This window comes from Camelus ferus, chromosome 1 (assembly GCF_009834535.1).
Source record: "Camelus ferus isolate YT-003-E chromosome 1, BCGSAC_Cfer_1.0, whole genome shotgun sequence".
Taxonomy (NCBI): Eukaryota; Metazoa; Chordata; class Mammalia; order Artiodactyla; family Camelidae; genus Camelus; species Camelus ferus.
The window spans coordinates 38,014,789-38,940,944 of NC_045696.1; the positions used below are offsets into that span (position 1 = coordinate 38,014,789).

General features: G+C 34.2%; 2 protein-coding genes and 3 long non-coding RNA genes across 9 annotated transcripts; 4 read left to right on the top strand and 1 right to left on the bottom strand.

Moving 5' to 3' along the window:
- Positions 1–175,646: 175,646 nt before the first annotated feature.
- On the top strand, positions 175,647–906,412 carry EPHA6 (EPH receptor A6). 5 transcript variants are annotated; one of them, XM_032489806.1, is made up of 21 exons: positions 176,102–176,126; positions 239,019–239,083; positions 286,331–286,450; positions 320,143–320,806; positions 491,415–491,570; positions 506,061–506,396; positions 618,276–618,400; positions 653,261–653,308; positions 653,714–653,876; positions 682,452–682,560; positions 686,263–686,333; positions 690,678–690,803; positions 717,886–718,071; positions 772,733–772,858; positions 787,636–787,697; positions 805,447–805,656; positions 877,979–878,128; positions 892,906–893,099; positions 895,308–895,379; positions 903,922–904,071; positions 905,113–906,412. In XM_032489806.1, exons 3-21 carry the CDS (start codon positions 286,421–286,423, stop codon positions 905,225–905,227), a joined length of 3,093 nt encoding a protein of 1,030 aa, XP_032345697.1. In that variant the 5' UTR covers positions 176,102–176,126; positions 239,019–239,083; positions 286,331–286,420; the 3' UTR covers positions 905,228–906,412. The 5 variants fall into 5 exon arrangements, with proteins under 5 accessions (XP_032345713.1, XP_032345705.1, XP_032345683.1 ...); XM_032489792.1 differs by lacking the exon at positions 286,331–286,450 and having other exon boundaries at positions 175,653–176,126; XM_032489798.1 differs by lacking the exons at positions 286,331–286,450; positions 653,261–653,308 and having other exon boundaries at positions 175,654–176,126.
- Positions 184,585–192,211, bottom strand: LOC116666584. The gene is made up of 3 exons (XR_004323533.1): positions 192,150–192,211; positions 192,037–192,041; positions 184,585–184,598 (listed from the first exon to the last, which is right to left on the bottom strand). It is a non-coding gene; the product is annotated as an uncharacterized LOC116666584 (long non-coding RNA).
- On the top strand, positions 190,432–200,252 carry LOC116666579. Its single transcript, XR_004323530.1, has 3 exons — positions 190,432–190,537; positions 199,260–199,263; positions 200,243–200,252. It is a non-coding gene; the product is annotated as an uncharacterized LOC116666579 (long non-coding RNA).
- On the top strand, positions 737,763–747,059 carry LOC116666586. Its single transcript, XR_004323534.1, has 3 exons — positions 737,763–737,986; positions 744,097–744,100; positions 747,049–747,059. It is a non-coding gene; the product is annotated as an uncharacterized LOC116666586 (long non-coding RNA).
- A 12,441-nt stretch (positions 906,413–918,853) lies between the features above and the next one.
- On the top strand, positions 918,854–923,394 carry LOC102522268. Its single transcript, XM_032490339.1, has 2 exons — positions 918,854–920,117; positions 923,225–923,394. Exon 1 carries the CDS (start codon positions 919,425–919,427, stop codon positions 919,812–919,814), a length of 390 nt encoding a protein of 129 aa, XP_032346230.1. The 5' UTR covers positions 918,854–919,424; the 3' UTR covers positions 919,815–920,117; positions 923,225–923,394.
- The last annotated feature ends 2,762 nt before the right edge of the window (positions 923,395–926,156 follow it).

The window sequence follows — 926,156 nt, forward strand, 5'->3', positions numbered from 1 at the left end:
AGATCCATTTAATACTATAATAGGAGTGATATAAAGTCCCATTTAATATCATATTTCTCTGCCAATTAACTTTCATTCCTTGTTAAAAAAATGTTTAACTTGAGATATTTTGGATAAATGTCTAGTTATACTAATAGAAAGTCGGAAGAAATTGATGTATGCTTCTACAGATTCCAATGATTTTCTCCTTTTACTTTATTTATTTCCTATCACCTATATAGATGCACAGGATCCAGTGAAGGCTTTGAGGAGTCATTAGGTGGAAAGAGCCAGGATTATTTAGCCACTATTGGGTGAAGACAACCCAGGAGAATTCATGCAATTAACTCTGCATGAATGTAAAACTTTTATTATTCTAACCCACTAAGATTTGGCTTAATGTTGTAAACAATATATTAACCTACACTGACTCATATGAAAGTTGACTGTATCAGAGTAAATTGATATCTAAGGCTAAAAATATGGAAATACATAACTGGAAGTGGCAACATAACCAACAAAATTTCCCAAGGAAGAAAGAAATTTGCAGTTCAATATCACTCATGACCACAGTTGCAAAAATGTTAATGAAAGATTCTGTATAAAATCCAACATATAAAAAGACATGGAAACAGCCTAAATGCCCATCAATGGATGACTGGATAAAGAAGATGTGGTATATTTATACAATGGAATACTATTCAGCTATAAAAACCGACAACATAACGCCATTTGCAGCAACATGGATGCTCCTAGAAAATGTCATTCTAAGTGAAGTAAGCCAGAAAGAGAAAGAAAAATACCATATGAGATCACTCATATGTGGAATCTAAAAAACAAAAACAAAAAAAACAAAGCATAAATACAAAACAGAAGTAGACTCATAGACATAGAACACAAACTTGTGGTTGCCAAGGGGGTGGAGGGTGGGAAGGGATAGACAGGATTTTAAAATTGTAGAACAGATAAACAAGATTATACTGTAAAGCACAGGGAAATATATACAAGATCTTATGGTAGCTCACAGAGAAAAAAATGTGACAATGAATATATATATGTTCATGTATAACTGAAAAATTGTGCTCTACAATGGAATTTGACACAACATTGTAAAATGATTATAAATCAATAAAAAATGTTAAAAAAATTAAAAAATAAAAAGGCTAATACATTTCAAGAAGTTAAAATCTGTCAGAATACTAGGGAAAGAAGGAAATTACTCAACTTCATAAAACACAAATACAAAAACCTACCAGTAACAATGTACTTGATTGTGAAATACTGAATGAATGCCTTTTCCCTAAGGTCAGAACTGAAGAAATAGTGTGACCTTTTATGAAGTCTATTCAACATTGTTTTCAGACCCCATCCAGTGTAATTAAGCAAGAAAAAAAGAAATATAAGGCATATAGAATTAGAAATAAAAAAGGTAATTCTACCTTTATTCACAGATGACTTCTATGTTTGTGTCCAGAAAAAAATCCTAAGGGCTGGAAACTTCCAGAATGGTGATGGGAGGAGCTTGACAGCCCATCTTCTGAGAGAAATATTCATTCAACTGCTGAAAATTATAAATGACAAAAATTTTAAAGGAAATACAGCACATGAAAAATATTTAATCAAGAAACTCAAATAAATCTCAGGATAATGATAGTCAGTGGTATTTGAGCTATACAATATACTCCTATATACTACCCCCCGCCATGACACACACATCTTTGCAGCCTAATATGATAAAAGCTTTAGTCCAGGTGAAGCCAAGAAGACAGTATTTCCAAGCTCTCAAGAATGTGTTATGGAGAGGAAAGATGCCAACATTTCTGACATCCTTCCCATCTCTGTATTGTAGAATCTCTGTTACAATCATATGTGACCAAACGGACTGGGGTTCTTTCCTCCACCGAGTGTCCATTCATAGAACATAAGCTTTACCCTAACAACAACAGAATGAGTACTGGGCCCCAGTCAACCCCACTTCAGCCCCCTGTAGAACAGAGATTCCTTTCCAAAAGGGACAAGCAGAGACCAGGGGCTAAGGTCCACACCTCACATGAAGATTATGGTTATCAACTGAAGGAATCAACACAAAGATTCTGCCAGTAGGAAAGGAAAATTTAAGAAAACAGAGTTCCACAACTCTAAGAGTTCTAAACTAATTCAGAGCTTGGTGAAATTCATGCTCTAAGGGTATTGTTGAAAAACAATGTAAATCACAGAGGTAAGAAATTAGGTGAAGATTGGTAGTGCCAACGTATTAATAGCAATAAGAGAAGTGATAGATCAGCTAGAAGGCTTTTTGCTGTAAAAGGCAGCTAAAAAGAACCTTCTTGAAGCCCGAGAAAACCTGAAACTGGCAGCACTCTGTCTTCGAAAAGAGGTCTAACTTAATTAGATCAGGTTATGGAATGTGATATTTTTATTTATTATAACATATAAATAAATTTGATTTTTGTCCCCTTTTTTGGCACAGAGCTCCTAAAACCTTTGTAATTTCCTAAGTAATGAAAGTGATAAAACTATCTCTTGTTATGTTAATGAGGTGACTATTGGAATAGGTGCTGGTTGCCAGTGGAGTCAAACATGTATTTGGAGGCTTGGAATTTCAATACCACCCTCCTGATTCTGGGAGGAGGGAAGAGAGGTTGGAAATTGAGTTCAATCACCACTGACCATCAATCATGCACTTGTAATGAGGCCTCTAAAAAACCCAAAAGGATAGGGTTTGGAGAGCTTCTTCGTTGCTGAAAGTGGAGATTGGAGGAGAGTGATGCACACAGAAAGAGTGTGGAAGCCTTTTCCCCATTCCTTGTCCTATGCATGTCTTCCATCTGGCTATTCCTGAGTTACTTTCTTTTATAATAAACCAGTTATCTAGTAAGTAAAAAGTTTCTCTGAGTTCTGTGAGCCACTATAACAAATTAATTGAACCTGAGGAAAGAGTAGTTGGAACCTTCAATCTATAGCAGGTAGGTCAGAAGCAGAGGTGACAACCTAGGGTCCAAGTATGTTTTGTGGCTAGAGGCAGACATTATTGCAGGACTGCACTCAACCTGTGAGATCTGATCTATCTATCTCTTGGTAAATAATGTCAAAATTTAGTTGAATGAAGTGTAGGACACCTAGCTGGTGTCAGAACATTGCTTAATGGATGAGTGGGAACCCCTACCTCCTACCTGCAAACACACACACACATATTGGAATTGTGTGATCAGGACCGTCAGGAGCAACTAATGCCCAGGGAAAACATAGATCAGTTAGATATCTATCAGTAGATGCTAACAGCTAGGAGGCAGATCAGCCAGAAAATTAATGGAAAGATCAGGGAAAAAGAAAGTCAAGACAGCCTGGCCAAAACCATACTGATCCTGAAAGTAAAGAAAACTATGCACATGCCTAATGCTGTACATTCTAAGGCATGATGTCAGAGGCTGCACTATGTGATGAAAATTAACTTTATTCAAGTAGTTCAGCCAAATAATTTTAAAAAAATAAACAACAAACAACAACAATAACAAGCCCCAGTTTGGGAGGAGATGTTGTGAGTATATATTGCTACAATATATTATCTAAAATGTCTGGTTGAAAAAAAAAAACTCATGAGATATACAGAAAAAAAGAAATTATGATCCATTCATAGAAAAATAAGCAAACAATAGAAACTGCTTTTAAAGGAACTGAAATATTGGACTTAACAGAGAAAGACTTCAAAACATCTATTATAAATATGTTCAGAGAAGTAAAAGAAACTATGTTTAATGAATTAAAGAAAAGTATGATGACAAGGTCTAATCAAGCAGAGAATGTCAATAAAGTAATAAGAAATAGAGAGAGAGAATTTAAAGGGAATTCTGGAGTTGCAAATATAATCATCAACATTTACAAAGTAAGGACAACCACAAGGAAACTAAAGCAAAAGGAGAAATGCCATTAAAATACTAGGTTTAGAAAACTTTGGCCTACAGCTTTGAGTGCAATAGGTTGACGTATGTTTCAAATGGGATGAACATATATGAGTTACACAGGGCAGATGCTTAGCTATCTAGGGCCTTTTCTGGGTGTACAGGAAATACGATAGTTTTTGTTTATTTGTTTGTCCATACATAAAGGCATATATGCATTTGTTTCTTGTGTACGCATGAAAAAGAGAGAAACAGAAATTAGCAAAGTGGAAAAAAATGAATTAGAATGGATTTTCAGACCACACTATAATTGTATAGGTCTAAATTTACTGAAGAAATGGAATTGATATGAATGACCTTCTAAAAAAGTAAGCTCCAGGCTCAGATTGTTTCATTGATGAACTCTACCAAATATTTAAGAAAGGAATGATACCAGTTCTCCACAACCTCTTCCTGAAAATGGAAGCAGAGGGAACATTTCCAACTCATTCTATGAGGGCAGCATTACCCTAATACCAAATCAGATAAAGACACTGCAAGGAAGGAAAACTAAAGCCCCATATTCCATGTGAACACAGATGTGAAACTCCGCAACAATATATTAATTAATAAATCACCTCCAACAATGTATAAAAAGAATTATATGCCACAAAAAGTAAAATTTATTCAATATACGAAAGGTTGGTTCAACGTTCAAAAGTCAACTAATATAATTTCCCACATCAACACACTAAAGAAGAAAAATCATATGGTTATATCCCTTGATGCAGGAAAATTAGTGGAGGTTATATAATGACCATTCATGATTAAACTCAGAAAACTAAGAATAGAGGGGAACTCAAGAACTTTATTTAAAAAAAAAAAGTATAATAAATCTAAGGCTAACTTCATATTTAATAGTGAGTACTGGACAATTTCCCCTTAAGATATGGTCAAGACAAGGATTTCCTTTCTCATCACTCTTATTCACCATCATATGAGAAGTCCTAGCTACCATGATACAACAAGAAAAGGATATAAAAGTATACAAATTTGGAAGGAGGTAATAACTATTTTTGTTCTGAGACTACATTACCTGCATAGAAAACCCCAAAGAATCAATGACAAAACTATTAGAATTAGTAAGTGATTATAGCAAGGTTGCATTACACAAGGGTAATGTACACATGTTAATTGTGTACCTATATGTCAACAATAAAAACTGGATTTTGAAATTAAAAAAAATACGATTTACAACAACTGCCTGCAAAATGAAATTCTTACAGAAATGAACAAAATAAGTACAGGATCTATATGTAAAGAATTGTAAGACTTTGATTAAAAAATTCAAAGAAGAGCTAAATAAATGTGGAGAAATGCCATGAATATGGAATGGAACATGATACTGTTAAGACTATCATTCTTGACAATTTGATCAATAGATTAATGCACTATTAATCAAAATCCAATAACAGCATTTTATAAATATTGAAATACTAATTCTAAAATTTATATGCAAAGGGAAAAGACCTAGAATACACAACACAATTATTAAAAAAAAAAAAAAGTCAGATGACTGATTCTATATGACTTCAATATAATCAACACAACATAGTGTATTGGTGAAAGGAAGCCACAGATCAATGGAACAAAAAAGAGAACCCAGAAGTAGAACGTAGAATGAAAAGAAAGCAAAAAAGAGAGAGAAGGAAGGAAGAGAAAAAAGGAATCTAAACACAGACTTATGCACCTTTTACAAAAATTAACCCAAAATGGATCAAAGACCTAAATGCAAAATGCAAAATATATTATTCTATAACATTGGAGAAAAATAAATGACTTTGGTTTTGGCAATGAGTTTTTAGATGCAATATCAAAAGCCAAATTTTTAGAAAATGGTAAGTTGGGAGTTTATTAAAGGTAAAAACTTCTGCTCTGCCAAGACAGTGTTAAGAGAATAAAAAGACAAGTCAGTAACTGGAAGAAAATACTTGTAGAACATGTCTCCCATAAATCACTTGTATTCAAAATATGAAAAGAACTCTTGAAATGTAACAGTAAGAAAACAATTCAATTTTTGAATGGGCAAAATATCTGAACAGATGCTTCAAAAAACTATATACTTCATGGCAAGTAAGTATATGAAAACACTTTTAACATTATTCAGCAATATGGAATAGCAAATTAAAACAATTTGATACTACTACGCACCTATTAAATGGCTAAAATCCAACAAATAATGAAAAAAAAAAAAAAAAACCTGACACCACCAAATGTTTATGAGGATGTGGAACCACAGGACTCTCATTCATCACTGATAAAAATTCAGAATGGTACAGCCAATTTGGAAGACATTTTCTCAGTTTTCTTACAAATCTAAACATAGTATTACTCAACGATCCAGCAATAATCTTTCTAGCTATTTAATCAATTGAATTGAAAACTTATGACCACAACAAATCTAAATAGGAATGTTTTCAACAATATTATTCATAACTGCCTAAGGACAATCAAGTTGTCTTTAAATAGGTGAATGGATAAATAAATTATTATACATCCATATAATTGAATTTTATTCAGTAATAAAAAAGAAATGAGCTATCAACCCATGAGAAACATGAATGAATCTTAAATGCACATTGCTAACTGGAAAGAGTCAGCCAGAATAAACAACATACTATATGATTCCAATTATGTTAATTTCTGCAAAAGGCAAAACTATAGTTTTTAAAAATCAGTGTTTGCCTAGGAACTTGGGAGTGGGAATGGGGGAGAGTTAAATAGGTGAAATGCAGGGGATCTGGGATACTGCAGCGGTGAATGCATGACATTATGCACTTGTCAAAACCCATAGAACTTTACAGCACAAAGAATGAAGCTAAATGTGTACAATTATTTAGGAAGTCCAAGGATCCAGAATGGAATGCAGAACGTGAGAGAACAATCTGAATACTGCTATGTATGAAACAACCTCACTGTAGGGATGGGGGGTAGACCGGGGAGGATGTGCTGACGTAAGTAACTCTGGAAATAAGTAGAGAGTCTAAGACTTAAAGAAAAGGAACTTTAAATAAGCATTTGACTCTAGCTGACAAAGTTTTTTCCTACAGGGGTGCAGTTCTTACACTGCTATACATGTATACTGGAACTGAAAGAATAGTCAAATGTATGGTAGATGGAGGAAGATAGGTTCTCACTGTTGAAATGGCAGTTTATAGATGAGCAAAAAGAGACTGGAATGATCCATATAGTAATGGACTTTGGTTGCAGCCATCAGCATGAACTCCTGTTCAGCTTAATATAGATGCAGATGGGTATAAAAATAAGTATTTCTAGGTATGTGTATATACCCATGTTAGTATACACACATACATTTCTTTGTTCTTATTCTATTCAGCTGAGTGGGCCTAGAAGTAGTCACCCCAGTAGCAAAGAGTACACTTGGTACCAATATCTTTGTTTCAAACATCATTCTTCAAGAAAAGAAACCAGGTTCCTAGCAGAAATGGCTGATTCTAGGACATGAGCAGAAAATATATATAATTAGACTGGAGCTTCTTGTTTAGTCAGATCAAAAAATAAATAAACAAAACCTACATTGATAGGATAAAGATACAGGACCCAGAAGAAACATCTCCCAGTTGCAAAAAATGGAACATCTCAGCAACAAAATAAAGCAGCATTGAGCTACTACCCAAAGTAAAAAATATCCACAAGTCCCTACTGGAGTGATATACATACATACATACATACATATAAATAAATGAGATGAAAAAGGAAAATCTCTTATACAGAAGAATTCCAAATAATTTGTGAAAACTAGTTGTAATGTGGTATCCTAAATGGGATTCTGAAACAGAGAAACAGGTATTAGGTAAAAGCTAAAGGAAACTGACTAAAGTTATCAAATATAGTTAATGACAGTATATCAAAATTGGTTTGTTCAATTTATTTTAGACAGTTACATTTATGAATACAGCTCAAGAAATCAGAAACATGAGGACATTATAATTTTTGTTTCATGCTCTCTGTTAACTGGAATTTCTTTCATATATATACTACCCTGAAATCAAATTACCTCCATAACATGTTTCTACATTACACTGAAATTCCAAAGGTTAGATTTCATGATGAAATGTCCACTTCCCCATGTATTCTCTCTTTTATGGTCTTTTAAATTTGCTAAGAATAACGCTTGAGGCTTACTCATTCAGAGAAAATAAAAGATGAAATATCTAGAATTTGGAGCAAAATGGCTATTACATATGAAAGATTAAAAAATAAGTTTCCCATTTGCAACAAAATTTTTCTTGTACTGGAAACTCAAAACAGGGAATTATCTGAATAATAGAAGCCATGGAAAACTATAACAAAGTCAATTTAAAAAAAAACCCTTTTTAACATAATAACATATAAAATTATCAAATTAGAAATCTCACATTAAATATCATTGTACTAAAGGCTATTTCTACTGCAAGTCAAGAGATAATTTAAATCAGTAAATTATGTCCTTGCATTTCCTCATGATTTTTAACATTATTATACATTTCCTTTCATAAATTACTGGAAAATATTTTAATATCATTTTGTACAATGATTAATAGTTTTTAAAATGTCTTTATTCCATAAGAGATGATTCCACATTTCTACTTCAATAAAGAGAGGTAAAAACAAAATAACTTGTCTGTAATTTACTAGATTTAATATTTCCTTCAATATGGTGAATATGTTTTTGAAAATCTGTTTCATTATGGTCAAGCTTAAATTAATATAAACTGTATAGTCTCATTCATTTTATTAAAAATATTATTGCTTCATTAATCATTGATATTTAATCAACATAAATTAGAGGTTCCTTAAAGAATGGATGTCCTTTTTATATTAACTTTCAGTTTATTCCCTTGGATACTTAGGAGATAACATACATGGGGATGAGAATTAGGCTGATGTATAAAATTTATGTTAATCACAGTCTTTAGAAATACATCATATTTTATATTTGTGTTTCTGAAATTTCTTTTTAAATTTCTATTACATCTTTAGAAACACAGACTACTTAAAATGACATACATAAAAATACTTTTAAAAAAACAAATTAAAAATTTATAAGAAACTCTTGATCTCCAGCCCTACCTCTACCATCGCCAATATTTCTTTCCCTTCATATGACAGTTACAGAGGGCAAGAAAGTAAATATGAAATTATGAGAACCTAATTTATTTGCAGAAATATTTAAAAAATCAGTGAGAGGAACAAGAGTTCTGCTGTATCCCTGTCTTTAAATTCACAAAACTGGCATGATCCCAATTATCTACAACTTATATCCATTCCCATTTGATCTTTTTTATCCTTTTTCCAATAAAAAAGCAATGATACACTTCACCCATTCCAACCCTGCCCAATGTAGGGTCAGCCACCACTGATTCCTGTTTAATTTCTTTGAGTAATAAGCAGTTTTGTTCAATATGATGTATTAACATGAGGAGGGAACTCATGACAGAGTCTTTTTCAGTTGAACCCTCCACTCTATGTTGCACGATACAACAGTATTGTTAAGTCCTTTCACCCAGGAGCTCTCAGCTGTGTAAACACACTAAAGCCTCCCATTCTCTTACTCTCACATACATTCATCAGTCCTCCTATGAATCCCAGTTTTCCTAAATTCAGTAATTTAATAAATAAAATTTATTTTATTTATAATAACAGTATATGAAAACAGTAAGAATAAAATATACTAGAAATATAAATACCTATATGGAGAGATATCATAAAAATCCACTGGGAAATGTTAAGAAGACTAAAATAAGTATATAAAACTCATTCTATGGAAACACAAATTTCTAACAAATCAACATAGAAATCCATTGTGATCTTTATCAAAATCCTGTTTGTTTATTTCCTTATTTTGCTTAGTTTACTTACCTTTTGTTATTGCTTTTCTAGAATTTGGAAATGTAACAAATGCTTATGAATTTTACCTAGTAAAATAAACATTTGTAAATAGCCAGGAAATTGTTTTTTTAAAGGTTTTAAAGGGGTCATAATATATCAGATACTAAGTATTATAAAATTATAGTAGTTAAAATTGAGTGGCAATGGTTCACAATTAGACAGATTCAACTGAAATAATCAGTAATTAATCTCAAGTACACATGAGTATTCATTACATACTAAATACTGTATTAGCGGATTCTTTTTCAGTTCCAAACAACAGGTACAAAATGACCTAAGTCAAATGTTAAGAACAGCTTAAGACAGGATTTAAAAAGTGTTCAAATTATATGTCATGCCACCAGGAATAGATTTTCTCTCTCTCATCTCCTGTTTTCTCCCAAATTTTCAAAATTCAGCCAGTTTTCCATTCACTGCTTTCAAGATAGATATTGTATTGCAGTGCTCTGTATCCTTTCTCATTTAAGTTCAGCTGGAAAATCACAAGAATTTCGTTCCCAGAATATTTAGCAAAAATCCTAGTATGTCTTTTTGATCAAATGGCAATACTGAAACTAATCAATGTGTTCATTTACTGTAGCCTGGTTCATTTGCTCCATAGATGCAGTCTGGAGGCGAGGCCTCACTCTAACTCATAAAAATTAAGTATTCCCCATATATTTGATACCTAAAATAATTTCTATCTCTATGAATGATACGTGTCTAGCTTTCAAATTCACACATTCTAATTTTCAAGTTTAGCTCTATTATATAATTGTTAAAATAATTTTTAAAAGACTGAATTTCTTTCATAGATAGAATCTCATAGAACTATATGATGTAATGCAGGAAGAAACTGCATCCAAAATAAAAGTGGATATATTTGTTTTAGCTAAAGGAAAGGGACATTTTTTTCCTACTGAAAGTAGAGCAAATACAGTAAATATAAAGAAAAGTTGATGACTGAATGAAGAAAGAATATTTGCCTAATGACATAATCAGGAAGAAAGATTTTATGATGAAAGTAAAGAGAAAATAATCAGATTAAAACACTCAAAGAAAAAAATAAAAGGTACTGAGAATCTAGGTCAGTAGAGGGTAGTCCTCATGAAATTAAAATATTTTTAGTTGAATTTAGGCACACACTTATTACTCTATACAAAAAAAAAATTAAAATTACTACCTTGGAGTGGACATGCATATTTGCTTGAGGTTTGCAGAACACCTGCAACAACAGGATAGAAAGGGCAACAGAATCAAGTATAACAAGAGCAAGAGACTGATGTCATTGGTGATGGGATCTGTGCTGGATCGAAAAGAAAAATGTTCAAACTGAAAGAACACAAAAAGGAATTGGAGATCTTGATGAAACTGCAAAGACAGCTATTGATGTTGAGAGACTAATAGAGCAGCAAAAATAGGAGACTATGTTCAAAGAACGCAATATTGATTTCAGGAAATAAATTCTGTGAGGTTGTTAAAGTGAGGCCACTACAGTGACATGTTAGTAAAAATTATTCAAGCTTCAACTGGAATTCGTAACAGCTTTAATGTATCTTCTCCAGGCTTGTCCAAGTTTAACCAATGTTATAATGAAACGGTTCTATGAGTGGCGGTCAGTAAGAGTTTGAGCTAGCCCTAGATTCCCCAAGCTGTTTTAGAGTAATAGATTTACTCTAAATGTAGAAGTGATTGTTGATGACATAAGGATCCCTAAATAGTGTTCCAAGTTTCATTCATGCATGTGATAACTCACCCACTCATTTTTTTTAAAAATGTATTAAGGACCTCCATTTGTCAGGCATTGTTATATACATGAGGGATAGAAAGAATAATATGACATAATCTCCGTTCCAAAACCCAAAATATATTTATGGGTACTATTATGTAAGAAGACATGAGATACAGTAGGAGAAAGACGGGAGAGTCAAAACTAGGAAAGGGATAACAGATGAGAGCTCCATTCTCTAAAGTAACCAGAAGGAAAGAATGAAAGGAAATATAGATGCTTTACTCCAGAGAAATCTTTTAAGATGAGTTTCAAAATTACCAATCAAGATTAAACCCATAATCCTCTTCATCAAAGAGAAAAGAAAATGCTTTGACTATCTGAAATTTATCTTAATCAGAAAATTACTGGAACTGCTCTGATTAATGTCAAATTCAAATGATTATTAACAAGGAGCAATGTGATGCTCTTAACACAAAAAAAATTTAAATACTAAATATTACGTTCAATGTACTCTCATATTCTCACAAATGAAAAAGGAAAATTATAAGATTTAAATCTGGGAACATAAATTTAACTCAAACTTAAATGCTAACCATATACAATAAAAACTACTGGTAAAATAGTCCATATAATTCTAGGACACATATGTCAATCTTTATTTGCAGTATTTTCCATTACGGTCTTATTCACCGAATGAAAGAAAAATGTTTTTCAAGTTATCTCAACCAAAAAATCATGAATACTTTAACATGCAATGTCTAATTTCACAAGTGTTAAGAAGACCTTAGAGACCTAGCTATTATGCAATTTATTCAAACTTTTCATTTACCAGTGTTCATGTCTGTCAATCTGCTTCTCTTTATGACGCAAAGATATATTGTGCCCAGACCCTGTTTGCTACTAAGATCCAGGCATTTATGGACATGCCTGATTAATCTCTTAAGAAAGTTCTATTTATACAGAGAGGTCTTCGGGTAGGAGACGACAGACATGACAAACTTGACCCAATGTCAAGCCTTAGCCTTCTGAGTTAAAGAGAAATTTTGCAGAAAATACAATAACTATCACAGATTTAATACTTAGCTTAGCCCTCAATGGATTTACCTCTCAGTCCTACTGCAGGCAAAGAACAGGAATGAAAAGCTGAAAAAGATTATGTACTGAACTCTTTAAAACCTTTGGGTATACACAGAACTTTTTTGAGGTCTTTCCAATAATATTACTAAAAAAGGAAAAAGAATGCTTCCCCATATGCCTTTCAAGATAAGCTAGGCTGTGCTGTGTAACAGATAAACACAGAAATCTGTCTGATGTGGTTGGAAAGTCTTTCTCCAATTTACAGCTAGAATATTTGGATCACATGATCTCCTGGGTTGTAATGTTGGGGAGAAGAAGAAGAAGCCTCAGGAAGGCATTCTAGTTCTTAACTGCTTTGGCCCAGAAGTGCCTTACGTCACTTCCACTTGTAATTCCATCACTGTGTCTCAATTAATAACAGGGGAAGCTGGAAATCAAGGATTCCCATGAGCCCAGAATAAAAAAAAAGAAAGAGAATTTGGTGAAGCCTAGCCCCACATCAACCTGTCACTTTGATGCAGATTAATGTCTACTTTCAGCTTTAAGTGTTGAGGGTGTGAGCAATGTTTCCCAGAGGGCTGTGAGTACCAGGTAAGCAGGTGATTCTGAGGCGCTGTGGGAGAGGTCAATACAGTGTTGAGTAACACTGAAGTAACAGCTAAGCTTCACAGGTGCAGCCATATTTACAGGCAGAAGGGAGACTTCCCTATCCAAGAGAACCAAGGTGGTTCACAGGAGAAAAATCTCTGATGCCTGGACTCTGATCCATGCTAAGCAGCAGCAAGAAGACTCAATGAAAATATGCCAGTGAGGAATGGAGAAACTAAGGCTACAGGTGTTTATTTTATGTTGGTCTTATTTCAACTTTTGTTTGTTCAATTTATAAATATATATATATATTCTCTTTGTGTGTGTGTGTGTGTGTGTGTATCTTCTCGTTAAGTTTCCATCCTAGCAATTCTCATAAATTTAAACACAAACTTTGTAGGAATTAACAAATCAATTCCTGATCTCTCTCAAATCCCAGATTATAATTTCCAACTTCCTGTTGAACACATCTAACATCATCTTTCTCCCTCCTTCTGACTGTTACTGGCACCACTGCTTTTCAAGTCAAACTGACTTAAAACCAGTTTGGCATTGTTAACTTTTCATCATTTATCATGTCAATTGAAATTCACTTTCCTGTTTACACTCTACCTTATCCTAGTCCGGCATTATCTCCCTGCTGTATCTACTGTAATGTTATCTCTCTCTGTACTCTGTAGCTCCCCTCTTAATCCCCTACTTTTGATGCATCCTACATCACAGCTTTCAGTCACCAATTCAGCCTTTCAACGCCCTATCCTAATTTAGATACCACCCCAGGAAACTGTTCCTAATCCTCTTAACCAAATGGAATGTTAAATTAGTCAGAATCTGTTTGGTTTATAACCCCTTATTCTACCCAGTATTCCAGTGTTTTGCTTGCTTGCTTCGTTATTAGTCCCACCACATATTTATCTGCTTGAAGGAAGGAAATGTGATTGACAATACCTTGTGCTTATTAGGTACTTAATACACACTTTGAGCCAAAATGAATTCTCTAAACTGTACCACTTGAAATTTTGAAAGAGAAAATGTCAAGCCAGCAGCAAGAAATACCAAAATATAGTTTAGTCTCTTTAGTATTCTATAGTGTATAATTCAAATAATAGAGAACTGATTGTATTAGCAGTGCAGCTTAAATTTTAAAATATTTCTCATTGATACTTCTTTATAATAATATAATTTACTAGAATAATGATAGACTTAGTTTCTAGAAAAAATTTTCTACTTAGATCCAATAGTTTCTTCTGCCCCGCCCCACAAAATATAGAAGTTTTAGAAAAAGTATTCCTATTTACCACTTTGTAACAAAGAAAGGTTGTAACATTTATTAACTCTAAAACAGCTTGCCAAGTCCCACCAGACCTTGCGAGAAAAGGTCAAAATTATTTATACATTATTTTATGCTCCAATATTAGTAATACGTTAAGGGGAAGCAATTATTTAAGAAAAAAATTAGACCTTTTAAAGATCTTGAGTGGAAGTACTGCCAAGGAAAAAAATTATGGGATCATAGAACTCTAGTAAAAATGTCAACTTGCCTGTTTCAGTGTTTTATACGTTGGTGAGTAGTTGTGCCAGAATGTCTTTTCACAATGGAAAAGAATAAATTATGCCACATTATATGAAATATATGTGCCCCCACAGAGAATGCTTTACTTTATAGATCCTGGTGTACTGTGGCCTCACTCAGCTCATAAAACATGGACCTGTCAAAACATCTTATGATTAGTAGAGAAGTAAGTATATTTTGAGTATTTTAGGGGGAGTACTTGGTTTATTATTCAGAATACAGATTATATTTCAAGGAAAAATGTATAATACTGGAAACAATAAAATTATGATCGTATGATGTTATATATTGTCTTTTGAACAGAAAATAGGTTCATTCATTAAAGTAAGAGATTTTATTCTCTCTAAACATATTTAAAATTTTATGAGATTATTATAGCAATATAAAACTTAAAGGCTAAATCACCAAAGTTTTAGTTTATAAACAAAATAAAATCTGGAAAAACTCTTTTTTCCTGGGTCTATGATCTTAATCACTTTAAGACACTATAATTAAATAATGTTATTGGTAGTTCATATAGCCATAACAATCACTACTCAGTCATTCTTACATAGTCATTACAGGTAAAATGGTGAGACAGATCTGATAGGAAATGACTAGTATTTGAAGGTGAGATAAATTATGGAAGATAATTGTATTTTCCCTTATAGAAAAAGATTATATATGAAGCCAAAAGTCAGGAACACATAGAAACTGGCAGGGACTCTATTAAAAGTAATGGACAGGATCCCAGAATGAAGAACTGCCATCAAGGAGATCTACATGGGTCTCATTCATTCCTAAATATATTAATACTTATTGAGGACCTACTGAGTGCATTTCACTAATCAAGGTAGTAGGGAAAGAACAGTAAATAAAACAAATAAAAAATACGTTCTTATGTGGCTTGTGTGACACTGAAGAGAAAATAAGCATAAATATAGGGTTATTCCTCCATCTTTATTCTTTTTCTTCAGTATTACATTGGCAATTCTGGATCTTTTGTGATTCTATATAAACTTTTAGGATTATTTGTTCTAGTTCTATGAAAAATGTCCTGGGTAATTTGATAGGGATCACATTAAATCTGTAGATTGATTTGGGCAGTATGTCCATTTTAACAATATTCATTCTTCTAATCCAAGACCATGGTCTATCTTTTCATTTCTTTAAATCATCTTTAATTTTCTTAATCAATATTTTATACCTCTCTGCATGTAAGTTTTTCACCTCATTGATAAGGTTTATTCTTAAGTATTTTATTTTTTATATACAATTTTAAAAGGGATTTCCTTTTTACTTTCCTTTTTTGATATTTCATTGTTAGTATAAAGAAATGCAGCAGATTTCTATATGTTAATCTTGTATTCTGCTACCTTGCTGAATTCATCTATCAACTCTAATAGTTTTTGTGTGGAGTCTTTAGAGTTTGTTATACATAGTATCATATCATCTGTAGATGTGGAATGTATGTACAATGGAATACTACTCAGCCATAAAAAAGAGTAAAATGCCATTTGCAGCAACATGGATGGACCTGGAAATTGTCATCCTAAGTGAAATAAGTGAGAAAGAGAAAGAAAAATACTATACGCTATCACTTATATGTGGTATCTAAAAAAAATGAGACAAATGAACTTATTTACAAAACAAAAACAGACTGATAGATATAGAAGAGAAATTTTTTTCTATGGGTTACCAAGGGGAAGAGGGTGGAGGGATAAACTGGTAGTTCAAGATTTGCAGATACTAACTACTGTATATAAAATAGATAAACAGCAAGGTCCTACTGTATAGCACAGGGAACTATGTTAAGTACCCTATAATAGCCAATAATGAAAAAGAATATTAAAAGGGATATATATGTATAACTGAATCACTATATTGTACACCAGAAATTAACACAACACTGTAAAGCGACTATACTTCAAAAAAAAAAGTAACAGATATTAGAATAAAATTTCAGACCAATAGTCTTCGTGAATGTTGTTGCAAAACTACTTTACAAGATGTTACCAAAAACAAAAAAATCCAGTTAAAAAACAAAAAAGGATAAGAAACTTAAAATTTGAAAATCTGTGCTTGTGAGGAATACTATTAAAAGTGTACAGGGGAAATTTCATATGGTCATTGGAATTTGTCAAAAAGTAGTATCTACCCATATATAAACAGACTTTAAGGTCTAGATAAAAGCTTCCTTCAATTAATAAAGGACCCTGCATGTAAAACTTACAGTCAACTTTGTCATTAAAAGTTAACTGTTGAATAATTCTCCTCCCTTCCCAAGATGAAGAACAAAGCAAAGATGTCTATTCTCACCACTTTTATTCAACATTGTACTGAAGTTCTTGGGCATTACAATTAAACAAGAAAAATAAGTAAAAGGTATGAAAAAGAAAGAACAGACACATGTTACTATATATAATAGATAAAAAACAAGGATCTACTATATCACACAGGGAACTATATTCAATTTCTTGTGATAACATATGATGGAAAAGAATCTGAAAAAAAGTATATATACGTATGTATATGTATAACTGAATTATTTTGCTGTATACCTGAAACTAACACAGTAAATCAACTACACTCCAATAAAAAAAATTTTTTGGAAACAAACAAATAAAGAAAGAAAACAGATTGCCCCTTTTTGCAGACAGCAATTGTGTATGACGTAAATCTGAAGAAATTAACAAAACTATCAGTAGAACTAATAAGTGAATTTAACATGCTCTTAAGGTATATAGTTCATATAAAAATTAAAAAGTATATATTTACTTTCATTATCTAATAATGGTAAAATAAATTAGTTTTAAATTTTCATTTACAGTAGTATTCAACAGACATAAAATATATAATGAATAAATTTAGGCAAACATATTTGAGATCTCTAAAGTGAAAAATACAAGACATTCCTAAGAGAAATTAACAGACAAACAAATGGAGAGGTATGCCATGTTTGAAAATTAATATATATAATATACTTAAGATATAAATTCCATATTGATCTAATAGATGCAGCAGAATGCTAATCATAATCTCAATAGATTTTTTTTTTCCCCAAGAACTCGGCAAACCAATTCTGAAATTTGCATGGATAAAAAGCAATCTTAAAGCAACACTAAAAAATAAGGATAAAGTTGGAGGACTTATACTGCCTGGCTTCAAGGCTTATTATAAGCTACAGTAATCAAAACAGTGTGGTACCAGCATAAGAATTGACAAACAGATCAATAGAACACAATTGAGAGACCAGAACTATATCCACATTTTTCCAGTCATTTGGATTTTTGTCCAGTTTTATTGAGATATAATTGACGTGTAACATTGTGTAAGATGAAGGTATACAATGGGTTGATTCGATACACATATACTACAAAATGATTAATACTACAGTATTAGCCAACACCTTCATTACCTCAGATAATTATCATATTTTCCTGTGGTGAAAACACTTAAGGTCTACTCTCTTCTCAGGTATATAATTCAATGTTATTAATTATAATCTCCAGGCTGTACATTAGATATCCAGAACTTATTCATTTTATAGCTGGAAGTTTATACCTCTTTGTTCATCTCCCCATTTCGTCAGTTATTTGTTTTATAACAAAGATACCAAAACAATGCAATAGTTAAAGGAAAGAATTTACAGTAGTGCTGAAAGTATTGACTGTCTGTAAAATAAAAGTGAACCTTGACTCCCAACGAAGATCATAAGCAACAATTAATTTGAAATGGATCATAGACTGGAAAATTAAATCTGTAAAGCTTTTAGAGGAAAGTGCATGATAATGTCATAATTACTGTGTATAGACAAAGGTCTATGAGAGAGAGCTCAAAGTGATAATATCAAAAGATGACATTTAAAAAAAAAAGGAAAGATAATCCAAAGACTTGGAAAAGTATTCACAGAACATATAGCTGACAAAAGGTTGGCATCCAGGATATATACGGAAGTATAAAAACCTCAATTTTTTTTTGAAAAGGAAAAATTTTTTAAAGATACTTCAACAAGGAGGACATACAAACTGTTATAAACATCTGAAAAATGCTCAGCATTATTTCTGAGCATGAGATATGAGAGAAATGAAAAAATAAATCCACAGTGACATCTCACTCCACAGTCATCACAAAAGAAAAAAAAATAGCCTAGTATTATCAAATATTGGCAAAGTTGTAGAGCAATCAGAACTTTCACATATTGTTGGTTAAATTGTAAAATGGCAAACCAAGTTTGGAAAATGTCTGGCAATTTATTTTAAAATGTTTTTTAAAAAACTCTAAATTAAAACAAACAAAAATTATTATTTCATATCACAATAATTCCACTCCTAGGTATTTACTCAAATAATTTGAAATAGATATCCTCAGAAAGATTTCTACAATAATGTTCCTAGTAACTTTATTCAAAGTAACCAAACTTGAACATTCTAGGTGTCCATCAATGGGAAAATGGCTAAACATTCATGATATATTCATACAATGGAATATTTTTGGGAATAAAAAAAGACAAACTATTGATAGATGCCACAAACTATTGATAGATGCCACAAACTGGATCAATATCAAAAATATTATGTTGAGTGATTATTAACTAAAACTGTGTGGTACTGGCTCATGAATAGAAAAACAGATCATTGGACTAGAATAAAAGTCCAGAAATAGATACAAGTACATACTGGAAGTTTATATTATATGATAAAGGTGGCATTTCAAATTAATAAGGCAAAGAAGGACATTTTAATATGTGTTGCAGGACAATTGGTTAGCCATCTGAGAAAATATAAAATTACATCTGTACTTCACCACCATATTCAAAAACTTAATTCAAAATGGACCATCAATTTAATTTTTTTTTAAAATGGAGCCATACAAGTACTAGGAAAAACTGTATGAATTTCTCTGTAATTTTGATGTCAGAGAAAGACTTTCTAACTATAATTCAAAACCAAGAGACAATAAGCTACTAACTATTCTTAAAAATGGCAGTAAATTTCTCAGCAAAAAAAAAAAAAAAAATACCATAGATGAAGTCAAAAGACAACTGACCAATATGAAATTATATACTGCAAGCTTGAGATATATACAACAAGTAAAAGGTTAATGTTTTTAGTAGGTAAAGAACTCTTAAAAATTAGGGATTACAGGCAAAAAAAACCCAATAGAAAATTAGGGAAAAAGCACACAAAAAATTCACATTAAAGGTATAAAAATAGCCCTTAAATGTGTGTAAAGATATTCATCCTCACTCTTAATTTAAAAATATAAATTAAAACCTCATTAATATTTCTCATTTAACAGCTTGGTGAAAATGAAAAAGAATGACATTCCCATTCTTTTGGCAAGACTATAGGAAACCTGACATTCTTATATTTGTTGCTGGAAAGGCAAATGCTGGAAACTTTCTGGAAGGAAATATCCAATAAACTAATATAATTACTTATCTTTTGATCCAGGATTACTATTTTTAGGGATTTACTCTGATTATACACACCCCCAAGACAAAAATGCATATGTAGCAGGCTATTCATAGCCTCATTATTTTTAATTGCAAAGTTTTAGAAACAATTCAAATGCCCATACCTAAAAGAATAGTTGAATAAATTATGGAACCAACACAATGGAGTACTATGCATCTGTGAAAAATGAAGAGATCTCTATGTACAAATATGGAGTGACATCCAGGATATATTGTTAAGTGAAAAGCAAAGTACAAATTCATATGTATGATACACTAGTTTTACATAAGAAAGAAGGGAGAAAAAAATACATATCTGCTCAATGGTGTGGAAAAAAATGGCATGAAGTAATTAAATTGATTACTTATAGGGTGTGAGTGGAAATCAAGTAGAAAGACTGGGGAATGCAAACAGGATTAGGCTATCTTTCCCCCACTTAAGCATAGTATTAATAATCACAGTTTCTATACAAAAGATAAGAGCATACTAATTAGTAACTAAAGGTGCTTTCTCTTTTCATCTGCTAATATGATAACACATATTCCAAACAGTGCACAGAATTTTTCTTTCTTATTTATCTTCCCTGCCTTAAATAAATTCTTAAATGTCCGTATGACTACTGAGACATCTTAGACCTTTTTTCTTTTGGAAGCCTCAATTCATTCAAGGTTATGGCTTTCTTGACAAAATACTTCCCTAGTCTGTCCATCTTTGATAAAATATGTGTTTAAAAATATCAAACACTTTGGAGTCAGAGTCCTGAGAGTGAACCCTGACTATTACTTAAGAATTTGTTTTATTTTTCACGTGGTATTTTGAAGAAAAGTTAAATAATATGTAAACTATCTTACTCGGGAATGTATGCAGTAAAGGGTTTTCCTGTCCTTCCAAAATTTCTTACATATCTTAAAGAGTTAAATGTATGATTCTAAACAGACTTGCTCACTAAATAATTGCATAGATTATTCAGGTGAAATTAATTTTTTTTTAAATTCCAGTTACTTGGCCTAACAAATGATTTAATTGAAAATGTGGCAATTGAGTATATTCTTAAACATTAAAAACAGTATCTATTGTGTTTAACCAATGTTTTAAAAAGAACATGGGACTATATGTTCAATAAAGGTAACTTTCAAAGATGTGTAAATTTTATTTCTAGTTGGTCAAGTTTTAAATAATCATTTTTTAGTGAGAAACATTCAACTCTAAGAGATTATAATTTGTATGCATATTCATTTCCTAAATTCTCTCATTTTCAGGTCAGCAATGAAAGCTACCTGTGAAAGAATATATCCACTCTTAGTAAATCACCTGACTTTAATATGCAGCTTTAAGAACATGTACTTAAGTGCTTCTTCAGATACTGCTCCTTTAGTAGGTGAGCAGTCATTTGACAACTAAGATTATTTTTATGGGCATTTCGTTTCAAATGAAGCCTTACCCATCTGTTCTACCCAAAAATTACAATTTCAAAGTGATCATAATTCAGAATTTGACCATAAAAAAGTATGATTAAGTGATTTAAATGCATCAGTATGATCTTTGTTCAATGCAGGAAAAATTTATAAGGCTTCTTCAGGTTTAAGGTGTAAATTATGACATATATTCTCTTTATTTGTAAATTAGATTGACCAAAAAAGGATTCTATGATTATTACAAATTTATGACCTCCCAGACATGAATGTAAGATTATATTTAACATCAAATTTATTAAAAGTCAACTATTTCAAGATGCAAGAAAATGAACCATTCCAAAATTTATCTTTCTCTTTTCTGTAACATAATAAAAGAGGCTAATTCACATAACCAAAGGGAAAAAAATACCAATGATAATAATACTTTAGCCAATAAGACTACAGTCTTCAATGACACACCAGTTGAATTACAGTAAAATTTAATTTGTAATGTAATGATTGCTGAGATACAAGTACTTCATTTAAGCTATGTTAATTGACCAGGATTTTGCCAGCAACCAAATGAATGAACAATTAAGAGTTTAATATATATCATATATATTTTTATAAAGCTGCTTCTACAAACTTCTAAAGGTATATATTTCCTGGAAGGAGTTTAATCAAATATTGTAGGATAAACCACTTCAATAACATGAATATTTTCTTCACTATTTAGTCTTCACCTGTAACAGCCATCTGTTCAATTAGAATTCCACTCACACATGCACTAGATGTTTTTCTCACAAGTATAAGATTAGCAACACACCACTATATATTTTCAGTTAATACAACAAAACATGGAGCATATTAAAATCATAAAAACATGTTTCATACCTAAAAGTAATACATGACTTATGATCAGGAGCTCAACTGCATTTTACGTATCAGGCAGACTTACCTAAATAATTGTGTGTGCCTGTCTGTCTGTGTCTGTGTGTCTGTAATGTATGTGTGTGTTTTGACAAGTATTTCCAAAATGCTTTGAAATTTAAATTCTATGGTTCATTTTTATGATAAATGGACTTTACAGAATTTACCCTGCTAGTCATTTCCCTAAAATGGAAAAGTCACTCACATGTGAGCTTAGGAATATAGGAATAGAAGCATGATAAAATTATTTCTGAGACATAGATGTTACCTCTGAAACTAAATTTAATTCCCATTTCAATGTTTCCATCCACTCTAGAATATCTCCAACAACTGTTTAACCAGCCCCCTTATAAACCTACATGATAAGGAACCTTATCTTTCTAGCCAGTCAGAGCATGATTGTTCAAAATTGAAGTTTTTAAAGCACTGATAAAGAATTATGACAAATTCTAGTCATAATATGTAAATGCATATTGAATAGAGTGAATTTTTCTTTATTATAGAATTGGTGAATATATGTAATACCATGGTCATTATTCAGAATCCAAGTAAATCTGACAGGTATATATGCCTGTAAAAACAAGATACAGTACACTCCCAGCTACAAAATATCAAGCAATTAATTCTGACAATAGATATTAATGAGTCATTTTTAAGTTTACCTAAAGAATGTAACTCTGAGCTAGAAATAGATATTGTTATAGATTGAATTATTTCTCTCTCAAAATTAGCATGCTTAAGCCTTAACACCCAGTACCTAAGAATGTGATTGCATTTGAAGATAGGGCCTTTAAAGAGGTAGTTAAGTTAAAAAGAGACCCTCAGGGTGGCCCTTAATCCAATCTAATTAGCAGCCTTTTAAGAAAAGGAAATTTGTACACAGAGAGACACCTGGGGTACCTGCACACAGAGAAAAGGCCATGTGAGGACACGAGAAGGTGGCCATCTGTAAGTCAAGGCAAGAGGCCTCAGAAGAAATGAAACCTGCTAACACCTTGATCTTTTGTTTACATTATCCAGTTGGTTGTATTTTGGTATGGCAAAATATAGATGGCCCACACTAATATAGATATGTAAAAATAGAGGAAATAATTGAAGTGATTTTAAATATCTGTGCTATGTACAAAAGTAAAGCTAGTTGATCACTTAGCAATGTACTTTGACTTAAATTTCAAGCACCGAGTTAGAAAACTCAGTTGCATAATAGTGTTAACTCATAACAACACTGTGTATTATGTATTCTCATAAAATCTATAATTTGTACATTCATCATTCTGCACATAATTACTGAGAACATATTTCTAGGCCTTGAATATACAGCGGTGACTAAAACAGGAAGTTAGGCTTTTAAGGAAAAGGAATAAGAACCTCTCTACCCACCAGCCTAGGTAAGTGCTAAGGAGAGAAATACGGCAAGAAAGGAAGGGAGGGAGGGAGGGAGGGAGGAAGGAAGGAAAAGAGGGAGGGAGGGAAGGAGGGAGAAAAAAAGACCTCAGAGAAGTGAGAAATCTGTGACCTTCCAAGTATCAGAATCATGATAGAAGAAATTAATACAATAACAGAACTGGAGCCAGGAAACCTCAGAGGCCCTAAATGAAACAAAAGCAAAATCAAACTTTAGGGTAACTTATAAACAGGAGTACTGAAGTATTTTGGAAAAAAAATAAAAATAACAATTCTTACAGTAGGAAATATTTAAGAAGAAGGATATTATACCTAGAAGGAAAGAAAAACATCTAAAGGTAAGATTAGCAGAAAATTTGTACACATGCTTTTAAATAAAATAAGAAATGACTATATATTTAAACAAAGAGCTAGTGTTGGAATTTTAAAATAAGGTGAAAACCAAACAGTAGGCCCTTTAAGATGTAAGATGGTAAGAACATGAGAAAAATTTCATGTTTTCTAAGGTGTTTGTATTGGCTGAAGAGAGATCATGAAACTGATTTATTTTAGAATTTTTAAGTAAACATATTAAAAGTATAAGCATATACAGTAAAATTACATAAATAGAATATAAACGCTACCAAATCCAAGTTAGGAGAGAGAAATGAATAAAAAATGTAACTATTATAATTGGAAGCAAAAAAAGAGAAAGTAACCAAATATGTATGTGTATGTGTATATGTGTGTATATATATATATATACAAAACTTGAAAACACAAAATAAGCACATAATAAGATGATGGGCAATAGTCTATATATATATATTTTTTTTTTTTTAATTACTAGACTGTCAGTTTATCCTAAAAGGATATAACTCAGGAACAGCCTATGCATCTCTTCTGAAGGATGGAGTGTGAGGGAAAGTTGTGGAGCTTCCATGCTCTCAAGTCAGCCACACTTATCTCCCAGCACCACCTCCATGTGTTCACCTCCCCAGAATCCCACTTAAAATATTAGTCAAAATGTTTTCTTAAATTCATAATAATCATTTTGAAAAAACAGACCCTTAAATTGTATTGAAAGAAAAACAAATCTAGCTATTTTCTATTTAACTCATAAACATGATAAAAAAAGAAATTTTGAAAGCAAATGGAGAAAAATGTAGAACACACAAATACTAACCAAAAGAAAAGTGGTATAGCATTATCAATATTAGACAGAAGAGAATTTACGCAAAGTAAAGTAAAGATAAACAGCTAATGAGTTGATAGTAAAAGAAAATTTTTTTCAGAATAACAAAATAAAATAAAACATGCTTTTTCCTAACAACATAACCTTTATATAAATGAAAAGTATTTACTGAGAAAATTCCAGGGAGAAATTGATAAGCCCACAAGCATTGTGGCAGATTTTAAAATACAACTCTCAAAAAGATATGTAAAATAGGTGGGAAAAATAAGTACATAGAAGATTCATAAAACACAATAACAAAATAAACTGCATCTCACAGATGCATGAAGAACCCTGTATAATAATAAAATAGTGTTCTTTTAAGAATCGTATGTGTAACAATTATAAAATTTGAACTCTATTACACTACAAAACAAGTCTTAACAAGTACCAAATTATTTAAATCATACAGAACATGTGTTCTGGAGGAAAAGAAAATACAAAAACACCATAAAGAAGTGGAGACTGCTATCTAGTCTTCCACTTAAGTTTTCTTCCCCTTCTTTGGCCACCCAACTGAACTACAATCCCTAGCCTCCCTTGCAGTTAAACATAGCCAGGCATCTAACTAGTGTGCAATAAAATGTGAGCATAAGTAGCAAATGCCATTTCCAGGTCTAGCCATGAACACTTCTCCATGCTCCTATTGCTTCTGCTGACTGAATGCAGATTAGGATCAGGCCCTAAAGGACTGCCTAGGCAGAAGATGGAAGGGGAAGAATTTCTCAGGTGATCCCCATATAGAGGAGAGTTCCCTGACCCCTCTTGAGCAAAGTGTGGAAACAGTAATTTTCAACTTCTCTGTTACATCCATTTAGTCTTCCCTCATAGAAATAACAGGAAAAGAGCCTTATGGTTTGCAATTTAAAACTGCACTTCTAAATAATTCAGAAGTCACAGAAAGAGCATAATGTAAACCATTAAATATTCAGATCTGAATGAAAAAGAAAAGCAATAAAATCTTGAGAAATGCAGCATGAGATATTTAGAGAGTGTAAAAAATTAATACAGAAACCTCGATTAAATAGAGTTGGGAGACCAAAAGACCCTACAACAGTAGCTGAACCCAACAGGAAGAAGACTCTTCTTCTTTTCCGGAAAGGACTCAGCCAATGAAGAGCCTTGGACTCTATTTCACTATAGCCATCAAAAATCTCTCTTCCTCCCTATAAAAGCATTCTCCTTCTCTTGCTGTTTGGGGATCCACATGTGGCTCTCCTTGGTTGCAGACCAGGAACTGCAATTCTCTGATGATCCAGAATAAACCTATCTTTTCTGGAGAAATATCTGGCAATCTATTTGTTCCAGGTCAAGTATAATAGCTTTAGTATTTAGATTAGGAAAATAAGAAAGATGTAAAATTAATAAACTAAGTATTCAATTTAGGAACAGCACAGGAAATCAAACAGAAGAGAGAAATAATAATGACAAAAGCAGAAACTGAAAAAACGGAAAGCAAAGAAATAACAGATACTATCAACAAAATCAAATGCTAGTTCTTTGAGAAGGCCAACAAATTAACTGGTTCTTAGTCAAAAAAGAAAACTTGAAAAAACCAAAAACTTACAGAAGATGGAACATTACTAAAAATGTACTCACAAAGATAATACCATGACTACATAATATATTTTTTATTTTCATATATTTATTCAACCAAGATATTCATTAGAAGTTCTATGCAAGCCAATAAAAGTAGAAAAAGGAGTGAAACATATAGAAATTGAAAAAGAAACATTTTAAGCACTGTAATAATTTTAGGCAATGTTTGTCCATACAGAAAGCTCAACAGAATCTACAGGCAAAATAATAAAATAAGAAAGCAAAATTAAAATATATAAAATCAATATAAAAACCAATACTTTTATGCTTAGCAAAACTCATTTTGAAATGAAACTTCTAAAAATTTAATTCACAGAAATAGTAACCCATATGGTGTATAGGAATAAATCTAACTAAATATGTTAAAGATCTTTACAAATAAAATTATGTTTTAGAAAATAACATGTGCAAAAAAAGACCTCAGTAAATGGTGATAAATTATGTTTATATATATTGTAAGACTCAGTATTTTATAGATAATAATATGTTAGCTGAAAAAAGAAATGCACAACTTTAGAGCTGCGGGTTTATTTTTATTTATATCCAGGGTCTAACGGGAGACTATTGCCCAGGAGACTGCCTCTGAGACAGGTCTGAGGAACTGTTCTGAAGCGGCGGTGTGGGGTGTGGGGTGGGCAGGGGGTGGTGGGGGTGGGAGGGAGGATAGCCAGTACATATATGATTTGAGCTAGGGAATACATGCAGTCAAGCATACACATCTATAAAAGGTTACTGTTGGTCAGGAGGAACAGATATCTCCATTAATGGTTTTCGTGGGTTTTTTTCCTACGTAAGTCGAATATGTAAGAATTTTTGTTCATTAAAATTCTTCCTGAGATACCTAAGGGCCTTTTTCCCAACTTGTTTTTCGTTCTGAATTCCTTTCAGGGTATACAGTCAGACGGTGACTTCAGTGGCCAATAACTTAATCCCTGGGAAACCAGATGGTGGGTAAATGTATCTTCAAAATGAGTCTTCAACATCTGTTACCATTACTAATATCTTTGTAAAATTTGAAATTTTGATTCTAAAATTATTGGAAAAGAAAAAAGGAAACTAGGATTTTTTTAGAAATGTGTCACATTAATTCTTAGCACTCAAAAAAGGTATTCCATGCTGCCCTTATTTTCCAATGTTCTCTTTATTTCTGTGAGTCTCTGATATTCTTATAATATATTGTTCATTTATGATTAAATGGTTTGAGCTGTTACCATTGATATAACACAGGGAATTTTAATTAATATATTTGTTGGAGTTCTTGCTATTCATTTAAATATCTATGACTTCATTACCTCACGTATAAAAAGTTTTTACTGAATATTTTCCAAGTTTCCCTCAAGCACATAGAATCTTTTTCTTCATTATCTGCATTATATATACATGTAAAGGGCACTGTATATTCTTTATCTTAAACCAGAAACAATCTCTGTTAAGAGAATTAGAGGAATTCAACTACTTGCCAATCTCATTCCATTAGCCTAGATATATTAGTCAGTCTTCTGGATACAACTACTTTGAATTCAAGTTACTTGCCTTTCATAAGAGTGACATGTATGGTTAGGGCCTTTCTAAGACTACATAGCAAAACATTTGCTGGAGAGTGACAGTGCTTATGATGATAGTAAAATCACCACAGCAACACAGTCCTGATCTGGCCCTAAAGAATCCTTCAAATCATGCATTGTTCCTAAGATGAGCAGTCAAAACTATCCATTTGTATCAGGAGAAAAATTTTAGGAGAATAAAAAAGAAATTAAATGGATTTTTTTTCACACTTCTTTGAAAAAAATTGTAAATCTGATTTCATGCAGTGGACAAGTAATCTGAAATTTTTAGTTGGAGGTCAAAATGAATATTTGTCTTCTTTCTTGAATAACAAGTGTTTATTCATTTACAAATTATAACTTTCGTTAGTACTAAAATAACTCATGATAAGTTTTAAAACCTGAAAAATAGAAATAAACACAAGAAGAAAACAAATGATACACAGTCATCTTCATGACACCATTTGTTTGTTTGTTTGTTTATCTTTTTTGAGAAAATGGCATAACCTTTTGAAAAGACTAGGTTAAGGTTTGTTGCACCAGAATTATTTATTTACATGTGGAGGATTTCTGGAATTATTCAAAAGTTTTAAAATTGTATCTGATATTTAATTACTTAAATGTGACTCTGTAGCTTCATTTAAATTTCTCTGGCAAGGATGTGTCTCTTTCAAAGCTAAATATTCACTTAGAAAAATGTAGTGAAAGCAATAAAAAAAAAAAGCTGCAGAACATTAATAAACTGGCATATCTTTAGTGATAAATAGTAGCCAAACATATACATTTAGTATAGAGTAATATCTTCATTATTTGCTTATTAGCCTATCCAATGTAAATTTATTTTTATCTTTAATTTACTTTATAAAGAGTCTATATATGTTGATTCCTAGGATTATATAAAATTTCTGCTTTAATGCCTTATTAGCTACTCAAGATATTTTTAAGCTTCTATTTCTCTTGCTAAGACTATATAGCACCAATTAAGAGTTGTGAAAGTAATTCACACTTCCTTATCAGCATTCACATATGGATACTACTTATTGAATACACTGCCTGGAAGCTAATGCTTCTAAAGGGCTTTCTTTTGTCAAGAACATTGCTGACTCATTGTGTAAACACTTTGATTGAAAATATCTAACAAATATCATCAAAGTGAAACTTTGATGCTTCTGGTTTTATGTTCTGTTTCCAAAAGAGTAGGAAAAAAAAAAAAAACATAAAGCATTGCATTACAATTTAGTGTGTCTTTTCAAAATTATTACTGCTGAGTATTTCATATCAAGTTATGATGCAAAGATTTTTAAGTTATCTGGCTTTTTGATCAAGAAGGAGTCCATTACAGCTCTACAAATTGACATAGCAAATCTGAATCATCAAGTATCCTGCAAGAAATATAATTACATTGTGCTGTAATGATTCTCAACTTAATAAATAACATCCCTATATCCATGGGTGAAATAAATGTCTTAAAAGACTTTAGAACCCAGCTTCTTTTAACCTATGCAAATGCTATTTCCAAGATGTCTTTGAATGATATACCTTATTAATGACTGAGGATAAATTATTTTTAAACAAGCAAATGTAAGACTAGGATAGAATCATTGGTAACTCAGAATTATTCCTCTCAATGAAATTTTGTCACTATTTGACCCAAAAGTTTATCTAGGTGTTCCACTTTTTTGTGAATGCATAGTTTCCTATTTTAACATTGAGCAAAAATCTTAAAGTTCTATTATAACAATGATTTCTGTTCAGGGAGCATGTATAGTCGACCCTTGAACAACAGGGGTTTGAACTGTGCAGATCCACTTAGGAGCAGATTTATGTTTTCAATAAATACAATCTGCCCTCTATATCTGCAGTTCCACATCCGCCTTTGAATTGGTGAATGTGGGAATCTTGACATATGAAGAGCCCACTATGGGACTTGACCATTGGTTTTGAATACCCTGTGTACTGGAACCAGTTCCTTGCAGATACCGATAGACAATAGTATTTGTAATGAAGGCTAGATGGCAGGAGGGTGCCATTTAACCATTAATATATTTATTCATAAATATTAATAGAATTCTTCTGTATGCCAGCACACCATTTGATAGACACATGGGTTCTATGGAGAGATGAAAAAGAGAAAGAAACAGGATTTCTCCTTTGAAGTAAATGATATATTAGATGTATTTAAATAAGTTTCTCAGTGACATTTACATAGAGCTTTACATAGACATTTACCATCATTGAAAAGCAAAATCTAAAAGTTTAATTAATATAGATATTTTCTATTATTATCATTGAAAGACAGAGTAGAGTTTGCAGGGCTCATTACATATGAAATATTCTTAAATTTTAATATTTTTTTATTTTCAGTATTTCCAATTTATAGCAACAACTAAAATTGCTATTTCTCTCTTATACCAGTACAGTTCACTCATTGCCACATTGCTACAGATCCAAGCCCTCAATCTTCTCTCTTGGTATACATACCTGAAACCTGACAAATACTACCTGTCATATAAAGCTCTCTGGAAAGTATGGTTTTCCTTCCACTCTACTAATTTTCTTGGGAGAAAAAGACACCTCTACTATCATACTATCCCCATTACATACAAGGTCTTAAAAATAGAATTATCCATATAACAAAAAATTACTTGGTGACATTTGATGGAGCAGTTAGCATATGGAATGCTGACATGCTCTAAACAGCAAACATGAGCTCCTGTGGCCTCCTATGTATGTGACTGGACTCTGCTCCTTTATTGGCATTAATAGAGTCAACTCCACAATTCTATGTGTGCTTAGGTGAAGAAGAAAATAGTCCTGACTCTGACTCCAATATTCCCATAAGCAAGAGGAAAGGCAGAGACCCAGGACTCCACTCACTATGAGTAAGACTGACATTACCTGGCTTCATTTTCTCAGAAGCAAAAGTGAAGAGGGACATTAGAGGTCTGCCTTTACCCGGCAACCTCTTTCCTTCCCTCCTCCACAACAACCACTATTACAGCCTCATATTCACCACTCATTTTGTATTTATGGGAAGTTTTTCTCCTTATGCCTGTTAGTCATTAGCCCTGAAAGGACCTTGTCCATACAGCTCTGACTCTCCATGTTGCCTCTCCCAAACGTCTTCCTCTTGTCTCTCTTCCTGCTGTGACTCCACAATACTTCATCATTAGAATCACTCCATACTCAACTTCTTTGATATCTTCACTCTCCTTCTTCCTTTTAACAAGAACTGGCTATCTTGTAAACCCTACGGATGTAAATTATCTTGAAATAATGGTCATCCTTGTACCATATTACTGTGTCCAAATCATTCTTTCTCCCTCTCCCCCAAAATTCCAATTTCAAATTATATGTCAAACTGCTTACCTCAGTCAAAATATATAGTGATATCAAATTTCTCCATACATGACTCTTCCAATACTCTGGCAGTCCTCCAAGAATATTTAATACTCATAAAAACTCTATGAGGTAAATATTATTAATACCCTATTACAGCAAGACTCCCTGAAAGCACTATATATTCCAAGTTTCCAATTACTCTCCTTTACTTCTCTGTTAAATCAATCCCAAGACTGATTTTCCTCTTCTCTACAACACAATGTTGACAAACATTTATCTACAACTAGAACCTTCGCTCTTGAATTTAATGAATATTTAATGAACACCTGATTCTCTAGCATTCTTGTGGATATCTCAGATTCACCATAATTAAAATTCTTATTCCATCCTGCTTTTCATGTGACTGTCACATCTCAATAAAGGGCAAACTTATACTTTCAGTTGCTCAGGGCAAAAATTCAGATGCTATTTTTGACCCTTTTCTTTCTCTCATAGCCTTTACTCAAGCCATCGTCCTATCCTTTTCCTATCATCTTCCAAACACACACAGATTGTGACTGGTTCTCATCACCTCCAACACTACCACACTATTCTATATAAGGTCACCAAAAAGTTATTGTCCCAAATGTTAGACTTTCAGGAATGAGACACTAGGACTAACTCACCAAAAAAAAAAAAAAAAAAAAAAAAAAAAACAGATATAAACTGATTCTTCTACCAAAGGAGGCCACAAATCAAGGGTTGTCACTCTATGTCAAAGCCACCATTAAATTTTATCCTATATAGTGGCAATAGTTCCTGATTTTTCTGTTGCCCCTACATTTTAGCAACCAGCACATAAAATGTCAGACAGGTCACATCTCTCCTCTGCTCAATACCATCCAATTGTTTCCCACCTCCATCAGAATTAAATTCAAAATTCTCATATTTTGAATGATGATCTAGGTACCACCACCCTTCTACTACCTCTTTGGCCACATTTTCTTTCCTTATTTTATACTGTTGTAGTCATATTTTCACCTAACAGATGATAGAACATGCTGGTCATTGTATGTGCTGTTCCCTCCACTTGAAATGCTTTCGCCGATACTTTTATACATTCTCAGCACAAATGTTACCTCAACACACACTATTCACCTCACACCTGTCAGAATGGCTATCATCAAAAACACAACAAATAACAAGTGTTGGCAAGAATGTTGAGAAAACAAACTCTTGTGCACTGTTGGTGTGAATGTAAACTGGTACAGCATCTATGGAAAACAGTATAGAGTTTCCTCAAAATTTAAAAATAGAACTACCATATAATCAAGCAACTTCACTTCTGGGTATTTACCTAAAGAAACAAAAACACTAATTCAAAAAGATATATGCATGGAGAAGGAAAGGTATAGCTCAGTGGTAGAATGCATGCCTAACATGCATGAGACCCTGGGTTCAATCCCCAATGCCTCCATTAAAAAATAAATCAATAAACTGTATTACCCCCCTCAAAAAAAGAAATTAGCAAAAAGTCATGTGTACCCCTATGTTCACTGCAGAATTATTTACAATAACCAAGATGTGGAAGCAAGCTAAATATCCACGATAAATGGATAAAGAAGAGATAGAGAGAGAGAGAGAGAGAGAGAGAGAGAGAGAGTGTGTGTGTGTGTGTGTGTGTGTGTGTGTGTGTGTGTTTACAATGGAGTACAACTTAGCCATTAAAAATACTGAAATCTTGCCATTTCAGGGCTGCACCTAGAGGGTATTATGCTAAGTAAAATGAGTCAGACAGAGAGACAAATACCATATTATCTCACTTATATGTAGAATATAAAAAGCAAGACAAATGAACAAATAAAACAAAACAATAATACGTTTATAGATACAGAGAACAAACTGGGGTTGACAGAGAGGTTGGGTTGGGTAGTTGGGCAAAACAGGTAAAGGGGATTAAGAGATAAAAACTTCTAATTATAAAATAAATAATTCACAGGGATATAATATATGGCATAAAGAGAACAGTCAATAATACTGCAATAATTTTGTTGATAACAAATGGTTACTGGACTTGTCATGGTGATCATTTTATAATGTATTTGGTTACTGAATCAATATGGTGTACACCTGAGACTAGCATAATATTATATGTTAACTATACTTCAAAAAATTATTGGGCAGAAATATTTTTAATGGGAATATAAACAACAACCCAAAATTCACTACCTCTGATCTCTGATTTATGTTTTCCATAACACTTAACACCATCAGATATATTACATTATACTTAATTATTTATTGTCTGTAACTCCCACTCTTATGTTAATTCAGTGAGAGTGGGCATTACTGTCTTTTATTTAAATAACATATTTCCAAAACCTTAAGAGTGTGTAGTGAATATTAGGGACTCAATAAACATTTATTTGTTCAAATAATTTAATAAATTAATTAATCTCAGAAATTTGATCCAAGAAAAATGGAAGTGGTTTCCACAAATGTTCCAATATCCAATGTGCTTGTTATTCATGAAGTCAGCTGTCTCCCTTATAAATGCCCAGGATCAGGTAGACAAATTCTTCTCAAGAAAGCATTTAGCCAGTAAAAATCAAAGTTGATGTTTTTCCTTTCATTTGTTAAAGTTTAAATCATTACAATAGTCCACATAAATGTCTATCTAAAAGGATTACAAATTTATTATGTAGATACTCTGTTCTCAAGAAGGTAGAGCATAACTTCTCACTCCTTAAGTCAGCTGTGCATAGAAACGTTCTTCCGAAGAGCACAGTATGAAAAGGGAGGGGGGAGCAACCTTACAGTGGAGAAACTTGACACACACTACCTCAGCCAGGTGATCAAGATTAACAGCAAAAATATTAGACAATGTAATAGAATGTAATGAAAGTGTCATTTAATGTCTGTGGTCTTCCTTTCAAAAGCCCATTACACTAGTCTAATCATGAGGAAAACATTAGACAAATGCCAATGAGGAACATTCTACAAAATACCTGACAGTACACCTCAAAATTTTCAAGGTCAACAAAAACCAGGAAGATTTGAGAAACTATCATAGTCAAGAAGTACCAGGGAAGCATGAAGACTAAATGGAATGTGGGATCCTGAATGGAATCTGAGGACAGAAAAAAAAAATACTAGGTAAAACAAAGGAAACCTGAGAAAAGAATAAACTCTGGTCCATTATTCAATATTATTAAATAATAATGTATCAATATAGTGCACTGATTGTGAGAAATGTACCAGATTAATGAATGATATTAATAATACAAGAAATTGAGTATGGGGTACATGGGAGTTCTCTGTACTCTTTTTGCAACTTTTCTATAAATCTAATTATTCTAAAATTAAAAGTGTATTAACATTTTATAATAAATTTTAATTTTATTCTATAACATTGCTATTCTTTCAAAAAATTATCTACTCCAGACTTGAAACTGCATCCAAAATTCACATAACAATGATTTAGAGTAGTTCTTTCTGATAGAACCTTCTGAGATGTTAGAAATCTCCTAACTGTGTACTATCCAATATGGTAGCCAGTAGCCAGATGTGACTATTAAGCATTTGAAAGATGGCTAATATGAATGAAAAATATAATTTTTAATTGTTTCATTTTTATTACTATTAAAGTAAATATAACTATTACATTTTGAATGGTACAGATATAATCAATTATACATTGGCCACAGAGGTTTTATAGTATGATTTATTCTGGTGTGACTTTTTTTGTTGTTTTGATTCTTCTACAACTTACAGCAATAAGGGCTTATTTTCCTTAAAAAAATATTAAAAAAATCACAGGAGTACATTTACCTTAAAACATTAGCTCTTATGCAAAAAAAAAAAAAAAAAAAAAGCCTAACAGTAATTGATATCACTTACTTCTGAAATATTGTAAAAATGATGATGAAAACTGTGAAAATGATTCTATATTCTACAGTGTTACATACTGAATCAATATAAAGTTGACAAGAGAAAAGAAAAATCAGATAAATATCAAATTGTGCTTTCAGATATCAAGAGGAAAAGACAAGGATCAAACTTATTAAATATATGTAGGGAGGTCATTTAATATCTCCAGCTCTCAATAGGTGCATCCCAGAATTCAAAAAGATAGGAATAAGTAGAATGAATGCTTGCTGAAAAGAGTTTCAAATTATAACAAAGACATACCTAAAGTAAGAGAGCCCATATCTTTATTAGAGGATAGAAAGAAGCAGAAACAAAATGAGACAAAATTCTAAAATATATAACCCTGGAATATATTCTAAAATAAATAAATACTACAAGAACAAAATACTAGGATGACAAAATAAAATTACCTCACAACTAGAACACAGGCAGTGTTTCAAATAGCCATGATTTTTATGCAGAACTAATTTACTGTGATTTGTTAAAAATTTAGCAGCATTTCCCTAGATATAATAAATTTTATAAGAGTTATTCTTATTTTTATCTCCCTTCCAGTGCATACTTAAAATTTTTAGTAGCCCATACTGGAAAACAGATAAAATCCAATAGTGCATTCTATGGTTGTATCTACATTGAGCAAAAGTTACTATTACAGTCAAACAAAAGTCAAGTCATCTCTTCTTTTTCTATGCAATTGGAATAAATGGGCCCTGAAGTGAATTTTATTAAAGATTAGTTTTCTAGTGATTTTTTTTTTTTATTGCAAGATGTCTTTAGTGTTTGCTCTTCTGACATCTCTCCCTGGCTCAAATTTGAAGAAAATCTAATATATTCTCAGTTGAGAATATCATAAGTTTCTAACCATCTCCAGTGGTTAAAACATATTATTCACTTAAGGTCAGTATTATGAACATAATTGAAAATATGAGACCCGGCAGCAATGATGTGAACCAACTATAAAAACACATCAAAAGTAAGAATAGACAGATTCATCTCCTAGAAAAGTCAGTTTTTATTAAAGATCATCTGCAGAGATACTGGTATATTTTTCTTTCTTTAAGAAATCAGTATTTTTCATTATTATTTTTTTTTCATTATTACTTGTATGCATTATTTGTGTATGTCTTACCACATAGAAGAAGCAATTGTTAGGTAGTTTTGCCTTGGAATAAAGCTAGTTTCAGTGAATTAATGTTTTTGTCATTAGTTTCAACCAAATGTTTAAATATTTAATATTTAAAATTAAATTTAAAATACTTATATAAGAATCACACTTACTATGAAGTTACAATGAACCTCTTAGAAGTTGCCAGGTATTTTACAATAACTAAAGCATAAACACAATTTAAGTACACATTTTGCATGTTATTATTGGTAACTTTTCAATCAGAATCTAGTATAGGTCAATTTCAATAGCTCAATGTGCAATGATTAATCCAAAAAGGTTAAACTTTATGTACACAATACGTTTGCTCTTATGCAAATTATAGCATTCCAGGGTGACAGAGCAAAAATGAGGCTAAATACATAAATATAATTATGTTTTCTTCTCTACTAATTTGAATTGACATTTAATGTGACTAATCATATGTCAATAATAGGAACATTAAAATTAACGGAAACAAGCAAATTATTGCATTCAAAAATAAAAATTAAATCTATTACATTTTTTATACCAATCTTGCTATCACTTATGAACTCAAAATAATGCTGTTCTGTGGCAGAGAAATTGACTCAAAATTGGTCAAATTATATTTATTTCATAGTTCATAGATTCCAACTTTCATCCCTCCAAATTGGGATCACTTAAAGAAGTTTCCTAGAATTATCTCTACAGATTTCCCAGGACACTGAATTCTGGAGATAATGAAAGTATTTTAAAACAAGCATAGGTACTGACCAAACAAATTGAGACAAGCTGTAGAGATAGAACAAGGTCATAGAGGTGCCTGGCATTAATACCTTCATTGCTGGATAAGAAGATAGTTCCATGAGAGGGCCACGTGACTTCCAGTCAATACTGAAATGCCCCACTATTTTAACAGTCATTATGGCAAGTGTAAGCCTCCCAAACATAAGTTCGGTCTCCAACACAACTCTGACTTGAGGATGTGCCCACTCCAAAACCCGAGTCTATCAGATGTTGCCCTCACAGTGGTCTGCCACAGATGCAGAAGTGTTGACAACTGAAATCTTCTAGGTTGTGTGTCTCTCAGGCTCTATGTCAAGGTTCTATGGACATGGTAAAAGCTTTTTTTTTTTTTTTTTAACTGAAGTAGAGTCAGTTGCAATGTGTCAATTTCTGTTGTATAGAACAATGTCCCAGTCATATATATACATACATATATTCATCTTCACACTCCTCATTACCACCACAAGATATTAAATACAGTTCCTGTGCTATACAGAAGAAAATATTTTAATCTATTTTTATACATAGTGGCTAACATTTGCAAATTTATTGCTTCTCACTCCTTTTCACCCAGTAACCATAAGATTGTTTAACTGTGTTTCTATTTTGTAGATGAAGGGCTTTTTGAATTATTCTTTTAAAATTTCATTTAGGGCAGTGGCTTGTACTGCCTCCTTAAATTACTGTAATTTCTACAATGCTTTAAATACAAATGCTCCTAAGTTCAAATACTTCAATTAAGTATTGAGCTGAGTTTATCTGCTGTTGTAGCAATTTAACTGCCTCAGTGTTTCAGGTGCATCTATACCACAAGACTCTCTGGACTTTCAATGATTTATCTTGACTTTTACTTTTTTTCCCCCCTTAGGGCTTCTTTTCCACTCCTATTCCCTTCTAAGAGTTTGATGATATCCATCCTTTCTCCTGTCAGGAAATACTGTTAAAGTGGCAAGAGAATAAAAGCTTCCAAAGCTCTCAGTACTATATTATGTATCCTTGCCTTATGTAACTGGAAGTCAAAGCTGTATACCTCAAAGGTTTATCAGGATGAGAAATATGTTTCAAAGACTAGAATTCAAATGTAATGTTTAGAGTAGTGGAAAGTTAGTTCACCTTTTAAAGCCAACAACCTGACTATTCCTGCTATGTCTCTGAATATCTCCAGGCATTGGTCCAGCATCTTAGTACCAAAAGGAGACCCTCAGGTTGTTGGAGAACACAGGCCAAAGTGCAAACTCAGAAATCTTAGTCAATACTAGTTTCAAAGAGATTAAAGAAAAAATAGAATACATAAAGTAATTGAGCAGTATTTCAGAAAGCAAAATATTTAAAATAAAATGTGTAACTTGCACATTTAAAAAGACAAAGTTAAAGAGAGAATTACAAAATAGTACTTAATCATGAGGAAAAAAATTTAAGATATGAAGAGATGAAAAACAGATGAGAAGAAACTCTGGAAGACAGACATCTGTATAACTAACAGAATTTTCAGAAGGAAATAATAGAAGAAAAGAAAAGAAATGATTGAAGAAATAATAACAGAATTTTCCAAAATTGAAAATATATGATTCTTATATATAAAGCACTGATGTTCAAAATAGAATTGAAAGATTCCACTTTAGTCTAAAAGTTGTATATGGCTTTTTTAAAAAAAACAGATTTTTTAAATAGAAAAAAATAAGAACGTTTTCAAACTCAGCCATTAGTGGTCAAATTATTCATAGTATTATTAAATACTACATAAAAACAATAATTAGATTCAGTTAGTCTTTCAGGGAGGCCACTATATAAATGGTTTAAGGTCTCTGTTTCTCTTGTGAGCAGAATAGATTCACATCCCTGCTCTAGCATTTACCAACTAAGTAGACATGACAATATCATTTAAACTCTCACAGCTTCCATTGTATCAGCTGCAAAATGGGGATGCCCATAACATCTGCATAATAATGCTATTATGCAGATAAAGTTATATGACATTACAAACAGTATCATGAGCAATAAAGGTTCATAAGGAGTATTAACAGCTCATTTTAAAAGATATTGAATTCTATTTATGAAAAATAGTTTCTCCTTTACTAACTTCCAGTAAGTCATAAATTATATGTAGTGTATAATATTTATACTTTCTTAAAATTTTTGCTTTTTTATAATTAGGGTAGCTACTTATCATCTGTAATAAGTGTATAATTTATTCAAATTAGGACCGTCTGAGAGTAAAGGGAGGATTTATTAATGATTTTACCAGCACTATCATGGTATAATTCTGCACTGTCTAAAGTAAAGCAAGCTGTATGATCACTCTATCTATAATAAAATTGATTTTCAACCATGAATTTTCACAATTAAATTAAATCATGCAATCACATAGAAATTGGTACCTCTGAAACAGATGAGCATGCCTCAATGATGCCATGTCTAAATCTGCCACTAAAGTGAATCCAGTGAAGAGATAACAACGTATATTCTTTTTTACATTCCAGTCCTGCTAAAATTATAGAATTCCTTAATTCAGTGAGAACACTTTTCACAAATTCATATTATATTCTTGATATCTTAAGAATCATTCTATTATTTCTAACTCATTCCTTGTTTGGTGCTAATTTGGAAGCAATATCAGATGCAACATAGGGTGAATTTAAAACTTCCTGAAAAACAAAAGTTATCGTCTAACTAAAATGGAACTACTTAAATCATTTTCAATAGATCTAATCATTGAGAATATGCTTTTTTTATGTTGTTCTAACTCTCCAAACTTGAAATGCTAAATAAAAGTGATCTTTCAAGTTGATGGATTTTTAAGGGAATTTTGGACAGTAAATTAACTTTTGTATAGATTCCAATTTTCCAGAATAGAGATACATTATTTATTTTTGCAAAAAAAATTCTAAGCAAAATAAAATTGAACAACATATCTTGCTCCTTAAACAATGCAAATGAAGATTTGTGAATCTTGGCAGGCACAAATCAATGAAGACAATTTAACTGGATTAGCCATACCGAAATACAAGTTTGGTCCTAGGTAAAACTTGACTTTTATAATGATCAAGTTAATTAGACTAACACTGTTACTTTTCCCTTTCTTTATAATTAGCAAAGCACAGTGTTAGTGGATGATTTTTTTAAATTATGCTAATATTCATAAGTGCTAAAATATAGAAAAGTTGAAACAGAAAATTTATTCAACAAGTACATATTTATAGTCTTCTAAAACTAAACTGCAATATGATGTATGCCTCTCTCCTATATTAAATGAGTGTATAACAAATATATGTGAAGTGGGCATCTTTAGAGAAAAGGTTATCAACCTGAAAGTACCCAGAACTGCAAATAAAGTCTCTTTATGTCCATTTAATAATTAAGGAGCAGAACTGAAGAGTATACAGAAGTCTCTTGCAGATTCTTCAAATAATTTTGGGCCATATATAATAGCCTGAGATGAAAATTAACCTCTAATTTGCAATACTTTTATTGCTTTGTTTGTGACAGCCAGCTGACAGTCTTGCTTGCTCTTTGTAATGGAATGTTCTGTCTTGCCATTAAATGTTAGAGTCTGAGTAAAAGATTGATTAGATCAACCATAGCTAGGGTCCTGTTTGAAATCTTCATACCTAATGAGAGAATTTAAGAATTAAAGAGTTAGATAGAAGAAACAAAAGTTTCAGAAGGAAAATCTTGATGTGGCAGGGACTGAGCACATGCTTATCAAATTCATTTTTGATTGTATTTGCCACCTTGTTCTGAAATTAAATGTCTTAAGTTTAAGTTGTAATCAATGGAGTATGATGAGTAGAAGTGGTAAACACCACTTCCAAGTAAGGCCATGTAAACCTCTCATACACAATATCCCACCCTCTTTACATTTCCAAAAGGTTTATACAGTATAAGCAGTGATACTGGATCCAAGTGCTAAAAATGGTAAGATGAAAAGTGCCGAGTCCCTGTTTCATGACTTGGAGGAAAGTCACACCCCAAAGAAGAACTCTCAGTAATGGTTTTACAAGAATGACTAATTAAGTCCTATGAAACTTTAGCTATTGTGTTATGTTCAGGTTTGTTTACTACTGCAGCAATGGTCACCTCCCTAGCACAAAAGTTGTTTGTGGAAGTGGATTGCTTCATTTGATTTTACTTAGCCCTCTTCTTTGAAAGTAGGCTATTGGATTTGACCATCAGGTAATCACAGGTGAACTTCAAGAAAACAGTTTTAGTGAAAAAGCAAGGATGAGTCATAAAAGGGAGTCCAGGAATCAAAGATTGACTTTGGGTGGAGGGAGGCTTTTTTCAAAAATTTTCTATAGTCTAGAAATATAACAAAAAATTTAAGCAGACAGAAAGTCACAAATAATGAAAAATATAGCTTTATCTTCATTTTTAGAGTGACAGTGGTTGGAAAGCATTCACAGACCATGGAAATACACAAATACAGAGTAGAAAGTAATAGCATATGATAAAGAAGGATAAAACTGGTGAAGTAATGTGCTGGACAATGCAAAATTGGTAGATTTGAGATAACAGGAGAAATGTTAGATGCAGAAAAAACAAAGAGTAAGGATGAGCAGAATACACACATAAATACATACAAATATTTATACACATGTACTCACATACATGTGATTTACGAAGTGAAGATATAGCTGAGAGTTACATTCTTGGAGGTATATGAGGTTTGAGGAATAGCAATAGCAGCATAAAATGAGCAGAACAGAAAAAGCTCAACATATTTGATGGCCCAAACAAAACTGCAAGCATAACTTCGCAATGGATATTTTCAAGTAAAAGAAACATATACTTAATAACTTATCAAGGTTTTGTTTTTAAGAGAAATTTATACTCTAGGATATATTATTAGCCTCCTGTCAAATACTATATAAACTGTATCATCAGAGGAGCAAAATAATCAAAAATGGCAGACTACGTTAGTATAGATTCTATATCAAATATATCTTACTGTATTCAAATTCTTTGAAAGTTCATAATGTATGTATGGATTATACTGTAATTCTCAGTTAACCAAACCAATTCCAATTTACCATTCCATGTGAGCAAAATTTTACTGTGTATTAAAATTCATAACTAATCTGATTCAATGGTCTATGAAAATGTCAATTATTTTCAGAATTAAATTCAGGAATTTAGAATTGCCTCAAGGATTTTATAATTGCAGACATATCTGGGAAATGTACTTGTAAATTCCTAGTTTAAAATTGTTCATGTTTTTAAGAGTCAGACTAATTCACCTAGAGAGTAAAAACGAATGGAGAGTTTTCAAGAATTAGATCAAAACTCTTAGTGCTTGCAATATACCCCAAAGGCAAATATTTTCATCATAATGCTCACAGACTCACAACAAATTGTTATTTCATGTCTATCATTTCCTTTCTCACAGCGTTTTTATAAGATTTTTCTTATACATAAACTCTATTATCATGTCATTATTTTGAGAGCCATTTTATACATATGTATATATATCACTGTATATGCCTTTAGTAAAATATTTTTAAATTATCCAATAAATCTTTTCTAGAATATTGTATTGACTTTCCAAACCTCTCAAAATAATCTAGATAATTGCCTCATTACAGTGTACAATATATATATATATATGCAACAGCATACAGACTTTGTCAAATAGATTACTTTTTAATTATACATGTTCTTATTCTAGAACTAAGAAACTGCCATTCCTTTCCAGTTATCTTTGCCTAACTTTCAGGGAAATTGAAAATTTCCCCTTGGTTATCTCTAAGGCATAGAGAATACTATTATTCTAAAAATTCTATTATTCTAAAAAATGAAGTCATAAATATATTGAATTATAATCCCAGTTTCTTAAATATGGGTAAGATTTTTGGTATTGGGATTTTTCTCTGGCTGTGGCTACTTACTGGAAAATGTTTTAAAGGGTAACACATAGTAAGAGTGCATTTGAATCTGAAAAGTAGTACCTCAGAAATGGAATATGTCCCCCTAAAGAAATATGTTAGGAACATAATTCTTCCAAACTGTTCTCTTTGATTATATGGAGCATAGTTTTCTCCACCAAGATAATGCCTTTATTTAATCTAAAAAATCAGAATGGTCCATCTTTTCCCTCAGATGAATGTCAAAGATGCTTGAAAAGAAAATGTTATCAGAAGGTGACTCAGGAAAATGCTTCAGCAATGGTCCTAAGCAAACATTCCAAGCAAAGTCCCATAACACTCTATTAATTGCAGTAAAAATAGTTGCCCTCTCTTTATTACAAATAGTGAAGAGACTATTGGGAGACAGCCAAAAGTTTGAACAGAAAAACCTTCTTTACTATTACAGCAGAGGACAGAAACTAGGAATTTTTAATAGTGTAACACAACTCTGCCTCAATATGGTTACAACATTCTCCTCTTTAGCATAAACAAAGCTGGATGGGAAAACTTTCTTACAGAATCTTATATCACTGTGTGTACATTTTATATACATTTTTTAAATCATGTAAGTTTAACCTGGAAACTATATATTATCATACTATAGGCAAAATACTATATTATAAACAGTTATTAGGTACTAGAATTAGCATATATAAATTGTCTCTGATTTTTGATAATAGTGTAACTTATCTTCAGTTTCCTTATTAGTAATTGAAATATTCACATAAAATACAATATAAATGAATGTTTAATTTGATAAAATATGGTAGCTGGAGATACTACAGCAGGGTTTACGTATTAGCCAGTTTACATATTCCAATTGTTTAATTTGACGGAAGTTAAATATGAAACATTTATAACAATATGCAAATGTATTTATTTGAATTATCAGAACCCTTAAAATGGTAAGGACTTTCTCCTGTACTGTAACTTAATTTGCTGTAACAGTAATTTGTACTCTTATAGGGGCTAAACAGATGGCTAGAAAATGTATGTGTCTGTGTATGTTAAAACATTTTATTTTACTGAAGTCATTCTACTTATTTTTACTTAATGATTTAAAGGCAGAATTTTTAGTGCTTTTTAAGACTTCTAACACATTTCATATGCATGTTCTAAAACATCACATTTGGTAGACTCAGTAATTGAACTGATTGTTCCTTCTTCTCATTTACTCAAGGTCTACTCCTAAAAGGGAAGGGAAACATAAAGGTATTTATCTGGATAATTTAGTCCCAGAAGAATTTAACAGCAATATTCGATAATGTGTCCTATTTTTTTCCCCATCATCTCTGTTCTCCCTGATCCTCTTAGCAGTGTCCACACGTAACACAACCTTGTAGATGCAGCCATATCCAGTCTCAGGAAAATTCTTTTTAAGTAGGATAGCAAAGGCAAAGGCTGCAAAGGCAGCCTCCTACACACCAACCTGTGGTTTATAATTTAAGTACACACCCTGAAACTAAGAGCCAGTAAGTTAGCTGTGACTCTTAAGGCTACCGTGTGGCTGTCACAATTGACCTCACACCACCCTGTGGATTTGGCTCCAGACATTTCCAATATATGCTTTATTTAGTGAGCTCTGTCCCTAATTCAGGGTCCCAGTTGCAGCCCCCCAAACTCCCTTTATCGCATCCTTCATTCTTATGAATTAAAATTTTATACTGCTTCCCCACCCTGTTGAAAATCTGGTTATTCTGCTCAGTAATCCAATGACTCTCCAGAAATAGAGCTAATGTACTCCAGCTACTTCCCACTATCCTTCCTCTCTCAGTGCCTCGGTTTTTGTCTCTTGATCTTTTTTTAACAAATGAATCTCTCAGAAATCACTTCCCATCCACATGTTGCTCCCAATGATAATCAATTAGATTTGCCTCTGCTGTGCCCTGACTCATTTCATGTTATCATCCCAGTTCCAGGGATGGCTCTTCTCTGTGCCTTAGACTGTCTGCTCCATCTCCTTATGCCTGTCTTACTTTTGCAGCCTTTCCCCCTTTCCATAATCTGCTGTTGATAATGACCCACCAAAGCTCTGCCACCTTCTTCTGCTTTAGTGTCAAGAGACAATCTTTCTAATTTGTGATTTATATTTGTATTTATTTTGATTTGCACAGATACCTCAATTGAGTCTTTACTTTATATTTTTAATTACTTTCCTTAAGAACATATTTCCTTAGAATAAAACACCTACCCTAGAAATGTAATGTAACCAAATCTCAAACACTTCTGTAAAAGGTAATACTATCTTTAACACAGCTGGATTCATGGACATGTAACCTGGCCAGTCATACAGAGTCCCAGGATAAGAAGGATTCCATGCTTGGTTTAATACTTTGCTGTAATCATCTTGAAATTCTTAATAATTTCATCTTTGAACTTGTGTTTTGAAGTGAATTCCAATGGACAATGGAGCATGAGCATGAATGAAGAAGTTATCTGCATGATGTGTCCACTGTTCTGGGTCACCCTATTCCTATATAGTATGTGGTATCCCTATAGCACAGAATTCCACTGCATCCATAATGCGTGGGAGTTCGGTGAGACTTAACCTCAGAGAAGCTTGTTTTGTCTATAACTTAAGTAAGCAGAGGCTTTGACAACCCACAGAAGCCACACAGGGTCCATTAGACTGAAAATTTGCTTCAAATATAGAAAAGCAATAGCACGGTAAGAAACATGAATGACAAAGGAAACTAACATATACTTTCCTTACTTATTTGTGTTAGTTCTCTGTATTAGCCAACCATGTACACTGAAAATGAGCACACAGAAGGAAAGGGCGACCCCTTTTCCTTTCCGATTTTCCTCATGTTTCAGAAAGCTGACAGTAGAGAGTTTTAATAAAACCTGCATATATTGAGAAGTGAAATGACAACAGTTCAGTTACTTTTGTGCATCATTTCCACTGTTCTGGTAGGAATAAAACACACAGGCCTATACAAGTATGAAATACAAATCGTGTGATTTCAGTAACTGTGCATATGAGTTCAATGGTCTAACACATACATTAAGAATAGAATTATACACTATAGAGACTAGTGGTAAAAATCCATGTTAATTATTTATATATATTTTTATTTAAAAATTAAATAAAAGTACTAACACAGGTCAAAAGCAAAACTGTGAAAAAATGTAAAAGCTTTGTATTTTAGTACCTTTAGTGGCACTTTTAACTACTTTTTTAACAAATGGCTCTTTGTTTTCACTTTGCACTAGATCTCTCTAGTTGTGTAGCCGGCCCTGATCCCTAACAACATTTCTGAATGTGTTATGTAATCTGTAGCTGATTAATTGTCTTGCATTTTTAGTGGTCACAATGTATTGATTACAAGAATAAGTTTACTTCTTAAGAAGTTTCTATACTCTTATTTTTTTAATTAATTCTTTTTTTTTTTTTTTTTTTGAAGTATAGTCAGTTACAATGTGTCAGTTTATGTCCTGGGTTCAATCCCCAGTACCTCCATTAAAATAAAAAGATAAATAAACCTAATTATCTGCCCCCCAAAAAATAAACCAAAAATACATCTATACTCTCTTTTATATTTATCTCCCCCTCCCCAGTAAAACACTATAAAAAACTTAGCAGTGTTTCTTCTTGATCAATGAAGTGTCTCCCTTTTCCAACAGCATTTCCTGTAGAGACTCTGTACCCCCAGAGACTTAAAACACACTGAAGTTTATTCTATTTTTCTTCATTTAGCTCCTCATTGCTAGAGAGCACAAGAGGATAAATAGGTTGTTTATCCAGGTGTGGTAGCACTGTTGTTAAACATACAACAGGCAAACTCTCAGTACCCTTCTTATACTCAGTGGGATAAAGCAAAAAATATCTTAATATATATATTTTCTGCTGTTATCCCCAGGTGTTTATTGCTGTCTTTTCCTCTAACTACATGAATAACATAACAAATACCTCTACGTTTAGAGGAAAAAGTAGGTTCTAGAGTGGACTACTTATCTGGTGGCCTGTACTCTGTCTTTCCCATCCCGGGAAAGCCCACACAGTATAAGTCTTGTCCTTGGAATACAACTTTTGAAATAAAATTAATTTTCCCCACTAATCTCCATTTTCAGCATTTGACATACAATTGTTAGATCTTTAGAAAGATTATTTTTAAAGATACATTATCTGCTATCTGCAGGTTATCTGTTTTTGCATTTATATTAGAATGACATTTGAAACATCTGTTTAAAACAGCTTAATATGTTGTACATTGTGCATATATAAATTTAGAAGAAAGGAAAAAATATTAAATGGAAACTAAAATTTTCTTAAAGCATTCTACAATGTAGCTTATTATCCAAAGACAAAGTTAGTATATGAAATTTGTACATTTCTTAATTATATTAAATTATAATTTTAATCTAATAAATTGATATTCAATTTGAATTAATATAAACTTACATTAAGTTTGATATTTAATTTATATTAAATTTTAAAATTTAGTAACCTCTAGAGTATCTAGTAGGTAATACAGTTAGCCTTAAAGAAGCAGTGAAATAAACTTCAACAATTTTATAAATTTAAAAAATAGAAAAACTTACTATTGAGTAAAACAAAATAGTATGATTGACATTTCCTTGGAATGTATGGATTTTCTGGCAAGTGATTTTAACAGTCAAATTTTCCGTTCCAACATAAAAGACAACATAGTATGGCAAGGTGTAAGAGCAGGTACTAGATAGCCAGTCCAGCTAGGTTGCCGCCCAAACTCCACCACCTTCAAAGTTATTTGAATTAAGTGAAGTACTCAACTTTCTCAGCAGAAAATGAGGATATTAGAACTAACCTCATAAGTACATTACAGTAATTATCTAAGTTAACATCTGTCAAATGCTTAGAACAACTACAAGCATATAATAATTGCTAGATATGTTTGGGTCCATAAAATTTAAGATTAATATACTTTATGGTATTAATACTACTTATTTTTCATAAACATACAATCATAAATAGGTGGATAGGTACGACTCCAAAAACCAGCGAGCCTACAAGAAAATGGCATTGGTACTGTTTTCTGGTGATAAAATTTTATATTTGTGAACTCATTGCACTGAAAAATGTTCTGTAGAATTTTAGCTACTGTCTAAATGTAGAATTTAGGTTGCAACACATGTGAATTAAATATACTTTGTTAAAGCACAAAAATTAAATTCAAGTTTAAATCAATTACTGAAATATAGGTAATACAGAGAATCAAAATGGAAAATAGGCCTAGGAAAGTTAGCTGAGCCGTAACAGTCATAAGGCTGATACGTGTTACACACAATAATATTAAAATATAAACCAGTCCGATTTTGACTTATCACTAAATCTTGCCTAATTATGCTAATTCCTAAATAATTTGAGATTTATCATAATCAAGCATTGATCCACTTGATATAATAATCACATACTCATTTCAGCAGCAGAAAATACCACTTTAAGATATTCATTGTAGGGATCTGAGTACCTTTTTATCCATTGTCAAATTAAAAGGGTTGAAATAAACAGTATTTTGTCACCTTTATGCTAAAATCTGAAACTGAGTGGGGTTGAGTCCTTAGAAGGGGAGCAAGGGTAGATGAAATCAAGTTGAAGCTGGTTTTTGTTTGCCTTTCTGAAATCAAGGTAAATGAGAGCCTTCTGCATCCAGCAGAGAGGCTACAGCTCTGTCTAGTAATAGCTAAAGAGAAGCTAATCAATTCTAGAAATTGAGAGCAATGGAATATTGTGAAGTTAATTACCAAAGCCACGTAAATCATGCACCATCTGATTGCTTTGGTGTTGTTTTGTTTTCATTTCTATGGACAAGTTAACTGTCTAAACCTGTAGTCTAAATGAATGGATCCATTTTAGAATGAATAACAGTGTATTACCGAGTAGTATTATTAAGATAAATTAAATATATATAGTCTTACATGTTTAGTAGAGAAATCAAATGGGAAATTGAATGGAATTTCTTCCACTACTAAAGTCCTGGCATGTAGAATCTTACTGTGCACTTTGACCTTCAGCAGCTCTGGACAATTTGTCAAACCTGACACAATTTTATGCCCCCATTTTTTTTATTTAAGTTGTCCCAGAATATCTTCCGTTTGAAATCCAAATTAAACTTAATTCAAATATGGCCTCTTGTTTGAAGTCATGACTGATCAAATTCCCAAATGAATTTTTCTCCAGGTTGTGTTGCCTTTTCGGGCTTTTTCTATAATTTTTAAAAAATTTTGTGCAAGAAGTCCTTTCCTGTCACAGAGGTGAGAATCTATTCTTCAATCTCTAAAATTATAGAAAAAAAAATAAGGGTCCTAAATAAAGCCTAAATTTTTCCTCAACAATGTATACAATTTTTAATGTAAGTTTTAATACTTGTTGAAGTTGAGATCTCATTTTATATTTTTCTAAATCAGTTATGAATTGTCCTAATTTTACTAATTAAATATTCCATTATATCCCTTCATTTGAAAGCCACCTTGACTATATACTAAATATTCATAACTCATGTTTACTTCTTGATTTTCCAGTGTTGCACTTCTTGATTTGTCCTTCAGTTCTGATATAATATTTTCATTACAATATATTTTTTTAAATTTTTCATAGCTGGGAGGACAAGTTCAAGATCTTTCTCTTCCTAGCCCCACATTTTCTTTCTAAAATTTGTCTACCTTGTACTTGCACAATCACACTTCTATCTATGAATTTAAGAATATTCAAGATGTTACTTAATTTCAAAGAAAGAAACTGTTGCAATTGGGATTGGGATAGTAGTAACTTTATACACTAACATGGAATATAATTGCTATCTTTAAAACAGTTTTGTATCCATTAAACTGGTTTATGTTTCTATTTATTTAGGATTATTTTATTCCCTTCAATAATGTTTTATAATTTTTCACCAAAAAGTTCAATGCATTTCTTATTAGGTATACTGCTAGACATTCCATAATTTTTTCTCAATTGTTTTGGAATCTCTTCTATTGCATTTTCTAATTTGTTACTCTTGTTGTGTAGGGACATTATTGATTTTCTTATTTTGATCTTGGTTCTAGCCACCCTGATGGACTATCTTAAATCACATTTTTTTGTTAGTTGATTGTACTCAGTTTTTATGGAAACAAGTACATCATCTGAAGATAATGAAAATTTAACTGTATTTTTCAAACTTTTTAAATCATACTTCTTTTTCTTTCCTTAACGTATCTGTTAGGATGTCCACTATCACCTTGAATGTTAGTAAAACAAACAATATTTTTCTTATTTCTGACTTTAATTAAAATGATTCTATTACTTGACAAATATAATGTTTAATATAAATTTCTGCTACATACATTTTCTCAAAATTGTGAAATTTTATTTGTTATCCTGTGTCTTTCTTCCTGTTATTTCCCCATTCTATTGAGTGTGAAATAGTATGTCATTGTGGCTTTAATTTGCGTTTTCCTGATAGTTAATATTGAACACCATTTCATGTGCTCATTGGCCATTATTATATATACAGTTTCTTGAGATATATAATTGACATTTGCAAATTAATTTCAGGTTGTAACATAATGATTCAATTTATGTACACATTGCAAAATGATCACCACAATTAGTATAGTTAACATTCATTATCATACATATTTTTTTTCCTGTGATGAAAACTTTTAAGATCTGCTCTCTTAGCAACTTTTAAATATACAATTTAGTATTATTGTAAACTATAGTTGCCACGCTGTGTACTACATACTGAAAACCCATTTATTCTATGACTGTAAGTTTGTACCTTTTGATCACCTTCACCCATTTTACGAATTCCCCACCACTGCCTCTGGCAACCACCAATCTGTTCTCTGTTGTTTTGTTTGGTTTTGGTTATTTTTACACTCTACATACGTGTGAGATCATATGTTGTTTGTCTTTCTCTGTCTGATTCATTTTACTTAGCATAATTCCCTCAAGGTTCATCTATGTTGTTGCAAATGGCAGGATTTTCTTCTTTTTTATGGTTGAATAATGTTCCACTATATATACCACATTTTCCTTGTCCATTCATTCATTGATGAACACTTAGATTGTTTCCATGTCTTGGCTATTGTAAACAATGTTGAAATAAACGTGTGGGTATAGATATCTTTCTGAATTAGTATTTTTGTTTCTTTTGGATAAATACCCAGAAGTAGAATTTCTAGATCATATGGTAGTTCTATTTTTAATTTTTTGAGAAACCCTTGTTTCTTAGAGCATTTTCTATCAGTGTGTCTTTAATTGTATTAACTTTCTTGATAAATCCATGGAGTTTATCATATATATTATTATTTTAATTTCTTCTGCAGTGGATTACATTGATAACACTTTCTAATACTGATCAATCTTGCATTTCAGGTTAATGCTTACTTCTTTGGGATACACTCTTCTTTTAAAGCATCTCACATGAAATTTGAGGACATGTTGTTTAGGAATATTGATTAATATACACAAATTAATTTGGCCTTTATTTTAACTTTCTTTTGTTATCTTTGTAGAGTTTTGATTTCAGAGTTATCTTAACTTGAAAAGTAAATTATTAGTTTTTCAGCTTTTACATGCTTTGAAACAATTTTACATTGTGAATTATCATTCCTTAAAAGTAACCTGGAAGTGTAAATCTTTATAATCCCTTAGATTTTTAACAGTATGATTTTTATTATATTTTAAATTTCTTCCATTTATGAGTTTATACCAATTCATCATTTCAGAAAAATCTGGATTGTATATTTTCTCATAAAAATATCATTTTTCCAGCATTTTAATTTAAAATTTTGTACAAATAGGAAATCCTCAGGTAAGTTTTAAATACTCCATATTTGTAGGTAAGTTTTCTTATTTTCCTCAGTTTTAAGGAGATATAATTGACATACAACATTGTATAAGCTTAAGGTGTACAATATGATAATTTGATCACATATATATTGTAAAATGATTACCAAAATAAGGTTAATTAACATATCTACCATATCACATAATCATAGTGTTTTGAGTTTGAAGAGGGGCGGGTGGTTGGGTATGCACGTGTGATGAGAACATTTAAGTTTACTTCCTAAGCAACTTTTAAGTATATAATATTCTCTTGTGAAGTACTGTTACCATGTTGAAAATTAGATCCCCAGAATTCATCTTATAACTGGAAATTTGCTTCCTTTAACCAAGACCTTCCCATTTCTTCCATCCTGACCCTTCAAAAAAGAAACCCTGGCAACAACCCTTGCTCTCTGTATGAGTTTGGATTGGTTTTCTTTAGATTCCACGTGTAAGTGAGATCAACAGTATTTGCCCTTTCTCTGACTTATTTCACTTAGTATAATACCCTCAAGGTCCATCCATGTTGTTGCAGATGACATGATTTCCTTCTTTTTTAACAGCTGAATATTCCATTGTGTGTGTATATCATTTCCTTATATTCCTCCATCAATGGACACATGGGTTGTTTCCATTTCTTTATCTATCATGAATAATTCCTGAATGAACATAAGGGTACAGATACCTCTTTGAGATACTGATTTCATTTCTTTCAGACATAATCTCAGAAATCTCATATGGTAGTTCTATTTTTAACTTTTTGAGGAACTCCACATTGTTTTTCACAGTAACTGTAACAATTTACATTTCCACCAACAGTGTACTAGGCTTACTTTTTCTCCTCATCCTTACCAACACTTGTTATCCCTTTTCTTTTTTATAATAGCCATTCTGTCACATGTGAAGTAATACCTCACTGTGGTTCTGATTTGCATTTCCCTATTAGAGATGTTGAGCATCATTTCAAATACCTGTTGGTTATTTGGATATCTTCTTTGGAAAAAAATATTTATTCAGGTCTTCTATACATCTTTAATTGAATTATTTTGGGGTTTTTTGTTTGTAATTGAGTTTGAAGAATTCCTTATAACATTTATATTTTAACACTTTATCTGTTAAATGGTTTGAAAATATTTTCTCCCATTTCATAGATTGTCTTTTCACTTTGCTTGGGCAAATGCTACACTGATTCTGCTGCCTCTGCTGGAATATTAACAAGGAAACTCAAGGTCTGGGCTGGGACTATAACACTCCAGATAAAACTACTTGGGGGAATTTTCAGGGGTCCTGGAATGTGGATCACATGGTATCACAGATGCTATGTAATGGCACAAGGAGTCAGCAAGCAAGAGAAGAAAGAATATCCAAAGAAGGTAAACCTCTCATGACGTAATACCAAAAAAGGAGATGTTCTTTCACATCTACAAATTCCTCTCAGAAAACATAAATTTTACTACTTTATTTTTGAAGGAGACTTATAGAAATATAAAGTGTACAAAAATATCTCAAATGCATTAAAATGATATGTGTAAGATCCGCACAACAGAGTCTCCTAAGATCATGGTTTACACAGCTGAATTCCTGTACTTCCTCCTCCTCCACCATGGCAAATTGTAAAATTGTCTCATAATTTACCCTTTTATCCTCATTTTTGGACACTCAACTCTTAACACTGTTTCTGGGTTTTGCCATGTGATTGCTTTGGGCAACTGGACTTTAGCAAATATAACATAACTAGAAATTTTAAAGTTCTTATACATTGGGCTTGCCCTGTCTTAAATTTGTTTGAAACTAGCCACCATGTGAAGTGCAGCCATATCAGAAAACCTCACTGAGAAGCCTCATTCAAGAAATCTCATCTGCACCTGGACTTGATTTAGATGGATGAAATTAAGAGATTCAACTTTTGGAGGAGGTTGAGTACATTTTCCCATAAAAGAGATTTAAATTAGTACAACGAGAGAATAAAATGCAACCAACTGCAGATTGTCATCATATTCACCCTTTCTGCATCTAATGCCCTTGGGCCTTTCTTCCCACAGATTCTGAGACTGGCCATGTAACTTGCTTTGGCATATGGGACCATATCAAGTGTGATACAGGGAGAAATTCGACAAGTGTTTGCTCACAGGGCTTGTCCTCTCTTGTGCTTTTGAAATGCAATTACCATGTGAAGTAGCTCAAGGCAATCATGACACATAAGTGAAGTTATCCAGTTAACCTAGCAGCTAAGTACAGCTATGTGAATGAGCTAGGCAAGTCCAGCTGAAGAATGACCAAGCTAAGCTCAGACAAGATTCCCAAAGCAAAGAATCATGAGCTGTTAAACAATTGTTTGAAGCCACTGAATTTTGGGATACTTTGTTATCTGGCAATAGCTAACTGATGTAACCCCAACCCTATACCTCATCTTGGCTAGCCCATTGTATAACCATGATAAAAACTGCAATCAGAAAATAGCCTTCTGTCTTTCTGAGGGAAAAATTATAGATAGCATAGTTTCTATTTTTCAGACTTATTCATATAAAATATTTTAACAAGGAATATTTTACAGATAACTGGGGAAATGTAATTTTCTAATATTCTTTTTTACTGACATTAATTATTAATGCTTTGCATTTTCTTTTCAAATGATGTTAATTGAAAATATTTCATTCAGAAAATGTATCACAATTTACAATGAATAAACAGACCTTTAAAAAAACAGGATGCAGTGCTATTTCTCCAACAGCTGATAAGCAACCACGGCAGGTTTCCACACATCTACTGGATTTTCCAAGAAAATGAGTTACCATAGCAACTCCAAAATCATATGATATACTTTTAGACTATTGCTAGTCACTAATGTTTCTTTAAATACGAATACATGTATACATATACCAATGCATGATTAAACACATTGATTCATGATAAATTAGGGTATAACATTTATAAACACTGCTGCTTTTTAAAATAAAAACAATATCCTGATCCAAACACTTTCAATCATTTCACCTGTAGAAGTAAGTATCTAGAAAGCCAGCTTTGCAATGGATCTCAGAGACCTAATATTATACAAAAACTCTACTGATCCTGCTATCTCCATGTCAGAGACTGAAAGTAGCTCTGGGAGGACCAGGAAAGAACAGCAAATAGAAATCCCTAATAAATACATGAAAACTCCGGACACGAATTCCTACTTAACAGCCATTAGTTAATGGAAAAGAAGAGGCAAGAACAGGTATAAATGTGGGGGGAAAAGCAAACCAGTACTTTAGTCTTACCTTGTTTTACTGCACTTCACTTTACTATGATTTTTGCACTTATTTCATATTTTATAAATTGAAGGTTTGTGGCAACCCTGTATCAAGTAAGTCTAACAGTGCCATTTTTCCAACAACATTTGTTCACTTTGTGTCTCTGTGTCACTTTATGGTAAATCTCTCAATATTTCAAATATTTCATTTTTTTTTTTTTTGGTGATCTCTGATCAGTGATTTTTGATGTTACTACTGCAAAAAAGATTTTGTTTTACAAAAAGCACAGGTGATGATTAGCATTTTTTAACAATAAAGTTTTTTTTTTAATTAAGGTATGTGCATTGTTTTTTTTAAGACATAATGCTATTGCACACTTAATAGACTATAGTTTATTGTAAACATAACTTTTACATGCACTGGGAAACCAAAAAATCATGTGACCCACCTTATTGCATTATTCATTTACTGTGATGGTCTGGAAACAAACCCATACTTTTCCCTACTTTGACTCAATATCTAGTACTTTTCCACTTCAATCCTTTGCCCCTCACATCCCTCATACTCTTCCCCTACCTTGGGGTCCATAAAACTACCAGAGCCTTTGTTGTGGCTCCCTCAACAGTGAGATGACTCACCCCTCATGTCTACCCTGATCCACCTGACCTTTGATTTGTGTACCATACCACAGGGGAAAGTGGAACAGAGAGAGTCCATGTTTTCCCCTGTTTTAGCTTCTTGTTTATATCACTGTGGTAAGTGATGAAGGGCTTAACTCTTTCATTCTTTTCCCAGCTTCTCAGACACCTGACTCCCACCCTCAGCTGAGCTCCAGACACACGGCATTCACACCCTGTCAAAGTTTGCTCCAGTGTATCTTCAGGGAATCTTCTCCCTCAGCAACTTCCCCCATATCTCAGATTCAGCCACACTATACTTGCACTAGTCTTCACATTTATTCTTTCTTATTCCTTGCTCTGTTATGCCACTGTGTAACAGAAAAATAACTGATATTGCTAAAGAACAACGTACAAATCTTCCCATCTCAGTTATATTTACCTTTATGCTGCCCCACCTTGTAAGAGCTTTAACACAGTTTTGTGTAAAATATTAGGTTACACTGCAATTTATATGTCTATGTATTTCTTCTTTTAACAATGATTGAGCTCTTGTAAGCCAAGGGCTGAATCACATTTTTGTCTACATCCCTAGTTCCTAACTCAGGGCTTAGCACAAAATAAGGCACTTAAAAAAAAAACAAAAAACTCTAGATTCCTAAAGAATATTTTTAGATTTCATCATAACAGTGAATTAAATGTTGTGTTTGGTAATGTGTTGAAAAGACAGATGATAGGAATAGGGAGGAATACTTGATCTTGATTGCTTAAAACATTTGTGTGAAGCACAGCTGAACCTGAATTTATTTTTCTCAAAGATTGTTATATAAAATTATAGTTGTAACATTCCTATGAATTGATGTAATTGAAAAGCTACATAATGAAAAACCCTTCCTCTATACTTCAAAGAATTTCTATAATGCATGTGAGTGAGTTTTGAGTTTTATACATTAATTTTATGAATATTGTTGAAATAAAGCATGGTATTCATATAGCTTAGTCTTAGTCTAAAAGTATGGTGCTTTTCTTATTTTGTTGGTAAAATCATTAAAATTATAACTTTTATTCTCAAAAATAAAAAATAATTTTGACAAACTTTTGATTTTATGCAAAGCCTAGAATTATATTAAAAGAAAATGTAATCAACTCTATTTTATATTTTGTTTTTAAATTAAAACTATAAACATGAACTTTATTTTTAAATTCCTCCTCAGATGAACCTCTGTTACTCTTTCCTGATGTCAAATCCTATCCACTTGGTTCTTGGTCTCAAACCCCATACTTTTTTTTTTTCATTTTAAGATTTTCATATATTCTAATTTATTTTAATTTTTTTTCTCTCCTCATTCTCTGTATTTTGCTCTACTTATTCCACTTTTTCTCTCCACTGTTGTGTTCAATATCAAGATAATCAGTCACTTTTTGGAAAATCACACATGCTCATATAAGATGATATTTTTGTGTAAAAATGCTTATGTTTTAGAATGTTTTTTTTTTTAGGCAGTCTGATAATAAATTTTCTGTTACAATCTAAAATAGTTTTAAAGCTCAATCATATGGGAAAATACATTCTCTCTCACATTTGCCATTTCTGGTTTTTGCATGTGATTCTAACATTTGTTCTGTCACTTAGGTAATATTGACTGATCACAAAATGTAAAAACAGGAGTGTTCAAAAAAAAAAAAAAAAACCCTGTTCTCAAAGTTTCAAGTTTAGGAAGTTAAAACTCCATGTCTGCAAGTTTTTTCTATAACCATGATAAGCACAACCTAAAACAAAGGACCTCAGCACCAGAGTTCTCCTGAGGCCTGAGGGATACCTTGAAGCTTAGTCACTCACCACAATCAGACCCCAGACTAGGTGACATCCAGTGGTAAACAAAACAAACATTATCTTAACAGCTTGAGAGTAAAGATTTAGCAGAAGAGATTGGAGATAAGAGAAGAAGGATATCAAGAAAGGGAAAGACATGTTCAGGTTGGCAAGCCATGAGAAAGTATGGTATTTACGGAAACAGAAAGGTCTGTTTTTTTTTCAGGCTCTTTTGTCTCTGTTTCTTTTGGGGTTGTGAGGCCCTTGGTATGTATGACAGGAACACTAAATGCAAGACTGAAAAGCAAATTAGAGAATCATTCAGCAGACTCTTCTCAAAGGGGTTTCTATAGGGTGAAGGGAATAAAAATGTTTTTCTTACCAGCAGTCTGTGATCTGGACTGCTTGTGCAAACTCGATGGTCAGAGTTAAAGAGAGAAGTGATCCCAGGCCAAGATGGGATATTTGTTGTAAGAGCACATCTCACAGCCCCTGTGTACTCCCCTGGACAACCAACCCCAGCAGCAGGGTAACAGCCTAACAGTCAAATAAGAATTAAACAATTAGTCTGACTTTTTTTGCCTGAATGGGTAAAACTAATTTTTTTCAAATTGATTTGAAATATATTGCCTTAGAGTAGGTCAGCTCAATTCTATATTGTGCTTATCTGACAGCTCATTCTTTATTCACCCAGTAAATAATTTTTTAAGCTCTTACTATATGATAGTCTTTGTTTTCAATGCAGAGGCTCCAGTTAGGGATAAAACAAGCATAATTTACAAGGAAGCAAAGTAAATAAACAAAATAAATAAACAATTTTTTTTTTTTTTTTTTTTTTTTTTTTTTTTTTTTTTTGCAGAGATGGAGAGCGAAGGCATTACTAAGGAGTTACTTTAAAACTTGAAGGAAAAGAGGGAGTGAAATGTGTGGATACTGGGGAGAAGTGCATTCCAGGAGATGCAAGAGCCAGGAGCAATGCCCTGAATCATGAATGGGCCTGGCAAGTACAAGGGAACAGTAATAAGGCCAATCAGGATGAGGAGGAGGATAGCAGAGAGGAATACAGTGGAGAAAAGAAGGTAAAATTTTACCCTAAGTGATATTCAAACTCTCTGTGGAGTTTTGAGCAGGAATGGCATCACCTTGCCTTGCTAGGACAGCTTTGGCAAGGGTGTTGCACATAGCCTTAAAAGGGAACTAGGGCGAAAAGGAGGGAAAAGTAGGAGGCTATTAGATGATAATAAAGGCCAAAGATGACAATGGCTTAGAGACTTCAACTAAGGTTAAAGAAATGCAAGGGTTCAGAAAGGGCTATTTACATTATTATAGGTAGCCAACTTGAAGAATAAAGGAAGTTCAAAAGTCCAATTAAGTTACTACCCTGATAAAGTTCAGAAAAATTATCATGAGTCCCTTCCATGAGAAGAATCTAAAAATATGTACTCTACTCCCTTATTTAGAAGTTATTTAGAAGGAGTTAGGCTGCAAGCGTTAAAATGCAGTTGGTAAAATGACAGAAGCTCTTCTCCTCTCCTTGTTTAAATAACCGTCAAATACAAAAATGGGACATGGAGTCATGGAAAGATCAGCCTGTCTTCCAAACTGATAGGTAATGAAGGCATCCAGAATCATAGAAATATTTTCCCTCCACAGGTTCACAGGATGTGAAGTGAAGAAGGAATAAAACAGGGACTCTGAAGCCAGACCAACTGGGCTGCATGACCCCACTAGCTGTGTGACTTGAGAAAGTCATATAACATTTCCTTTTAAATCATAACCCACTGCACAGGGCTGGTTGTGCTTATTAAACAAGTTAATATGGGAAACTATTAGAGCAAGTCCTGCAACATGGAAACAGCCATTTAAACATTAGTCAAAATTTTATCTTTCCTGAGGCTAAAGAGAAAAGCTTCATTGTTTAATTCATTATTTCTTCCAGAATTCAGCCTACTTTAGACCCCAGAAGAATACTATCCCTGAAGCACAGGCTGAGGGAGCAAAAGAGGAATTTAGCATTAGAGGTCAAAAATTCCTTGAAGTTAGAGATCTCACTGGAACAAACTACAGCATAGAGTTGCATAAAAATTTCCAAAATACACAGAACTGAGATTATCATTAAAGGAAAGTGTTTTAGACCAGTACTTTACACATAGTTAACACTCTATAACTGCTTGTTTAATAAATTATATTTTTCAATTTATGTATTTTACTTTACATATGTCTCCTTTAGACATTGATTTCATACAAAAACTCATTCTAGTCTCTTTTAAACACTAAAAAAAAATCTACTATAGTTTTTTTTTTTCCTTAAAATTTATAGAATGGGAGGTGATTTTATCAAATAAACAAAACTACTAATTTGATACATTTTCAAAAAATGTGACAAAAGTAGATCTTGTACTGGTTTTAAAATGAAGTAATTTTTTAAATGTGTTTGATTCTGACAGAAAACTGGAACTTTAATATTAGAGAAGTTGGAAACAAAATCTTTATTAGGAACCACGCATTCATGCCAATCTATCTATAGCTCTATAATGAAAACAAGTTTGGAACTGAAGTAGAAAGCATTTGTTTAAATTTTACATATCATTGTTTCAAAGTATTCCAACAAACAGAATATTTGTATTTTTATCTAAACTGTTATTTTTCTTTCCCATTCCCTGCGTGGTAAAGCAACATGTTGGATTATCTTTCAGAAGACAGTTAGAATGTCAGGTAGTTAAAACATTATTTTATATATATACAGATATATATACATATGTATATATATGCACACAAGACAATAGATTTTTACATCTATTGTCATTTAGAATTTTTTCATTTAAATTGATTTGTCCTACTTTAATCATCATTTTTGTCAAAAACAAATTACAGGATATTTAAATTTCCACAAATAGTTTGAAATTTGCATATTTATATTTATAATCAGAGATTCAAACTTTATACCTTCATATATTTTCTTTTGCACTGACAGCACAGCAACATATCCAAGTTAACAAAATTACATCATTCACACCAGAATTATATGCAAAAGTCTGAAGCATTACAGTAGTTTTTTTTTTAGCCTCTAATCAAATTTCATATACAGTTGAATCCTGAACAACATGGGTTTGAACTGTGCAGGTCCAGTTATTTGTGGATTTTTTTCAGTACATACATACTACAGTACTACATGATCTGAGGTATTCCAATCTGGAATATCCTGGTCAGCACAAATGGGGTAATGTGCCTAAGACCCCCTGCCTTCTCCTAAGGGACCGTAACCTTGCCTGAAATAATAGACTTTTTAGCTTCCTTTTTCCACCTTTTTTCTGCCTACACAAATTTTCCGTTTTTTACGACTCCTTGAAGCGCCCTTCTACTTGCTGGATGGGATGCTGCCTGACTGATGAATATGTGAATAAGAGCAATTAGATCTTCAAATCTACTCAGTTGAATTTTGCTTTTTAACAGAAAAAACTAATTTTCAGAAAAATTATTTTTATACTTTACTCATAACAAAATTGTTTAGAACGTTTATGTTACAGTCTAAAATATAGCTGAAACACATTTATAAAAATAAATTTGTAGCTAGAAAATTGTAAGAAAATCAAATCCTATTGTTCTCTTGAATAGTTTTTAAGACATTTCTCTGAATTTTTGTTGCTTTAATTTATTCAAAAGAGAAGCCTCTTTTGGACATTTATCAGAATAGACTTAATATCTATACAAAAATATATTTTTCCCAAACCTTAATCTGACCTTCAAATAATTTATTCTGGTGACTATACTTCAGTACTGTAGTTAACACACTTAAAGGTTAAAAATTAGCAGAAGCTTAGAGAAAGAAAAAGATATCAAATTTATACATAAAAAACTTGATTTTCACATACATTTTCATTTAAGATAATTTATTTAAACTGGTTTGTCCCACCTGAGTCATCATTCTCAGTCAAAAAAATTACAGGGTATTTAAATTTCCACAAATAGTTTGAAATTTGCATATTTATATTTATAATTGGAGATTCAAACTTTATTTACATTTTCACATATTTTCTTTTGCACTGAAGCATAGAAGTATATCTAAGTTAACAAATTACATCATTCACACCAGAACTATATGCAAAACTCTGACTCATTACAGTGCTTTTTTTAAGCCTCTAATCAAATTAGCAAATCTCATTTCACTTTAGCCCTATCTGCAAATAAATAACCAAATTATTGTTGAGAGGATTAACTTGTGGCAGGACAGTATGAGGAAGGGCTGTTGACCCACTTCTTGGTGAAACCGGTAAAAACTAAAAAATATAACCACTTTGGTCTTTGGCAATGGTCCTAAGGTTGATCAGCACATGAAGAACTATCTATTCAAGAAAATCAACAAAAATTTATTAAGAAAGTCAAGACTGTTTTTGAACCAGGAGCTCTCCCTCTCACTCTCCTCCCAACAGAGCGAGGTAAAGACACCACTCCAGACTGCTGCAGGCGAGAACACAGGACTCACTCTATCCCTGGAATTCAGATGGACTTTTGTCCATGGAGGCGCAGGATATCAGCATTTCTGTTACTGAAGCTAAGTTCTGGGGCCTATCCCAAACTACAGAGCTCTGGCTCATGTATTTTCCCTATGTGGAGAAACAGACTGTGAATGAAAAATACTGCAAACCATATCAGTAAACAAAGAATGCTGAAACCATCAAGTCATCAGTGGCTGCCGACACCCCCACCCCCACCCCTCCCCATGAAGACAAGCCTGCAGCCCAGCCCCTGCAGCTACTCACAATGGTGCTCTCTGAGGGGACTCAGAATAATAAAGGACAAAATAATGGCCCTAGATAGCTAGATGCTTGTCAAAGGAATGAATTCAATGAGCCTAAATATTTGCTCCCTCCCATACATAGAAAAGCACTAAATCTTTAACTTGAGATGCCTGGTTTTCTTTAGATAACAAGTAATCTTTTATTGTTCCAACTACCTGGTCTTTGTTGTAAAGTTCCTAAATATCCTAGCTCCTCCCCTACCTCTTTGGAGCAATCCCTCAGAGCGATCTGAGAGGCTGTCATCCCGGGCTCAAAGGGGTTCTAGTCCTCAGAAATGTCCGCCAAATAAAACATAACTCTCAACTTTTAGGCTGTGCGTTTATTTCAGTCAACAAGACGTTACAATATAAAAGTTCCTAATCTCTTTCCAAAGGAACTGACTTCATTTGCAACAAAGTGTAAAGAAGTTCAAGCCTAAAGGTACTCAGTAACAGTGGAGGTTATGGTGAAAGAAAATCAGTTTTCAGAATATATTTTATGGAATAAAACAGATGGGAGGAGCCCTACTTGGGTCACAACAAAAATCAAACATTGACCTCAGAACCATTCCTTAAAAGAAGCCAGAATTTGACTGAATGGGTATACAGAGCAATTTATGCCCCAGGGCATTGTTGAAAACAATACCGTAACAGCTGGCAATTAGTGGAGTTTAACCCCTGGGTGTGACCAGGGATAAACAGAAAGAGAGTCCTACCAAAGCCAACTCAGGGTAACTGTCGCCTGCAAACCCAAATGCACCGTTCCCTGAGGAACTATGACAGAGGCTAAACAGTGTGTGTGGGTATGGGTGTGATGGAAGTGGGGCTGGAATAGATTTCACTAAATTAATTCAGTCAGTAACTAAACAAATAAACAAGCAAATAAAAATAATAACCCCAGAGAGGGAAGGGGACCAATATCCAGAGTTGCTTTACTATATTGTCTAAAATGTCCAGCTTCCAACAAAAAAATTATGACATACAAAATATACTGAAAAAACAGCAGCCAACAGAAACTGTGAGATACCACATGTCATATTGATCAGAAAAAGATTTTAAACTAACCAATATAAATATGTTTATAGAACTAAAGGAAGCCATGATTAATGGAATAAAGGAATGTGAAGGAAAAGCTGGGCTGGTCTAACAAGATAACTCACAGGTTTAGGAATGTGAAGGAGAGGCTGGGCTGGGCTAACAAGATAACTCACAAATCTAAGTATTGGAATACTGATCTGAGTTCTGCTAGACTAACTTGTAAATCTAAGTTAATTGGGGTTGGTTTGCTGTTTATGTTTTTTGCTAGCCAGCTGGATTTTCAAAGATACATATCTGGCTTTGGAATGTTGGTTTGCTGCCTCCCCACCTCCACTTTTGTGATGATAATGCTGCTAAAACTGTTCCATGCCTATTGGCCAAATACCCCAAGCTTGTACTTTACCCTATAAAACCTCATGCGCACGTCTTGGAGGTGCTCAGAGCTTCAGAGCAGAAGCCCCTCTGAGCCCGCCGGCATAATACATCTGAGTACTCCAACCTTCCGAGTGGTGCTTGTTTCTTGACTGGCCTGTCGTTTCCTTAACAGGAAGGCATGCCGACAATGTTGCATCAAATAGAGAATACCAATAAAGCGATAAGAATGATAAAAAGAAACCACATACAAATTATCTTGTTGAAAAGTTACCGTAACAGAAATTTTAAAATTCACTAGAGAGGCAAAAGAGTATATTTGAACTAAGAAAGAGCAACTATACTTTGAGATAGATTAATAGAAATTAGGCAAGCTGAGGAAAAGAGGAGTCTCAGAAATGCTGGACACCAATGAAGAATACCAACATGCTCATAACAGGACCATCAGAAAGAAGAGAGGTGGGGGAGGGGTTGGAACCCTGAAGAAATAATAGCTGAAAAGTCCCCAAATTTAGTGGAAAATGATAACCCACATACCTAGGAAGCTCAATCAACTCCAAATAAGGTAAGCACAAAGAAACCTACAAAGGGTTATGACACAGGAAAAATGCTGAAAGTCAAAAACAAGAAGAAATCTTTAAAATCTTTATAATTTCTTCACAAAACTCTTTGCCTTCAAAAGATCATGTGTCTGGAGTCAAAAGGTTTGATTCATGTCTGAATTTGCCACTTATGAACAAGATGAGCTTTAGCGATTACTCAGCATCTTTGAGTCCCAATTTCCTCACTTACAAAATAGAGTTAATATTTTAAACAAACTTAAAATTGTTCTTAAGCTCAATGCAGAAATATATATTGAAAGACTTTTGAAAAGAATAAATGTCCTAAGCAAATATAAAATGTTTTTTTTTTTCTTTTGATTTTAAGTGAAAATGTGGGAATTTTTAACTAAGCATCTAGATTATGCCAATTCACCCTCTGGAATTGCTTCACTGTATAAACACAACCTAAAGTAGATAACTGACAGAAATAAAGAGGCCTTTTTCTGCACTATAAAAACAATTATTCTTTTTAAAAAGACACAATTTGTACAGGCAAAGAAAATACATTAGCGATAGTTGAACAAGCACTAGTTCAATAAGCTCTAACTCAAGCACTTAAGGACTTGAGTATTTTACTATTACCAGTGCAATTATAAAATATGCCAGGGGCTTCTAAAAAGTCATGCTTATACTCATGTTGATCAATTTCTTTTAAAGCAAAGCATATCTCTGTCTCTTTTTTTATATAAAACTAGTAAGAAAAAGAAACGGTATTTTGAATAAATAAAATTTATATTGATAATACTTTGATATGAACTTACTATTATCTATATAATATAATAATGACGTGCTGTCACCTGTATTTTATATATATCTGAAAATTTGTGACAGAAGTGACATATGTGAAGAGACATAGATTCATGGAAATTAACTAGGTTATGGTTTTTTAGAAACTGGTGGAAATCAGCATTCTGTTTCAGCAAAGTAGCCAAATGCTTATAGAGATGATTTCAATTTTAAGACACAGTTAGTTTAGTTTCAATTATGATAATTCCTGAGAATAATGTACCAGATAGCAATGCTTGTAAGCAAAGTGAATAAAAGGAGCAGGGATTTAAATAAGGCTGAAGGGGTAAAATTTTTCCTCATATAAAAAAGAAATTTGAAGGTAGGCTGTCCCAAATATTCAAATAAGCCTCTTTAGACATCATCTAGACTCTACATTTTTCTTTCTGTCTTTGTCTCCAGTATTTTTTGTTCCATGGCTGCAGGTTAACTCCAGATCCTAGTATGATGAATGATGAAGACACTCAGAAGCAGGAATGGGGTGGAGTCAAAAGCAAATGGGACTTTTATCTCATTTATCAATGAGAGTAAGAAAAATATTCCAGCTGACTTTCCTTTACAGGTCCACCTAATATGTCAGAACTGGAACCATGGCCAACTTTAGGTGCAACTCAGCAGAAAATATAGTTAGTCTTATATTTTTGCCTTAATATTTAAAGATTAGCCATTGAGAATTATGTGGGAATAGCTAGCTCTTGGATTATCTAACCAATAATGTTCAGCAAAAGTATTGTGACAGAAGAAACTGTTGGGTAATTTCAAAATGTGTGTGTGTGTATAAAATGTATAAATTATATACAGCTTTATTATAGATAGCATAATACTCTTATGTAATTTAAATATGTATGAAAGTTACATACATGTATATATATGTATATATAAAAGATTCATTCATGAGGAATAAGTTTTAAATATTCCAGTGAATGAGAGAACCTTTCAGCGCACTTTTCAGTCCACAACTAATTTATGTATGAAACTTCCTTCTAAGTTATCATTTTTCCAATAACATTAAATAACTGTGCTGCTACAAAAAAATAATAAAGCCTGATTTTGGTATTAATCTACAAAAAATATGTGACTTAACATTCTTTACTATAGTAGAATTGTTTCCAAGCAAAAATTTCAACTACCGTTCTTGACAAAATGTTTCTGCCACCAACTCAAAGACTACATAATAATTTTTGGTCTGTTCATGAATGTCCAGTTCTTTTATCCTAAGAATATTTTCACTTTTTCACTTTTTGAGCCCAAGCATAACTACGTGCCTTCTTTGACCCATCGCCATATGACCTGTACTAGAAGGAGAATTCTTTCCAGGTCCAGTTGAAGTAGGACTTGCCCATGTTAGTTTTCACCAATAGAAAGTGAGTGGAAGTGATAAACTCAGTATCTGATTGGAAGTTGTAAGAGCTGTCACATAAACTACCCTATTTCTCTTTTCATTTCTCTAGATAAATATATGAAATACAAATTCATTTATGTACTTAATGTCAGTAATCTTACGTTCTCAATACTTGTTTCTATATAATTTAAGAGAATGTAGAATTATGGGCTTCTAAATCATTATGAAGGTATTACTTTGTTCCTTGGAGTAAACTTATATACTTCTTGGAAAATTATATTTAATTATTGCTTAGGCAATTGTATTAATTCATTTACTAATATTGATAAATACTGAGATAAAACTACATATGCTATGTTATTAAAAATTATAAACATTTAAAAATAAATCTAAACATTTATAAGAACAATAAAAGGAAGAAGGAAACAAACAAAAGATATAAAGTGAGAGTAACAATAAAACCTTCATTTTTAAATTTTTTTTGATGCATTGATCAGATGCATGTAATATGCTCAAGTGAATTACATATATTTTACACAGATATGCTGTGTAAAATCTTGACTAACTAAAACTAAGTTTTAGCAAGTATAATTAAGTTTATAGCAAGTATAATTTTATAAATTTGAATAAAAATGATCTACCCAAAGTAGCAAGTATCTTTACAAAAATCATATGTATCAGGAAGAAACAGCCAGCATTGTTTTTTTCTTTTTCTATTGCAAGAGCATTTGTCCCTCTCAAGTTGTTCAACCAGAATAAATTTTAAGTAATATATATATAAAACTACATAGTTCCTTTCAAGCAATATCTTTTATTTCATAGGAAAGTAATTGTGAGGTTCAGTAAAACTTCAACGATGTTGAACAATGTAATGGTGTAACTCATCACATAATCCCTTTTGTTTTTCATTTACATTTGAAAGTGCAACATCTTGGATTCTTCTGCCAGTTCTCATTCAATTAGAAAATTTTGCCCAGGGAAGCATGATGATGATCATAAAAGTAATTATTATAGCAAATGTCTAACCTCAGAGTTACATTTAATGAGATGTTTCTGATTTGTATCAATCCTTTATTTGCCTTAGAAAATAGGATTTTTTGGTAGTTATGATGAGTTGCAAATTTCGTTCAGCATTTTACTCTGAAAAGTTCTTTGCTCCACATTTATTCTAAAATTTGTCTAGGGAACAATATGTTGATGATTAAGAATATAATATATGGGTTTGGGGAAGAGAGAATGATTATAACAGGTCTCATTTGTAACAAAAGTAAATAACCTATGAAAGTTCAACTAAATCGACAGCTAATTGTAATATATTCATCTTATAATGAGTAAATGCAATTCTTTGCAATAGTAACTAGTCATCTGTGCACTATTATAAATTAGTTACAACCATAAATCTAGCAACTTTGTGGTTCTTATTGATTTTACCTACTGATAGATTTGTAGCCCGACTGTAATCTACTTAGTCATAGTCACTGCTTCGATATTGCAGTAAAACAACTTATATGATGCAAAATTCTTTTATTTCTTAAAACTTGAAACATGAATATTGTTGCCTTATTAGAAAAAGCTATAGAACAAAAATATAGAAAAATAATAAATACAGTTAAGATACCTCATATACTACTTAATAGCATTACTGCTAATGAGAATCTCTGGAAGCTTGATTATTCTTTTAAATCACTCTTGTTTGAGTGTAGAGTTTTTAAGGTATGAGACTAAATCATGTTTAAAATTAAAAGTTAAAAACCAACGTATGTTTCTATGTAGTATTCTACTTCAGTAGTTTTTGTATTTTGTTGTGTTTTTTTTTCTCCCATGAATCTAACTACTATTTACTTAGTTATAGGCCCAATTGTTTATCTCAGTGATAAATGTAATTGTACCACACATTTCACTTTCACCCTTTTCCCTGGTATCATAGAGATAATCATCTTTTCAAAGGAAGCCTACCTAGATGCAATTCTTTAACAAACATGGAATAAAATTGTTATATGTTATTTATTTCAGAGTTTCTCCTTGATTTTGTTTGATTGTTTTCTGACTTTATTTCAAAGGTAAAATAAAAATTAAAGTAAGAAGAATTGAAATTATGTTACTGAGTAATGAAGATAGGGGCATAGTTTCAACATGAGCTTCAGCAATTTTCTCTCTTCTGTGTTTAACATGTTTTTATGACCAGCATCTTATCCATAACTGAGTAGCCTCCACAGCTATAAAACCTATCTTTTGTATTTGTACAATGTGTCCTCTTCTTACAGATTGGTTCATGGGTTTGAAAATAAGCCTATAGCCACTATATAGTATTAAAAGTCAAACAGCAATACAATACAATACAAGAGCAAAACTTCCTCTCTATTTTTCTTGTTACCTTCTTATCCACCATGATTTTTACACCTCACAGATATGACCAGAGATCTTGTTCATCCAGACAGATGGAGTTAAACTTATTTAATCTTTCAATAGTTTTTGTTGGGTACATTTCATGGTCCCAACAACAAATGGAATATTTATCACCAAACCTAAAGTATCTGCTATAATCTCAGTGGAGGACTCAGGTACATGAATAATAATAGTGTCTCTATGCTTTAATGATTTAATAAAACAGCTGTAGAAGAAGAATGCATAAAATGTGGTAGTGAACAAAGGGGTGCAGGATTTAGTCTTCTTGTTTAAAAAGGGAAAAGCTTCACAGATGATATTTAACTGCATGTTGAATGATGATCAGGAGTTTACCAGATTGCAAAGGTAGTGATGGATGATTATTGAGGCAGAGAGATTAACGCATGCAAAGCTATAAAGGTATAAAATTATATAGCTTTATCTTGCCCAACACTCAGCCTTCCCTGATGAATACAGTACTTGTGGCCTCATCTTAGGCAGCTGGCACTTCTCTAACCCTTGACTCTGCACCTTTTGACCGCTCTGACTAATGAAATATGGGATGAGACAACAGTGCTAATGCTAAGAGGCATCATATGTTTTTAATCATTTTCATATGCTGCCCATGAAAAGACTATACTTTGGCTGCCTGTTAGTTGAAAGAAGAAGCAGACATACAGAGAAAATCCAGACCTGAAAAACTGCAGCCTAGAGTAGAAGTGCCCATGTCAACCCATAAATTCATACATGAGAAATACATGTTTATGGTTGTAAGTTACTGAAGTTGGAGGTATTATTTTATGCAATAAAACCATATTAGTGCAGCACAAGTAAATATAGAAAAGAAGTTCAGAAAAAACACTGAAGTGATGGGTTTTTATATGTAAGGAGATCATACATAGAAGGTAAACTCTCAGTTACCTAAGAATCAAATCAAAAGGCCTTTGAATGGCCATAATGAGGTGTTCAGGCCTCATTTTTCAGGCAATGGGAAGCAACAGGAGACTTTTCAAGCACTGTAGTTAAAATTAACCTAATCTTAAAATATTACACTGACAGAATAGCAGGGATAAATTAAAGGGATAAAGAAGTGCAGAAAGTTTAGTGACGAAGATTGGGAATGACTGCTGTGGAAAGTATTCAGCAAGAGAGTTTGAAATGAGGAACTGAAGCATGATGATGTAGGAGCCAAGTTTAAGAAAACATAGGGAAGGGATTTCACAGGACAAAAAGAATGAATAGATGTGGTGGTATGAGGAAGCAGTGACCTCAGAAATTTTCTTGCTGCATTTTTGGTTCTTGGTCAGCCATCATCTGTGTTTTTGATGTTCCTTTTAGAGTGAGCAGGAATTGAGGTGAAGAGCCAGGTGCCGAACTCCTGAAGGAATTTAAGTAATTTGAGAATTAGTAGCTATTAGAATGTAGAAATATAATAGCATAATGAAAAAATCTGATCCTCAGTTGGAGGGGTTTTTCATAAAAGAGAAATAAAGCTGATTGGAAAGTGTTGTAAAGGGGCAGAAGAATCTTTTTAATAATGTTATCTGCAGGATATGGATGCATAGGGCAGAATCGTCCATTTCTAGAGAGTGGTGAGAATTTCAGATAGGATAAATTGTTGGAGAGTATAAATAATCTAGGAAAAGTTTAAGTATGTTGAGATATTTATTGACAACTGAATATATATGTTAAATATGTAAGTGAGAGAATTAGACACTAATTCAGAAGATGGATGATAGTCTATAGCAGTGGTTCTCAACCAAGTGAGTCTGGCCATCCATGGGACAGTTGGCAATGTCTGGAGGCACTTCTGGTTTTCATAGCCAGGGGCAAAGTACAGGAGGATGTGCTATTGCCATCTGGTGAATAGAAGCCAAGGATCCTGATAAATATTGTACAAAGTACAGGGCATTCTACCTCAAGAAAATAATTATGTGGCCCAAAATATCAATAGTGCTGACAATGAGAAAATATGGAGTCAATGTGGGGGCAGTGAATGAAAGTCCACACAGAAAGAAGTGATCTGAGAGACTGAAGCAAAGAGAGAATAGAATGAAAAGCCTCAAAAGAACTGTTCTTTTTGGCCCTTGCTCACCTTACATTAATTCTAATTTATGTTGTTTTCTGAAGCACATGAGAAAACTTTGTCTGTTGTAAGTTTTTAATAAGTGCTTTAAAAATTATGCTTCCACCCTAAAAGAGAGAGAGCGTAACTCCCCATTCCTTAAGTGTGGGCTGTGCATAGGACTTCCTTCCAAAAAGCACAGTGTAGAAAGGATAACTCTCTAGAGTAACTTCATGTGGACAAACCTGACAACGACCACTCCAACCAGGTGTCCAAGGTCAACATGAACAGAGATAAATCATGTTAATAGTATATACTATTTTTCAAATGTGATGAAAATTGAACTTCATCTTTGTCCTCTTCCTCTAAAAACCTCATAACCCCAGCCTAAGCATGAGAAAAATATCAGACAAATTCCAATAGAAGGGCACCTTACAATACACCTGATTAGCACTCCTCAAAACTATCAAGGTCATCCAAAACCAGGAAAGTTAGAGAAAATGTCACAGACAAGAGGAGCTTAAGAAGACATGACAACAAAATGTTAATCTAGTAACCTGGATGGAAACTTGGAATAAAAAAGGACATTAGATAAAAATTAAGGAATCCCATGTAATCTATAGATTTTAGCTAACAATATTAATATATCAGTATTGGTTCGTTAATTGTAACAAATACACGATACTAAGGTAAGAAGTTAATAATAGAAGAAACCGTGTGTAGAGGGAAGGGGCATATAGGAACTATGTACTATCTTTCTATAAATCAAACTTTCAAAAATGGAGTCTACTAATAAAACCTATTTGAACAAATGAAGAGTATTTAACCAAAAACATGATAATGATAAATGTAGTCTACGCTAAAATTTGATAAACATACTGAAAGCTGAAAAAAGTTCTTTTGAAGTTATTTAGTTTACTTAGAAAGTAACATTCAGTAATGAGATACTTTATTTTTATCCCTTTCCATGTGTTCTTTGGATAAAAACGCCAATGCATAGCAACAGCAAAATGTATTAAATATGTACCTATACAATAGAAATGAAAACTTTTTTTCAAATACTGAAGTATGAATCATTAGTCTACTAGATTCTAGTCAAGAGTAAGTCTGTACCTAACTTAGATGACAGCTTCATTCCCAAAACAAGAAAATGAAAAGGTTATATTCAAAAGATAAATCTTCTTTGATGACAAGAAGATTTTTCTAATGGCTCTTTTCTACTAAGACAGTTATGTGAATATTAATTTTGCCATGTTACAACTTGGAATAGGCAAAATTTTGTACACAATTTTATTTTATTTTTTGCCCAAGCCAATTAAGATTTTAATCACATTTGATAAACAAGCCTACATGTTTTTTTGAATTTTGAACTCTTCTTAATACATAAAACAAACTTAATCTATAGGAGCAAATCTATAATTATATTACCACAGAAATAATGTACACAAAGTAACACAATATAATTTTATCTTAAAGTGCACTTAATATGTTTACCCACATACTTTAAATTATTCATCATTAATAAGTAGTCTATAATCTCTTTTTTCTAGCATTGCTTTTTGTTATTGACATATGATATTGTACAACTTTAAGGTGTGCAGCATAATAGTTTTATACACACACACACACACACATATATATAGCCAAATGATTACTACAATAACATTTAATTTAGATTCCACATAAAGTGAGTCCATATGTATTTGTCTCCCTCTGCCTGACTTCTTTCACTTAACATAATGCCCTCAAGTTTCACCTATGTTGTCAAAAATGACACGATTTCCTTCTTCTTTAAGACTAAAACATATATATGTGTATCTGTTTATATATATGCTATGTTTTCTTTATCCGTTCATATATTGATGAGTACTTAGGTTGTTTCCACGTTTTGGCTATTGTAAATAACACTGCAATGAACATGGGGATGCAGATTTCTCTTCCAGATAATGATTTCATTTCCTTTGTATATATACCCAGAAATGGCATTGCTGGACCATATGGTAGTTCTACTTTTAATTTTTTGAGGAAACCTCCATAATGCTTTCCGTAGTGGCTGCACTAATTTACATTCCCACCAACAGTGCACAAGTATTCCCTTTTACATCACTCTTCACACTTGTTATCCCTTATCTTTTTGAGAATAGCCATTTTCTCAGGTGTGAGGTCATTGTAGTTTTGATTTGCATCTCCCTGATTAGTGATGTGGAACACCTTTTCATGTACCTGTTAGCCAATTGAATATCCTAAATGTAAAATGTAAAGTTCATAAAACTTCAAGGAGAATATGTAGGAGGAAATCTGTGTAAGTCTGTTTGGTTTTTTAGACACAACACAAAAAGCACAATCTGTGAAAGAAAAAATTGATAAGTTCGATTCTAATAAAATTAAAAATGCTTGCTCTGTGTAAGATGTTATTACGAGAATCAGAAGACAAGACACAGCATAGGTGAAATATGTGCAAACCACGTATCTGAAAATATAATTGTATCCAAACCATACAAGGAACTCCTTAAAATCAACAACAAGAAAACAACTCAATTAAAAATTGGGAAATATATTTGAACAGATACTCCATGGAAAAAACTGTGCAAGTGTCAAAAATATGAAAAGATGCTCAACATCATTTGTCATTAGAAAAATTTAAATTAAAACAACAATGGCATACCACTACCATCTATTACAATAGCTAAAACCCCAAATTGGACAAAATCAATTTCAGGTGAGAATTTGAAGCAAAAGGAACTGTCATTCATTTCTGGTGAGAATGTAAATGGTACAGCTACTTTGGAAGACAATTTGGCAGTGCTCATACACCTAAATATAATCTTATCATATGATCCAGCAATTGTACTCCTAGATAATTACTTAACTGATTTGAAAACTTATGTCCACATTTAAACCTATGTGTGAAAACAGTTATTCATAATCACCAAGCAAGCAAGATGTATGTCAACAGTCAACAATTGAAACAAACTTAGTATATCCATGCAACACACTATGATTTAACAATGAAAAGGAATCAGCTATCAATCCATGCAACATCTTTAATGCAACTTAAATTCATATTGCTAAGAGAAAGATCCCAGTCTGAGCTACGTATTGTGTGATTCCTATTATTAGACATTATGGAAGAAAACAAAATTATGGAGCTAATAAAACAATTAGTGGTTGTCAGGGGTGTAAGGTGGGTGTGGTAAATAGGTAAAGCACAGTGGATTTCTTAGGGCCGTGAATCTATTCTGTATGGTACCGTACTAGTGGATAAAGGATACTACATTTGTCAAAACCCACAGGACTCTACAGCACAGAGTAAACCAAAGTTGTAAATATCATGTAGGATGTCAGTAAATTCCCAGGACCACCACAGGAACTTACTTACATTTCATTTTAGTCAATGTCCCCCAGAATAAAAACTGTATTTCCAATGGGTGTCATGTTCTTTCTGTCTGGGGACTTTGCTTAACATTTATTCTTAGGTAGATCTGCCAGTGATGATTCTTTCAGTTTTTATATGTCTTTATTTCACCTTAGCTTAGGAAAGGTATTTTTGCTGACAGTTTTTTTCCCCAGTAATTTAAAAAACTGTCTTTTGAGTTGCATTATTTTTCATAAGAAATCTACCACCATTCTTATTTTTGCTCCCTAGCTACTTTTAACACTTTTCTTTATCACTGCTGTTAAGGAGTTTGATTAGGATGTGCCTTGTGTAAATTCTTTTTTCTTGTGCTTGGGTTCATTGAGCTTCTTACATTTGTAGGTTTATAGTTTTCACCACTTTGGGAACTATTTCAGCATTATTTCTTTAAACATTTTTTTCTGTTCCTCCTTCTCGCTCCTTTTCTCTAACTACAAATATATTTGGTCAGTTTAAGTTGTCCCGTGGTTCACTGATGTTCTTCATTTTACAATATTCTCTTTTTCTCTACGTATTTCTCTCATTGTGCCCTCACATGGCAGAAGGACTGAAAGAGTTCTCTGGGGTCTCTTGTGTAAAGGTACCAATCCTATTTATGAGGCCTTCACTTTCATGACCTAACTGCCTTCCAAAGGCCCCACCTCCTGATACTATTCAGGTGTTAGGATTTCAATATATGAGTTTTGAGAGACAAAAGCATTCAGTCCATAACAGAATCCATCTAGGTCTACATATTATTTTTTTTTTTGCACAGTTTAATTATGGATTGAATTGCATTAAAATATATAAGAATGCTCAGATTTTCTAGGTTTCTCACACATAAATGTTACCCAATTCTGATTTCACAATAAAACGTTCCATAACACACAGAAAGTGTAAGCCACTATGATCAGAAGACAGCGTAAATAGTAAATAGCAGATTTAGTTATTGTGTTAACAGAAAAGACTAAATAGTCAAATCAGCTGCACACAAATCATAGATTTGACCCAACACCTAACTTTACTAAAAACTCAGCATAGACGAACATCAGGTACAGACAAAACTTCTTTTTGAAGGAACCTGAAATTATCAGAAGCAACCTCCAAAAATGTCCCTTTTCTCTTGCATTAGGTTGAATTTCGGCCTTGAATTAACAGATCAGTTTTGAATAATGTATGTGAAAATATTTCTTGAGGGAAGTTATTCTTGTTTGGAGGCTCCTCTGTTCATTCTTCCTCAGTTACACAGATAAGTAATGTGGCCATGCTTAATCCATACTTTTATCAATGTTTATTTTGTTGATAATAAAAATATACAGATTAAATATATCCTGCTAATATAATTTTCTAGTATATTTCATTTACTTGTTTTTAAAGATTTCAGATTGAAATCATTGGCATTTTACAAAGTAGTCTGGTCAGGGCCATTCATTCTCCTACATATGCCCAAATAGGAAAGAAGTGAGTTAGAGGACTGCTATGAGCCCTTTCCTTTGGAGGCAAAGACAGGTTTTAGATTTGGAACACACAATAAATTACATAGAGAATAATTTAACAATAATGTTGCCAGTTTGAAACTTATGTTGTACATTTGAATACATGCTTTACAATCCTACAATTTTACACTACAAACAAGAGAACTCTGACACATGTACACAGGAGATACACACAAGATATTAGAGTAGGATGCTTGTAAATAGCAAAAGTATATATATGAACAAATGAAAAAAGTACAAAATTTAAAAACTTAAACTTTGTTTTATTAAGAGGAGCATTGTTAAATACATTTTTAGCAGTAAAAGCAAATGAACCAGAACTATATGTATAAACATGAACAAATCTCACACACACTGTCTTATGCTAACAGCAAGTTGAAGGAAAATGCATCCAGTATATCCTATTTATATACAAAATATGCAATTTTGCAGAAATTTGGAGATCCATACCTATATAGAAAATTACAAAGAAATGCATATGAATAATAAACACCAAATCTGTAACACTAGCTATCTCTGAGTGGGAGAGAAGAAAATGTGTTCAGGAAGGGGTAGCAAAAAAGCTAAAATATATTTGAAACTTGTATTATTAATAAAAATCATAAGCATATTTTTTCTGGATTATCAATAAGCCATACTTAGGTTTAAAATATAATTATCATATGTTTTATAAAAACTAAAATAATAAAACTTGTCAGTGAGGGGGCATACTTGTTAAAAAGCAAAACTGTGATATTTCCCATTAAATTATTATATATTGTATGGAAAACAAAAATCCTGTAACTTTCTAGTTCAGAATAATACAAGAATTTACAATCCACTGAGGACAGAGGGATAGGAGAATTCACTAAAGTAAATAGATAAATAGAATACAGATAATTACAGTTACAAAAAGAAGTATATTTTTATCTAGTTGGATAGATTAAAGAAATCAAAAGGGACAGTAAAACCTGTGCTGGATACTCATTTGTATGTTGCTGGTTAAACTGCCTAGAGACTATTAAAGATAAAAAACAAAAATTGAGTAGCTAGAACAGAAATAACTTCTTAAGTTATAGTTATCTATGAATTTATTCAATTTTTTGGTGAGGCTTATCTTTAATTTGATTATATTCTTGGTACCTTGCCTCAACATTACATTAACAAAATAGAAAATTATACATTGTTCTCCCTCTACTGTGCAGAACCAATCATTCCCAACATATTTTTTTTTTTATCTTTACAGATTCCCATTTCAAGCAATCTCTTCCCATATTATGTTTAAAAGAGACGTGTAATCCATTTGACAACTGAAGTGAAGGTACTGGTGCCTAGAGTGGTCAGACCAAGTAAACAAGTAAAGCAGCGTTTCTTAAAATGTAATGAATGAGTGCCCATACAGCTGCTAATAATTATTCTTATTTTTTAAAGTGTTTTTGGTGCAATTTGGAAACTTGGGTTAAACTAATCTAGCTAGGCTTCAGGTCTAGCTAAATTCTCAAAGTATTTTATTGGCTAATGTACCTTAGGAATCCCTGGGTGTAGGGTACGTTAGCAAGAGTAATGTGTACTTTCGATAATGGAGACTTTTTATTTCCATTAGCCCCCCTATAAGCATCTAAATTTTATCTTAACAAAGCTCACTTTTAACTGGATGCATAAGCAAGTCAAAAATTTTGAAAGTGTAAGAAATTATAAAATAATTGGCCTTTGTAGCCATTAGGAAGCATGTAAAATGCTGTATTTCAGCTTTCACTCAATCTAACAAAAACAGCTTTCATTCAATCTAACATTTCTAAAGAAATGGTGTATTCTATCTCCTTCAACCAATTGAATATTATCACTATTTCTCTTGCCCAAGTTTAACTTGAACTTATGGAGAAATAAGATAAAGATTGAATCAAGAATGCACAGTGGAGAAAAAGACTGTCTCTTCAACAAATGGTGTTGGGAAATCTGGACAACCACATGTAAATCAATGAAGTTAGAACTCCCTCACACCATACACAAAAAATAAATTCAAAATGGCTTTAAGACTTAAACATAAGACAAGACCACTATAAACCTCCTAGAAGAAAACATAGGCAAAACATTCTCCAACATAAACCTTAGCAATGTTCTCTTATGGCAGTCTACACAGGCAGTGGAAATAAAAGCAAAAATAAATGGGACCTAATTAAACTTATAAGCTTTTGCACAGCAAAGGAAATCATGAACAAAACAAAATGACAACCTATGGAATGGGAGAAAATATTTGTAAATGATATGACTGACAAGGGCTTAATTTCCAGCATATATAAACAGCTCATACAGCTTAATAACAAAAAAACAACTCAATCCAAAAATGGGCAGAAGACCTAAACAAAAAATTATCCAATGAACATATATAAATGGCCAATAGGCACATGAAAAAATGCTCAGTATCACTAATTGTCAGAGAAATGCAAATAAAACTACAGTGAGGTATCACCTCACATCAGTCATAATGGCCATCATTCAAAAGTCCATAAACAATAAATGCTAGACAGGGTGTGAAGAAAAGGGAACCCTCCTACACTACTGATGGAATGTAATTTGGTGCAGCCATTATGGAAAACAGTATGGAGATTTCCTCAAAAGACTAAAAATGGGCTTACCATATGAGCCAGCAATCCCACTCTTGGGCATATATCTGGAGGGAACTCTAATTCGAAAAGATACATGAACCGCAACGTTCACAGCAGCACCATATACAATAGCCAAGACATGGAAACAACATAAATGTCCACTGACAGATGACTGAATAAAGAAGCTGTAGTATATTTATACAATGGAATACTTACTTCTCAGTCATAAAAATGAATAAAATAATGCCATTTGGAGCAACATGGATGGACCTGGAGATCATCATTGTAAGTGAAATAAACCATAAAGAGAAAGAAAAATATCATATGACATCACTCATATGTGGAATTGTAAAAAAAAAGAAAAAAAAAAGGGCATAAATGAACTTATTTACAAATCAGAAACAGACTCACAGACACAGAAAACAAACTATGGTTAACAGTGGGGAAAAGGGATGGGAAGGGATAATTTGTTTGAGAGTTGCAGATACTAACTATTATGTATAAAATAGATAAACAACAAGTTTCTTCTGTATAGGACAGGGAATTATATTCAATATCTTATAATAACCTATAATGAAAAAGAATATGAAAACAAATATATGTATATATACATATTACTGAAATATTATGCTGTACACCAGAAATTGTCACACACTGTAAACTAACTATACTTCAATAAAAAATAAATAAATAAATAAATAAAGATTGAAGAAATTTCCACCAACTAGAACAATGGAATAGACCACACTGAGAAAAAGAGTTCTCTGTCATTGAATCTTTTTTCAAACAGCAGCAGACTGGTACTCTATAATGTATATAAAGAGTATCTTTGCACTAGGTAACCCCTAAAGTAGACTCAATGTCTTGGTGCCCATAGGTGACATGTGGTCATAAAAATAACTGTATACTCACTTCCTTATTAGGTGTCTAACTTAGAAAATTTGGAAGCAATTCAATCAGATGATTATTAAATCTTTTCTCAGTTTAAATGTTTCTGCAAAATTTACTTCATTATTTGCATGATACAGTAAAGAAATAAAACTTATATAGCCATAGGTTTTTAGGTTGCTTTAAATGTATCCAAATCCTAGACACAGCTGTTTTACTGTCACATAGATGAACATCAAACATGACTACATCATTCATTCTGAAGTTGCCTAAGTATAAGAAATGCTTAAGCCTTCATAATAGATTCAGAAGGATTTGTATATAATCTTTGAGAAATGCATTTACATTTCTGAAAAGATAATTGGCTACCTCTATCATAGCAGTATATCTTATTTAGACGAATCAAGCCATAGAGAGTAGCATTGTTTAAAATTACCCTGGAGTGAAAAAGCTCTTGCAATGAAACACAATGCTATTAGCTTTGAAAACTAACCTTGAATATTAGTATAGTCCTGTGGATAAATGAGGCAAAAATGAAAAAGCACAGTTCAGGAAAAGTAAGCAATGTTATAACTAATGATTTATGGTAATCAGTGTGATACTATGAATTTTAGCATTATGAATAAATGAATGAAGTTGAAAATGACAACAGAATTCTTTGGTATTCTTTCATTTATACAACAAATTTCTTTTATAAATAAAGTTAACTACCTAGAGCCAGGCTCTTACATTAATATGTCCTTACACATCCTTTTATATCCTTACCTAGAAGAGGAAAACTTACTAACATATCCATACGTGGGTTTACAGCAGCAAGAAATAGGAAAGATGAAGTGGAACTGGAGCTGTCATTCACACAGATTTAAGCATCATCATTTCCACTCTCTGGAGATGATTACAGAAGTGATTTTCTTTTTCCTTATATCTATTCAGTCTGAGTACAGTGGCCCAGGAACTGCTAGATATCCTGGATTTTCTTTCTGAAGAATGCAGTAATAAATTGTGGATTAAAGAAACAAAGTAATGTGGATAAAAGGGGGAGTGGAGGAAACAAGGTAAGAGAAGCACGCATGGTTCACCCAGGGACTGAGAGGGAAAATACTGGAAAATATCATATGCAGTAAGTGCCTGCTATGGAGAAAAAAGCAATGGACTAGGATCAGGAAAACAGCCCTGGATAATCGCTACCTGTTACTCTATTTAATACTCATTTTTCACAACTTTAAAATTAGAGTGAGAGGGATTGCACAAATAATATTCAAAGTGCTTCTCTGCTTTAAAGTTCTAGATTCTGTGTTCTAATTATAGTGGCTTTTGTGTGTGTGAATCTGTGTGTATGTGTGTTTTCTCTCTTGGTGAAATATTCGAGAAACTAAATACAATCAGGGTACTAAGGGTTCTGCACCCACTTCTAATGTGTGGTTGGGGTTTTCGCTCACACCAAGGAGTTCTCTGACATCAGCAGCTGGATGTCTTACAATTCAACTCAATTGTGACACTATCTATCTGGAGATACTGCAAGATCTCGCAAGTTAAGGACTCAGTCCTGCCAGACTGCTCACTCACACCCACAATTCAGATGCCAAGCCCAAATACGGGTTGTCACCAGTGCTTCTGAGCTACCAGCTATAGATTGGAGGTTCTAAGGACCCTCTCCTCGGTTAGCTAACGTGGCTCCCAGAACTCAGAGAAACATTGTGCTTCCTAAATTACTAGTTTATTATACTCAGGAATAGCCAGAAGTAAGAGATGCATAGGGCAAGATATAAGAAAAGGGCTCAGAGCTTCCACTCTCTCCCAGTGAGCACTCTCCCATCATCTCCAGGTGTTCACAAACCTGGAAGCTCTCCAAAGCCTCTCCTTTTGGGTTTTTATGGAGGCTTCATTACATAGGCACAACTGATTAAATCACAGGCCAATGGTAATTGATACAATCTCCAGTCCCTCTCCCCTCCCCAGAAATAAAGGGGATGGGGCAGCAGGATTGAAATTTCCAACACTCTAATCACGTAGTTGGTTCTCCTGGCAACCAGCTCCCATCCTTAGGTTAAGTTCAAAAGCCACCTCATTCACATAATAAAAGACATCTTTTTCACTTTCATTTAGGAAATTCCAAAGGTTTAGGAGATTTGCACCAGAAAAGGGGACAAAGGTCAAATATACATTTCTTATTACAAATCACAATTTTACAGGTATACTAAATCCATTTTGGAATTAGATAAAGTGTAAATTAATTAAAGTCATTTCAAGCTTTTAAAAAATCCGTGCTACAACTTTCATCTGTGTTAGACGACTTTCCAGGCAATGAGTGACTTATGTACACCTGTTAAAATTTGCACATATTTTTCAACATCATTAAGTCCTTAAACACTTATAACAGAAGGAAGATGTAGTTTTCTGTGGACTTCCCCTCAAAAGTTTTAGAAATGACTTTAAGAACAAAGTCCTTCATCTCTAGTTGGCTCCAGATTTATCTAGTTGAGCATTCTTCTCCCAATGAAGGATGAAGCTAAAATTCCATGGAGATACCTCGTTGGGGTCAATTTCAAGGACTTAGTCTAGGGAACAGTCTTAGTCTTGCATTCTCACTAGATAAATGAATCACCAACAATAAGAATCCAGTATAAGATCAGAGAACTGAATTTTTATGGTGACTTTTATTTCACAGCAATCACTGCCACCCCATTACAGTATGGCTCATTTAACTCTGGTACTCGTCCTCAAATGATGTTGCGTCAGAATCATGGGGATCTGTACTCATTGGATTATCATCCAAAATCCAATCAGAAGAGTGAGGCTCTAATTTATACTTAGCTGTCTTAGCAGGAATATATTTGGGCACATGACATATCTAGACACTTATTTATTGAATTGTGTTGACTGGTCCATTGTTAACTCTGAATTACATATGTTCAGTTAAAATTTGCTGACCAGCTGAAGCCAAAAGTTAGTACAGAAATACTTCTATTTGCAAAGGGAAATAAAAAATGCTCCCAGAATAAAATCCTATATACACTGATACCTAATTCAATTTCCTTTACCCTGACAGAAGTTAAATATTCACCACCTGAATCTATTAAATTTGAAATTTAAGAAATATACTGTGTAACCCTTAGAGAGGAAACTTTTAATCTATTCTATGTCTAGAACTACAATAATTTCAAAGAGTAAACCCAAAAATGTGTGACTCTTTAAAATAATCCCATTTTAATTTCATTGTTAACTTAAGGCAGGTTATTGCTGGAGTAACTGAAAACAACACGCTGCAGCTCAGTCTTTGCTAAAATGTCCACCCTAATTCTCTTTGATACAATTTTTTCTTTCAATACAACCATCTCACCTTCTGAACATTATTACCCAACAAAGTACCATTATCCAGATGGATCTAACACACAATGGGTGAAAGCAGGAACTTTATCAAACAATCTAATGTCAATATTTTACCCTCCTAACTGAATTATTGTGAGAATTAAACCATGTAAAGTGCTGAAAATATTGGCATACTGTAAGTGCTCAGTAAATATTATTCTTGCTGTTTTATTACTTACAAAAAGGACTTTAAAGGACTTTTTAGAGAAAGTGTAGTCTTCCAATAGTTCAGCTCAATATAACAGAGTTTGATATTGCTGCTTGATGTCAAAACAATTCTGAATTTTGGATTCAGAATTTGAATTCCAGTTGATTTCTTAATCATTTCCTTATGCATGCATTTATTTTTCATTGTATGTCTTCTTCCAAGTATAATGTACATTCCACAAAAACAGAGCCTTTTTTATCTTCACTGTGTCCCCAACATCTCTGACAGTTTCTAAACATTCTTAATAAGTATTTCATTAATTATCAAATAATTGTTTTCCTTATGAAACTTGCATGGGTGTTTAGGTGAAGAGGACACTCAAGACACTCCTGGGTGACCACGAGAAAACTTGGGCCCTCCTGCTTTTATCGTAAAACAATCTTAATGTTTCAACTCAAGCTGATTAGGAGATAAATAGATACAGATGTTTGCCAGAATTCAAAGTTTAATATTGGGTGATAGAAGTATGAGTTATATTTATTTATTCTTATAGTTTCTACAACAGGTAAATACTACCTTTTTCAATAAGAATGTGTACTCTAGTAAGTTAAATCACAGGAAACTTATTATTTAATTCTCTAAATACAATCTACAATTTGAAAAAGAAAACAGAGAATACCACAAAAATGTTGCTACATCTTTGTCAATTATCTGGAATTGAGAAAATATTTGGTATCTAGTATACCCAGTACATTCAATTAGTCAACACTTCGACCACTACCAGAGACTCCAGCTGGAAAAGTATATGCCCATATGGCAACATATCAGTTCCTAGTTAATGACATTTTTTCCCAAAGTCACTGGTAATTTTTTTTAGAGTATGTGTGGAACTTCTGCCAAGATTAGACATGACTGAGCATCACCTGTCCTTTCCTTCTAGGCCCATATTCCGAGCTACACAAATGACCAAGTTATATGAACAAAAGGAAAAGTCCGATGAAAGTGAAAGCAAATGAGAAAAAAGAAAGAATCTCTCTCTCTAAACCTAAGCATAAGTAGCCAAATGTACACAATCACTTCTTTCTACATTGGGAGAATCTTGTGAACTGAAAGAAGTCATGACTATTTAAACCCTTCTAACACACAAAGAGGAAAGCATACCTAAATGCTTGAAATTCAAAGAAGAAAGAAAGACTGTGGTACTGATGCGAAAATATCATATCTCCCTTTTCTTTAAGAGGGAAAGAATAGGAACTGGAAGAAATCCAACTCTCCAATTCATTGTCTTTTATATTTCCCTTAAAGCATTGAAATAAACCTGTGTATTTTTGTGTTTACTTTATATTAATGCTTCTCCCACTAAAATATGGGCATCATGAGGGCAGTATATGACCTTGAATATAGATAACGTTCAAAAATCATTTGTTGAATAAATTTAATTAAATTAACAAGAATAGCATTAATTTAATAGTAAGTTTATAGAGTTCCTTATAGAACTGTTTTAGAACTCTAGTTCACTTACATAAATGAATGTGTGTATGTGTGTGCATGTTTTGTGCGTAACACAGGACATTCATAATTCAGTTTCTACCATAGTCTATGGTGATCACAGACTACATGAGTATTTCATTTACTCCCTTGTACTGATACTGAAGCTGTAACTCTACTCGAATTCTGTAATTCATATAATTCATAGACAATATTGCTAAGCTCATAATAGCATATCTATGTGCTGGCTTACTTATTTCATATGATATTCATGGTCATATTATTTTAAGAGGAAGATAAATACATGTATATCTTATCTGCACTGGATATAAATCTCTCTTGCTCATTCTCTCCATCTCCCTCTGCTTTCAACTTAATTGAAACAGGGAGGTACTGCAGATCTCCTTTGCACACTTTTTCTCTTCAACCGATCTATTTGGTAGCGTGTCTTTCATATTATAATAACATAGACTGTTATGCATTATTTTTAAACATTTTGTTACACTAGTCATTCTTTTATTTTGGATTTCATTCAAATGAATATCATAAGCAAAATATTCCCTTTCTTACACTATGCTCACTGTTACGATCTATCTTTACTTTTTTTAACACCTTTATTGTGATATATGATTCCTATACAGTAAACTACATGTATTTCAGATGTATAATTTGACTAATTTTGATAGATGTATATGTTTTAATTTTAAAAAGAAACTTTCAAGACTTTAATGTAGACAATACTGAAATGAATATTATTGTGTATGTTCATGAAAGAAGAATAAAAGAAACTCCATTTCAAGACAGCTTACATAAAAGCAGCAGGAGAATTTCAATGCATTGTAAATGAGAAGCATAAAAATATAAAATTTATACTAGGCTATGCCCACTCTGCTCCATGATGCAACCTAGGCCAGAAAAACATTGTATGGACACATATATCTTACACCAGTAATTAACTCTGAGAAACTAAGTACCTTGGATATATCAATTATACAATGAAAATACATTATTTTCATTGAATTATATGAATTATTTCTCTGATAAAACAATTTTATTATTTGGAAATGTTATCAAACTGTAGATCTTGGATGTTAAAGCTTAAAAAAGTATAATTTCAAAAGACTTCATAAATATTTTAAATTCCACTTATTTCAGTTATTTTTCTACCATGTTTACCAAGGGTACTTTTTAAAATGACCTACATTAACAACATCCTATAATGCTAGAATATTTATAGACATAATGATTCTCAGAGATAACCATATAACCAATAAAATTGAGTTAATGTTTTTATAATAAAAAATTAAGAAAAAATGAGCATTGAGGAGATGCTTTGTTAAAGTATTCTAACTAATTGGATGAATAAGCATAATGATATGATTATACACAGGCATTTGTATAATATTAATAACAAATGAAATTATTTTATGCTATTAACAAATAACTCAATATGTTGACTTCAAAACCCAATTTAATCTATGTTCTTAATCACTTAATTTAAATTAGAAAAAATAAATGAGTTTTGGCAATCTGATATGTTTATTAGCAAAAAACAATCATGTAACACAATTAATGAATGATTCAGTTAAAGTAGGCATCATTACCAATTTTTTAAAGATATTAGATACCAAAGTAAAATTTAGTCTAAAACTGTATGTAAACTTTGGATGGTTTATATAAGTATTTTCTCATAATTGCTTATGAGCAATTTTTGACCAGAGGGTTTTGCAGACTAGGAATTAGATTTACACAGACCTAGCTGCACTTTCATTCTTGGGTCTCTTTGAAGGAAGAATTCTATTTTAGAGTAATAGTAAATTATAAAATCATACTATATGCCTCAGCAGAATATAGATTTTTTTTTTGCAAGAACAAGTAGTATTGACTTCTGGTTTTAGCTCTGACAAATAAAGACTGGAAGTCATCACTCCCCTTGTACAGCAAGCAAACGCTGAACAACTGAAAATCAATGACATTAATTAGACTCATCTGAGAATTGAGGGCACAGGATAGAGTCCAACCCAAAATCTGTAGAGACAGGCGAATACAGAGAAGCACAGCCTATATCAGCTTACCAGAATCATAACTAATTACAGGCATATCTTGGTAGAAATAAGTAAGTTTGATAAATTGCCAGAGGCAGAATGTAGCCTAATGAGAGAATGAGAACCTCCTGAATTTCATAGTCTTGGGAATCCCCCATATTTTAATAGTTTTAATGTCTAGGAATCCAGCCAGGTTCTCATGATGAAGAAGCAAGAAATACTCTCGTGTTTCTGACAAGGATGAGGAAAGAAAACCATTTCAATATATACCAGGAACATTCTTCATAACAAAGTTCTACCCAGCAAGAGAAAAACTTTACCAGAGACTGATATTATATGGAGGAAGGGAAATTCCCCAGCTATAGCCTTTCTCTAGTCCTTCTGTCTCACCTAAGGGAGAAAAAGATAAAGCTGAGAAACACCTGTGAGATCACAGACCAGGGCCACAGACTCACTAAAAGAATGAGACAATCAGAGGGCTACTGAACCCTTCTCCTCCCACTACATCTTGCCATCACATCAATATGGATTCAATATGATAACATTGGATCATAGCTAAAAGAGCCAGCAAAGCTCAGATTCTATTTAAAATGGATGTTTAGGGAAACCTAAAAAAACACAGGGGAATTTAAAAAACAAACGAACAGCAAAGACAATAAAGGAAATTGAAGCCTCTGATGTCTAAAGCTACAGCAAGCATTGAACACAACCCAATTTCAAGCCAAATTAACATAAAACTTCTCACTAAGATCCTATTTATGTCAGTTCCCATTACCTGATATATCATGCTTGGCTTTCACCAAAAAACTCCTAAGGTAAGAAAAAAATACAGTGTAAAGAAACAAAGTCAGAATCAAAACCAGATTCAGGTGTAACAGAGATACTGGATCTATGAAACTGGGAATTAAAAAACTGATTAACAGGCTAAGGGATCTAGTGAAAAAGGAAACAATGGAAAAGAACAAATGGGTAATATAAGCTGAGAAATGGAAATTCAAAGAAAGAGTAATTTTTAAAAACCCTAGAAATAAAAACAACATGACAGAATGGAGAGTTCTTTTGATGAGCTCACTAGGGAAGTGTCAGTGAACCTGAAGACAGGTGGATACAAACCTTCCAAGCTGAAAGGTAAAGAGGAAAAGTAATGGAAAAAAATCCAAGAATTGTGAAACAATTTCAAAATGTGTAATTACACGTTATTGGAATACCAGAAGGAGAAGAAAGACACACTGGAGCTGAAAAAAATATTTGAAGAATATTAGAAGAAAAATTTCCAAAATTAATTGCAAACACCAAACCACAAAACAGGGAGCTAGCTGTTTTGAAAGCACCAAACAGGATAAATACCAAAAAAAAACTAAAACTAAGTGTTTCATATTCAAATTGTAGAAAACCAAAGATAAAGAAAAACCCTAGAAGCAAATAGAGAAATAAACATCTTACCTATAGAGGAACAAGAATAAGAATTACACCAACTTCTTGCTAGAAACCATGCAAGCAAGAAAACACTGAAGTGAAATATTCAAAGTGTTGAAGGAAAAAACCCAGCAACTTGGAAGGAATTCTATATGCAGTGATATTATCAGTCATATGAGGAAAAAATGCTTTCTCAGATAAATAAAACAGAGAATTCATCAGTAGTAGACTTGCCCTGCAAGAAATGCTAAAAATTTTTTCAGGGAGAAAGAAAGTGATACTCAAATTGACATAAAGAAAGGAAGAGATTTAGAGAAGGAATAAAAGAAGGTACAATAAAATATTTTACTTTTCTTATTCTTGATACAATATATGAGTATTTATTCAACAAAATAACAGCAGCAATATAGAGAGTGATTATAGCATACCTATATATGAAATGAATGAAAGCAATGCTGTAGGGGGCAGGAAGGAAAAATTAGTAATACTCTATTATAAGCTGCTTGCACTATTCATAAAGTGGTATGGTATTATTTAAGAGCAGACTTAATTACTTATAAATGCATACTGCAAATTCTAGGGTGACCACTAAAAATAATTTAAAAGTAAGTGTAACTGATATGTTAAAAGATACAAAAAAAAAGGAATTGCATAAAATGCTTCATTAAAAGCAAAAGCACAGAAAAACAGGGAAAAATAAAAATCAAGAACAATACAACAAATAGAAAGTAGTTACATGAGAAATATAAATCAACTATTTCAATAATCACTTTAAGTGTGAATGGTGTAAAAATATCAATTAAAAGAGATCGATAAAATGGATATAATATTTTTTAAAAATCCAACTAAATGTTGTCTACAAGAAACTAACTTTAAATCTAAAGACTCAGATAGGTTAAAAGATGGGATGGAGAAAAATATAATATGCTACCACTAATCTAAAAGAAGTAGGAATAGCTACATTAATTTTTTAAAAAGCAGATTTCAAAACAGGGAAAATTATTAAGGATAAAGAGAGAAATTATATAATGATAAGGAGGTCAATTCTCTAAGAAAACATGACAACGCATATCCACTTAAAAATAGAGTTTCAAAATGTGAGGCTAAAACTTCAAGGAGAAATAAACTAATCCATTCTTATAATTAAAAACTTCAACATTCCTCTTTTGGTAATAGATCAATTAGGCAGAAAATCACTAAGGATATGGTTGATAGAACAGTAGTATCTATCAACTAGATCTAATTAAGTTTTATAGAACACTTCATCCAAAAATAGCAAAATATACATTATTAAGCTTATGTAGAACATTCACTACTATAGACCACATTTAGGGCCATAAAACCATTTGACAAATTTAAAAGAATAAAAATACAAAGTGTGCTCTCAGATTAGAATGAAATTAAACTAGAAATCAATAACAGAAAGATGGCCAGAATTCTCTTGAGTATCTGCAGATTAAACGAAACATTACTTAATTACATATCAATCGAAGTCTCATGAGAAATTTTATAATTACTATTAATTGATTGAAAATGAAAATTTATCATAATTTGTAGGATGCAGTGAAAGCAATGCTTAGAGGGAAATTTACATGTTAGAAATGAATAAAGATATAAATTCAATAGTCTTAGCCTCTGCGTAATAAGAAACTAAAGAAAGAAAAGCAATTTAAGCCTAAAGAAATCACAAAAACATAAGATGAAGAGCAGAAATCAGGGAAATTGAAACCAAGAAAACAACAGAGAAAAACCAACAAAGCCAAAAGCTGGTTCTTCGAAAAGACAAATAAAATTGACAAATCCCTAGGTAGCACAACCAAGAAAAAAAAGAGAGAAGATACAACTTACCAATATTAGACATAAAAATTGGTTGTAACTACTGATTCAGGGACATCAAAATGATATAAAAATATTAAGAACTCTATGCTTGCAGATTTGATAATTTGATTAATTCCTGAAAGAAATATACTACCAAAACTCACAAATGTACAAACAGATAATCTGAATAGGCCTGTTATATATTAAAGAAATCAAATCAATAATTAATGACCTTTTTAAAAGGCTCATATGAATTCACTGGTGAGTATTACCAAAAGTTTAAGCAGCATTCTCTATAATTTCTTCCAGCAAACAGAAGTAGAGAGAACATTTCCTAACTCAATCTATGAGGCCACTCTTAACCCAAATACCAAAACCAGATAGACAATACAAGAGAGAAAAGCTACAGACCAATATCTCTCATGAACATAGATTCTAAACAAAATAATAGCAAATTAAATCCAAAAAGATATAAAAGAAATTACACACCATGAACAAGTGAGATTTATTCTAGTTATGCAAAACTATTTAACATTTGAAAATCAGTTAATATAATTCACAATATCATTTTAATTAGGTCCTATTTGCTTATTTTTGCTTTTATTTCCATTACTCTAGGAGATGAATCCAAAAACATATTGCTGCAATTTATATCAGAGAATGTTCTGCCTATGTTTTCCTCTAGGAGATTTAGAGTATTTGGTCTTCAATTCATTTTGAGTTTATTTTTGTATACAGTGTTACAGAATGTTCTAATTTCAGTCTTTTACTGTCCAGTGTTCCCAGCACCACACTCTCATTTCTCCATTGTATATTCTTATCTCCTTTGTCATAGATCAATTGACCATAAGTGAATGGGTTTATTTCTGGGCTTTCTATCCTGTTCCACTGATCTGTGTGTCTGGTTTTGTGCTAGTAACATATTATTTTTGATCATAACTTTGTAGCTTTGCATTATAGTCTGAAATCAAGGAACGTGATTCCTCCAGTTCCACTCTTCTTTCTCAAGATTGTTTTGGCTATTTAGGATCTTTGGTCTTTATACACAAATTTTAAAATTTTTGTCCTAGTTCTGTGAACAGTGTCACTGGTAATTTGATAGGGATTTACTGAATCTGTATATTGCCTTAGGTAGTATGGCCATTTTAACAATATTGATTCTTCCAATCCAAGAGTACAGTATATATTTCCATCTGTTTGTGTTGTCTTCAATTTCTTTAATTGGTGTCATATAATTTTCAGGGTACAGGTCTTTTGCTTCCTCAGGTAAATTTATTCCTAGGTATTTTATTCTTTTTGATGTGATGGCAAATAGTGTTGTTTCCTTAATTTCTTTTTCTGATATTTTGTTGTTAGTGTACAGAAATGCAACAGATTTTTTTACATTAGTTTTGTTTCCTGAAACTCTACCAAATTCACTGATGAACTCTAGTAGTTTTCTGACAGTGTTTTTAGGATTTTCTATGTATAGTATCTTGTCATCTGCAAACAATGACAGTTCTACTTCTTCTTTTCCAACTTGGATTCCTTTTCTTTCTTTTTCTTTTCTGATTGCTGTGGTTAGGTCTTCCAAAACTTCATTGAAAGTGACAAAATGGGCATCCTTATCTTGTTCCTGATCTTAGACGACTAAAATGAAACTTAAAAGCTTTTTCACAGCAAAGGAACCCTTAAACAAAATGAAAAGACAGCCTATGGGATGCATGAAAATATTTGCAAATGATGTGACCGACAAGGATCAATTTTGAAAATATACAAACAGCTCATACAGCTTAATATTAAAAAAAATTTAAAAAATAGGCAAAAGAATTAAATAGACATTTCTACAAAGGAGACATACTGATGGCCAGCAGGCACATGTGAAATGCTCAATATTGCTAATTACTGAAGAAATGCAAATCAGTACTACAATGAGGTATCACCTCATACCAGTTAGAATGGTCTTCACCAAAAAGTCCACAAATAAATGCTGGAGAGAGTGTAAAGAAAAGGGAACCCTCCTAGACTGTTGCTAGGAATGTAAATTGATGCAGCCACTATGGAAAACAGCATGGAGGTTCTTCAAAGAACTAAAAATAGATATACCATATGATCTTGCAATCTCAGTCCTGGGCATATATCGAGAGAAAACTCTAATTCAAAAATGTACATGCACCCTATTGTCCATAGCAGCACTATTTACAGTAGCCAAGACATGAAAACAACCTAAATGTCCATTGACAAATGAATGGATAAAGATGTGGCAATTTGTGTGTGTGTGTGTGTGTGTGTGTGTGTGTGTGTGTATAATTGAACATTACTCAGCCATAAAAAAGAATGAAATAATGCCACTTGTAGCAACATCGATAAATGTACAGATTACCATATTAAATGAAGTAAGTCTGAGCAAGAAAAATATCATATGACATCACTCATAAGTGGAATTCAAAAAAAGATACAAATGAACTTATTTACAAACCAGAAATAGACTCACAGACATAGAAACAAACTTATGGTTACCAAAGGGGAAAGGAGTGGAGAGATAAATTAGGAGCCTGGGGTTAATATGTACACACTACTATATATAAAATAGATAAACAACAAGGACCTACTGTATAGCACAGAAAACTATATTCAATATCTAGCAATAACTTACAGTGGAGAAGAATCTGAAAAGGAGTGTATGTATAACTGAATCACTTTGCTGTACACCTGAAACTAACATGGCATTGTAAATCAACTATGTTTGAATAAAAATTTAAAAATTAAAAAAAAAGCAAAAAACAAAAAATGCATTACCAGAATTGAAAAAAAATACATAATTCACAACATCAAAGGTAAAAGAAAACTATCATATGATCATATGCAGAAAAAGCACTTGGTAAAATCCAATACCCACACATGATAAAAACTCTCAACAACTAGGATTAGAGGGCAACTTCTTAAACCTGATTAAGGACACATACAAAAACCCTACTGCTAACAGCATACTTAATGATAAAAAACTAGACACTGTTCTTTAAGATTTGGAAGAACAAGACAGAGGATAATGCCTCTCACTATTACTTTTAAACATTGTACTGGAAGCCCTAAGCAGTGCAATAAGACAGAAAAATAGACTATAAGGTATACAAACTGGGAAGGAAGAATAACATTATCTTTTTTCATAGACAACATGCTTGGCTATTTAAAAAAATCCCAAGGAAACAACCAAAGAAACTCCTAGTACTAAGAATCACCTATAGCAATATTGGAGGATATAAGGTTAACACACATAAGTCAGGGTTTTTTTAATACTAGCAATGGAAAATTGGAATTTGAAAGTAATGTGTATACTGGCATACACCAGCACAACATCTCTTAGAGGTCTGCTGAGAGCTCCCTGTAAACAGTATGTCATAGGGACCATGGAAGAGAACTTGGAGGGCTCCCAAAGTGTAACAGACATGGTACGACTACTGTCAACTATCTCTCGATCTGTGGTTCTCAATTAGGGGAGATTTTGCCTCCCAGGGAACATTTGGCAATGTCCAGAGACATTTTTGGCTATCAAAACTGGTTCGGGGCTGCCCTGGTATCTAGGGGTAGAGGATAGCAATGCTGCTAAACATCCTACAATGTATAAGACAGCCCCTGGCCCCTCAGCAAAGAATTATCTGACCCAAAATAAGGTTGGACCGCTCTGCACTACATAAACACAAATGCCCAACCCATGCTTAAATTAGACGGTTTCAATCAAAGTAAGAAAGGAAAGACTTGGGGTTGACTGAGATATCACAGAGTCAATCATACTGCAATAAATGTAAATGATAACTTCTATATATCTAATAGATCCATTTGTGTAATGTTCACCACAGAGAGAATAGGGCATTTTGCTTATTTTTAAAGATATGTAATGAGGAACAACAGAAAAGTAAACAGATAATTATTAGAAAAATTGAACCAATATTGAAATCATGATGCTCACATTTGAATTGAGTAAATGTCAGAGGCAGAGATTCACAAAGTTCATCCCTTGGTGATAGAAACTTGAATGTATCTTTGAAGTGGAAGAGAAAGTGCATTTCTAGGTCTCCCCTTATCATTTATCAAGAGAACTAGTACTATCTTTGCTTATTTTTTTTTAAATTACTGTTCAGGATTCTGATAAGATGCAAAAGCCAGAGAGCTGTTTTCTAAGGAAAATCTGTTTCCAGTTTAAGCTCTTTAATCATGGAGTAGTAGTGCTGCTTACAAACTAAATAAACGTAGAATGTGTTGAGTACTTCACTAGCTACCTTATATCCCTCTCTTATTTTTGTTTCTTTTTTGGGGGAATCCCATAATTAAAGAGGGTTATGCAGCTAACACTCCAGGTATAGAAAGACATTGCATCCAGCTAGGGACTAGCGATCTATAATTTGATAGATCTGTCACTAAATTTCAAAATGGGATTCAAAAAGCAGGAAGAGAGTCAAACTTTGACAGTGATGACCTGTCTAAAGTGAAAATAAGGAAGATGGTGAATTGCTTATTCAAAATGCTGAGAGTAATAGGTCATGACACTGCTTTCAAGAAGCAGAAACTGTGATAATTAAACAAATGAGACATTACAAAAAAACTCATTTGGTTAACGTGTTCTTCAGTGATGAATGTTTCCCTTTACTTTCCAAAATTCAAGAAAGTATTTTGTTTTCATATTCTTTTTCATATAGGTTACTACAAGATTTTGAATATAGTTCCCTGTGCTATACAGTATAAACTTACGTATATGCATGACTGAACTATTATGCTGTACACCAGAAATTGACAGAACATTGTAAACTGACTATACTTCAATTAAAAAAAGAATTTTGGCTGATTTTATTTAAATACAGTCTGATAGACTGTGGTAGCAAAGTTTGTATAAGCCTTGTTTTGAAAATTTAAGAGTATCTGGATGCCACAAGTTTTAGGTCAATTTGTAATTTAAAGTATCTTAAAATTTAAGATACACAATTAGCAGATTATAATTATGTTTAATAGAACACATTACTTAAATCTAATATAATAATCATTAAGTTTTTAAAGATGAAATCAGAATATATATTATAAACTCAATTTTCTTAAACTAAAAAGAATATTCAACTCTGTAAGTATAAATAAAACAATGTCAATTTCACCTTTGTCTGTCTCTCCTCCTCTCCTCCCCACTCCAACCTACTCATTTAATTGAATTTAAGGAGAATGAAAGTTTAGTTACATTATTCACAAGAGTTCAAACCTTGGCCTTTTCTTACTAGCTGTGTGAATTTGATTAATTTACTTAAATCAGCCTTTCTAAGGCTCAAGTTTGTCATCGGTCAAATGGAAATAATAATAGTACCCATATCTTAGGATTGACATAAAGACTAAATAAAGCAGAGTATATAATATAAAGCTCCTTCTACGTAAGTGTGGGTCCTATTAACATTTTGTTAACAGCTTTTCCACTGGAACTCAGCTTGCTTTGCTAATATCCGTGGCCCAAGCTGAAAGTTCACTTAATGATGTGTTCTTTCAAAACATGTCCAGTGCCTGAAGTTGATCCCCACATGACTCAGGTTCAGTCCAGCTCTGGGCCAAGGCTCACTATGGAAACTTTCACAGCCTCTATCACAGAGTCACCTCACTACTTGCCATGTTAGGCCGAAAGGAAGGCCTGTTGATATTTAACTCAGGTTTCTTCCCATGTTCAACCTTACTCCAGAAATCTATTGACATTAAACTCCTTCTCTCCTTCTGCCTACCCATGGTTCAAAGCCAAAATGTTGATGCAGACATCCCTCACGCTGAATTGGGATATTGGTGGGGAAACTCAAAAATGTCGTATTTTCCAAGAGTCCAAAATGTGAATAAAGGCAAAAGACAAGTCATAGTTCTCAAATTACTTAACACATGTGCCTTTTTTTCCTTTTCTGTCACATCTTCCTTCTCTTCATAATCCATTATAAATAAAAGAGGTAAGTTCCCCTCCCTGACTTCAGCTTCATAGCTAAAGCTTAATGGTAGGAAAGCATGAGGAAAAAGAGGAGAACAAGCTTATCCACAAGGGTGCTTAATTTCAGAATTTTTTTTGTCATCCATTACCAGTCATATTATAAATTATTATTCATTTAGTTAAAACATCTATGATTATGATTTTAAACTGGTTTAAGACTCAATAAATAATCTTAGATTCATCTAATAACCTGACTCATCACTATTCCAAGAGACAGCACCAATGAATATTATTTGTAGTATTTCTATGTAAAATACAACAGACACTGCATACATTACATTATTTCAGAAAGAATTGTGAGTTTCTGAATGTGTAGAGTAGAGATAGTTTTATAAATACCAAAAATAATTCTCACTGGTGAATTTACCACAGTGTAAATATTACCATATCCTATGATTAAAGCAATCACCAGAGGAAATCAAAGAATTTGCAGAAAATTTTTCTTGATAATTGCTAATTTGCTGAACTCCTTTCCTGGTTATATCATTAATGGAAATTAAGAGGATGCTTTTGCCTTTACTGCATTCATTTCTTCCTACCAATATATTTCTAGAATATATTTTGTGACTAATATTGAGGGAAATATCAGCTAATTTAGCTTATGCCATCAATTTGTTCCAGTCAAGTCTATTTACCTGCCATTGTATTCTCCCTTGTAAAGAATCCCTGTAGTAAAGAGTAGGGTTTTCAGGATGTGACTTCTTGGAAATGCTACAGTATCCTTTAACTTGACAGAATGACTACAGAGTTCCGGTGGTATTCATTCCATATCCCTGGTATATCTGGGTTGGTTCTGTTCAGAGTGATTTTTCTGTTCCCAACATCAGGGTACATGAGTGCTCAAATGTCCTGAACCAGAGATAAGCTTAGTGAACCCACCCCAACTCTGAGTGTAGACACTCATGGCTCTGATGGTGGTGTTTTTTCAGCAGTTTGACCAGCTGCCTTTGTAGTTTGATTAACAGAAAAAGCATACCTGTGCCCAGTGTTATGAATAGCGTGTGCCACAGGCCAGTTTTCTGGACCAGTATTGGTAATATCAGATGGTAAGAGCACTAGTCCTAGCTTGTTCTTCCTTAATGTAATACAGGGCCTTCCAGTTCCCTCCCTGGAATAGTGATACCCATCACGGCAATCCTGATGACCTAGAAAGAGGCAGTTGGCTACATATCCAACAACTGGACTTGACTCCTCTGCTGGGCATACAAGTGGGCTCACCATAGAAAGGTATTTCCATAAGCTGCTCATCCTGCGACCAGAAATCATAGAAGCAGCAGAAATCAAAGGTCAAAAAGACAGACAGCTAGCAGGAAGACATATGAGAAGATCTTCTCCTATAAGAATAACACTTGTGGCTCAATCCTTAGATGTTAATGTGGCTGTAGCTTTGGGAATCTGACATGGTTGTGCATACCATACATATTAGTCAGGGGAAGCAGCACTGTCAGGCACACAGAGATAGACTTGGGGCAGAATTTCAGACCAGGACACCCACCCTCTCTCCCATCTCAATGATGATGTTGCATTCCAGGCACAGTGCATTTCAACAGGTTCAGCTTGGCAGCAGAACAATGGGATCACAGCAGAGACTGGGTAGTTCCCCTTCACTGAGGGGTTTGAAGTAACTCAGCCATCCTGGTGGGACATCCCATTGCAAATTCCAGTAGAAAATGCCTTTGTGATGGAATTTGGTGTTCTCAGGAACATAGCACAGTGATCCACAGTGAGAGTCAGGGCAACTGCTATCTCCCAAGGCCTCAAGATTCCCCTTATCTTTACAGCATTGGATGTCTTGACAGGGGTTCCCAGTCTGGTATCTGGGATAACAGGCCCTATCTGTTGATCATTCAAATGTATTAAAGCCCGGGGTTTGTACTTTAATCCGCCTGGTCAAGGTGGTTTTTCTCGTTAGTAATTTAAATTGCTGCTTTAATATTCCATTATTCCTTTCTACCAACCTTGCTGCTTGCAGGTTGTGGGGTAGATGGAACCTCCATTCAATGTCATGTTATTTCACCTAGTGTTGCATATAGCGATGTGACCCCTGGTCACTTCTATCTGACAAGAGAATCCATACATGGTATTCAGCTTCTTTAATTCCCTCATGGTGGGAGTCTGTTTTGCATGGCAAGAGGGGAAAGTTTGGGTTAGGCTAAACAAGGTGCTTATGCACATTAAGACATATTTAGAACACTCAATTGGAAGGGTGTAATAAATTTGCCAATTCCTTTACCAGTTGGGAACTCTGGTGGATGGCCCCAGGCTCCTTAGGCAATGTGTGTTTGAGCACACAGAACCTGTTTTTACCGCATCGACCAAGTCACTGTATTTCAAGGGCAATCTGGCTTTCTTTGGCAATATTTCATCCCATCTGGGCACTATGGTGGTGGCTATTCTTACGTACCCAGTCTGTTGTATCAACTGAAGGGACAAATACATCAACAAGCCCAGTGTGCATATATTCTTTCATCATAAATGTTTCCTGAGTTGGGGGTTTCTCCACTGGCTGGGGTTGTTGTTGGTAGTGCTTTTGCTTTTCTTCATATTAGGGTTCTAAGGACATGGGGCACTTCATCTGTTTCTCTCTTAATCACCGTAACATCCTTCTCTTAAGTCTCTTTACTTTCCCAAGGATTTCACCTCTTAGCATCTCAATCAGGCTTTGCCACGAGTGTTCAGACCTTAATTCATGTAGTCTTGCACCTTCTCAGCTTTGTAAAACACACTAAGTTCTCCAATTTATCCTGCTTTCCTACTTTGTCTGCCAGACCTGAAGCTTGCAGAGCAGTCCTTTTCTAACCTCAGCTCTTCTTCCAACTGGAGCTTCAGGCTCTAGTTGGGCATCAGTGGTGAGCCGACCTGCCCCAGGTGGAGTCCAGCCCGCTGCGGCAGCCGTGCATTTCTCTTCTCTGCTACAGCGCCCTATGACAGTTCCACAGACACGTTAAACCTGAGGTGTTCTTGTACTCAGGTGGCGGTCCACAAGCACCCAACATACAGGTCACCCTTCCACACACAGAGGTCAATGGACAACTTGGGATTTCACCTGTGGACCTCCCCTGTGGACCTCTTTCCCAAGAGCTATTTCTCTGGTCCCCTGTGTGGCTTGCCAATTGTTGGGAGTTTTTCAAGTGTAATCTGAAACTGGTCTTCATACAAGGAGTGCAACAAAAGACAGAAGAGGTAGACCATCCCAGATGGGCAAGTGGCAGTTTTAATGAGCAAGGGAACTTACATATGAGGCTTTTCTTTGGTGGCTGCTAGTGACTAGATCTCTGTCTCCACCTGCCATAATCTTAAAACATTATGTAGAGACCGTAACAAAGTTCAATCACATATACCATCCAGATTGTCACACCATTTTACTCTCTCAAGGCTGCATTTGTGGAGTGGCTCCTAGCATGAAAAAGTGCAAGAACGTACATCCCAAGGACAGAAGAGGAGAGAATCACTGATTGTCTGGATCCTGCTCACAGATCAACCAGAGATCACATCCTCTTAATGCACAGAATGTGGTTGTGAAGACTAAGTTAGGGAATGGATACAAAATGGTCAGCACAGTGCCTGGATACAGGAAGCACTCCAGACCATATCATATTGTGAAGTACTTATGGCTCTTTCCCTAACAAGGCCTGTCCACTGATGCCTTCCCAATCCAGGCCACAATATCTATTGTTCTAAATAGGATTTGGCATAGTAGACGAAAGCAAAGTCATCAAATTATCATACTTAACATGAAAAGCTCAGCTGTAAGACAGAAAGTTTTAGAAGAATGCTTACTGTGCCAGTGTTTCTCATCTGAAAGAAAAGACTTACACTGAGATTGGACAGGAGAAGTTGGAGGGCAAAGTGACAGGGATCAGCTAAACTCTTTGGGAATCTGAGATTAAAGGGAACCAATGCCTGCTTCCCATCTGGACCCTAGGGAGGCAACAGTTTCACTATAGTCCTCGGGCCATCACAGGGGCAGTAAAAACTTCTCATGTGCACACTATTTGGAATGTTGAGGCAGCAGCAGGGAGAGGCTGTCCTAGTGAACATCCTAGGAACACAAAGTAGTTTTAGAGGTGTCAAATGTCTCTGATTTTTGGAGGAAAGTATGAATGTAAGTTGAAAGGAATAAAATGCCGACAGCCCTAAAGAATCTCACAATTATGACAAGGAAAAGGGCCAAGAGGGGTTTGGTTCGTCCCAGCCATATATTCAGGGGCTGGTTGAAAACAGAGGCATCTTATTGCATGCTAGCTAGAACTGCAAGCATGGTTAATAATTGAACCTCTCACCAAAGTAAGGCCATGAAGCTATCATACCAATAGATTAAAAACCAATCTGGTTATTGGAAGTAAAGGAAAATATACTAAACTGACACAGCATACATCTGAAACGATCAAGTTTACCTGGAATTGACCAAAATTAGATATTTTCCCTAAAAACATTGTCACATTTTTCTATACCTGAAATATGTGGCCTATGATTTTTGAATCTAGGACACTAAATAATAGTTATCGTTCTTATTTAATACTCATGTCAGAAATTTAACAAAGCTTTTTTTTTTTAAGTGGAGAACAGATTTTAGGATGATGTTACTTAGATATAACAACCTAAATATCAAGAAAATATTTTCCTTCACATTGAAAAATTAGTAATCTCATTAGCCCATCTGCTTCCTATGAACTCTGCATGATAAAAGACTATTGAAAAGCAGTGAACAGGATCCGGCAGCAGGAAAGCAATCTCACACCACATTTAGAACTACGATTAAGTAACAAAGCACTGATTGGTCCCTGGAGTAACATACACCCATAGATTAAGAGTCAGGGTTAAAAAACTGCACTTTAGATCATGTCATGGCAAACCTAAGAAGGCCTATACCACAATTTGGCCACAGTTTCTGATATGCTAAAATTAGTTAACTTGAAAAGGTCTGTGGTTAGAGTTAATTTATTTAAATTATTTTGTGTTTCCCTTCATGTAAGTCATTCAATAGCCAGAAAAAAAAATGAATAAAATAAAGAAAAAAACTAAAATAATCCATAAACTATGAAAACAAATAAAAATCTGTATTTAAGTAGCTCATTTGCCTAAGGATATTTTATAAGATATAAGTACTATATTTTATTTCTATATTAATGATTTGTGAATTAGACAAATTTATTGTCAATAGAAAAGTCTGAAGCAGGAATGTCTTCTAGAGAATATATAGGACCTAACAAACATTTAAAGTGTTGACTCTGTTCAGACCTGGACTCTACTAATGAATAGTGAGGGAAATAACATGCTGATTCAAGGACTAAATAACCAGTACCACATCAAACAGTACCACAAAGACTATTTCCTAGTCACCCCACACAGACTAGACACTCTCTTCTATTAATAATTTACACTAAATAACGTATGTCTGTAGCTAGCTGCCATTTGGCTCTGATTTCATGACCTAGTAGGGAGTTTGGCTTATGTATAGTGGAGATATGAGCCTTCCCCAAAGCTTCCCTGACATTTCCTTATGTCTCTCAATTCCTGGTCAGCTGCTGTGCTGATTGAATTTGCTGTTCACTTCCTCATTTCATGTCAATATCTCATCATAATTAATAATATCAATCACAGGCTATATTTGAACACAAAGTACCACATCTGTGCAGCTAGCATTCCACTTGAGATTTTAGCCAATCCATATTCTACCCAGTACAGACTAATTTTTCCTGTTCTTGGCACATTTTCCACATTGCCCTAAACTATTCAATTCATAAATAGAGATAATTTTATTTTATAATTCATAAAAACTTAGCATTTAGTTGTTTTTATTCATTTTTAAATGCTTTGAAGGAAAAAAAATCAAATGTATTAAAAAATAAAGGTGTTCACTAGTTTTTCTAACTAAAAAGACTAGGTGTAGGTCAGGGTTCAAGTACAGTTTGACCTGAGATCCACCTTAAATTCTCTGTGACAATGCCTATTCTGAACTTAGCATGTGGCAAGGTGAGTGATACTAGCATAAGTGACTTAGATCAACAAGGACCCAACTCTGAAGTTGAGGGTGTGGTTAACTCTACCCAAATCACTTAGTTAATGTATAATGGTAAGGTAAAATTTAGGGGTCTACTCAACATCTATAAACACCTCATAAACCTATCAAGGTATTCATAGGAAGATATATTTGTCTTTAAAAATGCCTAAGCTATAAAACAAATCCATTCCCTCTCCAAAAAAGAAAAACTGAGTTTCAAATACCTATGCCTATCTGTTTTAAGTCCAGAGTCTGCAGGGGTATTCCATTTTCTTAGTCAGGCCTTCTTCAGGAGCCTCTTTATGGCCTACTGGTTACAGGTTAAATGACAATTTATCTTCTTACAACATTTGCCCTAATCCATGGCAATAATTGCTTCACTAATAACTTACCTTTGGAAATGAGAAGGGTTAAATAGAATATACAGTGTCTATTTGCCATAGCACATACTATAACTAGACAATAATGCAAGAACTCTGCCCTGGCAGTGTGGTGAATTACTTGGTCAGTCAGTCTGACAGCTTCTAGTTTTGCTTTCTGGGAGAATAGCTCTTGCTCACTGTCTTCCATGTCAATAGCTGGAATAGGCATAGGCGTGATGTCTTTCTGGGAACTGGATAAATTTTACAGTACTCCTATTAAAAGAATTCCGTAACACAAGGGACTGAATAATCATCCTTTTTCTATCACTCAAGGCTGAACATAGTTCAGCAATATAGTCTGCTATGGTAGTCTAAATTATTTTCCCCTTTCTTTACTCCTTCTTTTATCCATGCCCTTTGTCATGTGACTTTGCAGTTCGCCCAGTCTGACATGAGGTAGCATATATTCCATGCTAATTTGATACAGCCATATGATTTGTTTGGCCAATGGCATGTTCGTGGACACAAATCAAACAGAAGATTGACATGTACATGTCTGTTTCTGCTTGCTTTCTGCTCCTTTGGAAACTGTCATGAGTTCATACCCTAGAAAGTCCATTGGTCACAGAACAACAACTAAGACAGAAACTCATGATTTGGAGACAACCCACCTGATCACAGTTTATATCTGCCTTATCCCAAGGAAACGACAGAGACATGAATGAGAAATAAAGGCTTTTTATTTTATGTTGCTAAGAATGTTGTGTTTTTTTGTTGTTGTTTGTTTTTTAAAAAGCACTATTAAGAATATTGATGGCAGTGACAAAACTGGTATCCAGAAGTGGGGTACTACACATCAAAATTTTAAAATGTGTAGCATTATTTGTGGGGCCTATGGAGGGGGAAGTAATAGTTATAAAAGACTGAAAACTTAGATTAAAAAATTTTAAAAGGGACTGGAAAAATAGAGACGTGTTATGTAATGGCCAAACATTTGTAACAACTATCACCTGGAGTAAACTGGAAAATAGGAAATATGCCTCCTGATCTTGTGGCCTTGGGAAAGAGGGTTACCAGGAAGAACACTGAAAACATAAGCTGGCTCCTATGAGCTGTATTTTTAAATAAATAAATAAATAAATAAATAAATAAATAAATAAAATTTGAAAAATTTGGGGAAAAAACATGCTCGGGGAAAAATAGCCAGTTTACAAACAAAACTGAAAAAGAATATAGAAAGCCTGGAAAATCTGGAACTCAGCAGGCTGGAAAATAAAAGCATTTCCCAATACCAAAAAAATATTTAATTTAATATAAATACTGGGGGCTAAGTAAGTCTAATATATGTAACTGGAAGGATAGCTAAAATCACATGTGGTATGATCATTACTAATCAAAACTACAATGAGGTATCACCTTACACCAGTCACAATGGCCATCATTCAAAATTCCACAAACAATAAATGCTGGAGAGGCTGTGGAGGAAAGGGAACCCTCCTACACTGTTGCTGGGAACATAGTTTGGTGCAGCCATTATGGAAAACTCAAAAGATTCCTCAAAAGACTAAAAATAGACCTACCATATGATCCAGCAATCACACTCCTGGGCATATATCCCGAGGGAAACTTAATTCAAAAGTATACATACACCCTAATGTTCATAGCAGCACTATATACAATAGCCAAGACATGAAAACAACCTAAATGTTACATTGACAGATGACTGGATAAAGAAGTTGTGGTATATTTATACAATGGAATACTACTCAGCCATAAAAAATAATAAAACAATGCCATCTGCAGCAACATGGATGGATCTGGAGATCATCATGCTAAATGAAGTAAGTCAGAAAGAGAAAGAAAAATACCATATGATATCACTTATACGTGGATTCTAAAAAGAAAAAAAAAACCCAACAAACTTATTTGCAAAACAGAAACAGACTCACAGACACAGAAAACAAACTTATGGTTACCAGAGAGGGGAGAGGGTGGGAAGGATAAAACTGTGAGTTCAAGACTTGCAAATATTAACTATTATATATAAAATGCATAAACAACAGGTTTATACTGTATAGCACAGGAAACTATATTCAATATCTTGTAGTAACCTATGGTTTAAAAGAATATGAAAACAAATATATGTATGTTCCTATATGACTGAAGTATTTTACTATACACCAGAAATTGACACAACACTGTAAACTGACTATACTTCAATAAAAATATATTTAAAAAAAAAAAACAAGAATTAAAGTGGTGCTTCCTGATTCTGATTCTCTCAGAAAGGACTAGTCTAGGTTTAAGACACAAGTGTTATCAAGGAAGTACTCCCAGGAGAAACTGGCAAGGATGTGTAGGATAAAGAAATGGACCAAACCAAGCAGCGTGCAATTTTAAGTCTGGGACTCAGCCTGATACCATGTAGAATTCTATGCATAAATCGGCATTCTGAAGTTTGTCTCTCCTCAAGGCAAGGAATTGGCTTATTTTTGTACTCAACAATATAATTTTAAATAAAGTCGGCTAATATATTTACTTCAAAATTTGGTATCAATTACATATTAATTCCATCTCATGATACTTTAACCAAAGCTAAAGCTCATGTTGATTTATTGTCTCTGAATCTACTAGTAACAAATTACAGTGTTAATAATCTTTCCCACAGTCATTTTAACATTTACTGAAAAAATTCAAGGGGAAGTACAATAATTGGGATGGAAACAGGAGATTGTGCTTCCCCTGCCCCAAATCATAAATTCTGTTATCTCTATTGTCTCCATATTTTTGCTTCTATTTATCTTCTTTGAGACAGAGTCTGGCTGGTCCAAACCTACTTAGCTGTAGAGTTCTGAGCTTGCAGCCAGTTGGTGATGACAGTCCTCAGGAGGAAAGTGCTCTTTTAGTGATATTAGAAAATACCACTTTACATGAGGCTAAATATATCTCTTCATTTAGACTTCACTGAAGTCTAAAGTTGCCCTAAATCCTAATATTTTGATTTTTTTCTTAAGGGTCCTGTTTGTTAGAGGATTACATGATCCAATAAAATCCACAGATTATGGAGAAAATAATCCCGTCATAACCATTGTGGATATAGTAATGCATTAAAGTGATCAAAGGAGAGAATATTGAGAGAAGGTCAGATAAATGTGTTTGGGGGGAAAAGTGGGATGGAAAAGGGTTGTTAAATAAATAAAAGACATCTATTTAAATTTTAATTTCAGATAAATGGAAAAAATTGATATTGGTATATCCCAAATATTACACAGAACATGTATATTTATATGTGTATATAAAATACTTGTTTGTCTGAAAATCAAATTTAACTGAAAGTCTGTTTTTATTGTTGTGATTTTGTTTTGTTTTTGCTAAGTTAGCAACCCTGAGGAGGTGTGGCTGTGGCGGGAATTGAGGGCTGAAGAGGGAGAGGGCTATCGTGTAGAGTATTACAGCCATTTCAAGGTCTTAGTCTTTTGCCTTAAGTGAGATTTAAAAAATAATAATTAATGGCTTAAATGTGAAGAAAGATATGATTTATCTTACATTTTTATAGAATGTATAGTTGGCAATAAACTGAAAGGGAGAAACGATGGAAGCGTGGAAACAAGTTAGCACAATTCTCCAGCAATTCAGGCAACAAGTGCTGGTGACATGCAGTAAGACTGTAGGAGTGATCACGGTGCTAAGTAGTATGATTTTGGATTAATTCTGAAGGTAATGCAGATAGGATATACTAAATGATTAATGGTAAAATGGTAAAGTATAAAGGAAAGGAGACAAGAATGGATATGGTAATTTTATTCTGTTTTTTCCCTTGGCAACTGGGAAAAAGAAGTTCCCACATACAGGGGTAATAAAGATTATAGGAGAAACAGTTTTAGTGGATGAAATGAGTAGGTCTATACTGGACATGTTAAGTTTGAGAAATCTGATACACATCCAAGTGAAGATGGTGAGTACACAGTTAGATCTAAGGATAGATGGTCAGGACAAAAAAAAATTGAAAATTATATGCTTATAGGATATTTAAAGTCATGGAACTAAGTATGATAATATAGTTAGTTTTTTGATATTTATTATTTCAGAGGTTAAACCTTGTCCTCCTGGGTCAAAATTTATACTTGTTATCCTGAAGCATGTTGAGATCTGACCCCAGTTACTGGTCAAATTGCCACAAGAAGTTGTTGGTTTTAAGAAAAATATGTGTTTTTGCCAAGACACTGCCCTAGCTGAGGTTACTATAATATCTTCAACAAGAGAGGCTTACTATTCTCAAAATATTGCTATGAAAATTTTCTGATTTAAAAAAATTATAAATTACATCTGAAATGAAAGAAAATCAGTACCTAGGGAAAAGGAGATCTATCAAAACTGAAAGTTCTAAGAGCTCTTTAACATATAATATATTTCATAAACTGGGCTTCAACTGATTTTACCTTAAAATGCATCTATGCTCCGCTTATGAATTCAAAACACACTGTTTTTGGAGTACACAAAATATCAATGATTTATGCTGTTACATTAACATAACTTTCCCCTGTACATTAATGACTTACAGTTTTATACTCTGAGGACTATGATTCCTCTGTAATATTTTCACTTGGTCCAAACACCTCTCACTTTATTATATTTTCATGTATCAAAGGGTTAAAATAAAACTGAAAATTTAATTACATCATTAAGATCCAAAATTATGATTTTAACTGACTTCATGTACTTAAAAAATCAATAATATTCCAATCAATTCATAATGACAATCAACCTCTGGTAACAAATATCTGAACTAAGGGTTCCATAGGTATTGATCATGAAATTCTGAAACAGACTTAAGGTCAAGAAGTGTTGAAAATAAAGAGACAGAATTTTTTTTTTTTTCGCAGCACTTCTCTAACTCTTCAATATGACAATGTTCTTTGTAAATCTGAAAAGTTTTTGAGAGTTATCTGGATATTTTTATAGTACACACTTCAGGAAAGGAAACTTCTCTAGATGCATTCCGTTGATTGTGTTTATTTTGTAAGCAGGTTACTAAGCAAAACCACCAAAATCAATGAATGAAAGGAAGTTTTTTGATATTTATCTATGAATCATACTAATACTCAACTATATTGAGTCAAGATATAGATAAGTAGATAAACATAGAGATAGACATATAGATACAGTGGACTGATTGTTAATACAATGGAGTTTGATCAAAATAGAACATAAGTTATTCTATAGTATACACAAACCTTTACATATAATGACTTATGACAATAGAATTTTAATGTTTGAAAAACTTACAGGTTATATCCCAATCTATCTTGTAATGTGGAAATGATCTTTATAATATCCCTAAAAAGTATATACTTTTTATCATAAAAATATATTTCATTAAGCATATACTAATATGCTCGTGTACTTTTTTTAGTAAGATGATCTGAGATTAAATTTCAAATACATCATGAACTTAGTTACATAAGCATCAAGTTCTTTACTAAATATAAATAATAGTATCTAATTCATACAATGTTTTTGAAGATTAAGTGGCAAAATATACAAGGCACAAAACTTTACACAAGGTCTGACACTAATATTTAATGTTATTATAACTATGATTAACATTTCTAAGAAATTTTAAAGCAGCATATAGAGCAATCTTCCTAAATCCCTGAAATTAAATTAGAAAACCAATTTACAATGAATAATTGACAACTCAAAGCAGATGTAGCTAACATTAATGATTTATAATTTTATGCCCTATTCTAAGGGATTTATGCATATTAACTCATTTAATTATTACATGTTGTACATACTATTGTTATCTTAATTTTATCTATTAGGAAACTGAGGCACAAAGATTTTACCAAACTCCAAACAGCTAGTAAATGGCAAAGCTAGGAACTGAACCAGCAGCAATTAAGCTCCAGGATATCTGCTCTTTACCCTTACTGTATGCTGCCTTTCTAGCTGCAGATAGATCACAGATTAAATAGGTCATTGAAAAATAAATGAGCTAGAGAGTGAGATGAAACAAAAGAAAGAGAGAGCAATTTGATGAAGGAACATGAGTGTGAAACTAGAATGATACCAGACCTAAACAAAGCCTTTATCAGCAGGAGAGTGGTAATAAAGAGGTGGGAGGTAAGAAGGCAGTCAAAGACAAGATTTTATAACTAGTGCTCAAAAGTTACAGTGAGGCAAGTCTCATGGCTTTTGGATTCTACTCCCTATATGTCTCTTCAATGGTAGGTTACCACAGAAGATACCAACAAATATCTGAATAATATAATTCCTTCTCTTAGCTCTGATTCCATTAATTCATTTATTCAATAGTTTAATATTCAGTACCCATACTAACCAGGCACTGTTGTATGTACCTGAAATACACTGATGACCTAGGCAGAGAAGTTGACTCTCTAAAATATTCTCCTGTTCATAGAATGATTGGAAAAAGTCTGTCCCTTTACTCTTGAGTCCACTTGGTAGTCATCAGACAAGGACTCAGAGGCATTCTTCCAGACAGAAAGGACATATTTCTAATCACTTAGAAAATGAATCTGAGGTGGGTGGTGAGCAAGAACATGAAGGAAACGTGTCAGAAATCGGTCCTTTCATGAATAAATGCCTTCAACCATCCTTTCATTTCCAGAAAGGTCCCTAGAATTCCTGAAAGCCCGAGAGACTGAGATTTTACTCATACCCCTTTCAGAAATAAGACATTATAACATAATAAAAAATGATCCTCTCTCCTTGAAGCCTGGTCACAAAGGGCCAATTCACTTTGTGATAGTGAGAGGGGACAAAGAGGGAAGATATAAAAGTCATCCTACATCTCAAATCACTTAAAATGCCCCAAATATTTCTAAGGAAGGTTTTAAACATGCACACATAAAACTCCTCCACATGAAAGAAATAGAATGCATCTTCAGTTAAAACACTACTCAATTCTACATCATTTCCCAAAGATCTGCTATATGAGAGAAAGAAAATTTTTTTAAACCTGCAAAGATTTTATAGCAGAACAAGAGTATAATATTGATGTGGATAAAAATTGAACAGTATCCCTGATTGACACAGAAGTAAATAGAAGAGAAATAACAAATAGCTGTGATTGGCATGAAAATTCCTGGGTGTTTCATTTTACTCACAGGAAAAAGTAGGAGTGGTCACAGCCCTGAACTGAGCTGAGATACCTGAGAACCGGGGAAAAGGAGGTGAATAGTTAGGATGCTGATTATCACTCTTGGTACAAAGCGAAAAACAAATTATTTCCAGCATAATTAACACTGAGCAGGACTGAAACCATGGAGTGAGTCCATAATCAAAGCACCACTGTTGACAGCAGCAACTTGAGAAGCAGTGGTCAGAACAACCATATAACTACCTAGGGCTGGGACTGTGGAAGCATCTGCTGAGTATTAATTATTCTAGTGAGGGACACTTTAGTGACATTCTTATATCATTTATGTAGCTAAGATGCAAGCCATATAATATTTACCTAGTGCAATTTATAAATACATTTTGTATACTTCCAAGCAGTTGAGAAGCTTGGCAGCCAGCAAACTCAATTTGAGAAAGACAGTTTTTCTAAGAAATGCTCTTAATCATTAAAAACATGTACAACTTCATAAATTTAGAATGCTTATCTAAATCATCTGGGCATTTTGCAAGAGTGTATGGTTTTCCTAAATATAAAATATTTTTCACATTACTTCACTTTCTCTTATTACAGTAATGGGAAATGTGTTTTATTTTATATAAGAGCAAGCATATTATCTGTACCAACACCATGTAATAATTTTGAACTGACCCCTGTATTGAGTTTTTAACACATTTTTATTCTGTGTACTTGATAGAAATTTAACAATCATAACCCATGTTTACATTTGATACCCAATAGAATTTGCATAGAAAGAGTTGAGTGTTCACAGTCTTGTTAGCTCTCAGAATCTAGATCACAAATGTTAGTTTCATAGTGAGTTAGTTGCAAATCAACTATACTTCAATTGAAAATAATAAATAAATAAAGTTTGGCAAATCTTATTATAGTTTCTGTAGTAGAAATGTCTTAAATAAGATAAATAGGTTTTATATCTTAAAATACTACAAAATATTTAACAATATAAGAAATATTTCCATAATCTGAAAAGAGTGACCTATTCTGATTTAAGCACAGATATAGTCATTTATTTATCTGTGCATTATAGTTTGCATGCATACATTCATTTAACACATATTTGTTGAGGACATAAAGTAGCAGGTATTTTACTGTGCCCTGAATAAAAAAGGGGAATAATAGACTGTAATTGTTTTTCTGAGCTGAATATGAAAGGCAGAAAAATATAGCAATCTGGATACAATTCTGTGGGCTGTCATTTTATACTAGGTTACAGTCTCTGGAAGAAGAGAAAATGTGTTTAAATTCTGATTCAGCCATTTCCTAAGTGTGTAGTTCTAATTAAGGTTCTTAAACTTTCTAAACTAGAGTTCTTTCTTCTATTAGAAGAGTTTCCTTTGCTTTAAAATTGTTATAATAATATCACTTAAGGATTGTAAGGATTAGATGAAATAACACATGTAAACTACTACAATACTAGTCTAATAATTATGTTTTCAATAACATACAAAATAAGAACCCAGAAGTACAGTGTAGTAATTTAAACACAGAGTTTATTCTCATCATCTATGCCACTAATACCATGGAATAAATGTATGCACATGTATTGCTATTCTGTTGTCTTCAATTCCCATACCACAAAAAAATAAAAGTTTGGTAAACATTCTGAACTAAAATTAAAGTACTAGCGAATTGAAAAATTAACCTCTTTTGTATGTGAAACATTAGACATTATAAAAAAGAAAGCCCTGTTTTCACCCCAGATAGCATGCAGCATCTCTGGCTAGTGTTGATCATCAGTGTTTACAGCTTTGGGATCCTTTCAACTCAGTTTTTCTAATATATGTAGATCTTATGATGTTCTAAACTTAGGTGGTTCCATAACTGAAAGAAAAAATATATATGAAATCACAAAATATTTTCCCCATTTTTTTATAAGAACAGTGTTTAAACTAGTCCCATTTACTTGCCAGTTATTTTATTTCCTTTGAAAAATTTATGCACATAATGTAAATATATTTGGATTTATTTCTATTCTTTTACATGTGTTCACTTATATAAGTAATTTATAGCCTTAGATTGAAAATATATTATATTTGATGCCCTGAAACTTATTATTTGGAAAGTTGAAAATATCTATTATTTCATAATAGTTTTCAATGAAACTTTAGTGTTTATTTCTTAAAAATTTTGTAAGATAGGTAAAACAAAAGACCCTTAAAGTGGGAGTGAAGGGGGACAAAGAAAGAATAGTACCAACCACAACACTTCTCTTTAAGATAAAGAAATACAACAGAGTGTAGACATAGTTGGATCCCTGTTCGGACAACCTTTTCCTCTTAGGAGATACAACCTAAGAATACATAAGAGGTGACTAGCCACTGTTACAGAAAACACGTCATGCAAAGAGCTAGGATATCCTAAGCACCACAAAGCATAGAATTAGGTCTATAAAATACTAATTTTTATTAGGTTATAAGTCACTAAAACTAAGGATTTTAGTGGTAGATGACAGAGGTAGCTAACAAGTCCAAGAAATATTCCACAAATAGTTTCAACATCTGCTTGTTTCAGATACTCTATTCGAAAATTCAGATTACAGGGAAAGAGACTGAAGGAGGTTGTGGCAGGAGTTCTCTGTTGGCTCTTTCTGTTGTAACTTGGGGGTAGGTCACATTATCATAGATGTGACTGCCAGAGGCACTGTGAGTGTTTATCAAGGAAAGAATAGGGGATTGTAAAACAATCAACCAATAAGCTATCCTAAATGTCAGCTACTAGAAGGGTTGGCACTGTACAATCAGCTGATTAAGTTTATCATCATCAGACTAAGAGCAAGATTACAAAGAGATAGTATATACAGAAAAGTAAATTTCTTTATGTACCTCAGATCCCAAGTATGTCCAGCATGTATGCACATAGGTTTTACCCAATGTGAAATTAAGTCATAGTTAGATATTTTGTACATGTGTTAGAATATTGGCTAGGCTGCTTTAAACAAGGTGATATATATATCAACTGAATTGAAGTTTTTTTCTTTATTGTTAGAGTTCAGTAGTAAGTTGACCAGGCATCACTGAGTGGTACCATAATCCTCAATATATCTCTTCTATCTCTGGTCCAAACAAGCTACTCCTCTTTGCACCATCTGCTAGCCAGGGAGAAGAGTGAAAGGAATTGAGAAGAATATGCTTTCTCCTTGTAAGGAAAAGGCATGATGGCTCAAAGACTTCTGTTCATTTCTGCTGATCAGAATTTAGTCAAATGTCCACACCCAAATGCATGGGAAGCTGAAAAACATAGTATTTAAATTGGTCAACTATGTGGCCAGTTATGACAGTTACTACGGAGAAATACTAAAATTGGATATTGATGGACAACAAGCAATCTGTCACAAAGCTTTTAAAAAGCTGAGAAATGTGGTCATCAAAATAAAGAGTGAGAAATTTAACAAGAACATAGCAAGACTAGAAGTGTAAAAACTTGTAATTCTTAAATAACCAAAGTAATATGACATTTTCCATAAACAGAGCCCTCAAGTTAGAATAGAGATTTCAACTATTTGTTGAATTCTAAATTACTAGAATGAACCTAAAAAATGTCTCAAGTTTCTTTTGACTCTGAGGAATTGTAGAAAACGTTTATGATTTTTATCTGGCTGTGATGCTTATGGCAAAAGCAGATGAACATAAAAGTTACAATATAGATCAAGGTTTTTAAAAATATTTATTTTCCTTGAATCTTGGTATTAAGTGACAGTATTTCTGAAAGTTTATTATTAAGTTTTGTTAAGAAAAACAAATATCGATAATAGTTTAAGTTTGTTAGGGAGAACTTAATGCTTGCTACTCGGTCTCTGTGCCCATGTATCTCCTCCCCATTTATTGGCAGCTGCCTGAATTACATAGAGTATCCCTTAGAAAAGCAGTATTTACATCATGCAATATGAAAAATATAATTCTTCTAGAGTTATGTTTATGTATTAGAGAAACTTGGACACGTCTGGAAATACAGGTGGCATGTATATCATTGACTGAATAGCAACAGATAATTCGGTTCAGGTGTTGCCTATATGTGTATATGCATTCAAGTAAACAGTCCATGTTAAGGAAAACACGACTATATATTTCAATCATAGATGAAACATCAAAAATTCCACACCAGATACATATTATTTGTAAGACATCTCCACTAGGCCACACAGATGTGGACAATAATCAACAAAGATTGTACCCTCCTTAAAAAAATAAACTAGAAAAACTATTGGTTAGCTCAGACACCCATTTCATGTATTCATTTGATTATTTGTTGAGATTATTATAAACAAATGTATATTCATTGTATTTTATGAATATACTCACATATATTCACTTTAATTTATGGGGTTAAAATCAAATGCCATCATTATTTCTTTTATTACTCAAATTGTTCTAGCTTTGATAAATGAGCTACTTGTAGTTCATGCCTGTGTCCTATCAACAGGTGCCAGTCTTTTATTGAGCACTTGCATACCTTCTGACCAAGATATTCCAAGCTCATATTATATTGCCCTTGCCCCAGATGAGGAACTAACTAGTTTTTAAAGAATCTGTGGCTCCTTTTATCAGAGAAGGGTGTTTAAAAGCAAAATCTGGGTTCTAGGTGTGCTCATTGTTGCTGGGATGTCATTGCTTCTACACCCTCTCTGTAGACATAGTCAGATGTATGCATATACGGTAACCCATACATAAGCACACATCTATATTTCTTTATCCATCTACCTGCCTATCCATCTGTTTGTGAGAAACATATTTACTAACTAGACTGCAGCACTCATATACAGTTCTTTTTGTATTTAGACTTGTAGTCAAGGTACTATTTTCCAAAGTTGATAAGGATGTTTCTTTTCTTCCCCACCCACTTCAATGTGGTTACATCTTTAATTTTTAATTTAGTTAGGTCTGTGTTTTTAGTGTTCATATTCTGCTTTTGTTCTGCCAACATTTTGATTGGTTCTCATTATTTATTTGGAGAGGTAGGAAGACTTATGAGACACATTACTATGGTGCTAAAAGCCAGAGCTGTACAAAATGATAGGCTCAAAGAAATGTCACTTCCTCTTCATTGCTGCTCCACTCATTCTATGCCCCCTTCCTTTCACCTCCCTTCCATGCAGTTTCTAATAGAATGTACATACAGAAATTATGATTGTATTCATTAGTCTACTACCTAGATTTTTTTAAAGACTACAGATAAATTTAATACGCCTATGTTTTAGGTAAAATATTCCAAGTGTAAATGAAACGTCTTGTGTTCTTGCTTATATCACATTACGGCCAGTGTTTGATATGTGTATTTTGTCTGTATACCTACTTTATCTACTTATTTATTACTGTATAATTCTAGCATGATTTATATTTCCCTTTTAATATATGTGCCTTTTAAAAAAGTAATCCAAAAGCACTTCAAGATGGTGGAGCATAAATAAATAAGCAAATCTTGAGTCTTCCTTACCCTCACTTAGACTGTTTTGAGAATTAGATGGAAACTTCATTGCCGGTGGGACAAAATCTGAGGAAATGTGGAAGCAAAGATAAAGATAAAGGACAAAGACATAATTTTACTAATTTTGTTCTTTTATATGGTTTCAGTGGTCTGTAAGAATTTCACTCTCATTCTCTCATTCTGTGGACATGGTATGATGAAAATCTATTTCAAATCTTCTTGAAAGCAGGTATGGTTAAATAAAGTATTTAAAATTAATTAAAAGTAAGCCTGAGAATAAAGAGATTTTAAGAATTTTAATTTTTTGAAGTAACATGATTCATAGTTTTAGAAGAAGTTGTTAAATATAGTGGAATATTATTTTAAATGTTAATAAAATGTAAAATATCTTGAAGTGTTCATTGCATTGAAGAAAACTTACACTTTTAGCTCTTATTTATATAATGTAATATACTATGCATACACATACACAAACAGAGAGAAAGAGATCTCATACATTTATTTCATGACAATTTTACCACAGCATATATGTTCTTATTTTCAAATTAGCAAGTTGATCAAAATAAGTTGATAATAGAAAGTATGAATCTGTTTTACTGAAATAATTTAAGGCTTGGTGAGAAGAAACCTGAAGCTTTAGTGTAAGTATGTCCTAAATACTTCATGAGACATAGTTATACTTAACATAGTTTGTTGTTTATCTGAAATTCAGATTTAACTAGGTTTCTGTTTTTATGTGATAACCCTAGCTTAGCAGGATAGGGCTGGATCAGACTTAAAAAGTTAGTTAGAAAATAAGGTAACATTTCATGCACACCTAAGAGTATGGAATAAGAGTCAAAGGTCCTACACAAATATGGGGCTTAGTCAAATTCTAATGAACACATGCATGGAGTTCAGTATCTTTTATTGCTATAAATTCATAAATATTTTAAGGTTTCAACATGGCTTCTGTCAAAGCCTACTATCACCCAAGAAATATGGGAAAGCTACCCTGAAAGGCTACTGCTATTGCTCATATGCTTTGTAAGACTGGGTCCAAAGCTCAGGAACAATGACGAAAGGCTGTTCAAAGACTGCTTTGATTGCCTACAGAATCATTACCTTAATTCTAGATGCTCCTGTATTGCCATCATGGAAATCAGGTTTGGAATTAGGGAGAAAGAAAAATACTTTCCAGCACTGATAAACACAGGGTTAAGTTGTTCTCTTAGAGAAATGGGGAATAGTGGAGAATATTTAGGAATCAGAAAGCCCTTGCTTCATTGGCTATCCAAACTGAAATTTAAGAAAAGAATAAACTGAATCCAGGTACATGTTTTTGAAGGGGATTTCCATTGATTTGTTTTTCTTTTTGATATTTTTTTGATGATTGCTTTGGTATTCCTACTATAATCACATGCAGAGAGAGAAGAAAAATAGAGTCTTCTACCATTTCAGGAGAGAGAACAGCTGCAGCAATGATGCAGAAAATGGCAGCATTAGTAAAAGTGATAGAATAGGATAATCTTCAGAGGGCAACAAAAGTTGCTACCTTTTGTAATCATTCTTCAATTATACTTTGCCACTAGAGCTTTTGTTTCAGTACAAATGGAAAAAAATATTATTCAGTGCATGTATTTGTTGCCCTAGTTTATGGAAGATCATCAGTGTTTTCAAATTGTGTGTAAGTAAAAGTAAATCATTTAACCAAATTGTGCTGAGAAAAAGAGAGGCAAAAAAGAACATAATTATGTTTTGTTTAATGTGTTCTCCAAGGTAAAGCACAGTAATTTGTTTCACTACTTGTAATACATAGGGGTATTTCTAATGGGTTTCTTCCACATATTTATATGTCAGTCTCCAACTCATTAATACTAGTTATTAATATTTATTTTGGAAGCAAAAGCCTTAATTTATAATATAGTTTAAACTGGATATTGGCCAATATTTATACATTTTTTAAAGTATTAGTAATCCTTACTGTCTGTAATAGCTCAGCACCATAAAAATGACTGTGCAACGTGAACTGTACAAAGTACTCTTACTAAAAATGGGAAAACTACAATACACAATTAAATGACCTTTAGAAATGTTTGTCAAAACATTAAAAATTTTCTTGCTCTTGGCTATAAATGCATAGGGAAATTTTTCAAAATAGTAAAACTAATATATTGTACACTGTAATTTAAAATATTGGAAACATTCAGAATTAAAGTGTTTTATTTCTTTCTAAAAAACATGTCAAGACTAATTTGAACAGTGCCTTCTCATTATGTAACTTACAATATAGAGCGAGTGTCTTTTCTATGTCTTGGAAAATTGCCATACCTTAGAAGGAATTCTAAGTTTGATCAGCTTCCAGCATTTTGCCCTTTCCAGTTACAATGTCTTAGAATATCTCCAAAGTTCCTTTAACATGGAGTTTTTCTTGCCAGAGTCACTTTCACCAAGACATCTTCATCCTTTTCATCACAACCACTTTGGTCATTTACCTCAGTAAGTTTGCCTCCGTTAAGTTCCTCTAGAGTCTCTCAAGTTATACTAGAATTCCATCTACACAAGATTCTAGTTCTATTTTCAGCATTATCATAACCACTACCATTCTTTGATGCATTTTCATCTTTGTTGGACAATCCCTTCTTTTGATTATAAAACTTTGTAAAATGTTACTTCAGTTTATCAGGGGAAACAGAGAGGCTATAGCTTTTCTCTCTGTGCATGAACTGCTTAACAAACACACAATGACCGATCACTTAGGGACCCTGAAGGAATTGAAATGATCGGTCTACTGATCATAATGTGCATCTATTATTTATATAAAAATTTGTGGACTGAAAAGGTAGCAGTAAAGTATATTCACAGTTAATATCCTGTAGTAACTGAAATTTGAACTGTGTTTTTAGGGAAAGCTAAGGTTAGTTAAATAACCTGAGGTGAATGAAATTTGTTCATATGGAAACCACAAAGTTAGGAATGTATGTATTTACTCCAATCAAAACTAGACTAGATATTAAATTTAGTTGGCAGTGAATGCTTCCTTCATTGATTGATCAGGTGGCTCAGCAGAATTAACAACAAAATGATAACTTACACAGTATTTAGCTTTTTCCATAAGCCTTAACAGAAATCCTTAAACACACACTAGTATCCAAGCAAATATAGAATATACATAAAAAAAGCATGCTTATCATGTAAAAACAGCTTCAGGACCAGTGCCCTAGTTGCCCAAACCATGTGGACATACATACTCTTATACAGAAATTCTGGAGTCACCTCTACTTCTTAGCCTCTATATTGGATGCTGCCATCAGCAAGAGAGCCCAGCAGAGACAAAATAATTTTATAGAACCAGCATTCAACTAGAACTTTGAGCTTATCAGTTTCTTAATAAATATTAGCTAAACAGTTCTTTTGTCTCCTCTTCACAAAATTGTTGGTTTATAAGTTTGTCAGCTCACATCATTATCCATGAATATTGAACTTGGTGCATTATCTAATCCTATCATAGCATATTGCACTTTTGGTCCTATAGAGATTACATTCTTTCATCCAACTCAGAATCTTTTCTTACCTGTCTAATCACCTCATGTTCTGCCACATGGGTTCTCTGTTCTAAAATACTAAAGAATCTCCCAAATTTTATGTGAATATTGCTTTTATATTGTATGCAACCACCGTTTTGTGTATTTCTTCTATCTATTCATTCTCTTTATGTAGAGAAAAAAATAAGTAACTTAAGAAAATGAAAACATGTATATATTTATATAAATTAATTATAAACATACAAATTATAAATATATAAACATAATAAATTTATATAAACATATAATTTTGTGTATATTCTGAGAATTTACAAAGAATTTACAAAGATTGAAAGTTCTTAGCAAAAAAAAAAAGTTTTAATGTTTTAATAGGAGGGAGATAGAAGACTGTTTTCCCCAAAACTATGGATTCTTCAATTTTTTTTCTATAGAAACAAGAAAAGTTTTTGTTTGTCTTTAGGCAGATACTACACCTTTGTGGTTAGGATCTATAGGAACAGTAAGCCCTAAAAAACGTATTCTCAGTAGTCATGAACTAATGTTAAATTCTTTTATCTGACATTACCAGAGTTCAAAGATTGTTGTAAATGTCAGCAATCAAATCTACAAAGGATATCTCTGAGGATGGGATTAGGAAGCAAACACATCCTGAAGTCAGCTATTAACCTCAAATTATCTCTCTATACTCTAGCAAAACATTTAGGAGATTAGAATCAGGGAAAAGCCACACTAATTGATACTTACTAATAAAGGTCAGCCACAAGTAGTAATTAGACCTCTATGAATACTCAGAAGGCCTGATCCTCTGCCTGTGCTGCAGTCTTCAACTAAAAGCTCTTAGGAGACATTGCCTCACTATGGATGAAGGGCACTCACAGGCTATTATAACATGAAAGTGTTGAAGATTAGCAAAGACAAGCATTAGGATATGGAGCTGGGAGAGAGGCAACTAGGACATAGGAAACAAGAATCAGCAGGCCCACCAGAGCACCACTTGAGCTAAGATCATAGTGAGGAGTTGTATCTCAGTGTCACAGTCAGATGCGAACAAATTTTAGAACCAAGTGATTTAACTGGAGTGAAAAATTATCAGTTGGTGTGCTGAGCCGTATAATCATGAGATAAATAAGCAAAACATCTTAACCAAAGCTTGGATATTAAGCAAGAAGACTGAGCTAGTGATCAAAGTCTGAGAACATGTATTTTTCCATGGTAGGTCTCTTCCAAAGACCTGGGATTCATATTTTTTTACCTTCCTTTCTTTTCTCTCAAATTAGAAGCATGTTGCAAAATATAGCATATATAATAAAAGCATGCTATCATCACCAGCTGCTTTGGAAACACTCTGACTTTGGGTTATGTAATATTTGGTTTTTAAGGACAATGTCTCCACAAGTTCAGATGCTTTGAGGTGAACAAAATAATTGTGTTTCCTACTTTTTCTGGCATTAGGAGTTAATAAGGCCTAAACAATTTATTCTATTTAGCCACAGTGAAATTTCTACTTCATTCAAATGATAAAGATCTTTATCTTTCCTTCACTCATCTACTCAAAGATAAATATTGATGACCTACAATGTAGCAAGAGCTTTATTTTCCTATTTATTAGGAAAACAAATACAAATAAGAAAGTGTTTTACCTTTAAGAGCTTAGATTCCAGGGAATCTTGAGATGGAGGGAGACGGCAGTAGAAGATTTCAGGATCAACTTTTGGCTGTATTAAGATATGAACTCAAGCACTTATTGTCTTTCCAGAAAGGTAACTGCAGTAGAAGTTGGTAAATATTCCTACCCTTATACAGGCAAAAACTTTTTGCAAATGATATCAATCAACACAGAAGATCATTAGATATAGGACTATTAGAAGATAGTGTTTGGAATATTTGGATTGTACAAAGTTGTCTATGATATTGATCTTCACAATGGCAATAAATGGTGACAACATTGTGTAGTGTCAAGGGTGGCATCCATCATTGAATTTATATTTATTTTCATTTTGTACTTATTTAGCATCCATATATTTATGTAATTATATTTATAGTTATATTTAGGTATATGTTTTTATCTGATTTATATTTCCTGTAGTCAACTTGTGCAGTGGATATAAATTTTCCAATGTCATATAGAGAGCGGTAATTTTTTCAGTTTTAGTCTTTGGTACATTCCTAATGTTGCAAGAATGCTTAACAACATAACATGTGCACAAGTATTTGTTGACTGCTATGACATGTAACTGCAGGAGTAGAGCTCCATTATCATATTTTTATTACCCTCTACCTGACAATACTATATTGAGAGAAATGCATTTGAAGGGTAACATCAGAATTAATGGTGATTTGATACCAATATTTTGTTAGCCCATGGAAAATTAAAATGTCTCTAAGTAGCCATGTGGGCTACAAGCATGAATGGAAATACACCATCATTTAGAGAGGTTAAAATTTTACAATGTCATTTTTGCTTGATAGTGAGGATTTCCCATTACTAAAGTGTTTTCTGCAATGAAGGATGTGCATAAGATTGACAGGCATTAAACGGAACTGAAATACATACACAGAAGTTCTTCAAGCATCTTTCAGTCTTTTCATTAAATCAAAGATAATGTGAATGTGTTCTCATTATGCCTTTACACCTCACTTATACTAATCTCCTTTAATGAAAGGCAAAGCAGGCTTTGTTATTAGAGCCTTTGTTAGGCAACAATATTTGGCTGGCATTTCAAAAACTTGATTGAAATTTATCTTGCATAGTTATCTTCTATTATAGGAAGTGATAATGCTTTAAAAAAACAATGATATAAAAGTTTTTAAATGATTGAAATTTGGGAAATACCAATTAAAGTCTAAGGATTGATTCATTATTTGTCATGAAGCATAATGGAGAGGTCAAGACTAAAGCTTGGCCTGACCTTAGCATCAAGGTCTTCCACATGACAGTGTATGAAGAAAATATAGAGATTATAAGGGCAATCTAGAAATTCTAAGAAGAATTTCTAATTCCCCTTCCTGGGTCTCTGCAGTTCATACTGCTTGCCCAAATAACAACCTTATTATCCTCACCTTTCTTAAGATTTCCTTATCTTGATTGCCTGCTCAGTCTGACCTGTAAATCTGTGGCTATTTTGATTGTCAACTAGTTTTCATCCTTCAGTTCTGACCCTGGGACAAATACATTCTAAACTTGCTCCTGAATTCTGGCTTTATCATAATTTTTCTATATCTTCATACTACCTTGGATTAATTTTCTTCCAAGGCTAGTGCTGTTCCTTTGTTTCCAAACATACTCCTTTCTTCTGTCAAACAATAATCAGTATGGAGGCTATAAAGAATAAAGAACTTTATTTGGGAATTTTCAATTCAGGAGACACAGATCTGAGTAAAACCAAGCATTCCAGGGAAGAGAATGAGTCAGGGGCTTATAAAGGCAAAAGCCACATGTTTGTTCAAGAATTATGATTGACCCTTGATTCCATGCAAGAATGGAAATATTTGTCTTTAAATAATAGGGGGTGTCATGAGTTGTTTTAGGGTAAGGTATGTCTATGAAGTTGCAACCCAAGGGTACAATTCTAACCTTTGTGTTATATTATTCTACTCAGAAATGGATCTACTCTGACACTAATGAGGTATAAATAACATTGGTAAAGTCATCTTTCAAAGCCCCGTGCCTAATTATTTTTCATAATTTTGTGTTCTTTCTCTATAAGAGAGCTGGCCAAATTATATAAGCGTTGGGCCTCATAAAATGTGGCTGATGACATCTTCAATATAACAGTAAGAATGATGCGGGCATATTTGGAAAATAATGAAACATTTGTAAAGAAATGATGGATACAATCATGGCTTGGACACTGAGGATTGAAACTATCTACTCTTTTACACAATTTAGTTCACTTTCTACCATAATATGATTGTATTATTCCGTTACCTTCATTAGCATAACTTTACTATTCCAGAAGACTCTTATCCAGGCTAATAAATTTATTTTTAATAGAGGAACTTCATGAAAGACCCATGGACTCTTCAATATAAAGCATCAATAGTTTGTATCCTAAGACTCTTTGAACCCTTAACCCCAAAAGCCTTGCTTTGCTATTTCTACCAATCCTAGAGTGTTGTATCCTGATCCATTCCCAATCTTAATCAATCTCTCTCATTGCCCACTTTGAAATGCCCACATTAAATCAAACTGAAACTACTCAGTAAAACTGAATCTTGCCCACCCAAGAGACATTTACAAAGTTCTCTTGACCACTCACAAAGGTCTTCTCGTCTACCATAGTAAGAAATTTACTCAAATCTGTCTTATGAACAGATAGTGTTGGTGATATTTGGGGAGCCAGTTTATAACAACTGACAAGCCCTTTTATGTATCCATATACCTGCAAAGAATCATTTTAGCCATACACATGTCTGAATTATGACCACATGAATGTTTTAGAGGATATAATTTACTAATATATAAACAGATGAGTCCAACCTGGTAACATTCATGGTTACCTTCACTAATTTTATCACTATCCTTTGGAAGATAGAAATCAGAATTTTAACATTTAAACCCTGAATCTGAATTTTTCAACTCCTTTTGGAAATATGTGTGTGGATTTTTATAACATTTCGTTGTTTTCAATGGAAAACAAATGAAACAGTGAATTTTGGGACTTTACTAAATGATTACACATAGGATTTCTTATTCTTTCATAAGATTTCAAGAAAGAGTCTTAAATCCTGAGTTATAATTCCGGTGAAAGGAGAAACAGAAGGACAAGTAAAGAATGCTCTGGTCCCCATTTTCAATGTATTCAATCTAGTTCCTAAATATCGTGATTCCTACTCTTTATTTTCTCTATCAACTGCAACACTAGAGGAAAAAACAGAAGGGGCAATGACTGAAGTCTTCATAAAAGAGAGGAGACAGCATGACAACACTACAAAACTGTCTGCTTGAAAATTTTCACTCTTCTTCATTGCCATAGAGACAAAACAGAAACACTTTACCCCTTTTCCCTTATGCAGCCACAATATCCTCTTTTTTCTTTTTCCATTCCTATCAATCTTAATATTCTTTTGTTTTATTTGTTTGTTTGTTTTCTGGGGGGTGGTAATTAGGTTTATTTATTTATATTATAATTTTTTTAATGGAGGTACTGGAGATTGAACCCAGAACCTTGAGCATGCTAAGCACACAATCCACCACTGAGCTATATCCTCCCACCTTGATTCCTTTAAACCAACTCATTTTTGATACAGTATGTACGGTAATGACATGATGGTGTAAGAAAGAGGATGAATGAAAATCAAAGACCCACAGTCTATAAATAGGGACCCTGAAATCCTCTGTGATGCCTATGATAGTAATAAGCTTGGTCATAGCTCATATTTGTGGTATTTACTTTCAAGATTGGACAGAGAGGTAGGAAGAAAATAAAGATAGAGCATAAGGATTAATTTGTTAGGAGAGAATGAAAGACGTGAATACCTCAGGTCAGGTCAAGAGGTATGTTCTTGAAGCAGCAGCTTCAGCTCCTTATGACTTTTCCTTTTGACTTTTCTTGAAAAAAGAATAGTAATGTTTGTTTAAACAAAGTTCTGATATGAAAAATTTCCAAAAAAACAGAACCAAAAAAACAAAAACAAAAACAAAAACAAAAACAGGCTTGCATAGCAGAAAAAAAAAAAAGAAGAAGAAGAAAGAAAGAAAAAGAAAAATCTGAGGTAAAAAATTATTCTACATTTTTTTTTTAAAGAACTGAGTAGGTATACATCAGGGGATTAAAGTGCCATGTAAGTATGCTAATATTTTAGTAAAAACAGTCAATGTGAAACACCAACTGTATGTGACATAAGCAGAAAATATATTCTTCCAATATGTTAATATTTTTCTACAGTTTGAATTATTTTTACAATTGTTTCCACTGTCTATCCTAGTAGTGTGTTTTAGACTCTAAGTTCTAAGAGGTGAAAATCATTGATTTTGAGTTCTTTGAATACTGCAAGTCAGTTCAGTGTGCACTAGAATTTTGAAAACCTGTAACAAGAACATTAGCTAAGATACTCATTTTCAGTTAGCAATATTCATCCCACAATTGCTCCTGTAGAAGGCTGTGTCCTCCATGTATGCTTCACTCTGAGTTAGGCATTTGAAATGGCAAATTTACTTCTTTACCTCATATTACTGCTAAAATTAAGAGCTTTTTATTAGCATAATTAGCAAATCCCAACATAAGAGGAAAAACTTTTTGAGCATGTGGGTTTCTTGTTGGAATGATCTGTAAGTCATATTTGAAATGCTTAAACTCTTTCCACATAAACAGAGAGCATCACTGCACGGCACTATGACACTCTTTACATTATTAATGAAAAACTGGTTCACAGGTAACAAAAATAACAAAATAACTCTTTTCAAATGTCTCAGCAGAAGATAAAACTCATGAAATAATTGTTTCCTAAGTACATTTTCCCTCGTAGTCGTTACTGATCTCCTAGAATCTCCTGTAGTGTCAATTTTTTCCCTCTTCTCAAAATTCGGGCAACAGATGATTTTACCACTGCTCCCCGTCTTGCTTGCTAACATTTGGAGGAGGAAATATAACTCATTTTGAAAGTCATTTGGGTGGCAGCCTTCCTTTTTTCAAAAAAAAGTATGAGAATCACTAGGACGTGAGACTATGGATTTGGGTTTCAATTCACAATTAGAGAAGCATTAATTCCTTGATTCCACTATAGAGGCCAAATATCAGATCATAGAAAGCTGTGCAGCAATGCTAAAAGAAGGAAGAATACTACACTTCCAGTCTCCAAAGACCAACACAAACGGAGACTGTATATTCACTGATACGCAGTTATTTGTTCTGAAACAAGGTCCTTTCCATTAAAAAATAAAAATTATTTTATTTGACAGATTTGGGATTGTTACTTTGCTTTTAGGAAATCTATAAAAGGGGAAAACTTAGTACCCACGTCCTGGAGCCGAGGCAGTAAGTCAAATAAGATTACTTCTCCAGGGATCACATATGTTTTCATTAACATAAATCAATATCTTTCTATCAAAGTCTCATTTGGAGAGGATCAACTGTAGGAGAACTCTTTTACTAAATGTCAAACAAGTCACTTAGGATGAAAATTTTACCCTGGATTTTCTGTCAAACCTCAGTGCTATTCCAAGAAGGAAGAAACCCCAACATGCTGATTTATCCAGCCAGAGCCCACATGAAATTAGTTCACACATTGGGAAGGGGCCCAAGTTATAAGCCCACAACTGGTACAACAGAGCACCCTGGAAGGACTTCAACACCACCACCTTGGAGCAGATGAATGTTCCCTGAGGGACATGGCTCTGCCAGCAGTAGACTAGATAGATGTCAGCCTTTACTGCTTCCCTCAGCCACATGCCTTTGTGCTATTAACAAACTGCACAACCATATGTGACAGCCTTGGGCCCAACCAGCAGCTGTGTGCATCACCTGGGCTGATGGAATTGTTCTTCTAAGTATTTGATCTGGGCCCATAGTGCCACAGGATTGTGGAATACTTATCCTTATTAATTAGGTACAGAAGAAAGGTCTACATTCCTGATAGGCAAGCTTTAAATATCATGGCAAACTTTACTTATCTTATTCTCCTTATAAAGAATTTCATTAATATAAATTTAGATGTAAATCATCACTACAATAATCACCTCTTACTACAAGTTTCTTTTTTGAATATTTACTTATGATTTAATATTGACTTATAAGATAATTGAGTCCCACAATAGTATTATTAGTTATTAAGGCAAAAATCAATAGGGTCTACAACAATAGAAATATAATAAAATGGTAAATGATGTCAACCAGGTGTATACACTTATGAAATTACATTGATCTAAACTTCAATATAATAAACTATAATTTTTTCTTGTCTCAATATCCTGGTAAGTAATCCATTCACAATGTCAGACCTCATGAAGATAAACACCTGATGTGTGCCACAGACACAGAGGTATTTAGTATCAAGAAGACAATTCAAGACATATATTAAGTAGCATCGTTCAGAACACAATGTCAACTATCTTGGATTATTTCAGTAGCAAAATCCTCTTTTCTGATACATCAGAAATCAAAGGAACCTTTGTCACTTGAGTTCAGTCTCAGCATATGTTTTGGAAAGATCAGATAGTTCTATAAATTTATTTAGTCATATGTTCCTTCTTTCCATTTTATGGCAGCCAGAGCATGACTAGGCACTTAAATAAAGCTCCCAGAAATTTAAATATTTAAGAAATAAAGCATAAGACAAAATTGATAGTCAAAGAATGACTCCATATGGTGGCAGTGGCAGGAATCCAGCTGGAATGGAGTTAAGAGTTAAGCAATATTGACTGCTCAGCCAGTCATCTGAAACACACTGTACCTTGGCTATTTGTGCAAACTAGATTCTCAAATCCTTGTGGTATTCTGAACCTAATTCTCTTGCCTGTCTATTGATTCCTTGAGCTAGTCAATATCCCTTCAATACATTTATTTTTTGCTTAATTCAGTCAGAATTGGTTTCTATTGTTCTCAACTAAGAACTGAGTGATATAAGTATATAGAAAGAAATGTGAGTGTATATAGTGAAAGACTTTTATTCCCTAGGACATTTTTATTCACAGTGCTGCTCTAATAACTATATAGCTTTATAAAAATGTCTTGAATAGTCATAATAAAATTTTCAGCTTGGGAAAATTTGTTAATAGTCAATATTTGCTAAATCCTAAGAGATTTCTCCAAGGTTCTGCCTCTTCAATCTTAGGATCCTACCAACATGTCTATTCTGAATTTACTGATAGATGGCTGCTCCCAAGTATGGCATATTTTAAATTATAACATGTTCCAGTGTATTATTCTGTATACTTTTACTCAAAAATTATTTTTGACTTTCATGAAGGTAATATAATTTATACAAGTCTGATTGGGGCAAATAATCCATTTTCCAACCAACCACTCATCCATATATTGATCTGGAGTAACTAGCCTTCCCCATAGATCTGGATTGAATAATATTCTATCTTACTTAAGAGATTTAATCCCAAATCCTAAGCATTTACTGCAGAACCCATGTCTTTTCTTCTACTCTTCTTGGAATGGGGCAGAGCCTTAGTCTCAAATTCTAACTATCAAGAATACAGCACCACAAAGTGGTTATTAGTTCAAAGTATATACTACATCTTGAAAACATACACCCGAAATTCATAGGGTGTCATGGCCTCCTTGGCATCCTAGCTGCATGTTTAGAAGTATCATTCTAACTTTTAATACAGCTTTCAGATTCTGGATGATGATGATGGGGCACATTGTTTGATTATTTGATCCTACTTTTATGTGTTCTTTGCCATATAATGGTTTCCTTGTTTTGAAGTTACATAGGATCTCATTAGGTAAATTAGACATTTTTATGAACTCTCAGATAATGGTCCTGGCTATGGAAGCAGGCAGGAAAAGGAAACCCACATCAGAAATACATATTAGTTACAGTAAGGATGAAATTCTGCCTCCTTTGAGTATAAGGGGTGTACAGTAGCTTACCATCATATGGCTCATTGATCTCCTTAAAAGTTCGTACCACAGCAAGGAATCCACCTCCGTCTTTGCTGCTTACAATCTAAACATTCCTCCCTGGCAATAGCTACATCATCCTTGGTGAGAGGGATCCCACGTAATTGGACCTATCTATAGCCTTTATCTCTGCCACCATGGCATGGGATTTTTCACAAGTATCAGGCGGCCAAGGAGAGAAACTGGCTGACATGATGTATGACGGATAAGTTATCCTACTTGTCAGTTTGTTCAATTCTTTTCCTTCAGTTGGTGTTTGCTGTTGGCCATTGACTGAACACAGAAGTATTTACACTTTTATACTTTCTACTATAGTTTCAATCATACACTTCCTCTCAATACCTTCTTTCTTTGAGCTTCTAATCATATTCATTCTAGGTCCCCTCCCACCCAGTCAAGCCAATCATTACTGCTCCAAAATTTGAAAACCCTTATCACCAACCATTTCTTCCTTTTTCTGCAAAATTAATGGCCAGATACACTGATCAAAGATCTGCCAGGTGGAAGGATTCCCTCTCACTAATATACTTTAGTACTGACTCCAACAGAAGCTATACTGCAGTGAAAATCCATTTCCATATTTCAGCCAACTTAAGCATAACCCAATCTGAGTTTGCTTGCCTGTTTGTTTTCTCCTGTATCATGTGGTCATAGGAAAGATCCTACAGTGCCTATAGTGTAAATTAAAGACACATTTGTGCAATGGATGTGTGTGACACTGGGTCTAGGCTGTTGTTAACAGCAAAGCCCATTTAACAATTCTGGGAAATAAAAGTAGAATGTGGGGAATAAAATAAAGTCTAACCTTTTTTTCCCCCTCATTGGGCTTCATCAGTCTGTCTCTAAACTACAAAACCATTGTATAACTGGCCTGCTATGCCAGAGACAAAAGAAATGAGATGAAATTCCCTATACCCAATATTTTATGAACTTACATCAGAACAAAGGCCTTCAAAAGGGATATGGGGTCTCCTCCACTGAGGTAATACCAGTCCCTGATTCTCCCCCTGAGGACCATCTTATTCTCCTCCCTAACCCTCTTCCTACTGCTCCCTCCCTAACCTCTTCCTTCTTAGATCCTGACTTGAGCCATAGGCCAGACAGGCCTCCTCCATTACCCTGTCCAGCAAGTACACAAAGCAGGACTAATTATCTGTGAGAGTCCAACAACCCACCAGGAACAGTACTCCCTTTGAAGCAGGTCCCCAGTGGAGAAGGAGGGCTCGCCCAGGTACCCACCCCATTTACCACTCCCAATCTGTATAATTGGAGAAGTCATAGTAAGGGATTGAGGAAAGATCCAGAGGGATTCCTAAATCTGACTAGGAGAATCTTTCAGACCCATGAACCTACCTGGGGAGACATTCAGAGCCTCCTTCAATGTACTCCTAACAGGGGAAGAAAAGGCCATGATCTTTCAAAAGCCAGAGTGGAAACAGACAAAGAGAACAGAAACAATGCAGGCCATGTTATTTTCACACCAGGGAATCAAGCATGCCTGGAAAATGAACCCAACTGGGACCACCAAGACACTGTGTGGAAGACAGAGGCTAACCCATCATAAAAATATGATCCTAAAGCGAATCCAGGCAGCAGGAAAGAAACATGCCATGGGAATAAGATAAAGGAAATCAACCTGGAGCTGGCAGAAAACACTTTGGCATTTCTAGAGCACATCAGGGAATCCTTCTGAATCTATATACTACAACTGACCTTGAGTCATTGGAAGGAACACACTCATGAGGTCCTATTTCATTTCTCAAAGTGCCCTAGACATTAGGAATAAACTTCAGAAACTGAAGTAGAACCAGATACCCCTACCTCTCACCTGGTGGAGGTTACTTACTGGGTGTTTAATAACTGAGAGGAGGAGAAGTCAGAGGATTAAAAAGGTCCAGAGGCAAGCTCACCTGCCGCCCTCCAGTGTCGACTAGTCAGCACAGGAATCTGGACTAACTTCCCACAGAGATTCTCAATTACAGTGAGCGATCCCCTGGCCCCACCAAGGGATAGCAAGCCAAGGAGACTAGGACTGAATCAGTACAGCATATGTTAACAACAGAGACGCTGGAACAGAGAATGCCCTCGCAGCCACCAAAGGGAATGGAATAGCAGATCCTGGCCTCTACCTCCACTTCTGCTGAAAAGATGGAGCTGTTAGCCCTCACCTGAGCCTTAGAGATTGGGACAGGAAAAATCTTAAATGTCTACATAGATTCCCAGTATGCAATGCCATCTTACATGTACATGGGGCTATTTAGAAGGAAAGCTGTATGCTTTGGAGAATAAACAGGTGAAACGTGGCTTTGGCATATTGAAGCTCTTAGAAGCAGTACAGCTTCCAAAAAAGGTGGCACTGATTCATTGTAGAGGTCACCAAAAAAGGAATGCAGCACGTCTCTAAAAGGTTAGAGAAATGTTGGTCACTCAGTAATGGAGTCCAGGCTTTGTGACAAACATATGGAAAGGTAGCTGAGGAGAAGTTCTCCTCCTCCACCTGGGTTATGACAACGCCCCAATCAGCAGGAAGAAGTAGTTACAGAAGGCAAACTTTGGCCCCTCAGCATCCCTCGGGAATGAGAAGCAGGACAGAGGAGAAATTGGTCACCTGCACAGCCCATTAACAATTCCCAGAAAATAAAAATAGAATCTGAGTAATAAGATAAAGTCTAACCTTTTTTCCTTAGTGCTTTGTCTAGTTTCACTTACTTGTAGGTTGTTGTGCACAGACGCCTCACACTCGGCCCTTCAGACCGGAGCTCCTCGCACAAAATGGCTGCACTGACACCTCAGCTCCACAGGCACCTCAGCTCAGCGCAGAGACGCTGCCCCGGACACCTCAGTTCAAGATGGCGGCAGCGTGCTGTGCGTAGAGACGCTGCGCCGAGCACTGCGATCTGGAGCATGAGCAGCACAGCTGCGCGCCCCGCGAGAACTCCGCCCCTCCGCGCCCCGGTGACGGGATCCCTATAGAGCAGCCCTCCTCACGGCCAACAGGGAGAGCGTGTGCTCTAGAGCTCGGGCTCACACTTCTCCATTCTCTGATCAAAGGGTAACGCTTTCCTTTGCTTCTGAAGCTAACTCCATCTCCTTATGTTGGCTTGACGAACTCTGGGCAGGAGGACCCTTGGTGGAGACTGACTCGGGAAGGTAAATAACACTATCTTTTGATGTAGTTTCTTGCGCAGCCTGGACTTATTAATACCCTAACTGAATGTACTATCGTGTAGTGTATTGCTGCTGTTCCACCAAAACGTATGACTTAGTGTAGGTGACAATACTACCAGAACGACTCTGATAACATAGTTACATTTTCTCTCACATTCAAGAACAGTCTCTACTAAGTGTAATGAAACAAAAGCTGCTTTACTGCTGGTGAGTAATTCTCTGCTGCAGATGGCATTTCCTTACTCCAGCGTCTAAGAGGTCTGTACTGATATTCTTCTATTGGAGCTTGCTAGCGATTCCACATAGGATCTTTACCCACATTGACTCTGTCAGGTCATATAACTTACAAACTGCTTAAATCTGCTCTAATTTCTTTCTTCTTGAGCCCCATTCAACTGGTAGTGTTTTGAATCATCTAATAAACAGGTTAGAGCAGCATTCCCAAGTGTGGCATATGCAATTCCCAAATGCACATGGACATATAGAAAATACCATTTTTGTAGTGGAAAACCAAAGATACTTTTTTTCCCCTAAATAGTAGGAGGTATGTGATGCAATAACTTATTTACCTTGGAGGATGTCGTATAATTGTTTTGCAAATTTGTGTTTCCTCCCTTCAACTTGCACTGGAGAAATATAATACCCCTCTGCTCCAATGATTGTGGGCTTTATCCATGTGACTTGCTTTGGTCAGTAGAATGTAGTTGGAAGTGACAGTATGCTATCTCCAAGCCTAGGCTTTAAAATGCATGGATTATTTCTGCTCCCTTCTTTGGGAATTTCCAGCCTCTGCCAAAAAGAGAAAATGCCCCTGTGATACTGTGACTTAATAAGATCTATATATATATATTTAGTTTGGGCTCCATTTCTGGCACAGAGCTTCCAAAACCCTTGGGCTTTCCAAAGTGATGAGAGGGTTAATGTGTCTTTTGTTATTCTAATGAGGTGACTTTGGAAAAATCTCCCTAAGGATGGGAGCTGGTTACTAGAGGAGACAACTGTGTGATTAGAAGGTTGGAAATTTAGGTAATGGTGCCCCTCGCCTCCAGATCCAAGAGGGGAGAGGGGCTGAAGGTTGGATCAGTTGCCAGTGACCAATGATTTAATCAAACAGACATATGTAATGCTGCCTCCTTAAAAACCCAAAAGAAGTGTCAGAGTGTTGGTGAACACCTAGAAGTGCTGGTAGAGTGGCGCTCTCAGGGAGGACATGGAAGCTCTGCACTCTTTCCCCATATCTTGCCCTTTGTATCTCTTCCATATGGCTTTTCTTGAGTTATAATATATCTTTTTATAATAAACCAGTGATCTATTAAGTAAAATGTTTCTCTTGAGTTGTGGGAGCTGCTCTGGCAAATTAATTGACCCCAAAGAGGAGGTATGTGGGAACCTCTGATTTATAGCCAGTTGGTCAGAAATACAGGTAACAACATAGCCTTGCAACTAGCCTCGAAAACAAGGAGGGGTTGTAAGGACCTTCCGTCTAGCTAGTCAGTCAGAAGCACAAGTAATAGTCTGGTCCTACAACTGGCATCTGAAGTGGGATGAGTAGAAGTCTTGTAGGATTGTCCCTTTAACCTGTGGGATCTGATGCTATTTCTGGGTAGATAGTGTTAGAATTGAATTGAATTCTCAGACACAGCTGCTGCCTGAGAATTTCTTGGTGTTGTGTGGAAACTGCTCCCACACAATCATTGGAATTGGGTCCAGGAACCATAAAGAGCCCAAATAGAAGCTGCTTCTTTGTTTTGGACACAGAGAATAAGATGAAAGTAGTAGAATAAAGCCAGTAGCCAAAACCAGCCAAACAGCAGGATGAAACTGAACTTCGCCAACTGACACACATAGAATGTCCTAGAATGCCCTTAAAATTGACCTCTGAAAACTTTACTAATGTGTCAAGCCCTTGGGCTGTTTAGGGTTTATGTCTGCACTCTTGCCATCCAGAGTACTTGCCATTTCCTGCTTTACACATTCGATTAAAATACTGTCATCAATATGGTAGACCTTCATGGTGTTCTTTAGATTGTCAAGATCCGTTCTATCTATATTGTGCCTATTGTGCTAAAGAGCAAGAGATTAGCATAGTCTTAGAGGTATGTGTTGAATGTAAATGTAAACTGCATTGGATCTTCCTTTTTGACTGGGATCAAAAAGAACATATTTTCTAGGTCAATGGGGCAAACCAAGTACCTGAGGCTATGTTGGTGTGTTCTAGTAAACATACCACCTCCTCACAGACACTGTGGTTGTACTACACTTGGTTCAGTGTATGATGGTCCATCAGCAACAGCCATGGTCTTTGTGGTTTTTTCAGGAGTCATAACAATGAATTAAAAATCTTATGAGGACTACCTTTTTTAAATAACTGAGGATAATATCTGAATCCTTTACATTTTTGAGTGTGCTGTGTATTTTTCTTCTTCTACTTAGGTTGCAATATGATTTCTTATTCACTGTCTTCTCCAGTGGTAACAGAGTCAGGTGGTTTCTTTTGGATTTCCTTCTGTAATGCTTCTTACTCTACAAGGAAGAGAACCAATATCAGTAACCTGCCAGCCAATAATTATATCCACCCTGAGTTTGTACTCAGGAACCAGGGAAATGACCATAAAATGAATCTATGACCTATTAGATCCACCATGAGATGAACCAGCACCAGGTTGTCATTTATCATATGGCCTTTGCACACCCTCATGTTAACAGGGTACTGTGATGGTATCTTGCATTCTCTGGTGTCAATGTCAGCTAATACCCAGTATCCAAAGGCCCTGAAAGGATATTTGTATTCTCCTTTCCCCTTTGTGCCATTCTTCTTGTAAATATATTTAGGCCAATTTGGCAAACCATTGGGTGAATGACTGCTGAGTATATTCGTATTGCATTTCAGGCTTCTACATTATGGTCATGGCCTTCCTATCAGTCAATATGCTTTATGTCTGAGAACTGACTCAGGTCTAGAAACTAAGACAGAAATTGCGATTTTATGCTGTGATATCTGACATCAGTCTTCTCTTTGCCTACTCTTGATAACTTTGGGATATATAAGTCAAGTACTGTACTTCTTGACTGCTCATCTGCCTTTGTCCTTAGGAAAGCTATGGTCTATTAGCTACTATCATAGGCCTATTATCTATTGATGAGGGCTTTCTGACCTTAAGGTCCATTATGCAATTATGTTCACCTTGCCATTGAATTAAATGGTGCCACCTGGCATCTGCTAATCTGCATACCTAAAACATACAATGACAATGGAGAGATCGGTTTACAACAGCATTTCCTGTTATCAGCCCTGGCCTAGAGAAAAAAATACACCAGTGAACTATTCAGCAATGTAAGTATCCTCTTTCCATTTACATATTCTTTATCATTTTAGTAAAAGGAGTGTTCCAATAATCAAATGGCATATACTTTGGTCTTATATGACAAATCAATTCTATCAAGTTTACCTCTCTGAACATTTTGGGCCCTTCCTCAATACGATACTAAGGCAGTCCTGGAAATTCTATCTATTTAAGTATTAGCCTTTCTTTTCTAATTTAAATTTCTAATTGTCTCATTTCAATAGCCAGCAGCATATAAATAGACAACATGAACTCTTTGCCTGAGTTATGGAAGAATACTCTCATTTTTTAAGTCTTTCTTATTCTTTTCTCCCTGGTCCAGTATCCATAAGGCATATTCCCAGACATGTCATGTTGATTATTGCCAGTATACTTTAGCCAGATGCAGCAGCTCTTCCTTTAAACAATCACTGTCTCTCAGCAGTAGGGAGTGTACCCCTCTCTTTAGGCTTCAGAAAGATTTAACCTAGTTATTGTACTAGAATTGATGCAGGAAAACATATGTGGCGCAGGAGGAGGGCTGTGTCGTAGGTCTTGGTTGAGCCCCTGGGACGTGCTCCGCCAAGTGTAGGTCCTTGGATTCACGCAGGAAAGAATTCAAGACCAAGCCACAGTTGAGTGAAGGTAGATTTATTCAGAGAGATACATTGAAAGGCAAGAGAAAGGCCACAAGGTTTGGGGGTTGGGTGCTCAGATTAAAAGTAGGTACACACTCCATAGACAGAATGTGGGCAGTCTCTGAGGAGGGAGAGAGAGGGGCGACCGCGAGGCACCATGTTGCTGGTTTTTATGGGCTTGGTGGCTTCGTATGCTAATAAGTGGAAGGACCAGTCTAAGTAGTCTGGGGAAGAGGCTGGGATTCCCAGGAAGTTGGCCATTTCCCACTCTCTGACCTTCTGTGTCTAGCCTTCAGACTGCCATGGTGCCTGTGGGCGTGTTATTCACCATGTTAATATATTGCAATGGGCGTATAATGAAGCTCAAGATCTACTAGAAGTTAAATCTCCCATCATCCTGAGCCTCAAGGCCAACTGGGGGTTGAATCTTTCACCATTTTGATGTTAATTGCTGTGGCATTCCTTGAATGGCTGTGCACTGCCCCATTCCTGTCTCAGAATCAGTGAAGACTAATTCTGAAGACTGTAGGCAACACAAGAGGAATGCAAGCATCATTGTGTAACAGATCCACTTCAAGTGGAGCCTTTGCTTGATCTCCAATCAATGAGCAGCAGATTTTTTCTAATGAGCAAAGATTTTTAATCCTTGCCTTAAGAGGCATTAAGTACTTCGATTCACCTCTCTTGTATATATCCCAGACAGCGTAAGTCCCAGAGGAATCAGATATATATGGAACAGATCTGAACCCAACTCACAGCTTAGAGCTGAGCTAGTCAAGCCTAGATCAGATGAGTTTGACATGAATAAACAATTTTCCCTGCTACCCACTGCCCCCTGCCAAGTTTCCTCTGTAACATAAAACAGCCAGACCAGGAAAGCCAATAAAACAGGAAGGTTTTTAATAATAATAAATTATTTCAAGAGACAGAAAACTCACCATTTTAAGTCTTTAATGAAAATATTGGCATTAACAAAACTGTGTAAGAAATAGAATTCTCATGTATTTCTGGTAGGAGTATGAGTTTTTATAACCATTATGAAAAATTGTCAGCATATACTGAACCCAAATATGTGCCTGTCCTTTGGCCTGGTAATCATATGCCTAGGTATACACCCAGAAGAATGTATACATATGTTCACTGAAAAACAACTTCTGGTATGTTCAGAACATTACTATAAATAATAGCCTCCAATAGAAACTACCCAAATGCTTATCAGCAGAAAAATGGATAAATAAATTGTGGTGTATTCACACAATAAAATCCAGAATATCAATAAAAATAAACTGGAATTATACATGACAATATTAATGAATCTCACAAACAAAGTATTAAGCCAAAGAATCCATACCAAAAAAGAAAAATAATATACATTCAAAAATGACAAAACTAATCTATACTGTTAGACTGCAGGGGAGCAGTTACCCTTGGATGTCACTAATTTAGAAAGCAGAAAAGGAGCTTCTGGGGTAGTGACAATGTTCTGTTTCTTGATCTAGGTTTGAGTTACACAAGCTCATTCAGTGATAATTCATTATTTATGATATTTCAAAAATCACTTTTTAAACTCCTTAGCAAAAGAAGCATTTTCTTTTTCATACAATTGAAAACGTCAGAGGTAACATACGCTTCAGACTTGCTTCTCAGGAACACAAAGTCTGCCCAGTACTCAGCTCTTTTCTGATCTATGTTGCCTTATAAGGCTTTGCATGGTGTGAAGAAGACTTTAAGCTATTCTAGGTCTTTCCTTTCAAATATAAAACTGGTGGAGAAATGAACTTCTCAGTCTATAAATGCCTTGTGCCTCAACAGACTGTTCTCAGCTCTATGGTCATTCTTTGAGCCAGTCGATAGAGCTACTCAGAATAAAATGTGCTGACTACTGTGTTTTCAGTCAAACAAACTCCCCTGAATGTTGGGGTAGGGTCATTTTCTTCTAAGCTACTTGGACTGAAAAATGGGAAAGAAGTTTTTCTATTTATAAAAACAAACAAAAATAAACATGGTTTCTTACCAGGAATAGAATAGATGCTATGCACCAGAGGTCAAGATAACTCTCAACAACACATAGCCTGTTTGGTTTGATCTTGAGAGCTAGATCAAACTCCATTATTTTGAGCATCCTAAGGGGAAAATTACGTCTACCGTACCCTCTTGAGTGAGGTGCTTAAAGAACAGGAGGACCACGAATATAGCTGCCCTGCTAGGCTGAGTTGTTCCCAGTTGCTGTAGTGACTTATGTATGCTAGCAGGGATGATTATTGCCTGTGATGTCACTGTGTTTTAAAGCATGAGCAAGAAGAAAAAAGACCAACAAAATAAAAAACAGAGAAAGAAACACAGAGTCATCTCACAAGAAATGGAACTACTGGAAATGTCAGATGAAATAAAGTAAGTAATAAAATCTGTGAAGCACATCAAATATAATTTGTGGAAAACAACCACAAAACAAAATAGATTTTCAACTTAAATTTTTCAATAGTTAAAAGATACTTATGGATGAAAGTTAAATTGACTAGGAAGATCTACTAAAAGAAATATAAAATATGTAGAGAGAGTATAAATGATGGCAATCACTAATGAAAAGATGAGTTATTGAGGGCATAGACAAGAAAATTTTCATGCATATGAAAGGAGTCTTGAAATATGTTTATAAAGGAAGTTGTACAGGAGAGGTACTACTTAAACAAATCAAGAAATTTTCTTTTATTTGAAGAAAGATTTATGCCTGAAGATTGACAAGGTTCCCTAGGTCCCAAGGAGGATTACTAAAAAGGTCATTTACACGGATATATCCTAATGAAAAATTTTAATCCCAACAGTAATATAAAATCTTATAAGCTTCTCAAAGAGCAAGTAACTTTTAAAGGAAAGAGAATCTGACTAATATCTGACTTATTTATAATATTAAAACTCAGCAGTCAATGAAATATAATCTAATGAGACCAAAGGAGTTAGATTCAAATTATTATTCACCTGTCAGAGAAAAGGAATGACATTTTCAGATATAAATGGACTCAGATTTTATATAATCTGTGTGTTTCTGAGAAAAATTCAATGACCAAGTGACAATTAAATCAGAACTAAAATATTGTAAAAGTGAGGATCATGTTGGACAAAGAGTGATAAGTGATGACTTGTAATTTACATAATTGACTCTAAATGGATTTGTATTTGACTCTAAATGTTACTATAATTGGGAAATCATAGTAGTGCTGTAAAGTAAGTTTTCTTAAAAGAAATGAGACAAATTGCAAGGGAAACCCTAAAACTAGATTTCAACAAAACCCAGGACCTTGAAAGTATAAGGAATGGAAAAACAAAAGCAAAAACAAAAAACATTTTAACCATCACACCTAGAATAATGATTGACATGCAGCAGAAACTGTTAGTAACTATCAGATACCCATTTTATTTCTCTTCCTTGGTAATAGAAATTCAGTTTTACTTATGGCAACAATATATCCAAATAAAACATTACATTTTCTGCCATACCTTGGAGATGGAAGAGCTATGCAACCAAGTGCTAGGCAATAGGTATATGCAGAGGTTTCGATGTGATGGCTGGAAGGCTACTAAATGTTTGCAGACTATGCTGGGATGCATACCTATTTTGCCTTCTCTTTTTCTCCTCATTGATGCCTGGAACATGAATTTAATGGCTAGAAGTCATGAGACAACGTATTAATATAAATGAAAAAGAAGTTAAACCAAAAGTAGGAAGAGAAATTAGTAAAGGTTAATGCTGAAAATAATGAAATGGGAAAAAAAAGAAGGATAAATGAAGTATATTATATGTTTTCAAATTACCAATATAATAAGTAGTTTTCTTTGATACTGATTAGAAGAGAAAAACAGTCAAATTAAAAATACACAAACATGCACACACACATATGTAAGTTTGTGTGTATGTGTGTGTATGTGTGTAGATGAATATTACCAGAATATGAGAGGAGCTTATAAAAATTATGAGAGACTAATACATATTATTCAAGAAAAAAGTAAAATACAGTCTAGGTGATATGGATTAGTTTCATGTAAAGTGTAAAATACCAAAATTGGCCAAGAAGTGGAAAGAAATTATAAAAGTGATTAAATATTTAAAGTTAAAATCAATGTATTGTTTTACAAAGGAGTTCACTGTACAATTTTTAGTAGTTAAAAAAAGGAAAGAAGCATAAATACCCGTTTGCAGAAGAATCATTAAACTATCTCTATTCTATGAAATATTATACAACTATTAAATAAATTTAGATTTCTCTCTATTGATGACATAAGTGACATTATGTGTGAAAAGCAGTTTGTAGTACTGTTTTAGGAAAATATTAATTAATTTTACTTCATTTGTTTAATAATATCAAATAGCAGTACAAAGCTTAATAGCAGTACTGGTTTTCATAAGACACTGAATCCAAAAGATTGACAAAAGATCTAGGGAACAAGCAGAGACACAAAGGAAACATACAAACATACTTAAGAGCTATTGTATTAGTTTCCTATTGCTGCAATGACAAGTTACCACAAAGTTAATTACTTTAAAAAGATGAAATTTTTCTGGAGATTAGAATTTTAAAATCAAGGTATTGTCAGTGTTATATTCCTTCCAGAGCCTTCAGGGAGAATCTGTTTCTTTGTCTTTTCCAGCTTCTAAAGGCCACCTTCATTCTCAGCTCAATGGCTCCATCCTTCATCTTGCAAGTACATCACAACAACCTCTGGTTCAGACATTGTCTCCTTTTTCTGTCTTTGATCCTCCTGTCTCCCTCTTCTAAGTACGCTTGTTATCAGAACCAACCAGATAATCCAGAATGATCTCTACATCTTAAGATCTTTAATCATATTTGCAAATTTCCTTTTGTTCTATGTGTTAGCATATTCAAAGGACCCCAGTATTAGGATGTGGACATCTTTGGAGGGCAACCATTTTGCCTATCACATCTATCAATAACCTCATTAGATTCATACAATATCCATTGGCCTAAAATTATTAATAAACTTAATTTTTTCCTACTAAACTATGGGAAGATCTATATAATATCAATTATATACCCAAGCTACAAATGAAGTGAGTATAGACTTAGAACAATGTTTTCAGCTCTGAAAAAAATAGATCAATTTAATAGCAACATTTAAACTAATATAATATACAAATAATTCAAAAAATGAACAGGCAAAAAAACTAATTCAAAATGTTTTCTGATTAATTGCACGTAATAAAAGAAAAAAAAAAACCTAGAAAACTGACAAATGCAAACTGAGTATAAAATCTCCAGCCTTCATTGAAATTATGCTACAATACAGAAAACCACCTTAATCATGTCAATTACAAGTCTCAGTATATTTTGGTTGAATATACTATACAGCATATAACTTTAAATGCACCTAAGACTATTAATTTTAAGGAAAATAAAAGATAATTTTGCCTAACACATCAAGTGAAATTTGTAATTGTTATTTGTTAGAATTGCATTAAAGTTAAACAAATAAATATTTAAAGCACAAAATTCAAAACCATAATCAAACTGTGATAAAAATCTGAGGTAAATTATATGTTGTTTTGATAAAATGAGAGGGAAATCCTTTTATCAAGCAGTTTACTTGTAATTCTTCTGTTGACATCTTCTATCAGCAAATATAGTACACAGAATATGAGAATTCTGATCTTGGAAAAAGACTGGCAGTTATTTAATAAATGTCTTCCCTTTACAAATGAGCATAATGAAGCACAGAAGAACTTGGTGATTTATTCAAGATCATACTACTAATTACTGTGAGAGAAAATCTCAAATCATAACATAGAACTCATATTAAGCAGACATTTTCTTTTGGCACATATAAAATTCCATTATAACACATTATTTTATTTATGTAACTGAGGAATTAGTTTATAGAATTCTTTTATTCTAGATGGCTTTTTCAACAGATTTTTCTCATATATAATAGTGATTATGTCTTAAAAAATGTTACAATGCAAGCTTATTTAATCAAATTTATCTCTTAGTTCAAAAAGTCTGATTATGTGGTAATTAATGTTAAATTTTACAATGACTATTTATAATTTCATATAAAATTAGTTACACGTAAGTTTAAACAACATACATAACCCCCAAATGGTTCAGTAGTTTAAGCTGTCAATGTAAAGTTAAATATTGCATTTGTCTGGATAATAACCATGGATTTAGAAAGTTATTTTCTATGAACAAATATGTAATCCATGTGTAACAAATCACAAATGCTTTGTTTATTAATTTCCTGTAGTTAATGAAATATCTTATTTGGAGATTAAGTTGTTTCTCAGACTCATAGCTACAGAAAAGAAACTTGTGATTACCAGAGGGGATAGGATAGTGAGGAGGGAGAAATTAGAGGTTTGTGATCAAGAGATCCAAACTACTATATATAAAATAGGTAAGCAACAAGGATATACTGTATAGCACAAGGAAGTATACTCATTATCTTGTATTAACCTTTAATGGAATATAATCTTCAAAAATAATCACTGTGTTGTTCACCTGAAATAACACAATATTGTAAATCAACTGTACTTCAATTTAAAAAAAGAAAAAAATTGTTTCATTACTTTGGTATAAATGTTCACTAAGGCAGAAAAAAATGTAAACTTTTTCAATGAAAGAAATGCTTTTGAAGTAATCCAAAACTAACTGGAGGATAATTGCTGTAAATAAAATATTCTCATGATGGATACCTTTAGCATCATATTAATATTCTTTTAGAGGACATCAAAATATTTATGTTCAATACATATAACTGAAAGGTAAACTCAGTGGTTAATTTTAAATTAAACAATGTAAAATTGGTTATAATACTTTTGTGCAAATAAAAGCATGTGTATTTATTAAAATTTTTTCAATCCCTCATGAATACATTATCCACCAAACCTGATAAATATTTGAATTGATTGTATACATGTATTAATTTTACTGGCTGTGTTGTTTGATATAGTCCGAAAAGCCTGAGACATTAAAAAGATCCTTTCACAGAAGTAAATTCCATTCAAAGGAAATTCCATTATGACTGAATTTTTTAGTTAAATAACTACTTCAGTCTATGTTTTTATAGGATGCAATTAGGAGGAAAAGCAATTTTCTCAATTTTCTCATATGATTCAGAAGTGTTCTAAAAATATATATTATTGCATTAATTTTAATGCTTAAATTTAAATCATTATTCTTGAGCCTATTCCTTTAAGCCTAGATGAATATGATAACTTTCATAATATAGAAGCTTTTACACATTTAAGAAACCAATTTAATCAATTAATTATATGATACCTTACTATTGAATATTGAAGTTGAAGGTAGATACATACTGAGACTCCACCTACACAATATAACAACCAAACAATGCAACTAGTCTCTGAGGAAGAAGAGGAAGAATAAAAAGAGAAGGAGAAAGGTAGGGAGGCTGGAGAGATGGAAAAGGAAGAAAAGGAATAGGTAGCTCATGGTGAAATTCACAAATGGATTGTAGGTTGAGGTAAGTTGATTAACTGATCGTTTTACTCTTCAACTAATGGTATTAGCACTACGTCAAAATGCCAAAATCAGTTTCTATTAGATCTGTACATATACTGCCTTTTAGTAGATCCTAAATTTACTTATTTAAAATATACTATTTGTTCATTTGTAATTCAGTGCAAAATGTTGAAACGTCTCATTCCACAGATGCAATGCATAATAAGTTGAATGAACAATTGACATAGCAACATATAACTGTCAATGACAAATGGCATACACTGCAATGTATTTCTCAAAAGTCTATTTCTGCAATAAACTCAGATGGAATTATTCTTCTTATAAACATTCATGATCTGAGGAGTAGATCTATCCTACCCAGCTTTATGGCCCCTCCCTTTAGTCAATGACTTCTCATTACTGTGACACCAAAAGCTGCAAATTTCCTTATCTCTAAAGTGGAGTTAATAATATTCACTGTTTCATGGGAGTTTTAAAGATCAAACAAATCATAAACATAAAGCACTTAGCATCATATACTATATTAACTACTTAATATATGATAATATATATTTAAAAATTTTTTTCTTTTTAATAACTAAAAATAGATTTAGCTATTTGTGTGTTTCCTGTGGTTACTAGGTATTTGAAATTTCATTAGTCAGTGTAATGATGTGAAAAATATACCCAATTAAAACAATGAATTAACATGTAAACCCATAGATAGGAGATTCATGGACAGATCGAGTTGTGCTTTGTCCAAATGGGCTATGCTGTTTCTTAGAAATGAACTATCAAATGTAGAAATAGCATCAGCAGCACAGCAGCACTGATAAAATATAACCTTTTAAGATTTACAGACAAATATTTATCTTATTTTATTGTACTACTGCAACTTTTTAAGTGAACGATTTTTCATTTCTCTATAATAACATTTTAGAATGAACAAAACATAAATGCATATATAGAAAATCCCTTTTAACTCATTGAGAGCTCACAAATACTATAAAGGAATTATTATATTCAATTTACTTTCCAGCAGAATTCCTTTAAATTCAAGTATATTTCTATAAATCTGTTGTTAGTCTTCTCATAAGAATACCTCCCAAATCAATAGTATTTGAATAATTTTAATCATTGGCATTGATTTCCTTGTGGAAAGGCAGTGTTAAAATGATTTATTTCAATTAGAGTTCTCAGATTTGGGACAATACCATATATTGAAGTTGTACCATCAATTGATCTTGAAGGATTCTAAATCCTAAAAGAGTGAATTCAATCTTCAAAAGCCCTTAACTTAAGGTCAGAGTAAGTGTTGGGAAAAAATTTGTATACTGAATCACAGCTGGACAATATTTTGGTCAATATTTTAAAATAAAATACTTTATTTTAGAACAGTTTTAGATACACAGAAAAATTGAAGACAATACTGATAGTTCACATATACCCCACATCAGTTTTTCCTATTATTAACATGACACATCTATTATAATTTTTAAAATATTGATATATTATCGTTAATTAAAATCTACGCATTTTCTTAGTTTTACCTCACGTCTTCTTTTTTTTAAATTCCAAGATCCTTTCCAGGGCGCCACACTACATTTAGCTGTGTTATTTCTTTAGGTTCCTTTTGGATATGACAGTTCATGTCTAATATTTTAACTCATATTCTAACAGTATAATTTTTTAAAAATTCTACTTTTTAAATTATTCTTTCCTTTTAGTATTAAACCTTATAGTAACAGACATACTTAACTATTCTTGAGAGTGTTGGTGGACCCCATCTATGTTGACCTTGTCTTTAAGATCTACTAATTAAATCTCAAATTTATTTTGTATTAGAGTATTCTTCAAACACCTGTGCCACTGATAATTAATATTCTTTTAATTCAGGCTAGTTTTCGACATTCTGTATGCAAAAAAATTTTTCTCTTGCAACTTTTACTGTCTCTGGTGAAGAAATAATATAAAATTTACTTCTAAATTATCCATGAGACTAGATATAACATCTTGTAATAATACACTGGTACTTGTATGGGAATCTTAGTATGAATAAATACAAAATGGCGTCCTATTGAATCTTTCAGTTCTTACTGCTGAAAACTGAGTGAAAACATTTTATTTTTGTTAAAGGCTATTCAAGAATTTTCATCTTTGTAGAATTTGTTCTATAGGGCAGGAAGAAGGGTTTAAATTTGATTGGTGGCATAAAAAGTCACTATGGAAATATCTTTGCAAACATACACTGATGGAAGAACATGAATCCATTAAAATAGCTTTATACATTACCTTCTAATAAAATGTGTCAGTCTCTAAAAAATCCTCCAGTGGTTGAAAGATTTGAAGAAGTACCTCACAACTGTCTAAACTACTGCCTTAATTAAGACATTGCACTGAAAATTTTAGCCAAAAAATTTGATAAAAAACTATAATAAAAAATTCCTGAGAAATAGCACCATACCCAAGAAGGTCTAACATTGAGAAGAAAATGAAAGATCAGAATATATCTACAACAGAATCAAATTGTTGGAGAGAGAATTTGAACAAAAATGCAATAATAATTCTTGAGAAATTTTAAGTATAACATACACAAAAAATGTTTCCAACGTCTTTTTAAATGAAGATAGTTTTGATCGCTAATATCTCTCTAACCTTCTGTAACAATCCCAATGTTATTTTAAATACTATTTTAACTTTAATTTCAAAACCAAATTAAAATAGTACAAAATTAAAACTGCTTATCTCACTAGTGAATGTACATAAGAGATATTAAGTAAAACATTAAGAAACTGAACACAGCAATTTATCAATAGAATACTGTTCTAAGAAACTTGTAGAGACTTGTCCTATTAATGGCACTTGGCACCTTTGCAACATGTGTCTTCTACTCTAGTAATTTGTCACATTTCACATCCAAAATATCCATTTAGAAAGCAGAACTTACCTACAAGGCTCCCTTGCTTCTACCTATAGGAGTCTTTGCTTCATAAGAAATAATTCATAAGAAAGGTTCAGCATATAGAGTCCATTTTCTGCTTTAACTATTTGTAAGTGACTCTAAGGTATTTAGAGGTAGTATTTGCAATGGAGAATTGTGACTGACACAAGCAGCTTATAAGAGTAATTCAAGCATCTTAAAATTGTAGGCTATCAGTAGATTAATTTCATCAACAAATTAAAAGACAAAATATATGATCACACAAATTGTGCTAAAATGACACTTGATTATACTGAAGATATGTGGGGAAAAAAGACTAAGTAACAGGTAAGTAGACTTTTTACCAAAATTTAATGACAATATAGTCTGGGTGAGACAGGAAGGGGGCAGGGCACAGCCATTCAAGGAATGCTACAGCAATTAACATCAAAATGGTGAAAGATTCAACCCCCAGTAGGCCTTGAGGCTCAAGATGATGGGAGATTTAACTTCTAGTAGATCTTAAGCTTCATTATATGCTTACTTGTACTATGTTAGCATGATGAATAACAAGCCTACAGGTGCCATGACAGTCACAAGGCTAGCCACAAAAGGTCAAAGAGTGGGAAATGGCCAACTTCCTGGGAATCCCAGCCCCTTCCCCAGGCTACTTAGACTGGTCCTTCCACTTATTAGCATATGAAACCACTGAGCCAATAAAAACTGGCAAGATGGTGCCTCGCCTCATGGCTGCCCTCTCTCTCTCCCTTCAGAGACTGCCTGCACTTCTGTCCATGGAGTGTGTACCTACTTTTAATCTGAGCACCCAACCCCCACCACACCTTATGGCCTTTCTCTTACCTTTCAATGTATCTTTCTGAATAAATCTACCTTTACTCAACTGTGGCTCACCCTTGAATTCCTTCCTGTGCAAAGCCAAGGACCCACACCTGGCGGGGCACATCCCAGGGGCTCAACCGAAGCCTCTGACACAGCCCTTCCCCACCTCCCACATCTGTTTTCCTGCATCATGGGCACTGTATCTTGTAGATATAAAACCAGCAGTACCTAAGTGTATGTACACAAAAATATATACTATAAAATTTTCTATAGTGATAAAAAAATTGCAAACAAAGTGAATTTCCCTCAATAAGAGAATGGCTAAGTAAATGATGGTATATCTCAGACATTATGAAGCTATAAAAAGAATGACAGTTCCAGTTTTAAATGAGTCCATCAGGTTTTGTTTTTTGTTTTTGTTTTGTTTTTTAGTATATATATATATATATTTTTTATTGAAGTATAGTCAGTTTACAATGTTGTGTCCATTTCTGGTATACAGCATAATGCTTCAGTCATACATGAACATATATATATTTGTTTTCGTACTCTTTTTCACCATAAGTTACTACAAAATATTGAATATAGTTCCCTGTGCTGTACAGTATGAACTTGTTGTTTATCTATTTTATATATATCAGTTAGGATCTATAAATCTCGTACTCCCAATTTATCCCTTCCCACCGTCCTTCTTCTGCTGGTAACCATAAGTTTGTTTTTTATGTCTGTGAATCTGTTTCTGTTTTGTAAATAAGTTTGTTTGTCTATCTTTTTTCAGATTGCACATATAAGGGATATCATATAGCATTTTTCTTTCTCTTTCTGACTTACTTCACTTAGAATGACGATCTCCAGTAATGCCATTTGCATCAGTTGTTGTTGACTGAAAATGGAAAGATGCAGATTCCTCTCTGGTGAATGGGGCATGGTAGGAGAGGGTGACTAGAGAACTGCTGTTTGTTGTTGTTTGTTTGGATGTGGGAGGATGAGATAGTTGCAGTCTCCCAGCGAATGCAGAAGACCTGTGTTCTAAGTACGTAGTTTGATTTGAACAAAGAGTAGAACGTGGGACAATAATAAGGGAACCAGATTCTTTGCAAATTAAAAAAACAAAAAAACAAAAAAAAACCTTAAGAGAGTTTTTACCTGTGTCAGGGATAAAACAGCTGTTTATGTTTCAACTTCATGCAAACTTTTATAGAGTAACTCCCTTCTCAGAGTACCCTGAATAAGTGGCCCAGGTGGGGACTTACTCCAAAGTCTGTCCATGAACCTGGGGAATAGACAGAAAAGACTTTTATCTAATTTTTAAATTTTTTTTATTTAAAGAATTTTATTTTGGACTTTAATATTAAATATCAGACTCATCAAATTCACAGCAAAACAAGCATAAACATCTAGATCTAACTTTCAAGATCTTTTTAAAATTGAGGTATGTTGTATGCTAACCATATTAGTTTCAGGTGTTCAACTTGATCTGATACTGATATAAATTGCAGATATCACCACAATGTCTAGTTAACACTTATCACTTTACATTGTTACAATTTTTTTTCTTGTGATAAGAACTTTAAAAATTTATTAGCAATTACTATTTGTTTTATTGTTGTTTTAATTGTTAACCTCTAGTACCATTTGACATTTTAAACTAGATACATCTATTACTTTGATCAAATTAATTAATACAAAGTAATGTTTAAAAGGAAAATCAGATGCTCTTTATGTGGGTTTTGTGTCTTTTTTCCATGTAAACAGTAAATGCTGGAGAGGGTGTGGAGAAAAGGGAACCTATCTATACTGTTTCATGTGCCTGTTGGCCATCTGGATGTCTTCTTTGGAGAGATGTCTATTTAAGTCTTCTGCACATTTTTTGATTGGGCTGCTTGTTTTTGGGTTTTTTTTTTTTGATATTAAGATGTATGAGCTGTTTGTATGTATTGAAAATTAGTCCATTGTCAGTCACATCATTTGCAAATATTTTCTCCTATTCTATAGGTTGTCTTTTTGTTTGTTGATGGTATCCTTAGCTGTGCAAAAGCTTACAAGTTTAATTGGGTCTGATTTGTTTATTTTTGCTTTTATTTCCATTACTCAGGAGCTGGTTCAAAAAAATACTGCTGCAATTTATGTCAAAGAGTATTCTACATATGTTTTCCTCTAGGAGTTTTATAGTATCTGGTCTACATTCAGCTCTTTAATCCATTTTGAGTTTATCTTGGTGTATGGTGTTACATGGTTTTGTATTTCCATAGAAATTTAAAAAAATTTTTTTCCAGTTCTGTGAAAAATGTCATTGGAAATTTCATAGGGATTGCATTGAGTTTGTACATTATCTTGGGTAGTACACAGAGTATCTTTCCATCTATTTGTGTCATTTTCAATTGCTTTCATCACTGTCTTATAGTTTTTTGAGTACAGGTCCTTTGCCTCTTTAGATAGGTTTATTCATAGGTATTTTATCCTTTTTGATGCAATGGTAAATGGGATTGTTTCCTTAAAAAATTTCTATGGAGAATCTGTAAAAATACCAAATCACTACGCTATACACCTGAAACTAATACTGTAAATCAAATATACTTCAGTTTAAAGAGTGCATTAAACTTTCATTGCCACACACACAAAAAAATAGTTTTCTAATCAAGCAAACTACACATTTGGAATCACTTCTGTTCAAACTACATTTTTTTTTGCATCACTTCTGTTCATTTTTAACAATTTATACTTTACTATTTGGCTGTCTCATGTGCTATGTCATCTCCTTCCTTCAAGTGTTCCTAGATCTTGTAAATACATAATCATTTGTCTGTAAATTCCCATAGAAACTTACTTACACCTACACTTAGAATTCAACATATTGTTTATTAGGGCAGTTTAGTCTTTACTCTTTAGCTGAATATGTTCTCTTTTTCCTTGTAGATTGATTCTTCACTCTTGTCTACCATGACATCTGCCCTTATAGTCTTTTCCATCAACGAGTTGCATATTGAGGAGCCCTGGCAGATGAGGAGAGACGAGAAGGAGAGGAGAGGCATTTACCCTCCCTCCTAGGCTACATTCTGTGACCTAAGATAACTGCTCCTCTCCAGAGAGTCCCTCCATAGGACTCTCTCTCCTGCAATTGTTTCCTCTCTTCCTCACTGTAGTCCTGGGCTACCCACCCTGAGGTTCCCCTATAATTGGCTGGCAAATTTCTATAAAGTAGCTTTGTAAATTAAAAATCAGTGTATCCTAATTTACATATGACCTCTCTTTCTTCTTGATATCTTGAATGACAAACTTACATAGGAAAGTGTAATTTCTTCTAGTGATAGAGAACATACCTTGTGCTTCTCTTCACCTTTGTATACATCCAGGGCAGAGTTCCTTCAATGTAGTAGATGATGCTTAATAAATATGAAATCAATTATATTGGATATCACCTTGAGATGAACATATTACTGAAAACTCCATGCATTAAATATAATTGTAAGAGAACTACTGATTTTGTCTTAATTTATCCAACTGTGGAAATATGTGAAGAGTTTATTTTGACAATATTGTGTCTGCAAATGTCAAAATAAGGCATAGCTACCTAAAATACTTTAAAGAGTCTCCTTTTAAACAATAAGTCTAACACAACACAAACTATTAAAGGATTGTTTCTTAGTACATTATTTAAAATTACTTAAAATTAAGCATGAGACATAGTAATTCTTAATAGTACACTAAATAGCAATTATTGTGAGACAGTCCATAAAAGCAAAATGAATCAATGCAGAAAAATAATTTTTATTTTTCATAAAATGTTGAAAATCTAAAATTTAGAAATCATTACCTGGCATTTTCACTTTAATACATTTTCCTCTTATATTTTCTACTGATGCTTCTGAAAGACACTTCTGATAATACAAGTCCCTCTAGTGGCATCTGATGTAAAATTTGTAATATAAATAAAAGTTATAATTTTTCTTAGTGTTTAGAGAATAGGTTAAGACATTTAAGAATTATTAATAAAATTGATATTTAGAAATAATGGAACAACCAGTCATTTATTTGCTGCAATAATGTTTCATTCTAATATAGCATATATTTATTCTTTAAATTTATTTCATTATATTAATTTTGTCAAATTAATTTAAAAATTAATAAATAAGAACATTTTCCATTGAAAAGGACAGTTTGATATGGGGCAGGGGGAATTTATTTCTTAAACACCTATTCCATGTTAGATCTTTTATCCATTAATTCATTTAATTTCATCAACAATGAGCTTTTAAAATAGTATAATTTTCACTTTAATGAAAATAAAACTCAGAAAATAATGTCACATGTCTAATTAGTGCCAGAGTAAAGGGTTTATCTAAGGCACTTTTTACTATACATCCCAATTAAATAAAACTTTAAAAATGAAGAGAAAGACTGACATGTACCCAGAAAATTTTGACAGCTAGTTCTAAACTGACAAGTAGAAGGGCAATACTAAGCTATAAGGTGAAAAGGTCAAAAAGAGGTTTTTAAATCTCTGTAATTCTGATATAATTAAATTGACTTTCCCATATTTTTTTAACCAGATAGTGTCTTACTGAAAGGTGAATTAATAAGCAACTTGCTTCATATTTAAATTAAATTTTAAATCTGACCATTTAGCATTTTGTATTTATGACTATTCGGGATCTGACTTCTGCTGAAATTATGTAAGGGCTGTCTTGTACTAAGCAACATTAGGCCATGTCAGAATAAAAAATAAAATATATGAAATTTATGTAATATGACACTTCTTAAGATAATCTTTATTTTTAGTCTGAAAAACCAACAAAAAGAAGCATAGTTGTATGGGAAATGAGAGAAACCCACTTTGGAAATTTTCCCCAATTTCCCTGGAAAGGACTACAAAAAAAGTAAAATTGTTGACAATCTACTTTATTTCTATTTTAATTGAGGTGTAATCTGAGTTATGATCATGCTATTCTTTTAATATTTATGTTTCTGATCTGGTTAATATTTTAATATTATGTGCTTATAAAAGCAAATTTAATATTTGTTCATTATCAGTGTGCCCCCAAATTGTCACTCCTTCCAGGCAATGAAAAAATAATTCTAGTATTTCCACATTACATTATTACCTAACTAAATTCACCTTTGTCGTGCTAGTTCTTTCTCTGTGCTGCGAATGAATTCTCAAACAAGACCCTTAGTTAGCTGCTATTCACAAAATTATTTGCATTTGACTAGAAAGAGCTGATGTAGAGTATCCCTGAATGAGATAAATGTTTAAAGCTGACTTTTCTTAAGCGCATTTTCATGGGCAAAGAGACACCACACTGCTGGGGATGTTTCCTCTAAAGTGTTCTGATGCCATATACATCTTCCCTGGCCATTGGCAGATAATCCCTAACTTCTCATCTGGACTTTCAGCATTATAATTCCAGCGTCTTTGAGCAGCCATCTTCCAGACCATCCAAGTGGCCCTACGGAAAAAAAGTCAGGTTGTTTCTTTCTCCTTGGCCCACATTTGATCTTTGAGAAAAGCTCGCATTTATCCTGCTATCTGTGAGAATGCAGAAGATTTCCAGTCTCGGTGTTTACTCTGCTAACACAGGCTGCTTCAGCATGCCTCTCAATCTTTAGACACCAGACTATTGTTTCCAACAAGATCACCAGATCCCTCTTTTTGAAGTGCACACTCATTTGCTTGAAAGGGAGGGGAAGCATATGCTATATAGAGTAGAGTGATGACAACCTCCTGTCCCTTACTTTTTTCCCCTTACCTTCCCCAAACTGTATGTGTTTAAAGCTACTATTTGTATTGGCTGCTGATGGCCAGAGGCTACATAAACTGGAAAATTAGGACTGCCAGCCTTCAGTTTAAATAAGCCCACATTGAGAGAGAAAGAGTACTTTAATTTGAGATGAATTTCAAAGATTTTGAAAATCATTCTGAGCATTATTATTCACTTATCTATCTTCTGAGAAGAATCTCTTCAAATGGTTATTCACATTTTACTTTTGAATTGTCTTATATGGAATTCTTCGTATATCCTGGTTTGAATTCTGTTGTCATACATATCATTGTAAATATTTTCTTGGTTTGTTGCTTGCCTTTTCATTCATTCCTTAGGGATGGTTTTCAAAGAACAGGAGTCTTTTTTTTCTTTTTAATGACATCCAACTTATCTTTTTTTTTTCCTTTTTATAAGTGCTTGTTGTATCCATTATAAAATTCTTTACCTTTTCAAATCTATTCCTAGACATCAAATCTTTAGGATGTCATCTAAAAGTTTTATAGGTTTAAATTTTACTTTCATGTATATGACATATTAAGAATTGAATTTGTATGTAAAGTCAGAGAAAAGATTTATTTATTTCTGTATAAGTATTTAGTTGTTCCAGCACTATTTTTAAAAAAGAATAAAACCATCTTTTCCCATTGAATTATCTTGGTACCTTTGTCAAAACTCAATTGATCATGAATGTATGGGTCTATTTCTGACTCTATATTTTGCTCCATTGATCTCTGTTTATATTTATATCTATATCACATACTGTTGATTTTTATAGTAGGTCTTGAAATCACTATTTTAGAATGGGCCAATGTCCCTTTCCAAAGCTCCAGAGAGTGGAACAGAGATTTCACCCAATGGGAAAGGCAGACCATAAGAACAGAGTTTAAATCTCTCTCCAAGGGAACTGACTTTATTTGGAATAGAGTATGAGAAAGTCCAAGCCTAAGGTCACTCTAAAAAATCAATGGATATTTCGGTGGTAAGTATTTAAGAGGAGTCTAGTGGGTCCATGAGAGCAACAAGCTAAACAGTAGACCAGCTAGTTTACCAGAAAGAACCAGTGAAAGAAACAATAAAGGGAATCCTTCCTGGTATCAGAATTAACCTCAAAGACTTGCTTCTAGAACTACCCTGGCAAAGCAGTCTATACTTAATTGCATCACACTATAAAATACTGTATACAAATAATAAATAATAAATCAATCAACAACAATTAATATAACCTAACAGCTGGGTATGATACCAACTGAGGAAAATCACTAAACAGAGAGATCAATGAAAGGAACAAAGAGAGCCTCTGATGAATTCACTGTCATCTCAAGGTGACTAGATACATGTCCAAGGATAGGTCCTCTGGGGAGTAACATCAGAAGTTTTAAACTAAAGGAAAAAATAAACATCACCATAATAATCCAACTAAGTTACCAAGAAATAAACAAAGCCCTAAAGTAGGAGAATCAGTAACCAGAATTGCTACAATGTCTAAAATGCCCAGTTGTCAACCAAAAATTATTAGACAGGCAAAGACACAGAAAAATTGGCCCATATACAAAGGAAAAAGCAGGCAACAGAAACTGGCTAGATAAGGGACAAATGTAATTAGGAGACAAAGACTTCAAAGAAGCTACTACAATTATGTTCAGAGAACTAAAGGAAACTATACTTAAAGAAGTAAAGGAGGATATGGTGACACTGTCTCATTAATTAAATGGAAAGAAATAATAAAAATTAGAGCAGATACTAATGAAATAGAGTATAGAAAACAGTAGATAAAAAAGAATAAAACCAAAATTTGCTTCTTTGAAAAGATCAATAAAATTGACAAATCTTTACTTAGACTGACCAGGGGAAAAAAAGATTCAAATTACTAAAAACAGGAATGAAATAGAGAATATTAGTACCAATCTTAAAGAAGATTTTGAGGAAATATGAACTACTATATGCCAATAAATTAAATAACTTAGATGAAGTAAGCAAATTTCTATAGAGTCCCAAATTGGAGAAACTGACTCAAGAATAAACTATTTGAATTAACCTACAACAAGTGAACAGATTGAGTAGGAAACTTAAAAACTTCCCACAAGACAAGCCCAGGTACAAATGGTCTCACTGGTGAATGCTACCACAATTTTAAAGAAGAATTAATAATAATCCTTCCAAGAAATAGAAGAGGGAACACTTCCCAGTTCATACTATGTGGTCAATATTTCTCTAAACCCTAATGCAGACAGAGATATCACAGGAAATGAAGACTACAAGCCAATATCTCTTATAAATATGATGTAAAATTTCTCAACAAAATATTTACAAACCAAGTCTAACAACATGTAAAAAGAATAACACACTATGACTAGTGGGATTTATCCCAAGAATACCAAGTTAGTTTAAAGTCTGAAAATCAACTAATCTAATCTACCATTTTAATAGAGGACAAAACCATATGATCATTTCAATAGACACAGAAAAATCATGTGACAAAATGCAACACCATTTCAGGACAAAACCACTTTGTATAGTAAAAGGTACCTATTCCCCTCTGCCAGGGAGAAAGCCTAGGATTTCAGCCTACGTTGTAGACTGCCCAGGATTTCAGGTTCCACCAGTTCTTTTGGCTGGGAACCTTTGGGAAGTGCAAAAACTATACAAAGCTATAAATCTCTCTGCCTATAGTCTGAGTAGACACCTAAACACATTGGAAAGACTCAACTGAAGCAACAGAGGTATGCTTTACCTGGAACATTCCATGATATGGAATGTTAATTCAGATAGTGTCTTATACATCTCCATAGAGTTTTTCATGTCCCAGGGTGGACCTGCAGTAGCAGAATGAGTCCCATGCATCTAGTTCCATGCATCTATGAACATAATTCAGAAAGTGATTATACCTATGTGACCTTTAGGAAGACAATAAGGAATAGATTAGCTGAAACCAGAATGGACAGACAAATGAGGAAAACACAAGATGAAGAGTGTCTCAGCAGAAGATGGTAGGAGAGACAACACTGAGACTAGAAATCTTCAACCCCAACACTGAGATTTGATGTTCCTAAAGCCACCACATCCAACAATAACAAAATCTTGTTGAAATAGAGGCATAACTCTGGAGAAAGGAATGTGCAGATCCCTGAAATAAATAATGCAATTTTATTTCTGACAAAATGAAAACTTGAAATTAAAATTAAGTTGAATTATGAGAAAATGTTATATTTCTTGTACCTGAGTTTGTGTCATAAACTGTGCATCTACTAACTAGAATAACATATAATAACCACCTTTAATAGCCAGGCCCTGGCAAGAATTTTAGAGCCTCTTGTAAATTACTGTGCTTGATTTTGTGTTTCTACCACCCAACAAAGAAAAGTCTGAAATACTGAGATATCATTAAGCATGATATCTGAGATTATTTTATATAGCTCTGTGAGGATAAACAAGACAGTCTTCGTATTGACTTGAACAAATATGGGGGGGGGGGAGAGTAACTTCATAGATCTTCAGTTTAATCTTGAGCATTTTGAACTTAATGACAACATTTAAACCATCCAGACTTCATAATTTATAGGACCATTCTGTTCAATTTTCACATGATTACCTAGACAATGGCAAATGCTTGCTTCTCTCTCTGAGAGTTAAAGAACAAACATTATTGGCAGTATTCGCTTTCCTAACTCATTGGGGTTTACCTAAAAACCTCCTGTATGGCATCCCACTCTGTTGTTGATGCCCACCTCACCTGATCCCACTCTCACTATTCATAAATTATCCTTTTCTTTATCTCTGTGGCATTCAATTAACCCTTTTTCAAAGGCACTGTGAAGACTCCATATTTTCCTCCACTATAAAAATAAATGCTCTAAGCCATTATCTTGATGTGTTAAGCCCATCCAAACTTGGCAACATTAGAAAGAAATCATCATGAGACCATGCAACCTAAAGATTCAAAAGCAAAATATTGCATTTTACCATCCTGAGGGGCTTATTTATTTATTTATTTTTTACCATACTTGCCAACATGTAAGCTCCTTTCTTGAGATGCAGCAGTGATGAACCTGAAACCAAGCAGGACCCTGCAGGATATTCCCAGAGACAAACTTCCATGTCTCCTGCCTGCCTCTTATTTGTAGTAAAACTTTAGCCCCCTAGGCCTTCCCTGAGTTCCAAAGAGGAAATTTAATCAGAGAAGTGAGAAACTGCAGAAACAAAGGAAAACAGTCAAGCAAGATAAAATAATAAGTGTTTAGCCATAAAACAAAATCAAGAACCTTCTGTCCCACCTCAAGGGTTATAGATAATATCCTGAACCATATACTTGAGTTGTTTTGCAGACACTAAAACCCCAACCAGGTAGAAGAAGTTAATTGCTGACCACCAGCACGTAGACCTTAGATCCACTGAAGCCAGAAAACTGATAATTGAGATTGTCATAACATCACACGGTTACCTCACCATCAGCCAATCAGAAGAATGTACATAAGCTGATCATGCAACTCTCAACCCTCCCTCTCAACTTGTCTTTAAAAACCCTTCCTTGAAATCCATCGGGGAGTTTGGGTCTTCTGAGCATGAGCTGCCCATTCTCTTTGCTTGGCCCTACATCTGGCATCTTGCAATAAATAAGTAACTTTCCTTCACCACAAGCTGATGTCAGTAGATTGGCTTTACTGCACATTAGACGAGTTTGGTTTGGTAACAAGCCAGAGTAAAAAATGTGACATTCTAAACCTCCACTTCTGATTTTTCAACCCCTGTCTACAATAATTAAGGCTTTATAATATGAACTTCTATATGTAAGATTTAATATCTTATTTACATCCAATCTTTGAGCAACCAGGAACAAGGGTAAAGGCAATTATACTAATATCAGTTGTTATGAAAGTCAAATTCTGAAATGTTTGGCTTAAATAACAAGCACATATTCTTCTCAATCCTGAAGAAACTTGCCGACAAGTCTGCTGGATAAATATTCTATACCCTTTATCTATAAGAGGGTTGTTTACTCCACTAACAAGCACAGGGAGCCAGCAGATCTCTAGAACCAAGAAACCATACTCCATATTCCAAAAATCCATTAGCTGAAAATAATTTTCAGAAACTTAAATTTCAGAATTCTGCCAATGCTACTTCCATAGGAAATCTAGAATTGGGAGATCACGTTGCTATATATTTCCCCCTAAAAAGTAGCCAAAAGGATTGGCTAACCACTATCCAAAACATTCACATAGCATCACCAATATTATACTTAAAATCTTAAAGTATTGTCAACATTCTTAAACTTAAATATTGAATAATCTTATCCATGTATCAGCTCTTTCAGTGACTGGAGGTGGGAGAGATGGAGACAGAGGGTTGCAGCTTATATCTTTGAAGGCCTCTGTGTAATTAGATTTTCTATGGAAGGCGCAGTTTAACAAGCTGTGGCCAATTGATGACATTTACTCAACTTTCTGTATATGATCCAAACATATCTCAATCCACTATTTATTTACATGCTTTAAAGTGTTTTAAACTACTGTCTGTGAAAAATTTCTACTTCGAGAACCCTTCTAATCTAATGCCATAAAGAATAGGACAGGCCTCCCTCCACTTGGAAGATTATACATCAGACTCCTAAATTGACATGGTAAGATGTTATCTCTACCACCTAATCTTGTTGGAATCATACTAAGAGTCAATAAAGTAAAATATGGCACACTAATGACTAATGTCAATTATAATATTGGACTGAGTGAAAACTGGTACTTGTCAAACTCCCATGGAATATCGATTATTGGTAAAAATGCTCCTTAAGGAGCACTTTTTCTTTCTTTGTACTGTGCTAGGATCTTTATAAAGATATTGCTGGCTCAACACAAAGCTGCTTACCTGACTGTCTTATTAGAGTTATACAGTCATGCCCTTCTTAATTATAGTTTAATCATATGGCTTTGATATCTTCTATGTGATGATGAAAGAAATATCCTTTTGAAGATCAATTCTGTACCTCTTTATCCTACAAAAACTTATTGAGGGCCAGTTGAATGCCCTCTTCACTGTGTAGGGGCTGGGAATAAAAAAAAATCAAACAAGTCAAGGTCAGATGCTCCTAAGAAATTTCAGTTTAATTAGACAAATGAGCAATAAATTATTAAAACAAATAAATATACAAATTGGTATATGCATGGGTGGCAATATGTGTATGGTGCTATGGGAATACAGAGACAGGTCACTTCATACTCTAACTAAATACAGATTCAATTATGTTATCCAATATCCCTTAAACATGGGAAGCATGTTTATTTCTCCTAGAAGTCAATGACAACAAGTAAGTTTATTTCCATAGAGAGATTTTATGTTCTCTTTTATTGTATTATGAGAACTAGATAGCCTAAAGTAATTTGCTTTTTCATTCTGACTTTAGTTCATTGCAGTAAGTAACTCATACTAAGAGCCTGATTCATTTTTTATCTTTTCAAATTAGCTTTTGATGTTTACCTTGTAATTGCCTTGTTTTACATGTTTTTGAATTATATAATTTTTAGAGTAGATAGGGTTAGAAAGATAATCTATTTTAATCCCCTGAAGTTTCAAAGAGATTAATTTGGTCCTCTAGATTGTAAGTGATCTAACCAAGATTACATAGCTAGTTACTTGCAGAATTTAGATTAGAAACCAAGTCACCTGAATCCTAGTACTTTACTTATGCAAAAAAGTAAAAGATGAAATACAAATAATGGTGACAAATCAGAAAATGAGGAAAGGAGAAAGGAAGAGAAGAAAATGAAAGGGAAGGAGAAAAAAGAATGTAAGAAATTTGAAAGGGTTTAAATTTTAGTTTGGCAAAATTTAGAAATAAAACCTTAAAAAATACAGCAGTCAAAAGTCTCACCATGAAGTGAAAATATTCTGTTGGCATTTTCTCTGGTATAAATAAACATAGTCCCAAACTCAAATAAAATCTTTAAAATGTAGCAGAACATGTATCTTTCTTCAGAGTCATTGACATAGTTGTATTTTAAGTTGTAAGGGTGAGCAATTCTATTTGTCCAGATGCTTTAAAAACAGTGAGAATCGCTCTTACCTCTTTTGCTACATTTTCTAAAATAGGTTGGTGTTTTAAGACCTAAATGCTAACAGCTCTGGCTTCTACACTAGCACTCTGACTAGTATCTAGTTCAGTATATGTTCCTGATTCATGAAGAGAAGCAATTTATTAATTAATAAAGCTTTAATTCCTCCCTAAAGTTTATAAACTGAAAAACATATGTTTGTGTGTTTGTGCCTGTGATTTGTAAAGTTAGGAAAGCAGCATCACCTGACTCCAACTGAATACACACCTACAATGGCCCCTCCATGTGGCCTGGGTTTGTAGTGGCATGGTAGGCTGTGTGTGTCATGTTTGATCAAAAACCTACCTCAATTTTACATCAGTTTGTTAAGTGTTTTGAGAAAAAAATCACATGCCTTAGATACCAAACAATGCTCATCGAGAATTGTTCCAGTTTTCTATTGCTGCATAATAACCTGCCAAAAAATTAGTGATTTAAAACAACAACTTATTATTATGTTTCAACTCACTGAAACAGTTTTATCTATGGTTATTGTTTAATATTATCTATGTTTCTATGGATTGACTGGGATCAGGTGGGCAGTTTTGTCTCAGGGTATCTCAGGAATTCATAGTGTCCTTTTTCTTTCTTTTTCTTCTTTTTTTTTTTTTTTTAGATTCCACATATGAATGATACTATGTGGTATTTTTCTCTCTCTTTCTGGCTTACTTCACTTAGAATGATGATCTCTAGGTCCATGCATGTGGCTGCAGATAACATTATTTCATTATTTTTTATGGCTGCGTAGTATTTCATTGTATAAATATACCACAGCTTCTTTATCGAAGCATTTGTTGATGAACATTTAGGTTGTTTCCATGTCTTGGCTGTTGTATACAGTGCTGCTATGACTATTAGGATGCATGTATCTTTTCAAATTAGAGTTCCCTCTGGATATATACCCAGAAGTAGGATTGCTGGATCATGTGGTAGGTCTATTTTTAGTTTATGAGGAATCTCCATACTGATTTCCATAATGGCTGCACCAAGCTACATTCCCACCAACAGTGTAAACGGATTCCCTTTTCTCCACACCCTCTCCAGTATTTATTGTTTGTGGACTTTTGAATGATGGCCATTCTGACTGGTGTGAGGGAATACCTCATTGTAGTTTTGATTGGCATTTCTCTGACAATTAGTGATATTGAGCATTTTTTCATGTGCCTATTGGCCATTTGTATGTCTTCACTGGAGAATTACTTGTTTAGGTCCTCTGCTCATTTTGGGATTGGGTTGTTTGTTTTTTTGTTGTTGTTGTTAAGTTGTATTAGCTGTTCATATATTCTGGAGATTAAGCGTTTTTAGTGCATCATTTGTAAATATTTTCTCCCATTCCATAGAATGTCATTTTGTTTTGCTTACAGTTTCCTTTGCTGTGCAAAAGCTTGTACATTTAATTAGGTCCCATTTGTTTATTGTTGCTCTTACTTCTTTTGCCTGGGTAAAATGCCCTAGGAGAATATTGCTAAAATTTATGTCAGACAATGTTTTGCCTATGTTTTCTTCTAGGAGATTTATCATGTCTTGTCTTATCATGTCTTCTCTTTAAGCCATTTTGAGTTTATATTTGTGTTTGATGTGAAGGAGTGTTCTAACTTCATTGATTTACATGCTGCTATCCAGTTTTTGCAGGAAGGCTTCTCTATACGACCTAGCCGCCTATGTTTTGAGATGTCATTTTTACTCCATTCTAATAGTTCAAACAAGTTACTACATAGATTCAAGAGGATAGGAAATTAAACCCCACCTTTTGATGTGAGGAAGATCATGGGTATTCCAGGAGGAAGGACTTGATAGCAGTTATCTTTGGATATTATGTACCAAAAGAGGTTCCACCAATATTTTCACATTTATGAAAACTCATCTCATGGGAATGCTTTACAGGATACACATCACAACAAAACATCCTTCGATAAATAATTTTGAATCTTTTCAAGTGTGTAAATTTATGATTTAGATGTACCCCCCACCCACAAGTTTCACTCTGAACAACCCAGTAAATATTAATTTATCCATTATATTTTGAAACTAAGAGATTATATTCTGTTTACTTTCACTTTAAAGAACCCCAATATCACTTTTTTTATACAGTGGAATGAAACAAATTAATCATATTTTTTCTTTGTCATTATATTTTTCTTAATTTGCATCTTCACTATTCACAAATTATTTCCAATTGCAACAAGATTGTCAAGATAATTATTAGTGGACATAAAACTATCATTGAAAAAATATATTAAGCATATATACACATATTAAAAATAGATAGATGAACCCTTTTTTCCACATATGGTTTTTATTTACCATATTTTGCTAGGTTTATCTGAATGCTTTCTCTGGTATAAAGCTGGAAATATACATGAAGTATAATTGTGTTGTATATCCCAGAGAGCTTTTGTTATATCAGTATTTTAAGAGTAACTCTGTCATATTTTACACAACTCCCCAGCAAGCAGTAATACCTTTAGTCATATCAGTACTTCCTTTGCCTATTTATCTTGAAGATCTGCTATCCATATTAATATGTTTATCTTCTAAACTTTGAGAGAAGAATCACATCTTTGGTTCACATTTGAATATAAGGGTTTTATCAGTTATTATTAAGAACAGCATAAGTTTATCTACAAGTAAATGTTTTTTGATAAGTAATCCTATTAGAATTCTCCTTTAGGAGTATATCCAGCATTCTTGCCATCTCACACACCCACAAATGTTCTTACTTAGTCATACTTCCCTTTTATTAAATATCAACAAACTTACCTACCCTTAAAATGTAAATTAACATTTCAAAAACTATTAATTTATGGGACTATTTAATTAGTATTTTAACTTATTTTATTGATGCACTATTAATGGGGTTGTTGTTGTTTTCTATTAAATTCAAAGCATTCCCACAAATGCCAAATGACTCACTTGAGCAGTTGGGAAATTTCATTTTGCAAATCAGCTTTGTGAATCCCCAGAAGTGGTAATTTTTAGACTGCTTTGGATAGTCTCCCAATGCTTCTATTGTTGTCCAGTTACCCCTTGAGGAATACCACTCTACTTCTTCAACAGGATAATATCATACCTGTGCACCTGTAAGTCTGAACAACAGTGTATATATAGCTTGTACAACCTCAGTTGCAGTGTCAAGGGCTTATCAAAGTCCATTTCATATCTCCTAAATCAATTCTGATATAAAGTGATGTCTTGAATACATGTGAGCCAGCTACCCGCCATAATAAGTTACCGTTGTCAGGCAAGGAGTTACCAAATCTAGAAGGATGTAATGTATGAGGTAAAGATTTCAAAAGAAAATTAGTAAGATGAGAGCAGAAATCTAATTTTTGAAAAAGATTTCACAGCAGCTTGAAACAAAATCAGTTGGCAAGTCTGGTGTTCAATATTTTCTACTAATCTGACTGGGTATTTCTTTGGAATTGAGGTTCATCTGAGGATGCATGTTCTGTCCTCACTAGTAGTGAAGAATAAAATGGTGTAATTTCACAGAATTACTTTTACCAGGCCATTAACTTGATAGAAATATGGATTGATTTCTGGAAGACTGAAAGAACAGATCAAATCAAGCCACATGTAACTAGCGTGTTAAACATATGACTCACAGGATATCATCTAATTGAAAATCTAGTCTGATTTCCTCCTGTCCCTTAACATTTTCTCAGTGGGGAAGGAACTCTTCCCCACCCTTGTGTATAAATATGGACATATCCCATGAGTATTCTGTTTTAGGCAATGGATGGTCACTTATCTTCATAATCAAAGACTTAATTTAGAATACAGAATATCTATCAAAATGCTAACTAAACACTAATTCAGGAGTATGAGTTCTTAAAACATTTCTTTCCTCCTCCCACTCTACTTCTATGTTAACCCTAGAGGAGGCTACCTGCTTTCAAGTGCAATGATATAGTTGATCTCTGCTTTCTCTTTATGTTCAAGGCTTTCCACTCTAGCTGTGGTTTGGTCCACCAGGGGAGGGAAAAGATACAAGGCAATATGAAGAATTTTACTTGAATTGTATGGGGCTTCTTTGTTTCTGGTTCTGGCAGGGGTTTAACACTGACTTTCTTTTTCTTCCTCATGAGCTGCTACTGTAAAATTTTCAGATATTTTCATCTGTGGCAATCTTTCTCATGCAGCTCCTTTGAACTGAGAAGATGCATCTCTATTCTATTGGAATACACTTGTGACTCATTCCACATTCTCTACAAACCTAGTGTTTATCTCATTTTTTTTAAAGACTTTATTCTTTAAGAGTAGTTTTAAGTTCACAACAAAATTGAGAGGAAGGTACAGAGATTTCCCATATACATACTACCCTCAAACTTGTATAGCCTCCCCCATTATCAGTGTCCCCCACTACAGTAACATTTGTTACAACTGATGGACCTACATTGATAATCATTATCCCCCAAAGTCCACAGTTTACATTGTGATTCACTCTTGGTATTGTACATTCTATGGGCTTGGATAAATATTTAATGGCATGTATCCATCATTATAGTATCATATGGAGTATTTTCACTGCCCTAAATATCCTCTGAGCCCCCACTATTCATCCCTCCCCACCCCCTAATCCTTGGAAACCACTGATCTTTTTGTTGTCTCCATAGTTTTGCCTTTTCCAGCATGACATATGGTTGGGATTATGCAGCACAGAGCCTTTTCAGATTGGATTCTTTCACTTAGTAATGTGCACTTAAGGTTCATCCATGTTTTTTCATGACTTAACAGCTCTTTATTTTTTAGTACTGAATAATACTCTGAATGTATGGATGTATCACTGTTTCTACACTCATCTACTTAAGGAAATTTTTTTTTTAATTTTTAAATTTTTGTGGGGGTAGATAATTAGATTTATTTATTTATTTTTAGAGGAAATACTGGGGATTGAACCTAGGGCCTTGGGTATGCTAAGTATACATTCTACCACTTGAACTATACCCTCCCCCCAGGAAATCTTGATTGTTTCTCAGTTTTGGCAATTATGAATAAAGCAGCTATAAACATCTGTGTGTGGGGTTTTTGTGTGGATAAAGACTTAATACCTTTGAGTAAAACACCAAGGAGTACTATTTCTAGCTTGTATGGTAAGAGTATGCTTAATTTTGTAGGAAACCACCAAACTGTCTTCCAAAATGTACCATTTTGCATACCCACCAGCAGTCAATGAGAAGTCCTGTTGCTCTACATCCTTACCAGCATTTGGTGATGTTGGTGTTTCGGATTTTGGCCATTCTGATACATGTGTAGTGGTAACTTGTGTTAATTTGCATTTTCCTGATGATGTATCTCCTGTTTTTTACTACAGGAGTTCCTCAGCCTTTTACTGTCCCTATGAAACTGAATTCAAAATGACCTGATGAAATATTCATTCTTGTGTGTCCCACTCATTCGTTGCCCAACAAATTGAGGTTCAGGCTGCTCCCATTGTGGCATCCCTATCTTATTTTTACAGATTAGTTAGCCTTTCTAAAATGGCACAACAAGATCTTCCAGCACACGTGCTCTTCTTACTATGTGATGTTTATATTCTTCTCCCTGAGTTGTAGGGCCTATGTTCTCAGAAGAAGCCTAGAACACATAGGAAGGGTCAATTGTACAAGTTCTGACTGACAGCCCTGGCTGAGGTACCGGCCAGTATCAGTGTGAGGGAAGATGCCTTGAGTCATCCACAGTTGTTGCATCTTCTGAGCTGAGGCCTCAGATATTATGAAACAGAGATGAGTCCTATTCGTGCTGTCCCCTCTCTGAATTCCTACCCCACTGAGTCCTGAGTATAATGAAATGTGTGTTTTTTTGCCACTAAGGTACAAGCTATAAAAAATGGAATATCAGGAATGAATCATGCATCAGCTGTCTATGTCTCCCACATGTAGCATATACATTTTGAGCTTAAATTGGTCTGACGGAACTCTCTCAGCTTGTATCACCCTTTTATTTTTGCAGCAAGACAGCAGATATTTTCACAGAAGTTTCTTTATAATCCTCCTCCTTTAAGCCCCAATCTTTTTTCTAATAGGTGGAGCTAGGGAACATGGAGTGGATTCATGTAAAGTTCCTTTGTAAATGTGCATAATAATCTGGCTTTGCTGTATCTTGGTGTCTGCTCACTGTCAAAACATCAATTTTAATATATGTTACACGCAGTATGAAGCATCCATAGAAGTTTGGAGTAGAGATGAGAGGTGTTCTTCCTGTGGGGCTCCCAAGAAAGACTACCCTGTGCCCAGAGTGACCAAAGACAGTAATACATGACCCAGGACAAACTCAAGAGCCCACCTCTAAAGAAAGAGGGCTGCATTTCTGAAGAGGAAAACGGCTCCTAAAATGAGTTTTGTTTCTCTCAGAGTAAAGAATTAATTATTCTGACAAGGGAATGGACTGAAGTCTAAGTAGCCTGACTGTCCCAGCTGGAAGTATAAACTTTCAGTCAACTTTCCAAGGAGAAAAGAGACTTGATATGCAAAGAACATTATGATATAAAGAGAAGATCCACATTAGCTAATTTTATTAATTAATCATTCTTTCATTTATAAATATAAAGAGAAGAAAAGATAACTAACTTTTTAAGGGAAATAATTCTCTACTTCCCTACTCTGCCCCTAAAAAGAATAGGTTAATTGAACAAAACAGCTGACCTTGGAGAACAGAGATATTTTGAAGTAGTGTTATAGTTATCCTTCTAATAAACTGTTTTTGTCTGACCAGCATCCATTTTTTTCTTCTTCAAGAACCACCCTCTACCGCTTTCAATTTGCATGGATCTCATAATGATTAATCTATCCCCCGATAGTAGGGGTAGACATGTGAACCAGTTACGAATGAGGAGAATTTTGTATCCTTCTGGCAATGGTGATTTGTTAAAATCTGTCCCTTTGACCAAGGTTGAACTAGCAATAGCTAATGAGTGTTATTCTCTTTTCTGATTAAATCAGTGTAAATAGGTTTCTGTTATTTGAAACTGAAGACCCATAGATTACTCATAGATATCAAAAAAAAATATTGCTGCATACAACAAAAACAACTGTTATTAAAACAGAGTAATCAGAATTAGAATAATATTATTAATTTTTTCAAATAGTAAGTTGAGCCAAAAACTTCATCAAAATATGAACAAATAGGAAAAGGAGTAATAGACATGGAAAAGTTAAACCAGGAGGTGTAGATCTATATAAAAATATACCAAGGATAGGAAACAAAAATGAGACTGAATCTAAATAATGGAAGAATATTTCCCAGAGACAAAGATGCCATCTTTAAAAACAGATTTTGTTTTCTAGAGCAGTTTTAGGCTTACAGAAAAATTATACAGAAAGTACAGAGAGTTTCTATTTATCCTCTTCCCCAGAACATAGTTTCTAGTATTACTAACATTTTGCATTACTGTGGTACATTTATTATAATTGATGAACCAATATTGATACAATACTATTACTATAAGAATGGGGGCAAAAATCTAGGTACGATTTAAGAATGCACAAAATGACTTCCCCTTCTGAAAAGACATAGTTCAAAAGTAGAAATATTGCTTCAAAGTCTTCAACAGCTCAATTTATGGTTTGAATAGGCTTTTAAAGTAATGTAAACTTGTTACATGTATAATTGAGCACTTAAGTCATTTCTCACCACCAACAAGATAGTATGAGCCACGACCCAAATCATTAAGAAGTCCTATCCATTTACCTTCAAAATGTATGGAAAATCCATTCACTTATCCCTCCCTGTCACCACCCTAGGACCAACCACTATTGTCTCCCTCCAGAATTACTGCCTAAACCTCCTGTTTCTTCTCTCTGCTTATACTCCTGCCTGCATTACAAAGAACAGATAGAACCTCTTTATAAAAGTAAGAATCATTGCTCTGCGTCTTATTAGTATATATTCTATATGTTTTGGCTTCGTCATTTGTAAAGTGGGTACAATAAGAGTACCTGCCTCATAGGGCTGTGAATATTAAATGACCTGGCATGTATGTTGTATCTAGAACAGTGTGAGACACATGATAAGCATTTTATGTGTGTGAACACTAGAATGTAAGTTCTGTGTAAGCACACTTTAGTCTGTTTTGTTACTCACTCTCATACACTAGTGCCTTGAAAAGATGCTCTGCATGGAATGCGTAACATAATTGCTGAATAAACATGAGCTAGGAGCATTGGGAGAAAGGTACCATTTAAAAGAAAGAGCTAAGTAAAACAAAAGAAAAAGGATGCTACAAGAGTAACAAATGTATAAATGTTGGGCCATTAGAATGGAGAATGAGGTCATTTGGATTTAGTCACAGTTTCGAAGAAGATTCACTGAAAAGATTCCATGACCTAAGCTTAATTTCATAGAATTAGAAAAAATTTACTGGAAAGATACACAGATGTATGCTAACTATATACATGCATGGTTGTGTTTATTTGGGTCAACATTCAGAGATACAAGAGAGGCAGCACAGCAGTGAAAGGCACAGCTTTTGGAGCCAGACCGTGTGGGTTCACATCTCTGCTTTACCACTTACTACATGGGTGACTACGGGCAAGTTCTGTGCTTCCACTTTCTAATCTATAAAATGAGGATAATAATAGCAACTACTGCAGAGTGTTCTTTTGAAGATTAATTGAATTCCCATTCATAATTAGTATTTAAAATTATTTTCTGAAATTAATATTTGTACTTGGAACAGTGTCTAGCACATGGTAAATACTACATAACTGTCGGCTAACTAATATAAAAATTAATGCTTTTTATTTTATCGTACTTCAAGATTTCATTAGAAGATGATGCCATTTTTAACGGATTCTCTTTTTTTTTAGTTTGGTGCTTATGACAAATTAAAGTTACAGGATATTATCAAGTGACAGACTTTAGGACAATATAAATAAAACAATGGTAAACAGATTCGCCAGCTTTCCTGTGAACCCTCATATTTTAAAAAATCTGCTAAAATAAAAACGAGAGCCTGACAATGTTTTTACATGTAAATTGAAGTCAAAAAGAAAACAAACAATAACAACAACAAAAACAGAAACAAATACTAGCATCTAAATGAAAAAATCTTGCTGCTTCTTTGACAAATCTCTGGGTAAGGATATTAGTTTTGGAACCTCCACTACTGTTATGAATCTCTCAGGTCACTGTAATTTTGTGGAACCCAGGGCAGTGTAATAGACATAGTGGGCACAGCAGAGTTGATGGCAGGTCCTGAACAATTTTTAAAATTGTAGCGTCCAAGATCAGGCATATTATGAAAGCAATTCTACTCAGAATTGAAATAATTTTAATAATATTAACATTTTTATCAGAGTGACTACTTTTAATGTCTTCTGACCAAATCAATGTAATATGAAAAAGGCACAACATATCAGGCTAGTTTTAAAGACTGCGTAAACACATGCAGTAGCAAAGTTATTGTTCAGAAAGAGCTTCATTTTTGTTGGTAAACATGACTGTGTGACAGAATTTCTATAGTAAAATCGAGCTGTTCTTGTAGAAAGTTGTACTGTGTCCACTCGATGTTTACATGGTTTTCAAATCCCTTTCTTGTTTCCCCCTATTTTCAACGTGGAAGTGGAAGTACTGAAAATAAAACTAGGATACACACACACACGCCAATCCCACACATGGCTACTTACTTTTATATTTTTAAAATTAACAAAAACTAAAAATTCACTACCCTAGTCACACCAGTCACAAACACTCAGAAGGTACATGTGAATGTGGCAAGTGGCTATTTTACTGAACAGCAAGGATACACAACATTTTTAGTATTGCCATAAGTTCTATTAGGTAGTATTAATATATAGATTTATTTTAGATAATATATAACCTTAATATTTATTTAAAATTGTACATATTCTCTATAAACAAGAACATTTCTTATTTTTTTCCAATGGATAAAAACACTCAAAAATAAGCATGAATATACTTCCCATTTCTTTTATATTTCAAACCATGATCCTAAATAAATTAAGAACAAGCAAAAGAATAGTGACTGACTGTATATTAATGCTAATCTAAGTCAACCTAGTGCTTATGTTTGCTTTTTTCCGATTTAAAAATTTTTTTTCTGAAAAGAGCAAATACAATTGAATTCCAAATGCTATGAACCTCATCATACTTCTATACCATGAACCATAAATGGAATTTAACACTGAAATAATAGAGGAGTCTCACATGGACTCTGTAGTGGAGTTTAGTTCCCCAAATAGCAAAAGACCATTTTCATAACAGTTCAGAATAGGCACAATATGTAATAATAATTATTCATATATCACACTTAAAGTTCTAATGACACAAGTATTTAATAATCTGTAACAAACGGAAAAATGGCTCCTATATACATTTTTACAGTTGAAAAATGTAACTATTAAATTATCTTCTATGAAAAAAAGCTAATAAAAATAAATTTGACCTAAAAGATAAACATCGTTAGTATTTAAACACAAATTATTTAGCAATTTTTTTCGTAGAGATGTAAAGGAAACATGCTCTGCTTTTTAGATTTCTCGAGGTCCTTGGGAAAAGTGGATATGTGTTTCAAAGTCAGGCAGGAATATGAAGAACCATATGCTGATTGTCAAATGATTAGTATAAGTGAGTTATACAGAAATTACAATCATCAAATAATTATAAGGTAATATTGGAAAAATTTTATATTCCGTGTAAACATTTTAACAGCCATGGTAAATAAACACACTATGACTAAAATGATTTAGAATCCCTAACATAAAAGGTAAATATTAGGCATATTAAGTTTTTGTTGTTAAAGCTCACTTGGAAATATAATGTGATGTCACTCAAGGCTTGTTCTTTTATTTTTTAAATCAAGTTTAACATATATTTTAAAAAATAACAGAACTTCAAAGGTGCAGACATGGGACCTGATTTCAAACTAAACTGAAATATTATAGGACACATGTTTATAAAAAGAACTTTACGTACAAAATCCATCTTAAGAGATCATTAAGGAATCATTTCTCTTTATCTGACACTTAATCTATCTCCAATTTGATTGTAGTAAAAGAAGGTTTTGCATTATTTATATCAAAATAAGTGAAATGTTTAAATGAGAATGGCTATTAATATGGATAATACTATTTATAAAATTAACATTTAAATATTTGACATACCAATGTATTTTTATTGCAAAAGCTAGCTTTGCCTTTTCCTGAAGTGAGGAAAAAGTATCTTAATGCAAATTTAATACAAGACAAAATACGAAGTCTGTTTTGATAAGTTAATTTAAATACTTGAATAGACATTAGTGGCAATAGTCCTGTGACACTGATATCTTATTTATTATAATGGATTTTTTTAAAAGATAGTTCACTTCTATTATTAGTTGTTCCCCATTGGATACTTAGAACATGATCTTAAATGATATTTATTATAATTCAATGAAAACAAAGTTGCTTTGATAAAGCTGGGCATTTTGGGGCATGAAAGATAAATGATAATATGTTACTAGTAAAATTAAAATAAATTTAAATATATCATTTAAAAATGTCTCTGCATAATTTAGTTTGTTATTTTTTGTGGATACCTGATGCTACACAGACTATTTAGTACATTTTATTTTAAAAAATGCAAGTTACTTGAATCTAGTAGAATTATTTGGCTGTTGTGCATAACCTTTAGTATTGTATTTGGTATTAGTAAAAGTTCATGCACTAGCTTTCACAGGATGAATCAATCCATACCAAGAGTAAGTTTACCTCAAGCAAAAGTGGTGACTGTAGAGATTCAGACCTTAGAGGGTGAGGGTGTGAGTCCTCTCCTCTTACGTAACTGTAATAATTTGAAACTCCATTATGGGATAACATAGAATGGTTTGTATGTTTTGATTGGAATGATTTGTATGTCTGTGCCCTTCAATACAATATTAACTTTTGATGGTTAGGAACTAAATCCAAATAATCCTTGTACCTTGCCCTTAATGCTCAGCACAAATGCACATGAAAATCTGGCTTGGTAGGTGGTTACTGAATTTAAAAAGCACTAGAGAGAATGTTCTCATTGAATTACAGATACATATACTCACAATACATATTATATGTATAAGACATATATATGGTATATGACATGTTTTTTTCTTTTACTATAAAATCCTATACAACACAAGAACAAAATGCAATATCACAGCAGCAAACCACAGTATGGCTTATGTAGCCTCAAGCTGATTTTTATTTCTGTGAGGTTTTTTTAAGACTTGATAGGCTAACAATAAAGTATCCAGTATTGTTTTGAATATCTTCTTCCAGAAAAATATTACCTACCTTCTAATATCAAAGACATTTTCTGGAGTAAATAATGTGTGTGTTTTCCCCTGATTACATCTTTTCTTAAAGCAAAGGGCCTCAAATTAACTATGTATTTCACTTTGTGAATTTTTTTTCACTTTAGCTTTCTGCATGCTAAAATATACAATTAATATTTTATATTTATATTTATATTTTAAAGTTGATGAAATGACAACAACTCTGCAACATCTGTCTATATTTTATATTAACAAAAAAGACTTAGATAATTGTACCTATTCAAAGTACTACACTAATATTTTAAGACCTGATGTTTTGACATACTTGAAGATCAATATTCTTTATATTTATGCCACTTTTACCTTAACTTTAGAGAACACAAATTACAGATATAAATGGATTAATTTACTCTATCAAAATAAAATACTTTCTCACACCTTGAAACGTGCTCAGTATACATTGAAATATAATTTTTTTTTCTTCAAAGGCATTAATTGCAGGTTAAGTCTCTCCTTTAATCATTTTAAAAAGCAAATAATATTTGTGAACTCCATCATTTCTACTATAAATGAAATCTTAGACTAGTTTTTAGTGTCATATATTCTTTATTTAATAAAAATGTAATCATTCTTACCTTAATCCAGACCACATACATCACAAAGAATAATGGTCTGAGAGAAAACAAAAGAATTTTGAACAATACAGTACTGAAAAATGAGACATGCATGCTTTTCTGAATACAGGTATGATTCAAACAGACAAGTGCAGATAAATCTACATGAATATTGCATCTGGTTCATTGAGTGGCTTACAATTTTGAAACTGTCACATGTCAGCAAATGTATCAGCCCTGCTGGAAAATCAAAACGGAAGAACATTTCTGTTAAGTTCAATTGTTTCTAGTTCACATAAGCTAACCATGACTATATTTTAAATAAAAAGTTACCTTTTAAAAACAAATTATTTTTATTCACACCAGCATTAACTCTTCTCTGAGTGAAGAGAACTGAGCATATAACATGAGCTCAAAAGTATTTTAGAATGAATATGCATATATGCATTTTGTATGAATATATGTGTATATATAAATTTATTTTTATATATTTATTGGATAGCACAAATGGTCAAATGGTTATGGTAATTTTTTTTAAAACCATATTTTGAAATTGATTATGTCAAACCCTTGGAATATAAGTCTAGGCAAAGGTCGTGATAATTACATTTCAATTTATCTTCTTCAAGATGAATTTTTACTTAAGAGGTCTTCTAGACATGCAATAAACAGTGCCTAAACATATAAGCATGTTTTATTTTAATATTTGGAAAAATCTTGTAATTATTTGTTTTCTTAAAAACCAAAATCAGAATATGACTTTCAATTATTTGACCAGGTAATTAATATGTCTTGACTATGACTTATTTAAACAAACAAAATTTGTGACTTTGTAGGTGAATTTGTAGGTAGGGGTAAGGGTAGAAACCCAGTTTAATCAAGCTGTTATTGTTACTCTGAAGCAAATAACAGTGTATGCTTCAGATACTGTGCCACGATTTGGAAATAAGTGAGAATTGTTGAGAAGAATCTTAGCTTTTCTTTTTTACTCTTACGTTTTTCCCTCCTTCCTTCCTTCCTTCTATTAGAGCCATTCCCTTCTAACCTAATTTTTGAAAGAATCTTATTGCTGTTCTATTTACAATATAGTCTCTAAGATGTAATAGTGAAGGACAATATTAGAATTTAGGTTAAAACTTTGATACTAAAATATTTTTATTCTACATTACTTTTTGGAAATAATTTCTTTTTAGTGGTGTTCCATTAAAAAAAGAAACAAAACTCCTTGCAAGTCTAGTTAATTTAAAAACTAGAAGCTTAGAAATAGATTAACATAGCTTACATTTCTAAGTTAACAGATCGTATTATAGATTCCTTCAGTTTATCAGAATATAGTATATTTTAGGCATTTATAAGGAGTGTCTTCTTTGGACAGAATTTTCCCCTTAGTGAGCTGTTAATGAAATCTATCAAACTATTCACTGTAAGTGAATTTAAACATTTAAACATAAGAAATTCAAATTTAATTATAAAAAGGTCATGAAAATATACTGTTTGACAGTAAATAAAAAGATTATCTTGAATCAAAACATAAGGATACTGAATCACCACTTTCAAGGACATTATTTATTTCGAAATAATGATTTATATTGTAATGTAGCTTTTCTAATTTTACAGCTTGTAAATTGTAAACTGAGTTTGTTAAATCATATTACAAATGATATTGAGTGTCAGTATCAGGAAGAGTGATAAAATCAGCAGCAAAATCAGACTTTACTCCTTTAAGTACCAATATATAAAAATCTATATTTGGTTCTCTTCATAAGTGATTTATTTGCATATATTTAAATTGGCGTTGGACACCTTTAAAGAGAGGCAGAGTTTGAATTCATAATGAGAATGAAAGTATAGTCACCAATGGGAAACCTTCCTCACAGTCTCAGAATCACTTGCAATTCACATTTCTGTCCTTGCAGCGGAATTAGACGTGGCGCATCTTTTGCCCTCCTTCTCTTTGCCTCCAATTGACTGTACAACAATTAACTGAAACCACTTCAACTGTACGTGACACAAACACAGCCGCGCGGAAACGCGTTGAGTAGAAGGGTGCTTTCTCTTCCAGAATTCTGTAAGCGTCGACCGCTGACCCTTTGCTCCTTCATCCACTAACTCTCCCAAATTCTGCCACTGTGCCTCCCCCCCCCCCGCCCTCTGAAAGGAAAATATCGTCCATCCTACGTAATTCCACAGCTCTCTCTTCTCAGCTCACTTTCCTCCATTGCCATAAATATTTCTTCAAAACATTCTGATGAGTTTTGAGTTGGGCTTTTGGAAATCACTCGACTGTGATACCCCAAGTCCCTTCAAGAAAGAAAATAATAATGATGATGATGGCGATGATTAACAGTGAATAGAGTATTACAGAACCCCCACACCAGCGATTTGGGCTCCTCGGCGCGCCCTTCACAAACGCATTAAGTTTGGCCTGAGAGCATTCCTCCTTCCTTGTAGTTCCTTGCATGGTAAGCCGCTTCACTTGCAAGCAGTGGAGGCATTTTTGTTGTCGACTAACCCCCTCTAGCGCCGGACTGGTAGCATCCGAGCCGCGGCTGCCAGGCGGGCTGAGCGTCTGGGTGGCGGAGCTTAGCTGCCCTCCGGCTCCGTCCCTGCCCACAATGCCCTCCTCGACCGCGGGGCGAGAGCCTCAGGGCCACGGGCGCCGGGCCCCTCCCTGTTAGTCCCGCGTGTTGCCCCTCCGCCCCGCTCCCGGGCGAGGGCCGCGTGATCCCACCAAGCAGCCGGCGCCGCGGCTTCCCAACCGACCCGAGCGCTGGGAGTGAGTGGGTGCCGCGAGGGGGCGGCTTGCACGGAGAGAGCGGTCCGCTCGCAGGCACTCGGCGCCGCTGTGGATGTGGCCAAGCGCCGCTCAGCCCTTGGGCTGCTCTGAGCGCGGGGTCCGATGCCAGCACACCGCGGGCGCTCCGGACCCCGGGAATCCCAGCGCCCACATCTGCGACAATGCTCGTGACCTCCACTGCGAAGTCGCGGCCGCACGGCGACGAGAAGACCTCAGTGAGCCGTGGTGCCAGGCACCCGCCCTTGTCGGGCCTGATGTGACTCTCCTTTGCTGCTTGCTCCCTTCCTTCGCTTTCTTAGGACTCGAAGCAGCGGAGGCGGCCGCAAAGCTGAGGCTCTCGCCCTACTGGGCAAGTTTAGGCGACCCGCGCTGAGGAGCGGGCAGGCTGGTCTGCCACGGCCAAGCTCACCCAGGACCCGGAGCGCTTGCCCACAGCACTCGCCCCCTCCGGCGGCGGAAATGTGAAGTCGGGGGATAGCCGTGTTGGGTGCTGACTAGCCCTGAAACGCAGGACGCTGCTGCCGCGAAATGGGGAGCAAAGTGCTTGGGGTACTCAGTGCGGCCTCAGAGATGCCGGGAAAGCGGCTGCCGAGGCGCAGCGCAGACGCGGCCGAGTTGGAGGTGTTCGCTCTGCGGGCCGCTGCCGTCGCCACCTAGGAGAGCGGCTGAAGGCGCAGCTCCACATCTCTCCCGGGCCGCTCGCGGCTTCCCGTAGCCGCCTCACTTGCTGGGCTTTCGCCGCACCGGCGGGAGGAAAGTTCCCGCGGCCCTCGCCCCTCGCCTCTCTTCATAGCTGCTGCGCCTCTCCTGCTCCTGGCTCTGCAAGTGCCCACTTCAGTCCAGAGAGGCGCTCGGGCCGCGGGAGCTGCTAGCCGCACCTGGTCGTCCCTCCCCCCTACCCGCCGCGAGCGGCCGCCCCCGCCCCTCGCTCCCCTCCCCCAAACCACAGCCCGAGCTCGCTCCTGCGCGCGCGCTCTCCCGGGCCCAAGTGAATAGTCCTCGCGCGAGCGGGACGCGGTGGTGGATGCAATTCCGCTCGCCTACAGCCGTCAGGAGGTCCCTGGCGCCGCAGGCAGCGTCCTCCTCCGAAGCAGCTGCGCCTGCACCTTGGCAGCCTGGACCTTCGTGCCCTGCCCCCGGGGCCTCGCGCGGGGGGCGCCCCGGGTCACCCCCTGTGGGCCGGGTGGAGGAGGAAGAGGAGGAGGAAGAAGACGTGGACTGGGACCCCTACCCTACGCAGAACACCTGGCTGCGCTGCTGCCACTTCTCTTTAAGGGGGAGGAGAAGAGAGCCGAGGAGAGCCATGGGGGGCTGCGAAGTCCGGGAATTTCTTTTGCAGTTTGGTTTCTTCTTGCCTCTGCTGACAGCTTGGCCGGTCGACTGCAGTCACGTCTCCAACAACCAAGGTAAGGGACGGGGGCAGAGGAGCGGGGGAAGGCGGGAGGAGGCGGGTGCTCTGAGGACCGGTGCCTTGGTAGTCTCCTGAGGTAACTTCGTCCCGGAGTCGGCTTCTCCAGCCTCCCCACACGAGGGGGTCGAGAATGTTCCCTCACCAGATCGCCGTGTCCCCCATCGCCCGGGACCCGCTGTCGCACGAGCTGTGGTCCCTTCTGCTAACAAATGTCTTTAAACGGGTTGGTGAGCATCAGCAGCAGTTGGGTCCCCCCACTGTTGGCGGCGGGACCGCTCCCGGCTGTGCGGTCTCCACAGGAGGTCAGGCTCGGTGGCACAGGCTTAATGGAGACTTCTGGCTCTTTGCGGTCGCTCACAGAACGGTAACGTGTAGGTTCTCCCACATGCTTTCAGGAAAGCGGATCGTTCCCTTGTAGCCGTCCGTAAACTAAGCCGCCCTCGCCTAGCTGCAACCGATTTACCCCATTCGAACCGAGTGTAGACGTCTTGGAAATTATCGTAGACCAGATGCCCGGAGAGGGTGGGGGGATAAGCATTAGGTGTGAATTTGTAAGTTGTGGATATCCTATTCATAAAGTCGAGTCAGTGACAAATTTTTGGGGTGAAGACTTTGTTTCTGTGAAGTGGTAAAGTGAAGATGAATGGCGTGTGAACAGTGAAAGTCACGCTTAGCAAATGGAAAGCACTGAGAATTTTTAAACATTTTCTTTCTTTCTAGTCAACCGTATTTATGAGACATATCTCATTGGATTTCTGCTATGAATATCTGAGAATCTATAAAAAAAATCACCTGCATAATCTAAATCCTCTTAGACTAACCAGTGAACGACCGTAAAAGTTTTCCAGCATGTACCTGGCTGGATGCACTCATTGGCACTGTGATGACCACCAGTATGTCACCTGTTTTGTCACATTTTTACAAACATTTCACATATAAAATTTCAATTATAGTTACCATTCAACATATAAGACCTCAGAATAGTTTACAAATATAAAAATGGAGGTCAAATGATGTGAAATTGTGCACATTCTTTGTGAGGGTGAGAAGGCAAGTAAAACAACACAGCTTTCTTTTTTATTATGAACATATATGACCACTTTATTTTATCGGAAATAGAATTATTCAGAATCAATATTCAGTTGTTTTCATTTATACAACTGGTACTTTTGACATGTTTTCCTAATTTTTTTTGACCTGCTAGATTGCAATCACAAATGCATATGTAAATTTGGAAGTGATACAGAACCATCATGCCTTTGAAGATGTATTATAAGTGCCACCTATAGTGCCATACTCCCCTATGGTGGTGTATACCTTCACACACTTCCCTTATTTATTTTCAAGGACTATTGACATTAAGTATCAAAGGGGTAGTTATTTAATCTACTGCTGAAAATAGGATTGTTAAAAATAACATGTAATTATGTACTTGGCCTTTTTATTGTAAGGAGAAACAATTTTTAATAATTGTAAAGTCGGACATTTATATTGTACTATATGTTTGTATTTAGTGCTACTAAAGAGATGTGTGCTTTGAGAGTCAGGTTTACTAGAAACATCTTAACAGTTATTTCCATGCAATCATTTCCCTAAGTCAATATTTATTTTTTCAATAAGTGTCTACCACCATACACCAGTAACCATCCTAGGCCCTGAGGATACTAACATGAGTAAAACTCAATTCAGAATCTTCACATGACTAAAGTGCCATTCTACCTAAATGTGTCAAGTGTTAAAATATGACCTTTCAGATACGCAAGTTAAATTTAAGGGCATAGAGGAGTTATTTGTTAACCTCTTACAGTAATTTTTATTTGTTTGTCTATTTTAATGGCTTGCCCATACTTTTTAAAGACATTTTACCTAAAATATTTACCAATTATATGTAATTTATGTGTGTTTTTATAAATTAGCATAACTTACTGTTAGTGAATGTGTATTACTCAGTTTATTTTATAGTTGTATAGGATCATTAGACTTAGTCTACTAAAACTCAAATTTGTATTAAAAACACAAGCTATCCTTTACACTTGGCTAATGTAGTACCTAAAGTCTAAGTTGGGTAAAATTTAAAGGAGTTCTTCAACGGAAGACTGTGGAGAAAATATGTTCATATTTTTTCATCAGACACAAATGATTACTTATAAAATGGTTTTTGTAGCCTAAAATCAGTGATTAGAAATTATGATTTATAATACCTTGGGATAATTTTTGACTACTGAAGTCATCCCGATAATAGTTAATAAAATGTGGAACTTCAAAATGTTATTCTTTTGAACATTCAGGGGATTTTTTCTTATTTATAGTTTCATAAATAGGTGACATGCGTCAATGTATCTTACCAATCTTTAAACGTTGAAAACATAAAGCATTAGAGAATTATTGTGGTACATATACAATAAAGAAATATTAACTATAAATCAGATTTCTTATACACATAATAAATATAAGTAATTGGATTAATATTAATTTTAAGGAGATAGTATTCATTTTCCTAGTAACTTCATCCTAAGAGCTAATGGAATTTGTATTTTATTTTAAAAATTTGTTACGGAGGGCAAAATTTCAGTTTTATGTAACTTCCCTTCTAATTAAGGATATTCACAATGTAAACTTTTTAATGTTATTTATTTTTACCAGATTATATAAAATCTTTCGTGGTTGAATGAAGGAATCATCCTTTTCCCCCTTCCTAGTTTTCTATAGGTAGGCAGGGTAAAATGGTGATAATGATAGAAAAATGAACTACCTAAATTTTAACATGGTGCTTAACATGGTGCTAAGAGTAACATGAGTCTAGAAAGCATCTCTTGTCTTGATGTTTATCTAGCTGTGAAGCTCTACACTATAAAGACAAAATAAATCAATGTGACTCTTCCTATTACCCAAACCTCCTTGAATCGATCAGAATGTAGAGTTGCTTCCTAGATCATTTCATCTGATTAAGTAAGTGAAAGCATGATTTGTACTCAGATTTCTCTTATTCCATTAATTTTCCCTCTATTTAAAACCACAGTATTTGGTGTTGGTAATTTTTATTAAAAATAGCAGATTTCTGTACTAGTAGGATACTTAGGTGAGTATAAAATACAATCTTGTTTCATATTTAAGTAACCATGTGTAACCATGTGTATTGATTACAGTGGTTAGTAGCCCCCAAGAATCCATTAATTCAGATTACTCTGCTTTCTCCTAAAAAGAGTTGATGCATCTCTTAGGGTGTGACTCCAAAAATAATCAATCAGATACTCAAATAATTTATTAGATCAAAATATGGTTTGGATGCAAGATTCTAGTGAGTTCATTTTCTACGAAGATTGTGTGAATTGATTCCCCTCTCTCCCACCAGCCTAGGCAGTTCAGTGACAGATGAAGTAAACAAGGGAAACAGTAGTCTGACTCTTTAGTTTTATTGAATTTATTAATTTGAATGAATTGAGTTTAAATGCACTAAGTTGTATGTAAATACAGGTGAACATACCTGAGCAGAAAAAATCTGCTTATTTAAATTCATAGCCTAAAATTAGTTGAACTGCCATAAATATTGTTCACAAACTATAAAACTGAATATTCTTATAGAAAGAGAGTAATTGAAATGTTTTTGAAAAGTTTGAGTGAACTTTACTGAAAATATTAACATTTTTGTTAAATAAGGAAAACTGAATGATTTCCAAAGAATATTGCTAAAGGAACTTTCACTTAGGTAAAATTCATTTTCAGGGATAAACTGTAGTTGTAAAGGTGTAGGAGATTGTAATCACATGCCTTCTTGTTGACCATAATTATAAAAACAAACTAGGATGTAATTTTATTATATATTTACAAATTGAAATGTCATTGTGCAATTAGTTATCATGATTAGTATTTAAAATAGAAATACAAAATGTCATTGATATGCATTGAACATCTAAATGTTTTTTGCTCTGGGTTTGGGTTAAGACTATATCTAAAAACTTTTTCTTACATAAAAATTATACACTCTTCTTTAAGGATCTCTTCTTCAAACTAGAAGTGACATGAATAAAACAGTTTTATTTGGATTTTCCTAAGGGGGAAAATATATATCTAATGGCATAAGACAGAATGGCTAAATTACATCTTCTATTATTTTTTATATTTTCAAATTTTCCTATAAGGAACTTATATTACTTTTATGTTACAAAATGAAATATTAAGAAAATATTAGAGTAGAAATTATTTCTTTTCTTCACCAATCATTGCTAGTAGAAATAAACGAAGTACTAAAGACATCATAGATTTCTTGTATTTCTTTCCACCAATCCTCTTTCCCTATCACAGGCACCATGTATCAATCATCTCTTTCTTCTGTCTTCACGCATACAAGTACTTCTGACTACATACTCCATTTGTCCCAAATGGTGAGAGAATAGATTTTATTTCACACTGTATATCAGTCAACCAAACCCCAAAAGTAATAGAAATTTCTTCATTGTGGTCTTGAGTCAACATTTCTTGGGAGTATAAATATGGTGGAAATCAATAGGTATAGTTAAATAATCAAAATGGGTTAACTTTGTCCACTGTACTTTGTTAGTCATCTAATCAAACTAAACTTGTATGGAAGGATTAAATTGTTTATACTGTACAGCATTTTTTTAAATAAAAATTATGCTGTATATATCATATATATATAAATTGGACAACATAATGTGAGATACTGTATCTTTAAGGTTCTGATCAACTTGAAATTTCATTAGACTAGCATCTTTAAAAAAAGAAATTATATTACCTCTGATTTTGCCTTATTTTATTGAGTATTTTGTTTTAGATTTTAATATTTAGATGATGGAGGAAAAAGGATAAATAAGGCAAACTTTATGCCCTCTTGGAATGTATTTTCTAGTAAGGGAGAGTGGCAAAAGAAAAAAAAAGTAAGTAAGTAAAATGCTATGCTATACAGGAAACAGTAAAGGCACTGAGATAGAGAATAATAGGAAGGGCATGCTATTTTAAATGTGATGGTTGGAAGGGCCTATCTGGGAGGTTACATGTAAGCCACATTCACAGGGAAGAGAAAGAGCTAATTGTACATAATGGGAAGAAGTTCAGTCTAGGTAGAGGGAACTGCCTGGTCACTGACCTTGAAGGGAAATAAACTTGCATATTTGAAGACCTAAGTCCAGTGTGACTGGAGCATACTGTGCAAGGAAGAGGATAGCACAAAGTTAAGATTTGAAAGACTCAGGAACCAGATCCCACAGAGAAGAAAAAGAGCCATGGTAAGGAGTTGTGGTTTCATATTATCCTAGGGAAAATGGGAAGCAATTGAGATATTCTAACCCATTTTCATTTTAAGAGCATTATGGTTAGTGAGGGAAGTGATGATGGGAAGACGGTGAGACTAGAATTAGGAGTCTGTTGCAGTTGTCCAACGAAAGGGGTTAGGTGGCCTGGCCAGAGTGCTGGTAGTGAGGTGAGAGAAGAAGATGGATTTGAGGTATATTTTAGAGGTAGGATTACAGGACCATTTTGTCCTTATAGAGAAATAAATGTAGATACTCAACATTTATATCATTTTTTCCCGTGGGGCCCCAAAATATTTTCCATTACTCTCCATGAAAATGACCTTGATCATTGACAGAAGATAGGAAGGAATGGGGTAAGAAGTCCATTTCCCACTTTACTCATCTCAAGCTGTGATTTAAAATATTTCTTAATAGTGCAGTTTTGCTATTTCAAACCATTGTGTATAACATAGTACACTCATATTGGATCAACAAGTGAAATTTGTTAATGGATTTCTGACATGATAACTTTCCATATATAGTTACTTTTTTGTCAGAGTTGATAATGGCACAAGTGGTTGGGGACATTTTCACAAAGCAATATGGTGATCCAACAGTCTATTAAAATACAGAGCAATATTTGGAAGTTTGAGTTATGGCACCAATTTTATTCATCTCTTTTATGATCAAATTAATGTTAGTAAAAACAAAAATGTAAATGTAGAAGTAAAATAGGTGTGTTTTCAGATATTTTCCATTATTCCCTCTGCATTTTGTTCAAATGAAGAGAAACAAATAAATTTTCAGAAAGCTTGTAAGAAACCCAGAAAATGAGATGTTAGGATATCTGATATTCTTGGGAATGAGGGAAGAAACTGTTAGTCTCCACTAAACAACAGTAAATTGCATGTAATTTGAAAAATTTCCCTGACTAGTTCATTATTCATTTTTTTGAGTTGCCTTTTAATAATAATATAGAATATAATTATTAAATATATAAAAGCATAAATAGGCCTAACTTAAACAATAGTCCTATATACTTTATGTATATTTAGAAAATTCATACTCTGGAGATGCCTCATTGAAACATTTCCAAGTATTCCTAAATATATATTCAGACATAGTAAATCTTATATTTTACTTCAGTGCTTAGAATGTTCTGGAAAATACTACTTTATAGTTATTCCCTTTCATTAAACATTATGCCTTCTTATGAGATATACAATTTTAATTTTCAAAGATAAATATCCTAAAACTGAGTGAAAACAATCATTCTTTAAACAGATACTGTCAGAGACCTACTTCTCGATGGGAGTGTACTTACCATATATAAGGAATTCAAGTAGAACTTTCCCTCCAAGAATATATGGTCCAGTGAAAGAATTTTTAGTCTCTTTCCAGGTCTAGCAGGAAAATTTTCTGTTTTCTTTAAATTACATCCAAAATTAATTTAAAAACTTAAAAAACCCACTTGTTATATGATAATATATTAACAGTATTGATGATCAGCCCTCATAATATAAAATATTTATGTATCATTTGAAAATAATATCTATTATTTCATTACAGTTGCTTTCAAAGAAAAGAAAATAAGTCACTCAACAGTTGTATCTTAAGCATCTCCCTTTGACATCATGCTAGATTCTGAGGCTGCAACTGATTATCATACAGTCTCTGATCTTTAGAAACTGAGTCTTCTCTGTTGATGTTATGTATCCTTCAGTAATTGATATTTACTCTTTGATCACTTGATGGTTTTTATAAGATGAGGAATTTCACAGTAAATAAGATTATGAGGAGTGAAGGAAGAGAGTAAAATAATACTACTTAACATGTGTTTTACTTGTAAAATTGCTTCACAAGAATCTTCTAATGTTAGTTTTATGGATGGGCATATATTCTATTTAATTACATGAAAAATAAACATAAGTATGCGTTAAAAACACATTCACGTATAGAAAATCAAAATATTTCACATCTGTAATGATTTTTCATAGAGTGACAGGTGGAAGGAGCTATTGTTTAGAGGATATTAGACTGCCTTTTTCTGGTGTGTTTATTTAAAGTATGTTAATTATTAAAAACTGTGATTCATGGTAAAGAAACAAGTTTACAGTTTCAAATTGCAGCAAGCATACCTTTAAATTGAACTTTGGATCAAGAATTGGGATGAAAGTGTGTATTTTCAGTCCATGTCCTGAAAAGTACTTTCAGCTACTTTCCTAGGACACCATTGTATCCTCTAGCCATCAACCTGTTTGAGGACCTGAACCTGGTGGATATAAATGAAAAATTACTGCTCTTCCTATTTCATTTCATAACTTCAAGTGTAAAAGCTGTACTTACTTTTTGATCAAGATAGCATCTCCTTAGAAATTGAATGTTCAGAAACAGAATTAGTTATGTATTATTTTACTATTGTAATGTTAGGTGTGTGGCTATCTGAGTTGATAAAAATAAGCACTAATTGTAAATGTATACACAATTTAATTATTTTAACTTAATAGCATAGCGGTAGAATAAGTATGTATTCTTTCAGGTTGACTGCTGTATTATAATTCATTTGTGCTACATGAGCACTGCAAAGACAAACAGGTTCTTGGATAGTACATAGAGTGTAATGTCTAGAATAAGGAAAAGCACTTACCCATGAATTAAAAAAATTGATATATGAAAATTTGCCTACCTATGATGATTATAAATTAGGTGTTTTTTAAGCAAGTTCATAAAGAGAAATATTTTGTATAATAGGAAATAAAAAAAATTACATTAGAATGTATTCCAAATAAGAATTATCTAAAACTAATTGAAATGATTGCCCTCAAATTTGAGTTGAATTTTCTTAATATCACCTTAATTTTTACTTTTAAAGGCAAAATTGTGTTCCTTATGTTGCTATGATACTTTAATATTGCTAAAAATAATTGAAATTAAATGTGTAATTAGAGAATTAAACTATGTAGCAGTGAATAAATAAGTTACAAAAATTGATATCTCAGACAACTGACGGTTATTTTAAAATATAATGCAGTAGCTAAGTAGCTATAAACAGGCCAGAATGAAAGAAAGATAGGGGTAGAAAAACTGAGTTATGGTACTGTTTTAAAAAATGAACTTGTTCTATATATCTAACAATACCCTGGGTTAGATCCTTAATCTCTGCAAACAAAAATGTGTCCATTGAAGACAAATCCTGAAAATTTCCTTCTGCTCTCCCTCTGGACTTAAAGTAGACTTAGATTATATTTAAGTTGTAAATGCAAGTAAAAATAATTAGTGGTTGCCATTATGTATGACAGAAGAAAACTGAACAAACTAATAGGTCGCATTGCACAAAATCGTAAGACTTTTGTCCATTTCTAAAATTAAATGAAATCTATACATTGGTACCTTGTTAACAATTATAATGCTTCAGCAAAAAAAAAGGAATGAAATAGCCAGGAAAATTTTAGAACCCTTGAACATTTAATGAGGAAAGTCCACTGTTACCTTGGCTATTTTATATACTCAGTTTAATGAGGAAGCAGTCAGAAAGTGATCCTAATTTTTATCTGAAGAAGAAAAAAAAATTTCAGAAGTGAATATTGTTCATATAGCATATTTGCTTAGCCTGGTTTAAAATATGTAAAAAATTAACATGCTTCAATTTTATTGTTATTTTTATGATACTACATTAGACCAAAAAAGGTACTTATAATAACTTACTGTCTTAAACTGTTATAGTATAATAACTTTATTTTATAGATTAGAAAACTGTAGTTCACCCAAGTTATTAAAATAACAGTTAGGTAGTTTGTTTGTAAAAATAACATGTGTAAGAACCTTTATGATAGTCACTAGTTTATGATCAAATATCTGTACGTGTGTGCGCGTGCTTTCTTTTAGATTTTTCAAGAGCTCTTGTTACCTAGCAAAGCAGAATTAATATTTAAGAATTTGTTTTAAAGGTTAGCATCCTAGAGTTTTAATATGCTTGTTAAAGCTAACTGAAATTTTTCCCCTAAAATTATCAAGCCTTAAAATCAGATAAAATTATTAACCTCTTTCTATTATAAAGTTCTCAAATATTTTTATTGTAATATAGCTATAGTTACCTTGCAGTTTTTGTTTGTTCATTTTTATTTTTGTTACTTAGGTATCAATTCAGTTCCTAACCTATATGGTTTATTCATATATATTTTCCTAAAATTCTTAAATTAGTTCCAAATTAAATATATATTCATCCAATATTAAATGAAATGTTGATACTTAACTATGTTTTTTCACTGTGCTGGGAACAAGAAATACAAAGGTGGGTCACTTTGTCCTGGGCTTCTTAGAGTTTAAGATTTAACTAATGAGACTATTTATATGTCACTGAATAATTAAAACATTCATTTAGCAAAATAACGTGGATTTAGCTGTCCCACAGATAAGTTCACATCTATGTATTATTGTTTACAGAGATGAAAAGATAAAAGTACTGTTCTCAAGGATCTATGAATTATTATGTGGAATCACTGTGGAATCAATATATTTATTCAGTATATTGATCATGAACATATATTGGCCCTAACTTGGTGTGAGTACTATAAATGAAATAAGATCTGCCCCCTGGCCTGAAGGACAGTGTTGTAAAATTGAAGAGATATATTTGACAGTTAAATACTAGCAATATAGCAAAGATGAAATGAAGGTAAATAATTTAAAAATGTACAAACAAATAAGAATCTTGAGTTACACAAGGGAAATGAAAATGAGTCTCACATTTATCAGGATTCATCATCATGAATATATGTAAATAATAAGAGAATTAAAATGAATGACTCCTCCAGAAACCTGTTTTTAAGTTACTTTGAATTGGTTATTCTGCACTTAAAGATTAAAACTTACTCTGCATATAAATAAAAAAAAAAATCCAGTGAACAATAGTTTAGATTAACATAGAGCTTTTAGGTGGTATGACTTGGCTTTTTCATTAAAAGTTTTATTGTATTCTTTAAGAAGTAGTTTATTTAATGATGTTTGGCTTCTTTAAAAAATATAACACAAAAACTATAACAACAGAAAAATCTCAATTTTAATGGATTATATGTGGTTTTGTCTACTGATTATTTTACCTTTAGATGACGGTAAAATTGTAAAACCTGTATAGGTTACTTTATATGCAATTTAAAGATTAAAAATGTTTCTCTAGTTTCTTGCCATCTCCTGCTATTCTTGTTTTATTGTAATTCTCTCTTCCCTAACTCTATTAAATATTTATTTTTAGCAGTGTTTCATAACTTTGAAATTGCTGGTATTCTTTAACATTTATCTTGAGAAATTGGTAAATTACTGTTTGATAGATCCTGTATTTTATATTTGAGAAATGTGCCTGTACAAGAACATACATATAAAAATTGCTGCCAGAATTTGCTATTTTTAAACAGAGAAAAATCAATAGCAGATTATCCATGATTAGCTGTTGACATTTAGATTTGTACACTTAGAATGTCAAAAAGCACTGAAAACCATCAATTTAGTTTCTAAATTACAATACTATTCTTATTTTCAAATCCAACACTTTATAATTCTCATCCTCCCTCCAATATAGTGTATTTTAAAAATAATTGAAATAATTATTTTTATTGCTGTTTGGATATCAAGATTGGCTTCAACCTCCAAATTTTCCCACTCATCATTTTTTCCTCTCTAATATTTGCTTCTGAAGACATGCACACATTGAACAATAGGCAATTGGGGAATAAAATACTGATTTACCAATCACTTTAATAGTAATTTATATATCAATGATAAGTTCCCTGTCAAAATGTCAGCCATCGAATTACAACCAATGGAACTTTATTCTGAAGTCGGGTTTCTTACCTTCCAGTTTAAATAAAAATCATCCCAAATTCATGTAATATCCACATACATATACAATCTTCTAATACTGTCCAGCTTTGAAAAACTCCTCAGGTGGAACAAGCTAGGAAAACAGTTGAAAGAGGGTTGAGAATTTGAATAAGAACTTAGGCTAAAAGCAAGGAAATTTCCTTCCCCAGTTCTCATTTCTTAGTATTTTAATTAATATTTTTGGAGGAGTTTATAATTTTATGGAAGGATGTCTATTAATCTTTTTCTCTGTTAATTTTTTAGTTTTTTAATGTGTAGAGAATCTTTGGACATCCTGTTTAACTGTGCTTTCTAGATATGTTATGGTTTCAGGTTAATATATCATGCCTCAGAGAATGCTATGAAAACACACATTTCTTTTGAAGATGTAAAGTGTTCTGGAAAGCAATTAAGCAGAATGTTGAAAAATATTCATCGACTTGGATACATTAATTCCACTTTTATGAATTTAAATTCTAGGGGAATGCACAGATAAAGACAGGCTAAGATTTATATACAAGGATTTTCATCTCAGTCTTATTTATAATACTGAAGAATTGCATTTAAAGTAAACGCCCCCAAATAAGAACATCCTCAAGAGATTTAACTTCCTTTATTTGGAAATTTTTCTTCGGTGAGGTCTTGTGTATCAAGAGGTGTCCCAAATTCCTCTGTGTGAGACAGTAGAAAAACTTGTTCTGCTACTGAGAGAGAACATAAGAGAGAAGATGTAGAACAAGGAGAGAAGGCTTTGCAATAGGAGCAGTCTGATGGAAATTCTGGGATTAGTTTAGAGTAGTCAGGAAGACAGTTTAAAAATGATGGTAACTGTTGTTCTATGAAGTTATTTGCATGACTGAGATGTTAATCATTTCTTCCATCTTCACCTCTAAAATTTTGTCAGTCTGTTATACTCCAGAAAAATAAAGAATAGAAAATAGGTTTAAAAATTCTCTGAGGAAAGAAGGCTAGCTACATCACCACCATCCAACAACGACAACAACAACAAAAAAATCTGAAGGTATCAGAGTTCAGTTACTCAGCTAAATAGGGTTCTACCAAAACTTTGCCCATTCAAAACAGCAGCTGGATAGCTGTTTCCCTTCTCATCTGCTCCTAAAATGAGTTCCTGATCCCTTTAGAGGAGGTAACATCATCCATCTATCTAACATGACAGCATTCCCATACAAAATTTACAGAGGGCAAAGATTTTAAAAAGAAAAAGAAAAGGAAAGAAAGCCACCTCTGTGTCCGCTATGTGTACTGTTTCTCTTATCAGGAAACACATGTCAAATATGTGAGAGAAGCATTTTAGAGATACAAAGGGGAAAGTGGTACCTTTAACAATATGGGATCTTGATCATATGCTCTAAACACACTAACTTCATTTTCGTTCTTGTGAATACATAGAATAGCTTGGTCACCTGTGCTTTTGCTCATGGCAGTAAACTCTGAAGTCAGGGATTTAGCCATAGTTTTCCCCAGAGTGAAAATGAGAGAATGTCATAGCAAAAGTGAAGAAGCAGGGCTCTGTCTGCCTCCTTTTCTTTTTTCCTGGATGATAAACACTGCCTCATTCCCCAACACCTCCATAGCTCCATTTGCTGAGCCTTCCAATACATTTTAGAGTGACAGCCACCAATCTTAGACTCTCCTTGCTGCTTCATTCCTAGGCAAAAGCCTAATTTACATCATCCCTGATTTAGAGCAACTAGAGGATTAATTTTGATTATATGCTGTCACTGGCAAATGAATCTCTAGCGAGGATATATTTTGAATGGCAGCATTTTCAGATTTGGAGAAATTATTTTAAAAAATAGTCACTCATCCAAACTGGTTGGGGTCACTAGAGTCAGGAAGTAGATCCCTACATTTTCTCATAAGGAAAACTTCAGGCTCAGATAATATTTATTGGCTCTGTTTTGGAGATTGGAAAGTATCCCAGCCCAGTTATAATGGTTATAAAAGAGGGCATACCATGGCACGCAGACCACTTTATCTTCAGCTAATGAGTGTCATCCATTAATCAAGAATACTTTTGCTTAAGTTATAAAAGTTACTTTTTAAAGAAAATGATAGAAGGGGTGAGATCATTGCTTTCACTTTTGACAAATATATAAAGAGGGGAAATTAAGCCCACATAGTACGAAGAGGAAGGAATACAATTAAATGCAGTCATCTTTCACTTCAGGAAGTTTAGTTCCTATCATAATCTGTGCTTTCAAGCACTGTATGATGCTCCCTTTCCAATAAAATCATACTACAAATACCTAGATTAGACGTCTGTGATTTTTGGAAGTCCTCAAAGGAAAAGAGATGTGTTCATTTGCTTGCTCTCCTGTCCTTGAGAACTACTGATAAGTTTTAAACATTATGAAAACATAAGTTTTAAACAATTAATGTGTATTTCTTCTTAAAACTAAGTATGTGGTAATCCATGGCAGTGTAAGAGCTATCTTCCAATCTCATGGGGAAATAGAGGTAGCATCTGCTTCCTGTCGTCTTGAGCTTTTCACCATTCTGATTTGATGAGTGAAATTCTGCATTAAATGTTTATTATATGACGATCACACATAGGAAATGGAAAATACTTCACATAAATATTGTACGGTAAGCTTGAGTTGTATTTTGTTCAAAAGTTTAAAATAGCTTACTTAATTGTTACTGTAGCTCTTATAATCTTTAGCAGTTATTTGGACTCTGACCTAATACTGTCTATTACACACACACACACACACACACACATACACAGCCTGAAACACTATGATATTTGCTCTATAAACAAGTTATTTTTTACTACTGTGTAGTGGTTCACATAATTTCAAGTATTTCATTTTAGTGCTGTAGTGAAAAGAACTATAAATTTAAAGTGTGTGTACATTTTAATTTTTTCTACTATATTTCAGGCCATATCACATTAAGTATTCTAGATATAACTTGCTTGAGGCTGTGCTTTATAGGAAAATCAGTTCTAATTTAAGTTCAAAATAATGGATAGCATCTTTGTGCTTAAGGAGGATATTTCTCTGAAAAACTCAAGCATGTTTTGCACTCAGCAGTCTCTCCCATTAACACACATAGAGAAATTGATTGTATCTCCAGTTGATGGAGTATTTGACATAGTAGGAAAAATGAAGAAATAGACCAAATGCTTTTCACCTGTGTATTAATTTATTTCTACCACTTTATCTTTTTTATTCCATTTCTCCAAAGTAGGTAAGCGGCATAATTTACTGCACTTATTTTACTAATGGAATTTATATGGGCGATAAGTTACTTGGCAAAGCTGATAAAACAAATAGTAACCACAGAGGAAAAAGAAATCAGGTCATAAGCCTGTTAGATCAGTGTACTTTCTAAATGGAAAGGAGAATTTCAGGCAACTCTTAGAATATTAAAAATGCAAAGATACTGAATTTAAATATTGTTCCTCTACATTAATGTTTTGAAAACTTTTTGAAGCACTGAAACTTTATCACTTATAAATATTGGTAATCTATTTTAAAAGAATAGTGCCTCCTTTTTGCTCCCTCCTCTTCTGAGACAGCCCACACTCTGTCTATGGAGTGTGTACCTTTTACTCTAATCTGAGCACCCAGCCCCCACACCTCGTGACCTTTCTCTTGCCTTCTGAAACAGCCTACACTCTATGCAGTATGTATGTCTCTACATAAATCTACTTTTACTCAACTGTGGCTTGCTCTTTCCTATGGAAAGCCAAGGACCCACACTTGATGGGACATGTCCCAGTGATTCAAAGGAGACCTGGGACACAGCCCTCCTCACGCCCCACACACGTTTTTCCTTCATCATCTCTCTGGTGCCCAACATAGGGTATTTACATAAAGAAATGGGGCTCAAAGGGCATAACCTCGATCAGCCTATTGGGCTTCGGCTCCCCTCTCTTCAGAGGGTAGCAGGGGGTTTCTCCCACACCATGGGATTCAAGTAGCCCTTAGGTGGTGGCTGAAGCTGCCTGCAGGATCTAGCAGAGACCAGCTCTCTATCCGTGAAGGAGCCCACCAAGCCCAAGGCTTTTCTCTCCTTGATCTTTTCTCATTCTTTCCTCTATCGCTCTGTCTCTTCGGACTCGAGAAGATCCACCAAGGCAACCACTCTGACATCCAAATTAAGACCATGTGGCAAGTAATTAACAGCCTGACTGGATGTTTAACCATGACTTTTAAGTCTTTTTGTCATTATAGACTGTTAAACTGCTGTTACAAAGGAGCTTCATCTTTAAGAAGATTCATCAGAAGTCAGTGGAAACAGTGGGTTACAAACAGTCCCGTATCAGATGATGGCTATGCAAGGATTCCAGCCCATACCACCCTTGGACTCAAAAACAAAAGGCTATCCTGCCCCTGGGGCCCCTAGATAGGTATTCTGAGATTTTTACTCCCTGATAGGCAGGGTCAATGCCCCTACTCAGCCTGGAAGTAGTTTCAGAAGACAGACCTTTGCACCTCTGCAACCCCATAAGATTATGGGAATAAAATCTCTGAGGGGAAAGGAGACAGGAAGGAAGGAGACAGGGCATAGCCATTCGAGGAATAACACAACAATTAACACCAGGATGGCAAAAGATTTAACCCCTGGTAGGCCTTAAGACTCAAGATGGTGGGAGATTTGACTTCTAGTAGACCTTGAGCTTCATTGGACACTCATTGTAATATATTAGCATGGTAAATAACATGCCCACAGATGCCATGACAGTCCCAAGGCTAGCCACGGAAAGTCAAAGGGTGGGAAATGGCTGACTTCCTGGTAATCCCAGCCCCTTCCTCAGGGTAGTTAGACTGGTCCTTTCACTTATTAGCATATGTAGCTACCAAGCCCATAAAAACTGGCAACATGGTGCCTCGTGTCCACCTTTTTGCTCCCTTCTCTTTGGAGATGGCCCACACTCTGACTGTGGAGTGTGTACCTACTTTTACTCTAATCTGAGCACCAAACCCCGACACCTCATGGCCTTCTGAAACAGACTACACTCTATGCAGTGTGTCTCTCTCTAAATAAATCTACCTTTACTCAAAAAATAAAATAAATAAAAGAATAGGGAATTATTTGGCAAACATAAGGAAGAATTCCTTTCCCTGTATCATACAGCTTTTTAAATTAGCATTTAATAGTTATGATCTTGAGTAATAGTCATTTTTACTCTTTATTTTGTTTATATGTATTATTTTTAAATTTGTAATGCCCATTTCAGTGTGCTTTTGCCTGTTTATTTTACTAATTTGTCCATATATAGTTAAACTCATTAGGCACTGTATAAGCAGTCTTGATTAATGAGTAATAATGACAACTTCAGTATCTAATGAGAGGCCATATAGTTTGAGTCTTCAGTCCCTGCTTCTCCTCCATGTGGGCTACTTTTTATTTTCCTGCAGTTTGGATCTAGCAGCTATTGAGTCTTAGTGTCTGTAAGAATTGCTGCAGAACTTGTTCAAATGACACATTACTGAGCACCACTTCCAAAGAGTTGGATTTAGTGTGTTCAATATAGTGTTTAGGAGTGTTCATTTTTAACAAGCATTCTACTAAATGTGGATGCAGATGGTTTGAGAAACCCTGATTTAGGGATTCATTCCAGTTCTTTGTTTGCAGCAAATAGGAATTAAAGCTAGTTAAATAAGCAGAAAAGAAATTTTTAAGAAGTAGATGTCCTATAAATAAATACTGAATTTATAATATAACTTTTGGATTTGTAAGACTTTGGATATGATGATTCCACAGAAGCAAAGAGACTCCTAGAGAACCAACTTTAGAAAAGGATAGGAGTCAGAGCAGCATGTGGGATCTAGACGCCAGGAATTAATCATCAGTCTCACTGAACTGAATTGATTTCAACCCTTTTCTTCCTATAATTGTATTACTGAGCTAAAAATATCAATCCTGTAAGAGTGTGTCTGGTTAGCTTGGATTGGGTCATGAGCCTCTGTATCATAGAAAGAGTAGGGCCCCTTGATTGACAAACTTATCATGAATGGACACTATAGGAGACAAGTTAATTCCTTAAAAATGCCACTAAAACAAGTGGAATGGATAATGAGTGGCCAAAACCTCGCATATGTCTAATCACTGGTAATATAATCATCCAAATAACTTCCTTTAGAATTTCAGCCCTTCCACTAAAAACTCAATTATGAAGTGAATATGACTTTGTATAATTAGAGTCTATAGAGTCTTCCAGTTCAGCCTAGGGGAGTTAGTCGTCATTTTGCTACTACCCTCAATAGAGTATTAGCAATTTAGGAGGCATATTATGATAGAATCATGAAGCCAATTTCCCAAAAGGATAGTGTATATTTGCTTTTACCCAAGTACAATTTGAAACACCCCTTGTTATGATAAAATGCTTATCAACTGCAGTATAGAAGATAAGGAAACATATAGGTGGCTTGAACTAACCTTTTCTTTACAAGAAATTGGACTTTTAGCAAGTGGCTTATGCTTATGAGTATGTCCAAAATTTCAGTGCATTCAAAATTAAAATATTATGCAGTATTCTTGTCATTAACCATGTGCCTGGTTAATATGAGAAAATTTGTGACAAAAAATATTGTGCCCAGTATTGATCCAGTTTCCATACACAATTCTTATGCGTTTAAAAATAAACTATAGAATGAATGTGTAATTCCTAAACTATAGAAAGAAAATTGATATGCCTCTAAACCTTATATTTTTGTCTAGTAAATGACATTTTAAGGAGCTTCGATTTTAAGATTGCCAGTGTTTCCTTTTAAGACAATTAACTTTTCTATGGGCCATTTTCCCAGAAATAGCTGCCCAAATGCAGTATAAACTCTTGAGTTTTTGAGTGCTTACTCCTTCCTGGGCCCCATTCTGAGTACTTCAGTGTATTCAATTGTATACTCTTCACAACAACCTATAAAGTTAATATTACTATTTTCATCTCTATTTTATAGGTGAGGAAATCAGGATGCAAAATAGGTTAAGTAACTTGACACAGTGTTAAAGGATAACAGAGTGTTATAGGTTTAATTGTGTGCCCCCCCCCCCAACTCATATGTTTAAGTCCTAATTCCCAGTACCTCAGAATATGGCCTCTTTTGGAAAAGGGGTCATTGCAGATGTAATTAGTTAAGATGAGGTCATACTGGAGTACTGTGGACCCCTAATCCAATATGACTGGTGTCCTAATGAAAAGGGGGAAATTTGGACAGACATGCACACAGGGAGAAGGCTATGTGAAGATTAAAGCAGATATTGGAGTTACACATCTACAAGCCAAGGAACACTGCAGATTGCCAACAGACTGCTGTAAGCTAGGACAGAGGCATGAAACAGATTCTCTCTCATGGTTCTCAGAAGGAACCAGCCCTGCTGACATCTTGATTTTAGACTGGTTCTAGACCCCAGAAGTGTAAAACAATAAATGTCTGCTATTCTGACCCAACTAGTTGTCATACTTTGTTATGGCAGTACTAGGAAATAAACATGCAGGGTAAGGATTTGGATTTAGACATTATACCTCCAAAGCTTACATTCTTAACCAACACACTATATTATTTCCATAAAGGTAAGAGAATTGAATAAATACATAATATTTTAGGATGGGAAAGATACCTACACTAGGAAAGTGAATCCAGACTAAGAAGTAATAACATTTCTTTGAATCTTGAAGTACCTCTTTGTAAGGGCATTGAGAAAGGAGCTTAAAGTAGCATTTTTCTTCAAAACTGACAACAGGAAAAATGAAATAGATTAACTGACTAAATATGTTTGGAAAAAAGTCATGATCTGGGAATTTAACCACAAACTATAAATTTGTATAAATTAAGTTTGTTTAAATGTCAAAAAAATGTTTATTTAAATATTAAAAGATGTCTCCCTTAAGAAATCTCTAGAGAAAGATAAAAAATTTTAAGGAAGATCTCTGCTGTATCTATTTGATGACGTTTACATATATCAGTCACATAGAGCATACCTTTTGCATAAACCCAGGACTTGACTATTAGTGAATTAAACAGGAAAAATGTTGAAAAAAAAATTCTTATTACACAATGACCACAATGGAGAATCTGCATGGTATTCTGCCCATAGCTTTTTCTAATTAAAACAAACAGCTGTGGAATTAAGGAACAGTCATGCATAACCTAGGTTTCTTCTGTTCAAAAATAAATGCAGTGGAAAGCAAAATGAGAAAGAAAAGTTAGAAGTCAGTAGGAAGTACTTGATATCTCGACTCTGAAATATTGAAAACAATAATGAAAAGCTTGAGATGTCAGAGTTGCTCTGAATTGTCAAGAATAGAGAGGTAAAAGCTTGGAAGCCATGATTTTTTTTTTTTCCTTCTAACTCTGAGAATAGATTAAAGATGAATTAAGGGGGATTTTCTGCTTGACTTCAATAGAGGTAGGAAATAATCTGTAAAGCAGAGATATCTTGCAGTTTGGTCAGTAAGATGCTTGATTCTTGTTTCTTTATTTCTCTCTGCTCAGTGCTGCATAGTCAAATAGGTCTGAGACTGAATCTCAGTCCTATGCCTTATTGAGAATGAGTTTCTTAGAAAATGGATTACTGTCTTGGCTTTGCTTTAATTATCTGTAAAATAGCAGAAATAACACCTGTTCGGTTTCATTTTGAGATTTTATAAATGCAGTATATATAGAAGTGCCTGACCACACAACGACAGTCACAATAAAATAATAGTTAACATTAATCTAGTGATTACTATGCTTTAAGGGCTTCAGTGCATTGTGTCATTCATCTGAACTAGGAAGTAGGTCATATTATTCATTCCAATTCAACATTGAAGGCGCTGAGTCATAGAGTTTTGGGGAATTTGCTCAAGGTCATGAACTAGTAAGTTCAGTATAGATTTTGGAATCAAGCTTAGATCATTATCTTTGAAATAACACAATTAAATATATTACCAATGACCCTTATCAAGGATACAAATAAGAGTAAACTTAGTTCTTTATGAATTTATTGTGTAATAGAGAAAGTCAAGTGGGTGGAGACACCTTCTTGCAGGTGTGGTGATAGTAATATGCACAAGTTACTAATGGCTTTGGAGGAAGATATTGTCATATCCATTTTCAGGTATCAAGAAAGACTTTCTATAGGAAGCAGAGCTTGAACTAAGTGATGAAATGTTAGTCACTATTTATCAGGTGACTAGTGATAACAAATCATTCCAGAGAAGGGGAGTAACAAGTGCAATAACATGATGAAAACATAGGATAGCATTTTGTGAGACACTGGTAAATAGGATTAGGTAGAGACTACAAAGAGGAGAGAGGCAGAAGATGAAGGATGGAAAATAGACAGGGGTCAAGCCATGAAGAGCTTTGAATGCTGTGCTAAGTGGTGTGCGTTTTATCATTAAAGACCAGAGATTCTTAACCCTGGCTGTACATCAAAATCATATTGGGGCCTTTTGAAAAAATACCCATACATAAGTTCAACCCACGTCTACCTTTATAAACATACTTTTTTTGTGATGAATTTTGAACATCTTTCTTCCTACTCTTGTTAACTCTATTAAGTGTGTAGTAGGCCCTCAATAAATGTAGGTTGGTTGATCTTAGTAGTTAGCTTCTGTTAGCTAATACAGCCACTTCAGAATTATTTTTAGTTATTTTGGTGAGTTATGTGATAGGATTTTTTTTTTATTAACATAAAAAGTTAACATTTTTATAAGGTACTCTGGAATTAAAAAAAAAACATGAAGTTAATGATAACCCAGAATATCACTGTGATATTCTGACATATTTATTGATGATTTACTAATAAACAGTCAAAGGGTGCATTTTTGGTGAGCAGCACATTTCCATATCCCTCCCCTGTTTGCGCTGTCTTGGTGCAGGCACACTGACTGCATTTTTCCCCGTGATCTTGAAACTGATAGTCTAGTAATTTCCCTATTTCAGCTTCTAATATAGAATATTACCTGTGGGTTTTGTGTGTGTGTGTGTATGTGTGTGTGTATGTGTGTGTGTATGATAATGCTACATGCAGATTTAAAGATTTTTGTTAGTGCTTCAAAGGCAGAAAAGAAGGAAACTAATCTAAAAAAATCTACCTGGGTATAAAAAGAAAAAGACATTTGATTTCACATATAAAGAGCTTATAAATCATCACTCGGTTCTAACAATAAGCAAAAACCTGAAAAGACTGAAAAATCAGCTCTTCTTGGGTCCATAAGATAGGGGAGGACATGGAGCAAAGTGCTTGCTTCCAAGATTAGAGAGACAGACAGGCAAATATAAGGAGTTACTGCTTCCCAGAGTAGAGACTTTTAAGCAGAAACAGCCACAGGAACCAGTGCCTGTTGCATCATGTCCAGCAATCAAGAAAAAAAATTGTAAGGTGTACCAGAAGGCAAAACCCACAATTTTAAGAGACATATCAAACATCAGAACCAGATATGGCAGGGACGCTCGAATTATCAGATTGGGGATTTAAAACAGCTATAATTACTATGCTAAGGTCTCTAATGGATTAATTAGACAGCAAGCAAGAGCAGATGGGCAATGTAAGTAGAGAGATGGAAATCTTGATAATGAAAATAAATGCATATGTATGTATGTGTGTATGCTTGTGTATAATTGTAATGAATGACAGCAATGATACATGAGGTGGGAAGGAAGTAGGATTATTTTGTTACTATAAGGTACAGTACCTACAAAGCTGTATAGCATTATTTGCAAGTAGACATGCATTAGTTGTAAATGTATATTGCAAACTCAAGAGCAACCACTAAAAAAAGGTGAAAAAAGAAGTATAACTGATATACTGGTAAGACAGCGAAAATGGAATGATATAAAAGCTAGCTAAAACCACAAAAGGCAGAAAAAGAAAAAAAGAGAAAAAGAAAAAAATGAGAACAAAGAACAAGGGCAACAAGTAGAAGACAGTAATGAATATTGTACCAGCTATACCATTAATCACTCTCAATGTCAATGATCTAAATGGGTGAAATAAAATGCAGAGATTGTTAGAGTCAATCAAAAAAACAAGGCCCAGTAATATGTTCTCTAAAAGAAACCCACTTTAAATATAAAGAAACATATGGATTAAATGTAAATAGATGGAGAAAAATATACCATCCTAACAGGAATCAAGAAAACACATGAGTAGCTATATTAATTTCAGACAACAGGCTTCACAGCAAGACAAGTTATTAGGGATAAAGAAGGACATTACAAAATGATGAAAGGGTCGGTTTTCCAAGAGACATAGCAGTCTCCCATGTGTATGTGCCTAACAACAGAACATCAAACTTGTTTAGGCAGAGACTGATAGAACTGCCAGGAGTTCCATAGAATAGTTGATACACTACTATATTTGGAGACTTCAACCCCTCTATCAGAAACAGACATATCCAACAGGCAGAAAATCAATAAGCACATAGTTGAACTCAATAAAACTATCAGTCAACTGGATATAATTTTCATCTATAGACTACTTCATCCAAGAATAGCATCCGATACACATTCTTCTCAAGCTCATATGGAACATTCACCAAGATATACATGACTGTTGAGCTTAAAAAAAAAAAAAACCAAAAACTTACCAAATTTAAAGGATAAAAATAATCCATTGTGTCAGCTAAGGACACAATGCAAATCAGTAGTAGAAAGATAACTGGAAAATACCAAAATACATGGATATAACCAACACACTAACTACCAAGACTGAATCATGAAGAAATAGAAACTCTAAACTGACCAGTCCTACTAAGAAGATTAAATCAGTAATCAACATTCCACCACTCCATCCCACAGAAAAGTCCAGGGCCAGATGGCTTCACTTAATGAATTCTACCAAACATTTGAAGAATGATAGTACTAATCCTTCTCAAATCCTTCTGAAAAATAAGAGGAGAGAACACTTCCTAATTCTTTTTATGAGGCCAGCATTACCCTGATACCAAAATTAGACTAGGATACTACAAGAAAAGAAAATTACAGGCCAATATCTTTGATGAGCATAGATGCAAAAATCCTCAACAAAGTATTAGCAAACCAAATTCAGCAGTGTATTAAAAGGATCGTACACCATGATCAAGTGGTCGTTACTCCAGGGGTGTAAGAATGGTTCAACATTTGGAAATCAGTCAGTGTGATACATCACATTAACAGATGAAAGATAAAAATCATATTATTTCAATAGATGCAGAAAAAGTTTTTGACAGAATTCAACCATTCATGATGAAAAGACTGGGGGTAGAGGGAATGTACCTCAGCATAGTAAAGACCATGTTAACAAGCTCATAGCTAACATCATACTCAATGGAGAGAAGCTGAAAGCCTTTCCTCTGAGATCAGAAACAAGACAAGGATGCCCACTCTTGCCGCTTTTACTCAACATAGTACTGAAATTCTAGGCCAGAGCAATTAGCAAGAAAAAGAAAGCAAAGACATCCAAATCAGAATGGGAGAAGTAAAATTATCTTTATTTACAGATAACATGATATTATATATAGAAAACCCTAAAGACCACCAAAAAACTACTAGAACTAATAATTAATTCAGTAAAGTTGCAGGATACAAAATCAATATATAAAAACCAGCTTCATTTCTATGAAATAACATCAAACCATCAGAAACAGAAATTAAGAAAACAATCTAATTTACAATTGCATCAAAAAGAATAAAATACCTAAGAATAAATGTAACCAAGGAGGTTAAAGATCTGTACACTGAACACTGTAAGACACTGATGTATGAAATTGAAGAAGATACAAATAAATGGAAGGATATTCCATGCTTATGGATTTGAAAAATTAATATTGTTAAAATGTCCATACTACCCAAAGCAATCTACAGGTTCTGTGTAATCCCTATGAAAATTCCAATGACATTTTTCGCAGAAATAGAAAAAAAATCCTAAAATTTCTGTGGAACCACAAAAGACCCTGAATAGCCAAAGCAATCTTGAGAAAAAAGACATGTCCAGAGGCATCACACTTCTTGATTTCAAATTATATTAAAATAAGACCTGTAACAAAACTTCTAGACGATAACATAAGGGAAGAGAACCCTGATGTCAGTATTGGCAGTAGTTTGTTTTTGATTTGACACCAAAAGCAAAGGCAACAAAGGCACAAACAAGTAAGACTACATAAAACTAAAAATCTGCCCAGCAAAGGAAACTATCAACCAGATGGAAAGGCAACCTATGGAATGGGAGAAAATATTTGTAAATATATCTAATATGGGTTAATATCAAAAATAGAAAACTCACATAACTCAATAGCAAAAAAACCCAACAAAACACAAAAACTAACTGAAAAACAAGCAGAAGAACTGAATAGACATTTTCTGAAGAAGATGTGGAAATGACCAATAATGAAGAGGTACTCTATATCACTAATTATCAAGGTATTGTAAATCAAAAACGCAATGAACTGTCAGATCATACTTGTTAGAATGGCTATCATCAAAAAGATGAGATAACAAATGTTGACAAGGATGTGGGTAAAAGGGGACTCTTATACACTATTGGTAGGAATGCACATTGGGGCAGCCATAGCCACCAATCACATTCTGGAGATTCCTCAAAAAACTGAAAATAAAACTTTTGTATGATCCATCATTCTCACTTCTTTTCTTTCATCCTGAAAGAAATGCTCCCTGTTCATTTCAGCATTATTTACAATAGCAAGATATGGAAACAATGCTAGTGTCCATCACTGATGAATAGATAAAGAAGATGTGGTGTATATATACATAATGGAATATTATTTAGCCACGAGAAAGAAGGAAATCCTGCCACTTATGACAACATGGATGGATCTTGTGGGCATGATGTTAAGTGAAATAAACCAGACAGAGAAAGACAAATACTTCATGGTATCACTTATATGTGGAATCTAAATAAAAGCCAAACTTGAACAGAGTGAAGAAAAATGGTTGCTGGAGGCGGAAAGGTGGAGGAAATATAAACATTTAGCTATAACATGAATTATGCCTAAGTTTCTGATGTATAACATAGTGACTGTAGTAGATGACAGTGAATTGTGTAATTGAAGTTTGCTAAGAGAGTAGAACTTAGATATCATCACAAAAATATGTGAAGTTGTACATGTACATCAAATCATTATGGCGTACATTTTAAATTACTTATAGTTTCGTCTATTACACCCCAATAAAGCTGAGAGGTAAATAAAACTAAAGAGAAAAAAAAGGAAAGATACTGCAGGCAATGTAATCGACCTGTGTCATAACTGTGTGTTGCCCTTTACATAGACCTAGTGACAAACTACTTTCATTCAGGTATTGTAAATTTTTGTAACTCTGTCTCTATATCCCCAAATATGTGCCGTATTTATATATTATTTCTAGGATGTGTTTTATTGTCTTATATAAAAATACTAAGTGGGAAAAAGTTTGTATTTTTATTACAAAGTTTTTCTTAGTGAAAGTCTTTTTATTTAGTTTTCAATTTTAATACTGAAATGTAATAAAATTTTAATCTATTTACTTCAAAGTGATAATTTTTTAAAATATTGGACTTTTTTGATTAATTATGGGAAGATAGCAATATCTGATGTTTTGATTTCTTAATGTAATTCTGTGCTTTACATTTGTATTGATTTATTTGGACACTTGGGTGTATAAAATAGGAAATCAGAGGTAAATGGAAAGCCAGAGATTGCTAGCAAAATTCTGTAATTTTGATTTGAGTGAAATGAGATTTAAAATATTAAATGAATTGTCCACAGTCACTTACCAGTTTTTGGCAAAATGAATACTAGAAACTCTAAAACACACTGACACTTCCATACAAGATATAAAGTGGATTTTCATTGATTTTTTCCTAACAAGTGTGATTTTCCTATCAATTGGCATGAATATCACTTCTTTTTTTTTATATGTAGGTGCATTCTTTTTTTTTAACATGTTTTATTGAGTTATATTCATTTTACAATGTTGTGTCAAATTCCAGTGTAGAGCACAATTTTTCAGTTATACATGAACATACATATATTCATTGTCACATTTTTTTCACTGTGAGCTACCGCAAGATCTTGTATTTATTTCCCTGTGCTATACAGTATAATCTTGTTTAACTATTCTGCATATGCTTGTCAGTATCTACAAATTTTGAACTCCCAGTCTGTCCCTTCCCACCCCTAGCCCCTTGGCAATCACAAGTTTGTATTCTATGAGTCTGTTTCTGTTTCGTATGTATGTATGTATGTATTATGTATTTATATTCCACATATGAGCAATCTCATATGGTGTTTTTCTTTCTCTTTCTGGCTTACTTCACTTAGAATGACATTCTCCAGGAACATCCATGTTGCTGCAAATGGCATTATGTTGTCAGTTTTTATGGCTGAATAGTATTCCATTGTATAAATGTACTAATTCTTCTTTATCCAGTCATCTGTTGATGGACACTTAGGCTGTTTCCATGTCTTGGCTATTGTAAATCGTGCTGCTCTGAACATTGTAGTTTTGATTTGCATTTCTCTGATAATTAGTGATACTGAGCATTTTTTCATGTACCTATTTATCCTTTGTATTTCTTCCTTGGAGAATTGCTTGTTTAGGTCTTCTGCCCATTTTTGGATTGGATTGTTTGTTTTTTTCTTATTAAGTCGTATGAGCTGCTTATATATTCTAGAGATCAAGCCTTTGTCAGTTTCATCATTTGCAAAAGTTTTCTCCCATTCCATAGGTTGTTGTTTTGTTTTACATATGGTTTCCTTTGCTGTGCAGAAGCTTGTAAGTTTAATTACGTTCCATTTGTTTATTCTTGCTTTTATTTCTATTGCTTGGGTAGACTGCCCTAGGAGAGCATTTTTGAGCTGTATGTGAGAGAATGTTTTGCCTGTATTTTCTTCTAGGAGTTTTTTTGTATCTTGTCTTATGCTTAAGTCTTTGAACATCACTTCTAAATGGAGGTACACAACTTTGGCAATGAAAATTTTATAAAAATATTGCTAAGAATTTCACAGTATTAAGGGGAAATAAGTGTCAATGATGATTATTTCTCACGCTGCTTGCGTAAAATCTATCTCATGTTCTATACAGTGGAGCTAAATTCTATATGAAGAAACTCAAATATAATCTGGAGACTATATAATTAGAAACATTGTACTATGTAAATGATGCATTACCTGAAAGTTGCTTTAATCTCTGACTTTTTCCATAAACAGCATAGTCATATATCTTCTCTCTCATTTTCTCAAAATCCAAAATCACTTTTATTCAGTCATGGTTCTGGTGCATGAATAGCTATCGGGCAAAAACATTTAGGTAATTAATATTTAACCCAAATTTTGCTAATTTTTTGGAAGTCATTGGAAAATGATATGAAGAAGGTTAAGAAAGTTAAAAACACTTTTCCCAGGCACCACACAGACTAACTAGTTGGGCTGACTGACATTGGTCTTTTTGTGGCCTTCGGAAAATACTTCACTCTCACTGAGCCACAGTTTTCTTCTTGGTGAAGTTTTGATAACAGGTTTATTGCAATATAATATTGTTTGTCAAAATGTTCTGAAAATTGTGACATGCTTATGCAACTGCATTATTTCATTACTATTTCTCAGCAATGCTGGAACACCTTTAAACATTGGTATCAAGTCGTTTAATCATTCATTCTAGATTTACTGAACAAACTTTAATTGAATTCCAGAAGCTGTGACTCATGTTGGCATTAAAAAGATGAACCATTCTGCCTCCCTCTCAAGTCAAGAAGGAGAAAAAAGAATGGAAGAGGGAGGTGAGAGAAAAGAAGGGCAGGTGAGCCAGTTGTGTCCAGGTATCACTGTGATTGTGCCTGTGCACACGTAAGCCTAGCTGCAGCATATCACAGTGTGCCTCGGTCTGCCAAGTTAAATAGTCTGATCCTAGGTTATCTAATTGAAATAGAGCAAAAAAGGGAAAGAAGTCTACTATTTTGTATAGAATATACACACTTAATTTCCTAACAGTCCTGGGAGGTCGGTAGTACTATTATGCCCTTTTTTATGAATGAGGAAGCTGAGGTACAGAGAGGTTAAGTAGTTTACCTAGGACCACTCATAAGAAGGCAATGGGTGAGGCATCTAGATTGGGCAGTACAAGGTGAGGCAAAGTGGAGTTCCTTGAGATGAAGATTACGAGATGGTGGTGACTTCACATATCAGCTATTATACAGCAAATAGAGGTGTGCCCAGCATCCTCAAGTTGTATTTCTGAAACAGATGGAAATAACCTCTAATTAAGAAGCTCAGAATTCTTGAGCACAGAATGGAGAAATACTCAACTAGTAATTATATTTCAATGTGGTAAATATCCTCTAGTAGGAATATGCACAGGAGTTATTGGAGGATAAGGAAGGTTGGTGTGACTTACTTATAAAGGAATCAACAAAGGCTTTTCACAGTTGATAATGCTTGTGCAGTCTTTTTTTTTCCATATGAGGTAAAATATGAATAGCATAAAACTTACTATATTAGCCATTTTAAGTGTATCATCCAGTGGTATTAAGTGCATTCATACTGTAGTGCAACTATCACCATCATTTATTTCTAGAACTTTTCATCTTGCAGAACTGAAACTCTTTACCCATTAAAAAATAATTCCCCATGATCCCTTCCCAGCAACCCCTGAAAGCCACTGTAATACTATCTTTCTTTTATCAAATCTCTCCTTTCCCTCCATGCCCCAGCCTTAGGTAACCACTGTTTTACTCTTTTGTTACTATGAATTCAGCTTTTTTCCCGATATATACAAGTGAAATCATACACTATTTGCCTCTCTCTGTATGATTTATTTCACTTAGCATAATGACCTCCAAGTTTATCCATGTTGTTGTAAACTGCAGGATTTCCTTCTTTTTAAAGGCTGAATAATATTCCATTGTGTATGTATATATCAGTATCTTTATCCATTTATCCATCAACTGACATTTAGGCTATTTCCATATCTTGGCCATTGTATATAATGCTGCAGTGAAAAAGGGAAGGTTGATATCTATTAGAGATAGTGGTTTATTTCCTTGGGATGTGTACCCAGAAGTGTGATAGCTGTGTAGTATGATAGTTCTGTTTTCAATTTTTTGAGAAATTTCCATACTATTTTCCGTACTGATTTGCATTCCCACTAACAATTTACAAAGTTTCCCTTTATAAGCATCCTTGTCAATACTTACTATCTTTTGACTTTCTGGTAATAGTCATCCTAATAGGTGTGAAGTGATATTTCATTGGGGTTTTGATGTGCATTTCCTGCTAATGTGATTTTGAGCATCTTTTAATGTCTGCTGGCCATTTATATGTCTTCTCTGGAAAAATATTTATTCATATTCTCTGCCTATTTTTTAATTGTATAATTTGATTTTTTTTGCTTTTGAGTTCTAAGAGTTCCTTATATATTTTAGATATTAACCCCATTGGATATATGACTTGCAAATATTTTCTCCCATTCCATAGGTTGCCATTTCATTTTGTTGGTCTCCTTTGCTTTCTGGAAACCTTTGATATAGTCCCACTTGTTTATTTTTGCTTTTGTTGCCTGTGCTTTGGGTGTCATATCCAAAAAATCATTGCTGAGACCAGTTTTAAGGAGCATTTCACCTATGTTTTCTTCTAGGAATTTTACAATTTCAAGTCTTACTTTTAAGTCTTTCATCTTTGAGTTGACTTTTATCTATGGTTCAAGATAAGGGTCTAATTTTATTCTTCTGCACGTGGATATCCAGTTTTTCTAAGATCATTTACTAAAGAGATTATCCTTTCCCCATTGTGTATTCATAGCGCCTTTGGGAAAAATCAGTTGACTGTACATATGTGGGTTTATATGCAGGCCCTCTGTTTGTTCCATTGATCTACGTGTCTCTATTTACGTGCAGTCTTGAATGACATTGTTTATGATGAAGGAGAGTCAATAGCAAAGGGCTTTTCCACAAGATTGAAGAGGCTATTCCAGATAGAGAATTAAAGAGCTTGGCATTTCTGTGAAAGAATAACTGATTCAGTATAGTTTTCTTTTTTTTGAGGTGGAGGTAGCCAGAAGGGATTGGAAATAGAGGAGAAATCGAAAAATGAGGTGATCCCAAACTGTTTATCAAGTCAGCATGCTTCAATATTTTACTTTTACTTTTATATTTTACTTCTATATCCTTTTTACTATGATATGTCTTTAATACCTTTAAAGCTCATTTAATCATTTTTGGTGTAATATTGCAACTTTGGGTAAAGGCATTTTATTTTATTATATTTTAATGAAAATTAAAGTAAATTTAAATTTAAGTCAAAATATAAGGCAGAATTTTACTTTTTATTTGATTATTAATACATAATTTAACATCAATTATTTAAGGAATAATTATGATTTTTATATAATTCAAAAGTATATTTTAGTATACCAATTAAAGTATGTCTACTTGATATGGTATAAAAATCTCTTAATATCTCGATATTTGAAGTTTATCAAATTTGCACTGAAATGCTCAGTGGTTCAGTTTAATAATGTTAATATTCTAGTGCATCATGATGAAATAAATGAGGTCAAATTGCAGTTTCAAGTACTTATCTGTACATAACACGTTTTACATGATGAAAGCTTCCCCAGAATAAATAGTTAACTACATACAGTCTTTATCATGTTTTATCTTTTTAATGTAACTCTTCATCAATATTTTTCATTGTTTCTACTTTAATTGGTGGTCATTTATGGGTAGATATGGGTAGATATTAAATGCAATGTGACTGAGAATGAGCAGTTTCACACAGCTAATGGAGCTGACTGAGAGAAGGACTTGCTTTATCTCCATAAACTGCCATTAGTTCATATCCCTATGGCTTTTATTTTAAAGGGGAACAATTAGACTATTTTTATCTGTTGATTTTTAAAAAAAACTGCAAAGCCAAAATTAAAAGTTTTCATTTGTACATTTAATGCTTAGTATCAGAAACCCAGGGATTTTAGAAGATACTTGATTAGGAAGCGTAATTGATTAGAAATTATTAATGAGTTTTAAGAAATAAGAAATATATGATGTAATTAATATTTTAGAATGCTCTCTCTGGTAGTGACTAAAACATTGTGAAGACTGGAGTCAGTGGTGTCAGTTAAAAAATAACTGCAGTAGATTAGGAAAGAGAAAACTGGTTTCTAAGAATTTTGTAAGCTTTAGATTTTGGTATCTTGGTCCTAAATGTTGGGTAAGTTGTTGATGTTGTAGGAATTTACTAGGCATTTGTTTGCATAGCAGTGAAACTGTTGGCAGGTGTTAAGGGAGAGGAGCATTAAATAATCCAATTTCTTTAAAAAAATGTTTTTCTGATCCCAGAATGAACAGTGGTTGGAGACAATAAGAGTTGATCATGGGAGTCCAACTAGAACACTATTATCATTATTCATGGAAAAAATTTCTGTGACTTAGACTAGAGCAGTGGCAATGAATGCTGAAAGAGTGAATGCTTTTGAGAGGATCTTAAACCAGCCATTGAGTTCTCCAGGTGAGAAGTAATGTGTGACTTAGCTTATAACTCCTGGGGAGTTAATCACATGTCTGAGACCAACAACAAGGGGACAAGAAGTGCAATCATACCATGTGCCTCGAATTGGGAGCTCCCTGTATATTTTGTCAGGAGCAATAATGCCTTTTCTTATTTCTTATTTCTTATTTTACCTTTCTGGTAACCAAATACCCAAATCATTCTGCCTCATCTTGTTGTCAAAATGCACATTCACCTTGTGGTGGGGGACTCTATTATTCTCTACTCTTGATCCATTCAGGATTATTCATTTTCTCTTGAGCTGTACAAGCAAGGGACTCCACAAACTTGCTGTTATTTTCATCTTTATTAACAAGTGTGTCAGTGGTCTAAATCACTCTTGCAGGTAATTTAAAATGCCTTTTTTTTTAATGGACATTGGGCCCATTGGTGTGAGCAGTAGTGATAGTAACAGTTTCACAGATCTGAGCAGAAGAGGAGACTAGGATTGGTGGTAGAGGAAGGACAAGGGGAATGAATTGCTTGCTGGTTGACTGCTGCTAGAATATGGGATGGCGGTATTCTTTCTCTCTTAACTCAGACTTGACCCATTCTTATGGGTGAAGGTGGAATGCTGGGAAGGGCAGGAAAAGTACTGATTCAAAGCAAAGGAGATACTGATCCCTGGCTACTGAATAGTGGCTTGGGATGGGACAAAAATCATAATTTGTTAAACTTTAATCCTTAGAGTGACTATTTTGAGGAGAAAGGAGATCTATTTCCCTTGGCCTCAATGTGGCAATCAAGTGAGTCAACAAGATTGAATTTTTTAAAAAAATCAATTTTTTGTTTCAAAGTCTGGAGCAAATCTGTCAGAGTTATAAAGGTAAAAAAACAGATGGTAGTAATTAATAATATTCGTACAGTATTTCTAGTTCTCTGTTTTTTTAAGCATGTTAGGAAGATTGTATTTCCTAGCTACCTTTGTGTTAGGTGAGGTCACCTGGATAGTGTGTCTAATGAGTTTGGATCACAACTGATATGCATGTTATATTAAGTGCCTGTGTAACACTTTCAGAGAGAGGCTCATTTTTTTCCTATTGTGAGGTGACATGCATTGATGAGGTTGGTGGCTTCTCATTCAGTGTTTATTTCCAAGTAACCACCATGAGCAGAGCCTACGACCACCATGCAGTCCATTGAGCTTCTGAAATTTTCTTTCTGCAACATACCTGTTTGATATTACTAGCAGCAGTATGTATCGGCAACATTTTGATCTTTCTAATATGTGAGGTAAAAGCATGACTGTATTAATTTGTATTTCTTTATAAGGAAGGTTTAATGTCAAACACTGGCAGCAGCGCCATGAGAACACTAAGTCTGCTGCTTTTGCCACCACCCCCATAATTAATTCTGTCCATGCCTGTTACCATTTCTCACTCAGGTTGAAGGTCCTATTCTGAAACATTCTATTGAATACTCTTACGTTGTGGCACCTGTGATATAGCTGCCACGGAGCCAAATATCTGCCTTCCTTTAGATTCTCTGGTGAGAGGCAGCCTCCCATTTAGCCTGAGATTTCTTTTAAAATGAAGATGCGATTCAGGCAAGGCTACTACTCCAGAGCTGAGGTTGTAGGCAGGAAAATGTCATCTCTGAAAATCTTAAAGCATGAGAGAACCAGAGGTGCCATCAATTTCATACAGGAACGCAGGGAGCCTCATCTCAGGTATCAGCATGAATTAATAAAGTTTACACTAGCAAGAAGTCTGAGATTATGTCTACTAAACCAGGAATAGGTGTTAGCAGCCCCATTTCCTTGTCTTTTATATTCTGGTAATTGGTATGGGAGGACCAGGGTAAGGGAGAAGAAATCCAAGGTGATGTAGCTGCTTTCCACATTGTATGTGAGGTTAGGCTTCCTGCAAAGTATGCTCCTCTCCCTAGCCTCTGTTTTCTTTAGCACTACATTTTAACTCTAATCTTATAAACAGGCTTAGATGATTATCTTATCCCTTTAAAACACATCATAAATTTCAACTTTATGCTACCATTCTCTCGGTTATATATGGTGATGAGTGTTAAGACCTTTAAGGATTTATTGCACCTTAACTGTTTTCTTTTTCTCTTAGGACATCTTTGATTTCCTAATATCTTATCCTCTTTCAGTGTAAGCAGAGAGAATCACAGAACTTAAAACCAGCAGCATCACCTTATCCAGATTAGAATGTTACAGCTCATACATTTTTATCTATTTAAAATCTTGAGTTGAGGTTGGTTCGGTTTGCGTATGATAGCTGTTTACTCTTGATAAATATTTTAGAATATTTATGTCAGCTTTTTTCACAGCTACAGTTTTCAACTCACTGTCTTTAATATTTGATGCAATCAGAAAATTTAGAATTTAGTCTCCATTAGAACCTCAATTAAAAAAAAAGACGAAAGTGCTTTCATCATAGCAGGATTCATACTTAGCTTCCACTAAGCGTCTGTCTATGAGTTGGATTTCCTTTGTGCAAGTTGATACACATCCTCTCATTTTCAGCTTGTTAGAGCAGAGCTGTCTGCTTGTTAGAGCAGCACCTGGGGTTGGCACTGATCTCATATTTTTGTTAATGAAAATGTAGTGTGGAGAGGTTAGACAGAATATTTTTGGTCCAGCTGTTACCATTATTTTACCTATAAACTTTAGGGTTTTAAAAAAAAATCTTTAAGAATAAAGATTCAGAGCTTAGTTTTCATCTATAAATGAGCAATAATGAAAATTGGGGTTTAATAGGTGAGAGAGCATGTAAAGACATGAGTATCTGTATGATGTATGTTATTTGAAACACATGTTCATTTAAATAGTCTTAAATTATAGATGAGAAATATTTATTGAACTCTTTCTTTAACAAAGTCAAGTTTAGTTTAGGTTAGTTGTGAAGAGATGGATGTTTGTCAATTATGTGAGGCAACTCTATCAATGAGGTGGCAGTAAGCAGGTAGAAAGGGTAGTAATGAAGTTGGGTTTTAGCCTGCAGAAATCATGAACTCCTTTTTCTAGCAAGGGAAATTTGAGTGTGAGTGTTCAGAGTAAAGTGATTGTAGTGGAGTGAGGAACAATGGATGCTTATTACCTGGATTGACAGCCAGCCAAAAATAGGCTGTCTTGAGGGCATGTGAATTATCACTTTGAATATATCCTGGAGCAGCCTTTATTTATGTGACATCTTGATAAAAAGGTCTATTCTAACAATACTTAAAATAAAAAGAAATTTTCTTTCTTTTATTGTCCTCTTTAATAATTTATACTTTCCCTTATTTTTAAAGAAGAAACCAGTGTTGCTTAATAGATGTTATTTTATTTGAATATATTTATAGTTATGTAAAATGCACAAAGTATATTGGAACCATATCATTCTTTCCTAATAAATTCTTCTTTGCTCGAGCCTGGACCCATTTGAGTCCCACATGTAGGCATACTTCCCATCCAGGCTGGAGGGTAGCTGTGACTTAATTGAAAAGTTTCAGCATTCTTTAACACTGTACAAAGATTCTCGTGTTGGGTTAATCCTGTATATTCAGTTCTAATCATTGGGCTTCTCTGTTTTTTCCCTAAGACCAAATCTGATTTAGTTTAGTGGTGGAAGCTTTCTGCTTAATTCCTTACATGTATGTACAAACTTGATCCTGAAACAGTGTTTGTAGTCTGCCCTGAATTCCTATAGTTAAACTTAACCTGAGGGACCTGTGACTGGATGGATACAAAAATGAATGTCATACATTACTTCTTTGGCCTTCTCAGTTATTCATACGTAAATTGAGACTAGAATATGGATATATCTACTCTGTCTAATTATGCTCTGACATTCACTGTTTCTACTTCCCAAAGATTTGGTCTTGCTGTTTCTGGTTTATCTTACAGAGATGCCAAATATGATGAAGGATTTATGGGAATGTATAAGCTAAGTGTATTTAAATATAGTTAAAATGTGAATAGAAAAAGATTGAGATATTTGGAAAATAACTTTTACTTAAAGGATTAAAAATTTAAAAAATATGTACTGATTCTGAGTGTTCCTAAAGTATCTTTATATGTGAATCCAGAATTATTTCTATACTAAAAACCATTTTCTGTAATTGATTTGTTTCCTTTTTTAGGTTAAATTTATGTAATATCTGAGTTGTGATTAGCCAGTTCATAATTATGGCACAATTCTTACCAGAGAATAAAATTTTGATGAAATATAAGAGTACCAAATTATACCATGAAAAATGAATGATTTCTGTAAGCAATTGAGGGATACAGTTTACAATAATTCCAACAGAACTTGACCTATGAAAGAGTGAGAGACAAATATTAGATAGTACTTGAAGGGAAGAGGTGAGCATGAGAAACATGAACACGGTGGGTAAGAAAGGGGAACACCAGCTGAAATAAAATTCAGGCAAAATGATGATAGGCATAATTATATTCTAAAGGGTACTGATCTCCAGTTTATCCAGTCCATGTGAGGCCACATAATTAAATGATGTATAAATCATATGGTAATTGAAGCCGTCTTTGAACATGTGTAGAAAAATAAAGTATACTGTACATTCGATGAAGTTGAATTTATTTGTTATATGCTCTACTGTCTCCCCAGAACTTAGCACAGACACTACAAGATAGGACAAATATATTTTTATTTTCTTTTTTTAAAATTGAAGTACAGTTGATTTGCAATATTAGTTTTAGGTGTATAACATAGTGATTTAATATTTTTATAGATTATATTCCACTTAAAGTACCTCTTAATCTTCTTCCTCTGCCTTTCCCTTACCCTGACCCTCTCCCTACTAGTAACCACTAGTTTGTTTTCTGTATCTGTGAGTCTGTTTCTGTTTTGTTATAGTCACTTGTTTTAATTTTTTAGATGGCCCTGTAAGGTATTATGCTTAGGGAGGTAAGTCAGATGAGACAAATACTATTTGTTTTCACTTATATTTGGAATCTGAAACATTAAAACAAATGAATTAATATGACAAATATTTTGAAATAATGAGTGAAATTTTTAAATGAGGAAAGAATGACTTTGAGAAAAGCTTTTATGATCAAAGAAGAAAATTAATTTCCAGATCTTAATGGATTTCTCCTCTTTGGATAGTATAATTAAATGGCAGCATGTAAAAAATGTAAGTTATATTTCTCCAAATAAAATAAGTCGGTAAGAATTCAAGATTGGGTCTTAAAGGTAACTTATTAAGTTGTTGAGCAGTTGTGTTAGGGTTACTCTCAGACTGTGCTCAATTCATTTCCATTCAGCATTGTAGCTCATGTGTTACAATACAAAGACTTAGTATCTAATTGGAAATGAAAATAAACTCTTCATGTAAGTAACTATGATGATGCCTCTGCTGATGTCAGTCCAAATGTCCTGGTGATTGCTCCCAATATATTACTAAAGATATTTTTCCTGCCCTAACTTCCTGACTGCCATCAATGAATTCTAATAGTGAATTTCTAATTTTACCCACAATGGAAGCTAATTTATTAATTATCTCATTTATCTCATCACTTAATCAGGTTTTACTTGGTTTGAGTTACTAGGAAAGGGGAACCCAGCACATTTCTGTATATCCTTAATAGGTCATAGACTAAGGAATTCGTTGGTATAAAGGGCAAGGTTCTGAGGGACACACTGAAATCTTTACTATCTCTTGTGTTCTCCGGATTCAGAACTGGCTCTACTTAGCAGTTCTAGTTCCAAGATATATTATGAATTCCAAGGATGGTTAGCTAAACTTGTCATAAGCAGTGATGATGTATTCACATGTCTGTTTGAAATGTGAGGAATGAATCCACAATGTTTTCTAATATTTGAGGGTAATATTATAGAGTTAGAAAGTTACAGCTCAATGGGTACTTGAAGAAGATAAAATCACAAAGCTTACATTATTAAACAGTGTTTTTTAAACTGTGTGTTGTGACCCAGTAGGTTACTAAATAAAATAAATTTAAAAACAAAAGAGAATAGAAAATATAAAATTATACCAGAGCCAAGGGTTGTTTTATGAAACTTTGCTTTATGTCTGTTTACTGGTTCCTAGTGTAAACTGTGTTTTGACTGTGGGTAGCCAATAAGATTGAAAGTCACTGGCTCATAGCAGAGATTCTCAAATTATAGTGCACAGAATTTTGAGTGAGACTTGTTTAAAAATAAATTTAAAAATAAAAAGAGAGAAAAGTAGGGAAAAATACTAATTGCCTGTTTCTACCCTATAAGATTCTGACCCAGTAGATCTGAGGTGTGGCCCAGGAATATGCTTTATTAAAACATCCCGGATGACTATATACATGGTCTTTATGTCACATTTTGAAAATTGATGCCTTTGTGAAATCTAATAGAGGAAGAGACTGTGAGCCTCTATCTTTTTTCTGTGGAGTTGAAGGAAACTATTCTCTATTCTAATTTTTATACTTGGCCAAAGATAATTGGAAAAAATGAAAATAGTCTTAAGTCATTGAATAATTTTATGCATTTGATATGTGGAATTGATGTACAATAGCTCCTTTAGTAGCTTGAGACATTGTTTAATAATCCAACTAGATTTCCTAGTTGGTTCAACCAAAAGATGAACTTAGAGTAAACTAAGAGAGTACTGTTTTACTGGATGTGACATACCAAGCAAGAAACTAAATTTCTTTAAGCTTGTTTCAGTCACCCATTACCCTATCCCATATCTCAAATTTTTGCAAGGCAGTTATTGTTATTTACCATAGCTGTAGCTGGGAAAGGACACAATCTTAATGACTATTATTAAACTGTGTCCAGACTGTTCCTGAGGCCGTATGTTTGGTGTTTGGCTTGTATTATGGATTGTCTGTGGGAGTGTTGGGTATTATGTTTCACCTGTACTTTAGCAGTCACTCTTCCTTGATTCTGGTGCAGCTCTCTTAGGGTGGACCCTCTTGTCCATCAGAGCATGCTAACTGGTATATCTCAGAATCCTAGTTTACCTCTCATTTTTTTCCAAAATCTCAACTGGTAGAGAGAGGGTCTATTTATTTTTGCCTCAACTATTTTATCTTGTATAAGTTAACAGTAATACTGCCTCTAAATAAAAAAAAAAAAACCATAATTCTAGTTAGGTCCCATTAATGAATAAAACTTATATCTGATTCTTGATAAATTATTAACTAAAATATTCTCAGGAACTAATCCTAAATAGTCAGTAATTTCTTATATTTACTGACCTCTCTTACCCCTACTCCTGAACGGTGATAATTATAAGTTTGGACATTTATCAAAACATAGATTGACACTTCAGTTTTTCTTTTCTAAGATGGTGAGGTGGCAAAAATAAAGCTCTTAGGAATCCTCTAAAATCAAGGCATTATTCTAATTATTTTATTATTTTCATTATAGAGTAATGCTTCTTTTAAGAAGAAAGAAACATGCTTTTTTAGAACTGAGTGAACGTGTCATGCTTAAATAAGTAAATATATGAGTATGAATTATAATCCATGAGATAAAATATTTGACAGGTGATTCTTAAGATTCTTAGGATTATGGTCTTTAAGAAGAGAATTATACAAGAAATAATTTTTGCTAAGTGGATGAGGGGATAAACTGTGTGAAAAATGAAGTATTTATTTATTTTTGGACATCTAGGAACTATATATCAGAGGAGGACAAAATACAGTTTTGCCCCAAAAGATATACAACAGAGTCATTGTAAATAACTCACAATTTGATTTGGTCAGGGGTAATACAGGGTCAAAGAAAAAAAGAGTAAAAAAAATTAGTGAAAAGAGTCATATGTATTCATTCAGTACATGCTATTGATATTAGATAGTAACTCTACCAAATGCCAGTGTTAAGAAAATGGGAAATTTTGTTGAGATATGTTTTGTAATGCTCACAGTTTTCTTGGACTTTGCAAAAAAAAAAGTCATTTGGAGTCTTGTTAGCAGTAGGAAATATATTCATTAATTTCACATGGACTTACAATTTAAAAAACATGTTTCAAGCTGAAAATTCTCGTGTATACGTATATTTCATTAAATGTGTGTTGCAAGTCAGATTTTATGATAAATTTTTAATATGCTCTTTCCCCTAATGAAATTTTGCTAATGTGTATTAAGCTTCTAAACAGATAATAATGATCCTACATTGAGTTTTAAGTTATTTCTAATATTTCTACCTTAATAAAAATTTGGTCAAGTCCAAATCTTTTTTAAGAATACCCAAGAATATGTTAAAATAAAGTTTTGTGAAAACTACTAGTGACTATATTAATCATTAAAAAATATTTAAACCTCCATATTTTAAGTTTTATATGAAAATTTGATTAATACACTTTACCATTCTATATAATACTTAATGGTTTTGAAATACATGTTCAAGAATTTCTTGAGAGGGGATAAACTGGTAATGTTTATATCCTTAAAAAAATAAGATGTATTTTAAGCCAGACTAGATTGCATTTGTTTTCTCTATTCTTAGGTTATCTGAATATCTTTGTGCTTATATTTCTTATAAAAATGTCCAAGGTTAGTAATTCTGTTTAGACACATGAAAACATTGGTGTCCAGACATACTTAAGTGACATAACTGTAATTCTGCTTTCTGGATACACAGCAGACAGTAACTGCTTTTCCCAGAACAATTTGAAAAAAATGGAAATTTCCTGAGGGGAAATATATGCTTATCAAGAGTTAGAGCTGTCTTCTTGATCAGCCTTCAAAGCTGAAGTAAATAAGACATGAAGTTTAGCTTCCAAGCGGGCTTTAATTCAGAAATTGCTGACCAAATACAAATGCCCATAGCCTTCTGTCATGAGATTGTTCATTACCTTGGTCCAGTTGCTCAGATTAGGTGTGAAATATTATAAAATTCAAAGGTAAATGCTTTAAAAAGTGCCAGCTTACATATTTTATTGTTCAATAGAAATGTGGATGACTCCAGCTCAGTATTAATTCATTTCACACTGTGGGAGATTAGGCAGTAAACAAGACTCTTGTAAAATCAATTAAATTTAAAATCAAGTTTTACGATATTTTATTTCTAAAATTCTAAATAAATATTAAGGTAATTATTTTGTTGGTTTTATGTTAGGAAAATTTCCATATAAAATAATGTAAACTTTTATGTCATGCTGTGTTTTTTATAGCTGCTTATTAGAATCCTTTAATCAGAAAACCAATTGAGTACAGGATACCTCTCAAATCTCATGTGTTAAAAATCCTTCCTCCCTTTCACTCTTCTTGTAATACTGGCTGCTCTATTTTTCCTCTCTCTTCAACTGTCCTGGTTTCTCATCCTTCACAAGATCAGAGAGATGTTAGCATAGTGGTGAGGTACTTGGGCTTTAATATAAGACCAACTGGCATCAAATTCAAATGCTTCTGCCTCTTACTAGATTTCTTTCCTGAATTACATTTCTTTACCTCTTCAGGACTTTGCTTTCTTAACTGGTAAAGTGAAGGTAGTAATAAGAACTTTAAAAAAAGTGTGAAATAAATAGCAAGTAAGATACTCCATGTAGAACATGCTTAGCTAAGTGTTTGACTCATAGGATTAATTCAATTAATGTTAGATAAAATTATTATATTACAATATAGGATTTTAAAATGAGACTCATGAATTCAGCTGGAATTTCAAAGCCAAGAACCGTATATAGGTTCATACTAAGGTGAAGTATGGGATAGAGCATCCCCTCTGCAGCTCATAGTTAAAAGTTTTTAAAAACAATCTTTCTAGCATTAAAGATGGCCAATTTCAACTATTATAAGTGATTACATTTGGGAACATTGAAAGGAATTGCAATTCGGGGTGGAGAAGTAATGCTTTAGTGGAGGAAATATTAAAGGGACAACTCAAAGGTTAATATGTGTTAGCTATAATTTTGGGAGCCTAAGAATGGTAGGGGAGTCTATGACGTGGTGGCCAGAGACGGGAGAGCAGAGCAGATACAGGGCTGCACCAGGAGGGAACTCCATAAACTAGGGTGCACGGGTCAAATCTGTGCATTTCTATATCCTAAATGTGGACCATTTAGAAAGGAACTGTCCTGGAATACACATTAGAAAGGTACTGCCTCATATGTTCAAATGGTTTATAATTAACTGGAAGAGACACTGTTTTCTTCAGAGTTAGTTTCCCAGCAGGAAAATTTCCTTAAAATGGTCACATAAGGTAAAGCCATCTTTGACCATCTTCCAGTCTCAGAGAGCCCCAAAGTCAGATCAACTGAACCAGTCGTGAAAAGCTTACCCTTCTCTACTTTGACCCCGGTGAGTCGGAAATAGCAGTCAATGAGTGGTGGCTTGTGAAGAGAATCTAAACACAAACTACTTCCACACTGTACACAGGCCTTAAGCAAAATCAAATTGACGGAGAAGTGCAAAGTCATATGAATTTTGAATTTTGGCTGTTTAATATTAAAAATTTTTGAAATACAACATATTTTGACTAAGAAGGCATAGCAGAATAATATACCTGCCTGAGATTTCATTGGAGGATGGGATAAAAGTAGATGACAGAGATTTTTTTGAACGAGGGTGACAGAAAATAAAAACAAAGTAAAAACTACGTATAATTAATAAAATGAATGTATAAACTAAAATATAAATAAAATTAAATTCTAATTATTTCAATAAAATCATAATATAATCAAATACTTCTTTAACTACTACGTGACCTAGTTACAGGAGATACATGTTTTGCCACCCTCTAGAAGCATGAATGCTAGTTATGGAAATGAAATTTTATGGTATAGCAGGAAAATCAGTATTCTTGGTGAGAGATATGGATTTTAATCTAGTAGTAGCACTAACTACCTGTGTGATATTTAATAAGTCTTATAATATTTCTGGGTCCCATATTCCTCCTCATCTGTAACATGACATTATCTATAAATAACATAAACTGACATATCATAAGTTTCCAGTGAGAAGCAAAAATTAGCTGGACACATACTAAGCATATTTAGGGGAGGGAGAGTTCACTGTGGCCTTGATCAGTTGGGAGAATTTTGTTATGCCAACTCTACCATCATTTCTCATCTGGATACTTCAGTAGCCTTTTGAAGGGTCATGGTGCTAGGTCCTAGGAAAAAGTTGGTGAACAAGGTGACTGAGGTCCATAAACGTAGGAAACCTAGTCTCTTCTGGGAGATAAATGACTGAATAGTTATAGTAAAGTCATGCTTTTTTGGTGTGGTACATGCATTAATCTATGGAGACTCATTAAACATGACATTTCCTTACCATTAGGTAAAAGAAATCAGAAGAGACTTCCAACAAGAGCTATCATGTAAATTGAGACCCAGGAGAGGTAGTCACCAAGATGAGAGAATATTAGTTTGTGAGAAGGCCCAAAGAGTTTGATATCAGAGAGAACACTTGAATTAATTTAGTAAGGCCTGGAGCACTGAATTTGAGGGATGTAGTGCTGAGAAAAAAGGCTTGAGAGGTGAATGTGACAGATTCTGGAGGGACACGGAAGCATAATGTTGGTCACTTGAGAATTGCTGAGAATTTTTAAGACAGCTAATCATTGCTAGTCCAAAAACTTTTTGAAAAAATCCAAATTTGATTTGGTTATAATAGTGATTTAAAAATTGTCTTATTATTGTTTTACTATAAACTGAAGGGTGTGAATATGTAGTGTACAGTACACATGGGGAAAAAGTAAATATTAGTCTAAAATACTTTAAAAGGTTCTGCTTATTGTAGCTACTAGAACACTGACTATGGTTATTTTTTACTATTATCTCAATTCTCAAATTAATCTCTCAGAATATACATTTCTTTTATTTTTTAAGAATCATAAAGATAACACAATTATTAATTGAGACTAAAATCAATTTATGGAATAAAAGCAATGTAATAAATACTTTTTCACTGTGTTCTCATTATACATGAGCCATCATTGAGAATTGAGTCATGTTTTTAGGTTGATTCAACTGTACAAAAGGGAGAATTTTTGTTGAATGTAGGTGATACTAGAGCAAATACCATCTTCAACAGGAATCTAAGTAAAGAAAAGCTTAGTGAGTAAATGCATACCTGCAAGTTGTGTTTTGTTTTTAAATTGACATAATACTTAGCTTAGTTTCATCATTATTTATGGTGTCATGGTAGGACTATTTCATTATAATGTGTGTCATTTTCAAGTTGGCCTGAAGCAACTGGAGTATTAATCTTCTAGAAAAACCAGAACTTCAATTTCTTATCAACACGAGTTCAATTCTGTATCAGGAGGATGCTCATTGAAATTTAATCTTCTGGACAAAATAAATTCAGAGTTCTCTCCTTAAGTCACTCAGTTTCACAAGTTTGGGTCAGATTCCCAAATATTCTCAGCTACCCTATATTTAAGGGATTTATATGGTATAGTATAATACTTAGATTTTGAAGTAATTTGTTTATCTCAGAATATACTTTCTAATGCAAAATGGTTTGCTGTCCATCATCCCATTCCCTTCTGTTCTATATTTACTTGAGTGCCTCACACAGCTCTTGGATTTACTAAGTACTCAATAGATGGTTGACAGAGGTGAGGAGGAGGCAAATGACTGTATCTGTCAGTGTTTCTGACATCAGTAGCTTCCTTATCTGGGATTGGGGCTTTAGCAGAACTATTTAATAGTTGCATTGTGGAATTCCTTTGAGTTAAAATTATTTTAATGTCACCCATTTCTCTGTAAGCAGAATGACCAGGGTATCATTGCCCTTCTAATAGGGGGTATGTGGGATAATTGCCACTGACCCATTGTCAGAGTAACTTACATGTTGCTGGTTACTGTCAGTTTGGGTCCCCTTTCCCCAGTAACAGTATGAAATCTTGATTATTTCAGGGCTTCCATGCTTCCTTATATTCACAATTTGCTTCTCTAAGGCACAAAGGCACGTGATTAAAATTTATAACTATGTCCTCGAGCAATAGTAGGCATGAGGATTTGTTAATACTCTGTTTTATTTTCTGACATTTCAGTATATCTAGTGTCTAATAAAAATAATTCGCTAAAAGTTTAAATTTATATGAAAACCCAACCATGTAGGGACTCTATAAAAGTACCATTCTGGCCACTTCAAGATTAAAGTGTCAGATCGGTAGGGTCCCTACATTTAACTTCAAAGCTGTTGTAGATGCTTCTGTAGCTCTTTTTAAATGCTTTTTAATACCATCTGATGTTCCTTTCCCTAGCCATTCTCCAACATCAGTGGCCATAATACATTGATTCTTTTCTTTGTCCAGAGCACCAGCTGATTTATTTTATTTTGGGTAGATGGTTCTTTCTGTTCATAGGTATGTTTTTTTCCTTATATTTGAGTGTATTCTTTCAGATCATATATATATATATATATATATATATATATATATATATATATATATATTTTCTAATCTGAAAACGCCTAAAACTACTTCAGATATACTTTATCATGTACACACACACACACACACACAGAATCTCTCCTACTAGGGTTTCCATTGAAATTTTTGCTTAAGTAGTGATTTCACTTCAGTAGTTTTTATTTTTTTAATTTTCTTTTCCATATGATCAGGATTGCAGGATTTTTACTATGACTTTTCCACTGCTTTGACTCTGCTCTAGTAATTTCTTTTGATACAATCTGATAGAAAAGCAGAAAGTTCCTTTATTATTTATTGCTTTTGGAACACTGGATTTATAATCACAGACTTTACTCCTTCCCCAGTGTACTTGTCTCAGTAGTTTGCAGCTACTGAAAGGATACTATAATTTTTGTTTGTGTGTTCTAACTTATCCATTTTTATCGAATTTTGAGCCTTTACTAACTGAAGTTATATATATTCTAAATTCCTCATCTGTGTATTTTCATTTTCTTCTTCTATTCCTTTATTCATTTTTAAAAAAATAATCTTGAGGAAGAGTGTGGGGATTAAAATACACAGTTTTGGTCTTCAAGGAATTTAATCTAAGGAAGAACAGTTATACAAAGAAATATACACTTTGTGGTAAAATAAAGTAAGATAATTACTGTTAGTGAAGTATGTGCAAATTTCAATAGGGCATAAGAATAAGAGCATTTCCATCTTATGGGGGTAAATTATGGAAGAAATCAAATTCAGGTTAAGCTTTAAGTGATGACTAGGAGTCTTCTTGTTGGGACCAAAAGAGCAAGAATATTCCAAGCAGAAAGGAATAGCATGAAATGTGGAGAGGTGAAAGGGCAAGGTAAGTTTCAGGATTACCAGTGCATCATAGTAATGTTGGGTGGGGATGAAGTGCTACAGAGGAACAGGAAGAAGTAGGACTGGTAGATGGGATCAAGCCAAGAAGGATCTTGCATGCAGTGTAAAGGAATTCAAAGTAAACTTTGTAAGGCAACAGTTGTCATTCCATGTTGTCTTGAAAAATTTGCCATAGAATGTTAGTACATATTCATTGGGAACGAGGTTTTTAGTGCCCATCTCTAACTTTAGTGAGGAGAATACTGGGTTAAAACTAGTTAAGCAGTTATCTTATGTCTTCTCTGATCATTGTTATGTAATTATATCATGAATCTAAAGGGAATATAGAGAATAGCTCAACTCTGTCTAATCATGTCTTCCTTACTACAGGTTTTATGTGAACCAGAAATCCAAATTAGATTCATAGCACTTATGAAATGCACAGTTATATATTTATTTTATAGTTTATTTTCTCTTTATCACATTATATTATAATCACCCTGAAGACAGAGTTTATGTTTATTTTGATTCACTTTTATACTCAGAACCTGGTCGGATGGTCAGTGTGAAGAAATAAGTGCACATTTAAAGCAATTATTTTGGGAGAATTTTTTTTAAAGTGATAAGGGAACCACTGAGGAATTTTGAATAGAGAATGGAGAAATCAGATTTGAATTTTAGGTAGATCACTGATGCTACATTGTGGAAGTTAAATGAAAGGAACAAGACCAAAGGATACTGTCCAGTTGAAAAAGAAAGTAAGTAAGGAATAGAAAAACTGATAGATTTGAAGATGGTCTAGAAAGCTCAGTATTAGTTCTCTATTGCCGTTGTAACAAATTACCTTAGATTTAGCAGCTTAAACAACACAAATTTATCCTTACAGTTTTGTAGGTTAGGAATCTGATATGATCTCCCTAGGCTAAAATCAAAGTGTCAGTGGGACTGTGTTCCTGTATGGAGGCTCTAGAGGAGAATCTGTTTCCTCACGCTTTCCAGCTTCTGGAGGCTGTTCACATTGTTTGGCTCATGGCTGCCTTCCTCCGTCTTTAAGCCAGCAGTGTTACATCTCCCTGGTCCTTTCTTCTGTAGTCACATATTTCTTTGACTCTCTTCTGCTCTTAGGTACCCTTGTTACTCCAGTGGGCCCACCAGATAATCTAGAATAGGATAGTCCCTTACTTTAATGTCAGATGATCAGCAACCTTAATTCTATCTGCAAACTCAATTTCCTTTTGCCATGTAACAAAGCATACACCCACAGGTTCCTGGGATTAGAGCATGGACAACTTCGGGGGACTCTTATTCTGCTTGTAACATCCAATTTGCAAACGATAGCTGGGGAGTTGGGACAGGTAAATCAAGAATTAGATATGGGTTCTCAATTTTCTTCACTTGTGCAGATCCTGGGTATCTGAAATAGTAGCTGAAATAGGGAAATCAGGAGGTGGTACCTGTTCATGTGAAAATAATGAGCTCAGGTGCAGACATGTTAAGTTTGAGGAGTGTTTGAGGAGGTAATTGAGAAGATGTGAATACTAGTTGACCTGTGATTTGTACTCAGACAATGGGAGGCTCCTTACCCCCTCCCTGTCCTTGGAATGTACAGTTCTGCCCACCATTTCTGCAGTGGGAGCAGATCGAGGGACAGAGTCTTGAGAGAGTAAGGTATTGTAGAGACCATCTGGACGGTATGCAGGACTGAACCCAGTTGAGAACTCTGTATAAAAATTTAAGATTCTGTCCAGTGGGTGTGGAGATTTTTCATCTTACAGCTGCCCAAGACAAACCTTGTATTTTAGTTCCTTTATGTATTAAGTGCTACCACCCACCAGTCTGTAATGGTCTGACTCTTCCTTGGTCTCTCCTCACCCCCTGTGTATAGGCGCCAGTTTGCAAACCAACAAGGGGCCTCTTAATTGTGTCTAAAGCATAAGAGAGAGAGTTATGCTGGAGATACTGTTTTGGAGATTGACACCACTGAAATAATAGTTGAAATCCCCAAATGGATAAGTTTTCTCTGAAAAGTGCAAAGACAGGGAAAACAAGAGAACAGATTCCTGAATAATGTACAACTATGCATTACTCAGAATATGGAGGGTTTTGATTATATAATGAAATAAAGTCATAGAGAAAGGAGAAGACTATTAATATTAAGATAAATTGCTCAGAAACTATTTGCATTAAGAAATCAACTGGCTTTTAGTCTTTTAAACTCTTCATTCTTTGTCAATAAAAATAAGGACCACAGTGTGTTTCCCTTTGTAAAGAGCAATCTAAGACCGAAACAATCTGGCAGCTAATAGCAGATACCATGCCTGAAAGTTTAGATTCTTCCCCACATCATTAGGAAATATTATTCTCTGTCCTTATTTGAAACCGGATACAATCAACTCAGTAATTGGAATTTATTTTACTCACATGTAAAAATCTTTTTTGGAAGAAATACAAACTACTTTGCAATTAAAGAGAGTCTGTAGATAGAACCAATTTTCTTTACAAAAAATAAAAATTAAGCCTTCTAAAATTTAGCCAATATCAGAAAGGCTATAATAGTGGAAACTATAATATGCCTTGTAAATAGTGTTTGAAATGCCAGAGTTGTAGTTGGCAGTACATATGTTTGAAAAACAATTTAAATAGAAACTTTCAATGTTTTTTTCAGCACTATTTAATGTTAAGAGCTTTAAAATGGGTAGATAAAACTCTTAATTCTATAAATAGAAATAAACCTAGAGGATTAAGAAAAAATAAAACAGGGTTACTACTTTCCAGTCATTTAGTACTTTCCAAGAAATCTTTGATAGGTAATTTTGTCTCTTGGTGTGTTTACCTGCAAGAAAGGAGACTCCCTGGGGAGACAAATCATCAGTTAATAAATCATCCTTCTCATTTTAAAGTTAGTCTCCTATATGCCTGATTAGCAAGGTGTAGTCTCCTGAAATACGATCACTCCTTGTTGGAGGAATAAAAATTGAGCTTCTTAACCATGAAAGCTGAGGATGGAATTTGGGTCCTGACAACTTCACCAAAAGAATTTCTCAACATTTTACGTTTCTGATCGTAATTCATGTCTTGGGTAATCAATAAATTAAAACTGATCAAGATCCTATGAAAGCCTGCATCTGCTTTCTTATGCTTAATTATACCTGAGAAGCCCATGTTGGATAAAATATTCTCCATTTGCCTAAATGTTAAAATGCCACTATCATTTCTATTGTATTTACTTTATTGCACAAGATCCTATGGATAAACCCTATGACAATAGCACTTAATGATCTGCATTCCCTACAGGGTAATGGTGATAATTCCTGTTTTTTTTTTTTTAATGCTATTTTCTTTTATTTTTTCTGCCAACAATAAAGCTTCCATCTGTCGTTCTTTTCTGTATACTGAAGCCATGCTGCTCTTGGCATGGGTCACCTTTGTAAATGTTTCATTTATGAAACATTCCTTCTCCTGACTCCTCAGCAGTACAGAAATATGCCACAAAAGATCAGCTGTCTTGCAGTTCATGTGCCGCTAAATCTGGCATCACATTCACTCTGTCATTTCCTCAATAGTTTCCAGTAAGAAGTTGTCCTACATAATTTTCGTGACTTTATTTATCAAATAATTATGCTAAAAAGCTATTTAATGTCTAAATGATATGACATTCTCTCATTATAGACTATTCTGTTCCACAGGCAATATTACTTAGCAAAATCCTCAGTACAATTCAATTTACCGATTCAGAAGATAATACACCTTCTTCAGGCAGTCAAGGATGTTGAAATCGTGGTAAAAGAGTTAAAAAATTACATTTTTATTTAAATTATTATTTTACAGCATATCCCCAGAATGTATATTATTATGTGAACAGATTATCAAGTTTCATGACCTGACAACCATGTTTTATAAGCAGCTGACTGTGAAATATACATGTTCATAAGGAGTTTAGTTAGCTGATGTAGAGAAGAGTCTTCCACATTGGCAATTTAGCTTTACTTTTTTTTAGAGACTAAAGAAACTACAGTATGGATAGTATTTCTGTAGTCAGCTGCAGAGGAGGCGGTTGGGAAATCTAAGGAAAAAAAAATCACTATCTTAGATCTCTGTTGAAGACGCTTTAAGTGGATGAATTAATAAGAGAAATTCAAAGGGCAAAGGGGAGATAACCATGACCCATGAAACAATAAGCAAAGTTTTGTTTTGTTATTATGTACTAAGCCATGCTGTCCTGGTAGAGTGGCTAACAAGATCAGAGTCTGTTGAGAGCTAGATAATATGGCTTAGAGAATTACCTGGTTTAAGGCAGAACAACTCCTAACAATTAGAAGAATAAGAATTTTGAGTTGGCTAAGTTTATATAAGCACACAATACTAGAGTCAAGTACAGAACCCAGGAAGTAGATAGAAGATATTATCTAAACAGAGGGTAATATCTTTGGACATGGTAGGAACTGGAGTTTTAGGTTTTCTCTTTCAATATATTTCTATGAGGAATTACTTCTGTGGTGTGATTTTGGTCATGACATGAAAGACTCTCAAGTCACTATCACCTGAATGGTGCTGTAATCAAATTTAGCTTGAATAAATAAATAAATAGTGTAGAAAGCATAAGGGGAAATGAGTATTCATAAGCACATTTGTGTGCTGCTTTAGTTAAGATGTTTTATTGGTATGATGATTGCTTTTAGTGGGGCAGCAGACACGAGGGGGATGATTTGGACACCACACTCTCAGAGACGGGGATAGACACACAGGGTTTGGACTGAGAGTGAGCAAGCCTGAAGGCACTCTGTGTTAAAAGGGTAGGGCCTTGGATAGAGCAGAGAAGAGTACACCAAAGGGTACAGAAAATGTTTGTCTCTCATAATCCATTCTGTGCTTAACACAAATGCCTACTTTGATTTTATTTTTCCGAAGACCACTTTGTCTCTTAACCACATCTTAGAGCGATCATATGTGATAACCTTTGACCTTCTCCATTACAGACAAAAGCACAATAGCCATTTAAATTTTGTGCAGTGCCTGCCTCCCCTCTAATCCTGCACTGCTTTTTCAATATGTGGTTAAGAATGTTTTTACCCAAGACATGAGTTTCTTGCTCATACTCCCTTCCATTCAGTTCATTCACTTGTTCATTCATTCATTTATTCATTTTATTCAACAAATATATACACATACATACACAGACCCTGCCTTTGAGGAGCTCATATTGCATTGGCAGAACTAATTTGTAAATTAATACTGATGATTGTGTCTTTATCTGGTATAATTTCAGTGGACAAAAATGAGAATATTCTCCTTTCAAAGTTTTTTAATACATGTTTTTCAAAAATTTGACAATTACTATTTTTACCTGATAATTTTTTATTTCTGATGATTAAAACTTAGATTAGAAAAATATCCTTATAACACTTCTTAATTTATCTCCCACTCTAACTAAAACCTATGTCTCTCCTTTAAAATTTAGCAGATATTTCTTGTCTTTGCTATTATTTTAGAGATGAGTATCCTTCAGGTAAAAAATTGTTTCCCTTCCTGTTGTCTACTGCTGACATATTTCTACAATCTATTCATTCCTTGGCACTTTTCTATAGGAACTGAGATAAGTGGTCCAATTACCAACAGTTTTGATGGTGATATTGATGTGCTGTTGGATGTCTGCCCTTTTGGAATAGCAATTTATTTCTACACATTCTACTAAATAGCTACAGCCTTTCCTCTTCTGCATCTTCTGAATAGGGCATTTTAATCTGTTTTGCTATTTACATGTTTAAATAAACTATGTCGGTTGACACAAAAATCCTAACAATAGGAGTGAAAAAATAACACCAGATACTCCTTGAGGGTAGATATTACGTCTTATAAACTTTCTATACCCTGAAATAGTTAATATAGAGACTTAAATATAACAGACTCAGTAAATGCTTGTTGAAATAATGTTGAAATGTCTTCATGTAAAATCAAGTAACATTTTTGTAACTCTGCATATCCTTAAGAAGGAAGTCGAAAAGTACTAAAAGTATTTCCATTACAACCATGTGAGTGTAATGGAGGGAAAAAACAACATTGCAGGAGAACTTCTTTTCTTCCGTTTTCAAGAAAAGAGACAGACTCTTCTTTACTCATATAATTTTTTCTTAGATTCCTAGTAAAAGTAATTTTTTCCTCCTCAATAGAAAGCCACTATTTTTTGTTTTTAAAGTAAGGGTTTTGATACGGTTGTCTTCCATTATATAGAAATGGTTTTGCATTGGGATGCCCATTATATTGTAGATAATTCTTTCAAGTAATTAGTCATAATCTCTTTTACCAATGCTATAAAAAATGATTTAGACACATTTCAGACCTTGATTTTCATTAAAAAGGGCAAGTGTCCAAAGCCCACGGAAGACAAATGAGAAATGTAAGACAAGAAAGAACTAGAAAGGCAAGAAGCATCCTTGATGCTGTTTAAGTGATGGGGAGGAGGTTCAGTGGTTTGGGCTAAGTGGAGTATATGTAATAAATGTTGTAAGTTTCTGTGAGAGATGAGAAAATCACAACATTTGATAAATACAAGACTAACAATCAAAGACTAAAGCGCAATAGTCTTTTCTACCTATTAAAACTGTGTAATTGAAGGAAATGGAAATAGTACTTGTCCTAAATGAAGCTACTTAGCTTCTTTATAGACTGAAGTGCTGAAGATGTCAAAATGGAAGAATTGTGTATTGTCATTAATTTAGAACGTGCCAAATTTACTTTCCTTTCCTTTTTTAACCATAAAGATAACTGAACACTTTGATGGGAAAAGCACGACTTTGAAGTGACTTGTTGATAATCTTAATGGCCTTGTTTGGGAGCCCAGAGTGAGCCTATCATTTAGTGACCTTATGATGGATTAAATCCACACCTGGGTTCTCCTTGGGTATCTGTGGTAAGCCCTCCTGTCTAAAGGCAGGCTTTAGAAATGATCATGAGGCTGAAGCAAATAGAGCTGTGTCAAGCAGGATAACGGTATAGAGTTCTTTTGAGTCAAATAGGAAGGTGTGGAAATGAGGATGAACATTACTAGTTATATTTTTAATCAACTACTAACCATTCATTATTTGGATAAGATTTTCGGTGGCAGTTCTTCCTGAATAGTATAGCTTTTCTTCTAAATAAGCAAGCTAGATTGAATTGTTTACCCATTTTCTCCAGGTAAGGTGATAATCAAGTAAAATAATTTCTGATTATTATAGCTTATTTTTCCATCAGAACAGAAAGAAAGAATGATCTGTTTTCTAGAAGGGACAGAAACACACTTTTGAACATACTTTCTGAAAAAGATTTTTTTCTAGGAGAGTAGAAAGTGAATGTTATGAGTTCAATTGTTCTAGACTTGATTTTATTGTCTACTTTTGAGAAAACTGTTTAACGTCTCTATGTTCCTATTGCCTTATCTTTCAAATAGGAGTTCTAAACTCACATGGGGTAGAAAAAATAATAATAAAAATATCTATATTAAAAACCAATAGGCAACAATGGAAATAAGAAAGCTATGACAAAACAAAATGCTATATGTATACTTAATGAATAAGTATCGATCTCAGTTTCCAGATAAAAGTATTTTTGTTATTTTTAAGAAAGGGTGATTCTCTTTGGAAAATGTTGCCTTAAAAATAATGCCAATACACAGAGGGACATACCAGGGGTTAATGTAATAATCCTATGCTTACCTAAAGCAATCTCTTTTTGATTTTGTTAGGAATTAAATATTGATTCTGACTCTTTGTGAGGTTACAGACTCATAGTATCTGGAAGTTATAATTGTGCTTTTTTTTCAATCAAAAAAATGCAGTTATGTCAAAACATTAGTTACTGTGGTAACCTGGCATTGAAATAGACAGTTGCTGTATAGGTAGGTAGGTAGGTAGGTAGGTAGATAGATAGATAGATAGATAGATAGATAGATAGATAGATAGATAGGTAGATAGTTAGATGTTTGTTTATGTATCTAGATCTATAGCTTGAAGTATTCTGATTACATTTAATCTGACCATGATGTTGGAAGTTATTTTACCTGTTTGTTTAGATCTATGGGAGGTGGTAGGGTGTGTTACAGTCAGTGGAACATGGAAGTAACTATTAAAAACCTCTACTAGGTTGTTACTAAGTGACTTAGTAACTTACTTTACCTTTCTGGATCTTATTTATAAAATAAAAGTTCTAAATGGAATGATTCTAAGAAGAAATGGCTTTCCCTTCTTTGCATGAAAACTATTGGAGAAAATCCCAAGCCTGTATTTACTGCTGTCTGAACTTTTAAAAATATTGGTAAATCTCTGGACTCAGTTCACATGCCATTAACTTGAATTTTTACAGAGAAATTATCCTAAAAGAATAGCTACTTTCTTAGTAGGTTGATTGATCTCTTCCTTGTTTAATTTTTCGAAGTGATATATAAATGAAATCTTACACCTTTTATTGTGCAGTTGGAATAAAGATGATCTATTATACACTGTAAAACCTATATGCTAATTGTTTTAAAACTAATATATCTTAAATTTGCTAAAAGGGTTATAAGGATAAATTATTCAAGGGCAAAAAAGTAACATTGAGCTTTTTAATCTTTGTACTCATTACTCTGACTTTTAATTCAGTGCTATCAACCTTGTCTTTAATATCTAATATCTTCTTTTAGAACACAATAACATTTTCTTATAACTTCCAAAAGAATGAGTAAAGGAAGCACTAATAAATTAAGAGACATTTCCAGAGAAACATATAATATGCTGGAAATTTACTTCTAAAGTTAATAGGAAAATTATATATAGTTTAACATATTCTATGCATTATATTGGTTATTAAGTATTATAAAACTTTGTTTTGATACCACCTGCAATTTATTTTCTGGTTTAACCAATTTCTTATTTATTATGACATGAATAAATATATTTTGATGTGTACTCCTTAGATAAATAAGAGATGTTAATCTTGCTGTGTTTAAAACCTCGCCGTTAAATTAAAAATCTAAAAAATGTTCACATTTTATTGAAGTTAATGTTGACATGTTTTTTTTTCCTCCACTCTGGTAGGGACTAGATAACTTTTACTTAAAGCCAGCAGGAGGAGCTCTCACCTTGCTGGGTTCAATGTAATTAGTGTGCCTGAAAAACCTGATTTTGTGGGGGTTTTGTATATGAAACAGATGATAAAATTTAAACACTTATCACATGTAATGGTATTAAAAATCTAAAAAATCCTCAGTTTTATTTTGATATCAGTGCATCATTCACTTGTCAAGAATGCAAAATTGAAATTTTACTGTCCTTAAGAATTTTTTTCAAAGTATGCTTGTAGTTTAATGAGGAAAATAAAGCAATTATATAAATATTGTTTCTTGAAGCTACTAATAAACAAAAAAAACCCTTTTCCTAAGGGTCTACACTGTTGTTTAAGTATATACACATTTTCCTTTTTTATTTTGAAATGAGTGTATTTCATAGTTTATAAATTATAAATACTAACAACCAAGCAGCCCCAATATGTTTTAGAAAAATATTACATCAATTAATCAATTTATTAATTTGTCAACCTATGAAAAAGAAATCTGTGTCGCTAGGCATCTTTGTATTAGGCATCTTTGAACACTCTACTTCAATAAACCTCTTGATTTAAATAGCATGATTTGTAGGTAGTGCCAGTAAAGTTTCTGTTGAAACCACTGGTGAGAAAACTAGGATAAAAACTTACGAAGGTTTGGAATCAGCAAAAGAAATAGTGATTTTTCTCTGCTTCTACAAAAATAAAATGATAAAACAATGAAGTTTTATATTTAAATTTAAAAAGTAATAAGAAAACACTTAAAAATTGGAAAGGTTTAAAAAAATTTTTTTAATGGACATTCTAGCATCAGTCTCCTTGGTGGGACTCACTTTGTGATCTTAAGGAAAATTATGTAACCTCTCTCAGCCTCAGTTTTCTCTGCTGTAAATTGAGCATTTTAAAAAAGAAACAACTTATAGGACAACATGGAGATTCCTTGAAGAAGAAAATATATAGAATGTCCTTTCTACAGTGACTGTGAATTTGTGTCATTACTTTATCAACTTACTAGGGAAATAATGATATATTCCAAAAATGTAAATGTGCTAAATGAGTAACATTAAACTTTTCAGTACCCCAAAGTAGATATCGGGATTGCATACCTCTGAATTCTTTTCAATAGTATATACACAAAATAAAATAACATTTATTTGACAATAAGATAAACTTATGGTTTTGAATATTTATTACAATGATATCTTCAGCTTTTTTCTCTAATATGTGAGATTATTTTTGTTAAACTGAATGAACCCAAATGTCATCAGGTGTTTATTTTGTGTATTTGCATGTGTGTGTTTTTGTGTGTACATATATATGTTAAGTCTGTATATATATTCATATATAGGTATATAATCCATTTGTTCTTTCTGTTACGTTTAGGTTTGTTAGCATTGTGTGTTAATATGGAGTAAATGAAACTATAAAGAAAGCCTTCTGAAAGGCTCTAGCCTTTTATGTGTCTTTATATCTTTATGTGACATTAGCAACATTGAGAGCCATTACCTAGATATGTTAATTCTTTAAGAGTAGAAAATGATGTAGCCTAATTCAGTCATTTTGTCTTCATTTATTAACTGAAATATTTCAGTAAGAGAAATATCCCATCATTAACTATTTCTTTATTTACGAGTAGTTCTTAGAGAAAAAGCAAAATAAATGTTTTATTCTTTTCAGATTATTTACCAGTTTTTAAAATATGGTTTCCTACTGTACTGCAAGTTATCAGTGGATATATTTTATCATTATGAATGCGTAGACTTAAGCATATTTGAAGGGTTTCAATCCCTTAGAGTCATTAACCTTGTGTATGGTCAAATTATCCATTTTTGGCCATTTGGAAGCCTGTGCCAGTTGGCTCCTGAATCCTTTTGACATGACACTGGTAAACATTGATATCTTCCCTGATTTCTGGTATTAAATTTATAAAACACCACCAATGAAATAATCTTACAAAAAATAAAAATAAGCGGAACCTAGATCTATCTGGTCAAGCCACTGAATATATCTACCAATTTAAAGAAAATACAGGGAATGGAGGAATACGTTCAGTGATATCTCATGGTAAGGAAAATCTAGAATGTGGGATAAAACAACTTTTATGGGACAAATATTTCTTATCAAATTTGATTTCATGTAGTGAAAAAGATGACTGGCTCTTCATTAGGAAACAAATTAAAATAACTATGAGATACTATTGCACACCTGTTACAATGTCTTAAAAAAAAAAAAGCTGGACAGTACCAAGTACTGGTGAGGATGTGGAGCAACTGGAAAGCCGTACATTCTGCTAAAGGAAATGTAAAACTTCATAGCCATTTTGAAATACAGTTTGACTTTTTCTTAAAACATAAGCCTTCTTTGTATAACCCAGTAATCATTATTTACCATGCAGAAATGAAAACATAGGTTCATATAAAAATTTATGAGAGAAGCAAGATGGCGGATTAGAAGGACACTTGTAGCTCACCCTCTCCCACAAATACACCAAAACTCACATCTACGGACCTACTCAACCAACCAGAGCACCTGCCAAACTCCGACAGAACATCGCCCTCTTTGAAAGACAAAGACGCCAAATATCTGGTAGGAGAAAAGGGAAAAAGAAAGAAGAAAAAGCAAAACGGTGCGGGACCGGTCCCTGTGGGGAGAGAGCAGCAGAGGAGGACTGGAGCTCATTCACTGGGTCTCCCCCCTCCAATGGAGAGGCCAGTGGGACAGAGGGGGAGCCTCTGAGGCTCAGATCTGCCCCGAGCACCCCTTGACCGACAGAACTGAGTTAAATGGGCACAAAGGGTCCCCGTGACACCCAGCGCAAGACTCGAGCCAGCAGCTGGGGGCTGGGCCAGGCTGCCTGAGCTAGGCGGAGGACTAGGGGGGCTGTACTGAGGCAGCCCCGGGGGACTGCAAGGTGCTGCACGCCGTGGCTGGGAGGGGATACGGACTGGAACAACCTTGGTCCCCCATAAATTGCAAAAAAAGCAAAGAAACATGGCTGGTGTGCCCTGTGGGGAGGGGTGCCATAGCCTTTGTCTCCTCAGGCCTGCGCCGCCATTACTGGCTCTTCTCCTGAGAAGAGAGGCGGGGCGCAGCCACAGCTGCCATCTCCTCCAGTGCGCAGCGCCCAGGCGGGGGCAGGGCCGAGACCTGAACCCGAACCCTGAGGCTCTGGAACCTCCTAGTCAGGACTGAGACTTGTTTACAGCCTGAGGCAGATAGGATCTTTCTGCCCTGGTACCTCAGAGAACTTGTGCTGCCAAGACAAACAAGGAGCTGAGAGTTGGCATGAAGCAGGGGCGGGGCCGTTCTGTGGTCTTCCCTGAGCCCGCCTTTGGAGCGCTGACTGGAGGCAGAGCAGGCAGCTGCACAGAGCAGCGGAACTACGGGCTCCAGGAGAGGGCGGGTAGACACCCGCCTTGTGGCAGGAACGCAGCACCTGACCACCGTGCTGGGAAGGGGCAGGATCCGCCCACCTGCCTCCCCACCCCCCCAGAGTGCAGCATCTGACTGCAGCAGTAGGAGGGGGAGTGACCCGCCTGCCCACCGGGTAAGAGCTCAGCTCCAGACCCAGTATTAGGAGGGGGCGTGACTTGCTAGCCAATAGCCACTGGGAGCAGCACAGACGAGGGCGCCAACAGAGGGCCTCTGGAAACAGCAAGCTGAGTTCGTGAAACAGGGCAAAGACACAAAGACCTCTCAATAAGAGCGTTAAGGGCACACCATCTCCAGGAGAACTAGATAACTGATAAGCCACAGTGCCAGAGAGATATAAGCAATATGAAGAAGCAGAGGAACCACTCCCAATTAAAAGATCAAGAGAAATCCCCTGAAAGCACAATCAAGGAAATAGACATTGATGGCCTACTAGATCAAGATTTCAAAAGACTGATCAAAGTACTGAAGGAACTAAAAGAGATAATGTTTAGAGATATAAAATATGTCAAAAATGAAATAGAAGCTATAAAGAAGAACCAAGTAAAATTAGTAAACTCATTTGCTGAGATGAGAGCTGACCTAAAAGCTGTGCAGAGCAGACTAGATAATGCAGAGGAACGAATAAGTGACCTAGAAGACAGGACAACAGAGAGCACCCAATCAGAACAACAATGAAAAACAAATGAAAAACAATGAAAACAATGTAAGGGACCTATGGGATAATAAAAAGCATGCCAATCTACACATAATAGGGGTTCCAGAATGAGAAGAAAGAACAAAGGGGATTGAAAAGGTATTGGAAGAAATTATGACTGAAAAGTTCCCAAACCTAAAGAAGGAATCAGATATACAAGTACAGGAGGCTCAGAGGGTCCCAAACAGGAAGAACCCAAACAGACCCACACCAAGACATATCATAATCAAGATGGCCAGAGTCAAGGATAAAGAAATGATCCTAAAGGCAGAAAGGGAAAAACAAAGAGTGAGTTACAAGGGACCCCCCCCCCCCCATAAGGCTCTCAGCTGTTTTCTCTACAAATACTACAGGCCAGAAGGGACTGACAAGATAAATTCAAAGTCCTGAATGAAAAAAAGATGCAGCTTAGGATACTCTATCCAGCAAGGCTATCCTTTAAAATAGAAGGAGAGATAAAGAACTTCACAGATAAGCAAAAAGAATAAGAGTTTAGCAACACTAAACCCATGCTAAAAGAAATATTAACAGGTCTACTCTAAATAGAAAAGAAGCAGGATACTACAAAAATGAGAAACTCATAACTGGAAAGGAGATAACTGTCATGAATTGCAAAAAGAATAAACACAAAATTGTAAAAGAAGACATCTAAATTATTAAGAGTGGGAGAGGGAAGCAAGGAAAGCCACTGTGGAAAACAGTATGGAGATTCCTCAAAAGACTAGGAATAGACTTACCATATGACCCAGGAATGCTACTCCTGGGCATATATCCAGAAGGAACCCTACTTCAAAATGACACCTGCACCCCAATGTTCATAGCAGCACTATTTACCATAGCCAAGACATGGAAGCAGCCTAAGATGTCCATCAACAGCTGACTGGATAAAGAAGATGTGGTATATTTATACAATGGAATACTATTCAGCCACAAAACCCGACAACCTAACACCATTTGCAACAACATGGATGTTCCTGGAGAATGTCATTCTAAGTGAAGTAAGCCAGAAAGAGAAAGAAAAATACCATATGAGATCACTTATATGAGGAATCTAAAAAAAAGCTAAACCAAAACAAAACATAAATACAAAACAGAAACAGACTCATAAACATAGAATACAAACTTGTGGTTGCCAAGGGGGCGGGGAGTGGGAAGGGACAGACTAAGGTTTTAAAATGCAGAATAGATAAACAAGATTATACTATATAGCACAGGGAAATATATACAAGATCTTATGGTAGCTCACAGAGAAAAAAATGTGACAATGAATATATGTATGTTCACGTATAACTGAAAAATTGTACTCTACACTGGAATTTGACACAACATTGTAAAATGACTATAACTCAATAAAAAATGTTAAAAAAATTATATGTGAAAGTTTATCAAGTAGAGAATTCCATGCAATATAACACTTTTCAGCAATAAAAAGGAACTGAGTATTCTGTTGTGTGTATTGATATATACAGTAACATATATGAATCTCAAATGGATTATGCTATGTAAGAGAAACTAGGCTCACAAGACTTCATGTTGTATAATTTCATTCATGTAACATTTGGGGAACGGCAAAACCATAGAGACAGAATTCACATTAGTAGTTGCCAGTTGTTGGGACAGAGAAGGAATTCGCCATAAAGAATCACAAAGGAAATTTTGGTGGTGATAGATGTATTCTGTAGCTTGACTGTAATGGCTGTTACATGGATGTAGGAGCTGACCACAATTCCTAGAAATGTGCATTTAAAAAGGCTGAATTTTAAATTATACCTCAATAAATCTAACTTAAGAAATATAAAAGGGGAACCTATAGATTGAAAAAAATACTTAAAAACAAGACCTCACTATAATGTGTGGGATTTATTTGGATCTTGATTTTCTGTTAAAATAAGTTGAGATCATGGGAATATTAAGCACTGATGGGTATTTGATTACATTAAATAATACATACTATTTATAGTAATGAATTAAGATATTTTAATTATATTTAAAAAGAGTATGTTAGATATACATGCTAAAACTTTTACATATCAAATGATATGATTACTAGAATTTACTTCAAAGAAATCTCACAGTGAAAGAGTAACATGTATAGATGAAATAAGATTGGCTATAGTTGGTAATTACTAAAGCAGGGTGATTAGTATATGAGGTTTCATTGTACTGTTATCTCCACATTTTAAAATATTTTTGAGAGAGAATTTTCCATAATAAAAATTAAATAATTATGGCTCAGTTTTACAAATATATGCTTGGTGAATAGATTTTAACAGTATTGAAGGAATATTCTACAATGAGTAAGAATTTATTGCAGAAATTTAAGCATGGTTTAATGATTAAAAATCAATAAAATGTATCACAGGGATTCCAATAAGAAGAAAACACAGAATCCTTACAATAGATGCTAAATGGCAGATGGCAAATAACATACTCCCAATGGCATTTTTAAAAAACTATTAAAAAAAAAAAAAAACCTGCACTTCCTTAACCAAATGAAGGACTAAAACTCATGGTAAGATATCAAAGCATTGTTTCTCAGAGGTCCATGACCTTACTGGCATCTGGGAGACGTGGAGGTAGTAGTTAAAATAAAGATCTTCTGAATCATGGGCACTACATATTAACCTGCCAGAAGCACTACACCTCAAGTTGATCACCATTTAGCTCTATAGTCTCATTGATGTCCTCCTAGTTCCTCCAAATAATCTCCACTCCTGCTCCCTACTCCAGCAACTGAGGACTGGCTTAGTCATAGCTCAGTTAAGTTATAGAAAGTATTTTAAAATAAGTTTTTTCTTATCACATCTTTTTGAAGACCTCCTCATCTTAGGCCAGCCCAAATTGCATTTCCTTTGTGAAATATTCCCAGACTTGCCCTATCAGCCTTAGCCTAACTTAATTGCTGAGCTATTATATATAGTCTTTTAGAATTTAAGAGAAATGTTCTGATCATTTGTTTATATGTCTCTTCAACCAGTTTATGAATTACTTTTGGTTAGGAAAAAAGATGCATGGTTTTTATTTTTGCTTTTGCCTCCCTTAGCAGTAAGTATACTAGTGCATACAATGATAATGTAATCTATGCTTTAAAGATAGTAGGTTTATTCAAAATGTGTTTTTTTTTTAAATTCTTTTCCAAGCATGTATAAGGGTATTTAATAACACAGAAAGAAAATAAAGAAGCCTGCTTTAATAGTTTCTCTTCCTTTAATGTGATATAAAAAGACTATATATGAAAATGGCAGAGAAAGCCATGATGGTTATTTCATGGTTGGTTTGCAAACTGGCCCTGTACTCCTGGAAGGCAAGGAGAGTCTGAACAAAGAGGCAGATAACTCCAGATTGGAGGTTGGTAGGTACGGGAACTTACTTACCAAGCTGGTCTTGGGCAGCTGTAAGACGAATAGATCTCTGCACTTGCCCTTTAGAATCTTGAAGTTTATATAGAGTTTATATAGCCTCAACTGAATCTGGGTTCATTCATATGTATGTCCAGGTGGTCTCAACAGTGCGTTCCTCTCTCAAGGCTCTCTCCTTGGAACAGCTCCCGCTGTGGGAATGGTGGGCAGAGCATACATTCTAAGGACAGGGGAGGAGCTGGAGAGCCTCCCATTCATTGCTTAGGTCCGTTCGTGGGTCAACTGGTGGTTACATCCTCCTCATTACCTTCTCTAACATTCATCAGTTTTAAAAGTCAGCTGTTAAAAATGACTTTATTAAGTTTTATTATTCAATTATCCATTTTATTTAACATTGCTAAACACAAATTTCATATTTTAAACTTAATTTATAAGCACCTCATACATTTTAGAATTACTTAATATCATTATATGCTAATATTTCATGTAGTCAAATTTTAAAGTTAGTAATGCAACTTATTAAAGCTAATGCAATGAATAATAATAAGGGAGTTAACATTAATGATTTAAATTACTGATACATTTTTACATTAATTGAGAAGTTCATGCAATTTTTTTAATTTATTTAATTCCAGTTGTGTTGCTTGATACAACAACTGTGCTGGGAGAGCTGGGATGGAAAACATATCCATTAAATGGGGTAAGTTTAAATATCTTTTTAAAATTGTCATAGTTGTAGGTTAATTTTAGCATCTATTATAATAGTTAAAGGAACAGTGCATTTTTAGCTGTATTTAGTATGAATTTTAGCATATTACTTAAATCCCACAGGAAATACTAAAATATAATTAGAACTGATAATCAATGGTATAAAAATTCTTTGCTTTCTTCTAAATTAATAATTCTTCCTTAATATATTGTTTATACATAGTAGTATTAGAATAGCTCCCATATGAATATTTTCTTTAGAAATAAAATTTTACGCTCAAGATACTTTTCTTTGTATATATTTATTAAATTTGGTAACCTCAATTTGTGCATAAAAAAACTATAGATTGTTGTAAATAGATTTTACAGATACTAACAATTTGGTATTTATTAGAAAGTATGAATCTACCAAAGCAGTTTGTGTTTTTTGAACTTGGCAAAAAGATACATTATGATTAGCATTTTGTTAGCAGAATGTAGTTGCTTTTGAAAAGATTATAAAGATGTGTAATTTCCAAAGTACACCATTTCAGGTATTAACATCATTTTACCTATGGTTATACTTGACTTTTTATATGTTTTGATATATTTTGTGTCATTTTCACATTACAGTGTATTTCTACATCTTTTTTTTTTTTTTCTCATTTCAAGCTAAACTTAAAAGGGTGGGTTGTGAAGCTTTTTAGTTTGCTTTTCTCTGTTTAAACAGAATCTTCAGTAATGGAGTAGTCAACCTTTTCCAGATATACTTGGGTTAGCTTTCCTTCCTTTTCTTAGAAACTGTGTTTTTCTTATTCATCACATTCTTACTTGATATTGTTTTACATTGCTTTTTTCATTATCTCTACAAATTTAAATCTCAATGGAGAAGTTGACCCAAAATTTTTTTATTTTTTAGAATCATTCAAATATTGCTGTTTTAATTTGAAACAGAAATCAGAACTTTATATCAGAAATTATTCAATAGTTATCATTAAACATGTATATTTTCAACTGAAAGTTCCTATGAAGAGTTCAGTTCTTATGTCTTTGTTTAACAGGCCATTTGTTTCTTTAGATTTGTTTGTTTTATAGACTATGGTTTTATTTTTTCTGAAATTTTTGTTTTATTCTAATAGAGCTCTCCTCAAACCATTTCTGAAAATATACCTTTTAAACTAAGATTATGCTTTTCTTCATTATCTTATTTTCATTAAAATGAGTAAATATCAGTATCTGTTGAGCGTATTGAGAATGTCACATTTATCACAATTATTTTCAAAAAGTGAGTGAAACTTCTTTTTTGGAATGCCCTTCCGAGATAAATACACATGTCCTTTTCTCGATATACTAAGTAACTTACAACTAGTTAGGTAGTTTATAAGCCTCACTTTTTCATCTTCTGAAAAAAATGACAAAAAATATTAGTGATCATACTATCACTGACCTTATGTAGTCATAGCCAAAGAATCATGTGAGGAACAGGAGTTGCACCCCTGCTCTAGTGATTGTGTTTGGTTTGATCAGACTGCATTTCCTAAAGCAAACTGGTAACTGGAGACACAGAGACTTAGAGAGTTACAAATAAACTTCATTGCTATCATACTTATAATGACTTTGTCATTGGTGTTATGAAACAGGGCATTTTTCTACTTGTGGTTTACTATAGAGAGAGGGAAGAATTGTCTGAAAAGTGATGCTTACTTACCTCATAGTTTTCCGTTTGCCAGACACTGCACTAAGAATTTTATACTTTATTTTCAAGATGGCTCTATGAAGTACGTCTTAATTCTTTTTCCCTGTTGGAGAAGCCCAGTCTTAAAGATGGCAAGGAACAAAAAATGCCAAGAAGTTATAGGCCAAATAGTGAGTGATGGCCTCCAATTCAAACTAAATTATTTCTGACTCTAAAGCCCGGATACTTACGATGGAACTGCAAACAGAGAGAAGCATTGAAAACTTCCTGAAAGGTCAATTACTTATGTGTGATATTTGCATAATTGATTCAGATTTTTTTTCTCCCTTGTTAAACGTACTGCTGAACTGAGATGTACATGTTGGGCACCAGCCCAAAAATGAGCAAGAGGAAAGAGAAAGAAGATGGGAAGGAGAGTACAGTAGAAAATAAATACAATAGAATAAGGTAGAAAATGAAAAGACAGTTAAAATTCATTGAGCGTTTACCATATGCTAGGCTTTGTTCAAAGCACTTTACTCACGTGAGTCCTAGAAATCAAGTATAATTTTTCCCTATTGAAAGATGTGAAAATTGAGACCTGAGTATGTTAAATAACTTCAGTATAGTCGCAGAACTAGGAAGTGATGCAACAAAACCTCTGAGCCATATATAGACTAATCTTCACAGGTAGGGGTGGTTATTTCACAGCTGTGCACTTTTTATTTCTTTTAAGATTCTGCCATGTAAAGATAAAGGGCAATGACCAATAATATAGACTACAGAGAGAAAAATAGCACATGGATTCAGAAATTAAAGAGTAAATTGAATACTCAGTTACCTTGGAATATCACTGATAGAATAGGCTATATTACTTTTAGATTATTCCCCAAATAATAATGTATATATGGCACGTGTCGCCAGTAGGGATACTTGAAAATTGGAGTACATGGACATACTTTGTAATAGATATGGACTAAGCTTTATGAATTAGATAAAACAAAGGTGAATCAAGGGAAATAATAAAATGGATAGATGACATGAGTAAATTTTAAAGAAAACATACAACTTAAATTTTCTCTTTGAATGCAGAGGATAGATTACTGACAAGAATAGAGCTTTACTTAATGCTATTTATAGATAAAACAAGTAAGGAAATGGTAAGGATGAAAAGCTTTGAAAGAAATCTACTAAAAATGGCAAGACTGAAAAGCATCCAGACATCATAATTGGTTAAATAATTTGAAATCTATAGAAGCTGTAAATCAGTTTATAACATTTAAACTACCATTTATGTCTGCATATTAAAATTATATCTATTTGAAATTTTCTAGCTTTTTGAGGGTCTCAGGTTTTTTGAGCCATGCTAATTTGAGTTTTAACTAAAGTTGCCTTTTCTCAGAGACACTACTTCAGTTGGTTTTACAAATATGTCATGGAGAGAAAAGACAACTAGGTGATATATTTGGCAATCTTATGATTTAAAGTATATTTGATATTTCTCTGACTAAAGTAGTTTCTATGAATAACTTTAAAATTGATAAATTTTCTTTATGTAAAGAATTGAACTAATAGATATTTTTGAATCCATCTACTATATAAAATATATGATTTAATAAATTATTTCATAGTGGGTTTATTTTTTTTTTATTTTTTTTTAAACTTAAAATACCCATTCCACCAGTAATATCACACTGATGTAGTTACAGGAGTAGGCATTCATGATGTGCCTGTAAACAAAACCATTACTGGTTATTTAAGTGTAACATAAGTACCTATGGTTAGCAAATATGAGTAGTTTTGAGCAAATGATGTTTTAGTTTTGTAGAAATGAAAGGAAAATATATTTATTTTCTGAAATGCTTTCTTGTTAACTCATTTTTGCCAATGCAGAAAATACACTTTGTTTTTTTTAAGTCATGTCCAGAATTCAATTCAGTAAACTTTAATTTTACGTTCTTTGTGCCAAGTACTCTGTGAAAGTGTTCTAAGAGTTTTTTCCTACCCACAAGGAGTCTTGCAGTTTAGAGATAATTCTACACAATCATCAGACCAAAGAGAATGTCTTCAGGAAATTTTGAGTAATGTTTTGTGAAAGAATAATAATGAGAGGGGTCAGTTCTGTTCAAGGAAAAGTGGTAGTAGGATGTGATACATCAGCTCTTTCTTGTAAACTGAAGGAATCACATATGGGCTGGAAGAGAGGATAGAAAGCACCTGTTAGGCAAAGAGAATGGCTTGAGGACAGGCACAGAATTTTTAAATGTGTGCATTAAGTTTTAGGAATGTTGAGAATCATTTGTGTGGCTAGAGTGAAGGGCGGTGGTGGGAAATAAGGCTATGACCATAGACTAAGCTGTATTGTAGAAGACTTAGAATTTCAATGTCTTAGTTGATTTAGATAGTGTATAGCTCAGCCCCAGTAAGTAGAAGTAAAGTTAAAAACTTTCCAGATTTACTTAAACACACAATAAAAAAAAATTATTGAAGATTTCTTTTATTTAAGGCAATAATATAAATCCTTGGTAATGAAAGACACCTTAGAAAATTATTAGGAAAAAAATGTTCAAAATGTAGGTGTTATTACTGGTATGTGGAAAACACAGTGAAATTGAATAACTATATGTGTATAGAAGTTGGAGCTTGGTTTTATGAAAGAATGAATACCTCAGAGAATTTGGGAACCCATAGTTGTAATTCTTAATTCTGTGCTCTCACTGTCTAATGCCAAGAATTTTATGTCTACATAATTCAAAGCTCTTAAGAACTTTATCCTGTGTGTGTCCCTTCCATCCTTTATCTGTCAAACATACTACACTAAAGTCATAAAATTATGATGACCTGGTAGAGTAGCTAACACAGTGCCATGATAATCAATGAAAGAGTGCTTCATGAATAAAAACTTGTGCATAGCACTATAGAAGTTAAGTGAATACTGAAGAAGTGTTTTCAGAAACATTTAAGTATAGGCATGTGCCCTGGATTTTCTGTTTGCTAAGTACTGAATCTTACTATGTAAACCTGAAGGACCTATTTGAGTTTTGAAAATCTCCAGGGAAGAAGGCAGCTAGTCTTTAAGAAGTCGTGCCATTGTAATGCTAATGAGAAAAACACAGAAACACAAAAGACACTGCTCATGCAATAACTTTGTACAAAAGTAGCAATTAAAAAATATATGTATATCTCCTGAGTTTGTTCTCTTAATCTGAAAATGTATGAAAGAAAAATCATATAAATTTTCTTGCCACATTAACTCTCATGTTTACTCCTTTCCTTTCATATTTTATTTACTCAGGTTGGTTTTAGCCTATTTATAACATTTTAGATGAAAGAGAATACAATAAAAGGGCCTGTAAATTAAATTTTATATTCAAAATCCTCAATACTCATTACAGAAGGGGTCCCTCTCATTCAGTGCCAAACAGCAGTCGGGGTTTGTCATACTGGGGCATCTTGGCTCAATGTTAACTAATAAAAAGTAACTGCTACTAAACAGAAAAATGAAAAGCTTTTTAGAATATAAAAAGTGGACTTCATGATTAAAAACTTACATTATTTCAGTCACCCAAGTCCAGGAAGCACAGAGTTCCACACAGGATCAACCCAAAGAGGAACACACCAAGGCACATAGTAATGAAATTGACAAAAATTAAGGATAAGGAGAAAATATTAAAGTTAGCAAGAGAAAAGCAACAAATAACATACGAGGGAACTCCCATAAGGTTATCAGCTGATTTTTCAGCAGAAACTCTACAGGCCAGAAGGGAGTGGCACGATATATTTAAAGTGATGAAAGGGAAAAACTTAACAACCAAGAATACTCTATCCAGCAAGGGCTCTTGTTCATATTTGATGGAGAAATCAAAAGCTTCACGGATAAACAAAAGCTGAAAGAGTTCAGCACCACCAAACCAGCTTTACAATAAATTTTAAAGGACCTTCTCTAGTCATCGAATTATAAGAAAAGAGAACAAAAAGAAGAAAGAGAAAAACTTACATTGTTTTACTTTGAGATTTAGTACTTATACTACTTCTTAAAATGTAACTACTTAAAATACTTATACTTAAAATGTATACTACTATACTTCTTAAAATGTAATAATCACATTTTTTTTAAGATTTTGGTACTATAATTGAAAAAGTAAGTGACTTATTTGAGTGGCCACAAAACCTGATAGTTAAAACATAGCTTTTCATAATAATAGTAATTCCATATTATTTAATATATACCTAAAATTGTACATAATTAATATTGATGGAAATAACTTGATTTTTAAGTACTCCATCAACTCACCTGAAATAGTTTCACCATTTATTTTTATTCACAGTAGTATGTTTAACAAGAAAATGAAAGATTTGCTTGTTCTGGATATTTTTCCCCCACGCTTCTCTTTTGGCTGCTACTGTATACATAGTAGATCAGTCTATGTTACAAAGTTGTAGTGGACTCAGATATAAGCACTCCAGTATTCAAAATCAAACTTTCAACAGTGAAGTATGCTTTAACAAAAAAAATTAAGAGAAAACTGAATGTTAGTGGGAAAAGAAGTGCTATTGTATAATGAGTTACATCTTACTAGAGATTGGAAAACTTTGTGTTTCTTAGATGCCAAATATTGGTTTCAAATATATATTATATGTATTTTGCAAATGTTGTAACTTAGTGATCATTAGAGTTTGAACAACATAAGATAAGATATGTAATCTTATCTGGTTTTCAATAATGCAGGATAATTTAAGATATGTGATCTTATCTCTTAAGCATAGTGAATTGGTATTAGGACGTTTACCCTGAGATAGTTAGGAAAATAGAGATTCAAGTCATTCATGCCTAAATAAAAGCTATGAGTGAACCTAGCAGTTCAGTTACTAATTATTCTTACAATGAAAAAAAATGATTTTTATAATAAAACAGGGTTGTATTACAATTCAACTGTGTAGAAAGTTACCTTTATTCCATTAGCAAGAGTTCATCAGTTCCTAATATTGTTCCAAAGTTGAAAAATCAAAGATAGAGTGTGTTTATGATAGAGAATGGAATACCTACAAATAGTTAATATCTGTATTTTACGGTAAGAACCAATTTATCATTGTAGCAGATTCTAGTACCACATTTTTGTTCATTTTATAGTACATTGAAATTATCCAAAACTATAGATATCTATTTGAATTCTGAAAATATAAATTTTTAAGACAGTTTCAGTTTGAAATGAATGTGTCAGTTATTCTTTCCAAAACTGATACCTACACAGTTTTTTTTCTGAGAAACTTCACAACATATGTAGTAGTTTTCTAAATATCCATCATATTAGTTTCAGTCATATTATTTCACATTTAAAAGAAATTTCTTTCAGTCATATCCCTCAACTCAGAGATTCTTTCCTCAGAAGGAGCCCATCAAAGCCACTCTTCATTTCCCTCACACCGTTTTGATCTCTAGCATTTCTTCTTGATCCATTCTTAGAATTTCCATCTCTCTGCTTACGTTATCCATCTATTCTTACATGTTGTGTACATTATCCATTAAAGCCCCTAGCATATTATCCATGGTTTTAAAAAATTCCTGCTCTGGTAATCCCAACATTCCTGCCATATTGGACTCTGGTTCTGATGCTCTTCAGCCTCTTCAAACAGTGTTTTTTTTTTGCCTTTTAGTACATCTTGTAATTTTTTTTTATTGAAAAGTAGATGTAATGTATGGGTAATAAGAACTGAGGTATATAGGCCTGTAGTAATGTGGTAAGATATTGGGGGCAGGGAAAGTAGTCTATAGGCTCATAATTAAGCCTCAGTCTTTTAGTGGGTCTGTGCTCCTGGACTGTCAGCTTCACCCAGACTTCTCAGTTTTCTTTTCCCCTGTTAGATGGGACAGGATGGCTAGGGGGAGTTGAAGTAGGTTGTCCCCCTACATGGAAGACTAGAGCTGGCTGGAGCTGGGAATTTTCCTTCCCTCAAGTAGGTTAGGCTCTGGTAAAACCCCCAGAAGGTGAGGTTCTGCTAAAATACTTTTCCCTGAAGGCAGGCCTTGTTAAGAAGAATCAGATGCTCTGGCACATTTCACAGTAGTTCCTTTCATTTTCACATGTCATCAACATTATATAATTGGTTGAAACATTTGCTTAAAGAGTTTCACAAATTATGATTTTCCCTTAATTTTCTCTGCCTTCTGTTTTTAATGCATGAGCTGTCCGAATTTTTCAGTTTCTCTTCACTTCAATCACTGTTGGTAGCAGTTGGCTTTATTTTCAAATCCATTTAATCTAAAAAATAAATCAAGCTTTTATGCCTTTGATTATATGACATTACTGCTGTTATTCTTTATGAATCAATAAGGGGAGACTTCAGAGTTTCCCTTGGTGTGCAGGCTCAGTGGTAGGCCATGACACTCCCAGGAGCTTGTAGAAATTGGGTTCCACATACCTTGGCTTCATAGGAAACCTAATGTAAATTTCTGCCCCCAAATATTCAAATTATTAATGTGATGGGTCTGCAGTAAGAACTGTGCTTAAGCATTTAATATATTTTTTCATTGAACCCTAATAATATCGATGTGAAATAAATATTATTAGCACCATTTTATAGATGAAAAAGCTGAACCTGAGAAAAATTACATCACCTGCCCAAGTCTGTGGTGACATTTATCTGGTACTAAAACCAAGGTCATCTCATTCCCAAAGCCAGGATAGTTAACCACTCAATGTACCATGAATTGATTTTCAACACTGTGACTGATGTTGTGGAGAGTATAGAATAATCTATAAGGTTGCTCAAGTGCAGTCTTAATCTAGTTACAATGTTGTTACAATGAACAGATTTTGTGTCAAAAGGTATGAGGTTATTGAAAAGTGCTAAAAAAAAAGATTAATGTGTCTTTGATGACGAAAGGCTATCCCAAAGCTAAGGACGGTTAATAATTATTAAGTACAGTTGTTTAGTTAGTGGCATAAAAGTATTTGATGCACGTTTAGATTGTTTCGATTTTTTTTCTACTTAGGAAAGAACTAATGAAATATTCTTTGGTGTTTTTCTTCTGAGTTTATTCTTTTGTGTCTCATTTTAAATAACTAGGTCCTTATGCACGTCTGTTATTCACTGTCAGCTAAATAAGGGTAAAACATGAAATAGTTCAATCCAAAACTGAAAAAAAAAACCCTTTAGAAATGAGTATATTAGAAATGTTAGAAAAATTAGAGAACAAAATTAAGAGTAATGTTAGAGCTTGTCATTTCCACACAATCTTCTAAGCAGATTGACCAAGAGGCTTATTGAGGGATTTCTAATATGGTTAGTGCTAGGATGCCGTACTTCCTCAACCATAGTTTATTGAGACAAAAGTGGGCATTTGAAATATATCCAATTAATTGGCTAGTCAGCTACCTGGCACCTGTCACGTGTGATTTCCATAAATGGCCAAATCAGTCAGATTCCTTTTTAGGGCTTTAGGATTTCTAAGTTCAGAGACAAAAGGAAACAGCTGTCAGAAACTTCTGCCATAAAGACAGACTAAAGGATACATGGAAAAGGAGAGCAGAGGGACCGTGATTAAAAAAAAAAAATCATGTGCAAGTAAAAGTTTTAAGAGAACAGGAAAACAAACAACAAACAGCAGGTGAAGGACAACCAGCCAGTAAGTAGAGGAGAATGGAGAATAGCACATGCAGAGAAAAGGCCATGAGAAAATAAAGAGCAGGGTATTGGGCACTTCTGAAGTTGACCAGGTTGCTGTTAAATCTCAAGCTCCAGCTCTTTAATATTCCTAAAATGAATTCCCTTTGTGTAAACTACCAAACTGTAAAAGCAGATTGTAAACCTGATGATGATGATGATGATGATGATGAAGACTACAATGGTGATGGCAGAAAAAAGAGACGGCACTATATTGAGTTCGACCAGGAAATGTGAAAAGCTGTGGAAAGTAGAATTCCTTGAGAAGGAGAATGCAGGAACATGAATCACCCAGAGCTGTAGGCCTTCTTTTCTCATCTCTTGCATGGGTAAATGACCTCCCCTGCATGCAGGCAGTCGGGGAAACGGGAAACAGGTGAATGAATATGCATAGTTTAGTAGAGTCCATAAATGTTTAAATATTAATACCTGAACAGCTATGATATGTGGCACGTCTCTCTACACTGTCTCAAAATATTCCTTCCTGTATAGCAACCTGTGCAAATAAGTAAGTAAATGGGTTTCTGCCTTATTTTTCACCGGTTGAAAGAACATGTTTTGGATATTGATGAAATTATTTCTGACATAAGGAAGAGGAGTAAGAAGAAAGCAGGTAACTATGATTTAGGAAATCAGATGTGAAGTATTTACTGACATCGGTGAGTATGTAATTAACTTCATATTCTGTGGACAACTGAAAAATAAGTATGTTTGCAAATCATTTTTCATTGTCTGCTGTTCTTTAATGTTAATCTTGATGGTGTCTTCTCTAAGATCTATTTTTAAAGATATAGATCACTTTAAGCCAATTACCCTTGATACACATGATATAGTCTTTTCTTTATTCTCTCTCTCTCTTTTTTTACATTGTTATTTATAAAATGTTAACTTTTGGTCTCCTTCTTCCAAGAGAAGTTTCCAGTTGTCCTTTTAAAATGAACTCCCATACTGTATAATCTAAGCTAAAATTTGGTTTTATCAGAAAATTCTTATTGTAACCAGAGTCATTCAAAATATGTATAAGCCATTTCATTTATAAATGAGAAAGTCTGTATCTAAATCCAGAGCAGACACATACAAATGTTATATTCTCTCATGACACCATAAAAGATTATTTGTGAAATAATTAACAACTAGATGAACTATATAGTAGGCCAAATACTTTTATAAATTTTTTTGTATTTTAAGGGATTGACTCACTCTTATCCCCACAACCAGTCAGCAAGTCCTGTTGACTCTATCACTTAAAGCTCTTTAAAATCGGTCTTTATCATCATGACATCAATTTGGCTCCTCATCATTCTTCTCCAAATTACCATGGTTATGTTTTAAATTATCCACTTCCTTTGGGTCCTTCTCTGGCCCCTTCCACCAAACTTTCTAATCCATCCTTCATCTAGTTGCCAGAACTTAACTTCCATACTGAAGACCTAATCATGTCCCTACTCTGCTTGACCCCTGCTTCCCTTACCTACCGTTTAACCTGTGGCCCAGAGCTGCCTCTTCATTTTTATCTTCAGCCAGTCTATCTTCCAGCTTTTTCTGAAGAGACTTGTAGTTTCTTCCCTGTAATTTGCTTTCTCTTGTCTCTGCTGTTGAGTTTATCTGGAAGGTTCTCTTTCCAACCCCTACCTTCTCTGGCTTTCTCCTATCTTTTTTTTTTTTAAGGCCAACATTTTCCATCTTTTCTGAGAAGACATACTGTCAAAGGTTGAATTAGGAAACTCTTTGGGAACACCAGGAACCTCAGTGTATATCACAGTGTTTAAATGTCTCACAATATTTACAATGTCTGTCTCTTACAAGATTATAAACTGTTGGAGGTATGGATTGGGTGTGTCACTATATCCGAGTTAGTGACTGTCATATGACAGATGTGCAGTAATAGTTGGTTGAATAGCTAAGTATATGTACAAGTTAAAAATTATTTTACATACATATTGGTTAAAGACTATATTTTGCAACTCTCATTGGAGCTGAGAAAGTTACTACCTTTGAGCCGAATCAGCTGTGACAAAAAGACTTAACAGTTGTGAAAACTGAACCCTGTTCTTACTCAGCATTGGTTCTGAGAACAGGTAGAAAAGTTTATATATTTACTCTCAATTTTGTATTTTAGACAGAGCATTCATTTTCTTCTTACCAGTTTTCTCATTCAATTTGAAGTTGAAAGGTGGGTGGGAAAGATACTTACCTAAGAAATAAAAAGACTATAAAAGAGCTTATAAGCTATCTAAGCAACACCAATCAAGACATAATATACTTTAAAAGAATTAATGACCAGTTTAGAGCAGTTGATGATCTGAATCACATCTGGGAAATATTAACTGCAGATGGTTATTAGTACTGCACCTTATTATTAGGATGAAAATGAAAAATAGAGCATATGGATTTTTAATGGTTGATAGATGGACTGCAAATTTTAGAGAATTTATACTAACCAGTCAAGCTTTCAAAAAGCATAGGTCAGCATTAAATGTTAAATAGGTTTTGTACTCTGTATTCCATGCAATTAGTATTTTGAACTAATGTACCATAGTAAGCAAAATAGTTTCTTAAAATGGCTTGACTTTGTTTTATTTTAGCAAAAAAAAACCCTGTTGTGCTCATAAATGTAATGCCTAACTTAGTCTTTATCTCTCCCATAATTAGGTAGGTAGTAGTGTATACCAAAATACTTCAGTGAAATTTTAAAAGTTTTTCAAATAATTATGTATATCGATGATTTAAAATACATTATATAGACACACACAAACACATATATGCATTCTGGAGACCACATTTGAAGAGGTAAAATTAGATCTGTAATGTTGATTTAGATAGCTCAATTTAACAATGATATTCATTTAATCAAATTATCTGCTTACCTTAAATGTAGTGTTTTCTGATGCACACTAGAAGTATTTTTTCATGGTTCCTGTTAAAAATTGCTCTAAGAAATACCCACATTATAAATCTTAAAATAAAGAAGTAGATACAGCTAACATATTATGTTTTTTATTCTTTCTATTTTAAATACTATGTTAATTATCTGGATGACCATAAGTCCTGGTTTGCCTGGAATAGTCCTCGTTTATTTTTGTTGTCCTAGAATAATTATTAATTGTATCCCATTTATTTTTAAGTGTCCTTGTTTGGGTGAGAAATTGTATAGTCACTATGATGTCAGTTCAGGTAATGTTAACTGGATTACCAGTAAACCCCAAATATGTGATAATTCAAACAGAAGAGAATATTATTCTCACTTTTGTAATAGTTTAAAGTGAGTTTTCCCAGTTGTCAGAAATTCCTCCTCTTCCTTCCATGGAAAGGATAATCCTCCTTCTTAAAAATGTGTAAGTGGTACACAGTACTTATATTTTAATGGCTACAACCCATTCACATTACTGCACCTAATTACAAGGGAGGCAGAAAATTTAAGTTATCCTGGGGAAGAAGAAGAAATGATTTTAGCTGAATGGGCTAAATTACTAGTTGTCATCCAATATCCATTCTCTTTTTTTGTTCTCATTAATAGAACTTTGATTTTGAGGAAGTGATATGTCAAACTAAAAACTCCTATAGTTTCTCATGCATTTTGGAGCTAGTTGTGACCAAAACACTATTCTAGCCAGTGATATATAAGTGGAGGTGTTTTGTGGAATTTCCAGGAAAGCTACTTAAAATGAGCTCTTTCAACTAGAGGTCAACCTTTTTGACTAATACATTCCCCTTTTGTTGTCTAGAATGCAGATGTGATGTCTAGAGCTTCAGCAGACATCTTGGATCCAAACTAAATTTGAGGATGAGATCACATGCTAGGATGGTAGAGTGCATATTATACAACCATTAAAATTATATGTGTGCTATAGACTTAAATTACATTAGAACATTGCCCTGTATAATATTAAGTGAAAAAAAGAGCAAAACATGTCTAATCTTTATTTTTTTAATGTGTATGCTAGAACAACATGAAAGGAAATAAAACCACTTATTAAGAAGTTTTCCTGTAGGTCATGAGAGTATATGGTGATTTGGTTTTTTGTTCATATTTTCTATTTTTAAAAAGTCTCTACAATAGGAATATATTTATCTTAATATTAAAATTAAACATTTACTAAATGTGTATTTTATTTATTTATGTTCTAATATAGATTTTCTTAATTTATAAATACTGTGTCATTTTGAAAGGATTTAGTGTGATTTAGTGTTGTTATTTCCCAACAATCAAATGTCAATAGAAAATGACTTCAAGATGCCTCTGGAATCCAGAGTTTTATATATAAAATTAATATAGATTAGATATATGTAAGAAAAATACCTCAAAAGCCTATTACATGCTTCCTGAAATTAGAAAGAAGAATAAGCTGAATTTGGTTTTATTAGATACTGAGATGTCACCTAAAATTGATATAAAAATTAAGAAAGACTGTCTTAATTCAAATGGTAGAAATTGTGATTCAGAGAGAAAAAATTTGTCAGTATTTATTCAATAGAGTCATTAATTTGTCTTTTCATCTATTTATCCATCCATCCAGCAACTATTCATTAAAAGCCTATGTTCTTGGCTGTTAAGACTGAAATAATTGGCAAAGATGTGGTCCTTGTCCTTAAAACCAGTGGTGGCAGATAGACAACAATTAAATAATCTTATAATACAGTAAATGTAAAATTGCAAATGTGGTAAGCATAAGTTTTATGAAGGAGAGATGCTACTGGAGTTTAAAGGGATTTAATCTGGTCAGGAAAATTTTAAAAAAGGAATTCTCTAAGTCAGTATACAGGGGAGATAATAAGTATGTGCTTGGAGCAGCAAAGAAGGAAAGAAATCACTTCTTAGGAAGTGGGAACAGAATTTGCAAGATGCATGAGATGAAATGAATGGAGGGCCCTATGATTGGAGATCAGAGAGAGAGAGAGAAAGAGAGGGAGACTGAGGGAGATAGAAAGAGGTGTCAAACAAAAAGATAAGGACAAGAGGTAGGTCAAGCAAGAAGAGACAGAAAGTGAAAGGAAGTCAGCACATTAACAAGCAAAGCCTTGCAGACCATGGTAACGTATGTTATTATCCCAATCTCAGTCTAAATTTATTAGAGGGTAGTATGCAGACTTGCATTTTGAGATTATCCTTGTTGAATATAGGCAGAATAGTTAGAAAGCCTCAACACAGGGACAGAGTCTTGACGGGCTAGTTTCAGAGCAGTTATGTGTCAGCAGAAGCTGACATCAGCTAATGCCATTAAATGTTATCACGTATGTCCTGGTTTTAATTTGTCTCTCTAGACGTATAAAAGTGTGTATCATTCCAGCGTGGTTTCCCCTCTCCAAAACAGTTTTATATGATGGTTTCCAGTAGCTTTTTAAGGTTTAAAATCTCTAAGCACCGAGTTACAATTTTTTACCAGAGTAGGAGTAAAATTTGAATGGTGAAAAACATATGACGAAAACATTCACAGATGTTGTCTACCTTATTACTAGTTTATTCTCAGTATCTAACATTAATTCTACCACAGATTACAGTCAATAAATATTAGTTTATTAAGTGAAAAACTGAATAAACTGATTCATTATTTTTGAGTAAGTGCTAGTATCTTTGTAGAAAAACATACTTCATAAATTTTCACTCACAGCGCACCTAATGTGTTATTAGTATTGTCCTTAATTTAATTCTTATATATTTTCTATTCTCGGTTTTAAGGTCTTGTAGGACTATGTTTTTACCATTTAACTGATATTCAGAAAAGCAGATAATACTTTTCTCAGATGAAAACTATGAATATTGCACTTGAAGTATACTGTTTACATTTCAGTTTTAATCAATTACTTGATTAAAGATCCATTTACAGCATTTTGCCTTTGTAGAAGAAATGAGGACAAAAATCAGTGAACTTAATACTTGATACAAGGTCAATAAACAGAAATCAATTTTATATCTGTATACTAGCAACAAACAAAAAACTAAAAAAATTAGAAGTATCACTTTTCATATCAGAAATCACAAGCACTTAGAAATAAGCAAAAACACTTTGCATTGGAAACTGCAGATAGTCTTTAGAGAAAGAATTACAGAAATGGAAAGTATATATCATGGATTGGACAAATCACTATTAGATTGTAGTGAATTCTCCCCAAGTACCTTACAGGTTTAATGAATTAAATCCAGATAAATACCTCATCTAGTTTTCTTAGTTTTTTTTTCCCCTTTTAAAAACTTGAGGTAACATTGACAAAGCATAAAATTAACCATTTTAAAGTGAATGATTCAGTGACATTTAGGATATTCACAGCATTCTGGAACCAGCACTTCTGTCTAGTTCCAAAACATTTTCATTGCCCCAAAAGAAAGCCTGTACCTGTTAAGCAGTTCCTCCCTATTCTCTTTCCCCCATTCCCTGGCAGGGAACAATCTTTCTGTTTCTGTGAATTTACATATTCTGGATATTTTATATACATGGAATCATACCTTTTATATCTGGCTTCTTTCACTTAGCATAATTTTCTGAGTTTTATTCATGGGTTTCACCCACAAAACATGTACTAATACTTCATTCCTTTTTATGGCTGAATTATATTCCATTGTATGTATATGCCACATTTTGTTTATGCATTCATCCATTGGTGGACACTTGGGCTGCTTCACCATTTAGTTATCATTAATAGTGCTACTATGTTTATAGCTGTATTTGTTTTAGTACCTGTTTTTAATTATTTAGGCTATATACTTAGTTGTGGAATTTCTGGTTCATATGGTAATGCTATGTCTATCAAACTGTTTTCTACGGGGGATGAATCATTTTACATTCTTGGAGCTCTTGATGTGAAAGATAAAATTGTAAAGCTTTGAAAAGAAAATCTTCATGAGCTTTGAGTAGGCAAATATTTATTAAACATGACCCAAAATATGATAAACAAACAAACATGTAAATTGATCAGTATTAATATTAAGAACTTTTGTCTGTTGGAAGAAACCATTAAGGATGGGGAAAGGCAACTCACAGATTAGAAGAAGATATTTGCAATACAGTCATCTAACTGAAATATATCCAGCATATATTAAAAAACACCTCCCAAAAACCAATGAGAAGAACACAGATGATACAGTAGAAAAATGGACAAAAGAATTGAAAGGGCATTAGAGAAAGAAGATGGCCAAATACTCAATACACATATGAAAAAGAGCTCAGTTTCTTTGAAGTGTATTAAAAAATTAAATTTGAGATGGATGGAAGGATTGATAGGCAATTTTCAAAAAAGTATAGTTGAATGTTAATTATAGTATCTAAGTGATGGATATAGATACTCATAAAATGCTTGAATTTTTAAAAATGTTCATTGTTATAATAGAAATGGAGTAAGAATAAAAACAGAATGAGTTTTTAATGTACACCTAACAGGATGGCTAAAATGAATAAAAGATATATCAGGATTTGGAAAGGATTTGGAGCAAGTGGAGCTCTCATACACTACTAGTGATTGTACAGATTGGTATAACTTCTTTGGAGAATTGTTCAGCGGTGTTTACTAAATGTTATTAGCACGTGCATTTCCTACAACCCAACAATTCTGCCTCTAGATGTGAGTGCAGTGGAATTGTGTAACATGTTCACCCAAAGACATGGACGAACATGAATGTCAATCAAGAGGAAAATAGATAAATAGTGGTCTAGTCACAAAATACAATACTACAAAGCAATGACAGTGAGCAAACTATGTCTTCATGCAGCAGTATGGCTGAATCTCACAAATACAATGTTGAACAAAAGAAAGTAGAAATCAAGGAGTACATGCCATGTGATTCAACGCGTGCAGGATTCAAAACAGGCAAAGTTAATCCGTAATGTCAGAAGTCAGGATAGTAGTGAGTGGGGAAAAGGCAGAAGAAGGGCTTTTAAGATGCTCAAAACTGTTCTATTTTTGAGTTGACCGATGGCCACATGGGTCTATTCACTTTGTGAAAAATTCATTGATCTGTACACTTAGTCATATAGTTGATTCTGCTCCCTGGAAGAAACTCCTTTGTTTGTTTTGTTCTGTGACCCCTGGTTCTGCCCTTGAGAAAGTTTTTCTCATCCATAACCACAACTGAGATGAGTCTTAGGAGGGGAATTATTCTTGTGAGGTGAACAGGTTTCATGGTCTACTGGTGCAGATTTGGAGGCCTAGAGATTGCATTAAGAGCTGAAAAGAATTGCTCACTGCAGGTATATCATTTATTTGAAAATGTTTTCTTAAAAACACTTAGTAGGCTTAGGTCATTTTCTCCTTTGAGTAGCTATTGCCAGTGATTTCATATAGATGGCACATCACAGAAAGAGGAATATTCACTCTCTCTCTCTCTCTCTCTCTCTCTCTCTCTCTCTCTCTCTCTCTCACACTCACTCCCCTCTGGGCTTTGGCCCAAATCCATTCTTACAGTGCATTCACCAGAACTCACCACATGACCTTGGCTAATTTCATTGGGAGTCAGATGTGTAGGGAAGCTCAAGAAATAACTGGCGAGCATTACTGTCTCTGTAACATCCTTTCGTTCACAGAATTCACTTTTAATTTGAGGATTCATGAGGTTTTTTTAGTTTTATTCTTCTCTTCAAGAAAATTCACAACTATTATCTTCTCATGTATTCCATTTTCTTTTGTCGTAAGATAAATATTGGAACTTTTCAGCTGGTTCCCTGTATTTCTTAGTAGTTCTTCCATAATTTAAAATCATTTTCTCTCCTTGTAGGTTAATCAGTGTAAGTTATTACTATTAAATTTCAATGTATATTCCAACATATTAATCATTATTGTCCATTCTAGTGTTTGGCCTGTCTCCTGATTTCATACCAGTTAATACATATGTGTGAGTTTCTGCATATTTCTGATTGTTTCTTTTTTGCTGTTCTCTCCTTTTACTTCATTTCACTCTGCTTTTGCCTCCCCCACCTTTATTTTTACTCTTTTTTATAGTGGAAGTTATTCCAGCATTTATATATTTGACATCTTAAATATATTTATGAATCTTTTCAGATTGTATTGTGAAATTATTTTCATTCATGTGTACTTTGTGTTATTATTGGTTTCATTGGCTCATTTCCATAACATTTCATTTCTTCAGCTTGGAGCAATTCTTTGTTACTAAACTAGGCCTACAAATTGCTCAGCAGCCATATTTGTTTGTTTTAAGCTTCCTTTCATGTGCTGACGTAGGCAGTGAGATGGAGAAAAAGTCATGCTCCATGTGGTAAGCCTGGCCCTTGTGTTCAGTCTCACGTGAAAGATTTTTGTCCTTTGCCCTGCCTGAAGAGTTAAAACTACTAAGCACCAATACTTGCTTTCAGACAAAGGTCTCAGCGGGTCAATGGCTTCAGGTCTCCTCACTGCTTTGCATTTGTGATCGGTTTTTTTCCCAAGAGTTCTTGTTTTTATCCTGGCTATGTAATTTTTAATTTTTATTTTCTAATTTTCCATTTTGTTTATCACTTCTCTAGGTTTAACAGTAAAATGTTACTAAAGCAAGGAATTGTAACATCACCTTGACTTGAAATTCAGCATAACAAAAATTAAGACACTATCCAAACACTTACCTGTTGGGATAAAGGACCTTTTATACACTTGTTAGTTTTTATAAATGTTTCATTTACCTATTAAGATTGAATAGTTTTTAAGCACAAGTCATCTATTTAAAATTTTAGAACCAGACTTCGGAAAAAGGCATTCAAGATTATATTTTTTAAAAAACGTGAATGGCATTTCTGTCCTTTATCCTATTAGTAATTTAAAAACTACCACAAAATTAAAATAGCTATTTCCCCAAATATCATTGATAATACTTCAAAAGAGTCATGTACAACTCGTTGTTGCAGTTTTATTGTAATTTAAAAACTAGTGTGATTTTTAGAAGTACGTTTTATTGTTATTCCCTGTTAATAAGGTCTCTACAAATAGCAATGCATTGATACCAAAGTTTTTTACAAACACTGATTACTACCCAATGCCAGTTAACTATTTTATGTATTTTGTACTAAGCTTCAGGCAAATACACACACACACACACACACACACACACACACACACACAGAGGCCCTCTCTGTGTATTACGTTTCTCAGTCCTGAGTAGTGATTTTGCTATGTGTGTAATAGCAGACCAAATTTCTTCTTATGGCAGCGAGTTACCCATTATCTAATCTGCTGTGAAGCAGATCTTGATAGGTGCTAGCACCAAACCACCCTGGTTAAAGATAGAGGGCAAGCTATCCTTTTCCTCTGGTTTTTCGGATTTACACCTGGGAATCTGAGAGGATGTTACTCAGTCAAAAGATACTTTTCTGTTCTCTTTTGGATTGACTTTTCTGTTCAGAGGCTCACTCTCCATTTAGAAAAGCAGTCGTCAAAATAGGCTCGTCTGCAGACTATTCCTTCTCCATAAAACTAAATGTGTCATTTGTTCCTGAGCAGATGTTAACAAATATAATCAGAAATTCTAATGTAGCTGCATGTGTAGAGAGAGCAGCAAAATAAAGGGAAGCATGCTAACTAAAATTAAAGTGTAGTTCAGTGACTTCCTTTATGAAAGAATTTTTCCAAATGGATCCCAGAATTCATAAATATCTTGTGAGTGTCTGATTGACAATGCGAGTGATGTTACAGAAATCTTCAAAGCAAGTTTTGTCTTCTCATTGTATGTGATTTGGTAGTTTCTCCATTTGCCCCTGGAAAGTATAGTATGAAGGAATGAACTAGTTTACATTGGTGAACTAGCCATTGCTGCACTTAGTGCCAGACAATTCTCAAGACAAAATGTTTTATACCTCAATACATAATATTTAAATTCCAAAATCTTAAGACTTCAAAGCCTAAAAATAAGTGGAAAGGAAAACTATTGATTTTGTAATGTTTTACATTACTTCAGTTTTAAGAAATACTGTTACAGTTACCTGTTTTGGAGTAAATATTGCTAAAGAAAAAAAACATCTCTTGAAACTAATGCTACATAATTGAAATTTAATCCTTAACTAAGACAATGCCCAGAAACAAAGTGAAGCTTTTAGGTATGTTACTGTTTTATGATCGTTATCCAAACTTTTTAATATTAAAACAATGAACTCTGCCTGTATAATTATTTAATATTTGTAATGTGACTTAAATATTGTTATTGGGAGCCATGCTAAGGGTAAGATATAGAATTTTACTGAAATGGGATACACATAGCTGATGGAAGAAATCTGTCATAGCATGAACAATAGCGATGGATAGTTTGACAGCCTCAGCAGTACCTTCCTGCCTTCTCATTTTCACTACCACAGGGGAGTCAGAGTAATCATTCAAAGTTTCAACGGACTCTTCTGTTCACAGTGTTTTCTCATTTGTAAATTACTTAAAGAATTTAAATGACCAATGATTATTTATACATGTAAAAAATGTAATGTGTAGATAATTTAAGTAACCAGTTATGACTAGTTAAAAGTACAACGTAATCAAGAATTACATATAATATTGTACATTATATAATATACTAGTTGCTAGGGGTGCTGTGATAAATTTTCACAAACTGGTGGCTTCAAAGAATAGCAATTTATTCTCTCACAGTCCTGGAAGTCGGAAGTGTTAAGTCAAAGCAGTGGCAGTGTCAAGCTCCCTCTGAAGGCTCTAGGAAAGAGTCCTTCCTTGCATCTTCTAAGCTTCTGGTGTTTGCCAGCAATCCTTGGCATCCCTTGGCTTGTGGCTGCATCACCCCACTTTATGCCTCCATCTTCACATGGCTGTCCTCCCTCTGTATATGTCTGTATCTTCTTAAAAGGACACCAGGTATTGAATTTAGGCTCTACCCTAATTCATTATGACATTACCTCAATTTGATTACATTTGTTTCAGATGAGGTTTCACATTTACAGGTTCTAGATGAACATGGAGTGTGTGGGCACTTTTCAACCCACTACAGGTCAATACTGTTGTTCAGTGTCTGTTTCTTTCTTCAGGGTTAACATCTGATGTTTGAGTACCTCATCAAGTACACTCATCAAGGAGTAGTTGGAAAGCTAAGGGGAGTTAACCACATACACATTAGTGAAAAATATTTGATAATTATTTGCTGGTAAAATAATTACTGTTTCTTAGGTCTTTTAGTATTTCATTATAAGCTATAGTCCTGTTGTCCTGGAGGATGCTGTCTTTGGTAAAATCTGAAAAAATGATATTAAATACAACACAGAGACTAATGGAAACAATGGGATTTGGGAAATTTGTGTATTTTCTCTAATTTTATGATATAATCTTAATTCACAGTTTAAGTGTGGCCTCCAACAGCCCTTATAAAGATCTTGAAAAGTTTCTGAAATGATGGAAACATAATCATTTTCTATTGACTCTTAGTGGTCTTATGGGTGTTTCTTACTGTCAGGATTTGGTCTCTTGTCTAGTGTGAATCAATGGCAATTAAAGTAGATTATTATCCAAGATGGTTCCTTTTGAAAATGAAATGGGCATTAATTAATAATTACTCTGGGACAATGCGTATAAACAAGGCATTCAATACTGCTAACTATTTATTAATTTACAGATCTTTTTGTTGGTAATTGGAATAATTGTGTCTCTCCCATGCCTCAACACAGAAAAATGTATTGATCAGATATAGCTTATTTTAGTCATGGTTGATGTTTCATAGTCGTTAAACTACAGAGGAGGAAGATACTAATTCAGTGAGATGACTGTGCAAGTTGGTGTTATCTGCAGAATCCCAAGAAGGAGAGAAAGTACTTACGTAATTTGGAAGAAAATGTAAAAGCTACTATTTACTTTAAAATTTCACGTGTAATAAATTAAATATTATACTTGTACACATGTCCTTTTTATCCCAGATGCTTAGATTTTGCAAATGAAATTAAATCATATTGAATATCATTAGAATATTATTGAAAATATTCTGAAAGGAGACTTAAATTTTTTTAAGCTCTATTAATCTTGATGACTCCTTTTTGTGGGAGAAGGATCAGAATTTTCTTTTTAGGATCCTCATTTTAAATAATTGCAAATTCAGTTATGTAAATTCACCTGTTGAGTCTCATTTATGATAGATGATATGTGGAAAGATAAATGTTTCAGGGATATGTGTTTTAATGTTCAGTTTTAAGAAAAAGCAAAGGAAATAAAAAGAGAGAAAGAAGAAGATAGTGAATACAATGAACATAAGAATATAGGAAATGGGGAAGGAAAGAGAGGGGGCTTTTGAGGAACAGAGAGTAAGCCTATGCTAGCAAGCATGGAAAGAGAAGTTTGGTTTTGAAAATTTTTTATTGTCTGCAGAATGTAACTAAATAAGAAGATTTACACAGTGGTTTTGCCACAGGAATAGGCTCTGGCATGTGCCAATGCAATTAAGCATCCCATTCATCTCTGTCAGTCATGGCCCTTCAAAGACTGATTTCAAAGAATTACTTGTTGTGAGAGGGAGGACATAAGGAAACATTTGAAACAACAAGTGATTAATGGTATCATTATGGAGTCCTGTAGCTATTATGCAAAACCTACAGCGTTTCTGTGAACAAAATGAAAAAACTGGAATATCCATGGGTTTCACATTCTGAATCTTTGACTAAAAATGAATTAATGTAACTGGCCACAGACTGAAGATAAACTAGACTGCCTGGCTAAATAGCAAGTGGTGATCAGTGTTGATTCTAACTATACATTTGGCTGAGAGTAGAAAAGAAGTAATATCATTTCTGTTGCATAATAGTGACATTTGATGCCTAGAGGCAGCACATTAGGAAAGGCAAAAAATCTCGTGGAGAATGATACTGTCAGTGAGACAGGCAGTTTTTATCAATTCATCAGCCAGGAGATTCTGAAGCTCTCTGCCATGGGCACCTTAGGTTAAACCAAATATATTTATGGGATTTGCAGCAGGTCTAAATATTTGAGTATGCCAATGAGGAAATAGCACACATACTGGCTGTCAAAGGAAAAAAAATAAGTAGATATATATGTACAGGCTTATGAGGGTAGCCATGACTATTATATATGGTTAAATGAAAACAGCTATTTCAGAACTGCATGTATAACACAACCTTATTTTTAACCTTAAAATGATGCCTACAAAATTATTGGCTACAAATATAAACACAAGTTGGTTATACTGCGATAATTCAATTACCTGTTGGATTCAGGATTGGATTGAGAGGACTCTGGAAGAAGATAACTAATTTTTTTTTCACCTTATATCCTTTTATTAAAAAATAGAAGAATTATAGATGATATTCACATTCATTTTATGCCTTTATAATAAGCAAGAAAAATGCCTGGACTTCTAAAAAGGAATAAAATTATTAAAATGTTGGTTGTCATAACAGATAGAATAAAAATAAAACTGCATGATTTATAACTTAAACTCATATTGAAGGAGCAACAACAGCTTCCTGAGTTGCCAAATGGATAAGAATGGTGTCTTGGTCCTTAGGGGAAAAAAAGTAGAGGAGAATGTGTGACAAAATTAATATTGCCAAGGAGAACAAAGGAGGACACCAGATTCATTTTCTGGCCGAGAGTCTACAAGTATAATTATGATTTTTAAGAGTTTTCAAGCAACCACTGATAAATTTCCAAGAAATCTTAAAAGTAGTGGTATTATAAAGTATTTGGATATGCAGTCATATCCACTAATATGTGTCAGTTCTGCTAAGCATCTCTTAATTTTGCAGGCTATGTAGTACCAAAAGACAGGTTGAATGTTGTCCTGGAAGGTACTATTTTCTCTATTGTATTTGTAAGTAAAGTACAAGGACTTAAAGACATCACTGTGGTTTACTACAGAGTGGGATGATTATGCCAATGTCACAAAACTCATTGCTAATTTAATATATCAGGGTGTTACATCGCCAACAAGAAAGGCAATGGGAAAAGACCATTGAGAGCATTCAGGCAGTGGAGATCTCTTAGTATTCTTTAGCATTGTGTGAAATTTCTGCTTTGGGAAGGGTGGGCACACTTGCTGTTAGACTGAACAGATATTTGTCAGAGAAGGTTTTTAAAGCAATTTGGTCAGTCTTGCCTAGTAGGAAAACCAGAACCTCCTTAGTTAATTCTAACAAAGGAATTAAAACAGGAATTTGTTTACAGATGTGTTAGAAGGACTAGAGGAGTAAAAGGGGGAAGTAAATATAGGAAAAGATCAGTAATTGCAGGGAACTACTGTTATCCCTTGGGCTGGAGGGGCAAAAAGAAAGTGATTATCCAGGGCCTCCTGTTGGAGCACTGCTAAGGCCATTCTGCTGTTGAAACCACTGACGCTCCATTTTTCAGCAAGCCAGGAGTCACACACCTGCTATTGCCAGGGAATCTTGTAGAATCACAGCCAGCTGAAGCTCTTGGACTCGTCTATGCGGTGCCTGGAGTCCACAGCTCAGTTGCTGAATCTGCATTGCCTGGAGCAGGAGTCAGTGAGGCTGTGCTGCCTAGTTGGCTTAACTACCCCTGCCTCAGCTGCCAGAGCCAGAAGTAGAAATGGCTGGGGTGGGGAGGGGTAATGCCCTTTCTCCTCCTGCTTCTAATCTCACATCAGTGCTTCATTGACAGGACCTAACTACAAGTCAGGCAGCAAAGGATTCCAGGAAATTGCTACCTCATACTAATTGTATTCATTAATTCAACAAGTATATGTAAAACATCTATGTATGTCAGATATATTTTAAACACTGGGGACTCAAATGTAAACAAAACTGACAAAGCTTCTGTTTTACATGGTGCTTGCATTTTAGCAGAGAGAAAAAGAATATAATTGCATGTATGCTACTATAACATTAAGTGGTGGTGAGGTCTAAGAAGAAGTAAAGGAATGAAAGAAGAGTGACAGACTGATGGTTAAATGGCACTGGAGTTGGGGGAAATCTCACTGATGAAGTAATATTTGAGCAGAACTCTAAAAACTTAAAAAGGATGGTGAGCCATGTGGGTAGCAGAGGGAAGAGTGTTCTTGGGAAAGGTATTATCTTGTACTAGATGATTGACAAATATGAGGAAAAATATGGAAGCCAGCATGGCTGGTGCAGAGGAAGCAAGGGTAAGAATTGTAGGGGTTCGGGGCAAAGAAGTATTGTTCCCCTTCCCCCCTGCATTGATAACAATTAACTCATTTGACTCAGATATTCTGTGGAGCCCTCTTTGAGAGACTCTGTTCAAAGGCACATTAGAAATTTGTAGATTTTTGTAAGAACTCCAGCAGTGGCAGTGCTTCTAAATTTGATGTACAGAATGATGATATGCATGGAACTCCTGCCAAATAAAATTAACTCTCATAGAAATGAAAACGAAAATATTTTACTTGTCAAATTAACTCTGTAAACAGATAATAACACTGACAAAAGAGCATTAAAACTAGTATTCTTTTTCATGCTGAATAGCACTGTATATTGAAAAACAAGCACATACCGTAAACCATAAAATCAATCATATTCTTTCCTAGTATTACCATTTATGAGAATCTTGCCTAGAGAATGCAAAAAGTACATGTGACATGTGCTTGAAGATGTTAATTGCCTAGTTATCTAACATTTCTTAGAGAACAAAGAAAAATGGCTTTAGAATTCACAGTACATTAATATTTATGGTGCAACAAATAGAATTTCATTAAATCATGGATGTTTCATGGTGACTTGGGTCTATTAAGAACTTCAAGGTCTTAAGATCTTTCCTGGTCTGTGAATAATTTTATAGGAATATTTTGTTTTAAAATCCTTCGAAACTTATTTTACTTGTGATATAGAATATTCCTCCTGGGTTTGACTTTTTTTTTAATTATAACTTTTGACATTCAGAATTTCTGAGCATGCAGTTACTCAATCCATGGCACTTGGCTTAGTCACGCAGCATCCTGAATTCATAGAATCAAGTGTGAAATTTCAGACAAAAAAAATCATATGGAATATTATTATATCTTTCTGCAAAGAAAATAATTACAAAACTAAAATTAAAAAAACTTATAATGTCATCTAAACCAAACTATGTATTTCACAATTCTATGGCACTGGATTCTAGAATGATAAATATACTCGAACTGAAATGTCTTATATGTTTCATCACTTGTAGAAAAACTTGTAGCTTCTATAAAAAACTTATAGCATGCAAGAAAGAAGACTATTAATTATGCTCATCAGGTTTTTCTTACTATTACAGGATTCACTAAGAGTGATAATCTATACAAATACCAGAAAAGAGAAATTGATTTTAATTTATTGCATATGGATCTTTTAAATACAGGAAATTTTTAGGGTACAGGAGTAATGAATTTTATCATAGATTACCTACAAATCATAGAATCTCATACTTTTAAGATTTTTAAATTAGAATAACTTTCTAAGTACATATCTAATGTACATATGAATATGTAGAGAGATTAGTAGTTCAAAACTCAGAATTACGTTTTATAAAGTCTGAATATGAAAGGTCTGCTGAGTATAGATCATATTAAGAAATCACAGAGAGACCCAGTGAAATACCAAAAATGTTATTGTTTTTACTGTTTAAAAAAATAATGAATTAGTCAGATTAGTTTACCAAGAAATTGGTAAGCATAGCTACCAGAGAGAGAGAGAGAGGGGGAGAGAACGGTGGCAGGCAAGATAACTTCCATTCCCCTACTTTCTCTCCCCCTCTCCCTCTCCCTCTCTTTTTGTTTTTACTTTTATTTCTGCAGATCCTGCAGTCTCAGATTTCTACGTTGTTCTGAGACCAACTCTGTAAGTGAAGTGGGTCAAATGTCAGCCATCTTTGGTAAGTTCGACTTAAGCCCAGGCTTTTATCTTTCCTGGTTCTCAGTTTCTTTTCACTTGGAACTCTATTCCTCATGTTCTTACACCTGTTCCACAATACATTGGGACCCTCTTTCCTCACTTCTTTACCCATTGGGCATCTTAAACACTGACAACAAGGGAACTTGTGTCTTCGTTCTTCCAGTTCTGACATCCTGACAAGTCATGTGCCCTTGTACCCTGTCATACCCCCTTTTAAAGAACATCTTGTGTCTTTGCAGCTTTGTCTACAATTTCCAGTTACACCATTTGTTCTTTGTCTTAATTTTCTATGTTGCTTCTTGTGGTCATAAGACTATATAGCAGCAGCAAAATCCTACAGTAGTTGGTTTAGGACAACCATTGAGTTAGGAAGTAAAGAGTTTTCAAGATACCTTTTTTTCCTAAAAAGTTTAGAGTATGTATAGAAAGTGTCGAATTTGGGTCACTGGAAATAAATAGGAGAAACTAGGTAAGAAAAGAGTTTATGAGAAAGGACACAGGCTCTGAAAGGATAAGATTATTAGGTCTAGGTTTGCCAGACACTGAGGTTCCAGATAAATGATTCCTGGAATGCTGGTGGAAGTGGTAGCAGCAAAGGAGGAAATAATTGGGTACTAAGAAAATGGAGATATTATGGACAAAAGCAGACCACTAAGTTGGATTTATAAAAGATGACTTCCTGGCAGTTGTCCTACTCTTGATGAAATGTCGTGGAAGGTGATAATTAAAGGATCTGCAGAAATGTTTAAAAAAAAGAAAATTATAAATAATGTGATTTATGTTATATATCATTCATTAACATGTGTTTAGCACTTTTATAGATGTGTTTGGAAAATTTTACTATAGATACTTTGAATGCAAATATTTTAAGATTGGCCATTTAAATATTTTACCTCATTTCCATATTCATAGATATTGTTTGTCTGTTACGTTCAAGGGACTGTTAATGGTGTTGTTCATTAAATACCCTACTAAAAATTTTAATTTTTATTTCTTTTGATTATTGAGGTTGTAAATTATGATGATGGAAACGTTACAGATCAGATGTATTAGCTTCTGATGTCTTGCAGCTATTTCTAAACATTTACTTATTGCTGATAACAGGGGCAAACATTATTTTGATATTTCTCCCCTATTGTTGTTTTATAATTGCCTTATTTTTCTTTTCTTTGCCTTGGTATTGCTTCCTTTGTATGCATCTTGTGTTTGCATTGATGCTCTTAATTTTAGCATCTTTAATATTCAGTAAAAAATGTCAGATTCTAGAGAAGATACAGGGATATTTCATGTTTTTGATTTTCTGTAATTAGTGATTATTTCATTATTGATTTTTAAGATATCCAGTCATCTCTCTCCAAAGGCATATATCTGGTGTGATTTAACAAAATAATTTATAATATATTCTGAGAAACATACAACCTTGGGAAAATGACAAAGTTCAGTACCATTTAAACAAATAGGTTGTTTTTTGTTTTCACTTCTATGAATCTATATTACATGTTTATATATAATTTTATTGCAAAGGTCAACTTCATCTTATTTATTTATTTATTTAACAGTTACTATTTTTGTCTAGCAATACAGGAATAAAACTAAATCACCACAGAATTTTGCATAATGTTTCAGTTATTTCACCAGGGATTGGCTATGTCCCATTATCAGTGATGGAGTATGGCAAAATGAAACACTGATTATATGGCTTTTTTATATGATTCAATTTTATATTGCACATTTGTCATATTTTGCATGGTTGGATAGCTCATTACTTGTTCCTATACTGAGGTCAGTAAGTAGGGTAAATTTATATTTCATTTTTTTCTATTCATATTTTAGCAATTTTCATTTCATATATTGAAGTAACCATATTTATTATTAACTGAGAGAGTCCATGAAGTTCAATGGAATCAGGGGGCAGCTAGGTCTGAGGGTTGGTTGGGTACGAGAGGGTTGTTGTAAAGAGAGCGAAATAAGTATTTGAATTCTTTTAAAAATTTTACAATAAAGAAAACCATTTTTTTCTATGTTCTTATTGTTGTAAACTGTTGATTTCTTTGAAACTAAAAGCTATTTATTTGGAGGCACTGTGAGATGAAAGGATCATCTTAATCTGGTTTTAAGGAGATGCCTTTGTTGACGTTAATCTACTATGAGCCAGAAATAAAGCTTTTGGAGATTAATAAACTGATTGAAGCAGCTGGGAAAGATAAAGAACAGGAATCAAAGGTTTCTTTTGCTTGATATGGATTCAATTAGTGAGCAGTATGGTCTAAGGTTTCAGCAGTAGATACAGAGAGATGTTGACAGACAGACTTTTGATGGCAGATATATTTTTTCATGTTCTTTAAACTGGTTGTTTTTGTCCTGTCGTTATCTTAAAAAAAAAAGTAAATTGGAGAGATTTTTCAGGACAGAGCTTAGTGTCAAGTTAAATTCTTAAAGAATTAGTTTTTAAACTAATATAGTTCATGTGGGTGAGGATCATGTGGGTACACCACTCAGATAATTAAGGGAAAAAACCCCAATAATTTATTTTAATTTCTTAAGCTAGTATACCAGTTTTATAACCTTTGACTTTGCTCTCAAAAATAAGTACCAGCAAAAAATTCTGGCATGAGGAAAAATATATGAATTTTGTTTCATAAATGTATTTCAGTACTTACTTGATTGATTTTTATTATTTTCTGCTATCTCCCTCTTGGCATTTGAAAGTGGCTAATATTCACATATGAGATATTAAACTGGCTGTACAATATATGCATGTTTGTCATAAAAATAACAGTATATATTAGTGTTTCACTTAGTAAGTTTATTTATATTTTACCTCTTTACAGACAGGAATGGGGCAACTGATCATAACACTGTACTTTCTATGCAAATTAATTTGTAACATTGAAACTAAAGATGGAGTAACTTTAATATATTCTAAATATTACATCTTAAGAAGCCTTCACAGTGCCTTTTATGTTAAAGGCACACAATATATATTTTTAATATAAATGAATGAATGAAGTTGAACAACATGACAAATCTCAGTGAACTGTGTAACTCAATAGTTATGTTATGTGAGTAACTGTAACACTGTGGCCTAAAACCTCAGCTTTCTTAATAGTTAACTCTGGATGCGAGTCGTGAATGTTGATTCTGCTGCTGAATTTGTGCTTGACCTTGAGCAAGGTCCTGTGTGTCTCTGGGCATATATATATATATCTTCAATCATACAATGTAGGAGTTGTTCTAGATATGATCTGAGCTTCCACTCTCACGTGGTGTAAGTAGCCCATTTGTTCTTGCACACTCCCACAAATAGCTTGTTAATTACTGAGGATGCCAATCCATCTTTGGATAATTTTAAATACCAGTAAAGTCTTTCTTATCCTGAGCTAAAGTCTCACTTCCTAAGTTTTGCATTGTTCATTGTGGTAAGTGTGCCCTTGGGTACATTCATAGAAATTATTGATGAAAGTGGTATACAGGACTGGACAGGGTATTGTGTTATGGTTACACTTTTTAACAACAGAAAAAATCTGTTTGGTCAGTATCTTTTGGACATGGCCATTCAATTCGTAGTAATCAATTAATTGTCCTTGTGGTTTAGCTAATATGTCTCCATTGTGCACAGAAGGATATCACAGAAATTTGACAGATGCCTTACCAAGTCCTGACTCATTTTGATGGCTGCATTTTCTAGCAAATAAGGACAGGAGAAAGTAGGGAGGGAGAGAAGGAAAAGAAGAAGGGAGGAAGGCAAAAAGGAAGGAATAAGTTATATAGCTAAGACTTGATAATAATCCATAAGATTCTTTATACTCAAGAATTTTGCTTTTACAAGTATCATTTCCTCTACGCTATCAGTTTATCCACGTGCTTAAACATTTCCCCCAAATGTTCTGTAATATCTTCCATGTTTAAAACAATCTTTCTTAATGTTACACTCCTTCACCTCGTCTGTGGTTTGTAGTCAGTGTCTTTTTTTTTTTTTTGCTTACATTCTCACAATTTTCTCTTACAGTCTTTCTCCACTGAAACTGCTTTTATCAACTCTTAAAATTGTTAACTTTGTGTTGCCAAATATTTTGGTCAGTTTGCATTTTATTCACCCTCTCAGAAAAGTTCAACAGAATTGGTCACTGTCTCTCCCCTTTAGTTTATATATGCCATCTTTATTTGACTTCTAGCTTCTTGTACTCCATGTGTTTTCCTTTTATTTTATTGTTCTTTTCTCAGTCAGTAATAACAGGTGATCCCATCTAGTTGGTGGCTTAAATAACATTAATTTAGCATTGTTATTAAAAAGTTTCATCTTTTTTTCCTCATGTTTCCTCTGAATTCCTGACTTTTGAATCTAACTCTGACATCACCACTTAGATGTCTACTGAGAATTCTTAAAGGTCTGTCCAAGATTCCTCTCACATAACAAAAACAAAACGAAACAAAACCCTCTTCCTGAATTGTTCTAGTCTGAGTAAATTTAAGCCATAATTATCTACCCAATTGTGACTCCTCTGTACTATTAAAATATAAATTCAATTTGAACACTTCCTAACATCTTCACCACTACCATCTCAGTCCCGGCCTAGCAATAGCCTGGTAATTGGTCTCTCTTTCTACTTTTTGACTTAATCTCTCCACAGTACCTGCAGTGATCGTTTAAAATTAGATCATACCACTGTTTTGCTTGAAACTTTCAATAGCATCTTTCACTCTATGAGAAAAATTCAAAGACTTAATATATCTCCTGAGGGTTCCATGTGAACAGGGCCAGCCTACCCCTCCAGCCCCACCATCTACCATTCCCTCTGTTGTTCTTTCTGCTCCAGCTATACTAGCCTTCTTCCTAATCTTTGAACTTGCCTTTAAACTTGTTCTTGTCTAGATCTTAAATGTTCCTTTGCTGAAGTTTTCACATGGCTCCTTCCCACATCGTTTTGCCATTTGCTACTAAATATCACCCAACTTGTCCACAGTAGCCTTTCAAATTTATACCTCTTTATTCTCTTACACTCCATTCTGTTCTCCCTAACACTTGTTTATTGTCTGTTTCCACATAACAATGTAAACTCCAAGTCTATCTTGTTTACCTACCCATGCAGAATTTCTGACTCGTAGAAGGAGCACAGTAATTATTGATTGAAATACCGTTGTTTTTCTCTTGAATGAGATATCATTCCATTGCATTTATAATATTTTATGCTTCTAAATGACTTATGAATCATTTTATTTTGATATATTTGCTTAAAATATGATCATGACATTTCAACTTTTTTCTGAAAATAAAGCTGTATTTAGGGGGAAATGCTGATTGCTATTATATTAATATTTTAGCTTTATAAATATTCAACACACATAATTAGAAATATTTAGTTACAATTTTTGAAATTTTTGATTAAATATAATAGAGTAGATATTATAATCATAAAAATTAAAATATTATTATCTATTCTCACCTTGATTATGGTGATGGTTTCATGGGTATATACATATGTATATATTGTATACATTAAATATTTGCAATTTTTTGTATATCAGTTATACCTCAGTAAAACCATTTAAAAATAAAATACCAGGAATGAATTAAATATTTAAAACTTGTACTTTGTGAATATAAGTCAGAAAGTGGATTCTATTTTTGTTCATTCAAATTAAATTTTTTATTCAAAGACACTAAAGCCCCATCTTATTCTTTTTCAAGTTAATCTCACTTTAATGAAAACACATGGTCATTTTTTTTTAAATGTTGAAAGCTTTAACTTCTTGAAAACACTTATGTTAATAGAAAAATTATGGATATATGTAGTAAAATGCACATCAACTTTAAGATAGCAGTTTCCTTTGAGCGTACTCATGGAATAGAGCAGAGGATGTGACCTTTAGTGGTATTTATAAAAATTTATTTTTTTGAAGCAAAAGATATGGAATTAATAAAATCAGAGTTTAACATTTGTTCAGATGTAGTGCTGGGCAAATTCTTGTCTGCTTAATATTATTACTTATAACTTTTGATATGTTTTAAATACTTCTAATTTAAAAAACAAACAATTAAAAATAAAAAAATTTATCTTACTTTTGTCATTTAAATGAATCTGTAACCTGGTAATGATTGTATAAGTTGAGTTAATTTGCTGTTAAATCTATCATTTTTTTTAACTTTTTAAAGGGTTTTAAAATACCTCTTTTATTGTATAGATTAAATGTCTTTTTCACATTATTCCTTCCAAAGTCTTTTGTTTTTCTACCTTCTGTTACCTTTATTCTACTGAATATAGGCTGTCTCAGTTTAGATGCCTAAGAACTGGAACACAAGAAATCTAAAACAGAAAGTAGTTGTCCGAAATAAATTTAAATAATTTAAACATGGATGGAGTATACATAAATGAAATACATTTAAAAAGGAAAAAAATAAGATTCATCTTCCAAAAGTTCCTGTTGTTTTTTGTTTGTTTGTTTGTTTTTTAATTTCGTTACTGTCAGTGGTATCAATCTTCTCTTTCTTTTTAGAGTTTTTACTTCTGACCCCATTCAGTCAGTCCTTAAGTACACATAATGCAACCCTTTTATGATGCTTTAGGTTTGGTCTAAAATTTGTTTGCCCTAAAGGAGAGTCCTGTCATGCTGAAGTGAATAAAATTAGTGGGATGTGCCTTCTGAGTAAGTCAGGAACCAATTGTCAATCAATAGTGAAAACAATAGATTTAGCCTCATGAAATGTATAGACTGGCAGGAGATGGAGAACAGTGAATAGGAAATTACAATATTGTAGGTTAGATGTGTTGATATGAAAATACCAGCTACTGTGAAATAATGGAGGAAGCACCTACTCCAGTTAAGGAGTTTAAGGAAAACTTCTTAGGATAAGTAGCATCTAATTGGAGACCTGAAGCCTGGATAGGATTTTGCCAGATGAGAGGTAGAAAGGCAAATTTTTTCAGAAATAATCACAAATCCTGAAGCAGGTGAGATTACAGTTATTTAAACAATGGAAGCATGCTAGCAGCATGGTTTTGAGAGAGGGAAAGGCAGTGTAAAATGGAACTGGAAAAGTATCCAAGAGGAGTTTTCAAAGGCCTTGTGTGTGCCACATTAAATAAAAATGGATTTTATTTCAAGGGATAAAATGTGGATTTTATTCCAAGGGAGTGATGTAGTCCAATTTACATTTAAGGGAGATTACTGTGGCTGCAAAGCCTGCTCCATCTTACTGTATATTATTCACTTTAAATTTGTTTTAGAGAAGAATTCTCTTAATATCCCAAACCTGATCATATCCCTCATTTAGCACTTTGCACTTCATCATCAGAGTGCATGTATAAGTGTAATAAAATAGTAAATTGTGGGATAAAATAGTAAATTGTGTGATTCTCCTCCTGGATCATAATCTCTGAGATGGTGGACACCAAACTCTCTGGTTTATTGCTGTATCCTCAGCATCTGTCTCAAATCCTTTTATAGAGTATGTGCTCAATAAGTATATATATTGAATGAATAATCTATAGAGGCCTAATTATCAAGAATAAAATAGTTTTCAAGATTAATTAACAATTTAGCTAAAGATAACTAAAAACTAGTATTGATTTTAAACTTTTTTTCTCATTCTTACAATGCGTTTAACAAACAATTATCGAGGGCCTTCCTATACTAAGTATTGTGATACAAACTAAGGAAAGTAAGTGATTAAGTGTGAATAATAAATATTTTTAGAATTAATGGCTACCGTTCAAGCAAGGTATTTTGGAGAGGTACACTCAACAATACTAAATATGCAGCTAAAAATATAGATTTATTGCTCCTATTCCAACTTAAAAAAAGGTTTTATGTTTTATAAATCTTTTGTATTCCTGAAGCTACATGTCAACTTTTAAGTGATTTTTTTATGTCAGTATGGAAAAAATTGCCAGAGCAGGGCTTCTTTTAAAGTATAATTACAGACTTGCTGTTGGTAAGTTGTTAAGAAATTATCCTAAAAAGAGTAGGAGGTATTGATGAATTGGAAATAGCTACCTTTTACTATTCATAAAAATTGACTTAATTTTCTCGATCAATGATAAGTGATTCTCTGTTTAGGAAAGTTTTAGGTTGTGTAAAAATAAACGTTTTTGACTGGAAAAGTAAATACAATTTTAGAATCTGTTAATAATTGTGTTTTTAAAAAGACATTCTGCTTATGATCAGCAGCCACAAATGTTGTGATAAAAATACCTGAATTCAGAAGGACCTGTTTAGAATTTTGGTTTCCAAACTGGATATATTACATTGAAAAATTTATCAGGAAATTCATTTCAGCTCTTGAAGTTATAGTTTGTGGTTTAAAAAGAACAGGAGTTACAGACAACCCAACTCAGTTAATTTATGCTGTGCATGAAGAAAAAAAAGTTTTTTAATCAGATGATTAATATATATTTATGGAGCCTAGAAGAAGCTTAGTCCAGACATGTTCTAGCAATTCTTGTCAAAGAGATTTTGGAGCAGAACATTTTGTACAGGCTCCCATCAAGAAGGTTAATGTTTGAGCTTATAAAGCAAATGACCCGAGAATCCTACCATGTGATTTGAGTTCTACTTTACTGAAAAAAAAATTTATGGCTATAAAACTTTTAAATTGTTCATCATTATGTCACTGATACTATAATATTTTATGCTGTCTGCACCAGGGGAAAGTAGGAAGTTAGTTAACTATTTTGGATTCTTAAAAATGAGTACTTTATAGAGTTAACCATTGTCCTGATTTTATGAAACGGCACTTTGAGAGTTATTTTAGCATTTTCAAAGATGGTTTACCTCAATTTGTTTTGCCAGTCTTTATTCTAATGATATGGTCAGTTACTTAGTAATATTTCTTACTTGTTTTTAAAAATGTTTAGATTTCAGCTTATTAGGTGAGGGATGACCAAAAACAAATTGCAGTGATTTGAAAGCATACTGTATGAGTTTTGATTCATTATTTCACATTCTTATCTACTTAATTTTCTGAATAAAAAGCAAGTTTCTATGAGGGAAAAAGGGTTTCTTTTTTTTTTTTTAACATTACATAATGAATTAAATGTGTTCCTGGATTAATTTTTAAAGTAAATTAAATAAATGAGGAAATATTATTTTAATAAAATATCTGTCAAAATTTTTTAATGTAAGCAGGCAAATTTTATAGTTAACATAAAACCAAATGTAAGTTATCCCTCATTCACTATAGTACATTATTCATAAGTAAGATAAGGGCATCAATAGTATGTAGTCATTTTTAATAAGTGTATAATTGAAAAAAATGACCACTGTTTGCAAAGTTTAAAGGTATATTAAAATTTTTACACTACTATAAGCAGTAAATAATTAGCACATTGAAAGACTATTCTGAAAACTAGGAAAATATGATAAAGTATTATGAACTTCAAAGTTAGAGGATCTTTTTGGGAATGATGATAGCCCTAGATTCAGATTTGAGAGCAAGGAGTAAATTTAAACATCTGTACATACAATAAATAATCAAAGAAGTTTTAGGGAAAATTCAATTAAAGTTTATGACAGGATAATAGATTTCATAGAAATTTGTAGAAGTACATTAGGATTATCTACAAAGGAATGTTGTCTCTTGCTTAAAAATGATTCATTTAGGCATTTCATTTAATTTAGCTTTAGGGAGTTTTTTTATATTTATGTCTATTTCAATAAGAAACTATCTTTCTTCAGTCTACTGAGGCACGGATTATAATTGACTGTAATAACTTTTACGTATTGGGTACTATTTAAAGTTTCATAGATCTAAAAGCCTATGCCTTTGGCCAAAGTAGAAATGTGTGTCCATCTCTACTAATAATTTTCTTAATATTTTTTCATTTGATAAATCACTTTGCCTCAAGCTCTTTCTGCTAATAAGTACAGTGTGGATTTTTAAAAAATTTCCCATGCTATTTTGTCCAAGTATCATCCTACTTCATAGAAGAATAAAAGGACTGCATAAAATCATTGTACATTTCTGAATGTAGGTCTGTAGTTTGTGAAGTTCTGCTTTGCCAGTTCCCCTGGTATTTGATTCAAATAATCATTCAAAAAAAGTTTTTTTTGCTAGTAGCATGTACAAAACTAAAATCATAGGGAAACAAAATCAACAGAATACATTATCTAAAGTAAGCAAAGATATCCTAAACACTAATCAAAATACTTGCATTACAAATTAAGAAACAAGGGGAAAGACAACAGAAGTTGATTTTATCTTATGCTTCTCATCACAATAAATAGCTGGTGGAAAAAATATTCCTAAAATTTATCAAAATATTTTGTGTTCATGTGAATTTTCTTTATAAGTGATTCATTTTCCTACAACAAAAGATCTTTAAACTTTAAAATAAAACCAAGTTAACTGATGAGAAGAGTGCAAAGAATTTAAGGGTATAATTCTCATCTATATATTAGATAAATAAGAAAAATTCCCTTCCCTTCTCTACAGTGTAGAGAAAGTAGCAGAAAATATTAAGCACGGTGAAAATATACCTTTGCTTATTCACTTACTCATTTCACAGTGTGTTGACTGAATGCCTATGTAGTGCGGAAGACCTGCTCTTCAGGAGTTTTTAAAGGCTAGTATCAAACACCTTTGGGTAATTAAGTTCCATTTACAAAAATAAACAAACCTATAAACATATTTCATTTCGTTCTTGTGTTGATATACAGCATTTCTTATGTGACTTAATTATTCCAGAAACCTTTGAGGACTTCCTGTATAGTTTTATTTATGATTGTGTATGTGTGTGTCTTTAATACATTGTATCTTAATATGTATATACATTTTAGGATGCATGTATTTTTGTGTTTCTTCAGGAAGTCCTGCACCTCCCATTTAATAAAATAGCTCCATAAAGTAGCTTCAACTAATAAAATTTTTTTGTTCTCTGTAATAAAAATTGGAATAATTAAAATTTAGAGTCATCATGAAATAAAAATAATTTGTTTCAGTTTTGAACAGAATTTGAGGTACAGGTTTATGTAGTCTTTAAGAGGAAGAAAGTTTTATTTAATCCAAAATTTTATGGATTACCACATGTATTAACTTCAAGACAGCTTCTACCCAGAATTCTTTAAGGCCATTAATTACCTATATAAGAAAAAGAAAGTACTTCTAATACAGATATCCAACAATACTTTCTTTGTTTAGACTAATTATGTTTTGCTCTAAGACTGAGAATTATACATATAACTTTATCTAGAAGATTATTTAGGGAGATATATATGATAAAAACTCAACTGTGATACTTTTACATGTGATTTTAATTTTGTTTATGACTAGCACTACAATGAGAACATGTTACTTTCTAAAGGTGATAAAATCATGTGATAATGAAAAATTAGTAAACACTTTTTTCTAGATCGTACATGAATAGAGGAACATATTAGTTAACTATGTAAATCATTTTACATGTTTATTTTTCATGTATATTATGATACTGTTTTTCAAATACATTTATTATGTTTGGCTAATTTTTTTTTAATTTAAAAAATATCCGGGAAATAAAACATACCATTTTTCAAATCATGCATTTTTATGATGTTTTTCTCCTTATGTAGGTTGTTAAAATATTCATGATTGTCATGACTGGGCAATGGCTAATCTCTCAATGCCTTTATATAGCTCTTAGATTAGAATAACCAAAGTATACTAAATAAATTAATTTTCAGAAAGGATTTTGAAATTCATTGAAAACTCCTAACTTTTAATGCATTGTGTGTATATATGTGATAACATAGAAGCCAGTTGAATGGAGCTTCTGTTGGCCAAGATTGTGAAAATTTAAGTATCATAAAGAATAATGACTGAAGTTGATTTAAATAAATTGTCTATTAAACTCCTTCAGTCTACCTTGATATGAGAGAGACAGAGAGAGAAAGTGGAGAAAAAAAAAAGAGTCTTACATTTGATGACAGCTATTACACCAAATGCTTACTCAAAATATTTGTAATTAAAGAAAAGAATTAAGTATTTAATTTCATTTTCCTGTAGGAACGCTATTTCTGGGTTACCAGATGGCCTCAGTTCATGAGAGACAGTTTTTCATTACAGAATAATTCCTCCTACTAAATAAAGAAGAAATGATAGAATTAGAAAATCACCATTTTTCAAAACCTAATGGAATAATTAATTCAGCAAAGGTTGTCTGGGATATTAAAGTCACTAGATGAAATATTTGGGGAAAAGAATTTTCAGGTTGGAAAAGAGAGACAGCCAAGTGCATGATGTAGACCTTGATTGGTTATGTAGGTAAACTTGAAAATTGACTATATTTTTAGATAACACTAAAAAATCACTGTCAATTTTATTAGATATGACAGTGGTATTATGTCTATGTAGGAAACTGTATTTTTCAAAGAATGTGTTTAAGTAGAATGTTATAGCTGAGATTTACTTTAAAAAATTAAAGTGGTAAAAAATACGATACTTGTAATTAAATGTAAATAATGCAGCTCATGCAACTTTATATCCTCCTGTATTCTTTCTTATTTTGGGGGAAAATGTTCAAAATCAAATAGCTGAAAAAATGCTAGAGAATACACTTTAATTATCCAACCTACCTTTTGCATTTTATTTCTTTATCAAAAATCTATAAAGAGAGAACTTTCCCCCTAGTATTTAACATACATATTTCACATTACTTAAACCACATGAATTATAAATAATGAAAAAATGATGAATGTTCAAGAGGATTAATCTAACATTCAGAAAGAAATTAAATTGCCTTAGTACATCTTCTTTCTACTAATAAAATATTTAATTATTAGAATGCCAGGTTTCCAAAGTCGTAAACTTTTATTTTCTATTCACTTATTGTTACATTTCTTTAGCTAAAGATGTTTATATAAACTTCAGGGTTTTTTTCTACTTTTAGAATGCGTACTTTACGACAGATAAATACCTAGCTTTTTAGGATTCGTCTGCCTCTACTTCGGTTTTCCTATTTCTCCAAATGAAATTAGTCACATTATTACAGAATTATCTTGTAATTCTACAGTTTCATTAACACCTGGCAAGAAATGGGAAAACAGGAGAGATTCAGGATTAAGTTGCAGATCACTGAAAGCAGAGGCAGTGTGGGACATATGAATGTTTTTTGGAAAAGAAGAATTTAATGTGAAATTATAGGGATACAGAGTAAGTTTATGACTGTACATTTTAACTTGAAATTGGAGTTAAAGTTAAGTATGTGAAACAATCATCTAGTTGTAGATTGAGGAGTCAGACAAGGGAGAATATAGATACTTGTTTCTGTTTTGGAGTACCATAAATAATACTGTGATTATCATCCTGTCATAGATTGGGAAATAACCAGACAACAGTTGTCATTGTTTGTAAGAAATAGGTTTATTTCTATGTTATTTTATGACAAAATTTTTTATAATAATTGATGGAAAAGGCTGTGAGGTGAGTTGAGGTGACGCAGTATTTTAAAGTAGCAAACAAGTGTAAGATCCCTTATATCAAAAATCACATTACTTATTACTGTTTCTACAAATATCAGAATATTATGGCATTTCCTTTTCCATACATTCCTGAGTGCACACACAAACACACACACTCACAGAAGCACACGATATTGTCTGCTAGTTTGGTTTTCTTGAAGCAGTTAGCAGAGTCTATGCAGGTGAACTTTTCCAAGGAAAGAACTTTTGCAAAATAAGGATCTACAGCCAACCACATGAAATCCATAAGGAACAGTAATAATTTAAAGTATTTTCCTCAGTAAGCCTTAAAAGTAGATTTTATTTACATCTGGATAATCTGCAAACTTGTTAACTTTTGATACTAATCACTGTTAGAAGTAAGTCATACAAAGGCAGAGGTTTTTATGTGCTTTGCTCACTGCTGTGCCAAAAATTACTTGGCAAATATGAACACGAAATTAATAATTACACTTCCATCGGCACCATGTAAGAATATGCTTCACCAAAGCTAGTAAGTTTTAAAAAAAATAGTGTGAAATCCTCTGGTAAGATTGCTTGGAATGATGCAAATGTGGATACTTAGATACCATACCTTTGGCAAATCGTTCCCATTTATGCACCAAGCTCACCCTCGTAATTTACAAACCTGTCCTGCAGACCCACGTTTTTTCAGTTGTTTTTTCTGAACTTTGAACATATAGCATTAACATTGGGTTTTATTACATTAGCCAATTTAATAGACTAAAACTGTTTTGATTTGCAGTACTTTGCTTGCTAGTTGGTTATTGGAATTGACCACTGGTATTTCTTTTTCATAAATTGTGTGATCATGCCTTTTACTAGCTCTCAGAATTTCTCCATGGCCCTTGCTTTTTAGCTCTTTCCTATGTCTTTGAACTTCAGTACTTCATATAATTTTAATGACCATTAGCTAAGTATTTCATCCTTTGAGACCGATTCCATATCTTCATCCTACTCTGCCACATCCAGAAAAAAAATGCAGTATCTACAACCTATCCTAAAAGAGGAATAGCATAAAGAAAACAATGATGTTGTAATATTGTATTTATAAAATGTACAAAAGAAACAGAAGCCACCTTATGAACATCACTTGGTAAATTGTAATATTTATACTTTTCAAGAAGTACTTTAAGATCGTAATTATTTTTTTTTTAATTTGGTGCCCTAGACTTTCAAATAACTCAAATATCTAATATCTTCCAGAATTTAATGCTGTTGTTAATTCAGCATGAACTGTTCTTCCAACAACTTTACTACTTTTATAACAATTTATAAAATAACTCATATATTTTCAGAACAAATTATATCTGTAATTAAAATCTCTCAAGTTCATAATTTAAAAAGCAAGCTATAGTTTTCTTTATATTTCTCTTTCTTGGAATTTACTAAGCTTCCTGAAACTACGGGTTTCTCTATGATGAAATTTAGAAATTTTTTTGTTATCCTTTTTCAGATAATATTTCTGCCCCAATCTCTCTTCTGTCTCTATCTGGGACTCCAAAAACATGTATGCAAGACTACTTCATGCTGACCCTCGGGTCATTGAGCTTTTATTCCCTTTTCTCTTTTTCAAATCTCTTTTTTTCTTTATATTCCTCAGTGTGGATGATTTCTATTAACCTGTATGTCAGGTTCAATGATCCTTTTTTCTATTTTGTCCAATATGCTTTAAATCTCATCCAGTGGATTCTTTTATTTCAGATATTGCATTGTTCAATTCCAGAATTTTTCTTGGTTGTTTTGCTTTGCTTTGTTTTGTTCTGCAGTTTTTATATCTCTCCTGACTCAATGTAGTCATCTTTTCTTGTAGATTTTTTCATAGATTTATCATAACTATTTCAAACTCCTCTTCACTAATTTCAGCAACTGGTTTGTCTGTTTCAACTGACAGATTTTTCTCTTGATACAGTGTCTTATTTTCCTATTTCTTCACATGTTCAGTAAATTCTTATTTTATACAGGACATTATGGATGATACATAGTTATCATCCTTTGGTACCTGGGGGGATCAGTCCCGGGAGTCCCCGAGAACACCAGTATCCACAGATGCTCAAGTCCCTATTACATAAAATGGCATTGTAAAATGCATACATATATTTATTGAAAAAATCAGCATGTAGGTGGTCCTGTGCAGTTCAAACCTGTGTTGTTCGCGAGTCTCTGGATATTGTGATTTTCCTCTAAAACTTTTGAGTTTTCTTCTGTCAGGCAATTACGTTACTCACAAATCACCTTGACTTTTTTGGAAGCTTAGTTTTAGGCTTTGTTAGGGTTATTTCGCTCTATTACGGTTTTGTACTTGGTTGTAGAGACAATCCCTTAGTCTGAGACAAGGTCTTTATTTCTAAGGCATGACTTTTCTGGTCTTCAGTGGAAAGCTGGAGTGTTTACAAAGCCTCTGAATTTGTCAGGACTTGAAATACAACCTTACCTTCTTTGGGGTGGGCAGCTGCTAAAATCTCTAGTCAGCTTTTTCAGGCTTTCATCTCTTTTCCTCTGGGTGTCTTTCCCAGAACAAGAGCAGTTTGAGTTAACTAAGGCTTCCGGGGTATGTATATGCACCTTTTGGACTCCCCCTTCTCCAGCTCTCCACCGCTGCACCCCAACACCCAATTTCCAGCTGCTCTGTAAGCGAAAAAGTCCAACCTCTGATTCCTCAATAGGGTCAGGGTCAAAAAACCTGCAGCTTCCAGCTTGAGCTCTTTCTGTTCCCTTCCAGCCACCCCACCCCTTATATTATAGACTGAGAAATACGCTTAATGTAGATGGGATGTCTAAAATGTGTGATACTTTTCTTTTCAAGGATCTTATCTCCTTTAGTTTCTGCCTCCCTTAAGTCTCTTCCAGTTCCCTCATCCTTTGCCATTTCCAGAGTTTATTCCTTTTATTAACAAAAGACAGTCCAACATAAGCTATATTCTGCCATTATCAGAAATTGAAAATATCCCAGAATAGTATTTTCAGCAGTCTTTTAAAATAGCTAATACCTCATGCTAATATTTAAAACCATAGAGCTATAAGACTTTATCTTTTAAGATATATTTTGTGACTTTAAAAGTTTGTGTTTTTGAAGTGTCCCCCCTCTTCTTAGTTACCATCTTATCATGATTTCATGTTACTTTCACCTTCTGCCAATATCATATGTAGATATTATTATTTATACTTTAATTTCTTTGAGGGGGGCAATTCTGGATATCTTTAATATCAGGCCATACAATCAAATGAAATTTAATCTTAGCACAAATTTTTGCTTTATTTTTAGATCAGAAAGGTAGTTCACTAAAAATGCACTGGAGTCATCACTCCAGGATAGAATATTTAGATTAGGAAACTCCCAGGGTGCCAGGAGTATTGCTGTACCTATCAGAAGTCTCCTAACGGGGATATGAGGAGAGGATGGATTAGCGTCCTTTCATGCCCAAAACTTAAGGTCCTAGCTTCGTGTATACCTGAAAGCATTTCAAAACTAGCAAGTGCTTGATCATCTCCTACTCCTACTCATTACTAAACTTAAACTATGTACACTTAGATTTTGAAATTGCTGAGAGATTCCAGGTATTTGCAGTGGCAGCTCAGAAGAAAATTTACCCATTTTTCTACCATAAGCCTCTGCCATTGCCACACACTGTATTTTTCAGTGTCAGCCAATGTTATTTAAAGTGTACAGTGGAGAGAGATGTCCCATGATGGTTTCACTAAAAAGGAATATAGCATACCATTCCTGGTAGGTATTCCTAAATTAAAATAAGGTTTTAAAGACTGAAATATTTTTTCAATTATAGAAATAAGCAGTCCAAGTACAAACACACAAAACATTTAAATTGGACATTCTCAGATTTTCCAGAATATACTGTACCAAGGAATCCTTTTTGGTTATTGTAGTTAGTCCTACCTGCTGCAGTGCAGAATTGTTCAGTGGGGCACTCTTAAATTCAGTTTGGTCTCAGTTCCTACTTATAACCCTAACAGTTGTCTTATACTGGTTCTGTGTTGCCCTCTGAGCTAACTTAGACACACACTGGTAATATAAAATTTACCTTTTAATAACCAGCTAATTGCATTAATCTTTATTTTATTCTCTAACAATGTTTATAATTAACAGAGTTCATGAGCTTGCTATCATTCTCCTGTCTTTTTTGTTTACTCATTTTAATCCTTGAGGATTCATTATGCTTAGAAAATTTCACCTTCTTTCCTTCAAGCTGCAGTTTATATTCCATCTCTTATAAGATACTGTCTTAAATTGTCTAAAACAGTTTCGTACTCAATATTTAAATGTCGCTAAGATCAACTAGTATTGTGTGTCATGTCTACCTAATTGTTGTTGTAATCTTCCAGTGAGAAAAGGAATTTGCCACTTTTCTCCTATTACAGCACCTGTGGCTTGTGAAACCTATATTTAATTACTAAATCATGGAAAATAAAGTTTTCACTGATTTCACCTGTATAATATACCTAGTTTATACATCATGACTTTGAGAAGGTTTCTATTTTGGATTGTCCTTCTATTTAGTGACAAACTTTTATCTGCTTCTATTTTATTCTCCAAATCTGAATCTTTTAATTCTATTTGTCTGCACTAAGTAGCAACCCATTGGCCAGAAACTTACGGAAATCAAATTAATTTTACTATTACTGTGTATTTTGACTTTGCATCTTCAAATTTGAAAGATATATTTTAACATTGAATCTTTTATGAACTCTTGTGGACTCTTATAAACTGTTTTTTTCTTTTAGATAAGTCGAAGGAATTTCATTTGTGTCTGTGAGCACTTTTAATTCAACAGGTTTTGTGATTGTTCAGTGTTAAATGTCCGCAATATTATGTTGATGAACACCTTCAGCTTATGTTTCTGTCATTAAACTGTAGATTTCTTCCCCACAATATGTTGTTATTGTTCATGCTATAGTAAGTTACTAGTAGAGTTTCCCTTTCAAATTGTAAAATATATTTTCTGGTTTACTGAGGTTTTTTTTCATAGAGGGAAATAAATTCTCTCGTATTTAAGCTACAAAGGAGATTATTTGTATACTTCACTCTGACTGACTAGACTATTTTGATTTTTAATTTAAAGGCATGGGGGTCAGTGTTAATTTCTATCAGGTTTTCCTTCCTTACAGCTTTAGTCTTCGTTTCTGTTTTTAGAATTTATGCTAAAAGATTAATTTTAATTTTATCTTGCTCTGCCATTATTAAAGGAATTACGTTAACACATTTGGGTTTTCTAATCTTAGTAGTAAATTATCATTTTCATAAGTGATAATTTGTTTTTTTAGAACTATTTTCAGCACACCTCATTATTTTTTAACTGTAGCTTTGAAATAACCAAATACATGTTTCTAGAATAATCAGACAAAAAATATCAAGGAAATAGATATTTCTATTGATTTTGTGTTTTGTCAAGCTAGCTACATGTTGAGTAACTATAATTTTACTATATGTGTAACTATGTCATGGACATATGGAAAGTGGGTATAGAAATATTTGTAAAAATTAATTTATAACATTTATATTACTTTACAGAGTCTTCAAGTATTAGTGAACTTTAAAGTTATAAATTTAAAAATGTACAATTAGGAGGGCAAATGTGCTTGAAATAAATATTAACAAATTAAGTACCATAAAAGTGTCTTTTTCTAAAGAAGTTTTAATGCTAAATATGGAAACATAAGGTGGAAAAGAAGTCCTTTAAATATGGTGGCTTTAAATATTATTTTTGTTCTTGGAATTATAAAACATAACTTTGTTCATTACCTGTTTTTTATGTACTAGAACCATGAAGAATGGTGGTGCCATTTACAGTTTATACCTACTTTCAGTCATAATAACTGAAATTAAATATATTGATTCTCTAATGTCTACCCAAGCCCTGTGTAGGCTTAAATGATTCAGGAACACTAAGAGCATTTACATTAGTGGTTACTGTTTTAGCAACCTCTCTTCCTTTAAGTATTTTTCACCATGTTCGTTTTCACTAAACCTGAAGACAGTACTCATATTAACATTTTTATACATTTTAGAAAACAACTAACTAAATCATCAGTAGTTTTACTACATGTCAGATAGTCAGTATTGGGGAAAAATCAAATTAAAAATATTTTGCATATTGTAACTATTTACATTGATCTTTGAAACAAATTAAGGGTGATATATTCCTACCAACATACAATCTTATTTTTTTCATTCAAGGTTAGAAATGTAATCAACAATATTTTAAGTTTGGTAAACACATGCAACTATTATATATATTACATATATATGTGAAACTATTGTATATAGTACACATGGAAATAATTTTTACTTATCCTTAATAAACAATGCATTTAATATTTTCTCATCTGTGTAAGAACATGCTATATTTTAATATTTTTTAAAAATCCAGCTTATAAAGATAGCATATCAAAATTAGATTGCCCTGAAGAAACATACTTCATTTTGTATAACAGGAATCATGCTAAATAGTTCAGCTTTCCTTAGAAATCGTTTTTACTTATGCATAGTTCTAAGGATGCTTCAGATCTGACTCAGACATGCACATTTTCAAATATAACTTGATTTGAGTTAATATAATGTAATTATATTTATCTTGAGAATATTGTTGATTTGACATAGGAAGACTCATTAGTGAAAATGAATACGTAATGTCATACCGTTTAACACCTTCACCATGCAAAGTTGCTAAAACAGTATGGAAAAAACCTCCTAAGGAAAATTTGATATAGCTTTCCTATGCTTTTCCAGACCTATTTTCAACACTGCTAAAAGGGGGGAAAATTCAAGAAGGCACTGAAGAGACCACCTCACCAGACCCCGCTGTTACTTCTCCTCTGGATGTACATGCTGCAGCTCCATAGGAGCCAGGTTGGAAAAGTTTCTAGGAAAAAACATGTTCATTAATGGCATATATTTTTAAGTAGAAAGATTCTTTTTCTATGGGAGTTTGTCTTTCTAGGCCTCAGAGTTAAGAACATTAAAAAGCCCATATTTTTAGTTTGAATGTAACATTTATTTCTTAATTGTTATTTTTTTAAAATATCGATGATAAGCATCTGGCTTCTTAAAAATTTTTTTGAAATGTAATGGTTCCAAAGTATGCAAAATTAATTAATTAGAAAACGCTGTGGTTCTGTTTTATATGAACTTAAAAAAAATCAAGCTGTTACTAATCTATTATAATGATAGAGTATGAAGTTAAATTATTGTAAAAAGTTACATCAACTTTTTCAAGTTCTTATGTGCATACTACATAAATGGCAGTAGGTTGTTTCTATAGTGTTCTTTTTTCTGTACCTCAAGCTCAAGGAAATGTATATTATCGCTCTTGATTCCAAGTGAAAGTTTAAAAGTAATAAGTTTTCACATAATGTTGTTAATTATCTATACCTGGGAAGACTCTGAAGCTACAGGTCAGTGAGTTAGCAAAACAACCTTAAAAGGGCATTTTTCTTCCTAAGACTAATCTTAAAACCTAATTTTCAGAGTTCATATATTTTAAAAACATAAGTTAAATTTTGAATAAAAAATCTAAAAAACACAATAGGTAATATCCCTGACATTTTAAATTCTGAATTCATAGGTACACAAAAAGTAAGAATTATCTTTGCATGTGTATAAGAGCTAATGTTACATGTCTGTCTAAAGTATGATACTTCTAAAGTTTAGGATCTCTCTCTAATTGTTAATAATTTTCTTGCTAACTTGGTAAAGGAAAAATCAGTGATTTATATGTGATTTATAACCTTTATCACATTTGCTTTGTATTATAATTATTGTTTCAAGGGAGTGTTTTTTGTTGTTCTTTTTCTTTCCCTCACGCTAAAGTGTAAACTCCTTTAGAGAAGTGATCATATATCAGTATATCATTTAGGTTTCTGTCTGCTGTGAGGTCTAATAAATTTTCACATATTAGAAAGTTTGTTGACAGAACTAAGTGTATAATGTCAGGCATTAAAAACAAATACTTAGCCCCAAAAATGTGCTTTATTGACTTGTTTAAAAATAGGCTATCAGTTCCTAACATTTGGTATCAATTCAGAAGCATTAATGAGTCCATCTGCCTGAAAACTCTAAAGCAACTTTGATGTGTGTATGTGACTTCTCTCTCTCCTTAATGGCCTAAGACAGTGATGACTTGGACAGAACTAGAATGATGATGTAAATTGTATTGTAAAATTCTAACTTTCTTGTGTTGCACTGGGTAAATACTCAGTGAAACTGAAGTTCTGGTTATCAGACTTATTAAACATAAAATAAATAATAATGTAGGGTTCTTTGGTTTTGTGAGACAAATTTATCTATTCTAAGTTCTGTAGAATATAATATGGATCAGCAAAACTGAAATGTATAAAGCAAATGCATAAAGAGAAAATGGACCAAGTAACAAGATTCTCTAACAGGTTGAGATAGAGAAAAACCAACTTCATTAACCTGTTAATTGGTAAATCATTTGAATTAATGTGTTAAAACATTTTTTTTCAGTGAAAAAGAAAGGGTCATAAATAGATCAGCTTGAGGAGTTCATAGTGAGAGGTGAGAAAAAGCAATAACTCTACAAACATCTGCTCCCAGTGAATGAAGCAGATCTCCCAAGTGGCTATTAGAAAGGATTATAGTCCCTTAGAAACAGTCTGGGAATTAAGATGATTTAGTTCAACCCTTTCATTCTCTCCCCTAATAGAGACTTTATTTATATCTATAGACGTGTTATCTATATTTATGTGTGTATATGTGTATGTAGATACAGATATGTGTATATATATTTGTGTATATATATATGCACACATATGTACACACACATAATCATATTAAAAATTGAAAGATGGGCTAGCAGCCTATATTTTCCTAGAGAAGAAACTGTAAAAATTAAAATAAAACAGAGATAAACAGAGGAAATGAATTTAAGATTTTGGAAATTATCATTTAAATGTAAGAAAGATGAATTATGCAATTCATGATATATATTCTCTGATTTAGTAGTGGTATTCTAATTCATCATCAATTGTATTATATATATATGCACATATTAATACACTGCAATATATTTATCCCTGTCAACTATTATACATTTTTCTATAAAATTCCTTGAAAAATTATCTATATGTTGTCTCCTTTTCCTTACCATGAAAGAGCTCTCTATAGTCCCCATCTTCTCTGATAACCTCTCTAGTTAGACTTTTGTCCAACTGTTCACTAAACCAACTCAGCTCAAGATCACGTATAACACTCACATTGTGAAATTTAGAAGTCAGTTTTCAGTCTTCATCTTCCTTGATTTATGAGTGGCACTTATTCATATACTAGCTACCTCTTTTTTTGAAACAGTTGTATCACTTGACTTCCATAAAATCACTTTGTTTCTTCTCTCTCTCTCTCTCTTTTTTTCTTCTCAATTTCCTTGGCTGGGTTCTCCTTTAGGGATCAATGCTTTGACTCTTATATTGCCATTTACTCTTCATATGGTCTTATTCAGTCTTAAGACTTTAAATATGTTAATGAATCCTGAATTTATATTTTAGCCTGGGCTTCTCTGAACTCAGACTTGTATATCCAGAATTGCACCTGTTCAACTTAGATGTCTGTCAGGCATCTTATATACAAACCTGAACTCCTTATCTATCCACCTTAACCTGCTTCTCCCATAGTCATCACCATTTCATAAAAGGGAAATTATAGTATTCCAGTATCTGTAGACAAAAACTTGGAGTTATATTTGACCTCACTTTTTCTCAAAATTTATAACTTTATAAATTTATAAAATTTATAAAATTTTAACAGCAAATTTTTGTGGCTTTACCTTCAAAATACATTCAAAATTTGATTGCTTTTTAACACCATTATTGCAACCACTCTGGTCCATGGTGCCATCATCTTTCTCCTAGATTTAGTATAGTAGCCTCCTAAATAGATTTTCTTTATTTCTTTTTCATTAAATGGAGGTACCAGGGATTGAACCCAGGACCTTGTGCATGATAAGCATGTGCTTTGCCATTGAGCTGTACTCTCATCTCCCTAAATAGATTTTCTGATTCCATACTTACCATCTCGTCAATAGCCTATTTAACTTTGTAGACCTGTGCTGTGTAGTATGGAGCCCCAGGACCAATGGGTTCCTTGAAATGAAGTTGTCTTCACTCACCATGTAATGTCTGAATTGTACATCTGGGTAGATTGAATGAGCAGCTAACTTTTGTATGGCCAAGACTAATAAAGGTTGTGTAAGCCAGATATTGGAGTTATGATAGGTTCCCAACTTATTCTAATAATTAGCATATATTCCTAGCTCCCCCAAATAAAAGTGCACACCTGTATGACTTTGATCAGAACAGTTAGCATTTTCATATTTGGTTTCCTCCTCTATAAAATAACTAAAATAATATTGCCTACTTTGTAGATTTTTTTTGAGGGTTAAACTGAAAATAAATGAATGAATAAATATAAACCAGTTAATACAGCAACCCGTACCTACTATGGATTCTCTTATTTTCTAGTTCTTGGTATGGCTAACACTGCTCACTCCCTAATTCAAATGCTGATGCTTTGTCTGATCTGTGAAGTCTAGGACCTCTTAGACAAGAGTTAGTCACTGTTGACCCTGGGCCCCCATGGTACCCTGTGCACAATGCTGGTATGATCCTTATTGCCCTTGCTGTTCTGAGGTGTACTGAGTTGTGGCTCTCTCCCTCATTAGATTGAAACTCTGTGAAGTCAAGGGACATGTCTTTTTCTCAGTTGTAATATATTAGTTCATAGAGAAATGACTGTGATAATTGGGTTCTTAAAATTGAAACAACTGAATGATGAAAGTTGAACAGAAACAACAAATTATCATTATTCATGAGAGATAATCTTCCAAAGACACCCTTAATCCAAAATAACTAATAATGTGTTAACTCTCAAGCCTCCTGATTTTATGAAATCATTTTTGAATATTGATGTTTTAGTGTGTTTACCAAGTCTACCTTTACTTTTCATTATTTATCTATAGTGCTATTCACATCATAATTGCCATTCTCCATGCTTAAATATTAATTTTCTACCATTATCTCTGATGTCTAGCTAGTTTTTCATTATTAACATTGAAATATTTTCTAATGGCATTAGTGATATAAGAGAGGGAGTGATGCCTAATTATAATTTTCATATAATTTAACCCACATTTATTTTTTGTTTTCTAATTTTCCTTAGTTATGAAGTATATTTTAGTGTTTACTTTCTGGCATTTCTTTCAATTTAGTTGATAATTGATAGTGTTTTGGCAGTGACATTATAATAGTGAAAAAAATCTGTTTTTTTATTCCTTAAATGCTTCAATGTTTCAAATCTCATTTTCAAGAAAAACTTAACTGAGAAGCTGATAAAAGGAAGATTTTCTCCAGCATGATCAGTATTTTTCTTACATCCAGATTGTAGTTCCATAATACCTACTTCTGCAATCCTGCATTACTTTTTTTAAGCACCAAAAGGATGCTTGATGCATAGTTTTCTGGTTTTTTTTTTAATTGAAATATAGTTGATATACACTCTTACATAAGTTACAGATGTAAAACATAGTGATTCACAAATTTTAAAGGTTATACTTCATTTATAGTTACTATAAAATACTGGCTGTATTCCCTCTATTGTACAATACATCCTTGTAACTTACTTACTTTATACATAATAATTTGTATCTCTTAATCCCTTACCCCTATCTTGCCCCTCCTCCCTTTCCTCTCCCCATTGGTAACCACTAGTTTGTTCTCTATGAGTCTGTTCACTTTTTGTTATATTTACTTTTTTTTTTTTTAGATTCTAGATGTAAATAATATCATACAGTATTTGTCTTTCTTTGTCTTATTTATTACACTTTGCATAATACACTCCAAGTCCATCCATGTTGTTGCAGATGGCAAAAGTTTATTCTTTTTTGTAATTGAGTAGTGTTCTATTGTATATATGCACCACACCTTTTTCATCTATTCATCTATTGATGGACACTTCGGTTCCTTTCATATCTTGGCAGTTGTAAATAATGCTGCTATGAACATTGGGTGCATGTATCTTTAAAAAAAAATAGGGTTTTTGTTTTCTTTGGATATATATCCAGAAGTAGAATTGCTGGGTCACATGGTAGTTCTAGGTTTAGTTTTATGAGAAACCTCCATACTGTTTTCCACAGTGGATGCACCAATTTATATTCCTACAACAGTGTACAGGGTTCCCTTTTCTCCACATCTTTTCAACATTTGTTATTTGTTGATACCTTTTTGACAGATATCTCATTGTGGTTTTAATTTGCATTTCTCTGATGATTAAAGTTGTATACTTTTTCATGTGCCTGTTGGCCATCTGCATTTCCTCTTTGGAAAAATGTGTATTCAGGTCTTCTGCTCATTTTTTAATTAGGTTTTTTTTTTTTGATGTTTAGTTGTATGAACTGTTTATATTTTGAACTATTAACCACTTATCAATCATATCATTTGCAAATATTTTGTTCAGTAGGTTGTCTATTTGTTTAGCTGATGATTTCCTTTGCTATGCAAAAGCTTTTTTTGGGGGGAGGTTCTTTTTTATTGAATTTTTTATATGTGTCAATTTCTGGTGTACCGCATAATGTCCCAGTCATGCATATGTTCATTTTCATATTCTTTTTCATTAAAGGTTGTTACAAGATATTGAACATAGTTCCCTGTGCTATACAGAAGAAATTCATCTTTTATCTATTTTATATATAGTGATTAACATTTGCAAATCTCAAAAGCATTTTAAATTTAGTTATGTCCCATTTGTTTATTTTTGCCTTTTTTCCTTTGCTTTAGTAGATGGATCCAAAAAAAATTACTCTGATTTATGTCAAAGAGTATTCTGCCTTTGTTTTCTCTAGAAGTTTTATGGTTTTAAATTTTCTGGTTTTAAATTTTTTTTGGTTAGTCTGGTCTTAAATTTAAGACATTAATTCATTTTGAGTTTATTTTTGTATAAGGTGTATGAAGAAAGTTCTAATAATTTAATTCTTTTACATATAGCTTTTCAGTTTTCCCAGAACCACTTATTGAAGAGACTGTCTTTTCTCCATTGTATATTCTTGCCTCCTTTGTCATAGATTAATTGACTCTAAGTCTGTGGGTTTATTTCTGGGCTCTTTATTCTATTCCATGGATCTATATGTCTGGTTTTGTACCAGTACCATACTGTTTTGATTACTGTAGCTTTGTATTACTATCTGAAGTAAGGGAATGTGATTCCTCCAGCTCAGTTCTTCTTTCTCAAGATTGTTCTGGCTATTTGTGATCCTTTGTGTTTCCATACAAAGTTTAAAATTATTTGTTCTAGTTCTATGACAAATGCCCTTGATATTTTGATAGGTATTGCACTGAACCTATATTTTGCTTTGGGTAGTATGGTCATGTTAACAATATTAGTTTTTCCAATACATGAACACACTATATCTTTTAACCTATCACTTGATTTAATTCTTTGTTCTAGTGTACTTTATCTCATATTTGTGATATAAAGAAATCAAAATATGCTTCTTTAGCTTTATTATATTTTATTTTATTAAAGGTGAACTTACTAGATTTCAAGAGTATTTACAAAGTACTCATTACTAACTACTCAGTTATTAATACCTCCTAATAAAAAGGCACACAATTCTTTGCTGAGAGAATTTGAGTATCTTAAATATTAAGAGACAATCTCTGATATCAAGATGATTATGATATAATAAGAGTATACACTGTATAGATAATCATCATCATTATCATAATTGTTTTACATGATATTTTATAGTTTATCAAATAGCTTCACTAATGGAGATTCAAAATTATCAACTTTGTGAAGTTATATTGTGTTCTTTATTTTACAGATAAAGAATTTGAAGATTAGATAAGTTTAAGTAACTAATTTAAGTTTACTTGAAGTGTTGAACCTATGGATTAATAAAATCGCATCTTTTGATGGGAATTTCTAGGTTATATCATAAATTGGTTCCTTTATGAGAACAGAAAACAATGCAGTGGGTAGATTATAAATGCAAATTTGGTGTTATAGTCCTTACATTTATAGCAATTAATAGAAGAGATCTCTGTGACTTGAGATAGTCATGAAAAGTAGTATGGACTCTATGGAGGAAGAAAGATAGGAATTAAAGAGAAGAGTTCCTACTGTTTCTCAGCGACCTAAGAAAATGTGATTTACTTGGTTTGAGCTAAGGGCAGGGGAGGTGCATAGGCCTGATGCTGACAGCCAGGGCTCTTGGAAAACTTAATCCTTTCTCATCATCCATGAGGGGCCCTTATCTCATCGGTCCATGATGCCAGGAGGAGACCATCATCATTTAGCATTCCCCAAAACACCTATCCAGACAAGAGGATGAGCTAGTTGTGCTCTGAGGTTTCTGATGAATGGCCTGATAAGCACCATGAGGACCGTGACTGGCACATTAGATAGATAATGTTTTCTAAACTTACTGTTACCCAGTATCAGGGTTAGTATTTGAATTTCAGTATTTTGTGTATTTTTCTACAGCTTATGTTTTTCCACCATACCATGTAACTTAGATTTGCCCCACTTTGTTGTATGCTAATCACATAGTTATTTTTTCAATGAGAAATTATGTTTGAAAATTCAATTTAGTATTTTTATTATTGAAAAATAAAGTGTAAGATTTACATTTCTAATTGTTAAATCACTATTGAAAAGTTGTATTTGGAAATTCATTTTAGTATTTATATTATTAAAAATTACAAATCAATTATTAGAATTACATTTACTTCTAATTTAAATACTCATCTTATGTATCTTCTTTCATCCAGTGAGGAAGCGATTTTAAAATTGCTTTAAAAAATTACAGAAATGGTATGTGCTGGTGATAAAATACTCAATTAATACCAGAGTCCATGGAGCAAAATGTGAGTTTCTAGCTCTGCTTCCTTTCTTAGTGTTACCTGCTATTAAAACTCATATCTATCTTTCCAGGCCTTTTTTTTTTTTTTTAAGTAAAAATGGTCCAGTTCTATACCTTTTTATGCAGATTTCTTTTATCTCACTTACCTGTATGTCGTGGGCAACCTTCTATATCAGCACGTGCTGATCTGTCTCATACTTGCCATTCCCTCTTTCTCTTACACCTCATATTCCAAATCATTAGTAAGGCCTAACAGGCCAACCTGAAAATATATCTGGAATGATTGCATTTCCTGCTGCTATCCTGTTCCAAACTTTATCTCCTCTCACTTGACTATTTCAATAGCATCTTAACTGCTGTCTCTTCCTCACTTGCTTTCTGCAGCCTATTATCCCAGACAGCAACCAAAATGACCCACTTAAAATGTAAGCCAGATCTTGTCATTCTTTCTGACAAAACCTTCCAGTCTTTTGAAATCTTATTAAGGGTAAAAGCCAAAATCCTCACTGCAGCCTGCTTGAGTCTTAGTGATCTTTCCTCCTCAGCTGTCTCTTTGAACTCAATTCTTAACCACTCCCAACCTTGCACACTGAACTCCAGTCACACTGGCCCCTTGCTGTTTCTCATATAACCTGTGCTTACTTCCAACTCATGCTCTTTAATCTATTTCCACTTCTTTTAATGCTCTTTCTCCAGATTTCCTCTTGTCTTGCCCCCTCAGTTAAGTTTCAAATATCACTTGATTATCTCCCATAAAAGAATACTCCCTCATTCACTTACAGCTCCCTTACCTTACCTCACTTTATTTTTCTCTATGGCACTTTTTACCACTGATACTTTGTGTGTTTCCTTTAAAATTTATTTTCTTTTAAACAAGCTAACCTATAATGAACTGGGAAAGCAGAGAATTTGTCTTATATTTTTACTGACTTCTGCCCTAAATAGAACACTGTCTGGCACGTAACAGGTTCTTAAAAATATTTGTTGAATGAATTATTGAATAATTTGAATGATTAATGAGCTATATTAACATCTATAACATATTCTAAAATATAGATCAGCTATAATTTATCCATTGACCTATTGTAGGCATTTCATTTGTCTCTAATTCTCACTATTAGAAAAACTCCTCAGTAAACATTCTTGTGCTGTATTTCTGTAGACATATTTCTGAGTAGAAATACTGTAAAAGGGGTATACATTTTAAAATTTGATGTATGTTGACAAGGTGCCTTTCAAAAAGATGGATCATATATATCTTTCTAATACTGAGTGATTTTATCCATAGGCATGCTGTATATCTTATATTTATTCAGCTTTCCATGTATTTTAATGAGTTTTATTCATACATGTGAATAGACTTGATTTTTATTCATACCGTTTATGGTTTTTCAATGTCTATACCAGACGTATTTAAAGTATTCCAGGAAACCAGCAGGAAAACAGTTTTGGTATGAAGAATTTCCACTAAAGTTGTGGAAGTTAGAGTTAGTTCTGTTGATAATTTGCATCGGTACTCCCAGTCTTTTCTGAGCTCATTTTTGATAAATTCCAAGATTAATGGCAAAAAAAGAATATATGACCTAAAAAAATATTATGGCAATACATCTATAGAAACAAGAAGAGATTTTAAAAGTAAAGATTCACATTGATGCTTTTTATTGAATGATCTTTATTTTAACCTTCACAGACAAAATTCAATGACTTAAAAAGATACATAATGAACAACACTCATTTTATTATCCATGTCAGTGAATCTGTTTATTCCCACCTTCTCACACATTATGCTAATGACTTTTTAGATGAACGCATTTTAATTAAAAAATAAGAGTCAGTTAAAAAGTGTTACAAATAGAAGCAAATACAAACTGTGGCTTGTGTGATATAAAATATGCTTTGAAGAAATCAACTGAAGAATCACTTGCTGGTAGCTCTGAGGGATAAGAATGTTTAAAACAAATGCCTTTTTCATGTTACGTGAATCAGTATTCATTAGGAAATTCAGTAGTAAACATGCCCAGTGTATTCCTAGGCAAATGTTTCATCAGGTCAGTGTCAAAAACTTGCTAAATGGAAAAAGTCCATGCTGTAAAAAGAACATGAAAAAGCTTAGAACATTATTCAATACATATGAATCTCTTTACAAGTTTATTCCTAATCCGTTTATATAGAGGTGGCTTAGAGATTGGTAATTGGAAAAAAGTTCTCCCTTTATGTTCTCTGCTGTCTGAGAAGCTTATTGGGAAATTGCTAATAAGAGGCACATAGATGATAGGAATTAATTCTGACGAGTGAATCAGAAACTTTAAGCATATGCAGATAGCTGTGACCCGTCGAACTGACTAGACTCTCCCTCACCTAGCATAATTCAAATGGATACAGATAATGTACTTACCCCAAAGCTGGAAAAGAACTATCAGGTTTTTAAGGTTCTGGGAGGAAATCTAGTGGACTCTATTGGCATTATCATTCCTTTTAGTTGAATGTTATAACTTTGGAATTAAATTATGTGAAGTAAACACTGGTTACAGAGCTTAGAATTCCATAAATAGAGATACCTGGAAGCCAGAAGACACATTTTACAAATGGATGAATGAGTGAATTTGGCAGGAAAATTAAGGCATTAAAATGAAATTTAACAAAAAGGGAGGAAAACATTGTCCAGATAATACCACAAACCCAGTACAGAAGAGAAGATAAAAGATATAGAAAATCTGAATCACAGTGATGGGAAAAATACAATTGAATGAAGTAAAATACTTACGGACTTAGCTTAAGCATATTGAACAGAGCAGGAATAATGTGCAGAGTGATCTGGAAAATAACAGAAAGTCATTGAAAGGGATTTGGGTAGAAGTAATATGATGGCACTAGTAGGTCAAAACATAGCACCCAGAATGAAGGGAAATCTGTGAAGTTGCAGGGTGTTTGCAGAAATAACTGTTCACAATATTGGAAGGCTAAGGACATTGCCATATTACAGATGTCCTCAATTTAATTTAGAAAATTTGAACCAAATAAAGATATAAAATGGGGCCTCTAAATATCTGGAAATACTTTCATATATGCAGAAGCATGCTTTAATTAATCACTTTTAATGAAACTTTTCTATTTCACTGTAAAGAATCTGTAATTGGGAAGATATTTCAGACTTGAGAAACTTGTACCTGCAAAGAATAATAGAAGTTACTAAATTTCAGTCATTTATAATTCCTATCAATATAGCACTGAATGGTGTTACAAAAATAACGGAATCTTTGGGAGTAATAACCAAGTTATATTAGAATTCTCATTAGTTGAATAAAATTAGGAGGCTGAAAAAAGTAATAATTTAGTTCTGTTAATTTTTATTTAAGTTCAAGAGACCTATAATTATGTACAATGCATTCAGTCTCCCCCCAAACTGAACTATTAGATCACAAGAAGTAGAGAAAATGTAGTAAAGCTGTGCCTCATAGCAGCTGGTTCAAAAAAGTCTCTCACATCTCAGCAGGGGGAGCTTATGGGCCTGTATTCTATTGTTCTTCAGTAACATGACTCAACTCATTGAATATTGGGCTCTTTCTGCATAATCCTTGAAGATTTTTATTTTCACTTTTGCTGTTTGCTAATTCTCTGACTTGGGAAGTGAATCACTTGGGAAGTGATCCAGCTTCCATAAGACTTAGTCGTCCTTATATGTAAGATGTGGATAATATTACCTACTTAATAGGATTTTTATGAGGGCTAAAAGTGATATTACATGTAAAACCTTAATGCAGTGGTTATACTCATTCAATGAATACTGTTAATAATATTGACCAGTACTGTAATATTGGTAATGCTACTTCTTTGAATGATTAAGATTTACATGTACTGGCTTTTTCCTTGGCATATTTACTATATATGTGTGTTGGAGGGAGAGATGGTTGATAATGAGATATCATGAAGTACACATTTGTTATTTCTGTTGCTAAAACTCAGTCTTCATAATCATTTTGGTGACTCTCCCCCAATAATTGTCTTACTTTTATTTTTAAAGGTTCACCTTTGCTCCACTGTGATCACTAAATGGATCATGAGTAGGAGGACTGAAAACAAGAAGACTAGTTGGATGGCAGTTGTAATAGTACTAATAATAGATGATTGTTTGAATTAAGTTGTTAGCAACACAGATGGAGAAAACATTGATGTGTGTTGATATGTTTGTGAAGTAAAGCTTATACAACTAGCTGTTGAATTATATGTTAGATATGATGGAAAAATAAGGGAAGGATACTCCTAGACTATTGTCTTGACTATCTGGTAGATTGTTGGTTGCATTTACTAGGATGGGTAAGACTAGCAGAGGAGCAGAAGGGTAGAGGATGAGAATCAAGAGTTCTGTTTCAACCATGTTTTGTGATACCTATAAAACAGCTAAGTAAATATTTCAAAAAAGACTGCTGTATATATGAGATTGGAGTTCAGTGAAGAGGTCAGGACTCTAGATACAATTTTGGACATTTTGGTAAAAGTTTGATATTTAAAATCATCAGTCTGATTGGGATCACCTAGTAAAACAATGTAGCCTTAAAAAAATAGTGGGACTAACTCATGGTTTTAGTTATTCCCAGAATCCTTCCTTCATAAGCTTGATTTCAACATTGCTTTCATGGTTTTTATAATCACTCTGTATAATAAACTTTCAGGTTTAGTTCCAAATGCTAACTGGTCCTCCCACCTCCACTCCATTTGCATCCCATGTTTATTTGTTCACATTTCTGAAAAGGAATATTTGATTTTACCCACTTCCTGACCATTAAGTTAGAGGCTTACTGCCATTCACTAACCTAGATGATTTTCCTCTAGATTACAAACCAATATTTTCAATATATACTCCATATTAGATATTATGCTATGCATTGTACATGTGTTATCTCATAAAATGATTGAAATGGTCTATGGAAAGAAAGGTACTTTTAATTTTATTTCTTTGATTATGAATTGAAGATCAAAATAAATCTCCCAGATCACATAGTTTGTAAATTATGGATTTGAAGACAAGCATGCATAGCTCCAAAGTCTAAATTTAAGAAAAAGTTATAAGGATTTAAGCCCTGAATTGCTTGACACCATGTTTACCTTTATATGAACAAACTTCATATACTGTAAGGCAGACAAAAGTCAATAAACAAACACTAGAGAATAAGACTGAAATTTCTAACAACGTTTGAGTTTTGGAATCCTTTTTTTTCCTGTGACTGACTTCATCCCTTCCTTTTCTGAGGTACAGTAGAAACCAGTAAATTCTACCTTTTACTTAAGATTGTTCAATTTGCACATGGACTGTCTTAAATAATACAACCATGATGCACAACAGAGAAAGGAATGAATATTATTATTTGACACATTTATTAATATGTTATATAATTAATAGATATAATTCGCATATTATAAAATTCATTGACTTAAAGTGTATAATTCAGTGACTTTAGTGTATTTAGAATTGTGAAACCATCACCATAAAATTTAGAAAGTATCCCCCAATGCTGTGGTGTACTCATTAGCAATCCTTACCCAGAGCCCCACCATCCACCTCAACTACACTAAACTCCAGTAGGCAAGCATTAATCTACTTTTTACCTCTATAGAGGTCTGGGATAATGACTTCATTATCAGTACTGATGGCTCCTGGTCTTGAAAATCTTTGGTTTTGTAGGTCCAGCAGTACCTTCATTTATTTCTTATCATGTTATTTCTGGGACTGTCATGTCTGTTAGACAGTGCCACACATCCTGGTGTGTCAGTACCTCCTGGTTGCCATTCAAGCTTGGCTGCCCATTTTTGCATTTAGAACAGTTACGTTCACCTTCACTCTTACATTTAAGTGTCATCATCTGGCTTCTGCTGTTCTGAAATCCCATCATTCTTACTGAAACTAGGAAACCAGTTTCATAAGCAGACCCCTAACTCTACCCTTTATTTGATCAATAATCACTTTCCTCCCAATAAAGGGAGAGTACTGCCACTGTTGGATTTTACTGAGAATTGACGATAGCTGTAGCCTAGAAGCTTGACTGAGGTGGAGAGAGAGATCTTGAGGAGGGCAGGCTTTGTCTTGCCAAATATCTACTTGAGAGTAGGCCACTGCATGTCCCCCAAGCAAAGGGAGTCTGTTGTCTTCTAGAAAGGGTGAATGAACCATTTCTACAGGCCCATAGATTTTAGGGATATCTGGGGATTCAAGTTCTCAAGTACATTCATCCATCTCTGTTCTAGGGCATAGAAACTTCCCTGTCCATGCCTGACTTGTAAGAGATATGACAAGGCTGTGAATTCATCCTTCTCTGCAGTTTGGTTCCTAGCACAGTCAGGTCCTGAGCTTGGTTTGCATCCCTGATGCCTTTTGGCTGCAGAAGACTAATGTCTCTATAAATGCTATTTTTTTTTAAAAAGCCTTTTATTTCGCACCATGTTGGCTGTTGGAGTTGGGTGTTTGTGAGTTCAGTATGTCATTTTTCTTCCTTCAATGCATTGATGGCATTTAACAGTAACCATTGTCCTTATAATTACCTCTGCTTTGCATCTTTTTCAAATTCTAGAGATATTATGTAAACCAATGCAACCTTTCTACCTTATGAAAACCCAGTTCACCTCAGTTAAGAATGGCAGTAATTGAGATACTTCAGAATGCCGGAGGGTATCACTACTCACTCCCAGCAGTGGCATTCTTGTTGCTGTTTGGCTAGTGAGTAATCCACTTACTAGGCTACCTGCTTCCTTGAATCATTTTTTGTACCAACTGACTTGGTTGCAGTTCCCCTGTGAGCTGATGCTGAGATAACAATTTGAATTTTTACAGTTTATTTGGTAGCTGCAGGCAGCATGGATCAGGGAAGAAAAGTGATACAGAAAAAGGATGGCAGCAATAAAGGGGGCTTTATTAAGCTAGTTAATATCGCACATAACTGGAGGTTAATCCCACCAGGACATTCAGGGAAATGGTATAAAACACATGTCTGATATACTAAATTCCATGAGTTACTTGTGAAGGGCTTCTCCTCTAGGAATAATAATTCCTTAGCATTTTAACCAATGTGTACACAGACAAAGACTTCTGCAGTTTTGTGAAATAAAATGACAGCCCTCATGCACAGAGTTGTTAAATCATCCTCAAAGATCAGATGAATTAGGCAGACGTACTGACAACGTCTGCTACAGGGAAGAAATGAAATGAAAGTTAATTAATGTCAGACCATGGAGGAAATTGAATGCCATTCAAGGAAGAATTTAGCATTGATTGTCTCTTGAGCAAGAAAGTTACACTGAAGTGGCGTATAGTGTAAACTGGGGAACAGAGACTGAATTGGGTAGTGCAGTGAAAGGGGAAATATAACATGATGATCTTCCTTCTGTTTTCAGTTCTGATCAGGACCTGCTTCCAGTCCTAATACTAAATCCATTTTCAGTAGGATTACCTGTGTCTAAGTGTACTTCAACAATATTTTAGATCAAAAAGAGCGCAATCTCAAAAGAATTAGGAATTTAGTAAGAATGCAGGCAGCTGTTCCCGAGATTACTTTTCTGTATTCCATTGTGAAGATTCACAGAAAATTTCCCCCTTAGTTTTCAGTTGAAATATTTTGTTTTAGCTAAAGCAAATCAGCCTCAGTCTGGCAGAAGCAGCTGTGTGTAGAGAGGAGCAGCATGGTCCATGCCTGTGTTTCCTAGGCCATTGCACTTGTTCACTCACCTACATGTGCCCTTTGAATCCATTTAGTAATTTGTCATTCCCAGTAGTGATTTGCCAAAGACAAAGGGCAGAAACTAGATACATAAGAAGAAAACAAATGATAAAGGAGGAGGCATTGGGGGGGAATTTTCAGAATAATTTGAAACTCACTTAGAAACAGAAGAGTAAAAACTAAGAAAATGTCTTCATACCTTAATCACTAATCTAGTAATAGCTGCATCAATTTGTCATCTCCACGTAGAACACCAACAGGCAGATTCAAGTTAGGCTAACTCACCCATTCACACAAACTTTAATCCCTTACAAGCCCTTGGCCACTTGGACTATTTCTGAGATTCATATTAAATAATTCTCTATTTCCCAATTTTCCAAATTTGAGGACTTTGTTCCTGGGGCCACTAGAGGTTAGCTTTCTTCTCCTCCTTCTCCACCTTCCCCTCCTTCCCCTTCTTCCTTCTTCCTTCTTCCCCCTTCTTCCTTCTTCTCCTCCTCCTCCTCCCCCCGGAGATATTCTCTACCAGTATTCACAACTTACTGCAGCGATCCAGTGAAAACACTTCTGTATTGTGCAGCAGACTGACAGACATGCTTAGGTGTTTCTGTGTCCACCTTGGAGACAATTTAAGTTCATTTCCAGAAAACTCATCATCTGTCATGCAGTAGTGTTCTCTCTCTTGTCTCCCTTCTTTAAACAGAAGTGAAGAGATGTGTCGAAACATCAAATAGTGGGGAAAAAATACTGTGGTTTATACTGTGATCTCTCTTACACATGTTTATATAAAGAGAAAAACATCTGTGGTAATCAGTATATGAAATCCTCTAGCTTTGGGCAAATAACAACATATCCTCAAGATACTACAGACTTGTTCCCCAGTTTGCCAAGATTAGGAGGAATCAGACTTTTCATGTGGCTCTCTCCCCAGTCTCCAAATTCCTAGGAGGGCTTATTCATGTATAAGAAGTGAAATCTAGTTAATCTTTTCATTTTCTGGAAGAGAAGTGCCTCTAGAGGCTGGAAGAACCAATCATGGCTGCCTCTTAATTCTGGCTGCTTAGTTCAATGCAACATTATCATCATTAGTCTATAGAGGTCCTCTCTTGCTTTATTTATTTAAACTTACTCCCTATACACATTCCTCTTCTTTTCCATAGACAACTATTCTGTTGAATTTGAGGTGAAAACCTTTCATTGTTATATGTTTTTAGACAATGTAAATTGTCTTACAGATGTTATTTTTGGTTTTCATAAATGATACTGTACCATAGATTTCATTTTGTTCCTTACTATTTTTTCATCAGCCCTATGTTGTAAAATCTTTATTTGTTGTTGAGAGTTCATCTACTCTTTCAGTACTGACTGCTAAGAAGGTAGTATTTTGCTGTTTGGTTTCACTACAGTTCACTTACCTGCAGTGATTACATCCAACTTCCAGATACCATAAATCATGCTATGATGAGATACTTATACATTTCCAGTTATAGGCCTGATGAGTATTGCTCTAGGGTTTACATATATGTGAGTGTGTGTATAAATGTGCATGTCATAATGTGTATGCATACTTAAGTACCAGAAGATTGCTCCCTATAAGCTGCAAGTGTCTGCTTTCTCATCAACAATGAATAAAATGTTGTACTTACCTCTATCTTGGCAATACTTGAAGATAAAGTTTTTTCAATTTGTCAATCTTAATGAGTCTAAAATTTTATTCCAGTGCTGTTTCAGTTTCTTTAAGTTTTAATGAGTTTGTGAGTATTTTCATATTCTTCTTGGTATTATCCTATATCCTTGTGTATTTTTTTGAGTTGCTTTTTTTTTATTACTAATTTGTAAGAATTCTTCATGTAGTCTAGATATTTTTTCCTTTATAGTGATTAACACTGTAAAAACCATATCCAAATCTGTCATCTGTCAATTTTGTTCATGGTCTCCTTTGTTGAGTAGAAATTCTTATTTTTATATTATCAAATTAATCAGTTTTTCACTTTATATTTTGTATTTCATCTTATTGTTCAAGAAGTTTTTCCCCAGTCCTAGATCACAAAGATATTTGTTTACACTATATAGTAACTTTATAGTTTAACCTTTCACATTTAGGTCAGTTGCCTTTGGGGATCAACCTTCTTATAAGGGATTATATAGAAATACAGTTTTGTTTTCGTTTATATAGTGAGCCAGTTTATCTACTGAACAGCCCATCAATTGCACTATGATTTTGTATATACTGATTATTTGATGTTTACTTTCCTATAAACATGGTCTATCTTTGAACTCTGTATTCTGTTTTATGATCCATTTGCCTCTTTTGTGCTAGTGTACAAGACTTTATTACTGTGGAATTATAGTATATTGTAATATCAATAGGGCATCATTCTGGGACCTTTTTAAAAATGATTTACCTATTCTTGAAATGTTATCTTTTCCTATACTTTTTAGGATAAGTTTATTAAGTTTCTTAAAAATATTGAGCTGGTATTTATATTAGAATTGATTTAAATTATAGATAAATGTGGGTAAAATGGACATATTTATAGGAAGTATCCCATCAGTATTACAGTATCCCATCCAGAGTGTCACAATGTGCTTCCAGTTGTTCAGAATTTCTTTTGATACACTTACGGGGAGCCAGCTGGCAAAGCAAAAATGTGGCTCACGTTTGTATTTCTTCCTTGGAGAATTGCTTGTTTAGGTCTTCTGCCCATTTTTGGATTAGGTTGTTTGTTTCTTTCTTATTATGTCGTATGAGCTGCTTATATATTCTGGAGATCAAGCCTTTGTCGGTTTCATCATTTGCAAAAATTTTCTCTCATTCCGTAGGTTGTCGTTTTGTTTTACTTATGGTTTCCTTTGCTGTGCAGAAGCTAGTAAGTTTCATTAGGTCCCATTTGTTTATTCTTGCTTTTATTTCTGTTGCTTGGGTAGACTGCCCTAGGAGAACATTTTTAAGATGTAAGTGAGATAATATTTTGCCTATATTTTCTTCTAGGTTTATTGTATTTTGTCTTATGTTTAAGTCTTTGATCCATTTTGAGTTGATTTTTGTGTATGGTGTAAGGGAGTGTTCTAGCTTCATTGATTTACATGCTGCTGTCCAGTTTTCCCAACACCATTTGCTGAAGAGACTGTCTTTATTCCATTGTATATTCTTGCCTCCTGTTTCGAAGATTAGTTGACCAAAAGTTTGTGGGTTCATTTCTGGGCTCTCTATTCTGTTCCACTGGCCCATATGTCTGTTTTTGTACCAATACCATGCTGTCTTGATGACTGTAGCTCTATAGTATTGTCTGAAGTCTGGGAGAGTTACTCCTCCAGCCTCTTTCTTTTTCTTCAGTAATGCTTTGGCAATTCTAGGTCTTTGATGGTTCCATATAAATTTTATTATGATTTGTTCTAGTTCGTGAAATACGAAAAAAAAAAAAAGAACATAAATACAAAACAGAGACAGACTCATAGATATAGAATACAAACTTGTGGTTGCCAAGGGGGCAGGGGGTGGGAAGGGACAGACTGGGAGTTCAAAATTTGTAGATACTGACAGGCATATGCAGAATAGATAAACAAGATTATACTGTATACATGGAAATATATACAAGATTTTATGGTAGATCACAGTGAAAAAAATGTGACAATGAATATATGTATGTTCATGTGTAACTGAAAAATTGTGCTCTACACTGGAATTTGACACAACATTGTAAAATGACTGTAACTCAATAAAAAAATGTAAAAAAAAAAAATGTGGCTCTAGGGTCCAGTCCTAGCACCACGAAGCAGAGTACATAACGGACACCTACGAAGCTGAGAGACAGTTATTTAATAATGGCTCAGATAAGTTTTAACTGTTTCTTAAAAGTTTGGTTGAATTTGTGTAAGTCCACATTTCTGCTCCCAAGTTGGTGTGAGCCACATTTTTGTTGGTGGTGCTATTGCTATTACATTTTGTGGGGGAGCGATTTATTAATTTTTTGTAGTAAATAAGGTTGTTTTACTTTTATTATCAGAAGTATGTAAATTTTCTAGAACTATTTAGTAAAGACTTCAGTTTTTTGTGCTTGGAAACTATATTTTTAATAATGAATTTATGCTTACACATAGAGTATATATTCTATCCCTCGTATAAGCATAAAATGAGAGAAAATTGAAAACTTTACTAACCTTAAAGAATTATTTAAGAAATCTTCAAAAATCTTCAAGAAAATTCACTGATTATCCCTTCTTTGAGAAATAACCATTTTTTTAAGAGTTCTTTCTTCAGCTCTATGTGGATGTGTCTATACTTTCTCTGTGAATATTGTTATTACATAACATGGTTATAACACATGGGTTATATAATATTATATAATATTATATAATAAATTACATATAATTATTAGATAATAAATTACATATTTTATTATTAAATAATGTTTTTCAAAATGGAAATATCATTAACTCATTTTTTATATTTCAATTTTTCCACTTACTATACTATTAAGCCATTATTCTAAGTCATTAAATGTCCTTTACAAAATGGATTTTAATGATTGAATGACATTCTATCATTTAACTATTCCACAGTTGTTATTTAAAACTTGTGATTTCCAGAAGTGGAATTACTAAATCATAGCTTAAATACCTTAGAATTCTCAAAAATATTGCCAAGTTTTTCATGGTTGGTACGCATCCGATGCCAGTATTTTTTCCAGGAAGTCCTTTTACTCTTTACTCTTTTGGATTATTCTGTTTTAGTTGTTACCCTTATTAGCAATATGCAGTTGTGTAACACTTGTTCTTTTGTGTGTGGTGGTTGTATGTGTGTGTGTGTGTGTTAATTATTGGAAGACCCTTTGTCTTGCCAAGCACTTTGATATATTTTTGTATTAATTTGGAAACAGGAGACAGTGGGGCTGAATACTGAATAGTAAAAGAGATGAATCTGATATGTTTGAAGAAAATTTGGAATGAGGAGAGTGAATCCACAGCTATGTGTGGGATTCTATTGTGCAGTACAGTTGCATTTTGTTTATTATAAAATCTTTGAGTCCTTTTAAAAGTGGATATTTAACAATTATTGTTTGATAACTGACATGAATATTTTGACTTCTGTCAAGAGATATTTAACACCTCCTAATTATATGCTGGTTTACAATTTGTCTTCTCACTCCCCTTACGACTTTTTTTTCTGAAATTTTTTTCTATATATTACTTTATTGTATTTCTACTTTCTCAGACATTTATATTCATTGATTTTTTCTATTAACTTATAAACAGTTGCATTTTGCTTAAATTATTGCTCTAAATATGAACTATTTTTAGTATATGTTAGATCTTTTAAGTATACGTTAGAGATGATTCTGATTTTGAATATAAGCCACTTAACTGTGGGAACCATATCTCTTTGAGTATATGTAGTACTTAATTCCATGTCCTTTTAATTTTGAGCTACTTAGGAAATGTATGATGTTTTGCTTATTGGATTTATGAATTGTAAATTTTCATAGAAAATGTAATGTAACCATAACAAAATATATGTGAAGAGAAGTAAGATATTTTTCATGTACTTTGAGAATATATCATATATAAAGTATTTTAATAGTGTGTATTGGTAACACTTTCATGTTCTTCTGTCTCTTTTTTTAAAAATTTTATTTTATTGAGTTATAGTCAGTTTACACTGTTGTGTCAATTTCCAGTGTAGAGCACAATTTTTCAGTTACACATAAACATACATATATTCATTGTCACATTCTTTTTCACCATGTGCTACCACAAGATCTTATATATATTTCCCTGTGCTATACAGTATAATCTTGTTGACCTATTCTATATATACCTGTCAGTACCTACAAATTTTGAACCCCCAGTCTGTCCCTTCCCACCCTTCTCCCCACTGGAAACCACAAGTTTGTATTCTATGTCTATGAGTCTGTTTCTGTTTTGTATCTGTGCTCATTTGTCTTTTTCTTCCGTCTCTTAATTAATATTCAATTAATCAGAAGTGTGCATTATATTTAACATCCACCCAGTTATTTTTGTCTGCTACAAAGCACCTAAGTGCAAAAGTACCTAAGATCATTGGTTCTATATCATATATTTCAGAGCTAAAAGAATTATGTTCCCAAGATAACCTTAAGACTCTTTGTGATGTATAATAAAGTTTTTTTATTACTATGCTAACAACAATTTTAGTTTATTATTCTATGGAATATAATATGTAATATCCAGGGATAGGTTATTTTCTTTGAAGTTTGCAAGGTGAATAGTGTTAAGTATTGTTATTTGGCTGGCTGCAAATATAATTTTGCCCTTTTTTTCTCCTAAGAAAAATTAATGAAACTTTTTCTAAAGATTATTTGAAATAGGGTAAGTTTATTACACTGTCTGGCTTATTGCACACTGATGATTGTGTCAAATCCTATTTAAAACCATGCAGTTCTTTTAAACAGTCTTACAGAAAGAATACATCTAAAATATACTCTAGGTAATTAATAATTTGTGAGATTAAAAATGGGGTGTAGGGGAAAAATTCCTAACTTAGGTCAGCAGTATAAAACTTCCCTCTAGTACAATTTGATATTCTAAAATAATTAATTGGAAATCAGTGCCACAGAGTTACTTAAAAAGAATAGTACCTATGCTTTTATAGTTTTCCCACTGTATATATGCAGTTACATGATGTGTTTAAGGTTCTTTAAATACAGATATGCCACAGAAAATTATTATAACCTATCATGATTTTATGCAAATCAGACATTCATTTATGGCACATGTAATTTATATCTTTAAATCAAGTTAAGGTAGACAAATCTCAGCTTGAAGCTGTTGGAGTGACAGGTGATCATTAGATACAGTTTCACTTGTAGGATTCGGATGTCAAGCAAACTTTGACCTACCAGGGACCATTCCTATGGAACTGTAGGCCTGGGTAGAGTTAAAATTTTAATTAAATTGTGAAGGTCTAATATATTTTGAAAAACAAAGTCAAAGTAGGTATCCTTTCGAAGTGCTAAACAACGTTAATGGGCCAGAACATGAACGGAGAAGTATGTATAGAATCATCTTCTTACCTTGAAAGAATCTCTGCAAGTTTATAGTTAAAAAGCAAATCTTTTCGGATTTCTTTGTGAAGATTGTGCTTCTGTCCACATTAGCACTCCACCAAACCTTGTTTTATTGATCATAGTTGCCATAACTTCTCTTACCAAACCAGTAAATATTGGATTGTCTTTATTTTACTGGACCTTTCAGCAGCATTTGATGATTGATATGGTTAAATACTTTCTTCTTCATTAATCATTTTGTTCTGCAATGTGTACAGAGCCTCACACTCCTAGGGATTTCCTCTCCCCACTTGAATTAACATGTATGGTTTGAATATTCATTTATTTCATACATTATGTTTGTAAGAATTACCAATTCATAATATAATATACTTAAATATTATAACTTCTAGTTAAAATAGAAAGTTAATCAGAGTCAGGGTTGTAGACTTTATTAGTAATTAGAGCAAAGACAGATAATCTAACTGGATCAATAAATAGTCATTTTTATATTGAAGTACTCTATTAAAGAATATTCTAAGCTGCTTGGATGTAATGTCACTTATTCATTCTCTCTCTCACCTGATGCAGACATGTATTCTTAATAGCATTTTCCTCTTTCTCCTCCCTCCATCTTGAAAACACACACACACACACACACACACACACACACACACACACACACACACACCACCTTTCAGTTCTAAGCCTGAATCTTTATCCTAACTTAAAATCTTGTGCACTAGCATAATGCTGACTGAATCAACTGGTGTTTGCAGGCTTCAGTTAATTCCTCTGGTATTTCTCTGTGCAGCTAAGTCATTATGAAAGCTCTAAAATTGGTTGATAAGTTTAAGAGGGAGCTGAAAGTTTATATCTCTCAATAATGTGTGATATTTAGAATCTGGATAGAAGAAATAGTAGTCTCTTATTAGTGGAAGTTTTCTGAATTGTTTTAGTTAGAATTCAAGCCTTCTAGCATCTGTTTCTATATTTAGCAAATATTAAGAACCTACTGTGATCTTGCTTTGTATTCTCCTGGTGCTAGGAATACTATAATGAGCAAAACAAAGTCTCTGCCCTCATAGAGATTACATTGTACTTAAATTTATTTTAGTTCAGAGCCTCCATATGGGTCAGTAGGACTCTCCAGATTCATGTGGTAGTGATTCTTCTGTTTTCTTTGAAAACTCTGATCTGTTCCCTTCTCTAAGTCAATTTCCTCATCCATAAAACCCAGATAATATGCTTTATTATTTCTACCATATAGGAATGAAATTAAAAATGGTTTGTAAGGTTATTTTTACATGCCTTCTGTATTTGTGAAGTCCTGTGGAAACTAGCATGGTAGTCATGTATTGTTGAACATAATAAAGAACAATTTAGATGAATATTTTCCATATCTTTATTGTAAAAATCCTATTCAAACATGATGTTTGCAGCACCTTATTTATTGGTTGAGTGAAAATCTTTACTTTTTTTGCCAATTAAAGCTTACAGACATTCAGAAGATGGATTCTGTCTAAGAATTTTCAATCTTCATGAATATGTGACAGTTTTTTTATGGGAAGAATCATTCCTTCTTAATGGAAATTACCCTTCTTGCTATAATATTTTGGTCCTGTTAATAGGACAAATGCAACAAAAGTTATAAATTTATTTATAAAACTTACTGAGTCTCAATAATTGTCTTCCAGATATGCCATTGAGTTCTTGATTTTTTTTATTAAATGTCTTTGTACTGCTAATAAAAATGTTTTATGTTTGCCCAAAATGAAACAGAAATGTATCTGCACATGATGCATTTTGCTTCTTGTTTTTATCTCCGAAGCTAGTTATTTAAATGCAGAGCCTTCACTTTTCTGCTGCAAAAACAGATTTATGTTATTAACTACATGCCTAGCAGCAGAATTCAGGGCACTAATTTTCTAAGTTTACGTCAGTATATTGACTCAAAGTGAATGTTTTAAGTGGTTCTGAGGAAAATATCCACTTTAGAATAAGAAGGTCCCTTTAACAAGCTTTTCTTTGGTTGAGAATATTAGATGCTTATGATTTAAAAATTAAACCACTACAGGTTACATAATGAGATGCCTATGTACATTCAACCACTTTAGTTTATTTGGATTATGCAAGGTAAAAGTTAGAATGTTTAGAACAAATCAAATATATGCCATTTTACCAAATGAAGACTTCTTTTCATTCTCACCTCTTCTATTTTTATTATTCTTAGAATGAAGTTGAAGATTTTCTTCCCCTGCCTTGCTCCCTTTCTCATTTTAATCTAGTTTAATCTTCAGGAATAATTAGTTACAACGACATACCACAAAAACCCTTGGAAACAAGTTACACAGGGAACCTAACTTGGAATTATAGATTTATCATGATTTTGTTGTTGTTTCTTTGTTTCATTTAAATCTACCTTTAGATTATCTTTTACTTTTGGAAAAAAATCTGAATAATGATAAGCTATTTCATTGTTTTTATTAATTTGTCATCTACCAGTAGTAATGCTAGCTAGTTTTAAGTCACTTGGTCTTTTGGATTCAATATCTTTGAAATTATCTTTTGATATATTCTATTTCCTTTTCATATTTTCCCTTTGTATATTTATCATAATTACATTTTAAAGAAATAAAAGTAAAAAAAAAATATTTTTACCGCATAGTTATCTCCTTTTTAGCCTATAGCTAGGACCTGTTACAAATGGAGGCAGAAATAAGTTTTAGACTTACTAATTTTAATATTAGAATGCATGTGGTTTTTAAAAAGGCAGACAGAGAAAAGCAAAGAAAGGAAAGTGATATTACACACATATAAATAAGTACTTACTCATTAGGAAGCACAGATAAAGGTAAAAACCAGAATATTTTTCTGTGTCTCTTTTTACAATGCTTCCTTCCCTAGTCTCTATTATCAGCATATTTAACACTATTGTTTTGGTTTTTTTTTAAATTATTTTTGGTGTTGTTGAAGTATAGTCATTTTACAATGTTGTGTCAGTTTCTGGTGTGCAGCATAATGTTTCAGTCATACATACACATACATATATTCATTTTCATATACTTTTCATTGTAAGTTACTACAAGATACTGAATACAGTTAGTCCCCTGTGCTATACAGTAGAAACTTGTTTATTTTACATATAGTAGTTATTATTTGCAAATCTCAAGCTCCCAATTTATTCCTTCCCACCCGTTTTACCCCGGTAACCATAAGTTTGTCTGTGAGCCTATTTCTGTTTTGTAAGTTCATCTGTGTCTTTTTTTTTTTAATTCCACATATGAGTGATATCTTATGGTATTTTCCTTACTTCATTTTGAATGACAATCTCCAGGTCCATTTATGTTGCTACAAATGTCATTATTTTATTCTTTTTTATGGCCGAGTAGTATTCCACTATATTAATGGCTTAAATACTTATGCGTAATACAAGACACTATAAATCTCCTAGAAGAAAACATAGTTAAAACATTTTCTGACATAAATCTTGGCAGTATTCTCCTAGGCAGCCTACCTAGGCAGTGGAAATAAAAGCAAAAATAAACAAATGGGACCTAATTAAACTTACAAGTTTTGCACAGCAAGGGAAACCATAAGCAAAACAAAAAGACAACCTATGGAATGGGAGAAAATATTTGCAAATGATGCAACTGGCAAGGGCTTAATTTCTAGAATTTATAAATAGCTCATACAATTTAGTAACAAAATAACATTGTTTTTTAATTATTTTTTATTTTTTTTCCTTAAATCAGACCAGCCCTGCAGTTGTTTAGGGTTCTGAGATATCTAGGGTATGATTTTTTCCCCCTCTCTTTTCTGTTTGGATATATGGAGGTAAGCATGTTAATATGAAAGTAAATGCTCTTTTCCTTGGTTACAAATTTTCTTGAGCTATGGACTTTGAGTAAGTTTCAGGACTTATCACTGTTATTTAAAAATACAATTATTTTTTCCAACAGCCTTCTCTATGCTGAGAAATAGATAATCTGCTTTTATTATAAAATTTCAAAGTTTATTTTTGAAATAAATGTTTATATTCCTGTTGAATTCTAAGGATTTTCAGAGGAAAGAAGGTATAAATATGAGAGGTTCATGTTAGACCTTTCAATGTTTAGGTCAGTTTACCAGCAAATTACCTGAATATTCTTGCCTAGAAAGGCTATTTGATTGCTTTATTTTGTTCTTCGAGAAAAGAAAGCAATCTGATTCCACAATGACTGCCAGTTGCTTTAGGAATTAATTTCCTTGTTCTTACTTTCTATGCCCAAAAGGAATCTAGCTTTTGACCTAGTTTATTAAAGGAATCTAGCTTTTGACCTAGTTTATTTAGCTTGCTTTAGAAACAAAAATTCACTCTGTATAGGTGGAGATGGGTTTTTAGAAAACCCTCAGGCACAAATGGATTAAGTACTGTTCATAGCTCTTTACATTTCCTATCACTTCTAACAAAGATTCATTTTAAATGGGACTGCCGAAGAGATCCATCAATGAAGAAATACTCTTAGGTGATATACAGCACTTATATGTGCTAAATTTTTGGCAACCTGAGCCTAATACCAAGTGTTTTCCAGTGGCTAAAACTTCCTGCCTCTATTTAAGACAGTCACACATATAACTTACTCTTTGGTTTGAAATACATACATAAATATGTACATAAACCTTGTAACCACAGAATTGTATGATGAACTAATCAAACCTGTCATTGGGTCTGCTGTTAAGTTGGTCAATTTGATCAGCTACTTGCTGTTACAAAATAGAAACTGAACTTGAAATATTCCAACTCCCCCATCTAATACTGTTTTTTAATTTTTTAATACTTTCATACAAGACTTAAAATGTCAATATATGAAATAATTCGCTGCTATATAATATAGAAAAAAGCTCAGTAAAGCAAAACTCAACATATACCTGTGTTAAAAGATAAACTGAGGCATATTAAAATTTCTAAGAGTTTATTTGAGCTAACATCAGTTTGAATCAGGCAGCATCAAACTAAAAGTGGTAGGGTTGCTTTGCCAACGGGAGCTAGGGGAAAGTATTTTATACTGGCAGACATGGAAGCAAAGCAAGGAAATTATTTGATTGGCTATGACTTAAGTGGTTACCTCATTTGGAAAAGGCTAGTTGGCTATTTGTGATTGATTGTTTTGGGGTTTTGATTTCCTAACCTTGGAGCATTTATAGGAATTTATTGTAGCTTAGGTTTGAGTTTGCTTACATCAGGCTGCCAAGGCATTGGAGCCACTTCAGTCTAATAGCTCCCTTGTTTAATTACTTTAATACATGCTTCTGCAGGGTAGACTATCTTGCAAACTGTATTTGCTTTTATGGCTGGATAAGTAGAACAGAGAGCTTCCTCTGGCTAATAGTCATCTTTATGAGTCCTTTTCTTTGGATCAAGGAGAGGATATACGAATTACATGGGATGAACAGAAAAGCTTTGTCGCTTGGAATGTCTTGCTCAATGAAAACTTTTGATTAAGCCAGAGTCAGCTGCCTTCCAAAGAGTTGCCAGGAGAATTAGCTCATGAACCATATAGCTGTTTGTTCTAAGAATGTAAATGTTGATAATGGTATGGTAACGTCAACGTGGCCACAGGAGGAAACAAGAATTACAGTCTGAAGGGAGAAGTCTGTTATACTCACAGGTTCCAGGAAGGAGATCATTGATGCCATGCAGGGCCACAGGGAAGCAGTGAGTTTTGGTCAAGTGACAGAAGACAGGAGTGAGGGGAAAGACTCAGCCAGAGTCTTAATTGGAGTTTCTGTGGGAAATGCAAGGCAGGGCAGAGTAAACAGTTTTGGATTGCCTCATTTGCATGATTCCTGCAGGTTTGGGGCTATAGGAGTAGTCTCTAGTTGGTACCTGGCCTTGGGATGATTTAGGGCAGAAGAAATACTGACTTGGTGTGTGAGTTAGATAAGGAAGTCGTTGGGCCTGTAGACTCAGGTTTGGTTGGTTTGCATATGAAAGATCCGCTCTAGGCCTAGAGCCTTTTGCTATCTCTAAGAATTGACTAGCCCTGGGAGGGGTAGTCTCCCCCAGGCCAACAAGTCACCAGCAAAATGTCATGAAATACAGAAAATAAAGTTAGAAAGCCTGTTTCCTGTCCTTGGCCCACACAGTTCCTAAGTATTTAATTCTTTATCAGTAATGTAGAAATGAAAATATCTGTCTCACTTTATTGGATTGATGAGAACCAAATGAGTTAACATTTGTGAAAAAGCTTTGACGATATAAATTCAGTATACAAATAGTTGCCCTCAGGAATCATTATATCCAAGATGTCCTTGAAATTTATGAAAGAAAGAACCCTTAGTGTACAAGTGATTCTTGCTTAACTAAAACTTCTCATTGAGCAGGATACATGAAGTTACAAAACTTACTTTTATCGTTATGTAATTCATTTCTGCACATCTTGATCCAAAAAAAAGTCATTATTAAATGACCATGAGACAGAAGGGCTCTATTCTACTCATCTTGGTCAGAAGAATAGATAAATTTTGCAAGATACTCTACTCTGCAGAAGAATATATGATTTAATTTTTGCTTCAGTGAGCTCTTTTCTACATTATATATCATTAAATTGTTTTATATATTGGTATTTTAAGTCCTACATAGAAATAAAAAAAACACATAAGGTTGAGAAGTTGAGTATTTTGGATTGAATGTGTATTATGTAATAGCAAGCAGCTGACAGTATTGATCAACTTAACAGCAGAATTAATGTTAGGTTTGATACATATTTTCATCCTGTAATTTCTGTAATTACTGGCCTATGTACATCTGAATAGTTCACAGCTAGAGAATAAGTACATGTGTGTTTGTTTTTGTTTTAAATAGGGGCAAAAACTTTTACCCACTAACTATATGTAGTATAGGACTGAATTGCCAAAAAGTATATTCATATAGGTTAGTGTTATGAATTAACTTCTATACTCTACTTTCTCTACCTTATTGAATCTTGTGATTCTTTAAGATTAAAGTTTCTCCTTCTTGTCCAAACCTGCCAAACCACCTCAGTTCACAAATGTTGCTATCCTTTGGACACTTATTCTGTTTATTATATATACTGTTTATTTGTTTCTTATATTCAATTCTGTGCTGTCAAATGTGTTTTCATAATTTGCTACCTTAAAAATTAGGAACAGCAAAAATTCTTGTATCTTCTTTCTTCATTTCTCTTATTGAACTTAACATACACTGTAAATTCACTAAATATTGTTTATTGCTTATTAACACATGATCTGTAGTATCCATGAAGTACTTTATAAGGCAAAAGTTTAAGGTAAAAGTTACCCAATAATGGTACCCAATAATTGGGTACAACTACCAAATAATGAAGTAGAACATTAAAAGTTTTTAGAATATTTAACTCTCTTTGATATTAAAGAGTGATTATAGTATCTTACATTCCAAATTAGGATTTTTTTCATCATTACCATCTTTAGCCCTGGGAAGGGAAGACCTTACACTGTTCCTGGAGCTTTAGGTGACTTTACCCTTTCACTTCTCTAGCTACACCCCTTTTTGTGAGTCAGTGACCTCAGATGAAAAGGAAATATGCTACTTAGATCCTGTGCTTTCCCTTTGTACCACACTGTAGGTAAGACCCCAGGATTTCTTGCTCAGATGGCTTCCAGCCTTCTTTTAAGAACTTCAAGTCTTCTCGTTGGGGTCCACCCACCAATGGGTGTACTGTGCTACTGGTATGCTTAGCCTGGGTTGAACAGAGGACCAAAGTTGGCATCTTTTTGTAGCAGAGAGACACAGGTTGGACATGAGGCCTCAGATTACTCATACATGTGCTAGTGTGAAGCCCTTCATGGTATGGGATAGTCAGGGAAGGGAATAGAAATGCTATTGACTGAGGTTAGGGGTTGGCTCTAGATGGACCACCACATGCTGGCATGGTATTCTGAGGATTCCAAGTATTTTAAATTTGAACTTAGGCTTCTAGTATCTTTGTAAAGTAGGCAAATAGAACATACTTAGATTCTGATCTTATCTGGAGAATGATATATCATTTAAAAATATTTAGACATTTGGTATGTGAGCCCTCATGCTCCCATCCTTTCCTTTGACCCCACATTTTTAGAGACCTTATTAATTTTAATACTTGGAAATTATAACTAAAAGGTTGTATAACTATATAAATACAAATATAATTATTTAAATACAATATTTCCAAAGGATACATTATGATTTAAATACAATACCATTTCTGTGTCTACTGATGTTAATATTTTTAGTAAATTTCATAGCCTTTTAGATCTTGTAGCAATCTTGAATTTATTTGTATTATTGATTTAATTAATCATATTCAAATTTTAAAATCTAATTTCAATTACTTTCATTATTCTTGGCGAAGATGAAATTTAGCATGTGATCCGTTTTGACTATTTTGGTACCTGAATCTCATTTTAATTTCTTTTTTTTTTTAATTAAAGAGAGAAGAAATACTATTGTTTATCAAACATCATAAACTTAACATAGAAAATGATGTACCATTTTGTTAAACATCCTTACGCAGTGCTTTGAGAAGAACCACATTTCTCATTATTTGTGCATGTTTTGTTAATTCCTTATCTCTTGGTTCAGATTAGTCCTGATTCAGAGAATGCATGTCATATTCTCCTAATTCCTGACCTTTTTTTCTATTAAACATTTTTCCCAAACCCAACATACATTAAAGTAAAGATATGTAATGATTGTGGGTTTTTTTTTTTTTTTTGGTCATAGAGACAATTTTTCACATTTTAGTTAATCTCATATTTTAGAAGAATTGATTGATGAGCATAGTTAATACTTTTTATTAATATGAAGAGATAAAGTCTGAAGGTGTTAAGATGTAATTAGTCAAACAGAATTTATTGAGAGTATAGCTCTATATTTCTATACGGGAGAGTAGAATATGTGGTGTAGACAACAATAATACATTGCAATATTACATTTAAATAATGCAATTTACATACATTCCCTCAGAAACAAAATCAATTCTGATTAGAAATTTATCTAAAATAAGAATAATCATACAGGCTCTCCAGTGGATAAAATGCTTAGAATTTTGAACACTTATTTTGACAGTTCTTAGATTTTATTATTTGCATCTTGTCTTACTGTTTATTTTCTGAATGCTTAGTTTACCATTTTAGATAAGCTATGATAATGCTGGTTTGCCTTTAAATTTTAAAGTGTGGAGTCATATAAGACCTATGATATGCTGATGAAAGGCATTTAGATGGGTAATTTCATGTGTGTCCATGAGATTACTGGATCGCCTGTGATAGACAATGGGTGTGTTTTATAAAATTACATCCACAGTTCTGAAAGAATTCATTTATTTTTCTGGAAATATATTCTGAATTTCAAGCAAGCAATTAACAAATGAAATTTTAGATAAAGAATTATTTTTAAGTTTTCTTGATGGATAATATAAATTATTTGTGGAAATTTAGAGTAGATAATTGAAAGTACTTAGTGCCTAACAGTAAGATAGACTAAGGAAAGTAGCCATTCTATAAGAAACTATACTAATTGAAATTCCACCAGTCTTGATTAAACTCTCTACAGCCAACTAAAATAAGAGAGTATAGACAGAATGAGTTAAATAATTTTATAAATCACTGAAGTATGATATCAAGAAATAACACTTATTCACTATAGAAAATAGCTTATCATTTCCACTATAATACAAATGAGAAACTATGATAACTAGTATATTTTCCCAGAAAGACTATAAAATTTGTTTATTGAAAATTACTATAATTATAAAAATAAAATACATTACAATCTAAATTCGTAATGTAGAAGTATGCAATATTAGATGTCTAAATAATGACATACCAATTGATTTCAGAGTGCTCAAAGATTTTTACTAAAATTTTAAAAAAGAATAAGCAAGATTTTTCTATTTATATAAGTGGCAGAATGCTTTTATGTAAACACGCAGAAGTGAAGATAATCCAGTGATCTAGCTCAGTGTGAAAGCCAAAGTGTTTCCAGTGCTTATAAAGGCTTTTTTTTTGCCCCTTCTTTGCCTCTCTGTCTAGTGCCCATCCATACTGTACCTAAAGCATACCTATACACTTCTGCGTCAGGGATTTATGCTTACTGTTTCCTCCTCACGAGTTTCACTGTCTCACCTCCAAGACATTACTTAAATGCCACTACCTCAGTAAGGCCTTCTCTGGCCATGCTACTTAAAATTGCGACCCTCTTCCCCATCTCCCTGCCTTATTTTTTTCCCACTGTACTTTCTACCACATTATTCGGCTGACTTGTTTACAATTTTTATTGTCTCTCTTCAGTCTAAGCAGGATCTATGAGGGCAAGGAGTGTTTGTTCAGTGCTCTGTTTCTACTGCCCAGAAAAGTGCCTGACAAATAAATATTTCTTAAATATGTCTATGGCATGTAAATATTTAATTGACTACTGATAAATACACCTCAGTTTGTGACAAATTGGATATGAAGACAAATAGGTAACTAAATGCATTTGTCATTGGTGTAGTTATTTGATCAGTTAATCGATCAGTTATTTTTACATTGTTTTTAGAGTACCAGAAACTATTTAAATTTCTTTACCTATATTAACTAATTTATGCCTCACAACAATCCTATGAAACTGGTACTGTTATCAGTTCCATTGAGGAACTGAGGAAACTAGAGCTTAAGTAAAGCATCTCTTGGTGTTGCAACTAGCATGTAAGAAGGCAAGATTCATACCAGGGCAGCTGCTATGCTCAGAACCCAAACTCTTTAACAGAAATCTCCTGTTTAAAATCCTCCACCATTGTTGCTTTGCTCTGCTTCATTTGTATCCTTTTTAGTCATTTTTTCTTTTGGTAAAATAGAAAATGTTGGAAGTATTCGTATCTGTTTACAACTGTGGTTTTATAATCATTTTATTTCTTTTTTTTTTTCTTTTTGCAGTGGGATGCCATCACTGAAATGGATGAACACAATAGGCCCATTCACACGTACCAGGTATGCAATGTGATGGAACCAAACCAAAACAACTGGCTTCGTACAAACTGGATCTCCCGTGATGCAGCTCAGAAAATTTATGTGGAAATGAAGTTCACACTGAGGGATTGTAACAGCATCCCATGGGTCTTGGGGACTTGCAAAGAAACATTTAATCTGTATTATGTGGAATCAGATGAGTCCCATGGAATTAAATTCAAGCCAAGCCAGTATACAAAAATTGACACAATTGCTGCTGATGAAAGCTTTACCCAGATGGATCTGGGTGATCGCATCCTCAAACTCAACACCGAAATTCGTGAGGTGGGGCCTATAGAAAGGAAAGGATTTTATCTGGCTTTTCAAGACATCGGGGCTTGCATTGCCCTAGTTTCAGTCCGTGTTTTCTACAAAAAATGCCCCTTCACTGTTCGTAACCTGGCCATGTTTCCTGACACCATCCCAAGGGTTGATTCTTCCTCCTTGGTTGAAGTAAGGGGCTCTTGTGTGAAGAGTGCAGAAGAGCGTGACACTCCTAAACTGTATTGTGGAGCTGACGGAGATTGGCTAGTTCCTCTTGGGAGGTGTATCTGCAGTACAGGATATGAAGAAATCGAAGGTTCTTGCCACGGTAAGAAACATTTAAATAATTTACCTTGCATTTAAATAATGGTTTTTAAAGGTAAATTTGTTGTATATTTATTTTCAAATAAGACATTTTTGAATGCTATTACTGGCAGGATTAACTATGGAAGAAATTAACTCATATTAAATATAAGATAATTTCTGATTTTTTTCCTACTGGAGATGGGGTATGAAAATGTAAAATAAATTATATACCATGACAAATGTTCTTCCATATTGCCTTCTGTGAAGTAGTTGCTGTATGGTTTGCTGTATTTACCTAATTTTTACAAAGGAAGGCAATATCAATAGCAGAAGCAAAAAGCAAAAGTGATTCAGTTTGGGCATTTGTCTGTCTTTCATGTTTTGGTAGTTTACAGATAATATGACATTTAAAGACAGTTTTAAAGTAATGCTTTCTTTCATGTAAAATGGTAATAATTGAATAGTACCTAGGTAAACTGAACTTACATTTAAATAAATTGAGGAATTCATATGTTGCGTATGAATCATATATATGTTTCAAAACATATAAGGTAGTTTATAGGAGTGTTACATGTTTGGTGATTTAGTACTGACTGTATGTATTAAAGCTTAATTTATTTTTTGCTACTATTAAATACAGTTTCTCACCATTTACTACGTTAGTGGAGTTTGTACAAGATCTAATTGTTAGGAAGTATTAACACAGTGCAGTGCCGAATAAGTTTAAAACATACCTTTCACATAGTTGTGATAAAGGAATATCTATATTTTCAAAATGAAACAATGTTTTCTTTTTATGTGATTCCTTTTATGAAAGCTTATTAATCTAATAAATATATACACTTAAAAATTTTTGCATATCCCCTAATAAAGGTAATTTATATCAATTTTGTTTGGATTTAGGACTCATAATAAAAATACAAATATAGAAATAAAATTATTGCTTGGTAAATAGTAATATAGTAGATATATTTTCCTTTAATGGTAAATTATTTATTCATTTTTTTCTATAGTACCATTTTTGAATTTATTGACTTCTTTGTTGATGCTATATTCCCACACATTAAATGGGATAAAAATAAATAAGAAAAAACATAATATGTTTCTATATAAGGGTCATGGATAATCTATGTGAATTTTTAAAGGTTTTATCTGTTTATAAAACTTAGGTTCTTAAAAGTCAAAAAGTCCACTAGAGCATCCAGTAATGATTATATTAGGTCATTTGAAAATATTGTCTGTATGAAATGTCTGTAGTATATTTTTATAAAGTGTGAACCAGCTTTCTTTCCTTCACTATTCAGTCATTAAGATGTGTTTCATGAAAGTCTGTCTATATAAATTTTAATTCAAAAATTTTATTCACCTATAACAAGGATTTAGAATGAAATAAGTTATAATACATTATGAATTATACTTTTAAGGTACTCTATAAAATATTTTACATTGGAAAATGCACTAAAGACAAATTCACATTTATGAATAACTTTTCAATGAGATTAAGAAGGTAGTAATAGCCAAGGATAAAACATATTACATATACTAACCATGTAGTTCTGCCATATTTTATATAAGGTAGAAGCAGGAATATTGGTGAAAATAATGTTTTTAATTACTTAAGGAATAATTATATAAGGATTTATGTGATTAATTATTATTAAAAATATTTTATGGCATTGACCACAGAATCAGAGATAGTGACAGTCATTGATAGCTAGATATTTCTTTGCTTAATATTTTTGCTCTGTGAAATTTCATTCTTATTTACATACGTTAAAATTCCTTCACTTGTTGGGTAGAGATGATTTTGGACAAATGATAATTATTGGCTTATCTAGACTAATTTGTTTTTATGGCTTATTATTTTTATTATAACTTATTTGATTGCAAAAATGAGGCTGTGGATACAGAGCAAATGTTCATCATCTTGTAGTGGATGGCAGAAATTGGAAGATTAGGCTTGGATTCTAAATCTATGGCTTACTTACTTTGAAATCACAGTTTTCTTATCAATAAGTAGTGGTTATAATAAATTAATGATAAAGCATATGAAAGACTATTAAACACAAACATATATGCTTGGTTCCAATTGAATACAGTACATTGCTATTTACAAGCACAAAGGAAGTCAGAGTGGATGTGAAGACCTCATTTTTGGACAAGGGTATCTTACACTACCACCAATTTCCATTTTAAACTATTTGTGTGTTCTTGAAGCTTCATCTTGCCGCTTTCTAGTCTCTGATAATAATTTCTACCACTGATTATATTGCTGTCTATTAACATCTTATCTCACATCCGAATCTCTGCATTAAATATAACCTAAATGGCAAATTAATTAGAATTTAAGTGAATAAACCGTAGCTCAAGTAATAATGTAACTATATATGTATATATATAATGGGACAGGAAAAATAATGTCTGTATACCACTTTTCTTTTCTTCTGTTCTTTTCTGTTGGAACATTTAATCTATTTAAACTAGTAACATTTTTGAGTACTTACTATATGTTAATTATTTTGATAGGTGGTAGAAGTAAATATAAATGAAAGCATATATTTCAGTTGTCTATTGCAATTGAGATAAAATAGCCCAAAACTTAATAGCTTAAAGGTATAATAATGTATGAGTTTTTAGGGCTCAGCTGGGTAGTTCTTCTGCTTATTGTAGAATAAGCAGAGGTCACTCTTGCCGCTGAATTCAGCTGGGAACTTGACTGGGGTTGGAAAGTCTAAGATGACTTGTCATCCAGGACCTCTCTCTGTATGACCTCACATCATTAAAGAATCTGAGAAGGGAGTTTTTCACTTGGCCAAGTATAAAGTGAGTATATGAGGGGACTACAAAAGGGGCTGAATACCTAGAATTATGTTTGCAAGGAGCTGCCAGTGTAACAGTATACCACAATCTACTCTCTGAATTCTCATGATGAATGTCCCTACTTCATGCACAAAAGCCCACATCTTCCCCAAGATCTGTCCCATTATGGCATTGTGTTGAAAGTTCAGGAGAACTTCATTGAAATCAGTTCTAGATGTGAATGAAGCTTCATAGCTAAATCTCCCCTTGATCTGGAGAACTAGGGACTAAACGAGATAAGCTATCCTCACATACACAGCACACATGGGACAGGGATAGGATAACTGTAAAAGATTCACACATTCCCAAAGGCAGGGAACAAACAGTCTGTCTGTTTGTGATTCAGAAATCCAATGAATGTTATCAGGATTCCTAATTATAGGGGCAGGGAATGTTCTTTTATTAGAACCCAGTTCTGCAACCTGAGATTGCTTCTCTGTGGCTTCATCACTTGACTTTGCCCTGAGTCATCCTCCTTAGTTATAAGAATTGCCCATGTAGCCAAATGGCCGGTTTAAACATCTGTTGTGAAAACTTAATTTAGTCCACAATATTATGAAGTGCTTTTTGTGTTTTCCAAGTTGTCACAGGTAGTATTCTTACCAGTTGTTGGATGACCTTTCATTATCTTATCGCTAATTGTAATTTTCTTACTGCTCTTCCATCCTCCAGTCATAGTCTCCTTGCCACTCTTCCAGTCTCCACAGTCTGTTTATTACCAAAACAAATGCTGTGTTTTAGAATTTAGTTATAGCAGCACTCCTTATCTTGTACAGGTCATTTGCTTACAGTCTGGAAATCTAGACTGGGTTCAGCTGGGTGGTTCTTCTGCTGACTTTATCTGGGATCATTTATGCCACTATGCAGATGTTTACCAAGGCTAGACATCCAAAATGGCTTCACTCACTTGCCTGATGCTTCATCTGAGATGTTTGAGCCCCTTAGGTTGCTTACTGTCTAAATCCTGATAACAGTTTAAATGTTTCATGTGAGGAAATTATTGTTGTTTTTTTTTTCTTTTATTCTTGTATATCTATTTTTTCTTTCATACTTGTATATCTATTTCACCATGGCATTCAAGGGACTTCACAATTTGGCCTTGTCCTATTATTTTCTAACTTCAGCAAATTCTGTTTCCTGTTCTGTTTTTATTACTTTTGAATAATCCATGTATTTTCCATGTCTTTTGCTTTTTTTTTTTTTTTTTTTTCATATTTTATCTAGCTGCTTGGCGTCCCTTTCTTCTTCCTTTTCTGTGATGGAATTTTATTCATCCTTCAGGGTCTAGCACAAATGTCATTCATCTAGATCTTCACAAAGTTAATGCCTCCTTCCTCTGTGCTACAATTTGTACTAATTAATTATGTGTCTGTTTCACCAGGGCTGTCAGATAAAAGAGTTATATTTAAAAATCATTTGTGTAATGAAGGTTAAGAAATGTATTGATATGAATAAATAGAACTAGGTTCTACTGAGTAGTTAAAGGTAGAAGCTGTTGGTATATTGACAGAGTATTCTGTTTCTTCTCAGTTCTGTGAAATGGGAAAGTTTTCTTTAGGGAGAGTTGTGGTATTTTAGGTCTGGAAAGTCTTAGAAAATATTTTTATTTTTCATTTTATGAATCAGCATTCTAAGTTACTGAAAATAGAATTCTATTTACTGGGCCCACTCAGTAACTACTACTAAACTTAGAACTAAAGCCTAGATAATTCTCAGTCTGGTCTTTGTGTGTTTTCCCTCCCTACCTCCTGCCCTTCTCCACTTCTTCACATATTCCCTTCTTTTCTCTTTCATTTCCTCATTCTAGGCATCCATGCCCTTACCTTGATACTTTAATTGTTCCTGCCTGCCAAACACAGTGCAGAGAAGCCCTAAGTTTCTCATCATTAATTAAGCCCTTTTTGCTCTGTGTTTATTTAGTGGAACCTCATATGGGCACTGTTAGAACAGAATCTGTATATCTATTCTGTGATTCAAGCTACTGAGAATGATAAAAAAAATATAAATTTATCTGGAACTTTGCTGTTAGAGATGGTAGAAAGGGAAAATCACAATGAGGCTTTAGGAATGGTCATCATTACTTGCATAAATTTGAGAACCCTTGGCCTGCTATGTAACAAAAAAGCCACTTTAAAATAGTAAAAATCTGTGTTTCCCCATACTACCATATCTAACGATGTATATTTATTTGTATTTAAATAACTTACTATATTTTATTTTAAAAGTTGTACTACTAAATGTTTGCACTTGAGATTCTGTTCTCTGTAATATTGTTAAGGACATATCTAGATTCAAATTCTAGAAGCACAAAAGGTAGAGGTACTTTTATTCTTACTGTTTTCAATCAGGTTTAAATAGACATAAACATTGTATTGAGCAGATATGCTAAAATTTAAAACCAAACACAGTACTTTAGGTTGTTCCACATAATAAGCAGTATTTTATACTTCATTCCAATCTCTGTTTTTCATAACTTTTTATTTTATAGCTTCAGAATTAAGACTCATACTTAGACATATTGATGTTACAGATTTAATTAGATGTAATTTTTAAATTGTTTTAATTTATTCTAGTAAGGGTTTGAATAAAAAATAACATTGATTCATAAAGCATTAATTTGCATCAAATAGTCTTTCACTTCATATATCTAAGAATATTTTAACACTATGGAAGAAAATTGGAAACAATTAATATGCAAAATTGAACAATTTTTGTTCAGTTGTGACTTCTGAAGTGATGTGAATCCCTAATAAACTCCTCTGGGATATTAATTTAGAGTAAATCTTGTTAAGGTAATGGCACTTATACTTAGAGATACTAGTTAGTTAGGATTTGGTATTTTAAACCTGCTGGGAATATATACGTGTACTTTTTGCAAAGATACCTTTTTTAAGCCTTTAAGTATCAGACGATATAATTTAACAGAATAACATTTGGCTGTGGAAATTAAAGTTCTAAAACATTGAGAATGTTTTAAAACGTTTTCTAGAGACATGCCTTTATTTATTTATTTTTCCCCTAGTGCTGCTTTAAAATTCTGGAGGAAAGAATTATAGCAGTTCTCAGACCATTGCTTTATTGCTCACAGAAGTGAATGGGATATGCAGGGCTTTTGGTGACATAGCTATTGATTTGAGCTCCTTAGGAATCTTGTAATTAAGGCTTCATGATTCTGTCCTCTGCTGCAGTTCAGAAACATTTATGCTCTGTATTTATGATCTTCTGTCTAATCATGTTATCAGAGATGACTGTGGGAGCAGACCTCATAAAGAAATTTTGAAGCACTACGATTTGCTGGCATTAAATAAGGGGGTTTGAGGGTGTGATGAAAAGCTGAAAGGTGAGATTGGGATCAGAAAAAAGGGGCAGACATATTGGCCCAAATAGTATTTTCACTTTCTAAAGGTTCTCACAAACTAAATATAAACACTTACAACTACAATATAGCCTTCAGTTCCAAATAAAGCTGCTTTATTGCATGAAGCAATTCCAGACTTTTATCCGGCTTGAGAAAAATATGAAATCAAGAGGCTCAAAGGAGCCTAAAAAAATAGAAGGTATTATTTCCAAGTAGAACAGAATGAAGTTAAATAATTATGTCAGAGTTTGTTCTTTGTCACAATTTAAAAAAATAGGTTAAAACATAAACTATCTTGAAATAATAATTTTTAGTAAATTATTTTGTCCAAATTTCAATTTTAATTTTAGTATCTGTTTTACTCTCTGCCAATTTGAAAACTTCAAATCATATTTCTTTAAGATCTATGCTTACTTAACGATGAGGTGTCACCTCACACCAGCCAGAATGACCATCACTCAAGAGTCCACAAATGACCAATGCTAGAGGAGCTGTGGAAAAAAGGGAGCCCTCCTACACTGCTGGTGGGAATGCAGTTTGGTGCAGCCACTGTGGAAAACAGTATAGAGATTCCTCAAAAGACTAGGAATAGACTTACCATATGACCCAGTAATCCCACTCCTAGGCATATATCCAGAAGGAACCCTATTTCAAAAAGACACCTGCACCCCATTGTTCATAGCAGCACTGTTTACAATAGCCAAGACATGGAAACAGCCTAAATGTCCATCGACAGATGACTGGATAAAGCAGATGTGGTATATTTATACAATGGAATACTACTCAGCCATAAAAACGACAACATAACGCCATTTGCAGCAACATGGATGTTCCTAGAGAATGTCATCCTAAGTGAAGTAAGCCAGAAAGAGAAAGAAAAATACCATATGAGATAGCTCATATGTGGAATCTTAAAAACAAAACAAAACAAAACAAAACAAAAAAACCATAAATATAAAACAGAAACAGACTCATAGACATAGAATACAAACTTGTGGTTGCCAAGGGGGTGGGGGGTGGGAAGGGACAGACTGGGATTTTAAAATTTGTAGATACTGACAGGTATATGCAGAATAATAAACAAGATTATACTGTATAGCACAGGGAAATATATACAAGATCTTGTGGTAGCTCACAGCAAAAAAAAAATGTGACAATGAATATATGTATGTTCATGTATAACTGAAAAATTGTGCTCTACACTGGAATTTGACACAACATTGTAAAATGACTATAATTCAATTAAAAAATGTTTTTAAAAAAGACCTATGATTAATTAAAAAATCCTATGAAATACATATATTTCTAAGAGAGGATAAAATTATTCAGCATCTCTCTTTTCTTTCTAAATATGACACACCATGTCACCCACTGAAATTGCTATCTTTCTTGTTAACATTGCCTAGAATTTTACTCTACCTTTTAAATAAAATCAAAATCAATCATTTTATAAAGTCAGTACTTAGATATAAGGAGATATAGTAACCGTTTTTATTCTTGCTGTATTTTTCTATCATTATATCTTTTTTTTTCTTGGTTCAGTATTCCATTTGATGAAGTATATCCTTTGGTAGATGTCTTGGCAAGGTTCTATAAGTGTTTAAGATCTTTATTTAATGGATATCTAAAAATATCTTTATTTTGCCCTCTCTTTTCAATGACTGTTTATTTGGATATAGAATACCAGATGATAATTATTTTTCCTCAACACTCTGCAAATATTATATCCCTGTCCGTAAGAATCTATTGTTGCCAGTGACATTATTTGGGAAACTATAGGCTCCATATTTTTGGCCTTCAATTACATTATTATGAAACTGTTATGGGTTTATTTTTTCCTGCTTCATTCACATTTGTGTTTTTAGCCTTAAAAAGTCTATGTGTATGATACTCTTCTGCTCTCTATTTTTAGAATGCCTGTGAGATAATTTGTTGGAGACTTTCAGTATTATCCTCTTTAATATGTTTTTTGAAATTTTAATCTCTGCTAATTTCCAGGTTATGAGTTTTCACTTTTGCTGCATCTAAGAGATTACTTCATCTATTGAGTTTTTTCATTCTCACTTGTTATTGCTTCATTTCTGCCTTTGTTTCATAATTTATTTATTTATTTTTTTATGGATGTTGTTTTATTCTTTATGGGTCTTAAAGTGAGATTCAGGTAACTTTTGAAAGAAATTAGGCCTGAATATTTATTAGCATTAGTGTTGATGTGTACTTTGCAATTGTAACTCGTGTACTAACTTATTTTCTTTGTCTTTTTTTTTTTTAACTTGGAGAATTTATAGTTGGCACTAATGCTGCTACCTGAGGCCTTATAAAGAGTAAACTTAAGATTCCTAAAAATTTACCAAAGAATTCATGTTAGCATTTGTGGTTGTCAGTTCTGTTCCATGTGGTGATTCAGGGATCCAGGACTACTTGCATTTAGTGGGCCAGCCATCTCTTAGAGCCTTGTAGTTTTCAGTGTCTAGCTCAGAAATTATAAAAAGAGATTGGAAAAGGCACATGTGTTTTTAACCAACCCAAATATGAAGAGCCATATTATTTCCTCTTGCATACCAGCAGTGAGAACTAGTTATATGGCTGTACTTAGATGCAAATAGGGGTGGGATGTTGTTAAATGTTGTTCCTAGCTCAGTAGTCACTTTCCAACAAAAATTCTTTATCATGAAGGAGGAAGCCCATTTTTTTGGTAGGTTCTTGGTTATCTCTGCAGTATTTTGCCACTTCACCCACAAAATGTACATGCCAATCCTCATATATCTGTTAACACAAAGTTTTTTTCATCTGGTTCGAATATTTCTTCTTTTCAGCTGGTGACCTGCACATTAAATAATAAGCCACCTGTCCCTAACACAAAATACACAATGGTTGAAATAAATAGAAAACTCCCATTAAGAAAGGAGAATGATAGGAATCACACAGCCATGAATGGTTCAGAGCAGTGATGGGCAGGCAATGTGAAGAACCTCAACAGATCTGGACACTCATTCAGTGGGATGCTCTTATCCATTGTTCTCAATGATCCTTGGCTACACTGTGAGCTTCTTATTATCCTGATAATTTTTGAAATAGTTTTGGTGATTGAACAGCTTTCATACCTGTTCCATGCTCATCTGTTTTGTGCGCTCAAGGATCATTTCTTAGATACAGGCTCTTTTAGACTACACTCATGAATTGTTGGCAATAAGATTTCCTAAAATTCATAGTAGTCTTTTAATCTATTTGTCAATTCTACATGCCAGAAACTACACACAAAATCCAAACCCAAAGTTCTGTCTTCGACATAATTTTCAAGTATGTTTTATTTATTAATTTACCTACTTGCCTCAATATTCACATGCCTTTCTCAGCTTAATAGAAACTAACTTCAGGGTGTTTTAAACTATTGGGTTGGATAGATCTTAAACATATGGCTGAGTTTTTTGTTTGTTTGTTTAACTGAGATGTGTTAACCTATCTTTGGTGCTCAGAGATACCTTTTTCTTAGTTTTGTTTCTGGTTATTGGGAAAGATATTATCTTTTCCTATCCTGAAAGCACTAAAATTCTATACTCTTCTTTTCCTTCTCCTTCCAACTTTCAACCTTTCAACTTATTGCCTGAGCTTGTTTCCTCCTGGAAGTATCTTGTTTGATGTATTAAGTAGCAGTCAACACAAATCAGCACTTGACCTGCCTTCCAAGTTATTGCAGATAAAGTTTACCAAGAATGATACTATGGTATAATATAGGTTCCCATCAGTACAGTCTTCTATTACAGTTTTAAAAATCACTTGCCCCCTGACTACTAAGAAATTGCCATGTGTGTATATATCTGTATATTCACATACACATTCAAACACATACACACACCCCCATATACACTTAAATCTTCAATTAAGGTAAGATTTAAAAGCTGAGAAGACAAAATTCCAAATTCTAGAGCCTTAATGTGTAGAAGTTCATTTTTCATTTACATTACAGTCCAAGGTGTTCCTGGTTGTTGAGGGCTTTCCTTCATACAGAAAATAGGAGAATTATAGATTTCGCATCTGTAACTTCATTATTACATATGGCCTCGTAGTCTTCTGTATCCAATGAGAGAAAGAAAAAGAACATACAGACTGCACATCTTCTTATAAGCCTTGGTGTAGAAGTGCCATATGCATTTTACCCATAATGGCGACACTTGTAAAAATTGTATAATCCAAGAGTAAAAGCTTTTACATGTAAACTTTAATATTAAGCCACATCCAGTGTAAATAATCAGGATTTTCTTTTGATCAACAGACAAGAAGTAGACTATGTATCAATGTTCCGTTTAACTAGATATGAACTAAACTAAATATGCTAAATTAAACATTAGAATAAAAATATTTCTATAAATTTAAACCTTATTCTCATTCCATATAAATAAATAGGATTCAACTGTTTTGAAGATGAGGTGATTATTTCCATGTAGCATCCACAGTAGCAACAGATAATTCAGGATAAACTTTACACTGGAATATAACGTGTAGTACATTGAAGATATAATGGCAGAATTTTACCAGAGAAGAAAAAGACCTCACTTTTTACTTTATAGAAATACAGTATAATAACAGAATATTGTATTTAGTAAGTCTGTACATAATTCAAATTAAATAATATTCTAAGCATCATAACAAATATAAATAGTAAAATTATATCATACATCTTAAAATTTGGGGATAATTTTGTATTATACTATTTTTCATTATTTAGTCAGAGCTCGCATTGGAACTACAGAGGTATGAATGTGTATCATCCTCCATATGAACAAAAATGTAGTAATTTGCGTTTTTAGGATATTCATATATCTAAGCTCTAGGGAAGTATATTTCAAAGGACAACATAATTCTAAGGAAAACAGGCATCAAAAGGAAGAACTTGATACAGAAAAAGGAGTGGGTGAGATAGATTTGAAGAATAGTGTATCTAATATAAATATACTTAAAATATTTATTTTGATTTAAGATATCCTGTTATCTTTTGTGAGAAAAACATTTTTATTTCATTTATAGTAACTGTTACTATGATTATTCAGAGGTGATGATAAACTTGAATACACATTATGATGATATTGGAGGGATATTATTAATATTTTTATTCCTTTGAAATAATGACTTACAGTAAGAATTAAATAAATTACTTTTGTCCTCAATTTTGCACGTGGCCTTTTAAAGAAATAGTTCTCTGTTTTGTACTTGAACGTTTTTCCCTTTGGGCATATAACACTATACATGGAAAGTTTCAGTATTACAGGTATTTCCCCATCATTATTCTGTATAACCAGTTACCATTTTCAATACGAACTTAGGACAAACTATCTGTTTTTAGAATGAGTTCTAATAAATAAGGACTATGGTATTATTGAAAAACAGTAGTCTCTATTTTATGAGGAACTGTAGAGTGGTGATAAATTGAAAGGGATGGAGATTTCCAGTTGCTAGTTGCTCTATACAAGGACTATCACCATATAAAGAAGCATGCAGTACCAAAATTGATGGGAACTTTGGGAGCATAAAAACAAGCTCTGCTTTATCTTCAGCAGTGGACAAGGAAAAAGCATGATTTATTCCCATTATTTGACAGTATCAAAAGTGACTGCTATAAAAAGTCGTGAAAACCTCTTGAAAGATGCAAGCCCTGTTCCTTTTGACAAAGACAAACAACCATTGTCTTGGATAGAATTCTTTAAATAGGATCACTTTTTTTTTTTTTTTTGTCTTTTTCTTAAAATGACTCAGATCCTCATTTTCTTGTTTTATACCGATTCTTATTTTAAATTTAACTACTACTATTCAGGATAGTTTATATCTCACCCTACCATGGTGAAAAAGCTTATTTTCTTTCTCTCTCTGTTAACCAATTAAATATTTTAAATAAAATTAACTAGAAAACTTTTAGTTGTTAATACTTTGGAATGGCACTAAATATGGATTATGTGAGAATATTTCTAAAGATTCTCTATTAATCTACTAATTGCATTATGACCAAGAGCATCGTCTTCTGAAAGCCTAATTTTATTGGGTATTGTAGCTTGCTAAACATGAATGAATTTTCCATACATATGAAATAGTATATTTAATTATATAATTTTCAAAATTATCCTATAAAATAAATAGCATACATTAATTAGGTAAATATTTTCTTCATGATGGTTTATAATTTTTTTCAGAAATTTTCTGGCATCTATAGAGGTGACCATAAAATTTCTCTGTATACTTAATTGATGAAATATAATAATGTATTTCCTTAGATGACTCATATCTGATTCAATAAAGTAAAGCTATCTGGTCCTGAGGCATTATTACTTTAATGTTGAATTGTATGTTTTCCTTAAATTTGTTAAAAATTGGCAAGAGGATGTTCTATTTAATGCTACAAGTTAAAATTTGTTTTGAATGGGATAAGGAAGAGTAGAGTAATTTGATATACACACTGTATTCTTGGATAAGAAGTTTAAATATTTGAAAGATGTAAGTGTTTATTTAGAATTATAAAGAAATCATACTCAAGAGTCTTACTGTTTTGCTACTTTGAACTCGGCAAAAATGATTGTAAATTTTTATATGAAATGTTAAATGGAATGGCATATAGATTATTTGAAAAGAACAATAAAAGAGAAAGAACCCTGTCAGGTATTAAAATATATTTAAGGGAAAATATTTAAAATGTGTAGTATAACTCCCAAAGAGAAATATTTATCAATGGTACTGAGTAGAAAGGAAAAAATAGATATTACATGAAATCCTTAAACCTACAATAAAATAAAGATCGCTAATTAATAGGAAGAATAGATGGATTATTTAATACCACAGTTCTTATTTTAAAGGGATAGAGATAGGGGAGGGGAGAGCAATAATGATTTGTGTGTAGGGCCAGCAGTGTCACCTCTTACCAAGCCCCAGAGGAATTACCTTCACCATTGAAACCATCATTCTTTAGAATGTGTGCAGGTAGCCTCTGATTGTACGTTAGTTTAGGGATCTATTTGGGGGCAAGAAAAATTCCACAGAGAATTTCTTGTTGCAATAAAATGAAGCATAAGGCACAGTTATAACAAAAAGATGTTGATTTGTAGGATAAAAATTAGGATTTTCATGGAATTTTACAACTATGATGAAACAGTAATTTTGAAGAATAGGAGAAAAGGTGAAAGAGAAACATTATTTAAAAAAAGAAGGCATCATCCAGGTATTAAATATGGATTTGGGTCAATCAAAGGAAAATCCTAGATTATTTTTGACACTGCTAAAAAAATAATCATTCTGACATTTGCTGAAGGCAGACTTAATTCAGTGGGAGTACTGCAATGGAGGTTTACAATAGTGGAGAGAAATTGAGTTCAATTCTAATTATAACAAAGAAAAGGGGAAGTTTAAAGCTAGGGATTATGGTGTGGGTCAACGGATGGAAAATTACTGAGAGGAAACATCAAGGGTAAGGGGGGATTCTGGCTAAACCATCCTGACAGGATTCTTTCTAATGGCTGAACAGGGTGATCACATATCACTTGGGGGATTGTGGGAGATGAGGAATTGATCAGATATTTAGGGTGGGGGATTCTGTCAATCAATTTAGCAAGATTCTTGCAAAAACTGGACTTTACAGGAATAGAGACAAAAGCTCATGGTCAGGCCTTGATGAGCAGAGGGTTCAGTGGGGGATTCTGTCAATCAATTTAGCAAGATTCTTGCAAAAACTGGACTTTACAGGAATAGAGACAAAAGCTCATGGTCAGGCCTTGATGAGCAGAGGGTTCAGAGGAGCCTGACAAAGTTTGGTCAAAGAGAGGCTCTTGGTCATTATCAGGTAACACTGTGTAATGGGAGTTGGCAAACTCCCTGCTTGCCATTCCAGCCCATTTTCATGAGTTAAGATTTTTTAAAGCACAGCAAAGTCTGTTTATTTACGTATTGTCTATCACTGCTTTCAAGTCACAGTTGCAAAGTTGAGTAATTGCTTCAGAGACCATACGGCCCATAAACCTAAATATCTGCTATCTAGTTCTTTACAAATAGTGTTTGTAGAGCTCTTCCCTGTAGACAAATTAATGTATGTCTAGGAAATATAAATAAAATGATCAAACTTGTCCTTTTGAGCCTGTTATTAGTGTGTAACATTTTTACAATTAAACAGGATAAAACTTCTAGTGGAACTGTTTCCCTCACAAGTTAGCCATCATTTTTATTCAGTCATTTACTAAGGCATCTGGGCTAAGGAATATAATTTCAAAAACATTCAATAGAGGATTTCATATTGATCTATTTTAGGAAACAGAGTTTGATTTCTATTAAAATGCAAAAGTATCTGAGAGTAAAAGATCATTTTAGTAAAAAAAAAAAGTAGTGTATGAGTGTTTTCCTTAGAGGAGTGTTAGTTCAATGCTGGCTGTTTGCTGATGAGATCTTTTCAAGGTCTCTCTTTGCTAATTATCTCATGCTGAAACATCTTGACTAGTTGCCATGCCAGGCACTGAAAATTTGTTAAAAATTGGTGAGTTATAGTTTATATTCTTTTTATAATACACAGGAGCAAATTCAGTAAATAAAGCAAATTCAGAGAAGTAAAATTCAGATTGTCTTTTACTTAGAAATTACAAGAAAACAGATTTTTTTTGTGAACCGTAAGATTCAGTTTCCAGTACATTCTCATATTTTCTCCCTACTTGCAGATTATTTTGACCTTTTGGCAGTGGTAAATATGTTTTTATTAAGGTATGCCATAAACTTAACGAACTTTATTGCCTTCCTATTACATCCTGAATTACAACTGAATTGCTATGAATTGCCATGATCCCTGCCACACAATAGACACAGACCTGCACAATAATGGTGCTATTGCTTTTGTGAAGGGGTGTATATTTGCATAGAGCGCATGATTTTGTATACTTTGCTTATTATGTTATAAAACATATTTAGAATTGGCATTTTAAAAAATGTCCCCAAGTTGTTGATAATCTTGAATAAGTATCTTTTTATAAAGATATTTCTAAAATAAGCAGTATATTGTACCTGTTTAATATATAAATGAAACCCTTTATTTTTAGCTAGAATAATAGTTTCATATTGTAAAACATGTTTTGTGTAGTGCTCTAGGAGTTTTTTGGGATATATATATATATATATCTTCAGTAGTGCCCCCTTGGAAATTTACAGTTACTGTATTTTGTCATTTATTCATTTTTTGACTTCTCTTTCTTGTTGCACACTCCCCCCCTGCCACCAGCCCCTGCACCATCTCTCTTATTTATGCCCTTTGAAGAAGTCAACTTAAGCTGCATGGTGAATATTTTATCATCAAATTCATTTATATTTGAGATTTCTTAGACTATGTACTATGTGACTAAACTTTCCTGTGGAACTGTGGTTATATTGTGCCATTCTTATTCTTATCTTTCAATATATATAGATATTCAAGTCATTCATTATACTCAATCATAACTAAGGATTTGGAAAAATCATATGACATTTAATCTTAAAATAAATTTTCAGTATTTCATACCGAGCATTATCATCTCCTTCCTAAGGGGTGTCAGTCTACCTCATGCTATTCACTGTTTGAATATAATTTTGCTCTTTAAATAGAAGAGCTTCTTTCACTCTTCTACCCACCTTTCATTCCTTCCTCCCTCCCTTCTTTTATTAATGGCCTGGAGTAAATACACAAAAACTTAATTGGAGGAAATGGAAAAATGATTGCTTAATGTATCTCTTCTGTTAAGACTCCTTTTTCTATGTATACCTGGCATCCTTAAGAAGAGACTCTAATCTTTGAACCATAATATTAGTGATGTTTATCGAATTTAATGGTTTGACTGCTAAGTGGGAAAAATATCATGCAGTTCTTGTGCCTACTAATGAAACATGGAAGGAAGTCTAGCATTGCATGTGAAACATATCTTTAAATGACTATTACTTCAAAGGGACGACCAAAGTATCCAAGAATTCCTAAAGGAGATAGCAATGTTTTTTTGAGGGAATTTCCCTCAATGTGACAGCAATGAATGTCTATTTATTTACTGTCTGGTGGCCATGAAGTAGTACTGTTCATTGAGAAATGTCTTCATTTTGCTATGACAGCTTGACTGTTTTCCCAGATGGCCAACATTTCAAAGTTTGTCTTATATATATTCATAAGAAGGATGAAAGTGTTAATTCTAATTTAAATGATGCCCAGTTCATTAGTAGATCTAATGAAGCCTCCAAGGATAAGTAAATTAAACTGAAGATTATTGAAAATAGTTTTATTATTGGAGAAAAAATAATTACTGAATCATTGGCCTTTATTGGTCAACATTTTCTCTCCCTTTCATAGAAAATTATGAGTTAAAGTTAGGAATTAAAAAGAAAGTAACATACATCAAAAGTATTGTAGAAGAAAGGCTTACTAGTTGATTGTACCTCATAGTGTAAGAAAAGTAAAAGTAATGTATGCTAAGCTGGAAAAATTAGTGTGAAGGTAAAAACATTAAATGATTTTTTCTAGTTTTATCACTAAACAGGGCCTAAACTCAGCAATTTTGATTCAAAGCCATTTCTCTGAATATCAGTGTTTTCAGCAGAATCTGTACTTCAAACGCTTCCCTCTAAACTGTTAAATATATTATTTTTCAGATCTCTTTTGTTTTAATAATTTGAAGTGATCTTCCCTTTTTTAACCTTCTATTCTTTTTAGATGCATAAAAAATATATTACCATCAAGAATTACTTGAGTTTTCACAGAGATAAACTCTTTGCTTTATAGAGATTATTGCCTAGTTAATATAAATATTTTAATTTCTGAAAAGTAAACTGGATGTAAAAAGTTCTAACAGAAGAGTTATTTATATTTTAGAAGATTTGCTTACTTTAGAATAAAATGTGTAAAATTTAGTTAAAAATCAGGAGATAAATATAAAACATTTATAACAGCTTTATACAGTATAATGACATATAAAAACTGTACTTTACAGCATGAAACTTGCTAAATTTGGGTATATAAATATGACTGTGAAGCCATCAGCATAATCAAGATAACGAGCCTATCCATTGTCCCCAATATTTCCTCATACACCTTTATAATTTCTCTCTCCTTATCCTTCTTGCAACCAATCACCATGGCTCTATACATTAATCTCTATGCTTTAGTTCACATTTTCTAGAATTTTATATTGCAGGGATTATGTATTACAAACACATTTCTCTGCCTGGCTTCTTTAATTTCAGCATAATTATTTTACATTTATTTCTGCATTTGCATATATCAATAGTTATTACACTTTTGCTTTGTAGAACATCTTTCGGACAAACCATAAGTTGTTTATCCATTCATTTGTTGATGGACATTTTGATTGTTTTCCATTTTTATCCCTACATATTTCGTGTCTTGATAATATTGTAAATATTGTTTCATTCATTTTAATTTCCCACTGTTGTAAAAATACAAATAGTTTTTGTATATTGATCTCATATCTTACAACCTTCCTAAACTCGCTGATTCATTCTAGAATGTTTTTATATATTCCATAGATGATTTTAGTTCATATTTTCATGTCATCTATGAATAAGAAAGTTTGCTTCCTTTTCAAACTGGATATTTTTTATTTCCTTGTTTCACTGTCCAGATCCTTCAGAACAGTGTTGAACAGAAATAGAATGAATATTCTTGCCTTGTTCCCAATCTTGAAATGAAAGCATTCAAATTTTCACCATTAAATATGATGCTAGTTACATTCCTGGGATAAAATACCTTTTTTATGATTTAATATTTTAAAAATTTCGTATTTCTAAAAATTTTAATTGGAGTTTTTTCCATCTGTGTATATGAGGGCTGTTGACCTGTATTTTTCTTTACTTGTAATATCTCCTTCTGGTTTTAGAATCAAAGTATTACTGACCTCATAAAATGTATTGGATGGTATTTCCTACTTTTCAATATTTTGGAATTTTTTGTTCAAATTTGGTATTTTTTTTTAAGTGTTTAGTAGAATTCACTAGAGAAGCCATCTGTGCCTGAACATTGAGTTTTCCTGACACATATGTTCTGAACATCACTTAGCAAAGTTATCAGGGGGCCCTCTGCAGATCTCAGAGTATGCTGTTTTATCATCCATCTCCCCTGCAGTAATATGTGTGTAAGTATCTGTGTGTATGTATGTGGGTATGTATTACATACATGTATGTAGACATATACACAGTTACTACATTTTAATTTTTCCTAAGTGTGTGTCTATCATAATTAGTTATACACTTGTTTTAATCTGTATAATTAGAGAAGGGTGAGTACAGGTATGACATTTGAATATGACTGGCAAATTGAATTATTGGTCTCAGTTATTCACCCCTCCTTGTATTAATTCTCTTTCCCTTGTAATTTTGCCCTTCGTCCCAGTAAAGGGCAAGTGTTTTTCCTGACTCCTTGACTTTGGCCTCAGCTATATGACTTAATTTGGCCAATAGAATAAGAACCTAAATTAGTTACCAGTTCTGAACCTACCTCTCAAGGATCCTAGCTTTGTTTTTGTTAGTTCTATTGTACCTTTGCCAGCATCATGAGAAGAGCTTCACTAGTATTTGCTGGAGGATTCTGAGCCCCTACTATAATAAGGAGCCAAGCCTAGAAAGATCCACAGACTGAAGCAGGGTTGCCCTGCCAAATCCAGGCAAGGTCAGATGACCCCAGTGAAACCCCAGAATAAATAACAGGAGATGAAAAACGTAAATAGAGATGAATCCACTTACAATAATAAAATATGGATAATGCATACAAAAAGTTAATAGATCTGGTCTTCATCTCCAGATGACAGGATAACACATCATGTAATGCTGGCCAAGCTAGAAAAATAGATATTTTCTACTGCAGTTCAATTTACAAAAACATAAACTGGGACCTGCTAATACCTAAGTCTATTGGAACATGGATAACGGGTCAAGAAAGTGTGGCATGGAGAAACAAAACTATAACCATCAATACTAACAAGGATAAAAATTTAGGAATTATTGTGTTCAGCCCATGGTGGGGGTCATAAAGTGAGAAATGTATATTCTATTATGTAGTATCATGGAATAAAAGCTCTGTGTGGTACCTAGAAGAGGTTTCACAAAAAGAGATTAACTCTGGTCCAATACAGTAATTTCTTCTAGGCATGGGGTTAAGAAGTTACTTGCGGAAGGGGATCGATGAAAGTATTAAAATCCACCTTTAGGGTTTTTAATTTTTCAATTGTTTCATGTAATTTGAATGTAATCTCCATTGAAGGATGTACTTAAAATCATGTTAACAGAGACTTTTCTTCATTTTAATGAGTCACAAACTATTAAAACTAGATATCCAATCTTGTGATTTCTGACTATCTATTAGAATGAAGAGACTTTCAGAGAGAATGGTCAAAGCCAGGTAACTATCACTTTTTTCTCATTAATTTATCAGCAAGTTCTTTAGGCCCTACCTTGAAAGTTTATCCCAAATCTGTTCCCTCCTGTTGGTCACTACTAACCTCCTAGATCAAATATAGACTGGAATAGCCTAACAGTTCCCTATATTAACTTTAACAATCCATTATTCCAAAAGTGGCTGGTCTTGTCTCTTATCTTCCATTGGCTTCATGTTATCTTTAAAAAAATTTCCTAACTCATCATCATGGCCCAGTAGCCTTCCCCTGCCCCCTTGATCTAGCCCTTGCCTGCCTCTGCAACTTCATCTCCTACATTTGCCACACTTGGTGTGACTGCAGTCCTACCCACATCCCTAAGTTTTTAGAGCTCTCCAAGCACTTCCTCCTTTAGAGCTTTCACATTGTTGTTTTCTGACATAAATATCTCCTTTTCTGTATTAGTCTGCTAAGGCTGTCATAACAAAATACTTCAGACTTGGTGGCTTTAAACAGCAGAAATATTTTCTCATAGTTTTAGAGGCTGAAAGTCCGAAATCAGGGTGCCACCAGAGTTGGTTTCTTGTGAGGACTCTTCCTGGCTTGCAGATGGCTGCATTCTTGCTGTGTCCTCAGATGGCCCTTCCTTTGTGCATGTGCACTACTGGTGTCTCTTCCTCTTCTTATAAGGGCACCCTGCCTTTATGACCTCATTTAATCTCAATAACCTCCTTTAAGGCCCTATCTCCAAATGCAGTCACATTGGGCTTTGTTCAGAATTCAGGGGGACACAGTTCAGTCTATAACACCTTCTCTCCCTCCCCTGTTACTTAGATCATCACATGGCTCATGACTTTTCATTATTCTGTCTCATCTGCCATATCACTTCTTTTTCTGTGTATTATCATTTACATTTATTACTTAGTATATATCCATAAAAGATACATACCATTGTTTTTTAACATAAATGATCCATAAATGTATCATGATATAAACCATCACTGTATAATTCTTTTCACACCGATTTTGAGATCCATGTTACACATATGATTTCACTTCATTCATTACAGATGTGTACTGTTCAGTTGTAATTACATACAGTTTTCACGTCTGTTCCCTTTTTATTGGACATTTAGTTGGTTTCCAAATGTTAGGGACAATGCTGCAGTAAACATCCTTTTTATTTATACACACACACATGGACACACACATGCACACACACCTTCTTCCTCCTGTACATTTGCAAGTGTTCTACATTATTTCCCAGAGTGGAGTTGAGTCAGAGATTAGGCACATTTTCAACTTCAAGTAATCTTGTCAGATTTTTCTCCAAAATAGCTGAATCAGCTAGCACTGACCAGCAGTATGTGAACATTCCTATTTCTCTACATCCTATGCAATATCACTTCTTTAGAAAGCTATTCCTTGACTATGGTTTACCCCAGTGTACTGTAACTCTACAAGACCAGGGACATTCTGACTCTTCATTCATCTCCAAGTTTACTATACCCAGAATTGTACTTAGCACTTGTGAGACATTGAAAAAACATTTGTTGAATGAATATATTCTTCCAGTGCTTTCATTTATGAGGCATAGTTATTTCTGGGTGTTCCATACCCTTTAATGGTGCATTATTTGTGCCCTTTCTTAGAGATATACACCTGAACTTCATGATACATACTGATACAGAGAAAAATAGAACACAATAATGTTATTTTAAGTATACCACTGACTAGAGTAACCTGTTTATTGAGGAGTTACAATACAACCCATTGTTATTTAAATAAGATATTGTTTTAGGTTGTTTTTTTTTTTTTTCAGTAATTGCTCCCAGCTATAATGGAACTTTTACCCTTTTTTCTCACTTGGGGGCTCTTCCTGGACCCTTTTTAGACAGATGCCATAACTTTTCAGACACTTGGGTTATTAGTTTATTCTATTACTTATTCATTTTAAAACATCAATCTTAAGTTCCATTCAAAGCTTTTCTACACGTACCATCTGTGCTGACAGCTTTTGTGCTTGAGAGTACTGGGGTGTGGGTGGGATTCCAGATACTTCTATCTCACACTCCTAGATGCCAACTCCATCCGTGATGTAGCAGGAGTGGACACATTTCTCCTTAAGACTCAATGAGATTGTAGTCTTCTGCTTCTAAGACTGGCACTCACTTCAGATGTCCTCCGTGTACCTGGCTTCCCAGTGCCTGTGCTTCTTCTGAGTGCTTCCCTCTGAGAGTTATGTAATTGGTGTCCTGTTTCTTGGATCACTGAAGAGGCAGATCAGGATTCAGCTTCATTTCTTTCATCTCTTTATTCTTCATTAAAGTCAAAAAAGTCTACTTATTAAGGTGCCTTTTCCTTGCAGTTACTTGCTTGTGTAGGTATATTATTAGGTCCGCTTAAGTCAAGGAACCTTATTCATAAGCAGCCCACCCAAGGAAAGTGCATATCCTTATTCATCAGTGAATAGGAGGATGGGTTACTCCCTAGGGCTCCTTATCCCATCACCTCTCTCTCTCTGTTTTGGTCATTATTTTCAACCCTGGACAGTGTTACACTGTCTGCAGATCCAGTGGCTTATCAACTTTTTAGAAGAGAGAGTAGATCTAGTTTAATAAATTTGAGGGAACATTTTAGGCAACCTTAAATTCATGAGGGATTTTTGACTGCCTCGTTCACATTACCCCCAAAGACCATTCTCTCTCATCCCTCATTATTGCTGCAAGAACTGGGGGCACTGAAACTGGAGAATCCTGATAAACCATTCCTTGTGTTCACTGTCTCCAAGTGTTAAAGTTTGTGAATGGAAAATAAAGATTCCTAGCAGTGATTAAATTCAACTGGGGCCTTCTCTGAAATTTCTGGCTGTGGGAAAATTCCCACTTAACATTCAGTTACAGTAGCATTTTGCTGCATAATATGCTTTATATTACATATCTTACCTAAAATGAGGATTTTATATGGAGGATTTTTTTTCATCCTCTCAAATTTTATAAGATTAAATTATATAAAATATTTTATACTTTTCCTAAGTTTAAAATTTCTAACTTACATATTAAATATTTTAAATGCTTTAATTTAACTATTATTTTGTTTTGCCTTAACATCTGTTTTTTTCAAGTCTGAATTTCTTTCCCATCAGGGATTCCTCATGACTAGAACCCTGTTTAGATTTCAAGGATTTTATTCTTAAATCACTTACTTTCATTTTCATAATTTGCCTTCAGAATCTATTTTTCATGTTCTGATTTTAATGCCATGTATTAACTTGGTGAAGTGTTAGATATAAGCAAATAAGACTAAAAACAATTGTCAGGGAAAATATATTTTTCAATTTTGTATTATATAAACTTGAGAATTAAATTCTTAGGCTTTTTTAAAAATACCATTTTACAGTGTTTCTTTTAAAATCATTTTTTATTTATGTTCATTTAGGTAAAAATCCTCAAATAGATAAAATATCTCATTTGCTCTCTAAGGAGTTACAGACTTAAATTATTCATAAAGACAAATATCAGCCTGAGTAAAGAATTACCTGTAAGATTAACAGAGTGAATCTATTGCAACATTTACACTTCATATCCTGAAATTGATTTTTTTTTTTTTGCATTTTAATGGAGGCAATATTTTACACTTGAGTATATTATATAGGAATGTAAAATGTCAAAGCTTATCCATCTCAGGGTTCACAGCCTTGTCTCTCTCTTTTTCTCTCTTTTTCTTTTAGTTAGAGGAATTCTCTTATGAGAAAATCTGGTGGTCAGTTCATTTCTCATTCTTTTAGAACAGATATTTGCATATCAAAGTCCTGAAACAAACATACTTTATGAAGGTCCCATCTGCTGTTCTCATGCTAATGAGACCTAGTGTAGGGAAAAGGAAGTAGATTGGAGAAGACAGCCTAACTTTTCAAATACATACCATTTCTTTCAAATAGCAAAATACACAAATATTGTCCATATGTTTAATTTCTACTTCTTTGAAACTGCTGGAGCCAAAATGACATGTTGATCCCAGTCACAGGAAGGGATGGTAAGGTGGGATTAGCGGGTCTCTATTGCAGTCTGTTATAATTTCATACTAAAAAACATTGTCATTTTTATAACTATAAACAGCAAACATTATGAGTAAATCAATTTTAAGATTTAAAAAAGCACACATTCCCTGACATATTTTATTTCTAATTGAGCTGAAAGAAATTCTAAACATAAACATTTTGTATTATCAAACATGACGAATTTGATTAAACCATGGAATGAAACAAAAAAAAGTATTGTTTGGTTTTTTTTTTTCCTTTGAGGATCTGGAACTTAGTATCTAAAACACATGAGAAAACCTAGTCAAAATTTTCAAAATTCAAGAAGTTGTTTACATGTTTTATGTAACTTTCATCTTCTAGGAGCCAAGTGTTACATTCAAAGATACCATGTTGAGAGTAAGGTCTCTGCCAGCAAAATGGCCACATTTGCTAGCTACTCACTAATTGCTTCCTATCTTTTCTTCCCATTTTAGTGTTAGATTATTTTAAGGGACTCTTGATTCTGACTTGTTTTACTTGAAAAATTATCTTAAAAAACTCACCAAAACCCCAAAACACATGACTCTATAACGACAGGCTTTCTGCTTTTTGAAATCACTGCCAAATGGAAATTTTTTTGTAAAACAATAATCCTTTGTAAAGAGTTGGTTATGATATAATTGGAAACACTCTATTTCCATAGGTAAATTTTAAGTGGAGGCAGTGTAGTTTAATGATGAAACATGCAGGCTCTGGAGTCAGACTGGCTGAGTTTGAAGCTCAGTTCTACCACTGACCAAGTTCCACCACTACAAAACAGGGGAGAAGACAGTACCAGTGTCATGAGGTTTTTGAGAGTATTAAATGATATAATGTACATAGAGGATTTAGCACAGCACTTCTGACCTTGTAAACATTTCGCTATATTAGCTCTTATTAATATGCAACATTTCAAAAATTTTTAATGAAAAATAATTTAAAGTTCCACTAGGGAGAAAGGAGAGAGAGAGAGATATTGAGTGAGTGAGTTGGTTGGGAAAGAGAGTTGATTAAAAAAAACAAAAGATTCTGACATTAGTGGTTTGTAACTGGGCAGAGAAACTTCATATCCACTTCTTACAAGTGCAAGTGTTGATGCTACCTGAAGAATACTAGTCTCAGTAGAATTTTAGCTATTTTTAGTCTGTTAAGAATCGGCATGAATAAACATTAACAGGTTAATGAAAACTCTGTCTGAAAATAAGTGAATCCAGTTGCTAGTTTAATGTACCAAAACCCAACCTTCTAATGCTTTATAATGGGGTCTCAGTTCTTCTTAAAACTGTGAGGAAATAGCTTCTGTCCCAGAGGCATACTGTTGTTAAAGAAAGTCTATTTTTATTAACATCCGTTTGTGGCTGTAACTACAATTATGGGTTAAAGTAAAATATCTTGCTGATGACCAATTTCTGTTTCTAATAGTTCTTAATCAAGAATAATATGCAGTACCTACACAAATTTCTTTCCTTTATACTTACTTCTAATTCCCATATTCTGGTCCCAAAGTGGAATTAGGTGTCTAGAATTCCCCTTAAAACTGTCAGTGCCAAATTTGCTTCATTACTATCTAGCATTTTAAATGTGTTTGTCATCATTTCAGAATTTTGAATTTATATTTTGATATTCCAAAAATGGAAAGTAAAAAAAAAATTTAGAAAGGATATACAGGGTAGAATTAACAATGCTTAGTAGGTCCATCAAGGAATGATTGAAGGAAACTAGTATATTTTGTATGGAGAGTAAAATCTTGAAGACTGATTTAGTAACTAGTTATACATAGAGGAGAACTAAATTGCAGGGTTTTTTCCCATGGGTGAATTTGTGGAAGTTATTTAGCCACTTTAAACAATAGTTTTCTAGTTTGCAAGGTGAAGATAATACTTCTGCCTTATGACTGTTGGGAGTATTAAATGAGACAATATAGATTAATGTCGAATACAACATCTGGTAATAATAGGAGCTCAATAAAAAATGTCTTTCTTTTGTCTTTGTAGGTAGTGTGGTCACAATGAATATTAAGGTAGTAAGTTATAGTTATGATTACCCAATTCAGTGCTCTTCACAATTAAATGTTATTTCTAAAAGAGCTTAAAAAGTTATGATGATTTTCCAGTTTATTAAAAGTGGAAAATCAATTTTAATATGTTGTTAATAATTTTATTTGATTTTAAATTCCTGAAAAAGGCACTGTAACTGAAAAAATATAACTTAGATATAATTTCTCATGTAACTGAACACAACCAATTAATAAAATATTTATATTCCTATTAATCATAATTAAATATAAACTTCATGTCATTTGACTTTTATTTAATTCTTGAACTGATAAAAGCCTTTTTATGTATGGGCATTTACCTCAGCGTCAAAAAAAATCTTTTTTTCTTTTAATTATTGAGTATTATAGATTCAAACATTTAAAAATAAAAAGTAAATTAAATAGAAGTTTTGTTAAGTAAAAACAAAAACAAATATTAGAAAATCGATTTAGTTCCCATATAACATAATTGTAGTTATATTACACTTCTTACAAAATAGCAACCATAAAGTTCATTCTACTTTACCTTTTTTTTGAAATGTAGACAGAAAAATGATTAATTATTTACTTACTTTAAAATATTGAATTATCTAATCATAAATATGATGGAGTAATTTGAAAAAAAAGTGTTTTCTAAGTTTCATTCTTATTATGGCTTCTAACTTAGGCTAGACCACTAGAAGAGAAAAAAATAATAACATTTGTTATTTGAGAAAATTGAAAATATCATGTGATATCTTTAATAATAAATTATTTTAATATAGGCATTTTAACATCATATTTGAAGACAAATGATGAGGCCTAAAAATAGTTATATAGGAGACATTCTGATGCTAAATTATAAAAAATTGATATGCTTAATGAAGGAAGTTGGAAAAGAGCATATACGAAAACACAGAAGAATACGTAATGGATGATATATGAATTTTAAGAAAATGTGCACTAACTATTCTATCATGACACAAAGCAGACCCATGGTTAACTGTGTGGCTGGATGTGTAAGAAGGGGTGAACCACAGAGGCACTGAAACTGGCAGGAGTGATGGAAAATTTTATATCTCTGCTGTTGTGGTGTTTTCATCACAACTCATTAAATTATACACTTTAATTGACTGCAGTTTATTTTGCAGAAATCATATCTCATTAAAATTGATTCTTTAAAAAGAACAAGGACAGTGGTTTCAGTCCACTAGTTTTAAGTAAATAAATAAAAGAAAATATGGAGGCATTATATTTTTAACTAGTAGATTTTAAAAAAAAATAAACAAACCAAAAAATAACAGTAGTGGTTTCTCATAAGGATATGATGACTATGCAGTATTAATTGATCAGACTTTTGGCTAAGCATTTTGGTAATACATTTCCAGAGTCATTAAAAATGCCCCTACCCTTTGACAAATCAATTCCACTACCATGAAATTATCAAAAGAAAGATAAAGTGACATGCAAAAAGACCTTCTTTTCAGAGTAGGTTATTTTGTAGTTTTGAATTTTAGTCCCAATATTTAGCTGTATAAAAGATCTCTCATCTTTTCTTTTCCTCAAATCAGTCTAAATCTGTTCTTGAACCACCTTTCTGCTGAAGAGGTAGGAGTTCAACCCCAGTCATTATTACCGACTTCACCCAATTGTGCCAAGTTGCTGGAACCTAAGTCAGTACCTGTGAATCAGGGACACCCCTCAGATCATCTGCCATTGATCTTTGCTGACTGTATCCAGGTGGTATCATTCAGGGTTTGCTATCTTCCTGCCACTCTCTGTGCAAGGACATCTTTGGAGAGAATGAGGCACCCTGTCCCAGAAGCTAGCCTATTTGACAACCTGATGTCTTGCCATAATCCAGAGTTAGAGCCATAGAACAAAGTTTATAATCCCACAATTTCTGTAACCCTTTCCAGTCTTCTAACATCTTTTCCTCCCTCTCCCTACCCCTAAAAGTTCTCCTAACCTTATTTACTTTCCAGAGCATCTAGTATAATCTTTTCATTAAGTTTAGCTACTTCCTAAAGCTTGGGTGTAGTACCTAATTATAACCTCTTAAATTACCATGATAAATTTATTTTAGTGAAGAATTGTAAGCAACCTAAATATCTAATCATCAAAGAATGAGTTAAAAAAGTGTATCCTCTAGATGAAATATTATGGTTAGGCTAAAATTAAAGGAAGAGAAGCAGCATCCAAAATTGTATAAACTATAAATATGACTTCGTAAGACTCACGTATATTATTTGCTATGTTGAGAATGTTATGAAAGTTCTCCCATCTTTTTAAATTACGGAATTGTGTGCATATATGTGTATAATTTATTAAGAAAAGTACATAAGTAACATGTGTTAATTAACATAAAAATGTATGATGTGGCTAATTCAAATCCAAAGAACTAGAGAATACTGAAATGTAGTTACTAGGCTATCCCTATTATGGAAGTATTGCAGGGTAGGAGGAGGGACTGAGAAACTTTGAAAAAAAGTTAAGGGGTTCTTAGGAATGTGGTAGCACCACTACCCTGGAGCATGGAAGATCCTGAGCAAGGAGTTGTGTGAGGAGGCTGCTGGAGATTCCATATTTTCAGAAAGAGTGCTATGAACTGGTTTGCGAGATAACAATTTAATCTTTACTACACATACTGTGTTATTGAAGTCGCATATTTAATCACAGTAATTGTGGTTAAAGTATTCTATGTATGTATGCATGGATGTTAATCAAATCATTCTGCATTGAAGAAAAGTTATATAGCTATATGGCAAAATTTAATCTAGGAAAAATTGAAATAGTTAATTTTAGTGGTATAGGTGAAAGGTGGTGAGTCTATTGCCACAAATAAGCAGTGAAGTAACATCCTGAATTTTTCACCACATGTATCATGGATCTTAAGAAAATTCTAAAAACAGTATTTAAAACAAATTATTTAAAGATCACTAGTAAGAAAACAAAAACATTCTGGTTTTAACTATAAAATATCATAACCATATTATGGTGTTTGACTGAATAGAGTATCATAATGCTGAACATATTTTACAGAGAACTGAACATATTCTTAATCCAATAACTAGAATAAAAGATAATATGGAATGTCAATGCAGACCAAAAAACAAAACAAAACAAAACAAAACAAAACAAAAAAATTCCTTAATTCCTAGAATGGAAGACAAATGAAAAAACCAAGTTCATTACTATGGAAATAGCATTGAGGTTCAATAAAACTGCATTAGAGAAGAGCCCCAAATCAGAGCTGTGTAGTTCTAAGAATGCAAAAAAGATAGTAATATGCCTAGTCACCTCCAAAATTACAATACATGTTTTTGAGATAATGAAATCTTGATTTAAAAAAAAAAATATATATATATACACACACACAAAAGTTTGTTGTGGTTTTATAAATCAAAAAACATTTTCTAAGAATTATGCACTAAAAACAAAAAACAAAAAACTGTGACTTTGAATTTCAGGGGGTTCACCTTGGTTGTCTAATTCATTTTAATTTTATTATTGAATACAACTCTGCCATGCGTATATATCATGCAAGAATATTGTTTTCTAAGTCTACATTGGCACTTTAAAATTTAAAAAAAAAAACACTTCCTTGACAAGTTTCAATTTGAGCATTCTTTTCTCAACTGATGTAATCAAATTGCTCCTACTAAAGAAAATGACAATGCAATTCACTTCTGAATTATAATTTCATGTTTGTATGAGAAAAATCAACTGATCTTAGTGATGAGGTTTTTACCTCCTGACCTCTAATGAGATGTTAATGTGAACAGATAGAGCAAACTAAACTCTACTTTCCTTCTTTGGGGAGAGTTTTACAATCTTTGTAATTATCAGTGCCATGACTGTACATTATCACAACCTCAGTACTTTCATTTTTATGGACTTAATGTATAAAACGATTTGTAGTCCATGAAAACACCATTTAGTATAATGTGAATGGTTCATCCAATTTGCTAAATAGAGGATTCAGTTTCTATTAGAATTTGTTTCAATTTGTGCATCAGCAACTGTGTTCTTTTAAAGGCATTATTCCTTGCTTGAAGTCACCTCTTGCAATAAATTGTTGTTTTAACACATCTAGAATTCAATTGTGTCTGAGCAGTTAGCTTTTCCTTTACCTGACTGTTTAAATTCTTTCAGGTTTAGCTTTTATTGTTAGTATATTACCTACCATGGTTGTTTTCAAACATAAGCAGTCTACTAAAAATAATGTGCGGGCACATGCACACACACCCCAAGTACTTATTTTAGGTACCAAATTGAATTATTTATGGAAATACAATATATAAAACAGGTGCAAAGTTCTTCTTCTACTTCCCTTTGAACTTTTCTGGGACTGCAGAGCAACTTAGGTTCTTCAAAATTCAGTTTTCAAATGTTCTTGACCACTGTTGTATTGTGTAAGTGTTTATAATTCTTTGGGAAGAAATAAAATTGTAGCTATAGATCCACATGCTGTTGTATCTCCAGAATGTATAATGCCAGGCTTCTAGGAATCATTTAAGAGTAAATGAAAACCCTGTTCTTTCTTTTTAACACCGTGTTCCTTGTTTTGCTCTCAATTAAGATTTAGAGTTTCTACAAAATCCTGTTAGAAACAAGTGAAATTCTTTCAGAGACAAGTGAAATCATTCTTTATATAAAATATTTCTATAGGTCAAAAGCATACCAATTTTCCCCAAAAGAACAGCACATGCACCAGAAATTTTCACTGTTATTTTGGCTCATCCCTCTCCGGTTGCTTTTTCCCTACCTTTTCTTCTCTCTTCTTTTTTCTTATGCTAGAGAGAGCACCTTACCTTTACAGCAATTCAAGTCCCTCAGCAGGATGCTTTGCAGATAAAATTTCTCTTTTGTATAGAATGCACAGTTAAGAAATAAGCTGTAGTGGTACATAACTTTTAAAGCCACTAGGCCTTTCTACATGGTTGCCCTTTTATCATCCTTCTCTTTCTTAATATCTCAAGTGTACTTTGAAACAGTAATATGCCTTTTCTAGTATTGTGTTACTTGTTCCTTGATTCTTTGGTATTTAATATTTGATTTATGTATCTAGAAGTCTGTGATAACAGCCCTTAAGATTCCATTTTAAAAAAGGAATGGATGTATTTAAAGGAATGGATTGTGCCTTAATGATAAAAATCTTTATTTATTGTTGTATTGTTGGGAATTTAGCCTTCAAAATTAAAGGATTTTTGTAGAATATTCCATATTCCAAACTATTAAAATTTTTTTCAACTTTCTATCTGTAAAGATGATGTATTTCTTCATTTGTAGTCAGAGATTTCTTCTTTTAGTCCCTCACTAGATAGCTGCATTTTTCATTTGTTATGACAAGGTATATGATAGTGCTTGGATTTAATCCTTATTGTATTTTAGCAGTTAGAATGACTTGAAAAATACAGTGTGAATTATGTTATTAATTTTTTTTATCACTTTCTGAGTAATTTTCGTTCAATTTCTCTCGTAAGACTTTTGTCCTAGAAATAGAGTCATTTTGTTATATACAGAATTAGATACATTAATTCATTTTGCCAGTGACGTTGATTAGTAATACAGAATCTAGTGTCAGGCTGACTTGGGTTCAAGTCCAAATATGCCACTTCTCTGTGACCTTGAGCAAGACAAAAATTTTATGGTTTAGTTTTTCATCTCTCTGATAGGAATAGCAATAGTATCTATCCCATTAGGCTATAGAGAATATTAACTACGAAAATACATTTCAGTGATTTCAGTCATGATGACTTCAGTAAACACCAAGTGGATGCTAGCTAGTACTATCTGCATTATTAATATGGTGATTCTCTTTATGATGAGCAGAACAAAATCATTATTAAAAGATGAGTCATGAGGTTTTTTCACATTTTAATATTTCTTGTGATTTCCTTACCTAACTTCAAAAGTTGTCATTGGCAACTAAGGAATGTTTCTGTCCCCCCGACTTGGAGAGTCTTCACTTAAATAAAATTCTCTTTGAAGGTACAAGCAGAATTCAATGCATAAAAGACTTGGTTTTAGAGTGAAAGTCTTGGGTTCCAATTTGGGCAGTACCCTGTGCTGGAGTGTTCTCTTAAACTAATAATACATTTTTACATTTCATTTCATTGTTATGAAATAATAATAGTCATGTTAGATGATTGTTTAAATAAAAAAGTATATGTAATGGCACTGTAGATGCCTTGCCCATGTTCTGTTTCCTGAGCAAGTGTACCCATCCCTCAGCTGCTGAGTGTTGGCTGCTGATGGCTCACAGCTGCCCCCTTCCCCAAGAATTTGCTTGGCTGGGAGCTGCCTGTCCAAGAAAGTTACGTCCCCTGCTAACCCCTGGAGAAACCAACAGTCATGGATGGATTGACAAGGGATTTCAAAAGGCTGAAACCCTTCCCTTAAAGTAGGAAAACGTCTGTGGTGTAATTCACATTCTATAGTTCCTTGTGGAATTCGGCTAAAGCTAACCTTTAACTGAGACCACATCCTTGCATACCTCCTTTCCCTGTGCTGACTGTTTCACTTCCTTTGAAAACATATTCACAGTATATCACATGTGTCAGTATCCTTATCTTAGGCTTTGTTTCTTGAAAACAGATCTAACCAAATATATGTGAAATGCTTTAGCATAATGCCATGGTAAGCAGTTTTTTGTAAGATAATGTGATAGACCATCATGGGACTTTTTAGAATACCTTATAGGGGAGGAAAATGATTCGCTCTACTCTTCTAGGTTCTTTTGGCTGGTCTATTAATTAGACATAATACAGATTAAGAGGAGAAAAACAAATTTAATTACTTATGTCAGAGAGCCCCATAAAAATATGAGACCCAAAGGAAGGTTGAGAAGTTAAGGCTTATATGTGACCCTGAGCTAAGGAATGGAATAGGGCCTGGGAATTCAAAGGGAAGGAGGGTGATTCACAGGACAATAAGAAGAGCAGATGTTTGGTAATTAGATATTTGTCCTGCTATATGGTTAGGTCATTCAGATAAAATTCACCTCTGGCAATAGCTCTCTTTCTGAGCCAGACCCCTTATCTAAGTTCTTTAAGATAGTTAAGGAAGAGGTGAAAGTATTTCTTGAGTTTTCTGGGCCTTGATTGACTTCAGCTCAAATTATTCACATGCCAAAGTGGCACATTTTGGGGTGGCCTGTTTTATTCCCCTTCAACCTCCAATACTGAGATTTTAACAAGCAAAGCATTCAAGTTTGTTCATAAAAAATTAAACTACAATGGAATAAAAACTGTACTTAAACAAACTAAAGAGTAGATATCTTAACCAAATTTGTAGAGCACCTACTATGTACCCAAACTGTGCTAGTTACTAAGAAAAAATGGTAAGACAGATGATTTCTACACACACACACGCACACACATACACATACACACTTACATAAAAATCTCAGTGACTTGAAAATTTCTGTGAAATATAAAAAATATAAATATAGAGAACAACTAGAGGTCTAAACTTGGAAGTATTTAGGGAAGACTTCTTTGAATAGGTGTCAGTTTGCCTGAAACCTAAAAAATATGGAGGGGCTGCTGACACAGTGTTTCAGCAGAGAGAATATCATCATGTGCAAAGACCTTTAGGCAGGATATATTTGACTTTTGCCAGAGAATGCTGATGTGTCTGGAGTTTACTGAGTGAGAGTGGGCAGAGAAAAAGTTGAAAAGAGAGGGTGAGATCACATTGGATTACATGCTTCACTAGAAAGTTTGGATTTTGTTCTGAGTTCAGTGGGAAATCACTGAAGGATTGTAAATGGTAGGGGTGGGGAATGATATAATTCTGTGAAAAGATAGTGGATTATAAGAGACAGGAAGGGAAGCAAGGAAACCAGTTAGACTGGATGAGGGATCATATTGGACAGGATGAGGGCAGTCACAGTAAAGAAAAGAGGAGGTATTTCTAAGAGAGTATTTGCAGATGATTAAATTTTAGTAGTTAGGGGTGAAAGTAGAGTTTGTGGGTAGATTGAATGTTAGGTAAGGGGAGGAAAATGGGAGAAATCAAGAATATGATGCCAAAACGTGGTGAAAAAAAACGAATTTAGGAGAAAGAGGTTACTTGTGGGCACATTAAATGTGAGAATGTACTAAGACATTAAAATGGAGAATTGTATCCAACATGTGCTGGAAATATTTATCTAACATTGAACAGTGTAGAGATAGTCTCTAAAGTTTGGTTATTGATGTGTTTAGTTGGGAGACAGTATTGAGAAAGAGAAGATGGCCTAAGAGTCAATATTTAAGTTGGCAATTAGAAGGATTTGGGAAGAAGACTGGAAAGGGAGAGTTAGTGAAAAAGGAAGAAAATAGTAAGGCATGGTCACATTGAAGTGTGTGAAGAAAAAAAGGAAATTCAAAATGTTACATTGAGTGCTCCAAAAAGGTCAATTAAAGTGAAATTTGGGGATGAATATTCTATTGGAATCTGCAGCTTATAGAATTCAATCAGATGACCTTAAAATAAAAGTTACAGGGTGGTAGAGACACAACCAAGTTGGAATAAATTGAGGAATAAATGAGAGATGAAGAAGTAAAGGTAACATCAATAGAAAAACTGTGGGAAAAAAGAGAAATAACTAGTTGGAATGGATTATGAGAGTCATGGAAACATTTATTTTTAAACTAAGAGATAGTAGAATATTATGAATGTATATATTTTTATTTGACTTCAAATATTTCTCAGTTTTGAGCATTTTATTTTTAGTTTTTAGTTTCAAATATCCTGAAGAAAAAAGATGGTTTTAAGTGCATGTTTATATAAAACTTACATGTAGCAGATAGTAAAGAGTTAAAGAGTAAAGAGAAAAAGTGGCAGCTGTTTGCTACAAGTTTATAGCTTTAGATCCTGACTGTTTTGTTGCAGCCAGGGGACATTTTGAAGTAAGCAGTTAGGCAGTAAGTCCTTGTGATATAATTGGATACTGAGCAAATTACAGCCTCAGAGTAAGCCCTTGTAACCTTTACACTACTAAATTCAATAAAACCGCAGAAGACAATGAAAAGAAAACATGACTCAGAAAAGAGAAAACAACTGAAAACTTGATGTATCAACCTGTTGTTTGAGAAATTCTGTAGATTTCAGTGGAAATGGCAGTAGTTAAAATAAGAACTACATCTGCTAATTATAATAATAATGAGGATGCTATTTATTACAAAATTATACATTTGTCAGCTCTGAATTCTTGAAACTCTCTTCGAAATAATGAATTTAGGCATTCTCAAGTCTTTTTGCCTTTATTTTTAATAGCTTTCAGATACTATCCACTTGGATCTCAAGTCTCAAAAGGTATGGGGAGATACTAATTAAAATATGTTCATACAAACAAGCTAATGTTAACAATGGGGATTTTGATAAGGTCTTTGAATCAATATCCAAAATATGGATTGTATTTCATAATATAAAATGAAAGTATTATTTCTGAGACTTTTATATCAAAATAGGTTGTTAAAGTAAGAAACAAACAAAAGATAATAGATCTTGATTAAGGTGTACGAGCCATTTTCAATTTATCATGGCCTTTGCTCTTAAGGATAGAAAAGCTTATTAAGAATTCTTCATGTTATGGGAACTTGAACTCCTTAGAATGTTTTCTATATTATTATTTCAACGCTTTCTCTGATCAGTCCCAATTGATTTTAACATAGCTAAAACCTTCCAAGGATTCTCATTCTCCCTGGAGATGATTCCTGAAATAAAATGATTTAATGCTTTGGCCATGTCAAAGCCTTCAGAGATAATTTATTTTATAATCAGTACCATCAGAGAAGTGATGCAGTTGTTTACGGTGGAGTGGGGAAATTAAATTAAACATTGGCTCTCTGAGTCTTATCTGTATTTTATGTATGCCCATGGATTCAAAATTCTATATATTATTGGTAAATATATTATACTTATCATGTTTAGAATTCAGTGCTGACACTTTTGAAAAGGAATATCACAGCAAAAGATCTGTTTATGCAAGAATTCTATTAGCCTTTATTCAGATTACTTTCTCATTTTCTTTTCCTCCTCCTTTTAATTACTTCTTGTTTCTATTCTTGCTTGTTTATAAAAGCTTGAAATGAATTAGCATACTGTCTTTAGTTTCTTTTCTCTGTGCCAAGAATTCTTAGGCAAACGCATCCAAATGGATGCTCCCACCACTACTGGGCTTACCTTCTGATTAGTCCTATGCATTCCTACAGTATTAGGTTCATACCTCTCCTAGATCATTTATCCCATACTTTTGTATTATAATTGTAATGTGGCCATTAACTCCTTGAAATCAGAAACCTCTCTGGTTCTTACCAATCCTTGTCCCTGTGATTTGCCTGGGGTTGCAAACGGAACTGAGACTGTTGAGTCTATTGGATATTGCTCCAGAAAGCCCTGGATGCTTCTTTGTAATGGTGTGGTGTGAATTCTATCACTTGGGAGAATTTTGCCCTCTTTGTAACCCAGATAAAAACCTCCTAGTAGAGGATGTCTTTTCCTATGACTGCCTGTTCCCAAACCTGCACAGTTTTTATCCGACTCTCCATGTCCCAGAACTTTCTGTTGGCCTGGAGCACCAGTGCTAGGTGTTTGCTTCCCCACAGATCCAGCCTTGGCTCCAGCCATTAGAGAACTCCCCTGCTTTCAAAGCAGGCAAGATTACTTGGCAGGAGGGACTGGACTTTTTGAACTGCAGACGAGGCTCTGAGTAAAAAGCGTACACTTGTCTACATCCAAATATGAGCAGTAAGATCAGATGTACTATCCTGTGTACAATCAGATCAAACTGAAATCTTGACAACCACCTCACCACTCACATTCTATATAGCAAGCAGTCTAGGGCCTGGTGTGATGACTTGGCCTAGCAGTGTAGCTCCCTGCCAGCTTGATCTCAGCAGGTGAGCCCTCAGAGTAGATAGTAGGTAGGAAAAAAGGTAGCTGTAAAAGCAGAGTGGCAAAGTAAAGCAGCTCCCTGCCTCAGCCACTGACTCACATAAATACTGCTTTGATCTTGTATTTCATCCTTTTTTTGTTTAATCTTGTAACTTTTTTTTTTTTTAAGATAAAGTAGGCTGGACTTTTCTTCTTTGTTTTTGAAATTCCTAAATATGTGGAATTTACCCAAGAGTCTTACCCTCTGGAAATCATGAGCCAAAGGCAAAATAGCTCAGGTCTCTGATGTATGTTAGGACCAGAGGCAGGAGTAATAGCTCAGCAGCAGCTCCACAGACAGACCAACTCTCTCTTGGCAGGGACAGCCAGTCCACTTTGTATACCCAAACCAGAGCTGCCTGCTCCACCCTTTTTGGAACTATGTTTAGCCATATATCCCAGAAAGATACCCTGATCCTCTGAGTGGAAATAAATAGACACTTGTAAAATGTAAGTGGGTCACTCTAGGTCTCAGGAACCCTGGAAGACCTTTCCAATAATAGAGGCATTTTCTGTGCTTATGCTTTTCAACAAATACTAAGAGAGCACTAATTGATTCTGTACTAAACTGCAGGGGCCACAGCATAATGCCCCTTTTCAAGGCAGACTTGCCAGCTGGATCACTTCATGTCCACCTTCACACCTTTAGTTATGACTTTTTAACTTATCCAGGCAGGATAAGAAACATCTAAAATTAAGCAAGTATAAAATCTAATATCTTTATTTTAAGGTTCATTTAGATGTTTCCCAGTCTTTTTAATATCCTGGAACATGAAGAAAATATATCTGTTCAGCACCGTTGGGTCAATATGCCTGTTTGCTGCTAGAAGTGATTGACCCAAGGACTGTCCCAGGCCCTGCCAAAAGCCCTGATGGTTGGAGGTGTCAGTATCCACATTGGTTGGAAATCCCTGGTCCACATATGGTACTCAGTTCCTTAGCATGGCATTTATGCTTTTTCAGACTGTTGCCCCACATAACCTCTTCCTACTTTTCCAAGGCTTCCCACCCTCCAGCCATAGATTCTCTATACATCCAGTATAGTTTTAAGCTCCATATATTGCAGGTGCTGTTTTCTACACGTGGAATACCTACCCAGTCTTTCTTCAGCTGCAAAGTTCTACTTATCCTTTAGGATTCAGCCAAATATTCATAACCTGTCTTTTGCAGAAAGATTTAGTTATTCTTTTGTCTCTGTTTCATTAGCATTTCATTCATATAACAATCTTAAATTGTTTCACATTAAATGTAATTATTTATTTATTAATCAACCACTCTGAGCAAGAAAATGGAATTAACTTTCAATTAATCAGCTTTATATGCTAAGTACGATGCATTGTGCTTTTACATACATGATTGAATTTAAACCTCTAAATTCTGTAAGGTTGGTTGTTGTAAACCATTTTTATGAGGAAACAGATATTTTAGCATCATTCTATAGTTTTCCTAAGGTGAAATATCTGGTAAGTGTAAGTGATAGATAATGGATTTCTTTGGATGGTCTCAGACTTCACTGGCAGTCTTTCTAACACAGTTCTTTAAATCCCAACCTAACATGAAGATGCCTATTAAAATGCTTAACGAATAAAAGAAGGGAAGAATAAAGGGATGAAGGGAGGGAGGAATGGAGGAAAGAAGGAAAAAAGAGATAAGTAAACCAAAGAAACTACAAACTACCAAACAATTTCTCTGGGATTGTTTGTGACACATGGGCTTAATCAGCTTTTGACTTTCAAATAATTGTTGGGCTATACCTTAGGGTTTAGGGGTATTGTAAATATAATGGAAAAATGAACTAAATCCCAAAACATTTTATGGCCCCATTTTTTTCTAAAAATCAAAGTGAATATATTATAGGAAATACCACAAAGTTTGTCTAACAAAAAATAATTAGTAAGTCTTTAGAAATTATTAAGAAAATAGCTTTTATCACTTATAGAAGAACCCTTTATTATAAACTTATAGAAGAATCCTTTTTGTGAAGAATTGTGTTCAGTTTCAATATCTTGAAGTTTAAATATGTAATTATGGATATATTTCAATATCTAACATTGTATGAATGGCATTTAATGTATTCCATAGCTAAGTTTGGATGAAAATATTTTCATAAATTATGCCATTTTTAATTTATTGTGATAACTAAAGTGATATCTACAACATCATGTAGTAAATGTAGCTTAAAAAATGCAGATTCTCTTTATCAAATATGCCATTTTAAAGCAAATATCTGATACCTATATTTCATACCCTTGTAGAATTAAATCAAGATTGTTTCCCTGGCAGATGGCTACATGCAAGCTAATTACAGCATGATTAAGAAAAGCTGGAATGTCACAAAATGATAAATTACCATAAATAGGATAGAGCAAAAATCAGAGTCAACATTTATCTGACATAGTCTTTTTATGAGGGGTGTGAAACACTGATCTGCTTTATTTATTTCATTTTTCTTTGCCTTTTTTGATTTTCCTTCTCAATAAAAAGAAGTCAAAATAATATTACCAAAAGTGTCACAAAAAAATACAGATAAGTCATTTGAAATTCTAAAATCCTCAGTTTCAGTGTTTTCTAATTAAAAAACAATACACAAACTTTTTAGAAATGTTCTGAATAGAGAAGAGTAAGAAAACAATTATCCATAGTCCTATTACACAAAGACAGTATGCTTTGTCCATGTGTTTTTTGAATAGTTGTAATGGTAACATGGCCATATGTTTGTCAGCAGTATTTGATCACTTTCTTGAAACAAGATGGGTAGAAATGTAGATATGTGGGTACTTTCTGTCTACCAACAAGAAGCATTTAGGAATTATAATTGAAAGGAAGATTCCATTTATAAAAATCATAAAAAACTGTAAGGATCCTAGGAAAAGATAAAACAAACCCTGCAAAGATTTTAGAAAATAAATACACAAGCTTCCTGAAGATCAAAAAATAAAACTTAAGTAGATAAATATACTATATTCATTGATGAGAACCTTCAATACTCAGAATACATAAATGTATATCACGAATGTTGACAAACTAAAATATAATTTGTCTAAATGAGTAATTCAGTTCAAAATATTTAGAGTTTGTCTTGCTCAATCTTGTTTAAGAAATTCATATGTACCCTACCACTATAAATACTCTATGTATTCTTTTAAGTGTTTTGACATATTTGATTTTCTTTTTAAGTTTCTATCAACCTGGATTTGAATTTCTATGTGGTATGATAAGATATATACAGATTTCTTAAATAAGACCCATCAAGCCAAACCGTCAAGAAAAATAATGGGTGTACTGATTTAATCAATATGTAAGTTCTCTAAGAATATAAGAAACTATTAAGAAGTGAAAATATTATCCATAATCTGATTGAAGGGATTTGTAGCTTATATCATATGAGAGAGAAAACTTTGTACTACAGATAGTGAAACTTTGTACAGATTATTTAAAAAATTAGATCTGCAGTGCAGTGTGCTTGAACCCAACTAATATTTTTAAATGATAAGATGGATTATCAAATCACTGATTTGCATAACTTAAGTTGGAAGGGAAGAAACAATGATCATTAGAAATATAAGTTCACTAAAAATAAGGCTTATCAGGGTAACTTAATTTTCCTTCTGAAGGAGTTGCTGGAGAAATGCTGTAATCAATGTCAGTTTCAGCAAGACACTGGCAGTCATTTGCAATAGCCTTATAGAAATGAAGAAAAATAATCAAGCTCCAGGACTGTTGAAAAGTGGATCATTGTCTACTTCAATGTAATTCTTTAATGTCTGTTACACAGCTCTACTTATAGAAATATCATGTTTTAGCTTAATCAATACAGTTGATAAAGATATAAAATGTGTTTTGTTAAAATCAAAAAGAATGCAAATATGGAACATATAAATAATTCAATAAAACAAACATAATGACTGCCTAAAAATGAGGATTTACTTTGACACTCTGGATAATGGATTTATAAATTACAGGAAAGCTTAGACAAGCAGATTTAGTTCTGCTATGGCCAAATCTGTTGAAAGGAAAAAATTATTTTGGCTGGGAGAATAAAACACTAAGAATGTAATAACTGAGTAGTGACTTGATGGAAAGATAGGGTTTCATAAAGAGAGACTGGAGTGAGAGCTGTTGCAGGTGGAGAAAACTGCATGTGTGCGAAGGCATAGAGAAAATTTGTGAGACATATGCACAAATGGCTTGAGTATCACTTCTAGGGGTCAAATTAGAGGAATCTTGATTGCCACATTGTGTGGTTGTGACTTTATTTGTTAAACAGTGGTATTGAAGTTAATTGAATTTGAAGGTTATTCTTCCAGCAGAATGTAGGATGTATTAGATTAGTGGGAGACATCGTGAGGAAGACAGTTCCAGTAAAATGCAGTTCTGAGCTGTGACATCAGTGATGGATGGGATTGATGGGAGAAAAACTGTAAAGGTCAAGTCATTAGACCTCTAATACTTGCACACAAGGCATTTTTCATTTGAGAAATATTTATTCTTTGGCAGGTACTGAAGATAAAACTGTGAACAAAATCAGGCAAAAATCCCTGCTCTCAAAGAGCTTATTCCTAGTGGAGAGAGACAGCTAATAAACAAACAAACAAAAAAAAAAACACAAATAAGGCATAATAAGTTAGGAAATGAATGTTATAGAGAGACACAAAGCAATGAAGAGGGAATAGGAAGTGTGGTGGGGACAGAAGACTGTGCGTTTTTTTATAAGGTGATCATTAAGGGCCTCACCTATGTAGGTGATGTTTGAGTGAAGACATGAAAGTGGTGAGGGAAGCAGCTCTAGGAGTATCTTGGGGATGATTTTTCCTGGTGGAAGGAATGGCAAAAATAAATGCCCTGAGGTAGAAGTATGTCCTTCTGCCTCAAAGGGACATCAGGGCCACTGGGACTGGGAGGTTAGGGAGGAACTGGAGAGCTACCTCCTGTCTAAGGCCAGTATAAGGGCTTTGGTTTTTACTCAGTGGGAGACGGGAGCCATGGGACAGCTTTGAGCAAAGAAATGTTGTGATTTGACTTGTATGTTAACAGAATCACTGTGACTACTGTGTTGAAAATAGATTGAAGGGTAATAAATTGGAAGCAAGGAGACCAGTTAGGAAGTTACTAGAATAAGTACCTGGAAGCAGAGAATCGTTATCCCAGCAATTTAAGTTGGAGAAAATGTGACTGTTAATGGGTGAATCCAACAGAGCAATTAGGAATACCAGATTTGTGATAAAGATAGTAACGCTGATATTGGGTCAGGTCGAATTTTAAGTCCAGGTAGTGCTTTGAAGAGGATTTATTAATCTAGATTTATAAGTCATCTGTGCCCAGAGCTTATTAGCCGGTATAGAAATTATGTGGAAAATGTGCCTAGTGAAAAAATTACTGAAATTTCAAAGGAATTAAAAGAGAAGCATTAAAGGTAAGTAAGGGCAACTCTCTCTAAGTCATTTGAAAACTGTCAGAAGACAAATCAGATATTTTCTTCTGCTAATCCCTCTCTTCTTAACAAATGATCTAGGACATTGGACTAGCTCAGGTTTAAGTCACAGCATCACTAAGAGGTTTAAATGAAAATCCTCTATGAAAGTGTTAAATCCAAGTGAGACCAGAAAGAGAGAGACTCACATTTGAAAGCAAGTATCATATCGAAAAGGTTCTGATTAGCCAGAAGATTTGAAGCAAAAGGTGAGAAGCAGACATGCTGTAAGTAACTCATCTATCAATGAGTAGATAGTAGCTCAGTAACCTTTATTTGCTCTTGAGCTACCTGTGACTGGGGCTAGGATGTGTGTCAGAAGGCTAAAAGGTATAGCCAGTAGTAAGCCTGAGGAGAGGATAAAAGCCCAAGTGGATGGATTGTTATAAAATTTTAGTTGCATACTAGGAAGGAAAATATGTTTCCCCAGAAATGGTGTGTGTTGCTTTAAGAAGCATTAAAAGTTACCATTAAACCAAAAATGAGGGCCCCACATCAGACATCTTTTTTTAAGTGGAAATTCAGGCAGCAGTAAGGAAATAGTGTTAGTGATCTTTATATCAGTCCCCAATTCTAAAACTATGAGACTGACACATCATTTTGAGCACAGAGATTGCCTGTGATAGCTTCTGCTTTTTATTATTATGCTTGTATTTATTTGTCTATTTATAACTTTTCAAAGCCTTTGACAGGAGAAACTCAAAGATTACTGTTCATTTGTTGGGTCCTACCCATGCAGAGAACTTTTACCATAAAGGCATCAGCATTCTATATTTCAGCCTGACTTTTTAGGAATAAAGTAGACTTTAAAATGTGATCCTCAGCATAATCTTGGAATTCACTCAATAAACTTATGTACTAATATAGAACTTGAATTTACTTAGCCCTGGTGTGAAGAGTCCTTTTGAATGAGGGCTTCTATTGATTGAAAATATAGATCTTGTCAGAAAGAGTAAGTTTATCCAGGAAACATGTCCTGTGCTACTGTTTCAGATAGCCCTGTCAGGACCCTCAGAGAATTGTGGAAATTGAGAATGGCAATCCCCTACTGGAGGCAATCTGTGAAACAATTAATAAGCTATGTATCACTCATTCGTTTATCACTAAATAGCCTGAATAATTTTATTTCTGCTGACAACATAACAGCCACTGGGACATGTAGAGTTTGAAAAGTGTCACCAGAGAGCTGCCTTTTTTCTCTCATAAACTGAACGTAGAAATACTTCTTAAATCTTCTCTTTAAAGTGCTGTAGTATGTATGTGGATGTGTGGCCAGGCCCACCGAGAGTTGCTTTTTTGTAGAAGAGGTACTTGTACGTAATAATTATAATTCAAGGCACTGTATGCTTTGTGTCAGCTGAGTGACATACAAGCTATAGTAGGTCTGATATGCGTGTCACCTACATCAGAAAAACCTAGAATACTTTTTAAAAATAAAGATTCCTTGGCCCCCTAACCTAAAGCCATAAGACCAAAAACTCTGGGGTAAAACTTAGGAATTTGTATTTTTAAAGCTTATTGGATATTAAATGTGGCACCCCAGAGTTATTTGTAAATGCTGCAATAAGTTCCCTGGAGGAAGATCACTTTCAGTTAGTCTCAATCCAGTCAAGCTCACTAATCCAGTTAAAGGTTCTCAGGCCTGGCTTCCCAATACAGTTAGTTGGAAAGTTTTACTGATTCTTAGCTTTCACTCCCCAGAGATTCTGATATTATTTGAGATTGCAATCTGACTAAGGGTATACATAGCCAACACAGCAGATGATATATTCCAAAAGTTAGAGTCTGTTTATAAGGCCGTTCATGATATCATGTATCTTATACTCTATCCAGTAGCCATAGTGAATTACCTGCAGACCTCAAAATGATGATGATCGAAGTAATATTGGTGGTCACTGTTTATTTTGTTATTATTATATTCCAAGTATCAATCTGTTTAATCCTCATGAAAACCATATGAGGTAAAATATTGTTATTATTCCCGTTTTCCAGATAAGAAAAAAAAGTGACTTGCCTTAGGCCACACAGCTGGTCAGTGGCAAAACTGTGTGTTGAACCCAAGCAGTCTGGCTCCAGAGTGCATAACCTTAACACTATGTTAACCACACATGTGTTATACTCTCCCCACATCTCTCTTACTTCTTTGAACTATGTCATGTGTATTTACACTGCCTTGAAATATCTTATTCCAACCTCTTATAAATTTTCCCCTCTTTCAGTTCACAGCTCACATGTCACCTCCTGCAGGATATTTTCCGTACCTCTCTACCTTGGGAACTGAAATTCCTATTTTAGAAATTGTCAGTCTGTATATATATACACACATATATATATATATATATTTTTTTTTTTGGTCTGTCCACATTATTATGTGAACTCCTTGAGGGAAAAGACTGTGGTATATGCATTTTTGTAGTTGCCTTAATAATGTCTGTAGTATAATAAATATTCAGTACTTGTTGACTATGTGAATGATTAAGTGGAGGAATGCATCACTGAATGTATATGGGAAAGCAAAAGTGTATTTTGATCTCATAAGTAAATTAAGTTAATCAAATTGATTGAAAGGCAAAGCCAAAAATGTGTCAGGAGCTATTATAAAGCTACTTGAATTTCTGACTGTGGAGTTTGGATTTCATTTGATGATAGTGGGGGGATTACTGAAAGATTTTAAATAAGGAAGTCACATGATACATATGGTTTACACCCAGAAGAAAATTTAAACCCAGGAGGACCACTTGGGAAATCCTGTAAACAATTGTTAACATCTCAGATCACCCTGGATATAATTTTATCCCTATTTAAGGAGTTCTACCTCTATCTACAAAAGGCACACTGTGACTTATGGTGAGGGATGGAGTGAGGAAAATGTGAGGAATGAAGGAGTGGTGCTAAGCCCATATCCAGGAAGTGTGATAAGGCCATAAAGTGTAAAAACAGTTGCAATAGTCAGAAAGGTAGGGCACATGCTGCAAGAGAAATAAGAGTAATTCAGAACAGAAGCCAGGAAAACTGTCCATGGAAAAGGTGTACTTTTAGCTGATGCTGGGTGAATGGTAAGGGGGAGAGCCTGGAGATTTAAAAAACCCAGAATTACCAGTAACGACAAAAGGAGTATTTTCTGAAGATGAACCTAGCAGCAGTGTAGAGGATAGTCTAAAGGTTGGCAACCTGGAGAGCTAAGAATGATTTTTACATTTTTAAATGGTTGAAAAAAATGTTTGAAGAACATTTAATGACATGTGAAAATTACACAAAATTCAGATTTAAATGACCGTAAATACGATTATATTGGGATACAACCATGATCATTCATTCGAGTATTGTTTATGGCTCTTGTGATTGCACTACAGTGGCACAGATGAAAGTTGCAGCAGAGGCACAAATGGCCCATAAAGCATAAAATATTATCTGGCCTTTTGGTTTTATAAGACTGGAAAAGTTAGAAGCATAGATCAATTAGAGGCCTTACTTAGGGTAGGAGCCTTACACAGGGTATTGCAATAGCCTATGAATAAAATAATAAAGATTTTATCATTCAGCCTTTTTAAGTTGAATTTGTTGAAAGCAATGTCATCTCAGGGCTTAAATGGCAAGGAGTGTAGGGCACAAGAAAAGAATTAATGGTGGAGTGCTACAGTAAGGGCAGGGGTTCTATATAGAGTAGATCTGTGGGTGAGTCTGGCCTGGAGAAGGACTAGGAGGCCAGATTTGAACAGAGCTGTGGGACCAGGAAGTAATACATGCTTTGCAATGGGTGCATGTGCTAGTACTAAGGCAGAACCAATGAGTGAGCCAGAACTGAACTTCAAGGGAAGGACAGGAAATTAGTTTCTTGACCAGAGTAGGCACCTAATAAATGATTACTAAAGGGACTAAACTAGAACTGATAGGGCAGTGAAGCAATGTTGAGACCATGGAGAGTAAGCAACCAAGAACCCAGGAAGGTTGTGCAAGAGTGGGCACGTTCCAAGGAGCCTGGGTTCAGGGTACGAGTGGCAGTCAGTCTTAATACTGAGCTACTATTTCCTATGCAACTTGTATTTGCAAGACACTCAATGCACTTTTGCATGTTATTTAGACCCCTTACATTACACCTGGCAATGTAGGTCTGGCAGACACTATGCCTTCCATTTTACATTTATCATAATGGAGAATCATGAGTCTCCATGTAACTAACAAAGTTTGGCCCCTCATTTTCATGGGTCCCTTCCCAGGCCCAGGTGACTTTATCTTAAAGGAAACCTCAAATTATGTAATTTCAAGACTGATAAAACTTTGATCTGCCTTTGTGTTTCACCTAACCTAGATGAAATTGGTTGGGGCTGGAACTTCCAATTGTGTTCTTTCTACTGCTTTCCCACTGGCTGCCTTTGTATCTTTCATGGCTAGGTGAGCCAATTCCTGTGTGACTCACCTGACAGATGAGATGACAAAATTCTAAGCAAGCAACAGATGGAAAATAGCATATGAACAGCAAAAGCAGCAGTTTCTAACATAACTACTTGGCAACCAAACACAGATGATGAAAACTACCTGAATCCCTAAAAAGAGCCACCGCATTAAGGCCTGCATATTCAATATTCCTTTAGTGATTTGTTACGTGAATGGCTAAACTAGGTTTCCAGGTGCCCTCTGTTATTCACAAACGCATAATTCTTATGACGCTACTAAAAATAAATATTAGTATAGAGAAAAGAAAGTTTAGCTTAAAAAATCCAGCATTTCTATTCGACTTTCATTTATTTTCCCTTTAGAACAGTTTAATAAGTGCATCTTTACGGAGTGATATAAGACAAAATAGTCACTAAACTGATCTAAGTAACTGCTTAAATAAGGGGAAATAAATGTTCATTTTATAAGTAAATATGTCATTATGTACCAAAATGAGAATAAAATGTTTGCATTTTATTTTGAAAAAGATCTTGAATGTAACAATTATCAACAATATGAAAGAAATATTTCTTCTAATCAGTACTTCAAAAAGGTGTATTATTCTCAGAAAAAAAATGAATGGTTATAATTTTATTTAGCCTATTTTATATGACAAATTTTCATTTTTGTTTCTTTCTGATTTGTCTAGAAAGGATAATTTCAGTCCCTGTAAGAATCTATTCACACGTGTTTGTGTGTGTTTGTGTGTGTATGTCCATGTGTGTTTGTATGTGTATAAAGTTTTCAACTTTCATTGTAACTGAGTAGCTATTGTGGATACTTTTCTTCTTTTTGTTTTTTTGTAAACCTTTCTAAAGATAATGAGATTTTGCCTCCTCCTCCCATTACCCTCGCCACCATTTTTCATTTCTGGTATTATTTTTTTTAATTTCCCTCTTTGGGAAATAATGAGGATGATTCTGCTTAGCTGTGTTTTTGAAAACTTTAAACTAAATTGCATACACATAATGTGATTTTAAGTAGTTGAATGGGAACACATTTAATTTACTTTCCTCCTATAAAATGTTGCAGACTAACTCTTAAAAAGCACTATATCCGATAGGCACTCTAAAGCAACATTTATCAGAAGGACTTGGTTGCTTATTAAAAATACAAGTTCCTGTGTCTTAGCCAAGTCCTACTGAACCTGAACATCTTAGGCTGTAGACTGGGGATATGCATTTTTAACAAACTTCCCAAGTGATTCTTACCCACATTAAAATTTGAGAACATAGACTTATATATATAGCCTACCTTATTTAAGTCCTAGGAGTGTTACAAATTTATTACGATGTAGTTGCTAAGAATAAAAGGATATTCTTTATCCATAGAGGGAACTTGGGAAATCTTAGCTTAAAAACGTCTGCTAATTAAGATTCATGAAGAGAAATGGTTTGTTGATAGGAAGACTTTTGCCTGGGTCATTAATTTTTAGAAAGGTTTATAATCTTTCAGGATTTAGATTCATCTGGAAATACACAAGGGTTTGCCAACTGACACTAAAATGAACAGTTGAGTGCTTGAGTGTGGTAAGAGACATTAAGAAAACAGAATGAGTTGTTAGATAAAATGTAATGTTGGGGAAAAACTGTCCTCCAGGCATCTATGTTCTTATAAAATGCTTGAAAATGATTTTTCCTCATAACAAATCATATATGTACTCTTTTCAGAGCTATAATTATTAAATAGCATTCTGATATTTTTCTTTAGTGCTCCTTTGATTCTGCATTTTTAAATAAAAATAATATATTTCCTAAGGGATGACAATAATGAAAGGTGTAGAATGGAACACCGTAGAAAAATCAGTTTTACATTTTAATTTGGAAAAGTTTGGTATGACATAATTAAATATCATATATTAATTTGCAAATCTATTTAATTTTCTGTGCAATGTAAAACATGTTCTATACTTATAATATGATTTTCCTAGTATTATTAATAGTTTCTTATACAACAGACAATAATACAAATATAACCAGAATGCTAATCTTCCAATACTTTAATTATTTAGAGAAAATTGAGGTATGTACTTCATACAAATACTTGGAAATACAATTTATCTCAAGATGATTGGTATCACTACTGGAGTAGATAATACTGCATCCCAGAACTACCTCAAATCCATTTTTAGCTGCTGTATAAACCAGGATGCCTGAAATAGTCACAGTTAACACCTGTTATTCCAGTCTGCTTATTAGTAGTGTCCCTTTTCCTCTCAGTTAACCTGACTTAGATAGCAAATTATATGCTGACCCTAAATTTGACATTCTCTTGTACTGGTAGGTAAAAGCTCCTTCTCCCCCTTAAACACTTTCACAGATCTTCTCTTTCATTACTATCCCAGGTAGGTCATAGAAGCACTGCACAAGAGACAAGAGGAATGGGCTTTCTAGTTTGACCTTCTCCCTCAATTTGGAGATGTTTGTGTTCATAAGTCTCATCACTTTTTGTTGGTTCCTGGCCTCTTGTGTTGTATAGCACCTTCCCAGAAGTGGAAAAATGTCTAGGTAGATCTCTGCTGCTGCTATTTTGGTAAAAGGAAAACTGCTTGGACCTAGATCCAGCCTTCACACAAGCCTTGTGCCGGTAATGCAGATGAATATAAAAATAGTAGAAATACTTTAGCACAGTTGTTAGCCTCTGGAGTTAAAAAGACCTGGGTTTGCAACATGGCATCTTCATTCACTTGTTGGTGTGATATTGGACATCTCATTCAAACTCTCTAACCTTTAGTTTCTCTGTAAAATAAGAATATTAACAGTCCCTTTTACAACAGATCTAGCCATTCACCAAGGTGACCCTGGCACAGAGTGTCCTGGGACAACCCCAGCCCCCACCCAACCCAGTACCAGCTAGCTTTCAAGGGTGGACCCCAAGATTGCCCAATGCTGATACCTGCACCATCCTCAGCTGGCCTGCCAAAGCCTCCTGACACTTACTGTCTTCACAGGGGATGCTCCTGCACAAGACCATACCTTTCAGACCAGGAGAGGTACCTGTTTTGCCTAATTCATAGAAACAAACACAGAAAGTCAAAACAAAATGAGGAGACAGAGGAATATGTTTCCCCCAAAAAGAATGTGTAAAATTCCAGATAAAAACCCTAATGAAACAGAGATAACTAATTCACCTGAAAAAGGGTTCCAAGAAATAATTATAAAAATGCTCCTCAAACTTGGGAGAAGAACGGAGGAACACAGAAATTAAAAAAAAAAAAAAATACAAGGAAGACTTGATCAAAGCTGAAGAATACAATAGATAATGAAAAATACAGGGAATCAGTAGCAGATTAGATGATACAGAAGAATGGACCAGCAATCTGGAAGACAATGGTGGAAATCACTCAACAGAATAGGAAAAAGAAAGAGAATTTTTAAATGAAAATACTTTAAGGGACCTTTGGGACAACAAGTATAGTAATGTTCACCTGAAAGTGTTCCCAGAAGGAGAAACGAGAAAGAAAAAAGCAGAAAACTTATTTGCAGAAATAATGGCGAAAATTTCTTTAGCCTGATGAAGGAAACAGATATCCAGGTCCAGGAAGCACAGAGTGTCTCAAAGTGAACCCAGAGAGATCCACCACAACACATAATAATTAAAATGGCAGAAGTTAAAATTTTAAAGGCAGCAAGAGAAGAACTAGTCACATACAAGGGAGCCCCTATAAGGTTTTCAGATGATTTTCCATTAGAAACTTTGCAGGCAGAAAGGAGTTGAATATATATTTAAAGTGATGAAAGGAAAAATTTACAACCAAGAATACTTTACCTAGTGAGGTTATCATTCAGAATTGGAGAGATTAAAGTTTCCCAGACAAGTAAAAACTAAAGGAGTTCATCTCCACTAAACTGGTCTTACAAGAAATGTTAAAGGGTCTTCTTTAAGAGAAAAAGAAAAGCCCATTGCTAAAAATAAGAAAATATTTGAAAGAAAAAAGTCTCACTGTTAAAGGCAAATATATGTTGTAAAGGCAGTGAATCTGCCTCTGAAAAAACCAGTATGAAGGGTAGTAGACAAACTGTCACTACTTGCAGATACTACATGCAGAAAACCCTAAAAACTCTACCAGAAAACTGCTAGAACTAATAAATGAATTCAGTAAATTTACAGGATAGAAAATCAATATATGGAAATCTGGTGCATTTCTATATACAAATAACAGATAGTCAGAGAGAGAAATTAAGAAAACAATCCCATTGCATCAAAGAGAATAAAATATCTAGAAATAAATCTAACTAAAGAGGTTAAAGAGCTGTATTCAGAACTATAAGACACTGATGAAAGAAATGAAGATGTCACAAATAACTGGAAAGATATGCTGTGCTCATGGATTAGAAGAATTAATATTGTTAAAATGTCCACACTGCTCAAAGCAGTCTACAAATTCAGTGCAATCCTTATCAAAATACCATGGTATTTTTCACAGAACTGGAGCAAATAATCCTAAAATTTGTATGGAATGACAAAAGACTCCAAATAGCTAGAACTATCTTGAGAAAAAGGAATAAAGCTGACATTGCACTTCTTGATTTCAAACTCTACAACCAAGTTATTATCAAACCCATATGTTACTGGCACAAAAACAGACACATAGATCAGTGGAACAGAATAGAGAGCACAGAAATTAACTCATGCTTATATGGTCAGTTAATCTACAACAAAGAAGATAAGAATATACAACATGGAAGGACAGTCTGTTCAATAAATGGTGTTGAGAAAATGACAGCTGCATGCAGAAGAGTGAAACTAGGCCACTTTCTTATACAATATACACAAATTTACTAAAAATAGGTTCAAGAGTTAAGGTAAGACAAATCATAAAACTCCTAGAAGAAAACATCAGCAGTAAGTGCTTTGACTTTGGTCTTAGCAATATTTTTTTTAATCTGTCTTCTCAGACAAGGGCAACATAAGGAAAAATAAACACATGAGACTACATAAAACTAAAAGCTTTTGCACAGTGAAAGGAACCATCAACAAAATAAACAGGTAACCAACTGAATGGGAGAAGATATTTGCAAATGGTATGTCCAATAAGAGGTTAATATCCAACATCTATTAAAAACTCATACAACCCAATATTAAGAAAACAAAAAATTTGATTAAAAAATTGGCAGAGGATCTGAATATATATTTTTCCAAAGAAGACATACAGATGGCCAACAGGTACATGAAAAGATGCTCAACATCACTAATTATCAGGGAAATGCAAATCAAAACCAGAATGAGAAATCTCACATCTGTCAGATGACTATTACCAAGATAAGAAATAGCAAGTGTTGGCAAGGATGTGGGGAAATGGTAATCTTTGTGCACTGTTGATAGGAATGTAAATTGGTACAGTCACTATGGAAAGCATTATGGAGGTTCCTCCAAAAATTAAAAATAGAACTACCATATGATCCAGCAGTTCTACTTGTAGGTATTTATCTAAAGAAAAAGAAAACTCTAATTCTGAAACATACATGCATCCCAGTATTCATCGAGGCTATTTACAATTGCCAAGATATGGAAGCAACCTCAGTGTCCATTTATAGATGAATGGATAAAGAAGACACACACACACACACACACACACACACACACACACACACACACACACACAATGGGATATTATTCAGCCATGAAAAAAAGAATGAAATTTTGCCATTTTTTGACAACATGGATGGACCTAGTAGGTATTATGCTAAGTGAAAAAAGTTAGACAAAGAAAGACAAACACTGTATGATTTCACTTATATCTGGAATCTCAAAACAAAACAAATAAACAAACAAAACAAAAACAAACTTATAGAAACAGTGAACAAACTCATGGTCACTATAGGGGAGGAGGGTGTGAGGATAGGTGAAACAGGTGAAGGGGATTAACAGGTATAAACTTCCAGATATAAAATAAGTCATGGGCATGTAATGTACAGCATAGGGAATATAGCCCATAGTATTGTAATAACTTTGGTGACAGATGGTAACTAGACTTGTGGTGAATATTTCATAATGCATAAAAATATTAAATCACTATGTGGTACACCTAAAACCAATATAGTATTGTAAGTCAATTATGCTTCAATAAAAAAATTCTTAGTAGAAATTAAAAATTAATTTAAAAATTTCTTAAAGTTCTTCTTTCTTCATACGTCTGTTAGGAGATGTGATTGAGTTAAGAGATTGATCACAGTGCATTACACATAGTACCTATTATTTTTGACTATTTCTACCACCAACATAACTGTCATCAATACTCTTCCTTCTAGATAAATTATACACTTCTAATAGAAAAATGAAATATTCTAAGGACAAAAGGGATATATGTTAGCACTATCCCTATCTGTCACCTTGTTCAAAGATAAGAAATTGCAGGAAGTTACCTAACCCATTTATGCATTCAATCAACAAATATATACTAGTAGTAACCGGAAACAATACAAAGGAAAATAATAATGGCACAAGTGTGATGTTATTTTAAACCCTCTGCCTTTCAACTGGATGCCCAGGGTAGTTCAATCACAATTCTTCCTTAGTAACCTCTCCACCTTTTTCTTTCCTCCCAGATATCAATATTTAAAGTAGAAAATTTTGATAACTACATCCTATCTCTTCCTGCTTAATGGAGGAGGTATTAGGGATAGTCTCTTGTATCAGTTATATATTTCTGGCCTCACCTGAGCTTACTCATATGTATATATAAAGCAGACAGGTTGCCTGGGGGCTGTGCTCAGCTGAAGAGGTGGGGTAGCTTGTTCTTCATCTTCATGTGGTCTGTACTCCTCAAAAAGGCTTTATATGGCAATGACAATGTTCCAAGAGGGCAAGCTGCAGTGTGAAAGGACATTTTAAGCTTTGGCTTGAGTCACATTTGATGATGTCGCATTGTCCAAAGCAAATCACATGACCAAGGACAGAGTTCTTGTGTGAGGAGAATATAGAAAATAAAACTATCAGGAGGGTTAATACATTGAGAATCATTAATATAAACACCTATCTCAACTATCATATTGTAATTTTTCGATTGAACAAAAATACCCCTAGTATGTGTGTAAGAGTGGGAGGATACCTTTGAGCACTGTTTATAGCCGAGCTGAACATTAGTTCTCTCTTCTACTTCAGGCATGAAAGAACTTCTTGTCTTATTTCTTATAATAGAGGGGAGAATTGAGCACTCTTATAATGCAGCCTTAATTTAGACTCTAATCTTTTATCATTGGAAAGCACTAATGTTTCTAACTCCATAGAAAAAGCAAGATGAATTATCTAGTTTTATTCTGTTCTCATGCTTATAATGTGTTGTACTCTCAGTTTTCCCTAAATAATTTTTGACTTTTTATGTATTTTCTATTTTAATTTAAATAATATTTTTTACCACATTTTTAGTTGCAAGAAAATTAGAATAATTTATGGCATTAAAATGCATTGCAACAGAAAATTTGGTAATGATTTTTAATGTTATTCTAAAATTCACTAATTTGGATTTGTTCTTAAAAACATTGCCATACGTGTCTGCAAAGGTATGTATATGTTTATAAATAGTATAGTATATGAATGATAAACTCACATTTTTTTTACTTGGAACATGAAGTATGTAGTATAATTTGCTTAAGAGTTGGAAATTTTTGCCAAGTACTTTTATCATTGTTTTTAATATAATTGTTCAAATGATCAAGGCATAATTTTTAAAGTCCTTAATTAAATCAACAGCTTATTTTTTTTTCTTATACGAAGGACCAAATAAATCATATAGTGAATTTCTTAATTATTTAGCCTATAGCTGGACTTTAAAAAATTACTTAAAGATCTGTGAATCAATTCTACTGATGTAAAGAGTGAAGTAATGTAAAGGCTTGAACCAGTCTTCTTAGTGACTTACAGCAGTCAGATTGTTTTTATATTTTCATATTTGAAATGACTTCTCAAAACTCCTGAAGCTGCAGAATAGTGTTAGAGAGAAAATGTCTTTCTGATCTTAACTGAAAGCTAACTTCAGAGCTTGGGTTTTTCATTCTATGACTGGGGAGGGAGAATTATCTCTGCTTAAACAGTGGAGTCTTTAGATTATTTAGTATAGGAGATAAAGACAAAGATAAGCCTTGAGTAAAAAATACAAAAGTGAAACAAGTGGAGAATAAGAAAAATGTTGTTTTCATGGCTATACGAGCAGAGAGAGGGACCCCAGAAGAGAGGAAAGCAAACAAACACCCCTAAGTATCTGATTTTCAGAGTCATTGAACCTGATATCTAAGAATCAAATTTTTCCTCTCAAATGATTTTTCTTTGTAATAATAGCTATGCAAAATAAGACCAGCTGTCTCAGAGGAAAGCACATTTCTTTCTCTTGCATTCCAAATAATTTCATTTGAAAGGAAACCTTGGACACCTTAGGGCAATCCTGTTTCTTGGGGAAGATAATCATTTTAGGATATGATAAGTGTAACACACATTGCAATTCCTGTAAGATGTTTCTCTAGTGTAGGGCTTTATCTTTTCAGTCATTAAAATGAATAAATTATTTCAGATATAGTTTCATCAAGAGTGTTGTTATGTGAGCGTACAGGAGGGTCTCACAATTCACCTAAATGCATTTCTGAAAACTATAAAACAAATTAGGTCATCAAAAATGAGCTCATACTTTCATTCTAACAATTTGATCATTGAGAGTTTTGTTCCTAATGAAGAATTTAGCACCAGGGTCATTATAGATGTAACTAAAATAATTAATAGAATAATTAGGTTGTAATAACTATTCGTAATTATTGAAACTAATTTCTTAAGTACATAAAATAGACAAATGTGTTGAACATACTCATCGCAAAACAAGAGCTAATGTTTACTGAACACTTCCTGTATTGAAAACGTTGCATCTAATACTTTCATGTATTATGTGATCTTCTATCAGATGCTATCCTCTTTTTATAGACAAGAACACTGAGGTTGAATAACCAATATGGAATCAACAGTAATACCTAAATTAATTATCTTAAGTACCTAATTATACTTTCTTGCCTATAATTTAGGGAAACTAATGTATTGCAGAGTATATATACAGAATGTAAAGTAATTTCATCAAATGAGCATACATATTATAGTAAAAACTTACATTTAATTAATGACAATTTTGATGACCTTCTAGAATTAAGTAAAGCTATTTTGCAAATGATTTGGATGACCCAGATGTCAGGTGAAAAAAGTCCAATGAATTTCTTCTTTTGTTCATAAATTTTCTCTTAACAAAGTATTACACATTCAAAATGATCAATTAAGTAATATCCTGCATTATTAAAGAAGGTCAGCTAACACTCAACCCAAGAACCTCACTGGTAGACCCAGGAACAGAACCCCTAGAGTAGAAAAGCCAGTAATGGTGACTTGGGTGTATTAGAGATTCCAGTAGACTGATGACTACAGACATTAGAAAATTAATTGAAGAAAAAGTAGCTAAAGGTTTTTCTTCTAGGACCCAAACACGAAGAAATGGAGATGTGAAAAGTGGATTACAGAACAGGTGGAGGTGGATCTATGGGAGGACAGGACTTGGATGTGAAGCAGAAATTGGACAGGATGGAAAACATGTATATTCCCTCTTCAGTGATACGCTTAAGATCAAAATATAGTTGGAAAAAAGATTCAGAATGGGAAAAAGGAACAAGGTTGAACTGGAGAGCTGAATGAAGGTGACACTGCCACAGTAAATGCTCATATCTCAGTATGCAAAAACCAGGGTCTGTACTTTGAACCCAGAGGTTCCTTCCTGTTGTTCTTTTACTCATGGAAACTCTGAGCAGCTCAACCCTGTGAGAAAGGATCAGTCCTTTTGTTTCTAGATGCTGATAGAGTTGGACAGCATGCCCAAAAGACAATATATGATTAGTTTAAAATGGAAGTAGCTCTACCACTATATGTTTATGGTAAGTGGAGATGGGGGAAGTATAAGGAGATGAGAAAGTAAAAAGAAGTAAGACTGGGATGTTGATAGCCCATCTTTGGAAGTCACTTAAATAATACTGCCCAGGAAGGAGCCAAGATTAGATAGGAAGTAAGAAAGAAAAAAAAAAAAATGATCATTCATTCATTTAACAACCTTTTAAATACCTATACTATTGCTGTGCTGCGTGCTGAAAATACAGACATGAAAAGGCACATTGTACACTGAAAAGGCTCTTAATGTAGTTGAGAAAGTAGGGAAGTATAGCAAAAATTATATGGAGGTACAGTAAGAATCACAAAGAGGTAGTCATAGAATGAATGGCTAAAGAAAGGACGCTAGTTCAGCCTTAGTCCTTGGGAAGTGGAGAGGAGAAAGGAGGTGAAGATTCCCAGAGAATCATTGCATCTTGAAGGTTGAATGGAAATTATGCAAATGTATAATGGAGGGTGAATATTACAGGAAGACAGAGTGACACAGAAAACATTTGTAGTTGCGATGTAGCCTAGTATGTTTAAAAATTGAAAACACAGCACTGATGGATGTATCAGTCAGAGTCCAGTTAGGAGACAGATACCACACAGTAAGTTGGACAGGAAAAATTTAACATGGAGAATTATTAACTGTAACAGGATTTGAATAAATAGGGATTGTCTAGAAGGAGGTAATGAGAACTTTAAATAATAAAGGAATAGTTGCTATAAGGAGTAAGCACCAATCCTAGAGCTGAGATAAAGCTCTTACTTAGTAAGATCTTTCCCCATCCCTGAACCCTCTACCTGCAGAGTCAAGGTCCAGACTGCTGGAGAGAGGACATGGCTGTAAATCAGTCACCACATGGCAGAGAAGTAACTGGGATGCTGAGTTGATGGAACTTGCTGAAAGTTTGCCCTCTGTAGCTTGCCATAAATTGGCCCTCTAAAGTGTCAAAGAAAGCTGTTCACAAACAGATGTGTCACCAGTGGGTACAAAACTGCCTGAGGGTTGGGGGAGGGAAATAACTCCATGGTAGAGTGCATACTTAGCATGCATGAGGTCCTAGGTTCAATCCCTAGTACCTCCATTAAAAAAAAGAAAAAGAAAAAGAAATGTTGTGAAAGATTGTTTAAAACAAAACAAACAAAAATTTCCTGACGGTTCGTGGGGGAGTTGCTGGCTGTTCCTGGCCACTGTGCACTGCAGGAGCCATGTGCTACACAAGGAAGCTGCTGGCACTGTAAGAACCTAACGCTGGAACAGGTGTTGGACAAGCCACATGCCTGGCAGGAGCAATCCAGACCTTATATCAGAACCAGGAGTGAAAACCCCTTTCTCCTCGAGTGCCCCTCTGTCTCCCAATACTGAAAAAACTTAACCTCATCATGGCTGGTAAAGAAAAAATACTAAATGACCTAGCTCCATTTTCTCAAAGCTAGCAATAAGGAATAATAGGAAGCTGAAGGGAATAAATTGATAACTGGCCCAACAGATTACAGAGTGACAGTGAAGTTATTGTGAATAATATTGGAGAGGGAAACCAAGGTCAGAAGGTTATGGACACAAGGACCAAGGGCCTATGGGATACCATGGTATGAACTCCCAAATCTGTGAAAGAATTTTGGCTCTGGATCCAGCTCTATATGAAAATAGCTGTCCAAGTGCTGACTTTCTACATACACCTTGAGATTCTAGAGAGAAATCCAAGGAAGAAAATTTGTACACTTTGTCATGGAGTTAGCTCTATTTTTCTTTAAATGTCAATTCATATAAAACCCATAACCTCTTAGAACCGTATGTGGCAGAGTGTGAATATCAGATTTTACCCTGACTTGAGCCCAATGTATAAATAAAATGAGCAGTGATTAAAGGTATCCTTCTGTCCAGCTTTCAGAGAAATTCACCTTCACCCAGCAATCCTAGACAGATTCCTTTCTTGAAAAATGCTCTCAAAGAGCCAGCTTCCTTTCCTTCTTAGCATCTTAATTTGTAATTATATATTAATACTCAGTATTTGATTAAGCCTATATTGCCCACTAAACTAAGCTTCAAGAGGACAGAGACTTATTTTTGCTCTCTGAGTACCTTGCACAGTAGCTGGCACATAGTAGGATGTCAACAATAAGTGTTTCTTGAATGAATAGCTGAACAAATCATTTTAGATTTTGCCAAAATTGTCTTGATAGCCCACAGAAGTTTCTATTCTTTTTGGTGCCATTCAGAAATAATGATATCTTCATTAATCTCATTTAAGTGTGGAATGCTTCTAATACCAACAAATGATGTTGGCCAAGGTTTTCCTATTTATGTTTTTAAAATTACGTATCAGGTGTTTTTATTTCTCCCTCTCATGCTCAGAGTTGCTATAATGTCTACTCTTAGGGAAACTCCAGCCCTGCACAGCCCCGCTTCCTCCAGCCACATTTGTTTCACCATGATTGCTGCTTCAGGATTCCTTTTTTAATTAATGACTGTTCTTTTCCCGGCAAGCAAATAAATAGGAAGCAGAAAGAGCTTGATTAAGTTATCTTTTTTTTTTCATGGTTGTTTACTGCTATAGCCTATTCAAAATGTATATACTCACAGTTTAGGTAAAGTATATTTGAGTTTGAAAAATTTACTGCCAATCAAAAATATATATACCTGGTATGGAAATTAATACTTTGAGCTGTGACTATCAAAATTCTTTGAACTAATGGGCCTTTCTAGGGAGTGCATTATTCAGAACAGTTTAATATATGCAAACAATGCACAAGGAGATTCAGAAAGATATAAAATTATTGTCAGCCTGAACAAAATTTTCCCGATCTTTAAAGGGTTTTATCTATTAATTTTTAAATGCTGAACACAGTTGACATTTCAAATTGAATTGTTACTGAAATAATCACATCAGATCTCTTGGTTAAATGTTAAAGTAGAACCCGTGAAATATGCATGTTACCTAATCAAGGCAAAGGGACTTTCTTCTGAATGAGTGATTTTTATTTAGATAAAATGTTAGATGCCTTCTGTTTAGAAATAAATTATCTCTTAAGAGTAAGATGCACTTACTCTTCAGAGAAAATTCAAGTGTGTGAAACTCAAGGGGTTTGTGCAGCACTTGTTTCTTATTGTGTGTTCACTGTTTATGAGGCAATAAGTTTAAAAACTTATAAAACTCAGTTTCTGATGTCAAGACAGTTAGACTCTGATGGCTAATACTGGGGAAATACATTATTTCAAGGCAATGTGTAATATTTCCCAAGGCCAAATTTCTTGAGGTATATGCTATGTATATCTTTGTTGTCACATTAAATGAGTGTATGTGGTACTTGAGTGAACATTTTGTAATTTATGAACTTTATACTTCTAATAAATGGAGTCAAGGAGGGAGTACAGCTAGTTTATGTATTTCTCTTGTTAATTCCTTGTAACCTGTTTTTAATCAGGAGTGTTTCTCCATCTACCATGGTCAAAATACCTAATTTTTCAGGAACTTCTTTGCCATTTGTTCTGCTGATGCAATCTCCTATATAGAACCTACACAGGAAAAAAAAAAAAAAAAACTTAAGAAAGCATAACTTTTACAAAGTAATCAATCCCTAAGGTGCAAACATCTGTAATGGAAATGATGTAGGGATTGCTCAACATGTGAATTAAATGTGCTTTTTAATATATCTGAATATCAAAAAGTCATTTATACTGTTGACTTCAGTTATAAAACAGACTACTTGTCTTGAGATTTCTAGGTTTTAGGAACCTTAGGAAACAGGAGGGTTTCATAAAATATTTCCAGGTGAGTCCTACGGAAGACATACCAGTGTTCCAAATGGGATGGATTTCTGTTGATAAGGGACAAGAGAAGGAGATATGTTTATCTTATCAAAACAGAAGTCTGTGGCTATTACCTTCCCCTACATTTTGCAGTAAGCTGCCTCACTGAGGCCTTCTCAGCACATCAAATATCTAGTCAGCTATTTAGGAACTGTAGAGATTTCAGGATATAGTCTAATTACAAGTATGTGTTTTCATTTTTTGTTTTAATGAAACTAATTCAGAAATCAAGTTTTTACACGTCTAAGCTCCAAATGTTTCCCAAAGTATATCCAAATCAGTGCAGTAGCAGGCAAGACTCATCTAGGTATTAAAAAGAAAGGAATCCTCACCAGATAATGCAAATTGATCCAAAAGAGCAGACAGAATAAGAAACAGACACCTGGTTTGACAATTTAATAGGCCAAGAGGGAAAATTTGCTTTTTTTTTTGTACCGGGATCTTTCAGAATAGTATTTAAGCCTGTACAGTTTTCCAGATCAAAAGCTTTTTTCCTCTTCATAGTACATCTTCCATTTTGGAATTCTTTTTCTTTTTTCCTCACATACTTTGAGTAAATAATGGTAAATTTCAAAAGTGTTTATTGTTTACTTTATGCTAACTACCAATTTTCATCCTACTTAAAACATCTAAGTAGCTTACTTTATATCATAAATTTATATCATATAATCCCTTGAATATTAGATTTGTTCAAATGTTTATTCAGTGTTTGCCATGTACTAGGTAATATTGTGTTCCATCAGAAATACAGTTATGACTAAACATAATTCATGATCTAAGGAGCTTCAAATTCAGGAGGGAGAAACCTATGTTTTCCATCTTACACATTTTAATTTTAAAATGAAAGATACAAAGATTATAATTAATAAGTGAAAGCTGGACAGTTGGATCTTATGCTAAAAAAGGGAAGTCTGTAAACAAATGTTAAAGTCACTAAGATCTAGGTAATTGTTGAAGAAATGATGAAGACTGAAATTACCCAGGAAATATATACAGAAGAGAAGAAATGGTGGTAGAGAAAAGAAAGACAAAGAATGTAAGAAACACAACCAAGTGGCATAATCAAGTCAAGGATAGTGTGTAGTAGGACAGTACAAGGGCAGAGACTTTCCAGAAGCTGGGACAATTGACATTCTCAATTGTTGCTGAGAGATAAAGTACACTGAGGCTTGAGAATAAGCCATTGACAACTTAGGCCAATTAAATTAATCTTTGAGACAACCCTTTCTATAGGGAAGGGAATGAGTTGTGGGAGTTGAGAAGGCTGATTTCTGAAATGTGCCGAGAGAGATAAGTGGCACTGGCTCAATAAGGAGTCATGGATAAAAGAAAATTTATTTAATGGTGGAAAAACTGTACTTAAGTATCTTTATGTGTGATGGAAAGAGCCATGGAAAAAGAGAATTTAAAACCCTAAATGAAAAGGACAGAACAAGCTGCAGGAGAGGGTTAAAAGAAGATCTGGAGTATAAGCAGAGGTGTTCAGTGTGAAAGGAAGTTAAAGCATCTCTTCCTCTGAAGCAGGAGGAAGCTTCAAAGGTATGTTTTGGATAACTATGGAGGTGAAGGGAGGGAAACTAAGAGAGGTCTGTGACATGCCCGCCAGTAGGGCGATGATAATAAAGGCTTACAGAAAGAAGCTCAAGGTTTGAAATAGAGCTGTGAGAATAGAATAGTCAGTGAGCTACAGATGAATAAAAAATGCCTTTTCCAGAAGCACCTTTACCAGAAGGGCTTAGATGTATGCATTCCCATTATTAATAGCTTGCAAGTAAAAAGAAATAGTACTCCCTGCCTGAAAATAAAGAAATCAGTTTTCAGGAGGGTATATATGTGTTTGTATATCTATATGCATACATTGCTCATACTGAATATATGTGTGCATATATGTGCACATACACAAACATACATGTATGTGTGTGTTGAGTGAGAGGAAGATACTCTTTACTGAAACTCTAAGGAAGGTATTTCCATATAATGATTTAAGTATCACTAAAAGAAAAAGTGAGAGCTTTTCTAAAGTTAGGAGAATTCTAGAAACTTTGCCACCTACTTTAGGAAAGGAGATCTAACTATTTATTAGGAAGTAATCCACTTAAGGATTTCCCCAAATAGTATTTATTTGGGAGTCTAATGATGTAGCACATAACAGCTGTAAAGTGTTTCTGCCAAAGTAAACATCTGTTTTGAATAAAATATAATATTACATCAAAAATAGGTTTAAAATATGTTTTAAATTACTCATTCTTAAAGTTTGAACATTTAAAAATAGTTACTAATAGGATGTACTTCATGGTTATTAAGAATAATTCAACATGTAATTAATAGGAAAAAATAGAGAAAAAAGGTGCATACTAATAATATTTTTTCTCTGTGTAATGATAACAACAGTGTTTCTAAGAAGTATGGCCTCTGTTTCTCCCACCTCCCTAGCTCTTTCAGACCACGTGGTCTTGCTCTTGCTCATCCTTTTACTGGGATGCCCTGCCATGGATGTGGCATGACTGCCTCTCATTCTTCTTGACTTAGACCACATGTCAGAAAAACCTTCCTTGGCTGTATGATCTAAAAGAACTTCCCTCCCACCCCCACTACCCAAATTACTCTATGGTATCTTTTTTTGAGTTCCTTGAAAACTGAGATTATGTTTATCATCCATTTGCTTATTTGTTTATTCCATCTATCCTTTGACTACTATGTAAGTCTGTGAGGGCATATACTGAGTGCCTGGAAAATAGTCACCACTAAATAAATATTGCTTAAATATGAATGAGCAAAATTAAACAACATATGTATTCTGTATTTTATAATTGGCAGTGTTTTGGGCTAAATAGATACATAACATGCAGCATTTTCCTAAAACGAGGCTGTTATGTCAGGACTTGGAGTTGGGGGAATTGGAGATGGAAGGCCATGGGGCCTACGAATAGCACTCCCATTCTCTGAACCAGAGGAGGTCAACCTTGACTTCTTGATATACTGGTTTCTCTTACTACTAGTAAATTACTGAGGTCAACAAATAATTTTCTTATAAAATATTATAGACCTAACAACATCATATCTCTGATATATTCACACATATTCCCATGTGGGAGAATAAGAACCATTATAAATAATCGGTATAGTATCAGTGACTATTTCTCAGGAAATATTAACATGGTGATAAGTTTGAATTACTGTAGTGTTTTTACTCTAACATTATTTGGCATTTTGAAAATGGTTTTAAATATCCATAGGAATGTTTTATGCATGCTAGGATCATCTTGCATGTGTGTCAAAGTAGAGAATAGTTTGAAAGCTAATGCTCAAAGTTAACTTTGTAGGAAAACAGGTCTTCTGGGTAGGCTGAATAACCTAAGCTACAGTTTCATCCAGGGGAGAGAAAGTGATCACTGTGTCTTTGTGTCCACGGTGCCTTATTAGTGCCTGATACATTGACTATGACCTCAACATTGCCTGTCAAATAATAGATTAATTAATGAAATAGATAAATGGTATGGTTTAACTGGCTTACCAAGGAAACCTATGACATGTTTGCCATTAATTGATAGAACTTTTATATTCTAGAACTTTAAGGGTAATTATGGTGATTATTTTCCCCATAATTAATTTGGACATCTCCCACTAGGAAAAAGGAATTAGATCCGCTTTTTGTCAGTGATTCTAACAAGGTGGGGAGACTTTCCTAAGTGGATATTGTGGTTTATAATACCCTAGGCCATTCTTTTGAAACTTCATGTATACACCTCTATTCCTTCTTCAGTTTGCTACTCTTTTTACTCCTGACCATTTTGTACTCCTATGATAAAAATAATTGAAGTAAGCAGTGTTGTTTATAGGAGACTGTCTTTTTTCTCCAGCATTTAGGAACGGTTATGGGTTTAGTTGGATCCCCTAAAAAGATGGTAGAGTCCTAATTCCCAGTACCTGTGAAGGTGACCTTATTTAGAAACAGAGTCTTTGCAGATTATCAAGTTAAGATGAGATCATTAGGGTGAGCCCAAATCCAGTATGACTTGTATCTTTATACAAAAAGGATTTGGACGCAGAAGCAGTCACTCACAAGGGAAGATGATGTGAAGACACAAGAATAACACCCTTTATAAGCCAAGGAACTAGGAGGGAGTCATGGAAGTTTCTCCCTCACAGCCCTTAGAAGGAACCAATCTTGAAGACACTTAGATTCAGGAATCCTAGTCTCCAGAACTATGAGATAAGACATTTTTGTTGTTTAAACTATCCAGTTTGTGATACTTTGTTATGGCAGCCCTAGAAAGCTAACAAAGGGACAGAAACTAATTGAGAATCACAGGTTAGATGATGATAACTAATTGACATAACTTGAAAATATTCAGTTAGTTATGAGGGCTTTAAATAGAAAACTATATATTAATGTAAGTAATTTACAAATTTTATTTTTATATAAATTAATGTAGATAATGTTGATAATAATTCCGGGAAATATAATTTGCTCACTGTCAGTGGCAACTTGTGGCCTGAAAGTCAACTGTTATCAAAGACTTATTAATTTAAGAGTATTAAGGTTTTCCCCCTTGGGCACAGTACCAGTCAGCACTTAAATTAACCATGAAGTTCTTCTTAGGTGCAGGAGCCTACTATGACTGTGTGTTTTGCTCATAGCATGTGAGTCTTCTACTCCAGGCTTCAGATTAACTTTGACATCAAAAATGCTATAACTGCTTGCAGCATAGTAGAGCAAAGTGTCCTCTTGTATCTATCCTATCTTCTGTTATGTTTTTTATGAGGAGAGGATTCTTTCTCTTTGACATATGACACTCCACACCACATATGATTCAAAATAAGAAACTATGGATGTATACTGTTAAATCTGTAAATTGAGATTACCTCCTCCCCCAATCAGAACAGAGAATCCTTGGCAGCAAATTGTATATATTTCATCAAACTCAGTCCATATTTCTTTTTCTCTATTCCATGTTTCTTTTTGATCAATACCATATGGAATGAAGAGAATTTCTATATTAAAGTAATGATATATAAGCTCCCCTCTAATCTTCTTTTGAATATTGCCTGTTTTTTGGGGGAGGGGGGCAGGGGGATCAGAACATTTAAAATGACTGTTAGCAAAAGAGATTTAAGGAAATAATACACAATTATTTCCTCAAATCAAGACTAACTCAGACATCTCTTTCACTCAATCTGGAATTTCTGACTGTTAGAATGATTTCTTCACTTGAAGATAAGTTCTGCTTGAGAGAGATCCAAGAAGTGGTGATATCATGAAGGAGAAAAATTAACTAATCAGTCCTATTATTCAGTTTCCTAGTTTCACTATATTTCTAGATCACCAACTGGGAATAAATACAGTATAAGGCAAGTGCTATGGCCTGAATAGTTGTGTCTCCTCAAAATTCATATTTTGAAGCCCTAATTCCCAAAATGATAGCACTTGGAGGTGGATCCTTTGGAAAGTAATTAGGTATTGAGGGTGGAGCCCTCGTGAACAGAATTAGTGCCCTTATAAGAAGAGATAGGAGAGAGATGATGTCTCTCTCCATTTTGTGAGGCTACAGCAAGAAGGAGGCTGTCTATAAACCAGGAAGAGGGCCCTCACCAAGAACCCAGTCATGCTGGCACCTTGATTGCAGATTTTCAACCTCCAGAACTGTGAAAAATAATCATTAGTTGTTTAAGTCACCCAGTCTGTGGTATTCTGTTATAGCAGCCCAAACTGACTAAGACAGCAAGGGAACCAGACAATACCCTCTTCTTATTTCTGAAAAGAAACTTCAGGTTTTACTTTAAGAAAGGTGATACTTTATTTTGACTATACAAGGGAAGCTGTGTCTAATACCTGTCTGTTAATATCTTGGGAATCGGTTAAGCTTTTTAAAAGCGAATTTTAAAACAATATTAGTAATATGTCCTCTTCATAAAACAATATCCAGACAATTTGTAAGAGTTTATGGTAAAATAGTTTATGCCCTATTTCAGTAGACTCACTCATCCTACGTTAATATCTCTGTTGTAAGTGTGTGTATGAAAGATTATTGCTATTGATAATCCACTTATGGGTAAGCTTATGACTTGCCTCCCCCTTTGTTAGAAGTGTAAATTGTTATTTTAAAGGAAAATGTATGCCAGATTCAAAAAGAAAAATCAGTATCTCACTATTTGGTTAATTTACATTTATTTGAGTCCTAGCAAAATTGTGTAGTTTTCAAAATGTTTATTGGTCATTTATATTTTTCTTTTATGAAGATCTGTTCATACCCTTTATTCATCTGCCTATTACTGATTAAAGTTTTTAATCAGTTATTTTTTATTTGAATAATAAATTTAGTAGAGTCACAAAATTTATATTAATTAAAGAAGAAGAAAATCCCAAAACTTTCATTTCTTATACCTGTAAGGAAACAGGGATAAATATGATTATAGGGATCAACAAAAACGGTAAACAATAAAGCAGAGTTGCAAACTTTGAGAAATTATTGTTTACATTTCAAAAGTCACAACATCATTCTCTGAGCTCTGGTTATCTAAAATGTCTTCCCAGTTCAAACAAAACTTCCAAGTACTGTTTAATAATTGGCAACAGAACAGGATTATACATTCTTATGCAGGTCTCCATAGTAGACTGAGGAGTACAGTTGATACTTTTGGGAATGTTCTCAATATACCATGTTATCAGAATGCATTTTAAGATGTAGAATGATGTCTGCTTTTCTGCACCTATAGTGGAGGAAAGGAATTTTATTTCTTAATTTTTTGGTATTTCTTTCTTGATGAATTAGGACAGTCTGCAGCTTCAAGGCAAAACATGGGAATTACATTAGTTAGTAAAGAGAGGGGGAAATGAAACCAATTTTGAGAAGCTTAAATTATACAGAATCAAAAGAGCAGAAGAGAATTTTAACAGATGAGGTATGACACATATATTTTACATAATTTTTTTACCAGTATGAATTTCTGTTCACTTAAAAATAAAGATAATTTTTATATTGATATGTGATTAGCAGAACTGGGTAATTAGATGTCACATCTCCCAAATATTTTTCTTTCTAATTTTCCATTTAAACGTTGACATTTGTGGGTCATATTTTTACTACTGCAATAATTTAAATATTATGGGACTTCTAGGTTTTGTGCCTCACTTTTAAAGGCAATAATGATATGTTTAACTTTTAGAGAATCTATAGCACTATAACATATTTTTCTTCTCCTGAGTGAAGGCAAAAGATTTTTTCAGTTTTATATTTATTGTTATGAAAAACACATTTTACATGACACCATGTGTAGTGGATAGAGATTATATTTCTCTCCTTTTGTGACAGTGAGTAAATTAATTAATATACCAGTGCTCACTATGTGCCATATTTTAAAGATAATACAGTCTTCAGTGTATATCCATGTTAACAGTCTGTATGTGTGTGCAGAGAGAGGGGGCAAATCAATGGCAGAATATGGAAGCCTTTTCATATACTTTTGTGCTCTTTGTAATGAGTCTATTTTCCAAATCAACTGACCTCAGAAAGATGTAGTTTTCCTCATCTACAGCCAGAGAATGCTCCAAAATTGTTTTCATCACTATTTATACAAAAGACATCAGAAAAATAATACTTAAAGAGGGTGTATAGTGAACTTCGGATTGTTTACAAATGTAGAATAGTAATAAGAATAGAAATTACTAGATCTGTAGAAACATAGCTGATGACGTCTGGGCATTTCACAAATGGAACTAAAAAAAACCCAACTTACACTGAGAAATGAACATTCTCCTAAACTGTCAATTTAAGAATATATAGTATGCTTTTATATAAAGTGTACATGTGTATATATTTATTAATTTGACCATTTGTGACAAAAATGCATAGACCTATGCATTATATACTTTCATAGTTATATTTATACTGTAAGCTGAGAAACAGACTTTCAAAAATAATGACCTGCTCTTTTTTAAAAACTGGAGGAATTTTGCTATAGTTTTGTGTCTACTATTTTTATTTAAAGTGGAGGTGTTTTGCTGTAGTTTTGTTTTCCTCAATAAGATGCCACTATTGTATTTAGAAAGAAAACATTTTTGATAAATTGGCACACGAGTGAAAACATAAGAAGCAGAATTTTCAAAATACTCTTGGTCTAATCAGTAGTTTAACAGAGATACTAATTAATATAGGATGAGTGAGTCTACTGAAGTGAGGCACAAACTGATAAAATTTTAAAAATATCTCCCAGAAATTATAAGAACAACTAAAAACAAATTATAACTTTAAAGATGAAGTGTTAAAGATTTTAAAATGCAAACAGCTTTTATAAATTACTTTAAAAATAGTACCGTCCCGACTGAAAATCAAAGGACAAAAACAGACAATTCCAACAAACATTAAAAGAAAAGCTAATAGGTATAATAAAAATGTTCAAACTCACTATAATCAAACATAAATTTGTGAGATAACTATTTCTCCCTATCAACTAATGCATATTTTTTAAATGCTTATTTTTTTCTTTTTTTGGCCAGGGTCAGTTGAAACTGACACACTTGTATACTTCTGATGTGAATATAAATAACTATTTCAGGACAATATAGTCCTGTCCTTTGCCAGTGTAGCAAGAAACTTTCAATAGTTCATACACTTTGACCATCTGATTCCACTTCTATTCTAAGAATATGCACAGATATAGACTAGAACTTATGTTTACTATAGTATTATTTTAAAAGAAAAAAATCTAGATGTCCAAATGTAAGAGATTGTTTATTGACATAATGGTAGTGAAATATGCACGCATCCATTAAAATTATGTTTTACAATTAATGATAGGAGAAAATGCTAACTACATCTTGATAAAAGAAAAATTTAGGAAACAAAATTTATATATCAACCTAGAACAATAGTTAAACATTTGCATCAAAAATTCTGAAAGAAAATTTATCAGATTATTAGATATTTATCTTTGTGTATTGGGATATCATGTGATTTATTTCACAATGTATACATTTCCAATTTTCAAAAATGAACATATAATTTTTAATATTTTAAAAATGTAAAAACACTATTACAAAACATTTATGAATTAGATATGGGATTTATACATGTAGAAAACAGACAAATGTGGAAATAGCCTAAGTTATTTATTTCATTTGATTTTTAATGTCATTTATTTTATATATAGTACTTTTTCATGAATATTGAGTATTAAAATAAAAAGATTCACTAAATGTAATTTACTTTTTACCATTTTTAACCAGTTGTTAGTTTCACTCTATTTGGAATTTGCTCTATTTGTTTGACTCTTTGTTTCCAGTATCAGTTTGTCAGCTATGTTCAGTTTTTTCACCTGCTTTATCAATAATCTGTGCTGTTAGGGTACTGGCCATGTGTAGTCTTTTTAAAGCTTGCATTTAGAAAACCTGTATTTAGTTTCAGTGCAAATAATTTATTGCTTTTCACTTTAGTATAAAATTCCACTGTTTATGCTATTAACTTTGTTCAGGATCTACTAGTTGCCTATAAGAATGGATGGCCTTGCAAGTAACACCCGTAAAATACAAATACTCATGAAAACTTACTTTAATCTTTGACCTGTGGCACAATCTGTAAGCATATTTCTTTGTTCTCTTATATTGTCAAAACTGCTGCTACATACCATTAGATTTATTCAGTATTGACTGACAACTTTTTTTCACAATCTTTAAGATGTAATAAGTGTTAAAGTTCATAAACTCCTATCACTGTATGTTGAGAGCAGTCTGGTAAAATTTAACAGCCTTCACTATTTCTTATAGGCTCACTTTTCTTCCCATGTTACATATATTTAAATTAGAAAATGCTTTGGCTTTGATATATAATAAAATATCTTCTAATCCCCAGATTTTTCTGTTCTAATTTAACATCTCATTCTATAACTCAGATCTACCACATAAGAGCAAACCATCTTAACCCCCCGATCATTCATTCGTCATAAGAATTAACGATTATTTTGTGCTAATGTCCTTCAACTTATTCTAACAAATGTTTTTTATGAAGATAGATGTTTCCTCAAATTTACTTTCCTTACCATTACCATAGTTTTTTGGAAATGTGTTTCTACTTCCATTTCTTTATCTCTGCCTGGTCATTTCTAATTTATACTTTAATCATGAGTCTTTTACTGAACCATTCTTTAGTGACAATGATCTCATGGTTGATTTCAGTATCCCTCCCTCCTTTGTGTTTTAGAGTGAAGACTATTAATTTTTAATAATTGAAGGTTATTAACCAGTTGTTAGTTCGACTCTATTTGGATTTGCTTCCTTATCAGTTACTTCTTTTTCATATCACATGCTTATTATGTTGATTGTTAATACTACTTCTACAAAACTTCTGATATATATAACATAAGATTTATCCTGAGCTTTTTTGCCTTTTTTATTTTTACCTACCACTTTTCTCTGTAGTGCTTTTATCAAGCTATATTTATGTTGAGAATTCACAGATCTTCTTTTTATTCCTAAACTTGTTCCTTTAACCAAAATCTTTACTTCTTATTTTCAGTGCTACCCACAAATGAATGTTTACCAGCACTTTAGATCTTTCTTTCAAATATTGATTTCCAGCTTTTCCATGTTTAGAAATTTACTTAGTAGCCATAGTCACACAAATCTGCAAACTTAAATACACAAAGAGAATCACTGAATCATTATGTTTAATAGTTAAATAATGAAAGAAAATCTAAATATTCCCAAATAGAGAAATGAGTAAATTAGATTATTGTGTATACATACCTTGAATTCTATTTAGCCAGTAGAAAGGACAAGTAAGTCTGAGATTAAAGCTGTCTATGATACGGGACAAAGCAAAAAAACAGCTAACATAACAGTAAAATTGTATGAATTCATTTTTGTTTAAAATAGAAATTGTATGTATGTGTTGTATGTTTGCAGATGGATATTAATGCTTATAAAACTGTCTATTAGATGCAGGTCAAACTGTTAAAACGCTTCTTCAAAGATTTAGATAGCAATGGTGCTTTTTATTAAAGTTTTTAATATATGTATGTATTTATATATATTTAGTATATAGTATATATTTATAAACATAGACAGAAGAGACCCTATTTATATTTATAGTATTGAGAAAAATTAAATATTTCATTATAGTAAACTTACTGTGTCTCTTAATTTTATTTATAATGTTCCTATGGAAGCAGTTTTATCTTACTTTTCATCCATTGCAAAACACTAATTGCTAAATTTTATTTGCGTCGTGCACAACAAAAATAGCAGATAGAGGCAGATATCCTTGACTTATCCCATTCTGTCATTTCCTCTGTTGTGCTTGTACAACACTTACACATACACACTTATACACTGGCACAGTTATTTCTACTACCCTGTAACAACAGATTTCTCCGACTTTTCTTCATTATTATACTGGAAATGCTATTCTGTAGAAAGTTCTCTGCCTTTCACATGCTACACAGAGTCCTTTCCTCCCTAAGTCTAATGCAACCACAGGCAGGACTTTAAATTTATTCAGACATCCTATGTTCTTTGTAGGTACCATTCTTGCTGTCTGGAATTTCTGTCAGTATCTGTTTGCCAATCATTTACTATTCCTAAATCCAACTCAGTACTCATCCAATCAAAAAACTGTCCTAACTAATCCCAGTTAGTTCCAATTACGTGATTTGTGCCACTTTCTTTGTTCTCGTTTACTTGTATTTTGAGTGTTTTATTTTATATTTAATTTTCCAAGACATTTTGTTACATCTTTTTGTTGATTGTAAATTCTTTCAGTCTAATTTAAACCCATTTCTGAATGTATCTATGTAATTGGTATTTATAGACAATTTTGATTACAGGATTTTTACAATATCTTTCATTAGTTCATAAGAAGCTCTAGAGCATGGACCTTGTGAAATAAATGACAAGAACCCTGTAGCATCTGATATAGTTTTGTGTACTCAGTGCCCTCAGGATAAATGTGTGATGATGATACAATAAATGTGAAAATAACTTACATATTATACTTCCTTGGCTCTCATTATTTTAGAACTTTATCTAAATATTATAAAGATCACCTGTAAATCTAAAGATAAATTTTAAGAAAGATCTTAGAATTCATTAGCAAAATAATACTTTCCATGATTTGAATAGTTACATAGAAGTACTTTCAGCACTTTAAAGTTCTTTGAATAGTGCCAGGTTGGCATTAAAATATTTTAAGATCATGAGATATATGATTACATTAAAATATTGCACTTTGAAATGACTTCCAGTAACAATTTTTTTAATTGCAGTATAGTCAGTTACATACAATGTGTCAGTTTCTAGTGTACAGCATAATGTCCCAGTCATGCAAATATATACATATATTTTTTTCATATTCTTTTTTATTAACGGTTATTATAAGATATTGAATATAGTTCCCTGTGCTATACAGAAGAAATTTGTTTTATATCTATTTTTAATATAGTGGCTTGCCTTTGCAAATCTCAAATCCCAAGTTTATAACTGGCTCCTACACTTAGCTTAATATGACCAAGAAAGTAAAAATTTTATAAAGAAATGTTTCTTTCATTAAAAACAATTCACACAAATTATATGTATAGTCAGTATATGGAAGCTTCATTCTGCCTTTAAACATCACTCCATGAACTCAACCTTAGGAATTATATGTCCTCTACTTACCAGCTCTCCCTTTTGCTCTTAGAAATTTGTAGTTTGAATGATGGAGTAAAAGAACTTTGACAAACTGAGTCATAAAATATATCTAGCTTGAAGTAAATACTGCTATAAACATAAGTGACATAGAACATGGCAAATGTGTTCCTGTGCGGTGAATCTCTGATGGAGTGGCTGGATGCAGCCTTAAGCAAGTCACTTTGGGGGTACTGAAGAGTATCTAGTGCTCAGTGATAATGCTTTATATGAATCAGATATCAAAGCAGCTTGTTTATAGCCTAATATAATACATTTCACAGGTTCATATTTCATTTATAAACCATAAAGATGTTGTCAAAAATAATTTATTATGCGAACTCAGATAAAAATAGATAGTATGAGTTAAATGTTACCATATAATTGGGTTTGTTGTTTCTGTTTCACTTATACTTTACTATTTATTCTAGGCCTTGGAAATAAAATTGAACTCTGATTTTTTTTTAGTTTTACTTCTTAAAATACTTTTCATCTCTTTAGTTAGACAGACTGAGTATATTTCTCTCCTACCAATAAAATAAATCAAGAAGTCCTGTCTTTGAAATTGATGAGATAAAATTTAAAATTCCCATTTGAGAACTATTTATGTATATAATGACTATATAAATTCAAATTATTTTAATGTTCTCTGGAAATTATTGGATTAATATAAAATCAATATATAATAACTATTATAAAATTTTGAGCTATAATGTCTTCTTTATGTTGAAGTTTAAAACTTCCGTATGTAGCAAAAGCCTTATATCCTTCAGTGTTTATATTCAATTACAATTTAGATATGTGTGCCTCATTTTACTGCACTTCACTTTATCATGCTTCTCAGATACTGTATTTTTTTTTTTTTTTTACAAATTGATGGTTTGTGTCATCCCTGTATCAAGCAAGTCTATCTGCACCATTTTTCCAAAAGTATTTCCTTACTCTGTCATATTTTGGTAATTCTCACAATATTTCAAACTTTTTTATTATTATTATATTTTTCTTAGTGATCTGTGATCAGTATCTTTTGGCATCATTATTGCAAAAGCACTGCAAGTTGTTGAAAGCTCTAATGATGGTTAGCATTGTTTAGCAATAAAGTATTTTTTAATTAAGGTATATACACAGTTTCTTTAAACATAATGCTATTGTACACTTAGTAGACTACAGTGTAATGTAAACAAAACCTTTATATGCACTGGGAAACCAAAAAATATGTGTGACTCACTTGATTGTTGTGGTCTGGGAGAGAACCTACAGTATCTCCAAGTTGTGCCTGTATGTGCCAAGCAGGCGTTTCTTAGTTTACTTGTATTGTACTTACTAAAAAATGATTTTGAAATTTATTGATTTTTAAAAAAAATTATTGAATTTTAATGCAACACAAATATTAAATATCTTTATGTATAGTATATCAAGTATATATTTTAATGTAGTTTTACAATATTAAAGTTATTACTGTTGTACTCCCAATAATAATACAGTTAGGAAATGGAAAGTGTATTAAATCACAAGGTTTACCAGGAAACATAAATATACACACATAAATGTATACAGACAGAGATATGTACATACATATATTGGCAATTATTTTTAAACATTCATTGGTTATATTTTACTATTTAATATTTCAAATATCCTGAAGATTTAAACATCTGCTTAAAATAGTAATGATTTAATAAAATTATGCCATAGAGAAAAGTAAAAAGATTTTGTACATGGAGAATGTTTTATTATTTTAATGAATACTTTTTTGAATTACTAGTTTCAATATCTAAAATATATTAATTTATTGCTTTTTAAAAGTTTCAATCTTAGCCTGTTATCAAATTGCATATTATTAAAATTATTTTAGTGGCAATTAAACATAATAGGATTATTAGTTGAGGAGTAGGTCTCAGGGCTTTGGGGATCACTGCAAAACATATTGAGTTTAGTCCAGTAGAAAAGCAGACATGTTTTGTGACATGGGCACTTCACAAAGGAGCCTTGCCTTCTGTCCAGACACCACCCTTTGTTAGAGAAAAATTAAATGATTCTTTTCAGGAATGCCTAGCCTGTAGGAAGAAAAAGATCTGGTTGCTCACAAGAGCAAGAATCTTGCTGGCTCTAGGTGAAGTGGGTTCTTGGACATTGAGAAGGACAGTGGTATAGCAGCTTCTATGCATGGAATATCTTCCATTCACCCACACTGCAAGAAGCAGTGTAGGAGTTTGATGGACAGACTTCTTATGAGGTGTATTTCTGAAGACTGAACTTTGCTGCTCTTCCTGTCTTTTGGATTACTCCCCACCTTAGTTCCAGTGCCTGCCTGGGAAGGGGCTAGATTTGCCCCGTCACTTTTTGCTTGAATTGCCAGCCCCTAACATCTTCTCCCAGTGTCAGTGTCCCTGGATTCCCCCAAATGCTAAACACCAGCTCAGTCCAGCAAAGCTTGATCTGCTTAACATTCCAAATGAAAAAGATAATAGCTAAAAGCAACCTCTGGGTCTGACACTCCAGACACTAAGGAAGTTTGGGAGAAGGAATGCTGATGGTTTAGCACAGTCTGTTTCTAAGGGCACATTCAGTATGTTTTATAACACCAATAAGACGTTGAATAGATCCTGGACAAAAGCAGGATCCTCAGTACCTTCTTTTATGCCAGGGTTCCTTGCCAGCTCTTGGAGAGGATAGGACAAAGGAAATCAGGATAGAGACCAGTGAGACATAATCACTCAGCAAATTTGGACACCAGGTATTTACCACTTGGTAGAGAAATATTTCATGCTTTAATAACCTATAAAGTTGTACCAGTGAGTGCTGGCTGAATATAAAGTCTGACTCTTATATATCTGAAAAATAAAGAAACAAGTTAAATATTATTATTTAAAAATAATTAGTAAATATCAAACCTGTTAACAAGATGCTGAATATTTTGTGATCTTTTCACAATCTATTCTTCTAACTGCTGATGACAGAATTTAATTTTTTACAAATTAAAATAGTACCTGAGTCAGTGGTCTATAAGCTTACTTTTCTTTAATAATTTTTATCCACTGATGCTTTGAATGATGGAATGTCAACATTCTGAAAGTCATGCAAAAATAGGTTTCCCCTTGATGTTCTCCACAAAATGGAGAGAATTCCAGGTTCTCAGAAGTCTGTCGTTTTCTATTTCTGTACGTTGTTTTAAAAGGGAGCTCTCTAAACAAACTGAAATCAAAACTCTCTAGACCTATTCTGTGAATCTGAGTATCAGTAGCTTTGAACCCTATGATATGTGAATGGTAATAAAATCTTCTGTCACTATTCACAGGCTCCATAGAAGGGCCAGCTTCCACCTCAAAGGAAGTTTAGAAGTGGAAAAGTGACTTTTCTAGAGCATTTGGTAAACCATCAAACTATAACCACTTAGAAAGTTGAGCACTTCATAAGTTTTATGACCTATCTAGTTTCAAAACCTGATGTAAAGCTAATGCAATGATGGTTTAACTGAAAACTCACAAGGAGATTATTTTCAACACTTCCTGAGTGAGGAACAGAACAGTATAAATTATATTGAAATTTTGTCTGTGTGTTTAATTACTGAGTAGAGCACTGGAATTGATAGTTTAAGTACTAATTATTTAATGTAATTATATTTAATTATTATAATTGCTATTCATATCTTATGTCCTAATAGAGAAACATCAAGGGCATTTTTCACAAAATTATTATATTCTCCTCGTGCTAGAAAACAGAATAGGGATTTTTATCTTAGTTTAGTTGAAACAAGCTATTTGCTACTTCATTTATTTCAAAATGAAATAAGTTACTAATTCTCTTTTTTTGACCAACAGATATTTTAACAAATGCTGTAAAGCCCTTTGAAATTAAAAAAAAAAAGAAATAGTTGGATTATTTGTATATGATTTATGGCTTAGAATATTGTGTACATTTACTTGTAGATCACACCATAAATTCACATCTTTTTTTCTCCTGTTGGGCATTACAGTATAAAGAAAGAGGTGGTTAGAGGTTGTGATTTTTTTAACTCTAAGTTTATAATGTGTGGCAGTATATTCAGCTCATAAATGTGTAAAATACAGCACAAATAAGATCTGAAAATCAAGAAATGAAAGGAGAAAGCAATCTACAGGAACTGAAAAACGAATTCTAATTTATTGCCTCATATGACCCAAGTTTAATTTGTTTACATTTTACAAGGGAAACACTTATTTACCATATTCTCTTTGACATAGTACATATAAAGCTGAAATATTGTGTTTCAGCATGGATAATAGGGTCATTACCTCAATTTTAAACATTCTGTACCTGAAATTGGAATTCATGATGAACTGACTCATAGGCTAAACAAAATTACCACAAGTAAAAAAAAAATTCTAGAAATTAAGGATTTAAGATTTATTTTTAAAATTTCTTTGTTATATAGAATGGGAAATAGAACTCAGGCAAGTTATAAAGATTATACTTAAAGCCAAGAAACATGTCAAATTATATGTTGTAGAGGATAAAAGAGCTAGATGTTTATAACGTCTTGCTAATAGCACTAATAATTATAATGATCTCTAACATTCATAGTGTACTTGGCAGGTACACCCATTTGCCAAAAATTTTATATGTATTATTATATTATTCTTTACAATAGCCCTTAAATTAAAATATTACTGTTCTTCCACTTTATTGGGACAGTGGGCACAATCAACACTCTCCCAAGAAAACTGAGCTGTATGGTTTCCTATCCTGACCAATTTTGAGACAGTAGAGTGATTTGCAAAATAGACTTTCCCTAGATGTTCCACAAAATGTGGAAAATAGTCTTAGAAGTCTGTCATTTTCCACTCTTAGCTTTGTTTCCAAAAGAAACTACCAAAACTAATTGAAACCAACAATATTAAGATCTATTCTACTATGGGTCAGAGTATTAGAACCTTAAAAACAGACTGAAGAAAGCTATAGAAATCTATGTACATTGAATCATGTTTTTCAGAAAAGCCCAGGAGAGTTAATGATGCTCTAATTAGATAGTGCAGAGGAAGAGTACAGCTATTTATGTTCTGTTGCATAGGAAGTTCATACAGAGGTTTAAAAGCATAGGCACTGTATCTGAGGGAAAGAAGTTGAATCCAGGAGTAACCATTTAATAACTTTATGACCTTGAGAAATATGCACAATCTCTCTAACCTTCAGGTTTTCATTCTGTAAGATTAAGCTGATATATATGTTAAAGAATTACTGTGAAGATTATAGGGAAAGAATGGCCATATTCTGCTTAGTGTGGCCATGCTACACACTCATTGAATGTTAGCTACTTCTTAACATGTAAATATTTCAATTGTGCAGCCTCTATACTATTGTTTCTGTCAAGATGGCCTTCAGTCTGGAAGTCTTAGCATCACTTGTGGTACTTGGAGAAAAAGAAGTATGAACTTTTGAAAAAGAAAAATACTCAGGTTCTATCCCTGTAGCTTCTGGGTTAGTGGTGTGGTGTGCTTGGCGGGGAAAAAGGCCCAGTGATTCTGAGAGTCTAAGGGGTTTAAAATCCCTATGTTAAAGAATATTCTCAATTAACAAGTATTTTTTTTCCTTTTTAATGTATTATTTGGTTAACAAAATTTTTTTTAATTTAATATATAGTTACCACAACATGTAACTAAATAAACAATAAATGGGTCTTTTTCCCTGGAAAGACATAGCTTTGATTTTACAAATCCTTACCACTTTCAGTCTTTCTTTAATTTAACAGTGTATTTAAACCCAGATCTTATTCTGTGCTGGTCATATGCTAAGAAATGCGAGTATCATTGCTGTAATGGGAGTGATGACAGCAGATAAAGTTATAGACAAAATATTAATATTCAAGTGGGGATCACAGTTTCAGCTTCATCAATATATGGATAGCATTCCCTGACTTCCAAATGCATAGCCTCTATAAATTGTGTTGGAGGACAAGACTTAGACCTGAGCAAAACTGAGTCTCTCCTTGAATACAGATTTTTTTGAAGAGGACCTATTTTTTTCCTCTGAATTTGGTAGAGAAAAGTATCTCTACAAAATTGTCTGAATCGCTTTACTCAGCACAACTATTTTTATTATTGTTATAATGATGATTGCCACCATCATTATTATCATTATTACTTTGATGAGTTACTAACATTCTCTCTCAGGATATATAAAAAGCTGGTTACCAGTGTTCTTGGTGCTCTGTTCAATTTAAACTGTGACTCCTTAATGGAAGAAACCATGTTAAAATATTGAGCAGTTCTACTCAGACCTGTCTAGGAACATCAGGAAGACATATAAGGACAAACACAGGTCTTGGAATCAGACACACTTAGGTTCATTTCCTGTTTTACCACTTACTGTAGGTATTAGAGTTATACTATGGCAAAAAAAAAAAAAAAAAAGAATTCTCAGAAGTCTGTGGCTTAACACTATGGAAATGTAATGCCGCTGTCCTCCACAAAATGATCTGAAGACATAGGCTCCTGCCATCTCATAGGTCCACCCTCCTTGTAGGGCCTCCCAGTTTTCCTCATGCAGTTGATGGGCAGGGTAAGAGACACTGAATATCTTGACCTAAAAGTGATACAGCCACCTTTATTCATTGACAAGAATTAGGCAACAGATCTACCTACATAAAGAAAGGGAGGCTGAGAAATATAATAATCCCAGGTTGTACAACTACTTACCAGCTGCTAATCTACATTTAGAAAAAGGGGGTGCAAATTTTTGTTGGCTATCTAACCATCTTACCAAGCTAACTATGTAACTCTAAAAAATGAATTTCTATAATTCTAATTCCTGACTGAAAAAAGAGAATACTACTCCTGAAAGATAGGTAATGAAGATTAAACGAGATGTTGTACATAAAGTATTTGACATATGGTCAGGCAAAATACGAATTCTCAGTATATGGTGCATGCTGTAATTATCATGATCACAGTGTTCTGCACTCCATGTACGTGAGATGGTCACTTACTCCTCCCTCTCATTAGTAGTAGCTTGATGTACTGTTTCTTTCCTGTTTATCATGAAGGTTGATTAATTCTTATAATTTTATAAAATTATTAATTATTTGTTTTATGCCCTTATTTTATGAACATTTATTCCTACAGTGGTAATGATACAAATGCTTCATTTTTATAGTTTTGGACTCTGTCAAAGAAAAGCAGCTCCTTTTCTGGGATTTTTACCTAAACACCTGTGTACATTAGGGAATTTTAAGCCTACCACCTGATCAAAATCTGAAGATTGAGCACCTAATATGAAATTTATTATGTAGAGATTGATGATGGCTCTGTTTAGTCAGTAACTATGCAATTTCAGACAGGGCATGTTATGAGCAAAAGGGTTCCCTCTGGAACTGCCTGAGTCACGACCAGATCACCCATGCAGCTGAATCTGCATTAGAAAACCTATGTCAGTCAGAGTATAAGGACTGCTATGTGCAAACTGATTTGGCTTTTCAGTAAAGTTTCTTTTATTCTGTGTTCTAAAATAGATGCTTGCTGTTAACACTGTGCTATATTGGTTATGTTGAATTTATCTTCATATTTGTAAGCTACATAGCACTTTTTGTTGTTTTCACATGGAAATTCTAAAATGCTAGAGTAAATCATCAGATAGTTTCTATTGTTAGAACTCTAGCAATAACTATTTCCAAAATATTAGAGAAGAGAATCAGTGACTTGAATAGAGTTGAATATTTTGATCATAATTTCAAAAGTAAACAGTAGCTTTTAATCACTTTCCATTCTCATTAACAACTATTTTCTATTTTTTAAACAGAAGAACAAGCAAGCAACAATTTAACGTCAATTGTCCTGGTCTCTTAAAGATTGAATTGTCACATTAGTTTAACTTCAAATCAAAGTTTAGAAATATTAGTGTTAGGCAGCTATTTATCTTGAGTTATTAGCACTTCTCAGTTATTAAAATCCGGTTACCTCTTTTATGTTTCAATGATTGAAATATAAACAGCAAATAGAGAAAAATGTCAAGTGTGTCTCATTCTGATTACAGTGTAATTGTAAAGTTCTTTTAGTCTTGCTATGTAAACTATTATTTTAGCCTTCACATTTAAAAAGCCTTCAGCATTTTCATGGGGAAGATTTGCAAGAAAAAAATTTGTTTGAGAAAGGAAAAGAAAAGTGGAAAGCTAAGGTGTTGAAAAATTAAGGATAAAGAGTGTAGCCCTCATTAAATAAATGTGATATTATGTAAGGGATGAAGGAACCTAATTTCTAAGTCTTAGTTTTCTTAACCAGCCAGGTGTGTAAGATGTTGAGTAAGAAATCTGTAATTTGGGAATCTCAGTTTTCTTATCTTTAAAATGGGGACAACAATGTTCCTCATTCTCTATTATTAACATGATTTAGAAATTGAATAAGGTAAGAGAAAGGGCTGCCATTAAAACCAATAAATACCCCGAAAAATAGCATTCTCTTTTCAGTCAAAAAATATTTTTCTTAATAAAAGTAGAACTTTTAATGGGAAATAATTCTTGTTTTCTATAGTTCTTGCCCCCCACCTTCCTTTATAAAATTATGTGACATAGGCCAATAGTGTTTCCAGTATTCCATCTCCCTTTCTTTAGACCAATGAAATCCCTGATTTTCAGTGAGGCTTGTGACTAAAGTAACAACTGCATTTCCTCACCTTCTTTTCAGCTATGTGTGATCCTATGACTAAATTCTGGTCAACAGAATGTGAGGGAAAGTGATGTGCATAACTTCTGAGATACACCCTTTAAGCAGTGGTCTTCAAACTTTAGCTTGTAGCAGCATCACTTAAAGGGCTTGTTAAGAAACAGCTGGGTGCCATCCCAGAGTAAAAGATTTAGTAAGTCTGGAGAGGGGCTTGAAAATTTGCATTTCTAACAAGTCTCTAGGCGATACTCTTCCGCTAGTCTGAGGCTACACTTTGAGAATCTCTGCCTTCTTTTCCTTTTATTTTTAATACTCAGAATGTGAATGTGATGGCTGGTGCTGATTCTAGGAGTTATGAATTTGAGGGTCCTATCCAAGGAACATAGAAAGTTGGAAGCTTGCTTGCAGGAAATTGTGGAGCTACTCTGTCAACTATGAACTGCCTACATTTGTGTTTTCCTGTGAGAAATAAATGAGCTTCTAAATTGTGCAAGTCCTGTTAATTGTATTTTCTGTCAAATTCAACCAAACTTAATTTTTAGTATTAAAATGTATTAGATAGAATTGAAGCACTACTTTGTCCGCTTCCCTACCCCTACTTTCAGACAGTGGTCTATAGTAGTCTTTTACCTAAATACCTGTGCACATTAGGGAATTTTAAGCCTACCACCTGATGAAAAACTGAAGACTGAGCACCTAATATGAAATTTATTATGTAAGATTAAGACATTTTTGAGCTGAAGGAATGGGTTTTGCTTTAATTTCTATTATTTCTAACTTTAACAAAGTGATTTTATATGTATCTATCTATTTGAGGAAAATATATTTGTAAAATGTGTCTTTGTGTATATTTAAACTAAAGAGATATAAATATATTCTATATTTGAGTATTGAGTTTTTACAGCATAGCTATATTTAGAATAGTTTAAAAGCATGTTATTATATACATCTGGTTTAAATCTGTGAACATTTCATAATGGTACATAAACATATTCAAGGACAAGGATTGATAATGAGATTTACTGACTTCATAAGTGTTGAGGGTACTTGGCCTTCAACCTCATGCCTTATGATTTTTCTAAACCACTGAATATAACTCAAAAGGAGACTATAACATGTCATGGGTTATGCTGAACAAGACATTTGAATTCTCAGTGAGACATGTAAGAATAGTCAGCATATTCAGCTTTTTTTTATTGAAAGCTAAAATCATTGGTAAATTCTGGCTTTTTTTAACCCAGTTTTTTTTTTTTAAGGTTTGAATAATCAAGAATGGTTTAAATGATAAAATGATTGAAAATTGAAAACTGAAAGTTAGTAGTACTTAATTCTATATAAGGGAGGTAGGATAAGCTTTTGCTTTTGTATTTAAATTTAGACCTATATTGAGAAAAACACGCAAATCTAAGAGAGCCTTTATTATCTGTTAACCAACTTTTAAAATCATAAGTAACTGAAGGTTAAATTCCTCTATCTCCTAGTATTTTCCTTAAATATATTTCCCTGAGAATATGTACTGTCATAAATAATCATTTACATGAAAATTGATATTCCAGCAGAAAAAAAGTTCAACTTTCAGATATATTACTAATGTTTCTCATTAAAGCAGTTATGTTTTGGTATTATGAGAACAAAAAATATAGTTTAAGAAGCTACAAGATTTTTTAAAAAGATAAGTATTTTTTAAACTTCAAACAGGTTTTATAAAGGAAATCAGGTGATTTAGAAAAATAATAAATTAATAATAAAAGAGAAATAAAATATATAAAGGAAAAATATAAAGAAAAGTACAAGCTTTTAAAAATGATGCAAATAATAATTTAAATGATTGGACCATCAAGATTGACATCATTGCTATATTTTGTTTCCTGACAGTCAAAGCTAATGATGTGATAATCAGTTACATTATTATCATTACTTTTTTCTGAAGAAGATGCACCAGTTATTAAAAAATTTTTTTTGAATTAAAAGCATTGATTTCAAAAAACAGAAAAAAATGTTGTGGATGTTAAAATGTTACTTGTAGCTAAATGACCATCTCAGTGAAGATAAAATCACATTGGTTCCTTTTTTATAATGCATTTATCATGTGATACTTTTAATAGATTACTTTATATAATGATTATTTGATTAAAATTTATATCTTCACTGACAGATTAGAAGATCCTGAGTACCAAAAAATATCTTATATTTTATGTCACATGTCATATGTCAAGCCTGTGTTTATAGTAGATAAAATAAATTTTTTTTAGTAATTAATGAATTATCAAAGTTAATGCTAAGAAATACTGCCTAATATTTTAATCACATAGCTGATAAATTAGAAGACTATATGCAGCTAATAAATCTAAAAAGAAAATACAAAGCAGGCAGTGGTTATTAAATAACATTTGTGGATGTGAATAATGATGTAGATGTGAAAAATATCATTAAAAATGGCACATTTCCCCTTCTGTCTAATTAAAATTTTGCAATAACAGTGTAACATAAATCTTAAGTTTAGGAATTTGAATTTAGATAACTCAAGTTATGAGGTTAAGGGACAACAGTAATAACACTCATATATATTATTTATGATATATTCAGCAATTTTCTAAGTTCTTCATATGTAGAAACTAACAAACTTCTTTCACAAACCTTTTAAGATGACATCCTTACTGTCCTCCTTTTGTGGATACGGCCCCTGCAACATAGGGAGATGAAGGTCACATAGCTCCTAAGTGGCAGAGCCAAGGATTGAATCAAGTCTGATTCCTGGGTACATACATGTTCTACTCAGGCCTTATTCCAGAACTCTAAAATATCTAAACAATTCACTTTCTTTTTTGTATTTAATACTTCAATTTATTTAGATATTATTCAATTTCTAGGACTGCTGGGAGTAACAAACTTAAATTGTTGACCTAACTTTTGACTTTGTAGGATTACTTTAATCTTCTTGCTTTTTTATATTATCTCTCTTAAAGTAATGTAGTAAGTGGGCATCACAATTTATGAGAGAGAAAAAAACAAAAACAAAAACAATTCCAAGCGAAGTATGGAAAGATAAAACAAAGGGATCTGAGTAGATTTTAAATCTGAATCAGTTTATGACATGTGGTTATAGTCTACTATGTGAAATATCTTTGCCTAAGTTATGATGAAAAAATAGTTGCATCTCTAACATTGTTTCTAGGATGCTTATGATAAAGAAGTCAGTAGAGTGGGAAAAGATTTTTTTTTTTATAAATCTACAAAAGAAAGAGGGTATCTGGAACACCTTGGGGGCTACATCATAATTTATAACTGTGCAACCTACTTTATCTATCAAGAGAATAGAGATATAATTGTCATGCCGTTCTGTCCATCATTGGTGAATATGTTAGCTGCTGTTTGATGATTGCTAACAAATTGGTGGCTTCTGCTGTCAGCATTAGTATCAGAGTGCAGGTCTATTATATTCTCATTAACATAATGATAAAATTAACATTAAGGAAATACTTTCAGTGAGAAGTTATGAGATTCTGTGCAATTAAGCATGTAACAATATGGACAGAAATTTTGCAGAAGGCTGTATAATAATAGATTAAAAATAAAAATATTTGTAGAAGTAGTCAGTGACCTGAGACTTTAGATTGTTGATTGCTGGCTTGTTGATATGTTAATGTAAAGTAATTATTCCAGTGAACTGAAGCTGAAAGTCAACATGTATAGTCATTAATTTAGTTTAAGATTTCTTACTGTTAATCATAGTTTGGGTATCTATTTTCAGCATACTGATCCACAACTTTCCCATCATGCTTTGCCAACCATAAAATTTAAATATTCTTTCCTGTCAACTTTCTGATTTCTAACTAGAAGATGCTTTTCTGATCATTTAAAATCATAAACACTTGTTTGTCTTTAAAACTAAGAATAGATTTTTGTCAGAAACCTATTTAACATTGCATATAATTTGGGTTTTGGTATCACAAATATATTCACAATTTTTTTCTGTCAAATTATTCATTTCTTAAAGTATTAGCTATTTCTTAATGAGTATCTCTTACTAATTATATAGTGCATTATGTCAGAAACAATAGTATGTGCTCATCAAAGCTCTCTTTCTTTAATTCTTTGTCACCCAGTTGGATGAAATTTTCCAGCATACCTTGTAGCTGGGTAGGGTCAATATGACTTAGTTCTGGCCACTAAGAATGAAGTTTAAAATGATAAATGCACTTCCAGGCCTGACCCATTAAATGTCCTTCCATATCTGCCAAGCCCTCTCCCATCTTTCTTCTCACTCCCTAATGATGGCAATCCAGTGGAAAACTCCAAGACCTCTAGGGTATGGAGAAGCATAAGATGGAGTGCTATATGGAGCTGAGTCCCTTTACTAACTGTATTGAACTATAAAGTGGGCAATAATAAAATAAGTGAGTTAATAAACCTATACTTAATGAAATTTGGGGGTTCTTTTTTGCAGATGTTGGCCTAATATGTCTGAGATTAGGAACATATTGAAAGTTAGAGAAAATTAAGAACAAAAGGGTCTCCCACGGTGTATATGCATATATTTGTAGGTGGCAAGCTAAAATTCACTATAGTATGGCATAGTTTATGGTGACACAATCATATTGGACAAAACAACTGTACTATGAGTATAGGAAGAGCTGGCAAAACAAAAAGCTAATAATTAGATGCAAACAGTCATCTAGTGATCAAAGTAGATAGATAGATAGATAGATAGATAGATAGATAGATAGATAGATAGTATATATAGTCAGTAGCACAGTGGGGCTTAAAATTTTCTAAGCAGTTTTGATGAATACAAAAGATAGTGAAGAGATCAGTTTTTTATGGGACATAATAGATTTCTTTCTGATTTGCCCAGAAAATAACAAAGATAAATAAAAATGACAACAATCATTTAAATGCTTCCCAGGTTCCAGAGTAATCCAGGACCCAGTATAAATATTATTTAATGCCCATAACTGATTTTAGTGATGGGAAACAAAGTCAAAGAGGCTAGTTAACTTGCTCATATCACATAACTTTTAAGTAATAAGCTTGCGGTTTACCCCCAAGCCCGACCTATTCTAGATATAGCACATTGTTCACTGTGCTATGGGAGACAATGGAGGTAGTAAGAAGGAACCAGGGGAGATAAATGATATAACCAAAGGCACATGTTCCAAATATTTTCATGAAATTTTGAGTTGTTATTCTTAACATGCTCAATGATATATGCCAAGTATTACTTTTTTTTCTACTTTTCTGTTTCAATTGAAGTATTTATATATTTTAGACATTACTTATAATTCTCTATCCTTATTCTACAATTTTATCAGCTTCAAAATATAACTGCTACTTCAAAAAAACCTTCTTCTAAGTAAAATATCCAGGTTACTGCACATGTTTGCCTATCTTTTATCTCTTTTGCAGTCTGTCAGCATATTAATTTTGCTAAAACAATACATTAGTTTTCTACTTAAAACTACGGATGCTGTGGTGAAAGGATATAGTTCAGTGGCAGAGTGCATGCCTAGCATGCATGAGGTCTGGGTTCAATCCCCAGTACCTCTATTAAAAATAAATAAATAAGCCTAATTACCCCCCCTCGAAAAAAAGCAAAACAAAAACAAACAAACAAAATAAAACCTTTACACATGCACATGAATGTGTTATATGGAAAGGGAAGCATTTCGTAAGGTAAGGAAAAGGTGCATTTTTCAGTGAATGCTTAGAGACTACTAGGTAGACACCTAAAAATATAGTTCTATTTGCATATCACACTTTACATTAGAGAAAATTCCAGGTGGAATAAATACTAAAATAAAAATAAATATAAAAAATTAAATCATAAAGAAATAGAGGAAATCAAAGGAAAATTTTTTTCAGTAGTCTCAGATTATGGAAAACTTTCTGACATTGAAATAATAACCAGAGGCTATAAAATAGAAGATAAATTTGATGACATGCAAATTTAAAAAAAAATTTGTCTAAAACCACTATAAGCAAAAGCAAGCAAAAAACTGGGAAAATATCTGAAGCTTATTTCACAAACCAAAGACCAATTTCCCAAATATGCAGTTTCTAAAATCAATAAGGAAGCCATTAGAAATCCAATAGAAAAATAGGCAGAAAATATGAAGAGATAACTCATGGGAAATGAAATACAATCGACTATTAAAGACAGAAAGCAGCACTCAAAATTGTTCACAATCAGGTAAATATATGCATAAATTATATATTCAAATATATTTTTCACCTGTTATTTTGGCAGAAAACAAAATGTTTGTTAGCACACTGGGTTTGTAAGAATGCAGAGAAACTGGTACCATCCCACACTGTTAGTGGAGTTATAAAGTGTGATATAGCTTTAATGAGGGTCATTTGGCAGTATATTTTGAAATAAGCCAAAAAGTGGAAACAACTGAAATGCAAGTCAGCTGATGAATTGAAAAACAGTGTGGTATGTCCATAATATGGCATATTATCCAGTAAAAAAGGAATGAAGAACTGATAATATGCAAAAACATGGATGAACCTCCAAGTTAATATGCTTACTGAAAGAAATGGTCATAAAAGACCATTTGTTGTTCAATCCCATTTATATTAAATGTCCAGAATAGTCAAATCTGTAGACACAGAAAGTAAATTAGGGGTTTTTTAGGGCTGGAGTGAGAGGGGAATAGGGAGAGATTGTTAATGCATATGAGATTTCTTTTGGATGATGATGATGTTGTAAATTGGATTGTGGTGATTGTTCCACAACTTTGTAAATATACTAAAAACTAATACTGAACTACACAGTTAATTTGGGTGAACTTTATGGTATGTAAATTATATCTCAATAAATGAATGTATAACTTCCACATTGTTTACAGGATAAAGTCTTTAGTTCATTCAAATAGTACTTTAGGACTTCTAAGACTTCTGTTCTAAGTACTGTGTTAATCACTTAGAATACACAGTAACTGAGACATAGTCACTGGCTTGAAAGGACTAACTGCCAAAATAGGTAGAAAAACATAAAGCTACATTATAAGTTATATAATAAAGGAACATACACAATACTTGGAACTAGAGAGTTAGAAAAACTTCCTGGGGAACCTGGGGGAAGGCTTCATAAAAGGAGGTAACATTTTAACTTTCCTGAAAATATTAGAAGAATTTTTCCAGGTATTGAGCACTGGTGAGGGAATTGAAGTTAAGGCCATAAAAAAGAATAGCTTTGTGGGATTGCAGTGCAATCTGCCTGACGATCTAAGAAGTAAATAGTAATGAACAGAGCTGCTTGCGCAGCTTCATCTGGGCTTCTCAAACTATTTTTCAAGCTGAGGTCCCTGCTTCCATTCCTGTTCCCTTGCACAACCAAGTCATCTTGGATGACACTGTGTTTATGTTTGTCATATACCACTTTCCTCATTGGATTCCTTTGTTCAGGACTGTGTGTTGTTTTATTATTGCCTACTGAATCAAGTCTACTTCTCTACTTTAACTAAAAGGTCTTTCATAAGCTTAGCCTATTTTCTCTCTCCAGCTCCCATAAGGATAATTCTTTGTAATTGGCTGAATCTCATGCCTGTTCCTGATACAGATTGTTCCAACCCTTATTGCATGCTTTTGATCATGCTGTTTATGCTCTGGAATGCATATCTCCATTCTTATTCAGAGTTCATTTCATGCCTCTTGTCTTCCATGAGGATTTCCTCAATTCTGACAGATTATGAAGGCTGAATCTCTAGAGAGTAACTAAAGAATATACTTCCTTATTTATCATTTAATGATTGTTATCTTTTGGTATCCTCATTGTTTTTGTCTATTTTGTTTCCTTAAACAGATTGTAAGTCTTTCAGTCTAGGGATCTCACTTTAGTTGCTAGCGGGTCATTTCTTTTAAAGTGAAATTATGTGTTGTATATTTTAAACATTTTTATTTTAAAGCTTATATTCTAGCGTTTTCAAATAGAACCACATGATACTTTTCTAAGTGCCAGAACTATAATTGTACATAAGAGACCTAAGTTTCCCTCACTAAGTTTGGCCTCATTCAAAACATAGCAGGATACCTTTTCTTGTCTCTGAAACCTTTATAATTCTGACTGGTACTTCCCATATCATGCAGTGCAAACCTTAGTAAATTGCATACTAGGTAAAAGCTGCCATGGTGTTACCCACCACAGGAAGTAGTAGGAAAGAAATGTTAGTGGAAAGTCAGTGGAGAGCACAGTAGGAAAAGGAACACATGAAAACAATATGCTGGTTATTATCAATAGTTAAAACCAACTGGATAGCAAATGTTCCCATTTAAAATCAATCAATGGATGCCAAAATAGCTTAGTCAGCATGAACCATTGATATTTGCAGATTTTTTTCATTCTAAGTCTTGTATAGGATTGGACAGGAAATGACACTGAAGGGGCTTCAGGAAATAGTACAACCTTTATTGTATTTATAGACCCTATATGCCTATTTCTTCAAAATATGACTACATTGCCAAGAAAGACAGAAAATACATAGGAAAAGAACGTAGTGAGTGGCTCAAAATATACTTATAATGCAACATTATATGACCTCACAGACTCATGAGATCTAAGAACTAAAGGGATTACATTTCAGTAAGCCTGTCCTCCACCCATATGCCTCTGGCAAAACTCACCATTTGAGAGGATACAGGCAGAGAATTTACCATGTTAGAAGATAGCCTATCCCATTTTTGAGTAGTTTTGTTCTACAATCTGCATTCCCCAAGCTTTACCAAGAAGGATGGAAAAGGTAAACATTAACAAACTAATTAGTTTCTGGTGCTGTTCTCACCCTCTTTGGGACTTCGACTTCTCCAAGTACGCCTAGTTATTTCTGGAAATTTCCAAGGGTTAACATGATTGTGCTGTGAGAACTCTTTTTCACGTCTGCAGTATTGTAGTCAATGTTCTTTCTTGCTCTGGCTTCCAATGTTGATGTCTAAGGCTCTGGTGGACACAGTGTAGGAGAAATTCCAGTGGCAATTAAGACATTCCTGGGACTAAGCATAGGGCAACCAGAGTGAAAGATGATAGGTCGTAACTATAACTACTTCTTTGTCCTGTTGCAATTGGTACAATAGTTACAAAGAAGTAACTATTGATTTATTGTCAGCTTTTCCTATTAGAGTATAAGATGATTGAGAACAAGACCTATGATGTATTTTAGATCACAAATATCTGTTGACTGAGTGAGCAACTCTAAGCCTCTGCCCTCAACCAAAATTACACAATATTCACTTTCCTTTGGGTGAGTTCTTTTTTTTAACCCCAGGGAAACCTGGCAGATCAAACATGTAAACAGATCTTTTGCAGTCTAGCTCCTTTGAAGACATACATGGCTCAAATTTAGGGTGAAGGCCACTTTGGCTTAGGATAGAATCTGGAATAGATTTATAAAGTTAGTTTTGGGATAAAACAAAACTGTCTCCCATGGGCCTAGTTCAGCCAAGTAGAGCTTAACAGAATACAACTTCTGCTCTCCCAGGGAAAGGAGAGCAGTGTTAGGGCCTCAAATATACAGCTTCATGAACACTTTCAAGTTAAATTTTAAAGAGACTTGGAAAAATTGCTGTCAATATTTCCATTACTTGTAGTGAAAACATGAAGATACTAAGAGCTACTTTTTCAGCTTTTATAAAGCACAGTTTTGTTGTTGTTGTTGTTTTATACTCGAAAGTGGAAGCAAGGAGCAAAACTGTGAGAAGCAGAGACCTTGGGGATGAGGATCTGAAGATATATAGCATTCATTTACTCGTTAACTGCAGAATCTTTATTGAGCAAGAACAAGGCATTGTGATGTGCTGACAGCAGTAAACTGGATGGGCAAAGGCTCCTGACCTTATGACACTTATGTGGGCTAGTGGAGGACAGACAAAAAGTAGTAATTATTCAAATCATTAATGATAGTCGTGATAAATACAAAAGTAATCATATACTAACCTAACAGTTTCAACCACAGTCATCATTGGCACTCTCTAAGGGCTGGAGTGTAGGGAAGGCATTATGTCAAGAAACATATTTTAGATCAACATAAAATGAAATTCTAGGAGATATTAAGGAACATTGAAACATTCTGTACTATATTTCTTACTTGGAGTAATGAAAGAGGAAGCTAAATTTTTATTTTAATCTTTATGTATATGGAATACTTTACATGTACACTGCATTTTAAGTTAATACTATCCAGTGAAAAAGCTGAAATTATCTTTATGCATAGAGATGAAAGTAACTAAAATATTTGCAAATGGGGGTGGATGATGAGCACAGATTACTTAGACATAGTCATGGCAGTACCTCCATGATGGTAATTTGCCACTTACACAACTCTTCAGAGAAAATTCAGATAACTTCCCACAGTTACACAGCTAAATGGCAGTCAGAAATGAAACTTAACTCCATTTGATTGTTGCCTCTGATTCACTGTCTTTTCAAAAATTACTTTCCATGTTAAACCACATTGTCCCATACTTCATTTATTGTTATAATTGTTGTTTATTTGACTTAGAAACCCGGGAATGTTAGATTATCGATGTAAGCCCTTTATTTTACAGAAGAGGAAACTGGAATTCAGAGATGATATGACTTGCCCAGAATCTTGCTAAGATTAGACTAAAGTCATAATTTGCAAGAAGCACAGCAAAGTATTTGATTGTTATGTATATTTATATTTAAACAGTGATTTGTATGCTAGTGAGAGGGCAGTATTTTTCCTATAAATTCTATTATTGGAGATCTTTAGAAAAAGGTATGGGGAATGGAAATGATACCACCTAGTGAGCTTCTACAACTCTTAGTGAATCCCCCAAACTCAGCTGGGAAATAAAGGCTCTGAGTTATATACCTAGAAGTTTTCATCATGAACAGACTTTGTTCAGCAGCAATAATAATCTGTTTACAAATGTAGAATTTTCACGTGAAATTTAATTTTTATTCATGAATTTATTCTTTGTATGTCATAAGATATATCCTTTGAAATTGAGTTTTTAAGATCTATTATTGTGGTGTTCATTTGTTGTGAGTGAATTTTTTAAAATTGTATGTGACATGTACCTAGTTAAGTACTTGTTTTCAGCTTTTAACATAATAAGCAATATGTGCTATCATAGCTTCAATTTTCCTGCCAAGTAGAGAATGACAGCTGTGTGGCAATATGTAGTGCATATTTTCATCTACAGATAAATTGGAAGGAAGGATAAACAGCTTCTGGGTGGGCAGGTCACCATCATTTAAATGAATCGTCAAAATTATATTTTTCCCTGGAAACAAAAATGTAATTGCTTTTCTGGTTAGATGCAAACTGGAAGGCCTTATTTATATTATTGTAACATACTTTCTCTCAATTTACAACTTTCCCAAGATCCTCTGGATTTTTTTTTTTTATTTGTGTTACTTCCCTCTATTCAAGCAACATGCACTGATTTCTTAGTAAAGCTACGTATTTGTGTAAATGTTATCCTGAAGGTCAGAGTTGCTCAGTGCTTAGAATTGTAAGTGAGACCTTGCTCTTCCCTATCCGTCTGATTGGCAAGCAAGCGAATTGAAGCTCTGAGTAGACTGCCACTTAAGGAAGTTCTCATGGTCACCTTGATTGAGGAAAGGTTAGAGCCCCAGGCTCAGGATTTTAAATGTGCTCTATTTTAACTCAGTTTCAAAGTGAGATAAGAAATGCCATTTATTTATTACTTACTGACATCTTTCAATTTTGTATTTTAATCATTAATTGTAATAAATTTGTTCATCTCCAAGAAAGCAGAAGAATGCCTTAACTGTATTTCCAGATCATGTTTTAGTGTTACTGCCTGAAACTTAGAAATCCCTCACCAATATTTCATTTTATAATATGTGGTTTCTAAAGATACGGTATTCATTTAATGATTTGTATGAATAGTAAACAAAGAAGAAATTTTAATTTCTGTCTTTTCCTACTCTCACACAAGTTTGCTTGTGTGTAAGTGATTTTTTGGCATTTTATGTGCTAGCATGTCTTTATTTTGAAACTTCCAAAAGGTTACTCTGGGATAATAACTTATGTGAAAACTGTCACTTAATAAAATAGCACAATATTCATGATTTCTTTGATACTCTGGGTAAATTTAATTCCACTTTGGACTTGAATGATGTTGTTTGCAATTAAAAGAGTATTACAGAAATAAGTCTGTTATCTTGGTGATCTTTTCCACAATATATAGGCCTATCAGACTAATCACATTGGGACACAAATCACATTTGGGGACATTAGAAAGGGGGAGAAAAGCTAAGTGCTGTTTCTCTAGAGTTTATTTAGGATTTGAAAATCTTATGTCCAAAGGTAATAATAATTTGTATTGTCCCCTGAGTGCATGAAGAAGTTAACTTTGTATATGAAGTTCAATCAATGTAATCTAACTTTCTGGCTGAAACAGTATGCCATGGGGGAGTTTCTCTAGATTCCTCGGATGCTTTAATATACATTTTGTAACATTTTTTTTGCCCAAACAATATTTCATAGGTATTTGTTCAGAGGATTCAGATATGAATTTATGTCTCTTTTATATAGCCTTCTTTATGTAGACCCCTTTCAGTTTTTTCCTCCTCTTGAAGTTTGCACTGTAGAGTTAATCCCATTGTCTGTCCCCAATTATAGTTACCAGTGACTTACAGGACAGCCTCTGTGTTTCCTTAATGATTCATGTGAGAATCATTTTTCTCTCTACTCAGTCATGCTAGTGAACCTCTGAATTCCAACACCCTGATTTTTCTAGCTTATTGTTCTTATAGTTGTAATTATAATATACTTGACTTGCTTTTAGTTATTCATTCCAAAAACAGCTCTCAGTTGGAGTCTCCAACTGTCCAGAATAGATATATTTCTAAGTTATTATACTCTGAAAATTACATGTATAACTATTGTTTGGATTTTTATTTGTCCTGTCTCAGGTCAGATTCCCTTAGAAACAGACCCTGAAGCAGCATTTGCATTCAGGAAATTTCCTGGGGAGTCCACTAGGGAACAGTACCTGTGAGGGAATGAAGGAAATGTGGTGGACAGAGGGAGAAGTTCACTTGACTTGTAGTTGCAAAAGAGGCATCACTCAGCCTCACAGGTTGGTTGCTCTGAAGCTAAGTTACCTATTTCAGAGATGTCTATAATTGAGGCTAGGGCATCGCCTGGTCCCCTTCATCAGCAAGATATCTTGTGTGGGCTGCATCCCCTTTGGTGGAGGGCCAGGGCCAACGAGGTACTCAGCTGTGTTCCATCAGCGGCCAACACTCCTTGCAGCTGATACAATGAAGGCCTCCATGGAAGAGGATCTGGGTGGCATGTGTAGTACCTACAAAAAATATCTTCCCTAGCTCTTTTTCCTTTTTTCCACCCAGAAGTAATACCTGTCAGTGTCTCTCTCACATTTATTCATTCATATTCATTCTTTCTCTGTCTCCCCCACTCCCTCTTCCTATATCCTCTGCCCTCCCTTAATCCCCATAGCATTTCATCTGTATTTCTGTTGTGACATTTATTGTATTTTATATTTTATTGTTATTTTTTATAATGTGTATGAGTTAGATTCATAACTACAGGGTCTGAGTACTGTAAAGGTAGAGTCTGTTCCGATTGTATTCTTACTGTCATAGGCATAGTAAAATTTTTTTTTACAAAAATATCTAGTGGAAAAAATGCCCCATAGACTATTTCTTCATAGTTCACCTACAAAGAAAAATAAAACAAATAATATTTTATGCGTATCTAGAGTCATAGGAGATATGATGAGAGATTTAATCACTTTATATTTCATTTATAGATTCAGTCTAAGCATTCTCTGTTCTGGAATACTGCAGAAATATTACTTGTTTTGCTTGGGGTATCTTGGGACATATGGCCAGTTCCTGATCACCATGAGGAGGTGATTACTACCTCTAATGTAACATCTGCTGCTACTGTGCTATTCATTCCAAATAAAAAAGTAAAAATTGGATGTAGCAAAAGCAATGTTACCACAGAGGAGTTCCTTGATGAACAACCAGACATTTTGTAACCCTGAACCACACTTAGGAGAGCTTGCCACACCAATCACTTTTTATAATGATTAAATTTAGCTCATATGAAAAGTAATCTGAAAATTTTGACACAGATCTTTAAGTAATGACAAGTGACTATTTTATAAATCAGTATGGGCTATTTCTTATTTCTAAAGATTTCTAATTTCACCAGCAAATTCAACTGAGTTATACATTATAGCTACTGGATTAATTTTAAATGTCTCTTCTCATTGTTATAACTACAAAATCTTATCACATACAAGAGTATCTGCTTAGACCACCATCAGTGCTCTTTTATTATTATTATAATATATTATTGCACAATTTCAGAATTTTACTTTGATGATTGGTATCATTTACTTTGCAAATTTTCTCTTCTCTCAGTAAATATAAATAAATGAAAATCATTAGCCTCCTACATCTTCCCATTTAAGATATGTTTAATATTCTTATAACTCTAGAGCTTATCATAATTTCCTTCATTGATTAAGACCATGTGGAAAGAAAAAAATATCTTTTTTAACTATGATTCCACTTATTCATTCAAAAACCATTTTGGAGCTCCTTTTGTGTGCATAGGGGATTTAAAGATGAAGAAGATGCATTTTTTTCCTCTCAAAATCCTCACAAGTGTGGTGGAAGATACTTATATAAAAGCTGATCTAATACAATTGGATAAATGCTCTCTGGTACTGTGAACAATGCTATTTGGAGCACTGAAAACAGAACTAATTCTTGATGGAAGATTTATTGAAAAATAAAGTGATTGAAGGAGGTCATAATTGAGCTGATGCTTGACAGATAAGCCTCATTTCTGATCTGCATCACAGTGTGCATGAAAAATACGTTTGATATAGTTGGAAAACAGGCTAAGTGATAGATGGTAAAATGTGACAGAACAAAAAGTCAATTATTAAAGGGCTTTAAAATAAACTGACTTTGTATTTAATGGATAGTTGCTTAAAGGATTTTTTGTTTTGTTTTGTTTTGTTTGTGTTTTTTTTTTTTCTTTTTGAGAAAGGAAGTGACTTATATCTTTATTACAGAAAGGAAGTTTTGGTTGTATATATAGAACAGATTACTAGTGGAAGCCAAAATGGGAGGCAGTTTAAATAATCCATAGATGACTCTGCTGAACTATGAATGAAGGAAAAGAAAACTAGCAGATAGTTCTTGCCAGGCAGATAAAGAAAATGTAGGAGAGGAGAAGTGGAGAATTACAGGAGTTTCTAGCTTGAATGACTGAGTGATAGAGTAATTAATATAAGGTACTGGGGAGAAGGAACTGAGAATCACAGGTAATATTAATTCACTTTTGAAATCGTGTCATCTTCCATGTGACTTTGGCACAGCCAGGTCTGTTTGGTCTGTAGGCATTTGGGGGTGTGCATTTGTAGCTCAGCATCATGGTCTGCATGCAGCACCCCACATCACTGGAATGAATGAGATGTGCTGAGGTGAGGGTGGCATGAAACAGAGAGAGAGAACGAGAATAGACAGAAAAAGGAGTCCTCAACTTTGTGGGCACATGTCCCTTTATGTAGCTTCAATCATTGTATACTATACTCATCTAACATCGTATCCTAAGTATTTTCTCATTTTGTTATTGAGTGAAAGCCCTTTTAGATTGCTGGACTTAACTATATTTTAGAGGCACTGCCCTTCTGTTTTATCTAAATGTATCAAATAACTGCATATAAAAGGCACTTTTTCTTGGACAGCATCATCCTATTACATAATTCCCTAAAAAAAGAATCACAGTTCCAAATGGTGTAGTTTCAAAAGATGATCAATTATATAAAGAGTTTTTGCATTTGGGCCCAAAGACAAGCAGGAAATGAGTCAGCACTGGAACTTTTCGTCTTTATTTCCTTCCATATCTAAGAAGATTTTCTTCTTAGTGAGAACATATAGAGAGAAAGGGAAAAAACTAGGAGGCAAATTATTGCATGCATCCAGTTTAAAAATGCTAGCTAATTTAAAATATTTTATTTTAGATTAGAGGACCATGCTCTTTAAATCAAGGTTGCAGCCTTTCTATATTCCTTTGTAATCAACTACACATGTAAATCTCACAAAGATGTCTTACACTGGAAGTTAATGTGGGCACAAGGAGAAATGAAGTGTTACATAAATGGTACAGCATAATTATTTTAGTCTTAAAAAAGACATAAAAATCAATTTCCTCCATTTGGTAGTTATTTCACATACCAAGAACTATGTATTATTTAATGTTATGTTCATCTCCTTTAGTGTTTGGCATAATATTAGAACAGAGTGAATGTCCATTTAAAATTTTCCAGTGAAAAGAGTATTATGTATTTTTAAACTTCATTTTGATCTTCAAATGCTGTATCAAATAATTAAGATGCTAAGAGTCCAAATTCATTCATTTGAATAAAATCATCAAATAATTATACTGGATTAAGATTTAATTTTAAGTTACTGATCCAGAGCAAGTTTATATACAAAGGATTATTTCAAAGTCTTCTGGTTCTTTTGAACCTATTTCAGGATACCTGGCAACTTCTGATTAGAAATGCCATATAGCTTCAGTATGCATATTACTAAGACATACACTGGAATATCATCTGTCTTCTTTTCTCATACTCAAGTTTTCTGGCTCAGTTCTGGAACTTTGTCATTCATAGATACTCTAGATTTTTTTCAGTTGAAAAATACCTTAAAAACTATCTAGTCCAGTCAAGTCCTAATGTATGCAGTACATTTGACAAATGCTCATTTAGCCTGTGCTAACCTCCCAGAGACTGGTAATTCCCTGTCGTTTGAGGCATCTCAATATAAAGATTTTGTCTAATGTGATTCTTCTCTTGCCTAATCTTAACCCATTATTGCCTTTTCTGTTTTTAGAGGGTTAAGTGCCTTCCAGTTTCCTCACCACATTTATTTTAGTTTGAATACCTGGATCCATTTATATAGTGTAAAACCCAACGTTTTAGAATCACACAGTCATGGCTTAAAGTACTATTTGCAAACTTTAGTATCTATGATCTTGGAAAGATTGCTTAACTTCTCTAACATCCTATTTTGTCGTATGTAAAATGGTGCTAACAGCAAATATCTCATAGAAGCTGTTGTGAGAATTAAATTTAAAAGTGTCTAAAATATTCCCATACAATACCCTAATAGTTTAATACATTTTCATTTCCTTTTATGACTTTTAACAATTACTGGCAGGTCAATACTATCACCTCAAATATTCTAGATACTACTAAATAATGCAAGGATTATATTAGCTTTTAGGCAGTCTCATGCTGTTTACTCACAAGAAACTGTCAAGGAAAATTTTAAGTAATTTTTGTGTCAGAGCTGCTAGCTCTCATATCACTCTCATATGTGCACACTGTTTTCTCTTTTTTACATGATCAATGGTATAATGCCTCATGTTAGAATTTGCCTGTGGCTTGAACTTAATAAGCAATCTTTTGAAACTTTATTCAGTTAGCCAGTATGTTGGCTTGATTCCCAAATTTGTCTTTTGCAAATTTGAAACTAAGAGTGGAGTAAACCCAAGCCAGGCTGCTAGGGAACTATACACTGATCCACTACTCTCTCGCTCTCATTCTTGCACCCACGTCTGGTCCATCCTGATTTACAGCATCCAGTGCATTTCTTTAGCTGCATGTTGCCTACAAGTTATCATGAGGGAAAACTAGCAAATTCTGGGTGAAATACATAGAATGATTCTACCTGTTTATTCCTCTGGGCACAGGTCATCAGGGCTGTTAACTAGTGGGCTAGTGATAGGTGGCAGGGTCTACAAGAAGACCAGGAGTAGGCACAATAAAAAACTGAGCCCAGACCACAATCTGTATGAGGTAGCAAAAGTCAAAGCTACAGAAGCAATGTACCAGCTGCAACAGCAGGGCTAAAAGCCAGAGTAAAATCCAGTAGCTGCAAATAAATGAAATGGAATGGGGAAAAAAATGGGAGACGAAAAACAGGAGGACTCTGAGTGATCATTATGAATGGAGAAAAGAACATATTTTTGTTTTGCCTGCGTAAATAGAGATGTCTGAACTTGTGAAAAGAGAAAAACCAGGTTGAACATATTTAGTTTCCTATATTTTTGTATTTTTTTAGTTATTAACTCTACTTTTGAGGGGAGCATGTTAATCTGTCAAATGGTTTTTGACAAGCTCATGTAGGTTCCTTGTTTGCCATTCTTTCTCGGAGGAAGTTCTTAATCATTCCATTTATAGTGTATAACTTCCCTCAGGATCAGTATACAGCATTGTAATAAATGGATCCTTTTTTCCCTTTTGAAGGCTGAGAACCATTTGCTCTTTTCACTGTTGTAGCCCTATTGTTGCAATCTCACTATTTCCCAAAGGTCACTGATAAAATCATCAACTCACATGCAAGCCGCTTTGTCACACTGGGATATAATTAGTCTGTGTAAGAAAACTTGAACTAAATTAGAGTCGTTAGATATTTGTGTAAGATCTCTTATGTGTTTGGATTTAAAATTCTTTTTTGTCAGTATATCTGATACTGATTTTTGGTTCAAAAATTATTCAAAATATGAATTTAGATACTTCTTTTGCATCTCATAAAAATTAATGCTCTGATGAAGTAGACATCTTGTTTTTAGTTTACAATTTGTATCTTTTAAAAATAAGTCGTAATATAGTTCTTGTTTTCCTAGAAACAGTAATTCTTAGAAACTGAATATAGGTGAGTTTTATAAAACTTGGTATGCAGATGTTATGTTTTTGTAAAAAAAAAGTTTCATAAAACTTTGTGTAGACATTGCTTGTACTGTTTAGTCATTCAACTTTTCATGATTAAGAAAGCACAGAAGCATAAAATGTAGTAACTGCCAGACAATTTAGAAAGACAAAATGATGGTAAACTGATTAAAATCTGCCAAGCAACTGCTAACATAAGGAATGAGTTTAAAAAGTGAAATATCAGTTAACAACCATGATTGTTTACTTAAAGAGTGTGATTGTCACCATGTTTATGTTCAAAAACAGTTTCTAGGTCTTGAGTTTTGTGACTATAACTTAGCCTTAAGCTGACCTAAAAAATCCAAATGTGTTTAAAAGAATGATATTTTCTAGATCATAACATCATATCTCTGTAGTCTGATGGGATATGTGAATATAATTATTAATTATATACAATTTAATTATAAATTATATAAAAATTATAATAATTTTATAATTTAGTGGTTTTACAAACCAAATAGTTTTCAGCTTTCATGGTGTATCAAAAAGTAAGTGTAAATACATCTTATTGTACTGGCCCAAAATAATTTCATAGTGTAAATAAAAATAAACAATGGCTTCTAAATAATATTTAATGTGTAAAAGGTATAATTAATCTAAATTGAGATGATAAATACCTCTTTTTAAATGCTTATTAGTTTGGAATTTTTTTAATTATAAGAGGTATTCATAAATATCATGTCCTTCAAAGATCACATAACTACTGAGAGAAAAGAAAGTTATACCAAAGTCCCGTATTCTTTTCAGTATAATGAACCATTTCAAATGAAAGATATACCCATTTCCTTCTTACCGCTGTGGAGAGAGTCCTGATGATATCACTCAACCTTCAATACCCTAAAGAAATAGTTTCCAATTATTTTAAGATATTAACACCTTAGGGAATAATAAAAAGCTATGTACCTTTTCTCCAGAAAAAAATTCACAAATGCACATTCATGAGCTGGATTTAAGTAGTGGCCTGCTGAGTAGTTATCCAAGGTGCTAATCTAAGAGTAGCACTAAAATGCCACCAGGAACATGTGGAGATAAAGAGTGCTTCACACAATTCTCCTTAGGGATAATCCTGTATGTAGTTGGAAGGATTATTTTCACAAGTCTCTTGGGAAAGGAGAGGTGGACTTAAAGATCTGGGCCACCTGTAGCCCACATGACCCTTTGGTTCACATTCCTGCCTCTAGATGGATGCAGTTGGACATGTTGGACAGCTTCAGCAATCCAAATACAAACTGATTTTCCATTCCCACTTGTCCTCTTGGCTGGGCAGCCTTGTGACGGTATCATAGAGACCTTGCTCAAAGGCAGAGATTCTTGTAGCAACAGAAGGGTCTATAAATGCTTTCTCAAGAGGTTGGATCCAGTTAATAGCAAGATTCAACTTCTACTGAAAGTATTACCCTAGGATAGGGCTGTAATTCAAGGCAAAAGATAAAGGGTGAATATTGCAGACAGTGCTCCATTTTTTAGTTTCCCTAAAACAGAATAATCTATTCCAGCTCTAAAATAATGCTGGACAGATATGTTGAGATTTTTAAGGACACCAAATCATCAGCATACTCTGCTTTTCAAACTCTCTGGGATGCTTAAGTGTATTGGTCTGGCCTGCAGATACATTAAATATTTTCTGTACAGTTTTAGTGTATTAGTAACCACTTGATGCTTATAGATACTGTTTTTTATTTCTTCATTAATTATTTATTTAATGTAGACATATTATGTGCCAGGAACTAAACCTGCTTACAGTTGTATCTTCAATAACAAGTGGGATAAATAGCACATTTGATAATACTAGACTTAGGTTATAATCTAGGAGTTATTATAAAATTTACATGAGTCATGATATTTCATTAAAAAAAACTGAGTAGGAACTTCACTTTCTTCCTCTTTCCTTTGAGCTATTCTTGAATACTTCTCTGTTGCATCAAGTTTTGTGCTTGATGAGGGAATCAGCTTGAAAATCGTGTGACTCTCATACTTAACAATATCATCCCTCTGACACATAGTCAGAACAAAATGCTGATAGCCTTCAATTGAATTTACCCATATTTTTCAAAAAATCAGAATTGCTTTAATGGATTTCAGAATTACTTGTTGTTATACAACATATTGGTTTGGTAAGCATGGAAATCTATTGATTTCACGTGTTTCAATTTTCTACTGAGTGGTTAATCCTTTTATAAAACAAAATGTATTTCAGTGGGCAGAAAGAAAACAGTACAGGTATCTTTAGGCTGACAGAATTCTCCTGTCATCAGGGAAACTGAGTGATTCATTATTAGCTTGTATGTAACATATCACTGCTGGACATCTAGCAATGGTAAAAAGCTGGGAGACTTAGAAATAACTATAACCTATGCTGCTTTCAAGTTTGATATAAAAAAAAAATGCTCATGTATGTGATTACTATTTTATCATTTTTCTAAGAGCAAATGAAAATCACAAATTAGGTATAAATTCACAGTATTTTGGGTAGTCTAAAAATAATAGCACAAGCAGCTGATACCATTAGTTGTGCTAATACTTGATTTGCATTGAAAACATTCTTCTCTCTAAAAATTCAGTAGTGCATCTAAAAATTCACATGTGCTGATATAATATATTTCTATGGCTAATAACCCATGTATATGATACCGTGACTTCTCATCTTCTTTTTTCTCCATGTATAATAGTATTCCAATAAAAGAGTTCAGTCTGCTTAAGCAGCATTCAGGTTTTGGCTATGTAATGCTCAAGCTCATTGCCATCAACACCTCTCCTTCCCTTAAACTTAGCAACACATGTAGTATAAGTTAAGCCAATAAAATACCCCCATGAAAGTTGAAATTAGTATCATAGTCATTGAAATGTTAACCCACAGGGTACAGGGAGAAATGTTTTCAGTCATGTGCATTATGGTAAGTCAGTATAGAATGCAATCTCCAACGAGAATCAGAAGGATAGATTGAACACGTAGAGAAAAAGGATCAATAGACATTTCTGCCAAGAATAATAGTGTAATGATGTCAGCTTATTCCATTTCAGTAGGAACTGTTTGCTGAATTTGGGGGAATTTTTGCAGGTGGGTTGACTTCAGCTGGTAATTTGAAATCTGCTATGGTGGTGTATTTAACACCAACCTGGTAAACACTCCAACTCAGAGCTTTCTTGACACTGAGATCTGGAGGTTATACGTTTAGTTACCTACACTGCCAGAGAGACAGAAAGAGAGACAGAAAGAGAGACAGGAGCATAGTTCCTTATATTGCTGACACGTTCCCAGTTTCAGCTCTAAACCCTGGCTTTATTTCTGTGAAATGCTTTTGTAGCTTTCTAATAAACCCCACATTTATGCTATGCTACTTTACTGAGTTCCCACCAAAAAAACAAAATACCAAAAATATACATATCTTGACCAGGATAGCCTTAGAAAAGGAGCATCCCCAATTAATTAATTGCCATGATTCTAATCAATATAAGTGGAAGTAAGGAAACTGAGGATTGTAATTTATCATATTCACTTGAAATGTATTATATGTACACATGTTTGTCTCCTTACTTCTTTATTGACCCCATGTAATTCAGATTCAGTGTCAACAGTGAATGACATCTATGTTGGCACATGGTAAGACAGTTTTTCATAAATATTTCAGTGTTAACCTGATCACCACCAAGAGGAAACTTAGGGAGGAATGATTAAAGAGAATAAATATAGTATCTTAAAAGATATTTGAATATTTTATTAAGGACTCTGTTTTTTAATATAGAGCTATGGCCAGTTTCTATCATCATAAGCATTAAGAGAAGTTGGATATGACTAATTGGAGAATCAGCCTAATTAAAAAAGAAAAAAGAATGATGCTAACCTAATTTGCCTTCCTGAATTTTTCCTAACCTTGCTTTCAGACGGTCTCCTCTAATGTCTTTTAAAGTAATGTTAATAAGTATCTTGTCACAAATTGCCTTAAAATGACTCATCCTCGAACATTATTTTGAGGGGAGGTCACCACACCCCTTTCTCCCTGTTGCATCCTACCCCTGAGCAGCTGGATGGAGATAAAGTATAAAATTCAGTGATATTGAGACAATCCTATCGATTTGGCAAGACGTATCTAAAATTATGTGCTTAATCCTAGGAGTTACTAAAGCCCAGTAACCACTGCAGGTCCTGCTTCAGCCTGTCTTTATTGACCTCAGAAATGTTAAGGTTAGGTATCAGATGCCAGCAAGGGGCATGCACACTTCCGCAGCTATCTTTGGAATTGCTGGAAGCATCTTTACTAAAATACAGTGACTGACCCATTTTTTAAAGGCTTTACAAATCTTAACTGGGAGCAGCCTGACCCCTCAAGTGCCAAAGGAAGGATTTTACCTCATTAGAAGAAGTCCAGCTGTATTGCTTAGAGAAATTCAGGATGTCATAAAGGACTCTTGGGAAAGGGCATGCCTTTGGACTATCAGATTTAAAGATAGAAGAAACCAGTGCCCTGCTTCTTTTGTGTTTGTTTAGAAAATGCCACCAGGAGATGCCACTTTCCTCTTTGGATTTAAAATCTAATGATGTTTTAAAGCAACTGTTAACCTTTAGCTGAGAAAATATTTGGTTTGGATATGTATTGAAGCACACTCTATTGCTTGCTTTGGCATACCGCATAAAGTTCAGAACATGAAAGGATCCCTACAAAAGCTGACCCAATTCGAACAAGGCTGTTTTTTTCAGTTATACTAGTATGAAATTCTACTATCATATAAATAAGTAGAAATATTTCTAGAAAATTTAAGATCACATCTGTTGTCATGTTATATATTTTGAGTTACTTTTCCCATTAATGCAAGAATGTGGGCAGGTATTCATTTGTCTTCAGACTTGTGAATAAGAATTTAAAGGAGTCACTTTTTGGTATCTTATTCTAAACTGAAAATAGGTACCAGATTAATCTTTTCCAAATAGAAAAATGACTATAAAGCCATTGTAATTATGTGGCTAAACAAATAAATGATTAAAGTGAAATAAATATTTTCAGACAGCATTACTTAAATACATAAGTGGTTAACTTTTAATTATTAATGGAATCACAGGATGCTGATCAAATAGCCTAGGAGGTAAGTGTCACACACACACACACACACACACACACACACACACACACACACACAGACCCTCTTTCACTGACTTTCAAACCCAGTTATAAATGCTTTCAGATTGTTTTAGAGTATTCATTTCAGTTGTAATAGGGATGTAAGTAAAGGCTATTGATGTAGTTCATCTCTGTAGAGGACTGAGAAACGGCTTCAATCAGAGTCACACATCCTACTGTGCTTTGGTTTAGTGAATGGATTACAAAATGAGACTTATTCAAGATCAAAAGGCAAGCAAGCTTGCATCCTAAGGCTGTGATTATATGACAAAAGCCTATCTTGGTGCAGGTATGGGGTTTCCTACTTCTTTAGAAGACAACTTTTTTTAGCCTTCACAGCATTGCTGGTCTCTTAAACTTTTGAAAAGGCACTCTGGTTTCTTTCCTTGATGCAGGCTTGAGATTTATTGATTTAGACCTGGTAGACACTTTAACAAGTTATTACCCCCACCTGATTCAAATAGCCAGGGGACTGTAGTTCTGTTGTCTGAATCTACAATACGGCACTGGCAGCTTGGAGCACAGCCCAGGATTGCTAACTCCAGGTGTGAGGCTTTCGCTGGCATTCCTTGAGTGCAGAGGAAAAGAGTAATTTTTTTTTTTTTTTTACTTTTCTGAACAACTGTTTCAGTCAGAAAACAAGCAAAATAAAAATATAAAATTCATCCAAGATTGCTTTATTTTTGGCATTTAGCACAAATGACAGTACAGCTCCAGGAAGCTACCCCCAAATAATTACATAAAGAGACATAGTAAGAAATAATTTATTACTGCATCATTGCTAAACAGCCTTCTCCTAGGAATTTAGATACTATTAAAGAAAAAATTATTCATGACACTTATTAAAGGTGGTAAGTCAGACTTTATTTAAGGAGGACTATCATTATAGGTATACCAGGGGTTACCACAATGGGGTTTTATAGTAGGAGAGATAAATCACCCTCAACTCCAAGTACAACAAAGAAAGGGGGGCGATTTATAGCCCAGGAGCAGGGTGGGAAGTTCAGTGGATGGTCATTATGAAGAGGAAACATCAGGGAGGCTTCTGGTGATACTGACCAAATAGAATTCTTGTGAAGGCGGGCCAAGGTGAACAGATGTCACCTGGGATGGTGGAGGATAAGGAACACAATCAGACATCAAAGATGATTATTTTGAAGTATGGGACCCTGGCTAAGCTGACTTAGCAGGATTCTTGCTAATATTGGACAGTGCAGAGATGATCAAGGAAGCCCAAAAGTCAGAGCCTAGTTGAGAAGAGAATTCAGGCTAAACTTGAGCAGAGTTTGGTGAAGTAGAGAGTCTTTGTCAATGTGCTGCAGCAAAACATGGCAGATTACTTCCCATTACTCTCAACTAATTGCTCCTAGGTTCTTACACATTTAAATGTTTTGCTTTTTAAGCTATACTAAGAAACAGTGGAAATTCAAAGCCCTCACTTGTGTCAAAAAACTATTTGAAGTGATGGAGGATAACCAAATTAAATCCATCAGAACTGAAACAAGTTTATAAATTCAACTCTGCTGATGTTTAAATGATCAAAATTAGTTTATTGAAAATCAGTTCAGTAAGAGCATAAAGAATAGGAAGGGCCAATGGGAGAAGATGCAGTAAAAAGCAACAGAAGTTTAGATCTAATTGAAAAACAAATAAAACAAATAAAATAATGATAAGCATAAAATAATAACACGGAAAAGTACCATTCTATAATGATCTTCATGAAAGGAATATTACATTCTATAAGTTAATCTGCCTCTAGGCCACTCTGTTGGGTTATACCTATTTGATAATTAGCTTGTTAGACGTAGATATAGTCTAAACACTGAAAATATGTATATTTTTATTTAAGTATTTTTATAATTTTTCTCCTACCAGAATGTTTATGTCCTCTTTGGACTCACCTAGCCATAATCGTTCAGAAAACACTTCTTGAGTATCTATTGTGTACAAGGGTACCAAGGTCAATTATGTGTTTATTGTGTGCAGTAAAACTATAATGGAACTTCAGAGTCTGTGTTTGATCAAAATAAATATTACTTGGTGTCTGTCAAAGCGGAATTTATTGGTGAAATTATTTCTCTTTTTCTTGGTGTTGGGAGTGATGGTGGTGGTGGTTGTACATAGAAATTGTCACTCATTTCCTGAACCAACCTCTATTATTTTCACTCTGGAGTTATGCAGATGACTGCAATATTCTGTGTACCCTTCCTATATTCTTAACATCTCAAGTTCTTTCTATTTTCCTTCATTTGTTGTCTAGTTACCAGCTGTCAAACCAGGTTCACTATTCTTCTACATGCAGATAGGTATATCCAATTTGCTTTTATTGTAAATTGGTTTAACCGTAATTCAGATATAATATAAATTTTATAGAACCCCATTAACATTTTTGTGTTGTTAACGTCTATGCCCTCTTTGATTATACAGGTATTTCTAATTTACTCACATTTCCTGACTCTGCCTCGAATGCCATTTTTGTCATTTTTCCATACCAGTTAAAATATTTCTGTTACCTTAAGCAGATTTTACAGTATGATTTACAGAGTTCCCATTCACACATATCCTAATTTATCAGCTTCTTTTTGTATTGATATATAATCTCAGTAAGACAAATTCTTTATTCTCATGTCAATAGGCACATAAATTCATCTGATATTAGGAGAATATTAAGAATTATAGATATGAATAATGCTATGACTGTGTAAAGCTTCTAATAAAACTATGCCTGTTCTAGGCAATGTGTACATTCCTAGATCTAACTGTTAAAAGTGAAGTATTTCACTTATTCTCCCTGTGATTTGCCCTGGTTTTAACTAAGCCATCTTTTTTCCTAGGGAGATGGTCTAACATTTTCTCTGAGAGGATGTGTTGCAGCAGCAGTTTATTGTTACTATGATTATTTTATTGTAGCCATTCTTATGCCACTTAATTTACACAAAGTGATCTTTAATCATTCATTAGTTAATTCTTCCATCATTCCATGGGGAAAAAATCAATAGTGCAGTTGATTTACACCTCTAAAAAGCCTACTACTGCAATGGCAGATTAAAGTTACTGAAGGAGAGAAAAAGAACTAGTATTTAGAAAAGTAGTATTATGTAAATTAATTCCCAAATGTGTATTTTGCTTAATTTTTACTCATGTGTAAAGTAGGATATACAGAAGTCCTTATTATATGACAGTAGTAGTAGTATGTATGGAGATATAAAAAATATAAATAAAAGTAGTAATACATACATAGTTTTATACAGAAACAGATGGATAGATGAATGAGAAAAGAAAGGTAGATAATACACACTTGTCAGTATCTCCAAAGAACTATATAAAAAATAGAAATAGATCAAGCCTACTTAGAATATTTCTTAGTCATAATAATGATTAATTTGAACTACAGAAATATAAATATATAATGATTGTGACACTAAATTTTTTATGTCAGTTTCCTTAGTAAAATGACAATCGAATAAAGATGAAATATTGGAAAAAATCTGTGAATTTTCATTATACATATATTTTTGCACAATATTTATTACATAAATGTGGTCCCTTCCTTTCTCCAAGTGAGAGCAGTTATGTACACATAACCTTATTTGCAAAAGGAAAGCTAACAATGACCCAACCAGATGCCTGGTGCTTTAAGAAATTTGCTAGCATGTTGACAGCAAACAGGTAATGGATCAGAAGAGTTCTCACTTCAGTCAAAGCACGCAATGAATATTACCCCTCCTATTGTACTGTTATTGCTAAAAATAATAAACAAGAAAGATGATATCTTGATCAAAGTGTGTGGCTGTCTGTTTATACAGTAGTATACAGGCTGTGTGTCCGCAAATCAGCCTCCAGAAGCCAACAGATTACGGTTTCTGTCATAATCTAACTGACCTGCCATGTTAAAACTAAACTGGTATTCTTCCACCAAAGATTTTTTTTTTAAAGATCAGGCAAATTAATGTGCATAAAACCCCTAAGATAAATGATACTAAAACAAATTTCAAACCATATGTGGAAAGTCTGTGAATGCTATTGTACTGTTCAGAGAAACTAGCCCTCACATTATTAGTTTGATACTGAAAGCAAATTATATATATAAACAAATTTTAATTAGGTATACATTTCACTTTATAATCAGAGCCTTTGTTTTACAGAACACACATTATCCATTTTGAAATCAGTGCAGATATTTATTAACTCATGAAACAAATAATTGATGGGCACTTGCCACAAGTCAGAGGCTATTTTAGGGTCTTGAGATATAGCTACAGTATTTTCCAAGAGAGGAACTCATGATTTATTGAAGTGCTGTGTATCAAATGCTGTCTTTAAAGTTTTTTTCATATTCTGATTATTTGATTTTGGGAAAATTCCAAATTACAGGAGGTGGAAAGTTGTTAAATAATTCTCTCAACCTATTGTCTTTCTTAATATTTTACTGTAACCCTGTGTGAAGAAGCCCTGTGTTTGGCAAGGTAGATGGTTCCCTTTATGATGATAGTTAGGGAGTTACTAATAAGAAAACATACTAGTTTCTTGCACAAAACTGCTTTTCACCTGCTTATTTCACTGCCTGAAGTGGCGTAATGAAGAAATATCCTCTAAAATCACATACACCTTGCAGGACTTAACACATTCATTTATTATAAGTTTTATTCTACCATCTCTAAGGTGATGATTTATCAAATTACTTTAATCTTCACCAGATGAGAATACACAGCTGAGCAAAGGGACAATTACATGTAGAGAGTGTGGGTCTGAGCAGAGCATAGTCATGCAGAGAAGTAAATGGGTACTGAAAGTAAATTTACAGAAGAGCAATCAGTATATGCTTTCTACCCGGGCTTAGCTTGCTACTAAATTCAAGAGACATAAACTAATAAAATAGAGAAAATGTGTTTTGCCCTTGAGGAAAAGAGTATTACTCTTTGGCCATTCAAGACAACAATTTTTTTCCTCTCATTTTAGCAGCGTAGCTTTATAAAATGGCATACATGTGTATACAGTTTTAAAATAGAATATTAAGTAATGAGTCCATAGATAGTAATGGAATGGTGAAGAAAAGCTAAGTGGTGTTCTTAAAGGCTTCCAGTGATTGGTATAGGTTGAGATTTCTCTTAAAAGATGGTAGACTTGAATTGTAGAGGCACCACATCGAGTGGGCGTGAACAGCCAGCTTACTGTGACACAGCTGTGACAGGAAAAGAGGGGTGGATAAAGTAGGGAAGTGATTTATGTTGGGCCTAGAATACTGGATTAAGCCATGTATATTTGTAGCAGTCAACTTTTGACAAAGTTGCTCAGATCTGAAGTGACAAGTTTCTTTCAGGTATTTAAAGCATTTTCAAATGAAATGAGTAATTTGGTGTAAGATAGTTTTGACTAGATTTTTCAACTATTTTTCATATCTGCTTTCTCTTCTATTTTCCTAGAAAATATTAATTTATCAGAACCCTTATTAAATATTTGTTAAGAAAATATATATTTGACGAAACATTCAGAATGACTCTGAAGACTATAAATGCTAACACTCAACTGTTAAGAGATAGAGTTAAAATTGTTAGGAAATATCCCCATGTCTAATGCAGATTTGCAAACATAATTATAATGTGTTTTGTAAAATATGTCTGAAAATATAGGATTAAAAATCAGACATTATTTTCTTGATGTTTTCTATTCTTATAATGGCTTAATGACATTCTCTTTTAGAACTTGTATTAAAATTGTAATATTAGTAATTGTTATTTTAACAGAACAAAAGTGATGAGATGCCATATAAATGCCTGTACCACCTAGGAAATCAAAAAGGTCAAAAGTGTCTTCTCTAATAATGAGTTTAATTTATTCCCAAGAGGGAATTCTAAATTTTATCCTTTTAAGCTTGTCAACATAACTCAAGCTGTTAATTGTAGAGTAGATTAATGATACTGAGTATGTTATGTAAAATTTTATTAGCAGCTCAGAGGGTGACTTTAGAAAAGTAGCCTTATATTTAGCCTGAAGAAAATTGCTTTTGCCTTTGTTTTCCTGAAATTAAAAAAAAATACAACATAATGCAGAAAATGACTATGGACAGATATCAGTTAAAAACAAATGGAGAGTGATTTGATATAAGGTTTATATTTCATATGCATTATAGTTATCCAGTGTTTTCCTACTGGACAAAGCAATTTATCAAATAGCATCTTTTTCAGTATACTATTGCCAAAGCTATATATTTAGATTGTTTCTTTGGTATTTTTTCAGACAGAATTGTTCTTTGAAACTTTAATGAATAAGATAGATCAGTGGTTCCTAACTCTAGATAAGTGTTATAGTCATACAGGGAGCCTTTAAAAAATACGGATATCTATGTCCCACACCAAAGAGATTCTAAGGTAATTTTAATTGATTTTGTCAGTATTTTGGGCACTGATATATTTGCAAATCTACCCAAGTGATTTGTGAGTGCTGAGAGCATTTTGAACAATTGAGAGAAATCAACTTTCATCTGTTCTGAAATATGAGAAAATATTTCCAAGATCTTAGTACTGGACTTGATTTCAAAACAGTTAACCAATAAAATTATGTATTATTAAAATGCTTCCTTTTAATAATACTTCTATGCATATGTTTTATGATTAAAATCTGAATAGTCAGTAAACATATCTCAAGTTAGGAAAAAATCACTGCATTATAAAAATGTATTAATATAATTTTAGAAAGTAAAATAAAATTTATATTTACTGACTTTTCATATATTCAATTAAAAAAATCAAGAAGTAGACTATAACCAGAATAAATGAGGAAAGAAACTTCAAATAATAGTATTCAGTAAATAATTATGGCTCATTTATTTGAATTTAGAAATAGATATTTTAAAGTTTTCAACATAACTGAGCATATGAATAAAAATTTTAAATATTTGGATTTATTATTTTATAAAATACCCATTTTAAATATTTAACCAGACATTTAAGAAAAAATTTGAGTGACATTATTGACTTTTCACAGAGCTTAGCATTATAGCATTGTGTTTCAGATAAAAACACATATGTCAGTCATTTAATGTATGTTATCAAAATATGAATAACTAATTCATTTTAGTCTCATATGTGTTGTTTAGTTTGTTCAAAATTACCTTTTTTTTTAAATTGAAATACAGCCAGTTACAATGTGTCAATCTCTGGTGTATAGCACAATGTCTCAATCATGCCTGTTCATACATATATTCATCATATTTTTCCATTAGAGGTTATTATAAGATATTGAATGTAGTCCCCTGTGCTACACAAAAGAAACTTTTTAAAATCTATTTTTATATATATCTTTGTAAATCTCAAACTCCCAGATTTATCCCCTTCCACACCATTTCCCCAGTAACCGTAAGATTGCTTACTAAGAGATTGTTTACTAAGTCTGTGAGTCTTGTTTCTGTTTTGTAGATGAGTTCATAGTGTCCTTTTTTTTTTTTTTTTTGGTTCCACAGTATGAGTGATATCATATGGTATTTTTCTTTCTCTTTCTGGCTTACTTTACTTAGAATGACATTCTCCAGGTCCATCCATGTTGCTCCAAATGGCATTATTTTATTCCTTTTTATGGCAGAGTACTATTCCATTGTGTAAATATATCACAGCTACTTTATCTAGTCATCTGTTAATGGACATTTAGGTTGTTTCCATGTCTTGGCTGTTGTATATAGTGCTGCTGTGAACATTAGGTTGCATGTATCTTTTCACATTAGAGTTCCCTCCAGATATATACCCAGAAGTGGGATTGGGGATCATATGGTTAAGTCTGTTTTTTAGTTTTTTGAAGTATCTCCATACTGTTTTCCATAATGGCTGCACCAAACTATATTCTCACCAGCAGTGTAGGAGGGTTCCCTTTTCTCCACACCCTCTCCAGCATTTATCCTTTGTGGACTTTTTAATGGTGGCCATTCTGACTGATGTGAGGTGATACCTCATTGTAGTTTCGATTTGCATTTCTCTGATAATTAGTGATACTGAGCATTTTTTCATATGTCTATTGGCCATTTGTATGTCTTCTTTGGAGAAATGCTTGTTTAGGTCTTCTGCCCATTTTTGAATTGGGTGGTTTATTTCTTTGTTATTAAGTTGTAGGAGCTGTTTATATATTCTGGAAATTAAGCCCTTGTCAGTCTCATCATTTGCAAATATTTTCTCCCATTCCGTAGGTTGTTGTTTTGTTTTGCTTATGGTTTCCTTTGCTGTGCAAAAGCTTATGAGTTTAATTAGGTCCCATTTGTTTGTCTTTGCTCTTATTTCCATTGCCTGGGTAGACTGCTCTAGGAGAGTGTGGCTAAGATTTATGTCAGAGAATGTTTTGCCTATATTTTCTTCTAGGAGATTTATTGTGCCTTATTTTATATTTAAGTCTTTAAGCCATTTTGGGTTTATTTTTGTGTATGGAGTGAGGGAGTATTCTAACTTCACTGATTTACATGCTGCTGTCCAGTTTTCCCAACACCACTTGCTGAAGAGACTCTCTTTTTCTCCATTGTATATTCTTGCCTCCTTTATCGAAGATTAATTGACCATAGGTCTGTGGATTTATTTCTGGGCTCTTTAAACAGTACACCAAAAAACAGGAAAAATAAATACTTTTGTTATTTCCTTAAAGTCAGGAGAGAGTGCAGGCAGAAAGGTAATACCTAGATGATACTTAAAAACTTGAAAAGATACAAGTTTGAGTTATTTGGCCCATGCCTAACACCCATGGGAGTTACGGTGCCAACTTTAAAAGAATACCTGAATTCAAAACTTCACTTTTTCATGAAGTTGAGACAAATCACTTAATTTATGCAAGCATGTAAATTTTACATTCAGTTGAACTTTCTAATCTTTATTGATTATATCCCAGCACACAACCCTTATCATTTCTCTTTGAACTACCTACATCTGAAAATTTGAAAAATCATTTCTACTTCAAAATTTTTTGCTGACACACAAATAAGATAGAGTACTGAAAGTAGACACTGGTTGTTAAAAATATTTTTGAGGAAGCCCGCTCAAACCTCAATTTTTATTCATTGATTCTTAAAATCTTTAATAAATATTTTAAGGGTCTGTTAGAACCATGTCTTTTAAACTTTAAAGTGCATTCAGGTCACTCAGGAATCTTGTTAAAAGTGCAGATTCTGATTAAGAATGTCTCACCTGCAACATGAGATTCTACACTGCTAGCAAGCCCCCAGTTAATGCCGATGTTCTTGATTCTTGTATCTTATCTTGAGGATTGAGATATAAAAGAACTCACACTTTTGGCTGTATGGATAAGTAGACTCTTTGTGGGAACTTCTGGACAAAATTCAACTAGATCTGGGATTAAATGCAGAAAATAAGTTTTATTGCATTCCTGGGTTTGCTACAAAGTAAAAGAAACCTTGAAACATACACACACCTTAGAAAACTAAAAATATAGCAGGAAACTCTGAATGGTAAGCATAAAATAGTGCTGTATTGAGGCCAAAGCTGATACCAGTGCTGCTTCATGTAGGCAAAGCCTTCTTCTCTTTTGGGCCTTAGATTCTGCCATTTATTATGGTTTTTCTGCCCTCTCGTTGTTTATTCTACATTCCGTAGAGTTGGCTTTTACTTGCCAAAAACATAGGCTAGGGTTAGATAGCTTCGTACTTGGATAACTTATTCTCCCTTTATTTCAGTTTATAAATCTGTAAAATGGAGGTAGTAATTGAGTCTCAAAATTGAAGTTGTTTTGAGAATTGAGTGAGGTAATACATGCTCAGAACAGTGCCTGGAAAATGACAAGTGCTCAATATTGTTTTCTTTAAGTCATTATGTAATGTTTTGATGTCTTTGATAGCTAGAAATTAATTTAGCAAAATCTTTATAAAGCTATATTGGGACTTACTGCTAAAAAGGAATTAAATCATTAGCCAAGTTCCAATGATTCTAGGCCTAGAAACTTGTTTTACTTACTGTCTTTCTTCATTTACATCTTAATGAGTAATTAAACACTAACTGCATCTTATGTTTTAATGTTTATTAATAATCAAATAATTTCCTTAAAAACATGAAATAGTTACAAAATCAATTTTAAAATATTGAGTAAAGAGGTTACAAATTGCACCATAACCATATTATCTTATGGTGGTATGTCAGAGGGTGGAGGTTTTCATTGTGTTTTGGTCCAATTCTAATACACTTTCTGGAGAAAATAGTAAGAACAACTACACATGCAGCTACCTCAAAAGCCTACTAAATATTAGATAGCAAAGTTATTCTTTGAACAGTATAAATTCACCCCAAAATAGTATGATCCAGAAGTATTACAATATTATAAACATAATATTGTCATTTTCCATGGCTCAGTCAATGATTTTCCTTACTTTGTGTAATACTTGAGTATCCTTTTTTGGTCTCCCCACCAACAGTAAATGTTAGAGAATTTCCCACTTTTGTCAGCAAGGTCTCGTTTTTGTTTTAATTTAAATTTCTCTGATCAACAATGAGTTTAAGTTATCTTCTCCTTTTTGAAATTGTTTTTCTCTATATTTTCCATTAATATACTTTATACATGTAAAATTATTAATATGCAAAACCTTTAAAATCATATAGGTATATAAGATTTATAATTTAAAAACTAGTTCCTATGCACCCCCACTTTTTTCTTATCCCATTACCCAGGGGCAATCTGTGTTCTGGTTTTTCGCTATTATTTTCAGTTTTTTAATCTGTATGTATCTAAATAAAAAAGCATATACTACAATCTCAATTTTAGAAAATGTCTAGTATGATAGATTAACATTTTTAACTAGCTTCATTTTCCCTTCTCAGATGTTGCTAAATCCATATGCAAGATTTTGTTATTATGACTCTGTAAATAGTTGTTCACTACTGGGCCCTATAATATACAAGGACATAAACTTTTCTTCTGTAACGTTTTTATCCTGGAATTAATAATCTCCTCATATCTTTCTTAATGTGCATAATTTTCTTTAAACATGAAAGTAAGTTGATCTATATATCCTATGCTCTATAGTTTAATAAAATTTTTCATACAGTTAAGTAGCTCAAATATTATATCTCCTCTCTTTTCCCCTGTGCACTTTTCTTCTTCTGTCTGTTTCACCATTGCCCTGAGACTTCCTTTTGCTCATTCTTGGACTTCCTTTGCCTTATTTCTCTGCTGAATTCCTGTTTTTAGACCTTATGTCTAATTTTCCCATATTAATGCTCTTTTGTTTTTCTGTACTACGTCTTCTCAAAGCTTCTTGAACTCTTCAGAAAAAGGGTAAAAAACATAAGTGTTTATAGGCTTTGCATATAATGTCTATGTATACACAGAATTCAAAATTGACTAGGGAATAAAAGGTCATTTTAACTTCATATTAAGCTTATTTTTCCTTAAATTTATTTTACTTTGAAAATGTATTATGCATTATAAATAAAATCAAACAATACAAACAAATGTACAATGAAATATAACCATCTTTCCTACTTTAAATTTTTAATACATAAGGAAACTTACTTTAATTCTTTTACATCTGTTTTCCCCACCTAGTATATCTTGGAGGTCCTTGTCAGTATACAAGATGTAACCCTGATTGTACAGTATCTTTATACAAGGCTGTTGTCCAGAAACTCTCAGATAAAATTATGATTAGTACTTTCTAGATGTTCTGTGCCTACCAATTTGATTTTCTACTTGATCCAAATGGGTTTTATTTTTTGGCATTTTAAATGGGAGTGTTTTTAATATTCAAAAATGTTGGGTTGCCTGTTTTCCTTGCATATGGCTTTTTCTTTATCTGTTTTTATTTCTCTTGATTTTCTTAAATCTAATTTTAAGATAGTTTATTTAGCTTTAGGAAATGACAACAGTAAAGAAAACATTTCAATGCATTGTACTAATGTCCTATTCTGTGGTTATGTTGCCACTTGCTGTTTTTATAAAGGGACATTTTTCAAAAATCGTTTGTAATTAGAAGAATTTGGCAATTCCCAATCAGTCTTGGAAGTCTACTATATAGGTGTTTTATTTTGTATCAAACCACCTTTATTGAAGGATTCACTTTTTAAACATGAAGATTGGTTTTTTGTCAGCTGAAATAAATCCTGCAAAGTGATTTTGTATTTTTACAACGGAATGTTTTACGTGCAAACTGTAGTTTAAAAGAGAATAGTAAAATACATCATAAGATGAGTCGAGCACTTTCCAACAATTCCAGGAATGTGTTGGTTGTAAAATTCTTGTTGTCTGCTTTTACCAAGTGTAAAGATTTCTGGTACACTTTGGTGAATTTTTATGCATTGTGATCTACCTTTAATGGGAACTTTTTTGCTTTGGTTATTTGAAGCATTGCTGTGGAGTACATAATAGAACATTGTGTTAAAATAGTGACATCTCAAAAATTACCCATTATTAGTTTTTCCCACAAATTTATGCTTCATATTTTTAAATTGATTAATTTTCATGTATTAGCAAATCTTTCCCGAAACATTTAGTTCAAAATACAATGCTTTGTATATTGTTTGCTCCTTTATTTTCTAGAATAATGTACCTATATTAATTGACCTATCTGTAGCTTTGGTACTCTTGACCTTTCTCTGCTTAATGAATCTCTGTCCTTGAATATTGAACCTCCATCCTACTTTCTGTGATAAAATTTTCTTGGTTTCACTCTACTCTTGCTTGCCATTCTTTCTTCGTATCCATTGCTGGCTAGTCTATCTCCACCCATGCATTAAATGTGGGTGTTTTCTGAGAGTTCCACAACATCCTTCTTTCTCATTCTATATGCTGCTAGCAGATATCATGTAGTTTTATTATTTCCAATACTATCTATATGGTAATGTCTCCCAAACTGTATTCCCAACTCATCTCTCTCCTTAGCTTCATTTCCAATAATCGCTAGCCTTTTGGGCATCTCTACATTATGTCCTCAAACTCAGGCATCTTAAATCCAGGCTGTTCAAAACTGAAATATTTTCACATCTCCCTACCCTCTCACTTTTTGTCTCTAATATTACCTGTGGTAGGCAACTCACATCAGTAGGTACCTTATCAACTAAGTAGAAATTCAGAAGTGATACTCTCCTTTTATTCTTTTCTTTTCCGTGTTGAATTATATTCATGTCCTGTAGATTCTACCTCTCTTTAAAAACTCTTCTCCATTTCTAGTTCATAACCATAGTTCATGGTTTGTCTTGATTATACTAACAGTTTTCTCCTTAATTATTTTCTGCTTCTAGTTGTTTCTCCCTCCAGTTCACTCTCCACACTGCTTCTAGAATGTTCTTTCTAATATGCAAAGTTTAAAAAGGAAATAAGAAGAAGAAATACTTCAAGTGATGTAAGTTGTTCTTTTGATAAAAATAAGTCAATATATTTAAAAATGCAAATCTCATTTGTTATGCTTTTGCTTAAATCAATAGAGAAAATAATCCTCTCCTAACTTCCCATCCTCATTTCAAAAAAATCCAGAAGGCATTTTTAAAGCATACTGCCATCACAGGCTCCTGCACACTAAAGCTTTTGGTTCCTTTGCCTAAGTCCCTTTTTGCCCACCTCTTCCCCTGGCAAAACTCAACTCATTCTATAAAACTTACCTCAGATATTACCTCTTCTGCCTGAGTAGATATATTTTACACCTCTGTCTAATAGAGTGAAGTGCGCATAATATTTATAAAGTTAACAATATGTATTTGAACACATTCAATTATTTTGCAGTCATGGGTATCTACCTTTGTGGGCTTTATGGTCTTTGACATTAACTCCCACCCAGTCTATTACTCTTTCTCTGATAATTTTATGTTCACTTTACTTTTCCCTTTCTTGACCCTGTCCTCAGTGAGGAAAGAAATTGCATCTTTTCTTTCTGTGTTTCCTCTGAAAAGCACAATACTGGGCACAAAGTAAACATTCAAAAAATGTTTATCAATTTAATGAATGAATCTCATTCTTATTACTTTACTTGTAAAATGCTCTTTCACTAGTAAATAAAATTTTACCAGGTCTTTCTGGACAACTTCCTCCTTCTTAGTAATGAAACAAATTTACATTATGTATGTATGTGATTAGTTAGGCAACAGTTACACATAAGCAAAACTATACAAACATGCATCAGATTTATAGGACTAAAAGCAATTATATAAACCAAGACTGGGGACATTCTACAGGATATCTGCCAGTATATCCTAAGACTGTCAAGGTTATGAAAGTCAAGGAAAGAAAGAGAAACTGTCAGAGACCAGGGTGACATAACCACCAAATGCAATGTGGCACCCATGATTGGATCCTGGTAAAGAAACTAGAAAACTGGTAGAATCCATATAAAGTCTGGAATTTGGTTAATAGTAATGTGCTAATGTCAGGTTATTAGTTTTGACAAATGTATTATGATAATATAAGATGTTAACAATGTGAGAAACTGAGTGAGGGTATATGAGAACTTAGTTTCCATACTATCTTTGCAGTTTTTCTGTAAATCTAAAATTATTTCATAATAAAAAGTTTATTTTCAAAAATTCAATTAGAATTTACGAAATGATACAATTGTTAACATAACACAGTATACAGATTGTCTAAATATTATGTGCACTCAGAGAACACTTGTTATAAAAGCATACTTTGAATTTTAAAAACACAGAAGGTCTTTTTCAAAAATTCCATGGAAAATTATAATCATTAAGAATGCAATTTTTCTTACACATTGCTTGCTATAATATAGATTTTTAATTGAGGCACTGTAAATGCTTTTATGATCATATACTATAGTGTTACTGATTTGTTTTATATCAAAATTCAAGACATTATTTTTTACATGTTTTTATCAGAATTTTTGTATAGAACTCTGACCTTGAAATGAATGGAAATTTATACTGACTTTTGTCTACCTGAATATTATGGATCACTTTCATTTTTATATTTTAAAAATCCCTCACAGCAAAATATGTTTAAGCAATTGGTCTTTTCATCTATTACAAAAATGAAACATTCCATTTTCTGATATCAGGGGACATATTTGAGGGGTGGGCAAGCATACATTTGTTTTTCCCTTTTATTAATGTTTTGCTGGAGGGCAAATGTCAATGTAGCCACTTTCATTTTTTTACCCCTCTTGCTGAAAAGCTCCTGTAGGGAAATTCTGCACATGAGTTTCTGTGATGATTCTTTTCATTTTTATCTCCTGCTGTGACTTTGACTGTCAGACTGGCAGTGGGAGACAGAAATAAAAGAAGAAGCCTTAAAGAAATGTTATAGCCTCACGCTGTGAATTTAGAAGATGACGGGGGTTTTGGCTTGCTTCCTCTGGCCCGTGACTAAAAGAGGAACTGTCACCAGGTTACAGGGCTAAGGGGAAGTAATGAGAACATATTTTCTCATGCAGGCTACCTAGAGGACTTTGATGCACGTGGCCCTCCCAAGTCAATCTGAAATGCTAAGGCTAAAAATTGCTATGGCTGGATTCAAAACCACTTTACTGGGCAAGAGACTTGACAATCCTCTTTGTACAGGTTACACACGGTAGGCATATGATAAGCATTTATCAATGATAATTGCATGTAAATTTGCCTTTCATACCATTGTACCAGCAGAAGTCTGTAAGCAGTCAGTTTGTCTGTCTCTGCCGTAGCTAATGTATCCTTTGAAAGAACTAATGAAATCAGTGTGGTGGATTTGACCTCATTTTCTGTAGAAAGGTGTCGCCAACTCTTTGTTAGGCAGCTGGAATTACACTTACACTAATGAGGATCCTTAGGGCTATGCTAATAACATTTCTAATTGGAAAACTCAAGAATTGCCTGTGAAAGACTTCAAAATGTGAAATTCCCTAAGTTTACAATACATCTTGAGAAATACGTAAGATAAAAATTACTTAGAATAGAAGTGAGGAAGAATTAGCCTCTGAGGGTTATAAAATTGTCAAATTTGTTGTCATTTTAAATACACACTTATTTTTAGGTAAGATATGCCCAATTTTTTGAGCGTTTGGTCCATAAGAATGATACTGTATTTAAAATTAATATGCTTTCTTTTCAATTGAAATATAGTCAATCTTGTTGATTTTTTAAGAAAAATTTAAAAATGCATTTGGAAAACAAATTCTAGAAGTTCATGAAATATATACACACATTCATATATTTAAATGTGTATTATCAAAAATAAAATGTGACGTTCTTTACATATTAAAATATGCAAGTCAAAAATTTGAAATTAAAAAATGTAAAATTTGTTCCACAAAAAGATGAAATATTATCTTCTGAATATATGTGTGTATATATATATGTGTATATATTATATATATATATATAAAATGTATACATTTTTTAGAATTGCAAAGTTAGAACACAGTCCATACAAGACCACCTTCACTTGTGATATAGTTGCAAATTTGAGTATTTCCAAAACCATTGTCAGATTAAAAAATTCACTAGAAGGATTCACAGAACTCACTTAAAGCTGCTATATTCATGATCACAGTTTATTACAGCTAAAGGATACAGATTAAAAATCAGTCAAGAGAAGAACATACTAGAGTCCAAGAGAGTTCCAAACATAGTTCTTCCACCTTTCCTCTTCCTATACAGTCAAGATAAAATTACCCACCACAAGATAAAAATTACCTCCCACTTGCAGTACACACAGAGTATTGCCAACTGAGGATGCTCACCCAAGTTGCTGTGTCCCAGAGTTTGAACTGGGACTCTATCACGTAGGCATGTTGATGTCCCATGTGACTGATCTCAGTCTCCACTTCCTCTGGATGTCAGCTGATACCAGATGACCCAAAGCCCACCCTAAATTAAATTGTTGTTATGACTCAGAGCCCTTACCCGAAACCACATTGTAATTATCTGGTTGATCCAAAGACCCCAAGCAAAGATATTCCTGTCAAGTGTGACATTATAAGGGTTTAGAGATGACTTCTCTAAGCTGAGGCCGGATCTCACTTTGGGTAAGATTTAATTCTTTACCACAGGACCTAATAAGTGTATGGCAGTGTTGCTTCTGCCTTACTTTTTTTAAAGCCATTGCTATATTCACAGCTCAGAACAAAGCGTGTTGACTCCAATATTTTAGTTTATCCACAGAATTGATTCATTCTTTTTCTAACTGCAGTTAAGTGTTTTTAATCCCAATTAATGGAGTTTATTTATGTATTAATATTGAATTTTGTCAAGATAATGGAAACACTCCTTAGGTTTTAAATAGCTTTACTCAGTTCTGTGAATTTAACTCCCATCTTCAAGAAAAGTATGGAAGTGTTATTCTGACAAAAAATTTATTCTTGTAAGAAGTCAACATTTCCCTCCTAGTAACATTATGATGAACATTGGTATAGAAGCAGTAAAGTAATTATATTTTCTACTAATGTTGAGAAAAAATAATATAACAAGAAACATCGCCTGCTCTTGTTAAAATTTTGATCTGCAGACTAAATAAAATCACAGAAAGTTTCATGAATACAGTGATTCTGTGAATGGGATTTTCACTACCACCTTGTAATTCAGGCTTTTACTATTGAGAGACAGTTCTCTATGGGTCTTTCGTGATTCTGTACATCTTGTAGGCTATATTTGTTTTGGACTGTCTTTCAAGAATGTTTGTATAGTTAACAAACAAGATTAAGAAGATTATGACATTTAGATGACAGAGTATCTCTCTCTGGGACAAACAGCAGGTTTGTTCACTGTCCAGTATAACAAAGTTAATGTCAGTCAGAGACAAAGTTTTGGCCACCTTACTGCCTCATATAAAAGATTCAGTTTCCTCTCCTGTAATGCAGCCCATTAGGTGTGAATATGTCACCTATCTCTGTGGGGATTGGGGTTTGGGGAACTTACACAAATGTTGGTATCTGGTTACCCTTTTAAGCTGTCAGCCTTTGTCTCTGACCCAGGAGTCTCTGGTCTTCTGACACCATCCATGAAACTGGCAGACTAATATATAAGCTTGCAGGTAGAATAAATCTTATCCCCTCATGGTTCTTGATACTGACTTTCTCTTCCCTCATTCATAAAAACTGTTTCCTTTTAGTCTCTCCCCCTTTAATGTCTAACCTATTTAATTCATCATAATCTGCCACTGTCTGATCATTCTTTCTGATGTCCACCTCTGACCTATATCTCATGGCCACCCATTTCTTATTGATTGAAGTACAAACATTAGTTAATTCATTAACTCATTCATTTATCAAAAATTTTAAGGCATTTACTACCTACTTTTTAGGTGTCTGAGATAAATAATAGACAAGCTTGTCATACAGCTGGTCCCCATAAGTTCAAGGACAAGTGCAGTGCTTTAAGCTGGGAACTCTTCGGTGCTGGCTTTCTTGGTATCTTTCTTGTCTTATTCTGCACTAATCTCTTCAAAGAACCTGTGCTCCAGCAACCTGGGTTGAGTCTCAAAATAGGTCCTATTTTTTTTCCCCCAACCCTATGCCTTTGTTCATTTCAATGCCTAAAATACTGTGCTTCTGGATCTCCACCTATTAAAAACCAGTATATGCTTTAGAGTCTTTTTGAATAACAATTTCATTATAAATGTTTCCCTTTTAAGTCCACTTAGAGGTGGTCTTTTCGTTTGTGTCCTTTCATATTACTCTTCTTTATAAAATAATCATTAAATCCATTCCTTTATCTTGTACCAGATGATGGCTACTTGAGGAAACACATACTATATATCTTTTATGTTTTATAGTGACTTATGTTTAGTAGATACTCAGTAAAATTGAAATGAATAAGAAGATAAAAATAGATATGAGAAAAACCCAAAGCCTCACAAGCCCAGCCAAACGTTTTCTTTAACTATCCTCATCTGCCAGTCAAATGTAATTGCTAGTTTCTTTGTCAGACCTGGCCATTTGAGCGTCAGCACGTAGCACAGGCTTGTTTGTCTGAGTTTAGCACAGTCTATTTGCCTTATTTTTAATAACTGAATAAAGATTTTCACTAGATTCTGTGCCCTACTGAGAAGCTTCACAGTTCCTGACAAGTAATAAATAACCTGAAACGTAATTCTATCTAGACAATCATTGCATGAAGATGTCATGCTAAAAATTAAGTAATGAATTTATTTCCATTTAAATCAATATAATAAACATAACTCTATGGTATCATTATTTAAATTACTATAACTTATGTTAATAATATTCTATAATTATAGTATTATTGATCAATTTTAAGTCTTTTATAATGTAATTATAAAACACTTTTATATCATCTAATCATTTTTAGTATTTTTCTTGTTGATAAAATTTATTAATTCCTTACTATGTCAAGCATTATGTTAAATGATTTACATACATTAACTCTAATAAGTAGATTCTATTATTATTTCTATATGTAACAAGGGAAGATAAATTAAAGTCTAGAAATGCTGAGTAACTTGCTTGGGTATATACTTTGAAGATTAATGGCCATAATGGTTGAGAAACAGGGGATGAAGAATCAAGTTTTATTTGAGGATTACACTCCTTTACAAGGGTTGAGTTTTACCAAGTGTAATCTTTGACAAAGAAGCAGAGTTATACTAAAAAATTGTTTAGGGTTGTTTCTCCTAATGTTTTTAAACTTAGGGAAGAAAAATAATAACAAATTTTCATATTAGCAGGTAGAGATAAAATTCAATACTGTAATAACTCCATCTCTTTATCACTTTATAATAAAATGAATTATATGAAATAGTTGATTACAGTAAAACCATTTACTGAAATCACAAGCTAATATTAATTCACTGTTGAAGAACAATTTGTATAAAATATTTTGTATGAGTAATTTTGAATTCTTAAACAGAAAGTATTATAGGATTAACATTAAAATATATAAAGGAAAAAATTAAAATATTGTCTCTGGTTTTAACTAAAGAAAGACTTTATATATTGACCAATATGTAAAATTAGATTTGACATATTGCCTTGCTCAGTGATTCGGTATTTACTCAACACTTGTTATCCTTTACTTTTGTTTCGATGTACAACTAGTGGTTTCTTAAAGCTAACAGTAAGAATGGTTTTGATGATTAGTTTTTCTACCTGTATAATTACTTCATTGTGCATTTCTGTCCCTCTCCAATAAGAGGGTAATAAGGAGGAAAGCTGACTCAATGGCTTTTTCCCCTCCAGTGAGACAAAGCAGGAGGGCATACTATGATTCAGATCCTAAACCATGCTTAGGCAGAAATATCTTCAGTGTCTCTTATGAATTCTATTATTATGTCACCTGCTTTGTATTTCATGATGCTACCAAAATATTTAGAGACTGTACTAGTAAAAAGAGTCATTATCACCTAATGATTGTTTTAAGGACCTAAACAGGCACAGGTAACAGAACTATCTCTGTTATTTACCTGGTAAAATTTTAAACTAATGAACTCCAGGACATAAAGAGAAATATTGAGTTTAATCAATCTATTGTATAGATATAACCATGCCAATTTGATAACTATTTTTAAAATCTATTATGTACACTCTTCTCCCTAAAGGATCACTGCATGTAGTTTCTGATAAAATCAGAATCAACATATATCTTTCATGTATTGTAGTTTTTCTTCAAAGTGCTTGACAGGCATTTAAATAACTGATAAGAAATATAATTCTGGACAATCAAATTATGATTGCATGAGTAGTTGCATCACAAAAATAAAATAATCAGTTTCTTCCATTTTACTCAGCATAATAAAATTACTTCTTGTCATCATTCTATTTTGTATTTTCAAAATGGCTATTGCTAATATGAAAGCAAAGTGGTGCCTTTGAAAAGTTTTATGAACACAACATGAATCACTTTCAAAAAGATTGTAAAATGCACAATTTAAATAAGTAACCTAGTTATGACCCAACTTTCAAGAATAATTGGTATATGATGAATGTTTGTTGAATACAAATGTTAGTAATAAAGTTCCAAGGGGAAAAAATAGTTACCTAAAGAAATTTTTTCCTTGAAATTGCTGGGAAGAATTGATATCTAATAAAATGCTAGCAATATTTATTTATACCTAAACTTTGATTAATTGTGCCATCTAGAATTTCACCATGTTGTATGGAATCTTCCAACTATGAGAACAGCTCCAGTCCTTGAAGGCATGATGCATATGATCAGAATTAAAGTTCTACTTCTGGCCACATCAGAAGTCCCAATATGGTCAATTCTAGTGAACACTGATGGTCCCTTAAAAATGTCTGCAAACTTAACCTGGTGAATTTTAATAATGTGTCTCAGAAAGTTATATCATTGATTTTTTTTTCTAGTAGAATTTATAAAATTAACTTAAACACAGAATTAAAACATTATATAAAACCATGATTTAAACTCATTTACATAGTTATCAAACACACAGATGGACTGACATGTCATTGGAATATTTTGTTGTGAAAATATTAAGAGCATAATGGCTGTACTCTCCTACAGATGCTTTGTTTGGTTTTAGAAGAACAGTATACATTTTGAACAGGGAATATTTTTCAGTTTAGATATTCACTATTTCATCAAATTGACCAAGTTGCAATTAAAATGAGACATACAAATATATCATAAAAAGTTATTCAGGCTTTCATGAAAACTATCAGGATACTGATATATCTAAATTATCACATATGGGGAAAATATGTTTAGTCCTTTTCCCTACATAATAGTAAGTGAAGTTTCTAATTTCATTTTCTATTTTTAGGTATATTTCTTTGTACCCTTAAGATTTCTTATTTCTTATAAAAGAAACTTGTAGCATTTATAGTAATACACTGACTGTTATTATGTACCTGTTTGATCAAATTTTATGAACATTTACATCACTATTTTTTGTTGTTGTTGAGAGGTGGTTATACCTTCAAGAACAATCTATTTGGTGCCCTCTAGATTAGCAGTTCAAGAGACATAGTCCTGGTACCACATGAGTTGAAAAGTTCAGCAGCCATCTGAATTGATTCAGGCAATTGAATTAAAATATGCATAATTTATTCATATTATTATACCACATTTGAATAAGTAAATGAGCTGGAAATACAAGGAGACCAACCTAGTTCTATATATGGTGTAAGTGAAATAGGAATTATATTGTATTGCCCTGTTCTAAGCATTTTCTTGGAAATTTCAGTATTATGGTTAGCTTTATACAATAACTGAGGGAAAATTAGAAGGTTAAATTTTTTTCTTATCATGAAAATAGAATAAGTAAATATTAGATAAAGATTCCTTTAAAATGTCAAGAAAGGCAGTATTGAGAAAGAAAAGAAAACTTCCAACTTTACTGTTGCTCTGCATTTAAAATACTGTTAGATTCTCATTTTTGTTACAAGGAAGACCCTAAACTAGAACCTGAGAGATTTGGGTGGGGCTCTGTTCTGCAGTGTGCCGAGCGGAATCTTCCAGAAGTCATTCAGTTTCTCCGAGACCCATCTTACTCATTAAAAAACAGACATAATAATGTCCTTCCCAAGTATCTGAATGGTTATAAATAAAGTTCATAATAAATATGAGAATTGCTGAATACAAAAATGCTGTAATACTGTGTATTAGTTTTCTCTTGCTGCCATAATTACCACCTTTTAACAACATACTTTTAAAAAAATTTCTAGTCTTTTTACGTCAGAATTATGGTTGATTTGACTGGTTTCTCTGCTCTACATTTGATACGGCTAAAGCTAATTTGTTGGTGGGCTTAGGTCTTATTGGGAAGTACAGGGAAGAGCTGGAATGATTTCATGTTCATTCAGGTTGTAGGCAGAATACAATTCCCTTGGTTGTAGGGCTGAGGTCCCATTAAGCTGCCTACTGTCAGGTGAGAACTGCCCTTAGTTCATAGAGGACTCTCAGGTCCTCGCATGCAGGTTCCTGCATCTCAGAGCCAGCAATCGCTTGTGAAAGCCTCCTTATGCTTGAAAGCTTTCTGATTACCCCTTTTTGTCACCATTATCTTCACCTTTTCCACTACATCTCTCTTAACACTTCCAGCTAGAAAAATTCTCTACTTAAAAGGACATATATGATTAGATTAGGGCCACCCAGATGGATGGATAATCCAGAACAATATCCTTATTTTAAGATCTACAGATTTAATTACATCTGCAAAGTCCCTTATACCATGTAAAGTAACATATTTATAGGTTCCAAGGACTAGGGCATTAACATCTTGGGGATGCCGTTTTTCTGCCTACCACATACTGTAAATAAATGTGACGTTATTTTATTAGCTCTGTGAATATAAATTGGAGAATGAGCTTGTAAAATTTAAATAATATTAATCAGAGTCAAAGGAGTATTAATGTTAAGACAGAAGTGACTAAATATCTTTTTAATTGGACATGAGTTTGATAAAAAATCTGATCAGAATGGAAGAAAAAGGGACATGTGGGTAAATGGCCACAGCTGAAGCAGATTCCTTATAGAAGACTAATTCTTAACACTTTAGATACAAATAAATATATTAACGAAAAAGTCCCCAAAATATAATTTAATAAAGCCAACGTTAAGTAAGCAAATGGATGTGAACATATCATGTATTATCTATAATAGACAATTTAAAACACCCTTGATTAATGTAAGGAGGAGGATGTTGGAACTATCAATGAAATGAAAATGTTTAATAAAATTTATTTATTAGCAAATGTATGTCATAGCTAAAGCTACATCTATGCACTTATGTACAGGCAAATTTGCATATATAAAGATAAGTTTGTTTCCATATAGGTTTCACTTATCTGGCATTAACATAAATGCTTTATTCTTAATATTTTAAGTTGTGTGATAGGGAGAAGACCATTTGTACTTCTTACAATTTAAGAACATTGCTTGTTTTACTCTTACCCATGTTTAAAGTCAATTTAATACTTTTCTATTTGAGGAGCAAACTAAGCAGGGTCATTTCCATACTGGCATTCCCTTGATTTTTTTTTTTTTTAATTGAAGTGTAGTCAGTTACAGTGTGTCAATTTCTGGTGTACAGCACAATGTCCCAATCATGCATATACATACATATATGCTTTTTCATTATAGGTTACTATAAGATACTGAATATAGTTCCCTGTACTATAAGAAGAAATTTATTCTTTATCTATTTTTATATATAGTGGTTAACATCTGCAGATCTCAAACTCCTAAATTTATCCCTTACCACCTCCTTTCTCCCAGTAGCCGTAAGATTGTTTACTATGTCTGTAAGTCTGTTTCTGTTTTGTAGATAAGTTCATTAGTGTCTTTTTTTTTTTAATATTCCACATATGAATGATATCATATGGTATTTTTCTTTCTCTTTCTTGCTGGTTTTAAAATACAGCATTATTCTCAAACGCATTTGAAATGCACTTTCTTTTGTGAAAGGTGAGGTACTTATGTTAAATGAAAAAAATAGTAATGAAATTACTGTATGCTTACTACTTAGCACAACAACCATGGAAGTTATCACTATTCTTGCTTAAGAACAGTATCCCATTGAAGAAGAGTGGAGCTTATTTTTGAAGTATAAGAAGTCCTGTCTCATTTGCAATGGATCTGAATGTCTCAGCATTCATGATGTAATGTAATTTATAGAAAAAACATTAAATTTTATTGTGTTCCTTAAGTCTTGCAAGCTTATTCAGTCAGTGTAACTATATTTTCACAAATGAATTCACCATAAAGATAAGATGAAGATAAGAAATTTTGTCATCTTATCACAGTGAACATTAGTCTTTATAAAATAACATACATTCTTATTAAAGTTTCTGAATGTTGGATAATTATAAATTTTATTGCTTGCAGATAATATCTGTTTTAAGCACTGTGGGTATAGAGTGAATTACCAACAGTTATTTCTGTAGTTGTTTTCTTTTGGTATAATTTCTTTAAGGTGTCCATGTACTCTTCAAATAACATTTCTATTGAGAAATATACATAAATATTCAACTTTGTATTTCAGATTTCAGTTCCTGAGTTTCCTAAGTTAATGCTTGACATACCTTCTGTATTCATCAGGATTCTCCAGAGAAATAGAACCAATAGGATCTATATGTGTGTGTATGTATGTGTATGTGTGTTATGTGTGTATGTGTATGGAAAGAGAGAGAGAGAAAACTAGAGAGACAGAAAGAGATATTCTTTATAAGGAATAAGCTCATGTGGTTGTAAAGACTGATAAGTTTTAAGATCTGCGGTTGGTAAGATAGAGGCACAGAAGGGCCAAAAGTACAATGTCTGAGTCCAAAGGCCTGAGGACCACCAGTGCCAGTGGTATAAATTCCATCCCAAACACCAAGGCTCAAGACCCAAGAAGAGCCAATGTTTCAACCTGAGTCTAAAGGCTGGAAAAGACCAGCACCCCAGCTGAAGCAGCCAGGGAGGAGGAGACCCCTCTTACTCAGGCTTTTTGTTCTATTCACATCTTCAGTTGACTGGATGTGGCCCACTCATACTAGGGAAGGCTGCCTGCTTTACTCACTCTACTGATTCAAATCTTAATTCATCCAAAAACTCCATCGCAGACACACTCAGAGTAATAATATTTGGCCAAATGAATTGGCATCTCATGAACCAGACAAGTTGAAACATAAAATTATCCATCACAAGTACATCTCTTTTCAACTTGACACCCACATGCTTTTCCTTAAACCATACTTAATCTCTGAATGTACAATAACAAGGTCATAATTCCAGCTAATACCTTGCATACATGTTAAAACACACTAATTTCTTCCCCGTAAGAAGAGGTAAAGTGTTATTTTTCTTGGTAGAGCCAGTTATAGTGGTTTCCATTTGTCCGTTTTCACCATTGTAGTCCTCACTTCACAGGTCAGTGAACCAGTGTGGGGATTCTGCCAGCTGCTGAATATATCTGTTCTGATTATGAATTCCAGAACTGGGGAAATAATCACTGAGCCCACTGTGAGATGCACCTGAGGTAAAACTTCATTGCTCTCCTGACCTCCATAAACCCCTACTCTGATGTGTGGACACAACAGTGACATTTAGGAATTAATGTCAGATCATACCCCCTGTCCAGCAGTTTTCCCAAAGTCTGATCATTTCCATTCCCTCACTGCACAGTTATCATAGTAAAAAGTCAATAGATCCCTTTGGGAAAGTCTGAAAAATTAATAATATAATTTAATAATATAATTACAATATATAATAATACCAGGGTCCTTCCTTGATGGGACCTGGCCTTCCCTTCATTCCAGAGCTTCTGGGCTATAAACTGGTTCACATCTGGGAATTGATTGAGAGGCTATGACTCCCTTATGGTTCTGGCTAGACTTTTGTTCATATGACCTATAACTTTTCTGCTTATATGTCAACTAAGAATTTAGTAGGCTTCCAATCTATTTCCCTTCTAGGAACACCATAATCAACTAGCCGACATGTAAGTCTGTGCAAGTCAAGACTATTCTAATTGCTGCTTTGACTCTACCGTCTATTATGGTAACTACTCCTGCCTTGCCTTGGCATTTGAGTGCTGTCCCTGGCCTCTGCCACCACAGGATCCAGTTACTTCCATTGAACTTATGTTTCCCAATTCAGTGACTGCAGTTCCCACTATAAGGTTTATCTTCAGAGCAGAGTGATCACAGATACTTTTGAAAGACGTTGGAGCTTCCTCCACAAATTCACTCCTTGTAGTCATGGTAGATGACTGGGTCTTAAATGACAAATTCACTCTAACATTCTAGTTTCCCTATACCTTTAAATCATTTCCCTACATTGAATCAAGAGAGATCTGGCATTTTCAGCTTGCTCACTGTGGGTCATTTGTTGGTCCTTGTTTCAGCCAACCAACCAACCAAACAAAGCCCTTTGTAACTAACTTCCTGAGCTGTAATATTAAATACAGAATTTCTGCTTAGTAACCCCATTATCAGTAAAGGTAGCTTGACTGAACTTTATATCCTACCGTTATCTCACATTTTTAGTAATCATTTCTCACATACTCCTCAGATTTCTGTCTCACTTAGAAAACTCAAGGTAGTTCTTTTGGAGTATAGTGCACCTCTTCCTGCATCGCCTTTGTGCCTCACCTTTAGGGTCTGGCTGAGACTTTAGTAGAGTTACAGCTCTAGAAGCAAAGAGGGCTGTTGAGGGTACACTTGGCATTGTCTTGCACAGCAGCTGCCTCAGGGTAGGCCATGGTAGTTTCCTCAGACAGTGCAGAGTTAATCCCATCAGTTGCAGTAGAAAGGACACTCCCAGTGGCAGTAGGAGACTTATCAGAATTTAGAGCTTCAGGGTCCCCAGTTTCTTCAGGGTCTTCCTGCATATCCCTATTCCAACTTACAGTTATCCTATTTTTTCCTAGTCAATACCCTCACTTTGACGTAAACACTCATGAAAGTTAAGAGTTCAGCTTGCACTGTAATTCACCCAGTCACAGGATGAGATTCGGCGTTTTATTTTCAGTAGTCTCAGGCCTGGTAGAGAAGATAAGTCTCTGAGGGCACACATAGAAGCTATCAGGTCATTTATGAGGCTCTTGAGCTGGAAATTTGAATCTCTGAGCTCATCCTTTTCTTTCTCCATTTTGTCTAGTGACAATAGGGGCAACTAGCCAACTTCAGTATATTTGTTAGTTTGCCAAAAATGTTTGAAGTGTCATGTATACAGCCACTCAGATCCTTGCTTTGAGTGGTTGATTAGATGTGTCCAATGGAGATATTTTGCATATCTCCATCACCATGTGCCACAGACAGTCAGTGCTCTCCTTGCTCTCTTTATAGCTACAGAAAGCCATTAGCAACTTTAATCAAATCATTTTCTGTGCCTATTTGTCCTTGGGAGATGCCTGGGTGTAATCTGAAATGGCCCCTGCACAAGGAGGGCAGGGAGAGACCAAGAAAAAAGACAGATGCCTTCAGATTCATAGGTGGAAGGTTTAATAGTTTGCAAGGCATGTCTTGGGTGCTTGCAAAAGAAGATTTCTGCACCCACTCCTCAGAATCATAAAATTTTATATAGAGGCATTAAGTGGGTTCAGTCAAGTACTCAGTCTAGACTAGCCTCAACACCACATTTCTATTTCAAGTATGTATCCTTGAACCAGCTTCTGGGGGTGCAGAGGAAGGAAGGCAAGGAGAAAACACATTGCAAGTACGCAGTTGGGGTGAGAAGTCTCCAGTTGCCCAGGTCCGGCTTTCAGGTCATCTGGCAGTCATGTCTTCTTGATGACCTCCTCCAATAGTATATGTGCCCTCAGATGGCCATTTTGGGCATAAATTCATGCATCATAAGTGGTTCAGATGACTAGTACCTCTTATGGATCTCATTCTAGCAACTATACATTTTATGGTAATCCAAACTTGTCATTTCATTTTTGGTTTTCTTTATAAACTATAATGTCATATAGTTTAATCCAAATTTTGGATGTAATATAATAATAAATACTCATCCTATTCCTAAATTTATCATGCTTCTATTCAAGTTTTTTACTCTACATATCCCTTATTTTCATGGCAGCCCTGACCTGACACTGATGTATAACATGTCAAGTCCAATGTCTCTTTTCACCGAACATCACTGAAATCCTCATAGTTATTTTTTTGTATTAATAAACTAATAAGTATGCTTGTACTAGTTAAAATATTTACCATTCAATCTGAATTTTGCTGCTTAGAACACTAAATAGAGTAACATAACTTCATACGCTTTAAGCACTGAAATGTGTCTGTTAACAATATTTTGTCCAGCGTTCTTTTGGTCCTACCCATCTGAGGTCTCTTCTAACATGCTAGAGCCCATTTCCATGTCGAAGTTAAAAATGCCAGGTTGTTGCTTTCCAAGGCTCCCATTCAGCCAAGGCCTGGCATGATGTAGCTTCTGAAAATGAGATTCACTGGGAGTAACTACTAGTATTCTTTCTGCTGTTAGATAGCGGCGACTATGGCAGCTGCATCTGATCTTCAGAGGGAGCATCAGCAGCAGTTCTTTTGGCAGATTCCAGAGACTCCAGTTGGTGGTACTGGTGTTTCACACTGTGGCGTCTAATGTCAGGATCTAGCTGGAAGGTTGGAAGGGAGCCTGTGCCACAGTTTTAGATGTAGCCTTTGATTCTAGTTCTCCAACTCTCCCAAAGATTCTGTGAGTCACCCAGTATATTCTTTCAATAATTTACTGTTCTGCCCGTATCAACTGAATTTTGTCACACCATGACTAAGGTCATTCTATAAAGAATAATAGAAATTGTGTAAAAAAAAAGCTATATTAAGTATTGTCATTATTGACATTATTTTGGATGATTTTATTTTTTGTGTTTTATGCAGACTGTTAGATTTCTATAAGTTTAAACTAATTTCCTTGGGTTTCTGTGTTTTTATTTTCTACTCTGTACTTTTTGGTGTTATTGTTTCCTTTAAAAATTATGAAACAACTGCAGGCTTGGTTTAAATATTATTTAAAATTGAGAATTGGAGATACTAAGTATTTGATATAATCTGAGGATGTACTATACTTATGTGGCATATGTGATTCTTGGCAGTCAAATGCTATTTTGGGAGACAGTCTTTTCTTCATGTTTAAGTAATTAACTCTACCTTTACTTTCCCTCTCATAACCAGTTAGTTGTCAGATCCTGTTGGCTCTGCTTTCGTGGTGCCATTTCACATATCTTCATTCCTGCTACCACTATCCTATTCGAGTGCTCTGTTAACTCTTTCTGGAACTTTTGTTTAATGAATCTTCCTTTCTATAATCACTTCTGCCTCCAATCCACTCTGAGGCCAATTTAATCTTGCAAGAGAAGAACTCTTAGTAATAATCTTTAATTCTAACCTGTGGCAGTTAAGTTGAACATGAAATCCACAGCCTAACATGTATGGCCCTCCACACTGTGGGGTCACCCCACATTCTCAGACATATTTGTTACAGCTCTTCTATATATACAGAGTTAGTGCAAAACTAGCCATTTTATTGTTAAAATGTGTCATTATTTTGCATTTGCATCTCTTTGCTTATGCTGTTATCACTGGCTGTCCCTTCCTTATTCCTGAACTATAATCTCTTTCTTGGAGATACCAACCACATACCAAGATCACCTCAAATGTCTCCTACTCCCCAAAACGTATAGCCTTCTTATTCTCAGAAATCTCACAGGAGGTTGCCTAAATTCTACTTTAGGGATTTATAGTGTATTATATTTTCAACATCAAATTATATATGGTTTTAGTAAATTAGCCCCAATTATGTATCTTCTGCAGGGTATATGTACTATTTTAAAGTTACAAGGTATTTAATAAGCATTTCTTAAATTGTATTCATTCATATAGGTGTTTGGTGAGTTGCAGGCTCCATAATGATCATGGGCATTGGAAATCAGAGCAAGTAAATTTACAGTGTCTGGCTCTAAGGAGGAATGAAAAATGTCTGAGGCTGGTAATGAGAAGAGTCAGAGTGTGTGGACTGAAGTGAAAAAGACTAGGAGTGATTGTTATTGCCTTGGATGATTATGACTCTGCCAGTTAAGTTTTCTGCAGAAGGAAATGAAGCTTTCACTAGCATCAATGAGCACCATTGTGTGAAACAAATTAGCTAGAAAGTAGTAGGTAAAAGAGCTTCATATCAGAAGTTGAAATGGTATTATCTTTTGGTGATTAATGATTTCTTTGAAAGTGTATTTTTAACTATTCCATACAAATTGCAGGGTGTCTTTGTCTATACAAAGCAAGTTTGCAAGGCATTCTGATAAATACAGACACTTTTGGTTTTGATTTAAAAGACAAGTATGTAACTAGATTTCTATACACCTATAAAAATATGAGGAGTTACTTCTATTTAGATTAGGCTTGCCTTCTAAGGGACCTCTCTGTTTCTTTAATATTGAATTTGGGTGATTGTTTTATTATAGAAAGCAATTACTCTCCCAAAGGATGTTTTAAATTTAATGAAACAAGCATTTAGTAACACCATCTGTTGTTATTATGTGCAAGTATGTAAATGCTGCTGTGAAGGACACGAAATGTGGCTCTTGGTCCTGAATAATTACATACTCTTAACAATAAGTTTTACTTTTAAAAAACCTCTAAAATTAAAAAATAGTATGATAGTAATTAGAAAAACATCTAAGCTTTCACCCTTTATAGTTAGAGTAGAAAAGCTGAAAGCATTTACTTTTTTTTTTTAATCAAAGGTACAAACTTGTGGATATTGGTTTCTGTAGGTGGAAAAACCCTACCTGTGTTCTCATATATCCTGAGTAGATTGTTTATCACATTGGGTTTCGAAAGTCAAATCTAGGGTCTAAAACTTCTGAAGTAATAGAGGAATTTTGGCCTGTGTGTGTGTATATATATATACTTTTTTTTTTTTTTTGGACAAAGTAATTCAAATGACCACAGTTCACCGAAACATGGATATAGAATCTTCTCACAAGATAAGACAGGGAATTTTTGGAGAATAGTAAGGTAATCTGTCAGAGGCACCATTCTTGTGAATGAATAATGAAGCCTCCATGTTTTCTCTTTAACTCCCAATTTTTATGTTTGGATTCGCCCTATGCATTCATGTTAGTTTAATTTCTTTAAAAACTTTACAGTGTGTTGAGGTATGGATTTTGAGATTTTTTATGATTTTATTCAAAAGTAATTTTTATCCAAATTAATTAGAGAATTGATTTAGACATGTCATTAATTTTGAAATTCAGAACCCTAAATGTTAATAATGAAGCTTGCCAGCTGATAATTTTCTGTGCTTTAAGTTACAAGGTATCATAAATGATTACTTGTGTTCTTTTCATGTTATCAGACTTCAAAGAATAGCATTCATTAAGATGCTTTTCATGAAGAACAGCCTAATTTATACAAGTCATATTAGTATATATTCTGTTTAAAATCAACAGTATTATTCATTAGTAATTAATTCTAATGGGTAGTAAGTTTTGAAATCTATCTCATATTGAGGCCATAAGCTCCTTAAAAAAGAGAGAGCTCACGGGAGAGGGTATAGCTCAAGTGGTAGAGGGCATGCTTAGCATGCATGAGGTCCTGGGTTTAATCCCCGGTACCTCCTCTAAGAATAAATAAATAAACCTAATTACCTCCCCCTAACCAAAAAAAAAAAAAATTTAAAAAAGAGAGAGATAGCTCACAACTTTTATTATTAATTCCATAGCATCAATTTTAATGCTATGAAGCTTTATTTGCTTACTTCATGACTACACAAATTAAGGTTTTAGACTTTTCTCTCTCCTTGATTCCAGAAATAGCAATATTTAAATAGTAGTTGGAGGTTATAATGGATTTGCATTTTGGATGGATTTAGTCATGAAAATTCACTTTAGATTTGGTTTTTAAAGTAAATAAAGTCTATTAATTCATCATTTTTCACATGATGGCATATACCATTAAAATAATTAATTCTATTTGTAGTGTTGCTGGCAGAATTGGAAATATCAGTTGGTACAGTCATTATAAAATAATCATCATATTATTTTCACCGTGACTCAAAATACTGTATTTGTAAATCCTGACACCTACCTTCTCATTTTCATCAAAGATTTTAACTCTGCTGTTCTTTATTCTAGAGCACTCTTTTTTTTTTTTTCTAGGATACATGGGGTAGCATTTTACACTGGTGTCAGCTTATTATATATACTCTCTAAAAATGTCCAGCAAGTCAGGTTTTCCTCTAGCACTGAAACAGATTGTTATTTCTTCATCTGAGCTCCGGATGAAGTTGTTTGTGGAGTGGCCAACACAGAATGAAATAGGCATATCTACAAGCACTCAAATTCCCTTCAGTGTTGAATTACGTTTGTTGTCGCTAGGCGTATGAGAAACACATGGTGGCTTAGCTAATAAAATATACGGATGCAGTAGCAGATTCTCTTCTATTTCATGTTCAATCTAGAATACACATTCATTCAGTGCAACAGTTAGTAGAATTACCTTCAGTGTTTACATAATCTGCTTTCTCTTCCCTCACTCTTTCTCTCCGGACCCCTCCCCCTCCCCCACCTAGTTTAAATATCATTACTATTTTGTATGTACAATGGGGTTCCGTTGTATACTTCTTTCGATGTTTTTTATAGCCTCTTTGACAGACTCATTCTCTGACACATCTTCCCATTTCATTTGCAGGTGTATAGAGTCATTGTCCAATTAGTATAAGTGCACAGATACATATTTAGACACTAATGGTTCATAAAAGGAACCATTTATGTATTAATTTTCTTCCTACTTTCTCTCATTCAACCTCACCTGAGGCCTTTGAGTAAATGAGTTGACTTTCCCCTAATAAAAATCTAAAAATAACATTTGTAGAGATTTGAATCCTATATGTATTTATCTAAAGTAGATTTCAAGACATGAACACGGAGGCTGGACAAGAGCCAAAGTAGAGAAAAATGCAGGTGTTTGTTGTAAGCACTTGCTAAATACCCTCAGTGAAGTCAAGAAGTGAGAGAGTCCTATATGGGATGGAGCTTGGGAGGGAAACAGTTTCGTAGCTGACGGCAGTGAGCAAGTGAAAATAGTTACCATTAATGCAATTTCTTTTGGACTCACAATTGAATCAAGAAATCCGAGTTATATAGACTGACAGGCCACTCTTAAGAAGCTTCTTTAACACCACAGATATAATCTGTATAAATGAGTCCTTAATGAAGTTATCATCACAGATAAAGTTGCCAACATAAAAGCTTGTGCTGAAAAGAGAGTAGGAGAAATGGGACCAGGTCTGAGAGCAGGTGAGAGAAATAAATTCCGAGGAATGACACCTAGGCACTCCCTAGGCACTCTACATATTACTGACTGGAGAGCCTGAGAGCCCCCTTTTTTTCCCTTCTTGAGAATAGTATAAAAAGGAGTAATAAACTCGGTGTTAGCTATAGAAACTAATCAGAAAATAATTCTATCTCAGCTAGAGAAAAAGATATTAGAACACAAGAGGTTAGCACCAGCTACAGGTTTCTAAGAGATAGAAGGCATTGATTTCACATGGTATTTAACAAAAAATGTTAAATCAGTGTCTGTTGAATAAATAAATGCATGAATGTCAAAAAATTAAGTACAGACATTCATTCCAAAGGCATAGAGATAAATTATCTACCATCTAATGAATGGAAGATGAGAGAAGTAGATAAAGCTTGATTATTTTTTAATCATGGAAGAAATAAGTAGGAAGATTAAATGTATAGGAGAGTGATATCAGTGGGTAGAATATGGAGAAGAAAAAGGTGGTCAGGAATCTAGTCAGCCATTTTTGTAAGAAGTAATAGATAATGAAGGTACAAACAACAGGTGTGGAAAAGAAGACAGACACACAAAAAAAGATATTGCAAAGTTAGAGCCGTGGGTCTTTGAACTGGTTTGATATGATGTGTGGGTAAATTTAGAGTTAGAGCTAACTCCAAGATCCAGGCATTAGTGACAGTGAGAATGGTAGCTCTGTTATTGCCAGAATTTCAGCAAACTAGGGGAGGAACAGATTTCACAAGACCAGGTATGCAGTTAGTGAGGGGAGGGAAAATGATCAGTTCAGTTTGGGACATAATGAGTTTAAATATGGAACAAGTAAGAAGGCTAGAAGATAATTTGTAACAAGGCTACATAATCTGAGAGGCTGAAACCATGGAAATCACCAAGAAGTAACTCTGAAGGAGAAAGAGTATAGGGATGGGAAGAAACATTGGGGAAGTATAGATTAAAATTAAGGAGTGGTTACAGAAGAAGAAGTCTGTACTATTATACAAGTCAAAGCAGAAAATTGAAAAGGAAGCACATTCAACATTGCCCAGTGCAATATTGAGGTGCAGTGTTGAGAAAGGCTATTTGTAACTTGCTTACTGGCAACCTTTAAAAATATGGCTTTTGTGAAATCGTGGGAGTTGAGACAGGTTGTAATGGGCTAATAAGGTGGTGGGTTCTGGCATGAACGTGGCATGTATAAACTACTATTTTTAAAGTTTGCTGTGAGACAGTGGTTAGTGAGCTAACTGGGATATTAGGTTCAAGAAATGTGAAATATACAGGAGTAGGAACTACATATTAACTTTTTTATATATCCTATGGAGCTTTGCACAGTTCTCGGCACAGGAAAGTCTCTTAATAATTGTTGAATTAATGAATAAATGAGCAAGAGGACCAGCTGGAAAGCTATATACTTTCCTGTCCAATTGCAACTATTTTAGGAACAGATAGCTTAATAAGATGTAATTGTACTGTAATTTTACTCATTCTAAAATCCCTGACTAATACTTATATGTGGAAGAAGCATGAATTGCTGAGACACAATGTTAAGCAAATAAAAATCAGTCATATCATTGCACACAATGCCAAATAGTTTATTGGACTGAATTAGATTCATTTTTAAGTATTGCTTCAGACCCATGAATATGAATCACTGTAATTCTGTGTACATCTGCTTTGATTATAGCATCCCAGAAGTGTAATGTACTAAAACAAAGGAGTTGCTCTTAAACTTAGAAATGCACTTACTGTTGCACTATCAATAGCTCACCTGACTTTCTTTGAAAAATAGCATCATCAATCCACTGCCCTATTGTTCAAATGACTGGTTACATAGCACAACCAAACTGTTGCAGTTTCAGGGAGTCAAGAACATTTACATTTTTATTGAACAAATAGCATGCTGTTCATGGCTTTGACCTTGGATTAACCGATGATCTAAAAAGTGATTCATGGTCAGCAACAACAAAATTATCACATAAGCTTATGGAGTTCCATAAGATATGATTTTTCAGTCTAACTTACTAGATTTTGTCTCTTTTTATTACTTCTCATGCCATCTACTGTATAAATATATTTGAGCATGTTTTGAAATGTCTTAGAGGTTTTGAGTAGACCTAGACTTAAATTTTAGGAAGTTGAATAACTTGCTGGTGGTAATAAACATAAATGTAAAATGCCATAAACTACTTTTGAAATGTATTAAAACTTAGATGTCAAAAGTGACATACGAGCAAATTCTGGAAATGTGATTTATATTAAATGTTTTAAAATATTATTTTCAAGGTATTTAAACAAACATGTTAGTTTGGTCACGCTGCCATGACAAAGTGCCACAGACTGGGCAGTTTAAACAGAAGCTTATTTACTCACAGTTCTGGAGACTAGAAGTCCAAGGTCAAGGTGTCTGCAGGTTTGGTTTCTTCTAAGACCTCTCTCCTTGACTTGCAGGTGGCTGTCTCTTCCCTCTGTCTTCACATGGCCTTTTCTCTGTGTGCATCCCTCCTGTCTCCCTGTATCTCTCAATCTCCTCTTCTTATAATGACATCAAGCAGATTGGATTAGGGTCCACCCTCAGGGCCTCATTTTAACTTAATCATTTCTTTAAAAGCCCTGTTTCCAAATATAGTTACAGTCTGAAATACTGGGCATTATGGCTTCAACACATGGATTTGGGAGGTGGGGGGTGGACAATTCAGTCCATAACAGTGAGCTAAAAACTGGTAGATTTTTCTGTTCATATCTAAAAAATTTCCCAAGGTTCAGACAAATGTGAAAAAATATGAAATACATATCCAGTAAATCTCATTGTGGACGATAAACAAAGAGGTCACTGCTTTGTAGTAATTGAAAGATTAAACTTGTAATCAGATAATTTGGATTCTAGTTCCAAAATATACCAGGATATGAGAGTGGAAAGATGTTTAGAAAATCAAATTGAATTAGCATTGTATCAGGAAATAGACCATTGGCCAACTTCTCAATTCTACAAGTATTCCCAGAAAAGTTTCCTCTTATATTTATCATAATGAAATGATCTGTCTGCTACTTATGCAGATATAGTCTATAATTCAAACAGAGGTGAAAATAAAAGTTTATTACTCTAAATTTGTAGATTTGTTACTAACCATCCTGCCAAAATCACATATAATGCGTTTAAATGAAAACATGTAGTATGTGTATCTTTTCTAAGTGTTTCACTTTCCTTTATTTTGTAGGCATTCCTAGTATGTAGAATAAATCATGCAAGTACCATGTGCAATAATTGCTGTCTTTAAATTCTATCTCACAAATTTGAAGTGACCTAAAATAGTTTATTTGTAACCATTAGAATATATGGTAAATGTATTTTCAGGTGTCAGCCGTAGACACATAGTAGTTGATAACTCTTCCTGAAAAGGCAAATGGGAAAAATAGATTTATGGCATGGACACCAAATCTGTTGAGTGTCTTTCTTGAGTGTCACCTCTTTTTGGATGGCTCCAGTGCACAGTGGCTACCTCACAGCTCGGCTGTGCTTTTGACCCTGACCTCTGAACATAGTGAATCATTAAGAAGCAGGCACAGCTGGACCAGTTGGAACCCATCTTCTCTAAATTGAAATGTGGAATGGAGAAATGTGACAGCCGAGCATTGTGGAAGATAACTCATACTGGCCGTTCCTCAGAGAAAGCCCCTCACACCTCTGCTATAAAGGTTCCCAGGAGGGCTCTGGCCCCTGCCCTTCTGGAGGCTGGATAAATTTTTCAAAAAATTGCACACTACATTTACTTCTTTCATTTTGCTAGTGTGGCTTAGATTGCCTATAACTAAAATAGCCTAAATATATCTTTCTAATGTATTCTCATAAAACAACAATTTAGAATTTTCCTGAGACAAATAATTGTTTCCCACTGAAATTTCCTCAGAATACTTTCTTCCCCAAATGTATTATTATAATTCCGCATTATAACTTGCTTATCTAAAGGGGAACATTATTGGAAATAAATTTAAGAAATACACAGAATGTCAATCATGCATTGACTATTTTTATAAATTAGTTGCTATCAATTGGCTATTTAGAAGCTATACATATTTTTTATTGTTAGCTTATCACGATTTCCCTACTGAGACATAAGCAGCATTTTGCCATTATGGAGAATTAATGAAGTCGAGCTAACTGCATCTTGTCAGAAACATCAAGAAACATCAGTCTAGTTTCAACCAGCCCTGATGATTTTGTGCAGAATAGCTCCAGGAAGTCTTTGCCAGAAGAAAGTACCTTTAGCAAAGTTGACATTTTATTCATTGGTATTTTTAAAAAATATGGCTTCCCACATGGCTTCATAAAAGAAAAGACTGTAGATATAACTCAGTCTCTTTTAAATAAGTAAGCATGAATGATGTGAATGATATACGTAGACTACAGCCTTTGATTTGCTGAAAAGTGGGTGGCTGCCTGGGACCTATAGCTAGAGGAAATAAAGATGAAATTTATGATTAAAATGCTTAAACATGGCAGATTTTCCCCTTTATTTCTTATAAAGTATACATTTATTTTAAATCTATTTTTTTTCACTTGAGGTTTACATTGTTTTCAACGTTATTTGAAAGTGCTTATGGTTTTGGCTCACCAGAAAGTGATAGTGTTCATCTCATTTATTTGGTTAGCTTAATTTTGTTTAACAACACTTTGCAGTCAAAATTTATTAAGGGTTTTCACATACATATACCTCTTTAACTTCCACATGTGACCTGAGTAATATGCTATCCCCATTTTCTGATGAGAAGGTGTAACCCAGCAGAGTCAATGTTTCCAAAAATCACTGCTCTCTCTGACTCAGGTTTAAGTAAAAATTATATCCTTGCATAACTTGGAAAAATAAATCAATTAAATACAAATTAAAACTGATATACAACTTTAAATGATGAATTACTAAGTAATATGAAAATATTAATACTTAAGGATAGTCAGTGGCAGGAAAATCATTCCTTTTGTATAAAACTATTAGAATCAGTAACACCTTTCTGCCAGCAACTTAGCAACATTTTGAAAATCAATGTAATTGCTTACTATTACTCAGCAATCCCATTAGGAATTTTTCCTGAGAAAATAACTCTGAATGAAAATTAGCTATTTTCCAACAAAACTATTCATTTTTAATAAAACTGTAAGAGAATACAAGTCACTAAAAGTGTAATAAAGATTGGCTGATTAAATCACTGTACAGCATATATTTAAGATGCTATGCAACCATTAAAATGATTAACTACTTAAGAACCTAGAAAGATGCTCGTATTTTATTAAATTAAAATAATAATTTTAACACACGCATATGTTCACAGATAAAATTGTATCCATAGAAAAAATATTTCAAGTATATATATATCAATATTAGCAGAAGATTTTTCATTAGGCTGATTGAGGACAATTTTTGGCTTATCTGTAGTCTACATTTTCTGCAGTGAACTTGAATCTCTTTTGTTATTACAACCATAAAATTTAGTTTATTTCACTTCTGTATAAATATATATAGGTTTATATAAATATACATGTATAAACATATTTTTATTTACCATTTCATTTGAATGCTGTGAAGAATGATGAGTTAATGACTACAGAGCATTTCTGAATACCTAGAACAAGAGTAAAAGTCAACGTCAGTAATTAGTACAACTTCATTTACAATTAGAACGTTGTAATAGATTAGATAGAAGTGAGATTACACTAAATTATGCTATTGTCCAGCTGTATTTTATGTCCTGACTATATTTTTTATGAGTTAAAGCAGAGTAATGTCATAGCCCTCATTCAAAGTCTTTTAGATACTCATTTTGAGTCTAAAAAACAAAGCAATATCTCTTAAAAGTTATTAACATTCTTTACAAATTCATGTAAAAATAGGCAGGTTATTCTAGATAAGATTTTATTTTGTCAATATCTTTTATCTAACTAACTTTAAAGTAATGGTGTTACTTTATAGTATTAAAGATGTTAGTCATTATTGGCAGTGTTGAGTGTGTGTGTGCGTGTGTGTGTGCATGTGTACATGCATGTACCTGTGTGTTTTCCTGGCCATAACTTCAGGTAAGATCCTGTCAAGTCAGCATTGCAAGTTTCTTCAGACTTCAGACCTTCCTTTTCCATTAAATTAATCAATCGATGGCTAAAGGGATCAGTGGGATTCTGCTACAGCTGACATGCCTTTGGCAGCAGTGCAGTAGAAGGATTTGCTCACTTCTATGTTCCAGTTTAAATTGAATCAGCTGTTTTTTCTCAAAATAATATAATAGCCTTATCTGAAGATTTTTTTAAGTGTCATCAAAGAAATTATATGTAGCTATATAGTTTTATAGATGGAATTATGAAAATATTTACCTGAACTAATTTTCCGCCTCATTATTTTGGAATATAGATATGCCTTTGCCATGATATTTTTATTTTATAAACCACCTCTAGTACCTTTTTTTTTTTCATTTTGAGATTAAGAGTAAAATTCTTAGAGGGAAAAAAGAAAAGGTTCTTAATGTTTATTTTAAAGCAAGAGATGGCAATTAATACCATGTAATATGTTTTCAAAACTGTGGGATCCTCCCTTGCTTCCTAGGTTCTGTATCCTGGAAATAACTCCCCAGTCCACTGTTTCCATGGCTCATGGTCTCATTGTCTGGGTCCTTCCTTTCCCAAGATGTTCCTTAGCCATTTCTGAAAGCAGGTGTTTAAAAATACCTTCCTCAGCAGCTAAGCAAACCTCTCACCCTGCTTCCTATCTATGGAATTTGGGGCCCAATGGTTGTTTTTAAGTTTTTAACTCTTCCAATCCAGGCTAGTAGCTTTCATGGCAGGATAGCTCACAACTTTCAAAAACTTGGTTTTCTTTATTGTGTAACTCTTATGTGTTCTGTGTGCTAACTCATAGATCTTGTGGCGATAATGGCTCTCTCTAGACTTGATTACCAGTACCTAGACCTTTATCAGGCTTCTTGAGAGAGCCATGCCATGTGAGAGTATGCAAATTCAACTTACAGGATTTACTGGGTGCTAAATTAATCAATTCAAAAGTTTTAATAAAGTATGTGGTAGCCTAACCCTTGAGTTACTTTATCAGCGTTCGCCACTCAAAACATTTCTCAGTGAGTGGAAATGAGAAACAATTGATTGCTATAACCTTGTAAGACATGAATTTTGAGGATCTCTGTTCACTTTCATTGTTGTTTGCCAAACAGCCAGTTTTTTTGTGAGCTCATCTCTTTGTCAAATGCAGCCAGTAGCATTTAAGATTTACTGATAACATTTAATTTCCTAATCTTTTAATCTAAAACTACAAGCTGTCTTGGCGTGTTAGCAATTTACCACATGTTACCAAGTATTTCACTACTGTGTAATACCAGTTGCCATATTTCTAGCTCAACAACTATTCTCTAACCAGGCCTAGGAGATAATACCATATATTTTAGTGTTTTGTTGTTTTATAGCAATGACATATTTTCATAGCCATTGTATGTAACGAATGAGTCGTCTGCCTTAACTGGGTTATATTATGATGACAAAGGACCCAAAATTTCACTGGTAAGTTAAAACAACAAAGTTTTACCACTTGTTTACACTAGCTGTAGGGCTTTGCTTTGTGGCTTGTCTTCTTTCTGTAATACAGGATGAAGTATCAGCCCTTTTCTAAAATTTGTTGTTATGAGGCAGAGGGAAAAGCAAAATGGTAGAGTCACGACAGCTCTTGAAGCTTCTACTTAGAAATGGCATGTATGTTTTCTGTTCCATTCTATTGGCGAGACACAGGGTCAAGCCTAATGTCAATTGTTGGATAGGGTGGGGTGGTACAATCCTTTTACAGTTAGAGCAGTAAATGATTAGAAATAATTATACAGTCATCTACTCTCTCCCCAGATGTCAAGAGAATGCAAATTAAAACAAGAGGAATACCATTTTGCACATCTGATTGGCAAAAAATCCAAAATTTTGATTACGACAAGTATATTTGAAGATATGGGAAAACAGGAACTCTCATTCACTGTTATTGAAACTATAAATTGATTTAATCACTTCAGAGACAAATTTGGTAATATCTAGTAAAGCTGAAGAGTATGTAATCTATGATTCAGAAATTCCATATTTTTCTAGCAAAAATTTTCCTAGATGTATGCATAATAGTATATGCAAAGATGTTTATCACAGCATTATTTTTAAGAGCAGATAGGTTTAAAAACTTAAATGACTAGCAATATAGAAATAGATAAACAATAGTATTTTCATATTTGGAATGTCAACGTCACTTGCAGTGATTAAACTACATCTACATATATCAGCATGGATGACTCTTAAGAGCATTATTGTGGGGAAGAAACAAATTTCTATGGTGCAAGTTAATCTGCCACCATGACATTACTACGTTCTATTCTGCTGGGGATGATGCTAAAAACTGTTTTATAGGGTGTCTATAAAGTTTGGAAACATACAAATATGAGACCAACAAGAAGAACTTCTGTCTGTAAAAAATAAATAACATTATCTGTTTTCAGACTTTATGGACACTATGGTATGAGATGGGCCAATGGGTATGAGTGAAGATCATCTGTATCATAAAATGTATTTTAAATACTTGTTTTAAATTCTTTAAGAAATGTGTCTTTTGAAATAAAAGCTTGGTTTCAGAATGCAGGCTCATGCAGGTCCTAAGAAGGTCAGGTGGGATGTTGTTCCCTAAAATGTTATTGTTACTTATGTAAGACAGTGAGCAGTGAGATTAAAAACAATCATACTGCAGTTTTGTTTGTTTGTCTGTTTATTTTTTTAGTCATTTTATCCAAACAAAATTATTATGCTTTTTACATGCTTTGGGCAATTCCATGTCATGATTTAGGCTAGAAATGGGTTAAATGAAGTAGAATAGAATTGTAATTATATCTCTTTAGAAAGGTAAATTTAGCTTCAGAAATGTCCTAGGGTCTCCTCTGCTTTTCATCACGAAGTCCATTCATTTTAGGCTTTATATCCTCTCCACTTTGAAGATGGGAAGTTATTACAGTTTGAGCCAGGAGGAGTTCAGAACTGTTGTAGGTCTGCTTTTCTCCATTTCACATTTTAGGTCACATGTGCTTTCTACTTAGTTCAGAAGTTTTAACTTCTCTCAAATAAACCATTTTTACTTTTACAATACAAAAAAAAATCATCAATATTTTAAAGATGCTAGTGAGTTTGCTGAAAATTTCATGCACTATTCTAAGAGGTCAGGGTTTCACACTCTAGCAGAGCTTCCTTCACTCTTGGCGACAGTGTATATGTGTTGGAGGAGGATCTGATTAAACCTGAATGGAAATGCCAGAATCCCTCATAAGTTGTCCCAAGAAAGAGCAACCCGTAAGCCATGGATACTTAGGAGAAGCAATGGGCAGGGTCAGTAGAGACTGCCTATGAGAGTTTGAATAATTTAAGTACCCCTAGAGTCTAAGTGAAGACATAATACAGTTCTGAAAGGAGCAATATACTACAGCCAAATCTATATTCGTAACAGGTGCTATCATGCCCCAGCCTTTCACTTTTATGACTTAAGAATCCACTGGCCCCTTGAGCCTGGATTTTACTTTATGGGGAATTAATGTGCCCAGGAGCAGTTCTCAGTGAATGACTTTTGAGAGTTGGTGTATAAATAACCCAACTCTCCCCTTCTCCGAGTTAGGTAGGATAATTTTGAGGTGTGTGTCCTACTCTTGCTGTCATGGTTTCCCCAGCTGGATTAAACTCCAGTCACCCATACTAGTACCTGGCTTAAAACATCTTTATATGCTAGCTTCACTTCCTTATCTCATTTTTCCTCAGGCCCCCTTCACTTTCCAAATAAACAATTTATGCTGGATTCTTGTTTCAGAGTCAACATATCAAAGAACCCAAATTAAGATTACATTGTTGCATTCTTTATTCTTACTCAGCTTCCTAAAATAGTTTTAAGCCATTTCATTGCAGTCCAAAGGGAAACAAGGAATATTGTCAGTTAAAAGACACCTTTAAGGTATCCTAGTTTCTGAAAGCATTGCTGGAGCTGTAGGGAATCGTACCGAAAGAAAAATCTGTCTGTGACTGTTTAAATTCCTCTGGTGCTGTCATTTATATCTGACATACTTTTGATTCTGGATTCAATTTAGCTGCTGGCTCTCATCTGCTGGCTATTCCAGCTTCTAGATTCTAAATTCTAGCCCAATAACTACAGAACTCCCTAGCCCTGGCTCCACTTTTGCCAATTCTGCACAGGGCAGGACATAAATAGCACACTGGATTGCTCAGCAGCATCATAAGAGGACCTAAGGGGATAAGGTGAAACTAGTGAGCGCTTTGCTTTGGCCCATTGAATTATTGAGATATTCATTTGGCTGAAGGAACCAAAACCAAAGTTTATATAGGGATAAAAACTACAGTTAATAAAATGGAGTTTTTCTTACCATTTTTTCTTTCCCCAGTGAAATTCTTGAAATAACAAAGCCACTTATAATGAAAAGTCATTAGAGCAATTTAACATTGAAAGTGCCAGTGTCTGAACACATTTTACATGAGAGTGAAATCAACGTCAGGAAAACAAAATGGTTTTCACTGGCTTGGCATTTATGTGCATGTAATTTTCTTACACTTGGATGGTGATTGTGACTCAGAGGTGTCTGACATTTATTCAGCCTACTCTCACTGCTGCTCTCTCCCCAGTTGGCCAGGCAAGTCCAGTTCTGTTTCCTGAAGGAGTTTGCTTAATTACAGTTGACCAGAGTTCACTGGCCAAGCACAACTCCCACTGCCTTGAGGCATCAGCATTGTTGGTACAGGCACATATGAGACAAGGAGAAAGTTAGAGGAGAGAGAGCTTCCAGCTCCTCTTCCATTAGCCGGTGACAAGCATCTTGTCTGAAAAGAATACAATGATGAATTTAGTTTTGATTATTGTTAAATCCTTGGTGAGCCATGGCTGAAATCCGTGGGTCCTTTTTCGTAGAATGTGACATGAGGGGTGGTAAAATTAAGCAAGGCAGTTATTTAGATATTATTTTTCTTAATTGCATTCATAAATGTAAGAATGGGTTTATGGGGAACACATGTGTCATGTCATGGTACTTGGCAACTCTGGCTGTACATTAGAATAACCTCAGAAAATTGAGGAACTGCCCCCTCCACCACCAACACCAGAGATTCTGATTTAACTGACCCAGGGTATAACCAGGGCATCAGTAATTTTCAGAGCTCCTTAGCTGGTTCTAATTTGCGTCTGAGGTTGAAAACCACCAGTGAGAGCAAGACAATCTGAGTTCTAATCCTGGCTTTGCCACTTTGTCAGACTTAACCTCTATGGAATTATGTTGGTTCTTTAAATAACTAATGTATAATTTCAAATATTTATACATATTTTAAAATTTAAAAAAATATGAATCACATAATTGTCCTCTAACCTCAAGGAATTCATTAGCTAATGAGAGGGGCTGGGGGGTGGCCACAAGTTAACTTTGAAACAGACCCTTATTGATAGAAATAAATCATGGAGAACAATGACAGCAAACATTTGCCCTTTAAATAGAAAAAATCTCAATCTCATGAAAAAACTAGGATTTGAGCTCAGCCTCAGATAAGGATATTCTAGGTTAAAGAGCAGCATTTGCAAAGGCTCTGGAGAATTCAGGATGTGTTTGGTGAAAAAAAAAGAAAAAGTAGTTTAAGGTAGCTGTGTTCATTGACAGTGGGCAAGAAGTTATGAAGGCTTCCCAGGACCAGATTGTGAAGGGTCTTAAATACCAAGCACTACTCATTCAAGTGTAAGAGGAATTCCTTAATAGAAATTTGATAGCAGTGTCAGAAAGTGTTGTGTTTTACATTTTGAGAGAGGTTTCCCAGTCTCCCGCTAGGCTTCTACCTGAGTGAGTGCTACAGAGAGGTTTTAATTGGCAAAATCAGGAATCAAACTCCAGTCTGTAAGCAGAATCCATGAGCTTAACCACAGCACTGTATTGCCTCAGGCCTATCATGTATATTGTAATGAGATAAATCCTTTCCACCTTACAAATTGTCTGTGATTGATTGAATGAGATGGTGCAGTTATGTTTTACAACATGCCTGGTACATAATAAATGTTCAGTAAATTATTAATTTCTGTCCTGTGGTGTTTTCATTCTGGCAACCTCTGTGCCTATGTTCCCTCTAGCAATGCCAGTGTCCACACTCAACGTTTTTACCTGTACTGCTTAGTTAAATGCTGACTGTCTCTTTTACTCAGATTCTTAGTATAATTTCTCAGTCCTTTCTTCCAGTTTAATTCAACAGATATTTACTGAAAGCTTAGTAGTGCTCAGCAGCCCATGTAGAAGGCCCCAAGTTAGGTGTGAGAGGATACAAAGATGAAAATGGCATACTCTTTGCACACTAGGAGCCTGCAATCCAACAGTGGAAATAGACGTGGACATAGCTTTGATTGCCTGCTGGAGGCATAAATAGGGCAGATGTGAAAATATGATAGTTCTGTGCAGTTTATTTTTAATTAGGCTGAAGTATAATGACTGGTTTAAGTTGGAAACATTTGGCAAAAGGCCTAAGGTACTTTGGTTCAGAAATTACATATAAATTATAATCAAATTGCATTTTAGGAAGCAGAGAAAACAATCAGTCTAATGTCTGATTGCTCAGTTTGTGAATTTTATCTATTTTTCAATAACCAAACAAAAGCTCATTTGTCAGTTGGACAATTGTACTGCATTTCAACATGAGTATACCCAAGATATCAAGATATGTTTTATGGAATTTGGTAAATGAAAGTTTCATTTCCTCCAATAAATTATCAAGCAGTAACCCTTGTCAGTTTCTCTAACGTCTCTTAAATCACTGAAGTAGTTTACTCATTAAATACATCTATAAATATGACAACACTGAAAAATTGTCTCTGGGAGTCTTTTGATTAGCATTGGTCTTGATTATTTCTTCAGTCTTAAATATTTTATTAAATATTCAAAGTCTTTTTCATAGTTACAGTCAATATAGGAAAATTGAAAGTTACTTGAAGCCTAAAATCTATTAATACTTGCTACAAAAACTTGAATTCTTAATTGGGATAGTCTTATCCTCGGGGCAGTTTATGCAAGTCATCCGATTCATATTAGCTTACCTCCTAGAGAACATAAAACATACAACCAGTAGAGCATTGTTTATTATTGGAGAAAAGTAAACATGTCTAAAAAACTATTATTTAATTAGGAAATGTACTTGAAAGGAAAACCCCCAGAAAGCAAATAGTAAGCTCTCTTTAGTAATTTAATAACTTTTTTTGTAAAGGAACAGTTTTTTTATATAATGCTAAGATACTGTAATTAAACTGCTTACATCTTTCATCACACTGCACTGCCTCAGTGTTCTCATCTGTAAGGCAATAATGCATATTGAGTAAAGCTAAATCTGGCTTCCAATCTTAATTAAGAAAGTGCTGTTATAAGCAGCAGCACATAGCCCTTATATTTCCCAATACCCAATACCCAGTGAAGACATAAATTCCTCACTGCCTGAATTAATGCTGGCCCATAGGCACATAAGGATCAGAATCTTCATCACTAGCTCATAATTTTTGATTGCTCATCGTTGGCAAGGTACTCTAACTAGGCACTCTAATGCGTACACACACAGCCAAACATGCTGACGACATTGCTTTTACAGCTGAGGGTTCCATGTGTGCAAAAAGAAGAAGCCTCAAGGAGATGACAGAGTAATAGAGAAAACTGCATTTTATGAAGTAAGGAAAATTACTGAAAGGCTAGAGACATAAATGAATATTTTCCCTCAGACAGAACTCTTATATACTCTTTACGCGAGAAACTCCTTTATGATACTCAAAAATAGGCTCTCTTTCTGTGAACAGAGATCATGTTTGTTACAGAGTAAGAGAGTACTGTTGAAATTGATTGCAAAAACTCTGAAGAAGTTTGAAGTCCAAGCTCTGGTAGGGGCATCCTGAGGGTGTGTTGGAGAAGGAATATTAAAGATGATATCTTCTCTAGTGAATAGTAATAACAATTTACTGATAAATGAGTGAGAAGATAGTTGAACCTATCTTGACCATGAGACTCATATAGACTCATTCAGCAAATACTCCCTGAGTAAACTCCCCTTGCCAATTTCTGTCTAGGTGCGAGGGATAAGTCATAAACAAGAATGGTGTTTCCTACTCTCAATAAGAGCAGTAAAAATTAAACTAATAAATGAACAAAATAAATTCAAATTGTAGTAACATTATGCAAAAAATAAGAACATGTGATAAGATGGAGAGTGGTTAGAGGATCAGTCCTAAAGCACAGATATCGTTGGTGAATTCCAAAGGAACAAGAGGACCAGGATGACTGGAACAAAGTGAGGGTGGAAGAGAGGGATTAGAGAGGTAGGAGGGGCCAGATCTTATAGAACCACCCTTTACACTACAAGAGGAATCTGATTTTATTAAAAATGTAATTCTAGCAATTGGAGAGATTAAGCAGTAAAGACAGCATCTCCATCCTTAAGTGCTGACTGACATTTTTTAAAGATCACTCTGACTATACTATCAAAACTATGTTGTAAGGTGGTGTTTGCAGAAGTGCAGAAAATTATTGGAATAATTCAGGCAAAAGATGGTAGTGATGTGTACTTGGGTATTAGCAGGGGAAGCGGAGATAAAGGGACAGATTTAGGATCTATTTTGGAGATGGAACCACAGGAATGGATATAGTGATTTGCCTGCTAGATGCAAAGTTAGGAGACTACATAAGACTTTTGATGGTAATAGAGATTGTAAGAATGGGAGAGTTGCCATAAAACAAAATATCATACCCGATTTTGAACAAAACCGTAGTAGCTCTGCCCCACAATACTACAGATGGCTCTGATTATGATACTTCAAGGAGAAGGAAATAAATTAGAAAAAAGTCCAGAAAGAGCTAATGAAATGTTTAAGGGGTAGAGATCTCAGTGATTATGTTGTGGAGGGAAAATGTCAATCCAGGGAGTTGGAAGCCTGGAATACTAGGTCCAGCTGTTACTATCTCAACATGTAATTCTGAGGAATGAGCTTTATTTTTCTAAAGCTCTGTCTCCTCCCTTGTAAAAGAGGAGCGCTATTTTAAAACGTACTATTTTGTGCTAAGATATACTGGCGAACAAAGTAAACTCAAGGTTTTCCCATACCGCATGTCGTCTGAGCACATGTCACTTCTGCAGAGCACAGCTGCCCATCCCAGCTCCTTCTGCTTGGGCTCCCATGTCTTCTGCTTATTGGACAGGGTGACTGTATGGTACAGATTGTGACTGAGGGATTTTTTTCTGTACAAATTTGTATTTTAAAAAGCAACTCATTGAATTACAAAAAAGTCATCTCAATAATCACTAATGGCTTAAACATTTCATAATCTCTATTTGTCTTCTCTTTTGGAAAAATAGTGGGCGAGAGAGGCATGATAAAAGTATATACAGTTTTGTGTTATAAATGATTTTTTCACTAAATGATAGACTATTTTAAGCCTTGAAAACATCCTAGAACTTTGAAAAGAGTAAATTTTATCCATGTGAAAAGCAATACTGTTTTATTTAAGAAATAGTGAAACTATGAAATATTTACCTATGTATTGAATAGCTATCCATTCTCCAAATAGTAATTGATTTCTTGTGTTTTAGATCCCCAAAATGTAAAGATCCATTACATGGGTAGATAAAATCATGTGTAAGGGAATCATTTCATAGCATCTACCATGGGCCAGATGCTAACTGTTTTAGAAATAAGAACTCAGTTAATTCTCAAGATACCTCTACACACTAAGTGCTGTTTTTACAAGTGTTTCATAGATGAGAAATGAGATACAGAGAGATTAACTAAATTTCCTGAGGTCACAAAGTTAATAAGTGGATGGGTCAAGATTTCAATCTACAGTATCTGGCACTCAGATCTCTGCCCCTAAATGCTGCATTATATCTAAGAATGATAAAGGAAGACCTTTATTCTTTCTTTGAGAATTTATCATAGAGAAACAATTCCTGGATTCCTATGATAAATTACTCTCCATCATCATGAGAAAAAGAACAAAGATGCTCAAATCTCATAGAAAAGAATTGTGAAGAAATTTTTTAAATGATAAACCAAAGACTTTTTATGCACTCAGCAGAGTTGATTGAATAAATTGAGTAAACAAGATGTTTGTTGAGTGAATTAATTCTAGAATAGGATTCAAGTAGATTCACTTGCAATAAGCATGTTTTCTCTACTAATCTTTAAGATGAGTTGCTTAGAAGATATCCTTCCTACAGGATAAAAAGAGGAGAGAAATATTTATTGGATATGTTATAGATCTATCTACCAGGCTTAAATTTTTCTTAAAAGTACACATAAAAATTGGGCAACTATATGTATAATTCTGTTATAAATCTTGGACCTATTCAATCAATAAATTATGTTCCAACTAAAATAAATTCACTTGAATTAAGCAAGAACTTTTATTCCACTGAGTTAAAAAATGTGCAAAATTTCTTTCTCCTGGATTACTTTTCTGCCACAAAGCAAATCTAATCCATTATTTGTGTGTGTGTTTGTGTGTATCATTAAAAATATTAAGTATGATATTAAGTTGGATAAAATCAGACATTATAAAACTTAAACATATATTTGTTAAATTCTCAAGTACTTTTTTGATATGTAAGATAGAATATATTTTATTATGCTTAGTTATAGTATTATACTGTGCATTTTTAATTCTATTTGTTGGAAAATGGCAATTCATTTATGATATACATGACTAGGGTATTTGGTTTAACCATTACAGCTGATTTCCTGACTATTTTGGGTACAGAAAAGTTTCTTTCTTGGCATTATGAATTTTTGTGGGATGACTGACCTTAAAACTTACGAATCTGGCCTTTATTCATTGCTTGTAATGAACTAGGCACCAACTAAACTGATTACATAATTATATTGTGCATCATCTCAACAGATAGGTTAGTTCTCATCTCTTGTTACAGATAAGTAAATTCAGACTTGTGGTGGTTAAATAACTTACCTAAGGCTAAGGCAATATATTTCAACCAGTAGGCTTTGAATATAAAATTTCTATGTAAAAAGCGCTGAATTCTATCCACAGTGAAATAGTCAACATCATTAAATATATTTAACCTGTACTTAATATCTACCTTATCCTTTGTCCATGATATTTTTAAAATCATTTTTCTTCACAATGTCACATTTTCCTCTTTTCATTACTACCACTCTTGTTTTGTTGTTAAACATTTATTCTCAGAATCAGTGCCTTAGTCTCCTACCTGGTCCTCTCACTTCTTGTCTCATATCTCTTTAAGACTCCACTTAAAATAAACTTATGTCCCTTTGTTCAAATATTTCTGTGTCCTTTAGTATCAATATAAACTTATTTATGCTTTCTTATAAGACTCAATAGCCATCCTCCATCAACTACTTTATATCTCTCTTCTCCCCACTGTCTATTCATTTTATCCCAGTTGGTTTCCTCTGTATATCTAGGAAATGGTAATACCCATTTTCATTTCCAGATCATTTTTCTTTCATTCTTCATCTCATTCTATCTTTCCATTAAAAAAGTCTGGTTAAAATGTCACATCTCTAGGCTAATTTTAGCTACTCTACCTGACATTAATGTGTTTTTTCTTGAAACTCCAGGCATTTATTATCCGTACCATTCATGAGTCATTTAATCACATAGTATCCAAAATTATCATATAACTTGAGCTCTATACTCATTACCTTTTCAGGGACTGGGTCTTATACAACCTGTACCCCTGACTTCTCTATTATATGCTGAGTGAATTGTAACTGCAGTCAATTGTACAGTTACCAAAGTTGTTCCACTTGAGAACAATCAGAGGTGATTGTACTTGGAAATGCAGTATCAGCTAGATGATTTTTGCAATAGCACTGTTATTTTTATGTTCTCCAGTTTGTAAAAGTGTAAAAAAGGAATATTACATATGCATTCAAATTAAAATATGCAGTCAAACATGACAGCTGAATATATTTATCAATATGGCAATTTGAGCCAAAGTTCTAAAATTGCAGGCTTCAAAATAAAAGTATGTATTAAAATTTAGGATTAATTTTCTTAATAGTGCTTCAATATGATGTTTCTTTGGTAACAGCTGTAGTGAAGTATCATATTAATTCCAAGTGTCTTTTGTAAGTATTCCTGCCCCTTTAAAGGAGCTGTATTAGAAAACTTATAACTTAGTAATACTTACTGACCAGAAAAATTTTGGTTTTATAAGTCAAAGAATATCAAAGACCACTAATTTTTTTAATTACTTATTTAACAGGTATTTACTGAGCACCTACTGTGTACTAAGCACTGTATTAGAGGATGAGAATTTTAACAGAAAGGTATATTCTTCTCACAAGTGCTCACACACTGTTGAAATGGTCATGGAATCAAACCACTGCAAAACAAATACCTGTTATAATGGAGGCCTGTGCAATATGCATTTGAGACAAAGAGGAGAGACAAACAAATTAGTGTATATTGATAATGTAGTCATTTTGGTTTAATAGCTTATTTGACCACAGTATCTATAGAGTTTGTCTCAATTTAAAGAAATCTGATATGCAAATATATAAAATAGATTGAGAGTTTGTAACTGCATAAAGGAAGGTCTGCTAAGAATTGCTACACTGTGTTTAAAATATTTACACATATATATACCAAAGATTAACATGGAAAGATTTATACAAAACTCTTATACAAAATTGTATATATACACTTTTGGTTAATGGGATTTATAGCTCAATAATAGAAAACTGCTTCTGTGGTCCCTGATTTTCCAACAGAAATACTTATTACAGGTTCATGAGATTCTATAACTGATTTTAGAGAAGAATTCCTGCTTGTCGTGAAAATTGGATTATCCAAACACCAGCTTACAGATGATCTTCCTGGGTGTAAAACAGTCATTGGGAAATTCAGGCTCAGGCCAACAGCATTAATATATGGAATGGCTCTACATGTGTGGAACTAGATATGAGCCAAATCAAAAGACCATATTCGGATCAGACCCATCACATCTGTAAAACATGCACATTCTAGTTTCTGCTGATCACACATCATACAGAGCTGTTGTAAGCAGTGCATTGGAAGTTATGAATCTTGAGTGTCTGCTGTTGCTGCTGCATACAGCATTTCACCCTTGAGTTTGCCCTTGTGATCCAACCATGCTGGATCAAGATGGGTACTCTGCTTGTACTAGTGAAGATGATGCACCAGTTTACTTCAGTTCAGTATGTGCAGAATATTTCAGTGAAATGTAAACCAAGGGTTTTTTTTTTTAACATTTTTTATTGATTTATAATCATTTTACAATGTTGTGTCAAATTCCAGTGTTCAGCACAATTTTTCAGTCATTAATGGACATATACACACTCATTGTCACATTTTTTTCTCTGTGAGTTATCATAACATTTTGTGTATATTTCCCTGTGCTATACAGTGTAATCTTGTTTATCTATTCTACAATTATGAAATCCCAGTCTGTCCCAAGGTTTTGATAAGCTATTTTAAAATATTAATAGAAAGGTGGTAAATAAACTGCTGTTTAGTAACACCATTAGTTGTTATTCAGCATACAAACATTACAGGAATAGAGGCAGGGATCAAGAAGTCAGAGTCCGAATAACCTGAGCTCACCTCCCCCTAAGAACACATCAAAACTACAAGTATTTGTAGAGTAATTGTTACCAAACCAGGTTCATTTTGCCCAGTGCACAGCAAGCCAAAACACTAAGTCACCAACAGAGCAGAGCCAGTTCAGAGATGCAGGTGCAAGCCCTCAGACCCCGACTACACCCCCCGCCCCAGCCCAGGTGGATACTGCCATCACATAGGGGAGAAGCCCAAATTCCTCAGGGTGCCTGCTCCAGTTCCTCAGGCACATGACCCCACCACTGATAGGGCAACAACCCTCATTGAGCCTAGGAGAAGCCCTGGCTAGCACACCTGGCTCTGGCTTCAGCCACTCTTGACTCCAGCCCTACTTCTCACCCTGGCAGTGGCTGCCAACATATTCTGGGAGAAGATACAACCTGTGCTAACTTCAAATCTAGTTGTTCCACCAAAGCCACTGGGCAGATTGCATTCAGGTACTCCCACACAACGACACACCTTCAAGACTGTTTCATCTAAATTCATAGAGAAAGGGATAGGTGACTGTTTCATCTAAATTCATAGAGAAAGGAAACAAATTGAGAACACAGAGGAATATATTTCAAATGAAAGAACAAGATAACCACCCCCTAAACAAAACCCTAATTGAACAGAGATAAACAATTTACTTGATGAAGAATTCAAAGCAATAATAATAAAAATGCTAACAGAACTCTGGAAAAGACTAGATGAAGTCAGTAAAAACTTCAACAAAGGGCTAGAAAATATAAAAAATAACCAGTGAGAGCTGATGAATACAATAACTGAAATGAAGAGTACACCAGAAAGCATTAACAGCGAATTGGGTGACACAGAAGAATGCATAAGCGATCTGGAAGATAGAATAGTAGAAATCACCCACTCACAACAGCTAAAAGAAAAAAAAAAATTAATGAGTATAGTTTAAGGGACCTCTGAAACAACATCAAGCCTAGTAACATTCACATTATAGGGGTCCCAGAAGGAGAAGAGTGAGAGAGAATGATCGAAATGTATTTTATGAAAATATGGCTGAATACTGTCCTAACTTGAAGAATGAAACAGATAACCAGGTACAAGAAGTACAGAGTTCCAAACAAGATGAACCCAAAGAAAACCACAGCAAGACATACAATAACTAAAATAGAAAAAAATACTTTATAAAGATAAACTTTATAAAAAATTTCTAATAAAAGACAAAGAAGATTATGTAATGACAAAAGGGTCAATATAAGAGGAGAATATCATATTCATAAACATGTATACCTAACACAGGAGCACCTAAATGTGTAAAGCAAATATTAATAGACGTGGAGGGAGAAATTGACAGTAATACAATAATAGTAAGGGACTTTAACACCCTACTTACCTCAATGGATTAATCAGCCAGGCAGAAAATCAATAAAAAAACAGTGGCCTTAACTGACACATTAAATGAACTTCATAGATACCTACAGAACATTACATCCAAAGTTAGCAAAATAAACATTTGTTTCAAGTGCACATGAAACATTTTCCAAAACAGAACATGTACTAGGCTACAACACAAGTCTCAACAAATTTTAAAGTATCGAAATTATATCAGGCATCTTTTCAGACCACAAAGATGTGAAACTAGAAATCAATTACTGGAATTAAAATAGGAAAAAACACAAATACTTGAGGGCTAAACAGTTTGCCATTAAAAAACCAATGGTCAATGAAAAAGAAAGAAATAAGAAAATACTTTGAGACAAATCACCTGTATGTGCATGTTTGTTTACATAAATATACATTTATATAATTATGAGTATTATTTCAAATAAAGTTTGGGCTACAGAATCAGAGAAACTTGGCTTCAATTACTGTCATCTGTGACCTTGAGCAACTGTTAGAGCCTCTGTCTCCTCATTTTTGCAATGAAAATACTAATATTTACATCACTTAGTTTTGTAATACTTAAATATAATGATGTTTGTAAAACACCAATTTTTAGCATACATTAAATTGATTGTTATTAACAGTTATTGGTATGTTTAGTAACTATAAAAAGGAAATGTATGTTATTGCTAGTAAAATTTTTATAGTGTATGTAGTTCAGTAATTTTTTGCATTAGTTTTTTGCACTGTTTAGCTACAGAAATGCCACAGATACATGACAGCAGGATATTCACAATTGTCAGATTGAAGAATGGATTATAAATTTGTTGCTAAGCCAGCAGAAGATATGGTTGTCAAACTTTACTGAGGTGTCAGAGTACATGAGACTTTGAGCAGTGATGAGTGAATTTGGTCAAAATGTTGAAATCATGCATACAAGCCATTTATGATGAGTCTGTTCGTCAGTTCTACATTGAAAGATAAAATATCTTGTTTGCTTTTTCTATAAAATGAGGGGTATATGTACATAACACATTTTTTATGAAATAAAAGTTGTGAAATACATTTTTATTCCTAATTGTCTGAATAAAGTTATGTTTTGCTTCTTCCAAAAAAGGAAAGTGTCTATAAGAGAACATAAAGCCATTATTCAAAACTACATCTGTCAATTAAATCCCACAAAAGAGTATTTTTTGTTATAACAGTTATTTATAATCCAAACACTGTCACCCATTTTCCTTTCAAAGTTGTGGTTGAATCCTTCACTGCTCTAGATAACAAAGAGGTATGCTGTTCCAAATACAGTGAGTAATGAACATACTCTGTGATGAGAACTCAGATTATGGATTGGAATGGAGCTAGGTCTTAATTTTTGGCTCATCTACCATATGACCTTGAGCAAGTGTTCCAGGTACCCAACGTTGCATAAGAAAATGCTCCCCCCCAAAAAAAGACTTAGTGGCTTAAAACAACAACAAGCATTTATTTTACTTATAAATTTGGGCAAGATTTAAGCAAGGGCAACTATCTCTGTTTAAATGCTGCATTAGCTGGGGCAGCTTCACTGGGACCTGGAGGATCTACATCCCAGGTAGCTCACTCACCTGGCTGGCAGGGCGGTGCTGGCTGTCAGCCGGGAGCTCAGCCACAGCTGTGCACCAAAGGCCTAAGTTCTCCACGTGGGCCTCTTGATGGCTGCTTGACCTTCCTCTTGGCATGATGGCTAGCTTGTAAAACTAACCATCCCAGAAGAAACAGGTAGAAGCTCTGTCACCTTATGTCGTAGCCTAGAAACTCACCATATAAGCAAACACACCCAGATTAAGAGAAGGGAACATACACCTGAACTCTTTATGGAAAAGAGTATCCATGAAAGGTTGTCAGAAGCCTGTGTAGGGTGGGAGATACTGTTGAGACCATTTTTGGAAAACATAATCTGTCACAGCAAGTTACTTAGTATTCCTTAACTTCAGTTTCCTCATCCCTATTATAAAATGCTAGGCACCCTTCTGATCGCTTTACACATATTATAAACAGTGTTGCTGTAGTTATTATTAGTAATATATCTTACAGTGAATCGCAGCTGGTTTTCTTTTTGATGATGGTTTTACTTATTCAGAAAAGTAAATTTACTCTGGTTTAAGGAGTATGCAAAAAAGGAATATTGAAAGGAAAAACTGGAAATGTCTGATGTCTAAAAACATAGCTAATAGGAATAAGAATCTCTGATGAGGGGATAAAAAGTTAAATAGCATCTCATTTCAGACTAACTGAAAATGTGATGATAGATTCAACAAGCACGCTTTGTAAAAGCAGTGCTAAATAGGAAGGAGGGAAGTAGTATTAATGTAGGCTTAAGTTTCATTGACTAAAATATACCTAGGGACAACAAATTAAATAAAAATAGTGTTAGAAGATAGATGTTGGAACACTTAAAACATAATCTGTATTTTTAGAAAAAATTATAGTTAGCTTTTTATGTTATGCCATTATTATTACCAGATTGCATTCAAACTGGCAATTAAAATAAAAATGGTGTGAAATCCTAAAGACTGCTAATATAAACCTTTACTCTCCATACTTTAACTTCTGGAATAAAAACACTTACCTTCCTCTGAATCTAGAAACAGCTTTAGAATTTTAACTTTAAATGACACCAGCCTCAGGCTACTAAAGTATTTCTGATGTTATATTCCAAGTAATGCCCTGTTTTTGACGCTTGTCCATCTCTTGAATAAGAGCACTTTAAAAAAAATCTCTTTAGCATATAAATTATTAATCTGTAATGAGAAAAGATGGTGGAAGATAAAACTAAGATCTAATGTATCCACTTAATGTTTGTAAAGGGCAACTTACCTGGGTTTGAGAGTATATATCCCTGTTTGTTTTATAAGTTTTTGTGTTACATAGTAAAAAAACAAAAACAAAAACAAAAACAAAAAACCCAGTATATGTATTTCTAGATTGGTTTCCTCTTTCTTCCTAACCAAAGGTTTAAAACCTCACTGCTAGTTGGAGACCTGGATAGCAGTCTTTCGTTTCAGTTCTCAAAGTCTTTGGTATGTTAAATAGAATCAGTTCCACATATGTGCAGTTTGGGAGTAAGCCCAGATTTTCATAAGCAAGTGTATTGGATTGCTTTCCTAGGCCCCTGTCTCTCCATGTTTTTCCCAGCACCTTCCCAATTCCTGTGACTCCTCTTAAAGTCCTTTGTCTAGAAAGCTGGCTGGGGCTTCATTATTCCACTCTGTTGTGCATTTCTGCAACTGAATCTTCCAGGGACCATTGAAAAAAGGACAGAGAGAAAAAGAAAGGCGGGCATTGATTCCACCCTCTCAGAACCACAGCTTCAGTGAAGGAAAAGGAAGATTTTTCTTCTTGAGAATTTTGGCTCCTGTGGGTTCCCATTACTGGCCATCACCACCACTCTACCACATGATTACTTGAGGGCTAGGCATGAGAGAACAGGAAAGAAAGAGAGAGAGAGTTAGAAACAAAGGCGGAAGGGATTTCCACATTCTCTCCTGAGTATTAGGAATTCCACCTCCCACTTCCAGAGCCAAGGTGAGCTGGAGCTCTGACTGTGACCTGGTGGTCACTTCCAGGTTTCCAGTCCATTCAGTCCAGGCTCCAGCCCAAGCACTGGAGGAAGCGGGAAGGGGGAGAGAGAGAGAAGGATGGTAAATTCATCACCAGCTTGGTAATACTTCAAATTTTGGTCTTCTCCAATGCACCTGCTTCTACTTACTTTTCAGTGTCCTCAAGTCTGCTGGGGGATTGTGCCCAGAGTTGACAGATAAGCAGGAGAAAAAGGATGTGGTATGATTATTCCATATTTTCCAGAGTCCCTCCCTCTGATTCTTTCGAAAGTCATATAACCTACAGTATATTTGTGTATGTAGGTCTGATGTCTTTTTTTTTCTTCTATTTGCTTATTTAAGAGAAAGTCCACTTTAAATATTCCTTTGGAAGAAGTAAGAAATTAGAATTCATAACAGGACACTTTTATATACATTATCATCTTGAGGACTTTATAGGAAAGGAAAAGGAAAATTAGATTGAATATTTTGAAGCACAGTCCACAATTCATTATTAATAGGACTTGTGATAGACTCCAATTATATGATTAGAAAATTATTAAAGTGTAAACTTTTCTGTTCAACATGGTTGATTGAGCATATTAATTTTTCTCTGTATCCTCTGGACACTTCATGAAAATGAGTAAGGGACTATAGAATGTTTACATTAACAAGGGCAAATCAAAGGAGGAGAAAATACATCACTTGAGAAAGGTCAACATGTCAACCAAATTGCAGAAAGTGAAAATCAAATGAAATGATAACTTACTTAGCAATGGAACTTGGTCTGACTGCTTGTAGGGAGAGAAGCTGCATTTACTTTGTGCTGTTCTGTTGGATATATACCAAGGAGTGAAATTGTTATGTCAGAAGATACGTGTATGTTCACTTATAGAAAGTGGTAGTAATATCATTTTAAACTCCTGCAGCAGTGTATGAGAGCTAACATTGCCCCATAACCTCACCAACACTTAGTATTGTGAGTCCTTTTTCACCTTAGGCATTCTGGTAGATGGTAGAATTACTGCATTATACTTTGAAATAAGTTTTTAAAGTATATCTTTGAGAAAATAAGTGTAGTAGATAGGAGGAGGACATTATAAAAGGAAGTTAAATATGAAGACAGTTAGAAAAATGAGAATTCAAGATGACTAAAGTCTGATTTTTTACTTGTAACCAAGATGTAGTAACATCTGCTGCCTAAAATAAACAAAGAAAACACATGCAAAATGTATGAAAAAAAGTCATTTTTAAGGCATAAAAATCAGATAATATAGGACAGTAATCTCTGAAAGATGGTAAATAAAGAGGAGAGCCCTACAGTTGTTCCAGCTTAGTGTCTTGAGAATTTCAAGACCATGGTTCCAGGAGGAAGGACCCTGACAGAACCCAGTACACTCTCTACATGGAATAACAAGGCAGACCTGAGAATGGATGTAAACCAAGAAAGCTAGGTTTCATAAGACAGTATGAAAGAGGAGAGTGCTTCTCTGAAAGAGAACTCTAGCAATGTGCAGAGGTTCTCCATGAGTATTTACCTGAGTTTTGCTAAATAAGCAAATAAAAAAACAAGGGAGATAAAATGAGATCATAAAAAACATGTAGTTATTCTTAAAGAAGTCAGACAAAGAGAAACTGGAACGAAGAACAGAGGAGACAAATGGAAAACAAATAGCTAGACTGACTTAAAGCTAACCATATCAGTAATTGCATGAAATATACATAGTCTAAACATGTCAATTAAAAGGCAGAGGTTACCAAATTGGATTTAAAAGAAAATAGCAAGATCCTGGTATATACTACCAGTAGGAAACATATTTTAAATATAAAAGTGAAAATAAAGAAGCACAAGGAAACTTTTGGGTTGATGGATACGTTCACTGTCTTGCTTGTAGCCAAGTTTTCACAGTTGTATACATATGTCAGAACTTATCACATTGTACACTTTATGTGCAGTTTTTTGCATTGCCAATTACATCTCAGTAAAGCTGTGAAAACATAGTATGGTGTATGTGGGGAGTGCTAACAAATTTAAAATTTCTAAAGCAGTGGAACATAAATTTAGAGAAATCAATGTGAGCTCAACTGTGAAGGAATTTAAACACTAAACTGAGTTTGGACTTTATTCTAGAAGTAAGTGTTAGCAAACTTTTTCTGTAAAGGTACAGATAGTATATATTTTAGACTTTGCAGGCCAAGAGTCAAAATTGAGGATATCATGTACCTATATGATCACTTTAAAAATGTAAAAGCCATTCTTAGCTCACAAGCTGTACAAAACCAGCAGACAGTGGGCCAGATTTGGCCAAAGGGCAGTAGATTACCAACTCGTACTATAGACAGTAAAGAGTAGTATGCTAAATATGGTCATTTTTACCATTTAGAAATGTAATGGGAAATAACTGGGGAGTATGTGTGAACAGGGAGAAACAGAGCCAGCCAGACCTGAGATGAATGCAGTAGTCCAAGAAATGTGGATTTACGTAATAAAACTATAGCATTATGCATAGAAACTAAAATATAGAATCACTGTAGGTCTTCTTTCTATAGGTGTATATTTATCTGTTGATGGACACAAGTTTTTTTTCACAATATTTTGGCTATTGTGAATAATGCTGTAATAAACATGGGAATACAGATATCTTTTCACTATTTTTATTTCATTTCCTTTGGATATATACCCAGAGGTAAGATCGCTGGGTCACATGATAATTCTAATTTTAATTTTCTGAGGAATCTTCATACTGTTTTCCATATTGGCTGCATCAATTTGCATTCCCACCAGCAGTGCACAAGTGTTCCCTTTTCTCTACATCCTCATCAACATGTATCTCTTGTTTTCTTGATAATAGCCATTCTGACCAGTGTGAGGTGATACCTTGTTGTGGTTTTGATTTGCATTTCCCTGATGATTAGTGTTATTGAGCATCTCTTCATGTACTTTTTGGCTATTTGTATGTCTTCTTTAGAGAAATGTCTATTCAACTGCTCTGTGTATTTTTTAATTTAACTGTTCATTTTTTGAGGTTGTTGTTATAGAGTTTTGTGAATTCTTTATATATTTTAGGTATTAACCCTTTATTAGATACATGGTTTGCAAATATTTTGTCTTATTCTGTCAGTTACCTTTTCATTGTTTTTGACTCTTTCGTTGTACAGAAGCTTTTTTAGTTTGTATAGTCCCACTTGTTCATTTTTGCTTTTAGTGCTGGTGCTTTTATTGTCTATTCAAAAAAATTATTACCAAAACCAATAGCAAGGAGCATTCTCCTATGTTTTCTTCTGTAAGTTTTACAGTTTCAGGTCTCATGTTTAAGTGTCTAATGCATTCTAAGTTAATTTTTGTGAATGGTGTCTGGTAAGGGTCTAATTTCATTTTTCTTCATGGGGTTTCTCAGCTTTCCTAACAGTTTATTGAAAAGACTATCTTTCCCTATTGAGTATTTTTAACTTCTTTGTCAAATATTAGTTTATTGTTTATGCAGAAAGTTTCTGGGCTTTCTGTTCTGTCTGTTATCTATGTGTCTGTTCTTAGGCCAGTACCATATTGTTTCAATTAGTATAACTTTGTAGTATAGTTTGAAATCAGGAAATGTGATGCCTGTAGCACTGTTCTTCTTTCTCATAATTGCTTTGGCTGTTTGGGATCTTTTGTGGTTTCATACAAGTTTTAAGACAGTTTTTTATATTTCTGTGAAAAATGCCATTCGAATTTTACAAGGGATTGCATTGAATCTATAATTAGCTTTGGGTAGTGTGGCCATTTTAACAATATTAATTCTTCCAATCCATGAACACAGGATTTCTTTCCATTTGTTTGAATTGTGTTCAGTTTCTTTATCAAAATCTATAGTTTTCATTGTATAGGTCTTTCACTTCCTTGGTTAAATTTATGCCTAAGTATTTTACTTTTTTGATACTACTGTGAATGAGACTTTTTATGCATAATTTCATTATAAAATTGATAGAAAAACATAACAAAAATGACATAGCATTAATGTTGCTAATAAACAGCTCTTACAAATTAATAGAAAAGACAATAAATCAAAAGAATAAGATCAAAAGGCAGTTTATATACAAGTATAACCAAGTGACCAGTAAAAATGTGAAAAAAATGTGCAGCCTTAGTAGCAATTAGGAAACTTCAATTGAAGAAACAATATTAACTCCACATATTATCAAAAGGTAAAAGAATAACTAACATTAATTACAGGGATTAGTAGGGTGAAAGGTTAGGGTGCTCACTTACATTATTCTGAGTTTGAAAAATGTTGAGGCATGTAACATGGAAATACTGTATTAAAACAAGTAATTAATATACCCTGGCTCAGAGCTCCTGCTCTTGGGAATGGAAATACAGGTGTCATCATGAGTGTGTTTACTGCAGCATAGTTTATGAAATATTTCTCTCAACTGAAAGATTGTTGGTACAAATACTACAGATACATTACAGTAAATTGACTACAACCATTGACCTGGAGTGATTTCCATGCAATACTGGATAATTGAGGAAAACAATGTAAAGTTTATTGATATTATCTCAGAGTTAAAAAGCAGCAATACTAAATCATTCTGATCATATTTTTGTAAACATATATCTACACAGAAATGTGCTGGCATTTTAGGAAAATGATATTTAAAGAGGAAAGAAGGCAGAAAGGGTGGAAGTAAGCCAGATTTCTAAATGATATTCTAGAGTAAATGTCCATACAAAAAGCACATACCTGTTATGATCTCATTTATATAAGCATGAATTTTTAAAATATAGAAATAGATACTTAAAAAAAAGTCATTGCAGAAAACGCAGATTTAACCTATAAGGTCTATATCTGAATAGCTTTTTTCTAAAAGAAGACATTTGAAACCATTGAATTACATAATATTTAACTTTCTAGCTGCAGTATTGACGTTTGTTGGGAAATATTTTTATCTTGGGTGATTTGTTTGTTTTTCGGAAATGAAGTTTGCATACTTAATAAACAGAGAAATAAGGAAGAGGTAGAGAAAGGATAAGGGATGTATAAGAAAGTAATTTAAAAGTTTTCAAGACATTGGTACTGATATCCCATTTTTAAAGAAATACAAACAAAACCTAAAACCACTAACTAAAAGAGATGCAGAATGTCTATTCCACTTACAGAATTCTAGTAATCTCATATTAGACATTAATGAATTAATGATTTATTCATTCACTCATTCAACTTTTCAAGCATTTATAAAACTAAACATGTACTTGAAACATGCATTGTGGGTATAAGAACGGTAAGGCCTGTGTTTGGCTTGTGGCATTTATAAGAAGTTGAGGTGATGATTTGATCAAGTAGTTGTAATATAATATGATTTGAAGCCAAAAAGAGTGCAAGATGCTGTATACCATTAATGTGTGCTATATGAAAAGAATGTTACTTCCTGAAAAAATGTTTTTCTAACATTTAAAAAGTATAATCCTTAATTTGAAATGAAATTATAGACTAAATTCCAGTATTAAAATATTTAAGGTAGTAACTTAAGAATCCAGATATATTTTATAAGTTCAAAATTTTAAGGTTTTTCAAAGGTAATTTTGAGTAGACAAACATTTGAAATCAGGCATAGACTTGAGAGTTGTTATGCCAGTATCCAATTTGTATTTGTATATTTTGCAGTAGGCAAAAATAAGTGAATAAATAAATTCATATAAATAATAACTTCAACTGGAAAATTTTTTAACAGCCAGCACACTTTGCAATATTAAAATAATCATTTTTGAGTTGTAGTTGAATCACTTTCAAGATTTTTGCTGTTTCTGTCCCTTATTTATAATAATTCAAAAAGTCCAAAAAAATCTATAAATTTGTAGGTAAGATGAATTATGCTATGATCAGAACATATACTGAGTAGACATGCATAATCTTCTGCAGGAACTTAATTATCAGAGTACTCACACATTGTCCCAATCAGTAAAACAAGTATGGACCAATCACCGACTTTCTGACAAGCGCTGTGCCAGCCTGTCCTTGTGATGCTTACAGACATGAAACAAGTAATTGTGAAGGGGTTACTAACATGGAAAAGGCACAGGTGCTTGGAGAAACTAGTCTAGGAAGTCAGGAAGGACTTTCTAATAGAAGTGAGACCTAAAAGATGACTAGGAGTTAGCAACCTGAGTAGGTCATGTGGTAGAGATGGAGAGAAGGGATTTTTCAAGGGAGGAAAAGGCTCAAAGCAGGTGAAAGAGTATAGTAAACACATAGAAGTTAAAGGAGTCCCTCAGCAGTTCATTCATTCATTCATTCATTTACCAAATACTCATTGAGGGCCTAATAATGCCTGGCACTGCTCTAGGCCCAGGAGATGCTTCAATGAACAAAACAGATAGAAATCTCCACCCTCATAGAGCATACATTTAAAGGGGGAAATGGCTTCAAAAATTAAATGTATTAAGTGTCAGATGTTGTTAAGTTATTTGGAGATGGGAAAAAGAATGGAGAGTAATATGGATTACTGAGATGGGATGTAGTGGGAGTTGCAATATAAAAACAGAACTGGTGAAGGCTTTATTAACACAGTAATATTTGAATAAAGATCTGATGTAAGGGAGGGAGCAAACCATTCAGACAGCTGGGTGAGAGTGAGTGTTAAAGGCCCACTGGCAGGAGAGTGCTTTGGATGCCCAATATTCTGAAGGAGGCCAGTGTGGCTAGAGCAGACTTTCCCTTGGGTACTCAAGAGGACTGAGGGAGAAATGGAATGTAAAAACATTTTAAACAATGTGATTCAATGTTGTTTAATGCCATCTCCCAGAACTACACAATAATCTCCTTTAATGTGGGCATCCTCACACTTTGGTAAGCACTGTTATCTTGCATATGTGGATTTCAAAAATACCTTTTAAATTAGCAACCTCAGCTAACATGTGAGGTTACTATTGTGTTACTAATTTTGAATAACAAATTTTATTCATTAATATTAGCATATGTTGACTTTTCTGTGTATGTGTGACACTGAACTCTGAGATCCGAAGTGGGTATAATTTAGATTATGTTGTATGTGTACAAATTAAATAGTTCTAGCAGTAATAAAAATAATTGTTTTTTCTGTTTTTACAGCTTGCAGACCAGGATTCTATAAAGCATTTGCTGGCAACACAAAGTGTTCTAAATGTCCTCCACACAGTCTAACCCACATGGAAGCAACTTCTGTATGTCAGTGTGAAAAGGGTTACTATCGAGCTGAGAAAGACCCACCTTCCATGGCATGTACCAGTAAGTCTATCCATTTTGCATTTGAAAATCCTATTTCCAACCTTTTGGTGTCTTTAGCCTGATTTTTTTTTTTTTTTAAGAAGTGGATACAAAATCCTACCATCAATGCGATTTGTCTTTGATAAAAGTCAAGGAAAAAGTTTCTCTTTCTTTCTTAGCATAATTGCTTTTCAACAGCTTGCAGAGAATGTATTAATTCTTCAAATATCACATTGATCCTTGACGTGCAAATGCCAGCACTGGTTTGGAGGCCCTACAAAATTTTCCTAACCATAATCTGTCCTTAGAAAGTTAAAGCAGTTTAAAACTACCTGAGAATTTATAAACAAAACTTCTGTTCTTTGCTTCAAACCTTGATCGTTTGAAGGCACATCAATTTAGGACCATCAAGTCTGCTGTGTCGGGGAGCTTCCACATGAAACTTTAAAAGTCATTGTGCTGTTGTTATGCGGAAAAGTTCCAGTTTTCAAACTTGATATTTGTCCTTAAAGGAAGGTATTTTTGAGTTTATCCACATTTTGCCTCTCACTTTTTCTCCAGTTTTGGGATTGGAGCCAATAGAATATTAAATGTAAATGTGAAGGTCATTTTAATTCATGTGCTGAGAATTTAAATTATTTGTATGCTCCTGTTACTAAGGTGTTGTGAAATATATGTATACTTTAAAAATAAAAGTTAATATATTAATGCAAAGCTAAGCCATGCAAAAGTAAAATGTCACCTCTTAAGGTAGCTGTGAAAGTCTTGTTAAATACTTAAATAAGGTATAGTGAAAATTTGCCCCTCTTGTTGATGAATTGGGGTCAAAATGTTGCTTATCTTGTGTAATTCTATAGAAGCAGAAATAGATTGAAAATTATGTAATGTCACATATTTCTTAGAGACAATGAGATGTTCCATTCATTTTAACTAATGCAGTTTATAGATTTGTGTGTATTACTGCAGACATAAAATATAAAGCATTTTTATGGAACACATTTAATAAAAATGCAACAGATTCATTAGTAGATGTAATTTTTGCTTTCTGATTGTAAATGCTGAATGACTACTTTCTTCAGAAAATTGTAGCGCAGGAAATTTTTTTTTCTAGGAGCATATTCTTAGTTTATAAGTAGGAAAAGGAAAATTCTAAATATAATTTTTCACCTAATTGTGGAAATAGTTTTGAACAGGAATAGTTTTTTATTATCGTTTCATATTCTATCCTTTTTGCATGGTTGCTGTATATTACTATATTATATGGTGAAAAGCATACTCCAGCTTAGGTAGATGGTGGTGTTTCAAATGGCTACAGGTCTGCCAGGGAAGTTCCCTCAAAACTTACATCAGAAACTAAATAATGCTTCCTAGGTGAGTGATAGAGGAGAATCTCCTCTTTTTATTTAACTGGAGGGCCATAAATAGACGACACATTGAAGGAATAAACTCATTTCCATCAATATAACCCCTTCAGTGAGGTGGCAGAGTAGGTAGTTGGGAAGCCTTAGTTCTTTGTGTGAGAAACTATTAAGAAAATAAATAGAGGATGTGACAAGGTCTATGAACTCAGTAAACTAGTCAGTCATTGTTGAATCTGATATGTGTACTTAATAGCTTAACATTTTATGTTTCTTAGATTTTCTTTTTTTAAAAAATACTTTGTTAATGCTTTTGTGTTTACAATAATGCTAGCCTGTTTTGGCTATACCAAATGGAAGCAGAGAAAGTTCTAATTCTGGTCATCATTGGGCAGAGCTTTAGACAGGGAATGGCATGTGTTGCCATCAGGGTTTAGAAGAGAGAACCCAAAGAAAAATGAAAACTTTTCTCAAGTCCCCCCTAGTCTGGCCACTGGAAGCTCTGCTACTTCCTTGAGGACTTCTTTGCCTTGTTTTAGCAAAAACTTAGCACAGTGTGCTAGTAAGTTCAGCATCTTTTAGAGTCAGACTATGAGTGTGAATCTTGGCTTTGGTACTTACTAGCTGGGCAAATTATTTAACCTCTCAACCTCTGCTGCACCATGCATAGTGATAATAACAGCATCTGCCTCATTCTGTTATTTATAATGATTAAATAAACTAGGAACACTACTTAGCATGTAGTAGATAATAAGTGATTGTTTAATGCAGAAAGTTGTTCTCTTACAATTCATTTTTATATAATTTTTGATAAGTTAGTATTTAAACTATTAAATAGACTTTGTTGATAGTATTATGCTGAGCTCACAGCTTCCATCATCTGCATTCCTACAAACTGAAAAAGTAATGTGCTGAATTTGTACAACCTTTTCACAAAATATGTTAAATCCTTTACTCTGTGCATATCTGATATCAGTAAAGTTTTTTGAATTATACTCTGACTAGATAAGAGACCCTAACAGTTATTACAATATATGCAGAAAAAGCAAGGACCATAAACTCCAAAGCATCATGCCCCCTGAAAATTAAAAGATTAGATTGCTGAGGAAGAAAAACCAGGAAAATAACAAGCAAAGAGGCCATTGAATGATTTGACTTAAGAAGAGCAGGGTAGCTTCACCAAGATGTAAAACTTCTGAAGCCAAGAATCAAGCAAACTGTCAACATTTCCATTTTTTATTAACTGCAAACAATAGCCAATTTGTAATGCTCTTAATAGACAGAAGCTTCCTTAACTTCTAGATCATGTGTCTATGATTTAACCATGGCTATTTTTTTTTTTTTTTTTTTTTGGTCTTAGCATGGAAAACATACTTTCAGAGAGTCTTCCAGGGATTTAAAAGGAGATTTTTAAAAATTTTTCACTTGTTATCAGGGGCAGAGAGATTTTGAATGTTGGGGTTTAAAAGAAAATGAAGGACTAAAATATTGAAAATGACTAACCTAAGACATTCAGTTAGTAAATGGCTTAGTAGGGAAGAAGTTCATAGATAAGTATAGTATGTAAGTAATATGATTTTTAAGGACCTCAGGAGACCTTTCCCTGCTCCTTAGTGCTATCACCAAAACAAGAATGACCCATATGTTTCTGGTACTACACAGCATGTGATTTCACCATTAAGAGTTTTTAATTTCTTTGGATTTTCACTATCGAGATAGATGTCTTTTTAAATTTCATAATCTTGAGATGTACAATACATATGATATAGTCACAAAAATACTTCTCATTTTTTCAAGCAGTTTTAGAATCAGAACAAAATTAAGAGGAAGTATAGAGATTTCCTATATACCGCCCTGCCCCCTGACATGCATAATAGCCCCCTGCATTATCACCATCCTCCACCGGAGTGGTACATTTGTTATGTCTGATGAACCTATATTACCATATTATAATCACCCAAAGTCCATAGGTTACATTAGGGTTCACTCTTGGTGTTGAACATTCTGTGGATTTGGACAAATGTGTAATAACATCTGTCAGCCATTATATGGTCATTAAGAGGATTTTCACTGCCCTAAAATCTGCTGGGCCCATGTTCATCCTTTCCTCCTACCAACCCATGGCAACCACTTATCCTTGTACTGAATCCATACATGTGCTTTTTCCAGAATGTCATATAGTTGGAATCATACAGTATGTAGCATTTTTCATATTGACTTCTTTTACTTAGTAATGTGTATTTCAGATTCTTCCATGTCTTTTCATGGCTGGATAGTTCATTTCATTTTAGTGCTGAGTAATACTCCACTGTCTGAGTATACCAGAGTTTATTTATCCATGTACCTACTGGAGGGCAGCTTGGTTGCTTCCCAGTTTTGGCAATTATGAATAAGCTGCTTAAAAACATGCATGCACAAGTCTTTGGACTTACGGAATTTTGTATTTTGTACTTATTTTTGTACTTACGAAAACTTATGGACATAAGTTTTCAACTCCTTTGAGTAAATACCTAAGAATGTGATTGCTGAATCATATGGTAAGAATATGTTTAATTTTGTAAGAAACCACCAAACAGTACTATTTTGCATCCCTACCAACAATGAATGAGAGTTCCTGTGCTCCACATCCTGGTCAGCATTTAATGTTACCGATGTCATGGATTTGGGCTAATTCCAATAGGTGTATAGTGGTACCTTATTATTATTTTAATTTGCATTTCTTTGATGACACTCGATACAGGGCATCTTTTCATATGTTTATTTGCCATCTGTGTCTTCTTTGGTGAGGTATACACATAAAGATTTGTAGATGTTTCAAATGACTACAGTTAAAAAAAAAGATGTCTCATAATCAAACCAATCCCTCAAATATTGGTCGAGGGTTGGGGTGATCTAATCCTTCAGTCTTTGGCTGGCCCTGGCTATTATTGTTAATTTCCTCTTTTGACATTTGTTTCCAGTGACTCCTTCCTCACTGCCCATAAGTATACTCAAATTTCTGTCATTAGAAAAATGCTCCCTGTCCAATATTTTTTCTTCTCCACAACAGACACCTTGGGAAAGCATTCTTCATTGGCTGTGGCTACTGCTTCACACACTTTAATTTACTTTTTACTCTACTACATTCAAATTTTTGTTCATTACTCCACTGCAATTAGATTTTTCTTCCACCACTTCAGGTAAACTGTGTAAGAAAAATCACCAATCATCTTCTTTGCCATTTTGTGTGAGAAACATTTTCATTTTACTATTCATGACAGTTCTGTTGGTCACTTCCTTTTTCTTGAAACCATCTGTTTCTTTATATTCTAAGACTACAATCTCTCCTTTACTCTCTTATTTTTCTGACCATTGTATTTGTTGCCATCGATGGTTTCTCTTCCTTTACTCACTCTTTAAATGTTAATTTTTCTCTTGTTCCTTTCTTTGCCTTGCCTTTTGACATGTTTTCAATCTCATGGCTTCAAATATTACCTGTAAATAGATGAGGCCTATGTTTTTATCGTATCTTCTCTCCCAAGGTCCAAAGTTATCTTGCCAATGAATTATGGGATCTGACAATCTGTATGTCCTATGGAAACCTGCCCACATCTTCAACCTTGTGTCATACCATACTTTCCCTGGTATTAAACTCATGGACTTCCATGATGCTGAACATGCTCTCATCCTATTGCCAGCGATTCCCTCTACTTGAAATGCTCTCCCTTTAGGTCCTATGATGGCTGTTTTCTTTTTGCCGTTCAGACTCAGATGTCAGGTCTTAAGATAGCCATTTCCTGGCCATCCATTCAAAAATAGAATCCCTCTAAATTACCGTCTTTTGTGTCAAATGCTTTATTTTTTATGGATTATATCATTCTTTGAAAATATCTCATTTATTTGTGCACACAGCTCCTTATTTATTGTCATTCTGCTTACATTAGATTACAAGGGGATCATGAATGTTCTTTCTTTACTGTATCTCCAGCGCTAATGATAGTACTTAGCAAATACATGCACTAAATAAATATTTGATGAACAAATAAACTAATCATTTAAGCTCAACCTGCAAAAGCCAGTTTTATTGTTCATACCTCAGCCTGCTCATCCAACCCAGCTTGTTTCTTTACCCTGGTGAATCCTCATCTACCCATGCATCAAAGGCAGAATGCTTAGAATCATAACCCCCGTCCCTCTCCTTGATGTGTCTGTCCGAGTAGTCACAAGTCCTAGCAATTCTGCTTCTTAGTATTCCTTCTGTCCATTCCTTTCTGTCAATTCCTGGCCCTTCCCTTTCTGTTAAGGTCCTCAACTCTCTCAAGCTAATTTAATAATATTTTGGCAAGTCTCCATCCTTTAGTATTCCATCTGTCCACATTTCCCAAACTGTTAGAAAATATAATTTTTGAACAAAAACAAAACCTTGTTCATACTCCCACTTCTTCTGCCTAAAGTCTTTTTAAACTCCAGCTCCTATTAGCCACAGTTGTAATAGTCAATTCAAGGACAACCAAAGTCCAGCTGTGGCCTATCTCTCCCCTTCCAATTTTAACTATACTAAGACCTCTCAAATAGTCCTGGTATATATGCAGTTATACCAGCAACATACTTGTAAGTTTGGGCCTTCTTGATTGTTTAAAAAATTCATTGTGCTCCTTTTGTATGAACTGCAAAAAATATAAAAGAAATTAGGAATAAGGAATTTGAAATGAAATGCTGGAATGTTTTCTCTGTTATCTTAATCTACTTCTTAAACTCTTAATTTTATTTCTCAGGTGACTCTTTAATGTATGTTCTGGGCTTTAAAAGATGAGCTGTAGAGGACACTCCACAATACCAGGTCTTGGTCAATTAGGGCTGCCTCTGAGAGCAGTTCAGAGCACAGGAGATCCTGCTGCCTGCCAAGAAGTCTGTTATCAAAATAACTGCCTAAGGCTTTTCTAGGCCAGAAGGGAAAAATGCTCACTAATATTGGAGAAACAAAGGACTATACGAGTTACTAAGAAAGTACTTGTCAAGCAAGAAAGGCTGAGAGCATGAAAGGATTGAGAGAAATGAAAAGAGGGTCTAATACATGGATGCACAAAACGTTAGACGGAATATAATTCCACAGTCATAGCACTTTCACTTTGATGTTTCTCATGTTTTAAAATCAATAGGAGGATTGTTATTTTAAAACTGCTGAACAGATGCTGGAAGATTAACACATTCAACAAACATTGTGTTACCTACTTGGAAAAGTTCAAAACAAAATGTAAATCATATATGTGGGTAATTCTAATGCACATCACTGAGGATAATCAGATACCTTGAGTAAAACCAGTTTCTTCCAATTTCACTTTTAATACACAGGCAAATAGCATGTCTTTGTATCTTTGTGTTTGATATACAGTGACAGTGATTGGGATGAAAGTGTAAAAGTTGAATTTTTTTGCTCTAAGGCTAACATTGTAAAGCATGGCTTCTTTATTTCTGAAATAATTGTCTGCTTGAAAAAGTCGCTATTCTCTCATTCATTTTGAGTAGAACAAATATTGTGTTGAGATGAAGTAGGAAAGTTGCTCTTCCCTACTTCAGCTGCCCTACTCAGGTCCCCCACTTCTGGGTAAGGACAGGATGCTCACATCCAGGTACTCCTGCTCTCTGTCTCTTTTTTTTTTTCCCCTCATCTCTTTGTTTTTGGTTTTTGGTTTTTTTGTCTCCTTTCTAAGCTTGTCTTGCATGGAAAAAAACATTCTAGTTCCTTGCTTTTCCATTTCACAACTGAAATAGCAAAAGGGCAACTGATTGGTTAAGTGGCTCATTGTAAACACAATGTAACAGCCACAATTTTGTGGAGGCCAGAAAGGGAGATGTTGCAAAGATGAATTTTTTTACCTCTAGCAGCCTGTTACATTCTAGACTTGTTTTCATTATGGAAAGTAACTCTAAATATTTCTCTGTGTATTGCAGTAATACATTTTAAATTTAAAATGGTCTTTATATTACAGAAGAGATACCTGTATATAATGAATCCTAGTCTCCTCAATACAGATCACTGATGTAAGATGTCAGTTGAGCTTCATGGAGTTTCCTAAATACAAATACTTTAGTTTTTATATCAGCGAAGTTCCTTTTATCAAATTACCTGAAAGAGGTTCCTCCATAGGAAGAGGTATTAAGTGGTTATTCTGCTGATGCTAAAGAATTGAGTTACCACTTGCTGTAGGGTGAATCTATTTTTGTCACCTACAGTTGGAACTCAGAACTGTACCATTCGGAACTCAGAGAGAACTGTACCATTTAATATCATCTACTTGTACATAACAGACCAATTACCATGAATCATCCATAATTGTAAAGAGAGCATTCATAATTATCCCTACAGTGTTATGCTTTGTGAGAAAGGTTTATTAATTTGCTTTTATCTATTTATTTATTGTTTTTCTTTTCCCTCCCAAATTATGACAGTGCTTACTCTCTTCATATTTCTCTTTTTGATTTCTAATGAGTGTTTAATTAAAAATAATTAACTCAAATATAGAAATGGCTATATGTAGGTGTGGTAAATTTTTTTCATGGTATTAGGGAAACTGGATGATTTTTAACTCAGAAGACCCAAGCCTAGGCCACTCATGATTTCATTCGTGTTTTAGTGTCCTTTCATTATACATGTATTTTTGCCCTTTAACTCTTAACTCACACACAGCTATAGCATATTTCTGTCATTCTTAGCATTAGTTTTCTATGGGTTGATATTGAGAATGTTTTTTCTGCACTGATGAGAATAGTTGATAACTATTTTTGGAATTTTCCAAAGGTAATAGTATGTCTATGCTCTGTAGCACAGAAATTTAGAACCACAAATGCTTACTTTTCAAATGCTTACAGTGTGTCCAGAACTGTATTTTGAGCTTTACATTCCTTCTCAATGGGTAGAGAGATGATGGGTGCCTACCCATTTTGATATGAGTTTTTATTAGTTAATGCCAGGTTTTTAGAAGAAAAATTTATGTGTTTTTAAATTTTATTTATTTTGATGGGGGTAATTAGGTTTGTTTGTTTGCTTGCTTGCTTGTTTGTTTTGGTGGAGATACTCAGGATTGAACCCAGGACTTTGTGCATGCTCAGCGTGTACTCTACCACTAAGCTATACCCTCCTCCTTAACACCAGTTTTCGTAATATAAACATTCCCTTCTACTTCATAAAAGTGATTTTCAAGTCATGTGGCTGTATCCTGAATCAATAACACTGAATTCTTGCAACTGGAACTCTCTATTCTCCAATATTTGTCAAAATTTGTACTATGTAAAAATTAATTTTTGGAGGATTGTACAAAACCAAGCATTCTATTCATTCCCTTAATTAAAACGCATGTCACCTTTGTATCAAGCTGGACCAGAATAGACTGGTGTACATGAATACAAATATTTCATTGTAATATGTACATTTGGTAAGCATCAGTCACCTTTTCTATAAATAGCATATTAACAGCTGTCTTACAGATTTACTGTGATAATTGAATGGAATGTTAAGTACATTCCTTAAAACAAAAAAGTGGGCTCAAAAATATTGGCTATATTTCTTTGAATACACGCCTACAATGTATAAAAGTAATCAATCCTGCCTGAGGGCAGTGGGAAAGTGTCACAAAGAGGGTAACATCTAAATCAGAATGTGAATGATAAGTAGGAATTTTCCACAGCAAAAGGTAATGGAACAGCATGTGCAAAGGCATTGAGGTACAGCAAAAGGGAGAAAGTGGCTAATGGACAGGCGTAGTTATAAAGACATATGGAGAGGCTGAGAGATTTAGATTTTATTCTGGAAGTGAATGGTATTTGGTCTATTAGATTTCTTTTTTAATGTTTGCTTTCTTTAACTATGAGTTTTAGAAGTAAGGGAAAATCTAAAAAGAATCATCTAAGTCCTCATTCACAGTATTATGAAAACATTAATAGATAAGTCTTAATTTTAGACATCAATTAATTACTGAAATAGGTGCAGTAATATTGATGAAAATGAGAATATGTAGAATTCAGAAGATCTGAAGTGTACATGTTGCTGTATCCTCAGCAATATTTTATCCTAAAGATTTAATTCTTGATTGCTCTTCTGTAAAAAAATTATTTTTCAATGTGTTAAGGTAACATTATTAACAGGAATCTGTTGTAGGAAGACAAATAAATTGTTCTCTAATTGGTGTGTTTTAAAAATTTGTATTTGACAATACTCTCTAAACAAACCACTATAAAATACTTTAAATATTTATTTACCAGACTTTCTCTATTTAAAAGATAAATACAGTGTGATAGAGTAGTATAAAAACCAAACATGAAATGACCTAGGTATAATCCTACCTCGTGCACTGCATGATTCTGACGTAATTACAGAACTTCCTTGGGCCTCAGTTCTTTATCTGAATAAACTGATTTATTCCCTTCCCTGTGGTGAAGTTGAAGCCCATTTTATGACTACTCATCATCCATTTCCAAATATACAAACATTTTATGAACAAAACTTACAGATAGAGCACTTAGTGGTTTAGAAAAGAATACGTAATTTCTTTTATAGATGCTTTTATTAAGTATCTTTTTCAAAGATTATATAGGAAGGATATTAGATTAACAATATAAATGTAGATAGCAGTTAAAATTGATAGTGATAGTGCATAGAATGAAGTGACTTTTAGAGTTTTAAGTTATGTCTACATGTAGATCTGACAACTGATATTTTTTGTACATTATTAAAATCTGGAGTTGTACTTTTTCATTTGTTCATATGTATTTATATTTCTTTAGTAAATTCTACAATTTACTCCTTTGGAAAAACATTTACCTAAACATCTCTAGATGGTTCAATATATATATATACATGCTATGTGTGTGTGTGTGTGTGTGTATATATATATATATATATATACACACACACATGCTATGTATATATAGCAATATAGCATATAGCAATATATATATACACACACACATACATACACACACACAATAAATATATGTATATTTAATGCTCTCTTTGGCACAGATTAACATGGAATTACTTTTCTCTCATTTGTAACCTCATAGGTATGAAGAAATATGCTTTTTATTAGGGAACTGTCCTATTACATTCTTGGTATTCATTACATTAATAAACACATTTAAATTATTGCCAGGTAGTAACTTAAAAACTGTAAAATACGATTTAATAGCAGTAGCCATTCATGACTTAATATCCTCAGTTATTTGGGTCAAATTTTCATTGTTCTTAAAGAGACTTAAAAACATTAAGAGTTAATGGATGAGTGAATAGTCACTCTTAATATAAAAGAGTTAATATGAAAAGGCCCCTGTTTGTTTATGACTTAACATATTTCTGTAACTATAAACATAAAATATTAAATCTACAGCAATTGATATAGTAACTGAAATGTGACCCCTAAGTTTGTTCTCCTTCAGTGTCAGCCTTTATTTAAGGGTGTTCTGCAGAATGCTAGCATTCCTTCAGATGCTTCTTGGAAAATGATGTTCTGTGAATAAATGTTTTGGAAATATAGGAGTCAACAAAGTGAAGCAAATTGTGTTACTTTTGTTTCAGCATCAGTCTGTCAAAGGAATCTTAATTTGAGCACCAAACTCATTTTTTTATGCGGTCTCTCGTGGAACCAGAGATATTACACAGGATATATTTTGGGAAATATAGTTCTGTTTCGAATACTTACATGCAGAAAAAATTAAAATCAAATGAAATAAAACAAAAATCACCCCCACCCCCTACCCTCTGCTACTCTGAGAGAAATGTGTGGGCTGCAGAGCCAGACGCTCTTCCTGGGAGGGACCTGACAGCACTGCCTTAGGCTTCTCCTAAGTTTACTCCTGGAGCACTATTCCTTTATTCGTTAAAAGTGTAAAGGGGAAATACAAATTGAAGCCAGAAAAAGAAGACGAAAATTGAAAATGTGTTTTTTTGATAAACTAATGGAAGTAAAATTGTGGTTTTCACAAAAGTTTATTATATGATGGGCTTGGGAAAAAAAAGCTGATTGCAAATCAAAATGATTGCCCTTTTCTTACGAGGTCACCTGAAGGGTGAAGTATGGAGGTTGCTTGTGTTCTATGTGAATTACTTGTTTCATTTGAAGAAAATAAAATCAACATAAGGAAATCCCTGAGAATTTTCAATGCATATGTCGCCGAAAGAGTTAGGACTGCCAAGACTTTTTTTTCTCAATGTGTCACATAATCTTTGTATAATTTATAAATGATAACAAAGCAATCAGGCCACATTCATAAAAGCCCAGTGACACATAATTTAGTTGAATCTGAGGATTAGAATTAATTGTCTCTCTTTATTCTAAGTTCTAAATCTTAGTAAATGATTCACTGCATGTCATTACAGCTTAATATTTGCATGAAATCACAGTTTAGCTGGCATAATTTAACAGCAATTAAAAAGCTATTTAATCGTCATGCAAATTGGTATGAGAGCCCTTGAGTAAGAAGGGTGTCTGCCTTGTTTTTTTAAAGTATCTCTAGGCGGACGGTCATACACTTGCAGACACCGATAACTTAATTGATAACATTCTTCCTGTTCTTGGAAATATAAGTTAGTAATAATTCATGTTTTCCATTATAAATGAGAGAAGAGAACAACAATATGAATATATCATTCTCTAGGAAGACATTATTACGATAATGATAATGAATCTTTATCTCCTAGGCATGAGTCTAGGTTGGAGATAAGAACCTACACTTGTCTCTGTGCTCTAGTTTATAATTCCTTCCATATTTTCCTTTCTGAAGGCAGACGTTTTTATAATGCTCTGAAACATGAAATGGCATAAAACAAGGTATGCAGAAACTTTTTAGAAAAACTAAATGCCCCATTTCTAGGTCTAGCTTTAGTTGATATGCATATAGTGACTGAGATTCCTACCCATCATGTTGTTGATATCAGGATCCAGCAAAATAAAAAAGGAAGATATAACATTTCTTAATATCTCAAACCCAATTCACAGTCGTATTGATTTAAGAGTGATGTTATGTTACTTTAATACCGTAAAACAGATCTTGCTACTGAGTCCTCTGTACTCATTTAGACCATTCCTCACACTATAGCCAGAATGCTCTTTTTAAAATACATCACTTCCATGCATAGAATCTGTCAGTTTCTTCCTGTTACATGTAGAAAAATATCCAGACTCATTCCAATGAGCCTAGCAGCCTTGCATTGTCTGGTCCCTTCCTGTTCCTTAAAACTCATTTCTTGCTTACCCCATTTGCATTCTAGCCACAGTGATTTTGTGCCAATTCCATGACTATTTTAAAATACTTTTGACTAAAGACTACACATCTTCTACCTCTAATATTCTTCCAACTCGTCTGTACATCTTCCATATCATTTGCATGAGGCTTTCTCAGAATGTTTCTCAGTTTGGACCCCCTGGAGTTTTCTCCTGCCCTTGGACCAGAATTTATACCATCAGCAATCCTAGTATCTCTGGCCTTCAACCCAGGCTGGAGCTTACACACCAGCTTTCCTAGAACTCCAGCTTTCTGACTGCAGATCTTGGGGTTTTTCAGCCTCCATAATTGTGTTATCCAATTCAATATATATATATATATATATATATATATCAACTGATATAAATGCACAGCCTAGAAAAAAGATTGGTCCCCTTGATACTTTTTATTTCAGCTCTTTTCCTTTTGATTTTCATAATTGCAATTATTATAAATTGAATTTTATTATTTTGTCGATGTGTATGTATTTATGTTTACCTAGCCATTTAGCTAAATGTAAATAACAAGAAAGCAGAAATAATGTCTATCAGACTCATGCTGTAAACTCAAGATCTAGCAAAGTAGGTGACACACATAGTGATTACTACAGAAAAGTATTTAATAAATGAATGACTGTATTTTGAAATTCAAAAGGAGCTTTTACAAAAACGTGAATTTCTTTCTATGGAGAGAATGTGACAGAGAATCCTTTTCCATCTTCTAAGCAAATTTTCCTGATATCAAATTTAAAGAAATGTTTTTGATTTCTTAAAACTAAGCCTTTCAAACATGGTAAGAATGTTATTTAATTTGTTATTTATGCAATGAATTACTTTTCAAATATGTATCTTAAGCACAGTCTGTTACAGAAAAGACTCTGTGGTATTTCACAATGAAGTACATGGTGCAATGCCTAGCACCTAGTAGACCTTCAGTTAATATTTGTTCAATGAATGATATGAAACTGAGGTTTGAAGGACTGTGATAGTTGTAAAAGATTGTTGATACAATTTTAAGAAAAGGCTGTAATAGTGAGAGGATATTAAGTACTGTATGTAGTGTGATCTGTATTGAAAAATAGTGAGAAAGAAGCCTGAGGGAAGATGCTCATCGGTCATCCACGACCAACTTGGTTTATGCAGAGTCTCATTGACGAGTAAGAGGATTATGTGGATCTCCTGATAAGCTTTTAAAGACACACTTACTTTGTGTTTAGTAAAATTCATCTAAATTAAAGTCTAGACACCATATATATGGATACTTCCTTTTATCCCTTCTGTGTAATGCTTCTATCCCATGAAATTGGCAAGACCTAGTAAAAGCTTTTGTGTAGCCTCCAGTTTCCCTTCCTCTTCCTCTTCTTCCAAAGTGCCTGTCCACGCTAAATTTATGGCCAGTTATTCTCAGCCTATGAGAAACAGATCCTCAGAGATTGTCAAAAGTAATGAATGGGAGTTTTAGTTACAAATCAAACATAGTTTGAAGACTGAAAGACTGAATACAGTATGTTTTATACATGTAAGTTATTATTTTTTTCAAAATTTTCAAATGGTGATGTAATTATTAAAATGTAATTAAAACTATCACATGATTTAAAATAATGTTTGGTTATTGTATATTTTCAGTCAACAAATTTTAAAAGTTTAATTACGGTATCTTTTGGAGATGTAGCTTTTGGCATTAAATACTGAAATCATTATACCAAAAAGTTAAGATATAGACCATCTCCACTCCTAAGACTCTCTACTTATTAGACTTAATCAGATATTTTTAACCATATTTCTTTATCATTCCCAGCAGAAGAAAGAGTGCAAAGTAATATAAAAGACTAGCAAGTGTTTGCTGATGACGTTTTCAAGTTAGCATCGTAATTCATTGTCCTATACATGTACATTTGTTTTTTAATTATTTTCTCTAGGGCCACCTTCAGCTCCCAGAAATGTGGCTTTTAACATCAATGAAACAGCCCTTATTTTGGAATGGAGCCCACCAAGTGACACAGGAGGGAGAAAAGATCTCACATACAGTGTAATCTGTAAGAAATGTGGCTTAGACACCAGCCAGTGTGAGGACTGTGGTGGAGGACTCCGCTTCATCCCAAGACATACTGGCCTGATCAACAATTCTGTGGTGGTACTTGACTTTGTGTCTCACGTGAATTACACCTTTGAAATAGAAGCCATGAATGGAGTCTCTGAGTTGAGCTTTTCTCCCAAGTCATTCACAGCTATTACAGTGACCACAGATCAAGACGGTAAGTTCCATTGCTGTTCTCTCGAAACAGACCTATCATTCCTTTTATTCCTTAATATCCTTGGTGGACCTATATTCACTGAGGTGCAGTTGTATACTCTATACATTATAGGGGTGATTTTCTGGTGGTTGTCCTTATTGTTTCCCAAGGTGCAGAAAGGTATTTTTGATATTACCTCTTAGTAGTATGGTAGTATGGTTAATTGGATATAATGCTTCTCTCTAATATCTATGCATTTTTGTTTATGAGCAAGTCCATTGAATTACCAGTGAACATCAAACATAAATAAAATGTCGCTAAATGAATTGAAATTCAGTTGCCCTACATATGTAGCCATCTCTTTTGTATGTCAAATAAGAAGATGGTAGGAATTTATGTTGATTTTAATTCCTATTTATATTATAAGAACAGTATAGCTAATATGCCTGACCATGATCCACTCTGAAAAGAAAGAGCAAAAAATATTTAGAAATGAGTCTAAGTGCTGTTGTTTAGGTGAAGTTTTTTGTAAAAAGTAGTTAAACTGTCTGTTTTAAAAATCCAATGGCTTTCAGCTGAAGATTTCCTTTATTACACTATAGGACTTTACTGCAGTGTAGTTAGGCATGGATATCCTATGATTTTTATAAGTATATAGTCTCTTTAATTCCCCCATAACAATTTATCACAGAGCATGATATAGGAAAAGCTTCAGAGATTTTAAAAACTCCCTTTGAGAAGCATTCATGAATTAGGTGGATACACCAGTGATTGTGTTATAGCAGAAAGTATTGTTGTATATGAACACAGATAGATGAGACAAATTTATGCAGATAAAACTACTCTTATACGTGGTGTTTGTTTTCTAGGTCTACTATAATAAATGCCATAGACTAGGTACCTTAAACAACAGAAAATTTTTTAACCATTCTAGAGGCTAGAGGTCCAAGACTAAGGTACCTGCAGAGTTGATTTTTTTCTAAAGCCTCTCTCCTTGGCTTGCAGACAGCCATTTTCTCCCTGTGTCTTCCCATATTCTTTCCCTTGTACGTGTCTGTGTCCTAATCTCTTCTCATAAGGACACCATCATACTGAATTAAAACACACTCACATGACTTCACTTTACCTTAATTTCCTCATTAAAGGTCCTAACATCCAAATACAGTCACAATTCTAAGCTACTGAGGTGGGACTTCAATATATGAATTTTAGGGACTGCAAGTCAGTCCATTCCAGATGCACGAAGGCAGCATCTGGTGATGTTTAAAATGAAAATATATCAAAAATGTTGGAATACTACTCAGCAACGAAAAAGAACCAACTGTGGGCAGATACAACTTGGATGAAGTTTAAGGGCACTATGCTGAGTGAAAAAGCCAATCTCAAAAGGATTCACTTATGTAACCCTCTTGAAATAGCATAATCTTAAACAGATTCTTGGTGGCCAAGGGTTAGGGATTAGGGGGAGAGATATGTCTCTGTGAAAGTGTAGCAGGATAGAGCCTCGTAGTGGTAATACATTTACATATCTTGATTGTGATGGTAGTTACATGAAGTTAGATATGTGATAAATTGCACTGAGCTGCGCACATACACACACACACACACACACACACATACACACACACACACATACATACATATAGGAGCCCTGTGGATTTTACCAATGTCCATTTCCTGGTTTTGATATTGCACTATAGTTATGCAAGTAATTAACATTGGGGGAGGCTAGGTAAAGGATGTATGGGACCTTGCTATACTTTTTTTTCTAATTTCTATGAATCTATAATTGTTGCAAAATAAAAAGTTTAAAAACATTGCTAAACCTGTAAAACACAGGAAGAAAACTTTAATATTCTACTAAAAGCATATTTGTAATAATGGATATGACCATTTTATTCAAATATTATGTATAATTTCACTTTGCTGATAATCTTCAGAAATACAGCTAATAAATAAAGCAAAGCCAAAGAGTACTGTACAATCACCATTTTTATATTTACTATGTAGTATTTCCCTTCATTTAGCAAATTGCTTCACAGCATAGAATCTGCTTTATAGTTGTTCAAAATGGAATTTCTGTTTTCTCTTTCCTTAGTTCTTTCCCATAGTCTAAACAAATCCTTGTCAAATATGTCTTCAGAATGAGACAAATTAGGGTCTTCTGTTCCTCTCTGCATTAGCAAATTATTTCTAAGGCTTTATTTCTGCCACTTGATCAAAAAAATACAATCCAGTACAACCATTTTAACTATAGGATATAAATAATTAAGTTTGGGAATAAAACTAATATATCACCTTAAATAAAATATATATAAATAAAATATGTTTACATAATTTCATACATTAAATGTACATTCTATGCCTTTCATTCTAGGATTAGAAGAGAGTTCATTTAGGCCATTTTTCTACCTAGCAGAAGGGCAGAATATGAATTATTTCCCACTTTGAAAATGAGAGAATTTATTCAAAGTGTATTGCTGTAAGGGCAGAAAATATATTTTAAGCATGAAATAAGACATAGTATCCATAGATTGAGACTATACAAAATGATATGAGCTATTCATAAGCGTTTGATTTATTCAACATATATATGGTGGTGAGCAAGCCCTTATGAACATTACACTCTGGTGGGGAGGCAGATAACAAACAAATAATTTGACAAAGACATAATTAGTACTGTGATAAGTCCCACCAAGGAAAATCCAGGGTGCTCTGAGAGCATGTATTCTTCAGGTCTGAAGGATAAGGGCTGGTCTTCTTGAGGAAGCAGTATTTAAATTAAGTTCAGTTCCGAGAGATGAGTAGAATGTGAGTAGGTCAAATGAGGCCGGGAGAAGGGAAAGAATGCAGCATAGAAGGAACCAAGCAAAGATTGAGCAACTGAGGGATTAGGTGTTGATGACTAACATACTAAGAGCATCTAAGAAGTTGATATATTGCAGAGGCACAACAGGATTTGGGGAAGGAACTGAAGATTTAACTTTAAATTTGGAGAAATGAGTTGCAAAATAGACAACACAGGTTAGAGAAACAACCATTTAGCAGAAGATGCTGATATATTATCAGGGCTATAGACAGGAGAAAAGAAAATCAGCAGAATAATAATATACATGTGGTGACATTTGTCTGAATACTAAGTAAAGTAGTAGAGACTGAGAAATACAGATAGTTGCACTAATTATGTTTTTATTACTCTATGTATGCACAGTGTGGAGCTTGAGGATAAAGGGAAAGTCTGCATTAAATTTGCTTTTCTTTCATGAAGTTAATTATTTGTATATGTCTTTTCTCATACTTAAGAAGTATTAAGGAAACAACATTAAACAACCTTGACTTAATTGTTTGCTATCTGTTTACAATTAAATAAATGTAAAAAAAAAATCTTTTCCAAATCACTTAGAACCATTTAGCTATAGTTAGAAGAAACATTCCTTGATTATCCTGATTCTAGTTGGATAAATAAGATTATAGATTTAGAACTATGACTCTCATAATTAGAAATCTTTGCAATAAACCTTAATTAACTGACTTCTACATTCCCTAAGAGCTATATTTGCAACCTTCTATTTTCATAGTTTATTTAAATGGTCTTTAAAGGTGGTTCATTTAGAGGGGAAAACAAGAGAGCAACACCTAGGAAACATTTGATTTTAATCTTCAGTGCATGTTAGAAAAAAAATAAGATGTGTAGTTTAGTAGAAGGAATTATTCGGGTCGTAGACAGTAAAGGAAAATGTTGATCATGGATAGTCAGCCTGAAACAAATTGTGTTTGTAGATATCCTGACATGTGCAAAAACCTTTAGGGACTATGTTCAAAGTGAAAGACATGCTAAATTACCAACCAATTCTGCTGGTATTTCCTAAAGGGTCTTTAAAGCAATTATTGTCAGAAGCAGTTTGTCCAATTCTTTTGCTTCTTAAAATATATATTCAGCAGTCCTATCCCTGCCATTGCGTGGGTATTCTGTATAGGTTTTGCCTTAGGATTACATTTTGCAGGCTAATATATGCAGATTTCATATATTTGCTCAGGCAACAATAATTAATTGAACTGATATTGAAAATAGATTTAAATAAACAAGTCTCCATATATGTATAAACTTGAAATATCTATTTGATTTACCGTTCACTGCATTCTGAAAATACAATCTGTTTCAAATATGGACGTTTTGCATGTTGCTAGAGTAGGTAATTAGGGATATTGTAAAGATTCATTCATCTTTATGTCTGTATTTTAATTGTTTTTGGTCTGGATATCCCTCATAATCTTCAGTGTGTTTTCAAAATTCTTGACAGTGAATACTCTTTTTTTCTAAGTCTATTCAAAATAAAAGAAATTGGTGTAAAAATCTTAAATGCTTACTAAAAATACACTGAATATAAGCTAGTGACTTGATAAGTTAGAAAAGGAAAAAGCATTAACCATAATTTAAGCTGAGTGATGCTATACTATTTGTATTTTTTATATTTCTTAGACATAAGAAAATTACATATTCAAAACCTACACTTTATATTGAAGGATAAAATTCCTATCTCCTAGGAAGAGTGTTTTTCTTCCAAAAAGTGCACTGAATATTTTATGTAAGGGAGATAATTTAAATGTCAGTCTAGTTAATCATAACTAAATAACTTTATATTCTAGCCCAAAATTAAATTATAATAGAGTCTAGATGATTGTAAACTTTGTTTTTACTCCTAGGAAACATCAAATTACTTCCAAGTCTAGTGTCTTTTTGTGGCATGCATCTTTTGAATAAATGAATGGTGTAGAAAAGGCTTTTAGACCCTAGCAGTGAGTTTCCTGAAGTTGGTCAGTGGCTCAGCTCGCAGTCAGCAAGTATAGAAACCGAACTGCTCCCAGCCACTTACACACAATAGCACACGCGTGTCTGTCGCACTGGATCATAATCATATTTTGATAGTTTGCTTTTCTGACCAATATGTAAGCTTCTTGAAAACAACAATGATGTGTTATTTGAGCATATCCTCAACCTATTTTGTCTGTAATTTAATAAATCTATTTACCGCATTAACAAAAATTATAGATGGTTTCAGTTAATCTTTCATTCATTATTTCATTCACTCAAAGTATTTATTGAATATTTTCTATCTGCCCAGAACTGTTCTATGTGTTAGGAATATAGCAGTAAAGGAGAAATACAAATGGTTAACCAGGTACCTTCCTTCATGGACATTATATTTTAGTGCCAAGTAGCGATATGTCCCATGATGAAAAACTAAGCAGAATAAGAGATTTGGAAGTAATGGGGAGGGGGCTTTTTACATAGGGCAACCAAATAGACTGCTCTTGACAACATAACATTGGAGCAGATCATGAATTAAGGAGAAAACCCTGTGAATATAAAAGATGATTCTAGGCAGTGGGAATCAAAAGAACAAAGCCTTAAATTTAACCAGGAATTTGTCTAGAAAGTAACTAGGATATATTATTGCATGTATATTCTTCAACATATTCTAAATTTCATGGTCACTAAGTCCTCTGGTCCTGTCCTTACAGAATTTTTAGCAAAAGGTTTTAATCAACACTAAACCATCCGTTAGTAGCAATCATGGTTTTTCTTGATGATCATACATTGCTAGAGAAATGTGCTTAATCCTAAACTTGTCTTTAAGCAGTTGGCTTTTAGAATCATCAGCTGTTTCTCTGAGAAATTCTCATTTGTACATTTTTCAGGAAAGGTGACTAAGTGTTTTCTTTAGCAATAAAATAATTAGATCTTATTGCTATTTTGATGCCTCTACTATTAGATTAACAATTTTATGGCATTTCTCCTACAAATTGGAAAGTAGTAATAGGGATTGTTTGGTAAAATATTTTAAATCCTATAAAAATAAACTGGTTAGCAGCGAAGATAAGTGCATATGATCACATTTTACATAATCTGTAACTATCATATGATATAAGGCTCTACTTTATGGCTAAGCAAATGTCTGGCAAATTGTTTGTTATTTTCAATGCAGTTCTTTGTTTTGAAAATGGAAGCCAGTTTAATTTCATTAACTAATCTCTGCCTGCATAAGAGACTGACTGATTTGGATAACTGCTTCAAATGTGGTTACTATAAAGTACTAGGTTTTAATTTCGGGGGAAAATTTTCCAAAAGTCCCTTTTACTTTAAAGTAAATATTAATGAAGATTTTTAAAAAGTTAATCTGTAAGAATAAAATTAAAACATTGTCAAGACTGACAGATTATTCTGATCATTATTAAAAATGTGAAATGTCTTCATCTTAATAGTTTGTAAAGATTGAAAACTAATTGCTGACCTTTTAATCAGACTGAAATCCACTATAGCATCTTTAGATTAAGTAGCTTTTTTTTTTCTTCCATGTATTCCTCAGCACTTTTCTATTTGGTTTGGATTCTAAAACAGTCAGTTCCAGCTACATAATTTGTGATGCCCAGTGAAAAATGAAACTGCAGGACCTTTTGTTCAAAAAGCAGGAAAAAAGGGCCGTTAAAGGTACTAAAATATAAAGCTTTTTCCTTCTGCAATTTCTCTCTCTCAATTTGTAATGGTGCTTTTTTAATTGCCATTTAATGTCCTTTTAAGTAAAGAAAAAGTAAATTTCAAATTATTACCATACACTTTACCATTTGTCTTTATATTGCTCAATGCTTCTTTTAAATGTAAACATAAGAGCATTTAACTCATGTGGAATCATAAAAATCACACAGTTCTTTTCCTATAGTCCCGCACCACTCCCCATCCCCAGTCCCCAAGGGTGTCTCAAGTAGACCAGAACAGACAAGTGTAAGACTCAGAAAGTTTGGAAAAAGGAAGAGAGGGACCCCACTGGAGACAAGGGACAACCCAGGAATGTGGTCCTCTGTCCTCAGAAGTTAACATAGTCATTTAACCCAGGTGGAGAGTGGCAGCAATCAAGGAACAGGGCAGGAATTGCAAGACTGTATGGCGGAGAGCAGGAGAGTGTGCAGGAAAAACACATCCAGAGGGCTATGGTGGGGTAGGTGGCCAGAGCCTAGACTTTGCCTAGAGCCGGGGATTCAAGCTCCCAGTGCGTGCTCCATTGTCCCAGCAGACTTCACTTACAAAACATGAGTTAAAGGTAAAATTATTAAGAATTTCAAGATGGCAACAGCTGAGCATTAAACCCTAAGCGGGGTTAGGGAGCTATGCAGCTGTGTAAGTCACACTCATGAAACCAGCTCTGAAAACATTTTATAACATAGTGATGTCACTGTTGTTCCCATTTACCTTTGTGGATTAGTCAGCAAAAAAACTATATTCAGTAACTGTGATGTGCCACGTACCATTCTGCATGCCGTGTAGTGAAAGAAAGATGCATGTTTGAGTGTTTGAGATGTGGTGTACACTATGGAGAAGTCAGCAGTCTTTTCCTTCTTTAAGGTTTGGAAATGAGAGCTTGGCTAAGTAAAAAAGACTAAATTAAACTTATGATATCTGATTTAATATACATTTTCAAGAACTGAGTGCCTGAAATATTAGTTAGTACACAAGCCCTTAAAATATGCATAAAGTAATAAATGATTAACTAGTGAGATGATAGTGAATGTTGACATTTCACTTTTCTATTTTTATGAAAGAGACTAGTTGTTTTACCACATATTTATTCTGTTAGACAATGAACAAAGCTTTTGGTAATGAAAGATTAAAAATAAAAAATTGAAAGGTAGTTGTAAAATTTGCCTAATGCTATTCTAATTATTTTGACATTCTGATAGACCTAAGAGTAGGTTTCATAGCTGTTGATCCCTTTGTGCTCTGCTCTGTACTGTCCTACTGAGTCACTTCCAAGGTGCACCCTAAGATAGAAAAGTTCTTTTTTTCCCTGAAAATAATTATGCCATGACTCATTGGATTATTTGTATTCATCCTTTCAAGTAGTTGTCCCCTTTACATATTTCTTAAGTAATCTTTCACTGAAGCAAATAAATGAATATTCCAAGAATGATAAATGTAACTATGTGAATAGAAATGTACTTTTTATTCTATTTCATTTTGTCTTTAAAAATTTATTTTACTTTTCTGCTGAATCACTAAATCTCTAAGATGTGATTACCTTTTACTTTATAATTCTCAAGTGAAATAATGCCCTCTGTTTTTGACTTCCTATTTCAAGGCTTTTTTTATATAAATATTGAATGACTATTTTCTATGGGTTTAGGTTATATTTTGATGTTTATTTTCTATTTACGTCCTATCATAATTTTATACTTTTAAGTTTTTTTTATTACTTCTCATAAAGATAAATGTGTTGGTCAGTTGTAGATGTGAATTACACATTTAGATATCTAGAAATTGGGAATAGGGTCCTCATTCTGCTTTTATGAGAGTAAATATTTAATGTGCTGAACAGTTTTGAATATTTAAAATGTTCAACTGCTGTTTTTATTTAGCTATTTTACAAAATGTGAGATACTTGTATTAAGAGCAGAACAATAAAACTCTATTTGAAGTGCTACTTAATTATATATTTAAATTTAAAGATAACTGACATGCAAAATTGTGTCCTAAAATAAACTACTTTCCACCATCTGAAGTTTATTAACCTAACCACCGCCAACTCATATTAGTTTTATACTTACAAGGTGACAATTTTCATATGCCTTAAAGAATCCCAAGAGAATTCAGACTTCAAGTACAAGTCATCAGGCAAGATATAAATATAAATGTTATAAATAACATTATATAGATAAATATATTTTTATGTTACAAATAAATATTATTTTTATCCCATTTCAAAGATCTCTAAGAAGGAATTCCAGTCCCCCTGTATCTTTTAACTGACTCTTTTAGGCTGGTATTCTATATATTTCACCTAAAACTTTCCTTCTGCCTATTAACCTATTTAAGAAGAAAATACAAAAAAATAAATTGCACTTAAGGAGATAGAAAGTCCCTTTGTCTGCACTATCACTCTTTGTAGATGGGAAGACCATCAGTAGAACATTCTAGTTAGATAACTTTTATTTATCTCACTTATTATTTGCCAGTTTATCAACCCCCAACCCAACTTCTTCCACTGTTCTGCAATTCTGTGTTTCTAATGGACTTTAGAAGTGTTTTGCATTAATGGTCACAAATCTTAAGGGTGTCACAGGAGGAGTGACAGTATATCAGACCAAGGATTCTTCAAGACATACTTCTTGGATGTAATTTCTGGATAATCTGAGGGCCTCTCAGTCATTCTCTTAAATACCTGCTAAAGCAATGTACGCTCCAGAGGAGAAGACCTGTCCAAAAGGAGAATGAGAGTCATGGAATCCAGAAAGCTGTTCAAAATTTGAATGCTTCCACCATGTTCTTCTGGCACAGTAATGGTGCCTCCATGGAACATTCATACAAAGAAACAAAATTAATTATTGTGCAGTTACTGATGATGAGCAAATGTTGGGTTTAGTCACTCTTGTAGCTCAAACTTTTGTGACCCAGATCCTTAAAACAGGAAAGTGTTTGTCTTTTTTAAATTATCTAGTTTTAAAAAATTTTTTGGTAAAATTCACAAAATGAAATTCCATGTGAAAATATTACAGGGTGCTTGAACCTTGTTTTATATGACTAAGCTAAATCTAACACAGTCATGCTAAAAATATATAACACATTTTGAAATATTCAATAATTAGCACATTTTATGTAGCATAAATTAGAATAAGGAGATTATTTGCTTATATCAAATTTAAATAAACTATAATGGGAAAAAGTTTTAGAGGTTTATGTTCAAATCTCATTAAAAAGTATTGCTTTAAATTATTGATTTAATAAAATTGTAAAAATAGTTTCTTATAAATGTCATATCATACAATTTATTGATATTTTGAAAGCAAATATTAGATATAGTGACCTTATAAAAAATAATTTATTTCTTTGTTAGAAATAAAATTTAAAAATAAATTGTTAATATGTAATTTTTACTCTAATTTTCTCAATTAAAAATCCATGGTAGATGAAATGCAAAAAGTAATCTAATTGCATTAAATTCTGATGGTCCTTTTATTATAATACATCCTTGATGTACCCTCTTTCTTTATATGTGAAGAATTAAAGTTTTGATGATCTTTTAAGGTAAAAATCCTCATTCTTGTACCATGATCTAGAACTCAATATCTTTTTCTAAACTGTTTCCTATAAGTGTTCAATTACTTTCATTTCTCTTATTAATTTGAATTTTATTCTCTACTTCCATACACTTTTCCTTTCCCCCTTGTGGTGGCTCACAGTTTCAGGAAGAGGGAATGAAATCATAAACCTGTCTTCATGTCACTTTTAAATCCATTGCAGCTTATCATGGTATCAGAAGCACCACAGAAAGAATATGGGAAGAGTCACCCTTTATTTGAAATAAATCTGGCCAATAGGGTATTGATTTTGTAGGGAAAAGTATATTTTTACTTTATTTTTTATTGAGATAATGGTTGATGTACAGTGTTATATAAATTACAGATATACAATATAGTGATTCACAATTTTTAAATATTATGCTCCATTTATAGTTATTATGTAGCTATAGTCCCTGTATTGTACAATATATCATTGTAGCTTATTTTATACATAATAGTTTGTACTTCCTAATTCCCTACCCCTATAATGCTCCTCCTCCCTTCCCTCTACCCACTGGTAACCACTAATTTGTTCTCTATATCTGTGAGTCTGTTTCTTTTTTGTTATATTCACTAGTTTGTTGTATTTTTAGATTCTACATATAAATGATATCATATAGTATTTGTCTTTCTCTGTCTGACTTATTCCACTTAGCATAGTATCCTCCAAGCCCATCCACATTGTTGCAAATGGCAAAATTTTGTTTTTTTATAGCTGAGTAGTACTCCATTGTATATGCATACCAAATCTTCTTTATCCATTCATCTATCGATGGACACTTAGTTTGCTTCCATATCTTGGCAATTATACATAATGCTGCTATGAACATTGGGGTGCATATATCCTTTTAAATTAGTGTTTTTGTTTTTGTTTTTTTAAGCTTTTTTTTTATTAAGTTATAGTCATTTTACAATGTTGTGTCAAATTCCAGTGTAGAGCACAATTTTTCAATTATACATGAACATACATACATTCATTGTCACATTCTCTTTCACTGTGAGCCACCAAAGATCCTGTATATATGTCCCTGTGCTACACAGTACAATCTTGTTTATCTGTTCTACATTTTGAAATCCCAGTCCCTTCCCAAACCCCATCCCCCTGGCAACTACAAGTTTGTATTCTATGCCTATGAGTCTGTTTTGTATCTTTTTTTTTTTTTTTTGATTCTGCATATGAGCGATCTCATATGGTATTTTTCTTTCTCTTTCTGGCTTACTTCACGTAGAATGACATTCTCCAGTAACATCCATGTTGCTGCAAATGACTAGATAAAGAAGATGTGGTATATTTATACAATGGAATACTGTTTTTGTTTCTTTTGGATATATACCCAGGATATATACCAAATGGTAGTTCTATTTATAGTTTTTTGAGAAATCTCTATACTGTTTTCCAGAGTGAGTGTACCAATTTACATTCCCATCAGCAGTGTATGGGGGTTGCCTTTTCTTTACATCCGTGCCAACATTTGTTGTTTGTGTTCTTTTTGATGATAGAAATTCTGATAGGTTTGAGGTGATACCTCATTGTGGTTTTGATTTGCATTCCCCTGATGGTTAGCGATATTGAACATCATTTCATGTGCCTGTTGGCTATCTGCATGTCCTCTTTGGAAAAATGTCTGTTCAGGTCTTCTGTCCCCATCAGGTTGTTTGTTTGTTTGATGTTGAGTTGTATGAGCTGTTTAGATATTTTAGATATTAACCCATAACTATAATTCTAGGGTCAAAAGACGCTAATATCATTTTTGCTCAATTATTAGATAACTAAGAAAAATAAATATGTTTGGAATGTTAAGTTGAATGGGAATAATGCTGACAATATTGTAAGTGCTGCAGGATTAAAAACTCTATATACATTATCACCCAATTACGTAAACTGATGTACACATATAGTCAGTAAGAAAATGAATGGCAAAATTTTCTAATGTTGACACTGTGCGTCTCTGTGTGGTAGTAATATGGTTGGTTAGTCTCCTAAAGTGACTTGTAAGGTTCTTTATGCTTTGGCCCTGAATGTCCTTTGATATCTCCTTATATTTACCCTGTCACAGTATTTACTATGCTCTGCATTCCAACTGCTGTCAGTTGGAATGTTTTTTCTATTGGATTAACCATAAATGTTTATATCCTCAAGGCCTAACATAGCGTATTTCATATAAAATCTATATATTAAATATTTACTAAATAAATTAGTGAATTAAGGGTATGGATATAGACATATATACATTTACCCCCCCCACACACACACAATTTCTACTATACTTAAAGTGAACCTTTTAAAGCTTTAACACTGAAATACTTTTGCCCCTTAGTCATAAAGTGCTCACTTAGGACAATAAGCATTCTATTCATCAATTCAACATCCTGGAACAGAACTGCCAAAGGCGTAGTGTTCAGTTGTGTAAACCTAAGCAGGAACACCCTGAAAATATGCAGGAGAGATTATTGTTTATTTGTTCTTATAAATCTCTGGTGCCTGAAATTCCATCTCCTGTGTATATATAGTTTTGTCTGCTATTTACCATCTGCATTCTCATGAATTTATAACTCATAATGCCATTCTTTTTTTTTTCTCTTGAAATGTCCAGTAGTTTAGTCAAAGAGAAAGGCAAGTTAAACAAATGGTCATAATCTGATCAACTCCAAGTTCTAGTCCCTAAACTGCTGCTATCCAGCTGTGTAAATTCAGGCAAGTTATGTACTCTTCCTGGACCTCAGATTCTTCATTGGATAACATGATGAGCCTTCTATGTGCAGTCTTTTCATATTTAAAATCAGTTTTCTATATAACTTCAAGACTTGATGTAATAAAAATAAGAAAACAACACAGTTTGTGAACATGCAAAACTCTTTTTGACACCTCAGTAAAAAGAAACCTTCTCCTAAAAGTCTCACCAACTTTCCAAGCATACAGCTCTTGCTGTAGGTCTTACACTGTAATACTTCGCAGGATTATTGAAAGTTTACCGTGGTGACTTCAGGTTGTACAGTTGTTTTTAGAGGTAAAGGAGAAGTATCTTAGTAACATTTCATCCCATGTTCAAGTCCATATCACTTTACTCTAGTGAGAAGAAATAAAAATCTTTATGGTTTTTGGAAAATAAATACATTATTGGAAATTATGTATTATTGAAAAATAAGTACATTATTATGTCACATTAAATACTTGTTTATGTAAATAGATACAGTTTTCATGGTTTAAGAATAAAAATAAGAATGTTGTTCACTCTTTTTCTTTACTTCTTCCCCCCTCACACTCTGGTCTGTCACTGTAGACTCTTTTTCTTTGTTTACCCCTCCCCCACCCTCTCCTTTCTCCTCCTCCTCGTATTTGATTTTTGGTTACCTCTTGTTTTGACCGTATGTTTATTTCTCAAGTTTGTATCTAAGTCACTCTTTGAAATGATTTGCATATGTTCTTTATTCTGTTACTTATTTCCATGATGTAATAAATTCCAAATATAATTTGGTCTTTCAACAACAGAATTTAAGCTCCATGAGAGCTGGACTTTTCCACTATATTTTATTGATCAGGCTACTCTATCCCTGGAGAACTGAAGAGTACTAGGTATAAAGCTCAGTAAATATTTGCTTAATAAATGAATGAACAAACATTCATTAAGCCATGTGGCCCATCATATACTACTGGTAAGAAAGAAAGAGGTTAATGTGGCTTCCTCAAATGCCTTCCTTTACTCTAATTGGGGAGACAAGGCTAGCAGACTGAAAAAGGCCTAGCAAAAAATAAAAGGAAACATTTTTTCAGTTAAGTGCTTAAATTATAAGATTCAGAACACAAAGGCTGTAGTTCAGAGGAGGAAAGCTTAATTGAGCTGGAATGCTTCCTGGAGGAGCTTTACCCTAAAGGAAGGATAGCATTTGGATTGGCCATATAAGGAGTGTTGAACCTTGAGATTATGAAGCCTTGTAGGAGAGGAACAAATTTTCAAAAAACTTTTTGCTGGCCAGGTTTTCAAAAAGCCTAATTCTTCATGTGCATATCTGAAGAAACTTTCACTGAATCAAGATTTACCACAGTCAGTCTTTGATAAGAAAGTTATAGAATCATGCTCATTCAATTTAGGAAACAATTTGCACACAGAATTATGGACTAGGTCTTAGTAGCAATGTTCTATTCTGCTTCCTCAAACATGAGCAGCGCTGGATAAAAAGATTTGAATATCAAGGAAGAGATTTGTCAGAAGAAGAAGCTTACTTTGGTGGTGGCAGAGTGGGGAGTGGTTCTTTTAAGGAAGCAGGCTTAGCAAAAAATAACTTCCATGGGGAGGAAATTTACATGGCACTGTTACAAGATGCACAGTTTTGATAGTGATTTATAAACAGCCATTAGAGTGGGATGCTCGTCTTCCCACAGCAACATCTCTGAGCACTAAGCACTTTTTGGTCAAGCCCCTAGGATTTAACTGCAGGGTGTTCAGTTATAAAACCGTTCTTCATCGATCTGAGCTGTTGAGTTCTTAACTGTAGCTTATTTTCACTTTGACTTTGAAATCCATAAATGCCAGTCACAGCATTTAGGAACTAAAATCATTGGCACAAGAATTTAAATGAAGAGTGATAAATCAAGGCTGCCAGTGGCTACTGCCTCAGCCAGATGCAAACACCACAACCACAGTTTTTAATAGCCTTGCATGCCTAATTTCAAATTAAGTGTGACAAATTAAGCAGGAAGTTAATTACTATCTTGAAACAAATAGTCTGATGTTGATTGGAAAGGGCATCATAAAGCTGTGTTTTATCTTAACACAATACCCAGAGGAAATATTAGAAAATAGAGATGTACAAATAACGATTAGTTCAGGTTAAAAAAAAAGCAGAGGGGAGAGGTTTAATATGCATCTGGTTAGATCACTGTAGGTATATGAAAAGGAGACTTCCTCTGAGAATAGCTTTACTAGGCTAAAAACAGGAAGTGAATTCACAGATGCATCAGAATTTTGGTACCTGTGTGGTAGATGAGGGAAGACGAGGCTCCGGGGCATATATCTCTACCACTGCAGAACAGACAATTAGAATGCCTGCCAGCTCTTCTCATGGCAGAAGTGCTAATCTGAATGACTGCACTTAAAGTGAATGTGACCTTAAAAATTTGAAGATAAGTCACAAAATTCTTAACTAGTCCTTCATTTATTTTTCTGTACCTGCTGCACTCCATGGCCCTGATTGTCTTTAGACATTTATTGGACAGCAGCTTCTTCTTTAAGTGACTTCCTACTTGACTTAATGATTTTTAATACTGTTCGAGGAAATGTTTCAAGAAAGAATCTGTTCTTTGGAGTTCAGATGGATCTTAGGAACAATATAGTTCAACTTTCATTTAATGTGATATAGTTAAAAATCACTTACTGGGTCAGACACTGTCCTTAGCACTTACATTGAATCCTAAAATCAACCAACCCAGTAAGGTAAAAATACCTTATTATTAATAAGATATGACAATATAAGCATTTTCCAGATGAGGAAACTGACTCACAAAGAGACTAAGTAAAATGCCAATATCCCTGTTACAAACCAGACATGGACAAACCAGAATTTGTAGCTAGGTGTCTGGGCCCAGAAGTCTGCACTCCTAACCATTGGTAGTACATGGCCTTTTTAACCTGGGCCCCAAGAGAGCAACAGTAGTTATAAAAGTCTAATTATTTAGTCACAACTTACTCATACCAGTCTCTTTTCTTCTCTATTACAAATCAGGAACATACCTACCTCAGAAAATAAAGATTAGACACAAAGATTAAGGTAGCTTTTTATCAGACCCTATAGAAAATATGATGAGCCATCACAGTGCATGTATAGACTGCAGGAGGCTTTTGAGCTGTCCTTTCTAGCCTCTTATCACAAATCTTGCCTAAATTGGAGTCTGTAAATCAGAGGAGGATACTGAAACTCAAAAGTGTCTCCTTAAAAAAAAGATTCTTAGGTCTTTCAAACTCTTAGGTCTTGACCCTGAAACAAGTATTTTTATTGTTTATATGTTTATAATAGGGCACATTTTATACATTTTAGAGAAAATGAAGGAAGGGTTCAAATTTAAAATGCATATATTCTCTGGTACAGTTCTTCACATACATGTGTTTTGTCAATTCCAAAAGAAAAGTATTTCATAAAACCTGAGCCACTCCACCCAGCCATGGTAGTCTTTTTCTGTTGTCCAAACACCCCAGGGACATTCCTGCCTCATGGCCTCTCTTTTTTGTTACCTCCTTCAGGTCTTTGCTCAAATGGCACTTGGTCATGGAAACTTTTCATGGCCACTTAAGTTAAAATTATAATTTTTCATGTCCACCACTCCCAACTCCATTTTCTGCCTTCTTTTTTTTTCTTATGACACTTATCACCGTTTTCCATTTTATTCAAATGTTTATTTTCTGTCTTTCACCAACTTTTATGTGAGCTCCATTTAGGCAAAGACTTCTGTCATTTTTATTTACTATATTCCCAGTGTTTAGAATAGAACCTGGCTCATGCCAGTTACCCAGGGTCGTTTATTGAATGGGTGAATAATTGAATAACTGAATATTTTTTCAAGTTAAATTTCATGATAACTTAGTGGCCATTTTCTAATTAGATAGCGTATGTAGATTAGAATTGATATAAAACTACCTAATATTTACAGTTAAAGTATCTTTTATTTTGACATTACTTTGACATTTTCACTCTAGTCAATTATTAAAATACCCTGTAGGATCAGCATTTTGTTTTAAAAGGTGATGTTAACTGCTAAGCAGAATCAATGTATATTTATTAATGACCATGCCTACACTATGAGCAGGGCTTAGAGATGTGTTTTGGGGGAACTATAAAACATGTCAAAATTACTTGAAAGAACAAATCTTTAAAGTTGTTATCATGGCCAGTCTAAACAGTTCCTGCTCTGTAGTTAGAAATAAATTGAATTCATTACTGTATCCTCAGGGCCTAATACAGTGCCTAGCACCTGGGAGACCTTCATAAACATTTGTTGAATAAAGGATTACATGATTAAGTAAAGGGATGGACTTTTAAGTTAAGTTTTCATGATGCTTTACTAAACACCTTCTACTTAAAGGGGATATGTATACATAGAGAAACAAAGTTTGCAATACAACACATTTACAGTACAACCAATTTTTTTCATTTATAATGATTTACTAAAGTATATAAAGATGTAAAACATTGTAATATTTAGGAAATTTTATATTTAATAATATGTTTGTAAAAGATGTAGAATTTTAAAATACCTTTAAGGTATAGAATTTTGTGTGATTATATCAAAGCTCTTTTCTAAGGAATACCATCTTAGTATAATTGTGACACTCAAAGTTGAAAGAAGAAAAATTAAGATAAGATGTGTGTTGCTAGAGAGAAGAGTATAGTGTGATAGATAGACTTCGGACTGAGGGTCTATAGCTCCTGATTCTCATTCTGATGAACCATTCTCATTCATCTTATTTGGATGAAGTTGGGACATCCTTGTAGTTTTCTGTATGGTACCAGAGCTTTTTCATGACATAAAAGGACAGTTTCCAATATTTATTCCAAATAAACAATGTGAGGATTCTATGCAGGTAGATTCTAGATCAGTTCACGTATCCCCTTATAATCTAACCTTTTTCTATAAAAGGCCAGATAGCAAGTATCATAAAGTATATGGCTGTGTGGGCCATATATTCTCTGTCAGACTACTAAACTCTGCCCTTGTAACAGGAAAGCAGCCCTGGACAACACTTAAATGAAGGAGCATGGCCGTGTGCTAATAAAACTTTACTTACAGAAACAGGTATTGGGCTGGATTTGGCCCACAGGCCATAGTTTACCAACCCTGTCCAGATGATAAAACTTTATGTTCTTAGATAAAGTAATTGGATGCTTTGGATTAATATGCCCATACTTAAAATCTGAAGGGAGAAGGAAATATTCTCTGAAGACAGATGGTTTTCTCATTTAGAAATCATCCTTTTAAGGTAGATAGATTTTTTTTTTTAATTTTAAAGTGATGAAGGCTATTTAAGGCTTTTAGTTTTCCTGAAATAGTGTGAGGCATTGTGAATCTTAATTTGTGAGAAAATGAAATTATGATCATTTTTTATGTAAATGCATACACACAGTATGAATTAAAGAATTTTAAATCACCTAAACAAATTGTCTCACCTAGTTTGGGGAATGGTCAAATTTTATGTTTCTCTAGTTCCTCCAATTCCAGATTTCATTTGTGGATGAGCAGTACAAAACTAAATTAAATTTAATGGATAATTAAAATGCTAAGATTTCAAGTTAATAGGGATTATTTCCACATGAGTATCATTTACAGAGATTCCATGTTAAAAACAATAAATCTAGACTTTTGTAGATATTTCACTACCACTAACAAGTAACAACTTATTCCAGCTGTTTAGCTTTCAATTCATATGCTTGTTACTTTAAAACTTTGCAAATTCAATACAAAAGCAGTTGTCAAAGTCTGGATAGATTGGTACAATAAGACGAAACTAAAATTTAATTGATTTGAGCCATCAAAATAGAAAGACTGACTCTTACTCATCAAACATTTTTCTTAAACTTGTCTTGATGAACTGCACAAATCCTGGCAACCTACTGCACAAATCCTGGCAACCAAGTAAGAATGATTTGAAAGTATGGTACAAATATAATACAAAGAAAAGAAAGAATTTAGAATTTGATATTTGGCTTTTATTTTTTTAAAGATGGACCCGTACATAAGTATTTCACCAGAGTTTTCCATGAGATGATTTGTATATAGATAAAGTCATTTGTGTATAAAGTCAGTTTATACTCCATTCTCCATTAGAAATATTTAAGAATAGAGAGGTCTTGTCATGAAATAGAACAGACCCAGGACTATTGAGATCTGTAGTTAATGTTTTGTAACTACAGCAATTTGTTATTTTAATGTTGAAATACGAGTTTAATCTGCTTATTAAGTGAAAATTAGCTACATTTTTGTTGATGCATTTGTTTGCATCTTCACATTGTAAGTATGCGTTCCTATACCTGTGAACATTTCATTATGTTGAAAAAGTAACTAAATAGCAAATGGTTCCACAAGTCAGTTTAAATAAAAGTACTATAGTCTCCCTCTTTTTCCTCCTATTGTAGTTTTTTTCCTGTGGGTTCTGTATTGGTAGGAAATTGCTTAATTTTTTTTTCTGACCACAGATGATCAGTCCTCTGTGGTCTGAGACACTTTCTTTTACCAACTAAAATAGAGAACTATAATCCAATTTAGATCTGTTTTCATAATGCCTGTCAGAGTCCAGCCCTTATTAGAATAGTTTAAGATCAATAGAAAGGAAGGAAGGAAATAACACAATAGTGTTTGCCATCTTTTCTGAGATACAGTATGTGTCATGTAATGGACCTTCAAATAAATGTTGGTTGACTGACTAAATGAATAAAAAAATGAGAAAAAGAAACTTATGTTTATGTGTACTGTCTCTTTTGATTTCATAGCCATACTTTGGCTTAGGAAGTTTTGTTTTTATTTTCTTCTCTTGACCCAAATGGAAGAAGATTGACATGTTTAAGTCTAAAAATCACCAAACATATGATCACAGTGAAGTAAGTTTGAATTGGGGGAATTCTAGGCTAAAGAAAGTGTTCTGTAAATAGTCGTCTTTCCTCTTTTAACTAGGATAAATATTCAGTAGTTGTCTTTGTTTTCTGAGCAATAGAGAGGTTCCCAGGGAATTAAGTCTGAAAATGCAGAGAATAAAGATAAGCAAATAATTCTATCAGTTAGGAATGCATTTGGCTAAAGAAACAGAAAATCTGACTGAGTTTTCTTAAAGGAAAAGGAGTTTATTTTTCTCATGTAACAAGAACAGAGGTAGAGTCTCACTGGAGGCGGTTGAACTATCCAGTGATAATTCATGGCTTCTGGATCTTTCTGTATTTCTATAATGTCATACAAAGATTCTTGGCATCTTTTTTCCTGACTGCAAAGATGCAAGCTGCACATCCCGGGAGCAATCACAGCAGAGAGAAGGATGTACAACAAAATGGTGACAATACCTCTGTCTGTCCCTTTTCACTGGGGAAGAAAAGGCTTCTAGCAAACCATAACTAGCAAACTTTTGTTTAGATTTCAGTAGTCAGATCTTGGCCCTGTAGCCACCCATAACTGCAAAGCAGGCTGGAAAATCAAGTTTGGTGCATTTAAATCCCTGTAGGAGAAAATGACAGCAAAGAACACATTTGAAAATTGGTGTTGAGTAGGTTGGCCTGTAGTGTCTGTCACAATAATCTTTAGCAAATGAATTTGTTAATTGAACTATATAATAGATTCTGAGAAAATTAACCAATATGAATATTTAAATGAATTATAAACAGTATTTAGATCATAAATCCTATTTCTAGGTTTAGAGAAAGCAGTTGGAAGGCTAAATTCTAAAAGTTTAGAAGTGGTTATTTTGGGGATATGAAGTGATCACTTGTTTTTTCTTGTTACTATTTATTGTATTTTAAAAACACTTTACAATAAGATGTTTTGTTAAAAGAATGAAGATTAGCTTTTCTAGGAAAATAATAATAGGGATGTTAGTAAGTTCCTTATACTTTAATATTCACTAAGTAAATAGTTCTACTTTATAAAATATTTATTTTATAAATTTATTGAAGAGATTTATTAAACCATACTGTGTTACTAGTACTTCATACCATCAAATAGTATAGGTCAGAAAATAATAAGGTATAGTGTCCTTCCTCAAAGGTGTTATTCTGCTTAGGAAGATCTTTACATTTCTTTTGTCTGCAATACACAGTTGAGTTAAATCCATATTTTGTTGGATCTGTTAATAAGAAAACTTTTTCAAATTCACAAAAGATAAGAAATTTAAAATTGGTTTGTTTTTTCAGACAGAAATTCAAGAATGCACTCCTCCATTATAGTGAACAATCATACTTATTTTTATCGTACTTTAGCCTTGTGGCTAATCATTTCCTCTTCATAATCATGTTTTAAACTAGGTTCCATGCTCTTAAAAGGACTCTCTGTCTCTGTCTCACTTTAGTGTGTGTGTGTGTGTGTGTGTCTGTGTGTCTGTGTGTGTCTGTGTGTTTGTATGTGTGTGAAGCCATTAAGTAACTTTGAAGAAACAGTAGGCAAGTTCTGTCTGATCTAGAAGCAGTAAAGTTTTAGTAATCCAAAACACAATAGAAAAATTACAAAAGCAATGGTTAGTCATTGCACCCACACACACAAATATTTTAATTCTCATTTTTTGATAATATGATCTTGAATTTTTATTATTTCAGTAATTGTCTTTTATTAATTAAAATACTTGGCTATTCAAGTTTGTAGATATTTAAATTCACTGCTAATTTCACAATCCAGTGTTGCCGGGACATAGAATATACTTTGTGAATCCACAGTTTGAGTTTGGGTTGCCTTAGCATTGTCAATAGGAATGTAATTTTCAGAAAAGGCTAAAAATAATGATAGAATTTAACAGTATCAATATTTAGATTTTACAGACTTTACAATTAGCGAAAGAAAAATTGTTCCAAGAAGTTATTTGAAAAATAAGGAAAATATTTTGTAAACATTTTTATTCCTATTATCTCTCCTATAAATTCTCCTACTAATTCTATTTCTACTTCTCTAGTGCTACGTTGCCAAAGAGGAGCCCAAGAATATGTTGATAAAGAATCTCCTTCAGGGAATTACTTTCATCACTTTTTCCCCTGCTGGTTAAGAAATCTTTTTATCCTCCCAAGACCTCTTTCTGGGCTTAAAGCATGTTAGCAATCTTGCCAGAAATTAATGATATGTGTCATCTTGGCTTGCTATAGGGTACGTTATTGCATTTGTATTTTTTTCTCATCAAAAGAGAATATACTTCCTCTTATTAAGTCAGTCATATTTGCCTTAGACAACATAATTTCTCTGAAGAACTCCATTCTGCCTTTATGACAAATGCATTCAAAACTTCATAGCGTAACTGAATTAGGTCATGTTACTATAGCCAAAACAAGGCAGAAATATATCATACTTTAGTTCAGTTTTCCTAACCACTGAAACTCAGCAGCAGGGTTGCCAAGTTTAGAGAATTCATAATACTCTCCAGTACAGTTCCTCTGTAGAATGTCTCCAGTGCAGGCTCAGAATGCTTTTTTCTACTCCTTTTTTTAACTTCTTCACTCATAGACAAGTGCACATTATTATGAACATATGCAGTAAATATCACTGCAAAACAGAGAGCCTGTAGGGCATTCCCTGAATTCCCAGAGTCAAAAAGTAGTCTATAGTTAATGATTTAATTTACCCAAACCCTATGGTTGCCTAAATACAGGGACCACTGAGGATTCAAATGACATATATAGCCCTTCCAGAGCATATTTCATATTTGGAAATCCAGGCATTCATTAATCCCCTCATCTGTGACAATTAGTAAAAGCCAGATGATAGGTGGTCAAGGACTAAATTGACCAATATAATTTACATCCAAACTGGGGCATTTCTGAAATGAAAGAGGAAGCTATTTATAATCATACCAGTACACAAGGCATTAACCTGGATTGTCCCAGGCAAACCCAGATACAAATAGTTTGATGTGGTGGTAGAATGAATGAGCTTCTGGATGGACACATTCTGCATGTGCAGCCTTAATCACCAAATCTATGATTTGTCTCCTGAGTTCGTTAAAATAAAAAATATCAATCCATGCTAAATATTTTACTGCCTTTTTCTGTGTGCCTTCTGTCTTTAAATCACTTTAAAGGTTTTTAAAGATAAAAAGTCCACCAGAATTTCTCTTATAATTCATACAATATTTACATTTTTATACAGTTTAAATTAAGCCAATTAATGTCATATACATTTTCAGTTTTTCATAAGTAACAGAAAATCAATGGCTGCTCCTTAAAGGATGTTCATTAAGCATTCATGTCATTCTCTCTCTTATTTTGATTTGTCATAAGCTTCAAAGCATATACAGTAAAAAATAAAATGAGAGTTTAGACCCAATAGCTGCTTTAACTTCTCAGTTCATCTCTTTAAGTATTTTAGAATGTCTCTTAAATAGTCAAGTCATGAAATGAGAACACACAAATCACAAAGTAAGAAAAGGATCAAAATAACCACCCTGGGTTTGTGGTTTCCTTCAATCTGTTCTTAAAATATTTGTTTGGAAGGAGAAATATGTTATTTTTAATCTATAGATATAATTTATGACTTATTAACATTGGTTTAACCCCTTTCCCTGATAACCATAAGATTGTTTACTATGTCTGCGAGTCTGTTTCTGTTTTGAAATTTACAAATGTTAGCCACTATGTATAAGAATAGATTTTTTAAAAAGTTTCTGCTGTATAGCACAGAGGACTATGTTCAATATCTTGTAATAACCTTTAATAAAAAATATGAAAACAAATATATGTATGTATATGCAACACTGGGACTTTGTGCTGTACACCAGAGATTGATACATTGTAACTGACAGTATTTCAATTAAAACAAAAACAAACCAGTGCTCTGTGAATGTTAGAAAAAAATTTTTTACAAACTTTATCTTATTAAAACTCCCCTGCAAAAGGTATGCTATTTTATAAAAAGAAAATGTCACCCTAGCAAGTGTGATTAAGCAAAAAAATGAGCCCTCACAGGCATCTTTTGAATGCTGTCAGATCGCTCAAGTGAGGAGAACGGGGAAACCTATAAAGCAAAGCAGGTCAGAGCAGGGGAAGTGCAAATTAAAATCAAGGAAGGCTTAAGTGAAACCAAAGAGCACTTTACAAGAAAGTCCAAATCTAGTTACATAATACATCACAGGCAGGAAGCCAAGCAGAGAATCAATGAAAACTGGTTATGATCAAGGTGGATTCAAGGATGGAAGAAGATAGCAAAGAGTAAATGTTTAACGTAGATTTTTACTGAAGACATGAGTGACATTTTCACTCCCAAATTTTCTTTAGAAGGAGAAAGGTCAGAGAGATTAGATCAAATAGGTGGTGGTAATCTCATTATAGAGTAGAAATAACCATGAATAAATTGTATGCTTCCAAGCATTTTGAAATAATTGAAAGATGAAATTATGAAAGTGTTCATCTAAAGGTTGGGAAAGTACCTAGACTGCAGGATTTTCCTCTCTGTGAAATAAGGGTTGATAATAGTGTCCCCTTTGAAGGATTGCTGTGAAGATTAAATGCAGTGACATCAATAAAATTCTCAAACAGTTCCTGGCACATTGTACGTGCTCAACCATTATAATTTTTGTTATTTAGCAAACCGAAGGATCTTATAGGATTAACAAGCAAACACCAGTTGAAACACAGTAAACATGGTGAGACTCACTGATACCTGGATTACAACTTTCGCTCTCCTATCTATATTGATTTTGACTTATCTTGACCTTTCTCAAGGAAGTTTATTTTTCTGTGCTTTTTCACGAGGTTGAACTAGATTATTTGTATGGTCTCTTCTAGCACATGTATGATTTTTAGGACTTTTTATCAACAATCTTAGTATCTTTATACAGTTGAGGTCTATCAAATATACATGTTCTTAAATTATTTTAATATTTATGTTTTCCTTATATATCTCTTCCTAAGGTTGTGAATTTCATGCTTTATACAAACATTAGGGCAAGTTTGAATACTAAAGCATTTCTGGAATTCACTCTCAAAGGTGGAGTCGAGTTAAATCTCTATCACCCTTTGATATGTACCTATGAACATAATAAGCATGTCCTGCAAGACAAGCAGTTTGACTCCATTTCCCCATCTCAAATGATAAACTTAACAGGTGGTAAATCCAGAGTTGGCAATTTGTTCTCTGTATACTAGAGAACTTTTGTCTTTTATCAATATATCTTTATCATAATTCAGTCACTTGGCAATTTCTGCCTTATTTTAAAATTAAGTAACTTTTTTATCAGGGTTGTTTATAAACAAAAGAAATTGACTTTGATTAACTTAAGCTACAATAGGGATCTCACAGAAATTAAGAAAAATTGAACTACGAATCTAAGAAAGGATAGGAATTAAGGCAGTCTAGGATCTAGAAAAGTAGACATTCAGAGCATTATTGTTGATATGACTCAGCTCCAACTTTTTTTCCTTCATCAGTACTATCACGGTTCAAATAAACAAAATAAAGACCCTGATATTCCTAGAATGTGCCCCATACTTGTACTTGGCAGAAGAGGGAAAGTTAAACTGCCCCAAGAAAATCATACACAGTGAAGGAAAATGTCTCCTCTCTTCCCAGGCAAGAGAGTTTAGTGTTATCAGATGACACTCGGAAGGTGCTACCAAAAAAAAGAAGGAGAGTTCTGTTTTCAGTTTGTAAAGTTGTGAGCTAAATTGCAATGACTAATTCAAAGTGTATGTGTGTTTTAATGTCACTGCTTTATTAGAATTATCCACTTTAATACAATTAAGTTACAACTTCTCTTGGGGGAAAGGAAGCATATATGCCAAAGAGAAGGGTGGCATTCCATTTTAGTTTGTATTTTAATTTGCATTATTTTTATTTGTATTTGCATATCTCTTTTTATAAGTTAGTTTAGACATTTTGTCGTACTGCTAAGGGAGAGCAAATTCTCAACCTTCTTAATTAAGTGTACCTATTGCCCCAGACTCTCACTCTGCTTCCAATCATTTTTCACCCTACACTATAGAAAATTTCATAAAATACCGAAAAAAGAAGCCTGAAGGGGCTGAAATTATAAGGCAAATGAAATAAATTGTGATTGTAATAATAACAGTATATTCAACATCATTATCATCATTATTAGTTAGATTTACTCAGTGCTTTCTACGGGCCAGGTACTAAGGATTTTGCGTGTATTAACACATGTGATTCTCACAACCTGCCTGAGTATAGTAACAGTATTATCCTAATTTCACAGATGAATAAATTGAGGCACAAGTGAGCTCTAAGTCAGTGAGGCTTCTGGTAAGAACCAGGTGTTGCATTTAAAGAGGGGTAGCTTTTCAAAGGAATTTAATGAAGGCACTGCTTATAGAGGGGTAGGCAGGATTAAGATAATGGACAGGATAGTGAGATCTAAGGCTCCAGCCTAGTGGGGAACCATCACCTTGGGGGCTTAAGGAGAATGAGGAACTCTGCTTCTTCAGACTGAGGCTGTGACACTGGAGCTGTAACTGTAGAGAAATGCAGCCACCAAACGCTGTTGGAGGGGTAAGAACAGAACAAAGGGGAAGAAATATCCCAAATGTCTCTCCTCTTGCTCCCTACCCTACCCATGCCTCCCATAGGTGAAACCCACCTAGAATCCAGAGGTCAAGGTAGCTCTGGTGTTGTAGTTCATATGGGTTAGTTTTCTAGGGTATCTAACAGGGCATAGATGTTAAAGAAAGAATATAGGGAAATCAGCTTAACCAACACATTTTTGTTACTTGGCTTGGATCACACAGCTGGTGAGTGTGGAAGCTGCAATTATGTTTGTGATCTGAGAAACTGTCTGCCCTGAGAACCACTCTCTTAAGGGCCGTTAATGACAGTTTGCACAAAAAAAAAGCATTCCATAGACTACTACTTGTTTCAAGAAATGTCCCACCACAAAAAAACCCTCACCTCTAACTCAGAACAATCATTTCTGTTTTGTAAGATTCCGATTTGTTTGTTTATACCTTTGCAGCCAAGGTATGCTTAATATTATGCTTGCTGATCAGAGATTGTCTCAAGATTTCTTCTTTTTATTCTATAGCACTTACACTCTCTCTTCTAACATCTTAGAAGCATTGCCAAAATACAGCAAATAGGTTCACTTGCCGCCAGTTTATGAATAAATAGCCTTTGTTAATTGTGCGTCCAACTCAGTGTTGTCTTTGACAATTCTTACCTGCTGTATTGTACTACTTCTCCAGACTAGCTCTCCTACAGAACTATTAACTTAATTAAAAATAGCAAAGAACAGAATAAGGCATGGGTACATACTGCAGTGGCCAATTGTGGGACCAATTTGAACATTGAAATACATATGGTCAGCAATAGATGATCACCTATTGAATAAAATAATAATTGATGAATCTATACTGACAATAAAAGTGAACAAATAAATGAGAAAATAAGGAAGTGAAAAAAATAAATAAGGGAAAGTGAAATCTTTCTGCAGTAGAATGTCTTCTAAAAGATATAGAAGATATGAAAGACTTAGAAAATTACCATCTTGTAGTCATAGCAAAAGTATATTCAAGCAAGAATTAACAGTGAGGCTGCATCCTGGGGATAGGAGTGATGTGATGGGGAACAATATGTTTGCATGATCTCAAAGAATATTCTTCCCAAGTTACTCACTAATTAAAAAGGGGAAAATAAGAACTAGATTATGGATAAAATAGATAACACTTGAATAAAGTGATCCAAGTTGTCATCACCAGTCAAGGCGAATGGGCATTGCCTTGGGATGTGAGAATTCAATATTTTTTTTTAGTGATGAGATTTCAGCATTTCTTCTGTATTATCTCAAACAGAAATGCATAACCTAGATGTATAATCTGATGGAGTGATCAAGTAAAAATGGAGAATGTCAAAATCAAAATGCTAGAAAGAAAAGAATAAGAAAATAAACATAAATAAAGAATTAATGACAAAAAGCCCCCCAAAATATATTTGAAAACAGAAGGAACACTGGTGTGTGTAAACCAATTCCATGACTGATTTTGAAAACAGCAACAATTTGCAAGTGAATTTTCTTCTACATAACAGAGGAGAAAACACTAAAAATTAAATTGAGGAAATAAGCCCAGAAAAAGAGATAATTTAACATAGTACATCATAATAATTGATATCAAACTTCAAAATTTGGAGGAAATTCATGATTTCTTAAGAAAACCAAATATCCTTTCAAAGTATGAAGAAATAACACTAGACAAACTTGGATGAAACTGAAAATTTTATCAAAGCCCTGGGTATTGTCAGAGTTGAATTTTTTCACATATTTAAGTAAAAGACAATTTCTGTCATTTATGGAGCACAGAGAAGAAAGAAAAATTTTCAAACAACCTGATCCAAGCCAGCATTACACAAGGCCTTAAAAATAGTATATAAAGAAATAACTAGATGAATTATACTTATGAATAGCAGTGCTAATTATCATTAATTAAATGTTTACTTCACTCCAGAAATGCAAAGCTATCCAATGTCAGATAATCTATTACTAACTCAAAAGAGAAAACAATTATCATCTTAAAGGACCCCTCCAAATCTGCAAACAAAATTCAGTACCAATCCAGGCTTTAAAAAGTAGAATTGGAAACTTTTTGGCAAATCATTGACAACATTATTATGATAGCAACCCCCCAAAACAGCATAGTGTACAATAAGGAAATTTGTAGATACTGACAGGCATATGTAGAATAGATAAACAAGATTATACTGTATAGCACAGGGAAAGATCTTGTGGTAGCTCACAGCGAAAAAAAAATGTGACAATGAATATATGTATGTTCATGTGTAACTGAAAAATTGTGCCCCACACTAGAATTTGACACAACATTGTAAAATGACTATAACTCAATAAAAAATGTTAATGAAAAAAGAAATCAAGTAAAACAAAAAGAATGTCTTATTTTTAACTTTCTAACTTTAAAGTGGGTTTGAATTTTTTCACAGTATGTATAGATTAAATCTCTTTTGAAAATAATTTAAAGGATATGAATATTGCAGAAAAATTTGGAAAATATCACCAAGTTTTTATATAATGCGGCATGCATGACAAGAGTGTGGTATGTGGCCAATTAGGAGTTCCAAGACAGTATATGAGGCCTATCTTGTGATAACCAAAGAATGTTTATACATGTAGCATTTAAAAAATTGAACACATTTAAATGCACATTGACAGATGACTGGATAAAGAAGTTGTGATATCTTTAAACAATGAAATACTGCTCAGCCATAAAAAAGAATAAAATAATGTCATTTGCAGCAACGTGGATGGACTCAGAGATGGTCATTCTAAGTTAAGTAAGCCAGAAAGATAAAAAAAAAATACCATATGGTATCACTCATATGTGGAATCTAAAAAAAGAAAAAAAGAGAACACTAATGACATCATCTACAAGACAGAAACAGACTCACAGACATAGTAAATAATCTGTGGTTACTGGGGGAAAGGAGGTGGGAAGGGATAAATTTGGGAGTTTGAGATCTGCAAATGTTAGCCACTACGTATAAAAATAGATTAAAAAAACAGATTTCTTATGAATAGCTCAGGGAGCTGTGTTTAATGTCTTGTAATAGCCTTTAATGAGAGAGAATATGAAAACAAATATATGTATGTATATGAATGACTGGGATATTGTGCTGTACACCAGAAATTGACATGTTGTAACTGACTATACTTCAATTTCAAAAATTGAACATATTTCCCATTAAAAGTACATTTCTTAAGATATTTACAGTATTCACATAGGGACTTGTTTTCATATCCAGCTTTTTACAGCAGTTTTATTGAAAGACTGACAATTTCAGTCAGTACTCAGACATTTAGCATCAGCCATCATAGAAACAAAGGATGCTATTGGCAGATTAATTTTCAACAAAAAGTAAACTAAGTTATGCTACCACAACCAAATTGCCTTGTTGTATGTTTTCTGCATTATTCCGTTACTGACTTGGAATATGAATTTTCAAGCTAACAACCAACATTAAAAAGAAAAAAGCATATAAGTAGATTAGTCTATATTATACAAAAAAAGACAAATCAAATTAATTTTGAAAAATTTTAGTCCTATTTTATAGATTAATACTTGAAATATAAAATATTATTTTGTGGACATTAAGACAAATAGGAAAAAAATCTCATAAATTATGAAAAATATTCAGTGAATAATGTAATTATGCCAGTCTTCTTGAACTTTATGATTAAATTAGCAAATAAAATGATAGGGTATAGTTTTCTCAGTAGACAATTACACAGTCAGTATTGTTAAGCAATCTAAGGTTTATAATTAAAAAATAGTAATAAAAATTATTTTTAAGTAACCAACCACATTTGATGACATATTATTTGTGATAAATAAAATTTTATGAGACTGAGTTCTAAAAAAGGCAAAGCATCAAGTTTCAATTCAAACAATCAACTAGAAACAAAACTAAAACAAATTTAGTTGTCTCTAATTTAAGGTTACATTCCAAACTACAGTCTTTACTTAGATATGTAATAAATTCCATGATCTCATAATCCTCTTCTTCTACGCTTAAAATGTTTTAGAGAATTGTGTTTTGTGTTTCTGTTACTCATTGCTTACTTTACTGCATAGCATGTAATAGAGAATGCATGTTTGAGCCAGTAAATCCCTGTATAAAAAATGTATATCCCTATAATTTTTAAATAAATTTATTTAATATTTACTCTTCATGACATTGTATACCTACTTTGCATAAAAGCAGAGTTAATATTTTTCCCACAACATATATTTCATCATTATTGTTTTAGTAGCTTTTGAAATCTGTGCCCTTTGGTTACTTTTGAATAAAAAAAAAATCTCTGCAAGTTCCACATTAAAATTGATTCCCCCCTGGTTTTGCAGGGAGAAAGAAGCTTGTTTGTTTAAGAACAGTTAAGAGCTCTCATTTCTCTTGTAATCTTAACTTTTATTAAGAGACCATCTTCTCCCTTTAAATCTTTCATTTACTTTTTTTCCTTTTCTTTACCCATGAGTCCTATTTTGTATCTCCTCTCTTTTTTTTTTTGTTTACATGTTTAAATTGTATGCTTCAGTTAGTACCTCTACTCCTCTGCTGAATCAGCTTTTCTAAAAACGTCTTCCAAATATGTGACTGCCAATTCCATACACTAAGGGGGCACTCATGTCTGAAGTGCCAGTTCAGCACTATGGAGTAGAAGTGCTGAATAACGTAACATGAAAAATAGTGAACTATTCCAGATTTCACCCTATTGTTACAATAATGATTTATTACGGTTGCTATTGAGTTGGAAGAAACAAATCCCCAACGCATTTCTTTCTCATCCCAAGAAATACAGATACATAAAATCCTTAATTTTTATACCAATACAATAATTAGAATGATAGGTACACATTTAAGAGTCTCATGCTCTACCGATTGAGCTAGCCGGGTGCCGATAGGTACACATTTAATTATATAAATGACATCTTTTATTTTAACAATTTTATGGTTTATATGCTTAGCATTTAAATGGTCTTAGATGTAGTAGTTTAGGGAGAATTTTGACTGTATATCCGTCGAAAACTTGTCTGACCTACAGGATATTGCCATCCCATAAGCCACTGCTGGTAGTCATTGATCTAGCCACGCAGTTGAAATTTAAAACACAACCACTATTCATCTTTTAATAATAAACTTCAGAGATGTTAGTGATGGTTAAATATTTCTACTTTGTCAAATATTAATTAATTACACAAAAGCATGACTATAATTAATAAGCCTAAGACATTGGGTATGTAGTATTTTTTGCTCAGAATATTCAGAGTATTTTTAAATTTTTTCTCATTATTTATAGAGGTAATATGATAAATGTATTCTCTAGATGTTCATTATATACTTATAAATTATCTAACTAAATTATAAGGCCAAGTAAAGTAAAAAATTAGTTATAGCTAGATTTTATAATCAGTGTACTTTGATATGATCATTCCAAAAATTAAATCAGCTACTTAGGGATACCCTTTATGAAAGACCTAACGTGTACAATAAATTAACATAATTAAGTCATAAGATAGGTTGTAACTTTATTTTTAAATAGAAATCTTATTAATAAATTATAAAATTTAATTAAATTATTAGGAAAAATCTGCAAGAATATGAGATAAATTTGTCCAAATAAAAATACCAAATTCTTTCTCACTGGTCAACAAATACTTAAGTGACCTTGTTTCATTCATGTTTTAAAACATGATTATTAAACAATTTATTCCAATTGTTATATACTCTAAAAATATTCCAAAATAATATTCGTACATATACATATATATGCATATATGGAATAAAATATATTCCAAAAAAATATACATATTAAAATTTTTACAAAAATACTTGAAACATTCTTTCATCTGAACTAATATTTGTGGTCATTCTCTAATCAACACTAGTATTAACAACTACTACTTCTTTCTATTAAGGTTGATTTTTACTTCTGATATCAATTTTTATTGATATTGATAATGTGATATGAATGTTTTATCTAGCTCTAGATTAAGAAATGAAAATTCTATTCTCCTTACTGTAATTGTAAAATAAATGAACTTTAAAAACAACAGTTTACATAATACTAATGTGAAGACACCAAGAGAATGTACCAAATAGCAGTTAAGCTTGCTTTCCATGTTCATTCTTGAGAGGGATTAGCTCTAAAATAGCTTTATACTTGCTGTGACAAAAGCATCTTGATGTATTTGTATGTCAAATATTCTTGCATCATTTTTGACATCTTAATAAAGTGACTTGAGTGATCATTTTAAAGGAGTTTTAAAGACAACTATATTCTATTTTTATTCCTTTTCCAAATCCATTGACAGATTTTGTACCAAACATAAAACCACATTTGCCTTATCTGATCGTTCAGAGTTTTACCAAAGCATTTTATTTCCATTTCTCTCATTGTCTCCTGAATTTGCCCTAGTAATGGGAATTTCAGTTCTACAGATGGGTTTTGATCAAGTTTTATGGCTAATTTCTATAAGAAATGAAAGGTTAAGACTCCCACAAATCAATCTTAGTGTGGCTGTGACTGCACTTTTTCATGAGCACAGGCAAGTATTAGATAACAGTTACCACTATGCTAAAGGAATCACAGCATTTTGTTTCACTTTTAGTTGCTTGTTTCTACGATATGGGAAGAACTTAGTGAATAATTAAATGTGGTGTGAAGGCTACCACCTTACTTGACAATTCTTTTTAAAAATTAACTATACTCTGGGTCCTTCTTTAAATAGCTTTTTTAACCTTGACACATGTCTAAATTGTCTGTAACATGCTAAGAATGCATGACTTAATCCTTGTTACCAAATATATAAAAAGAAACAAATTTTCTGTTAGTCATAGACAAAATAAAGATTAGCTAATGTTTATTATTTAGTAAGAAATGTAACCATTATTCATTATAATCCACACATATATATTGAGATATTTTTGGATTGATTTGCTTCTAAACCATTCTACTCTTCACCAAAGCTCAATATATACAAATGTAATTATTATTTTTTTCCTAATGTCAGGGAAAAAATCATGCGTGTACGCCTCATAAATATATAGAATCTGATTAGGAATTTGAAATTTAAATTCTAACTTTGTTGCAGTCTTCCTAATTAACTTGGGAAAATCACTCACTGCATTTTTTTTCTACTTAATTTTCTGATTTTGAAATGGTTTTATTTAACATGCATTTTTAAAACACTGCCAGTTGATAATCTTATAAAAGTGCTTACAGAATATGCACTCTCAATGCTTGCAGAATAAGCTGTTTCTTGGAACAAAATTTTACAGAATTTAGTTTTACTGTTATTATCAACAGAGAAACTTACTGTACAATCTACCACACTTCAGTCTCTCTTAAATTCCTCTTAACTATCCTTTGGCTGGATAGTTTTCTACTGCTGATCAGAGTGCGCGCATGCACCTGTGTGTGTGTGTGAGTGTTTTAGACCTCATAGTCTTCCTATTCAGGGACTATACGGTCATGTACAAGCATTCCTTTTATCATTTAAGTAAGCTATCCCTTTCAAAACTCAAGAAAGAACAAAAAGAAAACGTATTTAGATTGAAGCCATATACCCCAAGGATTGAAAAGCGTTGCTTTGCCTAGAACCAAGACCAAAGGGAAACAAATGAGGGAGACATTGTTTACTTTTAAATTAGAAGGATCTTTCCTAGGAGATCTGAAGCAGCCATTTGAGAAGAATAGACATTTATTTTTATCTGAAAGGAAGTTTTAAGAGCACCAAGTGTCTATCAGCATTAGAGACTTTATAAGGTGATCAGAGAAGACAAAGTCCATTATGTAAAATATATTTGTATGACTTGATAATTTTGTTACATAATTATGTATATGGTTTTATATTTTTTCTACTTTAAGGGAAAATTTATTTTGGGAACTTTTTTTCTCTTAATAAATTGACAAATCACATATAGGTTTCCTTGAAACCCAGAATAGCAATTATCACTAGACTTTTCTAAGGTTATGCCTAGGTTAGAAAAGAAGTTTTTCATTTAACATATTTCATGAGAAACACATGGCCTTTAGGGAATAGCATTGTTGAACTGAACCTAGTTAATAATAAATTGCATACCGTTGGTTAATTTATTAGCCACCTGTTTCATTACGACAGTATAATAGTAAAGTTAGGATTCCATTATTTGTATGCAATATTTTGCACTCTGAATGTTCAAAGAAATATTTCAAAGCAAATTAAACCTCAGGAGTTGAAACTAAGAATAAACAAACATTCATAACTTTCAAGAAGATTAGATATGAATTCACTCTTTAATATTTTCCTTTATTATTCCCTTTATCATAATAGCCTTTTATTACAAAAAAAATCTAAAATAAATGGAGAGAAATCAAACTGAATTCCTCAGATCTTGAAATGGCTTAACACCAATACAAAAACAGTTACTGTAGTACTTCAAGCTTCACTATATCTGTCTGGATGAAAAAGCACTATGAATTCCAATAATAATTGTAACTTGAATGAAGACAAAAAGTATGTGAGTATCCTGGGTAAAGACAGTAATTTTGTGCATTACTCTTGACTTTCATATAAGACATTGCTCACACCCCACTTCAGTCACTCCAACAAAGTGTCCCTGCTGTACAGATGATCACTTTCACTTTGCCCCCACCAAATATGAACACACTTCCACACATACGTGGTGGACAGTGGATCAACTTTGGTAAATCAGGGACACGTTTGTGATGGTACATCAGTTAATTGGTAGGAATGTGACTAGAGCTTTTGATACCTTCCAAATACCAGGAGATATCTAGCCCCAGCCCAGAGTCAGTTTTATTAGATATACTCTGCAGTGAATTTGGGTTAGCTCGGCCAATCCTGGAGGAGACAGGATTCAGGGCAAGAAGGCACTTGGAACAGTTAAAGTTGGTTTAGAATTGAGGGCTACATGGTAATAGGCTTGAAGCATGACCTTACGCTCTCAAGGCATGACAAGAGAAAACAAAAACAAAGGAGCAGTGCCATCTGCATATCTTCCCTGGCATTTAGAACTTGTCTCAGTGAGATTCCATCCTGGGAGAGCCCTGAAATTATGTGTTTCCTTTCATCAGGATCCACTGAAAACTCAGGTGCTTCTTGAAGCCATTCAAAATTAATGCCTGTGAGTTAAACTGTCCTCCCCAGACTTTGAGATTCTAGTTTCTAGCTTCTGTGTATCCAAATAGCAAGCCTACAACAGCCTCTGGTCTTGGCAGTGACCACTTGTGTATCTTCTTCTGCTACTTTTAGATAATCCGATCTTGGCAGAGTATTTTTTTAAAAATAGAAATGACAGATGCTAGCTAGAAAGCAAGTTTTAACTTTAACTATTTTCTATTTTCCCTAATAATCCCACAACCCAGAAAATTCAGCATGTTGACTAACTAGACATACTTATTATTCTTTTGATTGTTGATTATTTAATTTTAGTCAGTTTATTTAATTTTACAAACACATAGCATTCACTATGCATCAGACAATGTGCAAAATGGTTTGAAAATATAAATTCATTTATTTCTCACAACAACACTATGAAAGGCTTGTTATTTTCCTCATATTATAGATAAGGGAACTGAGGCAGAGAAAGAACAAATACCTTGTCTGTCATGATCAAACAACTTGTAAGTCTTGGACCAGGTTTCAAACACAGGGAGTCTGGCTCCAGAGTCTCTTAACTGTTAGTCATTTTAATCTGTTGTTCTTATCAGGCTACTCATATCTTTCTTCCTGTTAATCTTGACATGATCAATCAATATTTATTAAATAAATGAAAGCTCTGATATACATATCTTAGATGACATAATGGTGTGCTTTTAAGACACTGGCAAAAAATTCATTCTGTATATTCAATTTTTCACTTATTATGCTATGAACCTGATGTTTGTCGGGTAAAACAGGTCACTCACCTGTGTATTTAGCAATATGACTTCTTGTTTTAACCATGTTTCAGTCTATAAGATTGGTACGATATTGTACAAGATTTTTTTTCAGAGATTCAAAGGTATTAATCATTAAACTAATACAGTAACTTCAAAAACTAAATACCAATTATTTAGTAGTATTAAGTATTTCTATCTAGTGAGAAAAAGCAAAACTCTATTAGGAAAATTGCTTATTATACTTAGAAAGTATTTTTATGATGTAATTCAAACATCTAAGTTATCTATACACTAAAAACAGGTACTAAATTAATTTTTAAATTGCTATTTTGTTGGAAACGTATTCAAGTACTTCTTATGTATTTAATTATCTTTTTTTATGTCATTATTCCCAAAACTACTTCACTAATTAGATGATAAATTTTAGTATAATTTCAGTAATACTTTTTCTGTATAATCAATGAACACTTTTTGACAGAATGAAACTGTTGGGGTAAACATCTAAAAAAATTTTTGATGAACCAACAAATGTTTCCAGTAACCACCTTTGTAATTTAAAAACAATACAACAAAACAGAGATGGGCATTTTTAAAAAGTAATTGGCTTAACTGTTTACAGTAGCCATCATAAGACATTGAACTATCAAAGAATAACTTCACACTACCCTTTTGAAAACCATGATTTAATCCAAAAAGCCATTAATAAATCTTCAGAAAACAAGCAGGATCATGTAATTTTCCTGGTCAAAAGACTAGTGACTCTTTTTTTAGGAGAAAGCCAAACTTCTTAATCCCCACCCCGCTCAGCTCTGAAGACTATAAAATCTATCCCACCTTATCTTTTCAATACTGTATCCTATTCCTTGGAAGTGTTCATGTTGCAAATGTCAGAAAACCCAACTCAAAGAAGTTTATTCACTAAAGAGAATGCTTTCTCACAGTTTGCTAGCAGTCAATAAGTATCACGAAAGCTGTTAATAAACGCATGTAACTTGAAAAGGAAAAGCCCTTTCAATTTAGAAAGAGCAAGCCACAACTGACCACCTGATCTCAAATATGATAGAATTTATAATAAAACGATTGAAATGTTTGAGAAAGAAGATGCTGAGATGAAAATGAGCTTCGTGAAATATACATGAATCTTGGGTAGTGTGAAGGACCAATGTGAGCATTGTTGATTTGTTCCTGTGGAAATTTGAGAGCAGCATGTACAATTTGGTAATCACTGTTGCCCCAAAAATTGACACTCAATTAAAAATAGAAGCCTGATCACATCAGGTTGGTTATTACTGCTAGTATCAGTAAATTTGAAGTCGCGTATCTCAAAGAAAAGGCTGTGTTGACACGGTCTTCCATCTTAAAATTAGTTAAGTCCTCAACAAATACTAATCCTCAACAGATGTATTTTTTTATGTATTCTCTTGCAACTAGATTATAACTATATCTTTTTGGTCCTCCAAAGTGTCCATGAAGTGTTTTAAACATAAAAATTATTCCAAAAATATTTATTGATTCTTTGTTTCTCCTTGAAATAGCCGAAGTAGCAACTTTCTGTCAGTCTCTCTCTAAGATCCGTCTGTCTAATCCCAGGATCGTTACAAAAATCTTTTTTCCATGTGTTGCTAACCTTGATATTTTTCTTGTAAAGTGTCTATTTACACACACACACACACACACACACACACACACACACACACACACGAGTATGTCTCTGACTATCCCTTTTCCCCTGGAGACAGGTTGATCAACCTGATGAGTAAACTAGAAGAAAAGAGAGGTGGTCTCAGGTACATGGCTCCACCTGCCTTTACAACTCTAGTGAGTTGGATGCCTTTGCAAGCCTGGATGCTGAAGTGCCAAAGCTAGAAAAATATTTCTTCTATTCCTTTTCTCCATGATGAAATATGAAAGTGGTGACAGAATATCATGTCTATTTTCTGAAGATAGGAACTCTAACAACCCAAAACACTTTTCTCTGGGATAAAGTGGTTAAAATAGATAATTCTAAGCACATCTTCAAATATGTGTTTGAAGTGCTCTCATTATCCTAAGTTCCTCTCCAATCTTGGGTGTCTTTCTCAAGCTCTGGCTGTCCTGATTTCTCTGAAGACTTGCCCATGTACAGCCCTTTCTACTCTGAATCATCCCTTGGATGATGCTTTGCCAAATGAAATAGCTATCTGTTCTGGGTCAGTGATTTGGGGTTTTTTCTTTTAATATAATACAGATATCAAGTTGCTCCAGCACCATTTAGTGAAAAAAGTTTCCTTTCCCTTTTTGAATTGTAATGGCAACATCAAAGAAAACTAAATAGTCAAGTGACTAGATTGTATTTGGACTCTCTTTCATTGATTTGTCTTTCCTTATGTGCATGCCCACACTGACTTTATTACCTTATCTTTATTATAAATTTTGAAATCGTATGGAATGTTTCTATAACCTTTTTTTTTTTTTTTGAGATTGGCTTCACTAGTCTAGGTCCTTTGTATTTTTATACCTAGTTTAAAATAAGCTTATCAGTTTCTGCAAAATAGAAACATACCTCACTGCAGTTTTGAATGGGAATGGGTTGGACCTATAAATCAACTCGGGGAGAATTAACGCCTTAATGATTTTGAGTTGTATTAAACAGAGTTCTTCCTGAGAAACAGGAGTTGGCTCTCTTGGTTTTGGAGGCTGGGAAGTCCCACAATCTGCTGTCTGCAAGCTGGAGAACCAGAAAATTTCGTGGTATAACTCAGGTTCAAGGTCAAATTTTATTCTGAGCTTTTATTACATTTTATAAACTTCTATCACCACTCAGTATTTAAATGTTTTCTGATTTCAATTGTGATTTGGGTTTGGTTTTTTTTTTTTTGGCTTATGAAATTTTTAGAAGTGGTTGTTTACTTTTAAAATATTAAAGAATTTTTTTGTTATTTCTATTAGTTAAATTCCATTGTGGTCAGATAAAAAATTCTGTATGATTGCAATCCTTTTAAATGTGTTGAGGTTTGCTTTATGGTCCACTGAATGTTCCATATACACTGGAAACGTATGTGCATCCTGCACTTGTTTGCTGCAGTGCTTTATAAATATTGATGAGGTCAAGCTTGTTGCAGATTCTTCATGTCTTCAGTATCTTATTGCTTTTTTCTCTGCTTGTTCTTTCAGTCACTTAGTGAGGTGAATTCACATCTCCAACTATGATGGTTGTCTGTTTGCTGTTTTAGTTCTGTCAATTTTTGCTTCATGAATTTTGAACTAATGTTATTAGTTACACACATATTTGTGATCACCTATCTTCCTGATGAATCAGCCCTTTTATTATATAGAACTTCCTTGCTTTATTTCTGTTAATTAATAATCTTTAGTCTGCTTTTCTTTATATAAATATAACCACACAAGCTTCTTTTGATTAATTTGTATATTATTTCTCTTTTCATTCTTCTACTTTTAAACTATCTCCTTACATTTAAAGTGAGTCACCTACAACTATCAAATGGTTGAGTATTCTATTTTTATGAAGTCTGATAATCTTGGGCTTTCAATGGAGTATTTAAATATATATAATATAACTAGATTTCATTGGGTTTAAGCCTGCTTTCATACTGTTTGCTGTTTTTGTATTTATTCTTTGTTTCTTTTCAATTCCTGCCTTTTTGGGATTAATCATATTTCTTTTATTTTATTTTTATCTCCTTTACTGACATTTGAGATTTCTTTTTATTTTTTAAGTGGTTGCAGAGATTACCAATGATTCATTAACTTACTACAACCCGTGTTGAAATAATACTATACCACCACACAAGCAATGTAATAATCATTCAGCAGTATAAGTTCTGCCTAGTCCTTGCTTAATTGTTGCCATATATTTTTTACTGTATATATTTTATAGACCCTACAGTGAATTGTCGTATTTTATTTTAAATAGTCATTAATTTTTTAAAGAAAAAAAATAATGGTTTTCTTTCCAGAACTCTTGACTCTTTCCTAAAGATCTGTGTTTGCATCTGGGAGGATTACTTGCCTTCAGCTTGAGGCACTTCCTTTGACAGTTCTCAGAGTGTGTGATGTTGTTGACAAACTCAGAATTTTTTCATTTGAAAATGACTTGTTTCATCTTCATTTGAAAGAGATAAATTCTTAGTTACATAATTCCATGTTGGCTTTTTTTTTCCTTTCAGTACTTTGAGGATACCATTCCTTTATGTCCTACCTTCAACATTTTCTGATGTGAAACCAACCAAATTATTATTGTTTCCCCTGTAGGTGATGGGTTGACAGTTTTCAGGATTTTCCCTTCTATTATTAGTTTTCAGCAGTTTGACTAAGATTATGCTTAGGTGTGGGTTTTCTTTATGTTTTCCTGTGTAGGGGTTATGAAATTTCTTGGATCTATGGCTAAAAACGTTCATAAACTTTGAAAAGTTTTTACTATTATCTCTGATATTTCTTCTGCTCAGTTCTTGCTCTTTTACTTGTCTTCAGCTACACTTAGAGTAGATGGTATTGTTCCACAGGTCTCAAATGCTGTGCTTCGAATATTGTCATCATCATTGTCATCATCTCTACGATGTGCTGTGATCCTTCCATGATCCTTCTTTAATTTCAGAAGTCTTTGCTTTCTTGGGTCCAGTCTACTTTCAGATCCAATAAATCTTCATTTTATATAGTATATTTTTAGTTCTAGCATTTCCATTTGACTCTCTCTCTCTCTCAGTGTTTCCACCTAAATACTTTTTACCCATGTTATCCATTTTCATTCTAAATTTTTTATATATTTCTAGTGCTCTTTTTAAACATTTGTTTGAAAACATGAATAGCTGGAGTATCTGTGGTGTGCTTGTATTGACTTTTCTCTATTGATTACGAGTCAATTTTTCCTGCTTTCTCTATCTTGTCATTTTTAATTGTATGCAAAACATCTTGTTTCAAATATATTATTCTTGAATGGACCAATTATTTTCTGTCTGGCAGCCAGTCTGAGGAGCGAATTCACTGTTCTTTTTAATAATTAAACTAGATAGGGGCCATATTGCATTTTTAGTAAACTTCAGCCCATCTATGATTTCATAAGTTTTGAAGTGGAATTTCGTATTCCCTCAACAGGACTATGGCATCTGGGGACTGAAAGACTAGGGAATCTCTCTTTGTTTTCCAGTTCTTTTCTCAGCTTCTTACATTGCCACTTGCTCAGCAAAATGTTCCATAGGAAAAGTGACAGGCAAGAAGATCTAGCTTGGTTTATAGGCTCTCCTAAATTTCGTTATAAGCCGTGTCAGCTCATACGTGGCTGTCAAAATGTGTTTATTTACTCCAGTGGAAAACAAAAAGTTTCTCCGTTGTTGAGAAAAGTTTCTGTCTTTGGCGAACTTATTTCTCCAGCAGCCATGCAAGCTAGCTAAGTTACCCTGGGGATGGAAATGACCACTGGTTACACTAACCTTGAAAAGGCTTTTTTCCTTTCAGAGATTAGTTTATTTGGATCTTTTTATACACTGACAAACTTCAGTGACTTTAAATACACATATTGAAAATGTGACTTCATATTTTGTTTTGTCATTGTTACAGTGAGAGTGATCTTTTCTGACTTTCTATATCTAAGTAAATGGAAATAAAGGATTATCTAAAACTTTACACATGCGTAGTTGCATCACCGTCTCTTCCTTTAGCTTTAATAGTCATCTTTATGATATTCCAAATATACTGTATATTATATACAGTGGAAACTACCAATTTAATCTATATTTGTGTATGATAATATTCCTTTTTGACACCCATTAGTTTCCTCTAATGCTCAGTCATTTAAATAACATAACAACAATGAAAATGTAGTGATTGATCTTATTCTATAGTATTGTTTCTCCTTTTATCTAACTAGGCGTGTACATAGAAGTTATGGAATGTTAGAATTCATAATTTGGAAGGACAATTAGTGGGTCTTGAGTCACTAGAGACTGTAATAAGGTTTGCAACTAATGAATTATGCTTTCCAACAGTGGGTCTTTATTTCATGCTGAGGTGTACTGCTTGATTCAGAATATAAGAGCTGAAAATCTGAGGCTCCCCATATGCACTGAAAACCTTCATGCTGAATCACAAGCTCAAATATGAGGCAAAAATAACTTATTTTTTATAAGTAAGAGAATAATAAATTCTAAAGTGTTTGTGAAAAGTTGGAGGGAAGAAATAAATTGAGTAGAAGAAATAAATTAAATAGATATTAAGTAGGTGCTAGGGGTGCAAGGGAAAACAGAAGTTAACTTAGAAGATGGTCAAAACTAGGTGGTGGTGGAAGTTGATGTGACAAGTTTGAAACCCTAAATCAAACTTACTGACATGCACTGGTGACCAATACCACATACACAAAAAAAATATTCTTTAAGTCTTTATCACTAGTTGCTTCTTCATAAGAGCTGTTTCATTGTATGCTCAAAGAAAATTATCCCATATATCCAAAGCATCCTATAGTGACTAAAATAATTACTTCAAAAATCAGAGTACTTTTGAATTCTGGTTGCATGTCTACATTGTAGAAATAGATAAGTCAGTATGAATCACATTGATTTTACTCCTCCAAGGAGGGAAGAGTTCTCTGTGTAGGAGCTTGCAGATACAAAGAATTAACTACAATTCTAATGATCTTTCATAGATGTTGTGAATGAAACCTGTAGATTCAGACTTTTTTACAAAATAATATATGTTGCCATCTAAGCAACTGACACCATGATATAGCAAACTGTTCCCTTTCCGCTTCGTTTTTTGCCTATCATCAAAGTTGCACAATACAAAGGGGTTGCACAATACAAAGTTTATGTAAACAAAATAAGGAATAGAAAAAAATGCACAACTACATGCCTATTGAATTTATTAATTTCATGGCAAACAGTCAGTGCATTATAATATTAGAGAAACTACATACTAAATTTCTTGCCCCTCCCAAATGAGATGGCTTTTCTATATCTTCACTGGTCTCTGTAAAAGAATTTTAAACAATAAGTGTCTTCCACTCTGTCCAAAAACTTATATGAAGAGAAGGAGTAATACAAAGGGAAGAATTAGAATCAAAGGTGGAATATAGGAGATACATAGCTTAGAGATCATATAATGAATTTTATATGAGTATAATATTTCTTAAAAGTGGCTTTGAAAACCAGGGAAGAGGATAACATTAGCCAAGTTTTATTACTGGTATAACTTTATATGCACAGGGGGATTAGAGCATTAAAAAAAAGCTTTAGCAAATATCATGTCCTTTAATCTTTTAACAACCATATGAAATGTTTGTTGTTCTCATTTCACAGATGAGAAAACTAAACTTTCTATGCATAAGGGGTTTAGAGCATTAAAGACAAAAAAAAAAACTTTAGCAAATATTATGTCCTTTAATCTTTTAACAACCCTATGAGATGTTTATTGTTCCCATTTCACAGTTGAGAAAACTAAGGTTCACACTGAAAAGTGCCAGGGCCAGTTTTGAAGCCGGGGTTCCTATTTCATGTCCTATGTTCTTTCCACCATCATTTTTATCTTTCTATAAGTCTGTATAAAATTTTAAGTTATAACATAATCGTAATGCTATTTCATGTAATTCAGAACTATTAGAACTGGTTCTACATTAAGAATGCTTATAAAAATTTTCTTGCTTAAATATATAGCTAATTGGTTATATATAATATATAATTAATGATTTTCAAACATCTTTTAGAATTTTATGTTTTATAATTGCTTTAAAAATGATTTAGTATTACAATGAATGACTAAGTTCCATTGAATACACTTCCCTCCAGATACAGAAAAAATATTTTTTAAACTAGCTAGCTGTTTTACATAAACCAAAACAGACAGATGAAAAATTACCTAATAATTGAGCCAAAATCACGAGAGGTTTGCTGAATTTAAAAAATCAGTACTGACAACTGACAAGTTTTATTTTCTAACATTAAACAAGTGTAAAATACAAATACCTTATGATCAGATGTACTCATATGCATTGCATTGTGCACTCCCCCAGGAACACCAATCCAGGGGGAATAAATAATAAGTGTTCTAACCAGAAGGAAAAGACTCACAAATAAGGCATCTTTTCAGAGGTTTCTGCATTTTCTAAAATGTTGTATGTCATGTATTTTGATAGTCCCCTTAAGAGTGTAGTATTATAATCCAAACCTTGATGCTATTAAATATATTTTGTCATTCAGATTCAGGCGTCTAGATATTGGAATGGCCTAGTAAATTTATCTACTTATCTTTAGCTTCATATTTCTTTACCCATATGAGAATTATTCACATTTTTAAGCTAAAATGCCAATTGTACTATGAAATCTTTTTTTTTCTAGTTTTATTTCATAAGTAGTATTAAGAATTGGAGAAAGATAGGAGAAATGGGAATACCACAAATGCTTTGGGAGGTTTTCAGTAAGGCTTTAAGTTAATTAAAAATGTTTGTAATCTAGACAAACAGATTCTTGATGGATGCCAAAAGACAGGAATAGCTCAGATGCTATATGTTCTTATTTAGCTGTGTGATCCTGGAAAATAAGAATAAACATGCCAGCCCTCAGCTGTTTTATCTATAAAGTGAAAGAGATATATATACTAGGTAAACTCTAAAAAGACTATGTTCACCTCTAGATACTATTTGACTTATTAATATATTTTAAGTAATTCAATATAATATGAAATTATAATACCTAAAACAACATTGCATCACATATATGTTGTAAACTCAAATGGTACCTCAGGTTGCCCTCTTAGGACAGATAAAAAAGAAAAGAAAAGAAAAGAAAAAGTGATCAAAGAAAGGCCACTGTGGTACTGTCACTCTCATTATGATTTTCTGAAAGGTTAATTTATCTTCCCAAAAGATCAACAAAATCCTTGATGTCACGTATAGAACTCCTGGAGATGATCATATTTACAGCACTCTCCATCCACACAGTTCTTGTAAAAGTTCAATTATAAAGAAACAGTAAGACCTACAAGTCAGTTCTGTTTTGCCCACCTGTGTAACCTAAACACATAGATATTTTAACATACTATGAAAGAATGTATTTGCTTTTAATTCTATGATGAAAGCTACTTCAATACTCATTAAAATTATAGTTATTGTGATAATGAAGTAACAAAATTTTCCTGAAAGTTATTTTATAGTTATTTTTTTTCCATTTACTTTTCTTAGATACACCCCTTGGATTTAACTGATAACTAGATTACTATTCAACCTTTTAACTTTGTGCTCCTTTTTTATACTTATCATTATACATGAATGGTTTTTTAAAATAATTTATGCCCCCATGAAACAAAATTCTGTAATAATCCAGATTATCCCTAATGCGCAGTGTCTGAAATTCATCCACAAACTCCTTCAGGACAAATGGAAGCAGGTGGTGATTGGGGACAATGAGATAATTGGGTGCAGAAACCTCTAGGTCTGTGATGATTACTAGAGGTCCATGGAGATAAAGCCTCCAGTGCAAGAGGAGGAAAGGAATGACAAGATGGATACAACACAATACAGAACCCAAGAAGCCATACACATGGAAGCTGGAAAGAACTGTTGGTTATAATCCAAGTGGACAGGTGATCAGCAGATCGTGTTTGGTTTGCCAGCGAAGAGACTCAAATGCAAGACTTGTAGAAAATTGTTCTGAAGATGATCTACTCTTGTATGCAAAGAACCCAAGAGCCAGATTTCCAAGTCTCAGTTTATAGATACATAATTTAGAGTTTAGAATCATCAGATGCTAAGATCTGCTTTGGGAAAATACATAAACCAATGGAGAAATTACAGGTTCCAACTGAAGTACAACAATGCCATTGTGGGACATTGTAATGTTAAAGTTCATAATAGTTTTAAAACTCAAAATATAAAGAGAATAAATACAGGAGGACAGGGGCAAGGAATTGAAACGGTCCTGACAATCTAATCAGAAGGTATTATTCACTGTGAATTTCATATCACTGTCACCACTTCTTGACTGTATTCTGGCTTCTCTTCTCAGGCAACTTATTGTTAAGATGTCTTATAATTGCTATCTTGCAAACATAATAAATATGTTTTAGTTCCTAGCTTACTTTATCATACTGCGTGAAATAACAAATTATGTTGCAGCCTGATAGGAATGATATAAAAAGCAGAGTCTGGATTTCTCACGTCCTCCTTAATAACCTGAGTTTATTCAGTATTTCTTAATTGGATTGATGACCAAGGATGTGAGGTGTCTATGGTATTATATAAATATCACAGTCAACAGATGGCTTTGATTAAAGTTATCCAACAAAACCGACTTTCTATAAAAATTTGATAAACTATCACTAAATGTTTTAATAACTGAAGTGATTTCTTTCAAGTAAGCAAATGAAGTGAGTCCTTCTATTTATATAAGCTCTTTGCGGTAGTTATTTATATGTAAAAAATGAGCAATTTTCCAATAATTGAATTTGTTTTTCTAAAATAAGAAATAGGAAAAGGATATTAATAAGTTATATGACTTCATACTGGCCAAACTAAATGATCAAAAGTTGATATTAGTCTATTCCTTTATATTTAGAAGAAGTTATTTTACAATATCAGTTGTACTTTTATCATTACAGAGATGTCTTCATGTATAATTTTTCCAACGTTTTGCTTCAGTTTAAAACCACTCATCTAGTTGCATTCTCTGTGAAAAAATGAGACTGTCTCTTAATTCCATCTTCACATTAAAACTTCAGTTAAAAGACAACTTTATATTAAAATTTTAATTTTTTAATTATAAAATTTTAGAAATAACTTCTAATATAATTATTTAATCACTTCAGTATTCTAGACCCTTTCAGCATTTCCATGACACTTTTTTTCTGATAAAAGTGGAATAAAAAAAGGTACCTACTCTTCACTCTTTCAAACAGGAAAATAGTTATATATATATACAGGCTATAATTTTTTCTTAATATTATATAAAGTATTTTTATATCCTAAGTCAGCCTAAAGGCAAACTACCTTCTGTTAGGTAAAATTAATGAGACAATTAAACCTTTAAAACGGTAGATACAAAGTATGATGCCACTAGTTATGTCATGATTTTAAGGGTGGTTTAGATATTCGAACAAGCAGTTAGTTATTTGAAAACTTGTGGTGACTACGGAACATCAATCCATTTTCACAACATTTCATTTTAAAACTTTCTCTAAAATCAAGAATAAAAAATTAGTTCCCCCCACGGCCCCTTTCCTTTTCTATTTTTGCTTCTTTATCATCAATATTTTGTTTCAAATTTGGTGTGGGATTATAATCTTAACTACACACTCTCAGGAAATAAAAGCTTCTTATTTCAGACCAGAGAACAGAAATATTTAGCGTAACACAATACATTTTGTTAGTGAACCAAGTCTCCAAATCAACTTAGAATGAGGCATTTTTAATGATTTCTATACTCTGTGACATCCTGCTATGATACAAACAGATACATTTTAAGTAATAAAGAAGTTATCCTTGTAGTTTTTCCTTTCTGTGTCATAAAACCTTAACTTACTTTTACAAAATAGAAGGCAAATAATGAGGAAATACAATGTTGTATCTGAGATATGTTAACTTACTAATCTTCTGCTGGCCAGTCTATTCAGTATTCTCTCGAGTGGAGTAAAAGTTTGAATCTTTTCCATGAGATGCACAATGGGCAAAATCATGGCTGGAGAGAAACATGTTATCACTCCCTGCCTTCCTCTTTCAAAGACACAGAGAAAAAGATCTCCTTACCCAAAACTTGATTCCTCTTAAACTGCATTACCCCTCCCCGTCCCATGTACATATGTTTGTGAGAAATGTGGAAGAGGACCCAGCACCATCTGTGATTCTGCCTACTAATAGCTAAAAATTGGGAAAGAAAGAGAGATGACGTTCCTTTGGACCCAAGGGATGCTTCACTTTTCCTGGGCTTCGAAACCAAACATAATTCTGACCTTGAAGGGGCAGTTTATTTACCACATCATTCTGTGTTCTCAAGGGGAAAACGTATGAATTTAATTATATCCTTGTCAAAAGGTAATTCCATCTCAAAAATTAATTTTCGCTGCTTTGGAGTTATTGCACATTAAAAAATATTGTCACACAAAAAAACATGGATGGCTGTCACAAACATTTTGAAACCTATTGACCTTACATAGCTTCATCTGCAAAACTATTGATTTTTTTCTGTCTTTATTTTGACATTTCATATGATTTCATCTAGCATGCATCACTGTGGAAATGTCAGGTTTCAGGGTGTGCTTTTATTGTTTGGGTAGAGCAATCTTAGAAATGGTTTACGACTTATCTATTAGAAGCAGTAGGCTAGATTCATCAATGTTGAAATGATTCAGCATCAGGTTACCACACTTATTTTTCCAGAGGTTTCCAGATGATTCTTTTTTTTTTCCCTCCTGAGAAGTGAATTGGATTGTCACTTTGGATATTAGATGTCAATAATTCCCTAACTAGACTTGAAAACTCTAAGCCCGTGAATATTCTTAATTTGAGGGCTTTCTGGAGTGTGAGGTGTTAACTCAATACAGTTTCTGTTTGTTGGGAAGGTAATGGGGGCTCTAGTACATTTCCAAATATTATTCGTTCATGATATAGTCAAAAAATCATTATCTTTGTTCAGTTTTTATCATATAAATATTTTGTCTTACCCAAATTTTCAAGCTAGATTCTTCATGCTGTCTTGCCCCAATCCAATGGGAGATAAACAATGTTTTAAAGACCCTGAATGGTGTCTGTGACTAAAATATCACCTGAAAATATGTCTCTCTTTTGCTTGACTCACTTTTTAAAAATAACATTTGCAGTGTGTTAAAAAATAAACTGAAGACTTCAATTGAACAGTGAATAATTTATGTGTAAATAGACTGACTTTTATTAGTAAAAAAATTGGAAGAAGAGTCAACAAATTATTTGTGTTACTCTAGACTAGTTTCAGCCCAGCCAACAGCATGTAAAAATCGTATTTCCAGGCAGAACAAGCTACATAATTTGCAGGGCTCAGTACAAAACAAAAATGTGGAGTTCTTTGTTCAGAATTATTAAGAATTTCTACAGCAGCAAACGTTAAACTAAGCACAAGTCGTCCATTCTAAGCTTTGGACCCCATGTTACTGAATATATTGCATGCCATGGGCCAGCTCTGTTTCAAGGTTCTACCTGTGAAAATTTAACCTTGTAATTCCATTTGCTAATGAAGAAAAACTTGACCTCCTTACACTACAGTTTTCTTTTCTAAAAAAAAGCAACCTGAAACTGAGATAATCCATATATACATTCAATAAAATACCATTAGCTAGCTAAAATTTTATAAAAATTATTGCTGAAGTAGGCAAAATATTATTTTGTTTGATTATTTCTTTTTAAGATCCTTGAATTTAAAATATATTAAAAATTTTTTATTATTAGCTAAAGTTAAAACAAAATACAAATAAAAGTAAATTCCACTTGGCCATTCTTATAACATTTCCTGTTTATGGACAGCATATCCAGAAGCTTCAAGTATCTCTCCATCTGTCAGCAGATTTGCAGAGAAAAGTACTGTTAATGAAAATGACAGTACACACAAAGTGACCTTTAGAAGTTACCCACTATTCTCAAAGTGACATTGCTTTCCACAGCAAATAAGAAACTATTATCTGGGTTTCATGTTCTCAACCAATTGCTATCAAAGCAGTAATAATTGATTTAAAAGGAAAGAAAGCATTATAACATGACTATATTTCATTTATTAATGCAACATTTTTCTATTGGCCAAAAAATTACTGGAAGAGACGTTATGCTAAAAAATACATTGGGATTTATTCTATATGATTCTTGAATTCTAAGTATTTGCAATGATGTAAAACCAAGTCACTGTACTGAAATGCAATTACATTTTTAGTGGCATTTTTTTTCCCTTTTAACTGAATGGAAAAACTAAGATTTTTTTTGAGTCTTTAATGTTTTAATTACGGTATTTGATTCTGTGAAGAACAATTCTCCTAATGAGAGCTGGCCTACATAATGACATTGCTCAGTGTATTATTTAACTAATCAGATTTTTCCTTCAACCCTAGCATTTATTACTTTCTTTTACATATTCAAAGCAGATGCTCCTATGCTAGCATTTGTATTAATGTTAATTGAAGTTATTCAGGTGGATGACAAAGAAAATTAGACCCCTCAGGGTATCATCTTCCCTTGTAGTTTTTTAAAAAAGCTTTCAAGAACTGCATATATAAATTTGAACAAAATACTCTAGCCACTATAGATTTTCTAAGTATTTGATCATGCAACTGAGAATGCCTCTGACAAGATATATGCCCTATAAAAAGAGTTTGAATGATAAAATAAGTTTATAAAATCTACAAAAATTCTGAAGTGTAACTGACTGTAAATTTATAAGGAAAACATTTATTAAGTTTATTAGCTTTTTGAGAGAAATTTTATTCTGATGAAAGAAGGGTAGGAGAAAGGTATATTCATATATAAAAGGAAAAATATGTAGTTAAAACACTTATTAGTGAGCTGATGTGAGTTAAATTGGGAATAAAGTATATATAAGTGAGAATGAGGGAGTATTGTGATGAAAAAACTCACTGGCTTAGTTAAGTGTGTCAAATGGTCATGTTTATATAAATCAGTACCAGATGTGTTTCCAAATCAGGGAACTTCCAAAAAAACCCACTATATCAATGGACCTTGTGAAATATTTAAAATCTTTTGTACTCTGTGGAAGAGAAAGTTCTAGAAATCTGTCCTCCAAAGCTTGTATTTAATTCTATATGCAAATCCACATATAAAAAATACTTTAAGAAGAGGTTTGATAAAATTACAAAATATAAATAGTATTTATTGACTTTAAGCAGAATAAAATTGAAGATAAAAGAAAATATCTCTCCCAGTAGTACCATAGGGAGAAAGAAATACTGTTTCAAAGCACAGGAGAGATTACAGCTGGCAATATTTTAGTGGAAATATAAAAAGCTGAAATAGAACTGAGAAACAGGGTAGCAACTGAAAATTATTCTTAAAATTATCAGAGAGAAGGATACTGATGGGAATGTAATTCTGAAGTCGCTTCTTACTTGCTTAGTCTAGGAACTGAAGCGGCTTTTTAGATTTAAAAAGAGAAAATGCAGGTTCTGTTGGTTGAGTGATCCTTCATAGCCAGCAGAAAGCTTCAGGAGCTCCTCAGCGTTTTTAATCCAGTTCCGCTGCATCCCTCCACCCTTGTTTTCCAGTCTGCCGCTTTTTCCCTTTACTGCTTCCTCCCTCTGTGCTCGTGTAGATGCTATGTCTCCCATCCTCACAGATTCTGACTCTACAGATATTTTGAGGGACCACTCATATGCCACCTCCATTTCCAAGACTTTTCTGAACCTCCCAGATCAAAGGGATACTTCTTCCTCTGAATACCCCAAGTCATTTTTCACGGCTTAGGAACATATTTTATTCTTTCTTCTAATTTGTTCCTTTATGCATGTTCTTTTTTTCCTCTGCTACCAGTTTCTAAGTTTTCTGAGGAAAAATATAGGATGGATTTACACTGATGTGTAAATGTGTCTTTTGCATATACACGTTCAGTAAATGTTTAATAATAGATAAATATGAATGGATGGATTTTAACTTTGCAGTTGTTTCTAACCTAATCGCCTCGTGCTGAGTGGTATTCATCATGATTAACCATGTTAACACTCAAACCAGGCTGGTTGGGTGTAATTCTAGGCTTTTATACTCACTGCTGTATGATTTGGGGCAAGTCACTTAACAACTCTTTCATTTCTTCGCTTAAAATAGGCATAATGATATAGAGACTGTATGAGGAATAATTGTGTTAATTTTTTATATTTGTTTACCAGTTGTTTTATAACAAAGTACCACACACTGGGTGGCTTTACTGACAGAAATTTATTTCTCACAGTCCTGGATCCTGGGAGTCCAAGAAGAAGGTGTCAGCAGGTTTGGTTTCTTCTGACGCCTCTTCTTGGCTGCATAGGCTACCTTCTGGCTGTATCTTCACAAGGTTTTTCCTCTGTGGTTGGACATCCTTGTTGTATCTCAGTGTGTTCAAATTTCCTCTTCTTTCAAGGATACCAGTCAAATTGGATTAGGACCCACCCTAAAGGCCCTATTTTAACATAATCACCTCTTTAAAGACCCTATTTCCAAATACAGTCAATTCTGAGATGCTGGGGCTTAGGACTTCAACATATGCATGGGTGGTGGAGGGTACATTTCATCCATGAAAAGCACGTAAAACCGTAGCTGGCACATAATATTTAGCATGGGTCGTGGTGGAGCTCATCAGCCTTGTTCCTTTAGCTTCTGATCGTTTTTGACTTATTACAAATACTTTTCCTTATAATTTAAAGATAATTTCAAATTTGGATTCCTGTGATCTATGCCTATGCCTATTTAACTTAAATGCAATTTTGTCTGTTAATCTAACAACTATAAATATTTCATTATCCTATCATATTTAACTGAAGTTTTAAGCTTCCAGAAATGTTTTCTTAACTCTGCATATTAAAAACTTTATGTTGTTTTAAGTTGCAAAGCATTTTTCATTACTACAGAATAATTCAGGAAATAAGAATAACTGAAATATGAACGATTCAAACAGTTTGATAGAAATGTGTATAAAATATAATATATATTGCACGTATATTATACTGTATGAGAAAAGTGGTTACTAGTCTGAGCAAATACAGAATTACTGAAAGTTATTTTACCCGAGAGACACTATATTCAAAATAATTTGTCAGAGGAACGAATAAGTGACCTAGAAGACAGGACAACAGAAGGCATCCAATCAGAACAGCTGAAAGAAAAACAAATAAAAAACAATGAAAACAATATAAGGGACCTATGGGATAATATAAAGCATGCCAATCTATGCATAATAGGGGTTCCAGAAGGGGAAGAAAGAACAAAGTGGATTGAAAAGGTATTGGAAGAAATCATGACTGAAAACTTCCCAAACCTAAAGGAATCAGATATCTAAGTACAGGAGGCTCAGAGGGTCCCAAACAGGAAGACCCAAAACAGACCCACACCAAGACATATTATAATCAAGATGGCTAGAGTCAAAGATAAAGAAATGATCCTAAAGGCAGCAAGAGAAAAGCAAAGAGTGAGTTACAAGGAAACTTCCATAAGGCTCTCAGCTGATTTCTCTACACAAACACTACAGGCCAGAAGGGAGTGGCAAGGTATATTCAAAGTCCTGAATGAAAAAAAAGATGCAGCCTAGGATACTCTATCCAGCAAGGCTATCCTTTAGAATAGAAGGAAGAGATAAAGAACTTCACAGACAAGCAAAAACTCAAAGAGTTTAACAACACTAAACCCATGCTGAAAGAAATATTGACAGATCTAATCTAAATAGAAAAGAAGCAGGATGCTACAAAAATGAGAAACTCATAACTGGAAAGGAGATAACTGCCATGAATTGCAAAAAGAATAAACACAAAATTATAAAAGAAGACATCTAAATCATTAAGAGTGGGAGAGGGAAGCAAGGAAAATCATTGTGGAAAACAGTATGGAGATTCCTCAAAAGACTAGGAATAGATATACCATATGACCCAGGAATCTCACTCCTGGGCGTAAATCCAGAAGGAACCCTACTTCAAAAAGACACCTGCACCCCAGTGTTCATAGCAGCACTATTTACAATAGCCAAGACATGGAAACAGCTTAAATGTCCATCAACAGATGACTGAGTAAAGAAGATGTGGTATATTTATACGATGAAATACTATTCAGCCATAAAAACCGACAACATAATGCCATTTGTGGCAACATGGGTGTTCCTGGAGAATGTCATTCTAAGTGAAGTAAGCCAGAAAGAGAAAGAAAAATACCATATGAGGTCGCTCATATGAGGAATCTAAAAACAGAACAAAACAAAACATAAATACAAAACAGAAACAGACTCATAGACATAGAATACAAACTTGTGGTTGCCAAGGGGGCAGGGGGTGGGAAGGGACAGACTGGAATTTTAAAATGCAGAATAGGTAAACAAGATTATACTGTATAGCACACGGAAATATAAACAAGATCTTCTGGTAGCTCATAGTGAAAAAAAAATGTGACAATGAATATATATATGTTCATATATAACTGAAAAATTGTGCTCTACACTAGAATTTGACAACATTGTAAAATGACTATTACTCAATAAAAAAATGTTTAAAAAAATAGAAGGCTGATGTGATAAGGGGATAAGATATTAAATGTAATAACACCAATAAAAAAATAATTTGTCCCTCTTAGAGAATTCTAGATGGTACAATAATTGAAAAAAAATCAATTCATAGACATTTGTAATCTAGAAATATTCACATGGAATTTCCTTCAGTTATAACTGTGTCCAATGACTGAGTTTTATTTAATATACAGATAGGGAAAAGAAACTGCTGCCAGTTGCTTTTTGCAGAATTGTATACAATATTTAGAGTACTCTAGTTATGACACTATAACTCAGCCACCCTTTTTTCTTACTTTCAGCATATCATGTTAAACAATATAAATCTTACAATTTTCCTCTGAATAAATGTTTCTAGCTAGCTTAGTACTGATAAAGCAAGGAGGAAAAGAATTAATCAGGAAAATGATCTGACCAAAATGTGAAAATAACCCCATCTGCAGAGATTTAAGTGCCCACAACCCATTTCTGAGGAAATGTGAATTAAGGATACTCCCTTAGAAACCACTTAGAACTGAAGAAGCTTAAACTTTTACAACTTAAGGCAGAAATATAGGCTCTTTACAAAAGCTTCAGGTTTTTAGTCTTTAGTCAAGCAAATGGTATTAGTAGAAATTTGAAGTACACATCATGAAACAGCAAAAACCTTTATCACAGCAAAGGACAAAATAATTTTAGACAAACTGTTGAACTGCTGTAATTGTAGAAGAAAGCACTGGAAATCTGATGAAAATTCTAAGAAATATGATTTGCCTCACTGCAGATCCTCTGGAATTAAATGTGAGAAATGTCTTTATATGCATTAAAACTGCGTAATCCACTGATACTCCTTAGCACAGTGTTGTATATCAAAGTTTTATGAATTCAAACAAGAACTTATAGTAGTAATTTCCCTATTACACAGCAGCTTCTCCGTGCCAAGTGGAGAGCTCAGTCTTCCAAGTACTGCAAGTAACTCTCTTGCCATTGAGGCTATCAGACTTTGTTTTAGGAAGAAGGTTGAGCCTAGAAAGGCTTATTATTGTCACTTTTAAATTCAACTACATTTTGAATGAACAAGGAAAATTTACAGATAAAAATGATAAGCAGTAAATTACACTATAAAATATAAAAAAAAACCACTTTGTGATGCAACCAACCCACCTCTATTTTATATTTACTAACTGTAAGTTTGTATATTAAGTGCAATTCTTTTATATCTTCCTAAAAATAATTTGGCCATTACCTTATGTGAAATGCATTTCTAGGTTTACTTTGCACATATCCATATCAGTAAAGATTCTGTTTCTAATAAGATGTTTTCCTTTTGTTTTGTGAACATGAAGTGAAAATGAAAACATACATGAACTACTTTACAATTTATATGCAGTATGCCTTAGTGTAAACAGAGAAGAAAGTAAGTGGTGGTTAAGGGGATTTCCAAGTTTATTTTGTCCATTTATTAGTCCATTTAATAACAGTAAGATCATTACATGTTAACATAAATAACATTTTTATAGAGCATAGCTGTATTGTCTAAAACAAAAGAAATGTTTACTGAGAAGAGTAGTCTTGGTCTATATCTTTAACTGATATTTTTATTAAAATGGTTGTAGATTCCCATGCAGTTGTAGGACTAATACAGTGAGGTCCTTGTATGCTCCATATGTACTTTATCTGGTTTCCTACTTAGTGGAACATTTTGCATAACTACAGTATAGTATCACAGCCAGGATATTGACATTCATATAATCCAGCAACTTTCTTCAGCTTTCTTCACTTTTATTTATTCTCATTTGGAGTGTGTATGTGTGAGTGTAGGTGTGTGTTCAGTCTATAAAATTTTATCACCTGTGTAGGTTTGGGTACCAAGATACTGAAAAATACTAATACCACAAGAATCCCTTGTGTTGTCTTTTTATAATCACCCTCACCTCCCTCCATCCCTTCTCCTCTGACAAATATTAATTTCTCTTCCATTTCTAAAATTTTATCATTTAAAAAATATTATGTAAATGGAATTATACAGTATGTAACCTTTTTGAGACCAGCTTTTTTCATTCAGCATAATTCCTCCTGGAGATTCATCTTAGTTGTATCAATACTATATTCCTTTTTATTGTTGAGTAGTATTTCATGGTATTTATGTTTCTCAGTTTATGTAACTATTCATCTGTGGAAGTATATCTTGGATGGTGCCATTTTTTGTTCTTACAGATAAAATGACAATGTACATTCATGTACAGGTTTTTATGTGAAGATAAGTTTTCCTTCCTCTGGCATAAATGCCCAGAGTGAGATTGCTGAACCCTACCATAACTGGATGCTTAAGTATATAAGAAACTGCCAAACTGATTTCCAGAGTGCCTGGGCCATTTTGCATTCTAGCAGGCAAGATATGGATGACCCAGTTTCTCTGCTTTCTTGCATTTGATGTCATCATTATTTTTTATTTTAGCCTTTACATTACGTGTGTAGCTATATCTCCTTGTGGTTTTAATTTGCATTCCCCTAAAGGCTAATGATGTTGGACATTATTTCATGTGCCTATTTGCCATCCGTGTATCCTTTCTGGTGAAATGTCTTTTCATATCCTTATTACGTTTTCTAATTTAACTAATTGATTTTTTTGCTGGTGAATTTTGAGAGTTCTTTATATATTCTAAATACTACTCCTTTGTCAGATATGTAATTTGCAAATATTTTCTGCCAGTTTGTAGCTTGTCTTTTCATCCTCAGGACATGGGCTTTTATAGAGCAAAAGTTTTAAATTTTGTTGAGTTCTAATTTATCAGCTTTCCTTTTCTGGATCATGCTTTGGTATATCAAGTCTGAGAATTCATTGCCAACTACTAGATCCTAAATATTTTCTCCTGTGCTTTTTTCCTAAAAAATTTTGTATTTTACACTTAAGTAAATTTTCACTTACACTGTTTGTAATTCACTTTGAGTCGGGGCTTTTGTTGAGGTTCTTTTTTTTGGCCTTTGGAAGTCTACTTGTTTCAGTGTCATTTATTGAAAGACTATATATATTTCTTCCACTGAATGATTGCTTTTGAACTTTTGTCAAAAATCACCTGAGCACATTTGAGTGGTCTATTTCTGGATTCTCCATTCTGAGTCATCGATTTATATGGCTACATTTTATCCAACACCACACTGTCTTTATTACTATAGCTACAGAGTAAGCCTTATGTCAGGTTGAATATTTCTCCTTCTTTATTAGTCTTTGTTGAGACGGTTTTAGATATTCTGAGGTCTGTACCTTTGAATTTTCAAATAAGCTTGTCTTTGTCTACAAAAAAGTTTGCTGGAATTTTGATAGAGATTGCATTAATCCTGTACACCAATTTGGGAAGTTTTGATGTCTTTACCATGTTGAGTCTTCCAGTCCATAAACAGAGTGTATCTCTCCATTTATTTAGGTATTTGATTTTTTTCCCCAACATTCTGTAATTTTGACATACAGATCCTGTATATGTATTTTAAGAATATATATAAGCATTTCTTTTTATTTGGACCAATTATAAGTAGCATTGAGTTCTTAATTTCTGTTTCCACACATTCATTGTTAGTATGTAGATATGCAGTTGGTTTTAATGTGTTGATTTTGTTTGCTGCAGTCTTGACTTAGTTATTACTTACAAGAGAGGTTTTTTGTATGTTCATTAAGAATTTTTTACGTAGACAATCATGTCATCTACAACCAGAGTTAGTTCTGTTTCTTCATTTGCACTCTGAATGCTTGTTGTCTCTTTTTGTTGCTTTATTGCAGTGACTAGAATTTCTAGTACTATGTTGAGTAAGAGTGGTAAGAGCAGACATTTTGCCTGTTTTTCACCTTGGGGAGAGAGCATTAGTTTTTCACGATTAAGTGTGATATTATCTGTATGTTTTTATAGATGCTCTTTAAAAAATTGGGTAATTCCCCTCTATTCTTATCTTGCTGAGCATTTTTATCATGAATGGGTATTGGGTTTTGTCAAATGTTTTTTCTATGTCAATTCATCATAAAATTTTCATTCTTTAGCTTATTGATGTATTGGGTTATACATTGATTTTCAAATATTAAAAAAATAGTCATATATATATTGGCTAAATCTCACTTTGTCATGATGTATGATTCTCTTAGTGCATTGCTAAATTCATTTTGCTAATACTATACTGAGGATTTTTGCATTTAAGTTCATGAGAGATTTGTTTTATTTATTTATTTATTTATTTATTTATTTATTTATTTATTTATTTATTTATTTATTTATTTATTTATTTAGTCTGGTTTTGGTATTAGGATAATCCTGGCTTAATAAGATGAACGGGGAAGTGTTTTTTCCTCTTCTGGAAGAAGAGGTCTTCTGAAGTCTCTGTGTAAAATTGTTGTTAGTTATTTAGTTTTTAGTGGAATTCCCTAGTGAAACCATCTGGGCCTGGACAATTCTTAGAGAAATTTTAAATTATTAGTTCAACCCTTTTAATGATTAAAGAGCATTCAGATTGTCTGTTGCTTCTTGGCTGAGTTTTGGTAATTTGTGGTTTTTGAGAAATTCATAAATTTCTTCTATGTTGTTGATTTTCTAATTTTATTGCCTTTTTTCAAAGAACTGGATTTTTGCTTAAGTGATTTTCTCTATTGTTTTTCTATTTTCAATTTAACTGATTTTTGTACTTATCTTACTTCCTTTTGCATGCTTTGGTGTTTTGTTGCTCTTCTTTTGTAGTTCCCTGAGGGTGAAACTTAGACTATTGGTTTGAAACCTTTACTCATTTCTAATGTAAATATTTTGGTGCTATAAATTGTCCCCTTATCACTGCTTTAGTTGCATACCACATAACACCTGCCGATGATGTACCTAATCTCTAATTTATTATAAGGCAAATTTGCAAATTCTTTGAAGTCACTACTCTCAAAGGAAGATTTTCAAATAGTAAATGATATGTTTAAAGACCTAATTGACCTTACAAATATTTTCATTAGTTCCAGATGCCCATTATTTTGAGGTATGCTAAATTTTAATTGGTCATTCTATTTCTTTTCTTAATTATTCTCACTTTTTCCCTTTCTCCCCATTTCACTAGGCTAAAAGAATAAAAATAGAGTGAATTCTACTTTCACCATGCCAGTGTTTATACAGGAGTCATTTTTTTCAAGAAACAAAACTCAAGGGATATATAACAAAACAACATTTTTGTCATACTTTACTGGCTTTTAACACCTGTGCCATAAACTTTTCCCACCTATGGTAGAAAAGGGTGATGCTAACTTTCAGCAAGGACATGTATTTACTACTCTTGAACTATAATTGGGAAAAATGAGTCTGTCAACACTGAAAGCAATACCAATTTCATTTTAATAAGTATGAGAAACACAATATTCAAAAGGTAAATTTTATTAAAATAAAATAAAATTGAAAGGTTTAGCTAATAACCCAATAGATATATCACAGTCATCATGTTTATACCATGAGAATTTATCGGTTCACTCTTGGACCTTTGAGGAGGGCTTTGTTTCTTATGTATGAGTGTACTTCTTTGGTTGGGATAGCTTAACAATCTAATAACTAAGAGGACTTGTTGATGAGTTGGATAAAGGGAGTTTGTATCAGATTAAAAGAGGAAAGAAACAAGGATGACTCAGAGATATTTGACTTGAGGAACTCAGTGAGTGAATGGTGTAGCCATTTACTAACATAGAGAAGACTGATAGAACAGTAGTTTTATTTTGGCCCTGCTAAATTTGACATAACTCTCAGATTTCTAAGTGAAGATGGATATATGAGTTTGGAACTCACTGGAAAGGAAAAAACTTGGGAAGTATGAGGAAATCACAAATTACAGCTGATTTTTTTTTCCCCCATGAATAAGTATAATCGATTATCCTTTGAAAGCCTATCCCTTGGGACCTTTTGCCCACATAGTCCTGCCACATTATGCAGTTCTACATGATTACCACAGACTGGATCTTATACCAACCAGAACCAACCTTTGTCATAATGGCAATGTGTGATCATAGTAGGTATGCAATTAAATCTTGATGAATGAAGCCATGCACTATATTCTTTCTGTCACTAACATGATATTTATTGTACCTAAGATTAACTATTTGGCACCTGTGGAGTCTCTGGAATGCATCCGTACTCTAACCTGTCTCTGAATATCTACTCAGATCTTATACTACATTTTTGTTTATTTTGCTCTTGTATGAACATCAAATATGTTCAGCTATGGCCTTGCCCAGAGGACACTAGACTTCTCTTCAACTCAAGCAAATTATTCTTTGAATCTCAGAAATGAAAATGCTGCCAAACCCATTATAGCTGACTCCACATATCATCACAACCTAGAAACTCTAAAGGCCTTGCAGATATGTACTGTATCACGTAATTGAGATTGTTGTCACTTGCCCAGGTTGTAACTTTATCATGCCACTTTGGATTTTGTGGTTTGTGGTCCTGGTGTTTGCTGTGCTACTTATCCCCTAAAGTCTGCCATGGTCAGTATTGTTTGGTTGCAAGTTAAAGAAATGCAAAAAAAGGGTAGGCAAGACTTAATGGAAGGGCATACACTTCACATATCAGAAGCCTTGCCACAGGAACCAAGTCCTCTCTAGGGATCTCAGTGATTGGAACCAGAAATACAATTGTTACTAGGATTGTCTCTCAAATTCTGGCTCTTTTGTCTTTCTCCACCCATTCTTTGCTACTGCATAAAGGTTCTTTTCCAAGAGGTTGGAAACATGACTATAATGATCTATCCTGAAATCATCTCTGCTTAATAATATGAGAAAGGAGATGGATGGCCCCTTATTATCTTCACTGAATTAATAATCTGTGATTGTTGTGACTTGGATAACATACCCACTTCTAGACCATTCACTTAATGAAAGGAATGGAGTGTTGTGATGGGCAGTCCTACCAAAATGACATGGAGTGTGGAGGAAGCTATAGGGTATGGGAATGGGAGCAGGTATACTGGGCAGATACAAACAAAAGATACTTCTCAATGGTCCCAACGTGCTTCATGACTGAACCCTTACAGGGGTCCAGCACTTAGATTATCACAGATTGCATTGGCCTGATGTCACTTTGACCTCTCAGGCCTCCATCTTTTCTTTACTCCTTCCTATTCTCTTCTTTAAAGTCCTTTTTACCTCATCCTAGAAAGAAGAGAATTAATAGTATCTGAGCAGCCCCTCTATCATGTGATATTTCACAATGGAAATAGACTGAAGTATTTAACAACACAGGCTTTGGGGTCAGATTAATATGAATTTATATCCTGACTCTGCCACTTACTCTCTTGATTACCTCAGACAAGTTACCTCATATCTGCAAAACAGGGATGCTAATACCTAACTGAGGGTAACTGTTAGGATTAAAATAAATAATAAGGGCTTTTCACAGGGCTTAGGACAAAGTCAAATGTGTATTGCTATGGGCCCAAGTCACAAGACAGTAGAAGAAACAACACGTATTGCAGGGGAAAATAGCAGTTCACAGCTAGCTCCTGGACACCCCAAAGCTCACAAACCTGCCCCGACAGAAGCAGCCAACATTCTGAACTGAGTGATAAGGGCTGTAAGGTTGACAGATGGCCTTCACTGATGCCACAGAAGGGTTGACAACAGAATGGAGCTCTGGTAGCTTAGCCTCCCTTGAGCTGTTTAAGAACCAAACCTCTTTTGTGCCAAGGAAAGTCACTGTCTGGGCCAGAGCCAGCTGGCTTGTCACAGGGCTTAGGGTCTGTGTGAAACAGTGATAACCAAAATATTTTCTCCATATAAAATTTTTAAATAGATTAAAAAAATTTATGAGATGGATATTTATAGTCTATAAGGGGCAAGTGCTACAAAAGATAAGACTTTTGCTCCAAAGAATGTAGCATGAAGGATTTCAGTTAAACATTGAAGAGTTTTCCAAAGGTGAAAACTGTTATTCAGGCAGTTCCTGCCCAAACGTTTTTTTGTATCTATAGGTGGTCTCTGTCGTTCTTGTACTCCCACACCCACCCATATTAGGAGACATCACTGTCACCATTGGTGGCACTCTGTCAGTTGGGATATGAACAGGTAGGAATCCAACTAAGTGACAAGCTGGGTGGGTGGGGAGAGAGAGAGATTTGGTTTATACAAGATTTCAGTGCAGTCATCAAGGACTCATATCCTTTCTCTTCACCTGATATCCTCAGCTTGTCAGCTTTTGCCCTCAGGCTTTTCCCTTCATGAACTCAAAATAACTGCAGAAACTCCAGTCATCAAGTTTTCACAGAGCTATGTCCAAAGCCTGCAAAGAGAAAATGGGTGTTTTCCTTATGTCTTAGTTTCCTGGGGCTACCATAACAAACTACCATAAACCAGGTAGCTTAAGCAGAAGACATTTGTTTTCTCACAATTTTGGAGGCTAGAAATCCATTGATTGATTAACAACCAGCAAAGTTGTTTTCTGGTGAGGGTTCTCTTCCTCATTTGTAGTCAGCCACCTTCTTGCCTTCTCACATGGCCTTTCCTCTGCATTAGTGTGGAGAGAAAGGTCTGGCGACTCTTCCTTTTCCTACTGGATTAAAGCCACACCCTTATGAGTTCACTTCACTTTTACTACCTTCTTACAGGCTCTCTTTCCAAGTACAGTCACTTTGGGATCTGGGCCTCAACATATGAATTTGGGGGCAGCGCATTGCCATTCATAAAACCTTACCCATGTCCCTTTTAAACTGTGAGAAAAATCTTTCCTAGAAGCCCTGAGTCAACTTCTCCTCAATTAAGTCCCTTGTTGGCAAGGGGAATAAAATTACCATGACTGTTTACCTGACTGAGCCAGAGTGGTCCCGGCCTCTCCTAATACCCAAGGAGTGAATGAAATATGACTTTGTTAACAAGTAAGAAGGAGAAAATGCCTGTGTGGAGGTAACCAACAGCAGTGAACACAGTGGCTGTCATAAAAACACTTGGGACTTTAAGAGGTTCTGTGCATTTAAAATTAAAAGCAAGGAAAGTCTTGAGGAAAAAGAAAACAATTTAAAAGCTCTGGCTCAACAACTGGAGACTTGTCATGCTACGGCGGTGTGCTTTCAGTCAAAAATATTAATATTTTCTCCCTCACTACCTGATTTTAATATATAGTAAATTTAATACGTATTTATTTAAAATTAAATATTTATTTTTCTCAATTTCTTTGACTTGGCTTGATGATATAGCAATTAAAATTAATTTTAAAAGACATCTGTTTTCTTTCCCTAGATCAGATTGTGGTTTCCAGAGTTAGGGGATGGAAAGAGGAATGACTGGATGAAGGCAGTCAAAAAGTACAGATTTCCACCTATAAGTGGATAAGTACAAGAGACGATAAATATAGTTAACACTTTTGTGTGTTATACATTAAAGTATAACAATCTTAAGAGTTCTCATCACAAGGAAAACATGTTTTCCTGTTTCTTTGATATGTATCTATAGGAGATGATGGACGTTCACTAAACCTGTTGTGATAATCACTTTGTGAGGTATGCAAGTCAAATCATTATGCTGTACACCTTAAACTCATATAGTGCTATATGTCAATTATATCTTAATAGAACTGGAAGAAAAAAGACATTTATTTTCTTTGCCAAATTATCTTCTTATGTTTCATGCCTTCATATATTTGTATAAATTCAATAAAACCAACTTCCTCAGATACATTACTGGGAAAAAATTTACTAGCAGATTTCCATTTGAGGAGAGGGTGAAACAGGAGGCAGTTGTGAAGAATGAACCATTGTAGGACAAAAAATATAGACTTACATGAAGGACACATATTGGAGTTGAAGACATCAAAAGTGGTCCAAGAGTTTGGGAAGATAGAGAGGGAGCTGCAGGATACAGAGAGAAATAAGAAAAGAAATGGCTACAAAGATAACATGGCTCTTTCAAAAAATTGCCTACAATTAAAGAGCAGAGAAGTCTATTTTTTCCCCTTCTACTTCCTAATCCATATAGTCCTATGTTCACAGAATCAGAACTCAGAGCAAGTGTAGTTTATAAGTGTTTTTTAAATAAAATCTTACCTCTGATCCTCACTTTTTAAAAAATTGAGATATAATTTACATACGGTAAAATTAATCCTTTTTAATTTTGCAGCTTTGGTGAGTCTTGAGCAACGTATATTGTTGTATAATGACTACCACAATCAAGATACAGAACACTGTTGTCAACTCAAACAAATTCCCTCATGCCCCTGTGCAGCTGACCTCCTTTCTCAACTCCAGCCTTGGCAACCAATGTTCTGATTTCTGTCTCTGTGGTTTTGCCTTTTCCACAATGTCATACAAAGGGAGTTAGGAATATATAGCCTTTTAAGTCTGACTATAATGCCTTTGTGATTCATCCAAGTTGTTGCAGGTATCGGTAGTTTGTTTCTTTTTTTTCTTTTTTAACGTTTTTTATTGATTTATAATCATTTTACAATGTTGTGTCAAACTTTGTTTCTTTTTATTGCTGAGTAGTATTGTGTTGAATGGATTTCCTACAATTTGTTTACTCATTAACAAGTTAATGAAATTTGTTGTGTTTCCCCTAATATTGGGCTAGTTTGAATAATATTATTTAAAATGTGAATAATAAAACTTCCAAATACAGTATTTATATATAGGTTCTCAATTCACTTAGGTAAATGTCTAGAAGTGGAATTGCTGGATCATATGCTAAGTGTGTATTTAACTTTATAAGAAACTACCAAGTTGTTTCACAGAGTAGCTTTATCATTTGAAATTCTCATCAGTAGTCTATGAGAATTCCAGTTCCTCCATGCCATTGTCAGCACAGGTATTGTCTTTTTTAAATTTTAGTCATTCTAATAGGTGTTTATGGTCTTAATTTGCTTTCCCTAATGACTAATCATGTCATATAGGCCTTTTTAAAATTAGCTTGGAAAGAATATCATGGATTCTACAGGAGAGAAAGGGGGAAAGAGAAGAAGAAAGAAGGAAGGAAGGGAGGGAGAGGGAGAAAGGAGAAAAAAAAGGATTGGATTTTTGTGTTTGCCAAATGGTAAGCTTGGGGTAAATGTTCGAAATCTAAGCAAAAATATAAATTCTGGATTGTTTACTTCAGGGAAGTCAAATAGAATAGTAAGGAAATACAAGTAGGAATTCTCAATGAGGAAGAAAAATTCGGAACATGAATACTATTAGTAAAATATTTCACTTGTACATAAATCAAGGATATGTCAAAATAAAGTGAGGCAAATAGAGGTATGTACTGAATGTAATTAGCATAAATTTTGAATGTGGCACTTTGAAACAGGGTCAAAGCAAACTGCTTAGAAATTGGCGTCGCGAATGCAATCAGGGCATAGTCGAGGAGTCAGAGGAGCACAAGAATGATTCCATTCTGATATGAGATGACTTTTCTAAGAATCTTACTCCTGCCTCTTATCTCTGGTGCTTTAACATCTGACGTGAATAAGCACTCCATAAATGAATGAATGAGAGGCTGATGACAAGGCAAGTCTTCTATTTGGGTTTAAGTGGACCCAGAAATATGAGGGAGTTCCACAGAATTCACCTACAGTTTATTGATCTCAAATATGCTGTGTTATTAGTGCTTAATCAGGTATTGACTAGATGGCATTTCCCTATGAGTATATCAAGTTAATAATGTTCAAGACCTATTTTGTGCTTAGCGATAAATCCTGATTTCCTCAAAAATATATAAACACATGGCATAGTATTTGCCCACAAAGTATTTATAACTTAATTGGGTTTTTAAAAAATGCAAGGCTCGTTAATACTGATGGATCTTTTTAGTAGCTATAGCTGCTTGAAATTTTGAGTAACTGAATGAAAAATGAATGTTACGCTTTTCAAAGTATTGATGGATTTTATTGATACCCCAGTACCCACTAGCATTGTAAAAGCAAGTCATAATCTTTCTCAAGATTATGTTGAAGAAACCCTTGCAAGCTTTTTATTAATTAAATCTTACCCCTATTATAACATATTCTCCCAGTTCTCTCTTCTTTTCTTATAAAATTCCATATCATTTTATGGGTAACTAGTAAAACTTCTGATATTTTTATTTTCTTCCCCTCTAAGGGAGGATGGGTCTCCTATCTCTTTTTTTACCCTGCATATTCCACTTTAGCTAATCAGTTGTAATCTCTTTCATGTCCCTGTATTCTTCCTTTCAAAGTCTGCAGTTGTATGTTACAATTTTATTCCTCTTAGCAGTACAGGTATGATATGGTGGTCCCATATTGTTAAGGATCCAGGCTTCTTTTCTAGTCACTATCTCATCCTCAAAACTTCCATCTCAGGGTCCAAAATTGCTTCTTCAGCTCCTACTATCACATCCTCTTTCATGAATTAGAGGAAAAGGAAGAAAAGTCCATAGGGCATATGCCTTTATTTTGCAAGCATGACCCATTTTGCATTCATCGATTCTGTTCATATTTCTTTGGCTCAGACCTAGTCACATAGCTGTATACAGCTTCAAAGGAGGCTAGATAATGTAGTCTTTAGCTAGGACACAGAATGTCTATCTTATATTTTTATTATTACTGAAAAGAAGAAGAGTAGTAATTGGAGGGAAAACCAGTGGTCTCTGCAATATATTAACCTGCTGTATGAAAAAAAAAAACTTCCATCTTTAAAACTTCCTCTTCCCTTTCTTGGAGATTCAAGTCATCACAAAATCTTACAGTTCTTACCACCTCACTTTACTTTCTTGTCTTTTCATGATTTCAAACACCCAGTTTAGTCCAATTAATTTCTGCCTGGACCCATAAAATATCCTCATAATTTGTTTCCCTAGATATAGCGCTTTGGCCTCTCTATAATCAGTTCTCTGTTTTTAAGGAGCATTACATTTTAAAATTTTGGATATGTTCATTATCAATTGATACTGATTTTTCTTAGATAAGGTAAAATGTATTTGCTTCTAGGGTAAAAACTGTCTCTTGTTCATTATTACATCTCCAGTGCCTATTAGGAATTCAGTGTACAAAAATGTTACCAAAAAATTATTCAGTGAATAATTTGATTTTTTTTACTTTGGGGGTCAGGGAAGAACTATGTATTCCCACAGTAATTCTGGGAAGGTTAATATGGTATACAAAAGTGGCTCAAAGTTACCAATGGAAATGACTATGAGGTTACTTCTACTAAGTTCTCATTCTAGAAACAAATGTTTGTAAAGGAAAAGGGTTGTGATTAAACAAGTCAAGTTTATAGACTGGAGTAAATTCTTAGAGAAAGTACAGTTGTTAGTCATTGCCTTTGAGGAGCTTCAGTGTATGGCAACTTCCTTGCTAAAATTTAGCATGCTTTTATGAAGTATTTTATCAACTAAAGGCTCTTTCCATAAACTTCAGTATTTCTGAAATGAATTTGTATGGCAAGTACATGTTTCTCACTTAAGAGTTGAATTAAAATTTGAATCTCTTTAAGAGCCTCTATCAAGACCTGGTATCTTTGATTAAAGAAGCAGCAAGTTACAAACATCTACCTACAGTTAATCACTCTATTGTCTTACCTAATTTTCTGAAACTTTGCAAAACTACTATTCTTTGTTTAATGCACTGATAAACTTTTTTTAACACCTGTATTGTGGTATGATTCTTGTACAGTAAACTATACATATTTCAGATGTACAATTTGATGAATTTTGATACATGTATACACCAATGAAACCATCACCACAATCAAGATAGCTAACATTTCCATCACTTTTTAAACTTTAATTTTTGAACAATCATATTTTTGTGTTTGTGTATGAAAGGAAATTATTTTACATACACTTCTATGCTAATGTTAAAAAGTAAAATTGTATGAAAATGACAATGTAGTATATAGTATATAATATGATTCCTTATAAGGAATGGAATGTCATAAGCCAAATTTTTTTCCTAAAATTCTAAATTTATCCTCAGAAGATATAAATCTTATAATAAAAATTACCCTGATATTGTATTGCAAATTCAGTTGACTGTGGTATCCATATACTAACTTTGGTCTAATTATTTGATTTTATAATTTTTTTGATCTAACTTCAACGTTTAAGACCAAGTGAATGTGCATGCATATTAAAACTTGGCAGAAATAACTATTAGAGATTTCTAGATTTAATCTTATTTTCTTCCAAATTATATTTAAAACAGGTTTAATTTCTCATGTGAAGTGCAGTGGATTTTTTTTTTAATTAAGTAGTAATTCTTTCAGTTCACTTGAGAATCATTCTGTAAAAGGTAATTTATCATTATCTATTCAAAAAGCATTTATTATGCAACTAATTGTGCATAACTGGGCTAGGTGAGCACAAAGATAGTTACATAAATGTAATTTATGAAATTACATAAATACAGGAAACTAAAAGAGTTAGATAAAATGCTAAATATATTAATATCAGCAAAGTATTTTACTGTGCACTGATCAAAGATATACCCATTAAGTTTATCAGAAGTTAGGTAATAGAGCCAGAGAGTCTGGAAGCACACATGATTGGGATGGAATCAGATAGTAGTCATAGGTATTTTCTTTCTGTGATGGAAGAGTATTAATAAAAGTGATGGAGTGGACCTGGCAGTCCTTTTCAAATTTAGTTACAATGGTAATATAATTTTAACAATAGACAATTATAAGAAATAATTAAAATACCATAACAAATGAGTTGAACTTTTCAGTAGGCTTTTTTGGGTACTTCCCTAACTACAGTGCTTTTATACTGCCTATAAAAATAGTTTATATATCCTAACATTTATTTTGTACTTATCTGAATATTGAAGCCTATTTCCTATCACTGCTTCATGTAGTCTTAAAATTGATATTGGTGTAAGTTTCCATGCATTATTAAAATACTCCTTCAATTTATTGGATATCAAAATTCCATTTTACTCATATAAAAGTTTTTAATAAAAGTGAGGAATATTACCTTCAGACTTGGTCTTTGAATAGGATTTCCAGTTTTAAAAGCATTAAAGGTCCATTATATGAAATGAAAAGAATCAAAGTTCAGGCCCATGACAAAGCTTTTGAGTAAAGCTAACTTCAAGTGTGTGAGTAATGCTTTGACAATTATAGTCACCAGGTATACTTATTTTTCTTTTCAAGCTAATCTACAATCCCTCACACATGCCATAGTCAGCATCATCAACCAGTATTTACGATGGCAGAAATACAGAGCATTGTGCAAAACAATAGCAAGTCAATGTGATATATCTTACCCAAGGTATATACAGTTTTATATATGCATTCCCCTTGTGGTTTGGAGTTTTATAAAAAGAAAGGCATAATGAGTCATGGAGAGACAGCATAAAAATTGTGGCAGACACAATTGCTTGCCTACCACAAAGCATCCTTTTTTCTTCCCGTTCTAAATACAATTTTGTTCAGGCAATAATGTGCCCGTCCCCAAGGGAAGGTACACTTTTGCCTAAACTTGTGCTTTTAATGAAACTTTTGAAACAGAAAGTCCTGATCAAGTTTAACTCTTTGACGTTAACATTGTGTGTACTATTCTTGGCCCCCACAATTCAAGTTCAGCTTTATGTCCCAGGCTCAGTGACAATTTTTTAAAAAGTCCTCTCAAAGTTTTCCAAATACCCCTTAGAGAGTTGTACCAATCTAGTTGAGAAACAATAGTTCAAATTAATCATGATAATCCTGCCATCTGCCTGTTTTTGGCCCAGGAGCAGCCATGTGACCAAGTTCTCAGTGATGTGATGTTGAAGTAGTTTTAATGGATTGCCTCTGGGAAATTTTTTGCTTACTGATCAAAACGTAGCGTTAGGGAAAGACTTTTGCCTTTTCTCTTCTACCCTTCTAGCTTTGGATTACATTGAGAGAGGGTGGGATATTTAGCAGCAGTCTTATTTTGAAGCAAAAAGCCTGAGTATAAAAGGTCTTCATACTGAGAATGGTGAAGCAGACAGATAAAAATCCCTAAGCCCTTGAAGACATTGTTGAACTGGTGAAACATGCTAGAAGGATAAGTAAAGGTTTTTATTACTCAAGACTTAATTAGCCAAGTAGTCCATTACTACAGATTGACACAATGCAGAGCAGTTGAAAAGACCTACCCGATACATTTTTTATATTAAATCTTTTCTTATATAATTCATATTTAGATTATTTTACAAATATAGTGACTCTAAGAAAAGTATTGTAGAAAGTCTGCAATAAAAAGGAAGTAAATTAAAACTATTTCTTTTAATGTTTTGTGAAAATATTATTTTTGTACACAGTGGGTACACCTTAAAGAACATCACAGAGGACACTTCAGCACACACCCAGTCTAGTTCCCGTCATGTGCTTCATCTTTTACTGTAACAGCCTGTTCAAGTGGTACAGCTTCAGCCTGAACACTTCCATGATGTAGAACTTAACAACCTCCAAGGCATTCCATTTCATTTTTGGACAGCTGTCATCATTAGCAAATGTGCCACAGTCCATTCCAAATATGGCTCCCTGTTGTTTCCCGTACATTAGTTCTGTGCTTAAAACCCTATTGAAAAAAATTCTAATCTCTCCTGCTAACAGGTTCTAATTAGGCAAGGTTAACAATAGGAAAGTAATTATGACCTGTGGGATGAAGCTAAAATATGAGATGTCAGAGAATTCCAACCTGGCATATATAGGCCTTCCTAAATGGCCTTGTACATCTCCTGCTAAGCTTATTTGGTCTTCAACTTGCCATCCATACATTGCCCTTTTATTATCATTAAACCTGCTACCCTCAAGCTCTAAAAATGAACAACACACTGCATATGTTCATAACTATTTTACTAGGGACCAAAGAAGTGGCAGAAGTCCATCCTTCTGTTCATGCCAAAGTGCAATTTGTCGATGGAAAGATGTTAGTGGATGCAGTGGGAATGGGCTGGCAAAAACTCATTTGGCATACCAAAATAGCTCTTATACAGTGATTTAAATTTTAAAAATAGACTGTGGACAACTTTGAACTCAGAGGTGACCTGGATCAGGTTATTCAATGCTTATGAAACAGTGACTAAATCTATACTCAAACAAATCCTAATCCTGAGCAATATCCATGTGATTTTCAACTAAAAGAGATTCTATGGTTTTTGTTATGCCCTCTTTTCTTTCCAATAGTAGAAAATTATCAGCAATCCCAGGGAGATGACTCTTGTTAATGTGGGGGAAGAACTGGTGTCTTAAGTTTTATCATGTTTAAATTTTTGGAAAGAAGTATTTTGAGGGAAGTTATTAATGAAAACAGATCTACTAAAGCAATTTCTTTTATTCCTGAAATGACTCATTGTTTTCAGTGACAAATAGAGGCAACTTACTCTGATGAGTTTAAAATTAAAAAATAGAGATCTTTAACTTGAAGTAATTGAAGTAGCTATTCTGGGATTAGAAAATAACTTAAAATCATTAGAAGATGATTATGTATGATACAAGCTGTCTTTGTTTTTCCTGAAAAAAATGTTAACCTGTAAGTAATAGAAGGAAACTTTTCTTGTTCAGAATGTCTACAGGTTCAGGTGTGGAGAGTGGGAAGAGGGGGTGGAAGATGGAAGTAAATATTAACCATTACAATATAATGTAACTATTATCTCTTATATTGGTTTATCATTGCAATTAAAAATAGATCATCACATTCAAAAGAAATAGTAATAAACATGACCTCCAGTATTGACAAAAGGAAACCACATAACCTAATACAAAGATCTAGAATTCTATGCTAGACTTAATCAAGAAAATGATCAGGAGAAGTTCATTGAACAGATACAGAGTGGGTCAGTTTAATAGCTCTAAATTTTCTAATGCACTACAAGTTTGTACAATAGTGTCTGTCTTGTTCAATTCTTCACACATATACCAGAATCATCATTTCCTCTAAAAAAAACTCTGGGTTTACTGAATGAAGAAATGAATGAATGAAGAAATGAATGAACAAGTAAAAATGTGCAATAATAATGTGGATTTTAAGTAAGTGATAAGAACTTCTGCCTCTGTGTAATAGCTGAGTAGCTTCTATTTAACCAGTTTTTCTACAAATAACAACTATAAACCCTGGATAAAATATTAAACACACACAGACACTATCTGAAGGCTCTGGAGATCTACTAAAACGAGACAGATGTTTGGGAATGTTGACACCTGGAGGAAGAGAATTGCACTGGACTAGTTGCCATTTGTACAGTTTTTGCTAGAGATCAGTCCCCAGTGTATGCCCTAATTTGTATCTAAATTAGCAGAGAAAATCCTGTCTTACTAGCATGCAGAACTAGAAGACAGAGTTTGGAGTAACCACAACAACCGATAAGTGAGGGGTGAGAAATGCCAGTAAAGAGAGAGCTACAGAAGGGAAGGCCTAAATTATGTGTATTAACTCTACCCTAATTTCTGGCTGATCCTTGAACTGAATGGATATGGGGCAGATTCTTACAGCCATGCTAAGGCAAAAAGAACTGTTTTGAGATTTCAAATGATGCACACAAAAAAAGAGAGTTTATAGTTTGAATTCAGCCAGGTTTTCTACTTCAAATAATAATAATAATCAGTATATTCAAAGGAACAAAACAGAACATGGAGCCTTACAGTGTATCATTCACAATGCCCGAGGTGCAATCCAGAATTATTTGACATACAAAGCAATAGGAAAATATAACTCAAACTCAAAAAACTTACAATCAATGGAGACATCCTAAAATGACCCAAATTTTGAAATTAACAGAGAAGCATTTTAAAGCTGTTATTACAACCGTGTTCAAAAAAGTAAAAAGAGCCCAATAGAAAGTATAGGGTGAAAATAAAATACATGAATTTTAAAATTCACTGCATGGGCTTAACAGTAGGTTGGAAATGACAGAGGAGTCAGTGAACTTGAAAATAGATCAATAGATGTTATTCCAATCTGAAGAACAGGAAAAGAAAGATAAATTTTTAAAAAGACAAGTGCCCTAGGACCCATGGGACAAGATCAAAACTATATATAAATCTTAGGAGGAAAGAAGAAAGAAAATGAGACAGAAAATAAGTGAAAAAAATAAAGGCAAAAAATCCCCCAAGTTAGGCAAAAACCATACATTTACAAATATAAGATGATCTACAAAGCAGAATAAATACAAAGAAAGCCAATCCTTGGCACATTATAATCAAACTATGTTAAAAAAAAAATCAAAAATCTTAGAACCACAACAGAAAATATGCTGGGCTGTAAAACAAGTGTCAAGACATTTAAGTGGATTAAAATAACATAGCAGATATACTCTGACTAAAGTGGGATAAAATTAGACATCAATAGCAATAAAATACTAAGATAAAATAATTATATGGAAATTATACAACACACTTTAAATAATCTAAAGAAGGAATGTTAAGAGGATTGCAAAATATTTGGAAATGAATACAGATATACCTTGGACATATTGCAGGTTTGGTTTCAGACCACCACAATAAAGTGAATACTGCAATAAAGCAAATCATGTGAATTTTTTTTACTTCTCAGTACATGTAAAAGTTACATTTACACTATAGTATAATCTGTTAAGTGTGCAATAGCATTATGTCTTTTAAAATGTACATACCTTAAGTAAAAAAATGCTCTATCGCTAAAAAATGTTAACCATCATGTGACCCTTTAGCAAGTCATAATCTTTTTGCTGGTGGAGGGTCTTGCCTCTACATTGATGGCTGCTAACTCATCAGGGTGATGTCTGCTGAAGGTTGAGGTGGCTGTGGTAATTTCTTAAAATCAGAGAAAAAGTTAAGTTTACTGCATCAATTGACTTCTTTGCATGAGCAATTTCTCTAGAATATGCAATGCTATTGGATTGCATTTTACCCACAGTAGAACTTCTTTCAGAAGTGGAGTCAATCCTCTTAAACCCTGCCACTACTTTATCAAGTAAGTTTATGTAATATTCTAAATCCTTTGTTGTCATTCAGCAGTCTTCACAACATCATGATGAGTGGGTTCCATCTCAAGAAACCACTTTCTGTGCTTATCGGAAAGAAGGAACTCCTCATTCATTAAAGTTTTATCATGAGATAACAGCAATTTGTTCACATCTTCAGGCTCCATGTCTAATTCTGTTCTGCTGTTTCCACCACATCTGCAGCTACTTCTTCCACTGAAGTCTTGCACACCTCAATGTCATCCATGAGAGTTGGAATCAACTTCTTCCAAACTCATACTAATGATATTTTTACCTCTTCCCATGATCAGTAATGCCATCTAGATGGTGAGTCCTGTTAAGAAGGTGTTCAATTGACTTTGTCCATATCTATTAGAGGAATCACCATCTGTGGCAGCTACAGCCTTACGAAATGTATTTCTTAAATAATAAAACTTGAAAGTTGAAATTACTCCTTGATCCGTGGGCTGCAGAATGGATGTTGTGTTAGAAGGCATGAAAACACATTAATCTTGCACATCTCCATCAGAGCTCTTAGGTGACCATGTGCATTGCCAGTGAGCAGTAATATTTTGAAAGGAATCTTTTTTTTTTTTTTTTCTGAGTAGTAGGTCTCAACAGTGGGTGTAAAATATTCATTAAGCCATGTTATTAACAGATGTGCTGTCATCCAGGCTTTGTTGTTCCATTTATAGATCACAGGTAGATCAGGTTTAGCATAATGCTTAAGGGCCCCAGGATTTTCAGAAGCCACTAGCTGGATTAGCTCCTAGCAAGACAGTCAACCTGTCCTTTGAAGCCAGCCATTGACTTCTCTTTTCTAGCTATGAAAGTCTTAGATGGCATCTTCTTCCAATATAAGGCTGTCTTGTCTACATTGAAAATCTGTTGTTTGGTGCAACCACTTTCATTAATTATCTTAGCTCAATATTCTGGATAACTTTCTGCAACTTCTACAACAGCACTTGCTCCTCCACCTTACACTTTGATTTTATAGAGACAGCCCTGCTGGCTTCTGACTTTTCTTCTGCAGCCTCCTTACCTCTCTCAGCCTTAATAGAATTGAAGAGAGTTAGGGCCTTACTTTGGCTTAAGGAAATGTTGTGGCTGGTTTGATCTTCTATCCAGACCACTAAAACTTTCTCCATATCAGCAATAAGTCTGTTTTGCTTTCTTACCATTCATATGTTCATTGGAGTAGCACTTTTAATTTCCTTCAAGAACTTTTCATTCCATTCACAACTTGGCTAACTGCTTCAGGCAAGAAGCCTAGCTTTCAGCTTATCTCAGATTTTGACATGGCTTGCTTATTAAGGTTAGTCATTTCTAGCTTTTGATTTGAAGTGAGAGACATGTGGCCCTTCCTTTCATTTGAACACTTAGAGGACATTGTAGAGGTGTTAAACTGTCCTAGTTTCAATATTGTTGTGTCTCTGGAAATAAGGCATCCCAGTGAGAGGGATAGAGTTGGGGAAGCAGCCAGTCAGTGGAGCAGTCAGAACACACACAACATTTATTAAGTTTGCTGTATTACATGGGCACAGTTTGTGACACCTCAAAACAATTACTGTGGCAACATTGAAGATCACTGATTACAGATCACCATAATTAATACAGTAATAATGAAAAAGTTCAAAACATTGGGGGAATTACCAAAATGTGATTCAGAGACACAAAGTGGGTGAATGATATTGGAAAATTGGCACCACTAGACTTGCTCAAAACAAAGTGAACACAAACCTTCAATTTGAAAAAAAATTCAATATCTGAAAAGCACAATAAAGTGAAATGTAATAAGATGAGATATTCTTGTGATTAGAACGCATCAAACCAAAATTTGTGAGATACAACTAAATGGCTTAGAGGGAAATGTGGAGTTTTTAATTGGTTATAGTATAAAAGAAGAAATGTCTAAATCAATAACTTCAAGTTAAAAGAGCTAGAAAAAAAGATGATCAAAATAAAACCAATACAAGTACAAAGGAGGAACAATAAAGATAAGAGCAGAAATCAATGAAATAGAAAATAGACAAGCAGTACAGAATAGTCACAAAACCAAAACGGTTCTTTGAAAATGTCAACAAAGTTGATACACAACTCACAAGACAGTAAGAGAGCAAGACGAAAGGGAACACAGATTACCAATATCATGAACGAAAGAGCTATCATCACTACTGACTACATAAGCATTAAAAGATAACAAGGGAATATTATGATCAACTTTATGCCAAGTACATTCAACAGCTTAGCTGAAATGGAGCAATATATGAAAAATTAGCCAGTTAACAGGGGACTGGAGATGCAAATATCAAAGAATGAGGACAAAATAGGTGAGCAAATGACGAGGTACAGGAAACACAGAAAAGAGAAAAAAAAAAATCTCACCAGCCAAAGTGAGAACATGAGAAAAAACTAAAGTATTATTAGCTGTTTTCTGTATTGAGGGAGAATTAATTTTTAATTCTTGCTGATGGAATCTACAGGTATAAACAGAAAAGAGAAAGTTGCCTTGAGGAAAACTCTCTTAGAAAGGAGAGGGTCCCTTTCATGCCCAAGAGTGTGACTGTCCTTTAGTGAAATAGGAATTTTGATTATGTGACTCAGATCTGATTTCACTGAAACGTCATTGTCTTAAAGATGAAAAACTATCAGAAATAAAGCTTTCTCAAATAAAAGCCAGAAAATATGTGTATATTTTTACTACCAAGGAGCTATGCAAATAGTACTTCACTACTTATAATGACCAGTTCTACAAATTTCTGCATTTCTTTTTGTATGTATGATCTATTACTTTCCATAATTTTTTGTTAGTTTTCTAGGCTGTGTAACAAATTAACACAAACTTAGCTTAAAATAATATCTGCTTATTTTCTCAGCATTTCTGTGCATCAGGAGTCCAGGTACAGCTTAGTTGGATCCTCTGCTTAGTGTCTCACAAGATTGAAGTCAAGGTGTTGGCTGGGCTGAGTTCCTTTTCAGAGCTCACAGATTTCTCCCAAACTCACATAGTTGGCAGAGTTCAGTTCTGTGTGGTTGTAGGACTAAGACGCTAACTTCTGTGAGGGCTGGTTTCCTTTCCTAGAGGCCCTGAAATTCCTCCCATAGGCTCTCTCACATCATGGCAACTCACTTCTTCAAGATTAGCAGAAGGCTTTCCTGCTCCACTCAACCAAGAAGGAGTCTTAATAACCCAGTGTGATCACAAGAGTGACATCCCATCACATTTCCCATACTCTGTTGACTAGAGGCGAGTCACAGGTTCTGCGCACAGTTGAGGGAAGGGGGATTATAGAAGGCTGTGAATCACTGGGGCCATTGTAGAATTCAGCCTACCAGTTCTCAAAAATGTTATCATAATATTTGAATAGTAAAGCTTTCTGTTCACTTTTAAGAGTGAAATATACAGTTATATTTGTCTGAGATGATTTTAGATGATTTTCTAGACCTCAATAGTCCATGTTCAAAGTACTAAAGCTAGTTGTGTAAAATTTCCTTTATTGAATTGTTGTCTTATATTAGACTCACCTTTGAATTTTATAGGTAAGTGGGAAAATTTTTTGAATAGAAAAAGATTTTCTAAAATATAGGAGCTTTACAAATTTATATGAAATCTTTAATCAACTTTATACACATACCACTATAAAATATTAGTAATTTTTAATGTCTTTTTATAGATTTGGGGAAGACTGATTTTTGAACATTAATTTTTAATTTTTTTCAAATATGGTCAATGAAGTTGATGAGGCATTTTGCAACATTTAGAAATCATTTTCTTGTATGTCTGTGTAAGTATATGTGGTTAGACGAAGGGATGAGGTCATATGTCTGTTTCACAGTATGAATCTAAGATTATGGCATAATGAATTTTGTGCTGCATTATTTAACTCAAACTGCATTTGGTTAGTGTAACTTGAGAAAATAAAATTTATCTAAAAGATAATATATGTAACTCTAAATGAGATCAGAGGAATCAGCTACATAGGGCATTATCTCAGATAGTATAATTTATAGTGTAAGGAAAAAAGTAATTAAGTAAGCAAACAGTACCATTTAATTTACTTGTCAACCTCTACCATCTCACCTTATGCATGCTCAGACTGCTTAGCTAGTAGCCCTACTGAAATGCTTCTGTGTATGCTTATGTTGGCCCTATTAGCTCAGCAAAGCTCACTAAGGAAGGTGTCTCTGTAGGAGACATTACTCAGCTCCCTTCCGTCAATAAGATGTGCCCTTTTGAATTGTTTTCCCAAAGATATAATTGTGATGTGCCGTGCTGAGTCTTTCATCCAATGGGGGATTGCTTTGTTGTTAATACATCTAGTGGGAACCTCATTGTTTTTCTGCGAACAGCACAGAAATTTTATAGGTATGCATCATTTTTGGCACAAACTAAGCAGCCTGCCTCCTTAATGTGCACACCTAGAGTTTTTGTAACTATCAGTAAGAAACTGTGTTAAATAAATGGCTTTGTTTTTTCACCTGCTGGGCTCTAATAGCATCCCCAAAATAATCTCGGTCTAACAGCTTGAGTCTTTTGCAAAAGTGATCAAGTGATCAATTCTTTTTAACACTAAGGGGTAAGCTTCAGCGTTGTGCAGAATGCCAGGTGCAGGAGCAGTTGTCGTGAATAGCAGCATAAATTTAATATGAGTCATGCAATTTAACATGGGTACCTACTAACAGATTTTTTTTTAACTCATGACACCATATCTGAAAGAAATGAGGCAGTGAGCCTAAAGGAAATCAGGCAATTAATCTAAAAATGTTTTTATTCATTCAGAAAATATTTGTTAAACATCTAAGATCTGACAAGTTGTGCTAGGCACTGAATATAAAGCAAGAAACAAGGTTGACATGGTCATTACTTGGATTGAAAGTACATTTGGGAAAGGAGAGAGTTAAATACACACAAAAATCATCATTTAAGTACAATTTGATAGGAACTGTGATAAAATAGAGTATTTCAATGTACAGCGAGAGCAAATAAGTTGAAGATTTAGATGTGTCTCATTTTCACAGAAATTAACGGTCCTAAATAACTCCCAGTTGGGTTTGATAAATATTGATGTATATAATTTTGTTATTCAATACTGTCAATCAACATATTTATTTTTGAGCATGTCCACGTGTGTTTTTAAAAGAATTCATTTAAACCACATATCTATGGAAGAAATGACAATGCATTATAGCTCAAAAGTTTTTGTTATAGAAAAGCCCTTCGCATTTAACATTTATAATTAAAACTCAGAAGATGAGAAAGCTAAAGGTTTTATGACACTTAATTATCATTTCACATGTATTATTTATTTATACATTTTTAGGCCAAATAGTAGTTTAAAAACACGATTTGTATCTTACATTTATGGCTAATTAAAGAAGATGTTATTTCTACCATTTCTGATTGTTTCTTTAATTTTGTAATCTTATTATGTTGTGTTAATTTTATTTAAAGGAGTTGTAGCTGGGCATTTTAAAAATATGAATGTACCTTGTTTCATGCTATTTTATGAAAAATATAGCAAAAAGAACCCTATGGGTTAATTGAATCCACAGTCAAGCATTCACACGTTAATTAACTTGAAAGAAAATCTATTGAAGTTTGCAAACCACTGAGTCAAGGTTTCAATTTCATTTTTATTTTAATCAGATCATCCAATCTATGAAGGTACTTATGGTCCTACTTAGTAAAGTAGGATATGTGGAAGTTCATTAAGATGGCTGTAATGCCTCTGAAAAAGGAGCAAAACCTATGTTTGAAATGGAAGTAATTTAATTACTTATTTATGGAATTCAATAAGAATTCACTGTGGTTATACTTTGTAGATTTTTTTCATGTGTGTGAGTGTAGTTTATTTAGTATAGGAAGTAATTTGGAGATGTTGATCCTAAGGTTAAAAATTCTCTGTACGCAATAGCAGGTCTTAAACTGGCGGCAGGTACTTCAGTAGGAGATATCAAAAGCCATAAACACCCCATATTGCCCCTGAAATATATATTAGAAAAGTCACAGGTGCTGCAAAGACTAAAATAATCATCTAAGTTGTATATATATAACCAAAACTTGTTTAGTATTTATTTAGAACTGCTACAATATGATACTGAGTTTATTTAGAGGCATTTTAAAGAGTTTTCAAGGTATTTCTTTATTTGGAATAAAGACATGCCAAAGCAATAGGTGGGCCTCGGGCTCAATAGTGTTCTATTTCACTTCTTCGAAACACTGCCTAGCAGTCATTATTTTAAATATTACGATAGAAAGAATTATGGAGACATTTTAATAGGTCGTATTTTTCACACCTCCATTTCTAGTAGTGGACACTAGCTCCGTACATTATTCCTATGGTTTTCCTGTAAAGAATCCATGGCTGCATTTAAATAAAAGGTTGTTTGGGAGTTGTTTGGTTTTGGTTGTGGTTGTGATTGGGGGAGGGGGGAGTTGATGTGTTCTGTTTTAATCATCCTTAGGTGAGGAATTTTATTTTGTTTTGATTTTCTACAACATTTTGTAAAATAAAAAAGAATTTTTTTATTCTCCTGTGGGGAGTAAGACTCATGCACTCAGTGGCATAAAACTCTCAGTTGCTACAGTATGGATTCAACACTTAACTGTTGTACCATCAACATTTCTCTCTCACAATGATTGTAGTAAGATACTGAAATTTCAGCAGGCTCACTCTATAACAGTCTGAGAAAGTTCAGTATGGGATTGTTGTATTGGCTTGTATTGAAAGACCACGTTGATTTAAAGCCTTTCTAACTATAGAAAAACTCCACATTGTGATTTATTGATCCTCTGCATTTCCATCTAAACCCAGATATTTCCGTTTTTCTTGGTTTTTTAGTATTCTAGGCAATTTACTCTCTTGAATATTAATGAAGGCAATATGTTAGTTATAGCACTTTTATTAATTAATTAATTCAACAAATATTTATTCAGCACCTACTGTGTACCAGGCAGCACTCATGATGCTGTCATCAGTGCACTCAGTAAATCCAGTTGTCAACAGTTTTCCAGTGATTTAAAGTGGTAGATCCCTCTTCTAAAATTAAGCATTAGATTGAATCATTTAGATAACTAATAGAGAAGGCACTGTGTTCATACGTATGGAAATGCTATTTCTGAATAAGTTTATTATTAATAGAGTAATCTTAGACTGGAACTGATAGCACACCAGCACTGTGTGTTTTTCACTATCCTATGAAAACAAAGAGTGGGGATAAGCAATAACCAGACATGATAAATGAGCAAAATCAACAAGAAGTGTATATTTAGAGAAACTAAACTAAATAATAGACTGTGATTATGTAATTATGTAGAATGAAAAAAATATTTTATTGTAATTCAGAAAACTTGGACCATGTGCTACCCCTCGCCGTTGTTTGGAAACTGTGGCCTTGAATCCCATGAGTTTGTTGAACTTCACTTCTGTTTCTGTGAAATGAGTATAATAAGTGCTGGCCATCACTCTGGACTTAACCACATGCTAGGAACTAGAGCTTTAAAGATGCTGATTCGTTGAGTCCTCATAACATCCCAGGAGGAAATAGTATTACTATTCCCTTTGATGAAGAATGATGGTACATAAATTAGAAATGTCATCAAAGTTATGCAGTTCATGAGTGGGGACTGAGATTTGAACCCAGGATGTCTTACTTCAAAACCCATGGCTCTTAACCTGTGAGTGCTTTTACAAGGCCACACATGAAATAACAAAAAATGAAAAGAGCTTTGTTATCTATTGTGTTACAAACAATGAAACCTATAGTAATATTATTATTAAAGTGTGATTGATTAACACATTTTCTGTTTATTTTGTGAATTCATCTTTAAATAGAGAGTAAGTTAACCTCCCAAATCAGCTAAAACCAGGTCACGTGCTCAGCCTTGACCTACTAAGACACTACATGGGACAGCAGTGAGGATAGTGAGGTCCCAGCATTTATTTTCCTGGCTCCCTTCCTGCGAGGTTATTTCTGGCTGGTTGTGTCCCTGGATAGCTGATGACTGCTCCTTTCCAGGCAGCTTCTCTTTTGGACTTTCCTTTGGTTTTCTGGTTAACTGCTGAATCCATTCCATTAGACCCAAAGACAGTAACAATTGTGCTTTTGTTTGTTTGTTTCTAGCTCTGCTTTATCCCCTTAGTTCTCCTACACCCTGCTTACACCTTTGTAAGAAGTCCCTTTTATAAACTCTTCCAAAATTATCCCAATTTGAGTATACCATCCAGTTCCTGTTGGTAACCTGACTGGTACAGTATTCTTGCTATTAGGAGGCATTTTAGGGGGGTTCAGATAACACTGGCAAGCTAATACAACTACTAACTAAAACATCTGTATTAAAAAAGAACAATAAAAATATTCCAGTGAAGAGTCTGTCTCCACTTTAGATATAATCTCTTAAAATAAAATGTGTATGCATTTAAAATATGCAAGACCAAAAACAAAAAGCAATGTAGCATGCCCCATAACCAGAGTCTGACTGTGATTATTTTCCAGCTTACTTTCTTATATAACATAGCATTACTTTCACACTTCTTAAATAATTCATATATTCTCTTGCAAGTTCAATGTGCAGACTTCAAAGCTCAACATTTACATGTTCTTTGTTTGACATTACCATATGTTGGTAAACACTGAACTCATCTGGAATATTTTAAGCCTTCTCCTAATAATATTGGAAAAAGTCAAATGCCAGAAGCTACGTATTTTTCTGGGATAAATGTCAGTTAATCACAACCTGAAGACACATTTTAATTTCTGTCTATTGTCTTTATATATTTTATCCTTTGCAAAAGGAAAACATACTAGTATACGTTGACAGATTAAAATGAGAGACTATCATATCTGCTTCTACTAAAATATAGTATGTGGATAGTTTTGAAGCGTTTAAATAAAAATACTTCAACATGTATAAATATACTGAATTTGAAAATATAAATGCCTATGCAAAGATAAGTAGCATTTTTATTTTCATGAACAATATTGCATAGCTAATGGATTTTCTTTTTTACCCTATAAAATATATATTCTAGTGAAACTAATATTTGCTACACCTTTATTTGAAGAATTCAGTCTGTTCCAGTGGTGGTATGTTTTCAGAATGAATGAATTAATGAAATGAAATATAAAAGAAATTTAAAAAAATTTTTTTTTCCAAATCCCAACTTCATTTGTCTGTTAACCTCTTTAAATATCTCTAGAGAGGCATACAAGTAAGAATGCATTCACTCATTCTTTGAACATCCATGTATTAGGTACTTATTATATGCCAGGCACAACCCAAGTGCTAGGGATAATAATCACTGTATGCAGGTGGGGGAAACATATAATAAACAAGTAAGTAAGTGAATACATATTTACTCCTTGTGATTAGTACTGTAAAGGAAATAACCTCCTTGCTATGAAAGATAGGTTGACCTATTTTGGATACAGAAGTCAAAAAAAGTCTCTTTAAAGAACTGATACTTAAACTGATATCTGAAGGATGAAAGTAAGCCAGCTTGTGAACAGTATTCCAGAAACAAGAAAAAGTCTACAGCTCTGAGCTGAAAGAAGAGTTTTCCATGTCTTGACAGAGGATGTTTGTAGATGAGCTATAGTGAGTGAGGGAGGAAAGTTCCATGATAGAATGATGGAATTTTGGGTTCCTAGGATCCTGAGCACGCAGGTGAGAAGTTTGTATTATTTTTAAGTTATTTTTGGAAGACATTGAAGACATTACCTGAATCACCTCTTTAAAAGATGTGTCAGGCTGCAGCGTGGGGAAGGGTTTGGAAAAGGTCAAGTGTGAAAGGAAGTAAATCAAAAGATTTTCATTAGTTCAGTCAAGAAATAAAGATGGTGTGGACTTGTGTGATGCCAGTAGAGATGGAAAGAAGTGAATAAAGTCAAGATGTATTTGAAAGTAGAGCTGGCAGGACTTGCTGACAATTGTTTGGTGGATACAAAGGATCAAGGGGAAAAGTGGAGTCATGGTTGACTTTCAAGTTCTGTCTTTAGCAACTGGGTAAATGGTGGTTCCAGTTATTAATGACCAAACTGGCTTAGGTGACTGGCATCAATCAGCTTTTTGCTTTAAGTCCAGTGTGATTTTCATCTTGACTTCTACTCCTTACTCCTTGGACTTCTTGTTTCATGTTATGAGTTCTACTGATTGACACAGTAATACGTTTTATGGCTGTAATTTACTTTCTCTGTCATTAAAATATTTATATACAAATAATCATGTGACCTTCCTATATTTTGCTGATTATAAATAATACCTAGAGTTATAGCCCTAGTTATTTACCATATTTACGTTATGATACTTTTATTTTCAATGCTAATATATAACAACAATCTACTAGGTGAAAAAAAAAATCACATTTTTCAATCTTCTGTTCTTTCCATGAGGATGGTAGCTTTATGAAAGCAGGAACGGTGTATAACATTTTAGTCCCCACAGTGCCTAACAATGAGAAACAAGTAATTGTTGATTTGGAATTGACAGCAAAGCATTAGACAGTCCTTCCACCCTCCCCACCCTCACCTCCACACAACCCCCCATTTTCAGCCATATGGCATTTTAGCTCCTATAGCAGCAAACAGCCAAACTGAGTTTGGAGCTTATATGACCTTTTGCCTAATTCCTTACAGTATGGTGAATGGACATTTTCTAGCACTTACTCTGTGTTAAGCATTGTGCTTTGTGTATTAAAAACGTTATCTGATTTACATCTTTGAAGCAATATTGTTAGGCTACAATTAGAATCACCATTTTTCAGAGGAGAATCTGAAGTTCAGAGAGTTTGAATAAGTTGTGTAACGCATGTAGCTAATGAGAAATGGAGCTGAGATGTAAGCAAGCATGTCTGGAACTGGAGTGTAAGGCATCATCTGATTTATTTCCTCTGCTGGATGCTAAAGCACTCTTTTTTTTTTTTTTTTTTTTTTTTTTTTTTTTTTTTGGTGGAAGAGGTGATTAGATTTATTCACTATTTTCTGAGTAGGTACTGGGGATTGAACCCAGCACCCTGTGCATGCCAAGCTTGCGCGCTACCACAAGCTACATCCTCCCCCGGATGCTAGAGAATTCTAATTCCTTCTATTTCTGGGATCATGAATAAGGGTGAGAGATGAAAAGCCTGGTCCCAACCATAGCTGAATTTTATTGTAGCTAAATATGTTTAATCCATGCAAGAAGATCCACAGTGATCTGAGGGATTCATGGGTCCTAAAGCCTTTTCATTATAAATCTCAAATTCAGCATAACATTTTAGCAAATATGTTTTATGTTAAAGGTACAGTAAATTCAAACTTTGTCAAATTTTAAATTTGATTCTTAAAAGAAAGCATACAGGCAAAGATGTAGGAAAAGGGAAACTTTCATACACTGTTTGGGAGCCTATCAAGTGGTACAATCTCTTTGGAGAGCAAGACAGTATGATGACATGTATCTAACTTCCTACAGTCTAGTGACTCTAGTTTCACGTTCACACTTAAAAGAGATTCTCACGTGTGGTTAGGGAGATGTGGGCAGAGACATTCAATGCAGCATTGGTTTCAATAGCAATAATTTAAAAAGGGCTTACATTTTTATCAATAAAGGAATAAGTAAATAACTTTTGATATAATCATGCAGTGAAATAGTATACAGCAGTTACAGTGAATGAACTGATGCACATGCACTGACAGATAAATTTAGAAATTTAGAAAATGAAAGATTGAATTAGAGGCACAATACACATAAAATAATTCATTTTAAGTAAAGTTTAAAAGCACTCCAAACAATATTAAATCACCATATACTATATTTCATACTATATTATATAGAATATATATTGTATTGTTACATATCACAATAACATTATTTTAGGCATTTTACATTTATACATCTGCTTATAGTAAACATGAAAACACTGATGAAAAAGATACATACCAACTCCAGGTTAATTGTTACTTTTGGGGTAAAAAACAAGAGAATTTGATTAAGGAGAATACAAAAAGGACTCTTACTTATCTGGAAAGTTGTTTTGTTTTTAATTACACAAAAATAGATAGAAACCAAATTCTTCAAAGTTTCTATTTGTTAAAACTAAATGGTGAGATATATATATATATATATATATATATATGTATATATATATATATACATATATATATTCATTATACTATTGTACTTTTCTGTCTGTATGAAATTTCATAATAAACAGTAGGCTTGTGCTTAAAATTACCTTTTTAAGAACATTTTGGTGATTTACATTATAAAAGATTTGTTTCTCTATTTTTTTCAGTAATTTCTATTTATGAAATGTAATTTTGAAATGAAAATTGTAATTTCCAATCCCTCTTTGAAATGTACACTTTTATTTTAACTGGCTGTAGCAAAATAAAGAACAAACGTTTTGGATAAGATAGTTTTACATTCTTTTTGCAATTTAAAAAATGCACCATGTCTCTGATCTCACATTTCAGCTTTGTGATCGCAGCTTATTCATAAAGTATCAATCACAATAACAGGCTGTGGGAATAAGTTGGTGACATTCCTCTTTTCCGATGAGTCAAGTAGCTGAAAAATTTGTAAGTTCCCAGCCACTGTGATCACATCCATTTCTTTGTTAATAAGGAAAGTAAGTCATTTTAAAAGATAAAGTAAAATTAGAATATTATTTCACAAGTCATTTACTTTTGAAGTCAGAAAATTGATCCAAGAATGGCTTGTTATTTGAATTCATCAGCCACAAAGTCAGTAACTATTCAGCCTTTTAGGAAGTAGTACCTGTAATAAGAAATAGTGCTTTTGAGTTATTATAATGTGATTTGAAAGATAGAGATGATCATTTTTAAAAGAAAATGCCATTTGATTCCGAACTTATCTTTTATTACTATCTTGCTTTATATCACCAAGATTTCATATATTGTAGTCAAGTTAAAAAGCCATTCTGTGGAATGCATACTTCTTCTTTTGTACAAAAAAGTCCTTTGCCTGTTTTTTTTTTTTTTAAGTAAATCAGTTGTGTTTGCTGTGTAACATTATTGAAAAATAGTTTATATGAAGCATTTGTTAGATATGTAATTCTTGAAAGAAAATTATTTGGGTTTTTGAGGGTCTTTTTAAGGTTATTTTTCACTGTTAGATCCATGGCTTTTGTTTTTCAACAGAGGTAAAACTTTTCAAAACTTTCTCAGAAACCAAACTATGCTCTCCTTTTATTTTTTTTCTTTACTTTTATTTTCCTTTACTTAGGGAAGTAGTAGCTATTTGAACTCCTGTTTCTCTCAGTACTTGCTGTATTCTAGGCTCATTATACATGTTAAAGAACTAAAGTAAAAGTTAAATTCCAAACCTCATATGCCTCCCCCACTCCTATTTCCAAAGTAGTTCCTGCTTCCAGCTTCCCACAGTCACAGGAGCTGTCACAACCTCCCAGCTGCCCAGACTCAAAACCTTCCCTCTTCTGCCCTTTTGCATCTTTCACCTTTAACATCCTCATTCTTACCTACCAATAGGAATCAGTTACCAAATGAACCATCCTGTTTTGGTAGCTCTCATTACCTCTCTTTCCCAGCCGCTCCCCCCCCCCCCCCCCCCCCCCCCCCCCCCCCCCGGCAGTTCCCTCGAACTTTGATTATTGCAACAGTCTTCTAACTGTTCTCTTTGATGCCTTCTCTCCCCATCTTGACAAGCCACCTACATCGCTACTTTTTCCCCACACTTTTCACTACTGGATTTAAATATTTACCCTGTTCTCCAATGACATTTACAACTTCATGTTTTCTGGCTTAAGAGACTTTACATGGTCTTGGTCAATACTTCCTTCTAGACCTAATGCTTTTATAGGACAAATATTTATTGAGTACCTGCTGTGTGTTAAGCCCATGCAGGCACTGGGCAGACAATAGTGAACAAGGCAAAAATAGTTCTTACTGTACCTCTTTAGTTTCTCTTTTTCCTGTTCTTCCACAAATTAAAGGGTACCTCTCATTCCCCAACTAACAAAACCTGACAGCTTGTGAAATTTGGAAAACAGATAGTGTACTTTCTAGATACACTGATCATCTTGTTACGTAGGCCTTTATTTTTCTCCTTGCATAATAAAAGGGAGGGTATTTTTGAAAATAGTTATCTTAATCATTAAACTACTCTCTCCCACTTTTATTGTTTGTGATTTAAGATTAGTCTCTTTAGCATCCTTGGGAAAATACCAGGGAGAAGTATTCAGTGAATTCCATAATTATTAGCGTATTGAACTATGTAGCTACATGGTAACTTTACCATGTTTTATTCTCATCAATTCCTGGGTCAGGGTGACAAGGAGGGAGGGACTGAGGTGGCAAAAGCTATCGAGTAAAATTTTTTGAACATACATTTTTCTTCTGACTTTTATTTATTTAAGCCATAAAGAAATTAATCAATTTTTTCTAACTATAACTATGTAGAAGTAAGGGCATTGTTTATGAAAAAAGAATGATTGATGCATATCCTTGGTAATACTTCTCTGCTTATTTTCCTGAAAAAGTATGAGTATCATGTTAATAAATATTGTTTTAAAATATTTGACCTTTCTTACAGATATAAAATTAATGCTTGAAAAAAATTAGTTATGCAATGCTACTCAGCAGATGAAAGGAACAAACTACTAATATATGCACCAGTATGGATGAATCTCAATTTATTATGCTGAAAGAAAAAAGCTCATACAAAAAAAGATTGCATACTGTATGATTCATTTATGTGAAACTGTAGAAAATGCAAGCCAACCTAATATTGAGAAAAGGCAGATCAGTAGTTGTCCATGACAGTGGTAGGAGAGGAAGGGATTGCAAATGGTATCTTTTGCTTGAAATAAAAATATCCAGTATCTCAGTGGTTTCATGGGCATATACTTATGTCAAAACTTATCAAATTGTACAATGTAAATATATACCGTTAATTATATATGAGGCATCCTATAATAGCGAGGGGAAAACATTAAATTTTAATAATTCACTATATAATAATAGAGGTATCCAAATCAGTACAATCCAGTTTTTTTCCCTAAAAGGCACTAATTTTAGTAAAACTTAAGCATGAAATTACTTTAAAAAGATAAACTGACCTACATGTGGAAGTGTTCAAAATGAAATAAGCAGGCACACGATTAGAAGATCATCTGGCTAATAGAACTGGTTGATCATGTGTTGCAATTTCTCTTAAGGATGTCTATAAAGCACAAATAAAAACGTAATGAAAAAAGGATATTTCTAGTTGTGCAGTCTGTTAGGTCTAATAGCATATTAGCAGAATCTGAAAGGATTCTCTAGATATCCAAGGCAGAAAGAACTGGAATGAAAAGCTTATCATTTGTTTACTTTTCTGAAAGTGAAGAGAGTATTCAGCCTTTCCCACCTTCTTCAATCTGTTTTTGCTTTGGTGCATTTAGACTATTGGCATCCAAAGTGATTACTGATATTTTTGGATTAATATCTACTATATTTGTCACTGTTTTCTATTTGTCGCTTTTGTTCTTTCTTCCTATTTTTATCTTCCATTCTTTTTCTGCCTTTTATCATTCTTAATTAAGCATTTTATATGATTCTATTTTCTTCTTTTTTTTTTCTTAGTTTATTGGTTATGTTTCTTTTTTATACTTTCTGTAGTGGCTGCCCTAGAGTTTGCAATATACATTTATAACGAATCCAAATCTACTTTCAAAAAGCACTATAACATTTCACAGGTAGTGTGAGTACCTTATAATAACAAAATAGTTCTAATTCGTCCTGCCCACCCCTTGTATCACTGTTGTCATTCATTTCACTTATACATAAGCACATATGACCATATATACATGTATATATGATGTATACATATGCATATATATATATACACATAAGCATACATAGTTGAATACATTGTTAGTATTATTACTTTGAAGAAAATATAATGTGTTAGCTCATTTAGGAATAAGAATAATAGTTTTTATTTTGCCTTCATTTATTTCTTCTTCAATGTTCTTCCTTTTTTAGGTAGATCTGGGTTTCTAACCTGTATTATTTTCCTTCTCTCTGCAAACTTCTTTAAACATTTCCTGCAAGGCAGGTCTACTGGCAACAAATTCCCTCAGTTTTTGTTTTTAAGAGAAAGTCATTATTTCTCCTTCAGTTTGAGGGATAATTTCTGAGGGTACAGAATTCTAGGTTGGTGGGGGGTTTTATCTCTAAACACTTTAAATAATTCTCCTTTCTTGTGTGACTTTTGAGAAGTCAGATGTAATTTTAATCTTTGTTTCTCTATATTTATTTTCCTCTGGCTTCCTTCAGGATGTTTTCTTTACCTTTATTTTCTGTAGTTTGAAAATTATATACCTAGGTGTAGTGTGTAGTTGGATTTTTTTTTTTTTTTTTTTTTTTTTTTTTTTGGCATTTACCCTGATTGGTGTTCTCTGAGATTCCTGGAACTGTTGTTTGGTGTCTGACACTAATTTGGGGGAATTCTCAGTCATTATTATAGTTTCAAATATTTCTTCTGCTCCTTCCTCTATTCATGGAACCAGGCCCATTATATTTTGATTCAAAAATGTAAGGTCTGAATCAGAACAGTGGCGAATCATTTCTGCCTGGTAGGACCTGCTTTTTTGAGACAGTGAGGCTTCTTGCCAGCACTGCTACTTTCTACATTCACTGAGGGATTCATACTCATCAGAAAATTGGGAAGTAAGGAAAACAATGCCAAGAAATGATGAATTATGCTGGTGGAAGGTTGAGGGAGATAAGAAGAATATAAGTAACAGTTCATGATGTAGATTCTGTATTATGGGTGCCAAAGACTCAGATAATGACGAATAGGAGACTATTTAGTAGAATTATACTTGTTAAAACTCATCTAGAATCTGAATGTCTAGGCATACCTACTTGTTGTCCAGCTCTGAGTCTTAGTAGACGACAGCAGGCCCCACATGGACAAAAGTGGAACAAAGGCAGTTCTCTTGTACTATGAGTTACCAAAGCTCAGACTAGAGAGATTTCTTTCATCTGAAATATAGTGAATAACAAAGCAAAAGCCATTATGTGACCAATTAAAAATATTTCAGAACCAAGGAAAAGAACATAATATAGATGATTAAGAGGAAGTTCAGACCTCTGAAAATCTTTTACTATTGAAACTACAAACATAGATAGGAAAAATGTTTATGATTTTCAAAAGGATGTGCTTTGATCTCATGGGGAGAAAAAGCGTAAGGTAAAAAAACAGTTGGATATGAAATGAGAGGTAAATGTGCTGAAGTCATCAGGAAAACAATACGTGATAGAGAATAATAAAAGTTGTCATGATAGGAAATGTAGAAATGACAAACTAATCATGTGGCAGACAAATTTTAATGCTTACCCTGCATTTTTTTTTAGAAATAGTTAAGTAATTAAAGTAGTGAGACAGAGGTCCATGGAGGGATAGAGAACAACTCTAGCCCACTGGTTCTCCTTAGGAAGCATCCAAAAGTAATTGAAAACAGACCCAAATTAGTCATCACAAAATTTAAGACTTGATCTGCAGAATGAAAAGTTCATCTCGTTTTTATTGCATGGATACAATCTCCAGACATGTTTTGGTTATATATACTTTTTTTCCCTTTAACACAAGGATTTAAAAATATATATCTTGCAGGTTTTGTGATGGTAAAGCATAATTACTGAAAATAATTAATCTGACCTATACTCAGAATAAATCCTAGAAGGTACTCCTTATATATGGACTTCTTACCTTCTGCAGTCACTGACCACTTTGAGAAATGCACATACACACATACTTACATGCACAAAATGATGCTCACAAGTTAAAGAGATTCAGTGTCTGCCTTAAGCACACCTAGGAAACTTCTCAGCCTTCAAAGTGCACTAGGTGTGGAGGGGAAAATACTGTGACACAAACTTTCACACCCAGACAAGTTGCATTTCTTACGGAAAAAAATGAAAAGAGTCTGATACACTCTTCTAGGAAATATATTCTTATAGGAAAAAAGTACTTACTGAAACATTTCAAATATAAAGTGAATCAAATATAAAACGTCAGATAGGCTAGTCACAGAGTATTTAAAAAGTGGCACTTGTCTAAGAATTTATAATAAAGAAATAATTCCAATTTATTTATATAGAAAATATCTGTCAGTAATACTGTAATAGTGAACATTTTAAGTTTCCTTTGTAAATGTACAGTCTAAGACCTCCTAACTCCTAGATGTTAAAGCAACATCTGCCTTATAACTTACTGCAGTTTCAAAAATTATTATGTGTTAGCTTTATTTTAGCATAGTTTCATCTCCTTCATGGTTATACGTCCTCTTCATATAGATGCTTTTTCTCCTTAATCTAGTCAATTGCCCTTTCATTACCGTAGCATTTTCTTCCTGACTTTATTATTAATTTTAGACTATGTTGGCTTTAATATGACATAGGAATTATATTAACTTTCAACATTTTGCAGTCTTCCTATAATACAAATATTCTAGGTAGCTTATGTTTGCCAATCAAAATAAATGAATAAAACAAAATAAATTTTTCTAATGGAAATATACCTGAAAGATTTGAAGTAAATGAAATACATAAGATAAAAATAATTTCTCAAAATATAGTTATTATACAAAGTTTCTGGAAAGATTAGTTAGCATAATAATGGGAATAATAGCCTATTTATTTTTTATTGATGCCTATTATATCCCAAGTTCTGAGCTAGTCACTTTATATAGATTATCTCCCTACGCTTCCCACAACAACCCTAATAGAGAGATGTTATTCGTATTCCTAGTTTATAGATGATAAGATGAGGTATAGAGAAAATAAATGAATCACCAAGAGTTAAACTGCTGAGATAGGATTCAAAGTCAAGGATATCTAGCTCCAGATTTGACTTTTTAAAGTCCTGCTGGTATATCCCCCTATGTAGTAGGCCACATCACACTCAGAAAAATCAAGTCAAAAAGACACCAATTTATTCAAGTCCTGTGTCTTCGTCATGAGAGCAATCATAGGAATTCTCAAAAACTTTTTTTTGTTTTTTTTGCCAAGTGAGAATACTAGCAGGTTGAGTGGTTTTGCTGATGTGTATGTTATATGCAAATAACAACTTTCTTTTAAGACTTGTAAGTGTTAGAAGTACTCTGGAACATCAAATAATCATGCCTCGGTAAATTAAAGAAATTTTTGTAGGTTGTGAGCTGTGGTTATGTTTGGGTTGATCCTTTCATCATTTGGGGCCCCAAAGACTGCTTAGCACTTAGCCTAAACATTGGAGGCATTTATAAAGATATTCTGTTCTCATTCAGATGAAGAGAATTAATTCACTCATGGTTTTACTGTGATTTTTCCAGTAGATTCTCAACTTTATATTAGAAGAAAAAATAACCTGTATTTACAAATAAATGAAAGCAGAATTTGATTTTACTTAACATAAAGGTCTGTAATGTTAACCATTTAGAAATATATATTTTAGGTGAACTAGTGTATGGATCATGAACGAGTTTTAAAGGAAAGTCTGATAAGCATATTAGCAAAAGATTTAAATTACAGTAACTGATTTTGACATCCTCAGTAAATGCCAAGAAACATCGCTTTTACAGCAAGTTTATAGAAGTGTTCAGATGAAATATTCATGAATTCTCTACTAAAAGAAAAGTCTCTTATGGTCTTGTTTGACAGAGGATGACCTTTGCTTCAATAAGTTCCCATCTTTGCTGTAACTTAGTGTTTAGCTGCCCTGCTTAGATGAATAAAACATAGCATTTTGTTCTTTGTGTTTTCCAGCATATGTGATAATTAATAGAAAGGAAGACTTTGAAGTTTTAAAATGAAGTAAATGGGTTAAAAAGAAAAGGCATTAAGAAATCTTTGAAGATCAATTTCCCAGCAGGAAATTTGTCAAAGCAATTAGGATCCACCCTGACTTGGGCAAACACAGTAGTGCTCAATTGATGTGCTCTTTCACATAACTAAAGCATTTTTAACTTTAGTGATCTGTGCTAGTCACACAGTCAGCCACCTGATGGTTCACACAGAGACGAATCAACAACTCAGGTATTGAAAAAAAAAAAAAAACTTTATGAGGATAAAATCGAACATACTTCAGATTTTAATACGAAGACAAAATAAACAGGAAACCATGGATTGGATTACTTTCAACCATTTGTACTAGAGATTCAATCCAGGTTCAATTTTAGTATTTGTGCTTCTTGCTTAAGTTTTTGTATTCCTTTTGAAGAAAGACAGTATTATTTTCTACTGAAGTATGTTCAGAAAACAGCAGCAGTAAAGGTAAATAAGATTTATCTATTCGTGTACTGAAGATCTGAACGTTTGTTAAAACAGCATGTGTTCCACCACACCCTTTTAACAAATAAGGTATCATCTGGTTCAAAGGAAAGTACCACATTGACTTTGTAGTGATAGGAAACCATTGATGCATTTAACCAGTAGTTTACTTAATGGACTGCCCAAGAGATAGGAATTTATTCCATGGTAGTGAAAGATTAATTAGAACTTCAGTATGTAGATATAGTGAATAAACAATGGATTCATTAATATTTTTATAATGTAAATTTTTATAATATTTTAACGTGAAAATTTGATTTTAATAGAGAAAGTAACATCACACATCCCCAGACAAGGAATAATTGTAAACCTGTTTTGGGAATTATATCTGTTTTCTGCCAAAATTTTCTGACATATGCTGGACACATCCATAAACATTGGAAGAAGGACATTACCCATATTTGGTGAATATGTACTTGCAGAATTAAGACAGGGAAAAATATCAAGCCCATATTATTGAAATTATTTATCGAAAACATGCCCTGAAAATTAGGTTCTAGCATATTGGCATGTTTTTAACTAATCCGGTACCAATGGGGAACATGAGATTTATATATGTCACTGGTATGCAATTAACAGGACCTGAAGCATTTCAAGTATATAAGTTTGAATAAATGTTTGATTTTCCTGAGCTGATCTTCTAGATCAGCAGTCTACAGAGTATTTCTACAGAGGATTAATCCTATGACATGCTTTTCAAAAAAGTGATTCCTTGGTCAGTTGTATTAAGGAAATGTGCATGCTATATGACCTTCTTCACTACTTATAAAGCAGAATAACACACTAAAAGCTTTGATAATTCCTTCAATAAGAAAACTTTTTTGCTTTTATTTTTTCCATGTAGGGTTCACCAAAATGTGTTAAACTACAAAACCTTTTTCCTGTGTGACATTTATTAAAATTCTAGGCATATAATTTTCTGGAATATTATTCTTAATGTGGCATTTACCGAAGCTATTCAAATTTAAGAAATATCCTTCAGGAAATTTTTGCCAAAATCCTTTCATACTAAAGAAACAAGTTGTTTCCTACAGGGCTTTTTAGCATGTAAGATATGTAAGGTTTTCTTGGATTTGTGATGTTGACTATTGCAAAATCTTCTATAGCCTTTATTGATGAAATAGCTCTTTTATGACAATAACAATGTTTGTTCAGTGTTGTTTTTTGTTCACAGCAGTAACAGTATCCAACAATTTTGAGTGCTTGGCATGTGACAGAAATTACTTTAAGTGCTTTAAATGAAATAATATATTTAATCCTCACAATAACCCTGAAGGGTGGATATTATTATTTCTACTTTTTGGAAGAAAAATCTGAGGAAATAGAGAGGTGAAGTAAATTGATCACAGTCACATGACCAGTGAGTAGCGGAGCTAGGATTCAGAACCAAGCATCTTGGCTCCAAAGCCCTTGTGCTTAGTCACAGCACCCCACCAGCACTTATGAGAGCCTGCACTGGGGCTCTCCTGATCTCCCTCCATCCCAACTCATTTGTAGCTTGAGGCTTCCAGTGGTTACTCAGATATCTCAGTGGAGGGGAAACCTAGTCTTGCTTCAGAAGCTTAAGACACTTTATAGTCTTTCTGACTCTTACACACCAGGAACATGGTAGTTAGTACAAATTCTTGAGCCAGAGTCAACAGAATAAAGTTTCCAAAGCTTAGGCTAATGTTGTTTCCAAAAGTAGTTTTCTAGCATTCTGATATTTTTATGAGCGTAGTGCCAGTAAAATTTTTTATTTTAGATAATATGAAATAAAAGAAATATGTTGCTGCCTCTTTTTTGGATATTCACAGTAACATTGTTTAAGCATTATCCAAACTTATTTGAAGATAGAGTATCTTCTTCATGGAACACCTATCAGTGTCTTAAAGAACAAAATTACAACTACCCTAAGTTTGGTAAATATGAGTTATGACCAGAGATATGCTGGTGCTTAAAAACTGGCTCTCCAGAGCAAAATAGAAAGAAATTTTTTTAAAAGACTGATTGTGACATAGTTTGAATGTTGTTGTTAAAAGATAGGCAAAGTAGGTTCTGATAAGCTGACAAATGCCAGTTCCAACACACCATATGTTTCTCAGTCTTCTCAAAATCTAGCATTACCTCTTACATCATCATAAATTAGTGTCTCTTGATGTGGAAGCCATTATACAAAAGGTCAAGGGATTTTTAAGGATTATATTCAAGGATCTTATCTGATTATCTTTAAGTGGCCACTCACTTGACATTAGTCCTTGAAAAGTCACAGTTGGACTAAGTCACTATCAATATAATTGTGACCTATAGGCTTTCTTCCAAAATTCCAACATTAGTTGCATATCAAGATTGCCTCTACCCTGATAATTCTAGCTATAGCTGTTTAAAATGTACTCCTATCACAAAAAGCCATTATGTAGGAGTCTGTAATAAAGGACAATGCACATCTACATGGGAAAACTCCAAAGGGACATCCATAAGGAAAGAAAAGAGGAAAGAAATTTAGACCTAGGTTTATTTCAAGGATCCACTATCTAAAGATCTTTGCTCCCTAAACTGTAGCATCCTGTGGAGTTCCTTCTAATTCCTTATAAATATAACTTTATTTAAACCCCTCAAACATTATCATAAAATGGCACATTGATAGGTATAAGCATTTCAGTCATGTTCTCATGAAACATCTAAGCCAGCAATACCATCTGCAATTATACTACTAACGCTGAGGCCAGGCCTGTTGCACGGAAACTGTCAGGAAGGAAAAAAAAAAGTCCTCTACCTCCTGTTTTATTGTTTGGGGGCCTGCAAATTAAATTGATAGAAGACAGGTTATCAACAGAAAAGACATTTTTATTCATGTACGTACATAAGAGTTTACAGAAAATCATGACTCAAGGAGATGATTACAATTGGGGGCTTATAACATGTCTTAACAGGGGAAGGGGAGGGAAATAAGAGTACTTATGGGAAAACAAATGACTTTTAGAAAAGATAAATGAGACCTTAGGAGAATAGATGGCAGATATGATAGTTCTGTGAAAATGTCTGTTTAGGTGATTTCTTATCCCCATGTGACTTCTCCTCTCTGGTGTTCGGGGTCAGTCCTCCCTGGTTGCAAAACTCCTGGGGAGGGGATCCTTTATGACAGTTGAATTCTTTTGGGAAGCTCTGTTTTTAGACAGATAAGTAGAGTTTAGAAGTTGAAAAAAAACGAAAAGCAAAACTTTTATAGTGGTGTATATTATGGATCCCTTCAAAATTTAAATGGACAGTGATGTATATAAAGTGTAGAGGGCAGCAGAACAGCCCAAATGTGGGAAGATAACGACTAAAGTTAGGAAGGTGATCTGAACTAAGCATTCTCAGGTTTTTCTGAAGCACAGCTGCAAGCAAGAGAACATCCCTGTGAGTATCTGGGAAACAAAATGTCCAGCAAGCAGAGATCATTTCTTAGTGGATTTATGATGTGGGCCAGTTTTTAGCCTGATAGGCCCCTTCTCTTTAAACAAATACTTGGTTTCCTTAAGCACCAGGCAAAGTCATGCAATTGAAGTCTGCAAATAAAAATCAGACAACTATATACACATCGGTATGTATGTAGTTTAAAAAAAAAAAACAAAACCTGCCCGTTAATTGAAATTGATCTCTTAAGTTAAGCCAGAAAACCACAATAAGAAGTACAGTAAATGACATAATTCTAAAGTTTTTAAGGACAGTGGTACATATATTCAGGGTGACACGCAAAATACTTTCAAATTTTATGACATGGGCTTTATCCAGATAGCAGAGTGCTGGCTATAAGCCATTGATATGGCTTTGATAGTGTGTGTGTATCATTAAAATACCATCATTAAAACATCAGAACTATTTCCTTGTTATCCTATCACTTTGCTTACATTAGCCTAATATAATTTGAATATTCAGAAAGTATTCGTTGCTGAATTGCAATTTTAGTTTTTAAAATGTATACTCATGTGTTTTCCATATATACTATACAATTAATTATAAGTTAATGTTAAGAAAACAAATACTACTCTGTTGCATGAACTCAACTTGCAAATGTGTAGGCTAAAAAAAAATTGTTTTATCCGTGTATTTTTCCCCTAGAAACAGAATTTACGGAACAAAAAACATAACTATTTAGCACATCATGTTGCATTTTAAATAAAGTATAAAAACGTGGCTAAGATTTGCATTATACATAATAAGTAATAATAATTAGATCATTTTTAGTTTTAAACATGTTTGTAATCCTATTAATTCCTGTAATAAATATGGAACAATGCCATTTGGCTTGTTCACAAAGTAGTCACAAAAATCAGGAGGAAAAAGTATAACGTATGCGCTAAATACCTTTGAAGCTACTGTGAGAACATGAAGGAGAAATTATGAGCTAGCAGCCAATATGAGAAAACACAAGCTTTTTCTCCACATGCAGTAATGATTTGTAAATAACAGCGACTAACTAGAGAAAATGAAAGGAAAACAAAAGGCTCAGCCAGGTGTTATTTTACGTCAGTGATTTACTCTGTTTGATCAATGATGAAAACAAAATCACCCATATCCTCAGGAAGTCATGAATTTTTCAAGGCAGCTGTGGGAACACCTGGCTACTTGTCCTGCACAAACACTACCTCCATCAAGGAAGAATCAAGATTTATTTCTCTCGGCTTGAACCAGAAACCTTGCCAATAAATCTGCTGTTGCTTTGCATTAGTTCTTTAATGGGAGAACGAAAGCAGTTTTATAGTCCCTTTTCTGGTGAATTGGCAGGAATACACTTGCATCCTCTTGCATCTGTGTGACAGGATCATTCAACATTCCCTAGAGCTACCAGCAGCATGAGTACCTTCTCCCTTTCTGTATTTTCTATAAAAGTGCATGCACATGCGCATGTGCACGTGCGCACACGCACACACACACACACAGTATTGGTAAGGAAGAAATTTTCCTTTACCCTTCTAGGTTCTTCTGGCTGGTCTGAGAATTAAATTGACGAGATAGATTAAAAGAGAAAAATCAAACAAAAGTTTTATAACATGTATGCATGAGGGATATTCAGGAAAACTGAGTAATTTACCAAAATGTTTGAAATTTTCACCTTACGTACCATCTTCAGCTAAATACAAAAGAGGACACTTGGGGTAGTGATTTGGGGCTTCAGAACAGAGGAAGGCAATTCATATGGAGATGGAAAAGCATAGGTTTTCTGTGTCATGCAATAGAAAAAAAGGGACTTAGTGAATTCTGACAGGCCTAACAAGTTTCTCCCACCACATCTAGCCCATATTCTTTGCAGGTATCTGCAGTGATACCTCTATTCAGGGAACAGGCTTTTACCTAAATTCTTTAGACAGCTAAGGAGGAGGTAAAAGGCTTCCTGAGTCTTCTGTTCGTTAAAAGTAATCAATCTATTTCACTAAGCATATACCCTCTAGGTCCATCCACGTTGCTGCAAATGGCAGAATTCCACTCCTTTTTATGGCTGAGTAATATTCCATTATATATATATACCACATCTTCTTTATCCATTCAATTGTTAATGGACACTTGGGCTGCTTCCATATCTTAGGTTACTTCCATTAGTTTAAATAATGCTACCATGAACAATGGGGTACATGTATCTTTCCAAATTGGTGGGGTTTTTTTTTTTTTCAGTTATATATATACCCAAGAGTGGAATTGCTGGATCATATGGTAGTTCTGTTTTCAGCTTTTTGAGGAAACTCCATACCATTTTCCACAGTAGATGCACCAATTTACATTCATACCAGAAGTGTATGAGGGTTCCCTTTTTCCTACACCTTCACCAACATTTGTTACTTGTAGACTTTTTGAGGATAACCATTCTGACAGGTGTGAGGTGATATCTTATTGTGGTTTTGATTTGCATTTCTCTAATAATTAATGATGCTGAGCATCTTTTCACGTGCCTGTTACCTATCTCTGTGTCTTCTTTGGAAAAATGTCTGATCTTCTGCCCAGTCTTTAATCAGGCTGTTTGTTTTTTTGATATTGAGTTGTATTCACTGTTTATATATTTTTGATATTAACCTCTAATCAGTTGTATCATTTGGAAATATTTTCTCTCACTTAGTAGGTTGTCTTTTTATCTTGTCAGTAGTTTCCTTTGCAAAAGCCTTTAAGTTAAATCAGGTCCCATTTATTTATTTTTCCTTTTATTTCTTTTGCCTTAGGAAACAGATCCAAAAAAATATTGGTACAATTTATGTCAAAGAGTATTCTGACTATGTTCTTTTCTAGGATTTTTATGGTTTCACATCTTACATTTAGGTCTTTATCCATTCTGAGTTTATTTTTGTATATAGTATGAGTTACTGTTGTAATCTCATTCTTTTACATGTAGCTGTCGCATTTTCCCAGCACCACTTATTGAAGAGATTATCTTTTCTCCATTGTATGTTCTTGTCTTCTTTATCATAGATTAGTTGACCATAGGCACATGGGTTTATTTCTGGGCCCTCTAATGAAATAAGTTAGACAGAGAAAGACAAATACTCTTTGTTATCACTTATATATGGAATCTAAAAAATAACACAAATGAGTATGTATAACAAAACAGGAATGGACTCACAGATATAAAGAACAAACCACTGATTACCAGTGGGGAGAGGAAATGGGAGAAGGGAGGAGGGACAAGATAAGGGCATGGAATTAAGAGATACAAACTACTATGTATAAAACAAATAGACAATGAGGATATATTGTACAGCATAGGGAAATATAGCCATTATTTTGTAATAACTTTAAATGGAGTATATTCTATAAAAATATTGAATCACTATGCTGTATACCTGAAATTATTATAAAATCAACTATACTTCAATTAAAAATTAATACTTAGCCTAAATGAATCCTCATGCCAAAGAGACACATTTTGGGGTGGCAAATTTTGCTTTTCTACAACAAATGTATAAATATATATAATTGTGACTATAGCTTTCATGCCCCAAAAGTAATAGAGGAAAAAAAATCCCAAACACAGCTTCTTAAACATTTTATGGGTGGATTATATAGAAAGCACGTAGAATCTTTGCTTTATAACATAGAAAATCTATGGAATCTAGTAGAATTGTATGGACCAGGAGGTGTTACACTGTGACTGGGAAAAGTGAGAGCTAAAATTATGGGGTGAAGCAGGTATGGGAATAAGGAAAATGAATTTAGAATTAGTGAAAAGGCAGTTGATATTGGGAGCACTCGAAATCAATAATCAAATAACTTAGAATATTTTGATTGTGCATTTATTTCTCAATCCAAATGCTTTTTTTCAAATGAGACAGTTAAATAATGGAAAACACTGAAAATTCAAGAAACTAACCCAAGATGTGTTTTAATATTATACAATCAAATTATTGCATAATACTCACTTTCATCATCACTGTATGTTCAAACTCATCACTTTGCAATAATCTTTCCTTATGTTCTAGTATTATTGTTACTATATATTGTATGTTGATATTATTTTATTACATTAACTCTACTCTCACAAAATGATGTTTATATACCTGAAGTATGTGAATTAATTGGATGGTGTTCATATGGTGCCATAAAGGATTTATAGAACAAAACCAGAGTGCGGGACAATTGTCTGACAAGCCTGAAACAAGATTAAACAAGTTCTGAATAAAGGAGATAGTCACGTGCAAGGTACATAATGTGTTTGTGTGGTACTCTCCTAGGTCCTGTGGGAGGTTCAGATCTTGTAATGTGCCACAGTCACTAAGGTACAGTCAGTAAATGCTTGACTTAGTCTGGAGTCTGCTCCTTATCTCTTATGTAAGTGTAATTCATTTCCAGTCTGATCCTCTTTCCTCATCTTTAAAATGAGAATAGCTGTACTTAGAAAGTTACAGTGTATTTTAGGTGATTGAATGTATGTGAAAGAGCATGGGAAGTTGAAAAGTCAAGTACAATACATTATTATTTACTCGATAAAGAGGAATAGCAAGAGCTTAAGATAAAGGCAGTCAATCGCTACATGCCATGTGGAATAGACAATAGATGTTTTAGGAGTTCAGACATCAAAATCAATTCCATCTGAAGTGATCAAAGAAGTCTTAAGCTAGTCCGGGTTCTATCTTAAGGGAAAAAAGGTAATTGCTGCTATTTTATCTATGAATATGAATAGAAGTCCTTACACGTGAATCCTCCTCTAAAATTCCCAAGGTTATCCATGGGTTGTTTCACAGCCCCAAAATGTGACTGAAATTTTTTTCTTTCTTTATGCACCTTAGGGGCCCAATAGCATAGAAAAATTTTTTTTCATTCTTATGAGACTCATTTTCATAAAGCTTCTTCATTTAAAATACTTCTGAAGCCAGTGGTCTTTCAGCTAGCTTTCTTTGCAATTTTGTATCATCATGTAAATTCAAGGATGACAAAGAAAGGACAAGACTAAAATTCAATGACTCCACCATAAACCACATGTATTACTTTATAGTCATAGCTTATAAATATATTCATATTTAGGTTCAACCTTTTGAAATTTATTAAAATTTTGAATTATATTTTTGAAAACAATCTTCAGAATATCACATGAGCTAAGACTAAGGCTAGTGAGGCTTTTTGAAATAAAATCATATTCCTTTTAAAACAGTTTCAAAAATTATGAATAATATAATAATCTGTTAATGTAATTTAAAAACCAATAACTATTGGACTATTATTAGATTTATTTCTGTTTTGCTCTTGTTACATCTAACTTTACTAGACCAGCATGGTAAAACCACTACTAATAATTTTATGGTATTACAGGTGATTACATATATATATATGTGGGGGGGGGTTGTTTTTCTTTTCTTTCCTTTTTTTTTTTTTAATTTAGAGGACCCACAGTTCAGTTTTATTCAGAGCAAAGACAAGATAAACTTTTGATCGCACTAAGTGAAACTCAGCCATAGATTTGGAATCTGTTCTAAAACAATACATGCAATGAGGACAGTATTTTGCAAATAGAGTTGATTCACTGCTGCATATGTCTGCTGTTTGTCTAATATTAACAATTGTAAACCCAACAGCGCAGCAATTATTTGGAACAATCCTTTCGGTGTTACAGTTTCAGGCACAACGTTTCACTTCTCTTCTCACCACTGGTTCTCTTTGTTTGCCTGGGCTTCCTCTTCTTCAATAAAGTCATTTTTGATATTGAAAGTCTTCGGAATCTCCTCATGAGCTTTCCCCCTGATCATATTGGCAACAGACTTGCACATACCATCAACCAAATCTTTGATGTCTAAATAGTTTGCAGGCAGAGTAAGTTCAAAAAGTATTCCTTGGGAAACTTTCAGGAATTCTTAGTCCCAAACAAGAATCTCATCCCTTTGCTTTAATTAGGCTCACTTATTTATTTATTTATTTATTTATTTTTAGGGGAGATACTGGGGATTGAACCCAGGACCTTGTGCATGCTAAGTATGCACTCTGCCACTTGAGCTATACCCTCCTCCCTTATCTCTTTGCTTTTCTTTGTTCTCATCATCCTCAAGAGGTGGGTCATCCTTGTGGGTGTACCACTGAGTGACCTTTTTTTAATATTGCAGAATTAAGATGGGGAGAGGAACTGGTCATCATCCTCTTCATGGTCCATTCCAAATCTTCCAAAATGGTCTTGATAGTTACACAACTTGGTTATACAATAGTTACACAATTGAGTTATACAATTTGGGAGGTATTTACTATTTACAAAAATTAATTGTATCATGGCCTGTATGTCATTTTGCAACTTATTTTTGCTATTTTAAATATTACACTTATTTTCCCATGCCTGTGTACCTATGTTATTTTTAAGCAGCTTCATTGGAATCTATTGTATGGATTTCTTTTAAAAGTCTGAATTTTTTTAAATGAAGCAATAAAATTTGTGTGTAAAATTTTATCCATTATATTATTTTTAAAATGTATGCTTTTGCAATCTTTATCACTTAGCTGCTTCCATTTCACAATATATATTAGGATAATTTTAGTCATTTACTTATAAATGACATTCCTGGTCAGTTTAACAGAATTTTTTCCTCTTTTTTGATAGTTCTTAAGTTGGCTCATTTTTTTCCTATACTTGGAACATGATACAAACTTTTTGTTGAATCACCTGAGACCCAGAAGTTACAAGCCATATTCAAATATAGCTAGGATATTATATTTTATATTTATGTAATTTTATATATAATTTATGTAATTGTATAATTCAAATAATAGTACTTTTACCTAGAATAATTACTAAAAACCAATATTTTAATTTTAATACAATGGATGCTGTGAATAAGGAAATTGTTTGAAATTAAGATGAGAAGGGATTTTTCTCTAGGACCAGGTCTTTCTGAGATTTTCGTGAACAGCATTTGCTAGATTCCTAGAAAATACTGATATAACATATATCTTTTACTGAAACCTGACAGGTAATAATAAGGTCAAAAGAATCTAAGACTGGTCTAATTTGAGGATTTTTTTTCCCCATATATTTCAAAGAAACTGCATTTTATAGCACCTGTCACATAAACCATTTCTCAAATGACTCTGAAATGATATAGTCAGTATAGGTATATGGTATAAATTACTGAAAACAGCAGTCTAAAGAGAAGCATAATAGTGAGCACATTAAATCAGCCAGTCATAAGATTCGTAAAATAGAAATTTAAAACACACAGATTATACTGAAAAGAACTTTAAAGATAACAGTTCAGGTTTTACTCTGTAAAATTAAATGCTGACAGTGCTGTGTCACTTTGACTCATTATTAATAGTGATTTTTTAATGTGGCCTCCACAGGTAGTGAGAGTGTTCTGAACAAATATTTCCACACATTTTTCACTAATGTCTTGTCAAACTACCTGCCAGCATCAGGTTGGCATGGCAGGAAGAAGGAGAAGGAGTGAGCAAGCTTTGTGTTAAATGCGATATTAATTTTTCCTTGGGAAAGACTTGAAATTCATAGCTAAAGGCTTCTTAAAAAAATAGAACAACATTAACACTGAGCAAATGCTGGGTAAAAATTAGTCCTGTATCACCTGTAACTTAAGGTAATATCATCAGAAAGAGGGAAATTTCTCCCTTTTTGAATAAGAAAGGCAGAGAAGAGAAAATCCTGACACTGTAGATTAAATAAGGAAAATCTATAGGACGAGAGTATCCAAAATATTTTTTAAAGAAACATATCCTTTTTAAAAGTAATACATCAAATGAGTTAGTTACTTAAATAGATGTCTTGATTACTGCTTTAGACATATTTTTTTTAAAAAACTTACCCACTTTCTCTGCTGAATCATAAATGTATCCAAAATTAAGATCTTCAAAGATAAATCAGTTGAACTGTTGTTAAGATGTTTATTGCTACCGTAATAAATCACCACCAAGTTACTGTTTCAAAAACAGCACATATTTATTATCTTACAGTTCTACCTGTCAGAAATCGAAAATAAGTCTTACAGAGCTAAAATAAAGGTGTTAGAAGGGCTGATTTCTTCTGGAGGCTCCAGAAAGAATCCATTCCTTCCCTCTTTCAGCTTCCACATACCTTGGTGCTCAGCCTTCTCTTGTGTAGATAAATCTCCTCCTACCTCCCTTTTATAAGTACGCTTATGATTACTTTGGGCCCACCTGGATAATCCAAGATCCTCTCATCTCAAAATCCTTCACTTAATCAAAACTGCAAAGTCCCTTTTACCAGAGAAGAAGCATTCACAGGTTCTGGGAATTACAATGTGGACATATTTGGAGGTCATCATTCATCCTATCACGGCTGTCATATGGTTTAACATACCACAGTGTTACTCTCGTGTATAGATACGAAACAGAAATTAGAAAGAAAGTAAATCACCATTTCTGCTATGTATAAGTATCACATGTGAATTTGAAGCTCATGATCAGGTTTTAACCACAGGGGGGAAAGTAGATAACAATATACACACACATATATATTACTGTTAAACTGTGATTACAGGAAAAAAAATACAACAAAAGAAACGCATATGAGGCAAGTATCATTAGCATATATTATGCTATCTATAGTACAATGTATTTAACAAACATTTCCAAAACAAGATATTGATCAGAGATATTTTGAAGCATGTTCTTAGCTTTCAAAAAATATCAATTCACATGATAACCCATTTACAAAATTTCAGAAGTAAAATTATCATATTAAATATAACATGTCTCTTTCCTGACCATACACAGGAAGAAATACTATTACATAATTTAGCTCTGCAATAGTACTCATTGGTTCATTAGCAAACAAAACGGAAAACTCATATAGTCTTAAAGTCTCTTCTGAGTTGTACTTTCTTATTTATATCATTTATTTATTATATTATTGTTTTTAATTCACACTTCCTCGTGCTGTTGATTGTAATTCCTTAAAACATACACATACACACACACATATTTTTCCAGAAGAAGACACAGGGAAGAAAAGAAAGGAGAAGATAAAGCAAAGAGACCCTGAAAAGCACTGAAAAAGGAAATGAAGAGAGAAAGGAAGGAAGAGGGATAGAGGAAGAAGAGAGAGAAAGAATTAAAAAGGAGAAGAAAGAGGTTGATAGATAAGCAAAGTGGAAGAGTTACTTCTACTTAAATGAAAGCTCAGTGCTAGGAATCTAAGTGGAAATTATAGGAAGAAAACAATGACTCCAAGTGAGAATTTTTATCAGTTAAAGATTTTCAACAGGGAATGGATAGCCCTGTGAAATGGTGTTCTCTTTAGTGCAATAGCTACAGCAAGAAGTGGAGACTCAGCTGTCAGGGATGTGTTGAAGGATTTTCTGCATTGCTGAAAAAACGAATTAAATGACTTATAAGATCTGTCCTAATACTAAGATTCTATGATTTAGCATTCTCCATTAAGATTTTCATTGTCACAAACACATGTGTATAAAAATGTCCTCTCACTCTCTCTCCCTTTGACCTCTTTCTCACCAAAACACACACACACTCACGCACAGAGATATCCTAAGATATAAATCTTCATATGCTCAGTAGATGACCAAGAATTAGCAGCGTTTGACAGATCTTTAGGAAAAATCATCACCTCGTGACCCATGTCATAAATCTTGATTACATGCTCAAAATAAGACATATTTGTAATAATCCACAGTGAGATTTTTAGCAGCAGTGTTAGTGTTTGATGTTTTAAAATTTCAAGAAGTAGCAAACTCAAAGGCAACAAGGATATTTGTGACATTGCCTTATTCCTTGCTTCTAGTTTTGAGAACACATTTTAATTTTGAACATATTACAGTACTAAATAGGGTGAATTTTAAGGGAAAGTGCAGCAAAAATGTTAATGTTCCACTTCTTTCTTGGCATTTTGAGTTAATGTCAAAATTGGCCTTCACATCTTGTCTTTAAACAATTACTCACTTCTCTGAGCCTCAACATCCTCATCTTTCAAGTGGAGACAGTCCTTTTCCCATAGATTTATGAGAATGAAATAAGATAGCATACATGGTATAAAGTAAATGTTTAATAAAAATGCATTAGTTCCTAATTAGGAGCAAAATAATTATCTAGAGTAATTCACTATTTCTTCAGGTACCTCCACATAAGCGTAAGAAAGCAATACTTTTCTAAATGTAAGTGAGATCTTTTTGGTTAACTAACTCTGCTTGGTACTTTTCTTTTCAATATTTGTTACATACTTTTTGGTAAACTATTTGTGATTCAGAAAATATAGTATTCAGAAAGGTTTGTATTAGAACCGTTTTCAAGAATGTGGTAGTCTATTCAACAATCATTTATGTTGAAGGTCAAAGCTAAGATTTTTGATAACTTAAGAAAGGATGTATGTCAAAAATACAATTCTACTGAAGGTTATACTGAATACATTAATTCTTACTCGGGAAATAGTACTTGAGTCTTCAGGTCTTTCAGTTAACTTCTGATCTTACAAACTCCAAAAGACATTATTATCCTGACTATTTCTTTCCTTCTCTGACTTTTTAGAACCAGAAGTCAAAATCAACAGTTGCTCTTTTGTGTCCTAAAATCAGTTTTTCTCATGTGGAAGAACAAATGTATTTTCTGCTTTATATTCGTTGGAACTACAGTGTTGTCACAGTATGCCAAATTCAGATGTTATATAAACTTGGATTATTAAGAAAGCAAACTCATTAAATATATTCAGAACAAATGCCTGAAGCTTTATCTATTGAAACCTTATTTTAAAATGGAATTCCATAAAGTATTGTCCTCTCAAAACATAAAATGCAGCATTTGGGGTGTATATTGACCTATAAATTGTTTCCCACATCCTCTGCTTTAAAACTTAAGGGGTTAAAATGTATGCTTAGTGTAAATTGATACAACTTTTTTCAAAAGCAATATGCTAATAATAATATGGCACAAAATCCAAATGATAATCATAATTTTCTCTATAAAATAGTTTATCAAAGTGAAAATATATGCACAAAAAATTAGTGCATAAAATATCAACTCTCACAGGGCAATATTGGAAACTTCATCTAACATTATCAACGTAATAGTCATTAAAGTAGAAATTATGCAAACTATATTAAAATACGGACTAGGGTTTAGAATAGGACTAGGGTTTGAAAACAGAATTATCCAAAATTATTTATATTTTAAAACTATGTAAAATATGGATATTTCCATATAAAAGGCATGTGCAAAAGTGAAGAGAGTTTAGGATTTATAAAGTTCTTAGACCCTGAAGTCCATGTATAAGTAAGAATCTGTGTAGTCAGGGATAGATTATCTTTATTTCTATTTTATAAAAGTATTGGAGCAGACTCCTATAAAATTTAAATGATATGTCTGTACAATTAATTAACCATTGGAGAACTGGAAATTGAAAAGATAGTACCTATGTTTTAATCAATAGTCATTCTAATATGCTGCTGCCATAATTGAATGTCATATAAGTTTTGCAAGGATTATATCATTTGACCTTGAGTGCTAAATAATTATGAGGCAAAATGTCATACGTTGATAATAGTGCTTTGTGACATTGTATATTAGACTGAAAATTAACCATAAGATTGTATACATGGAAAAGGACATTTTCCAAAGTTGTAATGAATTGGTATACTTAAATCAGCTTCTAATTTGTATGATTCACTTTAGAGTTATAATTTTTCCATAGATCACCATTTAATTATTATATTATAATTCAAGATCATTAATGCAGTGGGATAAATTTATTAGAGATAGTTTATTAGTAGTGAATGTGACCCAACTTAAATAGTAAATTCTGAACACTTTCTTATTTAGCATGTTATGTATTTCTGTCTTAGCTTATGGCATAAACTTTGATATTTCTTAGCAATTTCTATAATTATTACTCATTTTAAGGATATATTTCAGTCCAACAATAATGCTTTCATTGAATAGCTGGAAAGAGTTTTAAATATAGATTCTAAAGTATTTATTTCCTTAAGAAAACTAAACTTGTCATTCTTACAAATTTAAGATAATACTTTATCCTTAATATATAAAAACAACATTGAGAAATTAAATACAAAATTTAATACCTGAGTCATTTTTAGAAATTTAAAGTATATTCATTGTAATCATAGTCAATTTTTCAAATCCTATTCTCAACTGCAATTGGTATATTTGGATGGATATCTGAAAATAAACTGGAAAGATGTCATGAGTTCATAACGTTATTTCTAATTCGAGTTTACTAGTACAGGATTTTTACTTACCTTCATTGGTCCGATACCTGTATCTCCTTTTCTCATAAGAAAAATACCCTAATTCTCAGTAACACCAACATAATTACTCATTTGCTTTATCCCTCAATTTACACAAACATATTCAGAATCATAACACCAACACTACCTCTAACAGTATCATTACTAAAAAATAGTTTAATAATTTTTGCAGTATTTTTAAAATACTAAAAATATGTCCCATTGGGATACATGTTGTTACTGTGTTTTAACATCATTTTAAGTAGTTCCTCTTGGAAGCTCTGCTTTAAACTCAATACACAGATTTCTTTTATTTTTCTTTTAATTTTTTTGAGATTTTTTTTTTAATGTTCATTTTTTAAAATTATTTAAAATATTTTCAGGGTTCCAAAGTAAACCTCCAAGGGGAGATATAGTCAGACATGTTTTGCTTCTAACCCTGTAGAGTCCATCCTGTTGCTTCCCACCCTCTAAGGGTAACCATTGTTATTATTTTTATTCTTAGGTCTATCCTTACGTTGTTTTTATACATTTTCACCTTACTTTTTTCACTTAGAAATATATCCTGAAATAACTCCATTGTAGTATTTATAGACAGTCACAATTCATTTTTACAGCTTCATAATTCTATAGTGCATGTAGCATAGTTTTTTTAACTGATTCCCTATTGATGGGCATTTAAATTGTTTCCAATCTTTATAAATGAATCTCAGTGAGTAGTCTTGTAAATATGTCACTTTGTATTTGTGCAGTATATCTTTGGGATAGATTCCCAAACTAGTGTAAATGAATATATAATTTACCTTAAATTATTAAATTTCCCATCATAAGGGTTGTGGTTTTTTGCATTTACATCACCAGTGTATTAAAGTGCTTTTCCCCTTAGTCTGACCAACAGAGCCCCGTGTCAAATTTTTGGAATTTTGCCAATTACCTAGGTTGATTTTTTTCACCAATCTCAGTATATTTATTGTATTTTTAAGAGTGAGTTTTAAAATCTATGTAGAAAACTACTTTTGAAAATAATTAGAATACTTAAAAATGAGAAATATTTTGTTAGATAAAAGAACCTACACTTTTACATTCTAGGTAAATTTTGGAATTTTAATACAAGATAACTTTGGGTTAGGATTGGATTGTTAAAATGTTATATAGGAAAAGGAGATAAACATGATGATGAAAATAAACTTCAGAACTTAAATATTTCAGTTGTATTCAGATGTCACAGAAAACATGCAAAAGAAATAATCTTCACGTTGATAAGCAATAATTTACTGTAGTTAAGATTGTGATATAAACTTCTATTAAGTACTAAGATTTTATGAAGTACTAAGTCAAAAGGAAAGAAAAAGCCTTAAATGATCTTGTGATTGCAGAGGACTTTTCTATAGCAGCTTTAGATTTTATAAAATATAAGAATCAAGTGTATTGTACTTCATGTTGTAGCACAAAACCAAAACCAGTTTAAGGAAAATTGTCATCCTCTAAAAAAACCAGAGATGATGAGTTCTGGCCCTTATTCTTAGACTATTTGAGTTTTTTCCTATGTTCCCTAGTAGTGCTTCTAAATATATCTTAATACTTTATTTGGATTGAGTCAAGTATATCCTAAGGCTATCATATTAATCTGACATCAACAATTGCTGTCCTCTTCAACAAGAATTATGTTTTCCTTGGAAGACAAAATATTAAAGAAAAGATTATGGAGAATGATTCCTGCCAATTAATTCTTAGTTATTTTCTTTCCTTTCAGCACCTTCCCTGATAGGTATGGTAAGGAAGGACTGGGCATCTCAAAATAGCATTGCCCTATCATGGCAAGCACCTGCTTTTTCCAATGGAGCCATACTGGACTACGAGATCAAGTACTATGAGAAAGTAGGTCTTATTTGGAGCTTCCTAAAAAAACTACATATACATATATATGCATATATGTATATATTAAGCATGTTGATATACAATATTATTTTACTTTAAAACCTGTTCTTCTTTGGCCTAATCTCATACCTACTATGTCTTTGAATACTCTCCAATTTACTATTGTGCTTATAATTTCTTAATTATTTTGTTTTGTTTTATGTCAGATTAAAATAGAAGGTACAACATATTCATCTCTTATCTTGACCTACTCTAGGGAGTTTTTTACAGTATAGTAAGAAGTAGCAACTCCAACTTACAGTTTAATTGACATAACATTGTTTCTAAAACTCAGTTGGGAAGAAATAACAGAATGGAATTACCATAACCTAAAGCAAGTTCGTGTAGGTCATATCCTTTGCCAATAAGTTTAAAGTTATGGTCTGCTATAATTTAGAAGGATGATTTAAGTTATAAATGGAAATAGCTGATGAATTTAATTTTTTCTTTACATTTACCTGTTTTATTTTATAAGCTAGCAAGATAAATCTGGTAAATAAATCAGTTGTTAACCTTAATTTCCATTTCTGTCATTTAAAACTTTTCTGAATTACATTTTCCCAAATTATATACTTGCTTAGCTTTATTGTATTCATATTCTTTCTTTCTGCTTCCCCCCACTGTCTGTCACCACTAAGATATTGCTGCTATACATATTATCGCAGACCACATAGTCAATTCTGATAATATATCTCATTGAGCTTCTACTACCCTGGAATATTGATAAGGGAGAATTACATTAAAAAATTAAAATTTAAAAATTATATGTAATTCCCCAGTGGTATACCAAAATAAGAAAGAACTTCTTGAATTTTTGTAACTTTTTAGAAGCAAAGGAACATACAAATAAACTTAGATTTCCTATGAAGAAATATAGGGCAAGAAGAGAAACAGAAGTCTATATTTTTCTATTCCACTGCTTCGGAGCAAATGTAAGTTTGAAAAAGGGAGAAGACCAACTCAGTAGCATAGCTGTATCTAGTAATTTCAGCATTATGTAGTAAGTGGAAACTATCATTGTTATTAACTGATTAGGATAAATTCATAGTCTGAGAATGGAGGAATTTACTCTGTTTAAATTGGATTACAGATTCTATACATTAGTCTGGCCATCATGTGCTCAGAAATCCTATTGGGCTGTCCTTTCAAATGTTACAACCTGTCACAAGAATATACATATTTTCTGTCACCTAGTTTAAATATACTCATGTACTCAAACCTTCTGATTATTTAAAAAGCAATGCACACATATTTATAACCAAATTTTTAGGATGAAAATATTTCTCTGTGTTTTATAAAGGTTACATTTCACACAGAAAATTACTCTCATTCTATAGTCATTTATACTTCATATGTTTGAAGATGGATAACTTGCAGTATTTCTAGTTAAAGACAAATTAAACAGATTCCATAAAAAGGAAACAACATTCATCCAATCAGAATTTTAGAAAATAATAAGATCCTGAAAGATGGTCATTAACATAATATCCATGTTTTAATGATAGAATAAATAATGTTATGAAGGAGTTTATTTTGTAAGAAAATGGCAATGAGCCAGCGCTAATGGAGTAAACCTAGAGTTGGAAGCCAAGGATTCCTGATTAATGTTACTCTGACTCTCATTATGCCTGTGGCCAGGAAAAAGTCAATTAATCTCCCTATGTCTCAGACTTCACATTTACAAACTGGAAATAAAGATATCAACCCTTCTAGTGGGTTTTAAAGATTAATTGTAAACAGACCTAAAGATGAAGAGTGCACTAAATCAGTATCATTTAAGAAAGCTTTAGTGAATTATTTGACGTATAATACAATATAAAGTCAGGACACAATAGCATGGGAATTATGTACAAACTAAACAGAAATCATGATCTCTTCATACATAAATACATAATGTGTAGGCAACCAATGAAAGATGTTAGAATATCAGACCTTTCAGAGAGAGCATAAAATGATTGACAACATTAAACCTTTTCCCAACTGTGACTTCAAATTCTTACTATACATTTTACATATCTACATCTATAACATGGTTTCTCCTTCCAAGGAATATTTTTATAAAGCTTTGAACTAGGGCAGCTTAAAATAGAACTCAGTTAAAGTGCTAATTTCCTTATTTACTAGAAATTGAAATATTGCTCAGTAAGAAAAGCAAGATACAAAGAAATATATGTACAAATGATCTTATTTTGGGAAAACAAATATCGCCCTAGATATTTGTATGATTATACAAATAGAGAGAGTATAGAATGAAAACATGCTGTTTCAAGTGACCTGTTGGGTTAGAGTGGGACAAGTGTATGGAAGTACATAGACAGAGGCAAGAAAGAGAGAGGGAGGTCTCAAATATAAATAAATATGGATGGATGCAGGAATGGATAGATCGTAAATAGTTCTGGTAGTTATCTTAGACCTAGTTGCCCAAAAGCAGATCCTGAGATGGGAATTTGTGTGCAAGTGATTAGTTAAGAAAGCTCCCAGGAGAACTGGTAAGACAATGGGGGAAGCAGGACCTGCCGGGAAGGAAGATGCCAATCAAATTCAGCGACTAAGGGGAACGCTGGAGTCTAAATTACATCTCAGAGTTTCATTCTATGGAGACAAAGAAGCTGAGCTTCCATACTCTGGCTTCAGTCTGTCATTGAATACAGACCTGAATGGAGGCATATATGTGGTGTGCAGGAAAAAGTCTTAGGCACTTCTGGTTCTCTGGACTGGCTCCAGAAGCCCAAGGTTAGGTGTCTTAACAATATGGCAGGTACAAACCTTTAAAAAGCAAAACATATAGAAGCTGGGGCATGGGAGCAGGAACAGGTAAAGGTGATTCAAGTAGATCTGGTGGTGCACCAGCTAATAGCTAAGGCACCTCAGTGCTCAGAGAGCTATGAGAGAATCTTACCCCTCAGCTTATTCCAATATTCATATTCTCCTCCATCTTTAATATTGGTGCTTCAGCCATCTTTAATTTATGGCATCTAAACCTTACATTTCCTGTCAATCAAAGATACACTGTATTTCTAACCTATAATTAATACACAAATGATTAATATTCATACCTTTCTCTGAAAAAAGTGATTCTGTTTAAGTTCTCATTGTGTTAGAAGCATTGGTCTGTGAATCAGAAAAGGAGTTAAGCTGCTTAGTATGTGGTTGTCTGCAAATATCTAAGGTCAAACACATAGTATTGTTACCAGTGACCTTTGCTTAGAAAAAAGGCCTGGCCTAAGTGTTCAAAAATTTGAGTTTGGCTCAGACCTTTCTTAATCCTATTTTCTCATCTGTAAAATAAGGATCTGGAAAGATAATTGCTTACATTTTTAGCTGTTTTGAAATGCTACTGTTTGTGTTATACAGCTGTATAGATAGGTTATACTATCTTTCAAGTAACTTACATATACTAAAATTAAGTGCATACACACATTTAAAAAATTCCTCACCACAGGGAATAATAACCTTCACATCAAAATTATATATAAAAATAAGACCCTGCTATTGTTGTCTTCTGTTTCTGTGTGTGTATGTGAGTGATGAGAGGGGTATGGGGAAGAAAACATACTGCTTGTTGGTTATAATTAGTTAGATATTCTCTGTTTAGTTAATCATACTCCCCCAATTCTTAGTTTTCCCTGTTCGTACTCAAAAAATGTTTTATTTTTTAAACTCACATGAATATCATTTGAGTGTGAAAAGACACTAAAAATAATGAAGAAAGTCAAGTATAAGTTGCCAAAAAAAATTACATTTCGTATTTACTTACTAACAATGCTTTTCTCCAAAAGCAGAACATACTCGTAATGAGGGAACTGTTAACAACCATGAAGACGGTTTAGGGATATATACACTTTATATAACACTTCATGAAGTGGATGGTCTCCTTTCAGGGAACTGCCAAATGGGGCGGAAGACAGGAAGCTTTTATAGGACAAAGAATAAAGAACAAGGAAGAAAAAAATAGAAAATATCTGATTGGCTGGAGCCACAGAGTCAACATTGTTGAGGGTGAGAAGGAACAGGGGAGGAAGAATAGTTGGCTTGGCATTTGGGGATTAGCTAACTGGATATACTGCGTTTTTGAAGCAGAACATTTACAAGGACACAAACGTGATCTAAGTTTCGGTTTGCTGATATGGCACTCCGGATGGGAGTGGCTCCATCCTGGATGTAGAAATTTATTTCAGCATAACTAAGACATCATCTGCTCCCAACCCAGGTCTCAGTCTCCACCTTTGAAATGTTGCAAACTCCCCTGCAGTCACTAAATGCCAAAACTCTCACTGAAAATCAAACATACCCTTCCAGTATCTCTCCTCTTTCCCTTCTTTCTTTATCCTTCGTTTTCGCATTGTTACTTTTCTTCTTCTTTTTCTCTGTGCCCATAGCACTTTTCTCTCTCTTGCTTCTTTGCTCTTTTACTACGTTTATCAAAGTTCGTCTTGATTTAAGTCTTGTATATGTGTATCTGACTCTCTCACTAGTTTGTGAGCCCCTGAAGAAAGATCATTTCTTGTCTTTGTTGCCCAACTCCAGTCAGTGCCTAACATAGCTGTTTACTTTCAGTAAAAATTTTTAAAAATTAATAAAATCCTCCTTGTTCAGAACTCATTTACAGGAAATTGAGACAAGTTACCTAGTGACTGTGAAATTACCCTTAGCAATTAAAAAACAAGGAAAGCAAGCCCCGGGGACTTCCTGTTTCTACCTGTTCATAAGAAAGACACTTACACTGATATCCATTGGCTGAGAGAACTCTCTGTTAATAAACAGAGCTTATGAGGACAGGGGCGTCTTTTGTCCACTTCTATATTCCCAGTGCTTAGAAAGGCACATAGTTAATAATTCATAGATAGCGACAGTTGACCAGTTATATGCCAGGTACTTTTAAAAGTGTTTTTTATGGATTAAATAATTCAATTGTAATAACAACCCTTTGAGATAAGTACTATTACTCTTCCCATTTTACAGATAAGGAAACTAAGGTACAGGGAGGCTAAGTAATTTCACCAAAAGAACCCAGACAATAAGTGATTGTTAATACCTATTTACATCACAATCAGATATTTTAGAAAAGTCAGTGCTTTCTGCTGATGCTGATTTTCTAGGTTCCCTGGGGCCAAATACTTCATTACTCTCTGCTGCCCATTTTGCATCTGTAAAATGGCAACAATAAAACACACCTACCTCACCAGGGTGTTGTACAGCTCCATTAATTACCAACTGGTAGCTCATTTTGCAAACATGAATCCCCCATAATAGTTCATTATTCTTACATCCAGTATTTAAAGACACTGTGACTGGTAAAGTCTTCTCCTTATAATTCTCTTGTTAATTTTTTTTTTAACCACAGTCAGCAGTTTTTAGATTTTGTTCAAGAAATTTCATCATAAGAAAGAAAACATTTTTATGTACAGATGGTCAGTAATTATCCCCATGGAATACTGAATTCGTATAACTTTCCATTGTTTCACTTAGTCCACCAATAATAGAATAAAAAGTATCCATGAGGTTTATATAAAAATATATAATTTCATGTCATGAAAAAGGTGAGGAGGTTTGTGGGAAGCTGCTTATTATGGGAAATACTTTCACCACTCAGGGGTAATTTAAAATCCTTGGTATCTTTTATAAAAGTGACATGCTTCTCAATAACAAACTTCGCACAATAAGTCTCTTTTTCTCTTCTCTCCCATCTTATTCTACTTTCTCAGGTTTTTTTCCCAACAATAACAATTCAATAAATACCACTCTTTTTTTTCTAAAATATATGATCACTAAATCTGCATCTTTATTTGATTAAAAATATATGAAGCAATTATTGTAGAAATAATCAACTGAAAAAGAAAAAAAATCCTGCTTTCCTTTCTTATAAAATGTTCAATATACATTTCTTATTTTCTTTTGTTGTATTTCCTTCACTTAGATGTTTGCCCAAGGGAAGAAGAGAATTTTCTCTTCACTTCCTCACTTCCATGAACGCTACTCTTACCTCCATCCATTGTTTAGGCACAGAAACATATCTCGTTCATTCTCCGTGTCTCCCTTCCCCAAAGACCATCTCATGTGTACATTTTGTATCCTAAATGTAAACTTGCATGTAAACCAAATGTGGCTATTATATAAGAATTAAGAACAGTGTAATTAAGTAAAGTGCATGTGGACTAGCTGGATCACAGGAGGATCTTGTTTAAATCCAGATTATGAGTCTGTTGACTGGAAGTGGGATGAGGGTTTACATTTGGAACAATCCCCAGGGAATGCAGTGCCACTCCAAGGACCAAACTTTGAATTGTACGTCTCTAGAGGCCCTGCTTCTCCATTACCTCACCTGAAAGGCATAGACATAGAGAAAATAACCACAACCCTCTAAACATACACATGAACTTAAATACTGAACCATCTTTGTAACTGGCTAGGACCACTGTAGATGTTACATGACTTGTATGATGTTTGAATCTAAAATATTAATCTGAAGCAAGATGTAGTAAATAAGGGACTGAGTCAGTTTCAGATACAATTGAGTGTTTCTAATGGAATCATCAAATTCCTGAGCTGGTAACTAGTTTTGTGTTCTTTATTTTACTTCCTTTTCGTAATTCTTATTTTGTTGCCATGTCCACCACAGAGAAATTAGATATGAGCATTTAGTACTGATTAAAAGAACATTACCTGATAAAAAATAGACAGCGAGAGAATTTACTGATACAGACACTCATGATGGACATTTCACGGCCAATTTCCACATTGTGTAGCAAACAGTACACTGTGCAGAAGCCTGTCTGGTTTAGCGAACCCAGGGAGTCCCCACAGGGCCTGGAGCAGAGATTCTCAGGGTCACATGCCTGGGACTGGTGCCAGTGCTGCATGTATGGTTTGAGTGTATCTAAGTTGAAAAAACTTAAAAGATATTTGCACTGTTGCGTCTAGTATAGAGTTTGTACCCACATGAAAATTACAAGTGTCTACTGACTCCTCTAGCTTTAAATTGTCTTCATTTCTTAAGAGTTTCACTAACTTTTGTTTGATTTGAAAAATGGATTTCTTTAAAATTGTAGAAGCTACATTCAGTATGTCAAAGATTTGATACATCCAAAAAAGGAAAAATTGAAGTTGGTAGAACTAAATACTCTAAATGTACTTCATTTAAACTTCAGAATATATCTAAATTTATAGATTGAAATGGAGGTTATAAACACAATTGTTGCTGAAAGATCGGCCCCCATCCCTGATGAGCCAAGTAACCCAGAGACAAGGTCTTGGAGCTTAGAAAGAAAGAGGCAACTTTATTGCTTTAACGGGCAAAGGGGACTCACAGCAGGACTGCGAACCCACTTTGGAGATGGGATGGGGTGGTTATATAGCCCTAGCTCAAACAATAAAGCCCCTATAACAATCAACAGAATCATTTTCTCATCAGAAGACTTAGAGTGGCGTCATGATGCCTCCAGGCAACCAATTCTATAGAGGCTATCGGTTGTCACTCTTTCAGTCTATCTTATAAGCACCCAAGGTGTGGTCTTCTTGGTAATTCAGGCTATTTTGTAAGGTTAAAGTCCTGTGACCTTCTCCCTGGAGATCAGCTCAGAGACCAAGCATGATTATAGCTTTTGATTACTGAAATAAAGTAGAAACAGTAAGATCAATAGATTTAGTTTTAACAATGGGCCTGGAACTATGAGTAAAAACCAATCATTCAGATCAGTTGACCGTTTTAAGGACAAGCATAAGAATAAGCAATCTGGTAACCTAAGTGCGGCCATTTTATTAATCTTCCTTCATAACGAATATCAAAGTTTATATTTTGGTTTCCAAGGAAAAGAAATCCATACCCTCTTCAGTGTGCTCAGAGGGCCTGGGGTTCTTTTGGTGATATGTAGTCACCAAAAGTCCTATCTTAGCTCTGATCTTGTAATTCTACGTAAGGCTGCACATTAATCACACTTCTGCCAACTTGGTATGTTTCAGTCAGCTCTAAAGTCCGTAACATTTTAACCTTTTTTTTTTTTTTTTCTGTTGTGGGGAAGGTTATTAGGCTTTTTAATTTATTTAATGGAGGTACTGGGGATTAAGCCCAGGACCTTGTGCATGCTAAGCACTTGCTCTGCCACTGAGCTCTACCCTCCCCTCTAAAGTCCGTAACATTTTAATTCAATTTTACATCCTAAAGTCATAATCGGTTGCTTGGATGTTCCTGGTCAGACTTTTCTTAAATTACTTCTTCATCACTTTAATGAATTCCATGTCTTCATCTCTTTTTTTGATGAGATTAGAGTAAACTAGGTTTTTTTCCAATTCTGAAATTCCATGATTGCATAAACTTAGTATTTTTATTGTGTCTTGCTTTGCTACGCAAGGTGATAAGAAATTATCGAGTAAGAGTAGTGAAGGAAAGAGAGATTTGATGTTTCCAATGAAAATATGAAATATTTAAAAAATTACAGGAAAGTACATAAAAATCTTAAGGATGAACGAGTAGTTCAATTTCTTCAATGATTTGAAAATCTATAGTATTTTACAGACAAGTTTTGCGTTTCTAAGGAAAGAGAAAAATATAAGGCTATTTTTAAAAGATTAATTGCCACGCATAAATTTCTATCTCCTCTTAAAAGTTACTGTTTGTATTGCTGAGTCCAAACTCGTTCTGCTCGCCACACGACAGGCCAATAAATCCAGAGATGAGCTGTGTTGGGGCAGGGAATAGCAACTTTATTCGGAAAGCCGGCAGACTGAGAGGATGGCAGACTAATGTCTTGGAGAACCATCCTGCTCTAGTCAGAATACAGGTTCCTTTCATACAAAAAATAAGGGAGGAGGTGTGGTTGATTGTTGTAATCTTCTTGCTGCAGGCATTCTTTGTTCTTGCAGCCATCCCCCTGGGCTAGGTCATGGTGTCCCTGTAAACCTCTAACAAAACAAAGGTTATTCTCTACTACATTTGGAGAGAAGAAATATTGCAGTGTAACATGTAGCTGGGAGTAGAGGTTATAGAATCCACAATATCAAATTATGAGAGGATCACAAATGTCCCTTTAAGTAGGGGGAGGTGGTGGGAAGGAATACTGAAACTATTCTAGGAAAGCATTTGGGTTAATGCCCACCTGAATCAAGATAGCCTTGGAGTATGCAAAATTGGTATTTTTCTATTATAGTTTCATTCCTTCAGAAAATTTCTTCTGGGGAGTAACAAGGACACAAATTCAAACTTCCTCTAAGTTTCAGGTCTAGTTTGGTGACAGTCAGACAAACAAATCTCACAGACAGGCACTGATTATTTGAGTGTGACATTGCTATGAATTCAGACTGCATTTAGTCAGCCTTCAAAGAACCTCTCTTCCATTAACCAAAAATGTGAATATAATGTTATTATTTTAGAAAACCAGATATACAAGTCAAACATCTAACTTTCTATCCTAAAATGATGAAAGGGTAAATACTATTATATCATGCCTGTGGGTAAGTCTTGCCAGATTTTCGAATATAAGTTTCAAGCTAAGAGCTACAACTCTAGTTAGAGTATATTATCTAACCCTTAGCAAGTTTCCCCTTGATCACTGGCCTTATTAAAGTGGTGACTGAGTCATACTCCCTGGGGAGAAATGTAAGATTTGCTCATTTTTAAATGCAGATGCAAATACAACCATATCTTTGTCTATTCTTTAAACAATTACATTTTGGGGCTAGAAGTAGAAACATAATTACCAATTCATAAATTTGCTTCTTCTCTTCTAATACCGTATTGCTGCTTTTTTCATCATGAACTTAATGAGAAAAATCAATAAATTAAACAAAAATGCATTTATTTCTTCTGAAAGTTTTGAAGCCTGTAATTGTATGAAAAATCATGTGAAGTTACCTTGAGAGATTTCGTATAAAATACAAGGTGGCTGTTTACAGAGTGCATTATTTGGCTCCATTTTCCTCCAGGGATTTATTTGGAAATGCTAATAGAGAAAATATGAACCATTCACAGGGTAAGGTGGAATTAGCAATTTTTCTTGGTATTCAAATCAGGAATTTGGTGGGATTTCCTCCCTGGATAATTCACTCTAATAAATACTTTGGTGAAAGGTGTGTATATATTTTTAAACTGCATGTTTTTAAACGTGGTTTTTATTAGACTCCATAGATTTCAAAATATTGTAAGATTATAAAGAAAATTAAACCTTTTTATTTCAGAAATATGTAAGCTGCTCTGTTCCCTTGCTGCCTGACTTGATTTGCAGTTTGTTTTTTGTTTTTTTTTTAATGCTGGAAGGAATGTCTAACATTCAAGATATAGTGTACCCAGAGTTAGGACACCTGTTTTTTTGGAGCAAGATTTTATTTTGTTGGATAAATTAGAAAAATAAAAATGAGTTGGAAGGTAAAATGTTTGCACATTTCTAATCCTTAAGACTACTTTTCCAATCATGAGTGAAAGTAGAGAACAAAATCTTTGTGTTAATACCTAAATTGGATTATGGGAAAACGAAAATATTATTAACAAATAGTAGTTTACTAAGTATACTTTACCTGCATTAATTCATTTTAATACAAGTTAATTAGCTGCTAGCTAATTCATGATTACCATTTAGATTTTAACCTCCAACTGGCAACTTAATAAGAACCTGTGATATAAATATATTTAGATATTGATGGAACATTCTAAGTGACTGGACTATTCATTGCTTATTTTATTTTTCTTCTATTGGTTTTTTAACTTTTGGTGGCTTTTTAGTCAATTCACATTGGTATTTCTGAAATAAAATATTTTCCACATAAGAACAAAAATATACTGTAATTTAAAAATCATAAAATAGTTGAAACAAAACTGAACTGGATAGTTCTATCAGCTCTGTCTCTAACTAGTTATAGACCTTGGACAAGCTTGTAAACTTCTCTTTGCTTTAATTTTTATCAACCAAATTGAAAATGGCCTTATTATATTATTTTTAAACTCTTTTCTAGATCCTTGAGAATCAAAGGAAGTAATACATACTCTAGTCATAGTGGATTTTGAGAGACCTGTGTTAGAACTCAGGCTTTGATACCAAGTAGCTGTGTGATCATAGGCAACTAGATTTATTTCGCTAAGACTTAATTTCCTTGTCTCTTGGGAGAGGAATGATAACAACCACATAAGCTATTATGAGGAAGATATTAAATGAGACTTTTAAATGTAAATCATTTCATTTGCTACTAGGAAAGAGTAAGCATTCAATACATAGAACCTACTAAAATTGGTATTAATTTCTATATTAGTATCAGTTGGTTTTAAGATGGTACTAGTCCATGCACAGTAAGACCTTTAAATTTTTTTCACCCAAACAGAATACCATCTTACCCAAACTACAAGCATAATTATCAAAAGGATTATTCTAGTCTATAGATCAAATGGCAGGGGTAAAGGGTAAAGATAGTAACTAACGTGTAAACCACAGTATAGAACCAGTTCCTACACTTAAAAACTACCATCTACGTCAATATTAACCAATTGATACCATCCCATAATATTATTTTATTGTCACTGAAGAAGTTTTAGTATAAGCATATGATAACATTCTAATTTGGAAATTACAAAATTGATGTCTTAAATTATGATTTACATAGTTTATGAACTGTAAAACATTTGACATTAAATAAGATACCAGAAGGTTTTTTCCTCCCTAATTAGACATGAATGTACAGTAGTGTGGCCATAAACAAGGAAAAATAGTTTCATTATTATTGTATTCTCCAAGTACATATTAGATATATTGATGACAATGCAGACTATATTTTGCTTTGAAACAAGATTCTCTTCTGTTTAAGACAAGTTTTTTATATATGAGAATAATTCATGAAGCACGATATTCTATTTAGTTTGGCAGATTTATTTCATCACTCTGTAGTTATGGAAAATTACTCTGATGTGTCCACCTTTTCACATCTTCCCTCAAGGTTTCATTTTTTTCTTTCTTCATACTCTTTAAAGGCCAGAGTAGATCATACAAGGATACACAGCAGCCAAACATTTTCTTTCCCTCATTTACTATCTTGGCATTAGCAATCTTTTCTCTCTAATTATTAATCATTTGTGAAAATAGAGACAAATATAGAAGTAGAGAAAATATATCGAAAAGTAGACAATGCTGTGGTAAATAATTAAACATTTCATTTACAGAGAGATTCCCAAACAGAGACCATGAGAACCCTCTTAGTGTTACAGAATTTAAAAATATGAATGGCCATTAGGACAGCTTTAATTTAACTCTCTGAAATATATTAGGAAGTTAGACCCAGAATAATTGCAGCTTGTGTGACACTGGCCAAGAGCCCAATAGAGGTGTCCTGAATGCAAGGCCAGTCCTCTTCTAACATTCTCTCTTGTCTCAGAGGCTTCCCTTACAGGAAAAGATACTGAACATTAACCTCAACTACAGATCAAATGCACTAGTTCTCTATTGCCACATAACAAATTATCCCCAAACTTAGTAGTTTTGAACAATGAATAGGTATCATCTCACAAAATCTCTGAGAACCAGGAATCTAAGAGTGGCTTAGCTGGGTGGTTCTATCTCAAGGTTTCCCATAGGATTGCAGCCAAGCTGTTGTGGGCTGCAGTCAGCTGAAAGCTTAACTGAGGCTGGGCAGCTGTTTATCAAGCTCATTCATGGGATTATGGGCAGAAAGCTTCAGCTGCTCATCACATCTAAACTTGATCACATCTAAAAGAGAATGCACATTTAAGACCAAAGAGGCAATGTCTTTAGTTAACTAATCTTAGCGGTTTCTATCACTTCTGTCATATTCTATTGGACACACAGTCCAACCTTGGTATAATATGGGAGGGGATTGCATAATGGTGTAAATGCTAGAAGGAGGGGATCATTAGGGTCTATTTTGGAAGCTGGCCACTGTATCAGGGTTCTTGGAAGAATCTGGTGCTTTAAATTAGGCTTCAACAGAAAAATTATCTGTGAGGTAAAGGGATGTACCTATTTTGAAATGCCAGTGGTTTTTAAAACCTACTCTAAAGACTTCAGTGATATGGCCATTTCATTTTGTAGAATTTCCCTGGAAGATTGGACTATACTGTCCAAAATTCAACATATAAAGCTTAACTTCATACAGTTGGCAGATCTCTTTTTTCCAAATAACTCAGTCATGTCATTTAAAAGCCTGTGTAGTTGATTTTCTGTCTGTAAAATAAAAGTAAAGTAAACAACCAAACTACATTTCCAAGTAAGCAATCACATGCATGCTCCTCTTTAGGAATGTTAAACAGAAAATTTTACACAAAACTTTAGCCTTATATTCAGTTATAACTAAGGATTTATCCTGCTTTGACTCTTGCAGGACCTTAACAATTTTTGATAGTTAAATCAGACCAAATTTCACCAAAGCAAAATCCCCTGGTTTTATGAAAGGATAAAGCCCTCCTTGGAAACAACAGAAGTCTCCTCTCCTTGTATAATCACTCCAGGATAGTAAAGGTATACAGGAAAATAGTTAATATTGTGTAAATTCTTAAAAATTTAATTTATGAAAGAGATTTCTAAACTTGATTATATGAACCAACATAGTGCTTCTCAAGTCATTAACAAATAAAATATTTTAACTTTTTTTCACAAATCAATATTAGTTAAAGTATCATAAGCAAATTACGTGCATAGTTATATATGGAGCCATGGGAAGACCTAATAGGTTATACTCATAGTATGGAAAAGGTAGCCCAAAGAGTTACATGAATCTGTGTTTGTGTGTGTGTGTGAGTAAATGGAAAGTTAAATCAAGAAAGATCATTTCTTAAGAAGTTTGTACCTGAATTTTGTATTCTCTCCTATACTCAAATAAATATCTTAATAAAAGCATGGCTAAAAATTGAAGCATCCCTGCTTCAGCCAGTCCCCTGAAGTCTGCTATTTATCTTTGTCTTTTCTAATTGTTACTCGGTACATCTCTTTAAAAAGAAATTTCTTTGAGAAAATGCCATATTTTTTTTAATTTAGAAAGATACTTAACATCCTCAAGATATGCATCAGACCTTTAAAATTTAGGGAAAAAAATAATTACTACAAAAGTGCTCTGGGAGTTAAACTATTACAGCAAAACTCTTTTGGCTTCTTCCCGCATAGTAAGTGATGTGTAGTAAGCTGCTTCATTTCCCGGCTCTGCTATTATTATCCTGACTCCTCAGGGGAAGACTTAAGTATCTTAGATTCTTAAATGAGGGGGGGAAAAACCTAAGTCTGTGTGATGCTTCAAATAAGTAGAAATAATTATGAGGCTTCTCTGACCAGATATAATTTTTACCTTGGAGAGTAAAGCAAGGCCCCTTGCAGCAGCCATTATTAATGATACTGATATAATTACTACTTGAAAAAAAAAGGAAATCTGCCCAGAAAAATCAATTATAAACCACCAAATGTTCCTGGGACTTTTCAGAGAGGTTCTATGCCTACTGTCTCTCATGACCTCTCCATTAAGAGACTGGCTGGCTGTACTCCTAATGGTTTCCTTCAATTATTTAGAGGGGATTTCTAAGCTTTTGTATTTCATATTAAAATGGTCTGGAGAGAATTTCCTGATTGTCTTTCTTGCAGAACAGAAGAGTCTCTCTGGGGAAAATGGAGTGCTCCAGGTGGCTTTGCTCTAAAAAGTTTACTCAAAATCCTCTCCAGTTAGCAACGTTAGTCATGCAAACTGATTCTCATAAAATGAAGCAAACAATGTATGATGATGTTGCTGTCACTGAAAAATTACAGGAGAAAACAGTTTAAATAGTCACTGGAAATAAGCTGTCTGTATGTAATCTAAGGCAAGGCGAAGCTGATAGGAGCATCTGCATTTATCACCTTTTTTTTGTTTTTGAACTTATCACATTCTACTTCTCTTAATATTAGTGCATGAGTGTCCGATTATAATCATCCAATATCAGTTAGTCTCCAGATGTGAGTGGTGTTTTTAGTTCTGTCTTATCTATTCCTTTGATACCTTGAAGCTTGTAAAATTTTCTAGAAGAAAATATAGCTGAAGGCAAAATTTGAAATGAAGACAAACTGTATAAAATGGTATAAAATATTTCAGACATGATATTGTTGAGGTTAGGATGTGAATTTGTGAAAGGACCAAAACAAACTCAAACTGGTCCTGTGTAATGGTTACTAACTTGATCATATATAGATCCTTTGGTTTGAAAAAAATTCTACTGGATTTTTGACAAAGTTTGCAGACAGGAAGTATTTTTCTTGGTTTTATTAGAAGAACTTATTAAGGAAGTAGTCTGAATTGAATGAGAACTGGAGCTTGTAGGAAATTCATTTAAGGATTTATTTGGAGCAGACCACAAAATGGACATTTCATGTGCAGTCTCTGATTTCTATCCCATTATTAAATTAGAAGATCCAAAAAAAATGTGTCTGCAATACATTATCTAAGCTTCTTGAAAAAAATTTCTCCAATCAATTGAAATTCAATAATATGCCTGTATTCTGTCTTCAAAAACATCAGTTGAAGTTATTGTCTACTGATTTATTCAATAGCCTTTATTTTAAAAAGCAATTGTGTTTTCCTACTTGAGTATTGTTTGAGGGAAAATCTGTTTTTCTAACTTTAGCATTATATTGTTTGTTGTCAAAAATAAAATATATTTCTCAATTTTACTTAATAACCTGACATTCTGAACCCAATTTTTGGCCTAGTACTATAACCTGTGGAAGACAAAAATCTAAAATACTTACTCCTTTTTATTCTTACAAATGAACACTTTACCCTGTATTAATATTTTGTTTTAATACAGGAAAAAGTGAAGAGCAAATACAAGAAGAGAAGGAAGGAACTAAAATATGTTAGATACCCATTATGTACCAGGTTCTTAGCTACACATTTTTGCTATCTGTCAGCAAATCCAGAATTCTTTCCTTTATGTCAAGCTGTCTACTGAAAATTAAATTCAAGACTCTTTTGCAGTCTAAAGTTACATTCAAATTTAGAGTTAAATGAATCTCTGTAATAAAAATCCTTTATGGATACAACTTTAAATAATTAAAGAGATCAAAGATTTTCATTTTTGTCTTAGGGATTAACCCAGAATGGGGAGATATTTTAACATTAATAATTGTGGCAAAATGAGAAGAGAGGAACATTCCAGGCAAAGGGAACACTTGTGTCAAAACCCAGGACAAAAAAGAAATTCAAGGAATCTGGCAAGTTCAACAAGGAGACAATTTACTATGGCTTGAGTATACTAAATGAGGAAGGGGAGATGAGATTGAAAGTGTGCAGGAGAAAGCTAAACACATCTTTCCCTCCCTTTCTTTCTTTCCTTCTGTCATCCTCTCCTTTCTTCCCTCCTTTCTTCCTTCCTTTCTTCCTTCCTCCCCTGATTCTACGGATATCCATTGAACAACAACATGTGTGATGTTTAGCACTACAGCTTTATGTTAAAGATGACATTTAAAATTTTAAATAGTCCTTTGGTTAAATATGCTTAAGGTATTATTAACTCTCACTAAAAACTTTTTGCCTTTCATGATTATAGAATATTTTCATGTCTTTCATTAATACCATATTAACTTTCAGTGATTTTTTACCCTTAGGAAAGAAATCAGTTTTATAGCTCTTATTCGCTTATGTTCCTTTCTAAATGCTCAAAAAGAGGTATTTTAAAATGTCTTTCTTTAAAATGTTTGCAATCATAATAATAGTGCATTTGATTCATAAATTTAATTTCCCAAAATATTTAGCATGGAATGAGTCCAAAACAAAATATTACATTATTTCAAAATAGAAAGTATTTAAGGAAATGTATGCCATGATTAAATGTATATTTAAAACAATTATAACTTTATTTTAAGCATATATGTCAATTACTATGTGAAGAAGATTCTGTAGGGACAAAAGGGAATTGTAAGTTCTGCAGACGTTTCTATGACTATGTTAGGTTATGAGTCCTTTGGGGATCGTATCTGGTGCATCTTTGCATCTCCAGCAACCAGTACTTTGATAAACTTAGTGTAATAATTAAATAAAAATTGAGGAATAAGTGATTGTACTAATGATGATTTGTCACTCTTAAACTTCCATTTTATTTTCTCCTATGTTTATTTTAATTGAAAAAAAAAGTGCCATGTCACATAGCTTGGTAGAAAGTGGTTTATTGGCTTTTAGAATGATGCCAGAGTAGGTATTCTGAAAGGATCTTTCTTTGCAAGATAAGAAGGGATGAGTAAGACATACTCTTGACAGTAATTTTTATCTTGCAAAAGCTAAAAGAAAGTTTCAAGGACTCACCTTTCCCTGTCCAATAAGAGAGCAAGAGAGAGAATGGAGGAGAAACAGCTGTCATTCTCGTGCAGTGGACTTTGTCTGAGAGTAGATGGTCTGAAAGCATCACTATCAGGATGAAAGTATTGGACCACCAGCTAAAACGGGGAATAGATCCTGGGTCTCCAGTCTTAAGCTAGCTCAAGAGAAACTAAAGTGATGCCATCTGGCTACTCACAGATGTACAAGTAAATTCTTTCTGGAGAAGAGCTTTCAAAATTTAGGACTCAAAGACACCACAAATTATGATCAGGCAATAATATCACAATCAAATAACACCAAGCACAGGAAAAAGCAAGACATGAATGAATCAGCAGAAACAATCAGCAACAGATTTAGAATCCCAAGGACTGCATATGTTAAAGAATCATACATAGAACAGCTATATATGGAATGTTAAAAAAATAACAAATGCGATCATGAAAGTGAGAAAAAGACAAGAAGAATAGGCAGATTGGGGGAAAATAGAACTTCTAAAATGAAAAAATATAAATATTGTAAGAAAAAATGCAACCAATGGCTTAAAAAGTTACACATTATGTATCTTTACACATATGATAAATAATAAATAGAGACATTTAGTAAACTTGAAGATATATATGAAAATATTGCCCAGAAAGCAAAACAAAGAGACAAGTAGAAGGAAAATATAAAAGAAAAATAAAGAGATGTGGAAGATAGAATAACAATATCTAATATACTCTGAGCTGGATTTGAAGAAAGAACAAACTGAATGAATGGAGAGTGTGTAATACATGAATTATGGCTGTAAATTTTCTAGAACCAGTGAATCCACAAAGCATGACATATCCAAAATAGGAAAAATAAGAACTCATGTTTCTAGATGTATAGAATGCATGAATTGTATAGTAGAATTGCAGAATATAAAAGAGATACAGAAAAAGGGGGCAGTTTTAAAGTTAGTTAAACATATAGACTAAGGAACAATTGACAAAGGAACAATAGTTAGAATTAAAGCAGACTTCTTAGCACAACAGAAAACAGAAAATTTAAGAATACTTCCTTCAAAGTTTTGATAGAAAACATTTATCAACCCAGAATCATCTGAGAACAAAGGTAAAATACGACTTTTAGACATAAATAAAAAGAGTTTGTCACTAAAAGTCCTACCTAAAGGAAATCCTAAGGGATAGTAAGAAGGAAAATGATTTCAAAAGAATAGTGTAAGAAGCAAGAAGTGAATAAATTAAATAGTAAGCATATACATAAATCTGAACAAACATTACCTGTATGAAATAATAATATTTCAAGAAGAGAACTCAAATACTGGATAAAAATAGCATACATGAGTCAAAAAAGAAATCATAAATTTCTTTATGGGAAAGCAGTTCATAAATGGAAATGTGTTCATTAGTGGAAAGAAGTTCTCATATTATAAAATAATAAAATTTAAAAAGTAAACCTCTAAGTATTCTACTTATAAATTTAGCAAAAGGGAAAAAAGAATAAATCCAAGGAAAGTGGAAGGAAAGAAATAATTACAAGAGCAGAAATAGAAATAAAGGAAACAAAGATACAATAGAGATGAACAGACCAAAAGTTGAAAAGATGATCAATTATATAAAATTTAGATAGGATGATCAAAACGAAAGAAATAGGAACTAAAAATTAATGATAATAATAATGGGGGTAGAATAACAAATATTGTAGGAGACTGAAAAGATAATGAATTTACTACGGTCAGCTTTTTATGCAAATAAATGTGAAACCTTGCATTGAACAAAAACAAAAATTTCATTAAAATGTCATTTACTAAATTTGGCCCAAGGAGCAATAGATAACTTGAATAACTATTTAAATAGTTGTTTATCTATAAATTTGAAACGGGATAAAACTTGTTCTAAAATTAAGAGTTTCTGGCTTTAGATGGTTTTAAATGCCATTTTACCAAACTATCAAGAAACACATTATTCCAAAAATATGTAAACACTTCCTAAGAACAGAAAACAAAAGAGAATTATCTGAAAGTTATTCTATATCACCAGAATAAACGCCTAACTGAGATAGGAGAGCAGAAGAAATAATAACTGCAGGCAAATCTCACTGAGAAAAAACATAGATACAAAATTGTAGACTAAATATTAACCAAATAATCTAGCAGATTATAAAAGTAGAAAACCAAAAAAATGACTAATTTATTTCAGAAATGCATGATGGTGTTAACAGTAGATAATTTATAAATGCAATTTACCATGTTAGTAGATTAAGGGAGAAAGCTCTCTCTGGATGCAGAAAAGGCATTAGATATCTAATATTTATTCTTGAGTATAATTCTTAGAGAAATAAGAATATAAATTCCTTAAGGTGATTAAAATCAAGCAAATATACTTCTTCATGAGGAAATGTTAAAACTAAATCTCCTAAACATGGGAACTATATAAAATGCCTATTAATATTGCTTCTAATAAATAGTGTAGGATGTAGCCATTTCAATAGATAAAGATAAAATAATAAATAAAATCATATGAATTGTAAAAAGAAAATTCACATTATCCCACACAATATGAAATTCTCACCAAATTTACATACACATTGTTTAAATAATAAGATTGTAGCAGGGTGCCTGGCTTCAATTATATTTCTGCATACCAGTAGCAAAAAGAAGATACAGTTTTTAAAGGAATTACATTACAATAGCAACATCATCTGTAAAATATTTGGGAATAAATCTAAAATATTTTTCAGTATATGCAAAAGTTTTAAAACTTTATAGAAAGACATTTAAAAACACTCAAATAAATGGAGAGTTGACGTTCAAAGATAAGAGAGATTATCAAAAAGAGGTTGCTTTTCCCCCAAATGATATGTAGACTTGGTGCAATTCTAATAAAAATTCCAGCAAGTTTTTTTTGTAGAAATTGACAGACTGATTCTAAATTGATATAGCAAAGAAGAAAAAGGGAGGACCGAATGAGCATGACATTGCTAATGAAATTAAGTCAGGGTTCCATGCCTTGACGAATTGAAGAATTACTCCAAAGTATAGTCATTAAGGCTGAGTGATATTGCTGTGAATGAAACATCTTGACCAATGTGTCATAATAAAAAACCTAGAAACTGACCTACACACATGTGGACCTTAAACATATGATATTGGTGGATTGCAGATCAGTAGGAAAAGTATATCTTATTATGTCTTATTCATTTCCTGGTGCCAGGCAATCTATAATGGAATAAAAGAAAAAAAGAAAAAGAAAATGGATCCTTACCTCAAATCATTTATGAAAATCAAGTTTAAATATTTTAAGGACATAAATGTGATGGGAAAAGCTTTTTACATTTTAAAAGAAAAGTATGGAATAATATCTTTTGCACCTTGAGTAAGGGAAAGATTTCATAAATGAGATGCAAATCCTTGCATAAAAGAAAACAGTAACTTTGATTACATTCATTTTGAGAACTCATTCTTTCAAAAGATCCTATTAAGACTGTATAAAGATAAGCCACAAACTAGGAGAAAATAGCTGCCATGTATACAATTGTCCAAAATACATAAAGAAATCCTGCAAAACAAGAAAAAGAACAACCCAGTAGAAAATGTCAACCTGTATAAGAAAAGATGCTCAACTTTATTAGTAATAAGAAAAATGTGAATTAAGACTGCAATGAGATAAAATTTTACACATATTGATTGCAAAAATTAAGAAATCTGACATTTCTAAAAATTGGAGATGATATAGAGCAATAGGAACTCTTACATTTGCAGTGTAAATTGGTAAATCATTTTGGAAAATAATTTTATCAGGTTTTACATTCTCATATCCAGTGACTCAGCAATTTTTCTGCTGTGTATACCCTAAAAATCTTACGTATGTGGTCAAGAAAATTCCCTAGGATGTTTAAGAATCATTGTTCAAAAAAAAAAATCCAAATTTCTGTTTTCAGGAGATGTAAATAAATTGTATATTGAAACAAGTAATGTATATTAGTGAAAGTAAATGAACATTATGTACGAATATACATGAGCATAATGTACAAATGAACATGATGAACAAATGTAATGCCACAATATCATAAACATTAGAAACATAATGTAGTCTCAGACGACTACAAACAGTATTACCATATTTGTAGAAAGCTTGAAAACATACAAAGCTAAACAATATATCATTTATATACTCAACAGGTGTGACAACCCATTTTTTAAGCAAAGATGTATGATCAACACAAAATTCAAGTTAGTAAATACTTCTGTGAAAGAGGTAGGGGATTGAATAGGAAGAAACGGAGCTAAATCTAAGTTAATAGTATCGTTGAGACAGAAAATAGTTTGTGTGCCATTGCTCCTGATAGCTCAGAATTTGTATTAATTTAGTATATTTTAAACTAATATTTCCCAAACTATGTGCTCTAGAGCTAGTCTCCATAGGTGGTTTTTTAAATCACCATAGGGTTGTATCAAGTCAATTTGGAAAATTCAGCATGTATACTTCCACCTCTGTAGTTTAACAAAGCACATGGGCATAATTAAATGCTCAGGGAAAACCTGCTTAATTAACCTACTTAATTTTATTTAACCTAGTGCTTTCCAAGTTTATTTGACCTTGGTGGCGGCCGTGAGAGTGCACAATATCTCCCTTTGGGAAACTGCTGCAGGGAGTTTCCCCTTAGTTTCCATCGTTCTTCCTGAGCCCCTGGTACTAGCGCCAGGCCTTTCTTGACAAATGCAAAACCTGTTTGAGGCTCCCAAATGCCTGGCCAAGACTTTCAGGGTTGTGCTGAGGCATTTTCAACCCAATCCTATTTCTTCACTTCTCTCTTTTCACAGGAATCAGACATGCACTGTGATCTGAAAGCTCTCCTTGCCTACTTGATCCCTTTCCTTACACAGATTTACCCTGTACAGGTATTTTCCTCCATAAATATCTTCACTTTCACCATCACTTTCAGTCTGCTTCCCAGAAGATTCAAACTTACACAATCATAAGACGTTTTTCTCTTTAGCCATAACGACACATTCCTTGGAAATAATGTTTCATAGAAAACTCTTTGGGAAATGATCTTCTAAGTCAAACTGCTGCTGCCAAGTGAGGAAATTACAAAAACAAAAATGTTTACTTCTTCAGCTCTCTCAAACTCTTTATATTAAGAAAATACTATTTTAAAATGATGTATGTATTCTTTTCTCAACTTTATCCTTTATTCTTTACTTTCACAATAAGGACTATGAAAAATAATCCTCGATGCCAAAGTAAATTACTCCAACATTTTTATTAAATAACTCTGCCATTCTGATGTGTAGTTTTGTTTATTTCACTGAAGCATGAATTTGAGGCAGGGAAGGAAAAAAATAAAAGTAAATATGTTTTACTCTATTTTATTAATTTTCAAATATTGCATGATTTTATATCCAAATCAAATTAAATAATTCATTATAAAATTCTTATTCAAAACAATAAAAAATTAAAAAGTGGATGTAGTTTATTGGGCATCATAAAATAGTCTATGCCTCAAATAACCTGTAACCAGAAACATTTTAATATCCTCATTCTTTTTAAATTTAAAGAAAATTTCAAATGATTTAATGAGTGAGGCAACTATAGAAGAAAACAGTTCCAATAAACTAATAAAACCAAAACTTCTCTGACTCAAACAGATACCTAGAAGTGTCCTCATCGGAGTTAAATCACAAATAATTTTTCTAAGGTAAGCAACAAATGTCAAAAATTTATAAAATATCTTAGGACATCATGCATTCATTCATGAAAAAAGGCTTACTAAACTCTTAGATGGCAGATACCTGTGCTAGGTATTGTGGATTTGTGTTGGAATAAATTCTGGAACTTGCAAAAAATAAAATAACTTAGATTTCATTTTCGAGTACTTTTGACTAGAACATATTTGGTTTCAAAATTATGATTTGATTTTTATTCAGAGTAATTAAGTCTTTTGAATGAGTGTATTCAAATCAAGAAATTCATTATTTTAATGAGATAAAGTTTAAATGAACCTCTCTTCATAAAGCATTCATATTGGCTACTTTTTAAAATGCATTTATCTTAATGGTTTCAAAATGTCCTTCCTCAGTACTCTTCTAAGGGAGGCTGAGTTAATGGCCTATTATTATGTACTCCTTACTGAGCTGTTAATAGCTTTACAGTCTTTCAAAGAATACACCTGCTGCTCATAAAAACATTTATGTTGCTACAGAATTTGGCTGTGTTTTAATATCATGTTATTTGCAGTGACCTTGTAGAATTCATACTGATCTGGTTTTTTAGGGGAAAATAAATAAGGATAGACATCTGTCCATTTACTTGAATATATCAGTGGAAAAGTAGAAAAGTTCATTATTACTAGTGTTTTAACATTTGAAAAGTTGTTTTTCTTTAATGTCTTTAACTTTCTTGGTGAATATTTATACTACTTGAGTTTCTTTAGATAGCTGATTCTTAAAATTTTGTCTCAATGTGTACATGCTGAAAAAACAGGTTTATGTTGCTATATGTATCTGTATATTTTAATTAGAAACTAATGACTTAAATATTGTTAGAAATATCAACGTTTCCACAGAATGATTTAAAAAGTAAAAATATTATAATTAATTTAGATACTCCTTAAGCCTTTAGTAAGAGAAAATCATTAAGTCTGTAATTACAAAATGTGAAGTTTTAGCTGAGGAAGTATTCTGCAGTTCTTCATGGTTGAGTGCAATATAAATTAATTGTTTTTGGCTACATTTCAGTTGGCAAAGGCAAATTGCTCCCAGACCCTGTGTTTGATCCTTCTATTTCACACAAGGACATTTAAAGAAGGCAATCAATGCAATCATTATTTCCATATGTCCCTCGATTCTTGTGATTTCGTGGAGTAGATCACAGCAGGTGGATGAATGAAATCTTTCTAATTTAGTTATGCCTGAATGTGTACAGCTATTACAGCTGCTGCTATCAACAACTTCTTGGTAATTTTCCTCCTATTTAGTGGATCATGCATCATAACATTTTTACTTTAGCATATTTAACAGCCCCATATTTTTAAAAAACTGCCATATAGTCTTTCTGACAACTTAGTTCAATTGTTGGTTAGCACAGTGGTTTTTTTTTTACTGCTATGCATAGCAAATAGGTGGAGGTAGCTGACAGAGGTATAGTGCCTCTTAGTTCCTGAAACATGTCACATTCAGGATTATTATAAATCCTCTTTTTAATCTCAACATGGTGCCATTGTACCAATGAGAGCTACATTAATAACTAGTCAACTGGTCCCGCCCACAAATGTAAATGATTGACTTGAGGCCCAAGTAACTAACTCTAAAGGAGGATATGTCATCTGAAGAAATTTTTAGACACTGGCATTATTCTCACCCACGGATTCAACTGCACCACTAATCATGTAAGGATCAGACTCCTGGGCATTCAGCTGACTTATTCTAGTAGCTTCACCGACATGGAATTAAAATATGAAAGTTTCTATAATTGTGAGTGATTAATTTACTAAATAACCAATGCAGTTCCCATTCACTAACTCAGAATATAATTCATTATTAAAATGTTATGTCTTAGTCTAAGTGACAGATGTTCCCACCAACTACATAGACATCTATTTAACAACATCGACAACAATAATCATTCCATCTCGTATTTGACGAGGATGCTCCAGTTCCAGTTTAGAATTCACTTTTGTGTGCATTCTTATTTGACACATCAGAACTGTATTGTGAGGTGGATGGAGCTGAGGGGTTTTGTTGATTTTTTAATCTGACTATGCTGTGGCTCTGTAATATTATCACATGCTCAAGTTCCTCTGTCTGTGAGTCACAGAAAGACAGCACTGTATCTCCAAATTCCAATTCAGTGTTTTAATTAGTAAGTTCATCAGTTTATCACTGAATGTAGAATATCCTGTTCAAACTATAACAGAATTAGTATACTCAGTGTAAAGCCTTGAGAAGCTCTTAGTTTTTTGATCTGTAGCACAGATATCTTCCTAAACTCACTATGATGGAAATGTTGAAGAATGTTCAAATAAAGAAATTAGTTTGGCTTACTATTTCTAGTTTGCCTTCATAGATGAGCTTAGATACTAATTTTAATTGTTGTGATAAAAGAAATAACAGTTTCATTCTTGCTAATGAGTCTCTTGCCTTATATTATAAAAAGAGGAAGTAAATACTTGTCTGGAGCCCACCAGTGGTATAAAATCCCATGAAATAGTAACAAAATATAATCTATGTACACATTTGTTAGACTGAGCACTTTGAACATCAGATGTTCTTATACTCTGATTAGGATTGTGGATTATTTGTAATATATAAAATATAGATTAACTTTTTTCTTTTCCTCTGTGTTTGTCAATATATTAGTAAAAAGGGAATATAAACTGTAACATACTTAATATATAAAGTTTCTAATGATATGTGTCTGTATTGAGATACTTGGTATTGGAAGCTATATAGCGTAATAAGTGGCAGCATAGAATCCAGAGCTGGACTCCCTGGATTCAAATCCCAGCTCTATCACCAACTTATTGAGTGACCAATTTATTGAGTATCTCAGTCTTGTCATTTGTAAGGCCTCACAGAGTAACAGGATTTTCTGGGTATTGGGAGTGCTTATAGAGGCTGCAACATTAAGTACTATGAGGTGTTAACGTTAAAAGATTTTAGCTGTATATGTTCTGTTTATACCTCTAATTGATTTATTTTGACTACTTTAACCTGTCATTTCAGGCTTAAAAATTATCTGATTTTTCAAAAAAATTAGATAATTGAAATGTTTAAGTTGATTAAGTTTTATATGTTAAGACAGAATCTTCAAAATACCATCAGCCAATCTAGTGACAAAAAATAGAATCAAAACTTTTCCATATTAGTTGAAGTCTGTGAAATGCAGGTTAATGGTGTCAATGAAAATAATCAATAAGCAATCAATAATAAGAATATAAAAGAATTTTACTTGAGCCAAACTGAGGACTAGATTACTCTGAGAAACTGCTCTGGAGAAGCAGGGTTTTCAGCACAGTTTTATATCTTGTTAGAACAAAGAACATTAAACAAGTTAGGGTTACATTTCTTCAAAGGTAAAAAAAAATAAAATAAAATAACAGACCAGCACTTAGCACGTACACAGCAAGTCAGTATGGACTTGGTACCTGGGAAGGGCGTCTTATCATCAAAGTGGTGATTGGTGCTCCAGGAAGAGGAGCATTTAATATTTAACTGGGATAAATTTTACTTTTGGTCAGTATGCCCTTTTCTTTAATAATTAAAGCAGATATACAGTGTATGTTTGATAGGCCACAAGCAGGCTATTTTAGTTAGCATAAAATTTAAGTTAACTCATATATATTTAAGCCATAATGACTTCCCTATATCTCAATATGTGAAGTTTTCTTTTATCAATGGTCAATCTATTTGTTTCAGTTACCTCTTCCAGTACAACGGACTACCCCCATAATGTAGTGGCTTAAAAATAACAATTCATAAGTATTACATCTCATGAAGCTGTGGGTCAGATACTTGAACAGGACCCAGCAGGAGCAGCCATCTCTGCCCCACAATTTCTGGGACCTCAGTTAGGATGATAGGAAATAGGCTAGGGACTGGGACACCTGAGGAATGGCTGTGCATAAGGTCGCATCGTCATCCCTTTCTCCCTCCCCTCCCTCTCTCCTCTCCCACCTCTCCACTCCACTCTCCAAGATTCCTCCATGTGGCTATCTTGGGAGTCTACATAGTTTGACAGTCAGGCTAGTCATACATCTTAGACTGCAATGCAGAGCCCCAAGCCAGAAGTGGAAATTGCCAGTTTTCTTAGGGACTGGACAAGTAACCTCTTTATTGGTCATATCAGTCACAGGCTAGACCAGATTCAAGGGGCAGCGACACAGACCTGACTCTTCGTTGAGAGGAGTGTAAAATAACTAGCCACCATCTTTAACTCACTGTACTACTTGACTTTAGGTCAACATAACATTACATTATATGCTTTGTTTCTAATTGTACTAATTTAAAAATAAATTTCTTCAGTACTAGGTCAAAACAGATTTATTAATTTTGAATGTATATGAAATTTTAAAAATTCAGTCTATGTAATTGTGTCTGGAGATATTACAGGGTAAAAAAAAAGTAGTAAATTTATGAAAGTAAAACCAAAAAAACAACTTTCACTGAGAAAGTTTTCAGTTCTTTGAATCTGCAATATACATTGGGTTGTGCCAATGTGTTCATTACAAATAAAATAAAATTATACAGATCAAATTATCTAAGTTGAAAATAAGGAGACTTGTGCGTGTCCAAGGAAAAAGTGTCCATTACTAACACCAGAAATTCCCCAAGTACAAACTGCATAAATACTTAAAATGGGCAACATTGTAACCATAACCAAAGAACAGAGGCTTCTTCACTGTGGTCCAGGTTATATTTTCTTTTACCCTAAATTTAACTTACTGCCTTGTGGTAGGTAATTTTTTCTCTTTCTAATTTGATTTGAAAACTAGTTTATATAGGGTGTTTCTCTGTGTGTGTGGTCTATGGGAAGCTACAATCTGTTTACTAGTATTATATTACTTATTTTGTTTCAGTGATGAGATATTATTCCATTTCTAGTCACAGTATCTTGGTAAATCTATATTTTATTGTATTTTATTATAAATCTTGAGGCATTCACTTGTTGCACATCTTAATATCACCAGTCCTCTGAGAAGATTCAAAGCCAGTGACTGCTTTAGATCATTAACTGAAAATACTGAGTTATTTGGAGTATAATGGGATGCTTTTCAAGTCAAGATGATACCACTTACAAAGAAAGCTTTAAGTTTAAAATCTCTCTTTTGAGGGGATGGGGCTGTATTCCTTGAAATCTAAATTATGCTTTGTAGCTTTGTAGACCAATTTTAACAGATATTTTTGTTTCAGTTTTGAACAAAACAAATATAGTTGTCATCAGATCACAATAAAGACCCATCACCAAATATAACAAAAAATTAAAATTTCACCATGGTGACAAAATACATTTACATGGAAAGCTAAAAATGAAAAATAAATCTTCAGAAAGAGTCCTCTTCCTATTCTAACTGAGACTGAGGCATTCTCATGCATGTATATTTAAATGAATTTCTGCCTCCTTTTCTTTGCAAGAAGCAGCTCTTATAACACCATGTTCTGTGGCTGATTTGGACAAATGTTAAGACTTTACCTGGTATTCACAAATGATACTGTTTTTCAGTGGAGATTTTTCCACAGAGCATTTTTTAAAAATATTCTACTGCCATTTCACTCTAGTGAAATTCTGCCTTCTTTATTACTCTTAGTATTCTTATCTATAAATCTTACCTTCCTTATTATTTACTTTAATTCTGTCAGAATATCTAGCAATGAAGGAGCAGTTTTGGAGGCCAGGCACTTGCATTTACTGTCTAGTTATTTCATTTTTAAACACTTATTCTCTGCTCTTCTTTATTTTTCCTACCTATCATATAATTCAGTGAGTGCCGTTGTGAAAAAATATAACTCCTCTATATTTTTCTTTTATAAAAAACATGTTATTACTTCTAGTTTTATTTTCTAATCCACATTCCACAATTAGGAAGAATTAATCAAAGCACAGTGCATGTGTTGCCTTTCTAGTTTTTTGCCACTCCATTCAGCCATATTCTTCCAACGATTTAACCAAAAACTTTCAGTTTGACAATTGGAATACCATATATGTTTGAAGATGTCAACATATGTATATTAATGTTTCCAAAGATGCCATGTATTTTTTTCTCTCAGTGGCATTTATTGATAACTATCCTAATTTTATGATAAATGTTTATTTTTAACTAGCTTTTATGTAGCTATTTTAATATTTGACCCAAACTATTTGACATAAGCAGGAATTTGTAAACTTTTCTAAAAATGTTTAGTTTAAACCAAATGTAACTCTCAAATATTCTTATAACGATTGTTTCCTATCATTTCTCCCATTTTAGATAAAATAATTTTATCTATCCTCAATACTTAGGTAAATATGAATTTTAAATATATATTTTATTCTACATATATTCCCTCCTTTTTTCTATCTGTATGTTATTTTTTATTACCAAATTTATGCATGTTTTTATAATTCTTATAGGTTATCAAAATCCTTAAGAATGAATGATGAATTTAAAGTTGTTGTTTGTCTGTGATATACTTTAAGAAAATCATTAAGAAATTTTTGAGCTATACTGAGAGAATAGCTATACACCATTATAAATATTTATAGAGTAATAGAACACAGAAGAAATCTCTATATCCCGTCTGTACAAAGGTAGGTTACATGAAGACAGATGGGAAAATTAAAAGTGAATAAATATTTTTTAAAATATGTATTAAAAGATATTTCAGCACAAATCTTAGTTTTTTTTAAGCATACCGTTTTGCAAAACATTTTTTGGCAAGTAAAATTTTGGCTTTTCCCGACAATGTTCCAAAGAAAACAAGCCAGCTATACTGACATAATATTATTGCACTTTGATTGTGGAAGTACCATAAGCCAGCTAAACAATTTTTCTCATCTCTCATTTGAATTACCATTAATTTATGCAAACTAATTTTAAATTGCTATAACAATATGTATAATTTAAAAGCTAAACTTATAGAGCAATTAATTCATTAATTTCTTTATTCAATATATTTGGCTAATATATCATGGGAGCCTACAATGCTAAGCACACTGCATTAAGCAGTGAAAATATAAAGGTTAACAGGCAAGCAAAACACATACAAAATTTTTTGAAAGACCTCTCACAGCATCTGCAGAATTACCTCAATGCACAAGCCTGTTATTGCCCTAGATTAAATGTACCACCTATTGATAATGACTCCTAAAAGAAAGAAATAATACTAAACACATCTGCTGGAGCCTGTAAAAGGATTTTACATGTTATTTTGCTTTTTTTCTTACGAAAAGCCTGACCCTTTGAAGTGGTATAATCTTTGCATTTTTCATAGGTGAATTGACTACAACTAGGACACCACTGGACTCATCCTAGCACTAGTAGTTTTGTAAAGGTCGCATTGTAATAATTTAGCCATTCTCCCTAACAGTAAATTTAACCACTATTTCAAGCAGTCAGTTATCTACTTATAAGTTATCTGTTTTCTGAAAATCAATTGTGAATGCTTAATTCTAGGTCTGTATCATTCTCCCATCAGGTGTACTTTGAGGCCATCTCCTACTATTGCTCAACATATAACATTCAAGGAATGCATTTAATTTTCATTTTAGGTGAAACAAGATACACATTGGAAGGAATATAAGAAAAAAAGTCACAAATGCATTTAAAAGTGATTTAGGGTTATCTCTTATTTTGGGTTACTGGGGATAATCAAGAGTTGATTAGAGTAAATTATAGCCATGGTAAATGATACTTCTCTAAAAGTGCAGTCAGAAAGTAGTTGTGTACTTAGAATATCTACTTCTACATTTTTCTTGCTTACACTTAATTTATAATTTTATCATAGCAATAGCCAGTTTTTACCTAAAAATATTTCAGAACACCTTACCCACTACTTAGAACACCCTACCAAATAGCTTGTTAACCCCTTCTTGCCCCAAATTAGAAACTCTGTCTTATGTACTTAAATGAATGTGAGAAAAGAAAACAACTCTTTTGGTTCCCTCCAACAAAATCCAACTCTGATGATTATTTATGGGTGTCAAAATGTAGAATCCAAGGCAGAGCAGAATGTCCTAGACTCTGGAAGTCAGCAACCAGAAAAGCTGAGGTTATTCAACTTCAGTGCAGTTCTTTCTCTGTATCGTCCCTTCATGGATTCAGTCTCATTGGAGGAGAAATCTCTAATCATTCTAGCTAGCTTTTATCTTCGGAGAAATCAGCTTGTTGGGACACTATCCCCATTTTCCCCTGGTGGTGCAGTTAACTTAGATCTGGTCACAGGAGAATCACTGTGAGCTGGAACCATCCTAATTTGTGCTTCTACTTTGGAGCAGCAGTTTTAGTAGCCCAGTTCCCAATGATATGTGACTACATGTTAAGTGATCTAGGTATTCCTCTGTGAAGATCAATCATAGACATTTATTAAACACCATGCATCGAGCACTCCTTTGCTTTCTTGTTTTGTTTTCTAAGGGAAATATAGGTCACATTTTTGAGGAAATAGCAGTCTACTTGGGGATATATATTGCTATACATTGAAATAACTATAGAAGGAACCAGATAGTATAAAATTTTTCCATCATTCTTTGAATTATTCCTTGAAAATCACACAACAAAATCAAAAAATTAAAAAACTCCCCCATCTCACCACCAAAATCTATTCATTTGAAGATTTAAAATATTTTCTTAAATAACATGTTTAAGAGTAATAGACTTAAATTGTAAACTGTTTAAAAATGAAAGACATTGAGATATATACATGAAGAGTTGACATCAATAGATACAAGCTTAGATTCAGCATTTTAGGCAAATGAAAGGTTCAATGTGACAATAAGATTAGACTCCCAGGAAAGCCTAGATTCTCAGCAGCTAGGAAAGAGCAATTCCTGAGTCTAAGCTGCAAGATCTGCCCTTGAGAAGAGACCCGAAGTAAAAGTTTATATCTCTAGAGAACAATACGTGCATATTCTGTTTGACAATGAATGCCTTGCGTTTACACTATTTAGTTCTGAACTATGGTTTTAATATATGTAGCTACAAATATATAAAATAGAAATTGTATACACATTTATTTTAGGAAATGATATACATAGCAGTATGTTAAAATGTATTGCTACTACATGCTTTTTTTCCACAATTGGTGCTATTATTCATGCCCATCCAAGTAGTGCAAAGGCTGTTTCACATTCAGCCAACAAACATTAGTGCAGAAGACTGCCAGTGTTCTCAGCAATGAGCCTCCACTGTCCAGTGTGCTTTGCAACCCGTGGGATAATGCCTTGGGAGCTTCACTTTATGTCATTTATTTACTGCCTGACAACCTGTCTTGACCTTTAAAAGTGTACAAATAATAATCCTAAATCTACCACAAAGACTAAAAAGATACTGCATTTCTGGAAATTAGTGAATACTTAGAGCTGATTGACAATGTATCATGAAAAGTTATGGAGTACAGTTATGTGGTACTTAAGAGTGAAATTTATAGACTTAAAATATATTTGAAAAAATATACTGACAATTAGTGAGTTAAGCATGAAATGTAAGAAGTTAAAAGACAACATAATTAACGCAAAGAAGAAAGAAAATAATTTGTAATAAGAGCACTTATTAAGTGAAATAGAAAATGAAGAAACAATAGATAAAGCCAAAAGTTGGTTCAAATCTCTGGAAAAGTTTGATCAAGAAAAAAAAGAAAGTATTAAAATAAATAATGCTAAGAGTGAGAAAAGGGTTTTACCATTTAGCAAAGATGAAAAACAGATGTAATAGAGTTTTATGAACAATGGAATGTATTACCTAGCAAAATTAAAGACATAAGTATCATACAAATAGCAATTCTGTTACGGTACAAACTCTAGAAAAATTTTCACACACACCCTATTCAAGCATGTTCAGAATTGAGCCCACCTGGGCAAATAAAGCAATCTAGATGGCTCTGTGGCAAAGCACTGTCTCTATCTGGTGATAGCTACTTTGATATGTCAGCAGAAAGGCCATTAGCCAAAGTTCCTAGACAGTAGAGCTTGAAAACAGCAGGAGAGAGGGCTGCTGTGCACTGGAAGGAAGGACTCCCCTGACTCTGCTTTCTGAGCTCTCTTTGGCCCTCTCAGAGGTGGGAATATGTAAGACAAGGCAGCAGCCACCATGCTGCTGTGATTTAGGTTGAGGAACCATGTAAGCACACTTCCTACTTAGTGATTTTTATTCCAGGGATGTAGCTACACATACACTTCTGTATAACAACAGACATGCCATAAGCTATTTGCAAAAGGTGTCCTTTGCTCCCTGTAACTTTACTGAGTAAGAAATTACTATTTAGCTATGTTTTTAGGTGAGGCAACCAAGATATAATGTGTAATTATTATGAGGCCATTCTGAGAGTAAATTTTTGAATCTGTATCTCCTCTCTTTAAGGATGAAATTAAATTCTTTTTGCAGGATTTTAAATGTCTCTTAGTCATAATTTTATATTATGAAGCACTATTCAAAGTACACCATAACTCTCATGTTGCAGAAAATTCTGGGAGAGGTGGAATATTCTCCTCTGGTATATGAGAATAAACAATCCAATAGTTTTTTGCAAATTTCTCCCACAAACAATATTATCTCTTCTAGTAGTACACATTTTTTTGTCCGCAATATGGATGTTAAGCCCTCTAATTATAGAGGCCTTGATCTTAGAAAGCCTCTTCTTTTAGCAGATAATGACTGCCATCAATGATTTTATAGACTTTATTTCATTGGATTTTATGGTAGGCAGATATTTATTTACTTTCTAATCTGAAAATTACCTAGGGATAAATGTATGTTGCAATTTGTTTTGTCTTTTCTACTTAAAATGTTGCTATTGTTAATTCATTTATTACTTTGTACTTTGTGTTTAATAAACAGTTCTATTTGGGGTATAGATGGGGAATTCAGTTACTCAATTGACACAGAATAAGTATCTAGCATATAAAGTTCTGACAAATAAAGGCCATACAGTTTAAAATTTATCTTTAAGAAAAGGATTCTTTTCTCAAAAATAGCTTAAGGGAAATTATTTTCATAGTTTTAAATCTTAAAGCATCACCAGTCAATAAATGCAGTTTGACACATTCTGCACGTGCATAGATTTTTATAACGTTATTTATTAGTCTGGAAAGTCTCTTGAACAACAGAGATTTTTCTGACAAAGGTGAAAATAAATCCTGATGGGAATATTATAGATAGAATTTAAGGATCAAATCAGTAATTCAGTTAATGATCTTGTAAGTCACTTCCAGTTCTGAGAATCTCTGTCTTTAGATTTGTAACTCAAGGGCGTGGTGGCCTAATTTGATCTATGAATTTAGAAGAGTTGTTCATAGAAATAAAGGGTTTTTTTTTTCAAATACCGTATTAAAACACCATTATAAAGTTACTGAACAATAACACTATACAAAAACAGTACTGAGTTTAATGTATCCCCACCACCAGCATATTGTGCACTGTCTCTTATGTGCACAGGTGAATTGTTCTGAGGTGGTGGACAAGACAGCCCACTTAAAAGACCCTGAATGACTAGAGTGTTCAGTTAGCTGTGGTTCCTGTTAGTGGGGAGAGATGGTCTGGCAGTTACTTGCAAGTGACTGGGAATTAAGCCTCCAGTCCTGCCTGATTTCCTGCTGTCTTTCATACCTTACTTTGTCTTCGATGTTTCTTCACAGACAGACTGTTTCAAAATCCACCTCATAATCCCTAGGTAACTTGTACCTCTTTACAAAAAAACTGTTGTCTTTGGGGGGGAGTCAATTTCCCCTCAAAGGAAAATTGTCATCGTTTTATGTCTAAAGTTGAATCAACTTCAGTTGTTACTGCTGGGGAATCACTGAGTTTCAGAACAAAGCAATTGATTCAGGATAAAAGATTTCAAACGTTAAAAAACAATTAATTTATTTTTCCTTTCACCCACAGGTCTACCCACGGATAGCGCCGGCATTTTGGCACTACCTGCGGGTAGAAGTGAGTAGCGGGTACTTGAATTCTCCCACCTTGCTCCTTGCACTCTGCTGGTGTGGTCTGATCCAGTGTGCCCATTTTGTCCAAGATGCAGCTGCCATTCTGTGTAAACGTGCTCTCACGCCACCACCATTCCTTAGAGTTGGATCAGAAATCCAAGGCACCACAAATACAAGTGCAGTTTATATAAGATGATCATCTTTCTTAGTAAATTTTCAAATCAAGACCATACCATGTGCATAGTAATTGGTAAATAAGTCAGTGCTAAATTATGGAAAACCATGCTTACACCACTTTTTGATCAGTATTTTGAAAGTCAGAGCATAATTCCCCAGCTTAACTTTAGAATGTTTCTAGGAAAAAGTAGAATAACTGCTTCATTTCCTTTCTCGTCTTTTCTGTCCCCAGGAGCACGAGCAGCTCACCTATTCCTCCACGAGGTCCAAGGCACCCAGTGTCATCATCACGGGTCTCAAGCCAGCCACGAAGTACATTTTTCACATCCGGGTGAGGACTGCAACAGGATACAGTGGCTACAGTCAGAAGTTTGAATTTGAAACAGGAGATGAAAGTAAGTTTCACACAAAGACATAAAGTAAGATGTTACTTTACTACCGTTTGAATCTGACCTGGTAGTTAAAAAATCTAATGTCCCAAATTTTGAATGGTCTCATCAAGCAGAATTCTGTTCATGTAAATACTCATACAGTCATTTCAGTTAATGTTTTAGTGCTATCGTTAAATATTTCCATGAACTGCCTTGCTCTATCACAATTGTAATGCGGCCCAAATATGTCTCTTTATGCGGAATTCATCAGTCAGGCCATAACATAGAGTCTCAGTGGATGGTGTTAGCCTAATTGTTCATCAGTCTTGGCATCATAATGTGATACTAATGAAAACTTGGAAGAGAATAAAACCGTGAGCAAATGATGTTAGCAGTTAGTTCAAAATTGTGTAGCTTTGGCTGTTATCTTAGATCAATAAAAACAGAGATCAGGCGACAAACTCCACTGAAGTGCACATTGTAAGTTTTAAATATAGATGCATGAGCTTGATTAGAAACTCAAATTAATTCCATAGCCTCAATGTACTGAAAACCAAAATGGGAGACGAGGGGAGTGAGGTGTTCCAAAGTCATGTTACATAGCATTAAATGTCATATTCATTTTAAACTCAGCTCTATCATTGAATTATATTTTTGAGTTTAGAAATCCATCCTATTACTATCTTTATAAGGCTAATACAGCTGGCTTTTGCTGTGTACTTTGGTGGAAAAATATCCAAATACCTAATTGTAATAAAAATCTGTTCCCATCATTGTTAAAATACTTAGATTTGTATAAGAATGCAAAAATAGCAAATTTATTATAAAAATTCTTTATGAATAACAATAATGATAGCTACCATTTACTGAGCCTCCCATAAGTGCCAAAAATGATGTGAAGTGTTTTACATGTATTATCTTATTTAAACGTTTCAGCATCCAATGAGACCAGCATTATTTTCCTAATTATACTTCTGAGAAATCAGAAGCCTAGGAAAGTTGAGCAATTTGTCTGTATTCATGCAGTTGGTAAGAAAGCAAAGCTAAAATTTGAAACTGAGGGCCATCTTCTTCCAAGGCCTGTGCTTTTAACTACTCCACCATCCGGCCAAGTCCTTTCCTTTGAATTATAAAGTGCTAATGGTAAGACCGCTAACTAGGCCATAATTCCTCTGGTTTATCACTGAAAGTGAAGCTACGCTGAATGTGACAGAAAGAGTGTTTTATTGTTGTTTTATAGTAATGCACAATGTTGATCCATAAGAACTTTTTTGTTACAACTATATCTAACTAAAAAGTGGACGAGCACTGACATATCTAAATAAGAAAGAACACAGTTTCGGATTAGAGAAAACTAAGGGATAAAAAGATTACTTATACCCTAGATGTTTAAAGCCAGTGATAGTCATTTATAATCCTACCAGAGACGGTTGACTTTTCAAGCTAGAGATGAAATTATTGGGAGCAGAGTGCAATTATCACAAAGCAAAACTCTGTAAACAAAAGCAATGTAAAATATTCAGAAAGTGCCCCTACTATTTCCTATTGACTATTTTTTTCGCTGTCCCTATATCAAAACTTAACCTAGGTACAAAGCCAAACATGCAATTCAAGGTAAGTTTTGTCCAGGGAGGACTCACATCATTGTCTTGTCCAGGGTGTGTTTATTGCATCCTTGCATCTTATTTCACAGATCAAGAAATTCAGCTAACTTTTAACAAGTATGACAGTTTTGAGTATTATATCATCAAGTCAGAAATGTACTCTCAGACAAACTTATAATGCTAAATCTAGGTAAGTCATTTGTGTTCATCTGGGACTTTTAGATGAAGAGTCTAATCTAATAAGAAAACAATAAGTTCTTATCTAAATATTAAAATATTGACTTGGTTTTAACTTGAAATTTGAACTAATTGCACTTTCAGGACTAGAATTCTTTCAGAGGTCTTATAAAAGATAAATACTTTAAAATGCCTTAGCAGAGAGGTCCCATACTTACCAATAACCCAGTGTAATATTTACTAACTCAACAAAAAATGTGTTAAGACAATATGTGCTACACTCTGTGTGATGCTCTGGCGATAAAAAGGTAATGATAAGCTCTACAGCCTCTGTCTTCATGTAATTTATAGTCTAGATTTGTGGGAGATAAAATGAAAATTTAAATAAAAAATAGAAGATTGGATGACACGTGCTATCAGGTAGATATGGGAACTGTGCTATAAGAGCGTAGAGAAGAGACCCTGATTCAGCATGAATGGATCATGACGGGCTGGAGGATGGGAAAGGGGCTCATTCTTGGAAGAGAGGTAATAAAGAAAGAGCAGAAGCACTGAGGCCTGAGTCAGCGTGAAAAATTTGAAGAAGAACCAACTACTTGGTGTGACAACAATGGGGAGACTATGAAAGATAAAACATTGGGAGCTAAAGGCAAGAACTGTATACAGAGGCCCAAACGAAGGCGTTCTTTTGGCCGTGTTATGGGTATTGGGCCTTATGACGATATTGGGCATTCATGAGAGGATTGTAATTAGGGAGTAACATGGCCAGTAATATGTGCAAGACTCTCTGCTGAGCAATTTACACAAATTATCTTTTTAATTCTGACAAGGTTATATCTCTTTTTGGAGACTTAAGTAGCTTTACCAAAATCTGATAAGAGAACCTTAGAGGCACCTGACAGTGGCAGCCTCAGACAGCAAAACCATATTCTGAATTACTGATTTGTAAATGTCATGTGAGTGACTTTTATTACACCCTTGAAGAGACACAATATTTGAGAAGAGTCTGAAAAATATGTTTGTCTAAACTTGGAGTTTGGGTACACAGAGTGGCTCCCAAGTCAATTTACAGCCTGAGGGAAAATCATTTAAAGGATCATTTTTTATCTGGTTAGCTTTAAATTGCATTTTCAAAGCGTGCTGTTTATATCCAGAAGAGAATTTCAATGAATAATGTCATAGTAAGATATGGGTAGGTCTACTATAAATTCAGGAATATAATGATGTGAATCCCAACTGACAGCATCAGATTTTTTTGTTTCTCTATATACCATCATAGTGCATCTTTAAATTTTTATACCTTTTGTTTCTCTGGTAGTACCTGAACTTTGTAATGTCTACTTTCTCATTAACTTCTCTCTTGTGTATCCTGTTTAATTAACTGACTTTATAATGCGTTGAGATGGGGTGTGAAGTAGGGAGGTGAAATTAGGTGCTCTCTCATTTGATGGTCCGGTTCAAATTTTTTAAAGTAAGCAAAATGAGTAGTAATTAACCATATTATTTTACTTTGTCCAGCTTTTAGTTTGCTCACAACTAGTGAGACAATAATATAAAATATGAAATAATTCCTTTTCAAAATCATGTTCTTAACTGACTGCTTGTGCTCTATAAACATAGTGGTGTCTGAAGAACAATTACCATGACTCCTCTTGCTCTTTTATACCAGTGGTTGTTTTGTTTTTCTAGTCAGAATATGCTAGTGGAAACTGGCTAGCAAATTTAAAGATTACTAATTATGACTGCTAGCACTGTAAAAATAGCCTGCTTGAACTATAGCAATTGGTTTCCTCTCTTCCTAATTCTATAGAACAACCTCATTAAATATATTGTATATGAAGAGATAGATAGAATTGATTAATAAATCTATAGATAAATAGGTAAATAGATAGTCACTCATATATAATCACGAAAGACTTTCCTTTTGTGTTTCAATACTGACATTTTGTGTGTCTGCTAATCTCTTTCAGGACTAACAGTGTATAACTAAATATTATGTCCACTAAAAGCATTTATTGAGTGGCTATTCTGTACTGGTCTTTTTATTAGGTACTGTTATTGATTGTCCCATCTTTTTGGAATTGCTTTAACAAAATTACAATAAGCTACAGAATCAGTAGTGAGAAAGTAAGAATATATAAATATTCCATGCAAATCTTCTTGAAAGATAGGTGAAAAATAGATAGCTGTTAGAAGCTCTCTAATATAAGACATTTCTCAAATTAAAATAAAAATCATTTTATTCCCCAAAGTATCTCTTTCTCACACACACACACACACACACAATGGTTAATTATAGGCCTTTTTAGCTTTTATAGATAAAACAGGAAATTTTAACTGCCTCATGATTGTTTTTATTTCTGTGCTTATTTTCTGGAGAAAATGTGCTCCTTTCCAATGGAGAAAAAGATAAGAATTAAAACTCAAAAGTTATCTACATAGCCAATAATGTTATCCAAATCCTTAAAAACTGCTTGAAAACCACGTTTGATTCAAGTTTAAGAAAATTCTGTTAAAATTACACCTATATTTTTAAAAAGAAATAATTTAATGAAAAGAAAGTCAAACATTTGTTTTTATTTAAAACATCACCAGGATTTATCTAATATTCAAATATATTTTAGAGAAACAGAAAATACTTTTGTGGGTTCATTTTTAAAACCAAAATAAAATATATCCTGCTATATTGCAGTCAACTTAAACATTTTACTTATATAATATAAAAGAGCTTGTGAAGCTATCAAAAGGTAGGAGAATCCATAGCTTAAAGCCAACTTTTGAAAGAAAACTGGAATTTTACATATAACTTACCTCTTCCATTGCCTTTATGGTTTTCCAGAATGATCCAGGAGAATTAATGCATTGCCAACATATAAGCGATGCATTCCTTTTCCCTGAAAAGATTAATTATACCTTAAATTTTAACAACACATAAATTTAGGTTGTCACTCATAAGCTACATGAAGCATTCTCATAGCACGAAAGCCACATCTGCCATCATTTTAAAATATGCTATTGTTTACCAAAAGTAGTAAAGAAGGACTAAATTTATATCACTTGAAATAATTAACCACACAAAAATCATTATGAACAGCATTAACTAAACAAGCTATAAATTACTGAATCATACTATTGCAAATTAGAATCTATGTCATGTCTTGCACATTTAGACAATGAGTTATGTAGATATAAATGAATGAATTTAATCACTTAATTATTTTGAAAACACCCATAAGATTTAGCTTTTTGTAGTATGGCTTCATATTAAAGCAGTTTAATTAGTTTTAACAATGTATAGATGGGAAATGATCCTGAAAATTAAGGTAGAAGATTGTGTCTCCAGTTTCTTCTTCCTTAATCTATTTTTTATGTCCCCATTTGACTAATTTTTCTATACTTAACTTTGTACACTTAAAAACCCCAAGTCATTGTATATTTTCTACCGAATAAAATGTGAATTTCTCAACAAATATTCAAGTTTTCCTCCAGTCTAATCCAATTGACATCATTTTTGTCCTGTCTCCCTCTGGTTAACAGATACTCGAAAAAGTGTAAATGCTTTATGCACAAAATTTTCTGATTCTTCATCATGACTCCCATATGGAATAATCAAAAACCTATCATATTGCAAATGGTCAGTCCAGCTCACATGCTACTCCTCCTGAAGTGTTTTTGATCAGTCCAATGAGACGTCATCACTCTTTCCTCAAACTTTCTATAGTATTTTATTGTGGGAAGGCTTAATTCTTTGCCAGGTTCTTAGCTCTTTGAGATCAAGAACTGTAACCTATGTATCCTTGTGTGTCCTAAATGTCTGGTACACAGTTAGTTTCTAATATACATTTCATTAGATAAGTGAAGAATGTATAATTTCAAAAGGCTAAAATATGGAAGAATAGCATGTTGCCTACCAGTAAAAATAAGAAAGAATCAAATATTTTTATTTGCCACAGATAAGCAATATCACTTGCTATATTTTGGGTAATAAGCTATAACTGACTTGAGTTGTGTCATAACATGATACATGCAATTCTAATTACAAATTAGTTGTTAATTCTAACATTTGGGAGTATTTGAATAGAGTAAAATGACCTTTTTGTTGTTAAATGTATTTTCCTCCTTAAACACCTTTTTGAAAAATCGCTATGTGTGATCCAGTCTATTGGTTGAAACCCAACCTGTACTGCTTTAATGACTTAGGATGAAATTAGCTGCATCAATATTAACAGCAGCCAGAAATTTGGGGATGATTATTAATGGTGAAGCATGAAGCAGAAAGAGGACCAGCTGACCTGGTGGAGCAATAAAAAAAAGTTAATTAATCAAGCAGGAGGCAGACTTCATATTTATGAGTGTACCCAGAGAAGGATGAATTCCAGTATGTAAGACTTTAATTTGAAATAATCTCCAATCAATAGCACACTTTCAGTGTTGGCAGCCGTAGCTATCTATATGCAAACATCAGTAGGAATGAAAAACTTCTAACAGATTGTCTGAATATAAATTGGCCTACTTTACAAGGTGATGAAGACTGTTTCTGAAGCTAACTGGATACTTATTCAGCATGTCGTTAAGGATGCCCGCTTTGTTTAGGACGATGTGTTAGAAGCTTGATGTAACTTCTAATATTGAGATTTCATAACAACAGGTAATATTTATCGAGTTCTAATTATGTTTCAGGCACTGTTCTGTTCTTTATGGCTACTAACATACTTACAACTTGGAAAGGGGGTACTGCTATCATACCCGTTATTTAGGGACTGGAAAAACCAAAGCACAAAGAAATTTAGTTACTTACCAGATTCCCACAGCTAGGACTGAGTTCTCCTTCTGCCTATTCAATGTTTTCACTTTTCTTATTCAGCTTGGTTAGTGCTTCTAATTTTCTACATGATTATTTTTTATTCTTACCTCTCCACCAGTCCCTTAACTAATTATATTCCTCCTTAGAGTAATATGTGTTTGAATATAAACACAGATTTTCAGAAGACTGTAACTGTTTACAAATCACCATGCAACAAGTTCAGAGAGTTGTGTTTTCTTATGGTTTTATGGATTAATGCACACATAGTAGACCTAGTATAGCACTCTAAAGCAGTAAAATAATGCCGCTAGCCCCATTACCTTAAATGTGCAAGAACTTGATGAAGAATAGCTATTTGCATAGAAGATGGAAGTCTCCTTTTAAGAAACCTGCACTGACCAAAAACAAAAGACATTTTGCTTCAGTTTTGCATGGATCCAATAAAGATTTTAAATGATGGGAACAGAGCTTATGTACCATAAGACAGATTGAAGGCCTTAATATGAAAAATATTAAGGATCATAACTTTGCTAAATGGGCTGGAAAGAAGATCATTAACTATTAACAGGTACTTAGAAGTTATAAAATGTGCACATCAATATGGAGTGTTACAATTTGAATCATATCTGAAAGGGAGCTAACAAACAGCAATGGATCTATTTCTTAAAACAGAATATAGCTTTATTTTAAGCCAATAGCCTACAGCAAAACAAAAAAAAGTGACTTCTTTGGGATATAAACCATCATTCTTTTTTATTTTATTTATTTATTTATTATTTTTTGTTTTTTAAAAACCATCATTCTTTGACTGAAATCTTTTTCTTGAGATCAGGAACCTTTTATTTTTTCATTTTTGTAACTCATGTATTGCTTTGCATGTGCCTGACTAATAGAAAGCATTCAGTGAATATCAGATGAATTGATGTTATCCAGTAAATACTTAATGAACATACATCTGTTGTTTCAAACAAACTATATGTGTTCTATTAGTCTATCTATATGTTTTTAGTACCTTACTTTTATTTGTTTATTTGTGTATATATTAATAATGCAGTATATCAAATGCTGGTCAAAGGGTGCAAGTTTCAATTATGTAGGATGAATAAGCTGAAGATTTAACGTACAGCATGGTGACTATGGTTAATAATACTGTATGGTATATTTGAAATTTCCTAAGAGAAGGGATCTTAAATGTTCTCACCCCACATACACACACACAAAATATGTGAAGTGATGATGGATATGTTAATTAGCTTGAGTGTGGTAATTATTTTACAGTGTATACTTACATCAAAACATCACATTGTACACCATAGAGCATACAATTTTTATTTGTCAATTATACCTCAATAAAGCTGCAGGAAAAAATAAATAAATAATATATGTTCTCTGTCTTCAGGAAGCTCAACACTAAACCTCACTAGAGGCTCTTATACAGAGTTCCTTATTTATGTCTTTCCCAAAGTCTAATTTTAATTTGACTTGATTTGAGATGAGATGGATTTTTTTCTATCAGCCATGATATAAATTGCCTGAATTTTTCTGTCAAGCTATTTGACTTTACAACCTTGAATTCTTTAACAGAGCAAAAAAAGTTCCTAAGACATTTCAAATTGCTCCAAATTTAGTGAAAAATACATTCCCTGTATAATACTTGAAGATTTAGAGCCATTCCTTAGACTACACAAATCAGCTTTATTGACTTATATTGTGAAGTGGCTTTTAAAAATGTCATATTTTAGTTGTTAGAAAAGCATCAAGGGCAAAGCGAAGAAAACCTAATCCCTTAATATAAGTTTATGGAAGCTATCCGGAACTGCTGGTATGATTCTTAATTGTGGTTGACCTCTCACCCTCATCCATTGCATGATCGCTTGCTGTTCTCAAGACCAGGCTGGGAGTATTGTGTTGTTCACTCGTTACTTCTGGAATGGTGTATTAAAGCACGAGGGTAGTTCCAGTTAGCTATAGGGTGATGCCCAGGGGCAATATGTAGTTCTTACAGGAAGAGGCTAGAAACACAGGATGCTGGGATGGACGTATCCTTTAGAAGTCATGGACTGCAAGGATGACACAGCATTGCCTTGGATCCTTTCATAGCTTTATTTCCTATTTCCTGATTTAATTCCATTCACCTGGTAATCCATCATTTTCAGAGCCAAAAATTTTTGAGAGTTGAATGAAAGAGTTATTCAAAATGTCCAAGTCAGGTAAAAAGTATTTTATATGAACTATGTAAACAACTAAATATTATCTGCCAATGTCAAAACATAAAGACATATATAGTTTGAATTTTATCTGCCAGAGTACCAGTACGCAGTAAAAATAATTTTAAATTATCTACTGTACTATCTCATAAATGTGTACGAACCCAACACAAGGCATGTGTTTTTGCTTTATCTTACTGTGACGTCACAGTACTGAATGGACGGATGTTTATAAAATAAACCCAGCCAGCTCTACCAAGCCCTGTGTGAAGAACTAAGAAGCAGCTTAAGTATTTGCATTACACTTTACTTTTTCAAGGGAAACAGTAGTTCCCTGAATTTAAATTGAGTAACAAGAATTCTCGGCAAAGTAGCAGAAGCTGTTTAAAAGATTTAGCTGTGTGCGCACAAACCTGAGCAATACAGGCGTGAGCAGATTACGGACTCTGTGATGGGCAAAGGAGCAGAGTGTAGCAACCTGACCGCAAGATGTAAAATAGCTGAGTCACAACAAACTGAGTTTCATATTCTCTTATGCTTTTGGAAAACTGAGCATCCTTTTTAAAATGTTCTTGCACTGTAGGTATTTTTAACTTATATAGTTATCTTGTATTTACTGGCTACAAAACCAGAGAGCAGACCAAATGACTTTTTCAACAATCAATTTCAACATTTCTGTAAACAATAAACATTGCTATAATAAAATCACAATACACTTACTGAACTTAGCATACATATGTACACATATATATATGTACATATACTTAATGCATTTATTCTGCATTTATATACACTTCCTATTCTCATTCTAAAATGGAGCGAAATTGGCTCTGTTTTCAGTATTGCTGCATAAGCTGTTATCCTTGGACGTAAAAGGATTTATTTCTAAATTTGATCTAAAGTTTGTTCCTAAATTTGACATAATGAGAAAGAAAGTGAAGAGCTCTTGAAAGGAAGCAGCAAAAGCTAGAGTAGGCAGAAGAATGTTTAATTGTCGAGTTTATTTTTTCACTCCTTCACTCAATTGAAAAATATTAAAGAATAGGCCAGATATAGAGACAGGCACTAAGGATTCAGAGATGAAAAGAATAAACTTGTTCCTGGCTTTCACAAAAGCTAGTTGAGCAGTTCATAAAATTACATGAGGTTAAATGGGGCTACATGTGATATTTTTATAAAATTACAAGAGATTGAACAAGGTTACATGTGCTGTTTTGAGGAGCACAAAGAGAAAAACCCAAACCAATTTGTGTCAACAGAGTCCTCCAAAAAGTAATAATATCTTGAAGGAGACTTTAAAGTTAAATAAAACTTGGCCATGAAAATATTGGGGATGGAGGGTGGGGTGAGGGGATAGGATAAGAGGATTGGGGAGTCTCTCGTGTGTGCATGTAGAGATGAAAGATTATGGAACTTTCTAGTAACTGAAAGAATTTCAATGTGGCTAGAACTGTGGTTCTCAAAATGTGAACCCTGTACCAGAAGCATCCAGCTATACCTGGGAACATGTTAGAAGTGCAAATTTTCAGACCCTACCTCAGCCTTATTGGGTCAGAAATTCTGGGGATGGGACTGAGCATTCTGTTTTAACAAGCCCTCCAAGTAATTCTGATGGACACTCTAGTTAGAGAAGCAGTAGCTTCATCAGAGAGTACAAGGAAACGGGTAAGGAGCAGTGGGGGTGATAATCTTGGTACAGGAAATATAAGACAAGGGGCTAGGTTCGTATGCAAGGGCCATACAGTGTCACCCCTTATCTTGCTACTGAAGCTAAAACCTTCCTGAGTTTTTATTTTTCTTCCAGTTATCTGTAGTTTTGGACACAGGCAACCCAGTCAGAGCAAGCTTTCCATAACTGACTTTTCTGGAACCATTGCCAGCACATCTAATTATTTCCACACCTTCACTTTATCCACACTAAAAATAAAACCTTCCAGATATCTTTTTCATTGTCATGCCTATAGATGTCATAACTTCTAAATTTCCTGGAGACTATTTTAGCCTTAAGAATTCACCTACTGAAGGTGCTAGAACCTTGGGAATTATCAATTTAAATTCTAACACATGCTTGCTCTCTGCCAGCGTGTAAGCCTACATATTTCTCTTGACAGTTCGTAGTTGGTCTCTGGACTTTCAAGACACAGTGAATTATGACCTGCTCACCAGAGCCTCCTGAGAAAACGAGCTGAGCCATCCCATACCAAACCTTCAACAAAAATTGGTCAGCTGCAGAAGTCCTGGGAATTAAGTTATCTGGGAAACTTCATGAATCTAGATATCATAGAGGTAATGGTGATATGTTAGCAAAGCAAAGTTAGACACCAAGACTCATGTGCCACACAAACGTGTCACTGATTTGTCCCAGGCTAAGTAACTTTGTTGTGTGTTCTGATTGCTAAAGGAAAATGATACATTCAGGAAGGCCACATAGGACTTGGTGTTTTGGTCTAGGAGGATTCTGCACTCTAGGCTTTAATTCCTCATCAGCAAAATAAAGGGAATGTGCCAGATTATCTTACCATGCTCTACAAATGAGAAACTTCCTAGCAAAGTGATTAAAACCTTGGGCTAGACCAGTCTGGATCAGCATCCAAGCTCTGATGCTCCGTAGCCATTAGCACCTAAGGAGGGCAAGTTCGTCTCTTTAAGCTTTGGTTTCCTCATCCGAAAACTAGATGTATTCATTTGCTTGTACAATGATTCATTCAACCAATATTCGTGAGAACCCATTCTGAATTCTGTACTAAGTGCTATTCCACATGCTAGGGATAGAGCAGAAATAGACAAAGAGCCAATAAACCAACAATAAGTAAAATATTTAGAATGTCAGGTGATGCAGAGCTTCGGTGTGTTGCCTCAACCCCCGCTTCAGGACCCAGACCTACTCTCAGCTTGTGGCTGTGCTGTTGCTGAAGACACACCGTTGAATTCCTTTCCCCAACATCGCCTCTGTCCAAAAGAGGATGCGTGCCACAGGGGCAGCCAGAACACAAGACTGATCAGTAAGAGGCACAAAGATTGGTCCCATTGCTTCAGTTCAGGACAGCTCTGAGGGACCACCTCAGCTCCAGAACTCCTTGAGGTTGGCTGAGGTCTTTGTAGCCACCACATCACAGTTCAACTGCTCCATTTTCCCATTTCTACTTCCCTCCCTCCCCTGCATGTCTGTGCTGAGGTCACTCCTCAATAAACCTGCCGCAGACAGAGACCCAGTGCAGAATCTGTGTCTCATAGAAGTCCATCTCAGACAGGTGATGAGAAGCGCTCTGGATGAGAGTAAAGCTGAGGAGGAGGTTAGCGAGTACCTCCCTCCTGATGTGGTCATGAAATGTTAACTATCACTAAAATCCTAATTATGACTGTGAGCTAGGCAGCTGGCAAAAAGACTGCATGGGGGAGGGCTTTGTGGTTGGCCTTGAAGAAAAGGAAGGATATAAATAAGCATAAACAACAAGGAGATTATTCATGATATCAGCTGATTCAAGCAATTCCATTTGGCAGATATATCACAGATAAATCAACAACTAAAGAGAACTAGTGAAGAAGAATTTTGGTTAGAAGCTCAAGCTTTGTACTGCACCCTGAATTTAGATCTTTATCACTTTCTAGATACCAGACTTTGGGCAAGTCAGTTAACCACCATGTGCCTCAGTTTCTACATCTTGAAAATGGATATAAGAATACCACCTACTTTCTGGTGTTCTTCTGAGTATGCAGTGGTTCAGTGTGTGTAAAGTACTTGGCAGATTATCCAGCATGTGTTTATAGCTCAGTAAGTGTTGATTATTAATACAGATTTTATTGTTATTAATTTTCAACTGTAAAATTCCATTCTAGCAAATTCAAAGCTGTACTTAAAAAAATAAAACAATATTCTTTGTTGTCTTGTTGCATGTAGACATCCTACAATGGCAATCAAGTCATTCTCTGATCCTTCCCTTTGACATTTATTTTTTCATGCTCCTTAGCTCACCCTTGAGATGGTTCGCTACTCTTGGTGTTAGTTTTTGTTTAATTTTTATAGGTAATGTATAAGAATGAGTGAGATGCTCCAAGATGAGTTGACCTTCCAGGGCTTAAGTGGTGGAGAACTGGACTCAGACAAGGAAAGAAGCTCCACATTTGAACTTCTAAGATATCAGATCTTAGCCAGCATAGTAGGCAAGTCAGGGAGCCTCCATCAGTCCCATTCCAGCAACATCATCCTGTGGACTCGGAATCACTGTCCATCCTGTTTCAGTGGTAATCAAACTACGTATGGGTTGGGCCACCTTTCTTTTAAATACTTAAATTATAAAAAGTCTTAGTGCCAACGGACAGCATAGCATAGTGGTTAGAAGCTCAAACTCCGGAACTAGACCATCGATACTGAAGTCTGGTGCTGCCACTTCTGTCTGCATGACTATGGGCAAGTTAATTAACTTCCCTGTGCCTTAGTCTCTCTAACTATAAAGTGAAGCTTGTAATACTACTGTCTCATATCATGTGAAGATTAAAGAGGTCAGGACACGTGAAGTGTCAGAACTGCAGATGGCACACGTAAGCACTTTAAAAGTGTCATTATAATAATCACATACTCTTCTGAGGGGGACTCCTTCACTGAGTCTAATATGATTTTTTGAGTGATCCTGGGCTGTGAATCAGCTGCCACTCATCTCCATAAACAGGAAAGAAAAAAATTAAGAAGGAAGAAAAATAATGTAATTCTGGTAAGAAACCTCCCTTAGGGTACCCTCTGTGGAGTCCTCTTCTGGCTCTCAACAAGAAATGACATGACTTATTACCCGTAGCTGCCTACCCCATTATAAATGTTTGAGAATGAAATAAATAACTGAATAACTGATTTCCTTGCAAAGGAATAAGCATCCCACAGAAAATCATGTTCAGCTGTATATTGAAAACTATATTGTGACTCAGAATAGGTATTGGTTATGCAACTACTTCTGTAAGTAATAAGTTTGAGTATCCTGTTTGAAGAAGGATTTAACTTTTTCAAACTATGGAATGGATACAAGTTTGAGAATTTTTGAACTTTTATAAAATCACATTTTACCTTGCATAATGCCTGGAAAGAGGGCTACTGCATTCTTTTCCAAATTAACCCAAGTTGCCCGGCAGACAGAGCACCATGTGGGAACAAACCAAGGCGACTAGGAGGCCTTTAGCACTCTCTTCTTTTTTCTGTCGTGTTTTGTACTGCAGCGCAAAATGCCTTTTGAATCCTTCTAAATCCTTGACAGCCGATTTTTGTCCGTTAGAGACCCACTTCTCACTATTTGTATTTATCCATCTTACCAACTGCATCCTATTAGAACTACCTGGCTGTCTTTTTGTCATTTTCCCTCTCTCTTCTTGCTAAACTGTCCCCTGGGATGATGGATTTCAAATTGTATTAACGAAATAGGCAATTAAGACACCCAGTAACACCCATGGTGATCTTCTTTTAAGTTATGTACCTTGAAATTGCTATTTGCTTGAATTCAGCAATATTTTTAAGGACTGTAAAAGTATATCATTCATGATTAGGCTCTACCCAACCCTTGAGATTATTAATAGAAGCAGGCAAGAAAAATTTAATGTTTTTTATTAAAACAAAAAAAAACCCTACACACATGAAACCTTCACACATGAAACTCTATCTGCTTAAGATAGAGAAGTATTTTAATGGAAATGAAAGCAAATTGGGTAAATAAGAAGTTGATGGAGTAATTCTACCTTAGCACTGATCAGTGACATCTAGAGTAAGGCCTGAGAATTTAACACAGTTGAGGAGAGAAGGGGCATCTTATTTGGTCCATGACTGGGAGGATAGTTGATATAGTCTTATATGCATCCTTAGCTTAAGGCTTCCAGTAGCTAATGCTATGGAAATTGGGGGATCCGGGCAGGTGAAGAATGCCAAAACTCAGTTTGGAAAATGAAAACAATTAGAAAAATACTTTTTGTTGATCTTCAGAAGAGAAGCAGAATAGAAAAACTCACTTGAAGCTAGATATATGCACTTCTGTTGCCTGAGAGGCAGGGGCAGGGAGTGGGAGGGAAGAGCTTAACACATGAATTAGTGAATCTAGTAAGAATATGAAATTTAGAAATTCTTCTCATGTGCTTTAAAAGGTGATAGAGTGATTTCTCTTAAATTTTTTGTTAATCATTCAGAATTATTTAATCAAGAATATTGCTTAACAGAGCACACCCAAACATATATAACTAATCTAAATCATTAATATCACTTATTAGAGGTGTGAGAGGATTACACTGATCGTCAAATTTCATGTTCTAGAAAGAAAGCTGAATGCTTTCAGCCACTAAGTAGCATGACTTTTCCCACATACATGCTAACACATCTAAATTGCCCTTAATTATTATGGGGATGCCTTCTCAGAAAGCTTGACTAACTAAACAGAGGAATGTTGATTTTTACTTGCATTTCTTGTCTCCCTAAAAACATTTGAGGCAGTTTAAGACAAAATGTTAATGTATAAAATGTTTAATAAACCAGAACTGGAAGTAGAAAATTAGATCCATAAAAACAAGAGGGAACAAAGTCTTGTGTTGATCATTATTACTAGTGATGCTGTGTGTGTTCACCATCTCTGCCTCTGAGATTTCTGGCAGCAGCCAGAGAATAGAGAAGTGATCATGCTTTTACAATATGAAGCACAAATGCTGGAGGTAAGCTGTATGGAGGCCACTGAGGATAATGGCCTCAAGCAGAGTTTTTTCAACAAATGCAGAAGTTTGTTTGTTTCACGTGGTGTTTTCTGACCACCGCCTTTGATAGAAGCAGACCTGAAGTAAAGTGTCACTGACTGAAGGTGGTTTTCCTATGAATGGAGTGAGATAAAGAGAGAGGAAGGTTACTTAGTGTATTCCATGCATACAGACTTCAAAAGAGAAAATATACCCAGTGAACGAATGAAAAGAATCACCCCTCAAATCTATTTTCTAAGTGTTTTGTCCTTTGGTCAGGAACTGAAAATTAGAATACCCTAAGACCCTTTGGTTGTTAAGTACCAAAAATACCATAAGCTAAGTTAAGGGAAAAGAGCTACAAAAATGTCCCAGACAGGACTGCAGGGGAAAGCATGGGGCATAAATCCAGGCTTCAAAAAGGACTGAAACAAGAAATCGGAAAGCCCTGGAAATGAAAGGCAGCCAATCTTTTTCTTGGTCCACAAAGTCACACATCTCTGTTTCTCTCTCTCAAGGATAGTTTTACCTGCATCTATGTTCATTTAGGAAAAAGTATCTTATCTGCCCCATGGCTTGCAAATTCACATTTCCCCTTCATTTCAACCATTGATCAAAATAGCCAACACGGTGAATTCCTGTCGACTGAAATAAATGCACAGCCTAAAAGTTGAGAGTTATGTTTTCTTTGGCGGGAGGACTCAGAGCCAGGATGACAGCCTCTCAGACGCTCTGAGGGACTGCTCCGAAGAGGTAGGGGAGGAGCTAGGATATATAGGAGCTTTACAGCAAAGACCAGGTAGTTGGAACAATAAAAGATTACCTGTTATCTAAAGAAAAGCAGGCATCTCCAGTTAAAGAATTTAGTGGTTTTCTATGTATGGGAGGAAGCAAACATTTGGGTTTATTGAATTCATTCCTTTGACAAGCATCTAGCTATCTAGGGTCATTATTTTGTCCTTTATTATTCTGAGTCCACTCAGAGGGCACCACTGTGAGTGGCTGCAGAGGCTGGACTGCAGGTCTGTCCTCACTTGGGGGGGGTGGCAGCCACTGATGACTTGGTTTCAGCATTCTTTGTTTACTGATACAGTTGCAGTATTTTCATTCACAATCCTAATCCCAAATTCCTGGAAGAGAGAATGTGGGTGGCCCAGTTTGAATCAGATCTCCCAATTCAAGACTGGGAGCTGAAGACAGAGAGAACAGTCTTCTAAGGCCCTGCCCTGGGTGAGGCAGTTTTTGGAGACAGGAGCTGTTTCTGTGTACTCTGAACAAATACCCTAAAAGATGCTTACTAGTGTTTAATGAAGGCTTATAATGTGAATTCTCAATTTTTGTCTTGAGGGATGGTGGAAGGTAAAGGAAATGCAGATATCTTTCTGCTGTTAAAGCTAAGGTGCCCAACCGACGTTTTTGCTCAGGCAAAAATAAAACCTCCCCACATTAGCACTGAAATGGGCCGCAGGCAAGGCAAAGACTGTCCTTGGGGAGCAGATTTGAATCCACTCCCACAATTAAGCCTATTCTAAATTGAAAGCCCAGAGTTCCACACCACATGACAAAAAAAATGATGATTCTGACCTGGAAAATTTTCAGAGCAGGTGTTCCAAATCATCAAAAGGAACCCCACGGAGGACTTTTCCTGTGGAAAACATTATATATTGAGCTGCATAGTCCTGCAGTATACTTTCTAGGACAAGCTATGGAAAAAGTATGTTATACAAAATGGAATAGGTTGTCTCATTTTGTAGAGTTTTGAACCATTGCCTTTTGTCTGCCAAAGAAAACGATTTCAGTTTTGATAAAGTTGATGGTGCACAATTCTTTACAGCAGCAGTAGGATGGCAGAATTATTTGTATCCAGAAATCAATTCCAGTTGGTGAAAGTGAAACCCATATCATCAGCATATAGAAAGAGGGTGTGAGTCTATCTACCAAAATGGCTCAAAAGCAGTTTGTCTACAATCAGTATCATATTGTGAAGATATTAGTTTAAAAGATGAATAAATAAAACACAATGCTGATTTATATCACATGAAATTGTGAATGGGTATGTCAGGAAGTTTTTCCCCTTTAGTTCACCAATTTTTAGCATGGTATTTATTTACTCCCATGTTTCCAGAATCATCATACTAAGCCTCAGTTTTGAGTTAACCTGATTCTCTGGGCAGTGAAGTAAAAGTCCAGTAAAAGAGCAATATGCAAAACACACAATCTTATTTTCTTGAAAAGAATAGCAGTAAATAGTAGAGAAATACTGTACCCAAAACCCTCTTGCTTCTAGTACAAACTGTTTGACTTGGACACCTCACTTGTGGTTTAAGGGAAAATGTAACTTAAATAATTGAGGGGCTCTGAGAAGATTGATAGAGCCATAGTTTTATAGGACTATGGATTGGTCCTTTTTAAAACAGAGCTGATTCTCCTTAAATCTTTCCAGAACCAGTGGTAGTAATTGGCTAGGAGTCAGCGTAACTTGTTTGGTGTTATTCAGACCAGGCTTCAACCAGTTTCCAACAATGAATCCAAAAACTTACCCTACAACTTACTCACTTTCAGGGGATGATCAAATGAGTTTTGGCATGAGGAGTAGCAGGTCCCTGTTAGATGCCTGGGATCTAAATCACTTGGGGCACTGCGCTTGTGTCCATAAAGCTAAGGGAGATTGCATCCCCACTCCAGCACTGCTGGTTTCTGTGCTTTCATAAATACTTGTGCTGATAACTACTATATATAAAATAGATAAATAACAAGGTCCTACTATGTTCAATACCTTGTAATAGCCTATAATGAAAAATAATATGAAAAGGAATATATATGTATATGTACGTATATATATATATGTATGAATCATGCTGTACACCAGAAACTAACACAGCATTGTAAACCTACTATACTTCTATCTAAAAAAAATACTTCTACTGAAGCCATATAAAGGATAAGTGTAGCGTCAAATCTGCTTTCATTAACTGAGAAAATTAAGTAAAGGTCTTCCATAGGAATTTGTTTAGCTCCAGATTTGGTGGTAATGAGTTTATAATTAGATGGGTTTAAATTGGGCAGATTCTTCCACAGTCTGATTTTGGCATGTTGTCTTGCTAAACTTGCCAGAAATGTCAGTTCATGTGTTTTTATTTTGATTTGCTTGTTTTTACATTCACTCAGTTTTTATTAAATTGGTGAGTGAGATCCTTTAAATATATGATAAACAGGACTGATTTCCCCGTGAAACTAATCTGTCTATTAAAGAAAAAAAAGGAGGGGGAATCTCTTGGCAGAGTATTTGGTATTCTTTGTATAACAAAAGGTAATTTTATAAAGGTTAAACCCCACCATCCCATTTCACCTTATCCTTCCAACCCAACCATCCAGTCATGGGGGCAGACATACTCAGAAGGCTGTGTTCAACATCAAATTTTAAAAAATAGCAAATGGAGAAAGAGAATATCCAGCTCAAGAAACATAATGAACAATGAGAAGTTATTGTACATAGTATAGAAATATAAAGACCCACATACCCTCCCTTCCCCTTGTATTAGGATATGTGTATGGATAAATATAGCTAAATTCTTCCCTCTTTGGTTCATTATCTTAAATAGGACTACCAATTTCAAGTAGCAAAACCCCAACTGGCTTATTGAAAAAATGGGTCATCATTGCTTTCTGTAACCAAAGTCAAGGAGTAGTGTGAGATTCAGGCCAAATTCAGGCTCTCCAGCGTGTCCTCAGTACTTTCTCAGTCTCAGTTCTGCTTTCTTCTCTATTGGATTTATTTCCAGAAAGATTTTTTCCATATTTTTGCAAGAGTTTATATCTCCAGTAAGAAGTGCAATTCTGATAAAATTCACATGTCTATCAACTCTGCTTCTGACCCTGAGTATGAAAGGTGACTTGAGAAAAACATAAGCATGCTGACTGATGCCAATTTAAATGTTCATGATCCATCACTTGCCTCGCTGTCCAGCTTCTTATTTGGCCTCTTGGTCTTTGCCTCAGACCTCCCAGAGTACACAGAATAAGCTCCTGAAGATATTGTGCTTTTTGGGGTCTCCATATTTGTGATGTCGTTTCTTCAGACTAGAATGTCCCAAAGCTATTCATCACCTTGGTGACTTGCAAATTTATTCTCATCATTCCAGCTTGAGCTTAAGAATCACCTCCTTTGTAAACCTTCCTTTCCTTCTTCCTTTCAAGGCTGTTACTCTCCTACTCTTCCCTCATGACCTTCACACATACCTCCATTTAGCAACAGTGTTACTGTGTTACAGTGAAGGTTTACACATCTGTCCCCCTCACTAAGGAGAAACTACTGTGAGGACAGGAAAATATGCTTTGCTTTTCTTTGTCTCCCCAACCCTTACAGCACAGTGTTCAGCACATTCTAAATGATTAATTTTTTTTGTTTTTGAATGAATAATGACTCAATGAATAAGAATGTCCTCAGGAAATTTTCTAGAACTTTTTCTAAATAATCAATGCGTATTTTTTATTCTTTTTTTTTTTAATTGAAGTATAGTCAGTTACAATGTGTCAATTTCTTGTGGATTGTTTTCTTTAAATATTTTTTCTATGGAAAACAGATGCTAAGTAAATCTTTTATTTTATAAGACTTAACGAAACTTGTGATCTCTGTACATGTAATTAAAAACCTGTTTACCTCAAACCACACTAACCTTTATATTAAGAAGCTATAACCTCAAGTGCATGTATGTGCCTACCAATATGCAAATACCTACTATTAACATTATGGTACGTGTTGAATACTGTTTGAAATTGAACATCATTGGCCCAAGGTCAGTGATTTAGGGAATTTGTGAAATTTGTAAGGAATTCAATTCTACACTGAATCTTTAAAAAAAAAAAAAAGTTGAAGTATGTATTTTGGTAATGTGAGTATTTCATTTGAAAAAAAATGTTATCAAAGACGTATCTCAACTGTCAGTAACTATATGAAATATAGACAAATTACAAATTAAATTCTTGACAATTAGAATGTTAACAATAGTTCCAGGAATTTAAATGCTTCAATCTCTTTTCTTTGTTCTTTGACATTTGTCACATGAAGCCTACCTGTAGCAAGGCCTCGTGACCATTTATTAATGCAGATAAGAATCTCTGGGAAAAAAAAAAAAAGACAAAAAGTGTTTCATCATGCTACAGCACCTGCCTCTGCTTCTGCCTTTCCATCAAGTCGTACCAGACTCACATTTTCCAATTATCCCTGTGTCATTTGGCATTTTTATCTGACAAGTAAATTAAGATCATCAGGAGGAGTGAATCCTGAAATCTTCTGTGTCCCTGAGTAGCCACAGTTTGGTGTATTGAATTGCATTGTTTCTGGGGAAGTGACAGAGCAGTGGAGGAAAGACATCTGTGAAACCATTTTCTGAAAAAGTATAATCCCAGCTAAGGGTCTTTACCTCAATAGAAACGATCCACGAGGTTTGTTTCCATCCAGCTGAGAAGACAGATTCAGTAGCTGGCTTACAAGAGTAGAACAGAGTCTCTTGGTAGTCTCTCTCTCTCTGTCTCTCTCTTCCTCTCTCTCTTTTGTAAACCAGTCTTAGAGATATTTTTCCTGTTGGCAGATGGAATCAAATACTGGATGAATGTAAAAGGAACGTGTTAATACAGTTTCAGGCCAGTACCTCTTCCTCTCAATATCTACTTCATTCAAAGCCTAGGCAGGGATATTTGAATTAAAAAGTTAACTCACACTATTTTCTATTAATTTATTTCTGAATCTATTAAATACCAAAATACAAATGAATAAGAGATTATTTATGTCACTGGGATGTTTTTAAGCATTACTATTACCAAACTAATCATATATGAAAGTTTTTTTTTAGTCAGAGGCATTTATTTCTTGTATCTAGAACGCTGTCTTTATCTCTTCTTCGTGAAAGTATACATTCATTAATCCTTATTCTGTGTAAGGCACTATGTTGACTTCATGTGATATAGAAAGTTGAATTATATTCTTTCTGTCCTCAAGAAGCCTATGGTATAGTTGAAATGGGCCAAAAAAAAAAAAAAATCTTCAGAAAATGAACCATTTTTGATAGTTGAAGTTTTCAGACAGAGGTTTGGCCTTTAAAGTGTTATTTTTATAATTTTTAAATATTTTGGAGAGAAACATTTTTCTAATCATGCATCCACAAACTCCTATCTTCTAAATAAAATATATTGGACATAATCTCAGCAGTTTTTAATTGACCTTGGATGATCATGTTAATGTACTGAGTTTTAACATAGTGAGCCCTTCGGTGTGCCTTGAATTTTATAGGGCTATTGATCCTAAATTCCTGGCTCCAGAGTAGTATATATTTTGAAACTTTATGTGAGATTTTCAGTTTTCCTGCTTTTTCTTTCAGTCAGCCTAGCAGTGTGCACTTCCATTCAGCTCCCTCTCTTTAGATATTTCATGCCTGACCTTAACTTTTAATTTACATCTACTCCACTGCTTTGTGAGCTTGGAAATCAATAAACATGTCTGAAGTAAGAGTGTGAGGCACTGCGGCTGTTCTACGAGTAAACCCTGCGTTCTTTAGTACGTGAACACCTGTCAAATGTTCTCTTCAGAGGCTCTTTTTGTCTGTCTTGTTTACCACTGCTCCACTGCATTCCACATAATTGAAGTTGCTATCTAGCCGAATTCAAATACATGTGATAACATGAGTATCTGAACCAGGAAAATCCCTGTGGGGGTGGGAGAGAATGGGAATGAATCTAAGAAATACTTTGAAATGCAGGGACAAACCACCTGAATTGTGTGAGGGCTTAAGTCCAAGGTTTCAGACTTGGACTCTTCTAAGAATGGTGTACTTACTGAGATGGAATGATTTTACCCTCTAGGGAAATGAGAAAGTCTGAATATTTCAAAATACTATTTTGAAGATAATTATCTGACCACATACTGGGGGATGAGTTAGAAAGAGACACTGTAGAAAGGCAATCTAATAGAAAATTATTAAACTAGCCTAATGATGTGAGGCTGGAGCCTTAGAGGTGATACCAGTGGTAATAAAGACAATGGAAGACACAATAAAGATCTGACTCTGGACCTGGAGTTTTAGGGAAAGGTAAAATAAAAGATGACCTCAGGTTCAAGTCCAGGTGGCCAAGAGTATAAGATTATTTGCAAAGTCACAAGATTATCTTCATCTAGGAGAAGTATTTCCTCAGCTTTCATTCCTGTCTCACACTCCTATGTCCACATGACCATACAGTGTTGAGATTTTACAGATTGATGACTCTCCATTGTATACTGCTACATGTTTATATATATGCCTCATTTCAGAAGGTCAAACCAATCCTGATTGCAATATATACCCTGAGAGGGGGAATTTTTTTTTCCTGAAAAAAAAAAAAAATGCTAAGGAGATCCTGAATTGATTACCAGTAAACCCTAAGATTAACTTACTAGGTACTGTCCATCCATTACTTTGTTGAGATTTCTGCTGTGTTTTAAGAAATTATTTTGGTGGAGTGATGAGATAATATCATTTGAAATTTTAATAGTTACTCTAAAATTGAGAGTCATAAATAAAACATGTGAATATGAAACAAATGCATTCCACCATTTTTCACTGGGCAGCATTTTGAGAAATGCTTTATTAAAAAAAATCATATAACTGCTGTTTCAGTAACTTTAAAAACATGTTCAAACAGAAAAGAGTTAACTTTAAAAAGCTATTGCATAGAAAATGGCACAAAATACAAATAACAGATTTTACTTTGAAATGTAAATATAAACTAGAATAATCTTGATTACACGGAGACAAAATCATATGCCTTCATATAAGAAAATTCTTTGGTTAAAAATAGCCCAATTGCTTTTCCCTCATACTTTCCTAAAGACACGAAATCTATTTTTTTAAGAATTTGGATTCCAAGTAAAGAACTTCAGTTTTTTTTTCTTTAAATATAAACAACTAAAGCAAACCCTTCTTAATAATGTCATCATGACTTATGCCAGGCATTGGCTAGGGCTAAGACCTGCTCACCAACAATTTTGCAACTCTTTTTGGAGAATTGCTTCCTCTTAAGGAAGTGTGCTTCTTTCCAAACCATAAAATGAAATATATCATTTTAATATACTTACCTTTTTCTAAGACTACAGACTCATTCCATAGAGCAAAGAAACATTTCCAATGAGCCAGTCACAAATAAATTTTACTTCTTACCGTGGATTTACTGTGTTTCTTTTTAGGACAGGTTTGCTCTCTATGGTGTTCTTGTGTGGGTAAATTACAAATATATATACATTTTCTCCTACAAAGCTAATTACAAATAAACTTCTTCTCAGAGTTGAAAAAAATTAATAGGTGGTACCACAGGCAAGTTTTCACAACAGAGGAGTTTATAGCTATACTATATTTTTATGGAATCCATTTGGTAGATAATTTTATGGTTTGTTTGTCTAAGTGTCTGTCAATTAGTCAAGTCTTTGAGGCCTCTAACCAAGAATGGCTCCTCATCCTCCCCTCCTCTCCCCTTCCTTTCCATCCTCCTTCTCCTTCCCCTCCCCTTCCTCTTTCTTCTCCCTCCAACATGTTATATTTCCAAACTCCCACTTTGCTGACTCACTGCCAGATGCTGTTTATTCTCAGAGCACACTGCAGTTTCTCTTTTGTAACAGTTTTTACTCTTGTAATTATTTGTTCATCATTTATCTTCCCCACTGAGCCTTAAATCCAGGAGGAAAGTCTGTTGTTCACCACTGTATCCCCAGTGTCTGCCTCAGTGCCTGCCGTGTAATAAGTGCTCAATAAACATTTGGTGAATGAAGTAATAAATTCTCAACCTTGGATTCATATGTCTAAGCTTTATCTGCTCAGCCTAATTAAATGTAAAAGTCTGTACTTTGTAGTAGTCCCTGCCTTCCCAGAAGCATTATCTCCAAGAATACGGAATTGGATTCTTCTGATTAAGATAGTGTTGGATAGACTTACTTCACATACAAAACGTCTTACCTTCAGTGTAAAATTTCTATGTTATCAAGGGGAAGGTGAGGGTATGGATTATCTGGGGTTAATCTGACTTTTTTTTTTATCATAATTATCCAATGTACATGAATGCAGTCAATGAATGCATTCAATCCATTCACACAAACAAATATTTATTGAGCTACCACCATATATCAGGCTCTGCATTAGTTTCCTAGGGCTAGTACAACAAATTACCAAACAAGGTGTCTTAGAACAGAAGCACACTCTCTCCTCAGGCTCTAGAGGAGAATCCTTTCTTGCCTCTTCCATCGTCTGATGGCACCAGGCCTTCCTTGGCTTATGGCTACATAACTCCATTCTTCATCTGTCTTCACATGGCCTTGTCCTCTTTCTCTTCTCCTGTCTCTTATAAGGACTCTGGTCATCGCTTTGGGCCCACCTGGTTGATCCAGATTGATTGAGGTCCTTAATTATACCTACAAATTCCTTTTTTTGGGTGGAGGAGGGAGGGGATGTCATCATTCGACACACTGTACGTACTATGTTGAATACAGTCCCCGCCCTCATGGAATTTGCAATCTAATTAAAAGACAGAGTACTTTTTTTTTTTAAGAAATTTCAATAAAACATGATAGAAATATGTGGGTAAAAGTAGTACAAGGGTCTATGGGAACATGTGTCTGGGGACCTAACGAAATCTAAACAACCGGAAAATGACGTGATGCTTAGGTAGGAGGACTGACTAGGAATTGACCGTGAGAGAAAGTTAGGTGCATTGAAGGAACTAGGAAAAATGTAGCATAGAGAATGATAAGAGAAGAATCTGGAGATGTATGCTGGAGCCATTTCTAGAGTCTTGTTAACAAAGTTAAGGGCTTTGGACTCTCTCCTGAGATAAAGTCGGAGCCCTGTAACTGACCAACATGAATACAATCAAAAGGCCAAAATTCTCTCTGTCAGGACCAAAAGCCTCTGCACAGACCCTGAATTTTCCTCTTATTTCTTTATGGCAAACCTTGTTCTTCCCAGTGTTTGATTGCTGAATGAATAAGCCAATATCATAGTAAAACTGCTCTGAAAGGTTGTGCTAAGGATATTTAGTTCAACTTTCTCATTTTACACACATGAAACAAAGGTCAAGCAAGGCTATGATTGTTCTAGAACACACAAAACAGCCCCTGGCCAGTTATGATGTTAGTGAAGAGGGTGCAAGATAGTGACAAAAGTATGGGCTTAGAGCCTGACAAATCAGGGCTGAGTGGCCAGTTTTCTTGTGTACAAGACGTGTGACCTCAGACAAGTAACACAACCACTTAAACTAGGAATAATGATAGTACCTACCTATTAAGATTGTTGTGCAGATAAATTTGATAATGACTTTGAAGCACTAAGCATAATTCTAGGGGTAGTTTACTATTAAATACATAGTGGCTTTTGTTGATGAGGATGAAGAGATTCACAATATTTACATAATCATCCCAGCCCCATCATCCATAGAATTTTACTCCTAGTGTAACAGTGCATCACATTTTATACTCTTATTTTCAAATGACTTATTGCATATATATATATATATATATACATACATACATACACACACACACATATATATATATAATTCTCAACAGAAGAGTATTTAGAATTCCTAGTACAGAGGTTTAAGAAACAATTATGCAAAATAGGCATTTTTCAAAATGTCACAACTTAATATTGTTATCCAATTAAAATTTTAATTGAAGCAAAGTTCATAAGCATGTAATCACACGAGCGAAAAAGAAGATGTATTAGTAGAGCTGGCAGTTTACTAGGCAATTATTTAAGTTAAACAACACAATTTTCTATAACAAAGTAATCTGATTTTCCAAAGGCACCCAATTACATAATCTTCTCCATCTGAGCTTTGAATACATGGTCTCAATAAATCACTTGCTACCTGGCTACTGTGAAAATAACATGCTCTAGGTTTAAAACTCTTGAACTATATTATATATTTTATAAATGTAACAATTGGTAAGTAAATAATGTTTTCTTTTTAAATGCCGCCTTCTTTAAATTCAAAAAGTTAATGTTGTTTCCTATAACATGTATTCCTTAAAATTTGCTATTCAATAATTTTCAATGAGAAAATGTGACATTTTAGAGCACACATTAATTCCCATGATATCAGTGCTATTTGGAAGATTAGGAAATCCAGTGCGGGCCAAATAAAAAATCTTCAGTACATTATTTATTGGGTAAAATGTAACTATTTATCTTGTCTCTGCACAGATTATGAGCTACAACTCAACACTGAAATAGATTGCCTGAAATACCTTGATTTAATCAGAGTGACCAAAATCTAATTTCAATGTTTAGTAAATTTCTTACTAAAAACTGGACATAAGTGACTTATTTTTATTTACATTTAGATTTCCTAAAAAGCCTCTTAAATGCTGTAACTTGTTTCTTACTGACTCAACAATAGTGTTTAAGGTTTAGACATTCTCTAGTAGATATGTCATTTTTATGAGAAAGTTATTACTCTGTATATTAATTTGCACATAGTATACTACATACTTGATTCCCAGAAAAAGAGCTACTTCTGTGGAAGCCTGAAAGTATTCAGGTATAATAAATTTAAATTATTATGGTAGAGAATTAAGTGGTTTGCTTTTCAGTTATATTCTTTCTTTGATTCAGTTTGCTACTTACAAGTGATTAGATTAATGTTTTGATAGTAATCAAAATAGAAGTCAAGCTTTATTCAGGTTAAGGGATAGTGGAGGTACTGATTAATTTAATAGTTTGTAATATTGATAATTAACTGAATTATTATAGTGAGTTATAGCATTGGAAGGAGAAATGAAATAAAAATCTAAAGCCTGGTTTCTGGTGATGGTCATGTGTAAGCTGGGTCAAGTTCTTTAACTTCTCTGGGCTTCAGTTTCCTTAACTCTATTATTAGGCAATCGTCCATATCCCATCCCATAAAAGTATATCTCATGAAAACTTCAGTAATACAGAGAACAAAAAGTATTAATGAATTAAATAAGCTAAGATATTTTTAGAAGATTCCTGGCCGGTTAGTGAAACATGCAGCAAGCACATGTTTTGATAGTTTTGTCAGTGAGAGAAGTAATATGCTATTACCAACCATAGTCGGTACTTTTCTTCAAACAAGGAAGGTTTTAAATGTCAGTTTTTAAATGATTGCCAGTCAAACATCTAAGCACCTACTGTGTACAACCTTGTGCTGCAGAGGGTGAATTCATAACTGACGTTTGAATTAAGCTCTATGAAGTTTAAAGAAGTTCATTCTTAAAACAAATTATGCAGTAATTTTCCACTTTGTGAATACAGGCATCAAAACTATGTGTAAAGCCTGGCTCACTGGCATATGATCAGGACACTCAGGACAGCTGTTCTCTTGCTCTCTGGACATCCCCTGCTCAACCAGTCCCTGCTTTCCCTACACCCTACTTATGTGACTACCCAATCCTCTTTATTATTGGGCTTAATCAGTAACTGCCCATGTGCTTGCCCCTGCCCCAGCTGCTGGTTTCCCTGGTAACTGATGAGCCAACCTGCCATCAATTCCCCCTATAAATGGTAACCACACCCCACCCCCACCTCCTGGCCTTGCAGTGAAGGCTGCTGCATCCTGCCTGCTGTCTGCCTTACGGGGTGGCGTGTCACTCCAGGACTGCTTCAGATTTGTAAGATTCCCTAACAATAGACTATTGATGTCTCTGTCCCCTGACTCTTTCTTTGGTCTCTCAGTTGGGCAATTACAAGGTTAGCAGGCTTACAGTGTTCGGCCCAACAGTTGGCAAAACCATTTAAGGAAATAATTCAGCAACTATATAAACAAATTCCTTTAGTCCATCTGCCAATCTAAGTTTGCAAAACATACCTAATCTTAAAACGAAGGATACTAAGAATCCATCTACTTTCTTGGTATTTTTGTGAAAAAAGAAAAAAAAAAAGGAAAGGTTATGCTGTGGGTTATGACCTCAATCTTCAGCCCTCATTTTGGGTTTGCATCTTAAGACAGCAGATAAAGGGCATATATGGTGGGGGTTTTGGAATCCATTACCATGCTTTCAAGCATGTACTAAGTTGTAAAATAACTGTGGTGGTGAAATATCACCCAGGGAAATGCGCGTGTTGTTTCTGTGTTTCAGCTTCGGACATGGCGGCAGAACAGGGGCAGATACTCGTGATAGCCACCGCGGCTGTGGGAGGATTCACTCTCCTCGTCATTCTCACTTTGTTCTTCCTAATCACTGGGAGGTAACGGAAGCACACCAGATCATTTCTAAGATTTGTGAATAGCCATTCTTTTTATATACACTGTGTATTCAAGGGCTTTTAAACTTAACAAAGTGTACCTGTGGGAAAAAAAAGGATCAGGGCAGATTCCTCTCTGACAGTGAACTTTATGTGGCAACAGAACCACTATGGCTGGTTCTCTGTGTTAGCAGGTCCCTGAATATGGAAGCAACCAGAGACTTGATAAAAACACTTTGAAAATGATGAATGATAAAATCCTACGTACTAAGTTACTTCTGAATTTTTTCTTTGCTACAGTCACATTCTCTCACAAAGGGAATTTTGCTTGGAAAAAAGTATTTCAACAGAGATACTGAACAATTTATATTAAAGTGTTTTATAAATACAGTGTTATAGAAATGTTTTATTTTAGCCATTAAATATTGAAAGTATCTATATTACAATTGTATTATTGGTTTTATAAATCAAGTTACTTCTCCACTTAAGAGTAATATGGATAAAAATTTAAAATACCAATAAATTAACTGAGCAAAAGACTTCAGTTTGAATCCCGACCAGCTGGTGAAAGTGCTTTGTCCCTCTAAACCTTAGATTTTTATTTTTACACAGTTTGGTGTGACAACGCGTTAAAATATTTATTGACTTTTAAGTATATTAGACTATTACCATGAGCCAGCTGTGACAATACAGAGATATGAATGAAGAAAGTGTGTATGAAATTATTTAAAAGAATTAGTTTTATTTTTTATTTAGCCCTTGTTATTTGGCCCAGACTTTTGTCAGAAATTGTGAAATCTTCATATTCTCAATGCTGTAAGGGGAAAACATTCCATTTAGATGATCAACAGTGGCACAAAATATCTTGAGAGTTTCCTTGATAATCTGAAACACACATACTGCAAAAAATATCAGTATCATGATTTAAAACTGTGGTAACAGTGCCAGCCAAATAGTACACATCCTAATTGACTCTAGTACACCCTGATATTTGGTAATTACCAGAAATAACATATAGCTACCTCAGGGCCAATAGTTCAATGAACTATGAACACCCTTTGTTTTATTCATTTTTTGAATTCTTACATACCAATATTTTATTAAAATTTATTACAAAATTATAGAAGTTATGCATATATGGAAAAATATTATCTGAAGTGTTGACAGCAGACTAAAAGTATAGACCAATAAATTGATAAATACTTAGAAAGGCACTTATCCAGTGTTGGTCCCTGAGGAAATTTAACTGTTACCTACCTGTTAAAAGTATCAGATTTAGTTGTAACAAATCCACTTTTACAAGATTTATCAAGGAACAAAGAAATACATGAATATTCTAATGTGGTTACATTGAAATGGTGACTTCCTCATGAAATCAGTTGTAAAAGGGGCACATTTACCCCTATGTTTACTTAAAATTTTCAAGTGTATAAATAGACAGTATTACTCTTTCAATTAATGGAGAGTGTCTGAGTCTCCTGCTTTAGGAGGCTGATTAGCTGATAGAAGAATGCTAGCTATACTAAGAAAAAAAAATTGATAAAGAATGCAGGAAATAATGTTGAAGTCTTCCTGTTGGTTGGGCCTGTTGTGGTACCACAATCAGATACTGCTGCTCAGCACTCTCCTGTTCCTCTCCTTGAACCTAGACCTAACCTCTCTCTGACAGCTCTTAGCCATCATTACAGCTTTGATACTACCATCTTTTCCAGTGGACAGGAAACAAATTTTGAAGTCTCTAAACTAACCCACAATTAGTTTGAAAACACCATATTCAATACCATAGCCTACAAATACCAGATATGACCTATAAAAACCTTAATCACTAACAGGGGACAGCTTATAAAATAAACAAGCAAAAGTACTGGTGGAAGAATAAGCTTCTTTGCTTAAAAAAAAAAAAAAGCTGAAGTTCTGATTCTATCTAGAACTCCCTTGCAAGCAGACGGGACTAAAAGACAGTAATGGCTAGGAAAGGAAAAAAGAAGAAAATTTCACTGAGAGAATTAAAGATCTAAGTCTGGTAAAAGGAAGGAAAGAAGAGAATAAAAGAATTTTGGTGCATGTGAAGTCACAATGACAATTTGGACAGGTAAAAAAAATTAAAATACCAACACTTTATGGGTTGCAATAAGTTTAGTCGACCATTATAAAAATGTTATGGAGAAAAACTGTATTTTCATTGCCATTTATAACATGGGTACTGCCCATGCAGTGTGAATTTGGGGACATTGATATCTTGATAATACTATGCTTTGCATGGATAAAGACAATCAGTTTGGAGCCCAGAAAGTTTGTTTAATTATTTAAGTATGATAAGGTCCTATAAGGTGATCTTAACTCCAAAGACACAAATTATGTCATGTTAACTAGGCTGTGATAATTTAGATGTGATGATTAATTTCATTCGGAAAGATTCTTATTTTCTTATTTGAAAGTTTCTTTGAAGAAGTTTGGAGAATTTTCTTAAGTATGATTTCATTTAAACAGCAGTGTAATATTTATCAACAATTTTAAAAAGAGCCTCTAAATACATAATGGAAATTGATTCAAATGATATTTTATTCAATAATGATTCAATGCATAGCAAAATTGGATGTAACTTTTGAGTTATATTTTATGTATCTGTAGAACATGAGTTAAGGCCTTATTTCCTCAGAGTATTTCAGTGAACAGTGATTTAAATAGGACATACATATGTGGAAAAGCATTTCATTAAAATATCAGAAAATATTGCCTTAACACATAAATCTGACAAACTTAAAAGAAGATCTTATAGTCATTGTAGGCTAAATAAGATTGGCCTAATAAACTTGAGAGAGAGGCTCATCTGTTATCTTTATTTGGGATTCCTGAAACAGAATTTGAATACCACTTAAAAAGAGAGTTTAATAATGATGAAAAAATTATACTAGATTATTTTCAGCTTTGAATTTCTATGTTTGCCAATTTATATGACATCAGAAACTGCTTTAACTGGAGAAAACAATTTCAATTACATAAGTTAAAAAAATTGATTTTGAAGCACCTCTTAAGCACTTTGCTAGGGGAGCATTCATTGGAAATTATGTCATAGGACTTGAGGCCAAATTCACATTGAAAGATTGGATTGTGCACCACAGATGTATTCCATTTAATCATTTGGAGTTAGCAGTTTGATGAACTATCAAATCATATGGATATTAGTGAATTTTTCATGTCAAAGAAGTCTTAGGAGATAAGCACCTACCTCTGTTCTTCAAAGCACGATTTTTCCAAGAGAGAACAGAACATACCTCTACTACATCTCTGATATTAAAAACAAACAAAAACAACATGCTGTTTAGCACTGAAACTGGAAGAGAGTTGTCTAAATTTCTGAGATTCTGAATCAAAAATAATTTTTCCATTTTGACTTTTAATGCTTTTCATTGACTAGCTATTAGAAGCCAATAAGGAAGAACTTGATGGTTATTGCTGGTTATTAAATATTTTCTAAGATTCCTATCATTTGGATCAATAAGTCCACTTGGGAGTATTTTACTCTTATGTGGGGCTAATTTTGATATAAAAATAAAACCTTCTGTGGAGTATTTTCACATGTTACAAGGGTGTTCTTAAAAGTGGTCTTTATGATAAGAGCTTTGCCCATGGGTGAAATGCATTTTAATTGGTTTCGGTTGGTATCCAGCATAATTCTTAAGAGTCTGTTTACCTTTCTTAAAGGTGTCAATGGTACATAAAAGCCAAAATGAAGTCAGAGGAGAAGAGAAGAAAGGACTTGCAGAATGGGCATTGTAAGTAGTTCAGTGACTCATCCATTTTTTTCTATTGTTTCAGCACTTAAAGAATTAGTTTTAAACTTCTATCCATTGAGTTGAGAAAACCAAAGAAATACACTTCCAACCTTTCAGCACTAAGACTTTTCATCTGGTTTCTAGGTTTGTTAATGGAAGTTGCACCTGCTTCTCATTAAATGATTCTACCTTTTTCCTAATTCTGCTTTCTGGAAAACAACAGAATGAATATGCTAAAAATACAAGATGATTGATGATAATCTAATTATTTACCACTCACAGTGGCTCCAAAACGTTAGTTAGTTTTATTTAGTGGAGCATTAGCCATAGAAATATTAAGGAATTCTTATTCTTTCTTGTAGGGACTGTCATTTAACATATAACAAATCAATTTACAATTCAGTAACACTAAAAAAGAAAATCAGCTCCTTAACTTGTAGAATATGTATGAAATCCTTGAGCTGACTACAAGGTTATACTCATTTGAAGGATCTCTTCCCAAGCAAGCTGTAATTACCAGTATAGTTGGTTTGATAATTGCCACCTTCTTCTCCCCAACGCCCACCTCCACCTCCACCTCCAAATTGCAGACTGCTTTGTCAAGACAGTTTCTCAGTCATGAGACGCTGAATTAACAAGAAAGGGATGTTCTCTAATTAACCACAGTATAGAGATAATACGTGAGGCAAGTTGTTTAACTATTTAAACTCTTCTTCCATTTCAAATTAAGCTGAAGTAATAAGGGGCTTTTCAATCTATATAACCCCCCAGGGGACAGAAAGGATTTCGGTGAGGAAATTATAAACCAGAGTGCTGCTTTAGGGCTATTTCTAAAGGTCATGTGGTTTCTCAAAGAGAGGTCTAAGGACCATCTGCATTAGAATGTTCCATCCTTACTCAGACTCAGAAGGTCCAGGGCAGGGCTAAGCACAAATGCATTTTAGCAAGCTCTCCCAGGTTGTTCTTTTGCACAAAGAATTTGAGAAACTACCCTAGCTGGGAAGGGAGAGCTGAGGCAGCTGATACTAGACTGAAAATAATGTAGACAGATGCAGAAACCTGGATCCAGACACCTGGACCAATGACTTATGCTGAGCAACCTTAAGATTCGCTGCAGGACTTTTAGTACTGAAATGCAAAAGAAAAAGATGCTCCTGAGGTATTTATTAATCTGTTTTCTAACCAGCAGTTTAGCATAAACTAAACCAGATGGGCCCAGCAAGAAACAATGAAAATAACCTGAGGCAGACAAGGAAGTAGAAGAAAGGTAATAGATGTTTAAGGAAACAAGAGTACATTAAATAAGTAACCAGATATTCAAAACTGGAACTAAGTTTGGTGTTTTTTTCTTCCCTATACTATATATACTGTATTTACAAGAAAAATAGAGTGATGCTGTTGCCAAGTCCAAATTCGTTCTGCTCACTGCATGACAGGCCAGTAAATCCAGAGATGAGGTATTGGGGCAAGGAATAGCGACTTTATTCAGAAAGCCGGCAGACGGAGAGGATGGCAGACTAATATCGTGGAGAACCATCCTGCTCTAGTCAGAATACAGGCTCCTTTTATACAAAAAAAACAAGGGAAGGGGTGTGGTTGATTGTTGCAATATTCTTGCTGCAGGCATTCTTTGTTCTTGCAGCCATCCCCATGGGCCAGGTCATGGTGTCCCTGTAAACCTCCAACAAAACAAAGGTTATTCTCTACTACAATGCTAACTAATCAGTTTGTTCTGTAGAAATGTATATTACTTTTTAAAAATTGAGTGGTTGAATTGTTAAAACCATGTATGAGTTAATAAATTACATCTGTTATCTGTGCCTAAAGTAATGTTATCAACATGACCACATATCCTGTTAGATACTGTTAATCATCTAATAGTAGCCACCAGATTTGAGTTTCTAGTATTCAATCTGAAATCACAACTCCTACTATATTACAAAAGTATCATTAAGAATATGAACTAGAGGTACAAATGATCTGTTCTCCTTTCCTCCAGTCTAAAGTTAAATCTTGCCTTTAGAAAGTCAAGAAAAATATAGCATTTCAGAATCATTGTCAAGTCTATCTAGAAATATGCCATACTAGTGCTATTTCTGGAATTACTAATTTCATGAGTACGTACCCAGTACTAGAAGACAGGAGGCAAAATTAATGAAAGAAGACAACAGGCGTAGAACTCATGAAACAGTTACTGCTAATAATCTCATCACCTCCTGTCAACTCACTTTATTACCTTTCATTGGTTTGCTTTGAGATTTTCTTGCAAGAGCATATTTCTAAGGAGACCTAGACAACGCTTATCTCAGGGTGTCGTATGGCTTTCAAAATCTAAGAAGCAACAAAACCAAATATTTTTCACTATGCCACAAATTTAGCATTGATCTTTTAATCCCTACTAATTCATATTCTACAAAAATGTGTTGTGTGCTTATTGCCTGTAAAACCATACCTCAGGTATTGGGAAAGATGCAAAGATGTATAAGAAATTATCTCCTGTTCTCCAGGACCTAGCAATCTAATGTGGAAAACAGAAACCAATGAGCAAAACAGAGAAAAATCCACAGGCAGTCTGTGACTTCCTTACATAATGAAGAAGTTGAAAATTAATATGCAACCAGGCTTTCAAGTTTTCCAGCCACCCCCCTTCGTCTTCCTAACTGCCCACAGGCTGTGAGCACTCCACCCCCACCAGAGAAGGAGGAACAGTTACAAGGCCAGTGATCAGACTTGGACCTTTGATTCTTATCTGTGCCTCCAGGACAGACAGTGTGCAATCTGACCATGGAAGCAACTACAAGACCCAGGAAAGGCCTGTTATCCACAGTGTAGTGGTCCTCCCTGCCACTGTGCTGTGGGGTCTATGCTTTACTGCCCAAGAGTTTCTGGAAGAAGAGAGACTACAGGACTGGGACATGAATTCAGGAAAACCTAGTGCCTTAGAGTACAGAGTCCAGGAGGGACGCTAAGGGGCTTGCTTGTTTGAGGGGAAGGCTTATGCTTCGTTTCCCCCAAGCCCTGAGCTATGTCAGTGTAAAACGTGTGGGTGCTAGTGGCTAAGTGAGCTAATTACATTTTTTACAGAAATACAATAAAAATTTTTTTTCTTCAACTTGTCAGCTCACTCTCTCTAAAACCACCAGGTCATTTTATATCAACAGTTAGGTAAATAAAATGTTGATTCCAAGTATTCGAAGTTTTGATGGGGATGGGGTGGGGTGGGGGGAGAAGGGAGACAGGAAGAGAAGACAGAATTGAATTTAAGTGATTAACAAGAATGACTACCTCAAAAAATGAAACAATCTGCTAAAGAATGGGCAGAGGACCTGAATAGACATTTTTCCAAAGAAAGCATACAGGTGGGCAGCAGACACACGGAAAGATGCACAACATTGCTAATCATCAGAGAAATGCAAATCAAAACCACAATGAGATGTCACCTCACAGCTGTTAGAAGGCCATTATCAAAAAGACAACAAATAACAAGTGATGGGGAGGATGTGGAGGAGAAGAAAAGCTCATGCTATTGGTAGCAATGTAAATTGGTGCAGCCATAGTGGAAAACAGTATGGAGGTTCCTCCAAAAATTAAAAATAGAACTACTGTACAATCCAGCAATTCCACTTCTGGGTATTTTTCTGAAGAGAACAGAAACACTAAATTGAAAAGATGTATTCACCTCCGTGTTCAAAGCAGCGTTATTTACAATAGCTATGATATGAAAGCCACCTAAGTGTCCATTGATAGATGAATGGATAAAGAAGATGTGGTATGTATATGCAATGGGATATTACTCAGCCATAAAGAAGAATGAAATCTTGCCACTTATGACAACATGGTTGGATGTAGAGGGTGTTATACTAAGTGAAATAAGTCAGACGGAGAAAGACTGTATGATTTCACTTATATGTGTAATCCAAAAAATAAAATAAAAAAACAAATGAACGAACATTACAAAACAGAAAAAGACTCATAGAAAACAAACTAGCTGTTGCCAAAGTGGAGGGGAGTGAGAGGAGGAGTGGAATAGGTGAGGGATATTAAGAGATACAGACTTACAGTAAGTCATGGGTATGTGATGTACAGCACAGGGAACATAGTCAATAAAATTATAATAGTTTTGTATCATGGCAGATGGTGACAAGACTTATTGTGGTGATCATTTTGTAATGTATAAAAATATCGAATCACTGTGTTGTACACCTGAAACTAACATAATATTGTCATTTATACTTCAGTAAAAAAAATGACTACTTCAGTACATCACACCTCATTTTAAATAGTGACAAGATGTGTGGTTACTAGAATACTCTTGAACTAATTCAGTCTTTTGTTTTGTGGCAGTACGCTTCCCAGGAATTAAAACTTACATAGATCCTGATACATACGAAGACCCATCCCTAGCAGTCCATGAATTTGCAAAGGAGATTGATCCCTCAAGGATACGCATTGAGAGAGTCATTGGGGCAGGTAAACATAAAATCTACACTTTTGAAGATACGGTTTCTTAGCGGTTTTGTAACTGGTTTATCAACATAATATTTTAAATCTTAGCAGTTTTAGTCATTGAAAAAAAATTTTTAATGAGAAGTAAAATTATCTTGTATATATATTGTTACTGTTTTAAAAAGTATTGCAAGTGCCCAAATTCAGTTTCCAAACAATGAGAAAATCCACGAAAGTTATTTTTAACATCCTGTAGTCATTCTTTCAGTATTGAGATAAATTACAGTGAAACTAGAGTGAATCAAGAATTTATTTTGAAAGAGCAGCTTCAGGAGTTTGTCATAGGTTATTATATATTTACTTGAGTCCTAACATCTATAGGCATATACTATAATTAGTATTCACACTGATGACCTTAAGGCCCTGCAAGATCTAGAAGTGTTCTGAGAATCATTGATATACAATTAGGTTCAATATAGTTTTATATAATTTTAATACAAATTAATAATTTTCCCTCTATATCATTCAACTATTCTGGATAAATACAAATTTATTATGAGTGAGCTCCCAAGAATTTCTTCTGTATGTTACTTAGGGCAGAGGCCACACCAGTATAACAAAGAGATCCAGGATAAAAATGTTTTCCTCTTTCAAGTCCTTGACCCAGGGTGAGTAGTCCATGCTGGCTCTCATTCAGGCGGTCTTGAAAGGACCCAAGTTCTTTCTATTCTTTGCTTTGCCTTCCCCTATGGTGTCCTCCTCCTCTGAACAGTCAAAGCTGGTCACCAGCACATCTTCCTTCTGGCCTATCAGAAGGAAAGGAAAGTTCAGTCTCTTTGTCTTTAGAGTAATTAGCTTTGTCTTTAAGACAATAACCTGGAAACTGCAACCATGTCTATTCACATTTCAATATTCCAAATACAATCACATGGGTACACTTCAATGCAAGAGAGTTTGGAAATACAATCTCTGACTGGGCAGCTATGCAGCCTAAAAGTGGAGGGGGAATGTGCTACTAAATAGAAAAGAAAGACTGGATCCTGAAGGGGAGTACTAGTGTCCTCTAGATGCTAGATATCTGTGTAATCCTTTACAGAGAGCAGAATATACCATTCCATCTGGGTATCATGTCTTTGCAAAGGTCTAAAAGGCTTTTTTCTTCCAAAACCCTTCACCAGAAGGACTGACCACATAATTTGCAGGGATCAGTGAAAAGTGAAAATATAGAAAATGTTAAAAAATGATTAAGAATTTCAAGACAGTGACAGCAGAGCTCTAAACAAACAGCAGGGCCCTCCTAAACTCAAGGCTCCACGTGACCTGCCCATGAAGCTGACCATTTTCCAGGTGCACAGAGAGCTAGCACCACATCAAGAATTCCGGGGATGTTTGGAGAAAGTCCTACTTTATATCATTTTATTCCCCATGCACAATGGATCATCTCGTCTCCTGCATGGCCAATTCTCCCTCTGAAATCTGACGTAAGGGTCCTATACACTTAAATCTTACTGCTTGGAGCCAAAGAGGCTGTCTTACCAGAAAGATTAAGAACCTGGAATAGAACCAGATCCTCTATTCCATTCTGCTGAACATAAAGCATACCAACAGGCATTAAGGCATAATTGAAAAGAGTGATTGCATTATATTCATTTAGTTTGGAGGTTTATTTTCTTAAGACAGCAGAGAAACAGAAAAGAGAGGAGGCTGAATAATTTCACTGCACCCTACTGCTTTCTTCCTCTGGTCCCCAAGAAAAAGTGGTGTGACCTTTTATACTGCATTGTTCCATTGCTTCTGTAGATACAGGAATTAAACACTAATGTCTGAAATCATAATATTGAGAGATAAATCAAGTATCTGAGAGGTAAACTATCAAGTTAAAATGCAGAACTTAAAAGCTGTGAGTTAAGTTCATTTAGTGCCTTACTGAGGAATATTGCCCAAGAGACAGCCTCTCAGATAGCTCTGAGAAACTGTTCTGAAGAGGTAATGTTAGCAGATGGAGGGACCCCTAAATTAGGAAGCCCACCAACGTGTGGGTTCTTGCCACTGGCTGTGAAAGAATTCGCACAGCGGAGGCAGAGGGACAAAGAGAACAACCATTTTATTGCTCAGACGGGGAAATGGAAAGAAAGTGCTTGAGCAGAGAGAAGGAAAGAAAAGCACTTGAGTGAGGAGAAGGCACTCGAGTGGGAACCATCAGCCAAGAGGGGCAATATGGACAGCTCCAGGCCGGGCTGGGCCACATGTACTCTCATGGGAGGCTTCTGCCAACATATCTTTCTTCCTAGTGTGATGGAGCCAATCAGCCCTTGTTCGAGTCTTTCAGTCCATGTATGGGCTTTTCCGGTTCTTGTCATGGCAGTCATCAACTGTCATGGTGCTGAGGGCTGTGTCATTTAGCATGTTAATACATTACGGTGAGGCTCAAGGTCCACTGGAAGTCAAATCCTCTACCATGTTGAACTGGGTTCTAAACAATTCTTGTTTCTTCTCTGCAGCTGCCCCCTGAGACTTAGATAAGAGTAATTGGTTTCTATTCCAGAGAAGGGCAGGGGTATGATCCTGGGGGCAACAAACAGCCTTGGTAACAAAAAGGAAGGCTGCTTTTAATCAGAATGCCTGCAATCTAATGCACCCAGCATTCCTAAAAAACAAACAAACAAACAAAAAAACCATCTCCTAAGATTCTGTTCAGCCATGAAAGTTTTAAGAGGAAACACAGGAGTAATCTCAGTTAATTGGTGAGATAGGGGGTCAGAGTCGTCCATCCCCCAATGCCTGCAGGCTTTTCCTAATCAACTGCTTAAGCCTGCTCTTCTGTGATGCTGAGAGGCCTTGGAGACTTCAGCTTTTCTATAAACGTGAGTCAGGGATTGTGGGCACACAGAGTCCTGCTCCCTTTTAGTAAGTGGGAAGGTCAGGATATATGTGATTTTGGCAAAGAGTGTATGTGCAACCAAGTACACATCTCACATCTCACTAGAAGGTTGCTGCTAGTCACCTGGAACACATGTGGTTAATTTAGTGCTTTTCTAAGTATGGGAAGATACAAGAATCTAAGTTCATAAAAAATTTCTCCATAAAATATGTAACTGTCTCCAAGCCCTGTTCTGCCAGTTTTCCCAGGGCACAGAGTGCCTCCTTCCTGACTTCTGCCCTGAAATCCTTTCAAGACATGTCAAAGGCCAGCAGCTGCGGTGGCCAAGGACTCAGTCCTTGTAGAGCCGGATGGCTAGTGTTATGCACATTCTTTAGTTGGCAGAACAAATGAAGAAATTCAGTTTTTCTCTAGTGTTTTTTTTTAACCAAATATCATTTTGTCCTAAAAAAAAGTATGACAGATATTGCCAAATCAAACAATAACTATTAAAGAGACTGTTTTACGATCATATTCTTCCTGTCTAAATTCTAATAAGTCATAATGGTTTTCCTTTTATTTGGCAAAAATGGAATATCTAAACCATGGGGTTAATACTATAAGTCAGTGTCTCTTTTTTGTATTTATTCATCTTTGACTATTTCAACTTTCAAACATCATGCTAAGTGACCTTTTACTGTCCATTTCAGAAAAATCATATAAATAAAAATGCTTTATGAGAAAAAACTGTTGTAATGCAACATCCCTCTTTGTGCCCCTGGCCTGTACTGCTCTGTTGTTAATTAAACCCATTAGGTCTTGTTCCTAAAACTCTTATTTGCATATGAAAATATAATGAATATGTGGACATTCCCCACAGCAGCAGTGTGGAAAAAGCAATGTTCAATCAAACTAAAGGAAAATTAACAGAGTTTTATACCATCCATGACATTGTAGGGGAGGAATGTTTAAGTTTACAGGCCACTTTGAGCTAAGAAGAGGGTGGGCCTGGGGTTTCAAAAGAAAGGAAGATAATTCACAGGGGGATAGGAAGAGCAAATGTTTCATACACAAATTTTGCCAAGCCAAACTGACCATGGAAGGCAGAGAGGAATGTGATCCCCAGACCCACTCCCACTTTCCTGCACAGGCTGATCATTCCTAGGACTTACTCTCTCTAGTCATCTTTGGTGATAGCTCTTCCTGGACCAGGCCCTCTATCCAGATGCTTTTAGACAGTTAAGGGGATGGCATAAACCACTCCCTGAGTCTTTGGGGCCTTGATTTTTGGTTCAAAATAATCTACATGCCAAAGTGGAACATTCCGGGGCAGCCTGCCCTGAACCCCATTAACATAATTGCACGACTGGTTACTTGCCCAAATTTTTACTGTAAATAGTTTCCTTAAGTTGTCTCCTACCTTTATTTTTCCCCACCCATTTGATTGTTTCTTCTCAAACTCTACTTCTTCACCATCTGAGTGCATTAGATATTCCCCTTGAAAGTGTAAACTAAATGCTTTAAGGGGCAGTGTAGATGCTGTACAGAGGTGAAGGGGACTGGGGGAGATGGGAAAGAAAGGCAAAACACCAGGTCTTGGTAACTGTCAGGTGAAAGATACCAGGTCTGACTAAGGCATTGAGAGTAGCTGTAGACAGGGATACCTAGATTCACAATTCATTGCTGAGGAAAAATCTACAAGACCTGCAGGGCTTTTCACAAAGAAATAATTAAGAATGCTTTTTAGATCTCCAGATGGGAGACACAATATATAATCATTATATATTTCTTAAATGTGTTATTAAAAAAATGAACCCCAAAATAGTTACGTTAAAATTTTGAGAAAGAAAAGGCCATGGCATATCACACCTAACCTGTGACATTTCTAACATGTTCACTGAAGAATGTTTATTAGATGGCTAATATCTACTTATATAAAAAGACAGTGTGCTAATTAATTAGTTTTTTTCATATTAAGTCACTATGCTTATTAAAGACATATGTCTTCAATATATCTTTTGTAGCCTTTGTCCTGGGAATTTCAACTTTATAACCATCCAAATATTATGCAGTAAATCCTGAGAAAATTTAATTTATCCATTACCCCAAAAGGGGAAGGGAAAAACCTCAGTCTTGTCTTGCCCGAAAGAGAAGAATTCAGATGGAAGAAGTGCATAGTGCTGTGGGTAGTGAAAGATTTTTTAACGATTTAATTAGTAACGCAAAAGTACACCTACAAGAACAGGAGGTGGGCTGATCCAAGGGTGGGTAACAATGGTCTTTTTTTGCCCCTTCTCTTATACCCTCGCTTAGAGGTGGTCTCATGATTGATTGATGGCTTTTGTCCCTGGAGTGCTTAGTCTTGCTCCTTCCCCTTTGTACATGTCCTTACCCATGATGCACACAGAAAAACCCACGGCGGGGGCCTAAAACGCAAAGCTTATTATATTACAATGAGCATTGGGTCATGTCTGGTTAGGTCCTTATCAATACTGTGCAGTCACAGCCATTGAGTTCTAATTGATTTCTTGCTGGCACTCATTTAGAGGAACTAAAGCCCCTTTATGCTGAAGACAGCATGGGCATATCACCATCTTCCAGACCATCTTCCCTCTCCTCCACCTTATCTGCCCGGTGCCCCCACTTATTTAACTACCTAACATATCCAGCGTCTAGGCTATATATATATTCTTAAAAATCCCTGTCTTTCAGTGTATATCTTACTGGGTTTTTTTTAATAAGTTTCCTAGAGCACTTTTTGTATATCACTATTCTGAATAGTAGTTGCAACTTATCTTTGTTCATCAATACAGGCTTCAATTTCCATGAAAATGCACATTTCCATTTAAATGAAGTGAGGATCTCTGTTGCATAGGAGCCTATCAAGATCATCTATCTCCTTTGACTTTTTGCATCATAAAGTGAAAAACTGTGGCCAGAGGACTGTAAAACAGAAATTCCCAGGCTAAAAGAGCCAGATTAAGGTAGAATCATTATTTTACACATATCTTGAGAGATAATGAGAAAACTAGTAAACTGAATTTTAATCATGGGCTGAAAAGGTCATTGAAAGGCTATCCCTTTCTCGGGGTAGTACTGAACCTAAACCATTAAATGAAAAACTTGCCCAGCAGAGTATGTATAATTTTGAAACATTATTCCATTGAAAAAAAATCATTCTTGCGTCTCTAAGCCCATAGGGCACCCTTCTTATGTTTGGCTTTCCCTCTTTCCATAGCTTCAGTGGAAATGCATAATATCTCCCTGTCATTCATATTCTATCCCTTAATCTATACAAAACTCATCGTTGCTTCCACTATCAACCCTCTCCTCTTCTGGCTTAGTGTCTCCATAATTTTTTTTCATAGAAGAATCAGAAAGTTTTAACTGTTGGTGTCTCAGCAATCACCTGCAGGTAAAAGAAAGTCAAAAAGACAGTAAAAGGGATATAAAAAAATGAGTATCAAACCAGTGATTTATTCAGCCTAGTATTTGGTTCAGGTGTTGCCACCTCCTTTGAGGTCATAGTTTCACATGATAATGTGCAAAGCAAAACGCTTACTCTGCGTACTTTTCCTAATTCCCTGTGATCCCCCAGCCAGCCTCTTCTCTGTACTATAGAATCTATTATATTTTAGCTATCTTAAAGAAATTCTCTCATCACCTTTATTATTTTTGTTCCTCTTCTACAGCTATAGTATGTTTTCTTGCAACATGACAGTGAAAAATGTCAGCAGTATTCCAGATGTGAATCCACAATTCACTCTTTACAAAAAGAATCTTGAATTTATGGCTCATTTCCTCTATATTTAGATGAGATGATCTTATCAGATACAAATTTTGTCCTTGTCCATCAACTTAAAGGATTTGTAGTAGAGGTCAGATTCATTTTCTTTTCTATTCTTAGAAATTCCTTTGCCCAACCAGCTGAGAATGGGATCAATGACAGATTATAGCAAGACCTAAGTGCCTTTTATTCAAGAATTCCATAACTTCCTAAATCAAATGATGTAATGGAAGACGGGCTTTATCCATTCTCCCTGGACATTATGATATGAATGAAAAAGAAAGAGACTGAAGGCAGACAGTTGCAAGCTTAAATCACAGTTTTGCTGCTAATTCACTTAATGACCTTCTGCAGTTTACTAATCTTTCAGAAATTTGGTTTGTTCACCTATAAAATAGATTCATAATAATAATAGCTATCCTGTAAGATTAATATAAGGATGAGAGATGACACATATTGAAAACCTGTCATACTATAGACTCTCAGTAAAAAGGTGGAAAACTGACTATTAGGTTAAAAAGAGATATAGTTTATACCTACAGTTGAGATGGATAAGAAGAATGACAGTTTATGCCCAACTTTCAAAATATTTTATAATGTAAATATGTGCTTATGAAGAGTTCAAAGTCAGTGCCTTAGTTAACTGGAATGATATCTATGATTTTCAGAGTTTGTTGAAAATTAGTAATTAAAAATGGAATTTTCTTTTTGTCAATACAGTAAGGACTATCCCCATATCAACAAGTTCTTTTTTTTTTTTTTTTTTTTTTGGAAGAAACTCAAAACTTAATTTTTCCTATACCTTGTGAGGTCATAATTATTAGATACGTATTTATTTTTGTTTTAAACTTAACAAGCCATATGATGAAATGAGGTTAACAAAAGAAACCTTACTTCAATATCTTAATATAAAATCATTGTAAACTAATCTTACCAGTTTATTCCTGGCACATCTAAGAACTTAGTAGCTTAGCCTATCATAATAGACTTTAAGTTAATATTATTTTACTTACATTTCAACACTCTACATCTTATGTTGGGGGCTATTTAGTTTACATTTGCTATCTCACGTATACATTTTCCAATCTTACAAGTTGCCTCATCATAGTAGTTATTTGAGAAATACTTGTTAAATAAATAAATTAGTAAATAAATGAACGACTGAAAGGATATAGAATTACTTCTAAGTAATTATTTTAAATGACTACATCTCTCTGGTTATCAACAAAATCCTAATGTAAAGTGTAACTTAAAGTATAACACAATTAATATAAAATCAAATACCTAATATATATAAAGTAAAAATAAGACAAAAGAACAAGTTTAGAGGATAGTTGTGAATTATAGTAATTGAAATACTTCATGTTAACAATTTACTTGATAAATTAGCCTAAAATTATAGAAATTATTATATACCTTTGTAGTCACATAATGAAATTCACAATCTTACAGAAAAGATTACATTGATACTTTATTTTCACTGCATTTGTATAACAGATGAGATAATTTTGAAAAATTTTTATAACTTACAAGGAATTTATTAATTTTCATACTTCTTTCCCTTTTCTTCTGATTTGTGTATTGTTAAAATGTTTGGTGAAATGAAGGAAATATGACACCTATTTTTTAAAAAGTACTCCAGAGAGACAGGGGCAGAGTGGATACATCTTACATAGAAAGAAAAAAAGAAAATAGTGATATATTAAGGTTCTAAAATCCAAAAGAGAAAAAAGACCCACACATCAACAGCAACAATTTTTATTCCTTACTACAGTACATTTAGTTAACTCTTGCTACATAACAAATTGCCCTAAAACCTAAACCAAGAACATTTACTATTTTGCAGTTTCTAGGGTCACAAATTCAGTCATGGCTTAGCTTCTGCAGGGTTGCTCACAGGGTTGCAATGAAGGTGTCAGATAGGGCTGTGATCTCATCTAAAGGCTCAATTGGGCAAATATATGCTTCCAAGCTCATTTATATGGCTCCTTTGAGGGATGTTGCCCTGAAGGCCTTAATTTCCTACTGCTAGTTGGCTGGAGAACAGTCTCAGATTCCTGTCATGTAGATTTCTCCATCATGAGATTATTTCATTAAATCCAGCAAGAGAGTTTGCTAGCACGATGGAAATCACTATCTATTGTAACTTAATCATGGAAGTGACCTCACATCACTTTGCTATATTCTGTTGGCTATTAAGTATGATATTAGGTCTCATCCATGATGGAAATCACACAAGGACATTCATGCCAGGATGCAGGGATCATTGCAGGCCATCTCACCACATCTTACCACACCTACTACCACATATAGTAAATTTCCATTTGGAGTTTTAAGTTTAATATGAATATATTGAAGATAGCAAGCTCATTTAAAATATAATTTGGATATTTTGTTTATATAAAACCCAAAAAGTTTTATATAAAAATTTACATTAAAATGGGTGTAGTTCTAAATTTATCTCTTATAAGGAAGTAAGAGATGGTTTATGTTCTACAATTGTTTAATAATGCCGCCTGAGAGACCATGTGCATTCTTACATTGGTGTACAGTAAGATGTGAATCAAGGTAATAAATCTGATTATATGATTTGCTTATACCATACCATGTTCATCTAGCATAAGGTAATTAATTGATTGTTCCCACAGTGATACTTGTGTTCTCAGTCTAATTGTCTGTGTATTTAACTAATGGCTTTTGTCTTTGTAGCCTGTCCAGATTGTCTGTTGCTATGTAACAAACCATTGCCAAACTAAATGGCTTCAAATAATAATTGTTTCATTTTATTCATAATTCTGTGGGTCAACAGTTTGGGCTGGACTCAGCTGGAGCTGGGGATTTTGTCTTTTGGTCTCACTTGGGGTCACTCCCATAAATGGTGGCTCAAATGAACATGTTGTTGTCAGGTGGTTGGTGGATTCTGAGCAGGGATGATGCATCTCTACTCCATATGGCTTCAACTCCACCCACAGGCTAGATGAGACAGTCTCAAGGCAGTGTTCTAAGCAGATAAGAAAAAGAGTTGTAAGTCCTCTTTAAACCTTGGCTCTGAACTCCTACAACATAATTCTGACACTTTATCTTGGTCAAAGCAAGTCACAAGGCCAGCCCAAACATAACAAAGTGAAGAAACAGATTCTACCTCTTGACGAGAAGAGAGCAAAGTCACACTGCAAAGGGACACGCATTTTTCCTCCCAGGGTTGGGAGGAATTTGTAGTCATGTTTTACAACCCACCACATAGCTGATTCTTAAAAAAAATTTAAAAAGAATCATTATTTTTCAAGCCTAGTATGAATAACAGATTATGAATTTATTTACTATTTTGTCTTCAAGACCATTTTTTCTTCATATACCTAATGAATGATACTCATGTTTTCCTTATTTAGCAACTAGGTAATCTGCCATGGGTTAGGTACTGTGAGGTTTACAAAAATGAATGAAAAAGAACCTCAGCCTCAAGAGGGAAGCTAAGGAAAGCCTAATATATAAGGTAGAAAGGAGATAGAAAGGACAGGGTAGAAAGAAGCATCACTGTAAGTGAGCAAAACATACATATAAATCACTATTGAAATTCAAAGAATCTAGAGCTCACTGCAGAGGAGTGGATCAGACAGCATCAGGGAGATGGCATCTGAAAGATAAGGAATGCCAAGGTGAGGACAAGGCGGGTTAGATGGGGGAGAGAGAAGTGGTAGGACAGCGATGTGGAGATGGTGAAGAGGAATTTTGGACGTTTCCAAGAGATTTTAGTTTGGTAGCACTTGCTCTTTATTATATCTAATTTTTCCTCAAGGCCTAGGCTTTTCCTCTTTTTTTTTTTTTTTTTGACATAAATGTGACTCAAGCCCTGCTTCTTGGCTATTAGTAACGGTTAGTGCCTTTTTATTTTGGTGACTTTTTAGTTTTTAATCACTTAGTGAGTGAAAAATGATTAAAGAAAAGAAGAATGATTTTTGCTTTTATTGGGCAACTAGTAAAAATAAAATGCCATTCTACTTCATGATTATTGTGAAAAGCAAATGAGATACAAAAGATTCTAACTATCCAACTATCAGAATACTGCCAGTGACAGTGTTCATGACCTCACCAGGAAGCCTTAGGAACAGTTCTAATAAATTGGAAATCTTTCTGAGTACAGGTGTGCTTCCTTATTGCACTGTATGTAATCTCATAACACCTCCCACTGGTACTTATTCTGCAAAATGGAACTTATACAAATTAAACCTAGTCCTTCTTCTGACCTACTTCATGACCCTTCAGATATTTGAAGACAACATGTGAGCCTCATAAATCTTGTTCTTTTCCTGCCTAAATTGTCTAAAACTTTCAACCATGTCCATCTGACATGGTTCCTGGATACTGCATCATGCTGATAACCTTCCTCTGGAGAACTGGAGTTTTTCTCTAAATCTTTTCAGAACTGAGCCGAATATTCCCCACATTTTCTAATCAGCGTAGAAAGCAGAGCTAGAGCACCTTTCCTGCTGGGCCTCAATTAATGCAGCCTGGTTTTCCATTCACTTTTTGAACAGCTGCCATGCACTGTTGGCATAGGGATGGCTTACTACCAGCTTATCCCCAGTGGTCTTTCTCAAATGAGTTACTTTTAAGCCAGGCCTGTTTCTGTACCTGCCCAACTGACTTTATGATGCTGAGTGCAAGGCTATATTTTATTAATATGCCCACACTATATATCTATATAAACCATATCTCTTGTGTATCTATCTATCCAAACTCATATAGTCTCATATTCCCATTTTATAAATATTCCTATTCAATTTCATCATGCTTTTACAGGTGAATTTTCACAAACTGTTGAGGTCTTTCTCCATCTCAATTAGTTGAGTTGGTACAATTATCATCCTTTTCCAGTCATCCAAGAGTTGTTCTGCCTTAGAAGTTAGCTCTATGTCTCTATCTAAACTTAGAGCTCTCTATGCAGCAAATATTTAGTATACTGTCTAATTTTCTTCTTCGTTGGAATAATTGTGTTTGCATTGTTGGAATTCTGTATTTTATAGATACTAATTCCTCACCCTTTATAGAATCTCTGATCATGAATTTGTACTCAATCCATGGACTTTTTTTAATTGCCACCCTGAAGTTTAATATCTACAATTATGGCCAATGCTTTTTTCTTCCCCCTAGGCTGTTAGGTATCTTAAAATGAAAATCGTTTCCGGTTTTCCCAAGTTCCCACCCCTTACATTTCATAGGTCTTTATTCAGAATTAAATCCAACTAACAACTCCTGATGACTTTTTGAAAGATGGAAACAGTAGCAAGGCAGGTATTTATGATATTTTATAGCCCCTCATTTATTGCTTTCATGGTGGAGTAAATAAACTCTCAGGATGGGAAAGTGTGTTAACATAAGGATTGTTTAGAACATGAAGTCCATGGCCTTTCCGTGTGGTCTAATGCAGTTCCTTATTTAAATGGAAACCTTTGACTTTCTGTTCTTGCCAGAATCTGTCCTCTGGTTTCCTCCATTGCTTCATCCCATCAGGAAAGGTAGTCTCTCTTTGATGCTAACAGTGCATAGCTTGCACATGCCTAAATTATTAAAGAAAACAAAAGGGCTTATAATGAAAAGCACAAGCATACCACTCCTCCTCTTGACTCTCCATCATCTGCAGTAATACTTTTTAACTTACTCTCTTTTATAATTCCCATGATTACTTCCATATCCATTTTTACTTTAGACATTGTCTATTGACTTCTTCTTGTCATAGATAAATATTTCACTTCCTTAGACAGCCACCTATCCTCTCAATATAGTTGTTATCTTTGTAACTGATGTTACCTTTATGACTTTAAATATTGTATTTAAGTCTATATATTTTTCCAACAAATAGACATACTATTTGTATGCACTTGGTAGTTTCTTACCTATAATCAAAGTGGAAATGTAAAAACAACTTATTTTCAAATTACTATATAGTATTTTTTAAATGTTTTGGCCCTTTCTGCTAAGATTTGTAATACAGGAGCTCCTGGTAGTCAGATGTCATTTTTTTGCCAAGCTGAGAAAAGAGAAAGGTTTAGCCATTCTTAACCTGACTGCTGAATTGTGTAGATCCTTTTTCATGATACCACCTTCTCCAGAGTAGGTTTGCTCTTCTGTGTCCTATTGGTAATGCTGCTGGAAATTCATGGCTGAGCTTCTCCAGAGTGGGCTTCAGCGAACTTTGGCCCATGGACCAAATTGTCTGTTTTATTGGGACACAGCCACATGCATTTGTTTACTTATTGTCTATAGCTGCCCTTGGGCTACAACTGCAGAATTAAGTAGTTGCAACAGAGTCAGAATTTTGCACAAACCTAAAATATTTAATATCCATCCCTTGACGAAAATATTTGCCAACACCTGCTCTAGGCTGCTTTAAGACTAGAGCATCGTCCAGTATATCCAGACTCTGCCACATGAGCACCTGCATTCCTAAATCCTGTTCTCCTCCTTCCCTTTGGACTGATACATGGGACTCACCCTTTATCCTAGTCATTTAACTAAGTTAGAGCTACTATTTCCTATATCCCAGGACTTTCCTCTCTCTCTATTTACCATCTTCGTTTTGCTGGAACAAACCCTCCGTTTGCTTCCTGAGAGTGGAAAGTTTGCAGACAAGTTATATTTTCTTTTGTATCTGAAAATGTCTTTTCAGTAAATGCAATAAATAATCTATGCATAGAATTGCAAGTTAAAAATATTTTTCCCTCTGAATTTTAAAGGCACTGCTCTACTGTGTTTTAGGAGACAGCCTTGCTCCTGACCAATTCAATGCCAGGGGATTCTGCCTTGAAATTACATTTTAATGTGCTGTACACATACAGGTTCTTTCATCTGGAGATGTTCTTTGAAAATCTTTAGTAGTATTTCTAGGCAATATTCCTCATCTGAGTTCTCTTTATTCTCTCTGGAATTCCTATTAGTCATTTATGGAAACCCAGGATTGAGTTTTTACCGTCTTAAACATTAAATTCATATATGTGGTTTTTGGGTTTATTCTTCGTAGATGCAGATTTGTTCTGTTTTGTAGCAGACTTCCTCGGCTATATCTACTTATGTTTCAAGACTTCTATTGAGCATTTTTTCTGCTATAATTTTAATTTCCATATATCTCTCTATTGTTCTTATTAGCTCATTCTTTGAGCATCCAGATCTTTCTTGATAGATGAAATATCTTCTAGCACACCATCATTTTTTCTTCTAGTTTACTTGTTTCTGTTTTATTATTTTTGCCTCTCTTTCATACTGGGTATTTTTCTCACATGTCTGGTGATGCATGACTTTCCATTCATTTTCATGAGTGAGGCACTGATTGGAGCCAGAGTGAGCATGCAGACAACACTTGGTTGGTTACGGAAGTGTTTCATTGGAGATACTCAACTGCCAATATGTGATTTGTATTTTCCAAGGAAATATTTTTTTTCCAGAAAAGAATTTTCTGATATTTTGTAGAAATTAGAGGTCAACTCTTCCTTGTAAAACTTTCACCATATACCCTTGCCCTATTTAGAGCCCATGACTCACTCCTGCCCTTTGCCATAATGGTTGCAACCGAGCCAAGAGTCCATCTATGGTTCTGCCATGTGAATTTCTCTCCTCTAAACAAAAGCAACCTCTTCTCTCCCTTTTTATGCCCTACTGCACCCATCAATACTCTCCAGTCACTTTCCATCTTCAAAAGTTTGCTTCAAGCTCTCATCCACTGAAGTCCCCTCACTGCTCCTTTGTCTTTAAGGGTTTAGTGTTTTCTTTTCTATTGTTAGAGGGGTATCAGACAGGGAAGGGAGATAAGCACATGTTCATGCTACCATTTTTAAACAATTGCAAGACCTACTGTGTTTTCAGTGCTCTACAAAATTGAGACAAGCCCTGGAGAGCCCTCAAAAGTAAATGTATTCTTCTAATATCTTCTAATAGATATTGGTTTCTGACTCTGCCTTATTTTTAATCCAAACCCTTTTCATGTCATTTTTCACAACATGAAATAAGACTATTAGAATTGTTTCTTATTTATCTTCTTAAACTTTAAATGTTTGATGTTAAAAACCAATTAATAATCCATATTATTCAACATGTTTTGTTTAAAGAGCATGTTGTGCTTACTTTTGATTAAATAAAAATGAAAGCAAATGATGGATCAAAAAATAGATTGATCTGTTTTTATCTAAAGATAGCAGCCAGTGTGTGGAAATACTAGTTTTATAATATCACAAAAATTTCTCTCTATATACATTTGCAATAGATTTTACTTTTTAGCTGTAGATATTTTTTCTGACTGTTCTTTTCTAATCAAAAAGAAACAGCATCCATGACAAGTGACATGCAGCTTTCGTTTATTCCACTAACATGAACACAGACACTGTCCTATTTTCCCTGATTCATGATTTTCTGCGTAGTGAAATTCAAAGGAATCATCTGTCTTTTCATTATTCAAAAGAGAAAAAAGAAACAGAAACAATGACAAATATTTAGCATCTCTCTCTGCTCTGCTTGCAGTCTTATATGTCTGCACATGTTTTTTGAAGTTTCTGAAAATTCTGTGACTTATTAATCTCAAATTTCAAAGTCATATGATATATATATATATATTTACATTATTATGAATTTTTGTCTTTACTTCTATCTTCCATTGGCCTAGTGAGTTTTTGTTTTAACTTATGCTTTTTCACTCTTGATTTTAAAACACAGTGTGCTGGTCGGGAGGGCATAGCTCAATGTTAGAGTACATGTTTAGCATGCACAAGGTCCTGGATTCAATCCCCAGTACCTCTATTAAAAAATAATAAATAGATAAGTAAATAAGTAAATCTAATTAACCTCCCCCTGAAAAATCTACAAAGCAAAATAAAATTTGGTTAAACTTAGAAAGTACTTGAAACTTATGATAATATTGCAGCTATCAACCATTTCTTGAGCTTTTAATCTGATAAGTAAGACTAGACGTTGTTTCTGTAGTTTTAGCAGATACTCTTGAAGAGCTAAAGTCATAGAGTTGAACTCATTATTTTTCCTTTCAGACGTGATATCTGGTGCCATCTAATCTGGGGTGGCTACTGCTATTCCTGGCTAATTTGGGCGCACTTGAAATAGTATATAGTTTTAAACTTAGAGTTGCAGGTACCACTACCAAAAGTATAGATTTTGAATGGAATTTTTGATACATTTCCTTTAATAATTGCTAGATCAAGTTGAAAAAAATCAGTGAGGCTAGAGGACGTTAACAATACAATTAACAAATTCTGCCTGATGAATATGTAGACAAAATAATAATCCTAAATTTTCCAAATCACATTCTCTTTATGTACACAAAATATTAATGAAAACTGATCACATACTAGGCCATAAAGCAGTTTGCAACAACTCAGATTTTTACAGAATATATTTCTAACCAAAATACAATTAGCTTAGAAATAATAAAAAGGTAACATAAAAAATTAGCTGAAGACGTATTTTTAAATAACTCATGGGTTAGTTTAATATAAATTAGAAAACCTGTACAACTAAATAATAATGAAAACATTTTAAAATTTAAGGGGTACAACAAATGCAGTACTTGAGAGGTTAATGCATATATAGCCTTAAAATGCTTATTTTAGAAATGAACTACTAAAACTTAATGATCTAGGCATCTAACTTAACAATTTAGAAAAAGAGGAGTAAAATAATCACAGAGAAAGTGGGAGAGGAATATTAAAGAAAATATTTAAAATAGTAAATAGAAAACAAAATAGCAACAAAATCAAAAATTATTTTCTTAAAAATATTAAACTATAAAACTGACAAAATAGATCAAGAAAAATATAAGGCATAAGTAAGCAGTATTACAGATGCAAAAGGGAAGGCTATAACTACCAATAAACAAATATTTAAAAATCAATAGGAAAATATAAACAGCTTTATGACGGTAAATGTAAAAACTGGATAAAGCAGACAAGTTTCTAGAACATTGTATATTACAAAAATTCAAGAGAAGTAAGATCCTATATTGTTCTATATCCATTCCATAACTGTATCAGTATCTAACAATTTTTTGCCCACAAAGGAATTTCACATCCAGAAATTTAGGGTTTGGGGAGCAAATTTTACCAAATGCATAATTCTAAAAATACAGATACACTAACTCTTTCAAAGAATATTAAAATTTTATTCCAGTCAAAGCTGTGAGCTAGGAAAAGAGTTTTTTACTTATATTTTAAGATTAATGAAATGTAATGCTGGGCATTTTTCTTAGGTTGGATATATCATTGGCCAAAAATTATTTCTTCACTTCTGTTGGATTTGTTTCAATAATTATATTGAAAGTGCTTATTTGTTTAGTTAGTGAAATTGTAACAAATTTTAAATGGCAAAAATGTTGCTCTGTAATGCTTATAATAATGACTTATATGACATTTGATAATAAAAACTTTTTTTTCAGTAAGAGAAAAATTGGGAACTGATTACAAAGCTCTTTAAAAAGAGATTTTTTAAATTAAATTATGTTATATGTAATAGCATGGAAACTACATATACTATAATACCAAGTCAATAAAGTGTCTTAAGTATATACATAAAAATACCATATAGAAGGAGCATAACTTAAAGAAAAAAAAATAAACTTTATGCTTGTGAAATAGATTAGAAATATATACACCAAAATAAGATTGTATTCCAGTTATTGGGCCTATGGGCGATTTCTCCTCTTCTTTTGGTTTTGCTCTAGTAAATTTTCTCATTTTAATATCAGTGAATTTAGGTAGCATCCTGCAATTGATAGCATTCATAGTTTAATTGACAATAGTATTTCCTTCCTAGAAGTACATATAATAATGGTATATATTGCAATCTAGACTCAGTGAAAACATTATCTTTTGAATAAATAAAATAATGAAGCATAAACTTTTTAATAGATAAAACACAATTAATGTCTTCTGAGACACAAAACTGACTGAATAAAAGTTTGCCTAAAATAATGTTTACATTAGTGAAAATAGCACTTTAACATGAAAAACTTTTTAATGTTTATTTTATTAGAACATCTGTCTGTTATTATCCCTTGAGAATAAATAATCACATAAAAATGTCTGCAATTCTGAATCATGGTTTAATTTACAGAGGTGTTAGTGATTATCAATGTATATTTTCTGTAGTCTAAGATAAAATGAACTAATATTATTTAGTTCCATTATAAACCTTTGGTATATTAAAGCTATTCAAAGTCTCTATTGCTATTAAAAAATTGCATAATATCATTTTTAATAGTAACTCAGGACACTCATTGGCTTTTTAAATCAAAATAATCATCTACATGTTTTTGGAAAGCTGCTTTTTCTCCCTCTTTTGAAAACATTTTGACCACTAGAGCTGACAGTCCACTAGCTTCTCTTAGTCATGCTTGTCTAAACACAAGTCCTCCACTGTGAATACTGATCATGTTTATTGCCTGACTGAATTCCAAAATGTCTTACTTTGCTTGTGCAAGAATTCACATGCTGGGGTAAATGATATTCTCTCATGGTTGCCCTCTCAAATAACACTGGAAGATGTTTAGTGTGTACTTCCACATAGAGAGCTCAATACTGATGAAGGTGTCTAACGTGAGGATGTCTGTCCACTCGTCTGTTCAGTAAACATTAGTTATCCGTGCTGGTCACAATGATAGACACTGGGAATTACAATGAAGACAGAATCCCTGTGCTCAAAATTTTCGCAGTGTCGTGAGAGAAATGAGTGAACAGAAACTCACAGCTAATGAGAGAAGTCCTGTTAACAGAAGAATGTAAAAGGTGCACAATGGAGAGTAATAAGGAGTCATGGTTAGGAGGGGTATATTATCCAGCCTAAAATGGAAACTAGTATTGGAGCACTCATTCTGTGCTAAAAGCCATCCATGGGTTTTGTTTGGATTCTTCTTTCTTTTTTTTTTTTTTTAATTGAAGTATAGTCAGTTTACAATTTTGCATCAGTTTCTGGTGTACAGCATAATATGTCAGTTATACATACACATACATATATTCATTTTCATATTCTTTTTCATTATACATTACTATAAGATACTGACTAGAGTTCTCTGTGCTATGCAGAAGAAATTTGTTGTTTATCTATTTTATATGTAGTAGTTAGCACCTGCAAATCTCTCCATCCATGTATTTTTTTAAATTACTGCCTTAATAAAAATACAAAATAATTATTTTACAGTTCTGGAAGTCAGAAGTCCAAAATCAGTCTCACTGGGTTAAAACCCTGGGAGTTGACAGTACTGATGGATTCTGGGCACATGAGGGAACGATCTGTTTCCTTGACTTCCAACTTCTAAAGGTCTCCTGCATTCCTGGGCTTGTGTCCCTTTCCCCATCTTCAAAGCCAGCAGCTTAGCATTTTCAAGTCTTTCTCTGACTTGTCTTACCTCTGTTTCCATCATCTCATTTCCTTCTCTGACTGTCCATCCTGCTTCCCTTTTATAAGAACCCGTTGGGCCCAACTGGATTGTCCAGGATAATCACATCTCAAAATTATTATCTTAATATATCTGTAATATTGCTATACAAGGTAACATATTCACAGAGTCTGTGAATTAGAATGTGGACATCTTTGGAGAGCCAATATTCAACCAACCACAGCTACCACATAAATTACAGAATGAAGACAGGAAAATGAGTTTGAAGAGATGCTATGGACTGAACTGTGTCCCTTCAGCCCTGTGTTAAAGCCCTAACCCCCAATGTGGCTGAATTTGGAAATAGGGCTTCTAGGTTTTAATTAAGGTTAAATGAGATCATAAGGACCTACTGATAGGACTGGTGGCTTTATAAGAAGAGGAAGAGAGAGATCTCTTTTCTCCCCATGGCCTCACCAATAAGGGCCACATGAGGAGACAATTAGAATGTGGCTATCCACAGGCCAGAAAGAGAGCTCTCACCAGGAACTCAGTTATCTGGCACCTTGTTCTTTCCAAGCCTTAAAAACTATGAGAAAATAAACTTCTGTTGTTTAAACCACCCAATCTATAGTATTTTTTAATAGTAGCCCAATGCTGCTAGTGTAAAAGATAATGACAGGACTGCCCTTAGGAGACCTCTCAGTGGTTATACAAGTCTGGAGTTCAAGAGAGAAGTCTGAGCTGCAAGTGTAGATTTGAAACTTAACAGCCTAAAAGCAGTAGCTGGTGGTAGTGAAAGCTATTACCCTGAGATAGTCTGTGTACTGAAAAGGGAATATAGCTGAGAAAAAAACTATACATTTCTAGTAACACCGAGATCCAGTGCAGGGTGCTCAGTAACCTGACTGTGGGAGGAGAGACTGGCCGATGGTTGGATTGGTCCTAGGTTTTATTTGCAGAGAAATGGTAGCTGCAGGGCTAGTGGAAGCGTATGGAAGCTAGTGGAAGCCAGAGGCAGTCCCTTTACTTCTTATAATTCTGCAAAACAGATAAGTCACATTTTTTAGATAAGGAAACTGAGATTTGAAGACATTCAGTAACTTTCTCTAAGTCACAGAGTTTTTATTTTTTTTAAATTTTTTTTCAATTGCTATTTTATTTTATTTTTTTAACATTTTTTATTGATTTATAATCATTTTACAATGTTGTGTCAAATTCCAGTGTTCAGCACAATTTTTCAGTCATTCATGGACATATACACACTCATTGTCACATTTTTTTCTCTGTGAGTTATCATAACATTTTGTGTATATTTCCCTGTGCTATACAGTGTAATCTTGTTTATCTATTCTACAATTTTGAAATCCCAGTCTATCCCTTCCCACCCTCCACCCCCCTGGTAACCACAAGTCTGTATTCCACAGAGAGTTTTTAAATTAGATTTTATTTCTGAAACGATTTTTCTGATGGCAGAATAGAGAATCAATTTTGATAGAGCATCAAGCAGAGTTTTGAAATGCAAATATTTTGTAGTCTAAAGAGAAGCTCTTTTAATATACCTTGAGGCAAGAAGTCAGGTGGTCAGAGAGGCCATGTGGTATAGGAAGAGACACTGGATTAAAACGGTCTTCTAGGGGTTGAGGTATCAGTGAGTTTGAAAAGTCAAAATGATATGAATTAGAGTATCCAACAAGTAAGTAATATACTGGACTGTATGGTATCAGGAGAGAGAAATCTTTGATCTCCTTGAGGACAGTACTGTATTTGAGAGCATGTTATAGCAGAAAAGAATAAGACCTTGCTGAAAAAGAAAAGGCGGCTGTCTGACATTTGGAGTGTGGCGTGGGGAAAAATGGAGAATGTGTTACTGAACTTAGTCACTGAAAAAATCCTGACATGCTGTTTGGTAAGAAGTTTAAAAACCTCATTCTCATGTCTTAGAGAAATCCTGCTCCCTGGCCTGGGCTTTAAGAATCTAGCAATCAGTGGAGGATACTTAGAGTGACATATTTAACATCTCCTCTCTGGTATCGGTATAATTTAAAAAAACCCAGTAGTTACATGGAATTTTTCTTAGACTCCAAAAGCTTTGCAAAAATGTACACATTAATCTTTATCTCTCAAGAAGTAGACAGGTGGTATGTATTTAACCTACCCGCAATGAAACTAAAGCAGGAAAAACTAATAAAGCTTCCTCCAACACCGCAAAACAGATTAGTGGCGAGGCCAGAAATAGAAGCCTTGACTTGTGAGAACCTGTTCTCTTCCGTGTCTTAGTCGACTCTTCCCACTCACAGGCCTTGTTAAGCATGAGAAATCTTGCATTATGGTGAACCTTTCTGTGAAGTTGAATCAGAGGCATTCAAATATGACTTCAACTGGTGTCAGGTTATGTTTTCAAAAAATGTTGTTCTCTTTTATATGTAGAATGTGTGCTATGTATCAGAAAGAAATCAGGCAGAATTAGTCATAAGGATTCTGATATTTCATCCTTGAAAGACAGGCAGTGAATACGATTGAGTAGGTGACCCTCTTGATAACATTAATAATAATGGAATTTACCTTAAGACCTCAAGAGACTAACAAATCTCTCTAGAACTCAATTTAAAATCTGTTATATGTTTTTTCCTCTATACCTCTTCTTTTTAACTCTTTCTTTATACGACACATAAATCTTCCTATTTCCTTTACAGAAAATGAATTGTGGAGTTAAGACCAAAAAAAAAAAAAAAAAAACCCACAGACTAAAAAGGTTTCAAGGTGTCTCTTAGCTGTACAAAATGAAACAAAAGGAAAAGACAGTATGCAAATTTTAAAAGTTAGCATATTGGAGACTTTTGTCTATCTCTACTCTAAGATATCCCAACTTTGGGTCTAGAGTCATTTTTTCCTTTAATTCATTCATTTCATTGAGGCAACAAATATTAAAGTAGTGTTTATGATGTACTAAACATACAATTTGTAATAGAAATAGTTAAGGCTCATTCCTACATGACTTATATTACAGTTGACAGGACGGGGTTAAGGGGAGGTGTTGAAATGGAGGGATAGTTAATAAATGTGTAAACTAGTTAAAAATGAATTTCAAAGATCATTTCACATAGTCAGAAGTGCCATGCAGTAAATATATTATGCTAATAATCTCAAGTCAAAGACCCCATAATCACACTATAGTTGAAAAAGCTGGGTGTACTGCTTATTTCAGTGAGGGAAAACACATACCTTAGGGAACCATAGTGTGTGTCAGAGGGTGTTAGAAAGAATCTATTAAAGCATTTGGGCTTTGGTTGGGTGATTTGAGAGAGGGTCTAAGGAAGCAGGAGTTTGCTCCAGATTAAATGCTGTCAGGAAGCAGTGGCAAACTGTGGTTGAGTATCTGTTCTCATTGCCTCGTATTCTCCCTGGGTTTGCCAAATATGCAACACCTGACATTGGACAGATGCGATTAGCAGGTATTTATAAATTACATACATTTAAGACCCCAGGGGAGGAGGCAAAACACCACATGCCACCTAGGGCCACTCAGGGGTTATGCTTGAGAACTGAGTGGACAGCCAGGGATTCTGGGAAGCAAGCTTTGTAGTATCAAGAGGGTAGGGTGCCCCCCGCCTTCCCTCAGGAGGATGTGATCAGCTTGCTTGAATCATTCCACAGACTGGCAGGAAAGTGAAATCTGCTATTCAGGGATAAGAGGGTTGTTTGGCTGGAGGACCTTATCTGTGGGAGCAGAGTGAGGAGGAGAACCTATGGTGAGGGTATTGGAGGCCCTCCTGGTTTCCCCCCAGATGTCAAAGCAGCACATGATACTGGGCCTTAACTATAGGACTGATGCCATAGTATCTTAGTGAATCTTATCTACAGGAAGGGGAGACTAGAACAAGAATAAGGTTATAATTGGTAGAGAAGGAGCAGCCATTCATTTTAGCCAAGAGAGGAGGAGATATGTAGTATTTTTGGCACTGTGACCTGGCCTTTGTCTATGCTTAGGCAAAGCTATGCAGTAACCTTGCTCAGTCTCATTTTATCAAGGTCTCAAAGTAACCTTGTCGAGATTGGTATAATGTCTTACAGGAGAATAACAGTGCCCAGCTCTGAGAGCGAGGCCAGCTTCTGATTGTAGAGCTGCTGTTTTTTTCTCACTTATAAGGAACTGATGGTGGTTGGGGACTAAATCAGAGAAAGTTTCTGAAGGGGGATCTCAAAGCTTGGCCTTTATTGCTAATAAGAAGCCATCATGTAGAGAAGGACTGAGGGTGGAGACAAGGGAGGAAGGGGGGCAACTTGTGGGCAGCATCCTCATCAAAGGGAAACAGCACGTGTGAAGAAGGAAACACCTCATTACATTTGAGAGGTAAGTTTAAAAAAAAAATCAGAAGTGTGGCTCTTTGCTTCAGCAACTCTCAAGGGGTGGTAGGTAAGGGAATACCAGAATCTCAGAACAGCAGGAGTCAAATTTCTGAAAGCCTCCAGGGGATGGTGAAGTGACAGTCCTCTAGGGCAGATTTCCCCTCATTGCCTCCACTCTCCTCTCACAGTTTCAGTTAGATTATATAGGCTTTATGTGGAAAACCCAATTCTAACTGGTATTTTCATATGACTCTGTATATTATACAACAAAATTGCTTGTCCAGAAAGGTTTTACCACCATCCAGGGAGATGGATGGTACTGTGAGCTAGTGTATGGGCTGTCAGTGGCAGATCAGTTAGCCTAGATATATTTTTCTTTGCTCTCTTAAGACTAGGTAGGATGTATTGATTTTTCCAGACCAGCTAATATACAGCATGATTAAGCTAGGTCTCTGTTTCCATTGTATAGTGAACGATTCCTAGCATATGGTTTTATCATTCCATCTACCTTTGCATATCCAGTCAATGTGTTTGAACACTGTATAATAGTTGATTTGAGGACACCATTGTTACCAATTGGGAATTTAGCATAGTAATGCAAGGAAGTATTAACAACATTAATAATGACAAGCATCCCAGACAGCAGAGAATAGTGATCATAAGCATGGATTCTGGAGCCAGACTGCCTAGGTTAAAATTACAACTCTACCACTTCTAATTATGTCACCATGGACAAGTTATTTAACTCATGTGCCTCAGTTTCCTCACCTGCAAAGTGAGGATAATAATGGTACCTGCCTCAAAGATTTGTTGTCAAGATTAAAATATATATTAAGTTTTTAGACCTGGCTCATGATAAGCACTATGTAAGTGCTGGCTTTGTAATAATGATGGTGACAATGATTGGTTAAAGAAAAAAAAAAGGTAGTTAACACGATATTCCTATAGTCAATGAGTTAATGATAAACTAACCAGTATATATAAACATCCACAGATCTTATTAAGGAATGAATTCTCTTACTTATTCTATACAGGTCCTCCACTTGTGCTACAAACTTAGTCATATAATGGATCAGTCTTTGGCGATACTTGACAGTACACATTTAATTTAAAATATTTCTTCCTCTCTGCCTGATTTGTCTGATACATCCAGGCCTACCACAGATAAGGGTTTTAATACATTCTGTGACTGAATTTTCTGGATTTTGACTGAAGAATGCCCTAGGAGTCTCAGATCTTTAATTGAGGCAGCCATATTTAGTGTCACTGAAATAAGTGTGATAACAGCTTGATAACGCAAAGCTTGACATGAAGAAAATGCCTGCCTACTGTTAATAAGATACATGAATTTCAGACAACAGAAAACCAAAGTAAATTGCCACTATGTCTATTTTGATAAAATACCAACAGAGTTTGCTATTCATTTTACTATGTTCAAAAGTTTATATGAATGACTATGAAATGTTAACAGAAAATCACTTGCAGTCTAGGCTTGTGGCAGGTGAGGGGTTTTAAAATATTGTTAAATTGTTAGATGTACTAACAGATTTTTAAGACAAAATAAAAAGAAAAAGTATTTTCCTTGTTCTGGATATTCATTGTAGCAAACCAGAGTGATGTGAGAAGGAATTTCAAGTATCTTAGTAGGCCTGGTTGTATCAGACATTAATTTAAACAGGTACATATACTTTTACTCTCAAGGTTCAGAGTATCAATAGAAAAATGTTTAAAATTTCTATCAGTTTCCAATTTTTTTATGTCCAACAGAAAAATCTTTAAAAAATCAAAAATACTATTACAAACAAAACTGGAAAGCTATGGCTTCTTTCTCCCGTGAACATAAAAACATTTAACTTCCAACAGGTTGAGAGCATCATTATGAAAAAAAAAAAAAAGACTATTCTTATTTTGATGTCAAATTATGCAAGTTTTGTAAAACCCCAATATCATATGCACTGAATTTAGGGACCACATTCTAGTCAGTGTTTTCTGTTTGCTTATTTGTTTGTTTGTCTCATATATATGTATATAGTCATATATATATATATATATATATATATATATATATATATATATATATATATATATATAAAATAAACTCTTGCTAGACTGCTTTCTATTTCTAATGGACATGTTTACACATAATTTAGGAAGCAAAGTTTGGCTTCATTCCTTTCTGGTTTTTTTTTTTTCACTTACAAGAAAATCTTAGCTTCTATACCAAAAGGTAGTTAATATTCATGAATAGTCAACATTTAGTTGACTATAATGAATTGGTCTAAAGAAAATAGGGATAATTGAAATCTGAGGTACTACAAAAATTTAACTTGATCCTCTGCACTTCAGCTTATAGAGCATTTGCTTTTGGCCAGACCTGCTGCCTAATAAACCAACTGAAGATATTTTAATTTTCATTCTTCACTCTTCTGAAGATTTATGTAATTTAAAGTACATGAATAGTACTTTACAGTTTATAAGCACTCTCAAAAATTTATCACTTTTGATCTTCCCAGCATCCTTATGTGGAGGGGACATTGTATAATTATGGAAGGTTTTATTATTGTGTTTACTTCATAGGTGAATAAGTTTGGGATCAAGCAGTATGCTTTTAAGTAAATGCAGGTAATTGGCCCTAGAAAAATTAAGTTTGGAATCTCAAGCTTTATTGAATTTATTGCATTGTGCTGAGAAAGCCTCCAACCTTCTTTTCCACAATAACCCCTCTCTTCAGCCTTGTCTTCATAATGCCCGGTGTCCACATCATTCTCTTTACTGTTTCCGACCTTTAAATCTTTGTCTTCATTTCCCTCACTCCATGTACTTCTGTCTAGAATTTTGATGCTCTTCTTGAATATCCAAATCCTACCCATCATTCAACATCCAGCAGAAGTCCACCTCCTCCAAGAAGTCTTCCAGCTCCCATTCTTTTTACTTAACTAATATACAGCATTTGCAGGGATTGGTTCTTAGTTTCCTAAGTGTTTCATTATTTCGTGTTTCATCTAAAGTCTCGTACTAGACTATAATAGAGACCTACTATACTAAGAACAGAGTCTTATACTTCTTTGAAATTCACAGCACTCTAGCACTGGATATATGTAGTAAATTCATGATAAATACTTGGCTAGTATTTAATCTACCCAATGGAGCCATTGCTGAACCATGGATAATCTTACTGTATTTGTATTCAAACCATGTGACTTATAATTTAGCCTGTATAATCACTTACTATAGTTATGTTCAGTGTGGTTTTTCAGTATGTTCATATACCAGTTGACCCTAGCATTGATTTCTAATGGCAGTGAAGCCCAGACATATGGTCTATGGGATCAAATCAACTACACATGCCTGATGGATTCCCTGAACAGAGCAGGCATTTGGCCCATATATCGGTATTGAGAACAGGAACAGGAAATGTTATGCAGTGATTGCTTTTCTATAGAGTTACATTAGCATCACCCATTCTGCTAGTCATAATTTCTCAGCAGATCGGGGTTATCTGTCAATGGTAGTTCCTGTGGTACAGCATATGAAAATGCATTCCATTATTCATTATAAATGATGCTGACAAACATATTGACATTACAAATTTAATTTTTAAGAAAGAGATCTCTATATAAAAATAACACACTTCAGAGTCATTATGTTAAAACACAAAAAGACGGTACTGTATGACCATTCAGTTTTTCTGGAATATAAGTATTCTGTTTAAACAACTAACTACTTTTGTTCATATTTTTAGGTGAATTTGGAGAAGTCTGTAGCGGGCGTTTGAAGACACCAGGAAAAAGAGAGATCCCAGTTGCCATCAAAACTTTGAAAGGTGGCCATGTGGATCGGCAAAGAAGAGATTTTCTAAGAGAAGCTAGTATCATGGGTCAGTTTGACCACCCAAATATCATTCGCTTAGAAGGTGTTGTCACAAAAAGTAAGTACTGGTTATCTTCTTTGCCTCTTTTATACATCTAGCTCAGTTCCTTAAAAAAAAAAAAAAGGCTTAATAGCAATATCATGGCCATTTAGGGGATAACTTCGTTCAAATATCATCTTCAGCTATCACCCCTGAGAGTCCTGATATTAGGCTATGACATTTTCAGAGTTTGCATTGGTCACCAAACCGCTTTGAAATGTTTTTTATTACCTGTAAATCATTTGCCTAATTTAACTTGAAGTAATATATCAAAAGTAAAGGGGCATATATATTTTTTCCCCTAATTTCTATAAGCTATTCACTTCTAAAGCTGCCTAAATTTCAATATTAATAGGAAAAACAAAATATTTTGGGTCATTAAGGTAAAATACTTCTTTTGGAAATAAATTTCATATACAAATATAGAATGCTTTATCTAAAGTAAAGCTTTTAAACAAAAAATTCTGTATGGAAACTGTCTATATAAATGCCATTAGAACTATATTATTTTAATTTATACAAAATGCAGAAAAGGATTACAGTTTCTGAAGTAAAAATCCTGTTTTTACAGAAATCGTGGAATCAAAACCATTTCTTTGAAAAAAAGTTTCTTAAAAACCCAAAATTAATCATATACTCTAAGAAATAGATGGCAATATTCACTTTTATTTGGGTAATAATAAGGCATAAAGCTTAATATTTCTCCTTATTTTATTCACTAATGAATTATAGCATATAGAACCCAATGCAAATGGCATTTAAAAATTCATAAAAATAATTTTAAATCTTTGATTCATTTTTCTTTCATAAAACTGAAGTTTCTTTTATAATCATTTAAGTGAAATTGAAATTTTATGTTATACTTGGAAGCAGGAAAGTGTAAACGCTTGCTGACAACATTTAATTGACTCTGTGTCTGAAGCTCCAAAGTCCTTCTCACAAAGCATTGACAAACATGCTGATTACTGATACCCATGATAGTCTGGAGGGCACAAAAGAGAGCTTTTGATGACAGCTGTTCCTGTGGGCTGTTATTTTAATGGGCTTAGTAGACCCTTCTCATCTTCATGCCCTTGTGTTGTTCTGTCTTACATTGATTCTGGGCTTGTCCATGTGACTAGCATTGGCCAGTAGGACATTAACAAGTGCGATGCAAGTGGAGACATCTTACCTATTTGCACACTGGAGCTTGTCCTCTTGCAACACTCCTTCCTGTTGCCCAGCCTCCAATGCTAAGGGAAGCCAATCCATATGGTGAGGCCACATGCAGGACAGCAAAGAGAAGAACTGAGGCATTCTAGTCAGCAGCTCTACTTGAGCTCCCAGCAGATAGTACTGAGTGCCATCCTTGTGATGAACCATCCCAGATATTACAACTTACAACCCCTTCCCACTACCACTGCCACCAGGTAGCTGCAGCTGCAGTTGATACTTTGTGGAGCAGAGGATCCATCCAGCTCAGTCCAGTTAACACAAAATCATGAGAGATAAGAAAATGGTTGTTGTTTTAAGTTGCTAAGTTTTGGATAGTTTATTACACTGCAGTAGATAACCACACAGATGGCCCCACTTAGAATTCCACTCCAGGTAGTGAAGATTTGTTCAGTTTTAGGTAAATTACTTAACATCTCTATCCTTTACTTCTGCATCTATAAAATGGGGCCAAAATAACTCTTAGTCAATAGGAATGCTGTAAGGATTAATTTTATAAATGTATAAAGCATGTAGTATAGCATGGGACTCATAGTAAGCCATATTACATGGTAGCTAATATTGGTACTATGTGCCAGGAACTCTACCCATGTAGTTCACGATTTCATTCTCATGGTAACCCTCATGAGTATCTGCTGAACCTTCATTTTCCACTGAAGCTCAGACAGGTCAATTAACCCACATAAGGACTTCTAACCCATAGTAAGTGGCATGGCTGATGTTCAAACTGAATTCTGTTTGACAAACCAATGGGGTTTTGCTTTTTGTTTTTTGGTTTTTTTTTTTTTGCTGTATCACAGTGAGTAAGTCAAGAGTTTTATACTTTAACTTTGTCTTCTCTGAATTAAATGACATAAAATAAATGACAATGTGAATAAAATAACACACTATTACTTTTTTAAAATAAGGAAGATATTTAGGTATGGAATTATCTCTAATATGTAAAATTTGGAGAGATCCAGATATGCCTCGATAGCTAGCAAAAAAAAAATCATGTAAAAGAAAGAAGCAGAGAAGAGACAACATGCTAATTCTTTCATATTTTCTGACTTCTTTGTCATTACTGTAACATGGACATTTCAAGGTACTCCTTCTGTTTTTAATCTCTCTGGAAGGAAGAAGACAATTTTAAAGTTGGGTTATGATTCTTGGCAAAGCATTTAAAATAATTTAAGTATGTTGTTAAAGTCCTCACATGCATATTTATGCATGAAATATCTGGAAATAAGTGTCCAACACTAAATTCAAAGATCGTGTCTTTATTTTTTACCTTTGATAAATCACATTCTGTGAACTTTTCATGTATTCCGATGTATTTTATTAGATATAGAATAGTTATTATATAATCTGGCCCTATGTAGTAGTAGGAATTATTTATTCTAAATTAACTGAATAGGTTTAATTAGGTAATCTATGGCTCTTGTCTGCCAGTTTGAAACACTCAGTTTATTTCACAAAAAGACATCCAAACAGTTAACACAGTGATTGCTTTACATCTCTGGCAATCTTGTCTAAAATTGAGACCAGGGATCTTTACATAGCTTAATTTGTATGATTCCTAAGTGAAGTTCCTTGTTTCATTTTAGAAAAAAGAGAGAGAGAGAAAAGACAATAATTGAGAAAGGTATATTCAGTATGCTTTTGAGTGGCAATAACCATAGTAATTTGAACCTGTTAGCATGAATCCCATATAAGGGCGTAGTAGCGATGCTGAAGTGGGAGGTGGAGGTGGAGAAAATAATTCCCGCAAAGATAAGTGAGCATATTTATACTGTTATCTTCTTAACTCAAATGCTATGGGATTTTTAGGAGAAAGGCAATAAATAAATGAATGCCTCATTCCCATAAATACATGGTAATTGTTCCAAGATTGCCTTTAAGTAGCTAAGAGATAGCTAACAATTAACGCTCCCTAAGGACTACCATATTGCATAAAAGATTATACTGACAAAGATAAAGATGCAGTATAGGTTTATATGGTCATGTCAGTAGAGTATTCTGGGATTCTGAGAAATAAATGCACAGACTCTCAGTTGAAAGTAATGCAAAATTATAGATCAAAATCTTCATCAGATCCTTTTATAAATTCTTAATATGCATACTTTTTATCTGATAAAGTTTTATCACTGAGTGATACATATAAAGTTCTGGGGAACATTTTGCTCTTTCATACTTGTGCATATAACTACTTTTACATAATTTTAAACTTCAAAATTAAGTGATTAAAAGCTGTGTTATGTAAAAAGTGTGTCTGATGAAATTTGAACCTGTTTATTTGATACACATCACAATTTCATTAACTTGTTAAGGTACAACTGATACAAAAAGAAATTAATCCAGCTACACCATATGCTCAGCATATTCTTTTTCTCCAAGAAGCAAATAGAAGCCATCAGTTAGACAACAGATGTGTAGCCATTAGTACCATAGATAGTAGCAATGTGTAACTGGTAATGTATATACCAGTATCATTAACTACATAACCAAAAGAGAAAGTTCTACCCTTCTATAAAACAATGAGAATTGTGGTTAAATGATAAAGAAATATACTGCAGTAACCATATTCCTGGAGACTGAGCCCTATAGTTTGAATTTATGATAATATGAAAGAACCAAAAGGAGAGATAATGAAGTGCTTATCTCCCAGCTTAGGTAACAACTTAATTTAGATATACTGACTATATCTCAAATAAATCGTAAATCCAGTGAGGAATAATAGAAATCAATCATGATAGCAAACAAATTCCCAAACGTAATTTCATTTCAGCATAAGACATTCCTCAGGACTCATGGAACAGCACAGAAACTATAACAGAAATACCAGCCTGCACAAACCATCTTTAAATATTTCAAAGTACAGTGGGTTCTTTCCAAATAGTTTTGAAATGTCCACATGGAATCTAAGTCAGAGAGTAGATTCAAGCCAGTCAAATACCTTGTACAGTAAATGCATGAGAACTGTTTCTCTTGTCCAAGAATTGCATTTTACTTGTCAAGTAATAGATTCCCCAAGACTTTGATTATTACTGTTGCCACCAATATGATAGCTGCCTGTCCACCTGATTGTATATTCTGCTCCTGTGTAAGTCAGTCAGTGTCTTTAGACCTCAATATTTTCCTCTGCACAAAAAATGGAAAAGTGCAGGATTGGATTAGAAAACAATAAAGGTCACGTCTAGCCCTGATATTTTTGTATTCCATGCATTTGCCAAGAGAAGGGTCATGGGATATTTGTGAAGAAAGTTTGTGCCGGTGATAACTTACTACCCCACCTCTACCTCTATTATAACTTCAGGTTCATATCAGTGATCAAGAAGATAGGTTCAGGAAGAAACAAACACTACTTTTTTTCCTGACAGTAGAATTTTAATGACAAAAGACAACTCCTAGAGCAGTAAAAAGAACATGGATTCTACAGACAGAGATATCTGGGTCTGTTTTTTTATTTGAAGTATATAGTCAGTTATAGTATGTCAATTTCTGGTGTACAGCACAATGTCCCAGTCTTACACATACATACATATGTTTGTTTTCAAATTCAGTGAAGTTTTTATCTTGCAATGTAAAGTAGAAACATATAGGTAAAATTTTGCTGTAAGCAAAATCAAGGTTTGGATGTATGGAATGTATGTTGTAGAGGATAAAACATTCTGTAAAACTGATTCTAATGAAAGAATCTAGAATGTTTTCCCTGAAATTCAGCTACTCAGCTAGCAAAGGTAGGTTAAGAGTTTTGCTTTACTTTGTTTTATTTTCTAAGAAACATTTGCTGAGCACCACCAAGGTGTCAGACACTGTTGCTGATTAAAACCTAGAGATACAGAAAAGAAGGTCTCAATGCTCTAGAGAAGCTCATTTGTTGGCTCCAGCCCACAGGGAGCAATAAACAAATAGGTGAAGAGTGTGCTATTTTGGATACAGTTATTCATTAACTTATTCATTATTTTATTCAGACAATATTTACTGGGTGCCAATCTAGTCAACAGAGTAGTGAAAAAGACAGAGCTTCTACCTGCTGGAAGAAACAAAAAGGAATCTAAATATATGAACATAATTTTAGATAAAGAGAGAAAAAAAAAAACTGAGTAAAGTGCCAGAGAAAGCCATCCCAAGGTTTGGTAGGAGAGTATTACAGGCAGAGGAAACAAGTTCTAAACCCTCGTACTCAGAAAGAATTGCACGTTAGCGGAACATCAAAATGAACTGGAGCAAAGTAAGTAACAGTAGAGATTACATGTTGAAAGCAAAAACTGGAGGCAGGCAAAACAGTAAGGAGGCTGATGTAGTAATCCAAGTGAAAAAACAGTAAGAAAATAGATGAAGTAAGTAAAGATAAGAAGAAGGGAGTAGATTCAAGAGCTATTTCCAAGGTTAAATTAAGAAACTTCAGTGACTGATTATAGATGGGGAATGAGGGAATGAATGGGGATGGTTTCAGATGACTTCTAAGCATCTGGTTTACATAAGCAGGGAGATGGAGAGGAAATTCTGGAGAAATAATAGATTTGGAGCGAAAACAATGAATTCTAATTTGGACATGGTAAGTTTGAGGTGTTTGAATATTTAAAGATTTCCAGGAAACCTCTGAAGCCTGGGTGGGAGTCTGGGCTGCCAGTGCAAATTAAGAAGTGTGTCTTGAATCCTAGATTGCATTCATACTAAATGGCAAAAGCATCTCAAAACTTACTGTCATTTCTCCCTTGTGTCTCTTCCAAATCCCTGAGAAACTGGAAGGAAATGTACCAAGCTGACACTAAATGGATACATGGATAACTGTGATATGCAAAGATTGTTGGTACCTAGAAGGCCCAGCTGCCTCTGGAGTTGTTAGCCTTCCTTTTTTCCAATGATCTGCAAAACTAGATCATTTTTGAGGTCATAGATAGGGGGCCTGAGGTGTTGGTGAATATTTGAAGTAGCTCTTAAGAAAAGTGTGAAAGAAAACTGATTAAGAAAGATTATAAAGATTGTGGGTATCACTGAAGACGCAAGAGAAAATAGAGATCAAGACAGAAGCTGTTGATAGCATAAAAGTGGGGAGAGATGCAAATGAGGGACAAGGAGACGTGAGAGGCAACAAAAAAGGAAGAAATTGAGATTTTCTATATTTTCTCTCTTTTCCTACCATTCTTAATATTTACTATTTGCTGTTACTATTTGCTGAAATAGGGATGAATTATTGTTGTGTGATTTCTGGAGTCTCAATGGAATCTCGGGATATTTATTGCAGAGTATTTGCCACTTGGAATTATAACGTATACATATTGATAAGTAGAAAATGAACCCCAGTGTGACTGTAACAAACAGTAACGAGATGACATAGTCTGGTGGCTCTGTGTGTCACACTGTTTGAGCAGCACTGGGGCTAACTGGGATCACCAGCTTATTTTCTTTCTGCCAGAGAGTACTACCTTCTTTACAGGAGAGAATAAACTTCCTTTGTATTCAGAATGAATTTATTCCTGTCTCTTCAGTGTTTAAATATCTGGGTTTTCTCAAGGTCATTCACTCCAATCACCTCCCTAGATCTACTTCTAAAGTGCTGTCTCCTTCCTGTGATCCTCTCCCTTTCCCAAACCAGTCTGCTAATTATCAGGTAGGCTATAACAAGAAGTAACAGGTTAAAAAATTCAAGTAACAAATGCTCACTCTGAACATAACACTGTCACTGTAAGAACTAGGAGAGAAAAAGAATATAATATGACTTTTTGCATACATAATGTTGCCTTTTAATACCTCTAAATAAAATTGAATAGAGCTATCTAGAGGGTGAAATCTTACTCATCTTCAAAAGTGAACGTTCTTTCCAAATCATTCCTGGTGCAGTTTGTTCTGGTAGAGTTTGATGGCTCTGAATTTGAGAAGGGCTATAGATAAACCTGTATTATAGACATTAATTTGCATCCATGAACTCAAGAGAATGAGTACCAACCTTCCAGGCTGCAGGGTAAGGCAATCAATGATTATTTGGACACTTTTTCACCAAGTTCCTGACGCTCTTACGTAGGAATGGAGAAAGACCAGTTGAAATCTTAACCACTGAAAATGATTATGGGCCCTTTGTAGATGTGATTTTTTGATTAAAAAAATTACATGTGAAATTAATGAGTGGAAATCTAGCTAAGTCCTTATTATTTAATCCCATGATGAATATCTTAATACTTGTTTTGTGGGAATAAATTACTATAACTTTTCTTAAATTTTTATCTTGATATAATTTCAAACTTAGAGAAAAAGCTATTCAAATAATATAGTTCCCATATAACCCTCACTCTGTTTCCCCTAATGTGTTTTACATAACCATAGAACTATTATCAAAACCAAGAAATAAACATCTATACAGTACTATTTACTTAACTACAGACTGTTACTCAGATTTTACCAGCTTTTTTGATAGTGTCCTTTGTCTGTTCTAGAACCACATCCAGGATCCCACGTTGCCTTAGTTATCACATCTTCTTATTCCAGTCTGTGGCTGATCTGTGACAGCTCTGCCATCTTCTTATTCCAGTCTGTGGCTGATCTGTGACAGCTCTGCGTCGTTACTTGTCTTTTATGTCCTTGACACTTTTCAAGAGTACTAGCCAGTGATTTTGTAGAATGTTCCTTAGTTTGGGTGTGTCCTCTGTTTTTTCATGATTTGGTTTGTGGTTATGCATTTTTGGCAGGACAATGACAAGCATTGTATCCTCTCTTTAGGGCATTATATCAGGGGATACATGGTGTTCACATGCAGTATTCCTAGGGGTGCCAACATGGATCACTTGATTAAGGGTGGTATCTTCCAGACTACTTCACTGAAAAGTTACTTTTCTCCTTTTGTCACTAATATATGTTTGGGGGAAGCTAATTTAGACTATGCAAATAACTTGTTTTTCCTCAAACTCTTTCCTGTTAATTCAACATCCACAGTAGATCTTGCCTGCAGCAGTTACTACTGTTGTATTCTAATGGTGATTTTTTCTATTTCTTTCCTTCTCTGTTTGTTAATCAAAACATTTCTTTAAGGAAGAGCTGTATTCCAGAATGTTCTGTAAATGCATGTACACAATGTATAGACTTTCAAGTCTGGCTTCTTTCTCTAAGCAGAATGCACTTGAGATTCGTGCCTCTCTGTTGTTGCTGAGCGAAAACTGTATCATGTACTATCCTTTGGTTCTGCATTCAGTGATTGAAGGACATCTGGGTTGTTTCCAGTTCAGATGATTAACAAAACTGCTATGAACATTCATGTATAAGTCTCTGTGTAAACACGTATTTATGTTTATCTTGGAGAAACAGCGAGGTGTGGAATGACTAGATCAGACAGTAAATGTATGTTTAATTTTATATGAAACTGCTGAACTGTTTTCTAAACTGTATGTACCATTTTATGTTCCTACTAGTAACTAATGAGAGTTTCAGCGCTCTGCATCACCAACAATGCTTTATAGTGTCATTTAAGAAAAAAAATCAGTCATTTTAGTGAGTCAATATTAGTATCATATTGTCATTTTAATTTGCATTTCCCTATGATGATTGATTTAGATCTTTTTCCATATGTTTATTTGTTATCCTTGTATCTTCTTTGGTGAAGTGTGTCTTCCAATTTTTATCCGCTTTCTTTCATTGAGTTGTTTTTTTCTTAATGTTGAGCTTTGAAGGTCTTTTAAAAATATTTTCTGAATACATTTCTTTGTCAGAAATGTGGTATGTAGATATTTTTCAAGTTTGTAGCTTGTTTTTCTATTCTTTGAACAGTGTCTTTAGCAGAGTAAGTATTTTTAATTTTGATGTCTACTTTTTGATTTTTTTTTCTTTTATGGATTGTCCTTTTGGGCATGGAATGTAAGAACTCTACCTAGTCCAAGGTCACGAAGATTTTCTCCTCTACTATCCTCTAGAAGTTTTATAGTTTTACACTATACATGTAGGTCTATGATCCATTTTGAGTTAATTTTTGTAGAAAGTGTGGGGTATGGGCCAAAGTTCTTTTTTTTTTTTTTTTTCTTTTTGGCTTATGGATAATTTCAGCACCATTTGTTGAATTAGTATTTTAAGATATAAAACTAGTTTTCCTCATTTTTAACTTTTTTTCTTTGCTTAAAATCCTTCACTGCTTTCTTTCACCCACAGGACTAAAATCATGCCATGCCAATGAATATAGAAATCCAAGGTTCTGTATGATTGGCCTCCACTTACATATCTTTAGCCTTATATCCTGCCTTTTCTACCTCTTAGTTTATATTCTATTAACAGTGAATCATTATTTGATTCAGATTTCAAATGAAATATTCAAATGAATGTTTAGGTGAATCATACTTGACCCTCTTCCTGGAAAACCCTCTCTTTCCCCCACCCCCATCACCCTTAACTCAGTCAGCAAATTCATTTTATGATGGATGACTCAGTTTATATGAAATATCCTTGCTTAATCTCTACTGGTAGATATCTACATTGCACTTAACATATTGTCCTATAATTATCATTTGTATGTATGGCCCAAAAGTCTACTGTTTTCTTAACCCTTATCCCATAATACTAGGACCTCAGCACCCTTTTGTAATGCCCTTAAGTGTTTCCTGGGACAGTCCCACCAGGCTCTCAGGTGCAGTAGTGCAGCATCTGCACTGTCTTCTACCCCTGTTGGGGCTTCCTCTCACCTGCACATTGCCTGTCCACAGCCCTTGTAGAGGCTCCAGCAGCCCGGACACTGCCCATCAGTAGAGAAAAACTACCGAGCCATTCATTTGGTTCATGATTACTCTTAATTTCCTGTTAAAAAAAGGGTTGAACATAGTGTATTGCCTACCCCATTTACTCCATTTAATCTTTTTTTTAATTGATGTATAGTCAATTTACAATGTGTCAGTTTCTGGTGAGCAGCATAATGTCATACATATACATAATATGTATCCATTTTTATATTCTTTTTCATTACAAGTTACTACAAGATATTGAATATAGTTCCCTGTGCTGTACAGAAGAAATTTGTTTTTTAGCTGTTTTATATTTAGTAGTTAGTATTTGTAAATCTCGAACTCCATTTATCCCTTCCCACGCTCTTTCCCTCAAGTAACCATAAGTTTGTTTACTACATCCATGAGTTTGTTTCTGTTTTGTAGATAAGTTCATTAGTGTCTTTTTTTAATTCTTTTTTTTTTTTTTTTAGATTCTATGTATGAGTGATATCATATAGTATTTTTCTCTCTTTCTGGCTTAGTTCACTTAGAATAACATTCTCCAGTTCCATCCATGTTGCTCCAAATGGCATTATTTTACTTTTTATGACTGAGAAGTATTCCATTATATAACTATACCACATCTTCTTTATCCAGTCATCTGTTGATGGACATTTAGGTTGTTTCTTGGCTATTGTATATAGTGCTGCTATGAACATTGACGTGCATGTTTCTTTTTGAATTAGAGTTCTCTCTGAATAAGTGCCCAGGAGTGGGGTTGTTGGATCATATGGGAAGTCTATTTTTAGTTTTTTGAGGAATCTCCATACTATTTTCCATAATGGCTGCACCAAACTACATTCCCACTAGCAATATAGGAGGGTTCCCTTTTCCCCACACCATTTCCAGCATTTATTGCTTGTGGACTTTTGAATGATAGCCATTCTGACTGGTGTGAGGTGACACCTCATTGTAGTTTTGATTTATATTTCTCTGACAATAGTGATAGTGAGCATTTTTTCATGTGCCTATAGGCCATTTGTATGTGTTCATTGGAGAATTGCTTGTTTAGATCCTCTGACCATTTGTGGATTGGGTTGTTTGGGTTTTTGTTATTAAGTTGTATGAGCTTCTTATATATTCTGGAAATTAAGCCCTGTCAGTCTCATCTTTTGCAAATATTTTCTCCCATTCTGTGGGTTGTCATTCTGTTTTGCTTATGATTTCCTTTGCTGTGCAAAAGCTTACGAGTTTAATTAGGTCCCATTTGTTTATGTTTGCTTTTATTTCCAGGTAGGTAGACTGCCCTAGGAGAACATTGCTAAGATTTATGTCAGAAAATGTTTGGCCTATATATTTTCTTCTATGAGGTTTATAGTGTCTTGTCTTATGTTTAAGTCTTTAAGCCACTTTGAGTTTATTTTTGTGTATGATGTGAGGGAATGTTCTAACTTCATTGATTTACATGTGGTTGTCCAGTTTTCCCAACACCACTTGCCGAATAGACTGTCTTTTCTCCATTGTATATTCTTGCCTCCTTCGTCAAAGATGAATTGACCTTAAGTGTGTGGGTTTATTTCTGGGCTCTCTGTGCTATTCCATTGATCCGTATGTCTGTTTTTGTGCCAGTACCATGATGTTTTGACTTAATTTTAATTTTCTGTACTAGCTTCAACTCACTCTTCCCTTAAGCTTCCTCCTCCCAAATCTCCAATATATATTCCCTAATATATATTTTAAACTTACATGCTTTTGGATAGAGTGAAAATGCTATACTATATTGGAATGGGGGCTTGGGAGGCAATAATCTGTTAAGGATACCTTTATTTTATTAATTGTGGTGCCTAGCATGGTGCTGAGCATACAGTAAACACTAAGTACATGTAGATGAAGGAAAATGGTAAGTAAAGAGGGAAAAGAAGGAAAGGATAGAGGTAGAATAAAAAGAAGAGAAAGATGGAAGAAAGTAAAGGAAAGCAGGAACCTAATTTTTCAAGGATTTCAAGCCCAGTTCTAAATTTGAATACTCTCTAATATCAGTTACAATTATATGAAAGTGGCAGCTTTTTTCATAATTGTGCTTGTCTGTACCTCTGTAATTTCTCCTTCCTCTGAACAGCAATCATATTTTAATTGTTTTTCGCCTCTGAAATTTTAACTATATATATATTACATTATATATTTAGGTACATGTCTTTTTTTTTTACTATAGGCCAAAGTCAATTTGAAAGTAGTACCATGGATAATTCATCTTTATGTACCCCCACATTACTTAGTCTATACCTTGTATGTTATATCACTCAATCTCAACTTTGGAATGGATGAAGAAATAATGGTATTTCTTGACTTGAGAAATAAAAGTAGGCACAACTTAGCCACTCATGATTGAGACACAGCAACAGAATAATGTGAATTTATTGACATTTTTATTAGGTTACATCAATCACTGCAAGTGAATTTATTCATTTTCCACTCCTCACAAATGTCAGCCAAAGACATCAGTGATTTTCTTTCTACTTTTCATTCAGATGCAATGGCTGTTTCAGGATTCTGAGGCCTGAAAATAATGCATTGACCTTTCCCCTAAACATTAATGGCATGATTCTCTTGAAATAAGTTCAGTTTTCATTTTGGCATAGCCATATATTATATGGGACATGCTATTGTATTTGGTGCAGCAATCCATAAATACAAAAAGCTATAGCACCTCTGTGACTTTGTCACTATTTCATATACCTAATCACTGAAGTCTTCCATTACACTGGAATGAAAGTATACAAAAATGCCTTCCATTAGCTAGAATTTCTGTGGTATAATGATTTCTTTTATATAGATTATATCTCATTGCAAGAAATTCCAGGATATTCCCTAGAGAAAGCAGTTCTGGATAGGAAGTATAAGTCTGCTGGAGAAACTCAAGCAAAAACAAGGGCTGCGTAAAGAGAGGGAGATTCAAGGGTAAACCTTAGGGGAATTTCTTAGTTTGTTCCCCCAAAATGGAGAAACTAGTTTTTTCCCTAAAAGAGGATTTATAATTAATACAATTATTTCTTACATGTTAGCTAAATAAATTTACTAAAACAAAAACTAAAACCTCCCTTATGTCAACTGTTATGTTCCAATTACTCTACTTAAATGAAACAATGTTTTTAGGTCATACAGGTGTTTGGTAACAGACTCAGAAAATATTTCATACTAACTACCTCCAAGTAAAAAAATCTGGAAGACTATGTTTATCAGATGATGAAAGTTTTAATCATACAACTTGTAAAGCTTAAAACTACTGTTTTTAATAAGATAGGCCAAATTAAACAATTGCTTAAACTAAAATAATGTTACCAGTTCTTTGATATATTTCCCAGATTTTAGCTACAGGGGAATTCTTAATTGCTTAGGAGGCCCGCACTTCAATCTAATTATAAGAAACTATGCTTCTTACTAATTAAGAAATTGATAACTGGCTAAGAAAGCAGAAAGAAAAAAATTGGTAGGGAAAGAGATACAGATGGAGCAAACCCCTTTCTAAATATTTTAATCACTTCAATCTACCTAATAAAGACTTCAAAGTAATGATCATTAAGATGCTTACTGATTTCAGGAGAAGAAATGATGAACACAGTGAAAATTTCAGCAAAGAGTTATAAAATATAAAGAAGAATTAAACAAAGCTAAAGAATACAATAACTGAAAATTTTAAATATGCTAGAAGGGATAAACAGTAAATTAAATGATACAGAGCAATCTAGAAGATAGATAAATGGAAATCACCCAAGCTGAACAGGGGGGAAAAAATTTAAATGAGTTTATTTTAAGATGCCTCTGGGACAACATCAAAATACACTAGAAGGAATCAACAGTACACTAAATGATACAGAAGACCGTATCAGCAAGCTGTAAGACAGAGTGGAAATCACTGAAACTGAGCAGAAAAAGGAAAAAGAATAAAAAGAAATGAGGCAGTTTAAGAGACCTTTGGGACAACATCAAGCATATTGACATTCACATTATAGGGGTCCCAGAATGAGAGGAGAGAGAGAAAGGGGCAGAGAACATATTCAGACATGATAACTAAAAAAAATTTCCTACCCTGGGAAGGGAAACAGACATCCAAGTCCCAGAAGCACAGAGAGTCACAAAGAAGATCAACCCAAAGAAAAATACACCAGACACATCGTAATTAAAATGGAAAAAAATTAAATATAAGGAGAGATAAAGGGAGAATATTAAAAGCAGCAAGGGGAAAACAACAAGTTTCATACAAGGGAACTCCCATAAGGCTGTTGGATGACTTTCCATCAAAAACTTTGCAAGCCAGCAGGGAGTGACATGATATATTTTAAGTGATGAAAGGCAAAAACCTACAATCAAGAATAGTCTGCCAGGCAAGACTCATTCACATTTGATGGAGAGATCAAAAGTTTTACAGAAAGCAAAACAGAAAGAGTTTAACGTCACCAAACCAGCATTACAAGAAATGTTAAAGAAACTTCTCTAAGTGAAAAAGAAAATATCACAACTAGAGAAATGAAAATTATGAAAGGAAAAAGCTCATTGGTAAAAACAAATATTCAGTAAAGGTAGTAATTCAACCACATATAAAGCTAGTTAGGAAGATTAAAGAGACAAAGCAGTAAAATCATCTATATCCACAATAAGAAGCTAAGGAATATACAAAACAAATAGATGTAAGCTATGTCAAAAAATAGTAATTATGAGGGGAGGAGAATAAAAACGCAGAGTTGTTAAAATGCATTTAAAATTAGGAGATCAACAACTCAAGCTCATCATATGTATCAGCTATATATAAGCCTCATTGTAACAACAAACCGAAAATCTATGATACGTACATACACAAAAAAGAGAAAGGAATCCAAACATAAAACTAAATACAGTCATCAAGTCACAAGGAGATGGAACAAAGAAGAAAGAAATGAAAGAGAACTGCGAAAACAACCCCAAAACAATTAACAAAATGGCAGTAAGTATATACATATCAATAATTACTTTAAATGTAAATAGACTAAGTACTCCAATCAAAAGATACAGAGTGGCTGAATGGATATAAAAACAAGACCTGTACATATGCTACTTACAAGAGAATTACATATATAAAGGAATACACAGACTGAAAGTTGAGGGAATGAAAAAAGTATTTAATGTAAAAGGAAATCAAAATAAATTTGAAATATCAATGTTTGTATCAGACAAAATAGACTTTGAAAGAAAGAAACAAGGAAGGACATTACATAATGATCAAGGGATCAATCCAAGAAGGAGATATACCAAATATAAGTATATATGCACCCAATATAGGACCACCTAAATACATAAAGCAAATATTAACAGACATAAAATGAGAAACTGACAGTAACACAATTATAGGAGGGGACTTTAACATCCCACTTACATCAATGGAAAGATCATCCAGACAGAAAATCAATAAGGAAATACTGGCCTTAAATGACACATTAGACCTGATGAATTTAATAGATACATATAGAACATTTCATCCAAAATCAGCAGAATACATCTTCTTTCCAAGTGCACATGGAACATTCTCCAGGATAAATCATATGCTAGTTCACAAAACAAGACTTGGTAAGTTTAATAAAGTTGAAATCGTATCAAGCATCTTTTCCGACCACAACACTATGAGACTAGAAATCAACTACAAGAAAAAATCTACAAAAAACACAGACACGTGGAGGCTAAACAATATGTTACTAAACAACCAATGGGTCAGTGAAGAAATGAAAGAAGAAATTAAAAAATACCTTGAGACAAATGAAACAACACACAACAATCCAAAATCTTTGAGACATAGCAAAAGCAGTTCTTTTATAGCAATACAAGCTTACCTCATGGAAGAAGAAAACTCTCAAACAACCTAAACTTGCACCTAAGGGAACTAGAAAAAGAAGAACAAACAAAACCCAAAGTTAGGAGAAGGAAAGATCATAAAGATCAGAGCAGAAATAAATGAAATAGAGACTTAAAAAATAATAGAAAAGATATATCAATGAAACAAGAGCTGGTTCTTTGAAAAGATAAATAAAATTTATAAACCTTTCACCAGACTCAACAAGAGAAAAAGAGGGCCCAAATCAATAAAATCAGAAGTGAAAAAGAAGTTACAACTGACACCATAGAAATACAAAGGATCATTAGAGGTTACTATGAATAACTAGGCCAATAAAATGGACAACCTAAAAGAAATGGACTAATTCCTAGAAATGTACAATCTCCCAAAACTGAACCAGGAGGAATGGAAAATATAAACAGACCAATTACCAATAATGAAATTGAATCAGTAATTTTAAAATGATGCCAACAAATTAAAGTCTAGGACCAGATGGCTTCACGGATAAATTGTACCAAATAGTTAAAGAAGAGTTAACACCTAACCTTCTCAAACAATTTAGAAAATTTCAGAGGAGGGAATGCTTCCAAACTCATTCTGTGAGGTCAGCCTTACCCTGATACACAAACCAGACAAAGATATCACACAAAAAATTAAAGACCAATAGCACCCATGAACATAGATGCAAAAATCCTCAACAAAGTATTAGCAGACAAAATCCAATAATACATTAAAAGAATCATACCCCATGATCTAATGGGATTTATCCCAGGGATACAGGGATCATTCAGTATTAGCAAGTCAGTCAATGTGGCACACCACATTCACAAATTGAAGAATAAAAACCATATGGGCATCTCAATAGGTTGAGAAAAAACCTTTTTACAAAATTCAACATCCATTTATGATAAAAACTCTCCAGAAAGTGAGTATAGAGAGAACATACCTCAGCACAATAAAAGCCATATATGATAAGGCCACAGCTAACATTATACTCAAAGGTGAAAAGCTAAAAGCATTTCTTTCAGATCAGGAACAAGACCAGAATGCCCACCCTTGGCACTTTTATTCAACATAGTATTGGAAGTCCTAAGTACGACAATCAGACAAGAAAAAGAAATGAAAGAAAGCCAAACTGGAGAGGAAGAAGTGAAATTGTCACTGTTTGCAGATAATGTGATACTAGACATAGAAAATCCTAAAGAGGCCACCAAAAAACTGCCGGAGCTCATGAATGAATTCAGTAAAGTTGCAGTATTCAAAATTAACATACAGAAATCTGTTGCACTTTTATACACTAACAATGAACTATCAAAAAGAGAAATTAAGGAAACAATCCCATTCATAATTGCATCAAAAATAGAATAAAATGATTCGTGATAAACCTACCTGAGGAAGTAAAAGACATGTACTCAGAAAACTGTAAGACATTGATGAAGGACACTGAAGAGGACACATACTGATGGAAAGATATACCATGTTCTTGGATTGGAAGAATTAATATTGTTAAAATACTCATACTACGCAAGACAATCTACAGATTTAATGCAATCCCTATCAAAATACTAATGACAGTTTTCACAGAACTAGAAGAAATAATCCTAAAATTTGTATGGAAACAAGAAATACCCCAAATAGCCAAAATAATTTTGAGAAAGAAGAATAGGGCTGGACTCATCACACTCCTCACTTCAGACTATACAACAAAGCTACAGTAACCAAAACAGTGTGATACTGACACAAAAATAGATGCATAGATCAATGGAACAACATAGAGAGCCCAGAAGTAAATCCATACACTTATGGTCAATTAATCTATAACAAAGGAGGCAAAATATACAACAGAGAAAAAACAGTCTATTCAATAAATAGTGCTGGGGAAACTGGACAGCTACATGTAAAAGAATGAAATTAGAACTTCTCACACCACATATAAAAATAGACTCAAAATGGATTAAAAACTTAAATATAAGGCCTGAAATCATAAAACTCCTACAAGAAAACATAGAACACCCTTTGACATAAATAATTGCAATGATTTTTTTTTTTATCTGTCTCTGAAGGCAAAGTAAATAAAAGCAAAAATAAATGAATGGGACCTAATTAAACTTAAAAGCTTTTGTACATTAAAGGAAATGATCAACAAAACAAAAAGACAGCCCACTGAATTGGAGAAAAACCTCTGCAAATGATATGACCAATAAGAGGTTAATATCTAAAATATATAAACATCTCATACAACTCAATATCAAAAAAAAACCAAACAACCCAATTAAACAGTCAGCAGAATACCTGAACAGACATTCTTCCAAAGAAGACATACAGATGGCCAAACAGGCACATGAACAGATTGCTAAGTCATCAGATAAATGCAAATTAAAACCACAGTGAGATATCACCTCACACCTGTCAGAATGGCAATCATCAACAAAACCACAAATAACAAATGTTGGCGAGGATGTAGAGAAAAGGGAACCCTTCTGCTCTGGTGGTGGGAATGTAAATTGTTGCAGCCACTGTAGAAAACTGTGTGGAGGTTTCTCAAAAAACTAAAAATAGAATTACCTTATGATCTAGCAATTTCACTCCTGTGTATATATACAAAGGAAACAAAAACACTAATTCAAAAAGGTAAATGCACCTAAGTGTTCATAGGAGCATTATTTACAGTCACCAATGTATGGAATCAACCTAAGTGTCCATCAATAGATGAATGGATAAAGAAATGTGTTGTATTTGTACAGTGGAATACTACTCAGTCATAAAAAATGAAACTTGCCATTTGCAACAACATGGATGGACATGGAGGGTCTTAGGCTTAGTGTGTTAAGTCAGACCAAGAAAGACAGAAACTGTATGATACCACTTATATATGGAATTAAAAAATTGAACTAGTGAATATAACAAAAAAAGACTCACAGATATAGAGAACAAACTAGTGATTACAGTAGGGGAAGGGAAGAGGGGAAAGGCAGGATAGGGGTACAAGATTAAGTAGTACAAACTGTTATTTAAAATAAATAAAATACAAGGATCTATTGTACAGCACAGGGAATATAGCCAATATTTAATAACTGTAAATGGAGTTTAATCTATACAACTTTTAATTACTATGTTGTACACCTGAAACTAATATGATACAGTTAGTTAACTATACCTCAATAAAAAAATTAATTTAATAAATTTATTTAATAAATTTTAAAAATAGTAAAATAATTAAGAATAAATGTGTGGTAAAAGATGTTTTCTTAAAACTTAGATATTGATGAAAAACCACTGAAGATGACACAAACACATGGAAAGATGTGCCATGCTCATGGATAATAAGAATTAATATTGTTAAAATGCTCATACTACCTATGGCAATCTACAGATTTAATGCAACCTCTATCAAAATACCAATGGCATTTTTTACAGAACTAGAACATATATATATATAAGTCTAAAATTTGTATGGAATCACAAAAGACCCCCAATTAACCAAAGCAATCCTGAGAAAGAAAAACAAAGCTGTAAGTATTATGCCCCCAATTCCAAACTATACTGCAAAGCTACAGTAATCAAAATAGTATGATACTGGCACAAAAACACATCAAAGGAAGAGAATAGAAACCCCAGAAATAAACCCACTCTTAACGTGGTCAATTAATATATGACAATGTAGAATATACAGTGGGGAAAAGATGGCCTCTTTTATAAATGATGTTGGAAAAACTGCGAAAGAATCAAATTGGACTGCTTTCTCACATCATCTACCCAAAAAACCCCTCAAAATAAATTAAAGACGTAAATGTGTCCATCAGTAGATGAGCGGACAAAGAATCTGTGTTATATATGCAATTTAATATTACTCAGACATTTTAAAAAATGAAATCTTGCTATTAGCAACAACATGGATGGATCTAGGAGTTATTATGCTAAGTGAAATAAGTCATACCAAGAAAGACAAACATCATATGATTTCACTTATATGTAGAATCTAAAAGAGAAAACAAACAAAACAAAACTAAAAAAGACTCAATTGCAGAGAAGACATGGGTGATTGCTGGAGGGAAGGAATGAGGGGTGGGGGCAAATAGGTGAAGGAGCTTAAGGGGTACTAACCTCTAGTTATATAGTAAATAAGCCACAGGGATGTAATGTACAGCATAAGGAATATGGTCAATAATATTGTAAAAGCTTTGTATGGGGACAGGCTGGTGTTACACATCATGGTGATCATTTCATAATACTGTATATGCAAATGTCAATTGCTGTATGGTTCACCTGAAATGAACATCATATTGTATGTCAATTATATTTCAATTTAAAAACCTCAAAAATTATTCAGAAACAGTGTGAGAAAAGCCACACTACAATTTTGAATCTTGGCAAGTCAATTTTGGAAAGACAAAAATAAACCTACTTCAAACATTAACCTCAAAGGGTAACATTAGAAGTAAGTATTGCAGTAAATACTACTTTTGTAGTTTCTAAATTTTGTCCCAAAAGCACTTCTTCATTGATGCAGAAATAATAAAAAAAATTATTATCTAGTTATAAATACTGTATATTCTGATTTTTTAAAGCTATGACTTCTTTTTTTTCTTTTAATATCTCACAACCGTTTTGCTTCCCTGAATTGAATCTTGTCCTGCAAAACGTTGTTCACAATGGTCAAATTAACTACCATTCAATGAACACATTAGACCTGTCACTGTCTACTTTGTGACTCTCTGGCACCCTAAATTAAAGAAATCTTCCCTAGACTGAGGCAACTGCTTCATAACTGCTCTTCCTGCTGTCACTCTTGCTCTCACCACAACCCATTCTTCATACTCAGCCAGAATGATCTTTATTAAAAAAAAAAAAAATTGCAAACTGCACTCAGGGAGAAAAATCTAAAGTCTTTACTTTGGTCCACAATGCCTTTAATGATCTGGACCCTGCTTAGCTTTCAGATGTTGTTTTCCATCTTTCCCCTTCTAATCCGCTGTTCCAGACTAGCTGCATGCTTTGAACACGCCAAGCTCACTTCTGCTCAGAGCTCCATATGTTCTCATTTACTGCCACCACCTTCCCAAATACCCTCACGAGACTGGCTTCTGAAAACCTGAAAACCCTGCCTAAATCTAAAGTAACCCTCCTCCTCACCCTCAGACAGTCTTTATCCTGTACCTTTGTTCTGCTTTCTTTCCTTGTATATATAGTTCTGTGAAATCATGTAGGGTTTGTTCCTATGTGTTCAGAATATTCTGCATCAAGGAAGTTCTAGCATGTATGGAAGTAAGAACTCAGTAGAGAGTTGCTTTATAAGTGAATGAACCATTTTAAGCAACAGTATCATTGAAGTGATACCATACTAGCATTTCTGGAATTTCCAGTTTTACTTATGCCTTTATTTTGGGACATTAACAAATGCAGATTATTCAGACCAAATAAATGTATTCAGTTTAAATTTTAAAATAAAATGTAGACCAGAGCACAATTATGTGTGTTTCTGTAAAATATTTTTATAATACATCAAATTGGATATTAGTAGGATTTTTTAAAATTATTTATGAGCTAGGCATATAATTACTCTAAATATTCTAAAATTTCGATTATGTAGTGAATAATAGAATTATCACACACTGCATATGCTGAGATTTATATAGAGAACTCTTTTCAGTTTAGATGGATTAGCCTGTCTGCAAATTAGTTAATAAAAAGAACCCTAAAGAAAAGCTTAAAGGAGGATATTTTTATATAGTAAGTTAGTTTTACAAAGCATGTTTGTTGGAAAGCAAGGTGAATTTTTTAATTAAATGTATTCCCAAAATAACAAACTTGTCGTTAACTTGTCGTTAGTTCTATTAAATTATTTTCTAAACCAAACTTATTGTTTGAGAGAGAACGTACCAAAAATATAATAGCGTTCAACTTTGGATTATAGTTTTGGAATAATTTTGTTTTCATCTTTGTATTTTTGCATATTGTCTGTTTCCTACAATGTAACAAATACTGTGTTGGCATTTTGTTTCTAAGGAATGATGAAAAATGTCCTTACACTAAATTAAACAACCTTATGAAATTGCCACTTTTGTAGGTCAAAATTTTTTGAATGTAGGAAATTTCATACGGTTCTACCTATGAGGAACCATTTCTAATAAATTAAATTTGCAAGTGAGTTGGCCAACTTAGAAATGGAACGTTACATGTATGCACAGTATGTTTTTTAATAACTGAACCCTTCAAACAATTGAGGAAAACATCTTGCCAGATAAAGGAGTAAACTAATCAATGACATAAACCCAACTCATACTAATTTAAGGAAATAAAAATAACTTATTGGGTCACATAACTAAAAAGTCCAACATTAATCCAGGGACAGGGATAGCTAGATCCAGGGCTTACATGACAGTAAAATCACAAACAGACCAAAACATTACCTCTACTTTTTTCTGCGTGCTCTCTTTGGCTTCCTTTTTAGGCAGATTCTTTCCACTTGGTGGGAAGGATGGTTCCCTGAAGATCTAGTGACTGAGTTGTCCCTAGATGGGCCATATGCAAATCTTTGGTGTAATCATTGTGTCCAGGTGGATAAGATGCTCTGGCTGAACTGTGCAACACACTGTCCCCTCTGGAAAGAAAGACTGACAATAGCTTGGAATTAGCAAGGGGATTTCCCCAAAGGTTAAACAAAAAAAGAAGTGATTGCTGTTCACTATATGGGTTTAAAAATATCTCTAGAAAAGTTACTTGTTTGGTTTTGATAATTACAAGCATAACTATTTCTATATTTGTATTGCAATCTATGGATGACAATAACATACACTATCAGATTTGCAGGGTGAGTCATGAAATAACAGAATGAGAAAAAACAGATATTTTATGAAAAATGCATTGTTTACAGCAACAGCTTTTAGTGTAACCATGATTGAGATGTTCATTAACTACAATTTATGTTTTCTTTCAATATGAGCTTAATAAAAGGAGTTAAGAAAATAAATGGATTTTTTAAAATTTATATTTGAACAAAACCAAAAATATAAACAGTGAAAGTGAATCATAACCCTCCCATTTAAAAAGTATTATTAAATGTAAAATGTGATTATATATATTCTGCATCTTCATTATCTATTCAGCTGTTGAAGTGCACTTGGTATGCTTCCATAGCTTGGCAAGTATAAATAATGTTGCTGTTAATAACAGAGTGTATCTTTTTGAATTAATTCTTATTTTGTGGTTGGCTTTATTCCTTTGATAACTATGTAAGTTCAAAAAGCTAAAGCTCTAAACATTCTTAGAAACAATGAACAGTACATATATGTAAATTAAAAAATATACGTGCGGTGGAAAAAATAAAGAAATGAGCTATCAAGCCATGAAAGAAATAGAAGAAACTTAAAAGACGTAATTACTAAATGAAAGAAGCCAGTCTAAAAAGGCTATAAACTGTATTATTCCAACCAAATGACATTCTGGAAAAGGCACAGCTACAGAAACAATAAAAAGATCATGGTTTCCAGGGGTTTGGGGAGAGGGAGGGAGGGAGGAACGAACAAGTGGAGCACAAGGAATTTTTAGGGCAATGAAATTACTCTGTATAGTACTATAGTGGTGGCTACATGTCATTATGCATTTGTCAAAACCCATAGAATGTACAACATCAAGAGTGAACCCTAATGTAAACTATGGACTTTGGTTGATAATAATGTGTCCATGTCGGTTCATCGATTATACCAAATATGCCACACTGATAAGGGATGTTGAGGGTAGGGGAGTATATATATATGTGAGTGGAGGGGGCTATGTGCGAACTCTCTGTATTTCCTGCTCAGTTCTGCTGTGAACCTGAAACTGCTCTAAAAAATAAAGTCTGTTAAAAAAAAAAAAAAGATTTGGACAGAAGTGATAAGGGGCTCTGAAAATTGTTGTTAAAATAAATGACGCCAAAGTAGATTTATGATGTAAAAGACTATGAAATTGCAAATGGAAGTGAAAAGGTTGAATATTTTCACTAGAAAAAAATATAAAATATGATTATCTTCCTGCCATACTGCTCCATCCCCTAGAGTTAACCCCTGTTAATAATCCAGAGATAGGCTTCCTAAATGTTCTATAAACTTACATAGATGCATCTCTATCTATACCTCTCTCTATATTATTTAATGAACAGAACTGAAATCATGCTATGCAAGTTAGTTGCAGTATTTTTAATTTAGCAATTGTATTATTTAGAATTATGTTTGAGTAGCTGAACAACTAGAATCATGGTGGCTTAAAATAAGATAGATCATATGGTAAGTCTATTTTTAGTTTTTTTTAAGGAATCTCCATTCAGTGTTTTCCATAGTGGGTGTACCAAACTGCATTCCCACCAGCAGTGTAGGAAGGTTGAAATTTACACAACATTGTAAACTGACTATATTTCAATTTAAAAAAAATAAGATAAAACTTTATGCTTCCCCACTGATTGGTTGCATGATCATTAAGGAGTCAGTTTCCTTCTATCTCATTTATTCATTCCTCTCAATGGGACTTCAGCCTCATAAGCCACGATGTTGCCCTAGTTCTAACTATCTGTCCACCCTCTAGCCAGCAGGAGAGAGAACACTGCTTGCTGGTCACATGAAGAACACTTCATGAAGATTATGCTGAGAACAGCTGTCAGAGAGGCTGGGAAATGTAGTTCTTACCTTGGTGATCATGTTTATCTGTGTTAATCATGCCTTTTTATTTTCTGTATTTTCTGATGCTTTGAAATATGGGCCTTACTGATGCTGGAGAGACTGACCCTTCCAGGGCTAGCCAATTCCTATCTACATGGACCTTTCATGTGCAAACCGATAGATCTGAAGTCCACACTCCCCACCTTCTTTATTGAGCACATCCCAAGCTATCTTTCCCCATTCTGATCACCCCAGGGCCAGGTATCAGACAACTAGGAGCAGCCCCTATATCCCAAAGTCTGCAAAATTATTTAAACTAGCGAATCCTAAACTTGCTCCTCCTGCTTACACTGCCTGACCCACTCCTTCCTGCTAAAATCCTAACAAAGGCTCACCCACATTCCCCTCACTCCCTCTTCCTCCTGACCAACCCTGGTGCTCCCATTCGTGGCCCTTTGTGATGTGCTATGCCTCCTGTTTCTAGAGATCTTTGAGTATAAAATGCTTCTTCCTTCATGACTGTCATTTCAGTCTGCGTGTCTTACTCTACCTGATAAAGCAAATCCTGGAGACGTTTTAAAACATCTCCAGATGATAGTGATGTTTACATACCACTTTGTGCATATACTAAAATCACAGAATTAAAAACCAACTAAAAGCATGAATTTTATAGTATGTGTACTATATCTAAATTTTAAAAGTTAAATAAAAAATAAAACAATGGGCTCTGTTACAGTAAAAAAAAAAAAATGAAATAATGGATATTGAGGGGGTGATAGCCATGCTACAAAAATAACATGTACCAGATTAGTACCTGAAAATCTCTCTTTCAATTTTGTCTGTCCTATATTAGCATATTATATTTTATTCAACCTTTCACTTAATAATAAATGTTTAGATTTCTTCCCTTTTTTCCTTGTTCTTAGACTATGCTGTAATTTACATGCAGATCATGCTTTTATTATTATAGGATAGATTCTTAGAAGTGTAATACTTAAATCAAAGGATATGTGATATTCTTTAAAAATAGATACAGCAAGTTACTTTCCAAAATATTGTATCAATTTAGGATCCTCTTAAAGGATTGAGTGCCTATTAATTTTTACTTAGCAATACCTGTTACTCATCTTTTTAATTTTTACCAATGTGACTGATTGTAAAAGTACCTCATTACTGCTTTAATTTGCAGAACTTCGACTATATGGGTTATTTAGCATTATTTTTATGTTTATTAGCTTTTTTCATCTCTTTCTCAGACAATTGCCTATTCATGACCCTCACTCTTTATTAACCTAGGGTATATAACTGATTATTAACCAAGGATATTAATTTTAACCTCCTATCTCTGTCTAGAAATGTATAAGATAGTCTCTGCACCTTATATGTCCCCAATATATATCTAAGAATATGTCTTCTTTACATTAATTCTGACTAGTTCTCAGTGTGCCCTTGAGGAAAAGTCACTTTTTCCTCCATTCTATGGGAGTTTTCTTTAGTTATTTCTTTGGAAATTGCTTCACCTCAGTTTTTTTGCTCCTGCTAGAACTCAGAATATTCACACTAGATATCCTGAATTAATCCTCCTTTATAATTTATTTCTTAACTTGAGATTATCCATTCTTGTGTGATTTTAAGATGGTTCTTTTATATTTTTAAAAAATGAGCATTGAGTTTTCAGTACTGTCCTTCCCTTTGTAAAATTTTCCTAATGCTTTTTTCTTTTTCTGTCACAATATCTTATTGTATCACCTTAAGAAATCTCAGCACACATTTTTGATTACTCTTCCATTTCATCAACCGTATCTGCCATAGAGGAGCCATCTGCTGTGGTGGTTCAGCTTGGTCTCCTTTTTAAACTCTGCTTAACTCTTCCTTACTGATTCATGTCAGAGGATTGGTCCCTCAGCACAGGTGCAAGGCAAATAGTGAGAGACTTGGCAATCACTAAAATAGTACTCAGATTTTCTTTTCCAGTGTAGAGCTTATCTACTGAAGCGTAAGAGGGGATGGAGGAAGTGGGGCCACTTGATTCTTGGGTTTCTGCAGCAGGGCTGGGAGGTCCTTTTCCAGCTGATTGAAGGTATATTCATCTCAAGCAGGAATGGCAATTTTTTTCCCACAACCACAGTCAGCTAACTGCAGCAGAACTTCCACTCTCATGATAAGAGCATCCACTCAGCTACTGGGCTCCCCAAAATAGTTTCAGAATCGACAGACTTCACCTCAGGTTCTGCAAAAGAGGTGAGCGTTTTACCAGGCCACTGGCTACCTTCTGTTCAGTCAATGAGTAAATCTTAGATTTTCTGTTTTCCCCCTCACATTTGCTTATTTCCTGTCTCTCCCATTGCCTTGGCTGTTCTGTCTCATGTCCTCTTTCTCCTTTTCCCTGTGCTTTCTGCTGCATTTCTATCTCCTATATACATAAGTATATATTTGCAAGCATATATGTGCATAAGGCAATATTAGTGTATCTTAGAAAAAATGGAGGTAAAATAATACTTTAAAAGGCTTTGATAAAATATGTCTAAGCTTTTCATCTCAAATACTTTTTTTTAGGAAGCAGTGCAGCTTTACAATATTTGTGGGAAATATACATGTAGTATTTGATATATGTTAAACAAAAATAAGTATGACAATCAGCTTTATCTCTGGACTTACCAAGAATATCAGAATTTAGAATATGAATATTTTTGTTAGATTGAACCTTTCTATTTATACTAATAATGAGACAAAATACAATTATTTATAACTTTAAAATATTTGTTTTAGGAATTGTTTACTATAATATTTACTGATAACTTATAGAAATTGATAGTAAACCAGCCAACATGTGCAAGGCATGCATAGATTTAATTTAGAGAAAAAATACATCTCAATGTTGAAAATATTGGAAATAATAGGATTTATTTGTAAGTAATGTGTGGCATGCATAAAGATGCATACTCTGAGAGCTTCAGAGTAAATAATATAGAAGGCTGGCAAGAGGCCAGTCCAGAACAGGTAAGATAAAAACAAACTACCAATATTACCAGTATTGCACAATACATATAACCAGTATCATCAGTATTACACGGTACACACAGCCATTAATAAAAGCAAGGTGAAAGCTTGAATTAACTTTACCTTCCTCCCAAAATTCCAATGAAATGATAAGGACAATGCACAAAAGGGAAAACAAATCTGAATTAATATCAAAAATAATGGGAGAAATCTCTACAGATTTTGATGAATATGTGCAAATAGAACCATCAAATAGATGGTTTTGAGTAGATAGATTAATCAGAGAAGCAGGACTTACAGCTCAAGAAATCCACAAGTAAAACTGTCAGAGCCATTCTTTGAGGAACAATGAAGTTCTGAATCATCAGAGAGGGAAGGTGGGAAAGTAATCAGAAATCAGAGTGGGCTAATGAATAAATTTCTACCAAACTACCCCTTCTCCACTTACTTCTTCCCCCACTTCCTTTTATTCCGAGGTGCTGGAAGGGTGGCATACAGCCTCAGGCTAAGAGGGGACGCAGGCTTTCTAAAGAAGTAAAGCAAGATGCCTGAAGAGCAGCAGAGCTCCTATGTGGGCACTGGCAGCCCGGAGTAAAGTTTCCTTATTTTTTGCCTGGGAAAATGCACGGGGAGATTTGCCTACCCACCATCCATTCATGCATCCTAGAGTTAAAACCTGCCAGGCAAGAGCAATTAGTTAGCCTCCTTGGTTAGGGAAGCAGCTCTGGGAATGGAGAATGGACAACTAGGCTTACCAGATTTTGAGAAGAACCAAGGGCACAAAAGCAAAGCAGTAAGAGGAAAAAATATAAATATTGACCATAAAAACTATTCAGGAAACATAAGAAACTCTTTTTTTAAAAGGCTATTTTATTTTCTCAGAAAGAGTGGAAAATATATAGCATCCATAAAATAAGAACTGGCTGACATTCAGGGAAAAATTTCAGCTAAACTATCTAGAATGAAAGTCAAAAACAAAGAACTGTTTAGATGTGCAAGGAATAAGAAACTTCCTCTTTCTGAAATCATTATTGAAATTATATATACACACACACACACACATATATATACATATATATGTATGTATACACACACACACACACACATATTTATAAATAGGAAGACTTGGGTTCCCAAAAATGTGGTACGTGAGCTGAAATAAAAGATATCCATTGAGGACAGCTATATACAATGCCTTGAGAACAATTAGCCTGAATTAGAAAAGTAGTCTTAAATCTCCAAAAGAGTATCTTTAAATAGAAGAACGGTAAGGGTCTTGTTCAACAGTGTGATTGTGAAGCCAGTGCATCCAGTCACTAGTGACTAGCTACTAGCCACACACACCTATTTGTATTTGAAGTTAAATTTGCTTTCCTTAGTCACACTAGCCACGTTTTCAGTGCTCAACAGCCACATACTGCTAGTGGCCACTAGATTGCACAGCACGTATATAAAATATTTTCGTCATCGCTGAAGACTCTATTGAACAGCTTTGGTCTTACTAGTATGGTGAGCATATATTTTTCACTCATCTTTGGACAAAATCCATTGAATAGCTTCTTTTTGAAAATTAGAAAAGCTGAAAATATAGCATCCACAACGAGATAGCAAAGACCCTGTTCTCGTGGAGGACTTAGTGTGTAACAGACAGAGAATAAATAATGCATAATATAATGGAAAGGTTGACAGCTGCTAAAAGCGAGACTAAAGCAGTATAAAAGGATAGAGGGTGAGGGCAAGGACTGTTTGAAGTTGGGTGTGAGTGGAGATTTCTCAGAATGTGATGTGTGAGGGGACTGAGGTAAAAAAATAGTCACATGAAAATCTGTAGGAAGCGTTTTCCAGGTAAAGAGAAAAACCAGTAAAAAAGACCCAGAGGTGAAAAACTTTAAAAGTAACACAACAGCAAAAAGGCTATAAAATAGCAAACAAGGAAGGAGGTAACAGGAAAGAATGCCAGAGAAGTAAGCAGGAGGTAGACCCTACAGGAACTCACAGACAAGAGGCGGGGTATGGATTTTATTCTGGGAGTAGGTGGGAAATTTGTGATAGGGGGAGAGGGTGACATGATCAAATTTATGTTTTAAAACCATCACTTTAGTTGTTTTGGTATCAAATTTATGATAGAAATGCAAGTGTAGAAGCAAATTTTGTTTAAAAACTTCAGAAAAAGTAAATATATTTTACAAGAAAGTTCCTAATTCAAATAGGATACAGACAGAAGTACGGAGTGAGCTATCCAGTGAATGGAGTTTAATTCTTAAACTTTCTTTTAACTTTGAGGTCTGAAACATTCTCCTTCAAAAATAACAGGATTAGTGATAGAATTGTACTTCCTTTTCTACAAATTAATCACAATAGTGGGTTTTGCAGAAAATAATTATGTGAACAAACTAATATAAACCCGATTTTTTAGTATCAAATGTTCATAATCAATCTACAAGCCAAGAATGAAACAAAATCATATTAATAGTTACAGATACGAGGTTATATGAATTTAAAAGAATGATAAAACTGACAAATCAGAAGGTAGAAGCTAATGACATTTTTTCTTCTCACATAGTGAAATGTTGATGGAATAATTAATAGAATTTAAAATGTTATTTAAAAGCATTGAGTTAATTAGTGGGAAAAAACTGAAAAGAACTAACAAAAGTAACTAACAAAACTCAGGAAGAAGTCAGTATATTAACAGGGTGTCAGTTGTTTCTATTTAAATCAGATAAATCAAAAAATACCAGTAAAAATATATTACTTAGAATTATTATGATCCCTAGAAAAACAAATCAGAAATGTATAAAAAATGGCTATCTCTAAGGAGCAAAAAGGTTACAAGGGCTGGTAGACCTTTTAGTTGTCATTTAATACCATTTTGAATCGAAGCATTTGAATTTTTAACTATGTGCTTGCCATGCTTTATAATAATTCTACTACATGGGACTTATATAAAATACTATGTTTATATTACAGATATTTTTTCTCACAATAGAATTTATATTGATTGGCAAAACTACAAATTTTAAATGCTAAGTAAATGTTTCACTTTCTTTTTTCTTGATGTGCATTTTGTTTACTGTAAGTAACCACAACACACATTAAAAATAGCATATTTACAAAAATGGGCCATAAAGCCAGTTCAGCTACAATAAAGGCAAATTTTAAAAATTGTTCTCAGTGCCTCAGGCCCATTGGTGAAAAGTGCATGGTTGAAATTTAAAGAAAGAATAAATAGAAAAAAATTGCAAGTAATATTGAGTATTAAAATCTGTGATACATGGATCATGACAAAAATTTCCATCCAACGTTTTCTTTTCCCAAAAGGTAAATAATTCATACATAATGGATTACATACAAGAAAACAAAAAGAAGAGAATAGTAACATTTTGTTGGATTTAATCAATATAAAAATTTCAATGTGCAAAGATCTCTGATGTTAATGTCAAAGCTGGAAAAGTTGTCTGCAGCTGTTATACCCTTTAAGACCAATCACTGCATAATCAGAGGTCATAAGAGAATGAAAGCTTACGCATGTTCCAAGTAAATATCTGGCAAATACAGCACCTTGGAGGCAGAAAAAACTTGAAAATTACCATTCCCAGTGTCAGAAAAGAGAGTAGGAAGTGAAGGATAGAGGTGACTTTCATCAGCATTTAGATGATATTCCTGACATCCAGTCCACATGCCAAGGGAGAGGTGGTTTACAGAGAGCAATAAAAACCAGAAGTGAGTCAAGGAGTCCCCTACCAAAATTTGTTGTTAAGAAAGACAATTTTGTTTCACAAGCACCTAAAGAAATCAATTGAGTAAATATCTAAAGAAATCAATTGAGTAAATATCTAAAGGAATCTGAGCAGTCAAGAACAGTTCCATGAAGCTTCCTACCTTAACCAGATGCCATGATATATAAAGCACATTATAAATATTTAAGGAAAATTAGCTTAAAGAAAATAATCAAGTAATTGTGCATTTGAAGTAATATTAACAGTTTTATTATTACAGATGACCATTATAACCTATAATTGCAGCTTAAAGTGAGAAGAATTTGTGTTGGAATAACTATGTGTATGATTTATTAATTCTGAAAAGAAAGTTTTAAATTCTGCTTTCTTAATAATTTTACCTTTGACAAGTCATTAGCTCTGATAGTAACTAAATAGCAGAATGTACCTTGAATAGATTAGATATTAATATAATAAAATGTCATAAATTATTATTATAAATACAAATATATTTCCCACATATTTTTTAACATTTTTTAAATTTTCAAGTTCTTACCATGGGAAGATCTCATAAAGAAAGGAAAAATATATAATTTACCAAGTAAACACTGGCAGGGAATCTCAGTAGTAAAGTTTTCTAGCCAAGCCCCCTTAATTTCAATGAGAAACTTGAGACTCTAAGGAATGATTCTGCTAAATATCATATCCTTAATTATCACTAAATCTTGGATTAATAAATAACATTGATTTGTAATCTAATACTGAGCAATGACTTGAAGTCAATTTTACATATTGATTAACCATGTTTATTACCAAATGTATTTGCCAGGGCACTTTTGGTAAGAAGTCACAGAAATCAAGGTCATATTGTCTTCATCCAAAGAAAATTTATTAAGTCTTGCAACTAGAGATTCAGGATCATTTAGCTGCAGGTATGGCTGAATCTAGGCGGGTTTGGTTTGGTTTTGTTTGGTTTTGTTTTGTTTTGTTTTGTTTTGTTTTGTTTTGTTTTGTTTTAAGCTGGTCTTTTAGTCTCTTAGCTATGCTTTATTCTTTATTCTGAGCTATTGTTAATATGGCAGCCACTGTATCTTGAGGTTAACCCTCTACCTACTTCAATTCCAATGAATAATGTCCTTCATTCCCTAATAGTTGTAGCAAAGTCCAGGAATTGAGCTTCATTGGCCTGACATGCCATAGGCTCACCCCTAGAGCTCAACAGGGATGGAGGGATAGATTTAAACCCCACTACTACCAAATAGAAACCCACAAAATCAGAGAAGGGGAGGGTGCTTTTTAAGGAAAATTCATAGGCTCTTCCAAGACTGAAGGAACATGAATTGTAGATAAGCAAAATCAGGAGATGTCCATTGCTTTCAGTTGGCTTCATTTTTTATTTAGTTATTAAGATGACATCACCTCTGGCCCACTTAATATTGTGATATTATAGAAAGAGCATTGGTACTGGAGGCAGGAGACCTAATTGTGTGACCTTGAGTAAGCTGCCAAGCCTTTCTGAGTCTACTCTCTTCATATGTAAATTGGTTTAAAAGTATATACATCATTGCAATTTTATGTATGATATGGTAAAGAAAAAATAACTTAAAGGCTCATATGCCAGAACTAAAAACAGTCCTGCTATATTACTCAGCTTCAGGGGGCATCATTCACACAGATTACAATAGAAGAAATCCAGCAACGTTATCTATAAAATGGAGCTAATGATTCTTTACAGAGTGCTCTTAAGATTTAATATGATAATGTGTGAAAGTGTCCAGTGTAATGTTGACCACTATTATGGATTGAATTTTGTCCCGCAGAAAAGATATGTTGATGTTCTCCCTGCCAGACCATGACCCTATTTGGAAATAGAGTGGCTGCAGATGTAATTAGTTAAAATGGGGTCCTAGTGGAATAGGATAAGCCCTTAACCTAATATGACAGGTTTTCCTTATAAGAAGAGGAGAAAGAGATACACAAGGAGGAGAATGCCATGTGAAGACACAGAGACACGTAGGGAGAAGACAGCCTTGCCAAGGTAGAAGCAGAGAGCGGGGTGATGTATTTACAAGCCAAGGGATACCAAGAATTGAGGGCATCTCCAGAAGCTAAGAGAGACATGAAACCGAATTATCATTTAAAGCCCTCAGGAGGAATTAGCACTGCCAACACCCTGATTTCAGGCTTTCAGACTCCAGAACTGTGGGAGAACATATTTCTGTTGTTTTAGACCATCCATGGTACTTTGTTACAGCATCTTTAGGAGAATAAAACAGCCACATTAAAGTCAGTCATAGTTAAATTCGGAAGTATTTTATTATTTTCTAAATGTGGCACTATTCATATATTTTAAGTCTATTGACTTTTGAAAATAAGAATATTCAACAACCATTGGATTAGTATTGGTCATCTCATATTTCTTTATAACACTTGCCACTTTGGCCTATTCCCTTCTAGAAAGCCTCTCGAGTCTTATTTGATACTCTTCTCTCCCAGCTCTCCACCTGTTCCTCTGACTAGCTGTTTTATGTCTTTGTTATGTCCTCCTTTTCCTCTGCTCTTCAGTATTGATACAGTCCAATATTCAAGCATCAATCCTCTTCTCTTTTTATTCTGGGCATCAATGGCCATTCATGGGTTACCAAATTCAAAGTTATAGGCAACATCATTCTCCTGAGTTCAAAATATGTACAGCTGGATGCTTTTCTGCACCTAGGTATCAAATGCACAGCTCAGATTATGCCCAAAACAGAAATCATCATCTTTTCCCCAAATATGGTTCTCCTCAAGCATAAACTCAGGAATTATCATAGATTCTTCCTTTCCCTTACTCTTCACATTTAATCCAGAACCAAACCATCTTGTCTCTACTCTTAAATTTATTCATCCTTTTCATTTCCATTACTAACTTGAAAATGATAAATTTTTAGTCATTTATTTCCTTAATTTTAGAGAAAGAATCACATAACTTGTATCCCTTCCTCAGTTTTTGCTACCCTTCAATTCATTCTACCCACTGCTGTAGGAGTCATCTTTGTAAAATACAAAATAGATAAAATTACTCCCCTGCATAAAAATCTCCAAGTTTTCCCACAGACTGAGGGGCAGAGTCCAAGTTCTTTGGCAGAGTATTCAACGCCCCATTGATCTGGCACTTGCCTCCTCTCTGGGCTGATTTTTGCTAATTACTGTGCATACTTCAGCTCTGTTAACCACTCACGCTCCCCAGAACAGCTCCTTCTGCCTGGCATGTCCCTCTCCTTTTTCTCAGTGGCAAACACTATTCCTTTTTAGGTTCAAATCAAAACTTCCCTCCTCCACATAGAATTATGACTTCTTTTTTTTTTCCCTACCCAAACATTTTATTATTTTAAAATTTTATTCCTGTGATTACCTACTCAAACATCTAACATAGCACCTAGAACACAGTGTTGTCCTTATTACTTGATATACGTTTGTGTCCCTAAGTATCTCATGAGGACAGCAGGAAGTCTCTATGCTGTATCTCACCATATGGCACATAGCAAGTGCTCAGTAAGTGTCTGCTTCATTAATGAACAAAATGAAAAAAAAAATAAAGTGATAAATGGATGAGCAAATGTAAGAGGAAATATTGAATGGGCCCAGCAGTCCCCCAGTGAAGTGTTTCACTTGGCAGGAAATAAATGCTGGATTCTCTGTACTTTGGTGACAGTTAAAAGCACAGAACTTGCTGGGATTCTCTGCTAGGTCACTTATTTAAGTGACTTTGGGCAAGTTACTTCCGTTCTATGCAAAGAGGTTGGGATGTAATAGTTCCTTCCCAATGAGGGAAAGGATTAGGTGAATCCTTTAGAAAGGATTTTTCTTTAGAAAGAATCTTTTAGAAAGATTAGCTGAATATATATTTATATTATTAAGAATGTTTTATGATTATCAAATGAGAATATAGTAAATGTGATATACATTGTTATTAAAATGTTTTTAAAGACACAAAATTAGAGGCAAGGCTTTTGTTTTAATTGGAAAGAATATTTACGCTTTCTGTCTGCATATATTGGAAAACTCTGAACTTAGATTATTATAAACAGTATTTCTGTAGTTCCTGGTATTTTCCAATATACAGATAAAAATACACCCATTTACTGTAAAGAGCAAAGTTCTTTCCTTCCTGGTTGAGCGAATGCTTACTGTGACCAGTTTTTACTCCCTTATGGCTTTTCTCTGTACTGGGGTACAGGACCAGAGAGGGATTATGTACGTGACCATAGCTTTTGTTGAATCAAACCCTGTTGAATTCCACATGAAAAAGTTCCTTTTATGTGCAAAGTCCATTGGCACTGGTACTGGGCTGCACTACTAATTTTTATTTTACCCCAGCTGCCATCAACCACTTTATGGTTTAAACTCATAATAATAATAAGAATACAAAATAAAATAAAATAAATCTGTGACACAAATACAAATGTGAGGAATTCATAGAAGTGAGTGGTCAGGAAAACTTCATTTAGAGAAAGATCTGTTGGAGATTAAAGGATACCTGGGATTTGAAAAGTCAAGGAGATGATGTAGAAGGCATTCCAGGTGGGGAAGCAATGTGAGCAGAGGCACAAGGCAAGAGCATTCTTGTGTTTTGGAGATGAGAGCATCTCAGTCTGCTTTAAGCATTAGGTTTCGATGGGGAGGAATTAAAATATAAATTAGAAAGATGTGTGAGACCATACTATGGAAATGTAAGAGTTTTTAAGATCAGAAAGATTTTTTTGAAGATCAGAAAATTTTGAAGAATGGGAAGATGACAATTCTTCCTGAAGGGGTTGGTGTGCAGAATTGCTAGGATAAGCTCGAGGTGAAATTCAGGACAGACTTCAAAGAAATAATTTCCTTCCACCAGCAATTGTAGAGTCTGGAAGCCAGAATGTAGCAACAGAGTAGTCATCTTCAGATTCTGGTAAAAGCTGAGGGGTTGGCCAGAGAAAGATCAGATTAGAATAGTTCACTTACAGAGTCATGGAAAAAGAATTTGAAACTCAAAGCCTAAATTCATGTGTAAAGTCTGGACTGAACAGAATTGATACATGGTAGGTAGAGCCCAGGTCAGATTATGTTATCACATATAAATGTATGACATGTGTCACAGTAGGAAGCTGTCACTTGGGACAGCAGTCTCGCCTGTTACAAAATATTGCTGCCAGAGTACCCAGGGAACTCAATAAACCATAACAGGGAAAGAGTAGAAACAAAGGGACCAATTAGCAGCCTATTGCAATAGTCAAAATTACAGGTAATTAAGGGCTAGAGGTAAAATGGTAGAAATGGGATTATAGGGGTAGACATGAAGATTCAAGAGAAAAACACTCCTTTTTTAAAAGTTCTAAAGGTAAAAAAAACACAAAAACAAAAAACAAAAAGAAACTTCTTTTGGAGCAGTTGCATATGTTAGGTAATTTCTCCAAAATTTAAGTACTAATAGATAGATTCTGAAGCTGACTTGCAAGCTAAATTCTTGTACTTTTAGAAAAGTCACTGTCTCAGTGACCTGGCTACTGCTTTATCATCTCAAATGCCGTTTTTTCTTGCTATTTCATTATGATGTAAGGACAAAAATTACACGTAAGTCGTATTTTATCTCGCTAGGACCAAAAGAAATTCTGCCTTGAAACTCATAATAAAACTCTTTCCTCTGTTTCACACTACACAACAGATACACATTAGACCCTAATTTTTCTGTTACTCTGACTCACCATGAATTTGCTGTTTAATAGGTTTTAATTGAGATCGAACATTAAGAACCTACAAAGAAGTGAATTCTCAGTTCACAAAAGACTAATTGCTGAGCCCTGCAGCATTTATAAGCATCAAGGTCAATGTGAAATGTAGAAGGTCAATGAAACTTGCCTGCAAAATTGCACTGTACTCAGAACCGCCATTGCAATGTATAGCACAGTAGCAGCTTTTTAACTATACCTCCACTGCCACTTTCTGTCCACAAAACCATGAGGCTATTTTCATCCAGTTTTGCATTTTCCCTTCAGTCAGCATTTTATGTATATATGCAAGCTTTCCTTTTAATCTTGGCAATTTATCTAAAGTAGAAGCTTTCTTGGACCAGAAATCTATATGGTTCTAATTAATGCCTGCCTCACTTTAAACACTAATCCCTTAGTTGTTCTCTTTTCCTGCTTTTCTGATTTTGTGTTATACTTATCCTTTAACATGCTTATTGGGTTATAAGCACTCACGGTAATATAAGACCTTAGCCAAGTAATGGCATATAATGGCGTAAATGATACCTCACATGGTCTTGGCCTTCTGGTTCCCAGATATGAAGTCTTAGGAGAGTATAAATGTGTAAGATAAGTTTTATTTTAGGATTCCTCTGTGTTGTTGTCGAGCTGGTTCAGGAGGGACCAACTTTGCTGATGTGATTTCCTTCTCATGTGCCTGTTCTATGCCTACTACATACCAGACACTATGCTATGCATTTTTCATATCTAGCTTTACTAATGCTCACAAACACTATAAGGCTTATTATTATTATTATTATTATTATTATTATTATTATTATTATTATTATTATTATTATCATCATCATCACTTTCCCCACTTCACAATAAGTAGTTTAAGTCAGAGATGTTAAGTAGTGTATTCAATATCACACAGCTTGTAATTGGCAAAGTCAAGATATGAATCCATGTCCTTCTTACTGTAAAGCTCATGCTCTTTAATTAGGTTAATCTTCTACTTTCTGCCCACAAATTTATTTTTAAAAATCCATTATCTATATGACACTGTTGAGTTAAGCATAAAGCAAGAAAACAGTGACATTTCTTACTAAAGAATTGTACCAAACTCATACCACAGCTTTTTACTAACAACTGTGTCTATATTAAACAACTGTGCCTCCCAGTGACTTGGTTTGGAAATTGTTGGACTATTTAAAGTATAGAGTGAGGTTGTTAATCTTTTTATATGTGTATGAGGAATTCAATATGAGTCATAAAGGTCAAAACAAGCAAGAGGAACTTAAAGGAATAAATATGAAGCAGTGTGCTTTTAGATCATATTAAGCAGAGGAAGGCATTAATGCAGGTCAACTGAAAAACACCAGGGGATTTTAGTTGGCCACAAGTTCAACAATAGATAGCAGTAGGGCATGGCTATTACAAAAAAGCTAACTACATGTTAGGTTCCACTGATACAAGCTATTATATATATCAATGATATAAGATACCATATTTAAGGAACGAAAGAGCCTGTTGATGGTCTACGTCTGGTATACAATATCAGTTCCAGTTGACACATCTTAAAGTTAACATTGACAGAGTATGCTTTTTTTGCACCAGTAGGGTAACCAAGATGGTGATATCTTTAAAATAAGTGTCTGATAGATCAAAATATGTTTGGCCTACATCCAAAAATGTAGGAGGAAAATGGAAGGAAAAGTAATAGGTTTCTCCAGATATAATTTTTGTTGTCACATGCAACTTTGAAACCACTGGATGGAGTTGCATGAAGACAAATTTTATATTGATTTTACATTAATTAGGAAAGCCCAACAATGAAACATACTGGCAAGCAGCATAGTCACAGAGATGCAAATAGAATAACAAAAGAATGTCTAGGATGTCCAGGCTTTTCTTAATTCTAAGATTTTTTTTTGCCTGAATGAAAGCTGTGGTATTTTTCTTTCCTTTTATTTATTAACCTATCATGTAATGTGGACCAAGCCACTTTTCACCCTCTTTTTACTTAAGCAACTTAGAAAGAAGTATTTATTTAATTGCTTTCAGAAATAATTGTGGGTTCCTCTCAGAGAAATCCAAATTTCATTACCTAATGGAGGAATGGTTTCAACAATCTATCCTGAAGGTTGCACTTATCGAGTCATTCAATCAACAGGCGTATATTGAACAGCTAGTGGGACACTAATACAAATAAGGCTCAGTGTCTACTCCCAAGGAGTATATAAGTCTAGTAGAAGAGACAGACAGGTTGAGGATTAGTACTTGGGTGCAGTACTATGTGATAGATGAGTGAATGAGGTTGAAGTTAAGCAAATTGGATCTCTGTAAAGAAGAATGAGAATAAAAGAAAGTTCCCTAGAGGGAGTAACACTAGCAGATTCTTGAAAAATGACTAAGAGTTAACTTGGTTAGAAAGGTGAGGAAAGTGTTGCAGGGAAATGGGTTGAGAGGATGGTCATGCCTCAGGTCTTCAGCAAGTCCTTGTGATGCATCCCTCCAAGTGAGGGTCTTTGGCTTTGTGCAGGAAAGAATTCAAGAGCAAGTCATAGTAAAGTGAAAGCAAGTTTATTCAAGGAGATACAGACTCCATAGACAGAGTACAGGCCATCTTAGAAGGTAAGGGAAGTGGCCCCAGGAGATAGGGTCATCTTAGAAAGTGAGAGAGACTTAGGAGATACACATTCCATAGGCAGAATGCAGTCCATCTCAAAAGGCAAGAGGTGGCCCCAGAGCAAGAGGTCATCTGGGAAACTGAAATTGGCCACAAGGTGTGGGGGTAGTTAGTTTTTGTGAGCCAGGTAATTTCATAAGCTAACAAATAGGAGGATTATTCCAGCTGTTTTGGGGAAGGGGCAAGGATTTCCAATAATAGGGCCCCCATCTACTTTTTGACCTTTAATGGCCAGCCTCAGAACTGTCCTGGCACCTGTGGGTGTGTCATTTAGCATGCTAATGTATTACAATGAGCATATAATGAAGGTCAAGGTCTACTATAAGTCAAGTCTTCCACCATCTTGGATTTAGTTGTTTTTAATCAGTTAACCTATCCTCATTTGCTGTGTCATTCTTTTAATGGTTGTGTCCTGCCCCTTTCCTTCCTGTCTCAAAAGGATATATTACTAGCAGAGAAAGCATATAGGAAGAAGTGTGAAACAAATCTACAAGCATTTTCTTATTATGGGAGCAAAGGGTATATTAAATTGATATTAGTAGATGTGACCAGAGAGATCAATAAGTTGAATAACAACTGTTAGAAAAATTGCAATATTAATTAAGCAAAGGGTTAATATGGACATTATACAATGAATTCTTACAGATCATTTTTTAAAAGACCCCATTTTATAAGATGGGGCAAAAATATGAAGAGCCAATTTGCATAAAAACAAATATGATGATCAATAAAAATAAGAAAATATACTCTATTTCACAAATACCTAGTAATATGCAAATTAAAACCAAAATTAAATCATTTAACATATCTAATTAGCAAAGAAAAAAAAATTGAGGAGACTGATAATATTAGTGCCAGGGAGGTTATGGGGAAATAAGAACATACTTGTCATTGATAGGAGTATAGACTGACACAGAATTCTGGTGGACTCTTTAAAAGTATCTGCCATATCTTAAAATGAACATATTGTTCAACTCCAGAAGTCTACCACTATGTAACTATCCTAGATTACATATAGTAGCCTAAATACTCTCCAAGAAAGAAATGGTTTGATGAATCATTGTGTATTTGTACTAGTGAATATTATGATGCAGTTAAAAGTTAAATCAGTATCATGAAGGGTCTCCAAAACATGTAATCAGTTTTAAATGTAAAAAAGCAAGTTAAGTATAAGATACATTTTATAATCTCATTTAGTTAAGAATGCATAAAACTATTAACTTTCAATCAATGTATATAAATATACATGGTATATAAAAACATCTGAGAGGGCACACATCAAAATGACAGCAGTTGGGATTAGATGAATAATAAAAGAGAATTTTCATTTTTCTAAACTGTTTGCATTTTTGATTAGCATATACTGTTGTATTATACTGTAATTTAAATTATAAGCATTATTCTTAAATCTTCAGGGAACCTTTAAAAAGGTTTTAAGTAGGGAAATCACATAAACACATTTCATCTTAATAATATTCTTCTGCCACCTGAATATAAGGGAGATGGGTGAGAAGTCAAACTGGAGTTAGGGAAGTCGATTAAAAAGTAATGGCAATAATCCAGAGTACAAACTAATGCTGGGCTTAAACAAGGTTGTACAATTTCAATGACAATGAAAAGAAGGAAATGACCAAGACAGATATTTACTGCATAGACTCCATAGGACATCGCCCCTTAGGATAGGAAGGTGATTGTGAGAAAGGAGTCTAAATGACCCTCAAGTTTCCAGCTTAACAATTAATTGAATGGTCAAGTCCATTCACTGAGTTAGAGATACAAAGATATATGTGTGCGTGTTGAAGGATGGATTATAGGAGTTGTAATTCTTAGATCCTTGCTATCTTGAGGAATTTGAGGTTTTGAATAGGATGGCTATCTCAAAGATTTTTTCCTATTAAGTCTTTTTTTTCCACAAAAAAAGTACCCATCTTCCATAGAAGGAATCAGTGGCAAATGAGTTTCATCTAAATATCCTAGATTTCTATGAAGTTTCAAGAAATTTCTAGATTCCACAGAAAGTTTTTCAATGGATTTTTTTGGTTTAGTTATCCAAGGAGCAGCTGCATCTACCTATGGTATCATTGTGGGAGAAAGTGTATCAGTCTTACCTTCTAAAGCGTTGTCCCCCTCCCACTTTCCCTGTGTCCTGCTCACCAGCCAGCCTAATGAGCTGACATTCAGGGAAAAGCCCAAATGTTGAGCAATGTCTTCTGTCAGAATCGTCCCAGTGCACAGTGACTCATAAGTCTGGACAAGTTTGGACTCTTTGGATCAGCATAATCTTCTGCCTTCAAGCAGATACCAAAGTTGTGGAACTTAAGTGGAAGAATTCATTTCAAAAAAGAGAAAATACTTGTTTTTCTATGTTCAAAGCACCATCCTTACTTAATCTCTATACTTTGTTTTACTGTTGAAAAATGAAAATAAGATCTCATTTGTAGATAAAACTGTGACATTAAAATTAGATTAGAAATGACCCATGGGATGTTTGCACTTACTAATCAGTATTCATCTTTGTCAAAAGTAAAATTTTTATATCTAAATAATGGTAGAAAATATATAGTAAAAAAGATTCGTTCAGTCATTCATCAGTTTTTAAGTGCAGGAGATACAGTGAACAAGATCACATGATACTGGCCTCAGAAATTGCCATCTAATGGTGGAGATATAGAAGAATAGTCTAGAGTAGCCAAAATGATAAGTATGAAAGCTGTTTCAAATTCAAAGTGTGGGATGAAGTCATCACAGGATATTGATGCAGTTAATTCAAGGTCTAGGAGTGTTAAAAAAGGACACATTAAACTACCAGTTTATGGATAGATCCTTTTGGGAGTAACAGAAAACTGCAAATTAACAGTGGATTGAAAGAATAAAAATTATTTCTCCACACATAAGCAACATCTAGAGGCAGGCAGCTATGTCTGGGAGGTTGGCTTCATGAATCTCAAAGACCAAGTGCCTTCCTGGGGTGGCTGTCTTTAGTACACTGTCCAGGATAGCTCCGTAAGCTTAAGCTCCATGCTTCAAAGAGGAAAGGGTAAACATGGTCATATGTCCTCCATTTATGGACACTTCCCCTTATACTCATTAGTCAGAACTTAATCACATAGCCTCATCTGGTTGCATAAGGAAGCTGAAAAAATATTGTATTTATTCTGGCCAGCAAGTGCCCACTCAAAATCAGAGATTCTAAAACTAGGAAGAAGGAAACAGACATTGATGGGTCACCAACAGTCTCTGCTACCGTGAGGTCAGAGCACAACTCGAGATGCAGGACTTTCCTCAGGCATCAAATATGAACTGACATTCCTTTTGTGGGATATCCAGCATGTGCTCTAAGCATGCTTGTCTTTAAAAGTTGTTTCAGCTAGCATATTGTTACACAGGGGAGCTTATTCCGAAGTTTTTTCTTAAGATACACATTATAAATCAAAGAAAAATACCTCATGAAAATAAAACTTGTTGTTTCATTCAAGACTGCATGTTTGAAAAAGTCTTATACATTTGTTTATTGTATGAGATTGTACTAAAAGTTTGGTAAATCAATATTTGATAAACTTACACAGAGACACGCAAACATAAAACTTTATCTTTATGCATCCATTTTTCTTTGATCTATATAAATCATTTACCCCCATATCTATCTCCTCTTCATTGTTCATTTCCTGACAAGCCTATTCCACTATTCAGTATTTATCTTTGCCAGCACTTTTCTATAAATACAATTTGCTAGATTATAGCTAAATCTGTACTTAAATACACACTTTCTGGGACTCTCTCCAAACTCAGAGGTTGTGGTTACAGTTAAGCAATGATATTGTCACTTGCTTTTTCCTTTCCTGAAACTACTTTATCTCCTTAGGTCACTGCCATTCAGAGTGGTGAAAATGTGATTTGAAAAGCAAGTTGAAATGGGGCTTTCTAATTAGGCTGCACTCATTTTTATTTTCCCAGCCCTGTACCCGGGTCACCCTGGAGTTATATGCACCCAATTAAAGAACATTCAATTTGAGATCTATATGCCTTTGAGTATGAATGGGTAGGTCTCAATGATTGAGTTTGAGCCAACTGCTCATTCAGCTGAAGTGAATTAAGTCTTCCAGGGCACCAGGGTACCATTTAGCAAATTACCTCACCCAGCACGCTAAATTTGCCTCACATGGGTGAACAGCTTTCTTCCAAGGAGTAGTTTCATCACCCCAGTTCTCCACTGGCCCAACTTTATTGATGCTAAAGGGTGATTCATATGACACAATATTTACCCACAACCACAGACAATAAGACTCTATAATGATCTGCTCCATTTAGGAGCACACGTGCCAGTATTTAAGGGGTAAATTAAAGAACTGTTTTGTTTGGATTTATTTTTCAATAAATCAAAGGTAAACAAAAGTGCATCATTGTTCTAGAAACTCTGAAACTGTAAAATTTGGTGATAATTTCACCACTGTATAATAAAAGGACGTGGCCCCTTTAAAGTATCAATAAACAAGCATCTTTTTCTTTCAGTATTAACACAACAACATGTACATAAAATGAGTCTATTTAAATAGCAATAAAATTGAATGTAATACTTTGAAAGCAGTAAGTTTTTATTTTTCACTTACAAATAGAAACGTTCTCTTAATTTTAACTCAGTCCTGTTTCTTAGATACTAACTCCAGATATTTATTGGTTCCTTTTTTGAAAACTAATATCCAGAGCATAAAATGCTTTTTGTGGTGCTGTAATTTGCTAAATAATGCTTTGACAGTGGCTGGGTGCCCAAAGAGCCCATGCAGAAATAAAACGCACTCAAACTGCTTTCAAATGTTTTCCTCTCTGCATATATCATGTCAAAAGCTGCCGTTTCTCCCACACTGTCACTATATTCAAGAAGCTATAATCATTCACCACCGCTAGCAGAACATTCTTGCAAACTACCCAAATTTACATCTGAGCCAATATTTAGAATGTAATAAAAAGCATGTATGTTAAGTGAACCAGTAATCTAATGATACAAGAGTCTGAAAGGGCCTCAGAACTAGCTCTGAAGCGAACGTTGGGGGAGCATTTTCAACAGAGAACACCTGCTAGCTCTCTTTCTCTCACTTTTTCTCTTTATAAAATCCATGAATCTCCCTCAACAATTCTCACAGAACAAGCTGTACTTGGAGCCTCAGTCTGAACTCCAGCTAATGGCCTGCCGGGGATAGCCTAATGGCAGACAGGCATGGAAGCACAGTGAGGGGTGGCAAGGTTGGCAGCGGAGATATTATTTCAGGCCATCTTGACATGCCCGGTTCATGTGGCGTAAGAGTAATCAAATCAGGCTTCTTTGAGTCTGTTTCCATTTTCTGCCTTATTATCAGGAATGAGTGTTACCTCAGATCAGACCTGAAAGTTAATATAGGCCCCAAAGACATCTAGCTTAAAAAAAGGAATAACCTCGATAAAAATGAAAAGACACGTTAGACTGGATAATGCCTCTTTCCAAGGCCCTTTCACATGTACAATCTTCTTTGAAAATAGAGCCCGGCACAGTTATTCATCTGCCTGAGGCTGTAGTTGAATTTGCTGGCTCATTTCTAAGAGAGCTGGGGCGCGGAGTCAGCCTCTCCCACCATAGAACGTCATCTCCAGCTCTGCGCCTGACCTTTCCTGTGGTCTTAAGCAGTTCAGATTGCTCTGCCCTCAAGAGCTATTCTCTCTTTGTCCCTTAAGAACACAAATGAGAGGGCAGCTAGGCAAAACTGAGAGAAATGAAGGAGAGGACGCCTGAGGAGGCCCTACACCTGGCCATTAGTGTCATTCATTGTCTGTCTGTTAATGTTAGAGTGACTTCGCAAGTCACAACATTTCTATGACTCTAATGGCATTCTGACTAACTTGCTAAACCAATTGCATGAATCTTATCATTTCACCCTTAGAAGCTGCTTTCAAAGCCGTCAATAACATTGTCATAAATAAAAAAGATATGCTTTATTCTAGTTCCTGTTTTTAAAAGTTGCCTTCACAATTGACCCCTGTATGCAACATAGCATGCTAAGTTCTGCTGGAAATTCAAAATGGGAAACTCTTCAAGAAATTTATGATATGTCATGAACAGAAAGAATTATATAGTACAAGGCAAAATGTAAGAGTGTTATACATGAAAGAGGGAAAAGAGCCAAGAACTGTCTTACTTGACTGACCACATAGTGCTCGACATTTTATAAATGCTACCTTGTACAAATGTCTTCATAACTGACCATTTCCACATGATACCAAAGTGGGAACTGAGCCTCAGGGAGTTGAAGTGACTTGCATGCGGTCATCCAGTGAGTTGTGGCACATGAGGTTTGACCCTGGACCCCTCTGACTCCAGAACTTGTACCCATCTGATGGCATCTTTGCTTCCTCCTGGGGGAGCACAGATGAAGGCAGGCTTATTCCAGCAGTGACAAAATGCAAAGTCTCTTAGAAGAGGCGACACTGAAGCAGGACATTTAGAATGGGTCAGACCAAAGCGGAACATTCTCACTTTGTGCCAGGAGTGAGCAACCATTCCAATAAGAATAGTTATAATAGTATGTTTGGAGTAAGAAGTGACGGATTTTGAAGCCATTCTTAGGTCTTGTGTTTGTGCTGAGCAGTAAGGAGATTTTGAAATTTTTAAGCTGAAGAGTGAGATGATCTGAACTGGAAGGATGCAGGGAGGTGTCCTTGTTAGTGTTTCCACCATGCGTGGCTGCAGGTAGTGACATGGACAGAAATCCCACATGCTTATCTCAAGCGAAAAGTGGCTACCTGGAAAAGTGGATGTCCTTCCACCACTGCCGTCGTTATGGTGCCACCCCAATCATCCATTTATGGTATCAGAATTGATGTCAAGTCGTTAGGGGCTTGATGAGTTTTATTCTCTGTTGGCTGCTCTCAGTTCTTTTCAAGACTCCCCTGATTATTTCAAGACCAATCCAATTTCCAGAATGGTAATTACCAAGCCAAATTATCCTACCATTTACACTCCACACCATATAGATGCCAAATGAGTATGATTCTGACCTGAAAAAGCCAGCAAGACTTACAAAGGAATGTAAATATCTTAGCCTTAATTGAGAATTGCCTGGTGTATTAATATATTTGTTTGTAGATAACACTGCCAAAACAACAATGGGATGTACCTGACAGCAGGATGCATGCTAGCAACTAGTGGCCAGTTTGGTTTGTAGACAGCCTTGGAAAATTACAAAGAGGCAGATGCAGCCTGCCTCATGACCTCTTTAGCAGGTGTGCTAAAGGTGTAACCCTCCCTTTAGTAATGTGACAGATACACCACTAGTTCATAAATATTAAACGTACAACATACTTAGGCTGTGCACTAAATAGATATCAGTTTCATATACGCTGATAAATGCTGCTTAACAGCTCCTTAGCTGACTCCTTGGCACCTGAACTGTAAAAGCATTTTTTTTAAGGAACAAATAGTTTGAAAGTCTGACCAAAAAAGAAAGGGCTTGGTAGGCATCTGCCAACCAAGGACACACTTTCCAATTTCAGTTCACTCCTTCCCCACTCCTTCCCCAATTCTTAAATAAAAGAATTTTAGAATTTTTACAGATCTGTCCCTTGTTCCCAAACCCTGGCTCTTCATAGTGTTTAAAATGGTAAGTTACTCACGGAACTTGAATAATTACACAGTTTTGAGGATATTTATGGTATTAGAGTATACATAGTTTTTAAAACTCAGACATCAGGAAAACTCAATCTATTATTTATCCAGATAAAGTCAAACTCCCTTTGAACTATTCATCTAAGATGATTTTAATTCAACTTGATAAATATTACATTGAGCTCCTACCAGACACAAGCTCTGGGACTGGCCATGCAGGAGAGAGTGAGATGTGCATGACTCAGCCCTGTTCTTCAGGAATCACAACTAACATGTCAGCCAAGAGTCACCAGCTGGCAGCCCACAGGCTGAAGTCAGCCAAGAGCTGTGTTTTATTTGATTTCTACACTGGTTTTTAAAACATTTTAATTCATTATCCTTAGCCAGAGCTTTCACCCTTCATTGTGACTGAATGCCTTTGTCACCAACCTGATATACTTATTTATTGCACTTGACAGGTCCCTAGAGGCATTTGAGTTTGGTATTACAAAACTGTAAACGAGAAAATATGGTACCTATGATAGCGTGCTACCTCTATCATAGTAGTTAACATGATAGGCGGGCATGGAGGAGGGAACACCAAGTTCTCCCCAGGTATGTCAGGCATGTTTTGACAGAGGCCAGAAATCCTCCCAGGAGTGAGAAATACCATGGAGGTGTGTACACATGAAATGATAGGTCAAGTTTAGGGAATTAAAGAGAAGAAATATTTGTCCCTCATTTATCGAACACTTACTGTCAGCCACTAACAGGTACTTCCCATATGATCTACTAAAACCCAGTATAAGTGGTGTTTACTATTAGCTGCATTTTTCAAATGAAGAAACTAAGTATCAGAGAAGGTAAATAACTTATCCAAGATTAATCAGACAGTGAATGGTAGAGTCAAAGTTTTGCTTGGCCTCAAGCCTAGGCATTTTCACTATTAAACCTGATGGATATATTGGCAGATTGCAAATTTAGTCAGGACAGTTTTTTGGTAGTTAAAATTCCAAGTCTTATTGAACATAAACATAGGTAAGAGCACTGGACATAACCCATATCTGGAGAAAATATAGGCTTAATTCACTGGGGTAGTGGATAAAAATTATGTAAACAGACTTTTAAGCTTAAAGGAAATTCAGGGAAGTTCTAGTCCAAGTTCATCTTGTAGGTAAGAAAACGGTTATTTTTAAATATTTGTTTTTAAAAAGTCAAAGAACTTCTGTATTATATATTAATTAAGATGCATTTTCAATAAATGTCTTGTTCTTAATTAGCTTCAAAATATTTTAGTTATCCTTTTTAATGCTATGGTTTTAAATAATAATTTATGTAATCATAATTTTATCATACATATCTTACAAGTTTCAAAAAAACTCAGGGAGAGCTGAAAATTTCTTTTAAAAGCACTGAAGAAAAGTCATAAAAATCTAGCCATGAAACTGCCCTTTTGGCTTCAATAATTTTTTGTGACCTATTGAACAACAACAGGATGAGAAATCTGTAAAATTCATATTGCAGTGACCTGAAAGATAAAAAAAAAAAAACTCAAAACAAAACAGTAATGGTCGTATGATCTTTAATTGTATTTGGTGCAAAGAATCTGCATGGAGATTAACTATGCTAAAAGGAAAACACTAATTTAATTGTAGGCATATTTCCATCTATAAGAATCTAGGAAATGGACAATATTTTGTAATTGCATCTTTATTGCTTAGCTTATTTAAAATCATTTCCTGAAAATAATAGTGTCATATCAAAAGTTATTTGATTTCCTTTTCTTGTACTAGAAATGTGGCATAGTGCCAGGTAAAAAACAGGTACTTCAATAAATATTTAGTAAATATTAATAAATATTTACCCAATAAGTGAATAAATCCATAAATGGATAAAAGGATAAATGAATGAGTTTATCCTTTTTCACATTCTAAGCCTAATTGAAAAGTAGCTCTTGGCTAGTCATTAGAAAGTTGTCATTGGCCTAGGGAGCAAATGAGAAGCCAGGGGATTTGCCCAAGGAGCAATTTGCCACTTTTGATTCCATCATCCATGTATCCACTTATTCAGCTTATATTTATTGAAACCCTACTCTGTGCACCTTCTGATCAGGTTAGAAGAGACCATGTTGAACTTCCAGCTGGCCCATCTCATGCATCACAACGAGGCAGGAATCTTTTCTCTACCAGAATAGGCAGAGCAGCTTAGTCTTTCATGCTATTATGTAGAGACCCAATGTAAAGGTTTCAGTGCAGTAAAAGATGTATTCTTCCAATGCCTTACATGAAAATGCCTCTTCTGACTACTACTGGTCTTTTTCACTGGTTATGTAAATGTGAGGGTCTGAGGCTTCATCTACTCTCGCAGAAAACTAGGAAGCATATACTCAAACAAACCTAATGAATTTATGTTTTTCTTTTACTTCTTCCAGTGGAGGACAGAATGTGTAATACTATAAATTATTGTAACAGAAAAAGAAGAAAGAGGCACATAGGAGAGAAAACATGAGATACACAAGGAGTGGAGGGAAACACAAACAGTCTGACAAAGAAAGGGCAACTGAAGTTAGATAGATAGACAGACAGACAGATAGATAGATAGATAGATAGATAGATAGATAGATAGATAGATAAAGAGGTAGAGAATCGTTACAGGTTCCAGCAGTTAGAGTTTCTCAGAAAAAATGGCCCTTGACACAGCATTTGGTTTAACAGACTATATTCTCATTGAATTTTGAAGTTATTCATACTGTAGCGGAGATACCATCATTCATCTAAACCATACAGTTATGAAGAGGCTACTGTGTGTCAGTTGTAGAACTCAATACTGGATATTTAAGGCTGAAAAAGGGATGTCTACTCTGAACCTATACATACTCAATTCTTAGTTCTCCAACAGTAAATATTTTTGAGGCAAAACGCTCTACTATATGAATACAAATTTAGCTGCAAGTCATATATATATATATCTCTACAGTTTTACTGTATTTATTATAATGTTGTATTTATTATAATCCAATCAAAATATCTTAAAGGAATGAAATTATTGAATATTTTCAATATTCAATATTTTGAAATATTCATCTCTATATTAACAGTGCAAACTTTATCAATTTAGGATCTGATTGTAAGTTCAGTATATTTCAATACTTACAAATAATAGCCACACCACACACTAGGCAAAATATACATAAAATGCTACATATTCAGGCCAGGTTTGCTATAAGTGTAAATTCATATTTTTTAAGTGTAAATCCAAATACTGCTCCCAATGACTTTTTGTGATCTCCTCTTTTTAGATCAGATTAGATCATCCTTGCATTTCATATTATAGTTGACAAAGAATTCATTCTAGGGGTTATAGACAGATTTTTCCATATTCTATATTTATCTAATATACATCTGCATGCATGTATTTTCAGTTTCCAATTTTAAAGTCTTTATCTTTGATTAAGCCTGTGCATTCTCTGTCTACCCATAGATCAAAATGGCTATCTGCAAAAATACAGCCTAGTGAAAACAGTTTGAAAAAGTGAGATCTCAAAATTTCACACGTTATAGGGATATTGCCCTTATTAAACTTCATGGCATCAAAATTAAATTATTGGTATATAATCTTCAAAGATGAAACTTGTTCTATTAGGGATTTGTGTATGTATGTGAGAGTGGAGGGTTTCTACATTAGAAAATTTAATTAATTTTTTTCTCACTTTCTCACCTAAAATGGTTTCTTTTTTAAAAACATTAGAAGTATCTAATAATATTACCTTATATTTATGATAGTTTACTCTCATTTAACCCTCACAAACAGCCCCATTAAGTAGGGTTAGCTATTTTCATTTCACAGATAAGAAAACTGAGGCACAAAAACTTTGAAGTTATAGCTTGTTATCTCTTACACAAATTCTTAAAGATGTCTAGTTTCCAATGTAAAGTTATTTCAGGGAGATTGCTGTGATATCAAGTTAAATGGGATTTTGTTTCATTGAGTTTGTGTTAAATATATTTATTATAATTCTTTGAAAATTGCTTATTCTACAGGCCAGATTACTGTCACATCATCTGAGTAATCAGTCCTCCATTAATTGATCAAGCCAAATGTCAGAGTACAGGCCACGTCAACTTCTTCACCTTGTTTCTTCGTATTGTGGCCTCTTTATATGACTTGTTCATTAGCAGCTGTTTTCTTAAGATTCTATATTCTTGGACAACATTTTCCAGTGGATGCCACCAGCATTTTGAAAGAGAATCCCCCTTTGTGTTGAGAGTATACTACTTACTGCAATGCCTTCAGCATGTGTCCTAACCCCACCTGCTAAACACCAGAGGTGTCTTTCCCCAGTCATAATTTTCAGGGCTCCCTAAATGCATTGAGAACCACTGAGCTAATGAAAGACAGATAAGTCACCAACCACAGCAGCCAGTGACATTTGTTAATTTATCTTACGCCAGTAGTGAATTGTGTCTTTCATCCATATCCATCTGATATCCATTAAGTATTTGAAATTATATTAGAGTACGGTTACCAGATTTAGCAAGTAAAAAATACAGAACACCCAGTTATCTGGCAACTCTTTATTAGAGACAATATAATGCTAATGTCACAGTTTGGTCTCTCTTTAACCCACTGACTCAAGATCACTGACAAATGGAAAACTCAAGTATTTGAGATTTAGAAAAGCATCTGGAGTGACTCCTACTTCAGACTTGTAAGGCTAGAGGAATATTCTCATTACATAAAAATCTAATTTATATTGACAAATAGTCTACTGAAAGTAACTAAAAAGAAAATATTCATGGAAATTTACATGGTCCTGCTACAGATATTAGACATCATTTCTTATACCCCTGCAATATAATTGATTAATAAATTCTCTAATTACTTTAAAAAATAAACAGTCAGAGAGGGTCAGCACCTTAAGCAATAGTGCAAACCAAGCTAAAATTATTTCATATCAAATTCCAAAAGGTCCATGAACTTAATTTCTTGTGGATTAAGAGATAAGGGAATTATAACAAAGAATAATTTCAGTTTTCCTGATTGAACTGTGAAAACATAGAGCTTCAGTGTTTCATGCAATCTCTATTGACATGATTGGCCTTAAGAAGAAAAATAAGCCACTATTATCACATAATATGATATCTCAATGGAATATGTATTCATGCCCACCAACCAGCTTTTCTGCTTGTTTCAGATATAAAAAAATGATAGTTCCTTAAGGAAAAGTTGCCACAATAAGTGAAAGTCCTTTTAACCCACAGTAATGAAACATAACAAAACCATTGCAAATGATGCACCAAGTTTAGGAAAATGAAAGCCACTATTAAATATGATAGGCTGTCACAACGACAAAAATAGTAATGTAATCGTAGCAGTAAAATAATATTTGTAATTAGTTTCTTTCAAGGAGTTAAAATAATTGGCATCTTTTCTAAGGTAACAGTTTTAAATAACATTGGAAAAAATAGCAGAAACTCAGATAAAAACCTCTAAAAGTGAAGCAGATTAACATTTTTTAGATTTACCACTAGATATGCTTTTATTTTTCTTCAAATTTCCCTTAAAATAATTACATTTATGTCCCTTTCTTTTTCTTGGGCACAATGATGTTATTCTTTTTCTTTACGGTGTAGGTTCTTAAACCAGACTTCTTCTTATCTGACTTCAACAAATCCATGATCAGCTAAAATTGGATTATTTTTGTTTTCAGAGCATAAAATAAAATCTGAATTTCTTGTAATTATTTTCCCTCTTGTAAAATCACCATTTCTTTCATAACTTTAAATAAGAATGCCTTATAAATATATGATATAATTATCTCCACCTGGCATTCACTGACACTCTTTACGTTAATGAGTGTTTTCTCAGATGGTGATGAAACACTGCAATGTGGGAAATGCCTTGTGTGAGCGACTCCACAAGGGCTTATGTTGACTTTATGCTTGATGATAAATATCCCATGTAGTAACAGAAGAGAAATTAATTTCACTGTTCCTCGAAGGCTACCTCAGAGCACTTTAAGCCTTACTAATAGGCATTTTTGCCACACCTCTTAATGTTTAAGGGACTCTAACTCTGCTGGGTCATTTTACTAAAGCCACATAAAATCCACATCAAAACCAGTTAATTCACAGTATATGACTTTCTTTCTATGTCTTCTTTAACCCAGTGCACAATGTATAGCCCTCAACCATTAAAACATTCATTGTAACTTTGCTCTTTCATAAAAACATCTCTGAAGATCCAGGAAATACTGCTTTTTTTCTTTAGCAACAACTTTCTCCATAGAAGCAGGATGTATAGGGTATGGTATACCAAATCCCTTTAACCCTGGTCAAAGTTCAAAGAAGCCTCAAATTTTAACTTATTTTAGGTACGAAATTTATGTCAAAGAGCAGAGTGAAGTCTCTTCAAAAATACAGGACTTGCTAAATCTGAACTTGGGAGGAGAGATCCCAGCTCTCTGCATATGAAAACTGTTGTGATTGATGGGAGTTTCAGAGGTCTCGAATGAGATGCATTTCTTACAACCATCAGTGGAACTTGCTTTCAGGGTATTGTGATTTAAACTTAGATGTACTATATCAATTACCAGGGCTGTCCATGCACTGATGTTGCATGTATATTAAATTTTCTTCTGAATGATTTTAGTGTCTTTCAGGTCATTGAGACTCCAAATTGTAATAACACTATTCCAAAGTGCAAAGTTTCTAATTCACATTCAGGGGAGAGCTCCCAAAATCTCTCAGATAGGAAGTGGCTCATTGTTTATTTTTAACCTATAGTGGAAAGACTCTGTCCTGGGAGACTGCCAGCAATGTAATATCACTCCCTACTCCAGGCCTCAGTTTGCTGGTCTGTAAAACGTAGATTTTTTTGACTGGATGATCTCCAAAGTCCTTTTCAGCACTGATACTCTTTTATTCTAGGGTTCATTATATTATAATTTTGTGGATAAATATCCAAGTAGTTTATTTTTTTTCTTGCTTCCCTCTCAATAGCCTTCTTAAAAATGAAAAAGCATGTGGTTCTACCTTTGCAAACTCTCATGTCTTGTCCCTAACAGAAAAGTGAGGCAAATTAAGAAATGTGTATGTTGTTTTTCTTACCACTATTTCAAAAACCTGTATAATTACTGGGGAATATAAAAGCTGTCCTCATTTTAAGCTCTCAGATTGATACACCTAAAGTAAAGCACTGTGCCTTCTAGTGCAGCACAGATCTCAGATCCTATTGGGGCTGTTTTCTGTGTATCTATATCTCGTGTGGACGTGAATTCTGCAAATAGAAAACACTAGTGGCTTGCATTAAATCCCCTTTGTCAAATGTAGATTTAGAAATTTTATCTTAGCATTCTGATGCTTCTAAATCCTCTTTAATTGTACCTAATTAAGAGTAACTTTCTTTTCAGAAAACTAGGTTTAATTTTCAAATCTGTGAATAAAAATGCATTTCATTCCTTTTAATTTTATAGCTTCCTTGTACAGTTTGATGTCTTTGTTGATTATAGGTTTTGTTCCAATTAAATGATCAACAGCTTTTCCACAGAGAAAACTTTATGATTAATGTTAATTTTTATCTCTTAAAAGGATCCTTCCCGGCCATTGGGGTGGAAACGTTTTGCCCCAGCTTCCTGAGGGCAGGGTTTTTAAATAGCATCCAGGCCCCGCATCCAGTGCCAGGGGGAGGATCTTTGCCCTCCAGGATTCCTGCTGGTAGGTATTTCAAATGAAATTTTCTGCCACCACATACAGCAGTAGGACTGTGCTCATAATTGATAGACCCACAATACAGAAATAAATATTTCTAAAATACATTGTTGAAAAGAAATGCAAGTGACTTGTTAAAATGCAGGAACCACGTCTGTGATCTCTAATGCCTTAAAAATAATGTAAAAGAAGTGGAAGAAGGATCTGTACACTGGGCACCCGATCAGCATAGTGCTGCCTCTTTTTCGAGGAAAGTTTTTTCATTAATAAAAACTAGAGATTCAGGTCCCAAATTTGTAACTTAAGAATAAAACAAGGATGAATTTGAGCCACTTTGCCACTTGGAATTGGCTACAAAAGAGAATTTGAAGCTGAGTGTTACTCACAGAAAAAGTAATTCCATATCTGGGTGAGTTTATAGAGATTTAAATAAAGTTCCATGTCACTAAAGAAAAAAATGATTTGGAAAAAAAGAAAGTAGTAAATTTGGAAGACATTTTTGAGAAAGAAAATTAATGTGCAGTTTTCCCTAAAAAAAAAAACAATCTTAACCAAAGCCGTATTTTATCAATGAGAAAAAAAACAAAATATAGGATATTGAGCATTTTAAAGTACAATTTTGAAGTTGAGTAAATCATTTTGTAGATTATCCGTGGTATTACAGTCACAGATTGTTTTACTCTTACCATTTTGTAGAGTATCCTGCTGCCTTCCTCCCTTTCACCAGAAGCACGCGTATCTACTTTGTATTTTACATTTGTCGTAGAAAATGGAACTAGGATATTGATTCTTGGAGTTTTTTTTTTTAATCATAATTCTTATGTTTCTATCATAATTAGTAATTACGCTACAAATTATGGTGATGACACCAGTATTTTGAGGAGGGCTGGCCCAGCTAGCAGTATAATGGGACCATTTGAAAAAATCAGGAAATATAATGGAAACAAAATGCCATCATGCACATTTCTTATTTTTCTTGGCAAAATGATGCCATCAAAGCCTAAAATTATTACACTGATATTTTTCTTTTGCCTTTCAATTACCCTTGCCTGCTGAATTAAAACATACAAACAGTAACAAACCATAACTATGCTCCAGTGTCATTTGGTTTTATCATGGGTTAATTACTGAAGTGGTTGGAAACTTTCTGGCCAATAATGCCACTGACAGAGTAGGAACCAAAATTATATGCAATAAAAATTAGTAGTTTTAATTCTAATGAATGTTATACCACACTTTCTCTCCCTAGAAACAAAAATAGTATCAGTTGCACAAAAATTTTATTGGTGGTGGTGGTGGCGGTGGCTGTGGCAGTGATAGTGGTGTTGCAAAAAATTGGAGATAAAATCTAATAAACTGAGCTCTCAGAGTTAACTGCAAATACAAAAATGTAGCATTCACATATATTATTAATATTTCAGTGATTGGAATTAAAGAGTTGAACAAATGATTTGTAGTTTTATGGTTTAATCCTTAACTCTTAATGACAAATCTTGGTGGATTTAGGTATATTTTGCAAAAATAACATTACAAAGTTCAGTAGTGACTTGAATTATTCAACATCACTGGTAAAAAAGATAACCTTTGTCATTTAGCCACTGAGAATGATAGAAGCAAGATGATGTTTGTGTAATACATACACAGAAACAGCTTTCCAGAGAGGAATGTAAAAGAACACTCTAGCACTCTATTCTTCTAGGCTGTAAGCCAAATTTGCCTCCAGCTTTCATAGGAGAGAAAACTCAGTTCAGTTTTCATGACTTACATACAAATCAGGTTTAACAAAATTGCTTCATAAAAAATTTATAGGTCTAAACTTGTTCCTGTTCCCTCAAACTGAAATTAAGTCATCTCACTTTTCCTGACTTAAATCACTTTGATAAGTGGTCCCTGGTCATTTTCTCTGCTACTTTTTAGTTATAACTGCTATGATTTTAAAGATAATTTTTATCCTCTTCCGTTCACCTATAGCTTGTTTCCCAAGAATTCTCTTTATAATTTTGTATAAAGAGAAATGAAGCAATGATCATGAGACTCTTTTTTTTGTTTGTTTCATATTAAAAAAAAAAAAAAAGCCTTATGCAGGTTCTTTGCCATATAATAGTTGAGTGACTCTTCAGTTTGGGGGCAGGAAGCAGTTCCTCCCTTGACCTGTATCATGGCACCTTAAATTGCTAGCCAAAGGACGATGCCTATTGAGCAGAAATTAATTTCCTTTCTATCAATTGGCTATATGTCACAATACTTTTAGGATCTCATAAGTCATCTGCTGTATCATTCAAGGAATCACAAAATCTGTTCTAATGATGATGCTTGTTTAGTCCCCAGTTACCTTAATCTAATTTAAATGAGATACATAATGATGTCTTGTATAAAATAGTTTCTTTGCATTCATGTCACACTGTGCTATCAAGGAGCAATTTTTTTTCAGTATTTTTTTATACCAACCTCAATAATAAGAGAATCATTGAATTATGAGACTCGGAAAGCAGACAAGCCTGAAATCAGTATTTATGCAGTGGTTGTCATTTGTTTATATGACCTTTCTCGTTTCCAGAAAGGTCACAGTAAAGAGTAATTATTCTTAGTTTCAAATAGAGAAAAACACCAGGAAATAATTGACTGAAAGTTGAATAGCAAGTATATTCATATATTTACTGCAGTGCCTTTCAAGTAGTAGTTACCCAGTGAGGTAAGAAAAATCCCAGGAGAGAAGAGGAGAGGATGAGGAAAGAGAGGAGAAATTAGGATGACATAACTGAAATTATATATTTTAAATTTAAGTCTTCCCCACTGGATTCCTCCCTATTAAAATCAAATTTTACCCTCTTGAAAGAACTAATGTCACTCTTAGAAAGATGTTTTCAGGTACATACTCTAAAATGTTGATAAGCTCGCTCTCTTTGCTCCTCTAGTTATTTCTTTAATTTATTTCTGTAGTCAAACAATATTTGAAAACGGGTTAGAAATTTTATATACCATAAGGTATTGCTTATACATAGGGAAGAATTGCCTCTAGTTTTCTTTTCTTTTTCTTTTTTTCATTTCTTATTTATGGTGACTTGCTTAAGAACTAAGACAACTGGCAAAAAGGGGCACCTACACACTTGAACAGTTTATATTTTATTAGAACATTCTGTGGTTCCCAATTCAGAATTAACATTCTTCAAGCATTGAAGTCCAGTGAAAGTTTTAGCTATCCCATATAAAAGTTCTTCCCAGGATAGTGATTTAATTTTCCTATTACTCTTCAAAACCATTTGTAAACCTACAGCATTAGTTTCAGAATTGCCAAGACCCTAAGACATAGGGTCTTAGACCGGTGGCTCACCTTATGACAGCCTTCATCTCTACCCAACCCCTTCATATTGTGGGTGGTTTCATATGCTTACCACACACAAATAAAAAGAGAGTAATAAAGTCATTGTGAAATAGAATTATGCACCAATGATGGAATAATATATGGAAGTTTCACTGATTCACTGTCTTCCCTGTCAGTTCACAGCAATAACTATCTGATACCATGTGGTATCTTAAATTTACATGAGGTCCAAATATTACTTAAAAACTAGACTGACTTACGTTATATAAAGGCATATTCATTATCTAAAAATTACTTAGAAAGTAATAGCTTTGGTTGAATATGATTAGATCAACAGAATTCTACCTTACTTTCTGGAAGTTTTCTGTCAGTTGTGGGAAACTTGGTAACATTTTTCATTAATGAAGTAACTTATATATTGATTAGATTCTAAGCCAAATTCAGATGTAGGCCTTAACCTAAAAAAAATAATTTCTCAATTATAAGCAAAGTCTCTGAAAGAGAAAACACAGAAAAAGGCAGCATGTAGGATTTGGAAATAGATAAATAAATAAATTCTGGGGGAAAAAAATCAATGCTAAGATCTTCCTAATACTTCCCTTGTGGTTAACCTTGGAAGCTCTTTAATTGTTGAGAGAATGTTCTTCTGAAACACCATCTCAGTTTGTCTGTCTATGCTTTAAATATAATGGTATATGTATAAAACACCTCTTGTTACACTTTTACCTGAGCTTCTTTTGATTGCATGCCACGTGTTAAGTTCAAGGTAAATGGCAAAGATGAAGTGAATAACTGTCTTCACCTTTTTGCTGTGTAATCCCATGAGACTTCCTCTCTGCTTGTTCTGAATCAATTTAAAAAAAAAAAAAGAAATGCGAATACATGGAGACTGAAAAACGAGATTTGCAATACTAAGTATATGATTAATAGTAATTTTAATATTGTTTTTTTTTTACCCTTGGAAAGAGATCTGGATGAGCCTTATACACAAATAGTGAGACTTTTTCATATCCCTGTTACTGTCCCGTGATTAGTCATGCTAGGATATGAATTCACAGTCCAATTTTCTATAAGCCAGTAACAGATCCCACTAGACCATTTCTATAGCAAAGGACTTACAAGGCTGAGCCAAAATTAAAATGTCTTCAAAGTCCATTAACAATGATTTTCAATATTTTCCTTTCCATATTTCATATGAAATCCTATCTGATATGGAGGCAGGGCAAATATCACAGGCACTATTATCCAGTCAAAAAAAAAGTTTTTCTATTGGAAAGGCATACAGTTTAGATTTTAGAAATAAGCCAGGAAAAATAAAAATAAGGTTAAAGCTGCAAAGAAGCTAAAATCTACTAAATATAATGTTATCAGATTTTGATGCATATAGAGGACTGCAGAAAAGCAGTAATGCAAATATATGACTGGGTGGCAGACTTTGAAAGAATATACAATGAGTTAAGGAAAATTGGCATGAACTCAGTATGCCAAGGGAAATCAACAATGGAAAAATATATATCTCTTAAATACAATCAAACTGCAGTTCAGGAAAATCAAAGTAAACCATTTCATTCCTTTATATGGTCAGGCATTCTAAAAAAAAGGTCAGTAACTTTGTTCTAGCTTTACAATTGGGCCTTTCAAAATTGACCACTTTGACAGAATTTCTACTTGCTATAGTTCTTCTGAGATGATTATTCTTTTTATATTTTTTCTGTGGTGTATATGGCAGTTTGCCTTATTTTATCTTTAACACATATTGTTGTAATAAATATACATAAAAGATAAGAGATGATGGTTCACTTTTTAAGTAAGAGATCTTCAGGGAAAAAAAACTCTTTAATTGAACGATGTACATTTTATGTATTTCTGCAGTTGAGAATGTTGCCAATTACCCTGAATGATGTGTGTGTCAATGAGTATTTGTGTATGTACCTCCTTTAACCAAAAACTAATTATAAAAATAATAGGATAAACTGGATTAAATATGCAAAGTAAAGTCCTGAATAAATGATTCAAAAATGTAAACAATGGTGAAAAGTAAAACATTCATCTGGATTCCTAACCCCTGATTTCTTTATTCCTTGTCAGCTGTGTGATTTCAAGCCCCAATAGGCCCTACTCAATACTCATCTGCACAGTTCTGTTGCCTAGAGATCTCTCCCCCGGCAGTTTGTGCAGCTGCAGACTTCAGGAGGAAAGCCTGCAAATGAAGGTGTAATTCAAGCCTTCAAATAACATTTAGTTTATAAAAACTTTAATCTATCACAGTCTGTGAGTTTAAGGACTCCTGTGGATAGGCAGTCCTGATGTTGTGGTATAGGTCACAGATTCAGATTCCTTATGGATTATACTTTTTTTTCTTGGCCAAAAATAAGACTCTCTTCTCCAAGAAAATGGACATTTGATCATATATGTGCATGATTCCATATAATTTCAGGAGATCTCTGGATATTCTGAAGTTCATAAATGAAGAATTTCACAGATTATTAACAACTCAGTTTCTTTATGTTAAGTCATGTTTAACTAACACAGTGAGCAGCAACATCTTTGTGTGAGACTGACAGTGCATTTAAAAGAAAACAAAAAAGCACCATTTATTTGATATGGAGCTCTTGAACATTTACAAAGAGAATTTCTATTTTTTTCCTGCTGGAAAGACATGAAAAAAATCTTTAAAGAGCCTTTAAGTAATCTCCAATTATTTTTTTTTTTACTAGTTCTTTTTACTTCTCTATTTTCAGGTTCCTTAAATAGTTTTAGCCTCTGACTTTAGCTGTGCTTTCTTATTAGCATGAATGCTTCTTTTATCTACATATCACTTGAATAAGCTTGAATCTTAAAAAAATCTGAACTTTATATGACAGTTTAAATTCTCAGTCAAGAATATATGTCTACCCCCTAGAGACCTCCATGTTGTATTATTGCAAATCGTGCTGTCTACTTTGGTCCTATTCACAGAAACTACCAACACTTTCAAAAGATTCATCCAAGAGTCATTTTCTTCTTGCAAAGAAAAGTTCTGGGTAACTTTACACAGCTTGCTAAATGAGCTGGGTCTCCATGGGAGTCAGTGTTTAATCTTTGCATTGGTTGAGATTGTTGTGTCGGTGTGTTTTCAACTTAATGGGATACACGATAAGAAACTGAGCTGCTTCAATGCCTCTTGCTCTCTCGCAGGGCAGCATTCTTTCCCTCCTGGGCTGCTGGGCCACTTAAGAACATAAGTAAGCTAGGAAAGACCAGCCCTGTTATAAAACATGTCTCTTCTCCCCGTTCATTCTTTTGCATTGTAGGACAAAGCACAGTGGAAGTTGCCCTGTGGCACAATGTTAGCTTTTCATACTTCTATTCACAGAGGTGTCACAGAAAGTGCATTTAGCAAAACTGAACATTTTTTTAAAAAGTAAACCTTTTGTAAAGTTGCAGAAAGCCTTCAAAAATGTCATAATTTTCCTGGGGGAAAAAAAGGAAGGTAGTTGGTAGTTAATTTACATCATATGTATGATTCATTTGACAGTATTTCCTCCATTATAATTAAAATCTCACCACAAATAACCTATATAGTTAGGATTAAATATATCCTGTCCAGAGGTTTGTTTGATTTTTAAGTTTTCTGTTGATTTTCTTTTAATTAGTGAATAATACGAAAGACCAAAAAGTTGACTATTTGATCACTTATGTAATCATAACCCACTTTTGAAACTAGAAGTGAAACATAGTACTTGAAACATTGCTGGAAAATATGACATCTTCTTCCAAAAGCTTCAGGACTCTTTCTTTAAAGATTCCTTTGTAAGGGAACCTTGAGATCATTATCATAAACTGAGGTTTGGGATTCCGAGAAAGCAAAATCTAAAGGCTTTTCCAGCAAGTTTCATTAGCACATATTTCCTGTTTATATAGATTATTATAAGGCTTTATTGGGCTTTAAAATCCTAAAACTTCTCAAGGATACAACGTCTTTGGCAGCAACACGGTCACCAGGCCATTATGGCTCTCTAAGATGTGTTTTTAAGATGAGGCACAGAGATCTGGGGTACTGATTGCTTCCTGTTCTCCAAATTACTCATGGAAACCCAAGTATTATTTGGGGGTATGACAAGATGGCCAGGCATTCAGACTCTGGAGCCAGATTGCCTGGCTTCAAGCTCTGGCCCTGCCAGTTGCTCAGTGTGTATTCTTGGACAATTTGCTTAAACTCTCAGTACATCTGTAATCTTATCTGTTAAACTGAACTAGCGATTATACTCACCACAGGGGTTGGTGCGAGGATTAAATGAGTAAACCCATGTAAAGCCCTTAGAACTATGTCTGGCACATTGAAGAACTTATTTTTTAAGTTGTTGTTACATATGTGTTGATTAAGATATAGTATCTATTTTTAAATTAACCACACTACAGATTTTGCAGAAAGAAACCTCCAACAAAGGTAACATAAAATTATTTATTTGACATGCAGTTTAATTTGGTTTTGAACTTAGCCATTCCACAGTATTTCAAGTCATGAGAATTCTCTGATGTGTTTTGTTCATTGCTACCTAGTGGTAATTAAACTATTATTATTATATAATCAATTATTTCTTTCATAATAATTGGAAAGCTAAAAGTCATAATTCAGCTAATTTCAATGCATCTGCTTTTAATTTGATCATAATCTTATATTACTTTTATAAATGTGGATGTAATACAAACTCAATCATTCTTAAAAATTTTTTATGTTATTAAAATTTTGCAATGTGGTTAATGTCTTACGTTGAAAACACAATCTAATATCAGGCATCTTTGGCAATAACTCTCATTGTCAGTAAGACATTTCTAGTTAAGGAGAAATCTTTTTGCCCATATGGTAATTTCCAGTAAAAGGAAGGACAGTACTGAATATTACTGACGTTAATTGATGCAGATGGTATGTCACTGCTTTCTGGAACTGTCAGGAAATTTGTTTCATTTCGTTAGCCTCACATCTTTGACTTACTCTAAAACAAATCTAGATTAAGAAATGTTAGTGTGTTCATAAATGCAAATCACCCCTCCTGATTTCTGCTCACATAACTCATAAGTGAGTTATGTTTGATCACAGAATAAAAATATTCTTCAGCGTTAATCCAAAGGCATTTAGATCCCTTTAAATTCAAAAAGCAAAATAAAGAATTAAGACAAAGCATGGGACCAAATCAACATAGTTATTATATAGACGTAGGGGTTTCAAATACTTCTAAGGTTGAAATCAATTCCAAATTAACCTAAGACATATTGATACAGATACAAATCTGTAAATAGAGTATGTAAGACACAAGATGGCTTGTTAGGTAAGAATAAGAATTTACTTCCTATAAAAGCTATTTCTAAGAAACTGTATGTCAGCCGAGGGAGGCTGATGTGGGGTTCTAGGAGGTGAGCGGCCCAAGCGAGAAAATGCACGAGGAGTTGCCATACCGCCGGACAGACTTCAGCCGGAGACACCATGGGGTTAACAACACTTTATTGTAACAGGGAGGTACGCCTATGATGCACCTGTCCTGCTTTTATCTGTTTTCTGTCAGCACACGCGTGGTCTGAGTTTCTTTGTTCATTAGGCTTACAGAATATCTCTAGCACATGCATACTTCTATTTTCTTTGTTCTAAATCTTATATAATTGATGCATGCATGGAGCAATTATTTACTGCATACTACGAACATGCTCTGATCGTGGCCTCGGGTCCCACAGCTGTAACTCATCTCAATGCTCTGATCGTGGCCTTGGGTCCCACGGCCTTAACTCAACTCAAGACCAGCTCACACTGTATGTTACAGTATGTTATTTAAAGTAAGAAAATACCCATTTTTGATTATTTTACTCTACTCTAGGAGAAACCATCTTGTTCTTTAAAGCAACTTCAGACCTATCAATTTCAGTTGTATAGGATTTAAATAGACTTTTGAGACCAGCAGGAAAGTTCCAAAATGTATTGACCTTAGTCATTTACAGTAATGAACCTTCTTAACTCTGAAAACCGCTTCTTAGCTTAGGATTCAACATCTAGTCAGTACAGTAACATATAACACTTGCATTTATCCATTCATTCTTTAAGCTGTTATTGGATGTTTCAATGTTTATAGTATCAGATACTATTCTCTGTGTTGTAAACACATTATTTCAGTTAATCTCACATCTCACTCAGTGGAGGACGGAGATTAATACCTCCTCCATTGTGATTTAATTCATCTCAAGCAATGGAGGTGTTGTTATGTAATAATATTCCATACACAAATATACAAATGAGGAATGTATATAGTGTACAAATGAGAATGAAGCAGAGTGATAAGTGAGTTATGAAAGGTCACCTGCCCAAAGTGGAAAAGTTCAATATCATGCAGTCTTACTCTAATCCTACATCTTCTAACTGCACTGTGCTGAGCACACAAAGCATAAGGTAATAAACCAGCCCAATTTGCCTGGGACACAAGGATTTCAGTGCTAAAACCAGAAATATACTGCTTAATATATTAAACATGTAACTAGCAGTTTTTTTTTCTTTGCTGTAGGATATGAAAGAATCTTCATGACAGTCAAACGACAATGGAACATGAAAATGATGCATTTTTATAGAGCTATTTTTTGCTACATAGTGGACAGTTATAATAAGAAGGGGAAAGCAGATAATTGTGCCCAAAAGGAAAAGAAAGTGAACGTACACCAACATTTTTAAATGCCAACTGTTGCCAGATGCTGTGTCAGTTTTATGTTTTCTCATCTAATCCTTTGAAAATTATGTATCGTATGTGATATTATCCTCTATTTATAGATGCAGAAACTGAAAGAGCTAAAATAACTTGCCCAAGATCATGCAATGAATAGGTAGCAGAGCTGACATTTGAATTTTGTTTTTTTCTTCAAGACCGTATATTTTATAATACAAATAATTTAGGATTAAAGTCCTTTGATTACCATTCTATTATCTCAGTAACTCTTCTCTAGGTCTGAATTATTCCTGGGAAGCATCTTTATTTGTATGTTCCTTCTGACATTCCAGTCCAAAAAAAATTAAATTGGGTACCTACTCTGTGCCACACCCTGTAGTAGACAGTGGACTTACAGAGAAGCATTACGCACAAGTCCATCATTTTACAGTGGGAGGCAGACACACTGTAGTTAGTATCAATGCCATACTATAAGTGTTATATAATTTTTTAAGATATAAAGGGAAGCAAAAGTAAACAATCAGGTCCTCCTAAAACAAGAAAGTGATTCATAGGGGAATTGACAGTGAAGATGGTATTTAAGTTCCTTTTTTTATTTTTAAGTATATGATTTTACCAAATGGGGATAGTGAGAAGGAAGGTACAAGTAAAGGCATACTTAAGGAATTATGAGTCCCCTAGAGAATTTGAAAAACAGGAGGTAGGGGGACAGGGGCAGTCAAAGATGAAAAGAGAAACAAAGGTAGAGGAGAGATTGTGAAGGAGCTTAATTGCCAAGCTGTTCAGACTTTAATCCTGCAGCAAACAATACAATAAGTAAGACAGTCTTTAAAGGAGGGGAGGGGACATTGGCCCTTTATAGTAATTGGCTGTACTCCTTTCCAGTGTCCACTCTGTGAGAGCAGGAGTCTTGTATTGACTGAGGATGTCTCTCCAGAAACCAGAAGAGTACTTGATGCAGAGTAGCCATTTAAAAATGCATATTTGATGTGTCACTGAATGTTTAAAATAATGATATACAAGCATTAACAAGTACAACCAGTAAACAATTATTGTGATAAGTCAAGCAAAAGAAAACAAAGGCAGAATATGGGTGATAATAGATTTTGCATAGAATCAGCACCATTTAATGACTTAATATTAAACCACTGATGGAATTTGATAAAGTGGGAAGTCCAGTAGTACCATAGATTTTCAAACCTGGGTAACTAGATGGATGGTTATGCTTTAACCAAAACAGAAATACAGAAGGAAAAGGAAGTTCAAGGGAAATTTTTAAAGTTTGGATTTGAACTCACTGAGGATAGAATTTGTTTAGGACATGATCTGATAATCACCAGGCAGCAGTGTTAAGAGAAAAACAATCCTCCAATTTTAGGACATATCTTGTGCATAAAAATAAATATTTAATATGTAACTTCGTTCAAATTTATGTCATCCATATCTTTTGAATGCCTTAGAGGGGTAAGAAAATTATTTCACTTATTAGCAAACCCATTTGAGATTATAATTATAAGTCTCAGCACAGCAGAAATAGGGAAGTAGAAAGCGATTAATTAACTGACTCAAAAAGTCCTGAACTGCAGTTAGGGAGGAAAAAATATAGGCAACCTGTCAATCCAAATTATCATCACAAATTCTGTTAGCTGTCAGACAAAATGTAGATGTAATATAACATTAAATAAACTAGAATTGATTTAAATTGGTGATAAGAGTTTGGGGTTGTTGAGGTTTGTGTAGATTCTTGAAATTAATGACTGCACCTTAGAAAGTTCCAAACTAATACAAAACACTACATCCAGCAGAAACTGTCTAAAAAAAAACTACTATAAAAATGGAAATAAGCTGAAGTAGAAAATATTAAAAAAGAGAATTAATCACCTCCAAATATATTTTCCAGGAGTGAAAATGCAATATATAATTTTTATGTATTTAAAAATAACACAGGAAAAGCACTGTTCTCTCTCACCTAACCACATATTTGAAGACTACCATCCTAACTTTTATAATTTGCCTTGTATTTATCTATTTTATTGATTATAAAATGTAATCATGGACTATAAGCTTGTAATCTTCACAGTGTAACTAACTTCCCTATAGAAAACCACTAAGAAACAAATTACAGGTTAGATGCCAGTGGTATTGTAAAAAAAAAAAAAAAATCCTTAGTTTAATAACACCTGCTTTCAATTGATGCTACTGAACAAAATACAAAAGATGCAGAGCTCAGGTGTGAAACTTCTAATTCACAAGAAACCAGGGGAGTCTTCATCTGACTCTTTATTATCTTTAATGAGAAGATGAAACTTGTCACTGATGATTTTTAAGATTGTATAAAGTGTCTCCCAAGGAGTTATAGATAGAACTAATCTCAAAGTACTTTGTATTTCCATAGATCAGAATCTTGCTGAAATATTTCAGTGTTTCTCTCTTAGGAATTGTGAAATTGATGAGAATAATCAGCTTGTTTCCATGAAGCACCTACTCTGCTCAGCTCTGTGGGAGGTGACCTTGAGAAACCCAGTGAATGGGGATACAAAGCATCCACAGGGAGTTGAGAAAGAAAAACAACTCAATACAAAATCAGGCACACATTTTGTAATGCAGACAATAGATGTGTTGGGAATGCAACTATAGGAAATGTCACGGGGGGAGAATTTCAAGGAAGAGGTGAGTGTATACGTTCTGGGGAGGTGTAGGGTGTTTTTAGGGAAAGAAGCAAGTTGGGAGATAATCCTGGTAGGGGAATACTGAAAGGAAAGTCAGAAAGAGACAGGACTGAACAAATATAGGCGATAATGACAATTGATGGGCAGTAGATAAGGCTACTTAGGAGAGATGAGAGGTCCATTACTGAGGAGGACTGACTGACAGGATGGGCCTTACACTCCAGTCTATAAATCGTGCCTGAGAGGCACCTGTGGCATAAAGGTTAAGAGCTTAAGCTCTGAGACAGATGCCTGATACTGCCACTCACTTGCTGTCTGGGAAGTAGTTTAATTTTCTATCCCTCATTTTCCTATCTGTGTAATAGGGATAATAATAATATGTTAGTATTCTTAGGGAATGCCAGGGGGTTTTTAATATATATATTTTAAATATATCTTCATAAAACTAAATATGTTGTTCTGACAGCAATGGTCAATGTTGATTGAAAAGTTCTGACTGTGAGCATAAGAACTCATGCTTTGTAATAACCCAAATTTCCCCCTTAACATTCATAATCTGTTATCATTCAAACTGGAATATGTCTCAGAATTTTATTTTTAACTATAAAAATGGCCTTTTATTATCCCTATGTGGCTAACCAAGTATTTGCATTAGGCTCCCAGCTCCAGGCTCTCTGAAATCAATGGCCAAATAGAAGATTTCATGACAAACTTTCAGATTTAAAACCTGAAACTTCTAGATCTCTGCCTGCAGTAGTGCTTTCTGTTCATTTGACCTCAGTATGTTCTGATAAATTTTTTTTATCTGTATTTGGGTGAAATTAATGACTTTAAAGAACATTATAGAAATTCACCAAAACGGAAAACTTCTTTGGGTTCTAATTCTATGCATGATAAATTGGGAGCTTTATTACTACATTTAACCTTTAACACATCTTTCTTTAAAATACAGATTCAAATATAAAATCTAGCATTTGCAGACATTGTACTAATTTGTCACAGTCACCCTTTCTAACCCTCAAGGCTTTGAGTTCATAAAAGGGACATGAATTACAATATGAGATCTAATATTTCCATCATTGGTACACATATTTCTTTCCAGATCTTCTTTGTGCTCATGAGGAAAAACTCTGTGCACAGTGCAGATTGAATTGCTAAAAATTCCAATAAGAAGCAAGAAATATAGAAGTAAAAAGTAAATATGTCATACATGTTTATTTCAGGTAAATACCATTTTCCCTCCATCTGAAATGAGTTTATCTTTTAAACTTGGGCAATTGGGCAGAACAAATAGATTCTTTTCTTTGAAACAAATCAAAGTTATTTATGTTGAATATTCTACCTAATAGAGGTGTATTGGGGACTGTAACAACTGCAAATAGACGTGATAAAAAGAAATAAATGATGCTCAGTTTCTGATTTTAGCTTCTGCACTAGACTACGAAATCAGTTACTTTTTATGTACTGCCATTATTGTTCTGTTGATCTAATCTATGTCCAATAAAGAGATGATCAAGAACTATTACAAATCCCACCAACTTTGTAGCACTCATCAATTTACTGACATTTTTCTACTTAAAAACCCTTAAAAGCAGACTATGAGCGATGGTTTATAATTTCTTAAAGAGAATTTATGAATTTCTCTCTTCTGCTTTGCCTTAGGAGTATTTCAGAAATGCCCGGTCTAATGTAATTCAGCCATAATTACTGCATCACTGGAGGAGAAGTTGTACCACAACTGCCAAAGCAGCTACAGTAACTGCTTAAACTCTGACTTTAGATTGTTGACTGTCTTTTAAGAAAAAGATCAGGGCTAAAAGAACACAATCTAAACAAGAGATTGCAGGACTTTAGAAAAGCAAGTGCTTAATTCCTTTGTAATTCATCTTGTAATCCATGTTCTTTTTATGAACTCAAAGGGAATAATGCTATAAAGAAATGGAGAAATCCCTATCTTTAACATGAGTACATTTATAGAAGCATGTTGGAAAATGAGGTTCCTATTAATAAAATACAAGTAATTCAGCTGCCACAGCTGGAAATCTCTAACTGGAGCACATATTTCTGTAATTGCTCTAATTCTTGTGTGTTCTCTTGCTCTTTTTGCAGGCAGACCAGTAATGATTGTGGTGGAATACATGGAGAATGGATCCCTAGACTCCTTTTTGCGGGTGAGGTGTTCTTTTCTGATAGCATTTAAATAAGCTATTCTGAGTTCTAGATTTAAATCATTCATTATAAATTAATTTTTGCGTAATGTTATTCACGGATTTTTCTATGAAGAATAACAGCATTTTCTCTAGGGTGCATTTCTCTGATACTGTGATACATTAGAGTATTACTAAAGAGGGAGCAGATACACGTAATAATATAATTGATTTCTCCTATAAATTCACTTGCCATATAAATATATACATATTTCAAATGATGGTGTAAAGAAAGATTAAATGAACCTCAGTTGCTTCTCATAGCCATTCATTTGACTTTATCACATTTAACTATTCAGTATGATATTTTATGCATTATCTATAATGCTGAACCCCTTATGTTGATGTATATTTACCAATAATGATTCAAGTTCATATCAGAAAACGGATTTTATCAGCTTTATCCCTCTTAAGATCATTTGGCTAACTATTCAGAAAATAGAAGGAGAAAGAATGAAACTTTGGCACAGATTTGTTTTAGAAAAAATTTTAAAGCACTCTTTTTTAAGTGACTTATCCTTTAAAATATGGTGTATTAAAAATTATTTGTTTTATATCATGGTACAGGATAACATAGCTGAGAAGGCAGCATGAAGTTATATTTCAAAATGTATGTGTAATACCTTTAATATTTAAAAAGCTATCATTTGCCCCCAAAATATTCATTGATAGTAAAAAAAAAAAAGAAATATAAAAAATAATCAATAGAGTAAATATTTTTATCCCCAGCATAGGTCACATATTTGCATGTCACTGTTTTCTTGAATATATATTTATCTACAGAAACATCGCCAATTTTCTTACTTATATAATGACTGGACTTTTGCTATTTGAAATGTGTTATATTGTTTTTCTTCATTTCTATGTGAATAAACAATCTCAAGCATTCTTTCTTCACTTCATTTTTTGTTCAGTGTTATTTGGACAAGTGCTATGTGCATCTACTCTCTCTCTTGATCTCATTTTCATGTATTTTTCTTGATTCCATGCCCTCTTCTTCCAGCTGCTCTCAGTATTAGCAACGATGATATATTTACACTGTAACTGGACTTGATGTGCAGATTCAATGCCAGAAGCTGAATTCAGCGAAATCGTTGAGTCATTATACAGCAGTACTCCTCACATAGTGCATACTCTCAGCCAAGTATGCTCTTTAAGGCAAAATGAAATTCATAGGTGTTTGGGGACGTGAACTATTTGTTCTTTTCTGTAGTCATTCTCAGAATGTTATTTTATAGCTTGTATACATTTCTCCAGTAAATGTGCTAAATTACTTTACAATAGTTTATCAGGACCACCTATGGTACTTGAAATGCATATATACTTACACGCTTCCATTATGGTTATCCAAAACCTCATTTTTATCTGATACATATCAAAATGACTTATTTTCTAATGATACTTGTGATAGGATTTTTTTATCAACTATATCCTAGGGCTGAATATAATGGCAAATAATGTAACAGATACTCATCTAAATTGCTGCTGAAAATTGGACCAAATGACTTCCTTAAGCAAATTAGGAGAGAAATGTTAGCTTCAGATATATTTTTTAGCCTGCTAAGAGATAAACCATGAATTAATTAAAATACATTATAAGGGAAAGATAATATGTTATAAATAAAATATTTACTTGTAAACATCCTACTACATGTTTAAAAATGGTATATTTCATCATTTAAAATTTAAAAACTAATATTTTTCAGCTCTTATGTACCATGTAGGTAAGACCCAGTGCAGTCTGGAAAAGAGTAAATGTTCAAATAATTGTGGCTACCATTACTAATCCTATGAGAACCTTAACATATATTATCTGAGTTCATCTTGGCTCTGCCACTGGCTATGTGACCTTGTGACTTGAGCAAGTGACTAACTTCTCCGTGCCTCTGTTTACTCATATATAAAATGGAAATACTAACAGAATCTACCTCATACAATTGTTATAATGGTTAGTTGAGTTGATTATTGTAAAGCATATAGAATAATGCCTGATATACTTACTGTTAAGGGGTAGAATGAGGATTCAAACTCATCTCTGAAGCAAAAAGCCATATTCTCATATACTGTGAATTCTATCTTTTTATTAAATTACTTATTGCTTCTTCTTTTAAGCCCATTGCCATTTCCCCATATGGTCTTGAGTCCCCTCTGCACATAGAATTTCTATTAAAATAAAAATCATATGGATGAGGGGAAAAAAACATAAGGCCAATACTCCCTTTTCACTTTCCTTTAATATTCTTACCCTGCTTTGTAATCATATCTCTTTTATCCCAGAAGCTCAAAGTGCTTTATAAACTTTATGTCAATAGCAGACACTCAATTCCCTATGGCAAGCAGAAATTATATATATATATCTCCAACAAATTCTCAAAAGCGAAGTCATTTTTCAAACTACTGCTTTAGAATTTGATAATCACAGCTTCTGTGAGCACAGAGAGAAGGAAGTGGCTAAGTGCATGGCGTAGCGGGGGAGCCATCCATGGCTCATTAATAGCATTCTGTGCTTGCTGAGGGTAGAAAAGATTTCCCTTTGGTCTCCCACACTGTTTGAAACTCACTTCAATTCACTGTTTTATATGAAAGACTGGTAGCAAACTAAGTACAAGATTACAATCTAGTGGCAGTAGCTTGCTGGTTGTGACATTGCACCAAAGTCATAAATCTACTGTTTGGATCCTTGTGGACATTCCTCCAGATATATATATATATTAGCAGGGGGTATGTGGTTAAGTGCGTACGTTTATGTGTGTGTGTGTGTATGCGCGCACATGCATACACATACCTGTGCAAAAGGGGTGTGGGTGCATATGTATGTGTGTGTTTTAAATTTTAAAATAAAATGCATTCTGACTTAGCAAGCAGAGCATCAGCCTGGCTGCCCACTAAGTATGACCTCACTAATATTCAGGTTTTCCTAACTTTTCCAAGGAAATACACTAGTATGAATTAAGTGCAAGTTTGACTGTCTTCCCTGAACAGTCTCTCTCCAGCGATTCATATGGATTTCATAAATACTTTGTGGCACTTACCTGGCAACTCTTTTTCCCTCAATCTTTGGACCTCCATGTTTACAGCAACATTAACTAGCAATCAAAATAAAAATACTTATAAAATACTTGAAAATTTTGAGATATCATATATCAACCACAAAAAATTAATCCTTTATCTTATAACATTTGTTGAGTGTGGATTTGTTTATAAAATCACAAATTCAGTTATAGGAAAATATAATACCACTGGTTTCAGTTCAAGATGGTATATTGTGTTCAGGCTGCAGCCTCCTGCTCCCACCTAAAAACTTCTGACATGAGAGAAAAGATATATATACACTGTTTACAGCATACAGTCACATGAACAAGCAAGCAAGAGTGTCATCCAGAAATAATAACAAGAAAAAATTGGAGAAATGAACAAAGACAAAAAGCAAACAGAATCAGGTTGAGTAAAGGGAACCATAGCCAAAACCACGCTCAGGAAAGGACAGTTGGGAGTAAGAGGAATGTGGGGAAGGTGGTGCCACCAACTGCAATAAAGATCTAGAGGAGGAGGAAGGGGATGGGCTGGTAGTGGGAGAAGATGGTGAGTTTAATTTGGGTCATGTTACCTGTGAGATGCCTATGGAACATGCAGTGAAAATGTCTGGACAGCAATTAGAAAGATAAATCTGAAGCTCAGGAGGAAAACTTGACTAAAGTGAAAGATCTTGGAGTTGGTAGCATAAAAGTGATTATGAAACCCAAACTCTGGTATTTCCTAGGAAGAACTTTTAGAGAAAGGAAAGGAGTTGAACCAGGCTGGAACTCTGTGACATACCATACTGAGGAAGCAGCACAGGTGCTGTTTCCAAAGGTACCTAAGAATGAGAGGTGACAGAGGAGCAGGGAGGGAGAGGAGGCCATTGCATCCCAAATCTAAGAGAATACTTACAGCATTTCAGACAGGAGCAAATAAGCAGCCGTGTCAAGTGCAGCAGAGAAGTTCTGGAAGACGGAGACTTCAAAGCATCTATGGCGCTTGGCGCTTCAGAGGCCCTGTGAGATCTCAACAAGATCACTTTCAATGGGTTGGTCCCAGGCAGAAGCCAGATTATAAAGGGCAAAATGAGATTGAAATATAAATAGAATTGCTAGGTGGAAACCACTTTTAAAGGAAAAGTGGATAAGGTGGCAAGGCAAGAGATAAATCAGATGCTAGTAGACAAAAAGAAAAATCAGGCTGTTTTTTAAGATAGGAAAGATTTAGGCAATTTAGACACTGAGGGCTAGGGAACTAAAGAAAATAAACTGGTAGGGCAAAATATCTCAGGAGATGGGAAGGTACAAAATCAAGGACACTGGTGGAGGATTGACTTTGAATAGCAGAAGCGTCCACGTTTCCCAAGACTTGAAGAGACTGTGTACTGTGGATCTAGAGGGCTTTATGAGGCACATGCATGAAACTGAAGGAAAGGATACCGGGTGCTACTGCATTTCTATGCAAAGCAGGAAGAGAGCTGATGTGGGAGTCTGAGGACAAATCTTCATTTAAGGTGAATGTTTAGAATAATTACTGAAATTAAAAAGAAAAATAGCTTATCAGAAAAAAAAAAAAAAAAAAAAAAAGAAGAAGAAGAAAAGCAGAACCATCAGGATCAAGTTCTCCAGGAACACAGATTTTTCAGAGCCCGGCAAGGGTAACCAGCTAAAAATCTTCACCAGAGTTTTTACTGATATGCAATGTAAGTAGCCAAGAAAAGGATCTTCTGGACTGCTAACCCAGTGATTGTGTTAGTTACACACACTCTGCCTCCACTCCTGCCACTCCCCATCTTCAGTCTTGGAGAAAATGAGATGATTAACTAGTCATGCTGACATCCAGGTGATGGTGGAGAACATGACTGTGTTTTGACAGTGGTGTGCATGCTTCTGTGATTTCCTGCAGGAACAGTTCACCACCTGCCCCCTACCCGCCTCCCTGTGACCTCCCACCCCAACCCTTGCTCTGGCCAATGTAGAATGGAAATAATAGAGGCTATTGTTTGAAGAGCAGGTACAACAGAAAAAAAATGGGAATTGGGGATGGTAGTTGAGGTAAGCAACCAGTAAAGGCAGGTTAGATAATGAAGGCAATAAAGATGCTGCTAGGCTAGAAATAAATAGAAATTTTATGGGCTGGAAGTCTTTATTAGGTAGAAGAGGAAGTATAATTGTTTGTTTAGGTGAGAGAGCTAAGGAAAAAAGAATGTGGCCAGAAAGTAGAATATTGACAGTGGTTGTTAGAGTCAGCTTATACCAACTTGTAAGAGATGATGATTAAATAAATAGTCAGGAATTTGGGGAGTGGGTTGTTAAATGGTCATCGCTTGAAATTAGCCATGACTGAAGTATTTACATTACAGAAATTGGCAAATATTACAAATCAGAGCTTTTTTGTTTTGTTTTCCTCCAGAGAGCCAGTTTACCAACACACTATATTGATATCTAAGATTTCTGAATAAGATAATTTCAGGGATGACAGTTTCCAGGTATGGTCTAGGAGTCGGTAGCTAAAGTAAAAATAAAGATAAATGTCTTTAATTAACTAATATAGCTAACATTTATATGTGCTCTCTCTGACTCAGGCATTATTCCAATCTCATGCATTTATGAGATAGGTGTTACTATTATCCCCATTTTACCAATGAGGAAACTGGGGCAAAGCAAATTAGGTAGCTTGCCTAATGTTAAAATAGCCGATAAATCATTCTTTTTTTTTTTTTTGCACAAGTATATGTTGACAGACTATAGTAGGCCAGGCACTATTCCAGATCTTGGAATTCAGAAGCAAACAAAACAGAAATTAAAAATCTAGTGGGAAGAAAAATAAAGGATTTGGCAAAATATATGGTACATCAGATACTGGAGAAAAATAAAACTGGGAGAAAAATGTAACACAAGTGAAGTTATATGAGTGAGACTGACTTTCAGTATTAAATCGAGTGGAGAGGGAAGGTGTCACTGAAAAACTACATGTGAATAAAAATCAGAAGAAGGTAAGGGAGCTCCAAGGGAGTAAGGGAACTGGGGGAAAATAATCCAGAGAGTAAAAACAAAAATCGCCAATGCCCTGAGGAAGGAACATTTTATTCCTTTTCAACTGCAAATTATGTCTTTAAGCTCAATGACTATAAGCTTGTTTTTCCTACTACGATTCTGATTCATGCCTATTGTCTCTTCATAATTATAACAGTGACCCTTTCACTGTGCAGTAGAGATGATAAAATCTATTAATTGCCCTATTATTATGGCTAGAACAGAGTATGTAAGGGGAAAGATGGTAAAAGCTGAAGTCAGAGAGTGGATGAAGGCAGAAAGAGGATCAAATCTTAGAGAGAAATGGTTCTCAACCTTGGCTGCACATTATAATCATTCAATTTAGAGAGCTTTATACGGTCCCAAGTTCCAGGCGTGCACCCCAGATGAATTAAGTCAGAATCTCCTGGGGTGGGACACTTGCATCAATATTTGTTTTAAGTTCCCTCAGTTGCATCCAATATACAACCAAGTTGGAAAGCCAGTGAAGTGGGACTTTGTAGACAATTGAAAGGACTTTGAGTTTTCTCTGGGTAAGGTGAGAAGCCATCCTAGGCTTTGGAGTAGAGGCACGACATAATCTGATCATGTTTTAAAAGGCTTGTTCTCGCGTTGAGAAGAGACCGTAGTGAGGTACAGATGTACGCAGGGAAATTAGGAGGCTTTTGCAATAATCTAGGCAAGGAGATTGTGACGGCTTTGTTAGGTTAGTTGCAGTTGCGTTGACAGAAAATGATAGATTCTGTGATGTATTTTGAACATAGAGCCAATAGGATTTGCTACTGGGGGATTGAATAAAGTGTTTAAGCAAAAGAGAAGATTCGAGGATGACTGTTATCCACAAAATAAGGTCAGGAATAGGCTATAACCATTTCTTGTGGTAATTGTGACTTTATTGTATTGAATAGCTGGCGAATAGACCTAAAACTCCTAGAAAACGTCTGGCACATACTAAGGTCTCCATAATGTTATCTATTATTATAGTATATTTCAGAAGACATCACTAAGAGTTTAAAAATTATTTTTCTGTTACATCTTGGTCTGTTTTTCTAGTGGCTCAAAGTAGTTTTAATTTCCACCATTTAAAAAAATCTAGATATAACCCACAAATATGAGTATTTAAATAATACATATAAGTGCGTATCAGCATTTCAAAAGCAATGTGAGTCATGTGAAGTTTCCTTGAACAAATGCAAAGCAAATATTAATTTAAAAAATTAAAGGGATCTTTTAAATATTTATGTACTCAAATTATAAATTTAGTAAAGATGGCATTTTACCTTATGCTAGTTATATATTAATAATGAGAGCTGTGTTTTATTAGCACACTTTTCTTGTAAATTGTGTTGTGTGGAGTTACGTTTGTGCTGGGGTATAAGAGCAAAATTAATCTACATCACATTCATTTTATATTCAACAGTGGAAAAAAAAAAGTGAAGTTACATTTATCTACCATTATGTTTTTAAACCGTAAAAGTAACAGTTGAATTACACCCCCTTGATTACATTTTTCAGAAGAAAATATGTGAAACTTCATGTAGGCAAATGCTATTATTTATTAAGCCTGTACCAGCTTAATGCCAAAGACTAGTCTAAAAATAATGTGATGGTAAACACCTAAATATGTGAAAGCATAGTGTGCTTGGAACCAAGCAGATGGATGGCTGAATGTTTTATTCTTAAATTAGGAGTTAGAGTAGCAACTTCCAATGGCCTAAATTTATCTCCTTAAACATTTTAATACTGTAAATGTGTTGTGTCATTTGTAGTACCTGGTACCGTGAAACTGTATTTTATAATATTCCTTATTAATTCTCCTTTTGCATACAGGACTTAAATTGATTTTTTAAATTAGTGTGTAATTTATAGCTATAGTGATAGTTAGAGAAGTTCCATGCATTTTCCTGAACTTCTCTGTTATCATTCTTACCCCTCATTTGGACCATACAGGAGATTTTGGATTTACAGAACTAAATATTAGACTCAAAACTTGTGGTGTTCAGCCATGCCTGCAATCAGAATCATCATCCTAGTGAGATTTTTTTTTTTCAAAATACACATGTATACCCAAGCACATATATTTTGCAAAAGCTTCTCTAGGTAATTCTGATGCACACTAATGAGGCTTCATCGAGATCTTGACACTGTGACACCCTGCCCTAGATGCCAAGCAAAAACTTTTTTAAATTTTCTTGGCTTTGTTTAAGTACAGCACACAGTAGCTAATGTAGATTACCTTTATGCAAACCTAAGCCAAAAAAAAAAAAATCAAATTCAGTAGTAAGCTTTGTAAGTTAAAGCTATATCATATTCAGATTCACTTTAAGCTCTTAAAATGCAATTCAGAAATCCAACTGCCATGTTTCACAAATCCCTAGCTACTTTTCTTCCTAGATTTTTTAGGTATATTAGAAATGACAGTTTTATTCCTTAAGATTGGAATTTCTGATTCCACTCTTGGTGGCCTCTCCCTTCTATAACTAAAAATACAACTCTGCCTAGCTCAAGTCCAAATCCTTGATGACGACAAAAGAAAAAACTCCTTGAAGGATTTAATAAATATTCTATGGGAAACTATAATAAGATTTTCAACTGGAGAGGCCACAAGAGCCAAAATTTCAATAAAAAGGAGTTACCAACTCTTATTTGTTCAGTGGTTGTTTTAAAATGTGATCTGGTCTTTTCAAATCTGTAAATAACCTCAGCCATTTCTTTTACAAATTCAGGAGCATTTTTTAAAGTCATAACATGGTCAACTTTGATTTAGAAACATATAAAAAATGAATTTTAACTTTAGTTATAGAAGTAATTCTCCAAGGACTGTTTTCTGCAAAGTCACTTATAAATCAATTGTTGAGAACTCAGAAAGCATTTTCCCATAAATATTTCTTTTAAAGTTTCTGCTTAAGTCCCTAGGCAGACCCATAAAAGCCTGTTTAACACAGACTACAGGTAAAGGATGTAACTTTCAATATGAAAGGGAGCCTGTGGTTTCCTTCCCCCCAAAAAAGAGTGTGTTTTTTACCCCCTTCCTGCCTGGTCTTGGACAATAAAATAAAATAAAATAAAATAAAATAAAATAAAAAACAATGTTAAGGCTGTTTTGCTATGGCATCCACCCCTTTCTTCAGCTCCTCTTCTTAGGTCCTCAAATATTCAACTTTTACTGTTTTAAATTCCAATGGTAGTACACCGTCGCCATCCCCTCTTATCCCAGGCTAGGACCTTTTTCCACTTCATAGAATCACCTGTAACCTGGACCTTCACCTTGCCCTGACATAAGCTCACATTCTTTCATTTACATGATCTTAGCTGGATATAAAGTAAGACTAATTCATACTTATATGTGATTCACAAATACTGTTTTAATTCCTCCAGATGATTTTGCACTTTTTACATGAACTTGTATATCCAAATAATTTTTTTCATTATTTATTCTGATAATAATACTTAATGTGAGATCTACTCTCTTGACGAAATTTTAAGTGTGCACTGCAGTGTAGTTCACTACAGGTACAGTGCTGTCCAGCAGGTCTCTAGAGCTCATTCATCTTGCTTAACTGAAACTTTATGCCTGTTGATTAATAACTCCCTATGTCCCCCTTTCCCCAGCCCCTGGCAACCACCATTTCACTCTTGGATTCTGTGAATTTAGCCCAAATCGAGATTTAATAATGGAACTTCAGGTAGCAAACCAAAAAGAAATGAGAACATTCAGGCCGTATGAGTGCGGGTATTTTTAGGCTGAAGAGCAATTAGGAACGCAGAGGTCCACTCCTTTCTGTTGTTGCGGCTCTTCATAGATTCTCATCTTCTGTGTCTTAAGAAACCAATGTGTTTTTTCCAACATGCAGTTTTCTCACAATAGCCCTCAAGCAACACAGAAGTAAGGGGATGAGAAGTTTACAAAGTGTCCACTGTTTGTATACTTCAATCGTGTGTAAACCACGTAGTAAATTAGTACATTTCCTGCGTAGCATATTATAGCTCAAATCAGTGTTTTGGAAATAATAATTTTACAGCCCTGCAGCTAACCCTTCTACTTTTGTCATTCTGTTCTGAAACGCTGTTGCCATTTTTTACAACGCATAGTTAGTAAACCAAAAAGTCTTTTGGCATACATATGAACCAAATTTCCATTACTTCATTTTAGAGCATAAATTGTCATTATCTAATAGTGTTTATTGCACCAGATTTGTGAGGAATATGGAAGTTGATTTGTTTATTATAGGTAACCAAGACACTGCATAGTGAATTGAATTCTCTGTAAATGTTTATTAAATGATGATGTGAAATTTTTATCAACTCTTCTCTAGAATAGCAGCTTATCATCTGCTAGGTATAGTATTTTTTATCACTCATATTTAATGTTTTCAGGACTGTGAGTCACCACAGTAATCATTTACTCTGTACAAAGGAGTACTGTACATTTTTCAACAAGAAAGTTTGAGGACAGTGATTTATATTGTGGCCCACAGACCTTTGATATTTTGTAAGGCTATTCTGTTGGTGGGCTCAACATTGCTAAAATTCTCCAGTGATGACCTAGAAAGAAATATTGCAGACATCTGTATAATCTATTTAGTCCCCTTTTCCTCACTCTGCAGCAGAAATGTAAGAATCTGGTGGTCATAATCTGAGTCAAACCAGAGTCTTGCCCTCAGAAGTGAAGATGCCTGCAGTACAGTCAATATTTCTCATTTACTCATGATTTTCTCAGAGAATCTCTTATAGTAAACCTAAATTTCCATGAAAAATGCTTCAAGAAAATAACCTACTACTGACTAAAAACTTAAAGTCCTTATTCCATTAAGAGAAAAATAAATTCAGCTCAGTTTAATCCCAGTGACTATCCGTTGAATATCTCCTGAGTGCCAGGCATGGTACTAGATCTGGAGATTTTGAAGACGAACAAGACAAGGAATATTTATTTCCTGAAATGAGATTATGTTTAAGCCAGTGGGGGAGTGAGAGAGAAAGACAGATACGCATTTGGTTTTAGCCAGTTCTGTTGTAGACAGGATGCTTGGAGAGCAAGGAGAGAAACTTGGTCCTACTTTATTCCTCCATTTTTCTGACCAGTCACCCCCATCCTTCCAATCTATTGCAGGTCCCACTGGCTGTGCCTCTAAAATAGATCTCAAATCTGACTCAAGCCACTAGTTTCTCTATCCTGTGTTACTCTAATAGCTTCCAAATTGATCTCTCTGCTTCCTTTTTCCATACACAAGTCAGACTATATCACTCCCCAGTGAAAATTCTTCTCTGACTTCTCATTACTTTTAGAATAGATTTCAAACGCTTTACCGTGGCTTACAAGGCCCTACCTGATTCTGCCTCTGTCCACCTCTCCGGGCTTCTTCTCCCTCTCCCTCAGCAAGCTCCAGCCTCCGAGGCTTTCAAGTCTCGCACATGCCAAGTTCATTCCTGTCTTAAGCCCTTTGTGACATGCTGGGAACTAGTCCCAGGCTCCATTATGTCTTTCTCTTTCATATCATCCATTTTACTGATTTTATATTACATTGTAAAGTATCTCATTTATTTTTCAAATATTTATTTTCTGTCTCCCTGCCTCCAACTAAATATAGTTACAGCCAGAGCAGACACCTTTCTCTTTTGTTCCCACTTTCACTCTAGCCATTAGAGCAATGACTGGCCCATGGTAGATGTTAAATGAGTCTTGTTTGAATGAGTGACCTTGGGGATTCAGCCAGGATCTCCTAGAAGAGATGATACTGATCATGAAAAGCTTAGGTGACGAAAGACTGGAAGGGCATTCCTGGGAGAGGGAAGCGTATAAACAAACCACCTTAGACGTGAAATAACATGTTGTAGGGGTGAATTAAATACACATACACAAAAATTGAATCAGAATAGGATATGAGACTAGAGATAAATGCAAAGGTCATGCCTTTATATTGAATACTATATTTTATTCTGTCTTTGAAGGTCTCTGAAGGGTTTTCAGCAAATGAATGAGAGGTTAATCTCTGTGTTTCCAGAAATTTTGAATATATTTGTTTAAAATAACCCAAAACATTGTTTAGACAATAATGTGATGACTTCAGGACAACATAGCACTCAAATCCTACATTTGCCCTGAGCACAGACTAAGTACTTGAGCTCAACCTAAGATGAATGGACACCAAGAAGTTTAAAGTATTTGTGGGGCACAACCATAAGTCAGGATTTTGAAAGCCATTGTTAAGAGCTATCATTACTGTGGGGACACAATGCGGCATGCCAGTGACTGCTGAGATCTGATGGACGTTGTGCTCCAGGGTCTGAGAGAGAGAATCTGGTGGAGCTCTGTGGTTTTGGAAATAGCAGGCATTATTATGTATAGCTCTCAGAAGCCACCTTCCCATCAGACTCACCCTCTCTGTCACTTAGAGGTTAAGCTCCTTGTTTCTTAGCAGTCAGGTTGAGAGAGCAAAGAAAAAGAATGAAGACAAACTGAATTTCAGTTACTAAGCTCTGAGATGCAGTGTGCAAATATGCCACATTCGCTCTCTTTCGTTTGTAATCTGCCTTCCTGGGAAAAAAAAAAACATATGTCATAAAAAAAATTCAGTTTCTTTTTGATTAATCTCTAGAAGGCAGCCCAAAGATATTAAATCTCAGAGCTCTCACATTTTTCCTCCTCCCCTCATAAACAATTCAATTCAATTGGAATTAATATTTATTGAGTGCTGACACCAGGCATGGCAGTATAGTAGATGCTGTGATAGAACTGCTACAAATAAACAGGAGAAAACCAGTGTCCTACCTTGAAAAAAAGAGAAAGCAGCCTTTTTTCTTCAAGGCAATAGAAATAATGTAGCGACAGCAACCAGTGCACTACAAGATAATATTAAAGGTTATTTAATTCAGTCACCGTTTATTAACCATTCACCATATTCAAGAAAACCAATATATCCTAAACCACACTTAAGGAGGCTATGTTGACAAGGACTAGAAAGAGGAATGTAGATTTTGTTTGAAGGAGAGAACTGCACCATTTATTGAGAAACAGATTTTTGCCATACCTCACGTGTGAATAAGTGGGACTATTCTCTCAGCCAGATGTAGATAAATAGACCCTCATTTGTTGGCTTCTCTGGAGTGTTCTTATTTGTCTGTTTGTTGTTTGTTTTGGTTTAATGGTCTCAAAGTTCTTTTATACTTTGCTTTATTAAGCTAAATTTTGCTGCCCAAACCAGCTCAGACTGAGTCATTATGGCAAACTTTGGGCCAGCTATTTTTTAGATAACTCCAATTAATAATACAAGTTCTAGGTTTACAAATGTTAACCACTATATATAAAAATAGATTTTTGAAAAAGTTCTTCTGTATAGCACAGGGAACTATATTCAATATCTTATAATAAACTTTAATGAAAAAAATATGAAAATAATATATGTATGTATATCCATGACTGGAGCATTGTGCTGTACATCAGAAATTGACACATTGTAACTGATTATACTTCATTAAAAAAAGACTTACTGTAAAACTATAGTCATCAAGACAGTGTGGTATGGGTGAAAGAATAGACAAATGGAATAATGGAACAGAATAAAGAGACTGTGATAAACATTGTCAACTGGTCTTTGACAAGTGGAACAAAATAGTTTTTTCAACAAATGGTGCTGGAACAATTGGACATCCACATGTTAAAAAAAAAAATCCAGACACAGAACGTTACACCCTTCACAAAAATTAACTCAAAATAAATCACAAATCTAAATGTGAAATGCAAAATCATTAAACTCCCAGGAGGCAATATGGGAGAAAACCTAGATGACATTGGATATGGCAAGGACTTTTTAGATACAACACCAAAGGCACCATACAAGAAAGAAATTATTGATAAGCTGGAGTTACAAGGATGTAATGTATAGTGCAGAAAATATAGTCAGTATTTCTAATAACTTTCAGGGAGTGTAATCTATAAAAATATTGAATTACTATGTTGTACACCTGAAACTAATATAATATTGTAAATCAACTATACTTCAATTTTTCTTTTAAAAAAAGCAAGCTAAAAGAAAACCAAAGACAATGGAAAGAAAAAAATAACGAAAAGGCTGAAGACTTTAACAGGCACCTCACAATAGAAGATATATAGGTAGCAAATAAGCATATGAAAAGATTCTCCTCATCATAAGTCATCAGGGAAATGCAAATTAAAATTAGATACCACTGTGCTTCTATTAGAATAGCCAAAATCAGTAACGCTGACAACACCAAATTTTGATGAGGATGTGGAGCAATAAGAACTCTCCTTCATTGCTGGTGGGAATGCAAAATGGTACAGCCACTTTGGAAGACAGTTTGGCAGTTTCTTACAAAACTAAACATACTCTTACCATATGATCCAGCTATTTCTCTCCTTGGTATTTTCCCAAAGGAGTTGAAAACTTATGTCCACATAAAAGCCTGCAGCTATAAATTGCTATAAACATGCTATAAACAGGGATATTTATAGCAGCTTTATAATTGCCAAAACTTAGAAGCAACCAAGATGTCCTTCAGTAGGTGAATGGGTAAATAAACTGCATACCCAGACAGTGGAATATTATTCAGCACTAAAATATTGAGCTCTCAAGCCATGAAAATGCATGGAGGAATCTTAAATGCATATTACTAAGTGAAAGAAGTCAATCTGAAAAGGCTACATACTGATTCTGACTATATGACGTTCTGGAAAAGATAAAACTATGGAGACCATAAAAAGATCAGTGGTTGCCAGAGGGGTTAGTGGGGAGAGGTGATGAATAGGTGGAACACATGATTTTTAGAGCAGTGAAAATACTGTTATTGATATATGATATTATACATATTTAGCACATGATACTGTAACACTGAGTGCATGTCATTATAAACTTGTCCAAACCCATAGAATGTACACCACCAAGAATGAACCTTAATGTTCAAACCATGGAATTTGGGTGATTATGATTTGTCATTGTAGGTTGGTTTATGAGTTGTAACAAATGTGCCATTCTGATAAAGGATGTAGGGAGGCTATGCATGTGTAGGGGCAGAAGAGATATGGGAAATCTCTCTACCTTCCTCTTAATTCTGCCATGAACCTAAAATTGCTCTTAAAAAATGAAGTCTTTTTTTTTTTAAAGAAATAACTTGGTCTTTGTACAACCCTCAGAACAAGATAGGAAATTAAATTTCAACCTGATGTTAAGTAACTATTTCTCTTCATGACCTAGAAGTTTGTGTTGCCAATTGATTTCTTAGGAAAATGAGAGGAGAGTTTTCTGACTTGTTAAAATTACAAAGACTACATATAAGTTTTTATTAAATAATAACTATTATTAAAATAAATGGGCTGCACCATGTGTTCTGTATGTGATTCTCACTACGATACTGAGTTAGATTACTCTATTCTCGTTGTACAGATAAGGAAACTGAGACACTTGTTTATTGTTTACAGATCACCCATTAATACTGTCTACTATACAGAAATTATGCATTGACAAGAACTGTGATACCAGGCAACTTCAATTACTAATATGTAAAGGAAACATCTCTTTAAACTTAGTGTAATCCTTTCTAGGCCCAAAGAATTTATGCTTTCAGTTCTACTCAAAGGCTTTGAGATTCCTAATAGGGGAGAGGTAGGTAGGGTACATGATAGAAAAGGCAGATCTCATCCAACAGTGAACTGTCTAGGAAGACAGAGTGGAAACATAGAGCTAATAACACCAGAGATTTTCTTTGTAAGGTTATCTTTCATACATTAATTATACAGAAGAGCCTGCTTAAATGGATATGCTTGTTGTAGAATCTTTCTTTTAAGAGGGGGTTCTTTTCCTTACTCTGCACTTAAGTTGGGAAATACTGTCAGAGAGCTATCAGGGAGATAAGTTGATATAGTAAGACAAAGTTCAAGTTGTTTGCAGTATGAGCTTATTCTTTTAACTGACCAATGAGTCATCATTGTATAGGAAACTGTCACTGTGCTATGGTCAAATCATCCCTGTGTTTAAGCTACTCTACAGTTTTAAGTCATACATCCATGAAAACTGCTCTAACTTTGCAAATTTTAAGATACTCTTAATGTATGCTTCTCCCACACTGTATAAAGTAATAAAGTCCTCTAGTGTCTTACTAGATATTAATTTTTAATATCATTCGTAAATAAATGTTACCTGATGTGTAAAACCAGCTTGAGAATCTTTTGTGTTTCTCTATAACCCCATTAATAACAAAAAATCTCCAAATAACTAAGTAGAATATGCATTATTTTCAAACTTAAACTATTTTTATTTTCGTTTTCTCTACTACCTGTACTATTGCACTATTTGTATCTGGTCTTATTGGTATGCACACCTTACATAATGACAATTGGAAAATTTTCCTTTTTAAAAAAGTCATTTCTATATAGAAAACAAACTTATGGTTACCAAATGAAAGAGTAAAGGGGTGAGGGACAAATTGGGGGAATGGGATTAATAGATACAAACTACTGTATATAAAATAGGTAATCAACAAGGGAATGCTGTATACCATCATCTTGTAATGACCTATACTGGAATCTGATTTGCTAAAACACTAAATCACTATGCTGTACATCTCACACTAACACAATATTGTAAATCAGTTGTACCTAAGTTTAAAAATATATTATTTTTAAGTCAAAGGGAGGGGCATAAGTAGTCAAGGGATTGATTACTACATACCAGTGCTGTTCTTGACTTGTTAATTCATATGATTTCTTTTAATTTTCCCAACTGGAAGCTAAAATAGGGCTGTTTCAGTCAGTTGCCAACAACTTTCTTTCCATTTGTTCTGGACAGTTGTCCCTGTGTGTCATGGGAGATTTGTTCTAGGACCCGCCCCAGGTACAATAATATGCAGGTGCTTCCGTGCCTTAGTCAGCCCCGTGTATCTGCGGATTCTGCATCCTCAGATAACAACCAACCGAGGATCAAAAACATTGTATTGTACATGGTCTGCGGTTGGTGGAGGCCGTGGATGTGGAGGGCCAGCTGTGTATTTATTGAAAAAGTTAAGATATAAGTGGACCTGTGAGGTTCAAACCTGTGTTGTTCAAGGGTCAACTGTATAAGGAAAGAATGGAAAAATCCAGTTATTTGCTGTTGGCGTATTTTTTTTTCCCTCATTCTCCTACAACTTTCCTAAACTTGTTTTGTTTATGCAATTTTTCTTTTTCTCTGAGTGATCATTTTTCACCATATTTCCAGTTATCACACAGCTTTCATCCAATCCTAGGTTTTGCTGCCCTTCTGCCCACCTGTACAGCTGGTTGGGAGCTCGCTACTATGGAAAGTTAATTCTCTTTTCTCAGTAGTCATTGCTGTTACCCTCCTTGATTTTCATTCCCTTTTGTAACTTAAAGGTTTTGAAATCATCTTTTTTTCTGGAAGTTGATTTGGTTGATTCTCCTCTATCCTTTGTCCTCCGTCATCACTTCAAGCTAGATTTTGCTTTCCTTTAAATCTCAAACAGATTTTTACCCTTGGTTATGAAGATAGTCGATGATCAGCAAACTTGATGCTTATATTCATTGGATCCAGTACAATAAATTCAAGGTTTTTATTTAATACTGTTCACACACATACACACACACAGCTTGCGTGCATGCACATACACTACAATAAAGAAAATCTATGTAAATAATTGTGGTTCTCTTTCAGAAACATGATGGCCACTTCACAGTCATCCAGTTGGTTGGGATGCTCCGAGGCATTGCATCAGGAATGAAGTATCTTTCTGATATGGGTTATGTTCACCGAGATCTAGCAGCCAGGAATATACTGGTCAACAGCAACTTAGTATGCAAAGTGTCTGACTTTGGTCTCTCCCGGGTGCTAGAAGATGATCCAGAAGCTGCTTATACAACAACTGTAAGTTTGCACACCCTTTTCCAATATAGTTTGTTTACTTGTATTTACTGGTAATGTCATTAGAGTAATCCTGGCTTTGTCTTCCTAATTTTCTGCTCTCATTCATCATTTTCCCAAGTTAACAACTTTATCTAATTGAGAAGTATTCATTTTATCTGAGTGCGTGGTTTAAAAAGAATTGGTATATTTGACTGTTTTCTTTCTTCCACTGTGTGGGGACTGTCACATCATGCTTGAGGTCTATGTCATGACAGCACTCACAAAAATCTGCCTTCACCTGAGGTATTTTTGATGCATCGATAATTATCTCCTTTACATGGCATTTTGTACAGGCCAGTGGTGCCATCAATTAAGTCAGTGATAGTGAAAAAACAGCGGTTATAAAATGACAATTTCTTTCTCATAGCAAATGTTATGGAATGATCTGATCATACTTAAAAATGAACAACATAGGTTTCTCTGGAGACATAGGAATACACTTTAAACCTTTTTCTGAATGGTAATTGGGGAATATATGACCAGGAATAGAAGGTAAAACTTTAGAACCAAACTATCCTCTGTAAATTATATGATCTCAGCTTAACTCATGAACCAATTTATTCCACTTGTCTCTTTGATTATTATTTCAAGGAGTTAAGCCTCAAAGTCTCTCTTCACCTGTCAAAAAGCTTCACCATTATTCTTTTTTTAAACAAAACTCTCACCATTGACTCATTTGATAGTCCGCTTCAATGAAAAGTAAGTCAGTAAAACTAATCCAAGATGTTTTTATTCTCTTCTGTTTTTCTGATTTTACACATTATTTTAAAAGAGGCAAATCTTTTAATTAATTCTCTTTTATTTCATTTTCTATGAGATTTTTTGAAACTTCACTGTATTCAAGCTGCTCTAGAATGGATGAAAATTTAATATTAGGCACAAAACATCTTATGCCCTTACTATGTTTGCTTTGTAAAAATCCTTTATATTAATTTATTGATGATATTTTCATGATTTTCTCCAAGAAAGAAATACAGTTCTAAGGAAGATAAATTAATTTCTCAGAGTCTAATATATAAGGTATAAGATCTATTGATCTTTTAATTTGACCAAAAAGCTTCATAAAAATAAAAATCTGTCAAATTTGAAACTAAATTGTTCATTTTAGAAAAAGGATTGTTTTCAATTCCATTTCTAATTGGAAAATATCATAATTATTTTCTTTTTTCTCAAAGCTTTTATTTTCTCCTCTTTTATTTTTTATAAATGTAATACTTGAAGCAACTTTTCGAGTTATAGAGCAATTCATGTAGGATTTTTCCATTATGTGTATTATTTCCAACCTTAGAAAATAATGTTTAAAGTTATTATGTATCATAAAACACAAAGTTTGTAAAAATTGCAATCTACTAAAAGAACAAAATAAGATAGGAAATAATGAATAGTACAGGAAGTAACTACGAGGCTCCTTGGTGTATACCTGTATAGATATACTTGAAATCCTTTATTAAATAATATTTTAACTGCCTTTTTTTAAATGGGAAGCTCATAACTAAATTTAAAATACTAATAAAATTGGCAGGGTAACCCAAATCTTGAAGCATATATAGATTTTGTTGGGTCAGATTTGACATCCAGATTCTAGGCATGTTCAGTCATATATGATTATAGAAACAGACAGGCCTGGAACAGTGATGTCTTAATTTAAATATGACTATTGAATTAAACATCAAATTAGGTAACCAGAGAATAAGACTCCAAAAAATACCCCTAAAAAGCTATAGATTCTATCTTGATTAAGAAATAAGTCTCTGATTTTGAGGTATCAATCAAATGGTAAATAATGTAACCAAGTACTTAAAAAAAACACTCAGAAATATCTAACTGCTCAAAGGATCCTGGGGTGCAAAATATCATACACTGATTACTTGACTTTCTAATGAGCGTGGACATTCATCTTGCCTTCAAAGAGCTTTTTCCCCTTTGACTAGGTAGACAGACTCATGCTTCTTTGCTATTCAGTGCATTAAGTATTGTTGTAAGGCTCTGTAAAAGAAATATGGAAGTTTCAGAAAACAGAGGTCTGGGGAAAGCATCACAAAAAAGATAAAATTTGAACCAAATACTAAAAGATTTCATTAGGCAGACAGTAGAAGAAAAGGTCCAGATAGAGGAAACAGAGAAAAAGACACAGCAATTTGAGGAAGTGGATGGACATACTGATGCAAAGTGTGAACAGTTTGGAATGAGGGTGAGAAGAAGATGGGCCAGGTTTCTTAGGAATAATTGTGAAGGTAGTGAGATGACAATTCAAGAAATTTGAAGGTTTTTCTATAGTAATGAAGAGACAGAAATTGATAGATTTAAATAGAGGAATAATAAAAATGCATGCCTATTTTAGTAAGTATTATTGAAACAGTGTCAAGGAAGGCTTGAAGGACAGGAGGACTGGTAACAGAGAATAGTTAGGGCCTTATTGCTGTAGACCATAAAGGTCATATGGCTTTAATAAGGACAGTGGTAGTTGGAATAAGGAGAAGGGGAGAAAACTGAAAATTGTCATGAATGTACAATTTACATGACTCAGTAACTAACTAGATACAAATTATAAAGATGAAGAAGGATTTAAAGATAACACCAATATTTCTAGATTGAACAACTAGTTGACTGGAGATGTTTTATTAATCAAGACAAGAGTTCCTGTTAGCAATGGCTTGGCTAATAGCATTAAATTACAAAGCAAAATTATAACAAAAGGTTACAGGTACTCTGTCTCAAACTCAACAAGATAATGCCTGATTGAACTTTGTCATTCTGTTGCAATTTTGTATAAAAATTTTAGGACTTCATGTAAATGTACTTTTTCTAGTTCCTGTTAAAAGGAATGAGATAGTTATAAAACTTGACTGCCTGGTGAATATATGCCTCAATACAAGCAAACCCTATAAAATAAAATACAGAAGAAGAATGGTCATTTATATGAAAATGATTCTTTGCTTTATAAAAACATTAACATGAAAATAAATAGCAAGCTCTCTTGATACATTTTTTTAAAGTATGATTCCATTTTTAAAGTCTTAACTGTATATAACTTTCTTGAAACATATCTTTTACCTTAAATTATTCTGATTCTTTCTCTTGCTGTGTAAGTATAATTGCTATTTCCTTGTTTCTTTATAAACGTTTTTATAATCTGCATCACAAAGGGTTTGGAGGAAAGGGAGGCTTTGTAAATGGTTTTAAAAACAGGACAACATCATGGATAAAGTGGTGTTTTTTGTTTTGTTTTGTGTTTTTGGAATCTTCAAGAAAATAGTTCTTAAAACAGTATGCCGCATTGAAACTATCCTTTCTGAGACAAAATAGGGGCAGAATAAATAGACATTTTCCTTTAAGGTGACTTTGCCAATTTAGAGAGCACATATCACAGCAAAGAGCAGTAAGAATTAGTTAAAAGACAGGCTGGAAAGATGGAGTGACCAGTATGACTCCAGTACTGGCTAATGTACTGAACTGGTCAGCATGTGATAGGTGAGCAGAATGGCCATTGGAGCCAGACTGGCCAGACCAGAAAGGAATATGACAAGAGAGATTGCTCTGCCAACAATTAGTGAGTCCTTTAGTGCCCTATTCAGAAGACCTATACATGTAATATATGAAAATGTATTGTCTACACTATAAAATACACTAAAGTAAATAAAAGGATGAGATTTACAAGTGGTCATAAGTAGAAATTGTAGTATTTCTTCCTGCAACTTAAGAGTGTTTTTGCATGTCCCACTTCAAGTCTAAGACAATTCATTCAGCATGTATTCAACACAGTTGATTATGGAGCTACCACGTTTAAAGGCTCTGTTCCTTGGAAGGCCAATTACCAAAAATAAAAGGATTCTTGAGAATAGATGGCTGTACGGAGAGAGAACCAAGAGTAACCAAACAAGTGAAGTGTAATAAAACCGATAGATGTGTGGACACCAAGAGTGGGCAGTGCAGCATGAAAAGCAACAGAAGTAGCAGATTTTCTTGGTAAGCCTTGTAATAAAATCAAGCCTTTGCAAAGGGACCTTAAGTACTGATGGCATGAAGCCTTTGCAAAGGGACCTTAGTACTGATGGCATGAAGCCTTTGCAAAGCATTTGCAAAGGGACCTTAAGTACTGATGGCATGAAAACCAAGAAGTATGCATTGTGGACTAAAGAAAGAAGGGAAAAAAAGGCACAAAAATAGGACCTAGAGGAGGCCTGAGAGGCCTTGCTTTTACATGACAATTCTGTGCAGAGCCTACCAGGCACACAGGGAGGGGAGACTGGTGAATGATTATGAACCACACCTAACAATACATATACAATCAGTGATATGTGGCTAACAATCTGCACAGAATTTACTGAGTTTGGACTATTCTCATTTGATTACATGGTCTCCTTTCTGGTTATGATTTAAGTGCTAGGAAATCTTTTCCTTTACTGAATCTGACACACATTCACGTGGACAATTGTTTTATACTCAGTTTCAGAGAAGGGACTCTCTCTTATTTGAATATTGCTAAGCAACCAGTCTTAAACTTACACTGAAAATGTTAAGCCTCTTTTTTCTCAGTTATAGAAATGAGGCTCTGTTTACCTAAAAAGAACATTAAAAGATAAATTATGGCACACTCTTACCTGTTTTAAGAGATAAATTGTATTTAAAATACGTATAATGGCAGTTACTGTTCAGAATTTTTTTTAATTATAACGAGTAACCCTATGCCTTGTATTTTAAAGATCAAAACAAAATGGAAGAATCACTTTATCACAATATCTGCTGAAAATTATAAAATTCCTTGATTCTAACTTTCCATTATGTTTATTTTGTGTTACTCAAGATAAATTTTGCTTTTTTCTTTCTTAGTTGGCAGCATGTTACTTATAAGAAAGCACTTATTTCTGTATTAGTACTTTCTTAGTTGAAGTACAAAGTCTCCTTATTGACCACACATAATCTGCAAAATCACAGTTATGTTAACATCATAATTCTAGTTACTTTGCATTCATAAGACTTCTCCAACTCTTCACCTCCCCTAGTCCACATAAGATATGAGGGAAGTCAATCTAAGGAAACACAATCTATACCCAACATGGAGATAATTATAGCAAATAATGGAGCAGCATAAGTGGCATATATTTCCATGTATGTTCTGAAGTTGAGGGAAGATCTGAGCAACCTTCCTCCTTTGCTAATTCAAATGTTTCTAAATTAGCTTGACTTTTTTGACATGAATTTTTAAATCTTGAGACACATCCAGCTTTAAGAATAAGTATTTTTAATAAAAGTGTGATAAAACTTATTTTGGATCTTAACTATTCTGCCTTTAAGTGCTTTAATTTACTTTGTTAATGGCTGAGATTTGCCTGGAGATGATGCTTAACCAGCTAGTAAAACATACACAGAATTTTCGCTCACTTCTGTCTCTTTTAAATAAAAGAATTACTGTAAAAAGTTACACAGTAAGAATTTTTTTAAAATACTGTCCATCAAGTCATTGACGGTAGAGGTGACACTGTGATAAGATACACCACGTGGTAGAAGGCATCTTACACTAAGTCTGCATAGGTGAACCAGGGCCAGCCTGAAGAATGACTTTTACTTCAGTTGTTCCTTAAGATTTAACCAAGCAGAAAGTGGAAGTGATATGCACAGCTTCGGGCACAAAGGCAGACACTGGGGTAGAGGACTGTGAAACCTATGAGCCCCCCAAAAGCTACATATCATTAGCATAAATGGAATATAAGAATAGTCTTCTGCACAAAATTCAATGAAAAATTCAGGTAAAGGAAATGACAGTTTCTTCTAGGCAAATGTAATTCAGCAGCCTGAATTTAAAGGAAAAAAGTGAGAAAAATAGCAGTGTTATCAGAAGGCTGTAATGTGAAGATTTAAGTAACTTCTTTTTCAATAAAAAGATGGCGAACAAATAAACCTTGGAAGAATGAAAAACAGTAAAATCCTGGCTTGATAAACCAAATTCATCTCTGAGACGGGAGCTGCTCCACTTGGGGAAAACAACAAAATGATTCTTCCCAAAAAACAGTTCTCACTTGACAGATACTATGATAGCAGTCAGTCAAACTCAGTCACATATATAGACCATTATAATTAGTTGAAGAGGAAGAAATTGATGTGCCAATATTAACTTTCCTAAATTCAAAGGGAAAAAGTACCCTTGAACCGGCAAGTGTTTGTTTGATGGACTAATTCAGGAGTGGAAAATCTGACAGTTTTATTTATCTTTGTCAATATAAACTTTTTGTAAAGGAAATTCTAATGACCTAATGCATAAAAACTATATTCTAAGGAATATAGTTCACACTTTGAGCCCAAATGCCAGAAAGCAAATCCACAACAGTGGAGACGAAAGGGCAACAAAGCTTTATACTAAACCAGGAGAATGTGAGCAAGACTATTCAATAATTGTTCAAAAGGTGAGCGTCTACATACCAGCTTGGATCACAGACCGAGAGACCCAAAATCTTCATCGCAGTTGTCTGGGACAGTGGTGTCAGAGGGCACAGACTTCTTTGAAGTGGACTAGTTGGGTGAATTGACAGTGGCAAATCTTGAGCATAAGAAGGAAATGGGAATCAATCAGCAATATTAGAGGAGATTAGTATCTAAGAAGTGATTTGCTAAAAAAGTCTCATTTCTGAAGCTTAGGAAGCAAGGGTTTGGGATCATTACAGAGCTGTTGGTAGTAAAATAAATGAAAAAGGTTTGAAGCTTGTCAAACACAGAGTAGAAAGGACTGTGCAGACAGACAGCTCTATCAGAACACTTGAAGCTCGAGAGGACCATCGACTTCAGTCATGCATCCCATTAAGAAGCCAAGCCATGCTTTGGGAGAATCTCCATCTATCATTTGTGCAAAGCTTGTACAAAAGCATATCCTTTGTAGTTGTAAGCCCTGTCTCTTTCCAATGTGCATTTTTTAAAAAGGACGCTAAGGCCTTAGACGTGGGGAGGCATTATTGAAGACAAGAGGTCACTGAAAAACTTCCTGTTTAGCTCTCAAGGCTTAGGGTAACTTACAAGTAGTTTTCTTTTTCTTATTTTTTCCTAAAAACATGAATCCTTATAGATTTTTATAGAATCCTAGAGAGCAGGAGATTTATCTTTTACATTTTTTAAAGCTTTTCAGCATTTAGATTAATACACTGCTTAGCGGCAGCTTAATTAATTGCTGATAATTACACCAATAAGAAAATGGTAGAAAGTGGTTGAAACTATGAGAACATTGTAAAATTACATTTATTTCTCCTCTGATATCCACTTTCACAACCACCAGATGAGTTAATCACAACCTACCAAATAAAGAAGCTTAAAATAATCCTTAATGCATCATAAAGAGATGAAAAAATTACAATAGAAAGCAGCAAATGGAACAACATTGAAGAATTTATAACAATGAGTCAGGGTATTCACAAACAAAGGGAAAAATTCAGTTTTAAAGTCTCTGAAAACATCCTACCAATGTTTGAGCACAAAAAGATGCCTATGTGCATGGATAAGACCCAAGACAAATTGTTCATAAAAACGCATAGTACGTAATATTTTAAAGCCTGCAAACATCTGAAATACATCCAGTCTGTCTAATGAAATGGTGAATCAATGAGGAAAAAACAAATACCAGTCACAGTTCTTAAGATATTTGGGATACACCTTGATAATTAGCCAGGAACCACAGGAAATACTAAGTACTGCCTGTTTTTGTTTCAGCAACATCCAACACTGTCTAATTCAGAGTTACTCTCCCTGCTCCCAATGATTTTCGAACAAACCCAGACTAAATTGGTTTACTGGGGAAGATCAATGAGCAGATGTTCAGCAAGTGGAAAGCACAATGTTCATTGGCCCATCTTGCTTGTACAGAAAAAAGACAAAGTAAGACAGTGTACACAAAGTTGCTGACTTTAGACCTAGAGTTCCAAAGATAGCATCTGAAGAAATCAAGTCATTACTAATGCTTAATTGCTAGTTTCATCTTTGAGGTCAAAAAAATGCTTTTTTTCCTCTAACAGTAAGAAACTGGAAAGGAAAACATAAATATAGCATAAATCACATGAAAAGTCTTTAAAAAGCTTACTCATTCCCACTGTAAAGAGCTTTACATCAATGACAAATAAATTGAAAAATGTGATCAGTTAGTTGTGCCGTTAGTGGCAGACCCTGTTAGCTGCCTATCTGACCTCTCTTGTCATACCTTCCTTGTTAATAAAATCTGTATTTGGATGTTTATAATGAACTCAGGTCCAAGAAATAAATCATGATTTATATACAAGCCAGTTACATTTATACCGTTCTCCCTTGACACTTAAATTCTACACTTCAGTCACTTAAATGCAAAGGAAAGTGAGACTGGCAACTTTGGTGAATGTTTTGGTGTTGAGGTCTATTAGAAATAGGCATGAATAGAGAGCTTTCTAGTATTGGTCTTTTTTTTCTTTATTGCCTCAAATACAGTTTTGGAAGGACATGCTCTTGGGGCTTAAGGGGCAAACCCAGTTCTGAAGATGGCTGGGTAGGAGAGCAAAGAGCCTGGTTCTCTGATGAAATTGTTACATTTCTATGTCAATACAGAAACCACTTACTCCAGTTAGTTGTTTGTAATTTAATTAAACACTTTATTTACTTAAGCTCCTGAAAATTGTGCAGTCTATGACTCTATGACTTGTATCTGAAGACATTCTGATACAGTAATCAACACATGAGAAAGCTTCCAGATTAATAGATAGTATACATTAAAAAATGAAAAGATTAGTTGAAGTAAAATATCGCCTTAGTCATACACATCTGACTAGATTATCTAAGCAGACTGTAAATGTAGGTTTGAGGATTCTGTAATCATAATTTATTCATTTAACATGTGTTTCTTAGTATTATTAGGTGCTAAGTTGGAGATAAAAAACATGTGAGGAGAAGACCAACATTAAATAATCATGTGTAATTATAATCTGAGATTCTGCACAACACACGTGTGTTGAGTGCCTTTCTGTGCTACACACGGTTCTGGACATTGGAGATATTCCAGTAAACAAACTTTTATTAAGGAGTTTAAAGCCTTGAGTACAGTGGGACTAAAGATAATAAATAAAGTTTAAAAAAGAGAAAAAGGAATCTCAATCTTAGATGGTAATAATTTCTGGATATAAAATAAAAACATGAAAAATCAAACTGAGTAGCTACCTTGGAAGGCATAGCTTGGAAATGGGAACAAGCTTGGCATATTTTATAGTAGGAGTAAGGCCAGGATGGTTGGCAGACTGAGAGATCAGAGAGGGTGGGAGGAAACTAGGACTGAGGGGCCAGATCTTGCAGAAATTCAAAGTTCATGGAATGGAGTAGAGTAACTAAAATGAAGCCATTGGAAGATTTTAAGCAATTGGTGACATAATAGAACTTGTGTTTTTAAGAGCTTACCGTGCCTGATATGTTGAGAATGAATTGTAGAGGGTCAAACAGAGAGAGCAAAAGATCCATTTGCACCATGCTAGACAGGAAATGATAGTAGCTTGTTGTAAGGTGGTAATAAAAAAAAAAAAAAAATGAAGAGTGGTGAAGAGACTTGGGATATCTTGTGTCAGTAGGTCCACCAAGATATGTGAGAGTGTGTGTGTGTATTTATGTATTTATAATTTTTTTAAATAAGGAAGTTGAGGTCCAAAGAAATTAAGTGATATGCTCAAGTCACATGGCTGTTACAAAGGAAACGATGTCAATTATTATTGCTGTAATGACATTGTTAAAGGAAAGTGTCTGTTCCACGATTGAATCTTCCTCCTTCTCTTCTGATACTTCCCACTGCAAATTCTCTTCTATCATATGCAAACTTCCTTCTGTCTCTCACCTCTGAGACCCGTGCACAAGGTAACAAATGACTGTAGCTGAAAGTCTTTGAAGACTGAGAAATAAAGAGAATGATCTCTTAGTCTTTGGTGAGATATATCACGAACGCACATGTAACTCAAAATGTTTTTTCCTTTTACTTACCGAACTTTTAAAATTATTCTGCAATGAATATTTTACTTTCTTGATAAGAGAAAGAAAACAGTGTATGTTATAAAAATAGAGAGAAATAGCTCTTGGCAGAGTTCCAAGATATCCTTCTGATCAGTATATTTAAAAATTCTTCTCCCTGGTATTAGTCAGTGAATAAACAACATGTTTGATTGTTTTAATATGACTTCTGTAATCAAAAAGATGGCTGGAGGTCATTTCGCTGGGCAACAGTTATTTTTAAATGAAAGATGAAGAGATTAAGGAAATGAACATTACCATTACTGATTTTTTTAATGGAATTCTGGGCAATATTCCAAGAATCCTCAGATTCTTCCACAGATTCAAATTCAATACCTATCCCTCGTTGTCACCGCAGGGCCTACCATTAAGCCCCACAGTCATCAAGTTTTCCAAGCTGTAAACAATCGTTAGGAGATCAAAAGCTAGAGAAAATGCTACGGAATTTTGAAGTGTACTTTTAAAAGACATAAAACTGAATTCCAAACATTCAAAAATGTATTAGCATCCTTGTCATGAAATAAATACTTTCCCCCATTTTCTCACCTGTCTATTCCTTGGTTGGTTTATGCTAGCCACTTACCAATCAGGTTTTCATAGGGCCAGCATTTGCAGCCATGGCTCATTACAGGAAAGCAAAAAGAGGTCACTGAAAAGGTAACTGCAAGGAACTTTCCCTAAACTCTCACTTGGACCTTTCTCTCTGCAAGGAACAGCTCTGAATGCATCTATAATCCATCAATATTATCGTATATTCAGATCATGACCTGTTCTAATTAACATGAACAGAGTTTCACTATACCTAGTTCTGCTTCTTCAAACTTGCAGTAAGAACAGGGTATTATTATATGAAGCATGCACATTATTCAGTTGTTTAACCATGCTCTTAATCAGTGTATAATATGTGTTACAAATAGGCAGCTGCTAAATGAATTATACATAAAGATAATGTTTTCTAGATTACTCTTGCCTGTATATATTGCATAATTTAGGTCCTAACACATTCTAATCCTTAATTCTCTTCTTTTTATAGAAACTGAATCATTACCTTGTTCTTTTCAGTGGTTCCAAGTTTTATTTTTCATACATGCTGTAAAAGTAAACTCTCTTTAAGGGAAGGCAACATTTTTACTGTAAGTGTTTATAGCATGTATTTTTCTATGGGCTCAGATTTCTTTTTTTAGGAAAGTTTTATGGTTGTTCCTAGTTAAGTTGCAAATACATTTGCTTTTAGAAATAATTGCTACTAAAAGAAAAGCATAAATTCAATACATCCAAGTTTTCTTCATAGAAATTAATAGCTAACAAAGATAAGAGGTAAGCTGTTATACTCTCATCTTTGCCTCACCCTCTATAGAATTTCATAATGAGGGCATTGCAATAGGCCAATATGTAGATGGAATCACTAAGTAATGGAGAAAACACTATAACATAATATGGCAAAAAAAAAATAGTGGGTTGTATACATGGGGCTCAGATTTTAATTTCAGTCTGGCCATCATCCAGTGAACAAACGTCAATCAGCAATTTAAAATCCTTACGCCTCAGTTTCTGCATCTTGAATAGATTTGATAAAACTTTCCATTCTATAAAAATGTTACAATAACCGACAAGATAATAAGTAAGATTAAGTATAGATTACAGCTGCTATTGAGATGAACAGTATTAAAAATCACCTAAGGCACTTATTAAAATACAGATTCCCAGTTTTCAGCCCCAGAGATTAATTTTCATTCAGTAGGTCTGGGGGAGGAGTAGCAAGGTATGATCTGGAAATCTGGGTTTTCAGTAAACACCCAGGTGGCTGTGAAACAGGCAATCTAAAGGCCTCATCTTGATTAACTGCCTTAATGTAATCTAGACACATAACCAGTTATTTCCTCCTCCAGCCTTAAATAAAACAGAAATCACAGGCAGGTAAAAGATTTGTCAGTACAGTGGGAAGGTGCGTGGGAGAGGAGGGGAGGTGAGTGGCATGGACAATGGAAAGTTAGACTTGTTTTGCTCACATGGAGAGACTACACTGTGCAACAAAAAGTAATTGCCTCTCTGATGTTATTCTTCAAATAAATGTTCCGTGTAGCCCAAGTATTTTGTTTTCATTTTCTCACAGAAGATAGTTTTCAGTGTAAAACATGCTTACTAACTAAAGAGGGAAATTGTTAGCCCCGATGTCAATTTTTTATTCTGGTGTTACCATTGTTTTGATGGCTTCAGGAGTCTCTGCTTTGCTACTTTCATGCAGTTTCTTTGGTGTAAGTTATCTGTGATGGTCATTTTCCTCCAATATTGACTAATATAGAAATGTATGCCCCTCTCTAGGCACTTGTAAAAGACCTGTAAAATTTTGTGAAAGTACTTTAAACTATGATATAAATATAATCTGTGGCCAAACATAAATAACTTTGCTCAGCAAAGTCATTTAGTTGCCCCAGGTGCTGAATTTTCTCTGAGTCTTAAAATAATTATGTATATTTCAGATTATGCCATTGAATGCTTAATATCTCTAAAGTTGATAGGGTTTCAGGATACTTGGACATGATTAGACTTTGCTTGAACTCCAATATGTCTGATGGGAAATAGCAGAAACTGCTGGAATTGCAGTTTCTAGAGTCTGACCTAGAATACATCTTCTGGTTCTAAAATGAAATTCATTCTCCACACTCAACATTAGAAAATATGGTAGTATTAGGATCACTTTATAAAATCTATACATACTAGAGGGAAAAAATACACAAAAGCATGATAAAACAAAACAAAATAAAACAAAACTAAACCTTTGTGTAATCATCATAAAATGCTACCACGCGGTCTTTATACACTTGTACAGATATGCCCCCTTGTGGTGAATGAATGGGACACAGGACGTTTGAAAAGGTTTCTGGAAACCAAGGAAGAGTAACTTTGTTTTTCTTAGTTTATTATTGTCTGAGATAGAAGATATACATCTTAATAAGCCCTGAGCCACAAGGATTTTACTTACATGTTATTTATTAAAGCTTAATGACTTTAAACTATTTACTCCTAAGATAGAAGGAAGGATCAGAGAAAACTGATTCCTAATATTCAAACTGAGAAGTTACTCAAATTTATATTGGGATTCCAATATTGGACTTTAAAAAGACTTAGTTGGTGTTATTACCTATGAAATTTAAGGTATAAATGGAAACATAATCCCAGTGAGAAGATCAAATGTAAAGTCAGAAAAAGGAATTGTTAAAGTAAGTGAAAGCAGCATCTTTAAAACAAATCGGGTTGAAGACAGAAAGAAGTAGAGAGAAACTTATTGGAAAAGAAAATAAAACATGCAGACTTTTCATTGACATTTTTAAATGCCAATGCTAAGTTTTTGTGTGTATAAATGAAACTCATAGTTCTGAGAACATCTAAGAGGCCTTGAGGATGTCTTAAAGGGCAAGAGGGCAACCATGATCTTGGAAGATTTAAGGCAATGAGATTCTACAGATTTGGTCTCAGTGCTTATATATAATTGATACAAATAAGTGGAAAAAAGGGTAGATAAAATTCAGCAACCTGATAAAGCCCTAATTAATGAAGAGAGAAATTCTCAAGGGTTGTCAGAGAAGAATACTGAAATACAAACTATTCCAGTGGATTTTCTGTTGTATCAGGAAAATTACCAGAAATAATAATAGCAATTGCAGACACTAGTTTGAAAAATAAGTGATACTTATTTTATGGATATGTTTTCCCAAATTTATTTTGGATATGAGGGTGGTAATACATAAATTAATTTTGAATAAAACAATTCAAAATTATTTTCCAGCATTACTAGAGATTATACACAGGTTATATTACCATAGAATTTAGACCACATTTGTCCAGTTTCCCCTGACCCACTAAAACTATTACAAATTTATTCAAGTGTTGTAAACAGCGCAGAAAAATATAAGCCAATTTAGCACCTCGTAAGAGCATGTGGAAAACTATTTGTAAATGTTTATTTTCCTCATCCTAAAATAAGAGAATATAAGGAAGTTTCAAGAACAAAGCAGAACATTTTCTGTGATATTTTGAAATCTGTTTCCGGCTATTCTTCTTTTTAATTCCTACTCTTGAAAGCTTATAAAACATTGACAGAAAGAGGATTATAAAAACAATCTTAAGATATCATTCATTGTACTCCCTTTGGTATTTTGTACTGTTCTCTTGATTTTTTAAAATATCACTATATATTCATTTTTACTAGTTTTCTAGCTTTGAATTTTTGAGGTTAATCTAGATCACATTTCTAATGAAAGTATTTTTTAAAACTCACGTCCCTCCACTGTCTAAATTGCAGTCATCCTGCCATTCACATTGGCAGGAAATGACCTGAACTTTGTATTTCAAAAGGTGTTGAGACCAGACTATAAAGTCCCTTGTTCTTCACTCTACGTAGATTGAATATAGCTTGCCGAGAACAATCCGAGATAGAAGAGAGGATAAGTGACATATGCCACAATTTACAAGAGATAAATAAACAAAAATAAGGAAAACAAAAATAAAATATGAATGTGGCACAGCGTGACAAAAATATGCCCCACTAAAGCAGCATTCTGTAAGGTGTACTCCTTGCCTGATTTTACTTGTACTGGCCCAGAATCTTAGTTGTCACAGTCTCAGAGGCTCTACCAGTAGATATCAATAGATGACAGTATCTGGACAGTTCTTCAGTTCTGGGTTCGTGGGGATGACCAAAGGATGACTCAAAATAGCCTGAACCTGTGTTATGAAAATAAAACAAAATACATTTTACCAGATATTAAATTAACCATAGATCTGCTCAACATACAAGAAAATAACATATTAATATTAAATTCCAATTTCTTCTCAGTCAAAATTTGTAGAAAAGTGTCCAAGACAGTGATCTATTTTGGCCTAATCTGAATTCTTTTTCCAGTTTTCAATGACACCTTTCTAATGCTTATCATTTCTATCAGTACACTTGCTCAAAGTTCATGTTAAGGGCAGTCCTTTTTCACTTTAATTCTAAGATGAGTTACTTCCTTTAGTAAAGTGGAAAATACTAGTTTCCTGCTGGCTTTGTAAATCCAGAAATAACATGTCTCTGCATCATGCCATAGCACCGCCAGTCTCTTTCCAAGTCCTCATACTATGCACTGCATTTTTCATAGAAATGGGAAATATTGATAAAGATTTTTTTTGGTACAATATTATCAAAAGAAATTCAGAGCAAAAGGAATTGTAAAGACTGAGCCCCCTAATGTTGTTCAGCTTACTTGTAAGTGTCTCAAGCCCCCATGTTCATCCTAAGAAAGATTTTAACATAGTTCCAGAGTCCTTCCACTGGCTACAAACACTAAAGAAACTTGATAGAACATTGGAGTTTATGATGGACGAGGAACTATGACCGAGACATTTTCTAGTTCATGAAACTTTGATTTTTAAGCTGTCCATTCTACAGTCTTTAAGTATATAATCAGGTTTTCAGACATCCAATCTAAAACACTTATCAGAAATTTTCTCAACCTAACTCTCTTAGTCAGTTTGGGCTGCTATAACAAAACAACATAGACTGCATGGCTTCAACAGTATGAATTCATTTCTCCCAGTTCTGAAGGCTGAAAGCCCAACATCAGGGTTCTGGCTTATTCAGTTCCCTGGTGAGAACTCTCTTCCTGGCTTGCAGCTACCCTCTCACTGTGTCCTCACATGATGAAAAGAGAAAGAGAACTCTGATCCCTCTGCTTCTTATCAGGACACTAACTGCATCATGAGGACCCCACCCTCATGACCTCATCCAAACCTAATAACCCCCCTAAGTCCCCACCTCTGAATACCGTCACATTGAAGGGTAGGGTTTCAACATATGATTTTTGCAGGGACATAAACATTCAGTCCATCACACTAACCAAATCCTTAAGAGCTGAAAACTAGGAGATGTGTAAAATTTTACCCTGAAAGACCTGCTTTTTCTGTGGTGGTGGTTGTGTGTTGGTTGTTTATCTTTCAACCAAGCCATTTAAGGGGAAATTTTAATACTTGAGTAAAAGAATCCTAAAATTAAAGTTGTGACGAGGTTTGCGTTCATTTGAAGGGTCCTCCTTAAGCAATGCTACCCAGTCACATCTTTTACAGTTCCTCTTTGTGGCTCAAATAAGTGTGCTCAAGTTGGAGGTTTACACAGTTGGATTTTCTCTCATAGATGTCCCTGTAGTCTTTGATACATAGTTCATGAGCTGCGTGAACAAAATCAGCACTGCTTCTTGGCAAATTTGTGAAAAGTAACTTGCTCTTTGGGTAGAGAACGATGCTTCTCCCCTAGTGTATGTCAAGATGTCAAAAGTATTATGTATGTATGATTTAGGCTGCTGTCCTGTCCCACAGGACTTCCTTTTATGTCTTGGAGACAATCCAGGGCTCAAATAAGAAACAGAGATCTCTTTAGTACCTCAAAATTTAACAGCTGAGGGAGTGGGGAGAGGAGGGAGATAAGGAAGGAGGAAGAGATATCAAGCCTCTTTTGCACTGGGCTTGGGCAGTCAGCCTGTCTCGTTTTACAAATATCTCCTCTGATTCCCACCTAAAATAAAAATTTTTTATAACTTTAAAAAAATTAAATATTAATTAAATGAGTAAGAAAAAAGACAGTAAAGGTGAAACATGTTTTAAAACATAACAGAGTAACCAAGAATTAAGCAAGATATAAAATGGAACTTTAAAGGATTTGACAGTGCCCTGGGAAATGGAAGATTCTTCTTTGTTGAGGATATCTTAGGAGGCCGGGACACAGACCCTGCCCACAACTGCAGCAAGGAGCTCTCACTTGCAGCATCCAAACCTAAGGCATCGAAACGAGTTGCCCTCTGTGAGAAGGGGTTCTAGCTCATCTCCCAGCCCCCTTCCTCTCTGATAGTCCAGAACAAACAAAGGGGATAGTCTTCCACCCCTTCAGCTGATTTCTCATAGAGGGGGACTTCATGGGAGACTTTTTTTCTTGAATTGCAAAATAAAATAAATCTTTAAGGAATGCTTATTTTTTATGGTAGTCTTAGCATCTACTCTTAAAAACTGGAACAAATGAAATACTCACTTGAATTAAATGTCCACCAACAGGAAAATAGATTAAGTATGGTGTATCCATATGATGGGAGAGGTAGCGGACATTAACACTGGGCTTCCTGTATTTCTTACCTCCCTTCACCATTGTTATGTACACAGGCCCCTAATATGCATTTCTTACTGAAGTGAACTTGAGTGTATTTGCCTGTGTGCAGTAAAGCCAATATACTGACACCTGGTTGCGGTGAAGGAAAGTGCAGCATTTATTGCAGGTACCAAATAAGGAGTTCAGGCAGCTAATGCTCAAAAATACCCAAACCCTCCAAAGGCTTTTAGGGAAAGGTTTTTAAAGACAGGGTGAGAGAGAGGCCTGTGGGGTACACGATCAGCTCGTGGACTTTCTTTCTAGTGGATTGGTGGTGCGGTAATCCAGAGTCAGTATCATCAACCTTCTGGTTCCAATGGTCTGGGGTCTAAGTGCATGTGGTCATTATGCAGTTAACTTCTTCCCCTTGGTGGGGGTTTCAGTATCTGCAAAATAGTTCAAAGGCTATGACTCAGAATATTATCTGTAGTCCTTGAGAAGGAAGTAAAAGTCCTTCACTTTGTTTAATGGCTAAACTACTATTATTTTGTCTTGCTTGGCTGTTTTTCTTTGCTTCTGCATTTTCTCACTTCTCTGATTAAATTTATTCTTTGGAACTCAGTGAAGGCCTGGAGGCTAAAGTTTTCCTACAAAAACTATAGGCAGAGGACATGAGGTTGGGGTGGGGTTTGTCCTGGGAAGTCTCACTAGGATCAGTTACACATTTACTCCAGCAGACAGTACCTGGGACTTTATGAGAAAACTCCCCTAAAGACTGCTGGCACCTACTTTGCCTACAAGTAAAAAGACCTGGGAAGCAACTTGAGATTCACAACCCACCAGGGACAGTCTTGGACCTGTAACTGGCACTGGCAGAGACAAGGGTATAAAGGCTTCAGCACTCTTGCCTCTGACCTGGACAACTCTGCAGGGGAATATAAAACAGAATGCATGAGAGTGATTTCAGAGTAGGAGGTACCAGGTGTGGTTGTTAGGGGAAGAAATGAGATCTGGAAGAGGAACCCCTGGGGCTTTAATAGATGTATACACCTATGAAACCATCACCACAATCAAGAAACCTAATAGAGAAATACCATATTTTTAAAGTCAAGTTGTAGATATATGGGTGATCATTGTATTAGATTTTGTTTGTTTTTATTGTAATATAGTCAGTTTACAGTGTGTTAATTTCTGGTGTATAGCATAATAGTTCAGTTATACATATACATACATATATTCGTTTTCATATTCTTTTTCATTATAGATTACTACAAGATATTAAATATAGTTCCTTATACTAGACAGTATAAACCTGTTGTTTATCTACTTTGTGTATAGTAGTTATTATCTGCAAATCTCAAACTCTCAATTTATCCCTTCCCAACCCCTTCCCCCTGGTAACCATAAGTTTGTTTTTATGTGACTTAATGTGTATGAAATATTTTAGAATATTTTAGAATGATTTTTAGAAAAGATTGAAGGGTAATTCTACATGCTTTTCATTAATATTAAGACATATATTGTCATATTAAAAATGTTAAAAGTTCCAGCATCCTCACATTTGTCCTTCAGAAAGAGTATATCTGTCCAAATCTAGAGGTTAAAAAGTCCTTAAAGCAGAATTCTATAACCACCTAATCTTTCATTTCTCCTACTAACTCCACTTTTCCTATTCTTGTTGTAGCTCATAAGCACACTTTTCCACATTGTTTTCCCTCAGTTGTCTTCCCAACCCTGATCTCATGATCAACTATTTTAAGAATGCACCTTCATGCCTTGAATTCCCTGCCCTATTCATTTTCAACCTTGTCAAAATCCACCCGGGGATAACATGCATTTTCCCTTTCATCTTCTTCTGTTTCCAGGCTCCTGACTTTTGCCATTTAACTGACAAAGCTCTGCCAGTAGGATTCTCTACAAACTTTTCCATGAGAATAACTGTTTGTAGCACTTTGAGGATGGAGATTATGTCTCCATTGTTATGTCTATACCTGTATTAGTTAGCCAGGGTTGCTACAACGAAGCACCCCAAACCAGGTGGCTTAAACAACAGAATTTATTGTCTCACAGTTCTGGAGGCTACACAGCTGAGATCAAGTACTCTATAGGGTTGGTTCCTTATGAGGGCTGAGAGACAATCTGTTTCATGCCTCTCTTCTAGCTTCTGGTGATTTGCGGGCATCTTTGGTGTTCCTTGGCTCATAGAAGCACTATCCCAATCTCTGCCTTCATGTTCATATGGCATTCTTCTTGTGTTCATGGCTCTCTGTCCAAATTTCCTCCCTTTTTTATGGACACCAGCTATATTGAATTAAGGGCTCACTCAGCTTCAGTATGGCCTCATCATAACTAAACTAAGTTCATCTGCAGCAACTCTCTTTCCACGTAAGCTCATATTCTGAAGTACTGGGGTTACAACTGCAACATAGGAATTTGGGGGGGCAAGTTCAACTCATAACATTAGTTTGACTCAACTAATTAGTTTGTTACTCATTAAATATTCCTTGAACTCAACTGAAAAGAACTGAAGACATTGTCATTTCTTTTTCGACTTGAGCCCTTTACTTTAGTCAGTGTCCTGTTGTCAGACACAATACTCCAAGTAGTTCGTCTTTTAAGTATTCTCTTACCTACCCCTTTCCGTTAAACAGGAGAGCATTATTTTCCACACAATGTAGCCTTGGAACACTACTATATTCATTTCCCTAATGGGTTCTTCTGACTTACAAATACCGGGTTTATTTTGGCTTGCATATGAAGTTTGATTGCTTGCATTCATAATTGAGTTTCCCTTTTGATTTATTAATCAGAACCATCATATCTCAAAATGATAATTAGCTGGCAAGTTGTGGCAAATATATACAAAGTTATTTATAGATATTTCCCCCTTTCTGTCTGCATGTTAACATTGTCTAATAAATCATGTAATTATAAAAGTTACAGAATACCCAACTGAATCTTTTACAATTATTGAAAGTGTGACATTTTAGAGTAACATTCTTAAACATTCACGGTGTCTATGGCTTAATTAATCTGCTTCTCCATAATTTGACTCTTTAAAATCTTAAAATGACCTCATAGATATTTTACCATTCAACATGGAAGGCTTTTTGGTTAAATGTTCTGAATTTATTTTTGTACAGTATCACCTCTGGAAAGATGTTGCTATGGATATGTAGATATAGAAACAACATTTCCATTTTCCCATTTACAGTTTCAGTTTCACTGTAGAAAAAAACAAATTATCATGCAACACATTTGAACATTTTTATATCTGAATGCCTATATATAAATAAATGTGAAAGGTATTAACTGATATAACTTCCCTTCTAGGCAGATATGCTGAAGCATCTGATCACTTCAAAATATTTAAGCAAGGAAAATTAAGGAACACACAACTAGAGCTTTCTGATTAGCTTTTCTTTTCTTTTCTTTTCTTTTTTTTTTAAACCAACAATTACTTGCGGGTTGGAAGAAATGAGACAGTCAAATATTTTAAAGTACCTTTTTTTTTTTTAGACAATAGCCTAGATGAGATCTTAAATAACATAGAGATCATGGCCCACTGGAAAGTATAGTGGACCAGGGTCTGAAAAGTCAAAATTCTATCCCCAGTTTCTCCTGTTTGCTCTTTTTCATGGAGCAAATTAGAGAAGTGAATGACCCAGTAGAAATTATATGCCTTTGGAAACTCCTTCTTTTCAAGCGTCTGTTGACCCTATTTTTTGGGAACAGAAAGAGCAAAACAATGAATACACTTGTGATAACAGAAAGCACAAAAACTATAGCTCCCTTTATCAATTTTTTTCCCCAAAAGAGAAAGATCACCAAGAGAAGGTTAACCAAATGTCTCTTCCAATTAAGTTTTTGTCTTTTGTTTGTTTGTTTATGTGATTTTTACATTTGTGTTAAGCACAATCTGTGCCATTTGAGGCATGACAACTCATAAAGTCTTTTTGTGGCTAGCTGTACCAACAAAAACACTTGAGGGGATTGAGAATGAGCAACCACCACCACAAACTTGCTTCAAGTTAAAATTAGAGCAAGTCAGAACAATTCTGCCTTGTGTGTCAAGCATTTATCATAAGAATATTTATTAACAAGCAGGTACAAGACATTCATACAGTATATTTATTCTGTGAAATCAAGTCCTAACTCTCCACTCTTACAGGGTATCCCTAAATGTCTTGCCTGAAAAAAAAAATCACTTAAGGAAGCCTAAACAACATCCCAGAGCCAAGATTCTGTATCCTTATAGGCCAGGCAATCGGACATCTTCAGATTAACTGTCCCAACCATTTAGGGATTATTGAGAAATTAGCACCCATCCTTCAAGTGACAGGCTAGCTATAGGCTTCTCTGCTAAAATATTTTAGCTGATCCACATATCATTAATGACACTAATTTCACCAGTGAGGGTCCACTTCTAAACCCATTATGCTGGTTAACAATCCACCAGTTTAACCAATGGAATTCCTTTTCTGATGTTCATTATACTAATTAGTAAAGTTTTTGGTATTGATCCAGCGTAAATAGCTAAATCAGTGTATGAGCCCTCTCCAGAGTCCTGGCTTTCTTTTAGAATGCTAGTGAGGCATCACTGAGCTGCAAGATCCCAGTAAATGGTCACTTCCAAAGTGTAACTTACAGTAACTAATTTACAGTAAATTACAGACATCATAGCATTATAGCAGATCTCTAAGATACTGAGCTCTTTTATGGTACCATGATTATATTATCTACCTTCCTTTTTTTCTTTTTCTTTATACCTATCCTCTCCTTTATGCAAATAGGCATTCTCTTTTGGCTTCTTCTCTTTCTCCAATTCATAGGTCAGTGTATTTTTGATTTCTTATCTTGTGCCTCCTGGGAAATAAAATTTTCCTGTTCCTACCTACAGTGATATTTCCTCCAAGGAAAGTCTAGACCACCTGCTTCAGAATCATCTGGGATAAACTGTTTGAAATGCAGATTCCCAAGCAGCACCTCTGAGGTTTATCTAGAAATCTGCAGTTTCAACAGACACAACTTCTTCATGATTCTTACACACTAATATTTGAAAACACATTCTGTTCTGTGTGTTCCAGTCAAGTAAGTAGTAAGATCTGTATTAAACATAAATTGTGTGCAGATTGGTTTTATTTTGGTGTTTTTACTTGGTGCATCTACTTTTCCACACATTGTGGAACCTTCATAAATATTCAATAACTGTAAAGCAAACTCTCAATTATTCAGGTGTGAATTAACTAGCTGATGGATTATCCAAGCTCTCAGCTTCTTCCACCTTCTCCTTAATGCGTTTTGGCTATTTCTCTGGGGAATAAATCACTCGTCTGTTGCAACTTGTTAGCAAGTTTGATGAAAGGCCAAGTTTTTAGGCATATTGAAATGTAGTTGGGGGATTTTCTGTGTAATAAATATCCTACCCAAAAGGACCATCACTTATGTATATTCATGTATGACTGAAGCATTGTGCTGTACACCAAAAATTGACACAATATTGTAAACTGACTGTACCTCAATTAAAAAAAAAAAAAGGACCATCCCTTCTGCAGATAATAAAGAGCTAGCTCTTATATTCAGCAGTCAAACAAGAGCAGAAAACATTGGCCTGACCCATTTGCTGGGAAATAAAATACTTCATAATTATCATTACAAAACATGTCGCTAAATATCCACACAAAACACCATGAATACAGCTAGATTATCAGGTAATTAAGCAGAGGGTAAAAAACTGCTTCCCACAAGGGTTTCAAAATGCTGTTGATGATATCCTTAGCCAAAACTGGGAAGAAATTAAACAAAAAGGGATAAAGGTAACCCTTTCTTAGATATGTTCACACAATACAGTAGAAAACAATATTTGGCTATCTCTAATAAGATTCACCTATTTCACCACTTTTTCCGTCTCTTATGCATCTTTCCTTCCATATGGCTTTCTCAGGTCTCCTGGGATATTACTGCCATATGATATGATTAAAGGCATATCAAGTGTTAGGACCTTTCTTACTCAATGGCAGATTCTTGTGTATCTGCAACTGTCTGGTCTTGCAACATACAGAGCCTGGATCACGCACTTTCAGCTAATTTATGGGCAACTCAACATGGTGATTCATGATAGTTTTAAACAGAAAAAAAAAAAAAACTCTTTGATTTCAGCTAAGTCTACTAACTTAATGAATTTTTAGCATATAGTATACTCACCCCATTCTAGTATATTTGCTGTCTGCCGAGGTCCTTTGTCTCTCACCACATCACACACTCTTCCATTTCTTTCTTCAAAATAGATTTTGTGAAGGCTCCTCTAACTTTTGTACTAGACTTTGCTACTCATCTGCTCAGGTTTCCTAGGACTTCCACAAATGAGGGTTTCACTCATCAGATCTGGGAGCTACAGGATAGCAAAGGAACTCTAAGAATACCTAAGTTTAAATTATCATGGAGGATCTTCCAGAGGGTCTTAGCTTCTTTCAGGATCCTTGGTAGCTTAAAAAATTAAAAGTAAAAGTAAAATTAAAAAATGTACGGTTGACTTAGTCCCTGACCGTACCTTTTATAGCCTATCACCCGAGACTCCGTTTTCCCATCAAATATAACCACTTACGTGGTTTGTTCTAAACTTGGCCTGTCTATAGCATGAATAGCTTCCTGTGAAACGAAAGCTGGCTGAGACCAGGAGACATGGGACTTAAGTTCACAAATTGCCACACCATTCAGTCATCACCTGCCCCTCTCTCTCAATTCTGTCATCCCCAAAGGCTGGGCCAAGGTAGGAAGTGGGGCAGCAGGGAGAAAGGGAATAATGACAGATGACATGTGGACTTCTATAATATGTTCATAAGGAAGAAGCAGGTGAGATAAGTGCTTATCCAGTCACTGTAATATTTCTGAAAAAGCCTGTTCTGGTCTGCTGTTGCATGATCGCAGAGTGGTATATGAGAGCTATGTGTTGGGAAGTCTGGGTTTATGAGAGCGTATTCAGTTGGATTGTGCTAGCGGCAAAGTCCTTGATGGAAGTCAAATATAATATGCTTAATTCACACATTGCCTTATTATTCTTTAATATCAAGTCTCCGTGCTGTAATCTTGGTATTGTTTGCATGGAAGATAGTACTTTAAAGTACTTTTGACTTTGGATAGACTCAGGCCAAAATGATTTAATGCTTTTTTTTTTCCAATGCCCTATGTCAGTGGGAATTGTTAAGAAACTGCAGCAGGAATCTTGGGGCAAAAGGTGAAATCCTGGCATAGATTTTCAATATCAAAAGGAAAAAAAAAGCAGGAATAGAAGCTATGATTTTGATAATTTTCTTTCCAAAAGGTTTAACCTCCTTCCTTATTTATGCACACTGCAAAGCTGTTTAGATTCTCATTTCCGTTGGAATACATTTGACTGCCCCACAGTGGCTGCTGAGAGCTGGATTTAGGATACCCCATGCACAGCTGGATTATGCAGTCCATCATTGTTCCTGAAAGCATGAGAACTTTATGCTTTCCAGATGAAAAATGGAAAAGTTTCAGAGAATCTAGTTAAATCCCAATTAAATTTAGATCCAAAATTGTGTTGTTCCTTTCCTAGCCAGAGGGATTAAATTATTATGTCTTTTCAATTCCAATTCCAGGTTCTGGTTCTTACCTATTAAATCATCCAAAGTGGTTTTACAGGTCTACCAAATAACGCTCCAACTTCCAACTCAAAAGAATGCTACTTTCTGCTGAATACTTCTTGCCTTTATAATGATAATCCTATGCTTTTCTACCTGCATCTTCTCTCTGAAAAGTGTTGTGCTGTGACCAGTCCTTCTTCCAGACGATTCTTATTTCTGCAAATTAGGTGGGTCTTTTGGCTTTCAAGACCAGAGGTTTATTTATTACAATTCTTTTTACATGTTGAGAGGAGTCAGGGAGTAGTTAGGGGAAATTTAGATAGTAAAGAATTGCAAGGTCTCTGAAAGTCAGGAAGGTCACGTGGGGGCAAAATAGCCAGATACATGGAGGAGAGTGAAAGTATCCTGCTGCGCACCTAGTTGGCTGTTTTTTACTTTTAAAGGAAAGACAGAAAAAAAAAGAAAGGAGAAAGAAGTAAAGAAAAAAAGAGGGAGGAAGGGAGAGGGGGAAGGAACCCTTTAGAAGAGAAAGGGAGGAAGGGAGGGGAAGAATACCTTTGAACATGTCAAAAGAAGCCCTCCTTAAATGCTGATAAGATTGATTTTGTTACCATCTTGTATAAGCGACTTTTCGCAGGGTCATGTGTGAGCAGAAACTTATTCCTTCCTCTCAAAAACTAAACTCTATATTTTTCCTTAAAATTGATTTTGCTGAAGTGGATTTTTCATACTGAAGCCTCAGCTTTGATGCATTTGCATTCCAAAGTGAAAATGATCTGGGTGGTGAGAAGGAAATGGGAACTTCACCAGGTGTAACGCCCCTGTACCTCGGAGGTGTGCAGAACTGAGTCTCTGCAAATCAAATGCCTATATGTCGGACCATGAAAAAAAAAGTCTTTAAGGAGACAGGCTATTAACAGAACCCTGTGGAGAATTCACTTTTTAATTGAAGAAACCTCTTTAAAGGTTAATTATCCTCACACCACTTCCATATCACTTGTTTCTGTTTCTTTAAAGTCAGAGTTGCAAGTATTTGGTTTGCAAAACCTCATTTCTGAGACATTATTTCTATAACCTTGGTGTTAAAAAAAAAAAAAGCTTCAAGGAAGAAGGGAAACCTAGAGACAGGAAGAGGGAGAAAGAGAAAGAAGAGGAAGACACAATCGGGGTTACCCAGGAAGGGGAATATTATGAATATTCCAACAAATTACAGACAAAGCAGGCGAGGGGAGGACATAAAACCATGGCTTTGAATGGATAATATTCTCATCCACTCACTTTTCACTGATGGAAGGGGAGCTAAATTAGTTAGTTATTGGGGCATAAACTTTCTCTGTGTTTATCCAACGGAGTGCTGGGATGTCTTGCCAGCAGCCTAACCTAATCTGGCAGAAAACAGGTTAGGCTCAGGTTGAGACCATTTGTCCCTCTCTAGGTCACATGTAAGGAGAGATTTACCACAATATGAGGACCTCAAAACAAGTTTTCCCAAGGAAAGGCCCCCAAATCAGAGTAAACCTTATTCCACAGGCCTCTACAGACTGAGCCATTGGCCAAGTCCATCTTCCTAAGAATCTGTTTGCTCCAGACTTAGTGCATTTCTGAGTGACCTGAGGAGCATAGGTCTCATCCCAAGTGGCAGGCCAGGGCCGTCTCAACCGACTTTAGCCTGACACGTCTGACTGCTCTGACAAAAACTGCGTCTCGCTTCTTGCAATAATTCTTCAATTATAACTTTGTCTACTGTTAACAAGAATATATTTTACTCTCGATTTAAATAATATAGCTTGTGTAGTAGTAGAGTGTAAAAGCTTTTCCAAAAGTCTTTTAAAATGTTTCAAAGAAAAGAGTAGCATTTTGTAAGAAAGAGCTATACTTAAAATGCGTGTGCAGAAAAATAGAAGGAAACCTAAAAGCTAAGTCTAACACTATACTGAGAAGAATAAAAACCTAGATCATTAGGTAGTGATTCATTGCCCAAGAAGTGATGTCTGTGTGAAATGGTAATGGAAGCATATTAACAGTGTCATGTTTCTTTTCTAAGTATCTGAAACTGCATTCCAACCAAATGCACGTATTGTCTGAATTCTACTAGCCACCTAAGGATTTTAATAAGGCTGCATTGATCCACACCAGCTCACTTACTGATGCTTCATAACACACAAGAACAATTGCAATGGACTTCTTTTCAGCAATTGGTTGTATCCATTTGAGCGTGCAGTTTTTAAGAATATTTGGGTACTTCTTGCTATGCAAAATTTTCCTTTTTAGGCAATAAAATAATTTACTTAATTATTGTATTAATTAATAGACCCTTATTGTGCATTTTCAACCTAAAGAGGATGAAAACAAATTTTCTCTAGACAGAACCAGCTTCTGCTGGTTTCTGCTAGCATTGTGGCCCTGTGACTTAGAGGAATCAGCAAAATTTAATTACTGAGTTTGAATCAAGTCCTTGAGAAGTACAGTACAATGGCTTCTGCTTATTGCAGCCACTTTAGGAAATGGTTATTTGAGTCTAATAACTGACTGATTCAATTAAAAGGAGACAGGAAAACTATTTGCTGAGCAGGCACTCTGTTTGTTACTCACTGCTGTCATCTAAAGCACATATTTTAAACCACAACCTTATAAGCTGTGGTTCTCTATCTTTCCCCATCCTAGTCTATTTGAAGGCTATGGCACAAACCCATTTTTTACTCACTTCACCAGGAATTCTCAGCTGGAAGATGGGGTGTGCATCAGAATTTAGGGTGAGATTACACGAGCAATTAAAACCTTGCAAGATTCTAATATGTCAAGATACACAACCATGTGGGGATTCTTGCTTCAATTCAGATGAAAATCCCATCTCTGGGGCCTGTGCTTTGCAGGAGACGAGCTAAGAAATAGAAGTACTGTTATTCATTCACTTCACAGCAAGAAGAGCAGAAAGCAGTCAGGGACCTGCTTCAATTTTGGTTTTATGGTAAAACAAAATCCACAAGCCTTGGATGGGAAGTTTAAAGAATAACAAAGACCCAACAGAAAGTGACAACACAAAGAATCTACATAGCATAACTCTTGTTTTGGACCCTAGGAGAACAGAATGCAACTTTACTAGCATAACTTTGGAATGCCTTTTATGATACATGAGGTAGTAACCTTATATGAAATACTTGTTCTCTATGATCTCTGAATATTTATCTATATACCTTATAAGAACAAAAACTAATTTATTCCATCAGATCTTTTCATTGAACTTCCAGAATGCTGACATAGAGAAATTAGATCTTAAATCAAAAATAGATTATTGTTAGAATGGATGTCAGCCTGCAGTCTTTCAGCTTAAAAGGCAAAAGAATGGCTGCCTTCTCTAAATTCTAAAATGTATGCAGGAGTAAAAAGAAAAAATGGAAATGATTAAAAGTGATCCAATTCTTTGTGTGTTCTTAAGGTAGAGCCAATAGCATTTCTATTACACTGGAGATGAGAAGAAAAAAAAATTAAAGACAAAAAGGAAAATTCCAAGGCTTCCGAGGCAACCTAAAAGGGAAGAAAACATGAAAGAGTAGTTAGAGAGGGGGAAAAAATTGCTTGATTTTAGGTATATTAAGTTTTATGTGTCAATTATATATCCAAGGGAGATGTTGAACAGAAAGGTATGTATAAAGTGAGAGTTGAAGGAAGAAGTCCAGCTGCGGGTGTACACTTGCGAGTTACTAGCACATCAGTGGCCAAGATATGAAAGAGTCGTGGGACACTCTGAGCTAAGAGGTTGAGAAGAAGATGAGGAGAAACGTGAGAAGGAATAATCATCAAGGCAGAAGAAAAGTGGAGGGTGGTATCCAGGGGTAAAAATGGAAAAAAGTATTTCAAGGAGAAATGAGTCATCAAAGAAGAGGATTGAGAACTGACCACTGGATTTAGCAAAAAGGAGGTCTTTGGTGCCATCAAAAGAGTAGTTTCAGTGAAATGATAGAGGTAAAATTTGACAGAAATGGATTTAAAGGAAAATGAGGGTAGAAACAGTGAAGCCAGGAAGTATAGACAACCTTTGAGGAGTTTTGCTATAGAAGGAAGCTGAGAAATGAGGCACCATTTGGAAGGAGAAATGAGGTCAGTAGAACTTTTTTATGGAAAGTAAAAGTAGGTGATATAAGAGAGGAAGGACAGATTTCCTGAAATTATATCCTTGAGAATAGAATATAATGCCCAAGAGGAATGGTTGGCTTTAGATGGGGGTAAGAACTGTTCATCTCAAGTACTGAAAAGAAAACAGGGTACATGGGAACCAGATGTGGTCCTACCCGTTTGTCGACGTTCTCTCCGGGATATTTGTTTTATCAATCATGTTAGAAATACAATCAGTTAAAATTGAGGATAAGGTAGGAGGTGTTAACCAGCTTAGGAAGAAAGGATATATATGGAATAGTCATCTCAGAGAGTAGGAAATTTAGCCAAGGTTTTGCCATCCAAAGTGGCAACCACTAGACATATGTATCTATTGAACAGTGAAATGTGACTTGTGTGATTGAGAAGCTGAATTTTTAATTGTATTTAATTTTAATTAATTTTGATTTTGATTTAAAAATTGATGCTCATTCCAATCTTGTGAAAAATTTAAGAATCTCGGAAAAGCTTGAATATGTAATCCTACGATACCAATCATAAATTTTATGGTACTTAAATATAGATCAAGCATTTTTGATGAAAATTTAGCATCCAAATGGAGAAGTGCTATATGTGTAAGATGCACATTGGATTTCATAGAATGAAAAAAGTAAAATATCTCATTAACATTTTATATTGATTATATGTTATAATAATATTTAAATATATTGGATTTAGTAAAATATATTGATTTTAACTTAAACTTTTTATTTTATTTTTAATGTGCATGCTGGAAAGTTTTAATTTACACATACGGCTCACATTATATTTCTATTAGAAAATGTGGGCCAAGAAGTATGGAATATGCTTCACTCCTGCTGTGGAGGTAAAGATCCCAGGAAGGTGATTCAGTTGTTCTTTTACTAGCATTTGACCTGAAAGCCTAGCATTTAAACTAAGAGAAGTAAAATTGTCCGTACGATAGTATTTTGTCTGTTTCTCCCAGGACTCTGATAGTTTTGCTTTATGTACCTTGATGATGGCTATTTGATGTACAGAATTTTATAAGTATTCTTTTCATTCATTTTAATATGAATAGTACAACCCTAATTTCACTTTTGTTTTGATTGATGGGAAATATTTTTGCATATTCTTTTATATTTAACCTTTGTGGGTCATTTTATTTTGGATATCTGTCTTGCAAGTAACACATAGTTAGGTGAATGAGTACAGACATGTATGCATGAGACTCAGTGAGAGTCTTTATGTCTTAATAAATAATTCAACACATCTCCGTTTCTTATGGTAACTGATATGCTTACTGTTACTTTGTGATCTTAGTTTTCCAAATTATCTTTTCCTATTTTCCTAGTTTTGCTACATTAATCAAAGTAACTCTGCTTATCTATTATTCATCAGTGAGTTAGACATTTTCCACTAGTGGTTACCTTTAAATTGCTTTTAAAACATATTTTGTATCCCTACCCTTTCAACTCTCAGAAGAAAATTTACCTTTCTTTTACTTCTCTTGCCCCACTGCTTCCAAGATTTTAGCAATTAATCTGGAATCTATTTAATCCCTTTTCTTATTTCAGTGGGAATTTGGAATGGGGAGGGCTTAGTCACACACAGTCAGGTAGTTTCCCTGAACTACAAGATAATCATGGAATTCTATGTGTACTAGTATACAAAGTGTATTGGTTCCCCAAAGAACCTAAACCAATAAATCACTGCTTCTAATATGTGAAATGCATTCTGTGGTACTAGTGGGCGTGATAAACAAGGTTGCAGGAAGCTGTTTAAAAGTAACTTTAAGTATCTCATGCCTGATTAATGTCCTATAATACGGCACATGCTTAATGAAAGAATCATTAACTGGAATATAATTAGATGTTTAATTCAGTCCCTAGTCAATCATTTGCTTTTAAATACATCTAAGAGTAAGTAACCTCAGCAATTTTGGTTTCTTACCTTCGTCTTGTCTTGAATGTGAGTAGAGGGTAATCTGTGGCACATACAGAGGTACCAGACCCCTCAAAATGCCAAAGCATCTTTCTTTGAGAAATGCTTTCCTGGGGCACCCCACAGATTGTCTGTTTTTAAGTTATTCTGAGTTTGTATTTCTCTGTGGCTGATTCACCAAGGGACATCAATTTTAAAAAGGCTGTCAGAAGGCGCAACATTAAGACATTTGTTTAACCCTTTGTGACCCAAAGATATTTGACCATACAGTCTTTTTCTTGCTTGCCATCGGCAATTTATTTTCAGTACAACCTACTTTGGGGAATGTTGCTGCATGATGTTCTGTTGCAAAATGGGTAGAGGAGTCACTTTAACTTCCTTATACAGTTATACTCGATTACAGATCTCCCAAAGTGTTTCTTGTATCTTTTAGGCTTTTCATGAAATACCTCTGTCAGTTTTGATGTTTAGCTCCCCTTCCCCACTCTCTGCTCAGATCTGCAGACAACTCAAATATAAACCCAGTGATGGGAATGGACCAAGAAATTACAGCCACGGGCACATAGATGCCCTTCTGTTATCTGGTATCTAAGGATTTGGTAACGTGTCAAGCTCATAATGTTCACTCCCCTATCCCTTACTGTGCTTTCTCTGAGAGAGGAGCCTTGTGGAAGCAGACTTCTGGCAGGCCAGGTCCCCGGTGTACCACGTGGACCTGGGGTCTCTCAACAACCATGTACATGTGCGTCTCTCTAGTAGACTCTCAATTCCTTGAAGCAGGCATCTAAGGACATATTTATTTTTATATTTCTACTGTTTGCAGTGTAGGTACTTGAGTGTTGCTGAATGAATGAGTCACACAACAAATGTGAAAAGTGAAAAATGGTTGAGTTCTCCAACTCATCAGTTATTTCAGATGTAAGCATTTGACTAAAAATGCCAAGACATGAGTTTATATCAGCATGGTTTGTTTACATATCAGTTTCCAAATATTTCACACACTGAGGTGTTTAAAATAAAAGGAGACATTAAATTAAAAGTACTTTCTACAAAATGAGGGAATAAAAAGTCTTTGTATTTTTACTTTTATAATGGAAATCTATTAAGTTGGTGCTTTTTGTAACTGCTCTACCACACACATGCATAGGAAAAGTATACAGAATCAGCATCATGATTCATAAAAGGCAAAAGTAAGTAGGTAAAGACAAAAATGGTAAGATACTAGGTGCATGGATCAGTAAGAAAAAAACAAATAGCCAAATAGGAAAAAATTGAGAAAAGAAAGAGGAATTCACCAAAGGTGAAATGCAAATGACAGTAAACATATGAGAAGCTGTTCAACCTCACTAGTAATCAGAAAAATGCAAACTAAAACAACAGGATTGTATTATCAACCCTCGGACTAGCAGAAATTAAAAAGATTTATACTATCCAGGGCTGGCAGTGATAAGTAGAAGTAAGCACTTTCATACACTGTAGGTGGGGGTATAAATTGATAAACCTGTTTTGAAGAGCATTTGGCAGTATCTCAAAATTTCAATTTGCAACTTTTAGCCAACTCTTGCCTACAGAAATACTTTCACATGAGAACAGACTTATGCACAGGATATTGATAGCATCATTGTTTATGTAGAGAAAATTGAATGTAAATTAAGTATTCTCTAATACTGTAGTTTTACATGAATAATTATACATTCATCCTATGAAATATTATGCAGATATTAAAAATAATGAAGCCAATTTTCATGGATTGACTTGGAAAGATCTCTAGAACATAGTATGCAAGGAAGAAATTAAAAGCATATTAGAAATTTAAATTTTGAGCATAATATTTTTTTACATAAACTTGTGTGTGTTCATTCAGTTCATGATTCTGTTGCTTGCAGAGGCTCTTTAAACTCCTCAAATATCTGATGCTCTGATCTGTTTTGAATTAAAAACTACATTACAAATAAAGAAGAAGAATATGCTGAAACAGAGTTGGTATGATATTCACCAAGCTCATCAGTTGATACTGACTGGGAAAGGGATGAAAAGGAGCTAATATATTTTATACTATGTAGTTCTGTATAATTTGAATCCTTTTTTTTGAAAAACTGTATGACACATGTAATTTTAAAAATATACTTGGCCTCTATAACCATAAGGTTTGTTACAGCCATCATATAAAGCCTGGCAAGCTCATATTTATATGCCAAGTAGTTGAAAGTTTAGGGTAACTGATTCCAGAGATGTGAGCAGCATCACACACGGACTCTCAGGCACTGACAGCAGCCACATTGTTCCTTAATCATGGGCAGCCCATCTAATTCGATGATTTAAATTTCCTTCTTACGTAGACTATTTCTCAGATCACCTAGTAGGCTATGAGGCAATTGCCAACCCTCCTGTACATCTTCGGTCTATCAGTGGAAGGTGAATAATGTGATGAAAACCATCCTGACTTTAAACAGTTGAAGGAAAAGAGATGATGTGAAATGTTTCGACTCTGATCCCTCAGTAGATCGTTTTTCAGAGTACCATTGGAAGCTGAAAGTAAGATGATTTAAGGAAAGTAAATAATTCCCAGGGATTCATATGGCTATCTAGAAGTGTTAGTATTTACAACCAACCTGAAGCATGCACTTTTTTATTAAACTGACCCTTCCAGTTATTGACATAAAGAGCAGACAATGTCTCTCTGTATTGCCATACAATTTTATAATGCTGAGCAAGTAATGTCTCAGTTTCCTCTGTAGACAATGACTCCTCGCTGCTCATCTTGAAAATCCTTTTACAGAAGTAATGATCTCCCTATTAAATTGTGGTTGAATCATTTGTGCTCAATAGAGGGTGCATTTAGTTCAAGCAGTGCATTTTCCAGCAGCGTGAACACTCACACGGAGGCCCACTGTGCACAGTGCACATGTCACATGGCTATTTTTCCAGAGAAGGACACTGAAAATCTATCTAAGAGCTCATTTTCCTCTTGATCTGTCATCTGTATACTCTGTGGACAGCTTGTCTGTCACTCCTCACTTGTTCAAAACAAAATGCATTCTCCCATATTGGACTGTAGGAATTTATAAACACGGAGATGACTCTGCTATTTACAGCTCAAATGTAACAACTGTCAGCAACTGACTGTAACCTGACTACATCTTAATAACAAACAACAAAATCTTCCCTTCCATTTCAAGTGCATTCTTAAAAGTTTTATAGAAACTGTCTGTAGTACTTTCCCAGGTATCATTTTTATTGGCTATATATGCATTTTGTAGTCAGAAACCATTAGAAAAAGTGTTTCCCCTTTAAGGAAAAAAAAGAGGTCTTAGAATACTTTCAAATCATAATTTTTAACTAGGCTAAATTCTCCTAATGTCAGTTAACTCAGCCTTTATTGACACCATGCTCTTGTGAACATGTACGGTTTTAATTGCATTAAGGTGCTATTTTAGTTCCTGACTATTGTGTAAAAAGGTAGTCTGCCTTCTATCACTACACTTTCTCTGATATATGCAGCAACATTCATTTAACAAAGATAGCGCCTGGTAATAACTGTTATTGGGAAAAATTATAGAAAATAAACAGCATAATAGCCCCCAATACATTAGTGCAGATGTAGTAACTATAAAAGGATAATCAGATCACCCTCTGAGGTATTTAGTTGCTTTTCATATTTGGACCAGAATTAAAGCAATGAAAAATGAAACTTTATAATTTTACAGAGAGGAGAGTCTAGCTGGCAAGAAAATAGCCTGTCACAGTTTAATATGCAGCTTTCTAGCTTATTAAAAATTTTTTTTTCTGGGTTCTGAATTCCCTGAAGCATTGTCAGCCCAGGAGCAAAGTAGCCTGAGGGTTGATTAATTTAGGTGCTCACCAACCCCACAAAAGGCCTTAGATACTTCTTTCCATATTACTGCTCTGCCCCTCTGTGTTCAGCTTAGCTCTTTTCCTGATTGCAAGATAGCCAAGACAGGTCTAGTCATCTCATCCAGACTTGTCTAGGATGAGAAAGAGGAGTTGTTCACTAAGCATTTATGGAAGCACCTCAGCTGACTTCCGCCCACTTCACAGTGGCCAGTGCCCATTCCTACATGAGCCGCAGGCAAGGAGAAACCATTACCACCAATGGTTTTGTGAATATAATTATGTGGAATATGGTGGGTTACCCAACACAATCCTAGTTCTACTCAAAAAGAAGAAAGAGTTTGGTGAGTCATTATTGGATAGACATTTAAAAATATCTGCTACTCCCCAGGTTTACTTCTTGTTTATGTATATATATGTTAACCTCTCCATGAAAATTATGCTGCCTGATTATGGGTCCTGCTTTATGTGCATTTGTATCTTCGAAGCATGTTAAATATTCAGCAAATACTTCTCAATGAATGGATGGATGAATGAATATAAGAACAAATATTTAATCCATAAGAATAGAAAAAAATTACTGTGAAGTTAACAAAGCTTAAGTTTTAGTGGTCTCTTGTCAGAACCTAAGAAGAGCTATAGAAATGTGTTCTTATGATCATCTAGTATAAAATTTGTTAAAGTAAGATATTTTAACAGCAGTTGGTTCAAATCGCTGACTCCAGTCGACTGACTTGTCCTCCATCACATTTCTCCCAGTGCTGGAATGACCATGAGCATTTTGGGAATTCAGTTATCAGAAAGTTGAGTTGGGGATACATTTATTTTTAGTTCGGTGGAATATATTCATGTGTTTCTCAGTCATTTCCATGTATAGTTACAAGTAGCCACCTGGTATAGGAATGCCTTCCAGAAATACCCCTCCACCCACCATGCTGAATCATTGCAAGAGGATACGAAGGTGCGGGGCCAGAAGCATTAATGTGATTGAACACACCGTACTCAGCCCTGAAAAAATGTTACTAGTGAAGGAGAAGCAAGGATTGAAAGGGAGGGTGCCAGAAACTGGTCAGTTTAAAATTTTTTCAATCGGCTATAGAAAATTATAATTAGAGGAGTCAGTTCTTATCAAGGTCCAACAGAAACAGAATATCTCTCCTGTCAAAAATATTTTTGATAGTGCAGTTATATAATTTTAAAAGCACTATAACTTTTTTCACTTTTAATGGGTATTGCATGAAACAGATATCAATTCCTGTTTGTAGGAAGCAAATCTGTAACAATACTGAAAACAGCAAGTTTGCCTATAAGAGCTAATATATTAAACTTGATAGGTTTTTCCAAATTTAGCAACCCTCATAAAAATTTACATGGTATCACCCATAAAAAATTATGAAGCGGAAAGAAACTTTTCTAAACTAATAATAAAACCAAATTTTGACCCAGCATGATAGGAGAAGGACTGAATTTCCTTTGTATTTTCTTTATAGAAAATTATGTTATAAAACTGTTGTCAGATGAAGAAGTGAGCAAAGTTACTCAGCCACAAATGCAGCCAGTGGGTACCCCGTTCCAGTGAAGCAACAGCCTAAAATAAGAATGATAGCTAGTTCCTACTGAATGCTTTCTTAAGGATGTTGCACATGTTTACTTCTTTATTTACAACAACTCAGTGAAGTTACCATATCAGCAGGATGGGCAATGTTATACAGAAGTAGCATATAACCCCCCAAACCTCAGTGGCTTGATACAATAAAGGTTTATTTCTTGCTCACTCTTTATATCCTGTAGCTAGAAATTGTGCTTTATATGGTTGTCACATAAAGACAATATGGCAGCGCTTCCACCGTCTGGAATATCTCCAGTCACTGGAACAAGGAGAAAGGGAATGACAGATACACATGGACTCTTAAAAGCTTTGACTGGAAGTGACACCCACCATTTCTATGTAGATTTTGTTGACCAAGGCACGTCACATGGCTGTGCCTAACTTCAAAGAAATGGGCAAAAACAATCTATCCTAGAGGGAGAAGAACAGATACTTGTAAACAGCCAATAATGACTTTAACAGGTACTGTTATCACTAAGTGACATATAGGAAAACTGAAGCATGCAAAAAAGTAAGTAACTAGACAAATATCATAGAAATAATAAAATGTAAGGCTAAGCTTCAAATGCAGGCTCCAGCGTCCACAAGCTTAACCTTTGGGCTTCTACCTCCTTGGATGTACATTCTTTGGTAAATTCCTAAGCCCTGAAATAGCAAAAGGCATGACCCCAAGCACTATGCCCTTGCTGAACAATTATGACAAGTAATACAGTTAAGATCCCTGCATTTTCTAGTTTAACGAGCAACATAGTTCAAGTTCTCAATCATCCTGCTCATTCAATAAATATTTCTGAAACACATTCAGAAGTTATAAATGAATAGTTATTCGTTTATAATAAATTGTCACATCAGTTTCGTGTAGAAAAATAAGGGGAGGAAACTCCTGTAACTTTGGAGGAATTATCCAATGTTACATCATTACAGCTGTTATGATCCCTACTGGACATCTAACAGCTGTAATGATTCATTGCCAATGATCAATAGCTTGCCTTTCCTACCTCCCCTCCTTCCTTCCTACCTTCCCTCCTTGCTTTCTTCCTTCTCTCCCTCTTCCCATACTTCCTTCCACCTTCTCTTTCACAAAAATATATTGCATTTTTCTATGACAGGTATTTGGAACTGGAGAGAGAAACAGGAATAGAAAGATCTAGTCCCTATGGCACTCACAATCACAGCCATAAATGAGATGCATAAATGCAATACAAGATTCAAGGAGATACACTGAAAGTCTCGGAAATTCAAACTCCACACATATGCCTGATTTTATAGGCGCAGAACCAGACTATAATTTGCCAGGATATATTTATTACAGCTCTCATCATGAATTTATTAACATTCTCTCTAATGCATAAGACCTTTTGGCTTCATTCACTGGTATGTTTATAGCTGACATGCACTATCTTTCCTGGCTTTTGTACCCACATTTGTTTACAGTGACACATGGTGCTATAGCTTTTACCTAGATAAGATTTCAAGTGTTTTCACTGAAATCACTCAGAATTATAGTAAAGAGATGCATTTACAACCATCAGGGAATGCTGGCTCTTGGCTTCTGTGTTCTTTGACATCTGTTAGTAAATATCTTACTTCCTTCACTGGCTTTAGGGTATACATTGTTTACCTGTGGCGCAGCAGAAAACGTCTCCCATATTTTGTGGGGGGAAATTCTGTGTCTGACTCTTATGGTTCTGAGAGTTGTTTACAGCCATCTGGTGGAAAGTCTTACTTGTACTTCACCTGCAATGATTTGTGTGTCAGGCTTCTTGTCTCTTATGGTGCATGAAGAGGACAAATGAAAGTCCTTTCCCCTGCAATATCTCTCCTGCTCATAAAAGTTGCTTTTCCAAACTTTAATTACTGGCATGATATCCTGTCTCCGCTCTTAGTGTCAGAGGTCTAATTTTGCTTTCTTGTCCAATTACATCTCTTCAGATGCTTTATGTATTTTAGTCTGTCATAGTTCCTTCACTATAAAGAACAAAGATAACCTTTGTGTGATGTTTTAGCTGGCTAGTGTCTTATCTCAATCTGTGTCTTCAGTTTTCTGTATAGAAGTACAGGTGGTTGTATATTTGTTAAAATATCATTGGACACGGTAGTATAATGTATCCAAAAATGCTAACGTTTTGGGAGAAGTTCAAACTGGGAGCAAGTATTTTGTTTCCTTCTTAGTTGTCAGAGATTGTAATACAATAACATCATGAGCATATTCCCTGTTTCAGACTGAGACTGAGGAAGGATACCCAGTTAAGTTATTTTGTACTGTATTCTCTTTTCTGGGTATGAGGTACACCTCCTTTCTACATAGTTTCTTTTACAGCAGACGCTATATAATTTTGTTGAAACCATTAACATTTTTAGTATGATAGAAAGTTTGGGAAAACAAAACAAATTAAAAAAGAGCTATTTTTGTAGTAATGCCACCTAATAAGCAGCCCTCCAAAAAATATCTCAGTGGTTTCCAACTAGCCTTTATTTCTTATTCATAAGTCTACAGGTCAGCTGCCACAGCTCTGCTTAAGATATCAGTGAAGTTCAGGTTTGTTCTTCCTGTCCTGTCTGGGGACCCAGGTTGAAGAAGCAGCAGTTCTCCAGAGCACGCCCCCTGGTGGTGGAGGGCAGAAGTGCCAGGGTGGCAGCCAAACAAGCCAAGCACGTTAAAGCCCGGGTTGGATATGACATGCTTTACCTCACATTCTGTTGGCCAAGGAAGTCTCGTGCCAAGCTCTGTTAATGAGGCAGGGAAGTACTCTTCACTCCCACTGAACAATGGCCAGCACAGGGAGTGAAGGGAGACTTGTGACCAAATAATACAGTCTACTGTAAGTCTCAATTATGACTCTGTCTTCCTCGTATGGAATATGGAAATTGCCAGTGGAAATTTCTGATTGTGTTTCAATGTACTTTAAGCAAAACCACCTTATTTTGGGGTGGGGGGATTTTTCTTCTGTTATTTGATATGTAGTTTTCTACTTGTCTTTCATGCCTTCAATTTAGGTCAAAGAGTGATACATGTTCCTACCGTATGCTTTAGAATTGATATAAAACCACCTAGTAATATGGTTCTTTCTCAAATGAAATTATCACTTTAAAAAAAAACAATAACATATACTTCTACCCACTTCTTTTCTGAATAAGATTATAACTTTTTAAAAAACTAACTTGAGCTTTGGCCCACTTCTAACTGTAAGAAAGAAATCATCATTTCGTTAAAACAGTAAAGCCCCTTTTATCCACAAGAGAGCCAAACCCTCCTTCCTAAATCATTTAAAATATGTTAATTTTTAAGAATATTTTTGTATATTTAAAGTTGTCATTATTCAGTGAGTATACCAAAAATATAGATACCAATGTTATAAATGCTCAATATAGTTTGACCCTTATTTCCTCAGAGTTCTCCTTCCCTGTGAAATTTGACCTGCCTTGTAATTGCTATAACATTTCATAACTTGAAATAGTAAAAAGATTTAAAAATCTTTGGTTTAGTTTTAGACACTTTAAACTCATAACAGCAGATATCATGTTAAGTAAATGCATCTTGCCAAATATTAGCATCTGCAGATAATGGGAACTTTAGTCGTATGAAACTTCACAGAATAAAGAGTAAACTTTAGTGTTTGTATTGGAGGTTGGCCAAATGATTTGTGTTCGTTCAAACATCTGTGATGTTCAGCCATTTACAAGTCCCAGTAAATGTGGTACAGCCAACAATTTGTCCTTCCAGCGTCGTAGTAAGATATATGTTCAGTTCCATTGACTGAAATCAGTGATGGTCTGAAAAGCATGTTGTTTGATTTTGGCTAGATATACAGAGATTAATTTTCTTCTAGAAGCCAGTTTTTGTCTTTTGCATGTGGGCTTTGAGAGATGGCGCCCATGAGGGAGGTGAACAGGGTCACTGCAGCTGTGACCCCAGCCTGAGGGGGAAGCCTTGCTTGCCCCTTCTGACAGCCTGCTCTGGGCTGCGACTGAGCAGCTAGAAACTCGGAGCCTCGTTCCAGCAGCTGAGTGAGCCAGTCTTTGTATTGCTGTGGGTTTTTCCCAACAACTTTTTTGGATATAATTTATATACCACAAAGCACATTTAAAGGGTACAATTCAATGGAGGTTTTTTTTTTCATTTATTTTCAGAGTTGTACAGCTATCACCATAACCTAATTTTAGAACATTTCATTATTCTCAAAAGGAACTCCCCTACCCATTAGCAGTCTTGACCCATCCTGTTTCCACCGCCTCACAGCCCTAGGCAACCAAATCTACTTTCCATCTCTATATATTTGCCAGTTCCAGACATTTCATGCAAATGGGATCATACAACATGGGGTCTTTTGTGACTGGCTTGTTTCACTAAGCATAGTGTTTTCAAAGTTCATCTCTGTTGCAGCGTGAATCAGTACTGCATTCCTTTCTATTGCCAAGTAATATTTCATTGTATGGATATAGTATGTTTGTTTATCCATTCATCAGTGATGGACATTTGAGTTGTTTTCACTTTTTGGCTGTTATGGACCATGCCACTGTGAACTGTTGTGTACAAGGTGTTGTGTACAAGGTGTTGTGTGCACGTATGTTGTCAATTCTCTTGGATATACAAGTAGAAGTGAAATTGCTGTGTCATGGTGGACTGAAAGTCTGTGTTTAACATTTTGAGGAGCTGCCAAACTATTTTCCAAAGTGGATGCACCATTTTACAATTCCACCAGCAATGAATGAGGGTCCTAATTTCAATACATCCTTGCCAGCATTGCTATTGTCTGTCTTTTTGATTATAGCCATTCTTGTAGGTGTGATATGGTATCCCACTATGACTTTGATGGACATTTCCCTAATTAGTAATCATGTAGAGCATCTTTTCATGTGCTTATTAGCCGTTCACGTATCTTCTTTGGATAGGTAGAGTGTTTTTTAAATTATTATGTTATAGTAGTTCCTTACATATTCTGGATATAAGTCCCTTAAATATATGATCTGTAAATCATATCTTACATTCTGTTGGTTGTTTTATCACTTTCTTGACGGTGTCATTTGAAACAAAAAATTTTAATTATTATAATGTTGAATTTCTCTGTTTTTCTTTTTATTACTTGTGCTTTTGGTGTCATGTTTACAAAATCATTGCCTAATCCAAGGTCACAAAGATTTACCACTGTGGTTTTTTCCCTAAGATTTTTTACAGTCTTGGCTTTCACAGTTGGATCTGTGATCCCCTTTGAGTCAGTTGTTGTCTGTGCGGTGAGGTAGGTGTCTAACTTCACTCAGTTGTCCCACACCTTTTGTTGAAAGACTATTTCTTCTCGTTGAATTATTGACCCCTTTGTCTAAAATCAACTGACCATAATATTTATTTATGAACATTTATTTTTAGACTCTCAATTCTATTCATTGATCTGTATGTCTGTTCTTATGACAGTCCCACACTGTCTTGATTAGGATAGCTTTGCAGTGAGTTTTAAAATTCAGTAGTGTGAGTCCACTAACTTTGTTCTTCTTTTCAAGATTATCTTGGCTTTTGTGGGTCCCTTGCAACTCAACCTGATTCTTAAAATCAAAATGGGAAGCTCCTTTTAGCCCATTTTCTTTTTTTGTTCATTTGCTTTTTTTTTTTTTTGCTTTAATTACACATAGAAAGTCTAGTAAATTATCTCATAAAAGAATGACTTGGGTGTGACTGAGAGAAGAGTTGTTGACTTTATAAATATACATACATTCACATGCTAAACATCTCTGAGCTTTGGATATTATCATAAAATTCTTGCTTAAGAAAAACTGTATATTTGAATTTCATACTCTAATAACTTTTAACACTCAATGCACATGGCAACTTATCTCCTTGCACTAAAATATCCACTGAAGCAATAGTTGTAAACTAACATTGATGTGAGCATGATTGAGTTTGGGAGGGCACAAATCACATGATATCAGGAGTTTTAGAAAAGGAGAAAATCTACTTCTAACCCCTTCTGTTATTCTTACTTTGACCTTTTAACTCTACAAACTTGTTTTGTGAAGAAACATGAATATTTCCTTAAAACCAGAGAAGAGCAGTCATAGAAATAATACACAGAACTGGGAAAATGTTGTTGATGTCATGTTTTTCCCGACAACCATGGTCTTTCCTTGGATCTGAGTTTATTTTGGTAGCAAAGGTGTTACGAAGAGGCTTTCATAATAGCCCTAAGATTTTAAGGGACTCACCTCTCCATTCTTAAGGTAAAAAGTTTATACTATAAAACTTGGAATCCATTGTCAGCACCTTCTTTATTACATAGGACTTGCTTTTTTATTTAGATCGTGTCCTACTGCCAAGTTTGTTAAAACAGGTCATTTTCATCTGTCTTTCCTCTTCTTGTTCTTAATAGTTACACGAAAGTTTTCTAGCTGAATGTAATTAACTCTCTTATCCCTTGTGTTCGTCTTTTTCAATGATAGATTATTAAGAATACCTCTGGCATATGTAGTGAAACTTTTGCAAATAATCAGTATTTGATCAGAATTTTTAAAGAAGGTGCTTGGAGGGCATTTCAAAAACAAGATTTCGTTGTCATTTTTTTCTGACTCAGGTCTTTTTTATGGTAGAGTTGCCGCAAATGCCATCAATCTCAAAAAGGCCATTCTTGTCCTAAACCGATTGACCCTTCAGTGCTGAATCCTCAGCTAGCTCGGGTGTTCTACTGGACCTCGCTGCCATTTTCTGAATAATTTATGTGATTTACAGTACCTTGTAAAAAGCACTGAAACATCTCCGTGTGTTACTTGTTTGCTTTTGATTTACAGTGACATATTTTCATAGTAGCGGAAAGTTGCTGGAAAACTTTTTCTGAAACATTATATTTTTCCATTCATCCTCAGATGACTGTGGCTCAGTTATCAGTGACCTCAATTTTCTGCCCTGTTGTTTTTCAAATTAAAAAATACACGTGGGCAGTCTCTTCACAAAGTCACACATTAAATAGCACTACCCAAGAGATCATTAGTCTGTGTGCATTCTGCCATTACCAACGGTTACCTGACCTTTAGAAATAAGGAGAACATTATGAGCATCTACTGAGATATTAAAAGCTGTAATATTATTAATGTTTCTTAGGGTCAGCTGGAATGTTTACATTGCAGCTGTGATGGTGACTCAGAGAGCGACATGTGTGGTTGGTGAGTGGCCCTTGTCAAGGCGTCATGATGGCTTGATAATAATAAAGAAGGTAAATGAGGGAAATACTGTCTGGTTCAGTGAGATAGGCATTTGTAAATAAGATTGAGCGCTTACGGAGTGCTCAGTCGGCCCTACACAGAGCATAAGGAGATGCAGAGGGCCCGCAGTGCGGGTGCCTTATCATTTAAATTAGGCATCTGGGGAAAATACCAAAAAGCATCAACTGAATAAGGAGAGGCATATAAATTGTTGGCAGAGAAATTCAGATGTCTGGATCAACAACACCAGTATATGTTGAAATAAAAGTGTTTTCTTTTCAGAAAACTGGAGTAAATAAAACAAATCATGCCTAGTCTTCTTCTAAGGAACAATTGTTTTTACTATTTGGAAAATATGATCAGGATGATTTCAGGATGGATGTATACAATCACTGTAATTATTAGCAAGAGTGATTGCACCAAGGACATATGAACCTTATGCATTTCCATGTTGAGCAGGATTTTGTATGGAAGAAGAAATGATGTTAATAAGATTGTGTATGCTGACTTAAGACCATTGTTTTCTGGGGGAAGAGCATGTGCTCTAGAGCTGGAGCTCGCACCTCTCCGTTCTTCGATCAAAGAACAAAACTTCATTTTGCTTCAGAACTGAAAAAATAAAATTGTTTTCTGAAATCCATGTCTTAGAGCAAGTGTTTAGGCAAACTGAAAAGGCAAAACGTCTATCACAGTGTCCAGTAAGCACTCAGTAAGTGTTACCTGTTTTCATCGTCATCACTGTTATTATTATTAGTCATCATTATTATTTTCTTCTACCATATGGTTGGGGTTGTGCTCAGTCAAATAGACATTGATTTGCATGAAGGCCTCCTTCAAAGGTAACAGAAATAAAGCACTCCTTAATACTCAGCATATTATCCCCATACGTGTACCCTATTGTAGTATTTTAATTGTAAATGACCCACAATTAATTTTGATTTTTTTTTCTATCAAGCACTGAAATAGTTACCCAAAAATCTAGTTTCTAGCCCTACTCTACCCACTCACTATTACATGACCTAGAGGAAGTCTTACTCTCTCTAGGCCACAGTTAAAATCAGTGATATTTATGAGTACCTTGCCTAATATTCTGTGGGGTAGCTCAAGGGGCAAAATTGCTGGAAAACGATTATAATATATGGCATTCACTTTTAATCTGTCCTTGGAAGTCACCTTACTTCTGCCCCAAGCAAGTTCTGCATCTGGTTTAAGAGCGTCATTTTGCTGAGCAGTACCGCGGGCTGCAGAAACTTCACTGCAGCGTGCGAGGGACATCAAATATTTACTAGGGATAAAAACCTGCCTTAACCGTCTTGAAACCAAAAAATGAACTTTTAGAACCTATTCTATAACAGAGAAATAGATCCCTGTTGTCTTCAAACTATCTTTTACTATTTGTAGTGCCTTTGACCTTCACGAGAATTCCATAGCAAACGAAGTCAAACTTTCCTCAACTGTTTATCCCTGGGCAGTACCATCTGATATGAATACTATTCCATCAAAGTGCGTTTTTTTCCTGAGGAAGTCTTGCTTTAATACATCATCAGCATGACAGCCAGTGTATTATACATTACAATAAAACATCCCCAGAGCAAAGGTACATGTGATGATGAATTATGCTAATATGTTATTGTCATTATGTTATCAGCACTCAGAGAGTGATTTAGTGAGATACACCATCAGTGAGAGATTATCTGATTTCATATTACTCAAGAAATGACTACCATCATGGAAAACCACAGGCAGGTTCAGTTGATTAATAGGGTTGGTGATATTCTAGTGCCAGAACTCATGTATAGTAGTATATTAAAATGTCCTTTGAAACTGAAAACAAGTTAAAGAGAGATGAGTCCACGAGGTAAGGTTGTAAAAGCACTGTCAATTTTAATATTGTTACTGTAGAGAGAGTGGATGACTCGGTAGAAACCAAAAGTCATCCTTTGTCCTTCAATCAAACATTTGACACAGACTTAGTTCTGCTTAACTATCTTTAAGAAACCTGAGAACTTCTTGTAAGAAGCTGTCTGTTGTAAGACTACTGGTTATCCTGTATATTTACATTCTACAGGTGACATTTTGTAATGATACATGCATTATGCCCCAAGTCATTGACCAACCAGACGTATCACAAAACAGTTGTTGAGTGACAACTAATTTTTTCAGGATATAAGCTGATCAATTTTGTTACAGCATCCTCTTTTGCACAGAATCTTGCACACATTAGGCACTCAAAAGATACTTGCTACATTGAATTAATGAATTTTTTTTTTCTTTTTACTTTTTGGGAAGAGGTAATTAGGTTTTTGTTTACTTAGGTAGTTAGTTAGTTGTTTTTAATGGAAGTACTGCAAATTGATCCCAGGACCTCATGCATGTTAGGCATGCACTCAACCACTGAGCTATATACCCTCCTCCCCAAATTAATAATTTTTTTTTTTTTAGTATTTCTAGGTGAATGATAATTTTATTTTATTTTTTTAAACATTTTTTATTGATTTATAATCATTTTACAATGTTGTGTCAAATTCCAGTGTTCAGCACAATTTTTCAGTTATTCATGGACATATACACACTCATTGTCACATTTTTTTCTCTGTGAGTTATCATAACATTTTGTCTATATTTCCCTGTGCTATACAGTGTAGTCTATTCTACAATTTTGAAATCCCAGTCTATCCCTTCCCACCCTCCACCCCCCTGGTAACCACAAGTCTGTATTCTCTGTCTGTGAGTCTATTTCTGTCCTTTATTTACGCTTTGTTTTTGTTTGTTTGTTTGTTTTTGTTTTTGTTTTTTAGATTCCACATATGAGCGATCTCATATGGTGTTTTTCTTTCTCTTTCTGGCTTACTTCACTTAGAATGACATTCTCCAGGAGCATCCATGTTGCTGCAAATGGCATTATGTTGTCAGTTTTTATGGCTGAGTAGTATTCCATTGTATAAATATACCACCTCTTCTTTATCCAGTCACCTGTTGATGGACATTTAGGCTGTTTCCATGTTTTGGCTATTGTAAATAGTGCTGCTATGAACATTGGGGTGCAGGTGTCATCCTGAAGTAGATTTCCTTCTGGATACAAGCCCAGGAGTGGGATTCCTGGGTCATATGGTAAGTCTATTCCTAGTCTTTTGAGGAATCTCCACACTGTTTTCCATAGTGGCTGCACCAAATTGCATTCCCACCAGCAGTGTAGGAGGGTTCCCCTTTCTCCACAGCCTCTCCAGCATTTGTCATTTGTGGATTTTTGAATGACTGCCATTCTGACTGGTGTGAGGTGATACCTCATTGTAGTTTTGATTTGCATTTCTCTGATAATTAGTGATATTGAGCATTTTTTCATGTGCTTTTTGATCATTTGTATGTCTTCCTTGGAGAATTGCTTGTTTAGGTCTTCTGCCCATTTTTGGATTGGGTTGTTTATTTTTTTCTTATTGAGTCGTATGAGCTGCTTATATATTCTGGAGATCAAGCCTTTGTCGGTTTCACTTGCAAAAATTTTCTCCCATTCCATAGGTTTTCTTCTTATTTTATTTCTGGTTTCCTTTGCTGTGCAGAAGCTTGTAAGTTTCATTAGGTTCCATTTGTTTATTCTTGCTTTTATTTCTTCTAGGAGAAAATTTTTTAAATGTATGTCAGATAATGTTTTGCCTATGTTTTCCTCTAGGAGGTTTATTGTATCTTGTCTTATGTTTAAGTCTTTAATCCATTTTGAGTTGATTTTTGTATATGGTGTAAGGGAGTGTTCTAGCTTCATTGTTTTACATGCTGCTGTCCAGTTTTCCCAACACCATTTGCTGAAGAGACTGTCTTTATTCCAATGTATATTCTTGACTCCTTTGTCAAAGATGAGTTGACCAAAAGTTTGTGGGTTCATTTCTGGGCTCTCTATTCTGTTCCATCGGTCTATATGTCTGTTTTGGTACCAATACCATGCTGTCTTGATGATTGTAGCTCTATAGTATTGTTTGAAGTCTGGGAGAGTTATTCCTCCAGCCTCTTTCTTTCTCTTCAGTAATGCTTTGGCAATTCTAGGTCTTTGATGGTTCCATATGAATTTTATTATGATTTTTTCTAGTTGTGTGAAATATGTCCTGGGTAATTGGATAGGGATTGCATTAAATCTGTAGATTGCCTTGGGCAGTGTGACCATTTTAACAATATTGATTCTTCCAATCCAAGAGCATGGAATATATTTCCATTTTTTAAAGTCTTCTTTAATTTCCTTCATCAATGGTTTATAATTTTCTGTGTATAATTCTTTCACCTCCTTGGTTAGATTTATTCCCAGATATTTTATGACTTTGGGTGCTATTTTAAAGGGGATTGTTTCTTTACTTTCTTCTTCTGTTGATTTATCGTTAGTGTAAAGAAATGCAACTGATTTTTGAACGTTAATTTTGTAACCTGCTACCTTGCTGAATTCTTCAATCAGCTCTAGTAGCTTTTGTGTGGACCTTTTAGGGTTTTCTATATATAGTAACATGTCATCAGCATATAATGACACTTTTACCTCTTCTTTTCCAATTTGGATCCCTTTTATTTCTTTCTCTTGCCTGACTGCTGTGGCTAGGACTTCCAGGAGTATGTTGAATAGGAGTGGTGATAGTGGGCATCCTTGTCTTGTCCCAGATTTTAGTGGGAAGCTTTTGAGTTTTCCACCGTTGAGTACTATGCTGGCTGTAGGTTTGTCATATATAGCTTTTATTATGTTGAGATATGTTCCCTCTATACCCACTTTGGCGAGAGTTTTTATCATAAATGGGTGTTGAATTTTATCAAATGCTTTTTCTGCATCGATTGAGATGATCATGTGGTTTTTGTCCTTTTCTCTTGTTGATGTGATGTATTACACTGATTGATTTGCATATGTTGAACCAGCCTTGTGTCCCTGGGATGAACCCCACTTGGTCATGATGTATAATCTTTTTTATGTGTTGTTGGATTCTATTTGCTAAAATTTTGGTGAGGATTTTGGCGTCTATGTTCATCAGTGATATTGGCCTATAATTCTCTTTTTTTGGAGTGTCTTTGCCTGGTTTTGGTATCAGGGTGATGGTGGCTTCATAGAATGAGTTTGGGAGTATTCCCTCCTTTTCAATTCGTCTGGAAGAGTTTGAGAAGGACTGGTATGAGTTCTTCTTTGTATGTTTGGTAGAATTCCCCTGGTGAAGCCGTCCGGTCCTTGGACTTCTATTTGTAGGGAGGTTTTTAATTGCTATTTCTATTTACTTTCTAGTGATCGGATTGTTCAAGTGTTCAGATTCTTCTTGATTCAGTTTTGGTGGACAGTATGTTTCCAGAAACTTGTCCATCTCCTCTAGGTTATCCAGTTTGGTTCCATATAGTTTTTCATAATATTCTCGTATGATATTCTGTATTTCTATTTTGTTTGTTGTAATTTCTCCATTTTCCTTTCTTATTTTGCTAATTTGTGCTCTCTCTTTTTTCTTCTTTGTGAGTTTGGCCAGCGGCTTGTCGATTTTATTTACTTTTTCAAAAAACCAGCTTTTGGTTTGGTTGATTTTTTCTATGGTCTTGTTAATCTTTATTGTATTTAATTCCTCTCTGATCTTTATTATTTCCTTCCTTCTGCTGCTTTTTGGGGCTTTTTGTTCTTCTTTTTCTAATTCATTCAGGTGGTGGGTTAAATTGTTTATTTGAGATTGTTCTTTTTGAGGAAGGCTTGTATCACTATAAACTTCCCTCTTAGCACTGCCTTTGCTGTGTCCCATAGGTTTTGAGTGGTTGTGCTTTCATTATCATTTGTCTCAAGGTATTTTTTAATTTCAGCTTTGATTTCCTCATTGATCCATTGTTTTTTCAATAACATATTGTTTAATCTCCATGCTTTCCTTTTTTTCTCCTTTGTTTCTCTGTTGTTGATTTCCAGTTTCATGGCATTGTGGTCAGTAAAGATGCTTGAGATAATTTCTATCTTCTTAAAATTGTTGAGGTTTCTTTTGTGCCCAAGTACATGATCGATCCTGGAAAATGTTCCATGTGCACTTGAAAAGAATGTATATCCTATTTTTGGGGGGTGTAATGCTCTGAAATTATCCACCAAATCTAGTTTTTCTATTGTAGTATTTAATTTCTCTGTTGCCTTGTTTATTTTCTGTCTGGAAGATCTGTCTAGTGATGTTAATGCAGGGTTAAAATCTTCAACTACGATTGTATTCCCATCAATATCCCCCTTTATCTCTGTTAGTAATTCTTGTATGTACTTAGGTGCTCCTATATTGGGTGCATATATATTAACGAGTGTAATATCCTCATCTTGTATCACTCCTTTAATCATTATAAAATGTCCTTCTTTATCTTTCTTTATGGCCTTTGTTTTAAAGTCTATTTTGTCTGAAATCAGTACTGCAACACCTGCTTTTTTGGCTTTTCCATTTGCATGGAATATCCTTTTCCATCCTTTCACTCTCAATCTATATGTGTCCTTCTCCCTAAAGTGGGTCTCTTGTATGCAGCATATTGAAGGTTCTTGCTTTATTATCCAGTCTGCCACTCTGTGTCTTTTGACTGGAGCATTTAGTCCATTAACATTTACAGTAATTAATGATAGATGTGTGTTTATTGCCATTTTGAACTTTGCAGTTGAATTGGTATATCCTCTTTGTTCCTTTCTTCTTCCTTTTGTGGTTTGGTAATTTTCCTTTGTATTATCATGGATTTTATTTAATTTTTGTGACTCCTTTGTAAATTTTTGGCTTGTGATTACCCTTTTTTGTAAATCTATCAACCCATTACTATAACTGTTTTTATTAAACTGATAGTAACATGATCTCAAACCCATCCTACTGTTAAAAAAATTTTAAAAAGAAAGAAAAAAATATTCTATATTTCCCTGCCTCCCTCTCCCACTCTCAGTGATTTGTATGTCTTCTTTTATAATTTCATGTTTACTTTATTTGTAATTCATGAGTTTTCACCTTTCCAGTTGTGTTTCTCATTTCTGTAGCATCCTGCTGCTTTTCTATTTAGAATAGCCCTTTCAATATTTCTTTTAGCATGGGTTTAGTGTTGCTAAACTCCTGCAGCTTTTTTTTTGTCTGTGAAACTCTTTATTTCTCCTTCTATCCTCAAGGATAGCCTTGCTGGATAAAGGATCCTAGGCTGCATCTTTTTTTCATTCAGGGCTTTGAATATATCTTGCCACTCCCTTCTGGCCTGTAGTGTTTGTGTAGAGAAATCAGCTGACAGCCTGATGGGGGTTCCCTTGTAACTTAATCTTTGCTTTTCTCTTGCTGCCTTTAGAATCATTTCTTTATCCTTGACTCTGGCCATCTTGATTATGATATGTCTTGGTGTGGGTCTATTTGGGTTCTTCCTGTTTGGGACCCTCTGAGCTTCCTGTACTTGGATATCTGATTCCTTCTTTAAGTTTGGGAAGTTTTCAGTCATGATTTCTTCAAAAACCTTTTCAATCCCCTTTGATCTTTCTTCTCCTTCTGGGACCCCTATTATGCGAAGATTGGGACGCTTTATATTATCCCATAGGTCCCTTATGCTATTTTCATTATTTTTTATTTGCTTCTCTTGTAGTTCTTCTGAATGGGTGCTTTCTATTGCCCTGTCTTCTAGATCACTAATTCATTCCTCTGCATTATCTAGTCGGCTTTGCACAGCTATTAGATCATTCCTCATCTCTGTCAATGAGTTTACCCATTCTACTTGGCTCTTCTTTATAGCTTCAATTTCATTTTTGACATATTTTATATCTCTAAACACTATCTCTTTTAATTCCTTCAGCAATTCGATCACTCCTTTTTTGAAATCTTGATCTAGTAGGCTATCGATGTCTATTTCGTTGATCTTTCTTTCAGGGGATTTCTCTTGTTCTTTCAATTGGGAAAGGTTTTTCTGCTTCTTCATCTTGCTCATACCTCTTTGGCACTGTGGTTTATGGAGTATCAGTTGTTTATTTTGGTCCTTAAGGATTTTATCTATCTGATGCCTATTTAGGAATAGAACTTAGGAAAAAAAGAAAAAAAATAAGAGAGAGAGAGAAAGAATTTTAAAAGAAGGGAGAAAGAGGGTTTGAAAACAGTGTATAATGAATAATAGAAGAGTGAGTTGAAGCAGAGTATTAATCGGGTTGAGACGTCCTTTTAAAACCTTTACAAAAAAAGGGGGGGGGAGATGAATAGATGTATTTGAAACCTGTGTCTAATCAATAGCAGGACATCAAAACCCAAGAGAAATAGAAATGAATTAAGAAGTAAAGATTAAGAGAGTAATAGAAAATAGAACAGGTAAAAACAGATTAAAAAGGGGGGGGGGGTTGTCGGTGTTCTCCTGGAGTCTGTGTGCTTTTAATGTGAAGTCTTTCTGTCTTCGTCCTGTTTTGGAAGCTCAGCTTGCTGTTTTCAGAGGCCCTCCGTTGGCCTAACACTGGGTCAGGTGCAGCTCTCTGCTGTGGGCGGGCAGGTCGCTGCCCCTCCGGATGCTGCAGTCAGATGTTGCAGACTGGCCAGGTAGGAGGGCAGGTCGTGCCCCCTCCCAGCACTTCGGTCAGGGGCTGTGTTCCTGCCCGAAAGGCAGGGGGGCCGCTCTCCCTCTACCTGCGCCGCCGGTAGTTCCGCTCTCTGTGCAGCTGCGCGCTCCGCCCCGGTCGGCGCTCCGCGGGTGGGCTCGGGGAAGACCGAGGGACAGCCCTGTCCCTGCTCCGAGCCAGAACCCAGGTCCTTGTTTGTCTTTGTGGAGCAAGTTCTCTGAGGGACCAGGATGGAAGGATCCTATCTGCCCCGGGCTGCAGTCCAGTCTCAGTCTGGCCTTTGAGGCTGCTAAGCCCTTCGGTGCGGATGCAGGTGCAGGTTTCGCCCCCGCCCCCGCCTGAGTGCTCAGCGCGGAGGATATGGCGGCTGTGCCTGAGCTCCGCCTCTCTTCCCCCGAAAACTTTCTGCGGGTTTTCAGAGATAGGGGTGTGCACCCTTCCCCCGAGAGCACATCAACCTTGCTGTTTTATGGAGGGCCCAGGTTGTTCTGCCCTGTGCACCCACAGCCACGGCGCGCAGCCCCTTGCGTTCCCCCGGGGCTGCCTCCATGCAGCCACTTCCGTCCTCCGCCCGGCTTGTGCAGCCTGGCCCTGCCCGCCGCTGCCGGCCTGCGTCTCAGGCTGGGTGTCGGGGGGACGCTCTGTGCCCGTTTAACTTAGTTCTGTTAGTCAAGGGCTGCTCTGTACAGATCCGAGCCTTGGAGGCTCCCCCTCTGTCCCGCTGGCCTCTCAGTTGGAGAGGGGAGACCCAGCAAGTGAGCGCCAGTCCTCCTTTGCTGCTCCCTCCCGGTAGGACCTGTCCCGCACTGCTTTGCCTTTTGTTCTTTCTTTTTTCCTTTTCTCCTACCAGATTTTTGGTGTCTTTATCTTTTGAAGAGGGCGATGTTCTGTCGGAGTTCCACAGGTGCTCTGGTTGGCTGAGTGGGTCTGTAGATGTGAGTCTTGGTGTATTTGTGGGAGAGGGTGACCTGCGAGCGTCCTTCTACTCCACCATCTTCTCCATCTCCCCAAATTAATAATTTTCTTAATAACTTTCTGTATCATATTCAAAACCACAGAATAATATCTGACACCAAACTGTTAGATTGAAAGAGCCAGACATCATGGATCGCAAATAGAAAAAATTTCACTTTTCTTGGTGCTGCTTGTTCTACTGTGATCTTGAAAGATAGGACTTCTTCCTCCCAGCTTTCTGTATAAGATCTCTGACCCTTTCATAGTCATGGGAAGAAGAATAGGTAAGATTTGACTTAACTGGTACTCTCCCAATCTGGCATTGATGATGTCACATGCTGGGGAATTAAAACTCTCTCATTACTTTCATAGGTGCTCTGGGGACCACCCCCCCCCAATCACTATACACCTCTTTCCTGAAGATTTCCTAACAGATTCGGTGCCTTTTAGAGCTCACGATCATTTCGGTAGTCTCTGTTTTCCAGCTGTTCACCTCTCTGTTGGCATCTTACACTTTTGGAGAAAGTGCCTTTGAAAAAAGAAAAATGAAGCTGGTCCCATCCTACAAGGCCCACATCTGATTCAGAGATACATTCCTTTGCCCTGCTGTTAATGAAAACACAACCAGATATTGACATAATCATAATTACAGTAACTAACTTTTACAGAGGGCATACGATGGTCCAGGCATTGTCTACATGTATTAAGTTATTGAACTTTCCCAAGAAGAGAAGAGTGGTATGATTATGATTATCCTCACTTTTACAGGTTAAAAAAAAAAAATTGAAGCATAGATTGATTTTACCAAAGTTATAAGACCCAGAGATGAGAGAGAGCCAAAACTCAAACCTTGGTGGTCATAGCTCCTAATTATGACACTAAATTACCAGTTTTATATTAGCACTAAATACTAAATTCAGATTTAGAATTATATACTAGTGTCCTCTCACTGGAACAGGTAGCAACCAGCCAGTGTATCACCTTTAAGCTTTTCCAGCCATGGATTCAAAGCAAGTGCCTTGTATTTCCCCAAACTCCAATGGCAAAGGGAAATTCTCCCAGTGTTCCTATAGAGGTCCCTCACTAGCTTTGCCACTCCACCTACATTCTCCAGAAACAGTTCTCTCCACCCCAACCTCCTCCATGGTCTGGGTGCTGAGCAACAGGTGACAAAACCAGTGACTTTGTTCCTTTGTGTTTAAGTCTCCCTTTTGAAGCCTTGTTATAACGTAGGAGAGGTTTATAAAGTGGGATCCCTACTGTTATTGTCTTCTCCTTGGCCTTCTTGGGCCTTGACTGAAATTGAGACAGAAAGAGCCCAACTTCAATATCCCTTTACAGAAATAAAGGCCATTTTCTGTAACCTGAAAGACAAGGACACGAGAGCGTATGGCTTCTAGGAGCAAGTGGCTGTGTCTCTTCATCAGTAGTAAAAACCTTAAAAGATGAATGTGTTCCAGACCTCAAGAAATGTTTCAGGGTCGTGAAAGGAGTTTTTACTTCGGCTGATTTATGTGTACAATTTCCATGGGGCCGTCTGTTCTAGAGTGCTCCCAGGGATCCACCAATTAGATCATGATGAAGTTGGTATCAACCTGTCAGTGTGCAGTTTGGCTTGGAGGTGGGTTATCCATTTCCAGAGCATCAAATATAGTCGCCTGAACTGACAGGACGTGGGGCCCTCTGCGTCTCCGCCTCACTGTGTCAGTCTGCCCCACACGTGCAGGTGCTGCTGGCCTTCCTCCCCAGACTGCTTCCATTTAAAAAAACACTCCCAAAATGGGCTGAACGAGTATTCTAGCCTCTTTTATATGCTGCACCCGTCCTTAGTTTTTTTGGCGTGTTAAGTGAATTATTAATTTATGTTCATTTAACTTAAATGTAAACCAGTTAAACTATTAATGAATTTTAAGATAAAAGCAAATTAGTAAAAATAACTACTATATGTTTCTCTTATTCATTCATTTACTGATAAAGAGTCATTGTCTTAAGAAGAAAAAAAATAGTGACAAGCAAGCTGCTTCACCGTCTAATTCTTGACATAAAAGATTTCTTTATAAAACTGTTTCACCACCTACATGTTCTTCCCTGTGGAAAATTTACCTTCACTGGTCTTTTGCCTCTAAAAGTTGAAAGAGGACATTCTAATGCTTTAAAAAGTGAAACAACAAATTTCAAGGGAATAGCACGATAAAGTTAATGCGTGAATGTCTTTATTGTTATAGAATATTTTATTCATAATACTTTACTGAATGTTGACAAAAGGAGGGCAGAATTACAATATGGAAGAAGCACTGGTTTGAAGGCAGAGGTTTGCATCCCAGTCTTAGGTCTGGCACTTTGGCTGGCCGTGTTGCCCTGGACATTTTTCCTGCCTTTTCTGATCTTCATTTTCTTTGTCTGAAAAGGGTGGCAACTGCTTTTATTAGCAATAAATAAACTGAGTACAGGATCTTGGCATTATTTATCTCTGTGTCTACAGGTCCTAGCCCAGTGCCTGGCACTAAATGCTTCATGACGAGTAAATAAATCAGTGAGGAATTATCTTCCATTTACAGATAAGCAGAGTCCCCCAAAGGCAGAAAGAGCTAGTGTTACACAACCAGTAAGGAAAATGCCGTGGTGGTTGTGAGAAGAGATCAAATACTGGGCATTGTGACACGTGGAATTCTCTTCACCATGCCAGAACAGAATCCCCAGGTGTATACAGACAAGATTTCAGAAGTATGTACTTCAGGGGTCCATTGGAGAACTAGTTTATTCCCCCTCGCTCCTTGCAGATACTTACAGTTAGCAACAAATGCCATCCCTCTTGATGGAGATAAAGAATAAATAACAGGTAGAGTTGGTTGTTTCCCTTTTTCTTGAGTGTATTCTGCACAGTGTTTAGCACAGAAACTAAATATGAAAAGAAATAATACTAATAATTACTCTTAGTGAGCTAAGCACTGTCACAAGCATTTTACATGCATTCTCCTTTTTAATCCACGGAACAGCCCCATAGGTTCATTGAGAGATCATTATCTCCTCTTTACAGCTGAGAAAAGTGAGCTATGGCGAGGTAACGGAACTGGCCAAAAGGCACACAGCTTCTAAGTAGCAGAGGCAGGATTCCGATCTAAGCGGTGCCACCCGGAGCCTGAGCTCTTAACCTCTACGCTTTACTGTCCCAGAAAGTAAATAAAGTAGAGGCCACACAGAAAGGACTCTGATATGCAACTCCCAAGTCCAGCACAGACACCAAACCTTAACTCAGCAAGAACGCAAGACCGGGGAGAATACACTGTGCCCCACAGAGAGACGAGGACGGTCTCGAAAACGTGAAAATGAATCCCTTTTTGCCGCCGTTTCCCTTATGCCACAATCTTCTAGAACATGTGTTCAGTTAAGCATTTAACTAACTGTATTTCATCTAAACTCACATTTGACTAGAACAAATACCCTGAGTTTTTGAGGGGTGGTAGATAAGTGATTCTGTGGAAACTGTCTGAGCCCAGTTTCCCTGGAACACAGAGCCTCAGGAAAGGATGTAAACTGGCGAGGCTCTGTTTGGGGGGTACAAAACTAGGGCACCTGGATGGGGGAGAACGGGGGTGAGACAGGGAAGAATGGGGGTGAGACAGGGAAGAATGGGGCCAACATCACAACGGATCGCTGTGCTGCTGCCCCTCCGCGCGGACCGTGAAGGACACAGCGGTTGAGAGACATGTCCACTCACCGCGTAGAATGTCTCCAAATGGGTTGTACGAAGGAACCACGCCTGGCATCGTTCATGGGAAGAAGGAAGAAGGAGGGATCTCTCTGTGCAGCTCCTTCCTGACTCCTGTTTCCACTGGCCAGTGTTCACCATATTGTGAATTAATTCCCCCAGGCTTCCAAGTTGAGTGAACTGGCACCTTCAGTGACCGCATGAGATGCCAAGTTCCACATTCTGTGTGTAGTGTATTCAAGTCCAGAGTGATGATGGAAGTCACCAGTTCTGAGCCTGTAGCTGATGGACCTGAAGGAGTGGAGGTGGACTTGGCATTCCCAAGGCAAATGCCCCATCAGCACTCAGGGGTGGCGGCATGGTCCACGGAGCAGATGAGGCTAACAGAAGCTGACATATCCCTTCATATTTGTGCAGCTTAGGAAATCAGCTTCTTCAACTGAGCTGAATAGAATATCTAAAGTCAAGGCCACTAAGAAAGAACTATCTCCTTTAAGGTATGACAACATCTCTAAGTGTGAGGTATAGAGGAAAAAAGAAATACACACATATATACACACTATACATGTATACACACATGTATATTCATTTCCTTCAATCTCACAAAATGTTCGGTCCTGCACATTATAATCCAAACAGAAACAATGGATTTTCAGAAATACAATTCTGAAAAGATGTGGGTTTTCAGAGGCAGTAGTCCATCTACCATGATGGTAGACCAGGGCAGGCCAGCAGGGAGAAGAATGGAAATGACATTCAGAAGGAAAAGAATGTTAGGAAAACTCACACAGGCCACATCACAGGCCAAAGGCCAGGAGGCAGGTGGGTCATGTCAGAGGGTAAAGAGAAAGGTTTTCCTGGTGGTGGGCAGAGCACCTGGCAGCAGGTAATGAATCGCAGTCCAGGAAGGCAAGCAAACTGTGCTAGACATGGTTTATGGGGTTTAGGGTCAAGAACTGTAGTTATCACCTTACTCTGTTGCGACCTCTACACTATATTGGGGCAGGACAATTATCCAGGTATGAGAACTAAACAGGGATTGGTGTCAAAGAACCAAGCAGGAGCTAATGGACAAGGAGGACACCACAAGGCTGACTCAATTTTGAGTCTTAAAGCTTTCAGGGTTCCCTGGTAGGGGTAGTTAGTGGCCCCAGAGCTTAAGAGAGAGCGTAGTATGCCAGTGATGGCTGAGGATTCATTCTTGGGGAGAAGAGACGATGAGAGGGCAGAAAGTCAGGTTAAAGTCATTTAATTACTAATGTTCCTGAACATTAGTTAGTCAGTACACTGACAGCTAATGATATTCTTTTAGCAAAAATTTATTGCGCACTTATTATATCTGATGCTTAATACTATTTCAAACTGGCAACAAATACAAAAGTTCTATCATTTATTGTGTATTTTGATAGTCTAACATATTTCTGAGTTAACATATTTCTCACAATCATAGAATATATGCATATATATAATTTCATTTTAAATACTAAAATTTAATATTACTATTTGAATTTGTCTGATAATGATTACCTACCTTCTTAACTGTCACACAGTATCAATTATACTTATCTGACTTTCACATTCACCTATAATCCCTTCCTTCTTCTTTTCCATCCCCTATCAACATAATGCAGTCAATTCCTTAAATGATAGGTGGTAGAAATAATCTATAGAGATACCTAGCCATTTCCCCAAATTTATAAATTGAGTGCCAGGTTGAAGATAATGTAAGGTATCTGCATTCCTAGTTCAGTGTTCTCAAAAGTAGCCCTTCCTGACAGCTGGCACGAGTCTCCTGCTCTGACAGCCTGACCCTTACACTCCAATTAAATATAAAAACAGATCTGAATCTTTTCACCCAGTTGTACTGTCAAGGATAGTATAACTTGACTGTCATGGGGAGCTCCTTAAATCAGCCTGCCAAGAAAATATGATTGTAGTACCGATTTTAGCATTCAGAAATATTCACTCCCTTTCACTTACACAGATTTTGAGGGTCAAAGCTATGCATTTTTATCAGATATTTTATTATCTTTCAACCTTTGTGAAGATCAATGTATTAGAATAGAGGAAGAACTTTTTCTCCTTTACTGTTGAAGTGATTTGGGACGAGGGAAACACTAACAAGGACTTTTTATTGCTTATTGAAAGTTCCCATTGGACAAAATAAGAAAGTTATATTTTTAAAAAGATGGATGTAATATTTAAATTCCATAATACTTTTGGAAACTAAGCATCTGTTCAAAATAGATGCACATTTAGAAAAGGGATAAAAGTGTGGAGTTTTGAATTTTCTTAGAAACATGATGCTTCCAAGAAGAGTTGCAGCATGTTTCAGCAAAAAGTTAAAAACTCTAAAAGCCCTGACTTATAAATCTAAGCAAAGAAAGAAACTTTTAGAAGTAGATTTTTTTCCATTTATTTTAAATGTAAGATAATTCTTATTATAATGCCTAAAAATGAACTTTTTAGCATTTTTCTGTCACATAATGGGTACAACCTAATCACTATTTTTTTTTATTGTCATTCCAATGGTCATGCTTTTAGGAGGTGGCATGCAAATCATTCTGGCTTCAACTAGCATGGGTTGATTGAATCGTGGGGTTTTACTGATTAGATCATAAAAGCCATCATTTAACGCAGTGAACTACTAAAACCTCTAGGACTTTCTCTTCAAACAAATAAAGAGTCCTAAATAAAGAAATCCAAGTTTAATATAGTTAAACTATCATCCTCATGTTACCATCATCAGCATGAGCACCCACTGTACTAAATCTTTTTCCTTGAATTATAAAAGGTAATTTTGCCTTTTTAAGAGATACTTAGGAGAAAGGGGATGGGATCATCTTAGGGCTCATAAAAGTAAAAGACTGACAACACTGGCTGAAGCCATGCAGAAAGCAGTCGGCCCCGGGGAGGCACTGCTGACAGCCACGCTAATGCACTACGATGCTGACGTGAAACTGCCTCTAGATTCCAGAAAGAAGGCATTTGGGAAGAGCCGGTCAATAACGTAAAACTGGGCCAAATGTTTCTGCTTGTGAACTGCTAGCCAAAGCCTACCCAAGACTAACTGGAGATGACCAAGCTCATGTTTTAAATGAAAAATATGAGCACAGCCATCCTCAAGTGAAAGGAGCTTTCATGCAAATTAAGGTGTTATTTTTTAATATTATATTGGGTTTAACATCTCAGGTATTTTTCCACAAGTAGATATATTTTTCCTTCCTGAATTCTCAGGGGTCTGCTTTAAGTTCAGTTTTGTTTACCGGAAAGATACGAGAACAAGTTTAATGCTGTGAAAGATGTTTACTTAGAGCAATAATATGACAAGCAGAACAGAAGACGTAGCAACTTGCACATCACATAAAACTTTCCAACCAACACTGGCTCTAAAATTACTAGTAAACTGAAAAACAAAACAAAATGCAAACATAAGACCAAGAGTATAGGTAAAAACTAACCATATCAAAAACACTATCAAATAAATTACCTTCTTTTATGCTTAAATAATGAATGAAGCTTCTGGTAACCGTAACTGCTGTTTTTGATGCCTTGAATTGCTTCAGCAACTTGACCTTGGGTGTATTTCTCTGGAGTATAATATTGAGCCCCTGTGAAGTCCTTTTCCCTGAGCAAATCTGTTGTCAGAGGGGAAAAACAACTAAAAAATTGATCCTATAGAATTTCATAAATGACAGCACTGAAAAGCAACTTCTCTGAGTGAATTTTCTTTCTTCTACCCAGTACACGTACATATGTGAGGAAACAAAATAAAACAAGACAAAAAGTTGGACATTTATCCTTCTACCTTTCAAGTAAACTATTTAAACTATGAATTTTATATAGACTTAAGCACACAAAAATCATTATTGATTAAATAGGGAAAAGGTAGATTGTTTTTAAACATGGCATTATTAATTTTAAATATTATAAGAAATCTTTCTAGTGTAATTAGCAGGTCCTTAGAGGGTTTTCTCTAATACATAGTGTGTGTAAATGATGCTTCAGGATGGTCCTTGAGAATTTTCCAAAATGAGTTTTTTAATATCCCTCCCTCAACTTTGTTTACTTAATTAATAAGGACTCTCATTTAGATATGTTATGTTAGGCAGCGTAAATGTCATTCCATTATTCTCTGAAATATGGCAAATATCTAGTAAGAGAAATTGACATAAATGTGTTAAACATATATAACGTAACTTTGGTGTCATATGTGACTATTATAGGATTATTAAATAATGTACTAACTTTCTAGAGATGGCAAGACTTCCCTATTTCTGCTCTTCCCCCTTTTGGTCCCTTATTCCCCCATCACTCTTCCATAATGCGGCCAAAGTGATCTAAAAAATAATAAACACAGAACCTCTATTTTTATCACCCCATTGCTTGAAGTCTTTCAATTGACACAAGTAAAGGTCCAGGTTCTTTAAATACCCTAGGAAGCCCTTCATGATCCTTTTTTTTTTTTTTAGTTGAGGTACTGGGATTGAACTCAGGACCTCATACATGTTAGGCATGCACTCTACCACTGAGCTATACCCTGCCCACCTCCTTTAAGATCATTTAAGCCCCCCATGATCACTACCTTGCTCACTTCTCTAGTCTCTCTCTCTCCCCACTCCCTCATCACACATTCTACTTTCCAGTTGCACTCAAATTCTTTCAGTACCTCTAACTCTGTTATGCTCTCTCTTGTCTACCTGCTCTTCTCTCTGCCTGGACCAGTCTTTTCCTCTCTCCATCCCAGGTCTCCTCCTCTCCCAATTTCTTTTATTCATCTAACTTCAGTCTTCCATAAGGCCCGAGCCTAGACACTATTTTCTCTCGAAAGCCTTCCCTGACTCTCCGCTTTCATGGTACCTGTCACATTTCAGAACATCCTTTGTTGTGTGTTATTATCTCCCATTAGATAATAAGTACTGTCATGATCTTATGCTACAGCTCCAATTCCTTTAACTAATATTGATTGTCTGTTATGCTCAGACTCATCTCTAAGCTCTGAGAAAATTAGCAAAGGATCAAGTAAGGATCAGATTTGCCTCAGGAAAATCTGCAGACACAACAAGTATTTGTTGGCAAGAATAGTAAAAGAAAACAGGACAGTAGAGAGCAAAAGAAAAAAAATAGATTGAGAAGAGCGTACAGAGTGAAATAAGAACCAGGAACCATTCAAGATAAAAATGGAATGGGCTCATAAAAATTCAGGTTGATCTCTTAAGAGACCCCATCCACAACCAGATAGGTCCTCTTTCATTTAAAACTTTGTGGTTGCCTCCTGATATTATTTGAAGGTGGTAGAGATGGTTCCTTGCTTCATCACATCCAGATTCTGCCATATTATGCTGTTCAGCATTCCAGCGATGTCCCCCAGAGCCATCTGCTGCCCACAAGGAACAAGACTTCAGAACCTACATGATGTACTTAATCCTGAGAAAAACAAGCTGGAAGCTTATTTTAAAAGCATTGCTTTTCCAAAATTTAGTCACTGGGAAAATCTGCTATAAAACAGTGAATATGTTATGCAAGTAAAAGCAGACCTTTCAACCTGCTTGGTATGGTGCATGATTGCACACACTTACTGCAAGTGATTCTGCCAGAATTAAAAGTAATTTAATTTTTTATTAGACATTTAGTGCAAAAGGTCAAGAAAGAGGTTTGGGATCCCTGTTATCTTATGCTTAGAATAATTTTTTAAACTTATTTATAGCACTTTTTATCAAATGATACAGATCTTTAAGCCACAACAAAATTAGGATGAAAACAAACAAACAAATCAAACCAAGTTGTATGTAATTTCGCATACAGAAATTGTGACAGCACCCCAAATTATAAGATTCTGTTTTCCAGGGACACGTTTCAAGTTACGGTGACATTATGAAACTGTACTGACTACCATTCTAAATGCCTAACCAAGCCTTCAGTGACATGGCCACCGATGTTTCCAACTTCATGGCCACTGGTTTCCTCCTTGGACTCTCGGAAGCAGCAATTTTAGGCAGCTTGCAAGTCCTGGACATATTATGCTGTTCCACCCTCTGTGTGCCTTTGAACTCACCGTTCTCTCTGAAAGGAAGCCCTGGCCTCTGTCTTACTCTTCAAATTCCTACTTTTCTTTTTACTCTGTGTAAGACATTAGCTCTATTATGACACCTTTCTGCTTCTCCCCACAACCATCCCAAACAGCTGGCCCTCCTTTTTTGCTGCCAGATGAATTTTGTACAGACTTCTGTTAGAGCCCTTACCCTCTGCGCTGCCGTTATTTGTTTACATTGATGTCTTTCCTGCTCTAACATGATCTCCCTAAGGACAAGGAGGATGTCTTTGTGACTCAAGCACCTGGCATGTGAGATGTGTTAAAAAAAAAAAAAAGTTTGATCAAAAAAAAAGAAAGAAAGAAAGGAAGGAAGGAAGGAAGGAAACAAATGAATGAATGCCACCAGGGATTTTCAGCGCCTCTCTGTGTGATGCCCTTTATAGACTGAAAATTTAGAATGGGAAACTTCCCTTTCTTCTTTTCCTTGTCATTAACCAAGTTCATAATGGTGACTAAGAAGGAACTAAAAAGTGGCATTTGAATTCCACTCACACACGTATGGTTCTGAGACTGTGGTTTTTCATTTTACATCATTTGCCTAATTCATCCCATCCAGTCATCCCCTCAGCAAATAATCATTAAATTCCTATATAATCATAGCACCATGCTAAATACTGTAAAGTAGATTACAAAGAATAGAAGACCCTCCAAGATTTTTATAACCTTCCTGAGATGACAGCACATCCACATTTTTAAAAGCCAAATAGTGGTATACAGAAGGTACGTGATGCTAAGTGCCAAATGAGTGAGGCAGACAATGGGTGTTGCAGGCAGGCTGAAGAGGAGTAAGCACGTTAGTCATGAACAAAACAGCACCTGAGGGAAAACTGACAAGACAGCATTCCGTGTTGGAATAATGGAATGAACAAAGGTTTGTAGAAATTTTCTCTACTAAAAACCCGAGGATATAAGAAAACTGTTCTCCATATTTTAATCGTTTGATCCCAACTTTAAAACTTATTGAGCACACTAGCATTTTAATAATTCTCTCAGCCAAAGTCTACCTTTAAAATAGATGTATTTGCACTAAACATTGTTTTGGTATTTCCAGTCCCAGGGACTTGCAGACTTTTCTCAAGTTCTTACCCACCTTTGGACGTGAGCCCCTCAGCCTTGTGCTGCCCACAGAGCAATGCTTTCTTGCTCTTTCAGAAGATTGCCCTCTCTTCTGTCGAGTGCTCATCGACATAGCCGGTCGCAGACAGACTGCCCCTAAAGATGTCATTACGTCATCTTGTCTCTCCTCCTCAGGTTACACTCAGAGCTAGCCTTTCTGACAGTGGGTAATTTGAGGTCATAGTTGCACTCTGAACTGACACATCACAACACTACATGCCACAGCTGCAAGAGAAGACCTGCTTCTCAGATACGTTCAGTCAAAGCACTGTGGGTCTGTCAGGAAGAGTTTGCTTTCATGTGTGAAGTGCCTGTGGGCGTAACAGTGACTCAGGAAGCCACTGAGCTCCGCACTCACCCTTTCTGCTGCGTTTCCTTAGACGGAAGTGGAGGTTGTGCCTTCTGTTTTAACTCACTGGGGTGCGATGTGTATTGACAAATCACAGAGTATTAAACTTCCCATGACCTGCAAGATCACACAGTCAAGCCCTCTCAGCTGACAGAGAATCTGTGGCTTGCCCGAGATCACACAACAGATTAGGGGAAAAGAGGAATTAGAAGCCGGGGGTTTTGCTTCACAGTTGCTTTCTCACTCCACATAGTACACTTTCTCTCCAAAGTAGGCACCCCTGGGATTATGAGAATCACTATTGTGTGTGCCTGGAGTCCTATACACTTTCTCCATCCTTTTTAAATATTTGTTTTTAAACAGGGTTTACAAATACTACTACTGTAAATATAGACATACCTCCTTTTACAGTCTCTTTTCCTGAAGACATCTGAATGTCAGATCTTTGGGATCTGAATTTTTCCCCAAATAAATAGCATCCAATTATTGACGGGGATGGGAGGTATAGGATTAATCACTGCTTTGTATTGGTATTATTCTCGCAGGGCCACTTGACAAGAAAGCAAAGTATTCGCTCTTTGGTGGTATACATCAATTTGAGGCCATTCAGATAAAAATGCTTTGTAAATGCTCCAGTGTTATATGTAGGAAGAATTATATTATCATTTTATATATTACATTAGCATTTAATGTATTAACTGTCTCAATATTAATGGCCCAAAATAAGTAATCTTTTATTCCCCTTTATGATTTATGTGGTACATTTTTTAAAAATCTGTTACTTCTGTGCTAATTTCCATAAGTCTTTGCCATCAAAACTATAGGTGAGATGCTTAAGAAAAGCTCGTTAAAATACACTCGGGAAGAAGTGGAGGGGTAGCTAATCTTCTGAAGAGCTGGATTAAAATGCAAAATGGAGGGAGAGAGAAAAATAGAGAGGGAGAGGACGCTCTAGGGGAACAGTGTACTGTCCAGAGAAGAGTGGAGTAGTGTTTTTCACTCTATTGGTATCAGCTATCCCCTTGGGACCTTACCATACAGTATATTTGTAAAATCATAATGAATGATAGATTATTTTTTTTAATCTGCCTTTACTGTCAGTGGTGTTTAAGTTATCTACACTCAGATACAATTATATATATATAATTATTATATATTATTAAACATATATATATGTTTAATTCCCCGTGCATGATAGTAACATTGTGTCCTCCTTTATCTACCTTATAGGATGGAATGGAAAATCTAATTTAACAGATACCCTCAGAATAGTGTTATTCACTTAATGATATAGCAACTATATTCTCATCAGAAAGAGAATAAGTACTGAGAGATACGTGGCAATGAATTGTTTTCAGGAGCAATTTAGGAGGAAGCATGTGAAAAGGATTCTAATTCTTGAGGCTTTGAGTAGCATGATAAGCACTGTCTCATTAAAGGAACAGAAAAAATAGCATTCACTGAGTTGTTTATACATTTAGACAGTGAATAAATACGTAGTGTAGTTCCAAGTAGACAGCAGTGAGGAGAGAAGAATGAGAAAGTCTTTCCACAGTAAGGAGTTTTTTAGAGAGTGGAAAACAAAGCTGACAAGCTAGCCATTCAACTTTAGCTGAAGTCATTCCTCAGCTGTTCCTATTCCTTATGAAAAATACAGGTAAATACATTTCAGAAGTAGATAATTGTTTCCTAATCAGAACAAGGAGGTTGGGTTAAAGTCAGAGTGGGGACAGGGGAACAGCAACGCCTGTAGGAGCCACGAGCGTAATGGAAATAGGGCAAGTGCGTCTGATGAAAGACTCGGTGAAGCGGCAGAGTGGAGTGGCGGTGCTCTGGGCAGCCCACGGCCTGTCTGAAGACATTTTACTCACTTAAAAAACTTAGCCTTGGAAAGCCTAACTGTAGGCCTATTTCAGCGCAAGGTCAAATAGTGAGCTCTGGATTCATAAAATCCAAGACCCTGAGACCTCAGTGAACACCCACACAGGAACAAGAAACAACTGTTAAGGAAGTCTTTATTGTATGTAAAAGAGAAAAAAATGGTGTGTTTCATATGTTTTTGGCCCCAAACAATGCTATGTACCATAGATTTCTACAGTACTTATCATCCTATAAAAACTGGTTGTTATTAACCCATGACTTACATTTTTAAAATACTATGCCTAAAAGGGTCTTTTGCAAGATTATCTTGATCGACATCTATGAATCTCATGATACGGATGCAAAATCTTGTGTGTGTGGTGTGTGTGTGTGTATCTGCATATGCATTTTTGAGGGAAAAGGTTTGTAACCCATCCAGTGTGTCACAACTCTACAAAGAGAAGAGAAACTTTCAAGGAAAAGGCAAGAATTCCAGAGAGAATCATTATCAGATGGGTCCAACTGTAGGCAGAAATGTGGGTGCCAACATTCAGCCACAGATAATGTTCTTTGAGGATAGAAATCTACCTATGAAAAAATAAGATGAATGAGATAGGTCTTCAGTTTTGAAAGGGCAGTGGTGGGGCAACAGGAAAAACATAGACATGGAACCAAACTCAAACTGGACATGACATGGTCTGAATTACAAGAGCTGAGTCAGAGCTTGTCCATCAGCAGAATTGGTGCCTCTGGTTTGAGAAGATCACCCTTGAACATGGGCACTGTAGGAGGTAGGCTCAGTGGCTCCAGATGAGTGACCTGGGATGCTGGTCTGTGCTGGAAGCCAAGCAAGTCCCCCCAAAAGACAAATTTTAAATACATAAATCAAGGAAACAAGTAACATTTGCTGAGTGCCTACCATGTGTTGGCAGCTAAGAGTTGCTTCATGCATACTGTCTCGTTTAACCCCCTCAACAGTTAGCTTGGAAGCCAAAATACGAGAAGCTTTCTCCTTTGTGACCACAAAAGAATTCATTGTATTGTGGTTCTCAGACTTTCTTCAAGGAAGGATAGAAATTACCCCATACTTCAGAAGAGAATGAAACTTCACAAAGTACCAAAGTTGCCCTAGATCAGTAGATCTTAGTGAAGGAGGAGAGTATGTGCCCCTCTGAGAAGCAGGGAGAGGGTGTAGTTAAAGGCTTACACAGAATTATACAGTTGTGCACTGGACTGTTTTAATTTGTTGATTTGAGAATACAGACTAGAAATAGATGCTCAGAGATGGGTTTATTTCTCAAGATCAGTAATTCCCAAGAGAAAGAAAAATATCTTTTCTATATAAATGTCTGTATAACTATTGTGTGATCTTTCTGTGATTTGCTATGGCTTTCCAGGACACCACTGTGAGTTAAGGCAGAATATCCCAGATGCTGATTCCCCCATCAATGCTCCCAAAACTAGACCACTCTGCCACAGATAATCCACTGACAAGAAATTATAATGTAAAGTGATCTCTCAGTAAACACATTAATGCCCCTTTCGTCTGCCATCAATAAGTCTCCTTATAATGAGTTTTCCAAATAACCAATGGTTACTCATTAACAGTATTTTAACCCATTAAGGGGATTAATTAACCCTATTAAAAAACAAAAGGGAAAAAAAGTCAATGTGTTGATTCCATGCCTACCTAAGATGTATTATTCATGCTGTAACCTTCTTAAACAAAAAGTGATTGAATTATTTTAACTCTTTCTTCCCACTCAACATGATCACTGTGACCATTAATTATTGACCTGGGATGTAAAATTAAGAGTGTGCCTGCATGCTTTGCTGTCTGTTATCAGGCTGTCTGTTCACACAGTATAGGTACCAACTCATATGACCTATCTCCTTACAATTTAATCAGAGCTGTCGGAGCTGAGAAATTGTAGGCAAATATTAAAACCCATTATAGTTTACCATTTTATGATCTTTAATTCAAATCCCCTCATTTTGCAGATCTGAAATATAAGACTCAGAGTTAAGACTTGCCCAGGATCACACAATGGATTACAGTAAAACTGCATCTCACTTCTAATTTGCAGCTCGTGAGGAAAAATATTGTTTAGCCAGAATTGCCATTAGAAATTCCTTAAATTAATCTTTAAGCATAGTATATGTGTTTTCTGTACTGTAATTTTTATACTTGTTGGAATTTGGGTACTAAAGAGGTAGCCTGAGGAAATAAAAAAAGGAAAGTCTGCAGGCAGATTGGTGCCTATTCAAACCATTTGCCTTTAAGATAACCATCAAATCCAGTGAATGAGAAAAGAGGGAGATTTTTACTGTGTTCCTATTGCTCAATGGAATTTTTCCATTTGGTTTCAGTACTACGCTTCTAAACCTTACTATATTTCAATTGATTGTTTCCTCCACTGAAGATAGAGGATTAGGTTCTAAAACTCAGATGTGAGTTAATACAGCTCCACAAGGGGTGCAGAGTTTACAGGTACACAGGCTCCTGGTTCTCCCTTTAGCACTTTCCCTGCTATAACCCCTATAACCTACTTAGTAGAAATCAAGAGCTGAATGTGACTTGAAAAACAGAGAAAAGGTTTGTTAATAACATTTTCAGTGGTGATATCCAGCTTCCTTACTTCCTGTTTCTCCTTTGTTCCCTCAGTGATTAAGCTTGCTGGGTAACAGAGGTATTAGTAAATGAGAAGGCTTTTGAGTTACATTCAGTCATTTTGATTAGCATCTTTGGTAACTTCCTTTTTATTATAAACATATGGTAAAGCAACATGTAATGTTCCAGTGATTGTGATTTCAAATCTAAAGGTCTGTTTGTTCATCACTGAAACCTGAAACAAACATCTGGTGGTTAATGCTTTCAGGAAAAAAATACATCAGTGCATTACCTCTGTCTATGATTCAAGATCTTGGGCAAAAATAAGTAGATGAGATTAAGCCGGAGAAGTTTGTTGGTCCATTCAATTTAATTAAAAAAAAAAAAAAAAAGAACTGGACTTCATTGTTTCCTCTAAAGTAGGAAAGGCAATAGAGACAATACAATAATCTCAAGGGCCTCGTCCCTTCTGTCTCATCTTGCACTTAGATATTAACTGTAATCTAGTATATATCCTCCATTTGAAAAAACAAAGATTTGAATGCTTTCTTATCTCCATCCCGTGTATGCTCAGAATTACTGTTTGTGTATACCGTCAGGTTCATGGTACCATGCATTTTTGTTAATTAGAATTGTGTCTCCTACATTAAAACTTCTGTGCCAATGTTTCATATTTTAAGATTCATTCTAGCTCACTTTCCATTACAATATGACACTTGAAATAAAATTTGAAATAAAGATGTACTGTCCATTTTGCAATGTTGCTCATCTTAGGGGGAAAATTTTTTTAAGGGGATAGTGTATTAGTCCACTAGGGCTGCCCCAACAAAATACCACAGACTGGGTGGCTCAAAATTTTCACAGTTATGGAGGCTGGACATCCAAATTTAAGGTGCAGGCAGTTTTGGCTTCTCCTGAGGCCTCTCTCCTTGGTTTGCATGTGGTCAGTTCTTGCTGTGTCCTCACATGGCCTCTTCCCTGTGCCTGCCGGCCTCTGGTGTCTCTTCATCTTCTTATAAGGACACCAGTCATGTTGCATTAGGGCCCACACTCCTGACCTCATTTAACTTTATCTCTTCGAAGGCCCTCTCTCCAGATTACAGTCACATTAAGGGTTAGAATTTCACCATATGAATTTTAAGGGACTACAATTCAGTCCACAACAGGTAGCAGTGGTGCTATTAATCAAACATTCTGCAATATCTTCCCCTTGGGGAAAAAAAAAAATAAAATCTTAGGAAGAAAAGTGATAAAGTTATCATTTACATGTGATACCAAGTTATAGGAAATATAAATTTATATGACTCATTTATATGAGATGTCATTTCTAAGTGAATGTACATAAAATAGCCCTTAACTCCATTTTTTAGCCTGTCTCAATAAAACTCAGCAAAATCTAGCAAGGGGACAGCCCAGCAGACTAGCAAGTCACACTTCCACATCCTGTTCACCAGAAGAGGCCAAGAAAGATCCAGAATCAGAAATGCTGGATGAGACTGCTGCTCTTGCATCTGTTCTGAGGCCAAATCTACAGATTTGGTATTTATTCTCTGGAAGGATGGCTTCTGTAATTGAAAGAAGCCTGAGCCAGACCTAAGTGGCTTCGAAAAGCAGAGCAGCAAGACAGAGGAGCCTCAGCCACAACACGCAGTAAAACAAAGGCTGCTGTCGTGCTGGTGCACTGAACATACATCACAGCATCCTTTTCCCCTCGTGCACTACAGACCACCTAGTTTTTTCAGAAAAATTGTATTCTGTCGGATCAATGTTCCCAGTTTCTGAATTTTTTTTAATGCTCTGGATTAAGGATTACCAGATGCAGTAAATAAAAATATAGGATGCCCAGTTAAATTTGAATTGCAGATAAATAATGAATATTTTTTAGTATAAACATGTCTCATGCAGTATTTGGGACATACTTATACAAAAAAAATAATTCATGGGACATACTTAATACTAAGAAAAAAAGTATGTGTTACTCATTTGAAATTCAAATTTAACCATGGGTCCTATATTTTATCTGGAACTCCGCTTGGGTTCAAGAATGAATCCTCCCCTTGCAGCTTCCTTCCCCCAAATCACTACCCTCTTAAACTTCTGTCACCAACTTTGTAAAATCAGTTTCCAGGTCTTAATTTGCCCCAAAAGGTGAAAACCCCAGGTTTCAGGCTCCCTTCCGTTCCACTGCTATGATCTATGGTTACAGATACTCAAAGTTAAAACAACGCTAAAGTTAGTTTGGCCCCTGCTTTTCCCCCCATGCTGAAATATTTGCGTCTTTGTATCAATGTCCCGTAATACTCCTACGGTGACATAAGATGACACTCTGTGCTTTTGATAATGTGAAGAAGTTACCTCTAAATCTCTGAACCCTGGGCCCAGCCTGCTCTCCTGTAAAATGACAAGACCGAATTCAGGGTTCCTTCTAACAATTCCTTGCTACAAGTCTTTAAAATGAGGGTTCTGTTAATGTTCTCATTTGCCTTGTGAAATCTAGTTATTCCTGTTTCGGAAAAAACTCTTTTCCCTTCAATTTCGGTTACTCGATTAACAGCTTCCTCTTTAAGGATGTCAGCCCTCAATTCCTCAAGGGCCGGAGAATGCAATCTTTATTTCCTCCCACCCCACTCACCCTAACACCAGACTCTGAGCACAGCAGGTGATCGGATGCCGTGATCATGAGAGTGCTGAAATGAGGAAACAGTTCCGTGGTGGTGGGTTTTCTGCCTGTCGAAAATCAGCTGGAAACAGAAGCCGTCTCCGCGGGGTCGAGTCCGCCGTCTGGCAGCCGCTCCTTGTTCTCTTCCGCCATCTAGTGGCGTTTCAGTCGCTCCCGTCCGCCCAACCTGCTGTCCAGAGCAGCAGATTTCAAAGACTGCCAATCAAATGGATGAATTGTTTTATTCTTGTCATTACAGGAAAAAGGGACTTACAAGGTGTTTCTAGAGATAAAATGTGATGTGTTGATAAAAATACGTGTAACAGCATCGCAGGCTTTAATACCTGAACAGTATAGATTTAATTCATGCAATTTAGTCTAATGTGTTCAGATGTTAACTTGAACACTGAAGAATGAAAAGTATAAACTAAAGAGTTCTAAGGAAAGATCAGCCTTCTCAGGGGCTCTTGTATAATGTTCAAGGATTTTTTTTTATTTCAAATAAACATAATCGTAACAGATGAAAAAGAATGAAAGGGAAATAGAGTTCTGATAAAAATTGAATTTGTAGAGGATGTCTCAATTCTGTATTTAACCATTTGACTTCAGTTAGGTTAGAACTTATCATTATTATTTATAATGCAGTACAGTGTTTAATGAATGTTGGATGATACTTAGTTTTAATGTCCTATAATCTGGAACTTTATTCAAATGGCATAATAGTGAGTTTAATTGTGTGATTCTAAAGTGAAAATAAATTTCTCTAATGAATGAAATAAAATATTTCTGAAGTGTGACTTATGTCCCATTAAAACTGTGTTCACCAAGTAGCTATTACAGGAAAAATATTCCTGACATTTTTACATTACTCTGGTTTTGTTTTTATTTTTATTTAAAATGCCAATGCTATCATGCAGTGTTTAGGTCTTTCTAATAAAAGTTATTTAATTGGAATGCCACTTCAGTTTTTAATACACTTGTGACCCAGCTGAAAAAAATCTCCAATTTGTTTTCCAGGGTGGGAAAATACCCATAAGGTGGACAGCCCCAGAAGCCATTGCCTACAGAAAATTCTCCTCGGCAAGTGATGCGTGGAGCTACGGCATCGTCATGTGGGAGGTCATGTCCTATGGAGAGAGACCTTACTGGGAAATGTCTAACCAAGATGTAAGTGCCACCCATAGTTAAACTGCCATCTTGTGAATGCAGACACAATAGTATGCATGGGGAAACACGCTTCACCCTCCCTCAGATTAGCCCTTGTCTTCCTGAGAGTGGTTCAGGGTCTGTGGCTGAACTTAGGAAGCTAAGTAGCCTTTCACTCTGAGGTGTTTGTTGCCATAGGGGCCAGCTGGCGGTGTTTGCCATGTGAGCACCTGACCCATGTCTTCCATCTGATACGTCCACACATATTGTTCTAATGCTTATGCAACGCCTTGATCTACAAGCGACAGAAAACCAAGAATCATGTTTACCCTCATTTCTCCCTTAGGGCAGTATAATGCACTGCTGTAAAGGGCAAATTAATTGAGACTAGATATCACTTAATAGAAAAAGACTGAATGCTTTCAGGCAGTGTATTATCAATATGTCATCTAGCGTGGTTCTTTTGAGATGCATGACTCTTTACACAATCTGTTTTCTTTCTGCTTTAGCTGTGAAAATTACCTTGGTGGTTAGTAATATTATAGAACCAGGTAGTTAACACACATTTGACCTCTGTGGCCTGTCCAAAGTAGTAGAGACAGTCATCAAAATATGCTAGTATCCTGACAATGTAAATAAGTGTGCTGTCAGAACTGAAAATACATTTTAATATCACTCCCTCATCTCAGAATTTAGACCCTTGTCCACTCACTTGCCTTTCTCAAAGCATCTAATGGTTTCTGAGACAATGGCAGTGGGAAATCAGCTCTAATGGGATTCTGAATGTTCAGAGGTGAAAACAAAGACTGTGTGACTGTACAGAATCCCTAAGCAGAGTCAACTCTTGTCAGATCTCTTCCCTTTTTTCCATTCACTTGTTTGAGCCACCTGTCCACACCTCACCCTTGTTACTCCATCCCAACCTCAAGTCGTCCAGGTATCTTAAGGTTTTGTTCAGTGACAGAGTTTCTCCTTTCTGAATGCCGGGCACGGAGAAGACTGGGCTGTGGTTAGCTCACTATGGCTATCAGTTCTCTCTGACATGGAGCATTACTTCCAAGCTGAGTCCTGCTCAGGCTTGTGGGTGCCTGCTTATTCTGTGGAGAATGCCAGGTCCAGAAACTGCACGGCAGCAGATTCAAGGTCATACACACTGCCCAGGCTTGCTCTTTAAAGCACATCATCAAAACACACAGCTGGGTGGCTCAGTCCTGCAGAGCATCCGCCTTTGAGTGCAGAGTGTGCTGTAACCAGCAACCTCTGCTCCACTCCCAGCACTTAGACTTTTTAGATCCAGGCCTTTTGCCTAGAGTTTACTATTCAGGGAATTTTATTTGAAGGACCTCATTGCTCCTTCCTGCCTCTGGGCCTTGTTTGGGGCGACTTGTGACTACCTCTCACACTCGTCTTTAGATTAAATCCCAGAAGCAGAAATGAAATGTGTTCCTTCTCTCCCAGAAAGAACTCACCTTTTTTTTTTTTTAACCACTTATCCAAGGTAATAGAATCCTGGCTTCAGTCTCCATAGTTCTTGTTCTACTCTGAACCCACTATAACGCTTGCCTGCCTGTCTCACTTTGACACGACTAAAATAGGCCATTCAAGCAAATCTCTAGAATAAAAAGTCCTCCTCCAGATGAGTCAAAGTCTTCACTGCACAGAAGAGCCCTCAGTTCAAGTACCCTCCTTAACTAGAACCTCATTTAGTCCTTGTCTTGACCAGTTCCCTGACAGACTTAAAATTAAAAATTGCCTAATTCAGAGGGCTCCAAACTTTACTAATCACATAGCCTTGCAGGAAAAAGTTTTTGAGCCTTCACAGCTGACATGTGTATATTTCTTGGCACACTATGTGCTAGTACTACTGTACTAATATATTTCCTTTTCATTAAAAAATATTTATTGGGGGTCTTCTCTGTTCCAGGAACTAAAGATACAACAGAAAACAAATGTTACACCTTGAAGGGATCATACAGATGATCTAGTCCAACCCGAGTTGAACTTGGTTATGAAACTGAGGCACAGAGAAGCACTAAGATATCCCCAGAATCACATAATAAATGCTTTGACAGTGATCTTAGAAGTCAGTTGTAATAACCTTGTAGAAGAAGCCTTGGACAAGGAGAAGACGGAATCACTGCCTCTTGGATGGTAGTTGAGTTTACAGTCCATGGGCCAGCAATTCTAGGGAGAGGGAAACAGACTTTAAACAAAGTAAATAAGCAAAATACATACAGTATATAACATGATGATCACTGCTTTGGGGGAAAAAGCAAGAAAGGAGGATAAGAAATGCTAGGGGTTTGGTTTTAAATATGCATATTGCCAAATACATTGATGAAAGTCATTTCGTCATGGTCATAAAAGTCCTGGTTACTCTTATTAGACATGCACAAATAGTCTTCCTTATAGTAGGATGAGACAAATAAACATAAAGAGAAGTTCCATTCTTTTTCCTGCCCCCTGGATTACCATCTTACCACCTGGGGTACATTGTACCACCAAGCTAGTAACCAAGGCCATCATTAATGTAGACTGAAATTTAACCATGAAAATGCCTCAGTTTCATGACCAATAAATACAATAAAAGGACTTGGTTAAATGATGTTTTAATATTCCTTTTAACAGTAACATGCTATGAACTTATAGTCTCTAGAGAAATAGTTATCATTCTTGCCTCAGCAAGTGAGTGACTCAGATTGTTCTTCTCTGAAGTTGAGGGCTTTCCTGAACCTCTGTGGAGGTGCAAGAATTCAACAGAGCTCCCACGGAGCAGAGCAGGTGCAGGTGAAGGTACCAGGCCACAAGACAGAATTTCTAGGAGAGCAACCTCTGAGAGAAAAAGCCCAGATATGTAGTTCCCGACACAGACCCCTTGTACATTGTTCTTAATTGTTGCCTAGAGTCATCCACACCCTGTAGTCACCCCTTCCCTTCCTGGCTCTCATCCAATTGTTTACCCAGCCATTCTGTCCATGTACATTGATGATCTGCATCCAAGATGATCATTTAGAGAGCCGTTCTGTGTATTAAACCTCACTTGGCCATAAAGACTGTACCTGGAATCAGAAGTTGCTTGCAGCCAGGAATAGACATCTGAGGTTAAGCCCATTCTCTTTTGTTCAAGATTTTCCAGTGCCCGCAGCACAAGGCTGAATGCTCCCTCCACCCAGAGCTTAGTTGTTTTTCAAGGACTGGTTAAGGGCTAGGCTGGTTATTTTCATGGTCTTTGAGTGGCTACCGAAGAATATGCAAGCAAGAATCTGAAAATTGGAGGAGAACAAAAAGTTCGGGGGGGGGGGGGGCGGTGAGGGGAAGCCAAACCCTTGAGGTCCTCAGATCAATACAAGAGGAGAAGAAAGCAGTAAGAGCTAAAATCTTTCATCTATCTTGTGAATATTTTTTGCTGCTGCAGTAAAGAGAGTTGGAATTCTGTTTAGCTTAACACATTGGAAGTCAGCATATCTGTGACAGATCCTGTAACCAAAATTTCTGTTTGGAAGCACAAATAGCTTAATCAAAACTTTCTGAGCTGCCTTCTCCAAATACTGGTTATTTTCTATTTGTCCTGCATTTCTCATTTGTTCATTCAAAGTACAGTCTTGTGTTTGACTTTTTGCAACCAAAGTGTATTTTAAATAATGAAAGTAATTTTTAGACAAAATTTCAAGTATGTTCTATGTTACTGTTTTATATTTTTATTACATTTTGGTGAGTTTAATTTATGGATATAGTTAAATATGGAATGTTAACATGCTTTAAGATTTTAAATGAGTTTAGGACATTCCATATAGTGTTTATGAAGTGGTCCCTCCATTCTGCAGACTGTGACATATTTTATTACAATGAACAATTCTGAGTTTGCAGAATCCATTTTGGTGAATAATATAATGAGTTTCCCAAAGATAGGTGATAATATACATTAGAGAATGAGAAAAAATAGAGTGCAGAGGACTAGTCTATAAAAGGCCATTCAGCAGTTACTGATAACACACGTGCCAGTCACTGGGCATGGGGGTGGAGATGGAGAAGGAGAAATCCCAGCCCTCACTCTCAGGGAGCCCTCAATGTAGGTGAGGAGGTGAAGTTCTGCCTTTTGTCTAAGTCTTGCCCCTGCCCCCAGGTAGAATGTATCCTCTCAGGGGTAGACCTCAGGCCTTCTTTTTCTTTTTCTTATAGAAAACATCGTGTGACTGCAACATGGCTGTTTTTAATAGATGCCCTTAAAGGCACGCATACTTTATTATTCAAGATTCCTTTGCTTATGAATGAACGAAACTCAACTGAAACTAACTTAACAACAAATAAATTTTTTTTTTTTTGATTTGTGAGAAGGTGGTTAGGCAGTGCCGTATCTCAGGGGTCATGCAGGACTTCAGTCCTTTCCAAGCAGTGGGTCCATTGACCTCATTTTCTGCAATTGCAGAAGTTTTCTTCTTTGCTTTATTCATCTTTATAGTACAGAACTCAGCATTTTGGCTTAGCAATCTCAGTAGAATGGGGCCTTCTCCCTGTGAAAGTTCATACACCCATCCCAGAGAAGACTGGCTGGCTCTGTTAGCCAACGCTGAACCAAAATCACGCCTGAAAATGGATACTGTGATTGACAGAGAAAGGTTAAGGTACCAGCCTGTGCATTAGGAGGTGGAAGGAGCACTGTGACTGCCAATATCCCCCATAAGCACATAGAGTGAGGGAGAAAGTCCCCAAAGGAAATCAGTTGTGCTGCCAGAGATAAACTATTATTCTTTTCTGTACATTGTTTCCAAGAGCAGCTTTATTTATTACAATATCAAATGGCACCAAAATATTAACGCTGTTCATCATTATATTCTCATGAAGCAGCAAGTGTATTGGAAAGATCCTGAAAGCTTTAAAGAGGGGTTTCGCAACCTCAGAACTATTATTGAGCCAAATAATTCTTTACTGGGGTAGGGGGAGGCTTGTCCTGCGTGTTGTAGGATGTTTAACACATCCCTGGTCTCTACCCACTAGATGACAGTAACAGCCTCCCAGTCATGACAACCAAAACTGTTCCCAAACCTTCCCCAGTCAGAGGTGAGATACAAAAATCACTCCCAGTTAAGAGCCACTGCTTTAGAGCTAAAAACATTTGGATTGAAATCCCAGCTCTGCAATTTACTGGTCATGTAATCTTAAATAAGTGTTTTAAGCTTTTTGAGATACTATCTATTATGGGCTTCAAAATACTCAACTGCAGGATTTGAAAGAATCAGAGATAATACATATAAAGCAACTGGTACATAGAAGACACTTAATTATGATTATAAATGGTAATAATCATAGCTTACAATTTCTAAGTTTATTATGAGCCAAGTATTTTAGATTATTGGCTCATTTAATCTTTAAAATAATTCTTTGAGATAGAAACTATTATTACTCCCATTTATAGATAAGAGGCTTTCTAGAAAGTTTAAGCAACTTACCCAATGTTATTAGCTGGTTAATGGTAAAACCAAAGTTGAAGCCCCCTTGCTTACTCCAAAGTGTGTGCTTCTCCCCTCTAAGCTATACATAGAAGTCTAATTTTCAGAGGAGTATGCTACTTCTGCTTCTGAAAAGAGAAGCTTTTTCAGCATATCCTATTAGCAAAAGAATGTGGATTGACTCCTTGTTGTGTGGAACTATAACTCTTCTCTGCAATATGTTTTGTTTTGATGTTAAAAATTTATAAAATGCACTGTATTTATTATATTTCTTAAAAATATTTAAGGCAGTAGCTTAAAATAAAATCCTAATCATCAGTATATTTAGCTGATTACCAGGAACCCGTCACAGGCACATTGAAGGCATACAGCTCCTTGCTATTTTCTAGCATTTTTTTAAAGATATTGCAAGGTAGTGTTTTATATTATTTTCATCCAAGTTCAAAATAATTGTTGTTTACTGCATAATAGGAGTGCATTGTAATGCTAGGAGCTACGCTGGCTCCAAGGATGACACCAAGGGCACTGCCGTCCTTCCAACACTTACACTGTATAATGTGCTTAACAGAAGAAAATGCAAGCAAAACATGAACAGCAGGCAACATCAGATAACCAAGTCCCCACAGAGCTAATATTTGGGGGAAAACTAGCACCATGTAAATGAGAGGCGACTTAACTTGAACTAATGAGGTGAACGCAAAACTGGCGTCTGGGGCTTTGTTTGTTTTGTTGTTTCCCTGACATGTTGCCGTTAAAAAGAAAAAGAAAAAAGAACAAACAAACAATTCACCTTGAAGCAATTTGAAGCCCAAATGCCTCCTGGGTATGGTATCATTTAAGCATATGCTACTGAGTTCAGTTTCCCAAAAAGAGAACCTCTGTCAGTGAAAATCTCATTTGAGGTTTACTAGGAAACATAGTGCTGCCTCAGTGTTTTTGTATTTTTTTTCTCTTTACTTTTCAAAAGTTTTTAATATAATAATGAGTTTTGCTTTAGATTGCTCTCTGAAGCTTACCTGAACAAAAAAATTACAGTTCAGCTTTAAGACTTTTTTTTATAGATGATGTGGTTGGAAATAACCTTTCGACCTTATCTGAATTGATCCCTCTTTTCAAAATTTGAGAAGGAAGAAAATCACCTTTTACCATATTTCTTATTTCTCAGTTATAGGTCAGTATTTCAGCCAAGAATGTGGATGTGTAGAATCCACTTACCTACAAATGCTGTATGATTTTATGACTTAGAGAGTCCAGTCATTTCCAATTTTTGTCTCTGATTAGATTTTCCAAACTCCACTTTATTATGTGATGGTCCTTGTGTAATGATCTGTGTAAGATACAGTAAATTGCTAACGGCGCATTCCCATTATTTCAACCTTCCACTTTACGGAGGGAATTTTTGCGCTTGTTTGAATATGTTTCTACCAAAGCAATTTTCAAAATGGCCTTCTTTTTCTCAGTTTTTCGATAATTCCTACCATTGGTCTATAGGCAAGAGCAACATTTTAATTAAATACGTGCTAGTCACGCCAGCATGATGCATGTCTGTTACAGAGACAAGAGCAATACCCAAGATATTCCGAGAGTCAATCAATCGCCATTGTAAATAATTCAAATAGTAAAGTTCCAACTAGAGTTAACCAATAGCCAATATGCTATCACAACAGTGTAATTTTCAACGGAAATTTTTTTTTAACTAAATGACCACAAAACTAGGAAATGTAGACATGTCAGCAACATTTTCATAGAAAATTAATTATACTTTCAGTTTCTGTTTGGAAGAAATGTATATATAGAATCTTTTGCGCTTACAACTTTTATAACTTGTGTTCTGTTTAAAGCATTTTTACAAAGAGGGTACTTTAAAATCCCCCTTTCCTTTGTACTCAAACGATTTTCCATAGTTTTCAGATACTTTTAATGGACCCAGGAAATACAGTATTTAAGTTGCCTATTATCTTTCTATAATGGAAATGATGCACCAGTGAAGAAATATTTAGTTTTTTCACAGAGAGTACTTGCAGAAATGGGCCTGAGTTTTAAGAACATGGAATATGTCTTTATATTCCCAAAAAGTATACTTTGTTGGAGGAGAACTGGCATAGTAATGAATATCATGGCTCCCCAAACCTTCCTGGCCTCAGTTTACCACGATATCCTCTGACCCCACCTGGACTTTTGTCTCCCTGTGCTTGGAGCTCTGTGGCAAACAGTCCTTTCAAAGGAGGCCAGATCTAGATCTGGAGGTGACAGAACTTTGAGATCAAGAGATGTTACCAGAGTTCCCGCAGATTAAGTCTTCAGTTTCACTGACTCCAGAAACATCGCTTCTTGAGCTGAAAGGTACTACGGCAAGCACTGAATCCCATTTCCGTTTCTTTTCTTTCCTTAATGAGGAGACAGAGACTCATCCAAGAACGGAGCTTGTTAGTGACAGTTCAGGGCTCAGATGCAGTTCAGGTGATTCCTTCACTAATGCTCTCTCCATGACTTACACACTGAAGCGTAGTTGCACAGAGAGTGTTAATCATCTCAAGGCTTTCAGCTATTAGGGCTAAAGATTTCCCAAACCATAAATCTTATCATCAGCAACCTTTTAACCTAGGAGAGTCCTACACTGCATATTTTTCCCCATTTTGTCTACTCATTCAACTGTCTGAAAGATGGTAAGCTACCAAAGACAAGCCCTCTCCATTTTTATTAGTCCTTGACATTCTATTGTGACTTCCAAAAAAATGAGGTTGGAGAACTGTCTTAAGTATAGGGCTTTAAGAAATTCTTTGTCTTAAAGTTAGAAAGGAAATCTTAGGTTTCCAAGCCCTAATGATTTATAAATTAGCCTATGAAAAATTGTTTTCTGTCTGTATGTTCTTTTACCACCCTATCCCCCTTTTTCTTAATGTATACTGAATTTCATTTGGGTCTTGATTATTTGTACTGAATTATAAATTCTGTATGTTGAAAAATATTGACTAAGAAAATAGGTATAAGATTATAAATGATTTTTTCTTAGAACCACTTCTTTCCTTTCTTTTTTTCTTTTTTTCCTTGTGCCTATGTAGGCACAATCTTTATACTGAATATCAGAAAATACATTGCCAGTGTTTTGAGTATTACTGTTTTATAAATTTAAGCATGCTGATATCTATAAGTATTCATTATCACAAAAAGTAAGGATAGACTGGGACCCTTGGGGGACCCTTCACCATCCCCCTTCAACCTGAAATTATAGGTTTTCCATAAAGCCACGATGAAGAGAGGGAAGATAAAAATGAAATCATTTCGTATTCCATGTACTAGTGTACATTTCAGTCCTTGCTAAAATTTTGAGATAGTTTCTTTTAAAAGCAAGTATGAATAAGTAAATTCAATGCTCTTCTCTCTGGGAGATATTTAGCAGCCTTATAACATAAAAGTGTGATTCCCTGCCCAACCCAAGCAGCCCTTGTTCAGGGGTATCGTTCAGGGATATCTCAGTGTCCTCGTATTGACTGTCTACTCCTTGTTTGTCTAGTTTAATAAAAGGTCCACACTGCCTGCTTCGATTCAGAAACCGTCAACACAATTGGAAAACTCATCAGATTCAGCAAGAGCAGAGCAGTCAGCTACGTGCCCCAGCAGAGCCTTGTGTTGATTCTGGGCTGCTAAAAATTGCAGTGTCAATGACAAAGAACCAGTACGGTCTGCTTAGAATAACCAGCCAGGTTTTAGATAATAATTTCTGGCAGAATCTAATTCCTTCTTCCTGTGCATGGAAGTTATCACTGCAGTCATTTTCATATTTTTTCACTTTATTTTAATCTTCTTACATTTTCAAATAAGGGTATAACCTTGTATAACTCTTCTCCAAAGGTTGACAGCCTAGAACTATCATAAAACCAAGCTGTTAACAAAATTCTCTCGAGTTAATTATCATCCCTTCATATCCTAAAACAACAAACCTCAATTAGTCTTTTAGACAAAGCGCTCCATATGCTCCTGCTCCCTGTCAGTCCTTAACTAAGGAATAAGAAAATACCTATGAAGCAAAACTTCTCACAAAAGGCTTGTTTATGAAGATAAATGTTAATATACTGTTTTCATAGATCACATATATGACAATGGGAGCTTACTCTTTGAACTTGACAAGGCATTGTTTTAGATGCTGGGAACGTATGCAAAAAAGAAACAGTCCCTGCTCTGGAGGAGCTCGGCTGGCCCAGCTGAGAGACTGCAAGTGTTTTGTAGCAGCCAAAGCAGAGGGGAAGCGGACACGGCCAGAGGTGAGGGCTGAGAGCCAGGGGCATGGTGAGCCACTGCTGAATTTCAGACGTGGGAGGAACACGAGCACAGCTCCACTTCCACAGGATTGCTTTGGCTGCACTGTGGGAGACGACTGAGGGTGGAAAGGGGGAGACAAAGGGACTAGTTAGGGGGCTGTTGCAGTGATCAGAATGAAACATAAATTCTTTGGAGAGAGGATTAAAAGTGGGGCAGATTTAAAATATGTAAAGGTGGTGGAATCAACGTGTCTTCAGTTAATTTTGACCATCACGGAAGGCAGAGGGCAAGCAACTCCCTAACCTACAACTTGAAGAGTGGTACCCTCTTCAAAAGACACATGGCACAGGAGGAACAGGGTTAGTTCTGAACAAAATGAATCACGGCACATGTATGACTTTGCACTTGCAACTTTATGAAGTTGGTATGTCCTAAGGGTGATAGACATAGAGATCTGGAAAGAAAGCTGAGCGAGGATTGCATGTATGAAAGTCACCAGCTGGCAGGTGAGAGTGAAAGCCCGCAGTGTGTATGTGTATAAAGAGGCTCAAGGTCTGATTCTGGAGGGATGACTCAAGACTCTGGACAGACTGTTCTCTACCACCGTCATGACTGAGGGGCTACCAAGATGATAATATTAGTCTGTCCTTTGTGGAATTGTAAGCTGTGATATTGAGTTAATCTCATCAGTTTCAGCTTCAGTTTTCTTACCTACAGACTATGTAAAACCACACTCACTTAGGCATTTTGAGACCTAAATGAGGTGAGCTGTGTTAAAACACCTAGCCTGGAAATTGGTGTATAATAAGCTCTCGAAGTTATATAATGTTCCTTGAATCTGAAACCAGAAAGCTCATAGAAAGCTTTATTCATGGTCACTCCAGCCCCTAAATTGCTTCTCCTCCTTTGTCTTCTATTTTTACGAGTTGACCGACCCAAAAATCTAGAAGTCATTCTTCTCCCTCTACTTCCATATAATGTCACCCAAGCCCACATCCCTGTCAGATCAGTCTACTGGTACCCCATAGCACTGCTTCCACCAGGCCCTCCTCACCTCTGGCCTGGATCACTGTCGGCCTTCTTCCTGGCCTCCCACGCCCTCCAGTGCACTCTTCATGTTGCAGGGCTCCAGAGTGAGCTTCCAAAAGGCAAACCTACTGTCTTTACTTGCTAAAACCCTTGTCCCTTTTGCATAAAGTCTGTTTATAGCATGCAAAATCATTCATGATCTCAAGAAATACAGTGCTTACTTAACGTTCTAGTCTCAAATCTCACCATTTCTCTGTTTGAAGACTCTATTCTAGTCGCATGAATCTACTCTCATCCCCTGATCAGGTCACATCTCCTCTCTTGGACCTGTCTAGTTGACCCTGTTACCTTACACATTCAGTTCATCTCCTCTGAGAAGCCTTCCCAAGGCTGGGTTAGGTACTCCTCCGACATGCTCCCATGACTCCCTGTGCTAGATGGCACTTAACCATATTCAGACTCCTTGGTCACCTTCGCCAGATTATCTGTTTCCTAAAGACAGAGGTATTTCCTACCCATTATGTTATCGCTTATACATAGGATGCTCAATAGTACACTTTAAGTGATTAATATTTTTGTATTTGGATGAATAAATTAAAAACCCATTAGAAAGATGTTGTGTCTTTTAACCATTTTTGTGAATCATATTGCTTAAATCTCTTCTCTGAAGCCAGAAATTTTAGGTGTGTAACATTCAGCAAGTTAAACCTCTCTATGTAAACCTTGTCTGTAAAGTGGAGGTAACAACAGTACCCACCTCATAGTATTATTCTGGGGATTAGCAGAGTTGACACATGTGAATCATTTAGAAATGGCACCTAGAAGTATCCAAGAGCTCCCAGTATTATTATTGCCACTGCTATTATTGTTGTTATTACTTTTGTCCTATAAGGTGGGACATTCATGTTTGACCTCTGTCATGTACCAGGGCTCGGGACAAATTTCACAAAGTTGCGAGATAAAGAACTCGCAAAACCAGAGGTCAGCAAGAAGAAATGTCAGGAGTCCCTGAGCCTCTCACTGTCCCCACAGAAAAGCATGCTGGGACCAGACATGCTGAACACATTATGGATAAAGGTTCCAGGCGAAGGACCACACTTCCTTGTCACTCTCTCTTCTTACAGGGCAATCATGAGAGCAACCTTTTTTGCCAAAAAAGAATAAACAGCCTGCTTGGCACCAAGCAGTCTGGATTTGGGTGTCAACTGTTTACAGGAGTTGTCTAGGAAAGTCAGCTCCCCAGCAGCTAAGGACCTTGGGGCCAATGGGAAACAGTAAACCCTTTGGACAGGAGGAAGAAGCCACCAGTCTTACAGGAAGCGGAGTTTGGGTCAAGTGCCTCTCTCTTAAGGAAGAGCAAGGCCCAGTCTCACCTGGTTCATTGTCCAAGCAAACCAGAGAGAAGTCATGAGATCATTTTGGACAATGCTGCTTGATGCACCAATTTTTTTGTTAGTGTTTCCTTCAGAGGTACCCCAAATGCTGACATGCTTGTGCTTTCAATCCATCCTGGGTAGCTTGAGACTCTAGATTTTCTAAGAATCCACTCCTCTATCAAGACAAATCCCAAAATTTCTTCTAACAGCTTTAGTTTTGGTCAATAACATTTATTAATGTGTCAGGAACCACACATAAAGGATGAGAATGCAAAATATAGAGACGTAATTCCTGCTTTCAAGTATGTTTAGCCTTAGAGGGAAGCAGGTGAAAATTACAATACAATGTAATAGATTCCATAATAGAAATGTGTACAAGACTCAGAAGCATTCAGAAATGACCCTGTTCAGCCAGAGATTACATTTTACAAACTATGAAGTAAATATGTTTTTGATTTACCCAGAATACAAAATTTAGGATCCAAATAAAAACACTGAAGTCCAGTTAGCAGATGTATAAGAAACATAAATCGTAATCATCAGTCCTAAAATCAGGTCAGTTGATATGAGATTGGAGAGGAAGATGTTATCATGAGAACTGAAAAGCATTTCTGGGGAATGGCCAGAGGGAAAGTTTGGAAGCTAAAAGAAACTAAGTTCAAACTTCAGCTCTGCCACCTATGCTGTGTGAATTTAGGCAAGTTTCCTAACCTCTCTGAGTCTAAATTTTCTCATTTAACAGTAGGGGTAATAATAACCACTATATTGAGTTATTTTAAGCAGTAAATTAAGAAGAATATGCAAAGCACTTAGCACATGACACTCAATAAAGGCAGCTAATTTTTTTTCTCAGACTGCAGCTTCACTTGTCATCTGTCTTATTCTGTGCACTTATAATTAGGTAACTCTGGTGAATTGACTAGAGAGCTCTCCTGGGGTGGGATTTTAAAGTCTTTCTCTAATGGAGTTCTATTCTATTTTTCTCACTATCCATAGTAGTTTTGATACATTACAAGCATTTTTACACACATCCTGTTTTACTAAAATGTATTGTAAAATGTCTTAAAATCTAAGCCTAGTTGGTAGCAAAAGTACTCAGAAAACAGGTAAGAAAAAATCCTATCCAATAATGGGAAATAAAGTGAACAGAAAAAAGCTAGTATCCTGACAGGGGAAAGTGTTCTGGTCACAAAGACACTGATGGGATTATGAGAAATTCCTGGTTACTAAAAAAATGAAAGCTTAGCAGTTAAGTTCCTGAAGGTGTTTTATTGCTCCTTTTAACAAACTGCCTCTAGCATTAATTATGGATATTTTCGAGTCATGTCAAATAGTGTGCATTAAAAGAGAAATTAAAATGAGGTATGTTTTTTAAAAATTATAGGAAGTGTATATAGATGGTTTTACAAAAAAGAGAGTGCTGCTAACAATATTTACACTTGCACTTTTGTATTTCTGTTGTTGACACAGGGAAGAGGGGAGGTTGAATTGTGCCTCTCTTTAAATGTTAGTATGTCCCTCAATATTCCCACATCAAAAATGGGGGAAATAAACCCTTTCCTTTGTCTTTTTTCCAGAGGTGATATAAAAATAAAGAGTCACATGAACACCTTTGAACACTTTATTTATAAATAAGCTACATAAATTCCAAACCGATTTTATTGCATTGTTAGGAAACTCCCGGTGGGTCATATAGTAAACAGATAAATAGATAAATATCTTGCCTTATTTTGTATGTGATTTCCTAAGTACTACTACTACTACTACTAATAATAATAATAATAATAATATCATCTTGTTGTTACTCTTAACTTATAGAAACTCCTTTCCCTAGAGCTGCACTGTCCCATAGAGTAGCTGCATGTGGCTATTTAAAAGTTAATGTGAATTAATTAAAATTGACTAAAACTAAAAATTCAGTTCCTCAGTCTTACTAGCCACATTTCAAGTGCTCAGTTGCCACAAGTGCATACTTATCATCATGTTGGACAGAGAGAACATTTCTGTCCTCACAGAAAGTTCCACTGGAGAGTGCTGGCCCAGAGGATACTCAGGCCAAATGTCCTGTTGCTCTGTGGCCTTAAGCTAGGCACTGATAGCATTTCAAAGATAAGTGACCTTAGAAGTTATAAAAGGACTTCGTAATCATATCAGTGTCAGACTAAGGGAAAGCCAGAAGTAAGTGAAGAGGAGTTAAATAGGCAATAAAGAAGAAAGAAGAAATGATGGCTGCAAAAGAATACACCCTGACATTGTTATAAAAGGATGAAAAATGATTCAGGAATTCAGTGCTTCAGCAGAAGTACAATTTTGCTTAAAACATTTGTCACACGTGGTTTTCACTAAATGCATCGATCTTAGGCTGGCTTTCTGATGTCCTAATTGGGTTTTGAGAGATTCCAGGTAAATCCCACAAAAACTATTTTGGGACATTGTGATGAAACTTAACCTCCCATCCGTATATCACAAGGTTAAAAAACCTGGGTGATCAGATGGTACGAACATATTTGCAATTCTTGTTCACAACTTTTGTATTTATCCTTGTCTGGACCACGTGTACTCGCAAGTAGTTTTCATGTTTACCAATGTTTTGGCTTCCGCTTCCTGTATAAAAGGAATTAAAACTTAGCCTATGTGTTATTTTTCCCCCAAGGTAAGAGAATAACCTGTGTATGTTTGCATTTAGGTCATTCTGTCCATTGAAGAAGGTTACAGACTTCCAGCTCCCATGGGCTGCCCGGCATCTCTACACCAGCTGATGCTCCATTGCTGGCAGAAGGAGAGAAACCACAGACCAAAATTTACTGACATTGTCAGCTTCCTTGACAAACTGATCCGCAATCCCAGTGCCCTTCACACCTTGGTAGAGGACATCCTTGTGTAAGATGCATAATGTTGATTTTTTTCCCCTTGACAATCATAATTTCTTTCAGGCTGCAGACAAGACTAACAGGTAAAGAGGACAAAGTCTGCTTTGATAACCGTCTAGTGGTTGACCTTTTAGAATAGTGTGTATAAACCGTATTTATTTATCAACTGAAAAGCAATTTATTAACATTTTTAAATGATTTTTTTCATAAGAAAACAGGTTCCCCTTTTCTCTTCTCCATATCTAATCTTTCTGAATCACTTTTTAAATATTTTTTCCTATGTGAGTCTATGGTGTTTATAATTCTTTTCTTTATTTACTGATCCTCCCTTACCTTTATAAGTAGAATTTGTATGCCTGCAGCCCCTTTAATTTTCTTGTCCATTCCATATTCCATCCCTCTATTTGAAATGGCAAGCAAGACAGGGGCAATTTGTGAATCAGCCGGGAGCAAGGATGTTTCCTGCTGATCTGATCACACTCAGCTGTTGTTACTTTCCATTGCTAAAACCAGAAAAAGACAGATGACAAGACAAGAAAATGAAGGCACTCATCCACCATTTTATAAAAGTCAGTAGAGTTGAGAAGATCTACTCACCTCTCTCTGAAAAGCAATTATAAGAGGAGGGAGAGTAGAAGAAAAAAACACTACCATCTATGTCTGAACGTATTACATTTAAAATATTATTAAGTTGAAAATATATTTCTTAATTTAGGCCAAATTGGACTTAAAATAACCAAAGCATTTTTCAAAGCTCACTTTCCCGACTCAGGGGATGGCCAATAGGAGATACAGATGTTCAACTTTAGGTCACAAGTTCAGTCCAGTGCAGGTTTTTAGTGATAAAAAGGCCAAAGGCTCTTCAAGGACTACTTGAAGCTGGCCTCAGTTCACAGCGGAGTACATGAGAGTTCACCTCTAAATCACTAATTGGCAGCCTCAGTAAAGTGAAGCCAAGCATGAAATAGCTAGAGATTAAACTATTACTCCGGTCCGTCTTCCCTGAAGCAGTCCACCACGGGAAGCTGTGACGGTGGGAGGCAGTGGGGGGAGAGGGGAAGCACTTTGGATTTTATCATAAAAGCAATGGGCAGCCATGGGAGCATTTTAAGCAAGAGAATGGCATGATCACGTTTGCATTTCTGAAGGATCACTCCAGGGCTGATTTAAAGTCCAAGTGCAAAACAAGGAACAAGACTGGACACAGAGACAGTTATATGTCTCCACAATCCAAGCTTGGGAAGGCCAGGGCCTGACGTACGAAATGAGAGTAAGTTTGGAGTCAGGAGATAAGAGAATGGACTTATTGTTAGGCAAGGAAAAACGAATGTGTCTTGGTCACTGATTGAACTTGGAGGGAGAAAGAGAGAAAAGAATAAGACATTTGTCAGGTTCTTTTCTTCGACAAGCAGGTTGATGGTATTACCACTAAGTCAGAGAGGGAGAAGGACAAGTTTTTGCAATAGAAACGAGACCATTTCAAGCCTGCTGAGTTGAAGATTCCTGAAGGGCATCTAAGAGAAGTTATCCAAGAGGCCCTTATACTTACATTGGTTTAACTCGGGTAAAAAGATCTGGGCTAGAGATGTAGATTTGACCAACATCAGCGTATTGATTGTACCTGAAGCTTTAAGCATGGTTAAGAAAACCCAGAGAGAATATACAGAATGCAGAGACACAGGAAAAGAATTCAACCCTCTGGAACATCAGGATTTAAGAAATGAAGAGGTGTCCCCAAAGGAGACTGAGAAAGAAGAGGCAGACGGGGAGTGAGGAAAGCAGAAAAGGAGAGGTATTTTAGAAGCCAGAAAAGGAGGCAGTTTTAAGGAGTGTAATGTCCAAGGTGCCACAAAGCTCCAGTAAGATAAAAACGAAGTGTGTCCACTGGATTTAGCAATTGTGTGTTTAGGTGTTCACAAGCAGCCTTTGCAAGGGCATTTCCAATAAAGCTGTGTGAGACAGCTCAGTGCTGGGGTGGGAGAGGGACTGAATCTGAGGGCAGAGAGAGGAGCAGTACGAAGTGCCAAGCTCCATATTGTTTTCTCAAGAAACCTGTCTCTGAAGAGAAAGAGAAGGAATTAGAGAAAATATTTTGGGGGTTTTGTTTTCATAGGTTTTATTGGAGACATGCATGCTCTAATGTTGGGGAGAAAGAGCTAGTAGACAGGAATTCCGGAGCGAGTGTGAAATCATTTAATCTGGGCCTCTCGTGGTATAGGGTTAACGGACTCCACAGCCAGTGCCCGTCCACGGAGCTCTCTGACTGTTCCATGGCTGTAGAAGCAGGCAGGTAAGAGCCTTCTTTTCAAAGAAAAACAGATAAAACCATTTCTTCCCTGCTTTTTCAAGATAATGAATATTCATCGTATTTGGAAAATAATGATGAAGAATCTAAAATGAGGACATGCCAAAAAGTCAAAATGATCCAGAGGTAAAGTCAATATGAGGGTGTGGGTCTGAGGACCAGAAGTTTTGGTTTAATGGGAACAGGCCAGAGAAAGTCAGGCTCCGGGCTGGCACTGCCACACATGGGCCAGTGGTTGGGTGATTTATATAAAGCTGGCAGTTTGATTCAATTCTGAAGTTTAATCTCAGGGAGACCAAATGGAAGTTTTGAGGACTGATGTGCTGTCCTTGTTTCTGGCAGAGACATATGTGCCACCGCCTTTGCCCTTAATATACTTTTGTTTGAGAAGCAAAAGGAGCAAGAGTTCTAAGGGTATCATCCCTGAACCTCTGTCAGCATTCTTGTTTGGGTTCCCCTTATGTACCCTCCTTGTCTACCCCCTCTCCCCAGTGCCACCCACCCACCCTGACCCCAGAGAACTGAGACTGTTTAGGCAGAAGAGAGGTGGAGGACTGAAGGATGGCAATGTTGGCGACAGAATGCCTGGTTTGTTTTATGCTTACAAAACCGTGATGTTGCCTCTCCATCCCCCAAATCCCAAAGCCCAGTGGTCTGCCCCCAGAGCGATGCTGGGCTGAGGAAACATGACAGCGTGTAGGGCTGCGGTGCTTCCTCTCAGGTGTCTCTCAAGCAGGTAAAGGAGTCTAAGCGTGTATAATCCACAGCAACTCTTATTAACTTCTTCTATACCCGCCTTTTCTCTACTATCCCCAGACTCCCAGGGTTCTCTCATGCTTCTCTACTGACATAACTCTCACTCACTAGGTCCCCATGGCTTTTATTCCACTCTAATTGCCTTTTCTCAGGAATGCACCTGATAAGCTTTTATCTGTTCTCTTGACAAAGTAGGAAGAGGGGAGGAAATTAAGATGACTCAGGGAGGAGGAAGGCTGAGAAACCCACAGCTTACTAGATTTATACTAGCATATTGGAAATTTCATAAACCTTACATCTGTAATTTTTCTTTCAAAAGACAGAACACCTAATAGAAAAAAATTGTTGGTCAGAGAAGAGTTTTATTATTTGGAGTAACCACTCCAAACAATGCCGACGGTCTTGTGCCTGACGCACTCCCATGGGAGTGTTCAGAGCTCTGTGAAGTTCCCAGCCTTCTAGCTTTCTCTCCCACTCAAGAAAGTGTTTGAATGTATACGTGAATGTAGTGATATTAATAAGCACAACCGTAAATCCAATTGATTGTAAAAAGTAGTTTGTGAAATTACCTTAGTCATATAGACAGTCATCTTTTCGTGAATGAATTTCAAACTACCTTCACTTTCATTCACAGTACAATGAGGCCTTATAACCTCCCTTCAAAGAAGTATCTGTAGCTGTCAAAATGACGCACAGCCCTTGGGGAAAAGCCCAGCTCGAGACCAAGGCCACGTGGGGAATGGCGTCAGGAGCAGTGCCTGGCCGTGCTCTTTGAAACACCTCTTGCTCCCTCTCCCCTGACCCTCAGGATCAATCTTAAGAGTTACTGTCAGCCGCAAGTCAAGGATACTGCCGTGGAGGCCAGAGTTACATCTGGGGCCCAGGAGTTTAATAGCACAAAGTGGGTTGATGACTGTAGGGATGTTCCTTCACCCAGCCCCACCGTCCCCACCCACCCACATTGTCCTACCCATTCTCCCTCCAGCCTATTCAGCCCCGACCCCTGGTTCCTCCGTATGCTGCTGCCTACTGAGTACACTAGTTGAAGTCAGCTGGCCAGTGCGGTTCTGGAGACTGCTACCAGGTACTAGGGAAATAGCTCTTTCCTCCAGTTCCTGTTTCAGATCCGCAGCTCATCACTGATAAGAATTTTACAGATTATAGGCTCCTTGACAATATCAGCTAAAAGGTAGCATTCAGAGATGAGCAGCGACTGACCAGATGGACCAGTCCATGATCGTCACCTGCCCCAGAAATCATATTCTGCCCAGGCCAAGGCACATAGGAATATTCTCGCTACCCACTGGACCACAGTTAGGGATCTTTTAATATTTGAGCTCTAGGAACTGGAGCCACCACTTCCTTAGTACTGGATTCCTGTAATATGTGAATCATGAAGAAGGGAAAGGCTCAAACCAGTGTCGTAATTAAGAACCTCCTCTTTAGAGAACTGTGGGTAAACATCGTAAGACTAAATGATGCTACCTGCCTCCCTCCAGTTAATAAAGCACCTATAATGCTGTCTTCTGAGGGCACCAACTTTCAACAATTTGATATAAATTTTTCTCCTGATTTTTCGAAGATCTTGCTCAGCGCTGCCTTGGCGGTACATAATCAGCACTTGCTAAACTGTTTATCTCTATAAACTAAGTCATGGACAACTTGTTCTGTTTAAATTTTGTAACTAGCACTTTTAATGTTGTTTTTTATGACAGAGAAATAACTGGCTGGCCAAAACCAGTGTTGTAATTGAGTGATAAGCAAAGCTTTGTGGAAGACAGAATGTTACTCATCAGGAAGTGTGAAATTTCTGCCCATTAGAAAATCTAAATTCAGTTCATATGAACTGTTGCCACAATATCATAATACTAATGATAATACCAAAACTAACACTGATACAAATTCTAATAAACAGTATCAACAGTAACCATTCCTGCATTTTGTTAGGAGCCTCCTTTGTGCCACTCACTGTACTAGGCACATTTAGCTGTCATGCCATTTAATCCTCACTGTTATTATCTCCATCCCTCGTATAAGGAAATGGAGACCAAAGGGATAAATTTCCCAAGGGTACACAGCAAGTAATTCCTAGATCAGGAATTTGAATGCGGTCCACCAGTTGCAAAACCCTTGTTCTTTCCACTACACAGTATACAATCATCCAAAATTACAAGATTTTTTCCAGTATAGCATTGTTTCAGGAATATGATTATAAGAAAAGAGGATACATTTTTACATCTCCAACCAGATTTTCTCTGGTCTTATCAGACTGCATAGATGGAGTATATTAAAATCCTAAAAAGAACTTGTAGTAGGGCACAGCCTGTTATTTTATGTTCCACTAAGCAAACAGAAGGATGGAGAGAATGAGTATTCATGGAAATACGAAGCAAACACATAATCTGCGTATCCCCCCAACATCCTTCCACAATGCTCAGCCACTTGGAGAGCATTACTTGAAAAAAGAAAGTAGTAACTACAACAAAATAAAGAAATGAGGAAAATATGCAGCAACATAGTTCCAGAATTACATCCTCAGGCATTTTTTTAGATTGAATTTTTGCAGTGTTGGCAATGTATGCTTTTTTTTTTTTTTTTTTGCTTCTTTGTCTTGTTATAGTAGAAGTTACTAATCATCACAACACTCCTTCTTTTCAAGACCACATTTTGATAACCACTGCCAATGAATTGTAGTTGGCATGTGATATGAAATCTATTTCTGCCCCTGAATTATTTACCCACTGAAATAGGCTTTCCTTGAGGTTCAGTGATCTATTACTCTTACTATAGTGACCTTGTGCTAAGTACTCTACTCAGACTATGGGAACTATGTAAACAGTATTATTCCTACCCTGTGTCTAGCCCTATAATATTTAAACACATCTTTAATTTTAAAATTTCCTTTGAATTTCATTCCTTCATACTTTTTTTTTTACCAATTATCAGCCTTCTTATGAGAGTTAAATAATCATAGCAATAAAAAAAAATAACCTGAAGACTTAGTGAAAATAAAAGACTGACAAAAAAATAAATCATGCTCCCAATTTAGCACAGTGAAGAGTCAGATTGTTTGGAACAAAGAGATATTGCCCACAGCCAGGAAATAGTCACAAGATTTATGGATGGTTCTCTGCTCTTAGGATTTTATAGCATCTCATGAAAAATTACACTTCAAATTTTTTAAAGACTGTCTAATTTATTTCATTAATTTGACTTGTGTTCAAGTTGACAATTAGGCATAATTGTAGGGAGGGCAATGTTTTCTTTTTGATTTGATTAAATAAATTCTCCCTTCAAAGGTTAGGTAAGTAGTATGTGGTATTAGATTGTTTTATGGATTAACTAAATAATGTGAAGTATAGTCCCCTAGTCATGAGAAGAGAAATTCATTTTAAAACAGTGATATTGAATAAGGTGAGTGTTGCAGTTGTGCTGTGTGGTTCTGGGTCCCTTAGCCCTGTGCTGCCTCACTCACCTATACCTGCCTCTTCCTCCACTCCGAAACCTAAACAGAGATAAGCAAACACTTCCACGATACAAGGAAGCAGTTAAATAAACAGCATATTCATTAACAGATGGACCATTACATCAGTAGGCACATACTCTTCCGTTTAATGAGTTAAATGAAAAGATATCATTCATCATTAGTAGGTGATTATGTCATGGACCAGACTTTTCAGTAGAGAATAGTCAAGTCTAAATCGTTACTTATTTAATGGATTCCTGTAAATACTTTCAGCATTGTGCTAAAGCCTACAGAAAATTAGAGAGACATGTGAGGTATGCTTCCTGCCATCAGGGAGTTTTAACTTACTCTTTAAAAAAAAATTATTCTGTCTTATGGATTTTTCCCAAAGAAGTAATTCAAATGAAGCAAAAAGATACATACTCTAATATTGCATAATCATCTGTTATAAAATAAGGCTAATAGGAATCTAAGAGTCTGACTTCAGGGAATTAACAAATTACTAAGCATCAACATAGAGAATATTATGTGCTCATTTGAGTATTAGTTATGAAGACCATTGAAACATGGCAAATATACATATGTGAAATAAAGGCAATACAAAATAGAATCTGCCCATTTCTGCTCACCATATATAAATGTCAGAGCTAGGAAGAAAGAAGTTACATTAGAGTGGTGAGGGGAGAATAGCCTTTAAGCATGTAATAGTTTCATATTAAAGCGAGATCCTACCTTGGAATAGTGTTTCTCAAAACATAACCTTTCTTGAATCATTATTAATATGTCTATTACTTTTATATTTACATGATGGGTATGAAACTTGGAAAACTTAGGAGAGTAAAAACCCTCCTGCTTTTTACCAGGAGTTTTGATACCTACTGGCAACCTAAGAGCTCTCTAAAGTAAAAGACTGGTACAATTGTGAACTCAAAGGGCTCACTAGAATAAACACTTCCTGGCCCTATCCATGCTGTTCATTTTTACATGTTAGATATATTGGGATTATGTATTTATTGCACCTGAAACTATTGTATGACCTATTCTAGCTATAGCTCAGCCCTTTCTCCAATCTAAATGGACTATAATTTATACCTCGAATGTCTTAATTCTACCCCCTTCTTATTTTTCTGAGGAAAGTAGTAGACCTTTGACCTTCTGTTCTACAATATGTACTTTTTATGTGAGTTACAGGTTTTGCTGTAAAGACATTTCTCAGGTGGGCAGCTCCCACTAATCATCCAACAGCAGAAATTTCTACATGCTCAGCAAATAGCAGACTGAATTTATCATTGTATGTGGTTGATAAGAAAGGGCATTTATTGTTTGTTAGGTAATATTCCAGAGAATTCATGTGCGGGTGATGGTACCCAGCCCTCAAAGCCAGAAGATAGCAGCATTTTTCAACTTCGTTATAAGGGGAAAGAAAAGTTATTTCCCAGAGGCTGTGAACAATCAGGGGACCCTGACCTTACTAAATCAGCTGCCAATGCAGTCGTATAAAGGCCAAAGAGTAACTAGGTTACTAAAGATGTGTGGAGAGAAAGGAAATTATGGTATTGAAACATTGTGGGAGCAGACAGTAGATGCTTTTCAACAGAGAAATAGGCCATTTTAAGTCATTTGGTGTACAGAATGTCCTTCCATGACCTTTCTATACTAAGGACATAAAATTAGCAAATTACATTTCCACTCACCGATCATATGAAATTGTGAAAGCTCAAGAATTATTCCAGAGTTATCTCAGGAGAGAGAAGTGGAAGTCATCTGACTGTCTGTGCATCAAGAATGGCCTAGGAGGATGAAGAGAAAGTCACTTAGACACATGCTTTTAATTTTGTTCAGTTTCAACAAATTTCTCTAACAAGTGATTAAAAGATATGAGAGTCACATTGTTTTGAAATAGGACATTCAGTTTTCTAACGTGTGTGGTTTTGTTTATGTTTATAAGCAGTAAGGATACCCTGGTCATTTTGATACTTAAACTTGGTCAGTGAACTTACTACCGCAGTCTTTCCTAAAGTATGTTCCATAGAAACTGGTCAGATAATTTGGGAAAATAGTGCAGAAGCTATTCTGAATCCTCCTACATATTCATACTGCATATTAGAATAGTGAAGACTCTAAGAGATGCCACAATTAAAAACACTGTTTAACTCTATTTGCCATGGAGACCTTTATTATTTTGTATTTATATATGAACTTGTATTTATTTGATAATACTTATTACTATAAACCTCTAGGAAACAAAGAAATATAGCAATAATTACAGTGTTTACTGGTAGATGCTATGATAGCTTTTCAATCTTTGAACATAACTAAACTTTGTTTAGGGTCAAATTATAAATCATTCTGATATTAATTAGAATGAAATAGTCCATGATCAAATAGCATTGCAACTTATAGTACAGGAAAACAGAATGTGGCTTAACAGCCTCCAAAATAGAGAATATGGTTACAGAATTGAGTAGTAGTAAAAAGGACACAAGTCTCTGTGAAAGGTAATCAGACTCAGTAGGGACTGAGGTGTGATCACAAGACACATGCATTTAGTTTATGCAAATTTCAATTATATAGAAAGAGCGAAAACCCCTGGATTTCCTTGTCATCCTTCACCCCTCCACCCACCTTCAACTAGAAAATAGTTTAGAAAAAGGGAAGTCAATGTAGCAGTCAAAGGAAAACCAAAGAAACTAGTTTCAGGTCTTTAGTAGGGACTGTGTCTTGAACAATCCCTAGGGGCATTTTAGGGTCTTTGGGAATCACAGTGCACAATTTGTATGGCTGTGCAGTACATCTCTGGCTTTTATGCTTCTAAAAACCCAGGTCCACGTGATTTAATGGTAATTTAAAGGACTTTTAAGGTAATTTTGATTGTTAGAGAATTTCAATTTTCACCCAAGAACCTAACTCCCACTCCCATGTAGTCTTAACAGAGCAATACCAGGTTTATATAGCATGCATATGCCATTCTGCTTCACAGTAGAGAAATTCTTATTTCATGTGGTTTAATCATATGTGGTCGTATGTTATTAGTTTGTAGTTAAAGTTGAAATAGTTCAAATATGAATGGTAAAACTATTTAGATGAAATATTCCAAATATTATTGCTGAAAACTCTGGCTCTAGTTAAGCCTCTGTGGATTCCGTCATCCTTTAACTTTGTAAAATATTAAAAGCAAAGTAAATGAAAATTGGATTAACCTTCGATATTCAATATAAAAATAATTCAGTGGTTTACTTCTAATGGGAAATTTTTCATTACTTAGAAAATACTGATTGACTCAAACACCAAATGTTAAAAAAATTGCTATTGATTTACTATTTAATATAAACTCTAGAGCTAATAATTTTTAAATGATATATTTATTACCCTAGAGGGATAATAAATATTTTACTATAATTTCTGAGGTTATTTCCACTTTTATTCTGGCTTTAGCTTATATAAAACTCTTTTTGTACACAAAATTCACTAGCCTCTTCAAAATAATACCTTGATATAATTTTTATATTAAAACTAAAAAAAATCCCCAGCTGGAATGCCCTTTGCATCAGATCTTAGGAACAGAAATACAGATTTCTGTATCACTTAAAAGACCCATCGGTGCTGGGTTTCTTTTTTCCTACTAACCCAAACTTCCACTGATTTTGCTTTAGTTTTGTACTTTATATCTATGCTTTTGTACTTAATATCTATGCTTTAGGCTGTATTACCCTATGCTAGGATGTATGTACATCTGATTCATGCAGTTGAGCTCTCTGACAGCAGAAATTACTTTTTAGTAAAGAATAATATTTTCGTTGAATGTTTGAAAACAAATAAATGGAAGTTTAATCAATGAATTCACCGTAAAAAAGAGAAAGGGCTATCAGCAATTGTGAAAAAGACAAAACAGTGTGGATTCGGTGGCAGGTTGGAAAGTTTAAGAGTGAATAGCCTATGTGTGGCTAGTTACTTTCTTTTGGGCTGTTCCTCAAGTTTTAAAACACAATTTCATGCCAGAGAAAAAAGTAAAGAGAAGTTAGCAAGATGTGAGTTTTCTCAAGATACATCAAGTATAAAAACCCAGTCATGGCAAAAAGCAGGAAAAGACAAAAGAAACTGACAAGTGAAACTGACCAGATAAAAATGGCTGATTTGAATATGATGGAAAAATTTTAAATCTCTAATTTTCCATGGAGGATGAAAAACTTGGGTATAAGAATATTGTAAAATTGAAAAATTAAGTTGGGTATTTTTTGCAGTATCTGGCTTTTAAATGGTCTCCACGGGTTTTTGTCTGTTTGTTTGTTTGTTTTTCCCTTGTAGAATGCCAGAGTCCCCTGGCGAAGTTCCCGAATATCCTTTGTTTGTGACAGTTGGTGACTGGCTGGATTCTATAAAGATGGGGCAATATAAGAATAATTTCATGGCAGCAGGGTTTACGACTTTTGACCTGATTTCAAGAATGAGCATCGAGTAGGTGATACCAGATTTATTATTATACTTAGATGCTCCACTCAGGAGATTATAAATTCAAATACTGTATCAAGAACATCATGGTTAAACTAACTTTCCTAACACTAGTATGGTATTTCCACATCTTTCCTCACCATTTCTCATGATCATTTTAGTGAAAATTGGACATTACACTTTTAACTATTTTCCTTTGAAATAATATATTTAACTCAGATAGCTATTTTAAAAATTTTAAATGCTTTCTAAAATGCATATTACTCTTGTTCACGTTGTAGACCTTACATCAACATAGTTTTACCCTGGCAAATTATTTATGAGTCATGTAGACTAAATGAATTACTATTACCTTCATCAAATGTAATCATTGTGATAATACAGTATAACCATGTCCTACCAGAGCCTTTTCTCTATATTGTAATGGCTGGGCATTTTTACACTGCCTCAAAGATTATCCTTTGCCTTAGGTGCAGTGAAAATGCTCAGCATATGCTTAAAGGATAGGTACTAAAACTAGTAGATTGAGCTATGTGAAATTGCCATTGTTTTGAAATAGTAATGGCAATTCATATTGTTCAACGTAATACAATGGAATTTTTTTCAGATTATTAAAAGACCATGAGAATACAAATGAAGTCCACATTATACTTTCTATCCTACATGCTATTTTGCTAATTCTGTTGAAAATTTGTATAATTATATAGATTATATAACCATTAGGCTTATGAAATTTCTGAACATTACATTGGTACCTGAATTCTTTGTACCCTTAAATTTGAGGTTGATTTGATGCACTCTCTGGCACTAGGGAAAAGAAAAATGTTAAGACTCCTGATGTTCATTTATATTCCTACTTAAACTCTCATTTTAGCAGATATACAATTTTTGGCAAATTCTTCAAGCAAGTCTAACATGGGGCAGAGCTACCTTATCTAAATGTTCATTTCCTCTCTATGTACTTACCAGACCTAAATGTTCACATTCACTCTCTCTCTCTCTCTCTCTCCCTCCCTCCCTCTCTCTCTCTCTCCCTCAATCTCACAGTGACATTAGAAGAATTGGAGTCATACTCATTGGACACCAGAGACGAATAGTCAGCAGTATACAGACTTTACGTTTACACATGATGCACATACAGGAGAAAGGATTTCATGTATGAACGTACTATAAGCACCTGTGTTTTGTGCCTCAGCATTTCTGATATCCTCTCTACCACCCTCTCTTCTGATTCTCCAAACATCACTTCACAAACTGCAGTCTCCTGTTCAGACTACGGGCACACACCTTTAGTTTATGCTTCCAACCTGGATTTTAAAATCACTCTTCATAGTTCTTCTCTGAATAAGCTGCAAATCAAACCCACTGCAGATTATCACTACACAATGGTAAATAACTCAGCATGGATGTGTAACTTTGTACAACAGTATTTCAGAAGTGTTCAAGGACTTAACGCAAAGGAATTTGCTCAGTTGTGGCTTCCTTAATGATATATTTAGAGTCTGATGGTAGATGAAAAAGAAGTAATTGACCTTTCTTTCTTTCATGTTTTGTGATCAAGTAGCATTCAAATTGACATGGATATTTGTTTTTTAGATAATTATCTTCAGCTCTGTGGGTCATAGTGTTGCTTTATTCTATAATTGTTTAACTGGTGATATCTGATGTTGTCAGAATTCTTTTCAGAAAAGACCAACGATCTCATGTAGTGAATTCTTATCAGGTGTGACTATGGTGAGACGAGAGTCATCCATGAGGGCGAGGGGAAACATACTGTGTTTTTAAATCTTCTAAGTCTTGATTTGTCTTTTTTTTTTTCTTTAATTCTTTTTATTGTGTCCCACATATTTCAGAGTAGGTGGTGGTTTAGAGGCTTTCTCTCCTAATTTTTTTTTTACTAACTATAATATACTTCTCTACTACCTTTCAAAAATCAACCCTGGAAAGACCAAGAGTGAGTTTTTTGCTCTAAAGGTTTTCCTAGAGTGAAGCATGGAGTAAATCCATGACTATTCCCTTGGTTCATCTTCACAAATTTGCAAAAGTAATTATCAAAGCACTGAGGAAATTAGTTATTCTCGGTTGCTTTGAATAAAAGATCTAAGATTATAGCCTTAGATTAAATGTAAAAATAATAATTAATTTAATTTAAGCAGAATTTTATGATAGCTATATGGTAGCCCAAGAAAATAGGCACATCTAGCTGACTGTCTGATATTGGTGCATTTTGCAAATTTAAGAATTTTTATGTTTCACTCATAAAAATAAGTTACATGAACATGCTGAGCTGTTTTCCAAACCTTCCAAGAGACAGGTATGCCATTGCATACACCAAAGAGGATATAAACAGAACTAGCACAGGAGCTTATATGAATTGTGTGTCAATCTGGGTCCTTGATACAGAAACATAAAAATGTAAACACAGCTAAGGTGTACTGTTGCCATAATCTGCAAAAACAGGCAAATACACTTTTCATTGAATTAAGCTGAGTCAGCTTATCAAAATAGTACTGTCTTATGAAAAAATTCAATTATAGAATCAGCTGTTTCCTGTGAAACTAAAAAAATGATGGCTGTGCTAGGTAGGAGAGTAGGGAGAATGTGTTAAGAGAAAAAAGACCAGGTTGTCTGAAGATGCTGATTTAATTAAAATTAGTTTTTATTTGATCTCAGAGATAAAGGTGCCCTACCCATATTCTCAGATTCCTACCTAAATTACATTTTTTAGCGATAGTAGCTTTCTTGCTATAAAAGGAGCCTTGCTTTTTCTCTTTTCCTTACTTTAAGATTTGTTGGTTGTCCCATTAGACTAGACCCTTCCACATATTTTCTTTTGCTGATTTATCTCCTGATTTTTTGCCTACCACAGCTAAATTTCTCTCATTAAAAAAAGAGAGAGAGCTAGAAGGAAGAGTTTTTAAAGTATTCCTTAAAGTACACTAAAACAGAAAAAAGTGGGAAATCCATCACTTTTTAAGTAAGTGTGTCAGAAATAGCTAGCAACATTTTCCAGCCATCACCTGCACGGTCATGCATCACTCACAGACTAGCTGCAGTTTGCTTGATACATTTACACAAACCCAGATACATTTAGAGGAAATACAAAATTTCCATATTTACCTGTCTTCAAATATATATTAAATAAGAACAGATGTAAAACAGATTAAATTTATTAATCATATATATATTTATTTTTATAATACAACAAAAAATATTTAGAAAAATAAGGAATAGAATAATTATGGTCTTCCATAGGACTCTGTCAGCAACATCTGTATTCTTTGATGAAATAAAGTCTATAAATTATTTAAACTTCTATGGGATGGGCATTCAGTGCTTGAAAGATTAAAGTTCTTTGTTAAGATATTTTTTCTTTAAAAAGTCCAATGATCCTATTCTATATCTATTAATTTATACTTTTTTTTCTTCCCAAACACCATTCTCTAGTATTATAAAATGGCCTTTTCACTTTGTCTCTTACCCCAAATCCTCTTTACAATTTACATTTATATTACATTTATATTTTTTGGAACTGTAAGCATGATAATCTTTACTGTAAATTTAAACCTCATCATGGTCAGAGCAAGGTGTGCAAGATTAAACAAAAACATTAAGAAATAAGGATATCTATTTCTTTACTGCCTACCAATCACAGACTCAGAATTTTTACATGAAATATTTTGAGATTTACTAGTGCACATATTCAGTAATTAAAACTGTTTAATATACATAAGCATAGAACTTAATTATAGACAGAAAATAAGTACCTACCATAAATCCCAAGCCTTCAGAAGTAATCTTTGATAACAAAATATGCATATACATTCAGTAACTGCTTTATTTTAAATGTCCTAGGCTATACTACTGAGGGGCTTTTTGGATTTTGAAAATTGGACAGTTGAAGGAACTGTTTTCATTTTATTTTCTGGGTGGTCAGTTTCCAGTCTGTAGCCAACTCGTTCTCTCATAGTATAAGACATAACTGAAAAAAATTGTAAAAACAATGCACAATCAAGAAGAGAGATTAGGTATGTAAATCATGACACTAAAAAAGCCATCAGAAATTGCAAAGCTCTTGGCCTAACAAGAATTAAGAATCACAGCACTTTTGCATTGACTTATCTTATAACTTTAGATAAATAAGTTATGCATGCCACAATCAAAAAAGATTTATCTTATTTCACTTCGTATTACTCTTTAAAATCTATCCAGCTATCATCTGAAGAAAACAGTTTTCCAGCTACAGCTTTAAGGCCTATTTTAGCCCATGAATGAAAAACAAATCCAAATCCAATCCTTCGAAAGCAAAATCTTTACAGAAGGTCTTCTGAAGAGGTGGTGAAGAACACATTACATTACCTATCTCCCAACCACAATTTCCTTAAAAATCCATTTTTCTATCTTGCCCTAACAAGTTTCTGTTCTGTAAAGCAGCCAGTTAAATCCCTTACCTCAAAATTTTCACCAGTACTAGGTCTCTTTTTTTCTGTTCCCTTATTAAGTTTTCTACAACATTCTTTCCCAGCTCCTTCCATTCCTCTCTCTGTATTCCTCCATCCCATCTTTTTTTTCCTTTCTCAGCTTCTACCACTCCTCTCCATATCAACTAAAGAAAATTAGCACAGAAAATCTACAAATATCCTACAGATCTCCTTAGAAGAGGCAGAGGGTGGAGGAAAAAAGGAATGTAGCAAAAGTCATACTTTAATATTTTGGGTCCTACCACACAAATGGGAGCATTTGCACAATGAGTATGAGTTCTGGCTTTTCATTAACTGGAAATTAAGTGCTTTGAAAATAATTTCAAGATGGATGAAGATAATCCTTTTCTACCACTTTAGCTAAGAAAATATATTATTAACTTAAAAGAAATGAATATTTTAAGAATCAAAAACTGTTATTATCAACTCAAGATTGGTATACATGTCTTTATATAACAAAGAGATTAGAATCAGATGTCATCACTTCTTTTAGTATCATCACCTTAACTTCCAAGCTCAAATTCTATTACTTAGAAAAGTCTGATATTCACATTCAATCCAAGAATATTTTAAAGCTTTTTATATGAAGACTCCAAAAGGTAGAGGAGTACACTGGGTCAGATTGATGGTATTCTTCCATTAGAATACCAGGCACTGAAGTCACCCAATGTTTGGTTTTTATGCTCAATATTTTTGACAGATTTTCAATTTTTATATAATGCTCAATAAAGGCAGTGTAAGCTTTATTTAGTTCAATGTAACAAATATCTATAAGGTGTCTCCTACATGCATAAAATTTTATGGCAAAGATGAGTTTGACTATACTGTCCTTATTTTCTAAGTAACTCTTAAGCTTAAAACTTAGAAGTCAGAGCCTATCTGCTATGCTGGCTGTGACTGCCATGTCACTAAGGGTTAGTTCTTTTCATAAAACAAAAATACATTAAGTAAGTAAAACCTTGTCCAGTGTGAATTGGATTTGCAATCCCAATGGAAAGAAATGTTCTGGACCTCAGATTTTCACAGAACACTCCACACTTCCTATGGCAGAGGGGAGCACACCTGCTGGATTCTCTAAGACGATCTCTCTTGTTAACAGCTGATCCTCCTCAGGAGTCAGATGTCTGCTTTCTCGTGGCAAACTTTTCAGTTCACATGTAGACTCGCTCAAAGAGGCCTCAAATTAGACAACATCAGCCATTTTTCAAAAACAATTCTGGGACACACTCTTGCCCAAGTCAATTCACTGGTCTTAGGAAATGTAATAGTAAGTATACACCTGCAATGGTTACATAAAATTCTTTCAAACATGATATATTTAACAAGGGAAAGAGATGATTACTCATGACCAGATCTACATATTACTAGATGAAATAAAGAAAAAGAAAAGTCTTATCTTGCAGAAGAGTAAATACCCCATTTTTCTGTTCCCTTAAAAAGGCAAATACTAGACAAGTGTTTCAAAGATTTCTTAGGATAAAATATATTTTTTATATTATAAGAGGACACATATGATACATACATGTCTCCTCAGGGAAAAGGTCAAAAGGTCCAGAAGAGGATCCAGATCATCAAAATGTAATTTTAACTAATCGTCTTTCTTCTGACTAATAATTAGATTCAATTTCAAATTAATGATGATTTATATACAATGTTTAAAAAAGGATATTTACATCTTAATTGAAAGACTTGGGTGACACTGGTTTTTTTAGGATTTTTAAAGTAGATTTAAAAGTGTTCTTTAGCTTATAAGTGTTGTTTCAAAATTATTGTTTTTAAAAGCGAAACAAAACATTAAAAAAAAACCTTTCAATTACTATTGGTAGCAAAGCACTACTAAAAAAATAAATAAACTTCATCTCTTAGAAAAGAATCTGGCAAATACGAAGTGTTGTGTGTCTCTTAATGGTACCAAGTTACCTCCATTTTATTATGTTTTTGCACTTGCCCATTGAAAGCAAAGTTTCTTTCTTGGCAAAACAAAGAAGGTTCATGCTTGAATTTCCACACTGGTTTATCAGAATATTAAATCTCTATATTACTAAGAGCATTTTTTATTTGTTTCATTGAAAAGGGAAAAAGTCTCAAAGAAGAATTCCACTATCTTTTAGACTTAATTCATCCTTAAGAATAACAAAGGCATTAAAGGAAAATTACCTGACAGATGAGGATGAAAGATAGCTTTTAAACGTAATATATAAAGATGTGGTTTCTACTTTTGATTGGAAAATAAAGTACAGATTAACGACACAATTTCCTGGGAGTTGTAAATTAGAAAAATAATCAGAATTAGTGAAAATCTCTCAAGCTCAGTCCTTATCCATATTTCTCTATTACTTGTAACCTCTGGCTGTCTTTAATTTGTCATGATAAACTTACTTTGGGTTAAGATAGTAAGTTATCAACTCAAATAGTAAATCAGAACAACTGAGATATGGCTTTAAAGTGTCCAACACAATAATGAAAGGAAGACAGCTCTCTTCAGGTTTCCTGTTTAGTTAGCATCAGAGTCTCCATCTCATTAGCCCTGGTTGAAGGGAAAATTGTTTTTATTCCAAAATAATACATTGTTATAAAGAAAACTCCAAGGACATGAGAACCTTCATTTTTCATATATCTAATTCAAATTTTATATTTAGGCATTATTAACTTTGACGATAGATGTCCTCGTTATCATGAGTTAAATATGAGCTTACATGACAAGCAATATTGATGCGAACATTTCTATACACGTTTTTCTATGTTTATAGATCATCATCCTTAAAACAGTCTTACTTTGCCTTTGTTCTAAAAAGACCAAATATCATTTACCTTTTTGAAATCATGATAGATGGAGTGAATAGTGCTAAATCATAAAGATTAATAAACAATACACTTTCAAGATTTTTACCTAATTTAAAATGTCCTCTTCAGTTGCTTTTACAATAAATTAACACTCTTCCACATTTAGTAATTTGTAGAATGAAATGTATGCATTTAGATAGAAATTGTTTTTGTTAAATTTTCACTTAAACATGTCTTTACTCACTTAGAAGCCAGAATATCATTAATCATATCAGTTAATTTTTTATACAAAGTAGTAACTGTTGCTCTCTTTAGAATTATTTACCCAGTAATATCATTATTAAAGTAATGAAGTTTTTATTTAACTGTACATGTTTTATTTATTCTCACATGTTACTTTTGTCATTAAGATAAATCTGCTTAAAATTGTGGTCTTTAGAAGCTCTATGACAAAATCAGTGACCACTCATTTGCTAACAGACTTGTAACTGAACAAGCTATTTTTTGTTGATGTGACTGATGTGAACATTGTTAAAGCAAACTTGTTTGAAAATCCATTGGTATTTTACCTAGAGCTATTATTGCAATATCTTCAAAAGTATCTTTAAAACAATACTGAATTTCATGGACAATATAAAAACAAACAGTGAATGAGGCTTTTAAAAAATTTCTTCATTGCTTGGAAAATAAGGTTTAATAGGCATAAATGTTTGTCATTGAAGTTTGTGATTTGCTTTGATGTGCTGTTTCTTCCTATGCCATATATGTGTATTTAAAGAAAATTGTATTAATATATGCAAAAATCTCATTTTCTTCTTACAAGTATGGAGTTTTGATATAGTTTTAGGTATTTTATGCCTCCAAGAGAAAAAAAATCAAAATGTGAAATGGGCGCCTTTTTTTTTGATGGGGCAAAACACCTGAGTGTTCCTAACAAATAAGAGTATGAGTAACACTGGATTTTAAAGATTACTATATATGCTTTATTTGTGATACATTATTAATCATTTTGTTAATTATACTTCATCCTTAGAATGTGTCATTGGAAATTTGAATAACTTTGGACATTTTTCACAAGCTATACTTGGGTTTAATTTTGTATGCAGTACAAACTTCAACAGCTTAATTTTGACTTTTGAAAGAATAATTGTTAATTAACAGTCTATGTGTCCTAAAATGTTAGTTATACCTTCTATAATAACCTTATTTTTTAAAAAATCAGAGGCAGAGCATGAATGCAGAACATGAAGATGGACCAAGTTCCATTAAAACTGACGAAAAGACAAAAAGGTAATACAAAGAGGTGTTTGTGTTACAACTATTAATTACCTCCTTAAAAAAACAAAAAATTAATAGAAAACAGTGATTGAAAATTATGTCATGTTACTCTTACTGGTAATTTTGAAATTAAAATGCATTTTCAGGATGAGACTCTCTAATATAAATAAGTCCACTAATATTTGTTAAAATATATCGTGCTATATAAAACTAGAAAGAAATGTTACTAAAATGTCAAAAATTTAAATTTATTTTTTAAAAGTTTTAAAAGTTTATTAATAACCAAATGATCACAATTATTAACATTTCCCTAATAGTTCTTTTGATTTCTAAGATATATATAATTAAAGAATTTGCCAAAAAACATTGACTATTAGACTGTCAAAGCACTTTACACATATTAATGAATCACTCCTATTAATAATTAAGAGTTGTTTCTTCTGCTTTATTAACTGTAAAACCAGTGTATATAAAATGCAGGTAAAAATAACTGACTTGAAATGGTAGTCTTTTAGAATCAGTTTATGCTTTTATACAGATACATAAATTTTACACGGTCTTAAATGTTCCAAAAATATGGTACCTGCATATTAGTTGTACATTATATCTTATGTTCTCTAAATGCTTATATTCTTTCAAGGAGATGGCCTTCTCTTTTCAGTTGGTTAAAGTATTAAAAGAGAACTGCTTTATATTTTATATTTCTATTCAATTTCTCTAATAGTGCTTATAACTTTCCAATTCTCAGAGAAGTGGAAGCCAAAAACCATAACATAGTGGCTAGAAGTTATAATTTTTGAAGTTGCTACTCTTCTTTTGTCTAATATCGGTCATATATATCATAAAGTCTGCTGGAGAAAGCAAACTCTTACTTTCTTATGAATGGAAATACCAAAAAAAAATCCTCCATTAGACTTTCTGTATTCAAAATAGTGAACGTATGTTTTTATAGTTACTTCCACTGCTTACTGTTTATTCAGTTTTAAAAATTTCATCAAATGGGATACTTCAAACAAAAGTGAAAAGCCATTCCATTTTTGCATAAATTGCTTAGCTTCTTTGAAGTCTCCAAAAATTCCTCTGAGGAAGCAAAATATTCTCTTTCCCACCTTACAGCTTTGATCACTCTACCATTAAATGAAATAGTTAAGTGTCTACAGTTTAATATAAAGAATAGCAACAACAAAAAAGTCATGATTTGTCCAGTCAAACTTTTTACACTACAGGGAACAGATATAAAAACAAAAAGACAAAATTAAAGAGAATCACATCTGTTTGCTAGCCCAAAACTGTGTAAGTCCTAATTTTAAAAATACTATATATACACAGATAATGATTTATTTTAAATACATATTTATGCATAAGTCCATTCATTCACTAATGTTTATTGAACTCTACCATGTACCAGTGTCCTGTTCTAAACCCAGAGGACACAAAATGGCCAAGACAAGCAAAAGCCCCAGCTTCATGAAACTGACCTTCTAATGGTAAAGACAATAAAGAAGTAGTGATGTGCTATACTGATAATTAAATTAATAACGTCACACAGCATGACTGTGGCTTCTTTATATAAAATGGTAAGGGAAATCTTCTCTGAGGTTGTGATCTTTAAACTGATATCTGAAAAGCCTGAAGGAACCAGTCATGAGAAAATCTGGGGGCAGAGCATTCAAGCCAGAGGGAACAGTTTGATGTGTGAGTTCGGAATGTTTGAGGCCAGAGAGAACGGTGTGGTCGGTGTGCAGTAGATGAGCCAAAGTGGCCAAAATGAGAGGGGGGTCAAAGAACATTTATGAGGCTACTGCAGTAATTTAAGGGGAGAAAAGTGGCTTTTGTTAAAGTGGAAATAGATGAAGGGAAGCCAGTGGGTTTTGAATGTGTTTGAAGATAGAGGCTGGCTAATGGAATGGGCCTGAGAGATGAAGAAAGAAAAATCGAAGATAAATTCTACATTTGGAAAGTAAGAAACGTAATTAATGGTGGTGTAGGAGAAGCACATTTGGAGGATAAAAATCAAGTTTGGTTTTAACCATGTAATGCCTGAGATACCTGTTAGATATTCAAATGGAACTACCAAGCAGTTATATATAAGAGTTCAAAGGAGCAACCAGGGTTAGGTATCAAGATTTAGAAGTCATCAGTATAATGGTATTTAAGGTTTTTAAATCACCTAGGGAAAGCCCATAAGATAGAGAACTAGGCCTTGATTGAGATCCAGAGCATTCTAATGTAGAAGCTAGGCAGAGAATTAGAAGCCAGCAGAGGACACTGAGTAGTGTAAGGTAAGGAAGAGAACAAAGAAAACCAATGGCCACCTGGATTAAATGCTTTAAGCCAAGATTGGAATAAAGAAATGGCCATTGGACTTGGTGACATGGAGTTATTGCTGGTTTTGACATGGGCAGTGTCTATGAAGTAATGAAATCAAAGTCTGGTTGATGTGGATACTTTAAGAAGATACTTTAGGGAAGAAGGTGGAGTCAGTATCTATAAACAACTCTTCCAAGAAGTTTTACCTCAAGAAAGTAAGAAAAATAGGGCAGTAAGTAGCTAAGTATCTGGAAGTAGATATGGGGTTAAGAAAGGGGTGTGTGTGTGTGTGTGTGTGTGTTAGAGGATGCTAGAGCATATTTATTTATTTATTTATGAGAATGATCTGGTAGAAAGGGGAAAACTAATTATGCAAGAGAGAATTTAATTATAGAAAAGGCTTTGGGAGGTAGAAGGGTTCAGATTCATAGCATAAACAGGGAGGTTAGTTTTTGATAGGAGGAAACACATAGAACTATAATGGGAGGGAAGGCAGAGTGTGTAATATGCTGATAGGTTGGTAGATTTGTGATAAAAAGGTAAGGATGTTACTATGTGAGGAGTTTTATTTTACCAAGAGAATTTAAAAGTCAACATGGGGAGTGGGAAGTGAGTATAGGTTGAAGGAGAGATGTGTAGGTAGTTGGAAAGAGGGAACACACACACACACACACGCACACACACATATATGTGTACATATATGTGGGTATTTGTGTGTATGTAATACCCAACAGGAAAAAGACCTATTATATAAAATACTTTGAAGCCATTTTCACTAAATATTTTTGAGACATCTTATTTGGAAGATCTGAATTGGAATTCTGAGCTTTCCAAGGATGCTGATAACAGAGTACTCTTTTATGTAACGTAGAGATTGAGGACTTCTCAATGCTATAGGTAATTCTCATGTTGTTATTTTTGTCTATTACAGTGTGAAAGACAAATATCTTATAGCTATTCTAAGTCAAAACTTATGAAAATTAAATTGGCTTAATCATAAAAGAATTGTTTTGCACACTCAAGTTGTCAGTTTTCTCAGAACACTATATTGCGAGGGGTTCAGCCCCCATCTGAATTTTTTTTTAAAAAGCAATCAGGCTTTAATTGTTTGGTAAAACAATACTTTTATTATGATTTTTTTTCATATGAAAAACATCTGTCATTTAGGAGAAGGGGGTTATGGTAATTTTTTTCATTATGCCCTCCCTATCCCGTAGGAAGGATGAGTTCTTTGTGCTTGGAGCTTCATTTCTGAGTAGGTTGTATGTAATTCAGTGTATTAGAATTTATAGGTACATATTTATTCCTTGGATTTGATGTAAAATTAGATTGTGAATAATGAAATAAGACTGCTCTACTTTTTTTTTGCTGTTTTAGCATAGCCAAAAATATAGAGATACATTGTACATATAAATATGTATTTGATTAATCACTTAATAGTTGAATGGCCATGTCAAATATTAAATGGTAGATTTGACAGTTGCAGTGTATTTAAAATAAAAAAGCTATAAAAATCTTTGTAGCACAAATCCTGAAGAATTTATTAAATACTAAATAGTACATTTATATTAAGTGCCTAGATAACATCTGTCTAGGTTGAGACATTTAATCCCTCATAGAGCAATATCTGACTAGTGAAAAACTGCAGCTGAAAACATTTGTCCTTCCAATAAATATGAATATGACTTTTAAATGCATCTTTTTGTAACCCATCATAAACTTATTTACCATAAATATGGATTTAGCACTGAATCCATATACTCTTGCAAAAGGGGGAAAAGATCTGTTTGTGAGAATAAGGAAGCACAGCACTGTATTACTTTTTTCTCTTTGGTTTTACATCACTAGTGTTTCAGTACATGCCCTCCGCTCAGGTTCCTTACACAGCCTATGTTCTTTTCTGGTTGTATCACAACATTGTAGAAAGATAAACACAGTAAGAGGGTGTTAACAATAGAACTGCAATCCTACCTATTACCTACTTTACTGTGACAGTGAAGTAGTCCAGACTTACTTGAAGGCGGTATTGTTTTCATCTTATAAAAGTCTACTGTAATATTATGATGTTCCATGTAAATTTTCATGTGCTGGCATGCTTAGAAGTTAATAGAGTTATAGAATGCTCAGCTCTCAATGAGGGGTCGTTTGTCGTGAGTTGCATTACATATGTCATCTATTTGATGAAAGAATATGGTGTTTAGCAAAACTACCTGCTGAGCAACATAATAAGATTTTTGTACAAAGTACAAGTAACTAATTACTGTATTTTATTTTTCTATGATTTCCTAAGAGGCATTATCAGGGTCTTACAGATGGAGTAAGCCTGTTTATTAAAATATCTATTAGTAAATAAAAGTTACAGTTCTGGTGGTTGAATTTGTGACTTTTTTGTATTGTTGTATTGATCATATTTAATATAATTTATTTTTTAGTCTATTAAGTCTAGATGTTCTTTATGAGTAATTCTGGAGACAAAATCATAGCTGTAAGTTTTCAAAATAACATCATTAAGGTCAAGACATAAATCACTATAAATAATTGGGACATACTTTTGTAATGATTGTATATCAGCAAAATATTTTGTGAGATTCAAGTAAATTAAACTGTCCATTGCATGGGTAATACTGTATACAAATTCAAATGACCAAAAGATACACATAATATACAACTATTCAAACAGCTTTAGACCATCAACATTCATTCCAAAAATCTTCCAATAAATTATGAATCATGGATTTTCTATATATTTTCTTAAAGTTCCTGGTAAGAAAACACATTAATTGTATCTTGAATTAACCAGAATAGTGCTGGATTCATCATATCTCACTCTTCTCTCTTATAATTCTTCTACTACAGTTTCAAAAGCCAGTATGAAATTTTAACCAATAATAAAGTACTTGAAACTTTCTTTCCTTATACAGGTATCTTAAGTAGCCCTCATAAGACTACATACCATTTTAAAACTTCTTATTCTTCTAATAAAATGAGGAGAACCAAACTAACGTCCTAAATCAAGGAAAACCAATTTTTATGTTGAGCCTTGAGTGTGCTGTTGAGAGTTGTTTCCATTGGCAAAGCACCAAAACGGCAGATTCAGCCATATGAAACATTTACTTTTTTTAAGGTTGTTAGTTTTGAAAACTAGCATTTTCTCGGTTATGGAGTAGATTGAGGGTTTCATGACCACTATTTGGTCTCTAATGATAATAAGCCAACATATCAACTACACTCATTTAAGATAACTACTTAGCTAAAATTTTTAAGAGAATTATGTACCTTAAGAGAACTATTCACTTAGCTAATTTCTTTTTAAGAATTATATTATCTGCTTAAATTTACTGAAAAGTTAGATATCCAGTCTCCCCATTGTATGTCCAGTTTTCACTAAATATTTTATACTAAGCAAAAACAGAACTCAACTTAGGGGCATAAAGTATCAACCCCAAACAGGAAAACTTGTCTGTCTACTAAAGTTTCCTGAAACATAAGATTTCTGCTTAGCTCTAAAAAAAAAAAAAAAATGTCAAAGTCTGGCTATCTGCATGTAGCTTCCAACTTTTATCAGAGTGAGTCACAATATCCAGACACACAGAAAAGTAATCAACACCTTACTGTAAATTCATTGAGTCAGAAGGTGAAGGACCACATTTAAAAATCCTATCCATATAATAAAAATTTCATGACAAGGGAAGACAGGAAATTATTTATCGAACACCTACACTGTGCCAAACACATATACTTCTGTTATCCATTTATTCCTCAAAACATCCAGTTGAAGTAGTGTCATTTTGAAGGTGAGGAAGCTGAATAATAGAGCAGGTTAATTGGCCTAAGGCCACACAATAAAGACTATATTTCCATACTCCATTTTTACAAGGACATTGGTAAATAAGTTGTTTTGTATATGCAACTACTGTTTTTTGTGTTTTGTCAGTTCTTCTCTTTCAACAGTCACTAGCCCAGACCACATTTTTTTCCATCATAAAAATAACAGAACCATATTTGAAAATTTGGAAAATGAAAGAAAACCACCCCATGATCATGATAATACAGCCTTTTATATAATTCTTTCTAGTCTCTTTTTTTCAACCTAATTCATTTAATAGGCCAAAATAATTTATATGCCAAAGAACAGGTAGGGTAGTAAACATAACATTAGGTAGTTGGAGGGGGGAAACAATCATACTCACGACTGACAAAGGAAATGAATCATTTACTATTAACACCCCAGAGCAATTTAAGAAGGTGTTTAAGCATTCCGACTATGGATTCCTTTCCTGACCACCCGCAGATTTGATTCTGGAGACTGTAATTTAATCACAGGAGACTATGCCTCATGGAAATCTCTTCAGGAGATCAGACAGCTAAGAAGCCAGGTTACGGGCATTATTTCCTTTGCCAAACAATGCCTTTGAGTCTATCTCCTCTCCCTACCCACAGTAACAGTCTTGCTTCTCCTGGTCCCCCGGGTATGAGGCCCAGCAGACCTGGAAGAGGGTAGGTGCGATGGGCAAGGGGCCTGTCCGCTGCACACCTCGCCCTAGAGTGCAATCGTCTCCTGCAGCTGTAGCCACCACGCTGCGCCCCTGCCCGACGCCAACGCAGGCGCCCCAGCGCTCTAAGCGCCGATCCCCAAGAGCGGACATCCCCGAGCTGGCTGGGAGCCTGGCGCTGCAAGAAAAGCCCGCCGCAAAGGCGGACGCCACACGTTCCCAGCAGGCTGTGCGCGTGCCTACAACTCCCGTCATGCTCCACGCGGACTGCCCAGCTCCTCGCTGGAAGGCGGCAGATCGTCCAGTCACCCTTGCTCACACTTATTTAATACTCCTCGCTGTGCCTCTGGCATTTTGGGGACCTTTTCAATTCACAACGAGTGTGCGGCGACTGACGCACTAAGACCTCTGAGGAGGCGTGGCTCCAGACCGGAAGAACCTTCGGTTGCCACGGGAACGCCACGCACCTAAAGGCACCAAGGCGCCTGCCCAGCCACTGATGCTTGGGCTGAGGCAGACGCTGCCCCTTCGCCGAACTTGCAGAGGCAGTTTTGTTCAGGACCAGGCGTCCTTCTTCCTATGGAGGCCTAGGGAAAAAGGCTGAGAGGCGTCCGCACCACATTCCCTGTCCAGAGACGGAAAGGAGCGAGTGCGTCCGTTCCTGTTCAGCAGCTCCTGGGCCCGCGGGACAAACGTCAAAGAGCAGGTATCTCCCATCCCGCAGCGCCGCCCCCAATCCCGCCGCCAGTTTTAGAATTGCTCTTGCCCATGTTTTTCTCTGCGTGTAGTTGTTTCTAATGTGTGAGAGGTAGAAAAGAAGAAGTGGGCTAGAAAGCCCAGAAGACTCATTGCACTGCTCTGGGTGAGTTTTTGTTTGATTGGGTGGTTTTAACACTACCCAGATTGGGCCTTTTTATTTGGTGTGTACGAAGTATAATTGAAATTCCGTCATCAAAAACTGAAAGCTGAATAAAAATGTTTATTGGGTGTGCTATATAATTCACTTTAGAAACATTTTTAAAGTTTATGAAGTACCATTCATGGTGTCTTCTTTGCCCGACCACTCTACAACTTACCTTCCAAGCTCTTAGCTATGGATAGTGTCCTAATTCTTCAGGACTTTTCTGGCAACAAGTGAAAAAATCCTTTAGAAAGCAGTTTCTTTGATGACAGCCAAGAGAATTTGATTGGCTGGTATGCAGAGAGGAAAACAGTGAGATAAGAAACTGGAAAGGTCGACTGGAGTCCGATTGTAAACAACTTTAAAAGCTGTGCATGAAAGTTTAGACTTTATTCTAAAAGCCAGTAGTTCTAATAGTGACTGTACATCAGAAACGCTATGTAGCTTTTTAAAACAGATGCCCTCATTCCATCTTCAGATATACTAATCCAATTAGCTGATTCCATTGTGCAGGCAGGGTTGAGAATCATGGCTGTAGGAGTAGGGAGATACAGAAAACTTTCATTGTATCTCCTACTGTGGACTTAGGAGCCTCCAAATGAATGCTGAGAGATTTAAACTGTTATCTTTCATTTCCCTCTTTCATGTATGCAAAAAGTAAACATAAAAATGTAGAATTACTGAGAAATAAAAGCATATATAAGGCTATAAGGTAGATGTTACAAAGCTACTTCAATAAATGTAATTATATCTTTTAGAACACCTGACTTCTCTTGTAAATTATCCCAGAGTTTTTCAATAACAAGCATTAGGTGCTTGATAATCCATGAAAAAGGGATGGCAAATCACAACCCAAGGTTCTATGAAAAAAAGACAAATATTCAGGTATCAAGCTTTTGACAATCAATGCTTTATATAGATGCTCAGAGGGGGATGATGTGAGAAGTGGTCGTATTTTTAAAAATCCATTCAAAACTGTATGGAAATTGGAAAGCAAGGTATAAGCCTGTATCAATATGCTTAGTACAATTAATAACAAAGTGAGTTATATCAAATTTATTTTGATAAAATGATCTATATGATTTGTTCCATGATATCAGAAGGCTAACTTAAAGTAGATTCTACAGATGCCTGTCCTTAAGTTGAGATTTAGAGGAACAGATTGAGTGAGATTTGAATCTCTAACACAAGAGGAAAAGTCGATTCAAGCGGCACAAATGGAATTCCTGAAGTCAGACCCATCCCTTGGGTAAGACAGACACCTGTGGCCTCATGCTTGGGTGAGGCATTGCACCTTCTCTTTTCCACATATCACTGGAATTCAGTTTTGAAATTTCTGTCCACAATGATCTCTGAAGTGGCCCAAACAAAATTGTTGATGCAGCCTGCTTTCAGATGCAGTTGTCTCGGAAGCCTCTTATTTTTCAAGTGGCTGCATTTTTTAAGTGGCCTACAAGGTATGGTCTTGCCTGGCTGGTATGGAATGAAAAATACTGAAATAGCTATAAAATGACAGGCTTCTGGAGCCTTATACAGAGATGAATTAAATGATATTAACATTTAGAAATTTTGAAAAAGATGGTTTGGGGAGTAATAGGAAATGTTTGGAATACAGGTGTTTTGTAGTTACTGCTGTAGCAGTCTCTGCAGCTAAGGGCTGGCAAAGGCAATCTCTTTCTTCTCTCACTACGTGTTTTTTAGGGTGGGAGTGATGGACCCAAAGACAGAACCTTGGGAAAGTTTCATTTGAAGACCAGAAGTCTAAATCTAACAGTACCTTAAAGGATATGAATAGCCATAAATTTACCACATAGCCAGCAATATGTCATCAGCAATTTTATTTGACTTCAAAATAGGTGGATTGCTGATGAAGTTTGGTTTTTGTTTTTGTTTCTGTTTTCCTTTTTTGAGGTTTTAATTGGAAGGATTTTTTTTTCCCAAAGGAAGAATTGATAAACAAACAAATGAACCCTTCAGGGACAAGTTAACAAAGAAACTTTTATGGTATTTGAGAAAATGAGATTAAAATATAAGATTGGTATTAGGGTTCCTATACTTTACTAGTATACTAATTAAAGTTATTTTAAAATAATGTTTAACTGGATATTTCAGGTAAGTTATAGTTTCAAAGAAACAGATATTTATTAAAGTTCAATGAAATTGTGTATTTTATACATAGCCTTCTTCCCAAATGGATTTGTGTTGACTTACGAGGATATATGTAAGGACTAAAGAGAAATTAAGATAAATATATCAGTTAGGATTCTTTGTTTCTACTGATAGAAAACATAACCTAAACTGGATATAATCAAGCAGACAAACAAAAAGGGTAAATTTAATATTTATTAGTTCATATTATTGCAAATACAGCAATGGGGCTGGCTATAGAAAAAGATTTAGCCAATGGCTCAAATGATAGAGCCAAAATCTCAGTTTTTCTCTGTTATTCTGGTTTGCCTTCTGCTTCTGAGCTTCAGCATCAGACCCCACGTGAATGCCGTTGCCTGTACGTTGTTCCAGATTTCCCGAAAAGGCTGCAGATGCTCTCAGGTAGCACAAATGGCAGACCTCACATGACACTGAGTTTAACCACATTTTCTTCTTAAATATTATAAGTTACTATGAGAAATGTAGAGTTATTTCAAGGGCATTATTCTGTGTTACCAGGGGTTATAAGCTGCCAATCTGCATTTCAGTTAAGGCTCCTTTCTGGTAATCAGCTTAAACTCTGTTTACTAAGTGCAAAGCTACATTATCATGGTTTTCACAGTATCCCTGTGTCTTTAAATTATGAAATTTTTGATATCTATGCTCATATTTTCCATATTTAAGATACTTGTGGGATATATATATATATATATATATATATATATATATTTTTTTTTTTTTTTTTTTTTCCTCTTGACTTACAGCTGGTTTGGAAATACTTGACTCACATTATGGGATTGTTAGACAGACTTTCAGGCTTGCTTGGCCTGAAGAAGAAGGAGGTTCATGTTTTGTGCCTTGGTTTGGATAACAGTGGCAAAACAACAATCATTAATAAACTTAAACCTTCAAATGTAAGTATATTTATTAGACACTTTATGTATTTTCTGCTAAAGAAAGTTAATGCCAAAGTATTTCGTTTGTCATTATAATTTCATTATCATGTTATAAAATCTTGTTAACCTTGTAGTACCTTAAAATAATAAGTATCAGCCAGCCATAATTTGCAGTTTATTTTATGCAGATATGTAGGTAAATCTTGATTAATTAAACCAGAATATTTTCCAAATATTTGTCTTTTCCTCTCAGAAGATCTTCACAAATTTGCAGTTTACTTTCAGGTAGCATTGCCTTCTTTTTACCTCCCTCTTTATAAGAGGAGCAAAACAAGCAGAAAGGTGAATCATTTTTATAGGTTCTATGGATAATTAGACAGTTTCCCAAGAGTGTGGTATGCATATCAGTAGTAGCAAGCAGAATGACTTTAAGTCATTTAAGTAGTAAGTATGTGAACATATTATTTTAATAACTGAAAAATATATAAAGCTAGCATATTCAATACATAATGCATAAGTTAAAGTTAGGTTCTGTGACTAAAAGAAAACCCCCATAACGGTGGACTAAATAAGATAGAGAGGCTTCTTTTTCTGTCATCTAAGTAAGTTTATAAGAGATATTCCAAGCTACACAGCCGAGGCATCTGACATCTTTCTGCCCTGCTATCCTTAATGCCTGATTTTCCTCCAAGATCCTCAAGATCCCCACGTTGTCACCTTAGCTAACTATCCTGTCTATATTCTGTCACAGGGATGAGAAAAGAACAGGGCAGAAGAATAGGTCTTCTTGCTAAATAAGCTCTCTTTAAAGAGCTTACTCAGGAGCCCCAACTAATGACTCTTAGACTTCACTGGCTACCTCATCTGTAAATGAAGCTGGATTTTTTTTTTAAGCAAGGCATACTGTTGATTCCATAAATGATCAAGGTCCTATAAGTATGGAAGAAGAGGAGAGTGGATATTGGGTAGATAGCTAACATTTACAATTGTAAATGCATTTGTTTAGGCAAACCATTAGTCAATTAATAAAAAATGTTGATTAAAAAATAGTATAGCCTGCATGCAGTTAGAACAAAAATTAGGAAGCTGGCACTCTTAATGACTGAATGGCTGGCGAGTGGGAATTGCTCCTAAGTCTGATGGTTAAAGGTGGACTTCATTGCTTCCAAACAGTGCTTCAGTTTGGGCAGAATCAGAAGCCTTACTGCTCCATTTTCTTATTGCAACAGCTTCAGTTTTACTTCTGTTTCAGTTTGCTATTTGGAATTACGAAAATGCCATTATTTCTTTTCTTCTGGTCATCATTCCCTTCTTCTACTGGATGAATTTGCCACTTGAAAATAACTAACTGCTGGTGTATTTTCAGGTGGGAATTAGTTTTAGGCAGCTGGGATAAGAAGCTGAAAATGGATGTGGAGAGTAATTTAGGTGTTTTAAGGTGCTCCCCAGCTGAGTTGGAAATCAGCTGAGATATGCTGAAGTTAGGCAGGGATCAAAAATAGCAAGTGTATTGAAAAAGCTGACTTTGGAGGGCAAGGTTTAGGTCTGGTCAGAGGACTTGCTAACAGTCTCTTGAATTATGATTAACATCCCAGAATGCAAGCGTTCTTCCTCTGGGAAAGATCCTACTCTTCTAGGATCACTGCATGGCTCAGAACAGGTGATGAGTATGCATGATTTAGATAAGCATGTGGCTCTCAAATGAGAGAGACAGACAGGGACAGAGAGAGGCAGAACAAAGGATGCTTAGTTCCATTTCACACACTTAGCAGTTAAAGAAGTCTGTTTTTTCCCCCATAGAGAGGGGTAAAATTAGAGAGGGGAAATAGAGTAAACTAGAAGTGTCATTTTTGGAGTTTTCTCTGTATAGAAACAGGGGGAAACATATTATTCCCTAGTAAGGAGGACAGGTTAAAAAACCTGTGTACATGGGAGTCTTGTCTCCTGACCTAGATGAATATAAGAAATTTTGTTATCAGCCCTTAAGAGGAAGATACAGCATCCTACCCAATTGAATGAGGTCCAGGATTGAATTAGAGAGCAGTGGATGTGTCGTAAAAGTAGGACCATACCCAGATAGTCCTTAATCAATACTGTGAATCAACTATCAGCAGATCAATCTGGGCTAATGTTTAAGAAATTCAGTGGCTGGTGACCTGCACTTCTGCAGGTAAGGCCATCAGCAATAAGTGAGCAAGATTGTAAGGAAGTTCTTTAGGTAAGATCCTATTCTATAGGAGATACTTCCATTTTTCTCCATATCAAGGAATATCCTCAAAAGAAAATTTTTTTTGGTTTAAGTAGTCTCAAATAAGTACAAAATGATTGAAACCAAAGCCACAGTTAATAACCCCAAAGTGGAACAGCACCCCACCCCATGCCTGCTATACTCAAATTGGCAGAAATAACATTCAAAGAACAAAACAGAAGTTAGATTCTCTTATTCCATCATCCTCAATAGTTCAGCAATCTTTTGTCCCAAGACAAGTTTATTACCATAGGAATAATCTTTGATACGGGTGGAAACAGCTTTCTTCATTAAATAATATTGGTCATTTGAAGACAGTTGTTCTTATTTTTTAGGTTAGTTATAGATTTTTTTCCATAATTTCTCCTGTCATTTCTAGGAATTTGGGGCAGAAAGAGAGGAGGCAGCATGAGCTCGGTTTATTATCTTGAAATATTCTAATATCTCAATTTCAGACTAGTCTTGTAAAAGACCTGTTGACATTGCCTAAACACCGTATTAGTCAGGGAGAGCCCTCAGGAAAACCTGGGCACACAGCCAATAACTAAAGCA

Excerpts from the sequence above, each read along its gene's own strand:
- EPHA6 (XM_032489792.1), top strand. The coding sequence starts at position 175,745 with ATGCAATTCCGCTCGCCTACAGCCGTCAGGAGGTCCCTGGCGCCGCAG. Across the intron at positions 772,859-787,635 it reads GCCCTCCAGGATTCCTGCTG|GCAGACCAGTAATGATTGTG; the intron begins GTAGGTATTTCA and ends CTCTTTTTGCAG. Across the intron at positions 805,657-877,978 it reads AAGCTGCTTATACAACAACT|GGTGGGAAAATACCCATAAG; the intron begins GTAAGTTTGCAC and ends TTTGTTTTCCAG.
- LOC102522268 (XM_032490339.1), top strand. The coding sequence starts at position 919,425 with ATGGGCAAGGGGCCTGTCCGCTGCACACCTCGCCCTAGAGTGCAATCG.